The sequence below is a fragment of the Leptinotarsa decemlineata genome, unplaced genomic scaffold (genome assembly GCF_025532065.1).
Source record: "Leptinotarsa decemlineata unplaced genomic scaffold, Ldec_3_MD MMD2_P_RNA_scaffold_6, whole genome shotgun sequence".
Lineage (NCBI taxonomy): Eukaryota > Metazoa > Arthropoda > Insecta > Coleoptera > Chrysomelidae > Leptinotarsa > Leptinotarsa decemlineata.
The window spans coordinates 4,018,006-4,995,000 of NW_027412533.1; the positions used below are offsets into that span (position 1 = coordinate 4,018,006).

General features: G+C 34.5%; 18 protein-coding genes, 3 long non-coding RNA genes and 1 pseudogene across 43 annotated transcripts; 9 read left to right on the plus strand and 13 right to left on the minus strand.

Moving 5' to 3' along the window:
* The first annotated feature begins 6,040 nt into the window (after positions 1-6,040).
* LOC141480078 (15-hydroxyprostaglandin dehydrogenase [NAD(+)]-like) lies at positions 6,041-26,453 on the plus strand. Its single transcript, XM_074169832.1, has 5 exons — positions 6,041-6,214; positions 6,317-6,443; positions 16,078-16,184; positions 17,858-18,189; positions 26,238-26,453. Exons 1-5 carry the CDS (start codon positions 6,116-6,118, stop codon positions 26,383-26,385), a joined length of 813 nt encoding a protein of 270 aa, XP_074025933.1. The 5' UTR covers positions 6,041-6,115; the 3' UTR covers positions 26,386-26,453.
* A 5,834-nt stretch (positions 26,454-32,287) lies between these two features.
* Positions 32,288-48,499, plus strand: LOC111504257 (15-hydroxyprostaglandin dehydrogenase [NAD(+)]). Of its 2 annotated transcripts, none has more exons than XM_074169835.1 (4): positions 32,288-32,468; positions 36,611-36,737; positions 37,110-37,216; positions 37,411-37,751. In XM_074169835.1, the coding sequence occupies exons 1-4, from the start codon at positions 32,370-32,372 to the stop codon at positions 37,462-37,464; spliced, it is 387 nt and encodes a 128-aa protein (XP_074025936.1). In that variant the 5' UTR covers positions 32,288-32,369; the 3' UTR covers positions 37,465-37,751. The 2 variants fall into 2 exon arrangements, with proteins under 2 accessions (XP_074025936.1, XP_074025934.1); XM_074169833.1 differs by lacking the exon at positions 37,411-37,751 and adding an exon at positions 47,822-48,499 and having other exon boundaries at positions 32,289-32,468.
* Positions 37,715-38,285, minus strand: LOC111504256 (uncharacterized). The gene is made up of 2 exons (XR_002721977.2): positions 38,067-38,285; positions 37,715-37,979 (listed from the first exon to the last, which is right to left on the minus strand). It is a non-coding gene; the product is annotated as an uncharacterized lncRNA (long non-coding RNA).
* Positions 48,500-59,396: 10,897 nt separating the features above from the next.
* Positions 59,397-88,231, plus strand: LOC141480079 (15-hydroxyprostaglandin dehydrogenase [NAD(+)]-like). Of its 2 annotated transcripts, none has more exons than XM_074169837.1 (5): positions 59,397-59,806; positions 65,945-66,071; positions 68,344-68,450; positions 87,249-87,592; positions 87,655-88,231. In XM_074169837.1, the coding sequence occupies exons 1-5, from the start codon at positions 59,708-59,710 to the stop codon at positions 87,695-87,697; spliced, it is 720 nt and encodes a 239-aa protein (XP_074025938.1). In that variant the 5' UTR covers positions 59,397-59,707; the 3' UTR covers positions 87,698-88,231. The 2 variants fall into 2 exon arrangements, with proteins under 2 accessions (XP_074025938.1, XP_074025937.1); XM_074169836.1 differs by having other exon boundaries at positions 59,398-59,806; positions 87,650-88,231.
* A 14,707-nt stretch (positions 88,232-102,938) lies between these two features.
* Positions 102,939-561,088, plus strand: LOC111503178 (LIM domain only protein 3). 5 transcript variants are annotated; one of them, XR_012464152.1, is made up of 9 exons: positions 102,939-103,107; positions 144,933-145,006; positions 256,131-256,193; positions 317,976-318,066; positions 408,234-408,525; positions 416,362-416,487; positions 420,305-420,446; positions 552,956-558,987; positions 559,037-561,088. XR_012464152.1 is itself a non-coding variant. In XM_074169843.1 (8 exons), exons 4-8 carry the CDS (start codon positions 318,042-318,044, stop codon positions 553,208-553,210), a joined length of 840 nt encoding a protein of 279 aa, XP_074025944.1. In that variant the 5' UTR covers positions 102,939-103,107; positions 144,933-145,006; positions 256,131-256,193; positions 317,976-318,041; the 3' UTR covers positions 553,211-561,088. The 5 variants fall into 5 exon arrangements, 4 of the variants coding, with proteins under 4 accessions (XP_074025944.1, XP_074025947.1, XP_074025945.1 ...); XM_074169843.1 differs by having other exon boundaries at positions 552,956-561,088; XM_074169846.1 differs by lacking the exons at positions 552,956-558,987; positions 559,037-561,088 and adding an exon at positions 434,236-437,715.
* On the minus strand, positions 142,063-142,766 carry LOC141480217 (uncharacterized). The gene is made up of 2 exons (XR_012464227.1): positions 142,686-142,766; positions 142,063-142,581 (listed from the first exon to the last, which is right to left on the minus strand). It is a non-coding gene; the product is annotated as an uncharacterized lncRNA (long non-coding RNA).
* Positions 183,329-190,563, minus strand: LOC141480080 (uncharacterized). Its single transcript, XM_074169838.1, has 2 exons — positions 184,271-190,563; positions 183,329-184,207 (listed from the first exon to the last, which is right to left on the minus strand). Exons 1-2 carry the CDS (start codon positions 184,738-184,740, stop codon positions 183,496-183,498), a joined length of 1,182 nt encoding a protein of 393 aa, XP_074025939.1. The 5' UTR covers positions 184,741-190,563; the 3' UTR covers positions 183,329-183,495.
* LOC141480081 (uncharacterized) lies at positions 368,639-371,199 on the minus strand. The gene is made up of 2 exons (XM_074169839.1): positions 371,012-371,199; positions 368,639-370,720 (listed from the first exon to the last, which is right to left on the minus strand). Exon 2 carries the CDS (start codon positions 370,355-370,357, stop codon positions 368,759-368,761), a length of 1,599 nt encoding a protein of 532 aa, XP_074025940.1. The 5' UTR covers positions 370,358-370,720; positions 371,012-371,199; the 3' UTR covers positions 368,639-368,758.
* LOC111503173 (uncharacterized) lies at positions 432,995-480,480 on the minus strand. 3 transcript variants are annotated; one of them, XM_074169841.1, is made up of 6 exons: positions 480,308-480,480; positions 476,364-476,437; positions 469,876-473,205; positions 436,527-439,760; positions 435,541-436,474; positions 432,995-433,229 (listed from the first exon to the last, which is right to left on the minus strand). In XM_074169841.1, the coding sequence occupies exons 3-6, from the start codon at positions 473,194-473,196 to the stop codon at positions 433,069-433,071; spliced, it is 7,650 nt and encodes a 2,549-aa protein (XP_074025942.1). In that variant the 5' UTR covers positions 473,197-473,205; positions 476,364-476,437; positions 480,308-480,480; the 3' UTR covers positions 432,995-433,068. The 3 variants fall into 3 exon arrangements, with proteins under 3 accessions (XP_074025942.1, XP_074025941.1, XP_023013177.2); XM_074169840.1 differs by lacking the exon at positions 476,364-476,437; XM_023157409.2 differs by lacking the exons at positions 469,876-473,205; positions 476,364-476,437; positions 480,308-480,480 and adding an exon at positions 453,452-453,635.
* LOC111503179 (uncharacterized) lies at positions 486,849-491,310 on the minus strand. Its single transcript, XR_002721842.2, has 2 exons — positions 490,743-491,310; positions 486,849-487,085 (listed from the first exon to the last, which is right to left on the minus strand). It is a non-coding gene; the product is annotated as an uncharacterized lncRNA (long non-coding RNA).
* On the minus strand, positions 495,267-546,356 carry LOC111503176 (uncharacterized). Its single transcript, XM_074170084.1, has 12 exons — positions 546,335-546,356; positions 542,031-545,365; positions 541,059-541,977; positions 533,960-534,293; positions 529,230-529,248; positions 520,343-521,574; positions 518,219-520,268; positions 517,241-518,159; positions 512,014-512,052; positions 506,289-506,581; positions 497,075-498,002; positions 495,267-495,536 (listed from the first exon to the last, which is right to left on the minus strand). The coding sequence occupies exons 1-12, from the start codon at positions 546,354-546,356 to the stop codon at positions 495,361-495,363; spliced, it is 10,266 nt and encodes a 3,421-aa protein (XP_074026185.1). The 3' UTR covers positions 495,267-495,360.
* Positions 561,089-565,334: 4,246 nt separating the features above from the next.
* LOC141480083 (ras-related protein Rab-33B) lies at positions 565,335-569,296 on the minus strand. 2 transcript variants are annotated; one of them, XM_074169858.1, is made up of 3 exons: positions 569,072-569,296; positions 566,923-567,183; positions 565,335-565,677 (listed from the first exon to the last, which is right to left on the minus strand). In XM_074169858.1, the coding sequence occupies exons 1-3, from the start codon at positions 569,294-569,296 to the stop codon at positions 565,504-565,506; spliced, it is 660 nt and encodes a 219-aa protein (XP_074025959.1). In that variant the 3' UTR covers positions 565,335-565,503. The 2 variants fall into 2 exon arrangements, with proteins under 2 accessions (XP_074025959.1, XP_074025960.1); XM_074169859.1 differs by lacking the exon at positions 569,072-569,296 and adding an exon at positions 568,730-568,870.
* Positions 569,297-569,694: 398 nt separating this feature from the next.
* On the plus strand, positions 569,695-605,409 carry Sbf (SET domain binding factor). The gene is made up of 22 exons (XM_074169852.1): positions 569,695-569,836; positions 569,895-569,980; positions 570,034-570,189; positions 570,243-570,371; positions 575,497-575,958; positions 576,870-577,558; positions 581,499-581,607; positions 581,715-582,086; positions 583,324-583,697; positions 588,529-588,821; positions 588,878-589,021; positions 590,358-591,060; positions 591,180-591,382; positions 592,200-592,413; positions 592,471-592,833; positions 594,473-595,315; positions 596,324-596,471; positions 596,527-596,736; positions 596,788-596,941; positions 597,122-597,325; positions 601,873-601,955; positions 605,218-605,409. Exons 1-22 carry the CDS (start codon positions 569,782-569,784, stop codon positions 605,305-605,307), a joined length of 6,084 nt encoding a protein of 2,027 aa, XP_074025953.1. The 5' UTR covers positions 569,695-569,781; the 3' UTR covers positions 605,308-605,409.
* A 1,745-nt stretch (positions 605,410-607,154) lies between these two features.
* LOC111504408 (ATP-dependent RNA helicase DHX8-like) lies at positions 607,155-613,583 on the minus strand (annotated as a pseudogene).
* A 3,627-nt stretch (positions 613,584-617,210) lies between these two features.
* Positions 617,211-627,927, minus strand: Traf6 (TNF-receptor-associated factor 6). 3 transcript variants are annotated; one of them, XM_023158952.2, is made up of 6 exons: positions 627,562-627,926; positions 627,192-627,498; positions 621,155-621,306; positions 620,869-621,099; positions 620,680-620,817; positions 617,211-617,623 (listed from the first exon to the last, which is right to left on the minus strand). In XM_023158952.2, exons 1-6 carry the CDS (start codon positions 627,750-627,752, stop codon positions 617,434-617,436), a joined length of 1,209 nt encoding a protein of 402 aa, XP_023014720.2. In that variant the 5' UTR covers positions 627,753-627,926; the 3' UTR covers positions 617,211-617,433. The 3 variants fall into 3 exon arrangements, with proteins under 3 accessions (XP_023014720.2, XP_023014722.2, XP_023014721.2); XM_023158954.2 differs by having other exon boundaries at positions 627,192-627,514; positions 627,562-627,700; XM_023158953.2 differs by having other exon boundaries at positions 617,483-617,623; positions 620,676-620,817; positions 627,562-627,927.
* Positions 627,928-635,350: 7,423 nt separating this feature from the next.
* On the plus strand, positions 635,351-644,089 carry Cog3 (conserved oligomeric Golgi complex subunit 3). The gene is made up of 5 exons (XM_023158951.2): positions 635,351-636,455; positions 638,147-638,783; positions 642,951-643,201; positions 643,252-643,492; positions 643,599-644,089. Exons 1-5 carry the CDS (start codon positions 635,535-635,537, stop codon positions 644,003-644,005), a joined length of 2,457 nt encoding a protein of 818 aa, XP_023014719.2. The 5' UTR covers positions 635,351-635,534; the 3' UTR covers positions 644,006-644,089.
* Positions 644,090-648,470: 4,381 nt separating this feature from the next.
* On the minus strand, positions 648,471-675,259 carry pain (painless). Of its 6 annotated transcripts, XM_074169847.1 has the most exons (4): positions 675,073-675,259; positions 666,875-667,179; positions 656,803-656,862; positions 648,471-652,006 (listed from the first exon to the last, which is right to left on the minus strand). In XM_074169847.1, the coding sequence occupies exon 4, from the start codon at positions 651,995-651,997 to the stop codon at positions 649,190-649,192; it is 2,808 nt and encodes a 935-aa protein (XP_074025948.1). In that variant the 5' UTR covers positions 651,998-652,006; positions 656,803-656,862; positions 666,875-667,179; positions 675,073-675,259; the 3' UTR covers positions 648,471-649,189. The 6 variants fall into 6 exon arrangements, with proteins under 6 accessions (XP_074025948.1, XP_023014714.2, XP_023014717.2 ...); XM_023158946.2 differs by lacking the exon at positions 666,875-667,179 and having other exon boundaries at positions 675,073-675,258; XM_023158949.2 differs by lacking the exons at positions 666,875-667,179; positions 675,073-675,259 and adding an exon at positions 665,907-666,067.
* On the plus strand, positions 672,884-695,526 carry LOC111504399 (probable cytochrome P450 6a14). 2 transcript variants are annotated; one of them, XM_074169849.1, is made up of 5 exons: positions 672,884-672,941; positions 681,705-682,151; positions 684,927-685,622; positions 685,969-686,220; positions 695,171-695,526. In XM_074169849.1, the coding sequence occupies exons 2-5, from the start codon at positions 681,731-681,733 to the stop codon at positions 695,341-695,343; spliced, it is 1,542 nt and encodes a 513-aa protein (XP_074025950.1). In that variant the 5' UTR covers positions 672,884-672,941; positions 681,705-681,730; the 3' UTR covers positions 695,344-695,526. The 2 variants fall into 2 exon arrangements, with proteins under 2 accessions (XP_074025950.1, XP_074025952.1); XM_074169851.1 differs by having other exon boundaries at positions 685,449-685,622.
* A 20,533-nt stretch (positions 695,527-716,059) lies between these two features.
* On the plus strand, positions 716,060-748,832 carry LOC111504403 (breast carcinoma-amplified sequence 3 homolog). 3 transcript variants are annotated; one of them, XM_074169855.1, is made up of 10 exons: positions 716,060-717,340; positions 724,177-724,480; positions 728,835-729,053; positions 729,196-729,453; positions 730,623-730,811; positions 731,952-732,360; positions 735,347-735,535; positions 735,592-736,072; positions 736,428-736,666; positions 739,162-748,832. In XM_074169855.1, the coding sequence occupies exons 2-10, from the start codon at positions 724,196-724,198 to the stop codon at positions 740,397-740,399; spliced, it is 3,507 nt and encodes a 1,168-aa protein (XP_074025956.1). In that variant the 5' UTR covers positions 716,060-717,340; positions 724,177-724,195; the 3' UTR covers positions 740,400-748,832. The 3 variants fall into 3 exon arrangements, with proteins under 3 accessions (XP_074025956.1, XP_074025955.1, XP_074025954.1); XM_074169854.1 differs by lacking the exon at positions 716,060-717,340 and adding an exon at positions 717,955-718,242; XM_074169853.1 differs by lacking the exon at positions 716,060-717,340 and adding an exon at positions 718,569-718,729.
* A 7,857-nt stretch (positions 748,833-756,689) lies between these two features.
* scf (Calumenin B scf) lies at positions 756,690-763,403 on the minus strand. 3 transcript variants are annotated; one of them, XM_023158942.2, is made up of 5 exons: positions 763,248-763,403; positions 762,826-763,060; positions 760,687-760,916; positions 760,415-760,634; positions 756,690-759,337 (listed from the first exon to the last, which is right to left on the minus strand). In XM_023158942.2, exons 2-5 carry the CDS (start codon positions 763,047-763,049, stop codon positions 759,046-759,048), a joined length of 966 nt encoding a protein of 321 aa, XP_023014710.2. In that variant the 5' UTR covers positions 763,050-763,060; positions 763,248-763,403; the 3' UTR covers positions 756,690-759,045. The 3 variants fall into 3 exon arrangements, with proteins under 3 accessions (XP_023014710.2, XP_023014712.2, XP_023014709.2); XM_023158944.2 differs by lacking the exon at positions 763,248-763,403 and adding an exon at positions 763,117-763,241; XM_023158941.2 differs by lacking the exon at positions 763,248-763,403 and adding an exon at positions 763,112-763,234.
* Positions 763,404-764,354: 951 nt separating this feature from the next.
* On the plus strand, positions 764,355-776,815 carry LOC111504401 (coiled-coil domain-containing protein miranda). Of its 2 annotated transcripts, none has more exons than XM_023158940.2 (6): positions 764,355-764,653; positions 765,047-765,186; positions 767,095-767,889; positions 771,935-773,257; positions 775,068-775,265; positions 775,629-776,815. In XM_023158940.2, the coding sequence occupies exons 1-6, from the start codon at positions 764,608-764,610 to the stop codon at positions 775,818-775,820; spliced, it is 2,694 nt and encodes an 897-aa protein (XP_023014708.2). In that variant the 5' UTR covers positions 764,355-764,607; the 3' UTR covers positions 775,821-776,815. The 2 variants fall into 2 exon arrangements, with proteins under 2 accessions (XP_023014708.2, XP_074025957.1); XM_074169856.1 differs by lacking the exon at positions 764,355-764,653 and adding an exon at positions 764,792-764,909.
* Positions 776,816-778,370: 1,555 nt separating this feature from the next.
* ovo (transcriptional regulator ovo) lies at positions 778,371-821,147 on the minus strand. Its single transcript, XM_023158936.2, is given in 8 exon segments — positions 778,371-782,079; positions 782,819-783,128; positions 785,332-785,683; positions 785,824-786,364; positions 786,805-787,085; positions 788,664-789,003; positions 789,006-789,149; positions 820,800-821,147. Coding segments are annotated over 8 exon segments (2,403 nt in total). The 5' UTR covers positions 820,939-821,147; the 3' UTR covers positions 778,371-781,783.
* Positions 821,148-976,995: the final 155,848 nt, after the last annotated feature.

The following is a 976,995-nucleotide window of genomic DNA, read 5'->3' on the forward strand; positions in this document are numbered from 1 at the left end:
GCTGACGACAGCACACTTGTCTCGTCATTCCATTCGGATTCCAGGATATCGGCTATGGAGGCACATCTTTACTGGCAGCAGGAGGTTGCATATCTTAATCAGGATCTAGAATCGGGGGGAAAGTAACCAGGTTCATTTCAATGCCACAAACAGGCATCGGGTTTCTCCAAGAAGAAAAATGTCTCCAAACCGAATATAATAATGTCAGGAGAGACAATTCCGTTTTCTGCTTCGATAAGTTTGTTGGGGGTTGAAAGGGACACCACCATGTCTTGACACAATCATGTCGCTGGAATTGCAAAGACTGCTTCTCAATAGCTTGGAACACTGTTGCACAAAACTGTACACACCTTAGCAACTTTTGATGCTTTATGAAGCTCAGATCAGACCTTCTTTGGAGTATTGTTCTCATTTATGGAGCTCTGCTCCCAAACATGCCCTGAAGTTGCTGGATTTCATCCAGAAAAGAGCCATTCGCCTGATTGGAGACGCGAACATCACGTGCAACCTTGATAGCCTGAGACATCGAAGAAAGGTTGGAGATCTGTCTCTTTTCTATGGATACTTTCACGGGAGACTTGGTACAATTAATTCCACCAAAGCGGTACATACCAGAAATACGCAACGGACAGTGGCTGCTCATCATTTTGAGGTTCAACTCAGTACACCTCGAACTTCACTGTTTAGGAACTTTTTCATCTACAGAACTGCGTTCCTGAGAACGTTTTTCCAAATGGATTCAATCTCAAGGAGTTTCAAATCCAATCTGAATCGCTACTTTCGCACAGGCACCGCTTTGAGCGCGCCTTGAGAATTTTACTTCATTGGTTGCGTTTTGTCCTTTGGAAAATAAGAGAAGAAGCAATTTTATACGCACAATGAGTCCTGAATCACTTAAGCGAATGGTCTATTGATAATAGAATGGTCTATTGATAATAGACCATTCGCTCCATAATAGACCAAATACACGTGAAAAGACCATTTTCTTTAGTTTTCATGATAGTGAAGGTGAATACAGCCTAAATCTAATAATAGGCTTAGATCGGACAAACATGTCTAGAAAGCGAGACACAAAATTACTAGCTTTCTTTTAAATGAACACTTCAATTTTAGTACACACTCTGGTTCAAATTTGAGAAATTACAATTACTATAGTTAAAAGTACCGAAAGTTTGAACGAGTAACAAAATTCTAGAAAGAGCCGTAGGTGAGTCCTGGAAGTCTGTCAGTCCAAAAATTTGTTATCGGACGGTAACTGTGCAGAATAACAAATCAATGAGACACATTTATTCATTGAATTTTTTTATACAACACAATTTCAATTTCAAATATTTTAATTCTCATTTATATTATAAGAAAATGGATATTTCGAAATAAAATCTCAAAATATTCATTCCTCCCAACAGTCTTCAGACACGCTTTGATCTTTCATTATATTATTGGAGCATGGGATGTTCCTTCCCCGCTTGGAACTTTGTTCACGAGATGGAGCTGTTACTAGTTGATAATATTTCTCTAAGACGAAGGTTTCATACATGCAGTCGAGCCGCGTTAGAATCCCAGGGGAGTCCCAGACACCTCGCCGTTCGGGTCGGATCTTTCCTGCACTGATGAGAGGTAATACCTCGAAACCGGTCGAAACCGGTGATCTACTCAAATGATTAATAGAATATTCTTAAGTTTTTTCTGCAATACGTGTACTATGAAAAAAATAGAATATTATACTTGTCGATAAAATGCTTTATTGAGCTATGATATAAATGACTGTCATTAAATTAGAAGAGATGCACGAACGTGCGAAAATAATTGAGAATTTTTGGAATGAAGTGTACAAAAATCAATTTAAATAAATGTGACTAGGTAATAGGGGCCATTAACATCTAGAAAGTTGAAGCTTTGTATCATATACAAAGTTTGTAGATTTGTATATCCTACATAAAAACTTTGTATATAAGTCTATAATATACAAACATGCAAAAGTTGTAGCGTGTTGATAGTATTTTGACTTCTGCTCACTAGATGTCTCCTGTGAAATCATTCTTTATTTTCACCTTTGAAAAATAACAGAACTCTTCTTTCGTCATCCTCTTTATGTAGAGAAATATGTAAATATTTATGTACATTCAGAAGTCTTTGGAAATACTAATTTTAAATTTGTTTGGAAAGCATACAGATAGGATTCCTATTTCTTTTCTGTTTTCAACACCAATTGAATCATTCTCGATATTATCATTCAAATTAGGTATGTTATACATACCCAATAAATAGGTTCACTTCTTCTATCTAATGAACCGGAACACCCCCCCGGATTGAGCGCCCTGAGATGCAATATTTCCCACACTTTTACTGTGTGCAGAAGCTAGAATATCGTCCATCCACCCCCGCCCATCCCTGAATGGACCTCAACCTGCTGATGGGCTCTTCAGAAAGATTGACATCTGAGCACTTTCATGATATATTGATTTTATTTGTTGTGATTTTACTGAATGTAATGTGTGCATGAAGGTCCCCTTAACCTTACCGGAGACAAGTGTCTTTCGCTCGCGAACTACTTTTGTGTGTATGTATCTGTAAAAAAGTGTGTATTAGTAATCTAAATATAAGTTACAATTCTTACCGGAGCCGCCTGACAGCTACTCTGGTAGCTGCTTCGTAGGCTTCATGTGTTTATCCCTTTCGCGAAACCTGGGGTCGTCCCTGTTGAGCGCTTCATGTAGGTCACGCAGCGCTGGACTGGCATGTGTTCGTATTCTTGTTTTCGGCGTGCATGAAAGTCTGGATACTGCGTCTGTATGTCACTGCGCACTGGCCCCCAGCAGAAAGGTGGGAAGAAGAACAGTCTTGATGAAAAGCAGTTTCACATGGGGACCCATGTTGTTCCTGCGGCTTTTAATTTTGTATAGGTTTTGTCGGGCGGCTCTCGCCAGCCCTAGTCTCTGCCGTATGTGGGACCTGTCTACTGTCGAGAATGACTCCCAGGTTTCTTGCTTCGTTGGTCCACCGAATATCTTTTCTGTTGAAGGTGACGTTTCCTTCCGGGTGTACCAGCCTCCGGGTGAACAGTATCTACTGACTCTTGTCAGCGTTTATACTGATTTTAAAGGTTGGTTGGCCCTTTGTAATCTGTCCGCTTGTTATTGCAAATATCTGGTGATTTGCGCATGGCTGGTGGATCCCGCCAGTAAAGCTGTTTCGTTCGCGTAGAGTGCCAATTTGTTGAAGTTGTTCTTTGGCTTGGGCATGTCTGCTGTATGTACCGAGAAGAGGTGTGGGAGAAAAACTGCATCTTGTGGGATTCCTGCTTCCAGAAGTATCATGGTAGAGAGTTCGTGTCCTACTCTGCAACGGCATCGTCGCTTCACTATAAAATATTTGATTAGTCTCACCATTCGTTTCGAGTAGCCAACATTGCTCATTTTGGCTAGAAGTCCGTCGTGCTAAACTCTGTCAAACGACTTGAAGACGTCTAGGAATATTGCTCCGGTGTAGTTGAATACCCTCAGGACTTGTAGCTCTTTTGAATGTTCAGATCTGAAACCAAACTGTTCGACTGGTAAAATTCTCAGTTCGCTGGTTTGGTCATCTAGTCTTTTCAAGATGACTCGTTCTGCCACTCCGTTCATGGAAGGGTTTTAGATTATTGGCCTGTGGTTGCCCGGAAATAGATGATTCTTCTACGGATTCGGAATATGGATAACCCTTGCCACCTTGAACGGGTACGAGAAATTTAATCTGAGTATAGCATTAATGATATTCGTCATTGCCGCTATACCCTTTCTTGGTAGGACCTTCAGTGGCCGGTTGGGGATTGGGTCGAGGCCTGGTGCTTTCCGTGTGGCAAGGCCTCTTACGGTACATTTCACTTCCTAAGGGGATGTTGGTGCCAGGGGTTGCGTGTTGTTCCTTCGCTGCCGTCTGTTCGACTCGGTTTTCGACTTATTCTACTTCGTCCGTAAATGAAACATCATTTTCTCTTCATTATTTTTCGAAATTGTCAGCAAATGCTTCTGCTTTCTCTTGATCCGTGTTAACGATCACTTTCATCGTGTATTGGCGGGCATAGTTTTCAGCGGCCCTACCTCAGGACTTTCTGCATTCTCCATGCAGATTGGTCTTCTATGATGAGTTCTTCCAGACGGGCTGGGCTCTTCATTTTCAGTCTCGAAGTGCATGCAGCTCTAGCCGCAGGATTCTGCCGGCTCTGTGCAAATGAACCGGGGACAAAACATCTTGTATTTATATCTTTGGACACGAGGTGCGGTGGACTGGTTGTGTAAGTGCAGGTAAGTTTGGTGGTGGAAACGGAGGGTGTTAGGTTCTATAGTATAAAGTATACTATGGTGTTACTTACAGAAGTGTGGCATAAAACGTTGTGAGATGTGTGGCTGGACAAAAGTGACCTCCACTCCTGTTGAAATTTCGTGACTACTCAAAGAGCAACAAAACTAATGAAATCCAATATCACCCCAGCGAATGAAAAATCTCTCATTCAGAGTCAACAATTTTTTTTGAAAAGTGTTTCTACTGATTTGTTCTGATTTTTTTGGTACAGTTGTTCCATGCAGTAGATGTGGTAAATTCGACTGGATTATTCGATATCAGAGACAAGACTAGGACTAAACAAATATACGTTACCGTTCGAAAAACATTAGGTTTTTATTGCCAAAGTAAAAGAAGAAGAAACAGAAAAATTTGAAATTCATAACAGTACAAGCACGCTGCAGTGTCGTTTTATGTACAGGAAGGAGCAAATGTTTGTTTGTTCTTTGCCGTGTATTGTAGTTTGGGAATCTCCGGGATCTATCTGAATTGTATTTCTCAAAATAGTCCTTCTCAAATATAATATACTTGTGCCAGCGTTTTTTCCAGTCCTCGAAGAAGTTCTGATATACACTTTGGTATGTCTTCGAGATCTCTAGGTGATTCAATTTTTATCTCCTCAGTCGTCGCAAAATGCCGTTTTTTATGGGTCTCTTCAATCTTGGGAACAGGAAAAAGTCGCAAGGGGTCAAATCTGATGAATGAGGTAGCTGAGGCATGATTACGATGGCCAAAAAATCACGAACGAGCAATGACGAGTCATGTTTGACCGAACCTCCATGTGACAAGAACTTCTGATGTACTACGTTACGATAATCGAAGAAAACAGTGAGCCAAATGTTGATGTTTGATCAAACTTTTCAGTCTTGGCTCTCCTGGGGCTCTCCATTGGGACGATTGGACTTTAGTTTCGTTGTCATTACCATATACTCATGATTCGTCACCAGTTATGACCTTTTTGAGCAAACCTGGATCGCCGTTAACTTCATTCAACAAGTTCTAAGCGATGCTCATGTGACGGTTTTTTAGTCAAAATTCAGCAATCCTGGAACGAACTTCACTGCCAAACGGTTCATGCTTAAAATTCCGAAAAAATTGCATGGCATGTGCCAACCGATATACCGACATTCTCAGATACTTCTCTAACAATGATTTGACGATTCTCTATAACAATTTTTTTCGTTTTCTCAACATTTTCATCGATTGTTGATGTGCTGGAGAGTCCAGGACTAGCGTCACCTTCAGTAAATAGCTTGTACCACTTGTGAACAGTTTTCTTACTCAGAGTACAATTATTGTTTGCCACTATCTATATTTTAAGTGTTTTGGAGCATTCCATTCCATTTTTTCCAATAGCATGCCGACCACAGAAAACCTAACTTACATGCCTCTGACCAACAAACTGAACATATTGAACAGCTGAATTTGAAGCAGCGAAAATATGTTCAAGACGAGTGCACCAACATATTGTGTGATCACTTCTTTATATGTTATGAGTAACCTTCGACCTATATATCCCCAACTTTTCATGTTGCCATATGATAAACGATATATTAAACCTATATTGACTGTGATAATTTAATTGTTCAAAGAATAATAGAATCAACGAAGGTATTTTATTTTCGACTCCAACACATTCAACAGTAAATTATCATATTGTTTCAGAGTTATACACTGTTTGTCTATGATAAACCAGCTTTATTCGCTATGTAACCTTGTTTGTGAAATATTACTATTTATTCATAAATACAACTGACGGAAAGAAGAAAGGAGGAATTTCAATTTCGACTTGAAGATGGTTTTTGAAGTAACCGGTAAAATAGCCCTGATTACTGGAGGAGCATCAGGTTTGGGATTCAGATACGCCAAAGAACTGTTACAAAATGGATTGAAAGTAAGTTTTCGGATGTATGACAAATTGTGCGCTCGACTGATTATGAAACAAATGATTTTCACACGAGATATGAAAAATTCTCATTTATACTCTCTTTTCCAGGGTGTTACTCTGGCTGATATGGATGCGGTATCTGGAAAAAAAGCAGAAGAAGAATTGAGAAGCACTTTTGGCGCAGATAGAGCACTTTTTATCAAAACAGATGTAACAAAATACGTCGAATTCGAAGGTGAGGTTTTCAAGTTTTTGTTCAAATACATGTGGTGGGGATATCAAATATTAAGAAATGTATACTCATTGATACACGACATTCAAAAGGAAACTTGATGAAATATATTAGAGAACGCATCAGATTTTTAAATCTGGATTAGTTTGATGCGTAGATCTTTCGCATATGTTCCTTTCAGGGATAAACTGATAATAAATACTTTAACCTGAATATTGAATTACAGGAAAGGAAAATATCTGTCAAAATAACTACATCGAATTACAAAAAAAATCATTTTTTAATGTCTACTAGCTGGCCCGCAAACGTTGTTTTCCCACATAAATTATTTCTATCAGAACAACTTACAAATAATAATAATCCCTTAGTGATATAGTGTGTACAATATTTTTTGTTAGTCTATGTTCAGCTAACGCAAACAAACAGGATGTTTTACCACTGGCCTTGAAACTTATTAGTTTTCATTGCAAATGCCAATCTAATTCGAAATGGCACGTAATATACGACATTTTTCATTTTGTTATCAGGCGCAAAAACAAATAAAGCATGTCACGTATAATTGACTATGTGGAAACCATGAATTTTCTCTATCATCTTTTTCGTCTGGTCGAATTTTTTCGATTAAATGTATGAGAATATTTGTTGCCGTTGCCTAGCATCGCGACGTGTATGCACAATATCACGTTTTTCTAAGTTATCACCAACAATGAGGCATTCGCGATGTTTCGAATCCTAATTGCAGTACGGCAGATCTTCTTGGTCGCGCCATTGTTAATAATAATATCGTCACAATAAGATTTACATCATAGTAATTCTGGCACAAAACAAACACATAACCGGTCAACTTCACGATAATTCAAATCATAACATAGATATAACATAGACATAGACAACATTACGTAAACTGTCAGTTAGGTTTTGTTATAACTGTTGTGAATCATGCCCTAAAGAAATTAACGCCGGCCGCCACTGGTATCCATGAACCAAAAGTGACGTAGCTAAGAGAGCGCGAATGCACAATGTTTCCTGTCACTCTAGAAGCAGCGAGAATACAGGTACCGATTTCGACGGAATTTCAGCAAGGTTTTCTCGCGCATTCGATAACGATATAAAACGCTAGCCGCGAGCATATCGACACAGTCAAGCGGAAGTTACAGTGCGGTACGGGAACTGATCTGGTGAGGCGATAGACATTCAAATAATTGTTGAAGTTTTTGTTGAAGTGTTTGTTGTATTCAAAGTTATATAAAGTTGAGTTTAATTATTCAGTGTAGTGAATCATTGGTCAACCCACGGGTGAAAACGTAACATAACAAATGAGCTGTCAGTTACATTTCATCATAAGACGTCACTATTATCACTGATGTTATTTGCCTCTTTTGTTATCATTATTATTATCGATAAAACTTTATATCTCATTACTTATTATCCTATTCCCAAAGGAGACAAATTCAAAAACATAAAAATCATAGAAATTGGTTCAACCGTACTTGAGTTCTTTTTTTACTATCATCATTATTATTTTTGTAGAGTTTTTCCTTCAACTATTTAGTTTACAAACATTTCATTTCTTTTGTTACGTTATCCGTAAAAGGTACCTATTTATTGTCGCTTACCCACCTACTAATAGCTCATATCGAGATCCTAAACAACCACCCGATAGCTTCTGCCACTAACGGAAAAATTAAAAAACTTGTTGGTCCTTGACCAAGGTATTTTAATCATTTTCAGTTGTAAATTGACAATGATGCTCGAATGTGAATTCAACTTAGGGATTATCGTAAAACGCTATAAGCGGTTGTGATTCACATATTCACAGAAACGGATTCGAATTAGTGCTGATTTGGAAGGTTGAGAATTTCATTTTCTTATCTCTTCGGAGGATATTTATATCAGTTTTTTCCAACTGTATATGAAAACGTCTTCGAATTATCAGGGTTCAATGATCAGAGGTGGGTTTTCAAGTATTATTCCTTGTGTCATCACAGGACTATAATATATCTCATAATACGAGGAATCCAACAATAATTTAATTTCAGGCGTTTTTTTTATAACTAATAATACCACCCACAAAAACCCGATACTATTATACGAACAGTCATTTGGGGCACAAGGAAATGAGGAAATGTCACATAGGTTTTCATCCTTTTCCTTGGTGAAGTAACGCAATAGTGCCCTATCACAGCTGGCCCTTTGGAATCGAGGCTAAGTACCGCATAGTGGCATTAAGGACTTTCCCTTTGAGTGAAAATTGAATATATATTTTTTATACCAATACCTTAACATTTCACATTACCAATATCATGTCTTCCGGTCAAATTTCTCTTCAGAGATTTCTAACTGGAGAATAAGTTTTCCCTCTCGTTGTGCAGGAGATTGGAAGGGTACGTTTCTTTTCCCAAACACCCTGTCCAGTTATCTTTGTCGTGCGCGACCCCCCTGCGTGGTTGGCTATTATTTATTAAATACGGTTTTTCTTGCACATTGCCAAACCCTGTGTAGAAATCTGTCAGTATATCCATTTGCCAAATTTTGAGTTTTATTGGTGCATTATTGTATCATAAATAATTTATAGATTTCGATCTGCTTGCTATTACGTTATATAGGGTTAATAGTAAATCTGTTTGTATAACTCACCCCCCTCTCGCTGTCTAAAAGCTAGCTGTGAGTAAATAACCCTATCCCGTCTATATCTAATATACCCCACGTATGAACTAATGATTGAATAAGTAAGAAGGAAAAAATATTACGTGACACGTTATTAATTTTTATGTTTGTATTATAAATTCTTGTTAGGAAATTAACTTTTCATAACTCTATTATCGAGCAGTCGTCCAAAATATCCATCTGCTTGGGTTTTTCATGGTAATTCTTTTATCTCAATTTTTACTCAGCATTTTTGTATTTTTTCATCGCATGTCATTGAAATGCCATCTTCTCTCAAAAATAAAGTTTATTGCCGAAAAATCAGATGGATATTCAGAACTAAGCCATTTGGGATGTTTCGAGTAGGTACTCATTGTCAATACTTTTATGGATTCAGACAAAGAATTCGGGCACACGTGGTTGACCCTTCTCGACTATATTTATGACCTCGACCATAAAATAACAATAATAATAATAATGATAATAATAATAAGCAGGCAGGGATGGCCACTAACACCTTTGGCCTATGGTGAGTTGCGACACCACTTACCCGAGCAACTGGTGCAAAACCGGACCGGCAGCCCAGGCGCACCCGGGAAGGAAAACTCTATTCTCCCTCCGGTGCCGGCCGTGGGTCCACAGGGCTAACCACCCGGTGGACCCAACACTTGGTTCCCAATAATCAAGGAAGGGGCCCCCACAATCGACCCGCTCGGAGGGGTCAGAGGCAAGGTGGTGGGGCCCATAACGATGATTTGCCTACCGGCGACAACCCTGGCAACGATAACGGACGCTTTGAGTGGACGCATGAGCTGAGAGATAGCCTATGCATTGCTACGAGAGTAGTGAGCCCGCGCGAAGAGGTTACATGGCGAGATTGCATGCTCTGTGGTGTGAAACACACTCGGATAATCCCGCCTTTTCCGCCCAAAATCTTAGGGATTACGTATCCTATCTTCGGCGGCTTGGCTATATAGCTCCTCCCCAGCCTGCTAACGAAGTGGTAGAAGTTGCAGTTCTATCACCCGTGGCACGGCTGGAGAGGAGACTCGCACCATACCATCAATGGAGACGATAATCAGAACACGCAGGGCGCTCCACAGAATTACGCCCCTGAAGCCACAAGAACTGGCTTGTTTGGATGCGGAGGTTCATAGTGTTCTAACAGAAGAGGCTGACATCTGGCAAATCAACACCGCCGTGTATAACGTCGTCCAATCGCTTTCCGAATCGGAAGGACGAAATCCCGGCCTTGCGGTTCGGAAGATTGAACGGCGTGTACACAAGATGGAGGCTAAGATCACGTCGGCGAGACAACACGCGTCTCGTATCCAATGTGTGATGGACTACAGGGTGGCCAATAGGCCTTTCACGCCCGCAGTGCGGCGAATAGCCGCCAATTTACGACGTATCCATCACACTCCAAGCCGAGGCGTGCTGTTGACCACCAAACAGCATTGCCTTGATAGGATACGAATGCTAGTGGCTGCTAAGAAGTCACTAGTGAGGCGAGCGAGAAGTATCGCGGAAAATCTTAGGTTCCGCGAGAAACCTTCTTGCTTATTCCAAGAGCCTCCACGTATTGTGGATAATCCACCGACTGCTGATCAGGTGGAATCCTTCTGGAAAGATATCTATGAACACCCGCAGCCACTCAACTTAGACACTCCAGCCCTAGCGCAGTTCGAAGCTTTCAACAGAGAGCTTCGACAGCCTGAGCTCAATGAACTGCTCAACCCGATAACCCCGGATGACGTTCGAAGAGCCCTTGTTGGTTCCAAGAACTTTGCTGCTCCAGGCCCAGATGGGCTGAACACTTATTGGTGGAAAAAACTACCAAGTACCCACCGCCATCTGGCCAGAGTTTTCAACTCATGACTGGACGGAGAGCAGCTGATTCCGGATTGGTTTGTCGAGGGGCGGACCGTTCTCATCCCCAAAAGCGGAGATTTGTCGATTCCTAAGAATTACAGACCGATAACATGCTTGAATTCGTGTTACAAGTTGTTTACAAGCATCTTATACACACGAATACGCACCGCAGTTGACCGAGTGTTCGAGAGCAGAGAGGGTCGAAGAGAGGAGTCGCTGGATGTAAAGAGAACCTGCTCATCGATAGATGTGTAACGCAGGACTCGATACAATATAAGCGTAACCTCTCTGTGGCCTGGATCGATTACCGTAAGGCATTTGATACAATTTCGCATGAGCTCATCTTGCTTTTGCTCACATGCCTTGCGGTACTCGATATAATAGTGAGATGCATTGAACAACTGATACCACTTTCGCGAACTCGCTTCACCATAACATCTGGTCAAGCAACAGTCCAAACAGGGTGGGTCACTTTCAGAAGGGGTGTATTTCAGGGTGATTCCCTCAGTCCCCTTCTATTATGGCATCTCACTATTGCCATTATCCGTTGCGCTCAGAAATACTCGAGGGTATAACTGTGGCACCCTCGGAAACCGGATGCACAAGGTCACCCATCTGTTTTATATGGATGATCTTAAACTTTATGCCTCTGGGGAGAAGGATCTCCATCAGTCCTTGAGGGTGGTGGGAGAGTACACGCATGCTATCGGTATGAAATTCGGGATAGATAAATGTGCAGATGGAAGCATCCTACACCATCTGGATGCCGGAGAGACGTATACTTACCTCGGGGTGGAACAACGCCACTCACAAGCGGTAACTGCAGTGAAAAACTCTCTCCGCGGCAAGTATCAGCACAAACTTCGACAGATCTGGTCATCGGAACTGTCGGGGAAGAACAAAGTAGCTGCAACAAATATGCTTGCCGTTCCAATCTTACTCTACTCGTTTGGAGTAGTGAAGTGGACTCGGGAGGAGCTGTATCAACTCGACGTAAGAACCCGAAAAGTGATGCATCTCTATAGGAGTTTGCATCCCAAATCGTCCGTTCCACGGTTGTACTTCCCCCGGCAACAGGGAGGTCGTGGACTTTTGAGTTTGGAGTATCTACATGACAGAATGGTACTGGATACAGCCTGTAAAGTCGTCAGGAGTTCGGATCCTCTTATCTGCATGGTCTGTGATCATGAGAGAGCAGGAATTGGAGCATTTCTCCTTAGGGCAGCTGCTCGAGCAGCTGATGAACTCGGTATAGTTTTCGACTCTGAATGAGGTGACTACAACTCTGTCACCAAGTTGGAACCCGTTCAGCAAAAAGCTCAGATAAAAGCCCCAGAGATCACCTTACTTCTGCGAAGACACAGGGATAAGCCAATGCATGGGGTCTTCTTCAATAACATTGAAAACCTTAGCTTATCAAAGCGCCTGAGGTTCGCTTTTCTCAGGTCGAGTGGGCTGAAGTCGGAAACTGAGGGGTTCATCATGGCTTGCCAGGATGGTGTCTTCAACACCTTAGTCTACCGCAGTCGCGTGATGGGTGTAGAGGTTCCTGACACAAGGTGCAGGGCCTGCCGCGAGCAAGCAGGGAAGTGCCGAATTTATTGGAACTATTCGCTCCCCACCCTCATCATGCAAGCTAATAAGCCTGTAGTCCTTCTCGACCACCAGACCAAAACGATATTTGTCGTGGAGTTTTCAGCTCCTGGCGAGACGAATATCGTCAGAAAAGAGGAGGAAAAACGGATAAAATATCGAGATTTTCTCTTCGAACTCCGCAGACTCTATCCAGATCACTCTGTCAAGATGGTTGTTCTGATTATTGGAGTCCTTGGTGGAATGATGTCCTTTCTACTCTCGAATCTTAAAATCATACCGGCTTGCCGCACCAAGGCAGAAATCTCAGCCGCACAGATGCAGAAGGCTGTCATTCTTGGCTCACTGCGCTTGCTCAGGGCACATGATTCTCGGACCCAATGATCACTTACCCCACGGTGTGGTTGATAATGCTGGCGCGCCCTCCTGACTGTATCAGGGCTTCGGGGGATAAAAAAAAATAATAATGATATTATCAAGGGGAGTGGTCATTGGTTGATAATGCTGGCGCGCCCTCCCGAATGTATCGGGGCTTCGGGGGATAGGGCCTGACCAGCGCACACTACGGGAAATAATAATATTTATTCACCTAATATGGATAAAAGGTATACATAATTCTCAAATATGAAAAGGAGTAAATAAACAACGGCATCACAGAAGGAGCATCGCTGAAGGGGTATTCCTTGTACGTGATATAGCCATATCAGTAAATATAAAAATAAAAACTAGTAAATAGGCATGAGATAAATTGAAATTCATCATAAGAAGTAATATAAAATTGATGTTTAAAAATTATTAAAAAAAGGCTGAATTATAAAATAGTGCTTACGATCAGGTTAATGTTTACAGTAGTTCAGCGACAATGGTTATTGACGGTTTAACGTAAAATATAATACTGTGTATGTGATAAAATGACCAATAAAATATGAAATAGTACAGAATGATAAGAACAAAAGCTTAAGTGAAGTTAATATGTTACATGGAAGGTTCTGAAAATAGTCGCTATGTTATTGAAATTAGCTTTTCTGGTGTGTTTTTTTTTCTGGGGGGGAATTTATAGGGGGGCAATTTTGTTCATACATTTTTTAAAATTTATTTTGATTAACCAGTTTATGGAAAAATGATCTTTTGGTGATCAATATCCATTTTATATATTTTTTCTTGAAACTTTTATTATTATGATTATCTTTGATTACATCGGGTATTATCTGATAAATTCGTGATCCAAAATAACATGCATTTCTCTGTTTCTTGTGTGGTAGGTGTGTTCAGCTAGGGTTATCTGAATATTTCCTGTTTGAATATTATTTAGAATACTCATACAGAATAATTGCCTCATGTCAGAGACCTGTGTGTCTCTGAAAACACTGTCACTTGAGTATGTTCGGCCTTTGTGAGGTATTATTTTTAAAACCCACTTCTGAATTGTATCAAGATTCACCAAATGTCAATATTTAACTCCTCCCCATCCAATTTTATTATTTCAAGTGTTTTATGTCTAGGAATTTTCTGAGTTATTGGAATTTAGAAAGTGTACCTCTCATTTTTCTTACTGTTTCCTTTATGTGTAAGTCCCAACGAAGGTGTCTATCAATTGTTACCCCTAGATATCTAATTGAGTTATATAGTAATTATTGTTGATATTGAGTTGTTCAATATAAGGCAATATATTGGACTATGACGTGAATGGTAAATAATTCGTTTTATCAAAATTGATTGTGAGTTTGTTCTGTAGAAACCAACTTTCGATTGTTAGAAAATCTTCTTCTGCACATAACTTGAGTTGTCCCCAAAGCTCAATACCTTACCTCTTGTATCAAGAAGGAGCAGTTCATTCGAGTAAATTGTGAAAAGAACGGGGCCTAGCACTGTTTCTTGAGGTATCCCAAAGCTCACAGCTTCCGGATTACTCATTGTATCACCTATCCGAGCGATTTTCTTCTTGCCCTGGGATTTTTGTGATTTTAATTCCATGATCACGTCATGTACTTCATTTGTATCAGTTTCATAAAGATACAATGAATTTTGTAACCTTTGTTTTGAAATATTGTAGTTTTTTGGTTCAATAACCCTGTTCACATATATTTCTCCAAGTGATGCATAGTATTTGTTGAATGAGTTACATATATCAGTTACATCATTAGTTACTGTTCCATTTTGACTCTAATTTTTGGGATTTGTGTTTGAGGTTTTGATTTATTGCATATTGTCAGTGATGATAATTTGAAATTGACTTCGAACATTTTTTCTTAGCCGATAAATCCATTCTGTTCTGAGGTTTCGGCCGGGAACTAATCCTAATTATGATTCTCCTCGCCACGAGGTTACACTGTTATTTTCTGTTTGTTCATTTGTTGATGTTGTTAATAAATTCTATTATTTGTAAAAGCTGCGTCCGTCTGATTAATACTTCACCTATCACCTGTCCTGACATTTTCATTTATGAAATATCATATTTCAATACTCATCATCCTATCCCCGAAGAAAACAAATCCAAAAACACCAAAATCATAAAAACTGGTACAACCGTTCTCGAGTTCTTTTATTATTATTATTAATATTTTCCCTTTTTTTACATTTCCTCACCTTTTAAACCTTCCTGGACTTCCACAAATAATTGAAAATAAAAATTAGCCAAATCGGTCCAGTCGTTTGAGTTTTAGCAAGACCCACGAACAGCAATTTATTTTTATATATTAAATTTGTACTCCAAACATTCATTATGGAATTGAAACAGGTATTACTCATATGAACGCAACACAACATTATATATAGAAAGAATGTGGATATAACATTTCACTTACAGAAAACTCCATCAACCTAGATGGTGTAGTTCTCGAATTTTCGGGTTGAAATTACCTATTTGAAGACGAAAACACACATTTCTCGCATAAGATTACCACTTTATTCCACAGAAAGCTACAATTTCGCTTTTGTCACGATTACAGTTGTTACATACATTTGGGAAAATAGGTTTTGCCTTTTACATGAAATAACTTCCTTCATGAAATTAAACGAAATAACATTTTTCTATTCAGTTTGAACTCCAAACATTCGTTATAGAACATCATTTATAGGAACGCTACAAAAAAAAGAGTGTTGATGTAAAATTTCATGATGAATTTTGTTGTTTAATTTCACTTACTGAAATTTAGACTTGAAAACACTTGTCTTCAGTTCCTCATAAGCATAAGCTTCTTTTTTTTTCACATGATTACTACTTTGTCACAGAAAGAGACAATTGATTGATTGATTGATATACATTATGGATCTATTTATATTTTTTGAAAATATATAAAAATAATGAAAAAAAATGAATAATTCCCAAAATGTATTTGAATTTGAAAGTATTGCATGAAATTCGATACTTTCCAGAATAATGTCATGAACATTCATTTGAGAAAGTTTCAGCATTGTTATATAACGTCGAATTATATTTTTCTATGGAAAGGTAGAAATATTAAAAATAACATTGAAAATGTTGTATTTGTTTCGCAGTATTCTCATCAATATATTTTTTTCACAGAAGCATTCCAGTCAACAATAAAGAAATTCAAAAATGTGGACATACTCATCAACAACGCGGGGATAATGAACGACTCGATTTGGGAAAAGGAAGTGGCTATCAATATGGTAATTGTATATTAAAGAGCTAGAAATACAACATTCTTCATGAAATTATTATGTAATTATTTTTTGATTCGCATTATTTTCATTATCAGCAGACATATTGTAAATATGTCCACACTTTGTCATTCGCACTTGATATGAGCTAAGTTCATCAACCTCCTACACGGAGTGTTATCTGACTTGAGCTACCCACATCTCTGAAATGTTGAATACGAACCTGAATTTTTTGTTGCAGTTTTTGGATCTTGAACGTTCATTTAGTTATAAAAAAATTTGATTATTTTTTATGTCAATGGATTGTTTGGTGATACTTCATTTCAATTTGGTTATTCATTGTGTTTTTCATTACGATCCTCTGCAAATGATTATTCAAATGATAGTGTCCTGTGAGAAGGCCTGTTAGACCTCATAGTTCATCCCTACTATAGTCCAACAACTGTCTAGTATCAAGTTGCGAAGGGTTAGCCAATTCTGGAAGGTTTTGCCAGTAGTCCATGAAAATTCTTTCCATTGAGGTGTTGAATGTTTGTTTGGTTTATTTGAAGGTATTTTTCATCCATCTGTGAACCAACAATTATTTGCTCTCAATAACTACTTCATAAGGCAGTTCGTAATTGATAGTTAGAGGCATAAAATCAGAGGTCATTTCCAGAATGCTGTGACTTTCAGTGTCAACCAGTAGTCTGTTGTACTCTGCGTTAAATTGATTTGTGCAGTTGGCAATGTGCACAAGTCTATATGCAGTCCGTCTAGCTCTCTCTCTTCAGAAAAATTTGGAAAGGAGGTAGATCTAGAAGAATCTCCATGGCCGCTGACGGTGTGGTACTGTTGGCACTACTGATGACCAGGCAAGCCTGTTTCTGAAAGCCAGAGAGCTTCGCCTGAGCCGTTTCCTTCAAAGCCTTCGGCCACCAGGCAGTTGATCCATAAGTGATCATTAGTCTGACAATTATGACGTGAATCCAATGGATTCGTTTGGAACCCAAACCCCAAGTTTTACCACAAATCCTTCGACATGTCCTTAAGAGCAAAACTTTTTCCAACTAAGCGTTCCAGGTGAATTTTTCATCAAGGACAGTGCCAAGATATTTCACCTCCGTTCCAAGTGGAATAACCTCACCATTGAGGAAAAGTGGCGTTGAATCGTTCAAATGTCTCCTCCTTGACAGACATCTGCTCCCTTAGGCACCAACGTCCATCGTGTTTTGGAGAATATTACAAGCAACCCTTCCCGACGTGGTCCTTGCCAAGATGACAAGGTCATCTGCATATGCTTGCAGATCTACTTTTCTTTTACCGAGGGCATCAAGCAGACTATCCATCAGGAGCGACCACAGAAGGGAATATGATACCTCACTTCGAGGACAGCCTCTGTCACCCTGAATCTAATGGCCTTACCATGAAGAGTCGTAGTTCCAGTTCTGTTTACCGGCATGGCATAGATCCAGCCAGTTTTTGCCGATTCTATGCCTTTCATAGCCAGGGATGATCCTATAGATCCAGGTAGTGCATTCTCAAATGCTCCTTCAATATCGAGAAATATAGCAATCGCAATCTCCTTGTTGTCAAGAGATTGGAAAATTTTCTCTACAAAGTTGTTCAATGCTGAATCTGCTTTTAGTTTTCCTTTTCTCTTAAAAAACAAATACGTCATTCAATGAACTATCTTTTTGCAGAATGGCCTCATCAACGGAATGCTTCTGGGTCTTGAAAAGTATCTGAAGAACTCCAAACAGGGATCTGAAGCTGTCATCGTTAATATATCATCCGTTGTAGGCCTAAACGCACATGGATACATGCCAGTCTACTGCGGAACAAAAGCAGCGGTGGTTACCATGACCCAGGCATGGGCTTGGCCGACCCATTCCAAAAGAACCGGCGTAAGAGTAGTTGCTCTATGTCCAGGACCTAGCGCAACACCACTGATGGATATGGAGGGTAAATTATGGTCACCGGAATATCTGGATACCATTGCAGGTGGTGATTCAGGTGGAATTCCTTTGCAAGGGTAATCATTGTTTATTGAATATTTTATCACTATATATATAATCAAGAAAGGTTAATGTAGTCAAGCTGCTGAAAAAGAATTCCATGAAAATTAAAAGATAAATAGATAAGTACTATTATGATCATTCCCACCTTGATTTCAATTTGAGAGCCACCGGTAGACAGCTGTTTCAGCCTATCGGGCACCGTCAGTACCGAACAGGCGGTCCTCGATTGAAGACAGTATGTGAACAACCAAAAAAAGTATTAATAAAAATAACTGCATAAACGCATATGTATCGTAGAGTTTTTCGACAGTTTTTTTTTAATTTTCAGATACCTATTCAAATTTTTTCCATTGCTCTGAGCGTTTTCTACAATGAACTTCGAATAAAAAAACCTTTCATGATTATTTGAAACATATCCACATCAAAAATATATTATGAGTGTTTCAATAAGCAGAAAAAGAAATGATAGCAATAATAACATCCGAAACGAACACTATAATTGTAATGAAAATTGAAATTAAGTAATTTATAAAGGTACCCAAAAAAATTATTGGCGCAATGAATGTTCGAACTGGAGTCCTTCCATATCGAGACATTTTTAAACTCGGTTTTTCATATTATTTATTGCCCTTAATACACTTATTTCCTGCATTGTTGCGAAATCATTCAAAATCTTCAATCTCGAGTCTTCCACATTTTCTATCTCTCTGCCAGCGTAAATCCTATTTTTCAATGTCCCCCATAAAATGTAGTCCAAAATAGTAAGATCTGGTGATCTTGCAGATCATCTTATTTTCCCATTATTTGTCTCGAAATGAAAAAACTCCAATTCGAACATTTATTGCACAATAAATTTTTTTGTATATATAAATTACTAACTTCATTTCAATTTTCATTATAATTATAGTGTTCGTTTCGGATGTTATTATTGCTACCATTTTTTTTCTGCTCATCAAAATAATATAACATATTTTTGTTGTAGATATGTTTCAGATAATCATAAAAGGTTTTCTTATTCGAAGTTTCTTTGTAGAAAACGCTCAGAGCAATGGAAAAAATATGAATAGGTACCTAAAAATGAAAAAAAAACTCTCGAGAAACTCTACGGTACATAGGGAGACGTGAAAGTTGCTATTGTGTTTCAATTCAACTCAGTCAATCAATTTCCAGGGCCGTAAGTAATTTAAAAGGGAATAATTCACACAATTTTGATCGAATAATACCGAAAAGTCCCGAAATTTGAAATTTAATTTAATTTCTCAGTATGAAGTGAACGTCTACGATCCAAAAACTACGACAAAAAATACAGGTCCGTATTTAAAAATTCAAAGATGGGGGTGGCCCAAGTCAGATGACACCCTGTATAAAAGATTCATGGATATATTCTAAGAGTCCAAATCAAGTGCCAACATCAAAATTTGGATTTTCAATATGTCTGCGAATAAAGAAGATATAGGCAAAAAAATATTATATATATATATATATATATATATATATATATATATATATATATATATATAAAGTCAATTCCCTTGTCTTAATGGATGAGGTTACAAATAATGAGTACTGCGGTTGATGCTTGTGATAACTGAAAATATATTTACACTATATACAGGTATTCAAAAAGGTTTCAATAATTATAATATAAGATTGTACATAGGTTTACCTGAATCAACAACAAGTACAGCTTGGGATTATTATAATTATTGGTTCAACTTTCTGAAAACAATTAGCGACAAGCGCCATGAATCAAAGAACGTGTTTACTCCAATATCAAACAGCTACGACTGATGGTGACGGCCGCGCGCTTCGAACTTGGTATTTTGGTATGAGTGTCGTGCGGGCGACCTATGGCTTGTCGCGCTATAGTTTGGACACCGTCACAAACTTACATCCCCCCTTCCCCCCCCCGGCATATGTTACAGGAGTCAGGAGTCTGGAAATAGGGAATTATTTTACTCGCATGGTAAATGTTTGACTCTGGTGTTTTAAATCCCGAGTCAATAACATACATTAAATCAGAAATTTTTTGTTTTATCTTAAAAGGACCCACCCTGATCGGATCCAGCTTTTTTCTATTTAAACGATTTCCGTTCTGAATATAAACAAGATCACCGACTTCGTATGTTATTTTACGTTTATTTTTATCATAATAAACTTTATTTTGATTATGAATTTTTTCTGCATTCAAAAATGCTATCTTTCTGTTTTTTTCTAGATTTTCTAGGTTATTTTCGTTGAGTTCCGAAGGGAAAAATGATTTATCGATTCCGTTCAAAAGATAATTCGGTGTAAATTTTGTTGTGCTATGTATTGTGTTATTGTAGTTTTCTACACACTGTTCCGCTATGACTGACCACGGCCTATCTTTATTTTCAAAAATTTTACACCTAATCGAATTAACTAGTGTTTGATTTGTCCGTTCATTTTGTCCGTTTGAAAAGGGGCAATCTACCGCGGTGAAAATGTTTGTTATGTTTTCTGCTTTTAGAACATTTTTAAATTCTTTTGAGTTTATACCAGCATATTGATCAGTCAGAAGTAATTTTATTTTTCCCTTTTTTTGAACTTTTTTTATCAGGTTAATGAAATCTTTTCCCGTCTGTGTTTTTGAGGTCACTACAAAAGCGTACTTCGTGAAATGGTCTACAACTAAATGTAAGTATTTTTTTGGTGACTTATTTCCACTGAACCCTCCTATTGTATCCACTGATATTATTTGAAAGGGTTGCGACGCTGGACCTAATTGAGAAAGGGGTTGAATAAAATTACCGAATCTTGATTTATTTCTTACACATGTGTCGCATGCTCGACAAATAAGCTTTATATGCTTATGCATGTTTTTAAAATAGTATTTGGGAGTTAAAGTTAGAGTTAGCTGCTTTACTCCAATATGACTTTCATTGTGAACCTTCTTTATCATTTGAATACCTAAGTTTTCCGATACCCATATTTTTTCTTCATTATTAAGGATTTTATAACAAATGTTATTTTTTTTTTACTATTTTATCTTTCAATTGTTTTTGATCATTTCTCAATTCCTCCAGCTATTTTTATAGCTGTTTCACTGCTTGTATTTTCATCTAGTACTGGGTTTCGAGAAAAGCTATCTGCTTCTGTATTATTTTCGCCTGGGTTATACTTGATTTCAAAATCAAAATTTGAAATGTAGTTTAATAAAGCTAATAGTTCAGTATCTTTACTCTTCAAGCGGTTCAAGCGGTTTGTGGTCTGTAAAAATCGTGAAATTATTTCCTATAAGTTTATATTGCCAATATAGAATACACTCTTTTATCGCCAGGACTTCCAAGAAAATAGCGCGTTTACTTTCTTGTGATTTTGTTAATTTTTTTGAGAAGAAAAAAACGGGTTTTATAGAGTTGTCTTTTTGAAGTTGTTTTAAAATTGCCGCTACTCCTTTTTTTGATGCATCTGTGAAAATGTATATAGGAAGTTTTGGGTCAAAGATTGCCAATATCGGATCAGAACTGAGATAGTTTTTTATTTTTTTAAAGCTATCTTCACATTCTTGTGTCCATTCAAATTTTACATTTTTCCTGAGTAATTTATATAGTGGTTCTAACTCAATCGAAGCTTTTGGTATATATTCCAAGTAAAAATTCATTTTGCCCAAAAGCTGCCTAACATTTTTTTGATTTCGCGGTGTAGGGAAATTTTTGATTGCGATTAAGTTATCATTTACGGGTTTTACCTCATTTTCTTTGATTTCATGACCTAAATAGATAACTGAATTTTTTGCAAATGTGCATTTTTTCTTGTTTAACTTAAACCCCGCTTTTTCTAAGACTATGAGAACTTCGTTGATGTGGCGTAAATGATTTGAATGATTTTTTGAAAAAATCAAAATATCATCGATGTAATTTATCGCGAAAGTCTCAAGATTATTTTTTGCTAATACGTCACTCAGAATTCTCTGAAATATTGCTGGAGATGATTTTAAGCCAAAAGGTAAGCACTTCCATTGCCAATGCCCGTTTTGAGTAATAAACGCGGTTTTATATCTATCTTTTTCTCTGATCGAGATTGACCAGAAAGCCGAGTTGATATCTAATTTAGAAAAAAATTTGCAATCCCGTACTCGAATTAATAAATCATCAATAATTGGGAATGGATGGCATTCCGGTATGACTATCTTATTTAGTTCGCTATAGTCTACGCATAACCGTGACTTTCTCCCTTCTTCCTTCTTTGAAACAAGAGTTACCGGAGATGCAAAAGGACTAGTAGAGCGTTCAATTAAACCTACCTTCAATAACGATTTTATTTGTGAATTTATTTCTTCGTTATCCGCTATAGAGCATTTGTACGGTTTACGCGCAATATATTTATTTTCGGTAAGTTTTACTGACGCCTCGTAGCCTTTTGTTTTGCCTACTTCGAATTTATCTTCTGTAAACAATACTTTGTGGTTATTCAACACATCTTCCAAAGAGCTCTCACAGTTTACAACCGTGTTTGTTGAAATAGACTCTGTTTTCATATTCTTATTTAAACATTTCTTTGTGTCATTTTGAAAAATTTTCAAGTTTTCATCCTGACAAAGTTTAAATTCTTTAATTGCATCTAAACCTAACAAAATGTCATCTTGAAAAGAAATACTTTTCACAATATAAAAACATATTGTATTCGTAATATTGAAAATCTTTGTTTTTAGATTTATTGAGCCTAAAGTATTCGTAGTGCCTGCGAATGAGATTAGTCTATTTTCCCCACTTATTTTTTTGTTTAATTTTAATTTCACAACTGTATCAAAATTTATTATTGATACATTTGCTCCCGAGTCATATACCGCAACGACTGGGATATCCTCGATACATATTCTTAATCTGATAAGTGGGGCCGCGATTCGTTTTTTGATTCTTCAGAAAACGATACACTCTCTTCTATATTCGTGTTATTTATTATTTTTATTCTCTCATTTTTTGTATTCTCAGCGAGTTTTAACCTGCAAATTCCTTCAGAGTGATACCTGTTAGGAAATCTTTTTTTTGTGCAATAGGGGCATGGTTTTTTCTCTGATTAAATTTCCTGTGGAATTTTTGTTTTAATTTTTGTTTCTTTTTCTATAAGACCTTCTAACTGATTTATGAGTGACATTAAATTATCAATTGTATTTAAGTCTTTTCTATTTATATGAAATTGAATTTTCACTGGTAAACCCAAAACAATTAAATTTATTTGAGTATTTTCTGATATTTTTGAGTCTGTATCTAAAAGCAGATTTCTTTTTTTTAGCGCATACTCTAAAAGTGACCCATTTAAATAACGAAATTCATATGCATACTTTATTTCGGGCCACCCTATAACCGCAAAAGTATCTATAAAAGAATTTTTCCAATACTCCCATGGTCAACAAAATGGCTGTTGTTGATTTATAAGTCAATTCCCTTGTCTTAATGGATGAGGTTACAAATAATGAGTACTGCGGTTGATGCTTGTGATAACTGAAAATATATTTACACTATATACAGGTATTCAAAAAGGTTTCAATAATTATAATATAAGATTGTACATAGGTTTACCTGAATCAACAACAAGTACAGCTTGGGATTATTATAATTATTGGTTCAACTTTCTAAAAACAATTAGCGACAAGCGCCATGAATCAAAGAACGTGTTTACTCCAATATCAAACAGCTACGACTGATGGTGACGGCCGCGCGCTTCGAACTTGGTATTTTGGTATGAGTGTCGTGCGGGCGACCTATGGCTATGGCGCGCTATAGTTTGGACACCGTCACAAACTTACATATATATATATATATATATATATATATATATATATATATATATATATATATATATATATATATATATACAAATATGAAAGTTATTGAGTGTCTTGATATAGAAACAGAAGTTAATATCGGACATAGCACTCAAGAAAGTGGCAAACCATAGGTTTGCCACTTTCTTGAGTGCTATGTCCGATATTAACTTCTGTTTCTATATCAAGACACTCAATAACTTTCATATTTGTATAATTTCCTGGACCCGGATGTCACGCAGGTAGCTATAGCTGCCTCCGTGGTGATTTTGATAGTTTTCTTGTGAACACGAGATCTATCAACTGAAACCACAAATGTGCGGTTGGCTCCTGTTGGTGGCTCCGTGCATTTGTATTTCTATCTTTTGGTAACCAAGTGTTGCCCATCCTTACACTTGGCTGCACCATACTGATGATGGGCCAAAAGCCCGAAACACGTGTCTATGGTTTGCCACTTTCTTGAGTGCTATGTCCGATATTAACTTCTGTTTATATATATATATATATATATATATATATATATATATATATATATATATATATATATTTGATTTGAAAGGGTTATAAGGAGTGATTAATTTTTGGAAAATTATATATATATATATATATATATATATATATATATATATATATATATATATATATAATATGGTAACCTCATATTTATGTCGCATTTTTTTCAATTCTTGACACCTATTAAAATTGTACTGTTTCCTATTCTGTTGCTGTAGTGTAATTATGTGTTCCTGTAATCTTTCTAATCTTCTATGAGTTTGTAATATCCCTGAAGCTTGTATTGTCAATACCTATTTGGATGATTGATTGTAAGGATACGATGTTCCGAGAATATCCAAGAAAGGTTATTGTGCTTTGCCTGTGATTTGATATCAGGTCGTTTCCATTGATAAATCTGTCCTGTAGCCATATTGGTCTCTGGAGTATGTCCTTATAATACCTAATAAATAGTTTTTCCAAAGGCCCAATTAGAAACGAAATGAAAGTGATAAAGTGATCTAGGCCTTCATTTTCCGGGACAAACTCGAGGACTTCAATTCAATTTTTTGTATGTCCATTATCAAAGAAACAGTTCTCGCCCAAGTGTTATGAGAGTCATCTGGCGTTTGAGTATTGAAACACAATGGGAAAACTGAGTGCCAATTTGACAATATTTTTGAATGTTGATCGAATGTTGGGAAGTACAGAATAGTTATTTCTGTACCAATTACAGTTATTGGTTATACTGAAATTGAATGTATAACTTGAATATTGTTACCTGAACACAGAACAATTGAATTTCCATGTATGTGAAGTTATGTCAAAAATGTTATCTCATTATGATAGAAAATCAGAATTATTATTATTGAGCTGAATTTTATGTAGAGCGAAAAGGCATATATTTCACTGAGGTGGTTGATATCTCACCTTCTATTGAGGCAATCATTTGATTATAAGATAAAAGTCATTTTCAGGAATAATCTTACAGATTCTTTTCTTTCGATTGTCGTACATTTTATGACCTCCTCCATAAATATGATTGCTGAGAACACATCTCTCAGGGTGTAGTCTACTATTACTTATGAGAAAAAATCCTATCTTTAAGTAGCCTTGAAGATTGACCACTTCTACAATCAACACAAGAAATTGAATAAACTACTTTCGACTGTAGGTTGATTGGAGTTCCATTTTTAAGCTTATAAAAAAGTTTGTTGATAGTTAATATAGTTTTAAAAGCTATTTTTACATTGATATCTCTGAATATTCTGCACAGCTCAGGTGTCACCCACCTCTAAGAAGAGAATAATATAGGATCGGGAAGTGGATAAGTCAGATTTGCATTATTATTGGACTGAACAGGAATTTGATCCACCTGATTATTATGATTATTATTGTTAAGTTGAACGTCAACGGTAGACGTGCTAAATAAGATCTCTTCAACAGAGGAGCTGGGTAAGAATTATTCATTAATAATTCCAGAAAATTTGTTCGAATTCTACGCATTGCTTCCTCCATGAGTTTCTGTCAGATTTTCTTTGGGATTTGTCACATTCAGTTAGGAATGTTCATACTGATATTCTTACACTTTCGACTATTTTTCTTTATTTTTTATATTTTATATATTTTTATATATTCATAAGCAGAAATGATAGTTTTCTGTAATCGGTAAAGCCAGCTCTGTGTCTATGGAATGATTGCTTTATAGACTTCCTAGTTTTTTTTAATGTCTGACTTTTTTTAAAATGTACTGGTTCTGTACAAAACGATTTGTTGTTTCAGGTTAGATGTCGTTGCACAGGAATTGGTCAGGATAATAAAATTTGCTGAAAATGGCACCATTTGGGTTGTTGAAAGAGATCTTCCAGCTTATGAGTTCATCACGCCCGAACGTGAAACTTTCCGTAATAATGTTTTAACAGAAAAATGATTTCTAGTTTTATAATTATTTTGAAAGGAAATATATGGCCATTCCAATAAATACATTTTCAAAATGAACATGTTTCTTGTTCAACTGGTGACCTATTTATTTTGTAGAAATTCATATTGAATATGAGATGAAGAAAATAACTTTTGAAAATAACTATATACAGAGCAAAAATAATAAAAAAAGAAAATGAGCAAGAATTGCTATATGTTTATGATATCGAAACCAACCTCCAATCGTCTCAATGGAAAAGCCCAGGAGAGCCAAGACCAAAAAAAGCACGCCAAGTTTGATCAAATGTCTAAGATTTACTCACTGTTTTCTTCGATTACCATAACGTAGTGCACCAGAAGTTATTTCCATTGGTCGCACGACCAATAAGGAGTATTTTCTTGAAGTTATGCGCCGCTTGCAAGAAGCTATACGAAGAAAACGTCCAGTATTCTATAGAAACAATGCATGGCTTTTGCATATTACGATAAGTCAAGGTCAAGTTATTGAAAGTTTCTGGCTGATAAAAGAAGTAACCTCCTTCTTGCAAAACTTAGATATGAAGGGAGCCAGAAAGCATGAACTAGAGTAATATGCTGGTCGTGGCTTTAAAAAGACATTATGAAATAAAATATTCATATGCGCTCAATACAGAATCACAAGGAAATGGAAAACTAATATATGATCTGACACAAAACGTGTCTGCTTTTCGTCACAAGAATATTGAGGTGCGTATTCATCAAAAAAGCGAGCAAGAGCGAACAAGAGCGAAGAAGAGTGAACGAGCATCCTGCATCAATAATCAATAATGAGCGAACACGAGCAAACAAACACGAATGCTCGCTCATGTCGCTCGTGCTCGCTTTTTTGATGAATAGGCAACTTAAAGGTGCGTATTCACCAAAAAAGCGAGCACGAGCGAGCACAAGCGAGCACAAGCGGGCATTAGCGAGAATTCGTGTATGTTTGCTCGTGTTCGCTAATGTTCGCTCGTGTTTGCTCGACATATTGATGTCTAGTCCACACCAGAGCGAATATCTTCAAGTTCGTAGTCGTAGTTGATCCATTTACTTTGTGCGAGCAGTGCGTGCGCGGTAAATATGTCAGAAGGTGCGTCACTCTTGTTCGCTCTTGTTCGCTCGTGCTCGCTTTTTTATGAATACGCACCTTAATATTCTACTTTGATCATTAGCAACCCACTTAAAGTCCCACTCAACAACTAAAATGAAACTGAATTCACGCTTTCCGCACTATATCTTCCCAGAATGGAGTTCACGGAATTAAAATCTAAAAGGTGCGTATTCACCAAAAAAGCGAGCACGAGCGAGCATTCGTGTATGTTTGCTCGTGTTCGCTCATGTTCGCTCGTGCTCGCTTTTTGGTGAATACGCACCTTGAGTTAAACTATTTAATATTGAAATTGTTTAACTCGAGACAAGCTTAGGTTATTACTTAAATGTTATAATGTAAGGAAAGGTTATTTATTAATGAAATCTTTCATTGATTATTTTGTGTATGACCATATATTATAGCTACCATAAGCCAATTGTTACTTTCGTTGGACTAAATGATGATACTAATAATGTACATACACAAAATCAGTATCATCTTTTTAAGCTGTGTTTCATAGAATAATAGTATATTACGTACCGAGTAGGATAAGAAGCCAATTGTAAGCACGAGGCGTGAGCTGAGTGCGATAATTCGCGAGTGGACGTAATAGGCCTTATCTTCGAGGTACGTACTACACTTTTTCTACGACTGACTGTAGAAAGGAATGGTTCAATATATTTGTTTGAGAATATGGCTTTGGATAATGAACTCATTCAGTCAGTCAGTCAGAACTCAATTAAATGATTTAAAATTGGTGACAATATTTCCTACAGATTATTTTATCAGGGTTCATTTTTGTTATAGGTACGTTTTTGCTAAATTTTCGAAATAAACGAGAAGAATGAATCGATGGATGTAGTCGTAACTACATGGTAGGAAATCATAATGAAGAAAAGAGATTTGAATCTTGATATGTTTTCAACACTTTTATTTGTAATCAACGTTACTGTAGTTTCGTCCTATAGGGACATTTTCGAACTTATACATTAATGTATAAGTTTGAAAAAATACAGTCCGGCTTTCATTCAAAACATGGTACCTACACAAACGGCTCTTTTGAAAGTTGTAAATGAAGTATGCATTTATGGTGATAAATCTATACCATCGATCCTAGTTTTATTGGATCAAAGCAAAGCCTTCGAACTTGTCAATTTTCAACTTCTTCTTAGGAAATTGAAATTCATTAGGTTTCAGGAAAAAGTGTTAGATTTGATGTGTAGCTATATCTAAATCAGATCACAAAGAATAACTCTTGATAGTGACCTGATATGATCTACACTTAAAGAAACCATTTCTGAAGTACTCCAAGGTACTACAGAAGATACAAGGTATGCACTTCTTATCTGGCACCGTTATACTTGAACAGGATAATTGCTTTCCCGAATTCAACTTTATATGAAGTGAAACATCATTTGAAATCAATTTTGCTGAACAGTATGGAGTATTGTCGTGTTTTCCTTTGCTTTTCTACAGTTTGAGATGTATTCATCACATTTCTTCTTTGAAATTACGCATGCTTAAAAATCGAATTGTGTTATGCTAATATTTTATCTATCAAAAATGTTAATTTTATCGTTGAGCAGGAGGGGTGGAAGACAGCCATATACTAACCCCTATCCTTTTGTGTGCACGATTTCATAATTAATGAAATATATTTAAACTCGTCGTGGTATTATTCTCAAAAAAATTTGAAATGCTTATTGGACGTGAGTCACTGAAAGGTGGTATAGCTATTTTGGAAGTAGGTACAATATTAGCAACAATAACATACTTTCCTGAATAACTCAAAAGTAGGCGAATTAATTCTGAGAGAGGTATACAAAAAAGTAGAATTTTGGGCCCCGAGTCCCATTACAGCAATTCATCAAATTATTAATCTCACGGATAGTGAATTCAATAGTTGATATTCAGTTGGTATCATTACTGATGACTAACTAGGTTTCAAGAATTTTTGTACAACAATCGCAGTTCTCTTTCTCTTGACCCCAAGCTCAGTCGTGCCAAATGTGAGGTGATTTATTTGAAAGACTGTGTTCCAAGACTTCATTCGGAGTATGTCCCCAAACAATTTTTATATTACGGCGAGATAACTTCAATACCGGAGGCCACTACACTCAAATATTTGGGAGTAATTCTAGATCGACATATGAAGTGGGATCCATATATGTCACATTAACCAGAAAATTACGCGGATTTCTATCACGTTTCAAATTATTTATAGAAATACTCGAAATCCCCCAGTTAAAAACAATTTATTATGGATAAGTACAATCACAACTCAATTATGGAATTATTACATGGGACGGTGTGAACGGTAAACACTCAAAATGTCTGAACGTAATACAGAAACATATCTTGAAAATTGTAATGGTAAGAAAAGGACTTATTCCAGTAGAGATTTGGTCATGGAGAGCGGGGTTTTTCATATCAAAAAGTTATTTTACTTGAAAATCATTTCCAAAATTCATGAAGGCAAAATATCACTGAACAAACTTCAACACCCATAGCTTACTAGGAACAAAGAACATACCACCTTGGTATCAAGATATAAGAAATTAGTCGCTCAAAGGCATTGTAGCTACACGGGTGCGAAAATTTAGGATTCGGTACCAGAAAGCATAAGAAATAAAAATAAATTCAAAAAACAGATTGAAAACTGGTTGAGAAACTGCAATGATGATATATTCCGTGAAACCATCAACTAGTAAAATTGAAACAACACTACCCTTGCCTGTTAACTTGCCAATTATTTTCAAAATAGACAGCTGAATTTTTCCGAACAATGTTATTTGTCTATTTTCTTCCTTTATTCAAATGTCTATGCACGAGTGGATTGAATATTATACTTTGATTTGTATATTCAGTTGGCTATACCACACACAAAAAACTTTTTTCGTGGTGCCTTGCTTATTTTATTTTTTTTCTCAGTAATGTATAGGTTACTTGAAATTGTATATTATGAATAAAATAAACTTTGTGATTATTATTATCAACTAAGTTATGTAACAGACCTACTTACTAGCGCCTGAATTGGACTGCCGGAAGACAGTGCTTGCCATCTCTTTTTGGAAGATCATTAAACAGCAGGGCGTATATAATATCTTCTGTACCTTCTGTACAGATTTCCAGTCTTTGGAAGAGTTCAATTCTTGTCATCTGACCTGAAAAATCAGTCAACGAATGCAGTTATCAGTTTCGCTAAGAAGCAAAACTTATTTCGTCGATTTTGATTAGGTATGACTCACAATAATCCCTCGGGTGTTACAATGGAAGGTCGAACAAACACTCATTTTTGACCTAGCTACCTTCTTTTTGAATAGAAAAATATTTTAATTCCTGAATTCACCTTCATTTTACCAATACATTCATTAAATTCCTCAAATTCTTCAATATATTTCCAAAACCGAATCATACACCGTATCATTTCAGGACTGGACAAATTTTTGAAGAATCATGGATAAAACAGCGAGACAACTGCTGGGGTTACTGAATTAGATTTGTTCCCCATATTCAGTGCTACAAAATTTGCAGTTGGAGGTATCACAAGAAGTTGAAGGCTCCAATTTCATAGAGAGGAGTCATGTTAGAGTTGTTTGTATTTGTCCTAGGTCAACAAATTACTCTATCTTTCAAGGTGACAACAGTTTGTTATTCAAAGAATATTCGAAGATTTTTTTCAATTTTACCCGACTGATTTTTCTGGTCTTCTATATTTAAGGTGTGCTAAGTGTTCCTTATAACTGATTTCAATATACATTTCAGTCTATTCATTATATTTTGCCTTGCAGTCCTTACATTTAATTTCGTGAATTCCAGACTTTTCCGAATTCTTGACTTTGTTCTCTGGACTTCCTGTAGTGTATGACTCATTTCCAATACCCCCTTCATACCTAGTTATTGAAAATCTTTCTAAAGTTCTTCGTGTATTGATGGTATCGAATTGAGATATATTTATCTTGGTTTTCCTTTCTAAAAGTCGGCATTTCGTTCATTCTTACTGTATTGTCACTTGTTCTTTTGCAACCCTCTCATATGTAGGAGGAATAGTCAAAAAATGATGCACTAGAAAATTCAACCCAGCACGTTTGTGCTGTCCACAGTGATGTGAAGTGTCAGGAATATGCCTGTGAGTACATGTTTCCTTCCTAAATTTCCACTTCGACTCCTCATTGCCAAAAGGTCAAGAAATGGAAGTTGTCCTTTATGTTCTAACTCAGACTTGAATTTTATTGATAGAAGTCTGTTATTTAGAAAGGAAACAAGTCTTCAATATTCGATGTTTTTTTAAATAATCACTTGGTGATTGTGGAACACGTATCGAGGTGTTGAAAAATAACTGTTTGGTATTGGGATAGAACTCCAGTAATATTGAAATAAACTCTTCACAGAGATGTGTAGATTTTGCTGGTAACTCTAAGATACAAACTGGAAAAAGAAGCCTTTCTGAAACAACTACCCCTACATTGATTTTTCAATGTGAAGGTAATTGAAACTAACGTAACACAGTTATATCAAGTTTAGAATTTTCTATTCAGATTAATATCAAAATAAAGCTATTCATTGAAATTGAAACCTAGTCTAGCTAGGTTGATGTGTAAGTTGTTTATATAATCTCCAAGATAATGCATTCTATTCTTGTCCATAAAGAGCAGAACACGTATCTATAGAGGCAACAAAGACCATAACATATGCAAACAATGGTACGCTTTGGGTGGTTGAAAACAACGAACCCGCCTATGAGTTCGTTTTATACGCGAGAACTAATTTCAAGGACAACGTGGAAGTATTTAGGTGAATATAAATTACAACTAACGATAACTCCAAGTCTATAAACTCGTAGACCAGTCGTAGTGTCAGGTTTTCCTGTTCGTAGAAGAATCAGTATGGTATTTGAAATAAAAGGAAAAGTTGCTTTGATAACTGGTGGTGCTTCAGGATTAGGTTTATCCCATGCCAAAGAACTTTTACGGAATGGTTTGAAAGTAAGTGCCTACGAGATTATCTTCTATAAACTTTCATATTCCACTGAGATATGTTTGAAATATTTTTTTTCAAATCACAGTATGCCCTAATGTTACTTTCATAAAAATATTATTTGACTGGCCTGTTAATAACACTATCACTATGTAGTAACACTATGTGGTAACGGCTACATCCATCAATTTAATAACACTATCATTTACAATTTCTAGACGCGATTCGCTAACACACCTAGAAATTGAAATTTTTGTGAAAATTGTATAATCATTGTCATGTTTCATTCATAAAAGCATGGTTGATTTTATTTTCAAAAATGACACTCCAAATGAATATCTGTGACCCCCACAGTTCAACTCCTTAGGAGATGTGAATATTCCATTTGAAATATCGAATGGTAAAGGGGGTCAAGTGGCACGTCAATCTGAAGAGCGTTCTATTCTCTTTCCAACAGTATTTCAGTTCATTATTGTTTAATCTAAAGAAATGAACTTTGAACGTTCAATTCAAGACTGCCAGTCTTCAAGCATAGCCCACTGACTAATAAGAAAATCATTATTTTTTGATGAATAGTTTTCAAAAACCACCTTTCTAAACTTACATAAGTACATAAGTACATACATGCACTGAGATGCATGGTTTTTGGGTTGATATTCAAAAAAATATTATTGTGTTGACTCTCTCATCAGTAGAACTGGTCGGATGAGGTAGCCCCGTTCCAACTTTTCACCAGGGGCAACATCAGCTATTAGCCTCAATAAATTAACATCAATAAGTAATCTAATGGTAGTTCACTTGCGTTTATTATTGAAATTGTAATTCTCATCGCTGGAATTTCAGATGGCCTTCCTTTTTTTAACAAAAAATAGTACAGAAACTTTAAACGATTAAACGTATTGTTTATTCAGTTTCATTTGTTGAGTTGTGTAGTAATACCTTTCATCATTGAAATGATTTTCATACAGGGTGTAACATAAGTACGTTAAAATATTCGAGTGGCGTATTCCTGAGACAATTTTAAGAAAAGTCTATGTAGGCTTTTGTCCGGAAATGCTTCGTTTCGGAGATACAGGGTATTGAAATTGAATTTTTTTGTTCGTTTTTTAAAAATAACTTCTGCATAAAATGACGTGGAAAATCATAATTTTGTATCAATTATTATGTAACGTCATTATTTATTTCACATTGCCCTGACTATTTTGACTGTAAACTTTTGGTACTTTTCATGAAAAAACTTTATTCCCACACCTTTTTCGAGACTTTCACAATAACGCTGAAGGTGATCGATTTCGAGATATTTACAATTTTCTATATCAATGCATATTACTTAGCTCCTAGGGCGCTAAGTGAAGTTGCTGAGAATATTACAAAAACTAAGTATGTAGTGGATCTCGTCGAAATAGACAACTTTTTCCTCTAAAATGTTCATCGAAAAATTATTCGAAATTTTCGAAATACAAATTGTTGAAATTTTTCAAAATAAATTTGGTTTTTTTCATGAGTTTTTCAATATCAGTTATTTGTATCTCGAAAACGAACGATTTTTCGATAAACATTTTATAGGAAAAAGTTTTCTATTTTGATGAGATCCACCACATACTCAGTTTTTGTAATGGTCTCAGCAGCTTCACTTCACTAGGAGATAAGTGACATGCATAGAAAATTGTAAATATCTCGAAAACGATCACCTTCAGCGTTGTTGAGTACATGTATCTTTTTTGCTTGGAAAAGGTGTGGAAGTAAAGATTTCTCATTAAAAGTACCAAAAGTTCACTATCAAAAAAGTTTGGGCATTTTGAATTAAATTGTGACGGCTTACGCAGCGCCCTCTATATGTTACATGGAAATCAATACGAAATTATGATTTCTCATGTCAAAAAAATCTCGGGTATCAAATTTCGTGCGAATAACTTATTTTTGCAAAAGTCACTTGAATATTTCAACGTTCTAAATGTTACACCTGTACAGAATGACTTTTTTTCGAAACTGGTTCGGTGAACAATAAAATAATTAATGACATTTGCTGCAGAGCTTCACTAGCTCCTCATAGAGATAAACTTTGTCTTCCACACTAAGTAATTTGGACGAATCATTTAAAAGTTATCACGATAAGATTAACTTGACGAAACGCAGATTAGATCTGTTATTGATAGTTATGTCTGTATGGTGGGTTTGTGCTAAATTGCGAAATCATGTTCGTTATTGATTTTTGTAATTATGATTCTAATTGTAATTGTCTGAAGTTTACAGAGTCATTGGTTTCTAGTTCTATTGTGAATTTATGTTTTCGTGAATAAAGTATTGAAAAAATTATTGTGATGTCTTCCTGTGAAGCAGGTTATAGTATTGCCAAAATATCAATGAATACATTTTTCAAAAAATAAAGAAGGTGTTCAGTACCTATGCAACAGCGCATTCTATTCTTATTTTTGTGATACTACTAACAGAATCAATGAAACGCTTTTTGTGGAAGAAATCATCAATCGTAATGTAATGTAATTTGTTGGACAGGATGAAATTTCGAGAAAATTAAAAGTGACATGTGAATAAAGGTCCGCAGTATGCAATAGTGAAAAGGAGGTGTTATTTTACTTGTACTTATTAACAGTGTTCAAATTGGTCACTTTGTCTATTTTTGAGTTGCCATATCTTGTGGCAAATAAAGTCCATAATGTTAAAGGAAAAAAATAATAATCTTGAAATTTGACTAATGACATCAGTTTCCAAAATAAAGATTAGAAATTACCTTTCCTGATTGGCATTCAATGCGAAAAATTCAAAATTATAAAAAATTATCGCATTTCTTCAAGGTAACTCATGAATATTTTCGATAACGATGTAGGCTCGTCTATGAAATGGCGTCAGATTTTAGTAGTTTTGTATCACAGGGTGGTAAATATGGTATTCGAAATTATTAGTAAAATAGCTCTCATTACTGGGGGTGCTTCTGGATTAGGTCTAAGTCATGATAAAGAATTTTTTAGACAGGTTCTGAAGGTTAGCAGTTATTAATATTTAGAAAATTTTGCAATACAATCATGATTCTTGAAATGAAAATCGAATTGAAAATCATGGTTAAATAGCTCTCCTTACTAGGGATTAGGCCTCAGTCTTGCTAAATAATTTTCAAGATAGGACCTGAAGTTAAGCAGTTACTGGTGTTCAGAAATTATAATTCGTGAAATGTGAGTCAAGGTCAAAATCACGGTTGAAATAGTTGTCATTACTGGGGTTTGCTCATGACTAGGGATGATTCTGAATTAGGCCTAAGTCTTGCCAGAAAATTTTTATGGTGGGGTCCAGAGGCAAGCAGTTGCTATCTATCTAGTTCTAGTTGCTATCTAGTTGCCGCGGGCAACAACTAGTGATTCTATAAACTAGAATCAAAGTCAAAATCACTGCTGAAATAGCCCTCATCATGAGGGGCGATTCTGGATTGGGTCTAAGTTTTGATAGGTGAGAAGTTTTCAGAACCTAAAATATATGAAATCATGATTCTGGAAATGAGAAGCTAATTCGAAATCAGGGCTGAAATAGCTCTCATAACTAGGGGTGATTCTGGATTAGGTCTCAGTCTTGCTGTCTTGCACCACAAGGAGATTTTAGGCCTTTCGAGAATTGATACCAGTAGTCAAAACCATTACTATAATTTTATGACATAATACCAAACATTATTAATTCGTCTGATTCTCATCAGTGAGAGATATTTGACTGAATCATGAATACAACTTTTGCACTCAGCTGTTGTTCAAATTATAAAGACTGATTAGCAAGGTTTCGATTATCTCCAGACGAGGACATAACAGTAGGAACGTTGCTTTATTGACCCATGATGAGGTCTATGGCAGATGAAATGACCGATAAGATGGCTTCTTGTATTCTCACAGCCATAATCATTATAATCATAGTTGTATTAATGGAGGAAGTAATACAAATCGTGAAATTATGAAACAACATAAATCAATTTGGCGCTCCGGGGCGACTTAATTGATTCCAGTGGCGCATTTGCTTTTTCATCTGCAGGAAAACCCGGAAAAACCTGCAGCAGCACATCATCTGAAGATCTTGATCTGCCAATGTCGTCTATTTCATAAAGCAAAATGTAGGGTTTCTCCAGAGGCTCCAATGATTATTATTTTGCTTTTAGGGTGTAACTCTTGCTGATGTTAATGAAAACTTTGGAAAAACGGCTCTGGATGAAATAGAAAAGGAATTCGGAAAGGAAAGAGCTATTTTTGTAAAAACTGATGTCACTGTCAGAGAAGATTTTGAAAGTAAGTAATATATTTGATTGTATGAAGTTGTATAAAATTAGTATCTTTCGGATATTGTATACAAAAATTCAGATACTTAGAGCTAGGTTATTATGAAATCTATTAATGAAAAAAATAAATGAACAAATGCATAAGAACATCGTTTGAATGATTGTGTTTAATCCTTCTGAAGTGACGAAAATGTCAATATTATCAGGCCCTAAAAAAGCTTCCCATTAGAAGAGAACTCTTGGCAAAGTAGAGCAGAGTTTTGATTTAAGACCGACAGACCCCGATAATCCATATATATATATATATATATATATATATATATATATATATATATATATATATATATATATATATATATATATATATATTATTTTTTCATAGATGCTTTCGAAAAAACAGTGGAACATTTCAAAAACGTCGACATTTTGGTGAACAACGCTGGAATTTTCAACGATGCCATATGGGAAAAAGAAATAGCCATCAATCTTGTAAGTATTCATGAGATTTTCAAAAAAAACTTAAGTATTATGCCTGAAGTATCATGTTCATTATTTATTTATCATTCCTGACTTTCAATTTTCAGAGGAAGGATAAGACTATTTTTCATACGATATGATTCACAAAACAATTCAACAGTTTTATGTTTTATATCAAGAGTTGATATATTTCGCATATTTTATAGCTGGAGGCTATCTTTCTCCTGTTCCATAGTGAAGCAAAAATTTTCATACAGTGAGAATTTCATCAGTTACAAAACACAGAGAAGCAATAAGAAACACCTGAGCACCTGAACACCAGAGAAATATTTTTTATTGATATATGGAGAAAAGAATATATGGTATTATACTCTTCAGATAGTTCTGTCCAAGTAGAAAAACATTCCTCAAATTTGCCGTGTGCAGAAGATTGTCTGTAGAATTCTAATTTCTCTTTCAGTCAACCTGACCCTTCTGAACAATAAAACCACTAAATAATGATACACCCAGTACATCTAATTGTAATTTTTATTTATTCCAATAAGGATACAATTATATCTGATATCAGGCACTTGGAAATATAACTCCCACTTCTTGATGATTCACTAGCTGATAAATATTTTGAAGGGATTCAAAAGAATGTATATAACCTAATATTGTGTCCTTCCATCAAGTGTAGTCAGTAATATGATATAATATAAAAGATCTGAAGCTTGTCAATCCTTGTATGACTCGGTAATGTTGTATTGTTATTCATTTTCTTCGGAACCATCACCTGGAACATGAAGAAATAATAATACCTATATTTTGTTTACATTATTCAGTTCACTAAGTTAGAATATCTTGCTATCAATCCACCCACCTTGTTGCTGTGCCTAATCCTCTTATTTCATCTTGATTAATTTGTATAGAGTATAGGAATGATTATAAATTATTCTCATTGTGAATAAACCTTATCTGTAACTCTCACTGTCACTAGTTATGTAGTTATCATTTACTTGGTTGGTTCCAAGAACTACTCCGAAGTAGTTTTGGAACACCAAAACTGGTCCCGTTCCGCGTTTAGCAATTAATAATTCAAAGAAGATATGAGATTCTGCTTTTATTGTCGTGTTTTAGTTGAACCTATTCTGGGATACCTAGGTATTGATATATATACAGGGCTACTCAAATTCGTTTCTGTACATGGGGATCTCGTAAACGATAAGAGTGTCGGTTAAATTATGCCAACGTTGCGAATTTTAGAGACCTATTCGATAATGTAAAGAAATCGAATATAGTTCTTTTGGTTCTGGAGATATACAGGAAAAACCAAAAAAACCCAAATTATTTTTTTGCCTATATCTTCTTTATTCGCAGACATATTGAAAATCTGTCCACATTTTGCTGTTGGCACTTGATGTGGAGTCTCAGAATATATCCATGAATCTTTTATACAGGGTGTCATCTGACTTGGGCAACCCAAGTCTGAATTTTTAAATACGGACCTGTATTTTTTGTCGTAGTTTTTAGATCATAGACGTTCACTTCATACTGAGAAATTAAATTCAATTTTATATTTCGAGATTTTTCGGTATTATTCGATTATAATTGTGTGAACTATTTCCTTTTAAATTACTTACGGCCCTGGAAATTTGACTGGGTTGAAAAAAAAACACAATAGCAATCATCACGTCTACCTATGTACAGTGGAGTTTTTCAAGAGTAATGGGACAATAAGTCCCATTATTTGACAATAGTCTGCAATATCATCAGATCTTACTATTTTAGACTATTTTCTATGAGGGACATTGAAAAATATGATTTACGCTGGCAATACAAGTATTTGCTGCATGATGATTTCACATCAATGCAGCAAATACGTGTATTAAGGGCAATGAATAATATGAAAAACCAAGTTTAAAAATGTCTCGAAATGGAAGGACTCCAATTTGAACATTTATTGCGCCAATAATTTTTTTGTGTACCTATATAAATTACTTCATTTCACTTTCCATTACAATTATAGTGTTCGTTTCGGATGTTATTATTGCTATCATTTCTTTTTCTGCTTATTGAAACACATATAATATATTTTTGATATAGATATGTTTCAAATAATCATAAAAGGTTTTCTTATTCCAAGTTCATTGTAGAAAACGCTCAGAGCAATGGAAAAAAATAAGAATAGGTACCTAAAAATAAAAAAAAAACTCTCAAAAAACTCTACGATACATAGGGAGACGTGAAAGTTGCTATTATTTTTTTATTCAACTCAGTCAACCAATTTCAAGAGCCGTAATTTAAAAGGGAATAATTCACACAATTATAATCGAATTTTACCGAAACATCCAGAAATATAAAATCGAATTTAATTTCTCAGTATGAAGTGAACGTCTACGATCCAAAACTACAACAAAAATACAGGTCCGTATTTAAAAATTCAAAGATGGGGGTGACCCAAGTCAGATGACATCCTGTATAAAAGATTCATGGATATATTCTGAGAGCCCACATTAAGTGCCAAGAGCAAAATGTGAATTGATTTTCAATGTGTCTGCGAATAAAGAAGATACAGGCAAAAAAATAATTTGCGATTTTTTGGTTTTTCCTGTATATCTCCAGAACCAAAAGAGCTATATTCGATTTCTTTACATCATTGAATTGATCTCTAAAATACACAACTTTGCCATAATTCAACCGACACTCTATCTCTTATCGTTTACGAGATCTCCATGTACAGAAACTAATTTGAATAGCCCTGTATTTTACACTGACCATTATGCAAGTTGTTCGGTTTAACTCGTGTTTACTAGAAATGAAAACAAAACAACATGTAGTGCATACAAAAGAAAATTCAGAGAAATGCGCAAAGTCCAATGTACGAGGGGGAGGGTTGTTCCTGTTGTTTGCGGTTGCGTAGTTACTGTTCTGGTTTTCCTGCGAAAAATACCACCTGCCGATTTGTAGGATTCATGATTATTTTAATTGGGAACGTTCCTGCATATCAAAACATTTGAATTTTGGAATTGATTGTGGATTTGTGAAGTGGTTTCAAATTCGCGGTGCTGCTGGTCCGGTGGTTCTGTTCACTATAGATTATAAGGACTGGATAGAAGGAGGGTCCTAATACCTTCACTGTCCTGAGACTATACTATCCTCTATCCAAATGAGGGGATCACTCGAAAAGACTATCATACACGGTGTCCTGGTCCGAATCATAGCAATACAATTGAACTATCATACAGGATGTCCCAGACTGAATTTTAGATTATTGTTGAATCATCATACAGGGTGTCCCAGGAGGATTGCACTCGAGAAGTATGTCATACATGGTGTCCCAGCCATGGTGTCATGGTGTCCCAGAAAGAATGCTCTATGCTCCCAGCTTCAGTCAACCGGCCGTCGTGGGATAGCACGCACGTTTTTTTTGCTTTGCTTCAGTTTTATCGTAATCCTACGTCATGCAACCAAATAACTATTCACTTTTCCAAGATTCATCCAATTGAAGCAAGTACAAGCTTCCAATAAAGCAAATAAACAGATAAGGCAGGTGCACTGAAATAATAAACAAAATAACTAGTTATCAATAGCATACGCAAAGGAATAAAAACTGACCGCTATCAATAGTTATATGATCAGTTATCAATAGGCACTAGCATAAGTATAAACATAGGCATAGACAGCAAAATCTGATCTGTTTCTAAATCCTTTAAAATCTTATTATCATTAGAAATAAAGCCAACACCTTGTAAAGTAAGATATATGTCACCGCAGAAATTAAATATTTACTGAATATCAGTATGCCAGAATCAGAGATAATGCGTCGCGTGAGCTCAGGCGCTTGCGCAGATTTGTTTAAAAATATTCATATATATATATATATATATATATATATATATATATATATATATATATATATATATATATATATACGAGAAAACAGCTATACAGTGTCACCGATAAAGTCCGCATCAAATGGGAAACTTTTTTATTTATCGTTTTATGTGAAATTTGATTTTGGCAGTATATTTTGCTTAAGAAATGATGTCAAATGGCGTCTACAAAATAGGTCACGTGATTTCCTTAACCTGTCAAAATAAGTATTTTATATTTTCACTATTTTTCCGCATTCCTGCTTTTTCTACTTATCAAAATTTCAAAATTTAAGCACACCTGTACTAAATCATTTATTTTAACTAAACTCGTCACCGAATTTCTTTTTTTGTAATATAATAATATTTTAAGAGCCTCTTTGATGTTAAAAACAAATTTTGAAAAATAAAAGTTGTCAAACTTGATGCAAAGTTCATCTAGTTTCAACGGGGCTTTCCAAACTATACAGTACTTGAGTTTTTTAATGAGCAAATGGCCTCACAATATGAATTAGAACAAAACGGAACATTAGGAAACAATATCTTAGAGTGTTTATTGTTTTTTTAACAAAAAATACAGTGGAATTTAATCTTAATTAAAAGGAACTGAAAATAAACATGTACCTATACCTAATAGCAAAAAACACGAAAAGAAGACTCACGACATTAAATACACTACATTTCTGTATGTCTTCCATCGCGTTCTATGCAGATAATTGTCCTTCTTGATACATCTTTTATTGAGTTGCTGATACTCACAGGGTTTATGTTTAAAATAGAGTTTCTAATAACAGTTTCTAGGTGATTCACGTCACGGAAAGGTCTTTGTTTATAAACGATTTGTTTTAAGTAACCCCACAAGAAAAAATCTAGTGGGGTTAAATCTGGCGACCTAGGCGGCCATATTTGCTCCATATTTCGCCCAATAACTTTGCCCCTAAACATTTCTAATAGTTTCTCTTTGACTTGTCTTGAACTATGAATAGGAGCCCCGTCACATTGATACCACAGACTGTGTCTTATTTCAACCAGCATATTGTCCACTATATCTCAGTATTTAGAAATTGCAAATAATCCTGAGAAGTTGAATGGTAGAATGGTCCCATTACCTGATTATTTGAAACACCGCACCACACATTTGTTTTAAATGAATATTGGTCCCGACATTCTATCACAAAATGAGGATTTTCCTGAGCCCACCACCTACAATTCTGGGAACTGACTACGCCGTTCGATGTGAAGGTAGCTTCGTCGGTCCATAGGATTTTGTAAGGAAATTTTGTGTTTAATTCTACTTCTCCTTGGTACCAGAAAGAGAAATCTAGTCGAACATCGAAATCTCTTTCCTTTAAGGTATTTATAAATTTGGGTTTGTAGGGTTTGAATTTATTTTTATGTAAAATTGCTCTTACGCTTTCTCTTTTAACGCCAGTTCTATCTACAATATTGGTAATACTTGATTTTCCCTGTTCGATAACATCCAGGCAGACAGCCAACTGAACCTCATCATTATTGCGTGATGGATTATGACGTATTTTCAACTGAACCAGTCAGTTTAAATTTTTTTAAAATCCTACTTACAGTGGATTGCTGTACATGTCTACCAGGATGTCTTGCGTTAAAAATATCAGCCACTTGTCGATGCAATGTGTTTTCACCACAAATTAGCACAATTTCAATTTTTTCTTGTAAAGATAACATATTATTTTAATTTTCATACATTACATTGAACTAATGGGCATTAATTTATTCAGTGACAGTGACGTTTTCTAAAACACATTATGTAGTTTCATATTTTTTCACAGCCCACCCAGTTTTTTTTAAATTAGTGTTGTTAGCGGAGTAGGTAAATGTAAATACTATGAGTTTTTTTCTTTTATTGAATGGGCTTCAAGAATCACGAAATGATGTTTCCTAATGTTCCGTTTTGTGAGGCCATTTGCTCATAAAAAAACTCAAGTACTGTATAGTTTTGAAAGCCCCGTTGAAACTAGATGAACTTTGCATCAAGTTTGACAACTTTTATTTTTCAAAATTTGTTTTTAACATCAAAGAGGCTCTTAAAATATTACATATACATAAACATATACATATACATATTACAAAAAAAGAAATTCGGTGACGAGTTTAGTTAAAATAAATGATTTAGTACAGGTGTGCTTAAATTTTGATAAGTAGAAAAAGCAGGAGTGCGGAAAAATAGTGAAAATATAAAATACTCATTATGGGTTTGAAACTTGGTGTGTGGGTATAAAATTATAAAAGAAAATGTTTTTATCTTTTGATATTTTTGGATATTTTGAAGAATAATGTCATTTTTTATTGATAACTAGTTTTTTTGTTTAATATTTCAGTGCACCTGCCTTATCTGTTTATTTGCTTTATTGGAGGCTTGTACTTGCTTCAATTGGATGAATCTTGGAAAAGTGAATAGTTATTTGGTTGCATATATTTGATTGCTCAATTTGCTCATGGGAATTGCTGATGATTTAATTTTGTAATAGAGAACTTTTGTTAAGTCCTAAGGCTTCCGCAACATTTTCCATATTAATCTTCATTGCGAAAATATTATATTGAGGTACATGGTCTTTTAATTCAACCTGATTTGGTAAATTGATGAGGTTGATGATTCCTTTAGGGGATTTGGCATTTTACAATTTACCTGGCGCCCATTCAAAATCGAATCAACTCCCAATAATTGGGAACCCCTCCCAACTTCACTGTTAGCTAACCGTCAAATACCCATCTGTCATATGATACATTGACAGATGATCACGTGTCCTCTCGTATAGTTCGAAGGTCACACGCCTTTATGGAGTTATTCTTTGGTATCAAATGAATTGGTTTCAGTTGAATACGACGGGTCACCCTGTATATGCAGAAACCAATAGCAGTTTCAGTAGTTTTATGGTTAGGTTTTGGTTTGATGGATACAGATACGAGTACATATATATCTGTAGAGAGAGGCTGGATGGACTACATATAGACTTGTGCACATTGTCAATTGCACAAATCAATTTAATGCAGAGTGCAACAGACTGTTGATTGACACTAGAAGTCACATCATTCTGGAAATGACCTTCGACTTTATCCCTCCAACTGTCAACTTCGAACTTCCTTATAAAGTACTGTTTCCGAGTACAGAGGACTGGATCCTCCGGGAGAAGGAAATATTGTTCGTTCACAGATTGATCAAAAACGCCTTCCGGTTCTGGTGCAGGTGTTTTCAGTCACAGACCCAGGACAGAGATATCAACCTGCCTAGGAACCTATGCGACTGTATTTCAAGTAGAAATTTTCGATATTGAATTGTGTGCGGAGAGATTGGAAGAAACTAATCTCATACACAAGTCAATAAAAATATTCTTTGAACAGTCAAGCGGCGTTGAAAGCTCTTGGCTCCTACCGAGCAAAGTCTAAGCTTGTAGCAAATTGCCAAAAACGACTCTCCTCGATAGAAAGGCTCAACAGATTGCCTCTGATCTGGATTCCTGGCCAAACTGGCCTGGAAGGCAATGAGACTGCTAACTCCCTTGCAAAGAAGGGTGCTGCAAGGGCTTCATCGGACGAGAACCTGTCATTGGCATCGCTTCAGGCTTTGCCAAAATAAAGATTAAGAACCTGTCATTGGCATCGCTTCAAGCTTTGCCAAAATAAAGATTAAACACCTGGATGGCAAGAAGATTTATGGACTTCTGGCTGAATCTTTCAGAATTGGCTCACTCCGAAGCGTTTATTCACCCTTCGAACCCTGATACTAAACAGCTGTTGGACAGACCCTTCTCACAGGTCACTGTCATTTGAATTATCATATGCAGAGCAGAGCACATACTTTGTGCCTGCCCCACAGAGCCGTACTCTTACCTTCTACCTGAAAGACCATTCACCATACGAACTAATCGGCTTCGTTAAGAACCTGGGTTTATTTGGTCGAGTGTGAATAGGTGTGAGCCACAATAAACCCTTGAGGGATGCGGTGGAGGGTCGACCTAACCTAACCTATATATCCGAAAATGTAAATGGAAATTTTTACGCTGATATATATTCAAAATAGAGTTTTCATCAGGTCCCAGTTTTTGTAAAATACTGGTGAATGAGTTTCGAGATATACAGGGTGCAATGAACCAACAAGTTGATGATGGTTTTGTTACATACCGTCCCTCCTCTTTGAGCCACTAAATAATTGAAAAAAAACATTATCGATAAACATTTTGGATCATGTTTCTTCATATCTTGTGTGATCAATTTCAGGATGACTAGCATGAAACACTCCTTGTTCCACGCCCTTCTAGGTTTTACTCGTTTGTATGACAAAATATCCTTTCCTAATTGCAAAATGGTCCTTCGAATAGGAGCAAGTTTTTCGATTTCCTTGATGACAACAATTCATTGGTCAGAATTTACCATATGGACGGCCCGGGTATGAAACAGCACCCTGTACAGCTTATAGTTTTGCTGGATGTTTTTCAAGATGAATGCAAAATTCTCTCAATTTCACGCATACAAAGTTTGGAAGAATTTTCCATAGCGTGGCGTACCGAAAGTTTTACTCCTATTGGCAAAAAAGTATTCGTCCAAATTTTGGAACAGTATTGAGTCGCATTATAATGAGGAATGAACTCAGGTACCCTATGTTCTGTTCTTCAGTGGGTCAGATATTTTGTGAAAACATTATTAACCACGAAAATATAGATCACCTGCCTCCACGACTACGGGAAAGAGTGCCAAAGGTAGTATGGAATGGAATGTAAAATTTGTGGGAAAGAAAGTTTTTGGCTTTCTACTACTCCATCTGATACAAAAAAAGGGATGAGAGAATCTTCCAAAGAAAGGAAGGAAGTAATCAATTTGAAAATAAGTAACTCTATACATGGATGTGTAGATCATGCAAAGAAGTAACTTTCAGACACAAACTGAAAGAAAGTCCTCCTGAAACAGCTACTTTCATATAAACATTGAATTACACTTTTTTTTTCTTTCGTGTAATTCAATGTTTATATGGGGATCGATGTGTTCAAATAATTAGGAGTTTCACTTCCCAATTACTTTTATAAAAATACAAACATGATCAGGATGATACAGCATTGATCCAATATCAATGTCGTTTTTTTAAAAGCTGGAGCTCGAACTCGTTTAGGGATTTCAGTTTGATTTATGTGTACATTCAAGGAGAGGGAGTAACCCATTTTTTCTGCTGAATTCACCCAGTCAATCGGTTTACTATCAAGACGGACATTTCTTTTTACTTATTTTTTTTCTATGTCATACCCTGAGCATAAAGCAACTTTTTATTCAGATTCACTCGAAGGCCATGATCATTAGAAAACAAAAGTGTATTCCACAAATCAAATTTAAAGTCGGTGATACCTTGGTAGATATTACCAGATATACTTGAAAACCATCACCATGTAAATGGAGGACGCACTGTGCTAACACTGCATCGAAAGTCAAAAATCAAAAGAGATAACAATAATTGGCTCATAATGCTACTTTGTAGTATACCAAAAAAGCTATATGAACGAAAGAGATCATTGTATAACATAACCAGTTGAGCCTTTCCTGTAAGGTAGCTTTCTCTTCAAATCAAAGAGCTGCTTCCAAACCCAATGTATTTCAGTTTACTCAGTAATAATTTGAGGTTTATCAAATCGAATGATTCGCTGTGATCAAGCATAATAAGAAATGAGACTACTGATTCATCCTTAGAATTAGCGATATATGTGGTAACCTTCAACAGAGCTGTGTTGATGCCATGCTTCTGTCGACAAGCAGATTGCACTTCTGGAACTGTATTAGTTGTAATCAAATGTAATTTGATTTTTTGTCTCATTCCCTTCTGAAAATGCTGGCGAAATACTAATTTGGTGGTAGATCTATTTTGGAAATAGGCAAAATATTCGTAACAATGACATACTCTCCTGAATAACTCGAAAAAAGGCGATTACTTGATTATTTCTGAAATAGGAATACAATAAGGTAGTCTTTTGAGCCCTACTTCTCGTTTCAGCAATTAATGAACCTACTGAACTCATGGACAGCGAATTCAATAACTCATATTCAGTTTCTGCCCCGCTGCAGACACAATCAAGTTTTTAGTTTTTGGCAGAGCTTCACTATTGTCATATCATCCAAGATCCTCCAACAAATGAAGTAATCAGTTATTAAATCGATTTTGATTTAATATGAGCTACAGTGAACTCAAGAGGGTTACAATGGAGAGCTAAACAGACTCCCTCACTTTTGATACTGTTACGTTTTTTTCCCGTGGGTTGACCAATAATTGACTACACTGAATAATCAAACTTAACTTTATTCCACTTTAAATACAACAAACACTTCAACTAAAACTTAAACTATTATTTAAAGGTCTATCGCCTTACCAGAATACTTCGCGTATCGCACTGTAACGTCCACTTGACTGTCTGAATGTCTATCGCCGTACTTGATCACTTCGCGTATCGCACTGTATCTTCCACTTGAATGTGTACTTGACTGTCTCGATATGCTCGTAGCCAGCATTTAAATATCGCAATCGAATATCGTAGAATTTTCTCCGAAGTTCCATCGACATCGGTAGCATGTTTCTTGCTACTTCTCGAGCGGCAGGGAACATTGGGCATTCACACGCTCTCAGCTACGTCACGTTTGGTTTATTGGTACCAGTGGCGGCCGGCATGATCTACAACAATACTTTACAAATGAAAATATTTCAATTTCATTTTCATTTTACCAATACATTAATTCAAATTCAATCTATTTCCAGAACGGAACCATACATGGTGTCATTTTAGGATTGGAAAATTTTTTGAAGAATCATAAACAAGACAGCGAAGCAGTCATATTGAATACTTCTTCTATTGCTGGGGTAGCTGGATTGGATTTGTTCCCGATATACAGTGCTACAAAATTTGCAGTTTCGGGTATCACAAAAAGTTGGGGACTCCCATTCCATTACAACAGGAGTCATGTAAGGGTTGTTTGTATTTGTCCTGGGTCAACAAATACCCCTATATTTCAAGATGACAGCAGTTTGTTATTCAAAGAATATGCAAAGATTTTGCCAATCCCAATCGAAACAGTAGGATTAAGTGCACAGAAGTATGTATTGTACTATTTGTACTATCACTGTGTAGTAATTGATTTCCAAACATGAAGTACAAATTGAAATGATATACTTTCAGGAGAGATTAGCTTTTCTACTTTCTTTTCACAAAACCTTTTCCAGAGTTTATTTTATCAAACTCCCCGGAGTTTGCAGATAAGTTATTTTCAGATACAAAAAGACGCAGAAGTCTCCCTAAAACAACTAACTTACATTTATTTTCATTTCAGCTAAAATTACTACTGGGTCTATTATATATTCAAAAGTAATCGAAACTTCCATTGATTGAGATGAAATATGACATTGTGACATCAAGTTTCCAATTTTACATTCAAAATAATTCTAAAGTGATATTCATTGAAATTGAAAGCCAGTCTAGCTAGGCTAGACTGGCTTTCACTGTATATATATATATATATATATATATATATATATATATATATATATATATATATATGATGTGTTGTTTTTCCGGGTGCTCATCCGTTGTGTACTATTCGATAGTCGACGTTTCGCCATCATCTCAGATGGCATTATCAAGACGAGTTACTGCTTCGCTTCGAGAGGTGTAACCAGAGGTGTGCCAGAGTTACACCTCTCGAAGCGAAGCAGTAACTCGTCTTGATAATGCCATCTGAGATGATGGCGAAACGTCGACTATCGAATAGTACACAACGGATGAACACCCGGAAAAACAACACATCATCATAAAATATGCAGATAATGGCACACTTTGGGTGGTTGAAAACAGTGAACCCGCCTATGAGTTCGTTTTACATGAGAGAACTAATTTCAAGGCCAACGTGTTGAAGGAACTTTGAATGTAATTGTTGGAATTATTATCAGAAGAAAAATAAACTAATTTGTTTCATTGTGAATTTTCATTTCGAAACAATGATTTGATTAACATAATTATTTTTTTATTTTAATAAAAACATATTTTTTTCACTTCTTTTCCAATATTTTAGTCAATTTTCATTCAGTTGTTATTTATGTATGATAAGAAACACGTCATCAATTACTATTTTTTAGAATAAGTGGTTTTTGAGATATCGAGAATTTTGAGATATATTTTTCTAATACATAAAACCAATATAACTGGATAGTATTTTCTGTTACACCTGGAATATTCATGTAATATTAGTTTGTCTCATTTCATGGTGGGAAATACCGATCGCAACAAGTGCTGTTTCTCGATTTCGTGGGCGACATACCGGGCGTCCCACAGTCACCGTTACAGTTAATATTGCGATTTTTGAGGAAGATATATCTCAACAATGCCAAGTGGTACAAATTTCTCCAAGCAACATCGCTTATCTATCGAAAGTATAAGAATCACTCAAAATTCATTTTGAATCAAAGTGGTTTTTCATTTTGAATACTTTAAAATTCTAAGATTTTATAGCAAATGAAACAACCACATATAACAGTTAGTTATTCAATGACAACACGGTTATTTGTGGATACGAACTGAATACTTCATGAGAATTGAATTATCGTTCATTCAATATAAGTCAAGCCTCAAGTCGATGACATAGTTAGTTCTCTAGACAACTGGCTTTCATCATGCTATTTGTGATGCTACCACGTATTTGTTTAATCAAATCCAGTGGTGATAAATCCGAGGAATGTGCTGACCATAGAATAATAATACATACAATAATACAAAACTAGACAATAATGATGATACAATAATTTCTTTTGATTATCCTATATTGTGATATGTGATATCCGAAGATATCACATAATTTGTAAATTATGTAAGTATATTAGAGAGAGAGGTTGGATTATAGAATATCGTATGTTTACGTGAGACCAACATAAGTACTAGAAAATTTGTCGTTTTAAGTAGAAGGGAGCAGTCAAGCAACAACTTATAAAGAGTGGTTGATGCGGTTAAGTTACGCATGAGTTGCATCAACTGAAAGTTGAAACTGTTCGAAAGAAGCATATATTAATAACCTCTTTCGAAATGATAACTTACTTATTTAAAAAATAAGTCCTTTGAACACTCTTTCTGAGTATACTGTTTGCTGTCGATTGCATTTTGGTGACGTGTTGATGAAATAAGCGTTGCATACACAATTTGTTTATAATGTAACGATAATGCCATATAGTATTTTCGAATTGTCTATACTGGAGAAACCAGTTTCGTACACAGCAACCTAATAACCTCATTGAAAACATAGTTTAACATCTTTGTTGCTCTGCATATTGAAGATAAACTCACTGTCAAGTATGAATGTCAGACAACTCTCGAGGCCAGCACAATTTATTGAGTGATCAAAATCTATAAGGTTATGTACTCGAAACATTCACATTAGGTATCTTCCATTTGGAAATATTGAGACAATTTCAGAATCACCAGAGCTCTAATGCTCTCAGCAGTTTAATACAACAATTCAAGTGATTAATTTGGCTGAACAACTTCAGATCATTTGCAACCAAAAGATGCTGCTGTCGTCAGCAAAGCAATATACAGGGTGTAACTAAATAAGTGTAAAACATTTAAGGAGGTGATTCCTCATCGAAAAAAAAAATAGGATCTTTTATATAAAGAAATTTCATTGGAGCATCCCTTGTTAAGATACAGCCCCTTAAAGGAGGTACATAAAATTTGTATAACAATTTTTTTCACAAGCGCTAAAAAAGTTACAATATTTAAATTAACCTGACGTTTGGTACTAGCAAAAAGACACAGAGCCAGAAATTTATTTGGTTTACCCCATGGTTGTAAGGGGTGGAAAACGCAACCCCTAAAGTTTATTTCCAATGGAACTTTCTGTCTGATCATTTGTTTACCATTTAAAAATTTATTTCCAAAAGTCTGTTTCATTCTAAACAAAAAATGTCTCCTGTTTTTTTTGCCCCAAATCAACCAGTTCACAGCAAAAAATTATTTTAGGAACAACTACAGAGATACATCGTCATAAATGCGAAAATATGAAACTAATCTATCTAGTAGGTCGTTATTAGCGATAGTGACAATTAAATTGGTATAAAGCTGTCTGTGAATTTTCGAAATTGAATTATTACTAATTGTGTGTTGTTGTTCTGTTCTTAATTTGTTACTTTAATAATTCATTTGTTATTAAAATGGCATACACAAATGAGGAAATGGGTGATATGCATTACGTTTACGGTCTGTCGCAGGGGAATGGGTTAGAAGCTTCTAGAAGTTATGCTGAAATGTATCCTCATCGGCAGCATCCTTCACATAGAATATTTGCTCGACTTCATCAACGATTACGAGAATATGGTTCATTCGACAAAAGAACGCAGGATTTTGGTCGCCATCGAGAAGTACGAACACCACAGCTTGAGGAAGCAGTTCTTAATTTGATTAAAGAACAACCTACTACCAGTACTAGAAAGATTGCTTTCCAGCTTAATGTTGATCATATCACGGTATTTCGAATTTTAAAGGAACAACTCTTATACCCTTACCATCTGCAACGAGTACAGGCACTGTTACCGCGAGACTTTACGAACCGTCTTGAATTTTGCAATTGGATGCTGGAAATGATTAGAAGAAATTGTAACTTTCTGAAGACGATAGAATTCACAGACGAATGTAGTTTTTCTCGGGACAAGATCATTAATTTTCATAATTACCACATATGGGCTGATGAAAACCCTCACGCTATTGTCGAAACTATCAAGAACAGTTTTCTCTTAACGTGTGGCTCGGAGTTATTGGGGATGATTTAATTGGACCTCATTTTCTACCTCCTCGATTAAATGGTGAGGCATACGTTTAATTTTTAAGAGAAGTGCATCCAGTCCTGCTGAAGGAAGTTCCTTTGGGCGTCAGAAAGGATATGTTTTTTATGCATGATGGGGCTCCCGCCGATTTTAGTTAAGTAGCACGTCAGCATTTTACTGAAACATATGCAAATCAGTGGATAAGTTGTGGAGGACCACAGACCTGGCGCGCTCGATCCCCGGATCTCAATCCTCTCGATTTCTCTATTTGGGGCCATTTACAGCATTCGGTTTATCGTACTCCTGTTCGCGATGTAGAGGACTCAAGAAACCGCATCATCGATGCGTGCAGGGTAATTAGATAGACTCCAGGAATATTTGAGCGAATACGTAACTAAATGCGCCGACGTCTAGACGCATGCGTAATGTCTGAAAATAGACATATTGAAGATTTACTATGATTTCTACATGTTGTGTGTTTTGTTATTAATAAATTAGTTTATTACCCTTTGATCGTTTAATGCAGGTACTAACTACAAAATAACAATAAATCCAGTTCGCATTTATGACGATGTATCTCTGTAGTTGTTCGTAAAATAATTTTTTGCTAGGAACTGGTTTATTTTGGGCAAAAAACCCAAGAGACATTTTTTGTTTAGAGTGAAACAGGCTATAGGAAATAAATTTTCAAATGGAATACAAATAATAAGACAAAAAGTTACATTGGAAATAAATTTTAGGGGTTGCGTTTTTCACCCCTTTCAACCATGGGGTAAACCAAATAAATTACTGGCTGAGTGTCTTCTTGGTAGTACAAAACGTCAGGTTAATTTCAATATTGTAACTTTCTCAGTGCTTGTGAACAAAATTGTTATACAAATTTTATGTACCCCCTTTAAGGGGCTGTTTCTTAACAAGGGATGCTCCAATGAAGTTTCTTTATATGAAAGATCCTATCTTTCTTTCGATGGGCAATCACCTCTTTAAATGTTTTACACTTATTCAGTTACACCCTGTATTGTATTTTTGTTTTTTTCCAATGAGTCGTTGATATACAATTGAAAGAGAGTTGGAGACATGGATCCCTGGGGAACACCAGCGTTGATGGTGAAAGGATTCGAGAGATATTCATCGAAGGATACTTGTAGGGAACGTTCTTTCATCAAGCTTGAGAGCCATACACAGAAATGATCCGACAAGTCATAGCATCGAAGTATGGCCAGCAAACCCTCACGCTACACACAGTCAAAAGCCTTAGAAATATCAAGCGCAACAGCTCTTGATTCTCCATGTTTCTCGATTGCCTCATTTCAAATATGGGTGACAGTCTATAGAAGGTCGCCTGTTGATCTTTGTTTCCGAAAGCTATATTGATTATCGCTCAAGATGTTGAAGCCTTCCAAATATTTGAGGATACGGTGGTTTGAGACTTTCTCCATAATTTTTGATATCACTGACAGCAAAGCGACTGGTCTATAGTTATTTGGAACATTTTTCTTGGCTTTTTTGGGAATAGGCTGAACGCGAGCAATCTTCCAAAAAGGAAGAAAAACCTCTTTCTTTTTGGAACAGATTGACAGTCTGCAAAATACTGGTGCGAGTTCATTTGCGCACTTTCTAAGTACGATGACGGGCACTTCATCAGGGTCAGACACCTTATTGATATTGAGCTATTCGCTTGATATTCGCCTGACTAGACGTTGTCGAACAGTAATTTCCGGCATTGTGGATTCTAATGCGGGAAGCAAATTTTTCAGCTAGTAGATTTGCTTCTTCTATGGCTGTTGTTTCAATTGTACCATCCGCTTGTATTAGTGAATTGTATTGTGGATTTTGTAAACTTCTGATTAACAGCTTCAGCTACATACCGACCAGAAAGATCTAGACTCGTTGGGACTGGCAAGCAATTCATCCGTAATACTTTGATTGTGAAGTTCTTTGCTTCCATTTATCTAAAGTTTGCAGCTGTTGCGAGCATTACCAAATTCAGTTCGGTTTTCAGTATTGGGATTTTTGCGCCACTGCCGGTAGGCGAGATTTTTGGAGGCGAAGCTTGCTCGCAATTTTTGTTGAACCAAGGTTTGCCGTCAGAAGGTCGTTTCATTGAAAAAGGAATATATGCATCCATGATCTGTAATGCCAAACTTTGCGTGGCCTAGATTGTTACCCAACATTCATCGATAATTCACTCAACACTGAAATGAATTTGTGGTCAGAAGATCCCAATGGAGACCTTACGGTGACTGTAAATTTCTGGATTGTTTGTTAGGTATAGATCCAGAAGACTTGCATATTCTCCATCACGGTCAGGAATGCAGTACAAGAGATAAAGCATTCATGAATATCACGAACAAAATTGGATCCTCAGGAGACAATTGATAGCTAGATAATCTGTTGAAGAAATGTTTTTCCGTTAACCAGCTGTCGTCCCCCTACGAACGAAAACTCTCAAAAGTCAAAACTTGTGCAAACTAAGGACTTTTTTCAAGATGAAACACAAGCGCTACCGGAAAATCTTTAAGGCGCTCTTAGAGCTGTGCCTGTGCGAAAGTAGTGATTTGAATCACTGGAGAATAAATCCATTTTGAAAAACCTTCCCAGGAAGTTCCTTTCACATAATAAACAGTGAAGTTCGAGGTATACTACATTGAATCACAAAGTGACGAGGTTTCAACTCTTAACGTTTAGACGGGAGAAAGTGAAAATAATAATAATAATAATAACTTTATTCACAACGTATACAGATTAGAGTACAATTAAAACAAAATATGTGAACAAAGTGGTTTGGCGATAAGAGCAGAGCTCTTGTTTCGTAAGAAGTTTTAAAGAATATGTAAGTACATAAATATTTGTATAAAAATATGTATCGCCTTCATGGAGTAGAAACTACAGAACATTTTATTAAATTTTGTGAATTTGATGTTATAGTTAAGCAAATTATATTTCGGCTTGAGGTAAAATAGGCCGATTAAATACTAGACAAACAAAAAGCAAAAAAATAGATAAAACAGACAAATATTTCACGTTCTATAAGAATAAAATAATAATGTACAAATAGATAAAATCTTAGGCAATATGGATAAAATTATGCTACTTACAATACAGTATGATACAACTTTGGGATAAATTTGACTAAGACTAACTTATTTCACTCTAACAGATTTTTTTTTAATTGTCTATCTCTTTCGAAAATGTGTTTTCTTATTTGTTTATTGAATATTGGTTTGGAATAAGAATTTTGTATTTTGTGAGGTACGGTGTTATATAATTTAGTTGCCATGAAAGAATATGCTCTTTGTGAAATTGACTTTTTAGCAGTACCTAGGATATGTTAGTTTGTCGCGATGTCGTGTGTTATAGTCGTGGTTTCGTGATGATGCCTTATTTTTGCTGAAATGATACTTCACGTTTGTACAATAGTAATATAATTGTCTCATATCCATAACTTCACCCTCTTTATACAGGAGATCTGACGAAAAACGTGAATTTCTAGACATGATCAACTTCATGAATCTCTTTTATAATACCTCTAACGGATTGAGGTGTACACGCAGAGCTGATCCCCATGCTGTTATACCATATCTCAAATGGCTCTCTACTAGGAAACTATATAATTGATTAAGTTTTTTTTTGAGATAAATAATTTTTCAAGCACCGGAAGTTGTTAAGCATTGTTTGCAGTTTTTTCATTGTATATTTTATACGAGAGTCCCACCTTGAGTTTCTATCTATGTAGACGCCCAAGTATTTGATTTCTCTCAGGGAATCTATTTTTATTGTTTTTCCTTGTTCGCCGACATCAAGAGTTCCAAATGGACAATCATTGGATAGATTTTAGCTAAAAGGAAGAAAATTAGTTTTTTTCAGATTCACTGTCAGGAGCCTTTGGTCAAACCATTTTTTGAGCAAGTGGAAATCTGTTTCTACGTTCTTTTTCAAACCAAGCCAAGTGTCTGCCTCATAGAATATCACAGTATTGTCTGCGTATCCAATTATTTTCCCAACGCTGTTCAAATTAAATAATTCATTTAGATATAAATTGAAAAGCAGAGGACCCAGTACCGTACCTTGTGAGACTCCACATTCTATTTGTTTTCGATTGCTAATTGTATCTGCAATTCGCACAACTTGCATTCTATTTCGAAGATAGCTTTCAAAAAGCGTTTGGCAGTTCCCTCTGAAACTACTATTTTCTAAAGTTTGTAGGAGTAGTTGATGATCGACAGTATCAAAAGCCTTCGTCAGGTCTATAAATAGACATAAAGAAGGTTTTCCTTTCTCCAAGGATTTATGTATCAATTCTGTCAGTTCAAGAATCGCGTCTTCGGTTGAGGTTTTTTCTTTGAAGCCAAATTGTCTATCTGAAATCAATTCGTATTTGGTTATAAATGAGTTCATTCTTTTCTTCAGCAATTTTTCGAAAATCGATCGTATGACCTTGCGGTTCGAACCACTGTTTCACAAGGCGATGGATTGAGTGAGTGAAGCAAACCATCCACGTCAACCCACCAGGTTTCCTTCCCACCAATTCTTCGGAGTATGCCCTATTCATTCAACATACTGTACTTCTTCAAGTGAATAAGATTCAATGAGTTGTGGAATTGGCCGCGGTGGTAGTGCGCCCGACTCACGATCGGAAAACCGTGGGTTCGTTTCCCGCCTCGACCAGATATTTTTCTCGAGAGAATTTATCTGGTTGAAGCTGGTATGATTCTGACACCGTGTTAAGAATCACACGTTAAAAGGTAAGACCTCGTTAGTCCTTAGCTCGCACAAGTTTCTCAACTTCTGAGAGTTGTCGTTCATATGGGGGCGACAGCTGAATAACAAAAAAACAGATTTCAAACAGATTTTTTTTTAAACAGAGTTCGACCAATGAATCAGATAATTCGATTCCTACGACTTTAGCTAATAGCAGACAAAGATCAATTGTATCGTTGGAATATCACATCTTACTGTACAAGTTTTTGTACAAATACTTCATACCATATCCCTTCATTGTATCACAGAGCCAAATATATCAGTCAACACTTTGATATAAACTAGATATGCTCCATTTTATAAACTATTAGCTTACCAACTCAACATCATAAAGATGATGATCCAACGATAAGGGAAGATAATTATTATTCTGAATCTCTAAAATTCACCACATCGAATATGTTGGAAGATACAAATTCGCAAAAACAAAACAAGAGTCAAATTTTTCAATTTTCATTTATGAAAAATTAAATTTGATCGGCAATCATAATTCGAAAAAAATATGACTTGCATAAATGCCATATAGAAAAGTAAAGTAAACCTTCTTCAGGTGCATGAGTTTGATACTCAGATTCATAAAAATATTTCAAAGAATCTTCATATTATAACTGTGGTTTCAGTTAGCATGAATATCTTTTTTTTCAATGAAGCTTGATATTACACTGGCTCTTCTTCAAAAAGATACACAAAATATTCATTCTTCTCGTATAGTCAGTGGGCATACTTGAAGACTGTCTATAAATCATATCATCTAAAAGAACAATTCATTCAGGCCAGTCTCAACCCCCTACACTGTAGGTCAATGGACTGATACCTATCAGAAAACAACTACTCTCCTTTATAAAAGAAAACGTTTTTACAAAGACTTATAATCACTTTGCAAAACACTTGTGTATCACTATTATGCTTAGTTTAGTTATGTATCATTAGTTTTTTTGCTTTCACTTCATGTTGAAATAATGAAAATAATTCCACAATTCTTCGTTTTTTTTGTACTTCTTTAATTATTTCATCCTCATTTTGTAGGCAAACCTTACGTGATAGATAAAAACAAAAGTCATTTTTGAAATCAGCGCAAAAAACTACATAAAGATCAGTTAACGAAATCAGAACAATTTTTTTTAAAGTTTTTTTTGCAGACCTGTGTAATTCATTATAACATCAAAATCAACATTTCAAAAATAACTTCTCAAAATGATCAGGGGTGCGAATTCGTTTTCTCCTTTTCATAAAAGAGGATGTATGCATCTCCACTCACAAACGATTTTGGTGAAATTGGTGACACGTGTGAATCATTGTATTCGTGCCACGTGCCAGTATACGGATGTCTGCAGAATACTGTATAATGCCCGCTGTAGGTAGACCCACTGTGATTCGAAAGTGCATATAGTTTATAACAACAAGGAGTCACATGGTCTGCTGCATAATTGTTCATATCTAATCCATCTAGATGGCAACATTCAACTTGCCTTTAAATCTTTCTGTTGGAGAAAATCTTTTGAAATGAATGACTAAAATACGGGGAAACTCATGGATCGATAGAGACTTTGTGCATTTTCTTCTTTCCTTGCAACTTGAACACGTCGGTTTTTCATGTCCATCCAAAGTTTCCTCTCTCCAAGCACTGTGATAAACTCAACAACTTATTTGAAATCCCTGAAAGAATTTGTAAAAAATTATTTCATTGTATTTCAGTTTTTTGCTCAATATAGTTGTTATTTTTCAGCTAACCTTTATAATTTTTTACAGATTACTTCAGGACTTCAAATCAATTTATATCATATCAGACAATGGAAGTCCGAACCAATGAAATGCACCATAAAACATTGTCAACCACATTCAAACTAACACTGAATTGTTGACATTTTCAACGAACAATTTATAGAACCGCAATACGTGTTTTGGCATAGAATAGCTTCCTCGGACGTAATCATACTAACATTAGACATCAGTATGAGTACGCCTGACGAAGCTATTGTGTAGTGAAACACGTGTAGCTGTTTTGTAAAGTGTTCAGTGGACATTTTACAATACAGTATTACTCTAACAATGAAATCATGTATGTGTACATTTTGTTATTTTGCACTGGCCGGAACACGAGTGAATTGGAACAGTTGTATGTATAATAACATCTGGTTGAATTGTTAATATATTATTTCATCTATATTTTGTTCCCCCTGAAATTATCATGTATCTAATGAAATTGTTGCGAGTTCATAACTTTTGGTTTATTTTTTAAAAAACGGTTCACGGTAAGACCATCTTATTTGTACCTTCTTGATGTTTTTTTTTTTACTTTCTTTCTATAACACTGCGATTCTCATAACTGATACTTGATTCAGTACAAATTACGCTCAATTATCACAAATCTGATGAACACGAAAATTCGCTAATATTTTGTTGTTCAATTCAGTGAAATTAAATTTTAAAAACTGGTTCGCATTACAATATCATCCAAATAATTTTTACTATGTAGTTTTTTCAAGTTGCTGTGTAAAATTCCCCCTGACGAAAATTTTTAGTGGAAGCAAATTTAATCATACGATTTTCAGCCAGATACGCCTATGGGCGCAACTCACTTTGAACTAACACAAAGTATTCATGATATAAGCAGCATTTTTGTTCAAACAATAATTATTTTCAGGTAATTAAGTGAATTCAAATCTCAGATAAGGACTGTCACGGATCGTTAAAAACAGTGAACCAGTTGTAAAGTTAGATGTTTTTCTAGAGTCTACAATTCATATATGATGACGAGTATTCTCATCTTAATATTCATAAACTCTTCAACTCCTCAAATGAAAAGTTCAGGAGGTGTTTTATAGAAGAGTATGTTGTGTTCAATTCGTACGAAATATAATTTTCACACTTGATTTTTCATTTGGTTGCCTGTTTTTGATTGGTCGACTCTGTAAAGCCTGTGAATTCATTCAAGTTGACACAACAGATAATTCGACATGAATAAAAACATTTATTGTCTGGCAAGTGCTCATTTCGTGGACGTAAGATAACAATTCAAATTTATACTCATATATATTTGGAAGTCATTTAGTCCATCATTGCTCGCATAAGAAATAGATCATGGTATTCAAAATTGAAGGAAAAGTTGCTTTAATAACTGGGGGTGCTTCAGGTTTAGGTTTATCGCATGCCAGGGAACTTTTAAGGAATGGTTTGAAAGTAAGTATTCATTCATTTATCTTCTGAAATTTTTGTTGGGATTTTGTATTGAAGAAATCCAAACTGAAATCAGATACTGTTGTGGAAGCATTACTTCAATTATATTATATTTCTTTAAAACTTTCCATAGTATAGTTACATTTCCGGCATCAGTTGAGAATAATTATCACATATACAGTGTGTAAAAGCCGGAATAAATTCATTATTTCGGTTACTGTACACATTTTTGAAAAATCCCGAAACATGTAAATTATAATTTGACATTCTTCAACGTAAAAATGTCCTACCTTCAACCCTTTTCGAATGACAGGTACAACCCCAATTTTTTAAATGGAAAGCATAGGTTTGTGATATATCCACAGTAAAAATAAAAATCTCAAAGTGAACAAAATTATCTCGATTTAAAGAAATCTTGCTCTCCTACATTCATGAAGGAATATTTTTTTAAGCTGAGAAACATATTCTCTCAAGTTGAATTTGAATCATTATTTCAAATGGACTGAATAAACGGTTCTTTTAAGTAAAAAAAATATTTCACCAAGATTGTGCATACATTGCAATAGAAATCATCGCATTAGCCCAAGAGAAGTAAATATGAATTCTTTAGTCTGAGCAAAATTAATCTTGATTCAAAATTATTTTGGGTTTTGAAAGAGTGATATGTTTACTTGGAACATTATTTAAATGTCCTCCTATGAGAAATTAATTGTTTTCCTTTCAAGAGAAGCATTTTTCATTGAAACACTTCTATTTGTATAAATCAAATAAACTCATTTACTTCATCAAAGATGAACTTATGCTTCTGTTTATAAACTGTACCTCTCATTTGGATGTATTTACTTATTTGAATCCAAAGTATCTCATCTGTAATATGAACAGCTACAAGTGGTAAGGAAAGAAACTAAATAATATATTACATATTATCATTGGTTTATTTGAAGCAATTACAAATCATAAATATTATCCTGAAAAAATTTGTGATAAAAAACAAAACGTAATAGAGAACTACATTTTCTTTGTTAATCTTTGCTTAAATATCAAGATCATATAGTTATACAAATAACATAAATGAAATATTCTTGACAAATTGCAAATTAACAAATAAAATGAAATCGGAGCCTATAAACAACATTACAACTCAGATAAGAAAAAGAATTTATTCATTAGTGATTTCACTAGATGCCATTCACAAAACTAGATGCCATTCTGGTAAATAACATTAAAAAAATCACTGTCGTCGATCAAATTCTGCATTCTGCTTTTGTTTATCCACAATTGCCGGAACATCATTTGGATTCTGAACGAAAGAAGACGTTTCGGAATTCAACAAATATTTACATGTTGAAATCAGAAAGTGGCTGTCACATATAGAATCTTTTTATACCTACTGGTGCCTATTTTGGTATGTTTTGTATTATAATTTATTGTCGAAACTATAAGTACCTCTCTCTTCCAATAAAAAATGAATTCGGTCTAAGAGAAAATAAAATTTTATTTAGAGAAAATGCTCTTATTTGAAACAAGATAAAATGTATGTTCAAAACAAGAGATTGGCAAATTTGAATCAACGTGGAGAATTTTCCAGTTCAAATTAATATACACTTGCAGAGCTCGGCAAATGTAATAATTCATGTGTGACAAATTACGGAGCATTGTTATACTTTTCGCGAAATGAAGGCAAAATTAAGAATTGCTCTCAAAGTTTACCACTTTCTCTTCGGTACTACGTATACAACGCGGCACTTACTGATATAGCGGAGTTTTATCCAATTATAATACGTATCCATGAAAATATCTTTCAACTGTGCAAGACCCCAGTCTTGTGGAATCTGTTCCATTATGGTAGGTACAAAATAATCGAAAGAAGATTGCACTGCCTACAGAAACATAAAACACTTCCTTCTCAAAAACACAACACACCAACATCACTTTCCAACACATACTGGCGCGTACGCTATGCTTACAACGGAATTTCCCGCTCCCCTCTCACTTAAGATGGTCATAGAAAGACCAGGGCACCACAGGTTTTTTCTAACTAAAATGAATGAAATACTTCTTTGAAAGAAACCCTGTTCATTCTATACAAAATTCCTGTTATTTTATGTTGATCATAATATAGTTTTGTATGTAGATTCACAAAACTCTTGTTATAAACGAATTGAGTTATTTGAAGGAATACAGTATTAAATTTAATGTGTTCAGATCAAGTTGATATTGCACTTCATTTGAAACCGTTTACTTTTCCCTTCAAATAGGTGGTGGATTTTGAGATGATATTATATTTTCTTGATTCAAAATAGTTCATCTTCGCAATGATATAATCAAACGAATGATGTCGTTGAAAGGCCAAGAAATTTGATTTCTTTGTTGAAAAAAGTATGATTTTCTGGTGGAACATGGCGATGTTGGCATAAATTAAAGTTTTTCAATAGAGATAAACATTTCAAAGCAACCTATGATCTTCTTTTAAAGAAATACTTTTTACTGTGTCGTTTGGAAGGTTTCTTCATTATGTATTCAAAAATGTTATCGCTTTACAATGTATTGCAACAATTAGAATAAAATAAACTAAAACCATGTGTTACCGAAATTCGATAAAACACACTTAAAAACTGAAATGTAACACAAAACGTAATGAAACGTAAAATACGAAAAATAACTATGGATGTTAACGAAGTAGATGTTCAAAATGTTCACCGCGAAAGTCTTGGCAACATTTTAATCTAATATATAAAAATGGATGTTTGTTGGTTGGTTGGTTGATTGGTTGGTAAGTGATAAACTTCTACATCGCTCAACTGATCGTGATGAAACTTGACATTCTGTAACTCGCCACTAGATGGCACTGTAGAAGTGTAACGCTTACTACACACATCGGAAAAGTCTAGAGATATTTTTAAAAATCGCAATAATTTTTTTTTTAGATCGCTTTAGGGAAAAAAAAGTTGACGGGTAATTATTGAACGAATGTAACTTACAACAAAATTTATTAAATGGTCAAAAATACTGAGTGCGCATATAAGCAAAACTAAAAAAAAAATATGCTCTTCTTTGGCACCCTGAAAAAAAATCATAATACAAAAAAAATTGGAATCAGTACAAAGTATGGCCTTCACGCTGGTTCATTACGGCCCTACATCTATCGTGCATCGACAAAATGAGATTGTCAATGTCTTGTTGAGGTACATTTGCCCATTCACCGATTAAAAGCTATCTCAATTGAAACGTTGTGTGAATGTTCCCCATATGCGGAGTAATTCTTCGTTGAAGCATGTCCCACACATGCTCGATGGGATTCAGGTCCGGTGATTGTGCTGGCCATGGCAATAAATCAACTCCTTCGTTGGTGAGCCAGTCAGTCACTAGACGCGCGACATGTGGACGAGCATTATCGTGCATTAGGTGGAAGTTTTCACCAACAGTACCAGCAAACGGACGGACGATAGGTAGAAGAATGGTGTCGAGGTACTGTCGAGCTGTGAGGGAGCGATTTGGAAAAACGAGATCGGTTCTGCCGCCGATCATGATTCCGCTCCATAGCATTACTGTACCACCTCTGTATGTGTGGACTTCCTGGACGTGTCTCAAACGTTCATTATTTCCGGGTCGTCTCCACAGTCTTACACGACGAGAATCCGGATGAAATCCAAATCTGGATTCGTCTGTAAACAAAACTGTGGCCCAATCATTTGCATCCCAGTTTTGATGTTCTTGACACCACTCTAATCTTCTACCGCGATTGCCTCTCGACAAAGGTGGACATCTAAGTGGCCTTCTGTTGTGGAGATCTGCTTCATGCAGTCGATTTCTGACAGTATCACGACCAATGGTTACCTGGTGCGTCTGCTGCAACACGTTAACCAACTCAGGTACTGTGATTGTCGGTTGTCTTCTTGCGGTTAAGACCAAAAATCGGTCTTGAACTGCAGTTGTAGCGCGTCCTCGCCCTGGATGTTGTTCGGCTTGTCTGCCAGTCTCACGGAAACGCCTCCACAATCGACTGATAACACTTTGGGAGACCCTCAAACGAAGAGCTACATCATTTTGTCGCATGCCACCTTGAAGAAGCCCTACAGCTCTATTCATCTCAGCCAATGATAAGTGATGGCGTTCCATGTTAAAGCACAATATTTCCAGTTTAATTGCTGAGCAAGAACTGCATATAATGTACAAATTCGACACTTTCAGATTATTCATTTTAGTCGAAAACCTACAGTTTGTAAAAAACTTGATAAAAGATTAGTTACCGTTTTTGCAGGCTTTGTTCAACCCATAGAAATCTACAGGGTGGTCGAGTGTACCAATTTAATCGATAATTTAATTTAATCGATATTTAGTATGTTATAAAAATATCCCTAGACTTTTCCGATATGTGTATGTATATATGTATACTAGTACTATGTTGCGTACAGCAACATAGTACTATTCTCAAATAAAATTGTCTTCTAACATTATTCAACATATCAGACGTGACCGACCTAACCGCAAGTGTTATTCGTTCTTTTAGGTCGTTCAATTCTGAAGGTTCAGTTTTGTATACATTGCTCTATACATATCCCTATAAAAAGAAGTCTACTGATGAAAGATCAGGTGATCGCGCTGGCAATTCAATCGATCCTCGCCTCCCTATCGATTGGGAAATGTTGTATCGATGTATTGGCCGGACATTAACTTGGTAATGTGGTGGTGCTCCATCCTGCTGAAACCATATGGTATTCACTGGAACTTGAGGGTTTTCGGGATCAGGATATACATTTGCTAAACTTGGAATGACATCATTTCGAAATAGTGCCAAATAATTATCGCCAGTCAAGTTTCCCTCAACGGAAAAACCAATGATACGGTTTTCTACAATCCCTGCCCATTATTAACTTTTTTAGGGTATTGCGTGTGTTCTTTTCTCATTCAATGAGGATTTTCCCTTGCCGATTAGTATGACAATTAAGAGACAAAGTACACTCATCAGAAAACAAAATCTTCTAATTGGATGATACTATCATACAACATGTTCATCATTCTCTCACAAAATTGAGTTCAAAATCGTTTTCCATAAGCTCCTGGGTAAGTATCATTTTATAGAGATGCCTTTTATTTTATTTTGATATGTTTACTATCGATGTATAGATAACATTGAATGTAGTGGATGTCTGTCTACTCGATGTATGTGGGTTTTCCTCAAACTCAAGCATCACGTATAATTTGAGTTCATCACTCATTGCAGTGGCAGCTGTTTTTTTTATCTGCCCCACATAATCAAGCAAAACTGCTTCTCTATTTTTCTTATTGTTCCTAGAGATAAGGGCGGTAAATTAGGAAATTTCTCGCGAAATAGGCGAGCTACTTCTTGTTGTGTTTGGGTTTTATCTCGGTAACCAATCATTTGTGTTAACTATTATTTAATGCATTTCCGTTAATCTAACCACTTGTCAGACTTGAAGTTAACGAACTTTAGACTAAAATTAAAATAATGACAAATAATGTTGTAACGTACAGAACAAGTTGACGAGGCGTTTTAAACTAACGTTGCCACAGAAACTATTTACAGTTTCTTATAGGATACTTACTTTCTTATTATCAATACCTCAACAAAAATAATTTTGATTATATTGCAATAAGTTTTGAGTGTATTTTTTCGAATTTCGGTAACCACATGATTTTAATCTATTTTATTTTAATTTTTTCAATAAACTTGAAAGCGATAACATTTTTGAATAAAGAATAAAGAGACCTTCCAAACAATATATCACAAGATCATACTTCCTATTTAAAAAATTGGGGATTGTGCTTGCCATTTGACGGGGGTTGAACGTAGGGGTAGTATTTTTCCGTTTGAGTATGTCAAATTATATGTTCCTGTTCATATGTACCGTGTTAGGAATCACACGTCAAAAGGTAAGACCTCGTTAGTCCTTAGCTCGCACAAGTTTCGACTTTTGAGAGTTGTCGTTCGATGGGGTGCGAGAGTTGGTTAACGGAAAACAGATTTGTAAACCGAAATAATGAATTTATTCCATTTGCCTTTTACAGATTGTATATTACGATTCCGTTCTGGTGATATGGTTATCACAAAAACAGTAAATCAAATTTCATTTCTCAAACATTTGATTTTTGTCTAATTAGAATCCTTGATGCTTTCAGGGCGTTACTTTGGCTGACATTGATGTAAAAAATGGAGAGCAAGCTCAAAAAGAAATATCTGCCGAATTTGGAAATAACAAAGTAATTTTTGTCGAGACTGACGTATCCCATAAAGATCAGTTTGAAGGTGAGTATTGTTGGTTGTTTCTAAAGTTTTGTTTTGTCATGAGTTTATTTCAAACTGAATGCTTACTGAATTCAATGCAATTAAGCGACATTTTTACAACGTAACACAAGATGATTAATTCCGTCAGCATAAAAATTGGATGCTGGAGATTAGATGAAGTCAACAATGACCATTTTTGATTGTTCGAAGGTTCTACCGATTAGAAAATTTTCGAGGTGCATGACAAGATGGTAGTCGGTTGGTGAAAGGTCTGGGGAGTATGGTGGGGAAAAAACAACTTCGACGCTCAATTCGAGTGGTGATTCGTGAAACATGTGGACGGACATTTTCGTGGAGTAAGATCGAAACACCTGTTGGCGAAATTTTTGACACATTTCGTCGATTTCCTGACGATAGAACTCTGCTGTGATGGTTTGACTGTTGGAGAAAGTTATAGTGAAGCACACCAGCCGCTGACCACCATCATTGTCTTTTTTTGGTGAGTTTTCGCCTGACACTCGTCACGTGACGAGGCACTCGAGAAAAAGATTGTTTTGATAGCGCAAAAGCAAAGAAGAACAGACCTCGATACGTGACAATTTCTGTCGATCTTTCAAATAGTTGGGCACCCACTTTCCTAGCTTTCTGACCTATTCAATACGTTTTAAATCATCAAAAACCGCATGGGAGCTGACGCCCAGTTCTCACGCACCGTTTGTGATGGGCCAGTCTTTACCAGGGTTCTCAAATCCTCGTCCTGGATTACCGTAGGTCGACCATTTCTGGGCTCATCTTCGATGCTCAAATCTCCGAAACGAAATTTCACAAACCAACGTCAAACAGTAGGGCAACCTGTTGTACCTTGGACAGAGTTGTACCTAGAACAATCTTATTTTTTTCAAAAATTTCGCGCCTTTAAGAACTGTTGTCTATGTTGTTTGATACCTCATTGATCCGCATTAATGTGAAGTTAGTTGCGTTTCGCCGGCACCGTGAGAGTACAGCTAAAAAAGATTATTTAATTGTTTCATACTCAAAAAGTAAGTTTTTTATGCTTTACTTTATTCCAATTTATTTAAAGTTTTGCATGTTTGTGGAACCCGTCTTATATAAAATCTAATCTTAGTATATCTAGATACTAGACGGCATGAGTGTCAGATCATAACCTCAATCGCAAGTGGGTTTATCAAGCTTGTAGAGTGAAGTTATCGCGATGTTATACCTTAGCCACCGAACTTGCGATGTACCTACCTCGGTCACTAGCCAAGGTACATCATTTCGGTCGGAAATAGGTCAACAGTTATTTACATAAGTCTTTATGAATAAAATCGTATTGTATTAAATAAAATATGTGATCGACACAAAAAATATTGAAAACGCAGTAACTTTAGTGAAGGCGAAGAAATGTACGCTTCATGGTGCTTCCGTGCATTTTCATATTCCCAAAACTACCTTAAGACGATACTACCGCCACATGATGAAAGAAGGTACTTCTGTGCACGATTTTCGTGAAAATCTTGCAGTCATAAAGGTATTTAATGAAGAGCAAAACAAAATGCTAGTAGAGTACATCAAGGATGCAGCAAATCTTCAATTTGGTCTAACTCTAACTGGCGTACCAGTTCGCAAAGGCTAATAAAATAAAATATCATTCTACATGAAACTCTAAACAAATGGCAGTAGCCAAAAATCGCTCAACGACATCATATAGTAATGAGCTGAAAACTGGCAAAAATTATTATATTGATTGAGAATGCGTCAAGTTGCAAAATTAATGTTTTCATCCTAATTAGTTTTCCTAATATTTCAAGATTTTTTTGTATTCAATTATACTTAGGATTTTGAAGCCGTTTTTTGACAACCACTTCGATTCAGAAAATTGAATTAGGAAAGCACCTATGAAAATGTAACATTTCGTCATTTTTTGTTGAAAATCTTATATTATCCATTGGAATTTATACTTGAACAAAAAATTATAAACAAAAATTGTAATCAAAAGTACTACATTTCAAATGAATATTCTGATTTATTTTTTCATGCCAATTTGGATTGATAAATAAAAGAAGCAAAAGTGGTCCAAAGATACATGATACATATTTTTATTCATTTATTCAAGGGTTTCGAAAAACATACAACACAATCACACTATATTGACCTAATATGAGAGGGAATTCAGTAAAAGAAAGAAAATCGAGTTTGTAGTTCTGAAAAGTATACCTACTATTTGCTGCTTAGATGATTAATATGGTCTTGAGCTATCAACTGAAGATGTACAAAAATATTATTGTTGCAGATGCTTTTGAGAAAACCGTAGAATACTTTGGAAATCTGGATATACTCATCAACAACGCTGGAATATTCAATGATAGTATTTGGGAGAGAGAAGTCTCAATAAATTTGGTAAGATATGCTTCCGGGTCCTAGAAGCGAATAATGCTTTCTACTTATCAATAATTTTTCCCAACAATTTGAAATTTTGTATCAAAATTGTTTATGGTTGATTGATCTAGCTTGGTCTTTGGAGTATTCATTCGCAGTAGTTAACGCTCGAGAGCTCTGTTCGAGAGCTGCATTCATACGTTCACATCGCCTTAATCAAGACACTTCAATTTTTTTCACTGTTTCACTCCTTCGTCTACACATCCCAGATTCCATCTACTTTTTTATTTATATAATTTACTGTCACAACAAATAACTCAACAAGCAAAGAAAATGTTGATCAAACGGTGACAAATACCTACTAGAATATTTCTTGATTTTTGTTATAGGTATAGCTTATAGGTATTAATCTCATTACGACCATGTCATGCTATGCGTTTGATTCTGTTCAGATAATTTTCGAAATAGATATTTACTTTAACAGGAAAAATACCATTTCCAATTTCGGTTCTTTCGGACTATTTCAGGTAAATACATTTATATGAAACTCATACCGGATGTCGTATACAAATATGTTGTGTTGAGTTCTAAACAATCAATCTGCAAAAACGTAGATTATTTGAATATATTTGTTGTTTGCATTTTAGTCGACCAGTCAGTTTGAAGACGTGGCACAATAATTAAAACCAGAAGTTTGTTTTTATATTTTATTGAGAAATCAATGAAAATAATTTTATTTAAATGATTTTATTCGCCTAGACTAAATCGAAATTCTATGAATTATTTGAAACTTTAACACACCTACGGACATCTATCTTTCAGTTATCAAGTTAATGTATTCCACTTAGATATCTATAGTTGTTTCCATTACTTTCATCTTCTCTCTCATAGATGGCAGGACATAGTCCACTAAAAATTGAAGTTACTAAATTGTAGACGATGAAACCCATCTGCTGACTAAATTGCGACAAGATGAATTTTTTACTAAACCACAAATTCATATTCGACTTCAGGTATTCAAAATTTTATATTCAGTTTGTGGAGAATTATTAATTAATTAATTGTCAGATAAAATCGGTTATCACCTTTTTCAGTTATGTATGTAAGTTTTTTGTAGAAGCTACCGATCCCAATCGTAATATGGTATGTTGTATAGAAAGCCAAATATCTTGAAAACTATCATAACTTGAATGAATTAATTAACTTCAATAAAAGTGATATAATAGTGTACATGAAAATTTTAGGAAAGTGAAAACAATATTGAAGCGAATAAAATCCGAGCTGGTAGGCAGTAGTCGAATGGAAGTCTCAGTAACTTACTGAGAGGTGTTAGACAATATAACTTGCGTGAAGTTAGCGTCGGACGCCAGCGTCCAAATCTAGCGCCCGCCCCCCACTCCTGAGTCCGATTTACACCACACAACTAGTAGAATGTTGATTCATAACATGAATTATTTGATTATTTGATTATTTCCTCTTAGAATCGACTTCAAACTTGAAAATATCATTATACTGCATGCAGCTTTCATAATCTGTATTATAATGACGAGGAAACATTGACGTGAATGTGATAGATATAAAACACTTTTGGGTCACAACTGGTGGAATTTATGACCAAGTGAAAAATTCATCAGAAGAATGATTCATTGAATGGGTAATTTTCAGAAAAAGTGTCATAGAAAAATGAACTCCCATCACTTGAGTGGAATAGTTCGCTTTCCAAACTGAATTGTCATCAATTATGTCCGAGTGAAAACTGTTATCAGCTATAATATCCCAAGGACATTGATAACTAACGAAATAATTTTATCACAGTTTTCGAAAGCACGTTATTTGGTAACATCCCGACGCCGAAGGCGGAGGGATGTTACCTAAAATAACGTTCTTGAGGAAGTTGTGATAAAATTATGAGTTATTTATCAATGTTCGAAGGATATTCGGTGAGAAAATTTTTTGCAATTCGAACAAAATTATTTATTGAACACACAGTTATTAAAAGAACAATTCGTATAATGATATAACTCCATAAATATTTTCCAAGTGTATTTTTTACTATTGACAGTATTTTTTGGTGTATTTTCTTCAATGATTTTGTCAATTGCCGCATCATTTTGAACACCAAAGCGAGGAAGTGACATTTTCGAAATAAATTGAATTACTGAAATGTCAAACAACTTTATTGTGTTGGTTGCTTAGCAATGTCATGACATAAGTGATAACTACCCTTGAAAACTATCCATGGGTAGTTATCAGTGTAATGATGGTTTCATTGGTTATTTCGACACACATGACTAGAAATAGACAAATTTGATAGGATAATTTTTTTGGCAAAAAATTTTCAGAGAAATGATATACTGAACACTGAATTTTCAGTCCTTCAAAATAGTGGGGTCATAAAAAAAATACCCCTTCCATATTAGATGTTTAATTTTTTCCTTCTTAAACTGGCTTTTGTCCCCGAATACGACTACCTGGAAAATGTTGATAAAGATATGATATACTGAACTATGAATTTACAGCCGTCCAAAATACCGGGAACATAAAAAAAATCACCCCTTCCACCTTAGACGTTTAATTTTTTTCTTCTCAAACTGGCTTGTGTCCCCGAATACGACTACCTGGAAAATGTTGATGAAGATATGATATACTGAACTATGAATTTCCAGCCGTCCAAAATACCGGGAACATAAAAAAAATCACCCCTTCCACCTTAGACGTTTAATTTTTTTCTTCTCAAACTGGCTTGTGTCCCCGAATACGACTACCTGGAAAATGTTGATGAAGATATGATATACTGAACTATGAATTTCCAGCCGTCCAAAATACCGGGAACATACAAAAAAACCACCCCTTCCACTTTAGATGTTTAATTTTTTCCTTCTCAAACTGTCTTGTGTCCCCGAATACGACTACCTGGAAAATGTTGATAAAGATATGATATACTGAACTATGAATTTACAGCCGTCCAAAATATCGGGAACATACAAAAAAACCACCCCTTACACATAAGATGTTTAATTTTTTCCTTCTCAAACTGGCTTTTGTCCCCGAATACGACTAACTGAAAAATGTTGATGAAGATATGATATACTGAACTCTGAATTTTCAGCCCTTCAAAATACCGGGAACATACAAAAAAACCACCCTTTCCACATAAGAAGTTTAATTTTTTCCTTCCCAAACTGTCTTGTGTCCCCGAATACGACTACCTGGAAAATGTTGATAAAGATATGATATACTGAACTATGAATTTACAGCCGTCCAAAATACCGGGAACATACAAAAAAACCACCCCTTCCACATAATATGTTTAATTTTTTCCTTCTCAAACTGGCTTTTGTCCCCGAATACGACTAACTGAAAAATGTTGATGAAGATATGATATACTGAACTATGAATTTCCAGCCGTCCAAAATACCGGGAACATACAAAAAAACCACCCCTTCCACTTTAGATGTTTAATTTTTTCCTTCCCAAACTGTTTTGTGTCCCCGAATACGACTACCTGGAAAATGTTGATGAAGATATTATATACTGAACTATGAATTTACAGCCGTCCAAAATACCGGGAACATACAAAAAAACCACCCCTTCCACTTTAGATGTTTAATTTTTTCCTTCTCAAACTGGCTTGTGTCCCCGAATACGACCAACTGGAAAATGTTGATGAAGATATAATATACTGAACTCTGAATTTTCAGCCCACCAAAATACCGGGAACATACAAACAAAACCACCCCTTCAACATTAGACGTTTAATTTTTTCCTTCTCAAACTGGCTTGTGTCCCCGAATACGACTACCTGGAAAATGTTGATGAAGATATGATATACTGAACTATGAATTTCCAGCCGTCCAAAATACCGGGAACATACAAAAAAACCACCCCTTCCACTTTAGATGTTTAATTTTTTCCTTCCCAAACTGTTTTGTGTCCCCGAATACGACTACCTGGAAAATGTTGATGAAGATATTATATACTGAACTATGAATTTACAGCCGTCCAAAATACCGGGAACATACAAAAAAACCACCCCTTCCACTTTAGATGTTTAATTTTTTCCTTCTCAAACTGGCTTGTGTCCCCGAATACGACCAACTGGAAAATGTTGATGAAGATATAATATACTGAACTCTGAATTTTCAGCCCACCAAAATACCGGGAACATACAAACAAAACCACCCCTTCAACATTAGACGTTTAATTTTTTCCTTCTCAAACTGGCTTGTGTCCCCGAATACGACTACCTGGAAAATGTTGATAAAGATATGATATACTGAACTATGAATTTACAGCCGTCCAAAATATCGGGAACATACAAAAAAACCACCCCTTACACATAAGATGTTTAATTTTTTCCTTCTCAAACTGGCTTTTGTCCCCGAATACGACTAACTGAAAAATGTTGATGAAGATATGATATACTGAACTCTGAATTTTCAGCCCTTCAAAATACCGGGAACATACAAAAAAACCACCCTTTCCACATAAGAAGTTTAATTTTTTCCTTCCCAAACTGTCTTGTGTCCCCGAATACGACTACCTGGAAAATGTTGATAAAGATATGATATACTGAACTATGAATTTACAGCCGTCCAAAATACCGGGAACATACAAAAAAACCACCCCTTCCACATAATATGTTTAATTTTTTCCTTCTCAAACTGGCTTTTGTCCCCGAATACGACTAACTGAAAAATGTTGATGAAGATATGATATACTGAACTATGAATTTCCAGCCGTCCAAAATACCGGGAACATACAAAAAAACCACCCCTTCCACTTTAGATGTTTAATTTTTTCCTTCCCAAACTGTTTTGTGTCCCCGAATACGACTACCTGGAAAATGTTGATGAAGATATTATATACTGAACTATGAATTTACAGCCGTCCAAAATACCGGGAACATACAAAAAAACCACCCCTTCCACTTTAGATGTTTAATTTTTTCCTTCTCAAACTGGCTTGTGTCCCCGAATACGACCAACTGGAAAATGTTGATGAAGATATAATATACTGAACTCTGAATTTTCAGCCCACCAAAATACCGGGAACATACAAACAAAACCACCCCTTCAACATTAGACGTTTAATTTTTTCCTTCTCAAACTGGCTTGTGTCCCCGAATACGACTACCTGGAAAATGTTGATGAAGATATGATATACTGAACTATGAATTTCCAGCCGTCCAAAATACCGGGAACATACAAAAAAACCACCCCTTCCACATTAGATGTTTAATTTTTTCCTTCTCAAACTGTCTTGTGTCCCCGAATACGACTAACTGGAAAATGTTAATGAAGAGATGATATACTGACCTCCGAATTTTCAGTTCTCCAAAATGATGGTGTCATAGAAAAAAATCTTACGTCAGCAGAATATTTTTTTCTCTGTAAACTAAAAACTCTGAAAAATTTTGGTGAAGTCATGATTTGAAAAGAATGAAAATATTTTTCACACATATTTTTTGCCTACATTATAAAAAATGTCACTATTTGGAATCGTTCAACAGTAAAATTATCAAGAATATTTTTTTATTTTGTCATTTACATGAGAATCGTAATATTGTGAGAAAAACTCAAGAGACATAATTGAAAGGCAATACAATTTTCTACATTTTAACAAAAAAACATTTTGATATGTAGCGTAATTACTGAGTTATATGTATTTCAATGTAATCTCACTTCGACCGTACGCACCTCAGTGAATATTGTTTCAACGCGCAATGACAGTTCTGCTGCATGATTTGCTTTTATGCTCTTGACTAGTACCTACCTATTTGGCGGCGACCAAAGTTGAAATATTTAGGAGTAGTAGTGAATTGATTTTATTTGTTTTACGCATTGGTTGTGAAAATATCCCTTTGTCGTTTTAAATTAATGTTGAGTTGATTGATTTCATTAGTTATTTCCAATTATTATTTCTTTTATTTTATTATTTTGTGGTGTAAAACCGTCGAGATTTACTTTTATTTTCTTGGGGGAAATTATTTCATTACGTTACGAATATATATACGATTAAGAGGAACATGGGAGACAAAATCGAAAATCTTGTTAATCGAATAAAATATTTTGCTAGTAATATTACTTACGATGAACTAGTCGTAATTGATTACAATGATGTATTTTATGAGCATTTAGTTGCGCATGTTCACAATAAACATCAACAGAAAAATAAAAAGAGATGGATATATCAGACGATTCAACGAAATTCTGGTAATATAAAAACAATGTTAGAAAAAAAAACAAACATAAAAAATCTTCTTTGGATGTGGATGGTATCGAAGCAAATAAAAGCAAATCGCTAAAAGAATATTCTGCTCAGTTGATTGAAAGTGAAAATCAGTTTAAGGAAGGTTTGAATTCTTGTCACTTATACGACAACCCGATATATGAATTCAACCTACAGAAAGAATCTGAGTTGGTTAAAGTTTTTCTCCACGACGAACAAGAAACATTCTTAAATAAATCTGATGATGAACTTGTCACCATTTATTCCGGAAATTTCTCAAACTCCAAAGTTAGTGCTCTTTCCGATGAAAAACTATTAAGTAACTTGAGAGGGGAATATGCGAAATATTCAACACATTCCCAGAAAGTTTCAAAAAAAAAAGATGATGCTAAAATTAAGGTTGACGAATTCAATTCATCCGCCATGAGTGCAGACTCCGACTTTTTAGATATTGCCAATAAAGATATTCATTCCAAGAATATGATGCAGAGTCAAGGAAATGAAGAGTTGATGTTGAATGGTTTCACGAAAAAAAAAGATGAATGTATATATGGAAGCTCTTTAATCGATTCAGACGGCATCTTCTCTGACTCGTCAAAGTCGGTTATAAATAACAGTATAACAGATTCATCAATTTCAATTCCTAATGCTACAATATTCCATGAAGCATTATCTAAACGCCAAGTACTTCCAATAGGAAGCAAAAATATTGATCCTTCCCAACATCTGAAAATTAAAAGAACGGATTATTCAAAATGTACATTTCTAGAAGGCAAATTTCACATTAGTGAAAAAGAGTGGAATACAATAACTGTTGACGAGAAGTTGTCAAATAAATATTATCCATTTTTCTTTCGAAATAATATAAAAAAGTTCGTAAATAATAGTTGTTCAGTTGCATTTTACAGACTAAAATATTTAAAAAACAACATAATACTCCTAGCCTATTGCCGAAATAATTATAGAAAATGTAAAAACTTCAAAATCTATATTTCCATTGATTCACGATATGGCAAAATGGTGCGGGTTTATTCCACGTCTCGCGATTACTGTCATCCTTACAAAATAACCGACCAAGTGAGAGGTGTGGAAAGAGACATAAAAAAAAATGTGTTGAAAAATATGAAACCTTCGGAATATAGAAAAAAAAGCATTTTAAAAGCGGATAAAGCTGCTATCAAGAGAGGCCACTTACAAGATATAAAATCGGAGGAGATGCTAAGAAAACTCCGCAGCCAGGCAAAAAATGCTTTGAAACGACATGAAGACTCCATGGTCGACATGTTTTTGTACAAAAAAGATCACCCTACATTCATACGACAAGTTTGTTCGCCACTAAATGTGAAAATATTCAGTACAGAACAGTTAGAAGTTGCGAAAACTTCTTCGGTTAAAGTTTTGCATTTTGATGCTACAGGCGCAGTTGTTTGTAATACAGGAAAAGACGAAAAGAGAATTCTTTATTACGCTGGTGTTCTTACTTTACCCGAAAGAAGACTTTGCCCTGTAATGGAGATGATTTCGTGTGAACACGACACTCTGGCTATATTTGATTTATTTTATAAATTTAAAAAATTTTGCGAAGAACAGAAGTCGTGGCCTGTATTTAAAATTTTCGTGAGTGACTTTAGTTTTGCAAGTTTGAACGCAGCATCGAAGGCATTTAATAATATAGATCTTGAAAAATATTTGCAATATTGTTTTGAACATTTGCAAAAAAAAAGTCAAATATTCCCAAAGAAAAAAATTGTTTTATTTTTATGTTGTGGTCATTTCATGAAAAATTTGGTTCAGTTAATTGAAGACCACACCAAAACTGTTGAAGACAAAAAAATAAAAAGATGCATTAAAACAATATTTGCAGTAGCTTTCAATTTAAATAATTTAGAAGAGGCTGCAGATTGGTTCAAAAATGTAACAATAATTCTTACTTCGGAATTCCGAAATGATAGTGTTGAAAACGCTCTGTTGAAATTGAATCTTTCGAGTTTTACAGAGAAGCAAGTGATTTCAGAAATAGGCGATGATCACGATAATATTTTGAAGAGAAGAAGTTTGCGTACCAATTCTCCGTTTTATAAGTTTTTTTCAGATATATATAAACATAATAAAGTATTAGAAAAGAAAGGAGGTGAGAGAAACGAGTTTTTCTTTCCTTCTTTAATAGAAGCTGTGTTGGAAAGATATATGGGATTATTTCCACTGTGGTCGGTAGTCATCACAAAAAGTAGACTGAGTAATGCTCTGATTGAGAGATGGTTTGGTTTTCTCAAAACTGACATTCTGAATGGATCAAGGGATCTAAAACCGACAACATTCATAAGAAAAGTTAGAGGACACGTAATGAAAATTTATAATGAAATTGATTTAGGCATATCAAAGCATAGCTTATCTACAGTTCCGAAGGAATTATATTTATCAGATGAGAATTCAGATGAAAGTGTTACAAAAGCTGAAGAAAAATGGAATAGAAAGCGTAAATCAAAATTTACATATTTCTCCGGAAAATATCTGAAAGATTTGCCTAAGTATAAATCTGTAGAATCGGTTTTGCTGAATTCTTCGAAAGAACAAAAAATCATATTGAATATTTTGGAAAACGGCCTGGTGAACGATGTTACGTATTATAAAAAATTCCGAAACTGGTTATATTATATCGGTCATTATGATTTTGTTACAGGTAATAAATTTGTAACTTCTCAGGATTTCAACATATTGAATGCCAATAGCATGTCCCAAAGTATAACTAAACAATTTTTCAATATTTTGGGTATGGTAATTATTAGAAAAAATAAAAGACAGTCAGATGTGGCATTATGGATAGCTACAAATACTTTTTTCGATTTAGAAAAAAGACTCGTTTTCGGTAAAATATCCCCCTTTAAAAAAACTACATTTATTCCTTTTCACCTACAAGAAGAGAAGTGGCTTTTAGTCAAAATAAATTTTGTTGATAAATCTTTGGAAATATTCAATCCATATGGTAATACAAACATAGAAAATGAGGAGTTCCTCAAAAACTTCATCAGATTCTTGCAACTCTACAACAAGAAAAGAGCTTTGTATGCTACATATAAAAAAATCGAAGAGAAAGATTGGAAGATCATCAGTTCAAAGTGTCAGTCGGTACAAATGACTTTTGAAGCAAATATTCTACCTTTATACACTTTGGATATACTCACTTCTAGAATTTTTAGTAGCCAGCTACTCTCTGAACCTTTTGATATAAAGAAATATTGTAACGATTTACAACTCTTACTATTACAATTTTCATCGGATGTTTCTAACTTGTGCCCAATATGTGGTAAATTCGAAGGTGCAGAAAATATGAATTGGGTAAACTGTGATCTTTGTAGAAGATGGATTCATTTGAAGTGCGATACAAGTCAATTCACTTTCAGTGAGCCTTTAGATACTCCAGGGGTTATATATTATTGCCCTATTTGCACCTGTAATTTCAATGTGAAGTCGTATTTCAAATTAGAGCATCAGGATATCAAATCAAATGATCTCATGAAAAAAATTGACTATTACAGGTCTAATATTTATTTGGGCAATTATGTTGTTGCGCGGTATAAGTGTACTTATGATTTAACAATTGAAGATTATTCTACTTTGGACAAATTTTCGTATATTTCCAACACTGTCTTCTTCATAATCGCTGATATTTTGCAAGCTGATTCCCAAAATCATAATGTAAAAATATGGAACATATATAAAACAGAACTAATGTTTTTCAAACTCAACTCACTAGATACAGAGTTTTTCGGAGATGATATTTTCAAAGACCTTCATGGAAAAATTAATCTGATACCTATCTTGCATAACAGACACTTTACGCTTATGGTCGTCAATTTCACAGATAATACATTCTCTTACATCGATCCAAACGGAGCAACGAAAACAGGTCAGTACAATATGTTCGAGAAATTCAGGAAATTCATTACCATGTTAAATGGTCATGTAATAAATCCTTACAACTTGACTGAATTCAAAATAAAAAACGAAAGTCATCCCAAACAATCCGACTCTTACAATTGTGGAATATTTATTTTGCACTTCATCAATTGTATTCTCAATAAGATTGAGTTAGAAAGAAGTTTTGACCCCGATCATTACCGTTTAGAACTTAAAAAATACCTATTGACGAAATCAGAAAAAATGATTCCGTATTGTTTGATATGTGGTCGACACGTGGATGAAACAGAAAAATGCTTTCAATGCAAAACGTGTAATAGGGTTTTAGAACCGAAATGTTTCCGATTATACTATGAGTTTGATGAATGTTGTCCTTTATGTATGTCTGCAGAGAAGAATGATGAAATGTGAATTGAAGAGGAGTGGAGTGAATAGATTTAACTCAGAAATAAACTATACAATCACTATAATCTGCGCAATCTCTGTTCAAAACTGTATCTTATCATATTTTCATCAACATTTTCCAGTTAGTCGTATTCGGGGACACAAGCCAGTTTGAGAAGGAAAAAATTAAACGTCTAATGTTGAAGGGGTGGTTTTTTTGTATGTTCCCGGTATTTTGGACGGCTGTAAATTCATAGTTCAGTATATCATATCTTTATCAACATTTTCCAGGTAGTCGTATTCGGGGACAAAAGCCAGTTTGAGAAGGAAAAAATTAAACATCTTAAATGGGAGGGGTAATTTTTTGTATGTTCCCGGTATTTTGGAGGGCTGAAAATTCAGAGTTCAGTATATTATATCTTCATCAACATTTTCCAGTTGGTCGTATTCGGGGACACAAGCCAGTTTGAGAAGGAAAAAATTAAACATCTAAAGTGGAAGGGGTGGTTTTTTTGTATGTTCCCGGTATTTTGGACGGCTGTAAATTCATAGTTCAGTATATCATATCTTTATCAACATTTTCCAGGTAGTCGTATTCGGGGACAAAAGCCAGTTTGAGAAGGAAAAAATTAAACATCTTAAATGGAAGGGGTAATTTTTTGTATGTTCCCGGTATTTTGGAGGGCTGAAAATTCAGAGTTCAGTATATTATATCTTCATCAACATTTTCCAGTTGGTCGTATTCGGGGACACAAGCCAGTTTGAGAAGGAAAAAATTAAACATCTAAAGTGGAAGGGGTGGTTTTTTTGTATGTTCCCGGTATTTTGGACGGCTGTAAATTCATAGTTCAGTATATCATATCTTTATCAACATTTTCCAGGTAGTCGTATTCGGGGACAAAAGCCAGTTTGAGAAGGAAAAAATTAAACATCTTAAATGGGAGGGGTAATTTTTTGTATGTTCCCGGTATTTTGGAGGGCTGAAAATTCAGAGTTCAGTATATTATATCTTCATCAACATTTTCCAGTTGGTCGTATTCGGGGACACAAGCCAGTTTGAGAAGGAAAAAATTAAACATCTAAAGTGGAAAGGGTGGTTTTTTTCTATGTTCCCGGTATTTTGGTGGGCTGAAAATTCAGAGTTCAGTATATCATATCTTCATCAACATTTTCCAGTTACTCGTATTCGGGGACAAAAGCCAGTTTGAGAAGGAAAAAATTAAACATCTTATATGGAAGGGGTAATTTTTTGTATGTTCCCGGTATTTTGGAGGGCTGAAAATTCAGAGTTCAGTATATTATATCTTCATCAACATTTTCCAGTTGGTCGTATTCGGGGACACAAGCCAGTTTGAGAAGGAAAAAATTAAACATCTAAAGTGGAAGGGGTGGTTTTTTTGTATGTTCCCGGTATTTTGGACGGCTGTAAATTCATAGTTCAGTATATCATATCTTCATCAACATTTTCCAGGTAGTCGTATTCGGGGACACAAGCCAGTTTGAGAAGGAAAAAATTAAACGTCTAATGTTGAAGGGGTGGTTTTGTTTGTATGTTCCCGGTATTTTGGTGGGCTGAAAATTCAGAGTTCAGTATAATATATCTTCATCAACATTTTCCAGTTGGTCGTATTCGGGGACACAAGCCAGTTTGAGAAGGAAAAAATTAAACATCTAAAGTGGAAGGGGTGGTTTTTTTGTATGTTCCCGGTATTTTGGACGGCTGTAAATTCATAGTTCAGTATATCATATCTTTATCAACATTTTCCAGGTAGTCGTATTCGGGGACAAAAGCCAGTTTGAGAAGGAAAAAATTAAACATCTTAAATGGGAGGGGTAATTTTTTGTATGTTCCCGGTATTTTGGTGGGCTGAAAATTCAGAGTTCAGTATATCATATCTTCATCAACATTTTCCAGTTACTCGTATTCGGGGACAAAAGCCAGTTTGAGAAGGAAAAAATTAAACATCTTATATGGAAGGGGTAATTTTTTGTATGTTCCCGGTATTTTGGAGGGCTGAAAATTCAGAGTTCAGTATATTATATCTTCATCAACATTTTCCAGTTGGTCGTATTCGGGGACACAAGCCAGTTTGAGAAGGAAAAAATTAAACATCTAAAGTGGAAGGGGTGGTTTTTTTGTATGTTCCCGGTATTTTGGACGGCTGTAAATTCATAGTTCAGTATATCATATCTTCATCAACATTTTCCAGGTAGTCGTATTCGGGGACACAAGCCAGTTTGAGAAGGAAAAAATTAAACGTCTAATGTTGAAGGGGTGGTTTTTTTGTATGTTCCCGGTATTTTGGACGGCTGTAAATTCATAGTTCAGTATATCATATCTTCATCAACATTTTCCAGTTACTCGTATTCGGGGACAAAAGCCAGTTTGAGAAGGAAAAAATTAAACATCTTATATGGAAGGGGTAATTTTTTGTATGTTCCCGGTATTTTGGAGGGCTGAAAATTCAGAGTTCAGTATATTATATCTTCATCAACATTTTCCAGTTGGTCGTATTCGGGGACACAAGCCAGTTTGAGAAGGAAAAAATTAAACATCTAAAGTGGAAGGGGTGGTTTTTTTGTATGTTCCCGGTATTTTGGACGGCTGTAAATTCATAGTTCAGTATATCATATCTTCATCAACATTTTCCAGGTAGTCGTATTCGGGGACACAAGCCAGTTTGAGAAGGAAAAAATTAAACGTCTAATGTTGAAGGGGTGGTTTTGTTTGTATGTTCCCGGTATTTTGGTGGGCTGAAAATTCAGAGTTCAGTATAATATATCTTCATCAACATTTTCCAGTTGGTCGTATTCGGGGACACAAGCCAGTTTGAGAAGGAAAAAATTAAACATCTAAAGTGGAAGGGGTGGTTTTTTTGTATGTTCCCGGTATTTTGGACGGCTGTAAATTCATAGTTCAGTATATCATATCTTTATCAACATTTTCCAGGTAGTCGTATTCGGGGACAAAAGCCAGTTTGAGAAGGAAAAAATTAAACATCTTAAATGGGAGGGGTAATTTTTTGTATGTTCCCGGTATTTTGGTGGGCTGAAAATTCAGAGTTCAGTATATCATATCTTCATCAACATTTTCCAGTTACTCGTATTCGGGGACAAAAGCCAGTTTGAGAAGGAAAAAATTAAACATCTTATATGGAAGGGGTAATTTTTTGTATGTTCCCGGTATTTTGGAGGGCTGAAAATTCAGAGTTCAGTATATTATATCTTCATCAACATTTTCCAGTTGGTCGTATTCGGGGACACAAGCCAGTTTGAGAAGGAAAAAATTAAACATCTAAAGTGGAAGGGGTGGTTTTTTTGTATGTTCCCGGTATTTTGGACGGCTGTAAATTCATAGTTCAGTATATCATATCTTCATCAACATTTTCCAGGTAGTCGTATTCGGGGACACAAGCCAGTTTGAGAAGGAAAAAATTAAACGTCTAATGTTGAAGGGGTGGTTTTTTTGTATGTTCCCGGTATTTTGGACGGCTGTAAATTCATAGTTCAGTATATCATATCTTTATCAACATTTTCCAGGTAGTCGTATTCGGGGACACAAGACAGTTTGGGAAGGAAAAAATTAAACTTCTTATGTGGAAAGGGTGGTTTTTTTGTATGTTCCCGGTATTTTGAAGGGCTGAAAATTCAGAGTTCAGTATATCATATCTTCATCAACATTTTTCAGTTAGTCGTATTCGGGGACAAAAGCCAGTTTGAGAAGGAAAAAATTAAACATCTTATGTGTAAGGGGTGGTTTTTTTGTATGTTCCCGATATTTTGGACGGCTGTAAATTCATAGTTCAGTATATCATATCTTTATCAACATTTTCCAGGTAGTCGTATTCGGGGACACAAGACAGTTTGAGAAGGAAAAAATTAAACATCTAAAGTGGAAGGGGTGGTTTTTTTGTATGTTCCCGGTATTTTGGACGGCTGGAAATTCATAGTTCAGTATATCATATCTTCATCAACATTTTCCAGGTAGTCGTATTCGGGGACACAAGCCAGTTTGAGAAGAAAAAAATTAAACGTCTAAGGTGGAAGGGGTGATTTTTTTTATGTTCCCGGTATTTTGGACGGCTGGAAATTCATAGTTCAGTATATCATATCTTCATCAACATTTTCCAGGTAGTCGTATTCGGGGACACAAGCCAGTTTGAGAAGAAAAAAATTAAACGTCTAAGGTGGAAGGGGTGATTTTTTTTATGTTCCCGGTATTTTGGACGGCTGTAAATTCATAGTTCAGTATATCATATCTTTATCAACATTTTCCAGGTAGTCGTATTCGGGGACAAAAGCCAGTTTAAGAAGGAAAAAATTAAACATCTAATATGGAAGGGGTATTTTTTTTATGACCCCACTATTTTGAAGGACTGAAAATTCAGTGTTCAGTATATCATTTCTCTGAAAATTTTTTGCCAAAAAAATTATCCTATCAAATTTGTCTATTTCTAGTCATGTGTGTCGAAATAACCAATGAAACCATCATTACACTGATAACTACCCATGGATAGTTTTCAAGGGTAGTTATCACTTATGTCATGACATTGCTAAGCAACCAACACAATAAAGTTGTTTGACATTTCAGTAATTCAATTTATTTCGAAAATGTCACTTCCTCGCTTTGGTGTTCAAAATGATGCGGCAATTGACAAAATCATTGAAGAAAATACACCAAAAAATACTGTCAATAGTAAAAAATACACTTGGAAAATATTTATGGAGTTATATCATTATACGAATTGTTCTTTTAATAACTGTGTGTTCAATAAATAATTTTGTTCGAATTGCAAAAAATTTTCTCACCGAATATCCTTCGAACATTGATAAATAACTCATAATTTTATCACAACTTCCTCAAGAACGTTATTTTAGGTAACATCCCTCCGCCTTCGGCGTCGGGATGTTACCAAATAACGTGCTTTCGAAAACTGTGATAAAATTATTTCGTTAGTTATCAATGTCCTTGGGATATTATAGCTGATAACAGTTTTCACTCGGACATAATTGATGACAATTCAGTTTGGAAAGCGAACTATTCCACTCAAGTGATGGGAGTTCATTTTTCTATGACACTTTTTCTGAAAATTACCCATTCAATGAATCATTCTTCTGATGAATTTTTCACTTGGTCATAAATTCCACCAGTTGTGACCCAAAAGTGTTTTATATCTATCACATTCACGTCAATGTTTCCTCGTCATTATAATACAGATTATGAAAGCTGCATGCAGTATAATGATATTTTCAAGTTTGAAGTCGATTCTAAGAGGAAATAATCAAATAATCAAATAATTCATGTTATGAATCAACATTCTACTAGTTGTGTGGTGTAAATCGGACTCAGGAGTGGGGGGCGGGCGCTAGATTTGGACGCTGGCGTCCGACGCTAACTTCACGCAAGTGACAATATACCCCTACCAATTGGTAGTCCAAAACATACAAAAAGGCTTCGAAACTGTTCTGGAACGAACCACAATATTCCTAGGATGTTTTGAGATGTTCTAGCCAATTCTGTCACTATCAAAATTTTAATCCCGAATACAATTTTAGAAGAAAAAATAACTGCAAGTTCAAATAGATCTCGAAATACGAAATACCTCAGTGTATCAATAGTTGTTGAACCATCCAAATTCGCGATATAATCCAAAAATGCAAAACATATCAGAAGACTGAACCTTCCAATGTGCCAAAATGTTTCTAAGTATCCACAATTGTTTAAGTATCAAAATTCGGAAAATAATACAAGTCGAAAAAAAAACTAAGTCCGAATGAATTTCAAGGACCGATAATTTTCAAAGTATCCATAGTTGTTAAAATATCAAAATTCGGGAAAATAATTTGATTTTGATTGGGGCTGGCTCATTCTGCCTTTGAAGGTGACAGGGTCCGGTATGGGCCGTCCTAGCTTTTAGAACAGTGGAGGAGGCGGGGTTCGTATGAAAGTTCTTAATCATTAGGTGTACCTAACCTTACCGTCCAGTGCCCTTTCGTAACGATCCACTCGGGAAACCTAGAAATAGTGGAACATAATGATGTCGAGTATCTAGAAATTCAACGAGTAGGAAAGTCTAGTGAAATGAAAATATCTACAAGCCAACGATACTGTTTATTTTCACCCTCCTGCTTATATAACGGTAGGCGGTAACTATAGTAATGAGTAAACAGTCAGGAACTTTCAGGATGGAATGAATGGAAATATCAGAGTAACAAAATGCGATGAAGTTATAGTCAGAAGGAGGTTATTACTATGACCGTATTAGGTTTACAGGATCCACGCTTTTGAAACAGAACATTGAATTGCGTAGTTAGGGCGATACTTTAATAGAACAGTGTTCAACAGACCTCCAAAAACCCTAGCCTATATATAGTAAAAATAAGTAAATGAACTATTGATATATTTCGAAGAACGAGTACCTTGTATGATAATTCTTTAAATTGACAATTTCCAAATACTTTGAAGGGAACTATGACCCACTGAGGGTTTCAAAACGCGAAAATGTCAAAAAAAACTATTCCGGTTTGGTCATAGCCCGTTCAGTTGAAAATAATGATCGAATACCAGGAGTAGACATCAGTAATGGTACTTGCGGGAAAAGGGGCGGTTGGCACCTCCTGAGAATCCTATCTCTGCTTCACAGGACGCCTCCTGTGTTGAAAGCCGAAACGACTTTGCTGGGCCACAAAGTCCATGTTTTGAGCACTGTACTAGAACCCTTCGAAAATAAGTTTTCTCTCCTCACGGCTTAGGCAACAAATAATCCCACTGAAGTAAGTGAAAGGATCAATACGAATATTCAAGCGTGATATGCGAAATGATCCCAGCAAAGCTCAAATGTCGACAACTTGCCAAAGATTATACAAACGAAGTGCAATCCTGGAATCCAATTCCAGAAGGTATAATACAAAATTAACCTCAACACCAAAATCACGTTCCTCGTCGACGAGAAACAAAACTTTTTTCGTTTTCACTCTCGACAGGTTTCCTTTCAGCCCGTTCTAGGTTGACGTGAGCGCCAACTTAATAATTCAGCCTCAGGAACTGCCCATGCCATCCACCATCGACTAGATTACTCACCTATTTAGCGAAAACAGAGTAGCCCTTCATTCAGGCAGAAACTAAAGGGTGTTCTACACTAGGCTAATTTATATCATGAAGACAATTACTGATTGTAAGTATCCAATGGGTGATTGATCTTAATGCGAAAAATAAGCGTAACATATTCCAGACTACTCTTGAACAATCTAGAACATTTCAGAATGTTCTAATATGTTCTGGAATCTTTAGGAAAGCTTTCAATTATTCTAGAAATTCCTAGAGGGCGAAACTTCCGGCCTCATATTTTCAATATTTTCATATTTTCAAAAAACACTCGAATGTTCTTCTTGGATGCGAAATAGACCGGTGACATATATGTAACTTGCTTGATCGTTCCACGTTGATCTGGGATTTTCCAGATCAACGTATGTTCCAGATCATTCCCAATATTCCAGAATGGTCAGGGATAGTCTAGAATATTGTGGACATCTCTCGAATGTTCTGCAAATTAGTGGATGGAAAAACTTTTTGTCTGGTGTAAACGGAATGTTTCTCATTGATGGCGTGTTCCACAATGATCTGGGATGTTTCCGAATGTCTATTTCGGGACGTTGTCAAATGCTCTTGTGAACTCTCGATTTTTCTGAACATTTCAGAGGGCAAAACTTCCTGCTCTTCAATCTTCACTCTTGAGATGAAAACGGAGATCTTCTTCGAAGATGAGGAATAAAGAGAACCGAACCACATAACCCCTCAAATCATTTCGCAATGATCCGGGATCTTCTTGAAATTGCTGAAATTTCATAATATTTCAAACTATTTCGAAATCTTCTAGAATACTGTGAAATGCTTTCAATTTCTCTCGAATAATCAGTACTGTTCTAGAACTTTCTGGAAGACAAAATGTTCAGGTCTTATGGTTTTTATCTAGGTAAAAATGTAAACCTTTTTCATGGATAATCTGTTATGTAACCCTATGACAAAAAAAAAATATTGATAAACTGAACTCATGTGAGCCGTACAAGAACTTCTGATAAATTCCCCCTTGCTTGGATCATTGTTTTCACTTCGCCAAAGTTTTCACTTACACTTTGAAGGTGTGGAAATCATACATTTCCAAGAGGTATCAAATTACTTTTTGAAAATTCAATATAAACTTGCGGTCTATGAAGATGCCAACTGCTCTTGCCCAAAAGAGAACAAATTACAATTCATTTCCAACTAACAAGTATTTTTTGCTCTAGAATGGCACAATCCATGGAACCTTCTTGGGGATGGAAAAATACCTGAAGAACTACAAGCAAGGCGAAGAAGCCGTTATAGTTAATACTTCGTCAATTGCAGGATTGAGGGGAAACAACGCGTTTCCAGTCTATGCAGGAACGAAATTCGCAATCATGGGTACAACTAGTAGCTGGGGTAACTCATACCACTATGAAAGAACCAGAGTCAGAGTGGTATCTATTTGTCCTGGTGTCACAGCTACGTCTATATTAGAAACAAGAAATTGTGCCTATTCTAAAGATTACGTTGGAGCTTGGACATATTCCATTGATGATGCTATTGAAGACAAAAACTTGTGTCAAACGTAAGTGAGGGTCATGTTGGAAACTTTTTGTTGGTATTAACAATTTATTTTCCTCAGGGCAGAAGTAGTTTCGAAAGAGCTTGTCCGTATTTTGAAATATGCTAAAAATGGAACAGTATGGGTTTTGGAACAATCTAAACCAGCTTATGAGTTCAAAATGCCATTGAAAGAGAGTTTCTTAGGAAATGTTTTGGAAGATACTGACTAGTATATATAACGGTGAATATTACTGGAATTTTATCCCAACACCAAACCATAATTTTCAACACCTCGACACGTGTTTCAACCACCAAGTGGTCATCTTCAAGGGTAGATTAATCAAATCAATCTTCCACTTGAAGATGATCACTTGGTGATCGAGACACGTCTCGACGTATCAAAAATGAGGGTTTGGTGTTGGGATAAAACTCCAGTAATATTCATCACTACAACAAAGATTCCAAATAGTGCATCATAAATTGAAAAAAGGCAAAAGATTAAATTTTGGAAAAAATAAAAAAACCACTGTATGGAGTACAAAATTCTCTAGAGATTATTATACACCACGACACGACATCACAAGTATATAACTGTGTTTGTAGATGATTGATCCAAATAATTTTTGTAAATTACTGAATATTATATTTCTTCGTCAGATTAGTGATTGTATTATTTCCTCTTCCTTTCGGAAGAATGAGCAATGAGACTCCAAATACATATGACATGATGTCAAGAATCGAACTTGATTTTTTCCAATGTCAGTACAGAAATAACATAATGATTTCCCTTATACTATGATGAGTTTAGAATATTTCACGACTAATTTTTCTACTTACTTCTAGCTGACGCAATCACTATTCCTAAAAAATATGATGGAAAAGTGTCCAGAAAAAATGTTCTTTTCATTACTATTGCTCGAAAGAAGGGAAGCATTCAAATAGCAAATTTAGTAAACCACAGATGCATTTAATTTAATTATGAATCAATTCGAAATTTTTTCCTAATTTTGAAATAATGAATACGTTTGAACGTCCAATCAGACTAAAAATAAGCATTTGTACTAATTACATACTCGTATAACATTTGCTCCATACAAAACTTAGGTTTATTAAAAAGTAACGGGATAGAATATAAAATGAATGACTTGACTGACTTGGTGGGTTATTATTAGTTCAGTATATAATCTATAATTGAATAGAACTGACCGATACTTGATGAAAATCCGTATTGAACAACTAATTAATACAGTTTATTGTGTAATTTTCACTAAAAAGGGTTTCACAAAAACCACGACACTTGTTTCGCTATGTAATAGCTTCCTCAAGCATAAACTGAGAGTTACTTCTAAATTACAACTATTTTATACTCTAACCTATCACTTACCCGTCTGCCTAAATAATGAATCTACCTGAAAGATCAGGTATAAATTCATGAACTCAATAAATTAAATCAATGAATTTTTTCGAAAGTATAGCTGTAAATATACCTAACTATTTTTACCTGCAAATGAACAGATTCAATAATGGCAAGTTAGTCAATTCAGTTTGATCGTTCATAAGATGATGGAAGTTTTTGAATTCGTTTATTTCCATACTCTCCAACAGGTTAAGTTTCAAATCTTTATTCTGAAAATGGAGGGGCTTGTATTCATGGCTGACATCATGTACCTCTGAGATTGAATGAGTGGCATATGTGGAATGTATTTTTCCATTCTGGAAGCTATATTTGTGTTCCTTTATGCAGTCTTTGAACGCTCTTCCAGTTTGACCTATATAAAACATCGGACATGACCCACACGATAATATAAACACTCCTGATTTTTCTGAAACTGAACTTTTATCTTTGTTAATCTGAAATATTTGTAGTGGGTTGACAGAAGTAGGTTAAGGTTCTAGAACGTTATCCTTTTCTCTTCGAATTGGGTAAACTTCTTTCAAAGCTTGAATGCATACCTTTCTTGATAATAAAGAATGTATTAGACCGCTATCATAATTATTGTTGACGGCTATTTGCTTTATTATATTCAGTTCTTTATTGAAATTTGCCTCTGATAAAGGCACATTTAGCAGTCTGTGGACCATACTGTTGAAAGCTGCCGCCTTATGCTGATATGGGTGAGTGGACGAATTATGAATGATAATATATGTATGTGTTGGTTTACGATAAATTGAAAAATTATGTATGTTGTTAACTTTTGTTATTGTCAAATCCAAAAAATTTATAGAGTCCTCCTGTTCCATCTCCATTGTGAATGTGATAGAAGATTTTTTTATGTTGGTACAGTCCTTTCGAACACATGTTCACAGTTTTGCATATTCAGTATTCTGCTATCAAATAATGGATCACATAATTTGCATCAAATTTTGTGTAAAAAATGGAATCAAGTGCTCAAAAACACTTAAAATGTTGACAGCGGCATACGGTGATTGTACTATGAGTCATAAAAATGTTTACAAGTGGCACAAGTCTTTCACAGAAGGTCGAGAAGATGTGAAAGACGACATTCGTCCTCGACGTCCCAACACATCGACAAACAATGAAAATGTTGAGGAAGTGAAGAAAATTGTTATGGAGAATCGTCGATTCGCTATTAACGAAGTTGCTGAGGATGTTGGCATATCGTCGCATGAGCATCGCTCAGGAGTTGTTGAATGACGTCAACGGCGATTCAGATTTGCCGCGACTTTTTTCTGTTCCCAAGATTGAAGATACCCATGAAAGAACGGGGTTTTTGAACAATTGATGAGATATAAACTGAATCGCAGAGTTGAATGACACACTAATAAGTGCATATCAGAACTGCTTTGAGGATATGAAAGACGATGGCACAAGTGTATCATAACTGAGGGGGAATACCTTGAAGGGGACAAAAGAAAAATCGATGTATACATGAATATTTTCTGTGAAATGAAAATTCACCTTATTTTTTTGAACACAGTGTTTACCGAGACAGACTTGAAAATGAAAAACACCCTTTTTTGGTTTTACGAGAAAGAAAACATAATTTGGAAACAGCTGAGGTTTCCACATTTAGGTGGATTATTCGTGAGGAATCCAACACACTTTCTTGTGGAACATAAAATGATATACTTTCCAGAGAATTAACGAGCAGATGCATTTTCTGGACACTTTCAAAGCTCCACAATTGATTTACTAATAAATGAGTTTGTTCATTATTGAACCTTGTTCCTGCTGGCACAAAGCTGCATTGCTGTTTCTGGTGCTGGCGGTTTTTTTTTCTCAAGAACTAATATACCTTGAGTGTATCGTTATGAGCGGCATATAATACATCAACTGATTAATAAAAGATAAGGTTTACTTCGGCATCGCCGAAGCAATTTGTAGATAGGTTTTAAAATTTAAGGCAGTAAAGTGAAGTGGCAAAGGCGAAAAGGACTGTCACGTCGGTTCAGGCGAGAATTTGAAGGCACGCCGAAGATGCTTTTTGGCTCGGTAGGCTCCCCCGGGGGGTGCCGCCGGACATCTACCACTTCGATTTCATAATCGTGAAGCAGCATTTATGAAGAGGTAGCGTAAACTTTTTATTGTTTTTTGGGTTTTTAACCTTCTCTAAAAAATAAACAAAGGTAAATGAATTAAATAATCATGACGAACACAACAATAAAAAAGATATCTAAAAGCTGACGTTATTCATTTAATTTATTTATTTATTCACCCTAACAGACCACTAAAAAAACGGGCTCGACTAATATATGTGATAATCCTACAAAGATATTGCCACTAGCTGTATAATAACTTTTTTCCTTAAATTTGCTAGAGAATCTATCCAATCTATGTCGATTATAAGATTCAGTTCATTCACGAGACGTAACATATACCTGCAAGCGGGGCACCTAAAGAGCAGAAATTCTGTATATAAAACATCGTATTTGATCTTGTTCTTCGGGTTGGAACGTCAAAATCAACTAACGCTAATAAATGAGGTGAGTTTAGTCTATTATTAAGCGGATAAATGATATCACACAAGTTAAATAAAGATAACCTCAAAATCATACACATACGCAATAAAGGGAAAAAATGAATTTGTTGGAGGTCATGGAAATTAACAAATCAATCAAAAACCAGAAATGTATACCCCTAAACGAGCAACTTGATTCATGTAGGTCTCCTCCCTTGAATTTATGAGTTCAACAACCCCTAGAATTCTCAGGGTGGAATTTTAAAGTTGGCATCCTGGTTCGCCCAACTACCTGTCTCTCAAATACCTGTTCTTGCAGCATTCCTGAAAATTCTAATATTACCGATATTTCAAACTTCAGAATTCAGTTTTGTACTTGATAATGGGGTCAAACCCGAAACCGAACGTATAAATAAAATCTACCAGTGGTATTTAGACAAAAGTGTTTTTATTCATTTCATTTAAGTGATCATGAATTACCAAGAATGTAAACAAGTCATCAATCACACATATTTGATATTACACATATTTTGCGCCTACTTTGGAGAGACAGTATCTTGAATTCATTCCTCAAATTAGATGTTTTCACTAAACGATAGTCTGGCCATACGTGATATTTTTTGAAGTAAAGATATCTTAAAAATTTTTGGGGAAGAAAGTTTTTGGCTTTCTACTACTCCATCTGATACAAAAAAGAAGGATGAGAGACTCTTTCTAAGAAAGGAAGGAAGTAATCAATTTGAAAATAAGTAACTCTATACATGGATGTGTAGATCACACAAAAATCAAAAATTTGTTCTGAAGTTTTTCAAATTCATATATTTGTTCCAAATTCCAATTAACTTCTAACCAGTACAGTATTTTGATCGAATGAATACTGCTGAAATTTCTAGTTTGCCTGATAATAATCCCTTACATTTCATTTGCATTTCTTGTAATATTTCTTATGTGAGTCCTGATTGATAATGTATTATTATGTGTAATTCCTAGGTCTTTTATTTCTATATTTCTTTCAAGAGGGATCCTATTCAGTTCGTAACTGAAGAGAATAGGGTCTTTCTTGCGCGTAACCGACATTATTGAACATTTATCAACATTGAAAAATAATTTATTCTCACAACTCCACTCATAAACTCTCATCGCCAAAAATTATACACTCTGAGGATTCCAGCACTCCTGGCAAATCATTTATAAAAATAACAAAAAATAAGGGACCTAAATTGGATCCCTGTGGGACTCCAGAGGTAACCTCAAACTTTTTAGAATATGAACCATGATATTTTACAAGTTATTTTTCAAATAACTTTTGAACAATTTGAGAGTATTTTCGTTTATCCCAAAATGACTCAATTACCACGATGAAATGTAATGATCTACTATATTGAAAGCATTTTGGAAGTCTGTATACCTAGGTCGTTCGGTAGCCAAGCGGTTCGGCGTGGGTGCTTTGTTCACTCACTCGAATTGACTGCCGTGTTGGTCGGTGGTTCAAGCCCTAGTCTGAACGATCGATCTTCACTTGCTACCGTCCAACCCGTGTTAGGAATCACACGTTAAAAGGTAAGACCTCGTTAATCCTTAGCTCGCACAAGTTTCGACTTCTGAGGGTTGTCGTTCGTAGGGGTGCGACAGCTGGTTAACGGAAAAACAGATTTTAAACAGATTTTTTTAAACAGATAGTATCCAGTTGAGATTCGATTTCAAGTACCTCTTCTGCTTTGTGACTGAAAGTTAACAAGGTCTGTTAAAAAAATTAGGTGAATAATCAAATTTCACAGGCTAAGTACATTCGATTAGCAATTTATTTTTAATGTTCACAGTTTTAGTTGTTTAGCATGTTTACTTTGTTGGTGAGAAAAATAAGAGTTATTCTATGTATGTGTGTGTGTGTGTGTGTGTGTGAATGGAGTAGACGTGTTTTGTATTCGCTGCTGCTAATTATTGTAAACGTTAGACAACGTGCATAATCGAAATCTAAAATTATAAGTGAAGTAGTGTAATGTGTACTCTGGATTAGTACAATTTTCAAGTTCCTTGGAAAACATTTATCGGCACGAATAAACGAGGAGGAAATAAAGAAATGGGTGATCTACAGTTAATGGTGAAAACATTGGTCACCAAATTGTGCACTTCAGAAGATTTTCTCTCTCATTCAGTCAAAGCCGTAACAGAAACGATAAGTTAGAAATTTGACGCAGAATTGAAGATGTTGAAAGAAGAGAATGCTCAACTGAAAGGGCAGTTGAAAGGTTGAGCTGGAATTATTTCGAAACTCGTCAATCAGCAGGAAAAATGTGAGCAAGTAATGAAATGTAAGAAAATGAACCTAAATATGAATAGTTCCGATGTTGAGAAATGTTATCGTATAAATTAATATGATCCTCAGAAATCTCGTCCGTTATTTATTCGTTTTACCACAAATTATTATAGAGATATTGTATATAAGAATAAGAAAAATCTGAAGAATACTGGTAACACGGTTAGAGAAGACATAATTACTGCTCAAAATACATTACCACGTGCAGCCATGCAGAAACTTGGCATCCGTGGCAAATTGTGCACGAACTTTGAGCAGATTTTTCTCAAATATGATCATGAACAATCAGTCATCAAGGTAAGCAAAATGGCAGATGTTATTGAATCATGAACTTATTTCGGATAAAATCACGCTCCACTTATTTTGAAAAATGTTCTGTTGTTTTTTGAACTAGGTCACGGTTATTATTATCATCTGTAGATTACTTGTTTCAAAGCATTTCAACATCAGATTCATACATTATTTCATCTGCATGTTGGAAACCATTGTTGTTTTTCTTTGCAGTTGATCCGAACCATTTGAGATATCGCTTTTTCAATCTCTGTTTTTACAACAGCTAAACTTTTTTTTTATTTGAAAATAGGTATTCAGGATAAAGATCGGTGACAAAGTGATATTTATTTGCATTAGTCATGGATTCCCTCAAAATAGGAAGTTTGATTGTGAGGTCGCTCCTACCATCACTTCAAGTAGTTCATCATCAACTAATATTAGAAGAAGAATTTTATATTTTTATGATATCTGAGGCGTGGCTTCATCAGGATATTAATAATGACTTACTGAGCCTAAATAGTCTCACATTGTATTTTTATCAATAAGGTACTAAGGAGGAATTACTCAACAACGCAGGCAAATCCTATGAGCATCTCTGGGTTAAAATGACTATTAAAAACAAAACTTTAGTGGTAGAAGTTATTTATAGATCTCCTCTTCAAGACACAAACGTCTTTTATTATTATTATTATTATTATCAAGTGTTTTGCGTGTCCGTCGATTTTCTGTTATGGACAAAAATGGTTTAAAGAGTCTGCATCAAATTTTGTATGAAAAATGGAATTGACTGCACAAAAACACTTGAAATATTGATAGTGGCATATGGTGATTGTACTCTGAGTCATAAAAATGTTTAAGAGTGGTACAAGCTTTTCAGAAAGAGTCGAGAAGATGTGAATGACGACGCTCGTCCTGGATGCCCCAGCACAACAATAATCGATGAAAATGTTGAGAAAGTTGAAAAAATTGTTATGTAGAATCGTCGAATCACTATTAGATCGAATGTTAAGGTTTTGCTTACTATTTCCTTTGATTACCGTGACGTAGTGCATGAGAAGTTTTTCCAGGTGGTCGTACTGTCAATAAGTAGTAATATCTTCGAAGATAGGCGCCGTTTGCGAAAAGCAATACGAAGAAAACGTCAATTTATGGATTTTGCATCACGAGAATGCACCCGCTCACTCGTCATTGCTTGTTCGTGATTTATTGGCCAAAAACAACACCGTTATCATTCCTCAGCCCCCACATTTACTAGATTTGATCCCCTACGGAATTTTCCTGTTCCCAAAATTGAAGAGATCCATGAAAGGAGCGCGTTTTGCGACAATTGTGGAGATAAAATATGAATCGTTGACACGTGTACTATATATGAGGAAGATTATCATATTTTCCCGGTTTACTGTAATATCAAGTTTTTCAAAAGTATTTGAGTAGGTACTCATTTCTCAACCGACTTTTTACATTTTTGTGTGAATGCAATATCTTCACGAAAAATCAACATGGCTTTTTAGCTGGTCGTTTCACTAATACTGCTATTATAGCTTTTTTGAATAAGTCATAGAGTTCATTGAGGTAGGCGCCCTGCTGAATACTCGGCTAGTCGTATAGTTATGGATTACGAGGTGTTACATAAGAATGGATTTCCTCTTTTTTGAAACACCGTCATCAGTACGTATGTTTTCCAAATATCCAATCTGAAAGGGTTGGTTTCGTCAGTTCGAAGAATAAAGCCATTAATATTGGTATACCTATTTTATTCATATTGTACTCTAACGATCTGGATGAATTCTTAAAAGACGTTCATGTAACAATGTATGCAGATGACACGTCATTGATAATTTCACAAAAAAACGAATTCAATATGCAAAAAAATACAGAAAAAGCTCTAGAACTGATGCAGGAGTGGTGCAATATAAATTTTCTGAATGTGAACGTTCATAATTCCAAATTATACGATTTCATAACAATCAAAGAAAAATCGATCCTCTCAGAACCAACATGAGCGTTGATGTATCCATTGACAGTACAGATGAAACCAATTTTCTTGGACTCTTTGTTGATGAAAATATAAACTGGAACGGTCACTGTATGAAGTTAATGGAAAGATTGAATTCTGTATGTTTCATATGAACATTTTAGAATTTTGACACTCATGTATGAATTATCCTTCTTTATTTTTAAAAATAGACATATAGACAAAAATTTGTTTTGACGGGAAATTTTCACTCCGTAAATACACGCCGAAGAAAAAATTACCACATTCCATTCACAAAATATAAGGTCTCTGACAATGCACCTACAATTATGGGTCTCTCTATTTACAATTATTCACCTACCTAAAAATATAAAAGATGCCAAATATTTAAAAAAAAATTCAGTTGCTTCCTCAAACATTTCCTATTTCTACTCGCTGGAAGAATATTTTAATAGCTAGTTACATCATATATGTATATAAGTGTAAGTGTATGTTTCTATATGTATTTTTATGTTGACTTTTACATATCTTTTTATATTCTTTATTCTAACTGCACTCTCTTTGAGTGCTCTTGCATTGTATACCGACCATTCCTATACATTTTACATGTCTTGTGGTGAAATAAATTTTATTATCTAAAAATGATGACATAGTATAATACCTTGTTCCTGCGAAAGAAGTTGGGTGAAGTTAGGTGAATCTTCAAGACCCCTAAATATAAAAACAAAATCAACTGATTATCACGGAATAAGATGGAGTGGTACTAAAATTGTCGCCAAAAATCTTTCAGCAGGTGACAACTGTATTACAAATAGCTCTATGGAATTGGATTTAACTTTGTTGCCATTACTGAGGCGAGAGGGTGAACACAGAAATATGAACCTGAAGTAATTTCTTCGAAAACATCCTGTATGTGTATTCATGTAGACTGTATTAAATGTGACAACTGGCTATTTTTCAGTCTTTTGATGTTTGTCAAAGGAAATATATCTGTTTTTATCTGAGAAGTAAAGTTTACCCAATTGGTTGTTGAGAATGAAGAGAAATTACTTTTCGATTTGAGGAAGTTGAGTATTGAAATTGAAATTTATTTCATTTGTAGTTGTAAATATGAGTAAATGACTAATTGGACTCATCAGTCATTTATATCAGACGAAAAGTTCTTATTTGCTTCTCATTATACTTCAGAGCAAATTTTCTATTTACTTAGCTTAGTTCGTACGTACCAAACGAAATAAGTTTTGAGTATTCAAGTACAAACATCAAAAAGTGCGACATTGGTAAATAGAGAATTTGAACCCTCTTGAACGCCGTATAACACGAAAACCTTTTCATTATGAGAGGTTGAAAGGGCAGTCAAATAATTTTATTGAGAGAGTGTATTTTCATACATAACAATCGACCCAATTCAGGATTTTTCATTTGCATTCATGATTATGTAAGAAAATAAATGTATTCGTTACGGATCTCATTGCATTGCAGTTCATATTTTTATCTTTAAAAATTGAAGCAAAAAAATTAACATAATATTGTAATGTAATGATTTCTTAAAGGTTATATGTTAAGTGGTATATTTTTCATAATCTAGTTCAACGTTAACTATGTAGAGTCTTATAGTATTTTGTTTATGTAACATATGATTCATTAAACTGATTCATGAACTTTCGTTCATTTGCAATTTGCAGAATAATTTTCCATTTCATAGCGCTACCTTTCTCGTGTCCTGACTTCACGATTAGGTAACCTATCTCGGAGTGCCCTTACACTAAGAAAATGCAATATTAATCAGTCGGGAGAGGGACTAGAACAGTGCATTAACGTAATGGACAGTAGCTCTCTCTTTTCAGGAGCCGATCTAAGTGTGTATTCGTGTGTGCTGTTTGGTGCAAAGGAAAGGTACAAGGCGGTCATCTAATTCCACTGAATTTCAGATGAACAGTGTATTTGAAGTATTGTCAGGCACTTTCGAGGGTTGGCCATCTCGTAAAGTGCATGGAATTTCAGATTTTCACCTATTCCTAAGCAAAGAGAACTCCTAGGAGTTTGTTGGGGTCTATTTCAATCCTAATATCTATTGATCGAAAGCTGAAATCGATCTGATGGAGGACTTTTTACGATTGTATTGCAAACAAGTTGAATATATTCAAATCTCTACTGCGCACTGGATGGTCTTCCGCATCTTGCCTTTATTATTCGTCAATATTCATTTACATTACATAACATAACATTTTAGACAGCTCTGCATTGGAAGAAGAGGTAAAACTGAATGGCCTCCACGGTTGCCACATTTGATTCTTTGTCTGGAAGATACTTGAAAAGTGGAATCTGTAGAGCACAATCAAAATCTTCAGCGACCAGTCATCAGTCTGAACATGGATTCACCTAAGTAGTAACTGAGCACATTTTCACAAATGTGTTTGGTGGAATTTGAAAAATCGAATATAACTGTGAAAAAATTCTGTTTCAATTCCGACGCAGTCCCTGGTATACATTATACCATTTCATCATTTACATATACCTGTCCAGTTGGCTGCTCCCAGCAATAAATACAGAAAGTAAAAGAGGCAGAAAGCAATTTCGCATTCTTCAGCCTGAAGTTCGTTTATTTTTTATTTTTGTGGTCTGAGTTTTTCCTCGATACCATTGATGGCGTCTGCAAGAGGGTAGGTCGGTTGATCTAAAGTAAGTGGTTCTATTCAACCCTGTGACACGTAACGGTAACAGCGAAGAGAACTAATCCAAATAAATTGAGCTTCTCAACGAAGCCGTTTACTTTATGTGGTGAGTGATATTTCAACTGTCAAGAATGATACTGATTCATTTAACGGTAAGTCAGTCACAGATAATGGGATAAGTTACCAGGGCCTTGATTTCCTTGAGGAGAATAATTCACTCTACGGTGGAGAAACCTGGTACATTTTCCCCAATCCAGTGACGACCAGATCGACGGTCAGTAAGCGACTACCTTCGTCAGGTAGGAGCAACAAAACTGTGAGGCTTGGAAAATAGGTTTGCTGTGATGCATTTCAGGGAGATGGCCTCCCATGGCTGCAGGGAACTAACTGTACCCACCAGCTAGAAGACGTTCTTTTGATTCTCTCAAGTAACCTGTATTCATCTAGGCTAAAATGTGTAGCTATGAATTTATACCTGTGGTCCATCTTCTACGACAATTATAATGAATATACCTGATGATACATTAGATTTAGCCATTCTAGGTGTATTCTACACTGGTATGGACGAATCTCCTTTGAGCGTAACAGTTTACTGACCTGGGAGAGTTTGTTTCCTCTTTTGATGCAAACTCTGCTGCTCAAAAAATTGATGCAAAACGGATTCTTGGGATATCATGCTTCGAAACATGGTTGCTTTCTGATTGCACCAGCTAGCCTCTCAGGTTTTTTGATAGAATTGAGAGTTCCTAACTATGAAGTTCTTGTTCTTGATTCGATATTACAAGTAAACTCATGGTCAGGTTCTTTGGTTACTTCATGGCTCATGAAAATTTCTCGAGCAGTAACATGTAACCGTCATTAACATGACCAGATGGCTCTCAGTATTTCGAAGGTTCTGTGTAATAATACTGAGTGAGCTCAGAGTTATACATCCTTTTGGTACGGATACCCACACCTTAGAATGAGGGTCCTTTAGGAGGATTCTTACCTCCTCAGGTGACACTCCACTCCGGAGAGACATTCTGATTCCTGTCAATGAGGATTTTCTTCGTGAAGGTAACAGTCATTGCTATTTCTCACAAACTGATATTTCAATATCTATTATAATTATTGATGAAAGAGCCTTCTGATGAGACGTGAATTGAGAAGGTGGCCCAGAGCCATGAAAGATAAAATAGGATAAGAATTCGAATGAAACCATCAAATGAAATGACCATTTCAGGTCATTTGAACAAACAGCTGGTTGATAGTAAAAAATTAACTAGAGGATATCAAAATTAAATTGTTACCATAAATCCAACTCCGCTCTGAAATTAAGATGCGCCGTATGACACTGTTTAGACTGCTTGAATTAAGTGCTTCAAGATTAATTAGAAGTGAGAAAGTGTGTTTTATTGTCGGGCTTCCTCATTTTTAATTATGCTCAGGCCTTTTGAATAGGTATGCTTTTAAGGACGAAGCCGGGTTATTAATATGGAAGTTTTCTTAAATGCGAGTTTTGTGTTTCTCTGTCGAGCGTATATTATTCCGAATAAATTTTCATTTATTCGCCCTAAAATTTTTATGCTGCGAATATTTTGTGAAGTAGATTGGTTTTGCTGAAGGTCATCGTTTCTGATGCATGTTTCTAGGGTATGAGGTGTGCCACCAAAAACGTACTAATCCAGTGATACTAGTCAAAATCGGGCAAGTATCTCGGAACCGGAAATAGTCAGCTATGCACTTGTACAAACCTTCATTTTGGCACTTTAAAACTTGCCTCAAAACCTACTTATCGTAGGGTAGCCGCGACTATAGCTGTTTACGGTCAAAAGTAAAAAATATCGATCACATAAATATTGTGGACAATTGAATTCTCTACAATTTCTGTATGAAAAATGTTTTATATCTCGAACCATTTTCAAGATATAAGGCAGAGAGCGCGCACTGTTCAACTACGAGTGTATAGAAATTTAGAGAATCATTCGGTGGTCTCGATTGAAAACACGCCGTGTACTATACGTTTGGGATGAACATATAATTTTAAATGATTTGCATTTTTATTAACTATTACGAAATATTTAAGGATTTTTTTCATTAATTGAATATCTATTTATTCAATAACACTTACCTACTTGTGTAATTGAAAAGTTATCAAGGAAAATACTTTAATTAAATTTAAATTCTAATCTGATTTATACTTATAACTCCGTAACTGAAAAAAATTTAATTTTTACCTATAGACAAAAAATTAAAATTCAAATTTCCTGTTTCATCATTGTTTTCAACTCGCTGTATAATTTCAAATTCCCCTTCGTTCTTCTCTTCAACGATAATCGATTCCAGGATTCCGGTAGATAAGTGTTCATTTCAAGGCAATGAAACGATAAATTTTTTTTTCAACCTCGTTATCATTTGAACCTTAAAGCGTATACCTTAAAGCGTATACGTAAGAGAATCATTTGAGAAAATGTGCAAAATGTTCTGCTTGAACTTCCTAGCGGTGAAACAGTCTATTTCTAAACTCATTTTGCAATGTGTAAGGGATAATCTCAGCACAAGTTTCGGTACTTCGTCTCTTAGTTCTTACATTGTCCCAGGTTCACACGACGGAACGATTTTAATCTAATTCTCTAGCTAAACTTCCAGTTGTTTGAATTTTTTCTACCGATTCCCTGAAATGTTTTCGGCAGATCAGATTATCAGGAAATCTTACAATAAAACCCCTTTTTTTCCTCATGATAACTACAACCGGCTTTGACGTTAATAAGATCTGCTCCCGTTTTTCTCTTTAAAGATCTAGCGAGGACTATTTTTGACAATTTAAACAAAATGAAATGAAGCGAACACTCAGTATCAATAATGGCAGCTGTCAAACTAACAATAATCTTTGTTACTAGGAAATGAAAACAGAAATGGGTTTCCAACTTTGGTTAAATTTTATACTGAATTTGATTATTTTCCGTTGGCAATTTCTTCATTTCACAAATTACAAACTCTATGTCACCTGTGATCTTCCAGGATTGACTCACTCCAAGGCGTTTATTTATCCTTCGAAGCTTGATATCAAACAGAGTTGTTGGACTACAGTAGGGATGACTTACGATGTCTAATAGGCCTCCTTACAGGTCGTTGTTATTTGAATCATCATATGCAGAGTCTCTGATTGTAGGAAGACAGTGTGAGTCACCTCTGTTTGGAAAATGATGAAACAGCAGAGCACATACTTTGTGCCTTTCCCGCTGGGGACCGAATCAGGTTTTCAGAGTTCGGTAGAGCCGTACTCTTACCATCTGACTGAAATACCACTCACCATACAAACTAATCGGATTCGTTAGGAAGCTGGGTTTATATGGTCGGGTGTGAATAGGTGTGAGCCACAATAAACCCTTGCGGGTTGCGGTGGAGGTCGAATAGACCAACTCACTTTGGTCCTAAGCTAACCTGTGATATTCAACTTTGGAGCTGTTTCAATCTTCTTTTGGTTGCGAAGTTACGAATTATCATTTTCCCTAGTCTCCAATTCACACAATTTATAACCGCAACCGGTTATCCAAATTCAAAACAGTGAAAGTCGTTGTATACAGAATTGAAATACCCTTTTCAATTTGCAACAACTGATGTTCCACCATAGGGTTTTTTGTCAAAAAGTACTGAAATTGATTTTTTTTCATACAAATTTTGTCCGACTTCCCCCTTCAAAAGTTTGAAGAGGCGTTAGGAGACTATATAAGCATTATTTAACGCTTATGAGACGTCGGAAATTCGGACTTCTGCCCCCGAAAAAATATATTCTCAGTCCCTCATTTTCAAGATGAAAATCAAACGTTTCCTTCGTACAGAATTTCGGATACCAAAAGAACAGTATTCTAAAAGACGTTATTATGATGCTGTCCTTTATTTTCAAGATGTAAAATGAACATTTTTATTATGTATAGAAACATTTTTTGGAATATTTGATTATTGTAATGACACTGTTGATTATTTACGAGTCCATTCCAAACACCCCACCTCACCTACCTTCAAGATTACCGCCCCGCAGCCCAACCAACCCTTCTTCCGCACTTTGTTACCGACAGAATCAGCGTCCAGCAAATTAAAATCAAACAAGTATCATTCGCGAAGCTAATTAAATTGTGTATCAGCTACCTGTATCGCCTCGAAATAACGACGCCGTTGTTTCGGCATCGCGACGGTGCGCACGCCGAACTTCATTGGTGCGTCGGTCGCCGAAGAGTTTTCAAGTCAGTTTGTCGAAAGCGCTCGACCGCAGAGCAGGTGTAGTTCTGGTGTACACCGGAAGCGCAACGTGTTATTCGTTTGTTTCGCGGGTTTGTTTGTTTTGGATTAGGGGTGGACCAGTTGAAGTGGTGTGTATATGTTGGAGTTTTTCGTGAAGTAAGCAGTACTTATTGTTGTTGTTTATCATTGTTGGACATATTTTCTTCTGAATAAAAAAATGTATTGCTCCTATTGCCACGAAATAAGTATTACTCTGATTCCTTCCAACTGATATAATCTATCTAATTTTCAATTGAGATAAAGATTTAGCTATTGTCCCAAATTCCTTGGGCAAAAGTTTTTGATAAAATCGCGAAATCATCATCTCAAAAACATAGCATTTACAAATATACCATTACGAAACTCGCTAGAAAAATCAACATATAGTCTCACATGTCTAAATCGTTTAGTCAAAGGTCATACAGATACATTGCGCCAAATTATATAATTCTATTCCTAAATTAATAACCGACATAAAAAACATTTTTACTTTCAAGAAAGAATTGAAAAAATACATTCTGAAAATGCATAGAATAGTAGTCACTGAAATGATCGAAGGAAAATGAAAATTGAAAACCTTTTAAATACCGATGTATCACTGTCAGCAAACAGGTATATAGATTATTGATATATTGTATTGAACTGAACTAAAAGTTTGATATTCGCTAAATTGAAAATTGTGTTACTGTATTATACTATTCGTTTTCATATTTTTATTTCAAGGAAAATGAAAATTGAACACCATTTTAAATACATATGTCTCACTCTTATCAAGCAGGAATACAAACGATTGATATATTATATTAAACAGAACTGGTTGAGAGCTAATCTTGAACTGTGTCTTTATATTGTACCATAGTGTTTGTTTTTTCATTTTATTTCATTTTAAGTATAATAACAAATTAAAATGGCTGTACATGTTTGATTACATTCAAGATTGAATATGTTCGTAGTCGAATACCTTTATATGTTATTAATTCTATGTTTTTGTTTAACTATTTCAATGTATGTATCTATATGCCCATTCACACCAAATTTGTATCTCGAAACAAGTATTCACTTACTTATCGAGCATCTCGTATTTATTTGAACTTTCAATTTGTACTTCTCATTTGTATTTGGATCTTAGATAAATAACATATTATTATTATTATACAATAATGAAGCCTGACTAGGCATAGTATCAAAAACAACTGATGTAAGTCAACCATCCCCTACTGTTGTAAGCATCTACAACATTTTAGCATTAACAAACTACCCTGAATACATTTTATAATTATCAACTTGAAATGAAGCAACATATGAACAACGGGAAAATTTTTGGCCTGGGGAAATTATATTTTCACAAAGAAAACGTCGAAGATGACGTAAACTATTGAAAACTATAATGTAGAATAATTAGACCACTTAATCTCCTGAAGGCGCCAACTTGGTTGATGTAACGCACGTTTAAAAAAGTGTTGCAGTTCTAGTGTTTGGGAAATCTGTTTGTTCTGGATTGATAATCCCGAAATTTCATTCTCGATATGTGATGGCATTGACAGATACTCGATGAAAATCCATAACGCACCACTTTGGTTTGAAATTTTCACTGGACACAAAACCGCAACATGTTTTTCGCTATACATTAAGTTCCTCAAGCGTTTGCATACCAGTGCAGTTATAAACTCACAAACTTGAATAAAGTATATCCTCTCCCTTCTTTGGCTATTTTTCTTGTGATTTCTAACTGAAAATGAAAATTTATCCTGTTTTGTGGATTTGAAATTGATATCTTGTTCGATTGATGACCTATTTACTTTTTAGAAATTCATATTGAATGAAGAAAAAAAAAACCTTTGTTCAATTTCTACTGAGTTTATTTTATGTTACGACCGGTTTCGATTTATTAGACCTTTTCCAAAAAAAATTGGAACGTGTTATTAGATCATATATTTCTTTAATGTAAATGTGATATTTTCAACAGAAAAAATGTTTACCAGAAAGTTTATTCTACAGTTGTATGATGTCGATTACTGCTGAGCCCAACTCCAAACATCACGACCCACTCCAGAAGTATCATTCGTGAAAGGAAATTATTATTTGTAATTACCAAATTCGACATGTTTTTAGATTTTCGAGAGAACATTTCACCCTGGAAAACTATCAGCACTTGAAAACTTCCTCAAATTACTTAGAATTTAAATTAATGTAATCAGGATGCTGTTATCATTATTCAAAATCTTCATCATATTTAATACGTTATTTTCAAGACGTAAATATGATTCAGGTTATTTAACGTATATAGAACGTCGACGTATCGCCCCAAATGAAACGTATTCTGAATGATGTCATTGAGGTACTGTCCATCATTTTCAAGGTGAAAATTGGGCATAGAACAATTAGTCTATTTCACCTCCTGAAAATGCGGTTTATGTTTTCAGAAGTGTCGTTTCTTTATGCCTGAAAAAGCTATTGTATAGCGAAAAATGTGTTGCGTTTTTGTAAAACTGTTTAGTGAAAATCTCATAATGAAGTTTTTTTGAATATCTCATTTTTAACTTAATTTTGTTTCAACAATCTCACCTGAATATTTCCATCTGGTATAATAATAATATTTCATCCATTCAAATTTTATATTTTTCTCCGTAGATTCAAATTTGTTAAAATACCTTTTCAGACAGCGTGAATCCGAAAATATATTATTTGTCTTCATCTCCATATCTACGTAGGTATGGAATTTTTAAGACCTAGAAACAACTAAGTATACAGTTCAAGTAAACGATATAGTGAAACTCACCTTCCAATAGCTCCCCTTTAATAATATAGTTAGGGAGCTAACCAATTTTGCTATTCAATAATCATTTACATTGAAACATACTCTCTGTGTTTCAATATTCAAGTGCATCCGAATCTTATTCATTGGTATCTCTTTTTCACCATCACTACTGGAATCACTACACTGGAAAAAGTCTGCCTTGTTATCACACTCGTTATTACTATTAGTACTTGTTCAAGGACGCCACATTCCAAACAGATAACTAATATCGAATTTCAACACTCAAATCGCGATTAGTTTCTGATGAACATTGATGACACAACGGCGATAACCATCCCCACATGCCCCGATTTCTATTCGTCACCGTAACATGACTTCAATTTAATTTTAGACTCTTCAGCCAATCATGAAACTCGGTTAGTAGAAATTATCCAATACGAACCGTCAATTCTACAGTCCATTTTTTATTTTATTTTAAATGTATGAAATATACTACAGATACATAGTTATACTAAATATTACCTAAAACGAACAATTTGGCAGTACTACAGTAAAACAAGGGCAATTATACTAATAATTTTTTTAAAATGGTTCTGAATGAATCCGATGTTTGTCCAGTAAATTTTAAACCTCTATTGCAATATACATTACCTAATCTAACAAAATATAATTCGTAATATCATTATAATATCATTTATAAGGCTCAGGTTACAGTGCTCAGTCCATAAATAGAGTAAACAGAGTATTATTTCGTAAAAATCCATGTTCATCTGTCTTCGTATCTTCATTGATGTGAAAATGTATTTGAGTTTGGCTCTATATGAATGTAATGTTCTGGTATTCGTAACTGAACATTCTTGCAATCCTAAACAAGCACGTTTCCCAAACACCAGAATTGCAACAATTTTCACGACACGCGTTTTTTAACCAATTTGCCGCTTTAGGAGGTGAAGACGCCAACTTGGTTGGTGAAACGCGCATCGAGAAGAGTATTGCAGTTCTGGTGTTAACAAAAAGTGCTTGTTCTGGTTCTATTCTACGGTAGAGGTTTCGGTTTACGTTTAAACACTATTTCAGTCTAGATTTGTGGTATATTTCCTCGAATAATCTTTGCAATGTTATCTTCATGGTTTTCACTATTTTAAATTCGATTTTTTATGTACGAGTCTCTTTGACTTTTATCTCACGTCCATTCTTGTTCTGGGAACTTCAATAAACAGTCTTTTGTAACGGGAGCGGGAGTTGTTGAAATATGTTAGGTTTTGTAGATAATTCTCAATAATTCCTCTTGTACTATGATTGATTCTATTTTCCATATATACGACTTATAATCATTAACTGTAAAAAAATGCAATATGACATTATTACTCACATCTCTATATTCCAGATTGTTAATACTGAATATCATATATTTGAAAAACTGTAACCCAACTGCCACTGGACAGTCCCAAAGAAAGTTTTTGAAACTCTGTAATTTGGCTGAAAGCACCGTACGGAAGCCAAGGCCAAGAAAACCTAGAAAGAGAGAGTGAAAATCTATAATTAGGATGTCTGGCAGATCTATCTCATGAGATAGATCTGCCAGACTTCAAAATTATTCCCCCACTTCTCCAAATAGAATTTGGAGAAGTGGGGGAATTATTCTACTATTTTATTTTTCATTCAAAGTTGACAATTCACAATCAGATGTTGTTCAATGACAGTTTTGACGAACAAACTGATCATATAATCATTTGAATTTTCCATTGCCCTCTTGAAGTTCTACTTGTCTTAAACCCTTTTGAGTATATAGATAATACAAATATGTCATATTAGTTCAAAAAATAATTTGAATGATTCTGTAGTAAAAAATGCATTGTTCACATACTCAATCATTATCGTCTTCGTCGAAACTGAAAGTTACCGAAAGGTCAGAAATTAAGTTAGAAAACTAAGAACGCGTAAAAAAATTTCTTCTAAGCTTAAGTCTTTGTGACATTCTTACTGTTCAAAATGATTGATAATACCGCTCATTACCCTTGAGTAATGAGTATGTCTCCACACTGGAAACCTACATCTTTCTTTCTGCATCTGGGGTCATTATCCTATATAAAGAGTGGTAATTACATCTATATAAAGATAAAACGGTCTGTAATTTATACGATCGATTTCAAAAAACTGTTCTTGAAGTCTCAATTCGTAACAGGGAAAAAGAAACGTCCGCTCACAGAACCATAAAGCAGGCCTTTATGATTTATAATTAACAATTCAAGGCTAGAACGGCAATATTTGAAGGAAATCAAACGAATCGTCTCTCCTTGTTTGGAAAGGACTTTAAAAAATTCAATTAAAAGTACAGCGAAAGATTTAATGAATCAATTCGAGTCGTAATGTTAGTGCTACTGCTTTAATGGCCACGAGAAGAATGCTACACGTTGATTATGAGTTCGGAAAACCGGCGGTTCGCGATAGTTATTTACGGTGGACGACTATGACAGGTCGACTCAAATCGGCCATTAGGAATTAAATAACGTATAATGTTCACGACAATGTCGCCATTAATTTTAATTGCCAAGCAATTACTTGTATAATTGCCATAATCGCAATGAAATAAATAGATCTAATTAGCGAAACAACTATCAAAGTTTCATTCGGTAGAAAGATCTGAAGCTAAGTCCTGTAATATCAAGGTGTCCGGTACTACAATGTAATATCGAGTATACAGTGCGTACAAACTCAAATCGGCACCATTGGTAACTTCTTTGTTATTGAAGATAGGAGTTTGGTGAAATCAGAAATCTAGTAGTTTTTTCTACTGATTCACGTTGTCTTTTGATACAGTGTGTCAATTTTAAAACTTACCATGGGCTATATCTCATGAACGAAAGCTGGTATAGAAAAATGCTTGAAACTGTTTCTGGGATAGTAAAGGGGAACTAAAGTTACATGAAAGAGAACTCACCCCCATCAACCCCTTAGGCCCTACCCACCAAAACACAAAAAGTTTGAATTGTAAACCCCTACTTGTGATACATTATTGAAAAGACTATAAAAAATGTATTCCATAAATGGGAAACTCCGTATATTTCTACTTTGATCGAATGACAACTCTCTCCTGAAAGCAAAAATAACACACTTATGTCCGCCTCTTGGGCATACCGAGGAATCAGCAATAGCTGAACATACACTCAGAGAAAGCACTCACATCATTTAGTTCACATAATTCAGAGCCAACACTCAATATTATATAAAGAGGCAATAGAAGTTTACACACATAGAAACAATCTCAACCGAAAGAAAGAAGGAATTATATAACTAAGGTTTGGCTTGCCGTATTCAACCAATGGGAATGACTACACCTGTACCACCGATGTATCAAAACCGGAGATTCGAACCTTGAAGAATGTATTATGAATTATGTTAGATTAGATCCAAAGTGAGAGGGTCTATTAGACCTCCACCGCAACCCGCAAAAGTTTATTGTGGCTCACACCTATTCACACTCGACCAAATAAACTCAGCTTCTTAACGAAGCCGAACTCTAAAAACCTGATTCGGTCCCCAGCAGGGCAGGCATAAAGTATGTGCTCTGCTGTTTTATCATTTTCCAGACAGAGGCGACACACACTGTCTTCCGATAGTCCGACTGTAAAAAGGCCTGTTAGACATCGTAGTTCATTACTACTGTAGTCCAACAACTGTTTGGTATCGAGCTTTTTCAATTTTCGTCAAGTTTGCCAAACAAATTAAAAATTTAAACCAAATAATATATATTGATTGTTTAGATTATTGTTAAAAATAGAATCGAGTGTTTGAATACATCTTCTTTTTGCTCGATATATTTTGGGGCACACTTGAAGACAATTCTTGTTGCCTTCAAAACGGCACGATCATCTTTGCTACCGTATGGTATTCGTTATCGCTCTATTCGGGGCTCAAAGGTACTATCGTAACGATTTTTATACACTTCGTTCTTCAAAAATTGACAGAAATTCATAGGTGTAATGTCCAGATAACGAGGAGGCCAATGAACTTACTGGTTCTTTGGTAGCAATGAAACGATTATTAAAAAGGTTGATAAAAAAATACTTCTTTGGAAAATACTCCTTGGCGATCAGCTAGATAAGATTTATTAAAAAACTCGTCCAGTGTGGTTCTAAGGAACTTTATATTATGCTCACCTATTGAAGTCCCATCGTAAAAAACTGGTCCTATAATATTTGACCCAATAAGAAATATTTTGTGTTAGGTTCCTATTACTTCAGTAATGATCATTTTTCCTGTTATTCAAGCCTCGATTGCTGAAATTAGACTGGTCAATCCATTTTCTCATTTTCTATATCTACAAATCATCGACTTTCTTTTTCACCAGGAAGAAGGCACTGAGTCGGTTTGTATTTATATGACACAAAATTATGTTTTTTTCAAAAAGTCCTGAAGAGTTTGGAAAAACAGTCTACTGACTTCACGGTATCCCGTATGGATACCGCTGGATTCGCTTCAAATTTATTTCCGTTCCTCCGTCCACTACAAATGATTTCTTTGACTCATTCTTGCGCATGTTTGCTTACGTTCTCAGGTGAAATTTGTTTTCTCTCCTAATGCAGATTCTGCTTCTGCTAGAGGATTTGATGCAACACAGATTTTTGAGATATCCTGCTCTTGCTGAAGACATACGTCGCTTGTGGGAAACATCACCTAGTTTTCTAGGTTTGTTAACAGGATCAAGAGTCTGAGTACTAAAAAGATATTGCTTTACAGAGAGGGCAGTGCACCGTTTAGTCAACGTTCAGCTCTGTGAACTCAAGATTTGATTCTCTCATGATCCAGGAAGGGTGCCATAAGTAGCTAAGGAAAGGAGTCCATCACGGCAGAGCCCAGGCTTTATACGTCAACAAGGTGTCCGATATTTTGAAAGTTTCACCAGTGACACTAACTGAACTTAGAATCATATATTCTTCCGTCACGAATACATACTCATATACTCCTGGATATTGCAGCCATTCGGAGGATTCTTACCTCCACAGGTGACACTCCACCTGGTAGAGCTATTTTAATTCCCCAGATCGTACTATCTGCAAGTTGATAAGTATGATGTTATTTGTTTGATTGTAACTGTATAACTGCTTATTCACTTGCATATAATGATTCAATAAATTGAAGATATATTGAACTCAAGGCTTCATCATCGTTTTCAGGAACAATTAACCATCGACACATAGTCAATATATTTATTGATGAAATGTCTATTTGCAGACTCCATTCGGAACTTTGTTAATTTGAACGAAAATATATCCCTTCATATATGGATTACTTCTTCAAAATTTCACTAGTTTCATTCTTTTGACTGCAAGATTCACTAAATTTTACCAACGGCAGTTTGATTACTTTTTCAATTATTTTTCCGGTATCACTTCAGTATACAACTCGAAGTGGAGGAAATCCTCAATTTCACTACGCGAGATGAAGAAGCATTGGAGCATGATGGATAATTGAGAATAACACTCCCACACAAGAATGGCGAATTGGTTGACCCAAAGAAAAGAAATAACCCTAACACTAATTACGTTTCTTTGTGTCTGGCTTTGTTGTATTACGGAATTGAAAGCAGGGTCGGACCCGAACGAAATTAACAGGGTTCTTCGAGAAATATATGAAGCATGACATTAGGGTCTCCCAGTATATTTTCATGAATATATATTCAGAGTTTAACAGCGATTTAACGCTTCTTTTCAACAGCGATAACACCGATAGCCATGAAATTAACTCCCAGGTTAGGTTAGGTTAGGTTAGGTTAGGTTAATCTCAGGGTCTAGTTATGACGCATTTTCATAATTTAATTCGCTGTCGCTGTTCTGATCGAATAGAAGCAATGGAATCGAATATTAAAATATGAATGTGACTGGATATTAAACTTTGCATCAATGCTTCTACAGAAATTCGCAGAATCAATTTGATATGATGATTGTGATAGTGACCTTAACTCCACTGATACAACTCAAATGAATATGTAAATCGAATGAAACTCACCAGTAAAACGTACAGATACAAAAGAATGAAATGAAAAAACGATCTGCCACAATTACTCACATCACCTCATGAAAATAAGAAAACAAACCATTATTTCAAATTCCCCTTTGAATGACAAAAGATTTTTCGAAATTTTCAATAATCTGATTGACACTCATTGGTACTGAAAGACATTTTCAATTCGATTAGAATCCGTAATTTGAATATTCAATTTCGCAATTTCAATTTTATTGAAACTCGAGAGAAATGCGTCCAGCCGCGTCAAGTAAGTCGGTTGACTCCTTTAGATGGTATATACTAGTTTATTCATTTACGTACTCTGTTCATATATTCGAACATTATGGTTTTATATTATGCTTCCAAAGATCAGGTTTTATGCCTGAAGTTTCGTCTACTACTGCGGTATACATTATCAAAGGCGATGAGATAACGGTGAAAACGAAGTGCTCGAATTCTTCACAATTCGTGTTAATAATCCAAGACCATTGGAGTTCTTATGCTAATAAAATCGAATCATTACTCTTATTGGTAATCATGGAACTCTCTAAAAAAAGTCGAAGCTTTTTTCCGTAAAAATAATCGGTTTCAAAATAATCGAATTTTAAATTATTCAAAAAACGTCAAAACTTGTGCAAATTGAGGAATAAAAAGGTCTCAACTTCTAACTTGCGATTGGCATCGTTTATTAAATCATTCGCATTGAGCACTCGTTATTCCAGAATATGGATCGATCCTGCATTCACAATATTGGTTAATTCGATGAGTAGAACTAAGCACTGTTTAAAAATCTGTTTAAAATATGTTTTTCCGTTAACCAGCTGTCGCACCCCTACGAACGACAACCCTCAGAAGTCGAAACTTGTGCGAGCTAAAGATTAACGACGTCTTACCTTTTAACGTGTGATTCCTAACACGGGTTGGACGATAGCAAGTGAAGATCGATCGTTCAGACTAGGGCTTGAACCACCGACCAACACGGCAGTCAATTCGAGTGAGTGAACAAAGCACCCACGCCGAACCGCTTGGCTACCGACCGACACTATTGATCATTATTGAAATAAGTCCGAAACTTTCAAAAGATATGATTAAATGATAGAAAGATAGATAAATAGATATGTATTATTTTGATACTGAATACACTTTTTTCCAATAGTTTACTAAAAAAAGGTTTACTGGAAATGAGATAAGTATAGGGTATATTACATTACACAATTCAAATAAACAGGTAGACGCAAATCCTAAAGGATATCTGCGTTGATTATTCTATGGTAGGAGTATAATGCACTCATTCAATTACAATTGAATAGAGGGTAGTAGACAACTCAGCAATATAGTGTTTATCTTATCTGTATATGCTGCCACTGCTTGAAATGCCGGTGCAAAAAAGAGTTCCAGAAATATTCAGAATTTGAAGAATATTGCCAGCTTGTTATTGGAACATCAATTATACGGAAGTGATTTGAGAATAATCAAATTTTCAGTTTCAGAGAAATCATTACGGATGATCAGTGCTGACCCAGAACACCATCCATTGACTTCTCAGATTTGACCATTGCTGATGATGCTAGTAGTTTTTTTATTTTAGAGAAAGTAGAGGGAAAGTAGTGAGAAAGTAGAGCCGGAAACGAAGCATTCCTAATTCAACAACAAACACTGTTTCGACCTGTTATGACTGAATTACGATTGGAACTTTAGACTGAACCGTTCTTGAAGGACACGTCTAGGTAGTTATGAATGAGCATGGATATTTATTCTTGAGTAGACACTATCTGCGGGATCAGTTGCCTTGTAGTGAAAGCGGCATAGATCTGTCAGTTGTGTTGAAGATTTACACTCAGGTTTGAGCTTCAAATAAATTTGAGTCAAACATTCCTGATTCAGCCTACCACCAGTGACGCCAGGCTGAATCCTGAATGCATTGTTGAACTCAACAACGCTGTCTGGTGTTGGATTGCGAACACTTTGTTTTTGGACTGGGTTTGCAATTCATTGCAGGAGAAAGACAAATAACTTGATCTGAGCAAGAGACAAAATTTGGGAGCCTTATTTGTCATTGATTTTCGTTTGAATCTTCTGTCAATCACATAATAGTATCTTTGTGAGAAGAGATGATCTTTGTCTCAGATGAGTGGATCTGGAAAACTTCTTTGAGGCGTTTTCAATGTGAATTTTCTTTTCAACATAACGATAATACTAACATTACTGCTAGATACGACCCTGCTGAAATTAGTTTCGAGCCGTCCTTCGTTCGAATGTCAAGCAAACGAGATTCGTAAACTTTTTCAATGCATGCTCACGCAGAGTCCTGATTGTTGAATAACAAGGAGTACAATACCGTCTGAAAAGGTTCGTTATCGCTGTGAATGACATTTTTAGTGGCGAAGCTGTGACAATACTCGCTTCGTTAATGTTAACAAGCACTTGATTAACTCCCCACTATGTTACTTTTCATCGACGTGTCGAGGATGATGATTACAGGGTGTTTGGTCCATTACGAGCACTCAAAAATCATAGAATGTTGAACGTGATATTGTCTGAATGTAGCATTTTTCTCAATCACCAGAAATGCAACCCTCCTCTCGACGCACATTCCATCAAACAAGTTGGCGTCTTCAGGAGATGTTTTCTGCATTTCTGGTGATTGACAGAAACGCTTGTTTTGTATTCATTTCACGCCAGAGGTTCCAGTTTATGACCATTTATCAGATTTGAAGCCTAGTGATACACAAATTCATAGGTAAGCTTATGTAGCTGGGACTGAATCAGGTTTTTAGGGTTCGGCAAAGCCGTTCTCTCACCATCTGACCTGAAAGACCACTCACCATACAAACTAATCGGCTTCGTTGAGAAGCTGGGTTTATTTGGTCGAGTGTGAATAGGTGTGAGCCACAATAAACCCTTGCGGGCTGCGGTGGAGGGTCGAATAGACCCACTCACTTTGGACCCAACTTAACCTAACCTATGAACCTTGTTCAGCAAGTTGAATGAAAATAATACACTCAACTCAGTTTTTGCCTATGGGTATGCATCCTGTTGAATAATTACCAAAAACACGATAAACCAAAAATGAAACCGAGACAGGGTCTGTTGCAGCGTTGAGCTTCCACATCGGTCACCAAATACAAAATTGCTTCCTGCTTCTCTGTGGCTTTCATTTCAAAATATTATCTAGTTGATGCCAGAATCAGAAAGATTTATCCAATACTATAGAGGACTTTTTTGTTCTGCCTTAGTATCAGTGCTACTGAATCAAATCATGATTGGCTTCTCACATCTGTTCTTAAGGATAATCCTGGAGAAGTGTTGGACATGATGACTTTTCTGCAATAGTTTCACATCAGCTTGTCTTGAAGGGCTTTTGAAGACATGAGAGCTGAAAGTTCACCCTATGGAAATTTCTAGAACAGTCCAAAACATTGGAGAGTATTTGAGAGCATTTCATATTACAGAACATACCACGACATTGTGGAAAGTTCTGAAATATTCGGGAATAGTTGGAAACGTTGGAGTATATCCCAGAAAAAACCGTGTCATTGTGAACCATTTCAAAATAGTCTCGAATGCTATTGAAAGTTCCTTAAACATTGTAGACCATTTGAACCATTTTTTGTATGGGGATGGCGATGGAATTGTGTAGAATCACGTCAATTATTTATATAATATTATTATTATTATTATAATTATATATGATGAAGACAACGGTATTGGGTTTGAGATTGCAAATTCGGTATCTTTAATGTAGAGTCATGAAAGATTTTTCAGAGATATTCCTAGTATAATCAAGTTCTATCGCGACCAATCACATTAACATCCGTAAGAGAGTTTGTATTTCAGAATATATGTTCAATTTCAGTTTGTTATCAATCAACATGTGAGGAAATATTTTGATCAAATAATAGAATACGGCTGTTGTAACATTATCTTTTTCAAGGAGAAATAAAAATTTGCCTCCCCCAAGAGTCTATTCAATAATTTGAGGCGAAAAAAAAAAAAAATAAATAGCCAAAGTGAGAAATTAAATCAAACACAAATATCATTGAAACCAATAGTATATTATCCAACGAGCGAGAAATGTGGCCACTATTCGTGAGAATGAAGTATGTTGATGCCAGCCGAAGATTTTTCAAGGACAAAACACAAGTACTATAGGAAAATCTGCAAAGCGCTCTAAGAGCGGTGCCTGTGCGAAAGTAGTGATTCACATTGGATTTGAATCCACCTGGAAAAATGTTTTGAGGACGTTTATTTCACATAAACGCAGTTCTCCAAATGAAAGAGTTCTTAAACGGTGGAGTTCGAGGTGTTGAGTTGAAACTCAAAACGATGAGCAGTTACAGTCCTTCGCGTATTTCGTATTTCTAATATGTACCGCCTTTGGTGGAATCGAATGTGCTAAGTCACATGAATACCTCCCGTGAAAGTATATATATAGAAGAGAGACAAATCTACATGTTCCAGACTATCAAGGATGCAAATGATGTTCGCGTCTGCAATCAGGCGGATGGCTCTTTTTTGGATGAAATCCAGCAGCTTCAGAGTATGTTTCAGGGTGGAGCTCCATACATGAGAACAATACTCCAAAGAAGGTCTGATCTGAGCTTTATTAAGCATCAAAAGTTGCTAAGGTGTGTACAGTTTTCTGGTTCGGAACAGTGTTCCAAGCTTTTGAGAAGCAGCCTTTGTAATTCCATCAGCGACATGATTGTGCCAACACATATTGGTGTTCATTTCAACTCCCAACAAACTTATCGAAGCAGAAAGCGGAATTGTCTTACCTGACATTATTATATATGGTTCAGAGACATTTATCTTTTTGGTTAAAACCGATGCCTGGGTTTTTGAGGCATTGAATTGAACTTGGTTACTCCTACCAATTGTCATCCTTGTCACTTGCCAAGATTGATATACTCTATTACATTCTGGCTCAGCAGAATGGTTTTTATGATACGAACACTTTTCATGATCAATATACAAATCATATGAGCATTCAGCCTCAGCTATCAATTTGGCAGTCGCAGGAAGTTAGATCTTGTGAATACGGTGGGTAATTTTTGGTGTGCAACGCATATCAGATCTGCAGATAGGATATATACATGAAAGATAGTATTTTGACTAGCTAAACTAAATAATTTTTCCCTTCAGTGACCGTTTTTGGAATACCTAGACGTTCACTATCAAACACACTAAACTAATTATCAGTTCACGACAAATAAGACCCTTTGGACTTGCTTTCGAACTTCAATGTTTATCCTCCAACGAACCTAGATACTTCTGGTACCCCACTGCTTTCTAAAATACCATCACAAAGTCATCTGAGTTGCTCTCTAATTAATACCATACATGACGAAGATGTTGCGCGTAGTAACGTCTGTACAGTAGCTGGCTGTAAGAAATGGTTTACCATATTTGTCACGAGAGATTGTGGTTACTTGGATCTTTGGGGGAGACTGGGGCTTGTTACTTTGAAGAACACTGATAATCTGAGTCGTTCTTCTAACTTCATTCAAGAATATAATAATACGATTCATCATTCCACGATCTGAAAAATAGATGAATCTATATCCTTGAAGAATATCCCCAAATGAAATGAATACAAACTTACCCCGTAGTTGTTCTGAAGAGTCAAATCAATCAATAACTTGTTAATAATAACTCATTGATGTCGCCCTCGAATTAAATAATGCCCCAGCTTTCATATTCACCCAACATGGCTCCTTGTGACTTTTCCCAATTCCAAAAATAAAGAGAACCTCAAAGGTCTTTCATTTCACAAACATAGATGACAATATGAGCGCTTCGCTGAAAGAGCTGAAGGCTATCCCAGAGATCGAATTTGAGAAGCTTTTCGAGGATTAGGAGTTACCATTAGTAGTTACCATTAGCTGGCGCTAATGGTAACTACTTTGAAAGTTACACCATCAATGTAAACGAATAAATGAATATTTGTTTTCAAAAAACCAAAATTCTCATTATTTTTTGAACATACTACAGTGCATTTTGTTAATAAAGTGACTCGATTTGATTTAATTTGTGTGTCCACCGTCTACAACACTTGAAGGTAATGAGCTTTCCGCATCGAGGTTTTCTCATTAGATGAACAGAAGCTGTTGATTCGTTAGCGAAGCTATAGACAGAGGCAACCGCACGCAATTTCGGCCATTTCATTAGCGCTAACAAGCGGGGCTACTGGACATTGCGTCCAGTTCGTTTCTTAGTCAGTTGTTGATGAAGTAGTGGCTCGCCTGATAATTTGCAACCTGCGGCTCAAAGGGGAAACTCACTTTGGCCTGCTGAGATAATTGTCTTTGTAATTATTATGCTGGTTAACTGCTAGGAACCGAAATTACAGCACTATAACTTTGCAAGAATACATTGAAGATTTTGTTGATATATTTACATATTTATTTCAGAAGAAACAAACGACACTAACAAAAAACGAAATATTAAACAATATAGAATTGTACTATCAATATAATTTTGATTGTTAAGTTGGTGGGAATTCGGTCAAAACTTCTAAATTATCGACGTTTCGAAACTTTATTGTTTCATCTTCAGGACTCTGAAGTATAAGAATAAGGCATACATATTAAAATAGAAATTTACAAAAAATTTACATAAAATATAAAATAAAAATACATAAAATATAAATACGTACACATGTTCCTGAAAGACGTTGACACAGACACGAAGGGATTAACAATGTGACCTGTCTGTAAATCGTTCTATAATTCTATAATTCTATAATTCAATGAAAGAAACGAGAATTGTATTTGGTTAATGATTCCAAAGTTAGTTATTGTTTGGTTTTTTCTATTAGATTGAAATATGAGGTGTGTAAGTTTTCAATATCCGACCTTTTGTAAGCGCATTTTGTTCCATGTTTTGTTATTTCAATAATTTCGTCCAGGAGTCTTTTTTTCAGTATCGTCTGTTGTCCTATAATACTGACTGACTCAAAATCAAAAGTACGAAGGGACGATTTGCAATGTTCTGCAAGGCTAGTAGGATCCTTCATTGTTTTTAGTGGATTGTGTATATTTTTACAATCCCTGCTACGTTCAGTAATTATTTGTTTGAGATATCTGCCTGTTTGCCCTATATATATTTTCTCACAGTCAGCACATGGTATTTTATAGACAATATTGGATTTCAGGTCAGGTATCAGACCCAACGACCTCAGGAACTGAATGTATGGGCAGGAATTTTAGATGACCACATCATAGGACCTTTTTTATCGATGATAATTCTACTACTGATAAATATTTAGATATCTTGGAGAATCGATTAGTTGAGAAGGGTATAAATTTATTCGAAAACGAAATAGTTTTTCAGCAGGATGGTGCACCTCCTCATTATGCAGCTCCAGTGGGACAATTTTTGGATGATAATTTTCCTGGTCCAGTAGGCAGAAGAGATCTTACAGAATGACCATCAAGGTGTCCAAATCTCACTCCTGTAGATTTCTTTCTATGGAGCAATTTAAATACTAAAGCGTATGAGATAGAATCAATAACATTAGGAGATTTGAGAAAGAATATCACGAGGCATTGCAGAGAAATAAACCTTCAAATTCTCAACCATGTTAGGCCGGCAATGAAAGCTTGTTTGTACGGAAGTTTGTGTAAACGTTTTTGAACATTCATTATTGAAAATTTTTTTCTTCTCTTTTTTTGATTTATCACTTCCATATTTGTCTCTAGGCAAATGTGGCCTCCTGTGTAATTGTCGGCATGTTTTTTTTATTTCTCCTGCAAATCATTGTTTCAAAAGTTATTCAGGATGGCTCACTTTCAACTCAAATAATTTCTAGCTCCTGAACAATAAGCTTCAGCCCATATGCTTCAGTCTTTGTTGAAATCTGCTCATCATGGAGTATCTGATACTCCATGCGATAGGAAAAGTAACATCAAATGTGAATATGTCAAAATGTGTCCCCCTATATACTATTATTGACTTGTTTTTTTATTTTTCCTTAAAATCATTGTACCAGAAATTATCCAGGGTAGCTCGTTTTTAATGGAGTGCACTGTATGTACGTCAATGTGAAACAAACATAACTAACCCAAAAACAATTTATAAAACAATATTGAAATGTGTACAGTGACGAAAAAACTTTGTGAAAACACATCAAAGATTTGTTACTTCATTCATGTATTTATTCGAGAAGAAAACAAGGGAAATTAACGCAAAAATAATAAACAATATCAAATTTTTGTATCCAATACATATCTCAAATAGTGATGAAATAACTTTATGAGGAATCAATAAAAATGTTGTTGCTTCATTCATTTATTCCGGAGGAAAGCAAAAGAAACTACCCCAAAAACAAGGGGCGTGGTTTCATTATTCATATTCGCTTCAGGGGTGCATGGGCATTGAAAATAAATAAGATATTTTCATTCGAAATATTCAATTTGTCGTTGATATAATTATTTCAAAAGGTAATCAAAAATATATCGGTGTGAAGGCAGCGTGAAATTTGTTGTGATGAAAATTTCTGAAATCTCTTTTACTCAGATTCGGAAACAATAGGTTTTGACTCATTGATGACATTCAATTCCCCATAGATACATGCATGATCTCAGATATGATTAACGGAAATAGCATCTGTGTTTTTCATAATATTGATTTAGGATCATAATATTCATCAAGATCGCAAATCATTAATTGTATTGTGAATAGTTATTGATTGGTTTTTGAGCAGTTCAATATTGAAATGTCCTAAAATGAAAACTACATAGAAAATGGAGATGAGGATTTAATATTTCATTTTCCATTTTGTTCATAAGTTCATTCGACGAATTGGGTGTTGAATGTAACACCTACAGAATAACAGGTTTGGCAATTATCAGGTTCATGTATATCTGTTCAAAGGTTTCATTCAGATAAAAAAAAATTAATATTGCTAATCATTTTGAATGAGAATCCAGAGACCTTCTCATCTTGCAAATGATCATTTCTCACCAGACTCTACTCCTCTATTTCATAGAGCTCATTATCAACATCATATTGCACTAAGAAAGGGGACTGCAACTTCATACTTTGAAATAAACTGTACAGCATCTGATATTAATCATGGTACTAACGATGTACACAGGTATTTCACAATCATTATGTCAATCTGTAAAGTAAAAATTAGTATATAAAAAAAATTCAATAGATTACTTAATGTTTCACCGAAAAAATGATTTTCTACATCAATGAACGAATATGGTCTATACACCATTTAAACTTCACTTGCGACTCCAGTTGAAGTTCTTGCTGGTTTGAATTTTTTTTGTGGTATGAATTTCTTGTTAACTTGGTCTTGTATAGTTGGAATAAGAACATAATAAAAATAAAAATAATGAAGCTGTAATGAATACTGCTTGAATGTTAAATTGCTTGAGTATATGGACAAGTGAACATAGAAATCCAATTTTATATTGTCATGAAACTGTAAAGAAGCAACCATGGTTCAATATTTTCATAATGGGGCATTAACACAATCAGGTTATTCACCTCTTCAAAACATGATGAACTTATTTCGATATCCAATAGCAATATCACTGAATTTTAAAATCACCTCACGAACTACCTTTTCAAAATGTATATTTCATCAAGTTACTTCATTCATTATCATAAACAAATAAACACTGTGTCACATATGTTCTATCGTAGAATATATAACACATATGTTACCCTCCTAAGTATGGGCCTAATGTAATATTGTTTTGCTTTCGTCGATTTTCTTCACATAAAATGAAATTGACCTCTTGTTCTTCAAGTTCAAATCGTTATTGTCTTCATCAAATTAAAAATACACTTTGTAGTTCAGTTCTTGCAATGAACGTCTTCGAAATATTTATCGAGTAATAAAGACAGGCCATAAAATCTGTTCATGTGAACATGACATTTCGTTCCTGTGTCAAGTCAAAAACATCATTCGAACAGTTATCGTAGCTGTTAAACATGCAGTTGAATGTCTGTAGAGCAATACAAGGTGATTTAACTTGATCGTCTTATTGGTATCTTAAACAAAATATTTTTCGTAATCAACTTTTTTTTGCTCTCTTCCCCAACAATATCTCAAGACATTCAGTTACAGGAAAGTCATTTTTTCCTATAATTTTGTATAGGAGATATTCGTTGTGGAATTGAAATGAGAGAGTATTGATATAATATACGATAATATCAATCACACATCCAATAATTTTCACGAATTTCAACATACTATCAATGCCAGATTCCAGCCGTACATCTAAATAATATTCATATTGACAACGTACCAACTTCTAAACTCCTCGGCATGTTCATTGACAATAATTTAAAATTCAACAATCCAAGCTCTCCTCTGGATGTTACGCCATACAAGTAACTAACTGAATGGTTTATCATTCCCTTTTTGAATCCCATCTTCGTTATGGTATTTGCTTTTTGGGTGCCTCTAAGAGCATCTTAACTGTGGTCTCCTTATTTATATATGAGACAATCTCACTTCTCTTTAAAAATAGGAACTTGTTTACCAACTTGGACGAGCCAATGTATCAAATCAGACAAAGACTCAGCTTCAAATTACCGCTGCTTTCTTCGACCCCAGTTAAAGATTCCATTATTTACAACGATCTCAAAATGTTCCATCACCTTCCTCAAGCTATAAGAACCATAAATGACCTTAGTGCTCTCAAGAAAGAGTTGAAAGACTCTGTGAGACCTTATTATACCTTAGCAGAATTCTATGATGATAATTTTAATTGAGTATAATTAACTGTAATATCTACGGTATTTCATTGATTCGATTCAATTTAGTTTAAATTGATTTATTTAATTTTATTGACCATATTCTTATAACCTGACCACTTGTATTAGGTTATTGTTATTTACATATATCTTTTCAGTTCAAGTTTCACTTACTTTTAGTGATTTTACCTTTGTGATTTAATTTGTATGTTATATATATATATATATATATATATATATATATATATATATATATATATATATATATATATATATATATATATATATATATATATTTCGCACAAGGCTTCGTCAATAAGAATTCATTCTTCAGACAATAAAGTATATTTTCAATTGAATTGAATTGAAGATACCACATATAACAACAAAAAAGGCCTCATACTCGTAATGGGTAATCCTCCAAGCCCCCTCCTAGCTGAAATTTTCATAAACAATGTTGAAAATACCTAATTTCTCAAAAATGTGTTCATTGGTATAGGTATGTTAACGATGTGATAGCTTGTTTCACAGGAAGACAGACAGTTACAGTCATTTTTCCAATACATCAATCAATTCCTTTCTTGAAAAAGTATTTCATAATGTTGAAGAATTTTATATTTCCTGATTTCGTATTATTGTGAAACTGACTATTGTATGTATAATTTTTCTGGATGGTTTTGCGACTATACCTACAATATCTAGAATATGTATTCGTAGATTATCTTAATTTTTTGACTAGTCTGATTAGTTTCATACGCGTGTGTATGTATAATGCTTTGTATAAACTTTGATTGATGAATAAATTCTTTTATTATTATCATTTATGGAAATATTGAGTTCACAATAGAACTCGAAACCAATAAATCGATAAACTTTCAGGACCTCACAATTATAAATTAATTAATAACAAAACACGATTTCTCAAGTGACCATAAACCAACCCATAATCGTACAGACACAGCTATAAACGACTATTCCAATCACCCACATTAACACAAATTAGCAGCTTACCACAGTATGATCCATAAACTCATTAACATACCAATGTCCTCAGCCAATTTTAATGAGGAATTAAATCTGATAAAACAAATTGCAGTGAATAAATAATAACTTCAACCCTAATGTAATTAATCACATCCTTCTGAAAAACGATCACTTTTTCAACACCATGTACTCCATGTAGAAGCTAAGGGACAGAAGTTGAACCTGCTGGAGTTGAACGACCAAGAGGAGACTGACCACTAACCCTTTTTTCATAATAAAAATAATTTTATTCATATTCGAAAATTTACTTGCTGTCCAAGAATTGAGAATATAATTGATTTACAAATTCTTTCTGTTATGGCTTCCACTATCAACTAATTGAGTTAGGTACCTAAGTTAAGTATATAAGAACTGTAACCCAGTGTGTAATATTCATTTCTAGAGAGGAAGCTACGGTGTTAGCGAAACGCGTCTAGAAATAAAAAATGTCTGTGAAAATTGTTCAGTTTTTATCATGGATGATAGTATTACAAATATGTGGGAAATCATTTCAATTTCCTTTTCGAACATAAGAGTTTTTCGGATACATAATATATTTTCATCACATCGAAAAATGTAAATTTTCAAAGAGAGATTAGTATTTCGGAAAAATGGTTTTTGGCTTTCTACTTCTCCATCTTTATACAAAAATTGTGGGAAACTTCCAAAGGGATCATAAAGAGCCAGTCAGCTTTCTTCGAGGAAACCGATCCCTCCTAAAAAGTAACTCCTCTCAAACCAGATTTCCATGGCTGGGATTGAATCAAATATTCTTGTAATATTATTCAGAAAGGTGCTGATGAGGTAATAAGATAGGTGGCTCATTTCGGAGCTTCGAAGTCTGCCATTGAGGATGACAGTGTTCCATGTAAGTGAAACTTCATTTCGTAACTCTTTCATATATTATAGTATATAGCGTTGCTTTGAATGATATTGGACTCAATTCCATGACGAATGTTTGGAGTGCAAGGAGGAAAATGTGAAGTTCTTTTTTTTAATTTAGTTGAATGTTCATGTGAGAGTAGCTGTTTTTTGTACCTGAAAGTAACTCCTATGTATGATCTACGCATTTTTGTGAATAGTTTTCTTTGAACCTTCTTTCTTTGGACATTTCCGAAATTTACATAACAATGGAGAAGTAGAAAGTCAAAAACCTTTTTTTCCAAAAATATTCGTGTTATTTTTATACTGAGTCTTATATATATAATGAAACATTACGAGATTTCTGCATAATTTTTGTTCTCATCATTCATTAAGACGGCGATAAAAAACTTGGAGTATGACATTTATTATGTCATACGTTACATCCGTTTTACGTTACAAGTCTGAAATAAATCTCAAGAACCTCTGATTTCTACATTCTTAAATTCTTCCTACATTGATGTTTGAATGTTATTAGATTAGGTCCAAAGTGAGTGGGTCTATTCGAACGTCCACCGCAACCCGCCAGGGTTTATTGTGGCTTGCACCTATTCACACTCCACCAAATAAACCCAGCTTCTCAACGAAGCCGATTGGTTTGTATGGTGAGTTGTCTTTTAGGTCAGATGGTAAGAGTACTGCTCTACCGAACTCTAATTGAATATTACCATCTCAATATGTTGAAGCAACCCAAATATTTGAGAATGTGTTGAATTACAGGTCACTCTATATATCACTAGTAACGAAAGTGATCGATATTTCTTCCAAAAATTGTCATGCCTTGGTCAAAAGCTTTCAAAACCCTGATGGAAGTACTCATAGTTTTTTTGAGTATGATGACAGAGAGTTCATTAGCACCTGGACCTTGTTCGACTCTGTAGAAAAGTAACGTTTGGCATTGTAGATTGTACGTAGAGGTGGTGGAATTTCTGGAATTTGATGCAAGATGTTTAGTAAGTGAATTTGCTTTTTTTCAATGTTATTGCTGATGAATTCATTCGTTTGTGTTAGTGGTGGTTTTGAGGACTTGTTCTGTTTGAAAAAATCTGTTTTTCTGTTAATCAGCTGTCGCCCCCATACGAACAACTCTCAGAAGTTGAGAAACTTGTGCGAGCTAAGGACTAACGAGGTCTTACCTTTTAACGTGTGATTCCTAATGGTGAACTTTTGAATAAGAGCTTCAGCCACTGTCCAGGAAGATACAGAATTGTTGAAACGACAAGCAGTATAGTTTCAGTCTGAATTGCATTTGTTGTGACAATTCACAAAACCTCTTATGGTCTTCGACACTGAAATATTTGTGTTAGGTATTTTCGGAAGGTGATATTTTCAGAGTCGAAATCTTGCTCGAAACATTTGTTGGACCACGGTCTTCAGTTAGTCTTTGTTGAACCACGGTTGCATACATACCTCATGCAATAACCTCGGTGACTTGAGAAGCAAAAGTTGATATATGACCAAAATGACATAAACGTCTTATCAAAAAATATCGGAAATTACTTTGAGGATCTTTTCATTCAGCAATTCTGTAATGCATTTGTGCGGTTTAAGATTTCTCAAATTGATTCAAAACTGACAAGAGGTTGTGGTCAGATGACACCAATGGAGATTTATGGGTGAGTGTGGATTGATTTTTGAGTGTGAATCTAGAATCCTACCAAACTCTTTATCACTTGTGATGCACTGTTTGGAACCATTGGTATAGTAATGGATATTACTGGGGTTTTTCCCCAATACCAAACCCCAATACCAAACACGTGTCGAGGTGGTAAAATAACGGTTTGGTGTCGTGAAAAACTTCAGTAATAGTCTTTATCACTGTTAATAATTCTTATTAGCTCTTTTATCATGTGGATGAATTTGCTGCCAATTGCAGAGGCTTTGATTTCGAGACCTGGTCCATCGTTGTTATTCAGAAATTAGCAATTGGTATTGATATTGAAAGCACCAAATATAGTAATTATATTAGTGGAATACTTGATTTACAAAAACATTAATGATGTTCTAAAGCAAATGAACTTTAAACGTTCAAGCCAGTCTCGATATACCTACACAGTAGGTTTAATGGACTGACGCCTATCAGAAAACAACTACTCCCTTGGCTAATACCACGAAGGGCGTTGGATTATATCCGACAGCATAGCCCACTGACTAATGAGAAAATGATGTTCTGTAAGTGAAAAAGGAAGTGACCTGTATTGTGCTTGAAGATCAATTGACGCAGCTTAATAATTTGATGATGTAAATCGTTCGTTGAAAGGTTAAATTTCGTTAATCCTTAGCTTGCTCGAGTTTCGACTTTCCAGGGAAGTCGTTTATAAGAGGGCGACAGCTGGTTGACAGATAAACAGATTTCAACAAATCAACAAATATGAAATTACTTTAAGATTGTAGGCGCACTTTCAAATTCGAACGATTTTGTTCATCTGTTTTAAACAAATTCTAAAAAAGATTCATTATATTTTCAAAATATTTAAATAATGAATGGATGTTGAGGTATTCCTCACACACTCTGTATATTTTGTACTAGTAGTAGCCGTTGTAGCTATGAATTTCAGTATGTAAAAATGTGACCAACTCCCCAACCCTTCTCCAATCTATTCCACGACCCTGTCTGGCACTCGAGACGAACCCCACTGCGGAATAATTTTTCGCCGGCTCAAAGCCCAGAATATAAGATTGAATTTTAGATTGGTAGTTGCATTCAATCAAGTGCGATGCGTTGTTCGACATGCGGAATTGGTCGGAGCTCGCCAAGACGGAGCCGAGCTGTTCATTAATTTATTTCAGTGGCGTGCGGCCGGGGCGAGAGGGACGCCGACCGGCAATCAGCGGAAGGGCGCTGGACTGATTAAAACATGCCCCAGCGGGACGAGGCGGGATTTCAGTGCCAATCAGCGGGTACAACTCGACTTTACTCGCGATAATCAAGACGGGAAGTTTGTTCGGATGTTTTGCAGGAACTCTAATCCGGTGAATTATAATCAAGAAGGCGAAACAGCTTTTTCGAGAGGCGATTCTTTTTCTTTTCGGATGATCTAGGCCTGGTGAGAGTTGTAGGCCAGTTAGTGAGGGGATTTTTGGGAATTTTCACTTTATTACAAACTAGTGACCTGACTTGAACAGATGTGCCAACAATTTTTAACAAAATCAACACAATTGCAACCTTTCTTTATGCATCAGTTTAAGAGGCAGCTTAAATTCATTTTTTGCGGGATATTTTCGATTTTGAGATTTAGTCTAATCAACAAGTTCAAAAACATGAAAAATAGAGATGAAGGTCCTAAAAATATGAGCGGTAGCTCATTCGATTCGGAATCACCTCTAGAAAAATATTTTTGAAGGATTTTGGTGCAGGTAAAAAATTGCAATTGTTATTAACAAAATAAGATTAAAAAAATGGTATTCAGTTTTTAGTTAATAACTCAAAAAATATTAATATATAAGCAATTTTGAAAAAAGCTCGTTAAAGAGGAGAAAATTTTCGATGAAAAAGTCCCGACTCCCAATAGCTACTCATTTTTTATAAAAAAATGTATTCAGGACTTCGACAACTTATTAAAAAAAATGTCTAATTTAATATGGTAATTAAATGTTTCGCACACACAATCACACACACAATTAAAACACTTGATTTAAAAATTATCCATCGAAATTTTTTTACTCATACTTATAATAATAACGTTATATAAATGTAGCTGCATTACACAGATTACTTATTTTTTCACTGAAATTTGATGAAATTTCATAATAATAAATTCTTGCCTCAAAATTTCTAATATTTGTTGAGATTTAAATAAATAGTTTAATTTTTTGCAGCTGTAAAAAACTTCATTTTTTTTAAGATCAAGATAATAAATAATTTTGTTTTCCGATTCATTTCTAAAAAAGATTGATATGGAAAAAGCATAATTTATTTTGAATAAACAATAAAGTGTTTCAAATTCTAAATAAATTCCAAATGTTAATTTATACATATTTCCAAATTAAAATAAAAAACGAATAAGTAACTTCAAATGGTTTTTATATGTAAGAGTAATCTCAGCAAAGATACAAAAGTGAAAACTTACATAGCAATTCGCATAGATGTTTATTAATGAGATTGTTTTTTTTTTGATAACCTTCTTCGATAAAGACTATAATTGGATTTCTTCAAAATATTGATAATGCACCCTTGAATTGAAAAATCAATGAAGAAATTAATTATGTTATAACCCATAGAAAATTTTCAAATCAGAACCCATTTAAAAATAAGTTTTTAATATATTTCTTCGGATCTTAACGTTCTCAAAATTTTGCTTCCCCCCCAAATCGTGCCGCCCTAGGCCCGGGCCTCAAGGGCCATCACTGGGTATTGTGGAAGAACAATTCATGGCTTTCGCGTCATGATAATGCACCTGCTCATTTGTTATGACTTGTTCGTAATTTTTTTGCCAAAAACAACACGGTGATCATGCCTCTGCCACCGTATTCACCATATTTTGCTCACAACTACTTTTTCCTGTTCCCAAAAAGATTTACGTTTAAAAAATTGAAACATGTCAATACAATAAACAAAGTCACTAATTAAAAGAGGTTGACTCCTCACAAGATACAAAGAAGAATATTACATTAAAATTTGCTAATGTAATATAATGTAATGTAATATTCTTCTTTGTATCTTGTGAGGAGTCAACCTCTTTTAATTAGTGACTTTGTTTATTGTATCGACATGTTTCAATTTTTTAAATGTAATATCTTTTTTGACACGGCCAACCTCACTAACAGTAAGTTGACCTTTCATATTAATAATTTTTCATAGTGTATTACCATCATACAAAATTTGTAGCTTTTCCCTGAAGATGATAATAAATTTTATCAAAATATTGGAATAATTTGTGTTATATAAGAGTACACTTCCGTTCTGCTGATCACCCAAAGAAAATTCCCATATATATATATATATATATATATATATATATATATATATATATATATATATATATATATATATAACGTTCATCTATCTCCATAAAAATAGAGAATGTTACTGATGTTGCTCAAGCAGAATCAATGCTCAGCCCGTTGCCACGAAAGATCCATATATGCAAAACGACAAAACATTAATTATTCACACGAGATAAACATTCCTTCAATTGCAGAACGCAATCTCTGAAAGTATCCGTTTCCATTATGCAAGGAATGAAAGATTTACATTTTTATCAATCCCACCCAATAACATGAGCCTTGTTAATTAACTGTGCAGTTGAGTCTGGTTTTCACGCACGTAATTGATTGCGCATTCCAAACATAAACCTACCTGTGACACTCTCATTCAAAAGTAATGTGCTTGACTGATAATAAATATTAGTTGATTATTATCATTTCATTTATGCCAATGACGTTGATGATAAACTCAGACAGATAAAGTTAATGAATTCAAAAATGTGCCAGCTTGGTAAATAATTTTTTTTGCAAACGTGACATAAAAGTCTGTTTTTCATTTTGAAAATGTTGAACAGCTTCATAATGAGATTTGTATGGACATAATATAGCCAGAATCATAATATGTACGTCTCGAAGACTACATACGAAGTTTGATGAAAATTTTGAGTATAATGAACAGCGTCATATGAACAACATGGAAAACATACGTAAAAAAATCTTATGATGCACACATGCCAATTCACTTACAAAACCACCCCTTATAATTGAATCATACATAATTTTGTAATGCGAACAATCATTAACTTTGTTACGAAGTCAACGCTAAATGACTTAGACCACAGACCTTAATAACAAATAAATGCGAAAAACTATTGTAATTCACAGAACTGGAAAAGTATGTAACGTTTGTTAACATTGTTGTTGTTTTCCCTAGAAATAATAATATTCACTATGGTATTTCGCAAATATAATGTTAAATGGAATGTATTCGTATAGCTGGTGGAACTTCTGCCAAATAATCTATAAATGATTTTTTGAGGTGCACTCTTGATTCGGGGAGTAAGCTGGTGAATGCGTGACGAGACCGTTGCGAAAAGTGTGATCGGACAAGACGAACGGAAGTTGAGAGGGACGCGCCCTTGACTTGGGGTTGGTGAAGATAGAAAGAGAGAAAGAGTTACGTTTCGTATATTACTATAGGCGTAAGAGAGAGAGGTGCGATCACACATTCGGGGTCGGGTGGGCTCTGAAGAATTAGGAGAAAACTATCATACGTTGCCACAAATTTCAGCAGGAGACCACAAATTTCAGCAGGAGATTCCAATGTTAATTTCGCGTCCGAAGATGGACACCTCTTGGTGAACTTTCTACAAGATACATTAGAACTTTAAATGAATAATAACCGAAATGATCCTACCACAAGACATAAAACAACAATCAATGCAGTTTTCTCCAGATATCTTTCGAAAACTCATGTATCTTATTCCTCATATCATATGCCTACTGTCTAGGTCTCACAATCAACCACAGTAATTACTGATGTATCCGATAATGAAAATAATGAATAAAAATGATAATGAAGAAAACTATTCGAATATGTTGATTTATGAATGAAAACCCCGTAATGAATTTAAATATTTGTGGAAAATCAATATATGTTTGACGCATATACATGTGTATATCATACATATACTAACTCACCGGCAAACGTTGTTTTATCACAATAATTATTTCTATCAGAACAATAACACAGTAATTTTTGTTAGTCCGTGTTTAGCTAACACGAACAAACTGGATGGTTTGCCCATTTAAGAGCATACCACGTATGATTGTCCGTGTAAAAAACATGGTGTGCTCAAATCCAAACCACAAACAGAATTTTTTTTGCCTTGGGACTTATTAAATAGTCATTACAAATGCCAATGTAATTGGAAATTGCACACGTTCAAAATGAATTGGCACATCTGTAGGTATAATAGAGATTCGTGGAATAACTATATTCCTACCTCGGAACTTATCATTCGAAATGCTGACTTCGACAACGTTTTCATTCATTCTCCAATGACTAATCGCGAGCTGTTACACAGCCGTGGTAGTTTCAAACTACGGTGTGATCCAACCTTCAGTTGTTAATTATGCGGTGGCATGCCTAGCGAATTCAATGAGTTCAAAATTTCTGTTGGAAAATTTCACTGTTTCACTGTTCTCAAATGACAAACTTGAGTAGTAATCATGAAAAAATCAATAATCACCATCTATGATAAGAGTATTAACAAGAGTAATCCCGCAGATGTCGAGGTTTCGTTTGGCATAGGAACCGTTGCTTAGCTTAGGCACGAATGCCGTTTTTGTAAGGAAAGTTTTCAATGCCCACTTATAATCAAGCTCATCCTTCAAGGAGAGTTGGCCTAATTTCATTTCATCTTAATTCATCTTGGGAATCACCTGTTTTTATTTTCTCAATATCAAAAACGGGACACGGCAAAAACACCATGATCTTTATTGTGCCAGAAAATCGTAGCATTATTCTTAAGCTATATGGATTGTGATATAAGGTTCGTGGATATATTTAAATTTTTTTCCGACTATTCAAAATCCAAAAGATTTTGAAAGTATTCTGAATTTCAACATTAGTAGTAATATGACACACGATTTTTTTACTTCGGTATACCGATCATTTCATTATGTTTCATATGTTTGTCTATATTCTATATCATTTCAAATAAATCTTTCATATCCTGTTCAACGCTAGAAGCATCAATTTTGCTCCCAGCTGTATAGCAGCGGATATCGCAGCAGGTACTCATTACTTATGCAAATAAGGAATATACTGGTGAATCCAATTAGTATTACCTAATAGGAGTTATTTTATTTCAATTACAAGTTCCCTACCGACTCAATTGGCGAAAAAACTAGAAGATGGCATGGCAATAAAATAAATACATACGAGATATGATTTTCTTTCAATTTACAAGAGATAGTTGATTGGTACTAGTTTTTGCTAGTGTCAATTTGTTACCTTGAAGGAATACTGTTGACATAATATGTAGTGCTTGAACAGTAGCAGTCTGAACACTAGACTTGTTTCAATCAATAGGGTTTATAATAGTTTTTTTTTAAATTCGGGTTCAGAGCAGATGTTTTAGTCTTTGCCATAGTGGAATCAAACTTGAAAAACTGGTTCAATTATTCAAAGATCTTGTTGACAATATCAAATAAGGCAATTCATACATATTTCAGTATCGGGGAAACTTCGAAAATCAATTTAAAGAAAGATTTGTCTTTAATGTTGATATATCAGTAAACAAAAACTATTGAAATCGGAACAGGATATGATGAACTTTGTTGTTATAATGATTTGACTGGTAATTGTAATGGTCTTCGTACTGATTGATATTGTGCTCCTGTCATTATGATAATAATAATTATAATCGTGATTTAAATATCCAGTGCCATGGTTGGATTGTGAGTTTCTTGGGTCAGTAGGTAATGCCAAAACTCATTAGATACATGATTTAATCTGTCATATGTTTACCCTAGAAGTTATCCGCAGGACACGATAGAATTCCGTAACTCCTAATGAAAAAATGCATTTTTACCTGGCCAAACCCACTCACATGATATTTAATATTTCTTTGAAATCTTTCGTCTTTCCACCATATTGGAAACCAATTCATAAAAGAGCCACTTTTATGAACTGGTTCTATAATGGCATTGAAAATTACCGAACAGTTTGCAATCAATCTGAATTACTCGAATTGTTAAATAGTCTGGAAACAAATAAGCTATTATGAGAATGAAGTCATATCGTAATATATCAGCAACATGGATTCATTCGTGTTAGATCTACCAGAACAAATCTGCTCATTTTATAATGAATGCCTTCGAAAATAGACATCAGGTTGATTCTATTTATACATATTTTTCAAAGGCATTTGACTGAGTACACATTCTGAAATGGATTGAAAATTGTTTTGCCTGTAGGGTCCAATATGTGAAATATAGTAACTCAATATATTCTTCAATCGCAGTTCCATCTGGTGTACCGCAGGGATCACATTTAGGACCATTGGATTTTAACATATTCGTAAATGACTTGAATGAGGTTATTCTAGGTATATAGTGAATTTCTTCTGTTTGCTGATGATCTGAAGGTGTTCAAAGTTATTCATGACTGAATAATTATAGTACGATTTATCTAACTTCGTTCGCTGGTGTGATACGAACTTATTGTAATTGAATATGGACAAATGTCATAAATAGACTTTTTTCCGAAACAAAAATCTCATGAATTTCAAATGAAATCAAGCAATCACGAACCAAAAAATACAAACAAAAATTCAGGAATCACTCTTGAACAAATACATTGAAAATAGTAAGTACACACATACTACCTGGGCTGGAAAGTCTCGGGCCAAACACATAGATGGGGCTAGTTTTACTGCATTCACCAATTTTTCACTTAGTACTAACCTTCAAAAGAAACCTGTTGAAATTTCATGATATTCAACTTATAAGTTTGTGGGTTATTGTGTTAAGATTCATTGACTATCTTGAGAAGGAAAATGCCATCAACATTGAATGTTATATAACGTTATTGGAGCATTTGAAGGCCGAAATTGCGCATATGCTATATTCCTCAGATTTGGCTCCCAGCGACTACCGGCAGACCTCAAAAAAATTTTTGAGGTCTGCCAAGAACTTTGGCTCTTGATGGAAATAACGTTGATGCATGAATAAAGCCAATTTGAAACAAAAAAAAACGCTTTTTCTTTCTTGGGCCCGAGACTTTTAAACTCATGTGTTATAGTTCAATGATATTTCAATTCAATCGCTGGTACTATCGTTAACATCTTTGAAATATGTCGAACTTTTCATTTCCCAAATGTATTCTTTAATATTTTATAATTTCAGTGCACTGGCTGTTGAACTTAGTTGTATTGACTTGCTACAAACAATTTTTCATATAACGTAATGAAATTATATTCTATAGGTGAGATGGGAATAATTTCTAAAAATAATTGTGAAAGCAAGAACAATGTTCAATTTTATTTTATCCCTTGGAAATCTCGAAATTTTTGAACCTCTTATCACAACTAATTTACATTTCAACAAGTGTATTGAAGGTTGTATCAAACGTAATAACTTCAACAACATATCGAGAAAAAGTACAAATGGAGTTTATAATCCATCTACATATTTAACTACACTGTAAAACCACTTGAGAAAAAATGATGCAAAACTCCTTCAGTGAAATATTAATTTAATTGCTTATTTCTGTTTATTCATTTTAATTTCAAATGATACTCAATCATGTTCTCAGGAATTGCAATTTAGCTTTAATGATACTTTCGTGCTATGTGTAATAAATACTGAAGTAATTGCTTTTTACATTTGCATTTGATTAAAAGTGCCACTTTATTTGTTGATATGTTGAGTAATACTACGATGGCGGTAATTACAACGTTTTTATGCATGGAAATGTGCAGTCCTCTCAGGAAATAATTTACTTGAACAGCATTTACTTCTAGCAGGAAGAGAGAATAAAGAATTTTTTTCAATCAACTCATTATAGGCTATAGTTCAACCATTCAAAGGCAATTGCATGAAGTATGCCTTTGTGTTTTTACACCATCTTTATCTTTCTGGATGTACCTACCTTCCCAAACGAATGAAGTATAACGTACTAATCCAATTATTGAAGGTAAAATACGGCGATATTGTGTGACTCAAAAACTTCATGAATGGATAGACTGCCTGATTTAAAGCAAATTTTTCCAGTGAAATTCTTTAATTTTGGACCTAATCAAGAATAAAAGTGTCAATTTTTCAATCAGCAAACCCATGTGTTCAGAAGTTTTTGGTGAATAACTCAAAACTCGAGTATTTTATAACAAAAAGTAGTGGAAATATAGTTCATAGAAAAACAAAAAAAATAATGATTGGTGTGTGCAGACACAATATAAACGAAGTGGCAGTTTGTTAAAGATTTGTCCTGTTCGTCAAAAAGCAAAAAATGAAAGTTTTAATGTGAAGTAACCAATAAAAAATGCTTCATTCGGGAGAAACTTGTGACCTATTAGAAGTGTTTGAATGAACCTTCATATTTGTTTTTTATTGGAACTAAACTAAACCAGTTATGACAAAACTGTTGATTCGTATATTTTTCGACAACAAAAGAATATCAAAATCTCCACCTAATAACTCCACTTAGAGCAATGTTTTCCAAGCCAAGCACTTTGAGTCAGTGAAACTTCCAGAGTACATTACAAATATATGGGTAAAGTGAATTTTGAAGTGAATACGATTATTTTCAATTCGGATGGTTTTATGGGATAATTTTAAGATTTCTTTTTCGCTAAAGAAATAGAAGAATCATTTTCAACAAAACTTGCTCAGTTTATTCATTCATTAACGTTGGGAATACCCCAAGGTTCTCATTTTGAGGGTTATTCTTTTTATCATATTTTTGAATGGTGCTGGTTCTTTGGAAAAATACTTTTTGACTTAGGTCTTTCTCATCATTGAACGAAAAATGTACAAAACTTCCAAAGAAAGGAAGAAAACAAAGGCTACAATGTAGTGCATACAAACAAGTTTGTTCCAGATACACTTCGATCTCTCTTAAGAATATTTCGTATTCTCTTCAAATTTTCAGCTATCGCAGATGACATTAACGAAGTTATAAATATCGGAGATTGCATATACAGGGTGTTCATTGAACATACGGCAAAAAGAGTCTATTCTAAGGATATTTCGTCCTTAGAAGATTTCTGATACAGCGCTTTGTTTCGAAGATATGGGGCGAAATAGAATTTCGAAAATAACAATTTTGGTAATTTTAAAATTATTAACATAGCCGAAATAAAAGTATAGCGTACTATACTGGACCTACCAAGTAATAAAAAACCTAACAATTCCGTTAGTACCTATCAACAACATTCCGATTACTACAAACGGCTGCAGACATTCACTTTGCTGGTAATAAATTGTAATAAATTGTTATTGTCGACATTCTTTTTCGCTCCGTATCTTCGAAAGAAAGCGCCCTATCAAAATACAAAGGACAAAATAACCTCAGAACCATCCTGGACAACATATAAATATTCATAACTATCGGTTTTTTTGTGAATAAACCACCTCCAATCTCTGAACTATTTAACGTCGTAGAATTATTACTATTGAACAAAAACAATCTGGAGTGAAGGGGAAATATTGATGGGAAGTTTTCAAATAGTCACCAGATTCAAACAACTGTCAATGAAATGTATCTGAACGTCACCATCGACAAAAAACCCAATCGAATAAGAGGTAATCCATACAGACGCGAGTCCACACGTCATGGCGTTGCTCCGATTGAAATATGCCAGATTAATTAAAGTTTTTAATAACCCCGCACGAACGTATCCAGAGAGTATAAACAAATCAATTCGTTTGTATTAAATTATTTAAAAACAAACCGGCCGCAGTTTTATTGACAGTTCGAAATACCGATTGAGTTTTCGCATTGTTAGAGTCCGTCTAATAAAAACAGTTCATAGAAATTTAAATATTGTTAATTAAACTGGAATAAACAACCGATATCCGTTATTCACACGGCAATCTAGAATAAACATTTCAATTGTTTCCGAGTCGAGGAATTTTAGCATGCACGAGTTTTTAGATTCATGATACAATGTTGATAAACAAAATATTTAGTTTGAATTTTGAATTTCGAGCTCATAATTTTGTCTATGTACCAGGGTTGATTTTTATATTTCGCGATTACAGAACAAAAACAAATATTAATCATCGAAAATCACTTTATTGTTTTTCAAAATATTCCCCATGAAGATCTGTTATACTTTTGCATGCGTTTGAACCAATTGTCAAAGCACTTTTGCCACTCTGATTGAAGTATCTCCAAAACATGCATTATGAATGCAGCAACCGCTTCTTCAGGTGTCGAAAAATGTTGACCTCTCAGTTTGTATTTTACGTGCGGTAATAAAAAGCAGTCATTTGGTGCCAAGTCAGGACTATACTCTACATACCAAATCGATGTTTTGGTTGCTCAAAAATGCAGTTGTTTGAGAGCTCGCATTGTCGTGGTGAAGAGTAATCCGTCTTCGGCGGTTGGTTTTCCTGACTTCCTGGAAGACAACTGGCAAACAAATGGTTGTATACCACTCAGAATTGACAGTTCTGCGTTGTTCTAGTGGTACGGTTGCGACATGTCCAGTTTTTCCATTAAAACACGCTACCATTTGCTTGGAAGTGCTTCGTGCGCGAACAACTTTTGTTGGATTTGACTCATCTTGCAGTCGACTGCTGCAGTCGACAGCAGTCGACTGCTGTTTACTTTTGGGCGTATACGCGTAAATTAACGAATCATCACCTGCAACGTGTTTCGAAGCACCGCGATCGTATTTTTTGAGCATTTCCTTCGACCAATCGATACGAGCCTTTTTTTGAGTCATTGAAAAATTGTGTGGGATCCAACGCGAACAAATTGTTTTCATAGTCAAATGTTTATGCAATATTGAATGTATGCTGGTCCTACTAATGACTAAGGTTGTCTCAATCTCACGATATATCACATGACCATCTTGCAATATTAGTTCGCGCACAGCATCAATGGTTTTCGAAACAACAACCTTCACGAAATTCGTCTTGGAGTGAACTACGACCACGATTGAATTCACCATACCATCGATCCTTGTATGGAGCTTCATCGCCATGCGCTGTTGCTGAGTTAATCCATGTCGAAAGTTGTAAAAAATAATCGCACTAAAATGTTAATGATTTAATTCCATTATTGGGCCGAGATGAATCTTTTAAGTTACTGTAAACAATACAAATAGCCCGTGCATGTCAAAACGTTCTGAGTACGTAAAGCTCAAAAATGTCCAACTTTATAATAGAGTTGTCAGTTGCCAGATTGCAACACTAGGGTTGCCAAATCCCGAAACATAAAAGGCAACCCTCGTATATTACCGCAACATTTATCTAGGACAAACGGAAAAAATAGTCTAACAGATTAGAATCAGTTTCTAATCTGTTAGACTGAACCAACCAATAATATGATCATCTATTAGCGAATGAAAGAACATTCTTGTATTTTTAACTAGATAGATCAAGCTTCTTTGAATCAGAAATCTGCCAACCATTTTCACAATACTTTAGTGAATAATATGATTCTACATTAGTATTTCTATTAATAACAACTTCAAATTCGTCAAGTCAGCATTTATATCAAACAGAAGGTGTTTTGTTTTCACGAACAGGGTATAATATCAAAAATTTCCATCACTTCCCCTCGAACGTAATTTCACGGATGTTACGCGTTTACTTACAGAAACGGATTAACTATCTTAACTAAATTAAAAATATCGATTATCCGCGACTTATTTTTCCTGGGAGTGTGTAATGGTCCGTTTGGGTGTTCAAGATGAAGGGTTTTGTTGTATAATTGAGATATAAAAAATTAGTTGAACAGAATGTCGCATAATTCAACCTGGAAGTCACAGTATACTTATTTCGTATACAAATTCACCCCATACGTGTCATTTCTCAAACAGTTCTAGATATAGCTGCTGAAATTATTTATTCGTCAAACACAAGCTACATGTTATTCCAAATGCACAAAATTAATATTGAAAATTTCATTCAACAGACAGATTCAATGGCGAATCGAGAAGTTGTAGACTAGAAGTTGTATGCATGCATTTATTTCTTCATTTATTTCTAATATATTGTATCTAATATATTCATTTTACGGATGTTAATAATTCGATTCCAAGCAATAACCTCTTTCTATGTTATGAAATATTCATAGAAGTTTCCAGTCATCATGTAGATAAATGTTATTGTTTCATCTAAATTTGGTTTAGATCCAGTGACTGCAAAGTCCTGTGTAATTTATTGAAGATTACAAAGTGCATAACTTGACTAATAATTGGGCTACATTCTCAAACTGTAGTAGGGGTATTCTAGACCAGAAATGGAATGTCTTAATTTTTTCAATTTCTATGTACTTGCTGAATGTTTTTTGAAAACAGAATATTCTTCAAGTATTTTGGTATATTCAGCTTCTAAATCCTCCATTTACTGAAAGACTATCGCCAACTGTACTGTATAAGTACAACTAATGGATAATTTCTTCACTTTATAAAAGTTTGTGTACGTTTAAAGATATAATCAAGTTGAAGTAATATTTCATCAGTGGGTTTTTCAATTTCGTTTTCTCTACGTGAATTATTTGTGTAAAAAATTATGTCATTCAATTCTCTACTATTTTACTTTTATGGTTATTAATTTGTTTTGTTTCGTCAATGTTCATCCTGTTTTTATTTTCGTTAACAAAAAAGAGTCAGTAAGTAATTGAAGGAGATCAATGAAAGAAGTGTCGATAGATCATAATATCCTGGAGTAATATTCGGCAGTTTGGATGAAAATAATTGAAATTAAATGAAAAAAATCATTCGACAGATGAGATTTTAGAGTTTTTTTTCGAAAAATGCAACTCATTGCCTAACTTGATGGTAATAAATGAATAAGTCGATGAAATAAACTTAGAATTTGATTGACCTATCTAGTATCTCGTTCGTCTTCTAGATATTCAGAAATATCTACCAAAATAAATTAAATCCGAAGATTTTTAATTTTTGATTGAATTAGAAAGAATTCAGTCTTCCGTATCATCTCCTTCAGTATCTGAAAATAAAATATAATCGGACTTTTTTGTAAAATAAAACCAAAGTATGAAATATTAGAGTATATTTTTCCCTGAACATAATCCTGCAGTACAGAGTATTGGGCCACAAGATCTCATAGTTTGTTGATTTCTCAATTGATCAACAGAAATACAGAAATGGCATGATTCATCCTTAATGCATGAAATAGACATGAGACATGGTGAAATTAACATCTTCTTGCAATATCCATGACCATATCTGTGTAATAGCCTCATTCTCTGTCAAAGACTGCAATACCCTTTTCAAAGCAAAATAGTATGTCAAAATACCGTCGACCGTTCAGCGGGATCAGTAGTCACTCCCTAACTCCAGAGGGTTCACTTTCAAATTATTGTTGCGTCGAGGGGTTTGAAAGGTTTATCTCTGCCCAGCGCTTTTCTCTCATTATCTCCTAGGATCAGATAAAAGTGTACGTTGTAATTGGAAAACGAAATTTTATACCATGAATTTTTTAGGGATTCATTCATAATTCCGCTGTTCTCAGTTCATACTACAACTTGAAAGAAATATAAGGCTACTGAGAATATAAGAAAATTCAGGCATACAAAGCGTTTCGAAAACAAAGAAATATTTTCTGAAGTTGTCTTGAATAAATTCTATAATATGAATGAAGGACCTCAGCACAGATACTTTTGCATAAATTGGTGCCACCAATAAAAAATCTGATTGAAAACTGAAAGAAGCTTCAAAGACTATAAGAAATTTTAAAAATTTTGCCCAATATTCTTTAGAAAATGTAACATGCTTGGGTTGAATCGTATATCATAATTCAATCTGTTCAGAATCAATTTTTTTGTTCTGATTGAATCAGCCGTTACTTGATGAAGATCCATATTAATTTTATAAATGCACCTGACGATTTGATCTCTATAAACTTCTTATTCTCAGTTCTCTTTGTTGGGCGTTTGTCATACTCCCCTGAACATGATTTGAACTATCTATACATTTCTTGCTTCAGATGATCCAATGTCCTGTTTTTCGCTGCAAACTTTACGATCTCCTCTAAATAGACACTGAGTAGTCCTGGTCAAACATTACTCTTTTTTTACTTTCCTAGAAGAACCGTTCATGAATGTTTTCTTGTATGCATTCCAGAAATATTTTTCTAGTATTCTGCAAGTTTCTTATTGACTCATTTCCTAATCGATACACTTATTAAAAGGTTTGGCTACTCCTTCAGCTGGTTCAGAACCCATATAATCAGTTGATAATTCAGGTTCAGCACACTCATCAGTTTTTTTGTTGTCTGTTATTACTGAGTATCCTTTCACATAGTTGATTTGATATATTTCTGTTGGTCAGCTCTCTCAGTTATTCATGGCATATCCGGACCAGGTTGGATAACAGTTTTGGTTCGATGAAACTTCATAACTTCCGATGCCAATGTGGCCAAGAATTTAGATCAGAGACAATTTATTAAGAATTTTCAAAAATGACCTCCTTCATTTCCTCTACACATAAATAAGTGGCAAGGATTTCTGTTTGAAATACTGTCCCTTAGGATTCTACGATGATTGATATATCTTTCCTGGGTTTGCAACCTCAAAAACCCGCCCCAGAATGTGAAGATATTCTTGATCTATTAGTGAACCAACAGCTCTCAGCTCTTCTGGGTTGGTGGTCATTCTGAAAATGATCAGTATTCTGCTACGGTCCGTATAAACAAGTTTCGTGCAATTGGAAATTTGAAATATCCTCAGTCTTGTCGATCTAGCCTTTCTTTTTTTCTAGAATGATTAAAAAGAATTCTGATAGATTGTGGAACGGTTAATGCCTGAAATTATTATTCCTTGCTCACTGATAGTAGATATTGTTGTCAAATGTTTTATATTTCAGTTCACCAACAACTTTCCTATGGTGATTTATTCTACTGGATAAATCACATGAAGAATACTATTTATTCAGATATTGAACATTCATCGAAAATCATTCAATGGAAATCTCTTTTGGAAAATTGCCAATAAATTCATAAACTGTATATTCTTTGAATCTGTGTTCTTTACTACAAAATAATATAACACAGGCTCTAGAGGGGAAGAAACAATTCAGAGAGTAAAGAGAAAAATGCCAACTGAAAGAAATGCTGAAGCTATTTTATAAATACAACTAACAATCTTGCATTCTGGTAACCTAATGTTGATGTGCCCTGGATGTTGTTGAAAACCATAGTGCAAAACACAACGCATTTGTGATCCAGCAGACAGCGCTGTTTCAACCCGCCATAGGTCCTCATCAGTGGTGCCAGGCTGCTGGACTCAATTGTCTTCAAAAGACAAGCATAAATAAATAAGGACGATGACATCTTTTTCTACGGAGACACCATCTATGGGATCGACGGAAAACTCAATCCCGAGGCTCCCCAAGGCGGTCACTCATAAGGCCCATCTTCGACATGGGGTGTTATCTGTTGTTGAATCAGAAGCACGTTTTGCTCGATCTGGTTTCCAACTAATTGTCTTGCAGTAAGAGCTGTTCTTTGTCGATCACACCTGTTCTGTTCTGTTTAAAATATATTTTTCCGTTAATCAGCTGTCGCCCCCATACGAAAGACAACTCTCAGAAGTTGAGAAACATGTGCGAGCTAAGGACTGACGAGGTCTTACCTTTTAACGTGTGATTTCTAACACGGATAGATAGGATGATGGCATTTTCGTTATGGAAGATGTCATCGCCATTATTTAACCTGAAAATGGAAAACAATCAATATAAAGTTGAATACTTAATATTTACCAATTCATTTCTTGATTTCAATATCAAAAATTCTTAGCCAATCATTCGTTAACAGTATCAATCTGCTGTGCAATTTCCCGGACGGAAACGTGTTCCTTGAAGATTCTGCTCACGTATTCCATCAAAGCCTGCGTTTAGAGTTACCTAGAACTATTTCGCTTTCGAAATTGATTCAAACAAATTGATGTCATCCAGAGAAAATATCAGCGGATACTGGATGTTTGTTAAGGTTTGAGAGCGCAATACATAGTCGTCGATGTTTGAGACTGAATGGTGGAAAAAAATTGATGTTGAACAATAAAATATTCATTTTGTTGATGGCCAGTATGAGAAAGGCAATCAAAACTGAAGTCATAATATCGTCATATTATTTTCTGAAGGAAGAAACAAAACCAGAAGAAATGATTTATATTTCATTCGAGTTGCAAACTGCAACTTTTTTTGTGAAAAAATAGATTTCATTTTACAAACAATGTCAAATAGAATAAACTTCATCCGCAAAAATTATTTGAAATGTCCGTCTCTTTGAACAATACATTTAACATTTTTTTTAAACATCTGTGACGTATCAGCTATATAAAAAGCATCCCTAATCCTCTGTTGTAACTCCTCAATATTTTCAGAAATAGCCCTATTATAAAAGATGTTCTTAGATAACCCCATAAAATTATTCAGAGGTTAAACTCGATAACCTCGATGGCCATATCACAGGTTCTCTGGATTTCATTCATCTCATTGGTGAATTTCTCATCAGATATTCATTCACTAATACTCAATTATGAGATCTACAACCATTTGCCCGAGAAAACCTATATCTCTCAAGACATTCAATGTTGATTCACAGAATACTTCTTCAAATAGAGAGATATACGGGGTGTTTCCTAAGTACGGAATAAAATTTCAAAGGGTGACTCGTTAGGTCTTTTCAAGAAATAAATTTCCTATGCACATATGTTCGGAGTTGTTTCGGAGCTAGATATAAAGATCACACAAACGACGAAAAAGTTGTATTCTCAGTTTATCATTCTACAAAATAAGAAACTACAACAAGTCAGTGGCGTACTTTTTTTCCAAAATTGTTGGCTGTGGTTCCCACTGAAACTCCACTGAACCTAATAATCTGAATGGGACTGTTTGATTTCTCACGGAGATACCAAAATACTCTCGTATTTCCAGGAAAATGTACACTCATAGTTCACTATTAGGCAATACATGACGATTATAATTATAATAGACTCATCTTTCGTCGACAATATCTCACTAATTTCATGAAGTTTTCCCAAACAATTTTTTTGGATCTGTCTCAAGTAATTACTGTTCCACGAGATTTTCAGTAAGTTTTTTGAGTAAGTTATCGCTGAATGATACATCTGGATGATCAATGATTTGATTACGCATTATAGATTTTTGTCATTACACAGTAATGCAGGAATTAGTTAATGAGTTAATTGAATACTTTTGTTCAAAAATAGTGTTTTTTCAATAAAACGCCAAGAAAAGTTTGGAATGCTATAAATTGATGAATATAGGATTGGAAGAGGCATCAGAGTTTGCTGTACAAAATGAAAGTCCGTAATTGAAAAAAAAATGGATGAGAGTGGCCGTAAGAAAACGAAAAGTCGTATGAAAAAAAAAATTAGTGCATATTGTAGCCTTCATGAAGTTGAATCAAGAATATCTATACCTTTCTTTCATACTTCATATAATGAATATGCCAAAGCAGAAAAATAAAAATTAACTATTTAATTTTTTTTTTCAATTATTTCGAGAATGGATCAAAATAGTCTTAATTTCTGAACACAATTGCATTGCATTCTGAAAAGTACTTTTTTCGTCTAATTTTCTACCGTATCTTCTACCATTACCAAGATAGCAATATAGCGTTCATAAGACACCAATACCGCCACCCGGTATTGGTGTCTTATGAACTATTCAGTGTGGAATGGTCAAACGGGACCAAAAAGTCATTCCAATCATTATTTATCAATAATTCAACACCTTCGGAATAGTAGAATACTATAGTACATGATTCAGAAAATGTCTTCAATGTGTATTGAACATTTTTACTATTTCCGAATCGAAACAAAAATCACTATTACAACATTTTTTCATTGTTTCAGATGAAACCTGCTACAGCCAGGACTACTTAGTGGAAAGTTAGCTCCTACTTGAAAGCCGCATTATTTTGAAGAAAGTGAGTACTTTTCATAAACTGAATTTGAAGATTTCCAGTGTGGCAGCAAAATTCAAAATGATTTGCTTTGAAAGATGATATTCTCATAAATGTAATTCAGGTATGATGCGCTAGCATATGCGATTCTGCGCTGAGTCTACTTATTTTTCAGAATCCCTTAGATTCCTAAGTCCTGTACTATTCTCCTATCTGCATTCTTCGTTATTTCGGCAAGGTTCACGTAGGGAAAAATATCTTATAATATCCTCAACAATAATTTGGGGTGTTTATATTTGGTGCCATAGGGAGCAGATGTCTGTGTGTTCCTTTTTCAATCAAAGGGATAATTCAACTCCATTTTTCCGGTATTTGAGTTGTAGAGGAAGTAAGATATTTAGGTATCATCCTCGAAGAATAGCTCACCTGAACTGATCACTCGAAAAGGTTTCTACATAAAGCCCGGCATTTCTATGGACATGTCGAAAGATCTTTGAATAATCTTGGAGTTTGGAGCAACCAAAGCAATTTTTTGGAAATATGTGATGATGTGATCATTTTCTGATTAATGACCACACAGGAAGCAATTATTTGGTATCTAAAAACTTTACAGTGGCCGGCTCAAGTGAACAGAGACAGACTTGTCCCGCTATATCCAATTACATTTGCACCACTTCAGGTACCATGAAAATCATTCTATACCTACCTTCCCTCCACATACATATATCTGGAGAGGAGACCTTTCTTCCCTCCATATATTTCTGGAGAGACCGCTGGTCTGCTATGACCTACTTTATACTCGCCTAACCCCAATTGAGAGAAGTTGATCTTCCGGAAAGAGGAGAGCAGGTATCTGTTGTTTCACACCTTCACTTTTCATACGATCCTATGCGACCACATTTGATGTGGAAATATTTGTCATCTATCTGCCTCATACATGAAATCCAACACTAAACCTTCATTCTCAACACCTTGGCACCAAGTGATCACCAAGTAAGAGAAAGATTAAATCTACCTCCCGAAAATGATCACTTGGTGATTGGAACACCTTTCGAGGTGTTGAAAATAACGGTTTGGTGTTGGGACAAAACTCCAGTAATATTCATCACATTACTATACTGGAGGTTCTAAACAGTCCATCACTAGTATGAATCAATTAAGAATATTATTCTTCTATTATTCTTTCAATTGATCAGTAGGAAGACCATGCAAATGTTCTCTATCTGAATCATCTGAATTCTTGGCCACATCAGCCTAGAAAAAAATGAAAATGAAGCAAAATCTGTCATCAGCATCGCGTTAAGCTTTGCCATATGAACACAAAATACATGGACTGCACGAAGAGTTTCTGACTTCTAGCAAAATTTATCAGGATTGGTTCATTCATAGATCTTTCAAAGTAAGATAAAAGAGCAACTGTAAGATGACAGGAGCTTGACTTTTTTGACATAATCGACAAACTTACAAGTTACTATCGTCTGAAGCGATGGGAATAGTCGGAAGACAGTACTGCCTCGAAATGACTCAAATCAGATTCTGTTTGAAAAATCTGTTCAAAATTTGTTTTTCCGTTAATCAGCTGTCGCCCGCATACGAACAACTCTCTAGTCGAGGCGAGAATCGAACCCACAGCCTTCCGATCGTGAGTCGGGCGCACTACCATCGCGGCCTATTCCACAACGTATGTATTTCATATTCGTCCTCCACTCAGTCAAACTTATTTTTATGATTCCAAACATCTTATATATTCCAGGATCAAATTGGATTCGATAATTCCCTAGGAACCCATCGAGAAAAAAATACTCTTCATCAAATAGGTGTGCACTTCAAACTCGCAATCTGAGAGTAGTATAAAACTTCTACAGTGGAGTATACTTTCGCCATTCGATTAAATTAGACGAAAGCAAAGTTTTCAAATTCAGTGGAATAGTTTTATTAGGAGACTTTGTTATATCAGTGAAACTTCCGTCTACTTCGGATTCAATTTCACTTCACTTCATATAGCGCATCTCATTACGTGAACAAACACTAAAAGTGACGATTCAAAGTGATCTGGTTTCTGAAGGTGAAAATGCAGAAAGAGATGGCCTTGAATTAGTTAAAGGATTTTCATGTGGTTTCAGAAATAATCAGCAAGATTTATCGAGTTGTTGGGGGTTTTATCAAAACTAGGTTGATAATTTGTTCTTACTTCAATCTTGATTAGATTTTTTGACGGTACTGTAGCTAGTGCAGAATAATTGTTGAGTAGAAATGTCTTTTTACAATTGAACAGTCTTTTTCTGCTCAGAAATGAACTATAAAAGCTGTTTTCGGGTTTTCTACAGAAAGCAATAACATTCTACTTCGTCTATGTATTTTACCATACAGGGGGGAAGTAAAGTTCCTCTGTAGATATTTTCAAACAGCATATCTTGAAAGTATCACAGTTTCGAAAGAATCAACTGATTTTTCAATAGGAATTGGTTCCCAAAATGAAATTAACAGTAAAAACTCCTTGTGATGTCGCATAAAGTATTAAAAACTTGGCTGAGGATATGTGAGAGCCTATTTCGATGAAAATAAGTTTCAACACAAATCGAGAGTGGATGTGTTGAACGGAAACTACTTGTAAATATCTGAACAACCCGACTTTGGCTTCGGATCCTTTGAATTGAATGAAATAATCTGAGAAATATATATATTGACAAAAAGTCAATAAAGAGTCTACTCTTACCTTCACTAGGAAAGTTCACGTCAACTTTGAAATTGTTATTGGACTTTCCAATCCTTTGATTGATTATTACGAGTATGTGACTTCACGAAGAATACTCAACCCAGAATATGATTTTTGAGAATGAAAGTATTTGATTTTTCATAGTATTACTTAAAGAATAGATCAACATCGAATGGCGACAACAACAAAAAAGTAATTAGATAGAAAAAATCACGTATAATAAATAAAGTAAACACAACTTCCAGCGCAAAAGCAACAAATGCAAAAATGCGACTGAAAATGAAAATCTAACCTCAAACAGTGACACAGATAATTAATAAAGGAAAATTGTTTCAACGGATTCATTTTTCGCTAGAAGTTCCAGTTCTACCTATCATGAAGTCCAATCAAATGATGCATTTTCCGAATATTCCAACTGTTTTCAATAAAAATAGACGTGTTATCTACAACAAATCTGGAGAAAATTGGTAAAACATTTTTTCACAAGCCACTTCAAGTGATTTGTATTGGATCGATTATATTCTAATGTTTTTCAGATTAATCATATTCCCAAATGAAGAAAACGTATGAAACAATTGTATATCAATGAACCTTTTGAGTTATTTTCCAAAATCCACCTCACCTGGCATCACATGGATTTTAAAGAGAAACTACTCAGCATCGGCTTATGAAATTTTGTACTCATTTTTTAACCCTAGTAAAACTTTTGCCCAAATAATACAATTTTGGTGAAGAAAGGTGCATTTTTTTATAATAGGTATAATTTATTTTGCAATTTATTCTTGAATTCAATTTTAAAAGAAAAAGAATGTTGAATCTACATCATTGTTAGTTTTTGAGACCCTGTATGATGCTCATGAAATGAAACAAAAACATTGTTGAATATGATAATAATCAGTTGGAAAACTTGGAAAAATAATTTTCAATTCATTTATGAAGCAAAATCTATCCCAAATATTATAAATTGTAAAGATATGGTTTGAGTTGAATACCTTCTCAATGCTAATGGATATAATTGATAATAATATTTATTTACCATGAAATAACAGTATGATACAAAATCAGAATATTTATCAGCCTTGACAAATAAATGAAGAAAACCCTACAAAAAGAAAATTGGTATTTTATGTGAAATATATAAAGAAAAAAATAAAACTCGATAATCAAATATAGATATTATTTGAAATATTGAAAAATTGAAAATAATTCAAAAATTCAAGAAATTTTATATTATATCAGAACAATATGCAGCCGCAAGTTTCTTTATCTTGTGTATTCTGAATAATTCACTTGTATATTGCATGAAACTCTAATTATAGAAAAGCTTTTTTTATGATGTCGCTTCACTCATATCAGACCAGAGTCATCAAAAGTGATCGAAACATGAACGAACAACTTGTAAATTCTTTTGACAACCTACTCATTATCAGGATGCGTGAAACTCAAAGCAATCATAAGCTTACCCAGCTTATAATTATATAATGCTTTGAATGATCACCTTTTCAAGTGGTTTTGCATTCTGAGTTCTTACTCAGATCTTTATTATAATTTTGCGTTGGGTGGTTCTGATAATAAAGTAATTGAAAGATAACTTCATACTGATGCCGAACTAGTTTGTATTCATAAATATCAACACTTTTTTTATATAAAATTATCACACTTTGGAATGTTTGGTAACCCGTATAAACTATACTGGATTAATATTTATTCATTCACATCAATTGACTAATCAATCATTCAATGGACGAATGAATTCAAATTCATTATTATATTTGAATGTGATAGTTTGTGAATGAATTCATCAATCTCTCTTTAATTGTCTCCTCGAGACAGGTCTTTCTTAGTTTGGCGTTTGGATAATTTGAAAATAGATGTTATTGCTGGATAAATCACTCCTAAATCTATCGACTGACAAAATACAATGGACATATTCCTTTTATGTCCACCAGAGCCAATCACACGATATTTCATTCAGTTTCTGTTACCAGAATTCCACTGATTTTCCACCAGCATCATGAGCACGTTTTGGTCATTCCGGGTCATAAAACGCAGTGTACAAAGCCGGCTGGGAACACATCATTACAGAAACGTCAATAAATAAACCCTCAGACAAATTATACACATTACAGTTTTCTCTATTTCGGCATTGGACGTTGTCTGGATGGGCTGGAGGCGTATATAACGATGCCAAGTGATCTCAGTATTACTGTTTTTCAAGTATTCCGGTTGACGTTAGGCCATTACGAACGTCGTTAGCTATTTTGAATACACTATAATAATTCTGTTGACTGAAATCCTTTGATGCTGTTGTTATTTGGAACAAAAAAAGGCAGTCAGAAGCTAATGTTTGTCGCTACCAATTCGAAGTGTCATCAGAACACGAGTAAACTCTTCGTTTTAAGATAAATAAACATTTTGTGTTCAACCATATATCAAATTCTAATATATCAATTCAACTCGTTATTTGTTAGCTCAGTCAGTTTATTAATTTTTCCACGAATTGCTGAATTTTTTTTTGGAGGACTGAAACCACCTGAAAAAACTTACGATAGTCCATGGTATGATGTCTTTGAGAGTATTTTGAAACTGTTCAACGTTAATATCTTCTGTCGCCAATATAATATGTTTTTTCAATATTCAAAGTGATAATAAGGATCCTTTCTTACCTATAGATCATATACGGTGATACAGAAATCGACAAAAATCGAAGGAATTTCAAAAATTACATTCATGCACACATTTTTGAACTATCACAATATTACACATAATATATAAAAACATTCAAGTCAATAATAGCTCAAAATTCAACGCACATTTTATATGAATTTAATGAAAATGAAATAAATATCTTAATTACACGAAGAATATGTTTCATTAGTTCGGAGTTCCATTGTCTAATATGATATGAATTGATTTGAAATCATTGGAAGAATCTGTAATCTTCACGACGTTTCGATTGTTAGTATTCACAAGCGTCTTCAGGTTATAACTGGACTCATTCCTCAGAGACCTGACTATTTATAGTTACTCGAGTCACTCGAGTGCTTTCACCTATCCCGTCTTCCCTCTCTCCGCTTCATCAGTTTTAGCGTGAGCTGACCGTTTGGCGGGAGTCGGTCGTGTTCCGCTTGATTAGAGGTTTCCATATGTTGCGTATCTCTCCGCTAGCTTGGCTAAATGCGTTGTTGGATAACATATATGCGGCTTCTTTGAAATTTCTCATAAACCAGTGTTCCTCCTTGTGGATGATATCAGTTTGAGCCCACTTGATGTTATGTTGATGAGTCCAAACATGCTCTGCTGTTCTTGATTTGCTGGTTTCTCCTCGCTGTGTTTGTCTCTTGTGCTCGGCAATGCGAACTTTTAATGGCGTCTTCGTTCCCAGATCTTCTTATCCTTTCCGACAATTATCTGATGTAGGGAAGTACAAGTACTGGTTGTGATGGCTGCTCTTCCTTGTGGAGCTCTTGATGTCTTCTAGCTAAAGCCTGTTCCACTATCACTTTGGAATAACCATTTTTAACAATGCCTAGTTCTTTTTCGAGACCTTCCTTTTTACTAGAGAGCCCGAAAGCACGGTCTAGTAGTCTTGATGATTCCTCTCTTAGTCGATTGATGGAGGTTGGATTTCTGGTTCAGATACTATCCTGTGTGAGTGGGTTTTCGATATACAGATGTTTCCCATTTAGTGTTGTTTATCTTCATCAATATGTCTAAAAATGGCAATTCGTTGTGGAGTTTCTTCTCCATTATGAAATTGATGGAAGGACTTACGTTGTTGATGTGGTTCAGGAAATTGTCTAGTTCTGCATTCCCATGGTTCCATATTATGAAGGTGTCGTCCATATATCTCAACCAGACTCGGGGCTTTTTGTGAGCAACATATGGAATCCTCTAATCAAGCGGAACAACTCCCGCGAATCGGGTTTTGGCGGAAGGAAGAGAGGATAGGTGAAAGCACTCGAATGGCCTATAAATACTCAGATCTCTGAGGAATGAATCCAGTTATCACCCGAAGACGATTGTGTATACTAACCATCGAAACGTCGTAAAGTAAATTGGTTTGGAATCTTTTAATTTTTAATTTCCATATCTTAATAATAATTTTTTAATTTTCATCTTGTGTTATCAGTTCAGTTTTTTATTGTTGCTTGTGTTTTATTTCATTGTAATTTCAGTTTTTTTGCTTAATATAATTGTTATTTTCAGCTAACCATTTTAATTTTTTACAGATTCCTTCAGGGATTTCAAATCAATTTATATATCATATCATACAATGGAAGTCCGAACTATTGAAATGCACCATGAAACATTGTCAATCACATTCAAACAAACGAAGAATATAATTTCACGTATCTCAAAGGACACACCTCGGTACAAATCAATGCTTCATCAAACTTTTGAAATACAATTTCCATGCATTATGTCTCAAAATTGATGTTACAAGATGTGAGATGAACTGAAATTTTTTTGAATTTTATGTATGATGGAACTGGCCGATATTTGATGAAAATCCATAATGTATTCAAAAAATACTTTATTGTGAGATTTTCAGTTTTACAAAAACGCACACATACAATGGCCTTTTATGCGTGTCTTTACTGAATTTTTGCGGGATTGAGCTCTGCTTGGTATGATATTCCAAGAATATTTTCAGTTTTTGATCAGCAAGCTGGCCTTAATGTTGATGCAAAAACCATTTTTTTTCAGCTTTTCAACAGAACTCAGAGAAAAAAATACATAGAACTTGTTCTTTCGAATCAATTCACAGCTCTAATAACTGCCACACAAAAGTATAAGTCAGTCTCGAAACATTGTCTTAAATTTTGAAGCAGCTCTGGAGTAACTCAATAACATTGTTTTTTCTCAAAAGTTCAAAAGTAAACAGTCACATAGATGAATTCCCTGTGAAATAACCTTTCTAATGATGTGTCACACCAAGGAGTATGACAGTTGAGGTTATGATACATAAATGTCCCCATGAAATTGAAAATCGACCTGTTCTTGCCTTTTTCCAAAGAAACGTGTCTTGAATATCTTCGAGCTGTTTCGTTTTCGGTGCCACACTCTGTATATGAATGGTTGTAGTTACGTTTGTTAAATTTTAGGATTTTTTTGAGAAAATATAAATTCAATCTGAAATCGAATCGAATTCGTTTGTTTCATATCGTTTTGTGTTGGTATTGTCTGTTGTGTGTTTGGCTGTTGCAATGTTTTTTATTTTTTATTTATTATGTATCTGATATGAATTTCATCAGTTCGGATTTCTTTTGTCTACTATAATATAATATAACATTATTTGAAATCCCAAAGAGAACCAATACAAATATAAAATAAAAACAATAGCTGAAAATTCAGAAGACAATAAAAATTTTCGTAACATGTTAGAAAGTACACTGTGATAGGTATCATCAAATTTACTTGTTGCCTCATAGGGAACGACAGATGAAACCTTCATTGACTGTTCTATCAACATCATTTCCTCAATTGACAATTATCATTTTATCGCATGCATGAAAGTCTAGCTTTCACACTCTTCGTGTGTTATTCGAGTGGAAACGCAATTTCAGATATACAATTAATTCCAATCGAAAGTTGATTAGGGACCAAAGTTCCACCAAAGGTAATTAAAGGGAAGTTTGTTCTGACCGACCAAGAGCATTCATTGCAATCAATCAGTAATCTTTGACGATGCAATAGTAATCAAGACTCGCGAATAACATCCACAGTAATCAATACAGAATTAATTGAAATCTAGAATTGAGCTTTGCCGCATATGCCGCTTTTCTGGAATCTAGCAGGCTATAAGTAGGACACTTCCTTTGAAAGAAATTCCCCAAATTTCCATCGCTGTTCTTTGTTATTCACTTGTTACTTACTTGTGCCGTTTGGGTCTCCAATTAGTCTTTGTATGCTTAGAGGCGAAATTTCACATATGTAAGCAATATTTCGAAAGAGGACTGATTTGGGATTCATTACCTATACTCAGTTGCCGAGATATGAACAACATTCTGGTTCGAAATGATTTTTATGTTGCGACATTTTCTTCCTTAAGAAACGGATACCTAAGTTTTCCAGGTTACTGTCACCCCAAGGCTTAAACACCTCCAAATACTGACTGAAAGTGAAGTAATCAGGGTTTTTATTGACGTTTTTCAGGTTGTACAATCTGAGAAAATAGTTTTCAATAGATGACCAATAATTTCATAGAATGGTCATTTTGATTTTTGGATATAGTAATCCCGTTCAGTCTTCAGAATTGAAAATCAGCTATATTTTGTGGTTCTCTTTTTGAACCTTAAATCATTTCCAAACTTCACACGTGAAGAAAAATCGCAATTTGAAATATGGAATATGTCAAAAACGTCTCTGTCATTTTCTTGAAAAATTCGTAACTTCCATCACGGTTACCTAGAAGAAGGTTAACCAAATGAAGTCACCCGCAACTATTTTGTGTAGATGTGTTTCTAGTTCCGAAATGTAGTTCAAGTCTGATATCTGTTCATTGTCATTCTGCCATTTATATATTTCTTCAAGATGTGAAGCCAAGTACGATTCGTCTACAAATAATTGTTAAATATGCAGTTTCCACATGTGATTATTTTAGTTTTATTTCATTTAACTCAAAATGTATTGTGAAAATGTTTATCCTGTTTCTTGTTCATTTCTAATGTAACTTTATGATCACTGATCTGATCACTTTCGCGCACTTTCGAATACCTAGAAGTCTTACCAAGATTACTTTTTCCACAAGATCAAGGTAACTCATGAATGCATGTTTTTCATTTTTTTTCATGTTGTTGAGTTTCATATGTTTGAATCTGTTTAAATCTGTTTTTCCGTCAATCAGCTGTCGCTCTCATACGAACGACAACTCTCAGAAGTTGAGAAACTTGTGCGAGCTAAGGACTAACGAGGTCTTACCTTTTAACGTGTGATTCCTAATATGTATAGATCTTAGGGTAATTTTTGTTTCGTACTCTCTAGGTAGTCCTTGTGTTTGTTGGTGGTTGTTGGAGTGGTGTTGCTCTTCAACATATTTCATATTTCGAATTCTCTTTAACACCGGTCGGAGAAATGCGGCAATAAGAAAACTTATGAAAAGAGAAAAGGCGATTTTCAATAATGAACGTGAAATGTGAATGTGAAAAAGAGACATACGCGCTCCCGCAAACAAACAATGAATATAATTTCGGATCTTTTCCAATAATGTTCAATAGAAAAACTATTGTAGGTGATATTCATTCCTGCACCGGCAAGGATGGTGAAGGTTCCAAGAGAAAACCATCAATACCCATGGAAAACCAAAAGCTATAAATCATACACGTTCCAAATACTATCACTTGAGATAAATAATGAAAATGTCTGCTCCTACAAAAACTCTTATTGTTTCAATATTACCTAATTTCTTTGGAGTAGTTTCATGTTTATATTTTCTCCGGCCACGAAAAGGTTCGTGGAATTTTTGGTCTGGTGTGTCTACATGACAGAATGATACTGGATGGAGTCTGTGAAGTCATCAGGAATTCGGATCTTTTTTTTTGCATGGCAACCATGAAAGCAGAAATTGAATTATTTCTCTCCAACGCAGCTGAGCGGTTGATGGTTTAGTTTTTGGCACTGAACGAGGTGATCACAACTTCGTCATCGAGATGAAACTCGTTCAGTAAAAGGCTCACATACAGACGCAGTTCACACTTAAATCTAGCGACAACCCAAGGATGAGCCAATTCATCCATTCTTCCACAACATTGAAGACGTCGGCTTTCACGTTCCTCAGGTCAAGTTGGCTGAAGTCGGAAATTGAGGCATATTTAATCCGTTGTGGGGCATGAGAAGTTCCACTGATTCAAGCTGATATGAGTTGATAAGTCTGATGTAGTTCTACTCGACCATCAGAGTAAAACGATAAGGCTCCGGTTGAGGCGAATACCAAGATCTTATCTTCTAGCCCCAGACTCTACAGAGATTACTCTATTGAAATGGATGTTTTGATTACACGAGTTATAAGTGAAATAATGCCTTCACTAGGCTTCAATACTAAGACAATATGTTCGGAAAATGTTCAGTTGTAATCTGATATGATTGTCTTTCTGGAAACTTCAACCATTTTCCAAAATTTTCAAAGTGATATATTTTTCAACTCAGCAAGTATCTTGTATAATTTATCGTAATTGTATGAAAAACTTCGTATGTAGAAAACTGTGGTGTCTTAGAATACTTAAAACATTCAAATGACGAAAATAAAGCCGTTTTACGGATATCAATTTTTTTTCTCATTGCAAAGTAAGGCATTATCAGTGTTCTCATTATGTAATGTGAAAAGTAAAAAGAGGTGAATGTATAAAAGAATGGATAAGTAATCACTGTAGTATCTAACACACGTCTTGCTGCATCAACTACTCCGCGGTTTGATGTACAAATCACAGCGTCTAAAACAAGCTCGAGAAGGGTCGTGCAGGTTGTCTATACGTCCTGCGTTATCCCTGCTTCCCGTCCGACTTAACTTGCTCTTATTGAATCTCCCATTATCCTTATTCGCAGCAACGTTGCCATCGACCACAGCTGACTTGATTCCGCGTTGATTTTATAGGGGTGTCACCTGTGGCGGTGCGGCTGTTTATTTGGTGTCACTCTGAACAGAGAGGACTTTTCACGGTTTATCTTGGTGTTACTCTTTTGTTTTGTGACTCACGTTGGATATACTCTTCTCGTTTTTCATGGGAACCTGTTTATAATAATTTTTGGAGGGGCTTTATCGTTTAACTCAATTATGTTAGGGGGAATTGGGGAAATGGATCAATGTTCATTGTTGTTCCATATGAAACAAGAGACTCTAATGAATAGGTAAAATCGAATTTACAGGAAACTGAACATGCAAGTAGCTTTAAAAAATGCGTGTTGATTTAAAAAAACTTCAGTTAACAATTTAATGGAAAATGATGTCAGGGATATTGAAGTAAGCTGCGGGAAGTGTGTCAAAAATATATCGATCAGACCAAGCTAGCCATTTAAACGCGTTTCAAATAACACGCTGAGGAGACCAGAAAAGTTCAGTTCATCTCAACACGCTTTGTAAAACGACCATTGAACATTGTTCAAAACCGTTGATATTGCCACATAACACTGGATGCTTTCGGAAGTCTAGAAACTGCAAAGTGTGGCATCGGAAATATTAAAAGTGACAGAGGTGCTATTGAAAACAACTAATTGTTCACTTTTATACCTACTCTCTTGACTGAAATACATACAGAGATTCTGGTAAATGAACTGGATATCTTGATTTCAAGTGTGCAATATGACGTAGGTTGTATTAATTTAAGCTATGCTTTGCTCAGTACCCCAAATTTACTTCTCCTAAAGGTTTGTTTCTATGTCAATCAACCTCGGGTGCGAAATTAGTTGACATATCTCTAGGGGTGAGTTGACATAATGTGATATAAATAGGAATATTCGGGAAAAACATTATTGGATTACTAAACTAGTTAACTAAAAACAGCAATTTTCGAAGAAATACGTTTAATTTTAATATTACTGGAGTTTAATCCCATTACCAAACCGTTATTTTTGGACACGTGTTTCAATCACTTGATCATAAAAGAGAAAGAATAATCTTCCTCTTCAAGAGGGTAGGAATTTACAAAGATAAAATTTAAGGTCCTCATTTATTTGACGGAATTCTGAATGGAGAAACCTATCACCAGTTTCTAATGTCAATTTTCGAAGACTATTTGGATGATTTACCTTTGACTAACTATAACAACATCTGCTTTCAACATGATGATGCTCCACCGCATACTATCAGATGAGTATGCAATTACCTGACTGAAAGGTTTGGTGATAAATGGATAGGGAATAATGGGCCGGTGAGATGGCCAGCAAAGTCTCCAGACTTAACTGTTATGTATACATTCTGATGGGGTACACTGAAAAATATAGTTTATGGTCTGAGGAAATATCAAAATATTGAGGACCTTCAACATAGCATTGTTGGAGAGTTCAGATGATTGATGAGGAAGAAAATTAATCGTTCAGTGAATAATATGCAAAGAAGGGCACAGTTGTGTTATCATGAACAAGGCCAGCATTTTGAGCATTTGCTGTGATTTATTTTTGTCTTTACGTTTCAGTTAATTATTGTTATTTGTTCAAAGTTCCATTTACATTGAAAAGGACGCAATATCTACTTTACCTCATACACACCTCATTTATCAACAAATTGTGACTGTTGATTCTGTCTCCGTATTTTTTCACTGGCTTTTCAAACGAACCAAACTGGGTGAGATTTTGATTCAATAACTTGAACATAGTTTGATGTGGTTGTCGTCTTTCGGGTTACAAGTTTAAATACATTTCCGATGTTCTAACACTGTTTCTATCGTATATGTAATACATTTGTATCATATCTCACGTTTCTTCATTCGTGAAAGCCTTTTTTCGCCAAAAATTCAATAACTTGTACAATAACAAAATGTCTTCTAGTGTAACAAATTGACAGATAAATTGAAGCATCAAAGTCTAAGCCTTGTATGATAAGAATTGATTTTTTCATTATCTACAATTTTTCGTGAAAAAATGATAACTTATGATACATCATTGAAAAGATAAAATCCGGTTCTATTTAAAACAGAAAGAATCCAATGTAGCGACTATAAGAGATAATTAAGTTGATGATGGTGGCTGGAAGACGAAACGTTGGATAGCAAATCACCATTATGTAGCAGGAAAAAAGTGCCAAGTGGAAGTGCCATTAATTTTCGAATGCTTCGAAAAATGAAGCCAGAAAATAATAAAAACCATTTTCCGAAATTTCTGTGTTTTTTCCAGATATCTCCGGATATACTCAAAACTTCCTCAACGGCATGTTGGTAGTCAGGTAAATGCGCAACTTTGCCCCAATTTAACCATCTTCTTATCTCTCATAGTTTCCGAGTTCCCAATAGTGAGGATCGAATTTGAAACACCCTATATAGTTTTTACCTGAAAAGACGCGTAAAAGTGGAATTTGGACTAAAATGGACAGCATAAATATGAAGATTACAAAATTCTCTATCGATGGCAACATATTAATGAAATATATCAATATCTCATATCCCTCATTATTCATTGACATATGGGGTTGCAAAAACACATGACATTGAAACGAAAGAAAAACCTTTTAAACAAACTAATATCTCACTGACGATTCAAAGAAGTATGGCGATAGACTGATTGAAGAGTAACAGCTTAGCAGAATAAAAAAAAATGGATTGTAAAAATTCCGAAATGTATAATAATATACTGACATGGGGCCAAAATATCGATAACGAATATAACAACACGAAAAGAGGCCAATCGTGTCTACCGCCTTGCACAACTTCTAATCGATCATAAATGTTTTCCATGCGTGGCTGAAAAATAGAAATGAAAACAAGTAAAAGGGCCCTGATAATAAACAACTCCATAGAACTAATTATCAACAATAGAGACAGCTAGGTAAGTTATTGCAAGCAAAGAAAGAATATGAGCACTTTCGAACACAAACCAAAATAATACAGTCAGCAGTCTTAGCAAAATCACCTGGGGATGTAGCTGTCTTCGTAAAAAATCCCCAATCCCTGCGAAATAGTTGTCTTGTTAAGGCATTTTTACCAGTTCATCTGTGAACAGAACAAATCATGTTTCACTTCGTAAATAGATGAAATTCATCTGGTCGAAATTGCGTGAAATTTCATTCATTTATGTAAGTAATTTTTTTACTGCTCTGAGGAGGAATTCTGGTTGATATCAGTGATATGTCAGTTGATACAAAGAAATCAACTTTAACAGTTTTCAAAACACCTCAAACGAAAACAGTTTTTTCACACATTAGAATTACAACGGCTCTGTGTATCAATCAAGGGGCTTAACAGTGTAGATGATGACGGTTTATGGTGAAATGCTTTTCAATGCGTTATGATACATAGGAGTTTTGTTCTAAGGTAGAGACTCAAATTCCAGACTTATTCGTCACTGCTTCTCAAAAACAAATGTCTACATTTTACACCGAACTCATTTTCTGCACATGTGATCTTTCTCTCGAGATTTCATGTTAGATCTTACTGACAATCTTACTGAATATGCGTGCTATAAAAAGTTCGATGAGAATGAATCGTCCTTGACTCCACAACGAGTCGCCAATGTGAATCAGATTCTTGCCACATTTTAGACCGATACGAAGACGTTTTCTTTCGCGTTTCATGGAAATTTAAGTACAATCAGGCATGCCAACAATCCTACTTCGGCATTCGAACTGTTTTAAGCACCGCGCTGAATGAATAAATAGGAACATGCCGATGATGTTAATGATGGAATATTTAACATTTGCTGAGTGGTATTTTGGCTGCCGAATACAGAGTTCTTTTATCTAAAGACCATCGAGTCATTTAGATCTGGATGACTGCCAATAGGCAAGATATCAACAATGGCATATAGAGTGATCTCAAGTGAGAAAAATGTTTGCTTTATTCTGGATTCAAATAAGTGACCTCTTAAGAGTGGTGAGTTGAAATCACTGACTCTCACTCTGTTTCTCTTTTCAAACCTAATGATTACTTATTTCAGTTGATCAACTTAATTTGTTTTTATTAATTGGTTTAGATTCAGTGATCTGTGACTTGAGTAGTTTTTCTACTGTTATCAATGTGAATGTCACGGAATAAATATCCTTAAAGCATTCGTAGTATTTTGTGCAAGTTTTTCAGATTTCGACTGGTGGGCGACCCAAATCATTTTCTATGTTCAAGAAAGCCAAGTCTGTTCTAAGGAGCATACATAGTTTTTGATCATTACTGAATGAATATCGTCTAGTTACAGTGACCTAATTTGGTTTGGGGCTCATATAATTTTATCCAAATCTATCACGTATTCAAATATCACATGTGTTTCACTACATAATACCTTCTTCGTAGGTGTTCAGAACTAACTTAACGTTAACATCGCAACTTCTGGGGGACTCCATTTCAGAATTTATCTAGGACTCAGGTATTTAGTATTACTACAATGTGAGCGAATTGTTGATTCATCTCTACCAGACCATCATTACCAGTTACTATTTGATCTGTGGCTAACCGGGCGACAATTTTCATCAAATGTAAAAATATCAGCTTCCTCTGATACTCCCAAGCTTTTCCAAGCAAGTTCGCAGGTCTGCCTCATATCCTTTCTATGGTTTGTTTTCCAGGGATATGATGAAATATTATATTATTACTTCCTTAAGTCTACTGACTTCATGAAAGTAGATTTATTGTCTGCATTCAATATATCTACGTTTTTTGCCACAATATTGTTCACTGTAACAAATGCTTCTCTCTTTCATTGATATAAATCCACTCGCGAATCAGGTGGCGTACCTATCAGCTGTGTTTGGTCTACTCAAAGGACTCTCACTAATACTCGTACTAATGTGAGATGACCGCTGTCAAGTTTATTGTGAAAATGTCACTCAACGGCAATACACTTCATTATTATGGGGAACACGTCTCTGAGAACACGTCTGGGAACACGTCTCATGATTTTTTCTGTACTTCCAAGGTTCTTCTATGAGCATGATAGCATATTTCCTCATAACCTTCGGAAAAACCTCCAGATTCCTAGCTTGTACTACTTTAAAGATTCAGAAGAACTCTCTTCCAATTCACACGAGTAGTATGGAAAAAAGACATGTGTATAATCGAAGTAAACGATATTGTGCACTCGTAAGGTTGACGGCACTCTCAAAGGCCAAAAAAAACCAATATATAGAAATGAAACGGCAGAGAACTAGTCTACGTGGACTGTAGTAGACTTGGCGGTTCGTATTGGATAAGTTTTACTGACTGAGTTTTACGATTGGCTTAAGAGTCATAAAATTAAATTTGAAGTCATCTTACGGTGACGAATAATAATCGGGAATGCGGGTATGGTTATCGCCGGCGCGTTCAGTTCAGGAACTGACCGCGATTTCAGTGTTGAAATTCGATATTGGTGCAGTTATAATTACCTGAAATTTTTGTTGTCTGATCAAAATGTGGCATCCTTGGACAAGGACTAATAGTAATAACGAGTGTGATAACAACGCAGACTTTTTCCAGTGTAGTGATTCCAATAGCGATGGTGAACAATGCAAAAAAGAAATAATACCAGTGAATAAGATTCGGATGCATTTGAATATTGAAACACAGGGAGTATGTTTCAATGTATATAAGAATCTACATCTCAAGTTTAATTTTGAGGGAAACAAACTATTACAAACAGCATCAGATTTGAACGAAATTCCTTTTTCAACTGTACGTAAAATAGTCAAAAAAAACCTTATGAACACAAGACGCGATGTGATACAGAATTACCAAAACCTTTAAATGTTCATCTAATGATATTATTGAAAAGAACAATGTACGACTGTTGCAAAAGCAGTGAGATTGCTACAACTGAAATCATAACCTGAGCTGCTGTGACAAAACTCTTCAGAATTGGATGAACACACTAGGATCCGCGACAGCTCATCAAAGTACCGAATAAAAAATCGAGGTAAGATGAAATACATAGTTTTTTAATGGATAACAATTTGTCTTTTGAAGATTACTCTACCAAAAACCAACTACTTGTATGGCCTTGAGAGTATTGCTGAAAGTATGGACACACCACACTGAGACTTACCCCCTATTTTTGTGTTTTCAATCCCATTGAGTTGATTTGTGAAAAATTGAAATAAAGCATCAGGCGTAAAAATAATCTTCCAAATATTGATAAGTAGGTAATGTAGCTAATTGAAGAAGAAGTATCTAATATAACCGAAGAAGACTGGCCAAAAAGGATTGAAAAAGTAATTTTAGTTGAAAAAAGACCAAACGGAGATTGGACATTTCCATGTTAATGGTGAAAATGAATTCATTATTGATTTAAATGACGACAGTAATAATGAAACATAGAATATGGAAGAGGAATTATCAGAAGCTTTCAAAGATAGTTAGTGAAGTGTTTTTAAAGCCATCGATTGTATATATGTGAGTAAATAGTATTCAGAAGTATTTTCAATTATCACTCTGTTATTTGAATCCCTACTTTTCCACTCACCTATATTAACGAAATATTCATTCATTCATATATATATATATATATATATATATATATATATATATATATATATATATTTGATCCGGGTATTTGATCCGTGTATGTGATATTATCTCTAATTTCACCGACGTTTCGACAAAATCTCATTTGTCATTATCTAGGTGTGCTGTTACGTGTTCAGAAGTTTTGTTGACCTTGCTCAACTCACTTCTTACTATACTGGTAAAACGGTATTCGTTACGTGTTCAGATATAGAGTGTCCATAAACTCTGTACTACCTACTACTTAAATGTTGTTGAGTTTCAGCTGCGTTCTTCTTCTTCTTAGTTGACCTCATCTCTCCGTTAAGGTATCGAATATGAAATCTGAAGTTTTCACGGATAGGATAATGCTGAACTGGTTTTCCGGGACTTGTTTGCCTGCTTCATACAGTAATGATAAGGGCACAAGAGTTCATCATACTAATGTGATGGGAGCCACATTCGAACCATGTTTTCGAATGACAGCACTGATGAGGGAACAAACTTGATTGATTATACCACAACAATTTCAAAAGAAAAATGAGTATTCGTACACATTACTCCTTAACGATTTTCATCAAAACATGCCATACAAAATGAATGTTTGCAGGCATTACAAATGTTATCAACATTTTTTGCTTTCAACCCAACAGTTTTGCAAGAATTCACTTACATATTGTTTCAACATTTCGTAACACTTGTGACACCTTCTCACTGTAGCTTTCGAAAATATCAGATTCCTCGCAGGATACCATGTATCAAGTGCGGCCTCTAATATAGTAAGGTAAAAGGTTAAGTGGTAGAGCAGGACCTCACTAGGTTATACGTAGTGGGCTACTGAACTTCGCCTTTTAGGTCAGCAGTTATGTGTAAAAAAATGTTTTTCATGCTGTTCTAATAAAGACATATTATTATTATTATTATATTGTGTTGTGATTAGGAAAAAAACCTGCTGTTGTATAGGCAGGCAATATCTATCTTTACGGCTACTCCACAATATTCGTGAATTACAAACAAGGAAAATGTTCGATTCAGTCTGTTTGTATTCACAGTTTTGTAAATTTTGGATTGAGAATCGCAGAATTTTTAAATTCACCCAACCCAAAAAATGACACGAGACATAACATTCCTCGAATAGTGGAAACATCACCATTCGACGGTGAAACCATCACAAATTTGAAGAGACAATGTCGCTGAAAAATATATGGATAATTCACTTATAAGCAAACTCAAAATTGCTATGACCATTCAAAAATTATCAGTTGGAAACGATCAATGTATTTTCCGGACTTGTTACATAAATCACTATTTTGAAACTTGTGAAGTTGACTTGTGGACTAACTTTCATTATTTACGAAATTTCAATAAAATAACTGTGGGCATACCGATTTGTTGATTGGCAAAATGTTCTAATGAATGTCAGACACTCCACTGAAACTTATTCTAGCTATATTGAGGATTTCAGAACCCATATTGCCATTTTATCTGTTGAACTCTGTACTGAACTCAATCAATCTCATCTGAACTCATCTGAATCTTCAACTCCTGTTCATCTGATAAATTTTCTGCTTCCACCTATAGTTCTGCCTCTTTTTTCATTTCTATTGGTACAGTTGTATCTAAATATTACCAGCTCAAAAAATATAGAGTTTGAGTCCAGTGACACATATGTAAGACATAACATACCTTATGGAAACATTTCGAAATCAAAATATAGATTGAACAGTAGACAGTGAATGTTTTAAATATTCCATAAGCTCCGTTGATGATATCTGAAAAGGCTCGGGCACCACTCAACCTCTGGTACTAAATACAAGTGTGCATCGAAACTCTTATACAAAACTCATGTTGAAACTATTTGTGGTTTCTGGATTTCAGTTCGTTATCTACTGAATGTTTTCCTGGCGTTCCGTAGACGCCAGTATCTGACACTTTTACCAATTTGTATTATCATTTGCAAAATTATACGTTCCGTGTTAGGAATCACACGTTAAAAGGTAAGACCTCGTTAGTCCTCAGCTCGCACAAGTTTTTCAACTCCTGAGAGTTGTCGTTCGTATGAGGGCGACAGCTGATTAACGGAAAAACAGATTTTGAACAGAATTGTAATCCAACGCTGGTAGCAATCATACATACTTCCGAAGTTGCCAGCCAATCGCGCTGGCAAAACGTCAAGAAGTTCCAACAGGCGACGGCCTAAAAACCTGAAAAGGCGAATAGTTTCAAAAAATGGCCGTGAACGTCAAGATTTCCACATCAAAAATTAACATTTTAGTTTAGTGAATCTATATCCTAAACAAAATTTATTGGAATATAATCTAACTGAATCTTCGTACTTTATTTCTATGACAGTTGAGAGAACTTGAATAGTGTAGACTTACTTGTCAACGCGAAGCTATGGGGTTTTTTTGCGATTGAGAAGCGAATGCGGATCTGCATAAGATTACTGTTCTTGGTACATTGATTTGTATCAAGAACAGTGAATTATCCCTATTTCATTTTTTATCTTAGAAAAGGAGATTTAGAGAAAACTCAGTAACAAAAAATTTAATAAACGGACTAGGATTTTGGTTGCTATACTCCTGAATGAATCAATCCTGTGTTTGCAATTCTCTCGAACAAAACAAAAGACCTGAAATGCAGGCAAGATCAACAAGAGCTAGACATTCTAACAGATCGGACCCAAAACAGCACCACCTGTGGTGGAAGGAATTGATAGCGCACCTACTCGATCTGCATTGAGCACGATCAAAAATTAATTACAACGAATCGAACATGGCGAAAAAGGGTACCGTGGGCGAGCACCCAACAGCGTTACCTTCTAATTACAATCTCCAACTAATGTGCATAGTTCGGGCTTCTTGACTCCGGGTGGGGCCCCCCACTGTCAAGATTTATTTCATTGCAGTACTTCATGCGATGTCCTGTCATTATCCGCTTATTTATTGGTAATTAATCGGCCCTGGACTCTCTTATTGATTTATGATGGCAGCAGTGCGTGCAAGAAAAACCGGATTGTTTCGGCTTTTAGAACTAATCAGGAGTCGTGTTATTCGGTCTGGTCGCAGTTGTTTGCCGTGCTACCTACAGCAGGTTCATTAATTTGACTGATTGGCTACTGTGTTGTGAGAATCGTTCTTCAGTTGAGGTTTTAATTGGTATTTGTTCAATTACTCCTGAGAAAAGTACCAGTTTTGCGAAGCAAGTATACTTACAGGGCGGTTGAGTTAAAGCGAAGCAGAGCCGTTATCAGGACCTGCTCCAGAATTTGCGAATTTTATCCTCAAGCGAGGGTCATGATTTCTTTTCACAGTTGAAATGTCTTTGCTGAATTTATCTCATTTTGTTCTGGACATAATTTAGATTATCCATAAATTGTATGCCTTCTGTGAATCAGTGCCTCACATTTGAATAAACCATAACAACATGTGTCTTCTCTTTTGTTGCACTGTCTGCAGTTGAGGTATCCTTTGTTGGGTGTCTTCTCAATGGACAGTGTCCAATGAATAGTCCTTTAATTGTTCAGAGTCAAATGACTGCTTTGTTGTAGCAGTTCTTCGGTTGTTTTCTCGAACGTTTCCTTAATAAAGGTGTTTTCGGATGTATTCTCAGTGTGGTAGAGTCATACTATTTTGCGATAATAGCAATATTTTTTCTGAATCACAAAATACTTTTCTGGAAAACTGATCAACAAAAAACGCTGTTTTTGATATTGTTAATAAAATCAACAACTGTTTTCAAAATCAACAAAAATGATTTTTTTGGATTTATCGATCATAATATACTCTTTCAACGTCTAGCTGACATTGGTGTGAGGTGTGTTGCTTTGGGAATATATGAGAACTATTCAACGAATAGTCACAAATTATCAAAATAAACGACTCTCTCAGCGACCCACTACTAGTTACCCGGAGCGTACCCCAAGAAACTGTATCGGGACCCATCGTCTTCGAAACTTCTAATTTCAATGGTGAAATAACTTCATTTCCTGATGACACAGCAATCACTTTCGTTGGAAAAACATGGAAAGAAGTACGTTATCACCCAGGTTGAAATAAGCATCAAAATGATTTTCAACTGGTTAAGTTAATGTAGAAAAAACAGTTTTATTGTATTTACCCGAACATCTGGAGACCAGCCGGCTTGAAATATTATAAAAATTCACAAAATATCGTGTGCAAATGTTCCAAATTGTAACTGTATTCGTAAACATAAAATGGATACAGCAGATTATACAGCATACAGTATATGTATACCTACAGTAAACAGTAACTATACTACGTAAATTGATCTATAAATTGTACCAACTTTGAAGTATAGTGAACAGGGAAATGATACTACCTTAGTCATTAAAAGGCATGAGAAAAGAGGTTCGAAAAAATTGTTGACACTAATTATGATTTGCCTCTACTGATGAAATTGAATACGGAATAACCATTATTAGAGGTGCCTTCCAGAGCGCATTACAAACAGAAATCTCTCTCTCTCTCTCCTACTTTCTATGTATTCCTTTCTCCGCCCTACAAAATAAGTATTATATGTCTAGTTATACAGCATCAGAATCACTATTTTGTTTGCTGGCTATGATATAAGCTTGCTTAAGTAGCCGCAACTTTCATTACATCTCCTAGGATTATATAATCTCTAAATTTCATGTGTCTATATATTTTTTCTTCTGTCATAGACGAATACGTATTTGGGCTATAACTGAATTGAATGAATTCACTTATTTACTTATTTTATTTAATTAATAATTAGTGTCTGGTACACTGATCAGCTCTTTCGTTGCCTGCAATCCCTGATAATATAGTAAATAGTCAATTTATCCACCAGTTTTTCCAGTTCTTCACGGCATTCCCAGATCAGTCTCGATGTCACTTTTCGGATCGTCAGTGCCACAAGTACATTCTGGCTAGCTGTGAAGATATTGATCTGCTCATTTCTTTGAGGCCTCAGAATGGCACCTGATAGACTAATGTGTACCGACCGAGTGGGTTACTGAAATGATGCAGAATAAATTCCAGCTCCCGTTCCATTTTCTGTTTTCGACCCGTCTGTATACCAGGTATTTTTACCGAGCATGTTATCACAATGACTGTTCACTCTCGACTCTTCGCTGTTTAGGATTTTCACCGTGAAGTTGTCACGAAGATATATGTCGGTGTCATGTGATCAAGAACATGTCTGATGTTCGTTCCTCAATATATTTCGACATACTTATCCCATACGATCCCATGACACCAGTTAAGTCTGGATTGACCCACCCTCGATTCAGACCTGATAGTTCTGGAACCATTGGGACGAGCAGATATTTCCCAATCAACTGATTGTAGAGTTCTTTGGGTGATGTATGATATTATATATAATATTTTATATGGGTTGCCTCTATCCATAAGAGTATACCACTGAATTTCCAAAATTTATTCAGTAAAATATTTCTTATATAGATCAATGCTCGATGCTGTGGGACATGCTCGTATTGTATTTTCATCTCTTTATAATCTGTAACATGCTTCCTCTCTCAAGCATTGTCTGAAAGATGGGTTTCACCTAATAAATTTCGACTATTATCGATTGATAGAGCAACGGGCCTCAAAGCAGACCCTCAGAACCCTCCCAATTTTACTCATTAAACCATTCTGACCAACTAATGTGTTTTCACGTTCCAATGTAAATTTCCAAACATGCAACTTTGGATAATGGCTGTTTGTAATTGGGTTGAATTATGCTTTGTTTGCCGTATTAATGTTGATGTAAATGTGTGAGTTCCACGAGGAAGGGCCGTAATATCGTTGTATAAGTGTAATTATAATTAGAGGCTGGGGGATGTTGACAGTACAGATACCACAACCACCTAAGTAACGTCATTCATTACGGGATTCGGGCTCGCGTTATCCGACATTGTGTTTAATCGCGCCAAGAATTCTAAGTGTCCCTGTAATTAATCCACCGTATGTGTCGTTAACATTCTTGGGTCAGTAACGATATTTCTGAGGGAATGCTGAACACCAGCGGTACTCTCGAAATGAAAATACTATAGTAATATCCCCATTCATGCCGTTATTTCACATAAGTCGAATTCACAATCACATTTAAAACGTCCCTGTCGACATGCCCTCCCCACTCAATAATAAGATCCATGATAGATCCATGATAAATTTATATATAATATATATAATTTCATATACTTTCATTCACAGACAACTTGAAAATTATTCAAAAGGAAAAACTATATCACGTAGGGTACATACATACACAGTGGAGCCGAGATAGGCGCTTAAGAGTGGAAGCTTAGATAGTCGCATATGGATTGCTTGGCCACAGCATAGCTAAAACCAGTAGTGTCACTTTCGTCAGAATCTTTGATGTTTGTGCTTCACGGTTTTATTTTTTTAAGACTACTGCGCATCCTAATTATCCGACTCGGGTGGATTTGTCAGCCTTTGACATTTCATACACAACAAGTGAATCATAGATATAAACTGCTCAACAAATTTAATATAAAATCAAATGGGTGTTTTGTGGTTATGTAGAATATTATGAAAAGTTTTGAATTATTTGTTTAAACTGTTTCATATTTTTACTCGCTCCTTGTTTGTTTGGTTAAAATTTTGCAATTTTGAAGTAAGTTACCGAGGAGCTACGAACTTGTAAAACACAGATTAGGACGGGATAAAATGCAATATTTTTGCATAATATATGAATAATATGAAACGTATTGAATCGAACAGAGTTCGGAAAGCATGTCGAAGAGTTTCTATCGAATGAAAAGAATTGGTTTGCTTGTCAAACCCGGTCGGTTCTCTTGAGATGCAACAACATTGAAACTTAATGAAGAATAATACTTTTTGCTTTCTTACAAGTACCACTGTAGAAATCTTCTCCTTGCACAAATAGATGGCAGATTTGCCTGCAGGTGGTCACCCTGCCCATATCGAAAAAAAATTCTGCTTAAACTAATTGACACAGTTTATTGTATGATTTTCACTAGACGGGTTTTACAGAAATCGCGACACGTGTTTCGCTTTTCAATAGCTTCCTAGTAGTTGTTTACAGCTGATTCTCGGCCTCCCCCCACCACTATGACGTATTAATTGCTTTTTTTATTGGTTGTTGTTTGGTGAAGTTTTTTTTGTTGTGCAGTGAAGTCAAGGCGTTGTGACCTTGAAGTGTCTGGTGCATGGATCGTTCAGATTTTTTTTTCATATGAGATTTTGTGTGTTTATGTGTGTGTGTAGGAGAATGCACGGTACAGGGTTTCATCATGTGCTTGTTTGTCTATGTACAAACATACGTCTGCATACTTCGAAGATCCTCCAAGTAATAAATGCTCCATCGGTGTTAGGGCACCAAGTTAGTAGTGGAGTGACGTCACAGCAATAACCGTTCAACGGCTAGAGAGCGACATGTTCACTCCACGACGTGTGGCAGAGTAATGCGTATTCATCGGTCTGCCCTCACCTCTCCTGAAGCGATGAAGGTTCGCTCTAGCCCCGCTATCGATGGTGACACAACGGCAGCCGAGGACTGTTTGCCTAGCGTCTACCCTCTCCGAGACCGCAACGACCACTGCTTGCTCGTACCGGCAACTGTTATCGCATCAAGTTGGGAGATGGGCTTGGCTGTGACGTCAGGCATCTCTAGTGGATAGCAACTAGCAATGTGAATCTTTCACGGTTTCATGGTGGGGGTGACTCACACTGTTTAATATAAAAGAAATGCCTGGCACACTATGAAATCAGTAGACGAATATATCTGCAGCAGTTAGCAATTGGTAGAGTGTTATTCAGTTCGTAATAGAAGGAAGACGGTGAGTGTATTTGTCTGTTGGAAATTGTTTATATTTTCATATATATTTTCATCATGTCCGTTTCAAAAGTAGACTTGAATAAAATTAATAATTTGATTGTACAGGAGGTTGAAATACTAGAGCAAAAGGCCTTATCATCATTGCCAATTGATGAAGTGTACATAATTAAAAATATGTCAACTTATTCTACACGATTTGGTAAATCAATTTTATTAACTTTGCAAGATGTGAGCAATGATAAATTATTTAAAACATGGCTACCAAAACGTATTTCGTTGCAATTCAGTGATGACGATATATCTTGTATCAACTCATCAGGTGGTAAATATACGATGATGTATTTAGGACAGAGCCAACAAAGTTTTGCTGGCATGAAAACGCGATCTCTAGTCAAATTCAATATGATTGAATAATAGTAATAATTTATAGTGAATTTCTTTAGGTCATAGCTTACAAAGTTTTTTTTGGTGTGAAAACGATAACTCTAGTCAAATTCAATATGATTGAATAATAATAGTAATTATAATGAATTTCTTATTGTTTTATTAATATTCATATATTAGATGATAATTATATGGAAATATAAACATTACTAACTTAGTTGAATACACTCACTTTGTAACTACAAGTAAAATGGGAATGTGAGTATTATATCACTGAAAAATTGGAGGTTGCTTATTGTTTTTTTTTTTTTGTTCGATTTCAGTTCCACCATTTAAAGATGTGGATGCAGTACGCAAGTCAAGATTGGGTCGATATTGTAGATCTCAAATCATCGGTTCAACATTTGTCGTCTAAATTGAAGGTGTTGGGTGATGGAGCCGAACATGCAAGCGTTTATGATATGAGTGTATGCTATGATGAAAAACAAATCGAATTATGCCTTCGTGATGCTGAGAACTATTGGAGTGGTGCAGAAGTTTGCAACAAATTTTTGGATAATGAATTGGAATTGTGGCAACTTTGTGAGGTTATGATTGAACTGAACCTAAGAAGATTCCTGTATAGCCTCCAACCATACTTGCCAGAATGGATTATTCATCACTTTGAATTGAATGATGAAAATCGAGAGGAAATTGAAGATGGTCGCGAAAATGATGATTATGAGGAAGAAGTTATTTTAGATAGTCTGTATGTTCCTGTGAATCATAAATAATGTCAAATAAAAAACTTTGTATTATTTTCATGTTTTATTTATTTAAATCTGATGAAATACAATAGAAAATGATTACAAAACAATAAATATGATATAAAATACAATACATGATATAAGTCAGTTACAAATAAAAAAAAAAAAGATCATAAAACAGTACATGATAGAGTGAAAAAAAAGTGTCAATATCTGCTATGAACTGAACCATCCAATGCATTGTATGTTAAAACTGTATCATGCAAAATTAATGCATATACTTTAGTGTTGTCTGGAAACTTGGTCTTCCTCGTCTCAAACTCAATCTTTATATCAATAGTTGATGATTTTGTTGCATTCGGTTGATGGGAACAATCGATGACGAATAGTGGATTCTCTCTAAATTGTCCAATGTCCATCAGAGGTTCACTCATATCTTTATCATAATAACTTCGCTGGAAACTCTCAAAAGCATAATAAGCAGGAGCATCAAGTTTTTTATCGAAATTCAAATTCCAACGCTCATATGGATAAACTTCAGAATTCAAGTATACTCGAATACTATTGATATCAGCAGTTGTGAATTTTGTAATATCTTGTGTTCTATCTTCAGATGTGGTAGTACTTTGGAATGCGATGATGACAAAACGAGGAGTTTCCAATGCGTTAGTTGTTTTGATGGCCCATATGTCTGAAGAAGTCCCACGTAATGATGGTAGTTCATAGAGGTCCCACATACGATACGCCAACTTGATTTTGGCATTCAGACCGCTTTTGTTTATTCTACTCAAAAGTTTGAGCTTGTGTTTATCATCTGGTACAATATGCCTTATTTTCCATTCGATTTTATTTATTTCCAAATCAGCATCAACCTCACCTATATATGAGTTTTTGAATGATCGAGCGATAATCAAAATCAATTCCTGTTTGGCATTCAAGATACTTTTGTTGTAATCTTCAGCAAAACCCATCAAATATTTCAGTGGTAGTTTTCCACTAAAAACATGACTGTTTGTATCCAAGATATCTTGCTTCAATTGTGAAAGTCCCCAACCAGATGTCAATAATGTGTTAGCATGAGATTGTCCAAATGATATCATGGTTTTCATTGTAGATGTTATCCCAGGTTTTCTAACAACAGCCACTTGTTCACCTCCCATTTCATAACGAATTTCGTCAAAGAGAAATGCAATTGCATTATTCGAGAGATAGCATGTTTTCGCTACATCTTTGGGGGTGAATTTACCTTCTATGTAAATGAAGCTCTCGGCAATATCTAGTATAACATCTTGATTATTGATTGCAATTCTGATTTCATCCGAATTCCTGAATAGCGGTGATCCATAGGGCTTATATGTGTGCTCATGTAAACTTATGAGAGAATGATCGAGCACTGGTTCATTGAATATATTCAACTTTTCATTGTTTGTTTCGAGCACCATTGTTATTTTCTCACTTTCAATCCAATCGATTTCAAAAATTTAAGATCACTCACAGACAGAGCGTTATGTGCTAACTGTTTAGCATACACTTGTGGAATGAGCTTCTTTTTATGCACACCTTTCTTTTTGATAGTGCAACTCGTTTGGGATTGTTCAATGCGATTTTGTCTATTATAAATGAAACCCATAACAACAGTTATTCGATTTTCTTCAATTCCAAAATAATGAAAATCTCTTCTTCACTTCCAAAATCGATAAGGTTATTTTTTTCATCCAAAATACGCACTGTAATGTTGTGAATCAATTGACGACCTTCTGGACTGACAGGCATATATATAATACTGTGTGGTTCTTTAGTAAGATTGTAGCCAGGTTCAACATCAATATCGAATGAGAAAAGAATGTGGGATTCTTCACCATTTATATATGAACCAGATATTATATTGCAATCTAAGCGGATAAGTCTCACAGTTGTAATGTTTATTGGTAATGATGATTCATGTATCTGATTTGGTGGAAATATTTCATGAGCGAACCCCATCATTTCTGCTATTGAATTTGGATGTGTCAGATCAATTTCATATTTGGATCGCATTTCACATTTGAATGTATTATTATTGGCGTGTAGATAGAAAATATCATCTGCAACGACATCATTTGGTTTTTTATCATGAAACAATCTGAACATGATATGTTTCTGTATGACGGCATTGATCTCTTCTATTTCATAAGCACCACATGGAATTTCAATTGTCAACTTTTGGGGTATCGATGAGTTGTCATTACTGATTCTAAAACTAACTAAGTTATTAGCTTCAGTTATATTATTGATTGTATTGCATCCATAGAATCCCAAAAGTCCTAATCCATAACGACTGTTCCTATCCAATTCAATTGGTGGAAAAAAATCCGCACTCAAGACACTTGTCCCGACAGCTTGTAGCTCGAACTTTCGTGACATGACTGATGAATATTTTGAAACACATTTCAATTTATTATTGTACACAGCAACAGCACATTTGAGACAATTTACACTTTTTGGAAGGTGTTGTATTGTAATAAGTATCATTTTTATTGATACCAATATTCACATCCTCTATATTACAAATACAACACATAGATTTCCGAGGTATAGGACCGTCATTAACATCCGATTCTGAATTTTGATCGTGGTGGTGGTGCTCATAACAATATCTATGTTTCATTATATCGATGTCATCTTGCAGATGCTTAGGCAACTTTTCCCAAACATATGCAATCTCATGTGCAACACATGCAAGTATCACTTCCTTAGGCATATTTGCAAGCATCACTTTATCCATTTTTTTCAAGGTACCATATTTTGAAAACATTCTAAGTGAAAACCCCATTCCCTTGATAGCCTCCCGATCCAGTTTTGGTGTTGAATCCATTTTTATTTGGAAAATTATTTAGAGAGAAACTGCAAGCACAAGTGACCACAGAGAACTGTATTAAATTTCTGTTGTCGATCATAGTTATATTTGATTTTTACATTCGAACATTTTCGAAAGAATCGAGTCAATTCCAATGGTGGGGGTAGATCTCCAAAACTATCGAAATATGTGACTTCTTTCCCACATTTTTTATATGCCACCCAATGTGTTCCTGGTCCACTTATTCCATCTAAATTAACAATAGCTGTCTCGTTTTGTTTTGGACCTGAAGATGGTAATCTATCACGCATAAAAACACCACGAAAATGTGGAATTTTCATTTTTTGTGCATAATAACTGAGATCGAGATCAGTAAGAGGCCTCTGAGGTAGGGGTTCAATTAGTTTTTTGTTTTGTTTGTGGCTTTGTATGGTTTTAAATATAGTCCTAAACCTTTACGGTATGGTTTGAGATATATTCCACTTCCGCGTTTGCCTAATGCTACAGCCTCCATGGTTTTATTGTGACGATTGGCTTCCATTAAAGCCGCTCTGCTGGCTTTTGCCGAATTCACGGCCTTGGTAATACCAGCAGCAGCTCCCGCCAAACTTCCTAGTGCGGATAGTCCAGCAAAAATTGGTATCAATGGTAAAAGTCCACCGATCTTGGGAACAGGAATTATGCGTGGTGTGCGGATTTTCTTCTTTCCACCGGCAGCTTTAAGGTATTTACGTGCCGCCTGCAATGCCACAGTGATAGCTTTTTTGCTATTATTCGTCACAAATTGATTCCCACCAGCTTTCTTCAATACATTTCGCACTTTATGGACTATCCCAGCACCAAATGCAACTTTTTTAATTTTATTTTTCTTCGTTTGTTTCCTCTTACATTTTTTCTTATTGGTACTACAACCCATGCCCATATGTCTTTTCGCTTTCATAATGTTGGTGACAAGTAATGCAGCTGCTCTTTCCCCAATACTCGCGTCCTTCGATTTAACCCTATCCCAAGCGCTGTATTCAAGTTCTTTGTCGGCTAAATGTCTTGCTGCAAGATCGGATGGATGCTTAGAATATTGAATATCGTGTTTTTTGCATTCAATATCTAATTTATTGATTCCAGGGTCGTTACGAGCTAAACGTTGTTTCAATTTTGTACCCGGTCCACAGTATTGATAACCTCCGGTAGATGTAATTCGAAAGGAAGTTTGTTTATTAAATCATTAACAAAACCACAACCTCTTTTAATTTTACGATCACTTTCAATACGTCCGTATCGTTTGATGGTACACATTGAAATGAATAAGCTAATAACATTTATATAGTCTCCAACCACGGCACGATGCGCATTGTAAAACAGAAAGAAAAGTTTGCTGTAGATAATCTAGATGAGAAATTTGGTTGTGGATTGAATGGACAAAGGGTATTCAGACATGGTCCACTACTTCCATCATCAGTTCGAGGACTCATTATAGGACCTTCAAATTGTGGAAAGACGAATGCAATGATATCACTATTAACACATCCACAAGGACTGAGATTTAGAAATGTGTATCTCTATTCGAAATCACTCAATCAACCTAAATATCAGTACTTGCGAAGTGTTTTGGAACCTATAAAAGGATTAGGTTTTTATACATTCAGCAATAATGCAGAAATAGTGGAACCCTCCGACGCTAAGCCTAATTCTGTTTTCATTTTCGATGATGTAATATGTGAAAAGCAAGATATTATTAGATCATATTTCTGTATGGGACGTCATAAGGATGTTGATTGTTTTTATCTAGCACAGACATATTCACGGGTACCCAAACAGTTAGTGCGTGACAATACCAATTTCATTATAATGTTCAAACAAGATGAGACGAATTTACATCACATTTATTCAGATCATGTTTCACCCGATGTAACATTCAAACAATTCCAATTGATGTGTGTTAAATGCTGGGAGGACCAATATGGATTTCTAGTCATTGATAAGGATAGAAAAATAGATGAAGGTAGATATCGCAAAGGATTCGATAGTTTTATATACCCATGATCTTGTTTTTGGAACTTATTCGATCACTGAATATTGTAGTGGTCACTTCACCAACGAATTAAGCTTTAATTCAAAAAAAAGGGCATTATGAATACAAAAAAAGATCCTGAAAATAAAAACAATGAAATAAATTTGAAACGTCAACTAGTAGAGACAACAGAAGCTGTCAGGCAGAAATTCAACTCTATCAAGAATGATAATATTGAAAATCGTACGACACTTGAAAGATTGTATGAGCCCATAATGAAACCATTGAATGTTTTATCATCAAACGCTACTTCTAAATCACCAGTGTTATCACCAAATCATGGAACTGTTCAATCTACTTCAAATTATCCCATGAGTACTCCAATAGGAAGAAAACAATCTTTTGGTAGTGTATCATCTGTGAATAGTGACACGAGCACACTTCAAGACGATATGAGAACAACTCTATTCGAAACACCATCATCGTCCCACATCGATTCCTCGGATCCTGACATCTCACCTGTTATGAATGAAAGTGGTGAAGATGTTTTGATGAAACATTTGAATAATATAAAATCTAGAAATCCAGCATATGATGGAACATTTGGCGTACGTATGGATCCAATTACACAAAAGCTGAAAATGGGAAGTCTAGTGGTAAATTTCAAAGATGGAAACATTTCATTTTGGGATGCTAATAAAGTGAAAAAATATGAATGCGCAGGTAGTCCAGAATTGTATGATATGATTTTTTTGAAGAATCCACAAGATGTTGATAATGAAGAAACTCGTCAAGTATATTCCAAAATATTGAAAATAACGAATGCTCCATATAAACAATATCATCTGAAGAATGGTTTTAAAAATACAAATTCTAAAAAATTTCGTGAAGTTATCAAACCTCTATTAGACTCACGACAATATCCAATAAGAAGTAGAAGTAAAATTGGTGGAGCACTCAAACGAGTGAAAATGGAGAAAATATATAATTCTAAACCTGTGAATTATGTGTACTGGAATTCACCGAAAGAGTTAGTTGCTCGCCTACGACTATTGGTAGCTTCAAAGTCAGCCGGACATACCGGACATGATAATGAAATAATTTCAATAATTGAAGAATTACGTGAAGAAGGTATAATATATTAACATATTCACATGTAATGATCACTGTCACATCATCATTCAATGCAGTAACATTATCACCTTTTCTCTTTAATCATATTGAAATAGAATGACTAATGAAATAAGTGATGTCAAACGACAAGTTGTTAATGAATTACATAAACCTGCAAGACGTAATTTTCGTAGAAGAATAACCACCATCAAAGGTTTTGCAGATCTATGGCAAATAGATTTAGCTGAACTGCAACCTTATGCAAAAAGTAATGAAGGATACCGATATATACTTGTAGTGATAGATTGTTACTCCAAATATCTGTGGACTGTAGCAGTTAAAGATAAAACAGGTAGTACAGTAACTAATGCAATGAAACATGTACTGAAAGAAGCCAAATACTCCCCCAAACACATACAAAGCGATCAAGGGAAAGAATTTTTCAATAAAAGCTTCTCATCTCTCATGCGAGAATATAATATCAATCATTATTCAACATTTAGCACAAAGAAGGCAGCTATAGCAGAAAGAGTGATTCGTACAATAAAGGCATGGCTCTACAAGGAATTTTCGATGAGAGGTCACCACAAATGGCTTGATATTCTTCCAATTATAACTAGTAGATATAATAATAAAGTTCATCGTACAATAGGTATGGCACCCATCAATGTTGATTCAACAACAAAATTAAAATTCAAGGGTATCAATGGAATTGGAGGAAGACAAAGTAAACCCAAATTCCAATTAAATGATATTGTACGTATAAGTAAATACAAACATATTTTTGAAAAGTCTTACACTGCGAATTTTACCACGGAGCTATTCAAGATTGTTAAAATTAATAAAACCATCCCAACGACTTATAATCTTGAAGATATGAATGAACAGCCGATTAGAGGATGTTTTTACGAAGAAGAGTTATTACGAACCGAGAATCCTGACGTATATCTGATTGAGAAGGTGTTGAAGAGAAGAAAAAATAAAGTATATGTAAAGTGGTTAGGCCTTCCTAGCGAACAAAATTCTTGGATTGATGAATCAAATATGGTTTAAATGTATATAATAGTGACTTTTATGAATAAAGTAATATTAAAGTTCATTATTGTTTTCATTTCAATTATAAGTATGTGAACTGAAAAATATTGCAGCGGTAAACATTGCCCCAGCCATTCGCAATGTTCTGTGTATACCAAACCAAATTAATTGTATACTCCATTCCCGCTTATATTTTTCAACTCACGATATTGAAAACACATTATCATTCCCAAAACTAATCGCCGTCACTTTGAAATGCAGTATCCAACTCTTTTTGCCAATTATCTCTCACTGATAATGCTGTCTCATAAAGCTTAGTCGACTCCTCAAGCTCAGCCTGAGCTTGCATTCTCGAACGTTGATGGAATTGCTTATCTTTACCAATTTTTGAACGGAGTTCATCAGCATCTTTAGACATTCTAGCCAATTCAACCTTCGCTAATGCAATCTTGGCATCTAATGCTTCAAGAGTTTCATTATTAGCATTAATAGCTCGCTCACTCTTTTCAAGTTCAGCAATAGTCATCTGTGCCTTTACAAGACGGCATTTTGCTTTCCTTTTCATTTCCCCAAACCGATGGAGGGGGCTGAAAGAAGATAGCGGTTCAGCTTTCAAATCACTCTTCATTTCTTTAGGAGTACCTTTTGGCTTCCTCTTCGATCTGTCACTTTTCGTTGCGGGTTTTTTCTGTCGCACAACACTTTTGGATTCTTTCTTTTCTTTAAAGTCAGTGACAATCGATGAAGATGCCTTAGTAACCTTCCTCTTGATTGTTCTAGATTTCTTATCAACACCAAGAGGAAGGGTAGATGAAGAGTGTTTGAGTGATGATAATTGCGAAACGATCGGATTTTCAATAATAATTTGCTCATTTGGTTCTGGCACATCTGCAAAGTTAACGAAGTCGTTAATATCAAAATCATTTATCGAATCTTGACTCGATAAATGTAATACTGGAATATTTTCAAAATCAGTCTGATCGATATCAACAAGTGGTGAACCATCTTCAGCAATCAATAGCGGCATAGAGCTCATGATTATTAAGGTCTGAGGAATGATATGTGATAGCAATAGAATGTGGATAGGAAAGGTGATGATGTTACTGAGACCTCACCATTTATAGAAGAAAATAAACTAGCGCATGCGCTCTTTCATCAACTGGCACATGCGCTCTCTCACTAAACTATTCACGCATGTAACAATCTTTGTCATTTAAGAGGAAAACTTTGTGTTGCATGCATGTATTTTTAAATGTTAGAAAATAATACAAATAAATTCAAAATATATATATATTTATTAATAATAGAGGACAATAACGATAATAAAAAATGAAAAATGTTAATATGTCTCTGTGGATGTGGAACGTTCTTTGACTCTATTCCTCAATAGTTGTTGCTCGTGCGTCAAACACCAACATTGAAAAAAATGGATTCTCCTATTGGGGTAGAGTTGACCAACCTTCTCACACAGATCCCAAGTACTTCTACATGCATTGCATACATGATTCCAACAATTCATGGAATATGTATCACAACGCAAACAACGTTGCAGTGGAGTTGGAACGGCAGCACAGATACCACAAATATTTCTACAGATACCTATATTGTTAAATATTATAGGTTCGGAACACTTCAGACACTGTAACTGTTGTTGACGATAATCCGATTTTGTTCGCTTCGGTGGATGAGAAGGAGGCGATAGTTGAATCCGCAACACGCAATCACTACACATACCAGTACATGGATTGATTGAATCCTTAGGTCTACTTATTTGACAAAAGTAGCACACAATAGCCCCTGCAATCATCATTGGGTAGACACACACTTTTGGTTTTTCATTCCACTCTTTTGGAAACGGCATTTTACTAATTCGATTAGAAATATAAAGAGATGACTTACAGAAACTCTGAATGCTCTCTCCTATACCTACGATCTCTATTTATACAAATCAACATCATGTGGAAGTATAGTGGGATAACTTCTCCTACTATTCCACTCTAAACGAGTCAAGTGGGAGTCGCATCACCTCCTATATAAGTTGACTTGCAAACCTAGAGTTCATTCATTCACTCTCTACAACTGTGAGCAAACAACAACAAGATGAATTCTGCAAAAATAAATGCTGCATTAAATAGAATAGCTGCTGTTGATGAAAACAATTGGATAGACGAATCAGATGATGAGGATGTCAATGTTCCGCTAGAGGAAGTAATAGTTGAAGCAGAAGATGTTGGAGTCGATGAAGATGAGATAGACGAAGTTGAAAACGAGGCCAACCAAAGCGACGAAGATGATGACGTGATGGAGTTTGAGAGGGTCATGGATGAAGAAGGAGATGATGAAGGGATAGAAGCTGACACAACTGAAGGTGATGGTGCTATGAGGATCGGTATGCGAACACTCAATGTCAGTGAGACACTGGAAGATCCCTTGGATTTGTATTGTGCATTGGATGCATACGTATTGATCAGCACAATAGATGGAGAGAACAAAAAACTATGTTGGTGCTGCTTTCGGTTTTATTCGCATAGAAACAATAATGGAGGGTGGTATGCCCATGTCAACACCCACAACACTGTCTCAATTATGGAAATGGGACAGAATTGGTGTGAAGCTTGCGAGAGGCCACTAACAAACTTCACCCGAGTATCTACATGTATTATATGTAATAATGTCCAACCTGTGGCACAATAACCGTGGACCTACTGGTCAAAAAAAAAAACAACAGCCCTTTTCAGGGCTACATTATTCACACAAACAGTAGTTAGTTGTATTAGTATTCATAGATTATGTGACAAATGAATACTTTGATTAATAAAAGTCTAAGTTGGAAATTTGTTAGTCTTTGAATATCTATACATTATATGACAAATAAATTACTACTTTGACTGAAAAGTCGAAATTTGGAATTTGATAGTCATTGAATATCTATGCATATGATGAGTACTACTTTAAATGAAAGTTGAAGTTGGCATTTGTCAATCATTCATATGCATATAATGATGAATACTTTCACATACATATATTTCGTTTGAGATTATAATGTTAACATAATGTTAACAATGGTATGAATCTGTTTCTGTTTGAAAGTATAATGGTAGCTCTGAAAAGAGCTATTTTTTTTATTGTTTCAGTCTTTAATTGTAGCCCTGAAAAGGGCTGTTATTTTTTTATTAATCCATGCAATGATATGGACTAACGCTCCTCATCATCAGAAACAATAATTATGGTATCGTCATCTGAATCAGATGATATACTAATGATATCATCCTCATAGTAGTCATCTGAATCAGATGATATACTCATGATGTCGTCGTCGTCATAATCAGCTGAATCAGATGATATACTAATCACATCATCCGCATTATTATCGTCAACAGCATCTATGTCGTCCTGAATACCTTGTTCCACTCGTTCTGCGAAATCATCAGGAAGATCATAGATTCGCTGCAGAAATTGAGCGAAGGTTGTACTCAAATGATCAGACGTTGAATCTATTTCATGTACTTGGATGGGTCCTGTACTCGACATTGTGGAAGAATGATATAGAACTGGGATTGTTGCTATATTTATATTGGAAGAAATGAAATGGAGGGGGTGAAATGTAGAACAGTGTTTGAGATTCGAAAACATCAAGAATGAAACTCTGAGCGATTATTAGGAGAAATTCTAGTGATTATTATGGAAAAAAAACTAATAAGAGGGAGAGGAAGGGAGGAAGACACTGCCCCAGCCTCGCAGTGCCTCGTGTACACCAACCAAAAAGTGTGTACTCCGTGGAAAGAAAGGAAAGGAAATGATGGACGAGTAGATGATTATATGTCATCATCGGAATTGAGGACATCATCATCGATTAGGATTGGGGATGGCGGAGGACTATCCTCGATGAGGATAGGGGATGGTGGAGGACGTCTAACGTCAAGCTCGTCATCAGCATCATCACCAGAGTCGTCGTCGTCATCATCGTCGTCGTCGCTACTCATTGGGACAATGTCATCATAAGCAGGGTCCCACCATCCGTCAGGATCTGGATATTCCGAGTCATCCAAGTGTCCTTCGTCACTGCCAGTGACATGCTGAACTTGCATCCTGATGTCGTGATCCCGGTATTCGTATGGCGGACTGTGGGGTTCCGTGGTGGAAGAGACAACCTGTACCTGGCTGTTATCCCAGTAATTGAAGTTGTACCCCTGATCCGGGCAGCTATAGGGTTCGGAGGTTGAATCGGGTTCCATCTCGATGCTAGCTGATCAACTGAATGTTTCATCAGATGATTTCTACTTTTATACTTTCGAGAGGGAGTGGGAGAGGAGTGGAACATTGAGTAGGGGTAAATTGTAGTGTGACATAAGACATATTCAATGAGTAGGGGTAAATTGCAAAGTGACATAAGACATATTCAATGAAAGAGATACTTGAATGGATAAAATACAAATGAAATATACTTGTCGATTTCACTATGAAACATGTCTATTTTTTTATTTTTTAAATTTTCTTCACATGAAATTATTTACAAGTGATTAGAGAACACAAAAATTGATGTGAGGTATTTGTCTAGAAGAACTTGGAATTGAAATAAAAAAATAATAATGATAATAAGAGGAAGTGAAGAAAAATGCTCCAACCATCGCATTGTTCAATGTGTACCAAACCAAAAAACAGTGTACACCCTTTATTTCACTTCCTTTTCCTTTATTCAATATAAACTTAACAAATATAAACTTAAAACTACCATAATTAAATACTCCTAACTAACCTAAAACTAATCTTACATTTACACTTCATCTACAAAAAGAGTGTCCATAACTGTCACTACTTTTTTGTACAGCTCTATCGAAGAGGTCTTTGCTTTACACCTTTCCTGCAGAGATGCATAATTCCGATCTATTTCGGCCATTTCCTTTTGGAGTTCCCTCCGTCGGTTATCCATTTCAGCCATTTGTCGCTTCATGGTAACCAACTCGGCCTCGCTAGATCGGGCAGCTCGTTCTGCTTTCTTGCATCTCTGCAGAAAAACACTCATCTTTTCACTAACCTCTCCGATAGGCTGTGGCACCAACACCTCAGGATCCGCCGGTGTCGCTGGCAGCGGTGGTAGTCGCGTCACCAACGGCGACAATATCACCAACTCCGGAGAAGGACTCCTCGGAATTTCCACTGCTGCTGGTGCTGCTGCTGGTGTGGAGGCCCTCTTACGAGAGGTCGAAAAACTACCTGCATAAGGATTAGTCCTATTGCAAGTAGCTCGGTACTTTGAAATAGGACCAACCTTTGCTGCAGGTCGTTGGCAAACCTTCTTCACAGCCCTGACTTCCTCCTCCTCCTCGAATAAGTCAGGGCTAGAAGATCTGCACCTAACTCGCGAACGCGAAGTGGTTGGCTGGTCAACCGTCACCGCTCTCGAAGATGCTGCCTCCTCCTGGTCAGCGGACACCGGCAGAATAGACGCCACAGCATTATTCACCTCCTGTGTATTGGTTGCCATTCTGAAAAAGAAGAAATAATACAAAGTTAGTTGATATAAAAAATAACATTCCTAATTTACTTACTCAAATATCAAGTTGGTCGTTGGAACGTACTGCCTTGTTGTGGAGTGGACTGCTCTCGATGAGATGACTTCTCGAACTGAATGTTGTGGAGTGCTCTCCGGAGGGTATCGACTTCGATGCGTGAGCGGTGGGAAAATGGTGGGAGCGCACATGCGCGATGAGGGTAGGGGTGTACATGCGCAAATGTTGGGAGTCGGGGGGGCGGGGCTTCGGGGAGGGGAGGGGCGGGGCTTCGGAAAGGGGGCGGGGCTTCGGAAAGGGGCGGGGTATCCGAAAAGTTGGTGGCGACGGGGGGGGGGGGGGGGGGGGGGGGGGGGGGGGGGGGGGGGGGGGGGGGGGGGGGGGGGCGTGGCCCTAACGGGCCCCGCCCACTGCCTGGGCTCCGCCCAGGTGGGTGGGGCCTCCGGCCCCAGGTAGGCGGGACATCTGGAGAGACATCTACGCCCTCTTCGCGCGCGCGTTCGTAACATAATATGCAACCGAACACCTAACCTAACGTATTAACGTATTAACGTAACCTAACCTAGTACGCTAACCTACCGCTATGCAACCGAACACCTAACCTATCGTATGTATTAACGTAACCTAACCTAGTACGCTAACCTACCGCTATGCAACCGAACACCTAACCTAACCTAACCTAACCTAACCTAACCTAACCTAACCTAACCTAACCTAACCTAACCTACAGTAACTATTAACCTAACCTAACGAGGGAATACTAACCTAACACCTAACCTAACGTAAGTATGCAGCTAACCTAACGTAGCTATTAACCTAACCTAACGAGGGAATACATTCACCATGTTGGTTCCATTAATACATCATCAGTTGGTTTTGGTTTTGGTTGTATTATTCTATGATTTGGATTAATGTTCAGTCCTGGATATCCCAGTCCACCTGATGATGATGGCCTGACTTTATAGTTTCTCTCCAAAACTTCTTTATGGTTTTTCTCCAATACTTCAACTCTCTGTTCCAGTACATCATACTTTTTCATTGTAGTCCCTGTTATGTTTGACATAGCATCAAATTTTTTATTTGTAGACGCTGTTATGTCAGACATTTTTATGTCTACATCACTTGTAAGTTTGTCAAATTTACGAGTGAAAGTTATCCGAGCCTCTGCAATTTTATCGTTAAATGCTTGCCGGGCGTCCCGAGCAATATTGCCTATTGTGGATTGTATTGCAGCTTGTAGGGCTAGAAGTATAACTTCCTTTGCTCCATTAATTTCCCCCTCAAGATATGATACAGTTACACAATCACTCTTGTCAATTGGTTCACTTGTATTTTTCAATATTTTCCTTTGCATGTCATAATGACCATCTTTTGTTAATTTAAAACCATTCCCAGGAGGACCTCGAATGACATTACCACCCCATTTTCTTTTTCTACCAAACTTATCGATTGTTTTAGACATTGTGCACTCTACGATGATTCTCTTCAAACTGATATTTCTGTCATTTACATTATACTATATATTGCAGTAATTGATTAGGGAAATAGAAATAATACAAATAAAATTTTAATCATTTTATATTCATTACAGTAATACATATACATACATACATAATACATTAATATCACATTACTTCTATCATATATTATTAATTATAAATGGCTACATAAATATCAATATTGAATTTTCCGGTTTTGAAGATATTGAATGATATTTCAATCATTGATCTCGGCAGATAATAAATTAATCAATTGATCCAATGGAGTCTCCTGAGATTGTGATTGTTGAATAATATTACTTATCCAACGAATGTTCTCATTTGGATCGTTTTCATAAAATTCAATATCATTATGACCCCAAGGAAGAGTGTGGGTAGTATTCGGAATGATAAATCGTTTATCATCGTGATATGATAATGCAACTTTATTTTTTAATTCAGTATACATATCATGTAACACGCTTCTAAATGAATTCATCTTTCTGAATATCATACCACCTTGTTCGACGATTTTTTGATAATCTTCGCATGTCAATTCATTCTTTATTACAGATCGTTTAACCCCTTTGGCTTTCTTAAATTCACCATCAACAGATTTCACATAATATGCTTTAGCACCTGTACCATAAAAACTCATGATTGGATCATTTGGAAATTCATCTTTGAAGTTACCCAAGACTGAACTTGTTACTGGAATATTGAATTGGTTAACTATACTGTAATTGGATGTATCAAATCTACTTATGTTAGTTTTTATGAATTCATAAAAATTTTCTGTGTTTACTTTAAGAATGAGCGAGTCGGTATCTGTGTAAAGTAAAGAGACATTTTCATCAAAGTGTTGTTTGATGCATCCATAGAAAAAGTCATACATGACTGTTTTAGATAATTCTAATATGGAAAATCCCAAATATAATGGTTTATCGTAATGAACCTTCACTCTACCCAATTGAATGGCAACGAAATTATCAGTGAAAATTGAACAATTTTTGAAATTTGGTTTGGCTATGAGAGTGCTGGCACCTATATTTTTCTTTATATTTTCCCAATGTGTAACGAGTCTAACATCAATTCGATTATCTACATTCTCCATTGTCTTTCCATACACCGCATTATTCATTAGTTTATAGAAATCTTTAACAGATTTGTTGTTAGACCTATTACGCATTTCAGTATTAAGATCTATATAGGGTTTCATCCAGCATGATTGTTTGAATTTCAATACTCTATGTGTATTCATTACAATCAATCCATTTTTGACAGCTTGCTGTAGATTCCTATAATGAACAATATATTTTCTTTTATCATTCAAATTTGGAATTAATTTGGGAATTTTCGATTGTGTACGAGGTGGTATTATTTTTTCGACTAAAAATGGAAGGTCAGAATGTTTATCATGCAACTCTTGTGGATAATGAATGTCCACTTCAAATACATACCCATACGGACTATCAGTACTCACATCCATCACATCGAGATTAAGAATTTCATTTGGTGTCAACCATGTAAATTCACTTGTTGGTAGAGGTTGTGACATACTGTGACCGTATAGATTTGTTGCATCTAAATATGTAATGAATGTGGAAGGTTCGTTGGGATTATAATTGGGTAAAAATCTATTATTTGCTATATGTTTCCTCTCGCTACATTGACTAATTCCACCTCGTATACCTTTTTGAAAAAAGTGAATCATATCAATGTCAGTTAGTAATTCCAATTCAACATTAGTGAACTTCAACATGGCATCCCATGATAATCCAGGTGCAGTGTAATATTGTGCCGGATCTAAGTTATATATCTCTAAACTTGTGGTGCGGAAGTTTTCAAAAATATCACATAGTAGCAATACATCCGACTTCAAATACAAATCAGAGTATTCCCCCAAATTCTGACACTCGAATAAATTCCAAACTTTTCTAGCCCTATCATAATCAGTTTCCGATATATGTTCACAATTGAGTGTGTCATAAAACTGATTTTTTGTCGGAAGTAATGGATAATTCAATTTGTCAATGTCATCAACAAAACTATATGGAAATACACCTTTCTGTCTCATCAAATTGAATTTCTCAATTTGTGGGAAATGTTTGTGCATCTCCAAACATTGATCGGAGGTCAAGTTTGCACCCAACTTCTCCAACGAATTAGTCATAAATTTATAACTATCGATAAATCTCATTTTGAGATAATTCTTCCTAACCACACCATCTTTATCGGTATAGCTGTGTGTAAAGAGATGCTTCGTGAAAGATATATATTTCTCTTTAGTTTGCGGGATAACATCAACTTTCTCTTTATTCCTATACAATTCTTTTATGAATAAATGACAATCATAACCACTTAAATTATGAAAAATGATAGGTATGAAGTTTGGTATTTTGAAATTTAAATTACATTTCGAGTGAGCGGCATGTGATCTTTTCTTTCCTGTGACATGACAATGATCTCTTACTTTGACGTCACCATCAGTAAATGCTTTATTACATATACCACAAGTTCTGGCTGCAACAAACTGTTCTTCTTCTTCGACAGTTTGTGTATCCATTGGTTTAGGGTTTCTGAGATGATTTTCATGTATCTCTTTCAAATCATCTTCAATGCTACTCACAAATTTCTGAGCTGCATCTACACCCCTATATGTAACAAATTTTGTCAAATCATCATTATATGAACACTTTATCAAATAAGCAAATGAATATGGGGCATGTTTGAATGTTTTAATCGTGTATGAACTTCCAGGATTTGGCTCATTCACATGAATCGGTTTAAGCACTGATTCAAAATCAGCATACACTACAAATGGCACCCTCATTTGCCTCTCAAAGTTTTCAAACATTAGTTTATTTTCCGCAACCATTCTACCATATTTATTGATCTTTAAATTAGTAGTTGGTGTTGTGGTACTAATGTGATTACAATCATACATATTATGACGTAAAAGCAATCTCTCATCAGAAAAATATATCAAACATCCGTCACAAAAATATTTTTTCTGTCTATGAGCTGATAGTTGATTAGAAACTAATCTTGAAAGATCTTTGATCCAACAATAGTGACCATTACCGGAGTCATCAGTTATAAACAACAAATTGACATGTCTCCGGAGTCTTCTCTGTGAGTATCGCAATGGACCAATCACTTCATACTTCATTTTACCCTTCTCAAATGTACTCTCTAAACCGTAAACATTAATTGAAATATCATTCCTATCTTCGAATATTTCGATACTCTTATTATTAACTTTAACCGGAAAATCCATACCTGTGACATCTAAAACAGTGGAAAAATGTGGATATGACGTAAGTTCGGACACTCGACTATCTGCAGGATATAATGCTGATGTTATAGCCCAAGCAAAACAATATTGATCTTCATTACGAACATTCACAACAGCTTTCTTCCATTGAATACATTGAGGCAGCTTCACATATGAACGTCCTTCCAGTGGACTGTATTTATTAATGTTGACCTCGAGAAACAATATTTTTTCACAAGTCCAACCTGAATTATAAAAAAAAAAAAATATTACTATTCAATCTTATTGAAATTTTTAAAAAATAAATACCTGAGTCACGATCCTGGAACTCAGTCGTTTGTGCCACAATTACATCACGGAATCCATCAAAAACAGCATTCAAATCTGAAGATTGGTCCACTATTTTATTTTGGGAATTAAATGACTTCGTGTCCCTCGAATCATCAGTCTGAAGAATATAATTCCCAAAAACTTCCATATTCACCTTGATGCTTTTATGGATCCTGATGGCTGATTCCAGTAATTCAATGACCTTCTGCCTAATCTTATTGAAAAATGAAATGTAGTCACTGGTTACAATCGAACTCTCCACCCTGTATGTAGCAATGCGGCAATTGAATGCATTCGTTATAATTTGAACACCGTCAGACAATTGAACACATGCATTATTTTTATGACTCATGGTTCTTCGGTGAGAATTCACTTGGCTCATAGGAATTGTCACATTACAACAATTGCACGTATACATAGGTGTTGCATTATCCACTCTCACCCGTTTCACTGCAGGCCCTCCTTGGCAACTCTGGAGCTGATGCCGACGAAGATTATCACTACGAGTGAAAGATTTACCACAGTCACAGGAATACATTTTATATAATAGTTCTCACTAACTCACTTGATGTAAACTGACATAGCCAACACTCGTACGCTTCTTAAATACACTCTGATAGGACCCGTCAAGACGTCATAGCCAACCCCACTTCTCAACTACATGCGCCAAGATTACCTCCCAACTGAATGCGATAACAGATGTCGATATACGAGCAAGCAGTGGTCGTTGCGGTCTCGGAGAGGGTAGACGCTAGGCAAACAGTCCTCGGCTGCCGTTGTGTCACCATCGATAGCGGGGCTAGAGCGAACCTTCATCGCTTCAGGAGAGGTGAGGGCAGACCGATGAATACGCATTACTCTGCCACACGTCGTGGAGTGAACATGTCGCTCTCTAGCCGTTGAACGGTTATTGCTGTGACGTCACTCCACTACTAACTTGGTGCCCTAACACCGATGGAGCATTTATTACTTGGAGGATCTTCGAAGTATGCAGACGTATGTTTGTACATAGACAAACAAGCACATGATGAAACCCTGTACCGTGCATTCTCCTACACACACACATAAACACACAAAATCTCATATGAAAAAAAAATCTGAACGATCCATGCACCAGACACTTCAAGGTCACAACGCCTTGACTTCACTGCACAACAAAAAAAACTTCACCAAACAACAACCAATAAAAAAAGCAATTAATACGTCATAGTGGTGGGGGGAGGCCGAGAATCAGCTGTAAACAACTACTCTTCCTCAAGCGTGAACCTTGAGTTTAGTTAGGAATCTTCTGTAACTATTGTATTGTACTACAAATGGTATATGAAATGTTGTCAGTTTTCTCAATGACAGCGCTCTCTACACTCCTTACTGCACGTATCCCACATTTGTCGTTTTAAATATTACGAGTATTTTAAAAGCTATTGCAAGCTGTATCGATTTGGGACTGTATACGTCACTTTTGTTAGGACTAGGATACGCTACGTATCCTAGTCAGTTCAAATGTTAGTTCAATCGTCAATTATTCAAATCAAATAAATAAAAAAACATCCTTGAAAGTAGCCCAAATGAATTTCCACATAAATTTGCATGAGCAACGGGAACAGTTCTCAACAGTTCAGTCTCGAGAGCAAGAAAGCTTCGGGACGGTTCAAGACAGTTTAGGATCATTTCGCAGTCGACTATGAGCATAGTCGCTAGTGCTCGACCATGTAGGAACCATGCAAGAACTCGAAGAAGAGGTTTAACTTCATTGAGAAAGTGTATTGAAAGCAATAAAGACAAAACTTAAGTGTCGGATTGATCAGTTGTATATAAATTGACTTGCTTTTTGTTTGAAGGTGGTTGACAATGTTTCATGGCGAATTTCATTAGTTCGGACTTTCATTGTCTCTAATATATAAAAATGGATGTTTGTTGGTTGGTTGGTAAGTGATTAACTTCTACATCGCTCAACCGATCGTGATGAAACTTGACATGTATAAGTAATTTTTCATAGAGAAGGTTTCAAGGCTATCAATTTTTCTGTAACTCGCCACTAGATGGTACTGCAGAACAATTTTTTGTTCTATAACGCTGCGCACGCCTAAGATATAAAATTATCTGAAATCCCTGAAGGAATCAATTAAAACAAAAAACTGCTAAAAAATATAGTAATTATATTTGACAAAAAACCCTGAACTGGAATTACAATATAATAAAAAACAATTAAAAATTGACTAAATCAAAATTAAAAGATATCAAGCCAAGTTACCACATATATGTTTAATTTTCATTGAATAATTTTTGTTTGTATTTTGTAAATTTTTTGAATAATTTCATTTCGTATTAGACGATGGAAGGAAGTCCGAACTTATGAAATTCACGACTTGTTTTTTGTCAAAAACTTATTGGCCAAACGGAGAGAACCTTTTCCAAAAGAATAGAAGATAAGAGGTTTTCGAATGTGAAGGCCGATTCCATATTTCTAAATCATGAGTTCAACAATGACAATGACGTACCAATTTTTTGGAATGTTCGGAAATTAATAGATTCAAAAATTCGGGAAATCTACTAAATAACCAAATAGAATTGAATTATTTACCTCTGTTGAATTTGTTTCCTAATGTGAAAATTGTTAATTAGTTAAATGTCAATTCAGTTAATGGGTTGGAAAAAACTCTTTCATGATGTTCAAATTATTAATTATTGCTTACCCAAACTCAGGTTGAATTAATAGTCATTGAGTAAATAGAAGGTCATATGATTCAAATTGTTATATATAATGAAAAAGCAGTATTCAGGTAGAAATCAGTCAGTATGAACACGCCTGAAAGAGCTATTAGTTAGCGAAACACGTACGTGTTGCAGTTTTGTAAACTGATCATTGAAAATTCGCGATAAAGTTTTACTTGAATAAGTATTGGATTTTTATCAAGTATTGTGCAATTCCATTACATACATTTCACGAACGTACTGAGGACGTCCATTAACGCGGATTCTGGAAATACCATGTCCGTCTAGTACGTCCTTAGTCCTCAGTATGTCCAAAGGACGTCCTTTCGTCATGTGGAAAAAGGAGTATTATATCAAAAGTTCTGAATCCTCAAAACCATCGTAGTCATAAACTTCGAAAATTCAAGCGCCTTAGCTCTGGGCGCATACATTATATGAATTGTATTCGCTGTGTACAAATTGTGAGCCTCGTCAATGGCAGAGAGTCGCAGATGCAGTGATGGATGTAAAATACGCATACACTAGACATTTTACTCAAATGTAGCTATGTAAAAAATAAGTAAGAAACCATCCTGTCTACCACCGCCCAACGTACCCTTAAGGAATGTGACGTAACGTGTGCACAGCCCCTAACGAATTCTAAAAAGTCTCGTATGGCGCGTCTTATTCCATTCTGACCGTTATAATTGTTCATTTGAGAAAGCCATTCATCACAGAAGTCATCTGAGCTCGAAGGGAGTAAAATTCGAGCAGCGTCCGGGCGGGTGCGGGCACAGGGAGGGTCGGAAAATGCGGATATCGTCTGCGAGAAAATTGGGTGGCGCGTTTATTGGAAATCTTTCAACTGTCCGAGTCAGTGAAAAGGTGAGAGGAGGACGTCGGAAAGGGAGCGTTCATGGAATTGCATTTCCAGCGACCGCCTCGAAATGAAAGAAAAAAGACGGATATATAGGATATCGCAGTAATGTAATACCTAAGTTCTAACCAATTTCATTTTCAATTTACTACAGAAATAATATTATTTTCATCAATGGGAGTGTGGTGGATAGGGACGTTTATCGCCGAAGGAAAATTGATTTTAAATTTCCGGTTGGTTATTGAGATTGGATTGATATGACGGGGTATTGAGCCACTGGCGTACGTGAGTCATTGGTAATTAATATACGAGGTGTTTCTGAAATTATGGTAATTCAGTACACAGTGTTATTGAGTAACAATAATGATAATAACAATAAATATTAAGAGTGAGGCGGATATTATTCGAAAAGAGAAAGAAAAACGGATGAAATGTGAAGATCTCTTCAAGCTCCGCAGACACTATGCAGATCACTCTGTTAAAATGATTGTTCTGATTGTTAGTGTTCTTGGTAGATTGATGCCCTTTCTACTCTAAAACCTCGTGGTCTTGCCACAGTAGCGTAGAAATCTTTACCGAACAGATGCAGATGGTTGTCATCTTTGATTCAGTGCTTCTACGCCCAGAGCTAAGGCGCTTTGGACATACTGAGGACCAAGGACGTAGAAGAGACGTACAGATTACGGTTGACCTAGGTATATTTCATGGACGTACATGATATTTCCAGAATCCGCGTGAATGGACGTCCTCAGTACGTTCGTAAAATGTATGTAATGGAATTGTACGCTACTTGATGAAAATCCAATACTTATTCAAGTAAAACTTTATCGCGAATTTTCAATGATCAGTTTATGATCAGTTCATACTAACTGATTTCTACCTGAATACTTTATATTATATAACAATTTGAATCATATGACCTCTTAACTACTTAATTTCAATAATTCAACCTGAGTTTGGGTATGCAATAAATAAAAATTTTAACTTCATGAATAAATTTTTTCCAACCCATTAGATTGAGATGTAATGAACTAACAATTTTCACGTTAGGAAACAAATTCATCAGAGGAAAATAAATCAAGTTTATTTGGTTATTTAGTAGATTTCCCGAATTCCAAACATTTAAAAAGGTTGATACGTCATAGTCATTGTTGAACTCATGATTTACAAAAATGGATTTGGCCGACACATTCGAAAACCTTCTCCTATGCTCTTCCATTCTTTAGAAAAGGTTCTCTCCGTTTGGTCAATATGAAGTTTTTGACAAAAAGCAAGTCGTGAATTCTATAAGTTCGGACTTCCATCGTCTAATATGATATGATGGATCTAATGATCACTCATCAACAGTGTGGGTACCTAGTGATTATTGTTTGGTCATGCTAATTCATACTTTTAATTCTTCGATAATTACAATGTTACCAATTGTGCTCATTTGATCATTTCCTGAAAACTTTGGTGATAAGAGTGAAAAATATCTACGGGGAATGCTTCCAACAGGACATGGAAGAAATGAAGAGATTATACTCTGAACCGTGAAATGAAGGGTGGTTACTGATTACTCTTGGTCACTTCAGAGAGAAAAACAAAATTCATCATATCAAAGAAGAAGCTCTGAAAGAAATTACAAAAACAGGAGGAAGCTAAAATACAAAATATTAAACGTCCGGTATTCAGTAAACTAACATTTTATAATTTGTTTTGGTCAATTGTTTTGTTTCATTTGAATATATATTTAATTTCAAATTGTAATAAGACGTATTAGGAATCACACGTTAAAAGGAAAGACCTCGTTAGTCTTTAGCTCGCACAAGTTTCGACTTCTGAGGGTTGTAGTTCATAGAGGTGCGACAGCTGATTGACGGAAAAACATATTTCAAACATATTTATGGGTTATGAAAAAAACTATGATGATTTCATCAGAGCTCAAAAATATACATGATTGAGTTGAATTCGTTCGAAAAGTATTTTCAAATATTTTTGTTGGCCCTTATTATTTTAAAATTCATCAATTTTTTTCTTCTGTCACTGAATAATCCTTTAATTTCTTTTGAAATACATCCATTTCCTTTGCACAGTCATACACAATACTCTGCTTCTATATAAGGATATTGAGTGTACGATATCTTTATTGATAATGTTGAAAAAAATTGGCTCAATACAGCAGTTGATTTTGATTTTCCCCGGGTCGAGACCGAGTCGGACATCAAAACAATTCATCAAGGTCTGACAAAATAGTATTTTCAACTGAAATGACTCTATCTGTGTAACATTTGCCTACAACTATGGTATTTACTATGGAACGGTGTTGTATTTATATTATACCAAACGAGAAGAGAAAACATTAGTGAATAAAATATCAAGATTCACCCTTGACTCTACTACTCTGTCAAAATATTTGTTTCGATTATGAATGTCCTTGATGGTATAATATTCTTCTTGCTCTCACATCAAAGCCCAGAGATAACTTCACCTATATTTTTTGAAAACAAAATGATTTCCTAATGTAAACATAAAATTTTTTAACACCAAAGTTGCTGTTCACGAATGCCGTTCACTATTTTCCTCTTCGAGCTGATGAAAGCAAATACATTTATTCGTACAGTTCTCTTTGACCAAGAACGTAATGCAATATCTGTTATCTAGGTTTTGATGTGAAACATCTATAGCCGCACGTAAAGCCGATTGCTGGCGACGCATGCCGTGGCAACGGGACGCCATGCATAAGCGACTGTGCGATTATATTCCCACTAGTTCAGCGTTACGCTACCTCTCTCATCACACTGAGTTCGGATACCTTTAGTGTATAGAGGTATGTTTACTACTGTGTATCACTAAATAAATATTTTTTTCGATAATTAAAATAAAATAATAATAATAATAACAATAATAAAGGTCTTTTAATAATTTTCAGTTATATTCATACATGTGAACTATAAAAAGTAAATGGACGAGATTCAGTATGGCAATCAGCACCGGAAAGTACAGACTGACATCTGTTCTTCCCCCTAACCCAAAACAGACTACTAAATAGTAAATCAGAACAAACACAAAAAAAACATTGATTACTTTCAAATGCACCTATGTTACAAGGAATATAAACATTTACATCACTAAATTAATAAATCTCAGTTCAAATTGAAGATAAAGATTAGTCAAAGAAACATACATTATTTTTTTAAAGCATTGTAAGTGGTATATTAATAATTCTCAGATCGAAATAATTAATAATTCTCAGATCGTACTGTAGATGAAGAGTGGGAAAAATGAACAGAATTTCAAAAATGAAAATAGAACTTACTATATATCGGGAAATCTGATGATACGCGTCCGGAAAGTCGACAACGAGAGTTCTTCAACTCTTGTGGTATTTTATTCATACATTTGGTGATGTGATAGGAAAATGAACGTCTGTAAAATTCTGTGTGAAAAATAATAATATTATGTACATCAGAGCGAAATGTTATCTTATTGTACAAATAGGGGGGGTTTCCGTATTTCAAAACTTTGTAAAAGAAGCAGGCAGAATGAAGGAAACTTCGATCACTCATATCAAGCCATTGGTTTGTTTTGAATGTGTATGAAATCCTATCGTATTTTTTGATACCTCAAGCAACTATTTTGAAGCTTTTGAATTAGTTTAATATCAATGAAGTTTAACAAGGAGCCTAAATAACATCGTAGTAATTCAACCTGGAAAACACTAAAGAGTTATATAGTGAACTTTTAATTCTTTCATTAAATAACTGTATCTATATTTTGATAAATCAGTTTGAGATAACAGAATGCTTTTTGTATACTTGTACTGATATGATAAAAAAAAACTCATATCTTCGTCAATCCACAAACCCAGATTCTTAACTTCATTAGAAAGTGTTAAAGGCTCCCCTCCAATCTGAATGCTAGCAAAGTGGTTTGCAGTAAATTCTTTTCTTGCACATTCTTTCTACCAAAAACGATTGCAACAGTTTTATTTGAATACAGTTTTAGGCAATGATTATTAGAAAATTGCTCAAGATTATATAGATCAAAATTCAAAGCACTAATAGCCTGAGAGTATTCTTCAGGTTTGAATTACAAATATAATTGTGTATCATCAGCATAATAGCGCTGCGTGCATGATAGGAAGGACTTAGGAAAATTGCAAGTATATAGACTGAAGAGTAGGGGCCTCAGTACTGACCCTTTTGGTACTCCTTTATCGATTTTTAAAAATTTAAAAACTTTTCCACCATATAGTACTGCCTCAGTTTTATCGCTTAAATAGCAGGATAGAAGTTTGGTAGCTTTTCTGCTGATCCCTACAAATTTAAAAATGACTTGTAATATTCTGTGATTGAGAGTATCAAATGCCTTAGAATAATCTAGTAATATCAAAACAGATACTTTTCCTTTATCAGTAGCATCAATTCAGTAATTAACAGAAGAGAAGTGCAGCTATGACCTGTTCTAAAACCAGATTGGTTATTTTGAATAATATCGTTTTTCGATAAATGTTTTCGAATTTGATTTTCGCTGACAGAATTTTTGATTAAGTGGGAAGTATACTAATAGGTCTGATATCATTCAAGCTGGTAGGATTAGAATACTTGGGCAGAGGTATAATGTGAGCTTGTTTCCACGCTTTTGGAAAAACAGATTTTTTGACAGTGATATTTTAGAAAGTGAAAGTGTATAGCCTTCTGCAAGTATCGGAAAGTTGATTATATTTTTATATTTTTTAATTAAAGTGTGCATTTTTATATGCCTTAATCCCTCGTATAGTTGTCTGTCCCAAGAGTCGGCAAATGCAAAATCTACTCTCTTGGTAGATTGAAATTCACTCCATTTTCATATAATATCTTTTAATTGGTAATTAATTGATTTTAACTTCATTCTTATGGAAAATAATGCACTAAAACACTTGCTTGGAGAATAAATTTCATAAAGACTGACCAGATTGTATTTCAAAATCAGCTGATAACGAATAGCGCACGAATGTTTTTTTTATTTGTTATCGACAGGAGCATCAAAAAATCAATTAATTATTTAATTTTCTAATGATGATGAAGTTTTAATAAAGAAATGTATCATTGCTGTTCATAATTTGAGATCTTTAGGAATATATTACAATAACTAGATAACATTCTTTGGGTTACTAGTATTTTAAAGCCACATTAAAAATATACTGCACTCCACTTTGAGATATAATTGACTTCTACCACAGGTTCACATTAAAATTGTTTCATATATATTTCAATAACATCTCAGTGTCCAACAATCTGTTATAAATAATACTCTCACCTTCAAAATTTCACCAACGACTAACTTTGTTTGAATTAAAATAATACATTCGTAGAGAAACACAAGTTCGATAAAAAAACTATGTTTATATTTAAGAAACTCTCATCATTTGATAATGAGATGGCGCTACCAGTCTTGAATCAACTTTTGGTGTTGATAGATTTTCAACACAATCATCACGTTGGTTACAAAATATTATTATTGAAACTGAACATCACCAAGGTCAGTTGAACACAGGACGTAGGTACTATTAATGTTATATAAGATTTTATTATACTAATAATATCATAATATTTTAGTTTGTATTAATACTTCCATATTGTTTTTAGAGTAAATAATACCGTCAGAGGTTCAATGGTTTCCATGATATTTTTGTATTTCATCAGATTTGTAAGTTATGAGTAAGCTTTTCCTGGTTTGCTAAGTGAGGAACTAGTTTGACTGTACTGATGAAAATCTTGTATCAAGTAGGTTTTTAGCGAATAATGAAATGTAAACAATTCTTGTTCAAAAAATTCAGATTCTAGTTCACTTGCAGCCTTTCACGATAATATGTGCTCACTAATGCAAATAATTAATAACTAATTGGATCAGAAATTACCGAGAACTCTAAAGAAACCTTTCAATACCCTATTCATCACAGTTATTTTCTTTTAGCAAAGTCAAGCCATACCCATGCCAATATTAGTCAGCAAGAGATCGACATTCCTGGCTTCCTACCTCACATATAGCTTAAAGGATCTACTTGAACATCAATTTCTGCTCATTGTTCTACCAATAAGGCGGGTTGAGATCACGTTGATGAACTTTCGTAATGTTATAAATAAAAGCGGAAATCTAGTGGAATGAGATCAAGGAAGTTCCAGCATAATTAGAATAACAATGGAAATGTATTCGATGAAAGGAATGTGTATTCTTTGTTTTTTAATAGACGCCCTACCAGATCATCGATAGCCAATATCGCGGCGCATTGTTTATGTACAGGTGTGTCTGTATTAACTATTTCTTGAAGTAGAAATAATAATTTTGGTAAGGTTTGCAATGGTAATTAACAAAAGCAGAACGACCATAGTTGAATGGAAACGCATTCATTTCAAAGCAAACGAAAGCCATTCAGTATATTGTAAATGAGTTCCATTGGCATTTATCTTGGGTGAAATATAGTGCTGTAAAAACTACTGCGTTCAAATTGAAAATATAATCACTCATACAATTGAAAACACCCACAGTGTACTAAATGGAAGAGCACTGTGCAATTCCTTTAAAATATTAATGGTGAAAAAATTAAAAAAAAATTTGAAACCTTATCAAAATATCCCAAAATAAGGACGATTTTTCGTGAAAATGGAATATGTCCTTGGATATATTCCTCCGCAAAAAAATCAATACCACATATCTTCTGAAGAAGTTGTCATATTACTTTGGGCCTCATTACATGTCTAACTTCATGAAGATATCAATTTTGAAATAATACTTTTTCCAAACATAACCGAATATAACAAAATAAAATCAGTCTCTTTTTCCATTAACTATATAAAATACTAATTATCCTAGCCAACAAATAAGAAAAAAATTTTGCGACTAGTATTAAAATAGCTATACATGAGAGGTTAAAGCATCCTGACTGCAACTTAAACATTGAAAATTTTCCATTGCGTTGAAATTTTGAGTTATAGTTATTTTTATTTTATACAAAAATGTTCACATATTATAGGGAAATATAAGATCAAAACAAGAAAAAACAATATATTTTGAGGATAACAGACTTTATTTACAATACACATGAAAAAATAGTCAAATGAAGTATTTTGTGCATAACCTTTTCGCAAATGTTGACTTTCGTTTATATGTTTCATCGTTTTCCTTCATAAGGAACCAACAACAATTCCCCATCATTGCTGCATCCCATCTGCCTTGGCAACGTTGCTCCATTGTCAGTATGTCTTGGTAGAACCTTTCCCCCTGTTCGTCACTGACAGCACCCAAATTTTCTTGTGGGAAAAGATACAAATAGGAGTGCAATATGTGGATTTTGAGAGATATGCGACATTCCATTCTGCAGTAGTTTTCAAGTAGTTCTTCTACAAATGTTTCGTAATTTTCTACTTTTTTATTCCCTAAAAACTCCGAAATAATTGGTAAATTGATGGATGTAGCCGTTACTACGTGGTAGGAAATCATGTTGAAAAGAGAAATGAAAATTTCTATGTTTTTTACCACTCTTATTTGTAACTAATGTTACTGAAGTTTCGTCCCATATGGACATTTTGAAACTTATACAATAAAATCTTCATTTTATAAGTTTGAAAATATCCGTATAGGACTAAACTGCAGTAACGTTAATTACAAATAAAAGTGGTAAAAAACATAGAAATTTTCATTTCTTTTTTCATCCGAAATAATTGTTCTGAAACGACACCACGCAGCTATTTCAATATTACATAATTTTTGATCCAACTGTTGATCACTTAGTAGTTTTCTAATTTGTGTTCCAACAAATATACCTTCCTTGAGCTTTGCATCACTCAATTTTGGAAAAACTTGTTTGAGATATTCAAACGCATCACCTTCTTTGTCTAATGCTTTTACAAAATTTTTCATTAACCCCAGTTTAATGTGAAATGGAGGTAACAAAACGTTTTTGGGATTAACAAGAGGTATGTTCTTCACATAAGCTTGACCTGGAATATATTTATCTCTGGGAGGCCATTCTCTTACATGATAATGGCTCTGTCTTGCCCTACTATTCCAAAGGCAAAGAAAATAGCAAAACTTCGTTAATCTGCCCTGAAGACCTAGTAATAGTCCTATGACTTTTAGGTCAACACATATTTGCCACTTATACGTATCATAACTCATTGCATTTGGAATAAGTGACATACTTTCGTGTGTTTCCTTCATAGCAACTGCATGTGCAAGAGGATTACAGGGTCTTTTGTTACCATCATGGAGCAGAACGGCTTTTAAACTTGTTTTAGACAAATCTATAAATAAACGCCATTCGTCCGGGTTATGTGCAAATCCTAATTTTTCCATCACACCATTTGGATTTACACAAATACACATTTTATCCTGCATAGTAAAAAACGAGGATATCTCATGGTTACGGTTACGGTTCCTAAATATTGTAACTTTGGTTTTGGGGGCTAGTTAATTCCATTGTTGTAATCTAGACCCTAATAGTTCAGCATTGTCTTTGGACAAGTGGAGGTCCCGAACTAAGTTATTAAATTCAGGTTGTTCGATTGAATGGAGTGTTCTTCCTTTACTCTCGGGAAAATAAGGACTGTTTTTTTCTGGCACATCATGGGTTCTGCCTGATCATCATACATTTCCAAATCTTCCTCCCAATTTGCTGGGGGTGTTGAAATTGGTAAACCTTCTTCATGGAAAACCGGACTTCTTGCAGAACGAATATCCGGATATACAATTTTGTGTTTGCTCTTTCTTGAAAACCAGACAGGTTTGTCATGCGTTGTAATGATTTGTTGTTTCTCGCCAAATCGTTGGAACTGCAAAAGGCATAGAAGAGCGTTTGCCATTTAACCAGGTACTTAGATTTGCTGCACAGGTTTGGCAACATACGTGGGGAGCCCAATCCCGATCTTGATCACCAACAACACATCCAAAATACTTACGTTAAGCTTTTGGTCATTTGATTAATTGGCCGTTTCTGCGATTTTAGAGTTAACTGATCACATATATAGCAAAAACTATCTGCGGGATTAACGCAGTCACGTTTCTGTACTTTGGACATTTTTGTACTGTTGCGTATGTCGAGTAAAAATATATGATACTGCGTTTACAGGAGTCAACTTATTTTATACACAAAGAGGTGTTTGCTCACCTCGCTTCTCTAATACTAACTCACAACTATTCGCGGTAAACCAATATTGATGATCCGATTGTCAACCTGCTACTTTCATAGCGTTTTCGTATTTCTGGTATTTTCTGGAACTTCGAGTATCGGAAGTTCGAGAAGCGGCGTTACAAGTCTCATATACAGCGTAAGCTGTATATTAACAATAGAAGGATATCAGATTACACAGGATGGTGGAAACTTATGTGTATTGAAATATTAAGGAATACAATTTAGTGAATTGAAATAAGCACTATTCAGTCCTTTCATATACCTTCTAGTGTTAACAATTTTTTGTTTGAAAATGTGAATCACCTCACTAAACAGTCGTTAACCAAATAAAGGTTGAATATCTAAAATCTTGGAGTTTGCAAAGTCAAAACTGTGATTGTTTTCTCTTGTGTTTTCAACGAGGGCTATTGAATTGGCAACATTCAACTTCCTTGTATCTCTTTCATGGTCAGACAACCTGTTTATTAAGTAACGTTCCGTTTGCCCTACATAACATTGTCGACAATCCTTGCAATTAATTTTATAAACGACATTTGACTGTATATTCTTCGAAGTTTTTGTTTTTTGTTTCTAAAAAAATTTTTTACCTACAGTGTTAGCATTTGCAAACGCAGTTTTGATGTGTTCATTATTTAGAACTGATCCAAGTTTTACAGAAAGTTTGTGTACATAAGGAATTTTGAAATATTTTGAATCGTTAATTTCCAGTGTAGGTTGTCTATTTTCATTTATAATTTTTTTCACCAATGAAGGAGGGTAGTTATTTTTAATAAGAAAATCTTCTATAATTCTGATGTTTTTGTTATGAAACTCAGTGTCAAAAAATTCAATTTAATTTAATTTAATATTTGAAATGAGTAGATTTTTCTGGGCTTTGATAATTATTATTTGTATATATTATCAATTTATTCGTACACTTATTGTATATTGGATAATAATGTAAAAATTAATTTCAGTAAATGATGTAAATGAATAATACATAACGTTAACTAACGTTAAATTCTACAAATGTAAAAACAAGTTTTATCGCTTATAATCACAGTAAATTATCTTTAAATCAATAAATATCAGTCAGTACGATATATTATTTGGAAAAATATATACTTATGTATATTTTATGTGGACTGATTCAAAACACGTGTTATAGGTTCAAAAACAATTGAATACATATAGTGAATACCGTTGTCAGTTTCCACGCGAACATATGTAGATGTCTTTACTTTCAATTTGTTGGTAAATTTTTTTCGAAAAACTAAAATGTTGACTAGCTAACTTCAGAGGACAGAGGACGGTTGTGACGATAACGACCGTCTTCAAAGATGGCACCTGGATGTCGTGGTAGGAGTGAAATCCAAAAGTGAGGTGTTTTAAAAAAAAACAAGTCAAGTACGAATAAGTATTGAAGTGAAAGACATTTTGAGAGGACTGGCGCCCCCCCTCACACCAGTAACCTGGTCGACAGAAAGTGCGATAATAGATGTGTTCATTGTGAGTCTCACTGAGAGGATTGGCGGCTCCCAAGTGAAAACAAAATAGTGATTTTATAAAAAAAAAGTGAATCAGAAAATGTAGGGTGGCAGTATTGCATCGAGCAAGACAGCTGCGCCCCCGGACGTAGCTTATGTTCACTATGGACAGGAGGAGTCTGGCCGAATGCCCTCGACTGAGTAGCAACGGTCATATGAATTAAAGAAGAAGAAGCTGACATCAGGGTGTCGGTTTTTCATGACGCTATGCGCGCGCATCGTAAAAATTTATTCATCATTTTTTTCTATCACGCCAGAAGGAATATAATTTCAAATTTTTTGTCACCCTTACATATCTTGTCAGAAATATGTACGTCCTTCTTCTGATAGCAGAGAACTTCCCAAACGTTTCTCAAAGATGTCCGACAGCAAATGATTTCTTGTTTTTTAGTGTTCATCGTGTTATACGGTTATTATGTCGATTCACAGCAGTGTGTTGCAGTTATTCATTTCGTTCTACACCTCCAATAGTTTTCTAGGTCACTGTACATAAGTGAATAGAAGTAAATTCACTCCCATCGGTCTCTTTGATGTTTCGGGTCGAGATTTTATTTTTTGCTGGCATGTGGCGGGGCAGGAGGGTGTCGGCTAAGAGCTCTTGTGCACCTCTGCACGAAGTTCGATCAAAAAATATGTGACCATGATCTGACTTCATCATTGGTACGAGGTGCTCCCAATAAATGTTTCATATGATTGTGAACTGTTCAGGAATTGATAAAAAATAAGACAAGGTGGTAAAATAAACGTATATTTTATATAGTAAGATTATACAAATTAGGTCAAAATTCAGGACAAAAACTTTTGCTGATATATTTTAAAGGTTTTTTAGAATATTGAGTTTTTGATTTCCTTTTTTAACATTTGTTTTCAAATTTCTATTGGCAAATTTCAAAGTATAATAAATTCTCACACTTGTGGAAAGAGAAAATAAATAATCCAAAGGAAAATTATCACAAGGGTGAGAAATGTTGTTTTTTGAAAACATTGTTCTGAGCTGGTTGCCTATGCAATCAGTGGCACATAAACTGCTGAAATGATTAAGAAATTATGTCTCTAGAAGAAGATACATTGTAAATATGAATCTGAAGGCATATATAAACTTCCAAACTGTATTACTATATGCCTTGAAATGACTATGTATATTTGTTTCATTCAGTGTGGTACTAGCCGCCGTGGCAAAATTTGTACATACTTCACATGAATGTTTTCTTAAACATTTTCTCAAAAGATATCCACAAACATAGCCGAAGCAGTTGCCTTCTGGAGTGGCTAGAGTTCTAAAATCATTTGTCTATACTCTCAAAGGTTTATAGGGATTTTTTGGAACTTCCGCAAAAATCTTCATTCTATTTATATCTGCATCTGTAATACTAGATAGAATTTCTCTAGTATCTTCTGGACAGTTAGTTCCTTCTGCCTGTGTGAAATACTGAAGAGTAAATGTGTTTTAGTAGCCTTGGTAATTTGAATAGGAGTTGGGTTTCTGGCATTTCCACAAGTATTTCTAAGTTGACCAAAATAATTTTCCACACAGTCCTGATTTGTATTCCTCGTCAATATGTAGGAGTGTCCTTCACTATGTAGGTTTTCCCAAAGTTGCAGAAATGCCGACATTGTTATCTGCCACCCCTCAATGAATCTCATTTGTCCAGTCGTGTTTTTTCCTTTTTTCGATATTACAGTTGATTTTCTTAAAAATATTTTCATTTCTTTCAGAAAATCAATTTGTTTTGATATTCCAAAAAAAGGTTTATTGAAATCTTCCACATCGTCAAATCTATTTCAATTTAAAATATCAAACACTTTATCCATTTTTTCAATGAATGTAGCCGTTCCTATTGCTGCTGATGGTATCTGATTGAAACTGGCATAGGTATACATCGCTGTAGCTACCGAATGACTGAAAACTTGACTGGCTAATTTAACCTTCATCCTTTGAAAGTTAGTTGAAAATAAATGAGAATCAGTAAGATTGGGTGCTAGTCTACATAGCTTTTCCTTATCCAAGTTGTAAAGTTGTTCAAGATGACTTTTGTTCGTTTTATATTCATCAAATTTCAAAAAGTCATCGAAAAAATGGTTTCTGCTACATTTCAGCAGATGAGGAGTATCAAAAAAGTAAAATATTTTTTTCTCATCAACAAAGAAATATGACTGCTCTACAGTCACTTCGAGATCTTTTCTGGCAAGTTTAAAAAAATTAGAACCTGAATCTGAAATGATACCCCTAACTCTCAATCCAATTTTTGATAATTGCCTAACAGCTTCAATCACAATACTTTTTATATCCAGTATTGATGTTGATGAATTGGTGAAAAAGTATGCAACAGACTGCTTCCAGTTCGAATGTACGCCTTTTGCCATGACTACCAAGGCATATTCTGCTATAGTAGACGTTTTCTTGTTAAATAATTCCTCAAAATCAACTATTCTATCCTTTCCTATATATATTGTGGAATAAGTGGGACTTGATGCTCATTTCATCGAAACACATTTTGCAATCTTTGTCTTGATTACTGAAGTTATTGATTTTTAGTTGGATGACATAAAAAATAAAAATTTTTATCCTGCATCAATAGGTCATTTTCTGGTGATCCCCTACAGTGTGGACCTGAAGGGTAGCTTGAAATATGTGGATAGTTATTTATAACACTTTGGTCCCAATAAGAAGGCTGCCAGTGAAAATTGTTTCATACTATCTGAAAATCTGACCCTTTTAATGTTTTTCTGCGATTCCGTTAATTGAAACTTCATTAAATTGGCAACTATTCCGGAACAGTGTTTCTCTATGAATTTAGTGACATTAGTCAAGTTCAAATTTTTGCTAAACTTTCTGTTTTTTCTCAATTTTTTCCTCAATCTTACATAATGAATAATAGAAAAACATACCTTTTTTCGTGAACTGGAAATCGAAATAAATTAATCTCCACATCACCCTGCAAATTATAGCAACCCACGGCTCGACACTTGTTCATTTTGAAACTAGACACAAATTTTCCACAAATACAAAATCACCTCTTACAACGACTCGCTCTGTAATAATATTTCATGCCTCAATTTGGCTCGATTGGTAAACTCCTCAGATTCAGTCGGTTGCGCTGTAGTTCGGCCGCGCATAAAATCCGTGGTTGGGGGATCTTGACCCAAATATGGCGGCGAGTGAACTTACTGGCGTTTACTTCTATACGGTGTCTAGGTTATCTTGGCTTTTGCTTCCGTACAGCGCATTTAGCCAATCGCTTCTATAGTTGTACACAATCTTGCCGTTTTAGTTTTTTTGTACGAAATTCAGTGAATTTTGAACTTCTAAATACTTTCAGTATGTCTTGATTTGTTAGTGTTTTTCCACCATGTTGTTTATCAGATCACTCTAACTGTCCATATCAAATTATCACTGTTTATTATGCTCAACTCATGTATTATCTTCGACATGAAATAATTTTTTTATATTTATTTTAATGAAACAAAACTGTTCTGGTTGATTTCCGGGTTGTTCCGTGGTCTTCTTTGGTTACAATCTCCAAACGTTTCAACTGCAACTGCGGCACTCTTCTTTACTGGCGTGTTCAAAGTACTCTTTCTTGACATATCAAATGAATCCCGTAAACTGATCAAAATATTGAAGCCAGCCGTGAAAGCCTAAATTCCTATATGATTGCTTTGATATTTACATGTCAATTATTGCAAAAATTATTCACAGATTCGCTTTATAATACTTTTTAATTCGATCTAGTACATTTTTCCACTAGCTGTACTTTGAATTTCCTCTGAACAATTAGCTCGAATGCATATTGACTGCATACTGTGAGTAGAAATAATAATAGATCATCAATAAAACAATTTTTCTGATTCGAATTCAAGCAAAGTATATGCAAAGTTATACTAGTCAATGGATGACCTAACATGACACAGGTTCAACTTCCCCACGATACGATATTTCTGATGATACAAGTATCAGTTATCAAGTTTGTAACATCAAATTCAGTTAGGTAGGATAATAAGGCCTAGAGTCCGTTCTTGTGGTCTTTATTACCGACGTAACCAATTCTCATAAAACTGCCAATAACTATTTTATAGCTCACTAAGGAAGAAAATTGCAAAATTTTTGGAAAATAACATCTATAAAACAATAATCGAACAAAAACCTACTATTTTGAATCACTGAAAGCTATGAATCCAGGTAATCGCACTCTTTCTCCTAAGGTTTGGCTTGCTGTCATCAAGATGGCAGTGATCTATGAACTTTCTGGTGAAAGTAGAACATGCATGTTACTTCAAAGTTAGGCCTTTAAATGGAGCCCTAAATATACGTTTTTTAATTGAGAATAAGATAATCATACTATGCTAAGCCTCAATTACAATAAACATGGAATTTTCAAATTCAAGATTCTCAGATTAAAACTATCATAGTAGGCAATTAATACGGTGATTGATTTTCAAGGTGCAAAGTCGCTATTTTCATTGAACTCAATAGAATTTTTGAAAAACTGAGAGCGATTCAAGTGATTTTGATCGCATTATTAAAACACAATGCCAGATACAAATCAAACAAAGCTAAAATTTTTACAAGAGATGAAATGAATACATTAATGGAAGGTGAGAAATGAAATCCCAAGTAAATAATTCAATATTTGACATAAAATATTCATAGGTATTCCTTTTTATTGAAGTTTCTGGGGCATGTCGATGTGATGAGTTTTATGAATTGACTATGGAAGATTCTAAAGATAACTATCATAATGAATGCTGCCATAGCTCAAATATTGTTCAAATCATTGAAAAATATAGCTGTCTGCGTCCTAAAACTGAACATAAATGATTATTCGTATACTTTGAAGCAGATGAATTTATAAAAATCAAGTGGTTGGCAAAAATACTATTGCCGAAGTACCACAAAAAATTGCAGAATTTCTTAAGCTTCCAAATACCAATCATTGCATGGGGCACAGTATCCGAAGAACTTCAGCAACACTGTTAGTGTACGCAGGTGGACATATTTTATTTATGAAAGAATACGGCGGTTGGAAATCAATCAATATCGCGGTAGGTTATGTAGAACAATCTTACACAAGTTATTGAAAATGATATAGAACCTGAACTTGATCATAATCAGCCAAGTACTTCTTGAAGTTGCCACCATTTAACAACGTGCTCAGCGAAAATTTTTCAAATACTGATGCTCCTATTCACACTATTTTCTTTCAATAGTGTTCATATGAGTGCTGATCAAAACTCCACATTCAATATCGATATGAGAACTATAGAAAACAAACACTTGTGTACTCAATTATATCCCATATATTGATAAATTCGTCAACGATTAAAAAAAAAGGTTCATTCGGTGGAAAGGAGAAGAAGTTATATTTCTTAAATGGCAGTAAAGTACCTTTTTTCCCTTGGTTATTTACTGCATACTGCGGGAAGAGAAGTGGCACTAGTAATTGAAATAGCCAGAGCACCAGAACAAAAAACTATCTCTCGACAGGTGGTGGAGGAAAAGTGTTTTCAATAGTTATAAGCCCAAATTTCCCTACGTCTTGTTCAAACTCAAGTCAATTTGCAAAATATAGTTAACCTCTTCCTACAATTTCTAAATATCTCTTCACCAATGACTCTAGTATTATTGATATCCCGCTAATTTTCAATCCAGTATTCTCCCTACCTCCTTTCCCATCAGAGTTCAATCAATGCAATTTTTCATGGCGCTGAGGCAGAATCTATCACGAAAATAATTCGAATAAATATCGAATTTCTCGATAGGGTGAGGGTTCGGAGCCTCGTTCTATTACAGCTTCACATCTTATCTAAATGAGATCGCAGGCGGAATGAAAAGAATCCATATTTTCGATTTAATTCTTGCTAATTTACATCCCAGATTCGAGAGTGTTGCTCCAATGAAATTTCGTCTGGACTAGAATCTATAGGGTGTGTGTGGATGCAGACCATTTCTGTTAATTTCATTGTCATTCAGGGTTCTTGAAGGCATTTGGAAAAGTCCATGTCATCTATAAAGAAAAAATATGTAACTCTACCAAAAGTTATTGAAAAAAACATTCGTGGGGTACACCAAGGCTCAATACTTGGGCCTTCCTCATTATGGCGGCCTCAAGGTAGATGTGTTTGAAAAAAAGTGTGTTCCAATAATCAGCTATCACCACATACAAATGCCTACCGACAAAATTCGAAACGTCTTCGAGGTGGGGATTAACGAGGTCTTAACTTTTAACATGAATTTTTGAAAATCCAGTTGTTTCCCAACAAGACGGTGCGCTTCCAATTTTTTCAGTCCCTTGAGAGACTGGTTGGATCAGACATACCCAGAACAATCGAGTTCTACCAATCAAATATGATTTTATAAACTTCAGAACTGTTTCATAGCAGTCATAACGCAAGAGTTTTTGAGATAATATGGAATGATCAACACTGACAAAACTGTGAATCAAATTCAAGAATAGATACACGAGATTCGTTCAGTTAAACAAATCAAAGCAGTATATATCAACTGGAATTCTAAATTGGATCTGAATTAGTAAATAACATCAATTTGTCATTGTTAAAGGTTTTGGCTTTCCACTCTCCATCAACTCAAACAACATTTCTATGGCTGGGTTTAATCAAATGAGCGAATGAATGTCAATACGTACTGTCATCGATGACATGAGTCCTTTCAATTTAATAACAAATAAAACGGTTTCAGAAATGGCTTCTCCACTGAATCAAGTGTGGCTGAGTACACTCCAAACATTTTTTAAAGAATGAATCATGATGAACATGTGACATCAGTATTGTTCGACTTAACAAGGGCATTTAATAGAGTCGAAAGGTCTTTCGTCTCAGAAAAACTAGATAAGTTGGCTATTCGTGGCTACCTTAATGATTGGTAGTTCTCTTTCCTCGAAAACCGTAAGATTATAGTGAAAATTGATGATTTTTTTCAAATGTATTTGATATGGATCTTGGAACCACTTAGGGTAGTGTCCTTGGTCCATTCTTCTTTCTCATATTTATTAACGATCATCCTAAACATCTAACTGAGGCAAAAGTTCTCATGTATGCAGAAGACACATGCACAATAATATCAGATTACTCAAAACTCGCACTTTCAGAAAAACTTACCAGAACACTACACCAATTCAAAGATTGGTGCTATTGTAATAGATTAATGTTGAATGTTTCAAAAACGGCTTGCATTGAATACCATACAGCTAAAAAATTACCATCAGATTGCTCAATATTATTAAAAAACACTTTAATCAGTACATCGAAGTCTGCAAAATTTCTCTGAACCATATTCGACTGTAATCTATCTTAGGAGGTACAAATTAGCAGTGTCTGTAAAAAAATTAATCATTTTTTCTATCTATTGACTGTTTCGAAATCAGTGCTAGATAGGGATACTACATTGAGTGTCTATTATCCATATGCTTACTCTGCGATTTCCTATAGTATCATAGTATGGGGGCAAGGTCTTGATATTCAAAGGGTGTTTGTACAAAAAAGAATATTGCGATTTATTTTTGATCTACCTTATGTCGCGATGTATACAAAAAAATAAAAAATTCTTACTGTTATTTCTATTCACTTATATAAATTGAAATCAACTGCCAAAAAATTCTGATGTTCACAACCATAACACAAGGCATAAAAATGACTTAAAAAAACACACTTTCCATATAAAAAATTACCTATGATGACTGGAGCGTCTTACTTCAATAGGCTTCATGATAATATAAAAATAGTAACACGTACGGAGATTTCAAAAGTAGGTTGAAAAAAATTTCAATGAATCATTGTTTTCATAGCTTAGGGGAATTTGATGCCTTTCTTTATGGCAGTGTTAACTGAGTTCATAGTGTTTATTGTTCTTTATGATTTTTTATATTTCTGTTAAGATGTCTTATATATTTACTTGATTTTATGTGTCAGGAATCACACGTTAAAAGGTAAGGCCTCGTTAGTCCTTAGCTCGCAAAAGTTTCTCAACTTCTGAGAGTTGTCGTTCGTATGGGGGCGACAGCTGATTAACGGAAAAACAGATTTTAAACAGATTTTTAAACAGATTAAGTAATATTAGCGTTACATCCTCACCAATGTAGTATGTCCATGTATGTAGGTATATATACTCTATTTATGTCAATGTAAATGATCTTTCAACCTGTAACTAGTACTTTAAAAGTATTTTTTTTTTGTAGTAAGTGTGTGGGTTTTACACCCCACCAGACACATCCAATCCATGTATAATAGAATAACGGATTTACTAAAATTTGATTTTGATTTGATTTGATTGAACTCATTCGTGACATAAACTTGTGATTTTATGAATCAATTGATTGCTTCTTCTTATAATGTTATCCAGATTTGGTCCTGTAGAGGCAATAAGGATGTCCACCAGTGGAAATGATAATGTTCCGTGTAATTTCACCTCATCCATTTATAATATTGTGTAGCAAACCGGTGAATCATATTTGATTCAATCCCATTTCGAATGTTTCTGTTTCGAGAAGGCTTTTTCTTTCAGTTTGTGTCTGAAAGTTACTTCTTTGCATGATTTACTCATCTTTATATAGAGGTAATTTTTTGCAATAGATTGCTGCTCTCTTTTCTTTAGGAAATTCCCACATTTTTTGTAAGAATATGGAGAAGTAAGAAGCTAAAACCTTTCTTTTCCAAAAAAGAATATCCCCTGAAAATATACCCTTTTCATTTCAAGAAGAAGGTATAGTAAAATATATAATTAAACCTGCCGCCATATTTGTTTCGAAAGAATGTTTTTTTCATGAAATTCAAAGTTTATATGAAAGTAGCTGTCTTTGCATGATTTTCAAATCTTTATATAGAGTTGATTTTTTGTAATTGATTGCTTCCTTCTTTTCTTTGGAAGATTCCCACATTTTTTGTATAAAGATTGAGGAGTGAAAAGAAAAAACCTTTCTTTCCCATTCAAGAGTATAAAGTGGGATTTGTTTGAAAAAATTAAAGTATTCCATTAACAAATTTTTTGGATTATTTATTCATTCATGAAAAAATTGTGACCTTGGAAATATTTCTGGCACAAATTCAGACACTAATGGTAATACAAATGATGGCTATTCATACCAAGATGGATTTTCATTAGTTTTTCCAACTAAAAACTATTAATTAAACTGATTTTGACAACCATTTTTTTAAATTTCTCATGAGTAATGACATTGAAATCATTAGAATATGTTTTCATATTAATGTTTTCACTATTGTTTGAAGGAATGCACAAACCGTTGTTGTTGAGCGTTTCGTTAGGATTGGCACTTGGTTCTTTCTATGCGTTCATTCCTAGAGTGTAAATTTTTCACTTCTTGACACCTAATATTTATTTATGTAAGAACAAACGCTTGTGTGTTGGGTTCAACGTATAATGATGATATGCCGTTACGACTTTTTGACCTTTGTTTGCATAAACATATCGCCAACAAGGCTTTACACTCGAATGAACTATGCTCCCAAGTCAACCATTATGTATGCGAATGTACAACTATTCTGTTTCAAATCTGAGTTCGTCGAATAACTTTGAATATATTCAAACAACGAAATGTTATGTCTTTTTGTTTTTCTCACCATTTACAATAATTCATTTTAAATCTAATGTGTGATAGTGGGTTCGAAAATTGTGTACCCTGAGGAACACAGTTCTTACTGAGGTAATGCACCAACAATAATAATAGTTTTTTTCCTTACTCCCAATATAAGGTTCGTAGCATTAATTTATCAAGAACTCGTATGATCAGATAATCCATTTCCACAAATCGAAGTGATCTGAGTAGACCATGCATAGTTCGAAGCGTAGGCAAATCTTTTATTGTCGGAACTAGCATTTTTTAATTTCACACATAACAAAAAAATTCGCTACGGCTCTTGTTTATTGCTTATTCTTCCCGAGATAGAATATATTCTTGTATTTTGTCATGAAACTTCCCAACTATGGCGTTGGAAAGCCATTATAGTAAAGTAAAGTTTATTGACTACGATACATACTCAAATAGTCATTTACAATTAATACTCAAGGTCGTAAATATTGGACAACACAAACACTTTTTAAATATATCATGATAACTGCAGTCAAACAAAATATGTTGATGTGTCAGATAAACTTAGCAACTACAAATGAAGAAAGAAATATCGAATGCAAAATCTAGGATAACCGTTGTCAAATTTGAGTTATGGAAGTGTGTGAATATTCGAAGCAGTATCTCAGTAGATAGGCTTTTATAATTTTTTAAAGTTACTTTGGCTAGGAACCCTATATTCTGCAGATATTTTTTGAGATTTGGTCAGACGACTTCAATCTGTTCGGTAAGTATTCGCATTCAGTGTGTTATAGTCTTATCACTGTCTAATCAAGAAACAACAACAACAACATATATTTACACACAGTAAATATATTATTTTCTATGTTATATCTCTTATGTCTCTCATTTGACGTTGAATGAAAATAGTGAAACATAATTTACTTATCAAATGATCAGTGTGACAGTTCAACATCGAATTACCGTCCAAAGTTATACCTAATGATATAACATTCTGGGCATCTTTATTTGCAATAAAAATTTTGCAAATTTTGTATTTTATCTGTACTTCATTCAAGAATATTTCTTTTGAACTAACTTTCTGTCATATTTTCCACTTCATTGGTTATCCTTGATAGATTAGTGTCTTTACCTGAGAGTTCTGTGTATTTTATCCCCATAAGGATTATTTTCACGTTTTGGCAAAGTCTCATTTGCCATCTTCTGGTGATGTCTGGTTTTTTCAACTAGACTGATTAGTTCAAACTCTGTGTCTCAATTTTTAGGGATGGATGTTTCCCTTTACCTGCGTTGCTGCCACTACCTGTGTTAGGTTGAATACCTGTTTTGGTCTCATTACCTGAGCTGCCTCTCCTGCCTCTGTTATTGTACCTGTATTGTCATGTGCCGAGTTTTGCTTCTGGGATTGAGCTGTCTGATTGCTTGTGCGAAGCGATAAAACGGATTTCCATGTTGATGGTAATCTTTGCGCATCATCCCTCTTGTTCATATTATTAGGTAGTTTTTCAATTTCGATAGCCTCTCTGATTGTTCGCGAGTAAAAGTTTTCGTTGCTTGCTAGTATTTTTGTGTTATCGAAATTGATGTTATGTCCTGTCTGCAGTACGTGTTGGAAGAGAGAAGACGACTCTTCCCTTCACTGCTAGTTTGTGTTCATCATTGCGTATGTTGATTCGTCTGTTGGTCTGGCCGATGTAGGTCCTGTCACAACCATGGCATGGTACTTCATACACTCCTTGTGACTCCAATGGTATCTGGTCCTTGGAATTACGAAGCATATATATTACGATATATTATATATATATATATATATATATATATATATATATATAATGTTTTAATTGTACTCTAATCTGTATACGTTGTGAATAAAGTTATTATTATTACTATTACTCCATGTACTTTGGGTAAATTTGCCTGTTTGATTTGTATTTGTTCCTCGATAAGTAATTTATGACTGTTAATGTATGGATGTTCAAGTTTTTCCAGATGTCCATACGGTTTTCCTTACTGACTTGTTCCATTCAAAAAAATAAACAAATAAATATATATAAATATACATAATGAATGATATTGGCCCCAGTACTGATCCTTGGAGCACCTATGCTTAGCAAGTTTATAAGTTGATATTGAATTGTCAAAGTTTACTGCTTGGTAACGATTAGATGAATGCGTCTCTATGAAAGGCAATGACACTCCTGTGAATACATAGTAGTGAAACTTCTCCAATAATATGTCATGAGAGCCACAGTCAAAGGGCTTGGACAAATCACAAAGCTTGATCGACGTGTAAGTGCCGTGTTTAAGACAGATGACCACATCTCTCACGACATTCATTAAAGCTTATATTGTAGAACGTTCTCTGCGGAATCCAGAAGGTTATTCGTCAATAAATAGGTGTTTTTCCAAATAAGAGTAGATTCGATTCTTCATATTTTCAAATTGTGACAAAAAGAACGATATTATTGCGATTGGATGAAATTCATCTAAATAAAAGTATAGTTTTTTTAATAAAAGAATAATCTTTGAGGAATCTGGGAAAACGTCAGTTACATATTTGATTTACATACAAAATTAAATACGAAACCTAGAGGTTTTTCCAGTTTGTGTCTGAAAGTAACTTTTATGCATGATTGCACATCTTTGTGGAGTTTATTTCTGGAATAAACTCCTTACGACGGTTTTTCCAAGTAAATAAAATAATGATTGTCTCAATATTTACATAATTACTTTTCAATAAATTGATGGACGAAGCCATTACTACGTAGTAGGAAATCATCATGGAAAATGAGGAATAGAACTGTGTCTTTATACCACTTGTATTTGTAACTGAAGTAACTGCAGTTTTATTCCCCAAGAATATTTTCAAACTAATACAAAAACTCGAAATTTTGTATTAGTTTGGAAATGTCCTTGTAGCAACGTTAGTCACAGACACAAGTGGTATAAAAACAAGATTTATCAGGTATTGAAAATTTCGTCACATGTGAGACTTTTCTGCAAATGAAAATGTATTAGCTTAATATAAATTTGTAGTTTCCGACCGAAACTGGTTTTTGCGACCGAAACCGAAAACGAATTTCGGCAACGGTCTCAGTTTCGGCCGAAACCGAAACTGAAACTTCCTTACAAGGAATTATGTTTTGAGGGACATATGAAGAAAACGTTATTATAATCAGTCAGTCTTTATTTTTTTATCTTTAAATCCCAACGTTATGCACTCTTCGACATTTTTCCTTATTAATAATCAACATAAAAACCCTTATTCAAGCAAAAATATTAATTGCACCTTAAAAATACTTAAAATAGGTGAGGTGTTCATTTGAGTAGGTGAATATTCTTCTTTTGAATATTATTGATGAGTTTTCAAAAATATCAAACATAAAATTACTTATTTGAGTTGTTACCTAATATCACAATAGTCACGCCATGATAAGGCACGTGGAAGCGGCAAAATGTCTTCGACGCTTGTATGAAATTCAATGCGCCAAACATGACCGATCATAGCGCGGGAACTCCCGAATGCAGTTTCGGTTTCGGTCGTAGTTTCGGCATGTTTGGCGCCGAAACCGAAACTAAACCAAAACCCTTTTTTTTGCCGAAACTCGACCGAAACCGAAACCGAACTTTCGGTCAGACACTATAAATTTGTTATCAAAAGATGCGTCTAGACGAATTCTATAAAAATTACGTTAGATAATCCAAGAGTTCATTTCGATATCTTCGAGCCACCGAATATATGGTAAATATTATAAATCTGCATCCTTGAACCTAGATGAATCCTGCCTTTATAACTGTAACTGTCGTTATCGTTTTTTGATTGAAAGTAACCGTTTGAAAGCTTGTCATCTCACTTTCATGTCACCGAAAATGGCCCATCAAATAAAATATATATTACCGAAGCAACTCGACTGAACAGGAGGAAATATCTTTTTCTTCGCAGTATAATTTCGAGGAGGAAATTGGGAAAATCTTTTATATTTCCCTTTTTCATTCTCTTTAGGCCGATCATTTTTCATGCCATCTCCATCCGATCTAGTCGGCCTTGCTTGTGCCTGGTCAGGCTTGCTATAGGATCCCAGTCCAGTTCAATTAAGATGGTGGAGGCCCAAGGGGACTGACATGGCTTCTGCAGATATATATGATAGCCTCCAGTCACCGCGCAATGCCGTATACTTTAAGGAAGGATAAAGGAGTATGGATAAATGGGGGATGACTGAATTAATACTTCCATTAATCAATGTGAAATAATAATGTATTTGAATATTACTTCGATGTGAGTTTTTTCTTGACACATTACAAACCCACTATACTTCGTCCACTATATCTGTTTAAAAATCCGTTTTTCCGTTAACCAGTTGTCGCCCACCTACGAACGACAACTCTCGAAAGACAAAACTTATGCGAGCTAAGGACTAACGAGGTCTTACCTTTTAACGTGTGATTCCCAGCACGGGTTGGACGATAGGAGGAAGTTAATATTGATCGTCCGGCCTCGCGGTTTGAACCACCGTTTCACACAGCGGCCGATTGAGTGAGTGGAGCAAAGCACCCACGTCAACACGACCGGCTACCATCCCACTCGACTGGCTACCGCCCCACCATATACAATAGTTCATTCAAGCTGTTCAGTATTGACCCAATTTCTACATTTCACCTTATTTCTTGTATACTCTAGAAAACAACTCTCATTACCTTGCTAATAAATTTTGAACACACTGATCCATTACTCGATGAAAAATAATGATCTTATCGAGGAACAAGTACAAATCAAAACACAACAAGATTTCACATTCAATATATTAAACAAAACCATACATATTCCTAGAGAAGATTTAACACGAAGAAGAGAGAAGAGTACCTGATGCAGAACAAATACAGGCAAATTCACCTAAAGTACCTGAAATACCTGAGTTGAGACGCTCTGACCGTATAAAGAGACCGACAACAAGATGACCAGTTCAGTTTGAGGAGTGCCAGAAGATGACAGTACTACCAACTGTCGAAAGCGCTCGCAGATAATTAATAGAAGATATAAAGCTTCAAATCCTTCTTGTAGAATTTAATATTGAAATATATATATATATTATATATATATATATATATTATATATATATATATATATATATATATATATATATATATATATATATATATATATGTAAAAACTTTGAAAATAAAAAAGAAGTAGTGAGTTGTGTGTTACCACAAAAATGTGTTCTGAAGTTATCGACAGAATAGAAGCAATGCCTCAACAAATAATTTTTCAATTTTCTCTTGTAAGTGTTCAGACTGAGTTCTTTGAAATCTTGGGGCAAACTATTGTACAGAGAAGTAATCTATAGAATTTTTTTGCGATAAGTGAAGACGAAATCGATGTATTCTGATGTGGTGAGCGTTTCGTGTGTTATGTTCGTGGATATGACTTTTTTTCGCCAAGGATAGTTTCTTCTTATAGATTTCAATCGAAACGTAATAAAAAAATGAAGTTGGCAATGGTCAGCATTCTCAATGCCTTCTTTTGTATCCTAAATATATGAATGGAATGACATAAATTTTCCCAAAGCTGTACACCATAACTATTATGAGAGTGAAACAGTGAACAATATGAGGTTTTTAATATATTTGCACTAGTGATGTACTTCAATTGGCGAAGAACGAATAGAGACCCCGAGAGGTTCCTCTTCAGTTGAGAAATATGTGCAGACCAGTTGAGTCTATTATCTAATGTAATGCCTAATAATTCAACTTTATTATGTTCACAATTAGAGATAATATAATTATTAGCAGAAATCTGGATGCATTATGTTTTCTGACAATTTATTTTCAGATCATTAGGTAGAAACCACGGATTAGCTACCTCGACTGTAACATCCGCAAAGTGAACCGATTTGAACGGCATCATATATTTGCACAAGTCATTTACATAATTGACAAATAAGAGCGGGCCCAAAACAGACCCTTGCGGAACGCCATGCTAAATAGTTTGAAAGTTTGACAAGGTATCGTTGAGCATCACTGCTTGTAGACGATTAGTGAGATACGTTCTTATCAAGTGAAGCTGAATACCTCTAACTCTGTGATAGTTTAATTTTATCAACAGAATTTCATGTGAGATAGGTCACAAAGCATCAACGCAGTGGGATTGCCCTGCTCAAGGCAATGGAAGTTCGAACTAATAAAAAAAAATGATATTATACATGATGAAAATTGATTTTTCTTTCGTGATTTTCTGGAAACAATATGTCGTAGTCCATGTCAAAATCGTAGCTGCTCTGTGAGAGGTGGAATGCATAGGTGGAATTGATTTTCTTCAGATCTTAAGTTCTTGTTTTGAAATTTCTAGACGTTATTTTTTCAAGCACGACCCACATATTAACCTTGTAGATACCTAATTTGTTGTCTTCGTTAATGTTCGATTTGTTGTTCTTCATAAGTCTACCCAAACTGATATCATTTTTGTATGGTATGTTGTTGATGTTCTGTTCAATTAGAGTTTTTTGAATTTCTCATAATGATTATTTGGTTTATGTGAGTGTTTTGTAGGTGCTTCTTTTTTTTGTTAGGGTATACTGGGTTAATATCCTGTTTAAACAATTTCATGTTGAGGGTGTATGATGTTAAAGCTGTTATGCACTGCAAACTGTTTTATCAAGTTCTGATGTGTTTGTGGATCATACTATGGTGAATTGCTAACTTATATTGATGAGGGTGATGAGATTGGTTTTTGATGGTATCTGTTTGAGATGATTTGTGATGAATTGCGAAATCATGTTTGTTGCAATTGTGAGGTCCAAAGAGTTCATCGAATTATTAGTAACTAGTTCTACTGTGAAATCTATGTTTCTGTAGTGAGTAAATGACTGTAATTGCCGATATGTTTCTATAAACAGGCTATAACATCGGCAACATATCTATATCAATTAATTTTTTTTCGAAAATTGAATGTAACTGAACAGTTTTCAGTATCCCACAAATAATTTTATTGAGGAACTGAATCACAAGCCCTACTTGAAAATGCGGGTAACACCTTGTATGGGCATATGAAGAACACCAAATCAAACATTGACAAGTCAGGTATACAAGCTCATATGTGGATCATGTTTGAAAGTCAATTTCAGTACCCTAAAAAGTTTTGAACTGAAGGAAACAAAAAAAACTATGATTTCGACATGAACTACAACATATTACAAATACAAAAATCAAACCTGCTGGAGTCAAGGAAATAACGGAAATGATTAAAAACCGTATCAAACGACCCATAAGAACTGAATCACTAACCCTTTTGTTCATGAACATTTTCTAAGCATGAATATTATTATTGTTTTAAATAGACAATTGGGTATAGTTTAAACTTTCTGTTACACGAGTAGGTAGTTATTAGAAATACTCCAAATGCTTCAATTTTTTTCCAAAATGAAATCCACTTATCAATAATATTGAAGTGATCATTAGGTTTCTTGAGAAACTAGTGAATTTACGTTGATTGAGAAATTTTTGATTTGGTTCAAATACATCCATTTGGGATTTTTAAAACTCAATCGATAATTCAGGAAATTTTGTTATGATTTCAAACCAGAGTTTGTTTTGTTTCAGATTGCTCAACTTACTCTTATTGCCATTTTATTGAAGGAGCCATGAATTATTGAACCTTTTGCAATTTAAGTTAGACGAGTTTTTGAACACTTTTTTGTTTGGATGCCATTTTTGTTTATTTTCATACCTTCTTCATGAGCAGCTTGATGTTTGTCCTAGTTCAGATCTTACTTCACTTGCACGCTCCTCTTTTTCCATTATTCTTCTTTTTCGTCGTACCGACTTCATCTCAAAAGGCTCAAAAGTCGGGAGCTTGCATAAACAAGGGATTACTGTTTAATGTAACTTGAAGTTAAAATCGTATGAAAAATGACCACGGTAAGTAAGAATGCGTGCTCGATGGTTTTATAGAGGATAATATTATAAATATTCAGTTTAGTGTCACAATTTCTTCGAAAACTCATAATACATGTCTGTAGTTAAAGGTCGTGGTCCTGAGAAAAGTTTTAAGTCTCTTATAGGTACCCAATTCGTTATTGATATCCTGATATCCTTCACCTTCGAATTGTGATTCACAATGGGAGTAGTGTACGAGAAAATTGTGAGTGGTCCGAAAAGTAGAATGTCTATACAAAATTTCCATAAATTCTATATTATCTCTGAGGGTGGTGAAACTTTCAAACGGGAGGGATTAAAGAATGAAGAATATTCTTCAAAAAATTAGTTTCAAATATATTTTTATATTTATTCATAGCTAATTGGTTAGATGTACCTGGAGCTCAAAAGTGTGGCATTGGTGTTCAATACTAGGCAGCGCTATTTTTATCTAGTACATGTCTTACCAGTAGTACTCGCCTCGATAGTTACTAGTCGTGGAATTTCAATGTCGTTCAACTATCCCTTCTGAATGTAAAGTGTTGTTGTACTGGGTTTTTCACCTTCTCAGAATTTCAATCGATTCCTAATATAGTTTGGATTCAAAGATTGGTCTCTAGAATACAGTTCCAGACAGTCACAATTTCAGACGAATTTAACAGTAACCCATGGTCTAGCAGTTATGAAACCTATTTATCGAATCACAACGTTTTCCTGGAGATAATGATACCAAATACTGGCTATGCAGACGATTTAGTAAGCATAACCTGGATTTTTCATGGATCGAAGAGAAATAACTCAATACGATACGCCAGATCAAACATAGTAACATTCACCAAGAGGATCAAGTTGGAGTGACTATGTCCCGTACAACTACGAAATGAAGAGATATAATAAATATTGAGAGAGATCTGGGATGTATACTAGATACCAGACTGATCTGGAACAAACATCAGAATAGGATGAAAAAGGTGAGGAAAGCACTGAAGCCGACTAGTTGATCCAGACGTGATACAGTGTAAGTAATCTGGTAATGCACAAGAAATAATAATTTGGGAGATGTGTGGATCATAATTTCTACAGATATAGATGTAAGCTTCAGAAATTCCTGAACCAAATAGTGACATCAATTCGACTGAGAATGCTTTGAAAAGTGGACAGAAATAGATTGATTTTGATACTATGGAATGGTCAATGAGCAACATAAAAGTACTGGAAATATACATACATACGAGAAAATAAAGGCATTCATGAAACGGTTTTTTTAAAGGGCAAAACACAAGCACTACAAAAAAATATTGAAGGTGCTCTCAGAGCGGTGCCTGTGCGAATTTGAATCGCTGGAGATTGAATCCATTTGGAAAAACGTTCTCAGGAAGTTTATTACACATAAACGCCGTTTTCCAGATGAAAGAGTTCTCAAACAGTGAAGTTCGAAGTGTTCTGAGTTGAACCTCAAAATGATGAGCAGCCACAGTCACGTACATGAGAACAATACTCCAAACAAGGTCTGATCTGAGATTTATAATTCATCATAAGATACTAGGGTGTGTACCAGTTTTCTGATTCGGAACAGTGTTCCAAGCTTTTAGGAAGCAGCCTTTGCAATTCCAGTGACATGATTGTGCCAATACATGTTGGTGTCCACTTTAACCCCCAAAAAACTTATCGACGCAGAAAGCGAAATTGCCTGACCTCACATTATTATATCCGACTCGTAAACATTTATCTTTTTTGAAAAATTAAGAAGTGCTTCAACTGATCAGTGATAGTCTCAGAATGATTACAGAATTAATCATTGGATTGTATCCACTCAGAGAGTACCTCCACAAAATATGTAGGTCCTAGAGCATAGCTGCAGGCAGTGCAACAAAGAACCAGAAAAAGTTCGTCATATTTTATAAGAGTGCGTGGTACTGGACAAACAACTCATGAACACCTCATATCAGGTCCAAGAGAATATGACAAATGAAGCACCTTCAGAAACTAGTACAGGGAACAATATTTCAAGAATATGTGCTGTGAAAAGATGGAAGTGCAAACGCAATAAGCTCACTAGTCTGTAATGCTTCACAGTGAATTGAGAGAAATGCATATGTCGAACGGCTCCAAAGTAAAATAACAAGTTTGATTTCATCCATTACTAGAAAGGGAGCCCTTGATTTTTTTGCATCTACCTAGTAAATAGTCTGTATACTTCTGTGTGCTGAAATTCAAGGTGACATAAAAGGACATCATTTTATTAATGATACAAATGGCCCTTTTTACTCATAATTTGATGTAAATGAAGATGCATGTAGCCAAATAATTACAAGGAACTGTACAGTACCTAAATGCAATTTCAAAGAGAAATGGAATGCAAAAAATCAATAATTTCACATAGAGCCAGGCTGCACTTGGGGTACCAGATTAGCAAGTGGGTCTGTGAAACATTACAGTTCTGAGAAAATATACCCGGGAACTCACATGGAAAACTTTGTAGAGAAACCATCCAAGAAGACAACTGAGAGCAGGGATCGGCTCAGTATAATCAAAGGCTACTCACTGGTCCTTCGGAAGAGCCCCTGAAGGAAATGAAGTTGCATAATGGAAATATAAGAAAGAGACCGCTCGGCTTACTTTTGTAGATAAGAGGCACTGAATCAGAGGAAAGAAACAATTTAAATAATGTTCAGAAGAATACGATGACAAATATTTGACAAGTGGCACAGGAAATAAGATCCTTGGAATAGGTAATATGAACTAGATGTGGAAAAAATGATGAGCCCATAAGGAGACTTGGAAGGAATTGACAAGTCAGGTGGCTCAAAAGTAGCAGAAAAAATACACAAGAGAGGGAAAAACGAACGTAATAAATCCACGAGTCTGTAATGTTTTTTGGATATTCGGATAAAAATGGCATCAGATGGCTATAAGTTAAAAAAAACAAATTTGATTCCACTTATCATCAAAAAGTGTCCTCTTGATTGTTTGTGTCTTCTTAGGAAACACATTTCTGCTAAGTCGACATAAAATTCACTTCGTGACTGTTACTTTTATCAGTTGAATGTTTTCGAGCGCTTGCATGAACATTTCTTCTACCATATCTTCTGCATATAACAAGTTGATCGCAAAGACTATCTTCACAAAACGGTACCTCCATACAATTCCGAAGAGGAATGTAATACAAAAACCTCACTAATACCAATAAAGCACCATTCACAAGAAAAAACAACTCAAGATAATCGTCCCAACTGTCTAGATGAGCCCGCCGAACTGGTGTGCCAAACGGGGCATCACTTTGTCGGGTATCTCTTATGGAAAAAGCTTCTCGGAACATTTCGAGCCTTAATTGACTGACAATTAGCGGTGTTTATGGCCTTCGAAGCTATTCAGTATGTCATTCGTTGAACGGTACAGGCGCGCCGAAGAGAATTTTCGAGGAAAAACTGTCCGTTTGTGCATTGAGCAGTTGTATTCGCGATCTTCCAGTTGTTAATATGCTCGTTAACGCAGGTTTTTCTCGAGGTTTCGTACTTGGACTGACTGTTATGTTTCTATTTGAAAAAATGTTTAATGTTCAGGATGAAACGACATACAGCACCTAGTTTTAAAAAAGGCGAGATCGCCGTTGGTTACTTTTATGTCTACAATGAAAGTCAAAGATAACCCAAGAGAAGGATTGCAGTCAAATTTATCCCACGTCTTCTCAACGACGTACAAAGAGATTTTCGAATTCAGGCATGTCTCAGTTGCAAAATCAACTTTGCCTTTACTTGTTTGCAAGGCAATTACTGGTGATACATCGTGGGGCTCATGTCTCTCCTTGTCTCAGAAAAGCTCGCTCAGTGGAGTCCAGGCAGGCAGATTTTGTTTTCCCGGGTCGAACCGTCAACCAGAAGTTCTACTTGGTGATTGTAACCAGTTTGAGAAAGAGTATTCGAAGGAAAAGGGCAAACGACTGGTTTTTCCATCATGATAACCCGCCAGCTCAAACCACACTCTTAATGGAAAAGTATTTGATCAAAGCGGCATGACACCGATTGTTGACATCCCTCCTTTACGAATATAGCCCCTTATCAATTCTATCAGTTACCCAGTTTTAAAAAGGAAAGCGTTTCGCCACTGTGGAGGAAGTGAAACAAAAATCGCTGGAGATCCTGAAAAACATCCCAATTCAAAAACTTATCGGAATAATGGAAAAAGCATTTGAAACAACGCGTTACAGTAAATGAAGAATTCTTTAGAGTTGATGATAAAGAAGTTATAACGAATTTTTTTTTGGGCCTCCCTCGTGATATCAGAATTTTTCATATCCTGGAGTTCAAAAATCAGTGCCAAATTATAATTATAAATATATAATGATAAATATAAAAACAATAATTGGTGAATTTGTTGATATATTTTGTGACCTTCTTGTCGAAGTCATATTCACTACAATCTCAACTCGGGTACAAGCACCCAATTCGTCGACGTTTTCAACCGTCTGATCTGACATTTCTTGAGACGCAAATCCTTTTGCAGCAAGTTTGCAAATCCTCTGGATAATTTGAGAAATGAGTCAAATATTTGCCCGATGAAGGCCGACATTTGTCAGTGAGCTGATCCCGAAAACGATCGGGACTGCCTGTCCCACGAATCCAAACAGATCCCGAAACAAGGATCACACGACTCCTGTTCATTATGGGATTACTCTACTTTGACATTTAATTATTTAAAGTGAGACTATGGACGAAAGCCGCAACCAATTTATGTGAAGAGCTAAGTTGGGGTTTGGAAGTAGTCAGAGACGGACTGGGAATGTAGGGATGAATTCTCAAAACACAGCAGGGCGTTTGACTGTATCGAAGTACTTCTAGAGAAAACTAACCCGAGCTCTGAGATGACTTTATACCAGACAGCAGTATTTTAGTATAATGGATACAAGTAACACAAATTCTTGTCGCATTACAGATACTCTATTCCGCAAGGATGGATTTTGGGACCGATATTGTTTTCAATTCATTCCATAGGATTCTCTCCTGAACTTATGTCATTATGTGAGTCGTATTTCTTTCTTCATGACACTGCCTCCAGAAATACAACACACAGTTTCAATCTTGGACCTCTTTCATTGCTCTTGTACATCAACGACCGTTTACTATACGCTGATAACTTGAGAATTCGGTATCTTCTCAATTCATGATCGTATTGCGTTACAGAATGACATCAATACAGTATAATCATTTTATGTTTGTAGTTTTTGTAATATTGCTAATTGCTCACTTGATTAACTCAAAGAATTCGTAATTGAAGTATAGGATACTCGATAGTATTATTTTCTTTATTGTTGTAACTTTATTTATGCATCGAGTTTGTTACTGTCAGTAGTTTCAGGTATTTGTGAATTATTTCCTATATTATGATCATCATTACTGTAACCAGTTTATCAATTTACTGTTTTGATTATTTACTTCATGTCCAGTAAATGGGTGGATCCTATTGGACAATTAGCAATTCATTATTATCATTATCATTATTATTATTTTCTTTATTTGAGTTGCATTATGATGTTTACATACATGCCATATTTTCAATTAATAATTTAGTTTGTTTAAATAAAACAATAATTCTGTGGATGCACGTTTTTATTGATACTCATCTCTAAAATATTATGAACTGGGAGTCAATTTGGAAACGTTCCGCCCTCTATATTTCAGGTCCTATAGAAAATCTAAAATACGTTCAACTTTTTTTTTAGGGAAATATTTGATCGGCTACTTTTCGAATAAATTAGATCAACTCCCTGATAGGGACGGACACCAACCCCTAATATCTTATGGGAAAGGGCGTTGAACGACGTTCAGTTAACATTTTGAAGATACCACATACCATTTTTCAGTATTTTTGAATAAATCAAGTGAAACAGTATCAAGTGTTTTGCGATAAAACAGAAAATTCACGATATGCACATTATTTTCTGAAACTGCTCCCAAAGTCCTATCTATAATTCCGAAAAGCTGCCTGAATTTCGCTACATGCAGCTGTTACTTTTTTCTCTAAATCGTCCAAATATCGAGCCTGTGTTTTATGAACAATCGATTTCAGATGCCTTCATGAGAAGAAATCCAGGGGTGATGTATCAGGTTATCGTGTTGGCCAAACTATTGCTCCTCTTGGACCAATTCATCTGCCAGGAAACCTATCATTGAGTCCTGCAACTGGAAGAAAGTACTGTGATGGAGCTCCATCCTGTTAAAAGTGAATAAGATCCTCTAGGAGCCCCTAGATGACCGCCCCCACTAGAGGGCTATTATCTTGAAAATAAAGAATTATCTATGTATCTATTGGGAAATATTGAGGGACCCATAACTTTCTCTTCAAGATAATCAAGTGGCTGGGTTCAATTAGATTACGAACTCTGCAATATGAGTCAGTCAGCATAGGTATATCCCAGTTGATCCTTAAAACGTCGAACGGAGCCGCTCCTGTAAAATCTATTCGTTTAGAAGTGAACTCATTTCGGTTAGAGCTCATACGTCACTCGAAGAAAATTAAATAAAGTCTGGGCAGTAGCAGCAGCATCATGGTGTATCTGATCGCCGGCCATCCAATTTTCAAGATCGATCACATCGGACTGTATCTCTGTCTTCCGAGTCGAATGAAATATTTAGCGGGTGTACACCAATCTGCGGAAGAGCACTTAGTTGGCATTAGATGCCATAAGTGTCCTGTGGGAAATGAGAACAGAAAACTCTCATATATTACGAGAAATGAGTTTGAGTTTCTTGAAAGTTGCTTCCAGACACTTTGTCGGATGAGACTGCCTCAATTTGCTAATTGTTTGCTGTGACAAATTTCAAAAAAGTCGGTGAATGGTATATCTCAGATGAATGAAATGTAACCTTTTCAAACAGATTGAAACACCTTTATCTACCGTTATCAGAGAGAAGACTAATCAGTTTCAGATGGTACTTCTGAAAGCCCTGTAGCATTTGGAGTAGATTTCCTATGTACTTTCTGAGAAGAAAACTTCTACAAATCCTTATCCGATTCGTTTCAAGATATAACAGGGCGTTATTTTCTTTCTTCAAATATTTTCTTAAATTTCACTATAGGCCTCGTATATTTGTCAAGTTATAAATTTCAAACGTGGCACATGATCTATCATTTGATGAAATTGGCTGATACTTAATGAAAATCCATAACGTATTTAAGAAAAACTTTATTGTGTGTAATATCAATTTTCTTCTGTTATCAATTTCCATGTCACGGTTCTACCTATACGGTGTTATCTTTTACGGGTTCTCACACTTTCAACCCTCAGACAACCCTTGTCAGAAAAGTACTTTCGAGAAATGCAAATATGGGTATATACCAAGCGGTTTAGAAGTTATTGTGAAAATATGTCAAAAACTGAATCTATTCATCCGACCCCTTGAATAATGAAAACTTATTCGTAAAGAGTCTGTTTCGTTGTGAAGATGTTCAAAACATGTAGTTTTCTCATAATCAAATAATAATTTAACCTGAAATTTTTGTTATACGGGGTGAATCAAAACTCGACATTCATTTCTTGAATCTATTTCATTTCAAATTTTCCATTCATTTTTTTTTCACAGTTGATTTTTTTCGTCAGGAGCGCCTTCCAAAAACATTGAGTTTCACGAATAGATATACAGGTCAGTCCAACGAAAATTTGACCCCCTCTGTAGGTCCGAAACTAACGTGTAATCGAAAATTTCAAAGGACACGTCAATTTGTATTTCTAGGGTGACTCATTCTGATATGGAAACCATACCCGAAACTTTATCCCCCTGCGATCAGCAACTACCCCCCTATTTTTTTCAATGGCATGGGGGGTCAAGTGATACATCATTTGAAAGGTAGTTTATCTCTCTATTACTTCGGTAACTTCTTGTCGAAATTGGTTTATTAGATATTGGGAAATTCAAAAGAATTGTTCGGCATTCCCGAACAATTCTCCGTCGCAGGTCTTCTAGATTTGTAGAATTTATTTAATTAGTAGTGAAAATTTCGAAATGGATGACACTGTTAGCTTTTTCCGCACTGGTGGTTTTTGTTGAATCTAGTTGTCGCAGAACAAAAAGTAGATAGTTGGCCACTGTCACTTCTTCACGAATTATTATTCAGTCATCTTTTTTCAATATGTGCGAACATATGTTATTCTACTGATGAAAAAATAGAAATTGTTGCAACCTATTATAGAAATAATGAATATGATAAAGCTATTGCAAGAATTTATAATACGAATCATCCAGACCACAACGTGAGTCATCAATATGTTAAACAGTTAATGGATAAGTTTCGACCTTCAGGTTCTGTTCACAACAGAAAACATGAAGTATCCCGTCCTGTCAGAAATGACGGAGTTGAAGTTGCAGTTTTAGAACATGTACAAATGGATAATCAACCATCTGTTGCATCAGCTACTTGTGTTTTCAAAATAAGGCTAGTTCAGGATTTGAACGAAGATGATCCTTATCGTCGACTTCGTCAGACGAAAGGTTTTTCATGTTGAATAGTAAAGTGAATAGACATAATTGTCGTTACTGGAGCGATGTGAATTATCATTTGTTGATGGAAACACATTCACAAACTCCATAAAAATTGAATGTCAGGGCCAGCATTCTTGGTAATCATATTGTTTTACCATTCTTCATTGAAGGTAATGTGAATGGAGACACAAGACTGTATAGATCCTATGATTACACAAATTTCAGAAAATGATGACAATTCAGTGGAAATTGAAATAATATTCCAGCAGGATGGTGCGTCCCCACATTTTGGACGAATGTTTTCCAATGCGTTGGACCGGCAGAAGAGGTCCAGTGGAGTGGCCAGCTAGTTCACCTGATCTCACACAGATGGACTTCTTTCTATGGGGACACCCGAAGTCGAAATTGTACTTCACTATGCCTACAAATTTAGAAGACCTGCGATAGAGAATTGTTCCGAAATGCCTATTGCTGACTCCGGACATCTTGAATAATGTACGGAACGCTTTCGAAAGTACACTGTATTATTGTATGGAACTAGGTAAAGGTCATTTTGAACACTTTTTCCGTTGATTATATTGCCATTGAAATATTTTTTGTTGATTTCCCCAAATGAGCGACAGCGAATTTTCTGTTTCGTCTTAAATAAAACGTTCAATATTTAAATAACGAATCAACAAATTCTGAAAAAAAATACAGAAGTAATAGAGAAACAAACGACCTTTCAAATGATGTATCACTCGACCCCCCATGCTATTGAGGAAAATAGGGAGGTACTTGCTGACCACACGAGGGTGAAGTCTCGGGTAAAATTTCCATATCAGAATCAGTTCCCCGAGAAATCAAAATTGATGTAATCTTTGAAATTTTCGATTACACGTCCGTTTCTGACTTACAAAGGGGTCAAATTTTCGTTGGAACTCCCTAAATACGCTGCCGTTTGATATACTATATGAAGCTAATTTCTAAGACAATTTTGTCACAGAGTGATTTCGAGTGACCATATTTTTTTTGTTATTTCATAAATAACTTGTTGTAATTCATAGGAAACATGGATCACAGTTTGTTCGGTCTCATCGATCCCGAATAAACCTATTTGGTGGAGTATAAACTCTCTAGTAGATCATTTCCATATACATATTTGAAAAAAATGTGATTTGTTTCGTGTTAATTTGTTAATTTGTTTCGAATTCATTTCAGTCTGAAGTTTTTTTAACGTTTTTCACTGGAGAACTTCAAGTTTGAAAATAATATTATTTTGAAACTATTGTTATTGTGAATTTCGAACCGCTACGTATTTAGGTACTTATTGAACATTGTTCAATCCTACAAAGATAGTTTCAAATAGTCTCTTTCTTTTCTTTGAGAGTCACTTTTTCATCTGAAGGAAATCTACATCAAATTAATACTGAAAATGAAATTTAAAAAATTTCTAATTTACCCAATCAAGGCCAGAAAAAATAATCAAAATTGTGTTTTCAAAAACATATTTAATATTTCTCCAACGAGAAAAACAAGTATTGGATGTATCAATTTTTCGTTCACGAAGATCAACGAGGTCTAACATTTTACCCTTCAGTTGCTGGCACCTCATTACTGGCGCTTCATATGATAGTTTACCCGCCGTACTTTATTGTTCAATTACTATCGTGTTATAATTCTTATCAATATTTACCCATACCCGCCTCTGTACGTGCATCCTTCCAGAGTTTGTCCTTGGCCGTGAATAAGTGATAATCCGAGCCTGAAAGGTTCTATCAGAAATCAAATCATGCCTGAAAAATATACTTTCAGAAATAATCCACGAGTTTCAGAACTCATACATAGACAACTATTCATTGTTCTTAGATCGCCTGGTTTATTTATTGAAAACACTTTTTCCAGTTACATCCAGTCACATCTCTCGGCGCACGTTTCGCTCGCCAAGTTACCATGATCAGGAGAAAACTGAAACTGAATCTCAGAGCTTTAGTTATGCTTTTCATATTCATCTGAATGAACCCATATCTGCGGGATCAGTTTCAAATAGTAGATATTGTGTTTTGTTATTTTATATCAATTCCTCCTTTTTTTTGGTATCTTGGGAGCTGTCTGACTTGTCCATTTAGTCCAAGTCTTCAGAAAACACTGCAGCCTCTTGGGCTTATTGCGTTTATTCTCCCATCTCCTCATGACACCCATTCCATCAGTCTCGTTCCCTGTACTAGTTTGTACAGGTTCCGTGTTGGGTGTTCGTCATATTCTTCTGGACGTAATTTCGTACGTTCATATTTTGCCTGCCTCCTGTGATTCAGTGCCTCACATTCGCATAAGATATTTAGAGCTGTTTCTATCCCTTCGTTGCATAATCTGCAACGAAGGTCTTGTACAACCCCATTTTATTCAGGTCTCCTCTAAGCTGACAATCACCGGTTAGTAGCCCTGTAATTATTCTGAGCCGATCCCTACTATTCCTCATTCATATGTTAATGAATTTTGTCAGTGTTCGAAGATCTCATTCCACAATTTTTGATTTACAAACTTTTCAAACTGTTTCAATGCAGCGGTCAGCGCAACTTCAAGCATTTTCTACTGATCCTACTTATTCTGTAGTCATTCTCCAAGGTATGTTGCGTGATAACATGCTTCTCTTGTCTGTGAAGGTGAATATGTAAATTATGTTGTTTGTAACGAATTATTGTGGATCGTCTAGATTGACCGACATACCTTTTGCGGCAATGCTCATAGTTCATTTCATTTCAACGCATTCTATATGATCAATCAGAATTTTCGAACTGTTACCAATTGGACAATTAAACTATCAGCCAGTCGAATATATGCTACCAAAATGAAAGTGCTACACGTCATGCGAGCAAATTGCCGCCAACGCAACAAAACAAAACCCCGGTTAAATCTTCCCGAAACTTAATTAATATCAAAATTAGCATGTTTATTAATATAGTGAAACAAAATACGAGCGTTATAAATAGTGAATCCGCGGCACGCTAATTTCATAACGTAATTAATAATTGTAGCATATGGTTTTCATTTATACTGAGTGCTAAAATATTTATTAAGCAGTCTGCGTTACATTCTCTTAATTACAACAGCCTGCTCCTCCTGTCTGGGTCTGTCACATATATAAGTCCACCGACATTACTAACAATTAATTAATTAGTTAATTAGTCTAATTGCAGTAATTTGATACACATCACCTGCGCGCGGGTTTCTGGAATTGTTGAAGGTGACGTGTGTAAGAACACAGAAGGATGGGAGTCAAATGCATACAGGGGGCTAAATTAAACACCCGTCATGTAGTTTAAAGACATATTGTCTTTTACTGGAAAAGCGTTACATGTACCTAGTTGGAACAACTAGCTCTTGATTTGTGAAGGCAAGAGTGGAGGTCGACTTTTGATCTCTTATAGTAATTAATAGTGCTGAAAAAAGTTACAAAATTGAAAGCGCTTCGGGATTCCGGCAGTCTCCAGCAGTAGCCACCTCAGACCAATTTTTTTTCAGTGCAGCCACTCACGTCAACGACGAGTTCCTCCTCGTATCTAATTTATTCCTGGTTTCATGTTATTAGCGGTTCTTATTATTTTTATGATCTTGTGCGTTTTACGATTTTTTATGATCCTGTGACCTCTATCTATGATTTTTGCCTAGCAGAAGTATACTAGAAAACAAACCTGATGACTCTTCGATTAGTTACAATCAACAAATTCGAAATATGATTCAATTTAATCTTCTATTAAATTCATATTTATAAATACCTTAAGAGTTTGAAGTTATTCGGGTGGATGATTTTCACAAATTTTATTTAAATTATCACTACGCGTTGTCTATATGAAGCCAAGCACAAAAAAGATCCTTTGAAAACTTCATCCCTGACACAGAATCGGTATAAGTTCAAAGTTCAATGAAATCTACGTGTTACATTAGTCCCTTCAGACCTATATGTATACACAAAGCCCACCGATTCTGAATATGACATTAGGTACTAAAAGTATATATCTCTCTGTACCTCACTCTACGTTAAACTACATCCTGAAAATGAATTCTTTAACAAAACTACACTCTGAAAATGAATTCTATAGATGAAAAAAGTTGCATACCTAACCGTAACATGAAAAAAAAATAATAAAAACAAATAATGAATATAACTGGAGTTTTTTCCAACACCAAACCGTTATTTCAACACTTCAACACGTGTTTTTATCACCAAGATCCTCAAGAGTTAGTTAGTTTGACCTTCCTCTGGAAAATGACCACTTGATGACCGAAACACGTATCAATGTGTTAAAATAACGGTTTGGTGTTGGTATTATCGACCGTGGCGAAACTTCAATATATTCGTCAAAACATCAGGGTGTCAGATATTTGCCGATATATTAGAAGGCAGTTGTTGAAGGTTTGGCCAAAGCAATCCAATAATGAAAAATTGGGAATAAAAGGTCGTATATCGCGCAGAAAATATGCTGAAAACGTTCCTGAAACACAAGCAGATGCTTTAAATGATTTTTGTACACAATGGTATATGCAGCCATTCAATTTTAAACTATCCAATTTGTCATATCGGATTTAATAACGTCAGGTCTCGCAGTGCCAGTGGCGCATTTCCCGTTTTCCATTTTGACTCTTTTCCGCCGGTCACGACTTCAATATAATATTGAAGAAATGAAATTGATTTGAACGTCTATTGCGAACTGATGTTAGATAAAAGTTTATGATTACTTTTGTGGCCTGTTTTCGTAATTTCATCGAATTCACTCGGCTGTCCCTCCGTTTCTGACTCGCGAATCAATACGAAGGAATTGGTTTTCTCTGAAATAAGTCCGGGTGTAGAGAGGTAGATTACCGACTGTAATCTACGCGATAACTTTTTGTGCTCGTATTTATTCAATTGAATTCCCCATTCTGCAGCTGGAATTTATTAGCTGGTGGGAAGGATTGTGAAAAATGTATTTAAATTTCCAGATGAAATCACAAAATAATAGTTTTTACGTTTACTCTTCAGCAAATTTTCACCAGTAAACTTGAAACATGGAATAACCCTTATATGTGAAAAAAATATTTTGCTCGAATAATAACAAGCAAGATGGAATCAGAGTCCAAAAACGATACAGTCGTGATTCAACAACAGAGAGTCTAGTCCTCATCACTGTTACTAGAGAGTCTTGTTTATAATTGATATTCATAGTTTGAGTCCTCAATCTTATGCCATATATAGTGTGACGGGAAATATTTATGCTCAATTGATATAAAACGCGTAATCCACCAACTAAGGTAGTTTTATCAAAATATGATCTAACATAATTCCTTAAACCAAATACTACTATTAACAAAGTGAATAGGGTACAAACACTTGCTTTTTGGAAATAACGGCAGTACCAATGGCAGCATTGAAGAAATTCTTGAAAATACCTCATTTTTATTTCATAGTAACGGGGAAACTACAGTGGATCAAATCAGACCCGAAAGTTGGTCAAGTTAGGAGAAATGGCGCAAAACTGAATATAGTGAACAAACTCCATGGATGAAATCAAAAGCTATGCACTCGGGGATAAAACTGGAATATACTGTGAGGTGAGATCTCAACGAAATTATCGAATCAATATCCACGGAGGCAGCCAAGTTACAGGGAAAGTAATGATGAACCAAAGAGTAATATTGGAACTGGTTGGTATTGCTGTGGAGAACTGGAAAAATTGGAGACCATTATAGAATGAATCCACGCTGAAAGTCGTAACATCAAGAAAACGTAGGTAACGAGAAAACTAATAAATGTGCTAAGCATTGATCAGCTTCAGATATTTTCCTTAATCAGCTGTGGTGGTACAAAAATTCATTGTACCGGACTTTATCAAAAAAGTAATTAATGAAAAACAAAAAAGTGCTTGAAAAATATACTTAGGGGTATACACTTTCATGAAGTAATCGTCTGAAGAAATATCTAAAGAATTGCTTCTACAGAGCGGGTATCTTGGCAAGGACTGGTACTTTTAACAGACACTTGAACAAAATGAGTTTGTGTAACAAAGATCCCAGTTGCAGGCAATGCAATAAAGGAACAAAGACAGCACGTCCTGTTTCATGCGTACGTGAGGGCACTGGCTCACATGGGGCAAGCAAGTCATGGACAAACCAAATCATGTTGAGAGCAATATGAAATATATCCAACGGAAGAAGTGTCCAAACCAGAACAGGGAATCAGATTGCTAGAATTGGTGTCATTAGGAGATGGAAAGAAAACACAATAGTACATCAGGTGAAGTATTTTCAGAGACTTGTGAGAAATGAATAAGTTAGTCAAATCTAACTCAGCACATTCAAATCTAACTCTCATTCTGCTTTGATGATCGTATATCAACGACTTTCCAATTACTAATTACTCTCTTCATGATTTTGGTGAAGGTGGTTCATGAAAGAGTCAATAATGAAAAATGTATCAATAATCATATCTTACATTTTTTCTTCTTCTAGACTCATCTTCTAAGACATCTAGAACTTTGTGTCGAATACCTTCTCTTTTAGAATGTCTAACCCTCATAGAATTGAAAATTACTTTTGGCTATGATTGAATCCTATCTTTAGGGAATATTGGTCTATATTAGCCCAAGAGATGTCGTAGATTTGGGGACTTTAGGATTTTTGATAGTATGCATTAAAAGAGAAATCTTGGTCATTATCTTTCCAAAGTCTATTTACTGAAAAAATATATTTCCTGAAAAAAAAATCACGATCTTGGACTCGTATCTGTCTTTATTTTAAGAGAAGCTGCAATTACAATTTTTTTTTGAGAACTGTCGAGGTAATTTGTGAAAATGCTCATAACCGTTCCATACTCTTCAAATTTGACACCAATTTCAACATTTCTCATAAGTAAGACATATAGAAATGATATCCCATTATTGTTATCAAAAAATATATAAGCTTCATATTTGGAAATGAAAAATACTCTTTTTTACTCTTCAAAATTTCAAAATATTCAAACCTATCATTAAGTATGTATCTCTCTTGCTCGTAGTACAAATCAAATCAGCTCTAAAGGCCTTACCACAATCCCTTTCTGTAGAAAATTGACTGTCGAATAAAAAAATCATGAATCATGAATTTCATAATAATATTTTAATAGTCTCCCAGATATTACTTGGTATTGTGGAAAATGTTTCATTCTTTCACTTTGGAAAAAGTTACTCATTTCTACCATAACTCATTCCTCCAGAACGTTCTCAGCAATAGAAAGCTAATAGACCTAAACCAGTAGATAAATATGCAATGGAAACAATTTGCTGTGAACTACTTACGGAACTTATGGCCATAACATAGATTGGTAATTTTATTCATATAGAAATAAATCCTATAATTACAGCTATACTTCCAAGAGCTCACACCATTGTCCAAAATACAAAATTACGGGACTACACTATGTTGTATATTGGCTTACAACATTTTGCTTGAGTAAGAAAGAAATCGAAAATTATCATCATTACCATGGACATTGTTTCAAATCTAGCAACAATTTCGAAACAAGTAACATATGTTACTTGTCAACCAAACTCAGAAAAACTGAAACCTCCATTTCAAGTTTGCAAACATTACCTTCTGAGAAATACATGGAACATTTATGGTATATCTACAGTAGTAGTTTTTCGTAAAAGTGTAGCAGAAATTGATAAGAAAGAAATTCATTCATCTCGTTCTCTTGATTGCCTGCCAGTTTACACAGTAATAAAACATTTCACATTAAATAATACAGACCTAGACACCGGATTTCAGCAAGGTTCCATTCTAGGGCCAATACTTTTTCTCATCTACGATATTTTCTGTAACTTCTGTTAGCTTTCTACTATTTGCGTATCATAATAATAATAATAATAATTGACCTTCATTTTACTTGGTGGAGTTCAGAACACATAGTTATTCTTTCACTCAACCAAGTAAACATAATCAAATATCTACATACAAATAAAATTATTTCAAAATGATTTTCAGGTAAGTTAAAAAATAAACTGAAACGGGAGATATTCTGAGGATTTTTTTTTATTACTTGATTTCAAAATCATTGTTCATTCAGGCAAATTTTATTGAATCTAAATTTGAAAGATAATAAAGAAAACTGTTTCATATTGATAAAAAAAGGATCGCTCAAACTATTCAGATTTATACTGTGGGATGAAATATTCCTTTCGATTTCCGAGACTTCTATCATATGTATCGCGTCTGTATGTCAACTTTTTTAAACGATATTGAGGTTATGAATGAACTAAGTCAAATGCAATTCTCTTCTGTTAAACATTTTCAGCCACCCAATCTGATGTATGAAAGGAGATACGTGATCTTTGGATTTTAAATAAAAAATCGATGCATTCTGAACTTTTTGATGACGTGATAATACAAATAATACAATGAAATAATATTGAAAGTCCTGTTGACCCTGCATGATACACATTCATGATACATGAACTGAAAACAATTCTTTGTCGATTTTATACCAAGATAATCTTGTCGATCTACGTTTGAAAAACACAAGATATGTATTTTCACAAATTTAGACATGGTCCATATGACAAGAAATAAAATATTCATTTTATCATACTGTGATTGGGAAAAATACGAAAGACTCCAAGAGCGGATGAAAATGTCAAGGAGCAATTCGGTCTGAAATTATAAGTAATTCTCAAGAAATTGCTGCATAATCGTTTTTCATTTATCAAAGAATACCTGAAATTTGAAGTTACTACTATTCTATAACCTTAATTTTTTGTGTCATAGTGTTAAATTAGCTCATAACTAATGATAATGACTTCTGATGAAATCTACTCCCTTCAAGTTTTGTGATAATTTCTGAAATATTGATTAGAATTTGTATGGTGTGAATGGCAACTGAAATATTCGTGAAATGCTTATGGTATTTTACTAAGGATTTATATCGTATCCGTCTGAAATAGCTTTTACATCGTATGTGACCGAATACCAAAATGGGTATAGTAAGGTGTCTTTGAGAGATATGCCAGCGCAAACTTTTTTGTAGACCCACAGAAGAAAATGGCTCAAAAGAATTGTAATATTCTAACCGATTCGCAAAAAACATCAATAAGTTATACGCATAAACCTTTCTCTTGCCTTCCGCCATTGGTGAAAACTGTATGAAAATGTATTCGGTAGTTTTTCAGTCTATCGCATTGTGACAGATATTATATTATGATAGAAGGAACTAAATCTGTCTCCCCACACATTCAAATTCATTCTTAATTTGAAAGTATATACCGTTTCTTCCTTCCGAATTTGAGTAATCTATAAACATCCCCTCCACTTTACAAAATTTCGATAGACATATCACCACCGTCTGAGGATTGCCGGAATTCAATAGCAGTGGTAATAATAAGTGAAATGGGAGAAACGGAATGCGTGACAAATATAATGACTCGCTAAAATCCGATCTCCGATATAAACGACTGGGTCGATTGTGGCTTCCAATAACCCTCGAGTACATTATATTGCTTTCAACGCGACCACAAAATAGACAAGGCCAAACTCCTGGCATTTTTAATATGCCTATATTTTTCATATAATGTTCAATAAGTTTGCTTCCTTATTCCCTAGTTATTTGTTAATGGTGCTTCGAAAGGCAAAAGCAGGGGGAAAGCACTTCATCTCTGTCAACGGAAGAAAAGGTTTTATACAGGACGAAACGTTTTAGTGCAAGTTGAGTGTCATTTTGAGCCCTTGACTCTCAGGATTTTTGTTGACTCATTTGAGTTTCCGATAGAACATTTCAGTTATCATCAGCAGCATATGCCGGATATTAGTTCAACAATGTCTACACGAAAGTGTCTGTGTGAAAGTAATGATCCACATTGGATTTGAATCGCTGAAGATTAAATCTATTTGAAAAAACGTTCTCCAAATGAAAAAGTTCTCAAACAGTAAAGTTGGAGGTGTACTGAGTTGAATCTCAAAAAGTTGGGCAGCTACAGTCCATCGCGTATTAATGATATGTACCGCTCTTGGTGGAATCAAATGTGCCAAGTCACTTGAACATTTCCCCTGAAATTATCTATAGAAGAGGGACAAATCTCCAACCTTTCTTGGATGTTCCAGACTATCAAGGTTGCAAGTGATGTTCGCGTCTCCAATCAGGCGGATGGCTCTTTTCTGGATAGTATCCAGCAACTTCAGGATATATTTGGGGGCGGAGCTCCATACATGAGAGAGAGAGAGAGAGAGAAATACGTTTATTGTCCTAAGAAAGAGTTCTTGTTGACAAACGATTATAAACTATGTCACAGTAGTATAAAAGTATTTCCTAAAAGCCCATTTATGTAAAATAGGGTGTCAAACACATTTTTACGAAACAAAATAAATGCTATACAATTTGAAATTCAAAAAATTTCCTTAAAAAAAATAAGCTATATTTTAGTGGCATACAGTAGTAAACTATAATTTATAAACTATACTATAATATAAATTATCATTGAGAAATTAATCTAAACTATAGTAGGCTTTATCAATCAGAATGTCGCTTAATTTTTCCCTGAAAATATTCAAAGAATAACTCTTCAGGTATATGGTAATTTTGATGTACATCTTTATTCCATTGTATATCAATGAGTCCTTCACCATTGTTGTTGTGAGCAGGGAAAGTCTGATCAAGTTAGCTTAACGTGTATTATAGTGTGGCTCGTTTATATCATCACGAGCAGATATATTTTTATGAATCAGACTTACTGTTTCAAGAATGAATAGAGATATTATTGTCAGATTTCGTTGTTCAATGAATAATGGTTTGCAGTGATCTTGGAACTTTGCCCCGCACACATACCGGACAACTCGCTTCTGTATGAGAACAATACTCCAAAGAAGGTCTGATCTGAGCTTTTAAAAGCAACAAAAGTGGCTGAGGTGTGTACAGTTTTCTGTTTCGGAACAGTGTTTCAAGCTTTTGAGAAGCGATCTTTGCAATTCCAGCTACATGATTGTGCCAAGACATATTGGTGTCTATTTTAACCTCTAACAAACTTATCGAAGCAGAAAGTAGAATTGTCCGACGTGATATCAGTATATCCGGTTCGGAGACATTTATCTTTTTGGACAAAACCGATGCCTGGGTTTTTGTAGCATTGAATAAAACCTGGTAGATTAGAATAGATCAATATGGGGCTTCTGTGCTGAACAGCCACTACACTGCGACCTTTGCAGATCTATTGTGTGTGCCCTCATGTATGCTAGAGTTCCTTGTCTATGCCCGTCCTTGTAACTAGATTCCATAGGCCAGACCTCAAATTCCCCATATATTGAGAGGGTTATGGTTTTTCTTCCCCTGATGTTGCAAACCTTGTCCTTGACAGACCTTCGCAATAGCATAGTTGATCGCCTATTCAGACTTAGTAGGTACTCTGTGAATTTTGGCGATGGCTCTTTAATGAACTCTTTGGCCTGTCTCATACCGGCGACTTATTCCACCATTATAAAACCTGGTAACTTTCACCCAAATTGGAAATTACTTCTAGATACTCACTAAGATATGCAACCTTCCAGCTATAAAATGTTATACACAGCATGAAAAATTAGATTCAGATTATTATTAAAAAATATTTTGGCAAGTATGTTCAACTGTCACCTTCGTCTTTATCTGTCGTTTTCATTAGTCACTATCTCACCCCGTTTTATGATATTTAAAATTGTGGATATAATTCTCAACGTGAAGTATTTTGTTGAAGTATTTCACTAATTGCAATTATTAACTAATTATCTATATAGTGGAGTGTAATATGACCATCTAGGTGAGTCCACTGTTTATAAGGTAACAATTATTATGTTACAGTTTTCTGTCAATTTCTTTGTGCAAGTAAACAAAATTCAGGTACTCAATTAAGCTATTATTACCTACATTAATGTTATATAAGAGCTAATGTTATCAATCATTTCCAGTTTAATATATGAGTTTGAAAATGTCCTTATAGGACATTTTCTATGAAAATGGTAAAAAACATAGAAAGTTTCAATTCTCTTTTCTTCATTATGATTTTCTACCACGTAGTAACGGCTACATCCATCAATTAATTCTAGTTATTTCCCTTTCTCTTTGAAAATTTTCCTCATTTTTTGTTCAATGAAATTGAAAAACATTTTTTCTAGAAAACTAATATTTTAATATGCTCTCAATATCAAGTATATACCACTAAATGTTTTGTAGTAGATAAAATACTATTAGTTAGAGTGTTTTAAATAGCTGACACTCATTTTATCAACAATTCACGAACGTAATTCCACGAGAACTTATAAATATTTCAAATGGAGCTGTTAAAAGCATTCCGCTTATTATGTTCACTATATGCAATCCAGACAGGAACGGCTCAGAAATTTTACCGATTCTTTTCGTAGAAGTTTTTCTACTCATTTATAAAGGCAAAACACTTCGTAAATATTTCAACCTTATTTCTTACACTTCCTTGTTATTTAGATTTTTGTGACTTCTGCTATCTTCTTCCAACTTTTTCCTCGAACATAATTTCTTCCCTTTTATCCAATTGTTCGACAGACACATAAATAAATATAGGGCGATCAACAAATACCGTACTAACATCCTATTGTTCAATGAATACAGATTAACTTACGAAGTGTCCTCTAGTTCTTGGTGCGTTGTCCAGGATGATTAAATGTATTGAAAAAATGCATGATTTTTTTCCATTGGTCTCCACCGAAATAAATCGATATTGAATCTGAAAATTCGATAATTACTTTCCAGATTTGATTTCAATTTGGAGGGTATATCATTCCTTCTTGAGTTGGTTGACCTCAGACATTATTGGCTGCAGCTGCTAGTCAGTAAAAAGAGTAGGTCAATATCTTTTCCAAATATGACGACTGAGGCGTACGTGAGAAAAAATGGTTCAGTTATAAGCTATAACTGAAGTAAAGCATCCTCAGTGAAAACATTTTTTAAAAACTATCAGTCCTATCAACAAAGTTTGGGAATATACCTTTGAAGAAGTGTTTTCTCTACAATATTGAATGAAACTCTTCTATTACTGAAATAAATAAAAAAAGATATGTTGAAGGGAGTGCTGACTTCTTTATTTGGTGTTGTAGGTTTTTATGGGTTTTCCTGCAACTGAAAAAGCAAATGCGCCAATGGAATCAATGGAATCGCCCCAGAGCGACAATTAATTTTTATTTTTTGGGAAAGAAAAGTTTTTGGCTTTCTACTACTCCATCTTGATGGATCTACACATCCATGTATAAAGTTACTTCCTTCCTTTCTTTGGAAGACTCCCTCATCCTTCTTTTTTTGTATCAAGTTGGAGTAGTAGAAAGCCAAAAACTTCCTTTCCCAAAAATTAATCACTCGTGAAAATTATAACCCCTTCAATTCGAATAATTTTTATTGTTGTTTTATAATTTCATGATTTGTATTTTGGAAGTGATATTATCATTGTTACCTGTCAATGAAATTAATTTTTATTATTATTGAAACTGGTTTCAATAATAATAAAATATCCATTCCAGTGTATCAGGAAACGCTCAAAGACAAAAAAGTGGAGTTCTAGCACTCCGGTCCTTTCAAAAATTCAATTGTGGACGTTCGTTAACAACAGTTGACATTCATTTGAGACTTTTTACTTTAATTAGTGAGCTGCATGTACCGCGTTGCACTCTCTTGCGCTAATTGAAATTATTTTGCCATTCTTGACAGGTTGAATTTACTTTCTGAAATTGACTTGCAAATATACGACTTTAATTTAGAGTCTGTGCTATTTTAATATTTCATTTCATTCGGTAGATTACTTTTCAAATTGAAATAAAACTCAAGAAAACGTGATCTGTTAGCTACATACGAATCGGGGTATATTAAAATTTTCTAAACTGCTGCCTCTTTTTTCTAGTCTAATCTTTTGAAATCAAGTATGAAATCATTCGTTTAGAGTTATTTTTCATCAAAGTTCAGCCTTACTGATTTATGAAATTAAGGTATTTTCAGTTGTCATTGTAGACGTTATTACTGCAATTATTACAGATTTTTTTACAACATCCCGCATAGAATCCAGCATGTGAGGATATCGGGAAAATTGTACCCTATGCTACTTCCTGATTATGTTGCTTCTTAGTAAAAAATGTGTAGGGTATCTGATACCGCATTCTTATCATTTTCAGCATTCTCGAACCTGCCCTAACACATAATCCACTTCGAATATGAAACAATTTAGATGAACGAAGATCGATATCATAATACGAATGTCATCATCTTTCAATTCCACCCATGTTTTGATCGATTAATTTGAATATAAAGATGAGAAAATAAACGCTTGTGTGAAGAGTGAAAATGCCCATAATGAAAATATGTGCCCAGATTATATTCAAGGTTTCTAAAACTGTAATCGAAATAAAGTATATTGATATAGAATTTTTCATCGAGTTAAGAATGGGGTTGAAAAAAGAGAAGAATGTGGACATGTACGGAGTCGAGGAGACCAGCCGCAGTGGTTCCAGAAATAGTGAATTCTTTGTTACTTCCTGAATCATCTGAACTCACCAGAGTATCTCGATTAGGTAGGTTGTAGTTGTATGCTCAAAATAGAATACCATTTATTATGGCTATGGCGCCACCTATGTTCACATTGAATATAATTTTGTATGACGGTTCAACTTTGAATAAAGTTGTTTAGTTCTTCTCAAGTTCATGAAAAATAAGCACGTTGTTTCATTAACATATCCCGATGAATTATAAATTGATAATAGGTTATGGGCCCAGGTCGTTCCTGGTACAATCATTAGTTTTCTAGTAACTGTTTATAATAAGTTGCAGTGAGAAAACAATCAATAATTGTTATGAGTGCAGTTTATTTTTTCACGAAAGTAATGGCGTCGAACTCAAACTATTTAGTGAGCGTACCCAAACTCAAAGGTCGTGAAAACTATGGTGAGTGGTGCTTTGCGGCCGAAAACTTTCTTGTGTTAGAAGGACTGCTAGGAAGCGTCAAGCCAGAGCCAGGCCAACCGGTGATTGCAGCTGCAGATGACGCTAAAACTAGAGCCAAATTGATATTAACAGTAGATCCATCAATCTACGTCCATATCAAGGAAGTTAATTCTACAAAGAAACTATGGGATAAATTAAGATCATTGTATGATGATTCTGGTTTCACAAGAAAAATCAGTTTATTAAGAAATCTCATATCAATCCGACTAGAAAATTGTGATTATATGAACAGTTATGTGACTCAATTAGTGGAGACTGTGGTCAAAAATTGGATAGAACCGGCTTCAATATCAATGACGAGTGGATCGATTCATTATTGTTGGCAGGATTAACAGATAAGTTTTCGCCAATGATAATGGCTATTGAGCATTCTGGGATGCGCATAACAACAGACGCCATTGAAAGTAAATTATTGGACATGGAAGGGGAAGTGAATGAAAATGACAGCACAGCATTTGCTGCTTTCAAACATAAAAGGAAATGGTGCCAACATAAGAAAACAAATTTATCTATGAACAAAAATAGTAACAAAGATGGTGGCGCGCAGTTGTCAAATGTAAACAAAGTTATAAAATGTTTCAAATGTAAAAAAGTAGGTCATTACAGGAATCAGTGCCCAAATATAACTAATTCCAAAGAAATGGATCACAAACAGACGAATGCATTCAGTGCAGTGTTTCTGACTGGCGTTCACAGTAAATCGGACTGGTATATTGACTCCGGTGCAAGTTTACATTTAACAACAAACGAACATTGGATCAAAAATGCATCATATCAACCATCCAAGAAGGAGATTGTTGTAGCAAATGATGCAAAAATGCCTGTTAAGTGTTCTGGTGATGTTCAAATCACTGCATGTACAGATGAATGCAACCTTGATGTGACCGTGGAAGAGGTTATGTGTGTTCCTAGTCTGACTACTAACCTACTGTCTGTGAGTCAGTTAATAAATAAAGGAAATAAAGTCATATTTACAAACAATGGTTGCGACATTTATAACAAACAAGGTGTTTTAGTAGCTACCTCCATGTTATTCAGTGGGGTGTACAAGTTAAATACTCCAGTGTATCTCTCAGTTGCAACTGTGGTATCCAATGAGATGTGGCAACGAAGACTTGGTCTCGTCAATAATACTTACCTGAATAGAATGCAGAATGCTGTTGAAGGTATTTCCATTGAACAGAAGGACAACAAAAAAACTGCCTGTGTTACTTGTTATGAAGGAAAACAATGTCGGCTGCCTTTTTCAAGCAGTGATAAAAAGAATACTCAATTACTAAAAATTGTACACACAGATGTCTGCGGTCCAATGTAAACTGTTTCTCTGGGAGGATCAAGGTACTTTATCATTTTTATTGACGATTATAGTCGTATGACTCACATATACTTTATGAAAAATAAAAGTGAGGCTTTTCAATGTTTTAAACGTTATTAGCCAGACTAGAAAACCTACTTGAAAAAAAAATCAAGGTGCTTCGAAGCTAAGCGAAGCTCAAATTATAAAACTCAATTTGAGTTATGGACTAATACTTAAGCTGATATTAGTCATCTTGAAGTATTTGGAAGCAGAGTAATGAAATATGTGCCTAAAGAAAAAAGACAAAAATGGGACAAAAAATCAGAAGAGTGTATCTTAGTGGGATATGCTGAAGATGTGAAGGGATATAGAGTTTACAATCCTAATACTAAACTAATCACAGTAAGTCGAGATGTCAGCATCATGGAAAATGATTCAAACAGTGACAGTTGACAGCCAGAACAGTGACAGCCAGACAGTGACAGTTGATAGCTAGAATCCTGAAATTCAGCCAGATGATGAAGGGAAATGTACATACCAAGTGAAGATGTTCTGTAAAAAGCCTGCCCGCTAGAAAAAGACGCAAACCTGATTGGTATGGTTTTTCAAATTTTTGTACCGAGAGTTCCAGTGCAGAAGTTGATGAACCTTCTTTAGAGGAAGCTTTAGAAGGTCAAGAGAAGGAGCATTGGATTAAATCAATACATAAGGAATTGCAGTCTTTCTATCATAATGATGCATGGATCCTGACAGATGTTCCAGAAGGAAAAACTATAGTAAAGTGTAAGTGGGTATTGAAGAAAAAGTGTGACAGTAAAAATAACATAATTTCTTGTGCCAGATTGGTTGCAAAAGGTTATAATCAAAAAGGAGGTATTGATTACACTGAAACATTCTCACCTGTAGTTAGACATACCACTTTGCGGTCATTGTTTGCCTTAGCTGTACAAATAGATCTAGAAACTGCTCATTCAGATGTTAAGATGGCCTTTCTTAAGGGAGAATTGGATGGGACGATATATGCAGTTGCCAAAATGTTTTGAGTATACTGATGATGGAAAACCTAAAGTTAAATAAAGCAATATATGGTCTGAAGCAATCCTCTAAAGCATGGCATAAGAAAGTTGATAATACAATGTTGAGTAATGGTTATAAAAATCCAAATCAGAGTCATGTTTATACATAAAAATTGTTAATGGTGTTAAAACTATTATTACTCTGTACGTTGATGAGTGGTGTGATGAATATCATCAAATATAAACTCGAAAATAAGTACATCTATGATTATTATGAGATTTCTGGTTACATAATCAAAAAAATTACTGATTTTTTTACTGCTTCTCTCAATCACATAATCGGTTCCTCCCTACAAGTAGCAACATTTCCATCAAGACTGGAAAAGTCACTTCTATGACCTATTTGAAAAATCACATCCTAAAGATATCGGAAATTATCGCCCCTTCACGGTGCCACCCGTATTTTAAAAAATTTTAGAATACAGCATGGTTATTCAATTTTAATTTTTTTTTTTTCAAATGGCTCAAGCTCTTTGACTACCACTGCCATACTTTCTTTGCATGAGAACGTTACTGCTGGCAGTGAAACTGGACATAATCCTTTATGCATTTTTTGTGATCTCAGTCGAGCTTTCGACTGCCTATCGCATGAAAAGTGGATGAAATTCATTTTAACGGGATGCGATGTGAACCATTTGGATGTTATGACTGTTTCGAAAACTTCTGTTTACTTGTCATTCACACTGCTGAACAATATAGGTGTCCCCCAGAGGTCTGTCCTGATACCTTTGTTGTTCATCATTTGTATGAATGAACTACATTTCTACCAGAAAGAAGCTTTCATTTGTTTATACGCCAACGATGTTACGATAAATCTAATGGTCATTATTTACAAAATGTAATCAATAACACCTCAAATATTTTAATAGCTGGTTGACAACTGATTCATTAATTCACTAACCTTTTTTATATATCAAACAGAAAAGCAATTTGACTTACCTTGCTTTGAGAATATATGACGACACTCAACTAGTTCAAAGTACGTCATCAAATTTTTAGGTGCTAATCTTGACGAAAATCTGGCTTCCAAGTCACACTGCAAAAATCTCATTGGTTCCATTTGTTATCAAATGAGAGTTCTAAAAGAAGTAAGTGATATTCAGAGTTTTCAGTTGTTCTATCCTGCTCGGATACAATTGAGACTCAATTATGCAATAACAATCTGGAGCATGTCTAATGCAGAAAAAGAAGTATGCATGCCTCAAAAAAAGAATTAATCGTTAGAAAGTTATCACCACAGTGGAATACTTGTCACGATCTTGTCACTATATTGAATCCTAACTCTGACTGGTATTTTTATATTTGAATATACATCTGAAAGATATTTTCAGGAAAAAAACTAACACCATTTTATTACAAATGACGCCCTATAATATCATAGAATACTGGTATCGCCCTGTTTTTTTTTGACCTAGTTGAACTGCTATTTCTGTAAAATTTTCTTTATCTAATAGCATGCTGTTGGCTCATTTTGGATCAATGGAATTCTATTACTTCACTTTAAATGCATTTTTTTCTTTCTCTTCTTATGTTCGTATAATCTTAGTTCTGAAAAACTAGTTTTCCATAAACAATAAAACTTTTACAATGAATTGAAATTGCGTGTATTTTCATTTTCCACGAAAACACATTATCAGGTTCCAAACAAATAATGTACAAACTGCTCAATTTGCTTGAACTGCGGCAAACGCAGACTATTAGACGCGCAATTTACTTTTTCGTGGTGCTCACTTTTATCATGTCCGGCGGAATGTATTTCATGAATGGAATCGCCTGTGTAGAGCCTTTGTAACGGTAAAGAATCAAAATAGAGCGGTTTAAGATGTGTTCCGCGCCGTCTCCTAAACATAAATGTCCTTTATGGCTTCTTTTATGAACATCCTCCGCAGTCAAATTTAATTCGGAACGTCACAATGAAATTGAACGGAATGAAATAACACAAGACGTTGTGACTGGGCTCAAAAGTCCTTGAGAGTGTTGACAAAAAGTTTTCTCAAACTTTTCGAAGATTGCATCTGTAGTTTGAAAAATAAATGAATACAGATCGATAGAGGATTTTCTCAAATGCAAAAAAAGTCAAAGTTGAAGTTATACCCAGAAAAATTGTTAGCATCTCACTCCTCAAATTTCATACAAATAATTGAAGAATTCACATTTTGTCTTCAATGCTGAAACAGCTGTCTTCCGGTGGCTCTTGAATTGAAATCAATATGGGGATGATCAGAATAGTACTTATCTATTTATCTTTTGGTTTTTAGAGACATATTTGCCAGCAGCTGGACTGCGTTAACCTTTCAATATTATATATATATATATATATATATATATATATATATATATATATATATATATATATATATATATATATATATATAATATTGAAAGGTTATATATATATATATATATATATATATATATATATATATATATATATATATATATATATATACAAATATGATATCGGACATAGCACTCGAGAAAGTGGCAAACCATAGACACGTGTTTCGGGCTTTTGGCTCATCATCAGTATGGTGCAGCCAAGTGTAAGGATGGGCAACACTTGGTTACCAAAAGATAGAAATACAAAAGCACGGAGCATTTATATTCATACAGGGCTTTTCATGATGAGCGTTAATTAGCCGTTTCCGACAAACTATTCAACGGATCAACCTGAAAATTTCACAGTATGCATAAATCAATATGACCTACACGCCTAAAATATTTCAGACGAAGCGGCGTTGTCGCTTCTACTATAAAGTAGCGGCTTCTTTGATTTTTCAAATGAAACACCCCATATATAATATTATATTATGATTCATTATCACTTTGTCAACAAATTCATTTGCTATTTCCCTATACCTATCTATTACCGTTTAGAAGATATAAATTAATTTCGATATTTTTTTACCAAACATGAACTTTTATAAATGCTGATAATCTTGAACTCTCTTGTACTAAAACGATCAAATTTGAAATGGAGTGGAGTGATACTATGAGGATCTTCACTCCGAGTCATATTTTCATTTGCCTCATACAGGGTCTTCAAAAAATGCAGATACTTTGATCTCATGAAAAAATTAGTGGAACTCAATTTTTTCAAATGGAACACCCTGTATATTTCAACATTTTTGAGCTCTACATCTAATTTCAGATTAACTTTGTTCAGACAATACTATTTCTATTTTGAACCGTTTTCGAGATAAACTGTTTCAAACGGAAACTGACGTGGTTTTCTTGCTCTTTTATTTGAATTCATCACTTATTTTGGATATTCAACATTTTTTTTTATACTTAGTAATATTTCTTTCTGATCCAGTTTTTTAACTGTCTCAGATCAGTCGAATCGAAATTGGTATATACCTACCTTAGAAAAAGTTACAATTTGTATACATTGAGGTATTGGTCTCTAACGTACAACAGTATACATTATTATTTTTTATATAGTGTGCTTTGGAAAAATAAATAAACCAATTATTTAACGTCAGACTTTCGTTGGTGGTTTTGACTGATTGTGATAGCTATCAATTATAATAGAATAATGTCAAGATTAGGTTACAGTAATGAAGATTTCTTGAATTTATTAATAATTTATGGTGAGTGCAATAGAATTGCAAGTAGAACATGCCGAGTATTTCATGAAAGATATCCACAACTTCCGAAGCCGAATAATAATGTGATAAATCGACTACTAAAAAAAATGTAGGTTGAATGGAACCTTCTGTCCAAAAATCATTCGTAAGAAGACTAAAGTGGATGATGACAATGGTATAACAGTTTTGGGATACTTTCATGCATTTCCAAATGCTTCCCAGCACGAGGCTCAACGGGAAATAGGTATACCCTACGTGACAATTTGTCGAATTCTTAATAAGCATAAATGGCATCCCTATAAGTTCTACTGTGTCCAACATTTGAAAGAGACTGATTTACCTCGTAGAGTGGAATTCTTTGAATGGTTACTTGTCAAGACTCAAGAGAATGAACATTTCCTTGATAATATCATTTGGACAGATGAGGCCAAGTTCACAAAAAAAGAAGTTTTCAATAGACACAACAGTCATTATTGGGCGCCAGAAAATCCCCATGTTGTCCGCCAAAGGGGTTTTCAAGAAAGATGGCAATTCAATGTATTTTGTGCCATAAAGAATGAGTTAATTTTTTATATCGAGTTTTATGATGATAATTTGAATGCATCTCAAAATATGAAGATTTACTGAGGAATGGAATTCAAATGGTTTTAAATAATAGACCAGGAAGAGAACGTGTATGGTACCAAATGGATGGTGCTCCACCCCATAATTCTCATTCAGTCAGCGAAGCTTTAACCGAAATCTTCAAAGACATGGATTGGTAATAATGGACCTTTTCGTTGGCCTCCTAGAACACCAGATGGCAATTCATTAGATTATTTCGTATAGGGTATCATCAAAAATATAGTTTACTCTACTCCAATAACAACAATGGACGATATGAAATCGAGAGTTACAACTGCTTTCAATAGTTTGACTCCAGACTTGATCAGAAGCGCTACACATGACAATCTTTTGAAGAGATTACATGTTTGTTTAAGTAGAGGTGGAGATGTGTTTGAACATATTCTGAAATACACTGACGATTAAATTAACTCATTAATTTATGGGTTTATGATTTTCAGTTCGTGTTTCAGCGTTAATAAAACTATTGTTTGAAGAGAAGTTTCATTCGATGGTTGAGGAGTATTTTAATAATTATCTTCTCATTGTATTATCTGTGACTGATTGAGAAACATCAAACGAAATATGTTTTACAAAAATGAGTGATGAACAAGAAAACCATGTCAATTTCCGTTTGAAACAGATTATCTCGAAAACGGTTCAAAATAGAAATAGTATTATCTGAACAAAGTTAATCTAAAATTGGATGCAGAGCTGCATTGGATGCAGAGCTCATAACTGTTGAGATATACAGAGTGTTCCATTTGAGAAAATTGAGTTTCACTCATTTTTCATGAGATCAAAGTATCTGCATTTTTTGAAGACCTTGTGTGAGGCAGATGAAAATATGACTCGGAGTGAAAATCCTCATAGTATCACTCCACTTCATTTCAAATTTGATCGTTTTACTGCAAGAGAGTTCAAGATTATCAGCATTTATAAAAGTTCATGTTTGGTAAAAAAAATATCGAAATTAATTTATATCTTCTAAACGGTAATAGATAGGTATAGGAAAATAGTATATGAATTTGTTGACAAAGTGATAATAAATCATAATATGATATTATATATGGGGTGTTTCATTTGAAAAATCAAAGAAGCCGCTACTTTATAGTAAAAGCGACAACGCTGCTTCGTCTAAAATATTTTAGGCGTGTAGGTCATATTGACTTATGCATACTGTGGAATTTTTAGGTTGATCCGTTAAATAGTTTGCCAGTAACGGCTAATTAACCCTCATCATGAAAAGCCCTGTAATTATATATATATATATATATATATATATATATATATATATATATATATATATATATATATATATATATATATATGAATATATATGAATTTATATAAATGAATAAATAAGTACTATTTGGTTTCAATTTAGGAGCCACACAGTTAAACAGTTAATAAATACAGTTAGAAAATTCTACACATGATTTGAAAAAATCAAACGTTGTTTAAAAATAATGAAAATAAAAAATATTAGATAAGTACTATTCTGATTATTGCCACTTTGATTTCAATTTAGGAGCCACCGGTAGACAGCTCTTTCAGCCTATTGAGCATCGTCACTACCGGGCAGGCGGTCCTCGATTGAAGACAAAATGAGAATAACCAAGAAAAGTTCTCAATAAAAAATGACTGCGTAAACACAAATGATATGAAATCGTAAAAGGTTAATGCAGTCAAGGTGCTGGAAAATAATTCCATGAAAAGATAAGGAGAAAAGTACGATTTTGATTATTCCCACATTGATTTCAATTTAAGAGTCACCGGTAGACAGCTGTTTTAGACTATTGGGCATCGTCAGTACCGATGGATTCATTTTCCGAAGGCATTCCAGGTTAGCTTTCCAAATTTCTGCTATCGCAGTTGTCGGTTGATTGGTCAAACCACCAACACTGACATAAAAAGTTGACTTGAGTGTCACACCAATAGGTAGTCTACTTATGTCTCGCTTGCGTTTACGTAGTCATTTTTATAAATTACTTTTCTTGGTTATTCACGTTTTGACTTCAATCGAGGGCCGCCTGCCCGGTACTGACGATGCCCAATAGGCTGAAACAGCTGTCTACCAGTGGCTCTTAAATTGAAATCAAAGTGGGAATAATTAGAATAGTACCTATCTATTTTTTTTTATTTTCATTATTTTCATTGTATATCAAAAATGAAACAATTCGTGGACACAACACTCCAAAAAGGGAGGCAAACCGCAGACACGTTTTTCTGGCTATTGGTCTCATCATCGCGGTGCAGCCAACTGCAAAAGTGGGCAACAATTGTTTGCCAACAACAGGAGCCAACCGTACATTTGTGGATCCAGTCAGAAGACCCAGAATTCCCAGGATGATATGAATCAAAAGGGAAAATTTGTAGACAGAACCCTCAAAAAATGGAGGCAAACCGCGGACACGTCTTTCTGGCTATTGGCCTCATCAGCGCCGTGCAGCCAATTGCAAAGATGGACAACAACTGGTTACCAAAAATGATGAGGCAAATAGCCAGAAACATGTGTCCGTGATTTGCTTCCATTTTTTGAGGGTATATATATATATATATATATATATATATATATATATATATATATATATATATATATGTATATATATATATATACATATATATATATATATATATATATATATATATATATATATATATATATATATATATATATATACATATATATATTCAATTTGTCAGTTGTCAACAGTGATTGAACCTTCATGGTTGATTCTGTAATCCTGTATATATATATATACCTGTATATATATATATATATATATATATATATATATATATATATATATATTGAAAGGTCAAATTTAGTTGACTGGTTATTATATAACTATAAATTATTTTTGATTTGGGTATTTCAGTCAATATCTGCGGGCTATGAAAACACTATTTTTTGTTATTCAAGCTTCCGGAAAGTATATTTTTCTCCTTCATCAAGAATATCTACAAAATAAACATCATGAAAACATTATACAGCAATAGATATGTTACAAAAACTCACCAAAGTTAGTATAAAATATAAAAAAAGGCATATAAATCCAAACATAAAAACGAAAATTCAAATGCAAAATTTGACGTGAAAATTTTGTTACAGCACCAGAGAAAATGTGATTATTAAAATATTTACACATACAGTGAGATTTAAATGTAAGTGTAAATGAAAAATTATTATTAATATGATATTGTAATTATTTGTTCAATTTTATTTATCAAAAGTTAAAATATAATTGTTGATTTGACTTAAATTTTGTATTTCTGTTTTTTTCTCTAAATTATTATTATGTTTACTTATGTGAACCATTTCTAGAAAAAGCCTTTTGAATTTATTATTTTCAACTGTTAAAATTTTAGTATTTTGATAATCCATAGAAAAAATAAAAAATAAATCCACAGAAAAACTATATGTAGCAATAGGTTCATTAGTTATTTTTCACTGCATCATTCAAAGATGAAAACCAACTTATTTTTATCTCTTAAAGAAAGAGTCACCAGATTGTCCCATCCGGATTTTGTTAAAAATGATTTAAAATTTTTAAAAAGTATTCTAATGGAAAATTCGTATCCTCCTAAGCTTTTGAATAGATATTTATCCAACTTACCCTAATTCAATCTTAATTCAAGTTATCCAAATTTATCTACCCTAACCTCACGTAGTATTAGGTATGAAATTTCCGAAACAGGTAATCCTTCTCCTAATGAGAATAATCAAATCATATATAATTATTCTATAAGATATATTCCAAATTTAACCCCTAAATTACTTAATATATTTCGTGACATAAAAAGAATTTCTACCAAGATTTATAAAACAATTTCAACCCTATATTCTAAAATCAAAACCCCTCTCAGCAACAAAGAAAAATCTAATGTTATATTTAGTATTCCATGTTCTTCTTGTAATTCAATTTACATTGGTGAGACCAGTCGTAATCTATCTGGAAGAATCACTTCCAATAAAAGTGACTGCAGACTAAACAAACGTTTCTGTGGACTAGCTGAACATGTTATCTCTTCAGATCATGTTATGGATTATCAAAATACTAAAATTTTAACAGTTGAAAATAATAAATTCAAAAGGCTTTTTCTAGAAATGGTTCACATAAGTAAACATAATAATAATTCAAACAAAAAATCAGAAATACAAAATTTAAGTCAAATTTACAATTATATTTCAACTTTCGATAAATAAAATTGAACAAATAATTTCAATATCATATTACTAATAATTTTCCACTTACACTTACATTTAAATCTCACTCAATAAAATTATTTCATGCTTGATTTGTATCATACACACTCGATAAAATCTCCATCTGTATATATATATATATATATATATATACAGTAATATATATATATATATATATATATATATATATATATATATATATATATATATATTATTGTGTGTGAATTGTAAACAACGTTTTATTTTTTCATATCATGTGTAAAATATTCCAACTGTATTAATTAACTGTTCAACTGTGTTTGGAAATTTTGATATTTTTTTCATTGTGAAAAACTTAATTATTCTGGAAGATAATTTTCCAATAATAAAAAAATATTTGTTTCAGTGATCCTAATCAACGAAGATTCTAATACTTAGTATGAACAAAATACAGACATTGAAAATCTAAGTACCTATAATTTACAATTATTCACTGGACATAGATGAATCTTGGTAATATTCTTAATATGATAATTTGATTTATGAAATATAAATATTTTCAATGATGATGTCACTCTTGAAGCTTTGAAAATAACATTACTAATATCAGATATCTAAAAATTATGGCACTATTACCATCAATGCTACAATTTTGTATAAAAAATCATTTAAAAATTCATTTTCAACTGTAAAATTCAGATTACATGCAAGTATTGTCCAATATTCTTTTTAGTTCTTTTCTATTGTATTTCATTTTGGCGTCTTGACGAAGTCTCTATTCTGAGACGAAAGCTTGACGATCTGTGTAATAGAGTAAGTTTATTTTTTGTACCGTTAATCCCTACCTTCCATATACTATTTATGAAAATTCTTGTAGAATGTACGATTTTGTTATTTCCAGATTGTCTGTGAGCGAATCTCATAGTCGACCTAGGAATTTCATTGGACCAACATATTTTTGCAGGTGAGTACATTGATATAATTTTTATCTGTACGAATACTTGATCTTTTCAAGTAACAACTCTGACTCATATTCAATATTTCTTCAGGAATTATGATACAACTTACTGTGAATAGTGAACAAATTGAAAATATCCTGATTTTTTCAAATCACAAACTTCCCTTGAATGTACTTGTGAAAGTCCGAACAATCTGTGACTAAATCACATTTTCTGTTCTCGCATTATTCAAAACCCTACCAAACTCTCTCACAATTATGGTGTTAATTGAAATTTAAATTATTTACATTATCATCAATTAATTTTCAATTAAACTAGTAATTAATTCTAGATTCAAGTCGATTTGTTGGACAACAAGCGGGTGCGGTCCTCCATTTCAATTAATCAACATCTTCCATGTTAGCATGAAAATACAGGGGGTATGCCTAAATAGAAAAGACCTACATCACCAATTTCATCACATTCAAAATTTGTTATATATGTTGTTTATATTCAATTCAATTATTAAAATATAGAAATTTCTTCTCTTATTCGAATTATTTCAGTTCATCATTGAGTTTGCCATTATAATATAGAGGATATTTGTTCGATGATATTTATTTTGTAAAGATTCATAGTGAATATAGGCTGTACAAAATAACTAATGTCTAGTTTCTACTATGATTTTTATTTGTTACGACCGGTTTCGGTTCACTCAATAAACTTACTTGATAAACTAAAACCGGTCGTATCAAATAGAAATCGTGGTAGAAATTAGACCAAAGTTATTTTCTTCAGTCTATATAGAGGATATTCTATCAATAAACATAAATATAGAGAACTTCTCAATCTACTCAGGAAAAAAATATTATTTTCGACAGAAAATATATTCACATGGCTTCTCCAAACATTTCTAATCATCATCTTAACTGAATATACAATACTGTGTCATTCATTATCTTTTCTGTATCTAATCTCATTTACTCGGATAATGCTAATGATACTTTCTTTTTCTTAAGTTTTTCATGAGAATAATTTGTTCACCGTCATATTTTATTTTCTCTTGTAATTACTCTTTCTCATAGTTTTGAAATATGTTTTTGATTCAACTCATAGTTCAATCTGAGTTTACCTTATTTTTGTTGTTTGTTGACCGGTGCCGGCTACTGCTGATGCAATTTTCGGTACATGTCGTCGATTCCTCCACAATACGACTCTACTGTGATGGTTAAGCCCAGTTGCAACGAGTTATAGCCGCTGACTATCATATAGTAATTATGATACACTGTTTGGAACCTTTGGTATAGTAAAAAATATTACTGGAGTTTTTTCTCAACGACAAACCGTTATTTTAACACCTCGACACGTGTTTCGATCACCAAGTGATCATCTTCAAGACGAAGATCAAGATCAGTTTGAAGATCAGTAAAGATGATCACTTGGTGATCGAAACACGTGTCGAGGTGTTTAAATAACGGTTTGGTGTTGGGAAAAACTCCAGTGGTATCATACAGTAAGCATGGCTTTTTTGGTGGGTTTTTCCTTTGGGAAGTGCCTGGATGGTTCATCGGTATCCACAACCACTATCCTGAACATCTCCTGTTGTTGTAGAGGATCCACTTTTCATCAAACGTGACAATCCGATCAAAAAAAAAAAATAACTGCAAACACTGCACACCATCATTGCATAGAGTAAAAAATTCTTAATCGATCAGCATACACCACGACACGGTAAAATGAATATTCATTGAGATACGAAGGTAAAGATACGTACGACATTAAAGCGGACAAAACTTCAGAAACAACCTGATACTTGTCCATCAACATTCACAAAGTTATTATTACTGGTCGAAAGATAATATCCTTGAATCGATGAATATTCATAACTCAGTTTTTCGAAGGTAAGTTCATTTCTTGACATTCTGGCATCATACCTGCATTACATATCTTCGAAATCTTATTGAATTACTTCTGAATGAAAAGCCTCGATGCTGGAATTCGTTCAATTATACTTCAAAAGTGTTTTTCCAGTATCAGGATTCTACAAAAATATATTGCTTCTTGGAAACTTCTATTTCGTCTTTTCTTCCATGAACTTTTTCGTTTTTCCTCCAATTTGGATATTGACCCTACGGTCGATGCACTGAAAATGTATCCACACAATGAATATTTCTATCCTCACATTACATTTCAGTCCCTTATCATTTTTGGGATTCAACAAAATGCTCCTGTCGCGAAAGATTTTCCCATTATTAGTGATTTTCTCTTCTCGGTTAGTGATTTTTATGAAGTATAGCCTCAAGTGTACTTCAGTGACATGTGGCCAATGACCGTGTTCGATTTTCGTTCCTCTTATATTTGGAAATTTTTGTTTTGCTCATCTTGTAGCTTGGTCAACTTCCTAGTATGAATTGTCTCTTGATTGCAACCCCCTTTATTACATAATTCAAGAGTGTCTTCATTGCTGCTGTTGGTGTGATTCACAGCTCTCATGTTTTCATTTTCATTTCCTCACAAACAAGTATTTGCTTTCTGTCTAGTTTGATTGTTTCATCTTTGGCAAATAAATCAACTGGGCATATATGAGTTTGACTTATACATTGTGGTGTATAGCTAATGAATTATGTCTAGTTTTAGCTCCCGCGTCTTTCTATGGGTGCGCTTAACTAGCATTAGGGCAACATTTGTATTCCCTTATATTTTATCTCTGGCATCTAGTATCACTTTTAGCCATAATCGTCCTACCGAGAAGACTATTCGCAATGTGGTCAATAAATTTCAGTCCACTGGTTCAGTAAACGATCGACCAATATCCGTACATCGACTAATTGCAAGATCTGTCAAAAACATCGCTGCTGTCTGTAAGAGTGTGCAGAAAAATCAGAGGTAGTCGATTTCGCGTCGCTCTCAAGAATACGGCTTTCCGCAGCCCACACTTGGCACACTGGATTAATGGGTACGTAAACAAACAAAATTGTCTAATTTGGGACGACACCAATTCATATGAGATCCACACCAATTCATATGAGATCACGACGTTAGGTAATCACTGTCAACAGCAAGCACTATAGGTCGATGATTACCAACTTCTTTTGGCCTGAATTGGTTGTTCTAGATACTAATGACATGTGGTTTCCACAGGACGGCGCTACGTGCCACATTGGATATTCTGCACGAGCGATTTAAGACACAGTCATGTCACGTGGAGGTGATGTATGCGAATAAGCCCATCGGTCGTCACAGCCAACAAAACCCATGGTATCGGTCAAATTCAGTCTGATTTATGCGCCAAAGTTATAGAAAATTGGACGTTTCGGATGCGCTCCATCCAGAGAAGCCGTGGCGAACATTTGAACGATGTTACATTCCACACATAATAGCATCAATAGATCTTTCGAACGAATAAAAATATCGATGATATCTCACACACACTTTGTTTTACTCAAATTTAAAGATAGGAAGCGTTCAATGAAAGACCCTACACAAACAACATATAATCGAAATGTTTCAAAACTCAAACACTTTTCTAATCTTTAGTTCGACCAAAATATATAATTATGCCCTCAAGAAAGTTCGACAGAAGACCTGGCACCCAACAAATGTATCCCCACAAATGTGGGGATTATTAGAATGTTCATTCTTTTGCGTAGTTTTTATCAATTAGATTACGTTCAACATCGCTTTCAGAAAGCTGATCGCACAAGCTTTGGAAAGGCTTCTCATTCTGTTTATAAGGAGTATATCGTTTCGATCCCTTGTAGATACAGACCATTCTGATTTGTATTCGATATCATCGAATACCAATCCATTACTCTTCATTGTCTTTTTTTTCTGATTCTGAAACTCCAGAACATGCAAAAACCAATCTCATCAAGAATCCTTCAAGCCAAAAATAAAGTAAGTCATCTGAAATACCCTCAGCCCAGTTCAGCCACTCTCAAGACCCAGTAATTGAATACAAGTGCATTAAAGAAAAAAGGGTATCTGAGGAATGAAAACGATAATGGTAAAAGCTTATATGGATTACAGAGGGGAGAGCATACACACAACGACTGAGTGCCTTGGCTGGTTTCAGCATAAAAGGCTTTCCATTTGGAATCGCCGAAGATCCCGGTTTGCTCTTACATAAATGGCTCTACTTATTGCATTAGTTTAGTCAGTGTCGCTTATACTGCTCCATATCCGCACTTTTATAAACTTTTCCTTCTTCGCAATGAAATTTTCGAAGGTTAGGGTCGAGGATGTTTCACATGGCGGTAGGTCGACTAATTTAGCGGGTCTGTCGATTTCTGCAAAAAACTGAAGGGTTGATTTCATGTTCTCATTTCTTCTGAATATGTTAGTCTTAGATCTCAGTATAAAACGACTTTCATCGAGCTGGTTAATGAATGAAAAGTATTTTATGTCATATTGAAAATGTCAATAAATATATTGACTGAAAAATTCCAGTCCAGAATATTATTATTGAAAACTTTCTTATATTTTTTTTGTACTAGAAAAAAACATATTATTACAATTATTGAACTTTATCTTCGAAGATAAAAATGAAAACAACAATGAAAATTAATTGGCGCTCCGGGGGGACTTTATTGATTCCAGTGGCGCATTTGCTTTTTCAGCTGCAGGAAAACCCGGAAAAACATGCAGCACCACATCAACTGAAGATCTCGATTTGTCAATGTCCTCTCTCTCATAAAACAAAATTCAGGGTGTCTCTAGGGGCTCCAATAGATTCAATACATCGCCAGAACACTTCGTAACATGACTATCGTCAAACTTAAACCCGCCCGTTTCGTCTTTGATCAAGGCGTAATAATGACCAAATTCAACACCAAACCACAGTGAATAATAACTGCATGAAATTATAACAGTGGTCTGCTAGGTTGAAATGTTCATCTATTTCGAACCTTCCAAAGAGTTTCTTGCTTTCGTTAGGGTTGAGTCTTGTTTGAAGATCATCAGTGTTATTATTAGATTGACTGGTGCCTCAGCTATACTTGTTTCCTTATGACAGTCAGTTAGTTTGGCGCATGTTTGATGATTTAGCAATAACCTTTGCACGAAATGGTTATTAGTCATATTAGGAAACGCTAGATGAAGTTCCAGAAATTCACATAAGTTTTCGCTACCTCTTGAATATTTTCTACGAAGTAAACAAGTAAACACAAGACGAGATGGACTGTACTGTACTGTACGGAATCATTCAATCCAGAGCGGTCAGGAGTTTTGATTTTGCTATTGTTTTTCTCACGAAGAGTATTAAAAATAAACCCGAAGAATTCGGAACAATCCTCTTGTTGTCCTAAGGAGTATCTAGTGGACTTCAAAGACTCAGGGAATCGGTTGGAGGAAAAGATGATACATTTTAAGGAAACTACAGATGCATGAACAGATGTTTGAGTTTGATGAATGAGTAGGAAACATTCCCATTCTCGTTCATCATTAAAACCTCGTTCTTGAAATTCTTCGTCATGAACAACACTTGTAAAATGCCATTCATGTAGCAAGTGTTTCCTAAATTATCCAATCCAATTTTCTTCTCTAGATTTTCAGGACAATTCTCTACAGATTCGTGAGGAAGAACATGTTTCACAGATTCTCGATAAGAACCAATTAAAAATTTACCAATTATTTTTTTAACATTTCAGTGGTATGGTTAATAGACAATTTCCTTACTAATCGAAAGTATGAAGCCTATAGAATATGCAAAGTTAGGGTGACTGAGTTTTTACGTCACAACTCTTGAGTAGACAGATATAAACATGTAAATCAAACACGGTGGTATAGGATTGTATGCGAAAAATCAGTCTTGAATTATGTTTGTCCAGTTTTAAAAAGTGAAATATTGCTGCACCGCCTTTGTAATGAAATGATCTTTATTCAAACTCAACTTCAATTCATTAATCAGCCCAGTGCAAGTTACTAGTATCGATTTACCTCTTTATACGTGTCTACCCAAGAGTTGTGACGGAAAAAAATAGTCAACCCAACGTTTGTATATTCTATGGGCTTCATACTTTCGATTGATATAAGTCACCATATCAGTAAATAAATTAATCATATTCTGGGCTGTAATTTTTCAATTAACCCATTTGCAATATATTTATTGAAATATTCAATTTCATATAGAATACTTTTGATCCATTAACCAGCTCGGTAAAGGTCGTTTTACAAAAACCTTTCATTTCTTGAATATGTTCGTTGTTATTCATCAACATTTTTTTAGGAATCTTCACCTTCCACTATATGAACAAATACCTTCCACTATATGAATAAATACTTTTATACAGGTGTCGAGGAAGTTTAGGAATGAATCAAATAAAAAAATGCTCCGAAACGTTGATATGAATATAAGTAAAATTTCTCAGCTCTTTTTCCAATACGTAAAATGAATAAATTAAGCAAGTTACTGATGAATAGAAAACATTTTTTTGTGAATAATACTTTCAGTTCCTGCAGGAAATTAAAGAGGTGAACTGAAAGGTTTTCCCTTTCTACACGTGTGTAAAATTCTCTATTATATCTTTTATTATTTCAGATTGTAGATAATCAAAATCCCCTTAGTAGTAGTTAAAAAATTCCGATTTCCTCGACAAGAAATGGAATTTATGCAATGTGTATTGGTATGTTGATCTATAAATTTTCCTTTACCCCTGTCACTTGCACAGAAATTGTAACGAAAATAGAAAAAAAGAACTAATTATATGAAATTTGAAAAACATTTTGAGAAAATGTCGTGATTTCATCATCTATTTCAAATCGAATAAAATCAAATTTATTTCCATACTCACATCACAGGATACAGTGACACACCTAGATGAAAAATAGATATATACATATATAGACATCGATAAGCATTTGTGCAAAAAAAAATAAATATATTTCGATATAACTGAACCCTTTCCGGAAATAGTGTCAGCTAAGCAACGTAAGTAGCCAGATCAGCCTGAGTAATAAGCAGTTTCATATTCGTTCCAAAGATTCACAAACAAACGATAATTTCAATAATAAATATAATTTTGAACTCATTTCAGATCATTCCAGTAAATGTTTGAATTGGTCACTATTCACTTCCTGTCAATAAGGAAGTTTGTTTACAAATTCATTATATTTTTGTTTACAAATTTATTATGGTATGTTTCTGGGATAATTTTGAGCACCTCTCATTCTAACTCTGAGCTCTGAAGTAGACTGCGGTTGTGTAACGTAACCTACAGATTTTAACAATCCCCACGAAAATCTAAGGGTGTTATGAATCAATGCAGCGGACCATTCTGAGGAATCACCTCTACTCATACACTAATTTGGATAATTGTCAACTTTCAAACCAGTTTGTCGATACCTCATCTTGCTGAAACCTAATATTGGTTGAAATCCTATTCGGGTTTGACAATAGTAATTCCCTGAGGGATTGCAAGTTCCGTGGAATTGGGACGCTAGGAAATGAAGAAATAACACCAAAGGAAACCAAAATCTCACCTTCTTGCAGGACGTGATTTTTGTATGTTGTAAGAAGTCTAAGGAGTTTTTGATACTAAAATCTGGTTCCGAAATAGGCAAGCTTTCAAATTTCTCAGTGAGTCATGCCGCTATTTGGTAGGTTAGCTCAGGTCCAACTGCAACCCTTGCGGGTTGCAGTCCACTGCAACCCGCAAAGGTTTATTGTGGCTCACACCTATTCTCACCCGGCCAAATAAACCCAGCTTCTTAACGAAGCCGATTAGTTTATATGGTGAGTGGTCTTTCAGGTCAGTTGGTAAGAGTACTGCTCTGCCGAACTCTAAAGACCTGATTCGTTCCCCAGCGGGGCAGGCACTACGTAGATGCTCTGTTAATGAGGTAGTCGGATAGTTAAGTTGCAAGATTCCCACCTTGATACCTACGATAACCTTCCCATATGAGGGTTTTTGCACGTCAGCTACACCTGACGATGCCTTAGATTCAGCCGTGCAGGGCTTTTTCGCCTCTGGTTTTGGTGAAACCTCACTTGAGCGCAAACGTTTGCTAACCTACTCATGGGAGGGTTATTTCCCATACCTGAGACAGATTCTGCGTATGCCGCAGCTCTCGCTCCTGAACTAAATTTACAGGGTGCTATTTAGCAGGTAGGAGATCTAATCCTGGTTCGTGGATTTTTGGGAGGCAATATTGTTTTGGCACCGTTGGGTTGGAAACTTGTGACTTCCGTTTCAGTTGAGGGGTAAGTATGTTTTCGTATTTCTTGAAGACATCTTTTACTCCGGCAGTCATGTTTGGAAACGGGTTCCTGGCCAATCTCGCATTTTATCCTTTTCATCCAGAATTACTACTTTGTTACCTTTGACGGCCTCCAAATAAAAAAAGTCTTTGTCTTTCAATTGCTTGATAAGTTTCTTTTGATTTCGATCGTTTATTGAATGTTTCGGTTTATCTGTTGTCATGATTTGATTCATTAAGATTAGTTGGACAAGTTAACAACAACAGGCATGTAGATGCCAACGATAGTGTAGAAATAAGTAAACATAATAATATTATGAATAACGATGGTGGGCCAATACCCGAAAGTATACTATATAGCTTGTTGAAATAATAATTTAATTAACAGATTTATATGACTATAACATAAGAACACAATATGAAATTGATTTTAGATACTTAAGACGCAGGTACCTAGCAGCGTTTTCTACAGTTTGAATAATGATAACGTTCTACATATATTTAGATCAATCTTCCTCTTGAAGATGATCACTTGGTGATCGAAACACTTTTCGAGGTGTTGGTATAACGGTTTTATGTTGGGATAAAACTTCAGTAATATTCATTACTACACCAAAGGTTCCAAACAGTGCATCACAAGTACAGAAAAAAAAATGTTGATTTAGAAAATTTTCAAAATTAATGTAAATCCACAAAAATATTGAAGCTAACTACTAACAAAATTAATTTTGCTATTCAACTTACAATTTCACAAAAATCAGTTAGACTGCACTGAAACTGATCTTATTTTTTTTTTCTCTCAGTACGAAAACTTCTCTACTATGGTCCGATGGAATAGCAGCGCAAATGAGGCGAAAAATAAGCTATTTCGGGGGGTGGGAACTCCAGACAATCAGACCGGGGGCTCTTCAATGCCTTTCAACCAATTGCAATCTAATCCAGAACCCTTCAAAAGCAATCGAAAGAATCTTAAAAAGCAATTGAATCGAAGTATCGAAGTTAATCGAATACTGCCGCTCTGCGTTGCCTTGTGGCTTCGTTCACCCTTTTCTTGGCCCTTTGTTGGTTTTCCTCTCACTAGAGGGTTTTTAATTCGACGCGACTTGATGAAAGTGAGCTCTTATTTAATATATGGATCAATTACATATTTGCCTACACTTTGATATTGATATTGATTCCGTGTATCGACTGATTCAAATTTTTCATTTCGGAAATCATTTTTTCAGACACTCAGATGCACTACACAGCATGACTAATATATTCACTTACCCTTGTAGAGAATCTGGATCAGAAAAATGATAGATATGCTGATGACCCGAATTTACACGGGTTCCAAACATATGTTAGTTGTGTGAAAGCTATTTTACGAGTTTTTTGTCATGGTCTGCAGGTTTTTATTCCTGACATTTCGTCTACTACTGCGGTTGACATTATTAAAGGGGATGTGGTCACGGTCGCAGTCCCCGATATGGAACCCCCGTTGTTCCAAACGCATTTACCACGATGCTCATATTTGAGTCTGGTTTTATATTATTATCAGTGGGCGTGGCCTGGTTTCTCTCAATTGGATTACCTGTCCTTATTTGTGTTCTTCTAAGGTAAGCTAGCCAGACTTCTCTGATGTTCTTTGCCTCTTTTTTATATTGAAATTATACCTGTGTTTTTGAGTTTACATTTTCTGTATCTTCAAATGGAATGATATCAGTGCCTTCTTTGCTTAGAGCATGTTCAGCTATAGCTGATTTGTCGAATTGTCAGAGTCGACAATTTCTCTTATGTTCAGAGAGACGGGCACCTACACTTCTTTTCGTGGTTTCAATGTACACCAATCCGCAGCTACAAGGAATCCGATATACCCCGAGTATTGCAAAATATTATCTGGGGTCCTTAGCTGACCTTAGATTTTGTCTGATAGTTTATGTTGGCCTAAATATTAGTTTCACGTTGTGTATCTCGAAGATTATCCCAATCCAGACTGTAACATTTTTAACATAGGGTTGAAAAGTTTTTCCCTTTACCAACCTAGCTGGGGTTACTTTGACGTTCTCTCTCCTGGGTCGCATGGTCTGCTCAAATTCTCCTTCGCTGTACCCATTCCTTCTGAATGCATTCTTTAGGTAAATGAGTTCCTAAGGAAGACTTTCAGGCTCACAGATACGTCGTGCTCTCTCAACCAACGTTTTACCCCTCTCTTCTGTTATGGCCGATGGTTTTTGTTCAGGTAGCTGTATGTGTGTGATTATTAATATTTTTGTCACATGAACATATCCTTGAAGATTTTCATTCTTTCCTAAATGGCGTGCCTTTGGTCAAGAATTTATGCCTCCTAGAAAATTCTAGAACAGTGCAGAACAATCGACAGTATTTGGGACAGAAAGTTTCAAACTGCTACGCTGGAAATGAAATTCGAACTTGCCTAAATGGGGCGATGGGCGAATTCAACGGTGCTTGGCAGCAATTCGTTACGACCTCCTCATTCGGAGTTGATCTCTCCATTAGACTACGGCTAACATAGCCCGATCAACCTTCGAAACTATGACAGATCACTGTAGAACGATCAAAAAAGCCCTCTAGATATTTATAGAAAAGTTCAGTACATTCGAGATCATTCTGGAGCATTCTAGAAAATCTAGAACATACCGAAACATTCTGATATGTTGTAAAATAGTCGTGAACGTTTAGAAATATTTCAAAACAATCTCGAATTATATTGAATCTATTGGAACATTTTATATGCCTCTACAAAAGTAAACATAAAATAAGAGATTTTTTAGCGAGAGGTACTATTTTGGGTCTCCTCAGCTCCTATGTCGAAAACAGGTGTCAGTGTGTATATCTTGATAGTGTAAAAACCAACGAAGTAATTTTAGTTCCATACTAAAATGAGGGCAATGCATGATCTCATCAAAATTATGTGAGTGCAGAACCGAAGCAGCATCACCACGTTGAATAGCAATACTAATTAATTCTATCAAGAAAGAGGTAGAACGGTAATTTTTCGTTGCTTCACCTATTATCCTTCTGAGTTCATGAACGAATAACAGAGACTCCGGGCAATAAACACCAAACGATTCATCCGCTTCTGGATGGAACAAATAGTTGTTAACAAGATTTTGATTTTTTTTTTTTCGTTTTAATCTTTCGCCAGACAATGCTGCAGTTCCAGCAGACTTCGAAATTTCGGCTAGATGGGAAGCAGCGACCGTGTCAGCGCAAGTGAAGTCCTATACCACAGATTTACCGTATTTTCATGTTATGAGAGACGTACCCTCTGGTCGTTTACCATCATCTCGACTGGTACCTAAGGGTTCCAGAACTGCAGGAACATCCGCTGATACCACAGCACGTTTCAGTATGTCGTTCACTTGGTGATGTCGAGATGTACGTCTTGCACTGTAACATATTTTCGATTTGGTGAAACTCAAGTGCTTCGTCAACGGAAAATAAATAGTCAGTCTCATTCTGTAACTTTGATTTCCTCTGAATATGTATTGGATTCTGTTTTTCTTGTGGCGGCTGAATAATCGTGAATATACATTTTGTAAGTTGCCAAATCTCTAGAATTGATGATAACATTCAATAGCGTAAAGAACGAAACGTTTCAACTAGCCTTTAGATATGAAATTCCATAAAGAAAAATACTAGAAAGAATAATGCTACTCCTTGAATATGAACTATCCAAGATTCACAAGAAGGATGAACCATTCTTTAATTTTTAGCAGTCATCAGTCGACAACCGATTCCTTGCATTCAAGTTTGTATTGTCATTATTAATTTGGAAACATCATTTCCAACACTTTGTTTTATCAATTCCCGTCGATGTGAATTAATCTCATTCTGTGTTCCTTCCCCCTTCCAGTTTTCTGTTTCCTTGCCTAGCAATCAGAAGTTGAAATCAACTTTCAGAATTATCCAACCCATACATACAACCCGGCATTCTACAAGAAATCTCATCAACTATTCAGGCAGCCACTGAATTGAAAATCTTTTCAATTACCACCGCCCATCCAGCGCGAAAAGAAGGAAGATTAATAAAGTAAATTACTTCCCAGAAAAAGAGACGTAATTAAGGAAATTGTTATTTAAGCGTACTAAACCTATTAGAGTTGAGCTCGCTTGAGTTTCAATAAAAGTCAATTAAATTTTCTAATTAAAGCCCTGTATGAGTACGTATAGCAGATAAAGGGACAGAAATGAAACCAATAGGGCGGAGGTACATATCTCGTTCGTGTGCAAGTAATTTTATAAGGTCAAAACACTATCTACAATAAAAAATAAAACTTTTTTGTTTCTGAAGCTTTTCTTCCGATTGGCATTAAACGTCAATTTCAGTGAAATTAATCGATCATTGTCATTTTCTAGGTATAAGTTTTTAAAATTAAACTTTTTATTATTTTTTTGAAATCTTACTGAGCATAGGCACCCGATCAAAAAAGAACGACATAAATGCGAAAGCCACTCACTTAACACTCACTCATTTATCTCTGTTTCTCCATACTGGTGCTTCTTAGGTCTAAGATGCATACTAAGAAAGGCTTTTCGAATATTCCAACTGGAGCGCCCCCCGTGGGGGTAAAAGGGGCGTGTTTACATTTGAAAATTAGCTTTTCATCATTGTTTTTCAGTACCACTATATTTTCGGAAGCTGAAATTTTGTATGTAGGTTCGTTTTATGTTGTAGATGTCTGATGAGAGAAGATTTCCGAATATTTTCTTTGCGGCATACCACTGAGGATAAAAGGGAAGCGTTCACATATGAAAATCATCTATTCATCGCTGTTTCTTCATAGCGGTTTATTTTCGGAGACTGAAATTTTGTATGTGTGTTCGTTTTATGTTGTAGATGTGTGATAAGAAAGGATTTTCGAATATTTCAACTGTGGCACCCGCTGAGGATAAAAGGAGCGCGTTTACATATGAAAATTACCTTTTCATCACTGTTTCTCCATATCGGTATTTTTTCGGAGACTGAAATTTCATATGTAGGTTCAATATGTATGTGAACCTTTATATCTATGTAGTGAATGTGAGTTAGCTCCACGTAAATCGTAAAGGTAATTGGTGTATTTCCTTTATGCATATTTCACTTACCAAATGCAAAAGCAATCCACTGTGTCTCCCAATAAGTGAATAACAAAAACAACTAACAAAATCGAGCATAAATATTCTCAAGAAAAAATCAGGAGAAACATTTTTTTTGCTGAGGGCCAGGCACTATCAGTGAACAGTATCTGTGAAGAAAACCATACACTTTTAATAAAATATCATACTTGTTCATATCACTGAAAATGTCAATCACAAATGAAATTATATTGGAAGAGATAAGAAGAAATAGGCAGGAAATAAAATTGTTAACTGAAGCAGAAGAAGTGAAATTACGTTTGAAATTGGAAGACTTAAACCGACGCATCAGCGTTTTAGAACAAGACAACGATAAAATCACAAACAACTTTGAAAGATTGGAAAGGAAATCTAAAGAAAACGATATTATTATTTTTGGTTTGAAAGCAAATCCGGAAGATATATCAGCAGACTTCATCAAAAAGGAATTAAAAAATCTAGTCGCTGTAAACATTGTTGACAGTGATTTAAATAATTGCTATCCACTTGGCAAAGTAAAAAACGCCCCAATGAAAATTGAATTCACATCGTTTCTCAAAAAGGTAGCCATTCTGAAAAACGCTAAAAATTTGAAAGGTACCAATATCTCTATCGCTAGTGACTTGACAGTCAAACAGCGAAACAAAATCAGATATTGGGAAAACATCTCAACCTAGCAAAGGGAAACAACGACGAGCATTGCTTCATTAAAGGACATACACTTCATGTGAACGGGAAAATCTACAGTCCGGAAGATCTAGAAATTTTGAAAGAAACTGAAGAAGCGACAACAAAAGAAGTTACTAAAGTCAGTGTGAAACCTCTAGAAGTTTCCAAAAAAAACCCGCAACGAAAAAGCACCCCACCACTACATTCATACGTAAAATCTACGACGGAAGAAGGCGAAAAACCAATAGTGTCAACGCGAACAAACAGCGGAAGATAAATTTTCCTTTTTTTTTAAAACTCAAAATGAATAGCTATCTGAGAGACTTTGATATTGAACAAATAGAAACAAATATTATCAGCGGTACCCTAAACTATAACATGTTTTTTTCAGGAACAGGTGAATAATCTCGAACTGTCCGTTCTTCATATGAATATACGAAGTGCAAATAAAAACTTAGATGAGTTGAAAGTTTTACTTTCGGCTGTGATGAATATTTTTGAATTCATTGTAATCACAGAAACTTGGCAAATACCTGATATATATCTGATTAATATTAATGGGTATCAACTATTCTATAACGAAAGTTCCTTCAACCAAAACGATGGAACAATTATTTTTGCGAAGGAGAATCTAAGCTGTATATGTACCGTGGTTAAACTTGATGAAATAAATATGTTGGAGTTGATCACTATTTTGAACAATACCAAAATATTACTAAACGGGATTTACAGGCCATGTACAACATCTGAAAAAAACTTCATAAGTAACCTGTCAGACTACCTCAAATATTGTCAAACCTCAGATTTTCACATAATTACGGGCGACATTAATAATAATATTTTGAAAAATAGTGATAACCATGTACATGAATACCTGAATGTGATGGGCGAGGAAGGTTTTAATTCCTCAATAAATAAATGCACTAGGAATGAAGAATCGTTTTATATCGTAGATGTGCAATAATGAAGAATTTTCAAATATATCAACTGGAGCAACCTCCTGAGGATGAAAATTACCTTTTCATCACTCTTTCTTCGAACCGCTCTACTTTCGGAAGCTGAAATTTTGTATGTATGTTCGTTTCATATTGTAGATGTGTGATAAGAAACGATTTACGAATATTTCAATCAGAGCACCCCCTGAGGATAAAAAGAAAGAGTTTACATATGAAAATTATCTTTTCATCGCTGTTTCTCCGTACCGGTATATTTTCGGAGGCTGAAATTTTGTATGTAGGTTCGTTTTATGTTGTAGATATGTGATAAAGAAGGATATTCGAATATTTCAACTAGGGCGACCCCCTGAGGATGAATGGAGAGCGTTTGCATATGAAAATTACCTTTTCATCGCTGTTTCTCCATACCGGTATATTTCCGGAGGCTGAAGTATTGTATGTAGGTTCGTTTTATGTTGTAGATGTGTGATGAGAGAAGATTTCCGAAAATTTCAACAACGGCACCCCCTGAGGATGAAAGTGGCGCGTTTACAAATGAAAATCACTTTTTCATCACGGTCTCTCTATATCGGTATATTTTCGGAGACTGAAATTTTTCATGTAGGTTCGTTTTATATAGTAAATGTGCAATAAGAAAGTATTTTTGAATATTCACATCAGGGCACCTACCTAAGGATAAAACAAGCTCGTTACCATATGGAAATTACCTTTTCATCACTGTTTCTCCATACCGGTAAATTTTCGGAGACTGAAATTCTGTATGTAGGTTCGTTTTATATCGTAGATGTGCAATAATGAAGGATTTTAGAATATTTCAACTAGGGCAACCCCCTGAGGATGAAAGGAGAGCGTTTACATATGAAAATTACCTTTGCATCACCTTTTCTCCATACCGGTTTATTTTCGAAGGCTGAAATTTTATATGTTGGTTCGTTTTATGTTGTAGATGTTTGATAAGAAACGATTTACGAATATTTCAATCAGGGCACCCCCTGAGGATAAAAGGGGCGCGTTTACATATGAAAATGACCTTTTCATCACTGTTTTTCCGTACCGGTATATTTTTGGAGGCTGAAATTCTGTACGTATGTTTTTTGGTTGTGCAATAAGGAAGGATTTTCGAATATTCCCAGTAGGATATCCCTGAGGATAAAAGGCGCGTTCACATATGAAAATTATTTTTTCATCACTGTTTCTCCATGGCGGTATATTTTCAGTGGCTGAAATTTTGTGTGTAGGTTCGTTTTATGTTTCAAATGTGCTATAAAAATGATTTTCAAATATTCCAAGTAAGACGCCAGTCGCGGCGGAAAAATGGAGCGTTCATCAAATCATATATGAACGTTTTATGTAAAGATATTCTGTCGACATGTAAAGACAATCATGTAAGTAGATGAAATTGAATTGAGGGACGTATGTTTTTATGAATGCGTATATATATACTTGGTAATTTCCATTCAATAATTATGCTACAAAGTAAATAGAATAATCAGTAGATCTCAACTCTCAAACAGTACAACAGTAGCACTGAAGCCAAAACAGGAGGTCTTCTGCAAAATCAGTAAACCTGGCAACAATGAACACTGTTCAGTGCACTGTGCACTGTGCAGTGCAAGCTGCAGTGGTAAATGTGGTACTATAAAACTGATTGCTATATGTTAATACGGATATTTTTGGGTTGTTTCAAAAGCTTGTTCGTCAGTAAATATACTTATTCAATTTGATCAAAATAAGCGGCATTTGAATCAGTACACTTTTGCCCCACGTAACACAGATAGATTGTTTCCGTTGGAAAAAAACTTGTATGCTCGAGATTCGATGAAGTTGACGAAGGCCATATTTGCGTGGCTCTGATTAGCGAAAATTCTACCGGTTAGTTATTGAAGTGCTTGAAAAGATTGTAATCGAATGGCGAGAGGTCTATGGAGTATGGTGGGTGCTGGTGACCTCTTCCGCTAACGAGTTTCGGCTGCTTCTGACGCAATTTCGTCGATTTCCTCACAATATGACTCTGCTGTGATGGTTTGGTCTGGTTGCAGAGAGTTATAGCCGCTGACCACCATACAGTGACCATGGTCTATTTTTTTGTTGGGTTCACCCCTTTGGGGAATGCCAGGGTGGCTCATCGGTATCCAACCATCTGAACGTCTCCTTTTATTTTAGAGGATTGTTTTGGTTACGCAAAAGCAAAGAAGAACAGACCTCAAAACGTGACAATTTCTGTCGATCCTTCAAATCGTGTGGCACTCACTTTTCGAGCTTTTTGACCTTTCCAATACGTTTTAAACAATTCAAACCATCAAAAACCGCATGGCAGCTGATTCCCTGTTCTTGCGCCATCCCACGCAACGTTTTTGATGAGTCATTACCAGGGTCGTCTTTAAATCCTCGTCCTAGATTAATGTAGGTCGACCACTTCCGAACTCATCTTCGAGGCTAAAATCTCCGGAACGAAATTTCTTAAACCAACGTCGAACAGTGCGTTCATTAACACTGTCATTACCAAATGACTGGTTGAGTTTTTGGGCTCTTTCGGCGGCGCTTTAGTTCAATTTGAATGCGTAAAAAAATTGTCCTAGAATCAACGACATCATATATGCTATAAGTCAATGTGGGATATTAAATTAGATCAACTGCAGATTGATTTCCTTGGGATAGGATTACGAGTATGTTTTGTTCATACAAATATCTCCTTAATGTCATGTTCAGGTACACCAAAACAAAATTTGATTTAGATTTACCTGAAGCTAGCTCACAAGCATGGAGTCTCGAAGGGGAGGTGCAAGGTTTCTCATTGTTGAGATTCTTTGCATCGGGTCAAGAAGTAAAAAATTCAATATCCTCAATATAACGTAATTTAATGATGAATTTGGGTATTTACTGAATAAAATGAGTTTATACGTATGGAAGGATTATTCCTTACAGAAACTCAAATAGATTTAAAAATTTACCTGCACGAGGAAAACAAATTGAATCGTTTATTTCAAAAACTACCTAAGTGCGCTTTTTTCAACTTTCTGAAAACTAAATTGAAACTGTTTTGTAGCTCAAGTATAGATCTAGTCTTCTTCAAATATTTTTCTACTAAATCAAAAACATGCCATTCCCTTTAAGTTTTCGAGTTAAACATTTTTGAAAAAAATGCGCTCCTGTGGTTTCTGCAATAATTGAGTGTATCCAAAGTGATTTTTTTAGAATTATCATTGAAATTAAGTCAAACCATAAATTTTTACCTGTTTTGGTATCGAAGGTAAATAACAGAAACACTTAAGTAAAAAAAGTGTGTTTTCATTATGCCTTAATCGCAAAATACAAGTAGACTACACGCTACAGTCTTATTCACTTATTCAGCTTCTGGCAAGTCTTTTGGCGACTCCTGATCAGTTGTTGGCCATTGGATGATAGTATCATAAAATTAAGGCTTCATATCCAACAGTGTTTTCCATCAACCTTTTTATATCATCTATGTTTTTTTTGTTGATTGGAACCTAAAATCAAAATTCTCACTGTGCAAAACCAGATAAACTTTGAAATTTGTTAAAGCCTTCAAAAATGTTTAGCTAAAAGTAAAATATAAACGTTTAAAATAACCTTGTTGAAATTAAAGTAAACATACCTTCCCCAAAGAATAAGCTTTCTCTATTGGCAGTTCCGGAGGGCTGGCCGCCGCGAGTGAAATTTACCGCAGAAAGAACCTAAGCTTGGATTCTTCCTGAAATAAACGGATTATTTTCAAAGCTACCAAAAAGCATTGCTGATATGGAACATAGGTTATTTCTGCACTAAAAGATGTATTTACGCTTAAATTGTACAGTACCACCAAAAAGGCATGTTTTGATATTTAATCCCTTAGGTGGTTTCTGAAATAAACGCAAATTATTATAATTTGTGAGTAATAGCAAATATTTTTTTCAATGAAGTATTTTTCACTCATTTGTTGAATTTCGATGCAGTGTCAGGTTTCATGAAAGTTCCTTAGTTGATGTATTCTCCTGTCAAATTCAAACAATTGCTTCGATGTCGTATCGGTTAATGAAGGTTTTTTTTCAATGTAGAAACAAACAGTCTGTTGTATACGAGATAAAGTCACCAAACTTGTTCAATATTTCAAGTCTGATTTGTAGGATGGAATTTGCGTGAGATAATTTATGAGTAGGTGTAGAAGTAAGTCCCTCCTATGAAAGATACTTATAAAATATTTTAATCAATAAATCTCAATTAAGAATAAAATGCAAGGAACGAAACAATTCACATGTGATAGCCACAAATTCCCTCAACAGGCAACGAAATTTTCTAACAGTGCAAATTTGACTAATTCCTATCAGTAGTACGTAGCAAATAATTCATAAAATTCTAAAATATAGTCAAGGTACTAGGAAAACAACATGAAGCATTTTATTGAAGAATAATGGCAGATTACGAGCCAATAAACTTCAGAAAATCGAATCGAGAAATTTCTCTATTCTCATTTTTTTTATCATAAAAAATATCTGTAAAACTATTCAATAATGTTTTACGATTCTCCACAGTATTGTGGAAAAATATTCAAATCTAATTACAAAATAATAAAAAACATATCAGAAATGGTTTGCAATATTTCACCTTACACCTTGACAGAAAATGCGAGATATCTGAAGTTTTCATATTCTTGCACACTAAAGAACGGCCACCTATGACGATGTCGCTTTTCACCGATTTATCAGTGCACCAAAGTTAATGATTATATTGTTCTGCAACCAACCTTTCTTTACGATAAATGTATGTACTGAATGATATTTTCAGACTGTAACAAAATAGCAAACATCATTATTTTATTATTTCTCCTGAAATCATATTACCTGGAGAACTCGAGAATTATCGACCTTTTCTCAATTACTTGTACACCAATTTTCTGTGTACAACTCCCTTAGATACGTCGCTGGGACCGATCCTTGGTCGGGCGGTGCGAGATCGCAATTATTACACTCTCACCATTTCAATTACAACTTCAAATTACTTTTCAGGATTCTTTAATAAGAACTGGGAAAGCATCTGCACGATTCCTATACCGGAAAAAGCTTACGTTCGCCGCGCGTTGTCTTTTTATTATATAAATACAAGGTGCTGCCCGAATCCTGAGTGGGAAATTGGATATTGAAGAAAACCAATTTGGTTTCGGTTAAATTCGAGCATAAAAACCATTTTTCAATGGCTTATACGAGGGCTTCTTTAAATTATTTCACCTCACATGACCTGAGAAAAAATTAAAATTGAAATCTAGTACGCATGGGCGCTGGCAGCAGGGTGCAATTGCAAAGTCAATTTTATATCACGGAAAGATCAGAAATTTGCTGGTATATTAAGTTACGATTTGAATATTAACTGAAGGCGTCTAGAACGTTGTTCATCACCTTGTCAATAAATTCAGTATCCTCCCCAACTCTTTTCCTGTGAACACTGAGCATGCACAGGCCGCTCAGCTTCGCATCTACCATCGTTGAGAAATTTCACGTCTTTACCCGTCATAACATACTAAATTCACTTTCAATGCTACATGTTGTCGCTGGAAGAGTTAAATCAATTTTGATTGCCTCACATACCGCTGGGTAAAACGGAGTGGCTTGAGCAATCACATCCACATATTCAACAAGAGATTCATTTAGAATTTCATTATTTGCTTCATTTGTTTTCATTACCTCATACCATGTTGTGGCTCTGGCAATAAAATAATGGAGAAGACCGCCGTAAATGTTTGGTAACCAAATACAGACTGGTACAGAAGACCAACCTTTTTGGAAAAACTGTTGAGTTGTAATTCCGAACTCCAACAAATATCAACATCATTTCCAACATTACCATTAGGATTCTATTATTATCAGATTCCAAATATTGGGACAAAAATATATACTTCATCAAACAATATATGAAACGTAACAATTATCCAGTTATACTTCAAAACAAAATAATCAACGAAACACCGTCAAACATACAGCAAACATACAGCAACAATACAGGTAGTGACTGAATCAAGTCAAAATGAACCCAATTTTTTTTTTCAAAATTCTATATTCATATAAGTCATCTATCCGACTAGTCAACATCCTTTGGAATGAAAATACATAAATAGCTTTCTAAACTGAAAATAAACTGAAAGTATTTTCCAAGCTCAAAACCGTAACGTCATTGAAGTAATATACAGGATACCATGTCAAGATTGCCTTGCAACTTACATAGGACAAACAAAACGTTATCTTATGGAACGGTTTGCTAAACACTGAGCCAATTTAATATTGATAAAAAACAAAACCTTATTAGCGAATTATGACTTCAACCCAACCATAGAAAATTACATTGAATATGTTCGAATGTGCAGAACGTTCGCATATTTTTAAATTGTGTTTCCTAATTAATGAGATCGACACTATAACTAGACATTTAAAATTTCAATTCGAAATTTGGACTTTATTTCCAGGAGGGCCATTTTTTATTGAATAAATTCAAAATCAGAAATTTTTAAAGTCACTTAAACTCACTTACTCACTTACTCACTTACTATCAAGGCAATTGCATCAATCAAAGTGAAAGATTCATTTAGTTCCATAGATATCCACCAGCACTGCAGAATAATCACTAAAGAAGCGGTGGCTGTGGTTTAAGTAAGCTTTAAGTCACAATGCAAATTCAGTTTGTATCGTTCCACAAAAACGATACTCTTCATATACAAATCAGTAGTTCGAAATGTATTGTGTTGAACTTGAAAGCTACAGCTTCGAAGTCAACTCATAAAGATACCTTAACGAAGAGTATTTGACTGATTTCCTGCTTGATTTTATCGAAAGCTTGTATAGTCGAAAGTATTCAGTATAAAATAGTTTCAGTAACTTCAAAAGTACCCTTATAGATCATCTTGAAACAAATATCAGCCTGAGAAAAAATCTGAAAAAAAATAAATTTCCATTAAGTGGATCTGTAATACCAAGTTTTGTGAGATTTGCGTTGTATTTTGTAATATATTTGAAAGTGAGTTGCCCAGAAACCTATGTTGGTTCATTTATAGTCTGAGTGATGTTATTATTTGTTGTTAAGCTTAGGCTTCACAGAAACTTCCGGAAATTCAAGCCAGTTGATAATATGAACATTGAAAGTATAAAGATTTTATCTTGAAACTGATGATAGATGTAAAAGTATATGTTTTCATTTATATGCATAAACTTTGTGAGATAATTTTTTGTATCTGAATCGGTATTCAACGTTATTTTGATGAGGTTGACGCCTTTTTCATAAAGTTTACAGTCTTTCAACAAGAAATATAGTCAACTTCAAAACCGCCTGAAACAATTCTTTGTTTACGATACGTTTTGCAATGATATTAAGAACAATAACCTACGTTTCGTTTCTTGTTGCCTTTTGTTTTTTCCCATATGCAACAAACTTTTGGCAACAAATTCAAACTTTTTGTTTCGTAACTTATACTGGCTATCATTTTACGATTGGTTTGGGCAACCCGGTCGAAGCGGCAGCTTACATAAAATCGTCATCAAATGAAAGGAAAAGAAAGCTGGGTTAGCCCAGTCTGCAATTGACTGAGGTCAGTTCTATGAGAAAACGTAAGTATCATCAGTTATTTATTCTTCTGTATATGTTTCGAAATTCTCTGACATTGCTGCCCTTCAAGTATCATGTCTTGGAATCCTGCATTCATATTTCATATGTTTTGGATTACATAAACACCCTTATACAATTCGTAATTATCAATTAATTGGCAATTAGTCCACTTTACCGGAATATTCATGGATGCATGTTGAAGAAGCGATGAAAATTCTCATTACTACTCAAGTTGAGTCACCGTTTTCACTGCGTCAGCAATACACAGAAAATACGCATTTATCGCTCGAAGTTGCCGATTTTCCTTTGTATCAACATATCAACAAGTAACTTTCATTGCCGAAACGAATAGTAACTTTTGCCAATTTTCTGATATTTTCGGCAACAGCATCACGAAAGTTGCTTATTATCACTCTAGTAGAAACCTAGCTATAGAAATATAACTTTATAAAACCTGGTATTCATCTAAGATTGGAGAAAAACATAATTGAACAAGATTTCAGGATAAATGAACTGATTGCAACTATCAAAATTAAATCTTTCCCACTTTATTTCTGCGCCGTTCAATTCGCTCTACTTCTATCAAGAATGAGTGAATGGAGGCATTCAGGAAGGCCTTGCATTGCACGGCCTGCTGGTTGTACGCGAGAAACGGCACTCAGCTGTTTTCTCACCCCACGCTGCCAACCCCAACGCTTTCCCGACCCTTTTGATTCCGCAACCTTCACCCAGTGAACTAAAAAACGACAACTGCCTTCACTGAACCTCAGACAAGCTTATATAAATATTCACAAAACTGTAGGTATTTTGGAATTCCATCTACGGGAGGAGAATGAAAAGTTTGAGTTTGTCGCGTTTATAGTTATTTTGTAAAGAGCACTCAAATTTCAGATCTCGTTTACTTACTTTAGGTTCAGAGGAAAAACTTTCTTATGATTTTCTTATGATGTCGGTTTCGTGAAATTTCACACATTCGTTGTTAATACAATTCTATGATAACATATAATTGAAAATGGTTTCCGAAAGATTTTCCACGATTATCAATGCACTTTGGACTTTATGTTGATTTATATTGAGTGTTCACTATTGATAAATCTGTTCTTTTAGTTCGCACTGGTTAACTAGTAGCACCGACAAATGGTATGTTTGACTTTTCACTGATCGAGTTCTGTCGGATCATCATACGAGAAATTTTTTAATAATTCATTTATTAGAACAAGGACTGAAGAGAACAAAATCCCAGCTAGTCGGCCATAGTCGAATGAAACATAAAGTACCAAACGTTCCGTCTATTACTGCGGCATGTGCGTCTACTGCGAGGAAAGTCAAAGTCTCAGTAGTGAACTGCGGCGTTTCTGAAACTTTGATATATAATTTTTGTTATAGTTTTCAACTTCACAAATGATTTTCATATTACAAAATGTTCTGAGCACGTATACTACCGAAAATGTTTAAATTAGCTCACTACATTACACTCAATTGTAGCTCAGAATTATCATCATTCTACATGATATGCTTATGTGTAGCGATACGAATTGAGATAGAGCTATTCATAAAATGGATAGGATTTTAGGTGCGGTAAATGAATATTTATGCACTAAGAAATTGAAGTTGAACGTAACAAAAACAAAAGTAATGATATTCACCACGATATATAAATACAGTTCTCTACATTTCAACGGTATAATCCTCAATATCAATAACGAAAGAATTGAAGTTGTGTCATCAGTCAAATACCTTGGTTTTCGACTGGATAATTTTTTAAATTTTGACAATCATTTTGAATATACAGGGTCCTGCAACAGTGGCGCGGTGTTCCATATCTCTATATAGGAAGCAGATAGGAATCTAATTTTCTATAATATTACCTTATTGCTCGAGCTCGACAAAATAAAAATATTGGCGGTCACACAGGGTGTTCGATTTTTTCTGGGCGGATTCCAACTGTGTCCTTTTAAATGGCAACCTATATTTTTTATCGCTTTTTAGGTTTCTTCATAGAAAATAAAATAAACTTTATGTATATCTGCACTTCGAAAATATTGATGGTTTTCGAGATATCTAGCATGACAGGTTTTTTTTTCCAATATTCGTCACTCAGAATATTTGAAATTATAAAGTGGTGCCAAGTCCAGTTGAAATTTTTTTTTTGGTCGAATATTCTACATTGGTAACTCTCTCAAACGATATATCTGAAATCGACCTGTGATATACAGGGTATGAAAAACCGCTTGCCAAATATTGTAAATGAAAATTTGCAAAATCTTCCTTATATTAAATGGAACACCCTGTATATTATTGATCCATAAGAAGCGCCAACGAAACCTCTACAAATTTCATTAAGTATTCCCTATGGCTAAGTTCAATAGTTTTTCTTAAATGAGCATTTCTTTCGAAAAATGGTCATTTTTTCAAAGCGAAATCCATTTGACGACTGATAAGAATATACAAAAAATACCCTTTCCTTAAAATATCGCCCATTCCTAAAATTACCTGTTGCTAGATAAACAAGTTGCGAATTACACCACAAAATGGACGTTCTTGAATAGTTACAATAATTTCAAAAATCTCGGAATTTGTGCCATATTCTTTCGGTCTAAAACAACCTTTCAGCGAATGAAATATTTATTGGAAATCAAGTAGTCTGGCAAATGACAGAACAAAATATTTGGCTGCAAATGAATATTGAAATTTTTAGTCAATCGTGAAGTTGAACTGTCGGTATAATTTCATCAGAATGTTGTTATCAAAAAGTGATTTGATTGATATGATTTTCATATTAGGTGAATCAGACAGGAATTGTTTATTGGCAAGTAGAATTTATTCTCAACGGTATCCAGATAGAAGGCATCCAGATGAAAGATCTTTCCGAAAGGTCTTGGGACGATTCGTTGAAACTGGATCTATTAATTATTCCAAACATGAGCGCATCAAGCCAGCTACTAATGAAGATAATGAATTGCAAGTTCTTCTTGCTGTTGAAGAAGATCCTAGTAGGAGTCAACGACAAATTGGGGAAATAGTGGATATAAGTGAGAGATCAGTGCAACGAGTATTGAAGAAACATCGCTTGCATCCATACCACGTTCAGTTACATCAAGAAATACTGTATGCTGATTTCGAGAAAAGAGTGAGATTTTGCAATTGGGCCATGAACAAAATTCGTCGAAACGAATATTTTTTCAATAATATTTTATGGTCGGATGAATCGACATTCCATAAAAATGGATTTGTAAATCGACATAATTACCATTATTATGCGACAGAAAATCCTCACTTATTGAGACAGGTGGATTATCAACATAGGTGGTCGATAAATGTCTGGGGAGGCATCATTGGAGAATATGTAATTGGTCCATACTTTTTTGAGGGACATATGAATGGTGCAATGTATCTCAATTTCTTACGAAATGATTTACCAGGTTTGTTAGATGATATTCCTCTTGACCTCCGCAATAGAATGTGGTTACAACATGATGGTGCACCTGCTCACTATTCGGCAGAAGTGAGAGATCATCTAAATGAAGTATTTCCCAATAAATGGATAGGACGGAATGGGCCTGTACGGTGGCCCGCTAGATCACCAGATTTGACGAAACTAGATTTTTTCTTATGAGAATACATAAAAAATATGGTTTACGTTGAGCCACCAACTTCTCCCGAAAATATGCGACTTAGAATAACGAATGCTTTTCGCAGCATTACACCAGCTGTTTTGCGCAGGGTAGAACAGTCTTTCAAACATAGACTTCAGCTCTGCATTCAAGAAAATAGAAGACATGTTGAACATATTTTATAAAAGTTTCATTATAAACCTTAATTAAACTCTTCCTTTTGTAGTTTTGTAATTTGCCAGTTGACAAATTTGAATATCTAGAACTCAAGCTCTGAATGAATATAATAACATGAAAAAAATAGTTATTTATAATGTTTCTTTCTTTTAACTTGTTTGGTTTGATATTGCACGATTTATGAGTGAAATTCTGCATCCAATGAAAAAATAATTTTCCATTTAGCAAAAAGTGATAGGTACATACATTTATTTCGTTAAAAAAATATTTGTTTGGACACCTTCTAATGTACAAAATTGAAACAAGATATCTTTCGTATATTTTTATCAGTCGTCAAATGGATTTCGCTTTGAAAAAATGACCATTTTTCGAAAGAAATATTCATTTGCAGCCAAATATTTTGTTCTGTCATTTGCCAGACTACTTGATTTCCAATAAATATTTCATTCGCTGAAAGGTTGTTTTAGACCGAAAGAATATGGCACAAATTCCGAGATTTTTGAAATTATTGTAACTATTCAAGAACGTCCATTTTGTGGTGTAATTCGCAACTTGTTTATCTAGCAACAGGTAATTTTAGGAATGGGCGATATTTTAAGGAAAGGGTATTTTTTGTATATTCTTATCAGTCGTCAAATGGATTTCGCTTTGAAAAAATGACCATTTTTCGAAAGAAATGCTCATTTAAGAAAAACTATTGAACTTAGCCATAGGGAATACTCAATTAAATTTGTAGAGGTTTCGTTGGCGCTTCTTATGGATCAATAATATACAGGGTGTTCCATTTAATATAAGGAAGATTTTGCAAATTTTCATTTACAATATTTGGCAAGCGGTTTTTCATACCCTGTATATCACAGGTCGATTTCAGATATATCGTTTGAGAGAGTTACCAATGTAGAATATTCGACCAAAAAAAAATTTCAACTGGACTTGGCACCACTTTATAATTTCAAATATTCTGAGTGACGAATATTGGAAAAAAAAAACTTGTCATGCTAGATATCTCGAAAACCGTCAAAATTTTCGAAGTGCAGATATACATAAAGTTTATTTTATTTTCTATGAAGAAACCGAAAAAGCGATAAAAAATATAGGTTGCCATTTAAAAAGACACAGTTGGGATCCGCCCAGAAAAAATCGAACACCCTGTGTGACCGCCAATATTTTTATTTTGTCGAGCTCGAGCAATAAGGTAATATTATAGAAAATTAGATTCCTATCTGCTTCCTATATAGAGATATGGAACACCGCGCCACTGTTGCAGGACCCTGTATACATAAGAAAATATCGAAAAAACTATATTTTTTCAGTAGAATAGCACAAAATTTGTCAATGCAGTCCAAAGTAATAGTTTACAATACCATTATTCAACCACACTTTGATTATTATGCGTCGTTATTTTTTTTATTCAACCTCAATAAATTAAATATGCTACAAAAACTACATAATCGAGGGATGAGAGTAATCTTGAAAACAAATCGCCGTACTCCTATAAAAAGTATGCTTGATTGTTTGAATTGGTTATCAGTTGAAAGTAGACTCTACTATTTTACAATGACTCTAGTATACAAAATTGTAAATGGAATGGCACCAGAATATTTTAAAGATTACATCAAATTCAATAAAAACATTCATAATTATAATAAATGAAATTCCAATGATATACATATAAACAGACCAGCATTCGGAAGTACCATGAATTCGTTAATTTTTAAGGGCTTCCACGAGTCTAATGAATTACCTGAAGAAATGAAAAAAATATCCATTTTAAAAAATTTTAAAAGAGCACTTAAAGAATTGAAAAAAGTAATAGAATACAAATTGTATAGTTATGTGAAATAATTTGGGACATTATTGGCTATCATTTATTGTTTTTAATTGTTTTCAATTGCTCACTAGGGCATTTGTATCTATGATGAAACCAAATATCACTGTTTTAATAATAATTTAATGTATATATGTACCTATATTTCATTATCTATTTAAATGAAATCTTTATATGTAACATTCACTGTCCGGCTACATGCTAGTTTAAATCTCAAATTGTTTAAATTTAAAAGAATTTACATACATTTTTTATATTTCATTGTGCTAGTGTTATCATTACACTCATAGATATGTATATTAGGTTTCCTATTTCAATAAAGATTATTATTATTATTATCTATCATATTTTTGTTAGGTATTATAACAGCATGGATTAACTCACACAAGATTTGATAGTGATGTAAAAAAAATCGCCAAACATCCAGGGTGTTCTAGTCGTGATAAAAAAATATTACCAACTTCTGGTATTACCAAATATGGAGTTGAGTTGGAAGCCTCTCAAATTACTTGATATTTGGAAATTACATTACAGCAACTTTGGTTGCTGAATTGATATAAAACTACAAAATGTTGGGCTGCAACATGAGTGTCAAAGTCAATTTCCTTCACTCACGACTGGACTACTTTCCCGAAAATCTAGGGGCTGTAAGTGAGGAACGAGGAGAACGGTTCGATCAAGACATAAAAGAAATGGAACGCAGATACCAAGGTCGGTGGAATGTTAACATAATGGCAGACTACTGTTGGATGTTGAAAAGAGAATAATCACAAAAACACAGCCGAAAAAGTACCAAAAGAAGCTTTGATGGAAACAGGAAACGTTTTTACAAAGACTTATAATCACTTTGCAAACACTTGTGTATCACTATTATGCTTAGTTCAGCTATGTAGCATTGTTTTTTTGCTTTATAAATCCACAATTCCTCGTTTTTTTGTACTTTTTTGTAGGCGAACCTTACGTGATAGATAAAAACAAATGTAATTTTTGAAATCAGCGCAAAAAACTACATAATGATCAGTTAACGAAATCAAAACAATTTTTTAGAAAGTTTTTTTTTGCAGACCTGTGTTACCGATTTCGAATTAAGTCGAAATATATCTCGCCCAGTACCACACTTTATATCTAATTTGCCGTAGAGAAACTGTAGGTAATTAATTATTATGATAGAACTTCATTTTGGTATAATCATTTCATTATGAGTGAAACTTAATCGATAGTACCACTGGTAACATTCTATTTTCTGGTCGGACACAATCGATCGGAGCAACACCAATTTGCACTTAGTGTCGATACGTAAAACGGGCCTAATGCACACACTTCGCCACATTGATCTCGAATCTCGGTTCTTTGTACCTCCATGAATCACGGGCACTCTTAATCAAATTAACTTTAAAAGCATCGGGAAAGCCTTTCAATGGACAATACCATGACTGAGGCATTCGGGCAGTGCCGCAGGAAATGGAAGCTATAAATAGTGGGTTGTTCCATCGGGAATAATAAGTGCCATATTGAAAACTTTGACGTTAATTGGATTTTATCCCACTCCTGATTGTGATAGATTATTTTGATATTCTTTATTTGCGTGTTGGTTTCTTTGATACAATCGCAATTGTAATGTTAGTTGATAACTCAGCCATTGTAGAAGAATTACATGGTATCTACAATTATGTGATAAAATATTGCATTGATCACTGAATGGGAAAAATAGAAATTTTTATGTCATGTCACTACTATCACTATATTTGGACATGATTTACAGTTTTTCATGTTATCAGGTAAAGAGTTATAGATAATCTGTCCCAGAACATTGAATGATTTCTGTCCTTTAGACTTACCATAGTTTGTCCAGGAATGAGAGAAATTACAGCAGTATAGCTATATTTTTGGGAAAGAAAGTTTTTGGCCCTCTACTACTTCATCTTGTTACAAAAAAATTAGGGAATCTTTCAAATGAAGGAAGACACAAACTGGAAGGTGAAGCCCTCCTGAAACAGCTACTTCCATATAAATATTGAATTACACGAAAGAAAAATTCTTTCGAAACATATACTTTTACATGAACACTGAATTATACAAAAGGCACTATTCTCTACGCATTCGTTATGGAATACATTCATATATCAATCACAGGAGTTCTACACTAAATGAATGGTAAAAATTTGCACTTACATGAAACACTGTCACGCTTACTGGTAGACATCGATGTTTCTCAGTACCAATCTGGATAACATTATTATCTATATAATATTAGTGCCATAGGCGTTCTGCATTCAATTCATTTACTCTCAACGAATTAAATGAATGAATATAAAAAATTTATTCTTGAAAAATCCACCACAAATGTGAAAATATGTCCAGTAGTACCCAAGACATTCTCCAACAAATAAGTTTTCAGTTGAAGTGGATTGAAAAAACATTGTTTTTTTGAAGGCGGTATAAATACATATTCCTTTGGATTATACCGTCAATAGATACACTACCGTGTTAGGAATCACACGTTAAAAGGTAAGACCTCGTTAGTCCTTAGCTCGCACAAGTTTCTCAACTTCTGAGAGTTGTCGTTCGTATGGGGGCGGCAGCTGATTAACGGAAAAACAGATTTTAAACAGACAGATTTAAACTGCACCCATCAATAGAATCGACTTAGCTTTTTCCATAGGAATAAGATAATATTACATTATTTTCTGTTGGGAGTTCAAGGGCCATGGTAGAGATGTTAGTCTTAGTATTAGTAATGTTCTTCAGTTTACTTCGAGAGCGCGCTGAATAAAAAGCTATACAACATGGAAGCTAGTTGTGAAGCGTCCGAAACTGTCAGCATTAAATATGAATGAAAAAACAATTATAATTCTTTAAGAATACAATATCCGCTCGAAATAAAAACTACGGAGGAAGCAGTGCAAAAATGCGAGAGTATGACCGGTGTTGATAGATCGACAACTTTCAGAATTCTTAAGGTACTCAAGGAAAACAATAGCTTTTTGGAGTCGAAAGTATCCACTGGCAGAAAGTGTTTGGTTATCGACGAAGAATTCAGGAGTTCTATTAGGTACACTCCTTTCACATAAAAAATAAAATACCTACATTAGGTAAAGTTATATCAGTTATTCGTGAAGAGAATGTTTTTCTTGGTATAAGAAGAACTAGATTATGGAAGACATTGCAAGAGCTGAACTTTATTTTGGAAAACAAGATAGAAACAGCATGTTGCTAGAAAAATCAGAGTTCATCAAAAACATCAAGTGTGTCTCTCAGTACTGCCACACTTTTCTACTTCTTGAAAATGGCTTCAAATTCGAAGCCAAAACGTCGAACAATGCAAAACTTTCAGCGTGATTCAACCCGAAATTCAGATGTTCAAATAACTAACCGCGGAAACCTACTCTATTCGTATAGTTATCTGGTGACGTTTCGAAGGCTTTATCCATCTTCATTATCCAACCTACGATCAATTTGATGTTATCAGTGTCGATAATAATGGATCAAAAGACGAAACTTCATTGGAAACAGTGAAGAAAAAACTTCAGTGGCGTATAGATCAGGGTGTTTAAGTTGACATGTGGTTTATTTTTTCTAACTTCGTATTGGGCAAACAGAAAGAATGTTCTCCAAAATAATGAAAGAGAATAAAATTACTTTCTTGTATGAGAAAACCAATTCAACCATCAATTGTGAACCCCTCTTGCCAGAGGGGCATGTGTTCAGTCATGATAACGATGTATTTTCACTTGATATTACATTTGAGACAGCCGGAGTCACGATTGTAGATAATAAAATCCGGGCTAGTAGGCCACGGTCGAATAGAAACTACAGTACCTGAGTTTCCTTCGAAGTAAGCAAAAGATTTTGCGTATTTGTAAAGCTTCAGGTTAGAAGAATGAATTTTTGGCCTTCTATTAAAAAGTATACAGGTTGTTCTTCAACGTCTTCAAGAATATTGTTACCCCTAATATAAATATGATATAAACAATTCGGAATAACCATTAATGTTGTCTTTTGAAAATGGATGTTACATTGAAAATTGAATAGATTTCTGAAATAAACACTGCTCTCACTCACCAGAACTGCAATACTCCTCTCGAGGAGTGTTGTCAAATTGGCATCATCCGGAGATGACTTAACCGAATAATTATCCACAAACAATTGCAAATCACAATTCGTTGCTCCTATAGCGACACGAAGGGAGAATCAGTAAAGGAAATCTCCTTCTATAATGGACGATCTGTGTGGGGTGGTAGATTTTACGCCTGGATCGGACCGCAAAGTGCCTCGTTACATACTCTTACATAAATCCGGGTAGCGATCGAACTCCGAGTATGGAAGGAACCAGTAGTGGATACTTCATTACGTCGGCGAACATGCATTTCATTCGAAGTGCCTCGTAAAACTCGCGAAAATGACTCAAAGGGTGTAACTAGCGCGGCTGCTCTTCCAAACAAGGGTGAAGTCACTGATAACGTAAAGATCGATATCGGTGTAATGTTGAACACTCGTAAAAGCCTTCATAACGATACAATTTCATTTTACAGGCAGAAATGAAACATTTTCTTCAGTTTCCGTGATTAAAAAGAGTTAATATACAAAGAAAGTTGAGGTAAGTTTCGATAATGTTGATAGTGTTCATGTATATTTATCAACTCTTGTTCTTGTTCCCCTAAATTCTTGGGTAATTAAGTAAATGATTTCATTATTATCAAAGGATTTTATCTGTTTTCATCATCTTTCAGTCCAAGGTTTTTCCAAATCACATTGACCTGTTACTAAGCATGTTAGACAACGTTTTCCATCCCTGCGATAGTCCAACTACTTGTTTAAAAAACGTGAAAAAATGGTAGTCGGATGGCGAGAGGTCTGGGGAGTATGGTGGGTGAGGCAAAACCTCTAAGCTCAATTCGTTAAATTTTTGGACGGTGATTTGTGAAACATGTGGACATGTGTTGTCATAAAGCAGGGTCGGACCTCTTCTGTTGACAAGTGCTGGCTGCTGTTGATGCAATTTGTGATGATTTGGTGCGGTTGTAGAAAGTTATAGTGAATCACACAAGCCGTCGACCACCATATACAGTAACCATGGTCTTTTTTGGTGGGTTTTCGCCTTTGGAAAGTACCTGAGTGGCTCATTGGTATCCATCCACTGTCCTGAACGTCTCCTGTTGTCGCAAAGGATCCACTTTTCATCACACGTGACGATGCGATTCAAAAATGGATCGTTTTGATTACGAAGTTATGAAGAACAGACCTCGAAACGTAACAATTTCTGTCGATCGTTCAAATCGTGGGGCACCCACTTTACGTTTTTAACCATCAAAAAACGCATGGGAGCTGATGCCCAGTTTTTTCGCCATCCCACGCACCTTTTGTGATAGGTCAGTCTCCACCATGATCCTCAAATCCTCGTTCTGAATTACTATAGGTCGACCACTTCGGGACTCATCTTCGGAACGAAATTTCGCAAACCAAGGTTTTTGGGCTGTTTCGGCAGAGCTTTGGTTCAATTTTGATTCGTAGCGACAAATCGGCCAAAACTTTCTTAACAACATAATATTGTTGAGGAGAGTGACCAAATATGGAATACCATTTTGTTTATTACACATAATTCGCCCAAACGTTACAAATAAAAAACATTCTGTAGTCATTAATAATAATCATATATTTATGTTTTATTTTGTAACAAGTTTTGGTTACATAGACTAATTTTAAATGAAATTTATGTAAAAAACTAAATAATGATACAGGTATCTAAATATGGAATAGGTACCCCATATATGGAATACTATAAACACTATGAAATTTTAACTTTGACTTAAACGATATTCTTTGGAAACATTAGTATAACACAGAAAGGAACACAAATCACAAATCCAGACATCAGACTCTGGTCCGGCGCAATCATTATGTGCCCAGCATATCACAGAAAATACACTCCGAATCTTCAGAGTCTGGAGCTGTATTTCCTACCAAGGCATCGGGCTCACTGTCTGTATCAAACAGCATCATCTCATCATCATTTGAATCTCACTTAGGATTAATCTTTTCTCTTAGCCTTTTTCCTTTAGCTTTCTTCTCGTTCTGTTTTTTCTTATTTCTTCTTTATTTTTTCTATGAGGTCTTTCTTGTAAGGTGAAGATGTGATGACTGCTGCAACAAATGTTTTTCTTCCTCTATTAGGTTTCCTTTTCTTGTTTGGCACTGGACTGATGTCATATGGAGATACAAGTCCCAAACTACTGCGAGAAATTCCGGAAGTTGAGGGCACAGGTTCAATATTTGTATCTTGTCTGGATGTAGAAACTTCAGTTGAAGGCTTACCATTATCAGGTGTTCTAAGATTGGTCATCGATTCTTCTAAAGGTTATTGGTCGTTGTCAAATACCGCTAAAACCCACGAAAGAACATCTAAACAATGTCTAGAAGGTATAACAACAATACTGCGTGAACTTTTTATGCGAACAATACGTGTTTTTAACATACCTTAGAAAGTTATGCGGCAGCGACAAAACAAAACACTGCTACTGTGATAAAAGGGCTCACTCGACTGACATGTTATGACCTGTACGCGCGAACGCGGACACGTAGAAAGAGACGAACACTGTCTACTGCGTGTGTCACTCTCCGTTTGATAGAAATGCCTGTTTTCCATACTAAGGATACCATTCCATATTTGGTCACACTTCTCTAATAAGCTGAAAAGAGCCAATAAGTCAAAATTTGGGAAAAAATGAACAGCGTCAATCTATAGAATATAAAATTCTCTATCGATTAGTAGCCATTACGACAAAGTAGAATAAATATTCATTGAGATATGGAGCTACAGAAACACATGACATCAAAACGGACAAAACATTTGAAACAACCTAATAACAAACTGAATCAGTAATCGTACTTCAAAGAAATAGCGGTCACCTCAATGATGATGAGTTGATTTTCGAGGACATTCAGCAAATATCATTATTTTTGTTTTATCAATTCTTCAGAGAGGATTAATTTTTTGAAGGAGACTCGATAATTGAAAAGATGCAACAAATAGGATTTTTCATTTCATGCATAGGTTTCGACGACAACAGATTAGAAATACTCTTCTTCTTCAGAAAAAAAGTTGTTAGAGGTATGCCACAGGGCTCAATTCTGAGTTCTGTTCTTTTTTCATGTAATCAAATGTTTACAGTCTATGTTAACAACGATTTTCTATAAATATTATCAGATCAGAGGATTGCTGATAAATACATGTAGTTACTGAATGATTATTTCAAAGCTGAACTTCCATAATAAAAATAAATCAACAAGCCAATAAGCGGTTTAAACTAAAGTGTTAAATTTCTAGGTTGACACTATCCATAAAATTTTTATTTTAACATCGTATCTTCATCGGTAGTCACTACATTTCAAATATATTCTATTTGTCCATTCATACGAGTAGTTTTTGAATATGTTAAAAAAAAATCGAGACAATAGAAAGCCTAACCTGTTACATGTAACCTGACAACCACTTTCAAACAAACGTCAAAGAATCAATGTCTGAATAGGATAATTTTTGAGAAATTTCATAATTATATTCCTTGATTCAAGAAATTTCAATGAACAAATGGAATTGACTTATTTTCAACTTGTCATCAAATTGGAAACAAGTTTGAGGTGTTGTATTATCAATTGTAAATGGCGAGATGTTTTCGAAAAAATATGTTTACCCGCAATTTTTCTGATTCGTTGTCGCAGGTAGATTATCGCAAATAGCAAATCTGTAAACTCAAAGACGAAAACTTCAATTTCTGCAAAGTGGAAATTTTCCAATCTACCCTGAATCGGGTATAACCGCGAGCTTGACTGGATATCTAAATATAAATCTAAATAAGAAGCAAATAAAATGTTGAAAATGTTAAATTTAAAATAACACCTTCAATAAGTCTTTATTTCGTTATCCGCGACTCTGCCAGCTGAAAGCTATTTTCCGCGGCAAGCCCTCTATTTTCCGTGAGAGTGAGCCAAACCGCCTGGAAAATTGTCAATTCGCTTTTCGTTCGGTGTCACATCAGACAAGGAAATAATAACACTGAGAGAAGCTCCAGTATCAACTGTATGCCATCCGTCAGTAGGTTGGGATAGACTCGCTGAATCGAACTGGAAATTGTTTGTTCAACTTTTTCATAGACAGGAAGTTGAAAAATTATGATGAAACAAGTGTTTCTCGCTGAGTCTCGTATCGATAAAAATTATTGGAGATAATCATTGTCAAAAATTATTACAGAAAATAAAATGCAGAATGAATGCAGTGAAAATCTGAGTAACAGGAAGAGGAAGAAAAATAAAGAATCATGATACAATAATACTAGTATTTTTCGTTCGTTATTGTTTTCAGCTCATTTTTTTAAATTATTTTTAACTTTTCAGTTAGATGTTCTTTAAAAGCGTGATTTTTAGTTCTTCAAACTATATTTATTTTTCATTTTTTAGTTTCGTATGCTATAAAAGCGTGTTTTTGAATATTTTCAAACTATACTTATCTTATCTAAACTTTGGGATCAATCAGCCGTATATTGTTTAGAAAAATGACCATCGATATTTTCGTACAGCGCCATCTGCCCACGAATAGATCAAGCATTAATATCGGTAATTTTGTCAAATACAGATCCCGAGTTTGAGAGTCACAAACATACATACATACATACAGGTGAAGGTAACATAAAGAGGTAAAAAAATTAGGCGATTTTTTATTTTTCTCAAAAAATATATATTTATCCATCAATTTCTATTTTGTCCCCCTCAAAGTGAACCCCCTCATATATAATACAGTTGTGTCAGCGTTTTTTTAAACCTTAATATTTTTTTCTCTACGTAAAATGTACCCTACGTGATATTAGGGTAATTTTTATGTCCTGTTTCTATAGAGTGTTGTGATAATGCACATGATTTCTCATTTAGTTTTATATCACTTTTATGTGATGCCATTCTATCATTAGGAATTCTAGATGTTGTCCCGATATAATTTAAGTTACAAGGATTATTATTGTTATTACATTCGACTTTTTTGTAATATCTATTTTATCTTTCAATTTGGTATTCAAATTCTTTAAAGTTTTTTGGCACATTTTGATATTTTATTCATTATGGAAAAATTTTATAATAAATTTCCAAGCTTACGTATAAGAAAAATGGTCGGTTGAATTTTCATTTCAATACTACGAGTATTGAAAATTATTTTATGGAGAAGTTTTCTGGGATAAGATTTTTCGATTAATATGTCTCTAAGGAATCTGAGATTTTTTTGCATGAGGGCAGTGTATAATATTTTTTCTATTTCTTTCAACACAGTATTAAATTGATTTTCACTGTATGACAACAATAGTAATTTATATATCTTCCTAAGTTAGTAGGTTTGATATACCAATCAGTGATCAAGGAATTAACAGTTCTACGGATAACTCATGTATCAAAAAAAAGGGTGTTATTATTCTCAATTTTGATGGTAAATCGACAAATAAAAATACATGGAGAGAACAAAGTGATTTAGGATAGGTGCAAAGCACTTGTTCCTCATAAAATTGACAGTGTTTATAAGAGTATATCAATACCGTTTCTTCGATATTTATAAAATATATATTTTGAATATTTTTTACTTCCGTGAAGCATATGATTAAAGAATGAATACTAATTGATCATTTTATGTTGTATTAAGTTCAATAGTAATTTTGTGAACAAATGCTAAAAAGCCCAATCGGGTCAATATCCTTGGAGTTTGTATGTGTTTATTAATCTATAGTTTATGTTACGTATATTGTACATGAGTGTTATTACACGATTGATATTGCCTTTTTCTACAACTGTCATTAAAAGTGACATTTTTAATGGTTGTCAAGAGTATTGAAAGACGATGTTTACAAAGTAGCGTGTTAAAGATATTTTCGAAACTAGTATCAAAAGTATTTTCAACACGATTTATTTCGACCAAATAGCAATAAAAAAACATAATTATTCAATTTGCAAGAAAGTTTCATTATGAACAATAGATAAGTATAGTTACAAGTAAATTCTGTTACAAATGTATTATATACATTTAACGCCAGCAAGAACTTTAAATGTGACTTTGGATAAAACGTGTGAGCTGTAAACATTACTGTTTGTTGGTAACCAGGTGATTCGGCTTCACCTGACACGGCCACTTCACAGATGCGATAACATGAAAATAGTTAACTGACAAGAGATGTTAAAATGTGTTTGCAAGAGCATATTGAATTTATCTATTATATTATGAAAACAAGACAGTTATACAAAAAAAAAAAATTGTACGATATTTGTGTTGAAAGTAAGTTTTATTTTGTTCGTGAAATTTCTCTACTCGCTACGCTCGTTTCGCAAACTTTTTCACTCACGAAATAAAACCTTACTTTTAACACTCATATAAATAGCTATTATATTGCATTGCTTTATGGAACCATAGTACAAATTGAGCCCATACTCAGTATCGTCATGCAAATATTTGTCTTTTACTGTATGACTAAGATAATGAATAAACAATTTCAGTGAAAATAGAGCCCTCAAATTTCGTCAGCACCCCATCCCCCGTGCGAAAATCTCAGATTGGAGTGCAGTAAATAATGTACAGAGATTAAAACGAAAGCTTTCACCCTCAGCACCTAAATCCGTCTCTGCACTAAAGCTCTGTATGGAGTCGCAACTCCACCTAAGTGTGTTTTAAAAGCTTTTCTGACATCTTGACCGAGGCGGACACTTCCAAGACATGGAACGGCTTTCATCTTTGCTGACTGCGTCTAGCCGAACTTCTAAGTGACAGCTAGCTGTGCACACTAAAATCTAAGAGGAAACTCCCGGGAAATTTACAAGGCCCGACTTTTGACATGCTTTCGATTTTAAGTAGGCTGACCGATTCTGACAATACACTTTTCTGGAATGTTTTCGAAAGTTTGTAAGGCATGGGCGCCGATGGGTTTTCTCCAGGGGGTCAGTTTCTCACTATGATTCGGAAAGCTCTGCGGATATATCAGCATCTCGTAATACTATCAAGTAGTCACTTCATCACAGAGTGAGTTATAGCTCTACAAATTTCCCTCTGCTGATTTAATATTCAAAATTTGGGGCTCACAAATCTGAAAGATGAACATCTAACATCAAACAGCGCTGTTTCTCTCGCCAACAGCTCATCAGGTGTCAGGTCAAACCACGATTTCATTGCTAGACTAAACTGTGCTTGAAAAAAAACCTAAGTAAGTAGAGTTTATGACATCTCCCTCTCACGAGGGAGATGTCACAGAATCGCCAGAAGATTCAATCCACAAAAATCAACCATAAACGAGGCTCCTCAAGGCGGCCCATTGCAGAGCCAAGCTTCGACATCGACCATCGAATGAGAATCATCCACCGCCTTTCTCTGCAAACCAATTAGATGAAAATGAAGCCCAAAAAAGAAACATTCATGATACAACACCACACAGCGCTGTTTTAGTCATCAACAGGCCTCACCAGTGGTACTAGGCTAAAGCACGAATACGTAGTGTTTTCAAACTGACAATTTACTCCTGAAACATGAAAACAGGCTGTTGTAGCTCGAAAACACTCAAAGTTAATTGTTATCAAGAACCTTCCTGCTGGTTTCAGTATTCAGGTTCGGAATATCAATTCGTTAAATCTCTAAAAACAGTTTTATTCTTATTCAGAAAACATTTCTTTATTATCAAGTGCTGAAACCATTAATAACACAACAATTATCCGTCGTCAGAACACTTACATCATGGAAGTTATCATTTAGAGTTGACTGTGAAATTTATATAGTAATCCTCATCACTTTCTTGTCTCCAGTCAATATCATTTCCGGTTAGTTTTTCGCGAAAAAAACTAATAAACCTGAAAAAAAAATAATCAATACAGTTTATTGTATTTTTTTGAGCAGTTTATATGAATAGTTGTTATGTTGAGCAGTGTTTAGACGTTTTGGTTGAGATTGTAGTAGGGAGAAATGTCATTAGTGTCAAATACGTCGGCATTGTAAAAACCGAAACTCCTGGACACAACATCAAAGGGACCGACGCTAAGTGGGACTACTGTATATAAGTATTCTGTGGTTAGACGAAATTTGTGATATCAGGTCGACAGGGCACCGATCCACCAAACGGTAGAAGTGAAACAGTGTCTCAGTCAGATGTTTAGGGGCGAATGATAGAACGAGACTGGGAAGATCATTGGCCACCAAGATCAACGGACTTATCTCCGATGGAATTTTTTCTATGGGGTTATCTGAAACAAAAAGTGTATGGGCACAGTTCATTTGTAAACAAAGAACATTGAGACATACCATTTGGAAGTGTTGTGCTTACATGAATCACCTATTTATTAAAAATGTCACAAAGTCTGTGACTGAAAGGGCTATAATTCGTATAGAACGTCAAGGACGGCATACTGAATGATGAATTTGGGTTCTTCATAAGATTATTGAGATAAATCAATGAATGTTATGATGTTTTGTTGTGAATTTGGTTATAGTTATTTTGGTTTGATGTCATTTAGACATCTACTGGTGAAAATGAATAATACAAGATTTATGGAATCAACTCAAGAAGCGTTATTATTTGCTTGAAAATTTTTTGCCAAAAAAATTATCCTATCAAATTTGTCTATTTCTAGTCATGTGTGTCGAAATAACCAATGAAACCATCATTACACTGATAACTACCCATGGATAGTTTTCACGGGTAGTTATCACTTATGTCATGACATTGCTAAGCAACCAACACAATAAAGTTGTTTGACATTTCAGTAATTCAATTTATTTCGAAAATGTCACTTCCTCGCTTTGGTGTTCAACAGTAACCGAGGCAAATACAGCAAGATCAACGGAATATCATTATACGAATTGTTTTTTTAATAACTGTGTGTTCAATAAATAATTTTGTTCGAATTGCAAAAAATTTTCTCACCGAATATCCCTCGAACATTGATAAATAACTCATAATTTTATCACAACTTCCTCAAGCACGTTATTTTAGGTAACATCCCTCCGCCTTCGGCGTCGGGATGTTACCAAATAACGTGCTTTCGAAAACTGTGATAAAATTATTTCGTTAGTTATCGATGTCCTTGGGATATTATAGCTGATAACTACATCTTACAGTTCACATTCAACAGTCACTATTGGGTGTAAACTGCATCAAAACTCATCTGCTGCTAATGGGATACAAATCTGCTAAAAAAAGTAAAACGAGTGTGATAAGAATGAATAGAAATACTTTTATTCGATTACTGACATATTAATGTTCATACATTGAAAATCTGAATCAGTTTAACAATGAAATGAAAAAACTAGATGAACTTTGCCACAACAACGACGAATTTCTGGAGATGTATTTATTTCTTTTTCTGGTAACAGGTCAATGTGGGTATTTTCTGAGAAAGATGTGACATTGAAGTTTCGTATTCATCAAAATTATGAAACTTGAATGTTTCGTTCGAATCGATAGAGCAAAAGGTTCGAAAAATTCAAAAAATTGGAAAAAAGTCGAAGTGACAGTAGAGAGTCCAAATTTCGAGCAAAGGTATGGAATTGAAAAGTGAGCTACTTTTTTTTGGCATTTTCCGAAATTTACAAAAAATGATTTTTTGAAGATTTTCAAAAAAAAAGTCAAATTTTTGAAAACATTCTAGTACAATTTTCCATAAAAGTCTAATTTATCCCCATAAGTCCATGAGTCCAACTTAATCTTCCACTGTTCAAAAGGTTTCAACCCTTTGAACAGTGGAATCTACTGAGCGTTAAAAGAAAGATATCAGACGTTGAAGATATAGTCACCTAGATGTAACTATCGATTTTAGCGAATTCTTGGATTCCGATAGTATATCGCTACTCAGGTAGATTCTCAATAGTTTGAATTACATTTTGTAGTGTATGAAACTTTCATTTGCTCTCAAGAAGTTCACCAAGAGCAAATATTTGTAGATCTCTTTTAATTCAACAAATTTGCGTTATGTTTTTGTTGAAATTATTCAATAGTATAAAAGCACACCTATTGGAAACGTCTTAACTGCTAATGATAGTAAATCAATTGACCAAAATCGTTTAATACGGCTGATAGTTTGAAAATCGAATGCTTCATCAAAAAAGTTGCAGAACTGATAGAAGAAAACTCGATCAATTTCGATAAGCTCCTTACGCTCCAACTACTTTCAACAACTGGAAAAGCTCGATCCGGAGAGTTGTATTCAAATTTTGTGTGTCGTATTTTCGATGGAAATCGACAGGAAAGTCTTGTACGTGTGTGTCTACTAAAAGGGAAGTTTTTCAAGAACTTGCGTCATGAAAAATTCACATTCTTGGAGCCTCACATATGGCTTTGCATTCATACCGGGTGTGAACAATTTTGGCGGTTACAATTCAACTTGTGCCCGAACATTTGAAACTTCTCCACAACAATCTAGTTTCCCAAGAGATTTCGAAGAAATATAATTAATTCAAAACCTTAATTAGTGAGATAAATTAATTAAAAGTGCCCCCGAAGACAGAGGAAACCAGCCTGGTATGCTAGGGGATATTTGTCATCGCTAATTAGCTCTTACCTTCGTTAATCCATAACAAACCCGTTGGCAGCGTCGTAGTAGTTCAGAAGTGGGATGAACATACAGGAAGTGGGGCAACAAGTTGGAAAATAGTATGTTACATTGATTATTTTTAGTCCACCATTCAATGAATCTCTCAAAGCCTACTGAAATTAAAAAAAAAAAAACTGTATACAGATGAGAACCTCTGTCACTTCATCTGGGTTTAGAGGTGTACTATAGTTAGGGAAGGATCATTGACAGAATGATAATGTATTCATCAAGAGCAGTAGGTAAATATCATAACATGAACTGTTTTCTGTTAAACTCCATTTGAAACTCTTCTTCACAATTGGCAGAAACTCTTCCTCCTAAATTTTATTGATCATAATGTGTATGATTTCCATAGAAAATTACTATTGTTTGTCTTGGATTGAAATAATTGTAATTGAAATATTAACATACAATGCACTACACATACCTACCTTACACAACATACAACACAAAAAAAAATATACGAAAAACGCCAAAAAATTCGTATGCAACACACAACACCGTTCTCAAAACACTCAGTACACAACTCAAAATACAACATAAGCAAACAGCACACAGCAAACAACACAAAACACACACGGTCACACAAAAATACAATAAACGCAAAAAATTGGAAAGAACCAAAAAACCCAAACAATAGCAAAAAACGAAAAAAATGCAGAAAACGGACACACAACATAAAGCATACACCAAACTACCATAACACAAAATACAGAACTCACAGCAAATAACAGTAGACACATATGTTTGAAGGTGGTTGACAATGTTATATGGTGAAGAGAAGCCGTCACAACCAACGCTTGCACTTCCCTACATCAGAGGATTGTCAGAAAGGATAAGAAGAATTAAGTTTGTTCATGTTCTAACATCCGAAACTGTTTAGTAACAGCGTAAGACATGATGCGTACACGCAAAAACTCTGAAACAGTCCGAAATAGTTTTGGACACTTGTTTAAACCAGAACGCTTTTGAGGAGACCACTGTGCCATATATCGTATATATGAAGATATATGAAGAGATACACGAGAAAATACTATTGATCATGTCCATTTTGTTATGTAGCGTATCCTTATAGTCAGTTCAAATGTTATCTAACTTCCATCATTAATTATTCAAATCAAATAAATAAAAAACATCCTAGCAAATAGCCCAAACAAGTTTCCACATAAATGCGCATGAGCAACGGGAACAGTTCTCAACAGTTCAGCCTCGAGAGCAAGAACGATTCGGGACGGTTCAAAACAGTTAAGGATAATTTTGCAGTCGAAACCAGAACAGAGGACTCATCAGTCCGAAATTATCCTCAATAAACCAGAACGCTCTATGTCAACTGCGCATGATCCTGACGTCCTAAAACCTGAATTTCCTAGAACCACATAGAACCAGAACAAACTTATTGAGTCCAAGTACAACATCAGAACCTACTTCAGATCCGGAAACACCATATGTAGCACCCTAACGAAAACCAGACCACCAAACGTGGACTGCGATTCAAAGAATTGCATTTACTAGTTACCCTGTGAGTGCGGCAAATCCTACATCGGTGAAACTGAGAGATCATGCATTGAAAGTCCGCATTGCCGAGAACAAGAAACAAACAGCGAAGAAAACCCAACAAATCGGGAATAGCAGAGTACGTTTGGAGCCAGCAACATAACATCATGTGGTCCCAAGCTGAGATCATCCACAGAAAGGAACACTGGGTTAGGAGAAAATCAACGCAGTTGCATACGTGTTGCCCAACGACGCAGTCAAGCTAGCGTAGAGATATGCAACATATGGAAACCCCTAATGAAGCGGAAAATGGTCAACTCCCGCCAAACGGCCATCTCCCGGTAAAGTGGTGAAGCAGAGAGAGGGAGCAGGGGATAGGTGAAAACACCCATACGACCAATGAATAGTCATCTCTAGAAGGAATAAGTCCAGTAATCATCCGAAGACAATTGTTGGAAACTTCGTGAAGTAACTTGGCTTGTAATATTTTGATTTTTAATTTTCATTTCATTTTAATTGATAAATTTTCCGCCTGATTTTTTATTTTATTGAAATTTTTTTTCAGAGTTTTATTGCTCAATATAATTGTTATTTTCAGCTATTCTTTTTTATTTTAATTTTCATTTGTTATTTCAGAGATTTCAAACCATATTATATTGGATAATGGAAGTCCGAACTAATGAAGGACATACATAGATAACACTTGAAAAATACAAAACAAGCACAAAACCTTGAAAAACTCGAAAAAACGAAAAACAAGTTTTAAAAACCCAAAAATCGATAAACACACACAAACACGCTAACACTAAATCACGTTACAAATAACACAGAATATACGACCAAAAAAACTCGCATTCAGCACAGAACACAGACCGCAGTTCACATAACACACAAAACAAGCGAAAAACATACCCACATACATAAAAACACAATAAACGCAAAGCATAAAAAATTGCTAAGAAATAAAAATGCTAAAATTGCAAGAAAACGCAAAATACGCAGAACTAGCAAAATACATTCTATATAGATTGAATTTTTCTCCCAGAAGGAATCGATGTTACTATTCATGTTGAATCCACCTGTAAATTATAAAATTGTTCATTTCAAATCCAGTAGGTGACGAGCATTTTTGATATACTAGACTTCTTCACTTATCCAGCAATAGTGCCTAAGCTTTCAAGATACACGATTGTGCTGTACATAATTTTTCATAATTTGTTTGCTCCATGTTATCACATCGCGAGCTTTCTCTATTTGTTCAACCTACAGGTAAGATCTCCGTTTTACAGCCCCATTGTGTACAGGTGTGCTGTGAAAGGATCCCTGCTATGGTAAAGTATGTATTCAGTTCTGTTTATAGATGATCTCTTTCTGAAGGGATTTCCATATGTTCTTTTGGGCAAACTCTCTTAGTACTCTTATTGATCCATTTCTCGATATAGTTCCGTTCCAATGATTTTGATAGATCCACAGTTGTTTCGCGGCCTATGTTTGGAGTTGGTAACTCGAGTCTGACATACTAATCCGATTTTTCGTTACCTGTGATTCCTGAGTGTCCTGGAAGCCCATCGTCTCAAACGATTGGCTGAATACTGTGGAATACCGCTTTTCAGGTTAAAAATCGCAAGTAGTGGTTTATTATCACTAACAAGTGTGAATTTCCTACAATACAAATATTGGTTAAATTTGCACAATGCGAATATTATTGATAACCCTTCCCTTTCCAGTTGAGGGTAATTTTTTTCAGCCGGCGAAAGTGTTCGCGATACATATGCGATTGGGTGTTCCTGTCCATTAATAACATGAGAAATAATACAGCCTAACCCATAGGGACTTGCATCAGTGGACTTACTTCAATGCATAATCCGGATTGTGATGAACCAATACTTTTGTCGACATCAACATTTCTTTCACCTTTTGAAATGAATTTTCACAATTTGTAGTCCATTTCACATTCTTTTTTAGAAGATCATATAGTGGGTGTAATAAAGTAGCTAAATTGGGTATAAACTTCCCATAATAATTAATCATACCTAATTCAGACTGTAACTGTTTAACATTTGTGGGTGCTGGTGCATTTTTTCTGGTGACGTGTGTAAACCGTCTTTATCTATTATGTAACCAAGATAACTTATCAAGAAAACTATCAGATATAGCCGATATGCTTGCACCTGTATCAAGTTGAAATGAGTAACTTTTACCATCAATTAAAACAAACAAACTTTTTATTTGTTATCGAAAACAAATTTTCGCATTCAATAAAATTTTGAATGGATCTTGGAGTAGATGTTCCTCTTGCATTTTCTTTTTTCTTCGGACACATAGGACTCATATGCCCTTTGTACTTGCACAAATTAAACGAATTATTACGCAATCGGAAATTTTGCGTATTATGATTATTTCTACCACAACACTTGCACTTTTCCTTAGGTTTAGAACTGTGTGATGTTTGCGATGATGAAGCTGGAGTCTGCCGATATTTTCTTGAAGAAACATGATGCACTCCTGGTTCCGATTTGATGAATGGTTGTCTGCTGCTGGCATAATTATCCTCCGACGCCATTTCCGCCAATGCAGTTTCTAAAACATCTGCAAACTTGGAAGTTGACTTTTCCTAAAAAGTCTAGATTGAACTGACCCTTTATCAAATCCAACGATGAATCGATCATTATCGATATCAATTAATGTTTCTTCAAATTCGCAGTTGAGCGCTAAATTTCTAACTCTTGCCGCCTACTCATTGGCACTTTCATGTTGATTCTTGAAAAACGAAGCGAAAAACTTCGATCTGGCCACAAACAGTGACTCGGACACTTTGAAGTCCTGATTAAACAGTTCTGTGAGTTGTTGATAACTTTTTTCCTCTGGAAACTTCGGAAGACACAAATTATATATCAACTTGTATGCATCTTCATCCAGAGCATTCAACAATATTGCCTTTTTCTTATCATCAGCAATATCATTTACTTGGAAATAATTATCAAGTCTACGCTTATAAATTACCCAGTCGCTATCTTGAGCACTGAATTCCCGTACTTGTCCATAACATGATGGATTTCGATTTGTTTGTGGATCTGGTATTTTCGCGAGCCAAACTATTCAGTTGGTCCAAAAAAATAACACTATTACACTGGGTTCTAACACTTTTTATGAAGTGTTAACATTCCTCGTCGCCACTTCTGTTATATATTGGGAATGACTGGGTGAAATTATTCAACTGCAAGTTAAATTTCAAGGTCCTTTATTCCCTCAAATCGTTTCCAATAGACTGCGAACATACAATATAAAAACAAAGGTAGCAACATAAAAAACATTGGTATTTCTTACTGAAATAAATATTATGGATATACCGGGTGATTAAATAGGTAAATTTTCAATAGCAGTATATCAGAATACTAATAAACCACTATTCACAATCGAAATTTTTGATATACTATGGATACGCTATTAGTTTTTTGGACAGTACTTATTCGTTTGAAATGGATGAAAAGATGTACATTTGTCAATATTTTATGTTCAATGGAAGTGAAGAACGTACCCTCAGTAAAAAAATCGGCACGTTTATGGGGAATAGATTTTCTCTTGTTTCGGTAATCGACACTAGCGACTCAAGCGGACTAATTAGTATCATGATAAATGAATAGCGTAGATGCACACTGTTGTATTTTCAAACAAAAGCCAGTCTGGCTGTAGTAATTGTTAAAACCAGAGCCGTTCCGGCAAATTGCCGGATTTTATTCAATTAATTCGTTGCGGATTCCATGCCATAGCTTGTAATGCATCATTTAATTTTGCTTTATTTTCCCTAATACATTTTATATTAATTGTATGTGATGAATTGGACGGTTTAACTTCGTTGGCTGTTGGAATGGATAAATGAATTGGAAATCAACTTCATCAACGGTCAATCGATAAACGAGTAATGAAAACCACTTGATTTCAATTGAGTCCAATTTTAAAATTCACTGTTGGAGTTACGATCTGATTCTGTGAATGAGTTTTGCTTTGTCAATTGAAAAATGTATATGTATTCTCTTTGGTATTAATTCTTTCTTCTTGTCCTGTGCAAATTCAAAAATTAAATCAGAGTTTGTCTTCACCTTCTGGGTGACTTTCTTCCTTTCTCGAATTTAAATTGATATCATAAGAAGAAATATACCGTTTGTTTATAATGAATATGATCAGAAATTACTATCAAACATTCAAGATTTCCACTAATTTGTTTACAAAACCACAACACGTGTTTCACTATACAATAGCTTCGTCAAAGTTTTCCATACTGACTAAATTCTAGCTAATTTGGTCTCTATAAAACAATTTGACGTACTATCTAATTAATGACTAAAATACTTACCAGACTTTAGTCAGGACCTAATCGAAATTGAAGCATAATAAAAAAACCACCTACTCGATGACTAATAATTTCACCGGGTTCAGATAGGTAGGAATAAACAAATTAAAAATTCAACCATTATGAAAAAAATGTCACCAACTCATCAATGGATTACCAAATTTCACAATAGAAAACGGATTCAACTAGAGTGTAGGAATAAACCGATTGAAAATTCAGGCAACTTGAAAGACATGACAATGAAATAAAATTTTTGTTTTCAATTTCATTAGGTATTTGATATGTAAAAAAATACCAACTCATTAAGTGGACATTGAGAAACAGTCTCATCATAGAGAAAGAATTCAATTCTTTTCGATCATTCAGTAAATTTTTCTCGACTCTATCAATTTCTGAGCATTCCAAAAGATTGAGTTTCAAACTTTCTCTTCCAAATGTAATACGTCATAGTCAACGTTCAACTCATGCCCTTTTACCGAAAGATGGTTTGCAAATGTGGATTTGGTCTTCACATTCAAGTAACTACTCCTGTGTTCTTTTATTCTTTGGTGAAGTATATCCCTGTTTGGCCAATATAAAGTTTTGGGCAAGAAACACAAATCAACTTATATACTTTGATAGTTCCGACATCCGAAATTTTGTCTCTTCCAGTTTTAATAAATTTGCAAAAGTTTTTTTTGTGAGGTGCTGCTAAGTATTTGAAGAAACGATAAAAAGGCAGCCTAGGACATTGACATACAACAATAACATAGCTGTTTTTTGAAAAATTAAATTAAATTCTTCCCCGCTGTTCAATCTATTTTTCAATGTGGAAAGTGTAATTGGCTCATCACATTTTCATTTCATGAGGTGATGTTTCATAATTTCGAATTTTTCAGTTATACCTCAACTCTGATAAAATTATAAAGTCAATGATTATAAAGTAGGTATTCAAATTGGTTAAGACACCACTAATTGAGTAGAATTCAGTAAGTAGGCACACTGAGGTTCATTGGCGGTAGATTCGGATACATTTCATTGAACTTTCTACATGTTCTGCTGATAATTTTGTTTAAAAATTCCAAAAATAATAAACAAATTCATAAGAACTTCGTTTGAATAGTTTTGTTCCATCGTTTTGAAGGTATTTGCAACTTCTGAAGTGACGAAAATGTCGATATTATTAGGAGAATGTCACAACGCTACTGTCAAATAGTAATCATGGCCTGCTTACCAAATACCGAATGGAAATACCATTCTGAAGGGACATTTTCACAAATAAATGTTCATAAGTCCGAAACTTGACTAGTTAGGTATAGGTATGATATACATAGAAAAAAAGCAAATTTCAGCAGCTTTCCGAATTTTCAATAATATACAGGATGTTCCATTTAAAATAATCAAATTTCAGCAACTTTTTCAAACAAACGAAAAAACTGTATTTTTTTACCACCCTGTATTGAAGTAACGGAGATTAGGCTGACGTGTGGGAAGTGTCCAAGTATCACCTAACTCCAAACCAAATTTCGATATCATAGTACTTCTTTCTTAACTAAAAGATATCGGCATTTTTAGAAGTCATGATTTTCGAAGAAAAAAATTGAAATAAATTTTTATTTCGAAAACGGTAACAGATAGGTATAGGGAAATATCAAGAAAAGTTGTCGGGCAATTGTTGGAGATTCCAAAAATAATATTATATACAGAGTGTTCCATTTGAAAAATCAAAGTTGCTACTGCTTTCTAATAGAAGCGGCAACACCGCATTGTTGAAAATATTTTAGTTGGCTAGAGAATGTCCGAATATGCCCTCCATTAAATTTTCAAAGTGATCCGTTGTCTGGTTCACCAGAAACGTCTAATGTGCCATCCACCGTGAATCAGCCTGTATAGCTCAAATAAACATCTTAGAAGATATCACATAATTTCAATTGTGTTGATCTTGCTTTACATAGTAGAGGTCACTTTGAAAGTTAAGGTCGCCTCTTCGTTTACTGTTGTCTTCACCTAGACAAAACATGTAGGCAAATATATTCTGCCACCCTTGCGAAGCCGATTCTGGTCGCTGATTCACCTTTGAGCATCAATTATTTGACGTGCGCACCAAGAAGTATGGCTAGTCTTCCATAACCTCAATAAATCACCTAGAAGAAATGAAGAACAAATTTCTTCACAGGGTTTTACAGGAAAATGAGTTGACAATCATTGATAAGAAAAATTATGAGAATCTTATTCTATATTTTTAATAGAAAGAGTTTTCTAGAGATCATTAAAAAATATTTTCCAGAAGATGTAGCTGATTTCACCTCAAAGTCTAGATTTTTAGTCATTCAATTCTAAGTGAGTGTTAGATGTATGAACGTTTATGAAGTTTGGAAAACTATTCATTAAAATTCAGACTGAATATTACTAGAGTTTTTTCCCAACACCAAATCGTTATTTTTACACCTCGACACGTGTTTCGATCACCAAGTGATCATCTTCAAGAGGAAGATAAAACTTGGAAAATAAAACCATATTCATTACTACACCAAAGGTTCCAAACAGTACATCACAAAATTCAGACTGTCAAATTCAGACTTTGTTTATTTACTTTGACTTTGAAGGCCAACGTTTTTTTAAGAATTGTGCTCCTTTGATTTCAGTTGAAACATTATATTATCGTCTGTCATCTATTCGAACTGTATTTTCAAAAGTAGTGATAGGCTCATTTCATCAAGACATTAAATTGATATACCTTGTGACGTGAAAAAGTACTCAAATCTCAAAACCTAGGGACGATAGTGACTCCGAATCTCTAAGTAAACAATGACTGAAAAATTAGAATTTAAATTTCAAAATGTCACTTGTGATGCTCTAGTGATATATCACTGAGAATTGCCCTCAATTTCCTATTCACTGCTGCTTTGCTTTTGAAAATTGCTTCACTCAGACATCGATCTGCCAAGCTAAAATACTTGAAAAAACGGCATTCTGAAACACAAGTTCCTATTAGACAAATGTTGGCAAACTGGTTACAAAACCTAAAGAAATTGGTTGAGCTCAAAATAAAATGAGCAAAATGAAAATTCAGTGCCTTATGAAGCTATAGACAGTAGAATTGAGACTAATTGAAAGGAAGTTGTACGATTGTCAATGTAAGCAGTAATCCTGCAAACATTCATACAAATTATGTTTGGATAAAACGGTGCTCTTCCACATTACTGATATGTTGACCATTTAAGCGATATACTTCATAATGGCTGGATAGAGCAAAGGAGTTTAATTAAATCGACTTCTCGCTCACCCAACTTGTGTGGTTTAAAACCAAGTGAACTTAGTGAACCAAGAATGACAACCCATCGAAAAATCATTTCAACAGAGTAATCTGCATCAAGTCTGCGGAACTCGAAAATATCCGTTGTCCTTCATCTTTTTCGACAATATTCACCTCATGCGGAGCTGAAATATTTTCTACGAATAATATATCTGGTACTCATTTCCAACCATTGGGTAAGCACTTCTAGAGCCGCGTTTTGTAGATGGAATTAGGCTGAGACCACTCGCTGTATAGGCCGACAGCAAGTTCATTGGGGCCTTAGACGCCTCGCGGTAGACCTGGTGTCACATACCTGTATACCCATCACACGACTACAGCAGACTGAGGAAAGTAAAAAGCAAGTGCTTTATTCTTATTATTTTATCATTGTTCTCATCTTCATTATTTTTATCAGTATCATTATTATTATAATCATTATTTTGTTAATATCACATGAGCTGCTCGATAAAGTAGCATCAGTGTTAAGATTGTCCCTTAAAATGGACACTGAAAAAAACTGAAAGCTTGGAGATTGAATTCCTCAACTTCAACTTCAATCAACTGAAGTTTTAACGCCATTCCACCATCTTTCTTCGACAGTACATGCGATATTTCTACTCAATGATGGATATCCATATTTCATACACACTGTATATCACCTTCATAAAACTGGAATCCTTGGAATAAACGTATCGGAAATCAGTCCAAAATCCCCCGTCAACCTCCTTCCCGTATCCCAATATGAAAGGACTTGTTAAAGTGAATAGGAGTTAAATTAAACGAGTAAAATGTTGCAATCAGAATGGAACACAATTACAGTAAATAAATTCCAAAGTTGTTAGCAAATAGCCTTTCGAACTGACGGCTCGCGGCCTTTGCAGCTAACGAATCGTGCGAAAGACTAACAAGCTCCATCCCCCGTTTTAAATATATCCCTTGATATCCAGCCCTCTCCTTTTCTCTCTACACTTCCTTCTCGTCGACTCTGTTCCATTCGTTAGATAAATAAATACCCGGACACGAGGATTTCTATACAGGTCTTCCCGAATCATTAGAAGTGGTAATTTATATTGACGAAAAATCTCAGAAATTCCATTAGAGTTGAGATCCATAAAATAGACCTATACAAAAATTGTAGGCTAGGATTCAAAAAGTAATAACCTATATTTAGGATAATTGATATGGATATTTATGATATAATAATAAACTTGATGTAGTTTTGTATGAAGTTTTAGCTCCGGGTGAGATGAGAGTCAGCAATGAAGAGTTGGTCAGGTATTTCTGAGGTCACTGGTTCTAGTCAATCCTTCTTGCAACCTGAAGGGGATTATGGTGTAATATTCACCCCTATTCTTCACGAATCTGATTGCTTTATTTGGTGAGTGGTTTTTCAGGTAAGCTGGCTGAAAACCTGATCCAGACCGACCGTAGCCGGGCATGTACAGGATACGTGCTTCGTTATCAAAAACTGAATTCCCTAGTGCAGACTTTGTACATGTTCCCCAAACTAGTGGAGATCTGATCGGCGGTCAGTCAACAACTACCTTCGTCAACGAGGTAAGCAACACAAATATGTGGCTTGAGAAGAAGGTCTCCTGTGGCGCATTTCAGGGAGACGCTTCCATATGGCTAGAAGATCTAAGTGCTTTCACCTACCAGGAGACATTCTCCAAATCCTCCTAGGTAGACTGTACCTTATTGAGGTTGTCCGATAGTCAATCTGCAAGATTATCATCTTGTTGTCCGAAGTAACCTTCACATATAAGGGCATATGCACGTCAATTCCTCTACAAGACTTTTACACTTCTGATTTGGATGAATCACCGTTTGTCCATAAACATTTGCAGGACCTGGTGGGGAAAATATTGTTTTCTCTTCTGACGCAGATTCTGCTCCTACTGCCCAAAAACCTAATAAAAGGCAGATTCACAAGATATCTTGCTCTCGATGAGGCGATAAGGATCTTCATAGCTGCGCACCTAGTCTTTCAGTTTCGAATTTACGAGTAATTATGAAAGGAGGTTCCATCACAGTAGGACCCCGAATCACTATGACAAGGCTTTCTACGACAAGAGGACGTCCGGTATTTCGGAAATTTCGTTAGTGACACTGAGTAGCACTAACTAACAGAAAGTCATCCATACGCCTCCCCCGCTACAGGGCAAGAAAAGAAAAAAAACCGATTGAATTACCGATATTTTCATTCAGAAGTGCACATACGGTACCCAGCCAAGGTTTTGAAAAGGTTGTTATATAATTGGTGTCCTTGATGAAATGATCTCCAACCTCAAGATCATACCGGCTCGCCGCACTGAGACAGAAATCTTGGCAGGACGAACCTGTCATTCTTGTCTCATTTCGTTTTGTTGAATCCAATGATTATTTGGTGCCCTCCCATGTTTCGGTTGTAAGGATTCCAACAACATAACCTTTGTGGAAAAAATATGTCAAAATAATAATAGTTTATGGCGATGAAGAACAGTTTTCGACATGAAATGAGCTAACAATAACTTGACAAAAGCCCACATTAGACCTACGAAGATCACTTCGTTCAGGACAATCAGAAGCATAACCTGTCATGATATTCACAACATCTACCGTTGTCGCGTAATGGATTCTAGGTGACCCAGATTCTGGATTTTTTCGAACCTGAGATTCGGATATATTCGCTGGTGGCATGTCTTAAATGCATCTTAGCTTATATAGATGGTTGTAATACGGTCGTGAAACCAACATTTGGACCAACGAAAACTATCAGAGAGAGTCTAGGTCAGCTAAGGACTCCATTGAGCCTTCACCAACACCCGAGATATACCGGATCCCCTCTAGCTGCGGGTCGGTCTACATTGGAAACACAAAAAAAATATAGGTACAGGGAAAATTGTCAGCGCGAACAAACTGACAAATCAGCTGTAGCCGAACATGCTCTTGGAGAAAACACTCACATTATCTCAATCGAAGACACACATATTTTCGATGAAACTCAAAATTTCTATCCAAGGATATATAGAGATGCATTAGAAATTCAGAAACACAGAGATAATTTCAATAGCAAGAAAGAGGTAATGAACATTAGTAAAATCTGGCTACCTGTCCTCAATTGTACACAGGCAAGTTCGTTTAATTCAACTGAAAGAAACGATGCCACGCCCACCGATGACGATATAAGTCAAAGTTCAGCAATGCAGTTTCTGCATTGAGAACAACTCGAGCACGTCGACAGTTACTTCATTTTCTATAACGTCTACCGCAGTAGTAGACGATACCTCAGACATAAAAACCTGCAGACCACGGCCAAAAATCCCGGAATATAACTTTGACACATTCTTGTACAATGTACACTTTCTGAAACTGATTGAATGTCGTAGCTGGTCGGTTTGGGACCTGAAGCGACAAGTTTCTCAGAATCCACTTCTGATTCAATTCAGGAAACTCCCGATAAAAGCACCAATTAAAAATGCGAAAGCTACAACTACCCCTAATTGGCAAAAATAAACGGAATCGATCAAACGGTTGGAAAACGCTTGGCAGTAACCGCTACCGTTAAATAATTTGGTTTATGAGGCATAATAAAGTTCAATTAGTTGGCCGAAGTGAACGTATAATAAAGCTTTCGTCGAAATTGACGCTTTTTTAAAATATAATGCCGGGGTAGTTTTAATGAGAGGTCGTTAGAGAGATTCTCGAGCACTGGCGTTTTTCATCCACCATCTATTAGAACAAATTGACACCTGGTAGCTAAGGGGGAGAGAGAGAAGAGATCTCAGAAAGAGATGTTGTCCATAAACGGAACGGCTGGTTGAAATATAATTGAAAGGGAAAATATATGGTTTAATGGAACTAAGTCCCCCTTCGTGTATGTATGTCTGTCTGAACGCGATAAATTTGAAAATGCCAAACAGATTTCGCGGTGTCGGCAAGAAAACAATTGTCTTGAAAAAAATTATCCTGTTTCCTAACCAACCTTTTTTCAGTCTGATTTTCATATATCACACGTAATTATAAGTGAGAGAAACCTATGTTAGGTACTTCTTTGATCATGATCACCTAAAGCATCTACACAACTTTTATATACCGAAGGTACATCTTCAAATTATGATCACCTCGAGCATATTATATCGATTTTACATCAATAATACAATTTTGGTTTCTAGGAAGTCGAGTTCAGGAATGGTGATCTACTTGAATCCAATTGGTCATTCAGTAAAATTTTTAGATTCTCAAGTTCAATAATTTCCATTGCTTCCAAATAATTAAGCTTTGAACCTTCATTTCATATGTGAGAAATTTTGAAATCTCCGTTAAAGATATAATTTTCTTCTAAAACATGATGTAGATAGAGCAGATAGAGAGACGACTTTTTTGCCAGGAGCTGAAAACTCCATGACAAAAGTTGTCTTGTCCTGATGGTGAGAAGAACTACATCAGGCACCCAATACACTACATATAACTCTTCTTTAATTTTCTCGATGGCATATATTCACCTTCAGCTTACTACTCACATTTTGATAATTGGAATAATGGTCACATAAAATGTTGTAATTTGATACATACTCATACGATATTATTTATACGATACGATATTTATTTATAATTATCGAGCGAGGAAATAGATTCAAAATAAATTCAAGCAATTTGACAAATGTCAAATGTCAATGTAGCACATGTTATGAAGGAACGTTGTAATTGTGTTGCTTTTACGTACAGTATAATCCTCAAAGTATGCACCATATGGGAAACTTATTTATTAAGGGTTTTTCGACAAAAAGTTACTCTTGATAAAAGTTTGTGCATCCCCTTAAACTAAACATGCACCAACAAAATACAGTACAACACACGTAATATACGAGGAGCCTTCAAATATTTGATTTTGTGACAAAAGTAAAGTACTCTTATTTTGGAAAATCTCGGGAAATGTTAATTAGAAAAGTTGTTCAGCATCTAAAAATATATCTGGATTTGAAGTTATGACCATCTAAGTGAAGTTTTATTGTTTTGCCATTTTTTTTAATGGGGACTACGAAAAAAAAATTTTGCTAAAACGATAAATAGACAGCATTCTGTATACGACGGTTCATTTTAAAATCCTGTATCATTACAAATTACACAACTATGGTGTTAACCATGGTCAATTGTTTCGAAAAGTAAATTAATTCACAAAGTTTTTGATGCAAAGTTATTTTTATTTTTTGTTATCACCGAAAATTACTCAAAATTATACAGTATTGTAACAAAAACTAATTATTCGATAATATCAAATCACAAAACATCAAAATCAAATAGGCATTTCGGTACAAACTCATTAATTTGATTTGATGTTCTGTTTTTGATATTATTGAATTTTGAGTTTTTGTTACTATACTGTATAATTTTTAGTAGTTTTCAGTGATAACAAAAAATAAAAATAACTTTGCACTAAAAAAATTGAAAATTAATTTACTTTTCAAAAAAATTGACATATGTGTTAACACAACAGTTGTGTAATTTGTAATATTACAGGCTTTAAAATAAACCGTCGTATACGTATGCTGTATATTTATCGTTTTAGCAAACATTTGTTTTTCGTAGTCCCCATTTTTTTTATTTTATTACATACAAATAAAGGCTTAGGACAAAGTCCTATGTAAGCCTAAAAACAAAAGATATCAACAAGTTAATACAATGCATGCAAAAAGAAAAAAAAGAATCAATATATGCATAGAGTCGATTAAGCAAATAAGCTTTTAATGGGTAAAAAAATAAAACTTCACTTCGATAGCCAAGACTTCAGAAATCTAGATGTACTTTTCAATGCTGAACAACTTTTATAAATAACATTTCCCGAGATTTTTCATATATAATGAATCACTTTGAAGGTTATGGTCGCATGCCAATAAAACTTCCAATTAGATAATTACTTACTCATTTTAAAATCACGCTGTACTCTTACATTCCATTCAGTAAGAAATGAAAATTTATAATTGGGAAGAATAAAAAATATAAAAATATAACCCCTTCTATTAGAAAAATTAAAAGAAAGCAATGATCAACCCGAAGAAGGATTGAACCAGACAATCAGGCGAAAAGGAGACAGGTCTAAGTGAGATTAAAAAATATTTCAGACGCATGATTCAGTGAGTTGAATAAAATATTTCTTTTAAGAAATAAAAGTTGTGTTCAACGAAGGTTCTAATTGTTTTTTTGCTTTCATTAATATTTTTTATATTTCTTAGTTCAATGTAACTTGATTGACAAGTTTCGGTTCAAAGTAAGTAACAAACCTTTGGGTATATAAATTTTTACAAAAAGGAACACTATTTTTACATAATAGTAGTGAAACCATAATAGTAAAAATTTCAGTCACATATGTTCTATTTTCTGGCTAGTACTGCAATCGGCATTGAAAAAATAAATGTTATTACTTATCAATTATGCCATAATTGGATCATAATTCCTAACACTCATATACACAGAAGCTATAATAAAAAATACGGTTTATATTTAATTTGCTTTGAAATATCCACTGGTTTGTTATTGCTTTGAATGAAAATAATTTTGATAGTTGCTATATTCAATTCAATATATTCGTGAATCACAGAGTCCCGAGTATTGCTATGATATTTCAGATACATTCGACCAAGTTTAATACCGTGTATACGTTCACGCGGCTAACTTTCTCAGTTTTGTTTGTAATTTGTCAGCTTCACCAATGATCTAGTGGTTTTCTCTCAAAAAATCACCATCAATTATAATACTCTTCGGGGTTCCATATAGCCATCAATTTCCAACCTTCTTTTCATCAATAGCATCGATTCATAAAAAAATTAACAAAATTAAACTAGAGTAGATTTGTCGTTTCTCTAAAAGCGCAATCATCAGCAGTTTGGGCACTCCTACTTTAAAACCAAGACAAATTTTGAAAAACATTTCAGCTTGAAATGGTACCAAGTAGAATTCAAAGCCAAGAAGCCAAGTTTAACTTTTGTTTCAGAAACCCGACGATGATATTGAAACACACATAGTGAATTTGGATTGATGCTTCATTTTGCTGGAATAACCAAAGCAGTTCCTTATGAACTAGAAAGTATTTCTTATCAGAAAGCTGTACATACCCCAGCAACTTTAAATCTTTCAGAAGCACAGTTTCTGCTGTCTGAGAGTCGTCTGGCTTGAACTTTTTTTTAATATACTCGGACTACAAAAGCGGCATAGGCTAGTTATGCATTTTTCCGTCTTTCCATCAATAAACCTGATTCTACTACTTCAAAAATAATATACTTGGCAACACTATACATGGCGCTCCTCAGGTGGGATTTCTTGTTCTCGATATTTCAAATGTTTTTAATGTTTTAATATTCATTTTTCTATTTCAAACGGAGACAAATCCAACAAATCAAATATAACGAAAATATTTTCAGGCATTCTTAAATCATAAATGTTGTACTTATACATCTTTGCTTCATATGCTAGCTTTTTCTGAAAATTGTCGCGTTTTTCGATATTTTGTGGTGGAGTTTGTATCAAAATTATAAAATATCAATTTTCAATATCGCTATTTCTATTGAATAGTGACATAATACATGTTTTGAGAATTTCATACTTCGATTCGTAAGCTATTTAATAAAAAGCGCATAGAACCAAAAAATATTTCTCCACGTGCAAGCTTTGGCAAAATTCCATTTAATGGTGGAGTTTCTCTGTGCCAAGCTAACTATCAATATTTTAGAAACCCTATCTGTGAAGGAATTTAGTTCCGCCACTGAACTCTTCCGAACTTTTGATATGCCACCTCGTTATATTAACGATATGGACTGATTGTACATAACGAGGGGTAACCGCTTTGCTATTGCTTTTCATCTTCTGTATTTTCTTTAAGGAAACCAATTGTTATTTAGAACGATTCTCTCCAACTACAGAATGGTGCGACGAAGATAATGATGGATATTTGAGTTTGTCAGTATTTGATGACAAGTTGTTGACATTCATTCTCATCAAATATATTTCTCTATTGATGGAAAATAATGGGAACGATCGTTGGTTATACAAAACAATACTCTTTAAATCTCTGAGAATCGTTCCACAAAATGCCAAATATTGTTAGTACAATAAACAAACAAGCGTTTTCAAGTACACATTTCGTCAATCTCTCATGTATTCCTGCAACTTCTGCCCACCACATACAATATACTACACTCCACTATATTATAAACTAGAAAAAAGATTATCCTACAAAGAAAAAATTGTATGTAAATATATCTAGAAAGTACAAATATTAGCTTTTATTCATACCAAACGAGAAATATAGACCCAAAATGATATTTTCTCAACATCAATATATCTAAATTTTCATTTATTCATTTATTCATACACAGTTCTACAGGTTACACCCAACTACAGAACAGAGATATAAGTCAAATCACAATACAATACAATTACAATAAATTATAAGGTAGATACGATACATATAGAATTAGCTGAAGTATAAAAACCTAATCTCAGAGATGGAACAGCAAAAAATGTCGAGCTGACAACTTGCTGAATTGCATTTGATACGCATATTATGCAGAATATTTGTACGTGGTGTTGGTAGATAGAAGCATTAACTAGAGGTTGGTTTAGGTACATGGTACATGAGAATGGACGATTTTTTAGTCTGTATTCAGTACATTACATTTACTCCCGTTTAAAGGAAGATTGTTGCGTAAACACCATTGCTCAACACGTTTCCGATTGAGGGAGTGTTGAAAACAATCCTCGATGCCATTGATCTCATAATATAATTTCAGGTCATCCGCGTATGTCAAACTGTTGATGTCAATGAGCTCAACTATGTCGCAGGCGTCAAAGAGAAGTAGACCTAGGTTGCTTCCTTGTGGAACACCCGAGGTAGCTGCATATTCCACAGACTTGAAGCTATTGAATATAAAATACTGACGCCTGTCAGTGAAGTATGATAGAAAAAATTGGATCAGGGTCAGAGAAAAGCCGTACCTGTATAATTTCGATAGCAGTGATTCGTGATCAAGTCTGTCGAACGCCTTAGAGAAGTCTGTATATATGTCAAATGAGGATATAACCTGCTATATATAAAGATTTGAAACACTATAGTTATAACAATTTTTAAAACAAGATTCAGCTGAGGCAGTGATAATGTAACAAGCAAAAAAGAATGTTTTGGCTTTATTCTTCTCCATCATTGAACAAAAAATTTGGGAAACTTCCAGAGAAAGGAAGAAAGGAAATTACTACAATAAAAACTATGTAGATCATACACAGACATTTTTTCAGACACATCCTCGAAAATAAACCCATTCGGAACAAACGTATTCAAAAACACTTTACTGTGAGATTTCCACTAAACAGTTTTACAAAAATGCAACACGTGTTTCACCATACAATGGCTTCTCCGGGCGTGTCTTTACTTCTAAACACATGAACATCGAATTACACGAAAAAACGAATTTCTTTCAATAATATTCTCTTTTCAAAATATACCAAATGAAAATGATGTATTGATGTTATGGAATCTATTACAGTAGATGAAAAGATGCTCCTTCTATCACTAGGTAATGTAACATTCTTATAAGCTTCTGAAAAGTTATATAAGAATAGAAAATAATATGTTGAGATACACAACACTCAGTAACTCGAGAAAAACCATAACTGGTATACCACAAGGAACCGTGACCTTTCAGCTCTTTTGTATTTGTCGTTTCCCCGCGGGTTGAAATGAATTGAACCTGCCGCATATGAAGCCAATGTATCCTAATCAATTTCTACACGCTCGCGCTCCCAAAATCATTCAACTCGAGACTTCCGTGAACAAATTTGGCAAATTACATAAACAACAAAATGTCGGTATGTGGGTCTGTTATCGTTAATGAGCCCGCATTGGCCCGCACACACAATCGCAGAACGGTCATCGCTCGCGAGTCATTTGCACACATTTCGCTCACCAAGAGTCAAATAACAACGGTGTTGTCCTTTGCAGGAGCGGACTGGGAGATGAGGCGCCTCCTCGAAAGAGTTATTTGAAGGAGTCTGCATCTGGGTGACTATGCACAGTACGGAAAATGGTGCCGGTAAGTACGCTTTAATTATTTTCTAAAATGTTTCCAAGCTATGAAGTGTACATAAAAAAGCTGACATGTTCGTAACAAGTTCGGAGCTTCACATACACATGATGCTATAATCCAAACTCAAGTATACTTTCGTGAAGAGCAACTTTTTAACACACTCATTTCAAGTTTCATGGCAATTCACCGACTAGTTTTATAGTGATTGTCGATTCAGTGAAGTTAGGTTAGGTTATTTGTAGAAAAAATAGGACTTTTTGCATCGATTCGTGATAATCGATGAAACATGGTTCTAAGTACTACTATACGCCGGAGTCCAGTCGATAGTCTACTGAGTGGCTAAAAGCGGCTAGCAGCCATCCGAAACGCTGGAAGACCCAGCAGTCGTGCGGAAAGATTTTGGGCAGCATTTTTCTGGATGCACACGAAATAATTGTCACTGGCGTGATACTTGTAATGCACTGTTTGAAACCGTCGGTGTAGTAATGAATATTACTGGAGTTTTATCCCAACACCAAATTGTTATTTTTAACACCTCGACACTTACTTCAATCACCAAGTGATCATCTTCAAGACGAAGAAAAGATGAAGATGATCACTTGGTGGTTGAAACAATTGTCGAGGTGTTAAAAATAACGGTTTGGTGTCGGAATAAAACTCCAGTAATATTTACTGGCTTGATAATCTTTCCCTTGCTCTATTCGATCGCCTAGACCAAGAAATCAAAAGAAAACTGCCGCACATAGCGAAGAAAAAAGTGCTATTCCACCAAGATAACGTACCGGCATACTTATCCATGGGAGCGACGGTCAAATTGGTCAACTTACGCTAAAAATTAGTCCAAAACCAATGTATTTGCTGAATTTGGCCCCCAGCGATTAATACTTGTTTCCAAACCTGAGAAATTTATTCGGGGAAAAGAGTCAGCTCTAATGCTGAGGTCACCGCCAGGATGAGGGCCCATTTTGTACAACTTTAGAAATCACACTATTCGAATGGGATCGAAATGAGAGAATCGTTGAAACAAGTGCATTAGGCTAGATGGAAATTATATTGAAGAATAAACACATTTTTGGTGATAAATAAATTATTTTTTATACTGTTAGACTCCGAACTTTTCAGCCCATGGAGTATTATTTCTCAGAATCAACATCAATGAGATGAAGAGTCTCCAGAAGGGTCGAAGGACACTTGGGTTTAACAACATTGATGAATCATTCAGCGAATTGAAACAGCACTTTCTGGTATTAGTTTATAAACACGATGTTTTCGTGCTCTGGTTTCGACTAATTGCCTTGCAGAAAGCTGCAGCGAACAGCTGAAAGTGATAGTGATCATCCAATTTGATATCATAATAGTTTTAAGAACAAAATACAAGCACTACAGGAAAGTCTTTAAGGCGCTCTCAGAGCGAAATTAGCGATTCACATTGAATTTGAATCGCTGAAGATAAAATCCATTTGGAAAAACGTTATCAGGAAGTTTATCCCACATCAACACAGTTATCCAGATGAAATAGTTCTTAAACAGTGAAGTTCGAGCTGTACTGAGTTGAAACTCAAAACGATGAGCAGCCACAGTCCGTCGCGTATTTCTGACATGTACCGCTCTTGGTGGAATCAAATATGCCAAGTCACTTGAACACCCCCCGTGAAAGTATCTACAGAAGAAAGACAAATCTCCAACCTTTCTTCGATGTTCCAGGTTATCGAGGTTGCACGTAATATGGATGGAATCTAGCAAACTTCAGGGTATGTTTGTGGGCAGAGCTCCATACATGATAACAATACTCCAAAGAAAGTCTGATCTGAACTTTATAAAGTATCAAAAGTTGCTGAGGTGTGTATAGTTTTCTGTTTCGGAACAGTGTTCCAAGCTTTTGAGAAACAGCCTTTGCAATTCCAGCGACATATTTGTGTCTATTTTAACCCCTAACAAACTTATCGAAGCAGAAACTGGAATTGTCTGACCTGACATTATTATATCCGGTTCCGAAACATTTATGCCTGGGTTTTTGTGGCATTGAATTGAACCTGGTTACTTCCACTCCAATTCGAAATCACTTCTAGATCCTCATGAAGATATGCAACCTACTGCTGCTGATGGAGGTGTGCCATTTGAGATTTTTCTATAAAAGTCATGCAAAACTGATTTGTGAATATCAATTTTATACAAATTGTTCAAACAATATAAATTATTCAGTCTCCGCTCAAAGTTGGTTCTTATTTAAAATAATATAAGAAACAATAATACGAGAAACAAGAAAAGGATTCTGTTGATTCAACTGATAATAACGATTAGACAACCTACCTACCTTTCACTCATGAACTGTAATGATAGGTGGGTTATCTATGGAAAAGATCACGGAGATGCGCTGACCGTCGACGCTGATATATCGGCCCCTATATATATATTTTAATCCACTGATACTGAAGTAAATTTCTGTGTACCGCCTTCTCCGATCTCTTGTGTATATTGCGCAGAGTGCATTTTCAGATTCTGTTTACCATATATATCATTCTTCTTCGAAAATAATAGCGTATTCATGTACCAGTCTATTAACAAAAGAATTTATTTTCATTTTTGCCCGAGAGTAAAAAGTTTCCAGACAAAAAAGTAAAGTGTCTTTTCTCGTTAATGGAATAACTTTCGGAACAACTTATTATCTGCGGAGATGTATGTTTTTAAGAGTTTGGGGTTGTTTCCATAGTTCTCGAGCAACTGTATTTTAATAGGAGTGTTGAGAGAAAATCATTATACTCTTGCTCAAAATCAAAATCGCTCTAATTTATAGCTATTGCTCGAGATCGTTCCAGCTGAAGATCAATTTAATCGTGGTAAATCAATTGTTTTTTTTGCATGGCTCTACAAAATTTGTATATCATGATAAATTGTCAAAAAAATTATGAAAAACGTCATTTCACTAACGAACTATATCTAAATCATGAAGAACCTAAGGAAGCTAAGAAATATGTCAGCATAATCTATTCGGAAAAAGCTCTCCGAAGACTTTAAAAACTATATAGACCAGAATGTGGTGACTGTTCAGCAGATCATACAGGCCAGACAGGCATGTGCTATCAGATAAAAAATCAGCTATATATTGGCATCCACGAGGAATATGAAAATTCTCTTGAATTTGTGAATTTTGACAACTAATTTAGGATCCATTGGTATTTGGAGTAATCCACATGTAGTGTTTTTGTATCAATAGTCGATAGTTGAATACCACATAAGGTATTGATCATTCAGGTAATATTGTGTTTTTATAGATATTCCTCAAAATGCCCCAGTTTACTCGAAAATGGTTTAATAAACTGAAACTGGTCATAACAAATAAAGAAATCGTGGTAGAAACTGGACAAAAATTATTTTCTTCGTCCTATATTCAATATTAATTTCTACAAACTCACCAGTAGAAGGAACATATACTAGAGACCGAAATGGAAAATGAACTGCCTCTCTTTACTGATTCACATAAGCTCACTAAAAAATATTTCAATTTAAATTCCTTCTTGAATACCAGCAATTTATATATAATATCCAGAAATCTCAAAATCATAATCGAAACTTATTCGTGCAATTTCATTTCGAATAAAAACGTTATTCTGTATTTCAATTAAACTGAAAAGAATACGCGATGTATTGGTGATGTATCTAGCCGCGTCAAGTGGACCGACCAATGTTGAAAAATACGAGGTTAGTCATTTATAATACTCTGTTCATATACTAGAACACTGTACTTTTAAACAAATGTTCTTGCTGAAACTTCTAGTTATCTAGGTATTAAAATTCAGTCAACTTGAAAATTGATATTTTTTATATCGATGCATCTACCTAGGAATATTTCAGGAAATAGTCTTCAGGATTACCACTCGACCTTGAGACATCCTCAGGCACATTCCATTTTTTTAACTCAAATTTTGTTATTTTTGAGCAATACCAATCGAGCAATAGATAAAACCACTCGTCCTATGGAGTCGTTGTTTAATCATGCTGTTTGCTCTCATGGTCACATACACTTGTAGACTGGCAATATGCTCACCCTCCCACGTCTCTTATAGCGCTGTAAAACTCATATCCTGATGAATTGAAATTAATACCTTTTTCTGCGTTTAAAATTAAAACGAAAGCCATCCTCTTCGGATGGCTTTCGTTTCGGATGGATTATATCCTACAGATGTCAGTGCAAATACCCCGAAACAAGTCTTCAAGTGTGTACGTTCCAATAATTGAAAATTGGCAATTGCATCGCCAACAGCATATGCAGGAATTGATTCTGTGAAGAATCCTGCACTGACACCTGTCGAATATGATCCAACGCCCTTGTGCATACTCAAAAGTACAGACTGATTTATTGAACAAATGAATATTGCTCAAACCAGCTCAAAGTCAGAACAAATACTAACGATCAGATATTAATAATAATAGTTCCAAGCTCTGAAAAAATATGACACCGTATATATATATATATATATATATATATATATATATATATATATATATATATATATATATATGTATATAACATATATAACATATAATTATTAGTGACTGGATTAACTATAAATCGGTTCAATTCGTGAGGTTGCAGTCAATAGCTGGGCTGTTACAAAGAAAACTCTTTGTTATATGTCAAGCTTTCGGTATATTTCACACCTTCGTCAGGACAACTACAATAATAAGATTATATATCTTGTGATGAATACATAAATATGGAGAACTTACTAACGTGAGAATAAAATATAAAAAGGTTCAAAAACAGATAGAAAAACATTAAATAATGACAGTTGATAAAAATTTTTGGCTGACAATGTCAAGTGGGAAAATTCTGAATGATACTCGAATTACTAGATCTTTTATTTTCTTTATCATATTTCAGTAGGTACGTGTAAATTTTGCTAAGACTATCAATATCAATTCGTTTATTCATTGAATGTTCTTTGTTATCAATATGTATTATTTCCAAAAATATTCTTTCAGTTGTATTATATTTATTGTATTATTACAAAATGTCTTGTATGGATTGTTCTAAAGCATATATAGGACAAACATCTAGACCTCTAAGTAGTCGCATCACTTCCCATACGTTGAATTACGTGACATTCAAAATCGTAATTCATGAATGAAGTGTGTGTATTTTCTATAATGTTATGCAATTTGGTACTGAAGAGCCTTAGGGCAAGTGTCTTACGGCGAAACACCGGTGTATACCAGTTAGGGTGACAGTGTTCCATGTGAGTACAATTTATTACCATTCATTCAAAGTAGAACTCAGGTGAATGATATCTGATTCTTACTCCTCAACAAATGTTTGATATACAAACTGAATAGAGAAAAGTATCTTCTGTATAATTCAGTGTTCATATAGAAGTATTTGTTTCGAAAGAATTTTTTTCTTTCGTGTAATTCAATGTTTATATGAAAGTAGCTGTTTCAGGAGGACTTTCTTTCAGTTTGTGTCTGAAAGTTACTTCTTTGCATGATCTACACATCCATGTATAGCGTTACTTATTTTCAAATTGATCACTTCCTTCCTTTCTTTGGAAGATTCTCTCATCAATTTTTTTTGTATCAGATGGAGTAGTAGAAAGCCAAAAACTTTCTTTCCCAAAAAATACATAAGGACATATTGTAAAATAATAGATAAGGCAAATTGTAAAATTAATTTAGGGTGGTATACCTGTATGGTTTACCAGTATAGTATACCTGAATAGCATAAATAGCGTTAGCTTAGGAAAGTTTCCAGTTTGATCTTCCTCTTGAAGATGAGCACTTTGTGATCGAAACACGTGTCGAGGTGCTAAAAATAACGATTTGGTGTTGGGAAAGTACTCCAGTAATATTAATTTATTTTATAATTGATTAGATCCTATTGAAGAACGTTAAACTAAATTTATCACAGACAAACCAAGTTTATTATAGATATCAGTCTCAGAATGAATTACTGATTCAAAACTCATTTTGAACAGTAGTTATTGCAATTGACTGGTGTGAGTTTTGAATTAATTTCTCAATATGAAATTATTATAATTATCGTTTGAAGATTTTCAAGTATGATGAAAAATTGCTGAACTGATTTATGAAAAAAAACATTGTTTTATAAATAATTGAAAGACGTATCAGACGAAGTACTCCAAAAGTAGATTTTACGCAGAACTTCTGACCAAAAAATTGTCAATATCTAAAAAAAAGTCACTTCAGACTATAAAGAAGTAGAAGATATTTCGCAAGAAGATGCATAAGAGAGGTCAGAAATTGAACAAGACCGACAAGGATAGATAAGTATGATATAAAATGTCATACATCCACTGGATTGAATATACGAGATACGAGGTCCCAGGTAAAGTCAAGGAAGCAATGAAAAACTCAAACTGTCGATTAAAAGTAGTTAAAAACGGAGTTGGAAAGATTAACGAGAGTGTCGAAGAAGGGACTATGAAATTATCAATGGAATCTTGAGAACAGTCATGTTGAAAATATCAGAAAATGCAAGTTGACAAAATCAGAGTGAAAATGAGACGGATGTGCAGCAAGATACAGAAATAGACTATTACGATAATCATCTGTCTAACCAGTAGTGCCAGAATCAAAGAAAATAAGTTCAACGTGTTGGAATGACGAATAGAAATCATGTATCAGATTGGGTAAGTGCGGCCGTGGTAAAAAAAATAATGTTGAATTATCGCCATGGTGAATAAAGAGAATATTCTAGAGTATCATTCCTTCATATAAATTATACCGGCATCTCCTGAACAATCAGTTTACTTGCCTAAATAATACTAATAGTGACAAGAATAACAGAAGTGGTTCAGTGAAATAATTTTATTCGTAAATTAGAGTTCAAGTGCCGAATCTGCATGTATTGCTATCATATCGCTTTTACCATGTGAATACGTTGAAAATGTATCAATGTTTTACTCGAATTCAATTCGATGTCATTTAATTTACTCCAAAGGAAGAACCTCAAACTACTCACTTGCACTGTAACTGGATACTTACACCAGATATTAATAACAAGATATTCCTGCTATTATATTCAGCCGTATCTCGCTATTCGAGAAGATACTCGGAAAGTGGTTAATAAGCAGCGGTCACAAACATGATATTAATTCGAAGTGTTTCTAGTCTCGGAAATGGACCCTGCAGTGTCGTTGCAGGAACTGATATCGTGTGGTAGCTGGGATCCAATTACATGAGGTTCAAGTGTCAGTGGTGGCCACAGAGAAATTCACAGATGTCGTTAATACTGCATACATCTTGCTTATTACTATCATTTGGGTGTATAACCTTCCATAATCTGAAAAATGAACAAAATTATTGTTAATATAATCTCTATTTTTCATTTACAATGTACAATGTTCACATGGAAAAAAATTATATAGGTGAAACCTCAAAAACTCTTGACGTATGAAACCATGAATCATCTAAAGAAAGCTAAGTATAAGTCACTGACTAATTGGTTTTCGGTGGTATATAGTACGCAGTAAGTTTTCAGGGTGTTCTTAATCATACTTCAGTAGATTCTCTATTGATTTAGCGTCCCTAATTTTTATTGTGGAAGGTTATCTATCTGAAAGACAGTAAAAAGCATGGACTCCTCCAGAAAAAATATATTTCAAAGCCGAAGTAGTTCACAAAGGTGCATTTCAATTTTGAAATGGGTAAGTACCTATCTACCTAAAAACACATGAAGTGGGAATACGACCCCAAATAATTCATTACATAAAAAACCAACGCAATATCTCCATCAAGCGAGTCGCATCGGTGTTTGTCAGGCCGCTTCAATTTATTTTCTCGCCCGATAACATTAATTTCATGATTACTCTCAAGATTTCGAAATACATAAAAATAAAAAAAAAAATATGGTTTGAACAAGCCTGTCGCAATGAGATAGTACCTCAGTTTGCTGAAAAACAACATGAATGAAAACTCACTGGTGTTTGTTATAGTTATAATCATCGTACTCAAAACCTGTAGGAGTAAGGGATTTTTCCTTCTTGTTGGAAGATTTCTCACGTTCAGCCTATTCCCAAAAAGGCCAAGAAAAATCTTTCAAATAACTATATACCAATCGCCTTGCTGTCGCAAGTTGTATCAAATTATGATGAAATGAAATTGAATCATATATCAGTTTAGCCAGAGAATACGCGTATATCTTGTTTCTTTTGTGCTTATTCATCTCTAAGATTAACCATAATTTCATGAATATCTGAAATTGTTATACAATTGCCTTCAAGGCATTACACAGCTCCACAAAAAAAAATCAAAATATGTCTACAAAACGAAAATAAATCAAAATCATGTTATTTTCTCAGTTGTTGAAGATCAATGAACTTTGTGAACTTTGTGTGTGGACAGTAGTCTAAACTATCAAAATAATTAACGAAAGTCATTTTGGTGCAGGAAAAAAACAGTTTTTTATCGACCTTTTTTGGGTAATTGTTACTTCCACAATCTGAAAAAATATAAAAATTATAATGGAGAACTTTATACAAGTGTAGAAGGGCAAACTTTTTAGTTTACCCCGATAAGTTACTGCGTAAAAATCAAAGTATTTTTCACAAAGAAAAATCTTCTATTTATCAGTAACTTGTCGTATTTAACAATTTTGCCTATCAAAAAAATTATTAAGAAATAATACTTATCTTTTACGTTTCGGAGACCAAAATCTGCCTCCGTCTTCAGAAATGGATTAAAAAAATTCGAATATCTACGCAGTTATTCCTTTTTTGATAGCTTATTTCTTTACTTCTTCGACAGATGTCAAAGAAGTTTTGAAATATGAAATTATGTCAATGTTGTTGATTGACAACTGAAACATTCGATGTAATACGTACTCTCCGATATCAGTTTGTTGCCATTTCGCCACTATCCAAAGTTTTCTTCAAGATGGGTAGCCAAGTACGTAAGCTAAAAGAATCAGCGTATATTCTCATGTCTGGAGAGAATTGTATCTCGAATAGCTCCTTAGAAATAGACCGTACTTGGCTACCCATCTTGAAGAAAACTTTGGATAGTGGCGAAATGGCAACAAACTGATATCGGAGAGTACCTTGTATTACATCGAATGTTTCAGTTGTCAATCAACAACATTGACATAATTTCATATTTCAAAACTTCTTTGACATCTGTCGAAGAAGTAAAGAAATAAGCTATCAAAAAAGTAATAACTGCGTATATATTCGAATTTTTTCAATCCATTTCTGAAGACGGAGGCAGATTTTGGCCTCCGAAACGTAAAAGATAAGTATTATTTCTTAATAATTTTTTTGATAGGCAAAATTGTTAAATACGACAAGTTACTGATAAATAGAAGATTTTTCTTTGTGAAAAATACTTTGATTTTCACGCAGTAACTTATCGGGGTAAACTAAACAGTTTGCCCTTCTACACTTGTATAAAGTTCTCCATTATAATTTTTATATTAAAATAAGTTCTGATAGGTGACCAATTTGATGATAATGTATCAATGCATGGCAAAACATGACAAAACAAACTAATAAGTAATTGTGATCATATTGACATTTGAGTCGTTAGTCGTTTAGCCCAAAAATGCTCACCACCAAACTTTTTTATTCCCAGAGAAATCATTAATCATGCGAAATAAGTATTTTTACTTACTTTTTTGTTTATATAAGGTAAATTACACGAAATAACGATTACTTTATTATAAAGTACAGGTGTCAACCTTATTTCTAATAGAACGTACTAAAAATTACCTTTTACCGTACCGTATATATTTTCATTCGTCGAAATATCGAATAAAAATAACTACACGTGATTTTTTTTAATATTTCATGAAATACCTGTTATTGATATATCAGTTTTCAGACCTGAAACCTAACGGGATTTTTTCTGTGGACTCAGTACCAAGAAACAACGCATACAGAAGAATCTCAGCCACGAACACGACGAAGTAGTAATCCGCACTCTCCAGCTTTGTGAAGGCATTCCATTAGCTTCATCCGATTCGCAAAAATGGCACTTTCCACGTTTCTTCCCGCCTCACGCCGCCGCCCTACCACCCGTTCTCGCTACCATTCTATATTTAAGAGTCAATTATCATTTTAACTGGCCCTTCGCTTAAAAGGCACTCAGAATTTCTTTTGTTGGATTCCTGGGGGAAAGAAAAACATGTTGAAGCTACGCTGGTATGCAATATGGTGAATCGCGCCTTCTTTTATTTTAGCATCGGAGTTCAATTCTGACGAGTAATGCACCATTATTGGTCCTACATTGAAAACAGAAACAAGTTGAAGAAATATGTTTATTTTGAGTAATGATCATTATCTCATTGTTTGTGTTTATGTTTTGCATACAACAACGAAATGTCATTAATGACAGATAGATTTTCAAAAAATGATTTCTTAAAGCAATGGACTATCAAAAGGCCGCCAGAACCATGACATGTCGATAAGGAAATCGTTCGTATCATAGATTCGGAATCTATTTTTTCAAAAAAAACAACGGTTGTTCTCACTTATCTCCACTTCATATCTTCAATCTTTCTCTAAATCTGTCTGCCCAATTACATCCGATCCTAATAATAGTGACGCATTAGTGAATTTTGAAATAATCCTGTACTCACATATTGTCGAAAAGGAACCCAATTCTTTTTTCTACGATCAGCAGACTATTCCTATTCTTAGACTGAAATAATATCATTTTGTATATTTAATATTTATATCTTATGTTATAGACACAAAATCGTATGATTTCAGCCTATTTCCAAAAAGGACAAAAAAAATCTTCCAAATAACTATAGACCAGTCGGTTTGCTATCAGTGATATGAAAAACCATGAAAAATGCCTGAAACCACTGTATCCTTGAATATTTGGAAGGTTTTAACATCTTGAACGATCATCAATAAGGTTTTCAATATTTTGATGGATGTAACCGTTACTACGTGGTAGGAAATCATCATGGAAAATGAGAGTTTAAACTTTCTATGTTTTTTCCACTATTATTTGTAATTAACTTTAAGATAGGGGAGCCCAAGCGGGGATTTCGGGATTTACTAAAGCGCGGCAGATTAAAATACAGGGGGATACATATATAAGACCGCCCGTGAAGGATAAAGGATCAGATTAGTAAAAAAAATTGATCATCAGAAATTCTCGAGCGCGTCAGATTAAAGTAGAGTGAGTTAATTACATGCTAAAAAGTGTATATTGCAGTAATCTGATAATTTGAGAGTGACGTAAAGAAATGGGAGGGCAGCAAAGTTGTAAAAAAAACGTCATCGCGACATTCTCGAACGTAGCTAATTTTTTTATTTTGAAGAAAATTCAAGGATATCGAAAAATATATAATCTGACGATTTCCGCAAGCCGAAATAGCAAAAGTTCGTCGAGAGAGTTTAATGCGTGCAGCTGCGTGATGCCTATATTTCCCCCTTCGCGTTTCTATTCCTTTTTCACTTCTCTATCTATTACTCTCTCACTCCGTCCCCACTCTAGATTCTGTTGCCATGACGCCATCACAGCTGATCACAGAGACTCGTTCGTGATGAAGATGATGATTGATTAATCAATTAATTGATAGATGTAGCCGTTACTACGTGGTAGTAACGGCTACATCCATCAAGAAAAGAGAAATGAAACTTTCTATGTTTTTACCACTTTTATTTGTAACTATATATTCTATACTATACCATACTTATATATTGTATAAGTAACTGCAGTAACGTTAGTTACAAATAAAAGTGGTAAAAAACATAGAAAGTTTCATTTCTCATTTCTTCATTGATTAATCAATTGATTGTAAAACTTAAAATTTTTTGAGCATTTTTTTAATTATTTTTTAATAATACAAGTATTCTACTTAAATAACATACACTTATTTATTTGCATGCTATTTCCTGAGCTTTTCAATTAATTAAGTTCAATGATTAAAAACAAATTTTTAAAAATATTTTTTTTTGTCAGATTAGGCGAATCCCTCTAGATAATCGTCAGATTATGAGATAGCACGTCTAAAACATGAAGATGAACCATATATATCTTAATCTGACGCGCTTGAGTATTTCAAAATGACGATTTTTTTTTCACATTATAATAATGACCGCGAGTTTGCGTCAGATCAAAATCATCAGATTATTGAATGAGAGCTTTTTTTGGTGCACTTAACACCCCATTAGAAAATCTGACGCGCTCGATTGAATATTTTTTTTTCATTTTCAACCCTTACGTATAACCACTCACATCATGCAAACAATCAGATTAACATACCAACATTATCAAAATACGTAGGACATTGATGATATCAATATCTGACGCGCTCGACTATTTTCATGCAACAGTTTTTTTTCACATATTTAATAATCTATAGCAGCTTCCCCCACCGATGAAAAGGTATATACTATATTTTTAACTAGTCTGAAGGACATTCCATGTGCAACATACCGTTTTGAGAAATTTCGACCACATCATTCCACATAAACAATATTACACTCCGGACACTAGAACTTATAAACTACAGATTTCTCCAACTTATCCACTCCATATTTGACATTGAAAAGGAAATCTGAATGCCCCTTCACATTGTTTTTTTCTGAAGAAACCTGCAATTACCACTGTTCTTTTACCAAAATCTGTTAGAGTTGCCCATTTTTTAATTTCTGATCCAACGATAAGGGCTAATATAATCAATTATTTTTAGTTTATTATATGAGTTTGAAAATGTCCTCATAGGAGGAACTGCAGTAACGTTAGTTACAAATAAAAGTGGTAAAAAACATAGAAAGTTTCAATTCTCACTTTTCAATATGACTTTCGGAAACAAAGATCAACGGATCTATCGTAATTCATCCATATTTGGATTAACGCCATCGGAAAACATGGAGAGTCAAGATCTGTTGCGTTTGATATTTCTAACGCCTTTGACCGTGTGTGGCATGAGGGTTTGCTGACCAAACTTTGATGCTATGGCTTGTCGGATCATTATTGTATATGGCAACAAGAGGTTGCATAACCTACTAAGGATCTAGAGGTGATTCCGAATTGAAGTGAAAATAACCAGGTTCAATTCAATGCCACAAAAACCCAGACATCGGTTTTCTCCGAAAAGATAAATGTCTCCGAACCGGATATAATAATGTCAGGACAGATAGTTCCGCTTTCTGCTTCGACAAGTTTGTTGGGGGTTGAACTGGACACCAATATGTCTTGGCACAACAGAAGTGGATCAGTGAAATAATTGTATCCGTAAATTAGAGTTCAAGTGCCGAATCTGCATGTATTGCTATCATATCGCTTTTCACCATGTGAATACGTTGAAAATGTATTAATATTTTACTCGAATTCAATTCGATGTCATTTAATTTACTCCAAAGGAAGAACCTCAAACTACTCACTTGCACTGTAACTGGATACTAACACCAGATATTAATAACAAGATATTCCTGCTATTATATTCAGCCGTATCTCGCTATTCGAGAAGATACTCGGAAAGTGGTTAATAAGCAGCGGTCACAAACATGATATTAATTCGAAGTGTTTCTAGTCTCGGAAATGGACCCTGCAGTGTCGTTGCAGGAACTGATATCGTGTGGTAGCTGGGATCCAATTACATGAGGTTCAAGTGTCAGTGGTGGCCACAGAGAAATTCACAGATGTCGTTAATACTGCATACATCTTGCTTATTACTATCATTTGGGTGTATAACCTTCCATAATCTGAAAAATGAACAAAATTACTGTTAATATAATCTCTATTTTTCATTTACAATGTACAATGTGCACGTGGAAAAAATATATAGGTGAAACCTCAAAAACTCTTGACGTATGAAACCATGAACCATCTAAAGAAAGCTAAGTATAAGTTACTGACTAATTGGACTCCGGTGGTATATAGTACGCAGTAAGTTTTTGTATATGAGGTTGCATAACCTACTGAGGATCTAGAGGTGATTCCGAATTGGAGTGAAAATAACCAGGTTCAATTCAATGCCACAAAAACCCAGACATCGGTTTTCTCCGAAAAGATAAATGTCTCCGAACCGGATATAATAATGCCAGGACAGACAGTTCCGCTTTCTGCTTCGACAAGTTTGTTGGGGGTTGAACTGGACACCAATATGTCTTGGCACAATTTTGTCGCTGGAATTGCAAAGGCTACTCCTGTTTGTAAAACTGTTTCGAACTGTTTCGAACCAGAAAACTGTACACACCTTGGCATATTTGGTTCCACCATGAGCGGTACATATCAGAAATACACGACGGACTGTGGCTGCTCATCGTTTTGAAGTTCAACTCAGTACACCTCGAAATGTATTATTTGAAACATTTTTAATTCATAGAACCTTTCTCCAGATGAATTAAATCTCCAGCGATTCAAATCCAACGTGAATCGCTACTTTCGCACAGGCACCGCTCTTATGTCACCTTGAAGATTTTCCTGTAGTGTTTGTGTTTTGTTCTTGAAACAAATATTGAAAAGTTCCTATTCAGTTCATCATCTTACACTTTCTTAAGAAACTTTATTGTCTGATTTATATCTTGAATTCACATTATTCTATTGAAACTAGATCTTAAAAACAAAGTATTCGTAAGCCAACACTAGTGAGAACTGTTACTACCCTCCATATTTGTTATCGGTTGTGCTGGGCTGACACCCAAATTCATTATTTTTGGAGGACAAGCCTGTGTAAATTAACTTAATGGCATCTCTTCTAACGAAGAAGCTGTCTATTGGATAGAAAAAAGACACAATTCACTAATATCAATGATGAACGAGGTTCCCAAAGCCATTCAGTACAAGCTGCAGCGAAAAACAAAAGACGATTCACGTTCGGTCTTATTTAAATTCCACAGATGGGTTCTTCTACATACTCAGGCTAATTCTTTGAGAACAGTTGAATCCAACAATGCATTTCTGATTCATCTTCATTTCATTCCATTTTCAATGGAATATATTGCATGATAGATCGTACTGGAACCTCTGGCGTAGAATGAATCTATTGAAAACACTTTCCCAACACCAGAACAAAAATACTGTATCTCGACGCGCGTTCCGCTAACCAAGTTAGCGTCCTCGGGAGATCATAATGACTGTCAAAATGTTTCTATGTTCTTTCAGGCGTGCTTTAAATGTCCTTCCAGTTTGATCTATATAAAATATTGGACACTAACCACATGACAATTTCCCAACTTCTGATCTATCTCACACACATACTAACTTAATCATGCACTTTGAAGAAAAGTGCATGATTAAGTTAGTTTCTTCAAAGTGCATGATTAAGTTAGTATTAGTTTAATATGCTGTACGTGGACTGTTCAAAAAATAAGGTAAATGTTCAAATTTCTCGGACTACGTGGCATAGGGTGATTGTACTCTGAGTCAGATTTTCTCAAAAGGGTCATAACTTGTGATACGGTATATCAAAACAAAAGTCCAATCGTTCCAATAGAAGAGTACAGGAAAGCCAAGATCAAATAAATGTAGTTTAAAAAAAATTAAACTGTTTCAAAGAACATCGAACTGAAAAGTTTGAAAAAAAAATCAAAATAAGCTTGAAACAATAACGATTCAAAAACACCAGTACTATTGTGAAAAATGCGTGGGCGCTAGATATACAAAAAATATGGCACAAAGCGCTCACGCTTCTTTCACAGTAATACTAGTATTTTTCGATCGTTATTGTTTTAATCTTATTTAAAAAATAATATTTTCAACTTTTTAGTTCGATGTTTTTTAAACTACATTTATTTTTACTTTTCAGTTCGATGTTCTTTTAAAGCGTGTTTTTTAGTTTTTTTTAACTATATTTATTTCATACTTTTTAGTTTCATATGCTATAACAGCGTGTTTTTTAGTTTTGCAAACTATATTTATTCGTCAAATCAACCATCTGATTTGATATGTAATGTCAAGTAACTTAATTCTAATTTTTCGATTTTTTTTAAATATTTAAGTAACTGAATTTTTTAGGTGTACATTTTACGATAACGTTTTCATTGCTGAAAGCTATATTCTGGTTTGCTTTTAAATAACCGAATTAGATTTTGAAATGTATCTTTCGTTTTGTTCAATTTTTTTTTTGTATTGAATCACGGGTAATTGAAAATATTTAAATATCTGAATATTTCAACTGTACTACAAAATTTCGCTAGCACTTATAATTCATAAAATTCATTTTTCATTTTGATTTTCTTTTGAACAACCTATCAAAGAGGTTACGTACAGCGCCATCTGCCCGCAAATAGATCAAAAAATATCAAGGAGGTTACCTACAGCGCCATCTGCTCGCGAATAGATTAAGCAATCATAATGTCAATAATTCTGTCAATACAGATCCCGAGCTTGGGAGTTACAAGCAAGCAAACATACATACATACATACATACAGGTGTAGCTCATATGAAGCGTGTAAAAAAGCACGCCAAGTTCAAGCAAATATTAGGATTTTACTCACTTTTTTTTTCTTTTACCGTGGCGTAGTGAAGTTATGCGCCGTTTGCGAGAAGTAATACGAAAAAAATATCTGGTATTGTGGAAAAACCATTCATGGCTTTTGCATCACGATAATGTACCTGATCGCTCGCTTTTGCTTGTTCGTAACTTTTTTGGCGAAAAACAGCACCGTATTTATGCCTCAGCCACCGTATTTACCAGATTTGGCCCCCTGCGACTTTTTCCTTTTCCCAAGATTGAAGAAATCCATGAAATGCCAGCGTTTTGCGACGATTAAGGAGATAGAAACCGAATCGCTGCGAAAACTCAAAGATTTACCAAAAAATAGATAGCAGAACTACTTCGAGGATTTGAGAAAACGCTGGCACAAGTATTTTATATCTGAGGGGTACTACTTTGAAGATGATGAATAAATCGGGCGGAAGGCGGGCGGAAGGACTTTGGTCGATAGCCAGTCGAACAAAATTGTAATTTTGATCAATAAATCACAATTATTATTATTATTATTAACTCTTTTTGAAGAAAACGAAAATTCACCTATTTGTTTTAACAGACAGCGTACAATTATTTGTTTTAAGAAATTCAGTTGTTTATTCAAATTCAAATCAGATCAAGGAACATTCACTGGTCTCTGAAACATGCTGTTAAATCTTGCTCCAATGAGACTTGACTGATCGATGGTCACTGACCCGATAGTATACACCAAGAAAACTTTCTGAGCAATTCTCGAAGAATTCTCGGGTTATTCAAAACTCCCCAGATAGTACTATTATATTTCTGGTTAGATTTATTTAAAAAAATATTTTCAAATAGTTTTCAAGCCTTCATGGAACACACCTAAAATCTACTTATTCCCTGCAAGGAATATGTGTGCTGAACAACATCGAAGAGGAATCACTCTTTAAGTCAAAAATGGCCACCGTTCTCCATATCCAGATCGGAATCGCTCATCCGTTTTCGGAGTATTCAGCTGTCCATGTTTATGTAACAGATTCAAATTCGACGGACTACGGATAATGTATGGAAATGTAGGTAAACCGTAAAAATAGTCTTGCGAAGATGACATTAAGAATTCAGCAATGCGATATGAAATTTGGAAGCAATTTCAATTCCATTTTCCACTGCACGTTGCTTATTTGATATTCGACGATATTTATGATTTCCCTGCAAAAATCTATCGGGCCAACGTCACGGCCTCCATCTATACTTCGGTGAAATGGACATGAGCGTAGTGAGGGGAATTTGAGTAAAGAGTAATTTTATTTTTGAAAAAACTAAGCAGCTTCCTCTCTGGATGATATATTTTTTTCATTATTCACTAATATCACTGAACTAAATATGTTCGCAACAGTAGTGTTGCGACAAAGAAGAATTGGAAAAAGAGATGCACTCAATCAATAAAATTGAGTCATAGTTATAAACAGATAATTCCGCTTTCTTCTTCGATAAGTTTGTTGGGGGTTAAAAAAGACAAAAATGTGTCATGGCACAATCATGTCGCTGGAATTGCAAAGGCTGCTTCTCAAAAGCTTGGAACACTGTTCCGAACCAGAAAACTATACACATTTCAGCAACTTTTGATGCTTTATAAAGCTCAGATCAGACCTTTGGAGTATTGTTCTCATGTATGAAGCTCTGCCCCCAAACATACCCTGAGGTTGCTGGATTGCATCCAGAAAAGAGCCATCCGCCTGATTGGAGACGCGAACATCACCTGCAACCTTGATAGCCTGGAACATCCAAGAAAGGTTGGAAATTTGTCTCTCTTCTATAGATACTTTCACGGGAGGTATTCAAATGACTTGACACATTCGATTCAACCAAGAGCGGTACTTATCAAAAATACGCGACGAACTGTGGCTGCTCATCGTTTCGAGGTTCAACTCAGTACACCTCGAACTTTGCTGTTTGAGAACTCTTTCATCTAGAGAACTTCGTTCATGTGGAATAAACTTCCTAAGAACGTTCTTCCAAATGAAATAAATCTCCAGCGATTCAAATCCAATGTGAACCTCTACTTTCGCACAGACATCGCTTTGAGAGAGCCTCAAAAACTTTCCTGTAGTTCTTGTGTTTTGTCTTTCAAAAAAAAATGTAAGTTCAGTCAACATACAACAACTTTTTTCCAAGGAAAAAACACAATCACTACAGGAAAATCCTCAAAGTAGCGATTCACATTGGATTTGAATCGATGGAGATTAAATCCATTTCGAAAAACGTTCTCAGGAAGTTTATTCTACAGTATCGCAGTTCTCCAGATGAAATAGTTCTCAAACAGTGAAGTTCGAGGTGTACTGAGTTGAACCTCAATACGATGAATAGCCACAGTCCGTCGCATATTTATGATATGTACCGCTCTTGGTGTAATCAAATGTGCCAAGTCACTTTAACACTTCCGGTGATCGTATCTATAGAATAGAGACAAATCCCCAACCGTTTTCGATGTTCCGGGCTATCAAGGTTGCACGTGATGTTCGCGTCTCCAATCAGGCGAATGGTTCTTTTCTGGATGGAATCCAGCAACTTCAGGGTATGTTTGGGGGCAGAGCTCCATACATGAGAACTATACTCCAAAGAAGGTCTGATCTGAGCTTCATGTACAGTTTTCTGGTTCGGAACAGTGTTCCAAGCTTTTGAGAAGCAACCTTTGCAATTCCAGTGACATGAATTGGTTTGAGCTCTTTTGCACACATAAGTGATATTATTTCTAAATGTTGAAGCAAGAATATCTATTGCATCAGAAAGTAATTCCAGAGAGTCAATTAACCAAAATAAACACATGATTGTTTTGTTCTTTTTTAGAGATATAAAATCTCTCAATGGCCTACATAGCTTCCTTAAGCTCAAGGCCTTAACCATAATATGTACTATGTAGAATTTTGTACTCATATTTGTAGTTTACGCAATTTATGGAATAAATAAATAATAAATAAGTTTGTTCGATTGATGAGCTATTCATTTTGTAGAAATCCATATTAAATATAGAATAAAGAAAATAAATTTTGTCTAATTTCTACTAAGTTTATTATTTGTTACGACCGGTTTCGGTTTATTAGACTCTATTAGACTTGAAAACGGAGTGATTTTTACAAAACATTTTCACATTTGATTGTGTATAATTTCCATATGTACAAAGTCGAATGCGATTTTCCTGTAACTTCTCAACCCCCGCCGCTGCATCTTCACGTTCCAATAAGATATCGGACAGCCCATCTAGAACATTCTCTTATGATAAAACTTGTATAAATTCGAAGGAGAAACGGCTATAAATCTCCCTTAAAGGATATTGTTTGAAGCACGTGACATTCTCGGACGCTGTTTTTGATATTAAGGGTTCTTGAAATGTTCCAAGACCTCCTCCCCAGACGATTTGTGATGGAAAATGACTCGTGCAGAAACACTGTCCTCTACGTTTTACTCACTTCTAGAAAAAAATGTATTCGTTACGACGCGCGACGAGGCATATGTTGAAATGGCTCGGTTGGTTTGCTTCTTTTCTGTGATGTCAATAGGTTGTGACGGTTCTGAAATGGGTGGCAATGCCTGTTGCATAAAAATATACTTGCTAAAACAAGTAGTGAATTTCTTTTTTATTTGTCATTAAGAAACCAAGTCATTTTTTAATGTACAAATACTAAAGGAACCTTTTAAAACTTACTAACCAAATTTATTCTAATTTTAACTTTGATAGATTTTTAAAACCGAATTACGAGTTTTGCTATGCAATAGCGTAGTATAAATTAAATTTTACAATGTTGCCTTATCTACTAGTCAAGTTTAAAAAAAAATCTATTTAAAATATGTTTTTCCGTTAATCAGCTGTCGCCCCCATACGTACGACAACTCTCAGAAGTTGAGAACTTGTGCGAGCTAAGGACTAACGAGGTCTTACCTTTTAACGTGTGATTCCTAACACGGTTGCAGAATCAAGTAAATCTAATAACTAAAAATATTATTTCAACAAGTTATATGCTAAGGTTCCACCATTGTTATTCATGATATCATTAGGTTGACTTATTTTTAAGCTCTCATAGGCATCTAGATGCCTATGGAGCTTAACATCACATCACTGTGGAGTCCACAGTGATGTGAACTGTCGTATTCTAGCTTTCCACATTGACTCATTACCAGAACGTTAAAAAATGGAAGTTGTCCTTTATGTTCTTACTCAAACGTGAATTTTATTGATGGAAATCTGTTATTTAAGAAGGAAACAACGTCCTCAATATTCGATTTTTTATTATCGATTATCGCAAAAACATCATCTACATACCTCAGCTAAATCCTAGGAAAATACTCAGACGTTTCTTTGGTTTGCATTTCGAATTTTCTCATGAACAGGTCGGCTAGGTAGGAGGACAAGGGGTTACCCATAGCCATTCCCGCCTGTTGATCATAAAAGCAACCTTCTTCCTGAAAACAGTTTTGTTTCATACACAAATTAGTGAAAGAAATGAATTCATCAATTTCGTTATTATTGAAATAATTTTCCTCTAGTAATTATCTCTGCTCTGTAATGCTCTAAAGACCTAATATAATCTTGTCTTAACTGAAAAAAGCAGGTAAATATAGGTAGAAATATTTTTTCACTAGTGGAATTATGAGAAAACAAGCCAAAAGATCATGTTTCAGACTTGTCTTCTAGAAAGGAAGAGTTTCTAATTCCCAATTGAACTAATGCCCCTCTCTATGGAAGTGGGTAGATTACGTTGAATTCATTTTTTCATGCTGGCAACTCGTTTCTACTTTCTTTTAAGCGTGCTTCTAATGGAAAATATGACAATTTGCATATAACTTTTCGTAAACCTGAAAATTCCTGACAATAGTGCGAAAGTGGTGATTTACGTTGGATATATATTGTAGATTATATTAATCTAGAAAAAAGTCTTGAGAAGTTCATTCCACAAGAATCCCATTCTCTGTTTGGAAAATTTCATGAAAATTGTGTTTGGAGATGTTTTGAGGATATGCTCTTAGGGGTATTATTACTACTGAAATCCGGGAAAAAATATCCAAACCAACCTACAATGGCGTGAAAAACTTTATTGAAATTATCTGTGAAGGACACAAAAAATTATTTTTGTGTCCTTCACAGATTATGTTCCAAGGTAATATGCTGTTTTATACAAATAGTATATTGTATATTATTAATAATCATCCTCCGAAAACAACAAACATGGTTCATCCGATGACTCGTCTATAAATTAATCATCATCAATGAATATACATAAGTCTATAATTTTGCGGGAAGAAAGCATTTTGAGAAATGCTTGGGAAGGATTCATCTTTTTTTTGTGAAGTAAGTACAGTACACGCCACGGCAGATGGCGAGCGATCGCGCAGTTAAATTACTATTGGATTACGACAAGCACCTCGCCGGCCAGTGTCGTACCTATAATTAGTATTAATTAGGGTAGCAAATGGAACATGACTTCTTTGTAATTTGTAAATAAACTTCAATCAGTCACTATCTAAATACAAATTTTCTTCATCTTTACTGCTGCTTGTGCTGCTATCGTCATTTAAAAATCACTGGATTCACTTCTGTTTGAACGTCTGTGCATTTTTCATTTTCCCAATATTTCCGCTCTATTTCTACTACACGTCGGCTGATGAATTTTTTCAAGAAGAATGGATCCGCGCATTATTTTTTGGAGAGTACATATCATTTAATACCATGGTTATAGTTCCATATATTTACTTCAATTAAGCGTAAACAAATGGATTGAGAATACGAGAATACTCATCCAAAACACTTTAGCACAGTTTTATTGCAATAAATGAATCATAATTTCCAAAATTTACGATTGTTGAAATATGATGTTCCTGAATTCATAAGGAAGCTACTTCAGGAATTTACTTGGCGTGTTTTGTTTTTTTCTGAGGTAAATCCACAGTAACTGTTTTGAAAAACGTCCAATAAACTTTTTCGAAATAAATAAGTTGTATAAAAACCCCAATTTCAATACGCTCAGTGATCAACTTGAACTATGCAGCTGTCCCCTTTTGGAATTGTGAATTTTGACGACCAGCTTAGGATCCATTGGTATCCGGAAGTAGGTTTTTTAGAATCAATAGTTGGTAATTGTGACATATTCTAGAAGATAAATAGTTATTTTTGTAGTATTGGTATTAATAATTCAGGTAACTTGTGATGCACTGTTTGGAACCTTTGGCGTAGTAATGAATATTACTGAAGTTTTTCCCAACACCAATTCGTTATTTTAACACCTGGACACGTGTTTCGTTCACCAAGTGATCATCTTCAATAGGAAGATTAAAATACCTCTTAAAGGTGATCACTTCGTGATCGAAACACGTGTCGAGGTATTGAAAATAACGAATTGGTATTGAAAATAGACTTCAGCAATATTCACGTAACATTTGTTATTTCAGGTACTTTTTACAGGTACTGTGTCATTGTATATTTGAGAATTCGTCTTGTCAAAATGTATCAGTTACTTGAGAAAGTTCTAACAAACCGAACAAATAATGAACAAGTAATAAACTTAGTAGAAATTAGACAAAAGATATTTTCCTTATCCTACGTCCAATAAAGAAAGCATTAAGGAATGACTTCCACAAATCCGATCCATCTCAGTAATGCGATTCTCCTGTTCTGGCGATTACAATAACGATTTTTCATTTCCTGAAACTGTGACGAGTGCTAAATATGCCGGGTTATTATGGTATTATCTGGCAATATTGGATAGGAAAATAGAAGGGGTCGAAAAAACTAAACAGAGTAGAAGCTTTCACAGCTTCATGTTATTATAATCGAAGAAAAATTAACGATAATTCTGATAAATGGACTTTATTCATCAAAATGCAGATAATATTGCGAAACGTTAGTTTCACAAGTATTTCGATCCCAGCAAATTTTGTGTTTCGATTTCTAATTTCGATTTTCCATCATCCAATCAGTTCATTGATATAATACCTCATAAGAAATTAATAATATCATGAAAAATTTTCAACGTACACACAAAAATTAGTTTTATTCATGACATTTCCTGACATTTCGATTGTCATCAAGGTGTGTAGAATGCGGATATTTTTCTATAACTGCTGCTGCAACGGTTTTTTGTTGAGTTATAAGCGAAATTTTCCGTAACACACTTCTTCCAACCAATCAAACATGACTCAACCTCTGACGGAAGCACCAAACTCGTACGAAGGTTTGAAATAGATGAACACTTCATTTTAGCAGACCACTATTATAATCTCCATGCAGTCATTATTCACTGTGGTTCTGGCGTTGAATCTGACCATTATTAGGCGTTGGTCAAAGACGAAACAGAGTGGTTCAAGTTTGACGATAGTTGTGTCACTAAGTGTTCTAGCGATGTCTTGAATTTATTGGAGCCTCTGGAGATACCCTACATTTTGTTTTACGAAAGAGAGGACTTTGGCAAATCAAGATCTTCAGATGATGTGGTGCTGCAAATTTTTCCGGGTTTTCCTCTGCAGTTGAAAACACAAATGCGCTAATGGAATCAATGAAGTCGCCCCGGAGCGCCAATTAATATTTGTTGTTTCCTAATTTCTTCTTCAGTATAATTATATTTCAATTTAACAGATTCATGATCTGCTACCTTGAGGCCATTCATAGAGGTGCTAATTCATAACCTCACAGTTGCCTTTATTTTCAATTGCTAGTAAGCCTTGAGTATTTCCTACTTAAAAAAAAGTTTTCGAATGTCCAACTTATATATTGAATTGAGAGTTCATTTTGTTTTTAACAGAAAACAAAAATGAAATCAATGGGCTTGAAAAGTGAAAACTATTGGAAATGAGGCGAAAAAAATTGATATTTTTCAAACGTTCGTCACTTAATAACAATATTAAAACGATCAGAAACTCAATAAGTTCTCCTCAGAACTAGTCGTATCTCCGATAGTTTTTTTCACTTAACTTCCAAGCTTCATTTGAAATTGAATACAATAACAAAAATATGTAATATTTTTCAATGCTTCACTTAGATCAGTTTCTGTTATGAAATTGGATGTTATAACCCTGATGCTTGATATCCTTCACAAATGAATCTTATTTTAAAGTACTCCTGTTGTAAGTCATACAAATAGTGTAGTATTCTACTCACGAAAATTGCCATTACGCGCTCGAATAATATACACCTATTCTCAATCCCTCTCGCTTAATAATAGTATCATACTGATCCAATTTATTGCGTTTTTGGAATCCTCGATCGATTTTGAAAGTTCATTCTCAACCTAAACTTCTTCTTCCTCGACTTTCAAAGACAAAAACCAAGATAAATACATCTCAGTTCCATACCACCAATATACGAGGAACTTTGGAAAGATTTTCAAGGAACTAGGTATGAAGGTGGTTTTTAAAACAAGTCATACACTACAGAGCCTTTTGGGAAGTCCAAAAGACAAAGTCGAGAATTCGGAAAAGTCTGGAATTAACGAAATTGAATGTAAGGACTGCGATGCAAAATATTAAGGACAAAAAAAAATTCTATCAAAGTAAGATATAAGGAACACATAGCACACTTAAAATATGGAAGAGCTGAAAAATCAGCAGTCGCCCATCATATATTGCAACAAAACCATTCCATAGACTTCAGTTCATTAAGATTAGGTAGACAAGTTAACAACAACAGGCAAGTAGATGCCTATGAGAGTGTAGAAATAAGTAAACACAATAATATTATGAATAACGATGACGGACCTATACCAAAGAGCATAACTATATAGCTTGTTGAAATAAAATGAAATAATGTTGTTGGGTTTACTGATTACTACATAAGGACACATTGCAAAAATAAATTTGGATAGGCAATATTGTGAAATTAATTTTTATCTAGCTGAAAATTATTTTATATAAACATATATTGTAAAATAATATATAAGGCAAAATTGTAAAATTAATTTAGGTTGGTATACCTGTATAGTTGGTACGCCTGGATGGTTTACCGGTATGGGTTACCTTTATATCATAAATAGGGTTAGCTCGCATTAGTTTTTAGTTTTAACCTTCCTCTTTGAAAATGATCACTTGGTGATTGAAACACGTGTCGAGGTGTTAAAAATAACGATTTGGTGTTGGGAAAAACTCCAGTAATATTCATTACTACACCAAAGGTTCCAAACAGTGCACCACAAATGCCTATACACCTGACTTGCTACAAACATGAAAAATGTAACATAGTCAATAATATGTCGTGGTCGGAGTGGAGTCCAAAAGTGAGGAGTTTTTTAAAGAATGAAGTCAATTTCGAATAAATATTGGAGTGAAAGAAATTTTGAGAGGACTGGCGGCCCCTTACGCCAGTAACCAGGCTGGATGTCGACGAATTGGACGAGGTTGTTAGTGCGATAATAGATGCGTGTGAAAGTCATAATCATAGGCCTCCTGGTAGAAAAATGGAGTGTTTTCATTGAAAAAAAGGTGAATGAGAAAACTTAGGGTGGCTGCCTTGCCTCGAGCAAGACAGCTGCGCCTCCGGACTAAGTTTCTGTTCATTATGGACAGGAGGAGTCTGACCAAAGACTAAGAAGCAACAGCCATATAAATTGAAGAAGAAGAAGCTAACTTCATGTTATCGGTTTTTTGTGACGATGTGCACGCGCATCCTAAAAATCTACTCTCGTCATTTTTCCCTAACGCGCTAAAAGAAGTCTGTATAACTTCAAAAATGTTCCTTGACCTCCCCCCCCCCCAAAAAAAATGTCTTTCAGAACTATTGCAATAAAGGACCCCTCAAAGGACTTTTTTCCGGATAAAAATGGTACGAATCGATTTTACTGTGAAAATGGAATTTATATATTGATATCTCGGAACTCACCCCCGAAGCTCCACACATGGTCGCTTCTCCGTCATCCGTCACTTCGCGAAACTTTACCAATGTATTACACCTCCTTCATGTAATATCAAAGTTTCTTAATAGGAAGCCGGTTTATTGCACGGGACTGGGTGCTCCGCTTGATTACTTTTCCACTTCCGGCCATTCAAGCTCTCCAAATTTCACCAAATAAATATAAAAGAACGTTCGCATCGGGATACACAGTGAAATTATTGAACTCAATGAAGGGTTTTGTTTGGAATATCCAATGAGTATGATGTATAAATATCTTGATTCAGGATTTTCATTCAAAGATCATATTCGCAATTTACAACAAAATAACGAATACAAAAACATAGGGATAAAAAATATCTCTGGTCAATTTGATGTCGCCCAAAATCGGTTAAAGACTCACAGTTTTCAAATGTTATGGCGTTCAAGTATTTAATGTTCTCGTTTTGAGAGAGTTTTGGGTCTGAAACCCCCAGGACGAACCGTCTTTGTAAGGGAAAGAGAAAGTGGAAACTTTTTCAGTGTGTTTACAGACGTTGATAACTTATCCTCACCGTTCGAATGAGGAAATAAAAGCTTCAATACAAATATTCTCCTGTCAAGATCGATTTCAGTTTGCCCTTTTATGAGGTTCTGTCAGAAGTGATTAAATTGATCTTGTTTTGAAGTAATTCGGACTCAATTATAGATGGATTCGTCGGCGAAAATCAACCGTGTTTTGAGATATTTCTCCTCAAATACATTCATGCAGTTCAGCGTAATGCGATGATAAGGAAGGATGGAGTCCCAAAATATTATCAACCGATATGAGCAAAAAATGACCCTGATAACTTACTTGAAAGTTCTGAAATTTTTTACCACACAAATATGGACATTATGAATAAAGAATAAATCCATGTTTATAAAAGAAATTCGGAGGTTCATTCCAGAAATTGTATCAGCAAGTGGCTGTTACTGATACTTCTTTCACTGCATAATAGTATTGGACAAAAATCCCAAATTATTGAGCAGATTTTCAGAGAACATATTGAGGAATAAATTGCACTTTCATTTATTTCTGAACATAGTTGAAAGACTTGACTCAGAAGCTAAATAGTTTCAAAATGTCATTATTCGGGCATATGAAGTTAACTATCCTGAATGTTCTTTTCTTATGAATGGATTTAAATCCATTGTTAGATAAATGTGAGTGCTCAAAATAACTATACTCAAAGAGAAGCTAATTGTAGTGACCATGTAAAAAGTCTCCAGCTATTGAATCTGAGAACAAAATAGCTCCAGCAGGAGTTCTCGATTTGAGATTGTACCGACATTCTAGAAGTCGCCATTTGCAGTGCCCTTATAACTCATGCAAACCACGAAACTAGATTGTACAGAAACTAGATAAAAGGAACTTGGTTTTTATTCCAAGGGAGAAACATATTTTGACACCATAATTCCCCTCCATGCCATCAAATCAACAAATATGTCTGTTTAAGACAAAACACAAGCACTACAGGAAAATCCTTAAGAAGTGGAGAAGTGAGTGACGATATTTACAGAAGGGAAAAAAGAGAATATACAAATAGATTGAATAAGTTAAAAACAAGATATTACGCAAATCAAATAGAAATAGCTGAAAACGAAGAGAAAGCTACATGGGATATTGTAAATAGTTTCGGGGGGAAAACTAAAATTGACAATGAAAGGGAGATTTATCTTAAAGCAAATGGTATCCGGATCAATGATGTAACAGAAGTTGCCAATTTTGCTTGCCACTTTGCCAGAGAAGCCTCGGCAGCTCTGTATAGACATGTAGAACAAAACATGTCACTACCACATACGGTCTCGGAATTTAATGAAAGCTCAATTTTTTCTTTAAGAAAAACCTGAACTAGTTTCAGCAATGACCCAACTAAAAAATAAAAAATCAAGTGGCCTAGACTATTGAATCTTATTTTTCACTCTATAATGGAAGGCGTGTTTCCGAGTATCTTCAAAACAGCCAAAGTTATTCCAATTCTTAAAAAGGGTTCACATGAAGATATAGATAACTATCGCCAAATATCATTACTGAGTAGCAGTTGAGACTGCTATTGCTAGAATGTTCGAGTTTATTTACAATGAAATCGATAAGGGGAAGTACGTGATTTCTTGGTGTGATAGAAATCAACTGAAACTTAATGGAAGTAAAACAGTACATTTAGGCTTTGTGTTAAGGAAAACAGTGAAACTCAACAACATCCAACTCTCGGAAACAGCCAAACTCCTTGGTATATTTTTAGATGAAACCTTGTCTTAGGAGCCCCATATCGATCATGTCTGCAAAAAATTGAATCAAGCAATATTTGCAATACGACAGATCAAAAACGTGCTTAGTTTAGATGGTGTCAGAACTGTTTACTATTCATTGGCTTACTCACATATGGCTCAAAATGTATTAATGTGGGGTTCTTCTGTGGGGGCAAAACGTGTTTTCATTGTTCAGAAAAGATTAATTAGAACTATCTTTAATATTGCAGCCAGGGATAGCTGTAGCTGTATATATATATATATATATATATATATATATATATATATATATATATATATATATATATAAAGCTCTGCTCCACGTGAAAAATAATGTACCCAATCTTAGAGATGAATCAATAGTTCTCAACTATGCAACACGAAATAGAGATTTATTAACTATCCCAAAACATAAAATAGAGGCATTCAAGGAATCACTTGCATACAATGGCATAATATTATTCAATACGTTGCCTCAAGATATTAAACATTTGCATATTATACCATTTAAAAAACAAATAAAGGAGCTATTAACTAATAAGGGATATTACAGCGTAGACGAATTCTTAGAAAGGGATACACTGTTATGACGTTTATTGCTTTCACTGCATTTCTTTCACCCTAGTTAAAGATAAATTCACTTTTATGTATATTGTATGTATATATGTATATGTATATGTATATATATATATATATATATATATATATATATATATATATATATATATATATATATATATAGTTGTATGTGTATCTGTGTTTGTTTCATTTTTATTATAAGTATATAGTTAAGTACCTGTCTTAAGTGTCCGATCTATGTTATACTGTGGACCGTTATTATTGTTTTATATAATTTTCATATTTTCCATTCATGACATGTCTTATATCATGTGAATGATCGAAAAGACGAATAAAGTTATTAAGGCACTCTAAGAGCGGTGCCTGTGCGAAAGTATCGATTCACATTGGATTTGAATCGCTGGGGATTAAATTTATTTGGGAAGACATTCTCAAGAAGTTTATTCCACATAAACGCGGAGTTTTCAAACAGTGAAGTTTAGGGTATACTGAGTTAAACCTCGGAACTATTAGTAGCCACGGTCCATCGCGTATTCCTGATTTGGTCACCTCCCGTGAAAGTATCTATAAAAGAAAGACAAGTCCCCAACTTTTTTTCAATGTTCCAGGCTATCAAGGTTGCAAGGCATCAGACGTATGGCTCTTTTATGAATGTAATCCAGCAGCTTCAGGGTATGCTTAGAGGCGGAGCTCCATACATGTGAACAATACTTCATATAGCATCAAAGTTGCTAGGGATTGTACAGTTTTCCGTTTCGGAACAGTATTCCAAGTTTTTGAGAAGCAGCTATTGCAATTCCAGCGACATGATTGTGCCAAGACATATTGTTGTCCAGTTCAACCCTCAACAAACTTGTCGAAGCGAAATTATCTGTCCTGTCGTTATTATACACGGTCCGGAGACATTTATCTTCATGGGGAAAATCGATGCCTTGATTTTCGTGGCATTGAATTGAACCTGGTTACTCCTGCTGCCGATGAAGATACGCAGTGTATTCTTGTTTTTTTTTCCAATAAGTCATTAATATACAATAAAGCAGGGTTGGAGACAATATGGATACAATTTCGGCCTCCAAAAATATAGCGTTACGGAGAAACAGTGTTGAAAAGGTAATTTTCATATGTAAACGCACCCTATTTATTCACAGGAGGCGTCCCAGTTGGAATTTTCAAAAATCCTTTCTTTATGCACATCTACAACATAAAACGAAACTACATACGAAATTCTAGCCTCCAAAATTATAGCGCTACGCGTACACGCTCCCGTTTTACCCCCACGGAAGGCGCCCCACTTGGAATATTTGAAAATTTTTTATTAGTGCATATCTAAGACCTAAGAAGCACCTATTTACCAAATTTTAGCATCCTAGGACTTACCAGTAGGAAGAAACAGAGATGAAAGAGTGAGTGTCAAGTGAGTTATAGTTATAAGTATAGATACCGTCCACCGGTGTATCAGCCAGCCCCACCGGAAACATATCAGTGTGGTATTCCGCGAATAATAAACGTGCCGGAGTATGTGAGTCATGCAAGTGTGTGCCCCATTTCGCTATAAAAGTCGTCGAGTAATATAAAATTCTAATATAAACGGGCCGGATACAATCTGGAAATACATTGTGGCGTGGCACCACCGTAATCGATGCGGTGGTTTATGCAAAGTGGAGGACCCACGTTGACTTTCAAAGGCAATTTATAAAACTTGATAACGTGAACATTGTGAAAGTTTCCTCGATCATGATGAGTGGAACGCGACTCGTTTGCCTCCTGTCGTTATTCAAACGGCACGTGAACTCTTTTCTCCGTCTCTGGATAGGATTTCGAATAGGACAATCCACGATACATTCATTTAAATGACTTCTCGATGATATTAACTTCTCAGACGAAAATTGAGACCACAAAACATTCACGTTTGAAAAGATTTCAAACAGAGTCTGGGCTGGAATAAAATAAGACAATTACTCATTGGATTGTTATTTACGATATCAAATGATCATTGATTATGAAATCTTATCCAGTGAGCAGTATATTATATATGTATAATATGGTACATTACGTATATTCAAAGATATGAATAGATCAGTCTACAACGAATTCAAGCAAAGCGTCTCAAGTATCTGTTCTGGAACCACTCACCACCATCACTTACATCCGCTGTCTCTCGTATCGATATGTATTATATTGTTGTTGACCATCTTCAAGAGTTCGAAGACAAATGTTGGTTTCAAGTATTACTCACTACTGAAATTTTCGGAATTTATTTGGTTACAGGTCAAATTTCATCAGCTCTAAGCGAAATATACGATAACGATAACTAACCGATTTGATTGTGATGAAATTTACACAATTCTTCTCAACACATTATCGAATAGAAATGAAAAATGTGCTCAACCAAAAATTATAACCTTCATAGAAGGAATTTCAAAAACTTCACCTCACGATTTGATTTCGACAAATTTTATTTGAAAAAATGTAATAAAGTTTATGGAGATCAAATCTTGAGGTGTAGTTTTTGAAATTACTATGGATCTTCATCAAATAACGGCCGAATCAATCAGAAAATTCATAGAAGGAAATCGGATTCATTATCATATCATTTTTATAATCACTATCATCATCAAATTACCTACTTAGCCATCAAAGCATATTCTTGAATTTTATTCGTATTTGAATGAATATTACAAATATGGAATCGTATCTACGTTTATTGATTGTGCTGCCAAAGATATTAGATACTAATGAACATTCAAATTACACTCAGTGAATAATATATAAGCCTAAATAAATCCCCAGTCATAACTCCAAGTTGTGAAGTTTTCGTGAATAAACGTCTTTATTATCGAACTTTTCCAAAAATATATCGTTTAATTCTTATTTATGCAGGGCGAAATTCAGCGCAAACAACTGATATACCAGACACATATTTTTGATGTGTTTGGTTGTTTGTTGAATTTCTATCGTCTCTGTCACTTTCCAAAATAATCTATCAAAATGGAAATTAGTTCCTGCATGTTATAATGAAAAATCGAAATACACTTCAAACTGCGTTACTTACCAAATTTATATTTTTTTATTTTTGGAAGCAGTATAAAACAAAGTATATATTGAGAACGAATAACAGAATAACAGGAAATAGACTTCCAACAACTTTGAATCGACATAATAACACAGTGTTTGTCATATCGAGCATCAATTGAAAGTTTATTGTGAAGGAATGGAATTATCAAAAATGTTTCGTTTAAAAGCTCTAGATATCAATGCATTGGGTTTGTCAAATATTCTCCAGTATGAGAAGTATATTGGAGTATCAAACGTATGTATGTTTAAATGAAAATATACCCTTCTATCATCGGAAACAGAAGGGATAATATAATATGGTATTGAAATAATAATGAAAATAAAAAATGCTTTTATTGAAAGGTTACCTAAAAAATCGCAGAATCCAACATATGCACATGATATATCAAGGCAGAAATTGATCTTTCGTCCAACCAGCAACAGCTAACTCACAGTAATACAAAATATTTTGCCATCAAACGTGATGAAAAAAAGAAGGAAAGAACGGGAGAAAAGCAGAAGAGAGATACGAAAAACGAATGAATGAGAATTTGAGAGATTTCAAATGTGAAAAGTCATGTCATAAACATAAAGAAAGTTTAATATAATAATATAACGATAATTTTGATATTTTCCAGATATTTATGGTGAATATTCAAGTATACGTATCAACTGTTCAATATTATAAAAGAAGGGAATCGGAATGAAACATATATCTCTTCAGATGTTTCTTGAAACTATGTGGGTTGTGATTACAATTCGATGGGTAGCCGATTATATAAGCGTGCAATGTTATGAGAAAAAGAGCCTCGAAAATATTAGGTTTTATGTTTAGGTAGAGTCAAAAGATGTTCAAATCCCAAATTTAGATCACGTAGATCGGTTCTAAAGGACAATTCAGTGAATAGGTAAGCAGGTTTTCCAGTGAATATGACCTAGCAGAATGCGGTGTGCGCCTAGCATCCATGTTCAGCCACCCAAGTGGTTCCAAGTATTGGACACATTTTCTTTTTCGTCTTTTTGTGTCTGTGATGAGTCTTATGTACGAATTCTAGAGTTTTTGAAGTCTCTGCCTATCAAATTTTAACAGTCCTGGACCTTGAGCAGAATCTGCATAATTGACATGAGCTAGTACCAGTGCGTTGCAGAGTATTTTTTTTCCTTCAAAAGATTTCAGCTCGACTACATTTGTTTTAGTTTCATATAAGCCTTTTCAAGAATCTGAGGAGCAAGTCTCTATTTGGTAATCAAACCCCATCGATGGAAATGATCAATTCGCTACAACGATTCTTTGCAGTTGGCCTGCCGAAGAGCATGACATTAGATTTAGGTGAGTTAACAGAAAGACAGTATTTGCTCATTTTATCGAGGGCAGTATTGAGTCAATTTTCATCGAATTGTAAATATAACTGTGTATCGTCGGCGTAACAATGCATGGAAGTATGAAGAAGACACTGTGAGAACTGAGAAGTACATAAAACAAAAAAATGTGAATCGACCCTTGAGGGACCCCATTATTTATTTTAAGGGTAGTCGATTTTTTGTTACTGAGTATGACACACTGAGAATGGTTCAAAATGTAATTTTCAAGCAGGCTCACAGCGCTAGAAGCAAAACCCAGGTACTTCAGTATTGCCAGAAATAGAAAGTGGTTAATGAGATCAAATGCTTCACAGTAGTCCCAGTAAATACTAAAAGAAAGAGTTTATTATTGTTGATAGAACATTTTAAATCATCTGAAACTTTTAAAACAGATGTAATGCAGTTACGGTTTACCCATATAGAAAAAGCGGTTCAAAAGTGACGAACAAAAAAAGGCAAAAACTTATTTATTCAACCACTCCCATTTTGAAAGAAAACTCTTAGTATTTTCATTATTGAATGATTATTCAACCACAATTTTTTCTGATATTGTGTGAATCAAAACTTGAGAACATTTATATTTTAAGATATTTCTCTTCGAGAAGTTGTCTTAAGATGGATGGAGTCATTCAGATTATCAAGTGATCTGAAAGTTATAGAAAAATAATTCACAAAAAAAGTATTATTTTCAAATTGAGCTTGTTCAACAAAAACTTTCAAAATTAAATGTCACAGTGATCCATAGATCTAAATATCTTTTGATTCGTTATGAACATTCTCTTTGGAGAACATGAAAAGGAGGGACTTTTGTGATGACAATTCGTTCAGGAGACTCAATTTTGATATCTAAAGACTATTGGAGACTAAGGAAAATAGGAATCATAGGAAATAAACTGGTTCACATCATTAACTAGGTTCAGTCGGGATCAATAATACTTTAAAATGTTGATTCCAGGTTTCCAATATAATCACAACGAGGAATCTATCATTGAATCACCCACTCAGCCAAATAATTTTTCAAATATGCAAACATTTAATCATTCTAAATTTCCTGAGAAGATTTATAACTTAGTCAATAAAATTGTGTGTGTTTTTTGAGTTTTTATAGAAGCTGGGTTTGATCCACACTGTATAATGTGCGACCAACAGGGAATGACATTTTTCCATATTGAAGTTCATACTTGCCCTTCAAAATGTCAGTCAATATATATCATGGTAGTGTCCATATAAATTGGAACTTCGTTGTTCCAAACTCGAGGAAGTTGGTTCAAAATGCAAGTTTCTTGTCGAAAACGGTCCCTGTCTTTCCATTGTCTGTAAAATCCGTATAAAATTTGTAATGTAATCACAGAACTTTTCCGAGATGGAAAATCCAAATTGATGCCAGATTAGAGATAATCTTTAATTCCGACAGTCGCCTTTTCTTTCCGGGATACGTTCGTCTGGTAATTGTACTAATTATTTGGAGCCGCTTTTCGGCTAACCAATCGGCCCAGCAGCACCATCGTCCCAGAGCAATTAGCGAAGTTCCTTATTAATTAATGCAAGCCCCTTTCACGTCCATGGGCGTAGGGATGATGAGAGTGGTGGTGAAACAACAGCAAACGTAACCAACTTGTTTTATAGTATATTTGATCAAAAATAATACCACAATACCGCAAAATTTTCTCGGCAAATTTCCATTTTTCAACAAAAATTTGGTTATTTAGCAATTTCATAAGAGCCAAAGCATGATTAATTCCATATTCCACATATAAAATGATTTGAAATCCCTGAAAGAACTAATAAATAGAAGAATAAAAAAATATCTGAAAATAACAATTATACTAAGCAAAAAAACTCTGAAATGAAATAACAATAAAATAAAATACACGTAAAAATAGAACAATTAAATAAAAAATTAAGAGATTCCAAGCCAAGTTACTTCACGAGGTTTCGATTGTTAGTATCCACGATCGTCTTCGGGTGACTTCTGAACTAATTCCTCTGAAAGATGACTCAGGAGCATTCGAGTACTTCATCCGCTTTCCTTTTTCCGCTCCACCGGTTTAGCGAGAGATGACGGTTTGGCGGGAGTTGGTCATTTTTCGCTTGATTATGGGTTTCCATATGTTCCCTATCTTTAAATTAGCTTGACTGTTGGATAACATTGTTGGATAACATGTATGCGACTTCTTTGAATTTCCTCTTAAATCAATGTTCCTCCTGGTGTATGATCTCAGCTTGGGACCACTCGATGTTATGTTGATGGGTGCAAACATGCTCTGCTATTCCTGATTTGCTGGTTTCCCCTCGCTGTGTGTGTTTCCTGTGCTCGGCAATGCGAACATTCAATGGCCTTTTAGTTTCACCGATATAGGATTTTCCGCACTCACAGGGTATCCGGTACATGCAATTTTTGGAATCGCCGTTCGTGTTTGGTGGCTTGGTTCTCGTGAGGCTGCTACGAATAGTGTTTCCGGATCTGAAGCAGGTTCTGATGTGCGTGGACCCAATTCCCCTTATCTTTTCCGATAATCCTCTGATGTAGAGAAGTGCATACACTGGTTATGACAGCTTCTCTTCCTAGCGGGGTTCCAGCTGTCTTTTAGCCAAATTTTGTTCAACCAGCGCTTTGGAGTAGCCATTCCGTTGAAAATCATTTTTGATGACGTCTAGTTCATCTGTTGCTGTTTGCACGATTGATATTAGTTAAAAATAACAAAGTTTGAGTTCAACAAAGTATGAAAATGACTGAACTCGTATTTTTCAATAATATCCGACCTATTTGACGTGTCTAAATACATCATCAATAAGTTGCGCATCTGATTCAATTTCATATTTCGATATCATATCATTGAAATTGAGAATGACGCTTTCATTAGAATAGAAAATGTCTCATTATATGTTTCGATTATGATATCTTGAGATTTCTGGATATCATAAATAATTTGTTGGTATTCAAAGAGGAAATTGAATTGAAAGATTCGTTTTCTTATTTTCGAGAAGTTATGTGAATCAGTAGAGTGTGACTATTCATTTTTATGGCTGTTTTATTGCTATAAAACTATGTTTTGGTGGCCTAGCCTTCATTTTATCGGTTTGAAATAATTGGTTGAACGAAATCGTGTTCACATGCTAGTGTCAGGAGCCGAAGATCTATTCTATCTCGTCAGTAATTATAAAATTTACTCATCATATTCAGTGCAGGCATAAAATGTACCCCTTCCTTAAAAAAACTTGTTTTTTGGATGGAAAGGGCGTATTGGTATACCGAGTTTCAATTATTTTTTCAAATCTTGTTCATTTTTTAAAATCGGATCAACTCTCTTGATTTCGACTCAATAAATTTTCAAAAAGTTCATCATTCACTTCCTGAAAAATCAATTGTCCCCATTGTGAAACATTTCTGAGGTTATTTCACACAGCACAATTATTCTGTTCGTCGGTTATGAAATGGTTTGCGGTTGTGTAACGTACACTTTGGATATCCCGAATCTCAACAAAAATCTAACGACGTCATAACAGATTATCTAGCTGCTCATTCTAAAGGACCACTTCGATCTATCCATCGGTTTGGACAATTGCCACTTAGCATTTTCCGAACCATCAAGTCATAATGAGTAGGTACTCCATATCACTGAAACGATACATCTGTTATAATTCACATGGGCATATAACACATCAATTGATAACTTATTTAGGTATTATCAGAACAACTTGGAACTATATTCAACAAATGCTTCTGAACCCAACTGCCACACAGACGGAACAGTGAACTTCTACTAACTTGTCTTCAGGTTATCACCCAAAGACGATTGTGGATACTAACAATCGAAACGTTGTGGCGTAAGTTGGTTTGGAATCTTTTAATTTTTCATTTTCTGTTAATGACATTTTTTAATTTTCAGCTAGTATTAATATTTCAATTTTGTTTAGTTTTTGCTTGTATGTTATTTCTTTGTAATTTCAATTTTTTGTTTAATAAAATTGTTATTTTTCGGTTGCTCTTTTTAATTTTTTTACAGATTCTTCCAGGGATTTCAAATCAATTTATATTATATTAGATAACGTTACTACAGTTTCGTACACCTTTGTACACCCTTTTACACCATAGTAGGTGATAAAAGAAGGCCCTTAATAACTTTATTACGTGAACTTTGTTTACCTATGACACTGTGGGTACGTTAATCTGAAAACCGGCGTGTAGACCACATCAATTTGGTCATTCAGTAGGTTACATGCACAATGCTTATATTTGTGAATTCCCAAGAATTTCAAATAATTGAATTTAGATTCTGGAACTTGTGGTTGCATTCCAAGGAATGATGTAAAAACGTCGAATCATTTTTACCTATTCTGAAGGACCTTTCGTGTTCAGCATAACGTTTCGAGAAATTTCGGTCACATTGTTCAACATGAACACTATCACACTCTGGATACTCAAGCTTACAAAACTCCAGATTTCTCCATTTTGTCCACCTTATCTTCATCAGTATTCACTGATTTATTTACATCTTCATTTATAAGTATTGTGACATACCATACATGTATCTTAGGTATCTCAATATGCCCTACCATATATGTACCATAGGTACCATAGTTATCATTATTATTATCATGAGGATCATTGACTATTGTTCGTCGTATCAGAATTTTTCATTTTGACAGAAACGTTTAAAAAATACTTAAATGATTTTTGTTTTGAATTCCCATGAAACCTCTAATTTTTTCTACATCGTTACTAGTTATACGATTTTCAATAAGTTTCGATCCTTATCAAATAAAACGAATAGTGTTAGATTCAACTCAGTATATTTGAGAAATATTTTCCCTATACCAACCATGGATCTATCTATTTTTTAATATTATTGCATATTGGAATACCAAGAGGACACATTCTTTTAGCCTTATCTAATCTACGCCTATGAGTTTAGTTTACTCGAAGATACGTCCGGATATGAGTTGGAGTTCGTTGTCTAATCGGCACTACCCGGCTAGATAATTATTTTGATAAATTTAATATGATCCATGCACGTAGAAACGACGTAGGAGAGTGGTTACCTTAATTGTTATTGTTAATTTCCTCTGCAGAAACTAATATTCTCTTGATTAACTACGTTGAATATTTCATGGAGATTGGAATACGCCGTAGTTGAGTGTTTAGAGTCGCAGGTGATTGTTTTGAGAATAGAAACGGAATATGATACCAGTTGCCTTTAATAATTCAACGTCACTATTAGCTATAAGATTGTCAACTGGAATCAAATTAGAACTTGTTTCAAAATATTTGTTTCCAATGAAAAACTGGCTATGATAACCCATCGTGATTCTAGATGCTTCCAGAAAAAATTGAAACTAATGTATAATAAAATTTCTCAGGCTTTTCTAAGATGATCAGTCGGTTGCTGATCAGGTGGAATCTTTCACGAAAGACGTTTATATAAACAATAGCGCATTTCAAATATTTTCAAAAAGCCCTTATGGGTTGAAAGACCCAGATAAATTTATCAGTCATTGGTGAAAAACGATGCCATCATTAGTCCAGAGTTTTCATCCCATGGTTGGACGGAAACAGCATATTATGGATAGGTTTAACTAATGATTCTTTATGGTACCGGACACATAGCAAGTATGTCTTCAATAACAACTGATATCATCTCAAGGACTCGCTTCATCATAACAGTTGTTCAGGCTTTTTCTCATAAAAATGGATACCGTTCACATACATAACAAAAACAATTCTGGAGAGTTACTATATCAAACCACAGTTTATAAAAATGCTAGTAAGTGTCGCCAAATGAGTGTTTCTTCTGTAAGGTATTCTGTGACCACGTTTGAATGACTTCAAACTTCAATCTACTGGATTAAAGGATTTTCATTGGTACTCAAGTGTGTTGTAAGAGGACACGTATACTGTCGATATGGAATTTGGGATAAACAAATGTCCAACGGTCTATCTCAAGAAAGAACGATGACGAAAAGGATGTGCATCTCACAGACGAAAGCATAAAAGGTAACCACAGTGAAAAAATCCTCCCATGATAAGTATCGGCACAGAATCCGACATATCTGGCCATTGGAACTGACGTGAAAAAAAAAGTCTGCTACAATAGTGCTTGAAATAATAATGTGGACTTGGGAGGAACTGAATCAACTCGACGTGAATAAAAACAATATATCTGCACTTCAAATCGTCCATTCTACGGTTATAGTTCTATAGACAGCAGGGAGGCTGTCAACTTTTGAGTGCCTGATAAAAGAATGATGGAGCCTGGATGAAGATTTTTTGCAGTACCAGACAAAAAAAAAAGTGCTATGCCTTGAATAACAACTAATAATATCTGAAGCGCTCGCTTTATCATACCAACTGGTCAGATTATTTTCCATAGTTGAGTTTGGAGTCCTTTCTCCGCATGTTTCGCAATCATTAGAGAGCAAAAGTTGGTGCATTTGAAAGATCATAATTGCTTTTTCTCAAATCGGGTGGGCTGAGTTTGGAGGCTGAAAAACGGCAGATGCGTAATCCTCCCCACCTATGAATCCACATTGTTCGTCGTAGAGTTTTCACTTCAAGATGAGGAGAATATCATCTGAAGAGATGAGGAAAACTGGTTGTAATATCAAATTTTTTCCTAGAACCCAGACGATTAAAATGCTTGTTGTGATTATTGAAGTCGTTGATGGAAGGATTCTCGAACTTCAAGATCATATTGGTTTTAGCACTGCGGCATAAATGTTAGGAAATACAGAAGTTTGTCATTCTTGGCTCATTGTATATTGTTAGGACACATTATTCCCGGGCCCAGTGTTCACCCAAATCACTTTGTAGGATGTGATCATTTGTAATTGATATTGTCGTATCCACCGTAGAGATCCTGACAGGCCTGATAAAAATTAATGGTGTTTTGTAGTTATAAATGTTATCATAATTCTAAACTTTATCAAATGCACGTCAAGAAAGCGTATGAGGTAGTGAATATATCGAATATACATTCTGTATATAACTCTGAAGTCGGAAAGTGACATAATGAGCAAACCCGAACCTGTCGCTGATGGTCTTTCACCCACAATTTACAACTCCAGCAGCTTTTAGATTGATCCATTACCATTAGCTGTAACGTAACGTAGCGGCAAGCAAGCACTGGTGAACATTTCAATGATGTCACTCTAATTGCATCTTATGGAACCGTCGTGTTCTCCGACGACTTACTTTTCATTCTTATGTCTACTAATGGACTCTAATGCACTTTTTGGTCTTGCAAATAGGAATTAGTTTGGTATAATTTCGGGTTTTTGTTCGATGGAAGCTTTTACACTCAGTTTACGTTCGTAAGGTGGATTACAGAGTGTATTTCTCATGAATACGAAGAAAACCAGGACTTTGCGGAAAAGAGATTCAAATACTTTTTCATGTTTTACACATTTTTGTGGAAAGTTTATTTTGAACTCAGTTGCTTTCATTCTTCCTTCGGAAATTTTCCTCATTTTTTGTATACAGATGGAGAAGAAGAAATTCGAATACCATCCCATCGTTTCCTAATAATGCCAACTTGGTTTAGGCAAAGGCTTCTCAAGAAGACTGTTACAGTTTTGGTGTGTCTGTTTAAAAAAATCTGTTTTTCCGTTCATCAGCTGTCGCCCCCATACGAACGACAACTCTCAGAAGTTGAGAAACTTGTGCGAGCTCAGGACTAACGAGGTCTTACCTTTTAACGTGTGATCCTTAACACGGTGTGTGGAGGAAGTGTCCTTATAATACCGGGTTTTTATTAGATTTTCTGGATATGGAGTTCCGTATTCCCACTCTCCCTATCCCTTCCTCTTTCACACACACGTTTCTGCACTGAAAATGGTTTTACTAACTTCAATAATGATAATGAAAAGTGTGATTTTCGTTTTGTAATAACAAATTTGTCATGTAGAACATTTCATGAATGTATAAATTATTTTAGCGACAATATACAATTTGATACAAGACACAAAATTTGTATGAAAGATGTGAATTCAGAAAAACAAAAAAGAATTACCATTTGTATTACAGATTAATCCACGTCTTTTTTTTGGTAGTATCATTATTTAACTTTGGCATCAATTTCTACCTTTATGGAAACAAAAAAATTTGAATACACTTACCCGTAATTATCATCATGAATAGATGAAACAAAAATTAGTTTTTTTAAGGACAAAATACAAGAAAAATCCTTAGCTCTAAAAGCGGTACCTGTGCGAAAGTACCGATTCACGTTGGATTTGAATTCATTTGGAAAAACGTTCTCAGGAAGTTCATTCCACATAAACGCAGTTTCCCAAATGGAAAAGTTCTCAAACAATGTTTTTCGAGGTGTACGATGAGCAGTCACAACCCGTTCGTCACTCGAACACCTCCTGTGAAAGTATCTACAAAACAGTGACAAATCTCCAACATTTCTTCGATGTTCCAGAATTTCACGGATGCAAGTGAAGTTTGTGTCCCCAATCAAGCGGATGCTTTTTTTCTGAATGAAATCCAGTAGCTTCAGGATATGCTTAGAGACGGAGCTCCATACATGAGAACAATACTCCAAAGGAGGCCTAACCTGAGCTTTATAAACCATTAAAATGTACTGAGGTGTGTACAGTTTTCTGCTTCGGAATAGTGTTTCAAGCTTATGAGAAGCAGCCTTTCGCAATTCCAGCGATATGATTGTGCCAAGACATATTATTGATGTCCATTATAACTTCCATACTTATCGAATCAGAAAACGGAATTGTCTGTCCTGACATTATTATATCCAGTTCGAAGACATTTATGTTTTTAGAGAAAACCGATGCCTGGGTATTCGTGGCATTGAATTGTACCTAGTTATTTTCACTTTCACGAAATCACCTCTAGATCCTCATTAAGATATGTTTCCTGCTGCCGGTGAAGATGTGCATCCTGAAATCCAAATGGAATGACGGGACAAATGTATTGTCGTCAGCGGAGTGATATATTGGATTCTTGTTTTTTTTTACAATGTGTCGTTGATATACAATAAACAGAGGATTGGAGACAATATGGATCCCTGAGGAACACCAGCGTTGATGGTGAAAGTATTCGAGAGATATCCATTGACGGCAACTTGTAGGGAACGTTCTTTCAGGAAGCTGGAGACCCGTACACAAAAATGATCCGACAAGACATAGCATCGAAGTTTGACCAGCAAACCCCCATGCCACACATAGTATAAGGCCTCAGAAATATCAAGCGCAACAGCTCTTGAATCTCCCTGTTTCTCGATTGCGTTAGTAGTAGTAGTACAAAATTTCAGCTGTATAAGATAATTTTCAGTTATGGTACAACTATTCAAAAATGGGACTCAATGTTACCTATAGAATCTTCAAACAAGACTCAACTTCTGACGGAAGCAAGAAACTCTTTGGAAGGTTCGAAATAGATGAACATTCCAATCTAGCAGACCACTATTATGATATTCATGCAGTCATTGTTCACTGTGGTTCTGGCGTTGAATTTGGTCATTATTACGGATTGGTTTAAGTTTGACGATAGTCGTGTCACGAAGTGTTCTGGCGATGCATTGAATCTATTGGAACCTCTGAAGACACCCTACATTTTGTTTTATAAGAGAGAGGACATTGGTAGATCAAGATTTTCAGATGATGTGGTGCTGCAGGTTTTTCCGGGTTTTCCTGCAGCTGAAAAAGCAAATGCTCCACTGGAATCAATGAGTTATTTAATAGAAAATTAGTTATTTTCAACTTTTTTTCGATTTAGAAACATATTCTTTGTAGTGCCTCCATATTAAATGTGTGTAATTTTCAAACATATATCACCGGTCTATTTCAGTAAATCTCTATTTGGAAACAATATAATTTCGTTGAACACAATTTGGCAAAACATGCAGACTCTACCGATAATACTATTTACATGTTTCACTCGATGATAATTTCATATATTATTAGCCACAAATAATTTTTCATAAAATATATTTCCTGAATTAGCTAATACAGAGTCAAACCTGAGTATTTTTTTTTATGTGTGATCAAATCAAATAGTCTTGTTTAAATTTCATAAAAAATCAGAGCGCTACTTCGAAAAATATGTGCCTGGAACGAAAAATTATCAAAACCAAAAGGTTTCATCCAAGTTGGTTAAATTTATCAAAAATTGTAAAACAATCAAATTCATTTTATTCAAATATGCTTCTGAAAATGGGCTGAAAATTTCATTCAGAAAAATTGTTTTGAATTCATCTCGATATTTTGTGAATTAATCCAAATTTTCAAATATTTATGGAAATAAATTGCAATTCGATAAATAATGCGAATTCTGTTCACGATTATACATGTTGTTCTACTAATACTGTTGAAGTCATGTTCAAAATGAGAAATAGAACGGCAATACAATATTTAAAATTATTTCAACCCTCTATACGAATTGTTTTTCTTCCAACTCCAACCTATCTGTATTTTTTTATCATAAAATATTTACCGCAACCTTTACATCATTACTTGTCATCAATAATGTAAACACTTTTGAATTATTATTATTTTTTCAAATGAATCTGCAAAATCAAAAATAGTGGCTAGAAAAGTCTACAAAGCCATTAGGAGTTTCGGTACCTTTCTTCGTTTGGACTGGACAAAAGTATTTCAAAGACAAGTCGCCAGTATATACTGGATTATTTTGAAAGTAGAATGTGGTATTCAAAAAAGTTCAAGATATGGCAGCTCCATCAAAATGATATTCATTCGCTATTTCTGTGCGGTGAAAGTAAGCAAATCTCATACTTTCCTTCCATAAGTTCGACTCGAAGTACCAATCATTTTTATATACAACTTTGGTAATCACTTCATTGACCTATTGACCTATACTAAGAATCCTGCTGTTGTGTAATACCCCCCTCCGTAACGTTTCGCGCATTATTTTATACTTAACAATACATGAACAAGCCCCTTTTGATTAACCAAGTGCTGAACGTGCTCGATTCAAATATCCAGTCACAACGGCCTCAAGAACTTCCTGAGTGGGCCGAGTCCGTCTCTGTTCTCGAGTCGGAGAGCACCAGAACTAATTAATAGTTTAATGGCTCTGCATACAAGTTATAGAGATCTAATAATTCACTATCAAGCTGTAAATTGTCATTTATCATAATGTAAACTTTGACTTCGCAGCGAGCAAATTCAATTACTGTCAATCCTTCTAATCTAAAGCCGACCTGCAGACCTCTTGTTTTAATGCACGACGTGCCAGATAATGTTCAGGATTAATCCGAATCCAATTAGACGGGTTAAAATTGCGAGTGTCAGTCTTTGAAGCTGCGCGAAAATTGATGCGGGCCCATTCTGTTGAGTATCGCTGAGAGATATTTGGAAATTGGTTTCTAATACAGGGACAGAGACGATAGACTGCAGATTATAATAGATTGTTATCTTTCAAACACACACTAGCTTCTGACTGTTCAACTCTGTTTATGTGATAATTAAGACAACAGTGATATAAGCATGCTTCTTAGATAACGTAGGTCTTCCCATCTTTGTGGTCGCTTACCTTGAAGGATGTATAAATGCCTTTCACTGAGTCATTTCTGACCAATCCTTGCAAGTATGGCTAGGAATTTAAACTGAAGGTAGTTTGTCTTCCTATTGAGATTTTTTTTGCAGTTCACTATCATCGTAGACGGTGGAAGCCAAGTGCTTTTATAGCTGCTCGGTTTTCCATTTTTTTTTTTGATAATTCATCATGTTTTCGCTAATCTATCCACACAAATCAATGGCAAAAATTTTCCTCTAATATAAGGTCGGGTAGGTCTTTAGGTAGGATCTGCGACTAGAAACTGAAAGTGTTGTTAATCCATCAGTAAAACAGTAGCTATCTGCTATTTTTATTTTATCTCTCGGAAAATTAAATCCTGTCCATTCGGGTTCAGGTAGGTTATGGTTAGAATTAGGTGATAGGTCATTTCCATTTAAACTTTCGTGTCGAACAGTAATTGTAGTGTTAGGCTCCACATAAACCTGTTCTGTGCAATGAGCATTGTTCACAGTTCATCTCTCTCTTCAGAAAGACTCGGAGATGAGGTAGGTCTGGGAAGATTTTCATGACCCCAATCGATATGATGATCACCGGAGATAACCAGGTAAGCCAGGTAAGCTATGAACTAGAAACCTTAGCCTGAGCTATTTGCTTTGGCCACCAGGCATATTCACCTTACCTAATCATTGGTATGACAATCATCACATTTTTTTCGAGCCTAAGGGATCAGTCATAATTCTCGCAAAAACATATTTTGATAGTGAAAATGAAAAAAATACTGTTCTTAGTGATGCAAATTGTTTGGAAAATGGGTTTAAAAAATTGGTAATTCCACCTCAATACTATATTTTGACCTAACGATCAGAAATGTCTTTTTTGGTGCCATTCTTGTATTTTTTTTACTTCGATGTAGTCTTTCTAAATTTCCCTTCAGTCACTATATTCATTCTTTCATTCGAGAGTAGTATCGAACCGAAAATTCTGAACTCGTGGTTCTGTAGTCACAACAATTTGTAATTACTATTATAACGCCAATGATCGTGAAACTTCAACCCAGCATTATCAATTTTTCAGGCAATTATAAACATCGAGCTTCTAACACACACGATAGAGTGCATGTATTTACGCTTGTTGGTGGAAAAAAATTACCTTTTGATAGAACTCGGTGAATTATACCAAACCAAACTGAATTATACCAAACTATTTCCTGTTTTTAGGTATTCCGTGAACCAGTTGATTTGTGAAAAGGGATGAAGAGCTTCCGAGTCAGACTTTGGAAAATAAACAGTATTCAGGAAATTGTGATTGACATTACATTTTCCAGTTTTTCATCGTTATTTCCTGAACTGTCGTACTATTGAAATATCGTCACCAACTTTCTCTCTATTTGTTTCAAGATAATGGAAAATATTTCATATCGTTATTTTTAGATTTCAGGGCATAAAGTCACTCTGTTTCTATAAATTGATAGATGTAGCCGTTACTAAATGGCAGGAAATCATAATGAAGAAAAGGGAAATGAAACTTTCTATGTTTCTTACCACTTTGTAACTGCAGTAACGTTACTGCAGTTACAAAGAACTGCAGTAACTAACGTTAGTAACTGCAGTAACTAACGTTACTGCAGTAACTAACGTTACTGCAGTAACTAACGTTACTGCAGTTTCATCCTATTACATTAGCCATTATATACCACCACTGTAGGTATTAATAGAGGTACTTGGGTTGATTGAATACCTGAATTTACAGTTTACAATGCGGATGTGCCAATTTAAAAACCGGCGAGTAAACTAAATCGATTTGGTCATTTAACAGGTTGCACCCACAATTTTTATGCTTGTGAATTTACAAGGATTCTAAATGATTGAGTTTGTAACTCTTTCTTGCATAATGCAAATTTTCCGTATCGTTTAGATTCAGAAACTTATGGTTGCATGCCAAGAAATGGTTTGAAAATGTCGAATCAATTTTTCTTAGTCTGAAAAACCTTTCATGTTCAGCATACCGGTTTTGGAAATTTCGGCCACCTTGTCCCACATAAACACTATTACACTCCGCTTATAAACTTCAGATTTCTCCAACTGGTCCACCTTTTCTTTGGCATTGAAAAGGAAATGAGATAACGTGGCTTGTGGTCTGAATGCCACTCCCACATTATTTTTTCTGAAGAAACCCACAATTATCTCTGTTCTTTTTCCAAAATATGTTACCCATTTCTTGGTTTCTGGTTGTTTGACCTGAGGGTATATCAATCTGTAAGTGAATTTCCGACTTTGTTTCCTGACTAACTTCTGGATAGTATCTGCGTTGAAACCATTATTATGACCTATCTGTGTAATTATATCAATTTTCCCAGCTAGATTGTTAGCAGACAAAGGCAGTGAGAATGTCTAGCTATACAGACATCACCATCCCAAGGGATTCTTTCCATCCAGACAGTCATAAAGTAGCAGCCTACAATTCAATGTTGCACAGAGCACTTTCACTTGCACTTTCTAACACCAGACAGAGCTGTTTCAACCCACCATAGGTCTCAGCAGTAGTGCTAGGGTAAACCACAATTAGGCATTTTCAACCTATATATTGTTCGGTTTTTCAATTATATAATTCACTGTGATTTGGTTCATCCGAAAAATTATTTCTTTTTCATGTGCAACTAAGTATATTTATTATTATTATCATTGAAAATAATATAGTGTTATCTCCAGCAATCTGAGATTCTAGAAAAAAGAGACTATCAAAAAAGCTAAACAAAAATTCGTGTACTTCCTGAACTAATTCAAAAAACATACCAATCCAACACCGAACTTCAAAAACCAACACCGAAACGGGACTCCAAACTTACACATCGTGTACTCAGCACATTGAGCTTAGTGTGATATTGAAAACACCAATGATACATCCAAAGGATTTTTATGAATTCCGGAAATGCATTATAGCGCTGATGGAACACGCTTTCCAAGCCAGAGTGGTTTGAGTTTTCATTTACATAATGGAACAACAACAAATGCATTTTGTATTAACTCCGGAGATTTAATGGTTTCGAGTGGCGTGAGTTAGATCGCTCTGAAGGGGAGTTGGCGAGCAGGCCAGGAACGACCCAACCGACATTTCAACTTCAAATTGTTGAAATTGTTTGTTTTGTCTCAAATAGATGGGTTCTTGGGAGAAAACTAACGAACATGGAAAACTAACCCATTTTTGGTTAATAGATGAATTTAAAAAGTGTTTCTCATAAAGACTCTGTTTAAGATATGGAAGTAATTGTTGGATCCAATATATATATATTGGCAAAAAATGTGACAAATAAGTGAGATTTGCTTTTTTCAAACTTTCAGATCAATAAGAACCCGAAATTTTCACTATGCTAATATTTAAAGAGGCCGAATTTCGATTCAGTTATCTGATCACCAAACGACTATATGTAGATACATAGAGAATTCACAAAATAAAGTTTATTGTTTAACAATTATCTTATCAACTGAAAAATCTGGTTGGCGGAAAAAAAATACATTTTTTATTCTCTACACTAGAAGAAAGCATATATTAGCTCTATATAACGTAGAAAGCTTTGCTCGGTTGTTAGGATAACGTAAATATTCAGTGGATATTTCCACAAATGAATTTTTAGCCATGAATCAATAAAATTCTTAAATGCTCATGGGCACCCAACCGAGTTACGGACCAAGCTTGGATTTTTAGTATTCACAATCGTCTTCGGAAATAGGCAAGACACAATACGGGATATAACTGCTTTTTTTATCGTCCTCTCTAGTTCTAGAACCAAAATTTGTTTGACCTTCTTCTTGAAGTTTATTTTATCAGAGATCACTCTTGACGTATAAGTTACGTGTCCAGTATTACGTATTGTTACAAAGATTTTCGATCAATCAACGTTTCAACAATTGTTCTCATCAAATATGGATGACGATTAGATTCATAAGTGAGGTACGGTTTCATGTAATTCAAACAAATATTTTTCAGTTGAAATAGTCATTATAAAGCACTAAAAATGTTAGGTTTCATTCTTAGATCTGCAAATGAATAACTCTCACTTCAATAAAAATCATATATTGTTCAATTGTTAGATCAATAATCGAATACAATTCCACAATTTGGTGCCCTTCATATCATGAGGATATTGATAGGCTTGAAAGTGTTCAAAATGAGTTTTTAAGATACTCTGCATATAAACTGGAATATCATATTGGTGAATATGACCATAAAATTATATTGGAAATTCTTAACTTGAATACTCTGGCTCATAGAAGATTAGAATCAATGGTAGCATCAATTTCCCGGAACTTGTCGAACTTATAAAACTTAAAATGTGAATCCAAGGAGAACAAGAAATTCGGAAATCTTCAAAGTACCCTTTTGTCGCACCAACTATAGCTGGAATGAATCTGTAGGTAGAATTTTATGACTTGCAAATACATACAATGTAGATTTAGAATGTTGAATTCTTCTTTGAAAACATTTAAAAACACTGTGAAAAGATTGTAATTCATTAACTTATTTTCACGATTTTTTTTTTCATTTTATTTTATATATCTTTTCCTAAAACCTAGCTCAGATTACTGTTAAATATATATGTGTGAACTTGTTAATTATTTTGTGAAAAATAGGCATCGCCGTAAATAAATAAATGGATAAGTTTCTCGAGAATTTCATTTTTTCAAAGAAAATTCGTGTCTATTCATAACAGACGGATTATTCGAAATCGTGGTTGATGTAACAACCAACTTTCAAGATTTAAAAAAAATTGTTTTCGAGTTATTCGCGATAAACCTTCTGAAACCGTGGATTTATTGTTTGAAAAATTGACACTTTTACTCGCCAATGAGTCAAAAGTATTGACTTTCATCAATATAGATGGAACAGAAGTTGCTCAAAATAGTCATTCTATCGATTACTGGACTTATTTTCAACTAGCGAGACGCCCTGGCTCTGCATAGGTGCAATGGTGATTTTAAATATAAATTCACCCACCGGTTTGAGGGCATGGAGAAACAGTGATGAAAAAATAATTTTGTTTCATGGACGCGCCTTTTTCACCTGCGGCTGGCTTCCGAATTGGAATCTTAAAAAATCCTTTCTTATTGCACATTTACAACATAAAACAAACCTACAGAAAATTTCAGCTTTCGAAAATATAGTGGTACGAAGAAACAGTGATGAAAAGGTAATTTTCATATGTAAACGCGCCACTTTTACCCCCCTTAGGGGCGCCTTAGTCAAAATATTTAGTGCGCATCTAAGATCTAAGAAGCACCTATGTAGGGGAGACCCAGGAGGGTTGTGACACTTTTTGCTTTCACTCATATATTTTGGTTAAAAATTGACCTATATCTGTGAACTTTACATCAGTCAAAGCTTGTTCTATTCTCTATTAGAATCAAAAATAAAAATACACAAAACTAATAAGTTTCCCGAGATAATGGATTAAAACCAAAGCGACAACCCGTGTCACAACTCTCCTAATACCAAGGTAAGTTGTGACAGTGCTCGAGGTGAGTTGTGACACTTCAGTGTTTGGAATTTATCGGCACTTTTTGTAGATTAAAAATGAACAAGTAATTACGAAACAGTTTTAATCATAATCTTTGGCTAATTAAGTAACATAATTATTAAAACTTAACAAAATAAATCATCTTTCTAAATGGCACAGAGAGAATAAAAATACTTAATATTAGTTTAATCCGAAAAACAATTATGACACTCGTATTGCAGTTCTCCCCCAGTACAATCTTCATGTGACCATCCTTTGCAATTAATGCATTGCACCCATTTTTCGTTAGGCCTGCTATTGGCAAAGGGCTCGAGGCAACATAAGCAAAAACATTCATTTTCTGTGCCATCACTGCCCTCATTATCGTCCTCCTCTTCGTCACGAATATTCTTTGTCTTTGATTTATTTTTTGGTTTTTTCCCCTTTGGTTTCTTAGCATTTTTATCAGTAAAAATGCGCTTCTTCACGTTCTTCACTTTCCTATTTTCCTCTATGGCAGCAATTTCATCTTTAACTGGTGTATCTGTTAGCACGGCAGACTTGATCTTACGTCTATTCTGTTGCGTGGCTTTTCTTGGCGGAGCTTTAGGCAACGGCCTTATTGTTTCTGGCGAGAATACATTAGATTGGGTGGCAAGTGGATTACGAACTGTAGATGTAGATGCAACAGGTTCAATATTTGCAGGCTCTTTAGAGTTGTCGCCGGTCATAACGAGAGGAGTCACATTACGTTCTTCACATCCAACGTGCTCGTTGTGATCTCTTTTTTCTAGACCTTCCCCAACAACAACGTCGTTCTCAACTATATCAACTGACAAATTTTGGGTGGGGGTTCCTTCTTCCGGATTTTCTATCAATTCTTCTTCTGCAGTAATGGAAGCTTGTTCTGGCACAGGATTGGTCAAAATGCGATCTGTAACTTGGCTTGGCAAAAAATCTGCTTCTCCAAAAATATCTGTATTAACAGGCCATGTTCCTGTTGCAGCAAAACCAGCGCTGATATTTTTTGCAGTGATCGCCACATCAAAGGCAGTTTTTGTTATGGAAGGGATATCATAGATAGACATAACTTTGCCAGCATTTGACCGCATCCAATTATCACAAGCTGTGTTAATGGCCTTTTTAAGAGGACCAAAAATTGCACGATCCATTGGTTGCAGCTTGTGTGTGCAGTGTGGAGGGAACGTGAGCAAAATTATGCCGTTTTCCCTGCAAAACTCTATATTTTTCAAAGCCATGTGGGATGAATGGTTATCCAGAAGTAACAAAGCTTTTTGCTCTTTTGTTGGCCTCACGTGGTTTGTAAAATGTTCAAGAAAAAAGTGAAAGTCATCTTCCTGCATCCACCCGGATCCATTTGCTGTTCCTACTGAACCTGTTGGGCCATCCCTAATAAAATGTTCTTGAAATCGCTTCCGAGGGAATATAAACATAGGTGGTATATAATTACCCAAGGCGTTCCCAGCAAAAGCCAGCGTTACTAAGGTTCCTCTTTCCGCAGAAGTCATCGCACTGACTTGTTTTTCTCCACGTCGTGCGATTACTCTATCAGGTTTTTGGACTGTAGTAATCCCGGTCTCGTCGACGTTCCATACATCTTTACCGCTGAGAGTATGCTTGGCCAAGACTCCTGTATAGTTTTCAAAAAAGGCAGCGACATTTGTCCTATTAAAGCTCGTGGCGCGAGCGATGCTTGTAGCTTGAGGTAGCCTAAGAGATAAATTTGAATGTCTCTTCATGAATAGCTTTAACCACACTTCTCCAGCCATTTCGTTTTTTCCCATGATTCAGGAACTTTTTTATTGTGTTTTTTTGCTAATAAATAGGCTAAACTCCTTGTCTCTTTTGTAGTCAGTCCATAATTAGACGCGGCACAAGTCAACAAATAATCGCTCAATATCTTTTCTTCGTCCTTCGTAAAAACTGTTGGGCTGATATAGCCTACAGATGGAGCCTCGTCTGATAATTGTTGTTGATGTGCCTTTTTCTTTTTAATGTATCTTTGTAAAGACATATAATTTAGATTATATGAAGATGCTGCACTTCGAAGGCTTTGGCCTCTAACCGTCACCTCTTCAAAGGCCAGATCGTAAATTTCGATACTAGCCATTCCTCTCTCTGTTTTACGAACATATGTATTAGGCATTCTGAAACAATAAAAAAGCAATGCAGCAATCGAATGCATACAAAATAGCCATATCACTTGTTAGTAAATAAAATAGGAGAGTTGTGACAGCCTGTCACAACTCTCCTAGGTGCGCAAAATCGTGAGTGTGCCAGAATAATAATGTATAACCTCCAAACAGTAAGAGATCTCAATAAAATTATGAATGGCTTTGAATCTTGAAGGCCCGATGCAAATTAGAAAAAATATTACACTAATGCTCCCGTAATACATAGCAAAAGACAGAATAAGAAAGTTATGATCAAAAACTTACTTTTGGTCGTTTTTTAGATGACAGCGTCACAGTAACTCAGCCGCTCCTCGTGGGCCGTTGGCGCGTACTAAATCCAATAAGCAGTCTAGAAAACAATAAATGTGCGACGTTGACAGCTCGCTAACGGTCACAGATACAGCGAAATCGCGCGTGTCACAACTCTCCTCTGTCACAACCCTCCTCGGTCTCCCCTACCATAATTTAAGCTTTCTAGGACTCACCAGTACGGAAAAACACAGATGAATGTGTGAGTATTAAGTGAGTGACCTTCGCATTTATAAGTATAGATGAAAAATGTTTCACCCTTGAGAAGGAGTGACATCCTCCTCCAGGGCAAAAGTAATCCGAAAAAATGTCAATAGACCTAACTAAAAAAGGATGATCTCTACTTGTGAATCCGACCCTGTAAAGAAGTAGGATGTGCCGTCATTACACAGTCATGACATCTGCAGCCAATTTGAGTGGAGTGGTTTTTGCGTGGCGATTGCAAAGCGAAGTTGCGCTACAATTATTCCTGATGGAATTCTGTCCTTAAGCGTTGAATTAATGAACCTATCGATCTAGATAAGATAGTTCGCCTTAATTGAGTATATTGATTGCATTTTAATTGGAACAATAAAAAGGTTGCTGTAATTATTTTACATGCTGGATGAATAGTTTACAGGGTGAAACTAGTAGAGAGTATTGGTCTGTCATCTTCAGGGATATTTCGATAATAATATTAAATGTGAACAAGAGCTAAAACAAATTACTTACAATGTCTTTGAGGTTGAGACGCCAATATTTTATAAAAAATAAAAACATATTAAACATATTAAAAACATATTATATTATAATGATGTGCACATCCATAAGTAGTTTAAATGTAATATGAGGCCAATAATTGAAATTTTCGTGAAAAGTCAGAAAAGGATAAAACTGTTATTATATTTATAAATGATTTTTGGTAAAATGGCCGGTTTGTGTGTTCAACAAGTTTTTTTTTTATTTATATATATATATATATATATATATATATATATATATATATATATATATATATATATATATATATATATATATATATATATATATATATATATATATATATAGAATAGTAGTTTTTCGGGGATTCGGTCTGATTAGAATAAATATTTACTCTTTTTAGCTGCCCGAGCTTTCGCTAATGTTTATTAGCTTTATCGAGGGCTGTAATATAAAAAGGACATGATAAATATATATATATATATATATAAAACATATTTATATATATATATATATATATATATATATATATATATATATATATATATATAAAGGAGCTTTTTAATCGGACATAGCACTCAAGGAAGTGGCAAATCATAGACACGTGTTTCGGGCTTTTGGCCCATCATCAGTATGGTGCAGCCAAGTGTAAGGATGGGCAACACTTGGTTACCAGAAGAAATAAATACAAATGCACGGAGCCACCAGCAGGAGCCAGCCGCACATTTGTGGTTTCACTTAATAGATCTTGTGTTTACAAGAAAACTATCAAAATCACCACGGAGGCAGCTATAGCTACCTGCGTGACATCCGGGTCCATATATATATCATATATATGTCTATATCAAGACACTCGATAACCTTCGTATTTATATCATTTCCTGGACCCGGATGTCACGCAGGTAGCTATAGCTGCCTCCGTGGTGATTTTGATAGTTTTCTTGTAAACACAAGATCTATTAAGTTGTCCGGATGTTTTTACGTCCGGACAACCTACAAACCGCACAAAACGATATCCAGTTGGCTGCCCAGACCGAAAGAGAGAATTTCCCTAGAAAACCAAGGAGTATATAGCATCACATGCGAGGACTGTGGTCAACAATATATCGGTCAGACCAACAGACGTATATCTGCCAGAACCCAGGAGCACAAAAACTCGATAAGAACAAAACAAACCTCCTCTTCCCTCTTTCAACACCATCTACAAACAGGTCACAAGATTAATTTTGAGTCCACAAAACAGATAGCACAGGTGCAAAACCCAAGAATTCGACAAATCAGGGAAGCTATCGAAATCGAAAAGCAAGGCCTCATCAACAAAAGGGATTACTCACTAAACATCCCAAGGATTTGGAAACCAATAATTAAAAACAACCACCAAAGACAATCACAAATTGATAATGAACCATCGCAGGTAGGAGAGACTCACTTCTGTGATGTACCAATTTGATGAAAATTATCGGGACTGGCCTTTGGAAATCCGAACTGTTCTTCAAAATACTTTCTCTATTTTCTTTCTTGATGGATTGGCTTTTGCAAGTAGGTAGTATCAAATTTCATTCAATTTCAACTTATTTTATTAGTAGAATACTTGGATTATAATTGTTTTTGACTTAATTTTCAAATATTTGTGGAGCATGGCTTCCCTTTTCGAGGCTTGGAAAGGAATCCTCATGTTGACGAAGGAATTGAATTTGCTTCAATACGAATTACTAATTGTCACAATTTCAAATTTCGAAGTTTCATATTTCTAAAAGTAGTTAACCGAACTCTTATCTTTGTAATTTTCAAATGTATGCTCGAATTATTATTGGTTGTAAACGCTTTATTTACATTTTTTTTTTAGGAAATTATAAATGTACAAACTATGTTTTCCCTCGTTTCGAGTGATATTCCTTAATGGCTCTACTGTAAAATTGATAATGTAATTTATGAATTCAATTCCGAACACAGTGGCAGAAAACACATAAAAAACTCAACGAGATTCATAGAAAAAATGAATATTTTTTTTTGTATTATCGCCATAATTGGAATCTCAGTTGTTGTGTTTTCATTAAAAGCAACAATTAAAATTGCCTGTCCTGGAAAAGTTGTTTTGTGAACCAAACCGTACCAAGAACGGTCTTAATTTTCCTCTAAAAATTTAATTCGATTATTAAAATTCCAAAGTCTCGAATGTTAATTGAATTGGGTAGAGAAAGAAGGGCTAATGAAATGTCAGGACGCGGAAGAAAGTGATTAATTGCAGGATTTGAAAAAGGCAGGGAGCGAGAGAAACAACAACATCAAGACGGCAACCGGCCGAGCAAGGAGGAAGTGATGGTGTAAACAGATTTAGGTTGGCAAAAAATACTTTTAGCGCCGTACTCACTACGAAAAATTAGAGAGATAAAACAGCGGCTCTGCATACAGAGCAGCATTCAGAACTGAGGTACCTAAAATAATACTCTAATTAAGAAAAACCTTTTGGCTTCATACTCCATCATCAAACGGAAAATTGAGGGAACTTTCAAAGAAGAGAAACAAGAAAATAACTTTAATAAATACTCTTCAGAAAGATGTGTACATCATGCACAACAAAATGGAGGACGAAATCCCCCCAACATAACTACTTCCACATGTATAAACATTGAATTACCAGTATTCCAAACATTAATAACGGAATTGAAATAGATATCATTATATATCTTCATGTCCTCACCAGCACATTAGTTCAACAAGACGCAGCACCATTTCTTTCAAATCATTACGGCTATATGCCATCGAAAGAGACAATTCTGCTCTTATCACGATGATGTTACGAAAACATTCATACGGTTATCAGGGACATAGCTGAAAGCAACAAGTTTTCTTCTGATATTGTAGGAAAGTTTGTTAGGAAACCTTAATTTGGGAAGTTAGGAAACCTAAATTTGGGAACCAAGATACATTAACGGATTAGATCGTATTTTGGAAAGTTTAACATGAAAGTTTCAGTTGAAAACTGTACAAACTGTACTGTGAAAACTGTACAAACCTCAGCAACTTTTGATTCTTTATAAAGCTCAGATAAGACTTTCTTTGGAGTATTGTTCTCATGTATGGAGTTCCACCCCCAAACATACCTGAAGCTGCTGAATTATATCCAGAAACGAGCTAACCGCCTGATTAGAGATGCAAACATCACTTGCAACCTTGATAGTCTGGAACATCAAAAAAAGGTTAGAGATTTGTCTATCTTCTATAAATACTTCCACGGGAAGTGTTCGAGTAACTTTGCACATTTGATTCCACCCAGACCAGTACATATCAGAAATACGCGACGGACTGTGGCTGCTCATCGTTTTGAGATTCAACTCAGTACACCTCGAACTTCACTGCGATTCAAATCCAATGTGAATCACTATTATCGCACACAACATGTAGAAATCATAGTAAATGTTCAATATGCTCAAATATTCCTGGAGTCTCTCTGATTACCCTGCACGCATCGATAATGCGGTTTCTTAAGTCCTCTATATCGCGAATAGGAGTACGAAAAACCAAATGCTGTAAATGGCCCCAAATAGAGAAATCGAGAGGATTGAGATGCGAGGATCGAGCGGGCCAGTTCTGTGGTCCTCCTCGACCTATCCACTGATTTGCATATGTTTCAGATAAATGCTGGCGTGCTACTTGACTAAATTGGGCGGGAGCCCCATCATGAATAAAAAACATATCCCTTCTGAAGCCCAAAGGAACTTCCTCCAGCAGTACTGGATGCACTTCTCTTAGAAATTGAACGTAGAAAATGAGGCCCAATCTAATCATCCCCAATAACTACGAGCCACCCGTTAAGAGAAAACTGTTCTTGATGGTTAGTTTCGATAATAGTGTGAGAGTTTTCATCATCTCATATGTGGTAATTATGAAAATTAATAATCTTGTCCCGAGAAAAACTACTTTCTATGAATTCTATCGTCTTCAGAAAGTCACAATTTCTTCTAATCATTTCCAGCATCCAATTGCAAAATTCAAGACGGTTCGGAAAGTCTCGCAGTAACAGTGGCTGTACTCGTTGCAGATGGTAAGGGTATAAGAGTTGTTCCTTTAAAATTCGAAATACCGTCATATGATCAACATTTAGCTGTCAAGCAATCTTTCCAGTACTGGTAATAGGTTATTCTTCAATGAAGTTAAGTTCTGCTTCCTCAAGCTGTGTTGTTCCTACTTCCCGATGGCGACAACATTCCTGCGTTCTTTTGTCGGATGAACCATATTCTCGTAATCGTTGATGAAGTCGAGCAAATATTCTATGTGAAGGATGCTGCTGTTGAGGATACATTTCAGCATATCTTCTAAACGCTTCTAACCCATTCCCCTGCGACAGACTGTAAACGTAATGCATATCAGCCATTTCCTCATTTGTGTATGCCATTTTAATAACAAGTGAATTATTAAAGTAACAAATTAAGAACAGAACAACAACACACAATTAGTAATTATTCAATTTCGAAAATTCATAAACTGACAGCGTCATACCAATTTAATTGTCATTATCACTAATAGCGACCTACTAGATAGATTAGTTTCGTATTTTCGCATTTATGACGATGTATGTCTGTAGTTGTTCCTAAAATAATTTTTTGCTGCGAACTTTTGTTTAGAATGAAACAGGCTATCGGAAATATATTTTTAAATGGTAAATAAATAATAAAACAAAAAGTTACATTGGAAATAAATTTTAAGGGTTGCGTTTTCCACCCCTTATAACCATGGCGTAAACCAAATAAATTTCTGGCTAAATGTCTTTTTAGTAGTACGAAACGTCAGGTTGATTTCAATATTGTAACTTTTTCAGTGCTTGTGAAAAAAATCGTTATACAAATTTTATGTACCCCCTTTAAGGGGCTGTATCTTAACCAGGGATGCTCCAATGAAATTTCTTTATATGAAAGATCCTATCTTTTTTTCGATGAGGAATAACCTTCTTAAATATTTCACACTTATTTGGTTACACCCTGTATATGCTGGTTGCTCTTCATGCTGTTAGATGTAAGCATTTGAAAACATGTACACAGTCCTTTACTGTTAGTCATGAACTAATTCGAATCAATTCTTCAAGTAGGTATCCATGCGCATATTGTTTCTCATGTACTGGATCTGTTAGCACTTGATACGTCTCCAATATACCTTTCACGTAGTTCTTCTAATTTTCATGATTCAAATTATGTCAGACTTGTTGGTCTCTGAACCTTCGCCTAGTCCCATACGATTTTCCCAGGATTCAAAGTGTAGGCGATCCTAAACGTTCCATGTTCCAGGTATTTATTCAAATGGTGAACTTGTTCTGAGAACTACATACACTTTTGAAATAGAAATTTCGATTCTTAACTTTAAAAAAATAAAAACATACAATGGCCCAGCATAACACAAGAAATACCTATAACAAAAAGGTATTTTGACCTACTCCTTCGCCATAATTCGTGATTATAGTTATTCGTACGATTTTCACCTGCTACGCTATTTATACGGGTTGCTTACGTGAAAACACGATAGACATTTACACTTTCCGAAAGAATAATGATGAAATCAATATTATCCATTGGTTCTATGAGAAAATGGTTCTTTAATCAGGAAGTAACACCCACATTTTTATAGAATTTAAGACGTTGGAAATAACAGTTCTATTTCGCCGTTCATAGAGTTGTCTTTTAGAGTACCTCAATACTCTATTTCGGGACCACCATTATATACCACGTAACATTCAGAACTCCAAGAAGCATTCATTAAAACAAATGCGGATAATATAACATTTTTACTTTTGAAACGGCAAAATTGAGCTTAAATGTTGCTTCCAATATATCAAGTTGTTGACCGTCATGACATTTTCTGAATTTGCCAGGAATCCAGGTCTAATTATGGAGAAGGACCTCATACGAAAAGGCACATATCTACCTGTTGCAAGGCTGGTTTTCTCATTATTGAGCATGTTCATATTCATTTCGACTACGTTTTATACTTTTTGGAAGTGATACCATATGAAAAGGGAAAGTTTCCCTTTGGTAAATATGTGATATTTTTCATTTTGGCGCCTCCTTTTTACAAATTTTCATCATTAATTGGGAAAGAATTGTATTTATTTTGTGTGGAAAATACAGACCTCAAATATTATATTTATTATTATGACATTTCTTGGTTCCTCCTGTAAGTCAAAGTGACATATTTGTCAAGACAGGCGTACCGCAGCATCGGATAAGCGCCACAACTTTTAACGACTCTAACTGCGGGAGAAAAAGCCATTTCAATCTCGCAGATTGTGTGCCTGTCCTCTCAGCAGGACCGTCGCGTGACACCTACGAGGTGTCTTCTCGAAATTATGAGGTGCATTTCCATAAGACGTGGGCCGAGGAACTCCCTTTCATATTTTTTCGAGATTCCTGTCTGTAATTGCGGACATTTCAACCGGTCTGCTAGAGGATAAGAAGTTATGTAAGTACGTTGTACTTGTCGCTGCTTTTATGGACTCGATGTCAGGTTGATGTGCATTCCACTGGTCTGTTTGGACAGGTCCTAATCTGAAATACTATCTTAACGAAGTGATTGTAATTTCGATATGAAAATGATGATAATAATAATGATGATAATAATGATGATTTTAATGATAATTAAACTCATTTGTTGACCTAAATTCATAAACAATTATGTACAGGCATTAGAGCTGAATAAATATGATAGATCTACAGGAGATATATCATGATCCAGACAGTGTACGAATTTTTGCAATTTTATATTCTCACATTAATAAATGCAGACAACACTGGTCAATATCTCACAGTTTCTTTGAAATAATACTTTGTTCAGAAACTCACGTCAAGATATTTGGCAATGTGTATGTGAAGAGGCTAATATGTAGATGATCAATTGATTCAACATAGAGAGCGATGTCTCGAGCCGTCAAGGTCTCACCAGTAGTGCTAGGCTCTACCGCGCATCTGTCCTTGAAAGACAAGGTTAAAAGTAATCCAATACATACTTAAGCGAGAAAGAATACACCAAAATAGGATATATGTCAATGTTTATCTCAAACTTCTGAGTTTGAGATGAGCTAAGTTTGAGATAAGCTATCTTAAATATTAAAGTTCACAACAGACTTCTATTAAAAAAATTATTTATATAATCGAAAGAAATAGTGAGAAGCTACTTTTTGAGTTGAATTTTAAATTTGTATAGTGGTAAGTACTTGGGTTCAAGAGGAATTTCAGCATACATAATGGAACGAAGAAAAGTTCGGAATTTTTGGTTTCGAATTGCATTGACTTTAAATATTTTCTTATGGTTTTTTAATGTATCTAGAGTAATATGTTGGTGGGAACTAAATACTATGATATGTGATATGGTGTGATAGCCTACTATCATCTTTCCAAAGAGGTTTCCATAGACTGATAGAGTTGCTTTTGAAGATATAAAAGTTTCGTCCTCAAGAAATTACGAAAACAGTGTCGATCATTTGAAAGTATTCGATAGCATTCCCCACTGTTCCAGAATATATCTAAACATTGTGGAATGTTTTCAAATAGTCGGGAACATTTTGGAAAACATCTCAGGTCATTGTTGGACATTCCAGAACAGTATCGAGTGTCATAGAATTTTCTGGAACATTGTGGACCATTCGAAACTTATTTGTATGGATCATCGTACTGATCGTACTGATCATTTGGCAAACTATTCACTTAGTCATAGGACCCAGCAAGGAATTCGTAGCTGCTTAGGCTGATGTGCTTCTTCCCTTGTCAACATCATCAAGGTCATGAAATGTGGACAGTCCTTCGGCCACTCGTTGTCCATCAAAAGAACGGTTACGTATCGAAGTTAGTTCTTTGGTCACTTTCTTAACAAAGCTTGTATTAGTGGAGTTTAACTATGTTTTCCCAAAAGAAGTTGAAGCGGACATGAATTTGTTGACTTCTGAATAGTCGCGTAAGAACAAGTTGAATTTCCCATAATCCAATCGGCCATTCTGATTTCATTTGGTGTCTATCCTTAACCAGTTTCGTACAGTCCACATATATCGTTCAACTTGTACATTTCCTCTGTGTACATCTGGAGTAACAAAATGATACTCGATGTTCCAATGATTCAGATATTTCAAAAAAGTTGTATTCTTGAGAGAGGTACCAGCATCCATCACTATTTGTCTAGGTGTCTCGAACAACGATAAAACATATTGTTGCTTCTCACGAGACTCGGCAGTAGTTACGGTTTTCATGGGCATGAGGATGCAACACTTGGTGAACGCATCCACAACGGACCCAAGCAGCCCAAGTGCAACGTGTGGAATGGTTCTCTTGGAACCTCGCCAAGATACACAAATCCCTGCAAGGGTGCAGCCAATTTTTTTTCACAGCACAAACAACGCAATGTTCAATGTAACATTTGACGAATTTACATTCTTGCTTTTTAAATTGTTTTTTTCCTGCAAATATAAAGAGATCCTGGGGCCGATTAGGCTTGATAAGTATAATATACCCCTAACTCGATCAGTCTATAAGCAAACCAGTATCATTTTCAATAGCATGAAACAAGCCCATTCTATGAATGCCTGGTCGCTTGCGACGTATGATACGAGTTCCTGTATAATATGTTATTGTTATGAGGCTTTGATATTCAAAAGTATTGCCTCCAATTAGAATATCGTGATCAAGATAATCATCGGCAATAAAGTCCTAACTCACTGGAAAATCAATACCAGAAATGTTTGTATAATCAGTGAACTTTTTAGAAGCCTCAATCGTGACATTCGTGGGGCCTTTTAAGATTTAACGACTTTGCTGAACCCACAAGCTCCTGAACAGCTGCACATAGATCAACATTGCGCCGCCTCTCAACTGCAGTCTTAGTAAAACAATTCGAAACACTGTGACTCATCTTGGCGCAAAAATTATACGTTTCGGAACCCCGTGACGAACTCGGCACTTCATGTTGACTGGCGGCTTCCCGCCAGTCAACATGTATTCTTACTATATATATACATATATATATATATATATATATATATATATATATATATATATATATAAATGACCCTATTAATCACAAAACTATCAATGACCCTTCAATTTGTCAGTTGTCAACAGTGATTGAACCTTCATTGTTGATTCTGTAATCAATATCGCAGGGAGGGAACATACGAATAGTTTAGAAAAAGAAGGTTATTGATCATGAATTCACTTAAGTCTAGATCTGGTATTGAATAAATAGAATGTTGATGACATCTGAAATTCAAAGCTGGGGTGGAACCATAATGAGTGTTTTCATTTGAGTAACGCTGAAGATTTTCATGAAAAATATGAATTCTTTCAAAAGCGACCTTGAAGTGTTTTTCAATGCATTCAGCATGTTTATTCCACAGAAAGTTTTCATCGATAACAATTCCAAAAATCTCTCATTTCAATTTCAACCTTTGTGTCGTTGTCCTCAATTCTCAAGAGTTATAAAAATGTACAGGTAACTAGTTGTGAAAGTTATAAATACAATTGTATTTTTTCAGGTTCATTATATATAATCTACTCCCACCCCAAGCCGTTTACCGAATAAGAGCAAGAATTGCATGCAAATCTTGACTTTCGCCGCAGAAATCAGATCAGATCTTTTTAATTATCAGTTTAATTAAAGTAGGCTCCTCTCGGTAATTTCTCGCTGTTTCTGGTCCAATTTCCATCTCATTACATCAATTTAAATTTTAAATGTTCCCCGTTTATTCACATGTCGCAATGCTGCTGATGCTCTGCCGCACTCCAAATAAATGAGTTGATTTTTTTAACCGTATCACCATTGCAAAGTCAGCCTCATTCATTTCCCACTTCCCTTCAGGAGTAGAAATAGTAAAATAATTTATGATGTAACAAATATTGTTGATTTAGACGCACTGTATGGGTGCAAAATATTTCTTGAGGATGAGAGAAATAGAAATTGCATGACAAACAGGCATCAATAATAATATAGTAACATCATCAAGCTTTTAAATATCACAGGAGTTTTCTTTGCGATGTTTTTGTTTTGAAACACTTAAGAATTTACTCACCTTGACATTCATTATCCATTTTTCTTCGTATCATGATGAAATACCCCTTCGTGTTTGTGACTTACAAGCTTCTGAAGAATGATGTTCTTGAACAAACAATGGACCAGCAGAGATGAAACACCAAAAACAAAACATTCGCGATACAACATGAGACAGCGCTGTTTCGACCCGCCCTAGGTCTTATCAGTAGTGCCTGGCTAAACCACGAATTCAATGCACCTCCCATCACAGAGATGTCATCTGTGAGGTCGCCAGAAGACTCGAAGCTCTGCAAGGCGATTCTTTGCGAAGCTAAACTTCGGCATCACTTGACAATCAAGATTCGTCCACTTTCTGAAAAAGGGTATTGGAAATGAATTATTGAATGAGTTGGAAAATAATAAGTGAAATGACAATAAATCAAAATTATGGAAAGATGCGGAAAAAAAAAGGTTTCGAACCTAGTTGTCCCTTTCTTCTCCCGGTTTTCTGGTACAATGAGCCCAACCATGTTTTTGCTCTTGAATAAAAGTTTCCATACATTGCAGATATCTACCATGGACAGGATAAATTTATCGTTGTTCAACATACATTCAACTTCTTTGAAAACCAGTGTTTCTCCCTGCGAATGATTACAGCTTTGGAGCACTTGATGTAAGTGGGCCCAGCTAGTTTCAATTTTCTGATTGTGTGTTTTCTTGTGCTCGCCAATAAAGACTTTCAACAGCCTTCACTGATATAGGACCTGGCGTACTCATATAATATACGGTAAATACAATTCTTGAAGACATTGGCGCAGTTCTTGGTTTTTGTGAAGCTGCAATTCCTCTTATAGTTCTCAACAGTCCTCCAATGTTGAGAATGAAAAGCAATAGTTGTGACTGCTTCTCTTTCTTGCAGGTCTTCTGTTCTCCTTCTGACAAGGAATGTACCACCAGCTTTTTAGTGTAACCATTCTATTGATGACCTTTCCTGTTGTGATCCAGTTCCTTTTCGAGACTTTCCTTCCTGTTCCTTCGAGGCTGAATGCACCATCAATCTCTGTTTTAATGATGTTACCATTAGTGGATTGGTGTTGGTTGAATTTGTAATTCAGATACTTTCGTATGTGGGTTGATTTTATGAATGTAGAGTTTCGTGCTGGTTACTAATTCTCTCCATTATTATGTTTAGGAATAGTTGTTCATTTCGAAATCCATTCTTCATTATGAATATTATGAATGGTTCCGCTCTGTTGAGTTGCTACGAAAAGGTATCCAATTGACATCATGGTGTCATACTGGGAAGGTGTCGTCAACACATTTTAACCAGGTTCTGGACTTTTTGTATACAACATTCCAAATCATTTCATTACTATAACCGGTGAAAGTGGCGATCCCTTTAACAGTTTCTTTACTTGCGTTCTTCAGATGAAAATGGCAGTTCCGGACTCATATTGGTAGTCTCGTATTGGCTTCCAAGTCCTGTGGATTCGAGTTCCTTTACGAAAGATGACGTTTTTTCTTGTCGAAGTTGAATGATTGGAATAATGAAAATTGACGCAACTTGTGGAGGACGGAATCCCAGAAAGTGATGATCGATCCAAGTGAAACATTCTTGGATAGATCACGCCTTGCAAGTTATAATCTCGAACTATTTGATTCAACGTTATGTTGTATATTATCAGTGCAATAGCGATTCTACTTGTATTGTCTGTTGAGTAGGTCAGTAATCTTATTGCAACGATATCTTGTCATATTTTTAGGGTTGAGTGAATTGTTAGAGCTGTTAAGTGATTTGAAGCCCATTTTAATATTCCACAAATTATGTCCAACAAAATACCCGATAGACATTTTTTTCTGTATACGTTAAAGAAACGTCTGATTTTTGTTTCGAAAATGGCAGACATCATGATGATGTTTTCATAAAGCGTTTTCAGTAGCATTATTCAGAAGTAAAATAACCTGAACTATAAATACGTCTCGGAAAGTACATACTATATAGGACGGATATTTTGAGGAGCGGAACACCGTCAAATCAACTACGTAAAAACATGCATAAAAAATTTATTGAAATATCATATATGTCACATACACATATATCATTGAACTTACATAACCATTTCTCACTCATATATTCATATCATACACAATACGAAAAACCTATGGACATTTTAAGGAAAATAAACTTCGCTGCACCTTGAATCTACGGCCTACCCATTACATTCAATAGCAAACGACATTATGATGACGATTATATAATTTATTAGGAGCGTATTTGTTTAGGACTATTTTAATCTATCTGTAGATCAAGAAAACCATAGCATGACCGATATTTGGCAAATACAATGTTTATCGGGCAGTTAGAAAATAAGAAAAATATTTATTTATTCTTGGAATAAAAATTGTGAGTGTTATGATTTTATATTTACGTTACTGCGACGAAAACATTCACATTTATCTCACACGTCTCCCACACCCGAAACGGGAATGTGTGAAAATCAATCCGAATAATCAGATTCACGGAAAACGGTAGTTTTGAGAAGGCGTGTCGACGGCACGAGTTCGGCGAAATCTCGCAAGAGGGCCATTTATCAGCGCCCATTAGCGGCACTTTGCAAGCGGGCGCGATGTGACACTCTAACAAGCGGATAACTGAAATAAAGAGCTCACCTTGTCTCTCAGGAATTATCCGCACCGTTCTTCCTATCGTCCTGCCACCATTAATACTGATTTTTGCCTCGAAACGGGAAGGACTCTTTGCCTCGCTTTGATTTACACCGACGTCACCGTACTTTTTGCCTTCCGATTTCGACATCATTTCGAAAGGAAGATGAGATGAACAGGTCTGGAAATCATACGCCGATGAAGCAACTCGAAAAAATCTTTCCAAAAATGGAATTTGGGATCCAAAAAATTTTGTACATTTTCAGAAAAACATCATTTGTTACATAATTGTTTTGGTTTTTTTTTCTCCCATAATTAAGAAATTATATAAATCTAGGATCTTTTTCCTTCACATTTTGAAATAATGAAGGAAGCTAGGGTGGGCCAATATAGACTGGAAAACTCACGGAGTTACATAGGATCGGGCAAAACAGAAATTTCAAAAAATGTGGAAGAACGAACATCAAATATGTTGAATTATATACAAGAATAACTCGTTCAGGTCAGTCTCAACTCACCTACACTGTAGGTTAATGGACGTACACCTATCAGGAAACAACCTCTCCTCTGGCTAATACCACGAAGGGAGTTGTGCAGGATTCTCCACAGTAATTCCTGCGTATGCTGTTGGCGATACAACTACTGAAATCGATTTTCAATTATTGGAACACACTTGCAGACCGGTTTTAGACTATTTGGCCACTCGTCAGTAGAAGGTAGTGTCCATAATCAACATGAAGTCGATGACTTTCCATAGTTAAAAATCGAATTCCTTCCAGAGTATCATTGCTCGAACTAAGCCAAAGCGAACGATAAACAATGTATTTGTCATCGCCCCATCTGCCCGTGAACGAGGTAACCAATCGCATATCCGAATCGCTCAATTCTTTGTATGAGGAAAAAAAATCATAAATAGTAAGGGGCATACTTGACGACTGGCTGTAAATCAAGTTACCCAAAAGAAAAATTCGTTCAGGCTAGTCTAAAATCATCTACACTGTAGGTTAATGGACAGACACATATCAGAAAACAATCACCCCCCTGGCTAATACCACGAAAGGCGTTGGATTATATTTGATAGGTGTCGGTGCAGGATTCTCACAAAAGTAATTTCTGCATATACTGTTGGCGATACAACCGGAATTGATTTTTAATTATTGAAACACACTTGCAGACCGGTTTATGACTATTTGGCCACTCGCCAGTGCAAGGTAGTGTCCATTATTACCATGAAATCGATGATTTCTCATAATTGAAAATCGAATTCCTTTCGGAGTATCATTCCTCGGACTAAGCTGAAGCGAACGACGAACAACATATTTCTCATTAACCTACAGTGTAGGTTAATGCGAACGAGTTGTTCTTTCAGATAATTTGATTTACAACCAGTCTTCAAGTATGCCTCCTTACTATATGTGAAATCAAACATGTTGTCAGCTCACGTTAACACCAAAATGTTCGGTACAAACTCAAACATTTAATGTCTAAACTGCGCAGGGTAGAGAATCAAAAGTCATTCCCGATCATTCCCAGTCATACCTGATATACAAGCGGGTCGAGAAGCGAATATAGGACGAGAGCTGGAATTTATGGTACGAGGAGAAATCTTCATTTCAGTTATTTCGGTCGCCCACTCGGTTTGTACACTTCAGTCTGCCAGGGAACATTGATTTGAGGCCTCAATGAAATGTGCATAGCATTATTTCCATAGACAGCCAGGCTGAACTTGGGGCACTGATGAACCCAGAAGTGACGTCAAGATTGTTCTGGAAATGATGTAAAGAACTGGAAAAACTGGCAGACAAGAATAGAATAACTGTAGTATATAGTATATAGTTTCTTACTCAGTAACTTCTAACAGCTCAACGTCAACAGAGCTCATGGTCATGTACATGAAAAAATCGCCAATGTACTCGCAATCCTGCAAAGGAAAGAACAGGCGGACAGAAATAGGTTGTTTTTTCATACACTACACCTCACGATTTGATCTTCACAAACTTTATTTTCAAAAATGTCACGACATGTTTCGCTATCACAGTAGCTTTTTCGTAGTAAAGTAATCCCAAGAACAAAGCTCCACATTCTCGTATATCTGCATTGGGGCCTAATGTGAGCTTTATGAGACATTTAATAGTATGTAGTTCGAAACAGTGTTCAACGTGTCTGGGAGGTTGACAGTGATATAATTGTGATAGTACATATTGGTACCCAATTTAACACCCAACAAATCAATCGACGCAGCTAGTGAAACCATGTGCTCTTATATTACCAATCTACGGAAAACACCAATATTGATTGTGGAGGTATCCGACAGAACCATCGATGGCTACTTGTACGAAACATTATTGTAGAGAACTGGAGAGTTACGAACAAAGACAATCTGCCAAGTCATAATACTGAAGCTCAATTAGTGCCAGATCCGACAAATGTCCCTCTCACTATATTCACAATAACTGAAGATCTTGAACGATTCCGAATTTTAGAAAGTCATAGCTTTCTTTATAATACTAAAGCAGTCTTTATGATACTACTTTATTTTCCTTCTCGAATAAAGATTGAAGTCTAGAAGGAACACTGTTGAACTATATTGGCACAAGTATGATGGTGTTGTTATGACAGTTCTCTACTGTTGTTTATTCTTAATTTGCATTTCATCAGAATGAAAATCGATTCACCATATTCACAAGCCTACTCGCTGAAAACTGTCCATTCAAAGAACACTTGTACAAGTCGTAGTATGGCGTTTATACGAAGACCTCGGCTGCAAGCAGTGGAACAAAGAGTCAGAGAAAGCTTGACATGTCAGAAGACAAGCATTTCTTCATCAAACCAAAAATTTTGTCCAAGAAAATATGACGAATATCCATGCATGAATCTATACAAATCAGTGAAAAGATCAAGATTGTTCAAAAGAGCTGAAGCAGCAATACTTTTCGGAGACTTAGGAAGAAATGGACACAAGTCAGTAGGTTTTCAAGCTGCAGAAAACAAAATGTGAAACTATAATAACACCTACGAATTCAATACTATTTCTGGGTAGATTGTTTGTTGGTTCATGTTCAAATACGAGAACGTATAACTTTGATGCAAAAATTGAGACCAGATCAGAAAGATAAAATTTTTTCACATCGTAAATCATTTCCAATTATATTTTTCATTTCTGACAAGGCATTGTTTTCATAAAATCTCATAAAAAACTTGGTGTTGATCTTTTCTGTTTGAACTTTGGCAACTCATAGAGGATCAGTGTGGTTGTCCGGTATGTCGACAATTGTTATGAATATGAATTCCAATAAATGAATGATTGGTTAATCAAACCGGAAATGGCAGCTCCATCTATCGCTCTTTGTATCGTTAATTGTAAAATTGGACCTATGGAGACACAGTTAAACGTAAAATAAGTCTGGAAGTCATCTTGCCAAGCAGCGTTTGGCAATTATATTGCCGCTGCGTAGATACACACTAGTTTAATTAAATCGGCAATTGTAATTCGCCAGCGGCCGGAATAATCTCATATTGTGATCGCGCTTCCTCTCCACTCACAGACTCTCCAGTTTATCAATTTGCATTCCAACGGAAAACGCTCTGAACGTAGAAGCAGGGTCCAGGCCCGAATTTCGACTCTGAACCCGGTATGCCCAGATAGTTTTTCCTTCCGCATTCTGAAAAAATTAAAAAATAGTATACCGAACTCAACAGAGGTGTATGAGGGTTTTCTTTGATTTTTTTGAAAGGGACCATCAGATGGAGCTAGTAAATCACCATTCATTTTTCATTCATTCATTCAAATGTGGGGTACAGACGGGTCAAAGACCCAAAGAAGTGCCCACTAATGGCTTACAATCGTATTCAGTGGTGTGAAATATGTAGTCCAAGATCCCAGAGCAATCAGACATTACTTATTTTTACATAGATGAAACCTTGGATTCTCAGTAGCGTCTCATGTTCTTTGAATACCTGCGTGCTTCTGGCACTCGCCTTGTGACACCTGGGCAGGTACTGTGTAAGAAAGATAAGTGAAAATAAAAGTCGACTCAAATTTATATGGCTGATTTCCATATATGTTCTGTAAAATATGATTCCAAAATAGTATCATATGTATCAGAAACTTTCCATGGACCGAAACTTCTGTCAGGCACTTTAAAGCTTCACACAGAAGATAAATGGAATTTACTTATTTTAACATGTCTGATTTCAAATGTGTTATTAAGGTAACTATTACAAAGTTATATTTTATTACTCAGTGACCAAACATCCCTTGATCACAAAACTTATTCAGCCGAGAAAATGAGCGCGAGAGCACTATACGCATGCGTCTCAGAGTGAAATATTTTTAAAAAAACTGGAGTACCTACTTACTGCTTTCGATTGAATATTTTTGCATCTCTATTTGAATTAAACGAACTTCAACATTAAAGTTATCATTAATAACCATTTGAGTTAACCAATTTATGGCATATATTCGGGAAAATGAATTGATTGGGCACAATTTTGTTTTATGAAGGATTGTTTTCATTTCATCATAAAAAGGTACCAATTGGAACAATCAGTAAAGAAAGTATTTGTTTATTTTTCAATCATCGTAATCGTCGTCATAATCATTGGAATTTTCATCATTAGCCCAATCATGATATTATCCACTCGAGTCATCATTCTTATTATCATCAGCTATGTTGTCATTGCTGGCAGCTTCTTTGAAAAATAGATCAAAAAATATCAATATATCAAATATACTTTTTTTATCTTGAAGTCAATGTATAGTACCTGATTCTTGAAGGGATTCGCTAACGTCTCCTGGTAATTGGTCACTATCAAACCAATTTAAATTATACTGGTTTTTCTTCTAAAATCCACCCATTGTTTTCAGGAGTTGAAATGATTAGATTGCTTTTGATTTGCATTGTTCCATATGCTAGCTATGTAATTAGCTCAGAAGACTAGTTGAAATAACTCAGATTTTCATGTGGGAAACTGCTACCATCAAAATTATAGTGCTATCGCGTTCATTCTCTCGGCTGAATAATTTTTGTGCTTAGGGAGTTTTTGGTCACTACAATTTGTCTGACTGATGAAATACAACTTTGTAATAATTACCTTGATAGCATATTAAAAATCAGACATGTTGGCATAAGTAAAATTCATTTATTTTTTGTGAAGCTTCAAAGCGTCTGACAAAAGATCCGGTCCATGAAAAGTGTCTTGACACTTATGATACTATTTCAGAATAATATACTACAAAACATATAAAAATTAGCCATATAAATTTAAGTTAGGTACCTCTCATTTTTTGTTACCTTTTTTACCTGGTTTCACAAAACGAGCTCCACGAGCACGCAGGTATTCGAAGAATATGAGACGCTACTGAGAATCCAAGGTTTCATCTATGTGGAAAAAAGTAATTTCTGGTTGCTCTGGGATCTTAGTCTAATGCCTAATTGTATGTTAACAAGATTTGCAGAACTATGAATAATGATTGATGATGCCAGTCAAAAAAATTGTATTTATTCGCTGAAGGATATACTTTGTAGAGGGAGTTCCATTTCCGAATTTCGTCTCTGAGCACAAACGTATGACATTAGAAATAGGAATTTTATGTCAAGAACTTTTCATCACATTTACCTCTTCATTTGTGCTACTTTTAATCCTAGCAATATTTTTACCATGCTTGACAGAGTCAGAGGCTTTCTTGATAGCATTCATTGAAGAGGGGATTGACACCAGTCAAATTAGTAGATTATTTCCTGTGATATAAACGGGAAAAGACATTAAATACAAATAGATACTTTCGATTATGAATATCAAATACAAAAATTACATTTTTTCAATCAGTAGTTAGCCCAATTTGATTCATAAGAGATAAAAACACGAGAATGCTAAATACAGGGTGTCCCTGAACTTCCTCTTTTCCTCTCGGGAATGTATAGATGGGGTCAAAATATTACCAGTACTTCATTACCAGTACTTTTTTTCCTGAAAGTCTTCGTAACCAAGTTACGGGCCCTCGAAGTTACAAAATGAAAAATGTTTTTCTTTGATAACTTTTCAAGTGAATATTCAAAATCATCCAAATTTTGGTAATTGACTAAACAAATGAATTCCTTCGATGAACTTTCATGCAGGAGTCAGTTGTTTTGCTACAAAGTCAGGAACGGACTACCCCCGATGGTCCACACCCCAAAACTTTGAAATGACAGATATTTTTCAATATTTTTCAACAAATTAAGGTTACTTGGGCAATTTTATGAATAAAAGTACTCATGTGGAAAGTCGATAGGAGCAACGAGTCTTGATAAAAATGTAGTTCTACTCGATGACATCAAACCCGCTCGTCCACCATTATTTGAAATGAATAATTATCAAAGCAGAAATAATAATGATAACGTTAATTCAACAACATTTATCCTGAGATGTCTACCATTATTCGAAAATATTAGTTTTTAAGGAAAATGGAAATGATAGGTAAAATGTTCATAACGAATTTTTATAATGCAAACACGTTCAACTAACGAAACTCAGGAGCCTCAAGAGCAAACAGAAATGAAAAATCCGCTACAGAAACTGCTCGATATGACCACCTTCTTTCTCTATACATTTTCTTAGTCTGCGAAGACACCCTCTCTGTACTTGAAATAGCATTCCAGGGTCGTTTCGTATGGCTTCACAATGTAATGTTATTCTATTCAACAATGCATCTCTTGTGTGAATAGGTGTAGCGTAAACAAGGCTTTTTAGATGCCCCCACAGAAAGAAATCCAATGAATTTAAATCCGGAGACCGCGATGGCCATGAATATGGCCCACCTCTACCAATCCATCTATTGTGGAAAATATGGTTCAGATTGTCACGCACAATCAAACTAAAATGAGGAGGAGCGCCATCATGCATAAACTACATATCTCTTCGGGTTTGCAATGGAACATGTTCCAAAAGTCCATTCAAATCGTTCTGAATGAACTCCAAATAACGTTCTCCATTCAATTGGTCCTGTAGAACGAATGGTCCTATAAGATGGTTTCCTATGATACCAGCCCAAACATTCACGTTGAATTTCCGTTGGTGTTTGGTTTGCAATATCCCATGGGGATTTTCTTCGGCCCATATATGGAGATTATGAGAGTTGATAACTCCATGTCTACTGAAACCTGCTTCAAAAGGTTTTTTTGTCAACATCTGTGAAAGAAATGGAACATAATTATTCCCTGAATATTTTTCACCTGATCATGTGCAGCCGTTTTTGTAGTTCATTCGTTTGCTTTTTATTAGTATAGTAAATATTTTTTCCGATGTGCGTTTTTTCAGCTAAATTTAGATTCGTGTTGAAGAATTTCTCCCATAAAATTATAATTATCAGTGAAACTCCTCAACAGTTTAGCTGTGAAGAAGAATTTGAAACATTCGAATGTTGAGTTTCATGAGATTCAGATAACTAATCAACACGAAACGTGATTATTCCACACGTATTATGTACATACAAAATATGGAATGAATTCGATATTTCATAGTAGAGTAGCTTGTTAGTTTAAAAACACCACGAATCTACAGAACTTGATATTTCTTTTGAAAAAATATCTGCTATCACAATTGTGACTTAAACTTCCATATAGGTACTGTACTTTTTGTTTACGACTTCATTTTAGTATACTTTGTATTATTCCTGTTATAAATGTTGTTGAATTAACGTTATCATTATTATTTCTGCTTTGATAATTATTCATTTCAAATAATGGTGGACGAGCGGGTTTGATGTCGTCGAGTAGAACTACATTTTTATCAAGACTCGTTGCTCCTATCGACTTTCCACATGAGTACTTTTATTCATAAAATTGTCCAAGTAACCTTATTTTGTTGAAAAATATTGAAAAATATCTGTCATTTCAAAGTTTTGAGGTGTGGACCATCGGGGGTAGTCCGTTCCTGACTTTGTAGCAAAACAACTGACTCCTGCATGAAAGCTCATCGACGGAATTCATTTGTTTAGTCAATTACCAAAATTTGGATGATTTTGAATATTCACTTGAAAAGTTATCAAAGAAAAACATTTTTCATTTTGTAACTTCGAGGGCCCGTAACTTGGTTACGAAGACTTTTAGGAAAAAAAGTTATATGAAGTACTGGTGATATTTTGACCCCATCTATACATTCCCGAGAGGAAAAGAGGAAGTCCAGGGACACCCTGTATACAACATAATACATGTTGTTCGGCTTCCTGAACTTTCAGGTGAAAATATCACATGTGAGTTTTTGAATACGTTTTAATGGATGTATCGGTGAGTTCTATCATATTTTTCAGTACATCTCTTGTAATGATATCTTGGACGATAGATGTATTCGAATAATATCTGCTTGCAAATCAACATCAACAACACAACACTATATATTCCTGATGGATTCAATATTCCCTACCCTCCACTGTGCTCATGCCAATGGATCGTCATTCACCCATATCAAATTAATTATATCATGAGGGTTAATTTGCTTTATACGCGAAATGCCGAAATTCCTCTTCATTAGTGGAGAAATTCCTTTCAGCCAAATCAGTCATATATCAAATGATAATGTAGTTGAATCAGTTGTTCGAATTACTGGGTGTGAACAAAAACTGGGAAATACTAACAAGTTCATGCAGGATGTAGATATTCGAATTATATTTCTGAATCATCAAGCAGGACAGTTGAAATTTCCAATATATTCAATACACAAAAAGTGATATAAACATAATATCAATGATGATGATAATAATAATGATAATGATCCGTTGTGGAGAACGAGAAATGCCGATGCTATTGAAACTATTCAATCGCGATCCTCAGAGTCATGCAAGCTAATACACCTAATGTAGTTCTTCTCAGCCATCAGAGCAACACGATATTCATCGTGGAGTTTTCAACTCCTCTTCAGGCGAATATCGCCCAGAAGAGTAGGAAACACGAATAAAGTATGGAGATTTTCTCTTCGAACTTCGCAAAGTCTATCTAGACCACTCTGATGAGAAAGTTGTTCTGATTATCGGAATCATTAGTTCAATGATGACTTCTCTATTCTCGAATCTCAAGATCATGTAGACTTGCCGCACGAAGGCAGACATCTCGGCTAGAAAATGGAGAAGGCTGTCATTCTTGGTGAGTTGGAATATTCAAAGCCTTTGATAATGTTGTTTAGTATGAATTTCAGAAAATAATTATGGAAAACTTAATGTTCCTGAATTGGGACCGTAATTATATCAGAAAATGCTGATCTTCGCTAATCTCTGCCAGACTTGTAATCAGGAAGGTATTATTGATTTTATCAAAAACTTTGCTGAAATCCATATGAATCTCATCTACTTGGATCGTGTTATCTATTATCTTGAATAAGTAATATGCCAACTCCATCAAATTTGTAATAATGGATCTGAAGAGAGAGAGCATGTATTTGTTGTTTTTCATTATTTGATTTTTCTTGTAACCTAAAATGAAAGTACATGCATGTTTTTTTGTTTTTTACGAAAAGTATGGTGTATTTATTATTTTTTCATATTATTTCGAACTTGTGATGTTACTAATGCTCCGTCTATGCGTGGGTTTTTATCGATGGATGAATAAATAAGTGGATCATCATTCAAATTCAACACATTCATCTAATAATTCACATTACATCTTAACATTAGGCAAAGAAAACTTTCTGGATATTTGAAATAGTCCACATTGATTAGTTGTTCAATATCTGCCCCATACCCCCTGTGATTGTAAATACTTGCTCATGAATTGACTCTGATAACCTTGCTTCAAATAATGCTATTGGTGTCGCCTTTTCGGAACTCACACAATTTTTTAATACTAATTCTCGCTAGTCTCCGGAATATTATAAAATATTTCCATTGCCTGACCCGCAATGCTATAACTAGGTCAATGACCGTTCTTCTTCTGTCCATTTATTGGCATCAACTACTACCTCAAATTGTCTGCGGTACATGTCCATCAGATATCGGAGATATCCATTAGATATTGGATCCTGCCAGTCATATTTTTGAGCACCTTCCTACGAAGGACACGGCCTACCAGTCCAAATCCCCAACTCCCAGGGGGTACTAGTGGGATAGTCCAATTCAAGTGGTGGGGCATTGCCAGTATCTGTATCCTAAGAAGACTTACATGATGACTGATCATCGCGTGTTAGGAGTTCAAGTGCTTTACTTCATGATGTGCTTGATGTTGTGTAGGAAGACGGGTATCCTCTGGCCAAGCGGAACCGGTTGGTTGATCATGTGGTTTGCTCAAGTAAACGTTTCCATTCGTTCAGTTCCTCTATAAGCCGCTCCTTATTGTTGCGTAAGAAAAAAATTGATAGCTTTTTTTGCGTTTTCTGAATTGTATAAATATTTTTGAATGCATCTATCTTTCCCATTTTTCCCATTTATAGGTTCGTCTCGAATATAGAATCATTGTTATCGTCTACTTTTTTTTTAAACAGTTGCTGTTGCCAATTTATATTCTTCTCAGATTGACAAAACACCCCCTTTTGTGCTAACATTTTTATTTGGATGAATAAATTTTGCTATGATCGTTCATCCTAAACGCAATTCTCTACAGTAAGATCCATCCCACCTCTGATTACAGTATCCCAGATTCGTTCCAAACAACAATGAATAATGGATGAAATTGCCTTTGTTCTGGAGAACAAACATCCAGAAAATTAAAGGCATCATATTTCAGTTCGGCCTGAAAGTAGGTATATAATCTTGTAATTAAATTAGAGTGGTATTGTGTAATGTATTTTAAAATAAAGCTTTTCTAATTATACAGCTAAGAAGCCGCGTCGGGAAGGCGAAAACGTAATCAGGAGAAGAAACGAGGCACCAGCCATTATGCACCAACAATAACCGCGAGGGGATCGAAAGGTGCGGGGGAAAACGGCCTCTTTTCTGTTGTGAAGATTTGTCTAGTTAAATTAGCCGTTGGTTTAATTAAAATAGTTGCAGCCAGAATGAGGAAAGTGATGAAAACAGCTCTTACAGCAAAACGGCTATGTGTGCTCGAACTGGGCCTTCTTAATTTCCGTCTTTGAAATCATCTCGAGGAATTACGGGGGCTATTGAACAAGAACTAGATATATTTTCACCTCAGTTTAATATTCAGGAAAATTTACGTTGGACGCCAATTTGTTTAACACTAACTGGTTGACGCCAATTTTATTCTCTTCTACTCTGAAATTCAAACTGAAAAGAACTTTGAATGTTGAAATAAAAGATACACATTCTGTCAATCGGTTGCTGAGTTTGATACGGTAGGGCGTGTATAAGTTTTCACAATTAGGGTAGTTGGCATGCACAATTAAATTTCTTTGAAAATTATGTTACAGTATTGGGCGCCAAAACGTAGTCAAAAGATGAATAGATAGCACGATAAAATATTTATTCAAACGATAGTCAATAATATAATACCCTTGCTAGTTGGTCAGGTTAATGAAAATAATAGAATGTTGGCTGAAGGCTAGTGAATGAAATAATGAGCTGTAACGCTCAGCTTCATAAGGCTGAAGGTTAATGTAAACGATCTTCCAACAAGGACTTTCGAACTTTGACAATTATTAACGGCCATCTTGTTGGAGCTTAATCTCTCAAATTAGTTGTCATTTATTCAGAGTATTTTGCCAAATCATCTTGGACGGATATAGCATTCAACAAATGTGGTGGATAATATTGAGTCCACTGGTTCAATAAACGATCTATCAACACCCGTACGTTAACGAATAGCAAGATCTGCCGATATCATCGCCGATGTCTGTGAGTGTATGCAGGAGAATCTGAGGCAGTCGATTTCGCGTCACTCACAAGAACTTGGCCTGCACCCGTACTAAATTAAACTGACCCAGGAACTGGAGTAAAAGACCATATACAACCACGTGTATTCGCTGAATGGGCTCTGGAGCAGTTGGCATCTGTCCCTAATTTTCATCGAAAAATCATCTTCAGCAATGAGGCACATTCCTGTATTGATGGGTACGTCAACAAACAAAATTTTCGAATTTGGGACGATACCAAATCAAATCAAATCAAAATATGCTTTATTGTCTGAAGATTCATATCTTATTGACAAAGCTTGGTTGAAATAATTGAATAAAAAAAACAAACAAAATTACACACATTAGCTATCACTACTTAGTTATATATGTCTGTCTGTTTATCCGTTAAACAGCTGTCGCACCCCTACGAACGACAACCCTCAGAAGTCGAAGCTAAGGATCAACGAGGTCTTAACGTGTGATTCCTAACACGGGTTGGACGATAGCAAGTGAAGATCGATCGTTCAGACTAGGGCTTGAACCACCGACCAACACGGCAGTCAATTCGAGTGAGTGAACAAAGCACCCACGCCGAACCGCTTGGCTACCGACCGACCATAAACCATAAACTATACAATAATATACAATTTCAAGTAGATACTGAACATATGTATATGTAACAAAATAGGACATAAAAAGATAACAGCAACAGTTTGTATTTACTTAGCACAATACAACACTTTAGGAAAATAGCCAGTAATAATGTATTTCAAAAATTTCCAATATTGATTACATGAACTGTATTGAGAGTCAGACACAAGTCAATCAATCAATCAATCATGCTTTGTTGTCCAAGAAATGTTTATTGACGAAGCTATTGAAACTTTGTGAAGTCAACAATGTTGAAGTTTTTTTAAAAAATATTAAAAGTATGATATACAGTGAACAATCATTCTAAGTTCAAAAAATGTATATATACGAATACTCATAAAAAAATAATATATATACCATTAATAAATAAATCGTTACAGATATGTAAGCATCTGAAATACTGAGATTTAAAATACATCATCGTAATATTCCTTTAAGTCATAGTAGGTTTTGCAGAAGTACTCCTTCAACCAATAAGTATCTGAGAGCCCTTTTTTGTAGAACGAATACTGAATTTAGTAGTTGCTGACAACAAAAGCCCCAAAAGGCAATTCCATATCTCAAGTGCGACTCTACCAAGGAAAAATACACAGTTCTGGCTGAGGATTAATTGAGTTCGTTAGAAACAACTCGAACTGCATAGCAGCCAGATGCTATTTTTTTGCATAAATTTGTAATATGCTCATCAAATTTTAATTCATCATCTATAATTACCCCTAAAAATTTTGTGTCAGTTTTGTTAACTATAGCGCGATTTTCTATAAGTAAGTCATCAAAATTGAGTTTGAATCAAACTATGTTTGTTTTATTTGTGTTGGAACATAAGGAGTTTGAATCACACCACTGTTTAACCCTATAGACATCCAGGGTTATGATGTCTCTGAGATCATCTTCATTCATCCCACGCCAGAGGATCGTGGTGTCATCCGAAAAAGTGTGAACTTTCCTTCAATATCAATGGTTACCAGATCATTCAGATAAAGCCGAAAAAGGAAAGGACGCAGAACCGAACCTTGTGGTACACCTGATGAATTAATTCCCAATATGTGATGTATTTCTTCGGATGAAATTCAAGAGCGTCCAATGCATCCCAAAAAAGTTACTGTTTGACATGGATTTTGTGCTGGCGACATCATCGGTTAAATTCTGCCTGATTCATGGAAAATTAGACATTTGAATTATGTTATATTCCACACATAATGATATCAATAGATCTTTCAATCGGATAAAAAATTTTGATCATATCTCACATACACTTTGTTTTATTCAAATTTGAAGATGGAAGCGCTAATAAAGAGTGAAACAAAATATAGGTACTGGAACTAGTTGATAGTAATCTCAATACCTGATATAATACTATCTAATTTATTAAGTTTGAAGCTTTGTAAAGCTCCAGTAGGACCTTCGAACATACTCTGTGGCTGCTAGGCTCTATCGAAAATAGAGGCAAACATCACAATATTTCCTGATAGTTTGGAAATGTTGAAGAAAGGTTAGAAACTATTCCTTCTAGACACAAACAAAAAATGTCTGATTCATTCAGTCCTCTGGATTCAATTGAAAGCAGTATATGACAGAAGAAATGAATGTTCAAATACCGTTTTTCTATAAATTATCAATTTTGGGAGGAACCAATTAAATTTTGTCACAGTTTCAAATGACAGTTATGCCCACACCAGTGAGGAAAATTGAATGAAAAACAGAAATAATCGAATATCCCTTGTATACCCACCGAGAAGAAAGTTCTTAATTTCCGTCTTGTGAATGATTATTTGCAGTAATTATCGCACCACGTCGTTGTCATACTCGAAATGACAGCTGCAATTACGTGACGGCGTGAATTTAATGTGCGTGCTGAAATAATTGAATTTGGCAAACGCGCTTAAATTAACAACCACCGCATTCGAATTGGCGATGTCTATGTCTATTTGCCGTGCATTTGTCAGCGAAGAAAGTCAATGCCCGATTTGATTTTTCCCACATTAAAAGCAATATCACCTCATTTCACCCAATATTCCAAACAGTGGCGAACAAGAGAATGAATGTCATCATCAGTTCGGGGATGTGGGTTGGTTGAATATGGACAACATACCACAACATAAAACTTTTTAACAACCAACTTTAACAAACAACAACCACTCCCGTGGGGTATCTAAGTGATCATTGGGTCCGAGAATCATGTGCCCTGAGTTAGCAGCTTTCTGCATCTGTCCGGCTAAGATTTCTGGCTTAGTGCGACAAGCCATTATAATTTTGAGATTCGAGAGTAGAGAGGACATCATTCCACCAAGGACTCCAATAATCGAAACAACATTCTTGACAAAGTGGTCTTGATACAGCCTGCAGAATTCGAAGAGAAAATCTCCATATTTTATTCGTTTTTCCTCCTGTTTTCGGACGATATTCGTCTTGTCAGAAGCTGAAAACTCCACGACAAATATCGTTATTATTATTATTAAATATAATTTTTCATATTTGACACATTGTTAATATCTCAAGAAATGCCAACTTCTGCGGTGTATTTGCAACAACCTCACTTATTTGTTTCTAAGAAAAAGTAATAGTATTATTGATGATATACATAATAGAAATGTTGACTATACCCAACATTTGAGGCAACGTCAAAACTACCCCACTAGATGTACAACACTTTTTGAAACAAAAGCGCATCCCAGCATTCCCCAGTGTATAGACTACTCAATATGAATTTTTCATAGGCCTATACAAGGCGTGCTGAAAGTCATTTTTTCCAATTTGTAATGCACTTAACTAATTAGATGCGTTCGTGTATGCTAATGACTAGTATAAATAAAGCCGGACACCATAGTGGTCATGTTACGGAGATGTTCAGATGTTTTGTTTGAAATATTAATAACGGCGAGCATGTCTGCATACGTCTAGAGTCGTTGACTTTTTCGGTAAAATGTTTGTTCTGCGGCTAATGTGATTACTCTGATGTAGTAACTTTCTGTTTGAGTACGAACATGAAAATTAACTTTCGTTCACTTAGATCTTAAATGGAGTTCAAATGGTCCGTATATGTATAGTCGAAGTAACCGATATAGTAATCCTAAAGGCGTCAGCGAAGTCAAAGCCAAAAAAAACCAATATTATGGCCTGATCTTTGTTATGAATCCCTATATGCATTCCATCGAGAGGGTTACACTGAATCATTTGAGTAAAAAAAATGTTTCCGATCTCGTTCAGTTTTTGACAAACAGAAATTTATATATATTGACATAATAAGGACGGGACTACCCTATTCATTATTGATTAATATAAATGATATTTATTTTTATGATATCGGGTATGTTTTCCATATGTTCTTATTGTAGATTTTCGTTGATCTACATTTTATCGCGAGAAACTGCCTCAGGAAAAATTTTAATATTAGGGGCTGAATCCCCGTTGCAGTCTATTAACTTTCATAAATCTCCAAGTGGAATCTATTCAGAGTAACATTGTTCATCACTTGATATATTTAGTTTTCACCGATTTCGTCAGGTTTTTGGTGGAGAGGCGTTAAGTATCGGAGAAAATAGGGGTGAGTTTACCCTTTTTTATTTTGCTTAAGCCTGAGTAGTGACTATTTGATATTTTAGTAAGGCTCATTCTTACTACTTTTCTATTTGCGATTCTAGTCGATCTCAGCAGGTTCTTGCCGAACTGATCGCGATTTGAGTGTTGAAATTCGATATTGGTGAAGTTATAATTACTTAAAATTTTTGTAATTTGTTTAAAATGTGGCGTCCTTGGACAAGTACCAATAGTAATAACGAGGGTGATAATAACGCAGACTTTTTTCTGTGTAGTGATTCCAATAGCGCTGGTGAACAATGCGAAAAAGAGATACAAGTGAATAAGATTCGGATGTACTTGAATATTGAAACACAGAGAGTGTGTTTCAATATATATGAGAATTTTCATATCAAGTTTGGTTTCGAGGAAAAAATATTACAAGCAACATCAGATTTGACTGAAATTCCTTTCTCACTGTAGTGCGAGTAAGTAGTATTCAGAAGAATTTTCAATCATCACTCTGTTATTTGAATTCTTACTTTCCCACTCATCTATATAAACGAAATATTTATAAATATATATATATATATATATATATATATATATATATATATATATATATATATATATATATATATACATATATATATATATATATATATATATATATATATATATATATATATATATATATATATATATATACATCTGAATATGTAATGATATACAGGGCGTTCCATTTTAAAAAATGGAATTTTGGTCTGTAGCACCTACACCAAACACCCTGTATATTTAAAAATTATATCAAAATATAGCTCTCATGAACTCCTAAAACTTTTGTATGAAATATTTTGTGTATCTCCTTCAACAAACCAGATATTGCCTGTCACATAAAATGTGGGACACCCGGTATATATATATTGATTTCAATTTAAGAGCCACCGGTATACAGCTGTTTCAGCCTATTGGGCATCGTCAGTACCGGGCAGGCGGTCCTCGATTGAAGACAAAATGAGAAAAAACCAAGAAAGTACTTGATAAGAATAGCTGCGTAAACGCAAGCGAAACATAAGTGGAACCACCATTTTCATGGAATTATTTTCCAGCAGCTTAACTGCTGGAAATAGAATCATAATAGTTATTATGATTCTTATATAATCAGAAATTAGTTAGCTCCCTAACTATTTTATTAAAGGTAGGGGGCACTATATCTTTTACTTGAACTATACAAAGTGAATTTTGTTTCGAAAATAGGAGCTGAGAAAAATTACTATTTACTGTTTTTTACGGCCTTGAACTGCAAATCTATACCCAGCATTCTCATGAAAACCTTATCCACTCCCTGTAACTCGGACGAGTGGTTGAAAATAAAAATGTTTGAAAAGAACATGTCGATTTCCTGAGAAGTCAATTTTTACTACAAAATTCATACCCGAAATATTGTCTGAATTGATTTTTGGAAGAACAAAAGTCGTTTTTGGCATGCATGGGTTTCACTTGCTTGAAATTGAAAAAAATAACTAATCCAGAGGTATAAAGAAAATTATTGAATTTGCACAGAAATGTTATTAATTAATAAATATCAATTTCGTCTTTCTTGAAATTGTACTCTATTGTATATTTTTTATATTGGAAGGTGTATTGGTGTATTTTTTTGAGAGATTATTACACTCATACCGTACGTCTCCGGAGAAAATAAACAGTCCGTAAGAAAAGTACATACACATAATCAGCATGACCTTACGATAACAAATTCACAACTAAACGTATTTCAATATCCAAAAGAAATTATTTAGCGATTCCTATTGATTTTATCTCTAGAAATGGTGGTATCATTTATAGGATCCGTTTGTACTATCTTCCAGTAAACTGTGTTCTTGTCATTTCATAACAAGATATTACGATGTGGGTTTAGGAAAAAAACTCCAATGAAACTAACAGACATTACTGAGCTGCATATATTAGTTGTTTCAAAAGTTTTTGTCTGTTTTTATGAGAACTACTTCAAACTGTAATATTCAATTCATTCGAAATAAGCGTCATTTGACACAAGTTGAATAATTCCGTCAACATAAAAATTGTGTGATCGAGATTAGATGCAGTCGACGAAGGCCATTTTTGCCTGGTTTTGATTAGCGAAGATTCTACCTGTAAGAAAGTTATCGAAGTGCTTGAAAAGATGATAGTCGGTTGGCGAGAGGTCTATGGAATATAGTGTGTGAGGCAGAACTTCGACACTCAATTCGTTTAATTTCCGGAACGTGATTTGTGAAAGGTACGGACCGGCGTTCGTTGTCATAAAGCAGGATCGAACCTCTTCAGTTGACCAGTGACGGCTGCTGCTGACGCAATTTTCGGTTCATTTGGTCGATCTCCCCACAATAGGACTCTGCTGTGATGGTTTGAACAGGTTGCAGTAAGTTATAGTAATTCACGCCAGAGGCTGATCACCATACAGTAACCATGGTCTTTTTTTGATCGGTTTTCGCCTTTTGGGAGCGTCTGGGTGACTCATTCAACCACTGACCTGAACGACTCCTGTTGTCGTAGAAGATCCACTTTCCATCACATGTGACGATCCGATCCAGAACTGTATCGTTTTGGTTGCGCAATAGCAAATAAGAACAGATTTCATAACGTGACAAATTTATGTCGATCATTCGAGCTTTTTGACCCCTATCTTACGTTTTAAACCATCAAAAACTGCATAGGAGCTGACACCCACTTCTTCCTCCATCTCACGTACGGTTTGTGATGGCTCAGTCTTCACTAGGGTCCTCAAATCCTCGTCCTGGATTACTGTAGGTCGCAGTGTTGCCACAAGCCATTTTTTCATCGAGGTAGATTTCTAGAAGGGAACGGGGTAGAACCGTGGTGGATCCACATTCACATGATGATACCAATCACAGTGACTCATTAACGTACACCTATGATTGTCGTGATGATAAATTTGACTATCGTAATCAAAAATATGTCAAATGTCATTGCATTCAAATTTGGGATCGATATGTTTCCAAACCATTTATCGAAAATATTAGCTTCCATGTTCTTATGATAGTCAGCATTGCCGTCCATATCCTTTACTTCCTCCGCAATGCATAATGATTATTCGCGATCCTTTGTTTGCAGGCTTGTTTGGCGTACACATTCTCGAACCATTAGTCCACCCTTTCGCAACTGTGTCGTTAATGCCATACCAAGTTCCGTCCAAATAGAAAATTTGCCGTTATTCTTGTCTATATTTAGTTATTCGTTCTAAGCATTTATTAAGCAATTCTACTATTCTTTTGTTTTCCATAACTGCTTGACGTTTGCTAATTATTTTAAATCTAAATCCTAGTTCCTTTATCCAATTCTGGAAAGTTTTGTCACAGCAGCTCACGTTATAGCCGGAAGTATTCAATTTATTCCTCATGATTTCAATCTCATTGATTTTTTAACAGTCGTATATTGTTTTTTCAATGATTTTATTGGATGAAGATCTAAAGGTTTTGGTAACCCTGTATCACATCGCGTCTTGCGTCCATAAGGTTTGTTTTTGACTATTTCACGTACAGTTGAGAAAGGAATTTCGGTCAAATCTGATGTTGCTTGTAACAGTTTGTTTCTCTCGAAACCAAACTTGAGATGTAGATTCTTATATACATTGAAACATACTCTCTGTATTCCAATATTCAAATGCATCCGATTCTTATTACCTGGTATCTCTTTTTCGCATTGTTCACCATCGCTATTGAAATCACTACACTGGAAAAAGTCTGCGTTGTTATCACATTCGTTATTACTATTAGTACTTGTCCAAAGACACCACATTTTAAATAGATAACAAAAATTCTAAGTAAATATAATTGCACCAATATCGAATTTCAACACTCAAATCGCAATCAGTTCCTGAACTGAACACGACGGCGATAACCAAAGGCCGCATTCCATGATTTCTATTCGTCACCGTAACATGACTTCAAATTTAATTTTATGACTCTTCAGCAAATCACAAAACTCGGTAAGTAAAAATTATCCAATACGAAACGCCAAGTGTATAGTCCACACATAGAAATGCTGCCGGTTCATTTCTATATGTTGGTTTTTATGACCTTTGAGGGTGCCGACCACTTTAATAGTGTACAATATCGGTTACTCAGATTATACATATAACTACATTTACATCACAGACTGAGATTTCACATAATATTAACATTTCTACATTTACGTTCTCAACTTTAACTAAAAATGTCGAATGTCATGTAACAAACATCAAATTAACATCAACAACGCGGTAGATTCAAAATCAAACCTAAATATTTGTTCATTTTTTCAATTTTTATTATACATTTTTTTGCTTTATATCTGAGCGGGGTAGATTTACTTGAGGGGAGCGAGAGGCTGAAATTGAGTTCAAGAGGGGTAGAACTACCCCGTACGGGTTAGCTGTGACAACAGTGGTAGGTCGACAACGTCGGGGTTCATACTCGAGGCTAAAATTTGCGGCACCAAATTCTGTAAACTAGCGTCTAACAGTACGTTTATTAACATCACCATTACCAAATGCCTGGTTAATTTTTAGGGCTGTTTCAGCAGCGCTTTGGTTCAATTTGAATTCGTAGAGAAAAATTGGTCGAATATCGTTTAACGACATAATATAGTATATAGTATGAGCTTGAAAGAGGCAGCAATACATTAAAATTTGGAAAAAATACGGCAGTACCAATGCAAGGAGTACAACATTCTCTGTCGACCAGTAGAAAACAACTATTTATTGAGATAGAGCTACAAAAACACATGACATTGACACAAACAGAACTTTTGCAACATCCTAATATCTACGACAAATTTTTAAGGAGTTGATCTAATCTAATTTCGCTACAACGAAACTTACCTAAAACTATACAATCTGATTATTTTGAGCTACGTGAAATCTCTCAAATTCCTCCACTAGGTTTTCAAAATGAATTGAATCCAATAAAATCTCAAATGAAACTCAATATTTCTGGTAAATGGTAAATTGAAATTAGATAGCAACTTTTGAAAGATAAACGCCCATATAACTCTATCCAATACATATATCTTTTGGTACATGTTCTTAGTGCCTCTGACTTAGCAAATTATTAGACTTTCAGATTCATCAGCGAACCCCAATTTCTAAAATTGAATATATGTATAGGTGTTTACCTTTTTTTCTCCTTTGAATTTTCGCCGTGGAATAAATGAAGACAGAAAAAAACTCTTTTTATAGTAACTTGAATGTTCCTCTAATAATGCGACTACGTATGTAGGTTATATGAGGGATTACCAAAGGCAACAAATAGCAATAAAATTGGATTTCTCACTCCGGTATCAAAGTTTACATTTTTTCCATTGTCTCCACTCTTATTTCTCTACAATCTTTGCAGACCGATGTATAGATATTTCTCTCCTGGGAATGGCAGCTTGATGAAACATATTGCTTGATTTCATTATTACCATTGATATAGTACTTCATAGAGAGTTACAATTTTATTAAAAATGGTATTGTAATGAATTGACAAAATAACCGTCCAAGGTAGAGTTGCATATTTCAGGTAGTAGTACTGAAAACCGATTCCATTCGGTAGAACTGCAACAATGAATACGACATGGTCATTCTAGCCAGCTATTATCATCATAATGCAAGTTTGATAGAAATTCATTCTGAACCCTTCAGTCCCGCTTCTGTGTCTAACAGAATTGTTTGAAGGTGCCCAATGTTGAAACGTCCTATCGACGTCGTGTGTGCTTCGAAATATCTAATACCGGGTCTGTGAAGCAAGAGTGATTATGGGTTTTTTCTTTCGATGCAATTTGGTTTTCCAATCAAACGGTTTTTTCTGGATATTGTCATCTTCTATAATCTGAGAAAAATAAACATTTTCATTCAACAACCAAATACGTCTACAAACGGTAACTCCAATCCAACAACCACTAACTCAGTAATCACATATTCAACTAACGAACGTTGTACCTTATAGTCCAAAGGTATCTGAAGAAATGAAACGAATTGTAAATATTGACCCATCTCAGTACTGGCTTGGCTTATTAACGAGAGGATTTATATTCATTTTTCCACCCATTCATCATTCATCCAAAATAATGAAAGAACTCATTTAAAAACTTAAATGAATATTTATTGTAACGAAATGGGGAAAATACTTCAGGAAAAAACTAACACTAAAATGTTAATGAAAATACAATAAATCACTTACATTATACTGTCACCCAGTAGGATCGAAGAAAAAGAGATGTGCTGCATTGCTGAAACCTTTTCTGAAGATCAATAGATACTGAATGAATTTTTCAATACGGTTTGTTCATGATCTTGACCTCCCTCAATATTTATGAAGATTTATACACTGACATTGTAACTTTGATCTTATCACTGTACTGAGGTGAAATGCTCAGTATGCAATCTTTGCAAAGTTTGCGTATTTGGAGATTGTTTTATATTTCTATGTCCTGTGATCGTATCAATTTCGATGTCTATGAACTTGGAATATTAAAAAATGGAGTTCTGAATACGAAGTGTTTTTGTTTTAGAATATTGAAGTTGAGGTTGGAACATCTTTCAATTCATATATTTACTTAAATGAATTTGAATTATTCCAAAATCCTATTACCTCAACCAACCTATTTTATCTGAACCTATGCTAATTCGAACTTATTAACGAAATTCACTGATATGTTGTATACAGCTAGCTCCGAAAATTATAAATATAAAATCTTATAAACCCAAAATCAACATTTCAGTTTTTCATTTCATTAGTTTGGACTTCCATTGTCTGATATGATATAAATTGATTTGAAGTCCCTGTAAGAATCTGTAAATTTTTTTTTAATTATCTGAAAAAATAACAATTATGAGCAAAAAAAACTGAAATTACAATAGTGAAGTAACTTGGTTTGGAATCTTTAAATTTTTAGTTTTCATTTCTTGTTAATAATTTTTTAATTTTTGTCTCATGTTAATAGTTACATTTTTCGATTTTCTGGTTGTTGCTTGTATTTTATTGGAAGTTTTTCTCTTAATATGATTATTATTTTTTCAGATATATTTTTTTATTTTTTGCAGATTTTTTCAGGGATTTCAAATCAATTTATATCATATTATACAATGGAAGTTCGAACTAATGAGATGCATCACGAAACATTGTCATCCACCTTCAAACAAACATTTTAGTTTTTTTATTACTCTAAAAATAACATGTAACATTGAGTTCAGTTAAAGCACACATTTTGGTTCATCAGTAAATGAGGCAAGTGAAAAATTTATTCATATTAAACGGTATTATTGAAAGAAATGATGTAGATAATGAACGACAAACTAAAAAATAATCCAGGTAGTAGTCATCACACCACTTTTCTCAGCAAACTACGGTATTGATGAGATGAAAAAATAATATTTTTTATCTGATCAATACCGTTGATTGCTGAGGAGAGTGGTGTGATAACTACTACGTAGAACCTTCCGAATTAGTTTTCAGGTTTCAGTACATTATTTACATCATTATTATCTTTTTTTCAATTAAACCATCCCACATGAATTTTTTTGCTTTATTTTCAAGTTTTGAGTTTCTAATTCTGCTAATCAATTCTTCCGCCATTTTGTAGCTGCGGCCATCTTGGATTTACAATGATACGGGATTCATTCAATTGTATTGTCATCAAAACTAAATGTGTGTACCAAATATCAGATCAATCTGTCAATAGAAAGGGGGTCACACTTCAATTACTTAATTCAACCCAAACAAACAAGGCAAGCTAAATAAAACCGTTTGAAAAAAATCCAATTCGAGATGTATTAGCTCAGTGGATATTTGAAAAGTTACATAGTATGAATTCTTCTATCTTTTGAATCCTTGTTTCTTTTCAGAATCCGGAGGGGATCAAGCATCGACCGCCAGAACAACCATATCTGTGTCCAGCGGAGCAACATCAGTGTCAGTCTCCACGACGCCGAACACTCTATCGACGACGGGGGCTGGAGCCCGAGAGTGTGCCGGATGCGGCAAAAGAATCGGTGACAGGTTCCTTCTCAAGGCTCTTGATCTCTTCTGGCATGAGGACTGTCTCAAGTGCGGCTGTTGTGACTGCCGACTCGGAGAAGTCGGTTCCACCCTGTATACTAAAGCTAATCTTATACTATGTAAAAGAGACTATCTTAGGTGAGTTGCTATCAGTTTATTTCTACTCTCATCACACTCCATAGAATGAATATTTGTTTTGTAACACACGTCCATTTACAAAAAAACAGCGATGTTATTGATGGGTTCAACAAACCATTTTGATTCTACAAAAGTAATGGAGACGATTAGCTGAAGTTTTATACCTAGTCTATATTAGAAAATGAATATTTCGAAATAAAATCTCGAAAAATTCATCTCTCCCAACTACCTACACTGTAGGTTCTGGTAAATGCCTGTCGGAAAACAACTACTTCCCCGGCAGTTCCAGGCTGGATATTGAAATAAATCCGACAGAAATTTATGCAGTAAACTTCACAGAGGTTGGTATCGCAGATGTTTCTTGTTTAACCAGCAGCAGAACCATGCTGAAATTATTTCGAGTAGATCCCCTACAGACTGGTTTTGAGGTATTACCTCTCATTAGTGCAGGAAAGATCCGACACAAACAGCAAAGTGCCTGAGACTTGATTATTTGTTAACTAATAACGGATCCATCTCGTGAACAAAGACACATCCCATGTACTAATACTCTAACAGGGTTCAAAAGTCCCGACACGGTTTGATGTATGTTACTTTCGGTAACATTAAAAAAATACATTGTGCTATTGTGCCATTCAAAGCATGAAAGTCTCCATATTATCATAAACTCATTATGAAGCATCTTCAAACACCATGAAATGAAAATGTATAACAGGTACCTTCTATAAAGCGTGACGGTCGGTGGTGGGTTAGACGTTTCTGAAAAACGCAACGCAGGTTTTTTTTTTATTTCACATATTATATTTCCTCACCTGTTCTATCGATCTAAAATATTTTCAGCATTGCAGCGTTGCCGCTTTCATCAAAAACTCATAGCAACTTTATATTTCACAACACTCCGTATATTACCAAATTTTTGGATTCGCTCTTTTATTATAAAACTATTTTATGAATAATGTTCTATACCTATTTCTATAGTTTTCGAAAAATAATTTTTGCTAAATATGGTCCAAAACATAACCCTAATTGAACTCAAGTACATCAGTACTCTCAATTCATGAAAAGTTAATATTTTGATGATAGTTTGAACAAACTCGCAATATTTAATGAACACCAAGAAATCGACTCTATATCATACAGGGCGTGTTGAAGTTACTTATATTTCCATTATGCATGAAAATGGTCAAAAGTTCATTTTTTCAAAGAAACCCCCTGTATATTACTCAATAAATTGAAAGATGATGGAAAGTGCTTCAAAATGATGTATCATGTACCTATACCTAAATCATACAGTTTTCTTAATAAAATCACTTCTTCTGGAAACATTATTTTTTCAATAATTTGGTTTCAGGTAGCAGTGGAATTATCAAACCAATATTAATTTGGTTACTTTTATAAGTAATTTGCAAATAGTTATCAACGGTGTTTCAAAACATCCTCCAAAATGAATGCGTTCATAAGAACGAAGTTTTTATACACGGACAGTGTGATCAAATCATTGTCAGAACTTACAGAAAATCCAACCAAATGTATCCTGAATCAACACCAATGAACGAGAGGAAGATACAAAATAATTTTCTTAACTATAGCACGAAGTTAAAAGCGCCTTCAACATTACCGAAACTTGTTACTTTGAGGACAATACTGTTAACGTTTTGGCATATCCAGAAGCGTCCATTCGCAGTGCAGAAAAAGATTTGGGTGTATCACATGCTTCAAGTACAACGAATTTTGAAAAATCACAAAATGCATTCGTATAAAACCAAAGTTCAAGCTCTCAAAGCTTGGGAATTCCTTTTAATACATTTACAGAAAAATCGGGATTTTTTGTTAAATTTAGGAGAAATGGCATTTTGAATAGAAGGAATAAATATTTCTGGGCTGATCATAATCCTCATGTGACAAAAGAAATGGGTTTTCAAGAAAAAATGGAGAGATATCTCCAAATATTAATGACGACTCTCCTCGAAAATTTGCCTTCAAAATAATATAGGAATTCGTAGTTTCAGTTTCCTAGAAACTTTACGAAATGTTTGACGGTCGTTAGTTAAGGCATTTAGGGCCGTGTGATTGGCCACCGAGATCACCAGATCTCAAGCCACTCGACTTTTTCAAGGGGGTGTTTTAAGAGAAAGGGTGTACAGTACTTCAGTGCTTACCAAAAAAGAACTGCGACGGCGAATAATGCGGTGTATTGAAGCAGCTACAAATCGCTTACAAAAGAACATTTTGAAATGTTTAGAATGTATTGGACAACATTTACATCATTTACTGTGAAAATGCGATATTTTGTTTACCATTTTGTTATTTTTAATCATCCTAATTCTGTTATTTTCTGTACTTTCACATGTTAAAGCCCAGAAAATCTTACTCTCTACCTAGAAATGCCTGATTTTTGGTACAGTGACAAAATGGTTTTGACTTTCACGGCTGAGGTTTTCAGTGTCATTGCTTTTCGAGCTTGAAAGCCGTGGATTTTTGGAATTTCTTCCTGACGTTTCGCTGGCGCGAGTGGCTAGCTTCTTCAGAGGTTTAACCATCATGGCTTGCTGTTCGATGACTACCTTTTAGGCTTCGTAAAGCGTATTTATGCCTTGTCAGGTAATCAGTTGTATTTGTACCTGAATTGGTACCTGCACTTGTACCTGTACTCGTACCTGCACTTGAACCTGGAACATTAACAATCTCGCTGCCTGTTGTCCTGTTCGTCATTCTCGAATTCCTTAAAATGGGGAAAATGGGGGAATACCTAAAAGGTATTCATCGGACAGCAAGCCATGATGGTTAAACCTCTGAAGAAGCTAGCCACTCGCGCAGGCGAAACGTCAGGAAAAAATTCCAAAGATCCACGGCTTTCAAACCCGAAAAGCAATGATTTTGGTACAGTGTTCCCCGGAAACTTTGAGCCATAGTTAATGAAATCATTCTGTAACCTTACAAACTTCCTCTCGTTCATTGCTGTTGATTCAAGATACATTTGGTTGAATTTTCTGCAAGTTCTGACAATGATTTGATCACTTTGTTCGTGTGTAATAAATAATTTCATAAAAACTTCGTGTCAATAATCGATGTTTGCATTCATTTTGAAAGATGTTCTGAAACACCGTCGATAATTATTTGTAAATTACTTATAAAAGTAACCAAACTGTTACAAACTCGATAATTCCACCTAAAACTAAATTCTCAAAATAATATGTTTTCAGAAGAAGTGACTCTATTAAGAAAACTTAATGATTTAGGTATAGGGACATGATACATCATCTTCAAGCATTTTTCATCATCTTTCAATTTATCGAGTAATATACAGGGACTTTCATTTGAAAAAAATTACTTTTGACCACTTTTATGCATAATGGAAATAATAGTAATTTAAGCACGCCCTGTATGATATGAAGTCTATTACTTGGTGTTAATGGAATATTGCGAGTTTGTCCAAACTATCTTCAAAATATCAAATTTTCGTGAATTGAGAGAACTGATGTACTCAAGTTTATTTACGGCTATGTTTTGGACCTTATTTAGCACAAATAATTTTTTATCTCGAGAACCGATAGAGATAGGTATAGGATAGTATTCACAAAAAAGTATCATAATAAAAGAGCAATTCCAAAAATGTTCTATTTGAAAAATAAAGTTGCTAGGACTTTTCGATAAAAGTGGCGGAGACGCAATGCTGAAAATATTTTGAATCGATCGAACAGGTAAGGAAATGTAAGATGTGGAATTTTCAGAAAAATACTGCGTTACGTTTACCACAAACGTCTAACCTACCATCGTCCGTGAGTCACGCTGTATAGATTGCGGTTATCCCAAAATTTCATCCAAACAACAATATCGTCCGTCACACAAATTAAAAAAAAAATATTGATATTAGATAAATCGACTGTTCCCAACTTTTCGAATTTAACTTCGGTTATTACTCGGAAAATTAATTAAAAAATCCCATTTTATTATGAGATCGCGATAGGGATGCTTCTATTCGAAGTCAATTTTGTGTAATGTAATTTTTATAGCCAGCCATACCTATAAATTTTATAGCAATCTACACGAGGAAATTGGCGTGCCCCGACAAGGCCTTATAAATATTGGGTCCATTGGATCCTCTCTAATCATCTTGAGGGTACTTCAATTTCGCAGCTACGTTGAATTACTTTTCTTGAGCTTCGAGTCTGATTGAGTTTCTATTGGCTACTATTTGAATGTTGGAAAACATTGAGAACATCGACACGTCAGATACTGTATAGTGGAAACATGTCTCATAAGAGGCTACCAGAGAATTGAAAAGATGAGAAAAACTGATTAATACAGTTCATTGTATGATTTCCACAATGAGAGGTTTTACAAAAACCGCAACACGTGTTTCGCTATATAATAGCTTATCAAGCGTAAACAGTTATAATTTGAAAGAGCTATTGTATAGCGAAACACGTGTCGCGGTTCAATATTGATTTTCATCAAGTATAGACCAGTTCTATTCAATTATTGAAGTTTCATCTACATTTCAGTTTTTTCCTGAATTCGACATTTCAAATTTTATTGTTGATTTCATTGAAGTTTTTTTGAAAACATCTGTTAAAACTTGATTTTCTTGTTAACCAGCTGTCGCCCCCAACGAACGACGACTGTCAAAAAGAGAAATTTGTGCGATATAAAGATCAACGAAGTCTTACTTTCAAACGTGCGATTACTAGCACATTCTGAATGTCATCGTCAAATATTCTATGAAAATATATTTTTGTGAAGTAAAATAATTTTCTTTGTGCAAACTACTTCGAATGTACGCAGTAACTTATCTGGGTGAAGTAAACTGTTTGCTCTTTCATAAGGTCAATTGATTCCTAATTCCATTCAAGATTTGGGTATTTTGTTTCATTTTCATTGACTTTTTCTGTATTTATGATATTACAAATTAACTTCAAGGATTCCAGAAAAGTTTGAAATTCTTATAAATATGTTGATTTCTAATTTTTCTTGGTAAAACGTAATAAACAGAAAAGGAGTTTATAGTTCTAACAATAAAAGTAAATATTGTTAAGTTATTTTCTCCCCATAATTTTCATAAAACTTTTACTATGTTTCATGTGAATTTTCAGCTTATCGGAATACAAAAAAAAATTCCTGAATGTGAAATGAACTTACCAATATTCATTTTTGTGGAAATCACTGGTAGTTTTCAAGAATCGAAAACTCCCTGATAGTTCAAAATATATTATATAGAGGGTATTTCAAATTCGATGGTCTATTAGACGTATCTAGAGAACGAAAAAAGATGAGAGTTTCCAATTTTGGGGTTAGCAATGTAGATGACAGTGATCTATCGTTTGAAAATATTTTCATCACCACATTGTTGCCACATCTACATGTAACAGACATCAACTTGGAAATTTCAAATTGAACACCCTATATATTTAATTCTGCATCAAAATCCAAATTACTTTTTCGAACCATACTCTATACCTATCTCTCACCGTTTTCAAAATATTAATTATTTTGTAATTTTTTTTGGCGAAAACATGGTATTTCATCTATCTCTCACCGTTTTCAAAATATTAATTATTTTGTATTTTTTTTTGGCGAAAACATGGTATTTTAAATATTTAATATCGCACAAATTAACTAATACGCCGAACTCAAATTTTAGCAACATTGAGATAAGGTATGCTGGTTGTTATTTCAGAATGAAACTCAAATTTTATTTCATACAGAGTGTCTGAAAAATAAGTCTCAATTTATATCTTTGATAAAAGACCATAACTATTTTTTTTCTAATGGAACACCTTGTATGTTTTTCAATTTTATAATTCAGCCAACCAATGTGAACAACTTTGATCAACTATGTCCTATACCTATCTTTGACCATTTATGAGATATGAATTCTTCTATAATTTTTTTGCTTCTATACAAATATAACATTTCAAATACAAAATTTGGTGAAAAATGTATTATTGAACACATCGAATAATGAATAATAACTTTATATTAGTTCAGGAAGATTAAATGGAATACATGAATGAAATTAAATTGATAACAAAAATAATTTTACAATAAAAAACAAGAAATTATATTGTGAAACTAGCTTCGCAATTATTTGACATTTGATACTGACATGACAAAAATTCAATAGCTCAGGTGTTTGAAATGCTGACCATTCACTTGTAAACATTGATGGATGGATGTTATTACGTGATCAGTTGTGGCTCTGCGGATTTCCGACGGGTCGATTTCCTCGAAAGCACATCTAACCCGATCTTTCAGTTCCTGTTTTATATTGATACGTGTTCTATATACCTGTTTTTTTATTTTTCCCCAGAGGAAAAAATCTAGGGGGTCAGAACCGGTGATCGAGGCGGTCAAATGCAAGGACCCAAACGTCGTATCCACCGATCGTCGAACATATCGGTTGGTTCCCTACTCACTTCACGTGCGCAATGTCCAGGAGCTCCATCCAATTGATAACAACAATTCCGAGACAAGTTCAGGGGAAACTTGTCCAGAAAATATTTTTCGGAATTCAATTTTTCTTCATAAATGCAAATAGAAACTTCATCATCCATGAGCATACAAAAAACATTGAAACTCATTTTTTATTGGAATCCACTTGTCTAATGAAATGGGGATTTTCTGAAGCCCACAAATGATTATTTCGACGATTGAATATTCCCTCACGTGAAAATTGTGATTCATCAGTCATTTTTGCAAAGCTAAAGTTTCAAGAATGTGTGTATTATGCACTTGATTTTAAATTTTATTGGAAATTTTATGCTTGCATAGGCGTAATTTTTTTTAAATAGTTCATATCTCATAGTTGACAAAGTTGATCAAAGTTTTTCACATTGGTTGGCTGAATTATAAAATTGTATAACATATTATTGCTATTATTGTATAACATAGTATTTCATTTGAAAAAAATTAGTTATGGTCATTTATCAAAGGTACAAATTGAGACGTACTTTTCAGACACTCTGTATAAAATATGATTCTAGTTTCGTTCTGAAATAACAACCACCATATCTAACCTCAATGTTGCCAGAATTTTGGTTTGGTGAAAAAATTAATTCATGCGATATTAATTATTAAATATACCATGTTGTCGCCAAAAAAAATTACAAAATAATCAATATTTTGAAAACGGTGAGAGATAAGTATAGAACATGGTTCTATACTTATCCATTCCATTTAAAATTTTCAAGTTGATGTCTGTTACATATAGATGTGGCAACAATGCGGCGATGAGAATATTTTCAAACGATAAATTACTGCCATCTACATTGGTAACCAAAATTTGAAACTCTCATCTTTTTTTGTTCTCTAGATACGTCTAATATACCATCGAATATGGAATACCCTGTATACCGTAAAAAGTATTTCCAATTATCAACAACAGAAATTTCATAAAAATACTAAAAATATACTTTTTAATAAATGTATCTTGGAAAAAATATCATGCAACATTTTCCCAGTTGATCAGAGGTAGTGAGTACAGTGGATTATGGAGAAAAAAAGTATTTATGTTTCTGAAATGTCTGCAAAATGTTCATATGTTGCACTGTATTATATTATTCGATGCACACTATACATATACCTCATTATATGATGAAGTATGATTTCTCAATTTGAAATGAAAACCCAAATGGCGGGTTATTTTCTGTAACTATACTTTTTTCCACTTCAAACATAAAAAAATAACATTTAATCTAAAAATTTCTGAAGTATATCATATTTTTTCTGCTTCATTACAAAGTTTCATGACGATCTGTAGAAATTTTGCTATGTTCCGAAGTAGCCATCAAACTCAGCAGAGCTCTATAAAATTCTTCTAATCTATTGGTTTTTTAGGTTATTTGGTACGACGGGATATTGTGCTGCCTGCAACAAAGTTATACCTGCTTTTGAAATGGTAATGCGAGCAAAAAACAATGTCTACCACTTGGAATGTTTTGCATGTCAGCAATGCAATCACAGGTGAGTAAACTATATGGCTTCCTACGAAACCACTGAACTTCAAACATGACAAGTTGACCAAATATTGTTTGGTATTTTTTCCACTTACGTGTTGAAAATGTTTGCTCTCAACATGTTTTTGAATTCGCGTTGAAGAAGTTTTTCCGAATTCTCCTTGAATTTGAATATTCTCCAGGAATTGCCGATTTCAAATAAGTTGAAATCATCATCATCACCTCCCCTTTATTTAAATATCATGACTTTCCGTTTGTTCATAACAAGATCATCTTCGTAAAATAGTGTTTGTTTAGACAACTGAAAAACTGTTTCACTGTATAAATATAATAGTTAATCTCGAATAAAAGTATGAAAGTTCAGAAATATAAGACGAATGAGGGAAAGTATCTCTGAATGAGAGATAGTCAGCTATGAAGTTGCATAAATCTTTATTGTGGCACCCTAAAACTTGTCTCGAAACTGACTTATCATGGGGTGTCCGCGATTACAGATAGTCCAAGGTGAAAAATCAAATACTCGATTTTTTACATATCAACTGCAAGTATCTCGTTTCCTATGGGTTTTATGATATTTGTATTTAGTTTAAATTTTGTAGAGGATTAAGTTCTCTACCAATTTTTTTTTTATTTTTTTAATATCTTTGCGAAGAATAAAAACTCAAAGTCGTCTCCACAATTTAATATCACCATCCGATATTAGAACGGTAAAAACCATCAATCAGTACATGTTTCGAACCTATATAGGTTCATCATCAGCTAATTATTTAAAATTATTCAATGAAAGAAGAACAACATAACAATAGTTGATACAATGAAGTATGAAATACTTACATGAAGAAGAAAATATTTTATGGAGAAAATAAAAATTGTCTGAAGTTCTCCATATAATATTTTCATCTCCATATAAGTATTTTTTACTTCATTGTATTAACTATTGTTATGTTGTTCTTTTATTGTAGAATTTCAAATAATAAGCTGATGATGAACCTATATAGGTTCGAAACTTGTACTGATTGATGGTTTTACCGTTCTAACATCTGATGGTGATATTAAATTGTGGAGAAGACAGTGAGTTTTTTTTCTCCGCGAATCTACTGCACTCCACTTTGAGATATAATGGACTTCTACCAGAGATTAATTTTTTTTATGTCTTGACATAAATGAAGGCAGAGCGCGCAGTGTTCAACTGTTTAGAGAATCATTCCAGGTCAACCTGTAGTCCCGATTAAGAAAAACGCCGTATAAAGTTTATAAATTATTGATAAATATATAATCCCGAATAATTATGGTTCAGAAATGGTTGTATTTCATAGATATTTAGACTATAATAAAAACATAAGAGCAATGACGCAGCGGAGAAGAACTGCTGTCCTTTCAAAAACATACGAAGTTTGTTTCGGCGAAACCATGGTTGTATCTATTACCCAAGAAAAATTCTAACAAATCGAAATACTTGAGAAATTACAGGCTGTTAATATCACAACTAAACAGACAAGAGATGATACGGATATTGTTATTAGTGAAACAGCTATTAACGAATATAAATGTCAAAAAACTGTTGTTACAATAGAAAAAAAATGGATTCACTTCTTGTCATTTTAATTGGGCGTACCCTATCACATCATCAAGAATTTTTTTTCAAAAAAGTTGGCAAAGGAAATGTGAAACCTGAGATACACTCTTCCAAAAGTTTTGATAGATATCCTCGTTCTAAAAACACTTATTGTTTCTTCACGCAAGAAGTGGCTGGGACATGACATCTGCGCTCTTCAGAAAAGGAAACTAAACTTTTGTGAAAACACTCGAGAATTCAGATCAAATTGCTGCAGTATTAGAAGAAAGGAACTGCCCGGTTCAATGGGATAATGGAGTGCGAACCTCGTTGGCAATCTATAATGCTTCAAAATATGAGGATTGTGTCGGTCGTCTTCGCTATGCACAGTTCATCAAGTTAACAAAACTGAATAAACCTGTGCAGTTATCAAATCTTCTACTAAGCAGTGCAGCAGCTCACCAACATTTCAACGGTGCTTGTTATCAAGTTCAGACTTAGCTGGGGCATGAGTTAGAACCACAGAATTGGGGTTGGATAATGCGTGATGAATTCCTGGAACCTGTTATGACAATCAAACTACCAGCTCTGGAGGAAATGTCTAGCACAATATTCTACAACTGCAAGAATGTTTGTTGTTCGCGATGTGGATGCAGGAAAGCAGGGTTGCAGTGCTCTTTAGCTTATGGCCAGTGTAACGGGCAAACTTGTCTTAATGGTTCACCTCAGAGTGATATCAATGAAGACGGTACTTTTGACTTCGAAATCCTGGATGAATTAAAGACGAATGTCGTTAAAGACGAGGACATAAAGGAATTTCGAAATTCATAGCGAGTGGAGGACGATGAAGAAGAAGAAGAAGAAAATTGAAATTAGTATTTTTAGTTCTTATTATTATTCAAATTTTTGAATTTCAACGGTCATAAATGTGTGAAATGACATTTTTCAATAAAAACATTGATCACCGGTACACCGATAAGTGACATCTTCTGGAGGCAACTGAAGTCGAGCATTCATCGCAACGGGGACCACCACATTACTGAGAATATCCAGCCTTTCCTCACCCTGCAACTCAATATTGAGAAAGTGAAGACTGTCAGAGAAGCGCTTAAGGTACTCGTCTCCAAGAACAGTTTAGAGGGGCTGACTTCGCCAAAAGCAAACGAAAAAGTCGGAGCGTGGGAGGAAATTATGCTCTGCAAACTTCCCGTTATTCTCATTTTGCATCTGAAACTTTTCGAATACAGCCACGACCGTTTCACGAAGATTATCAAGCCTTCCGATTTTGAATTCGACTTGAAGATTGATTCGACTTTGGTATCGTCGGTAACACAGTCTCCAATAGAGGAGCAATAGAAGCTATTCGCCGTCGTTTAACACGAAGGCAAAATTGCCAACATTGGACAGTACGTGACCGATGCCTTCCAAGTCGGCTACAACTGCTGGATAAGGTACGACGATTCCTCGGTCAAGACCGTGCAGGAAGAATACGAACTGAAACTGCAACTGAGGCAGTCATCTTCAGTGGCGTGATCGCGAAGTACTTTTTTTGACATTTCAACTGAAACAGTTGACTATTTCAGTTTACTGTTTCAGTTGACATGTCAAGAAGAGTACTTTGGTCACGCCACTGAAGATGAGTGTCGCAGTTGCAGTCGAAACGTTTGGAGATCATAACAGAAGAAGACCACGGCAAAATCAGAAACCTTCCAAAACAAATTATTTAGAATTACGTATTTATCAATAATTCATAAACATTACAGGTCGTCTTTTCAATCGGGACTACAGGTTCACAGCGCGCGCTGCCCTCTATCTCGAAAATGGTTCAAAATATAAAAAAATGTTCCTACAAAAGTTATAGGTAGAGAATTTAATCCTGTACAATATTTATGATGAATACAAATATCATAAAAGTCATAGGAAACGGGACATTTGCAGTAAATATGAAAAAAAATCGATTTTTCGACCTTTGACCTTGGAATATCTGTTGTCGCGGATATCCTACGATGAATAAGTTTTTGTGGAAAGTTTTAGGGTGTCAAAATAAAGGTTTATACAAGTTGATAGCTAACTATCTCTCATTTCGAGGTGACACCCCTAATATGTTATACGTTGTATAACATATTATGTTATACGTTTGTTATATGTTATACGTTTCATAAATTAAAGTATCTAACATTTTTTCATTACTTATGTTATCTTACTTGAAAAATAATTTTTGTCCACATTTTTCATTTCCGCAGAAGAATAAATTTTTTAATTTTTGCAGGTTTTGCGTTGGTGATCGATTCTACCTGTGCGAAAATAAAATTCTATGTGAATATGACTATGAAGAGCGGTTAGTGTTTGCCAATATGGCCTACAACCCAAGCAGCTTAGCCCATATCAGAAGGCAAGTCAGTAACTTACAGGTATGAAATCATACTCAGTGACAATTCAAAGTTGAAAAATATATTTTGAACTCCTTCGTTATTTTCCGATGGGAACATAATAATTCCTTTTTTGATTCTAAAAACTGTGTAACTAGTAAAGCCCAAATCATGTAGGTTATTTAAATTATCAACTTCATTCAGATTTCACTTCAGCTTCGATAAAATATTGGGAAAGAAAAGTAGACACGTGATTGACATTATCTATTGAATTCAGAATTTTTTTCAATGATTCCCAATGTGGAGTTATTTCTCGAGAAAAGAATTCAGGAAAGGTTTTTTCAGATGCAATTTTCAGCCCGTTTCATAAAGTATTTTTGATATTTTCTTCCAGTTTGTTTATTAATCGTACCCACTTCAACGAAGTCTCAACGCAACTTTCGTGAAACTGCTTAATATTGTTTCATCCCAGACACATTTTTTCTGAAAATCCAAACAGGGCTATGAAATTTGCTTACACATATTACAAAGTCCAATTGTTTTTTACTCTGTTTAGGGTAACTCCAACAGACATCTATTTCTAAAAATATAGTTTATATTTTTAAGTTTCTCAAATTATTATCAAAAAAGTTAGTCAGTGGAAGGGAGACAAATGTTTTAATAAAAAAATAACATATTGAATGAAAATACAAGGTATTGAAAATTCCACCCTCCTGATCAATAACGAACTATTTCTGTTATTCGAATAGTTATATAACCACATTTTCAATTATGAACTTCATTTCTGTGGAATTTCCATTGAATTCAAACAGATCACCGTTTTAAAACATTTTGGAACGGTCTTTCTGAAGGTTTTGTTTTAGGTAACCCCACAAGAAAAATTTATTGGGGTTGAATCTGGAGACCCAGAGACTAAAAGAAGCCTTTTCGAACTTGTATTATGGATGTGACCATCTTTCACACTATCACTACTAATTATGTCATAAAAATCCGAATTATCCAACTGCTTGATCGTTGCGTTAAGTGTTATTCTACAGTAGTACATTCAGAAAAATAGGTGGAAAATCGAAATTTTCGTAGACAGCCGGAGCTTTAATTACGAGCTTAAAATTGTATTCAGATGAATTTTTTCCCATAACTTTCTCAATAATCTGAAAAATACTTACACTTTCAGATTTTTTTTATAAAAAATAAAAATTTTATCGATATTGCCAAACATGGGAATTCTATTTTGACATCCCAATCGAAACAGAAATTGATGTCAAAGTCAAATTTGAAATGAAACTACCATTAAAAAATGGTCACATCCGATACATTAGGAGGATTAGAAGTATCTGTTGGTGAATGATACAATCATATCCTGCAGACGATATTTGAAAGCATCTATTTCTAATAGTAATCTGGCTCACTTTTTGAAAGAAATTACAAGTTAACTGCAGCTGCTAAAAATACCAGTATTAACTTTTATGTCGACTTTTGTGTCACCGTAACCAGAATCAGTACTAAAACAAATTTCGTCGACGTTTTTTACCCAGGCTACGAACTTCTTTCTTCATTTGTGCCTAACTTTGGAATTTCACTATTCATTGGAAGTTATCTCTCTTGCCAGTGAAACATTGAAACTTCAAAACTTTGAAGACATATAGTTGAAGATGATATCACTTCAAACCAATAGATTTGTAGGGTGTGTCTATCGACCTCCAAGCGACACACACAAGGCACTAGCAAATACTATCTATTCTTTAATGCAATTCAATTATCACACTGCTGAAATTTTTATATTTGTCGATTTCAATGTCAACAATATCAATTGTCCTAAGTTTTCAAATATTAGTGATGAAGCAGGTTGTAAAGCCGAGACATATAATGAATTTCATTAGTTGTGACTTTCATTGTCTAAATATGATTCTACTATGATTCGAAATGTATGAAAGAACAAATAAAATCAAAATGAATGGCTAAAATATCAATTATATCCAGCAATAAAAAATTTTCAAGATAGAAATGAAAATGACTGTAATACAGAGTAAGGTCCCCAGAAGGAACTAGTGATGAGGAAACAGACTTTGGCTAGAGAACCTGCTTCAGATTCGGAAACACTATCCGTAACAGCCTCAAGAAAACCAGGCCACCAAACGCGGACTGCGGAAAATCCTATATCGGCGAAACTAAGAGGTCCTTGGTTTAGGAGAAAATTTAAAGAAACAACCGTATATATGTCCAACAACGCATTCAGCCAAGCTAGCGTGTGGGTAAGTGAGTGAAGTGGGGATAGTTGCAAGCGCTCGAATGACCTATAAATTGTCATCTCTCGAAGGAATAGTCCAGTCCTGGACGCGTCCAGGAGGGGATCAGCTTCGCAAAAACTGCATCCAAGGGTGCAAGCTGTTCAACAAAGCCCACCTTCCCTCGACCTGAACCCTCACCTCAGTCTCAGGGGGTTTCAGACATCTGTGCCGCACTGGACCAGATGAAAAAGCTGTTCGTCAAATTCTCCGTGCTACAGAAAATGTTCACGGTGAATACTGATGTGATAACCGGAACTGCCAATGTCTAGACAAGCGAACTAGACTTTGAAAATTCCATAACTGAACAGACTGTGGCTCTAGTTCAAGAGGCACATCTGAGGAACGAATCTATTGTCATTCCAAACTACATATTCTTTCACAGAGAACTTGTTGGACGTGCTGGAGGAGGAGTTGGCATTTTTGTCAAGCGATCCCTTGAGTGTGTCCAATACGGCATTGACAGTGCTCGATTACACGGTACTGAGGCCGTGGGGGTCGAAATGCAATTGAGTAGGGGTTGTCACAGAATAATCTCGGTTTACAACCCTCCAAACACTCATTTACTCCCAGAATCTCTGAATGGACTGCTGATGCCAAGCACCGACCTTGGAGCAGAGCGACAAATCGAAATGACCAAACGCTCCATGCGCATGTTGACAGACATGAATATCTAGTGCTAGGACCAGATGAGCCTACGTACTATCGCGGGCAGACTAGGTCTGATGTACTAGACATCGCGCTTCTCAGAAACGTCACTCTGACTAGCGAAATTTACGTTCTGTCGGAACTGGATTCCGATCATAATCCAGTAATCCTGGTATTGGGCGATGATCTTCCTTCCCATGATTATCGCATTAGATCCAAGACGGACTGGGATGTCTTCACAGCCCAGCTCGAGGAAATGTGCGCCTCTCCTGGGGTACTCGACTCTCCCGACGAACTCGACGCGGCAGTTGAACGTTTCGAGCTTTCTGTGAATGATGTGTTTCGAGCGATTTCACCTCCAGGGAGGAGTGTCCGCTGAAGAGCTATAACGAGTTTTCCCCCTCGTATCAAAGAGAGAGAGAAATCGCTTGAGAAGTCTCTATCAACGAAACCTTTTCCCAGGGGACAAAACAGCGGCAAACAGGATGGCCAATCAAGTCAAGTAGGCCATCATTGATCATCGAAACGAAAGGTGGGAAGATCTTTTGGAATCCTTCGAACCTAGGAGTGACGAGCTTTGGCGAGTCACTCGCAGGCTCAAGGAGATGAAGACTGCTCTCTCACCCCTTCACGGAGAGCGCGGAGTGTGCTACTCCCCCGCCGACAAGGCGTTAGCCTTTGCAGACACGATGGAACGTCAGTCTCAACTTAACGTTGACGACAATGGAGACATCGACCGCGATATGCTGTTGGAAGACCGGGTTCACCGATTCCTCAGGGAAGATGACGACGACGACATCCGTCCAGCTTCTGTGGAAGAGCTGAAGGGTTACATCAAGGCCGCAAAGGCCAAGAAAGATCCGGGAGTCGATTCAATAACCAACAAGTTGTTGAAGAGGCTTCCGGAAAACTGCGTCGAATTCCTTTTGAATATAATCAACAGTTCGTTGGCCCTCAGACACTTCCCCAGAAGGTGGAAACATGCGATCGTCGTCATGATCCCAAAACAGGGTCAGAATGTGCTGTTCCCACAGAACTATCGCCCGATCAGTCTACTCTCGTCGGCGGCTGAGCTGGCTGAAAGAGTTGTTCTCCAAAGGCACAACGAAGAAGTTGAGGACCGAAATGTTCTGCCTGATGAACAATTTGACTTCAGGAGAGAACACTCCACTGAGTTACGGACTCTAATGCTGGTCGAAAACACCATCCGCGAGCTTAACGCAAACAAAAAGTACATATTGTGCTATTAGATATCTCGAAGGCCTTCGACCGTGTCTGGCATGAAGGCCTTCTACACAAATTGAACGCGCTCGACCTGCCTCGAGGCCTCATCCGGTGGATTGGGTCTTTCCTGAAAGAAGGACATTTCAGGTTAGAGTAGAGGGCTCTCTGTCTGACAACAGAGAGATCCTCGCTGTACCGGGGGCCGTGCTCTCTCCGATGCTGTACTCCCTTTACACCAGGACCTTCCAAGGCCCGAGCGTGTGAAGATATCCCTGTACGCCGACGACACGGCTCTCCTCTCATCTTCCATGGGTCGAGAGCTCAGCGTCGTCTACATGCGACGTGCATTGGACGACCTCGGGCGCTGGTACCTTGATTGGAAGATCCGAGTGACCCCAGACAAGACTCAGGCTATTCATGGCAAGATTAAAATCTTCTCCGGCCAGAAAAGTGAAAATCTCTGGAAGGGAGATTGAATGGCAAGCGCGGGTAAAGTACCTCGGCCTTCTAATAGACCGTAGGCTCACTTGGAACCCGCGCATCATGAACGTCAAGTCAAAGATCGTGGGTCGGATAGCCAGACTGTACCCTCTGATCAACAGAAAGTCCAAAATGAGCTTGAAAAATAAAATGACCATCTACAATACGATGTTGAAGTATGTCATCATGTATGCTTCAGGCGTCTGGGGACAAGCGGCAAAATACAATATCACCATTCTGGAGGTATTGCAAAACAAATTAATGAGAATGATTGTGAATGTTCCTTGGTTCGTGCGGAATGAAGGCATCCGCAGAGATTTGCAGCTGCCTTACATTCGGCAGTCCATTCAGTCAAGGAATCGGCGAGTTTTTGAAGGTGCGGAAACTCACGAAAATCCGTTAGTTAGGGAAGCTATAGATTATACTGTAGACGACCCCTCCCGATATAGAAGGCCCCGACACTCTGTCGAATGAGGCCCTCATGTCCCCCGTTAACGGACGAATAACTTTTTCATCCATCCCACCCCAGCCAGGTAGGGGTATCCCGTGAAGGACGGTACTGATGTCTGACGACTTCATTCCCTCAGTCATCAACCCATTTGTCCTTCTTCGAAAATATTCAGCCAAAAGGGTGAGGGAGCTGGACTCCATCCTGATTGAAATCAAGACGACCAACAAGGAATAGTCCAGTCTACGCCGATGACACGGCTCTCCTCTCATCTTCCATGGGTCGGAAGCTCGGGATCGTCTATATGCAACGTGCATTGGACGACCTCGAGCGCTGGTACCTCGAGTGGAAGATCCGAGTGAACCCGGAAAAGACTCAGGTAATAATCATGGAAAGAACAATATCTTCCCCGGCCAGAAAACTGAGGGTCTCTGGAAGGGAGATCGACTGGCGCAGGTAAAGTACCTCGGTCTTCTAATAGACCGTAGGCTCACCTGGAACCCGCACATAACAACCGTGAAGGCAAATATCGAGGGTAGGATCAAAAGTCTGTACCCTCTGATCAATAGACGATCCAAACTGAGCCTAAAGAACAAAATTACGATTTATAAAACGATGTTCAAGCCTATCATCATATATGCTTCAGGCGTCTGGGGACAAGCGGCTCCGTCTAACATCTCCATTCTGGAGAGATTACAAAATAAGCTAATGCGGATGGTTGTGAATGTTTCGTGGTTCGTGCGGAATGAAGCGATCTGCAGAGATTTGCAGCCTGCCTTCCATTAGGCAGTTCATTCAGTCGAGTAAACGGCAAGTTTTTGATTGTGCAGAAACTCACGAAAACCCGTTAGGTAGGGGAGCTATTGATTATACTGCAGACGACCCCTCCCGATATAGAAGGCCCCGGCACTCTGTCGAATGTGGTCCTCATGTCCCCCGTTAATGGACGAACAATTTTTCATCCAACCCACTCCAGCCAGGTAGGGGTACACCGTGAAAAGCGGTACTGATGTCTGAGTACTTTCATACCGCCACAACCCCTCAGTCATGATCCTTATTGTCCTTCTGACAAAAATCAGCCGCAAGGGTAAGGGAGCTAGGCTCCAACCTGTCTAAACTGAAGAGGGTTGTTGATGAATAGTCCAGTCATCACTCAAAGACGATTGTGGATACTAACAATCGAAACGTCATGAAGTAACTTGGTTTGAAATCTGTTTTCGAATAATTTTGATTTTTTTGCTTATTTTCATCCTTTTTTTATATCCTTTTACTCTGTAGTCATTTTCATTTTATTGCTCACTTCAATTGATATTTCAGCTATTCATTCTAACTTTATTTGTTCTTTCACAGATTTCTAATTATGGTGGAATGATATGAGACAATGAAAGTTCGAACTAATGAAATTCACCATGAAACATTCTCAACCGCTTTGAAACATAATATATAATGTTATCGTGGAACCACAAGCTTAGAATCTTATTCTGATGAACATGGTCATTCGAGGCCAGTAGCGTTCATGTCAGACCTATAGGATGCATATCTAATATACACCGTATTCTCTAATCACACTAAGAACTTCGGAGTGTGATTCATAACGTCGTTTAAATAAAATGTTTCGGGAAATGTCCGAATTTGCTTCGTTTCTGAGATACACAACGATAAAAGATATATATATATATATATATATATATATATATATATATATATATATATATATATATATATATATATATATATATATATATATATATATACATATATATACAGAGTGTGACCCATTTAAGATGGAAGCACCCTTATAAAACTTACTTTTTTTAACCGATTGGAATGATTTTTTTTGTTAGGTAGATATTAAAAAAGTCTATTAGGACACCAAATATCATGAATAAATCTCAATTTCCAGGGCCAACTAATCTTATTTTTCAAGGTCAAAAATCTAAAAAAATTACTAGCGATTTTTTTAGAAAAACTCTGACTACACCACTGGATTTGTGACATTTTCAAATGGGTAACATGTAAATTACGTTGAAATGCGTCAATCAATAAAAAAGTTATAAAGGAATGAAATTTGAAAAATATGCCGTTTAATCAACCCACCAATTCATGTTCAGGAATTTTATGAAAATTCTGTATACTCCACTGGATTCAGGATGTCTTGAAATATTACTGATCACAGTTTCATCGAAATCTGTTCGGTAATAAAAAAGTTATAAAGGAATAAAATTTGAAAAATATGTTGTTCAATGGAATTTTAGCAACGTTCTTTGTACACCACTGGATTAGGGGCAATATTCAACAAAATATTATTTATTCAAATAAAATTCATGAAACGTTTATGGGATAATCAATTTCCTTTCATAATGTATGTCGAACCATATCAATCAATCAGTTTATCACAACAAACTTTAGTGTCAATAATTTCAAATGAATCTACAAAAAACTAACTGTAAGTACATTTTTCTAATTGCTACAAACTAGCGGAAAACAATCTTTTATTCACAATCAATGTAAAAATAGAAACCAAGAAGATACCGAATTGAAAAATAAATGAGTGCAATTCATATTCTGGTGGCCTCCACCAAACTTTCATCCAATTCAATGCATTTATCATATCGCTTACGAATATTTTTTAAAGTATTCCTCAATTGTTGTGGAGTAATTGCATCGCAAGCTTGCTGAATTCTGGTGCACAGTTCCACTCGATTCCTTGGTCATGATTTGTAAACCTTTTGTGTAACATAACCTCAAAGGAAAAAATTGAGTGAAGTAAGGTCAGGCGATCTTGGTGGCCATCCAATTAATGTACTCCCCCTTCCTATCCAACGATTAGGGTAATTTTGATTCAGCCAACTCTTCACAATTCCCGCATTATGTATGGAACAACCATCTAACTGAAAATATAAATTTCTTGTTTCTGCAAGGGGAAGTTCATCTATTGCGTCCGAAAATTCATTCCTTAAAAATTGTAGGAAAATTGCGCCATTCATGTTGCCGTCGAAAAAGAATGGTCCAATTATCCTTTCATTCAGTATTCCACACCAAACGTTCACTTTTTCTGAATACTGCCTTTTACAGTTTATCACCCAGTTAGGATTTTCAGTTGCCCAATAGCGAATATTTTATGATGAAACCACTCCATTTGTTGTGAAACTAGCTTCATCACTAAATAAAATTTTCTTTAAAAATTGCCTGTCATTAAGATACTCGCCCTGGGCCCATAAGCAGAATTCCAATCGTTTTTCTTGATCACCTAGTTCCAGAGTATGTAAAAACTTTGGTTTAAATGGCCTCAATTTATTTTTCTTCAGACATCGCCTAACATTCTCCCTAGGTAAGTTTAAATCTAAGCTGGCATCCCTCAAACTACTATTTGGATTATTTCTGAAGTAATCTAATATAGTCTGGTTATTTTCGTTCCTTCTTCGTATATTGTTCTTTAAAATATATGTGGTTACTGCTCCAGTCCGATTGAAAACTTGGTTTATTTTATGTACTGTGCTGTTACTTATGGCTGGACGATTTGGGTGTCTTTCATTGAATATTCTAGTTACTTCTCTTTCACTCCGGTAATCATCACCGGAAAGACGTATAATTTCGATTTTTTCTTGAATTGACAATTGAGGCATTATCTGTTTTTATTTTGAAACACAAATTATTCAGTTCACTAATGGTGCGTAACAAAATGACAATTTAACAAAATGACAATTCATGCGCAAATAAATAGATGAGAAACTGTAAGTCACAGCTAACTTGTTTATTTCATTAATGCATTCTGAATAACAGGCAGTTAAAATTGCTAATCTCATTTTTTGCTATTCAACAAAAGGAAGAAATCACAGCTGATGTTACTTACTGGAATGATAATAATTATTATCCATTGCATATTTTTTTCGTTATAATGTCTATTGGGAGTACATTAGACTTGTCTTATATTGTTGAAATTGTTTTCATGAAGATTAACCAGGAGTTCTCTCCTGATTGTACTTGTTTATGTATCCACTCCACTTCGAGAAATACCTATAGACTATTTTTACCATCATGATTTTCAGATGTTATAATTGTACGACATTGCAATAATCACCCCAATAATTTTTTCAATATTCAACAGTGGTGTAGTAAGAACGTTGTTAAAATTTCATTTTACAACATATTTTTCAAATTTCATTCCCTTATAACTTTTTTATTACTGAACAGATTTCGATGAAACTGTGACCAGTGATATTTCAAGGCATCCTGAATCCAGTGGTGTATTCAGAATTTTCATAAAATTCCTGAACATGAATTGGTGGGTTGATAAAACGGCATATTTTTCAAATTTCATTCCTTTATAACTTTTTTATTGATTGACGCATTTCAACGTAATTTACATGTTACCCATTTGAAAATGTCACAAATCCAGTGGTGTAGTCAGAGTTTTTCTAAAAAAATCGCTAGTAATTTTTTTAGATTTTTGACCTTGAAAAATAAGATTAGTTGGCCCTGGAAATTGAGATTTATTCATGATATTTGGTGTCCTAATAGACTTTTTGAATATCTACCTAACAAAAAAAAAACATTCCAATCGGTTGAAAAATGTAAGTTTTATAAGGGTGCTTCCATCTTAAATGGGTCACACTGTATATATATATATATATATATATATATATATATATATATATATATAATATATATATATATTGAAAAGAGAAATGAAAATTTCTATGTTTTTTACGATTTTTAAGTGGTATGATTATGATCTCCTACCACCTAGTAACGGCTACATCCATCAAGATATGAATATCCTTGAACATATTTGGTTCAAATTTGGTGTAATTATTTGAATTCATACTTGACTGAAATTATTGAGTACAGTGGCTTCTCAGTGGGCATCCAAATATATTCAGTACGCCACTGTCTTGTTTCTTATAGTCTTTCAGATTAAACAACTAAAACAACTTTTTGATATCTTGTGATTTTTTCATATGCAACTTCGTTTCCAACAAAATAGTCATTTCAAAAACAATCCTTGGGCAACAGAAAATAAAAACCGTTGACCTTGAAGTCAATAAGCAAAATGTCCTGATGAAATACACGACTGCAATATCGATCTGTCACTGATTGTTTGATACCTGGAGTAATAATTATGACATTGCAATTGTCAATTATTCGAATCTAAAGCAAATGGAACTTCAAACGTTCAAGCCAGTCTCTATATACCTACACAGTAGGTTTAATGGACTGACGCCTATCAGAAAACAACTACTCCCCTGGCTAATACCACGAAGGGCGTTGGATTATATCAGACAGGCGTCAGTGCAGGAATCTTCACAGAAAATGTCCTGCATATGCAATTGGCAATACAACTGAAAGAGTCGACCTTCAATTATGGAACGGGCACACTTGCAGACCGGTTTCGGGCTTATTAGCCACTCATCAGTGCAAGATAGTGACCATCATCGACCTAAAGTCAATGATATTCCACAATTGAAAATCGATGGAATATCATTGACTTTAGGTCGATGATGGTCACTATCTTGCACTGATGAGTGGCTAATAAGCCCGAAACCGGTCTGCAAGTGTGCCCGTTCCATAATTGAAGGTCGACTCTTTCAGTTGTATTGCCAATTGCATATGCAGGACATTTTCTGTGAAGATTCCTGCACTGACGCCTGTCTGATATAATCCAACGCCCTTCGTGGTATTAGCCAGGGGAGTAGTTGTTTTCTGATAGGCGTCAGTCCATTAAACCTACTGTGTAGGTATATAGAGACTGGCTTGAACGTTTGAAGTTCCATTTGCTTTAGATTTGTTTACTGCCAGTCTTCAAGCATAGCCCATTGACTAATAAGAAAGTCAATTATTCGATTCATCATGTCATCATGGATCCAGAGAATCCATATCAGGACTACTAGCTACTAGCATATCAGCCATTTCAGCGCTGGTAATTAATGATGGGATCACTGCTAATTGACAACTCTGAATTCCACTGATACCAACTGGTATCCAAAGCAGGTAAGTCGTTACTTGAACGAACTCGGCAATAGTTTGTTACAAAAAGCAGAGGTATGTCCAATTTTTAAAAAGTAAACATATTGGAACCAGTGGCGTTACATATTTAAATTTAGTCGCCTTCCAAACCGACCCTGAATTATTTAAGTCAAATTTAATCACTAGATCGAAATAAAAGGATTTAGAAAATCAATACCAAGTTCGAGACAAATGGAAGAGATATTTTTTCGATAGGTATCAATAAGAAATCAATATTTCTACAGGTTCATAAAAAAAGTTCAAATTTCTACTGAATAGCTTTAAGGATATTTATGATATTTTCTAAATATCGCTCCAGTTATAAAATAAATTTCAAAATACTTTTCATAAAGCTTCGAGGCGAAGAAAATGGTTCTCTGGAAAATATATGTATGTTCTTAATTAATTATCGATAAAGCCTGTACTATTGAAGTTACAAACCAATTGTCTTGCACACTTTTCCCAGGAAAATGAAAATAGTGTTATAAACGATTTTATGAACGAAATGAGAAATGAAAATTTCTATTTTTTTTACCACTTTTATTTGTAACTAACGTTACTGCAGTTCCGTCCTATATGGACATTCTCAAACTTATACAATAAACTAACAATGATTCATTACATTCGCCAATATATACCATTCAGGTACTTGATTGAATACCTGAATTTACAGCTCACAATGCGGATGTGCCAATTTAAAAACCGGAGAGTAAATTAAATCGATTTGATCATTTAACAGGTTGCACCCGCAATGTTTATGCTTGTGAATTTCCAAGGATTCTAAATAATTGAGTTTGCAACCCTTCCTTGCATTGAGCAGAATTTCCGTATCGTTTATATTCGGAAACTTGTGGTTGCATGCTAAGAAATGGTTTGAAAACGTCGAATCATTTTTTCCTAACCTGAAGGACCTTTCATGTTCAGCATACCGTTTTTGGAATGTCCATATAGGACGAAACTGCAGTATCGTTAGTTACAAATGAAAGTGGTAAAAAACATAGAAATTTTCATTTCTCTTTTCATTATGATCTCCTACCACGTAGTAACGGCTACATCCATCGATTTTATGAACGATTTGAAAAATCGGAAAATTGCCGAATAAACAGCTTTTACATCTTTCGAATTGTCTCTGTTAATACCTGGGAAATATAAAACTCTATAACTGTGTGAAATTTTGAATAGATATCTTGACTCGTTTTTGAGAAATTGAAAAAAAAAATTATATAAAAGACGGGCAGTCAGACAGATAGACAAATGCACAGGCGGATAAACAGACGAACAGGTAGAAAGATGACATAAGTCTCTCAAAATAATTTTTTCAAGAAATCTGTTAGAATCACAGTTCCTAAAATTATATTTAATATTTCACGATTGAATTAAAAAGTGTTAGTTATTTTTTTATCGTGCTGAAACAATATTGTATCGCCTCCAAATATTGTGAAATGGTCTACTAGGTCATATTCGGATAAATACCACTATAGAAATGGAAAAAATGCCAATTCATCTTCTAGCTGTTTATTCAGAAATCACAATTATTTATGTAACAATATATTGAAATCGAAATACTCCAGAATTATATTTCACTTGGCATCCTAACTTGTATATCGACTGACACAGTCAAATTCTGCGCCAAGATAAGACGTTGAAACCTATCAGAATCTTCGGATTGGTGAGATATCCTTTCAGAACGTGACCGATTCCGCCTATTTTGTGGAGCGGTTCGACTGGGTAGTACTGAAAAAAAGTTATCATTATCATTTATTTCTCGAAGTTGGCGCATCAAAATTTTCAAAAATAATTAAACGTGTGGAATATTTCTGCCATAACTGGCATGACATTACAATAAAATATTGGAATTGAAGGGGTTATATTTTTAGTAGTGATTAATTTTTGGGAAAGAAAGTTTTTGGCTTTCCACTACTCCATCTTGATACAAAAAAAGTGATGGGGGAATCTTCCAAAGAAAGGAATAAAGTAATCAATTTGAAAATAAGTAACACTATAAATGGATGTGTAGATCATGCAAAGAAGTAAATTTCAGACACAAACTGAAAGAAAGTCCTCCTGAAACAGCTACTTTCATATGAACATTGAACTACACGAAAAAAAAAATATTTCGAAACAAATACTTCTATATGAACACTGAATTATACAGAAGATACTTTTCCCTACTCAGTTTGTATTTCAAACATTCGTTGTGGAATAAAAATCAGATATCATTCACATGAGTTATAATTTGAATGAATGGTAATGAATTGCACTTACATGGAACACTGTCACCCTCACTGGTATACACCGATGTTTCGCCTTAAGACACTTGCCCCTAGGCTCTTCAGTACCAAATTGGATAACATTATAGAAAATACACACAATTCATTCATGAATTACAATCTTTTATTGTCACGTGTAATTCAATGTTTATATGAAAGTAGCTGTTTCAGGAGGACTTTCTTTCAGTTTGTGTCTGAAAGTTACTTCTTTGCATGATCTACACATCCATGTATAGAGTTACTTATTTTCAGAATGATTACTTCCTTCCTTTCTTTAGAAGATTCCCTCATCCCTTTTTTTGTATCAAGATGGAGTAGTAGAAAGCCAAAAACTTTCTTTCCCAATAAAATATTATAGTAGAAAAATTTGCGAATGGGGTGGGTGTATGTGAGTCTTTTCAACTAACGAAAGGATCTTTATGGAGAAAAATTTATACCTTTGGATTGAAAACAGTGTTTCTTTTTTTAAGGACAAAACACAAGCACTCCAGGCGCCCAGGCGCTCTAAGATCGGTGCCTGTGGGAAGTAGTGATTCACATTGGATTTGAATCGCTGGAGATTGAATCCATTTGGAAAAACGTATGATCACCTGTTTTTACACAAGATGTAATTGGAGCAAATGATGGATGAGATCTGAAAAGAAGGCCCAAGGATATTGCTGAAAACATTATAAAACCAGTAAAACGTAAGAGAAATTCAATGAGTTTGGGAGGAAATTCATTAGCAGAGAACATTTTTGCCGAACATTCCAGAATATTTCAGGTTGTTCTGGAACGCTATGGAAAGCTGTGGAATGCTCTCGGACACTCTCGAATGTGTTGGACTGTTCTAGAACTTTCTATAGGCGATATGGCGAAAATCTCAACCCTTATATTTTCAAGAGCTCGCCATTCAGATAGAAAGGGGAACCTTTTGACAGAAAAAAGTAGGCGAAACCGAGTCGGGTATTAGATGAAATAAAATCACATAAAATAAATATTGATGAGAAAAACTCTTTGGTATTTTTTATATCACTCTAATCATTACTGACATTCAATAATGTCGGATATGCTCAAAAACCATTTTTTTTCCATTATTTGTTATTATAATCATCAGATATAAGGTAACATTTCCTTATTTGTATTTATTCTTACTTTATCCTTCCTTAGCGATCTAAAGAAGATTCATTATTGTAAAAATTGAGTATAAATCAAGGGTATTTTGATCTCTAAGGGTTGATACTTTGAATTTCTGTGGAAATAGTAAATCGGAGCTGTTAAATTAATCGTTTTTGAAATAACCATGATTAACATACGTTTGTGACATCCATAACTTTTATATGGTTATATTGATAACTTCTTAAAAGGCGATGACCAAGAAAGACCAGATTTTTTAGAAATATATAGAATACTAGGTAATCGAAATCATCGGCATTAAATATATTTGATCTACAATCTGTCATGCAGTTAAATTTCACAGAGACACATCTATACATGAAATTTTCTGATCATGTGGTAAAGTCATTGAATTCCGTATCGAACAATAATCTTTGTTAAATTTAATTCAATCGTTAACCGGCTCTTACGATGTAAATCATATCTGTATGACTGTTTTAAGACTTTCAGTTTGGAAGAATATTTGTCAGCGTCATTGGAGTTTTTCTTCAATATGATTCAAAGTTTTAGAAACTTGAAAACCCTATATAAACGGTTGATTGGTTGCCTTGTTTGTTTTGTTATAATGTCAAAACTTGAAATTCCAGTCAGAAACATAATTACATTCATCACATTCTCACCTGTTCTTGGAATTCTCAACTTCGTCAAGCCTACCAATGGTCTCGCACAACTCAAGTGACCTCTTCTCCTTGCAATATCAAGTGCATTTCCTCCTTCAGGTAATGAATGGTAATTTATCCTAACGTCACGTCCACAATCAATCAGCATCTCCACCGCTTCAGGAACATTATGGATACAGGCAGTGATGAGAGGAGTTTGTCCATCCTTAGTGATTTTTTTCGTATCAGCACCTTCCCTCAAAAGAAGTTGTATAATATCATAATGCTTTTCCATTATAGCATAATGTAATGCAGTCCGTCCATTTCTATCCATCAAGTTTATAATAGCTCCGCTCAACAACAACCTTACCATAATATCTAGGTAGCCCCGACTGGCTGCTTGCATCAATGGTGTCAACCCATGAGAATTTTTAGCGTTGACTTCAACTCCCCACTCTAAGAGTTGTTCAGTACATTCGAAATCGCCCCTAAAAACTGCATAATGCAAAGCAGTGTTATTGTTTTTGTCCCCCTTATTGATTTTAGCTCTTTTATTCTTCAAAATAATAGCTACTTTGATATGTCCTTCCATGACACTCAATATGAATGGGGTTCTACCTTGAATGCATTTTACATTAGCTTCCACTCCAGGAATGTTCAGCAACTTCTTTACCCATATCTCATTACCACGTGAAGCGAAACAATGGAGGTGACTAAATCCTTTAATGTTTTTTCGATTGACAAGAGCGGCAGTGTATTTACCTAAGGCAAAGAAATCTTTCAAAATTGAAGGATCCTCAAAATCATTTACCAAATGGAGGGGTGTATTCTCTTCATTGTCAACTCCCCAACTCTCAATGTTGTTGTAGTTCAGTAATAGCGTTCTTACTGCCTGCAGATTTTTCGATTCAACTGCCAGGTGAAGTAAACTTTTCCCAGAGGGATTTTCTCTCACCTAAAAAATATTATTGTATTGAAATGTTTCCTGTAATGTTAAAAAAATTTACCTTCTGTAGTGAGTTACATATATTCGGTATAGATACTAGCTTCAAAAATAACATATTGAAATTGTTTTTGATGCAGTGAAGTAGTGTAATGAACAAAGTATCAAATTCAATATTGCGAAAGAGGAATTCAGTCGGCATATTGGATATTAAAAACTCAGTTTTAAGCACTGAATCTAGTTTTTCTAGGGATCCGGACATCAGAGCATATTCAATGGCATTTTTGTGCAATAAAATGTCTTCCTTCAGAAGCTGCTCATGGAAACCAAACAAGAATACATTATTCTCCGTATAATTTGATTCAGATTTCGGAACAAAATCTGGTACTTCGATCGTGATCAACTGTTGTGTCATTTGAAAAACTGCTCGCTCTTCAATATTCTGCAATGTATTTCTCGCCTCCAAATCAGTATGTATTATATAACGTTTTCCGTAACTCAAAAGCATATGATGAGTTGTTCTACCCAAGATGTCAGTTTCATTTCCACTATTCCAGAGTATGTCTTTTGGGATATCATTATTAATGATGGAAGAAAGCAGCGGATTATCAGTAGTTAATATATTATCAAAAAACAAACGAACATTTGTCAGTTCTTGGCAGTACAATAATTTGAAAGCTTCCGATATGTCAAAAGGTGTTTCCTTTTTTATCTGTTTGATGACGATGTCAGCCAACCATTTTGCGGCCAAAAACTCGGCATACGTTTTGTGACTGAACACAGGTATATACTCTATTCTGGATTCCATGACGAGGGCAGGTTTTGGGTTTTCTTCATTGAAAATTTCAAGGTCACAGACAAATTCATCCCAGTCGAACAACATTTCTAAAACTGCTTTTGAAAAAAAAGAATAGAGAGCCAATTTTGACATAGTCCTGAGGATGAATCTTGTTTTTTTTGAATCTTTAGAAATATGTATGTCAATGAATCTCTCATACAGCTCATGTATACGTATACGATCATCAAAAACGTGTTCATTGGAATTTATTACCACTGCCAGCATCATCGTCTGTTGACAAATACCTATGAATGAATTTTGTAACTTCTCTCTAGTTTTTTCTACCAAGCTCAATTTTTTCTCAACCTCCCCTCTGTCATTTTTTGAACTGAAAAATAATCTGAAAAATTTGTTTTGATCAGCCACTGTGAACTCATCAAGTTCCATAGATAATACCCCAAAATTTTCTTCTAGTTCCATTTTCAGTAGCGGCCGACTCACCATCCATATTCTAAGACCATTTTCCATACCTTCTTTTAATATTTTCAATAATTTTCTGTCGTTTATCTCTTCGTAGTCATCTATCAGTAAGACCATTTTTCTACGCTCAATATGATGGTGAAATAATAACTCAATAATAGTAGTATATTTTTCGTCGACATCTGTTTGCAAATCCACTTTACTTAGAAACTCTATGAATTTCGTATAGCTCTCAATTTTTTTTATTTCAGAGGAATATTTTCCCAATGCTAAATGAATCACCCATTCCGTTGGTGAAAAATTATTTCTAATGCGATTCAAGAACATTGTTTTTCCCATCCCTGCATTATTGCATATCACATTTATATTTGAATTCTTGGTATTTTCAAATAATTCGTCATCATTCAACAGGTAATACTCATTTGCCAATATATCATATTTAATTTTTTCCAAAGATCCATTTGTATGCTTCAGTATGAATCTTTGTGATCCGTCTTTTTTGTCAAAGAATTGGAGAATACAGTAAAATCTATTTTTTGCAAATTCTTTAACTTCTTTCATTATGGAACGATCAAAATTTCTGTTGACAAAAATACATGGACTATATTTCAGAATGCTCTCATTCAATAATGGAATTTTCAACCTCCTTTCAATATATATTTCTGCTTTAATGCCTGAAGAACCAAATCTCAAGTTTTTATCTAATAAATGTATCAATGTGTCGATACTAAATGTTTTTCTCAAATCCCTGTTATCATTATCAACCAAGTCCGACAACTGGACATATTGTTTGCCCTGTAAAGAAACTTGTACTCTTTTTGTGAGGGTCAAATATTGGTTTTCATCCAAATCATCAACAGTTTTCAGCAATTTGAAATCACCTTCGTTTTGCGCGTTCGGAAATTCTGGGTTTTTTCCGAAAAAATTCTTTGTATCACGAATAACAGTAATGATATCCAATTTTGTCATTATTTCATTAAAGAAAGTATTGAAAAATATATTTTTTGTTTCAATGTAAAATGGCAGGAGTCTCTGGGCTACCATATGAAAATAAAGATGCTTCGTATTTATGTTCACTTCATTTGTGAAGTTCAGTTTTGTACGAAATTTATTCTGTAACTCCATTGGTGAGACAACTTCCCAATTATCCAATTCCAATGACTCCTCTTTGTAGTATTCTTTCATACTTGATATAATGTCACTCCAAATTACAACTTCCGAATATTCCTCATGTATTAAAGTGACATTGAAGGTGTTAATCACAGACAATATATGATAGTTTTTCGTACATTTATTTGGAGGCACAAATACGCTGAAGATATATCCCAACAACTTCGATTTCAAATTAAGTTTATGAAGTTTTTGGATAGTGTTATTGGAATCTGCGAAGTCGTAAAAAAAATTCAGTATATTTATTACAAAATCTATGTCCAATCCAACTAGTTTTGCTATCTCATTGGGTACTTCTGTCAAATGAAGTTGGCCGGCGAAAAAGTAGAATCTTTTAAGAAATTCTGCGTCAGTCTCTGAATCTGTTATCGTGTATTCTGTTGAGACATCTTCAGATGAATTACTACTGATGAAGCTTCTGAAATATTTTTGCTCGAGTTTATCAAAGCGCAGCTTTGAGGAATCCTTACTCATTATCTCAACTTTGCAATTATTGTAGAGAACGAAAAACATGTCTGTATCCTTTGAAATGTTATTGGCAAATAAAAACTCTTCGTTTTTTATAATGGATTCATAGGCATTTTGGTACATTTCTAAACAAAAATCTTTCTGATTTGTTTTAAACATTTCGACCACTATCGGTTTGTCTCCCTTTTGTTTGTGCTTCAGTTGCATAAAGAATATTTCTTTACGTTTATCTTTGAATTCTACGTGGAGAACCAAGTCGTCGAATTTTTCGATACCAGAGTGGTTGGTAGTCAACCAGAAATCATGTATATCATTCCTGAGGAGGCATTTCAAAGCAATCAGTGCCGTAATTTTCCTTTCGTAGTGTTTTCCTATATCTCCTTCTGGTTTTTTTGTATTCATCTGAAAAAAAAACTATATGAATAACTTGACCATCTGGCTAGACTAGAGAAGTCATAAAATCTACCATCAATATTCAGTCGAAAATGTATCCGAATATCATAACTTATTTCGAAAACAAATGAAAATTTTATTCGGAAGTAAATATATAATCTAAGATTTATGAATCAACAGCTTCACATAATGTGATGAAGATACAACTTCCAACGCTTGTACACATATTTGTAGAACAACACTATAGAATCAACCATTACTTACTAGGTTACTGTTTTTGGCTTTCCATTTCTTCATACAAAAAAGTAGAAAACTTGCGATGGAAGGAATAAAGCAATTACTTTCAAAATGAACTCTTTACAGAGATACGATAGGTTAAGTTAGGTCTAAAGTGAGTGGGTCTATTCGACCCTCCACCGCAACCCGCAAGGGTTTATTGTGGCTAACACTTATTCACACTCGGCCAAACAAACTCAGCTTCTTAACGAAGCTGACTAGTTTGTATGGTGAGTGGTCTTACGCCGAACTCTAAGAACCTGATTTGGTCCCCAGCGGGGCAGGCAAAAAGTATATGCTCTCCTGTTTCATCATTTTCCAAACAGAGGCGACACACTCTGTCTTCCGACAGTCCAAGTCTCTGCATATGATGATTAAAATGACAGTGACCTGTAAGAAGGCCTGTTAGACATTGTAGTTCATCCCTACTGTAGTGCAACAACTGTTTGGTATCAAGCTTCGAAGAGTGAATGAACGCCTTGGAGTGAGCTAATCCTGGAAGAGTCTGCCAGAAGTCCATAAATCTTCTTGCCATCCAGGTGTTCGGTGTTTGCTTGGCAAAGCCTAAAGCGAAGCCAATGACAGGTTCTGGTCCGATGAAGCTGCTTGCAGCAATCTCCTTTGCAAAGAAGTCATCAGCTTCATTGCCTTCCAGGCCAGTATGGCCAGGAATTCCAGAGACAATCTGTTAAGTCTTATTATCGAGGAGAGTCGTTTTTGGTAATTTGCTACCAATTTAGACGTTGCTCGGAGGGAGCTAAGAGCTACCAACGCCGCTTGACTGTCTGAGAATATTTTTATCGACTTGTGTGAGGTTGGATTTATCTAATCTCTCCACTCACAATTTAATAGCGTTAATTTTCGCTTGAAATACCGTCGCATAAGTTCCTAGGCAGATAGATTTCTCTGTCTCTTTGACTAAAAACTCCTGCACCAGAACCGGATGGTGTTTTAAATACATTTGTGAACCAACAACTATCTGCTCTTAATATTTCCTTCTGCCGGAGGATACAGTTCTCTCTACTTGGGAATAGTACTTTATAAGGCAGTTTGTAGTTGACAGTTGGAGGCATAAAGTACAGAGATGTGTAGGGTTTTTTTTTTGTTTATTCATCTATGTATGATCTACAGAGACGTATAGGTAGATCATACATAGATGAAGAAACAAAGAAGAAACTCCTCCTGAAACAACTACTTTCACATTAGTATTAACTACTTTCATATGAACATTGCATTTTACGAAAATCACACTTTTCCTTTCAGTTTATACTCTGAACACTCGTTATGGAATTGAATTAGGTATCATTCATATACGAGCGCTACAAAATATATACCCCTCTTAATGTAAATGAGGTACTTTCATAGAAATAAAAATATGGACAAAGTTTTGGGAAGGACCTCAGGCACAAATGAACGTGCTTGTGACTACATTATCAGTAATATTAGTTGCATACTTCAATTGTTAATATGTACCTGATTCAACAATAATGGAATGAAGCTCGGTATTTTAGTCTCATTTGCCATATTTTTTGGTAATGATGACTTATTCAGGACTGCTATAACAAAGAATTGAAATTTCATAGTGAATTGAGAATCATGAAAAATAACTCAATAGGAGAAAATGATTTAGGCTCAACTTCAATTCAATGCATTGAATGTATTTCTAACTCCCATCAATTTTATTTTCTATCGAACTAAATAGGTATTCCATCGAGTGATCAAAAAGTATGAACTTTGAAACATTCAGTTTGTCTACAAATTAAGAATAATAAAATGTGGTCATTGTTGTTACGTTATAACAGAACGTCCAGAAATCAGAATCTCAAAATTTTTACAATGAAAATACGCAACATGTGGAACATCGTAACGTCGAATCTGATTCTCAAGTGTATGAGTGACGTAATACCAAAACGTGAATCTCTTCATATTTTTTTATTTGTTGGAGTCAGTGTTCTTCCTTCTTGTCTCGTCATTCAATTTGGATTCCAGGACATCGGATACGGAGGCACTTCTTCACCGGCAGCAGGAGATTGCGTATTTTAATGAGGATCTAAAAGTGATTTCGAATTGGGGTGAAAGTAACCAGGTTCAATTCAATGCCACAAAAACTCAGGCATCGGTTTTCTCCAAGAAGATACATGTCTCCGAACCGGATATAATGATGTCAGGTCAGACAATTCTGCTTTCTGCTTCGATAAGTTTGTTGGGGGTTTGAATCGACATCAATATGTCTTGACACAATCATGTCGCTGGAATTGCAAAGGCTGCTTCTCACAAACTTGTAACACTGTTCCGAACCAGAAAACTGTACACACCTCAGCAACTTTTGATGATTTATAAAGCTCAGATCAGACCTTCTTTGGAGTATTGTTCTCATGTTTGAAGCTCTGCCCCCAAACATACCCTGAAGTTACTGGAAAAAAGCCATCCGCCTTATTGGAGACGCGAAAACCACGTGCAACCTTGATAGCCTGGAACATCGAAGGAAGTTTGGAGATTTGTCTCTCTTCTATAGATACTTTCACGAGAGGTGTTCAAGTGATTTGGCACATTTGATTCCACCAAGAGTGGTAGATATCAGAAATACGCAACGGACTGTGGCTGCTCATCGTTTTGAGGTTCAACTCAGTACACCTCAAATTTCACTGTTTAAGAACTCTTTCATCTGGAGAACTGCGTTTATGTGGAGAAAACTTCCTTAGAACGTTTTTCCAAACGGATTTAATCTTCAGCGATTCAAATCTAATGTGAAATCTATATTATGACGGCACTGTGTTTTCTTTATTATTTCAGGGTTTGCTGTGTTTTCAGTCGATAAACTGTGAACTTGTGAGTGTACGATAACTAATGAAGTGAAGTGAAAAACTGATGCATAGATAAAATAAATCACGTTTCCTAAAGTGAGGCACAAAAAACAACTACAATTAGTAGAAGACAGCTGACATGACTTGATGTTTATTTTACTGTTTGACTTAGTTCTGATACTTTCTATAGACATCGTACAGGTACGATGAACTTCCACTATAGGTAAATGTATTGCTCCTTTAGTATGTGGCCAGGTTCGTATTCATCCAATTTGGCACAATACGTTAGTTGTTCATATAACTTATTTGTAAGTGATAGAATTGGCTGATACTTGATAAAAATTTGTGTGATAACATATTTGAATATCACTTTTTGGGAAGATTCCTCTTCAACATTTCACAAAACCGAGACACATGTTCCAATATGCGAAAGCTTCTTCGAGATTTTGTAAATTGTCAAGTGAAAATTGTGTCCAATTATTGAACAAACTCACTTTTTCTCTGTAACAAAAAATGTAATATTGGGACCTGACCTGTTGTATTTATTTTCTTTATGAAACTCATAACTTTTTTTCCTATTCACCTGTCATTGGCATCACTTTAGGCTTTGCCAAACAAAGATTGATCATCTGGATGGCCAGAAGGTTGATGGACGGCAAAATCTTCCAGGATTGGCTCACTCCAAGGCGTTTATTCATCCTTCGAAGCTTGAAACCAAACAGTTGGGATAAACTACGATGTCTAACAGGCCTTCTTACAGGTCACTGTCGCCTCTGTTTGGAAAATGGTGAAACAGCAGAATACATACTTTGTGCCTGCCTGTGAGTTCAGCAGAGCCGTACTCTTACCATCTGACCTGAAAGACCATTCACCATACAAACTAATCGGCGAATCTACGATTCGATATGAATATATTTACGATAGAATACAAACCAAACGAGTTATTCTTTGATTCCTTTCATAATAATGAGATTATATGCATGAGAGGGATCGAAACGAATAGAAGTTCAGACTTCCATTGTATGTTCACTTCGAACTATTTCATCTCACCCTTTAGTGTTTTGCGGATAACCAGCTATTATCCTTTTACAAACGACAATCCTCAGTAGCGAAACTTATGTGATCCGAAGATTAATGTGTACTCACCTTCCAGCGTGCAACACCTAGCACGGGTTGGACGATAGAAAAACTATCCACCTCTCAAATGGCTATCAAGTTCATCAGTAAGCATTAGTATAGTATATACGAAGTTACTTCGAATGGCATAAAAACTAAATAGTTACCAAATGTCGGAAGTTTCTTAGTATGGCATAGACGGCGTGGTATTCATACGAAGTCTTATCATTATTTTTATGTGGCAGGTTTTATATCGTATTGAAAAAGTCAATTTATCATACCCGGTACATTAGTCTTTCATTTAACTGTTTGGATTGGCTTCGTATAGATTATAAATAAAAATTTTTTCCATATGATCGATTTCAAAATTGAAGTTATGCACGAATCAGTCCTCGGCCTCGTTGGATTTCTATTCTACATGAACGATATTGAAAGACTTGAATTACTAGCATCATACTGTATAGCCAATAAAACTGCAATCATGCATCATCAATTTGTGCATTCAAAATAAGTCGACAAAATGATGAAAACAGAACGACATCAACCAATCCAACATTTCTATGAAGAATTTCTTTCATTCCGGAGAAATTTCATTTTGTAAATATTATTTGTTATGAATTTCATTAATTATTGCGTAAATATACAAATCGCCAAAATTGTTGAACCCCCTTATGTTTGTCTAAATGAGACACTATCAACATAAGTCAAGAAGAGTTAAAAAGTACATTTGATTTGGTTATGTAACCAACGCAGATTGGCTGAATTTAATTTCAACTGAACAAGAAAAAAAATACAAACGAAATATAGTGCATAATAAAATGATAACCAGAATGTAGAAGAAAACCATTTTAGAGCGAAATCAAAAATGCAGTAATATTCAATGGGAATCATGTCTGGTGAATTTGCTGGCCACGGTAATCTTTGAATATTCTCGATTTCCAGTGCATTTTGTACTTTTCTCGTACGATGGGGACTAGCATTGTCATCCAAAAAAATAAAATTGGCTCCAATTTCATTTCGAAGAGAATGAATAATGGGTTCAATAATGTTTAGAACATATCTATCCCATGTCATAGTATCTGGAATGGGAATGAGATACGTACGACGACCATGCATTATGCTCCTTGGTATGAAACGACTTCTCTAGCAAAATATAGTCTTTCTTGTGGTCCTGGCCCTCTCCAAATTCTGTGTCGCCGACTATCACTAACTAAACCAAATCTGGTTTCGTCCGAAAAAAGGACATTTCGTCACTGAGCTGAAAGCCAGTCTCTGTGTTCCTGTGCCCACTGTAAACGAGCGGCTATGTGTTTTGGAAGTAGCATGGGTACTCTCAATGGCCTCTTTGATTGCAAATTGGCTCTAGTAAGTATCCGGAAATTAATCTATCAACCAAACGTTCTTCTTAAATGGGTTCGGACTGGTGAGACTGTTATGGTTCGATTTCGATGTACAAATCCTGCTAGATACCAATCTTTTCTTGCATTAGTTACCCTAGGACGCCCAGTTTCACGTCTCCAGTCAACGCTGTTAGTTTTCTGGTACAAATGCACTATACGGATAACTGAAGCTCGGGGAATCCGCAATTTGATAATTCGGCAGACCCTCATCATGCAGAGCCACTATTCTTGCTCTATGGAACACTGAATTTCTATTGTCAGGTATAATTGCAAAGAAGAACTCAACAATCACTTGAACACGCTAAATCGATATATGAACCACTTTTTAAACATTGGTATCTGAAATTAGAGGAAATTGTTTTTGTAAACATTTTTGCATGCCTAGCACAGGTGAAAAAAATAAAGATGAAATGTACAAAAAACCAGCCATGATAAATATTTTGTTTTAAAATTTACGACGGGGGGTCCAAGAATTTTGGCGATATGTGTAAATTATATTTCATGAAATTCCATGAGCAATTGGATGTGAAAAATACTACTCAGTGTTCACAATTTCATCTGCCAACGTTTAGGCGTTTGATCGTCGCCTTACTCGGGGCCAACTGTTTTGGCAAGTAGTGGTGTCAGTGTCTCTAATAAATTTGGATTTTTCTATAAAAAATCACAAAATCGTGTGTATTCAAAGGAATATAATTTATTATAAAAGCCGTCAGAAAGTGAATACAACTCAAAGAATGGAAAACCTAAAATTTCACAAATATCCTTATCTAGTTTCAATGTGTATTTTCAATTATGAGTGTTTCATATATCTCCCAGTGATTACTCGCAGATTTAATTATACACCATATTCTTTTGAATGTATGAGTATCATACAGTTCAAGGCCAGGTCAGATATTCCTTATGTGAATATCAGAAAAAACACACTAGATGTAAATTGATGGATGTAGCCGTTACTACGTTGTAGTAGATCATCATGAAAAATGAGAATTTAAACTTCCTACTTTTTATATCACTTTGTATTTGTAACTAACGTTATTGCAGTTTCGTCCAACAAGGACATTTTCAAAGTTTATTGTATTCGTTGGAAAATGTCCTCGTAGAACGAAACTGCATTAACGTTAGTTACAAATACAATTGGTATAAAGCATAGGAAGTTTCAATTCTTATTTCCCACTAGATGTATATTTGTTTAATTTTTTATTACTTGTTTCCTCACAGTGGAAATAACAACTACACCCTTTCTAACCTCTTCTTGATCACACTCTAGTGATTGCGAAAAATCTTGAAATAGATTATTTTTGACAACATATCTCGGACAACACTTATCATATAATTGAGATAATAAAATCATTTAGTACATCTAGACTGGTTTCATATTGAAAATCCACAAATCGTAAATGAGCCAAAATGAATTTCTAAAATTTGCAATTGAACACTAATATTCAAAATGTATTTCTGAATAAACTAACTTCAGATCGATTAGGACTCATCGAAAGACTTGGGACCAATCAGTCTCATGTATTTTGCATTAAATGCGTTATTTCTGACAGGCATATTAGATCACTGCATCGAATACAATATACCTATAGATAGATAGATAGATAGATAGATATAGTCTATTTCAAAAGAGTGTAGAGTAATAAATCATGAAGTGTTATAAAATTTGCCTGAATTTCGTTGTCGTCCATGGGCGTAGGCAAATCTTAGGATTATTAAACTTAATAATTAAAGTAAATTAAAAATTACAGACATAGATAATAATAAAAGGCCATTTTTGGGAAGTAATTTGGTCTAAAACTAAGTACCTACATGTATTTAGGTAAGTAAAATTTCTTAAAAAAAGATTAAGATTAATTTTAGTGGTTCTTGTAAACTTATTTAATATGCAATTTGGGTTCATATACTTGAGCATGATTTCTCAAAAAAGGGTTAACACTTAGTTCCGAGGTGCCATGTCATTATAATAATCCCTTTTTGACCCTGCCCACCAATCATGCAATACCTATTAAACCCAGGTAATTAAGAAAAAGGGTTTAAATATATTGTAATGGTGTCTTAAACATTCGAGTTATAATAGTAATTGTTACTACACCAATTAAACGTACAGTGATATTGTGATATAGAAATAGTGAAAAAGTTATAAAATGGGGACATTTACTCCAAAGAAAAGAAGTGTAAAAAATTCTCCGCTATCTGTTTGCGAAAAAGTTATAATTTTAAATGTATATGATTGCATAAAACACGATCACCCTAGTTTGTCTGTGCAAGAAAGTGTTGAGCGATGTGCCCGAATGACTGGAATTGGACAGTCCACGATTTTTAAATTATTGCGAGAAAGAAAGATATCAGGCCAGGTAAGTCCATGCAAGAGAAAATCAGGAAGACCAATAAAAATCTTAGATGAAGACACCAAATGTGACATTCGAAGAAAAGTTCATTCGTTTTATTTTAAAAAGGAAATACCCACTCTTGAAAAAATATTTATCGAGATAAGCCAAGATAACGATATTCCTTTGATATCCAGAAAACTTTTATGGAAAACTTTAAAAAGTATGAATTTTGCCTGGGAAAAGCACAATCGAAAGGCACTATTACTGGAAAGTGATGAAATTGTTTGCTGGAGACGAAAATATTTGACAACTATAAAGCAGTACCGCAGAGAGCAAAAGAAAATTTTTTATCTTGATGAGACGTGGATAAACGAAGGTTATATAGTCAAAAAAATGTGGCAAGATAAAAATATAACAAGTTCTCGCCAAGCTTTCATAGAAGGCCTTTCGACGGGTATTAAAGTGCCTTCGGGAAAAGGGAAGAGGCTTATAATTGCTCACATTGGAAGCGAAGACGGATTTTTAAAAGAAGGTTTGTTAAGCTTTGAGTCGTGCCGGACGGGAGATTATCATGAGGACATGAATTCGGATGTCTTCGAAGACTACTTCGGGGAAATGTTAAAATTTCTTTCAGCTGATTCGGTCGTGGTTATGGATAATGCAAGCTACCATTCAAGGCGCTTAGAGAAGGTACCAACTTCAGCTTGGAGAAAGCAAGAAATTATTAACTGGCTGTCAAATAAAGGTATTCAGTTTGAGACGAATTCAGTAAAGAAGGGACTACTAGCCATAGTAAAACAACATAAATCTCGCTTCATGAAATATGCCGTAGAAGATGTAGCAGAAAAGTATAAAGTAACTGTGCTGCGCCTACCGCCATATCATTGCGAATTAAATCCTATAGAACTTATATGGGCACAAGTTAAAGGATATGTTGCAAGGCACAATACCACATTTAAAATGAAAGATGTCAAGGTATTGTTTGATCAAGCCATTATGGAAATCACATCAGAAAACTGGCAAAAAGCAATCCAGCATGTTTTAAAAGAGGAAGATAAAATGTGGGAACTGGACAACTTGGTCGATCAGGTGGTTGACCCTATAATTATAACACCAGGGGATGATGACAGTTCTTCGGATGAAGACTATACTGATGTAGAATGATTTAATTGAATTGTAAATATACTGTAGCGGGATAAGCAATCTGGACAGAGACCAGTGTATCAGTGACAGTGACACTTTTGCTTAGGTTAGGGTTTAGAATTAAGGGTAGTCTGAATAATTATTTTCTCGGAAGGTTCTCGAAAATTGTACCTAGTAATCTTTAGAACATTCAATTAGGGTATAAATAGAGTGTTGTTAAACGTTAAGGGAAGTTCACAGTTTTAGTATTGTTCAAGTGTCAAATTGTAATAACGTATCCAGTAAAGTTCTTGTCGTTTTTGTGAATAAATTGATTTAAAGTCCCCACAAGTGTTTCAATACGTAAAGTTCGTTCGTGTGTGTTTGTGAGTATTTCCCGATTTCGGTTCGTATATATTTTATTGTTACATTTTATATTTTTTTAATAACACTGTTCTGCTGTATTAAATTTTTATTTCCTTTAATATAATTTTTATGAATGCATATTCTTTTGGCAATTATCCCACTAGCGCGCCTCTGGCTCAGTATTTATCCGTCGATAACAATGGACAAATCCCTTAAAACAGGGTGATACCTACCTGCTCTTTATGAAACGACATAATTTTGCAATGCGGACTAGGGAAGTGACAGAATTTATTGACGGATCACCCTGTAGCGCTTTTGAATACTTAATGAGATTTTATTACTCTACACTCTTTTGAAATAGACTAACTTTATTACCTCATTAGCCACATAAGTGTAGGTTCGTTAGTTACAATCATCGGATACAACCGGATACAATCTTTAAAATCTAACATTATATTGAAAAAAAAATATAAAAAAAAGGTAGAATTAATGATATAAAAATGTTAAAGAAACAGTACAATAAACAAGTATTCTCACCCAGATTTGAATGCAAAATTACTATTTATCAACATTTAGAAGATCTACGAATTCTTGAATATTATAAAGCGGATTGTCAGCCAGTAGAGTTTTTACAAGCTTTTCGAATCTGTTAACGGTGGTATTTTTTTATTTCCTTCGGCAGCAGATTATAAAAGTAACTTCCTGCCCACTCTGGTGATTTTTTATACGAGAAGTGCTTGAAGCTTCTGAGATGTATATTCTCCTGTTTTCTCGTAGAGTATTGATGAAGATCTGAATTTTTTTGTAGGTTGATGATATTCCTATGTGTGTCTATCAATAATTTGAATAAATATATACCTGTTACGGTAAGAATTTTTTGAGATTTAAAAGTTGGTCTACACGATTCACGGTATTCCAGGCTATATATTAATCGAATAATGCGTTTCTGGATCATGAATACCCGGTTCCGTTCTGTAGCTTGTCCCCATGTGGGGACAAGCTACAGAACGGAACCGGGTATTAGTCTTAGTCTACTCAGCTAATAGCTGAGTAGACTAAGGCGTAATAAACGTTTAGCAGGGATGATCTGTTCAGGGTTGATTTCAGTGAATATAGGGCAAAAAACGATTTGTTCATTCTCTGACATACGCTGTTGATTTGATCAGACCACATAAAATTTGGATCAATAATTGTGCCGAGAAAGGTATTGGTCGGGCTGGTAGTGACCATATATATCAGGTCATGGTCATAGAAAGAGCATAATTTGCTCACAGAAAACAAGAAAGTGCTTTTAGCTGATTTCCTGAATCTAGAACATTTGATAATGCCTTTTTAGAATGAATCATTTATGCATCGAGGAGAATCGATGGCACATGCTGCAGATGGATAGACTGCACGGTTAGAGGAACATTGGTATAGCACAACCATTAAGGGACAAACGGTTGTGGCACGGGTAGTATGAGGTTGTCCTTGGGAGGGACCCACTGTTATGGAATGGACGAGTCACTACGTTTTCTGGACCATAACGGACATAATTCTAGTATAGAGGGAAATATAATAACATAGTGGAAGAATGCATGCCACAGGTCCTGAATATTATAACTAGAAGAGTCGATGATGAAAGGCTGAACATAAGCCCAACGAAATCGATCATAGTAACACATTCACTTAGAATACTAAAACAAAAGGTCCGGACCTCTGAAACTCCGAGATGAAGTGAGACATCCGTCTTAGGAGGACAAACATCTGGAACTGAAAATTGATTCCAGGCTAACCTGGAACTAACATCTAGAATGATGTGATGAGAAAGACGGGAGTAGTATTGATGCTGGCTACACGTACCTACGGAAAAACAAAGAGGCTACATCATGATGGGCAAATCCATGATAACATATCCATTCAAGGTTTGGTAGTCAAAGATGAAACAATCGACCGATATTAACAAACTAAACAGGATGCAAAGAAAACCGCTCCGATGTCTGTATTGGAGACACTCTTGAGTACTCACCTTTTATATCGTGTAATAATGGGACCAAATGACTTCGTAGTATATTTTCGGCGAAAACACCACGGTTGAATTCTTAAACAGCAGAGAACAAAGAATAAAAGTCATCCTGAGAATACGCTTCACAGTCTTCATTTCAGTTATTTTCAGTACCCATGTTTTTCATGTTGAAGTGTTTACCATATTTCAATATGCAAGAAACATCAATTTGAAGCCTCTATAAAATGAGTGGATCATAACTTGGGATCTGATGAACCCAAAAGTGACATCGATACTGGGCTGGAAACGTCGTGAAGATCTGGGTAAAGTGGCAGGAATGGTGCCGGAACCATCAGGTATCACAGGCAACGAAATAGTTGATATGTGTGCCAAACACGGATGGTGAACTTCATATATAGGCCTTGTAAGTACCAACATATTTTGTAAGGAACCAGATTAGCAAGTGGGTCTATAACAAACAAATGACGTACTGGAAAACGCATAAAGGGACCGTCCAGACGATAACTAAATAACTTCTTCAACAGAGCAGGTATCAGCTCGGATCTACTACAACGCCACTGACTGGACACTGTCTACTGAGAGGACACCTGAACGAAGTAGGGCTGCATGAAGAAAAATTTTGCTACAGGCAGTACAATAAAGGGACAGAGACAGTTTGTCATATTTTATGTGATTGTGAGGCATTGGATCAGAGTAGGCAAAACATTCATGGGAAATTTATGGACAAACTATGGCATACATTGGACGGAAGGCCTTTACAAACTAGTACAGGGAACAGGATTGTTGAAGTGGGTACCATGAAAAAAAATGGGAAAGAACGCAATAAGCCCTTGAGGCTTCAGTGTTTTCTAGAGATTTGTAGAGTCAGATGGTTCCCAATTTGTAAAAAAACCCTAGATCCAACTATTCAAAGTAGTGACTTCACATTAATGTTCATTTGGTTCAAATTTTCTGTTTTAGAACAGATAGTTTTGTAGAAGATTTTTTCCATGTTGTGTATTTCGAGAAGCCTCTTGTATGTATGAAACAATGATGCCAGAGCTACCCCGTACGAGGTAATTCTATCCCTCTTGAACTCAATTTCACCCCCTCGCTCCCCACAAGTAAATCTACCCCGCAACAGTTATAAAGTTTAAAATAAAAATTGAAGAAATGAACGAATATTTGAGGTTCGATTTTGAATCCTCTGCGATAAACGAACCGAGTACCCTTGGCAACGTTGGATAGTTCCAATATTCTGTGACCATGTACATCATGTGAATGTAGATCCACCCCGGTTCTACCCTTCCAGAAGTTTACCTGGGAAAAAATAGGTTGTGGCAACACTATTATAATGTCGTTACTCACAATGGGGCATGTTCCTCACTTTGGGTTATTACAGCAAATAAAAGTTTCAACAAAATAAAGTTTAGTTTAATTCATGAGTTTTTCAAATTCACTTAGGAATATTATCTTTATAAATCAACAATTAAGGCAAAATATAAATTATAGTTCAATACCACCTACACAAGCCACATAAACAACAGTTGTCTGTTATTTATTTATATATAGGAAGATAGGTTAGGTGCACAAAATGTCATATGTCACAGAATGTCTCGGAACTCGGAACATAAGTGAACAGAACAGCACGCCTCTGAAATATGTCATCTTTTTTGTCTCATACAGATAACAGATTCATTGTCCTTTATTAGCTATAACCGATGTTGCCAAATGGTGAAATAGAAACGAATCCCTTTAAATGTTGAATGCATTATTTCATTCCTCTTTTTTAAGTATTTAAATAATTTTTTAAAGAAAAAGGTTGAAATGATAAGTTTAAAATGGGTTGTTTTAAAGCTCTTTTATGAAAACTACTTGTTTTTCGTCAGGAGGAACATTCCCCATTGATTCAATATAACGTCGCACATATGGGCTTGTCAGCGATTTCAATCAACATATTTTGTTTTTGTTATTTTGTGTTAGTGAGTAATGAATGGTCATTACTATCTTTCTATGAGAAAATTGTGAATGACATAAAAATAAATTGAATAAAAAGTGAATGAAAATAAACTCACTAGTCTTCAAACCGAGTGTTTGAACGAATCAAATTATTACATGGTGGCAGAGGTAAAGTGCGCGGGTTTTTTGTTTGAATGCAAAAAAATGTCACTGATAAAACGTTTACTTGAGAGTCAAAAACCTTCAATTCTGGTTTACTCTGCAAGATAAATTATACATAAAAGAATGCGAAGATAAAGTAACCGATTTTTAATAATGATTTCACATTATCGGTATCGCTCACCTTGTTTTTTCCAACTAAATCCGTCTGAGAGTTCATATTTGCACACCTACTAGAACCTCAAAAAGAACTAAAGCTAAAAGAAAAGAAAAACCACGCTTTTCCGAAGAATATCTCAAAATTGTTATGCAGTCTTCGTACACTATGCATGCTGACCTATTATACGAAACTGAAAGGAATATTAGGAACAAAGAACTTCATGAATGAGATAATGATGAATTTGCTGATAATAATTGATAAACCAAATCGAAAAATATGCATACTGATAAACAACCTACAATTATTCGTAAACTGAAATCGCCAGATATCACAGAGAAGACTGCTAAATGAAGTTAATATAACTGGAAATGTAAAAACAAGTTATTTTGACTCTTACCTTTTCAATAAAAATTAGTTAGAGGATTCACACAGTAACGTCGGGATGGGCGTATACTGACATAATTGCATACTAGATTACCGCTTAACTATTTCACATTTTTTTTATTTAACTGCTACTGTCAACATATTATGATGATGGTGATGATTTCGGTAGGCTTAGTTCCAAAGCGGTAAGTTAGTGAACCTTGTCCCAATAAGTATACATCCATTTATTTTGTCTCGGCAAAAAAATAATCGCTACAAGACGAACACAAACACAAACTGAAGTAACAGTGTCCATGATAATAATTAAACAATTTTTACGAAAAAGCTATTGTATTAGCGAAACATGTCGTAATATTTTTCAAATAAAGTTTGTGGAGAACAAAACGAAAGGTCTAGTTTATGAAATCACTATAGATCTTCATCAAGAACGCCGATACAATAAGAAAAAAAAAGAATATCATAATGATGGAACTCTAGCATTAAAGATCATGAATATTAGTTCGTAAATAAAAGTTATACTTCAATTGATCTTTTATTCGAAGAATGTACTCAATAAATAGTTGTAAGTTTGGCCATTTTGAATGCTTTCAAGTAGTTATATTTACGCCACCTCCATTCTTCAGGAATATAAGAACATTATTTTTAGTGTTTAACTGTTCAGTGAACTCTTCCAATATTTTATTTCGAATCCTCTGCCGCGTTTGATGGACCGAGTTGTATACATAGTTTTCTCAGAGATATACCGAATTGACAATTTAATTCTGAACGACACAACCAGCAGAAAGGTACTCGTCAGGGATTGGAGTTAATTATTGTAACGTATTCAAAAAATACTTTATTGTGAGATTTTCACTAAATGATTTTACAAAAAACTACTAAAGCAAGCCACTGACCTGGTCTACCCAAATTCAAGGTGCGATAACGTCAGTTATAGAACATTGTCATATTTGGGTGAACCAACCAGTAATATTGCATGTTTTTTAAAGAAAGAATGCGTTAACGTAGCTTACAGAACGAATAATAGTCTAAGTAAATTTATTAAAAACAATAAAGACAAAACTTCGGTGTCGGATAGATCAGGAGTATATAAGCTGACTTATGTATATTGTATATTGGCCAAACAGGGAGAACATTTCCCCAAAGAATTAAAGATCATATAAGAAGTTTTGTAAATAGAAAGACCAATTCCATATTTGCAAACCACCTTTCAACAGAAGGACATGAGTTCAATCATGAATACGATGTGTTACATTTAGAAGAAGAGAGTTTAAAACTCAATCTTCTAGAATGTTTAGAAATCAATAGATTCAAGAATTCGAGTAATTCACTGAATGATCAATTAGAATTGAATAACTTCCCGTTACCTACTGAATATTTTTTCAAATGTAGAAACTGGGACATGAGCTGAGGTAATTTAATTAATTACAAACTTAGATAAAAATCCGATACTTGAAATGTAGGTACTTCAAATTGAAAGATAAAGTATATTTAGCATTGAATATGTAGAATCAGTTAGTAAAAAAACGACCGAAGAAGTCATTGTATGGCGAAACACGTGTTGCGTTTTTGTAAAACAATTTAGTGAAAATCTCACAATGAAGTGGTTTTTGAATACGTTAGTTATGGATGTTCATCAAGTATCGGCCAATTCCATCATTTATCTTAATTATTGTAAATAACTTTGCCTTCCATGATGATAATTATACAAATTTCACATTATGATTTTTTTTCGAAACGAGTTTCACTACATGGTAGTTTCATCAGTTGAACTGGTAGATCAAACTATTCTATAATGTGTTTTCTTTAAAAGTGGGTAATTACAGAACTCAATCAGATAAATGACTGAGGTAGATTTTGGAAAACAATTCCAATGCAATATTACTTGTAGGAAAACAATTGAATCGAAAATATGGGAGTATCATGATGGATAGATAGATAATTTGTTCATAAAATCACACAAATATGTGTAATATCATCAACAGAAATAATTGAAACACACCAAATCAAGTCTAGGGCTGAAAATTTCAAAAAAAAAATTAAAAACATATACATATAGATACATATATAGTAATTTTTGTTTTTCGACGGATGAGATATGGAAAAAAATCGAAATATTATTCAAAAGAATAAAACATAGTATGCATATGGAATATACATATGTATATTCATGTGTAATGTTCCTATTTACAGTGGAAGCATTTCTTTCTTTTGAAATTGTACATTACTTCAATTTTTGTTCCGAAAGGTGGAACACTGACTTGTTACAAATGTATTGTATGGATATGTAACGTGGCTAATAGAATTCTATTCTATTCTTGATTTGATACTTCATTCAGTTTTCAGTTCATCTAGAAGAGCATTGTGAAATTTCGTTGACAAGAATCCGAAAGAGAGTTTGGTTTTTGTGATTTTAGGTCTTGGTGATTTTTATTAGTGATTTTCATTATTTCTTTCCCTAGCGTTATAGTATTTCCAATACCAATTGGAACAGCACAGAGAAGGAATTCCCGCCTCGACATAGGCGTCGGCATATTATTTTTCAGTGTTAGTTTTTCAGTTACTTATTCTTACAATCATAACAATTGATCAATCACCCCATGAAAAAGTTATCTCAACTGAGTTTTTCCACCATGGGTAATTATGAAAAACTTCAAAATTTAAGGTAGTTGATTTCCGAGTCAAAAACTCTAAAATACAATGAAAACACAAATAATCACACCGAATTCTCGTCAAACATATATTTACAAAATAACAACGTCCAACAAAATTGCTAGAAAAATCAAATCTCTTCGTCACTATATTCGTATAAGGTGAAATCATCATCGGGTTGAATAACGATCGGATTCATGGAACTTTGCACATAATATTTGTTCTCTTCTTTTATAACACAGTTCTTCCACACATCACTATTACCTACTTCATTCACCACTCGCCTTATATTGTCAAGCACTACAGCATTCAAAGTCGGTGACTGCTTAAATTTCCGTAAGCTTTCTTTCATTGTGGCCCAAACCATTTCAATTATTGAACACACAATAGTATGGAGGCAAACGTAAGAGAATATGACCAAGTGTTTCACACATCAAATCAATAATATACTCTTTTTTGAAATTACGTTGTTTTATGGTCGCCAGTAATACCTTTTTCGTTGGAATCTTTTCGGGTATTTCCATGTCATGATTTCGCATGAAATCAACAATATCTGCTTTTTTGTGTTATTGTTTGATATTGTAGTCAATTACCGGGAATTATACGAAGCGTTATCCATAACAATAACCGAATTTGGAGGAATGTTTGGGAGAAGCTGCTCACTGAACCAGGTTTCGAATAAAGCCGCAGTCATATCTTCGTGGTAATCAGCAGACGAATCTTTTATATTTTTGGCCAACAGAAGCAAAGCGTTAGGTACGAAACCACTTTCATTCCCGGCATGCAAAATTATAACACGTGTTCCCCTTGAAGAAGGTGTGTTCAAAGCACAATACTTGGTTTTGTCTACCCAGCCATATTCAACAACATCATGGGTGTCAAACCAAATTTCGTCGAGGTAGATTATATGTCTGCTGGATTCTCGGTAGCTTTTCATTCGCCTCAAATATTCTTGTCGGAGTTGAACAATGCGTGTCGATTCATTATGACCATCCGATTGTTCAATTTATTATATTTGAAACCACAAAACAATAAGACGCTTCGTAGAGTTTCTAATGATTTGTAATTGTAATCGGGATAGTCGAGTAATTTATACGAAATCATTTCCAAGGTTGGTACTTCATTTTTTTGGTATATACCATAAATTGTTCGCCGAATCACATCTTTTGTAGCACCATCAACGTTTGCGAATTATTTATTCCTTTGTTTTCGTTTCATTGCATGGTCAATGACATCCCCTATTTTAATGACTCGAAGAACTGTCGAACGAGATAGTTTCGTTAACTCGCATATTCTATTCCCAATAGCATTCTGTGATGTGTGGCAGTTTTCCTTCTTCAAGCATTCATGAATATTTAAAATTACTCGCTGAATTCGAACATGTAAGTCCTTATTTTCAAATTCCAGATCCCTGTCTATTGACACAGATTCCTCACACGTAATGATATCATTTGTTTCAAAAGGTCTTCAGAAAGCCATATTGAATAAAGTACCCAAAAATAATAAGATTTTCACAAAAATTGGTTTAAACGATGAGGTTGGAACTTTTGGTGTAAAAGTTGAAATTTTTTTCTAGAGATCAATTACCCTAACACCAAACTGATATTTTTGCACTCGACGCGCGTTTCGCTAACAAGGTTAGCATCTTCAGGAGAAGCAAATTGATACTGAATCTAAAGACAAGGGTTAGCTCTTTATATACCTAAGGGTTTTTGGTCCGATGTGGACTTTGTTTGTTAAATGATGAATATCTTAATTGGTTTTTCGGTAATTAACTTGTAGAACCACTACCTGCAAATTAATTTGTTCGCTTTTTAATCTATAGTTGACAAATTAATTTGCAGGTAGTGGTTCCATTAGTTAATTACCGAAAAATCAATTAGGGTAATCATCATTTAACAAACAAAGTCCACATCGGACCAAAAAACTTTAGGTATATAAACTGCTAACCCTTGTCTTTAGATTCAGTATCAATTTGCTTCTCCTGAAGATGCTAACCTTGTTAGCGAAACGCGCGTCGAGTGCAAAAATATCAGTTTGGTGTTAGGTAATTGATCCCTAGAAAAAGTTTTCAAAAATCGCTCACTCACTACCTCGCCTAACCCCACAAACACACGGCACTGATAAAAAAATATTGTGAAACGGACAAAAAATTAGTATTCAGATAGTCCAGCTAGCCGAGCCTTTATTTCTCAACAACATTTGATAGCACGTTTACCACAGGCAAGAAATGTTTATGACTGTACTCTTATTTTTATTGCCGTTCCAATTGGGAATCGATAGACAATACACATTAAAATTTCTTTCCTTATGAAAATTAGACATGAATATTTTAAACATGAAGGTAATATTAAAATTTCGAATTGTTCGAAGGTTTTCCTGACATTATTTTCATTATTTTTTGTGCAAAATGAATATTTCTTCTGACTGACTTGACAATCCCCATACCAATAAAGCGTATGTCATGACTGAATGAACATTTGAGAAATTGGTCCCTCTCAGATGGTCCTCAGGTAATTTTTTCAACTCCCTAATGGCAAAGTTACCATTGGTAGACGTTTCGACAGGTGGGCAATAACCTCACTTCCATTGTCTGTTATTATATAAATTGATTTGAAATCCCTAGAAGAATCTGTGAAAAGATTAGCTAAAAACACAATTTTATCAAGCAAAAATCTGAAATTACAATGAAATAGCATGCAAGCAACAACCAAAAAAATTAAAAAAAAAATAAAAAAATTAACTATCAGACGAGCTGAAAAATTGAAGAATTATTAACAATAAATGAAAATTCAAACTATAAAATTGAAAGATTCCAAAACTAGTTAATTCACGATGTTTCGATTGTTAGTATTCACAATCGTCTTCGGGTGATAACTAGACATCTTCAAAAATGACCTTCAACGGAATGGTTACTCCGAAGTGATGGTGGAACAGGCTTCAGCTAGAAATCAACAAGAGCTCCACAAGGAAGAGAAGCCGCCACAACCAGTTCTTGAAGTTTCCTACATCAGAGGATTGTTGGAAAGGATAAGAAGAATTGGGTCCAAGTATAACATCAGAAATTACTTCAGATCTAGAAACACTATCCGTAGCAGTCTCACGAAAACCAGGCCTCCAAACGCGGACTGCGATTCCAAGAATTGCATTTATCGGATAGCCTGCGAGTGCGGAGAATCATACATCGGTGAAACTAAAAGGCCAATGAAAGTTTGCATTGCCAAGCACAAAAAACACACACAATGATGAGGAACCAGCAAATCCGGAATAGCAGAGCATGTTTGGACTCATCAATATAACATCAAGTGGGCTCAAGCTGAAATCATCCACAAGGAGGAACACTGGTTCAGGAGAAAATTCAAAGAGGCCGCATATATGTTGTCCAACAACGCATTTAACCAAGCTAGCGTAGAGATACGTAATATATGGAAACCTCTAATGAAGCGAAATACGACCAACACCCGCCAGACGGTCAGCTCCCGCTAAAAACCAATGAGGCGTGAAAGCAGTCGAATGACTTATAAATAGTCAGATCTCGAAGGAATAAGTCCAGTTATCACCCGAAGACGAGTGTGGTATTTTTTGGTTCTTGCTTGTAGGTATATTATTTCATTGTATTTTCAGTTTATTGCTTAATGAAATTGTTTTTTCAGCTAATCTTTTTAATTTTTTACAGATTCTTTTAGGGATTTCAAATAAATTTATATCATATCAGACAATGGAAATCCGAACTTGAGAAATGAACCACGAAACATTGTTAATCACCTTCAAACAAACCTCACTTTTGATTTTTTTTAAAGAAATTGATACCAATGCCAAATTTCGAATGAAGCGCTCTATCGTAATATCCCATGATTGCAGACTGTACTGATCAAACTGTATATTTTTCTAGCCCACTGAACAGAAAGGTAAATAGAGCGTGCAGTTCGCATCTGTGGTCTTTAAAAATTCAGTTCAAAAGAATGCATCAATCAAAAATAATAGAAAAAAAATAAGCCATTGTAAAGATAAATGCGGATCATTAAATGCTTTTGAGTAAATGGACTGGGAGCGATGTTTTCGGTAAAGTGGTTGTTTGAAAGCTGAAAGCAGTTGAATGAAGCTCTTAGCCTTATATGCGAAGCTTTCAAAATGTAGCAAATATTAGTTCATAAACTCGCTGTTTCGATGTGATGCAGGGGATGTATTTCTTTTTTCGTTCATGTCCAAAATTAAATGCAAATATATTTGTCAACACGATTGTAAAGTAGAAAGCCAAAACTTGTTTTCCCAAAAATTAATCTCTTCTAAAAATATAACCCTTCCAATGTAATACCTTCATTTTGAAAAATAATACAACATATTCCTTGAAGTTGTAGATAATCAAAAATGTATGTTCGAAGTGAGGCCCTTTCATTTCAATATATATATATATATATATATATATATATATATATATATATATATATATATATATATATATATATATATATATATATAAACTATTGGATAGTGGGGTATTGCAGCAAGTAAATGAGTACTCTTTTAAGTTAGTCCAAGCTTTCGGAAAATTTTATTTCCATCATCAGGGAACTAGATAAGAGCTTTTACAAAAACAATATCAATTTGAACAATTCCATTGTATAATATATCTTAAATTTAGTCTTTCATGATAATTTTATTCAAACATAAATTTTTACATTATACACTAGAGTACACTTGGTACTCCCAGTGAGAATATATATGTTTTATCAATTGACAGATGTCACTCTGGCATTTTTAACGTTCTATTCTCAGACTCGTTCATTTGAATCCTGCACGCATGATGTGAATAAGGGTCTGACGAAAAACAATATTTTATAAAAAATAATCTCAAGCATTTAGAATTGTATATCAAATTTCATCTTCTCCAATGTATCAACATTTTTTCTTCATCATCAATGTAACCATCCTCACATAAGATGTAAGTCATGAACATTTAATATTTTTGATCTTACCTTAAAACTTATATTATTGTAGTTTCCCTGATGATGGAAATAAAATGTTCCGAAAGCTTGGACTAACTTAAAAGAGTACTCATTTACTTGCTGCAATACACCACTATCCAATAGTTTTTATTCTTAACTAGTCAGCAACGACTACCCTTCCTCTATATATATATATATATATATATATATATATATATATATATATATATATATATATATATATATATATATATATATATATATATATATGCAACTAATTTTCCCTTTATTTTCAGTGTTTTACTATTAATGTGAGTTACAAAAAGGATTTGAAGCTCTATGACTTCCATTTGATTATCTACGAGCGCTTTCGACAGCTGGTCGTGCTGTCATCTTCTAGGCACTCTTCTATCTGAACGTGCTATCCTGTTGTATGTCTTTTTATACGGTCCGAACGCCTCAATACACGTACTTCTGTTGCTTTAGGTAAATTTGCCTGTATATGGATTACATCAGGTACTATTCTTTGTGTTAAATCTTCTCCAGGTTCAGGGTCGACAACCTAAAAGTACCAAAACTCAACGCACAGTTAAAGATACATAAGGAAAATAAACCTATAAAACCGGTTATCAATTTTACCAAAGCACCTTCATACAAAATTTCAAAAATCATAGCAGACGAACTGAAAAACAAAATCAACAGAAAAAACAACCACAGCGTCAAAAATTCAATGGAACTCACAGACAGAATCTCAACTACAAAAGTCAGCTCGAACACCAAACTATTCTCATTCGACATAAAAAACATGTAATCCAACATACCAGTCAACAAAAGTATAAACATCATATCTGATAAACTGAAACACCAAAACATAGACAAAATCTACATTAACCAAATGGAGCACAGTCTAAATACAATACTCAATCAAAATTATTTCGAATCTGAAGGAAAAATTTATAAACAAACAGAATGACTAGCGATGGGATCCCCACTATCTAGCATTATATCCGAAATATACCTGCAAATCATAGATGAGAAAATCTTAACAATAATAAAAACACATGATGAAAGAGTAGAATGGTTCAGATACGTTGACGATGGACTGTACATATCACAAAACAATGGAATAAGAATAGATCAAATAACAAAAGAAATTAACGAAATAAATCAAAAACTATTTTTCAGCATTGAGGAAGAAAACAACTTGAAATTTAACTACCTGGACATAACCATCGGATATAACCACAACAAAACACAATTTCAAATGGCAATATACATGAAACCTACACAAACAAGCTCCACCATACCCGCAAGTTCAAACCATCCACCATCACAAAAAATGGCTGCATATAACGCATTCATATATAGAATGTTAAGGATACCACTCAGCAAGGAAGCCCGGAACAAAGAACGGAAAATCATATACCAAATAGCGAACGAAAACGGATACACCCAAAAGACAATAGATAAATTAGAAAATAGAATCAAACAAAAAATACAGAACAATGATCAAGCCAACCCAACAGACAGAACAACACAACGATGGACAGCATTTACGTACGTAGGACACCAAAGCAAAAAACTAACAAATAATTTCAAGCCATTGAACATCAACATCACATACAAGCCAAACACGGAAATAACGCAAAATATGAACAGCTATGAAAAAGAAGGAGACAAAAATCAAATCAGGATATACAGTATACAATGCTAGGTCAGTCGAATTTTAAGCAGCATCAGGAGTACCTTAGCTTACCAAGGGTCCAATCTGGGATCACTATTATTCCTAATTTTTATTGATGATTTATCACATTTGCTGAAATGCAATCTAAAATTCTATAGCCGTATAAATGATTTGAACGATCGCAAGCGATCGCATATAATAATTAGAAGTTACTAAAGCTTCTGTCTGTCTGTTTTAAAATCTGTTTTTCCGTTAACCAGCTGTCGCACCCCTACGAACGACAACCCTCAGAAGTCGAAACTTGTGCGAGCTAAGGATTAACGAGGTCTTACCTTTTAACGTGTGATTCCTAACACGGAATCAAATACTTCAAATACTTTTTGTAAACAAGTATCAATATTAAGAATTCCATTAGTTTGGACTTCCATTGTCTGATATATAAAATGATTTGAAATCCCTGAAAGAAGTAAAAAATAATGTAAAAAAACATAGGTGGAAATAATAATTATATTGGGCAAAACAACCTGAAATGAAATAACAGTGAAGTAAAATACAAGTAAGAATAAAGCAATGGAACAAAAAATAAGAAGTCAGAGATTCCAAGTTATATATATATATATATATATATATATATATATATATATATATATATATATATATATATATATATATATATATATATAGAAACAGAACATAGCACTCATGAAAGTGGCAAACCATAGACACGTGTTTCGGGCTTTTGGCCCATCACGTGTCTATGGTTTGCCACTTTCATGAGTGCTATGTCCGATATTAACTTCTGTTTCTATATCAAGACACTCAATAACTTTCATATTTGTATATATATATATATATATATATATATATATATATATATATATATATATATATATATATATATATAGATAAGTACTCTCTGATCATTCCCATATTGATTTCAATTTAAGAGCCACCGGTAGACAGCTGTTTCAGCCTATTGGGCATCGTCAGTACCGGGCAGGCGGTCCTCGATTGAAGAGAAAATGTGAAAAACCAGGAAAGTACTTGATAAAAATAGCTGCGTGAACGCAAGCGAAACATAAGTGGAACCACCTATTGGTGGTTCCACTATTGGTGGTTCCTGGGTTTTCACATTTTCTCTTCAATCGAGGACCGCCTGCCCGGTACTGACGATGCCCAATAGGCTGAAACAGCTGTCTACCGGTGGCTCTTAAATTGAAATCAATATGGGAATGATCAGAGAGTACTTATCTATTCATATTTTGATTTTTATGGAATTATTTTCCAGCAGCTTGACTGCATATATATATATATATATATATATATATATATATATATATATATATATATATATATATATATATATATATATATTGAAATGAAAGGGCCTCACTTCGAACATACATTTTTGATTATCTACAACTTCAAGGAATATGTTGTATTATTTTTCAAAATGAAGGTATTACATTGGAAGGGTTATATTTTTAGAAGAGATTAATTTTTGGGAAAACAAGTTTTGGCTTTCTACTTTACAATCGTGTTGACAAATATATTTGCATTTAATTTTGGACATGAACGAAAAAAGAAATACATCCCCTGCATCACATCGAAACAGCGAGTTTATGAACTAATATTTGCTACATTTTGAAAGCTTCGCATATAAGGCTAAGAGCTTCATTCAACTGCTTTCAGCTTTCAAACAACCACTTTACCGAAAACATCGCTCCCAGTCCATTTACTCAAAAGCATTTAATGATCCGCATTTATCTTTACAATGGCTTATTTTTTTTCTATTATTTTTGATTGATGCATTCTTTTGAACTGAATTTTTAAAGACCACAGATGCGAACTGCACGCTCTATTTACCTTTCTGTTCAGTGGGCTAGAAAAATATACAGTTTGATCAGTACAGTCTGCAATCATGGGATATTACGATATATATATATATATATATATATATATATATATATATATATATATATATATGCAGTCAAGCTGCTGGAAAATATATATATATATATATATATATATATATATATATGCAGTCAAGCTGCTGGAAAATAATTCCATAAAAATTAATATATATATATATATATATATATATATATATATATATATATATATATATATATATATATATATATATTTATATATATAAATCAAAAGGGGGAAATTCGTGGACAGAACACTCAAAAAATAGGGGCAAACCGCGGACACGTGTTTCTGGCTATTGGCCTCATCAGCGCGGTGCAGCCAATTGCAAAGATGGACAACAACTGGTTACCAAAAATGAAAAACATCACATATGCACGGTGTCACCAACAGGAGCTAACCGCACATTTGTATATATATATATATATATATATATATATATATATATATATACAACGAGTGCGAAAGAGTGGAAAATTCAAATTTCAAAATTTGTGAATTTGTGTACCAAATTTTATTACTTTTCAAAAAACAGACAACCGACATAGGTTGTAAATCAATATCAGGTGAAAACAAAATGATATTTGTTAAATAAGGTTGGAAGAGACATAATAAACTTATTGTAAATATTTAGAAATGATGAAAAATTTTAATATTATTGTTGTAAACCATTTCCTTAGATACAGACATCAAGTGATGCTTTTGAAAAATGTTTATATTTAGACATACGTGAGGTTGACTTTTTCTGTACATAATTGTTAAGTAGAGAAATATTTATATTTAGGAACGAGTAGCAAAATCGTAAAACAGATCATTTTTGTGATATTGAAGTTGAAAATTTGAAGTTTTGAAAATCGAGAATTGGTAACTAAGGAAAATGAGAGATTTTCAACTGTTTTATCAAAGAATATTACCTCTGGTGTAACCCAAATACAGGCAAATCTTCCTAAAGTACATGAAGTACCTGCACTGAGGCGATCGGACCGCATAAAAGGACAAACAACAGGTTGACACGTTCAGTTTGAGTAGAGCCTTGACGATGACAGTACGACCAGCTGTCAATATAATTAAATAGGAGTTATAAAGCTTCATATCCTTTTTGTAACTTATATTAATATTAAAATACTGAAAATAAAGGAAACTTAGTTGCATCATTGAAAAAAAAAATATCAATATATATATATATATATATATATATATATATATATATATATATATATATATAGGGAAAAGTATAAATTCTTGATATTTGGCATTGATGTGTTTCATTTTTGGAGAACCGTTTAGTGAAAATGAAGTATTTCTTGACTACTTTATTGTGAGAATAAATATTCCTTCGCATATAAATTTCTATTTTGCACAAGGCAAATACTTCAATTATATGACCTGGTTCACAAATATGCGGTTTGTTAGGTTTGGTACTATCATATTTTTGATAACCCTATATTTTGAACTATTTACTGACTCTCGGGACCAAAATGTACATTGAATATAATAAAAGATAAGTGTCTATAAATATGAGCATCTGCAAATGTAGATTGATGAATGAAACGCATATTGGTTGAAAATTCTGATTCCTCATTTAATGGAGAGCCTATAAGACTTTTTGCTTCTTTTGTGTGGTTTTTTGAACGTTGGAGTTAGTACTCCCAGTTGAGCTCGAACCAAATTCCTATCTCGAATTTTATTTTTGATCATTTCAGTGCATGCGGTGTGCTTTTCTCTGACGGATATTTCCAAAGCGGTTCCTTTGTCAGAACGAATATTCATATCAGCTTGGTTATCAAGTAACATCCCTACTGCTTTCGGAAAATCAATTTGGCATGCAATTATCAACGGAGTGTTTCCAATTTTGTTCACGGCGTCAACCTTAGCTTTCTTCTCCAACAGCAGCCGTAGAATAGCAGAATGTTTTCTCTTGACAGCATGATGTAAGGATGTCCACTTGTTGGAATCGCAGGCGTTAATATCAGCATCATGTTTCAGAAGACATTCGACGATTGGTTTGTTGCCTTTGATGGTAGCTCTAATCAGAGGGGTTTCCCCAAAATTATTTTTTATGTCCAATTTGGCTCCCCATTTGGTTAGCTGTTCAGAACATTTCAGTAACCCCTTTGAGGAAGTGAAATGTAACGCAGCCCAATTTTTTTTGTTTGTGTGATTAATGTCTGCGTTTTTGTCCTTCAAGAGCTTTGCGATCTGAAGTTTATTGTTGGTTAAACTGAGCATGAAAGGAGTATTTCCATATGTGCATTCTGCATCTACTTCAACTCCAGGACAACTGAGAATTTTTTTCGTCCACTCCATGTTCCTCTGTTGTACAGCACAGTGGAGTAGGGTGTAACCTACTTTGTTTTTTTGATTTATCACGTCGCATGTTATTTCAAACTGCTGAAAAATGTCCAAAGCCTCGCTGTATTTTCGGTCAAAGGCAGTGTGTACAGGAGTGTTACCTTCATCGTCTATGCCCCACATTCTCAAAGGAAAAGAATCCAGGAACATCCTGACTGCTTCCAAATTTTCAGATTTCACAGCCATGTGAAGTAGGCTCATGGTTGAAGACATATCCCGTATCTGTAATCACAAATATTACATTCATTTTTTCGAAGCGAAGTTAGGAAAAAGTTCTCCCAAGAAAACTATTTTCTAATTGTATCGGGTGTCCGGAAAGCCTTAGTACGGTTAAGTTAAAAAAAAACTTTGTCAAATACATTTGAACAAAGGAATCTACTTTTTTAAGCATTTGTAACTGTTTAGGAAAGCTCTCAATTGGTTATTCAGATTCATTTATTTTGTAAATATAAATATTCCACGCTGTATCGAGTATCAAGGGTCCAAAACAACGTTCCACCCTCATGAGACGTTCATGGCCTTCTGAAAGGCAAAAAACAGCGCTATCACCAAAAAAATATATTTTCCGATATAAACTTTAAATATACAGTGCATTTCTTTAATGTCCCCTTTTTAATTTTTGAACGGGTCAACTCAAAAAATTGAAATTTGGGATAATGAAATTAATGCACGAATAATTCATTTTAAAGTGAAATTGACAGATAAAACTTTCAAGATGGTGACTGGGGGTGACATCTGGGGAAAAATAATTGGGAAGGGGGATCTTGTGACACATCATTTTGAAGCTCCTAGCGAAAACTTCACAACCCTAGAATATGAAGTCAATATCTTTACTAACTACAAATGGCGTAACTTTCACGAGACCGAAATAATTTTCATTTAACTATTTCCTAATCGTCTTATCTGTGGAAAATATTTGTGGGAACTTGTATCCAAATTCACAACTACAGTGTACATAACAAAAATCCCCCAGGTCATCCGTCCATTCCGAAAGAACAGCAAGTGCAAATAATTTGTGAGATGGTAGTAAATCCTGAACAGTCTCCTTATTCCGTCGCGAATATTTGTGAGGTGTCTCCTTCTACTGTCTGGAGACTTTTGAAGAGGAATAGGTATCATCCATTCAAAACTAAAATGGTTCATCAATTAACTGAAGATGACCCTAATCGAAGAACAGATTTCTGCGAATTCATGACGGAAACCATTGCAAAGCATCCTACCTATCTCCACAATATTTGTGTTTTAGTAACGAATGTACATTTTTTTTCAAACGGCAATGTTCATAGACAGAATTGCCGTTATTGGAGTGACATCAACCCTTACTTTTTCCGGGAAACACATACCCAATATCCAGAAAAACTTAACGTTTGAGCAGGATTATTGGGAAATTATATTGTAGAACCTCTATTTATTGATCAAAATTTAATCGTTGAAGCGAATCCTTATGAATTCGATGTGGATATTGTTTCCATCAAGATGTAGCACCATCACATTACTCCAGACAAGTAAGAAACTATTTGGATACTACTTTTCCCGGTCGTTGGATTGGCCGTCGAAGTCCTACAGAATTGCCAGTCCGCTCGCCAGATTTGACTCTTTTGCACTTTTTTTATGAGGATATTTGAAGCAAAAGGTGAACAGAACTGAAACTGCTTCAATATTGCATATACGGCGGAGAATAATAAATATTTGTCGAGATATATTCGAAAATGTTCGGCGTGAAATATCGGATAAGCTGTTCATATGTCAAGAAGTCAAAGCAATCATTTCGAGCATCTTCTGAACTGATCTCAAGATTATTACCTCATATTATATAGTTAAACATCAATATTATATTTAGGCAATTATTGAAAGTTCCCCCATTTTGTAGTAGTTGAAGATATTGACATTATATTCTAGGGTTGTGAAGCATTTGTCAGGAGCTTCAAAAAAATGTGGCGCCCAGTCGCCATCTTGAAAGTTTCATCTGTCAATTTTACTTCAAAATAAAGTATTCATGCCTTTATTTCATTATCCCAAATCAAAGTAAGTCCCCTAATGTTCTCGTTCTTGAGATAATTTCAACCATTGTTTTCTCTTTCGCCATTCTTTTTGGGAATAACGGATATCACCCCACTCAGAATATTTTCCAACAGTTCATTTTCCAAAACCAATTTCTGAGCTAATATATACACAAACAACTTTTTTGCATTCGCAAAAGCGGCACCAGGACGCTCCACCCCAAAATCTCGTATGGATATGTATTTTTTGCTAACGCAATCTGAGATGATGACGAAACGTATCTTCGTAAAACTATGACCGGAAGAATATTAAAAAAAGCCTAGTCTACCATTCGAGACAACCGACACTGGAAATGATATATTTTATGTATTCACTACAAAGGACTTCATCAATACAATAAAAATTGTGTTGTTCTGATAATGAATCATATTCTGATTGTGCTCCTTGAAATTTGAATATTTTTTATCGAATGAAAATCAACAAAGCAAGTAAAAACCTACCTTCAATAATGTTTCGTCCAATATCAACTTATCCACCCTCCTCAAAATAAAATTCAGATGATTTTTTGTGCAATGAACCAATAAAATAAAGCGTTTATTGTAGTCCATCGTAGAAAAATCTGCTGAAACAGAACCATATACCAAAATTTCATTCAGCTTTTTCAAACAACCACTGAGCAGAGCACACTCAACTGGATTCATATTTAAAAAAATATCCTTTTGGTGGCATAAACGTTTTATGTCAATTATAGGCATGCAAGACTTCACAAATGTATCGTTTGTATGTTTAGTGGTTGAAACAGGATCTGGAACTCTAACGAGAATTATTCCATCATCGTATTTTATATGCGAGTGCTCTTCAACCATACGTACTGCTTCTTCCACCTCAGATACTGTATGCATATCATATCGATCACCATAGCTCAAGTAAATGTGCAAAATGTTTCTGCTTAGTATGTCGGTTTCAAGTAGGCCCGTAAAGCGGAACTTCAGAGGATTACTTTTTGTAAGTATACTGTCGAAAAAAAATCTAACATTTGTGAGTTCCTGAAGGTATAGTGTTCTGACAACTTCCGTCAAATCGAATGGCGTTTCCTTCACAATTTGCTTAATAACAGTATGTGCCAACCAACGTCCTGCCAAAAATTCTGCGTACGTTTTGTGAGTGAATTCTGGAATATTATTCTTATCGAAATAGGTAACTAGGGCAGTTTTTGAGTTTTCATTCTTGAACACTTCAATATCACATTGAAATTCTGCCCAATCAAAAATCTTGCTCAGAATGTTTTTTGAAAAAAAGTTAGTCAGCGCCAATTTTGAAACAGTCCTCACGATGAATCCCTGGTTCCTCTCGTATTGTTGCTGTATTTTCAAATTGATGAACTTTTCGTAAATTTCATCTACTCGGTTTTGCTTCAGAACTGTTTCTTCATTGGTGTCGAACAGAACTGCAAGCATCATAGTTTGCTGGCAGTTGCCTATGAACGAATTTTCTAATGAACTCCTAACTTTGTCAATGGACCTGAGCTTACGCTGAAGCTCCTGTTTACTCTTTGACCTTTTACGAAAAAATTTTCTGAAAAACCGCATTTGGTCTTTTCCTGTGAAGGCAGTGAGCTCCATAGAGAAAGTTTCAAAGAAATGTTCGAACTCTTCCCGCAAACCAGGTCTGGCCACAATCCAGAGCTTTATTCCCATGTTTGAAGCTTCTTTAAGAAAAAGTAGTAATTTCTTATCTACTACTTCATCACAATCATCTAAAAGAAGTACAATTTTTTCATTCTTTGTGCAATATTGATAGAGTTGTCGAGATATATCGGGAAAATTCTTATCAGATCCAGCTAACCCGCTCTCGTAGAAATATTTCATAAAATCTTCAAAATTATCAATCTTGTCAAAAGCAAATCTATGTTTCCCAAGTTCTACATGAATTACCCATTTGTTAGATGGAAACATTTTGAGGAGATGTTTCAGTAACATCGACTTTCCCATGCCACCTTTGTTGCAGATGAAGTTCACCTCAGTTTTTTCAAAAAACTTTGTCAACTCTGAATCTTTTTTTGTTGCTTCACTAATATGACGTTTCAGGACATCCCATTGTCCAATCGTCTTTCTAAGGATGAACTTACACCCATCTTCATCTTTGCCTACATACTGAAGGATACAGAAAGGTTTCGAAATTGTTAATTCAGAGATATCATCTATTGATTCTGAGCCATAAGACTTATCTATCGTATAAACATTACAGAATTCTTCTATCAGCCCGAAATAAGGATCGTAGTATGTTTGGAAAATACCTTCGGTTCCATTAAAAACTAATTTTCGGAATTTTTCATTTGGCGGAAAATTACAAATTATGAAAATAATTTTTCTATTTTCTTCTAAAATACCCTCTTCAATCATTTGTATCCTGAGAGTTCTGTTGATGTATATCGATTCTGATTTCTCCTCATCACCTATTTTCAAAGGCTTCCCTAGTAGTTTGATGAAAAGATCCACAGTTATTTTCTCTTTCATAGAATCATCAAATTCAACTATGGAAAGTAGTTTCATTTTTTGTTTTCCTTTGAATGAAATATACGTATTCTTCATAAAACTATCGAAGAGATCCTTGTCGATATCACCCATTGTTTCAAATATTTTCAGATTTGTGAATTGCAACTTCTCTTTTTTCACGTTGAATATCACCATATTAACATCCATTTTAGAAAACGTCGACTCTAGGAAAACCGTTAGCGATAAATTATCTGTTTTAATATATAAGGGTATCTTCTTCGTTGCCACCATTTGAAAATATAGATCTTTTATTCGAGTGTGGGGAAATTGTGCTTGCAAATTTTCTGGCAGACGATGTTGCCAGTTAGATATCTCCAAATCATTTTCGCTGTAATTTTTCCTCATTTCTGTTATAATCTCCGCCCATACTGCGTTTTCAGATTGTTCGTCGCTGATTAAGGTAACGTCAAATTTTTTAGCAATATTCAATAGTGTAGAACACGATTCTTCTTCCGCAGGAGGTTGAAAATTTCCAAAAATACTTGACAATACTTGAACCTTTACGTCTAACTTAACAATTTTCTCTTTTTCATTCGTTGGCTTTGTGAACTCATCAAAATAATGGATTAAATGATCTGCTACATGTTTCAATCCTATTAACCGCTCAATTTCTGGTGTGACTTCTTCCAAATTCAATTGATCGGGATAGAAATAGAAATTGTCCAAGAAATTCTGGTTGTAGTCATGAAATTGTTTCTTGCTTTTGAGTTTATATCCAGTCGACTCGGCAAATGTTCTACTGCTTAGGAAAGATCTGAAATCCGTTTTATCCATAGGTTCAAAACGTAGTTTGGTTATGGTGCTCCGCTGTTTTGTACTCTCCATAATAGTGTTTTGTTCATTCACAACGCTTTCTATATCACTGTCTTCTGTACTTCCCATGTGTACTTCCGCATTATTATACAGGACAAAAAATTTTTTTGTGTCTTCGGAAATACCGTTATTAATGAAGAATTTTTTCCCTTCCGTGATGTTTTTGAAGGCCTCTTGCAGACATTCGACATTGGAATCATTTTTCTTAGATTGAAACATTTTAGCTATCATAGGTGCAGTTGGGCCTTTTCTATGTTTTAACTGTACAAGAAACAATTCTTTTTGTCCGTTTTTATATTCGACATGGAGAACGATATCGTCGAATTTAACTACGTCTGCCGGATTAAATTTTATCCAAAAGTCTTCGATACTTTCATCTAGTAGACATTTCAGTGATAGTAAAGCTAATATCTGCCTTTCGTAATGTTTGCCTATGTCTGCCTCATTCCTCATTTTGATATCCTGCAAAAAAAATCAAGAATGTATTATTTACTGGTTCAATAACGAAAATGAAATACAAAACATTCACGATACAACAGCAAACAGACTAGACATGATTGAATATGAAATCTGTCAAAATCATGTCAGTCCGATTTTCAAATCTGGAAGTTCATCCAGGACTGGGTATTCTAGCTAGGTAAGATGGTTGGTGAAAAAAGTGAATAAAATCACCAAAAATCACCTCCCAAAATAACATATCAGAACGAGGAAGGAGAGTTTGAAATTCAGTAGAATTGCTTCAAATGAAAAGTAACCGATGGTATAAATTGCTTGTCTTAGTGCCCATACATATGTGTACCATTTCAGGAAGGGGTATGATTTGTATTTCATGAACCATTGGGAGCTACTATTGGTGAAATAAGTTGACACAAAAACGAAAGGGAGTAAATGAAAAAATATATAAACTTGCTGTTGAGTAATTAGAAAATACTGCTGATAGTATTCTGGAAAGCTTGAAATTCAGTAAAATCGCTTTGAACGAAAAGTCATCAATGGTATAAATTGCTTGTCTTAGTGCCCATACATATGGATATCATTTCAGGAAACGGTGTAATTTGTGTTTCATAAACGATTGGGATTGACACAGAAACGAAGGGAGAAAACAAAGAAATATATAAAATTGCTGTTGGGTAATTAGAAAATACTGCTGATAGTATTCTATCAGACAAGTGTGTATGGAACGCCGTTTTACTTTTTATTGTCACAAATATTCATTCCTCCATTTATTCAACTAACAATGTATTTGTTTGAATTTAATTGATTCATGCATTTGTTCGACACATTAAAAACGATTGTTCCCAAAATGTGTTCTATTTTAAATGACACTTGATTTAAAATGTTACATGAATTAATTTGTTTGATGAAAAGTTGCGAACAGTTATAATATAGATTCATTGTTTGAAATTTTTGGAAGTAAATGTTTGTCATATATACTTTTTTTGTAACTATCGAATAATTTACTACAATTTCTGTGAAACATGAATAAAATGGTTTGTTGATAATTATAGTTACATGAATTAAAACAATTGTTGATAATTTTAATTCGGCGCTAGCGTCGAACGGATTCTTGCAGAAGCTGAATTTTTGAATCTGGCAACATGATAGTTTAGTGATAGTAACACAATATTCCGTCCGATCGCAGCGCCGAATAAAAATTATCAACAATCAATTTAATTCATGTATCACCTAAAAGCAACAATCAAAACAATTCATTTTTACAAAATACCAATAGAAAGTAAAACGGCGTGCCACGCCGTTTTACTTTTTTTAATATTCCTTTGAAATGATCTGAATTATTTTGTTTGTTGAATTTCAGTGATACATGAATTAAATTGTTTGTTGATAATTTTTATTCGGCGCTGCAGTCGAACGGATTATTACCGTACTATGACCAATGACATACATATTATATGCAGTTATGTAGTTCCGCAAAAATACGCCCGACGTCAGCGCCGAATAAAAATTATCAACAAACAATTTAATTCATGTATCACTGAAATGCAACAAACAAATTAATTCAATTCTTTCCAAAGGAATAATAATAAAAAGTAAAACGGCGTGGCACACCGTTTTGCTTTTAATTAATATTCATTTGAAATGAGCTGAATTATTTTGTTTGTCGAATTTCAGTGATACATGAATTAAATTGATTGTTGATAATTTTTATTCGGCGCTGTCGTCGGGCGTATTTTTATGGAACTACTCAACTGTATATATGTATGGCGTTGGTCATAGTACGGTAATAATCCGTTAGACCGCAGCGACGAATAAAAAATTATCAACAATCAATTTAATTCATGTATCACCTAAATGCATGTATCACCTAAATGCATGTATCACCTAAATGCCACGCCGTTTTACTTTTTATTAATATTCCTTTGAAATGATCTGAATTATTTTGTTTGTTGAATTTCAGTGATACATGAATTAAATTGATTGTTGATAATTTTTATTCGGCGCCACGGTTGAACGGCGTGTTGTCGTACTATAAATGAACTAGCATGTTGCCATATGTAACAATTGAAGTTCTTGATAAATCCGCTCGATACCAGCGCCGAATTAAAATTATCAACAATCGTTTTAAATGTATCTTTCAAATAAAAGAAATTTTTTAAATCATCAAAAAATATAATTTTTTGTCAGAAATTAGCTTTTTAAAAAGACTGATGAAATAAAATGATATTTGCTTGAGAATGTTTTGCACAAAAGTTGTAACCAAATTTTAAATTGAATGCATTAAAGTGAATGTTGCAAATATTGAACACTTTCAATAAATTTGAAATATAACAATCTTTATTATTCATTGAAAAATATTTAGTATGGAAAGTTAATTTGCTATATTTTCAGACAAACGAAAGTCTATTTTTATTACCAACAATGTTTCATGGAAAAACTTTGACAGTCATTCAAATATATTCATTGAAATTTTATTCCCAAACTTACTTTTAGAAAGTGAATTTAAAGTTTCATTGTAATTCAACAGTCATATAAATAACTAACATTTTATTGAAAGGTCAAAATTATATGCGGAATTGAAACGTTTGTTGAATTTACTCGAATAATACATTCCATTGATTGTTGAATTAAAATGTTGGTTTATTGCTGAGTTGAACTATATGTATATAGATTATTTTTCAGCATAATATATAATAAATTGGCGTTCCATTTTCCAATACTCTGAAACAATATTTTTCTTCGGAATCAATAAAAGCTTCAAGTTATTTCATTATTCTTTTTTATTCAAATAACAATTTTATTCATGTAACATTTTAAATCAAGTGTCATTTAAAATAGAACAAATTTAGCGAACAATCGTTTTTAATGTGTCGAAAAAATGCATGAGTCAATTAAATTCAAACAAATAAATTGTTAGTTGAATAAATTGAGGAATGAATATTGGTGACAATAAAAAGTAAAACGGCGTTCCATAAGTGTGCTTATATGTTTTTTTTTCTACCGAATAAATTGTTAACTATCAATATAACACGATATGTCTCATGCTTTCAAAGTATTTCAATTGTGAGACAAATATTCCAATTTGCCATCGAAAAATTGTGATGTCAAAATCTTTTTCAAATCTGATTGGATGCTGAAAGTATGCAGTACCAACATATACATACTGGGTTGAATCTCTGGGGTCAATCAACGCTATTTGCAGGAATTTTGATTCTTCTTATGTTTTATCTTTGCCTTCCTGAAAAACACAGTTTTCTCTTTAGAAATAATCTCGCTCTCTTTCCCGCCTTTTCCTCCCTCCCTCTTCTGAAGCACTATTATTGCTTTTGAGTGCGTTGAGAATAGGGAACTTGCATGAAAAATTATTCACGAAAATTACATTGAGAATACAAAGATATCATTTTAATAAAGCTTTTATTACCAAAAAACAAATTTTTTAAATACTATTCATTCTATAGAAACAATTAAAACTAATTAAACAGATTTTTATATAGATTTTTTAATTAATACAGTTCATTGTATGATTTACACTCTAAAGGGTTTTACAAAAACTGCGACTCGTGTTTGGCTATACAATAGCTTCCTCAAGTGTGAAGTATTTGTGCACGAAGGCACAATGGAATATTTGTAATATTGTTTGCATCACATTACCTTCAAAATTGAAAGCCTTGTTAGATTTATAAACTCAACAAAACAGAATCAAGGTTAAACACAAATCACGAAACTATACAACTCAATAATACCAATCTATCAAAACAAAGGACCTCATCACATTTCACACAAAATCGTTTCGCTGCAGCTGCTTAAATAAATAGATTCAAACGGCAGTCACAGCCTGCGACATATGCGTGCGCCCGGATTGATACAGTATGACATCATGACAATTCGCGCCTTTACATGCTTGTTTGAATTGGTTTTTCAATGTAAGAAACATTTAATATTTTTTATAAACCGACCGTTGATATGTGACTGCTCATATTTTGCAGTAGTCAATAGTTATCACAGCAGAACACATTTACGATGTAAAAAAATCTACAAGTTCCTTATTGTTGATGAGCCAGTAACATACAGCTCTTCATTAGTTTCCGGGATGTTTCTGTTGAAGATATTATTTCTCTTCACAGAGTTGGGGAAGGTATATTTTGGTTTCCTTTTACCTGTGAGGTCTAGATTATCTTTTTTGTCTTAGGTTACTTTTTCTGTAGCATATACAAAATTTTCTAAATTCTCATTATCGAGGGTAATATTAGTCTCGGCAGGCGTGGTTTCTATTGCCTCATTTTCTTGTACCTCTATTTCCATTCTTTCCGCTCCCCTATTTGGAAGTTGAGTCTCATTCTCGAGGTGCAGTGCGTCCCCACTATGTGCCATCGGTCTGTCCACTTCGAGAATGAACACTCCTTCTCAACTCTCTGTTCTTAATTTAATTCCAATGCTTTCTCAGAATGAGTTGCAGCCATTCTGCTTTCCAAATATCTCGGATAACTTCTCTCCCCGTAGGAGAGGTGCTGACAATGTAAGGTTCAGGTATGTCTCCTCGGGGAGAGCATGTATCCACATAGTTCTTCTATTAACTTCAATCTCTGCTGCTCTTGAGATTGCACAATTTTTGTATAGATATTAATTACGCCTTTTTTTCTAATGGGTGATAAAGCTATATCATCTCTGATAATGCGTTCAGTTCGGATCGTGTTTCCTCATCATCCGTGATACATAAAATTCGGAATTGATTATAGTTAAATTCTTCATTCTCTTTGACCTTTTGCAAGTTTCTGTTTGAATCTGTTGAAAATCTGTTTTTCCGTTAATCAGCTGTCGCCCCCATACGAACGACAACTCTCAGAAGTTGAGAAACTTGTGCGAGCTGAGGACTAACGAGGTCTTACCTTTCAACGTGTGATTCCCAACACGGTTACAGAATCATCCCAGCTTCAACCAGATAAATTCTCTCAAGAAAAATATCTGGTCGAGGCAGAAATCGAACCCACGGTCTTCCGATCGTGAGTCGGGCGCACTACCACCGCGGCCAATTCCACAAAAGTTTGAAGGAGTTGATTTTTCTCCTACGTTTTGGATTGTGGGAGGTTATTTACCTTTTTTGTTGGCATCTGGAAAAGTTTTATCACCCTCAATGACTTTTTAAGGTTTTTGGGGTAGCAGGTGGATTTAGCTCTACCTCCTTTTTTCCTTCGAATACTGCTGACCTATTGCTGATATCTCAGGTTTCTGTTTCGGAATCTGCATCCCAACGCGTTGAGGTTGCAGATCTAGTTTTGAAACTTTTTTCTTTGATTTATCCTATGAAAGATTTTGGGGAGTATGTTTTAAGTTTTAGGGTTTTTAACACTAACGCGAAGTAGGGTGGATTTTATTTCACAAAGTCACACCAAAAGTGCATTTCGATCACCAAGTGATCATCTTCAAGAGGAAGATTAAACTGTTTACGAATTTAATCTTCCTCTTGAAGATGATCACTTCGTGATCGGAACACAAAATAACGGTTTGGTGTAGGGAAAAAACTCCAATAATACTCAACAGAAAGTGTTGTGAAAAGTATTCTTCTCTAGAGAGTTACTGAAAGTGCGGCCAAGGTCGAACTTAGCCAAATTTTAGGAATAACGAAAAGTGTAGTGAGCTTCCAATTCTCTACACTTTCCTAAATATTTGCAGGGCAAAAAAAACGCCGACGAAAGTTTCTTTGCTGGGTAGGAAGTGTTGCAAAAACTCACTAATCCTAAAAATGACTTTGTGAATACTATCGGAAACTGTATTAAAAAACTCAAGAGCTAACGGATTCTGGTGGACCCTATCGTTCGAGCTGAACTAACAAATTATATCTGCAACCAAGAGAGCAAAATCACAGAGATGGGTGATATGTTTATGCAAATGTGAGGTATTTGAATGCTGGTAGCTAGCAATTTATGGACAACCCAAATCATTTCAGAAGAATATGATGAATACCCAACAGAAAAACTGGACAAACTAGTACAGAAAACAAGATGTTCAGTGGATGTTATTAAAAGTTGGAAGGGAAAACTTAATAAGCTCATATCTCACTATTCTAAGATAATTATTTTTGTTTGGAAACATTTCGAAAACATTTAAAAAAGTATATTATTATACAATTCTAATGAAAAAACGGTTCACGATAGTAGTAATGATAGTTTATAAAAAATTACACGTTTCTAATGAAATACGTGGCATATATTTATGAACAAATGTGATATTTTTCTATAATCCTATCATGATCTAATATTAATGTTCATCAAATATGCAAAAATTCAAGAAATATATGTAGGGAATGAATCATTGGCAAAGCTAAGGAGTTTTATGCTTGCTTTTATGCTGATACTGGTGCAATTGGAAAAATGGTCAAAAAATCAAAACTTTCTTATTCAACTGATTTTGCGTATAAATTGTGTTTTAAGATATAATCCACTTTCGGTTTTTTTTTTCGAAAAAAATCGAAATTTGACAGGTAATAAGAATTACGTGGATAGTCGGCCATCTCAGTCGAAGCAGCAAATTCAAATTTCGAATCTGTTCAAATCTGTTTAAAATCTGTTTTTCCGTTAATCAGCTGCCGCCCCCATACGAACGACAACTCTCAGAAGTTAAAAAACTTGTGTGAGCTAAGGACTAGAAGCTATCAATAAAAAATACATTATGATACGGAGTTCACTTGGCATACATGTATACTATCATAACTTATATTTAGTATCTATTTATTTCTAGTTCTTCATACCTAACTAGTGACTTTCCTAGTGCTTGCATGACTTTTTTGGCAAATCTTTCAATACCATGGATTACATTATTTGAATTCTGATACAAATCACTATTTTTTTACCAAATACCGCCCATGTTACTTACTGATAATGAAGGTACAAAATTATTGTTAAAAACGCGGTTAGATATTTTACGGGTCTATTTATTAGTTTAGATTAGATAGCAGACTGCTAAATATCGAAAAACTCCGAGAATTCATACTTTTACACCGAGATATTGTTTCATTCACATAAATGAATTATTTGAAAATCCCCAAGTGTACAAATTTCAACTTTGGGCAGTATAGAGACAAGAGCTATCTTATAAAAACTATATGAACTACCTTCTGTTGGTCCTGTTTCGATACACTGTTCAACTTTACAGAACTAAATCAAACAAACTGGACAAAAATGATAGTTCCTTTATAAATAGTACATAAATGCACTCCGAAATCAACAATGTTTTTCGCAGACTGGAAACGAATATACGCCAAGCGATAAGAGACTAATGAACGCCATATGTGAGTTTTTGATAACGGAACTTTGTTTGATAATGTATGTGAAAAATTATCGGGAGATAATAAGATATCAATCCATCGAACATTGTAAACAATCAAATGGAAAAATCAATTGAAATAATATTGAGGAGTATGAATCAGATCTTAAATCTCATTGAATAGAAGCTATCTGCATAAAAGAAACCGTGGTTCATGATATAAGTATGATAATCAATGAAAATTATTCTGGATTTGGGAAAAAAATTGTTTGGCACTATAAATTATATTTGGAATACACTGTTCTGTTACTTGATGAAAATCAATAACACTATTCATAGTATTCATGATAATAATACAAGTTTTCGCAATATAGACTTTATTTCCAATACGCAATTCACAATGCAACATATACAAATTATCGACCTCAATTAATAGAGATTGGTAAATAGGTATCCAGCAGATACAGAGCAGGTAGAATTTTTCGAATAATTCTAGGAAAGTTTTCATTAAAAAATGGTGAGAAATCAACTTTCTGTTGGTATTTCAGTAGGAAATTTGATTGTTTACGTTTATTGATTTCAAGGAATTACAGCAGGTTGAATTGATTTTCTTCATTTCTAAACTTCTTTTGTGTTCGAAAATTCTGGTTTCGAAATTTCAAGATATTCTTCCAATACAAACTTTTAGGCACGTGCCACATTTTAGCTTGTAGATACATGAGTTGTTGTCTCTGTTGGTGTTGGATGGCGAAGTTCTATTTATTCAGTTACTCATCTTTTCTGATGCCTTATCTTCGATGTGACGGTATACTTGTTTAACGGCTTGTTTGAATGGTTTTGTGTCGAGAATGTGATGAATCATGTCCGGCTTGAAGTTGTCATTTTGCGATATGTTTTATCAAATTTAGTTCTGAATTTGAGAGGCCAGAAATTTCAACTCATGGCTCTAGGGAAAGCAACCGATTTCGGATTGGTTTGCCGAGGGGCAGATCGTTCTTATCCTCAAAAAATTTCTAGATTCCTAAGAATTGCAGACCAACTTGCTACGTAAATTCATGCATACTCAATGAAAGTGACGAACACAATCTATAATTAGTTTCGAATTATTTTCCATTACTCAGTTCATGTTGCTATTAAAGTGATTTTTTTTTTAGATTTTTGAACTGATATTTATTTTACACTTTTTAATTTTGCTTGCTATTTCAAACCCATTTGTTTTGATATAAAATATAAATGGATTCGCAGACATTGTGGTTGTCTCACTTGCTCTCACACAGATACTGTGTAAGGAAATTATTTAATCCTGACGACTCTAATCAAGAAAATGAGATAAACTCAGGAAGTTATTTTATTGTCACCGATTCTTGATAAGTGTAAAAAGTTTAAAATACATCTGTCCGTGAAAGAGACGATTACAAACAAGCAAATATACTAGTGAAGCTAATATTGCTTTGTTTGAAGGTGATTGACAAAGTTTCATGATGAATTCCACTAGTCCGGACTTCCATTGTCTACTATATGAAATGATTTGGAATCCCTGAAACAACTAAAAAGAAGAATTAAAAATGAATAGCTGAAAATAACAATTATATTCAGCAAAATAAACCTGAAATGAAATAATAGTGAAATAAAATACAAGTAAAATAGAACAATTGAACAAAAATAAATAAAAATAAAGAAATGAAAAAGGAAAATAAAAATAAAAAGTTGAAGGATTCCAAGTCACGTTAGTTCACGAAGTTTCGATTGGTAGTATCTACAATCGTCTTCGGGTGATGACTGCTATTCATTTTTAATTCTTCTTTTTAGTTGTTTCAGGGATTTCAAATCATTTCATATAGTAGCCAATGGAAGTCCGAACTAGTAATATTAGCTTCTTAAAATTATTGTTTCAAAATTTCTGGTAATATAAGCAACTAGCTACCCGCCCCGCTTCTGCTCGAGTGCAATGCTGGTACTAAATATACTACAGAATGTCTTTATGTACAACGTTCACAGCTTTTATGTCAGTAGGCAATACAAACAGTTTTTTTTATTAGAGGTTACCCTCTTGAAAGAGCGACATATAATTGGCCCGGTACCGCCGACACTGCTATGTCCCTGCATTTTAAATCTGTTATATCTTCGAAAATATTCATTCAAATTACATGCTGTGATGGGTCATATTGATCACATTATGAACGGATAATATGATGGATATATTAAAGATAATTTTATAAACGCGCCTTTTTTCCCGCGGTTGTCGTCTTACTTGGAACGTTTAAAAATCATTTTTTATTACACATCTAGAAGATGAAACGAACCTACATACAAAATATCGGCCTTCAAAAATATAGAGGTACGAAGAAACTTTTACTTTTACCCCCACGAGGGATGCTTCAGTTGAAATATTTGAAAATACTTCCTTAGTACGCAGCTGAGACCTAAGAAGCACCAATGTACCAAATGTTAGCTTCCTGAGACTTGAACTATTTGAAAATCCTTCCTTAGTACGCATCTGAGACCCAAGAAGCACCTATGTACCAAATTTTAGCTTCCCAGGACGTACCAGTACGGAGAAACAGTATGGATTTCGAAATAATAAAATATGTTGTTCCTAAGGGAACACTACTTGGCCCTATTCTTTTTTATACTTTCTCTAAATGACATTTTTCTGGCTGGTTTCAAAGGAGACATCGTGAGCTTTGCAAATGACACTGCCATAATGTATAATGCTGACAGCTAGGAAAAATTGAAATTTTTTGCGGAAAAGGATTTCAAGAATATCATGCTATGGTTTGACAGCCGTTTGCTCACAGGATATATCCATAAGACTCATTTCATTCCATTAACCTCATTTACTAGATATTTACCTGATTTTGAAACGTTGATCATGAAGCTGGTAAACAAATATATCATCTACAATGAGTAATAAATACCTGGGTGAATATACAGATGTCCACCTGAAATTGGACGTACATATCGATTACACGAGTAGAAAATTGAGAACTATATTTTAAAAAATGAAGTTACTAACTATCATCTACATTGACACTGGAACTCACAGCATTTTGGAAATGACCTCTAACTTTATGCCTCCAACTGGTAACTGCCTTATAAAGTACTGTTCCTGAGTAGAGAGGACTGAATCCTCCGGGAGAAGGAAATATCAAGAGCAGATGGTTGTTGGTTCACAGATGGATCAAAAACACCTTCCGGTTCTGGTGCAGGTGTTTCCAGTCTCAGACCCACGACAGATATATCAACCTGCATAGGAACCTATGCTACTGTATTTCAAGCAGAAATTTACGCTATTGAATTGTGTGTGGAAAGATTAGAAGAATCCAACCTCATTCACAAATCAATAAAAATATTCGGGGACAGTCAAGCGGCGTTGGGAGATCTTGGCTCCTACCAAGCAATGTCTAAATTGGTAGCAAATTGGCAAAAACGACTCTTCTCGGTTATAAGACTCAACAGATTGTCTCTGGTCTGGATTCCTGGCCATACAGGCCTGGAAAGCAATGAGGCTGCTGACTCCCTTGCACAGGACGGTGCTGCAAGCAGCTCCTGTGCAAGGAGTCACACAATGACAGGAGCGATGCCTGTCATTGGCATCGCTCTAGGCTTTGCCAAACAAAGATTGAACACCTGGATGGCAAGAATATCTATGGACTTCTGGCAGAATCTTCAAGGATTGGCTCACTCCAAGGCATTCATTCACCCTTCGCGAAGCCCAAACAGTTGTCGAACTACAATAGGGATGAACTACGATGTCTAATAGGCCTTCTTACAGGTCTGAATCATCATATGCAGAGACTCGGACTGTCGGGAGACAGTGTGTGTCGCCTCTGTTTGGAAAATTATGAAACAGCAGAGCACATACGTTGTGCCTGCCCCGCTGGGGACCGAATCAGGTTTTTAGAGTTCGGCAGAGCCATACTCTCACCATCTGACTTGAAAGACCACTCACCAAATAAACTAATCGGCTTCGTTAAGAAGCTGGGTTTATTTTGTCAAGTGTGAATAGGTGTTAGCCACAATAAACCCTTGCGGGTTACGGTGGAGGGTCGAATAGACCCACTCACTTTGAACCTGACATAACCTAACCATTTACAACTACCTGTAATCTGTAATATACTTTTCGCTAATATAAAGTCACTTAACGAATGGAATAATTGTGTAGAGTGCTGCACTGATATTTCATATAGCATGAATTGAAACAATACAAAATCTATTAATCAAAAACCCATAAAGAATTTTCCGGAATAACTATTTTCAAAACAACAATTTATCAGCAATCAATAGATCATAGCTACAACGTAAGGAATAAAATATAATGTTACTCAATTATTACACCTGAAAAAATAATATGAACGACAACTCTCAGAAGTTGAGAAACTTGTGATTTAACGTGTGATTCATAACATATAAATATTGAATTACACGAAAGAAAAAAAACTTTCGAAACAAATACTTTCATATGAACACTGAATTATACCGAAGACAATCTAGATAACATTATTATAATGTTGATACTGAAGAGCCCTAAGGCAAGTGTCTTACGGTGAAACATCGGTGTCTACCAGTGAGGATGACAGTGTTCCATTTTAGTGAAATTTGTTACCATTCATTTAGTGTTCATATAAGAGTATTTGTTTCGAAAGATTTTTTTCTTTCGTGTAATTCAATGTTAATATGAAAGTAGCTGTTTCAGGAGGGCTTTTTCTTCCAGTTTGTGTCTGAAAGTTATTTCTTTGCATGATACGCATCCATGTATAGAGTTACGTTGAAATTGATTACTTCTTTCCTATCTTTGGAAGATTCCCACATTTTTTGTATCAAGATGGAGTAGTAGAAAGCCAAAAACTTTCTTTCCCAGAATTCCTTCTATTATTGAAAATATAATAGTACTTTCTATCCTTCCATATGTTCAGGCTTGATCTTCTGTATTGGTTGATCAGAACTTGCTTTCCATTATGATTTGTCATAAATCTTAATGCATAGCAGTATTTTCGTAGTTCATTACATAGTGTGCTGCTATGAAAACACCAAGGAAGTTTATGATCAAAAGTAAGACCAATCATTGTCATTATGGAAGTTGAGACTACCTCCAATTGGCTATTTTCATAGATTTCGAATGTATTCGTAGGCATAAACAACGTAAACTTGTATACTTCTTATTGAGATTCAGGGTGAAGTGGTTTTTGTTGGCCCATATAATCACTCTGTCATATATCGTCTCTGTTGTTTCAACGAGTGTTACTTTACTTTGAGCAGTGATAATGTTTATAACATCAGCATATGCAGTTCATTTTCATATATCAAACAGATACTGAACCAGGAAGAATTGAAATCAAACTTGGACAAGACTTACTACAAACAATTAAAGAAAGCAAGAACTTAGGTTTGTGGCTAGATGCTGACCTGAGATTTCACAAACATATAAATTCACTTTGTCGTAGCTTGTACAGTATCTTACGTCAACTCTATCAAAGTAGAGATATTATGACTTCTAAACTGAAGTTGAAACTTTGCAAAACCCACATATTGTTTAAATTAGCATATTGCGATATAATCTACGAGCCCGCTTTGATACAATTGATGTAAATCGCTTACAAAAAATACAAAACAATTGCATTCGTCTTTCTTATGGTGTGAGAAAATTCGACCATATATCCCCCAAGTTCGAGGAGTCAGGTTGGTTACCCATTGCTAAAACCTGGCAGCTCCACCTATTCATCAATACACATAAATTTCTCATTTACAAAAAGCCAAATTATATTTATGAAAGATATAAAACTTTCAAATCTCAGAATAATTCGAGGACACGAAACCTTCACACTCTTATTATTCCAAAACACTCGACAGCCTGCTTTTCTCGTAGTTTCATTTACAACTCTATCAAACAATGTAATGCTCTGCTCAGTGAATTTAGACACTCTTTCATATATAATTTCAAGAAAAAGTTGAAAACATATCTGAAGTTTTCTGGATAGATAATATATTCATGTTATGCCTTGCTAAATTGGTTTTCCCTTTGTCTCACTTTTGTGTATGTTTTGCTATATGTATATTTTACCTATAAATTTAAGCTAAATAGATTTTCAATATTTACTTTGAAATCTAAAGCCTTTGTTTTTTTCTTTGTTTCACAAAGATTCATGAACTACCCGCTTATTAATATAAACTAGGTAATTATTTTTATATTTCTGTATAATACATCACCTAGGTTAAGTTGTGAAACAGCCTCAGCTGAACTTTGCCGTTTCATTGATTTTTTGTATTTACTTCTTCTTTATAAACAATGTAAGTCAATGAATAAAGCCCATTTATTATTATTATTTATACATCCCTGTGGGATGCTCCAACGAATTGAATTTTCCATTCGCAATAAAATACTTGTAGGATGAAGATTCATTAATTTTACTATAAATCCGGTACACACATGATCCTCTGGATTAATTTTTATGGAATCATTGAAAAATACTCTGTAGTTGTATTGGCTCGCTTGTCTCTCTTAGTAATTTTCGAATTCTTCTCTTTCTTGGGCTTAGTACCCATTCCAACTTTTTATTTTTCCCTTTTATCGTGCTTCCACTCGCAATACCGGTTCTCATGGCTATGGCGTGAAATTCCTTTGGTAGCTGAAAAAGTTGCATATTAGTGTATGTCTCAGTAACAGTTTATTTTGAATATATTTCACGACAATAAAAATTTCAATTGTAACAAAACCATATCAGTTTGTTTTTTTTTTTCTGAAATTATTCATTTTTGTATCCATAAAACAATCAAGGACTACAAAATTACGAACTTGAATGAACAATAATCTGAGCATATTGAGTGTAAAGAGAATATAATTAATTTTAACACTGATATACAGGGTGTTTCCGTAAAAACAAGGTGAATTTCTCATGAATGGGATTTGGGAATAAAGTTCGCTCCAACTTGTTGCTTCTTATTTTGAGAGGGGATCTTTTTGCGCCCAATATCAATATTTCCCAACCTGGGCGCCAGGTAAAATCCAACCCTGTATTGAACGGAATCAGTGGTCAAACGCCTAATTTGAAAAGTCATCGATTTTCCTTTTCAACGCCTTTCACTTTTCAGAATTTGATGTAGTGGATATCGAAAAAAGACCCTTTGTAATAATCAACAAGTTGACATCAAGAAAATTTTTGACTTTACCAAGGAGGGATAATGAAATTCAAAGTTCACCCACTATATTACTTCATTTTCACTTCAACATGTATTTAGAATGTTGGACCATACAGTGACGAAGATTTTGTTCGAAGCGCTTGGCATTGCTAAAGTACCTAAAGTACATGAAGTACCTGCACGCTATAATCAACGGAGTATTCCCGGAGTTATTTACGGGATCAACCTCATCTTTGTTCTCTAACAACAGACGGAGAATATTTATATGACCCCTTTTAGTAGCATGATGTACTGCTGTCCACTTGTGGTTATCGACAGCGTTGACAAAAGCATCATGTTTCAAGAGGCATTCGACGATTTGGTCTTTCCGTTGATAGTAGCTCTGATCAGAGGGGTTTCTCCAAAATTATTTTTCATACCTAATTTGGCTCCCCACTTGATTAGTTGTTCACAAGTGACCCTCTTGAAGCTGCGATGTGTAACGCAGTCCATTTTTCTTTGTTGCTGTGAATAATGTCCGCATTTTCGTCCTTCAGGAGCTCTGCGATATCAGGTTTATAATTGATTACACTGAAAATGAAAGGAGTGTTTCCAACGGAGTGTTCAGTATTAATTTCAACTCCAGGACAACTGAGGATATTTTCCGTCCAGTACGTATTCTTCTCTTGGACGGCATAGTGTAGAATGCTGTTACCTCCATTATTCTTCTGATTGAGAACGTTGCTGGTTATTTCAAGTTGCTGAAGAATGTTTAAAACATCTTTATACTTTGGATTGAAGGCAATATGAAGAGGAGTATTGCCTTCATGGTCTGTTTCCCATCTTCCCATCTTCCTTAGGTTAGACCCAGACATGCTTCTCAGACACACAAACAAATACATTTGAATTGTGAATTTTATTAGTTCGACTTTCATTGTATGATATGACATAAAATGATTTGAAATTCCTGAAAGAATCAATAAAATTGAAAAGAATAGCTGAAAATGAAAATTATTTTGAGCAAAAAAAATCCTGAACTGAAATTACAACAAAAATAAAATACAAGTAAGAATTGAAAATTGAACAATTATTAAGAAGTAAAAAAATATTGAAAATTAAAAATTAAAAGATTTGAAGCCAAGTTACTTCACGACGTTTCGATCCCTAGCATCAACAATCGTCTTCGGGTGATAAGGCGTCTGAATTTCGTGTTGTTCAATATCAAATGATTTCGCCTTATGGTCGCTTTGATTCATTCAAATATTGATCGTCTACATCATAAATATATTTTCTTTGAGTATATATAGGTTTCTTTGAATTTCTATTTTTTTTATTTACTTTTTTATATACTAGCTCCAGTTTCAGTATTATTTTCTTATTTGTATCACTAGTGGAAAAAATATTGTTGATGTCTTTCAAATACAAATCAATTTCTAGAATATTTTTCAAATAGTCTTACAATCGTCGCGATTATCAAACTGAAATCCGACTACAATAAAATTATTCCTCCGAAGTTTGTTATCCAACTGAATGATTTCTCCTTTCAGTTTAGCGTTTTTTACTTCAAGGGATGTTATTTTGTTGTTAGCTTCCATCAGATCAGCTTTTATTTCAGATAATGTTTTCTGTGTTTTATCTGATTTGGTATTTTGGTTAATCAGCAGCTCCTTCGAAGTTACTTCTTAGGGCATTTTGTGCATTGACACAAATTTAGAAAATTACCCAGGAAGAGAGTAATGCGTCCAAACTAATAGGAAAGAATGGAATGCTTCTTCAACTTCGAGAGATAACGTCCGTTTTTTGTAGTACGTTTATGTCGTGATTGATCAACTGACACACCAAATGTCTGCTGGATAATGTAATTCTAATTATTTTACTGTTATATGAATGACATCAAATCACTCACCGTCTAAAGGTGGAAATCTGTGCAAAAACACAGCATTTACATGTTATGTAAAAAAAAATCAAACGATTAATAAATTAAAAAAAGAACCAAACAATGAAATCCTACAACAAGAGTTTAGGTATTACAAAAAAAATACTCAAAAAACTAATTAAAAAAGTATAATCGGATCATTACAAAAAAAAAATTTGAAATAAATAAAAATAAATCGAAGCAATTATGGCAAACAAATCCCTAACTCTACAGAAATAAACAGCATACACTCAAAAGTTGGGTACTTATGTGTCAACAGAACCGATATAAATAGCAAATAATTTTAATGACTACTTCATAAATATAGGTTCAAAATTGGCAAAAAATATGGCTATAGAGAAATTAAAAAAAAATTGTGAAAATTATCTTTTTCTCCTCCTAACAAATCCTTAAAAGATTAAAAGTGTTATACCAGAGCTAAAGAATAAATAATCGCTTGGACTTAAAATCAGAAATCATAGTAGACTTCATAAAGATTCCGCTTACATATATCTATAATCTATAAAGCATTTGATACAGTTCAATTTCCTACAGTATTCAAGCTAGCTACTGTTGTTCCAATTTACAAAAATGGTAATAGAGCTGAGATGTCTATCTGTCGCCCCATAACATTGATATCTAACTTGTTTGAATAAATGTTATTATTATTATTATCATATTATTGAATAACTTTTCTCGGGAGCTCACTTATACACGTTTAAACAGTTGACTCATGTTTTCTGTTTCGAGGTCAAACTCGTGATTTCAAGATTAAAATCGAAATTTCGAGTTTCAAAGTCGTAATTTTCAAGAAGAAAATTACTAAAATGTATATGGAACTTCTGAGCTTTCATATCATTTCGACACCTGCCTCTACACAAACTCAATGGCATTGGTGCCATATGACCTAGTTCTCAAACGAAATAAATTTCACTCGAGTGAGTATGGTTCAACATTTTTGTATTTGAAGAAATCTGAGGTTTTTTGATCAATTTGTCTGAATGATTCCAAAAATATGATTTGGCAATACTGACGAACCGTCAAACCGTTGCCTATATTCCCATGAATTGGTTGGGTTTAACAAAACATTGTGTGACATTGAGTTCATTCTTCATTTGATAACTCCACTTATATTCCTTCTATCGTTTTTAGGTTACTGTTGAATAGGTTAGTGGAAAACGGAAAATATACCATGTTTTACCGTACAAGAATTAGTTCTGGGAATCCCCTACGCTCTATAAGTATAAATTACCTTGGTCCTGTTTTGATGCACTAGCCAACTTGTACTTCAATAATTGCAGCAATGATCAAACGTTGAGAGAAATATAGTTCCCAGAGAAATGTCCCCAATAAACTGAAATAACTTTGATCGTCTTCTACTTTGTGTGAACACTATTCATTCACTATGACAATTTTTGCTACCGACGCGATTAAGACTAGACGGCATCAAGACTTAATCCAATGTTGCCACTTCTCAGATATTTATTCGAATGGCGGATATTTTTAGACGCAACGGATAATTTTATCAATCGGATAAAACTGAATAATTCTGTCAATACATTGAGATCAAATAAAATTTTTTTGAAAATCCAGCACATTCGAATTTCGCGCTTTCTAATGTTTGAAAGTGGTCATTGCGTTGATTTGTAACTTGCAAAAAAATATTTAAATGTAAGGAAGATATAAAAAAATGTTTTCATTAAATTTGAAATGAATCACCAACTTTGAATTCAAAATTTCAACTTCAATCTCGAAATTTCGACTTCAATCTCAAAATAACGAGTTTGAAATTCCGAAATGAAGGTCGAAATTTCGAAAATCGTAATTTTGAGATGAAAAGAAGAAATTTTGGTGAAGCAATTTCATTCACGAGACTTCATCTTGAATGCTTATTTGTAGAATACAAAAAGTAATATAAACTTCATTGAAAACCTTCATAAGAAAATAATCTGCAAATGAATTTGAATCAATTATGTTTATTTGAGATCGAAAGTAAAGAAAAATTTTCAGCTCAGTTTCACCAGTTTTTTATGAAATCACAACGTGGAATCTATAAAATAATATAAGATTTGTTTATTTTTTCAATAACATTGACTTCTAATCCATTGCTAGCATTTTTAATACCTGACACATCTAAGAATGTTGGTTCTTCATTATTTTCAATTTCGTCGGAAAAACTTTATTTTCCTGGGATTTCACCTGCGTCGGTACTTTGACTCCTTGTCACATTCCTTCGACTTCTGTATCCAGCGGTGCAGCAATTTCATCAGCGGAATTGTCAAAAACACGAAAATAAAATTATTTGGGAGATAATTTCATTTTTGATGGAATAGGGATCGAAACATTTCGTACTTTTTGACCCCAAGTATTGGATTGCATTCATGAAATCGGCATTGGGATCTCCAAAGAGATGAATGACGCAAAAGCTACCTCTTTCATGATTCAAAAAATTAGCATTCTGATTCAAAGAGGAAATGCAGCTTCATGTTTAGGTACAATTCCTCAATCAAAAACCCTATGTGAATTATTTACCAATGTTTCCCATGAACAAAATATATCGGCATCTACCTATGATGGTACGGCCAATTCTATCCTCCTATCCTCATCCCCAATCGAGCATTATCTGTCACAAATCTCTTTCACAGTCCCCTAAAGATCTAATATCCAATTCAGTTTTGAGCAGTTCTGCTTCGAATTCCTTATCCTACCAATCCAATGAAACGGCGAATCATCGTATCCGTGTTTACTCAGAAGTTACTGAACAGTTACTACAATATATCGGTAATACATTCGACAATCAAAACTCTTGGGTTCAATGGGTTAAAAAATCTTGAATACACCTGTTTCATGAACAGTGTAATCCAATGTTTAACAAACACGGCATGGTTGCTGGAATACTTAAAAAAGGATACATACTTGGAAGATATCAATACTAGTATTTCTAGTATGAAAGGTGCTTTAATCAAAACGTTCGCAAAAGTTATCAAGGAATTGTGGTCAGAAGATTCATCTGATAGAGTAATGAACACAGTCTACTTCAAAAGTTAGATTCAAAGATTGGCCCCTCAATTCATGGGTTCTGCCCATCAGGACGCCCACGAATTCCTTCGATATCTTTTAGGACCTCAACAGAATTACTGAGAAACCTGATCCGATCTTAACGGAGATTGACGAAAAATTTAGCGACAGCAGAAAAGCACAAGAATCCTGGCTGAGATATTGGAATATGAACAACTTCAAGATTGTAGACTATTTCGTTGGTCAATTAAAATTCACTATGAAGTGCACACACTGTGGACACTCATCAATAACCTTTGATTCTTTCTGGGATTTGTATCTTTCCATATCACAAAGAAATGGCCAATTGAGTTTGTCACATTGCTTCGGTTCTTTCACAAGAGAGGAAACTCTGGATGAAGTTGAAAAACCAATGTGTTCGAGGTGCAAGCAAAGAAGAAAATGTACAAAGTCCTTATCAGTTTCCACTTATTTTAGTAATTATTTGAAAAGATTCTCTCCAACGGAAAGATTCAGTGGCAAATTGAATGTTTCCATTGACTTTTCATCAGATGGATTAGATACGAGAAATTATACAGCAGACAATGTGGCTCCTTGTCGTTATAATCTATATGCACTTTCAAATCACACTGGAACTGCTTACAACGGGCATTACACAGCATATTTCAGACACCCATATAGTGGCACGTGGCATGAATACAACGATTCAGACGTGTTCCCAATTTCACCAAAATCACTTGTGAGCGATGAGGCATATGTCCTCTTTTATGAACAGGAGGAAAAGAAGCAGCACCTTTGAGGTGATTTTTTTTCTTCTTCCTTTTTGTATAATCTTAGTTCTCTGAATTGATTTGTATTTCATGATTATTCCAAATTTCATTATGTATTGTAATTTAAATAACTTTCCTGGGTGAAACTTGAAATTTGAAGATATGTTGTTCGGAATAGGGACAAAGTCCTCTGTCTCATATAACTTATCTCTTGCATCTGTTTAAATCTGTTCATGAACAGATTTACTATGAACGAATACAGTGAGTTTTCCATTACTGTGCCCTCGTGCTTTGTGAAAACAGTTGTCAAATCGAAAGTAATCCTGGTTTCATGCAGATTTTTGTGGATAATATATTCGTTTGAATTTTTCTTCTGAGGAAAACAATGTTCTACAAATATCTTATAGTTTTTGCTACATTAACAGTTAAAAAAATAATTTCCCCTACTCATCAGTGGTAATTACCCACACCATAAAATGAAATGTGGAATTGAGTAAAACCATTTTATTGACTGAAGAAAATATGAGCATTTCCACCTATAGAATCCAAGGCAACTAGTTGAAACTAAGTTTCAGAAACAAATTATTCGTAACTCGAAACCAGACAGCACTATTTCTACCTACCATTATGTACCCATCAGTAGTGCTAGGCTGAATCACGCATGCATGGTTCGACTCAACTGTCCCTCAAGGACCAGCCTGAGTACAAGTGAGCATAGACATCTATCATTTCACTGCAGAAGACGTGACTCCTTCGGTTGTGCAAGGCTGCACCTATATTGATTCCGTATTTTTCCCGACCCGATGTGAGACGACCATCGGACGCCCCGCGATCCGATGCAGTCCGTTGTAACTGCCTACACTGGACTCGGTTCGACCCGATAGGTTAACAGTTAAAATTGTGTTTTGGGGGTAATTATGAGTGACTCTGAAGATGATTTTTTGTGATGGCTTAAACAAGAAAAGAATGTTCTCCTCAATAGGAGACGTAGGAAAAAATTATGGGTGCATCAGTTTAATGAAGATAAATCTGAAGGGGAATTTTTCAAAACTTCCCCACTTATAAGAAAATATCCGGATAGATTCAAGGACTACCATTGTATGACTATGGAAGCATTTAACTATATTCTTGAGAGCATGAAAAACGATATAACTGGCCAGTCTAACTTCAGAGCCCTTTTACCAGTAATTGGTCCCCAATAACCTCCCCTAGTTCAGGCTTAATATCACTGTTATGGCAATCCCTGTTTCGCTGGTCCCACAAGCGAGGGTCATCTCTCACAAGAATTATCAAGAACTCTTTATCAATTTTACTATTCATTATTATACCACTCGGTCAGAATGAAAGATCGGACTAAAAAACAAACACCAAATACTGTTCGGTCAGTAATCGGTAGTGATCGTTTATCGTCGTATCGGACTACCCTTTACAATGAAGACACCTACTTTAAAACGTAAGTGTTTGTTTTTCTTCCGATGTCACCCGATGGTCGTCCTACATCGGGTCGGGAGAAAGACGGATTCAATATAGGTGCAGCCTAAGCCAGAGCTTGGCTCTGCAACTGAACACCTTTGGGAGCCTTGTTCGTATAATTGATATTCGTGTACAAAGTCTTCTTTCTACACCATAGATGGCGTGTTTGTGAGGTGGGATGCACAATGTACACGCTTGCTTATACATCGGCTTATTTTCCAAGATCAGTGGAGTTCCGAAATACATTTGTGGTTCATCTCAATACCAATAAGATACTCAACTATTCCATCAGTTATTTGATCATTTCATGCGTAAAAAAACCTGTGGTGAAGGAAATTGGTCGCACCGACTTGTCTAACCTGACGTCTACTGTAGGCGTCTGCATACTTATCTTCACTGCATATTATAATAATTTTACCAAATTACCGCCTCTGGTATACAGAAGGTGGGAAAAAAATCTGGGTATTTTTTGAGCTTCGTTTCCATTTCTCCTTAGGAAATAAAATAGACACATCTGAAGTAAAATATTTTTTATAATCCATTTATTCACTATTATGACCATTCAATCATCGATTTCAATAAAGTGATCAGAAAATACTCATTTTCCCATCAGTTATGGGAAAATTCTTTGTCAGCCATTTCGGATTGCCTGCCTCTCTTCCAATTCTTCGCATTCTTTGATTTTCTAGGCATATTACCCCACTCATGATTCTTCTTCTCCCTCATACTTTCTATAATGTCTTCTTCATCTCGGAAATCATCGTTGTTACGTAAAATTCCAACAGCTGAAAAAGATATGATATTATTGGCCACTGTTGCAGACTTTTTCATAAACTATACTTCAATTTCACTTTAACATTTTAACGAGGAAATCAACAACAAATAATATCAGTCGAAACAAAATCAACGGATAAATTGTTCAAAATGACCTCCACCTAGTTCCATACAATAATACAGTCTTCTTTCGAAAGCGTTCCGTACATTATTCAAGATGTCCGGAGTCAGCAATCGGCATTCCCGAACAATTCTCTATCGCGGGACTTCTACATTTGTAAACTTAGTAGAGATGACCATCGGTGTGAGTTTAGGTGATCTAGTTGGCCACTCCGCTGGACCCTTTTTGCCGATCCAACGCATTGGAAAACGTTCGTCCAAAAACTGTCTCAAGCGAACATCAAAATGTGGGGGTGTCATCATTTTCTGAAATTTGTGTAATCATAGGATCTACACAGTCTTGTAATAGATTCAATTATGTGTCTCCATTGAGATTACCTTCAATGAAGACTGGTCCAACAATATAATTACCAAGAATGACGGCCCAGACATTCAGTTTTTGTGGAGTTTGTGAATGTGTTTTTATCACCAAATTAGGTGACTCCGGACATCTTAAATAATGTAAGGAATGTTTTCGAAAGTAGACTGTATTATTGGATGGAACTAGATGGAGGTCATTTTGAACACTTTATCCGATTATTGTGTTGCCATTGATATTATTTTTATTGATTTCCTCAATACAGGGGGGGTCAAGTTTTCGTTGAAAAGCCCTGTATAATTATACTACCTGGCCTGGAGAACTTCGTTCCTCCTCACAATGGAAAATCATAGCCCAAATACAACGCATTTATGATTCAACACCAGCAATCGCTGTATCGACCGCCCTAGGCTAAACCACAAAGCACTGCTGTACTCAACAGTCTTTAAAGAACAAGCCCGAGTTAATGAAAGTGGTGGCATTTCCCGTTACAAAGATAACATTTGTGTGATCTACAGAAAAATCAATCCTTGAAAATCAAAGATCAACGAGTCTGCCCAAGGCGGTCAGTTGCAAAGACAAGCTTTGACTCCGATCGGCGACAAGATTTGTCTCCTTTCTTTCACTGTAAGGCAACAAGGTGCTATTACACCAAAAGGATGTAAGGAGGAGGTATTTTAGAATTAAAAATTGACATGTTTTCACGCATAAATTTTGAATTACGTAGAATATGAATTTTCAAATTTTGCATCGAAATAATTCTCCCAGAAATTTTGGCATATGACGAATTGGTATTGGCTCGCTGTAACCGCTTTTTCCTATTATTTTTCGTCATTGAAAAATGAATAAATAACATTTGAAGTGTTTCGATTATGATATTCGCCTACAGAGGTAAGTAGGCAACACGTAGTTAATGTGGAAAAATGTAAAAATATCTCAATAATAAGTCGAATTGTATAAAGGTGTATTGAAAATTATTTTTAACGTCCTACAATTCTATTCATTCAATACAATTTTGTAGGACCTTAAGAAATAAAAAATAATTAGACGCTCCCTTTAAAAAAATCTCACCTTGATACGTATTGCTCAGTGTTAAATGTTTTTCTCTTATCTTTTTTTCGATTATAGAAGTGCAGTCATTGTGTTTTTCTCTGGTGGCAATATCCAGAGCAGTAGTTCCTTGATTTGAACAAAAATTCACGTCAGCATGGTGATCTAGTAATATACCAACAGCTTCAGGAGAGTTATTCAGACATGCTATGATCAACGGAGTATTTCCAGACTCATTCACGCCATCAACCTCGGCTTTTCTCTCTAACAACAAACGAAGAATATTGATATGTCCCCTCTTGGCAGCATGATGTACTGATGTCCACTTGTTGATATCAAGAGAGTTGACATCAACATCATGTTTCAAAAGGCACTCGACGATTTGCACGTTTCCGTTAATGCTAGCTCTAATCAGAGGGGTTGCCCCAAAATTATTTTTCAAATCTAATTTGGCTCCCCACTTGATAAGTTGTTCAGAACATTCCAGTAATCCTTTTGAAGCAGTGAAGTGTAATGCAGTCCATTTTTTGTGGTTGCTGTGATTGATGTCGGCATTTTTGTCCATCAAGAGCTCTGCGATCTTAAGTTCATTATTGATTACACTAAGCATGAAAGGTGTGTTTCCATATAAATTTTCTGTATCTATATCAATTTCAGGACAGCTTAGAATTTTTTTCGTCCAGTCTAAGTTCTTCTGTTGGGCAGCATAGTGAAGAATGCTATAACCATCATTATTTCTCTGATTGAACACGTCGCTGGTAATGTCAAATTCATAGAAAATGTTCAAAGCTTTATTATACTTTGGTTTGAAAGCAATATGTAGAGGAGTGTTGCCTGCATTGTCTGTATCCCATCTTCCTACAGGAGCAGCCTCCAAGTGTGTTTTTACTGCCTCCAAATCCCCGGATTTCACAGCATCAAAGAGTAGTCTCATACTCGACAACGTATTTCAAACCTGCAATCATAATTATTCAGATTTAATGTTGTTTAGGTTAGGTCAAACCCAGTCTTGTATCACACCCATACCATATATCAATTGGTACATATTTGATACCTAAAGAAGGCTAAAAATTAGAGGAGTTCAAAATTGAGATGAGATATCGAATGTTCCTCAACTTTCGATGATTTGATGAGCTAGTTAATCAAACTAGTTGATCAAACTAGTCAAACTTCATAGCAGATAGCAAAAATTTGAATAGATTCTATTTTTCTACTTTTGAGGACGATTATGAAAATAATATTCCGAGAACTTTATTTATTATGATTCTGAAAATATATTTATGAAATCCCTAATCCGAAAGTAGTTTTTACCAATACAGTCGTTGCAATGAAATTAAGCAAAAATAATCGGAATTTAGATGAATGTTCTACGAAAGAACGGAAACTCGACCAACGGAGTTGTATCCGGACTGTAGTTCCTTAGTTCAATGTTATAAATTCACTTTAACCGCACCCTTTAATTTGTTTCGTTCAATTATTTACCAGTACTTATCACTACTTACCAGCACTTATCAAACTAAATGAAAGTATCCCGTTGTGTTTGTCTGTCTCAAAAACTACCGAACGGATTTTCATACGGTTTTCACCAGTGGACGGAGTGATTCAAAACGAAGGTTTATGTGTTTACTCGTAACTCATCATATGTGAGTTGATCGAAATACGACGATAGTATCCATGAGAAGGCGAGGTGATGTTGCTACCCGCGAGAGGTTTCATCGAAAAATACAGAGTGTTACAAAAATGTAGGTCATAAATTAAACCACATTTCTGGGGTCGAAAATAACATGATTGGATGTAACTTGCCTCAATACAAATGTGCACATAAAAAAGTTGAGATTTTTTTCCAATATTTCATGAGCTGTTCAACATTTTGTAATGACAATGGATTTGTGGCTAGAATCTGTTCAGCCCATAAAAATTTTAGAAGGATATTGAACCCCTAAAACACCCTGAATTTTTCTAAGCGTTAGAATTAAATTAGTATTGTGACACCATTGGTTCAATACATCATCTTCGATTTTTTTTCTACTTAGCACTTAGATGCGAGTTCTTTTTAAAAGCTTTTATTTAACTTGACTTGAATGAATGTATATTTGTATGTGGAGGTGGAATCTTGCAAGTTAAATTTGACCCACTTCCCGATGTCCGATTGAGCTAAAATTTTACATACTCGTCTAGTTCCGATGACAATGCTTGTTTATGATAAGCATGACGTGATGCTGCTGACAGGATTGGCTCCAGACGAGGGTACTCCTCAACGGTCAACAGTAGGGACATGAAATTTTGCACCCACATTGGGGTATGGATGACAGTTAGTGAGTCCACTATGAAATTGCTGCCATCTTCAGGGTTGGCTCCAAACCAGAGAAATCCTCAACGATCGGCAGTAGGGACATGAAATTTTGCATACCCTTCCGGATATGATAGACGGTTGGTGGGTCCACTATGAAATTGCTGCCACATCCAGGGTTGGCTCCAAAACAGGGCATTTGTCAACGGTCAACAGTAGTAACAGGCATACCATAATTTGTGTAATTTGGTAAGATGGGCGTCAATAGTAATGGTTTGAGACCTAGGACACGAAAAACTCCAAAATCAAACCCGGAACGGTGTTTCGTCAGGCACGAGTGAGCTTTAGGCTGAAACAAGTGGCGCATATATTACCAAGTTACCACCCAAGTCAAGGAGAGGCCTTGCCGAGGACTTAGTGGCATCAGAATATAAACTGATGTCGTGAGCGTACCACCTCAGGGCACCCGGACAAACCTTCTCTTACCCTTCTTAACGAAGCTCTGAAAGGGTTAACGGATATTTCTTCGGTACTCTCGGGAACATTATGGGAAATGAAGAAAAAACAACAAAAAGAAGGTTGGAGAAAAAGAAGTTAAAGCGGCAAGAAGAATTTGCCAATGAGAGGGCTGACATTAAACGCCAACGACTTGACAAAAAGCGTGGTGAGATGCATAGTGACTCACTAACTCAGGTGGGTGTAACAAAGACGCACTGAATGAAATGAATAGATTAAGAAATATATCTAGCGAAAACTGAAAAATATTAAATAAATTGATATAAAAAACTTTTAAAAAGCTTTTATTTACGCCCTCAAAAGATAAAAATTTGATGTAAATTACATCAAACCTATTTATTTTCCAAATACCTTACAAAATTGTATTGTAAATAATAGGAACTTACGATCTGAGCCCATTAGTGCAAACACATTGTCTGAAAGTTATGAACAATTCAGTTGAACAAAATATAGAGGTGTTAACTTTCATTACTGAACGATATATCATGATTCACATCACAAAAAAGCAGTTGGAGGAATCCCCTACATTCTATATAAATTACCTTATGTTGATCCTGTTTTAATACACTGTCCAATTTGTACATAAATAACTGCGACAATATTTAAACTGTATGAATTTTTTAGGTAAACTACATTTATGGTTTTTCCCAGAAAGAAAACGAATTTATATTAAGTGATAAGAGCCTCTTCAATGCTATATGTGAATTTTCATTATCAAAAATTTTATAGATAAAATATAAAAAAAATATACTCAATCATACGATAGCGGCATAACAGCAGTTGATCGAACAATCCAAATAATCAAATGAGATTATTCACTACTGGATTATTTTCAATTTGCGGAACTTCAAGTCCAATGATTTGAACATGTCTGGATAGAAAAAAGTATTACCCTACTTGTATATGCGAATTAGGTGTTACTGCTCTTTGTAAGTTCGTGATGGAATTGGCCGATACTTGAGGAAAATTTATAACTTATTCAAGTAACACTTCATTGTGAGACTTTCGCTAGACAGTTTACATAACCGCAACTCGTATTTAGCTTTACAATAGCGTCATCAAGCGATTTCGTACTAACTGAGTTCTACTTCATTTGTTCTTCATGTACTAATAATTTTAATCATATGACGTACTACCTCCAGATGATGACTAATGACTCATGACTTTACCTATGTTAAGGTAAAAACTAATTGAAATTTTAGAACATCGTAGTAGAAAATAATTCCAACTCATTGAATGGACATGTACAAAATAATACCATTTCGAATCGAATGGCTACTCAATTGAAAATTCAAATAAACGTGTAATGAAATAACTAAAAATTTTTTGAAGAGGAGATTCTGAAGAGGAGAAGAATTCAATTCTTAATTGAAATAATTTCTGAGCACTCTTACAGATTGAGTTTCCAACCTTTCACTTTCAATTTTTTTTCGAGTGGAAAAATCATCGAAAGACACCTGATCGCCCTGTGACCAGGTAGTGTCGGATACCTATCAACAAAAAAAACCACCCATGAGTCAAACAGGCTATTCTGGAACCGCCCTCGGGCATTTCTTCGGAATAGCAGACTGTAGTGATGGTTCAGGGCTCTCCCTTTTTCTTCGGTACTTCACTATAGTTCATTCATTCAGTACTTTTCTTCTCCTTTTCTTTATTTTTGAGCATCTCCCCTGTCGTGTTTTCCGGTGATATTTCTCCTATCGTCATTTCTGCATTTCGTCTCTGTTTTCCCAACGTATGCATTCAAAGATCGTGTGTTCTACCGTGTCTATCATTTCACAATGCACTCTTCTGTGTCACTCACTTCAAATCCGAACAGATATGCCTGAAAACAACCATGCCCCGTTAAAACTTGTGTGATAAAGTAAGTCACCTGTTCATCTGTAGCTCTATGGCTCTTATTAGTCTTCTTGTCATTCCCATCATCTATTTCCCAAGATTGTGACCATTTTTCAATAATTTGCGACCTTGCTTACCCTTTTGGTATGTTGTTTTGTACCATTGTTCTCTCTTTTATCAGCAGATCTATCGAGGGAAGGTTCTTGCAATCATCAGAAAAGTTTCAATAGATGATGTTCTATCTGTTAAAGATATGTTTTCCGTTCACCAGCTGTCGCCCCCTACGAATGACAACTCTCAAAAGTCGAAACATGTGCGAGCTAAGAACTAACGAGGTATTCCCTTTTAACGTGTGATTCCTAATGCAGGTTGGACGATAGGAAGTGAAAATCGATCGTCCGGCCTTGCGGTTCGAACCATCGGATCGCACATCAGTCGATTGACTGAGTGGAGATGACCATCCATGTCAAATCACCAGGCTATCGTCCTTCTATATGCACATACTATTTTCATGGCTGCTTTTTTTGGACACTCAATAATATATTTCTATATATATTTTTTACTATGGCTCTTTTCCAGATTGTTGTGACACACAGCATGATCGACTGGGTGACTGAGCAAAGAATTCTTCTGCTACCTTCTCGAAGGCCTCCAACATTGGGTATTATCCTGCTTAGAGGGCTTTTATCTTTTCCCCGCCTTTGTTATTTTTCTAACATGAGCTCCCATTTTCATGTTTCGGTCAATCTGGCTACGGACATTGGTTTTCTCCAATTTAATTGTGATACTTTTCAGTTTCCCACCTGCTACCAGCAATACTGCCTCTGACTTCTGGGGGGCAAGCTTGAGTTACTTCGCTGTCATCCACTCGTTTGTACTGTGTACTATTTTGTACATCCAACGTTATAATGGCGCATCTTTTCCTGCCAATTCTTTCGTTTGTTTCGTCTGCGATGTTTTGTACCTTTACCAGTCATCTGTTTTTGACCTACCTTCTCGGAAACCGAACTGATTTTTTCTTCCAAATGTAATACTCTATAGTCAAAAGATGGTTTGCAAATAGGAAATTGGTCTTCACATTCAAGAAACTACTTATATGTTCCTTTGTTCTTTGGGAAGAGATTCTCACCGTTACGCCAATACAAATTTTCGGGCAAGGACCACAAGTCAGCTTATATACTCTTGATATATTCAGGACTGAAGATTTATCTTTATTGTTTTTAATAAATCTGATAAAATTATTATTTGTTCGGTAAGCCACGTCCAAGTCTGTCCTTTATAATAAAACGGGCTGTGTCATTGATGGGTTCACCAGATTATATCAATGTCCTATGACGCTTATTATTAATTTTTGAAGTGGGATAGATCTGCTTAATGACTTGCTTTCAATTCCATGTCACATATCAATATCGTGGGAAAATTTTCGATTTGAACTCGATTTTTCGGTATTAAATTTTGTTTTTCATAAAAAACGAGTGTGCAGATTTTGTAGGGAATTGAATTTTCTACAAAAAGTTCTTTGGAGCAAACACTTTCCAATCAACAGTTACTGAATTGTAGAGCTGGATAGGTGAATTTGAATTGAAATCAAATTTTCTTGAAATTGGAAATTTTCAATCTTAGAGTGAATATCATTTACAATAGACGCTATGAAGTTATAAAATTGTTATTTATAGACTATAATTTCTATTTAGTGAATAAATATAAACTTCAATGTACGAGAATAAATCGTTAGAATTACTGAAATTATTATTTTTTCTTTCATTTCTGATTTGATGGTAAGATCTTTGCTTATTAGCATTCGGAAATTTGCAATAAGTATTGTTTCTATTCCTCGTTATAAGTTACACTCCCATTATATGATTCCATCAATTGAACCCTCGTTCAGCATGTATTATAATCTTTATCGATTTCCATTGATCTGGATTTGATTTTATAAATTCAGTGATCATCAGTGGAATATTCAATAATCTGCATACTATTAAATGCAGCAACTTTATGCTGGTAAGAGTGTGTGGAGGAATGATATGTCTGTGTACGATGGTTTATTGTTATTTTTCGTAATGGTCAAGTCAAGGTAATTTAATGAATTATTTACCTTCCTTTCAGTGGTGAATTTTATTGACGGGTGGATGGAATTGGCATATTCAATGAAATTGCCTAATTGCCTATCGGTATAAGTAAAACATACTAAGATATGATCTACCTATCTGTACCAGTACAAAAAACTGTTAGCTAACTGATTATTATGGATTTTATACTCTGTGTTATCCATGAAAATTTCCGCCAGCAAGGGACTCAAAGGGTTCCCTATTATCAGTACTTCATTGCATGAATAGAATTTTCCGTCAAACTGGAAATAATTTTGAGATAGATAAATGGTAAGTGAATCTACAATTTCCTATTTTATCAGTGGATTCACCTGGTTTTTGTCTAAGAGACACTCAACTAGTCCAATTGTTTCAATTGGCGGAATACTGGGAAATAAATTTTGGACATCGAACGATATTAATTTTGCGTTATCCGGAAGAATTACGTGCTCGTGAAAATGTTAATGACATAATTCACAAAAATTATTTGATACAAAAGAACAAACTCCAACGATTGATTCAGTTTAGACTTCCCGAGAAACGGGCCCAAAGTTTGGAAAACTATTCTAATCATAAGTTTTTCGACAGATTTGTAAATCTATCCGACACGAAATTTACACTGAATGAAACGAGATTATTACAAAAAGGCCTCAGTCATAACATAAGACCATATATTAATTCTACGACCATAGAATGTTTAGGTATAGAAACAGAGCTGGCTCTGAGAGGTACTTGTAATCAAATAAACATGTCGCGGCAAACATTTTGAAATCTGAACCGGTTGATCAAATTCAGTCTGATGGAGGAAGGTAAGTAATTCAATAACCACTGAGAAGGAGGTAAATAATTCAATAAATTACCTTGACTTAACCATTACGAAAAATAACAATAAACATGAATTTGCAATTTTCCACAAACCATCGTACACAGACATTATCATACATAATTCCTCCACACACCCCTACCAGTATGAAGTTGCTGCATTCAATAGTATGCTTCACAGATTATTGAATATTCCACTGTCTGATAGGGAGTTCCAAAAAGAGCTGAATTTGATCAAACAAATCGCGGTTAATAACGGTTATAAAGTAGATATTATAAACGCCATTCTTTCCAAAAAACTTCAAAAGCAAGCCATGGACTTGGTCTACCCATATTCAAGATGCGATAACGTCAGTTATAGGGCATTGGCATATGTGGGTGAACGAACCAGTAATATTGCCCGTTTTTTTTGAAGAAAGAAGGCGTAAACGTAGCTTACAGAACGAATAATAATCTAAGTGAATTTATTAAAAACAATAAAGACAAAACTTCGTTGTTGGATAGATCAGGAGTATATAAGCTGACTTGTGGCTCTTGTCCAAAACTGTGTATTGGCCAAACAGGAAGAACATTTTCCCAAAGAAAAAAAGAGCATAGAAGTAGTTTTGTAAATAGAAAGACCAATTCCACATTTGTAAACCACCTTTTAGCAGAAGGACATGAGTTCAATTATGAATACGATGTGTTACATTTAGAAGAGAAGAGTTTGAAACACAATCATCTAGAACGTTTAGAAATCAATAGATTCAGGAATTCGGGTAATTTACTGAGTGATCAATTAGAATTAAATAACTCTCCCTCACTGAATATTTTTCGAATGTGGAAAATGGAACATAAGCTCAGGTAATTTAATCCATTACAAACTTAGGTGAAAAATCAGGTACTAGAAATTCAGGTACTTCAAATTGTAGAATAAGGTATATATAGTATTGAATGTGTAGAATTAGTTATTAAGACACGCCCGAAGAAGCCATTGTATGGTGAAACACGTGTTGCAGAAAATCAATGAGTTTGTTCCGAAATGCCTATTTCATTTTGATGTTTTGTAATTTGATATTATTGAATATTGAGTTCTTGTTACAATACTGTATAATTTTGAGTAATTTTCGGTGTTAACCAAAAACGAAATCAACTTTGCACCAAAAACTTTGAAAATAATTCACTTTTCAAAACAATTGACCGTGGTTAACATCATAGTTATGTTATTTGTAATATTACAGGCTTTTAAAATGTATAGTCCTATACAGGATGCTGCCTATTTATCGTTTCAGCAATTTTTTTTTCGTAGTCGTAGTTTTAGGGGATGCACAAACTTTTATCAGGAATAACTTTTTGTCGAAAAACCCTCAATAAATAAGTTTCCCATATGGTGCATACTTTGGGGATGACACTGTATTACAATAATTTGTTTCAAAATTCTAAATCTGCTTTAAGAAGTCGCGGCATGATTTCTCTTCATTGGCAAATTGCAGCATCCTAATTTATTATGTGAAAAAATCGATTCTCAGACATAATTCACTCACACAAAAATTCATTCATTCATTCTCATAACAAAAATCATTATTCAGATATACTATAGTACTGATTACTAATTATTGATAATTTGCTTTACTATTCATTATAAATCTTTTCTATGATGATACAAAATCAAAAAACAACCATTATCGTTTTTCTAATCGAAGTAATCATCTTCTCCATCATCTTCTTCGGCATCGTCTTCGTCCTCATCATCATCGTCAACTCCTACATCAATATCTTCATCCTCTTCATCGTCCTCTTCATCGTCCTCTTCATCGTCCTCTTCATCGTCCTCTTCATCATCCTCTTCATCATCCTCTTCACCTTCATCCTCATTTCCTTCTTCATCCTCTGCATCGTTTTCATCATTATCATCTTCATCATCTTCAGTCCCTTCATCACTTTCTTCGTCACCATTAAATGATTGCTTTGTGTCAACTTTAAGCATTTGTACTGAAACAATCCGTTAAATCAGTATCATTGAATTCACACGAACTAATTTTAGAAATTGAATCCCTCAAAATCAAAACCACCACAATTTATAACTAATATAATTACTATTGAAAGCTGGTTTCTTCTTTGAATGATATATTCGCTAAAACATTCTCTCTGATTTCTGTTGAAATATTCGATACATTAATTGAAAAAATCACTTAAATATGCATATCGCAAATGAGAGTTTCTCAATCATTAGCCGTCATCATTACGGTACAGCCAAGTGAACAACAATTGGTTGCAGAAAACAAATATACGGAATATCAATAGAAACCAGCTGCTCATTTTCGGTCATTTGACACAGTGTGAGAGACAATTAACTTTAAGAAGGAAGCGTAAGCTGTGTAGCAACTGAGTCCAGATATACGCAGAAATGGTTTTGAATGTCAATTTGACATGAATCAGAACAAAGTTTAATAGACAAAACACTGAAAGTTTCAAATCGCAGGCATGTATTTCTGACTTATTGACAGTCATCAATACTGGGTACTCAAGTGCAAGGATGGACAATACTTATTCACAGAATAAAGCATTGCCAACTTTGGAGTCGTTAAACATCTAGAACTTTGATGGGTAAAATTGGAACCTCTGGCAATAATCTTGCAATAATAATACATTATTAGGAGGTAAGTAAAACTGGAATTTGCCGAAACATTAAATAATGGTTCGGGATAAAAATAATTTTAATAATTCCAAGGAACATGACATGTTTATAGTAGGGACAATGGGGCACGTACAATAATAAAGCACACTGAGAATTATACAACAACAAAAAATAGTGAAAAAGTACAAAATTGTTAATTTTGCAATTCAATTTTTCGATATCGTTAGAACTTCCATTATACAAATTGACTATCGTATAAAATACGTTTTTATCAAAACCACGTGTCCAAAACAATCACTTTTCCCAATCACCAGAAATGCAATAATCTTCTCCACGCGCGTTTCATCATCCAAGTTGGAGTCTTCAGAAGATGAAAGGGAAAAGTGATTGTTTTATATTTATTCCATATAATATGATCATGAATTGAATTGATTTCATCAAAACACGGTGCTAAATGTGTTTTATCATTTTTCACATTATAAATGAACATGCATATGATGGAACGGAGTATTCATTTAATAGAGTAAAGTACCCGATTGTGGAATACTGTTTTGTTTTTTGGAAAAATAAAAATGAAAACTTTGACATTATTATCCACATTTTGGAATATAGATGGCGAGTTATAAACACAAAACAGAAATAATAAAAATTATAAAAAAACAATTCATGTATGAAAAACAACTTAAAAATAAAGTGCACTTTTTCTCTAGCTGCGTAATGTGGAAAACCAATATACGCCAATGTGGAATAGGTAATATTAGACTTGATATTAAACTAATTTGTTTTTTTAAGTAAATCAAAATATTATTGGAAAATAACATATGTTTTTTTTTTATTATAAAATACGAAAAACAAAACAATAAATGAACATAAAAAGCAGAAAGAACAAGAATAACTAAGAACAAAAATCGCAGATGTAAGGATCTTTCTCGGCATCTGCACATTCTTCGTGTGCCCAGAAATTGCACTAGGCACACATAACCCATATTTCTCCGGGAGTATCATTTGAAAATCTTAGGTCACAAAAGAGACGAATTGCGTCAACAGGGCACGTTTCTAGCGGAAAGTTTTCTTCATCGCCTGAAGATTTTTGCAATGAAATGCAATGCTGGATGAAGATGAAACTCTTTTTTGGCGTTTAGCAGGAATTTGCAGCTTCTTTTGTTTTTTTTTTGGTTTATTTTTCATTCCGCTGCAACCTGGTTCTGCTTCAAAAACTTTTTCTTTACCATTTCCCCTTTTTCTATTCCTGAATTTACTGACTTCTCTATATCCTCTTTATTCGGTTTAGAAGTTATTATTTTTGCCCGTCCAGGTTTTCTATCCCTGGTTGCTATTTTTTTCTTCATGGTGGGTACCGGAACAACTTCTTCTGGATTAACTGAAATAGGTGAACATTGCCTTTCATCTCTATTTTCGCGATTAAGATCTGCAAGCGGTTGTTCTTGAACTACATCATCATGATGTGACGCTGTCAAAAATTCTTCATCAGTAAAAACACCTCTTCTAAGCGAATAAATCCCTATAACAGCAAAACCCTTAACAACTCGTTCGGCGGAATGAACTTTTAAGTAAGCCCGGATAAAAAGTTCGCAGACATCAAAGTGATTGACAGCACGTTGATTTGTTCACAAGAATATTCTAATTTCTTCATTATAGAATATTTTCAGTGCCCCCATCACTGTTTTATCAAAGGGTTGCATTTTATGAGATTTGTGCGGGGGAATACAAAGAATTGTCACAAAATTTTCTTTAGCCTTTACGACAACATCAAGGTTTCTAGTATGGGTATTATGTCCATCTAGGATAAGTAGAATTGGATTATTTTCAGATGGGCGAACTTTCACAATAAAGTGGTCACACCAGGCAGTAAAAAGGTCAGTCTGTATCCAACCAGACGGGTGATATTTGAACAGAGTCCCAGGTGGAGCACCTTTCTTCAACTGTTCGTTACCGTTTTTTCGCGAAAATATAATTAAAGGTGGAACAAAATTCCTTTCTGCGCTCATACACATTACAACAGTTATTAACGACCTCCTTTCTGCAGAAGTGAGGCTTCCGATCTGACGTTTTCCTTTCAATGCTACTACTTGGGGACACTTGGACTGTACAATACAAATACCACATTCGTCCACATTAAAAATATGGCTAGCAGTAAACTTTCTTTCTTCAAAAATCGTTTCAAGTAAATCAAAAAATTCATCTACCCTTTCTTTGTTGAATCCGGCAGCCCATGGAGTTGTAGTACCTGTAGGTCTTCTCAAACTGATGTGATCCTTATGTCTATAAAGAAAACGCTTCATCCAGTTTTTTCCTGCTGTTTGGTGGAACAAAGAAAATGGATTTGGTAGATTATTTTGCTTAGCAAGTTGAAAAGCATTAGAGCATAGATCCCGCGTTGTCAATCCGAAAAAAAATTTCTCCATTAACAGAATGTATTCTACCAGTTTGATTTCTAGCACAAAAGTTAAAACAGGTTTTCTTTCCAGGGTCTCTTTTTTAATAAGTCCAACTTTATCATTCTTACAGTACCGAAATAATGTAGAGCGCGGTACGTTGTAATGTTTAGCAGCCGCTAAATATCCCATTGTTTTTCTCCGTACCGCGTGTACTGCCATTCTCATGTTTGATAATGTTACCAAGGATACTTATATTTGCTTACTACATTTCATTGGAGAAAGTGGTCCAACTGAACAAAACCCTGATCCTTTAAGCTATCAGGAAATTCAACATATGTACATTATTGCTTATTGCATTTTTGACTGTAAATTTCATATATATTATGTTGTAATAAATATTTTCCTCTGATAAAAATCACTAAACATATTCAATTCAGTATTTACATATTTGTCTAATTAATAATGTCATATGTACAGCCTCAAAATATTAATGACTTGATTCATTTATTAGTTCCATAAGTAATACTCTCGTCAACTGAAATATATTTTCAATTACATCAAATAAATTGACATTATTAATAAGAATAAAACTGTAAATACTATTGTTTTATATGTCTTTGAATATTAAACAAATGCTGATACCTAACCTCTCAATCAGCTCACTCAATCCTCACACCAGTACTCGAAAAATAGCTGAAGAACTGAATAATACCCAAGTTACAGTGTGGAAGATTTTAAGAGCCCAGCAGCTATATCTCTATCACATGCAACGTGTGCAAGCTCTATTGCCCAGATATTTGCCTGTAAGACTAGCTTTTTCTAATTGGTTACGCGGTGAAATAGGAAGAAGTCGAAAATTTTTTGCAGATGAAGCTTGTTTTTCTTGCAATTCAATTATTAACTTCCACAGCAATCACATTTTGGCCGAAAACACACGCCTTGATAGAAAATAATTTTCAAGAACAGTCTTCTTTTAATATTTAAGTTGGAATTGTCGGTGACCATCTCATTGGGCCTCACTTCCTTCCACCTAGACTTAATGGAGAAGAATACCGAAGGTTTTTAGAATTTGTTTTACCTGGACTTTTAGAAGAAATGACAATCATGGAAAGATTCCTTAGATACATGCACGATGGTGCTCCACCACACTTTAGTGTAGTGGCACGGCAATTGTTGGATGAAAATTACCAAAATTGCTGGATTGGGAGAGTAGGCCTACACCCAAGGCCACCTCGCTCGCCAGAAATGAATCCCTTAGATTATTTTTTCTGGGGACGTCTAAACCGTTGGTATACGAAACTGCTATTCAAAGTGAAGAGGATTTACGGAATGAAATCATTAATTCATATGACAATAAAAAATACGCCAGGTATTTTCAGAAGAGTGCGAAATTCAATGATGCAGCGGCTAGTCGGTTGTATTGAAACCGAAGGAGGCCATTTCCAACTCTTAATTTAGTGCAATTCGTTAGTCTAGATGTTAATGTTATTTAATATTTGTTGTTATTGTTACAAAAATTGTAAAAATGATAATTTCCAAAAGAAACATTTAATTCCCCATATTATTCCTTGTGAGGTCCAGGGATATGCAATTAGGTTGACTTTTTTTTTCTTAAAAACTAAGCAAGATACGAAAAAAACTCGAGAGACAAAAAAGTTGTATTTTTGATTGCTCAATCCAGAGAAATGAGAAAAATTGCAAAAAAGTCAGTAGCGTACATTTTTAGGTCAAAAATATTCGTTAAAATCCCGCTCGAGACGCTACTAGACTTAATAAATTGAATCACGCTCGGGATAAATTAGCTCCTTATTTTTAAAAACACCATTGCCATATTCCAACAAAATTAGCTGAAGGATATTTAAGATATTTACGAATAACTTTTTTTTTATTTTTATTTTAACACCCTGTATGTTGAGAACGAAGGATTTGCGGACCCATGTTTATACGAACATTTCGTCTCAAAATTACCTAAAGAATCATCTGTTGAATTTATGGTACATACTCTTGATACAAAAAAATGTGGGAATCTTCCAAAGAAAGGAAAGAAGCAATCAATTTCAAAGGTACAAAGATGTGTAGATCATAAAAGAAGAAAGGAAAGAAAAATAAGTACATACACATCTCCTGAAAATATTCATTTCTTTAAATGAAAAACCAACCTGATGGTTGGTTTTGATGAAAATTGTTATTATTTAAAAACTTCGTATGTTAATTCATCTTATAAATGAAATTTTTGTGTGTGATTACACAACGTACGTTCATGTACACTAATTCTGTTACTGTGTCGGTTTTCTGAAGTAATGGTGAACGCAATATATCTAATGGATATTAATATTTTTCCAAAATCATAATTTACTCCAGCAGTAAAAAAAATACTAGATACTCACCTGGTACGTAACATTGCGATTGAAATCTGGGTTCCACAACTGTAAGAAAAATATTGATCACAAATATATCAATGATATCATAATGATTCGAAAGTCAAACAGAAAATTTGTCGCTTGCTGTGGCGATAAACCTTCAAAGCATTAGCCCAAAATTTTCAAGGTATATGAGGTGAGATGTAGTTTATGGAATATATGAAATACGTTTTATTCATGACATTTCTCGAAGAAGGAATGCAATATTTTTCAATTCTGTTTGAGAAAACGATTGTTCTAAACTCGTTCCAGATCGAAAAGTCCTTGAGGTGTGACATGAAAACATTTTTCATATTTTTTCTGTGCTAAAATCATCTATTTTTCTTACTCTCCACCAGTCTATCTTCATTATGATCTCCTACTCCTACTCCTAGGAGTAGTAGGAGTACTACGTAGTAGTAGTAGGAGATCATAATGAAGAAAAAAGAATTGAAACTTTTTATGTTTTCTACCACTTTTATTATAAAAATGATAAAAACAGAAAGTTTCAATTCTCTTTTGAACAGTTTCCATTTTGATGGGATAATTAGTCACTATCTATATTTAACCGAAAATAATACCCATTTTTATCCGCTTTTTACAAAAAACCGTTTACTTTTATTAACGAAGCTGTTACGATATCGTTTTTCAATTTGAATTTGAGGTTGCACCGAAAATGCATTATACATTTGCCTCGGATAGATATAAAGTGATCAAACTTACCCAAAACAGAAAACAAAAATGGCAATATGTAATGATGTTATTTTTATTGAAATACATGTTCAATACCGTATCATTTCCCGTTCTTCTTCAACAACTTGGAGTGATTTTAAATTTATCCTAATATTTTTTATGAATATCAATTATTCATAAACACTTGGAATATTTTATCACAACATAAAGTAAGAATTTTGCGAGGTAATTGTAAAACAATATAATAAGGCCAGCCGTACACTGTCAACTTCATTCGAGCAACTTCTTAATCACAAAAATACTTCATTTCTTATGAACATTGACAACTAAGTAATTGTTCAGTTGCGCAACACGTTCGATTGTTGCGGGCAAAATAGAACGTGAATGTTCATATTCCTCTTCACACACTAGCTATTGAATATTGTTCTAGATTTAACACACTAATATGGAGGAATATGCAGATGAAAATCATCAAAAATAATTTTGCTGAAACTCCTCTCATTAAGAGCAAATAAAAAATATGGTTGGATATTCCAAATCTGTCAATTTATGAAATTGTATCAATCTAAAATTCTCCATATTTTTTTGGCCTAAAAAAGGGCCCCCGCGCACTGGCAACTTTGTTAAAGCAACTGTTTGGTTGCTTTATTAAAGAAATCTAAATAACGCACACGGTATTGAATGCAGCCCCGCGCACGGGCGACTTTTAAGTTGCCGTGACTGAATAATTGCGTCTAGACCTATTCCAAGGGTGACTAAACAGTTGCCCGCAGAAATGAGCAACGTGAATTTCTACGTAACCTCCCGCACTGTCAACTATTCAGTTGCTAGACGGCTTAGGTCTGGGGTAAGTGTGTATTTCCTATTTTTCGAAGCAATGACGACGGTAGATATTGAAACGTTTATTTTGGCAATCGAGAAGCGGCCATCGTTGTACAATACGCATCTAAAGGAGTATGCTGATAAAAATTAAAAAAAAAAAAAAGATTTATTTTAAGAAGTTCTAAAACAATTTTTCTTTTATTGAAAATGCCATTTATGAATTAAATACTAATAAATCTGTTTTATTTGTGCTTTATGTGATTTAGTTTGCAATAAATTATTAATATTTGATAGTGTTAATTAATGTTTTCTTTCTTGAGATGGTACAGCTTGTCGTAGTGATGTATTTCGGTAAGTAATTCGTGTGCAAAGAGAAATCAATAGGCGATCAAAAGATTCTAAGCTCATTCTAAAATAATTGAAGAACTTTTTTGGATGTTCTTTCAATCTGTCGAAGAGCCTATAAAATTGCCCGTCAAGAAGTCGTGAACTAATTAATGGATGTACCCAAACCGTTCTGTTCGTTTGCCTATTTTTTCGCTGTCTCAGAATAGGCGCAACAGCACAGGTGGCTTCCACAATATCCATTGTAGACTGAGCTGAGAGGCAACTTTTTTAGCTGGTGGACAATTCATGGGTGAGTAAACTGTTTAGATGCTGATGATTAAAGTTGCCACTGCGCGGGGGACCTAAAACATGTTGAGCAACTAATCAGTTGTCAGTGTGCTTTGGGACAACAACGAGCGAATTTCAAGCGACTAAATTATTTCATCACCGATATTAAAATGATGCCAGTGTGTAGTTAGCCTTATAATCCATTTTTTAACCAAGTAGTTTTCTTGGACGATCCACTTGAATGGTACTGTGAATGGACAAAATTACTGATACGGAGATCCGAGAATCCACAATGGGAAATTGAAGCACACTCCCTCTGTCGACTTGCAGTGAGCGTGTGTGTGGAAATCGTTTTCTCAATTTTGAAATCATTTTTTATTATACCAGTTATAGCTCCAGTAACTATTACATTGTTCTTTATCATCATGGACTGAATTCCATAATGCAATAATAAAGTCGAGGGGGACTGTAACGACAGTGATGAGTTGAATTTCACCTCGAAAAACAAAATAATATATTCCAAATAAAAATTGATTTCTGTCTTTTTTAGAAATGTACAGTGTGGCCCACTTGAAAGCGAGTCATCTTCCTGAAATTTGCATCTTTCATCCGATCCCAAAGAACTTTATTTTGAATTGTAGAGTTCAAAAAACTGTACTTTGGGACCAAATTAAATTTTTGAAAATTTCTGTTTTTTACCACTTTTATTTGTAACTAACGTTACTGCAGTTTCGTCCTATATGGACATTCTCAAACTTATACAATAAACTAGTTAGTTAGTTTACTGTATAAGTGGTAAAAAACAGAAATTTTCATTTCTTTTTTCATCATGATCTCCTATCACGTATTAACGGCTACATCCATCAATTTGATTTAATTTTTGGCCTGCTGCGAATATTTCTATAGGCTAAAATACAAGAAATCGTATTAGTGATTTTTTTGGAAAAATTTAAAATCACCATTGGACTGGGCACCCTTTCAAATGGTAGTATACCAAATTTCATCAAAAAATATTCAAAATTAATAATTCTGTGGTCGAATCAACATTAACATTGCATTACGATAGAATGTTGACTGCACACCTATCCAAAATCACGCTCTTTTCATTTGGCACTGGAAACAATAGACTATTGTTGATTATTATTGCTGCTGTCAAAAACTGTATCGAAACAGTAACGTCAGAGTATGCCCGAGTAGTAAGAAAAATATTTCGTAAAGCGGTAGGAATTAGTGATTTGTCATGGAAACTAAGTGTGCGAGATAAAATTGAACTTGTGCGCCTTGTCGGAGATAATGCTCTTTCGGCAAGAGAAGATGCCAGAGAATTTCATAATAGACATCCTGATGAACTTCCAGTGAGCAGCAGTACAGTGAACCGTACAAACAGTTTGGGTATCGAGGCATATGCTTAAAAACAGAAGCAATCCACATCGTGAGAATAGAAACGGTGTGCGAATATTGCAATATTTTCGTGATAATCCACATTCAAGCTTGCGAACGGCTAGTTTGAACCCTAAAGAAAATATCGGTAGATGCCTAAATAAAATGAAACCGTTAAAACCGTTAAAGCCAAAAATGTTACACACCTTGGAAACAGGAGATGAAAAAAGAAGGTTATAATTCTGTTTGTGGGTTCAAGGAGAATATTTGAATGATATAAACTTCTTCAAAATAATTTTGTTCAGTAATGAAGCTGCGTTCACTACAAATGAAGAAATCTCGTGCCAAAATTCAAGGTGCTAGTCTGCGGATGATCTTAATTGGGTTATAAAGGTAAAAATGCAATATTCCTATGAAATTACTGGTTGGTGTGGAATAATCCATGATAAGATTATCGGTACGTTTTTCTTCGAAAGTAATCTGAATGGAATTATATTTTCAGACTTCTTGACAAATTATTTTATGGATGCAATACATAACTTACAAGTGCAGGATCGCCTGAATTTTAAGTTTCAATTTGATGAGTCTTCTATACATAATGTAGTTACTGTAAGAGAATGGCTGAATGATAATTATGGAAATGGATGGATAGGTCGAAAGAGTCCTTATATTGAGTGGCCGCCAAGATCACCGGACCTGACACCGCTAGATTTGTTTTCTTTGACGGTAGCAAAAAGTTTACAAGTCCAAACCGCAATCAGTAGGAGAACTATGCATCAGAATATCTGCAGCTTGTGCAGAAATTACAACAGAACAACTGAGAAAAGTTATATTGACTATTAGAAGAAAGTATGACAAGTGCATTGCAATGAATGGTGGATTGGTTAAAACAACAAAATTTTGAAGAACGTTCATTCCTGATTATGTTTACAATAATTTGTTGATTATTGTTTTTCAATTGTTTAATTTGTCCAATGATGAATGGATCAGGATGAATATGCTCATTCGTTTATTTCATTTGCCACATAGTTATCAACGATTACTCAATGTTTATTTTACTTTTCAGTGAATCAGATAATTGAATTAATTCAACTACAGAATTATTAATATTTTAATTTTTTATGAGATTTAATGTACCACCATTTGAGAGGGTGGCTAGTCCAATTGGGTGATTTTAAATTTTTCATAAAAAATGACTAATACGATTTGTTGTGTAATTGGCCGCGGTGGTAGTGCGCCCGACTCACGATCGGAAGGCCGTGGGTTCGATTCCCGCCTCGACCAGATATTTTCCTCGAGAGAATTAATCTGGTTGAAGCTGGGATGATTCTGCAACCGTGTTAGGGATCACACGTTAAAAGGTAAGACACCGTTAGTCCTTAGCTCGCACAAGTTTCTCAACTTCTGAGAGTTGTCGTTCGTATGGGGGCGACGGCTGATTAACGGAAAAACAAATTTTAAACAGATTTGTTGTATTTTAACCTATAGAAATATTCGCACCAGGCCTTGGTTTTTGTAGAAAGAAAATGATATTGGGTCCCAATAACAGTTTTTCTAACTATAAAATCCAAAATAAAGTTCTTCGAAATCGGAGAAAAGATGCAAATTTTAGAGAGGTGTCCCGCTATCAAGTGGGTAACATTATATAAAGCAAAATATCATGATTTTCTGTCAGATAAAGTCACAAGCAAATGTCAATACTTACTTCGTATTCTTGCTTTCTCAAGAAGGAAAATGCATCTTTTGTGTTTTTTTTTTCTTGCAATTGACAAAGCGTTACCCCTTTCAGATTCTGAATAATGACTGAAATCTATAGAAAACGAACTTTTTATCAAAATTTGTACTGCTCTTGAAACATTATTAATACATGCAGTAATGAGAGGGGTATGACCATTACTAGTGGTAGCATTAACATTGGCTCCATGTTCAACAAGAGCTTTGATAACTTTGAATTTCTTCCGTTTGATTGCGTGATGTAAGGAGGTCCAGTCGTTCTTGTCAACCGAATCGATATCAGCTCCATTTTTCAGAAGTAATTCAACAATTTTTGTTCGACCCCAGCTGGATGCCTTTATCAAGGGAGTTGCACCATACGTTGTTTTAGTATCAAGTTTTGCTCCCCACTGAATAAGTTTTTCTGTACAATCGTAAAGTCCTCTTGAAGCCGAAAAATGCAAGGCCGTCATTTTATTTTTATTGCCAATATTGATATTAGCCCCTTTATTTTTCAATAGTTCAGCTGTTCTCAGGTTTTTCTTCAGTATACTCAAGATGAAAGGTGTATTGCCTTGAATACAAGCAGCATCTACTTCTATGCTAGGAAACTCCAGAATTTTCTCGACCCAAACCTCGTTGCCTTGATGTGCGAACCAGTGCAGATGGCTCCAACCCCTGTTATTTCGTAGGTTCAAAAATGAGGGGGTATATTCACACAAACTGTAGAGGAGTGACAGAACTGTGGTATTTTTGTTTTGACATGCTAAATGTAATGCAGTGTTATGGTCCTTATCTACTCCCCAGCTTTCGATTGCACTTTTAATGTTCACCAGCTGCTTCACTGTCCTCAAGTTCACGTTTTTCAATGCCAAATGCATTAAACTCATTCCAGTTTTATACTCTCTTATCTGAAAATGATAATTTTACTATTAGTAATGTTAACATCATACCAGAGAACAATATTTACCTGAGTCAGTATATCTCGAATGCCCCGCAGAGATACTACTTTTGAAAATATCTTGCAGAAACTATTTTTGACGCAATAGAGCAGTATGAAACACAAAGTGTCGGAATCTAGATTTCGAAATATTTCCCTGACTTGAGAACTAGAAATGAAGAAACCAGTAGACATCGCTATTTCAAGTTCTTCCAGAGACCCAGACATCAAAGCATACTGAACAGCGTTATTTTCGAGAAGCTTATCCCTTTTCAAAAGTTTCAAACTCGAAGTGAGTGAAATCAATTCTTTTTTTCTCTCATCTAGTTTGACTTTCATAGAAAATTTAGGTACCCTGATTATAATCAAGTTCCCTTCTCTCTCAATGTTGGCACGTTCGTCACAGTTTTGTAACTCTTGTTTTCCCTCTGAGTCGCTGTGTATATGGTAACGTTCCCCATAACCCATCATTATGTGATATATTGTCCTGCCTAATATATCGGTTTTATTATCTTCCATCAATATTGTTCCAGAGGAAAAATCATTATTAATAATGGCTGAATGTATTGGATTATTTCTAGTCACTAGATTGTCAAAAAATAGACGAACGTTTGTCAGTTCTTGACAGTACAACAATTTTAATACACCAGGTACATCAGATAAAGTTTCATTTCTCATATATTTAACGACTGTATCTGCTAAAAATTTTGCGGCCAGAAATTCGGCATATGTTTTGTGGCTGAACGATGGAACATTATTTTTTAATTCCGTGACAATTTTAGATTTCGGAGTTTCCACCTTGAACATCTCTACATCACATTCAAATTCATCCCATTCAAAAAGCTTTTTCAGAACCCTCTCAGAGAAAAAGGAATACAGGGCCAGTTTGGATAACACTCGAAGAATAAATTTCTTTCTCGAACTATTATACTCGGACAGCTGTAAATTCATGAAAGTTTCGTATAAATCATCTATGCGAATATAATCTCCAAGGACATTTTCATTAGATTTCAATACTTCGGCAAGCATCATTGTTTGCTGACAATTACCTATGAATGAATTTTCCAACTTGCCTCTTATTTTTTCAACCAAACGCATTTTCCTCTTCAACTCTTTTTTGTCTCTACTGGCACCGAATATTTTTTTGAAGAATTCATTCTGGTCATTCAAATTGAACTCATCGAGTTCCATGGAGAATACTCCAAAATTTTCCTCCAATTCCGTTTTCAGTAATGGCCGTCCGACTATCCAGATTTTGAGTCCTCTACTAATACTATTTTTGAAGATTTCCAATAACTTCCTTTCTTTCACTTCTTCATAGTCATCCAGTAGGATCACTATTCTTCCATGTTCAATATGGTATTTGAATAACAAATCGAAAATACTTCGATATATATCCTCAACTGTTTCCATTTCTATATTTCGAATGAACTCGATGAATCCTTCAAAATCATCAATTTTTTCAAATTCTTTCGGAAATTTCCCTAATTCTAACTGAACGACCCACTCTGTAGGTGGAAATTTATTTTTCAGATGGTTTAGTAACACTGTTTTTCCCATTCCCGCATTATTGCATATAATTGTAATTTTGGAATGTTTGTTATTTTCAAGTAGTTCATCATCTCTTAGACAGTAATACTCATTTTGGCATATACCGGGTTTCAAAAATTCCAATGGTCCATTTGTATCCTTGAGGATGAATCTATTTCCTGATTCAGCCTTATTATACACAAATTGTAGAATACAGTAATATTTGACATTCAGTATAATATTGATTTTATTTATCAAGGATTGATCAAAGGTGTCTGTAATTGTGAGAATAGGAAATGCGTCCTCATAGTCAAGTTCTTCCATTCGATCAACACCTCTTTCAATAGAATCCAGATATGATTGCAAAGACATAGAGTCGAAATCTTCGAGAGAGGAAATACCGCAAACAATAAAAAGATATTCACCATTTTCTAGAATCTTTTCACTCAAAACTGGAACTCTCAACTTTCTCCCAATATATATTTGTTCTTCTCTACTGGAAGACCCAAAGTTCAGGTTTTTATCCAATAAACTGATCATTGAATCTATGCTAATTTTTTTTTTGTGAAATTTTCGTCATTATCGACAAATGATGATAATGGAGAATATTTTTTACCGTGTAACGATATATTCACCCTCTTTGTAAGTGCTGAATATTGTTCTTCGTCCAAATCTGCAATATTTCGGAGCAAATTGAAATCATTTCTATTTTCAAGATACTGAGGGTTCCATTCGAAAACTCTCTTAGAATCGAATAAAATAGTGATCACTTCCAGCTTCATCATCAATTCATTAAAGAAAGTTTCGAAATATCGATTTTTTGTTTCAATGTAAAATGGCACCATTCGCTGCGCCACCATATGGAAGTAAAGATCTTTTGTATGGATTTGGACTTCATCCGACAAGTTCAGAAGTTTTCGAAATTCATCCTGTAACTCAATTGGAAGAGGTTTTTCCCAATCATCCAAATCTAATGACTCAAGTTCATAAACCTTTCTCATGGTGTTCAAAATTTCATTCCATACAACGATTCGAGAATACTCCTGGTTCATCAGAGTGACATCAAATGTGTTCATTATGGTCAATATAGAAAGGGTTTCTGAACATTTTTTTGGAGAGTCGAACTCACCGAAGATATAACCCAATAATTTTGTTTTTATATCCAGTTTATGCAGCTTCTCAATGGTGTTTTTGGAATCGGAAAAGTCGTAGAAATATTTTAAAATATTTGCTACAGACTCTGGATATAGTCCGGTGAATCTTTGTATCTCGGATGACACAGTACTCGAATTGAGTTGGTCAGCATAAAAATAAAACCGTTTCAGGAACTCTTTGCTGGTTTCCTTGTCTTGTATTACATATGCTGCCGAAATTTCTTCGGATGCGTTACTACTGATGAAACTTCTGAAATCCGTTTTATTTATTAGTTCAAATCCCATGTTGGAGCTTTCCCTACTGTACTTTTCTACTTTACAATTGCTAAAGAGGACAAAAAACATTTTCGTATCTTCAGGAATTTTATTTTTAGAGAAAAACGTTTTCTTCTCCATTATTGATTCATAGGCCTTCTTGAACGTTTCCAAATAGAAGACTGATCTTTTCTCTTTAAAATGTTCTATCGCTATTGTTTTATTCTTGTCCTTTTTATATTTCAGTTGCATGAAAAATAGTTCTTTCCGTTCATCTTTGTACTCCACGAACAATATCAAATCATCGAACTTGTCAATCTTGGAGTGATTGGTGGACAACCAAAAGTCCTGAATGTCATTCTTGAGGAGACATTTCATAGCAATCAAAGTTGAAATATCTCTCTCATAATGTTTTCCTAGGTCACCTTCTGTTTTCTTTGTGCTCATCTGAAAATTGAATTCGTTAGATTACCTTAAGTGTGAATTATGTCTATTCATACCAGAACTATACACAATATACAGTGTAAAAAAATATCTCAATAATTGGAATGGATTATTTCCCGGGTTTGAAGACCGTGGATTTTTGGAATTTCTTCTTGACGTTCTGCTGGCGCAAGTGGCTAGCTTCCTCATTTATACATCCTGAGTTAATATCTCCTATGAGATATTGCCTCTGAGGAAGCTAGCCACTCGCGCCAGCGGAACGTCAAGAAGAAATTCCATGAATCGACGGCCTTCAAACCCGGAAAATAGTGACACTGAAAACCTCGGCCACGAAAGCCTCAACCATTTTGTCAATTGGAATGGAATTGAAAAATCCTCGGCCAGATCAGCTTTCATTTTTGAAAATCTAATATAAAATATTATTTTGTAGTGAAAAAGCGTTGAAATGAACCGAAAGGTTTATGAGTTATCAAAACTGTTATATTAATCCGGCTCGAAGGACCAACAGTATATTGGACTGACTCGAAAACAGTATAATACTGTTTTCAAAAATCAATTCAATATACTGTATCATTAATTTTCAAGTTCGAAGCGCGTTTTAAACTTGACCCCAACCGTGATTCAATTAATGCTGCTGTAGTTCAAATCTGTTTAAAAAAATATGTTTCTCCGTTAACCAGCTCTTGCACCCCTACGAACGACAGCTCTCAGAAGTCTAAACTTGTGCGAGCTAAGGATTAACGACGTCTTACCTTTTAACATGTGATTCCTAACACGGGTTGGACGATAGCAAGTGAAAATCGATCATTTAGCCTGGGGCTTGAACTAGCGACCAACACGGCGGTCGATATGAGTGAGTGCACAAAGCACCCACGTCGAACCGACAGGCTACCGATTTATTAGTGATAATCTGGTTCAATGTCATCTTTTCCAGACCATCTCAAGTATGCGACACTTGCATATGCATTTTCAGAAGCATCACAGAAGATATGAAGCTGAATTTCAGAATCGGACCTATTCATTTCATAATATTGTCTTGACAGTGTACTGGGAAGGATGGCAAAATCAGAGTGGTTGATGTTGTTACAGCTTCTGGAACAACATTCAACCGATGCGTATCTATACTTTGTATACTTGATGTATTCAAAGAGAAGTTCACTGAGAATCAGATTTGAAGTAATTTCTTTCATTCGAATCAATCACTGCGGGAGAGAATGTTCAGTATTTGTATTCAATATTATTTGTTTTTTACCCTGTGTTTCACTCTGTATATCGTAATATTTAATTTGATGTTCAGTTGTGGTAACTGAAACAAGAATAATGAAAAAAACTGACATTGAATTTCAATATTTTGTTCTTCGAGACCGAATTAAACCTAGATATTTCGATATACATAGTGAAACAAATAATATTGAATACAAATACTGAACAAACACAGAAGAGTTCATTCCCTCCTAGTGGCCCTCACAGATTGGCTGAATGTAAAATTATAATTAGCAAAAAATATCACGTTTTTCTGTACTTAGGGAAATTTGAGTTTTTTACGCTCCATTTGAAAATATTCAAATAAAAATAACTTGACACACTAATTAATATGAATTCCCAAAGATTATCCTTCTGTTTCTTGACAACAGCTATACTTAAATTCATTCAGGACGTTTTTGAACATATGTGGAAAAATCGCCCACATTTCTGACGTTATTATATCTTTTGAATTTTGTAAATTTAGATTTCGTTCGTGTTGATTGTTTCCGAGATGACTTCAAAAGGGAAAATCTAATGGGATCAAAAATTCTGACGTACCTCTTTGATTTATTCATGTATACAATCCAATTTTTGAATATTTTCTTACCAGAACCCAAAAATACGGTACTGCTGCATACTGTGGAAACCGTGAAGAAGAATGTGGTATATATGAATTTACTGAATTGCCAAATAAATTTGTTGGTGAAGGATTAAAAATTCCAAATGAATATTCTCGAATATTATTTACATGTCCGTGAAAGGTAAATATGAATTCACAAAAAAGAAATACATTGATTAACAATAATTCATGCTGTTTCAACTTTCTCGCCATTTCCTCACAAAATTCAGACGGAATCACCTTCATATAACTCTTGTAAGGAAGGAATTTTATGAAAATGTAGTTTCAATACTTTTATAATCATTGTTATGACTTGCAGAAGTAATAGAATTTCCAATAATGCATTTTGTTTAGTATCTTCATCCACGAAAGAATTTTCTCTTCCTTGCATGACCTAAATCATTTAAATTATTTTTCGTTTTTGATAACCGTTCCTTGTGAAATATTATGGAAGTTTATTCAGGATGTTTAACGAAATAAATTGAAAACATCTGCATGTATTATTCTAGGCATACCCCCACTGCATTTATCTATTGTTGGATATACAACGTGTTTTGGTTAAATCAGGCATTGTGAGTTTTATGCTACAATAATTTCGAAGTATCACCCAATAGATGTTATCATTTTCTGAATACATTGACTTTTCACTTGGTGAAAATCGATAACACTATTCCTGAAAATAATTACAATCAATCCACACAGACTAAATTGCGTTTCACTACAATTGTTTCCTCAGTTGGACCTGTACTCTACACTGATTCACAATGCAATTTATGCAAATTAACGTCCTTAATTGAAGAGATTACTAATTCGTAAACAGGTAGTTTCAAGAAAAGATAGCCAGCAGGTACATAGCCGGTAAAATTACTTATTTTTTATGAAAATGAATTCAACAATGATGAGAGATCAACTTCTTGTTGGTCGTTCAATAAGAAATTTATTTTTTTACGTTTATTAATTACCAGAGATTCCAAGGTTTAATATTTGTCCTTCATTTTCTGTACGAGACGGTCCCACAAGTAGCCGGCCTGACCTAGAGATGGCGGTGGTTGTTCTAAAAATATTATTGTAATACAAAGTGAACAATCTATAAAGCATATGTTTTAAGTTTGAAGACGCTGCGCTGCTTAGTATTTGTCTGATAATTGAGACTGATAATTTGTTTACAACAGTACAATATTGGGTAGCAGAGTTTAAACGAGGCCATACGAGCTACCAAGACGAGAAACAATGAAAAAAATCCACAAAGCGGTACTAAATGATCGTCGACTGAAAGTGCGCGAACTAGCAGACTTAATCAAAAAGTGCGATACAACGTATATCAAGGCCGTAGACATGGGGGGATCAAGAGGGATTGATCTGCCCCGAAATATCTACAAGCAACGGCCATCCAAAAAGTATATCAAATACAACGATTGGCTTGTTCAAACATCACAGGAGTCATGAGAATAACACCAACCGCGGCAATGGAATTAATTACTGGTCTGTCCCCTCTGGACCTGTACGTTAAGAAGGTTGTGTTAATGGCCATGTTACGATTACGCACGGCTGGTGTAAACCTCGAAGTAGGAATGGGTCAATTGAAGCTGAGCCTATGGCGAGAAGCGCACACTGCGCAACCTCTGCTGCAGGCAACCAGTGATGCAATTGTACCCTGGTTTGTGTTTAATTAACCCTACATAATACATATAAAACAAAACACAAAGTCAGATGCTACAAATGCAATACGCATATATACAGACGGCTCAAAAACCAAAGGAGGCTCAAAATGTGGAGTGTACTCCAGATCACTAAGCCTAAGAATTGAATGGAGAATGGGAACTGGCTGATATCTCAATCACCACAAAAGAAATAACTAGGAAAGGAATTTCTGGCAAAAAAATAACGATCTGCATTGATAGCAGACAAGCCTTATCAGCCTAGAACAGACAACATATCACCTCAGGGCTAGTACTAGAGTGCCACCAAGATTTAGCCAAAGCCTCGGTAGATAATAACATTATCCTGAGGTGGATTAAAGGGCACGACAGGAGGAAAGGTAATCGCATTGCCAACTCTTCAGCCGAGGAAGCGGCTGGACTAAGAATTTTAGCACCCAGTGACACCTACGTATATACGTAGGTGTCACTGACAATTGTCCGACAATTGCGGAACTAGCCAAACGTCACAACATTGCTCAATCCCTAAAGAGATGGGATGAAATCTAAGGATGCACTCTTGCCAGGGCGTCCCTGGGAAGCTGGCGCCGAAGAATTATCTAGCGATGACCAGGAAAAATCTATGCTTGATAGTAGGATTTCTGACTAGCCACTATCAAATAAGAAAACACCTCCATAATATCGGGCTAGTGGACATACCTCTAGGTAGGATGTGTGAACAGGAAGATAAAACTGTCAGGCATGTCCTATGCGAGTGTCCGAAGTTATCGTCAATAAGAGAGTGTATGTTTGGCGAGTCTTGGCTTACACCTGCCCATATAAAGGAGATGTCTCCAAGTGACCTGTCCACCTTCTTGGAAAGGACAGGATGGGCAATGACCTAGGAGAAAATCTCCTCGGGAGGATGTACAATGGGTCACATGTGGTCTAAGTGCTGTGGGCCTACACTCACCCTCACTACTCTACAGATACAGATACTACTGAAATTATGAAATCCGTTAAAAATTTTAGCAAGTCCTTGGAAAAACGAACCAAGTGCTTGAAAGAGAATATTGAAAAAAAATTCCCGAAACACAATGGAAAAGCCTTACGGCAATGTGCGTACAAACTTTCAAAGATCAGGGGTATCTGTTTCCACATGTACCCCTGAAAAGACTTTCTCTTCTCTAAAACGCCTTAAAACTTATTTAAGAAACTCCACAAGCCAGGAACGACTAAACGGTACACCGAGGATGTAATTGATTCGTTTGCTGCAAATAAAGCTAAAAAACTAAATTTGATTTTGTGAAAATATGTTAATATTTCTGTAATGGTTTTCTAATGAATATATGATCATGTGACACAATTTTTTTCCTTCCTTCCGTTATTTATATTTCATGTTTTTCTACTGTTCCATCAAACCGGGGAGGCCCCCCGGAAATTGTTTTTTGGATAAGGCCTTGTCGTATATTATCTGAAAATTTGAACATGAGAAAGCTGTGTGTAAGATGGGTGACGCGTTGCGTTTGCTCACACTCAAGCAAAAACAGTGTCATGGAGATGTTTCAATCAAGTATCAAGCGAAGTTTAACAGCAACAAAGCAGAATTCTTGCGTCATTTCATAACCAAAGATAGAATATGGGTCCATCACTTTACACCCGACACAAAAAAACAATTAAAACAGTGGACTGACTCAAAAGGAAGAACCGGTTCCAAAAAAAGCGAATTTTCATTGACTATCTTCAGAAAGGTGAAACTATCAACGGGGAGTCTTATGCAAACTTATGCGAACGTTTGGGTGAAAAAGTCAAACAAAAACAGCCGCAGTTGGCTAAGAAAAAAGTGTTGTTCCATCAGAACACTGCACCACCTCACAAATCCATTATCGCCATGACCAAAATTAACAACTTAAATTCTGAATTGCTATCTCTTGCACCCTATTCGCCAGATTTGGCCTCCTTGGGTCATTTTTTGTTCCCCAACATGAAAAAATGGCTCAGTGACCAAGGATTTTCTAACGATGAAGTGATGCGGCAGTTAATGGCTATTTTGGGGAGCAAGACAGTTTTTATTATAAAGACGGTATCGCAGTTATTGAAAGTCCTGGATCCTACGGGAGAAGGAAATATTCAAACCGGTTGGTTCACAGATGGATCAAAAACACCTTCCGGTTCTGGTGCAGGTGTTTTCAGTCGCAGACCCAGGACAGAGTTATCTACCTGCCTAGGAACTTATGCGACTGTATTTCAAGTGGAAATTCACGCTATTGAATTGTGTGCGGAGAGATTGGATAAATTCAACCTCACTCACAAGTCAATAAAAATATTCTCGGACAGTCAAGCGGCATTGGAAGTTCTTGGCTCCCACCGAACAACGTCTAAATTGGTAGCAAACTTCCAAAAAAGACTCTCCTCGATAGGAAGACTAAACAGATTGTCTCTGGTCTGGATTCCTGGCCATACTGTCCTGGAAGGCAATGGAGCTGCTGACTCTCTTGCAAAGGAGGGTGCTGCAAGCGGCTTCATTGGACCAGAACCTGGTCATTGGCATCGCTTCGGGCTTTGATAAACAAACACTTAACACCTGGATGGCAAGCAGAGTTATGGACTTCTGGCAGAATATTCCAGGATTGGCTCACTCCAAAGCGTTTATTCACCCTTCGAAGCTTGATTCCAAACAGTTGTTGGACTACAGTAGGGATGAACTACGATGTCTAACAGGCCATCTTACAGGTCACTGTCATTTGAATCATCACATGCAGAGACTTGGACTGTTGGGAGACAGTGTGTGTCGCCTCTGTCTGGAAAATGATGAAACTGCAGAGCATATACTTTGTGTCTGCCCCGCTGGGGACCGAATCAGGTTCTTTGAGTTCGGCAGATCCGTACTCTCACCATCTGACCTGAAAGACCACTCACCATACGAACTAATCGGCTTCGTTAAGAAGCTGGGTTTATTTGGCCGAGTGTGAATAGGTGTGAGCCACAATAAACCCTTATGGGTTACGGTGGAGGGTCGAATAGACCCACTCACTTTAGACCTACCTATCTACCTACCTTGTAGGGTAAGGAGGAACATTAAAATCTCATCATCTGTTGAAAGTCGCTGGGAAAGTGTATACAGCTGTATAGAGATTATGTTGAGAAATAAATAAAATTTGTTTTTCAAAATTTTTGTGTTTTCTTTGTTGAGTCCCCGTATGAACTCGTAGTACGTCGTAGTGTATGTCGAATCGTGGTTGTTTTCCAACATAGGTTAAATTGAAGGTTATAAGCTAAATTAATTCTTTGTCGTTCATGATTGATCTTTCTTTTGCAAAGTTTCACTCGAAACTGCAGTAATTGAGGAATATGTGTGTGAATTGATCCTAATATATCTGCAAGTCTATTCGCTCTGTGGTAATTTCCATAAATATCTATCAGATATAATCAAATGTCCGTCGCGGTATCAACCATGGAAGGGATTTTACTGTGTAGGAACGTTGAAGAAGGTGAATATTTTGAATTTCAATTTAGTCAATCAGCATCATTAATGATATGCGTGTAAATAGAAATGTAATTCCGTTATTTTTATCGACTTTCCATACTTTTTTTAAATATTTTGTTCGCACACTAATGGTTCACTGTTGCAACAAAAAAAATCCCATGGCTATCTGATGATACACGAATGAATATATTTCAATAAATGGTTTATTCAAGATCGTATATCTTCTCGTATATTATCTGAACCAAGAGTTTTTTAATTAACATCATGAATACTCAGATATTTTGTATTTGTCGTGTTCCGGAATTATGGACCATCGTTGATTTTGAGTTTCAACCTCGATCAATTTATTACTTCAGTCCTTTTTGATACAAAAATTCTTTCATCACGAATACCAATATTTTGTAACAAAAAAACAAATGATTTGAAATCATATTAATTTGGGTAATATTTCCACTGAACAATTTACAAAACTACAACGCGCGTTTCTCCAGTGAAAATCCGCAATGAATTGTTACTTGAATATGTCATGAATGTTCAACAAGTACCTGCCAATTCTATCACATATGTTCTGGAGTAATCAACCAACACCTTTCTACTTTCTATAAAAGATTATCTGGGAAGTCCCCGATCAATAAGTATATTACCATATCAAATAATTGATTCAACATACCTTTTCTCTCCCTATTTCTCTGTATTTATGGAATATAGTTCAGTTCCAATATATTGCTCAGCGAAATGTTAAGTAAAACATCCCACAGTTATTATTAATTCTACGTACACTTCTATACATGATGAATTTTTTTGGCAAATGAGAGATAGATAAATGAGAAAAAACTCTTCGACTCGCTGATAATGATAAATTTGTTGATAAGCCGTGAACAAAAGTTTATTTGGAGTAGATTTGAATACAATAACTTGTGATAAGCCAAGAATACAATACCATAGATACGCAAGTACGTTAAAATACAAATTTGGTGTATCACAGGGAACAAAAGACCTTAGATGGCCGTGTTAGGTTAAGGAACATTTTCCTTTAGCATCTGATTTTCAGATGAATGTTGGTTTCTTCTGAATGGGACTATTAATCGTCATAACTGTATATTGGTCCGACGAAAACTTATAGTTTCCTCCATTCGATTGGTATACAAGATACATCTCATATGAGTGAAGTTTATGAGATTTTTCAATTCTTCGAATACTGATAATGCTCATGCAAGAAATTCTAAATATTCACAGGTCATACAGTACACAAAATGAAACATGGCCGGAGCCAGAACGCTGTACTAACTAAGGTAATCAGAAATGCAAACTACGCATCAATAGAAATTAGGAACGGGACAAATGAGACCGGCCATGGTTCATTCTGCGTATTGACAATTATTGAAATGGCCCAAAACATCAACTTCTATAATTTCCTTTCCATCATCTGTTAACATTCTTATTCGAACTATCATTACTTTCTTACCTTTATAGGGGAAAGTGGTCTTAGTGGCCAGTCCCTTACCTGAAATTTTTACCAATTCTGTAAGTTTCCGACTCCGACCGCCTTGGTCTGGGAAAGGCAAAGGTCAGATTCTTTGATAAAACAAGATATTCAATGTACTTGAAAGAGTAGTGTGTCATTGTATATTGATCTCTGCATCTTTCACTCAAGGACTTCTTTATCTCTGTGGCAGAGTCTGATTATCTCGCTAATTGTCAAAAAGTATACCAAGCAACAGTACCATGCTGGTAGCATTCTTTTTTGTAGGCGCTCTTAGCTCAAAAACCCACGGCTTTCTGTTTGTTGGGAAATGTTCAACAATGAAACGGACCATTTGAGGTGCATATCTTATGAGTCCATTCACTACTCCAAAGGAGTAGAGTAAGATCAGAACGGCCAACATATTTGTAGCGGCAACTTTTTTCTTTCCCGAAAGTTCTATAAACACAAAATTATACACTGAGGTCTGAAATGAATAAAGTAAAAACCCACGTGTTGGGTGGAAGAGAATATCTCAAGTTGAGCATGGAAATACCCCATTAATGTAGTACTTGTGCATGTAAAGGCGACAGCTTAGACTCATGATACTGATATTTATTTTTTCATGGAATTCTCTTTTTGAACATTATTGTCGTCGTTAAAAAGGTACAGCGATGTTTGTTTGTAACAGTTTTCATTTACGTTACCTCATTTTTGTTGTATCTTTGTGTTAATTTCGGCTCAGAATTGTCATTGGGATAGAAGAATGCAAATATTATGTCTGTCACCCCCTCCCAGTACTACTAATGAGTATAAAAGATCGAAACAACGCTCTCTGTTATTGGGTCATGAATGCTTCAATTGGATCAAGTATTTTATACAGGGTGTCCCTGGACTTCCTTTTTTCCTCTCGGGAATGTATAGATGGGGTCAAAATATCACCAGTACTTCATATAATTTTTTTCCTAAAATCCTTCGTTACCAAGTAACGGGCCCTCGAAGTTACAAAATGAAAAATGTTTTTCTTTGATAACTTTTCAAGTGAAAATTCAAAATCATCCAAATTTTGGTAATTGACTAAACAAATGAATTCCTTCGATGAGCTTTCATGCAGGAGTCAGTTGTTTTGCTACAAAGTCAGGAACGGACTACCCCCGATGGTCCACACCCCAAAACTTTGAAATGACAGATATTTTTCAATATTTTTCAACAAATTAAGGTTACTTGGACAATTTTATGAATAAAAGTACTCGTGTGGAAAGTCGATCGGAGCAACGAGTCTTGATAAAAATGTAGTTTCACTCGACGACATCAAACCCGCTCGTCCACCATTATTTGAAATGAATAATTATCAAAGCAGAAATAATAATGATTACGTTAATTCAACAACATTTATCCTGAGATGTCTACCATTATTCGAAAATATTAGTTTTTAAGGAAAATGGAAATGATAGGTAAAATGTTCATAACGAATTTTTATAATGCAAACACGTTTAACTAACGAAACTCAAGAGCCTCAAGAGCAAACAGAAATGAAAAATCCGCTACAGAAACTGCTCGATATGACCACCTTCTCTCTCTATACATTTTCTTAGTCTGCGAAGACACCCTCTCTGTACTTGAAATAGCATTCCAGGGTCGTTTCGTATGGCTTCACAATGTAATGTTATTCTATTCAACAATGCATCTCTTGTGTGAATAGGTGTAGCGTAAACAAGGCTTTTTAGATGCCCCCACAGAAAGAAATCCAATGGATTTAAATCCGGAAACCGCGATGGCCATGAATATGGCCCACCTCTACCAATCCATCTATTGTGGAAAATATGGTTCAGATGGTCACGCACAATCAAACTAAAATGAGGAGAAGCGCCATCATGCATAAACCACATATCTCTTCGGGTTTGCAATGGAACATGTTCCAAAAGTCCATTCAAATCGTTCTGAATGAACTCCAAATAACGTTCTCCATTCAATCGGTCCTGTAGAACGAATGGTCCTATAAGATGGTTTCCTATGATACCAGCCCAAACATTCACGTTGAATTTCCGTTGGTGTTTGGTTTGCAATATCCCATGGAGATTTTCTTCGGCCCATATATGGAGATTATGAGAGTTGATAACTCCATCTCTACTGAAACCTGCTTCATCAGTGAATAAAACTCGATTAATAAAAGTCATATCCTCTCTTTGCCTATCCATGAACCAATTGGCATATTCCAGTCGTGCTGGAAAATCTTGAGGTGTCATGGCATGTACCTTCTGGATGTGAAATGGGTGGAGCAGTTGTTCCCTAATTATTCTATGAATAGTGGACTTGGATGTATGGAACTGTTCTGATAGATTTCTGATGCTCATTGAAGGATCATCAGCGACGGCTTCCAAAATATTTTCCTCCTAGGAGCGCTAGGAGTCCTAGGAGCGCCCTCACCACCTCGTTTTGGCAAAACTGTACCTACAATAATATCGAAATAAAACAACGTGCTCAAATTAATTATCAATTATTACATACCTGTCTCCCTCAAGCTGCGATCGACACGCTCGAATGTTTCTCTTGACGGTACCGTTCGATTGGGAAAATGCTCGGAATACAGACGACGAGCTTCTGCAGCATTACAAAATGCTCGTCCATAAAATACATACATATCTGCATATTCATTGAATGTAAACTGTTCGGCCATATCAAAAAAATTCAAAATATCCTATAGAATATTGACAATACAATGATAGTCATATGACAAGGCACCACTAAACAAAACAAAATCGCATTCCAGTTTCTCATTTTTTATCAAAACTTTCTAAAAGGTTTTTTTGTCAACATCTGTGAAAGAAATGGAACATAATTATTCCCTGGATATTTTTCACCTGATCATGTGCAGCCGTTTTTGTAGTTCATTCGTTTGCTTTTTATTAGTATAGTAAATATTTTTTCCGATGTGCGTTTTTTCAGCTAAATTTAGATTCGTGTTAAAGAATTTCTCCCATAAAATTATAATTATCAGTGAAACTCCTCAACAGTTTAGCTGTGAAGAAGAATTTGAAACATTCGAATGTTGAGTTTCATGAGATTCAGATAACTGATCAACACAAAACGTGATTATTCCACACGTATTATGTACATACAAAATATGGAATGAATTCGATATTTCATAGTAGAGTTGCTTGTTAGTTTAAAAACATCACGAATCTACAGAACTTGATATTTCTTTTGAAAAAATATCTGCTATCACAATTGTGACTTAAACTTCCATATAGGTACTGTACTTTTTGTTTACGACTTCATTTTAGCATACTTTGTATTATTCCTGTTATAAATGTTGTTGAATTAACGTTATCATTATTATTTCTGCTTTGATAATTATTCATTTCAAATAATGGTGGACGAGCGGGTTTGATGTCGTCGAGTGAAACTACATTTTTATCAAGACTCGTTGCTCCGATCGACTTTCCACACGAGTACTTTTATTCATAAAATTGTCCAAGTAACCTTATTTTGTTGAAAAATATTGAAAAATATCTGTCATTTCAAAGTTTTGGGGTGTGGACCATCGGGGGTAGTCCGTTCCTGACTTTGTAGCAAAACAACTGACTCCTGCATGAAAGCTCATCGACGGAATTCATTTGTTTAGTCAATTACCAAAATTTGGATGATTTTGAATATTCACTTGAAAAGTTATCAAAGAAAAACATTTTTCATGTTGTAACTTCGAGGGCCCGTAACTTGGTTACGAAGACTTTCAGGAAAAAAAGTTATATGAAGTACTGGTGATATTTTGACCCCATCTATACATTCCCGAGAGGAAAAGAGGAAGTCCAGGGACACCCTGTATATGTTGGAAATGAAATATCATCTTGTCATATACCTTCAACAAATTTCAATAAAACATGAATTAGTTTCTCCAGCATCTTTTATTTTCAATAAATTACTGATTTGATTATCACAAAAACCTCCTCGAAACATAAGTATATATATTAGAGATTATTCGTACTAGAAACTGACGTATCCCTTCTTGTTCATATTCTTCGATGTCTGTTTCGTCTTCACTGTCTTCTTCGCTTTCCTCAATATAATCGTAACAATCTTCATCGTCTTCATCTTCTTCATCTACCTCCTCTACATCGTTATCCTGTTCTTCATCTTGTTCATAATCTTCTAGATCATCCTCATATTCACTGGAGTCATTTTCGTCATAAGAGATTGAATCGAGCTTGTTTTCTTTTTTGGGTGGTGATTGAGAGTCCGTTACAAGATCATCTTCCAAGGAGGGCATTGACACTGAAACAGTTGTAGAATCAACATCATTTCAGTATTAATGTCGTATTATTTTTTTTTATTAATATTTCGATGATTCATACGATAATCCTGAAAATATAAATGTTATTTATAAAAACTTCCTGAATGTTTTGGAGTATGGAGTGGTCTTTTCTAACCATTTGTGACACGAATACTCCAACTAATTGCAACTCTAGAGCCTTTCGGTTGTCCAATTGAAGGATGTGTTGAGATCTCAAAATCTTCTGAAAGTGAAGGTTACTCAGAACTACTCAGAACCTTATAAATTTAGGATAAGGTAATCTGAGCATTATCTTGAAAATGAATCTTCAATAGAAATGACCGAATAGGTCTAGCTCTAACTGGCAAGGTGAAGAAAGGAAAAATATTTATTCTGATACTTTAGTTCATCATTTCTTAACAGGTCCAAGAATGGCCTTAGAATCTCATTTCTGGGATATTACATTCAACAGTGTTTGGACTCATGTTTCGACAATACTTATAATTAATTCAATAATATCTTCTAATATATTGTTTTTCGATTGCAAACTCAATGAGAATAGATCTTTTTGTCAACTCATCGACAACTAAATTTGAAGGTATTGAACGAAAGTCATTTTTCTGTGGAAGAAATCAGAGTTTTTCATCGACTTTCTTCAGATTTTCCACCTTCCACAATCTGAAAAATTATGATAGAGAACGTTACAGATATGAATTCCATTTTTTATAAAGAAAAATGTTTTATTCATCAGTATCTTGTCGTTTTCAATAATTTTTACCAAAAAGAGATGAAAAGTTATACAAATAGTCAACGTTTCAATGGCAAAAATCTGCCCCGTCTTGGAAAAAAATCTAATGATAATGATAATGATGACACCGGATGACGAAATGATGTATGTGATCAAATTGGCTGATACTTAAAAATCCATAACGTATTCAAGTAACACTTCATTGTGAGTTTTTTACTGAACAGTTTACAAAATCGCAATACGTGTTTCACTCATTCTACAAGGGACTACGGGAATTTAACAATTTACCAAATGCCATTAAAGAGGAAAATACTGTAAGAGGGTTTGAAAGTAAATTATTGGAATACCTAGAGCGTTAGTTAGTTGGAAAATATGTATATTATATATAGTTACTATATCAATATTGGTTTTCAACATTGGGTATTATAAATTATATATTTTTTATTATTATCTTTTTATTTAGTTTATCTTCATTATTGTTATTATCTATATACATATTTGAATTTTATTAATATTTTTGGCACTGTGGAAATTCAAATTGTTAATTAGTTATTATGTCTTGTAAGATTAGGATGTATCCTATAATAAAGATTACTATTACTACTACTATACCTACAACAGCTTCCTGGCTTTAGGAGGGCGACAGATGGTTAACGGAGAAACAGACTTTGAAAATAAGATAAATCCGGGACCATGATTATCAAGACCAGTGCCCATCTCTAGATGGTATTCCTAAAATCCCAGTAGGGAGATTAACCTTCATATCGTTTAACAATAATGCAATTCGAACCTTGCAGTATCGAAACCCGACTGTTTTACATTCACAATAAAACGAAATTATTATTATTCCCTATCGACTAACTGCTGACTGAAAAATGAATCCTCGCGGATTCAATCATCCAAACACTAGTGGTCGTTCCTGAAAGGCAAATTATGTCCTATGCCAGAGTTTCCTTCGGGCTCTAAGGTTGGTAACGCAGCTTCATGTCACCGCTGTCCAAATGACATGGGACTCCAAAAGTTCTTCACCTCCTAGCGGGTTGTTCTGGAAGCAAATGGGAGAGGTAAAAAACTAAAATCACCGTTGTATTATCCTCCAAGAATGTTGTGTTTTTTCGAACAGTTATTGTGGTGTAACGAATAGTTTCTATAGTAGGTCCTCTCCACAACCAAATGTAACCAAGATATTTTAGAGATGGTCGTAGATATCTCCAACTTATTTGCCAATTTTAATTGCATGTTTATCGTTTAACTGCTGATAATAATAGTTCCGAAAAACAATATAATTGTACTTCATTTTATATCGATTGTATTATCAACCGTTTCATGAATATTCAATAAGGATATACTCTCTAGATTGCAAGTCGCGAGGGCTAAAATGTCACATTTTCGAATAACAAAAAGAAAGTCTTTGAAGTTACGGAAGCAAAGTTTCGCGGCTTACACACTAATTTCGCATGAAAACCATAGAAATATGATTTCATATGATTGTTAAAATGAATTTCTAATTCATTTTTAATATTTTCCGACCGGTTACCGGCTACCGACCGGCCAGTTCGACGTGGGTGCTTTGTTTACTCACTCAAGCCCCAGACACTTGCTGTCCAACCCGTGTTAGGAATCACACGTTAAAAGGTGAAACCTCGTTAGTTCTTAGCTCGCTACTACTAAGGGTTGTCGTTCGTAGGGATGCGACAGCTGGCTAACGGAAAAACAGATTTTAAACAGAATAGACAGATTACACTGCTTTCTCAAGACTCCATCTCAAAACAACCCAAAACTCAAAGCACACACATGCGGAGTCAACAACTGCATATTTGAAGCACCTAGTGGTTAAATTCATACACAATTATCTGATGTACAGAAAATGTACAGATGTACAGATGATGTAAAAAAGTTAAGGTTCATCAACCGAATATATCAAAATGTAATGTACGAGAAAGCATTTTGTACCAAAAAATTATGATGAAAAATGAGAAATCAGTTTTAATTCTCATTTTTGATGCTGATCTACTAACACGTAGTGACGGCTACATACATCAATTCATTTAAAAATTATGGCATTGATAGATAGATATAGGTACATTTACCAACAGAAAATGATTGAAAAACATTTTGTTATTGATAATATATGTATAGGTATATATATATATATATATATATATATATATATATATATATACATATACATACATATATAAAGTCTAGGGATATTTTTATAACATACTAAATATCATAAAAATAAATGCATGAGGTCGTTTAATTTCGATTAAATTGGTACACTCGACCACCCTGTAGATTTCTATGGGTTGAAAAAAGCCTGCAAAAACGGTAACTAATCTTTTATCAAGTTTTTTACAAACTGTAGGTTTTCGGCTAAAATGAATAATCTGAAAGTGTCGAGTTTGTAGATTCTATGCAGTTCTTGCTCAGCAATTAAACTGGAAATATTGTGCTTTAACATGGAACGCCATCACTTACCATTGGCTGAGATGAATAGAGCTGTAGGGCTTCTTCAAGGTGGCATGCGACAAAATGATGTAGCTCTTCGTTTGGGGGTCTCCCAAAGTGTTATCAGTCGATTGTGGTGGCGTTTCCGTGAAACTGGCAGTCCAGCCGAACAACATCCAGGGCGAGGACGCGCTACAACTGCAGTTCAAGACCGATTTTTGGTCTTAACCGCAAGAAGACAACCGACAATCACAGCACCTGAGTTGGTTTACGTGTTGCAGCAGACGCACCAGGTAACCATTGGTCGTGATACTGTCAGAAATCGACTGCATGAAGCAGATCTCCACAACAGAAAGCCACTTAGATGTCCACCTTTGTCGAGAGGCAATCGCGGTAGAAGATTAGAGTGGTGTCAAGAACATCAAAACTGGGATGCAAATGATTGGGCCACAGTTTTGTTTACAGACGAATCCAGATTTGGATTTCATCCAGATTCTCATCGAGTAAGACTGTGGAGACGACCTGGAAATAATGAACGTTTGAGACACGTCCAGGAAGTCCACACATACAGAGGTGGTACGGTAATGCTATGGGGCGGAATCATGATCGGCGGCAGAACCAATCTCGTTTTTCCAAATCGCTCCTTCACAACTCGACAGTACCTCGACACCATTCTTCTACCTATCGTCCGTCCGTTTACTTGTGCTGTTGGTGAAAACTTCCACCTAATGCACGATAATGCTCGTCCACATGTCGCGCGTCTAGTGACTGACTGGCTCACCAACGAAGGAGTTGATGTATTGCCATGGCCAGCACAATCACCGTACCTGAATCCCATCGAGCATGTGTGGGACATGCTTCAACGAAGAATTACTCCGCATATGGGGAACATTCACACAACGTTTCAATTGAGAGAGCTTTTAATCGCTGAATGGGCAAATGTACCTCAACAAGACATTGACAATCGTATTTTGTCGATGCACGGTAGATGTAGGGCCGTAATAAACCAGCGTGGAGGCCATACTTTGTACTGATTCCAATTTTTTTGTATTATGATTTTTTTTCGGGGGGCCAAAGAAGAGTCATATTTTTTTTTAGTTTTGCTTATATGCGCACTCAGTATTTTTGACCATTTAATAAATTTTGTTGTAAGTTACATTCGTTTAATAATCACCTGTCAACTTTTTTTCCCTAAAGCGATCTAAAAAAAATTATTGCCATTTTTAAAAATATCCCTAGACTTTTCCGATGTATATATATATATATATATATATATATATATATATATATATATATATATATATATATATACTCGTACTGGTAGAAACTTTTATCCCATTGAAGATAATATGAGACTTAATATGAAGCGACATGTTCAAGTCAAATAGTTATATTTGAAAAACTTGACAGCTTGTATCCTTCACTCAACAAGAAATCGGCCTCCCTTGTATGCATAATCTACTTTACCTATACATGTGGTATCGATGCAATTCAAGAAACATTGGATATCCACTCTTCAACCAGCAGAGAAATGACCATGAAAACCTTTCATCTTTGGAGAAAACACTATCCAACAACTTATTGTTTTCTCAGTTCAAATCACTAATGAACAAGTAACATGTATCGTTATGCTAATATACAATTTGGTTTATACTTTTTTTCAATAAAAAAATTATCACGCAACCCAAGTGATTAGTCCGATGTTTTTTAAGCCAATTCTATAAATAGATTATTCATCTCACTGGAAAAATATTCGATTTTTAATCATTTCACTGTTGGAGAACTAAGAAAACTACAAGTGGACGGGTATATCAATTCAATTATTTGTTCAGTTCATTGATAATCTGTTGAAATATGTTTTTCGTTAACCAGATGTTGCCCCCCTACGAAATATAAATCTCAAGTCGAAACTTGTTCGACTCAAGGATTAAACGAGTCTTATCTTAGGAATCACACGTTAAGAAGTAAGACCTCGCACAAGTTTCGAGGGTTGTCGTTCGTAGGGGTGCGACAGCTGGTTAACGGAAAAACAGAGTTTTTTGAACAGACAGACACGTGTGATTCCTAGCACGAGCAGTTTTATGATGGAATTGGCCGATAATTGATGAAAATCAATAACTAACGTATTCAAAAAACACTTTATTGTAAGATTTTCACCAAACAGTTTTACAAAAACGCAACATGTGTTTCGCCAATGGCTGACACCCCTGAAGAAGCCGTTGTATGGCGAAACACGTGTTGCGTTTTTGTAAAACTGCTTAGTGAAAATCTCACAATGAAGTGTTTTCTGAATACGTTACATGTGGGTGAATTCTAAAGAGGCACTGCTTTCAAACGTTGGAACTGCAACATTCTTCTCGACGTGCCTTACACCAACTAAGTTGGCGTCAGTAGAATAAAGTATGATAGGTTTCAGTTCTATCTGTCAATAATATATAGGTAATTTATGTAATAAACAATTCTAACTATGGTGATCCGTACTCAAGGTATGCAAGGCAAAATGCAAGTTCTCCAGCAGTAAAATAATATGAAATCGAATATTTTTCCAGTGAGATGAATAATCTTTGTTATATAATTGACTTATAAAACATTGGTTTAATCATCACTTGGGTTGCGTGATATTTTTTTATTGAAAAAAGTATAAACCATATACCATAAACCATATATTAGCATTACGGTATATGTTACTTGTTAATGATTTGAACTCAGAAAACAATTTGTTCAATAGTGTTTTCTCCAAAGACGAAAGGTTTTCATGGAACAATGGGACAAAATTACGGATATTTCGAAATACGAAACAATGTTTCGATAGTTTACCTAAAATATAATGTGCTTGTTCCAAGATAGTTGAGCATCAATGTTCAAACCTAAAAATTTCATGAAGTTTGTTGTATTGTCTTGCTATTTATTTTTACCAGAACAGTGCGATCATTCTCTTTCAGTGAATAGACAATTGTATTAGTTTTAGAGCTGTTGCGAATGAGACCATTTTGAAAACAATATTTTTGCATATTAGCAACTGCTTGATTGGCCAGACAGGACCCAGTTTAACCCTCACAGTTTGCGTTCTGCAATTCAAATGAGATATCAACCAATCCAGAGATTAGCCACGTATTCAGCTTGCTCAAAAGTAGATAGCGATCAATAGTGTCGAAAGCTCGTGACAAGTCGGAAAGAATATTTGGAACACTTATTGTTTTTTCATCTCTATCAAGATTAGAAATAACGTCATTGACTGTATTCAACGTGGCATCCTAAGTGGGTTTGCCAATTTAAAAGCCATATTGACATTCTGGGATGATTTTATACTTCTTGCGAAAAAAAAGAGGAGTCTCCTTTGATAAGAATATTTAGAAAAATACAGATAGTAACGGAATTCTTCTGTAATTGGAAACCGAGTGCTTGTCATTTTTCTAATGAATAACTATTATTGCATGTTTGAGTCGAGATGGAAATGTACCTTCAACAAATTTTCAACCACCTTGAACAGAATGTTGCTAGGTAATTTATCCTTGCCAGTGAAAGTCTTATATGAACTAACAAAATCGAACACGTAAATACGTCTTACCTCTTTTCCGTAGTTCTTCAATTAGTAAAACGCACTCTTCGTGTTTTTTCCTTCTTGCAATATTCAGAGCACGTCCTTTTTCACTTTTCGAATAGTTATAAAGAGAAATGGGAATATCACTTTCAGTCAGAAGTTTTATCGCCTGAGGAACATTATGAATACAAGCTATGATGAGGGGGGTATTTTCGTTATCAGTAACAGCATTTACGTTAGCTCTATATTGAACAAGAACTTGAATAACTTCAATTTTCTTTCTTTTGATAGCATGATGTAGGGAAGTCCATTTATTATGATCAGTTGCATTGATGTCAGCCCCTTTTCTCAATAGCAATTCAACAATTTTAACTCTTCCCCAGCTCGATGCTTTGATCAATGGAGTAGCACCATAGGTTGTTCTAACTTCTAGTTCAGCTCCCCACTCAAGAAGTTTCTCTGCAAATTTGTTAGACCCTTTTGAGGCAGCGAAATGTAAAGCAGTCATTTTGTTTATGTTTCCAATATTGATATTGGCTCCGTTGTTTTTCAGTAATTCAGCCATTCCTAAGTTTCTCTTCAACACACTCAAAATGAATGGGGTATTGCCCTGACTACAGCATGAATCCACTTCTATTCCAAGGTGTTTTAAAATATTTTCAACCCAAACTTTATAACCTTGATTAACAAACGAATGAAGATGGCTCCAACCTCTGGCGTTTTTGAGATTGAAGAAAGTAGCCGAGTATTTTCCTAATCTATGGAAAATATACCGAACTGGTAAGTTTTCTTTCGGGCATGCCAAATGTAGAGGTGTATTCTGTTCTCTATCTACTCCCCAACTTCCAATTTCACTAACAGCTTTTATCAATTGTTTTACCGCTTTTAAATTTTTATACTTTACTGCCAAATGAAGTAAACTCATCCCGGTTTGATGTTCTCTTATCTAAAAATGAAGTTTATTAATTTTTTGTTATTTTCGTACAAGAAATGAACCACCTGAATGAGTGAATCCTGAATATTCTGCAAATTTATTGTTGAAAATATCTTGTTGAAATTATTTTTAATGGAATGGAATAATATGAAATAAATGCAATCACGATTAATAGTGGAGAAAAATCTTCTGCTTGTCAAGTTATCTAGCGCCACCTCAAGTTCTTCCAGAGACCCAGACATTATAGCATAATCAAGAGGATTTTTGCCCAAAAATAAGTCGGTCTTGATCAACTGAGAAGACGAACATGATGAAAGAGCGCTCTTCCTGATTGAATTGAGTTTGGATTCTTCAGCCAAGTCAGGTACTTTCAGTAATATCAGCTCATTTTTTCTTTCAATAGCAACCAGTTCATCATAATTTTGCAATTTTTGTTTCATCTCTGAGCCACTATATATATGAAATCGTTTACCGTAACTCAGCAGAATATGGTATATAGTTCTACCCAAAATATCAGTTTCATTCCCTTCTCTCAAAATTACGTCAATTTGAGCAACGTTATTGAAAATCGACGAATGTGGTTGATTATATTTTGTCAATATTTTATCGAAAAACAATCGAACATTCGTCAGTTCTGGGCAATATAGAAGTTTCAGAATTTCCTTTACGTCAAATGGAGTTTCTTTTTTTATTTGTTTGGTGACAGTATCAGCCAACCATTTGGCAGCCAAAAATTCAGCATAAGTTTTGTGACTAAACAGTGGAAAATTATCGTTTTGTATCTGAGTGACGATTGCAGTCTTTTTGTGCATTTCTTCAAAGACCTTAATTTGGCTGTCGAATTCATCCCAGTCGACGAGCTTTTTCATACATTTTTTTGAAAAAAAGGAGTAAAGAGCTAGTTTCGATAGGATGTTAAAAATAAATTCATGGTTTTTGGAGTAATGTTGAACTATTTGCAGAGTTATGAACTTTTCGTATAAATATTCTACTCGAATATAATTCTCAGTGATCTTCTCGTTAGAATTTACTACCTCTGCCAACATCATTGTCTGCTGACAAATACCTATGAAAGAATTTTCCAACCTTTCCCTGGTTTTAGCCACCAAACTCATTTTATTCTCAACCTCTTCACTTTCATTATCCTCACCAAAAAATTTCCTAAAGAACTTGTCTTGATCGTTGACAGTGAACTCATTTAGCTCCAGGGACCACACTCCAAAATTTGCTTCTAGTTCCATTTTAAGTTGTGGCCTACCAACTATCCAGATTCGCCATCTTTTTTCAGTAGCAATTTTTAAAATTTTCAATATCTTCCTTTCATTTATTTCTTCGTAGTCGTCTATTAAAATTACTATTTTTCTATGGTCAATGCTGTATTGATATAATAATTTGAAAATACTCCTATAACTTTCATCAACTGTTTTCATTTCGATTTTACGAATAAATTCTACGAATCCATTGAAGTCGACTAACTTTTTTATATCATTTGAAAATCTTCCCAACTCCAATTGAACAACCCACTCCGTGGGAGAGAATAAGTTACTGATGTGATTTAAAAACGCCGTTTTTCCCATCCCTGCATTGTTGCAAATGATATTGATTTTTGAATTTTTATTACTTTCGAATAATTCACTATCATCTAACTGATAGAACTCATTTTCACATACACTATCTTTGAAATCATCTGAAGTAACGTTTGTATCCTTAACAATAAATCGATTTTTCAAATCATGCGTCTTATAGACAAACTGAAGTATACAATAAAGACCAACTCTGGGTATTTTTTTGAGTGATTTCATAACAAGTCGATCGAAATTTTTCAAACTTGTGAGAATGGGAAATGCTCTGTCATAATCAAGTTCTTCCATGTCATCAACACCCAGTCTGATTGAATTGAGATACCTTATCAAAGGTTTGGAATTATTGAGAGAAGAAATACCACACACAATGAATAAGCATTCTTTATTTTCTAGGATTTTCTCACTCAAAACTGGAATTTTAAGTTTCCGTCCAATATACAATGGATCTTCTGCTCGCTTAGAACCAAATTTTATATCACCATCCAATAGACTTATCAATAAATCTACACTGATAGTTTTCCTTAAATTTTCATCATTGATGATAACGGAGGATAATGGAAAGTATTGTTTACCCTGCAGGGAAATTTTAATCCTCGTTGTAACATTCAAGTATTCCTCTTTATTCATATCGTCGATGTTTTCAAGAAATTTTAAATTACATGTCTTTTTAATACTGTCGAATTCGGGATTATGGAAAAAGAGTTTTTGTGAATCAATAATGACAGTTATTATGTCAAGTTTGTGGATCATTTTTTTAAAAAATGGTTTGAAAAATTCATTTCTAGTTTCAATATAAAATGGAAGTATTCGCTGAGCTACCAAATGAAAATAAAGATGTTTTGTATTCATTTCTACTTCCTTCATCAAATTGAAGCGTTCTCGAAATTTTTCTTGTAAATTCACTGGTAAAGGTTTTTCCCAATTTTCCAATGTTAATGTCTCCTCCTTGTAATATTCCCTCATATATATTATAATGTCACTCCATACAGCGATTTCTGAATATTCTTCGTATATCAAAATGGCATCAAAGTTTTTTATAATGGCAAGTAAAGAATAGTTTTTTGAATGGTTTGTCGGAGGAACGAATACACCAAAAATATATCCTAACAGTTTCGTTTTCACATCAACTTTAGAAATCTTCTCGATGGGATTTTTGGAATCGGCAAAATCGTAAAAATATTTTAACATATTTGTAACGAAATCTCTGTTCATTCCGGTGAATCTTTCTATCTCAATAGGGACATCCTTCGAATGAAGTTGGCCAGCGTAAAAGTAAAACTGACTCAGAAACTCTGAGCAAATATCAGAATTGTTGATTACGTACTCAGTAGAAATTTCCTCAGATGCATTACTACTAATGAAGCTCCTAAAATCTTCTTTTTCGATCAGTTTAAAGCACAGTTTAGAGGGATCCTCACAAGTCATTTCGACTTTACAGTTATTATACAGAATGAAAAACATTTTTGTATTTTCCGTAATATTATTTGAAGAAAAAAATTCTTTATTTTTCATTATGGACTTGTAGGCCTCCTCGAAAGTTTTTAGAGAAAAATCCTTTTGCTGCCGTTTGAACATTTCTACCACTATCAATTTATCACCCTTCTGTTTGTGTTTCAGCTGCATAAAAAATATTTCACTGCGTTCATCTCTGTAGTCTACATGAAGAATCAAATCATCGAACTTGTCGATGTTGAAATGATTGGTGCACAACCAGAAGTCTGCTATTTCACTTTTGAGAAGGCACTTCAAAGCAATCAGCGTTAAAATTTCCCTCTCATAGCATTTTCCAATATCACCCTCCTTTTTTTCGTACTCATCTGTAAAAGAAAATAACTATATAAAAAGAAAAATCCAATTCAGGAACGATTCAATAAAAAAAGGAAGGGGAAGGCGAATTAAAAAGAAAACAGAGCCTACATTTTTCAATTGGATGCAAAACGACATAGAGTGCATTTGAGGGTTTCTATCAAATATTTGTCTGAAATAATAATAATGATATCGTCGGTAAAGAGAAGTGTACGCGGATGAAATATCAATATTTTCTCTTCGAGTTGCGCAAACTCTATCCAGACTACTCTGTTGAGATGTTTGTCCTGATTGTTGGAGTCCTGAAAAATTTGAATTGAAACTTCCTTTTTATACCATTTGTATTTGTAACTAACGTTACTGCAGTTTCGTCCTACAAGGACATTTTTAAACGAATGTCCTTGTAGAACGGAACTACAGTCACGTTAGTTACATTCATTTGAAAATGTCTGTATAGGACGAAGCTGCAGTAACGTTAGTTACGAATACAGATGGTATAAAGACATGCAAGTTTTCATTCCAATTTTTCATGAAGATATCCTGCCACGTAGTAACGGCTACATCCATCAATTTATTGTTGGGGTTCTTGATATCATGGTTCTCTCTCAACTTTCGGATCTCAAGATCATGCTGGATTGCATTATTGGCTCATTGCATCTGCTTGGGACACATGACTCTCGGAGCCAACGATCACAGTGGTGTGTGGTCATTGGTTGGTGATGCTGGCGCGCCCTTCTGACTATTTCAGGTCTTCGGAGACAGGGTCCTACCAGCTCAACCTTGGTGAAAATATAATGTAAAAAAATATAATGAAAATATTCTATTCCATATTCCTCAAAGCTCCGTTTTGAGCCCATTATTGTTTTTGATCTACAACAATTTAATCGCTGCGCGCTGGCATGTCTCTGGTAAAACGGTAGAATAATACTCTTTGAATAATTTTATTTTCCTGGGGTCTCTGCGTTTCTGTTATAAATTACATCTCCTCGGATTTCCCCCCATCCCGTAATCCTTCCCCTGTATACCCAGGCCACTTATATGGGAAAACTATCAAACATTCCCATAATCTACGTGAAGATAGTCGAAGTCACCTCATTATAATGTAGGTTGGCTTGTACAACTCTCTTTGTTACCAGAGGATAATTCTATTCGTTTCTATATATGTGGTTCATTTAGCCTTCACGAGTATATGAAATTGTCTATATCCATGGAGCCACCTGCATGGATATAGGGCTATTTGATCTGAGACGTCGACTGGGATCCCAAATGCTTCGATGGTGATATCTGATAAGACTCAGATACCGTTTCAATCTAATGAAAACACTTTTCCTACACCAGTAAAATAGCAGTATCTTTCAACGCACGATTCACTAACAGTTTATCATCATCAGAAGAGGATGAAACTAAATATTACAATTTGTGATGGAACTGGCCGATACTCGATGTAAATCCATAACGTATCAAGTAACACTTTATTGTGAGATTTTCACTGAACACTAGTGTTCAGCTTGTTTCACACAGTTTCAGCTTGAGCCCACTTGATCTAATGTTGATGAGTCCAAACGTGCTCTGGTATTCCTGATTTGCTGTATTGTTAGTATCCACGATCGTCTTTGGGTAATAACTGGGTGTTCTCATATCCTCGGAAAAAATCGCTGGTTTCGAGTCAGTACCTGGTATTCTCTGTTTGTTTGAAGGTGGTTGACAATGTTTCGTGGTGCATTTATTTAGGTCGTACTTTCATTGTCTAAAATGATATAAATTGATTTGAAATACCTGAAAGAATCTGTAAAAAATTAAAATGGTTAGCTGAAAAATATCAATTATATTAAACAAAAAACTGAAATTACAATGTTATCACCCGAAGACGATTGTGGATACTAACAATCGAAACGTCGTGAAGTAACTTGGTTTGGAATCTTTCAATTTTTAATTTTCATTTCTTGTTAATAGTTTGTAATTTTCATCTCGTGTTAATAGTTATTTTTTTTTATTTTTGGTTGTTGCTTGCATTTTATTTCATTGTAATTTCAGTTTTTTTCTTTTTGTTTAATATAATTGTTATTTTTCAGCTGACCTTTTTAATTTTATACAGATTCTTTCAAGGATTTCAAATCAATTCATATCATATTAGATAGACAATGGAAGTCCAAACTTATGAAATGCACCATGAAACATTGTCAATCACCTTCAAACAAGAGATTTGATTTTTGGTAGAAGCATAGGCTTTCATGGACCGCACTTCTCGCAAAACTTAGCCCGAGTGATAGCCTGAAACCGCCTTCTGCGATCCCGCGAAAAAAGCAAATTCTTAATATTTTGCTTCGCGTTGGAGATTTCGAATTAGGTTATTTCAAAAAGTTGCTTGGAAATCGATTTCGACTCTACATACCAAATTTCAACCCAAAATTCCAAATTTGAATTCTTTAAAAATTTTCATATTCTAGTCCGATTTTCAATTAATGGTTCCGAATAAAAAGCTGCAGAAATGATAAAATGTTCAAATTCAATGGAATGAATGTATTCATGATAAATATTAGGTTTTACACTCTTATTTCTACATTATGACGAATTTATCATTTTCGTAGCTTTATATTCAGAACCATTGATTAAAAATCGCACTTGAATATGAAAATTACAAACAAAACAACAAAATTCGAAATGTGTGTTGAAATTCGATATTTAGGGTCAAAATCAACTCTCAAGCAACTTCTTCAAATAACCTATTTTGGTATCATCAACTCGAAGCAAAATATCAAGAATTTGCCCTTTTCACGGGATCGCAGTAGGCTGTGTCAAAGGCTGTCACTCGGGTTAAGTATTGCAAAAAGTGTGGCCCATGAAGGTTTTTGGCTGTACCAAAAATAAAAAATCTGCTTTCAAAAATCACTAAAATACAGGGGTGTCTTCATCTTAGATGTGTCACACTGTAAAACAATTTGTTTCATATGACATTCTTCTTGTTCAATGACTGAGGTTGGGTATAAACTAATTGAAAATTTTAATATTATAAGAGAAATTTCACCAACTCATTAAACGAACTTTAGAAAACAGATTCAATTATATTTGGTCATTCAGAAGGCAAAGGTTTGAAACTCAATCTTTTGGAATGCTTGAAAATGCATAGATTTCAGATGCTCTGCCAAAAGATAGTTTGCAAATGTAGAATTGGTCTTCGCATATAAGATAATACACCCGTGTTCGTTTATTCTTTGGGGATAGGCTCTTCCCATTTGGCCAGTATGAAGTTTTAGGCAAGAATCACATGTCCACTTTCATTCTCCTGATCTATTCGATAATTAGGTTTTGTTTTGATCGTTTCTAATAGATTTGCTCAAATTATTATTTGTTCTGTGAGTCACGTCCAAGTCTTTTTTTTTCAAAAAATGGGCGATGTTATTGTTGGATCCACCAAAGAATGTCCTATGACGCTTTTTGTCGTTTCTTAAAGTGGGATAGACTTGGTATATGGCTTATTTCCGTGTTTTTTTAGAATGGAGTCGATAATGTCTATCGTGTACCATTGTTAATAGCAATTTGATTGATGAAACTCATTTCTGTCTGAAAATTACTTCCTGACAGTAGAATATTCATCAGTCTATGAAGCATAATATTGAATGCTGCTAGTCTGGGAAGCATGTATGACAATGTCATAAATGGTTGATCTTAGTAATTAGTCAAGTCTAGAAAATTTATTGAATTGTATGCCTACATATCAAATTCAATAAACTTGCCCTACTGCTTATCTACCTGTACCAGTAAACAGACCAAAACTTCACTGTCCGATAGATCAGGAGTAAATATGAATTGATTGTGGACTTTGTGGTTCTTGCCCAAAGCTTCATATTGGTTAAACGGAAAAAATATTTTCCCAAAGAATAAAAAAGCATTGGAGTATTTTCTTTAGTGTGAAGACCCATTCTACATTTGCAAACTATCTTTTAGCACGACTGTAACGTATTACATTCAGAAGAGAAAGGTTTAAAACTCAATATTTTGAAATGCTTGGAAACTAATGCATTCAACAATTCTGAAGATTCATCTATGACCAAACAAAACTGAATTATTTCCTTCTGTTGAATTTCTGTTCCAATGGTAATCCGTTCAAACAGTTGGTAAACTCATTTTCATAATGTTCAAATTTTTTATTAGTTTATACCTAAACCCAGTTAAAATTATCAGTCAATAAATAGGTAGAAGGTTATATGATTCAAATTGTTTTATGAAGAACTAATTATTTAAAATTCGGTCAATCTGAAGACGCCTGAACAAGCTATTCCATAGCGAAACATCGTTGCGGTTTGGCAAACTGTGCAGTGAAAATCTCACAATAAAGTGTCACTTGGATGCTAGATATTGCAAATAATTTCAGCATCATTGCCTTTGGGGCAATTAAACGAGGGTCAGTAACTAAATTTTTAGTTAAGTGTGTTACTTGTTTTATTACCAGTTGTGTTGTGTTACAATCTAATACAATAAATAATACTACCTTCATTTGATGACCATCATTGTCAAAGGTAATAATGTGTATAAAATGCCTAAATCAATTGTAAGATTCAGTTGCATCTCCTCCTGACTATACTGACAGTGATAAAATTCATTTTAATTTTCACTATAAAATGTTTATAAAACCACGACACGTATCTTGCTATACAGTAGCTTTCTCAATCCTGATTGAGAAAGCTATTGTATATCCCTGAGGATACACTTATAAAAACACAGTTTTCTCTATTTTCCATGATAGTTTCATATAAGTTGACTATTTTCAGTCATTACACCATTTTCAAAACTAACTATATTACATTCAAATCTGAGTATTTATACCTACATTGCCTATACCTATCATAAATAATTTAATACCTACATTGTCTATACCTGCGATAAATTAATAACAGTATATCAATGAACATAACAAATAATTTTGTTGAAATGTAGGTTTTGGGAACTGGTTTATAGGTTCAGGAGAGGACTATTGTTTAGATCAAGTTGTTCTTTGAGGATAATGAAATTGGAATTTTTCTTGGACTTGTTTATTTCCATAGATTCCAACAAATTCATCATTTTCCTTCTTTCGCATGTGTGGAGGATTTTTGAATCATCTTTACCTATTTTATGTTCATGGTACCTTATATCAAAATTCCTACCAGTTTGGCCTATATATGGCAGGGCATTCACCACATTCTAGTCGATATGTACAAGATGTCTTCCCTTTGTCTTATTTAGGTTTGGCATTACATAATCTTTTTCCTAAATTTCCGTTGGATGTGTAGGATGTTTAGAATCTATGGAAATGAACAAGTCAGAGAAAAATCCCAATTCTATTATCCTCAACGAGCAACTTGTTCTAAACAATAGTCCTCTCCTGAACCTATAACCCGTTTCCCAAAACTTACATTTTATCTAAATTTTTTGTTATGTTCATCGATATACTTCTATTAATTGAGGTTATCACAAAAGGTTATCACTGGGCAAAAGTAGATTTGAAGTAGATCTTTCAAGTGGACTGAAGATTATTGTGTTCCTGATATTTCTCTTCAGAAAAAGCCTTGAATCCTTCGAGGGTTTCAAAAAATATACTGTAACTAATTTTTCTCAAACTCTTTGTCAGTACATATCTACTTCTAACTAATTCAAATAACTATGTCAGTACTTTGTTCAAATCCATCAACCTTAATTGAATCTTATCATCATATCTAATGCGCAGATAATCAAGTTATATTTATAAACATTACATTCTTTGTGACAAAATTTTCAGGAATAGTTTTCTCCCTTCACAACTGTTTCAATTTGAAAGCAGGTCTATGTAATGGAACTCACTTTTTTATACAAATATATTGATATTCAGGAAGTTCCCAATATGTCAATCTGCAGTAATTTCAATATATTGATACACTGGTCACATATCTTGATTTTCAAACCTTTCTACTCATATAGTTATAGTTCCCGATGGATGTAACGTAGAAGGGACTCAATACCAAATGAAAAGAACGATGTTTCTCTAAAAAGTATACGAAAGTTTCTGTTTATTCTACATGCACTTCCACTCATAGTGAACATTAATTCGCAACTAAAAATAGATAAGCACTGGCTCACTAATTACGATAACACCATTGATACGCAGATATTTGATTCAGAAAAATTTTAAGATAACAACAGAAAGCAATCGTTTGTATTGGTAATTTTATGATAGAAAAAGGATCGTCATCGAGAATAATATCGATAACTCTTTCAATATGTGATGATGGGAATGCATTTATGATGGAGATCATGAGAACTTGTCTTAAAACTGTAAAAATTGTGGAAAAACGAGTGGTGGAACCTTTCATTATTGATTTCCTAGGTAGACTCATAGTACATAATGCTCAGAAGTTGCTCAGGGAGTTGCGGTGGGAATGTACAGCTCACTAATGAAAGTATCCATATTGAAGTAGTAGGATGAAAAAATCCGACAAAGTTGGTATTCAAAACTGTCGGGAAAGAACAAAATAGCTGCTATAAATATAATGTCCGTTCCGTTCTTACTCTACTCCTTAGGAGTAGTGAAGTGAGCTCAGAAAGGAGTGATCCAATGACCTGAAGATTAGACAAATGATGCATCTTTGAGAGTGTTCACCTCTAAAATCGATCGTTCCACAATTATACTTTTCACGACAACAGGGAGGAATGATACCTGCTGGATTTAGCCTGTTTAGTTATCAGAAGTTTGAATCCCCCCTCAATGAATAATTTTCAATCATGAAGAAGCAAAGTTATAAATCCGCAACCATAGAATCAAACAGATCATTTACTAGAGACAAATTACTTCAAAAAGTAGAAAATGTTACTAGCCACATCTGACTATCAATGAAATGATGAGTTATCATAAAGGGTTATATGGACGAATCACTAGTAATCTATCCAGGATGGCGAAATTGAGATGATGAACGTCCCACGATCCTATAGCGTTAATAGGCGATGTTAATTAAAGTTAAAGCATTTTAAGTTGTAGGTGATTGAGTAAAGTTTTTGTGTAGTACTTATTGAAGAACCCATAGACACATTATTACTTCAAATATTGGAAATGGAATAGTTTTTTTAGACTACTTCTACTTCTACATCTTCTACTTCTACATCTTCATCTTATACATCATCTCTCTTCTTATTTAGATTTTTTATATTTCGGTTTCTTATATTATTGTCCTATATACACGGAGTAATTGTTGTCTCTAACAGCTTGCAGCTGTTAAACCATTCGGAAGGAACATATAAAATAAACAACTCTTCAACTTATATGTTTTAACGATATGAATTCATGAGTTCTGTAGGGCCATAGCCAGTATTACCATCTTATACAATTGTACAACAGTTTTCTGGTGTTCAGATTCTGTAAGGTTTCTCAAAAATTCATATTATATTTTTGTTTTTCGTCATAAAAGTACAACTGCCAGTTGTATGAGTCCCCATGAATTTTTTTTCAAACACAGTAACTTGTCGTTGAAATTTAATTACATTTTAAAAGTTTATTGCTTTCAGGGGTATCAAAACCCATAAATACTAGACATGACTTGCCTACTTCCCTATATTGCATTTATAAAATATTGAGGTTGGTTGGTCTCTTTCAGCCACCGGCAGGAGACAACCCAACCGCCCTCAATGGTAGAATTGTGAACAGCCCGTCCTGTTACAGCGAGAAGAATTTGGACATGGCGCTGCCTCCAGGCCCACAGCGGCTGCCCACTAGCCTCGGAGAGGCCCACTTCCCTCCCAGTCACCGAGGAGAGGCTAATCTCACCCCCAATCACCGGGGAGACGACGGATCCAGCGGTTACGGCAGCCCCGATTCCGAAACGTTCGAGCCCCTTCTTCAGCATCAGTGACGGATGCTGTCCACCGCTGCCCACTCTAGAGGAAGGCCGCCCCTCCACAAGCGCATGCCTAAAGGGAGGACGAACAATACCTAACCCAGGTTTATGATTTATGTGAGGTCATCTTCGGATTTGATTGTTTGTTGAAGGTGTAGGTGTTGAAGTATCGGAGAAAACTTTTTTTTTCATAGATCGTCGATATTGTATTTAATAATGTGATGATATGGATGTTTTAGGTTATGAGGTATTTACCAATATTTCACGAACGATGTCAATATTATATTCAGACATACAGGGTAACTGTGTCGATAAATATTGCAAAAAGTATGAAGTAAGGCAATTGCCAAGAAAATCATAGGAAATTTCTATAGTCCAAGCTTAAAACAACATTGATATTCTATCTAAAACTCCTCTCGCAACAATGACTGCAATCTCAATAATAAACACTTTTTTTAAATCATACTCGGGCAGGGGCTGCATATTTTTCTGTCGAAGATAAGGAGGACCTGCAATGAAAAATCGGAAACCTTGAGAGACATAAAGTCGGACTTTTTAAAATTTATAAAATTCCGATTGATTCTTGGGATATTCGAAAATAACGGAAATTCGCTGATTTCGTTTATTTCTGATGTCATTGAAGATGATATTGAAAGACAAAAAAACGCGTTCTCATTGCAGCTTTTCAAGCTGTTCAAGATGGCTTTCACAGAGTTTCAATCCGACGTTTCGTCTTCGATAAACCATCACAAATTCTGTATCACACATAATCAAAATAGCCTTAATTTCAAAACGTTACTTGAAAAAGCTCCAAAATTAGCCAATTTTCAATTTAACTGACTTACGATTGCCGATTTTCCCAAGCTGGCTCTTCTTATCTTGGACACACTGTATATTTTCTGGATGCCAAGGCGGTCACCATGGTGGACGTGCTTTCTTTACATTTTCAAGTCTCAACATGTCCGAAAAGCAGGTAGTGGGGTGAGTGTGAGCTTAAAAAGAATTATTTTATCATTGTAGCGTAACGAAATAAGAACTCGTTCTAAAATCGTTCAATTAGCTTTGAAAAATACGAAATTGTCACGTGAGAATGATTACAAGAAAGAAAAATGTTTTGGAAAATAAGAGATAGATTCATTATTTCCAGATGATGACGATAATGAGATGATGACTATTTTAATGACTACTCGGATTCTTCCTTTGATTCAATGTTTTACTGTCTGGAGAAGAAGATTAAGCAAGCAGTGCTGACCCGGATTGTGAATCACTAGAAAGAGGTAAAAACAATTATTTTGGAAGAAGTTGGTGATAAAAATCCTGTTACAAAACAGAAACAACAGCAAAAATGAAAATATTTTTGAAGAAGGAATGATTGAGATTTTGGGAGTTGAACCAGATGGTAATGCGGTTAGCGCAAACAGAACTGAAGTTGTAGAATATACATAAAAAGAACCTGTTATAAATCATCAAGCATTTGAGTATTTTGTGGAAGCTAGCGCACTTGATTCATCTCCATACAACTGTCTTTGTATTTGTCTTGATGATGAAACCATCGATGAAATGGTGGATGAAACAAAATTGTATGCCATTCAGATTATATTAGCAAACAATTGAGACTGCACAATTGGGTTGCAATAGAAAATGCTGAAGTTTACAGGAATTGTGTGGCATATAAGGGTTCAAGTAAAATGTCAACGATTGAAAAATATTGTAGCAACGACCATTTGTACAAGAATTATATCATTTCCAAGATTTCTCTGACAATCAGAAGTATCCCTCTTGCGATTGGTTACATAAAGTAAAACCTAATTGATGAACAAGTTTCAAGCCGTATCTGTATCTGTAAAATAGGGAAGGTGAGTGTGAGCCCACAGCACTTAGGCCACATGTGACCCATTGTACATCCTCCCGAGGAGTTGCCGTCCTAGGTCATCGTCCATCCTGTCCTTTCCAGGAAGGTGGACAGGTCACTGAGAGACATCTCCTTTATATCGGCAGGTGTAGGCCAAAACTCACCGAACACACACTCTCTTATTGACGATAACACCGGACACTCGCATAGGACATGCCTGACTGTCTCATCTTCTTGTTCACACATCCTGCATAGAGATGTGTCCACTAGCCCCATATTATGGAGGTGTTTCCTTAGTTGACAGAGGCCAGTCAGAAATCCTACTGTTAAGCGTATATTTTTCCTGGTCATCACTAGATATTTCTTCGGCGCCAGCTTCCCAGGGTTGCCCAGGGTGATCCTGGCAAGATTGCAATCTTTGATTCCATCCCATCTCTTTAGGGATCGAGCATGGGTGTAACATTTGGCTAGTTCCGCAATTGTCGAAGTCATCAGGCCATAGGTGTCCCTGGGTCCTAAAATTCTTAGTCCAGCCACTTCCTTGGCTAAAGAGTCGCCAATGCGATTACCCTTACTCCTGTCGTGCCCTTTAACCCACCTTAGGATAATGTTATTATCTACCGAGGCTTTGGCTAAATCTTGGTCACACTCTAGTACTAGCCCTGAGGTTTCAAGCCGTTTACACCCCTTTTATTTATGAATATTTATTAATTATTGATAAAACAATACACTCCAAAGAAAATCCATAAATATGGCGGAAACTATTCAGTCACGGAATTTGGAATTTGGAAAATTGGAAAGTGAAGAGAAATATCAAGAAATTGTCAAACTATTTTCGAAACTAGATTAGGAAAAAGTGGTACCTATATGATCAACCATTACTTCGAAACATTATAATATCGTATTAGATTATTGCAAATCTCTCAAAAATGCTTCTCAGTGACTATCAAATTCAAATTCTCTCAAATTTTAAAAAATACTCAAAACTGCAATGCAATGAAAAATGGCAATCGATATAAAATCAAAAAATTGGAAAGTTTTCACTCATTGGTATAGGAACAAAAAACAAATTGCATCGATAGCTTCGTATATATCTATTTTATCAATTCAGTAGTTTCACTTCATAAAACAATTTTTAGATTCAATATAGTTTCTTAACTTTACAAAACAAGTAAAACGGTACGTTCATCAAAATTATTATGCATTGTCCCTAATATACCTTTGATCTTTTGATTCTGAAGACCTAAAGTGAACATTATTATAAGCAATTAATATTTTCAGAATCCCCTTTGGTCAAGTTTAATTGTATTGTTGAACAAGGTGAATATTATTTCGGCAGAAAAATAAAATTTTGCAAAACTTTACTAGCCTAGTTGTTGCTTGTACTGGAACCATAGATATATTTGTTTCAATGACGTTAATATATGTTTTGAGTGGAAGATAATCAAGCAAAATTGCAAATAGGAAGTAAGTTCAAATGCTATATAAGATTTTTTGAGCAATTTCAGAAATAAAACCCCAAAAAATTTGGTATTTTGAGAAGTTTTTCAATGGCAAATAACGCGAAGAAAGGTATCATATGGTATTTTGGTTTTCTCAAATTGACTCGAAACGTTTTAGAGCAAGTCTTCATACATTTTTTTTCCATTCTAGAAACTTCCTAGGTTGTTACCCTGCACTTCTGATAATCCGATATCTGTAAAATCAAAATATATCTTTCAAAACTTAAAAATATCCATATCTCATATAAACAAATTTCAAAGAACACCACTATGATAACTTTGAATTATGAGCAACAACAGTCAGTAATCCAAGATAAGTCTCTTGGATAGTGAGTTTTTCTGATATTATTTTTCAATTCAATGAAGTTGAACATCGGAATGAACATTTTACTACAATGGAAGTGGTGGAACAGAGGAGTGGCAAGAGATTTCGTGGAAAATCATATCAGATTCCTCCTCTTGAAAAAACTACGCAATCAACTCTTAAGGAGTTATGAGCTCAACATTTGAGTTAGATTTATTGTCTACTCATCTGTCTGTTTGTAATTGTTTTCTGAAGTGATGCATTTTTCTTAATTAGTCACTTACCTTCATCTTCAGAATGGAAACCTCACTATTACCAATGTACCCAAGCCAATATAAAATTTCAATTAAATATTTTTGGTGAACATTCGACATAGTTTCGAAAATATTGAATTTGATTTAAACGTTCTGAATCATATCAAACTTCTTTAAACAAAAAATATTTTTCTTTCAGAATTTGGCCTATTTACCATAAAACGTCCTCAATTTCTCGACCTTCCTATTGTCTTTTTCATATGGTTCAAAAGATCCCCCTTTTTCCTCTTCCATTTAATAGAAAACACAGAAATGCCACTTATTTTCAAGAAACAAATACAATAATAAGTGATTCTTCTATGCTCCCGGTTTTTGTAAATTTATTGAATTATTTGCTAGAGAATCAGCTTCAGAATGCAATATACAATTGGTTTATTGTTTGTTTTAACATTATTTATTCATCAAACAATCCAACTGAAAACATATTTGATATTTCAAAGGCAACATTGGAATCTTATTAATTGGACAAATTTAAAATATCTGCAGGCTAAATGATTTATTCATCTCATATTGAACTGCTGAGTAGTCAGCTTCATATTTAAATTTATTTTTCTGATCAAAAATGTTGCTCAGAATTGAAAACAGTCATTTACATAAATGTTTTCTTCATAACATATATGTCCAAGTTTTCGGGATATAACATCTCGTTTAAAATTGAATTGACAAAATGTTTACAAGTGGTAGATAGACACCTACATGTCAAATAAACCTGGGTCCTTCGTCTGATCTGTGCAGTGAGTGGAAAAGTGACAACATATATGAGGATCTCTTTTGTGCTAGTCTAACTTGCCAAAAAACTCTACAGACGTTTTACACGCAACAAAAAAGATAAATACGTATTCAACTTTATTTTATTTATACTTCTGTAAGATCTGAAATAGTATACGAACTAAAATTTATTTGGAAATAATGCCACATGCAATATTGAAGGAAAATGAATATTTTTTACTAAGTGAAATTATTTTAGCAAGATATGAGTATCAAAATGAATTCACTCGTTTCTTGTAGGAAGTGTCATAATGAAAGGCGTTTGTTTTCCAGTTTTATACAGTAAAGGTTCTTATCTAAGTACCATTTGATTATTTGTTTCATCTAATTTATTTTTAGTTCAAGTATACTACTTTGCCTACAGGTATATTGATAAATGTCACAAATGTATCAAACGTTTGTATAATCTCAGGTTTGAGTTGTTTTTTTGTCTATCGTTTACGAGTTGTATACAATTTGAAGTTCTCAGTTGACCTGTTATATGCACTGAAATGAAATTTCCATAAGAAAATAAATATCAAACATTTATTTTGTTGGGAATAGAGCTTCTACATCATTGAGTAAAAATTATTTTCTGATTATAGAGAAGTAAAAAACCAAAATAGCTTTGTTCCCGAAGAAGTAATTCCTAATAAATCACAGCATAAAACATTTTAAATACAAGCTCTTATATATACGAGCACAAATAAAGAAAACAAACTTGAATAAAATCGAACCCTTCAATTTATTACATTACAAAATTCATATGATACGAAAGCTAGCAATAAAATATTCCTTTCTCAATTCAAGTTAATTGCGTTATTATTTCATTCAAATGCTCGGTATAGTGAATTTGTCAATTTTGTATTTTAATTCAACTTTCAGTTCTGGATTTGTATTGAGTCAAGCAACTTTTAAGTATCTTTGAATTACTTGGCTTATCAAAGTTAATACAATTTCTGTTTAAAAACGATGATGCACTGATCTTTCATCTGGTTCATGAAAGTTTATCTAACTTTCTTTCCAGTACTTTTGCAGACACAATCTCTTCTCCACTATAATGTCCTTAACAGGCAGCTGTTTTCTTCCTATACCTATAACCCTCTATATTGAAACCTATAGAGATTGGAGGGGGGTTATGGTGGTAAAAAAATGTATCAAACAAAATTATCTGATTGATTCGGCGGTGACTTGATGAAGATCCATAGTAATTTCAAAAACTACACCTCACGATTTGATCTCTACAAACTTTATTTGAAAAATATATCACAACATGTTTTGCTAGCACAGTAGCTTTATCAAGTGATTTGAATACTTCAAGTTATTTCTTACACTAATATTTATATACTACAGATAACCATAATTGAGACTACCTCCAAAAAATTACCTAAACCTCTACCTAAGGTACCTGTTCAATTATGATTACCTGAAGCGTATTACCTCATATCTACATCAATTATAATTCTTTCTCTGTTTTTAAGAAAACAAGTTCAATAATGGTGATCTATTCAAATCTAGTTGATTATTCATTAGAAGGTTGAAATTTCCATTGCTTCCAAATACTCCAGTTTCAAACCTTTATATATGTGCAAAATTTTGAACTCTTCGTTAAAGTATGATTTCCTTCTAGAAGATGATTTGAATATGTTGAATTTGTTTTTATATTTACATAGCTCGTATGATGTTCCTGGATTCGATTCCTAAATGTTCTGTCAGTTTGACCAATATATACCTTGGGACACATTCCACACTTTAATTTATATACTCCTGATTTCTCGAATTTGGATCTTTCGTCTTTATTATGTTTAACTAACTTTCCCAAGGTATTATAGTTGTTTTATATGCAATTTTAATAACTCGATTCCTCAAAAATGAAGCCAGTTTCTTAAAGCTCTATAATTTCTATTATCTACCTTATCAATAGGAAAAACGTCTCGAATTGCGTAGACTTTTTTGGCAAGTATTTTGTTTATTAATTCGGCTTTAAACCCATTGTTAACCGCAATTTGCTTGATGATATTGAGTTCTTCATTGAAATTATCTATTGAAAAAGGAACATTGACTAATCTGTGAATCACGCTATTATGAGCTGCTACTTTGTGTTGATGAGGATGGGTAGAATCGTAATGTATAGTATAGGACGGTTTGCGATAAATTGTAAAATCATGTTTGTTGTGCATTCTACTAATTGTTAAGTCCAAGAAGTTGATTGAGTTGTCTGCTTCTATTTCAATATCGAATTTAATGTTTTCATGAATTTCGTTAATATCCCTATGAAAAGTATCTAATTGTCTCTTAGGTAGAGGTTTAGGTAATTTTTTGGAGGTAGCCTCAATTATGGTTACCTGTAGTATATAAATATTAGTGTAAGAAACAACTTAAAGTATTCAAATCACTTGATAAAGCTACTGTGCTAGAGAAACATGTGATATATTTTTCAAATAAAGTTTGTGGAAATCAAATCGTGAGGTGTAGTTTTTGAAACAAACAACATACATTTTCAGCATCGATTTTTTGTGTTCAGTAATCTGTTCTATATAGACAGATTAGTTTGGGTTTTTTTCAGGTATTCGAAGAAATTGTTTGTCAGATCTAAAAAGCAGCATTGCCGGAATCTGAAGTGTGATAATATACACTCTTGATATTCAATTATTATGTTCACTCGAAAAATGTACTTTTAACAACTCAAACCTAACGAAAACGTAATTTTCAATTCATTTGTAGATTTTCATAGGACTCTATTATTGTGTATGTATTCATCCTCTTAGATTTTCACTTGAAAGCTTTCAACTTCTTTTGGGGTTATTACGTGGTTTAAGTTGATTTTTTCCTTTTTGACACGTTCTGAATTTTGTAAATACTGAACAGACTTGTGATTACACTGTATAGTTTGTAAAAAAATACTTATTATTCAGTTGTTATTGTGATAAAATGAATTTTCTAAAAGGAATTTTAATAAAATTCGATTGTATTGCCACCTGCAGCTTCTTATATACATATCTCCGCAATTTTTCTGATACTGTTATATTTTTATATTAGTTTAACAACTTGTACATTGAGAATCGGTCCTTCGTTTTGAAAATATAACTTCTAGTAGTAATCAACATGTGAACATTTTTTATGTTATGAAATGTATATATAGTTATAATATCAATAAATGTTGTCTTTTCGTTGGAGTGTATTTTTATCAATATTCCTCATAACTTTCCAAGCAGTGGACTGAATAAAAATCGGTAGATATGTACAACCATTGGTTGTTTTTTATCCCCAGTAACATTAAATAACATATTGGCATCTCCCCCTGCGACGACGCCATCTATGGAATCGACAAAAGACTCAATCCCCGAATTTCAAGCATAAACGAAGCTCCCCAAGGCGGTCAGTTGCCAAGCTAACCTTCGACATCGACCGCCGAACAAAATTCGTCCTCTGTCTATCACTGCAGCTTTCACTGCAAAGCAACTTGATGGATTTGTGATCCAACACCAAACAGCGTTGTTTTGACACACCAAGTCTCATCAGTGATGCTAGCCTAAAAAGTAGGGGTGATGGTATCCCTCCCTAAAAGTATTGATAATTTTCAGTTATGAAACATATAATTCATTAATTTTGGATTATCAAACTGTATTTTTTTCAAAATAAAGGTGGTTTCATGGATGGTGGGTTAGGTATATCTAATGGTATACAAAACAAAATGTTTTTTGTCGTTGAGGCAAAGTCCTACGGCACACGTGAAACATTACCATCTGTTGAAGGAAAGTTATTTTTGTGAAAAAAATCAGTTTTTCATCAACCTTTCTGAATTTTTTCACCTTCCACAATCTGAAAACAATGAAAATTAAAAGAGAGATTAACAAAACGTTTTTTGTCGTTAAGGCAAAGTCCTACGTCACACATGAAACATTGCCATCTGTTGAAAAAAAGTTATTTTTTTGAAAAAAATCAGTTTTTCGTTAACCTTATTTTTTACCTTCCATAATCTGAAAACATTAAAAATTGAAAGAGAGAACTTTATACCTACAGATAAAAAAAGCCAAACTCTCAATTCACTCCCATAAGTTAATGTGAAACTGCAACATATTTTACGGAATTTTCCGGAATTTTGGGGAATTTTCCTTACGGACAACCAATCAGCGCACGAAACTCCATTTTCAACAATTGATAGGTACTACTTCTATGTCACTTTTTGCCATTATATAGCGTATATCATTAAGCGCTTCCTACCTTTAAATTTGAATAAAACAAAGTGTGTATAGGACATCATCGAAATTTTTTATTCGTTTGAGAAACTTATTGATGCCATTATGTGTGGAATATAACATTGTTCTGGGTGGGGCTCATCCGAAACGTCCAATTTTCCATGACTGACGCATAAATTAGGCTGAATTTGAAAGATGGCATGGGTTATGTTGGCTTTGAGGACCGCTGTGGTTTGTGGCTTAGTCGCATACACCTGCGACTTTAGAAAACCTAAAAGTCTAACGGGGTCAAATCGCAAGATCTCGGAGGCCAGTTCACATCACCTCCACGTGAGATGACCATGCCCTCAAATCGCTCGTGCAAAATATCCAATGTGGCATGAGCTGTGTGCACGTAGCGGCGTCCTGTTGAAACCACATTTCATTGGTGTCCAGATCATCCAATTCAGGCCACAAGAAGTTGGTAATCATCGATCTTTAGTGCAGTGCTGATGGCCTGGCCCACTTCGTTCTCAAATAAATATGGACAGATGACGCCGCCGCCCAAAATCGCGATGCATTGGTGCATTCGACAATTTTCGACAATTTTGTTAGTTCACGTACCCATTCATCCAGAAATGGGCCTCATTCATTCAGCGAACACACGTCGTTGTCTATGGTCGTTTGCCTTCAGTTCCTGGGTCAGTTGATTTTTTTACGGGTGCAGGACCAAGCCACGACGCAAAATTCGCCAGGTAGTGGTTTCCAAAAAAAATGAGTTCTTGTGAGCGTCGGATTCTCCTGCACACTCTCGCAGACATCGGCGATGTTTTTGACAGATCTTGTGTTTGGTCGATCATTTACTGAATCAGTGGACTCAAAATTATCCACCACATTGGGAATAGTCCTCTCGGTAGGACGATTATGACGACCGTAAAATGAGCTAAGCGCGCGGTACGTTGCTCGAATAGAACAATCATTTTGTTAAAACATTTTATCATTTGCACGTGTTGTTGAATGCCATACTCGTCCATGGTAATTTGGCAAAACAGATTGAATAAATGACAGCTAACTTGACAGATGTAACTTCAACAATATGGTCGTTATCAATTGTCTAAGTTCAGAAGTCCCTGTTGGAAGACCCTATAGTTAGTTTAGGTACTCAGTTGTTCAGTCACTGCTTTTTTAATTACCATTTTCTGTATTTTGAAAATTCATTTATGATCATCATTAAGGCGTTATCATTTCTTGTTTTGGTTAAGTTACGGTGCGTGATCTTTAAAATGAATATTTGTCCTTTTAGATTGATACTTCAATTTCATATATCTATTCAAATGTAAAGGTAATTTTGAATTATGGAATGCGTATGTTAAAGTTGTCGAATGATTTTGAAACATTCAATTTAGTACAAAGTGTTATCTGGTGTCAGTTTGTAGCAATTATGTTACTTTCCAATTTCTTTCTTCAAGAAGGTAGCAAGTATACGATACACTTCTGAAGAGCTTTCTAAAATATTCTTTCCTCCACATATAAGAAGGTACGCTGATTCTTTGAGTTCACGCCTTTTAGCATTAGCAATCAATAAACCACATCATTTTATGTTTCGTAGCAACAATTGAAACCACCCATGTAAATTATTCTATACTCGGATTTTTTTAAATAAAGAATACTTTCCATACAAAACATGTCAATGTAATCTATGTAATTGGATAATAATAATGAAAATAATTTAACAGCCATTTTTCACGGACTTTACAAGAACGTCGGATGTCACAACTTTACAATAACGTTCAGTCTAACACTGAGATATTGTCTAAATTGATTATTACAAAATAACAGAGATACCAATCTCATGTGTTTGAATGTCGTTGCATTTAACTGCTGCATTTTACGGCTGACGAAAGATTCCCAAATTTCATAATGAAAAATTTCACACAGCAAACAATAGAACATTGAAAGAGTATAAGGAGAAAAATTATAGGGATATAAACTGAAATGCACTGTAATAAGTAATTTTGTTTTGAAACCAATCCAAAAATTATTGCGAAAAATCATTGAAACTAGTATCTGGTCATAAAGTAATAGGGTAATATGCAAATCAAGTTGCTGAGACAGATGTTTTCTATTTCATCGGATCACTTGACGGGGATTTTGGGGAAGTAGTGGAAGTTTGATGGAAATACTAGGTATAAAGAGAAAGGTGTTTTCATTTCCCAAATTTTCTCTTTGCTGTGAAACAAAATAATCTATTAACAGGCATCTCAAGTTATTTGAAGTACAGCACCCTCTTCAGATAAATATTACAATATCGAATGTGCTGGTATATTTTCTAGGCAACCATGATTCCCATGTCCTGTAGATGGCACACCAGTTATGAATGTCTAAGAGGCAGGGCCGGATTTAGGAGAAGGCAGGAGGGGCTACTGTCCAGGGGCCTCCACAAAGGAGGGGACCCACAATAAAGATTTAAAAAAAACAAATCGACGGGTCAGCAACTTCTATATTTTTCCTCCCAATTTTTGTTGCATTTTTACTAAGAATACTTGCACAGAAAGCCTTAATTGCACGTTTCCATTTACTATCAATGTTTGATTTGATCGAGCATTCCAGTGGCAATATTTTTTTAATGTGTAATTTGTACCCATGAGTTAAAGAGAAATAAAATAATTGAGATAAATTCGGATAACGGTTGACCCTACAGGTCGTCCTTACAACTACTCACTTCTTCTAGCTCAAAATTTAAGAAATTATTCAACGAAATCAACTGAATGGAATTTTATAAACGACACTATCTACTAAACGCGTCGATTTTCGCGGGCTTCCTCTTTTAAATTTTTTTTTATTGTCTTATCGAAAAGTTGAAAATTCAACCTTTATAAAAAAATAGGAGACCCATCGTCTTCCCTTTTTCTAATACACAACATATATTTATGTTAGAGTATTTAATTTTGAACTATTTATTATAGCAAAAACATTAAGGGCCTCCACTCCTTCGTTGCTTCGTTCAGACTATCAAATCCGGCCCTGCTAAGAAGAGTTTCCAAATTCACAGATGAGTCCACCGAATGGACCATTCAAAACGTTAGCGTGTTTCTATTGGTTGAAGCAATCCATCAAACATATTCTGTGGAATTTAAGGATTCGCCTCTACTGTTGAATTTATAAACTAAAAAACTCAGTTCTGTGTTTTGAACCAACCCCTAACATCTTCAACAAAGTAGACAGAAGTAGTAAGAAAGCAAAACATTAAAAATATATATATTCATAATAAAATAACCTTATTCGATATAATTTATGATATGACCAAATAAAAAATCACATTACAAAACTTATCACTTTTGAATATAAGATACAGTCACCATCGCTATTTAACCAGTAAACCAAATGTATGATCCTGAAATAAATGTGTCATCAACAACACCCAGAAGATTTGCTTGGACTCGGTTCTGTTGGCTCCAACTTCATAACAGAAGTAGAACTTGGCAGCAAGAAGTGCTTGTGATTTTTTAGTTTGTGAGCCAAAGTCATGAATATGGCTTCTACATTGTCACACTGTGAGTCCAATCTAGCTGAAGTCTCAAACAACTGAAAAAAAAGTATACATAGGAAACATCAGGAATGTGGATCTATTTTGCAGATCTGCAGATCAGCAAATTGTTCTTAATAAGCATTGCTCTTGCAATCTTGCAGGTCAGGTCTCACAAATGAAGAACTGGACCATACCAATCATTTCCAACAGAAAAAATTATTCACTCCCACCCATAGGGTTTAAAAAATTTGAAATACCTCATAAGATTGACGATAAACCTTGCAGGTCGGCAGAAATTCTTGCATGTCGGATCTCCCAGATATGAATCTCGACCAGAATAATCATTTTCCCTTCGAATATGAAAAAAATTTCAAATTTTTCATAAAGTTCAAAATAAATCTTGCAGGTCGACAGAAATTTTTACAGGTCGGGTCTCCCAAATATGAATCCCGACCAGATTGATGATTTCCAACCCGGCCATATCCAGCACCCACCCTTCATGTATGAAAAAATTTCACATTTCTCATAAAATTGAAAATAAACCTTGCAGGTCGGCAGAAATTCTTGCAGATCGGTTATCCCAGATATAAATCTTGTTCAGGTTGATGGTTTCCGACAGAAAAATTTCCAACCCTCACCTTTCGTATATGAAAAATTTCACATTTCTCATACAATTGAAAATAACCTTGCAGGTCGACAGAAATTCTTGCAGGTCGGGTCGCCCAGATATGAATCTCGACCGGATAGATGATTTCCGACAGAAAAATGTCCAACCCCCACCCTTCGAGTATGAGAAAATTTAACATTCCTCATAAAATTGAAAATAAACCTTGCAGGTCAGGTTTTCCAGATATGAATCTCGAGTAGATTAGTCATTTCCCACAGAGAAATTTCCAACCCCCTCCCTTCTAGTATGAAGCCTGATCTGTAAAAATTTCTGCCGACCTGCAAGATTTATTTTCAATGATTTAAGAATTTTTTTCATACATGAAGAGTGGGTGTTGGGAATTTTTCTGTCGGAAATCATCAATCTGGTCGAGATTCATATCTGGGAAAGCCAACCTGCAAAGTTTATTGTAAATCTTATGAAATACTTGATTTTTTAACTCGATGAATGGGGCTAGTATTTCTGTTGGAAATTATTGATTTTGTTGAGAGTTGTTTATCTGGGAGACCCGACCTGCAAGTATTTCAGCCTTCATACAAGTTTTCAAGAGCATTGTTTACTAAGAACAATTTGCTGACCTGCTGACCTGCAGACCTGCAAAATTGTTCTTCCTCAGGGATGTTCATATACTAACCGGCATATTATTTTGATCGGCAAACTTTTGAGCAACAGTTGTGGTAACTGCAGCCACACCGTCACACTTATTCCCTACTAAAATTTTTGGTACATCTTGAAGACAATTGTTATTACATTCCTCTATCCATTTCTTAAGCGAATCAAATGATGAGGCATTTGTTACATCATACACGAATATAATTGCATTTGCGTTTTTGTAGTAGTGACGCACCATAGACATACGGTAACGTTCTTGGCCAGCTGTATCCCATAACTGCAACTAAAAACAAACAAAAAATATGTAGGGAACAGTCGCATACAAGTTTTAATAAAAACATTCAACATTTGATACAAATTGAGGACACAAATTTTACATGAATCGACACAAATTCTCATCCATCCTCAATATGACAATTTGTTTTGCTGTTGATGTAGGTGTATTGATATTATCATTTGATAATGTTCGAATAACATCATAAACACTCAGATATAATCAATTCTTTAATTTTAATAAGTTTCGTTATGTCTCTGATCAATAGAGAAAATACTGCCGAGACTATTTATTTATTTTATCCAGAAGTATTCAACAATCTGAAAGTACGCCTAATAAGTGATGTCAAAGAAAAATTAAAATAATTCTCTGAATCATAATTCATTCATATTTGCCCAAGATGAAAGCAGTTCTGAGAAATGTTGACAAAAAGTAATAAATATTTGTTTTTGTACAACTGTCAATGAAACTGACATTTTTAATGGTTGTCAAGAGTATTAAAAGATGATGTTTACAAAGTAGCGTGTTGAAAATATTTTTAACACTTGTGTTAAAAGTATTTTAAACGCGATTTTTTTCGACCAAATAGCAATAAACAAAACATAATTATTCAATTTTCAAGTAAGTTTTATTATAAACAATAGATATAGATACAATTAAATTATGTTATAAATGAAGTATATACATTAAACACCAGCAAGAACTTCAAATGTGACTTCAAATGAAACGCGTGAGCTGTAAACATTAGTGTTTGTTGGTAACCAGGTGATTCGGTGTCACCTGACACGGCCACTTCACAGCAAATGCGATAACATGAAAACAGTCAACTGACAAGAGATGTCAAAATGTGTTTTTATAGAAATATTAAATTTATCTATTTTATTCTGAAAACAGGGCAGTTGTACGAAAATCTGTTTATAATATTTGTGTTAAAAGTAAGTTTTATTTTGTTCGTGAAATTGCTCAACTCGCTACGTTCGTTTCCAAACTTGTTCACACACAAAATAAAACCTTACTTTCAACACTCATATCATAAATTAGTTATTTATTATACAAGGGGAAAAAGTGGAAAAAAGTAATTTCATAAAAAGTGACATTTTGTTACCTGTCATCAGAAATAAAATGTCAAACTTTGTTCCCGTCACAGAAAAATAGCTATTTTTTCATGTTCTCAACATTATTCATTTGATAAAAAAGTTTTCGGCCGGAAGATCCGTTTAACCCAATCAAAATACTGGCATGATGAATACCTGACAGATTTCAATATATACCCTATCTATGAACGAATGAAGGAAACACCAATAATCTCAAGAAATGTCGGGTATCGAAAGCTTTTAAGGATTATAGCTCACAACATTTTTATGTAAAAATTCAAGCAACAATTAATCAATAGCAGCTTAGCCAACGTAACTCCATGAAAATTAAATATTAGGACTCAATTTTTCCGATATATCTCACGAAAACTCCTAGGGTGACACTGACACCATTGAGAAATCTCTCTCTCTCTCTCTCTCTCTCTCTACACCAAAGACCCTTCAAAACGTTTTGTTCCCACCAATCTTATCTTAGTCCAGATGTCAGACGAAGATGAATACATGATTTGTAAAAACAGCTGATCTTTCTATGTATGAATAACTTTTGACGGGAATGGCTCAATTGGGTGTCAACAAAAAACACAGTTGGAACATGAAAACAAAATGGCGACACTGATATTATTTTGGTTACGTACTCGTGGCACCATCTATTTGTGGATAGAACCGAAATTGGAATTGACTATTTCATTTGAATTCAGGGAAAGATGTCAACCTGCTACCAAAATATAAATCGCCTTTGTTTACAATGGAAGACAATGGCATTAAATTTTTAAATAAATTAAATGTATTAAACATATTAGTACCGTAATATTTTCTCCATCAATACTAATTGTTCGGCATCGAAAGTCCACTCCTATGGTAGCCTCGGCAAATTCCAAAAACTTTCCTTCGCAAAATCTGTACGTTAATGTTGTTTTCCCAACATTCGTATCTCCTATTACAATAATTTTGTAGATTCTTCCTTGTTTCTTCAGCTCACTGAGAGTATTTCGCATGTGGTTAGGAGATCGATTTTCCTCAGTGGCCATATTTCACCTGCTGATACATAACACACATCACAGTTTCGAAAAACGTTACACCAAACACAAATGCAGTAATAGTTATTTTTGTGTAATTACATATCGGAGTGTAATGATTATTAAGTATTATACCATACCAAGTCTAGGAGCCTGTCGTTGGCCTTGACTTTTTTAGAGACACTTGTCAGTGGTAGCTGTCAAAAGTTGAGAGGTTGCTTCTGCTAAAATGGCGTAAAGATTTGTTTAGAATAAAATAATTTGGGTGTGGCTGTCGAAATCAAAACAAAATTGTAATTAACGTCAATGAAAGCTCCTTTCCTAAGTAATTAGTTCGTTATTGTTGACACAACTGGCTCGTAACTTGTGATGGTATTTTCATACACGTCAAACTAGTGCAGTGTAGAGGTTATAAGTTGAAGTATTTTTTTTTCAAGAGAAAATACAAAAATGATTATTTTAATGAAAAATTGTGCTTCCCCGAAGTGAGCTGAAAGATGTCACGATTAGCAGATTACTTTGTGGTGGTAGGCTATGATCACGAAAAAGAAAGTAAGGACTTTACCCTGAAGCTACTTTTACAAGAAAATCTAACTCTGTGTTGTTGCAGGAAGCGGTATAAGCAGTGGATTGATTCTTCAGAGATTTCCTGAGAAAGATTGGCCCGATACCCCTTTCATTGATGGAATAGAATGGGTATTTTTTGCCACTTGTGATGTGAATTTCAACCAAAACTTTGATTGTTTTAGTTTTGTCAACCTCAAGGATGGACCCTGTCCACAGAAAGGCAAGAGCCAAGGTTTTTCGTGTCGGTACTCACAGACATAGATGCAAATCGACATTATTGTGCATGTCTTTGCTTCAATGAGACCGTGTCCATAACTCCAAGCAAACCTGTTGATGAAGTGAGTTGTGTTCAAAATAGTATGGTGGCAGTTTTTGTGATTGTTATTTTCAGGAGGAAGATGCGGTGGAAGGAGAAACCCCGCTTGTTAGAGCGATACCAACAATTTCTCACCATAGTATAATGTATGCTCCAAAATGCCTTGTTCTTGTCTCAAGGCTAGATTACATTGAAACTTTTAGAGTAAGTTGTAGTTTCTATAAGGTTCTGCATAACAAAATACATAATAATGACAGCTGAATTGTTCAACACAACAAATTAGCTTTGTTGAAATAGTTGATAATATTGATAATACCGATGAGTATTTTTTTCATTATTATAATCTCTTCTCTATCCTACCATTTCAAAGTTTGTCACCATCAAAGAGTGTTCTACTTCAAATTATTCAATTTCAAACTCCATGAGGGTCATTTTATGTCAAATCAACTGATGGCCTGGAATATGCATTTTGGATTTTCATAATGTTTGGGTTGCTCAATAGTACCCACAAAGAATATTAAGAATCTAAAATCTCAGGTTACTAGGACAATTAGTTATCAAAGTATCAAAACTCAAAATTTTTTTTAAAAATGAATATTTGACTAGGCTTTTATTCTTTTATATTGCATTATCTCAGACAATTATTCGCCTAGAGAGTTCAAACTAGTTTTTTTTTTCACCCTTCTGAAGCCTACAATTTGATGTACAACATGAAAATATTGAAATGAAATTGTTTTCTTTGAAATCAAAAAATGTTTTTTGAAAAAATTTCAAAAACCCCTCTCTCGATTTTTCAGAAAGAAAGTATGTTTTTGCATATGCCAAGTTTCATCAGTGGACTACAATGGAATCTTTATTAGAAAATATAATAATAATAATCGTCTTCATTCATCGAAATAATATAAAAATGAAATACAAAAATTTAGAACAATGATTGAGGGTCAATGAAAAGGTGAAGTATCAGCCTAGGCTGCTTTTCAACTTAACCTAGCGAAAAAAAAAAAATAGGTGAATCATAGAAGACTATGAAAATATAAATGAATCATAGAAAAATATAAAAGTAAAATTTAACTATTAGCCTATATAAAATCAAAAATACTTATTTCCAGAACAATTTATACTCGTGTGAGTATAAAATATAAAAGTACAAATCAAATAAAAATTAAATTCTTAAATCTTAGATCTCTGTAATAATGTACATATAATAGAAAACAGTGTTTTTTTGTAATCTTCAGCCATCATAGTTGAAAAGAACAGTATTTATAGGAAAATAGTAAGTAGACTTTCTTGAAAGGATTGGAAATAAACTTCATATAAGTTTTTTACAGCTGATTAATTGTTTCATCTTATGCCAAGTAATATATTAATTTTTTTGGCAGTTCCTTTTGCACAAAAGTTTCATCCATCTACTAAAACTGTCTTTGTTTCGAAGATACAAGCAGACAAAATTTTTTGACCAAACCGATTTTGAATACTAGTACCATGTTGCTATATCGCTGATGTTCCAATGTTTTGACAGAATCAGAATGAACGAACTTAGGCATGCGCAGCGTTATAAAACAGTGCTTTCAAAAAATTGTTCTGCAGAGCTATCTAGTGGCGAGTTACAGAAAAATTGATAGCCTAAAAACCATCTCTATGAAAAATTACTTATACATGTCAAGTTTCATCACGATCGGTTGAGCGATGTAGAAGTTTATCACTTACCAACCAACCAACAAACATCCATTTTTATATATTAGATATAATTTTAACGTAGTATATTATTGTTGTCTTATGATAAAACTTTGGATCCAGATAAGAAAATAGTATTCAAACAAAATCCTTTTCTTGTAAAGAAATCAAATGAGCAGAAAAATAGCAGAATCAATACTCTTGACCGCTCTGGATTGAATGATTCCATACAGTCTATCTTGTCTTGTGTTTGCAGATCTTTTGGTGGTAAAATCCTCACTAGCTCATTGTAGTACATGATAAGAGGTAGCAAAAACGTATGTGACTTTCTGGAGCTTCAACTATCGTTTCCTTATATGACTGATAACCAATCCATGCAGAGCTTATTGTTGAATTATCTGAAAATAGAACTTTTAACGGGTGATGATCAACTGTATTGTCAAATATGTGACAAACTAACTGACTATTATAGAACAACAAGTATATCTGAGGCACCAGTCAATCTAATGATAACACTGATGATCTTCAAACATGACTCAACCTCTGACAGAAGCATCAAACTCTTAAGAAGGTTCAAAATAATTCAATCTAGCAGACCACTATTATTATATTCATGCAGTCATTGTTCACTGTGGTTCTGGCGTTGAATCCGGTCATTATTACGCATTGGTCAAAGACGGAACTGACTGGTTTAAGTTTGATAATAGTCGTGTCACTAAATATTCTGTCGATATCTTGAATATATTGGAGCCTCTGGAGACACCTTTCATTTTATTCTATGAAAGAGGGGACATTGGCAGATCAACATTTTCAGATGATGTGGGACTGTAGATTTTTCCGGGTTTTCCTCCAGCTGAAAAAGCAAATGTGCCACTGGAATCAATCAAGTTGCTCCGGAGCACCAAATAATTTTTGTTTTTGTTACTTAATAATTTGTATCACTTTTCTTTAAAAAAAATTAAGAAAATAATATCAGTTTGAACCTTCTATGTGAATTATTGTCTGTGATAATGGATTTTAAATTAGCAAAAGTGAAGTCAAAATTTCGGTTTTTCTAAATGTTTGGCCAGTAATAACTGAAAATTTGTTTTTTTTTTAATTTTCAGTTAGTACTATTAAGTAAACCAAAAACTATTCAAGTAACTTTTCATCATGAGATTTTCACTGAACAGTTTGCTGAATTGCAACACGTTTTGCTATACAATAGCTTTCTCAGGTATGTTTGTTCTAACTGAATTCTTCCCAAGTAGCATAAATATAAACAATTTCCATGATAGGGAGGGAGAAACAAATGATATAATAGCTAACTTGTTTTCACTTACCCCCTCTCCCCCGTCACTCTAACTTCATAGTCTTGGATGGCAACCCCCTACTTGGGATACCTTATCTAAAAGCTCTTAAGAAATGCTCTTCAATGGTACCATACAAAGCTACATTCGATGTAGTAGTTTTTGTTTTATTAAATGAAACACTATTTATTTAAATTAAAATTTTATTTTATCATAATAATTTAAGAAATGTTCAAAATTATGTCCATTATTTTCAGGACAATAATAGATAGAGTCTATTTTCAAACTCTTGACGTACATTGGCAAATGTTTCTCTGGAAATAGCTTGGCATTCTTGGATTATTCTTTCCGTTAGTTGCCCTATTTAGTCGGGTTGTGTCTAGGTCCGGGGATCTAGGAGGCCATTCAATAGGGCATCTTCCAATCCATTGATTAGCATAATTATTATCTAACCAGTGTCTAACTGGAACTACATAATGAGAAGGTGCCCCATCCTGTTGAAAATGTAATAATTTTTTTTTAAAGATAAATTGCCTTGTATGTCTCTCTGATTATCTAATTCATGAATGATTCAAGGTTCGATGTGAGCATACATTTGGCCATTTAAATTTTTTTCTATAAATAATGGACCAATAATTGCATCTCCCAATATACCTACCAGCCCAAACATTAACTTTTTTGGGGGTATTGCGTATGCCCTTCTCTAGATAATCGTGGGTTCTCGTCACTTCAGTAAAGACAGTTTTGTTTATTTGCGTTTCCATTTAACTAGAAAGTGCACTTGTCACTCTAGCAAATATTTTTGTTGAGCCAAGGTTCTACGATAATTCTAACTGTCATAATTTCACAAAATTCAATTCTGTCAGGGTCATTGTCACCAAGTTCTTGAAGGATTTGCATTTTATATGGATGAAATTTATATAATTTAAGTATTGTCCTTACAGATTCGCGGGATATTCCGTTTGCTGTAGCTGTCTGACGAGCCGATAAAATGATTTATTGCAAACTGTCCGAGTACTTCAATTTGTGTTGCATCGTCCAGTAATCTTGGTTAATCCTTTTTTTATTTGTGACAGTACCAAGTTTCTTGAAATTTTGCTACTAGTTGGCATATGTTCAAAAGTTAAGTTCTTAATAATCATTTCCACACGTTCAACTGTCTTGTACACCATTGTTGCAGATAAAAATTATGTTTCTCGTGTACAAGAGTATCGTTTCCCGTCTCAAAGTAAAAAATGCAATACAAAAATACCTCTCAAAAACGAATATTTCAAACAACCCTTTTTTGTTTTTTTTTATTTATCAACTTAGTCAATTTTTTTCAGGTACAAATAAACTAAAATAGTACAGTCCTAAAATGTTTAAGGGTTTTAATATTAATGCTACAATGGTAATAAGAATGTTTTAAAACATTTCTTAAATTAATAATAAATAAAATTAAAATTCAAATAAATAGTGTTCTATTTAATAAACCAAAACTTACTACATCGAATGAAGCTTTCTAGGGTACCATTAAAGAGCATTTCTTAATAGCTTTTAGATAAGATATCACAAAGTGGAGATGGCCATTTAAGAATATAAAGTGGGGGTGGCTGGGAGCGAGGGAGTAAGTGAAAACAAGTAGCTATTACATCATTTTGTTTACCCCGCCCTAAGTTGTTTTCAACGATTTCTTATATTTCATTTGATTGCTCAGATATAGCCATTGTAAGTTTTCAAATTGTCGCTCTGTAAGGTGTCAATTCCGTTAACTTGGTATTTCATCACATTAATGACTTTGAAAATGTTACTTCAGCAGTATTCTTTTGAACTCCAATCATAAATGAACAGCATACCTTGTTTATATCGATTTGAAGTGACCTTCCAACAGTAAAAGTTTAGAGGACGTTTGTTTGAGACAATTTATATTCTTTGAAAAGAAAGTTATGTTTTATCCTACAACATTAAAAAAGTTTGATTTTATACAAATCAGTGTAATTTCAATAAATCTATCCCTTGAAAAATGATAAATGAAAGGTCCTATGTTTTTATACCACTTGTATTTGTACCTTACGTTACTGCAGTTTCGTCCTACAAGGACATTTTCAAACTAATACATTAATACAAGAGTTTATTGTATTAGTTTGAAAATATTATACAAGGGCATTTTCAAACTGATACAATAATACAAGAGTTTATTGTATTAGTTTGAAAACATCCTTGTACGACAAAACTGCAGTAACGTTAGTTACAAATACAAGTGGTGTAAAAACATAGGAACTTTTATTTCTCAATTTTCATGATGATTTTCTTCCACATAGTAACGGCTACATCCATATATTTTAGTCTATTTCTGATTTACCCAATGTAAATCCCTTCATTTTCAGAATTGTTTGGGCATTATCTACTCGGTATACATAGAAAACATGCCAGTACATTTAGAAACCCTTGTTGGAAATATATTAGGCTGTATCCAAGTTCCACCTCCAGGGGGCCCTCAAGTTCGCTTCAGTATCGGTGCTGGAGACCGGCAAGCCCTTCAACCACCTCTATCGCCATCTTTACCCGTTACACACTCTTCTGTCAACTTGCTCTTTCACCAACTGGGCATTCGTAATGTTTTGGTTTTATTTTGTGCTATTATGACAGAACACAAGATCCTTTTCCACTCAAAGAGTTATAACAGGTTGACGGAAGCTTGCAGGGCTTTGACGGCTTTGATGTATCCTTTTAGGTACACCCACGTGTACATTCCTCTGCTGCCGGCCCCTCTCGTTGAAGTGCTCTCCACTCCTACTCCGTTCATTATGGGGGTGCATTCTTCATTGAAATCTGAAGTGGCAGAATTGGTAAGTTTTCAAAATATGAACTGTAGAAAATGAATTGAAAATACAACATCAATGTATTGAAGCATCATTAAATTATTTTAGAAATACTTGTCAAGTAACTACAATTTTTAAATCTAAAAGTATGATCATGCTTGTGCATAAATGTTTTGATGAATGAGATGAATGCACATAAATCATGCAGGTAGTATTAGAAGTTCACACTTCCATTATCTAAAAAAGTGTTGATTGGAAATCTATCTGAAGAAGATAAGTAGCTGGAATATTCAACTAATGCTTAATGCATATAACTTATAAAGGAAATATTTTCAAAATGAAATCATAACAAATAATTTTTGTTATGTAAGACACCTACAAAAAGAACATTCGGGGTACAAGATTCTTCTATCTTTAAACCAAATTTAGCTGATATAGTTCAAAGGTAAGAGTAATCGTTTTCTCTGTATATGCTGGTATAAGTTGCAACAGTAAATGTATGTTATGTAAGACACCTACAAAAAGAACATTCGGGATACAAGATTCTACTATCTTTAAACCAAATTTAGCTGATATGGTTCAAAGGTAAGAGTAATTGTTTTCTCTGTATGTACTGGTATAAGTTACAACAGTAACTCAGTAAATCAATTTCTTTATATATGCTCTAATTCACTGTGTTGATTCATGTTTTTAATAGCTCTCAGTTTCTCACCAAACTAACAAATACTATAGACACTCATGTATTCAATAAATTTTTCACCAATTACATAAGAACCACAACCTGCTTTGTTAAAAAAACTGAGCAGCCATCCGGCGCGTAAAATAATTACCAACCAATTACAATTTTTTCCTATACTATTAGGATATTTTCTGTTCAATAAACTCATTTATTCATTCAATGATTCAATTACAACTTCCTCAAAAGCCACCACTTTCAGATGGACGTGATAGTAGCGGACCTCGACGGAGGTTCTATAACCATCCCAGACGGTATATCGTTACCACTCCTTCCTGAACCTCTGCTAAGCAACACGCAAGAGGCACTTGGCATCATCCTGCAGCCCGAGCTGAGCTGCGCAGACCACGCTTTCCCCCCTCTTGCCGTTCGAGCTCCGCAGCCTGTCATGCTCGACAAGGAAATCCGCGCAGTCTTTATGCGCACGTTCGCGCAACTTCTGCAAGGCTACCGCAGCTGTCTGACGCTTATCCGTATCCACCCAAAGCCTGTTATCACGTTTCACAAGGCCGCCTTCCTCGGTGAGCGCAACCTCAAGGACTGCGACTTCACGACGCGCGTGCTCGATTGCATGTTCTTCACGAGCTTCGTATCGGAGCGAGGGCCCCCCTGGAGGCCGTGCGACGTCTGGGATGAGCTGTATAGTAACTTGAACGAGCTGCACAAGACTGAAGCACAGGATCCTCGTTTGGTGATTGCACATATTCAGGATCTCGCAACGCAGCTCTACACTAACGAAACACCAAATCCACAGTCATACTCTCAGAAGATTCTTGTGCCTCCTGAAGGGGCTTTCGCTAGGATCCATCAGCCGCCATTGCCGATGATCAGCGTGGAGAAAGTGCAGGCGATTATAGAGGAGGGGATGTCGAAAAACAATCTGAAGTCAAGGTGAGTTGAAACGTTTTTTTAACAGGATATTGTGAGGATTAGAGTTGTTTTTATGACACAGAGTGATTCGATAAAATTAAAGAACAATATGTGACATTAATGTTTTTGATTAAAAAAATTATGCTTCTTCATGTCCAGTCAGTCAATAAAAATTATTTGGGAAGTGTTAATGAAAATTTCAAAATTCGAAGAAAAGAAGAAGACCAGCCCATAATCTAAATCTATAATGAGTATGAGTTACTCAAAGAATTCCAGTATTGTATTATAAAATTTTTCCCATGAATTAAAATATAATATTTCATGGGGTGTAGGTTTTACCGCTTCTTCCCCTTTTCAACCAAACTCTGATATTGATAATAATCACTTTCTTGATATATCAAGCTTCAGTGAAAACGAAGTATACGAGGCACTAAGGTCGCTCAAGCCTAAAAAGACCACTGGTCCAAATGACATTCCAGCTTTAATCCTAAAAGATTGCGCACTTGTGCTTGATCTTTGATTATTCAATAGAAAACGTTTCCCTGGTGAGACCAGAAACATTTACTGATCTTGGCATCACATTTGACACTGCACTATCATTTAATAGGCATATCGATAATGTTGTAACCTCCGCCTGTCGTTTGTACGGAGTAATTGCACGTAAAAGTAGTGATTTCAAAGAAACTTCGACCTTAAAAACTTCAATCTATGCTTTCATAAGATCAAAGTTAGAATACGTGTCAGTTGTGTCTTTTATCAATATAACATTGATAGAATAGAAGCAATTCAACGACGATTTTTAAAACTGCTAAGCCTAAAAACCCACTCTGAATTGCTACAAAAGCATAACTTTTGCAGTCTTGAAAAAAGGCGTGAATATTATAGTGTTGCACTAACCTATAAAATTATCAAAAGCATAGTTAACTGCCCAACATTACTGGAAAAGTTTAATATTTACATTCCTAGAATCTGATCCAGACACCCGAGTACTTTCTATATAAAAACATCTCGCACAAATGTTCTGGAGAATTCTCCGATCCATACCATGTGTAAAGTGACAAATTCTGTTAGCGATAATTTAGATATATTTAGTTGCAAATTGTCAAATATAAAATCCCACTTCCTAAAATAATTGTTTTGTCACCTATAATAAATATAAAATGTGTAGTCTTTATAGTCACTTGTTTGTATTGTTTGTAGACTTTACAGTCACTTGTTTGTGATGTATTTATTATACTCTGTTATTTCCTGCTCTGTAATTGAACTATGTCTTGTAGAGTATTGTATTACAAATAAATAAATTTCCAGGTCAATTTTACTGGTCAAATACGATCATAAATAAATCACTCTTAATTATTATTAAGATAATCATTAATATAATGGGGTTCCAGATCTATTTAGAGCTTATTTGAGAAGGAATTTTTTGTTCATTGTGGTAGTTCATTATAAAATGTTATTACTGCATAATGAATAATTTTTTCGGTGATAATAGATGATTCAGATAGATGACATCATTCCTTCTAGAGTTCTCGCTATGAGGGGTAGAAATGTTGAAAATTTTGCCTATGTTTGGTTAATTTTTTCAGAATTATCAATGTATTCTGCAATATTCCATTTGGTTTGGTAGTATTTTGTATTCAGAATTGAATATGAAGAATCAAGTTAGGAGATTGATCGTGATATAGGTTCGATTTTAAGATGATTTTTTTTTCTCAATGTTTTCAACGTTCTCAAGTCAAAAACTGTTGAATTAAGTCGTTCAACACAACTTTCATCGCCAGCAGTCCACATAAAAAACTGTTCAAAGCTTCTAATCTATGAAAGTGGATATTTCTAACTGGGTTGGCTTAGTATTCATGATTATTGGAAACTTCAAGAGGTAGTGAGATCTTGCAACTAGTACATTTTTAGCTATTCCTTACATTTCTGGGTCAGTTTTACTGATCAAATACGATCATAAATAAATCACTGGTAATCATCATTAAGATAATCATTAATATAATGGGGTTCCAGGTCTATTGAGAGCTTATTTGAGGAGGAAATATTTTGTTCGTTGTGTTAGTTTATTACTGCATAATGAATACTTTTTTCAGTGATACTCTGTGATGCAGATAGATGACATCATTCATTCTGGAGTGGTTGCTATGAGGGATAAAAATGAAAGTTTTACCTATGTTTGGTTAATTTTTTCAGAATTCTCAATGTACTCTGCAATATTTCAATTGGTGTGGTAGTATTTTGTATAGATACATTTGGATCCATTAAATTTAATATTTCAAGTATTGTTGAAATATGAGTTTTATATAAGTTAAAATGATTATGACAAACTTCTTACCTTTGGTAAGATAGCAAAAAGCCTTCATGAATTCAAAAACAATTTTTTTTATGATATTAGGTCTGGATCACTGGTAGCTCAAACCACATTTTAATCTCTCATGTAGTGTTAAGTATTTAGTATGTTTTTTTTCTGTTCTAAATTCTGTCATCCAATGAAATACCTATAAATAGCCAGGTTTTCTGAATATTAGGATCATTTTCTGCTAATAAACTTTCATTCATCATCATTATAAGTTTCCAGAAACATAATTACAAGAATAATGAAAAATGAAAATTTTTCCTATGATGGAATAATGTGTCAAAGTGATATGAAAATATCATATGTTTTTTTTCTATGATATAATAACATTTTGAGAACTACTCATATTTTGATATATTCCACGTGGAAACTTGGAAATATATTCTAATTCTCAAAAAAAACTAAAAAATTATTCCATGATGTATCAGAACCACCAAAGGGTTGAATTTTGTCATTTCTTCATTTGCATTTTCAGTTAGAATTTCGTCTACAGAGGTACCATATGAAAAATCGAACGATAACCAACAACTTTAGAAAAAAATAACAGAATTCTATTCTATATTCATATCGAATCACTCTATGCATTCACATTCAACAGTGTAGCGTTTTTGTGTTTGATTATGTTTTTTTTTTGTGCAGTGGCGATTATGCCTGGTAAGTTTTAGCAATTGGTATATCCGTTGTGCTTTTGTATTTTGAATCATTAAAGATTCTCACTTTGTTGTTATGTAATGCAAGATTGCACAACCGAAACACTGCTTGGCGTGAGTTTCAAATGGTGTCGTTGGCTTCTGCTTCCTATCCCGCTCTGCATAAATAAAAGATTCATGGATGTGTGTCAAATAGATGTAATTTTAGATTTTTTCAAATATCATGCATGAACAAGAGAGTTGACCTGAATTTTCTTTTTTCATGTTAACTGCAATATGGGTCAGACTGAAAAGCAGTCTTTATATAACATAATGCCATTCCTTTTCTCAAACCGCAAGATCATATTGGCGTGCCAGAATATACAAAGTTCAGGATGTGCCACGATGTGGAACTTTTCTGCCCTCTGTAAAGTCATTATACTTTCTTTTCTGAAAATTAATTTTTTTGAAATATTTTCTTCAAAATTCATTCACTTTGTTGTAAGCATAAAGGTACATAATAGATTTCCAGTTAGTAATGTTATTTCTATTTATTTATCATACTGATATGTTTCTTTTCTTTGTGAAATATATGAAAATTCCCAACCAACTCGAAATGCAGTTTTTCAATGAAACCATTATTGATGAATGAAATCTCAACTTTCTGTTCTATTATAATGTAAAAGTGTTGATTAGTTTTGTTCTGTTTAATTTTTCACTTGCAATGTAAATCATCCCATTGCCTCATTTCTGTACTCTTTACTGCTTTGCTTGTCTATTGATATGATTTTGGACAAAGCTATTTTCAGCAATTTGGATGGTACATTTAATAAATAACAAGGAAAAACTGATTAGGAGGAAATTTTCAAAGCCTTTTTTGATCAGCACCCATTTCATATTCATAATATTTGCACATTCACTTGAATGTCAAAACTGAGAAAACTTGATTACTCACCTCTCTCTCATACTTTTACAGGTTATCTTCTTTGAGACCGATACAACCCAGAATAGTGCCTATGGGACCAAACATATCCAATCTGAACGATAACAAAAATATCGTCAGTAATTCTGCCAGAAGATTAGAAGTAAGTTAAAAAACTAAAGTTTGAAAAATTAGGTTTTAGAACTCACTGATCTATTTCAATTTCTACCTCAACACCTCATACTGAACATTCATGGTGATCCTTTTCAGGTTCTCCGTAACTGCATAAATTGCATCTTTGAAAACAAAATTTCCGATGCCAGGAAAACCTTTCCGGCTGTCCTAAGAGCTCTTCAATCTAAGCAAGCTCGTTTGGCCCTGTGCACTGAGCTCTCGCACCACGTCAGTGGCACGAAAGCCATGCTAGAACACCAGCAATTTGACCTTGTTGTGCGGCTGATGAACTGCGCCCTCCAAGATGATTCATCAATGGACGAACACGGTGTTGCAGCTGCTCTGTTGCCACTTGCAACGATCTTCTGCAGGAAGTTGTGTACTGGCATAATACAGTTTGCATATACTTGCATCCAGGAGCATGCTGTTTGGAACAACCAGCAGTTTTGGGAGGCAGCCTTCTACCAGGTAGAAAAATATTTTTTTACATTCTTATACTTCTCGAATATCTCAGATGAATCTTTTACTTTTTTACTGCTGTAAATATTAATAATGAAAAACGATAATATCTCTTCTTCTTCTGGTATCACTACATTTTCATTGTGGGAGATCATGAAATTCTTTTGAATATTTCATGCAATGTGGGTATCAAAGGTTCTGTAGTTGGTTCCAAAATGATTTGAATAATAAAATAATAATAATAAAATTTATCATGTTGTGAATGTATCAAAATTTTATGTAAACGAATATCTCCCATAATTGGAATACTTTTCAAAATTAGAAAAAATGTTTTAACTGAAATATTGAAAATGTATTCAGAATAAAATTATGAGATGTATTTTCAAATCGGATTATAGGAAACCAAGTATTAATTTATACAAACCAAAAAATATATTAGACATATCAATGTTATACAAACTCAAACTTTGCACCATTATTTTTATCTGGCAAAAAACAAATTGAAATATTCTAATTTGATTTTTGAAATGAATAGTAATCAACATGAATATTTAATAAGACATTCAGATAAGAGTTTTGAATAATTAATTCAATATTGGTGAACAAACGATTTATTGGAATGAAATTGAAAAAGTCCTAAAAAATAGAGGATATTTTTTATGAATTATTATATCATTATCAATATATTATACACACCGCCCCGACTACGCACGGGTGCAATGCTGATAACAACTATACATATAAACGCGTGCGATCACCCGAAAGGGCTTGTTTTATGTTGTAGATGTGCAATAAGAAATTTTTTGAATATTCAAACTGGGGCGTCCCAACTGGGGATAAAAGGGGGCTTTTGCATATGAAAATTATCTTCTCATCACTGTTTCTTCATTCCGCTATATTTTCGGAGGCTGTATTCTTGCATGTATGTTCGTTTTATGTCATAGATGTGCAATAAGAAATTATTTTCAAATATTCCAACTGTAGCGCACCCCCTGGAGATAAAAGGGGCGCGTTTACATATGAAAATTACCTTTTCATCACTGTTTCTCCATATTTCCATATTTGTGGGGCACCCTTCTGGCACACCTACCACATTTACTAATTGTACGAAAGTTATCAATAGACAGCTAGATACACACAATTTGTCATCCTTCGATCACTCTATAAAGTCCCATCAGTAATTTAAATTCAAGGATTACTATTAGGTGCATCACCTAAATTATTATTTTCAATTTACTACCACCAGGACGTTCAGAAAGATATCAAAGCCCTCTACTCCGCCAGAGCTGACAGCCTCGCCCCGAGACTGCCCGTCGAAATGCTCAGCCCGACTTCTCCAAGAGACAGTAAGGACTACACTTGGCATCGACGATCGGCGCTCAGCAGAGCTCAGGAGGCGACCGCTTTGGAAATCGCCGCCGAACAAATGCGCATCTGGAACTCGATCGACCATGACAAGCAGAAAGAACTGACGACCTGCGAAGAGAACACAATGTATAGTCAAGCAATACACTATGCCAATCGAATGGTGTATTTACTGATACCGCTGGATATGGGACACAAGGCGAGTAAGCAGGATCTTTTTGATGATGAACGAGCAAGTAACAGCATAGCAAACAGGTAAGAGGTGAAGATTATTAGATTTGCTGGACTCGCCTTTTAAATTATTAATTTTTTAAATTTTCACACGAAATTGTCTTCGAGCAATAAATCAAGAGATTATAGTCAAAACGTCATAAATTCAATGTTTGTCTACATTTCGTATGCTACCTGGGAATCAACTGTTTCTCGTGACACCCATTCCAAGATTTTTTTGGATGATTGTCATATTCTTCTGTAGTTAATTTGAGTTGTCCATAAATTGCCGGCCCCACATTCACAAAAAACATGAAGAGCTGTCTTTGCCATTGTTGCACTGCCTCCAGGTATGATCGCCATTATACAACCCTATTTTGTTCAAGTGTCTGAGCCGATCCCTGTTATAATGAAGCAGTTCAATTTTTTTTTCAGGAAGCCTATGAAGGTTTTCCCGTGTGAATTCTCAGGCATATTTTCCCAGTACTTTTTGTATTTTTTGGACCCAAGTCCTGATATGGTTCCTTCGTTAGCTTTTTTGTTGCCAGTGAATGTCCAGGCACCACTGCCAGGAAAGAGATATCTAAATAACCGAATGCACTGTGTTGAAATTGTTAAACATAGCATAGAGTACACTGTCCAATTGGTGTTCCGTACGGATCCATGTTTAGAATACTTCTGTATATAATAAATGAAGGAAACTGAATATGTCAACTTAGTTGGTGAGACGCGCGGTGAGAAGAGTATTGTATTTCTGGTGATTGGGAATAGCGCTTGTTTTGTGAGGAATCCATCTGAAATAAATCTTTTCACGCCTAAATATTCATGTTAAGTCATGGGACACATCTATTAGGTTGTTTCGAAAGTTGTGTCCGTTTAAATGTCATGTGTTTTTGTACCTATATATATATATATATATATATATATATATATATATATATATAAAAACTATTGGATAGTGGGGTATTGCAGCAAGTAAATGAGTACTCTTTTAAGTTAGTCCAAGCTTTCGGAAAATTTTATTTCCATCATCAGGGAAACTACAATAATATAAGTTTTAAGGTAAAATCAAAAATATTAATTGTTCATGACTTACATCTTATGTGAGGATGGTTACATTGATGTTAAAGAAAAAATGTTGATACATTGGAGAAGATGAAACTTGATACACAATTCTAAATGCTTGAGATTATTTTTTATAAAATATTGTTATTCGTCAGACCGTTATTCATACCATGCGTGCAGGATTCAAATGAACGAGTCTGAGAATAGAACGTTAAAATGCCAGAGTGACATCTGTCAATTGATAAAACTTATATGCTCTCACTAGGAGTACCAAGTGTACTCTAGTGTATAATGTAAAATTTATGTTTGGTAAAATTATTATGAAAGATTAAATTTAAGATATATTATACAATGGAATTGTTTAAATTGATATTGTTTTTGTAAAAGCTTTTATCTAGAGTCAATAAGTAGGAATAAATTTCACTCAAGTGATTAATGTCTGTTTTTTTATTCATACAATTGTTATTTTCAAAAATGTAAGACATTTCTAGAAAGGACCTCTTAACTGAGGTTGATTCAGTGGCTAATACTTTCATTGCGTTATAATTCATAAGGTGGTCCAAATTATTCACATGGTCTGCTAAAGAGCATCTTTCTGGATGTAATCTACAGTCACTTTTGTGCGAAGTAATTCTAGCACCTAATGATCGTGAAGTTTGGCCAATATATATCCTGTCACATGATTGACACGGAATACTATACACAACATTCACTTGGTTTATTAGAGGGACCTTGTCCTTGACTTTGCTATGGATTGATTTAATGGTAAGTACCGTTTTATTGGCTATTTTAATGTTAGGTAAATTTTGAAAAATCCTAGATAGTTTGGGAGTGATCTCCTTGATAAAAGGTAAGGATGTAAAGATGTAAAGATCAATCCATAAGAATTGGAGCAACATAAGTAATCATTGTAACATTGATGAAGAAACCTTTTCCAAATTATTAACCTTCCTTTTTAACAGCACATACTTTTCCTTCAATAACAAATTTTATAAGCAAACCTTTGGAACTCCCATGGGAGCATCTATTTCTCCAATATTAGCAACATATGTGATGGATGATGTATTGGACACAGTATTACCAGTATTATCCTTTAAACCTCATTTTTTGAAAAAATATGTAGATGATATCATAGTTTCATTGCCTCATGATGGCATCAATGAGATTCTTGACACTCTCAACAGTTACGACCCATACATTCAGTTTACGATAGAAACAGAAGATAACTTGCAGTCAGTACCATTCCTGGATACAAAGTTCATCAGAACAACAGATAACAAAGTCTTAATTGACTGGTACAGAAAACCTTGCAGCTCAGGTAGATACATGAACTACCTATCGTATCATAAACATTCGATGAAAGTGAACTTGGTCAAGCAACTGAAAAATAGAGTGCTAAAAATCTCTGACATAAGCTTCCATAGTAAAAATCTTAAAATTCTTGCTAATCTTTTCATAGAAAATTCTTATCCAATCCGTTTGATAAATAATATTTTGTTCAGTACACCAACATCTCTGGAAAACTATAATTTAACTTCCAATTTAACCCTCCCTGTCAATGACAATATAACTAGTGATGCTCCAACCCAATTCATCTTTACATCCTTACCTTTTATCAAGGAGATCACTCCCAAACTATCTAGGATTTTTCAAAATTTACCTAACATTAAAATAGCCAATAAAACGGTACTTACCATTAAATCAATCCATAGCAAAGTCAAGGACAAGGTCCCTCTAATAAACCAAGTGAATGTTGTGTATAGTATTCCGTGTCAATCATGTGACAGGATATATATTGGCCAAACTTCACGATCATTAGGTGCTAGAATTACTTCGCACAAAAGTGACTGTAGATTACATCCAGAAAGATGCTCTTTAGCAGACCATGTGAATAATTTGGACCACCTTATGAATTATAACGCAATGAAAGTATTAGCCACTGAATCAACCTCAGTTAAGAGGTCCTTTCTAGAAATGTCTTACATTTTTGAAAATAACAATTGTATGAATAAAAAAACAGACATTAATCACTTGAGTGAAATTTATTCCTACTTATTGACTCTAGATAAAAGCTTTTACAAAAACAATATCAATTTAAACAATTCCATTGTATAATATATCTTAAATTTAATCTTTCATAATAATTTTACCAAACATAAATTTTACATTATACACTAGAGTACACTTGGTACTCCTAGTGAGAGCATATAAGTTTTATCAATTGACAGATGTCACTCTGGCATTTTAACGTTCTATTCTCAGACTCGTTCATTTGAATCCTGCACGCATGGTATGAATAACGGTCTGACGAATAACAATATTTTATAAAAAATAATCTCAAGCATTTAGAATTGTGTATCAAGTTTCATCTTCTCCAATGTATCAACATTTTTTCTTTAACATCAATGTAACCATCCTCACATAAGATGTAAGTCATGAACAATTAATATTTTTGATTTTACCTTAAAACTTATATTATTGTAGTTTCCCTGATGATGGAAATATAATTTTCCGAAAGCTTGGACTAACTTAAAAGAGTACTCATTTACTTGCTGCAATACCCCACTATCCAATAGTTTTTATTCTTAACTAGTCAGCAACGACTACCCTTCCTCTATATATATATATATATATATATATATATATATATATATATATATATATATATATATATATATATATATATATATATCAATAAATAATTACTCTACTGTGTCGCGGTATTTATTGATGATAGAAAATTTGTTGCTTACTTCTTTGTTTTCTGCTCATTAAACCTAATACTATATGATGACGTTAAGTGATTTTTGGCCAATATTTCTCTATGAATCCAAATTGAAACAAAACGCTACCGAAACAACCCAAAAATTAACCAGGCATTTGGCAATGACAGTGTTATGGAACGCACTGTTCGACGTTGGTTTGCGAAATTTTGTTCTAGAGGTTTTAGCCTCGAAGATTAGCCCCGGAGTGGACGACCTACAGTAATCCAGGACGACAATTTGTGAACCCTTGTGGAGACTCACCCATAACAAACGGAGCATGGAATGGAGGAACAACCGGCACTTCCCAAAAGTGAAAAACCCACAAAAAATACCATGGTTACTGTATGGTGGTCAGCATCTTCTGTGATTCACTATAACTTTCTGCAACCGGGCCAAACCATCACAGCAGAGTCTTATTGTGAGGAAATCGACGAAATGTCCCGAAAATTGCGTCAGCAGCAGCCGGCACTGGTCAGCAAAAGAGGTTCGATCCTGCTCCACAACCTCAACAAAATTCACCAAATTAATTGTAAACAATCTTTTCAGATGGCGCTTCATTACCTAAAGTTGAATGAAGCGATTATATGCAGTTTTGGCGAGTTGAGCCTTTATTATTACTCTATCGAGTAATTGGCATGTAGCTTTGTGTAGACAAGTTATTGAAATCAACACAAAATGGCTATCAATGTTCATTATGTAACAATATATATTTACATTTACTCAATATTCATATATTAATATAATTATATTTGTATCTGTTCAGCTGGGCTCAACATTGTTCTGTCCATTTACTCTTCTCTTGTCTCTAAGCATTATTTTATAGTTTAAATTTGTTAATTTAATGTCCCATATACACATTTTACTTTACTAGACTTTGCTAATAAGATGTTCAGATCTTGAGTAATAAAGCATATTTTGAATTGATTTGATTTGATTAAATTGCAAAATCCTTCCAAAGTAAACCTTTGCTTGCTTTCTTCAAACTAGAAATACCAGACGTCGAGGATTGACTATTTGTTTGCCAATATTCATAAACATAATTGCAGTGTTGCTGAGAGTGACAGCGCAGATGCAGAATCAGGTTTTGAGGATCAGGACCCAGGCGAAACTGGAAACACAGTCATCAGGATAGTATCCAGGTTTATCGATAAAGTTTGCAATGAGGGAGGCGTTACTAGAGATCACATCCGGAACCTACACCAGATGATTCCTGGGGTTGTGCACATGCACATCGAAACTTTAGAGGCTGTGTACAGGGAGTCAAAACGGTTGCCTCCTATTCAGAAACCTAAGATACTCACTCCTAACATGCTAGTTGGGGAGGAGTCTATAATGGAAGGTAAATTATTTCGTGATAATGCTGCGTCGTGAGTTGTTATGATATTGTTGTTCCAGGTTTGAGGGTGTATCTTCTGCCAGACGGTAGGGAAGAGAGCAGTGCGGGGATTTTAGGAGGACCGCCACTCTTACCTGCAGAGGGCGCCATCTTCCTGACCAATTATCGAATAATATTCAAGGGAATACCGTGTGATTCATTTGGTAAGTTCAATAGTCATGTTTCTATTCGGAGAATTCAATCCATTTACAAATTTCACCTACTTCTTCAGAATTCTCTACTAAAAATTGTTTTTTCTTCCTCAAAATTTCTTAAGTCAGATTCATCTATTTACTATTTGTGAAACCGTTTGGTAAAAGTCTCATAATAAAGGCTTTTTTGAATATGTATACACTGTATTTCCCTAACATAAACTGTAACAGTTTCCGAAGTACAGGATGATTATTATTATTCAAAATTGGAATAATATTTTTGGATCAAGTTGATGAAAAATTATTTCAATATAACATCAAAATATTTATATGAATACAAATCGCAATTGCTCGTCAAAGATTACTCCTATAACCTTCATTGAAGTATTAGTGGATTACCATTCAGGGAGTATGAGTTGTGAAATTTTTCATTCACTGTGTGAAAGCTGATAAAACTATATTTGCTGATGTTCATGTGTAAATTGTTTTCAATACACCACCTATCCAAGCTATTTAGATCATGTAACAGAGTAACATTTTTTAATGATTCTATTGGTCTAAAAATTTTAAGAGCTGCAAACATCAAAAAGTTAAAATTTTCAAAACATTCAGTAATGTCAATAATGTTGAACGTAAGAAGTGCACAATGAGACCCTTGAGGTACTCCCGACGAATGACAGTTGACCTAGCATTTCTTACTTGAACTTGCTGAAATCGGCCAGAAACTTTCAAGTCATGATGGAGACAGATCCATGAAACCAAATAATGTTGTGATCCATTCAATCAAATGCCTTGGAGAAGTCTGCATAGACTACATCCAACTGGCCTTTTTTCTCCAGAGCCTCTATATTATTTGCTCAAATACCAATATGTTGGCAATTGTAGACTTTTTCTGAGAAAAAACCATTGAACTAAAAATTTTTGTCTATCATTTGGGATGTTGATTTTCTGGCAGATGTTCAAATAACCATAGTATTTTGATAGATAGAGAGCATTAGAGTTATTAGGGCAATTCACTATTATTCCTAGTTCATTATTTTTCCATAATGCTTCAAGGACATTGAAATCCTCAAAAATATAAATTTTGTGTTGCTGATAACAATGAGCAATGTTTTCTATAGTTGAACAATGTTCCTCATATGCGGAGGTATATACACTACTATGACGATCATTATTTTTCTTGGCATAGACTTCCGTTACATAACCTTCCTTCCTGTTATTCGTAAATATTATTTCGGTATATCCAACATTCATCTATAATATCTACATTCCATAATATTTAGATCTACTCTACATTGAATTTTTCAAATATTTCTTGAGTAGTCTACAAAGTGTTTTTATTTTTTAGCTTGCGAACAAGTCGTCATTCGATCATTCCCTGTAACATCTCTCACGAAAGAAAAGAAAGTGGCCGTTCAATATCTCGCTCATCTAGACCAATGGCTTCAAGAGGGCCTCCAACTGCGCTCGTGTACCTTCCAGCTAATGAAATTTGCCTTCGACGAAGAAGTGACTCCTGAAAACGTGGACACTCTGCGCAAGCTCATACACAAGATTCGACATCCGCCTGACGTTTTCCACCATTTCGCGTTCACGGGCCAAGTCGTGGTTACACAGACGCCGTTACACAAAAACAAAGAGAAGAACGCCACTCTGCGAGGGTTCGCCAAGAAGACACTGCTGAAGACCGCAAGGAAGGCAGGCTTCAAGCAGAAGTCCTCATCGAAGCGACAAAAATACGTCCTACCCAACATGAACGTAAACAGCTCCAACAAATATATGACTTCGCCGGGCCGAATGAGTCTGCCGATCGTCGACGATTACAATCATGATGACGAAATATCGATAGACGACTTCGAGACAGGCCACACACCGATTACGCCAGCACCGACTGATGCGAAGACGCTAGAGCGGTTGCAGGAGCGCAGCTACGTAAGGGATTGGCAGCGGCTGGGTCTCTGCAACACCACCTCGTCCCCTTCAGGTAAAGCTACGCAGCAGGATCAGTTCCGGTTGACATCGGTCAATGCGATCTACATGATGTGCAGAAGGTATGTGCGTTCGAATGAAATAATTTGTTTTCATGAATTAGAAGGTCTCAAGACATCATGTGGATCTCCAAAATCAACATTAACAATTCCTAGTTGAAAAACAATTTCTTTGTTTATAGTTATCCAGCTCTTTTTCTTGTTCCGGCGTCTGTTACGGACGAAAGTATCCGCCGGTTTTGTCGCTGCTATCGTCAAGGTCGAATCCCGAGCATAACTTGGCGGCATCCTCGTACGAAAGCGCTCCTTCTCCGTGGCGCAGGACACCACGGGAAGAGTGTAATGGGCATGTTGAAGAGTCACCCGGCTCCAGCAGCGTCTACAGGTATGCGATTTCATTGTTTTTCTATGGATCATAACATCTCGAATGTAATTTGTGTTTTGTCTGCTTTGATATACTATAATCAGAAGTATAGTAAACAAATTACCAATGGAGTTTATGGAACATTATGTGAAACATTATGTGAAAATTAATGTTTCTCATTCAGTTTGTACTCCAAACATTCTTCATGGATTTGGAGCAGACATCATTCATAGAAACGCTCAGTGTAAGTGATATTTCACTTCAAACACTATCAATCTCAAGGGTGTACATCAAAGTTTCGGAATAAGACACTTTTCTTATCTATCAAGAAAATACTTTACCTTCTTGTCTGGTATTCTACAAATGACCTTCATTTCCTAACCAAATCCTCGATCAAGTTTTTTCTTTCATTCATTCCTCGAATATTCGAAAGTCTATTCGAATTTGTATAATACTGACTTTCATGAACACATAACAAGAAATATGAGGACAACCCTTGGCAAAGACTGTTATCGAACAAAAGTCAATTTTACATGATGTGTTCGAACTTTATAATAAAAATTTTCGAAATTTTAAGATTCTCAATCCGAAATATATCAAATTCGAACTTAAGAAATTTTAACAATTCCTGTTGATATTTTATTTCAATTTGCCATTTAAGTGACAACATGCTGTTAGCTCTCAATAACAGTTTGTTATTAAGTCTTGATTGTACTTACTCACAAATAAATCCGGTTATTATTATATGCATATTTTGTAGTCCTATATATTTGACTTGTATCGGTTTTTTTTTCACATTTCTGGGTCATCAACCCCTCATTAATTTCTGAATAAATAGAAACAACATCGTCTACGGAACAGGAGAAGTACCTATCAGCTTTGGTCGCAGTCACTCCAATTTTTTCTCACAGGACAGCATGGGGAATGTCAGACAGTTCGTTGAGTATAGATTCATTATTACTGGCAGCCGACGATCCGTTAGGATGTACCACGATGACACCTGAAGTTGCTAGGAGGTCGAACGCCTTCAATAAAGCTATTGGAACGTTAGGGTAAGTGGTGTCTGTAGAAACTGAATAAATAATGTTTTCATTTCAACTCTTTGACAGTGTATTCCCAAGGTCTTCCGGTGGCAAAGGCCCTAAAAATTTCGGCCGGTGGGGCTCTTTAAAAGATCGTCGTCAGTCTTCCCAGGCATCCCTAGCCGCGGGTCAGCAGAACAGGGTGAACATTCGCCACAGCACGGACGTAGAAAACGCTCTAGACGGAGTTCATACTCTTCAACGGGCCGCCTTGTATATCTTGGGCGAGAAGGCGCAGATGAAAGGTGTTAAAGTGGAATCTGCCCCCAAGACTGATTTTATCCCAGTGGAGTATTATGATATTCGTCACACTAAAGCTGCTTTCAAGAAACTCATGAGAGCTTGTATTCCTAGTTCGCAAAACGCTGAGCCTGAGCATAGTTTTCACAAGTGAGTTTAGTTAGGTTCGTTTGCATCATAATTATATTGGCCACAGTGAACACACAGTTTCCAAATCTGACATTTAAATTTGATGACTCCAATAAAATTGTATTTTGCATGTACATAGAAAGACGTTCATCGAAGATGTTTACAAAGTATTCAACAGGTTCTTTGATATCGTTAATATTTATTAATAATGCAGTATCTGGAAAGACAATAGAAAAACTATACCAGTATCTTTTATCGTCTCTGAGGGCCGTCTTAATATGGAATTTCTACGTGGTAGCCATTGTAGAAAATACTAGAACTAACAAACATCCAGATTTATTTAACACTGTTTTATACTGTTTAAGTTCAATAAACCCAAATTGTTGCAAACTGATGAAGTTGTGATCAATTACAATTGTTTTATAGTTTTGACTAGAAAAATTTTACGTGTTGAAATCGCTAAGAATTTTTATTACACAAACTTTGAAGTATTTTTTTCATGGACAAAAGACAAGCACTACAGGAAAATCCTTAAAGCTCTCTAAGAGCCTGTGCGAAAGTAGCGATTCACGTTGGATTTTTGAATCGCTGGAAATTAAATTAATTTGGAAAAACGTTCTCAGGAAGTTTATTCCACATAAACGAAGTTTTTAAACAGTGAAATTTGAGGTGTACTGAGGTGAACCTCAAAACGTTGAGCAGCCACAGTCCGTCGGGTATTTCTGATATGTACCGCTCTTGATGGAATTAAATGTGCCAAGTCACTTGAACACCTCCCGTGAAAGTATCTATTAAAGAGAGACATATCTTCAACCTTTCTTCGATGTTCCAGGCTATCAAGGTTGCAAGTGATGTTCACGTCTCCAATCAGGCGGATGGCTGATTGAGAACAATACTCCGAAGAAGGTCTGATCTGAACTTTATGAAGCATCAAAAGTTGCTTAGCTGTATACAGTTTCCTGGTTCGATACAGTTTTCTGGTTCGATACAATTTCAAGCTTTTGAGAAGCAGCATTTGCAATTCCAGCGACATGATTGTGACAAGACATATTGGTGTCCATTCCGACCCCTAACAAACTTATTGAAGCAGAAAGCGGAACTGTCTGTCCTGATGCCAAGACATTGGTGTCCATTCCAACCCCTAACAAACTTATTGAAGCAGAAAGCGGAATTGTCTGTCCTGACATTATTATATCCAGTTCGGAGACATTCATCTTTTTGAAGACAACCGATGGCTGGATTTTTGTAGCATTGAATTGAACCTGATTACTTTGTAATGATTTAAATAATTTTTGGATTTGCACACTACTCGAGTTACTTGGTATGAATGTAAAAAAGTATTCACAACTTAATCTCTGCAATCACTTTGCACTCCCAGAAGAACTTGTACACCACATACTACTTGATTGTTCATCATGTTCACTTCTGAAAACAATATTAATAATACTCAATAATAATAATAATTTTATTAACTATTATCGGTACATAATGTATATATGGTAAGTCTATAATTGTAATATATGTTATATACATATTAAGAATAAAAATAATAGTTAGTTATTTATTTTATTAATTAATTTTATTAAATATTCAACATTTCCAACTTAAGGCTGAAGCCATGTATTGGTGAGTGCCATTAATGATTATCTCATTTTTCTAGACTGATAGAAAACTCAGAGTGGTTGCAGCAAATCCAAAACATCATGCAGCTTTCCGGAGCAGTGGTCGACCTCCTCGATCTCCAAGGCTCATCAGTAGCTATTTGTCTAGAAGAAGGTTGGGACATAACTGCGCAAGTTGCTTCAGTAGCTCAACTCTGCTTGGACCCCTACTATCGCACATTGGAAGGCTTCCGAGCCCTCGTAGAAAAAGAATGGATCGGCTTCGGCCACCGGTTCAGTCACCGCAGCAACCTGAACGCCAATTCGCAGGCTAGCGGATTCGCTCCAACTTTCTTACAGTTCCTTGACGTTGTGCATCAAATCCAGAAGCAATACCCAATGGCTTTCGAGTTCAATGACTACTACCTGCGGTTCCTCGCCTATCATTCAGTGTCGTGTCGGTTTAGGACGTTTCTGTTTGACTGCGAACTGGAAAGGGTGGAAAGTGGCGTAGCGGCAGTCGAGGACAAAAGAGGGTCGTTGACATCGCATCACAAGAGTGTCGATACTGTTTCTGATGACGAGAACATCTACCCCGGTGGTAGAATGGCGACTGCATATCAAGGCCCAAATTTAGGACAGAGCGTGTTCGATTACATTGAAAAGCAGCACGCTAGGAATCCGATGTTTTTCAATTTCATGTATACTCCCGATTTCGAACACCCAGTGTTGAGGCCGCAATCGCATTTGCCTTGCTTAGAGGTGTGGAACTATTATCTGGACGAGGATTTGAGATATGGGCCGAGCTACGACGCCGAGATTATCCAGATGGATTCTCAGCAGGAAGAGGAAGTGGAGGCTGCAGATGGTATAGTTAAGACGAGGAAGGTCGTTTCATTAGGGTTAGTGCTTTTAGTTGATTTTGAAAATGATGTCAATGTCCATCCACTTCACCATAAATATTTTCCTGTTGAATTTTATCAATTCAGAGGGGAAATGAATAGACACATGATATTTATGATGGTATACAATTTGAAATTTAGGAAAAATTCCCATTTCTCTCATCACTTTTTATTTGCTATCATATATTTTACCATTATGACAAATTCTCATTTTGGAAAAAAAAAGAATAATTTTCAATCTAATCAATCACTTAGCTTTCAATGCACAATATTATTATAGAACACATTTCTAATTACTATTAGTTTGAATTCAATTTGAATATCAAAATGCAATTTATGGAAAGACAATAGAAATTTTTTCCTAAATTTCTTAAGTAGTAAATTTGAAATATTTCATTTATATCTGAAGATTATAGCGAACTAGATTACTTAAAATACCCTCTTATTGCTTTATACACTTTGAAGTTATAACTTTTGCCTGACTTATTCAAAAGGCCAAAATAGTACTCAAACTGTCTTAATATCAACTAATACAATAAATAAAGGTATCTCCAGTTATAATTCTTCAGCAAAAAACAGTCTAGAGAAATTTCGAAAAAATCAAAACAATATTTTTTGAGAAATAAATTCAAGATATTTTTCAAATGATATTCCCACTATATTTGCTTGAATTTGGAAATGAATAATTAGTCAAATGCAAATCGTGCAAATGCAAATTCCATCGTGTCATCACTTTAATTAAATTGAGTTACATTATCATTCCTAGATGTAAAGAAATTTATCATCTCTCTGGGGTTTTGCATCTGAAAGTATGTCTTCCTAGATCTACTTCCATTAGCAACATTTTTTCAATACCTGCATTTATTGAAATTTCTTTGTTGTTTCTGTAGATATGGGAAATTCCATCAGAGTGAGATTGATTAACTGTTTGTGATTCGAATCTGGCATTTGTCTCAAAGAACCAAAATTCTTTTCGATTTGTCTGTTTCAATCTTTCCTCTTTTTCAGATACGATAATGTTAACAAAGCCGTACCAGATGCTTTCAGCCACCTTCTGGAAGAAATCCACAAGCTAGAATCTGATTTGGGTCACTTGCCACAAAAATGGAAAATTTTGTGGGATAAATTGGAACTTCCTTTGACTGATTCGTTGACTGTAAGTGAAAGTTCAATTCAGTGAACTATAACTACAACTTTTGATGTAATTTTAGCGTCATGCTTCCTTCAGCACCGCACTGGTGAGGTCTCACGGCAGGCTAGTGCACAAGAGATCTACATTGGAAATTCTGATGAGGGGTAAAATGGTGGGAGCTGCAGAAACGTCTCACATTTATTCACACCCTCACAGATTCGAGCGTTACAATTACACCACTCCCACTTACTGTGATTTATGTTCCAATTTGTTATGGGGACCTGTGAAAGTGCGTTGTTGTTTTTTTTTTATTTCTGTAATATATTTCAATTTTTTTCAGACCGGTATGAGATGTATAGATTGTGGATGTAGCTGTCACGAAAAGTGTATGGAAAGTGTACCGAAAAATTGTACAAAGTATAAGTCGGTTGCAGATAGCACAACATCCCAAGTTATACAGAGCAATACTGGAGATAATGGTTCTGTTAGTTCTGGTTAGTAAAAAATTTATTGGTAGAACTTGAATTCTCATTTTCTGAAAGACTGAAAGCTTTATTGATATATCACAATGTTTCATAATGGTTTTTCAATTTTTAACTTTTCCCCTAAATTTTCCCTCATTTTTCTTTTTTCTGTTGTAACGCATTTCACGAAAAATATTTTATTGTATTCAGGTAGCGCCAGGCAAACATCTAGTCAACAATACTACGATCAGTTCTCATCGAATGTGGCTGAGGATAGAACTCACGAGGGTTATTTGTACAAACGTGGGGCACTGTTGAAGGGTTGGAAGCAAAGATGGTTCGTTCTTGATTCAATCAAGCACCAGTTGAGGTATTATGATGCCATGGAAGACTCCCATTGTAAAGGATACATTGGTGAGTCGATTTTTATTGATGAAATATATTATAAATATAAATTTTATTCACATTATTTTCGCCGAGTTGTCCACCATATTGGTACTGTATGTTTTTCAGATGATAAGTTATTGAATCTTTGAAAATTTACATTTTATTTTTATTATTGACTCATTTTAAAATGTGAATGCATAAAAAAATAACTAGTCCTTTATCTTGGGCAGAACACAATATTGATGACGTCAAAATTCATTTGCAAGATTTGAGCCAGACTAACATACATACATAAAACATTGCAAGTTAAATAAACGAATAATAATAATAATAAGAATAAAAAGACTTACAAAGAGACAGATATAAAGACAGTAATTGCTAGTACATAAAGTAAATATTGTGTATAAAAAAGCATCTAAGTGACTTAACACTTGTGTTATGCTACAAAGTAATACTAATCAATATAAAATTACAGTTGTGTACAGAGAGTAAGGAAAACATCTAGTGGCAGTGTATCTATTGGTGTTCTAATATTTTGATAAATTCAAAGTAATTTTCGAAGATAATTTTTTTGATTCCAAGTCATTTTTAAAGATAATTTTTTTGATTCTATAGAGGTTTTATCCCTAGGGGGATATCAAAGCAGTGTCTATTAATATAAAAGTGTTTCAGCATATCATAAGATTTCTGTTTAAGTGTATTATTATTGCCAACAAATTTGAGATCAGAATCCATATGGATTCTGTTGGACTCCATATGGATTCTTGGCACTTGATTTTTTCCCTGGACTCCAATGTGTGTTCCTCGATTTGAATTAATATATTTTCTATGGCCCTTTGCTGGTCTTTGGTTTTCCAAAGATGATCATGGATGACATAAGTGTTCAGATTTAGGCAATGATTTTCAGAAATTTGAACTAGATTTTTGACATTGTTATTTAGTATATATTTTTGAGAAAGAAAACTTTCCAGCTCAGCGAAATAATACAAATTTGTATCATTGAGAACTTGACTAAAATCTGAAGTATAAATGAAAAAGAGTGGTGGGGCAATAATGAATCTTGAGGAGCTCCATTGGAAACGTTGAGATCATCGGAAGTACGATCTTTTATTACCACTCGTTGAGTTCTATTGCATAGAAATAATCTTATAAATTCACATGTATTCTGAGTAAAACCTTAATAGATAAGTTTGGCACACATCAAGGAGTGCTTCATAGTGTCAAATGCTTTGCTGTAGTCTTTATCCGTTGGTGAAAAAATAGTTTGAATCATAAATGAGTACAAGAAAACGTTCACTAAAAATTATTGATGACTCGACTGGTTGGTGATGAACAGTCAAGTGCTTTAGAGGTGTCCATGGGAGTGCCATGGGGCAAGATTCTGGGTCATTCAATTTATACAATTGCCTGGCAAGCATAACTTGACTGGCAATAACCACAATTAACTATGCAGATGACTGTACATTAATTTTCCATCCATAATTATATACTAAAATGCGAGGCACTACTAGCTCATGTATGAAAGAAACAGAAATCTGATTCATCAACTCCTGACCCGCTTTGAACTCGGAGAAAACCAAACCTTTTTTTTTCAAAAGCAACAATACTATAGAAATAGCTCAGTATATCACTTTGATCAATGTCCATTTCTCTAAGAATGTCTTGGGATATTTGTTGATGACAGCCTGAAATATGGTGCACGTATTGAATCTCTTTGTAAAATCTGAGTCAAACTCTCATGCTCAATATCGTATTATCATTGGGGGCGAATATAGCGATTTGAAATGCGAAAATAGCGAAATTCAAAAACGTGCTTTGAGGATCATGAAATCACCACTGTTCAGAACACCTTACTTGCCTCAGCATTCTTATGGTACTATAGTAAAACCAATAATGATTGAGAGTAAAGCGCGTTGTCATATCTAAATTTTACGTTACCAGTTTATAGCAGAATCAAAATATAGTAAGCAGTAGAGTTGTAGGTTGTGGCAAATTATAGATAATACACAATACTAGTACGATTAAAAGGTATTATTTATGACATAAATCAGTAATGAGCTTGTAATGAGTAATACTTATACATTTCCTGATTACTGGTCAGTTAAAATTCATTATTTTCTGTATAGTGTTAGATATTTATTACAACTAGTGGCAACGCTGTACGCAACGTTGGGTCACTTTACCGTAACTTCCATCTCATCGTTGCAGTCCTCACTAATGTACTTGCAGCCATGAGCGTATCATTGATTTGTGAATTATACAGCGTGAATTGTACGTTTTACAGTTAAGTTAGTCAGCAATCGACGTGTTGTGATAACAATTGGTGAAAATAATAGTGCTAATAAGTGTTTAAGCGTTACATAATTATATTTCTACACCGTTCTCAAACTACTCAAAAAATGGGAGACATGGTCGGGCCTTCCACGTCGAAAAAAGTAAAACGGTCGGAGTCTCGGTCAGTAAGAGAAAAACAAATTGTACTGCGAGTATTTCACTGTCTTGAAAGAGATCATCAGCCACCAAAAGATGACTTTGTGCATATGTGCTGTAATTCTATGTGTGTACCTCCGAATAACCAACCGGGCATTTCTACATCATTAAGTTCCACAATTACAAAAGATAAATTAGTTGATATGTGCTCTGATTATACCGGTGTACCAAAATCATCGATTTACAAAATACTATGAGAAGCAGAAATTCATGGGGACGTACAAACGCCAAAAACTAGTAGCGGACAAAAAAAATCACAGTTGATGAAGAAGCCAAAACCAGTATATTCAGAACTATTCACAGTTTCTTTTTCAGAAATGAGCTGCCCACACTACAAACAGTTCTGGAGGCACTTAGCGATCATGAATTGGTCCCAAAAATGGGTAAAGAAACTTTTAGGAAACTTGTACACGAAATGAAATTTACGTACGGAAAAGTTGACAGGAAAAGCATTCTCATTGAACGTCAAGAAATAATAGCATGTAGAAGAAACTATCTAAGAAAAATTGACGAATTTTGGAAGCTCAAAAAAAAATTGTACCTCATGGACGAGACATGGGTTAACCAAGGACATACGGTCAAAAAAGTATGGCAGGATGGTAATATAACAAGTGCACGACAAGCCTTTATTGAAGGTTTGTCAGTTGGGTTAAAACAGCCATCTGGAAAAGGTAGTCGTCTGATATTTACGCATATAGGAAGCGACAGTGGATTTTTACCAAATGGTGAATTAATATTTAAATCTAAGAAAACAGGCGACTATCATGAAGAGATGAATGCGGAGGTGTTTGAAAAATGGTTTGAAGGCATCATTCAACTTGTGGAACCTGGGTCTGTCATCGTCATGGATAATGCCCCATACCATAGTCGACATTTAGAACCATTACCGAAACAATCATGGAAAAAAGAAGCAATTCAAGAATGGTTAATTAATAAGAACATCCAATATAACAAAGATAGTTTAAAGGCAGTACTACTTCAGCTAACAAAATTACACACAGACAAATATAAAAAATTCGCAGTGGATGAAATGGCGTTAAGTCGTGGAATTACAGTTTTAAGGTTACCACCATACCACTGCGAATTAAACCCAATATAATTAATCTGGGCGCAAGTAAAAGGATATGTGGCACGAGAAAACAGAACATTTAAATTAGTGGACGTGCAACATCACCTACAAGAAGCTATTCGAACTGTTTCTGCAGAAAACTGGAAGAAATGCATGCAGCATGTTTTAAAAGAAGAGCAAAAAATGTGGGACGTAGACAACCGTATTGAACACAATATTGAACCAATCATAATTCACTTTGATGATAGCGGTAGCAACAATGACGAATCTGAGGTTGAAGATTAGACGAAAATTTGTACATTTACATTTATATTATATTCTATTATCAAAAATTTGTAATTTGTATTTTCTAGTTCTCCTGAAGATGAGTTTAAGTTACTCGAAAGCTTGAGAATAGTTATAAAGAGTTCACTTATCAATTGCTGAAACCCAATAGTGAAAAAAAGTTATATATATATATATATATATATATATATATATATATATATATATATATATATATATATATATACGATTATTACTCCGTTTTCATAAGGCCCACCTAATGACTACAACGATTAGGTAAATTACGATATTGCGAAGCTTTAATGAAATAAATAAAAAATGTGTATGAATATTTTAACTAATTGTACTAAGAATTTTTCTTTCATTCTTAACCCTCTCAAAAATTAATAAGCACGCCCCCGATTTGCTGTCAACTGGGCTTACTTCTACTCTCAATAATTATTGGTTTTAGTATAGACACCACCCTAACCTCAATTTACCTCACCATCATTTATCACTTTTCGAAAAAAGGATCCTCATTCATGCATTGAATTTTATTGTTTAGTTCATAGAGAAACAAAACAAAAATTGATTTAAGTTTCATTCTGTATTCCGAAGGTCTGATTTAAGTAAGTCTGTAATGATATAATTATTGAAGATGATTTTCTGTGAAGATCTCTTCTCAGCAGTATAACTCTGCTGGGAACTAATAATCAAAAACAAAACGTATTTCTAACGAGTGTTCTTTCAGATCTGGCTGAAGTAATGTCTGTGAATCCTGCACCTCCAGCTCCTGGTCCTCCCAAAAAAACAGATGATAAATCCTTCTTTGACGTGAGTATAACGTACTCTTTCTCAGCCGTCTATCTTGTTTTGTACAGGGTGCCTCATAAGTCGTGGTACAAACTGAAGAAGGTGACGGAAGTCAATTCTGATAAAAAAAGAAAGATCATATAACATAGGATCCAATTCATCACCATTTTTGATTAACTTTCATTTTCGTTTTTTGCAATCAAAGTTGGAAGAAGCATTTACTAATTAAAAGATCTCAAATGCATTTGCTGATGATATCAAGATCTTTAAATTTATTGTCTGCACAAATGAAGTTTTACTTCTTGAGGAAGATTTGAGTAAATTCTATGAATGGTCTGTAATGAATTATATGGACCTTGATTAAGTCACATGTCACCGCAAGTTTTTTTCTGAGTGATGCATCTAGTTATTAATGACTTTATTTTTAATAAAGTTTATTCAAATAGAACGTCAGATATAAAAGATCTAGGAATTCTATTTGATAAGGTACACAACTTCAAATCACATACCGAGTATATTACAGCCAAAGCGTTCAAAATGTTGAGATTTGTTAGTAGAAACTGTGAAAACCTTAAATACTCTCAAGTTGTTAAACTGTTCATTGATAAGATCTCTATTAGAGTATACATTCCTTACTAATATCAAATATAAATAATTTCTCGAGATTGCAATCAATGGTAAGGGTTGGTTTGAGAAAACTCTTTGTTTGAAAATTTCGGCTGAAAATTTCCTCAGGACAACTGAAAATGAATAGTTAACAAAAACTAATCTCGCCTAAAAATATAATCCTCTCTATTCAAATAACCAAGTACTTTCGCAAATTGGAGAAAATCCAAGTCAGTATGAAATTAGTGAATTTGAATACATTTTCCCATGCTAACTGCTTTCGGAAGTAAACCAGCAAGCTTGGTGGAGTTTCCATATATACGCGACAAAATATTTCAACTGTAACCATTTCTTTGAATAATTTCTGTATTGTACAAGACACTGAATTTTTTGGAAATGAAATAGCATAAACAAACACCATTCTAATAGCGGCATATCAGTATTCGTTATCCGGAGCATAAAATAATTTGTTTAATAAAATAGAAGAGCTCCTAACAGAAATATCAAAGCATTATAGTGTTGGATGATTTCAACATTGGCAACAATAGTAAAACAAAGTCATTCAGATCGAAAGTGAAGTCCTATATTTTCAAGTTGCAAGTTCAGTGGTGAGTGAATTACCGATAATTGTTGGGGAACAATCTAAGCCGCGCAAAGTTTGGCATTACAGATCTGCTGAGTGGGAGGATCTTCAAGACCATTTCCAAAGTTTCCCTTTGTTTCAGCTCTAAGATCCATCTATTTGTGCTTTTGAAGTAACAGAAGTTATTCTGTTATTCATGGTTGCATATATTCCTTTTTCAATGAAACGAACTTCTAACGGCAAACCTTGGTTCAAAGAAAAGCCCACCGACAAGTTTGTTTTCGTTGATATTATCAAATACGAGGTCCTTGAGCTCTCTCAGCGATTCTGTTTTTATCTCCTCAATCGTCGCAAAACGCCTTTTTTCTTAGGAACAGGAAAAAGTCGCAAGGGGCCACATCTGGTGAATACGGTGGCTGAAGTATGATTACAGTGTTGTTTTTGGGCACAAAATTACAAGCAACCATTAGTCAGCAGTTGCATTATCGTGATGCAAAAGTCATGAATTGCTTTTCCACAATACCGGACGTTTTCTTCGTATTGATTTTCGCAAGGGCCGCATAACTCCTTATTAATAATAATAATCTTTATTTTGAAATAGGTAATCCTAATCTACATTCACAAAGTATAATCTTATATATAGTAATTAGCAGCTCCTTCGATAGTATTAATATATTTGTTTTGTTTTAAATTTAAACGTACACACTAGGTATTTACATTTCGAGTTATATTTTCCATTGTTTTGCTAAAAGAAAACCATTCAAGTAAAGCCAAATACCATAATAATCATATACAATCCTACATATGAACCAATAAGAATGCTATCCCAATATACACTTAGAAAGAAAGAAAATACATATATTGATACCATTCACGTACAGCCAAATACCACAATAATCATATACAAACATACATATGAAACCAATAAGTTATGCTATCCCACTACCCACTATACACTCATATCCCGTAAGAAGAACATATATTAATACTCGTATTGATACTAAAAATTATTAATCCTGATAGATATACAATACAACGATTTTACTTTTGCTGTAAATGGTTTATCATTTTTATTTTAAACTGTTGCAGAGTTTCTGATTTCTTTATATCATCTGGCAAACTGTTGTAAGCATACAACCATGTGGCAACAACTCATGATGCACTACGCCATAGTAATCGAAGAATACAGTGAACATTGTCATTTTATCGAACTTAGCGTGCTTGTTTGGTGTTGGCTCCCCTGGACTTTTCCATTGAAACGATTGGACTTTGGTTTCGAAGTGATAACCATATACCCATGATTCGTTTAGGCAAACCTGGATCGCCGGTGACGTCATTCATAAATTCCTGAGCGATGCTCGTGCGAGGGTAATTTTTGTCAAACCAATATGCCGACATCCTCATCGATTGTTGATGTGCTGGGGCGTCAACATGTTTCTGACTTAGAGTACAGTCACCGCATGCCACTGTCAGTATTTCTAGTGTTCACTTAATTCCAAACATGCTAAACAGCTAAAACTGAACATATGTTCGAGACGAGTGTACCAACATAAAAAAATATTTAGTCGAATGTGTAGCCCGCAGAATTTGAACATTCACCATATTTTGTGAACAGATCTCGTATATATTGTGTCAACAAATGCTATCTCCACTGAGTAGTTAACTGGAAATCCATGGTGGGATGAAATAATGATATTTGTTTGTTTAAATAGTTGATTATTTGGTTGCTGTTTCCGTTATTTTGGAAAAGCAGCTGAGGAGGAAAAATCCTATAATTTTCAACACACTGGGTATCACAACATACCGAATTTTAAAAAAAATGGGTTCTCAAGATTTTCTGGAAAATGAAAAACTTTCAATACTGCTTACTTCTAAAAAATCATTAAAAATATACTTGGATTTTTTACAATATATTTTGAAGTATTTTTGTAACAAAGAGTTTTTTTCGCAAAAATCAAAAGTACTTGAAAACGGTGAGGAATCAGACCTATCTATTCTTCAGTTTCAACGATAATTCCATAGACCCCTTGTAGAACGATTTCATAACTTCTCTTTACGTTTCTGTGAACTAATTTAAAAACTTCTTTTCTGCAGTTACGTACTAGTCGTCGTACATACAACTTTTGTGCAGCAGACACTGCATCAGCGCAAGAGTGGATCGAGAAGCTCCAAGCTTGTCTTTAGATAAAAAAAAAGAAAGAAAATACTCTTAATCCAAAGTTAGATAATTCCTATATATATATATTTTTTTTAATGTTAGGCTGACAATAAATGTTTTATTTTTTATCCGTTATTTATATTTTTTTATGTGTATATGTTATATTGATTGTTTAGGTATGTCGCACAATGGTGTAGGACTGGAAGTTCATGAAAAAACTCGGATTCTGGTGTATTTGTAGTTGTAGATAGTTGAAAAGTTTTTTATTTTGTGAATTTGACAGGTCTATATGATTTGGCTTGCAGGAGAAATCAAAAATCATTTTTGTTTTTTTTTTCACTTAGAAATGGAAGCATGTTGGTGGAAAATTTTCTAGCTGCTGGAAACTAAGGTAAAATAGTTGAAAAATGTGAAGAAACAAATGTATTAAATTTTTTTTGTTATCCATCAAAATCACATTTTTTTTGCTAATTATTGAAATATAAACTATTTTGATAGGGTAAGCGAGAAAGGTACAGAATAAAATTAAGGAGTGGTATCACTAAATTTAAAAAATATACTTCAACACACGCTAGCAAGCAATTATTGACATGTAATTCACTACAAAAATAATCCATAGAATCACAAAATTTGTTATATTTGGAGAAAACCTCTTGAGTTTTTCCAATTGTGTTATTAAGAAAAAAAGGCCCTTTATTCCTATATATGAAAGTATAGACAGTGAAAATAATGTCAAAAAACCATGAGAAAGTTTCCCATCTTCATATATCAAGGCATGAACTTATTTGTAATAAAATTAAAAATATAGGAGTCTATTGATAATAATAATACTTTTTATTCCTTTTAGATCATACAATTATGGTGTAGGAAACGTCAAATACAAGTATATTTATAACAACAATATCCAGAATAAAATATAAGGGAGTTACATCAAGGGAAAAACAATTATATGCAGTATACATACATTTAAAACTAGTTAGTTATTTTGAAGAAAAATTTTATCACAATTATAAATTAAGGAGTTTCAATGCTCTACTTCTAAAATACATGATGTGTACCTGTTATGAGTCTCATTATTTTTTTTTGTTGACTCAGAAATTTTCACGTTCGACAATTTCATCTTTTTTAAAGTTCATTCAAATTTACTCTACAATAATTGCAGTGCAATTCTTCTGTTCACAAACATTTATTTATTCACTCGGGTAAAATTAAAAAAGAATGATTAGTTAGATTTTCATTCACTTTAGAAAATTAGACACTTCATACATGCAGATAACATACAAAAGTAAAACTATTATTTTTATAACTATAGTCATATATTTATCACTACCCTCTCAAAATGTTTAAAATTCATATTGTATATTTTTACAAAAACAGACCATAAAATTTCCTAAAAATTATGTTGGTGTCACACTGGTACTGGACCCAATCGTTACATTGAATTGAATCATTAATTAGAATTTTTGATAGAAGTTCTTATAAAAATGTCAAATGCTGCGATTCACTATATTTCACCCCTCTTAAGGAAACCTTAACATTAACATTTTTCAACTATTTTACTGTAATCACCTTATAATGCTGTTATATTGAAATATTTTTATGTCCAGATTTTGTTTTTGGGCCTGTGCTAAAGATCCTTTTATTATACTTCGATTTTGAAACCTTTTATAATACTGTTCCGACATATTCATAAATTTATTTTGATACTTATCTAATTATGAATCTCCTGTCCAAACGAAATCGTTGACCAGATTGACAGTATCAACTAACTCAATTGAAAAATCCGAGAATTTTTCACTCGTCCAGTGGTACATCGACTTTGTTGTATGTGCTTATATTTTGTATAGTTAGGCGTTATATTTTTTGTAGAACATTAATTTTTACGTCAAGCTCAAATAGTTGAATTTTGTAGAACGAAGAAAATGTACTGTAGCCGATAAGTTTAGAAGTTGCCATTCGAATTATATATTTTGACTCGTTCATCGAATCTCTCCGTTGTGCTATCGAAATCCAAAAGATTCTTTATGTTTATACGAAAATAATTAGAGAAAAATAACTCCTGCGAGTGTATGTTATGTATGCTCTTATTATTATTGACATTATCTGGGAACTCTCATTTGCTGACGGTTCATATCCATTGAAGTCCAAAATGCTTACATATAGTGGAGGTATGTAATTTAGAATAAATTATATATTATAACTCTTTTATTGTTTGGACACGTTCATTACTTCATCAAATCGCGGCTTATTTTTGAAAAAGTATTCATACAGAGTATTCCCAATTGTTAAATATCAATCAAGTTTTCAGTTTCAACTCCTTTTACTTCAAAACAGCGCTCTTGAGTAGTCCAACAATTCATCCTTATGGAATGGCAGTGTTACTATCTCCATTCGGGTTTGAAGGCCGTCGTAGTTTGAAACTGCATCCTAATGTTTCGCCAGCACGAGTGGCTGGCTTCTTCAGAGGTTTATTCGTCTTGATGATTCACCGATGACTGGTGATTTCAAGTTCGTAGGTTGTATTTATGTTGACTCAGTCAGTACGCCTCTCTTGTTGATGTCTTGCTATTGACCGAAGTGTTATTACCTGTTAATGAAGTAACATTGCAATGTTGTATTTATGTTGATTCAGGTAGTCCGCCTCTTGTTGGTGCTTTGCTATTCACCGAAGTGTTATTATCTATTATTGATGTAACATTGCATTGTAAAGTCATTGGTTGATATTGGCCAAAGTGTTATTACCTGTTATTGATGTAACATTGCATTGTAACGTAATTGGTTGATATTGGCAGAAGTGTTATTACCTGTTAATGACGTAACATTGCAATATTACAAGAGAGGCGGACTACCTGAGTCAACATAAATACAACCTACGAACTAGAACTCATCAGTCATCGGTGAATCATCAAGATGAATAAACCTCTAAAAAAGGCAGCCACTCGTGTTGGCTAAACATTAGAATGCAGTTCCAAACTACGACGGCCTTCAAACCCGAATGGAGATAGTAACACTGAAAATCTCGGCCACGAAAACCTTAACCAATTTATGAGTATGGATTGTCCTTTCGCGAGCCTCATCCAACATAATAACAGAGTACTATTTCGAATCCAAGTCCACGAGACACTCTCGCGATAACATACTGTCTGTCTTGTACTTGGATCATTGTTTTTGTGATTGTTCTATCCTCAAATCGTATGGTATATCCAACCTCCTGCCACAAGATCTAACCGAATTCTTCAGCAACTCATTTTGCCACTGACGTGGCTGCCACACGTCTTGGTTGAGAACATCCAATTTTTCTCCAAGCAGTCATTCCTGCTTCACTCAGGTACTGGGTGATCTGTATAGTTTTTCCCAATCCTGTCTCCCGTATAACAATGAATATCTGATTATCGGCGACTGCTTGCCTCAGATCTTCTTTCAATTTATAAATTGGATGAGATTGATGTTGTTCAATTGTTGTTAGATTTGTTTTCTTTCCAAATGAAGATTTTTTTGCTACCTATCACGTTTCTTCCACTCCTGTAAGTCTTGTGATTGCATTCCTATCTCTCGGACAGTTGTAGTCTTGGAGTTTTCTTCTGGAAGAGGGTCTATTCAATTCTTGTTTTTTCGTGATGGTTGAGAATTGTCTTCCTGTTTCCGTTGGACCATCTTTTGTTCCCGTCTTTCCTTATCTAAAGCAGATTGCATTATCGCTGCCTGGGCTAGTGATTTGTCTGGAATTTTATCTATTCATACTGGGCTCAGATCTCACACAGCTCAATCATGTCCTTGTAAAAATGGCGATTTGTCTTCAACTAACTCAATTTCTATATCAACTTCTCCTCCATCCTCATATTTAGGTAACTGTATCTTTATAGAAGTCAGGCAACTCAGTCTTGTCAATACATCCTGATGCTGTCATCCGATTGATTTCACATTGTTCAGCGCTAGACATCCTTGTAACTTTTTTTTCTTGAAACCTTCTCGCCTTCATTGACGGAAAGTCTCAGTACTGATGTGCTACCATATGCAGGTCTTTCTGGGTTTGCAGTCATTTGGCAAACGTATTTCATAGGCAGAAAGAATTTTTGACCTGTCACAGTCAGTACTTTCACCTTAACTTTGCTCCATTTAGAAATAACTTCAGAGACATTGGTTACTCTCCCCTCTGTTCGAAGTTGTGATATATAAACCAGTCTGTCCCATTTTCTTCTAAGTCCCTCTAATTGTACAAAACATCCAAATGGCACAATGTTTGAAACTTTTCCACAATATATCTTTCCAGGAACCGGATCATCCTCAGGGCTATCTCTTTCTAGTTTTCTCTTCTCTGGATTCCTCTCTCTTCTTTTTTCCCTTGATTTATTTTTTGATGCCTTTCTCTTGATCCACTTCTGTCTCTCCTAGTTCTGGATCTACTCCTTCCCCTTCGATCTCTTGATCTATTTCTATCCCTTTTTTCTCTAGATCTGATCCTATCACTCTTTTGCATGGATCTTTTTTGCACTCTTGACCAATTTCTAGGTTCTTCGTCTTCGCTGGAATTGTCATCAGAACATCTAGACCTTGATCTCGGTCTCTTAAGTGATCTACTTCTTGATCTTCTGCTACTTCTGTTTCGGGAAGTTGACCTTTTTCTATTGTTTCTATTTTTAGCACCTTTACTTTGGCTTGAATGCTTTTCTATATTGTTAGATTTTCACTGAACAGTTTTACAAAAACGCATCACATGTTGCATTTTTGTAAAACTGTTCAGTGAAAATCTCACAATGAAGTGTTTTTTGAAGATGAAGTAAATATAATTTGAAATGTCAAAAAATATTAGTTTCTCTTTCAGTCACTGTTTTTTGGCACCAAATTTTTTGATAGTAGATTTGGGGGCACACTAAGTAAATATTTTTTTTTAGAAGGCCTCGCGTTATTCCAAGTTACTAACCCATACTGATTTGAAATGTTAATGAAACAAATTTCGAAAAACCTCTTTATGGGATAAAATTATATCAGCTTCCTAAGTATGAGAATAAGAAGAGCCAATGAATAGTATTTGTTTATAATCGGATTCACAAAAGTAAACTGCATCTTGATTAAACCAGAGCCCAAACCCTGGCAGTCATTATGTAATCAGTTTTGGGCTCTGGTGCCTGTTAAAAGATTGAAAGCTGCAGAGAGACAGAAATCATTTTTATTTGGTGTTTGTTGAATTATTTATCTCATGGGTGGTTTAAGAAAATTGGATGTAAATTGAATTTGTACAATTTTATGATTCTTTTGGATTTTGTCCCTCTATTTGTTGCCGTAATGTTTTCTATGAAACAGTATTTTACTGAAACAATTGTTTTGACGTTATTGAGTTTCATGAAGCAACCATAGAAAATATTCAAGATTTTGTTCTCATTCAAAAAAGCTTCTAGGAACTTGAATTATTTTTCATGTATAGAATTTTAATATTTTCCTCTTCAGCATCATTTGCAAAGAATAAATTTTCTACAAACAATACTGGAATCATTTATAAAATATTTTGTCTTGAAAATGTATCCCTAAGCAAGTGTTATCCCATGAAGCATCATTTTTCTTTATATAAAATATTTACAAGGGATGGGAAGTCACGGCAAAATAGTTTTGTATCGTTTAATCAATATGAAACAGGTTAGATCTAGATTTTTGTTTTTATTGTATTTGTCTCACAATTGCTAAGTCTACTGTGTTCTTTGAATACATATCAGAGGTTCCAGATCTTTCAAGTGGATCATTCACTATTAGAACATTCATAATTGATACTAGGAACAATTTTTGACAAAAGATAAAATTTGAGTTCCTTAGTAAATATTCCTCAGGGAATTTTTGGGGATTGAAAGGGGATGATCAAAAATTCTAGTTAGACTACTATCGTTAGAAAAATTCTTGGGAAATATTCTAAGTAAATTTTTCTCTAAACTGGCAAATTAATCAGGTGAAAAGGTATGAGTAATATTGGAAAATCGAAAAATCAATTTTATTTCAATAAGTAACTTTTTCATTGAAACTGCAATGAAAACGATGGATTTTTCTTTCTTCCTATTATGAACATTGAAGTTTCTTTGAAATTCATTTGAATGTAAAGCTGTCTGTATATCTGGAAAATATACTTTGATTTACGAAATGAAGGAGTCATTTTTCATGTTCTGTTCAGATTAACGAAAACTGAATGTGTGTCAAATGTGATATACACGGAGTGAAAAATGCTTTGGAGGGTTAGTTTACAAAAAGTTTGAGTTTTTAAAAAAACATACTTAAAATGAAAATATCAAATCTTTGAATGAATTCACATAACTAAAACTGGTTGAGTTCTGTATCAATAATTAAAAATCAATTCTACGAATACATTTTTGGTTTTTCAAGAATTCATTCAAGGATAAACATAAGTTCACATGACAATGATTTTATACTTTACTGACATATGGTGTTTGAGTCTACAACTTTGAGATTCGAAAGAAAAATAAACAAAATTTTCGTACAGAGTTATTAAAGAAAATTTGATTTTTCGAACCTAAATCTAGTGACTTGTGAAAAATTAGAATTTTGTACACATACCATCTAAATAATTTTCAACAACGGTAAGACTACTGTATAAACATTATACTTACTAAAAAATCAGTTATTGGAATATGATAATTTTGTAGTTATTGAAAAAATGGTGTCAATTTTATTTGAATTTGGACCAATTTTCTTAATTCGAATACCTTAATAATTTTTTATATTTCAAAATCATTCGATTTTTTTCAACATTCTGACATTCAGTTATTGGGTTTCAATTCTAAACAACTGTGAATATTTGAAAGTCTAAAACTGTAGTTGTAATTTTTTTCCCAAAATGATAACTCATTTGAATATCAAATAATATGTAATGAGACTCGTTTCCAAAATTTTCCTCATTTTTCACAAAATTGCAACTACTGATGAGCTCCAGAAATACCAAAAGGTTTTATAAGAGACATTGTGATCATGTAGCATTTTCAGCGTAACACTTTTATAAATTGAATGTGAGCAGAAATTTTTCTTTGTCAAATAAACTTATTTACAGAAAATCATATTAAAATATTTGAAAGTATCAAAAACTAGAAGATAGGAAGGTTATATATAGATTGAAAACATATGATGCACATTTTATTCAACAAATAAAAATTTTGAAAATGTTTTTTGTGAGAAAATCTTCAGATTTCACGTATATGGCCAACCAAAAGTCGTCTAGCTATATTTTGGATAATCTCCTTTTTTATTTGTTCTGAATAGCTGTTGATGAAAAATTCATTAATTTGTATCAGCAACATTCCTTTTCTGAAACTGAACCCTGCCGCTGAGACCATTTTACTTGTCTGTTAGCTGGATTTTTATTAGTTGAAATCGTATATTACCTGTAGGAAAATTTTAAAAAATTTGTAAATTTCAAAGGAACTATATGTTGTTATATTTGTGATATATTATTGTTAATAGGTTTCTCATTATTCATCCTTTATATAGCTTCAGTTACTATGTGGAATAACTGCCAAAGTTAATAAACACATCTCCAAAAGTGTAGTTTTATTTCTGTTTCAATAGGTTCGTTCCAACCAGCGTCAGAAACAGTTTCTGACAGTCAGGATTCTGCGCAGTAATGTGATTGCGTTCCAACGTGAGTTTCCAACCATCAGTAAACTATCAGTTTTCTGTTCCATCCAAGATTCAAACCTGTTCGAAATCTATCAGAATGGTTTGAGGATTATCTTCTAACCATCAATCTGACGCATGCGTATTCCGTATTACTGTTTCTGTTTTATGTTTATGCAACTTACAACCAACATAACCTGCAAAAATTGTTATAAAATAAATTATGTATTTGCTGGCGCAGGAAAAATTGGGAATTCTTCAAGTGAACCTATAATATGAACATCTTCAATTACACAAATTAATTATTGCGGTGACCTCCCAGTTCCATGTTGATAAGTAAATAGAATAGAGATATAAAATACTGCAACCTTCTTTTACTCTCCAGAAATACACTTGATTAGATTTATTTTTAAAGAATTGAAGGGGTTATATTTTTGGGAGTGACATTCGTTGTGGAATGTTTGGAATACAAACTGAGTAGAGAAAAGTATCTTCTGTATAATTCAGTGTTCATATAGAAGTATTTGTTTCGAAAGAATTTTTTTTCTTTCGTGTAATTCAATGTTTATATGAAAGTAGCTGTTTCAGGAGGACATTCATTCAGTTTGTGTCTGAAAGTTACTTCTTTGCATGATCTACACATCCATGATCTACACATTCAAATTGATTACTTTCTTCCTTTCTTTGGAAGATTTCTTCATCCCTTTTTTTTGTATTAAGATGGAGTAGCAGAAAGCCAAAAACTTTCTTTCCCAAATTATTTTTGAAGGTTATGTTGAAATTCCATCCCAAACTTCAGTTGAACTATCAGCTGTTCCAATCAGAAATTTCAAATTAATCAGAAACCAATATTTACCAGACATGCGCGTTGTCAACGATTTACAAACAGTTGGAAATCTGTTTGTGACTCAAGGTTGGAACGAACCTAATGGTTTTGAAAAATATTTGGTGATTTTTCTCCATTCCAGATATCTTTTGATATCTAGTTGGTAAAATATCGGATAGGCTGCACCCTCCGATTAAAAAAAAGTTGGGTGTACTTAATATTTTGGCGTGTAGATTACGAATGCGAGAGAAGAAATTGGTGCCCTTCCTTATTTTCACAGTTACAGACCTCTAAAGTTGCAACTGTCCAGCCTTCTTGTTACATAATGAAAATATAGAAAAGTATTTATTCACCTTCACATCTTATTTTTCCTTCTTTGACACTCAGTTTAACAATTTAACATTTTTCTTTAAAAAAAACTTGATATAACAATAGATTCGGTTTCTGGAGATATGCTTCCGTTTTAAGGTTATATACTAGTGACATTTCGAATGTACACTTTTGATTGAGTGATTTATAAAAATCTCAAACATGAATTTGAGTCAAATTTAGTCAGAGTGAGGGAATTTAATTCTGTTGAATATTGAATGAAAGTCATTTTTTGTGGGGAAAATCAAGTTTTTTGTCGACCTTCTTTGGATAAATTTTTCAGATTGTGGAAGGTGAAAATACCCAAAGAAGGTCGATAAAAAAATCAATTCAAGTTAGAGTGTTTGTAGCAACAATACGCAGTACCAATTTCAAAGAAGAATGCAAATTGAATTTTGATACTTTACTGTACAGATATAACAAAAAACGAATAGTTAAGATATTGAAGAAAAAAGACAAAATCGTTAGTTGTAATTTTACTAAAACTGTCAGGAAAAAAAAAATTTTTTGAATGGCGCCTCACAATAGAAAAGGTATGATGTTCACAACATATTTTGTGTTCATTACACATCCCAGAATAAAGTTCTCAGTGAATAAATTGAACATAGGCTTGGAAGTTGTGCAGAGAAGTAAAACACCTGTTATATGATGTATATCACATTTAAAATAATTTTAGGTTTGTTTGGAATGTTGTGAGAAGAACAAAATAGTTGAAATAGACGAAGCTGGATTTGGAAAAAAGTATAAAGAGGACGAGTGGTAGATAGATAGATAGATGGCTTTTTGGTGGTATACAGCGAGACACCAAAGGAGTTTTCATTGTCCCAGGTCCTGACTGGACTACATAAATAGTAATTATATAATAAAATATCAAACCCGGAACCACCATCATATCTGATTGTCGAAAGGCTTACCATTGGTTGGGTACAGAAGGTTATAAACACATAAATTTTGTTCCTCACACTGGTTAGCTGTGAAAAATATTTTTTTTGTAATTTATCATGAATAAATATATATTTCAGGTGCCAATACACAGTCTGTGCAGGATAGTTCTACACAATATTCCGAGATTCAGATACATTTTACTAGCTACCTGTCAGAATATTCATTCAAACGATACTTTCCACTCAATACACGTTTTCATAGTTTTCTGGAAATTACATTCGATATGTTTCATGAAGATGCATGATTGTTTGTTTATTTTGCATTCCAAAATGTGGTTTTTCAAGCAGATTGTGTGAAATTGCAAAGGATGATTTTGGCTTTTTTCTTCAACAATCCCACTTTTCGCTTTTTGTTACATATGTAAAGCAAGGTATTGTATTTCAATTTGATTTCTTCAATGCAGTATTGTTACTGCAATCACTCCAACTTAAATATAGAATTAAATTCCCAATTACTTTGACCGAAATGAATAATATAGAGCATGCTTTTGTTTAATTCATCTTATATAAAATCTCATTATATTTTTCTAGGATTCCCACTAAAATCTTCATAAATTTAGTGTAAAATGCACAAACTAAAATACCTTCTTCAGAATCCTCAACTAACCAATAATTATACAGGAATTTAATTGTTTATAGGTTCTTTCCTTTGATCCTAACTGAACTGTTCAATAAAATAATTGGATCTCTCTTCCCATTGAAAAATAAAAACGAGCATATTTTCACTCTTTCAGTTTGTTTGGAAGTATTTGATGACAAAACCTCAATAATATCGTTTAGCCATTTTTTTGAGGTCGGAATACATCTTTCATCATCTATAAAATTGTTTCCAAATTGGATTATCAAAATTAACCTGAAATGCACTCACCTATATTCAAGTAACACTTCACTGTGAGATTTTCACTGGACTGTTCACAAAACCGCAACATATGTTTTGCCGTGCTGGAATCGCACGTAAAAGGGTAAGACCTCAATTATCCTTATGTCACACAAATTTCGACTTCTGAGCTTTGTTGTTCATAGGGGGCGACAGCTGGTTAACGAATAACGGATTTTAACAGAATAGCTTTCTCAAGAGTTTTCATTCTGCTGTATGAAAACACTTGAGAAAGCTATTGTGTAGTATCACATCACAGAATTGGTTTCTTTTGCGGCATATAATCCAATATTACTTTCTTAAATCCATTTTTCGCTTAATATAGAAAAAACAATTGAAGATCTCAACAATGAGGGTGAAAACACTTTGATAGTAATCAGTGATACCAAACTTTAACGCTAACCTCAACCTCAAAAACGTAAAATGGGGATTTATCACCGAAAGCAGCTCCGTATAATGATAAAGATTTTATAGAAAAAATGTTGGATCAATCTGAAAAGTGCCAAAGAAGGTGAAATAAAATGTGAAGTGATGTGGTGAATAAAAACTTGTTTTATAGTTAAAATTGTGCAAGAAAAAGGTGGAAAGTTGCAATTTTCAGAACTTGGAGGGCTTTAACTTTGGAAATAATGGAGAGCACTGAATTTTCTTTTGAATTTGTAATATACTTATCAGAATGAGTTAAGTCCCCCCATTTTTTTTAATACGAGGGTGTAGCTGTAGCCTAACAGAAATTTTACCGAGTTTTCTCATTTATACATATTTCAAGTTTTAGAATTACTAGGAATATGATAAATATTTTGAAAGTTCGAAAAAATATGTGAAACAAATACAATGGTATGTGAAGAGTTTTCTTCATGAATGGAGAAAAAAAATCAGGTCATCAGTGTCATGACTCAATTTCTTGGAGGAAAAAGTGTAAGGTATCACTTTGCCTCAAGCATGTTCATACTGAAACACGCCTGAAGAAGCAAATGTATAGCAAAACACATGTTGCGGTTTTGTAAACTGTTTAGTAAAAATCTCATCATAAAGTATCACTTGGATACTTTATGGATCATATTGCATCATATAATTTTACTTTAAACTCTGTCAGGTTTCTACCTGCTGATTTTATCATGAAAGTCTCTCTCTAAACATCGTGATAAGATCATTGAATAATGTTGCTGGTAAGCCCTCACTCCGAATGCATTGGAACTACGAGTAAAAGGCCAAAGAATATAAACATTTTAACCAAAAGAAACTTGTAAACAACAGCTCTTCTGTTCCACATCTAGAAAGGATTGAAATAATGTAAGGCTGTAATAATCATTGATACCATGGTAAAAATATATATATTTGGGAATAATCTCATACTTTCACAATAGATCACTTATCAACTTCATCTCAAGAGAGATAAAGAAATACTGGAATGTTAGAGAAATTCTAAGTCAACATTCAGTCTTCTATATAAGAGATAAAATTAATTTATCCTTGATTCGAGTACACTGAGCTGGGAAAGATTACTTTTATATAACAATCAACACTGTTACACTGTCTGGGCCTGAACTTTTATCAGCAAATGATTATTGCTAATGAAATTGTTGTCTATAAGTTCATTAACCAAGACGAACTCTTTAAATCCAAATCCCGTTGGATTTATATCTTCCTCAGGACGTTTGAAAGCATCCAACTCTGGATGGGTCATCATGGTTTCCTTTATGCTTTTGGAAGATTGCCTGGAATAAAATTCAGTAACGTTATTACGGTTATTCTCAACTTGTGAAGCTGGAGCATTGCACCTAATTTTGATTCCTTTGATAATAATATAATAATGATTATACGTATAAGTTCAAGCATTAATAAATGAAGAGAATCAAGAGTAATTTCTGCTCTTATGAAATCACTCTATTATATAAGAAATTCATTACAAATATTGGATTTCAGTAAATTGATGGATGTAGTCGTTACTAAGTGGTAGATCATCATGAAAAATGAGAAATAAAACTAATGTTTTTTTACCACTTGTATTTGTAACTAACGTTACTGAAGTTTTGTTCTATAATTTTCAAATGAACACGTTTGATGGCGAGCACTTTAGGTCGATAATGAGCCTTTTTCCTGAGAATAGTACAGCAAACGTATCACGAGAGGCAGCACTAGTAGTAGGGACAAACAATAAACTATTTACATGTAAAACAGTGTTATTTACGTAGTATTAATTTATTATTTAAAAATATAAATCTGATATAAAAAATTATTTTGTGCTAGTATAATGCCAACAAAGCATTGCTGTTTTGCAATTGTACGTCAGATAATCAATATCTGGAAGAAAACGTGTTTTTATACCATATATAAAACCTCATACTAATGAGGTTAGATGTAAGAAATGGATACATGCTTCGAGAAGAGTGTATTTAACAGTGCAAAAAATAAATAAATATTCATATGTATTCTCTAAACATGAAATGAATAGTAAATTTTTCATAATTAATTACCATTGATTAGAATGAGATATAACCTCAATCGTTTATTAAATTATATTCATTTATTATATTCAATTAAATTTATTTCATTACCATCTATATTTGATTCATATTTCACTCGGAAATGAATCTGAAATTCATAATTATTTTAAATTTCTTTTATTACAGTTTGAATCTACTGCTACTCTTTTACTAGAGTATGTCTACTAACCTGTCTATTAATTCACTTTTTTTTTCAGTTACTTTCAAATTACGGCATGCAAGCCAACGTTTTAATGTTACAACTTTGTTATCCTTTATAGTTGCAAATTTTAGTTTTGCTCCAGGAACATCTTCTTCTGTTAAAAACATTCTTTTTTTAATTGCACTTTACCATATGTTCATATGAGGATTAGGCAGTGTTTGTCCCTACCGAACTACTAGCGCTGCTAGTGAGTGATTTTTCGTACTTCAGGAAAAAGGTTCATTACCAACTTCTTTTGGCCTGACATAGATGATCTGGACACCAATGACATGTGGTTTCTACAGAACACCTCATGCCACGCTACGTGCCACACACCTTATGCCACATTGGATATTCTGCACGAGCGATTTGGAGGCATGGTCATTTCACATGGAGGTGATGTGAACTGGCCACCGAGATCGTGCTATCTGACTTTTTAGACTTTTTCTTGTGAGGTTTTCTCAAGTCGCAAGTGTATGCAAATAAGCCACAAACCACAGCGGTTCTCAAAGACTACATAGCCCATACTATCGGTCAAATTTAGCCTGATTCATGCGCCAATGTCATGGAAAATTGGACGTTTCAGATGCGCTTCTGGCCGTGGCGGATATTTCAACGATTTTATATTTCACATATAACGGCATTAATATAGGTCTTTCAAAGGAATAAAAAATCTCAATAATATCTCACATACTTTGTTTGATTTGAATTTAAAGATAGGAAGCACTTAATAAAAGACCTTATACATAGGAACATTATATAATTCTTGATAGTCAAAATTGATCTTGATGAATAGAATTTGGAACATCTGATGTGTAATGAATCTATTGAAATCACTTTCCCCTCACCAGATCAGTAAACTGTGATTTGAAGTGGTAATTAGATGATTGAAAGGTGGAAGCACAGTCTTTTTCTCATTTAACATGAGACCATAATATAGGAACCCTTTTTGAGCTCTTTTTATTTTGTCAAATGCTTCATCAACTGTGACATTAATAATTTCCTGAATTATCAATAACAATGCAGCATACATCACTGTGGAAATGATTTACATGTATATTAGAGTGGACCCAATATAGAACCTGAAGGAACAATTTTTGGATTTTGATCTGCTTTCATTAAACTCTACATGGTGCTCTGCTCCTTCTTCCAAGGAGCAATTAATCAAGTAGGTGAGAGGACCGTAGATGATGGATAGATATATGGAAATCTCAAGCTCAAGTATTGAGATTTCAAGTACCAGAATTTACATTTCGAAAGTACTACTATATTGCAGCCGAAAATATTCTGGTACATGTTCTTCAGTGGTATGAAAACAAATTAAATACATCAAAGACTAATGCTGTTAAAGGTTCAAAACAAATCATTGTAGTAAGAAGATTTTGCTGATCCTGTGTTATGCTAATTTCCAACTTTACCTGAAATACGACATCTTGAAATGGGATAACTGTTCTTCTGTAAACAGAGTGTTTACAAAAATATGTCATACGAATATTGGCAAAACTAGACTCGAGCAGGGAATTCTTTGAAGAATTAAATATTTCAATAGTGGCAGGGACCTGTATACAAGAAGCCTGTGTGTATGTTGTTGAACAGAGATCTAGTAACATGGCTGAACGTTCACATAACTATAATACGAGAGGCAAACAGTTGTTATTACCACCACAGTATCGTACTACTCTATTTCACGAAAGTTGTGAGGTGAATGAATGCTAGTTTTTCAATATTTTGCCATAAAATGTGAAAAACTGTAAAAACATATAGGTGTTGTCAAAAAAATTACAAATACACTTTTGAAGAATTCCTCAACTAGATCTCATATCTCTTACAATCCATAACAGTCTTTAAATTATTTATTGTATTTATGTATGTATAATATATTATGTAATGTTCCCATCCACGTCTTTCATAAAAATGTTGTTATAGTGTACATTTAACCCACTTGTGTCATTCTGAAAAAATAACACACTTTGTGCTCTGGTTCTTTTAGAATTGAAGCTGCCGTTTTAGCTCCCTTAGTGTGAGAAACATTCAAAAAAATTAATATCCTATATCAATATTAAAATTGAAAAAGAACCTTACTTACTCTGGATGAACCACAGTTATCATCAGTCTTCCACTAAAGGGCCAATCTAAGGCTTGGTCATGATCAGTTTTCATAACATGTATATGAATTGACAAATAATTGTTGTTTTTCGGAGACAAATTCAATCTGATACATAACCTAAAACAACATATTACATCTTTAAGTTCTTAATAAAATTTAACGACTCACTTGTAACCATTGACTGAAGTATAGAACCCTGGACTGTAGTGCATCAAACGAGGATTCTGTCTCATGTCGTTGATTTTGTTTTTGAAATCAATGAAATACCATAAATAGCAACCATTGCAATATACCTGATACAAATTCGTCATGGACGAAATTTGTTGAGACATATTTGCTATTATTATATCTTGTTCCCGTGTTTTCTGTTCCAAAAATACATTTTTTTCATATAATACTCTGAAAAATCACAGAAATTCAGTTTATAAAACAAGAAGAATGGGCTTCTACTGACTTTAATAATTCTTTGAGGTTATCATCAATCGCAATAGAGTGTGCTTCATTTTTAGCAGGAGGATCCCAGAAATTTGCCTGCTGAGCTATAGCTGAAGAACTAATAGCCATGTTGCCGTTCAAAGTTATTTTTGTATAAGCTTGTGATAACAGCTGAAAAACGACAAAACTTATTACATTCTTTTCAAAAGTACATTTTTTCAACTTTTTTTAACTTTTATTCAACTCAATTCTAAAGTACAACTATACATATAAAATAATTCATATTATATAATTCATTCTGAATGAGTAAACGACACCATAGGCATACAAATGCCTGTATTGTGCTATTCACTCATTCATGAACAAAATTTAAAGTGTACAAATAAATATTAATTTGACATTTAATGACTAGTACACACTAGTAGAAAATAGATGAATACATACATAGAAAACATAGAAAGAGGGGATGTCGAAAAAAAAAAGCAATGGTTTTTTGAGGCAGTGTTAACAGCTGTATTGATTTCTTCTTCAAAAAATATTAATTATTACTGTATTTTCGATAAGATATTGTTTTACGACAGTTTTGAATTTATTTATATCATTGATATTCTTCAGGTTTGTTGAAAGCATGTTGAATAGTTTTGGACCAAAGAAAAAGACGAATCTCTACGTATGGCTTTTTTTGTAAATTGGTATTTGGATATTTGAGTTATCTGAGAATCTTGTGGGTCTGGATATATTAGTTCTATATCTGTTAATGTTTGAGAACATCCATATTAAACACTGGTAGGTGTACAGACATCTTACATTTAATAACTTAGTTTCCTTGTAAAGTTTTTCCGTTGAGAAGCGCCAATTTTTTTTCAATATTATTTTCAGTAGCGGGTTTTGTACCGATTGTAAGTAATGCAGCGTATTCTTGAAAGTACCACCCCATACTATAATACAATATCGAATTATGGATTCTGCTAGAATAACTACACCCAAATATTTCATGGATGTTGTTCTCTCAATAGTGGGGCAATTACAGAATAACTGGTTTACGCAACTAGGTTTATGTAGATACAATTCGATATTGTTTGGCTGAGTACTCGAATTCAGTGAGAAAGTCATGAATTTGGTTTTTTTGACATTCAAACTGAGTAAATTATCATTTAACCACATCAGTACTTTTTGCAGTTCTATTTCTGCAGTATGTAAAACACCATGCCATGTTTCACCTTTAAATATTAAGGCTGTGTCATCAGCATAGCAAACTATGTGCCCCTGAAAATCTCTGATCTGTGTAATACTGTTTATGTAAGCAACGAACAGAATTGGTCCCAAAACTGTTCCCTCAGGCACATCAACAGATATATTCAACTGCTTACTGATTTCATTACTGATTTTTACTCTGTGTCCGCTGTGATAAATAACTTTGCATCAACTGTAAAGTGTTCCCCCGTATGCCATATCCAAAGAGTTTTCTCAGTAGTATGTCATGTGACACAGTGTCGAATACTTTTGCAAGGTCAATAAAAACCGCTAGGCATTTAGACGACGTTTCCAAGGTTAGGTCCAAACATAAATAATAATAATAAATTTGATTACTTTTGTAACAAATTATCAACTATTTTACATGTTTTTGAAACACTTTGTATTTCATTGTACTAAAGTGAATAAGATGCGTCTTGAAAATTCACAAACTAAGTATGGGGGAAACTCATTCCAAAAGTAAAAAAAATATAGGAGTAATTTTTAAGTAGGAAGCTCCATTCAATATTTGTAAAACCTGTACTGTGCCCCATACTATTCATTATGTATCGTAATGACTTAGATAAATAACCGGTTCAATCTGCATTCTTTATGTATGCAGATAAAAACTATCTCACAATTTCAAAAATGAGTCTGATGAACGTAATGAGATATATTTTCATTTGGTAGACTAATACAAGGTAATCATAATGATAATAATTTTATTAGCCTCAAGAAACACAGAGTTTTTAGACACGTCAATACATTTTCTAAAATAGGTTTGAGAGGATAAGATTCGTCAATATAGTTTCTAAAAAATGCTTGTAGATAAATTAGAGTTACAAAAAAATACAAGTTAAACAAGATAAAATTCCAATCGTACAAAAATTGACTAAAACGTAAAGCCATGAGCTTTACAAATTATAAATCACATATCTAACATATATATAATCAAACTTGAGTAAAAGTTCGGGAGTTGACCACAAAAGTGTCTCCTTCTTCTTGAATAACTTCGAAAAATTGATCAATTTCATATAAAGGATGTTTGGTTAATATTTTCTTCAATAAGTTTTTGAATCTTCTGAATGGCACGTTACGAAATTCGATAGATAAGGCATTGTATAGCTTAATTCCTATATTATCTGTTCTTTTCAACCTATTAGCTGTAGGAACAAGGTTTGATTTATTTCTTGTATCATGTTGGTATATATCCTTGTGAGCAACTTTATTCATCAAGTTTTGTTGAACAAGAAGCAGATTTTCATAGACAATAACTGAGTATAGGGTCATTATTTTAAGTTTTGCAAATATTGGTCGACACTTTTCATCATAATTGGCAGAGATTATGCTTCTTACTGCAGATTTTTGAATGGCAAATATTCTATTAAGATGTACCTTTGATGCATTATTCCAATTGATTATACCATACCGAAGGACTGAATGAAAAAGTAAATGATATGTTGCAAGTGCCGCACTTTGATTTACTATTTTTTTAATTCTTCTGATAGCAAAAACTATGTTACTGAGTTTACTACACATGCTATTTATATGGTCTATCCATTTCAGGTTGGAATCTATTTGTACTGCCAAAAATTTGATAGAATTTTTATTATCTCGATTTAAGCAAATTGTTTCAAAAGTTAGAGTTTCTGTTTTTTGTTCATTGAGAATCAAGTCATTTGGTGTGAACCATGATCGAGCTTTCTCTAATATGTCAGTATGGATCATTGAGGATCATCTATTTTACCTATTTTTTTTTGCTCAAGGTTGCATCATCTGCATACAATATAGTTTCTATGTCTGACGAGTTCATCACGTGAGGCAGGTCGTTGATATAGATTAGAAACAGAAGTGGCCCCAATATTGACCCTTGTGGTATTCCTGTTGATATTTTTCTTTTTTCACTTTTGGTATTTCCTAGATCAACAATTTGATATCTTCCGTTAAGGTATGACTTCATCATGTCCAGGCAGACACCTCTCACTCCGTAGAAATCTAATTTGGCCAATAAAATCGAGTGATTTACAGAATCGAATGCTGAAGTGAGGTCTGTGAAAACGCTCACATATTTTTCTTGGTTATCAAAGGCGTCATTTATACTATTTGTGAGAAAGTGTATTGCATCAGACGTCGATTTTCCTTTCCGAAATCCAAATTGATGAAGACTCAGAAGATTATTTATATCTAAATATTTTACTAGTTGTTCGTAAATTATGTGTTCGAAAATCTTTGAAAAGATTGGCAGTATTGCTATCTGTCGAAAAAATTTTGGTTCGGATGTAACGAACGCCTTTTTAATGAATTGGCAGGATTCTACCAATTTTTATTTGCTGAGGGAAGTAGCCTTCACTTAGACAAGTATTGATAATACCTGTTAACGGTTTAGTTATACATTCAATGGCACTCTTTATGATTAAAACATTCACACCATTTATATCTTCAGTTTTTTTTATTTTTTAACTTAGTTATGATCATTCTCACCTCATCTGTTGTTACAGGCCTAAAGAACATTGACTTATTTGTGTTTATTTTTTATCCATAAAAGCAATAGGGTCAACATCAGATTTTGGGTAGTGCAATAGAGTTGTGTTCATGTTATTAATGAAGAAGTCATTCATCTGATCAGCTGTTAGATTTTCTGGTTCATTTAAGATTTTGTTTTTCCAACCTGTTTCGGAGTTAATGATTTGCCACACAGTTATGCTGTAATTATCTGTTTTGCCTAATATACTGTGGTAATGTGCTTTTTTTAGCCTCCAATAGTGACTCTTGATATTGTTATTTATAAGTTTTATAGATGTTTTTATGTTGTTCAGAAGGATTTTGCCTTTGTATACCATATGCAAGCATTAAAATATCTTCTGAGGCTGTAACCTCAGGACTTATCCATTTTGATGCTCTCTTCGATTCAAATCTTACTTTAGTGAGTGGAAAGCTAATATTACAATAAAACATAAATGAAATTTCAAAGTTACTGAATTTTTCTTTAGCATCATTTCTTGTATATACACTGGAACAATCTTCTTTTTGCAGATATGACTTTAGTGTTTCTATATTATTAATTGTATACTTTCTTAATAGTTTACATTCACTGTGTCCACTTCAACTTTGGCTATCAAACCCAAGGGATGATCGGATAGTCCTAGAGGCACCATGGATACCTTGGCAAGATCATTATTACTAAATATGTTATCAAGACAATTTCCTTTGATATGGATTTTTTCGTTTATCATTTGATGTAGATCAAATGACATGAAGAGTTGTGTTATCTTTTGAGTACTTAAATCATTGATATCATTTAAATGTGCATTGAAATCACCTACCAAGTAAATGTATACATTATTTTTAAAATTATCTGCAATTTCTAATATTTTGTTCATCAAAAATAGGAACTGATTCAGATTTTTATAGTCAGGAGTCCTATATACATTTATTATTATCAGATTCAGATGTTTCACATAACATGCTGAGAATTCACAAATCTGTTCTGTTGAGTATTTAATAATATCAGTGACCTCAATGGCATTAATATCATTGTATATGTAAATGCAAGACCCTCCATTTTTTTTGTTATTTCTACAAAAGTAACTTACCATTCTGAAGTGTGGAAAATTATAATGATCAATATCATTTTGTGTCAGCCAATGTTCTGTGAGGCAGACACACTTTATTGTAGTGTTAAGGTTCAGAAGATGTTCAATAGCTGAAACTTTGTTTCTAAGACACTGAAAATTCTGATAGAAGATAGAGACACTTTGGAGAGAATTCCCGGTATTACTGTGAAAATGTTTAATATTGTCATTTTTTATAAAAAAGAAATTGGCTGTGCACTGGTTTCTGTTTGTTGCTGACTGATTCAATATCAATTGATTGAATATAAATATCAAAAGATAAAATTGAGTGTGACACAGTAACAATCAACTTATAAGATTATATTACATTCAGACTCATCTAATGTATATTAAATGTTCTTTTGTGGGCATTTCTAACAGAACATCCTTTAGGAACCACTCCTAGACCTTAAATATTTCAGCACTACCGTTCTTATTCATATTTGAAACCTGTTTATTGTTTACTCAAACAGAAAAATAGTTTTGGGCATATGGGCAGAAAAACCTAAAATATCTAAAAGAAAGCTGATACATTAATCAGGTGTAATTACTAAAATCAATCACAACAGACCCACTTCCTTACTGACTGGATTAAGCAGACTAGAAGAACTTTGCACCAAAAACGATGTATTTCCAGAGGTTAATTAATTTATTTTTCTGGTTATAGGTCAATAAAAGTATTTTCCCTTCAAGATATTGCATATAAGTTTCGTATTGATCAGAAATATGAAAGTTCCAAAAAATGGACAGTAAAGAGCTAAAATTTGGTGGAGGAGTATGAAATTAAAAATTTGAGATTTACCTTGGAACATTTTAGAAACTTCTCCAGGTAATCCATTTTTTAATTCTTGAAAAATATCAAAATATCAAGGTCCAGAATAGCATTTAACGACTAAAGTAGTAAGTATTCATCTAGTTTTCAAGCAATAACCAACTGGGAGGTCAAATTTCAATTATATTTATTAATTAAAAAACTCCCATATTGTACGTATTTTAGTTGTCACTGCTTACGTGTAACACATCTGTAAACATCCATGAGTACATACAAAAGATCCGCTAGATAGATTCTTTATCTAAATGAACTAAACAATATCAGTTGAAAAATGAAAGTTGCTACATATTTGGTATGGTGAGTTAATCAAAAAATATTTGGAAAATCAAAAGTAAGATTATTACCAAACTTTATCAATAAAAAAAATGAATGAACCTTACGGATATATGCTTTTGTATATGCTGCTCCAAATGCCGTTGCAACTCGGGCTCATCTTCAAATTTCTCTTCACAACCGACACCGACACATAAGCATCGTAGTTTTTCATTATCTGGCAACTCTGGTGGCTTAAACTCACAAATGGTCAGATGATACTCTATATCTAAAGGTGAAAGCTCCACCAAACATCCACGGATAATATTGGGGCACTTAGTTCTTTGCTGAGATATTTCACGTCTAGTGAAATTATCCGGAAATATGTCCTCTCGATTCAGTTTCATGTTATCAACAGGACAAGCACTTTCCCTCCTTGAATCAAATAAAACTGAAGCTAGAGATAAGTTACCCTTCCTCCGGTTCATGTTTACTTACTCTAACCAGGAATAAATGCAGTTTTTACAAAACCGGTGTCCGCATGAGGTCAAGACTGGATTCCTCAGCCAAGCTAAACAAATTGGGCATTCAAATCTAGCCTCAGGTGCCGAATAAGCGTCGTTGATTGAACTTTCCTGAGCTAGGGAAGAATCGCTTTTGTTGGTACAGGACGGATCGCCACTTGCCATTTTTTTAAAGATTGATCAACGTATTCCGATAAAAAGCATTAGACAAGTCAGAAAATTATTTAGTAATACGAATCTCCAAACTTCCACCTATTTTTGCTTTCAGGGACAAACCCACCCACCTGTTTGATATGCATAAAGCATGAGCAATAATGAGCATACATCATCATTAATCATCAGTCATTGGATTTGGAATCCCCTTTTTTATAAATGAAACAGAGTTCTACAAGTGTCTACAGACAGCAACTGCATGATAATCAGTAGATCGAACCTGAATTATTTCTTTTTTATACGTAACTGCTTCCAGTAGAGTTAATTGATTTTTTTTACGTTTTGAATACATCTAAATCTATAAACAATTGACGGAAATGAGGATGGCTTCGTTTGGTATTTTCTAGTTCACAGGTTATTACTTTATTGAATAAAAGAGCTATTATGAAACTGTGTTTGCACCATCTCTTGACGAAATACGCTCTGCTATTTTGCATATTCTCGTATCTCGGTTTCTTATATATTATTGTCCTCTACCACAGTATCTCTACTATAGTGTTTTATGGTGACCATACGGGGAGATAGTTGTCGCTAACCGCTAGCTGCTGTTGAACTATTTTTGAGGGCCATACATACAACTCGACAACTTTTATTTTATAATGACTGTTGTCTCTAACCGCTAGCTGCGGTTGAAGTATTTTTGACTAACAAGATCATTTTTTTTCTTCCAGTTTTGCGTTGATTTCGAGATTTACAGAAAAAACATGTATCAGAGATTATCTATCTCAAATTCTTTATCGACTATTGAAAATGAAAACGTTAGTGATTTGTTAGCTACAAAGAATCCGGTATACCCCGGGTATTGCTAAAGGTTCTCTGAGGTCCTTAGCTGACCTTAGACTTCCTCTGATAGTTTTCGTTGACCTAAAATATTGGTTTTACTTCGCATTACTCTAAGATTCTCCCAATCCGGTCTGTAACATTTTCAACTGAGGAAAGGAAGACTAACTGGGTCTCTCCTGGGTCCTATGGCCCGCTCGAATCCTTCTTCGCTGTAGGAACCCATTCCCTTGGAAGGCATTTTTTAGGTTAGGTCCTGGAGACATACTGGTGATCTTCGACGTGGTTTCCTTGTACACGATGGTTCCGATCAAGGACATGATACGCCAAACAGATATAACCGCCCTCTTTGCTTATTGTTTATCATCAACTTATTTTCAGTGGGATAGTGTACGAACAAGCGTATGGAACCGCCATTGGCAGTCTATTAGGTCCGGTGATGGCAAACTTTTCCATGGAAAGTTTCGAACAACAGTGCTTAGAGCAAGCGGCCGTGAAACCATATTGTTGGCTGCGTTATGCTGGTGACACGCAAGATGGTGAAGAGACACTGAACGATTTTTTCACATCTGAACTCTCTCGACCCAAAAATCCAATTCACAATGGAATGAGAAACACAAGAGACTTTATCCTACCTGGATGTTTTTGTGAACAAATGTGGAGATGGTACATTGAACCTCTGAGAGTACAGGAAACCAACACACCCAGTCAGGTACCTGAACAAAAACTTTAACTACCAGCCACAACAAAAGAGGGGGGTAATTAAAACGTTTGTTGAGAGAGCGTGACCTATCTGTGAACCTGAGAGTCTTCACCTTCACTTGAAAAATGCCTTCAAAGGGTACTGCGAAAGAAAATTCGAGCGGCCCATACGACTCATAAGAGAAAACGCCAAATTAACCCCAGCTAGGCTAGTCAAAGTAAAAGCTTTCATCTCGTGTGTTGAAAATGTTATAGACCGGATTGGAAGAATCTTGGAAAAACACAACGCGAAACCAATATTTAGGCCAACGAAAACAATAAGAGAAAGTCTAAGTTTGTTTGAAGATGATTGACAATGTTTCGTGGTGTATTTCATCAGTTCTGACTTCCATTGACTAATATAATATAAATTGATTTGATAACCCTGAAAAAATCAAAAAGATCAACCGAAAATAACAATTTTATCAAACAAAATACTGAAATTAAAAAGAAATAACATACAACAACAACCAAACAAGTGAAAATTGAAATAATAATAAAAGCTGAAAAATTTTAAAAGTCAAAAATATTATTAAAAAAAATGAAAAAAAAAATGAAAAGATTTCAAACCGAGTTATTTCACAACGTTTCTATTGGTAGTATCCTCAATCGTCTTCGGGTGATAACAATCGTCTTCGGGTGATAACTGTTATCACCCTAAGACGATTGTGGATACTAACAATCGAAACGTCAAATAACTTGGTTTGAAATCTTTTAATTTTTATTATTTTTTCATTTTTTGTTAATAATATTTTTAATTTTTCAGTTTTTTCAGCTTTTATTATTATTTCAATTTTCACTTGTTTGGTTGTTGTTGTATGTTATTTCTTTGTAATTTCAGTTTTTTGTTTAATAAAATTGTTATTTTTGGTTAATCTCTTTGATTTTTTTCGGGGTTATCAAATCAATTGATATTATATTAGACAATGGAAGTCCGAACTGATGAAATACAAGAGAACGTCTAAGATTAACTGTCAACTAAGGACCTCAGAGAACCTTTAGAAACCATTTTGGTATACCAGATTTCTTGTAGCTGCGATTCTGTCTACATTGGAACCACGAAAAGAAGTATATACGTATATACGTATATATATATATATATATATATATATATATATATATAATATATATATATATATATATATATATATATATATATATAACTCGTCTTGATATTACTGCTTCGTTTCGAGAGGTGTTACACCTCTCGAAGCGAAGCAGTAACTCGTCTTGATAATGCCATCTGAGATGATGGCGAAACGTCGACTATCGAATAGTACACAACAGATGAACACCCGGAAAAACAACACATCATATTCTACCATCCGTGAAAACCTACATTGTAATATATATATATATATATATATATATATATATATATATATATATATATATATATATATATATATATATATATATATATATATATATATATATATATATATATAAAGATTCGAGGTAGTAGAAATTCAAAAACACAGATAATTTCAATAGAAAAGAAGAGGCAATTGATGAACATTAATAAAATCCAATTAAGAGAGACCAAGCCACGCCCCCCCCCATGATGATATAAAACCGGAGTTAAATATCATCATTGTAATTTCTAGAATGTCAGACAGCTGTCAAGTTGACAAGTTGACTAATTTTCGTTGTGCTAATTTCGAAGTGTAGCATCTATCTTTCGAGATGGAACAAGTTATAGAAACGATTTTCAATTTTACGAAAGTTCGTAAAAAGCCAAAAGAAGCAGGTCTGGCTATAATATTAACTATTATAGTAGTAACTATTATAAGTAGTACCGAACTAGTGGAGGCATATAAATTCTTTGCAAAGAGAATGGACTTGAATTTGAGAAACAAAAAACCTCTAATTCATCGTCTTATCGACTCCGACTCTGACATCAGCGATCTGGACAGCGACGATATTATGTCGGGCGAAGAAAGCCAAGCGGAAAGGCCCCAAAAAAGAGGAAAAAAGAGCCAGAAACGGTTCAACAAATCAAACAGTTAAAACCCCGTTTTTCCCAGACTAAATGGATCAATAAGCCAAAGTCAAATAAAACTACACCCGCCTTGGCACTGGAAGATCAAATTCAAAAGCCCACTCAGAAAACTGAGTCGGCAAATATAGAGAAAACAGAAGTCCCGCCACCTGACTCAATGGAAGTAGGCGACGAAGAACTAGTAACAGACGTCTCAAAAAATGACCGGGCAGAAACACGCAAAAAAGCGGATAAGCCTCCACCCATAACCAACCGTGCAAAAGAAAAGTGGAAAGCTTTTAACACGATTGCTTCTGCGCAAAACATCTCCATATTGCGGGCGGTGAACACAACAGATGGAATTAAAGTCCACCTTAAAAATACAGATGATTATAGGAGAATTACTCGGATCCTCGATCAAGAGAAAATACCCTACCATACCTATACAATGAAAAGCGAAATACCTCTCAGAGTAGTTTTTCGCGGGGTCCCGGAATCCATAGAGTGTGACGACATCAAGACTGAACTCCAGGGTAAAGGATTTGAGATCCTTTCCGTAGTCCGCCTGAGTAAAGCTAACAAGGTACTAATACCGTTCGTGCTTGTTTTAGTTCCAAGGAGCCAAAACAAAATATATGAGATTACCGAAATTCAAAACGTGCGTGTAAGCTTCGAAACACAGAAGCCAAGAAACCGAGCAGGACAATGTTATAGATGCCAAAAGTTCGGGAACACGCAACGCAACTGTAAAGTAGTTCCAGCATGCGTTCGATGTGCCGGACGGCACATGACCAAGGAATGCAAAAGACCTAAAAACTCGCCTTTGCGATGCTTTAACTGCAAGGGAGAACACCCAGCGAGCTTCCATGGGTGCCCAGAACGCCCTGAAAATAAAAGGGCCTCAGATAGGCCGAATGAAAACAGACAGACCACAAATCCAAGGCCTGTCGGAAGAAACTCAATCAGGAGCGACGTCTCGTATGCGAGGGCCGTCTCATCGTCAGAGAACGCCTGCAGCTCTCCCGATGGTCTCCCAACGGCCTTAGGACAGCTGCAGGCGCTTTTAGTGAAGTTTCCGGTACTGCAATCCATGCTTGCCGGAAATTAAAACAAGAAAAATGCCTAAACGGCCGCAAAGCCAAAGAAAAACGCTGCGACCTCTACACACAGGGCAAAGAGCCAAAAGAAGACGACAGAGGACCATGCAATCCCCTGCCGCCCCGCCACAGGAACCCAAGAAAAACTCAAACAGCCGAATGGATAAGGGGCCCTAGGCCCATAAATCTGACTTAAACAAGATAACAAACACATCATTGTAGTTTCTGTGTTGAGAACAACGGGAACAACAACAAGAGCAGCAACTCGAGCACATTGCCTTATATAATGTCTACCCAACCCAGTAGTAGACGAAACGACAGGCATGACAACCTACATACCACAGTCAAAAAACTGAAAATATCTTTGACACAGTTTTCTCCGGTCGGGAAATAATGTTCATACTGACATCTTGTCGATATATCAATGGTATTGAAAGCCATATCCGTCTGTCAGGGTGTATTGAGAACATGGAAAATGAGAAATGAAACTTTCATTTTACCACTTTATAAAAGTGATAAAAAACATAGAAAGTTTCATTTCGAATTTTCATGATTGATCTCCTACCACGTAGTAACGGCTTCAGCTTCATCCATAAATTTATTTTGAGAACCTTATTTCAAGGTGTAATCATGTTCGTGTAACACAGTGTCCCGATTTGACATTCGATTAAGAAGTCAATCGGACTCGGTGTTGTTCCAAACGTTACTTCATTGTGTCATAGTCATCTTCATTTTCATCAGGTTGGAAATTTTTTCCCTTACCCTTTCAACTGAGATTCGTCAGGAGGACGAATGGTTCATAAGGTAAGGTGTTTTGTTGGCGACATAAAGGTCAATGGCCTCTATGCCGCTCTGGCCTTGTGTACCTCTTCCTGACTGGGGTATTTGATGAACAAACTGTTCATTTTAACAGACGTCGTGGGGCCTTCACTCAACCGAGCGACGGGGCCTTCTGAATCTAGTGGGGTCATCTATAGTGTAATCTACAGCTTCCCTAATTAATGGGTTATCATGAGTTTCCGCTGACTCGAAAACTCTCTGATTCCTCGACTGAATGGACTGCCGTATAGTTAACAGCTTCAAATCTCTGCGGATGGCTTCATTCCACAAGAAAGTTACTTCATTAATAAAATATCACTATTTTATGTTCAAAATTACCATGTCAAATTTTCACCTACTTTGTTACATTTTGAGAAATTTTCAATTGTCAGTCCCCGTCAGCCAGAATGTCATCTTCAATTCTTTTAGGTTTGGAGTCCAGCTCCCCTACCCTTTCGACTGATTGTTGGTCTCGAGGAGGACCAATGGGTTCATGACTGATTGATGGCGGCATGAAGTCCTTAGACATCAGTGCCGCCCTTCACGGGATACCCCTACCTGGCTGGGGTGGGATGGATGAGAAAGTTATTCATCCGTTAACAGGGTACATGAGGGCCTGATTCGACAGAGTGTCGGGGCCTTCTATATCGGGAGGGGTCGTCTACAGCATAATCTGTGGCTTCCCTAACTAACGGGTTTTCATGAGTTTCCGTTCTTTCAAAAACTCTCTCATTCCTCGACTGGATGGACTGCCGAATAGAAGGCAGCTGCAAATCTCTGCGGATGGCTTCATTCCGCACGAACCAAGAAGCATTCACAATCATCCTAATAGCTTATTTTGCAACCTTTCCAAAATGGAAATGTTGGACGGAGCCGCTTGCCCCCAGACGCCTGAATGATGACAGGCTTGAACATCGTGTTATAGATCATAATTTTGTTCTTCGTGCTCATTTTTGATTTTCTGTACAAAGTTAATCTAAAATTGGATGTAGAGCTCAAAAATGTTGAAATATACAGGGTGTTCCATTTGAAAAAATTGAGTTCCACTCATTTTTTCATGAGATCAAAGTATCTGCATTTTTTGAAGACCCTGTATGAGGCAAATGAAAATATGACTCGGAGTGAAGGTGCTCATTTTTGATTTTCTGTACAAAGTTAATCTAAAATTGGATGTAGAGCTCAAAAATGTTGAAATATACAGGGTGTTCCATTTGAAAAAATTGAGTTCCACTCATTTTTTCATGAGATCAAAGTATCTGCATTTTTTGAAGACCCTGTATGAGGCAAATGAAAATATGACTCGGAGTGAAGATCCTCATAGTATCACTCCACTCCATTTCAAATTTGATCGTTTTAGTGCAAGAGAGTTCAAGATTATCAGCATTTATAAAAGTTCATGTTTGGTAAAAAAAATATCGAAATTAATTTATATCTTCTAAACGGTAATAGATAGGTATAGGGAAAAAGTATATGAATTTGTTGACAAAGTGATAATGAATCATAATATGATATTATATACGGGGGTATTCCATTTGAAAAATCAAAGAAGCCGCTACTTTATAGTAGAAGCCACAACGCCGCTTCGTCTAAAATATTTTAGGCGTGTAGGTCGTATTGATTTATGCATACTGTGAAATTTTCAGGTTGATCCGTTAAATAGTTTGTCAGGAACGGCTAATTAACGCTCATCATGAAAAGCCCTGTATAGAAGAAGATAGGTTAAGTGCGCAAAATGTCATATATCACAGAATGTCTCGGAACTCGGAACATAAGTAAACAGAACAGCACGCCTCTGAAATATGTCATTTTTGTTTGTCTCATACAGGTAACAAATTAATTGTCCTTTATTAGCTATAACTGATGTTGCCAAATGATGAAATAGAAACGAATCCCTTTAAATGTTGAATGCATTATTCCATTTTTCTTTTTTAGTATTTAAATAATTTTTTAAAGAAAAAGGTTGAAATGATAAGTTTAAAATGCGTTGTTTTAGAGCTCTTTTATGAAAACTACTTGATTTTCGTCAGGAGGAACATTTCCCATTGCTGCGTTTCATGTGCGGCTCATTCAAATGTTACAATTTTCTGTCAAATGTTACTTTTTTCGATATAATCATAAACAACATTGATCAGAATGCACTTTGAATAAAAATTGACGTTTTTCGCAATTCCAGTGTATTGGTTAATTCACATAATGGATGTTCCGTGTCATTACTGTCAGTTTTTAAATTTAATTTAACATATATACGTATACTGCATATATGCTGGAAAATGTAAACATTGCACCCCTTTACAATTTCTCATAGTTCAATAAAAAATGAACCGACCGGTTTTAGAGGCAATTCCTACTAAAGAATCAAGGGTTCAAGAAAATTTGGCGAAATGGCAATCCTCAGAAGACCCTCTTGCCCCCTTGACAGAGGAACAGATGGAATTGGTGTATGAAATGGGAGACTTGGTTTCGAATTTGTACAGTAAAACAGAAGATACAAAAAATGAAGGTTCTATAACGAAAGATACCGAGTTGAAGTGCCCACCAGTGATTCACAAAATGCAAGATTATATAAAATGGATGATCGCAACAGAGAACGATATCAAACACGAAAACTTGAAGCAGTACCAAAGTTATTATGAACAGCTGTCGAAATATCAACAGTACTGTAAAAACCTGTATACTGATTCAGACGCTGCCCTGAATTCTTTGGAGGAACTTAAACGACAGTATCAAAACGTCACGGAAAAAACTAATTATTTGCATGATCTCAGCGAGCAACTCATGGCGAATCAGAGGGTGTTGAAGGAAAAGAAGCAAGAACTCAACAAACGGTTAAAGCATTTCACGTATTTCTCTAAATGTCAGGAAAGCGTTGAAAGAATGGGCAACAGACTGAACGGTGAAGATTGCATACAAATCTTGGACAAAATAGATGAAAGTGTAGCTTACTTGAACGATCATTTGAATTATAAGGAATCTAGAATATATAAAATGAAGTATGAAAGCATATTGAACAACCTGTTGAATAAAATCTATAACTTTGTTAGCAACTTACTGGTAGAAACAATGAAACAGGTAGTCGATCCTGAGATAAAAACCCACATTCTTCCTCAAGCTCCAAACGCCACTGATTCCTTAGTAGACTCTGCTTTTTCTCTTTACTATGGCAAATTCCAAAGCGCTGCATCGAAAGTCAAGCACATATTACAGAACTTGGAGGAACGGGAAGAGCATAACGAACAGGTATAATCAAACCCATATATGAATGAGGTAAAAACAATATTACACAAAATTATAGATCCTATATCTCGAATATGGCAAAAATGTTTTGAGTAAACCTTAAAATGTATTGAACAGTTTTTTGAAAAACAAAATTTTATCACCAAAGAACTTTTAGAAAACAAAAAACTACACAAAACTTACAAATATTCTTTATCAATCTCTAGACAGTAATAATCCAACATTGAATATATTTTTTCAACTTTGTCTATAGCATTTGACTTTCAATCAGGGAAAAATATATGATTTACTGAAAAACTATCTGAATAATAGAATTTATTTGGTAGAAATTGATTTTCATTTTCAGGCATAGAACCATAGAGAATGCAACCAAAATAAGCACTTTTCCCAAACACCAGAACTGCCAACATTCTTGAGGCCTAGTTGGCGATGCCAAGTTGGCATCTTCAGGAGACGAAAAAAACTAATTCCTAACTCTAAAAATTATTTCTATTTATATCTAACTGGGTACACTTTCACTTTTCGGCATAAATTAATGAAAGTGAAATTTCCCGTTAATTTTAGCAGAGTGGTAAACAATGGGCTTTTTGGAATGGGATCTTTGTCACTGTTCATAGTTCTCATGCCACAATTTGCTACTTCTAGAATTTTGAAAGCATCTAAAAGTTCAGTGTCGGGTACCAATCTCAACAATTTCAAACAGCTTGTCTTTAGGGTTACCTAACATTTGTTGGAGTGATCAAGAAGTTTGTAGGACTACCTTTAACGTTCAACTTTTAATTTTTGATGCCCGAAATCATTGATGTGTGTCGGAAAGTGAAATTGTACTCTGTTAGATATAAATAGAGATCATTTTTAGAGTTAGGAATTACTTTTCTTCATCTCTTGAAAATGCTAACTTAGTTGGTGAAACACGTGTCGAGAAGAATATTACTGTTCTGATGTTTGGAAAAAGTGTTTGTTTCAGATTTATTATACACTAGAGGTTTCATTTTCACCTTTCATTTCTAATTTATAAGTGTACTAGTTTTATGTGATTTATTAACGATAAATTTTGAAAAAACAAAGTATATTTTTTTATAATATATTTATTTCCTTATTATAAAAATTCATTCAATTACCGAAGAGTCCAATTAGTAATTTGTATTCGCAAATTTTGCCTTAAAATGATGTAGATGGATAAAAAAATACTTAAATTTTTTAATACTAAATTTTTTCTGATTAGCTAATGTTTTGGAAAGTAATTCCTTTCCATTCTCGAATAAAAAAAAAAAAACACTTGTAAAGTGCACCTCAAATTAAACACCTCAGATTTGACAGATGTCAAAAGAATGAAATGACCAGATGCCACATTCGATAGTTTATATGAAAACCCATACAGGATGTTTTCCGCGAATTCAGTTAAGATTTTTCATATTTCTGTTTTTAACCTCTCGCCTTGACAATGAAAACCAAGTAAGATCCATTTCCACCTAGATAATTTAAATAAACTCTTTACCTGATAAAATATATGTAGATTCATCGAGTTTTCTATTTTTTCGCGAGCTTCTTTGGCGTCAATTTTGAAATCTCCTTATTTATGTAGAAATCTCAATAATGTTCCTCACAAAATGAAATCGCACAGATCTTGAGTTTGAATTGTTTATTTGTTTTATTTTCATCAGAATTATAAATAAATGTTATTATTATTGCAGTATAAAAATATCCTAAGCGACTGCCAGAAGACTTACCTCACGCAACGTCTGCCAATTCTAAGCGTAGCAGTTGCGAAAGCCTTACACGAGCTCAAAGACAAGCACAAAAATGACCACAGCATTTTATTCAGATCTTGCAGTTTATTCATCATGAAAGTTTGCCAAGACGAGGCTACTTGCTACAACTACTTTTTTTCGAAAATATCCGACTTGGTCACAGACTATTTGGGAACGCTCTGCCAGCATTTATACGACATCCTGAGGCCCAATTTGATCACCATAAATCACATTGAAGTACTCAGCGAACTGTGTGGTATTCTCAGAACCGAACTTTTGAACGATAGAGTTGTTGATAGTGAACAGCTCACAAAGTACGTTGAGGTTATCACTCAGTTGTTGCATGACGTTGAAGAACGCCTGGTATTCAGGACAAATGTCTTCTTCCAGCATGATCTGTTGGGATACAAACCGTCTCCTGGAGATTTGGCATATCCAGAGAAACTATTGCAAATGGAAAATATTGCATTGGATCTCAGAGACAGGAGGTCGGATTCCAGGAGTTCTGTGGTTTCTCTGGAGTCTCAAGAAGTCGCTCATATCAACGCTGCACAGATGGCCCATTTTCGCTCGTACACAGGTATTTATGTTACATGTGATATGGATGAACAAGATTTTTGAAAATCATGGGTTTATTGAAATTATAAAAAGATCATTATTTTCTTGAAAAAATCACAATGTTCTTGATTTCAATAGATTTTTTGTTTTCATATAAATAATGTTGAATATTTTCAGCAATGTATAATTAGTTTTCAATTATTTCCCAGTACTTTCATTTTAATGTAGAAAATTTCACTGAAAATACGTCATAAAATGTGAAACGCGGGTTGGAACTTTTCTGTTGATTCATGACTATCCTTTCAAATTTCTAACATATCATTTCACTGATATTACGTTTCTCGATGATATTTGCTATTTGCAAAAGGGGCACCATCTGCAGATCAATAAAATTTTAAAATAAACTTTCTCGAACGATAAGAAACATTGAAGTTCCAAGCAGATTTCTGAAGTCACTAAGAGATTTTTTACACAATCAGGAGCCGACAGTATTGAAGAATATATTCTGAGTAGTTAATTTTAAATTTGTGTTATTGTTACATTTTCAATTTTTAAATAAACTGCTTGTTTCGTTGAAGAAAGATAGGATATAAAGAAATTCAAAGATGTTCCTCGAATTCCATATTACTGAAGTTTTCTGATAAGGAGATTGTAATTAACACAATTAAATGCTTTGCTCAGATCCCACAACGTTAAAGAGGTGTGTTCGCCACGTTCCACATTGTTTATTGCATTTTGTATTATTTCCTTAACTGCGTCAGTTGTGGATCTGTTTTCCATGAAGCCATATTGATGTTTGTGGAGAATACTATATTTATTCATAAAGCTCATCAGACGTTCTTTAACTATGATCTCTATTATTTTTCCCAAGATGGGTATAATAGATATAGGTCTGTAATTGTCAGGTGATGAAGGATCTCCTTTTTTGAAAATAGGTATAACTTTGCTAAATTTCAATACATCTGGGAAAAAACCCTCAAGAAAACAGCCGTTTATAAGAATGGTTAACGGTTCGATGAGATAATTTAGAGTTTCTTTGATGATGAGGCTATTTAAATAATATATGTCATAAGAGTTTGAGCTTTTGAGTTTTTTAATGAAGCGTATTACATCTTCATGGGTGACAGGTAACATTAGAGTAGCAATCTGATTATATCCTCGGCTATATTGGAGAAGAATATATTAAATTCATCAGAGCTGATACTATTTGGGGAGACATTTGAGTTACTAGCAGAATTTCGTTCGTGATTTACTAACTTCCAAATATCTTTCGATTTGTTTTTGTATGTTTTGCGTTTGTATGTTTTATATACTTCTCTATCAGCAGGATTTTTTGAGAAGATACTCACTGTCAGTAGTAGTTTTAAGGTGTTCCTCATCTGTCGTAATTCATTACTGAAGAAAGGAAAATGGAAAATGTTCACATACAAGGACACTATATTATGTATTATTCAAGAAGTCAGCCATCATGTTCATAGGGACATGGTTGTCATGGAACATCCACCAATCGACTTGTTCAAGAGATTGTTTCATGGCATCCAGTCCCTTCTGAGTAACTATTCTGTTCCACTTAGGTTCAGCAATGTCTGTAAAAAGATTTGAAATTTGTATAAACTGTCCACTATGATCTGAAATACTAGGATCTGAGGTTCCAGTACAGCATTCACTATCGTTTAAATTAGTCATTATATTGTCTATGCAACTTGAAGATGTAGGAGTTACTCTAGTAGTGGTAGTTATTTTAGGGTTAAGCCCGATATTCAACCAGGAATTTGAGATGTAGTTATTTTTAGAAATGTCGATATTGAAATCCCCCATTAATATTATGGTTTTATATATTGCTGATATCATTGCTAGAGGTTCTTCAATTTGATTGAAGAACAGTTCATATTCTTTGGATAAAGAAGGTCTGTATGTTGTTATCAATGCAATTTCTTTTAATAATTCAAAACCACAAAATTCTGCATGCTGCTCAATGCACAAAGTATTCAAAAGGAGAGGTTTACATTGTAAGTCTTTGTGAACATGTATGGAAACACCACCATGTTGGAGGGTTTGTCTCCAAAAGCAACTTGTTGATTTGAAATTATTCAGTTTGATAGTTTTTAAACAGTCTAAATTGAGCCAATCTTCAGTCAAATAAATGACATCACAATGTTCATCATCGAGGTACAACTGTAACTTATATTTTATTAGTTAGACACTGGATATTGAAGTGGTAAATCTTCAATGTGTCCTTCTGAAGATTTGCTTGATTGTTTTTTAGTAAAAAAAATTTTTAGGTTGTGACATACTTCCTGCTAGTGATTTTTTATTTTGGTCACCCAAAAACCTCTTCCCTTTTCGAAAGTCAAATCTTTTGAACGCTATTTTTCTAGGCCAAAAGTTTGGATCATAGTAATTTGTAATTTGTCAGGATTCACTCCAATCATGAAAGACTGATTGTCGACACGTGGGTTTGTGGATTCCAATTTCTTCACACTGCTATCTAGGGTATTCAATTTTGTTTGTAAATAACTGCAAATGTTTTCTTGTGTAGTATGGTCTGGGACTCTGCTGATATACAACCAAATTTTTTTATTACCATCCTCATTTCCTCGGAAATTTGGGTCACCTTCACCTGGCAGTGGCATTTTTCCGTATTATACAGACAACATATTCTGTCTGTGTATGACAACAAGTAGGTACTATGCGTAGCAATAGAAACATTTTCACTATTGAAAAAGTGTTTTCCATATTCACATAGTTTTTTGGTACCACTGCTTCTTATTCATCTGTTGAACAGATATTCTCCAAATTTGGTTTAGTTCTCTCTAGACAAAGGAATCAATTAGAAACCCAAAAACTGAAAATATCGTTTTTCTTTACAGAAATTACTGTATTATTTCATAATATTTTAGTATTTACACCATTTCCTGGACTGTTTTGTTTGAAAATGAATCATTTATGATTAATTTTCTCATTATTATTAATGTATTGATATTTAGATTTCAATCAATGTCAGTCAATAAAAGAACATTAAGTTATTATTGACAAAGCAATATGATGAAATATATAATAGTAAAACAGTTTTTTTCAAGTAAAATATGGTCTTGATACATTTATGTAGGTATATAAAAAAAATGTAGCAACAGATTATTATTGTAAAATTTAAAAATTACAAATTTCCCATTAGAATAAATTCACAGAGCAATGAATTTTTATTTGGGTTGATTGTAGGACAGAAAATTGAATTTTGTATTTGACCATGGTCAGATAATTACGTACTGAACTATGGAAACTTATTGACATGTGCTAATGTGTTGCAGAAAATCAAAACAAGAGTGTCTCTTATGTTTTTTTATCAAATAACATTGAACAAGAACAAAAATACAATTTTCAAATTATTTCATTCATACAGAATTTCCAAATGAGTTTTGGGTTGAAAATCAACCCCTGTATTCAGTGTAAAAACTAGTACTGAATGTGATATCAAATTAACATCCCGCAATAATAATGTGTTTTTCCGAGAACTTTGTAATTTTGTCATAGACTACAAATAGTCCAGAAAAAAAGGTTCCAATTACAATATACTTAAAAACACTTTGTCTTCCTGATCTCAAAAATAATAATATTTTATGTTATCAGTTGATGGTTGAGAAGAAATTACCAATTTGTGGAGAATGAGAGCATTTTCTGTATTTATAACCATATGTTAGGATACAAGCTACAATTGTTCTTAAAATAATGACCTCATAAAATAACTCTCAAACTAAAACAGTATTCTATCACATTGATACTAAATAATTTCACTTTGCTCTTTCAGTTTTTATTAATTTCCTCCATACAGGGTTGTGCTTCATCATCATTTTATTCACTATAGAGTTCATCGTCCAGATAAGACGTCTATCAGAAATATTAGAACTAAGACAGATGGTAAAACAAAGTTCTGTCAGCTGTTTTCATATATTGGTTTCTTGAGCTTCCGGTGGGCAAAAGAAATGTATTCTACTTATCCATTACTTTCTACTCTAATAAATTCACAATCAAACGACTTGAAACGCAGAAAACCCCAAAACAATAAGCATAACCTGTTTTTCATATTCAGTTATTACTATCAGCTGTTTATTGTTTGAGTAGCACCATCATTGGTGGAAATTCTTCCCTATGTTCGATTTTCAGGAAATTCTCCCCTATATTCGATTTTCAGGAAATTCTCCAGCTGATCTTCATGGTATGTGGTATCCGACAGTGAAAAGGACTCTAGTCTGTCTTTCCCGCCTGTACTTCTGCCTTGATCGCAACACATTCCAAGGACTGGCACAGGAAGCACTGGTGATATGCATTCAAACAATCCAGACAGCATCTGGACTCATTTCTTCCAAGAAAACTCCCATAGACGGGCAATTGTTCCAAATTAAACATCTTTTGATCATAAGGGAACAAATCGCGCCCTTTCAGGTAGATTTTTGTGAAAATATGATAATTGATTGAGCAGCCTTTCGTTACAGGTAGACTTCACAGTGAAGGAAACAACTTTGGACTTCAGTACCGTACAAAAAGCTGCTGTCGGCCTAATTAACCACAGAAATAATATTTTCACTTTCGGCTCAAATAATGCCTTGCTAGAGTTTTTGTTGGAGGGAACCCCGAAAGTGAAGGAGTACCTGGTTGACTCCAGGAAAGAAATCGATAAGCAGTTGAAACTCTCTTGTGAAGAATTTATTTCACAGTCAACACGAATATTAGTTGGTAAGTTTTAAAAATCTGCCATAGATTATAGATATGATTATCCAAAGTAGTGAGTCTTGAGGCACTCTATTCTGCAGTGTGGAATTGTATTTGTCAATTTTTCCAGGAAGCATCTCTTCGTGGACTGAGAAAGCTGAGAAAATTCTCCGTATTATCCAAGCTGAGAACTCCACAAAACAAGACCTGACTGTTGTCAGTCAGGATTTCGGGAAACCTCAGTTCGTTAGTGCCTTAATCAAAGATGTTCAGAAGAACATGAAACTAAGAATACCTGAAATTCAGCGTTCAATGCAGCTCTATCTGGCCAATAGAGAGACGGAGTTTATTCTTTTTAGACCCATTAAAAATAATGTTATCAATGCTTTCATGCAAGTTGATCAGATTTTGCTAAGGGGTGGTTATAATAGCGAAGATCAGCTGCTGATTGGTTGTCCTTCTCCTGAACAAGTGAATGTTCTGATCTGTTCTGTTTCTCTCACTAGCGGCCAGGATAGCAAGAGTATTAGTAGCTAGATATGTATATTAATTGTAATACTTTGGTGCTGTTTATAGAAGTTCTTTTTATTTATTATATGTAATAAATGAAGTACATTTTCATTTCTCATAGTTTTTTCAGTTTCATCGCCAATATGTATATTCAATGATTGATGATAATAATATTTTTTTGGCATGATTGCAACAAATATAGAAATTAATCAGAGTGTCGCTATTTCTACCCAAAACTGATTGGAGGTAGAAATTCGCGGGAAATTTTCTCGTGAAAGTTTGCTAATTCTAATAGAGCGATTCAAATAAAGGAAAACGATGGGCTGTGGGTTGTATGGAATGGGATCGTTGTCACTGTTCATAGTTCTCATGCCACACTTTGCTATTTCCAGACTTTCCTAAGCATCCAAAAATCTAGTGTCATGTAGGGCTTTCAACAAATTTCGGACAGTTTCCATTTATTCTATGGCCGTTATCCAGCTGTGTTGAACGACACTAGGTTTTTCTGGTCTCTGAAATAGGATATGTGCTACGTGTTCTTTAGAACAAGTTTTAAAACCTCTGCTCACTGTGACCGATGTATTTTTTCAACAGACCTCAGAATATCACTGGAGTTTTTTCCCAACACCAAACCGTTATTTTAACACCTCGACACGTGTTTCGATCACCAAGTGATCATCTTCATTAATATTTCTCTTGAAGATGACCACTTGGTGATTGAAACACGTGTCGAGGTGTTGAAATAACTGTTTGGTGTTGGGAAAAAACTCTAGTAATATAAATTACTACACCAAAGGTTTCAAACAATGCATCACAAGTCCTCATAGTCATTATTTTTTACTGTTTCTCTCCGACCAAATTATTGGTCGGGAAATTATTGGTGTTGGGAAAAAACTCTAGTAATATTAATTACTACACCAAAGTTTTCAAACAGTGCATCACAAGTCCTCATAGTCATTATTTTTTACTGTTTCTCTCCAACCAATAATTTGGTCGGAAAGACATAATTGAATTTCCACAAAAAAAAATAAGAACCGGCCTGCGCCCTTGCATCCGTGAATCAAGAGCTACTCATTCCAACTTGGTACATGTACCGCTTTCTTGCTCTCGATCAAGAAACGAGTAAGGAAATGGTACAAGAATTTGGCGAGACGGTGGAGTACGTCCCTCACGTTGTTAGTGAGTTCTCACAAACTGAGATCCAGACTTTTAGTCGACTCTAATTTTCCTGGCGTCTCCTGCCTGAACCTATACGCCATTTTACATGAGGTTGATGTTAAGGTTACTCAAATATAGCATTAGCTGGCGGTCGGAGTTTTGACTTAGACTCCCAGAAAAAGTGCATGCTAAAAAACTGGGTTAGGACTTTCGCTGTTGAAATCGTGGTTATCGGATTTAGCAACCACTTTGGAGATGCGTTCGTATCGCCTCCCCAACACATAACACAATTTTTATAAATTGTGATCGTCAAATGTTCTGAAGGAACTCCACAAACGCTCTCCAAATGAGATAGTTAAGCGACTTCATTATCTCGCTCATATTAAATAACAAATTAAGTTTTTTGAAAGCCTGGGAGATCTCTGTTCCCTGCTCCGCATTCTTGAAATGGCCCCGATGACTAATCTTGTTCAAGAAGGGGGTGTTGTCGGTATATTATAGGTGGTGAGCCGTCAATAGCGTATATGCTCGGTCTCTTCCGATGCTGTTGGTGCCGATGCTGCTCGGGTGCCTAAAACTTCATCGCAGCAGATTGATCATTTGTCCCATATGTTCGGGTGTCTGAGGAAACATCGCAAATGATACCTTAATCAGAGAATTTCTCCCACCTCACGCATTGCGTTGGGGTGTCGGGGCTGGTGTGAATTTCTAGGATCGGTTGATCTGTCTTCTTTTTTCCCGGTCATCTAGCCTTTCTTTATATACAGGGCAATCGACGCTGTTTGCGGGATGAGGGCCTCACAGTTAACGCACTGTGCAGGTTCATCCTAAATTTTCTATTGCAGTTTGAGGTCGTGTGACCCCAAAGCCGATATCTATGGCATTGTGAAATTTGCCTTGAGTAGTTATTTCGTAATTCCTATTTCACACGCATGTGCAGAATGTAAAGGACGTTCATTTTTAGGTGGTTGAGGGTGACTTCTTTGTTTGTTATTACATGGTAGAGTGACATCCCTTCTGTCTTTGTTTTGTAGATATTTCCAATTTGTATCTTGTATTTTTCCTCTAGTTCATCCGCTATGTTATCTACAGGTGAATGCGCGTAGGTATAAGCCCCTTACGACAAATGAATTGGTTTTATCTTCCGGTTGTGTATATGTGTGGTATTCAGCATTCTGTTTGTTTAATGTGTTTACCACAGTATAATATATGTTACTTTTTTAGTAGATAATATAATGAATGTTACTTTTTTTGTTAGATAAGAGGATTGAATGCCCTGTATATTCAATTTCAAAGCCACTCCTCAGCTCTTGTTTGGTTGTTTGTAAGCCTTCCTTGTTTATGGGAAGGATACCTTCAATTACAATCTGTGGTAGGGTATTATTTTTTTGTCGTGGCTTCGCTTTGGACTTGTTTGTTGAAGTTTTTATTTTAGTTTCAACTCCAGTGTCGTCCGTATCCATGACCTCCCGGAGTTCCTCGAATCTATTGCACAACCTCGTGTCCGCTTACTGACTCTACTCTTTTGTGTTTAGTAGTTTTCTTGTGATATATAAAACTTTCATGTAAAGGGGAAATTCTTCCCTTTGTTTTCGGTGTTGAGGGGTATTCTCATCAGTAAACTTGAGTATTTTCATCGTGTTTTCAAGACTGACAGCTTCCCGCTTGATCTTTTGTAGTAGTTTCTTACTGCCTCAATCTGCAGTTGTTTTACATCAAGGATTGTATGTTTGTCCATTTCTTGAGGAAATTGTATAGTACAATTCCACTTTCTCTTTAACTTTTATCTCTGCCACTTGCTTGAGGTTTTCAACCCTTTATTCCAGTTCTAAAAAGCTTTTGTGTTCTATGAGAACAGGGTCGTGCTGACGCGAACAAAATAAAAATTCTTTATTTTCTCTTATAATCTTGAGAACATTTACAATATGTAAATAAAACATATAAATATACATCTCTCCCACATACGGAAGTGGATGGAGGGGGAAGGAAAAGGAGACGTCTTTGAGGGGTGGAGGGAACAGTAGGAGAAGACTTCATAGTTGGGCCCCATGATGTCCGCAAGTAGAACATCACCACATAGCCCCACTGTAGGGCAGGAGAAACGCCCCCGCTGATGTTGATTGGTGGCTCTCTGCCCAAAAGAGACTTATATCAGTTCGTGTTTACGGGGCTGATTATGATAGCTTCTGAGTGCCGGGCTTTTCGGTAGAAAGAACTTGAAGAATTTAGAAGACAGCCTCCCGATATGGTTAGTGACCGTCTCAACTTCTGCCAGATCTAAAAGATCATTTAATAAAATGTATCTGTCACATTTCGTGCAAATACGGAGCATCGTTTTCTGCATCGTCTCCGGTCTCTGCAGAGGAGCCCTCTTAAGGCTACAGAATACGGGACAAGCGTACAATCAGGCGCTTATCCGGAATAACTCTCATATATCGCGCGCTTCTCTGCTCGTCAACGCAGTCACCCTCAACTCGCAACTTTCCGAAGAGATATTCACATTCGTAAATTTCTTCGTGAAGTTAACGAGTTACGTCTTCTTTGGGTCAATCAGAATTTGATTCTTCTCTAAATACGACGTATAAGTATACCCACATTCGTTCTCGGGAACATAGGAAAGCCATGCGTATACAAAGAGTAGGGGGGCGATGACAGACAGGACCCCTGGGACATCTGCTTCAATTGAATTATTCGCATATGTGGTTTGGTCCACTCTCACGCGAAAAGTTCGGTAAAATTCAAGAATCCTAATCACAAATAAGGGCATGTCAGCCAACCATATCTTGGCGACATCGAAAGCTTTTTGGATGTCGCCATCATAACCGTATTCATCCTCTGCTTGAAGGATTCCTTCACCCTGTGAACAACCCGGAAGTTGTATTCCGACCTCGCCAGAACCAGATAGAATGAGCTTCATCCGATCTTCTAGGCGAAGAAGTCTACTCAAGATAATTTTATCGATGACTCGCCACCGCACTGAGCAGAGAGATCGGCCAATAGCTATCTACAGGAGATTTAAGTTTTCCAGTCTTATGGATGGGCACCATCTCCGCATGCTTCCGGATAATGTTGGTGTCTGATAATTGCGTTTGTGATGTGTAGGTACTAGCTGTATGATGCCCTTTCGCGACAGGTTACGTAGTAGAACTGCCTCAATCCTGTCAATATCTGGGGCTTTGTTCTTCACTAGGCGCTCAATGGTCGCAAACACCTCCTCGACGTCTATGATCCATTTAAGTTTTACTTATTGTCATAAGAAATTTAATGAACCAAACCCTAATTTTGATAATAGTGGTTCTACTTTAAGGTGAATCGATGAAAATAATACTTCTCATGTATATCAAAATTTATTTTTTTAGTTTATAGTATGTATGCCTCGCTGAATAATGTACAATAATATATACAAAAATGTTTCTATTAAATAAATAAAAAAAATACTCAATATCTAAAAACAATATCTATCACTTTTAGTAGACAACGAAGTCTGAACCTCTACTATTAAACAAGTCATGCAGTAGGTTTTTGATTAACATTTTTTGAGACTTTTAAAAAATAATCGCGAATCAATATTATATTGGTGCATTCCATAGTAACTATGGATTAGTAACTAGGAGTAACTAGGATTTAATCAAATTCATAGTAATTTTGTCTTTTTTTACCCCCTTGGAATTTTCCCCGTATGAATCCTTTCATTGTAGATATTTTTTACATTCATTACATAGTTCTTTTCTTCACTACTTTGCTTTGTTTCATCCATTTCTTTCATAGTTTCCCATGTAGGATCGAAATTATCACCGACATTTTCATCTACTTTTGCTTCAATTTATCGATTTCAATAACAATAAAATAACAAATTTCTACCTATCTTCAACTAGAAATTTCAGTTCAGGCAAATTCAATCATAATTTAAACATATGACTGGATCAAGCTGTTGTGAAATACGGTTAATATGACAATATAAATAAATATAATATGAAGTTAGTTTATACATATAACAGCTCGCCTTGAATATAATATAATTAAAATTACATTGTAAAAAATAGTAGTGAAAAATTATTCCGTGCGCTCCTGATTGATATACTTCAAGATATAATCCAATTTCTTATTCAACATAAAAATCTCACTTCTAGTATTCGTTTCCAAACCTAGTACCAGCGCTTCCATTTTATGGATATAGCTGACCTCCTGCTTGATTTTCATCTGCTCTCTTCTTGCCTGGACAATGTTATTGGTTCTTTTAATGGTATCCTTGTCTAAGGAAATACTAGAACAACAACCGAAGCAGCAATTTCCCAAGTTTCCCTTTTTAACGGTATTGTGGATGGCAATTTGCCCGCCCCTATTTGGATAAACCGTCATTTCGTAATAAAGAAAATGTGGAAAAAGACAAGCCCGTCTGGCCAGCGGCTGCAGGGCTCTGTAGTTCCAGTCCTTATTGAAAGGGCAACAGCAACAAAGATCTTCAATCTTATTTAGCAAGTTCCTGGGAATGATGTTACCCAGAAGCATGCTCTCAACATACATTATATACTGCGCTCTGTAAATATGGCCAAGGAGTTCGGCATCGGTTTTGATCATTTGCGTGTCACTAACTGCCAAACCGTTCAACAGGTTCAGCAAGATAATGGCAATCATAAAAATAAACAGAACGAAAATGAGTTTGCTGATTATGGGAAAGGTGTGGAAATTGATATCGCTCGCGTCAAACTCCCCAGTTAACATGATTATAGTTTTGAACATTGATTTTCCCGGATCCGTAAAATAGTCTTCCTCTTCTTTCTCCTCCCCTGTGGTATTACCGGATTTTTCTGATGGAGACTCGGTGAAGAGGATATAGAAACTTAAAGCGAAAGCTATTATTAGCAAAGAGTACCACATGAGGAACTTGAAGAAGTTGAAGGACACGGTTCTCAACATCACCACGTTGGTGGACAATTTTGGGTGTTGGCCGACCATCAGCACCAGCTCGAAGGCGGCCAGAAGAATGGATATCGAAGACAGTTGTTTTCTGGTGTCGTTGGAAGGGTCAGTAATAAACAGCAAAGCACCTGTGATGAGAATGAGAGTTATTTCGATGTAGTTTTCGAAATTTTTAAAATATTTCCAAGGTGAAACCGCTATCTGAAACAGTTCTCTGAGAACTAGTAAGAAAAAGGTGATTATTAGGACTACCTCTGATGATTGACCGAGAAATACTTCGAAAGAACTTCGTTCTTTATTGAAATTCGCGTATTCCGTGAATACGTAGACGACTAGAGACATGAAGAAAGCTACGTAGAACGCTAAATTCGTGTAAAAAAGCCATCGGATTCGATGCCACTTTATGAACAAGAAGCTGACTATCACAGGGTGTTTGAGGAGGTGCTTGAACTCGGGTGATTGACTCATATAAAATATAACCTCAGTTTCATGTACGAGCTCTTGATGAAATTGATTATTGAGATTTTGCTCTGAATCCGTAGAGTCTGAGACGTCGCGTTTCTCTATCTTTCGTGGAGGGGGAATCAGAGTACGGTACTTGAAAGTTACCGAGAAGTCTTCTTTGTCTTTTTTTCCTTTCGGATCGAATTCGACACACTTATCCAAGTGTTTCTCTAGGAGCTCCGGCTCTATATCACATATGGGCATCGTTCCAAATTCATTTTTTGATCCCAAAGAGGCCCCCAAGTCTAATAACTCCATTACTGTCTCTGGATCACTATACCGAACAGCATAGTGTAGCGAGGAGCTTTGAAAATAGTCCACATCATTGATATCCAAAATACTGTTGTCGCTTTGGAGTTTCTTGTGTAGCCTTCGGTAACATTCGGCCCAGTCTATTCCCGGAAATTTATCCTCATCGTAGTGTTTTAGCAGAGTCATCAGGATGGTTTTGGGTATTTTGATTTTTGGGTGATCTAGGAGTATTTGGAATATTTCGTAAAACCCATGCTCAGCAGCAATTTCAATGGGTTTTTTCGCGTTTTTCGCAGTTCCCAGGTTGGGATCAGCACCCTTGTCGATAAGATGCTTCACAACTCTCTTAAGGCCGTTGTCGCAAGACATTTGCAGTAGGGTTGATGATCCGTCGTCGGAGTTGACAAGTTCAAATATGTCTCCGTTTTTGAAATTGATGAAGCCGTTTTCGTTCCTGGTTTTTATGTGGTTGAACAGTACGACATCGTCCTTATCATTGAGACTGACGAATTTCTCTGGCAGTATTCCGTCGTACAAGTTCTCACTTAGGATTATATCCCTTGCAGTTTTTCCTCTCGACTGATGGGAATCAATATCAACTGGTACTGGACTTTCAACCAGTATCAGCTCGATCATGTCTCTGTACCCTTTCTTTGCCGCCCAAAGTATAGGAGACATGAACTTGCTATCCGCAGCGTTCACGTCTATCCCATTTTTAATGAGCAGCTTGGCACACTCCAGAAATTCATCATGTTCTTCGTTTTTCCCAAACCTAATAAGAATATGCAACGAGTTGTTGCTTTGTTGCAAAGAATTGACGTCTAACCCTTGGTCTAATAGAGCCTCCACAACTACTCTTAGCACTTTGCTGTTGGTTCTTTGAGCTGCGAAGTGAATAGCCTGCCATTGTACAGCGTTGAAATGCTGCAAGTCAGCGCCTAAGTCTATCAAAGTTGTCACGGTTTCTGCTTCTACTTGTTCTGAAGAACATGCTATTGACAGAATCGGTTTGTTGTAATCGATATACAGGTGAGTCAGAAGTTTGGCTTGATTCTGGACGATACTTTGAATGTTCTCCCTGTCATTCTGCAAGACCAGCTCTAGCAACACAGACTCGGGGGTTGGACAAATGCTGTTGGTTCTTGTGAAGATGGGAGATCTGTCGCCTGGTAGTTTTGTGTACATTTCGGCAAACTGAAACAAATTTAGCTATTGTATTCATTTGTTGGAATAGACATTATAATAACAATTTTTATTCATTTATTTATTTGGACAGGAAACAAAACCTCTTGTTTACAGAAAAATTATACAATATGTCCAAATTCAATCTAACCTAAACTAAATCACAACTAAAACAAGAAGGTACAAGGCGTGAAAAATTCACCTGTACTATTCACCACTATTCATTTTATATTATTTCCGAGACAATCTGAACACAAAGAAACCCTTTTCGCCAATTTTGAGTTGTAGATTGTAACATATCAATTATTCAAATTTCTATTTTTATAGATCTGGGATTCTTCTGGGTAGTCTGCTGTAGTAGTACTCAAAATAAATCCTAATCAGAATGCTGACACTATTCGAAGTCCATATTGATTATTTTAAACCATTCCACAGTTGAGTGTACAAATTGACGTAAACAAGTACTGTCCTCCTTTTGTTCAGTCATAGACGTTTTTTTCATAGTGATTTAAGTAGAGTGAGAAATACTGTACAGACAGATATATCTACTTATAGTAATATCATACTTAGAATCGGTGGGTCCCGTGTATATGTTTGAAGGAACTGATGTAACAGGTGGTAACATTGCCTGGGTTCTGAACTAAAACCGATTCTATGTGTGAAGGATAGGGTCCTTTTTGTGTCTGGCTTCATATAGAGATTACGCAATGGTGATTTAATTAGACATTTTGAGAATCACCCCTCAGAATAAATTCCAACGATTGAAGTATTTATGTAGATTTTTTCTACAGTTATTTTGTATTGTAGTTCTACCAGGCAAAGTTAAAAGCACAAAATCAGAATCATAAAAAGCATACAAGCACAAAATATATAAGCATAAGAATCAATAAAAGTATAAGAGCCGTTAAAAGCATAAAAAATAAGTAGATGCATAAAAACAGAAATAAATTGGACACAATGAGGAGATCGTCTTGGACGTGTCTGGTTGCACTATAAAACATAGGTCTCAGATGGTTACTGCTGGAGACTGCCGGAGTCCCGGATCTTAAAAATCAGAAGAGTCTATTTGGAGGATTGTAAAACAAAAGTCTTGAGTTTCCTTGATGGTTCCTGGAAATAGGATTTCGATCAGAAGTTGTAAGGTTTAGTGCATTAAACCCTCTGGTAACACTCTGTATTTCGTAATTTTTACATTGTATTATTTAAAAAAATTGTTTTGGAAAGAATCAAAAATTTTAGAACATCTGATTTCACTTCTTCGATTGACGACTTGTTTATTTTGTGGAAATTCATGTTCACTGAGGATACACTACAAAAACACACTTTTGTCTATTTTCCACTATATTTCTTTATTGTTGACCGGATTTAAATGTAATCAGTTAGTTTTGAAAATGGTATAATAGCCGAAACCGGTCAACAATAAAGAAATATAGTGGAAAATAGACAAAAGTGTGTTTTTGTAGTGAACATCTGATTTCTTTATACAGTGACAATTTATGTTCAATGGTGATTATTCAGTATTTTTGTTAATTATTCATTTCCAGGTTGGAGATGCAAAACCCTATTAAAACTACCAAGTGAACCCTAGCCCTCGTTTTATTGGTATGCTTGAAATGTCTCCTATTCTAGTGTAACTTAGTTGGTCTACAGTGAGATGTGTTGAAAAGAGGTACAGTATTTCTAGAAATTTCTGTAGATGGCGTCCGAATACGAGATTTTAATTTGATAACCCCTTTCATCACTTATAATTGAATGTCCATAAAAAACAAGAACCAACCTACGCTCTTGGCTCGACAAATCAAGATCTAGTCGTTCCAACTGGGCACAGGTACCGCTTTCTTGCTCTCGATCAAGAAACGAGTAAGGAAACGGAACAAATCTAAGCTAATTCCTATGAGTTTACCCTTAAAACAATTTCCGAGCCGCATGAGTAGTAACATTAGATTAAAATATCAATAATTGGTGGTATGGTTTGGTAACAAAGCAAGGTTCCGAGTTGCTTTGACCGGAATTTTGAATAACAAAATTAAATCACCTGTCAAGATTTTACGCAGAAATAACAGAATTTTTGAAATCTTATGTTTCTCTGCAGTGACAAGATTTAAAATAGTCAAGATAATATTATATTCGTAAGTACCTCACACAAATCCCAATTTGTACGCACAGATACATAAAAATCGATTTTGGACCGATTCTATTTCATTTACACGTACAGAATAATAATAAACCATTCAGTTGATGTATATTCTAGAGTCAATCTAACATAGGCAAGATATACTGTTTTCAAAGAGGTTATATTTTGATCAATAGAATTTCTACTATTTTCATATTCAAAGCCATTCCATTATTAGTAAACGAGCCATAACGCATCAAGATCCATCTGAACTTTTCTGTAGTCATCAGAATCAACTATTGCCTTGTACATGTTGAGATCATTCGCATATGACATAAAACTAGCGTATCTGATTATGTTATACCAAGTCATTGATATACAAATTGAATAATAATAGACCAAGATGTGATCCTTGTGGTATTCCTGGCATAACCCTAATGGAATGTGATGTGATGTGAAATTCTTCAAGCGTACAATTTGTATTTTAACAAGCAGATAAGTTTCCATACATCGTGTCAGATTATCTAGAACCCAAAATCATCACTCGGTCAAAGGCCTTTGTAAAATCCAGATAAATTGCATCAACTTGGTATCCAGATTCAAAGCCTGATTTTAGGTCATGCTGATAAATTAAACGATTTCCAGAAAATAATCGCATATCAAAATTTAAATCCATAATTATAAACAATGACGATATGTTCACAAATAAGGGTAATCCCTCAGTTTATAATTCAATGAATCACAGTAAGATTGGTTGTTAAGTTTAATCTTAAACGAGTATTTTCAACTTGCCAAAGAAAAATTGTTTGAGGAAGTGGTTAATTTCAAAATTAAACTCATGTGATTCGAGGTAATTAAAAAGTACCGAATTAAAATGGGTTGGCAAAAAGGAAATGTAATTTGTGAAAGCTTTTTATGACATTCTAGTTTAAGGTAGCCCTTTTCAAAAACCTTCAACATATCATACACATCTTTAGTAAATATTAATTTGAATGAATTGCAAGAAATGTTGTAAAGTAAAATCCTTATTGTAACGTAGAGTTGTTGCTGTAACGTCGTTCCCTTCAATGTCGGTTTTAATTCGGTATAGTGATGTAATAGAATGTAAATATGAAATTTCACACTAGATTTGGTACCGCATATACAGAATAATTTTCGAAAACGGCAATTTCAAAAAGTGATAGACCGATCAATTAACATTGGGAGTTCAGAAAGGATATACTTAAGGACATACTTTAACAAGTAATGGGAAATTATTACTACCCGAGTGATGTTTTGTATAAGCAGTTAGAAGTAACCGACTCGAGAACTGAATGTGGTTATTGAATAATACTGACAAAAAATGAATTGAACTTTTTCAAAATTGATTGTCGAAAAGGATGAAATGAATTGGGCACAAGTACATCAGAAGCTGCTTCAGATCCGGAAACATCATATGAAGCAGTCTCACGAAAACCAGGCCACCAAACGTGGACTGCGAATTGAAAATTGCATTTACCGTATACCCTGTAAATGCAGCGGATCCTATACCGGTGAAACTAAGAGGTCATTGGCGAACACAAAAGAAAAACACAGCAAGAAGAAACTAGCAAATCGGGAATAGCAGAGCATGTTTGGACTCATCAACATAACATCAAGTGGTCCTAAGCTGAGATCATCCGTAGGGAGGAACAGTAGTTTAAGAGGAAGTTCAAAGAAGCTGCTTATATGTTGTGCAACGACACATTCAGCTAGGAGAAAACCAGCAAATCGGGAATAGCAGAGCATGTTTGGACTTATCAACATAACACCAAGTGGTCTCAAGCGAAAATCATCCACAGGGAGGAATATTAGTTTCAGAGGAAGTTCAACGAAGCTGCATATATGTTGTGCAACGATGCATTCAGCCAAGCTAGCGTAGATATACGCAACATATGGAAACTTTGAATCAAGCGGAAAAATGCTCTCTCTCTCCGCTTCACTAAACCAGTGAAGCGGAGAGAGAGAGAGAGAGAGAGAGAGAGAGAGAGAGAGAGAGAGAGAGATAGAGATAGAGAGAGAGAGAGATAGAGATAGAGAGAGAGAGAGAAGAGAGAATAGGTGAAAGCGTTCAAATGACCTAAAATAGTAATCTCTAGTCAGCATTCGAAGGCGATTGTGGATTCTAACAATCGAAACGTCTTGAAGTAACTTGGTTTGAAATCGCCTTCAATTTAATATTTCATTTTTTATTGTTGTTTTAGTTGTTTTTATTTTATTGTAGTTCCATTTCGCGGTTTATTGCTTAATATAATTTTTATTTTTAGCTATTCATTTTAATTTTCAGTTTCATTTGTTATTTCAGAGATTTCCAGTCATATTATATCATATTAGACGATAGAAGTCCAAACTAGTAAAATTCACCACGAAACATTGTCAACCAATTTCAAACAAACGACTGTTTTGTTTTTGTCTAGCCACCTTGTATTTCTCAGATGAACTATCGATTTCAGATTTCCATCCAACCATTGAAATCACTTCCAGCAGACTTTTATGTAATAAGTCAATCATGTCGACAGGGCTACTAATGCAATTTTTATGGTATCTGGAATTAACATTATTTCTTTACTTCATCCAATAAATTGATAGGCTTTCATAAAATAAATTTACTTCAATCATTACATTCGCAGATAAAACAATAAAAATAATTCTTGTATGTAAGTTATTATTTACAAACCTATCTTGTGTGAATATAGGTATGGCCGTTGTATAAGGAATTCCTCTTCACATTAGTCACCTGCAACAGGAAAAATCCCATACTAATTATCATATTGGTGAATATTCATAATTTGAAAGAACATTATTTTTCATACATAGGAAAACTTAGGGACATTTTATTTAAAGCATTTGCAATTCAAAGTTGAATTATACCAAGACGCAAGTTTGATATCGTGTCCATATTTTCCGTGACTTGTGAGATATTAATCAAAATATTGATATTGCTTCACCGGACTCTCATTGCGGCTAGTAATAACAGACAAAACAGGCACTTTACTAGTTGAATTCATTAATTTTTAATGATATTATGTCCACTTGAACCAATCGAATCATGAGGTCACACTTGAATAAATAAAAAGCACTTATATTCGAATATTTGACTAGACATATTTCTGCATCGGTTGGTTGAATATTCAAAAAATTTAAATTTCTGATTGCAACTGTCATCCTATTGTCCGAGTGCAAAGAAAAAATAATAGAGGAATGAACCCTTCCAAAGTAACAATATGCTTATTCAACTTGTTTAGTGATGATTTGTTCTCAAAGATTTCCCTGATTTGCATAAAACGCGTTTTCATTGTATTGTTTTGGGATTGTTGCCTTAATCTATTTGAGTGTTTAGCATCGTCAATGCTGTTACTGTTAAATGTGAGACAAAGACAATACATTTAGTTCTGGAAGCCACCCAAATGCTATTCCTTCATCACATATAAAACCAATGAGACCTAAGGTGATGTTAGAAACGATTCTATCTCACAGAAACAGTAGGGGAAATAATTCCCGTGTCACAGTGTTAGTTGCCATACTTCCCACCAGAAAGAGGTTGACCGATTTTTATGAAATGGTATATGTATGTAGAGTAATATGCATTGAAAAAGACATATAACCCTCAATTTTTACAGCCATTTTTGTAATTTAATCTTTGGTATTTCCGCCAGGCGTCTACCGGTGTCACTACTCACTCAGTAAACAGCACGGAGTAGGGATGAGAACGGTCTCCTGTCTCTCTCACCCAATAAGCCTTCTCACTCCCTTCACAGCTTTCGGCCACTCTTATTGTTTATACCTACATCGAGCCTAGATACAATTTGCGATGCCACCGAAGCTGTGAATTATCCAGCAGAGTTTTTGAACTCATTGGATTTTCCAGGCATGCCACCGCATAATTTACACTGAAGGTTTGATTGCTCCGTAGTTTGAATCCACAACGGCTGTACAACAGCACGCGATCAGTCATTAAAACATTAATGGAAAACTTTGTCGAATCCAGCTTTTCAAATGGCAAGTTGCGATATGAAATTATGTAAATTACCACGAATCCCTATTATACCTACAGATGTGCCAAGTAATTTCAAATGTGTGCAATTTCTGAATAGATTGGCATTTGCAATGACTATTGATCAGTCCCAAGGCCAAGCAATGTTCATTTGTGGCTTGGATGTGCACATGTTTTTCACACGAACAATTATACGTGGCATGCTCTCGACTGGGCAAACCATCCAGTTTGTTTGTGTTTGCATAATTTACAATTGAAGGTTGGATCGCTCCATAGTTTGAATCCACAACGGCTGTGCAACAGCTCACGATCAGTCATTAAAAAATTAATGAAAAACGTTGTTGGAGCCAGCATTTTAAATGCTGGCTCCAACTACGAATCCCAATTATACCTCTTGAGTGGTCAAACCATCCAGTTTGTTTGTTTTAGCTGAAAATGGACTAACGAAAAATATTTTATGTACTATAGTATTAAGGGATAACTATTATTTGTAAGTGTTACTGTCCTGATATAAATAATTCATGTGGCAGGACAACATTTGAAGGGTGAGCTAGTTATATTTGAATTTTAGATAGCGATTTAGTACGAATGAATTCTGAAAATTGAGGATTAATATCAAAAACATAAATTTCCCCAGTGTTGGGTAAATTATTTCTTTTGATGCCATCTATTTCCTTCTATTGAAATAATTCATTTGGTTGAGAATATATTAATCAGTTATTGAATAAGATATGATGGATTATCAGATTATCACAATATTGTTTGACAGATAAAACATTGTTGTTGGAGTCATTTGAATCATTTCACACATCTATGAAATTCAGTTCATATACTAGTTTTTCAGCGATAACATTTTTGAGTAAATTTTATTTTCCAAGCCATTTGCACAGGAACAGGTGGAGTTCCGGAATAAAATTCGATACGTTCACATTACTAATGTTTTTGCTCGATGAAAGAATTGAATTTTCTGCATTTAATAATAGACGTACCAGAAAACTTCGAAAACTTCTTATAGATTCATTTTCATTTCAACGTCTCTCATTTCTTCGTAAATTTTAACGAAAAATATTCGAGTGCAATTCATCCCCAAATATCAGACCTTTATTTCAATTCTCCTTTATCCATTATGTATGTCATACTATTTTCTGTTATCTATTTTCGATAGTGAATGTCTATTCCAACGACATAAACCGTCACTCGACAATATTTTCGATCGATATTTAATTTAGAATATGTATATTACGTGGCAATATTGAAGTAGGTCTAATAATCATGATTACTATACCATGGCAGATAATCACTACTTTGTAATCAAGTAGCTGAAGCTAATTCACAACAGTAGAAGGCACAAAACGATTGATTTTTTATATGGTTTGTCCTTGTAGAGACTGCAAAGGGAGTTCTATTGATTTGATTTCGATAATTTTTCTGTTTAAAAGAAAGGTACCGAGACCTTGGTCAAGAGTTTCCACCAATACCTACATGTGAAAGTTCTGAACATATAGTGGTTCCACTCTAGCTGTGGAGGTACCAAAATCCATAGTATGGGACCAGATCAAGATCAATATTAAAATTTATTTCCACACAATAGAATTGTGATATCATGAATTGAGAAGTAATGGTAAAAACTACTAAGTTTGGGATTGACGGACGAAATCAGGTTGGACAAAGTTATTGTGCTATGAAAACTCGATCAATGAATATCATTTTTACCGTTCAACTAAACTTATCAAAAATTGGCTTCCAGCAGGCGCTGCGAAATCTACTGATGATACACAAAATAATCTACAAAACGTTTATAGTATTCTTCGTTAACCACAAAAAAGTCCACAAGGCTATATTGCAATTATAATTAAGTCACAATCACCACTTTTTTTTCAAAATATTCAGCCAAAACCAAGGAGGAATCGAAAGAAGATGACATTCGTATCATGATATCAATTCTGATCCAACTAAATAGTTTCATAATCAGGATTGATTGTTTACATATACATTTATCTTAAAAACATTTGAATTAGGCCTTTCGTTCAGAAGTTACAACGGGTATAAAAATCTGTAGATTTCAAATATGTTTCAAGATAAAAACTCTACATTAAATCCCCTTGATATCTTTTTTGTAAACTGGTACAGAATTCTTGAATTTTCGACGCTTTTGTCACCCTGGAAATATAACTCAGCATGGATATCTCTTCTTAGGAAGATGTCATCTACAGGATTAACAGCAAACTCAATACACGAATATTAATTGCAAACGAATCTCCATAAGACGGTCTGTTGCAAAATTAAGCTTCGACATCGACCGCCGTTGAGATCTGAACTTAAGAACAAAGTCAAAGAAAGTTTGTCCATCAATCCCCCACAATATGAACCAATTGAGGTCAGATTGAAATGACTCATGTCTACTAAAATAATTCATATTTCTGTAGTTACATTCAACCCTTGCATTTTGGTATCACGAGCATTGTCCGTTGGCCTTTTGTCCAATTATATTTCCACAAAAACTGACATATAGCGTTTTATCGTATTTCTTCTTTTGCAACAGCATCTTTGTTTTTGCTCTTTGCATTTTTCTCTTAAAGTCTAAGATTTCAGTGCGCACCAAATCTACGTCATATTTAGGCAATAGTCGCTTTTAAACGACTGTTGTCTTGCTCTATTCAAAATTTTTCCTGCCTGAAGAAAATATGTCCAAAATAACATAATAATTTTTTTCTTTTCCTTTCATCCTTAATGTTATCAATACTACCAATACAATTTCACAGAATCTGACTGTGTTTGCTCGTAAATGCTTCAGATTCAAGTTATTTTCAACAGGATGAATGTTGATTATAATAGTGATAGTGATACCCCATTAGATATATCTGAGAAAGCAAATGCAATAGTATCTAATATGTTAACGACCAAATCCAAGTTAGTATATTTTTTTCTGATTGATTCGGCCGTTACTTGATGATCATCCATAGTAATTTCAAAAACTACACCTCCCGATTTGATCTTCACAAACTTTATTTGAAAAAATAATATCACAACATGTTTCGCTAGCACAGTAGCTTTCTCAAGTGTATTTCATACGCTAGCACAGTAGCTCTCAAGTGTATGAAATACACTTGAGAAAGCTACTGTGCTAGAGAAACATGTTGTGATTATATTTTTTCAAATAAAGTTTAAGATCAAATCGGTAGGTGTAATTTTTGAAATTCCAAGTTAGTATATGAGAAACCATATTATCAATTTCGTGAATGGTGCGACATGTAAAAAAGGTTTCTGTGAATTTGCTTATGTGCTATTTTGATAAAAATTAAAAAATTATGAAACCTCCTACGTTATGGAGTGAACCTCCTACGTTATGGAGTGAACCTTCTATGTTATGGAGTGTCTATTCAATGTTGAAAATTACACTGAATGTTAAGGAAAATATTGTCCAAAATTGACCCCGTTCATTAAGACCAAAGCCCCGGATACTGAGGAAAGAAATCTAAAGTTTTATCAAAGGATGATATCAATAAATTTATTGAAGATGATGATAACGAAACAAATTTATTTGATAAGGTACAGATATAATCATAATTTTTCAAAATAAGTAGTAATTTCAATATTTTTATTTGTAGGCTGTGCTAATTTTGGGTATCAGCTTGTCGCCGTGAAGAATTATTACAAGTTACTATTTTATGCCATTGAATATGCTGGATCTATATTGATTATTAAAATACTTGATACGAAACCTTTTTGCGCAAGAACGTTTACTATTTCAAATTCTGATTATATTGAGATACAACGAGATATTCGAGAAGAAAATGTATTGACAAACATGTGGGGATAAATAAAATAGGAGAAATTCCCAGCTTGATTGCAAAATGGCTTGGAAAACACATGTATAAGAGTTCCACAGGTCACTGTTTCAGGAGAAGCTCTATAACTCTTCTGGCCAATGCAGGGGGCAACATTACATCCATAAAACGTCACGGTGGCTGGAAATCTGCCTCCGTAGCAGAAGCATATATATAGAAGATAGTTTAAATAACAAAATCGAGATTGCTAACAAAATATTGAATTGTCCACCTTCTTCCAAAAAAATTAAAAGTATCTGATAAAACTCTGGAATCAACTCTTCAAGAAATATCTAACGTGTCTAATCAGCAGCAACATGGAACATCTTCGGTAATTTATACTGGAAGTAATTGTTTAAACTTTACTATCAATTATTATTTGAAAAAATTAAATTGTTTCATGATGAATAATGAATTGATTGACTTTGTTAAAAATAAATCCTTCAAAAAGTAATAATTCATGTTTATTTTGTGAATTATTTTGGCGGTGAGAAAAAGTCTTTTTTTCACGGTGGAAAAAAGTGAAAATTTACGCATCAATAAAAACGCAGAAATATCAAGTTTTTTTAGTAGTACAAAAAGCTAAAATTTTGATACTGAAGTTATATGTTAAGAATTTATGCATACTCCCTAGCCTGAAAGCAGAACATTTTTTGGGGCGATCAATTTTCAATATCCCAATATCAGATTACTGATTACAGTATAAAACGACAAAGACCTTAAACAGAGATATCTTTCCACCTGAACTAACCTGATATTGAAATTCTTCTTCAAAGCGATACGTCAATAATACATTATATGATAAAAGGTAACACTGGAACCTCTGGCGTAGAATAAATCCTAAACAAGCAGTTTTCCCAAACACTACTGAGCCAACTTGGTTGGTGAAACGCGCAGTTCTGGTGTTTGGAAAAAGTGCTTGTTTTGGAAATTCTCTGATATCTGTGAAAGGGTTCTGCTTTCAGATTGGTATGAATATATTCTACATATTAGGTAGGTACTCTATTTAATATATCAGCCTCACCAAAATGAGTTATTCCACTGTTGTTTGTCATATATATAAATGACATCACTTACCAGTAAACCAATTTTTCGCATTATAAATGGATTCATCAGCAATTTTCAGAAAAATAGGTAATTTTGAAATGGTGCTGATAAAACAAGTATCGTCAGCAAAGAGAATTGTGGAAGTATTAATAATAGTATGCTAACAGATATCATTTATATATATGACAACAGTGTGATAACTCATTTTGGTGGGGCTGATATATTAAATAGAGTACCTACCTAATATGTAGAATATATTCATACCAACCTGAAAGCGGAACCCTTTCACAGATATCAGAGAATTTCCAAAATAAGCACTTTTTCGAAATACCAGAACTGCGCGTTTCAACAACCAAGTTGGCTTAGTAGTGTTTGGGAAAACTGCTTGTTTAGGATTTATTCTACGCCAGAGGTTTCAGTGTTACCTTTTATCATAGAATTATTATTGACGTATCGCCTTGAAGAAGAATTTCAATATCAGGTTAGTTCAGGTGGAAAGATATCTCTGTTTGAGGTCTTTGTCGTTTTATACTGTAATCAGTAATCTGATGTTGGGATATTGAAAATTGATCGCCCGATATCTGTAAAAAATGTTCTGCTTTCGCCATATGTCAGTTTTTGTGTAAATATAATTGGACAAAAGGCCAACGGACAATGCACGTGATACCAAAATGCAAGGGTTGAATATAACTACGGAAATATGAATTATTTCAGTAGACATAAGTAATTTCAATCTGACCTCAAATTGATAGTGGTCCATATTGTGGGAGATTGATGTTTTGGACCATATTTAGCACAATTTATTGTTTATCTCGAAAACAGATAGAGATAGGTATAGGACATTATTAACAGAAAAGTATTAAAATACCAGAGCGATTCCAAAAATGTATTAATATACGGGGTATTCCATTAAAAAAAATTAAGTTGCTAGGACTTTTTGATGGAATGGCAACGCCGCAATGCTGAAAATATTTTAGATCGATAGAACAGGTAAGGAAATGTAAGAGGTGAAATTTTCAGAAAAATCATGCTTTGCGTTTTCCAGAAACGTCTAACCTACCATCGACCGTGAGTCACGCTGTATACATATACAATCGATGCCTGATAATTCATTTTCTATCATCCCTCTTTCACCATCTCTGTCGTCATTTAAATCAATAATGAATTTATTTCCACCATTAATATTGAATTTTCCAATCTCCATATAGTCTTTTTCAACCAAAATAATTTTTTTAAAATTTTCTTCTTCGGTAATATTAGATACTTCTTCTTCAACTAACTCTATTACCTTCTTATCAAATTTTGGAAAATTATTTTACGCCTGATTTTCAATTCCGCCAAATCAACTCGATGGGATTGAAAACACAAAAATAGGGGGGAAGACTCAGTATAGTGTGTCCATACTTTTCAGCAATACTCTCAAGGGCATACACTTTTTCGAATGTTTTCGTCTGTAAAACTTCAAATAGTTGGTTTTTGGTATAGTAATCTTCGAAATACAAATTATTATCCATCGAAAAACTTTGTATTTCATCTTTCCGCGATTTTTTATTCTGAACTTTGATGAGCTGTCGCGAATGATAGGAAGCGTTGTCAAGAAGTATTCGCATCTAAATTTAGGATCAATGTGTTTTCAAACCATTTCTCGAAAATATTAGCTTCCATGTTCTTATGATAGTCAACATTGCAGTCCTCAAGTTTTTTTCACATAATTTCAAAGAATTCTTAACCCATCCTTTACTTCCTCCGCAATGCACAATGATTAGTCGCGATCCTTTGTTTACAGACACGTTAGGCGTACAAATTCTCGTACCATCAGGCCGCCACTCTTTCGTAACTGTTTCGTGAGTGTCATACCAAGTTTCGTCCAAATAGAAAATTTGCCGTTCTTGTCTATATTTAGTTATTTGTTCTAAGTATTTGTTAGGCAATTCCACTATTTTTCTGCTTTTTATAACTGCTTGACGTTTGTTTATTATTTTAAAACTAAATCGCAGTTTTTTTATCCAATTCTGAAAAGTTTCGTCACAGCAGCTCACGTTATGGCCGGAAGTATTCAATTTCTTTCTTATGATTTCAGTTGTAGGAATCTTTTTGCTTTTGTAACAGTGGTATATTGTTTTTTTCAATTATTTTATTATATGAACATATAAAGGTTTTGGTAATCCTGTATCATATCGTGTCATGCGTTCATAAGGTTTGTTTTTGACTATTTTACGTACAGTTGAGAAAGGAATTTCGGTCAAATCTGAAGTTGCTTGTAATAGTTTTTTCCCTCGAAACCAAACTTGAGATATAGATTTTTATATACATTGAAACATTGTGTCAATATTCGAATGCATCCGAATTTTACTCACTGGTATTTTTTTTTGCATTGTTCACCATCGCACTGGAAAAAGTCTGCGTTGTTATCACACTCGCTATTACTATAGCGTCCAAGGACGCCACATTTTAAACAGATAACAAAAATTTTAACTAAATATAATTGCACCAATATCGAATTTTAACACTCAAATCGCGATCAGTTCCTGAACTGAACACGACGGCGATAACAAAGTCCGCATTCCACGATTTCTATTAGTCACCGTAATATGACTACAAATTTAATTTTATGACTCTTCAGCCAATCATAAAACTCGGTTAGTGAAAATTATACAATACGAACCGTCAAGTCTACAGTCCACGTGGACTAGTTCGCTGCCAGTTCGTTTTCAAGTATTGGTTTTTTGGCGTTTGACAATGACGCCAACTTTAAATGTGCTCAATATCATTTACTTCGACTATACTAGAGAGGACTTCCGTGACTTATTTATCAAACTGAGAATAATGACCCTTACATGTATTTACATTTTCCAAACTGTCTGTGAAACACACGAATATAAAAGAAACTATCCTTTTACCTCTGATATTCACACTCATGACACCAAACCAAATGTACTCTCTTGCAATCAAAAATTAAAATGTAGTATTTTCTTTATGATAATCCATCCTATCATCTGTCCTCTTTGTAGGTACACAAAAACCACTTATATTCTTTTTACAGGTGAAATTCAACGCTTCTGATGTCAAACTGCACTACAAACTCCAAAATAGTCCTTGATTTCTTATCTCCATCCAACTCTTAATACAGATTGATAGTAATAGTATAAATATTAGCAAATGTTATCGGTATAATTTCCAGTCACTAATGAATTTTATTCATATCGCTAATCACACTGTACCTACGTGTATGTGGTGATGAATGCAGACAAAATTCAAACAATACCAGAGCAGAATGTATCTATTGTGGTAAATCGAGTAATGAATCTGCAGTTTATTTTTTGAGTCACTTTAATGCCAGCTTCTGTTATTACAATAAATGCCATTCAAGTACCACCAGTTGTGAATTTTCAGTTTGATGGTAATATTTATTATTCAGCTTCCGTTTCCATTTATCACAATCCAAATAGTGATTATTCATATTCGCACTGAGCAAATTTCAAAGTTTGTTTGTACAAGTCTGAATGTCTGAAAAAGGTTGTTTGTATTTGCAATTTGTTGTCGTGAATCACTTTTCTTGTATGTAGGTTTGAATACATCATAAAAATGGTCATCAGAGTAAGTGCTAAACAATTTATTATTTACTATGTGATTATCAGAATACAAATATTTATTGAGTCTATCAATAAAATAATTACAACAGCTAGGAATAGCAAATAAACAATATATTAATACACCCTCAGATTTGGTTTAGTTTATGTTTTTGAAATAGCGAAATATTATAGGGTTTTTCATGTAACCTCTGAAAACGTGCAGTACGGAACAAGATATCAGGGTCACACAAAGTTTACGTAAAAAGTTGTAATTTCATGTAAGAATGACAATAGTAATTCATCACTCACCGAGAGGGTAACAACAATTTCTCTTGTGATAACTTGTTTTCCATCCAGCATCAATTGGACTTTCTGAAGATGTCTTATAAATTTATGTAATACAAAACGGGTACTATTACAAATGAATCATGATTAAAATTTTCTCAGCTTACATCCTTCTCCTGCCAAGAAAATAAAACACGGGTCTTGTCAGATCGTGTCTGGGATCATTTCATTCTTGGTGAATGGTGGTAAACATTTTTCTTGGTCAGTATATATATGACGTAGAACGTGGTTACACTGGATGGTGGGTGCTCCAGCTCACTTCCAACGATCTGGTAAGAAGATATTTGGATATAGTTTCCTAATAGATAATTGATAGAGGTAGCATTTATAAATGGTCAGATTTAAATAGTATGGATTTTTTAGGGGGATACGGAGAGGAGAATTGTGAAAAGTATCACAATGATAACACCGGCCATGTTGAGTGGCCATTTGAACATTTCGAAAACTTTTAATTCACTCAAAAATCTAAAGTCACCTCAAGTATGACCAGCCATTGAAAAATCTCGTGGAATTAGACTTAGACTCAATAGAAAAACGACTGCACTGCACTAAAATCGTTATTTAGTAGAAACATTTTCAGTTCAGGTATAGGAAATTAGGTAACCTTCATCTTGGAGTTGCAGTATATGGAGTGTTAAATTTGAAAAATCAAAGATAGTAAGGTTTGAATATGATTGGAATTGACTCGTTATTTGTGAACACTCTGTGAAGGAATCTTTCAAATTGAATTGAAGAATATATTGAGAACAGACTTCTGAACAAAATCTTCGAAGGTTATTTACTCCGTGTGAAGTGGGGGCTTTTAGACACACTGATTTTCTAGAAAAATTTCAATATCTCGAAATCGGCGACACTCAGGATTGGACAACCTTGATGAAAGTTTTCATAGGAGTAATCGTAGAATTAAAAAATGTAATGAGAAGTGGGGTGTTCCATTTGAAAAACATAACTTTGATATACTACATTTTTCAGGAACACCATGTATGAAGGAAAATAATTTTGAATCATGCCCCCAAGTGACCAGCATCGTCTTAGGTTAGGTTAGGTTACGTTCAAAGTGAGTGGGTTTATTCGACCATCCACCGCAACCCGCAAGGGTTTATTGTGGCTCACACCTATTCACACTCGACCAAATAAACCAAGCTTCTTAACGAAGCCGATTAGTTTGTATGGTGAGTGGTCTTTCAGGTTAGATGGTTAGAGTACGGCTCTGCCGAACTCAAAAAACTGATTCGGTGCCCAGTGGGGCAGACACAAAGTATATGCTCTGCTGTTTCATCGTCAATGAGGTAGTCGAATAGTCAAGGTGCAAGATTCCCACCCTAATATCCGCGACAACCTTCCCATATGAAGGTTTTTGAACATCAGCTACACCTGACGATGCCTTATATTCAACCGTGCAGGGCTTTTTCGCCTCTGGTTTTGGTGAATCATCAGTTGAGCGCAAACGTTTGCTAACCTGCTCATGGGGGATTCGTTCCTCCATCTAAGACGCCGCTCAAGAATTTGGTGCATGGCGGTTTTTTGAGGTACCCCGCTCTTGAGGAGACGACTCAGTCGTTTCCTGGCTGCACCACTAAAACTTTTTTTTAGGTTCAGTTATTGAATCAGGTGTTGGAGAGTTGAGGAGCTCTCGCTCCTGATCGAAATTTACAGGGAGGTCAGTTGGAGTCGTAAGATTGACATCCATTTCATCTGTTCAGGATTGGAAAACCTTGTTGAAAGTTCTCTTAGGAGTCGTCGTAGAAATGAAAAAATGTGTGAGAAGTGGGGTGTTCCATTTGAAAAACATAACTTTGATATACTACACCTCGTATAAAGGAAAATAATTTTGAATCATGCCCCCAAGTCACCTGCATCGTCTGGCTATAGAACATCTCCAGAAAGGTTTCGTCTAGCCAATAGACACCCTCCCATTCCTCGTGACTCACTCTATATTTGCCCAACAGACCTTGGAGACCTTGGGCATGAAGTAGTTGCCTGCTGTTTCGAAAGCTTCTTCAAAGTCTTTCTTCAGCTTCCCTATCTACTCCTCTCCATCCGTTTCTATTTACTATTATCTTTCCCATCTTGGCTATTCTGTTATTTTTTAATCTGTAAACATGTCTAATCTTGATTCTTTGGGCGTTCATTCTGTTCAAAAAATGTGTTCAAAATATGTTTTTCCGTTAACCAGCTGTCACACCCCTACGAACGACAACCCTCAGGATTGACGAGGTCTTACCGTTTAACGTGTGATTCCTAACACGGGTTGGACGATAGCAAGTGAAAATCGATCGTTCCGACTAGGGCTTGAACCACCGACCAACACGACAGTCAATTCGAGTGAGTGAACAAAGCACCCCCGTTGAACCGCGGTAATTACTTAAATGAAATGAATAAAAACACTTTTTTATAAATACCACTGGAAAATTTTATTTATACGACCGGTTTCGGGTTTGATCCCATTATCAAACCCGAAAACGGTCGTATAAATAAAATTTTCCAGTGGTATTTAGACAAAAGTGTTTTTATTCATTTCATTTAAGTGATCATGAATTACCATAAAGTAAACAAGTCATCAATCACACATATAAGCTTTCATTACTGTTGATATTATTGTTGCTTAATGTGAATCTACCAATTTATATCAGTTCTTCTCCATCCTCTTCTATATGTACCCCTCCATATATTGTTTGTGATATTTTCTTTTCCGATCTGTACAATGTTTCTTTTTTACCCTTCTTCAGCACCCACGTGCTGCAAATTTGCTGATGCCTTAATTACTGACATTCCTTGACTTTTTTGGCTCAAATTTTCTGAACATTCCTTATGTTCGAATTCCTTTAATGATTCTTGCTTCTATTTCTCGATGTTCGTGGCCTTTTTTTTCACTTTCACCCCTAAATATGTAAACTCTCTGACTTTCTCGAAAATGAAGATTTTGTTGTTTTTGTCTTTTCCTTGTTGGGGCACAATCCACAAACCTTTGCTTTTTCAGCTATTTTCCTTACGATTCGTCTCAGTTCTCTTTTAGTTTTTGCTTATGTTGTTAAGTCATCAGCAAATGCAATGCTTTGGTTCTCGTTTTGAAAAACTATTTATTCTATCTTTATCTTTATCTGGTTCCTTCAAAAATTATCTGAACCAAATTGAAAAGCGTTGCCAACAACTGGTCTTGTAACTTTAGAGGGATGACATTTATTTTTTATTTATTTGTTTAATTAATTTTTTAGTTTTTTTTAAGGACAAATCACAAGCACTACAGGAAAATCTTGAAGGCGCTCTCAGATCGGTGCCTGTGCGAAAGTAGCGATTGACATTGGATTTGAATCGCTGGAGATCAAATCCATTTGGAAAAACGTTATCAGGAAGTTTATTCAAAATAAACACAGTTTAGTGGCAAATCATTGGGAAACTTCACATTTTATTTTCGATAAATTTGACTGTACTACTACAGTAGTAAAACCAGTTTGGGAAAGTATAATCATGATGACATTCCTCACAGATTGGACTTACTGCCCATCATCACTGACACCGGAAGTATGAACTGAAACAGTTCAAAATGTAGTCGGATTTCACTGCAGTGGACACCTAAATAATGCTCCCATTTTAACGTGACGTCATGCAAGATTAACAACAATAATTGTACGATAATTTTGCATGCAGTTTGAAAGAAGAGAATGCTTAATTTAGCCTGAGGGCAAAACGACAGGTCGAATTCATTGACTGTATACTATTTCTGGTATTTGTTACGATTTGTAATAAACAACCGAAGAGACTGGTTTTTATGTACAGCGAAAGTTGCTACGAATACTGGCATTGCAGAAAATATATCAAATTTCAATTTCAATGGAAAGATAGGATGCTAATATTGTATTTGACATGTTATTGCAACAGTTAGCATTGAAAATAGCTGGGATTTTGCAAAATAGTATACGATACCATATTATTCTTGATGATTCACCGATGTCATCGTAGTTTGGAGCTGTATCCTGACGTTGTCAAAACGATGTCATCGGTGAATCATCAAGATGAATAAACCTCTGAAGAAGCCAGCCACTTCAGCTGGCGAAACGTTAGGATACAGTTCCAAACTATGACGGCCTTCAAACCCGAATTAAGATCGTAACACTGATTGAGTTGTCATCTTGAGAGTTTGTTAGAAATTTCATAAGATGATTGGAGCTTCAGAAGCGTTCAGTTCTCAGACCTTTGTTGTGTTTTATATGTTGAAAATTCAACTTCTGGAATACTGACTCGAATTCATGAGACCAGAAGAATGTTTCTTTCGCAGAAGAAGATGGAAAAGACAGTGAAGAAAAATTTCAAATGAACTGTGAATAGTTTGTTGCCATACCTAAGAATTGTCGTAACTTTTCAACATCTGCTAGTCGTTCTACTGAAGCGACAGATTTCACCTATTCCGAAGAATATATTTTGCTTAAAATGATCTATGTCGAATAAAAACATCGAAATGACCTTCTATTTTTCTTAAATCTATGATTTATGACAACATTTTAATGAACCCTGCCAAAACTCAGACGGTTTATTATTTTTGTTCCTTTATGTATGAATATAGTTTGAAGTTCACTGCTCTTTTTATCGACGTTAAGATGAAGATATGCTTTCTAAAGTACCAGCCGGCAGAGAAATTGCAACTATTCCATCTTTGACAAGAAAAATAAGACAGTTCCTTCTCAAGACATTAGTCAATAGCATAAGGAATGTTCCTTTCATGTTTGAATATTTTTTCATTGTAACATTGCCTACAACCATAAGGATCATATGATTTGAATGGGATCACAAAGATATATCTGCTGCTTTGAATTAATTCATGGAGAAAAAAAATGAGTAACTGAATCGACTTCGAAATGTTTAGTTGAACTATTTGAAAATTCAAAGCAACTGTAATGAAATAATTATCTGAATCGGAACCAATTTGAAACAAATCGACCCTATTCATAAATTATTCTTATTGTAAGCAATGGCTTACAAGATGTCAACTATTTTGTGGCCTCCGCCTTTCCAGTATGACATTCAAAATTATTTCAAGCAAGTCAGTAATCAAGTGCCTTTTGACTAATCTTCGAAAAACGTAAATAAAAATTGTCTATATCAAGAACGAATAGTCACTAGATCATCTTCCTTGGAATGGTTTTCGTATATTTCCAAGGAAATGTAAACGTTAGTAATTTTTCCATCTCTTCCTATTAGTCAATTGAATTTAATGTGAGAATTCTTCTGGGCTTGTAATACTTTATTTGTTTTGAAGCAATTTGAGTCACATGAGGGCTGCATTAGAGAACGTGGCTCACGATTTTCGATACTTTTATAGCTGTAGTTCTAGTTATAAATTCTTCGAATTTAGTTATGACAGATTGAAGCATTTCGTTTTCATGTTTCAAAGAGTTTTTCTGATCCAAAAAATACAGAAATATTGTTATAATGTAAGAAACTAATTGGGAACTACAATCAATGTAATTTCTGAATTTGTGGCATCAAGTGTTTTCTATAGGAAAAATAATCAACTATGTCATTTCGTGTTTGAACCTCAAATTGGCTGGATTGTTCAACTTTCTGTGATCATGTTGTCTGTAACATTTGTGTTTGACAAGTTTGAGAAACTGGGGTCTGGAAAAATGTTTGAATTTGTCCAGTCTCATGAAATTTATAATAACACATTATAGCTACATATAGGTAATAATAATCCACACGCAGATTTTGCAGATTTTCAATGTAACTCTGATGCTAAATTTTGGGGAAATAATAAAAAGATTTCAGTTAGGATCGTCCATAACGAAGAACACTGTTTGAGATAAATTTTAAAGAATGTTGCAAACTTACTCAATAACTGAAATTCCGTCGTCAGATTTTTTTCAGTTTCCCTGTAGAGTCACTTCTACAGCCAATGAGTAGTATGTGATTCACAAAATTAAATGAATATGGATGAAGTTCCGGTAATGACATATAATATCCAATGGTGTAGCAAGTTGGGTCAGTTCAGTTATTTGTTTCGTGGTGTCAATCGTGGTAAATGTTGCAAAGTGAGGTAAACAATGCATTTACTTCAAAAGCAGGTTTTCAGTTTCGTGGTACAATTTTTTTATGTATGCAATGCTTTAATTTCTCTCTGAATGGACCAATTTTAATGAAGTTTTTCATTTGAAATGAAATGATAATGTATAAATTGAAAGGGTACATATTTTCAGGAGATATTTACATTTCGATAAGAAAGAGACGATGTTCTCCTATTAATTCGATCAGAAATGTTTATTCCCAAAATATAGCCGGATTCATTTCTGAAATAATTTTCAAAGTAACATATAGAAATAATTGTTTAGATTTTGCATTATATTTATGACTTCATCACCATCCAAAGAAATGAAAGTGATATGGTGATTTAACATCTACAATCTTTTAAGAAGAGTAATCTTTTGCGGTACAATTTTTATAAAATATTGTACAGCCAGTGCAATTCAGTACAATTGTTCAAACTGATGATAAAACATCTAATTAAATTTATTTCATCTCCGTCTACTTCTCAAGAGAAGAGTGTTACAGTTCTGTTATTTAGGATCAGCACTTGTTTTGATCTTTGGAGAAGCTGGCTAGGTTAGGTTGAACTACGATGGACTGAACTGGAAAGCTGATAAGGGAAAGAGGAAAGCAACCAAGTGCCCTATAAATAGAGGAAGTATCAGAAATAAGGATACAAATAATGAAAACATTGTGAAGTAGCTTGGTTCGAAATCTTTCATCCTTTTTAATTTAATCATTTTCTTTCAACTATTATTTATTCCTCATTCTTATTGTTAGTACATTATTGACATTTTACTAATTTACCCATTCACTAATTCATTTCCATTTCAGCTCACAATTACTTCTTTCTTTTGAAAAGTAGCACTCGTATACTTTCAAGTTTCGTTGTTTATTTCTTTTAATTTTATTGTATTTTTTTTTTTGTCCAATCCATTTGGATATTTCTATTACACTGATATTTGACAATTTCATTCTTTCTGATGTTTAATATTTTTCTCGTTATGAATTTCAAATTTTTTAACAATTTTTTAGACAATTGAAATTTCAACCTCTAACATTCAGAAACTGAGAAGTATTTGCCAGAGTTTTTTTATTGACCTTCCTGGGATTTTCACTTAAAAAAAAATAAGAATTATAATGGAGAAGTGATGTAGAAAGGGTAACCTTCTAGTTCATCACGATAAATTGCTGCATAAATTCGATTCATTTAACTTCTTTTATTCGATAATCTTGTCTATTAAAAAAGAACTATGAAATTGTACAGATACGTTTTGAAGGCCGAAATCTCCGTCTTCAGAATTTAAACCAAATACAATCTGCAATTTTCTTCGATTTATTTCATTATCACTCATTGGACACAAGTCAAAGGAGTTTTGAAATATGAATGTTGTTGATTGAGAAAATGTTCCATAAATATATATGTTTTAATATTGGAGATAAAGGGAAACCTATAGCCATGCCAAATTCTTGTTGATAGAAGTCAAACTGAAAATAGGTTTTCTCTATGCATAATTCTATTCTAATATACAGCTAATATAGATATTTTTCGATGTTTTTAATATTGAATCCTTGGTTGAATTAATTTTCAACCTAAATTTTATATTTTGAATAATTTCATTAACAGGTGTATTTGTGAGATGACTTTCAACATTGAAGCTCACCAGAATATCATCAGTTGGTGTTGAAATTTCTAGTTAACGTATGAAACGAATGGTACTTTTTTACTAATGGAAAAATAATCCACTACGACGCATTTTTCTAAGTTGAATTCAAGTAGTTATCGGGGTTGATAAAAAGTTTACTTTTCCTACAGCTGTATAAAATTAGATTGTACAAGGTGAAAATCACCGGAAAGGTCCATAAAAACTCTGATTGCAATAAAAAATGGCTTTTGTTGAACATTTGATGGACTTTTACGCCCTGTATATGTTTAACCTTGGGAAAAGTTGCTCAGTTGATTCATTAATCAGTTCCATTATTTGTAAAAAACAATTTTTGATTAATTCCAGTAGAAGTTATTCATTATTCCAGCGTTGATTCACAAATCAGTATTCTCATTTGAGTGGGTTTCACTTCGTCTCTATGCAACAATCATTTGGGCTACATAAAACTTATTTATATATATGCAGGTCTATACTCACTTCAAATTGTCAATTGGCTATCCCTATTGCAGTAACAAAACTTAATTAGTTCCCACACAGAACCACTTGTTACTTATTGCCGCAACACATTTGGTCACTTTTTTTTTCAAACACATTTATTTGTTGCTTCATCAGCGATGTCTGCGTCTAAACTGAGTTTCCAACAAGTGTTGATTCAGCTTGTGTAGGCAGTGGAGTTGCGCACCATTGCTGGAAGAACGTTTGTTGTTGATTATTTATTGCTAACGGAGATGCAGACTCCTTTTTTGGCTTTGTCGACGACTTTTATGGAAGAAATAATACGTGGGTTCGTTTATTCCTTCCGTTAGCACTGGTGAGATTTATTTCGTGAAAGAAAACAAAATTTATTATACAGGGTGTTTCATAATTGAATGTTGATCCTGAAAAGCGATAATCCTTGGATGATTTTAAGACAAATTCTTCCTTTGAACATAGGTCCGCAACCGCTTTATTTTTGAGATACAGTATGAAGAAATTTAACAAAAAAAATCATTTCTACCCTAATATCTCTGAAACCGCTTTAGCTTTTTATTTCAATTTTGGTACATGCCAAGTGAGACCAAAAAAACATTATTTCCAAATAAATATCATTTTTTGAATTGCCCTAATTGCCCCTATCTTCCCATGAAAATGGTTGCCTGCCTTTTTTTCGTCCGGCAAACAATTTTCGGATAGAAAATAAAATTCATTTATATACTTGTCCTCATTTGATTTTTCTCTAATTCTTAATTTCACAAGTGTGGTAACAGAAGAATATAAGCAAAATTTTCACAAGCTTTTATTTATAATTTGTATTCTACTCATAAATTATTTATTTATTGCAATTAGTATGTATAGATATAATTTTTTTATTTTTGAAAACAAAACTGTCATGAACAAAAAATACAAAAATTAAATTAACTGTTCAATATGTCCACCTCTTTGGAAAATTCCAGAGGAAACTATTACGCGGTTTGGCAATTCATAACTTCGAATTCGTTGTCCCGAAAGAAGATAATCACGACTGTTCAATTTCATTAGTTCAGACTTCCATTGTCTAATATGATATAATATGATTTGAAATCCCTGAAGAACAAAAAAAATTAAAATTAAAAAGAATAGCTGAAAATAACAATTATATTAAGCAAAAAACTTGAAATGAAATAACAATAAAATGAAAAATCAAGCAAAAAAATTAAAATTGAGATGAAATGAAAATAAAAATAAGAAGATTTCAAGCCAAGTGAAGTAAAATCAAAATAAAATAAAAAATTGAGAAAAAAAATTAAAATTGAAGTCAAAATGAAATAAAAAAAATAAATAAAAGTGAAGTAAATTGGCTTGAAATCTTGTGTTTTTTATTTCCATTTAATTTTATATGTTCGATTTTCACTATTTTGCTTAATTTTTTATTTTATTGTAATTTTATTTCAGGGTTTTTTGCTTAATATTATTGTTATTTTCTGCTATTCTTTCTAATTTTCAATTTTATTTGTTCTTTCAGGGATTTCAAATCATATTGTATCATATTAGACAATGGAAGTTCGAACTAATATAAAACAACTACCTCAATTGCTGGAGTTCTTGCAGTCCGATGTGCTCCTTTCAAGTCCTGTTTCACATCCTTCTGTGGGTGCTTGAAATCGTTCAAGCATCACAAACAAGTTTATAATATTTGAGAAGCGCTGTTGACACAGTCGCCTGGCTTGATATACGTTTCCATCAGTATACCCATACAAGTGATGCATGTCTGCTAATTTGGTATTTGTAAAATTCACCATATTTTTTGATAATATCATGTATCTAGCTAGAGAAGCGTCAAAATTATTTATGTTGACATCAAAATTAGCACTTTAGCCCGCAAAATACTACAGTTAAACGGCTGGTTTCCCATAGGGACATTTTATTTTCTACCTTGAAAATTATCCGCCGGAAGGGCATTTTCAAAAATAATATTTATTTGCAAAAAGGACCGTGGCGTATCATTATTTTCATGAAAAATATGCTAGGGCATGTTAACAGGGACGCCACTAATGAACGTTGAGAATTCTTGTTATCACAATTGTGAAACTAAGAAAAATCAAATAGGGACAAGTAAATGAATGAATTTTATTTTCTACCTTAAAAATTGACCGGCGGACGAGAAAAAAAACAGGACCAATTCTATGAGAAGTTGAGGACAATTACAAAAATAATATCTATTTGTAAAAAGGACAGTGGCGTACCCTGATTTTCATAAAAAAATGGCATGACAGGGACGCCACTGATGAACAGTAAGAATTTTTGTTATCACCATTAGTATTCAGGTATATTCATCCAAAAAACATATATTTGGAATTTAAGAAAAAATATAACTAAATATGTATGATATACAAAAATGTTATCACATAAAAAATAAATTGAATCAAATAATTGATTATTTTTTTCCTGCAGGGTTTTCCTGCAGCTGAAAAAGCAAATGCGCCACTGGAATCAATGAAGTCGCCCCGGAGCGCCCATTAATTTTTATTGTTGTATTTATTTTATTTTTAAGATGCATTGTCAATAAAAAATAGAAAATTGATTATCAAAATAAGAATATTTATGTTCACGATAATCCAAAACGCACCCAATCATTTATTAATTTCTGTCTGAACCGCTAACTTTGTTTAAAAATTCGGTCGCGATGAATCCAATGCCTGTTTAGAAACCTGTTGAAAGACAAATTATGAAAATTAATACCTTCTGTTAATTGATGATAAATTAATAATAATTACTATCACACCGAATACAAATCGTTGTGATTTTGAAGAAAACATTAATTGACTTGAAAGTACATCCAAGTTGAGAGTGATGAAATGAAGTGGAATTATTGGGATGAAAAATACTTTTTCATAATTTCCACCAGAAGAAGACCCCTTTGAGCTGTAGGTAATAAAAATATCTACAATGTCAGTGTGAATTTTATGCAACAAAAAGTATCAATTTCCCACGAAATTATAATGCAACTTACCATTTCGCGTGGTAAAAAAGTCTATTTTTTATTCATATTATATAATGTAACGAATCTGAAGCCGCCCCTGACCAGTACGCCGGCCGAATCATGGAACAAACACATGACATCACCGCGAAAGAATGCAGTCGGGAATCGCCGGTAAAACTCTAGTACCGAACCGACTACAGATTACAAATTAGCACGTCTTCCCGACCCAAGAGGGCAGTTCAGAAATTGAATCGAGCGGCAAAACAAGAAATTCAAATAGTAGAAATAAATTAAGCGTTAGTTGCTAAGTGTTGTAATAAATAAATTAGTTTATGATTAGTGAAATTTTGTTGGAAATAAATTTGTTTAAGAAAGTTAATTCTTTAATTTGTTACAATAAGATTTTATTTTGGTGTCAGAACTAAAAAATATTTAATCAAAATAATAACGAAACATTTTTTTATAATTATCAGTAATGTTTTTTCATTGAAACAAGTTTCTGATAGTGCATAAGAAGTACTTTATAATGGAAAAATTGGTCAGAAGAAACAAAAAACAATTTTTTTAAATTTAAAAAAGTTTTTCAGTGATTGGCCTTTTCTAATTTTTTTTTTTTCGTGGTAATATTACTTTTCTTTCACACTCCTGAAAGTAGATCATTCAAGAAAAAATACTACCTACTGTTAATTTCGGAAAATGTTTCCAGAAATTGGGTATTTCAAAATTGAATGTTATACTGAATATTTCGATTTAACAAAAAAAAACAGAATATCAAGAACGCAAAAAGGCGAATTTCTACGAAATTTCGTGATAAACAAAATATTCTTCTAGAATGAAAAAAAAACAGTTACATAACATTTCAGGTTATATGGAAAATGGTTCATACAAAAATTCTAGATCTTGGTATTTCCTATAACTTTCAGGTCTGTTTCAGTGGAAATTTTGTTGACCCCTGAAATTCACCTTGTTTTCCCCCGTACCTTGTAATAATCACAATCTGTTTAAAATCTGTTTTTCCGTTAACCAGGTGTCGCACCCCTACGAACGACAGCCCTCAGAAGTAGAAGCTTGTGCGAGCTATGGAATAACGAGGTCTTACCTTTTAACGTGTGATTCCTAACATTTTCTGATAATATTCATTCTGTTGATAATTTTTTTCTTCTTTTTGCGTTTCTGACCGACTTCTTTCCTGATCTATTTCTATTACCATTACGTCAGAAACCTAGACTGGCCGATTCTGAATGATTTGAGAGGAAAATAAAGTTAAATTCTTCTTAGAGAAATATAGCACGTAATATATCTGTTATAATTCTGAAGACTGTATCGAGGAGTGATATCTTCATATAAGATAATGGATATTTCGAAATAGAAATCTGGAAAAATGTATCTCTGTAACATGCAGTCGAGCCGCGTTTAAGTTAATTGAGTCCCAGGCACACTGCTATTCGAGTCGGTTATTTTCTGCATTGATGAGAGGTAATACTCCGAAATTGGTCTGTATATGACTAATTGACTGAATTTCGCATGGTCCTACTGCTGGATGAACGAAAAACATCTGCAAGACTAACCTCTGTGGGGCATAAATATCTGTCGGATATAAATCAATGTCCAACGTGGTATTAGCCGGGAAAGTAGTTGTTTCCGGCAGGCATTCATCAAAAACTCTGGTATAGGTACGTTGGGAGACATGAATTTTTCGAGATTTCCATTTGAAAGTATTAATTTTCTCGTATGTGGGTGTCTCTTCTCGATACAGCCTCCATAATTATTTTGATTTCTGTTTAGAGTATTGGTACACAGGATGTTTCTTTCCCGCATGGGGCCTTTGTTGACGGGATGAAGGTGTTATTAGTTAACCATATTTCTCTTCGACAAATGTTTCATGCAAGCAGTCGAGCCGCGTTGAACTTAGTCGAGTCTCTGGCACACTGCTATTTGGGTCGGATCTTTTCTGTACTGATGAGAGGTAATATCTCGAAACCGGTCTGTAGGTGATCTAACCGATTGATTTCAGCATGGTTCTGCTGCTGGATGAACGGGAAACATCTGCAATAAATGTCAGTCGGATATAATTCAACGTCTAGCGTGATATTAGCCGGAGAAGTAGTTGTTTTTTGGCAGGCATCAACCAGCAGGTTAATTGGATGATTTAAAGCCACTTTCCCTCAATGGTGAGGTCATTCCATTTCGAACGGAAGTGAAATATCTTGGAATTGTCCTTGATAAAACACTCACTTGGAACGCTTACTTGGACATGGAACGCTTGGACTTGGAACGCTCCTTATGGACATGTCGAAGGATTTGATCACATAAATCCATTGCATTTAGAGATGCAGAGTGCAACAGACTATTGGTTGATACTGGAAGTCACACCATTCTGGAAATGACCTCTGACTCAAGCCTTCAACTGTCATAAAGTACTGTTCCCGAGTACAGAGGACTGAATCCTCCGGAAGAATGAAATATTAAGAGCAGATAGTTGTTGGTTCACAGATGGATCAAAAACACCTTCAGGATCTGGTGCAGGTGTTTTCAGTCGCAGACCCAGGACAGAGATATCAACCTGCCTAGACACAATGCGACTGTATTTCGTGCGGAAATTTATGCTATTGAATTGTGTGTGGAAAGATTGGAAGCTTCCAACCTCATACACAAGTCAATAAAAATATTCTCGGACAGTCAAGCGGCGTCGGAAGCTCTAAGCTCCTTCCCAGCAACGTCTAAATTGGTAGCAAATTGCTAAAAACGACTCTCCTCGATAGGAAGACTCAACAGATTGTCTCCGGTGTGGAATCCTAGCCATACTGGCCTGAAAGGTAATGAGGCTACTGACTCCCTTGCAAATGAGGGTGCTGCAAGCAGCTTCATCGAACCAAAACATGTCATTGGCATAGCTTTAGGCTTTGCCAAACAAACATTGAACACCTGGATGGCAAAAAGATTTATGGACTTCTGGCAGAATCTTCCAGGATTGGCTCACTCCAAGGCGTTTATTCACCCTTCGAAGCTTGATACTCAACAGTTGTTGGACTACAGTAGGGATGAACACGATGTCTAACAGGCCTTTTCACAGGTCACTGTCATTGGAAGCATCATGTGTAGAGACTCGGAGTGTCGGAAGACAGTGTGTGTCGTCTCTGTTTGGAAAATGATGAAATAGCAGAGCACATACTTTGTGATTTCGCCGCTGTGGACAGTAGTATTCAGGCAGAGCCGTATTCTTACCATCTCACCTGAAAGACCACTCACCATACAAACTAATCGGCTTCGTTAACAAGCTGGGTTCATTTGGTCGAGTGTGAATAGGTGTGAACCACAATAAACCCTTGCGGGTTGCGGTGGAGGTCGAATAGACTCACTCACTTTTGACCTAATCTAACCAGCAGGCCCTTTGGGAGAGATACATGTTACGAGATTTCTATTTCGAAATATTCATATTCTCTTATCTGTTATAATTGAAATGGGCACATATCTAATAACCACTCTCTGTAAATAGGAGTGAATGTGGCATGGTGTCCTAAAACTACCTCCGGGATAATTTGTGGGTGTGAATCTGCTGAGAATAAACATATCGATATGACTTTTAATAATCAATGATGAAGAAAATATCCCATTTCTTACAGCTCCAAAGCTCAAAAATCATCATAATGCATAAAAAGATATTTTTCAGCTTACTGTTGGTGTGAAGTCACAGACATGTGGATTTTAGTACCCATCCTGATAACAATCTCTGCGTCATTTTATTTGTATTCAAAATGGAAATTCTCGTATTGGCGAAGAAAGGGATTTGCCTATATAGAACCAGAATTCATTTTCGGAAACACAAAACAATTTTTTAGAAACCAAGTTTCGTATGGTGCACTGTTTGATGAGTTCTATAGAAAATTCAAGTCAATGGGACTCAAGTACGGCGGAGTATATAACTTCTTTAAGCCAATTCTGATAGTGACAGACCTGAATCTAATAAAAGACCTCCTACAGAAAGATTTCGAGTATTTTCCCAATCGTGGATTTTATGTGGACGAAGAAAATGACCCGTTGGCCGGAAATTTGTTCTGTTTGGAAGATGAAAAATGGAAGGCACTCAGAGTTAAACTGAATCCAACTTTTTCATCAGGTATGAATCAGAAAAAATTAATCTCAGTACGCCTAAGTACATCAAGATTTGTATTCGTGAAGATAAATTTTCCTCCTGTACACATTTCCAAGTATTTCCAATAGATCACAAACATTGTCAGATTTTTTAAAACACATTATTAGCTGTTCCTATGCAAAAATGGACGTTCTCCAAATGAACGAGATCTTGAAAAGTATTGTTCACGGTTTGAAATGTTTCTTTTGGTCAATAATAGAGATTCGTTTAACCATTCGATGAAGAAGTATTAACATATTTGAAATCTATGAATGGAATAATGAAAACTCTTGGGCGAATGAGTACGGAATCGAATGAAGTTAAAATTTCAAGTTTTCAAATCAAGATTTTAAGTTTTAAATTTAAGTGTCTCATTTAAAAAAGGTGTATCTTCAAGTTCTGTCCCTAAACACCAGAACTGCAACACTCTTCTCGACGCACGTTTCACCAACCAAGTTGGGGTCTTCAGGAGATGAAGTGTACAAGTGTACATGTATCGAGAAGAGTTTTGCAGTTTGCCATAGGTTCCATTTCTACCTTCCAATGAAACTGGTGGCATACAATGAGTCTCCCTAACTTTCACTATTCTTTTCGTTTCGCATTTACATGCTTTGATATCGATTTTTACAGGGCAGTTTGAAAAACCGCAACACATGTTTCACTATACAGACGCTTCCTCAGGCGTGTTCATACTGATTGAAAAATGAAAAAGTCGAGGATATATGAAATAAGCGGTGAGGACTGAGACAAAAATATATCATTAAGACCAAGCCAGCCATCAAAACCCGTTAGATATAAATATTAACCATTTAAGAGCTATACAATAGTTTACTACATCTCCTGAAGACACCAACTTGGTTGGGAAAATGTGCATCGATATGAATATTGTAGTTCTGGTATTTGGGTATAGTGGTTGTTTTGGATTCATTCCACGCCAGAGGTTCCAGTTTCATCTTTAGTTTTACTTATTATTGATTCACTTCTACTCTCATACTCTTAAATTTCATACTCATTGTTTATTTCCTCTCATTTTCATTGTTTTCCTCATAGATTTCAAATTTGCTAAACATTTTTCGGAGAATGGAATTTCAAACCTCAAAAATACTTAGTTCACGGTGTCTTGAGGTGAACTTAGCAACGATGGACAACTGTCATTTACCTTGTTCTTCTGACATACATTACTCTTCTTTCATCCGATGTTCTAGACTCTAGACTATCAACGTTTAAGTCTCACATCAGACTGATGACTTTTCTGATGAAATCTATCAGCCTCAGCAAGTTCAAAGGCAGAGCTCCTTATCATGAGCAATAGTCAGAAATTCTAATTTACAAAACATTAGGAGTTGCTGTGATATATATTTCGTTGGCACAATTATTCCAAGTTCCTGAAATTTGACCTCTTGTTATTCCAGCTACATGATCGTGCTGAGATATTTCACTATAAATTTGACATCTTCGAGAAAACTGGTGAGCCACGAACAAAATAGATCTGACCACTCATAACATCCAAGTTTGAATGGTGAACCCTCATGCCAGACCCGGTCAAAGACTTTGAAAATATCAAGCCCGATGCTCTATATGTTTCTCGATTACATTATGTGAAGGTAGGTGATGTAAAAGATGAAAACTCATTGGGGGGCGTTAGAAAACTCCTATCCGATGAGGTGTCACCCATGGATGTAAGAGCCCTTCCAAATGGTGCCTCATACTGAAGTGTGCCGAAAGAATGGAAGGACTCCAACTGTCCCTGTAACAATGGATCAAGGGAAAGAGCTCACAATTCCAGCTTTTGAACTGAATTTACAGAGGAGATGGAGATACTCCAACTTTCCTTCCTGTAATATCGGATTAGGAACAGGAACTTCTTAGTTCTCCAACACTCCAAATCTAATAGATTAGGTTGTGTAGCCAGGAAGTGACTTGTGGCCTTCTCAACAGTAGAATATTTTATGAACTTGCTTGCCTTGTAGCAAATTCTTGAGCAACAGAAGCAGAATATGCATCAAGAGAAGCAACCATCTCCTCCTGAACAGGTCCTTATACTTAAACGATGATTCACCCATACCAGATGCGAGAAAGTCCTGCATGGTATAATTCAATATGTCAACCTCAATAAGACACGATTCTAGAGCTGCACATTCCGATATGGATGCTTACAAGTTACCTGGGAGGTTCAGGACAGCGTCTCCTGTATGATGGGTACAGTAAGTATCCTGCAGCTATCTCTTTGAAATGCCACACTAGGTCCTCACTAGAGTAAGGAAAATGTACCATCGTCTGTTAACTCAGGAGTAGATTATTTTTCGTCAGACTCACCAAATAAAATAATTGGTTCCATTGAGAAGCTGGATTTATTTGGTCGAGTTGAATAGGTGTGAGCCACAATAAACCTTTTCACTGGAGAGCACTCACTTCAGATCTACCTATACTATATATAATAGATGTTAAGGAAATTCTCCTTGCTTTTTTGGGTGTAGGTTAAACACCAGTGGTATTCGTGTGGTCTTCCAGAAAAAAGAAAAGTATATGTGTGTTGTAAACTCTTCATCTAGACCTACTTTATAAAGAAAATTATCCCCGTGGATCCCGCGACTAATTATCAGATTTATAATCATGTTTAGAACATTTCTGACGTATATTTTTCCTTTCACAACTTCGGTAATAATAAATAGTGTTTTACCCTCTTCTCAATACATAGTATTAAATTGAGAGCGAATAAATTTTTTGTATCAATTTTGCATACTTGAAAAACTTTTTTAGGGAAAGTGAAAATGATGCACCAGATTATATTAGAATGCACAACAGATCTACTCGATATGCTCCAAACCAATTCGGCACAAGGAAATCCTGTTAACGTAAGAGAAGCAATGATGTGTTTCACAACTAACGTCATAGGTTCTGTGGCTTTTGGAATTAAGTGCAACACCTTCAAGGATCCAAATTCGGAGTTCGCCAAGTTCAGCCAGACAATGATCAAACTCAATTTCAGAAATATCCTAAAAATGTTTATAATACCTGAGTATGTTCCAAAATGGTTTTTGAAAAAAGTTGGTTTTCGTGTGATACCCAAATCCTTAGAGAATTTTTACAAGAACTTGGTCACAAGTACGATCGACTATAGAGAAAAGAATAACATTCACAGAAATGACTTTCTGCATTTCCTACTGCAGTTGAAGAATTTGGGAAAAGTCACAGATGATGGCACTCTCTGCAAGGACCCAAGTGCCAAATCTCTGTTGACCGTGAATGAAATCGTAGCCCAATGTTACATTTTTTTTCTAGCGGGGTCAGAAACTTCAGCTACTACTATTAGCTCTGCACTTTTGGAACTGGCTGTCAATCACGATATCCAGGAAAAGGCCAGACATGAAATAAGGGAAGTGTTGAAGAAACACAATGGAGAAGTGACGTATGAAGCCTTGGGTGACATGACCTACTTGGATCTAATCATGATGGGTAAGTCATTTCTGACTTGGTGTGCCAGGTAGTCAAACGATAAATTTCTGCTGCTTGGAGCTATCTGACTTGCCCATTTCCTTCACGTCTTCTTTTTCTTCATCTATAAGTCCCATTTCAAAAATTCCTTTGTTGCACTGCCGATTCCTGCTTTGCTGAAGCGGTCCCAGGTCCCCGTTTGCGTTTTCTCGCCATATTTTTTCATCATACCCATTCCATACCAAATCCCATACCCATTCCATATTCTTTCAGACATAATTTGGGTTGTCCACTCTAGTTTTACTTAAAATTTTCAAACGAAGTAGTTATTTGTTCTGCTATATAGGTATACATATATTTTTTCTAGAAACTCTACGTAAACATTCCCCAGCTGCTAAATTGCTGAGGAAGTGTGGTAAACCTTATACAATACCTGGTAGCAACTGCGTAATAGAGGCTGGCACTTCATTGATCATTCCTGTATATTCCATACAGAGAGATCCAGATATTTACCCTGACCCAGAACAATTTGACCCAGAAAGATTCACTTCAGAAAACAAATCTAAGAGACATCCTTGTAGTTTTCTGTCCTTCGGAGATGGACCAAGATATTGCATAGGTATGTACTCAATCTCTATATTAACCTCTAACGAAGAGTTTCAATAAAGTATTGTCTGTTTGATATTGACATCCAACCCCAGACAGCGTTGAGGCTAGTACCACTGATGATACCTATGATGGGTCGAAACAGCGATGTCTGGTCTCGGATCATAAATGCGTTGTATTTGGGTTCTGTAATGAAAGACAGAGAACGAATCCTGTCGTCAGTCGATATCGAAGATTGGCTTTACAACTGATGGCCTTGTAGAGCCTAGTCATTGTCTAAGCCTTAGACACTGGCCTAGTTTATCTTTGATATTCGAGGATTGAGTTCTCTATCGATTCTATAGATGGCGTCTTCCTAAAGAAGAGATGTCATCAGTCTCATAGATGAATCATTTATTCATTTTATTATTCGTTTATTCAAATGTGCAATTTTCAAAAAAAATATTAAATTTTTATATGTATTGAGCACTTACATTTATTCGAATATTTCGTACCTGAGCAAATGAAACAGGTTATCAAACATAATTAGGAATGATTGAATAGTGCGATGAATAGCTTGACTTTAGGGAACCACCACGGTTCAGAGGAAAGGACCGTTACAAAGACTAGTGACTTTAGGTAGTTGAATTTTCAATATATATATTTCCCGTTTTATTTAAAATAAAAATAAAACTTCGATCATTCTATCGTTAGCTATAAGCTATAATTACACATATTAAAAGTGTAACTGTTGGTCTGTACGTTTTTGTATGCAGATCTCAAAAATGTCTCAACCGATTTGGGTGCGAGTTTAGTAATATATTGCCTAAGCTACACTCAAAATCACATTTTTTGAAAGAAAATACTCTAAAAATATCATAAATTTACAATAGAAACTGAAATCAATAGATCGAAAAAATTGTCAGACCCGACAATCACAAAAATTAATAACAAACATGATTTAGCAATTTACCACAAACCAACTCATACACGTACACAACTATTAAAAACCATTCTTATCACCCTTTTCAACATAAACTAGCAGCTTATCACAGCATAATCCACAGACTCATCAGTGTCCCCATGTCAACATAGAATTTCAATAATAAACTAAATTTGAGTAAATAGCAACTTCAATCCGGATATGATTCATCACATCCTCGACAAAAAATATTCAAACAAGCCGTTAAACAAGTATACCTTCACATAAAAGATTATACCAACACTTTCAAAATGCTGACCAAAATGCTAACATATACAAGAAAGGCATCAGCAAAGATAAGTAGACTACTAACTAAACATAACATAAGTAGCATACAAGACTGATTACATATGATATATAAAAAACAACAAATACAGTATCAACAAGGACTACAAATCTGGTGTCTACAAGCTGAGATGTAGTTCGCGCCCAAAGGTTTATATTGGAAGAACATCTAGAAATTTTAAAACCAGAATTTCCGAACACAAAAGAAGTTCTGATTCAAAGAAAACCAATTCAACCTATCTGTTAGATAACAACTTCGATTTCGACATGAACCACGACGTACTACCCACAGAAAATAATCTCTCACCGTGCTTAAATGATATGCAAAGAAAAAATGAGTTTTATGCAAAGGGTCTTTTAGGGCATCTATCTATTCATCATATAGCATAATAGTAGTGCCGAAGATATACGAGGTGTTTCAAATTCGATCCTCACCATTGGGATCTCGGAAACTATGAGAGATACGAAGATGGTTAAATTGGGGCAAAGTTGCTCATTTACCTGACTAACAATATGCCGTTGAGAAAGTCCTGAAATCCCAAGTATATCCGAAGATATCCGGAAAAAATAGAAATTTCGGAAAATGGTTTTTATTTTTTTTCTGGCTTTATTTTTCGAAGGATTGGAAAATAAATTGCACTCATGTATCACCACTCTTTCCCTGCTACATAATGGTGTTTTCAGATTTGCTATCCGACGTTTCGTCTTCCGACCACCATCATCAACTTTATTTTTTCTTATGGGCGCTACATTGGATTCTTTCTGTTTCGAATAGAACCAAATTTTACCTTTTTAATGATGTATCATAAGTTATCATTCTTTTTCGAAAAATTGGAGATATTGAAAAAAAAAATTCTTATCATAATATGATTTGACTTTGATGTTTCTAAATTTGACTTTCAATTTGTTACACTCAATGACATTTTGTTATTGTACAAGTCATTGAATTTTTGGCGAAAAATGGCTTTCACGAATGAAGAAAAAAGCGATACCTATGATATAAATTTATTACAAATACGATAGAAACAGTGTTAGGACATCGGAAATGTATTCAAACTTATATCCCGAAAGACGACAACCACATCGAACTATGTTATTGGATCAAAATCTCACCGAGTTTGGTTCATTTGAAAAGCCGAGGAAAAAATACTTGTCAAAATAGACCAGGAAACTGAAGAAAATTTGAGGTATGAGGTAAGTTAGACATTGTGTCCTTTTCACTGAAAATCAATGATTTGCAGATTAACATGAACCCGGAAAAATCTACACGTCAAATTTCCTCCGAAATGAATTTGTCATACAAGTTCTTGGATACATCTCAAAAAAAAGCGGTTAGAAATGTTACAAAATACACATATCTCAAAAATTGCATCCAGGTCATCCCAAAAGGCGATTAGAATTTTGTAATTGGCTAATAAGGAGACCTGATATTCCTGTTTTCCTGGAAAATGTAATTTGGACATAAACAATCCCAGGCAGTTCCGAGAAATTCGACCTCGAGTGCAATTTAGTATTAACGTGTGCAGGAATTTACAAAGATAGAATTTTGGGTCCTTATTTATTTGACGAAATTCTGAATGGGAAACCTACCAGCAGTTTTTAATGTTGATTTTAGAAAACTATTCGAATAACAACGTCTGGTTTCAACATTATGGTGCTCCACCACACACTACCAGTCGAGTATCTAATTACTTGACTGAAATATTTGATGATAAATGAAAAGGAAATAATGGGCCGGGAAGAAATAGAGTTTATGGTCAGAGGGAATATCAAAATATTGAGGAACTTCAACACAGCATCGTTAGAGAGTTCGGAAGATTGAGGAGGAGGAAAATTATTCGTGCAGTGAGTAATATTCAAAGAACGGCACAGTTGTGTTATCATGAACAAGGCCAGCATTTTGAGCATTCGCTGTGATTTACTTTTGTCTTCACATTTTAATAATAATAATAATAATACACAAGGTGCAGGGCCTGCCGCGAGGCGCCCGAGACCCTAATGCACTTGCTATCAGCATGTCCAGCATATGCGGTCTCGGCCTTTATCCATCGACATAACGCGGCCCTAAGAGTGCTATATTACCATCTACGGCACTCTTACGGTATTGACGAGACACCGGTTTTGCCCTATAGTCTAGTTCACATGTACTTTTTTTGTAACATTTTTCAGCCCTGTCCAAAAATTACGACCAAGGTGTCATTCGATTCGTATTTTTGCCTAGAAAGTTTATGGAAAAGTCCGAAAACGCACCGATAAAAATTTCGAAAGTTATAAACAATTAAGTGAAAAAAATGGGGCTTTAGTTTTTTCTTAATATCTCGGAAAATTTTCAAAATTTTGGAAATTTGAAAAAAGATTTGAAAAGATCAATGAATTTGCGTAAAAAAAGTCCCGACTCCCGAAACTGTATCTCGATTATTTATAATTTTTACAGAGCCCTGAAAATAGAGCCAAAAGCGGGTAGTCTGGCTTCCGCGCGCCTTTCGTCACTGACATAAAAACAAAAAAAATATTTAAACATATTAAATGTAAATATTGAGGAATGGAAAAATTCATGTAATGTTGGGATACATCAGTAAACAATAATCCGCAGTCAAAAAGTTTTTATCCCAATTTTAACGTTAATTATAAATTTGTTATTTTTTTATAATTAATAACTTTTTCTGAATTGAAAGTTAATATAAAAATCCCTATAATTATTAAACTAAAACCCTGGCATTTTTTTCCTTTGGTGAAGTTATCCTTAATAGGCAAAAAAATAGATTACCGTTGCCAAAATGAAAAAGTTGTTATTTTCAATTTTTTTACTAACAATTGAAAATTATAATTTTATAAAAAATACATTACAAATTTTTTTTTTCTAATTTTTTATTGTTTCAATGTCCCATGGCTAAAAACTAATTATTAATATTTTTTTTTAATTTTTTACAGCTATTGTTAATAAATTTATCATAAACAAATACAGTGTTTATAAGCAATTCGAATTTTTTTTTTGCATTATGTTAATTTTTAGAAAAAAAATGGTTTCTCAAAAAAATTTCTTTGTTGCTAAAAAATGCGTCTGTTAATCAACAATCGTTTTTTGCAACTAAATATTAAAATTAAGGAACCGTTTTTTTTTAATCATAAATTCTATTTTTCTTTAAGGTTTTAAAAAAATTTTGTTATGAACAAATTATTTTTTTTTATTTATTTTTTTCAATACTTTGTTCTATGATAAAAGTAACTATGTATTTTTTTTAATATCACAATATTAAAGTTTTGTAAAAAATTGAATAAATTAAAAAAAACACATAGTTACTTTTATTATAGAACAAAGTATTGAAAAAAAATTTGTTCATAACAATTTTTTTTAAATAAACAATTGAATAAAAATTTAAAAAAAAAGTTTTTTCAAAACCTCAAAGAACAATTGAATTTATAATTTAAAAAAAAAACCGTTCCTTAATTTCAATATTTAGTTGCAAAAAACGATTGTTAATTAATAAACGCATTTTTTAGCAACACAGAATTTTTTTTAAGAAACCATTTTTTTTCTAAAAATCATGATTTTTTTCCATTAACATAATGCAAAAAAAAAATTCGAATTGCTTATAAACACTGTATTTGTTTATAATAAATTTATTAACAATAGCTGTATATAAATAAAAAGAAATATAAGTAATTAGTTTTTAGCCATGAGACATGGCCATGAGACAATAAAAAATTAGAAAAAAAAATTGTAATGTATTTTTTATAAAATTATAATTTTCAATTGTTAGTAAAAAAATTGAAAATAACAATTTTTTTATTTTGGCAACGGTAATCTATTTTTTTGCCTATTGAGGATAACTTCACCGAAGGAAAAAATGCCAGGGTTTTAGTTTAATAATTATAGGGATTTTTATATTAACTTTCAATTCAGAAAAAGTTATTAATTAACAAATTTATAATTTACGTTAAAATTGGGAAAAAAATTTTTTGACTGCGGATTATTGTTTATTGATGTATCCCAACATTACATGAATTTTTTCATTCCTCAATATTTACATTTAATATGTTTGAATAATTTTTTTTGTTTTTATGTCAGAATGTCGAAAGGCGCGCGGAAGCCAGACTACCCGCCTTTGGCTCTATTTTCAGCGCTCTGTAAAAATTATAAATAATCGAGATACAGTTTCGGGAGTCAGGACTTTTTTTACGCAAATTCATTGATCTTTTCAAATCTTTTTTCAAATTTCCAAAATTTTGAAAATTTTCCGAGATATTAAGAAAAAACTGAAGCCCCATTTTTTTTCACTTAATTGTTTATAACTTTTGTAATTTTTATCGGCGCGTTTTCGGACCTTTCCTTAAACTTTCTAGGCAAAAATAAGAATCGAATGACACCTTGGTCGTAATTTTTGAACAGGGTTGAAAAATGTCACCAAAAAGAGCTAAATCGAGTACATGTGAACCAGACTACTACGCTCCGGGGGATATTGAATCCGTTGTGGGCAACGAGAAGTGCCGAATTTATTGCAACTATTCGTTCCCCGCCCTCAGGCTCATACAAGCTAATAAGCCTGATGTGGTCCTTCTCGACCACCATATCAAAACGATATTTGTCGTGGAGTTTTCAGCTCCTGGCGAAACGAATATCGTCAGAAAAGAGGAGGAAAAACGGATAAAATATCGAGATTTTCTCTTCAAACTCCGCAGTCCTTGGTGGAATGATGTCCTCTCTACTCTCGAATCTTAAAATCATACCGGCTTGCCGCACTAAGGCAGAAATCTTAGCCGCACAGATGCAGAAGGCTGTCATTCTTGGCTCACTGCGCTTGCTCAGGGCACATGATTCTCGAACCCAATGATCACTTACCCCACGGTGTGGGGAGTGGTCATTGGTTGATAATGCTGGCGCGCCCTCCCATATGTATTGGGGCTTCGAGGGATTGGGCCTGACCAGCGCACACTACGGTGAAAAAATAATAATAATAATTGCTGGCGCGCCCTACCGAATGTATCGGGGCTTCGGGGGATAAGGCCTAACCAGCGCACACTACGGTGAAAATAATAATAATAATAATAATAATAATAATAATACGTTTATTCACTCAAAGAGTTTATCACAATTATGTCAGATACATTGGATTTAAAATTCGATAAATATGAGGACAAAAAGGAGAGAAGTTCAACGTAGTTGCTCTTCCACTTCTCCCTGGGAAAAAATGTTTTTTTCAACACAAGACAAAAATACATAAGCTAATTTTGTGGTAATAACAAATTTATATATTTGTATACAAATGAGTAATGAAAGCATACAAGTGTAACACAAAAAAAACTAAAAGAAGAAAAATAGAAATGAAATTATTGAAGAATTCTCATACGTATTGCTCTTTGAAATATTTGTAATAACTAGACAGTACATGTATGTATAGAAAATCGTATTATCAGTTTTTCTATTGCAGTTTTGCTTTGAAAAGAGTTCTTGTTCATTCAGTAGTTTGAGTTTGATTTCTTTTTTGAATTTGTGACATTTCATTTTTTTTATTTCAATAGATAAACCAGTCCAACGTTGTACGACTACACAAGTGAAAGATTTATGATAAGAAGCGGTCCTGTGAATTGGAAAGACAAAATTTGTGTTATGATGTCTAGTTCTGTGTGCATGACTGTTTAGCTTGAACAATTTTGGGAATTAAAGTGTAGAAATGGAGTTTCCGTCGTTTCTTCATATTGAGCTCAGAATGGCTATTTAGGTACGGAGTAATGTGTTCTCGGGATGGTATATTGAAGGAGTAACGCATACAGGAGTTTTGAACGTGTTGAATTTCCTTGGCTGTAGATGCAGCAACAGAATGTGTATATACTACATCGGCATAGTCGAATAAGCTGAGTATTAAAGTGTTACAATGTTCATATTTCATACTGGGAGCGATAACATTTTTATAGTTATATAAGTGTTTCAGTCTCATAAAAGCGATTTTCCGTTTTTGGGAAATGTGTTTGGAGAAAGTTAGGGAGCTATCCAAATAAACGTCTAAATTTTTGACTACGTTCACTGGATTCATTATATCATTTGATAATTTTATTTGCATATTTGTTTGTTGTAAATACGAAAGTGCGCTTGAGGTGCCAATGAACAAAACTTGGAATTTACTTGGATTAATTTTCAAGCAGTGGGAGTCAGAATTTCTTTTTATCGCCTCTAGGTCTTCGTTTATGTTATTTTCTGCAGTTCTATAATATTTCTATAATAGAATCATCAGCGTATTGATGTAACTCGCAATGATGGGTACTACAATCCATGTCAAAAATATAAATTGAGAAAAAATGTGCCTCAAAATAGATCCTTGTGGAACTCCTCGTTCAATGGTTTTCATAGAGGATCTAACTATACATTCGTTTTTTATTACAGATACACACTGGTAATAGAGAATCGAAGTAACTTCTCACCCAGTTGACACTACCAGAGGATAGACCTAGATATTGGAGCTTTGATAACAATACGGGGTGACTGATAAGTGTCAGAGGTTTTTGAAAAATTCAAAAGTTAATTATTGTTATTTGTTCAGAGTTCTATTTTCATTGAAAAGGACACATGGTCTAATTTACCTACTTCATTTATCAAATTTTGATTGTTGATGGTTGTCGTCTCCGTATTTTTTCATTGGCTTTTCAAACGAATCAAACTCGGTGAGATGTTGATGCAATAACTTGGACATAGTTCGATGTGGTTGTCGTCTTTCGGGAGTTTAAATACATTTCCGACGTCCTAACACTGTTTCTATCGTATTTGTAATAAACTGGTATCTCCATTCGTGAAAGCCATTTTTCGCCAAAAATTCAATGACTTGTACAAAAACAAAATATCATTAAGTGTAACAAATTGAAAGTCAAATTTAGGAACATCAAAATCGAAGCCTATTATGATTAGAATTAATTTGTTTCAATATCTTCAATTTTTCAAAAAAAAAACTTATAATACATCATTGAAAAGGTGAAATCTGGTTATATTCAAAACAGAAAGAATCCAATGTAGCGCCTATAAAAAAAAATAAAGTTGATGGCGGTGGCCGGAAGACGAAACGTCGGATATCAGATCTGAAACACCATTATGTAGCAGGGATAAAGTGGCAATGTGGAAGTGCAACTTATTTACGAATCCTTCGAAAAATAAAGCCAGAAAAAAATAAAAACCGTTTTCCGAAATTTCTGTTTTTCCGGATATCTCTGGATATACTCGGAATTTAAGAACTTTATCAATTTAACCATCTTCGTATCTCTCATAGTTTCCGAGATCCCAATGGTGAGTACCGAATTTGAAACACCCTGTAGTGTAATAAGAACGCATCTTAAATGAATTATCAATTTCCACATACTATGTTTTAGCATGGACCAGCCAAAATACATCAGAATATTTTAGGAAAACTCAAAAGTTGAAGCCCTCGTGAACGTAGTCTCTTAGTAGAATACAATATAAATCAATAAGTCTTTGAACAATTTATATTTCAGTTTTGGAAAATCAACAACATGTTCGCATTATGCAATTGATGGTTCATGTAACATATATATTTTATCAACAGGGTTTGAATAGCTATACTGACTGTGCCCATGAAGTTCATCAAATTTTATACGTGAAATCTGCAAGTAATTTTTCATAATAACCCAATTGCGCGATACATACTTTTGAAGTTACTTTATACATTGTAGGAAGATTTTTGTTTTTGTACTACTACTACTACTTTACTTTCAGGTATAAGAATGGGAAAACTACAAATAAAAATTGGTCTGGCTGAAATCCTCAAGAATTTCAAAGTATTTCTCAACGAAAGAACATCTTATCCAATAGAATACGAGAGCACTCTAGTAAGCTCTGTACCAAAAGGAGGTATTTGGCTCAATCTGGAAAAAGTAGAAAAATACTAGTTTCAGTGAATTATGTTGTAAAAGCAATTGAAAAGATTTTAATGTATAGGGTGGATAATCGATTTTATCGCAAGAAAACTGTCAAAAGGGTGAACTTCTCGCAAGAATCCAAAAAACACGTTAAGTAGGACAAGTTTTGACCCTTGAGCGGTGGTGGCAATCTCCTTTTGTTTCAATTGGGACTGCGGGTCAATTAGAAAGAGGTGCTTCGCTTATGACTATACTCTGTCCATCTAAGCAATCTAAGCTCCAAAACATCATCATGCATAGTACACGTGATCTCCCAGACAAGGCTGTTTGTACAGAGTCGCACTAAGGAACGATCAAAATTTTATTTGTTTTTTTTGATAATATGCGGCTGGGTATAGGATATTTTTAGGTGGAGTTTAGGGACACACATTAGCAGTTTCTTCAGCCGTATCAGTACTTGACATTTTAAAATTTTCAAACTTGAAAATACCGTGTATGTACACACCGGTATATTGGAGGTCATCCCGACCAAATGAAATTAATTTCAGCTATTCATATATACTTACGACGAATTTTCCAAACGGAATACCTACGTTGCACCGGTGTCTGATGGTTTTACTTCAGCTTTAAGCGCGGTATTGGCTGGGTTACGCTAGTTGCACACACACCGATTTTGGACGGCCAGTATAAAATCGGCCGATATTTTATTGGTAGCGAGTACTTGCACACTCACCGGATTTTTATCGGTCAAACAATCAGTTGCTTTGTTGTCGTAATTAGCACGCACTACCAAAACGAAGTTAATGCGTAGTAACTACAATTTCACCGAGCATTCGAGACTGGAATGGTCGGTAAAAAACCGGTGAGTATGCAAGAGTGTATTTAGTCATGTACGCCTCTACTTTCCGGTAATTAAATGATTGGAACGAGAAAATAACTTTTTAAAAAGAATTTATTTTACAAACTAGAGACGACTGTCTCTTACGAGAGCTACAAACAGAATGATAATTAATATAATGTTAACTGGATGCTAACTGCATGTCGAGATAAGGGATTCCTGGAATATCTCTTACTCAGCTGAATCTCCGTGTGAATGGCCGTGTCGTGGGAACTATGACCACGTAACTCCTCCCTCCTTAGGCCGAAAAAATAATGGAATTATTTTGGCGGCTTGGAACCATATCTTCGTCATTGGAATTTTCTTCTTTTTGGGGTGTTTTGAAGCAACAACATCCCAGTATACGGGTTTTAATCCAATTTTTCTTAAAAGCTGCCAATATCAGGACAATTATTAGGATAGTAACTCCTGCAAAAACGCCAAAAATGGTAGTGTTATTTTCGGAGTTGTTAAATTTGTGGATTGGTTTCAATCGGTCCACTATATTGTTGATTTCGTAGAGTTCTTCAAAATTTAGTCTCGAGAAATTTTGTGTTTCATATATTGTTGACTTCTCGATATTTTTCATTTCAATTTTAGGTAAGATCAGTGGCTTGCCTGTTCCTATTTTCACGTTGTTGGTGAAAATCTTGTTTCTCACTTCAATTTGGCAATTTTTCGGGATCTTGACTAGGGTGGGCGCTTTTATTTCCAAATATTGATCGGTTTTACACTTGGAAAATATTCTTTCGCTCTGTATCGGAATTACCAGGATTTCTTCTTGAGTGATTTGTTCGATAATCGACTCTGCCACATTGATTGGAAGAGGCTGACAATTATCGGCGACTTTGCCTTCGATCAGGTGGGATGTGCATTGGTCTTCGGAAAAGTAATCTTCTGGACAATAATACGTTTTTTCTAATACTGGGCATGGACTGTCTTCGAAATGGATATTGTGGTTTGCTCGTGCCAAATATGGGTATTTTGGGATAAAAATACTGTGATTTTGGATGATAGGATAAAGGTGGAAAAATGTAAGAACTTCCTTTCCGACAATAGGAACGTGTATTGCGAAAATTATTCTGTCATTCGAAAAAGTTACTTGTGCACCGAAAAATTGATAATATGTCAACATACTTTCAAATTTCGGGATTTTTGAATCAGAATAGATGTTGCTTAAATAATTTATTATTTCTTTCAGTTCAGAACTAGGTATTATTGAATTGTGTAAGGTATTTAACTTTGCAAATGTGATAGCATCTTCTAGATTATCGATAAAAGTAATCATATTTTGGCAGTCAAGGGTTATTTGTGAAACAATTCCTTGAAAACTAATGTAATTCGTCAGGTCGCCAATGGTTTTTTGAACTGCAACTTGAAATGTTTTTAGACTGTTTTCTAATTTTTCTTGATTTGAATTCAAAATTTGGATAGTTTTATTATAGTGATTGATTAATTTTTTGGACAGAGAGATTTGCATGTTTACCTCATCAATCATATTTTCTTGGTTACGTTCTAATATAGCGATACTTTCGTCGTATCGTTTACCATCATCAGCATCAAGAGTACCGAATAACCAATTTTCGATTTTTCCAATAACATTTATCATACCTCTTTTAATACGGATATGGGGTTGGAGGTTTTCTAATTTCTTTTTTGTCATTTCAATAAGATACTCGGTTCTGACTAGCAGGCTGTATGCTAATCCATGATAGGAAATTGGGTTATTAATTGTTCCCTTATCAAAATTATTTTTGATTATTTGGAAGTAGTCGTCTAGTTTGTTTAATTGTTTTATTATAGAGCTAAGTTCTATGTAATATAAAAATGTATGTTTGCTGTATATAATTCTTGTATTTCCCAGCTGTATGGGAAGGATGGGGTTGGTTATAGGGGTTATTTGAATATCGTCACTTTGGACTCGGAGCACGTGAAGTAGAAGGTATAGCGTTATCAACACGTGTATCTTCATGTTCTTTTACTCCCTGTAACAAAAGTTTGTTTTGAGTTTTATATCGGTCTCTTCAATAATTTCAGTTTTCTTAAATTTCGGTCGATCTTTATTTCGCGCCTTTGTTCTAATATACGCAACTTGTTGATTTGCAAACTCTGGGGGTTCATTTCGTTGGGTATTTCTGTTTTCAATTACTTTTTCTTTAGTAATTTGGTTGGAATTTTGAATAGATTGATACAGTTTTTTGACATTTTCTTTGTGTTTTTGAACGTAATCGGAAACAATTATACGATCATTTAAATCAAATGGGTCTGTGTTATTAATATGACCTTTAATTACTTCGAAAGGTGTAAATTTGGTAACACTATGTATTGAATTATTATAGCCAAGGACAGCTCTTTTCATCAGCTGTTCAGGTGTGAACGATTTTCCTTCTTCCTTTAAGCATCGATAATGCTCAATCAGTGTTGAATGAAATCTTTCAACTGGTGAATTAGAATTACTGTTTTTTGAAGTTGTGTAATGCAGCTCAATGTTATAAATTTTACAAAAATTTTCTAGATCTTTATTTTTGAATTCGGTGCCTGAATCAGCGGTTATTTTGAGTGGTAAACCGTGATGGGTAATAAAATTGAGTAGATTTTCGACTACTAAAACTCCGGTTAAGGATTTTAATGGATATGCCTGACCATATCGTGAAAATGTGTCGATAATTGTTGAATAAGTTTCGTTTGAAATTTTGAATGTATCTATGTGAACATGCTCAAAAGGCTTGGAAGTTGTAGGTGTTAGGTTGAATTTAATAACAGGAGGATTCCGATCGTATTTGTTTTTCTGACATGTTTCGCAATTATTAATATAATTTTGTATGTCTTCTGCCATTTTTGGCCAATAAAATCGTGAACTGAGGGATGTCCTCATTTCATTTATACCTCTATGGCATGTTTTCTTAACGTGATAGCATTTAAGTTTCTCTTTCTGTTCTTTCAATGTTTCTACATCCTCTAAGAATGTTGGACAATGAACAATTTTGAATGAAGAATTCTTGAGTAAATTTTGGATTGTTGTATTGAACATTTGTGAGACTGCTGGATTTTTAAAATGGATTATTTTGAACTGAAAGTGTTTCGATAGCATTGAAGTCATTTGTATGAGGATTTCTGGAAAGAGCATCCGCTGCTTGGTTGCATTTTCCTTTCTTATATTTTACAACATAGTCGAATTCCTCTAATTTCAAACGCCATCGCACAAGTCTTGAATTAGGTTCCTTTAGTGAGAAAAGCCACTGAAGGGGTTTGTGGTCTGAATAAATTGTAAACTTTCTGCCGAAAAGGTATGGTCTGAAATATTTGCAGCTCCATACAATCGAAAGAAGTTCTTTTTCGATAGTTGAGTAATTAATTTCAGGTGGGTCAAGTGTTCGAGAAGCGTAACAAATTGGGTGTCCATTTTGTGACAAAATGGCGCCAAGAGCGTAATTTGAAGCATCAGTTGTGACTTCGAAGGGTTTTTCAAAATCGGGGTATGCGAGAACCGGTTCTGAAGTCAATACCGATTTACAAGTATTGAAACATTCGATAAATTCTTTAGTGTGTTCAACTTTTGCGTTCTTTTTAAGACAACTTGTGAGAGGTTTTGTTAGTTTTGCGAAGTTGTTTATAAATTTTCGATAGTATCCCAATAATCCTAGGAATGACTTTATTTCCCGTTGTGTTTTTGGGATTGGAAAATTTTGAACAGCTCTGATTTTCTTTGGGTTTGGTTTTATGCCTTCGGGCGTAATAACATGACCCAAAAATTCTACCTCTTTTCTGAGAAACTCCGATTTATCCAGTTGGATCTTAAATTGTGCCTCTCGTAATTTAGAGAAGACCAATTTTAAGTTTTGGATATGTTCTTGGAGTCCAGTGCTAAAAATAATTATGTCGTCCATGAACATCATGCATACTTTATTTTGTAGGTCTTTCAGAACCTCGTCTAATACGCGCTGAAGACTTGATGGACCGTTCTTAAGGCCATACGGAAGTCTCAGGTACTCGTAGTGTCCGTGCTCTACATTAAAAGCCGTTTTTTGGATTGAATTTTCGGCCATCTCGATTTGATGAAAACTGCTTGCCAAATCGAGGGTGCTAAAGTACTGAGCTCGTCCCAGTTTATCTAAAATGTCGTTTATGTTTGGGAGTGGGTAACGATCACTAATGGTTTTATCATTAAGTTTTCGATAGTCGACTACCACTCTCCATTTTGGCTTCCCGGAAGCGTCCATCTTTTTTGGAACTATCCAGACCGGGGAAGACCAGGGACTACAGCTTGGTCGTATTATATTTTTTTCAAGCATGTCTTTTATTTGACGCTGAACTTCGCTCTTATGAACGTATGGATACCTGTATGGTCTGGTATGTATGGGTATTTCGTCTGTGGTCTTGATTTCGTGTTTGACCTTGGAGGTGAATGTTAATTTATCTCCAGGTTTCAAAAATATGTCTGAAAATTCTTTACAGAGTTTCAGTATAGCATTTGTTTCTTCCTTGTTCATGTGGTCTGTACGTATCAAATCAGCGATATTAATTTCGGTTGCCAGTTTAGATGAGTCCGTCCTTGTATTTTCGAAAGTTTCGTAAGAATACATTTCGAAAGTAGAGGATTGAAAGCTCTCTACAGGAAGTGGTTGTATCAATTTCACTGATATTGTTCTATCGGTGGGGTTTTGTACTTCCATAAGGGCGTAACCATTTTTTGAAGTTGTCAATATTTGCGGAATGAAAAGATCATTGAGTGTTCCCTCAAGGGTAAGAATTTCACCTTCAGAAACTGTGACAGGCAGATATTTAAGTACTCTTTCTTGTGGGTTGACAGAGAAAGAAAAACTCGTATCTGTAGACTGTCTGAACTTGAAAGGAATTTCAACATGATTTCCTATCAGTCTCTTATTCACAAGGTCTATATTCAGAAGCATATTTATCAAGTCTGATAATCCTAAAACTCCGTCAAAGTAATCGTGGAAATCAAATAAAATAAAAGTAATTTCGTAGTTTGTGTTGAACTCTGGAAAAGCAGGTATCGAGGCTTGGTACCTTACTTTCTGACTTCCTAAAGCCGTTTTGATAATAGTATTTGAATGATAAATTTTGTTTGGAAATAATTTTTCAATGATAGATGGTTTAATAATCGATCTTGAACTTCCAGTATCGATTAGTAGTTTAATAATTTTATTTTTGTGACTAACTTCGACATAAGGTAATGCATTGTTACAAAATGCATTGATTTCAGCTAAGTATGATCTTCGAATTGGGTTGTTAAATGAAAATTTCCAGTTTCATCACAATCTATGTCGCTTAAGTATTCATTCTGAAAATTTGGTTCGTTTTCTAAATAAACAGCATTTTCTGAAGAGTATGCTTCTTCGCTAAGGTTGGGATTATCATAAAATTGTTGATCAGTGTCATTATATTGGGGAAATTCATCGTATTCGTTAGAAAATAATTCCTCAGATATAAAATTGGGTTTTTGACTTGCGGTAAACATTTTTTGAGGGTTTCGGTAATTATTAGGGTTCCTAAAAGTGTTGTTTTGTTGAGAAAAAGGTCTTTGAGACATTTTTGTTGGGTTTCTTGATGTAGTGGACATGGGTTCCGGTTTCGGTAATTGATTAGGTGGAATATTTTTTGGTTTAAAAACATTCTGAGGAGGTCCGAAAACTTCTCGGTTTGTAGGGTATCTTCGCGGTGGTAATTGTCTGGGTTGGATGTTAATAGGTTGGCTTGGCCAATTAGGTCTAGTTGAGAATTGTGGATTGAAAAAATGTTGTTCATTTTTTGAAAAATAATTTGGGTTAGAGAAATTTTCGTTTTGAAAATTTTGTCTTTGAGGTTGTATGAATCTAGGGCCATTTTGGTTGACGTTTGGCATGATGGATTGTCTACCGAAAGTATTGAACTTTGGTTTATAATCGTTTAACGAACCATACATTTTTTCAAAATTTTCGAACTCGTTTACGTATGCCATGGCATCTTCCAGTGAGGCTGGCTTTTTGAGATGCATATTATTTCTCAAAATACCAGGACAACCAGCAATGAAAGTACTGAGGGCAACTTTATCATAGTGAGTTGTTTGGTAAAGTTTTTCTTCTGGAGTTAAGTCTGGGTTGTTACTGACTCTTTGAACTACATTACTTTTGATTAATTGAATTCTACTACCAAAAGTCATTAGGTCTTCTCCTCTATGGGGTCGACTTCTAGTTAATTCTTGAACTAAACAGTCCAAATCTCTCCTATCCGAAAAACATTGTTTCAGAGCAGATTTTAAGGCGTCCCAAGTATTAAGTTCGGTTCTGTTACCAACCATATACTCGGCTTTACCTGTCAATTTTTCTTGAATACATTCAAGAACGTGTTCATTAAGTGAAGCATCATTAAACACATTGTACGCGTTAACTATAGCATCGCATCTACTGATAAATTTGTTCAATGTATTGCTATCACCATCAAAAGTTTTTAAATTGTTTATTCTAGATTTGAAAAGGTTCCAATTTATTTGAGTTGGTTGGGGTGGAACTGGTGGAACCATTGTGGGTTGAAAAGTATTATTAAAATTTTCAGTATTATTTGCTGAACTTTCTTGAAATGATAAACTATTCAATCGTGATAAAATATCTTCAATTTCACTCATAAATAAATAATTGTTTTTCTCAATAAATAGTTTCTTAAAATTACTCGTCTCGAATAGACAACAATTTGTTCGCAATGAACGATACTATATATCTTCGCCGAAGTCCTTATACAGAGGGTTCGTGAAGGCAAGAAGGAAATATTTGGCACTTACTTGTAAGTTCCAGTTCCTTCTCCGTTGATTCCTTGCAGCTTCCCTGGGGCTCTGTCGTCTCCTTGTCCGCTCGTTCTGGGTGGTCCTCGAAGGATTCTTGTTGAATTTGTGCTGAAGGGGTTGAAACTCCACGACGCAAAAAGTTCGTTTTCACGCTGCACAAATCCTACCGACTGCGCCAATTAAATGATTGGAACGAGAAAATAACTTTTTAAAAAGAATTTATTTTACAAACTAGAGACGACTGTCTCTTACGAGAGCTACAAACAGAATGATAATTAATATAATGTTAACTGGATGCTAACTGCATGTCGAGATAAGGGATTCCTGGAATATCTCTTACTCAGCTGAATCTCCGTGTGAATGGCCGTGTCGTGGGAACTATGACCACGTAACTCGGTACTGCCGTCGATACAGTGACAGTGGACGGCTGCTCACCGGTATTTTACCGGCGACGATCACCGGTCGGCGTGTGTGCCAAGTCCCGTTCCCACATGTAGTTCACTATTGGAATTTGGACGACCGGTACAAAGTCGGCCGTCCAAAATCGGTGTGTGTGCAACTAGCGTTAGCTGTCGTTTTTCCGTCGGATATTTATCACACGTACTTACAAATCGTAGGTGCCACACGAGAGGCAAGAGTTGGGTACCAGAACATGGGCATGCCACATGCAACTTTACGGAATGTATGCTACTAGCTATAATAATAGAGTACCAGCTAGTACTCAAAGACACATGGAAAATGTGTTGCCTTCTGAAACTTACCAACCCTTTTTCATTATTTTCTACTTGTACTGGCACTGTATTTATCAACATTGCTTCCTGTTCTGCAATTTGGTAATTGATTTACTGATTTTTCACAATTGAAATAAACCATTACTAATCGATTCTTCTCAGAGTTTGAAAAGGTCTGAAACCCCAATATTGAATAGTTCCACAATTGGCTCGATAAGTTCTTATGTTATCCATTTATCTATAGCTTTCATTATCAAGTGGAATAAAAAAGACCCAGCACTTGTTTGTTTCATGTTATAAGCTCGTTCTCGATGCTATCTTGAAAAATAATTTTCTTATCTTGTTTCATAATATCGAATAAGTTGGAAAACATAATTATCATTATAGAAGAAAAAAAAAACCCTAAAAAACATTTTTTGAGAAAAACTCAATACTTTTTGCGGTTTTTTTGAGTATACCTATGACCTTCCACAATCTGAAAAATAAACAGAGCTAAACCAATAGAGAATCCGCTGAAGTGTAATAAATTATGGAAGGTTATAAACCCAAAAAAAACGAAGGACAAAAGACGAAGTATGAAGAGAATACTTGTGGCTTATTGTCTACTTCAGTTTTCTGGAATCTCTACAAAAAATCTGAAGGCGATAATCAGGTATTCTAGCGGTGATTCTGAGGGATCTCATCTATCTATCTATGGGTCGGTCGGTAGCAGATCGGTTCGACGTGGGTGCTTTGTTCACTCACTCGAATTGACCGCCGTGTTGGTCGGTGGTTCAAGCCCCAGGCTGAACCCGTCCAACCCGTGTTAGGAATCACACGTTAAAACGTAAGACCTCGTTAATCCTTAGCTAACACAAGTTTCGACTTCTGAAGGTTGTCGTTCGTAGGGGTGCGACAGCTGGTTAACGGAAAAACAGAAAGATTTATCTGCCTATTATCTGCCATAATGGGTTTGGGTTCGCCTGAAAGATTTCATCAATCATACGATTTTGCCGCATATCCAGATACAGAGGTCTGGTTGAATTTTCTCCGAAAAATATTAGTCCTTTATTGTGTTTGGAAAATTTGGTCCGAAGGTATCCAACTATTCTTAGGTTCTATCGGTCATCTAGACCCACGGGTCCGGCAATTAATGCATCAAATGTTTCATCATTAGTATACTAAAAAGTCAATCAACAAACGAGAAATTAATCGACCACAGAATTGATCTCACGTTAAAATTAGTATAAATCAAAAAAATAAATGAAAAATCTTTATTTACAAATTTGTCATATACACATCATTCAACTATGCAACATTTCTTCTCCTCCTTTGGAGCAAGCTCGGGGAAATGGAAAGAATGGGGAATAGGAGAGGATAGCAGAAATTAGAGGGAAGGTCAAAATATGAAGCCCAGAAGGAGACATTTTATACAGTTGAGACAATTAAAGATTGTACATGCGTTATCATTAAATACGTGTGAAAACACATACTTTCATAAATCATAATTTTCTTCTCCAAGTGCTCGTTTAATTAAAGATAGCATTTATTTGGATAACAGCTTGCACTGAGTCGTCGGCAATTCTCTGACTTTTAGACCACTTGACTTTTCATTGTTCACATATTGTTCATTGAAAATGACTTTTGGCACCAATTCTTTTATATTACACACCCAGTTGTTTCCATAACTAGTAGAGTGTTAGACACTTCATATTTCTCTGTAAATAAATTTTATATGAAAATTATAAATATGGTCCACATACTAAAAAATTTAAATTCCCAGATATCGGAATTGAAAGATTGAATATAAAATAGGTTTTTATGTAATAACTAATGACTTGCTGAAAAATTAAATGAAATTAACCAAAAATCGTAAAATGGGGTTTTCACTATCAGTGAATTTCAATCATAAAAATAATTATTTCTTAGAATGTTAGTTTCTTAGGAGCAGTAGCCACATAATTTCATTTTAGCCTAAGCCAGTTTCTGGACTCATATCTTATGCACAAATTGATAACTGTTGCCATTCTTTCATAGTCCCAACTTCCCGCTCAAAATAGACATTTCAAATAACAAAAGTTCCGACACCGGTGGTTGAAATTTTTGTTTTTTTTGTAGTTTTTTGGATTCTTCTCGGAAACGAAAAGTTTTTTCAGAAATATAATTTAGATAAAAATTGTAGATTATAAAATCATATATGAAAGTGGTTCTCAAACTTTTTTCTTAAAAAATGATGATTCCTAAGATATCGCCATTTTAAAAGTTGAAGGAGTTACGTTCTACATATGTACCCATTTCCATACCAACTATAAGCTAGTGTATTTGGCGCGTTTTTCAACCTGTTTTCCCTAGTAGATCCACGACCTACTTGTTTTTTTGTTCCGTGTTTTACTTACAAAAGTTTAATATCTATACCTGTCGATATAATTAATTTTTTGTGGCTCTATAAACGGCAAGGAGAAATCGAGTTTCATTTGTGATTACCTTCAGAAAAGAAAAGTAAATTTTCACAAATACTACACTGCAATCAATTCAATACTTTCTTTCAAAAAACAAGTGGTTTCCATGGCCCGAACGGATAATTGGCGCAGTCGGTAGTATAGTGGAAGAAGATCGACCCGAGAATTTTTCAGTTTCAAGTGGTAATCAGCTATAGAGCAACAGCTTTGTCCACCTATTCCCTATTCCAATTTCCAATCAGACCATAATTCCTTTGAAATCTTGTATTATCTTCAACTCGACTTGAAGAAAGCAAATGTCGCGTGCTTTGGTAAGTCGAGGTTGTTGAAGAAGACCCCGTGCATTGGCTTATCCTTGTGTTCCTCAGGAGTGAAGCGACAACTCGGTGACAGAGTTGTGATCACCTCGTTCGGTATCAAAAACTAAACCAAGTTCATCAGGCGCTCAATAAGCTGTTTTGAAAAACAATGCTTCAATTCACACTCTTTCATTTTCGGGACCATGCTGAGATTCGAACTCCTGATGAATTTACAAACTCCATTGAGAGTACCATCGTGTCATGTAGACACTCCTAGCTCAACTGTATATGATAAGTTTTATCACTTTTCATATTGTATTATTTTTATCTCCCTACCTATTGCAAATTTGAATAATTTTTCGCTTATTGTGATTTTCTACTAACATATTTTACTTAGTATGTATCGTTACTTTGTGTTTCTTTTTCACGATGTCCATACTTGTATATAATAATATAAATATTCATTGATATGTTTTTTATACAGGGTGTTCCTTAAACACATGCTAATATTTAAGGAGGTAATTCTCAGACCCATTTTAAGAAAAAACTTCCTATGGGCGTATGTCCTAAACGCCTTAACTTTTGAGATACAGGGTGGCAAAGTTTTCAAAAATAATCAGTTTTTTAATAATAACTGAGATAATTTTGTAGACATCTTTGGCATATTTGGTACATATGTTCCATGCCTCAAGGCGCATTTTCTGATGTACACAAATTTGTATTTTTTCAAACAGTGGCATCCCTACGGGTTTCGCATTGAATATTTTTGGGGCAATGCTTTATTTTCAAAATAAAATCATTTTTGAAATCCTCATTTATTTTTGAGAAAATTTGATCTCCTGGTATTTCTTTGTCCGACGCATGATTTTCACTCAAAAAAATAAAAATCGACAGAAAGCAAATAAAGAAATTAGATCAATTCTAAAATGAATGAGAATCTGAAAATTGCTTCATAACGCATTACCAATTCCCTAATAATATTTGAAAACATAATCTGCAAAAAAATAAATTTTTCACAAAAACGAGTTTTATTTTATTTTGTGACAGCAAGTCTAAACGAATAGCACAAATTTGTTAATTAGTAATAATACCAAAACTGATTATAAAAATTGTTGGAAGTGGCCACCTGCACTTAGTATGCATGCTTCCGCCCTTCTACGCATGGAATTACAAACCCGTTCAAATATTCCCGGCGTATTTCGAATAGTTTCACACGAGGCAACTATTCGCTCTCTTGAATCTTCTAAAGTATTAACGGGAGTTTTATACACAGAAGTTTTAAGGTGACCCCATAAAAAAAATCTAAACTGTTGAGATCGGGGGATCTTGCTGGCCATTGCTGAGGTCCTCCGCGACCTATCCAACGATTAGGATAAACTGTATTTGAATGGTTTCGGACAATTACACTGAAATGAGCAGGGGCGCCATCGTGCATGTACCATATTCGATTCCTTAACGCAAGTGGCACATCTTCCAATAACCCAGGTAAGTCTTCTTCGAGAAAGTGTAAATAAGAACGACCATCAAGGCGTCCTGGTAGAAAAAATGGGCCTATTAGATGATCACCTATAATTCCTGCCCATACATTAACCGAAAATTGGTGTTGGAAATGGGTTTCGGTTATTGCATGGGGATTTTCTTCAGCCCACACATGATTGATATGGAAATTTTGAATGGCATTCCGAGAAAAATTTGCTTCGTCTGTGAACAAAATTTGTGTCTCAAACTGCGGATTTAGTGCAATACTTTGTAGATACCACTGACTGAAGTTCACACGCTGTGGAAAATCTCTGGGGAGTAATGCCTGCACTCTTGAAATATGGTATGGGTATAACAAAAAATCAACCAAAATACGCCAAACAATTTGATGACAAATATCCAGAGTTCTAGCGATCTTCCTCGTACTCGTCTCAGGATGTTCCTCAATTTCTTGCAGCATCGCTTCCTCAATTTCAGGAGTTCTTACTACACGAGGTCTACCTTCCGGAGTCCCTTTCTTGAAACTACCAGTTTCCCCAAGTCGACGATGAATATTTGAAAAGGTTCGGCTATCTGGTAAGGCACGATTAGGATATCTTTCCTGATAAATGCGCCTGGCTTCTGTTGCATTACCATCGGCAAGGCCATATACGTAATGCATTTGCGCCATTTCCGCATTCGTATAATTTACCATATTTACTGATATTCAGAAAAACAGCGGACTACCAAAATGACTTCAATAACACTTCAAAATCAATCAAAACGCGCTGTGACAGTTTTTAACACCAGCACCTTACTTTAGACCAACGTCAATATTAGCTACTGACGTTTGTACAAACAGAGAATTCGTTTTTTATTGCTATGGTGGGTACGCTGTTTTTTCTGCTTTTAATCTTTAAAAGAAATCACATATCGACAAATCCATATTTCCAAGAGGTGCAGTAAATAAATTCTGCTACACGTCATTTATTCCAGGATAACTAAATTTATGTTTTCAAAAATTATTAAGCGGAGCTGCGTTATGACGTAATTTCAATTGAGAACAGTGCATCTGACAACAAACAAATACCTTTTAGATCCTCAATTATTTTGCAACAAATCTGATCTCTTAGTTTGCTTTCAGTCGATGCACGATACCGCATCAGATTTTTAAGGAATTTATCCTTAAGTAAAGCGATTTTTAATTTTTTGAGCGAAAACCAATGGTCGGATAAAGAAAACCCAGCAAATCAAATGTGCTCAAAAATGTATGGAGATTTTAAAAATAATTTTTAATTCAAGATAAAGCAGTGGCGTAGTATTTTTTTCGCCAAAAATATACATTTCAAAACTCGTACGTACGCCACTGGCAGAGAAAATTAAGAAAATTGTACATCAGAAAATGCGCCTTGAGGCATGGAACATATGTACCAAATATGCCAAAGATGTCTACAAAATTATCTCAGTTATTATTAAAAAACTGATTATTTTTGAAAACTTTGCCACCCTGTATCTCAAAAGTTAAGGCGTTTAGGACATACGTCCATAGGACGTTTTTTCCTTAAAATGGGTCTAAGAATTACCTCCTTAAATATTAGCATGTGTTTAAGGAACACCCTGTATATACAAAAAATTTTAAATTTGCATATGAACATGAGAATGCTACGAAAAAAACATTATTGGGTGCCTGTATCATATTTCACAATCAGTCGTGTATTTGCTGTTCAAATATAATATTCAGTTTTGAGGTAGGAAAGCGAGTGCACTGATAATGATTCTCGAATGTACGTAACGTCTACTTTACTTTCAGCTGATGATTATAGCGATATATCTGCACTCTGAAGTGAACTCTCGCACAATAAACTGCCGATAATATCCTTAAAGTAAATGAAATACACACAAAATACGTTTTCTTCATGGGATTCCCTACATAAGTTACTCAAAATGTTTCAATTTTGTTTGCATTAATCGATTGTTCGGAGTTGGTTCTTGAGCAGAAAGTTCTTGGGGTGTGTAAAAAGAAGATATTTTTATATTTTTGCTGTGCTAAATTCATCTATTTTTCTTGTACTTCACCGGCCTATATTTGAGTTATCTATTAATTTTTTGGTGTCCCGCTCACTTTCTGTCCTAACCGTCTCACCGTTCACACAACATTTGTTTTTTTGTAGGATTTGTCATGAAAAATTAAGCAAAGACGCTCGATTTTGAAAGTGTACGTCTACACTCTTGAAACAGTGAAACACAGTTGAAATGACGAATAACTTCAAGTTTCTTTTTTTTCGTGAAATTTCAACTGAATAAGCAATGCAAGCAGTGGGAGCAATATTGCCGGCAGTTAATTTATGAGCCTTTTATACTTCATTATCTTTTCATTGAGACTAAAATATTGGATAGCGAAACACGTGTTGCGGTTCTATAATCTGTCCGGTGAAAATCTCACAATAAAGTGTAACTTAAACTTGACATTATTAATTCTAAAAAACCATGATTTTTTTATAAAACATATAAATCTCGGGACAAGCTATGATTGTGTCATATAATTTGTGTAATTGTTTAATATTTTTGGATAATGTTGACCGCAGTAGTAGACGAAATGTCAGGTACTCCAAGGCCAACAAACCCGGAAAAAAACTGACATTATACCATTCACTTTTTCATAATATTATGACGGATGATTTGCTGATATGGGGACATTCTAACTACATCTGCCTTATATTCTTACCTGCAACTTTCAAAGTTGTAAGCCGTGGTCTTTATACTATATAAACTTCATACTATACGGGTATTTTGACATTATGAAAGTCATATAAGGATTTAATCGATTTGCCAACAATATTTCTTATCGTAATTTTTTTCATATTGGATAATATTACTTAATGGATTATATGTTATCTTTGTGGCATTCAATTCATACTTATATCTCAAAACAAATGGTGCATAACCAGCGAAATTAAAAATCGACAAATAATTTTAAAAAAATGTAAATACATATTTATTCAAATTCAAAGTTGAAGGGTACACTCAAGATTAAAGAAAAGAAATTTACCGATAGCCATCTTGATTTCGGACAGGTTGGAGCCTGGCTCCCTTATCCTTTTGATTGATATTAAATATCTGGAAATGTACATGATTCAAACCGTTTAATAATTACTAATGCCATCTTTCGTCGAATAGTGAAAGTCGTCAATAAAAGTTCGTGGATCCTCCATTAGCGAAATATAGTATTTACATTTTATTTATTTATTTATTTATTCAATACATCCAGCAGGCCAAAAAGCCCATTTACAGGTGTATACAATTAGAAATATGATAATTATACATAAAGTAAGATTAATTTTGAATGAAACGAACAATCTCTTTTTTTAATTGTTTGAACGTTAAAAAAATATATCTACACTAGGAACATTATTAACACTTCTAGATATAGTAGTTATGGGAGAATGAAAATGATGCAGTGTATTAGAAACTGGAATATGAAATGTGCTACAGAATGTAGATGAAATACGCGGTACACTGAATACCATTTGAGACAATAGAGGCGAGCAACCTATCTGTCCATGAATTATTTTATGTGCAAAACACATATCTCGGCTTTGCCTGAATTTTTTTAGAGATATCATTTGGAACTCGTCCAACAATGAGTCACAGCTATAACCTCCTCGGGATGAGCACCATGTTGTTTGAAATATGCATATTTAAAAAAAATTTTTTTTGAACATTTTCTAAACTAGTTAGGTATATGTTTCATGTCGGATTCCAAACGACACTGCAGTACTCTAATTTACTCCTGATCAGTGTTAAGGAAAGGAAAGGTCTTATATTCCTTGCATTTGCGTATCAAGAATCCCAGATTTCTCATTGAAGTTGATATTACATTCTGAAAATGATTGGAAAACGTGAGTTTTTGATCAAACAAAACCCCCAGGTCGTTTGATTCCGTGATTCGCGTTAAACTTTCACCATCTAGTACATAGTTGAATGTTACCCGTAATATTTTATGTGTGAATGTCGTTATTTTACATGTATTTGTGTTTAAGTTTATTACGAATACACCAATTAGTCAAAGAATTTATGTCCTCCTGCAAAGTGAAACAGTCTGCTTCAGCTTGGATTTCACGGTATATTTTCATGTTATCTGCAAATAGCAATTTATGAGAAGTGATATCATGGGCAATGTCATTTATAAATAGTATGAACAATAATGGTCCTAGATTAGACCCTTGTGGGACACCCAAACTCGCTACAAAGCAGGATGATTTTATACCATCACATTCAACATAACTACGTTGGTTGGATGAATATGATTTCAGGCGCAACTGAATATTAGATGATATGCCAAAATTTGACAGTTTCTTTAGTAGCTGTTGATGTGACACTCGATCAAACGCCTTGCTGAAGTCCGTATAGATGACGTCAACTTGACGCTTATTATTAAGTACATCAGAGACAAATTGAGTGAAAATACAGAGATTAGTTTCAATACTACGAGCCTTGACGAAGCCATGTTGAAAAATTGACAGCGAGGAACGGACATGATTATAAATCATGTTTTTTGGAAAAAACTGATGTAAATGTAATTTTCAACATTTGTTACCTTTCCAGATTTGAATACAATTTCCATATTTTAGGGAAATGGCGATTTTTCATAATGGAGTTATATATAATCTCTAGCGGCACCAAAAAGCTACTTATTAATGATTTAACTGTCTTTGCTGGAATTCCATCAGGACCACATGATAACTTATTTTTTAGTTTTTTAATAATTTGTTGACTGGGGAATGTTAAAGGACAATGAATCTGTTACCTGTATGAGTTGTTACTATTCTGGATTTGATAATTTTTCTTATATTTTTCATGCGCCCTAAATAAAATTAGTATTTCGTTTTTTTGTACATTTTCAAATAGTGATTTTTTTATTTTATCTGTCTAATTAAATCCGTACTATACCAAATTGGGTACGAATTTGATCTAGATTTTGCAAGCGGCGTACATTCAGAAATTATCTTTTGAACAAATATCATCGAAAGTTTCACACATAGAGTCTACATCGTTATGATTGGATAAAAGTTGAGATAGTATAGAGTATAAAAGTATATAGTATAAAAGTATATATAGTATAAAAAATAGTATATAGTATAAAAGTATAGATAGTACATTTGTATATAGGGTTAGTCTATATACAAAGATAGTATTAAATCCTTAGACAATGGTATATAGTAGGTATAGTCTATATACAAAGATACAAAGGTTATTCCTTGGTAAATAGACTTTTTTCTATACAAAGATTGTTTTATCATTGTTTAAATATTCTATCCACCAATTAGACTATTGCTATATCGTAAGATGGTTCCACAATTGTCTAAATGGTTCCATGATATTAAAATTGGGCCTTGTATCGTAGGCAGTAAAACTTTTTTAATGATTTTCTCCGTTGGCACGAATACGAATCCATTCTTTTGAATGGATATTACTTCGGATTTATATATCATTACTAACTCTGAGAGATCTATTTAAATGATGGTACCTAGTAGAAATTAAATAATATCCGAAATTTTCTTTTCTGGGGTCGAGGGGGCTCAAGTCAGGAACTGAGCGGCTCATCAAGGCTTGCATGGATGGTGTCTTCAAGACCTTCAAATCCGTATGGGTTATGTATTTTATATCAGGTGCTTTTTATTTTTCACCGTGAAACTGATTTAGTCTGTTTCGACCATCATATTAAAACGATATTCACTGTAGAGTTTTCAGTTTCGGGTGAAACACATATCGTCTAGAATAAGAAAGAAGAAATAATGGTTAAGAAGAAAAAAGAATTAAAACTTTCTATGTTTTTTAACCTCTTTTGTTTGTAATAACCGTTACTGCAGTTACGTCCTATAAGGACATTTTCAAACTTATAAATTAAACTTTATAATTTCCTTATAGGACGAAACTGCAGTAAACGTTAGTTATAATTAAAAGTGGTAAAAAACATAGAAAGTTTCAATTCTCTTTTCTTCATAATGATTTCCTACCATGTAGTAACGGCTATATCCATCAATTTAATAATGGTTAAAATGGTTATTCTAGTTGTTGAAATCCTTGGTCGAATGATACCCTCTCTACTCTCGAATCTGCACACTACAGGAGACATTGTGATCAGACAAATCCAAAAGGCTGTCAGTCACAATTCACAACATTCAATATACTAACAATACACACTCCTAGAAGCAGTAAACCTAGAGAAGATCCAACACAAAGGATATTACCTGATGTAACCCAAATACAGGCAAATTCACCTACAGTACCTGAACTAAGCAGTTCTGACCGCATAAAAGAACAAACAAGAGGATGAAACGTTTAGTTTGAGTGGAACCTTGAAGATGATAGCACGACCAGCTATCGAAAGAGCTCGCATATAATAAATAGGAGGTATAAAGCTTCAAATCCTTTTTGTGGCATATATTAATATTTATATATATATATATATATATATATATATATATATATATATATATATACTTTACTTTGCCAAGCTTTCGCTTCTAATGGGAAGCTTCTTCAGGGACTATAATTTATGAATAACAATGAATAACATTACAAATCATACTTACAGTAAAAAAGAGTGAAAGACAATGAATTGAACATATGAACTGACGAAAGAAAGTTAAACAGGTATGGATTTTTTGAATTTTCAATGGGCATGATGATTTGATAATCTTCGACTCTAAAGAGAGAGTTGATTGTTACAATTTTCATTATTATCATTATGATTTTTGGTGTAGTTTCAGTAAGTTACTATATATTCTGCTGAGATTATCAATGTCAGTTTTCTTATTCATACAATCAGAAGACTTACCAATTTCAACCATTTAAAAAAAAAAGGCCTTTGGTAGTATTTTTTTCTGTATGTAAAACTTTGATATTAGAGTAATTTGGTTTATGTCCTGTTTGTATAGAATGTTGCGCTAATGCACATGATTTCTTACTAAGCTTTATATCACTTTTATATGATATAAACATATAACTTTCTTTCGTCAGTTTATATGTTCAATTCATTGTCTTTCACTCATTTTTACTGTATGTATGATTTGTAATGTTATTCATTGGCAAAAAAATCCACAACTCAATAAATTATCTACGCCCTCAACCCCATTCTGTAGGTATAAATTTTCAGGTCATCGAGCATTCTGTACAACAACCTTTTTTTTGATACCCTAAAGATTTTCTTATATTATAATAGTGTGTAGTTTTCAAGATTCTCAAACACCCTGCATCTATGAGATTTTCCTAAATTTTTCAGTTTTTTTTTTAATTTGTCAATATCCAATGTTGTGATGCACTGTTTAGTAATGAATATTACTGCAGTTTAGTCCCAACACCAAACCGTTATTTTTACCATCTCGACACGTGTTTCAATCAGCAAGTGATTTCGAAGATGAGGAAGGATTTCTTACTCAAACGCAACACGTGTTGCGTTTTTGTAAAACAATTTAGTGAAAATCTCACAATAAAGTATTTTTGGAATACGTTCACAACTTTATCAACATTGTATATACATTTAATGACATCTACAACATATTTTTCAATAGTCTATAATTTTGTGGTTATAACACTATGTGTGAGTTTTCAAGTTCTCAAGCACCGAAATATTTTTGTCAGTGACATGTGACATGCACTTCCAGTTCATCGTAAATTAAAAAAATAGGTTTTGTTTTGGATTACATTTTTCAAACTACAGAATAACCTTAAGTTTGTTTTTTTTTCAAACATAGTTTTATTTTAAAATTATAACGATTAGGTATGTGGAATAACGTGAGGTTAAGTTGTTGAGGGGATGTTATTACCATGAAAGTATATATTTGTACCATTGGATTATGAAACATAAACGATTGATTCAACAAGAATATTCACAGAAATACTCATATAAACTTTTCTTTAAATAAAATTCGCCACGTAAATGGTATACGAGTAGGTATACGCCACTATCATCAAACCTGCACACTACTGGCTATGATCAATTTTTTGTCACGCCTGGGAAAAAGCATGTCTGAACATTGAACACCAATACCTAATACCGTATCTGATACTTCAAGAAGGCCGGTTAAAATCGTCCACAATGACTAGCAAAATATTTGGCATAAAAAATTAAATGAAATCGTCAGAAGGTCAGACGTGTGTCGTGTCGGGTAGCATTATTATCAATTGTGTTCTACATAAATGATTCAGGTTACGCCTCTTTACTATAGGTTCATCAATCAGTCTCAGTTGGCCAAGTCATATCGAGTGAACTAATGATTACATGATTGATTGTAGTGGAAATAGATATTGAGTTTAGGAAACTACTAGTAATAGTAATTTTTTCCTTTGTTCATCGACAAACATTTCTGCTGTGTTTGTGTGGCGTAGCTGTTACAAAATCGAAAACGAACTGAAAGGTGGGGAATGTATCCCTGAACTCTAGTGGGGGTACAGTTCAGTGTCGGATCTAGAGATGATGTGCTAGTAATTTTCAACACTTGAATCACAATGATTCTGATAGAAAAACTAATAATGATATCTTAAGAGCACGAGGGATCAATCAATGATCCTGTGTAAATAATTTATGTTCCTATGTGTTTTATATGAGTTATCAGGGTCACCATCGTTACAACAAATTACAATTTTCATGTCAGTGTTTCTAACTAAAATAGTGTTTTTCCCAAGATTTGCTATCGTATCGTCTGTCGATTTTTTTATTTAGATTTTTTTTCGTCATTAGTCCATAAACTATCTCGTAAAATACATAGATCATTGTTACTCGTTTTAAGTCATCCTATATAGATAATTCTTAGAAATATTAGTATGTGTATTCAATGTAGGTCAGAGAGTTCTAAATTTCAATGTGCTATGATTACCTTAAGAGAAGTTGTCAACATATGAACATGCACACTCTTTGCTGATGACACTCACTTGCTGAGGTGAAATAAAAAATATTTTACATTGAGAGGTTACCATTCAAGATTGAATGAACTTGTTTAGCCTAAATTGAAACGAAATCATATTTATTATTTTGTCAAAGATGGGCGTTCAAGAACCGATACACTATTTCGCTCTTATGAAGATCACCTGTTGAAATCGTCTTAAAATGTACACAGTCTAGACGTTTGGCAGACACGAGACACCGACCTGTGTCCTGACAAATGGTCCAAGGAACAATGCACACAGAATGGGCGTCTGGCAGAGACGAGGCGCGGACCTCTGTCCCGTCCGCGTTTCCCCTATGTAAACAATTGGTCCAATGTTCACAGAAGTGAACGGGCAGTCGCCCTCCGGCCCTTACTACGTCTCTTTGTCATATCTCGTGGCGTACAAGAAGAAACACGCCAGTGCCTCGCCACGTGTTTCTCCGTCTTGGCAAATATCCTTGTTTGTTTAATTATAATTGTGCTGGCAGAAAATTGCTGATACATTTGATGCTCAAGGTAAGTTGTAAGCAATTTACTACATTTTCGTATTGAGGTTTTGTAAAAACTCTGTAGACAACGATTGGTTTGGTGTTTCTGATAATTCCATGTTAGTTATTCAACGAAAGTCATTTTTTGTGGAGGAAAAAAATCAGTTTTTTTACCCAAAAAAGGTCGATCCATGTTAGTGTTGTTTGCTTTCAATATTATTCAAGTAAAGTTTCAAACGACCATTTAATTTTTCATTCAATTACCTTGTCCTCTGTACCATTTCGATATAAGAGTATATAGCTGTTAATCAATACATAATAGTGGCCAAAAGAGTTACTTATCTATGCACCCACTGAAAATGCAGAATGATGATAGAAATATGCATCTTGCATTTAGATAAGTGAATGATGTAAAATATAAGTTATTTCTTCTTCTGTGACATATAGTACCTAAACCATTTATTGATACTCAAATAAATGCGATTTGAGGAAGATCATGCAAAAATTGAATCGATGTCTTGTTCTGAAAGATCAATAACTTTATTGTTTTAAATGTAATGTAATTGTATCATGAAACTGAGTTATTTATTCGGACGTCAATTTCGTTCGGTGCGGTCCTGCGTTGTTGTTTTCTCGGAGAGGCCAATCAGCTGATTTCTGTCAGTGGTGTTATGACAATTTTGTTGTGTTGTGTAAATTATAAGTGAATGTATTTTTCGCGTAAACTGGCTTTCCTCTGTAAATATATTGATTAAAATATAATCAGGGGAAGTTAACATTTTAGAAAAACAATCGACCAGACCTCTGCAAGTTGCCACAGTACAGTTCGTTGCGAATTATTTCAAAATGACGTCAATCACTGGTCGGTAGAGAAATGACGCAGTTTTGTGTTGGAAAGGATTAAAATGCAAATTTTCCATTGAAAATCATGTAAGTATTGTTTTTTATTGTCTAGCCTTGTTAATGAACTTGCATCCGTAGAGGTTCGAGCTTGTCAAATTACTGGTTTTGCATAATGGTGTCCTTCAAAATCACCTAACCCACACCCTTTGTTGTTCGTTTGCTTTGTTTGATAACTTTCAGTGTTGATACTGTTGATATTCAAAATCAGCTGTTTTCAGCTGTGGATTGTTTTCGATTTTGAGTTGTCTCCCTGTTCCAACAACAGTCATCCATTTTTTCAAGAACAAAAAATTCGTAAAAAGTGTTGACCATGTCTTGGACTTGATAGGTTTTTTATATAATTTTTTGGTTTTTGGAGGAGTAGTTATTTTATGTTGGTTTAAGTGTAAAGTTCACTGCTTCTTCTCCAAAGATATTGAGATTTCAGGTCACTTTAATTGATTCGAAGGGTTAAAATGTCCACTGAGATAGATGAAGTGGGGCTTGACGTGGTGGAGGGAGATTGGGCATTAATGTAAATATTAAGAAGTAGAGTTTTTAATGTAATCACATCACTAATCGAAAAATTACATTCATGTTGCACAGTATGAAGATAAGTGTAGAATCGTTACAAACCATATCAAGTATTTTATTGCCAAGTAATATCCTATTAAATTTTGAAGGGACACTGACATCTAGACAGTTATTATTAGGATTCATAGAATTTTTATTAATGCAATAATTATAAATCATACTCGTAGCAGTTTCATTACAAAGAGCATAATATCTAATTTTCTGTATACAAGAAATAAGTTATCAAAATCTCTCAATGAATTTCAAGGTAAATTCATGCACCAGCTGTAAGTCATAAAAGTTTAAAAATGTATTATGCACTGGTATATAGCACCATCAGATGCAACATTATAGTATGGGGAAGGTCCACAGAAACATCCAGAGTCTTTGGAATACAAAAAAGTTCATCAGAATGATATATGATTTAGATTACAGAGAATCGTGTAGGAACACCTTCACATATAACAATATTTTAACATTCACATCTATTTATTTGTATAAATTACTGACATATACTTTTTTAAATGAAGGAAAACTAAACAAAAACAGTGAGTACCACAGATACGACACGAGAAAGAAAAATTACTTTACTTACATCCCATACTCATATCACATCACAAAAAATCACCTCTGTATGCAGGGGCATATTTATTCAACTTATTGCCTGAAAGCATGAAATCGGAAACAAAAATAAAAACTTTTAAACATACACTGAAAAAGTTCTTAATCCAAGGAGCATTTTATACTTTAGACGATTTTATTCAAAAGTGTGGCTGATTCATTTTCATCTATGTAGTATGCATTATATGTATTGTTTTTAATATGTATCCATCCAATATGTTTTTAACTTTTATGTGAAATTGACTATTGTTAATGTGTTTGTACTTGTTGTTTGTTTTTCATTTTTTTTTGACATATCTCATGTTGTAAGAACAACCTAAAGAGACAAATATATTATCTATCTATCTATCTATTAAGTCACAAGTTTTAAGTAGAAGTAGAAGAAGTTAATTTTAGTCGACAATAATTTTATGACTAAAAACTTAGGACTTTTGTCGCATTTGAGTTCCATTGTAATTCAGTCATATGTGATAGAATTGGACGATATTTGAGTCGATCAGTCAATTGAAAAATAATTCACATCACTTTTTCACTAGTCATTTCCCATTTATTTGATGAGCAATATTATAGAAACTTTACTACAATAAATATTTCTTATTTTGACTTGTACCTAGAAGAGGTTTTTACTGAGATGTGTTCATACTTCTAGTAAACCATTGATGATGATCTTCAATCAATCATTATCAAATATAGTTTATCCAGATGAATGGAAGAACAGTTGAATTTCACATACATAGGTTCACTAATGGTAACTACATTTTGACTAACTCACTAATCTATCGGAATGAAATTGTAATGTCTAGTTACAAAGTGTTCAGATGGTGCAACTCTAATTACTTGGTGAGTTTCGCAGTGTTCTTATTTTTGTCCTCTTCTATTTAATTTTACCTTCAGATAGTATGTATTGTTTAAGGATGATGTCAAACTTCAGCAAGATGTTATAAACCTGTATGAATTGTTTGTTATGAAGGAGCATGCCTCAATTTTCAACAAACTCTACCTATGAATTAAATGATTCATTTCTGAACAAATTGATAACATCGAGAATCTGGGATTTTTTTTCAATTACCCTTTATATCCCACATATCCATACTGTCTACTGCACGCAATTTATACAACATCTTAGACTGTATGCTGCATAATTCAAGGAACTTTCAGTAAACTCTTCAGTTATAATCCGCTGGTTTTTTCTGTGTGTGTGTTGTATTGTCTTCATATTAATAAGTTCGTAAAGATATTCAAAATTAATTTTTAAGACATAAATCGTTTAGATTGAATTTGCAAATTGGTGATCATCCCTATGAGGATATCTGGATGATTTCAAATATGGTGATACTACATAATAGAAGAGATAGATCAGAACTGGTGATGTTATTTAAATTTAAAAAAAAGTGATATTTCCAACACAACCTTTTTTGAATAATGAACTGTCTGTCAATAGATTAGAATGGACAGTAAACAAACAAATATTAGGATATTAATGTTAATGTATTCATGTGGTTTTGCATAGAAAAGTTTAGAAGAACTTATTCAGTGTCTTGATGGACAATATTCTTCATTTGTTCAAAAGTGTTGTTTTTTTTGTGTCTATAACTAGCAGTCTATCAGTATAATAACAAATTATTCTTGACAGAATTAAAATTTTTGACAAGCATATTGACAATTTTTCACTTCGAGTTCCTCCAGTACTCCATTCTGAAGAACATAAAAACAGTAGGAATGATTTTTCGGTTTGAGAATCGTGGCAAAAAACGCAGCTAATGTAAATAACATTTATTTCTCAATTATTAAATATGTGAGCAAATCAATGAAAGTGTACAGATTTTTTTTTATTTAGCTCCTACTAATATATTCTATATTGAAAATCTCCTAATTTGGGAGATAAGATGATAAAGAAGTTGAACTTCAATTAAGATATATGATTTGAAGATGTCTAGAAAAGAGGATATGATTCATTACCAAAAGTTGGGGAAAATATAGAAATTTATATAAAACTTGTGAATTTCACAATATCATGTATTTTTCTAATGTCCTCCTTGGAAAGGAAACACTTCAAAGTTAAGTTTATTATCATATAATTAAGTACTGACAAATATAAACACCAGAACATTACAATATTAATTTTTTATTTGTTATCAATACCCTTTTAAATGAATATTACGGGAGTTTTTTCCCAACACTATATAGCCTGTTGAAATAATATTGTTGGGTTTATTGATTACTACAAAAAGACACATTGTAAATATATTTAGATAGGCAATATTGTGAAACTAATTTTATATAGCTGAAAATTGTTCTATATATAGCTGTAACATTTAAACATACATAAGGACATATTGTAAATAATAGAAAGGCCAATTGTAAAATTAATTTAGGGTGGTACACTTGTATGGGTGGTATTACTGATTACCTACCTGTATGATGTACCTGATTAGTGTAAGTAGCTTTAGTTTTGAGTAGTTATTAGTTTTATCTTCCTCTTGAAGATGATCACTTGGTGATCGAAACACGTGTCGAGGTGTAAAAATAACGATTTGGTGTTGGGAAAAAACTCCAGTAATATTCATTACTACACCAAAGGTTCCAAACAGTATATCACAAATACCCTTTTAATTAAATTATCAGTTCTGATCTGAAAAAAAACCTTGAACAGTTCAACATTTATGTTGAAATGTAATCTTCTATAGACAAACATAAATATAAATCGGAAATTGAATGTAAACTATTACAAAAATTGTTAAAAGTTTAAAATAAAATATAAAATGTCTACAAAAATCTATAGCTCATTAAATGTTTGAACTGCTTTTATTCTCCCAAAATATTTCAGAAGGATATCTTCAGGTGCCTTGAAATTATGTCATGTTATAACTTCAACATATGAAATTCAATATCCCATATTATTCATTGCTTATTTCTTCAAACAACAACAAAATATTTGTTGAAATCTATTTTTCCGGGGGCTGTCCCCCCCCCCAAGAACGAATACCCTCAAAAACCGAAACCTGTGCGAGCTGAGGATTAACGATATCTTATCTTTCAACGTGCGATTCCTAGCACGGGTTACACAATAAGCAGTGAAAATCAATCTTTCCGTATTATATAGCTGTCGATTGAGTGTGTCAAATGATCCATTCATGAAAACCAAAACTTCAACCATCCCACCAATAGCTCAATATTGAAATTTTCAATGAAACAAAAAAATGAGCAGGTATCTATCCAAACCTACAATGAATTACAATGAATGCAGTAATTGCAACAAAAGCTAAATATACATTCTTTACCGGACAAACCATCTAAAAAAATTAAGAAGTATATGCGTTCATTGCCCTAAGAAAAAGTTCTTGTTGACAAACGTTACCGAACTATGTTAAATTAGTATAAAAGTAGTACCTAAAATCTTATCTATATAAAATAGAATGTAAACACATTTCTACAGAGCATATAAATACTATACAAATTAAAATTTTCTTTAAAAATATATGTTATATTATAGCGAGACACTATAGTAAATCCTATAATTCATAAAAAGAGTGATTATTGTAAAATTCATCCAAATCATAAAAGGCTTTATCAATTGAAATGTCACTTAATTTTTTCCTGAAAATATTCAAAGAGTAACTCTTCAGGTGCATGGAATCTTTATTCCATTGATCGTTTAGCATCGTTGTTGTGGGCAGGGGAAGTCTGATCAAGTTAGCTTGGTGTGTATTATAGTACGGTTCGTTTGTATCATCAAGAGCAGCTATGTTTTTATGAATCAGACTCGCTTTTTTAAGAATGAATATAGAGGTTATTGTTAGAATTCGTTGTTCAATGAATTATGGTTTGCAGTGTTCTTGGAACTTTGCCCCGTAAAACAAAAACAGCCTGCAGCATGAGTTTGCTACATACTCCCCAGAAGGCAATGCCATATCTTATATGTGTGTCTACAAAGGCAAAGTAAGCAGATCTTGCAAAGGTTCTACCTAGTTCTCTGCAACGAGCTAGTTATCTTGTTTTGCCTAAATTTGCTTTTTTTCCTTATTTGAAATTCTCTCAAATACTTTCTCCAGATATACTTACAATAAATATTGATGATATTGAAATAAACACATCAGAGTCGGCACGGTACTTAGGTATGGAACTAGACTACAAGTTCTCATTTAACAACCAAATAGATTCTATTTGCAAAAAACTAAATAAAATATATTATGCTTTCTATACACTCAAGTCAAATGTTCATAGACCTTACTTGATTAATTTATATTATGCACTGGTATATAGCACCATCAGCTGCAACATCATAGTATGGGGAAGGTCCACAGAAACATCCAGAGTCTTTGGAATACATAAAAAGTTCATCAGAATGATATATGATTTAGACTACAGAGAATCTTGTAGGAACACCTTCACAAATAACAATGTTTCAACATTCACATCTATTTATTTGTATAAATTACTGACGTATACCTTTTTAAATGAAGGAAAACTTAAAAAAAACAGTGAGTACCACAGATACGATACGAGAAAGAAAAACGACTTTCACTTACATCCCATACTCAGATCACATCACATATTTATTCATTTTCATCTATGTAGTATGCATTATATGTACTGTTTTTAATATGTATCCATCCAATATGTTTTAACTTTTATGTAAAATTGACTATTGTTAATGTGTTTGTACTTGTTGTTTGTTTTTCTTTTTTTTTGACATATCTCATGTAAGAACAACCTAAAGAGACAAATATATTATCTATCTATCTATCTATCTATCTATGTCCTCACCTCTACTGCATTTTCTTTCAGAAAAAAAATCCCGTTAATTATGTCCGATTCACCAAACCATTCGAGGTCTCGGTCGAACTCAGGGCTCAACATTGTAACGCCCCATCACGTTACGGATCATACCATTCTAGACAGCGTTGCTGGATTCATTAACGAAGTAGTCCCGACGGCAAACACTGGACTCGTCGATACCAAAGATCAGATCCAATGGGCTAGCTTCGAACATTTCGACTCAAAAGGTATCTTTTTGGACAAGACTTACGAAACTGAGAAAGTTGGGTCTCCTGCTGTGATATTGGCTTTGGGATACACTACAGGTGTACAGGTGAGTGTACTGAAATGGTATTGAATGTGGTTACAGTAAACTACACCCGCCGATTTAAAAAAAAAGTTATGTGTATTCAACGTATTTTCAAGTGTAGATTATAGATCCAAAAGAAAAATTCGGTGCTCTCTTTTATTTCCAGAGTTACAGCCCTCCGAAGTTTCGAGAATTGCAACTTTCAGCCTTCTTTTTACACAATACAAACCATAGAGAAACACAGTTTGCATTAAAATAGTAAATTTGAGTAAATTTTATGATACTTTAATGTATGATATTCGAATGTAATTTTAATTCAAACTGTCCAAATAGAAACGATAAAGTCAGATCCAAATCCAACAAACAATGGGTCACTAATAAAGTGAATCATCTGTCTATCTGAAAAATTTAAACGTGCTTAAAAGATCTCACCTCTAAGCAGAAAATCTATATAAAGAGGCTAGTATAAAACATAGGTCACTTGTTAAAGATACAAGTCAATTTTATTCCAATAAAATAAATAACTCTACAAACAAAAACAAAGCTACATGGCAAGTTATAAATGAGGTAAATGGTGAAAAAAAAATATATTCAAATGAAAATAAAAGATGGTAATGACATTCTGGATAATCCATCAAAAAATCGTAAACAAATTTAATGACTTTTTAATAATAACGCCTCAAAATATCATAAACAACATATTTAATCCAGTTATTCCTGTATAATATCCTAAAAACCATTTTCAAACAAATAGCATGTTTATTACTCATGTAGATGAAAAAAATGTTCCTAAAAATTATAAAAAACAAACTACTCAGTGGCTTTGATGCAATCTCTGGAACTGTCATTAAAGAGATAGGAAGGACCTCACACACTTGCCCCATTGGCTCATATTATAAACTCATCATTTGCAGAAGAAAAATTTCCATCTAGGCTGTAAACGACTATAATTACTCCAATATTGAAGGAAGGAAGCCTGAAAATATCAAAAACTACAGACCACTATCAGTATCCTCTGTAATATCAAAAATAATTGGACAGCTTACGAACTTTTTAAATAAGTAATAAATAATTGATGAAAATCAACATGGTTTTTGCTCGAAACACTTCACAGTGACAGCTATAACATATTTCTATGAGGAGATTATTGAAGCCATTGAGGGTGGTGAGAGCCCTACTGGAATATTTTGCGATTTCAGCCGTGCTTTTGACTGCATTCACCATGGCATGTTACTAAACTTGTTGTATAGGTACGGAATCAGAGGTATTACCTATGATTGGTTTGACTCGTACTTGAATCAATCATCAATGGATATTAATGCACTAAAGAATCCCACAAGGATCTACATTGAGCCCATGATTTTATCAGATACTTCTACCACATTATATGCAGATGACTCCACTCTACTACTTAAAGCTAAAGATTATGAATCACTACAACTAAAAATCACAAATTTAGTCAAACAGTTATCTGCTTTGTCCTTTAAAAGATCCTTGTTACTAGACTCCAGTAAAACTAATTATATACAGTATATCATACCCATCAAAACTAAAATAAAAAAAGATACTGACTCTGAATATAAATTTAAATAACAGTATGATTGATACATAATTGTTTTTCAATAATCAAATACATGAACATAAGACAAGATCTTATAATAATTTTCACATATATAGAACTCACACTGGTGGCGGAACGAAAAACTTATTCTACAAAGGACTACGGGAATTCAACAATTTACCAAATGCCATTAAAGAGGAAAATAGTGTAACAGGGTTTAAAAGTAAATTATTGGAATTCCTAGAGCGTTAGTTAGTTGGAAAATATGTATATTATATGTATGTTACTATATCAATATTGGTTTTCAACATTGGGTCTTATGAATTGTATATTTTTTATTATTATCTTTTTATTTAGTTTATCTTCATTATTGTTATTATCTATATACAGATTTGAATTTTATTAATATTTTTGACACTGTGGAAATTTAAATTGTTAATTAGTTATTATGTCTTGTAAGATTAGGATGTATCCTATAATAAAGATTACTACTATACAGTAACAGATATTTAATTCCTAGGAGTATTCTTCGATTCCACCCTGTCTTTTAGATCTCACTGTACTGAACTAAGTAAAAATTTGAACTCAAATTGTTATCAATTAAGAAACTTGAAAAGTGCTCTTAGTATGAACCATCTCCTTAAATACTACCATGCTGAAATCCTATGGAATTATTGTCTGGGGAAATACCCCAGCGGTACATAAGTATTTTTGTGTCTCAGAAGTGCATTCTAAGATGTCTCGTGGGCTGTCCACCTGATCACTTAAGGCCAATTTTTTTTTCAAAGAATACAAAATTTTAACAGTTACTGGCATATTCGTTCTTGAGCTTAAGAAATAGTAATACTCATACTCACAATACAAGGAAAAAAGATAACATTTACACGCCCTTCAAAAACCTGGAATTATCCAAAACAGTACCAAATACTTTTGGTTTGTACCTATACGACTTTCTCCTATACAATCTAAGTAGTCTGCCAACTTATACAACTAAAAGACAACTTAAAAAAAGTCTTGATAGATCTGTGTCCTTACTCAATTCAAGAATTCCTAGAATTGATTTAGTTTCAATTTCATACTCTCCATGTTTAGTGTAACTCTCAATGTTTTATTTCATTTATAGGATTTTTTTCCAAATTACTTGTCCTATAACTTTATAAGCTCCACGGGATTAAATAAATAATTTATTGATTGACAAGTTTTAATTCACATCACCTTCACATCTTATTCTGCCTTCTTTAACACTTTTCAGTTTAATACTAATTTTTTTTCAATAAAAAAACGTTGTTAATTGACGGAGCTGCTTTTTGTGTAATGTCTGTAATGTCACTAGTATATAACCTTACAATGAAGGAATGTCACCAGAAAATGAATCCATTGTTGAATCAGGTTTTTTAAAGGAATGCTGAAAACTGCCAGAGAAGGTGAAATAAGGTGTGAAGGTGATGTGGTGAATAAATACTTGTGATTTTATAGATTCCATTGAGCAAAAAAATTAGGGAGAGCCCCAATTTTTTTTCGGATTTGTAATATACATGTCAAAATAAGTAAGTACACATTTTTTTAATTAGCTAAAGTAGCCTATTCGAAATTTCACTCAGGTAACTTTAATTTACTAGCATTTGATTGTTTGAAAATTTTTACTGAATGAATAGTTTGTATTTTTTAAGAGATTTCAATTGTCAGAAAATAAAAGGTCATTTTGTTAACTTTCCCATTGCACTTGGTCGTGTAGAATGAGAATCAAAATACACTTCATTGTTATAAAGGAAATAATTTGTGTTATCAAGTAAATAAATTATTAGTAAATAAAAACATTTTTGGCACCACTTTTCATTTACAAGCAATGTAAAGAAGAACAACTGAAATTAAATCAAATTCATCAATTTATTTCATTATACCTGCTTTGATTTGACACTGGAGTCTGTCGAAAGTCTCATAAATTGCTTTCGATGCAATAAGTATGATTCAGACCATCTAATGCATATATGCCCATATCGGTAATGTTTCTGCTTCCGCCACATGACTCCATAATCAACAAGATTAAATGCCTTGGAAAAATCACAGAATACGGCTGCTATTTAGGCACCAGAAATTATGTCACTATAAACCTTATAGAGTTTATATTCTTTATTTAAGGGATTGTGAATAGAAGCTTGTACTTGAAATTGTTTTTTTCTACTATTAATTTGATACTCATATCATTGGGTGCATAAAAAACTATTCCGCGATCTCGACCAGTCCGCCATATTGGATTCATAATGACATCATGTTCATATTCTTTTAACCAAATTCTTTCTTTTGATACCCATGTCACAGAAACCCATAAAAAACTAGCCCATCTTAAGTGTTCTGCTATATTGGATTTAGAGTGACAACATATTATTTTTCGTATTCTTTTCATCACACCCTTTCATTTGATACTCCTATCATGGGGGTGAATCTTTTTATTTGTGCTATATTTTGCTATATTCATCAAACCCTTTCGTTTGATAACCACATTATTGGGCTGCGTAAAAGTTCGCCATTTTGGTTAATTATCATTCAATATTCTTTTAATCTTTCTATCTTCTGAAGCACCTATTGCGCTTGGTGGATAGGTTTAAAGTTTAATCAGTTGATGGATATTGACTGGAATATATCCCAGGCTAATTTTTACAAACTAATCTTGAACCAAATAATAAAAAGTTTTTGGTGAACTTTTACTTTATTGATTTTCCTTTGTGCCACTGTTATATATCTGGAGTTGTTGAACTTAGTGCAATTTTAAGACTTGTTACAAGAAATCCTATTAAACCCATCTATTTTTTCTTACAGGTGTGGGCTATACCCTCCAATGGTGAGGCAACTGAAATTTTAGGTTGGCGACATGGTTACGTAAGGCTGTTGAGATTTATAGTAACGCCATCTGTTAGTGATTTGAATAAGCGAGACGTTTTTGCCTCGAAGCGGCCCTTAGTAGCCATTTGTGAATGCATGACAACGGATTCTCCGTACAATTCACTCAATTTCATGTCTTTGAAGACTGGAGATCAGGTAACAATCTGAATGTAATCAAACATTAAAATAATATTGTTCATCATTTTCATTCAAAGTTCTTTATAAGTAACTGAAATAATTGTATTTATGTTGGAAATGATGGCCCCTTCCATCTTATATATTTTTTTTTCATTCTCAGGTGAAAGCCATAAAATTTGGCAGCCCTATTTTGGATGTATTTTCCAACAGCAGGTCTGTTGTAGTGACTTTTCATGAAAAAGTTGCCGTGTTTGATGCCTTTACCTTAGAAGACCGACTCATCGTGACCAGCTGCTACATAAGCCCAGGATTACAACCGAATCCAGTGGCGCTCGGAGCAAGGTGGTTGGCTTATGCGGAAAAGCGCTTGAATCCCTCCAAGAAGAGCAATGGAGGAAACGACGGAGAAGGGGTTCAGGTATGTGTGGTAGAAATTTTGTTGTGTGATCAATTCTCCAAAGCTGTAACGCTCTAATGTTTTTATTAATGGTTTCACTCATATTTAGCAAACAGACAACAGAGAGTCAGTATCACTAAAGACTCAAAAAACTTCAAATGTGATATTATAATAACATCTATAGGTATACCGCAAGGAAGTGTAGTGTATGAATGATTTATGCAAATCTGAATTAGCAGAGAATCAATTAATAACTATATATGCTGATGATACAAGCCTTCTGGTAGGGGGAGAAACATATCCGGAGATGATGGTAAACTGTTGTAACATTTTTCAGAAAACAAAAAAATGGTTGAAAACAAATAAATTAGTATTGAACGAGTCGAGAACTAAAGTGATGCTATTTGCAAACTATCTAACAGCAGAGGAAAAACCAAATGATATATAATTTTTCAATAATTCCTTTCAGTTATCGCATGACACCAAGTTTTTGGGTGTTTACATTGATGAATGGCTAAACTGGTCACAACATATAGAGGAAATCTCTTTGAAACTTGGAAAAGTGTCCTATGGGCTGAGAATAATCAGTAAACATCTAGAAAAGCAAGCAGCTTTATCTCTTTACTTTGTAAATTTTGAATCTGTCATTAGATACAGAATAATTTTTTGGGGATTCAACAAGAATACAAATAGAATATTTGTTATACAAAAAAGAGTAATGAGAATAATCAATTACAAATATTATAAGGACTCTTGTCGAACAGTTTTTAAGAATAATAACATCATGACTGTATATGCTCTGTATATTTTTGATTCTTTGATGTATTTGTTTAAAAATAGAGAACTTTTTAATCTAAATGATACAGAACACAAATATAACACTAGGAGGCATGACCTCATTTATCCATATCATACATTGAGGTTTACTGAAAAATCTTCCTATTATATGGCAATGAAATTTTACAAATTACCAGTACTTGTTAGACATTCTGCTGGTAGCAATCAATTAAAAAAAAAGAAAACTCAAAAAGATACTTGTTGGTCTAGAACCTTATTGTGTTGAGGATTTTTTATAACATCAGTTTTGAAATATAATTGTGTGTGACGTCATTTTATTACATGTTGTAATTATTGTTTATACAAATAATTGTGGCATTTTCTAAAATAAACATTATTATTATTATTAATAGAGCTACACTGCCACCGTACTCCACGCAGCCAAGTCTTTGGGAAAAGGGCTCAGAGAATTTGGCGAGAGTTTTGCCAGTAGTCTAGCAGGGACCCCCTCTTTGAAACTCAGTACGAGTCCTAACAGTCCACAAGCAGGGGGTCAAAACGATTTTGCTCATAAGGGAGTTGTCACAATCCTGGATATTGAAGTGAGTTTTATAATAACTATGAAATATTTATTGTTTGTGCATTACAGTAATTGAAGAAGCCTAAAAAAATATGACACATTAAATGAGTGGAAAGTTTTTGGTGTCAGTTTTGCTGAACTCTGAAAAGGTCCGGTCTCAACATATTCCTGAATGTAGTGTTATGTTTTTCAATTCCCAAATAAAACAATTGATCATAAATCGTCACACTTTTCTATTTGCTTCCAACCTTTACTGTCAAATTATTAACTTGACTTCAAAATGAATTTTCTTGGGAAGCCTCATTCCCCTTTGGTATTCATGGATTGAGTTTTCTGTTAATCCCATAGATGGCGTCTTCGTAAGGTGAGTTGTCACCGCCTTTTCTTCTTCGGACTTTTTCTTCAATAAAAGTTGAGTCCAGAGGTTTTTGCTTATATTTTTGATTTTGGAGAATTTTCTTAATAACATTCAGTATTTGTCAGAAACTTCATATAAGCTTCAAATTGGGAAAGATAAATCCATTTACAAGACGAAAACAACAAAAGCTCATTTCTCTTAAGCATCAATTCATATTATATCATATTTTTCAATGGCTGCACCAGCGCACAAAAACAAAGACAGCGCCGTTTCAACCTGCCTGATGGTAGGCTGAACAACGAATTCATTGACTAACGGACAACCCTGATAATAAGTATGGACATCTCCTACAAAGATGTACGCTATCTATGGAATTGACAGAAAACTTTTCAATGATAAACAACGATTCCCACAGCGGTCTCTTGCAAAGCCAAGCTTAGACATCGATTGCCAAATGAGAAATAGCTTTCTACCTGTCTTTCTCTGCAGCTTCACTTCAAGGTAACTAGATAAAATTGGAGCTCAAAAATTTATAATGTCGAAGCTTGACTTGACCACCGTGAGGAAAGTTTGAGTTTTATTTCATCCCATGTGGCGTCTTCGAAATAGGAGTTGTCCATGCCGACTTATTTTGAAGCTTGTCTTTAAAACAGCGCTGTCTGGTGTTGGATCACGAATTCTTTGTTTTTGAGCTGTAGTTTCAACAATAGTGCATTTGGCTATTCAGGAATATATTTCAAAAATTTCCTTGTTATAATTATTTGTTCAGTCAATTTCATCCTTTCATAATTGATTCATTTTCAGAGCCCCTTTGTGCATTTCCTGGAGAAAAACGCTCCGGCCAGCGACCCTGTTATAGCCCACTTTGCTGCGCATACGGAAGCCATAGTATATCTTAAATTCGACCCGAGTGGCATGCTTATCTTCACAGCGGACAAGCGCGGCCACGATTTCCACCTGTTTCGGATACAGCCGCATCCAGGAGGGCCGGCTCTAGCCGCTGTCCATCATTTGTACATACTGCACCGCGGAGATACGACGGCCAGGGTGCAGGACATGTGCTTCTCGCCCGATTCCAGATGGGCGAGTGTCTCAACGCTTCGAGGGACAACTCACGTATTTCCGATCACGCCGTACGGCGGCAACGTTGGGGTGAGAACGCACACAACGTCGCACGTGGTCAATAAGATGTCAAGGTATCACAGGTCCGCAGGTGAGAGATCATTTTTCAGATTATCGAGTCGGTAGGCCCAACGACACACTTTTGCGGCTTTTGAAATCGTTCGGGTTTTCTTATTCACTACATTTCACATCTGATGTAAACGTTTACTTATTCGTTCAGTACATGACAAAAATTTGTATTATCAACCCCACACCTGATGCCAATTTGTATTATCAACGCCACATCTGATATCAATATATTATTCAGTTAACTAGTTTAGTGATCCAATAATTTTACTGAAAAAGATTGATTGGGTAAGAAAAAAATTGATCCTGTTTCCCAATCAATCAACCTTTTTCAGTCAATATATTATGTTCAACCACAAACCTGACACCACTTTTTACTTTGTGAATTTTGATGATTTATTGAATATATAACGATTTTCATATCTTTACTGACCTACATCAGGCAATTAAAATTAATTATTTTTGATTTTATTTAAAATTCATTATTTTTGATTTTATTTAAAATTCAATTTTGCCCGAATAAACTTATTTAACGTTGGCGTCAAAATATTAAGAGATTGGTAATAATATATTGAGTAACCATAGAAGAACAATTGAAAATTATGAATTTCATTAGTTCAGACTTCCGTTGTCTGATATGATTTGAAATCTCTGAAATAACAAGTAAAATTGAAAATCATACTGAATAGCAGAAAATAACAATTATTTATTTATTTATTTATCGGTCAAGTACACTACAGAATTATTATAAAATCCCAAATGGTACGTCAAGAAAGTTTCAATTGTTGAAACTAGTCAAGCATTAGAGTTCAGTTATGAACCCAACAAGTAAAATCCTTAATATAACTATTATAATTGCTTAAAAATAAGTAAACCTATTTATTTTTTATCAGTCCTATACACTACAAACTATTAATAAAATACCAAATGGAACATAAAAAAAAAGATTAAAAAGACAAAAATAAGCTTAAAGACATTCAACACTAATGAATAATTAAATTATAAAACTAAAACGTAACTATGTCAAGTACATTACAGAATTGTAACAAAGTCCCAAATGTTACATCAATGTGCAAACAAACCCTAGAGTCAAGTTATTACTTCATATTAAATAAAGGTATGCATTTTCATTTGTCAAATAGTGCATTAAGTTCAAATTCAAAAAAAAGACATGTACGAATACTAGAATAAGTTATGATTATTAAAAGAAATAATAAACGACTATTCAGAAGTTTAATGAACAATCTCTTCATGAAGTCGTCTAATTGCCATTTTTTTGAATTTTAAATATGACAAATGAAAAAGATCAAGTTCTGAAAAGTACGTATTGAAATTTTTTTGAAGCCTACAACTTATTGCCATTATATTAAGCAAAGAAAACCAGAAGTGAAATTACAATAAAAATTGAAAAAAATTCAATCCAAGTTACTTCACGACGTTTTGATTGTTAGTATGACTATTTATAGCTCATTCGAGTTCTTTCATCTATCCCCTGTTCCCTTACTCCGCTTCACAGGTTTAGCGGGGTTTGAAACTCTGGCCATTGACGAAGCCTTGAGTCTGGTTGAGATACGTTGACGACACCTTCATAATATGGAACCATGGGAATATAAAAGTAGACACCTTTCTGAAGCACATCAACAGTGTAAGAACTTCATCAGATTAGATTTTAATGTATAAGCTGCTTTTTCTTCAGTTTGTGTGACTAGTCTGATAAATATTGTACCAGTAATGTATATGTTATATGTATATGATATTTTAATGATGTAAATTCTATTCTATTCTATTCACCTTCACAATGGAAAAGAAAGTCCACAACGAATTGCCATTCTTAGACATATTGGTGAAGAGGACCGACACTAAGTGGAAAACATCTGTATACTGAAAACCCACTCACACTTCAATGGAAAGGTTACTCCAAAGTGATTGTGGGACAGCAAAAGTCTCGCAAGAAAGAGAAGCCGTCACAACCAATGCGGCAAATCCTATTTCGCTGAAACTAAGAGGCCATTGAAAGTCCGCATTGCTGAGCACAAGAAACACACACAGTGAGGAGAAATCAGCAAATCGTGAATAGCAGAGCATATTTGACCTTATCAACGAAACATCAAGTGGTCCCAAGCTGAGATCATCCACAGGGAGTAACACTGCTCTAGGAGGAATTTCAAAGATGCTGCATATTTGTTGTCCAACGACTCATTCAGCCAAGTTAGCGTAGAGATACGCAACATATGGAACCCATAATCCGGTGAACGGGAGAGGGAAGAGGGGATAGGTGAAAGCTCTTGAATGACCTATAAATAGTCTTCTCTCAGAGGAATAGTCCAGTCATCATCAGAAGACGATTGTGGGTACTAACAATCGAAACGTCATGAAGTAACTTGGTTTGAAGTCTTTTAATTTTTATTTCATTTTCAATTTTTTGCTTACTTTAAATTTTATTGTAATTTCATTTTAGTGTTTTTTTGCTTGATATATTTGTTATTTTCAGATATTCAGTTTAATTTTCAATTTTACTTATTCTTTCAAGGATTTCATATCATATTAGACAATCGAAGTCCGAACTAATGAAATTCACCATTAAACATTGTCAACCACCTTCAAACAAAAATTGAAAATTATGTATGCAGCCTCTCCAAGATAGACTAGTAGAAAGCCAAAAACTTTCTTTTCCAAAAATTAGTCACTCCTAAAAATATAACCCTTTCAATATATTCATATTCTCTTCAACGAACTCTTTTATTTGATACACATACTAAGGGACTGCATAAAAAACTAGTCTGCCATTGTGAGAGGTCAGTTATATTGTATGTAGGATGGGGCCACTCAGCAAATCATACATTGATATCCAAACTAAATCTGTATGTAAAGTTTCAGTTCAATCTGTTGGGGGATAAATGCTTCAAAATTCAGTTTTAAAATTTGACCTAAACCAACGTACATACATAACAAACATTAAAACTCAAATAAAAATTAAAAAAATGATAAATTCACAAACGTCTTCTTTGCAGGACTGACTGTCGAAGGCAGGTCCAACAGCCCTGTTGCAATGTTTGAAGCACCTTCGAGCTCCCCTTACCCGTATCTGAATCCAAGGTACCCACCCTACCCACGTCCTACAGTGGTGAACCCCTTGGCCCAAATCAGGCAACCTGTGTACATTCAGAATCCAAAATCGTCTCCTCAAAGGCCGCAGACAGGTACGTCATAAATTGTAGCCAAAATAGTTTTTTGGAATGATTGTTTTAATTTTCAGGGCGACAACGGCTGTCTTCTTCGTCGGAAGAGAACGTTTCACTCGGCCTAGTGGCGTGTTTCGCTCCTCCAAGAGCTTGGTTAGACACACAATCTCGCGAAATTGCCGCAGCCAACAAGCAGAGACCAGTCGAGTCTCTGTTCGTGATGTCGTGTTCCGGAATGCTCATCCAGTATGAACTTGACCCGCACCAGGTCTCCAAAGTTCCCAAGGAACGGGTCTCAAGCGAAACGCCTATCGAACTGACTGTTTGGGCCAAAGCGCAGTGGTTTCTGCAAAGGAAGCCCTCGTCCGCAGAACTGCCTCTACCCATGACAAAAGACAGTTTAAGTTTCCTGGATCAAGAAGAGCCTGTACGTAAAAAGAAGTCCGACGACAATGACGAACTCTGGGTGTCCCAGGTGGAAATCATAACGCATGCCGGGCCACACAGGAGGCTGTGGATGGGGCCGCAGTTTACTTTCAAGACGATAACTACAGGGTGAGATATAGGTTTCAGATATTTGAGCAATGTCTTGCTTGCGTTCAAGAGAATTGAAATAATTCGTATATTCAAACTTGGGCAACTGTTAATTTCGGTATTTTGTAATGTCACTTGTCAGTATAATGATATCATTTAAATATTGATTTGAGGTGATTCCAAATAACTAAATACATTCAGTAATATTATCATAAAAATACTCGAAAGCATAATTTTTTCCATTATGGCTTCTCAAGGATCTTTAAATGCTATTTGTTTGTAATTTGATTCGAATCTCTTTAATATTTGTATTCATTTTCGGTAAAGCAGACATTGTTGTTAAAATTGTGTTCCACCCTTAATTTTTCTGTTACAGATCACCTTTCTCTTTATCAGAGGCTCAACCTGTTGATCTCAGTCATTCGAAACCTATGAACATGCCTATTACCAAAGCAAACGCCGTATTGATAGAATCAACGTCGGCGTCTAGTTGCGAGCAATCACTACTGGAAACATATCATAGGACGTTGGAGGAAGAGGGTGGGGTTGGAGAGTCTAAGCTCAAAGAAGATCTAGCAGATGCCATGTTGGAACCGACGGGAATCAGAGAAACCGGTGAGTTAATTTTTTCGGTTGGATTTTCCACTCAATTTTTGTTACAACTTAGTTTTATCGCTTTTCTGCCAGCTGACACAGATCTTCAACTACAACACAATCGATTTAAATTTTCTTTTAGGACCCCTCAACTTCTATTCTGTCAAACTTATATTCTTTTGAAATCAGCACTTGAAATGTATTTCTGATTATTCATCCCTAACCTAACACCAATTTGTATAATCAAACCACACCTAACAATTTTTTAAGTTCTCAGCCCCACACCTGACGCCAATTTATATTATCAATCCCACAACTTACTTCAATTTATGTTATCTATCCGACACCTGACACTTTGTTATATTATTGACCTCATACTTTACACTAATTTGTCATCAGCCCAACACCTCACACTAGTTTGTATTATCAACCCCACAACTCACACTAACATATATGTGTTTAAAATATGACACCTGACACCAGTTTGTTTGATAAACTTCATACCTTAGACTAATCAGCCCAATGTCTGACGCCAGTTTAGATTATGAACTCCACACCTTACAATAACTTGTGTTATCATTCTGATAACAGTTTGTGTTATCGACTCCACACCTGATACCACTTTTTATTTTCTCTTTCACTGATCCATCTAGGACACCAAAGCTGAATGGACATTTTCAGCATGTGTAAATGATCTTTATTTGATTTCCCCAGTAACCTCAAATTTCCCAATAATCTTAAACTGATCAACTACTTCCTACTATTCCTAGGCAAACGAAGATCCTGTGTCATCTGGTAGTTCTAAATTCGAAATTATAGATTTCAATAACTCATAATTCCATAACAATATGCAACTGGAAAAGATTTTTTTTTAAATTGGTAATTTTTACACTTGAATCATACATTCTCTATCAACCTCTTTAAAGAAAAGCTTGATACTGCAGCATCTAAGATCTGAGTGTACATTTTTACCGAACTGTTTGACTTTTTTTCTTTTCGTTATCTAGCTTTGATCCTTGTACCATATTAAAATACCTTAATCCTGTTCCGATCAACTCTGACAAAACAATCTTGGTTATGGAACTCGAAAAAGCCAAAGGCAGGCTTCACTGATCACGTAACAAAGCTTATTACTAGTTGTGTTTTTTTTTATTTTTTTTTAATATGCACTCTAACCTCACATTACTCACACGAACTACCAAGGCAATCCTTCGGTTTCGGTCTGTACTTGAATGCTAGCCTCATAGTGATATTTCTGTAGTAGGTGCATACTTTGAAGAAAATTGAATTGAAAATGGTGGGAACGGTATTGAATTTTGATTCTAAACCGAAGTTTTTCAATATAATAGATTTTCGATAGATTTTGATAATTTTTTTATTTTAATGATTTTCGTGTTCTCTTGTATCTTTTTTAATTTTTTTTATTTAACGTATTGCTGCTTAACAATCTAAACTTGTTATTATAACGTTTGTTTGAAGGTGGTTGACAATGTTTCGTGGTGTATTTCATCAGTTTGGACTTCCATTGTCTAATATAATATAAATTGATTTGAAATCCCTGAAAAAAATTGATAAGATTAACCGAAAATAACAATTTTGGTTTGGAATCTTTTAATTTTTTAATTTTTATGTTAATAATATTTTTTAATTTTCAGCTTTTATTAATATTTCAATTTTTTTATTTTTTTGGTTGTTGCTTGTATGTTATTTCTTTGTAATTTCAGTTTTTTGCCTAATAAAATTGTTATTTTCGGTTAATCTTTTTAATTTTTTTCAGGGATTTCAAATCATTTTATATTTTATTAGACAATGGAAGTCCGAACTGATGAAATTCTCATTATAAAATGAGGGATAAAAATAATGACAATAAAATACTATTTGAACTGCAAAAAATTTGTCTCAATCCACTTTTCGCCAACCAAGTCGAAAAAATCTTGAAATTATTGTAATCTATTTTTTTCTTTTGGATTACTTATATATTTTTCTTTACTACAAACAATATATGACTGGGGGATGCCTTAATTAACTGATTGAAAATTACTTAAAATTTGTAGGTATATGATGGAATTGAACAATATTTGTTGAAAATTTGTAATAAATATATTACATAACATTTTATTTTGGAATTTTCACAATGGAACTTTTCGATGAAAAAAATTGGGTAGATTACTCAGTTAGTGCTTCGTTGATCAACGTTAAAAACGATAAATACTATCCCCAGCTAACATATATAGACATGTCATGACGGATATATGATGGACATCCAATAGCAACTGTTTGTCTATAAGATATTTATTGAGAATGTAGACAAGATATCCTCCTTATCAAAGTAGAGGTTGATTGAAACTTTTGTAGTCTTTTCATACTTATTATGAGTAGTTCTGAGTAGTAGTTCTGAGTAGTTCGTGTGAGTATTCAAAAATAAAACTTTTGACCCTGCATGCGTGCATGTGTAGATCCATCAAAAATTTAAAGTGAAGAACATCAGTAACCTGCCATTGGCTTTTTCTGTTCAGGTGGGCGGTGCGTGATCGTTCAAATGAAACCGACGGCCGTCGCTAAAATAGTCAACTCCGTGGGAGCGGTCATTAACGCTCCATCGGAAGACGACGACGAAGAAACGGAGGTTTTTGAAGAGGTAATCCACGAAAACTGCGACGAAGCACTCTTTCGGCCCATCGTCGCTCCAAAAACGATAGCGTGCCGTGGCAAAACGAAACACTACGGCGACGACATCATAACGAAGAGTTTGGGCGCCACCACCGAAGTCGCTGTCACTATCCTCAAGAGGGGCGCAGATAAAATCAAGGCCAAGTCGAGAGAGGCGTCTTCTAGAAACGTTAAGGAAAAGCCTAGAGACTCGCCTAGTCGTTTGCTCCTTGAGGAAAACACTAAAAGTGTCGAAATCAGGGCGAAGCCGAATGTCGAGGCTAAAATCGTCGACAGTACTGATGGGACTGATATTGAACCACCAAAACCTGTTAAAACCGAATCAGATAAGGCAGACTTTGACGTTCCACCATTTGAAAGCGAAGACTTTTTCTCGCTGGAGACCCTGCCGAAGTCCGATGCCTTCGAAGATGCCAGAGACTGCGAGGAGGCATCCTCGGCGCCCAACAAGGGAAAGAGAAAAACCAGACTGAAAGTCGACAAGTCTTACGCATTGGACGATTCTTCTGAAACGAATACCTCGGAAGAAAACGTTCTGGAGGAAAAGAGTTTCACCAGACGAACGAGAAAGCCGAAAGCTAAGCTAGGAGTGAAGATCGCGAACATCAACAACGAGAATCTGAACACGGAGAAGACTTTGGAGCAGCGCGCCTCGGAGATTACTGTCAAGAAGTCCTGGAGCAGCATAGCCTCGTCGAAGTCGGCCAAAGAGAAGTCTTTGATCGACCATACGGAAAACGAGAAAGACTCGAACCCGAGCTTGCCGACGATTGAGTTTACGGAAGAGTTTACGGTGCGTTTGCCAAGGAAATCGAAAGAACCCTACAATGCTCCTGATCTCATTGATATAAGTCTCCCTCCGGAGAAAAAGACAGCTGCGGAAGTTCCAGTGGTTTCCATAACGGCTGATTTGTTGAAACTGGACAAGTCCTCTGATGACGATAAAGGAGAGTCTAGCAGTTCACCCGGCGAAAGCGATGACTCAGGAAAAGTTCCGGATTTGATATTCGAGGACTTGACTGACTCGAAAATCGCCCTGGTGGCGTCTACTAAGTCGTCTCGGAGGAGGAGGAAAAAGAAATAATATGTTTAATGTATCTTGAAGAGAGAAGAAGTGATGTGGTGTGATAATTTGCGCAGCCAAGTTGCTAGAAATTAGCAAGTTTTAAAGTTTGTACCATCTTTTTTATCTATAGGTTCATTGGGAGGTAGAGTGGCTTTGTAAAAAAATATTCTGCCGCTAATGTGGAATGAGAAAAACTTTCATTTTCGAAGCTAAAATAACAGAGAAATGATGGTTATCAGAATAAAAATCGTCTTAGTCAAAAAAGAGGCTTGAGTTATTTTACTCTTTATTCAATTTGAAGAAAAAAAATTGTCACTAACATATATTGATGGAAATTTATTCAAGCCCTTGAAAATTGAATTAATATTGTCGTGTGATGGTTTTATACAAAAAAATTTAATACCAATCTTATTTTTACTATAAAAATTCACTAAAGATTTGTAAGTTTTTTTATATTCAGAATTCAAAAATGCTTTCTCACATTTGATTGCCTGTTATTCACTTCTACTGTTTGGCATTAATAGGAGCTGGAGCTTTATATTCCTCTCGATTGAATTCTCACAGTATAAAATCGATTTTTAAATTATTCGAAAAAGTTGAAAAGAGGCAGTATTCCTATTTTAAGTTAACCCAAGTCTTCAAGCTTTCAGAGCTGTACAGTTGTAGGCACATTCAACATGCTCAATTTTGTAATATATATAAAACTGATGGTTAAGTGAAAGTAACTGTTTCACAATTTGTACATTTCAAAATTCCTCCTCAGTCAGTTGGGAGGGCATGCTGTTTCATGTAACAAATAGAAAAGATAGTTCAACAGTATCACATAGTATAAAGGGATTAAGCAAAATTCATAATTTCTCTGAAGTTGACAAATTATTTGTTTCGATTAAACTTGGTGTCTAAATTTGGTAGACATATTTGATTTTTATCTAAACTGTTTGGATTTGTTGTCAATGTTTCTTGCTGAATATTAAGCTTTTTGACTTCCTTCATCTAAAAAAGTTTTGAAATATTTGGAATCTCTGATAAGAAAAAATATTGAAATCAGTTGAATATTGAAAATAGAATACACTGACCTGTTACTTGGTGAAAATCAATAACACTATGCATTATAATAATTACAAATATTCACATTACAGAATTTATTCCTAATACACGTTTTATTTCAAAAGTAGCTTCTTCAGTTGGACTGGTACAACTGATGAAGCTACCGTTTATTGGAAACAAATTGAATATTTTGAAATTTTTTAATTATTTTCATTAATAAATAATAAATGAAAAGTTACTAATATACAAGAAAAATTTATAAAATATTTCAAACCAGATTATTTCAATACATTTCAATGTATTCACAATCATCCTCAGTTACAATCCAAATACAAGTGGATACTGACAATAAAAATGTCACAAAGTAGCTCGAATTGAAATCTTTTTTCCCTTTTTCCAACTTTTATTGTTTGTATATCATTGATTTTCCAGTTAATGTTCAATCCATTTATTAATCAATATCCATTTCTACATACAATAACTCATTTTCATTTTTATATATTTGTGTTTTTTTAAATTCTTGTACATTTAAAATCTGATAACTTAATTTTAGACAATGGAAGTCCAAACTTCTAACATTCTTACCTAAATACTTTTTTTTGTCAAATACATCAGACAATAGTTGACAATACCCACATTTCATCTTTGTGATTGCTAGACAAAAATACCAGAATTAATGACGTTTTATCAAAAATCACTTAAATTTAATAATAGAACCTACAGCATGTTATAACTCTTTTAAAAAACTAGGCTTTTTCTGAATTTAATAAAATATACCCTTTGTATATACTTTTCCTTTCTATGAATCGTCGTATAAGATTTGAATTTGTCATTTAGATTATTTTTTAAAACTTTTTCATAATTTTCACATATTAATATGTGACATTGAACTGAAAATTCAAATAGTGAAATATAATGATGCCTTCATCTTAAATGAGGAAATTCATTATGAGCTGGATTTTGAACCCCAATAAATAATAGTAAATTTTAATGTTTTCTAAAAGCGATGAAAAGAAACGGGCTAGCTTGTACTCGATATTTTAAATTTTACATTCATTTTCAACACTACACATTTTTCATAAAAATATTAGTATTTGTCTTTTTTTAAATGAACTCTACTACTAGCCTAAAAACGACATGAAAATAAAAGTTGCTTCAGTTTCTGAAATGAAACATGTTCCTATTCCACTCTTATTTAATAGCTAATGATAAGGTTTTGTAACACTTTATAACTGTGAATCAAAAACTTACTCAAGTGTGCTCTGATTATTTGTAAATAAATTTTTCATTTTTAATATAACCTGATAGTATGGGCATTTTGATGTTTTAAAAGTTGTATTTAGGTTTATTTATTACTTGTAGTGATTATCAACTGATTCTGATTGTTGAATAATTACAACAATATTTCTTACCGTTTTTTAGCTAAATAACCTTCCACAATCTGAAAAATGAACAAAGCTAAACCGATAGAGAATCTGCTGAGGTGTAATGAGGATCACATGGAAAAGTTCACCCCGAACAAATACTGCTTAAAATGAACCACTTTTGAGTCCATTTAGTGAGTAACTTGTCATATTCATATATTTTTCCTACAAATTAAAATAAAATCAATTAAAAAATTTAAATATTTAAAAAATCAATTGAAAAAAATTAAACTATTATACTTAGCTTTCCTTAGTGGTTGACAAGTAACTGACTAACTGGAGTGTTTTATATTACGCAGTAACATTTTGGAATGAACTTTTCAGTTTTCCCTTCATTACACTTCAGCAAATTCTCTACTGTTTCAGCTTTGTTAATTTTTCAGATTGTGGACGGTTATATATATATATACCCAAAAAAACAGTGAGAAGTATTGAGTCTTCCACAAGAAAATGTCTTTCAAAGAATAAACAACAGTATTGTTGCTTGGTTACCTAGATGTGATATTGACAGACATGTACTTACATTTTTGGTGCTATGCTAATCAATCATCTTAATATAATCGGGTAAATGTGTAATTTTACTAAAATATCATTTTACTTCAATTGAAAAATCTCATATTTAAAATATCTGTTCTACATCACAAAACTCTGCATTCCGTCAGTGTATGGTTTTTACCTTTGGTAGCACTGACATAATGTTCATGTTCTATCAATTTTACGATCAAATGATGGTCGGTCGGTAGCCAGGCAGTTCGACGTGGGTGCTTTGTTCACTCAGTCAATCGGCCGATGTGTGAGTCGATGGTTCAAGTCCCAGGCTGAACACTCGATTTTCACTTGCTATCGTCCAACCCGTGTTAGGAATCACACGTTAAAAGGTAAGACCTCGTTAGTCCTTAGCTCGCACAAGTTTCAACTTCTGAGGGTTGTCGTTCGTAGGGGTGCGATCTTGAAATATAAAAATTGTAGAACTTGATACAGGTACAGAAAACTAAACTCAAAATTCTAGTTCATCTCGATAAGTTACTGCATGAATTCAAAATGTGCCATTCATCAGTTACTTATATATTTTGTTATTTATAAAAAAAGAGTTGCACAGATTCTTGTGGAAGGCGAGAATACCTAGAAAGATCCATAGAAAAAACATATCTGCCACAAATAAAAGATTTTTGTTCAATGTTTAACTAGATTCATTCTGCTACAATCAACATACCCTTAAATTAAAAAGGTATATTTTTAGGAGAGATTAATTTTTGGGAAAGAAAGTTTTTGGCCTTTCTTTGGAAGACTCCCACATTTTTTATATCAAGATGTAGAAGTAGAAAGCCAAAAACTTTCTTTCCCAACAATTTACCTTATTGTGTTCAGCTAAGAACACCAGTTATTGAGGAATCACTTCAATTGAGAAGACATATATCAGTTGATATCCATATAGTAAAATTGGTTTTAAGGTGCTATAAGTTATTTTAAGTTATTAATGTTGAGAATGAATTCTTTGTATCCAAAGGTAATAACTTAAGTATATTCCTTTTTTGGTTTTGGTTGTGTACTCGAAGTTTGCCTGTATTTATTTTGAATCTTAGGTTGATGGTTTTCTCTAACGTTGTGATGTACAATTTCTATTTTTAAACTAATCAAAAGAAAATATAATACGTGGATTCAAGGCACATTATCGGTGTATCTATTAAACCTTTTTATATCAGGTGTAAATAACAAAATAAAAAAAATATTATCAACTATTAGTTTTAGGTGTACATGTTTTGGGTATTATACTTATTCAGGTTATTTATTCATTTCTATTTTGGTGTGTGTTAAGATAATTCTTGAATAGTATATACAGTGTGGATCTGTATGAATTTGAGGGTGATATGTAACTTGAATTGTGTTGAGTTGTATATATTTTTTTAATAATGCAATTTGGTGAAAAAACCTCCGGCATAAGGGTTCTTGTGATACATATGAATTGGAGGTTATTTTTGTCAGAAGTAAGTGTTCTCCAGGAAGAATTTTTAATAAATATTAACTCGGATACACTCTGTATTTCACTTTTTTAGTAAGTTATTAATATCTTTTATGTCATGAAGCTCGGGTACAAAGAGGTTTTGGGATTAACACTATTGACATTATCAACAGAAATATCATTACATTTCCCCATTCAATTTGATAACTTTACCATATTATTATTGTTATTATAAGTTTCAATGTGAAAACTACTGGTACTGTTTTCCTGTTCCTGAATCCGACTTTGTCAATAGAATTGACAAAAATTGTAATAAACACCAGAAAGAACATTATTCAGAACAGATGTTTAATAAATTCTGTTTCATCCACATTCATAAGGTGTCCGATAGGCACAGTTGTCGAAATTGTTGGTTATAATAATAATAATGTTTATTCACCAGTTTTGAATACATTAAGTATATACGTAAGTCAATTTAATTAAATGTAAAAGAATATAAAATGAAGTATATGTGACATAGTCAAAAATATATACAAGTCCAGCCATATAATATATACAACTAAAAAGCTATTATTTAAAAAGTCATTGTAACTGTAGTAGTATGTCCATATGAGTTGGAGCAATAACGTGGAAAATTCTGCCTAGCGAACATAACTAAGTACAAATAATTATATATAATTAGTATAACTGTATATAATTCGAGGGTGCAGGTAGAATTTTATGATTTTTAACGATGAGTCGACAGCTGTCCTGAAATTTGACACAAAAAATTTGTTGTAGAATTCGCTGCTTCTGCTACTACTATTGAAAAGTCTCTTGTCCTACCCCAGATCATAATATTCAAACAACTGGTAGGCTTTTCTGGTGGAAAAATGTTACGATAACTGACTTTTTAACCTAACCTTACCCCACATTTTCAATATCATCCTATGAATTCAGTGTTAACTCATTTATTTGACACCAGGCAGTAAACTTTTCCATAACCGGTGTCGTAATTTGGTCTCCGTACTTTTCTGTGGATTATGTAGGTGAATCTGAAATAGGTTCTAAGATTGATTTAGATTTGAATTTTCGAATGGTCTCTGATGGTCCTTGAATATTATTATTGTCTTTATTATCATAAGAAACATTAGATGTTTATGAATAAGGATTTACTGAATTAACTAAAGATACAAATTTAACAAAATAATGAAATATCAAACAAGAAAACAAGTGATTAATGTGAGCATTGAACATTCAATTTGTTAATAGGTATAAAAAAATTATAAATAATTGAACATTCAATATATCCAAACAGTCAAATGTGAAATTCTCCATAATTAATATGAACATAATTAAATGGTAGCTCTGGTTGCAGCAGCTCTTCCTCTTTGTTGGTCCTTTGTAGTTTTCTGGCCGATGTTTGTTCTAATTACTTCTTGGACAATCTGTTCTGCGAGAGATCCCTTTTGATGTAGTCCAAATATTTATTGAAGCTTTATGCGTCATTCAAAAGACTAAATGCTTGATCAGATATTTTCCTCTGGATTTGGATGAAGGACAGATTTAAAGTTCAAATGACATCCTATGTGAATCTGAAACTCATTGTTAGACCTCTACATATCTGAAAGAGCACAATATACCTCTACACACTCCAACAGTGTTCACAAAATATTCTAGATAGTTTGAAAGTCAGAAGTTTATGTGATGAAAATTTGACATTTCATAAACGTGTGAAACAAAGCTCTTTCACACGTTTGTTATCTAAGGCCAAAGTTTTAGAGATATTCTAACCTAAAATTTCATATCACATAGTATTTATTTTTCAAATAACCGAAATGTTTTTTCATTTTGGAAGAGCTATATAATTTTGCCATTCAAAATAAATTTCGTCCCTAGCTGATATATGAGATATCACTTTCTAAAACAAGGTACAAGACTTTTCTGAATGTCATAGAAGCTTACATATTACTTTTCGCGCCAATTGGATTCTAGCAATTGCTGAATTTAAATTTGAAATTAGTTTTGAAAAATTGATGTTTCTTTGTAAAGCGATACCAAAATATTGTTCTCTGTAAAATATTTATCTGAAGAGATGCACAAACAAAAGATTGGACACTACAGAAGTTTCACTACATTGTACACTATTTCACGACTTTGTACACTCAGCACCTAATGTTTCACTATCGACTTCAATAATCATGATTCTTTCACGTATTATATTTTTACCACCGCACATTCAACCTTCAAAGTGAAATTAGCCAAGGTGTATTCAAATATTAATATCAGAATCCATCATCTTAGAACGTCAGAATTTCGAAATTTCTAAGTGTGTGTTTTTGTATTTGGGAATTGTTGTGGTTTTCTGAATTTGAAGTTCTATAAAGATTCTATATGTTTTGTGTCTATTTATGTTGAAATGTCTCCATGATATTTGTAATTGATTATATTTAAATACACACACTATGTGGATATTTTGCATTTGAAAGTGCATGCTACTTTTTCAGATTATATTCGAATATGGTTCTTTTTTTTTGTCACTCGAGAGACTTGTCCAATTCGTCCAAAAATTCGGAAAATATTGCAGTCTCATATGGGCTTATTGGATTTTTCTTCCTTTTTTTATATCACCCATTCCAATAATAATATTTCTTATACTGGTTTGGTCATATTCTTGTTTGGTATGTGTCATATGCTTCTTGGAATAATATAGATTGTCTTTACAGTACCTCACAATGTCATACATCATACAGCTGTCCCTTTCCTTATGTTGAATTGTCTATAGCTAAGATCTCCGTTATATAGCCCTATTTTATTCAGGTGTCCCCTGAACAGTGTCCAGTGAGTAGCCCTGTAGTTATTCTAAACTTTCCCTGCTCTGTTGAAACTTTTTCAGCTTATTTTTCAGGTGGCTCCTTTATTAAGGTTTACAGTTACAGACTAATTATTAGGTATAATTCCAGAATCTTTCATCTTTAAAATTAATCGGATGATTTTGTTCCACCCTTGAACATTTTTCAAAAGCAAATTTGAATTAAAAATATGTCAAAATTCAGAAAATTCATTGTTCTTGAGGATGTTTGAGTCAATGAAATACGATGTTTCAATGTAATTCAACAGTATTTTCGTTATTTTGGATTGCATAGAACTGATTTGTTATTCTGGTGTTTATTATGATTTTTTCCATAAAAAAAATTAAAAGTAGTTAGGTCAAATAAAATATAACTGAAAAGTATTCTTTACGCATAGAATATATATTTTTTGGCAGAAGAGTACTCTTGATAATTTTTTTAAAATTTGGGACCTGTTTAAAATTTAATTCATTAAGTGTAAATAGTAAATAAATGTTCAATGTGTGTTTTTAAAATTAAAAACAATCAGAGAATGCAAATTGTGGCTTGGCGCTGTGAAAATAATTGCGAATATATGCTATTGTTGCTGCGATACATTAAAATGCCAAGTGCTTATTCGTTATATATAAAAGTAAGGTGCTAAGGACATGAAAAACCACAACACGAATTTGTTATTGAAATATTTTTTGATTTCATTTTTGCCACAGTTATTTTTACACAGTTTGTATTTCCAATGTGACAGTTTCTGTTCTTATAAAACATTACATATATTTTGCAATTCCTGCTTCATAATACCAGATAGTACATTTTTTATATTTGTTTCAAATTTCTTGAGTATGATGTTTTCATTAATATCATTTATATAATGAAAGAGAAGCCTAGGACAGATTATTTTCAAACTTTCCTAGTCCAAAAAGATTGATTTCATATATTTACAAAACATTTCGTACTACTCCTTGAAGCTACGGTAAACCTTTTGAATAACGTTGATTTTGTGTGAAACGTTTTTAACCCTGAGTTGCTGCGAATTGTTTCTAAAACTGCGTTAGTTTGTAATATTGAAAATCAATTGATGTGTTCATTTCGAATTTTAAGTTGGGAACTGTACATACTTACATATAAGCATATCTGTCATTGAAAAGTTTGAACCTTTGTAATATAGAAAAACAAAAATATAAAATGATTTATATATGTCAACGCTTTTATTTACAAAACATAGTAAGTTGAATTTTCGGGGGGTCATATGATACCTCTCAAAAATGTATGATTTTAATAGTCCAGAAGATGAAAATGAGTACATGTATAATTTTTATAATTCAATAATTATATTTCAACCCTATTTTGATTACGAGGGTGATCTGAAAAGTTTTCGATCTAACATAGATATAAGACATTTTTTCATTTTTTTTTTTATTTTTCAACGTAATATCCTACACACTTTCCAGCGATGCTCTTATCTCCGTAAGCCGTCCAAATAGTACTCGGCATTTTTCTCTGCAAAATACGAGGGTGGTCTAAAAAGTTTCCGACCTCAACATGAAGATAACAGCAGTCGTAAATAAAAGCTAGTGAATTTTGTTTATCTGTTGACAGTTACTCACCAAAGTTTCTGCCATTTTGGACGCGCAATTCTTATATAATAGTCGTTTGAGTAAGTTGATGTGAGTGTTTTTATGAAAATGGACAAAATCTAGTATCGAGCTGTCATTAAATATTTATTTTTAAAAGGCAATACGCCTATACAAATAAAATATGAGTTGGATTCTGTGTATGGGGACTCTGCACCATTATTTACTACAGTGAAATTTTGGGCAGCTGAATTTATACGTGTATGTATGAGCGAGGAGACGATGAACGTTCGGGACGTCCAAAAACTGCAACTACCAACGAAAACATCTCCAAAGTTCATCAAATGGTGTTACTCGACCACAGAATTAAAGTGAGAGAGAGAGAGAGTAAAGGTTATGAACTTGTCAAAAGAACGTGTTTATCACATATTAAATCAACATTTAGGCATGAGTAAGCTGTCCGCGCGTTGGGTGCCGCGATTACTCACGTTACACCAAAAACGTGTTTGAATGAAAATATTCAACGCTGTGTTGGCGCAGCTTAGGCGCGATAAATCCGAGTTTTGGCGCCGAATAATTACTGTCAATGAAACTTTGATACACCATTATACGCTCGAAACAAATATACAGTTCAAACAGTGGCCTGCAAAGGAGAAATCGGCTCCGAAAATGCAAAAACTGTTTTTTCGGCTGGGAAAGTGATGACGACTGTTTTTTGGGTTGATCATGGAGTTATTTTAATCAAAATGAAAGAACTGATTTTGGTAAACTGGTAAATGGCAAAATAATAAATCATGAAAAGAATACACAAATATGTCATTTTGTCACTCCTGGACAACTTAACTCTGTATGGATGTCGAACCAGCTGATGTACCCGTGAAAGGTTTACTCTTATGCCTTAAGGAGAATATTTTCTAATTTCTTCATTTTGTCGAACCTCTTCACACCTTTTCCTGTTTTTTGACTTGAGATGAAACGAATGAAACTCTTGAATTCACTTTTTTAGCAATTGAATTACTCCATCTATAAGATTGACAGAAAACCAAATTTTTTCATTATATGTTTATCATAATCTTGATAAAACATTATTTACTTTCCTATTTTTGAAACTGGAGCAGCAATGTAGGAGAACACTAAAATAATTCAATTACCCAATTTACAGCAGATATAAATAAATGTATGAATGAATATATTACAGTAGTGTAAATATACTATATACCAAACTAAATATTCTCAAATGGATTTATATAATGCTTAATGAACTAAGTATTTAAATTATCTACGATTTTTTCAATTGAGGCAGATCTATAGTATTTCTTACATTTTGAAATAAATTTTTAAAACCTTTCAAAATTATAGTTTTTATAATAAATGACTTGATTTTATAACAAATTCCTTAAAGCTGATAACAAATCTAAAGTTGCCTGGAATATAATTAAACAGAATACAACATCCAATAATATGAGCAATTGTTTTCCGAATTATTTTGAAACTGATGATGGAACTCGGGTACATGGTGGTCCTGTTATTCCTCAAGTCTTTAATGATTATTTCATTGACTGTAAATTCTCTAATCAACGATTCTGAACCTGCTGGTGACCATCATCACGATATAAAAACAAACTCTTTTTTTCTTCATCCTTTAGACGAAACTGAACTTCTTGATATCATCAAGTCCATATCGTCTAAGAACTCTAGTGGCATTGATGAATTACCAGGTAGAGTATTATTGTATGTTGCTGAACTAATCATTGAATCACTTACATACCTACTTAATCTCTCTTTCCTTGAGGGTTCATTTCCCTCGTGTCTTAAACATGCTATTGTTGTTCCTGTTCACAAGAAAAATGATGAGCACTTAATCTCCAACTACAGAGGTATTGCATTGCTGTCTTCATTTTAAAAAATTTTCAAAAAATCCTATCTCATCAGACTTGTATCCTTCTGTAAAAAGTATAACTTACTCGCAAAGAGCCAATATGGATTCCAATCTGGTTTATCAACCTAAGATGCTACTCTTTCTCTGGTAAATCATGTTTTATCCAAATTTGTATCCTATTTGATTTGTCACGTGCATTTGATACCATCAACTTCTCCTCGATAAACTTTATGATACTGGAATTCGCGGCCAAAGTCTAAAATGGATTAAGACTTATCTGACTGGCAGATCACAATCTGTTAAGGAAATCTGGAATATATCATTCTGAAAATCGTAACATATTAACAGGTGTTCCCCAAGGTAGTGTCCTGGGTCCTACTCTCTTTCTCTTATTCGTCAACGACATCTCTAATATTAATCAACAACATTGTACTGTACAGTTTGCTGATGATACGTCCTTCTTATTGAGTTCTTCTTCTTGTGAAGGATTATCTGACCAGGCTGATATTGCAGTTGCTAATATGCTTAATTAATGCGCCAGAAACGGCCTTGTACTAAATAGCAATAAATCTAATACCATTGTTTTCTCGCTTAGAGAAATGGACTGCAGTATATTATTTAGAGCTAATACTAAATCTATTGTGCAGAAAAAAAGTCAAATTCTTAGGGTTGAACATTGACTCCCAATTATCCTGGAATGATCATATCGACTCTATTTCTATAAAATTATCCAAGCATTGTTTCGTCATTTGGAATCTCAGAAATTCTGTCCCTATAAATATTTTATTAAGTTACTACAATGCCTATGTTCACTCAAGTCAAAATTATTGCTTAGTCTGCTACGGTAACAGCAGCAAATTGAATGATCTCTTGATTGCTCAAAAAAAGATACTAAGAACCATGTGTTTTAAAAAATATGGTTATTCTTGTAAGCAGTTATTTACTGAGTTACAAATTTTAACTGTGATATTCATGTATATTTTAAATTGTGTCACATTAAGAATCATAACCATGAGTTTCAGCAAAGGGATACTATCCGCATAGCTGCTGGTTATACTATCAGGCAAAATTATAATCTGATAGTTCCTGTACACAAATTAATATCTGTATCAAACGGACCTCATGTTATGTCTATGAAAATATTCAATAAACTTCCAACATTCATTGAGAAAATTTCAAATCCCATTAATTTCAAAAATAGGTTCAGGTTCAAACATAGGTTTTTTAATATGTTTTATCGAAAGAAAAAAATGGCGTTTTTCCAACACTTCCGGTTATACCGGATGTTAATTCAAATGTAACGCCCTGTATATTTTTATATTTTTGAATATGGGGTATAATTTTAATGTGAGTGTATGTGATACACCCTATATCAAAAATGAACCGTTCTCGAAATATTCATTTGTTTACTCAAAAAACTCAGGTATTGGGCTCTCGAGTGATTCCCCCATAAAATCCAAAAGTATGATAGAATACATGAATGAAAAAAGTTTTTGCCTTCTGCTTCTCCATCTTGATACAAAAAACGTGGGAATCTTCCAAATAAAGGAAGAAAGCAATCAATTTTAAACGAAGTAACTCTATATTTTTCTCGAGAGAATTTATCTGGTTGAAGCTGGGATGATTCTGTAACCGTGTTAGGAAATTACACGTTAAAAGGTAAGACCTCGTTAGTCCTTAGCTCGCACAAGTTCTCAACTTCTGAGAGTTGTCGTTCGTATGGGGGCGACAGCTGTTTAACGGAAAAACATTTTTTTTTAACAGATATATAGATGTGTAGATCATGCAAAGAAGTAACTTTTAGACACAAACTGGAAGATTCTCACATTTTTTGTATCAAGATGGAGAAGTAGAAGGCCAAAAACTTTCTTTCCCAAAAATTGATCTCTCCTAAAAATATACTCTTTCAATTTATACATGAATAAACTATTATTGATTCATCAAAATATTTCATTTAATCGTCTTGTAGGAGTAACATTTCCAAAATGTTACAGAAGATGTTCGGAATTGATGACTAATTCTGAAAATATTAAAATGGGCCAAAATTTCATTTCGAAGAGTAACGGAAAGTTTATTTTTTCAATGAATTTAAAAATATTAATTTCAAATGTTTCGTAAAAGAGCGAAAATTCAAAAATATTGCATTGTCTTTTCACACAAAATATAAAAACTATTCCAGAATATTTTCGAAGACATTGCCGTTAACTTCCAGGCATTTGTTAACTATCTCCATCAAATTGTTATTTACAGCAAGACTGATATCGCCATCTAGGGTATTGGATGAAATTTTCTACTTCGTAGCCCATAGTTTTATGGTGGACATGCCCATGTTTAATTATTTCAAGAAAAACTGAAATAACTCGTGAACGGTTGACTCCTGATATAGGAAATGTTTCTAGAAAATGAGCCGAAATCATCTTGGTATTTTAAAAGTGTCTTGAAATACGTGGTGTGAATAAACAAGTCAATATTTCGAAAACGGTTCATTTTTGGAATAGGCTGGAATGCATAAAATCACAATAGAACTGTGCCAGGTATTCAAAAGTGTGAAAATATACAGGGTGTTAAATTTGAATAAGGAAGTTGATACCAACTTCCGGTATAACCGGAAGTATGGGAAAAACGCCGTTATTTTCATTTGATAAAGCACATTAAAAATCCTATGTTTTCCAATTTTTAGGATAGGAATCCTATTATTTCCCAAAATATGGCTAACCGACGGTCATTGCGCTGTATCCTGTGTATATTCTATGCTAAAAAGGAAAATGTAACATACGCCGGGGACCACAATTTAAAAAATACATAAAAGAGAATCAATAGATTTATGTAACATGCTTGATATGTAATGGAAGAAGATATATGTGGAGGTCTTGATTGTGTTTCCATTTTTCCACCTTACAGCTTAATAAATCTGTAATTATGTGTATTACAATTTGATTCGTATGACCGAAGCTAATTCTATGCTATTTTATTTATATAACAAAGATCCATACCTTTTGATTGATTTTAGGAGAAGAAGAACTCAGCTCAAGCAGTTTCAGTTCCACGAGCCGTGCCTCACCAACGCCCTCTTATGGTGAGGCTTTTCTGCATTTTCCTGGGGATTCCAGTAGTTCCATATAGAATTTTTTCAAGTAACGCTAGTTACTATGGGTAAGTTGGATGCGAACGGTTCATGGGTATGAAATTGTCACAAGTAGATGCTCTTTCTATAACTTTCAACCTTTAATATATTGCAGATAAATATTAGCTCAAAGGGTTATGACGATCTGTGAAAGCTATTAATATATTTTGGAACAAAAAGTCAGACATGGCTTATCAGATTCTACTTTTAGAATATGGAAAGCCATTGGTAATGATTTCATCTATTATATAACTCATGTTTGTAACTAGAAAGATTAGGACATGGGGCAACAAAAAAAAAAGATACTGGATCCCATAGAAAGACTGAAGAACAGAAATAGGACGCTTTCAGTGAAGACGGACTTTTTTCAATTTTTTACATATCACATATGTTTCTAATTTTGAAAGCTGCCCTCGTCCTACTTTCGACAACTCCTAATTGTATTACAATTATGTTTTAAGGTGCGAATGGTAAGATTGAATATTTCATTGTGAATTTTGTAATGAGGTAGAATCAATATCAAGCAAAAGTGTTTACCATAAGGTGGGCATCACAGTTTTCCTATTATATTGATTTCACGAAAATTATTAATATTTTCATACTGCTAATTGCTCGTTGTTGGAAATTCAATTCATTGAAAGGGAAACTCAATGCAAAAGTATTTTTACTTTCCAGATGGTCAATAATGTCATTTGGTAAAGTTATTTAAACCTTCCACCGAACATGAAATCATCATAGCATTTTGTTATACTTTTTTTTTTCTTTTTTTTTTTTAATCATCCCAATAAAAATATGATTCAGCTTTTTATTCCAGCAACCTTTGGAATTCATTTATACCTGTTCATTGACTGGAAATATCTTTCTATCTTCGTTAGGTTATGATATTTTTCAAAGCTTTTTTCTGTAGTCATTTGTAGTCCATTATGAATCCAGCCCAATCTGGTATGACTTGGTATTCCTTGTTAGAGATGATATTTTTATATACAGTAAGTTTTTCTAATAGCGGCAACTATTTCAAGGGTTATGTAATTTAGACATATGCATTTTTCAATGGAAATAATAACCAAATCGTATTTAAAAAAATATTGCCTCATTTTTCATTTTTGAAGTAATGAAGGAACATATTCCATTTTTGACCAAAAACTATCTAATGTCCAGTACTAATATTGATTTTTAGGCTGTTCTCCAGCTTTAGGTTTATATACTCTTTGAGTTAATATGTGACAGTGAATTTTGAGGGCCTTGTTTTATAAATTGAAAAATATACGAACTGAATGGAGTCTAACATTTGAGGTTCATTCAGAATGTAAGTAGTTATGAAAAAGGCCCACCACTGAGTCTCACAGGTGATTCCTCCAATAAAGCTTCTATTTACAAATTTTTTAAATCAAGTAATGTCTTGATATTATCAACCTGTTAATCCATTATCTTTTATTTCTTGGTTAGTTAGTACTTGCTGCCTGAAAAGTTTTAGGAAAGTAAAATATTTCAAATGCATATATTTAGAATGTTCCATGACTTATTCCACAGTTGACTAGTGTGTTTTCATAGTCGAAGCTAAAGTTTTAAATGATTTTTTTCAAAATAAATTATTGTTATTCTGAAAATGAGATTACTTCTGTGCGGATTTCACATTCGTACTTTAATTAATCAATTTATAACAAAAAATATCATATAACTGCTGGTTTTATGGTAAACACTCTTAAAATTTCAGCACTAGTTTGTTTTTCACTATTTTTGCTATTCATCCTATAAAGTAAATGGTAAATTCACAAAAAAGGAAGAAACACAATGAAGACAATAATAAGTAATATCCATACCTGGAATATATAATTTTATAAATTATAAACTTATGTGAAAGATAAAGTGGCAATCTGCATATTATAAAAACCCTTATACTAATAAGAATAAGCTTTATGGTTTTAAATGTTTTCAAAACTATGATTATTTTCTCTCAATAGATTTTTTTAATTTTCACAATTTTTTTAAACTACTACTTATTGGAATAGCAGTAATTGTGGAGAAAAACAAACACTACGTCAAAAACTAAAACTCATATTTTGTTCTCTGTGAGAAATACTAGAATTATATCAGAAAATCTATATATATTCACTGACCAAGGTAGGCTACTACAAACGCTCAATTTAGATGTACAAGTAGTTAATATTGAATAATTACATAACACAATGAAGTAATTCTTGAAGCGGTTCAGTTTTCTGAAAAAAATTTATTTTTAGGTTAATCATATTTACTAATTTTTAGAAATAATCCTCCTCGACATTTGTTTTCTGTTTAGCGCAAAACCAATCAGGATATTGTCATTTTCCCCCTTTTCTTTAAATTGCCTTTTGGCATTTCAGGTGTCGAGAGGAATATTTCGTATTTATTAACTTTTATCTCATTAGTGTTATGTTTGTTTTATGAAATTCCATGGTAAGACTTAGGATAACAGTGATATAAATAATTTTGAATCAGTCATAAGAATCAAAATGATGTGATAAAGAAGCAGTGATTTATTTATTACTATCCACTTTTCTGATGTCTCAAAAAAGTTGTTGAAACAATATTGTATATAAGTGAGGATTAGTTTGTAGGGTATGTTCTCGCCGAGAAATTTTTACTCATTTCCAGTACAGGGAGAACCAAAATTTGGGGAAATCAAAATCGATCCAATTTGTATTTTGATTCTCCTTGTATATTCCCTAGTTATCTTTACTAAGTATGCATTCAGACACAAAGTGTTTCATAAATTTCCTTCTTAAAAGTTTATATATTTTATACTTTTGTATCTCGCATTGAATATTTCACTATACATTTTTTCTGATAACTAGTCAAAAATCTGGGGTCAGTGTAGAGAATATGATATTTCAAAATAAATTTTTCTAGGAATATAATAGTTATTTTGCTAGCATTTTGTAATATCAATTTTTTTGTATTGAACTTCTGTACTACCAATGTATAAGAAATAAACGCATTTTGTGTTGAAAGGAGTTTTATTTTTATTGTCAAATTTATTTCTATTAGGCACAGAAAATGTAATTCATAGAATTCTTATTTTTCTTGACAGTTTGCTGAATGTACTCTGATTTTATTTCCTTGTTTGTTTTAAAAAAAAATTAGTTCAGATTTTTCATCGAATGCAGAAGATCACTATCTATCTTCTGAAAGCATAGATAGGTGTTTTCATAAGAGAAGGACATGATATTGAAAAAAATTGTCAAATGACCGAATAAATATGTTACTCGACATAGGTTATGTGGGTTTTTGACAAAGATTCTACTATATTCAGGGCTATGCTTGGGAATTTGGAAAATTGTAAAAAAAAACACAGAATCAGTTAAATTGCAGTAAGTTACCTATTTTCAGGTACTACTGTATGATACCAAAAAATCGAATGTGACTCTCTTGCTTACACAAATATACGGAGAAAACCGAGACTATCAAAATCCATTTTTTGCTGTATCTTCTTTATTTGCAAAGATACTGAAAATCTGTTCACAATTTGCTATTGGAAAAAACTTAAACTTCCATGACAAGCCCACATTTTGGCTATTGCTGAAACTGTGAATGAATTCAGTTTGAGAGGAATTGTATATTCCAGAAAATATACTTATAGTTTTGAAGGTAGATATAAAAAGTTTATGCAGAATTTTTCTAATAAAATTCAAGAATTATCAGAAACTTTATGTAAGCTACAGGATGGGGAAAAATCAATTTACAAGATGCAAACAACATCAGCTCAGTTTTCTTAATAATAACCAATTGAAGTTTCTCAATGGCTGCAACAGGAGCCCAAAATCAAAACATTTGTTTTCCATACTAGAAAGCAGATTTCGACCCGCTATGAGTTTCATCAGTAGTGCTATTTATATTAAAGCTAAAAACATTTGAAAATGAAACAATTTCGCACCATTTCAGCATTTATTAAAGCACCAACAATTCGAGTACAATATCCAACATTTCCCAATCAGATATGGAAAAAAATATCAGTAAAATCACTAAATGGCACATACATTTGTTGTATAAAAATCGTTTATTTTTTTCATTACTACCAGTATGTTATATTTATATCAATAACTTACATTAGTACTTTTATTCGAGAATAGTATTCAGAAGCGGCTCCAACTTAAAAATTAATTTTTGGTTTCGGTCCAAGCAAAAAGGTTTCATTTGTTTGAATACTGACAAAAATAGGTAACGCAAAAATATTGATATACTCAGTCTCAAAAAAATCATTTATTAAATATCATAGTGGTTTAATTTCATTCAGAATCCAAAAGATCAAAATCTCTCAATAGGAGGTAATATTTCGGAAAAGGATAGGTTTAGTATGAAGCTACCACATAAATTTGCAAAGCATATACAGAAAAAAAAACATCCAGAACAACAGAAAAATATTGAGTAAGATAAAATGTTGAATGTTTATAGCGTTTGGAGACTCTCTTCAGTACCTTACAAATAAACAAATAAATACTTCAATCTTTCCCAGTACCTTTTTCTGTTCCAACTTTATGTGAAATCCTCCCTTTGTTTAAAATTTCATTCTTGAAACAATTAATTCCACCATTTTTACTAAAGTACATATTTCAATTAAGGCAGTGACATTCATAGAATAAAAATATTTTGGGGACTAGAAACTTTAACTTTCGAGTAAACACAGGATTTTCCAAAAGGAATGTTGAAATGAAGACGAAAGTCCAAATGGAGATTCCTTGTCATCATTTAAGAAGAAAATTTTCCCCAAACAATAACATTTTTATCAACGACCTCATCCTAACCTCTAGGAGGGAGATTCTTCCATGAAACCTTCTCACCTTTTCTTAAAATATCTTTAGAATTCGTCATGCCTAGCAAGAGCTTCTCCAAAGTCGGTCGCTTGTGAGCCGACAAACAGGTCATACTTATTGAGAACTTCCTCTTTCGTTAGTTGTTCGTCTGCATCAGAATCCGCCTCATATATGAGGTGTCTTGCTTCTGCTTCGGCATGATCGAAGTCTTGAGGTAAGATCCAGTTCTTAACTTCTTCTTCATCCATGAAGCCATCACCGTCTTTGTCACGGTAAGTGTTGAATTGCTCCCGCTCGCTTATGACCCAATCTGGTTCTGCTTCTCCCTCTTCACCTCTGAAAAACAAAATCAGGAAATTTAATGGAAGTGCCAAATTATATGTGTTCAATTTTTCTTCAACTTGTTTGTTTCCTCTATCAAAGCTCATTCTAGCCCCTGTCTGGCTAGGTATCTGTTTTTAAACTAGGTAGATGAAAACTGATGGCTGTGCCTGAGGGTCAAATTTTATGACAATCTCAATGGTGAAATCTGCATATCGATATCTACCATGGTTTTTGAGTTACAGCATGTTTTTCGACTCGATAACTGAAGCTACCGCCACACTACATTCAGAATAAACATCACAGATTGAAGGAATGACGTCACAGATACCCAGACTAATGATATCAATACGTGACATCCCACTGAAAGAGTACACATAGTAGTATTACACTGCAAAACCTTAAATGGCATTTTTCTCAAAAACTTGTTTTCGTACACTATGTACCTTTTTTTAGCAAACACCACATATTAACTTCTATTTCTCTCCCTATCTCTAACATCTCTCTGATTCTTTTTTAAATAATTATACTCCTCTTCCTGATTAATCTCTTTCTGTGACAAACACAACCTCTAGTTTAACTGATTTACTTCTGGTCCTTTTTTCCTAACTGGCATCTCTTTTCTTAATAACAGTTTTTTTAATCTGATATTTTTGTTCTCTGACTACTTCCTCTCCCTTTTTTTCTGACCTCTGTCTTCTCCTGACTAATCTTACCTTCTCATTCTGACTAACCATGCACCCTCTTTTCTGGCCAACTTATCTATTTCTGTCTTACCTATCACTCTTTTTCTGACTAACCCATCTCTTCTTTTTTTATTTCTGGCATATCCCTTTTGTTATGACTAATATCTCTCCCATTTTCTGGCTAACCTCCCAATTTTTTCTGACTAATGCCCTCTCTCATTTTTCTGATTGAACTGTCATTAGTTATTTCTGACTCACATCTCCCTCTTTCAAATTAACTTCTTTTTCTCCATTTATCTTACTGAACTATCTCTCTTTCCTGACTGATCCCTTTTCTGATTAATCTTTCTATCCCTCCTTTTGTGAGTATTGAAACAAAAATATTCAATTGGAAATATTGTTTTACCTATACATATCTCCGATATATTCCTTTAAAGAAACTTTTTTATCTTGATCTTTGTCAATGTCTTCCATTGTTTCCAAAACCACAATATCACGCATGTAATCACTTTCTTCCGGGTGCAGGAAATTTGAGAACTCTTCTTTGGTTAAGGCATCATCTCCATCTTTATCCGCTGTTGCCCAACGTCTCCTATCTCTTTTCAACATTTTTTTGTATGAGAATCCTGCAAAGTGAGAATATTACAAAAAAGTGGTGATTCAACAAACTTAATTTACCTCCGTCATCCTTTTCAATTTCGGATTGACTGAGGGTATCTAGAAAACCATAGACCATATTTTGATAAGTTTCCCACGATATGGTGGGATTATTTTCTGGGTTCTGCTGTTTCCATTGACGGTCTACATCTTCCGTGATATACCGTTTTTGTGTGAAACGAATCCAGTCCCTGAGTTCCTCACGGTTTATAATCCCATCGTTGTTGCTGTCGATTTTGTCCACAATCAATCTAGAAATTATTTATTATTAAATAATAACACTACTGACTTTATTTTGCTGTGAAGCTACTAAATACAAATAATATTAAATAGATTATTACAATTAATTATCAACTTATATACTTTATATATATATACACCTCTCGAAGCGAAGCAGTAACTCGTCTTGATAATGCCATCTGAGATGATGGCGAAACGTCGACTATCGAATAGTACACAACGGATGAACACCCGGAAAAACAACACATCATATATATATATATATATATATATATATATATATATATATATATATATATATATATAAATATATATATATTCATAAGTATATTCTGTATTAAGAGAAATCAATATGATTATGAATTTTAAAATAAATTTTTTATAAAGATATCAAATTGATCAATGTTACCTTGAAAAAAAATTGTAGACATTATAATGAATACTTTTTTTATTTCGAATGACAACTTATTAAAACTTTGCAAACCTTAAAAAAATCATTTTGTTAAAAACTCGTACTATATGAATTGAAAGGGGTATATTTTTTGGAGAGATTAATTTTTGAAAAAAAAAGGTTTTGGCTTTCTACTTCTCCATCTTCATACAAAAAAATGCAATTAATTTCAAAAACTCTTTACAAAGATGTGTAGATCAACTTTCAGACAAAAACTGGAAGAAAAATCCCTCTTGATACAACTACTTTCATGAAAACATTGAATTACATGAAAGAAAAAGTACTTTTGAAAAAAATACTTTCATATGAACTGTACAAAATTGTACTGAATTGTACAAAAAACACTTTTTTCTGTTCAGTTTGTGCTCTAAACATTCATTATGGAATTGAATCAGATATCATTGCCACACAATATAGTGTACCAATGCATTATATCTTCTAAGCTGAATATCACTTGTTTTGTATATATATATATATATATATATATATATATATATATATATATATATATATATATATATATATTGCAAAAATGCAAATGCAAAAATATTAAGAAGCATGATGGGAGTCTTGCCTCTAACAACATGTAAATAATTAAAATTCATTAATACAGTTTATTGTTTAATTTTCACTATAAACGATTTTACAAAAACCGTGACACGTGTTTCGCTATACAATAGCTTTCTCAAGCGAAAAATTATTTTACGCTTGAGAAAGCTATTGTATAGCGAAATACTTGTCGCGGTTATTGTAAAACCCTTTATAGTAAAATTCATATAAACTGTATTAATGAGTTTTAATATGGTTTTTCATCAAGTATCGGCCAGTTCTATTCAGTTATGTAAATAACTGTTCAAGAAACAGAAAGAACAAACTATCTCTAAGAATCATAGTATGAAACCAGAAATGAGAACAAAATATATCAGCCATTTTCAAGAATGACTTGGTCAAAAAACAGATAGATTGAAACAAACGAACTATCTCTAAGAATAAAAATATCCACTACCGCATTATGAAACTAGAAATAAGAACATAATATATCAGCCATTTTCAAGGATGACTTCTGGTCAAAAATCACATAGATATCAACAAATTAAATGTTATGAAAAATATCTGGAATCGTGTTCTGACCAAAATAATTTGTGATTTTATATGTTTTCAAAATTATGATTGATTTTTTCAGAATACTGAACTACATTTTTTAGGCAGCTTCTCAACATTTTGAATATTTCATTATATTTTTTTCTTTTTCTGTTGGTGTCATATAAGTAATTATTTTGATATCAAGATTTTAAATTAGTTTTTAAATTCGTATTTAACTAGTCTGATAAACATTTATGTTCACTAGTAAGGAACTGTATATTGCTTCAATTACTACTACTACTACTACTATGATCCAAAATTTGTTTTTCAACTAGATTTTTTAGTGAAAAAGGATCTCATTTTTGAAAAGTTGTGATTCAACTCACCCTAGTCGTCGTTTACTTTCCTCAGGTGGTAACTGGTCAAAAGTTTTAGCTTCCTCTCCGAGAAAGGCTTCATGGTCATACTCAGGATTATGATGCTCATTTTCAAAATGTTCCTTGTCACTCAAATCTCTGTTGTAAACCCTCTCGCTGTGAGTTTCTTCCTTAGGCAGGGCTAAAACCACTCCAGTGGAAATAAATAAAATAAGTAGTTTTCTGGAGATCATCTTTCTCTTATCTGCAACAAGTCAATGACATCAAATTTTCAAATGAATCAATTTTTGATTACTGAACATGTGTCTTTTGATTGCGTGTCTTTTCTTCATTGGTCAAGAGATGTTTATTACAGTTTATTGCATCTCCACATCATCAAATTCCAGCATCTGTAATAGATATTTACTCCCACATTAATTGGTCTTACTTACTATTTTATCTCCAATTCTCAATGTTTACGAATCTATTACCAAATTACATATAATAATAAATGTAACTTTTTCACAATTAATATTTTCACCATTAAAATTTAAACATTAGAACTGGGTTAAAATTAACTATGAATGTGGCGTCTAACACAATTCATCTTTAAAACTGCACTTTAGATGGAGTCATGAACTGATGGACACTAATTCCAATGGGAATTCAAATAAGTTTCATAATTATTTTCCAATAGAAGTAATTTTAAGTGTTTCTAAAAAGCAACCCATTACAATACATAGGTAACATTTACGAATTAATGCCGGTCTTTGAACGTTGTTCTTATAGGGATTGATATAAAAATGAAGTATATGAATTCCTGTGGGAAAAAATTCTTGCGACATGAAAATTATAATAATGTAAAAACATTTTTTGGAGGATGACAATTATTTGTGGAGAAGACTATTCCAAATAGGTTGAACGTTCAAAATAATCTGTGAGTCAACTAAATGAAAATTATTATAAATAATTTAGAGCTTCATTTGCCAACCATGCACCTACGCCATATGGTCGACGTTTAAATCACGGGATCTGATATAATCAACCTAACATTTTTTATTATTTTCCAGAATGCATGTGAAATCACTATGACAATGCTGTTTCTCTTTTAAATCTGTTTTTATATTAAATTTCAGATGTCAGTAAATTGCATAAAAATCTAATTAGATAGGAAATACGTAACATATCATTTGTCAAAATATATTTTATGCGCCAGTACTACAGCAAAAACTTTTCTACCAAACAGTACACCATGTACTATGCCAGTACTATTAACAACGATGCCAGATTTTCATTATCGAGTCCTTTTTTATAATTTTCGGGATTGACTTAGCCTGTAAACAAAATTTTTATCGTATAATTTTGATTCATAAGACAGAGGAGTAGAAAATATTCAACTCTCATGGCTTAGGGTTGAAAAAAAATTATTGAAAGTAAAAGTTGTATTTGATTAATAAAGTTCCTGGAACAATTCAATATTTGTTTACATTTGGCAAACGTGCTTTTCGTTCTAAATGAACCAATAGAAAATGATGTTTTCCTATTTATCGCTTTTGATTGGTTTTCTTTGTATATTGCATAATAATGTAACGGTCAGCAGCTGTCTGGGCGCCTAAATTATCATACAGTTCGTTATTTTTATAGTATTTTGCGCAAGTTACCTAGAACTTAGAATATCCCTGATATATCAGTGCTAGTTTCACGCAATGTGAATAGGTGTGAGAAATAATACCAGTAATTAATTTAAAAGACTGCTTCCAAACTCTTAACACTTGAAACTCCAATATATTTTAGTGGTTATTTTATTCAAAAATGTCCTTTAGTAAGGCAAAAATTCAAAGATTCAACGAAGTAAAAGGTACGTATAATCAAAGTATCCCAGTCACCTTTCAAAAAAGGTTTTTGGTTTAGGTATTAAATAAATCCGGTTTATTTGGTTGTGCTCATATTATTTTTTTAAAACGCCATTTTGCGTAATCATATTGGAGGGCTACAACTTTTGGAAAGTAATGAAGAAAATGAAATAGCTAGAAGACCAAAGAAATTTTTCTACCCAGCGTATATACTCCTTAAGAATCTTCTAAAAATCTAAGTAAAAAAATAACATGAAAATGGTAAGACTCTAAATCCAAGTGTTTGGCGCTAAACATTTTGGTATAAGCCTGAAAATAAAATGAGAAAAACCTTTTTTCCTGCCTTTTTTTTGTTTGTTTTCCCCAAAACTTTTTAACTATTCTTTGATTTATTGCAGCCTATGCACCTAGTCCAGCAACATACAAACCTGAAACCAAACCAAAGCTCAAATCTAGTTGTCAACCACATAGTAATGTACCAGATTATGCTTCAGTTTCTGAAACTGGATCTACACAAAGCGTACCATGTTTTAGAACGGTGAGTAGCTAAATGTACACCTTCCGGAAAAGGAGTGTGTAAATGAACTATTATTAGTCCAACCTTTTTAAATAATTCCTCGGCAATATTTTTAAATATTATCTGTATTTCTGATTTTGTTATCGCCAGTTTCTCATTTATAACATAATGCACTCTGTAATCTCACACAGAGTACCTATAGCAAGATCAACCCTGTTTCGCAATCATATCAGATATTTTAAAAACTTCAACATATGTGACTGAATTGAATGCTAAAAACATTGATTGGTAGCAATTGTATCGACTGGATAGCCTTTCTTTTTATTTCTACTTCAACTTTCACCATGAAAGATGAACTATTGATTTTCAGTAGAGCAATTTGTCCCGCAAAACCACAGCATATGTGGATATTCCATAATAAATACTTCAATAACATTTTCACTCCAAAAAATCAATGATTCCTAGTGAAGGAGTAAACTGTTGTTGCAGTTGCACACGCTGTCAATTCTGTCGAAATTCTAATATCCTAATATTATTATAACAACCGGATTACTAACATCCACTATCTGGAAAGTATTCACACACATTCAGCATAATGTCAAACAGACGACTATATCTTATACTGTTCAGTTCGGAATTCTGGCACATTAAGGAATTTTTGTGTCAATAAATTATTACACCGCTTCAGAAATCTGGTTTTATAACGCCAGTGAGCTTTTCGAAATATTCAGAATTACCCATTTAATAACGTTCAACTGCGATGATGTTTACTAGGTGGGTTGGTAGCATGGCGGTTCGACACGGGTGCTTTGTTCACTCACTCGAATTGACTGCCGTGTTGGTCGATGGTTCAAGCTCTAGTCTGAACAATCGATTTTTACTTGCTATCCTTCAACCAGTGTTAGGAATCACACGTTGAAAGGTAAGACCTCGTTAATCCTCAGCTCGCACAAGTTAGAAATCCCCCGTAAAATTATCTGTAGACTTTGGTCACTAATATCAACTATTTCATCTTTGTGGAGTACTTGGTAGAACATGTAACTTGTAAACTAGGTTTCTCAGGTTCAAACCCATTTGACGGATGAGATTCTTCAATTATCAACTCTATTTCCAATGCATTTGATATTGAATACGAAACAAGAATAACAAGTATTTTTGAATGATAGTGTTGTTTTGTGTTATGAAACTTAGTGATATCACTATGAGTTATAAAAAAGTATGGTATTTTATTCTCGAGAAATAGTCATTACTAGTTCGAATGATTCACTATTCAATTCTCACAATTAATGACCAGATTTCTCACTTGTTGAATAATATATTATAACATGCAGGTACTTAGTACATTTGTGTGTAATTGTTCATTATATAGTGGGGACGTAAATAGTCCCCACCCTTCTTGACTTTCCAACAGATACGAAATTTTTGTAAAAAGCAATCATTTTTAGGACTCTTTGATAAAAAAAAGCCAATTGGGTGACATCACTTGCCCCAGAGAGGGAGCTATCAACTTTTTTTTTAATAGAAAAGGCGGTCTTGTGACATTTCATATGAGATGTTTTTCAATTACCTATAAAATGACTTTTACTTTTTGGAATTTCAATAACCGATTGCGGAGTTATTAATGTTTGAATTTGGGACTAGAAATTTCATACCTCCGCCACTCTATATCAAATTTGTTGAAATATGTGTTCATTGGAAAAATAAATTTGTAACAGAGAGATAAATTATTAACATGTTATGCAATTAATAAGTGTTGATTTCTAGGGTATAAAACAATAACATTTTATTTTAACCTCATTATTATTTCTTATACATAAAAAACACTGTATATTATGACACAATAAATGCTTTGTTATGTAAAATCCACTGCAGAACAGAGAATGATATTTAGTGTGTATGATTATTTATGATATAATGATAACTTTTCAGCCAACAATAATGAAGAGGAAAATCAAAGGTCCTGATCATGCCACAAAACCAAAAGCTCAGCAAAAGCTCTTCAACGAAAAGTCCAGTGAACAAGAAGCCTTGAGGGAAAAAATTGTCGAGTGCGAAAACAAAAATGCCTTCATTAAAGATTTGAGCCAGCAACTTGAAGAAATTACTGACGAAATGAGTAAACTTAAATCACAGAAGGATCGACTAGAATTAGATAAAACAGATTATGAACATGCAATTGAAAATCTAAATTTAAAACATGAAGATGAACTGAAGAGGCTACGAGGTGTATTTGAAAATATAATGAAGGAGTTGAATGAGAAGAAACTGAAAATGACTGAAGAAATTGCCCTCATAAGAGAGGACTACGAAGAATTTATTAAAGGCAACCTGAAAGAGTTAATGGAGCTCCGAGACCACTGCGACAAGTTTCCCAAACTTTTCAAGGAATCTTCCGAAGAATACATAAGACTCATGAAATTCAAGGAAGCACAGTTAGAAACTAAGGAAAAGGAACTACTTGCTTTCGAACAGAGTTGCATTGAAATGCAGAACCAGCACTCAATTGAAATACAGAGACTGAAAAAAGAGCACCATCTGGAGATACAAGATATTGAATTTGAGATGCTGAAGGTTATGTCTGAATTGCAAAGCGAGAAGGAAGCTTCGTCCAATAAAATAAGGTTGATGGAAGATAAAGTGCATAGGGAAATTTCAGAGCTGAAGAATAGTTTTGAGGTAGAACGGGAACAATTGATTTTGAAGTCTAGAGAGGAATTGAAAAAGGTGCGTAGTACTTTTGATTACTTGTATTTTACCAAATTTCTTGATTTATTTATTTGAGGAATTTCGGTGTTACAAAAAGTTCATAAATAAATAAGTGTTATTGAACTTACTTCAATCATATTTACTAATGTCAGTATTGTTTTGTTTTTCAATCATAGCTACTACAAAAATAAACAGATTAATACAATTTTTGCATCAATCTACTATTCCTGAAAATTAATCTAAGTCTGAATACTTGTATAAATTAAAAGTTATTTTGAAAACTAAAAGAATGTTGAAAGAAACAAAAAAACTGTGTGACATCCCATGTTTTTTCAATTGACTTTTGAAACTATATAAAGTGGATGAACCTTCAATATCTTTAGGGAGTTTATTGAAATCATTCAGTCCCATAAAAACAATGATTTCAAAGAATTTTTCAGTACGGATGAAGGGATCAAAAATGTTCGTAGATAAATAATTTAGTTTTATGCCAGCGTTTCGGACTTTATTAAATCCATCGTCAAAGCTCTATAATAAAATAATTTAATAGGTGAACAGTATATTGCAAAATTTATAAAGTTTATACAATCTCATATTATGTAAAAGAGAAACAAATAGGTGCACTTACCAAACATTTGTTATCCATGTCAAAAAAACGTTTAAAATATATGTGTCAGACAACATAGGTACAAACGAAAATGAGGACTAACCAAATGAAAATACATACACCACAGACACATTAAAATGAAAACGATATCAAGGGAGACAAACTGATTAGGAATGGACGTTTTTGTTTGCGTAAAAAAAAATTATAAATAATAGAGGGATATCAGATTACACAGGATGGTGGAAACTTATGTGTATTAAAATATTAAGGAATACTAAAAAGTCGTTTACCTAATAAAGGTTGAATATCTAAAATCTTGGGGTTTGCAAAGTCAAAACTGTGGTTGTTTTCTCTTGTGTGTTCAACGAGGGCTGTTGGATTGGCAACATTCAACTTTCTTGTATCTCTTTCATGTTCAGACAACTTGTTTTTTAAGTAACGTCCCACACATCTACGAACATTTTTAATCCTTTTCCCAACCAATAGAAAGAAACCGCATTTGAAAATATTTTGGATCACCAAACCAGGCAAAAATAATTTCAACAAACATCAATATACCTCCCTCAATATCAATTGTTTATTGTTTTTTTATGTTCTATTTATCCCAATGAAATGACTAGTGTTTCTTGGATTTGTTGGTGGATGATTTGGAATCTGTAACATATTTGAAATGTTTTTTAGTGGGCCACCTTTCTCGATAATTGAAAATATGAAAATGTGCTGTAGGAGTACCCCAAGGCTCTGTACTTGGACCTTTATTTTTAATCATTTTTATACATGAGATTTACCGCTCCTGACAGAATAATAGAGTATGCAGATGAAACAAACTTAATTATACCACATCATCAATTCAAACAACTTTTAGATAACCACAACAAAGCATCACAGGAATTAATTGAGTATCGTCAAGAAAATAGGCTTATATTTAAACTTACAATTCTTATCAAAAATTATGATGCCAATTCCTGATGCTCATCATTATATCAATAACACTGATACAATTACATTTTTGGGGTAAATTTCAGATCCAGAACTTGCTTGGCAATTATATATAAATAAAACTTCTACAAGATTGCTCTCTTTGACACAGGGTCGTTTCTTGTTCTGAAGCTCTTGTACTTTGGGTTGGTACAGCCAACCTACTCTTCAGTATTTGATTTTCTGCGGATCATCATCGCACGTAAACAAGGTTTATATAGTTCAGAAGAAAATATGACCCCAAGCACATCTTGTGAGCCACTATTTAAAAACGCCATCATTTTCATATTTATATATTTCCCAGTACATCAGAGAAAATGAACAAACTTTTTCAAAAAATGTTCACATACATTCCATACAATACATGAAATGAACTAGATATACGTCAAACATTTTCACATCTGGAAGTAACTCAACATTCCAAAATGGGTTATATATTACATAATAATAAACCCTCTCCTCAGGAGATTGAAGAATATATAACTAAAACAACAAGTAAACATGCTTCTGGGATAGATGATATATGTGGAAAAGCTGTAAGGTTTGTCAAGGAAACGATAGGTTTGCCTTTAGCTCACATAATCAATGAATCTTTTTTGTCAGGACAGTACCCATTGATTCTAAAGGTCTCTAAATCTATACCAATTTTCAAAAACAAAGGATCTAGAGAGATAGTAGATAATTACCGAAATGTCTGCTTACAGAGCCAACTAGCCAAAATTTTTGATACGGCATATAATGAACGTCTCAATAAATTTTTGAATCAACATAACTTATTTGATTGTCAGAATGGATTTAGAAGGAACAAATCAACAAATACCGCCATATCTGATCTCAATACTACCGTCTATAGCTGCCTAAATAATAAACAAAATCCCATTGCTCTTTATTTTGACCTAAGTAGAGCGTTTGATACAGTTGATCACCAACTACTCTTGGAAAAATTACACCGAATTGGCATACGAGGAGTTACAAGTGATTGGATTGCTTCATATCTCCTTGACAGACAACAAATAGTGGTGATAAACGGTAAAAAATCTAAAGAAAATATTGTGAACATTGGTGTCCCTCAGGGGTCTATATTGGGGCCAGTTCTCTTCACAATTTTTATAAATGATATGGTTTATTCAAGCTCTGAGCCAAAAAAAATCATTATGTATGCTGATGATACTAATATTCTGATTTCTGAGAATAAATTACAGGATACTGTAATCAAGGCAAATATTTGTGCTAATGATTTTCATGAGTGGTGTGTGTTCAACGGATTGCTAGTGAATTTGTCCAAGACATTTTTTATGGTGTTTACAACAAAAAATATAAATTATGATTTCAGTCCTCTAATAAGAGTTAATCATCAAACAATAGAACAGGTGAATTACATCAAATTTGTAGGTATCAAAGTAGATCAAAAAATGACATGGGATCCTCATATTAATGATCTAACAAATAAATTAAGCACAAGTTGCTTCATCATCAGGCAATTGAAAGGTACAATATCTCTGGAAATCCTTAAACTGGCTTATTTTGGAAAAGTGCAATCGACAATAAGTTATGGAATAATGTTTTGGGGTAACTCTGTACATATGAATAGAGTTTTTGTTATGCAAAAAAGAATTATCAGATGTATGGCAGGAGTGCACTCCAAAACATCATGTAAAAAATGGTTCAATCAACTAGGAATTCTCACAGTCCCCTCACTTTATGTGCTGCAGATCATATTATACGTTAAAAAAGATGAAAATTATTTGAGGAAAAAAAAAGATATACATAATTACTGTCCAAGAAACAGTGAAAGATTATACCAGCCATACTCACGATTAGGAGTTGGTCAAGACTCCCATGTATATCAAGGTATTAAATGTTATAACAAACTCATGGCTATTCATCCTGAGTTAAGTTTAATGAGTAGGAATGAACTAAAATGTTGGTTGAATGAATTTTTAAAAAACAAGGTGTTCTACTCTCTTCAAGAATTTTTAAATTGTTGATGTTCATTGTATATTTTAATATTTTACTTATCAAAAATGTATATGTATAATCTTGTAAATTTTAATTACTTTTAAGCTCTCTTTGTGACTAGTCCAATAAGTTTCATGTATTTACACTTTTTTTATGTTGTTCATGTGAACTTTAGTGATGAATAAACTTCTATTCTATTCCTGTTTTTCATTGTACATTTCACAGCTGAATGTGTTCCTGTTGAATAGATACCTCAAATGAATTCGTATTTGCTTGCCAATGAACCTCAGCTAGCTTAAGCAAATGTATACTTTTCACCAACATATTACTATTTTTTTTAATCCTAGTGTTAGGTGACAGAGTGTTGTATTCTTCGACAATAAAGCATTTTTGAACAAATCCTATTTTAACTATTAACACCTTGTTTCTGGCTAGTTTGATAAATTTGTATTGTTGTCATTATGTTTTTATTGTGCAAGCTTTTCTAATCTGATTCATCAAATGTATTCTGTATTTTAGGTGGAACAACATTTCAAGGAATCCAACTTGATCACAGAAGATGAACTCAAAGGAAAACTGACCAAAGTAGAGACTAACTGGAAAAACAAGCTAACAACTCAAGAAAAAGAAGCTGAGGCTATTCTCAAGGAGTGCCAAGCAATAAGCGAGTACAACATCATTCAGTGTGAAATAGAGAAGAACAAAATAAAAACTGATCTTCTTCAATCTACTGAAACTCTTCAAAGTGTCCAGGAAAAATACAATCAAACACTAAGAAGTTATGAAGAACTTCTGACCTTGTACGAGACGTCAAAGAATAAATTTGATGGGGCAGTGAAGGAGCTGAGCGATAAAAACGAAGCTTTACGTAAGGAGTTGGAAGTGAAAAATGAAGAAATGGCTCAGATAGCTAAAGAGCGAAGTACCTATGAAATAACAATAAAAAACTCTCAGGTGACAATCGAAGTGCTAAAACGTAGACTCATTCACTCTGACCAGGACGTGGAGCAGCTGAAACAAGAACTGGCAGACTGCGAGGGGAAAATTCTAGAATTCGAGCAAAAATGCTTGCAACTAACTTCTGACCTGAAGGAAACCCAAACATTCAACGACGAGCTAGAAATGCAATACGAATCTGCCATCAAACTCAACAGAACTGAGATAGACAAAATGAGCATTGAGCTGCTAAGCAAAGTCGATGAATACAAGCGGGAGGTGCAAAGGTACTCTGAGAAGCTTGAATACGAAAAGAAATTAAAGAATGAGATCATGCAGCAGCTTCAAGATGCTCATGATATGATTAACAGGTTGAAAGTGGATCTGGACAACGTTGAAACGTTACATTCTCAATACAAATTCGAGGTAGAGCAGTCTCAAAACGAGCTTGAAGACTACCACATGCGTGAAATGGACTGGAATATTGTTAAAGATAAGCTGGAGCACACCGTTGAGCAGCTGCAGGAGTTGCTCGAGGTTAAGGACCTAGAAACTAGCGAGTTGAAGAGGAAAATAGCCCATCTCGAAGAAAAAAGTGAATCGTACCTGCACTATTCAGAATACTACCAGCGTAAACTTAAAGAATATGAAGAAGAGCAGTTAGAAACGGAAAATATCCACAGAAAGTATATCGAAATGTCTGGAAAGTACGACGAGTTATCGCAGAAGTTTGAGGACTTGGAAGCAAACAAAGTTCAACATCAGTGTAACTTTGAACAGCTAGCCAAGCAAGCTGCGGAATCAAAGCATTGGGAGGAGGAGTTTGTCAGGCTGAAGGAAGCTTATGAAACACTTTTCAAGAAATATGAAAATTTGGAGAAAGAGAAGAAGTACTCAAAAAATAAAGTGAGTATCAGTTATTCTCTTCTTTCTCAAATTTTTTTAATCCATATCCTTAGTCGACTTGGACAGTCAATGAACATAAGGTAACTTTTAAAAAGATTTGAACTAATTCAAGCTTACATAAAAATTTCACTGTCATAAGTATTTTTTGGATTACCATGGAGATAAATGGCTATGGAAAATAGCCAGAACTATTGAGTAATTCTATGAAGATGGATAGTAGTTATGCTCATGATATTGGAAAAAACTACATTCAATTATGTGGAACAATTAATGACGTCCATGCTTTCTAAATTTCGTGTCATCTGATTTACAATATACAAAGATATTGAATACAGATATGATAGAAAAACAGCTGCTAACATAATTATGCTTTTGTTATTGAATAACTCATTCAACAAATTATTGACTAACCCATTTTTGCAGAATGATAATTAAATTAAAAATATCTCTCTATCTATAGTAGTGAAATGATAAAACACCAATCTTAAATTAAAAATTATTTTATAAAATAAAAATTGACATTGTATGACATACAAAGTTTTGTGTTTTGATCAATATTTATCAATCCATGTAAATTGGCCCTTCCTCTTCCATATTCCTTCACATTTACTCAGTATTTTTTCCTTTGCAGTATTTACCTCATTAGACACCTCCTCTTTTAAGATTCCTTTTTAACTTTCTACTTCTTCCCTTTTCTTATATTGAATATTGCTTTTTTTCACACACTTTTTTCCGTTCTTTTTCAAGTCAATGTGTTTTTTAGTTCACTACAAAATGTCTTTCTCATTTTATCTCTTAGTATCTCTATTTTTTCCACACTCTGTATCTTCTTCATAATATTCTCTTTCATTTTTGTCCTCTTTCACTTACCTTTTTTTTTTCACAATTTTCAATCAAATCTTTTCAACCTCTCTCATTTTTACTCTTTGTTTAAATATTTCTCTATTTTCTTAACAATGGTATCCGTTTTCATCTTTTTCTCTATCTGCATTTTATATTTTCATTTTTGAAAAGTTCTCATTGATATTGTTGTGTCGTAGAATTACTTCATCTATCTTTTCCTCTCAATTTTTCTGTATTGTCTTCATCCTCACCTTTGTTTATCTCAATTCCTCTTCATTTAACGATATGAGTCTATCTATAGACAGAAAGATTTATTTGGTCACATTTTGCATTATATAAATTACATTTATGACATCTTGAAGACTAGATATAGTCTTCTATCTTTCTGCTGCATCATTCTTGTGAGATTTTCTTTAGCACTTAATTGTTTTCTTGTCTCTCCAAACTTTGCTCCTCTTTTTTTCTATTTCCTCTCATTCTAATGCTTTATCTATTTCCTTTGCTCAATATTCACCTCTACCTATGTTTTTTTTTATATTAGCATCCATATTTCAATCCACATTTACATTCTTTATATTTCTTTGATATTGAGATGAATATCTTTGTTGAACTTTTTTCTGTTTTTTTTTTTCGTTTATGTCTATTTTATAATTACCTTGTCTTGATATTTTGTTTTTTCATATTCTTTTATATTTCTCTCTCTCCCATTTGGACATTACCACAACGAAATGACTATTGGCAATAATAATATACCTATCTAATCTACTGTAGCCTATATTGTTTCTATATTGCCAAAAATGTTTCAATACTACTTTCATCTTTAACATCTGAGTGTGTCTCAACTGTATCTCTCAAAGTTTTCCTTTATCTTTACCCCTTTCCCTGACTCCTCTTTCCATGTTTTAAGCTTGCAAATATAGTATAAAAAGAATGTACTAATAAAATCCAACTTCTTGTTTTTCTTGAGGTTGAAGAGCCAAATACTAGATCTCGATTAGAAAAGGCAGAAGCAGAAAATGATGTGTTAGTGAACAGAGTTAAACATTTGGAGAATGAATTGAAGGAAGTCTCTCAAAAGTATGCAGAGTTAGCTGGGCACCAGAACAGTAAACAGAAAATCAAACACCTCATCGACCTCAAGGCTAAAAATGAAGAACTTGCACAGGTAAGGAACGTTGGATATATTAAATTCTAATTCACTATATAGTGGGTTGACAAAAATGTTTACCAAAATTCTTAATATACTAAACAAAAAATCTGATAAAATGATTATACTGGATTCTTCCATGCATAAACAAGGTAGGTCAAATAGACCTGAATTGTAAAGTAGGTTGTGGAATTTGTAATAATATTGTAATGATAAAAATCACTACCACAAGAAATTCAACAGTATTTGTTCACAGACTTTTCTTTTTCTTCCATTAGTAATGCCCAAAAAGCTAACTTGTTTTCACCAGTGGTATCAGATTGTAATGTGTTTCAGTGTATTTTGCTTATCAAATATTTTTGAATGAAATTTTGTTTTCAGAGCAACGTGGATTTAGACCTCAAATTACTAACCCACATAAAGACGATAGAGAAGCTGAAAAAGGAAAACAGCGATCTAAAGAAACTCGTGAAGAAAACCAAATTATCCAAGGAGGATAAAGAAAATTTCGGGAGTCCTAACCGCTCTCTGAACTCAAGTAGAATTGAGTCTCCGTTTCGAGACAGGAATTAGAATTTTCGGACGGTGTTTGAATAGATTTTATTTATTTTCTAAGAAGTTAATATATTCTAGGAGAAGCGGTAAGAAGACTTTGTTAGCTTTAATATTGGTTTTTAGTGTTGTTTATCTGTACAAGAATCCATCGAAGGTCACTTTTGAGAGGTTTATGTATGCGGCAGAGGGTTATGTAAAGTATATTTAGGTAGAAGATTTTTATTATTTTGGGGAGCGAGTAAAAGTATAATAGTTGAAGTTCAATAAATGACAATTGAAAGAAATGGAGAATAGTAACTTCATTAGTCAAATCAATTCTGAATAACTTCAATATGTTTCTTTTATAAAAGAAAGGAGAAAAAATATCAATCAATTTTTTGTTTTACGGCATAGACGCTCTTGTGAAAGGAGTTTTTACAATTTCTTCCTATTGGTTTGAATGATAGCGCTAAGTTTGGAAACTGCAACCAAAAGCAAGAAAAAGAATTATTCTGTCTCAAAACACTGTCCAAAATAATTGGTGATCTAGTGGGTTTTTAATAGAACAAAAATTGGTGGATCATAAACTAGCTTCATCTAGAACTATTGAAGTTGTGCCTCACTTCCTGAAATTGTTTGTTGTCAATTTTTGTCACTTTGCTCAAATGTGTCCTCTCGTATCAACAACATATTCAAATCTTCACTGCCTTTATTTTCATGTCATTCCAAGAATTGAATTGTTGAAAACTTTCATTTATGAACCCGTTTCATGTATCATTTTTATTAATTGTTGTAAGAAATTTGAAAATATTTTGAGGAAATATTCTTACGAAATGGCGAAGTTTAATATTTATTGAAAATAAATAGTTTAATGTAAATTCATTTCTTCACAACATACTGTTAATGTACAAGAAGTTCATTGGAATTGATCTCATTGTTAATTTGTTGTGCACTGGAAAGAAAGATTTTCTGATTCCCACTAAAAGTATTTAATATTGTAATCCTTTTTTATAAATAAAGGAATTCTTTTGGTTTCTACATTGTTTGATTTCACCCAGTTTTCTTTCATACCACAAGTATCCTTTTTTCTAAAAATTTCAGTTTTTCTTCAATAAAACGTTGACATTATTCGGAATTAGTGGTGCCCTCATTTACTCGACATTTTTTTCAATAACAAACTTCCAGCTTGCTAATCGTGCGTACCCTAGTACCACAGAATAGTAAACAATATTATTCTGTGCTAGTACTTTGCAGTTGAACTTTTTTGTAAATTGGGAATTCATCGTCTAGATACGACATCATAACAAACTACAGAGCAATCTCAATTATCTCAATCTTGCGAAGGCCTTTGAAATTATCTTGTATAAGCACATTTATTTGTCAACAACACACAACCAAATAAGCGAATTTCAACATGGTTTCATGAACCACCGCAGCACTGAATGAAATCTAGGATTGTTTTCCTTTGACAAAATTGATCATAGCATGTTACATTCGAAACTGGACTTTATTGGCCTTAGTAATAAGCTGCTAGGCTTTTTTGAATCGTACCTTAAAACCGTAACCAAATAGTTTACTACAACGGATACAAATCAAACACGATAATTCCTAGATCTGGCTTACCCCAAGGATTGAATTTGCGACCGGTGACGTTTTTTATATTTATCAATGATTTAAGCACACAAATAAATTCTATGTAGTTTTTTTTTGCTGATCTGAAAATATTGAATTTTATCCAAAATGTCAATAATTGCAATACACTTTAGGAAGATATTGATAATGTGCAGGCTTGGTGTGAAATTATGAACTACATCTGAACAGACCAATCCAGCGACCTGTCAAAACGAATGCAATATGGCGGCGTAGGGCAAACATTGCATTTTATGATATGCGACCATAGTAGTTATTGTTTCTTTTTGTGATTCCCTGTGCGGATTTCGGTTGTTTTTTCAAATTTTAATTAATATTTAGTGCTTTAACTAAAGGAAAATGCCCCTTACGTGCATTGTGGTTGGCTGTGGATCTCGTAACAACAGGGATAAAGTCGGGTTTGATTTAGTTCCTACAGTTTCAAAACACTAATAAAATAATAATCTCCACAAACACAAAGTTTGTGGAAATTATTATTTTTGAAATTACTATAGACCTTCATCAAGTAACGGCCGAATCAACCAGAAAAAAAATATTGCATTCTCCAATTGAATATGTGAGAAAACTACGACTCAATATGCAGCTTAAGCAATATTAACAATTGTTCGGCAAGTCATGAAAAAAAGTTGCAGTGAAAACAAGTGACATCAAATCTTTGTTTTCCTCTTTTATGTAGTAAGAGAGAGTTTTTTCATCACTTTTACTGAGTATCACCATGAATAGTTATACTATCAGTTTTCTTTATTTTGTTTTCTATTCAAAGTTATAACAACGTTATTATTTTATATACATATATCATGTCAAGAATGAACATGATTTGTTTATTTTTTATTTCATCTCCTACTTATCAGTATTGATGTATTTAATGTCTTTTCGTAATTATGTCCTTATGTACTTACTTAAAGGGAGAAAAATAGTCCTAAAACAAATAGTCTATAGTCAATATGTATATAATTTATTTGTATAACAACATTAGGAAAAGTACATATTTTGTTCTATATTAAGTAATATCTGAGCGTGGGGGTATAAATACAAAGTCGAGTTACGAAAAGTATCTGAGACGAAGTTAAAGCTAAATTTTAAATAAAAAGCTCGAGATATCTTTCTAAAAACTCAGTTCCACTAGTTTAGTAAAATATACAATCTAGAAAATCGTGAATACTGTGACGTAAAAAAAGAGATATAAATATTATCAACTCGTTTCAACATTTCTAGGTACACTGGCAAACATAAATAGTACACGCTAACATGTCAAAAAAGTCACTATAAGATAAAAAGGTACTTATAGCAGATAAACTAAACATTTTTATGTACAAACAGCATTGTCAACACGCATACCAAAATAATAACAAATTCTCACTTTAACAAAAACTAAAGTATTGCAAAAATTTGTTCGTTGTTATCGAGACAAGATCACAACATACATTTTCTATATCTGTCTAGGATTCTGTAGCACCATAGTTCTTGAACGTTCTCTATGAAGCACCAGAATGGGAAAGGAACGAGTTAAAGTTTAGAATTTTTCCCCTAACGATCTCAAGGAATAACAAACGAAACTCGGAAAATAACCCCAAAGTGCAGTACGATATTTTATATACACAAATTTTGTTAGATTGAAATAAAGACATTGGTGGAATTTTTTGAAAATTGCAGTCACCTTTCTTAAATGTTATTATTAACATTGATACTCATGAGAAAACACTTCTTAATACCTATTTCACCCTTCTCGATCCTTCACAATCACAGCCGATGTTCTAAAATAGATCTATTTCCGATATATGGCTCAAAATTATGAAATTACTATTTTTCTATAGCCTAATTCTAATTCTTCATAAGTCGAAACTAATATTCTCTAGGCTTTCCTCCATACCCAAATTTTTTTCCAAAAAGGCTAACAATAAATTCATTTGAAGTGGTAAGTATAAAAACAAAACGGCTGAAGCTTTCATGGCCGAGGTTTCCAGTGGCACTATCGTTATTTGAGTTTAAAAGCTGTCACTTTTTGGAATTTCTTCCTGAACTCTCGCTGGTGCGAAAGGCTGGCTTCATCAGAGGTTCATTCATCTTGAGTTCATCTCCGATGAGATAAACTTAAGATCTATGAACCTCTGAAGAAGCTAGCCACTCGCGCCAGCGAAACGTCAGGAAGAAATTCCAAAAATCGATGACCTTCAAATCCGAATGAAAATACCGACACTGAAAGAAGTTTCAAAAAATATAATCTTCACCAGGAAATTTAAAAACATTATTAATAATTTTCAGTGCCTTTGAAGTTAATATCAGTTCTATAGGAAACGCACGTTATTATTATGAATACTTCGTTATATTATTATAGAGAGAAAGACAATCCAATGCTTTTGATGCTTTCAAAATGGCAGTCAATCAGTTGCAGCTAATTTTATTATCTTTTACCCTTGTCGATTTTCGAATATTCAATTAGGGATGGCAAATCCCAAAAGTTTCATTGTATGAATAAATAAATCATGGAGTACTTCAGCAAAAACTTTATCGCCGTGACTTTTAGAGAAGTGTGTTTAAACTGGTTCGGAGATGTCCCTGAAAGCGTATTATTGAACCCTACCCTTTTTTTGATATATTCAAACAATCTGGTTGCCATTCTGATTCAAGAAAAAACACTTTTTTGAAGGATGATTCCACCTTTCTCTGGCTTAGCAAGAAACCCTAAAATGTGCAAAAGACCCAGTGCTTGGACGGAGTAATTTAGAGTTTTTGACTGATGATTTGAAACTGAATAGTTGTATCCTAAAAAACGAGAATCTTCGGTTTATTTATAGATAACTGCAAATGGGACGGTGAAAAAATTGGCATCAGAATGTTGTGCACTTAGAGATGTCTTCGTGAAAATTGTCTACCATTTTTTGATCAAGACACTTGAGATGTGGTATTGCTTTTTGGAGATTGTGCAGTCAACATCATTTTAAGTCATTGTGTGTTTTTCATTATTTATATAAAGCAGGAAAATCAGGTATTTATAATCAACAGTTCAAACTTTTCCTTGCACTAATTGTTCACGAAGAACCAAACTTGATATGGGTCTACCACAGGAATCAATTTAGAGTTCCATATAATCCAAAAATTTTGTTGTCCTACCCTGTATATGTCAATGTATTTCTGCCTGTATTTCTTTAGGAATGAAAAAATATTAGGAAAAATGAAATAAAGTATTGTTATTATTAGTGGTAGTAATTAAGAAACATTTATTACCTCTCTCCAACGTGTCTATTTTAAGTTGAATTGCAGGAAGGGACGAACATGAAGAAAGTTTTGATTGAAGAATGTTATCAAAGAATCATTTTGATTTCTCATGAAATACATTTTTATCAACATAAAGGTATAAATTGGATAACAGGGATCTGTTTAAAAAAATCTGTTTTCTCGTCAACCAGCTGTCGCACTTCGACGAACAACAACCCTCAGAAGTTGAAACTTGTGCCAGCTAAGGATTAACGAGGTCTTACCTTCTACCGTGTTAGGAATCATACGTTAAAAGGTAAGACCTTGTTAGTCCTTAGCACACCCAAGTTTCTCAACTTCTGAGAGTTGTCGTTCGTATGGGGGCGACAGCTGATTAACGGAAAAACAGATTTAAAACGTGATTCCTAACACGGGTTGGACGATAGCAAGTGAAAATCGATCGTTCAGACTAGGGCTTGAACCACCGACCAACACGGCAGTCAATTTGAGTGAGTGAACAAACCACCCACATCGAACCGCCTGGCTACCGACCGACCATCATAGGCATGTCTCTTAACAAGACAGACAAAATGATAATGATCTGCGATTTTCATTGGAACCACCAACTAAAAATTCAACCATCAAGTCAAAATTATCTTGAATTGTCTGAAAACCAAAACCAATGTAGTCTTCGTTTAAAAAAATCGCTATTTTTCTCAAATGCGTTTTCTGGAGTTTCGTTTCCCATTGACAATCGGTGCCTTTCCCTGAAACTTTGATGCACTGTCAAATTTCCAAATTCTAACGTCGTTCCAGTACTATACAGTTTGATCTAAGCTACACTTACATAATAAGTAACCCAGTTCCATCCACCTGATTGCACAAAAAACCCGATTTTTTATTATAGTCTCCGCTCAAACGATCAAGTGCGCGGGTGCGTGTGTGTGGTACGCTTTAGGCTTGATCCCTCGTTTTATTTCCATGTCCTGCACATAACCTCCCGGTTATCAAAAAATGTAGTTGAAGAAGAGAGATTATAAAAAACAAACATGTATTATCACAGAAAAGATTTGACAGATCCAATGCGTCAAGAAATTAATTTTTCAACAGACTACCTTCTACATTGGACGGACATAAATTCGAGCAAATAAGTCACGTTAGGTACGTACTTGCAAGAGCATATTCGCAAAGTTCGAATTCGTGAATTTGAAGTGCCTTTTATCGTAGAATTTGAGCAACGCGGGGCTGTAGGGGTGTTTTTCTTTGAGGTGCAAGTAGTGGACCTCAGGTTCGTTCGTCGTGTGGCCGCATTCTTCGCAAACATACACCTTGGTCCGCCTCTCCTTGTAAGCGTATGCGTGCTGTACACCATGCACTTTAAGACAGTGGGATTCCAGGGAGCAGCGTTGCGTGAAGGATTTCTCGCAGAGGGCGCATTTGTAGGGTCTCACACCTGGAAGAAGGAAACCATTGAGAAATTAAGTTTTGACATGTTGAGTTAAAATAAAATGAACTCTTATCAACCAAATCAAACCATATATGCCCAAAGGAAAGAGCATCAGTGGAACTGATAACAAGGGGTTGCCTCAAAGGGGTTGTATACCCACTGTCAGTGTGCAAAGTACTATTTCTTCTGAGAAAATAATGAATATAAAGTATTGGGCTAACTGGACGATTTGGTCATTCTAGTTCTGGGAAAATGAATAATATTGTTGGGGAAACTTGAAGTAGATTTTTATGTTAGAGTTCGCATGTTAGAAAATAAAAACTATAGTCTTCCTAATTTTCTCAACGAATCAACTTTCACAGATTGCAATTTATTAGTCATTGAAAATCATCCAAAGTAACTCAAGTAGATAATTAAAAAAATATGCAATGTTGGATTCATTCTTTCTTAGGTTACATTAATGGTGTTCCTCAGAAATCAGAAATCTATTCTAGAACTTCTTTCTTTTCTAATCTATAAATTCCCGTCGAAATTTAGATTTGAGTGGGGAATAAAAATAATTTCAGATTGCATACCAATCATATGACTATAGTGGTAGTTGTATTCATGAAGTCCAAATCAGTATGACAAATGCAATCGAGTTGTTTAGGTATAGTTCTGTGCAACCGCAAAATAAATAACTTGTCCAATATAAAAGTCTTGTGAAAAATATGAATGACAAAAAGAGAATCCTGAAATGTCTCACCTGTATGCGTTCTCGTGTGCCTCTTCAAATCGAACGTATCGTTGAAACCCTTCCCGCAAAAAGTGCACAAGTATCTCTTGACATCGGAATGGCACTTCATGTGCCTGTTCAGGAGACGCTGCAGTGCGAAAGTCTTGTTGCAGATCCTGCACGCGAAATTCGTCTGACCGTCCTCTGTCGTGATCGACGCTACTTTGGCTTTGTCTTCAGTCCTTGAGGTGCTCCTCGTCGTCTCCTGGCTGGCCAGGGGGTTCTTGATGCCGTGGCCGCCGTTGACGAATTCCAGCTGAACCTCTGCAGGAAGACCCAACTGAAAAAGATAACCGGGTAAAGGCATATGACTCGCGTCATTCAGGAAAGCAACGCTTTGATTTGGGCAGTGCTGAAAGCGAAACTTTTTGGTAGTAGCTTCGCGGTGTCGATAGAGGTAGATAGTTTCAGCGATCGATTTCAAATTGATTAAATGTTTTGACAATCAGTGTTGTGTATATTTCCATTTAGTGAGAGAACGAGGGTGCAATGATAAACAATTTTTTTTCAAAAGTGACAATTTCACTACTAAGGTTGGATATTTGGTGTAGCAATTCACATGGTACAGTTGAAGAGAAAATATTGAGGGGTGTTTGTTTCTTGAATTATAATAAAAAAGAACAGGATAATAACAATCTTTGTTCACTAAACAACAATATGTGAAATTTAGTGTGTAGGTTATGATTATTGATAAGCTATACTTAATACAATTTTTCAAATGAATATGTACTAACATCACGTCTTAACTTAACTGACATTATTTTAGATTATTTATGAAAGTTCTTATACAGTTATTGAAAAATTCCTCTGGTAAAGAAATCAAGTCTTCTTGAGAGTGGTGCTTCCAAGTTTTTCAAAATTTCATCAAAAACTTCATGGATAGTGTTATTAATTTTCATCAAGTAACGGGTAAGCATATTCATAATTTTATCTAACCTTTTATAATGTATGACTTAAACACATTTAAAAAACTAATTTTTGTTCAGAATTTGCTTTTATTGGTATTATCAAGAAATAATTTTTACTTTTTTAGTTCAAGTAGTTTTACTATTCATTCTAGTCAATATTTCAATTAACCCTCCTTCTAATTCATTATTTAGTTCCAGTGAACAATGGACCCAAAACAAGCGCTGCTCTCAAACACTAGAACTGCCACACTCTTCTTGACGTGCGTTTCACCAATGAAATTGGCGTCTTCAGGAGGTGAAGTAGACTGTTTACTTCATGAACACGCCAACTTGGTTGGTGAAATACACGTTGAGAAAAGTGTTGTAGATCTGGTTTTTGGACACAGTGCTCGTTTTAAAATTATTCTAGGTCTACCTTTCAAATATTTGACGTTATTTTCATAATTAGAGAGTTTTATGACATTAATGTTTACCTGCTTAGATTGAAACAAAACAAATGTTTATGAGCAATGAAAAAAATAGTGTAGGTATCGTGTATAAAGCAAGTAAATCATTCACTAGTTTTCAAAAAACTGTTGAAACACATCAAACAAATTGATTTTTTGTCGCACGTTCCAAAATTGAAGTTCAAGTACTTCATGTTGGAAAAATTCATCTTGATATGTTCAATTTATTGTGATTTTTCATGAAATTAAATTTGATACTTCACTCGAGAATTTCTTAGGTTATTTTTTTAAAAAAAATATCTAAGCCTTTAAATTAAAAATATTGTTGATTTCACCGAGTGAATATAATGTACTTCTTAGATGTTTTCATGGAAAAAATGATTCTAAAAAAAGACCCGAATTTTGGTGTTGTGCCAAAAATTTTAATTAGATAAAATATTGGTTTTTTTGTTCTAAATATTCCATACTGATTGTTTGATATGATGAAAGTTCATTTCAGAAACTTGGGTAGTATTAAATTAAAAAAGATATTTGGATTGAATCTATATTTTACTTTGATATTAATTAAAATACGATTTTCATAGAATGGTTTTCCACTACTTTTTGTTATTTCACTTATTCTAATGCTATTCTTGTGTATGAATTTCTTTTTTGAAGAATTCTAAATTCATTTGGTATTTTAGTTGAGATTGTATTTCATCACATCTTCGGAATTGATATATTATATTATGTTGATTAAGATTTCCTGTTTAAAGAATAAACATTTATCATATACTCTTATACTTATTAAATCTTAGTGTAAAATTTTAACGATTTATGTATTTATTTGCATACAATAAAAATTATAGTCTTTAATGGAACAAAGAAAAAATTTAAAAATTTACTGAGCCAAGCACTGCAGCTTTGTTTTCCATTTAACCTATGTAAGCAGCAAAGACCATACGTAAAAAACGTTTCCTTGTCAAGAAACGATGAAAATTGAACAAATTCGATATAAAGTATTGAATTTAATTTTTCTTCCATGGGAATTCACACAACTACATCTTGAACTACTACCACCTACCATCCCTTCGTCTTTGTTTAAATAAAAGAAAAATCTCGCTTTGCCATAAATCAAACCAATGCTTACCCTGTGGAGAACATTAACCCTGCCCTGCAGGGAGGGAGCGTCGCTGCTCGAACTATCCCTCCTGCTACCCCTTCTGCCACTCACGTTTGCGGGAGGCGTGTTGGAGCCGCCGTCGTGGGGTCCGTCCAAGGAGCAGCTCGCCGCCCCCGGCGAAGGCAGCGACATCGTCGTCGGCGAGTCCAGGTCTAGGCCACTGCTGTTGAATGACAAGCTCGGCGAGAGCATCTGCTGGGGATGGATCTGCGACTGGAGGGAGTCCGCGTTGAGGGGAGACTGGTACGGGGGCAAAGATTCCTGGTAGATTTTCGAGAACTGGTTGTGGGAGAAGCTGGATCGGTTTTCATAGTTCCTGCTGAGGAGAATAATAACATGATTCGTTGTCGTATAGGTTATTAGAGTATACACTGGTATACGATTGAAATGGATTTAGAGTTCAGTATTTGAATGTAGTGTTATTAACAAAAAAAAAACTAGTTCCTGAAGAAAACTCACCTATTCAACATCTGCTCACTGAAGGCTTCGATATTCTGATCGACGGGCTGCAGCTGCGAGTCAGGCGTTATCGCCGGCGAGTGAATATTGCTCGCGATCACATCATCGCTCTCGTTTTCCTCGCTAGGCAGTCTCTGGAGGAAACTGGACAGATCGGTGGCGTCGGAGAAGCTCTCCAACAGGGCGTTCTCCGCTGAGCTGGAGAACGTCAGCGTCGCCGTGAACTGCAGCGGATCGACGACGGTGCCGGTCACCAGGTCGACCATCATCGAGTCGTCGTAACTCGAGTATCCTCCGGGAAGCAGTTGGTTCATGGGGTCCATCTTGGAGTCGTAGAGATCGAGGTCGTTCTCGTCCTTCATTACGATGCCATAAGAGGCGTTCTGGAGGGTGGAGTATTGCTTTGGAGGGCTCTGGTTGCCGCTTATGGTCAGGTTAGCTAGTTCTTGGCCGGTGTCGCAGTCCATGTTCTGCTGGTTGGAGAGAATGTAGTTGGAGGAGTAAGTGCCGTTGGCGTTGTAATTGTTGCTGTTGTTGCCGCCTGCGAAATGACATTCAAGCTGAGTGAGCATTTATTTATTTGTTCGCGAGTATAAGCTCATCAAAATATACAAAATTAAATGAAATAAAATCACATCACAGTCTCTCAATTAGCTAAGTCTACAACAAGGTTAAAAGAATGCGAAGAGAGTACAAAAAAGTAATTAGTGCATTTAACCCTTTGATATTCGCAAAAAAATCCAGCTCCCCAAAGAATTAATTTGCCAACCTAGATCTTCTACTTACAAAGGAATTACATGCTACATTAGTTTTGAAAAATATGAAAGGAATTCTTTCAACATGTTGAAACATGCTCTTGCTTGAGGGCCAAGAGAAAATGGAATGCATGATTCATTTCTTTACGTCAAGAACACAAAACTTCTTAAAGTAAATAAAAGAAGTTGAATTTTCCATTATAACTATTTGGCAATTCTATTTTACCTTTCAAAGATTCGTAAAAAGGCGGCAAACTGCCGGTGGGAGGACTGCTAGGCCCGTAATTTTGTCTTCCGTCCCTTCCGGGGTTCATTCCACCACCCCCGGTACCGCCTCCTATTGCACCCCCCGCTCCACCGCCTGACGAACAACCGCTGAAGTTGATGGTGCCACCGCCACCAGACGATGTTGAATTCGATTGATTTCCTCCGGATTGACTGCCGGATGAGCCTCTGCTGTGTCCAGCTGCCGCTGACATGGTCACTGGCATCTTACCAACTACGGATCTAGAAATGTATAGAAATAAAAGTTATACGAAAATTATATTTTTTCATCTATACATAAATTGAAATTATGTATGATATAGATTTTATTGAAACAATATAGTAGTGGTGTAGCTGTGAACGGAGTAGGAAAATCTGAAAAAATCGTTCAACGGTAGTGTTTACAAAAAGTCATTTGAATTTCGAAACACTCGTTATTGGCAACTTTATGTACATCAGTTCGATTACTTTTCGGAAAACAAACAAGAATAACCTTACTCATTCACACAAATCTTTTGAAGATTAAGCTAGTTTAAAACTTCAAGGAAGCTTTACAAAATACCACATTGAAAAATGAATATCATTATAACAGAAACATATGAATCATGTATAATATTTCACATTGTAAACATATTTAATTACTGTGTGAGTTTTACACCAATTTTTAATGACTTTACTAACGGGTCTATGAAAAATGACTAACGTGCCCGAAAGGTGTGGAAAGAAATCCATAACAAAAAAACTCACTATGCCATCATTGGTATTATCATAACTATATACCCAAAATGACTCCTATTGAGATGTCGACGTTTCAGACTGAATAGATCAAAGACAAATTCGAAGAGACCTTGGACTGTACAATGAACTGCCTGACTATTTAAAAGTTTTTCAATGAACAATGAAACATTTTTTTTACTCCACTGTAGAATACTATTTGTAGAATTTTGCAGTGACACTGTATAGGTTGATTGAAGTAAACTGACAACACGTTATTGTTGGTCTCTAAAGAAAGTTTTGAATTACGCTAAGCTAGATTGACTGAGTTGAGTTGTTGCGAATCCTTATTCCAGAAAGGTTCTTCCCGATAGGCAGTTGTCAAATTATCCACGTGGATGCTCTTGATATACAAATTCTCGCAGAACTTGGTATTTTCCGCGATACTTCTCGAACTTCTCACTATTTTGTGTATTGGCTATTCTAATTTCCGAACCTAAGTGGCGGGCTTCCACTCTTCTGGTTTGGAAATGGTCTATAAATGGTATTGCCAATTTGCCAGATGTCACCCTCCTCTGTAAAAGCATCATGAACCTCTGCATGCACCCGAGCAAGTTGTTGTGGTTACAGGAGCCTACTCTTGTGGAAAATATTGCGTGTTCCAATTGGCTCCACCGGTGGCATAATGAGCGGCTCTAACGGGAGGTAGAACTCCCTCTCCGATGAAAATAGGATACATACTCTCCCAGATTTTGGTCTGAAAGGGAATATGGTCCGGTTGTTTTTTTACCATCACTGTCTCTCAGTTCGCGTTTCTACTCAAAGCATCTGGCATCATCGCGATTGTCAACAGTAGGCAAATCTTTGAGTTGGACTCCACCATATTGTATTCGAGACCTCCAACTGGGTCAGTCGTGGAAACCCCTGTGTTGTTTATTTGAAGGTGGTTGACAACCCTTTGTTGTGTTTTAGGAATCAAGTAATCATTCTAGTCAGTAGTTAGCACCGAAGACCCACGATCGGTACCAGAGGGAGAGTAAAATTCTCCCTCCCGGTGTGCCGGTCCGAATTTGCTCTATTTATTATATTACTATTAGCATAACTTACCTCACAGATATCAACGGCTTGCTAACTTTCGAACACTGACTCCTTCTCTCCTCTCTCAGCCTCTTTTCCTCCTCCTCATTTTCCGTCTCCCCACGTCTCTTCGGTATGTGGTAGTCGATCGGCTGCTCCTGTTCCGGTTCCTGGATCACCAGATTCGTCGGCATCCGCGTATCGGTATCCTCCTCCCTCTTGGTCGTTGTTTTCGGGGTGCGCTGGATAACGGAAAACTGCCTAATGGGGGCTGGGTTCTGCGGCTTGGGCACGTCTTCGGGGGGCTTCTGGGCGGCGGGGATGGTTACTTTCTCTTGCTTCAAGGCGGGGTATTCTTTACGTTCCGCCGGGTGAGCACGTGCCCTCGACTCCCGTAAGGTTTGTCCCCTCCGAGGATGGAAGAGATGAAACGTCGCGGAGGGCCATTGTCGGGTTTCGGCGGCTCGGGGCTGGGAGATATCGATTTGGAGCGGTCTTCTGGTTTCTTCTCGAGTTCTAGAAAAAAAATATATAATGAAGATTTTCTCTTGGTTTATATACATTGCGGAAGTAAACATTTCTCTTTTTCTTTTAACTTTTGAACGACACTAGGTGGAATCAAATTCACACAAAAAGGAACCATTTTGACGCTTTCTGATGAAAAAACAATAGTTGGCGCCATCAAAGTTCATTATGAATTAAAAAGGAGGGTATTATGATGACATCTATTTCAATTCCGTAACGAATGTTTGGAGTATAAACTGAATGGCAAAAAGTGATTTTCGTATAATTCAATGTTTTTTAGTTTCGAAAAATGCAGCTATACGAAATGTGAAAATTTGGTACAAGAAAAAATTGAAATATTTGAAATATTTTCAATTCAATCTTCGGTAATATCGGAATTCTAGGAACCATAGAAATTGAGTTATATTCTTATATCCTAGAGATATTTATGGAAAAAAGCTAGTACAACATCGACAGAGAGTGAACAAAAATACGAATATACACTCTGTATAATATGCTGACAGCGAAAAATGTGAATTTATCACTGATATCACATTAACGAAGTCATTGACATGAATAAAAATCAGAATAGGTCACAAAATGGACCCTTGTTGTATTGAAATTAAAAGGTGACTCATATGAACAAGATTAAAGATGAAGGAGAAAGAAATACTATAGAATAAAAATACTCGGGTGGAATTGAGTAGATGGTGGAATTAAACGGAAATTGATGAAGGATGAGGGTTCAGATGTAAATATGTTACAGGAGAAAATAAATTAAGAGGAAACAAAATGAACAGAACATTGGACAAATGAAAAACACAACGAATTTAGATGGTATAAACTAAGCAGATTGAAAAAAAAGAACAAAAAAACGAATTGATTGTTCTCTTCATGAACAGAATTTGGGGATAAAGTTGGCTTAACTTTCTTTCGTCGATTTATATGTTCGATTCATTGTTTTTACTCATTTTTACTGCCCTGAAGAAGCTTCCCATTAGAAGCGAAAGTTTGACAAAGTCAAGCAGAGTTTTGATTTTTAATTTTTTGACTGAGAGACCCCGTTAATCCATTTTATTGTACATTTCTCCATTCTCAATTTCAAATATATATATAGTCGCCAGAAGGCGACTTTAATCCGGTAGACCAACAGCAACTTGGAAATGATTTGTTACTCCGCTGTTAAAGAGATAGACTATAGACTGATGTACGTTCAATTGAAATTGAATTCATTCGTAGGTGTTGGTATAAGCATTCATAAGACAAAGTATATCAAATCATAATGTGGGAAAACAATAGCATTTGATGGCTTGAAAGCAAGGCCTAAGCCAAGGAAAGAAGATGAATATTTAATTTTTTTCACGGTTATGATTCATATTTCTATGCACTGGAAACACTTTTTTGGAATTGAAATGAATATTTTCAAATCAAGATGAGTATAACTTTATATCTCACCACAGTTCTGGGAAATACTTCTGTTTAAAATTGCAGATTTGGGATATTTGACCTTTTCATTGACAGTTTCACATACATCTGTTATTCATAAATTCTGTGATAACGGAATTTGTTGAATATCCAATGGGTCTGCATAGCATTATATTTCAAGGTTTTCGCACCAATAAAAACTTGTTTTTTGAGGTGACTGTGGATGTGGGGTCACTGAACGGAATATACAAATCCTAAATGGTTTTTTTACCTCAACACCAGGATCTATAAACTCAATAGTGATTTTATCTGTACAATACGTTGAACTATCAAAATAATGGGTGAATGTCGGCTCTTCAGAAAACGGGTCTTGTTTTACATTTTACATGGCAATTGGAAGCAGTTAAAAATTAATTTCATAATCATCTTTCGAATCCCAGAGCTTCACCGCGCTTACGCATCCCATAATAATACTAATAATTATCAAATTATTCGACTGAAACCGATTTTTCCTTGAGACGGGATCGAAAAAGCCCGCAATTATGACTCCATAATCGACAGTATCGATCGCCCATTCCATTTGATCGAATGATTTCTTTCTCACATATCAATGACAAATCAATTCGTATTCCTTATTGTTGGATCGCACGCTGAAATCTTGATCACGAACAGTCACGTGGTCGGTACAGTAAGCATAATAAATAGCTCTTTGAATCTGAAAGAAGGTTCATCGGTCATCCTTGAATTTTAAGACTGGCATTACGTTCATGAATTTGAAGTTCAACGGATAAAGCAAGGATTGATTTATGAGGGGAATCGGAATATACGGTGTCGTTCAAAACTTTTGTTATTGTAACAAACAGGGCGTTACAGAAACTAACCAGAAAGTTTCCTCCTGGTTTTCTTTAAATATGGTTGAAAACATTGTTAACACATACAATTTAAGCTTTTTGGACATGTTTATTTCTGCAAGTGAACTTTTGTTTCACTGGATTTAAGATTGTGTCCTGTTTCAGGAATTTTTATTTAATCTTATCATCATTTTTGTAAGAGATTATTCTACTCGATGAAATTCTAGAAGTTGTTCCAATATAATTCAAATTGCAATGCAACGTTTGATTTTTCAAATTAAGTGTTGCAATTTTCAGTAGTGTTCGTGAATTTCCAATCAGGTACTTTGATATTTTTCCTTGAAATGTTCATATCATTTCAATTACTATACTCAAATCCTCTTTTCATGTCGACCAAAATAGTAAATTTCCTATCTTGTGAAATAATTCATACATTGTCTCTAGATTGAAATACAGAAAGTACAATCATTTCTACTATTAAGATTGGGACAAATATTTTTTGTCAAATTTCTTAAGCCACAATTTCTTTTCAATAGATCGCCAGATCTATTGAAGAGAATACCAGACATCTTTGTGAACAGATTCCCAGAGCAGATCCATCAACAGTCAGGATCTAATTTGACAAATTGTATGAACGTATTGTCCATCTTTGCATCTCCCACAAGACATTTCTCCATTGTCCGTTTATCAACTGAAAAAATATCGAATATCCTTCGAATACAGCACACCGAACGAAGAAAAAGCATCGTATCGATTACATCAGAATTTCAGATGAAAGAGATGCACTTGAAAAGAAAGTTCAATGGCAAGTTCAAGGCATAAGCGGTGCGTTACGCAATTATGGATGCGTGTAGAAAGTGAGAATTCCTTAACAGAAACTTTCTCCGGTGATATAACGAAGTTATCTCATAGTTTCTGGGTCAATATTACTGGGTGAACGCCGATGATTTTCTAGTGCTACCTACTTATTCGATTACAGATGAACGCGATCAAATCCATTTTATAGGAGCCTAACAGAATTGAGAATTACGGATTGTATATGATGAATAATTTACAGTGCTTGACAGAAATATTTCACAAAAAAGCTCGGACAGACCAATCGTGATAACTTGGATGATATACTTTTTATATCGGAAACGATAAAGGAGATATTTATAAAAATATAGATACACAAATAAAATTGTCAATTTTCGAGCTAGGTTTATCGAATCTGTCCTAGCAGTGTCATCACTTTGACTTCTACCAAAATAACATGATGAATTTAGTCTGTTATCGTTCAACAGTAAATTTATTTTACTCGATTAATAAAACTCGAATATTTATAATCGGAGTTTATTTTTCAGCCTACTGATGTGTATAACGCAGCTAAACACACAACCATTGAAAATACTTTTTTACCTAATTTGCAAGACTGAATTCGGTTGCTACCTTCTCAATCATTTTAACATTCATTTTCAATGTATATATTCGAATCACACGTTAAAAGGTAAGACCTCGTTAGTCCTTAGCTCGCACAAGTTTTTCAACTTCTGAGAGTTGTCGTTCGTATGGGGGCGATAGCTGATTAACGGAAAAACAGATTTTAAACAGATTAAACAGCCAGAACACTTTTCATATCCTCTGAAAACAAGCACTTGCCCAACAAAATGCTCATCTCTATCAGAATTATCCGATCTGAGGACCAATTAGCATCTTACCTACTGTGTCCAAAGTTCTTGAAATGATTTGAATGACTGACTTCATTGAGGCTAATAATCTCATTACCGATGTCTAATCTGGATTTCGCTCCAACACTCTATAGCACTTCTTTACATAACAGATAACATCTACTATGAATTGACAGAAAAAAAATGAAGTCTTTTGGGTTCCTTGACTACAATAAGATATTTGATTCACTTGATCATACAACTCTGTGCAGAAACCCATCTTTTGTTGCTTAACTACAATAAGACTTTTGATTCACTTAATTATTCAACTCTGTGCAAAAACCTTATTTGAATTTTCACCTAGTTCAACTCAAGATGATGGAATCAGATTGAAAATCGCTACTGTAACATACAGAGTACCGCAAGGATCAATTTTTGGGAAACTTCTGTTTTGTCTCTATTGAGACAGACATATTTGCACGAATGCAGAATTCACCGATTATACGCAACTTTACTACCTACTTTTTCAACATGGAAAATACCAATATCCGTGTATATCAATACTTCCAATCCCTAATTGACATCTCTTTCGCTCATAACATAATTCTACTAAGTCTGCCTTCATGTTAATGGGTCGATGACTCAGTATGATTCCTTTGCTCGTAATTTTCACATCAGTATCGATAACCCATTTGAGATTTTTATTGCATGTGAATCGCCTGTGTCCGTCTTCAGGGCCGTAGCGGAAAGAAAAACCAGGGGGGGGGAGGGAATCTAAATTTTCCTAAGCCCACCAGCAAAATTTCCCAACTTTCGAGAAAATGAAAGCCGAGGGATTCGTTACTATTGTAATATATTAATTTTCTTACTTAGCTATCCAAAGATTGCTTGAGTTGATGCCTGTTAGGGTATGCACAAACAAAAATAAATTTTGGTAATTATTAAAATAATAATGGGAATTATTCTACTTTGGACCAAGGTCCTTGGTCTTCCACCATATATAGGAATATTCAATACAAATGAATGGAAACAACAACACTTAAATAATATTGTGCTTATTATTTTCTAATATTTTTTCTACCTTCACGGGCCGAAATTTCCCAACTTTTCCAAGTCGAAAAAACCGCGAAAAGTTGGGAATTTTGTAAAATTGTCACTTCAAAATTTGTGGACTGTTCAGGACTGTTCTCTTAGTTGGGAGAAATTAAACTTTTTTGAAGTTTTCAAACAACTCAGAATTTCAAAGTGATCCCAACCTTCTCCTGGTTCTTTCCCTTTTCTTATTACCTCTCCGTTTCTAATCTCTCATTTTTATTTTTTTGCTTTTTATCAATTTTGTTACTATTATTTTTTTCTATCTTCACGGCCAAAAATTTCCCAACTTTCTCCCAAGTCGAAAAAGCAGGGGGGAAGGCTCCCCCCATCCCCCCATGACAACGGCCCTGTCCGTCTTATTTCAATGTAGTCGTGGCGTGGGTGGTTTACTCCATTCACTTAAACGACCACAGTTATAACCAGTGGTTCAAGTTGCAAGGCAGGACGATCGATTTTCATTTTCCTAATCCAACCCGTCCTAAAAATCGCATGTTAAAAGGTAGTACCTCGTTAATCCTTAGCTTAGCAACACTTTCGACTTCTGATGATTGTGGTTCGTAGGGGGCGACAGCTGGTTAACGAAAAAATCGATTTTGAACCGATTCTTCGTAAACAGTTACAATTATACTGCATCTAGTTTTAACCTGCTTTGTAAACTACTCATTGTAAGTTGAATAAAGACGATTTATTGTCATTACTAACAATTGTATGCGATTGATGTGTTTTTTATTCAGGTACTTTTATAAAGAGACTTTGGACAAATAAATAGTCATTCAACATATCACCGACGTAACTCTTTTGACTAGCCCTGTATAAGTGTATAATTTCGTTATCGAAAGCCACCGACAAGGCCGGCCTTGGGCTGGCCAAAGCCGTCGTTTCGGATTGCGCATTGCGGTACAAATGTCGGAGGTATCTTTTGTTAGGTACCACCATTCCAAGGAATGGTACGCAATTAAAACATCTCGTACAGGTATAGCAGAATGCGAGGAGTATAACAGGGCATTGTTCTTCAGGAATTATGAGCAGTGCTGGCCTTGGCAACGTTCGGCAGCTTCTCACGTCGTCGCAGTCAAGGTTTCGAATTGAGAAAGACGGTTTCATTGACTGACTTTAGTTTGATAATAATATATGGTAAATTGAAATAGTTTTGGCGAAATATGCACGAACATTGATCAGAAGTTTGTGGCAAATGGAAATCTTCTAATGTCAAACACCCCTTCTTGAGGGGTAAATTTGAAATATTGAACAATCAACATCATTGCGGCAAATGGAAATCTTCTAATGTCAAACACTCCTTCTTGAGTGGTAAATTTGAAATATTGAACAATCAGCATCATTGCAATAATATATATCACCTGTACAACCCACAAAGCCTGAAAATACCTTCAGTTCCTGGATCAGTTGAATTTTGTACAAGTGCAGGCCCAAATCACGAAGCAAAATTCGCCGAGTTCTTGTGAGCGACGCGAAATCGACTGCCTCGGATTCTTCTGCACACTTTCACAGACAGCGACTATGTTTTCGGCAGATCATGCGTTTTGTTGACGTACGGGTGTTGGTCGATCGTTTACTGAACCAGTGGACTCAAATTTATCCACTGCATTGTGAATAGTTCTCTCGGTAGGACGATTGAAGCGACCGTAAATTGGGCGGAGCGTGCGGTACGTTGCCCGAGCAAAACACCCATTCTGATAAAACAATTTTATTATTTGCACTTGTTGTGGAATGATATACCTGTCCATGGAGATTTGACAAAACATATTAAATAAATGACAACTAATTTGACAGATGTAGCTTCAACAAGATGGCCGTTATCAATTTTCAAAGTTCGGAAGTCCCTATCGGAATACCCGTTACAAGAAGATTGCACAAGACTCTTTAACAAGATTCTACTACATCTATACAAGAAAGTTTACCAGACCTTGAAGAAACATCGCAATTCTTTTTTTCAAGATCCCAAGCAAGCCCCCTCACCTGTATGGACTACCCGAAACTCACAAGGAGATTCTGCTAAGACCGATCATCAGTTGCAGATCTTGTCATATCTTGTCTAATTTTCTTGTCATTGAACCGCCCAAAGAAAAATCTCGTCTTTCGTGAAGAATTTAAGGCACTTTATCGAGGCAATATAAGGCAATATACAAAGGTAGCTATTCAAAATGAGGATCTGGAATCACTAAACTACTATTGAACTATTACTGAAATACTATTGATGACTCACACAAGAAGCGTCGAGTTTGGTTGAGATACGTTGATGACACCTTCAGAGTATGGACCCATGAAACTTGACACTTTTCTGCAGCCTCCTAATAGCGTTAGACTTTACAATGGAAAAAGGAGCTCACGTCAAGTGAGAATGAAGATATTGACCTGAAGTATCCCCCAAGGTTCGATTTTGGACCCAATTTATATTCTACATTAATGATTTGAATCATTCATCAGTACTAAACTACTATTGAACTATTACTGTATCTGTAGAGTAGGGAGGGTGAGTGTAGGTCCACAGCACTCAGGCCACATGTGACCCATTGTACATCCTCCCGAGGAGTTGTCCTGCTAGGTCATCTTCCATCCTGTCCTTTCCAGGAAGATGGACAGGTCACTGGGAGACATCTCCTTTATATCGGTAGGTGTAGGCCAAGACTCGCCGAACACACACTCTCTTATTGCTGGTAATTCTGGACACACATCTTGCATAGAGGTGTGTCCACAAGCCCCATATTATGGAGGTGTTTTCTTAGTTGACAGTGGCCAGTCAGAAACTCTACTGTTAAGCGTAGATTTTTCCTGGTCATCGATAGATATTTCTTCGGCGCCAGCTTCCCTTTGGTCGCCCAGGGTGATCCTGGCAAGATTGCATCCTTTGATTCCATCCCATCTCTTTAGAGATTGAGCATGGGTGTAACGTTTGGCTAGTTCCGCAATTGTCGAAGTCAGCAGGCCGTAGTTGTCACTGGGTCATAAAATTCTCAGTCCAGCCGCTTGATCACAACTTCAGAGTGTGTACCCATGGAACTTGACAGCTCTTTACAGCCTCCCAATAGCGTGGGACTTCACAATGAAAAAAGAAGCTCACGTCAAGTGAGAATGGAGATATTAACCTGAGTATCCCTCAAGGTTCGATTTTGGATCCAATATTGTTTATATTCTACATGAATGACTTTAATCATTCATCAGTACTAGCATCATATCTTACTTGATATGCAGATGATATTTCAGTTCTTAGATAAGTCAGATGAATTATTAACAGATAAATGTCAAAAAGTTTTTTGACGATTGCATGACTGGTATTCTGCTAAACAAATTTCATGATGTTGAAAAAATCGAATCTATGAAGTTCCCCCTTCGACATGAAGGATGTGAGGATTTTGTGTTTTGATCCGACAGATATCTATACATACGAATGTATGGAGAACAAACTCAATAGAAAACAAGATTTTCGTGTTATTCAATATTCATATGTTTGAATGAATTCATTTCGAATAGGCTTTTTCTTTCAGTTTGTTCATAATATACACAGCTTTGTAATTGAAATTTCTGTACATAATATACACATCTTTGTAAAGAGTTTATTTTTGAGTTAATTACTTTCTTACGTTTTCCACTTGTTTTGTATGAAAAAAGGGAAGTAGAAAATCGATTTCTCTCAATAGTTTTCCTTTTTTAGTTAAAACTAATTCTGTGAACTGGCACCCCTCCTTTGTGAGGTTTAGAATTTGTCCTAGAAAAGATTCACTAACATAAATCATGATGAAAGCTGTAAATTGAAATTTTCTTAAATATTTGGAATGCCTCAATTGAAAATAGTAGTAGATACATTTCTATTTTGTGGTTGTGGTTATATTCTGACTTAACTGAAAATGCACAAAGTATCTTACATATATTGAAAAATGCATAAATAATGGAAACAGAGATATCAGAATGCGTGTTGATTATTTTTTTTTAAGAGATTCATATTTTCCTTCAAAAAGTGTTGTACCATATCATATAAGTCAACAACAAAAGGCATCCAACAAAATTTCGAATAATTGGATAAAGAATAAGTGAAATTGGTCCCAAAACTGATCCTCGAGGTATGTCAATTCGATTATGCACGAGAGTGAAACGATCATTTTTTTGATTTTTCCAATGATTTCACACTCTGCTGTCGATCTTGTGAAAAAGGATCGTGAATACCCCTGATCGAATTTATATACCTGCTAAATGAGAAATCGTATTCTGTCTTTCTGAAGCTTTCACTACCAGAGCTCAAACGCCTACTTCTTATGTAAAAGTTCATTGTTTGTGTTGAGGAATTTAAAATGCTTTGTTACAGCCTATGAATCAACGGACAGTCGGTATCGCCCCATCTCTTCGTAGATATCGTTCCAAGAAATTCCACCCCGTAATCCACCTGAGAAACTATAAAATCCCGCCCCTTTCGTTACTTACGGTGATAAAGACGACGTGAAAGTGAGTTTTTGTTCGATCCTCAAAGTCGTATGAGTTTTATACCGGTTCAGACCTTGCAGGTGGTGGCCGTTCAAAAGCGATCAACTAATAATATCGAACGAGACATCTTCCTGTACACGGCCTCCGTGGCAAGAACGTTATTTCCCTAATTACTTTGTCCAGAGACGCGAGTTTCGTTTATGTCAGTAACTTCAAGGTAGATATTCAGCGTTTATATTTACTCGTGGAAATCCGTTATTCAGGTCCATGAGTTTGTGAAAAGCTGACAAATAATTACAAATTTGTAAAAGAACATGTTCACTTGTCAAAAAGTAGTCAACATACCCTGCATTTCAAAAACTGAAAGCCTCATATCATGATTTGATTCAAAATTTCTTCATCAGATTTACGAAAACGTTATTATCAATTATTATGGTTTTGAAACATGACTAGCAATCATGATAGGAATCTGTGAGATGATTATAAAAATATTATTGTAGAAAAACGTTTTTTCTCAAAATGATTGACGTATCCTGTATTTTCAGGACTGAAAATCGCCAAACTTAAGGGCGATAATTCAAATGCGAGGTGGATGAAATTTTTTACAGGAAAACGTTATTCGTCAAATTAATAATTCATCAAGCTTGAACTCAGAAGCAGTGAATTTTTGGCATATATTTGTTTCCATCAGACTTAGAGGGACTTGGGGAGCACTATATTTTCAATTTCAATTGGGAACGGAAAATTTGTATAGAAAAACGTTTTTTTGTCAAATTGTTCATTGATACCCTCATTTCTCATGACCTGAGAAGCAATGATTATTTTTCTGGTCTCGATATCCACTACGATCAATATCAGCATAATTTATTACACTTCAGCAGATTCTCTATTGATTTGGATTCGTTCATTTTTCAGATTGTGGAGAGTTATATACCCAAAAAAAAAACAACAAAGAAACAAGCATTGAGTCCTTCACACAAAATGTGTTTCAGAAAAAAATAAAATGCAATTACAATGATGAAGATTTTGTGGAAAAAGTATTTATTTGAACAGCTTTCCAGCGATAATTTTCCAAAGGTATACTTTTTGAAAAAATATATTATATAATAATAATAATAATAATAAAATGATGCATCTCTATAGGAGTTTGCATCCCAAATCGTCCGTTCCACGGTTATACTTCCCCCGACAACAGGGAGGTCGTGGACTTTTGAGTTTGGAGTGTCTACATGACAGAATGGTACTGGATACAGCCTGTAAAGTCGTCAGGAGTTCGGATCCCCTTCTGTGCATGGTCCGTGACCATGAGAGAGCAGGAATTGGAGCATTTCTCCTTAGGGCAGCTGCTCGAGCAGCTGATGAACTCGGTATAGTTTTCGACTCTGAACGAGGTGACTACAACTCTGTCACCGAGTTGGAACCCGTTCAGCAAAAAGCTCAGATAAAAGCCGCAGAGATCACCTTACTTCTGCGAAGACACAGGGATAAGCCAATGCATGGGGTCTTCTTCAATAACATTGAAGACCTTGGCTTATCAAAGCGCCTGACGTTCGCTTTTCTCAGGTCGAGTGGGCTGAAGTCAACACCTTAGTCTACCGCAGTCGCGTGATGGGTATAGAGGTTCCTGACACAAGGTGCAGGGCCTGCCGCGAGGCGCCCGAGACCCTAATGCACTTGCTATCAGCATGTCCAGCATATGCGGTCTCGGCCTATATCTATCGACATAACGCGGCCCTAAGAGTGCTATATTACCATCTACGGCACTCTTACGGTATTGACGAGACACCGGTGTTGCCCTACGCTCCGGGGGATATTGAATCCGTTGTGGGGAACGAGAAGTGCCGAATTTATTGGAACTATTCGTTCCCCACCCTCAGGCTCATACAAGCTAATAAGCCTGATGTAGTCCTTCTCGACCACCAGACCAAAACGATATTTGTCGTGGAGTTTTCAGCTCCTGGCGAGACGAATATCGTCAGAAAAGAGGAGGAAAAACGGATAAAATATCGAGATTTTCTCTTCGAACTCCGCAGACTCTATCCAGATCACTCTGTCAAGATGGTCGTTCTGATTGTTGGAGTCCTTGGTGGAATGATGTCTTCCCTACTCTCGAATCTAAAAATCATACCGGCTTGCCGCACTAAGGCAGAAATCTTAGCCGCACAGATGCAGAAGGCTGTCATTCTTGGCTCACTGCGTTTGCTCAGGGCACATGATTCTCGGACCCAATGATCACTTACCCCACGGTGTGGGGAGTGGTCATTGGTTGATTATGCTGGCGCGCCCTCCCGAATGTGTCGGGGCTTCGGGGGATAGGGCCTGACCAGCGCACACTACGGTGAAAAAAAAAAAAATAATAATAATAAGGGGATGTTCAGCTCGTAGATGGAAGCATCTTACACCATTTGGATGCCGGAGAGACGTATACTTACCTCGGGATGGAACAACGCCACTCACAAGAGGTAACAGCAGTGAAGACTTCTCTTCGCGGCAAGTATCAGCACAAACTTCGACAGATCTGGTCATTGGAACTGCCGGGGAAGAACAAAGTTGCTGCAACAAATATGCTTGCCGTTCCAATTTTACTCTACTCGTTTGGAGTAGTGAAGTGGACTCGGGAGAAGCTGTATCAACTAGACGTAAAGACCCGACAAATGATGCATCTGTATAGGAGTTTGCATCCTAAATCATCCGTTTCACGGTTGTACTTCCCCCGACAATAGGGAGGCCATGGACTTTTGGGTTCGGAGTGTCTACTTGACAGAATGGTACTGCATATATAATACAGCCTGTAAAGTCGTCAGGAGTTCGGACCCCCTTCTCTACATGGTCCGTGACCATGAGATAGCAGAAATTGGAGCATTTCTCTTTAGGGCGGCTGCCCGAGCAGCTGATGAACTCAGTATAGTTTTCGACACTGAACGAGGTGGCCACAACTCTGTCACCGAGTTGGAACCCGTTCAGCAAAAAGCTCATATAAAAGCCGTAGAGATAACTTTACTTCTGCGGAAACACAAGGATAAGCCAATGCATGGGGTCTTCTTCAATAACATTTGAGACCTTGGCTTATCAAAGCGCCTGACTGTTGCTTTCTTCAGGTCGAGTGGGCTGAAGTCGGAAACTGAGAGGTTTATCATGGCCCGACAGGATGGTGTCTTCAACACCTTCGCCTACCGCAGTCGCGTGATGGGTAAAGAGGTTCCTGACACAAGGCGCAGGTCCTGACGCGAGGCGTCCGAGACCCTAATGCACTTGCTGTCAGCATGTACAGTATATGCGGTCTCGGCCTATATTCACCTACGGCACTCTTACAGTATTGACGAAACACCGGTGTTGCCCTACGATCCGGGGGATATTGAATCCGTTTTGGGGAAGTTCCGAATTTATTGGGACTACTCGTTCCCCACCCTCAGGCTCATACAAGCTAATACGCCTGATGTAGTCTTTCTCCACCGCCAGAGCAAGACGATATTTGCCGAGGAGTTTTCAGCTCCTGGCGAGACGAATATCGTCTCGAAAAGAGGAGGAAAAAGGTAAAAAATATCCAGCATTCCTCTTCGAACTCCGCAGACGCTATCCAGACCACTTTGTCCAGATGGTTGTTCTGATTATTGGAGTTCTTGGTGGAATGATGCCCTCTCTACTCTCAAATCCCAAAATCATACCGGCTTGCCGCACCAAGGCAGAAATCTTAGTCGGACAGATACAGAAGGCTGTCATTCTTAACTCACTGCGCTTGCTCACGGCTCATGATTTTCGGACCCAATGATCACGTACCCCACGGTGTAGGGAGTGGTCGTTGGTTGATAATGCTGGCGCTCCCTCCAAATATATCGGGGCATCGGGCCTGTCCAGCGGAAACTTGGGATAATAATAAAAATAATATATAATAATAATGATATAATATAATAATTCTCTTATTACCTCAATGAAGCAATAATAGAGTTTTGGTACCTAAGTGATTGAATACTTGTATTTTGCAGCTCCATTATAGTGATATCTTCATATGCATATGTCAGTATAGAATGTAAATGCCATTTTTATAATGTTTTATGAAGAAAATACGTCTCTTTTGATACATTACCTTTACATTCTTCAAAATAATTGTTTGATTTATTAACTCCACTGCAATTATAATAGAAATCAATCAGTAATAAAAATTAACGAAACTGAATCATAATTTACAAGTTTCAGAAAATATTCATCCACGTGTACATTGAGATTCAGCATTCCGCAAATTACAATCAATTAATATTATCGTTTCATAACAGACACCGCTAATGAAAAACCTTGCGGTGCTACGTAATAGGTATTGCGTAGACAAGTGTGCGGTTTTGCAAAAATGGATGGTTCTTTTTGGTACTCTAGGATAGCAAGGTTCCAGGTGAAAGCAGACACCAATGCCATATACGAGTAATTTTACGACAAATGATTTGCTTGGAAAGGTTCTTTACATTTTTGTCAATCGCAAACAATGAATACCATTTATATGTATAATTGTTGGAAAATAATGGTTCAAGTATACCATAAAAGCTAGTTTTTCAACTTTGTTTATTGATTTTCAACATAAACGTTCTCTTATTCACTTAATAAATTAACAAACGTTTGTAGTGAACAGAAATGTAATTTCTTTACGTCTTGTTTGTCTGTTTATAGCAGTAAATCATTTTTTATTGTCTACTTCGTAATTTTGAAGTTCCTGTTATTGGATCAATAATTGTTTTCATAATAATAATACAGCTAATATACATTAAACATTTCAAACTTCCAACAACTGCCTTGCTCTAACTAATTTAATACGTTCGTCTAAGTCTAATCGTGCACAATGAAATATCAGACATCGAAGTTGAACTGGAAATCATAGATTTATGATGGAAATAGAGAACACCTTATGAAAATCTATAATGAACATGTTGAAAAACAGTTTACTGTAGGATTTCCACAAAACAATTTTCAAAATTCACAGCAAGTGTTTCACTTTATAATGGTTTGAAAACTGTTCCATATCAGTTGACAATACGAGTAGTATCAAATAGTACTCATTTCACGCCAATAAAAACACACAAAAAACGTCCACCTCCCTTTGAAAAATAACAACTCTTGATATTATGTGGGTTGCACCCTGTTTGACCAATTAAAACAATTTCTTCGTTTCAGCCGAGCTTACAAAAATAATCATTATGTTTGGCAAGACTTTATACAAATAATTATAAGATATTTATTATATAAAAATATAAATTACAAATTTGAACTTGCAAACATGAAATTTCAATGAATTCGCATCTATACGTTTTTAACAGGACATTTTCAAAAAAATCACTTGAGAAAGGTTGCTATATTTTCAAACGGTTTTATATATATTTAGCTTGCCCTGTTTGTTTATTTGGGTTAAATTTACCAATTGAAGTTTGACCCCTTCCTGTTGACAGATTGATTTGAAATTTGGTATACACATTGAGTTATAATGGCAATACAATTCAATAAAATCTGTATCATTGTAAATCCAAGGGCTTGACTAGTAGAATAGTAGTTCACTTTGAACTTTGTCAACTCAGAAACGGAATACAAGCATAGATCTCCCACCCAAGTTAAGATAAAAGGCTGAAACGTGCCGAGAACTGTGCGACATTAGGGTGGATAAAAATTAGAAACTAAAAACTTGATAATGAAATAAGTAACAAACATTTTTATGTTTAACGGTTTTATTGAAAAAGAGAATAGTGATGGATAATCTACTAAAAACTAAAAATTAATTCGGAAGGTCCTAGGTCGTCACACCACTCTCCTCAGCAATGTACGGTATTGATCAGATAAATTAATGAAATCGTTGGAAGTAGCGTAACTTGAGTAAATATGTAAATCCTACGCCCAACGATTTAATTTTTTTTTATCTGATCAATACCGTAGATTGTTAGGGAAGTGATGTGATGACTGCTACCTAGGACATTTCAAATATTTTTTTAGTTTTTAGTATGTTATCTGCATCATCATTATCTTTTCATTTTTTCAATGAAATTGTTTAACATTCACATTTTTTTTTACTTGTTTTATTCAAATTGTGGAAAGTCGAATATTCAAAAACAGCAAAAAATTATTTGCTTCAACATCCAAAAACTAGCGTTTTCCATCGATAACCAAGTTATAGGCAAGGCACAATATTTCATATTTCTCTTAAAATCACTTTGTCTGTACTTATTCGATCTTTGAATAGTTATTTCGTTTGACCAATTTAAACTTCAAAATCTTCACAAATGAATTTGATAAAATTACTGGATTTTTGTTGAGTATTTACAAGGGTTTGAATTAAGAATGTATGCACGAAACAGTTTTTGAATTTATTCTTGATATTTTAATTTTTTTGTTTTTTAAAATATTAATGAACTAATGGGGTGATTCTCGAATATAAAGTAAATGGGACTAAGTGTTGATGGAGTAAGTACGCATACAATTTCAACTAGGAAATTGGATAAAAAACATTCCAGGAAGATAGCTTATAGTTATAAATATATTGATTAATATCAGAAAATAAAAATTATCGTTAATTTCAAGAATAAAAAGTTCAGTGACAAATATTAACCTTTTAAAGGTTAACATCGTTTCTAGTAGTTCTGCAGTACCACAATAGTGAATTCTTTAACGTTCAAATAAATATAGTTTAAAAAACTAAAAAACACGCTTTTGAAGAAAATCGAACTGAAAAGTTAAAAATAATTTTTTTTAATAAGCTTAAGACAATAACGAACAAAAAATACTAGTATTATTGTGAAAAATGCGACAGGCTTGATATACAAAAAATATGGCACAAAGCGCCCACGCTTTTTCACAATGATACTAGTATTTTTCGTTCGCTATTATTTCAAGCTTATTTAAAAAAAATATTTTAAATTTTTTAATTCAATGTTCTTCAAACGCGTGTTTTTTAGTTTTTTAAACTATATTTATTTTTCATTTTTTAGTTTCGCATGCTATAAAAGCGTGTTTTTTAGTCTTTTTAAACTATATTTATTTTATCTAAACTTTGGGATCAATCATCTGTATATTGTTACGTACAGCGCCATCTGCCCGCGAATAGATCAAGCATAATGTCGATAATTCTGTCAAATACAGATCCCGAGCTTGAGAGTTACAAACAAACAAACATACATATAGACACAATATAAAGTGTGTAAAAACAATAAATTATTGAAAACCAAAACTGCAACTGGAATTTATACCATTCGTCAATACTTAAATTCTGATCCCAAGTTTATTATTTACAATGCACAGATAACTAGAACAAGCTTCGGAACGTATGTATGAACTGAATATAAAACCCCACCTTGAAATTATTGAATCCTAATTGAGAAAAAAATAGGTCAAGAAATTATTCGTAAACTGGCACCGATATAGAGGTTATTTTGAATATGATTTAAATCGATTTTGAAACAAAAAAACAATGGCTATTTGGGTTTCAAATTGATTGACCTATTCGGCAGATGAATAATGTTAAACGTATTGCAGATCGGAAGGAACAAAATTTGTACAGGGTCTCAAAGAATGTACGATGGATATCCCAAAACTTTTGAATCGATATAAATTTTCAAATTTGAATGTTTTCCTGACATATAACATATAACCGGTCTATTGAAAATGAATTAGATCTAAATTTTTAGTAGAAATAAGAATCCATTTATGATTATTTACTTCACAGAAAATATCAATTATCAGATTTGGGAGTAACATTAGCAATTATATTGAATTCATTAAAAGAATAAGCACTCATTCCGAAGAAGTAAGAAGTATATAAGATATTCATAAAATGTGCTTCTACGAAGTAAGTTGGAATATGGGTCAATATAGAATCCCCCGATAGATTCCATATCATCGAAACTGTTGAAAATAATTTTTACCTATAGTAAGTGAGCATAACAACTCGTTCAGGCCAGTCTTCACTTACCTACACAGTAGGTTCATGGAGTGGTACCTATCAGAAACAACTACTACCCTGTCTAATACCTCGAACACCGTTGGATTACATCCGACAGGTGTGTCAATCCATAAACCTACTGTTTAGGTAAGTGAAGACTGACCTGAACGATTTGTTCCTTCAGATGATTTGAAAATGATTTTATTACATTTCTGTATCTACTACAAAAACCCAATTTTAATTTATACAGTATCATCCCCAAAGTATGCACCATATGGGAAACTTATTTATTAAGGGTTTTTCGACAAAGAGTTATTCCTGATGAAAGTGTGTGCACCTGAAACTGAACATGCACCAAGAAAATACAGTAAAACACACGTAAAATACGAGGAGCCTTCAAATATTTGATTTTTTGACAGTAGTAAGGTACTCCTATTTTGGAAAATTTTGGGAAATGTTATTCAGAAAAGTTGTTCAGTATTGAAAATACATCTATATTTGAAGTCACGGCCATCTAAGTGGAGTTTTATTTTTTAACCCATTATTTTTATGGGGGACTATGAAAAAAAAATTGCTAAAACGATAAATAGACAGCATCCTGTATATGACGGTTCATTTTATGAGCTTGTAATATTACGAATTACACAACTGTGATGTTGACCACGGTCAATTTTTTTAAAGAGTAAAATAATTTTCAAAATTTTTGGTGCAGTTATTTTTATTCCTTTGTTACAATACTGTATAATTTCGAATAATTTTCGGTGTTAACAGAAAATAAAGATAACTTTGCACCAAAAAATTAGAAAATTATTTTACTCTTCGAAAAAATTGACCGTGGTTAACACCATAGTTGTGTAATTTGTAATATAACAGGCTTTTTAAATCGTAAGAATACCGTACTCGACAGAATGTGTTCAGTGTAGATTTAATACAGGATTTTTTTGTGTTAAAAATGAACTTTATATTATGTTTTAAAATGAGATTCCTCCGAATTGAGAATCAATATAATAAGCTCAATAGAGGTTAAGTCGATCAAACAAATTTTGTAGAATTTCAAGAAAAAATCCTCTTTTATATACATTTTTTTGTATTATTTTTTTTCAACCATTGAATATCATTTCAAAAATTTATAAAAATTGGAGTGTATTCTGAATACCATAAAAAATTTATTCTCGTTGAAAGAGAATTCAAAGTGATTTATTGAAACAGCAAGGTATTATTGATTAATAATATTTTACTTGACTTGCGTCTTCATTGAAAACCACAAATATATTTAAATAGTTTTCGAAAAAATGTTCACTTCGTGGAGCTCTTTTTATTAGTGTACCTACTGAGATCACATTTTTGTATCAATTGAGACATTTGGTAAGTTGAATTGGTTATAAACAAATAGACTTTGAAATAAAAAAATAGAGAAAAACTGTTATTTTCATAAACAAATGCAAAAAATTAATAATAGTAACAAATTTGCTAAAAAGCTCGTTTGAAAGAACTGTCAATTCTCTATGAAAATGTATTCAAAGTTTATTTTCATATCTCTTCACTTTTCCGTTTACAAATAGAGTGGTTCATGCAACTTTTGTAGCACATATTTTTTAAAAGTACAATAAAAAATATAAAATATATCGCGGTTGACATTTTGTTTATAACAAATTGTTTAGTTAGTAAACAATAAAGTTATTGATACTTTTTTTTTTGTTAATTTGTAGAGAAATGTCAATTTTGATTTTCAAAATAGAAAAAATTTCTTAACAATATTTTAGTTGACTTACTGATATTACATTTTTTTATTAAATAAAGACATTCGGTAAGTTGAACAATTAAAAATGCTTATATTACGAAATACTCATGTATTCTATTTGTTTATAAACAATTTATATACAAATTTCGCTAAAAATATTTTGTTCAACTTATTGAATGTCTTTATCTAATACAATAACAGAAATATGATAATAAATGTGAAAAAAATTACAACAATACGTCGATTATTCTTGTTGCTATGAAAAAATTGCAATAAACAAAATATTAAACGTAATCTTATTAAGTACACTGATAAAAATAACTCCAAAAAAAAAGAAACATTTTTTCGAAAATTATTTAAACTATTTTTGTGGACTTCAATGAAGATGCAAGTCAAGTAAAATATTGCTAATCAATAATTACTTAGCTTCAAGATGTTTTTTCAACGAGAATCATTTCCTATAGTATTCAGAATAATATAACCTGATTTTTATAAATTTTCAAATTTATATTCAATGTCTGAAAAAAAATTGTGACGTATTCGCTTTGGATGCCGGGTTCGAATGCCCAAATTCACCCGCGGAGGTCTATTTTTGGCGTTAAATGAACATTATAAATAATAGTGACAGAGTTTCAGGAAGTGAAACTTTTTTTTTTGTAAATTTCCTCCTTAGGGATCTTTTTTCACTTTCTTAATTCTTTATAGTTTTTGAAATATTTGCAGAAAAATAAATACCTTTTTTTGAATCTCAATTTATTTATAATGTTGGCAATTTTTTATGTGCTGAAAACTGTTTTAGCACATTTTTCTAAATATCACCCCAGATTGAATGAGCACGTAGGTATTTTTCGGCCATTTTCCCTATTTTTCATCATTTTCAACTTGCGAACTAGACTACTAGTCTATTTTACATAAATCGGGTCTTCCTAATATTCCAAATATTCACAAAACGATCTCACCCAGTATAGGCATGTTTGCGTCCGTCGATTTCGTGGTTGAAATCACATCTGTATTCATCAATTTGCGTACGCGAACCGACGACCTACTTCCTAACAAAAACACCTGAATAACGCATGATCGTAAATCCCTTAGTAGACAACGATTTCACTTTTGAAAAGCCCATCAAAAATTTGTTATTGTAAGTAGACCGTGAAGCAACGCGACCCTTCGAAATTATGACACACGACCGAGATGGCCTACATTTTGCGTGCAACAAATATACAGGATGATTCAAGGGGTCGTTGTTCACTGAGTACTTTTCAGTATGCAGGGAGTATTGAATGGTTCTTACAAATGAACACTTGTTATATCATCGATCTCGCCCTACAGTGGAGGGGGTAGAATACCCTACCAAATGAGGTTCCATTTCTGTATGACGCTTCAAACTGAGGTGTGTATATCAGTGAACCCACTCAGTGTTACCAACAGACCTTCGAGATATCGGACTCCCTCTTGTCATAGTAAAGATGAATCTCCTTTTCTCTAGCTAGCCATGGGACCCTTTAGGGATCATGAAGTAACCAAAGAATCCGACCCCAAGTTTACAACAGAAATGGAAGTCGACTGAACTGTCCCAACTACCAACCGGTGGCAATAATCTCTCAGTTCTTCTCCATCTCCAAATCCGGTTAACAAAACTGGGACGCTGATTAGTGCAACCAGGAAGCGACTTATCGCCTTCTCATGTGATGGATATCTTATGAATCTACCGTGAGCAAAATCAGAAAGAGTAAACAATCCAGAGGTGAAGGTTGCTGTAGTCATTAAGGTGTAAATATTGCAACTAAATCAAGTGGATTATCTTCAGTACGAAGTGTGCTTATAAAATAACGGAACAGGAGTTCGGTGAGAGCCTCGAAGTGGAATATCATGTTGCCGAGTCACTTAACATCCACCCTTTCACATTCCGGTCAGTTGGATTTTTAGATTGCTCAGTTAGAGACTCAAATTCCCTTTTTCAATAAATGTATGGAGATGAATGTATGTTACGTATACGTATTTTTGAGTGATACAATCGTTTCAAAGAACGCCGAGGAGACAAACACGATCCATGCTCAAGGCGTTCTTCAACTTCAAAAATGGATAAAAACACCGAGAAAATCGGCAACGTCATCTTTCCAGATCACCGTGTGAGTGGCGAGACTGAATCGACAAAAAATCAATTGGATAAATCACACATGGACAAAAGTCTGTTCCAACATAATGCCTAAAATCTCAAGTCTGGACAAAAGGACCCACGAGTTTTATTCTGACATCTTGAAAAACATCAAGTAAGTTTCTGAACTGTTGGAAAGAATTCTTTATCTGTAGAGTAGGAAGGGTTAGTGTAGGCTCACATCACTTAGGCCTCATGTGACCTATTGTACATCCTTCCAAGGAGTTGTCCTCCTAGGTCATCGTCCATCCTGTTCTTTCCAGGAAGGTGGACAGGTCTATAGAAGACATCTCCTTTATATCGGCAGGCTGGCCGAACACACACTCACTTACTGACGATAACTCCGGACACTCTCATAAGACATGCCTGACAGTTTCATCTTCCTGTTCACACATCCTGCATAGAGGTGTGTCCGCTAACCCCATAATATGGAGGTGTTTCCTTAGTTGACAGTGGCCAGTCAGAAATCCTACTGTTGGTCATCGCCAGATATTTTTTCGGCGCCAGCTTCCCAGGGTCGGCCAGGGTGATCCTGGCAAAACTGCATCCTTTGATGTTGAAAAGAGTTATTACATGCGATGAATCACGGTCGAGATCATGGTATTTTTTCCTTTGATCCAGAAATTAAGCGCCACAAATTGGAGAAAGGTCGAATGTCTAAATCAACATATAAGGTCATGATTATTGATTTTATCGGCATCCACGCCATTCTATATGTAAATTGGGTTCCTGCAAGACAATTAGTGAATGAAGGATATTATCTTGCGGTTTTACCTACCCTCTGTGAGCGAGTAAGAAAAAAGCAACCAGAGTTGTAGAAGAACAAATCGTGGATGTTTCATCGGGACAATGCTTCAGCAAGATGAGATCCCTGTGTTAGAACATCCTCCTATTCATCAGATTTAGCTCCGTGTAACTTTTTATGTAACTAAATGTGAAGAAAGCCGCCTAGATAACTATAGGTTATCTGAGAGCATCAAGGGAGCATCAAGGGAGCATCAAGGGAGCATCTTCTTGTGGAGTTGGCCGCGGTGGTAGTGCGCCCGACTCACAAACGGAAGGCCGTGGGTTTGATTTCCACCTCTACCAGATATTTTTCTCGAGAAAATTCATCTGGTTGAAGCTGGGATGTTTCTGCAACCGTATTAGGAATCACACGTTAAAAGGTAAGACCTCGTTTGTCCTTAGCTCGCACAAGTTTCGCAATTTCTGAGAGTTGTCGTTCGTAGAGGGGCGACGTAGGGGGGCTACTTACGTAGCAATTAGTACCCTGCAGCCACGGAACATGGTAACATGGTCTACCAACCTTTGAGTAGATTGTTTTTTACAGGGAAATTCACGTCTACCTACTTCAAATCCAAAATCTAGTGTAACTTAAATAGTGTGGCGTTCCGCAGGTATTTCAATAAAATAGAACATAATCGGTTTCTTCGAAATATGGAAACTTCTTTTCTTAATGACAAATTACGCTTTCAGGAAATACACATTTCAAAGAACCTCATTACACTTTTCATGAAATAAGTAGGTATTAATATTGATTTGTAGCTGTTTACATATACATTTTCCTAGACATGTATTATCGATCTATTTTTCTAATTAAATAATGAAAAACAGTTTTCAAAAACACACAAATATATAAACTAGGATAAGTAACAATGTGTATTGAAAATTTACTTGGATTTACATGGACTGTAACGCAATTAGTAGAAAAATTGTAATTTCATCAGGGTGAATGAAGACCAGTATATACGACTGTAGGTATTTGTAATTTGGCGCTGTTTTTGATTTTTGTAATAGTAAAAAGGTCTAGGTGATGTTCTTATTTATAAAAACTGGATTTTCCCTAAAATGACGGGGGCTATAGTTATATATTTTTGTACAATTTCACTTTACCATCAGTACTTCATTGTGGTCAGCAATGTATTAATTACATTCAGTTTAATTCTACCAGCTTTGAACTCTATGATTCACGAGTTTTTTGCTCGTAATACATAATAAATATTGAAATAGAAAGAGTGAACAATATAAACTAGAATGGACTTTTTATCCAATTCATTGTTATATATAAACATTAATTGAACCAACACTAATTGATTCAGTCCTTTGAGAAACCCAAACGCATTATATTGTTACTATCAAAATTTGACAGCTTGTAATTGTTCTTTCACAAGTTAAAAACGTTAGAAACATTTTTTTCAGAACTTGTCAAATTGTGATAGTAACAATATAATGAATTTTGACAAAAGGGGTTTCTCAAATAACTGATTCAATTGTTTTGACACTAAATGCACCACAACCAATATTGAATGATTACACATTATATGATTTATTCATTCACTTTGTCATTTTTCTTTATTATACTATAAGTGTAAGAAAAAACCATCATTAAGATACAACTTTCTTAGTAGGTATGTGTTTAAGACGAATGATCATTACCGTCAGTATAATATCAGACACCAAATTTTTTTCAGAATATTTTAAACACATCAATCTACGTCCGGTACATGAATATTTTCAACAGATCATCAGATCATAATATAAAATTAATTTCTAAAAAACGTTTCTATAGTGAGTTGAAGAAAAGTTGGAGAAAATTCGATTCAAAATTATAGTTTTCTAACTGCATTGTGATTATAATGGCAATATCTACGGCTCTAGTTTCAAATAAATGAAGTAATTTATTGCAAAATTAGGTACTTTGAATAAACTAATTAGAAAATTTGAATGCTAGATTATAATAATATAATAAAAAGTATTCTATACATTTTTTGAAAATTGTTTTTCAATGTGCTTCAAAACTCGCCGAACCCACCTCAACGTGGCAACTTCAGTAACGTACCCCACATTGTAATTTACATTTTCAATATTTAATAACGCTCAAAGTAAGTGACGAGTGCAAAAAATATAATTTTATAAAAATTATGAGTATTTTAGGAAGAAGAGTTTAGTCCACTAATAAATCCCTATTTAAATTAAAGAAATCAACTCTGACAGAGTAAGAGAAATTAAAATTTCAATTTGTTTATTCTGCTGGTTATTTTTTACTTGAAAAAAAATTATAGGTGGAGAAGTTGTTTCATCAAATTTAATTTTGATTTTTGTTTCTGGAACTTGAACTGCATAATAATGCATATTTCAATTTCCATTTTCATGCTATATAAAAAATTAAAAGAAGTTATGAATAGTTATTGTAGGAAAATGTGTTTAGTTTTGAGAAGTGATTTTTTTTAATTATAAATACAATGCAAAAAATCCAAAAACAAAGACCTATATTGATTGTGGTATGACACAAAAGTAACGAAATGAAATACCAGCAAGAAGCAAAGAAAGCCGCTTTCAAGGTACCTCGATTTTTCAAAGCACGATGCTAAAAGTATTCGTAGGATATCAAACATTTACATGCCGCTCACGTAGTTATACGTTATTTTCCAGTATTTAATTTATTCAACAATGCAAGCAAGAAAACAACTGAAGCGGTTATACTAAATTTAGATAAATATAAAGGAGGTTTTTCAAGTAATACTCAGAAATGCGGTCGCCGACATTTGGCACTCCTTTGCTTGGGAAATACATTGGAGCTTTTTTGAAGTTTGCTCTCCTTGAGAAGATAAACACGTTGACAAGTTGCAGCGGAAGAATTTTTCATAAGTCACGTGGCGAATGATTTATTTACGGAAGTGAGCACCGTGTAATAAAGAATCTGGAATGAGGTGCTTGGTTATGCAAAGTGAAACAATTGAGTGACAGATCGGTGTGACAATCAGTAAAAATTTAGTAAATTCAGTTCAATTTGAGGTATTGTTGTCATTGAGAGATAGTAATTTCTATTTTCAGTGTCACTATTTTCATTCGGGTTTTGGAATTTTTTCCTGGCGTTTCGCTGGCGATAAGGCATTGGAGATAAACTCAAGATGTATACACCTCTGAAGAAGCTAGCCACTAGCGCTGGCGAAACGTCAGGAAGAAATTTCAAATATCGACGGCCTTCAAACCCGAATAAAAATAGTGACACTGAAAACATCAGCCGCGGAAGCCTCAACAGTTTTGTCATTTCAATTTTTTTTTTACTTAATTATGTTTTACCAATTCGAAATATTATTAAGTATATCAAAAAGATATATAATGGAATTGGCCGATACTTGATAAAAATCCATAACTTTTTCAAAAAACACTTTATTGTGAGATTTTCACTAAACACTTTTACAAAAACGTAACACGTGTTTTGCCATACAATTGCTTCTCCGGGCGTGTCTTTACTAACCAAAAAACTACAAAAGTAAGCCATGGATCAGGTCTACCCAAGCTAAAAGACATTATCATATTTTGGTGAACTCACTATCGCACTTTTTTTTTAAAGAATGCATAGACGTAGCTTACAGAACGACTAAAAATCTAAGTAAATTTATTAAAAACAATAAAGACAAAACTTAGGTGTCGGATAGATCAGGAGTATATAAGCTGACTTGTGGCTCTTGCCCAAAACTGTAAATTGGCCAAACAGGGAGAACTTTTCCCAACGAATTAAAGAGCACAGAAGTAGTTTCTTAAATAGAAAGACCAATTTCACATTTGTAAACCACCTTTTAGCAGAAGTTTAAAACTCAATCTTCTAGAATGTCTAGAAATAAATAGATTTGGGAATTCGGTTAATTTACTGAATGACCAAATAGAATTGAATAACTCTCGATACTACGGGGAGTTATTCAACTCTATTTAACAATTCATTAAGAGAAAAAACACTCCATTCGTTCATAATTACGACCTTTTTATCACGGAATGGACTGAATCCACCGGTGGCATTGATGATATTACGTAAATAGCATTTATTCCTTTATTTGATTGAATCCCAGCCATATGAATCTTGTTTCAATTGAAAAAGTATATGTTATTCGTATTTGCTCCTGAAGAGCCGTTAAGGCAAGTGTCTTACGTCGAAACATCGGATGTCTAGCAGTGAGGATGACAGTGTTCCAGTGTAGGAATCCTGTGAATGATATCTGTTTGAATCTGTTTGTTTTAAATCTGTTTTTCCGTTAATCAACTGTCGCACCCCTACGAACGACAACCCTCAGAAGTCGAAACTTGTGCGAGGTAAGGATTAACGAGGTCTTACCTTTTAACGTGTGATACCTAACACGGGTTGGACGATAGCAAGTGAAAATCGATCGTTCAGACTAGGGTTGAACCACCGACCAACACGGCAGTCAATTCGAGTGAGTGAACAAAGCACCCACGTCAACTGCCTGGCTACCGACCGACTCCGACTCCATTACTAATGTTTGGAAAATCTGTTCGAGGATCCAAAAACCATTTTCTTCCACGAATTTTTTCGGAGTGCAACTGCTTGAAACTTGAGTTAAAATTTGGTTTCTGATGGTTTATACGTTGATTTTTGTTAATATTTTTATACTTGCTTATGATTTATGTATTTGGTCACATTATAACAAAATTATATTGTTTTCATTAACAATTAATTATTTGGTAAGGTTGAAGAAAGGTTCAAGTATAATGCACCCGGTAATGCAGATGTGTTTAAAGTGAAACTTGTTTGTTGAAGGTGTCTCAATCATATAAAATGCCCACATCTCACACAGAGGAATATTCGACAAAACTTCACCAATTCGATTGAAGAATGAATATCATAACAGCGACAAATGACGACCAAGATAAACATAAGTCGTCTCTAGTTCACAACGTCAACACCAGATGGAGTATTGCTTATTTTGAATTCCCTATAACATAAGAATGGATATTGAAATATTCCTTTTCAAAACGATTTGAAAATAACATTTATCCTTCGCATGAATACGCCTCACTACTCGACTACATTTTATCCATGCCATTGTAAGTGGCACTTAATTAAGAAGCAATCGAGTTTTTCCTAATTACGTAACGCGCAGAAAACGTTCTTGTACGTACGGTATTTCTTTTCATGCAAAGGTCAATTCCTGATCGCGTTCAATTCCTTCTGAATGTAAATGTACTTTAAAAGCCAAGGTTATTATCGCTAAACTTCGATTAATAAGTTATATTATTCGTTAAGAGTTACGCTCGCTTGGCGCAACTGTAAAAAATACGAGTATGTATTTAATCTGTGGTATTGTAATGAACGGGGATAGATTTGCTTTCGCGTTTGTCGATATTTGATAAGCGGATTGACAACAGCTTCAGGAAGTGATATAATTATTAAATTATGACTATAATTATGTAATTAATGGTCGTATGGGTTGAGACCATAAAAGTCTCGACTTGTGTCAAATTAGCAGAACCACTATTTTCATCCCCATTTTTAGATCATAATTTTTTATTAAATTTGTACTTTGCTTCCGAATTTTTGTATCTTCATTTAACGGATATATTGTGAGTTCGCTAGCTTCTAGATCGATGTTGAGCTAGCTGAACCCAATCAAAAATATTGATAAAATTTATCCAATACTACATCGATTATCAAGAAAATGACAAGCAGTGAAAAAATTATTATCCTGCAGAAGAACATATATGTGCGTAGGTGGGAAGGAATTGTCATTTGGGATGAAAAACAATAATAATTACAATCAATCTTACAAAGTGATTGTACACACAACAATTGTTAACAACAATTATACTTAGTTCTCTTGTAACCATACGTTCATTAGATGGTATGATTTTTGTCAAAGCCATTCCATGCATAAGTTGTTATTCTTTCAACTTTTCTGGAATGATAACTTGCGTTCGAGGTTCCGTTATCCATCACAATTACAGAATCAAATGGAATGAGGTCTAACATTTGCTCAAAATATTCTGCAAATACATTGTCATTCATGTTTTCATGATGATCGCAAGAATGCTCCTACTAAAACATCAATAAACCGTCCCAAACAAAGCCATCAAAACTTTCAATGTGGGTAATACTCAGTTGTATTCCTTTTCAAAATGCGACTTTATTCCGGCAGACCAGCCTTCTAAAAATGCGTTACTTGAACTTGTATTGTTTTTGTCTTGCTACATCTTTTTAACGGTATATCCTATTATCTGCCTTATCAGCAAGTAATTTCATCAATTTTGATCCAGAGCGACTTTCTGATTTGTTTTTACCAGCTGAAATTTCATTCCTTTGAAGTTTTCTACAATTTCTTCCTCTTTATCATTGGAGTCGTATAAACTCAGGTCTTCTCACAAGCCTCCTATTATTTCTTCGAGAATGGATATTACTTTCTTGGAATAAAATAGTCATTTGATTGCAGTTTTTCTTCCTGAACATTGTTTTGACGATTTCACAACTTCATTTTTTCTCTCAATCATGAATTCATTTATCGTCGACTTTATATATCAAAACATAAAAAAAAATGCTTCCCTCCTCGAAAATAGGTTCAATATATCCCATTGTTATGGTACTATCGTTACAGTCAAGCTGTGCAAAGAGTTATACAAAAAGATGTTCAATTTAAAAACAAAAAGTTTGTAAAATGCAATTTGGAGAACTTCTCAACAGTCCATCTATGAACTCTCTCATCTATTACAACCGCACCTGTGATTCCGTGCCTCACCCTGTTGAATCCCTTCGGATTTTTTCAGGCGTGAAAACCGTATACCGTAACTACGAACAAAAGACGAATACGCCAGATATGCAAATGCGAAACAAGTGTGCTATGTGCTGCTAGACTACATGAAGGCCCACACGATGACATTGTAGTATCCAAACGGAGAAGGCCGTATCGTTTTCCATATGAATTTCGTCAGCGATAAATACACTTACGTGTAATGGCGATCGACAGTTGTTTTGTTTGTTCATTTGTCCAAGTTGAGATAAAGGATGGTTTGTGGTTGACGGGATTCTTTTGTTTATAAGTGCGGTTTCGCATTACGGATCTGTCACTTGAGTACCGATGGGCGAATGCAATAATTTTGACAAATGCTTTATCACAATTTCAGAAAGAATATTGGAAACAGATCAAAATCTTTTCTATAACTTCAATGTACTGACGATGCCGCTGGAGATGTCCTCATGAATCATGTCATTTTTGTGGACGAAATCAGAGTGTGGAAAGGCAAGTTTCTAGTTCAAACCGATTTATTCATTCAATTCAATTAATGTTTCCATTATAGTTGGATATTATTTGAATAATTGTGAAGGTGGTTTTGATGAAATACCCTTACAAACTTTTCCCTTACAAACTTTTTCTCAGCAAGATTCAAATCAAGCATACAGCAAAACTTTATCAATGTCCATGTAATAGCTATAAAAAACGAAAAAAATGTCTGCAGAATATTGCAAGTAGTACTTATTAATTTTTTCGAGTGAAACTATTTTGGCTGTCAATTTTACGACACTATTTTTACCGGCAAAATCAAAACGTATTTTTGTTTTGTAAGTTTACACTCATGGTTTCGAGAATCCGTACAGTTAACCGAAATATGTGAAAATAAATAAAAAATATAAAAAAAATTAAGAGAATTTTGAAATAGATGTAGGTTAATTAAACTTATTCGTGACATGAAGTCGTAATTTTATGAATGAGCTGAGTACTTCATCTTATAATGTTATTGAGATTTGGTGCTGATGAGGCGATAAGGTGAGTGTCTTATGCCGAAACATCGATGTCCACCAGTGAGGATGACAGTGTTCCATGTAGCAATCCTGTGAATGATACATGACTCAATTCCATAACGAATGTACGGAATACAAACTGAATAAAGAAAAATATTTTTTGTATAATTCAGAATATTACTGGAGTATTTTCCCAACACCAAATCGTTTATAATTCAGAGTTCATATACAAGTATTTGTTTCGAAAATATCCTTCTTTCGTGTAATTAAACGTTTATATGAAAGTAGCTGTTTCGAGAAGGCTTTCCTTCCAGTTTGTGTCTGAAAGTTACTTCTTTGCATGATATAAATATTTTTGTATATGGTTAATTTTTTTGAAATTGATTGCTGCCATCCTTTCTCCGGAAGATTACCACATTTTTTGAATGAAGATGGAAAAGTAGAAAGCCAAAACCTTTCTTTACCAAAAATCTCTTAAAAATATACTCCTTTCAATTCAAAGAAGAAAACGCTTATTGAACATTTTTTGTTGGATTTCAACCTAATATTTTAAAAAACCTCAATACGTTTCCGCTTTATGATAACTCCTCTATGCGTCTCTAATTTTTGAAATAACCCACAAATTTTTGTAAAATTTAGGCTTTATCACATACTCATTCAATTCAGTTTCATCAGTTATATCTGCCAAGTTTATATGTCCACAATCATTAATATTATATATTTAGATTTTTTACCGTCATTTAAACTTCTCACGATGCCACAGGTCGTAAATATGATTCAATTGTCAAGACTTCCTTTTTCGTTTACTTCAGTTTTACTTTTTCGTTTCAAAAATATCAATATTTTAAAAAACCTCAATACATTTTTGGCTTCATGATAGCTCCTCTAGGCGTCTCTAATTTTTGAAATAAGCCACAGATTTTCCCTAGGCCCTAAAACTGAGCTTTGGAGCACACCGCATTTAATAGCTCCAAGCCGTGAATAATGGTCAGCTTACTGGTTACGACCAAGTATACGACCTTAACCACCGCAAACTAATTTTCCTGAAACCATTAAATTCAAGTTTATCCAACGGAGTTCTGTATTTTATGTAATCGCAGGCTGGCGCTCCTTCGTTACTAAATTCGAATATTATTTATTATTGAGGATTATTTTCCATAATTTGTAAAAAAGATGAGAAAGTTGAAGACTAGCCAACTCTAATAGTGAAAACATTCAATTGATGAGCGGTGAAAAAATTATTGAAGTGGCATGATGTGAGCCTAAATTCTTAGATTTATTGCAAGTTCATAATTTCCAAATATGGAAAGATTTCGATTTGATTCAGACAGCCTAACGGTAAAGCTGGTAGAACCCATCGATTTTTGAGAAAAAAACAACACATGGAAATTCGGTGGAAGGAGCTTGAAATGAGATTAATTTGTGGTGTTCCTAGTCTGATATAGCGAAATATTTTTTTTTCGGTGGTTCCGTTAAATGAATAGCAAAAATTGGGAAGTTCAAAATTAGCCTAAAATTATCCTGAAATTATGGTCTTAAAATAAATCTACTGTGGTTTGGTTAGCTTAACAGAGGTCTAAACTTTTGGAAAAAGAGGAAACAGAACCCAACCTGAGATTAATTCCTTCTGAAATATTACTAACACGACATAATATGTATAAACTCCATCTTTGAAAATTAATTATTTTGACAAAATGTACGATTACATACAATCCTAATAATTCAAATCAAACAAGCTCTTTACCGATCCAAAAAATAAATCTATTTGGGAATTAATATTTCATATTGAAATCTAATCTATTTGAAAATTTTGTTCATGAAAATGAGTATTGGATTGATGTGTCAAGTGACCGCGCTATGAAAAATTCTTGTCAAAACTCACCATCCTTTTTCTGCACAATAAGCGACAAAGGCTGAGACTCCCCGATCCCCAACTCATTCTTCCCGTTACCACCGTTCTGAATTTCGAGTCTCAACTGTTGCTGATGCAACCTGTTTTTGATCAAAAATATTTTCGGCATCTTGCCCGAGTCACTTCAGTGTCATCAAAAACCAAAAAAAAATCTACACCAACCACTGAATCGTCACAGAGTTCACATCACAACACAAGAAAATCCTTCGTCCTTGCGCGAGATATCCTTCGAGGTTCTTTATGCAGGATAAACAGTTAAAAATATCCGTCCGTGTCAATCAGACTCAAGTCCTTGTTAAGACTGATGACCGCTTGTAGTTCCAACGATGCGAACCGTTGTGTGGCCCCCCTTCCCCCCCAAAACCTCTCGTCGATCGTGGTGAACCTGTAGAGGTTACCTATTCCAACTATCATGGCATTGGCGCAAGGATAACGGTGGTGGGGAGATAAGTCTGAGTACTCAGGTACTTGGCGGTACGTGTGTGGCTTTTGGGTAGAGGTTTTACGCGTTTTGCCGCTGGGTTTTGAGTACCGGAATTCTATAAGATGTATTGTTGAATGTGATTAGACATGAGGGAAAATTGTTGGTCGTGTTTTGTTACACATTTATGTGCTTACCACAATGGCAAAGAAGTAATTTAATAAAATTGAATCGGGTTGAGAAAAAATCACTGGAAAGTGATTATATAATATGTATGTATATATATACATATATATTCACTTTCCAGTGAATTTTTCTCGAAAAAGGGTTGGAGATTTGTGTCTTTGTCTCTATTCTATATATGCTATGTATACTTGTATATACTGGGTATTCCATACCATATTCGATGGTCTATTAGACGTATCTAGAGAACAAAAAAAGATGAGAATTTAAAATTTTGGTAATCGATGTAGATGGCTGTGATCTATCATTTGAAAATATTTTCATCGCCGCATTGTTGCCACATCTACATGTAACAGACATCAACTTGGAAATTTCAAATGGAACACCCTATATATTATATCATTTTTAAATTCTACATCGAAAGCCAAATCACTTTTGTGAACCATGTTCTATACCTATCTCTCACCGTTTTCAAAATATTAATTATTTTGTAATTTTTTTTGAGGAAAACATGGTATTTTTAATATTCAATATCGCATGAATTAACTGATACATCGAACCCAAATTCTGGTAACATTGAGATAAGGTATGGTGGTCGTTATTTCAGAACGAAACTCAAATCTTATTTCATACAGAGTGTCTGTAGGTCTCGTAGGCGTAGGTCTCGAGCCTTTGGAAATTTACTCCTTCAGATTGAACATTAACAAACTGAGATTGTTTTTTCAAGAAATACTTTTGAATATTACTAAATCAGGCTGAACTTTCAATACATATGGTGAATCTTTTTCTATTCCCAATCATTTACTCGAAAGAGTTTTAAACAATAATTTTGAATTTTGCAACTGAATTTCGGCACGGATAATGGTGTTTTATGATCCAAATCATATTTAAACAACAAAAGAATGGATTTGATAATAACTTGTTTAAATAGTTCGACTGTCATATTGAATAGTGAAGATGGATAATAATAATTATTCCAATTCTGAAAATCCTAAATTTGTTTTATATTCATTTACTTCACGTGAGGGAATATTCATTCGTCGAAATAATCACTTCTATGTCCTATACCTGTCTCTTATCGTTTATGAGATATGAATTCTATAATTTTTTGCTTCTATACAAATAATTATAACAACTTCAAATACAAAATTCGGCGAAAAATGTATTGAATAATGAATAATAACTTTATATTAGTTCAGAAAGGTTTAAAGAATACATGAATGAAATTTCATAGTGGGTGTATGACAAACATCACTATTTTGACAGAATAACGAACACTTTTCAAAATTAAATTGATAACAAAAATTATTCTAAACGATAAAAATAAAATAAAAATAACAATAAAAATTAATTGGCGCTCCGGGGCGACTTCATTGATTCCAGTGGCGCATTTGCTTTTTCAGCTGCAGGAAAACCCGGAAAAACCTGCAGCACCACATCATCTGAACTAAAAAAAAAAGAAGATAATATTGCGAACATTGTTCACATTGGTTGGCTGAATTCGAACATTGAATAATATACAGGGTATTCCATTTGAAAAAAATAGTTATGGTCGTTTTTCAAAGATACAAATTGAGACGTATTTTTCAGACACTCTGTATAAAATACGATTTGAGTTTCGTTCTGATATAACAACCACCATACCTTATCTTAATGTTTCCAGAATTTGAGTTCAGTGTATCAGTTAGTTCATGCGATATTGAATATTAAAAATACCATGTTTTCGCCAAAAAAAATTACAAAATAATTAATATTTTAAAAAGGGTGAGAGATAGGTATAGAACATGGTTCACAGAAGTAATTTAGATTTCGATGTAAAATTTAAAAATGATATAATATATAGGGTGTTCCATTTGAAATTTCCAAGTTGATGTCTGTTACATGTAGATGTGGCAACAATGCGGTGATGAAAATATTTTCAAACGATCGATCTCAGCCATCTACATCGATAATCAAAATTTGAAACTCTCATCTTTTTTTGTTCTCTAGATACGTCTAATAGATCATTGAATATGACATACCCTGTATATTCAAGTGACTTGACATATTTGATTCCACCAAGAGCGGCACATATCAGAAATACGCGACGGGCTGTTGCTGCTCATCGTTTCGAGGTTCAACTCAGTACACCTCGAACTTCACTGTTCAAGAACTCTTTCATCTGGAGAACTGCGTTTATGTGGAATAAACTTCCTTAGAACGTTTTTCCAAATGGATTTGATCTCCAGCGATTCGAATCCAATGTGAATCGCTACTTTTGCACAGGCACCGCTCTGAGAGCGCCTTAAGTGCTTGTATTTTGTCCATAAAAAAATTAAACGCACAATGTATTCATGATACTCAATTGGATGAGGAATAATGCTGTATTGCTGTATATTTATAAGATTTGAGAAACATACAAGTTTGACTGCTCTCTGCAATAAAACCAAAAAAATTCACACATTCTCAAAAGTCTATGTGAGTTGATTGCAACTTGAAAGCGGCCGTTTCACAAATAGTTTTTTGATATCCTGCATTAAGTTAAATTCAACTTACGATATTTAAAAAAAAATATTTGTTCTACTATATTTTTTATTATTATTCATTTATTTAGTGAAATATATACAAGTTCACTCGTTTCAAATATGTAACTAAGTTTACTAATGGGCACATTATATGTTTCAGTATTTGTTTGAAGGTGATTGACAATGTTTCATGATGAATTTCACTAGTTCGAACTTCCATTGTCTACTATATAAAATGATTTGAAATCCCTGAAACAACTAAGAAAGAAGAATTGAAAATGAATAGCTGAAAATAACAATTATATTAACCAAAATAAGCCTGAAATGAAATAATAGTGAAATAAAAAACAAGTAAAAACAGAACAATTGAATGAATAAAAATAAATAAATGAAAAAAAAAATAAAATAAAAACTGGAGAGATTCCAAGTCACGTTAGTTCACGACGTTTCGATTGTTAGTATCTACAATCGTCTTCGGGTGATGACTGGACTGATTCCTCCGAGAGATGACTATTTATAGGTCGTTCGAGTATACTTTCACTTATCCCCGCTTTCCATTTTCCGCTTCACTGGTTCCGTGGGAGGTGACCCTTTTGGTGGGAGTTGGTCATTTTTCGCTTGATGATGGGTTTCCATATGTTGCGTATTTCTACGCTGGCTTGGCTGAATACTTTGTTGGACAACATGTATGCGGCTTCCTTGAATTTTCTCCTAAACCAATGTTCCTCTCTGTGCAAGATCTCAGCTTGGAACCACTCGATGTTGTGTTGATGGGTCCAAACATGGTCTGCTATTCCTGATTTGCAGGTTTCCCCTCGGTGTGTGTGTTTCTTGTGCTCGGCAATGCGAACATTCAATGGCCTCTTAGTTTCACCAATATAGGATTTTCCCCACTCACAGGGTATCCGATAAATGCAATTCTTGGAATCGCAGTCCGCGTTTGGTGGCCTGGTTTTCGTGAGGCTGCTACGGATAGTGTTACCGGATCTGAAGCAGATTCTGATGTTGTATACTTGAAACCAATTCTTCTTATCCTCTCCGATAATCCTCTGATGTAGGGAAGTGCAAGCACTGGTTGTGACGGCTTCTCTTCCTTGCGAGGCTCCTGCTGTCTTCTAGCCAAAGTCTTTTCTACCATCGCTTTGGAGTAGCCATTCCGTTGAAGATCATTTTTGATGATGTCTAGTTCCTTCTCGAGACCTTCCTTCGTATTACAAAGCCCAACAGCACGGTCTAATAGAGTCTTGATGATTTCTCTTTTAGTCGATTGATGGTGGTTGGATTCGTGGTTCAGATACTGTCCCGTATGAGTGGGTTTTCGGTATACAGATGTTTCCCACTTAGTGTCGGTCCTCTTCACCAAAACGTCTAAGAATGTCAGTATATTCTGCATCTTCAATTATTTTGTATATTCCCCTACTTATTTTTTCATAGACTGGCGTCCCTGGTTACAAATAAAAAAACTCACTTCCGACTCTTAGAGTAGCTTGGCTGTGACAAAAAAATGTTGAATCATCAAGTTTGAATGTCATATGACTCAGATAAAAGTGAATTAAAACTGAACCATTTTCATCACTTGATATACAATGAGAAGTGATAAATGTGGTAATACATAAGGCGGATATAATGGATTTTTGAAAACTCTATATAGAAATTATTAATCAGTTTCCATCCTTTTATTATATTTCACGAAAATTATCTTTATTTATTTATTCAGTGGTGTAAGTAAAACTTTATCAAAAAATGTGTCAAGTTTCTCAAATGTATGTCATATTTTCTCTAAATCATGCATCAAACTTTATTGAAACTCTCAACCAACTGAAGTTCACTAAGCATATTTCATATTTGTCAACCCCATACCGCACGTTTATATTCTTGTCGTACCTCACACAATTATTCAAATATCACTTCTTAGTCACCAGAAATAGCTGTAAATATCGTTCAACATAACTATATCATTTCCGACACAATATAGCTCTAACCTCAATTAATTTTCATCAGTGACACTCCATGAATCGTTGTTGTGGAATATACTACGAGTACTACACCACTACAACGGAATTGCTATACTACTATTACGATTTACGATATTGAACCACGATCCGAAGAATTTCATTAATTTATTCCTTCTATTTAAATAACATTTCAACGAATTAAAATCCTACTTTAACTAACCTGTTAACTATTCCCTTATACGTATTTTTAAATTAGCAAATCAGTGCACTTCAACCACGTTTATTTGATAATTACAAAAATACTTTAATTACATGTACTCAACCGTTATTTTAACACCTCGACACGTGTTTCGATCACCAAGTGATCATCAAGTTCACTTGGGGTTTTATCCCAACACTAAATTGTTATTTAAACACCTCGACACGTGTTTTGATCACCAAGGTTCAATATCACTTTATGATCAGTTGGTGATCGAAACACGTGTCGAGGTGTTAATATAACGGTTCGGTGTTGGGATAAACTTCAGTAATTACTACACTAAAGGTTTCAAACAGTGCATCACAAGAACCTAAACCATGACAAATACACCGGGAAAAATGATTGAAATTTACCTCGGACTTTTCATTTCGAACGAAGAAAATTACTTCAGTTTTATTGAAAATATACTATCTCTATTGAATAATTCACATCCCCGAGCGTAATTTCAGTAGGCAATTTACTTTTCATTGAGAGTTAAATATTCATCTAATATATGTGTGAAATCATAACGTATTATTTCATGTGAAAAGAATTACTAACCGGACAATGGATATTTCCCCTTAGTGAAATGTAAATTTTCGCCATCTCTTTATCGAATGTAAAATTACGCTTGTATTTGTGGGTGATTATTGTATTGTTCATTCTTGTCTACAGAAGCGCATCGGTTTGTCTGACGTGTGCATTAGAATATTTTGGTTGTTGGTGAAAATAAGTAAGAAGGTGAGTACATTTCTTGTAAAATTCCAATAACTAGTCCAATAAACAAATGAATTCATTGAGTTTTCTCGTTATAAAGTGTTTTTTTATTACAAGTAAATCCTAACCTCACATCGCGAATTATTTCATACTATATGGAATAGTACAACATATTTTAACTGATTTTCAAATAATTACAGAACATTTATTAGAAAATGTTTGTGAAAATGACTGAATGGTATTGAGAAAAAGAGAAAAAGAGATATACTCGATAGCAGTGGCGTGACTCATCAGTGAGGCCGTATGAACGATCCATTTTAAAAATGAATTTCGATGAGGAATAAAGTTTCGTATTGGTGGTTGCAAATATCGGACAATGTTAAATCGTAATTTTATTCACCTAAAAAATATCTGAACGTTTTATTCGTATCTCTCATAATTTTGGATTAATTTGAGGATTTGTGATTATTATTATTGAACTTAAAAACATTTTTGCGATGGGAGGCAAGTTGGAACTCAAAATTGGGGGAATCGAGAAACACTTTAGGACCACTTCATACCATATCATTATAGCTATATTTGCTATATTTCAGAAAATGTTGGAAAACATTTGGAAAAATCTAATTTTTTATTTAAACGGTTGATTATGTATCAAAAATTTTTGAGAAATATTAATATTGAAGTCAAACTAGTAGTAGTTCTTCTCTAGGAATGTGTGTTCGTCAACTTACTGTATTTTTAGATTTCTAAACCTATTCATTTGATGGTATTTCATTTATCTTTCAGGATGATAACAGCAATTGAGGAAAAAAGAAAAAGAAATATTACTTTCGTTTCTCTTTCCGAATAATACCACCATGAGCAAGAAAGAAAATGTGTTAATTTGAAGAATGTTTTTTTTATTTTGTACTGTTATTTGACTTTTTTGAAAATGAAATAAAATGTTTTGTAGAATTTTATTTCAAGAATGTATATGAACCTATTTTGTATATACATATTTTTTTAATATATCAGTGTGTAATATGTCTTGTGCATTCAATTATCTGAATTATGATTAAAAATGGCCACTTAAGAGTCAAGAGTCAACATCCGATTGAGGTATCATTGTCTTCAAAACTACTCTGAATACGGACCTTCTTACAACGGAATATCCCAATGTAATATAACCCGTAAATGAAAAATTACACAGTAAAATTTTATCAGATATAGAATTCCACTGTGAAATTATATAAGAGTGTAAAATTCTACTGTAAAATTCTGTCAAGAGTGTAATATCTCGATATAAATTTATATCGCAAATTTACCCTATAAAGTTTTATTTCAACACAAAAGTACACTCAAAATGAAAAATCACACTGAAAAATTCCACACTTGTCTTCAGGGTATAATTACAAAATAATATTCCGCATGGAATGTGAGATCACACACGAAAGTAATTTCTCGCTAATATGGGCGGTAATTAAATTGCCACCGGTACCGGTGGAAATTTTTTTACCAGTGTAAAATGGACCTCTTATCCTAGGCCAACCTTATGGGCTTGTGTAGGTTTAAATGTACAAAATAGGCATAAAAAATATGCATAAAGTGATGAAGTTCCACCGCTATCGTTTATTGAAACAATTCCACGAAGAGGCTACTTCCCATTATCGAAATATGAAAATGTTGGATGAAAATGAATACGGAGTCCGCATTTCCATTAGACTAGTTATATGAGGTTCTGTCATTAAATAAAACACCTTACACCTTTCGAATTCAAATTTATTCAGCTTTTTTGTTGTTTCTCATGCCCCGTATATCCTGACCGATTTGCATTCAAAAGAAGCCACAAAGGCAGTGTGTACTGTTTCCTATGCATCCACCTGTTGAACGTATATGTGCAACGACTACAGGTGTCATTATAATAAAATAAGTATCATTGCGGTGTTGCCGGATCGACGAAAGGTTTATTTATTATTTGAAATAAACTCAGCAATAAAATGAAAGTCAGGCAGTGACTGATTGGAGTGTAACATGGAGCATAAGTTTTCAGTAGCAATATTTCGAAAATGAAAAATAAATCGAAAAATGCCGGAAGAACCAAAAGAGCGAATGCGACAGCAACCTACCATTAATGATACATCATTGAAAAGCTCTTTAATTTCTTCAAATTTTACCAGTTTTAGAGGCATGGGGACATGGACATTGGTATTTCAAAATATCTCCATTACAAATAATGGAGATTGAAACTGATTAACTTACCTATATGCATATGAGAACAAAAAGAATGTTACCCACAGTAACTTCACATTTATGAGGTAGGTAGATAGGTATATCGTTTATAACTGTTCTGATTTTTTTTCAGCTCTTATTCAATTATTGATTCATTACTTCTGAAGTAGCCTTCATTTTAGAAATTATTTGTAATTTTTTGTAAGGTTTGTTACTTTTTATCGATATTTGTAGAAAATAATTGAGTAGCCAGACGTTAATGAGCAAAGCAAAACAAGAAAACCTTTCGACTGGAGTCCAAGATACTCCGTCTTAAAAATTTTTGCATGCCATACAACAAGCCTGAATGAAATCAAGGATCGCATTTGGTCTGAAGTGTTAAAAAAATGTAAGATAACAATTCTCCAACAATTATTATAGGAAAAGCAAACATCATAAGTGGTAATCTTCACAAGATGGATTGTGAAAAAGAGGCATTTTGAATACTGTCCACTCCTATTCTATAAAGTCTCAAGTGATGGGATGGTTTGAATTAAAGTATCATACGAATTATATTTAACGATAGAAAACATTAGAGCTCAGTAATTTATTTTGTATTCTTTCAAGATCACTGATTACCCAAATTGAACTTCATATGTACAAACTCCCGTAATCAGGGAATTATTTTTTTAAACATATTTGATTCATAGGTAAATTAGAAATCATTAACCCAGTTGCTCAAAAATAGATAGCTTTCGATGTATCAATGAAGGTATTAACTACTGTAGCTGGTATATCGATCAAGAGGTCGAATATACCACCATATTCCACCAAAAAATTGGTATTCACCTATCTGAATTGAATTGGAAGAAATTTTGAAAATCTTTTACCACAAATTTCCTATTTACCATTATTGAATAAGATAATTAGCGTCCCACACAAGTGTTATGTAAAACCTTGTATATCACAGAAAACTTCAAGTCGTGAATAGAATTTTGTTAGGGGGAAAGCATCTGCAAATATTTCTTTGACATTATTTCATACTTGATGGCAATTATTACCATCGTGGGCTATCTTTGACATGGACATGTATTTGTTGTTATGTAGATAAATAGGTACTCTCACGACTAGAAAGAAAATGAAGCCTATATAAGTCGATGTGCAAGACATCAAAGTGCTTCCAAAGAAAGCAGTGAAGTATATTTGGGGGTCTGGTTGGACACGAAACTATAACATGCCAGATAGTAGAAAAGACCGTAGCCGCCCTAACGAGGATGATGCCAAATGTGCAAAGACCTATAGCGTCGAAAAGAAAACTGATAATGAGTGTGGCTCTCTCGTAATTTCTTTATGGCGCACCATCGTGGTACACAGCGGCAGAAAACCTAAAACTGGTCTCAAAATTGAGAGGGTCCAACGCAAAATGCCGATCAGAATATGTTCCACCTATATAGAACAATTTCCGCAGAAGGGTCTGGGGTGATATCTGGCGTTCCCCCATCAGTAAAACTTCTTATTTATGAACGACTGGACAAATACAATGGAGTAGACGAACAAACCGCAAAAACTCTTGTCATTGACAGATGGCAGACCATCTGGAACAATGGCAGATATGGAAGATGGACCCACTCTTTGATTCCTGATATACAGGTTTGGATTGATAGACCGTACGGGGAGGTAGACTACTACTTGACCCAAGCCCTACCTGGACATGGGTGCTTCAGGAAGTATTTGTATGACCGGAGAAGGGTAGAATCAGACCGATGCACCTATTGCGGCCTTCAAGATGATGCAGAGCATATACATTTTGTATGCTCAAGATGGCAAAGTTCACGAGACATATTTCAAATGAAAACAGGAAGACCTTTCACTGCCAGTAACATGATGACAAATTTAGTACCAAGCGAAAAAGGGTGGAAACATGCATACCAAATATCCGCCACATAATCGAGAACAAAGAAAAGGTAGAAAGACCAAATAGAGCATAGAACGGAAAAAACTAATGTACTTCATTGAGAGCCAGGGGACTCCAGGCTGATGTATGCAGGACTTGCACACATCAGCCTGGAGTCCCCGGACTGTCGTGCGAGGGAGGAACTTCGCACGGCGCTATTAAAGTTTCCCCTCCGAGCCATATGCCAGCTGTCCCTGAAGCAATGTCTAACGACCAGGGACTAGCACAGGAGGCGGCTAAGAAAAAAAGAAAATAGGTAACATTATTGCAAATTTCAAATTAATTTCCTCGTATGAACGGAATATAGTTCATTAATATTTTGCATGAAAATCACGTCATCTTCTTCTTGGCATTTTTCAGCCGATTCAAATGTTTAAAAGTTACTTACATACTAGTTATCATTTCAAGGACCATTAATTTCAAGCAGGAATGATCTAAAAGTTCAATATTAGCGAAGCTTATAATTGCACGAAAACTTCCATGACTATACAGACTATCAAAACCAATAAAAAATTGTATTACTATTACAAATTACTCTGAAGTTACTTTACTGATTACATTAATTTGTCATACTCCTCATTATTCACTATGAATTAAAAATACCAGAACACCAAGCCTTCAACTTGTGGTTAATATAAACTTACACACCTATTTCTTTTTCGGCTTGAAGCAATAATTTCAGACAATTCACAGAAATTGTGAAACATCCGGCAACGCCGCCTAACTACAACTCTTCAAATGTTATTCGCGGTAGTTCCATCCCAAGCCATTCAGAATGAAGTACACCTGGGAATTGTTTTTCATCCGAAGTAAGAATGCCAAGATCACGGTCTGCGATGATCGGCGTTGCCTTTTTCCGCTCGAATTTCATGGTTACGGCTAATCTAAAGGCGCCCCGCATTCGAGTGTTGGGCAACACCGCGAACTTGGCCGCAATATTACAACATAATAATAGTTTGCATGCTGCTGGTAACCGTTCTTCCAGGGAAATATTTTAATTGGCTGTTTACTTTTTGTTATTTGCTTCGGTTCTCTATGTGTCACTATTTGTCATTTTGTTCTTGGCTAGCTTGGCCACCCACTTTCTTTGCTGTTTTGTGCGATACTTGGAAACTTTTTTTTTTCGTTTTCTGTTGTTAATTTGGTTTATTGTAGCTGTTTCTTTTGACATGTAAATGTTAATGTTTACATTTTGAATGTTTCACTCTCACTAGAATGTTTTGGTTTTTGAAAATGAATATTCAGAGGTTTCTGTTATGACGCATCATCTAAATCTCCGGAATAACACTGATTATTTTATTCTTATTATATCCAGCCAATGAGAATATACAATTTGCAGGAGTTACCTTGTGTTATCAGCTGAAGTTTATCATCTCTGCTTCTCTACATGCTTCTATGAAATATGCTTCGCTTTTTTTATAATAATAATTTATTGTACAACGAATATACTTGCCTATAATAAGCAAAGCTAGTCCCCTGGTTTCAGTTAATAAATCTTCTATTCACAGGAATACTACTGAAATCACCTCAGAGGCAACTTGACATCTGAGTCCATCAGGAAATCATACAGAGATGAAGAATATCAAGAGTGTCATATATAAGTCCAAGAGATAATTTTATTGGAAATAGCACTCAAAAAAGGAGCAAACCATATACAGACACGTGTTTAGGGCTCTTGACCCATGCATCATCACTTGGTTGCCAAAAAAAGTACAAATGCACGGAGTCACCAGCAGAAGCTATATGTCTGATTATACAGGGTGATTCAAAAGTACCTTGATAAACTAATATGAATTGTTCAAATAAATAAATGTCCGGAAACGCATCGTTTCCAAGATACAGGATGTTGAAGTTTTATTTTTATTTTCGTTTTTTTCAAATAACTTTTGGAATACTGAACTTAATTAAACGAAACTTGATAATAGGAGGTTTTTGAGGTGTCGAATTCGAACCTGATGTTCTTATTGCTCTTACTCGTAGGGGGCGCCACCTACACGTCTTTTTCTTTTTTAAAGATTCATAACTTTTTTGGGCGTACTTCTAGCACATTTTTCAGTAAAAAAATCGATTCCTCTAATCATACCTACGTAAATAAGCTATCCTTGTTACTAGTCGCTGTAAGCAACCGTTTTCTAAATATTTATACTTGAAAACTTCAAGTCGATTATTTGATAATCGATGTATGTTGAAGTTATTACGAATATTTTGCTTTTTTCACAAGAATTCTTTGGAAATGAATTTGACGTTCTTCTCGTTTGAAGAGGTCATTACTGTTGGGTACGTTCCTTTATGACATCCTTAAGCGAAATAGTTATTTTTGTATCAAGGGTGCATAATCAGTATTTGTTTTAATAAAATTTGCAAGAAATGTCAACATTTTATTTCAGGAAATTTTGAATATGTAGAATTAACTAAAATAAACGAAACTAAATTGTATTCAAATAAATTGTTGGAAGTGTCCACCTTCAGCGAAGATACAGGCAGTCAGTCGTCTAGTCATTGAATCTCGTACCCGCTCAAAAATTATTGGTGTGTTTCTTATTGTTTCACAGGCGTCTACTATTCGGTTTCTTAGATCTTCCTCGTTCACTACTGGAGTCTTATAAACTAGTGACTTCAAATGTCCCCAAAACCTTGGTGCCTGGTTAGGTTCTTCTACACCCCTACCGATCCATCGATTTGGATAGACTGTGTTAAGGAATTCTCTGGCTACAACGCTAAAATGGGCCGGAACCCCATCATGCATAAACCACATGCGGATACGAATTTTTAATGGTACATTCTGAAGTAGTCCCGGCAATTCATTTTCTAAAAAGTGTCTGTAAGTTGCGCCATTCAGTCGGAGCGGAAGAAAGAAAGGACCTATCAAGTAATTATCAATTATTGCCGCCCATACATTTACAGAAAATTGATACTGATAATGCCTTTAACTGCGTGCGGATTTTCGAGAGCCCAAACATGGTTGTTATGAAAGTTTGTGATAGCATTTCGGGAGAAGTTTGCCTCGTCTGTGAAGAGTACATATATCTTAAATATTGAGGATTTCCAGCCAATTTTCTCAAAAACTATTGACACATAGTAATGCTTTGGAGAAAGTCTCGTGGCAAAAGAGCTTGTACCCTTTGAATATGGTATGGATAAAACTGTTGATCGTGGATAATTCTCCAAACTGTGGACTGAGTAGAATTGACAGCTTCAGCAATTACTCTTGTGCTTGTTTCTGGATTCTCCTCGAGAGCGTTCAAAACAGCTTCTTCCAATTCTGGGGTTCGGACTGCTCGTGGTCTTCCAATAATATCAGCTGCCCTCTTAAAGCTACCTGTTTCTGCCAAACGACGGTGGAGACTAGCAAATGTTGGAGCTGAAGGCAGTACTCGATTAGGAAATCGCTCCTGGTAAATACGTCTTGCTTCGCGCGCATTGCCATCCACAAGGCCATAAACGAAATGCATATCGGCTAAATGAGCATTATATTGTTTAAATAATCAATTTTTTCAAAATAAGTGTTTTCTACTTCTACTTACTTCAACAAAACGTCTGACTGTCACAAAATATGTAATTACCAAAACTACTCACAAACGTCAAATTTATTTCCAAAGCATTCATGTGAAAAATGCAAAATATTCGTAATAACTTCAACATGCATCGATTATCAAATAATCGACTTGAAGTTTTCAAGTCCAAATATTTAGAAAACGGTTGCTTACAGCGACTAGCAACAAGGGTAGCTTATTTATGTAGATATGATAGAGGAATCGATTTTTTTACTGAAAAATGTGCTAGAAGTACGCCCAAAAAGTTATGAATCTTTAAAAAAGAAAAAGACGTGTAGGTGGCGCCCCCTACGAGTAAGAGCAATAAGAACATCAGGTTCGAATTCGACACCTCAAAAACCTCCTATTACCAAGTTTCGTTTAATAAAGTTCAGTATTTCAAAAGTTATTTGAAAAAAACGAAAATAAAAATAAAACTTCAACATCCTGTATCTTGGAAACGAAGCGTTTCCGAACATTTATTTATTTGGACAATTCATATTAGAATATTGTGAGGAATCACCTCCTGAAGTTTGTCAAAGTACTTTTGAATCACCCTGTATTATCTCTTGGAAATAATCAGCTTCCAAAATAACAGTAAGAAGGTACAAACATTTGCATCGATATAAATGAATTCATGTTCTAGTAAGGTAAGGTTAAATTTTCAATTTCGAAGTGACAATGTTTGAACATGACATTATTCCTAAACTAATTTTGATAAATTGTGCAACAAGTGCATGGTATCGAATACAATATAAATTGCAGAAACAGGCCTTCTAAGGTATCAAAATGGAAATTTTATTGGGTGATGATTTATTTTTCAAAGTACTATTGACGTTTATTTTGTCATTCTCAAGGCTAATTCAGATAATACAACAAATGATATGAATAAACAACTCTTCAATTGAATAATTACTGAACATCGATATTTGAATTTCAGCTTCAGTAAAAAATATAACAATGATTACAAATTCAATTTGATCAATTCCTGTTGAACATAACAATTGTATTTCGCTTTCTCTTGATTTTTATCACTTCTCTGCAATGGATGTTGTAATTTTGTCGATAACCTAGGAATTGATGAAAAATAATAATAATAATTTATAGGAAATACGTGGAATGATACAAAAAATTAATTCAAATTTTGGGTTAAAAACACAAACACTTGAAATGTTGACAGTGACATACGGTGACTATACTCTGAATCAGAAAAATGTTTACAAGTAGTAAATGCTTGACGTCAACGGCGAACCAGATTTGCTTGAAAGGGTCATATAACTGATGGTGACGAATCATGGGTATATATGGTGATAACATCGAAACCAAAGTCCAATCGTCCCAATACGAAGAAAACGTCCGTGGAAAAACAATTAATTGCTTTTGCATCACAATAATGCAAGTTCTCACTCGCCATTGCTTGTTTGTGATTTTTTGGCCGAAAACAATCCCGTAATCATGCCTCAGCCACCGTATATTCATCAGATTTGATCTGTGAGACTTTTTCCTGTTTCCAAGATTGAAAAAACCCATGAAAGGACGGCGTTTTGCGACGATTGAGAAGATAAAAACCGAATCGCTGGGAGAGCTCAGAAATATACCAAAAAGTGCAAATCCGAACTAATATACTTCGAGGATTAGAAAATACACTAACACAAGTGTATTATACCTGAAGGGGACTATACGTTGAAGGAGACAAAATACAACGTGTGCGTGCTAAGAACTAACGAGGTCTTATCTATACCTTTTAACGCTTGATTCCTAGCACACCGTATGTCATATTTTTGAACATAATATTCACTCTCCTGAAGATAACGAGAGTTTTCCATATATTTCAACTACCCTGTATAACCCCAGTAAAACGGGAATCTTTGGCGTGTAATGAATCTTAAACTGCTGTCACACCAGAACTGAAATACTCTTCTCGGCCCGCTTTCCACCAACCAAGTTAGCGTCATCAGGGAATGAACGCCAACTTAGTTGAAGAAATTGGTGTCGAGAGAGTGTTTCAGTTATGATGTGTTTGAAATGTGTGATTGAAATGAAATTATTTCTTTTCAATAACTTGTCTGGCGAGCAACTTCAATGCTGGTTAGAGTTGGTTATCACGAAAAAAAACTATGCTGATACGTTTAGAAAAAACTAATGGATTTTATTCATCAAATGCCTTTGTTGGGTATGTTTTTATGGTTTTTGATCATGTGAAGTATTTTTTATCAGAATAGAACAATATAAGCAATAATGCTATTTTACAATCAAATAGGTAACTCTCTTCAAACATGTGTTCGTACCTGTGAAAGCCAATTTACACGAATGACGGGGCCGGTAAGTTACCATCAATCTTTGTAATTTTCAATATGAAAATATGTGTTTTAACGATTTCAAGTCAAAGTTAAAAATCTAATTTTGCTTTTTCGATCGGGAACTTTTCAATATCGAGAGTTTAGAGAGCTAAATGAAAGAACAATTCATAAGGATTATGTAACAAAAAATATCGAATAAAAACCCTTCCCGTTTTTTTTCTAAATATTAAGACGGTCTAGCTGAAAATTCTCATATAGAAACATTGAAAAAATAATATGGAGTAGTTGTGGTAGATTTTCAGGTGTCTTATGCAAAAAAAATTGTTCGTCTCTGCCCGCCCTTCAAATAAGTAATAGGTACTGTATGCACCCCTTTGAAATTTTAAATAGAACGACGTGAGCTGTAATATGTTTGCAAATTAATGAGCCCCGACCCAGATGAGATTTATGTTGAATGTTTTCAAAATAATATGTACTTTCAACCTATAAAATATACGGGTAAATATAGGATGATCACTTATTAAATCGTTTTTCACCTTATATAACCAAAATATAAAAACAGTTACTCATTATGAGATTTTTCACAAAACAAACCGCAACACTTTGTTGCTTTGTTTTTTCTCAACATATATAGGGTTGGGTAATGAAAAAGAAATAAGGTTAGTGTCTTATTTAGTGTTTAGATGAAAATCTCTCAGATTTCATTGTTTATTTGGAACTCTATATAGCCTAATGTTTATTAATAATTCACATTTTATATGCAATTAAAACCAATTTTATCCTATGTTACCAGGATCTAAAAAGAGAGAAACTACCATTTCTATCAACTAGAACTAGAACGTAGGTTTGTTCTTGATATTAGTATTCTCCGGGTTATTTTATGAGTGCTATAATTCTGTATGCGTATATTCCTTCAATCTGCATTTCTTAATAACCCTATTAGGTAGGTATTTCAGAAAATATTGTTTATTCGAATAATCCTTCAAAATCTTCTCCAACAATTGTTAACCAATTGAGTCAATTTATGGATTGACTTTTATGATAACAGGATTAACTGATTGGGTAAAAAGTTGCACTTTCCATTCTTGCTGTTCATTTGTTTTCTGGAATTTACACGATACTTCTTTGTCAATACTTTCTGTAAAATATCAGTTGGTAATTATATAAAAATATCAAATATAAATATGTACCCATGTGAATATGAAATAGAAATGAATTTGAATCAAAGAATAACATGAAAACTTACAATAAATGACGTTTACAAATTTCTATAATATGGTTAAAAATGATAAATACTTTAATCTTTCACAAAATTTCAGTTTCCAATAAATTCATAAAAGTTAACCGTTTGTAGTCGCCGAATTTCAAAACACCTAATTTTAATAAGGGTGTCATTCACGTTGGCAAGGGTTATTTTATTGTACTTAGGTATGAGCTTAACGATACCCCTTTTACAATTATTACTATTGTTGTTCCATCAAGCACAATCTGATGTTGACAAAATATTTATATTATTGCTCAAATTGTTGGTCCGGCCCCTTTCAGGGGTCTTTATAATATTTCGCAAGAAATTTCACTTTTACTTTATGTCTAAACATCATGTATACAAAATAATTTTGATGAATATTCAATATAATTGGATTGAAAGAAAATTTCTACAAAAACGAGATGTATTTGGAAAATATTGAAAATGAAATAATGCAATTTCTGCATCAGCTTGCAATATGAAGTGAGAAATGTATTAATGCATGGGCGTACCAAGAATTTTGTAAACGCAAATAAAAGTAAAAACTCCATGAGTTGAAAATGCTTTTTTCATACTACCAGTTTGGCTTTATTGAAAAAACCATTCAAATGAGTAACTGATTCATGCCTATTGCATTTTTTCAATTTTAATTTTAATTTTTAAAGTTACCAAAAGAATATTCAATTTCAATATTCATATTATAAACCTTAAAATTCTGGAAAAGAATGGTTTTGGCTTTCTACTTCCCCATCTACATACATAAAAATGTGGCAATTGATACCAAAATGAAGTCTTTACAAACATGTGTAGATCCTGCAAAGAAGTAACAATCAGACACAGGCTGGAAAAAATCCCTCTCGAAACGAAAAAAATTACTTTCGAAACAAATCATTTCATATCGAAACGTCGTGAAGTAACTTGGCTTGAAATCTTTCAATTTTTATTTCTTTTCAATTGTTTGTATTTGTATTTTATTGTAATTTCATTTCAGGGTTTATTTTACTTAATACAATTGTTATTTTCAGCTATTCATTTTAATTTCATTAATTCTCTTATAACATATTAGACAACGGAATTCCGAACTAATGAAATTCACAATGAAACATTGTCAACCACCAATTAAACATTCACGGGATTGCTACACAATATCTTATATGAAAGAGGTAATACTTCACTTATATGGAACACTGTCATCCTCAGTGGTGGGCATGAATGTTTCGGAATAAGCATCAATCTGGATAACATTATAAGATAAAGCGCCCAATCCATTTATAAAGTTACGAACTTATGTCACGAATAAGTTAAATCTATATACTCATATCATCGATGGCAGTATGTAATAAATTCATTCGCTCATTTGATTCAATCCTATAGTCATTGAAATCTAGTTTAAATTAAAAAGGGTATATTTTTTGGAGAAATTACTTTTTGGGAAAGAACAGTTTTAGTTTTCTACTTCTCCATCTTTATACAGAAAATGTGGAATCTTCCAAAGAAAAGAAGAAAGCAATTGATTCGAAAATAAACACTTTACAAACAGTGGCGGCACAAGACTCAAATATAATGTGGGCAAGAACTATTTTGCGTAGCCCTCTGATGGTGCAAGAAGAACGGTTTATAAAATGAAGGAAACATTTGGAGTTAAATAATTTTTATTCATTATGACACAGCAAAATGTTTACTTATGTACTTTTCTGGAACATTAAACAAAAAAATTGTAAATTGAAAATTAAAAAACATCATATCTAGGTCACCGTATTAAAACCCAAGTCAAAGTCACTGACACTGTGGCTATTTACTCATTGAGACCTTCAAAATGAGCCCAAACAAGTCGCGTCTGCTGTAAGTTGCCGAGGCGTTAGTCCTTGGCAGACTATTCTGATTGCAACATTAGGTCAAAGTGAAACTGTTATTGTAAATACTCTTAAAAAATCTACTAGTTTCTATTAGTCAAGTGGATATATTGTTAACCATAATTAAATGCATGATTCGTCTTCATAATCTTGGAAACGAGCTGGTAACTTTTAAACTGCTGAATAACAATATAAACATTTGGTATCAGTAAATCTTGGCAGTTTTTCAGTAATTGCTCTTCTGGATTTTTTAACTTGTTTAAGTCACAAAGGAAACCAAAATTTTAATGTGTTGATTTGATGATATACATCTTGAATCCATATTGCTTATCACATAATCAATCATGGTATTAAAAATATTTCATGCCGGCTTTTGGTAGACTGTATAGGTTGATCGCTACCTTCATAATCAAACATCTTTTTCATTTTGGATATCCTTTCATTATAAAAATCTTTTGGCAAATTATAACTGCTTCTCTCAATAAACTGACGAGCGTCATACAAGCATTTTTCGAAACCAGTTTGTCGATATTCTTTGATCCAGTCTTGAAATGTACGCAAATGTTCAAGGGTAATGCTTAAATGAACTTGTATAGATTGCCATAATTAGCTTATGGTATTGACGCGCGTTAATAAAGATGAGGCGAAGATGAGGATTTTTCAATTAATCAATTTCATAACATAATATAGTTTGTCAGAAAAAGAAATATATTCACCAATTATTCTTTCATATGCTTTCATGCGCCTAAGAGTGGAATATCTTTAGGTTAAGAATTTTCTAATGAATTAATTATAAACAATAAATCATGGCGTGTACTTGTGGATGTCTTCAAATATATTTTCGGCTTTGAGACGCGAGGCTTTTTGCACACCGCCCACGCCTTACGCCGCCTCTGTTTACGAAGATGTGTAAATTGAATTATGCCAAAAACACTTTTTTCTATTCAATTTATACTCGAAACATTCATGGAATTGATTCAGATAGCATTCACAGGATTGCTATATGAAAGAAGTAAACTCTATTATCGAGTCAGAATGGGGTAAATGCCTCGCCTTGCCCCTCTGTGACTTGGGTGACACAACAATAGGTGGTTCCACTCATGTCTCACTCGCTTTTGCGCAGTTATTTTCATCAAGTACTTTTCATGGTTATTCACAGTTTGTCATCAATCAAGGACCGCCTGACTATCGGTGGCTTTCAAATTGAAATAAACATGAGAGTGATCAGAATAGTACTCATCTATTTGTTTTTTGATTTTCATGGAATTACTTTCCAGCAGCTTACATATTCCGGAGAGAAGCATAAGACATGCCCAAGTCCAGGTGAAAAACACCTTACCCCTTGCCTCTCATGTGTTTAAACATTAAATTTTGGTGCTTATACGAATGACAATATTTTGTTACTAATAGCAAAAAAAATTGCGCTGGGATTTGGACTTATGAAACCCGTGTCGTACCACTCACTTGACACCATCTGAGCTTTTTAGTGTTAATTTACAAAACGATAATTTCCATCTTGTAGCCATTCCACTATCCGTGTCTATTTTGTGAATTAAAATATGTCTGCTATAATGATAACATTGAAGACGTTTTTGAACAAAACAGAAAATACAGGGGCGTCATATTAATCCGCTTGGAAAAAAATGTGTTTGATTCGATGAAAAGAATTATTGAGAGTAATCAAGTTGCCTTGAAAATTTGTTGAAATACTATTTGTTAAATATTCTCAAGTATCATGACAATGTCATTAACTATTGTAACTGTCAACTACTGTTCGAATATTTTTCGAAATGCCGTCTTTCGATCAAGAAAAATGTGATATCTAAGAATTCTATCCTACTTGGTTTGCCAAAAAAAAACGTATGAGCACTCCAACACATAGCAATTCGTTTTCCGATCGTGAATTACCTAATCGGCGTTTTTTTGATGTGCTTCATCATCGATTCAGGAACATTGAAAAAGTTTTTGAAAAAAAGGAGAACTAAAAAACGTTTTATATTATCTGAAAATACATAAATTGACGTTTTAGCCTACTTTGAGGTAAATCCAAATAATTCCATCAGAGATTTATCTAGAGAAATAGCTGTTCCACCGTCTGTTATTCAAAGAATTCTGAAGAAACATAAGTCGTCTCCTTATAAGTTGAGACCAGTGCAAACACTAGAACCTGGTGACCCTGAGAGACGATTGGTGTTTTGTCGGTGGATTATGAATAAATGCAGACCAGATCCAAACTTCTATAGAAATATTATATGGAGCGATGAGGCTAATTTTTCAAATTGTAGGATGTATAAGGGTCAATACTCTCATTACTAACGGACCGTATGCGAAATTGTCCAGGAACCCGTTACCAAAGATGATTGCCGAAGTAGAAGTCCTTAAGAAATGCGAAATACTTACCCCTAATTGAAACGGATGTTACAAGTTTCCAACCCAACGGTGTCGAAACTATATTGCCTCCCAAAAATCCACAAACCGGGAAAATCAATGCGCCCCATCGTGTCAGCTATTGGAGCTCCTACCTACCAGATAGCAAAGTGGCTCACTAAGGAATTTGAAACCTTGTCTATTGCGGAACCAAGTTTTAGCATAAAAAACTCTTAAGAGTTCATACAACATACAAAAAACGTGGTTCTGCAAGAAGGTGAGATTTTGGTTTCTTTTGATGTTAGTTCCTTATTTCCTAGCGTCCCAATTCCACAGACCTTGCAATACCTCAGGGAATTACTAGAGAAAAATAATTTCAATAATAACGAAACCGATGAATTCGGTTCCAGGTAGAAGGTTGCTTTTATGAACAACAGGAAGGAACGGCCATGGGAAACCCCTAGTCCCCCTACCTGGCAGACTTGTTCATGAGCAGATTCGAAATGGAAACCAAAGAAAAGTCGAAGTATTTTCCTAGGATTTGACTAAGGTATGTGGATGATATTTTCATGATATTCGATACCAAAAAATCGAATATTGACGACTTTGTTTCCATTTCAAATAAAATTCACGTATGAGTTAGAAAATAAGGGACAACTACCATTTCTTGACGTTTTGGTAATGAGGAGCCAATATGGAGGGTTAGAAAACGATATATTTAGAAAAGAAACAAACATGTACAGGTATATTCCTGACAGTTCACATCACTGTGGACAGCACAAACGTGCTGGGTTGAATTTTTTAGTGCATCGTCTTTTGACTTTCCCTCTAACACATGGTAGGTTCACAAAAGAAAGACGTACAATACAGGAACTAACAGCCACTAACGGTTTCTTGAGGGGTATTGTAGATGACATAATAAGGAAGAAGAAGTTTAGGTTGAGAATGAACGAAATCTCGATTTTCAGAAAGAACACAAACCAACATAAATACATCTCAGTTCCATAGCACCAATATACGAGGAACTTTGGAAAGATTTTCAAGGAACTAGGTATGAAGGTGGTTTTTAAAACAAGTCATACACTACAGAGCCTTTTGGGAAGTCCAAAAGACAAAGTCGAGAATTCGGCAAAGTCTGGAATTTACGAAATTTAATATAAGGACTGCGATGCAAAATATTATGGACAGACAAAAAGATCTATTAAAGTAAGATATAAGGAACACATAGCACACTTAAAATAAGGAAGACCTGAAAAATCAGCAGTCGACCATCATATTTTGCAACAAAACCATTCTATAGACTTCATGTTGTTGGGTTTACTGATTACTACATAAGGACACATTGCAAAAATGAATTTGGATAGGCAATATTGTGAAATTAATTTTTATATAGCTGAAAATTGTTTTATATAAACATATATTGTAAAATAACAGATAAGGCAAAATTGTAAAATTAATTTAGGTTGGTATACCTGTATGGTTGGTACGCCTGGATGGTTTACCTGTATGGATTACCTTTATAGCATAAATAGGGTTAGTTCGCATTAGTTTATAGTTTTAATCTTCCTCTTTGAAGATGATCACTTGGTGATCGAAACACGTGTCGAGGTGTTAAAAATAACGATTTGGTGTTGGGAAAAAAATCCAGTAATATTCATTACAACACCAAAGGTTCCAAACAGTGCATCATATGTAGGATGTATAATAGAAAGAATTTTCATCATTGGAGTAGACATTATCCATTTCTAGTCCATCCCCACAATCCGCAAAGACAATTCAGTATTAATGTTTGATGTGGTATATTTAGATGCAAAATTATCGGTCCATTTTACTACCATGGTTTTTTTAACGGACCCCGTTACAATAATTTATTAACAAGTGTGTTGGAAGAGTTTTCAGATGATCTTGATTTGGAGGCTCGTCAGATGATCTATTTTCAGCAGGATGGAGCACCAGCACACAATTTCAGTGGCGTAAAAAGGATGTTGCGAGACTGGAAACAAACAGATTGCTACCAATGGTCCTGTTAAGTGGCCTCCTCGTTCACCAGACATGACACCTCTAGATTTTTATTTTTGGGGATTTCTGAAAAATGTGGTGTACAAAATAAAACATAATAATATAGATGCACAGAAAAGTAATATTGAAACTATAATTAATAGAATTGTTGGCCGAGTAGTGTTGAAAGCAACACGTAGTGTCAAGAGAAGGGTCCAAATATGTGTTCAACAAGAAGGCGATGTTTTTGAATATTTAATCGATATTTTTTAGCTCTTTATTCGCCAAAACAAAAACATTTTTGTACTAGTGAAAGAAATAAATATTTTCACATAAGCCGCTCATTTTCAACTTTAGGAAGAAAGGTAATATGAGCTTTGTTGTTGAGTTTGTTATTACGAATCGAAATGCATGATTAGATATAGGGTGTTCTATTTAAAAAAATATACTTTCATGAAATATTTTGAAAACGCGACTGTTGATTTTTTTGTTTTCGGCATCACCGAGAGGGCCATCAAATATGCTACTAGTTTGCTCATTTAACCGAATTCGTAGCATCAATATTAACGGAGTTGGCAATGGTGCCTACTTAATTTGGAACACCCTGTATATAAATAGAAACAGCTCAAAATTGTGTTCCTCAGCTTATTTCAGATTGGGTGACCAATTTTCGCAATTAAGATACAGGGATTTTAAAAAAATTGGGCTAAAAATAAAAAAATATATGAATCTGAACATCTCAGTTGTTGCATCCTGGATTTTCAAAGAAAAAACTAAGTAACAAAGTGTTACTTGTCAACTTGTTAACATTATCAATAAATAGAAAATTACGTGAAAATTTTCACTCTTTCTCAGTTACCTCATTTACGCCTCATGTTGATTCTATAATATTTCAGACTCCAACTCCTTAAAAAAATATTAAGTGAATGTTCAATATTCTAAAAAACCAGTCTTTGAATATCTAGACATTAATTGAACATTCATGAAAAAGGTAACAATTATCATGATTTTTGAAAAAGTAAAAAGTCCTTGGTGGACAACAAAACTGCATTTATTACCATGAACAATTAATTGGCAGTTTCAACTTTCAAATAATCAAAAAACCACACTTATCAGGGGAAATTGGTATTACATAAAATACAACGTATTATAATGCCATTTTTTCATAGGATACTGTAATACCTACATATTCCCGTTACAGCATAATATTACCCTGCATATTATGAAATACAGCGATGCACAATCATTTATCGTTACATAATCAATGAGATCATGATTTTTCTATCGCACTGAAAAACGTGAACGTAACGTGTACTTGATTCCCTAGAGAACTATTAAAATACCATGAAAAATGAAAGGAAAACATGTGGATAATCACTAGTGTGGCTTCTTGTAACTGAGTGGCCTGCCTGTGTTTCTCCAATTTTTGCTTCGTGCTTATTAGAACCCTGGATATAAGTACCAAAACTCCAGACGAAAAAACGTTTGAAAATTTGACAAATAGTTTTTCGAGGAATAAATTATGAGTTTCGAATTAGCTACTATTCTTTTATGAAAGTATTTCTAGGCAAAATGACTCTTTCGTCTCATCTTCGTCGCTGGCAAAATATAACTGACAAGAAATAATTTGGCTTTCTTCTTCTCTATCTTGATAAAAATAAAAGTTGGAAACTCATAAAAAAGTTACTCTATATGAAGATATGTAGATCAGGCGAAGAAGTAACTCTTTCATTTAGTATATTGTGTAGGAATCCTGTGTATGATATCTGATTCAATTCCATAATGAATGTTTGGAATACAAACTGAATTAAGAAAAGTATTTTTTGTATAATTCAGTGTTCATATAAAAGTATTTATTTCGAAAGTATTTTTCTTTCGTGTAATTCAATGTTTATATGAAAGTAGTTATTTCGAGAAGGTTTTTTTTCAGTTCGTGTCTGAAAGTTACTTCTCCGCATGTTCTACACACCTTTATATAGAGTAAATTTTTTTAAATTAATTGCTTACTCCCTTTTTCTGGAAGATTCCCACATTTGTATTAAGATGGAGAAGTAGAAAGTCAAAACCTTTCTTTCCCAAAAATTAGGCACTTCAAAAATATAACCCTTTCAATGTATACAAGATTTCTCTTGGATGGAATTTGATCAATTAAGTGAATGAATGTCATTATGATATCATCGATGATATAAGTAGATCAAACTTATTCCTTGACATAAACATCGTAATTTACGAATGAATTATATGATTTTTCTTATAATGTTATCCAGATTGGTACTGAAGAGCCCTAAGGCAAGTATCTTACGGCAAAACATCGATGTCTACCAGTGAGGATGACAGTGTTCCATGTAAGTGATTTTTTTCCCTTTCATTCATTATGTTGTGTAGAATTCCTGTGAATGATATCTAATTTAAATCCATAACGAATGTTTGGAATACAAACTGAGTATAGACAAGTGTTTTTTGTATAATTTAGTGTTCATATAAAATATTTGTTTCGAAAGTATTTTTATTTCGATATAATTCAATATTTATATGAAAGTAGCTGTTTCATAGGGCTTTTCCTTTCAATTTGTGTCTAAAAGTTATTTCTTTGCATGATCTACACATTTATGTATATAGAATAGAATGTATGCTTATAGAATTGATTGCTTTCTTACTTTCTTTGAAAGATTCCCACATTTTTTGTATCAAGATGGAGTAGTAGAAAGCCAAAACTTTTCTGTTCCAACTTGCTATTGTTCTTTTTTTTCAAAAGGATATCACGCTTATCACATTCGGGGCGCCCAACAGCTTCAGGAGGCGGATTAGCCTAGACAGATATGCGGAAGATCCTAACTTTTCAAATGAAATTCTTTGTAAAGACAAATCACACTTCGGAAGGACTTGGAGTGTTCAATAGTCACAATAATCATATCTGAGCTGTTGAAAATTCACATGTAGCAGTGTCAACAATATTGGGAATTGTCAATGAATAATTTATTGGCCTTTTGAACTACCGGATAGATTGCACTGAGATGAGTATTTAGCATTTTTACAGAATTATTTGAATGGGTTACTGGAAGATGTAAACCCACAAATGAAAAGTTACATGATTTTTAAAAATAATGGTTTTCCATTTCATGACGCAATAGCTATAAGAGAACACCGGAATGAATCTTTTGCAGGAATATTGGGCGTGACGGGTCAAATCACTGGCCTGCATGTTCACCGGATTTGAACTCGATTTATTGTTTCCTCTGAATATTTTACAAAAGACTTAATTTATGTGCGGAAACTGAACTCTGAAGCAGAATTGTGACAAAAATTGCGAACGCAAAACGCTTTTTGAAGCTTAAAACAAAATTTTCTGAAGCGTTTTAGGTGCTGCATTGATGCTGAAGAATGACATTTCAAAAATGTGTTGTAAAGCAAATAATTGGAGTTCTGAACATTTTTATTGAAAGTAATACAAATTATGAAATTATGAAACAACAAACATTATTTGGCGCTTTGGGGTGACTTGATTAATTCCAGTGGCGCATTTGCTTTTTCAGCTGCAAACCCAAAAAAACCTGCAGCACCACATCATCTGAAGATTTTGATCTGCCAATGTCCTCTTTTTCATAGAATAAAATGTAGGGTATCTCCAGAGGCTCCAATAAATTCAAGATATGGCCAGAATATTTAGGTGACATGACTATCGTCAAACTTGAACCAGTCCGTTTCGTCTTTGACCAAGGCGTAACAATGACCAGATTCAAGGCCAGAATCACAGTGAACAATGACTGCATGAATTGTTATCAAATTTGTATTAATTTTTCATTAAAATTCTAGTAGGAAAACTCCGTACTACTACTATTGCCATGATACTTCACTGACACGTAATTTCAGGATTTTTACATTTATCAATCTGATTGGACGATTATTTTGATTCATTTTTGATAGGATTGAGGCATTTTACAACTAAATTAGTCTTAGAAATGACAAAATGGCAATGGCAATTTGTTTTACATCAAATAACGGGTAAAAATTTCCATCTCAGCACTTTCGAAAGTCAGTTTCAGTGAATAATGGCCTATTAGGTACCACTTTTTGTGTTTCATTATGGAAGCTTAAAATTTCGCAAAGTTTTAAATTTACAAAATAACTCTGCCTTGTTCGAATGTAAGTTTTTTATCTTAGATTGTCGGGGAGCTAGCCCATGGCCTGATTCACTGCGACCATTTTAAATCTATTGTGATGCTCCTTGGTCATTAGAGCTCATTGTCTAGCTTGATCTCTTTGATGAGATTCCATACCCTTGACCCCTTCATATAGCTAGTAGCCTCTGCTTTCTCTTCCCCGCATCTTGCGTGTTTCAGCCTTGCTATCGCTTCGCATTCACAGAGCATAAGCAGTGCGATTTCTTTCTCTCCTTGACAGAACCTGCATTGGGTGTCTTCTGTCAGACCCATATTGCTCATATGTTTCCTGAGCCAGCTATGCCTCGTTAATAGACCCACCACTACCCTTACAAACCTACGGTTGTGGTTTAGCAGGTCTTCCGTGAATCTGGGCGATGGTTTCTTTATGAATTGTTTCGCCTGCCTCATTCCTGGGAGCTCATTCCACCAATCTATCGATTTGGCTTGCATTCATGAGTTTATGGATGTCTTTATACATGCTTTCGCTACCCCGCAGAAGGGTTCTGGGCCAATCATAGCCTTGGATGCGCCTTCACGGGCTAGAACATTGGCCTCCTGATTGCCCTTGTGACCCTCTTGTCCGGGTACCCAAGCTAGAGTGACCCTATTTTGGGTACTTAGCTCTCCTTGAGTGCTCTCAAACAGCTTCCCACCAGTTTTGAGAAAACTTGAAGAGAACTGAGCGCTTTAAGTGTGACCTGGCTGTCGGAGAAAATGGCAATGGTTTTATTTGTGACCTTCTGCCTGTTTATTGTGAGTTTTTTACTTATGAACAAAATTTTTTCAACTTGCATTTATGTTAATAAGCTGATTATTTTCAACGAAGAAGTAAAATTCATTAGGATTATATTTCTAACGATAAATTTTGAAAAAGCTACCAAATAAACAATTGAAAAAAGTATATCTGATCCGACCAATAATTTTCAACTAGAACATGAAAAAAATGATAATTGATCGGGATAACTCACAAGGGTATATTTGAATACCCCTTGATGCAAGGAATCTGATTTCCATTTTTTGACGTCACGGTTTAGACCACCCTGTTTGATATAAAAATTTGTCTGAATTTACCTATTTTATGAAAAACACATAACGCATTACATATTTCGTAATGTGTTAAAATAACGCATTACATATTTCGTAATGTGATAAAATTAAAATTTTATTTTCTTCTTTTAAGAGCATCTGAACCTAAGAAATTAATTTTCATGATTGTTCAAATCATTTGACGCGTCATTGTTGCATTACTGATCTTTGTGATATTTGTTCAGGCACCACCAAACTATTCCTAACCTTATATGGGTTATAACCCTTTGAAATTGGTAACCATTGTGTTTCCCCCCATTTTCAATTCGTCCCTTGAACTCTTTCATTTGATAACCTTATTTTGGGAGCGCATGAAAACTTGGTTCACCATCTGTTGATCTAGAATGAAAAGAAGATACTCCTGAAAATGTTGCAAAATTGTTATCGGTTCCTCTACAAAAAAGTCATAATTTAATAATAATTTCGAACTTTAGATGTATAAACTGCGCAGGCAACTGTTGCCAGCCCGTAAACCATGAGAATAAGCAATGAATTCACAAGCCATTTACCATAAAAAATGAGCATCGCCAATCCATTAAATACTATCTGAACGTATCCCCAGTTGAACGGTCAAATAGAGAGAAATTACGATTTTTCAGCAAGATATATAGGTACTCATTGTGTGAATTTAACAGTTAAGTTACATATGGCTAGCCTCTGGATGCTGTAATTGCTTAATGCTATACATTAGTCGATAATCAGAAGAAGTAGAAGAACTCGCTCTCTTTATATTTATGTACCAAGCATTTCACACACCAGTGCGGTTGATGAGAATATCTGAAGGTCTTTGATCGGAAGTATTGAAAATTACTGCCTTTATATGCTCTAACGGTTATACTTTTATTGTGGTTAGGTCGGAAAAAAATTGCGGCAGAGTGTTTCTTTTGATATAAAAAGCAGATCTAATTCGCTTCTGAAATCAAATACATTTCGTGGAATAAATGGAAATATTTCACGTTCAGATGAGATCAAAGATATTTCGAGAATACAGTAAAGTATATTGTACAGGAAAGAATAGTATAAAGTTACTAGATACTTTTTTCAGCTATTGATAGTTTCATCAACGCTTATTAATTTTTTTGAGGGCCAGCATACAGGTGAATGAGTTTGCCCATAAAAAGTTGAAACCAGTGAAAACGATGACAACAAATGGTATGAGGCCCATGGTAACGATTTTTTCTCCTTGAGCACCTCATCAAAAAACCCTTTCTGTTTCCGATACTGATTTGTAAAGATCTTTTGTTGGATATTTATCATATTTTATATTCTGGTTGACAAGTGCTTTTCGGGTCAAACTTTTTTCTGCGCCTCCGAAAAATATGAACGAGGTGTCATTCGATTTGAATTTTTTTTTGGTACCTTGGGAGCTGTCTGACTTGTCCATTCAGTCCAAGTCTCCAGAGAACACTGCAGCCTTTTGGGCTTATTGCATTTATTCTCCCATCTTCTCATGACACCCATTCCATCAGTCTCGTTTCCTGTACTAGTTTGTACAGGTTTCGTGTTGGATGTTCGTCATATTCTTCTGGACGTAATTTCGTACGTCCATATATTGCCTGCCTCTTGTGATTCAGTGCCTCACATTCGCATAAGATGTGTAGAGCTGTTTCTATCCCTTCGTTACATAATCTGCAGCTGAGGTCTCCGTTATACAGCCCCATTTTATTCAGGTGTCCTCTAAGCGGACAATGACCGGTTATAGTAACCCTGTAATTATTCTGAGCCTAGTTCTTCGGTTCTTTTCTCGGACGGTTCCCTAATGAAGGTTCTACTGTGTTTGTTGCCAGGTGCTTTTGTCCAGTACTCTGTGTGCTTCTTATTGGTCCATATCCTAATCTGGTTTTGTATCAATGATTTTGGTACCCCCTGAGCTGGTTCAGGACCGATACAGGCTGATTCACGGTGGATGGCACATTAGACGTTTCTGGTGAACCAGACAACGGATCACTTTGAAAATTTAATGAAGGGCATATTCGGACATTCTCTAGCCAACTAAAATATTTTCGATAATGCGGTGTTGCCGCTTCTATTAGAAAGCAGTAGCAACTTTGATTTTTCAAATTTTTCAATTGGAATCTCCAATAATTGCCCGACAACTTTTCTTGATATTTCCCTATACCTATCTGTTACCGTTTTCGAAATAAAAATTAATTTCAATTTTTTTCTTCGAAAATCATGACTTCTAAAAATGCCGATATCTTTTAGTTAAGAAGTACTATGATATCGAAATTTGGTTTGGAGTTAGGTGATACTTGGACACTTCCCACACGTCAGCCTAATCTCCGTTACTTCAATACAGGGTGGTAAAAAAATACAGTTTTTTCGTTTGCTTGAAAAAGTTGCTGAAATTTGATTATTTTAAATGGAACACCTTGTATATTATTGAAAATTCGGAAAGCTGCTGAAATTTGCTTTCTTTCTATGTATATCATACCTATACCTAACTAGTCAAGTTTCGGACTTATGAACATTTATTTGTGAAAATGTCCCTTCAGAATGGTATTTCCATTCGGTATTTGGTAAGCAGGCCATGATTACTATTTGACAGTAGCGTTGTGACATTCTCCTAATAATATCGACATTTCCGTCACTTCAGAAGTTGCAAATACCTTCAAAACGATGGAACAAAACTATTCAATCGAAGTTCTTATGAATTCGTGTATTATTTTTGGACAGTGTGACAAAATTATCAGCAGAACATGTAGAAAGTTCAATGAAATGTATCCGAATCTACTGCCAATGAACCTCAAGAAATTTATACGAATTTAGAACAATTTCAATGCATTTGGATCAACTTTAAAAGCACCAAGAAACTTGCCTCGACCCGTAACTTTCGAAGACAACCAGATTAATGTCTTAGCATATTTTCACGCATTTCCCGAGTCATCGATAAGAAGTGCTGAAGAAGATTTGGGTATAAAATATTCATCGGTTCAAAGAATCTTGCTAAGACATAAAATGCATGATTATAAATTCACCAAAATTCAAGCAATGAAGCCTCAAGATCCTCAACAGAGAGTAGAATTTTGTGAAATGTTGTTGACACGCATTCAAGAAGATCCACTTTTTTTTAATAAAATTATTTGGACTGATGAATCGAAATTTTCGAGAGAAGGGATTTTCAATAGAAAAAATCGTCATTATTGGTCCAGTGAAAATCCTCACGTCACAAAAGAAGCCGGATTTCAAGAAAAATTTAGTTTTAATGTCTTCTGCATGTTGATGGACAACAAATTGAGGTACGTGATATACGAGGAGTCATTAACATCCAGAAGCTACCTGAATATTTTGGAGAATACTGTAGACAGTTTCGTGGATAATCTGCCACTCGAAGATTATCGAAACTGTTGGTACCAACTAGACGGAGCTCCTGCACATTGCACAAGAGAAGTGAGCGCAGAACTGGATAGACTATTTGACGATCGGTGGATGAGGCGCTTGGGACCATGGAATTGGCCAGCGAGATCACCCGATCTTAATCCATTAGATTTTTATTTGCGAGGAACGTTTAAAGAAAAAGTTTACAAAATACCCGTGCGTTCGAGAGATGAATTGTTAGAAAGGATTGCCCAAACATTTGAAGATTTGGATCCCAATGAAATCAGAAAGCAGTCAACACCCGCATTTTAAAGTGCTTGGAAGTGAACGGCCAGCGATTCGAACATATTTTGAAATATTCCACATGATTGTTTTACTTTTTTATAATTATTCATATCAATATTTCCAATTTCAAGTTTCTTGGTGCTTTTTTAAAGTTTATCCAAACATATTGAAATTGTTCTGAATTCGTATAAATTTCTTGAGGTTCATTGGCGGTAGATTCGGATACATTTCATTGAACTTTCTACATGTTCTGCTGATAATTTTGTCACACTGTCCAAAAATAATAAACAAATTCATAAGAACTTCGTTTGAATAGTTTTGTTCCATCGTTTTGAAGGTATTTGCAACTTCTGAAGTGACGAAAATGTCGATATTATTAGGAGAATGTCACAACGCTACTGTCAAATAGTAATCATGGCCTGCTTACCAAATACCGAATGGAAATACCATTCTGAAGGGACATTTTCACAAATAAATGTTCATAAGTCCGAAACTTGACTAGTTAGATATAGGTATGATATGCATAGAAAAAAAGCAAATTTCAGCAGCTTTCCGAATTTTCAATAATATACAGGGTGTTCTATATAAAATAATCAAATTTCAGCAACTTTTTCAAGCAAACGAAAAAACTGTATTTTTTTACCACCCTGTATTGAAGTAACGGAGATTAGGCTGACGTGTGGGAAGTGTCCAAGTATCACCTAACTCCAAACCAAATTTCGATATCATAGTACTTCTTAACTAAAAGATATCGGCATTTTTAAAAGTCATGATTTTCGAAGAAAAAAATTGAAATTAATTTTTATTTCGAAAACGGTAACAGATAGGTATAGGGAAATATCAAGAAAAGTTGTCGGGCAATTGTTGGAGATTCCAAAAATAATATTATATACAGAGTGTTTCATTTGAAAAATCAAAGTTGCTACTGCTTTCTAATAGAAGCGGCAACACCGCATTATCGAAAATATTTTAGTTGGCTAGAGAATGTCCGAATATGCCCTCCATTAAATTTTCAAAGTGATCCGTTGTCTGGTTCACCAGAAACGTCTAATGTGCCATCCACCGTGAATCAGCCTGTATATGAAGTTGATGATCCGCGTCTAGCGCATTCATCAGCTTTATCATTACCTGTGATTCCTGGATGCGCTGGCACCCAGTACAAAGTTAATTTGTTCCTGTTTGTAAGTTCATTCAGTTCCTCATGGCATTCCCAGACCAGTTTTGATGTTACCTTCGGGTTTGTCAGAGCCCCTAGTGCGCTCTAGCTGTCTGTAAAAATATTGATCCGCTCATTTCTTCGAGGTCTCAATTTAATAAGTCTTGCACACTGCAAGATAGCATACACTTCCGCTTGAAAGACGGATGTGTATAGTCCTAGCGGATACCTGTACTTTAAATTTCTATCCGCTCGGTATATTCCAGCTCCCGTTCCATGTTTGATCTTCGATCCATCTGTACACCAGGTGTTTTTTCCAAACATGTTTTCGGGATGACTAATGGTCTTCCACTCTTCACGGCTTATGATTTTGGCCGTGAAGTTTGTGAAAAAGGTGTATTTCGGTGTCATGTGGTTTGTGCTCATATTCAATATGTGCTCCTACACGATCTTTTGTGGTTCGGTGAGTTTTCCAGTCTGAATTGGCCCATCCTGGCCTCCCCCATTATCACAAAGTGTAAAAGAGGTAGATTCAGGAGTGTCTTCAATGCAGCTGTTGGGTTAGTTCTCATTGCTCCCGTCATTCCCAAAAATTCAAGTCTTTGCACCTTGCCTAGGTGATGGCGGTCGCCTGCTTCATCTTTGGCCACCAGACCAGAGATGCGTATGTTATCATGGCGTGTATAGCCAATATACCATGTCTGGTTTTAGTCCCCATGTTTTTCCATAGGTGCGTCTGGCGAGCATCCGTGCTACCTGCACTTTCCTCTTTATCCTGTCCAAGTGTTGGTTCCAGGTCACTTTGGAATCAGATAGTTAACCTCCCCCGACACTTGTATTTCTTCACATCGAAGTTTTAGAGGTTCGAGACCCTCCGTTTTAGTCCTCTTGGTGAATGCTACTATGGTCGATTTGGATGGGCTTATGTTAAGCCCTTCTTCATCGGTCCATCTTGTTATAATATTCAGGGTCTGCTGCATGCATCCCTTCACTACATTTTTGTATTTATCCTGGACTAAGATGACTAAGTCGTCTGCATTGCCCAGTGATTTTGGTCCAAGAGACATAATAGCTCGTCCATTACAAGGTTCCATAACAGAGGGGATAGAACCCTGCCCTGAGGACAGCCCCTTGCTACCCGTGCTACGACTGTTTCCCCCATAATGGTTGTATATACTAATCTTCCCCTAAGCATGCAGTCTATCCACCTACTGTCGATCCCTCTTCTCCTCGACGCCTGGATGATTGATTCTAACGACGTATCATAAAATGCACCACCAATGTCCAAGAAAGCAGCTAAAAGTACTTCCTTACTGTTTTTGGGGGTATGTTCTACTTTTTCTGTTACCCGACATAGAGCCGTTTCTGTTGACATACCTGATCTGTATGCATATTGGTCTCGATGTAATGGTCTGGTAGCCAGTGATACGTCCCTGATATGCCTGTCAAGTAGTTTTTCTAGCGTTTTCAACGCAAATGACATGAGACTGATTGGTCTCAAGGCCTTTGCCGAGTCGTGTCCGATTTTCCCAGGTTTCGGAATGAAGGTGGCCTTGATCAGTCTCCAAATTTTTGGAATGTGTCCCAGTGCTAAATTAGCCCTGAGAATTATACACAATTTTTTGAAAGGTACTTTCGGTTCTTCTTGAAGCATTACTGGGTTATGCCATCAGGTCCCGGCGACTTATAGGGTTGAAATGAGTTTACAGCCCATTTAATTTTCTCCAGATCTATCACCTTCTTTGTCATTTGCCACTCCTCCCTGGATGCCCTTTTCGGGGACTCCAGTTCTGAATTCGCTCAAGACTCCGGTGTTAGATTTGTGATTTCTGACCCGGGAAAGTGTACCCGGAAATGCTCTCCAATAGTCTCTTCTCCGGTTTTTGTATACTCTCCCGTATTTGTTTTCATATTATTTATTGAGACCTGAGGTTCCTTCGAGGGTATTTTGTAGAGCCTGGCACATGCTTGGGTCTGTTCGACCTCCTCACATTGCCTTCTCCACGTATCTCTTGGATTTTCTCAGGACTTTGTTATACTCAGTATACTCGATTCGGAATAGCATGTACATGATTTTTGACAAAACGTAAGTGCTGCTTGCTAAAATTGCGGAAGTTATAAACAATCACCTTTTAAAAATGGGGTTTGGTTATTTGCAAATATCTAAAAAATTATCTGACATTTTTCGAATTTGAAAAAAGAATAAAAAAGAGGAGGAAATTTACCGAAAAAGTCCTTAATCCGAAAAATTGGTGCTGGATAAAGACGGAAACTATATGTTTATGCCGATCAAACAACAGAAAAATTAGCTCATGATAATCTGTTGAAATTAGTCCACAGCAATTGCATTGAAAACGGTTCCAACAGATGTTGATGCCGAAAGTCCTACCTCCCGGATAGGACCAATATTTATGATTTTCCCAGAGGAAAATACGTCCTGAAACGGATACTCTTGCTTGCGCAAAACACCACATTTCGGACCTTCAATAAAAAAATATTACTTTCTCATTACTATTCTCAATTTGAGAATGAAAATGAAGAATTGAAAAAATTCAGGCATTGAAAATAAATCAATGAACGATAATCTGCGGTAAAATTTTTTTTATCGTGATTGTGCAGTTGATTATGCATTATCAAATCCACATTTTTTTACTTGAACAGGAACATTGCATTTGCGATAATTATTGAATAACAAATCTGAGTTTTTTTGGAGCTATTTTTGAAAGGTCACAGAATATATTCTGTTAGAAAAATAAAAAAATGTAATTTTTCAATTCGTTATTAACAATTTACTTAGGTTAGAAATTGAAAAGCTTCAATAATCACTGAAATTTTTTTTATTTTCCACAATTCTATCGATCCGTATTTTTATGATCAGAAGCTACAAAATTTTTATTTAAAAAATTGTTACAAAAAATGCGTTTCTTATAAGATAATTTTGAAATTTTTTTTGGAAACATAAACTTTAATGCAAATGATTGAAAAAAAAACCGTTTGAAAAAATTATCGCCTAAAGATGGATTTGGTAATCAACAAATTTTTTGTTACTTTTAATTTATATTAAGGAACTATTTTTTCATTTATAATTTATCTTGCTCTTTGATAACTGAAAAAACTTTGTCTTTATTCCAAATTTCATTGTTTATTCAATAAAAAATTAAATATTTCCTACATATTTTTTTGTCTTTCTTACTTTAATAATTTTCGAGAAAAAAAAATGTATATCGAATTTTAAAAATTCTGTTCCCAATCAATAATAAACACTTCCCATTTTTGTCACTTTCCCTTGGGATTTGTTATAACCTCAAACTCAAGAAAAATGACTCAGAAGAATATGACTGATACGGGAAACAACATTATTAAAATGGATGTCATGGAAACAAGCAAGGGAAAACACAATCAGCCTATGCTGCTGTAGTATTTTCCAAGACCTGGAAGAAATGGACATCAGTCATAATTTCGAAAGGTAAATCCTCATGAACTACAAATGATTCTTCATGAACTACAAATGATTCTCTTTGATAAAGTTGCAACTTATGAATTTTTCTGTATCGTTAATTTTCGCACTACAGTAAACTCACTAGAAAAACTGTACCGTGTTAATTTGTAACAATGTAATGTCAATTATATCATAAAACAAGCCCAAAGGCAAGAATTATACCAACCGATTATACCATAATCTCAAATGTCATTGAATTTAAATACGCATACCATATACTCTCATTACATCATCAGCTGTAATATTGATCATTTGCACACATTTTCTTTCAAGTATCCAAAGAAACGTGTTGAGGTACCAATTAATGCTTCCGTAAGTTGTACTCACTATTTTCACAGCAGAACCTGTTAGCTAACTATTAGAGAAAACAAATAGATAGAAAGGGTAGGAGGACATATTTCATCTACGAAAAAAATTATTTTGATGCTCGACATTCGTCTGTCTGAGTTGACGTGTTGTATCTAATTGAAACTAATCATCAACAAATAATCTAGATGGTGAAAGAATTTTTTTAATCATGTTATACTATTCAAAGTTTCGCTGGCTTGAACAATTTCTCCAAAATATATTTTTTTAAAATAGTAATTCTATTCTTTGATATTTTTGCAGCTTCAATCTTCCACAATCTGAAAATTAAATATGTGATATTTTATTCCTGTGATATTCGTCAAAAGTAGTTTTTTGTATTTTATACTGTTTTTTAGTTTTATAACCTTCCACATAATCTGAAAAAATAAAAGTATAGAAAGGGCAAACTGAAAAGTTTACCCCGAAAATTTACTGCTGCGTAGGTAATATAAACTACTGGAAAGTTCAATTTGATATTTTTAAATTATTTAATTTGAAACAATCATGAAATACAAATCAATTCACAGAATTAAGTTTATAAAAAAAGAAATAAGAAAAAAATCACTGTTGCTTCGTTCCCTCCTGATCATAAGAGAGGACATATGCCTATCATTCACAAGCGATTTTGTGAAATTGTATTCATGCCGCGTGCCACTATGTGGATGTCTGCCATATACTGTGTGATGCCCGATGTAAGTAGTCCCACTGTGATTCGAAAGAGCATATAGAGTATAAAGACAAGGAGCCACATTGTCTGCTGCATAATTGATCATATCTAATCCATCTGAAGAAAAGTCAATGGAAACATTCAATTTACCTCTGAATCTTTCCGTTGGAGTGAATCTTTTTAAATAAATTACTAAAATACGGGGGAACTTATAGATTGATAGGGACTTTGTACATTTTCTTCTTTCCTTGTTCCTCAAACACGTTGGTTTTTTATCTCCATTCAGAGTTTCCTCTCTTATGAAAGAATCCAAACAATGTGACAAACTCAATTGACCAGTTCTTTGTGGTATGGGGAGAGACTAATCCCAGAAAGGATAGAAGGTTACTGATGAGTGGCAGCTTTTGGTATCCTCTTAGAAACGATTACGTTTTAAAGCAGCCAGACTCTTGCGGAAGGAAATGCGGGCACTTTCGTTCTTTGAGACATCGATGGTTTCGGGAACAGGAATATCCGTATTATTTCTTGAATTTTGATGAGTTTTCCCATTATGTATCTTCAAACCAAAATAATTCTTGAAAGATTTGCAACAGGAATCACAAAAAGATGTTGACAGTGACATTGTCTGATTATAATTCAACCGTATTTTCGGGCATTAGTTTGTGTCAAAAGAGATCTCAATGTGTTGGTCGTTCTAAAACTTGACAATTGGTCTCAAAGGACAATTTTGTCTGTGTATTTTCAGTTTTTTTATGAACGATCATTGTTGTGACAATGGAATCTGTATTGTGTACCTCGTATGTTGTCTCTGAAATCAATTGCCTTATATTTTTTTCGTATTCTTGGGAATCTATAACTGTTGTATTACCCTTATCTGCGGGAAAAAATTTAATATTACGGATCTGAGAGGTTTCAGTGCAATATCTTCATCTGTTATATATTGGGAATGACTGGGTGAAATTATTCAATTGCAAGTAAAATATCAAGGTCCTTTATTCCCTCAAAACGTTTCCAATAGACTGCGAACATATAATATAAAAACAAAGGTAGCAACATAAAAAAACATTGGTATTTCTTACTGAAATAAATAATATGGTTATACCGGGTGATTGAATAGGTACATTTTCAATAACAGTATATAACAATTAAGATTACTTTGAGATCTTTTAACGCAAACTAAACCCGAAAATACGGTTAAAAAACGAAAGATTGTATTGACAATATACCTTGTTCCTGTGGAAAAAGTTATATAGGTGAAACCTCAAGACTCCTAGACTTAGACTTCATCATAGTGAATAATATCTTCAAAGAATATAGTTTTTCTATTTGTAAAGCTTTCGATTCCTCCAAAATACTATAATGACCTGCTCAGGTCTAAAGCAATCCAAAATAAATTCAATAACAAAGAAAATATGGATTTATTAAATTTGTTAGAGTTGCGGTTTTTTTTAAATCCTGAAAACTGAACTTCTCGATGGTTCTTGGGAATCTTCGTTGATTAATCGATTATTATGATAATGGAAGTGATAATCACTGTAATGTTGTTTGGATTGGATTAAAAAAAATCGCTGTACAATATAATATATATTTCTAATTTGTTCGTTGTAAGTATCCGACTCCATTTGCCTTACAAACATTTGTTTTCTTCTTGAAGACATATTCTTTCGTTGGATAATCGGCCTGTTGAATAATCGGCTTATTGAATTATTCCATATTAGTTGCTAGAGAATTAGAGGACTTATATAGTCAATTGACTTGTGAAAAGTTTTTGCTGTGATAAAAAGAGGAATAAATTGTGTATAATTAAAAAGAGGGGACCAAAACGAAACTTTGTGAAACTACGAAATTAATCATATTTTCTTTACTTTTCATTGCTCAGAAACACAACCTCTCCATCAAATACCTCGGTCATTTCGATATAGCATCATTTCTGATGGCTTTTTGGATCCACAAAAGGATTATCAACTTTTTGGTTTAGAAATTGTAGTATCCTGATTGTTGAAAAAATATTGAGACACTCCTAAATTCTTTGAAGCGCCTCCTTTAATTCAACCAGTAGCAATACCCTCATTTTTCTGTAACTCTCATAATGTTCTTCTTGTTATTATTTAGGTCGAGGTTATTTGTCACTTTAATGGTCAATACTCCCGAATACATTTTCTTGGGTTTACTTAGTTCATTTCATTTAGTTACTGAAGTCGCAATTTCAAAACCAACGCTAACGAGTAAAGTATATGAATAATTACATCATACACACATTGTGTAAATCACAAACAGAATAACTGTATTATTTATTTTCACTCGGATAACAGTTGACCGTGCACAAGAAACCAGACTGATTAATGGTTTCGGTTTCATTAATTTCAATGACATAGTTTTTATGATCCCTCATCTTCTTCATTAATTATTTTACCAATGGGTAATTGACATAAAATTGTTGATAAAAAATTGAGTAAGTAATTTATCTGTTCGAGGTTAATTTCTCGATTTATTTTCCATTTCTTTGGTTGCACTGCTTCATGATTATTTATAAATTAAATAAACATTTTTAGATATGAGTTTTATTCTCCTCAAAATGCAGCTGAAATTAATAAAGGAATTCTATGATCAGTAATTCATATTATGAAATTGGCATACTTGAACTCCATACCGTATTCCAGTAACACGCAATTAAAATTTTTAGGCTACAGAAAAGGGATATAGGTACCTATTGTAGCTGATGTGGGTTATAGAGACCATTGTCAACCTTCACTTCGGAAACTCAAAATTTTACCGCTTGCATCTCTGAATTTCTTTTATGTCCTTCTTAAAATCCACAAGAAGTCAAACTTTTTGACGAAACATTCGGACATCCAGAAGGAATTCCTTCTGAGTTACTGCTTTTACTCAGTCAATGATTAAATTCGAAATGTTTCAAATCGGAAACATGCTCACTCCTACACGTACCCATATCATTAGTCCCTATATATGCTTCTTTTCACATATATTATATGTCTTTTAGTTTTTCATTTCAATCATTTCAAATATCTAATCATATCTCTGTGTATTTTAAAGATTTGTATTCATAGTTAACATCTTTTATATGATTTGCTACAAATATTCTTATGAAATGTAACGTATTTATCTTATCTCATCTTATCTTCATTGTGAGATTTTCACTCAACAGTTCATAAAATCGCAAAAGCTTCCTCAGCCGTTTTCATACTGATCAAATTCTACCTAATTACTGATTTATATAACCTAACCGTGTTAGGAATCACACATTAAAAGGTAACACCTCGTTAATATTTAGCTCGCACAAGTTTCGACTTCTGAGGGTTGTTGTTCGTAGGGGTGCGACAGCTGGCTAACGAAAATAGATTTAAACAGATTTGAATCATATGACTTTTTACTTACTTAATGACTGATTAGTTATGAATTAATTGAAAATGATAAAATTTTACTAACCCAGTGATTGATCATGTAATAAACTAATTATCAGTTTCCACATTAGAAAACAGATTCAATAGAGGAGAAGAATTCAAGTCTATTTGGTCATTCAGAATTGCAAAAGATGGAGTTTCAAACCTTTACCTTCCGAATGTAATACGTCACAGTCGTGGTTGAGACCATTCCCCTATAAACTACACATATGATCTTCTGTTCTTTGGGAAAGGTTTCTCCTTGTTTGACTGATATGAAGTTTAGGCAAAAACCACAAGTCAATTTACATACTTCTGATCTATGCGATACTGAACTTCTCTTCATCGTTTTCGACATACTATACATGCTCCACAAAGTAATTCCAGAGAAAACTGGGTTTTACTAAACTTATTGCTGTCAATAACGGTTAAAGGTGAATATGAATATATATTATCGACTCCATTCTTTCCAGGAAACTTCTAAAACAAGTCATTCACCAGGTATATGTATCTTCAATTAACGATAATAAGCGTCATAGAACATTAACATACTTACAGTTCTTGTTCAAAACTCTATATTGGCCAAAGGGGAAGACAAATTTCCCTAAAAATAACCATTTTCTGTCCAAGGGGTATGAGTTCAATTATGACTATGAAATATCGAGACAGGTTTTCATCAAACGGACTCGATTACACTGGTTTTGTTTTCAAAAACAGAAAAAAAAAACAAACTTGAAACTTGAATTCCACCGAACAGACAAAAACTACTCCGAGTCGCGCTTTTTGTTGTGAAATGTTTTCTGTCGTTTCCACTACACGAACAGTTTTCATCATGCCTTCTCTAGACGATGTTTTTATAAAGACCTGTTGTTTTTTATAATCGATTTTGAGCGGAAGCGAAAAAAACAAGGTATTGAATGAGATCACTGTTAAGAAGACGAATAGATTATGGTGCGCATATAGTTATGGCAGATTTGTTGAATGATGACTTAGGGATGAATGGAGAACTGAGATTATCAAAAAGTATATACCCAACACCTTAACACTTTGAATAGAACAATAATGTCACGCGAAGTTACACACCAAAACGAAATAGTGAACTGAATAGTTGCTTGTTGTTGTCGCCGACAGTGTCCACATAGCGAACTTTGTTTACAAAAAAACAGACATAACACCGAAACTTTTTGATTTTTCCACCTGCCAATGGGACCTTTTGTTGTTGACAAAAACAGTCGCTCGCAACATGAAGTTTTCAAAATGTTTCTTATTTTGATAACTCAAGTTTTTGTTTTGTTGAAATCGACACAGTTGCTGTTTTGTTGTGGTTTTGGGTGTTTGGTGGAAATCAGTCCTTACATTTGGAAGAGAAATGTTTGAAACTCAATCTTGAATGCTTGGAAATTGATAGATTGAAAAAATCAGACAATTTACTGAATGACCAAATAGAATTGAATTCTTTCTTTCTGTTAAATCTGTTTTCTGATACGAAAATTGGTAATTTATTTACTACATGTCCATTCAATGAGTTGGTAAAATTGTATTTCATATTATTTAAATTAATAATTAGTTTTTACTTGAATTCAGGTAAAATTATTAGCCATCAAGTAGGCAGTAGCTTACATGATTCGAATTGTTATTATATACAGCACTAATTAGGTAGAATTTAGTTAGTATGAAGGCGCTTAAGGTAGAAGCTATTGTAGAGCAAAATCGATTGAGGTTTTGTAAACTGTCCAGTGGAAGTCTCAGAATAAAGTGTTACTTGTTATGGATTTTCATCAAGTATTGACCAATTACATCACATATGAACACTTATTGTTTTAACAAAATTTCCTGTTTTAGAAATGACACTTTTATATTTTAAAAATCGTGTTGTCGGTGAATATAAAATACAAGTGGCGTACTAACCATTTGTTGTTTATTATTTTGAAACGAACGTTTCTTTCGTGGCAGACCAAAAAAATCACCTTTATATATATTTGTAAAACGTCCTGATAATATGGTATTTTTTTAAAAACAAGGAAGAGTAAATAACAAACCCAACCAAATAATGAACATTTTAGTTTTATCAGAATAGTTGATCGGATTTTGAATGGAATAACTCATATTAATTATATCATAAACTAACATAAATAAGTGAAAAAGTAATATGTGTGATGAATCAAGTTTTTTTTGTATCGTGCTAGTCGTTTCCCTGTGTTCTGGAAAAAATGAAAACATAGTTTGATTCCGAAAAGAGTTGCATTTCATTGGCATTTCCACATTCTCTTTGGATGCGTGAAACAAGACTCGGTAACATACGCTGGGGAGAGAAAGGGGGGCTTCGCCACAGGGCAAGTCCTGGCCTTGACATTGAGTGTTTACATTCTCTGGCAGGGGCCCTCGCGAGGCGTTTTGCGTTTGTTCGGTACAGCGCCTACTTTCCGATACCTACTCTTCAAATTACTAGTGATTATGTCATTTAGAGATAAAAACTGATTTCTATATGTCGATCATTGGGATTTGAAAACGAATCAATACTTTCTCAAATGGAAATAAATCAAAGAGAATATTTTTTATTTACAATTGTGTATATAAATAATAATAAAGGGTTGAGACAAACCTGAGCATCCTCTTCAGTCGGGACGACGGAAAAATACACATGCGTCGTCAACAAAATACGCGATAAAACACAATTTATCTAGTATAACTTTTCTTCCGCATGCGAAAGAAAATAACAGTTAACTTTTGAGTTTCATTAGAAAGAGCTCTTGTCTAGATAATAGCTTGCACCTTAGGTACTTCGAAGAGAGATGGCTATACAAACTAAGTTGTCGGCACTTTCTTAAGATATATTCTCAAAGTAACATTAAATATGGTTTGATATTTCTAAAATCACCGCTATTGTGGTTCTACTGGAAAATCGATTAGATTTGGAATACATTGTCCTGAGAACTGGTGAACCGAACGTCAAAATACTAACCGATGTTTAAATTGGAAGGGTTTTAGGAGAGATTAATTTCACTTATATATGGAATACTGATATCCTAACTGGTGGACATCCGATGTTTCGGCGTAAGACACTCGCCTTATTGCCTCTTCAGCACCAATATGGATAACATTATAACATGATTTTATCAAAACACTAATAATATTGCACACTATCTACTTTCGTATAGATATATGCAGACATCGCTTTCGGCTGTCTACTTCATCTTTCATCTTGTCATTATGCTCTGCCCTTCTTGATCTGAATTCTTCTTTTATTATATTCTTTTGTTTGTACATTGTCTGCTATGCATCTTCCCTGAATAATCACCAGTATACTTATTGAACCGGAAAATCGACAGATTTAGCATTAAACAACCTTGTAGAGAAAATCTCACAATCTCTTGACAACAAGGAGATTGCTGTTGCTGTATTTCTCGATATTGAAGGAGCATTTGACAATGCACTTCCTGAATCTATAGGATCATCTCTGGCTAGGAAAGGTATAGAATCGACCATAACTGGCTCGATCTATGCCATGCAGAACAGAACTAGACTCTCCAAGGCGAATCCATTAGGTTCACGGTCACCGAAGGCTGCCCTCAAGGTGGGGTACAATCTCCACTTCTGTGGTCGCTCCTGATGGATAGTCTGCTTGATTCCCTCGACAGAAGAAAAGTAGATCTGCAAGCTTATCCAGATGACGTTGTCATCTTGGCAAGGTCCACGTCGGGAAGGGTAGCTTGTAATATCTTCCGAATCACGTTAGAAGTTGTTCACAGTTGGTGCCTGAGGGAGCAGGTGTCTGTCAACCCCAGCAAAACTGTGATAAACTCTTTCACCAGGAGGAGAAAATTGGACGATCTAACGCAACTCTTCCTCAATGGTGAGGTCATTCCATTTGGAACGGAGGTGAAATATCTTGGCATCGTCCTTGATAAAAAACTCATCTGGAATGCTCACTTGAAAAAAGGTTTAAACAAAGCCAGATTGTCCCTATGGACATGTCGGAGGATTTGTGATCCCAAAAAAATCCATTGGATTTATGTGATGATTGTCAGACCAATGATCACTAATAATGCAATTGCCTGGTGGCCGAAGGCTTTACAGGGTATTTGGGTCTTTCTGTTTATTGCTTGTTTTAACTAGTTTGATTTGACTAGCTAGGAATATAAAATTTATATAAGGCAGGAAGGATTTATAAAACGCACGTAGGATGAACTTTTGGAAATGATACTTCGTAGAATAGAGAATTGCAAGTTAAGTGAGCGTTCCAGGAGAGTTTTTTAACAAGGACAATGCAAAGACATTTCACCTCCATTCTAGATGGAATGAGCTCACTTTTGAAGGAAAATGGAGTTAGATCGTCCAATTTTCTTCTCCTGGTGAAAGGGATTATCACAGTTTTGTGTAGGATATTACAAGCTACCCTTCTTTACGTGGACCTTGCCAAGATGACAAGGTCATCTGCATAAGCTTGCAGATCTACTTTTCTTCTGTTGAGGGCATCAAGCAGACTATCCATCAGGAGCGACCACAGAATAGCGACCACAGAATAGAATCCCACCTTGAGGGCAGCCTCCTCTGGTGACCCTGAACCTAACGGCCTTGCCTTGAAGTGTCGTAGTTGCAGTTCTGTTTACCAGCATGGCATAGATGCAACCAGGTATAGTCGATTCTATACCTTTCCTAGCCAGATTTGATCCTATAGATTTAGGTAGTGCATTGTCAAATGCTCCTTCAATATCGAGAAATACAGCAACTGCAATATCCTTGTTGTCAAGGGATTGGGAGATTTTCTCTACAAGGTTATTTAATGCTGAATCTGTCGATTTTCTGATTTGATAAGCATACTGGTGGCTGTTCAGGGAGGATGCATATAATGCCACCCTTCTGATGTGTCCGTCTAGTATCCTTTCAAGTCCTTTCAACAGGAAGGATGTAAGGCTGATTGGTCGTACCGATTTATGGGTATATATTGGGTATTGGGTATATATACCCAATACTGCCAACCAACTGGGTGGTATATAGTTCCACGCCAGACTAGCTCTTTACAATTTTATGAGAAGAGGTAAAATTATTTCCAGTCAGTTTTAAAGAAGGAGAATTGAAAGGCTGAAACAACTTGATAGCCCGTTCAACTGACAGTGCTGTGCTCTTCTTTAACAAGAAGAAAATACGATGATAGATCATCTTTTTCGGGACTACTCTGTCTTTGGTCGAAAGTAAAATTAAATCAATGCTTTGATTAAGGGTAACTCACCTACTGTCAAATTTCGGTTGGAAGGTCTAGCACACTTTAGGATCCTGAATAACAATCCATAACTTTTTTCAGATTGTTGATGGTTCTTCTACTTGTCGATTCAGTATCATACACATATATTTTCGATATTTTTTAGAAGAAAGTTGTCCTAGATTTTATTCAAGGAACACCTGAATGCGGTAAAAATACTTTCAAATTACATTCTTTGTATGTACTGGAAAACTGACAATTTACTCAGTAAGGTATCGTCTTTGTTTTACAAAACATATTTCTGAATTGATTTTGAAATAATTCCGTAATTCAGATCTTCAAAAAAGGTTGCAGAAACTGTCATATAGTTGCTCAGTATTTTTATTTTTTACCTTCACGAGCATTCTTACTAGCAAGTTAACAGCTCATCGTATAGTAATGTTAATCCAGTTGCAATTTGCCATGTTGATTACACATGAGAACTTCTTAGGATGGTGAAGTACTGCTATATTAGGTACCATTTGCGAACGCCAGCTTGCTGTCGTACCTGTCGATCACAAAGACGCAATGTGCTTAAAAAGTTACTAATGATTTTCTATAGATATTCGGTGAACAGATGTTAGAATGTGTGAATGAACTTTGATGCGATCCTTCTTTGTTGCGGCATCGTAAGACTAGGAAAATTAAATTAATTTTATTAATTTAGTTTGATGTTATTGGCTATATCGAGTCGTCATATTGAAGGTATAATATGTTGAAGCTAATGTTTCAGTTTGGCTTTTGTAACACACTAATTTCACATTGATATTTTGAGAGTTTGAATACAAATGAATACGAATATAAATATTTGAGCAACAAAAAATTTTCTTTTTTTAAAATCAAGATAGTCATGTTGAGAAGGCTATGAAATATTATACTATTAATTTTATTTTAACGTAGTACGAATAAAAAATAGTCTTTCCCTAATAGAAATCTAACTATAAATATTGCTCAAATGTTCAATATCACTATTTTTGTTCACACAATTTGCGTTACCATTAATTTCTACTATTTCAAGAAAGATCCAATTTTTATTCAATCTTCTATAGCTTTTGTGGGAGGTTATTCTACCCGATAATATTCTGGAAGTTGTTGCAATACACATCAAATCACAATTATTCCACGACATACTGTAGAAAATATTTGGTTTTTTTAAAATCTGGTGTAGAATCTTCCAAGATTTTTAATTCCCAATCATTTAATGATTTCTTTGAAACTTTCATATTCTTTTTTCAATGAAAATTTTAATATTGTTGACCGTTGTAAACATAATAGCTTTTGGATGTTTTGGAAAGAGCCCATTGTGAATTGTAGGTCCAGGAATAACGTCTGAAGAATAAAGGTGATAACGGGTTTTTAGTCAAACGTTATTAAAAAAAAAGTACGTCTAGGTTTCGTCTTAATATCAAGACATATTCTGAGTGAAAAAGAAAGGTAAACTCCCATTTATATTGAAAATATTTCAATAATTTTTTGCTGTGTATTTATGTTGAAGCCAGTAAAATTTCACCCGTATTGGAAGCTAATCTGATCCGTTTTTTAACTTTTTTTGTGTGAGCATTTACCATTTCTCAAATTTTTATTCTTATTAGTGCTTTAACTGTTGAAGAGTTAGTTGTAAAATGTTTTGTATTGTTAGCACTATGCTTCGAGTGTGAAGACTTCGTCGTATTCCTCAAATTAGTCATTTTGAGAGAGGACAAATTGTTGGCTTACGTGAGGCAGGTTTTTCAGTTAGAGAAATTTCAAAAAGAACCAATCGATTTCTGCATACTATTCTAAGATGTTATCAGGCACGGACCCAAGAAGGCCAAGAACACAGAGCTAGGGGCACCGGTCGTCGCAGAGGAACAATAGCGCGTGAGGATCGCCGATTAAGACTCTTGGCTCTTAGGGATTGGTTTATTTCTACTAAGGCGATTGCGAATCAGTGATTTGAAGAACACGGAAGGGTTGTTGGAATGCGCAATGGGAATCCCCATTGGGTGTTGCCACTGACTCTCGAGAATCTACGCAACCGATTGCACTGGTGCAGAGACAGAATAAAATGGGATCAACAGTGGAACCGCGTAGTCTTCAGCGATGAATCTCGCTTTTGTTTCGGTATGCACGATGGACGAGTAAGAGTAAGAAGGCGTCGTGGTGAAAGACGAGATCACCAGTTTGATGTGGAGAGGCATGTTCACCATACTGTTGGTTTATTGGTATGGGGTGCCATTGAATATGGTAGCAGAACACCTTTAGTCTTTATTAGAGGCAATATGACATCTCTCCGTTTCATTCACAAAGTAGTGGAGCTTCATGTCCTTCCATATCTGAAGACCATCGAGAACCACATATTTCAAAAAGACAACGCTGGACCGCTAGAGTAACTCTAGACTTCATGGATCAGCATGATATTAACCGCTTACCATGGCCACTCAGATCGCCCGATCTTTAACCGATCGAACATGTGTGGGATATTCTTGGTCACAGACTGCTGAATTTATAACAACCCCCACATACTTTGGCAGCACTTAGACATGAGTTAGAAGTAGGGTGGAATGAGATACCTCAACAGGATATAGACCACCTTATCAGAACGATACCCAGCCGTATCCACGAGTGTATAAGACATCGAGGATCTGCAATACAGTACTGAAGTTCACTGGTTTCACAATCATCCAATTTCTCTGAAAACTTACTCGTTTCTTTGCTATTATCTGTCAAGTATGTAAGTGAAAAATTATTAAAATATTTTCAATACAAATGGGTGTTTACCTTTCTTTGTCACTCAGCGTCATAGACATATATTTTCGATATTTTTTAGAAGAAAGTTGTCCTGCATTTTATTGAAGAAACATTTGAATGCAGTAAAAATACTTAAAAATTATACATTATACAAATTTACATATAATTCACTAATCATATGAAATAAGTTGTATACTTTTCCTTTCGTATAATTCAATGTTCATGTAAAAGTAGTTGTTTCGGAAGTAGTTTCTTCCAGTTTGTATCTGAATTATGCATGCTCGACATATCCTTGTAAATAGTTCATTTTGAAATAAATATATTTTTTCTTTTCTTCTGAAGTTTACCAGACGGAGAAGTAAAAAGCCAAAAACCTTTTTTTCCTACTTACAAGTTAATTGAGTGAATTATATTTTACAATTGATAAATATGACAAATATCAGATATCTACAAATATATCATTCAAGTTTGGTGTCAAACCTTATTTTACAACTCCATTTACTCGATTTACTTGTGAGTATTTTAACATTTCTAAGATTCCTTCATGTTGTATTCATTTCCAGCGTCACGTCGTTTTGATACAAAGACGAAAGTTAGACGTTCTGTTGAAATTGAGTGAGTTTTGTATTTTTGAAGCTGCTTTTGAATGAAAACCTGTTATCCTTGAAAACTATTCAGAGTGATCTTGACTTTTTCTGATGTGATAATCAAATAATAGGAAAAATACCAAGGCGAGAAAGTCTTTTGAGACCTCAGAAAGGTATTTTGGGTACACCGATCTCCACACTGGTGAAAACCTTTCCGCCGGGACCGGCAGCAATTCAATTATCGCCAAAATTAGCGAGAAATTACTTTTAATTGTGATCTCACATTCCATACGGAATAATACCATGTATTTGAAGAAATGAGGAATTTTCCACTGTAATTTTTCATTTTGAGTGCACTGAAACCTGCTAGGTTAAATTTGGGGTATAAATGTCGGTATAAATAAATTATCTTACCTTCAGATATTCCGTTTTGAAGGAAATGATACCTTAATCGAACGTTGATACTTAGATTTGATCGAGTACCTTATATATTTCCGAGTCCATTTTTATATTGTAATTTTGATAATCACCTTGAAATGAAACTGTACAAAAAATTCAATTTCCACTTATTTTATTTACAATAAAAAATTTGTAAGAAATAATACTGAAAAATCAAAAACACGAACTCTTCAAATTACCGGTTCCTCCTTAACATCTCATCTTTTTATTTCTTTCTCCAACATTGGTGTCATTATCCCTTATAGAAATGAAAAATCATCATATAACCTATAAGTTGTTCGAAAATCCGACAGAATTCCTTTTCGATACATTTCACAATTCTAAATCGTGTAAACATAAAAAAATTGAGTCCGAACACCGTATAGTCTCCGTTAGTGATGAATTGAGAAAAAATAAATAGAAAAACGACAGACAAAATTTTTGCCAAATGATATTTTTCCGTAACGATCGTGTTCTTTGAAGCAACCATGAGTCTATCTCTGTTTATGGAATTTGCTCCTAGCACCTCAGTATACTACCCTCTACAAAAATATCTCAAAAATCTACTTCGTGAATGAAAACCCTCAGAAGTCGACTCTTGTGCGAGCTAAAGATCAACTGGGTCTAACCCGTTAACGTGAGATTACTAGCACGGGCCAGAAAATCTAAAATCTAAAATCCCAAAGTTTGAACCTAACTCTACCTCACCAATCGGCTACCGACCGATTTAGGTTACATGAGTGGAGAATAATATTGCTATTTTATTTTTTAGAAGTTGTTTTTCATTGGAATTGGGAAAGACACATTCAAAAATGTCCCCTACAGGACTCTACAAAGGCACTTTTTATTTCACAATACTGACTGTTTTGGACCCTTTAGAATTATTCAATCGTCAAATCTGAAATGAATACCAATACAAATGTTATTTCTCATCGAAATTCATTTTGAAAATATATCATATAAAGGGTGTTTCAAATTCGATCCTCACCATTGGGATCTCGGAAATTATGAGAGATACGAAAATAGTTAAATGGGGGCAAAGTTGTGCATTTACCTGACTAACAATATGCCATTAAGAAAGTTTTGAAATTTCGGGTATATCCGGAGATATCCGGAAACAACAGAAATTTCGGAAAATGATTTTTATTTTTTCTAGCCTTATTTTTCGAAGGATTCGAAAATGAACCACATCAACATTGTCACTTTTTCCCTGCTACCTAATGGTGATTTCAGCTAAGTTTTATTTTTTCCTCTGCTTTTCAAATTAATCAATCTCAATGAGATTTTGATCCAATAACTTGAACATAGTTCGATGTGATTGTCGTCTTTCGGGATACAAGTTTGAATACATTTCCTTTGTCCTAAAACTGTTTCTATCGTATTTCTAATACATTTGTATCATATCTGTATCTGTATAGTCTATCCATCCCAATTGGAACTGCAATGAAAATAAGAGTACAGTCATAAACATTTCTTGCCTGTGGCCCCTAGTCGCCCAGATAGTTAGTAAACGTGCTATTAAATGTAGTTGAGGAATGAAAGCTCGGCAAGTTGGACTGACTGAATACTAATTATTTGTCCGTTTCACAATATTTCTTTATCAGTGCCGTGTGTTCGTGGGGTTAGGTGAGATAGTGAGTGGTTTTGCAAACCGATTTTTGAAAACTTTTTCTAGAGATCAATTACCCTAACACCAAACTGATATTTTTGCACTCGACGGCGTTTCGCTAACAAGGTTAGCATCTTCAGGAAAAGCAAATTGATACTGAATCTAAAGACAAGGGTTAGCTGTTTATATACCTAAAGTTTTTTGGTCCGATGTGGACTTTGTTTGTTAAATGATGATCATCCCAATTGATTTTTCGGCAATTAACTAGTGGAACCACTAACTGCAAATTAATTTTTAGATTCAGTATCAATTTGCTTCTCCTGAAGATGATAACCTTGTTAGCGAAACGCGCGTCGAGTTCAAAAATATCAGTTTCAATTAGTTCCAATCTCATCGTTTAAACCGATTTCTGTGAAAATCTTAGTGTTTTTGGGTACTTTCATCAATATGGCTTTCTGGAGACCTTTTGAAACAAGTGATAACATTACGTGTGAGGAATCTGTCAATCGACAGGGATCCGGAATTTGAAAATAAGGACTTACATGTTCAAGTTCATCGAGTGATTTTAAATATTCATGAATGCTTGAAGAAGAAAAAGAATGCTTCACAGAATGCTATTGTGACTAGAATATGCGAGTTAACGAAACTATCTCGTTCGACAGTTCTTCGAGTCATTAGAATAGGGGATGTCATTGACCATGCAATGAAACGAAAACAAAGGAATAAAAAATTCGCAAATTTTGGTGGTGCTACAAAAAAATGTGATTCGGCGAACAATTTATGGTATATACCAAAAAAATGAAGTATCAACCTTGGAAATGATTTGGTATAAATTACTCGACTATCCCGATTACAATTATAAATCTTTAGAAACTCTACGAGGTGTCTTATTGTCTTGTGGTTTCAAATATAAAAAATTGAACAATCGGATGGTCATAATGGAATCGACACGCATTGTTCAACTCCGACAAGAATATTTGAGGCGAATGAAAAGCTACCGAGAATCCAGCAGACATATAATCTACCTCGACGAAATTTGGTTTGACACCCATGATGTTATCAAATATGGCTGGGTAGACGAAATCAAGTATTGTGCTTGGAACACACCTTCTTCAAGGGGAAAACGTGTTATAATTTTGCATGCCGGGAATGAAAGTGGTTTCGTACCTAATGCTTTGCTTCTGTCGGCCAAAAATATAAAAGATTCGTCTGCTGATTACCACGAAGATATGACTGCGGCTTTATTCGAAACCTCGTTCAGTAAACAGCTTCTCCCAAATATTCCTCCAAACTCGATTATTGTTATGGATAACGCTTCCTATCATTTTCAGTAATTGACTACAATACCAAACAATAACACAAAAAAAGCAGATATTGTTAATTTCATACGAAATCATGACATGGAAATACCCGAAAAGATTCCAACAAAAAAGGTATTACTGGCGACCATAAAACAACGTATATTATTGATTCGATGTGTGAAACTCGTGGTCACATTCTCTTACGTTTGCCTCCATACTATTGTGTGTTCAATCCAATTGAAATGGTTTGGGCCACAATGAAAGAAAGCTTGCGGAAATGTAATCAGTCACCGACTTTGAATGCTGTAGTGCTTGACAATATAAGGCAAATGGTGAATGAAGTAGGTAATAGTGATGTGTGAAAGAACTGTGTGGCCCACATTGTAGTAGAAGAGAAGAAATATTATGTGCAAAGTTCCATAAATCCGATCGTTATTCAACCCGATGATGATTCCACCTCATACGAATATAGCGAAGAAGAGTTTTGATTTTTCTAGCAATTTTGTTGGCCTCTATTATTTTGTAAATATATGTTCGGCAATTTTGTTGGCCTCTATTATTTTGTAAATATATGTTCGACGAGAATTCGGTGTGATTATTTGGGTTCTCATTGTATTTTAGAGTTTTCGACTCGGAAATCAACTACCTTAAATTTCGAAGTTTTTCATAATTACCCATGGAGGAAAAATTCAGTTGAGATAACTTTTTCATGGGGTGATCAATTGCTATGATTGTAATAATAAGTAACTGAAAAACTACCACTGAAAAATAATATGCCGACGCCTATGTCGAGGCGGGAATTCCTTCTCTATGCTGTTCCAATTGGTATTGGAAATACTATATCATATCTTCTTTCGAGAAAGCCATTTTTCGCCAAAAATTCAATGACTCATACAATAACAAAATATAATTGAGTGTAACAAATTGAAAGTAAAATTTAGAAACATCAAAGTCAAAGAATTAATTTTTTTCAATATCTTCAATTTTTCAAAAAATAATGATAACTTACGATACATCGTTGAAAAGGTGAAATCTTGTTCTATTCAAAACAGAAAGAATCCAATGTAGCGCCTATAAGAAAAAATAAAGTTGATGATGGTGGCCGGAAGACGAAACGTCGGATAGCAAATCCGAAAACATCATTATATAGCAGGGAAAAAGTGGCACTGTGGAAGTGCAATTTATTTTTGAATCTTTTGAAAAATATAGCCAGAAAAAAATAAATATAATTTTCAGAAATTTCTATTTTTTCCGGATATCTCCGGATACACCCGGAATTAAAAACTTTCTCAACAGCATATTGTTAGCCAAGTTAATGCACAACTCTGCCCTAATTTAACCATCTTCGTATCTCTCATAGTTTCCGAGATCTCCTGTATACGGCGACACTGATGGCTTGTTAGGTTTCCAAAGATAAGTAACCTATAGATACAAATTATTCAACTCTTCCAGTAAGAAAAGGTAGAATACTAACAGAACTCACCTTCAAAATCATGTAGTAAGTATACATCACTCAGAGTTCTTTAGTGGCCGTCTTATGAGAAAAGTCTTGAGTTCATTTTTGAATCTGGATTATAATTTTGATTAGAAAGCCAAAACCTTACTCCCCCAATTTTGATTATTTATTTATGAATTGTCAAGAATACAAGATATGTATCTTGGGTATCTATCAATTATTCAATAATTACTCGGTTATTTATAAATCTATTCTTTTCGAAAAAGCATCAATTATAATAATATCATGTTGAATATATGTCATCAACTCAGTTCCTCATTGAATATTTGAATAATATTTACTCAAATATTTTGATTCATAGTTCATTGATTCTCAGTAAAATACCTATTATAATGATCATAATTTCATTTACAGTTAGTAATATTGTTGTCGACGATTTCCTTGATCATGGAAAATAAAACTAGATCTTGTCTACTTCCTGATTCTTAAAATACCTCGAAGATAAATAACTGCCTCACTCTGAAATGTTTATACAAACTGAGAATGATCGTAAAGTTACTCAATATTTTATTCATCGATTTAAATTATTAAAATATTGCATTGGAATGAGGTGATATTTAATATTTATGCAAATCCTTCAATTACAAAGTGTTATTTCTCTTACGACTTCTTAATGGAATATTTCATTCTATTTAATGATAGAGGCAAAGGAAGTTGCTTTTCTCGTTGACAGAATGAATAAATGTTTAGCACGATTCACGATAATTGGCCCATTTTCAGGAAATATTTCTACAGTCATAGTGAAGTATTTAGTACATCAATTACTTATAGAGATACAAACGTAAAACGTCCCCTCCTCAAATGATGGTATTATCGAAGACGATTTGATTTTTTCATTGAATGATATTTGATATATTCTTGATGATAAAACCATTTTCACAATAATAATTTCAGTAAAAACGTGATTCTCTACACAGTAGCTTCCTTAGTCAGACTTATATTGAATTATATTGCAATAAAGAAGTAGTTTTTTTAGACTGCTTGCAAACCAATACTTTCTTTGCAGGAAGTTGTGACTGAACTCCCCAAAAATTCAATTAGTGCTGGGACCTTTTGGACCTTTTCCTGACCTTTTCCTGTTAATAATAATAATAAACAATAACTCATACCTTCGGCCCATCACGATTGACCGGAAGCATAACTCATTACCGTGGATGCCAATCACAGATGAGAAAATTCATCACTTTACTTATGTTTCAACTATTTTCAATTACAAGTGAGCCTTGAGAATTTACCTACTTCAAAATAAGTTCTTGAACGTCAAACTTGATCATTGAACTGACAGTTCGTTTCAAAATATATAGTTTCTAACGGAAAATGATAACAAAAACGTGCACCCGGAAAGTAAGAAGAGTGTAGCTCTCCAAAAATGGGTGATGTGGCAAAAAATGATATTTTTGAAAAGTTTGCCGCTCGAAAACAAAATCAGAATGGTTTGAAACTCAGCTTTGTCACACTAATTTCTAAGGATATCCGTGAAGGAGCCGTGAAAGAGCCGTGGTTTGGCAATGGTCGTCGGTTCAATTCACACTGGCTGCATCCATTTTGAATTGGATTAACTAACAAAAAAATTAAAAATTTTTTCAAATGCTTTTTAGTTTGCTTTCTCTTATGACATTTATTGATATAACTCTTATTTGGCATATCCTTCAAAAATGAAGAAAAAGTATAGTATTCTACTCAACCGACATTTTGACTCGCATTGAAAAAGTTTATTCTCGTCTTAATGCCCATATTTCTCGCTTGCTGAATAATGTACTAATTTTCTATGATTGTTGAGTTCTAACCACTATGAGTAGTTCTTAAAACTATGGGCTAGTGAGCTAGTAATCGTGGGCTCAACCTCGGGTCAGGTCATATCTCCGACAGTTTTTCTTTTCAATTTCCAAATTAGATTTGGAATTGAACAAAATAAGAAATATTTCTGAATGCTTCTTCAGATTATTCATTGTCAAGAAATTCAGTGAAAATACTATGATTGGGATTGAAATGAAGAAATGGATCTTATTTTAAAATATACACACATATATAATATATACACCCGTACGTTAACGGAACGCAAGATCTGCCGAAAACATCCTTGCTGTTTGTGAGAGTGTGCAGGAGAACACGACGCCGTTGATTTCACGTTGCTCACAAGAACTCGGCCATCCGCGGATCACAACTTGGCGAATTTTGCGTCGTGACTTGATCCTCATATTATTCTAAACTTAAATAATACATCTCTATACATAGGAAAAATACCATATAAATTGAAAAGCAGTACTGTTATTCCTATTACAAAAATAGCAAACACCAATAAAGCCAGTGAATTTCGACTTCTCATTTGAAACAGCATTACAGTTCACTATATGTAATATTAAAACTAACTTGGATAGCCAGAAATATGTTATTGCTGTATTTTTAGACTTAAAAAGAGCTTTTGTGACAATTGATAGAGAAATTATGTTGTTGAAATTGGCTCAGTATGGGATTGATGGTTCAGTGATTATTTAAACAATAGAAAACAGAAAGTCCGTTTTAAAGATCCACTATCAAATGAAAAAGACATTGATGTAGGTGTTCCCCAAGGTAGCGTTCTGGGCCCGCTTCTTTTTATTTTATATTTGAACGACATTGAACCTTTTATTGAATCTGAGTTCATGAACCTATTTGCTGATGATACGTTGCTTATGTGTAGCGATATGAATTTAGATAGAGCTATTCATAAAATGGATAGGATTTTAGGAGCGGTAAATGAGTATTTATGCACTAAGAAATTGAAGTTAAACGTAACAAAAACAAAAGTAATGATATTCACCACGAAATATAAATACAGTTCTCTAGATATATCAACGGTATAAACTTCAATATCAATAACGAAAAAATTGAAGTTGTGTCATCAGTCAAATACCTTGGTTTTCAATTGGATAATTTTTTAAATTTTGACAATCACTTTGAATATATACATAAGAAAATATCGAAAAAACTATATTTTTTCAGTAGAATAGCACAAAATTCGTCAATGCAGTCCAAAGTAACAGTTTACAATACCATTATTCAATAACCACACTTTGATTATTATGCGTCATTATTATTTTTATTTAACCTCAATAAATTAAATATACTACAAAAACTACAAAATCGAGGGATGAGAGTAATCTTGAAAATAAATCGCCGTACTCCCATAAAAAGTATGCTTGATTGTTTGAATTGGTTATCAGTTGAAAGTAGACTCTACTATTTTACAATGACTCTAGTATACAAAATTGTGAATGGAATGGCACCAGAATATTTTAAAGATTACATCAAATTCCATAAAAACATTCATAATTATAATACAAGAAATTCCAATAATATACATATAAACAGATCGGCACTCGGAAGTACCATGAATTCGTTATTATTTAAGGGCTTCCACGAGTTCAATGAATTACCGGAAGAAATAAAAAAATATATCCATTTTAAAAGATTTTAAAAGAGCTCTTAAAGAATTTATAAAAAAAAGGATTAGAATACAAATTGTATATAGTTATGTGGAATTATTTGGGACATTATTGGCTATTATCTATTATTTTTAATTGTTTTTAATTGTTCACTAGGGTATTTGTATCTGTAATGCAACCAAATATCACTGTTTTAATAATAATTTAATGTGTATATTATCTATTTAAATATGATACTGAAATCTTTATATGTAATGTTCATTGTCTGTCTACATGCTAGTTTAAATCTCAAATTGTTTAAATTTAAAAATTTTTGCATACATTTCTTCTATATTTCATTGTGCTAGTGTTATTATTACACTAATAGATATGTATATATTAGGTTTCTTATTTCAATAAAGATTATTATTATTATCCACCCGCACAAAATTCATGTGATGCAGGAACTGTAGGTAAACGACCATAGACAACGACGTGTGTTCGCTGAATGGGCTCTGGAGCAGTTGGATACTGACCCTAATTTTCTTAGAAAAATCATCTTCAGCGATGAGGCTCATTTATGGATGAATGGGTACGTCAACAAACAAAATTGTACAATTTGGGACGATACTAATCCACATGGGATCCAAGAGCGTCCAATGCATTCCGAAAAAGTCACTGTTTGGCGTGGATTTTGGTCTGGCGGCGTTATCGGTCCATCTTTCTTCGAGAACGACATGTGGTTTCAACAGGACGGCACAACGTGCCATAGGAGCTGACCGTTTGCTGGGAGTTGGTCGTGTTCCGCTTGATTAGAGGTTTCCATATGTTACGTATCTCTACGATAGCTTGGTTGAATGCGTTGTTGGACAACATATATTCGGCTTCTTTGATTTTTCTCCTAAACCAGTGTTCCTCCTCAAGTGGGCTTAGTTTCTCCTCGCTGTGTATGTTTTTTTGTGTTCGGCAATGCGAACTTTCAATGGCCTCTCAGTTTCACTGATGTATGATTCTCCGCACTCGCAGGGTATCCGGTAAATGCAATTCTTGGAATCGAAGTCCGCGTTTGGTGGCCTGATTTTCGTGAGACTGCTTCGGATAGTGTTCCCAGATCTGAATCAGGTTCTGATGTTATACTTGGACCCAATCCTTCTTATTCTTTCCGACAGTCGTCTGATGCAGGGAAGTACAAGTACTGGTTGTGGCGGCTTCTTTTCCTTGTGGAGCTCTTGCTGTCTTCTAGCTAAAGCCTGTTCTTGTTTTTTAATTAATTTATTTTACAGATTCTTTCAGAGATTTTCAAACAATATATATTATATGAGACAATGGAAAGACCCTACATTATTTACGATAATGGTTCAGATAGTTCAGAGGTGAGTTTTTGACAAATTTCATTTTATAGATCTTAATAATAGCTTTGAGATAGGGTTTTTTCGATATCCAGATAAAACGCGGATAAGGAAGTTTTATCAAAATATTTTGATTCTAATCCAAAATGGCGACGTTGAATTTGTTAACTATCATTCAACAGCTGTTTGAAGTTTTCAAGTACACATTTAAGTTTGGCTGTATATTATGTCATATTTCAGATTTTCTCGTGAGATTTTCTCAGGTGGCTAAGAAGGATAATTTGTTTCAATCGAGATCAGAATTAGGATTTGACGAAATTTTGAACCTGCACTGGTAAAAAAATTGCCACCGGTACCGGTGGCAATTTAATTACCGCCCATATTAGCGACAAATTACTTTCGTGTGTGATCTCACATTCCATGCGGAATATTATTTTGTAATTCTACCCCGAAGACAAGTGTGGAATTTTTCAGTGTAATTTTTCATTTTGAGTGTACTTTTGTGTTGAAATAAAACTTTATAGGGTAAATTTGCGATATAAATTTATATCGAGATATTACACTCTTCACAGAATTTTACAGTAGAATTTCACACTTTTATATAATTTCACAGTGGAATTCTATAGTCTGATAAAATTTTACATTGTAATTTTTCATTTACGGGTTATATTACCTTGGGATATTCCGTTGTAAGAAGGTCCGTATTCAGAGTAGTTTTGAATACACTATATATACCTATATATACCTCAATCGGATGTTGACTCTTGACTCTTAAGTGACCATTTTTCCTCATAATTTAGATAATTGAATGCACAAGACATATTACACATTGATATATTAAAAAAATATGTATATACAAAATAAGTTCATATACATTCTTGAAATGAAATTCTACAAAACATTTTTTTTTCATTTTCAAAAAAGTCAAATAACAGTACAAAATAAAAAAACCATTCTTCAAATTAACACATTTTCTTTCTTGCTCATGGTGAAGCAATGAAATATCATCAAATGAATAGGTTTAGAAATCTAAAAACACAGTAAGTTGACGAACACACATTCCTAGAGAAAAACTACTACTAGTTTGAATTCAATATTAATATTTCTCAAAAATTTTTGATACATATTCAACCGTTTAAATAAAAAATTTGATTTTTCCAAATGTTTTCCAACATTTTCTGAAATATAGCTATAATGATATGGTATGAAGTGGTGATGAAGTGTTTTGTTCACCTCTTCAACAGAAACAAAAAGGTCCTAAAGTGTTTCTCGATTCCTTCAATTTCAACTTGCCTTCCATCGCAAAAATGTTTTCAAGCTCAATAATAAGAATCACAAATCCTCAAATTTATCCAAAATTATGAGAGATACGAATAAAACGTTCAGATATTTTTTAGGTTAATGAAATTACGATTTAACATTGTCCGATATTTGCAACCACCAATACGAAACTTTATTCCTCATCGAAATTCATTTTTAAAATGGATAGTGCATACGGCGTCACTGATGATTTACGCCACTGCTATCGAGTATATCTCTTTTTCTCAATACCATTCAGTAATTATCACAAACATTTTCAAATATATGTTCTGTTATTATTTGAAAATCAGTTAAAATATGTTGTACTATTCCATACAGTATGAAATAATTCGCGATGTGACGTTAGGATATACTTGTAATAAAAAACACTCTATAATGCATAACGAGAAAACTCAATGAATTCATCTGTTTATTGGACTAGTTATTGAAATTTTACAAGAAATGTACTCACCTTCTTTACTTATTTTCACCAACAACAAAAATATTCTAATGCACACGTCAGACAAACCCATGCGCTTCTGTAGACAAGAATGAAAAATACAATAATCACTCACAAATACAAGCGTAATTTTACATTCGATAAAGAGATGGCGAAAATTTACATTTCACTAAGGGGGAATACCCATCGTCCAGTTAGTTCTTCTCTTCACATGAAATAATACGTTATGATTTCACACATATATTAGATGAATATTTAATTCTCAATGAAAAGTACATTGCCTACTGAAATTACGCTCGGGGATGTGAATTATTCAATAGAGAAAGTATATTTTCAATAAAACTGAAGTAATTTTCTTCGTTCGAAATGAAAATTCCGAGGTAAATTTCAATCATTTTTCCCGGTGTGTTTCAATTATTTTCCGAAACTTTCTGAAATTTTGATTATTCGTGGTAGAAGTAAGAAACTGACATAAAAGACCTATAAAATCTTACAGTAGTTACAGGAATACTTAGAATTCTTACAAAACACCTCTTATTGTTTCAATATGTCCTAAGCGGGTTGATGATTTCACCTACTATGAATTTGAATGTCAGCAATTAGAAACTCGTTACGATTTTTTATTACAAAAAAAACTGGAAACGTCACCGCGCACATATTTACATAACTGCACCTCGCATGATGCAAATTTACCAAGAATAAATATCATACCGCCACACAAATGCATCCAGCATCTTCTAACGAATCTAGTCATCTCTGAATATGATTCATGTCAATAGCAAGTTCAATGCTACATTGTATGCTAATGCCTGCTATTGTGTAAGCCTTATTTATGACTTAATCAATAGGTTTATTGGCAATTCTCAGGATAAATGCGCTATTTCATATCGGAGAGCTTGAGTTATCGCTCCTCAAACGATTCCTCTCGGCGGGATAGTGCAGAGCCGGCGTCGATATTGAAGTTACTCGACAAAGGGATCTTGCTGAGAACGAAGTTAACGGTGAGAGAAATTGTGGGCTTGGTGAACTGCGACGTGAACTGCTATGGAATACCCCAACTACCCCTTCACCAGGAAGAGAAATCTGGATAATTTAACATCACCCTCCTTCAATGGTGAGGTGATTGTGTAGTGAAGGAGAAATATCCAAGTATTTCTTTACTGGAACGCTTTACTGGACATGTCGAAGGATGTGTGGAAAATATTGGGGCTTAGGACAAAAAAAAATATTGGATATATGTATTGACTATCAAATCAGTGATCACGTAGTTACAGAGCAATTTCTTGGTATCTGAAAGCTTCACAGGAAAATCTTCTCAAGTGTACAGAGATATGCTTACCTGGATGTATCTGACATACCGTCATTGGTCACATACATCTTTCTAGGTCTATCACCTCCACAAGATACAGGATTGTGCATAATGCAAGTTGATCTAAACAGACCCACGCAAATTGTTACAGAGCCACTACCACTGAAAGCCACAGAATTCTTGAAATGACTTCCAACCTGGAGTCTTGATGCCTCTAACTCATGCGAAGCGTAGGAGAACCTCTGCCACTGACACTGATCGCGAGTAGGAAATATTGAATCTTCGTGAAGGAGGAAAAAGCTTTTTTTTCAAACGTGGATCAAAAACGCCTTCAGATATTGGTGCAGGTGTATATATTGGTAGACCAAGTGGAAATGTATGCCATTGTTTTATTCGTGTAGAAATTATTAGAAACCAACCTCTCACATAGATCAATGAAAATATTCTCGGACTGTCAAGCGGCTTTGGAAGCAGGACAGAAAGAGCGAATATTGGGAATTTTTTTAACCATTGATTTCTATACTTTCCAGAAGGTCGAGTTTCAAACTTGTGAGGAGGTGGCTAGCATACGTTGAATTTATTTTTCCATTCTGGAAACCAATTCTAAGTTCTTTCATGCGTGCTTTGGAGGTTTTTCCTGTTCGACTTATACAAAATATCACACATGAACCACGGAAGAATTTATGGACTCCTGATTTATCTGACACTCTGAACTCTTGTCTTTCTTACTTATAATATGCATGCTGAAATTATTATGATTGGAAGCGACGATGCTAGCGAGGAAGTTACAGTGTTAACGAGGAAGCCACGGTGTTAGCGAAATGCGTCTATAAATAAAAAATGTTTGTGATATCTGTTTAATTATTATCATGGATAGCTATAGTTATTATTGGTCTCAAACGCTATATTTACACCTTCATTTTTTGGGAAATTAGAAATCCCCAAACTATGTTGACCCAAAGATTGAAGACTTATGACTTTCTGAAAATTAGGGTAAATGTAGCGTGATGGATGTAGCCGTTACTAAGTGGTAGTTTGATTCTACGTGAAAATTTTAATTCTCATTTCTCATGATGATCTACATCCATCAATACATTGAAAGAAGTAAATACAGCTAGACAGCCACACACTACTTCAAACTGAAAATGATGTACCATCAAGCATCGTACCAACTGTGGTGGTATAGGTGTTCAAGGGTGTACATTGTTAATTATTCCAGTTTATTGTATTCGTTTGGAAATGTTCTTGAAGGACGAAACTGCACTAAAGATAGTTACAAATTCAAGTGCTATAGAAACATAGGACGTTTTAATTCTCATTTTTCATGTAAATATAGCGTTTGAAACCAATATTGCATTTTCAAAATAGTTCGAATGAGTCGAATTATTTTCAAGTAGCACAAAACCTCTGACAAAGAAAGTAAAGTCCAAACAAAATGAATATTTTTCATAAACAATAATTAATATTTATCCTTTGTTATGACAAAGAGGTTATGAAAACAATGATAGACAAGGGACTTAAAATAAAGCAGGATAAGTTAAAATAGACATACAAGAACAAGAGAAAAAAATAAGGAAGAGGAAACGAAATTATTGAAGGACATATCTCAAATATGAAAGGAAAATAATGGAATAAAATATAAATATAAGGGTTTAGCTGGTTTCAGAATCAAACGTGAAACAGAAAACGGGTAGTGGTAAGAAACTTAAATAGAAGTGTGAAGAGTGAAAACAGATAGGCGAAGAAGAAATGAAGGAAGAAGAGAAGAAGGTAAACATTTCAAACATAAAGGCTGTTAGGGAAAGAGTGAAATATCATTTGAAAATAGATGAAAGACTTTTTTGAAAATGTTAAATACAACGGACTGGAATGATAAAGCAATAAAAAGAAGCACATGGATAATCACTGCTTGCAAAATAATAAAAAACCTACCTGTTTGTAATCTAGATAACACAGCAGCTGTCTTCTGAAAAAACATTGGGAAAACAAGTCTTATTCAATATAAAAATTCAAGATGCTTTCTGTGTTAGGTTTAAACTCAGTTAGGCCGGTGACATACTTCGCGATTTGAAAGCGGTTTTTTCCAGCGCGGTTTCCGAGCGGGAATTGCTGAGTAAAGATGATACGGTGAGTACCTGACAGTGTCCGCGATTTCCTGGCAATTCGAATTTCTGACTGAAGGCGGAATATCCCCTTATCCTCTAGTATCGTTCACGCCTTCAAAACAACCACTATGAAGTTTGCTGCTGCTGCTGTGATATTTCACCATCAAATGGTGGTATCCCTTCGCGCTTTGGAAGCAGAGGGCACTCTCGTTGGAAGACACTACGACCTGCACCGAAAGAGGAACCAGGAAGTAAGGTTTTCTGTTATACAAGTGCCCCTACCACGCTCCATGCTTTATCTCTTTCCAGTTTGTTGGCAATACCGGGGTCGCTTTTGTCTTTTGTCTCATAAAGAAGGGTGATTTTCTACGTTATTAATTGAAGTTTCCACTTCCATGGGAATCGCAACTGAAAAACCTCTCGGAAATAGCCAACACTGTCGAGTCCCATTCGTTTACCTTAGTTCTCCCTCTACTTGGTCGCCCTTGCCCCCCGATTGTCGCTCGAGATCCGACCGCCGGTCGACTATAAAAAATCGCCGCTCTTAAAAAGCGCAAACTCTGTCATGTTCTATTTGAATGCAGGGGTTGGCATAAAAATACAAAATCGCTCGGAAATCGCGAAGTATGCCACCGGTCTTATATCATCGAACGCGTTCGGTTTATTACCTACAGGTACATTTTTAATATCTGTGGAAAATTAAAACTATTCGTTCAGAACAATATACAATCACCCGAGGTTGTTATTTCTTCTACTCATAAACAGAGCCGGCATAGCACATTTTCAAAATCAGATAAACAATTATATAGGATTGAGAAAGTAAGTTTTGTCTTATTTCCATTAAGCTTTTTATTTGTAACGACCGGTTTCGGCTTATTAAACCATTGTCAAGTAAAACTGAGAATGGTTTAATGCCTATCCTACATTTAATATGAAATTCCACAAAATAAATAGGTCAATCCATCGAGGACAGGTTCTTTCACAATAAAGACGTAACCGAAGACAACTCGACGAGTCTTAGATAATAGAAATGAAATGGCAGACCTTCGGAAAGCATTTCTTTCTGTGCTCGCAAACGATCTAACGGTAGATGTGCGACCGACCGGAAGTTCAGCGTCTTTTCCAAACAGCGTACTGGAGTGTAAGGACTTTAACCTCACTCGCCATTCTATTAGTCACGAGCAGACAAATGGCGTAGCAGGAAAGAAAAACCGACGCTGGCGGTTGGCCGGCTTCCACGGCTGTGGGACCGCCTGACGAGTGGTTGCGTCTGCTGTGAGATCGCGCACTAAGCAGGATTAGCAGGAAATCATTACCGGGTGACATTTAGCGATTCAAGGACTCAATTAACTGCGAAATCGCTCGCCTTGGGCAGGTGATCTTTGCAGGAAGCGAAACCTGCCGAAATTGCTTGCCCAGAAGTATTGAGAACCGTGTGATAGTCGTCGAAAATTATTTTATATTCAACTTACACTATAAAAATAATCGAAAAAATATTCTTGACTGAAAGAAAGAAAATATTCACCATTTTCTTCATACAATTTTTGAGTTTATTAGATTATTATTAGATTATTATGAATTACGACAAAATCTATTCTATGACCTATTGAAAATGGAAGCGCCCTTATAATACATATGAGTATATTTTTTGGATGTTTGGAGTGAATCTATTAAAAACACTTTGCCCACACAGTATCAAAAATACTATTTCGTGGCCCGCGTTTCGTTAACCGGGTTATTATCATCAGAAGATGACTAAAACGAAATTATACAACTAACTTAGAACTTTTATATCAAATGAAGATAATCTGATGAATTGCTTTTTAGTATCAGGTATATTTGTATTTATATTTTCTACTTGTTATTAATGATTACCAGATTATCATAATGCCTGGTGAAAACGTAAACAACGGGGCTTTTTTCGCTGTCCATGAATCTTATTCTATATTTTCCGATTTTTTTTCTGAGACTTCTAAAAATATTTTGACATGTATCTATCGGTTTCAATAATATCAAATATTCCTTAGTTAGGTAATCTGTAGTTGTTCCATAACACATATTGAGCGACACTAGACGTCTTTGGTCTATGAATATGTGAACCAACAAGCTATCATAGTCCGCTTACTTTGACCAATATTCTTTGAATCGCAATCTTTGTAGTTTATTTCGTAAATCCCAGACTTTTCCGTCATCTTGTCCTTCGTTTTGCCTAATACTTGTTGACAAGTTTAAATCTGTTTAAAATCTGTTTTTCCGTTAATCAGCTGTCGCCCCCATACGAACAACAACTCTCAGAAGTTGAGAAACTTGTGGGAGCTAAGGACTAATGAGGTCTTACCTTTTAACGTGTGATTTCTGACACGGTTAGATTAGGTACTAGCGGAGTTTTGAAAGTCACACCATAAGACGTAAAATGTAGGTACATTTACAGTAATAATCGTTGGTTATGTTAGGGCAGTACGAAAATTCCATGAGAAGTATGATTTTTCAATGGAGTGTGTGAATGTATTACTGCAAAAATTATTGTTTATATCGTAAGTTTGTATGTATTACAGAATTGAATGAAGAATTGTTGTAATTAATAGTGAATTTTTGTAATTTTACAGTTTATCTGAAGGTATTTTTTTCTTTTCATATAATAATCTGTTGTAATCTTACATGAATTTTACAAAAAAGTTGTCTAATTGTTAGTTAAATGACCGTGATAAATATTTATATACAATTTCTATAACAAACCTTCTTGTGTTTTTTTGTGAAATGACAGTTCAACGGGTTGATTTTAATTTTTTTACATTTTTTTCGTAACTTAGAGGGATAATTCACTTTATTTTCATTTATAACTTTACAAACTTTCCAATATCTTTGAACAACAGGTTTGTTTAACCACATCAGAACGTGAGGCAATTTCGTAGTGGAAAATTTGGTGCTTTCAAGAAATTGTTTTTATGTATATAAATAATGGTGAGTTTTTCTAAAAACTTCATGAACTTCAGAAATATATTGGACAAAAAAAGCACATTGCTCCAAACCTAAATAACACAAACCATTTTTTGTATCTAAAAATTCATATTATTATTTTATTATTTTATTATTTGGTGTCTGAGGGCTGTTACTTTTTTTTGACAAACTGTTTTTCTGACGCTTCGATTCGCTTTCATCAGGGTGAGGTTTGAAATGATACCATTTCCATTATATTCACCAGAATACCTATATCAAAAGCGCAAAATGAATGAATCCGTGAACATGCCTCGTTCACTCCATCATAATTTTATATTTAATACCTGGAACAAAATGAACCCGTTGACAACTCCGGTGCGAATGATCTCAAGTAACTGATGTAAGCCTGTAAAAAATTGAGTTGTTGAATTTAATCAGTTACAAAATGATCAGGGGTTCCTTATAATATTGTTGTGAATCATGCCCTAAAAAAATTATGCCGGTCGCCACTGGTAGCCATGAACCAATTGTGACGTAGCTAAGAGCACACGAATGTTCCATCTTTGCTGCCGTTGTAGATGTAGCGAGAATAATGCTACCGGCTTCAATACAATGCCGGGGAATATTCCAGTGCCATCCACTCGCCCATCGTGAAAGTCAATTGGTAGTTACAGTGCGGTAGGCCGTGTGATCTAGTAAAGCGATAGACATTCGAATAATACTTGAAGTTTTAGTTGAAGTGTTTGTTGTATTCAAAGTGAACTGAAGTTAAGCTTGAGTATTGTTCAGTGTAGTTAATTATTGGTAAACCTACGGGGAAAAATCTAACAATATACTGATTTATATAAATACCATCAGAAAACTGAGAAAACATTTTTTTAATATTTACTGAAATTCTCACCGAATTTGACATACCTACTTGGCTTTGTGATTGTGATATGTTTTCTGAAATTTTCAGTGTCTGAAATACTTGAACTTAATATGAATGAAATATTTCGATAAAGCATCTTATCTCACCTTATATTAGGTATCGTTGGTCGAAATTATCGGGAAATCAGGTTCTCAGTCATTGTTAGATTTATCAAGAGGTTCTGATTGATTGATTGAATTTGATAGCTGTTTGTACATAGGTGCCTATATGCCTATAGAAATTAATGGATTTCACTTGATCTTCATAGGTACATCCAGTAACATTACATCGAAATGTAATATTCCAACAACTATGCTTGGAAAAGTTTTCCCAAAATATATTCGTTTTAAATGACTCGCAAATTAATCAATTCGGAAAATTTCGTAATATTTAGTAAAATGTTGTATTCTGCTGTAAAAAACCGGTTTACTTTGTAAATACTTGGAAATGTTTGTAGTATTGTGTAATTTTATCGAGTACCTCTGTATAAATTTACAGAAGAATGAAAAAACACACAACTTGTGGAGCGGGGGGCTGGTTGTAACAATTTGTGGTCTCTTGGCTATGAAAGCTTACTTGTTTAGTATTTAGGAAATCTAGCAGTACTATTCCAATTAACAACTATTGGTTTCAACTATCGATTTCAAATAAAATTTCAATCAAACCTGTAACGAGTTTTTGTAGAAACGGCTTTGAAGAAAAACTGACGAGTGTTACAACTTACCTCCGATTGGGGCTAGTTGTAAAGGGCTGGGGGTAAATTATAATATTTTGTCAAGTTTCATTTGGCAAGAAAAACTTCAGGCAGGCTCGAATAGGTTTGCACTTTCAAGTTTCATTTTTAATCTAACAGAAAAATATTAAAAAAATTAACAAATAACATGTTCTTTCTTTACTTAAACTATTTAGGAATTTCAGGCCTATATATACAGCCATTAATAATCTTGACTACTTCAGTAATCAAACTTTTGATAAATTTAGCGTATTAAGCATTATAAGTCTTAAGGCATCACGTTATAACAAACTCAAACCTATATAAGTTTTATTCTTAATCTAATAGCCTTTTGATTGACGTATAGATAAAACATGGAATCAGTCTTCATCGGAATTACATTTCGGGCTTTGTTACATCCATCATCAGGAGTCTATAATAAAATAATTTAATGAGTGAATAAGGATTGTCCAGAATGTTATGTAGGGCAAACGGGACGTTACTTAAAAAACAGGTTGTCTGAACATTGAAGAGAGATGCAAGGAAGTTGAATGTTGCCAATCCAACAGCCCTCGTTGAACACACGAGAAAACCAACCACAGTTTTGACTTTACAAACCCCAAGATTTTAGATATTCAACCTTTATTAGATAAACGACTGTTTAGTGAGATGATCCACATTTTCAAACAAAAAAGTGTTAACACTAGAAGGGACATAGAAGGACTGAATAGTGCTTATTTTAATTTACTAAATCGTATATTCCTTGATATTTTAATACACATAAGTTTCCACCATCCTGTGTATAGTCTGATATCCCTTCTATTGTTTATATTTTTTTTTAAAAGGCAAACAAAAACGTCCATTTCTAATCAGTTTGTCTCCCTTGATATCGTTTTCATTTTTAATGTGTCGGTGGTGTATGTGTTTTCATTTGGTTAGTCCTCATTTTCGTTTGTATCTATACCTATGTTGTCTGACACATATATTTTGAACGTTTTTAGTGATTTTAGGATAAGTGCAAAGCACTTGTTTCCCATAAAAATTGACATATATGTATGAATGGTATTATGTACAAAAAATATATCAATGTAACATTTAGAAAAACTGACAAAATACAAAATATTGTAAAAAATTATGAAATGTGAAAATTGTAACGATTTAACAAAGCCTGTGTATATAAATAAATAAGTCAAGTATCATAAAGAATACACAATGCAATAATAATAATAACTTTGTTCACTTAACATGCTTCAATATAAAACGTGTACTTTGGGAAACTTCACTCACAGATCATTTCACCGTGTAAGTATTCGCAAAAATAATATACGATTCTCTTCTGATTGATCGTTGAAGTCTCTCAGCAATCATAACAGTCTAGAGTCTCATCGGTCATCCGTCATCCTTGCGAACGTGTCGTTCTCAGTTCGAAAGATTCACAAGGATTCTGTCACATGAATAATGTCGTCTGAGTTCTTCGTGAAAATATTTCGTTTTTGCCGTAGCATTTGATGCTGTAAAATCGGCGATTTCCGCATTCTTGTATCTATATATACGACGTGAGATCATCCTAGCATAACATCTGGGTACGTTCTACAGAGTTTCTTTGTTTTGAAAGATTATGTACAATGGTGCACCTATACAGGGTTTTTCACAACAAACGTTTATCAAAACATATGAAGAGGAGAACAAAATGAAAAAAATTATAGTAAAAAGCATTAGTTTAGCTATCATTATCGACAAATGTACCCATGGGCAAAACATAAAAATTTGTGTTCGTATCTCGTTATAGTTTCAAAAAACAAAAAGCATTCAATAACTCTTGTGCTATATTGACATTCTAACTTGAAGTTTCAAAGATTCCTTTGTCACATGCCTAATAGCTATTCTAAAAGTCAAAAGCGGGTTATGGGTTTCTATAGATAAGAGTGACACCATTTTGATGATTTTTTTATTTGTATGCAAATCTGTCTGTTTAAAATCTGTTTTTCCGTTAATCAGCTGTCGCCCCCATATACGAACGACAACTCTCAGAAGTCGCCAGTTTCTGAAAATGACAAGGAGGGGAACGTTCAAAATAATAATAGATGCAGGATTTACTGTTACATATTCACAACGAGTGAAATTGCGTATATACTTAATTCAATAAATAAATGAATAATATTTTCCGATAGGTTAGGTCGTTATAGGTACTTGATGAAGATTCATAGTAATTTCATGAACTACAACTCACGATTTGATCTCCACAAACTTCAATTGAAAAATATACCACGACAATTTTAACACTTATCTCGTTTCCTCAAAAAGAACAAGTGATACGTTGGGTAAGTTAGTTAAAAATATAAAAGACAAAACATCCAAATTCGAGAAATCAGGAATATATAAATTGAAGTGTGGAACGTGTCCTGAGGTATTTATTGGTCAAACTGGCAGAACATCAAGGAATCGAATCCATCAGGAACATCATTTGAGCTATGTAAATAAGAAAACAAAAGTTCAACATATTCGAATCATTTTTTAAAAGAAAATCATATCTTCAACGAAGAGTTCGAAATTTTACACATATAAAATAAATATTTGAAACTGAATTATTTGGAAGCAATGGAAATTATTAAACTTAAAAATTCAAACATTTCCATAAAAGACCAAGTGAATTTGAATAGATCACCATTATTGAATTTGTTTTCTTAAAAAACCGAAGAAGTATTATTATTGATGTAGAAGTGAGTTAATATGCTTCAGGTAATCATAATTGAAGAGGTCCCTCAGGTATATGATAATTGTAAAGGTTTACCTAATTTGATGGCAGTAGTCTCAATTAGTTACCTGTGATACATAAATATTGGCGTAAGAAGCAACTTGTAGTATTCAAATCACTGCACCGGGAAAAATGATTGAAATTTACCTCGGAATTTTCATTTCGAACGAAGAAAATTACTTCAGTTTTATTGAAAATATACTTTCTCTATTGAATAATTCACATCCCCGAGCGTAATTTCAGTAGGCAATGTACTTTTCATTGAGAATTAAATATTCATCTAATATATGTATGAAATCATAACGTATTATTTCATGTGAAGAGAAGAACTAACTGGACGATGGGTATTCCCCCTTAGTGAAATGTAAATTTTCGCCATCTCTTTATCGAATGTAAAATTACGCTTGTATTTGTGAGTGATTATTGTATTGTTTATTCTTGTCTACAGAAGCGCATCGGTTTGTCTGACGTGTGCATTAGAATATTTTTGTTGTTGGTGAAAATAAGTAAAGAAGGTGAGTACATTTCTTGTAAAATTTCAATAACTAGTCCAATAAACAGATGAATTCATTGACTTTTCTCGTTATGCATTATAGAGTGTTTTTTTTATTACAAGTATATCCTAACCTCACATCGCGAATTATTTCATACTGTACGGAATAGTACAACATATTTTAACTGATTTTCAAATAATTACAGTACATATATTTGAAAATGTTTGTTATAATTACTGAATGGTATTGAGAAAAAGAGAAAAAGAGATATACTCGATAGCAGTGGCGTGAATTATCAGTGACGCCGTATATGCACTATCCATTTTAAAAATGAATTTCGATCAGAAATAAAGTTTCATATTGGTGGTTGCAAATATCGGACAATGTTAAATCGTAATTTCATTCACCTAAAAAATATCTGAACGTTTTATTCGTATCTCTCATAATTTTGGATAAATTTGAGGATTTGTGATTCTTATTATTGAACTTGAAAACATTTTTGCGATGGAAGGCAAGTTGAAATTGAAGGAATCGAGAAACACGTTAGGACCTTTTTGTTTCTGTTGAAGAGGTGAACAAAACACTTCATCACCACTTCATACCATATCATTATAGCTATATTTGCTATATTTCAGGAAATGTTGGAAAACATTTGGAAAAATCAAATTTTTTATTTAAACGGTTGAACATGTATCAAAAATTTCTGAGAAATATTAATATTGAATTCAAACTAGTAGTAGTTTTTCTCTAGGAATGTGTGTTCGTCAACTTACTGTGTTTTTAGATTTCTAAACCTATTCATTTGATGATATTTTATTTCTCTTTTAGGATAATACCACCATGAGCAAGAAAGAAAATGTGTTAATTTGAAGAATGGTTTTTTTATTTTGTACTGTTATTTGACTTTTTTGAAAATGAAAAAAAAATGTTCTGTAGAATTTCATTTCAAGAATGTATATGAACTTATTTTGTATATACATATTTTTTTTAATATATCAATGTGTAATATGTCTTGTGCATTCAATTATCTAAATTATGAGGAAAAATGGTCACTTAAGAGTCAAGAGTCAACATCCGATTGAGGTATATATAGGTATATATAGTGTATTCAAAACTACTCTGAATACGGACCTTCTTACAACGGAATATCCCAAGGTAATATAACCCGTAAATGAAAAATTACAATGTAAAATTTTATCAGACTATAGAATTCCACTGTGAAATTATATAAAAGTGTAAAATTCTACTGTAAAATTCTGTGAAGAGTGTAATATCTCGATATAAATTTATATCGCAAATTTACCCTATAAAGTTTTATTTCAACACAAAAGTACACTCAAAATGAAAAATTACACTGAAAAATTCCACACTTTTCTTCGGGGTAGAATTACAAAATAATATTCCGCATGGAATGTGAGATCACACACGAAAGTAATTTCTCGCTAATATGGGCGGTAATTAAATTGCCACCGGTACCGGTGGAAAAATTTTTACCAGTGTGTTGAAGAAGCTACTGTGTTAGCGAAATATGTCGTGATATAGTTTTCAAATGAAGTTTGTGGGGATCAAATCGTGAATTTTGGTTCATGAAAAAATAAATAATAATGAAAAAATATAGTAGAACAAATGAGTTACTATAACAATGAAAGGCTACCACCTTGGATCATGGTGTAATAAGAGTACCGTAAGTTAAATTTACCACAATGAAGACTATCTAAAAACTATTTGTGAAAACGTCTGCTTTCAAGTTACAATAGACTTACATAGAATTTTAAGAATCTGTTTTTTTGTTTTTATTGCAGTGGTCAGTCAAAAATGTGTGTTTATCAAATCATATACCTAAATCGCAATAGAAGTATATAAATAATATCGAAGCAATGATAAACTTCAAATTGTCCTGGATTTTTTCACTTCCTGGAAAATTTGTGAAATGTACTGAAAGAACGCCAATAAAAAAAAATTGATTGTAGGTAATTCTCAGATTCCACAAAATAGCATTTCCTTAACGAGCTGTTTTCCACTGATGAATTGACAATCTCTCTTAGACAACTTCTATTAATTAAACGTTTATTCTGAATAATGTTTCTCTCTAGCAAATCACCATCAGCCAATAATGGTGGTAAACACCATCAAATATATTTGGGATATAGAGAAAAAAGACGAGAAAAGTTTAAAATTGTTCTTCTTTCAGAATCGTAAAGAAAAAATTCTCGGAATTGAATTACCTTAGATGAAAATCGTCTTTTTTTTCAAAAATGTCACGCTTCAGGATCTAGTTTATATCGTATTCAAATCGATTTCAATTTAACTCCGTAAGCCGGCAGGCAGGCAGATATCTCGAGAATACAAACAAAAACCGCTGTTAAATATTTTATTGAAAAAAAAAACAATCGAACGAAATACTTCGCCTCGATATCCAAAGTTTCAAGTAGGAATTATAATTTTCATTTTCATTTATATTCGGTTGCTCTGAACTGAACGTGAAAATATTTTAGTTACCATTAATGGAAATGTGAAGAGTGCTTGAAATCAAAATATGATGAAAGTACGAGATAATTAACTTCTGATGAAAGTGAATCGCTACACATTTATTATTGTGACAAAATGAAAATTTTTAATATAGATACAAAAATCGAATTTTTCAGAAAAGTTCAACAACCTGTTCTATTCAGATTAACGGTGGTTCTATTTAGGCTACCGGTGGTCCAATTTAAGGAAATGTTTTCCATATTCTTTGACTTGATCAATTTTTTTCTTACTGAAACGTTAGACTGGAACTTTTGGTGTAGAATAAATCTAAAACAGGTACTTTTTCCAGTTACCAGAAATGCAATGAATGAATCCAAAACGAGATTTTTCCCAATCACTAGAAGAGAGTATGGCATATCTGGTGATTGGGAAAATGGCTCGTTTTGTCTATTTCTAACTGTTTAATGTGTGATGATTTGAATTTATGAAATTGGTTCAATAAGCCTAATAATTTTGGGACAGAAATTTAGACTGCTATATATCAGGTCTTCGAAGATACTGTCTTTCACTGATTAGAATACATTTTTCATAATTTGAAAACATTCCATTACCTAGGCATATGTCAAAAGTGAATTTCATTGAAATCAATGGAAAATTCAAGCCTGGACTGGACTTTGTCTTTTTTATCTATTCTACTGTTTGGAGCAAATTTTGTCATGCTATAATTCTTTTCAAATGTCCTTTCTATGGGCTATTATATATTTTGCCGGATGTGGTAACATTCATTAAAAGAATCACCGCTACTCCGTGGTAAATAAGACATCACAAGAACAACGATAGTGAGATTCTGTTATATCATTCACCAGTTGAAATGATACCTTCTCATCCACACCTCTCTTGTCATCTTGCTTATAATTGACGCATCCGAAACAATCGCCCATCAGCACACGTACGCGACCATGATCTTACAAACCCAGACACAATTATCTCGAAGCCGATAAGAGAGTTACAGTTAGTGTTTGTATTGAGGCAGCAGTGAGGTACCTATGATGCGTTAGAATATATTACGTTATTGTTTTATCGTAATTAGTCGCGTGTCCGCCATTATATGCGGGTACTGGCGACTAGTGGTTCTGACGAGTACTGCTGCAGGTCGAGATAACCTAATCAAAGTTACTTCCGCGTTCATACATCATGGTACAGTGTTATTATGCGGCAGGAGCTCGTGCTCTTTCTTTTTTTTATTTGTCACGCTACGTGATCCGCCAATAACAATGTTCGGAGAGTGCTGTCTGATATATCGGTCAGGAATGACAAAAATCCCCGATAATGATATACATTTGCGTCTGACAACTTGAGGTAGTATATAGACGTAGCTGCGGAAGTTGAAATCACGATTATGAATGATTTGTTGTAATGTATAAAAGGAGAAATATATTTAGATTAACATTAGGTACTGCATTATTGTTATAATCATCGGTCCGTTTATGAAAAACTACTATTGTTATAGTAGGTATATCGATGTCTCAGATATCAATGTCAATGAAATTGCTGAATTATTCAAATGATATATTTATGAAGATTTACTTCTATGTAGAAGCTTGAAACGGTTGTAACTGATGGAGGACAGAATTTGGAATTTTTCATTTGAAGTGTACTTTTGCAATGAAATGAAACTTGACAGGTTAAATTTGTGATGTGTATAAATGTCTATATACCACTCTACCATAATTTTATAGTAGACTTTTATAATTCACCATAATTTTACAGCGAAATTTTACACTCCAACATAATTTTTCAAAGCAATTTTTCATTTGAAGGTTATCTCACCTTCAGATACTCCGTTGTAATTAGATATCCGTTCTGACTGATTTTGAGGGAAATTATACCTTAATCAGATGTTGATTTTTAGATTTAATTGTGTCCCTTATATATTTTTTGGCGGGTTCATCTTTCACTGACTAAACCACTGCATGCTGTTTTTGGCGAGTGCATTGCCTTGGGATGTGGGGGTTGAGCAAACCAGCCATCGGATGCCTGCTTCCACGTAGCCCCGCTGTATACGGGAATAAGAGAATCACTTGTGGTTCTGTTATTCTCTAACTGGCATCGTAACGATGGCTCAATCCTAAGGTGTGTGTATCCGTGCCGAGAGGATCAATGACTCTGAGCCTATCAGCTGTCTTTACGGAACCTTCGAGATACCGGGCGCCCTCATAGCATCGCCTTGTCACGGTAATTAATGCGGAGCTCTGCCATGATATTGACCTTCTTTTCCTAGCTACTCGTGGGACTTTTATGGACAGAGTTTACTTAAAAATTCTTTCTGATGCTGAGTCTACAGAGCAGATGAATGTCGAGCTTACGACTCCAACTGACCTCCCTGTAAATTTAGATCAGGAACGAGAGTTCCTCAACTCTCCAACTTCTGATCCAATAACTGAACCTTAGAAAGAAGGTTTGGTGGTGCAGACACGAAACGATTGAGTCGTCTCCTCAGGAGCGGGGTACCTTATGAAACCGCCTTGCACCAAATTCTTGAGCGGCACACACAGAATCTCTCTTAAATGGAGGAACAAACCCCCCATGAGCAGGTTAGCAAACGTTTGCGCTCAAGTGATGATTCATCAAAACCAGAGGCGAAAAAGCCTTGCACGGGTGAATCTAAGGTATCGTCAGGTGTAGCTGACGTGCAAAAACCCTCATATGGGAAGGTTGTCGCGGGTATCAAGGTGAAAAATCTTGCACCTTGACTATCCGACTATCTCATTAATTATCATCCCATCTTTTTATTTCTGTCTCAAACATTGGTGGTATTATTATGTGAGAGGAATGAAAGATCAAGTTCGAAAATCTGAAATAAATATTATTCACACATTTTAAATTGTATATCGTAAATTCAAAAAAACGGGACAATGAGTCCGAATATCGTATACTATCCGTTAGTGATACATTGAAAAAAAATACACAAAGACACGGCAGAAAAATTTTTGCAAAATGATATTTTTTCATACTGATCATTTTCTTTCAGGTAACCATGGGTTTATCTCTTTAGATAAAAAAAAATTAGCTAGCTCTTATGACCCCAATATACTACTCTATATAAAATGTCTCAAAATCTATTTAGTCATCACCGGAAGACGATTGTGGATACTAGCAATCAAGCGTCGTTAAGTGACTTGGCTTGAAATCTTTTTAATTTCTATTTCATTTTTGTGCTTAATTTTCAATTTTTTGCTCATTTTCGTTTTTTTGTATTCATTTCTCAATCTAAATGTTATTTTTAGCTAGTCTTTTTATTTGTTCTTTCAAATTATATTATATCATATTGGTCATTGCTGGTAGTCCGTTGAAAATTATTTTTCCGTGAAATAAAACGTTATGATTTCACACACATCTTAGATAATATTCAATTCTCAAATTCAATATTCAAAAGTAATTTTCATCTTTCAGAAGGAACATTTCAATGTGAATTTCAATCAATTTTTCCAGTTCTTGATCCTTGAAACAGCGAGCGTACAAACTTCAAAGTCAAATATGAAATTTTCGTGTACCAATAATTATATAGTCACTTATGGAACAAGTCTATGATATCTATTAATATCCAGATCTTATAGACGAATTTTCTCCAGTCGAGTTATTTTAGAAATGTCATTGTTACTATTGTTCCATCTTTCATTCGTTATACATACGTGTCCAAACCACAATTATTGATTTCTATCTACGTATTCCACCTTTATGGATTCCAGTCCAAAGTTCCCTCTATCTTATGACTAATTAAATCATTCGTTTTTTATTTTTAATATTTTTATAAATCTCATTTCTGTTTTCCTTCATACATTTCTCAATACGCACATTTCCACTTCATGTCAAATAATTTTTGCCATTAAAATCTCTTGAAAATGTATACTTCTATAACTTTGTCGTCCTAAAAATATTTGATTATTTCATATAACTCACTTTCTGCTGATTTTCAATTACGTTTTTTAATTACACTCATTTTGAACAATATGGTTTCCAAAACTAGTTTATACAGGTTCTTTATTTAAGAATATATCGACCTACCGATATCCTCGATGCATCAAATTAATATTTATATTGTTGATTTCTTGTCGGGTTTACTTACGAGTGTTTCTTTTCAGGAATTTCTTTTCAGTACATTTCTTTATATTACCACCTTGAATCAAATATATTTGATTTTTTTAACACTACATATTTGTAAATGGAGATTTCTCGCTTTTTTCCATTTTTTAATTGTTTAGGTCAATTAATCGTTTCTCCACATGTGTGTTGGTTGTAGCTTACTCTATTGAAAAATACAGCAAGACACAGAGAAAAAAGTGAAAGATTGTGAGATTATGATGTTTCACTGTAATTCACGAAAATTTCAAAAACTACACTTGTACTCTTTGAAAAAATAGAACATTTATTTTTTTATAATTTCTTACTTCACCAGTTTCTCTAGTTTAAAAAATAATTCAAGATAACTGCCACATTTTGTAAATATTCTTATAACAAGTTCAAAACCATAATTTGCTTCCACAGTGGAATTTTTTAAAATACCCAGTGGATGTTCACTGATAAAGCCATCAACTTAATAATTCTTTTACGGTACAAGTAGTAGTTATTTTTAAGGTGCACAGTCTTGTTGATGTAAATGTTTATGGTGAATTTTTGGTCATGGGAAATGAGTCTATTGTACGATAAAAGTAGATTGTGATGGCGTCGAAAAAACAGGAATTGGTCGAAGTATATTTGAATGTATTCTTTTTTTGGTGTGAGACTTTGTTCCTCATATGAAGAAGTCTTGTTCATTTATATGGATTATACATAAATTAGATTATCAAACCAAAAGAGTGACTCATTCAGTGAATTAGCTTTCATGGTTTCCATTTTGAGAGTTTGTTTTGTGTGATGGAATTAACCACTACTTCATGAAGTTTTGATGTGAGATTTTCACTCGACAATTTACAAAAACGCGTTTCGCGTTTCCCTATACATACCGGTATGAACATGCCTGAAAAAGAAATTCATATATTTTTAAAAAAGAAAATATATTCTTTCCTTATCATTCAATATTTCAACAATTCCCAACTTTGTTCTTGGTATGTCCAGTATACTACTGGACAAGTATTACGTTTTTTCAAAAGTTTTGCCATTTTCAATGTCATGTTTTTTTGTAGCTCCATAAATATTAATTTCACTCTGTCGTGGTATATACTGATCGATAGAGAATTTTGCACTCCATACATTGGTTTTTTATTTTTTCCAAAATTTAATTTTTTGCCTTTTTTCAATTTATGATGCACTGTTTGGAACCTTTGGTGTAGTAATGAATGTTACTGGAGTTTTTCCCAACACCAAATTGTTATTTTTAACACCTCGACACGTGTTTCGATCACCAAGTGATCATCTTCAAAGAGAAAGATTAATCTTCCTCTTTGAAGATGATCACTTGGTGATCGAAACACGTGTCGACGTGTTAAAAATAACGATTTGGTGTTGGGAAAAACTCCAGTAATATTTTTTTCAATTTATTAGGGTGACCCATCAGTGTGAGGAAGTACAGTATCTCGCCTATAATGAGGAGTATGATGATGTTTCAGATAAAAGTTATATGGCTTACTTTGTTGCTTATTTTAAAAATATACAGAGTGTTCTTTTGAAGCGGGGTAATACAAATTATCCCTTTTTTGAATGGATTCCCTTGTGAATTTTTTCACCGTTGAACTGGGCAAAATGTTTTACATAAGAAGGCATTCCCTTTTTCGAAAATGTTGAGGCATTATCAAGTTATTGCTAAAAGAAAGAAAATCTTCGAAAAAACAGACCACTACAAATACAACCATAAAAAACTTATGGATAGTATTCAAGCAGAATTATTTGAGATGTGCAACACCAAGAGTCAGGTGAAATGTTGGTATGGACTGAAAGTTACATTTTTCAAACAGGAGATTTTATACAGAGCTATTAACTTGACATATTTCGAATATACAAAACTTTATTTTTTAAAATGAAACACTCAGTATGTTATGTCACTATTTCATCCCAAAAAATTTGGATGAGATGAAATAGTCTCTAAAACTGAGAAATTGAGAAATTTACAGTATTATTTTCGATTTATCAAAAATTGTTTTTTTATTCTCGTATAGACCAGCACCTAGGATTTTAACACTTAGTTACTGTTACTGGATTCTAACATAAATGCAATTTCAAACCTGAAACTGAAAATCGGTTGGAAAAAGTCTGGAAAATATGTTTTCGTTGAAATATTTGGGACCTGGTAACAGAGTGGTTGGAAGCATCGCTTTTCAATCATTCTATCTGCCGGTCGTGTGGGTTCAAAGCTTAGCGACTGCATGATATTTTTTCTGAGAGAAAGTGCTAGGAATCGCACGTTAAGACCTTGTTGATCCTTGGCTCGGTTTTTAAAATCTTTATTAACTCGCCTCAACATGCTGACTGGAATATTTTGGAAAACGTCCTTAATTCTATTTTTTATATCCTCACTTGTAGATGGGGGTGATTTATAAACTTAACGTAGCCAACATGAAAAAACCCTTTTTGTCAAATCTGGTGAGCGAGGTGGCCACTTGAAAGGGCCTTCTCTACCTATCCATCTTCTATAGGAAATGCAGTGTCTAAATAAATATTAACGGGAAGAGTTTGGTGAACAGGTGCTCTGTCGTCTAAATACTACATTCTCCATTTGATACGAATGGGTAAATGATCACTCAATTGTGGTAAGTAGCCCAACGATGAAATTTCCAATTATGCCGCCCCATACAACTACAGAGATACATCGTCATAAATGCGAAAATACGAAACTAATCTAGTATGTCGCTATTAGCGAAAGTGACAATTAAATTGGTATGACGCTGTCAGTTCGTGAATTTTCGAAATTGAATTAATACTAATTGTGTGTTGTTGTTCTGTTCTTGATTTGTTACTTTAATAATTCACTTGTTATTAAAATGGCATACACAAATGAGGAAATGGCTGATATGCATTACGTTTACGGTCTGTCGCAGGGGAATGGGTTAGAAGCTTCAAGAAGATATGCTGAAATGTATCCTCAACGGCAGCATCCTTCACATGGAATAATTGCTCGACTTCATCAACGATTACGAGAATATGGTTCATTCGACAAAAGAACGCAGGATTGTGGTTGCCATTGAGAAGTACCACAGCTTGAGGAAGCAGTACTTAAAATTTGATTGAAGAACAACCTACTACCAGTACTAGGGGCTGTATCTTAACAAGGGATGCTCCAATGAAGTTTCTTTATATGAAAGATCCTATCTTTTTTTCGATGTTACATCCTGTATTTAGTTACGCCCTGTATAAATAAGTTTGAGAAAATTTGTGTAAACATTTCCTCTTCATTACAATCCCGTTTGCAGGCCTAACTAGAACGAAAATTGATTAAATTCAAGTTTAACCAAACCTCTTCATTCCACATTTCTGTATTTTATCTGAACTTACATCGATGAAGGGAAAGGAGTTGATTCTGTTTCATGAGTTCGTCTGAATAACTGAGATTATAATATGATTTTGTGAAATTGTAACAATATAGCCTGGACAGTAGCCGGTTAACGGTTAACGTGTGATTCCTAACACCTAATAGGAAAATACATTTACGACAGGGTACCAGTCGCAAATATTTTTAATTAAAAAAAGCGAGTGTGCTTCGAACCACACGACTGAAGTAAAACTTCTTCAGCTCCATCTATATGTACATATGTACTTACAATGGCTATATCGGGGAAATCAAATGAAGAATAAGAAATCTGAAAACAAATTTCATAATAATTGAGTAAATATGAAATAAAAAAATTTGGAACTAACGGAGAATTATCTTCAAAATCATTGTCATTTCATTGTCAAACATAACTGAAAATTTTCAGATAAATTTCCAGCTAAGTCAGGTGTACCATAAGGATCGAATCTAGGTCCACTTCTGTTCATAATTTTCATCAATGATTTACCGTCAGCTCTGAAATATATAGATTGTCTTCTTTTTGCTGATGATTTTAAATTCTTCAAATCTGTCCAAACAGTCCGAGACTGTACATATCAGCAAAAGGATATTAATAACATTTCAGATTGGAGTTTGAAGAATAAATGTAAGAGTTTTATTGTATTGCCGCAATTCAGTACTCGCTTTGTTCATAACGAGAGGATTTATCGTTGTTTCAACCAACCCTCTTTCATCCAAATAAGGAAAGAACTCATTTAAAACTGAATGAAATATTTATTATGATGAAAACGAAAAAATTACGTTAAGGTTAGTTAATAAAATAGTTAAGAAAGATACAAAGAATCACCAAAAAACGTACATTATACTGCTACCCAGCAGGAACGATGAAAAGGAGATGTGCTGCATTCTTAAAATGCCCTGGAACCGTTTCTGAAGAGTGATCAATGAATACTGAACGAATTTCTCAATATTTTCTATTGATCTTGACTTCCCTCAATATTTATAATGATTCATATGGTGAGCTTGCAACTTTCCTCTGGTCACCTTACTAAGGTAAAATGTTTAATACACATCCGTGCAACTTTGCGTATTTGGAGATTGTTTTATATTTCCGTATCCTGTAATCGTATTAATTTTGATGTCTGTGAACTTGGAATATTTAAAGATGGAATTGTGAATACTGAGTGTTTTTGTTTTAGAATATTGAAGTTGGGGTTGAAACATCTTTCAATTCATGTATTTGCTTGAATGAATTTGAATTATTTCATGACTAGTTTCCATCCTTCCAAGTGATGAAGGGTTTTGAAGAGGGACCGGCAACCTGTCATAAATGTATTTTCCTATTCATAAATGTGTGTAAAAATTTGAGTTTGATTAACTACGCTATGTACGTAGTGATTTTGCGGCGGGATCCTATACTATTAGTTTTAGTCAAAGGTAGAGTAGTTTTGGAAAAATGGTTTTGTGTGTGCAGCTGTAAAGTAGTTGTAAATATTAATGTATACTGGATGAACCTTTAGCAATTTTTAATATTTCGTATCTAGAATTCATTAGAAAACTTCAGTATTTTACGTACTTGGAGTATAAACATCTTCGTCGAAGTCTTCATTACAAACACTACAAACACTTATGAATTTATTGGTTGAGTCACCAATTCTGAGTATATTTTCCCATTACTTTGCAAGTTTCCGATCTAAGGGAGACCTGTTCGTGCTCAATTGATAACATAAGTGATACGTTTTCAATTTACTAATCATCATGAACAGTTGTCTTTATCATTTCTGTGAAAGAATATCACGATAGATAGATGTAAGAACGAATATTTGATATTTGATCATCTTACAAAGAAAATAAGAAACAAATAAGACGCCTAAAAAAGTGTTTTCGATTCGAAACTACGAGTAATACAACTTTATGATGTAGAATTTCAATGTGAGTGAGATTTCATATCAATATATACTCTTTCATGTATTACGTTGTGTAGAGTTCTTGGGAATGACATCTGTTTCGATACCATGTTTGGAGTACAAACTGAAAGGAAAAAAGTTATTTTCTTGTGATGATTCAATGTACATGAAAGTAGTTGTTTCAAAAAGATTTTCATGTTTTTTAATGTTCATATGAGAGTATTTGTTTGGAAATGTGAATTTTATTGGGGAGTTTTGATATGGATTTCCATCAAGTATCTGCCAGCTCCATTCAATTTATATCTGCTCTTTTATCAATAACAATTTTTTGTTTATTTTTTATTTTTGTTTCAATGCATTCTGTTATAGAACTCAATTTATTGATTTACTTCTATATAATTTTTTTTATAATTTGCTTGTTGGTTGCTAGTTACATGTTATATGGTAGAACAGCGCAAAACTCATTTTAATGCTTGATTGGTATCTAAACACTTTAAATAAACAAAAAAAAACTATTTTTTTAGTTTTTACTATTAAATTAAAACAGAAAACAAAAAAAACATAAAAAACATAATAATTCTAAGTTTATTGACTTTCTTCGTCATTGTCGTTCGTCGTCATTCTTCGCTATCTGATGAATTTTCAGTTTGGTTGGATTCCGCAGATACAACATTGCTAAGGTTTCGGGCAAAAAGGTTTCTGCTATCCTTTTTTTTATAGTTCGCTTGCTACTGAGCAGAGGATCTGCAGAGGAGCAGTTGAAGATATCCTGATTACACATTTCCCTATAAAATTTCTCGCTGTAACATCTAAAATGTTTGTTGCGAGCCTCAGCTGCTTCCTCCGAAAGCTGTCCGATTGGTAACAATGCCTTTTTAATCACAGGTCTGCAAAAAAAAACCTTTTAAAAAATTGTTTTAATTTCGTTAACTGATCTTTATGTAGTTTTTTGCGCTGATTTCAAAAATGACATTTGTTTTAATCCATCACGTAAGGTTTGCCTACAAAATAAGGATGAAATAATTGCTAAACTAAGCATAATAGTGATACACCAGTGTTTGCAAAGTGATTATACGTTTTTGTAAGAACGTTTTCTTTTTCCCTCAAAACTACTTTTGTTACTTTTTTGGCTGTGTTCTTGTGAATTTTCTCTTTTAAACATCCAACAGTAGTCTGCCATCATGTTAACATTCCACCAACCTTGGTATCTGCGTTCAATTTCTTTTATATCTTGATGGAACCGTCCTCCATGTTCCTCACTCTCAGCACCTAGATTTTCGGGAAAGTAGTCCAGATATGAGTGAAGGGAATGGACTTTGACACTCATGTTGCAGCCCAACATTTTGTAGTTTTGTATCAATTCAGCAACCAAAGTTTTATAGTTTGGGTCTTTTTTGTTTCCAAGAAAGCTTGTTATAACAAGTTTAAATGAATTCCAGGCATTTTTTTCTTTCATTTCTATTTTAGTGACAAAGCCTTCATCTTCCAAAAGTTTTCTTATGTCAGGCCCAACGAAGACTCCTTCATTTAGTTTAGCATCGGATAGACCAGGAAACTTTTCAGAGAGATACTTGAAACAATCTCCTTCTTTGTCTAATGCTTTCACAAACTGTTTTATTAGCCCCAATTTGATATGGACTGGTGGAAGTGAGATTTTTTTAGGATCCACTAAACTTTGTTTTTCAATATTTTTAACTCCAGGAATAAGACCCTTTCTTATTGGCCACATCTGCTTGACAAAGTATTGTTTCCTGTCACGGTTATCCCATTCACATAGGAAAGATGGAAACTTAGTGTAACCACTTTGTTGACCTAGTAACATTGAAATAACTTTCAAGTCTCCACAAATGGTCTACTTATGATCAGAGTAGCTGAGCTTATTTTAGAACAAATTCAAGATTTTCGTAGCATTTTTTCAAATGGACTGAGTGTCCAACAGACACAGAAGCATATTGGTTCCCATTGTGAAGAAGTGCAGTTTTCAAACTTCTTTTTGACGAATCGATGAAAAGTCTCCATTTTTTGATCCATAGGTTATGTTGAACATTTCCATGATACCGGGTACATTGTTGCAGAAAATGAAACACCGAAGGCTAACATAACAGACAGACTGACACATACATGCCTTGTTCCAGTAGGAACTGGATTTTCCCAGTTTAGATTCGTTTTGTTATTGAAATAAATAGATTGAAACCGTATTTTATCTTAGATATACACTACCATAGTGTAGTGACTTGTTCTTGTTCATCATAAAAGCTCGATAATTCAGACTCAATTTACCGCTTATTTTGGCTATATAATACAGAAACATTGGACCCATACCGAACCTAAACACCCATTTAATATGAAAATTTCAGGTGAAATTTGTGACTTATCTATAGGTGATGGAATTTTTTTACTATTTTTTCCGTAATCTGCACACAAAATACTGTTAAACTCACTAGTTGAATATTCTACAATTTCTTCATTGCAGACCTGTGTTATGATTGCGCCATGGAATAAAATTTTGTGCAATGTTGGCGTCATAGAATGCCAATCATATAGATCCACATAAACTCGGGCAGTTTCTGAAGCACATTGATCATATTTTAGCGGATCAATTTAAAACTCGCTTGAAATTGCTTCCAATATGACTTTGAGTCTATAATTCAGCTCATAACTGATGCGAGTTATCTAATTGGCTAATCTGCGTCTGCTGAATGGCGTCAACCAAAATATATTATATATCTTGAATTGGAATGAAGACCTATTATTATCATTGAATTTTACAAAGAATACATTCACATTGAATAACCAGATGGCCAAAGGCCGTTTCTTATTCGTATGATCTACTGATTGGAATTCTTTCAGAAAAATATTAAAGTTTGATAACCTTTTATAAGTATTTCCTATGAAGATCGAAGTATAAATTGACGTTAAAGTCAAATTTCAGAAAAATCCAGAAGTAAAAAATTATCGAATTTTGTGAACTTTAATAATCACACTGTATAACTCCTCATCATTGCTGATTGACGGAAAAGAAGAATTGGATCCTCGACTTCAAGTGCCACCGTATGCCGGCTCATTATTGACAATGACATCAACGTGACATTGGCCAATACAAGTTGATTGGGGTCCTCCGTGCGCAGCTCAGGACCTTGGCCGATCGAATGGGGGGCCCCGGGGGGCCACACGACCGTCGCAGGTTCAATGCACCTGACGGAATGGCGAGCCGGGCGTACCGTTAGCCCGGCAGCGGCGTTAATGGGTTCCGCTAGCGCTCCGCAGGAACTCATTCTGCATCTGGTGGCGAATGGGGCACCACGCAGGAATACTCCGGAAAATGTACTTTGAATAGCAAGCGACAGAAATGAGGTTTCCGACATTCAAGGTCTTGTCAAGTTCAGATTCGGAAAATTTTTATATCAGAACTTATACCGGGTGGCGAAAATTCAATTTCTATTGCAATGTCGGTAACGGTAGAAGATACGATGTTGGTTATATTATATAAAAAACTGAAATCGTTGATTTTGATTTTTCTGCTGTGGCATCTTTGGTATCTTTGTTGATTGAACTTCATAACGCCTACAATATGCACACATTTCAATTTATTCCCATACGACGCGACGTTAAGATTACTTAGGGCCAAATTCATTAGTTTTTTTCCAATAAGGACCTGTATTTTTCAACAAATTCTGATGCCTCTCTCAATCCTGCATTCATCTATGTACCACTTATAACTTTTTCGACGTTTCACTTAAAACAATATCACCATAATCAAGTTGATTGTGTCTGAAATTTAATATCCAGATAAGTACTTTATTTGTTATTATGAAGTGAAAAAACCGAACTTGAAGCCTGAAATATTTTTTAAAAAAAATCCACATATTTGACCTTCTTTCCAGTACTTTTGGTCAAATCCAGTATTTTGCAATAAAACATGAAAAATTAGAAGAAGATGAACTTTATTTCCAGATAGGCAAGCTTAATATAAACATTTAAACATAACTAATGTACTACATATAATACATAAAAATCAAATTAAATTATTCTATTTCTACGAAATAACGGAAACTCGCAAAAACTATATCGCACATATTCTATGTAGGATAATACACTTTTATAATAGTTTGTTATAAAATGTATTGAATAAAGTTTGTGGAGATCTTTTACATATTTATTTACATATTTATTCAGAAGTCTTAATTATTTATATATTTTGAATATAAATTAGCTTTAATTCAATTTGTCATTATAAATATTGTCAACGGATAGAAGAAACATTTTTTTATATTATTTGGCAGTTTATTAAAACTATCCAGACCCTTGAAAAATAATGAGTTCATACTGCTTCGTGAATTTGTCCTTGGGATGTGAACATTGGTGTTCGATCTGGTATTATGATGGTGTACTTCACTATTTGCGATTGAAAGGTTTACTAAGTAAGTTGGTTGCAATTTATTCATTATTTTGAATATGGATATCATATGAATATTACTGGAGATTTTTCCCAACGCCAAACCGTTATTTCAACAACTCGGCCCATATTTCGATCACCAAGTGATCATCTTCAAGAGGAAGAACAAACAGTTTGATCTTCCTCTTGAAGATGATCACTTGGTGATCGAAACACGTGTCGAGGTGTTGAAATAACGGTTTGGCCTTGGGAAAAAACTCCAGGAATATTCATTACTACATCAAAGGTTCCAAACAGTGCATCACAAATGAATATAATAGTTTGATAGTACAATCTTTGAAAGACATTAACTCAAACTGCAGAGCATATCTTATATAGGTGTCATTTTATTGCAGTGTAATATTAATCAAAAATAATTTATCTCATTGAATATTCGAAGTGTTCATTATTTTCCAAATACTGATAAATTCTGCTCTCAAAATCGCCTCTAACATTCCAAAAAACTTCTGCCTGAAGTTCTCTACACGCAGAGGTTATTCTTCTCTTCAAATCTTTGAACATTTCGAAGAGGCTTTTTATAAGTAATCGACACTACCTTGCATTGACGAGTGGCCAAACAGCCCGAAATCGGTCTGTTTGGCCACTCCCAATAATTGAAAATCTATTGCCGCATTTGTATCTCCAACAGCATATGCAGGAATAATTTCAGTGAAGAATCCAGCACTGACACCTGTCGGATATAATTCAATTCCCTTCGTGGTATTAGCCAGGGATTAGTTGTTTTCTGATAGGTGTCAGTCCATTAACCTATAGTGTAGATAGTTGAGACTGGCCTGAACGAATTGTTCTCTTAGATGATTTGATTTATAGCCAGTTTTCAACTATGCCCACCGACTATATGTGAAAAATGATTTATACTAACCTGAAAAACGTTTCCTTTTCAAACCATCACACGTGTATAAAGAAGTACAATTTGTATAATTTTTTTGTATTAGAGTTAAGTGAACATTCAATTGTTGCTTCCATCATATGTGTTATTCAATTATTTTATTTAGCAAGATAATGTGTACACTAGCACCTTTGTGTGACCTAATCATTCATGAGTTCCATTTTTGTACGAAAACTGGTAAAGCATTAGAAACAAATGATACACATTCAGTACCCTACGACTACTGGAACAATGAAAATACTCTATTCATCATTGAAATGATACATTTTAGGAAAGGAGCTTTCAGATGGTATAGGTACAAAATTTTGTGGAAGAAAGTAGTAGTTGATAACTCAAGTGAAATAAATGAAAATATATCTGTTATCCTGAAGTTGAAATCAAAAATTCTAGATCTATTTATTATTTTTCTATCTCATTTTTTTAATTAATGAAAAGTTTTATTCATGCAGTGAAAGGCTAATATTGAGAAATCCATTGAGTCATTTGCTAGCAGAATCACTTGATGAACAATTTCTCGTACTGCTACAGATACATAAATGGTATGTGCTTTACTGGTCGGGTAGGTAATTGGGCTATTTTGTCGAATTTGTCAATTTCATTCACTCATCAATTGAATTCACCACTGAAATGGTGGTTAATACTTCAATACATTTTCTAGACTCGACTATTACTAAAAACAATAATAAATATAACTAATTTTCCACAAACTGTCTTATATAGACATTATCATACATAATTCCTCGGCACGTCTCTATCAGCATGAAGTAGCAGAATACAAGAGTATGCTTCACAGACTATCGAAAATTCCACTGTCAGAAAGTAATTTTCAGAGATAATTGGGTTTCATCAAACAAATTGCTGTCAACAATGGTCAACTACAAAAACAAGCCATTCATCAGGTCTATGCCACTTCAAAAACGAGAAGAAGCGTCATTGGACATTAGTTAACATACCAAAAATATTGCACGTTTTTTTGAAACAGGAAGACTTGGAAGTGGCTTACAGATCAAATAATAATTAAAGGAAAATTTTATATTTTACAAACGGGAAGAACCTTTCCCAAAGGGTTAAAGAAAACAGGAGCCGATACCGTTTATTTTCGTATACAGATTGAGATTAATGTTGAAACAAACAAACTCCCCTCATATGTTGGCTAGATGAAAAATGAAACACGGGCCTCAAGAACATAGGAGTAGTTTCTTAAATGGAAAGCCCAATTCCACATTGGCAAACCATCTTTTGCCTAAGGGATTGAGTTCAACTACAATTATGACATATTATATTTGGAACACTTGGAAATCAACTCGAATGTTATAATAGCATTTAGAAAATTTATCGAGTGACCAAATAGAATGAAAACTTTTCTCTGTGTTAAATTGGTTTCCAATTAAGTATATAGTTTCTTTTACATTTGTAATTTTTTTAAGTTTGGGTAAAATTATTAGTCATTAAGTAGATAGGACTTCATATGACAAAGCACAAATTAGGTAGAATTCAGTCAGTATGAACAAGCCAGGAGAAGTTATTGTATAGCGAAATAAATTTGCGGTTTGGTGAATTGGTAAAAATCTCACAATAAACTGTTACATGAACGTTTGTTGCAGCCCTGAAGCCTTTTTTCACATCGGATATACAGGCTACAAATAAAATATTAAGCAGGAAACATTTTCCAATTGATCTGGAATCTGTGAAAAAATTCGCATAGGTGTATGGAAGTAGTCCCAATCATGCCTTGTTTCCTGTATTGGTGTTTCATAGCGATCGTAGAATTTTTTTTTCAGAAAAAGAACCGTTGAAGTTGAAAAGTATGACGATACTCACTATTATCATTATCCGTTGCGCTCAGAAATACACGACGGTATAACTGTGACACCCCCGGAAACCGGAGGCACAAGGTCATCTATGTGTTTCATATGGATTTTAAACTTTATGCCGCTGGAGAGAAGGATCTCCATCTGTCCTTGAAGGTGGTGGAAGATTACACGCATGCTATCGGTATAAAATTCGGGATAGACAAATGTGCAATGGTCCATTTCAAACGAGGACGATGCGGGGACCACGGGGAGGATGTGCAGCTCGTAGATGGAAGCATCCAACACCATCTGGATGCCGTTTACTTACCTCGGAGTAGAACAACGCTACTCAAAAGAGGTAACAACATTGAAGAACTCTCTCCGCGGCAAGTATCAGCACAAACTTCAATAGATCTGGTCATTGGAACTGTCAGGGAAGAACAAAGTTGCTGCAACAAATATGCTTGCCGTTCCAATCTTTCTATACTCGTTTGGATTAGTGAAGTGGACTCGGGAGAAGCTTTATCAACTCGACGTAAACACTTGAAAAATGATGCATCTCCATAGGAGTTTGTATCCCAAATCGTCCGTTCCAGGGTTGTACTTCCTCCGACAACAGGAAGGCCGTGGACTTCTGAGTTTGGAATGGTACTGGATTGAGCCTGTAAAGTGATCAGGAAATCGGATCCCCTTCGCTGCATGGTCCGCGACCAAGAGAGAGCAGGAATTGGAGCATTTCTCTTCAGGGCAACTGTTCGAGAAGCTGATGAACTTAATTTAGTTTTCGACGCTGAACAAGAAGATCACAATTCTGTCACCGAGTTGGAACCTGTTTGGAAGAAAGCAGCACAAGGATACGCCAATGCATGCAAGTTTCTTCAACAACATTGAAGACTTTGGCTTATCAAAGAGCTTGATCTTCTCCTTTCTCAGGGCGAGAGGGCTTAAGTCGGAAACTGAGGAGTTCATCATGGCCTGCCAGGATGGTTTCTTCAACACCTTAGTCTACCGCAGTCGAGTGATGGGTATAGAGGTTCCTGACACAAGGTACAGGGCCTGCCGCGAGGCGTCTGATACTCTTATGCAATTGCTGTCAGCATGTCCAGCATATGCGGTCTTGGCCTATATCCATCAGCATGACGCGTCTTTAAGAGTGATTTATTACCACCTACGGCACTCTTAAGGTATTGATGTTGCCCTACATTTCTTGGTGGAATGATGCGTCTTCTACTCTCGAATCCCAAAATTATATCGGCTTGCCGTGTTAAGGCAGAAATCTTAGCCGCACGAATGCAGAAGGATGTCATTCTTAGCTCCCTACGCTTGCTCAGGGCACATGATACTTGGACTCAATGATCACTTACCCCGCGGTGTAGGGAGTGGTCATTGGTTGATAATGCTGGCGCACCCTCCTTAATGTTTGGGGGATTCGAGGAATAGGGCCTGACTAGCGCAAACTTACGTTGAAAAAAAATAATAATAGGGATTACTCATTGGTTGACAATGCTGGCGGGCCCTCCCGAATGTATCAGCGCTTCGGGAGATAGGGCTCGACCAGCGTAACCTAAGGGATAATAATAATAATGAAAAAAGTTATTCTATTTCTAGAGAGATATCTAATTTTGGTGGAGTATGTGCAATAGAAGATGTAACCATTAGATGAGCACGCTTTCGAGTGTGCTGCATAGACTTTACGAGATAATAACTTTAATTTGGTCGATGCGGTTCGCGGACAGGTTGTTCAACCTTTTTCGTGAGATTTGCTCCAGTAGAAAAGAACTAGAGGCTTTTGGGGTAACTGAAGAATGACGGGCCCCTTGTATCGTTCACTAGTAAAAGAGTTTGTTTTACTGAGAGTGGAATTTACGGTTTCTAACGTACATCCTTAAATCTAATTTCAAAGTATTTTTTGATCAACATATTGAGTAACATCAAAGGGTTCAAATTATTTTGGAAGATCAATTTAACTTATAATATATTCCGATAAATATGGAAAGAAATAATAAACTGGATAGTATTAAGTGAAAATTTTTAAAATGATTTGTAAAATCTTTTATGAAAACATCAAAGAATATGATGTATTGTATTGTATTGTATTGTATATTGATTTTAAAGATTTGAACACATATTTCAAAAAGTAAAAATACAACCCCTGTACACCCGAAGTCTATGAATACATTTGGCCAAATCTTAGAAAAAAAAAAGAGATTGAGCTGTTTAAATAAAATTGTCTCCTTCTTTATATCGAAGTCTATCTAATACATCAATGGCGGAGAGATTCAAGAGAGAGGTTAATGAGTATAATTCATCAATGTTTTGAAAATAAAGATGTTATCTGTGAGAAATCGTAACGGTGGCGCTACCCTTTTGAGTATAACTTACCATACTCAACTTAATATTTGAAATAATGGTCAGATATTATGTGGTATTTAAATTGGAAAGTGTTTCAGACGAAAACGATATCAATCTTCATCAAATAAATTCGCAGACAGCTTATAATTGGCTGTGATGGCAATACACACCATATGGCCATCACTTTTTTGTGATTTTTCAAAAGTATGTGTCTGTGTTAATCATAAGATACTCTAGTTACAATTCGTATTGTTTTTTATTTTGTGTTTTCACCGCTGTGGGTTCAGAGTCATTGTATATATTTAGATGGAGCTCTGTTTCAATCAGCGTAGTGGCAAAAACCACAATGAAAGATCGTAGTGTGCTTCAGGAATCAATATTGGGACCTTTCCTTTTTCTTACATATCAATGATTTCATCAGAATAAATTTCGTAGAAAAGTTCAGTGTCTATGTAGGTAACACATGCATTCTGGCGTGGAAAAATATAATAATAATAGTAATAAATGTCTTTATCGTTTACAACTAATGAGGTTCAACAGTTAATGAACAGTATGAACAAAAATATGAATGAGTGGGAAACAAAAGGCGAAGTTCAATTTTTATAACGGTAAATTGCTCTTCCACTTAACCTCAAAAAGTCGCTGCGGTGTTATAAGAGCATTATTATAAAATATTCCATTCTACTGTAATCAAGGCATGATATGATAAGAATAATAATAAAATAGATACTGAGTTTCAAATAAATATTTCTTGAATCTAATTTGAAATTGCTGAAGCAATTGATTGCGCAAACTTGATAACTCAAACGGCGTCGGAAAAGTTCGACTCGAAAATTAGTAGGTGTTGATTAACCTTTATTTCTAAAATTGAGGTTGTGAACATCTATCCGATGAGTAATTTTTCTATGCAGATATGTTTGGATTTTGGTCAGTATAACTTTATGGAAGAGTACTGCAGAATGAAGAACTCTTCTATTACTCATATTCAACCAGCCAACAGTTTTAAGTTTGTGTGAAATTCTTTGACGTCTCCTTATGCCACAGATCATCCTCAAGCAAGAATTTTGAACTTTTTGACGTTTTCATTTATATTGAATAGTTAAACATATCACATCTGCATAATTAAAATTTGAAAGGACTGTTGCCTCACATATAATTGTCCTTCACCTCAATGAAAGGAAATGTCTTTGACCGTATATAACCCTCAACATGAAATATGCATGTTGTAAAAGTATATTCACGTGTTTCTCAAATCGGAGATCAGCATTTAGGAGAACTCCCAGACTTTTTGCGTCTTGAACAGTTGTGAGAGAAGTTTCATTTATACTAACATCAAAATCATTAAGTACAATACTCCGATTGATTTTGGAGCCGAAAACAATGACATTAGATTTACTATTATTAATAATCAGACAGTGGTTGAAGGCTGTCCTTTTGAAAGCTTTGAGATCTTCATTTATTCGACAACAAGCAGTATCAGTCATTTATGGAGGAAAGCTATAATAAAGTTGAATGTTATTAGCAAATAGGTGTATTTTGCAGTACTGAGGACTCTTGACTGAATTCAACGTATATATGGCAAATAGAAGTGGACCCAAAATAGACCCCTAAGGAACACCACGGTTTAATGAAATATATTGGGATTCAACTCCGTCTACATTGACCTTTTTCTGACGATTTTCCAAGAAAGATCCAAAGGCGAAAAAGCACTATCGGCGTGGCCTATATAAGATAAAATTATCAATAATAGTTTATGGCTGATTGTGTCAAAGGCCCGACTGAAATCCAATAATATCAAATAAGTACAATTTGCCTGATCTGTGGCTCTAATTTATATGACTCCACTTGAAGTAACTATTATTAATGACATTAACTTATTGAAATTAAGGTGTGTCTAACCATTTTGTTCATTTCAAAATTTTCGAAGTATTCACCATTTTTTGAATCGAAACAGTATATTCATAAAAAATACCTCACCACTTTTAATACACTGATGCATATCTAACTCCCACGTGAAAGAAAAGCTGTAAACTTTTTTTTCGAAACCGACCGTATACTACATTCAGTATAGATGAATTATTTGAAGATACTTCCTAAATTTTATCTTCTATGTATCATCTGAATTTTGCTATGAGCATATAACAAGTTATCAGTTTTACAGGACGGTAGCCGGTCGGGTTGACGTGGGTAGTTCCACTCACTCGATCGACAGCTGTATGAACCCTTGGTTCAAGCCGGGAGGCCGGACGATTAATTTTCACTTTCTATCGTCCAACCCATGCTGGGAGTCGCACGTTAGAAGATAAGACCTCGTTAGTCCTCAGCTCGCACAAGTTTCCACTTTTGAGAGTTGTCGGCTGCAGGCGGGCGACAACTGGTTAACGAAAAACATATTTTAACAGATTTTCTAACAGTATTTCAAGTGTTTGTTGGTGGTTCCCTTTGATTTAATCCATTATCTGTCTATTTCATTATCATAATCATTATCATTTTGCAAATTTGTACTATCTTTACCTTGGCATTATATTTTATGTTTATTTAGAGACTTACTTACAACAAGTGTTTCTTGGAACAATAAAGTATATTCAAATTTTTTTTTTATATAATCTACTGAGATTGCAAAGATCTCAGTCAACTTGAAAAAGTATATCTCTAATTCTACCAGTATCAATGAAGTATTTCATAAAACAAATATTTTGAACCGAAGATGTCAACTCGGAGAATATATTACTTTATAGTGTCTCATGCATTTTTCGAACTACTCCAAAGCAGGTTTTGTGTTATTTATATGTACATTTCGTCATTCTTGTTCATGGAAGGAGAAACTCATATTCGAAGTCCAAACACAATATTTTAGGTGGATGCTAATTGGCTTGACCTATTTTAGTCGCTAAATGGTTTTGGAATAATCTTTAATGGAAGATGACAAGACAGTAACATTGAAGAAACTATTTGGAATGAACGTTATTTCTAGAATTATTACTCAGGCTGAATTATCGAGAACGAAATTTCAACAATTTTCTGAACTTGAATCATGCTATAGTTGAAATAAATAACAATTCTATTTTTAGGTGAACAATTAAATTTTCACCATAAAAATTTTGTCGACTCTTTCGCTTGGGCTAAAATGGATTATTTTGCTATACATTTGACAACTACAAAAACAAATATTCGGAACCCATGAAAAATTTTCCTGCTTTTTTTTCATTCTCTCCACTGTGTGCCTATTCATTATGACTGAAATTATCTTGCCGTCTTATGTTATGTTAGGTCCGCAACCCGCAAGGGTTTATTGTGGCTCACACCTATTCTTACTCGACCAAATAAACCCAGCTTCTTAACGAAGCCGATTAGTTTTTATGGTGAGTGGTCTTTCAGGTCAGATGGTAAAAGTACGGCTCTGCCGAACTCTGGAAACCTGATTCGGTTTCCAGCGGGGCAGGCACAAAGTATGTGCTCTGTTGTTCCATCATTTTCCAAACAGAGGCGACAGACACTGTCTTCCGACAGTCCGAGTCTCTGCATATATTGATTCAAATGATAGTGACCTGTAAGAAGGTCTGTTAGACATCGTAGTTCATTCTTACTGTAGTCCAACAACTGATTGGTACCAAGCTTCGAAGGGTGGATAAACACCTTGGAGTGAGCCAATCCTGGAAGATTCTGCCAGAAGTCCATAAATCTTCTTGCGATCCAGGTATTTAATGTTTGTTCGGCAAAGCCTAAAGCGATGCCAATGACAGGTTCTGGTACAGTGAAGCTGCTTGCAGCACCCTCTTTGGCAAGGGAGTCAGCAGTATCATTGCTATCCAGCCCAGTATGGCCAGGAATCCAAACCAGAGACAATCCGTTGAGTCTTCATATTGAGGAGAGTCGTTTTTGGCAATTTGCCCCCCAAGTTAGACGTTGTTTCCAACGCCGCTTGACTGTCCAAGAATATTTTTATTGGCTTATGTATGAGATTGGATTCTTCCAATCTTTCCGCACACAATTCAATAGCGTAAATTTCCGCTTGAAATACAGTCGCAAAGGTTCCTAGGCAGGTTGATCTTTCTGTCCTGGGTCTGGGTCTGATTCATCTGTGAACCGACAACTATCTGCTCTTAATATTTTCTTCTCTCGGAGGATCCATTCCTGTCTACTCGGGAACAGTACTTTATAAGGCAGTTCGTAGTTGACGGTTGGAGACATAAAGTCAGAGGTCATTTCCAGAATGTGACTTTCAGTGTCAACCAGCAGTCTATTGCACTCTGAATTAAATTGATTTTTGCAATTGGCAATGTGCATAAGTCTATATGTAGTCCATCTAGCCTCTCTCTCCAGAAAAATTTGGAGAGGAGGTAGATCTAGAAGGGTCTTTATGATACTGATGGCACCACTGATGGCCAGACAAGCCTCTCTCTGTAAGCCAGAGAGCTTCGCCTGGACCGTTTTCTGTAAAGCCTTCGGCTACCAGGTAATTGCACCATGAGTGATCATTGATCTGACAATCATCACATAAATCCAATGAATTTGTTCGGGACCTAAACCCCAAGTTTTACCACAAATCCTCCGACATGCCCTCTTAACCCAGACTCTAAACATTATACTTAATTGCAAATCAATTCATAGTTAGTGCTGCTGGCTGACAAGATTTCATATACACTCTGATGTCTTTCCATGAACATGTGACAAATATTTTCAAAGTATCTTTCTTCAAACTCAAATCGATACATAAATTCAAGTATCAGTTATCAGAAGAAATGAAACTCAGGTTAGTTAAAACCCTTATTTACCCCCATATCGAGTATTGTTGTTCGGTGTATTACAATTTTTTGCCACAATATAACAAGCAGAAGTTACAACGTATACAAAATGCTTGCATGCGATTCGTATGCTGTATACCATATGGTGAAAATGTCACACAATTTTTGTTAAAAATGAAGGAGCTGAATGTGAAGTACAGAGTCCAATATTTGATAATTTTTTTTGTTTAAGTTGCTTCAAACTGACACCTAGTTATTTATATAGTTAATTAAGTAGCCATTCTGACATACATATAATCAATTCGGGAATTAACTCATTCAACATACCTAGGCACCGTACTTCCAAATTTCAAGGATGTTGTTCTTAAATAGCTCCTTCTCATCTGAATGTAATTTTACCCCTTTTAAATCATAATATTCATCAATTTAAGAAAGAAATAAAATCACAGATGCTTACTGCTCAGTGCTAACTCAAAAAATTAAAAATTGAATGTATGGTAGTGCAATGAAATTATTAAATTGACCAAAATAATGTTAAGAATATTAAGAGTTATTAGCAACTATATGATCTATTATTTTTTTTCTCTTCTCTATCATTATTAGGATAGTAAATAAGTATTTTTATAATTATTTTCTCACACTCACTGTATAATTTTTGGGAGGGGTGGAAGATAGCCTTTGGCTAACCCATTTCCTTTTATGTATAAATGCATTTTTTAATTTTTTTTTACCGGAGTGTACGCTGGTCAGGCCCTATCCCTCGAAGCCCCGATACATTCGGGAGGGCGCGCCAGCATTATCAACCAATGTCCACTCCCACATCGTGGAGTAAGTGATCATCAGGTCCGAGAATAATGTGCCCTGAGCAAGCGCAGTGAGCCAAGAATGACAACCTTCTGCATCTGTGCGGCTAAAACATCCTATTTTTTCATTCTCAACAAGTGAAGGATTTGGATCGAGAAATTGTAAATAGAATTCATAGACCACCTGGCATAGGTTAGTTTTTATTATTTGAAGAACATTTTTGTGAAGAAGTTAATGTTTGTCTGGTTCATAACCTTCCACAATGTGAAAAATATCAACACTGTGAAAATGGGTCATACCTGATTACCATTACTCAGTAAACATCCTGTATGTGTATTCATATAAAGATTGTAGACTAACTGCTATTATATCTGGACATTCCATTCTTTTGATGTTGGTGAGAGGAAATATACTTGTTTCTCATTGAAACATTCTTCACAAGTGAAGAAGATATTTTTTCGAAACGTTGATCTGGCATTTCCAATATTTGCAAAACTACACAGAATTTTATGACTAGTACAACAATTTTAAATTGTTCTATCAACCAACTTGTGGAACACACTAAGATTTGAAGGTAGCGTCTGAATTTTTCTAAAGGGTTCTGAAAACAAAGATAAACAATTTTCAATGAGAATTCATTTAGAGATTAGTATACCATAAAATCATAGCAGTATTTTGATAACATTGAAGGTTCCTGCAAGATTCTCATGAACCGACATAAAGTGAAAATTTAGATTCAGTTTGAAGCGAACAACTGTTTTGTGACGCCTATATTTGGCCTGTTGCTTCAATCTATGAATTATTCGATTGATATATTTACCGTGTTAGGAACCACACGTTAAAAGGTAAGACCTCGTTAAACCTTAGCTCACACAAGTTTCGACTTCTGAGGATTGTCGTTCGTTTGGGTGCGACAGCTGATTAACGGAAAAACAGATTTTGAACAGATTTTCTTTCAACTCTGATCTTCATTTTATACCAGAATCAATCAAATCTGCCAAACACTTGACATGTATTGGAAACATAGTGAATGTTATCAAAATTTCATTAAACGCAAATTCTTTGAATTGTTGTTTGGGCAACAATTCAAAGAATTTGCCCAAACAATACTTCGATCCTCAGTGACTCACCCTATAATTTTATAATTGAAATATTATCATTCATCAAGCAACTCCGTAGACTTCCTTGCACTGCGTTTCGCGTAGCACGAATAACAATAATATTAATGATTACGGCACGCCATATTTTCAACCATAAAACACAAATATACTCCCACTCACGTCTATGACCTGCATACAGTCGTAGAGGTAAGGCTTGATTACCTAATGCATTGTTAACCCAATGCTCGAGGTTTACTGCAGAAGAAAAATTGCATGCGCATTCTTGTGATATATTAGAAATGCATTACGGGCGTTGAACGAAATAATCAAGGTTAGGAAAGTTCCTGGAGTTCTGGTACTTGGGTTGTTTTGATTTTGATAATTGGAATTCAGAACCTCTGGCGTGAAATGATTCTATTGAAAACTTTTTTCCCTCGCCAGAACAAAAATACTATCTCTGGACGCCAGGAGATGACTAGCCTTTTTCTCAACTAGTATTAACTAGTCATCTTCCGGTGATAATCTTAGTTAAGAATTATAATTGAGACTAGTTGAGATTCTTAGCTAAGACTAGCTCAAGTAATCTCCTACTGATATTATCATTCGAGTCCTAACAGATTAGTCCCAGTTATCTCCTGGCGATATACTTAGTTGGGAGTCTTAACTGAGACTAGTCTGAGCCATCTCCTGCTGATAGTCTTAGGAGGAGTCTTAACTAAGACTTGTCTGATTAGTCTCAGTTGAGACTAGTCTCAGTTGTTAGTCTTAGTTGAGAGTCTTAACTAACAATCATGAAACAATATTTTGAATGGAAATTGAATTCAGTGAAATTTATAAAAAATAAAAGATGAACTAAAATCATATCCTAATAACAAAAAACTTTTCAAAAACGAAACTCAATAATAACTACATATTCTTACTGTACAACATTTGAAACCTTGCGAATGAATAATTCAATAACATTTAATAATGAATCGACAAGTTATCTTAATAATGTTTAATACTTTTTAAAACCTTTTGATCTTCAATCTGAGTTTTCAAAGAAACAGTTCCCCAATATATGAGAAATATCTAGATTATGTCCTATTTTTGAATTTAGAGTACTAAGTGGAATTAATAATTATAGAACGATCTTCCTTATACCTGATTTTTCTTTCTCTTGCAGATAATATTATCAGATTTGATTATGAACATATGCGTCTATTCATATCAGAATCTCAACACTCGGTTAGATCCTAATGCACTTCAGCAGATTGACGTGATTTATATGCAGTTTAGCAAGGCTATCGAACGTGTTCTGCTTGAAAAATGCAGGAAAATGTCGAATTTTGGTGTATCTTTGACAATTCAACAATTATTGGACTCTTAGCTGATACCTTTGTTGAATTCAATGGTATCGGGTCATACACCAACTTCAGATATTGTTTATTAACAGTATCTGTTCAGTACATTCTCAAAAATTATTATACGCAAATTATGTGGAGATCTTTGGGATAATTAATGACAAAACCCATTATATTTCTTTACAAAGTGATATTTTGAAAACGAATCGAATCTCAATATAAAGAGTATACTTATACTATCAGCAATGATAGCTTTTCTCGTGTTAGTGAGTTTAGAAATCTTGGGGTGTTATAAGACAGCAAATTGACCTCGAAAACAACTAAGTTGCTAGGGTGTAGAGTTTATAGTTGCAAAGAGATCCAATCTATAGCTGCATTACGATCAATATAATCAAGCAGTAAGCAGTAAAATTATGATATAGTATAATGTGGAACCATAATTATGATGGGTTAATCGCTTTTCTTGACAAAATTCAAAATAAATTTTTAAAATATTACTTGAAAAAACCTGCCGTATATCTTGAAAGAGGCTGACTTTTTTCTGAATGAATTCGGTAGATTTTTTCCGAAAAATTAGAAAAATCAATAGTCTCTGAATTTACTAGATTCAAGCATATTTTTATCACTCTTAGATTTCAATGTATCGTCCAGATCAAACGTGACATTTTATCTCAATGTACCGAATTCATTTCGCCATTTCAACTCTCACCCGGTCTCAATGTGTAGAGCTTCTAACACACTAGACAAGGTAGATATTCTACAACGTAGATATTTTTTGCTTCGTAGAATGATAATTATTGGAATTTTCAAATGATTCTATTTTTACTATTTTTTTGTTGTATTCCACGTAGGCCTTCCATATGCTTTATATGTCAATGAATTGCGATCTGCTACTCGTATTCGAACAAATAAATGAAAAAATTAATAAAACTGTTAACCTTATTGGAACACCATTTATCTTAATCTCAAGACATTAGTACATTTTCTACCCCTACGCCGAGCTGTACGCCACTGCTAGAGAGAATAGACAAGTTATTTGTCCACGCTTGGCGAAGTGGCCATGGCGTGGCAAATGACTATTCTTTGAACTTTGAGCAAAACCGGGAAGTGAGTTGTGCACAGAGGCCAATAACCTAGCTTCGCTCCGGTCAAGTTGCCTGTCGATGGTTCTTCTTCTTCTTATTCTCGTCTTTCACGAGGAGCTAGTCGGAAACTAGGACGCGGAAAATACGTGCTTGCCGAGTGACTTCAGGTTTTTCTTACAGTGTTTGACGTGTTCAGCGTCGAAATTTGAGAAACATGGGAGCATTTCTTCTTGTAGTCGAAAGAGTCTTTGAAATATTCAGGGTAACGTGCTAGCAAAGGAATGATGGTAATGACGTAATGTAGGGTGGTAGAGAGGATCTATTAGCGAAAAACTAAGGAAAAATGAGGAATCGGTTAGATATTTGCCAATACACTCTTGGGAATATATTAGTTTCTTAAGAAAACTGTTGATTTTTCGAGACATATTTAACTAACTCCAAAATTGAATGAACGAATATGACAATGAATGAATGAATCACTAGTATTTGAATGTTTATTGTTAATTCTTGTGGAGATAATCGATGTTCTTCCTGAGTTTGACAGGAGATAATGAAACTAAACTAAAAGTTACTTCTGAAATTTGAATATCCGCAATGTATTTTCATAAATTTTGGTCATCTAACATGAACATTAAACAGAAAATTTACGTTTGGTGTATAATTCCACACTATGCTTTATTGAAATTTCATTGTGATACTTTCATAAAATATACTGATCCATTACTTGGTAGAAATTAATAACACTCTCCTTTAGGAAGCTATTGTATAGCGAAACACGTGTTGCGGTTTTGTAAACTGTCCAGTGGAAATATCACAATGAACTGTTAATTGAATAAATTTACTTTGTGGTGAGCAAAATCTTATGTGAATTCCTGGAACTTCAACTAGCGTTTATTAATATGACTAATACCCTGTCCGTGCAAAGTTTATTGTTAAATCATCTGAAAATGGAACTTTTAACAGGTGATAATCGACTATTTTGCCAAACTAACTGACTGTTATAAGAAAATAATTATAGCTGAGGCACCAGTCAATCTAATAACATTGATGATCTTCAAACATGACTCAACCTCTGACGGAAGCACCAAACTCTTACGAAGGTTCGAAATAGATGAACACTTCAATCTAGCAGACCACTATTGTAATCGTCATGCAGTCATTGTTCACTGTGGTTCTGGCGATGAATCTAGTAATTATTACGCCTTGATCAAAGACGAAACGGACTGGTTTAAGTTTGACGATACTCCTGTCACTAAGTGTTATAGCTCTGGGGACAACCTACATTTTGTTTTATGAGAGAGAGGATATTGGCAGCTCGAAATCTTCAGATGATGTGGTGCTGCAGGTTTTTCCGGGTTTTCCTGCAGCTGCAAAAGCAAATGCGCCACTGGAATCAATGAAGTCGCCCGGAGCGCCAATTAATTTTTGTTGTTTTATAATTTCATGATTTGTATTGAAAAGTTATTTACAAAATAGAATAATAAACGAAGTGGAACATTCATAGTCATAGCAGTCTCGATTGTGGCATATGAAGAATACATAAATAAAACAAAATCATGAAAATTGTGTCGAGAAGTAATACCATACGTAGAAGAAAATAAATATTTCGAAATAAAATTCGAAACATTCATCTCTCCCAACATACCTTCACAGTAGGTTCTGTTAAATGCTGGAAAATAACTACTTCCCCGGCTAATGTAATTATATCCGACCCTCTGTCCTCGATACAGTTTTCATCAGTTTGAATTCTGTCAAGAGTATTGGTACACAGGATGTTTCTTTCTCGCGTGGGGCTTTGTTAACGAGATGGATTTGTTACTAGTTAACAATCTGCAAGGTTTCATACATGCAGTCGAGCCGCGTTGAACTTAATCGAGTCCCACGCACACTAGTATTTGGTCGGTTCTTTCCTGCACTGATGAGATGTAATACTTCGAAAGCGGTCTGTAGGAGATCTACTTGAATGATTTTAGCATGGTCCAGCTACTGGATGAACGAGAAACATTTGCAAGACTAACCCTCGTGAGGTATCTTGCATGAATATTTGTCGGATATAATTCGAAATATTTATTTCATTGTACATAGAGAAAATGGCATACTTCATTCAATAATTCATGAATTTGAAGAAAATCGTGATATGAAAATCAACACAGGAGCAATGTGTAGGAATGAACCAAGTTTGAATGAACCAAGTATCTTGAACCTAGATGATAGAAACATAAATGTGTTTTCTCTTGTATTATATGTATTATTCGGGTCTTATTATCAAATCTGTTTGATGTGAATTGATATGGAATGAATTTCTTTCCATTTATCAAAAAAGGATCAAAATTATCAAAATAAAAAAGTTATTCAAGATCGAAATTTGTTAAAATGGTGACTGTTTTTAATGAAGCTGAGTGTACAGACAAAAATAAGTGAGTTTTAATTTTTCTCAAAATATATTCATTCATTCATCAATTTCTATTTTGTTCCCTTCAAAGTATTCCTTCTCAGATGTAATGCACTCGTGCCAGCGTTTCTTCTTGAGCTCTCTCAGCGATTCGGTTTTCATCTCCATCAAATTATTCAACAAACTACGTATCTCTCCTAAACAGCTATCAAACCTCCATTCCTTCAAAAGTAAATGTTAAAAAACTATTACATAACAATAAATTTCATTCCATTATTGAATACTGCCAGGCTGATTTAGAAATATTAATCACTTGATTGCAACAGTTTCGATTGTCCTATTTTCAATTGTCATATTTTCAATTTTTTATTCAATTTTATATTATTACTAGCTTTGTTGTGGATTTGGCCGCGATGGTAGTGCGCCCGACTCACGATCGGAAGACCGTGGGTTCGATTCCTGCCTCGACCAGATATTTTTCTCGAGAGAATTTATCTGGTTGAAGTTGGGATGATTCTGCAACCATGTTAGGAATCGCACGTTAAAAGGTAAGACCTCGTTAGTCCTTAGCTCGCACAAGTTTCTCAACTTCTGAGAGTCGTCGGTCGTATGGGGGCAACAGCTGATTAACGGAAAAACAGATTTTAAACAAATTTTGCACGCGGCTTCGCTCGCGTTTTGAAGTATTATTATTAATTAGGTATAGTTTTTGTGGCTGTACTTTTGTTTAGTGTGTGTAAAAATTAGGGCCTACAAAACTTCTTTGTACACAATATTCTTAACTAATCTGTCACTAGGCGCTAAAACTATCAAGCTATTGGGTGAACTTACTCGTGAGCAAGCAACGTAAAACTGTCCATGAGAGAAGCAATGATCTCTCAAGTCAATACCCGCAAATTTGAGAGTTTGCCCCTGAGGCTTGTTTATTGTCATGGCAAAGCAGACTTTCAGGGGAAACTGTAATCGTTCAAATTCGAATGATATATCATTAGGTATTAATGGGATTCGTGGTATAAATACAGTTTTCCCTTTCGCAGTTTGGTACTAAAGTTTCACTTGCAGTTTGGTACCGTTAAAAAGTTTTGGTGGTTTCAAATTTCGCTACAACATAATTGGAGTGCCCACACGCAGAATAAGTTTATGACAAGGCAAACCTGGCGGTTTCAATTAATTAAAAAAATCTACAGGGTAATTAGGAGCGTCATCTGTATTAACCACAGTATCAATCGAAGTATAGACCTTTTCTTCGCCCTCAAACGACATGAGCAGGATATCGTTGGTAGCTGCTGCTTGATCGTTTTTTGGAGTAAGTACGACACGTTCACATAACCATTCAATAGGCTTGTCATGTATATGAATAATTTCTGGATAAACTTCAGACAGCAATTCTTTAACCGTAGTAAAAACTAAGCACAATTCTTCCGGGATGGTTATCATTCCATCAAACGATGGAAAATCACCATTACCGATTTCAAGAAGGGGATCTGAAAATCTACCAGCAGACTCATCCCGCCCAAATGTGCTCTCATGTTTTTAGAGAGCTTAAGAATATTAACCTGGGGCCACAAATTATATTTCTTAATGCACGACTTTACTTCGTCAGCTCTGGTTCCTTTTGGCACCACTGGTAGAGTCTGCCGGAAGTTCTCGGCCAGCAAAACTGTTACGCCACCCATTAATTTTGTATTACCCCTGATATGCCTTAGTGATCTGTTTAAGGCTTCAACACCACCTTTATGAGCCATCGTTATTTCGTCCCACACGATTATTTTTGTACTCTTTAAAACTGTTGCAAATGGGAGTCTCGGCAGTGATTAAATTGAGTGGTAACTTTAAAGTAGCATGAGCAGTTCGACCACCTTCGAGTAATGTAGCAGCTATGCCTTTACGACGCCACAGCCAGGGCAATGCCGTGAGTACTTCTTACTTTCGCCAAAAGTAAATTAATAAGGAAGTTTTTACCAGTTCCACCTGGAGCGTCTAAGAAGAATATTCAACCGTCATTTGCATCTACACTTGTGATAATTTTATTGTAAACTTTCTGTTGCTCGTCATTCAAGGATGCTTCATTTTTTCTTACTGCATCTTCTAAGGCCACTGTATCGTAACTGGTCTCCTTCACGTACTCTCTATTTTCAAAATGTATTGATGTTATTGGCTGAGGTAATCCATACTCTTTAAGAGGACGGCCGCCTAATGATAATACGACATCCTCTAATACCGACAGGCATTTGTTAAATATCAGGTCCGATGAGTGCTCTACATCCACGTCACCTTGCTTTTCCTGTTGTTTTTTAAAGTCTTCAGAAAGGTATTCTTTGTTTTTTTTAAAGACATAGGGGATCGAAAACTTGGCAGAACAATAAAATGATAACAAAAAGCTCTCGAATCATATGCGGTGTTTGACAAAGTGCTGCCTCTTCATGAGCTGAATCCAAGGCTATAGGTCTAGTAGACCTATAGCCTTGCACGCGAATTGGAAAGTGGGATGTAAGTGACCATCTACAGTTTTCAATGCTTCAAATGAAATTGGGCCTCTGATCTCATGTAGAAGCATTCGAAGGTGGTAGCATTCTGTATTGTTTGGATGAACAGTATAAATCCTACCTAGAATGTGTTCTTTTTTGACACCTGTCCATCCTTCAACATTAACTCCTCTCTTCCTTCTCTGAAACGATCGCTTGTTCCAAACGTAATACGCAGGGACTTCCGAGTATAGCAATGTTTTTGCAAAGTCCTCCACGTTACACAGATCGAAAAAGGAGAGGAGTGTAGTTGTGGGAGGACTACTCAATTTGTCGCACAAGTTCTGCTCACTAAGAAAATAAATGGACAGCAAGGTGCACTACAGGAGGAAAACGGTCATGTATTGTGAATTCAAGGATTTGCCAAACTGATTCAGCTGAACTTATATATCGACCACTTGCGTAGGTTGTAACATCATCCTTCCCATCCTTCCCGTTCTCTAAAGTAAACGTAGCCTGATCTGACCCTTTATTAACATATTTGCAAACGTATTTGATTGACTTCACTGAATGGCAATACTTTACGTTCTCGTGAGCGTTACATGTGGGTTGGGTGGTTATAAGGAACCACCCAACGATTATTGTAACACTCTTGATATTGACAGAGAATCCACAGTCATCCAGAGAACGTCTCCTGTACTGCGGATAACCATCATCACCGGTTTGAGTTTCCTTAATAAGAGCCTTAGGATAACGTTTGCTGCACGAATTATCTTTCATGCATGGAGAATTTCGGTTTAAACTTCCACAAGGGTCATGTATCATATTACTTTGAACAATTTCATAAGGCTCAGGATCACGATCGGGGTTAGGTATTTCAGCACAAATAATATTGTCAATTTGATCCGGAGTGTTGAAGCCATGAAAGTATATGAATATGCAGAAGACCTCGCTTTTTCCATTCCGTCGAATACATATAGCAACTAACTTCACCGAATATTTTCCCTTTTATCAACAAATCCATAACTTTTTTCACCTTTAATCGAAAGACGCGCGAAATAATATCGTATCGATCATGAGATTTTTGTCCTGAATGTAAGTGCTCATTTATGTCACTCCAGCGTGGGTTACATGTAAAATAAATAAAAAGGTCGGGACGACCGTATTGTCTAACACAAGTCATGGCGTCTTTGCGTTTTTTGTACAGCAAAATGGATTAACGGGGTCTCTCAGTCAAACAATCAAAAATCAAATCTCTGTTCTACTTTGCTAAGCTTTCGCTTTTAATGGGAAGCTTCTTCAGGGCCTATAATTCATTGAGTTGTTGGTTTTTTTGCCATCGAAAAACATTACAATTCATACTTACAGTAAAAATGAGTTAAAAACAAAAAATTGAACATATAAACTGACGGAGAAGGTTGAACATGTATAAGATTATTTTGGGTTTGACAAATGTCATACCTTCACATAAATGTCATTTTTCAATGTATATGATGATTTCATAGTCTTTGACTTTAAGAAAGAGTTATTGATTGATACAATTTTCATTATTATCATGTTTTTGATGTAGTTCCAGTAAGTTACTGTATATATTGCTGAGATTATCAATGTCAGTTTTCTTATTCATACAAACAGAAGACTTATTAATTTCAACCACTTCAAGATGGCAAAAAAACCAACAACTCAACATAGGCCCCGAAGAAGCTTCCCATTAGAAGCGAAAGCTTGGCAAAGTAGAACAGAGATTTGATTTTTGATTTTTTGCCTGATCCATTTTGGATCCATATATATATATATATATATATATATATATATATATATATATATATATATATATATATATATATATATATATATATTATATAAATACGAAGGTTATCGAGTGTCTTGATATAGATAAAGGAGTTTTTTAATCGGACATAGCACTCAAAGAAGTGGCAAACCATAGACACGTGTTTCGGGCTTTTGGCCCATCATCAGTATGGTGCAGCCAAGTGTAAGGATGGGCAACACTTGGTTACCAGAAGAAATAAATACAAATGCACGGAGCCACCAGCAGGAGCCAGCCGCACATTTGTGGTTTCACTTAATAGATCTTGTGTATACAAGAAAACTATCAAAATCACCACGGAGGCAGGTATAGCTACCTGCGTGACATCCGGGTCCAGGAAATAATATAAATACGAATGCACGGTGGCTCCGTGCATTTGTATTTATTTCTTCTGGTAACCAAGTGTTGCCCATCCTTACACTTGGCTGCACCATACTGATGATGGGCCAAAAGCCCGAAACACGTGTCTATGGTTTGCCACTTCTTTGAGTGCTATGTCCGATTAAAAAACTCCTTTATCTATATCAAGACACTCGATAACCTTCGTATTTATATTATTTCCTGGACCCGGATGTCACGCAGGTAGCTATAGCTGCCTCCGTGGTGATTTTGATAGTTTTCTTGTAAACACAAGATCTATTAAGTGAAACCACAAATGTGCGGCTGGCTCCTGCTGGTGGCTCCGTGCATTTGTATTTATTTCTTCTGGTAACCAAGTGTTGCCCATCCTTACACTTGGCTGCACTATACTGATGATGGGCCAAAAGCCCGAAACACGTGTCTATGGTTTGCCACTTCTTTGTGCTATGTCCGATTAAAATATATATATATATATATATATATATATATATATATATATATATATATATATATATATATATATAATCATATATAAGGTCATTTACCTTATACGTGGATCGTTTATAAAAATAAGGTGAACGTTCAAATTTCACGGGCTACGTGCATTTGATTAGCGATTTATTATTTTTTATGTTGGTACACTCGTCTCGAACACATGTTTACAGTTCCAGCTATTCAGCATGTTCAGTTTGTTGGTGAGAGGCATTAAAGTCAGAAGTGTTTTGTATGTTCGTCAACTTTTTGGTATCGAAAAAATGCATCAAAGAATTTGCCTAAAATTTTGTGCAAAAAATAAAATTTAGTGCTCAAAAACACTTGAAATGTTGACAGTGGCATGATGTGATTATACTCTGAGTCAGAAAAATGTTTACAAGTGGCACAAACTTTTCAAAGAAGGTCGCGAAGATATGAATAACGACGCTCGCCCTGGACGCCCCAAGATCACAAATCGATGAAAATGTAAATAAAGTGATGAAAACTGTTATGGAGAATCGTCGATTTACTATTAGAGAAGTTGCTGAGGATGGAAGGATGGCGTTTTGCGACGATTCAGATCAAATCAGTTCATTTCAAAAGACTCTACTGGAAAAAGTTAATATACATACACATATACATACAAATCAAATCAGTTTATTTCCAGAGACTCAACAGCATAGAAAATGTCAATAATACTAAAATATAGAAATTCACAATATATATATATATATATATATATATATATATATATATATAATGTGTCCCACATTTTATGTGACAGGCAATATCTGGTTTGTTGAAGGAGATACACAAAAATATTTCATACAAAAGTTTTAGGAGTTCATGAGAGCTATATTTTGATTTAATTTTTAAATATACAGGGTGTTTGGTGTAGGTGCTACAGACCAAAATTCCATTTTTTAAAATAGAACGCCCTGTATATCATTACATATTCAGATGCTACGTTAAATTCTGATATCATTTCATGTTTGGTTTTTGAAATTCGGTTACGGCGTTGTTGAGTTATTGCACTTTTCCTTAAATATAAAGTTTCAAAAAAACTTATTTACTCGTACACGAATCCAGTCTATATCTTTTAATAAATTGAACTAGACTACTACTGAATACAAACCATTATTCTCACCTCTACGATACGATATCGATATCAGTTGAATATAATATTGAAATTCTTGAGAATGTGACTAACTTGGGGGTGAATTGCTTTATATTGCACAATTTCATCAAGTAGCTTATGCTTGTTGATGCCATAGTAACAAATGTTGTTGAATTGTATCTACTTGTCAGTTCGATTCAGTGATTCTTTGCAAAACAGTAACTGTGTTCTTTGTGCGAAAACTCCAGAATGCCTTTCGCGTTTAGTCCAAGTGATTGCATTGATATGTTATTAATTTTTAGGGAATGTCAGAAAAACTGCCGTCAAGCACAACGTCTATACCAAGAAAGTTTTCCAGACAGACCCATTCCGTCACGAATGGACTTTTTCGAGAGTTGTAGAAAAATTGCGAACTGGGTCATTTCCTTCTACTATAAAGCATCGTCATCATACGAGATCTGTTAGAACTGAAGATTTAGAGATCAATGTGTTGGCTTATATTATTATTCATCCACATGTTTCTATCCGTACTCTTGCAGAAGAAGTCGGTGTGAGTAAATCTAATGTACAGAGAATTCTGAAAGAAAATAAGTACCACCCATTCAAATTTCAGTTGGTACAAGGTTTGAAACCCACGGACTTTGAACGACGACTTGAATTCATTGCTTGTATTCAGGTAATATTACATGAAAGTCCTAACATATTCATTTAAATTTTGTGGAGCCATGAATCGCGATTCCACAATAATGGAGTTGTGAATCGACATAACAGTTACTATTGGTCTCAAGAAAATCCCCACTGGGTCCGTGAAAGTAATTTTCAAACTACTTGGGGTATTAATGTATGGTGTGGATTGTTCAATGGCCGCATCATAGGACCTTACTTTTTCAATGAAAATCTCAATGGATTGCGATATTTACATTTTCTAGAAAATTATTTGATCCAGTTGATGGAAGATATTCCCATAGCAGAACGACAAGGAATTTGGTGGCAACAAGATGGTGCTCCTCCTCACAATTCACAGGTTGTTACTGAATATCTGGATAGAACGTACCCAAATAGATGGATTGGTAATAAGGGTCCAATTCGGTGGCCGGCTCGTTCCCCAGATTTATCACCGCTTGATTTTTTCCTATGGGGTTATTTAAAAGATATTGTTTTCACTACTCCCCCTTTGAATGTGGATGATCTGAAAATGAAAATTCGACTAGCGTGCAGTGATATTACGCCTGATATTATAAGAGCGACTTGTACGAGAGAAGTGATTCGACGTTTCGAAGCCTGTATAATATCTAATGGGCATCACTTTGAACAATTTTTATGACTTATTTCTAGGTACCTACCATTCTTATGAAATGATTCATCAAGTTATATTATTTACATTGTTATTAATTAAAGATTTGTTTTCGAATACACCTCTTTCAATTTCGCAATTGTTTCATATTCAAAATGATTCCTGACTGAATTCCACGACTCAAAATTGAAACCATTACTTCGAACACCCAAAATTTTGACTAATTTTCATGTGATCTGATGCAGAGAGAATAATTGTATGAGATATTTTTAAAAATAATAGTCGTTCTCAAGACTTTACATTTTTAAGCAATAACTCAACAACGCCGTAACCGAATTTCAAAAACCAAACATGAAATGATATCAGAATTTAACGTAGCATCTGAATATGTAATGATATACAAGGCGTTCTATTTAAAAAAATGGAATTTTGGTCTGTAGCACCTACACCAAACACCCTGTATATTTAAAAATTATATCAAAATATAGCTCTCATGAACTCCTAAAACTTTTGTATGAAACATTTTTGTGTATCTCCTTCAACAAACCAGATTAGAGTCTTTTGAAATGAACTGATTTGATCTGAATCGTCGCAAAACGCCATCCTTCCATCCTCAGCAACTTCTCTAATAGTAACACGACGATTCTCCATAACAGTTTTCATCACTTTATTTACATTTTCATCGATTTGTGATCTTGGGGCGTCCAGGGCGAGCGTCGTTATTCATATCTTCGCGACCTTCTTTGAAAAGTTTGTGCCACTTGTAAACATTTTTCTGACTCAGAGTATAATCACATCATGCCACTGTCAACATTTCAAGTGTTTTTGAGCACTAAATTTTATTTTTTGCACAAAATTTTAGGCAAATTCTTTGATGCATTTTTTCGATACCAATGACCTTTCCAATTCGAAAATATTTTATAAACAACTAATTTGTGACAAATCTGATTCGATCTAAACTAATATGTGTCGTTAATTTGATTCAAGAAACTTTGATATTGTTGTCACTATTGTTATCGTTGAATTGTTATGTTCTATCCAATGTTTGTGTTGGCTTATAAAATGAAGTGTTATCATATTCTATTCTATTATTTTCATGGAATTCTCTTCGTCAGGTACATACATTTATTCCATCATCATCATAGTCATTTGACCCATAATTGTCTCCCAAATATACTCCCGTCCAAGCAATATTTTTGCTACTATCAGTTTACCATGTTTCTCCCAGAAGTCATCAAGTACGAGTTCAAGAGTTGGCGAAACACTATAATTATCGAAAATAGATACCTGATGCACTTCTTGTGTCGGAACGTTTCCCATGGCATTTCTTGTGTTCCTGCCAAGTGTGCGTTTGGCATTCTACTCATACCCAACACAAACCTGCGGAGAGCATTCTTCGCGTGCTTCGCTGGATGTGCCGTTATTTCTGATAAAATTAGCCTGAAATTGGGACAGTGAATCCCCACATACATGTACAAGACATAAGACTTATGCATTTTGTTGTTGACGTTGTGAATTCGTTGCGTTTCAACGCGACAGGCTATTGTTTTATCACTACATAGTAAAACAACGTCGCTTTCCGCTGTCTGTCCCTATGTATGCTTAGATCTTTAAACCTACGCAACGGATTTTGATGCGGGTTTTTTAATAGATAAATTGATTCAATTGGAAGGTTTATATGTATATAACATGAGGAAAGCTGATAATTTCAGAGGTGATGTAAATGAACTCATTTTTTCTAAAGATTCCTGCACTGACGCCTGTTGGATATAATCCAACGCCCTTCGTAGTATTAGCCAGGGGAGTAGTTGTTTTCTGATAGGTGTCAGTCCATTCAACCTACTGTGTAGGTATATTCGAGACTGGCTTGAACGTTTAAAGTTCATTTCTTTAGATTTTGAACACATTTTTTGCGCTTACATTGCAAACGCCGACTGAACTCTGCGAGATAGATAAAAAATTGTACTACAGTATTGTACATCTTAAAAAGGTCTACAAAAAAGTCCGCGATTGTCTTTGTCTATCTCTATGACTGATTTCAGTTTAAGAGCCGCCGGTAGACAGCTGTTTCAGCCTGTTGGGCATCTTCATTACCAGGCAGGCAGTCCTCGATTACAGACAAAATGTGAATAACTAACTGATGAATTTATTCAAATTTTTGGGGTTAGTGTTAATGTTTACAAGGTATGTTTATGGTGGGGCCCTGCTTTAGGCTTATGCCTCTTCAGTGTTACAGTTATCTATCTTATAATCTATGTTAGTATTGTGTTAGTTTTTCCTTTGTTTGTTCGTTCGGGTGTCCTGGTCCATAGCGGTGGGTCGTTGTTTGGGGGGTGTTGGTTCGTGATGAGCCTGGGGTGGTGTGGTCGATAGTTCATGATGTTCTTCAGGGTATTCCAGGGCGTGGATTTTTTGCTATCTGATAGCCAATGGATATTCCTCTAGGATGTTCTGGATCTGCTCAGGACGGTCTTCCAGCAGCCCCAGGAGTCTGGCTGGGGGAAACGGGAGCTTTTTCCTTGGTATTCTTCTGGCGCCTCCGCGGGACTTCCATGGGGAAGTCAGGCTGGCGATGGCCGCTGTGTTGTGGCTTCCCATGGTTATCAAAGCGTATCTGCCCTGGAGTTCCTGAAATCTCAGATTGATAGGTGTAATAACAATTTGGTTATATAGGTCTTGGAAGGGATATCTGAATGGAAGGTTGTGGATATTTCTTAGGATTCTTCTCTCGGTTCTTAGTATAAGTAGGATTTAATTCTGGGAGAGGGTGCAGTATAGCGCGGCTTTATGGTCTACGATAGGTCTTATAAAATAAAGGTTTTGTAGGTGTGTAAGAGAGTCTTACTGTTTCATCTGCCGAGTTTGCCTCTCAGCGCTTTTAAGAGATTCGCCCTTTTCCTGACTCTATCCAGGTTTTCTCTGAGGTCGGTCTCCCAGTTGAAAGTCCTCGTGAAAGTGACCCCCAGGTAGGACACCTAGTCTTGGAGGTGGAGGTTTTCTCCTAACAGTGTGAAGTTCAAGTCGTTAGTATTAAGTTTACGACGGGTCATGGGGGCCTATTTTGATTCTCCACTTGTTGCACCATTGCTCGAAGTGAATAATCCTTGTTTGGACTTGTGTTTGCCGGATACGGGTGCTGGTGGCGGAAGAGTAAAGGATTGTATCGTCTGGATTTTTTGAGTGGAGGGAGAATCGTGAACATATATTAAGAATAGGGAGGGAGCGAGGACTGATCCCTGGGGGACTCCGGCTTTAGGTATGAATGGGGAGGAGAGGGTTTCGCCTACTTTGACACGAATTTGTCTGTTGGTAAGATAGAACGCGACTAGTCTGATGAAGTGAGGAGGAAGTTGGATTTGAATAAGTTTCCAGATCAGGCAAGCGTGCCAGACCTTGTCGACTGATTTTTCGATGTCTAAGAGGATGGCGACAGTACCGAAGGGAAAATTAATATTTTGGGTGATATATGTGTTTAGTTCGACTAGCGCGTTTTGTATGGAGTGTTCGGGTCTGAAGCCATGTTGGTATGGAGGGATGATATTATTTTCGTGAATGAAGTTATTTAATCTGTTAGTGATTAGACGTTCTAGAAGTTTTCCAAGGACATTGAGGAGACTGATAGGTCTATAGGAGTCAGGTTTGGTAGGGTCTTTTTGAGGTTTGGGAATCAGGATAGTGTTTGCCTGTTTCCAGGCCGATGGGAAGTATGCATGTTTTAAACATGCGTCTAGGATATGCTTGAGGTGTATCAGGGCGGAGTCGGGGAGGTTTGTCAAGATTCGACGTTTGATTGAGTCAGGTCCAGGGGCGGTGTTTTTACCACGGTGAATAGCTTGGAGGATGTCTTCCTCACTGAAGGGAGATCTTAGGGGACAGTTTGGGTCAAGGGGGACAAAATATGAATAACCACGAATAGTACTTGATAAAGATAACTGCGTGAACGCAAGCGGGGCATAAGTGGAACCACCTATTGGTGTGACACCCAAGACAACTTGCCAAGTTTTTAAGCCAGTGTTGGTGGTTTCAATTGATAAATCCTTCTAGAGGAGCGAAGATATATAATAGTCAAAAATTTCGAGGATATTTTTATATTTATCTATCAAAATAAAACTAAAAAATTAATTGAAGGATGTAGCCGTTACTACGTAGATGTTACTACGTGGTAGAAAATCTTTATGAAGACAAGAGAAATGTAGCTTTCTATGTTTTTACCACTTTTATTTGTAACTAACGTTACTGCAGTTTCGTCCTATACGGACATTTGTTATAAGTGTTTGTATAAGAAAACGTAAGTTTCAAATAAAAGTGGTAAAAAACATAGAAAGTTTCATTTCTCTTTTCTTCATTAAAACTGAAAAATTATATTACCGTAGAACGGAGTTAATTTAGACTCTTTTCGAACTTTTTCATCAATATCATAAAAAATAATTGGGAATAAAAACTAATAAATATTGTTTTGGTGTGAGCAAATTTTGTTATATAATCACAAAAAGTGACCCTTATTGGTAGGAGGTGGCATATTTCTTTTCAAAGGGTCTATAACAGCCCTACAGGTCGAGGCTATTTTAGAAGTGATATAAATACCGTATTAGGAATCACACGTTAAAAGATAAGACCTCGTTAGTCCTTAGCTCGTATACGTTTCTCAACTTCTGAGAGTTGTCGTTCGTATGGTGGCGACAGCTGATTAACGGAAAAACAGATTTTAAACGGATACCGCAAGGTATCAAGTTTCTCCACACGTGGGGCTAAATTAAACAAATAAAAAGCATATTTTCAAATTTATGGATGACCAAAAATAATATTTGAACATTCATAATGAAAAATACTGAAAAAAAAACAAAATTTACCATTTTATTCATTTTATAATTGAAAAAATATAGAACAAAAATGAATCCACATAAAAAACTGAATTTGAAGATAAAATACAGTGTCTTCCTTCTGGAAAAATGCTCTGCTTTCTAGATCCTGAAGCCAAAGTAGATCTTGAAATCCTATATTTCCAAGGCACTGTAAAATTCCTTTTTGTCTTGAGCTATTTCGAAAATGTTGCTAAACTACATCTAAGACTACTCCAATCTTCAGGAACTTTGATCCTTGCCAATCAGGAAAATTTAATGTGTAGTCTTCTTTATTTGGAATATAAACAACGGAAAAAAACTCTGTTTTGAAATCTGTTTTTCCGTTAATCAGTTGTCGCCCCCATACGAACGACAACTCTCAGAAGTTGAGAAACTTGTGCCAGCTAAGGACTAACGAGGTCTTACCTTTTAACGTGTGATTCCTAACACGGTTAGGATACTCGTGATAGATATCACGGTTATCCTAACTTATCAGTTAGGTTAGGTTTAGCTGATAAGTGTGTTGGATATGGAATGTTAATTCTATATATGGGCCAGAAGAAACATAAAGTTATTGGAAAAATATACTTGTAAAATATCTACTGCTAAACAGGTCCAACAAAGCAGAGATTGGCTCAGAATAATAACAATCTTACTCATTAGACACTATCCATCAAAAGAACACCTTAAAAACACCTCAGATTCCGGCAACACAAAAAGGCATAGAGACAGCTTGTCATGTTTTATACGAATCTGAGCATTGGACCACAAAAGAAAAGCAAATTATAAGCAACTCAAAGTATGTTCAGAAGAATATGATATATATGCAGTAAGGGACCTTTGCAGACTAGTACCGGGAACTAGTTAATCATAATTACTGGTTCGTAGATGGAACATCATCTTTCGTTGTATTCGAAGTATTCACCAGACATTCTTTTTGATATCCGATCGCATTGTGGTTTATATCAACAAATTCCAATATTCTGAAGATGAATGGAAGATATCCAATTCTGAATTACTTTTTAATGTTACATTTATCTCCATCACGTACAAAACAGTAATGTATTTTCTTTTTTCGTAGCCTCTCAAACCAAAATTGTTTCACGCTCTACGACAATACTTAACAAAGAAAACAAATCTTCATTTGGTGAAACAGTTCTATTGTCTCCCCGTGATGAAATCATCGCCACAAACGAACAAAATAAAAACATTTTTTGGCGAGTGGGCACGCTGAACGGTTCGTAGATTCGTCCGGATGTTGAGTTCTAAAATACCAGTCACACTCAGCTTAACAAAGGTCATTATCGCCGAATTGCGAGAACAATCATTGACCGATTGTCCTTGAATTTGAAATTTATTGTGTTACAAGGAGCTTGTTCACATAATTGCAACTAACAGTGAACGAAGAGGTGAGTTATTGAGTTTTATTGCGAAGTGAAGGTTACCAATGACTTGGCGATTTTCATGAAATTTGAGAAATTGTTGGTAACACTACCATTTGATGAGACGTAAGGCTTTCTATTCTCTTCAAATAACCCAAATATATTAGACTAGTTGTTGCCCGCGGTTTCGCCCGCGTAGAAGTTGGTATCGTGACAGACCATTTGGTTCCTCAAATGTGGGAAGAAATATAACTATTCTTCATAATAGTGAGTATGTCACGAATCCCCAAGAAATTTCAGACCTCTTCAATGAATACTTTCTCTCTATACCTAAGAAAATCACCGATGATCTCAAATGTAATACCCTAAAAAATAAGTATCAAAATCCTCCTAACATTCCAGAAACTATATTTCTTGTCCCTTTTTCAGAAACAGAACTCTTATCACTCTTAATGAACAAACTCAAAAATAAGGGATCGTCTGGACCTGATGACGTTCCAATGTTTCTAATTAAGAAAAGTCTGCCATATATTATATATCCACTCACTTACTTAGTTAATCTGTCTTTAACGTTTGGAGTTTTTCCTGAAAAACTGAAAATTGGTAAAGTTGTACCAGTTCATAAGAAATCTGACGCTCATCTTTTAGAAAACTACAGGCCTATCACTGTACCCTCTGGTTTTTCAAAAATCTTTGAGTATGCATACTTAGAGAGATTAATGAATTTTGTTGAGAGTCATAAAATTATTTCTTCTTCTCAACACGGATTCCAATCTAGAAAATCCACCATAACTGCCATCTCAGCATTCTATGAGAAAATCTTGGAAAGTACCAAATGCGGCGAATGCCCTGTTGGGATATTCTGTGATCTCAGTAGGACATTTGACTGCGTCGACCACATGATCCTGTTAAAAAAAATGTATTCATACGGCATTAGGGGTAATGCCTTCAATTGGATGGAGTCCTTTACTAAAAACAGAAGACAGTTTGTCTCATTTACCGATCACCAGCGTATATTCAAATCTGCAACTCAAACTCTGGAAATTGGGGTCCCTCAAGGTTCTGTTTTGGTACCTTTATATTATATTGTAATGATATGAATACTGCAGTCGCTGAGTATACATGCATTATGTATGCGGATGATACGTCATTATTAGTGTCTGATAAATGCGACATTTCTTTGAAGGAGAAGTGTAACCGGTCACTAAATAATTTAGTTTTATGGTGCAATTGTAATTCTCTGTTTTTTAACTCTGAAAAAACCTTTTCTATTCGATTTCACCATCGACAAAAAACTGTTTCTGACATCAAAATAAATGCCAACAACAGGATACTTTCTAATGTCACTGAATGTAAATTTCTAGGGCTTACATTAGACCACTGTCTGAACTGGAAAGGACATTGTAGCCAACTTACATCCAAATTATCATCTACCACATATTTAATGAGAAACCTCAAAATGATTTTAACCAGTGATCAAATACTGAATTATTACCATGCTCATGTAGAATCGCGAATTAGATATGGCATTTGTCTCTGGGGTGGTTCTTCATCAGCGCAAAGTGTTTTTGTAGCACAAAAAAAAATTCTCCGAATCTTGGCAGGAGTTGAACCTCAAACATCATGTAGAGACCTTTTCAAGCAATACAAAATATTAACTCTTGCGGATATATTTATATTTGAAATGTGTGTTTATATTTATATAAATCAATCAAAGTTCGAACAACATAGCTCCTATCATAGTATTGACACAAGAAATCGTACTTGGGATTGAAAATGTTCAACAAGTTACCTTCTTTTCTCAGAGAAATTGACAGAATCCATGTTTATAAATTCAATTTGAAAATGTTTTTATTGAATTATAGGTTTTATACCGTGCAAGAATTTTTTAATGTGACTGTATGATCTTCTTGATTGTATTCATTCATATAACTGACTATTCCAATACATGTTCATGTCTTATGGAAAATAAATATTATTATTATTATTATTATTATTATTTTGAACAAATAGTTGCAATATTCTTTTATTAGGAACCAGGTTTCCAACTTCAAAACTGACGACATTAAATACAATCTTGGAACCCTTAATTTCCCCTTGGGGCGTGGACATTCCTGTTTCCTTTTCCAGATGTTTAATTACGCTACACAACGAGCCTACCTGCATATTTCAAGATTCTAGGTTCAATAGCTCGGCTGTTCGTTACACAGTTACTAAAAAAATATTTCAACTGCACTAAGTAATAAATAGCTTCGAGAATAGAATCAATTATGTTACCTATGAAGAAATTTGCAAAACTAACACAACCGTCAACGACTCTGCCATCACGCATCTGCCCGCGTTCGAGTCGCGTTCTCGGCGATGGCGCTTCATTGCTCAAACCGCCCCTCTACACCCGCGCATGCATCATCCCCCGTCGTCTTTTAGTAGACGAGACGCATAATGGCTTACTGCGTGGCATTAAGTTAATCTTTTAAACGATGCGTCCAAATTATTCAGTGTGGAAAACAAAGTTTATATATATTAAATACTTGAAACGGCAATTGTATCAATTTTTATATTAATTTGACAGATATTTTAAATTGTGCATTGTAAAAAAAAGTATCCAATTTATTGGCATTTATGGCTCAGTAATTTGCATATAGTGGCTACCACTATTTTTATTTGGAGCTATTTGAGATAAACTATCTTACGATACATTATCTTCATGTAACTCCAACGATATAGGCAGCGCACATCAAGATAGCTCTCAGAGAGCAAGAATTCTTCCGACTTATCTAATAGTTCGCATTTATATTATGACCAAAATTACATAAAACTATCGTAAATTGTGGCCTTTATGTTATTCTGATGTATAAGCTGCATTTTTGTAAAGTTTCATCTAAATACCTTCAGTCATTTAGGGAGTGAAAGAGCCACATACATACATCCATCCTCACAAACTCTCACATTTATAATATTAGTATAGATTAGTCAAGTACTTTTTTGGGAATCATTCCTTGGTGTGAGAAAGCATTAGGGTTATCCTTTCGAAGAAAATGGCGCTTTTTTCTTTGAGAAAGTAGCATTTTTCGGCATAGTCCGGAAATTAGGTAGGTACTTTCCGGAACTAGGTCGAGAAGTGGCACATCATTGTTGTTGGGAAAGAAAGTTTTTGGCTTTCTACTACTCCATCTTGATACAAAAAAAAGGATGAGGGAATCTTCCAAAGAAAGGAAGGAAGTAATCAAATTTGAAAATAAGTAACTCTATACATGGATGTGTAGATCATACAAAGAAGTAACTTTCAGACACAAACTGAAAGAAAGTCTTCCTGAAACAGCTACTTTCATATAAACATTGAATTATACGAAAGAAAAAAATTCTTTCCAAACAAATACTTCTATATGAACACTGAATTATACAGAAGATACTTTTCTCTACTCGGTTTGTATTTTAAACATTCGTTGTGGAAGAAAAATTAGATATCATTGACATGAGTTCTACTTTAAATGAATGGTAACAAATTGCACTTACATAAAACACTGTCGTACTCACTGGTATACACCGATGTTTCTCCTTAAGACACTTGCCCTAAGGCTCTTCAGTACCAAATTGGATAGCATTATAGAAAATACACACACTTCATTCATGAATGAAGATGTATCATGTATCAAGATGGAGAGTAGAAAGCCAAAAACTTTCTTTCCCAAAAATTAATCGCTCCTAAAAATATAACCCCTTCGATTCAAATCATTGTTGTTATTGTGAATATGAAAATCTTGGTAGGTATGGTTTCGATAAATGCTGTTGATCATTACCATAGCAGCGAAATACTGACAGACAGCTATTTGACATGAAACTAGTTGACATTTTGATTTTTGGAAGTTTGCATGTTCTTTATTCGCAATTATCACAATGAACTATAAAAAACTGCAGCGGTAGTGAGTTTGATCATGTGTCTTGTGAAATTTCCAATAAAGTAGCAGCTGCTACAGCCCAATTATTTTCTGAAAAATCAAAGTTCAGTTACGAAAACGTTCATGATTTGTTCTCGAAATGAATGGATATGAAGGAATGCAACTGTTACAGATTTAAAACTCTCAAATTCTTTACCTCGTGGAGCATGTGCTCTATATGCTAAAAAGTACCGTTTTAGTGAAGAAAAATGTTAGCATAGCCATTTTCCCAAAGGCTATCGCATTTCTCACAAGGAACAATGTTGGTTAGAGAGTAAAGAAATCAGAAATGTTCAACAGTGAACCGATAAACAAATTCATTAGGAAAGCAAATAATAAAATATATCTTATGCTGAAGGTAATTTAAAAAAAATATTACGATTGCAAGGTATAAAAGTATCAACCAAATTTGCTTTATTTTCAAGTAGTAACAATGTTATGGGGTTAGCCAGGAAATAATCAACAATTTGGAATTTGGAAACCTCGGCTTAAGAATCGCAGAATCATCGCAAGTTTGAAAGTCACGGTGGCTGGAAATCTACCAATGTCGTTGAAGGATATATAGACAATTCACTTAAAAACAAAATTGAACTTGGCAATACCATTCAAAACTTATCAGATTTGTAATTTCACAAACTACACCGGAAAGGATTTGATCTTCACATCAAATCGTTTTCGGTTTAGTTTGTGAAATTATCAGATGAAAACAATTAATGTGAAACGAAAACTTCAGCATACCAAACAAATTGAACCTCTTCAATATTAGCAATTACAAAAATGTTTATATAAATATTAATATAAATAAGAATTAGATACGTTTGTTTGTACCTATTTTCTGTTCAAATTTCAATATTTAATACAAATAAGAATTGAAATGTCCGAGATTTTGGTCTACAAAGAATGATAAAGAAAGTCCGAAAACAGTTTTTTGAACTCGCAGATTTCCAGGGACGAGTAGAATTTTGTCTACTCGTCCAAAAAACCACAAATTTCAGGACTTGTTAACAGAAATAACCAAATAACCAAATAAAAATTCGAGAAGAGGTGAAATTCAAAGTTTTTTTAATAGATAAAAATTTGTATTTTGAAAATTACTATACCAAAAACTAACTACTTGAAGTTTTACAGACAAAAACATTTGAAGAAGTGTATGGCCTTGAGATTATTGCTGAAAAGTATGAGTATGGACACACCATAGTGAGACTTCCCTCCTATTTTTGTGTTATCAATTCCATCAAGTTGATTTGGGGAAAATTGAAACAAAGCATCAGGCGTAGAAATAATTTTCCAAAATTTGATAAGAAAGTTAGTTAATTAAAGAAGAATTATCTAATATTACCAAAGAAGACTGGCAGAAAAGGATTAAAAAAGTAATTTTAGTTGAAGAAGACTATATGGACACTTCCATATTGATGGTGGAAATAAATTCATTATTGATTTAAATGACGACAGTCATCGAATGTCCACCAGGATCACTAGACCTTTCGCCGTTAGATTTCTTTCTGTGGAGTCATTTGAAAAGCAGAATTTACTGTACTCCTTCTGCATCACTAGAAGATTTACGGCAACGAATCACAAATGAATGTCGCCATATTATTCCAGAAATGATTCACAATGTTCGAGAATATGCTAACATGAGAATAAAGTAAGTAACTTCAACTCTAAATTTAATATGGTTCGACCAAATTGACGAAGATCTTTCAAACGATGTGCGACTCGCCTCCAGTTCCCTATTAAAATTCCAAGGGTTGTTCACCCCTTTGCTCCGGGTTGAAGTGACGACGCTGTAAATGGGGAAAAAACTTTCCCTCTCCCAATAAAAATCTACCTGTCTGAACGTTTTTTCGGATTCGCAATATTAGTACCCAAAACCTCCACGTCAAGTTTTCGATGTTGTTATTCAATAATCATTTCGATATATACGAAATGAGTATTGAATAACAAAATTAATTAGCTCCCTAACTATATTATTAAAGGGCAGTTGTTGGACGGTAGGTTGCGCTATATCGTTTACTTCAACTATACCTTATCATTATTTCTGGCATTATAGTTATGGATGCCTTCGATTTTGTAAAAAATATATGTATGACATGTTACTGTTTTAGAGAATATTCGCTGATAAATAATTGTTTACATGATGTAGATGTGAAATGATACATTTCCATCATACATTTTGAACAATTCTATAGTACAGTATATCACTTTTAAGATTTCAGAACGGATTGAATTACTCAGCTGTATAATAAAAAAAGTACACGAAACTCAATTTTGCAACCACATTCTTAAATATATATTGTGCCCTAAAACGAAATCGATACGAATTCCAATATCGCATGCAAACACAATTAAGCATCACTTTCAGAGATGAGTAACAAGACCGAAGCATAGCAGTACTTCTATGTAATGAAACTGAAATTCGTATGCGTGAGCTTGTGCCTCGGGTGTATGTAACAGAAACGTTGTGGATACAGTTTACTTGGAATAGGTCAGTTTTTTTAATGAGCTCGAAAAATTCGCTAGAAATTTCTAGTGATCGTATCGGTAACTAGCAAGGTCGTTGGTATACAGGGTATCAAGAGGTGATTTTCAGTAAAATTAACATAATTATATATTAACAATTAAAATATGAAAATTAAAAATATAAAATTAAAAGATTCCAAACCAAGTTAATTCACGATGTTTCGATTGTTAGTATCCACAATCTTCTTCGGGTGATAACTTGACTTATTCCTTCGAGATCTAACTCTTTATAGGTCATTCGACTGCTTTCACCTATCCCCCTCTTGCCTCTCTCCGCTTCATTGGATTTTAGCAGGAGCTGACCGTTTGGCGGGAGTTGGTCGTGTTCCGTTTGATTAGAGGTTTCCATATGTTACGTATCTCTACGGTAGCTTGGCTAAATGCGTTGTTGGACAACATTAATGCGGCTTCTTTGAATTTTCCCCTAAACCAGTGTTCCTCCTTGTGGATGATTTCACCCTGAGCCCACTTGATGATATGTTGATGAGGTTTCCCCTCGCTGTGTGTGTTTCTTGTGCTCGGCAATGCGAACTTTTGATGGCCTCTTAGTTTCACCGATGCATGATTATCCGCACTGGCAGGGTATCCGGTAAATATATATATATATATATATATATATATATATATATATATATATATATATATAAAATCGAGAAAGGTTAATGCAGTCAAGCTGCTGGAAAATAATTCCATGAAAATCAAAAGATAAATAGATTAGTACTTTTTGATTATTCCCATATTGATTTCAATTTAAGAGCCACCGGTATACAGCTGTTTCAGCCTATTGGGCATCGTCAGTACCGGCAGGCGGTCCTCGATTGAAGCCAAAATGAGAAAAACCAAGAAAGTACTTGATAAAAATAGCTGCGTAAACGCAAGCGAAACATAAGTGGAACCACCTATTGGTGTGACACCCAAGTCAACTTGCCATATATATATATATATATATATATATATATATATATATATATATATATATATATATATATATATATATATATATATATATATATATATATATATATATATATATATATATATATATGTATATATATATTTGAATGATGCAACTAATTTTCCTTTATTTGCAGTATTTCAATATTAAATTTTACAAAAAGGATTTGAAGCTTTATATCTTCTATTAATTATCTGCGAGCGCTTTCGACAGTTGGTAGTACTGTCATCTTCTAGGCAGTTGGTAGTACTGTCATCTTCTAGGCACTCCTCTGCCTAGAAGATGACAGTACTACCAACTGTCGAAACTTATTGGAAAATGTAATCGATCCACTCATAACACAGTCCTTAGAACGCCAAGTTGATGAAGAAGACAACCCGCTCTTGGATGAACAAAATTTATATTTTCAACAGGACGGCGCACTGCCACACTACGCATTGCATGTTCGACAGTGGCTCAATCAACGGAACAAATGAATTGGCAGAACAGGCGCTCTGGAATGGCCGGCGAGATTTAACGCCATTGGATTTCTTTCTCTGGGGTTATTTGAAGACAATGGTATACAATTTGGACATTTTCAACAAAATATATTTGAGGGTGTCCAGATTGGTTAAAAATTCGTAAGCCAACACACAGATGGCCCTACTCGTATTAAATCCATACGATTTTTTGTCAACCCTAACCTTCAAAAGACATGTGTACGAATTTCACAGCTGTCGAACTATCAGTTTGTGGGATAGAACATTTGATAGTTTTAACAAAAAGGATAAAAAGGAATTACGTGTGTTAATAAAGCAATGCTTTTTGGCGACAACAAAATACTGTTGAAGCCAAGGCTTGGCTTGATGAACATTATTGGGACTTTGAAACAGGAAAATCAACCTTTAAAAATTGGTTTGCTAAGTTTAAACGAGGTGAAATGACAACCGAGGACGATGCACGCAGTGGACGCCCCAAAGAGGCTGTTACCGACGAAAACATCAAAAAGTCCATATAATCATTTTGGATGACCGAAATGAAGTTGATTGAGATAGCTTAGGCTCTACGCTTTATAGATATCAAATGAACGTGGACATATCGTGCATGACAACTTCGAACTTAATGTGATACATATATGTGACTTATACCTGTAAACTTATTTTACACCTTGATGAGTTTTCATTAATGAAATAGCGATGCATTGTGTTGTTTATGCGCCATCACGCACAAGCTTCATAGCTTCAGTAATGTACTTATGTTTATTTCAGAAAGTATTCACTATATTGAAGAAGAAAGTAATACAAATCATGAAATGATGAAACAACAACAGATCAAGATCTTCAGATTATGTGGTGCTGCAGGTTTTTCCGGGTTTTCCTGCAGCTGAAAAAGCAAATGCGCCACTGGAATCAATAAAGTCGCCCCGGAGCGCCAATTAATTTTTGTTGTTTCATAATTTCATGATTTGTATTACTATCTTCCTTAGTATACAACAAAAATTATTTAGCGCTCCGGGGCGACTTCATAACATAATTTTTTCGCAGATTTTTTCTACATACAGCTTTTCAAAATTATTCTTTTGATGGTGATGATGCTGATGATCATAAAGAATATCTTAATGAACACTAAGAGTAACAATAAACAGAGAAGATAATTGAATTCTTTTTCTCTGTTGAATCTGTTTTTTAAGGTGGAAATTGCTAATTAGTTTATAACACGTCCATTTGATGAGTTGGTAACATTTCTTTTATGTTCAAATTTTCAATTAGTTCATACCTACACTCTGGTAAAATCACTACTCATTGAGTTTGAAGAAGGTCATACATTAAATTTTTATATTATGTACAGAATAATAGAATTTGGTCAGTATGAACTCGCCTGAGGAAGCTAATATATAGGGAAACACTTGGCGAACTTCAGTGAAAATCTCTTAATTCCATCACATAAAAAAGTAAGCGTATCTGACATAATCATTTATCACTTACTCCAAATGTATTCATTGGACAGTTTCAGCAGCCATAATAAGCCATAAAGTCAATTATGCTTTTGTATTGCCCAAATTTCACCAAAACTTTACAGTTTGCAATTCAAAGTGACTTCTCTTCCATAAAAGGGAAAGGGTCTCAAGGTCGGACGGGTCCATCTGACGAAATATTATACAAACCAAATCTGTTCATTATATAATCTTCACTTTTCAACGCGTTACGGTTCTTAAGTAACCACCGTCCCTTTTTTATGGGGGCCATAACTTTTCATTTCGTTCGCCATTCGGCAAGTTGACGTAAGCTTGGGTAAACATATTTTGGCGTAATTTAGTTTATGGGCTTCTGGGAAAAAAGGGTGATTGGTTACGGATGGTTATCGGTCCGGTTCTGGAAACGTATGACTTGGTTTTTATTATTTCATAAATCCAAAACCGAACACAAAAGTATAGCGTTCATAAATGTAATTTTATTTCGGGTTGGTTAATTTGAACGACACCGTGTATCGATTAACCTTTTCCTTTTCAATTCATTTTCAGCTATTTATGAATTTAGTTTTTTGGCTCTCTACTTTTCCAGCATGAAATAAAAATTATGAAAACGACAGAAAGAAAGAAAATAATTACAAAAAACCTCTCAATGAAAAAATATGGGTAACTTCCAAAGAAAGGAATAGAGAAAATAATTACGAAAAAAACTTTATAAAGATAAGTAGATCACAAATTTCTTTCAGGTACAAAGCGGAAGTAAAAAATCTTTTCAAAATAACTACTTTTACATTAACATTACATGAATTACGCGAAAATTACTTTTTCTCATTTAGGTTGAACCTCGAACATTCGCTATGAAATTGAAATAGATATCATGAAACGATATTGATATAAAATATTGCGAAACGAGCGTAGCAAGTTGAGCAATTTCACGAACAAAATAAAACTTACTTTTAACACAAATATCATACAAAGTTTTTTGTACAACTGTCCTGTTTTCATAATCAAACAGATAAATGTAATATTTATATAAAAACACATTTTGACATATCTTGTCAGTTAACTATTTTCATTTTATGGCATTTGCTGTGAAGTGGCCGTGTCAGGTGACGCCTAATCACCTGGTTACCAATAAACAGTATTGTTTATAGCTCACGCGTTTTGTTTAAAATCACATTTAAAGTTCTTGCTGGTGTTTAATGTCTTGCATAATGAAGGACAATAGTGAGGAATTGTGTGTTCCTGGCGATAATGAAGAGACTATAAAAAAAGCTTCAATTGAATTGTTTACAAAAAAATCGGCTCAGCAGTACAACACCGCATATTCTAATTTTTTTAGCTGGTGTAGACTTGAAAACGTAGAAGGAAATTTCAGCGAAACCGTCTTCTTAGCCTATCTAGAAGAGAAAAAATATGGAAGTCGTCAACTTTGTGGAGCAAGTTTTCAATGATAAAGTCGAGTGCGCTCGTTAAAAATGCCGTTAATACAGGCAAATAAAATCATTGATTATTCAAATTCCAAATATAAAAAAAAATAGATCGTTCTTTTTGCATTATTGGAAAAAACATTGACTAGCAGAATCAAGAGCAAATATAACGGATATTGAGAAGCACGGAGGATGGAAGTCTACAACAGTAGCTGAGGGTTACATCGATCAATCTATTTCTTATAAAAAAGATATTTCTGAAAGAGTAATCCCAACAGCTCCAGCGGTACAGCATCGTCCTCTTCACTTCAAAAATCTAATGTTAATGACCATGAAATTGAAACTCAGATAGTTCAATGAATATTACAAGGCTCTTCAACATCGCAAGGTATTAATATCAGCAGTTGTTCTAATTGTACTTTTCATATTAATATTCATAAATAATAATAATAATGTAGTTAATGTATATAATATATTTGTAACAGAATTTAATTGTATCTACATCTATTACTCATAATGAATCTTCCTTGAAAATTAAATAAATATGTTTTGTTTTTTGCTATTTGAACTAGTTTTGAAAATATTTTTAACACGCTACTTTCTAAACATCATCTTGTCATACCTACTCTTGACAACCATTAAAAATATCACTTTTAATGACAGTTGTACAAAAATTGTTTATGTTGAACAGAATGACACTTTCACAAGAGACTCCTTCGTTGGCTTTGTTGGCTAGAATTAAAAATGAATATGACATGGTCAAATCTAATGGCTGTCGGAAAGATTTGAAATGTCACTTCTTCTTTTTTATTTCGATTGTGTTTTCCAAAATTGAATCTGTGTTTGAAATTTGTGGACTGTTTTATTTAAAAGAATGTTGAATTACAAGTTGTGGAAGTTACAATTTGTGGAATTGAATGAGCACGTGTTTTTCTAGGGTAAAAAAACTAAATGAAAATTTGGCAACATTTTCATTTTTTTACTTTTCGTGATATTGACAAGAAATAAAGATATCAATTAGAGTATGATTCCGAAAGAGGATTATTTTGGTGAAATAGGTTTTTATTCTGTTTAAACATTTAAATAATTATAGATGGTATGCCATCATGAAACAAATATACGATTTCAAGAGTTTTCGTAATAAAACAAAGTTCGTGAAAAAGTCGGTTCTTCAACAGTTTTGACATTTGATTAGCCGTATGTATGAAAGACTGGAAAGCGCTAAGTTTTTACATAAATACGAAGGTCTAATAACTTTTCTGAAAACCAGTTCTAATACACCAGTACTAATACACCGCTTCTAATAGACTTTCGTTAACCCATAATTGTTGTACGAAATTTTTGCCTCAGTATGTATTAGGAACTAAATAATTGTTAGAGAAGTGTAATGTTTTTGAAAACAACTATCTATACTATACATTAAATGGCACTAATATTCGACCACTTCGATTTTCAAGACCCTGTATCGCCAAATATATGATGATATGTTCATAGGAACATAATGGAGTAGGTACTTGGGAAATACCGTAACACAATATCACAGTACATTTACTTATTTTTATTACTTTTTTCCAAAAAGGTATATGAAGCGAAACAAAAAAAAACAACGACACTGTTCGTTTTTTGGAATACCTTTGAAATTAATTTTCTGCCTCTTCGTAAAGGCATCTTTCCAACTAAATAGATTATCTGCCAAATAATTGACAGGATTTCAGCAATTTCGAAAACAAAATAATTACCCTGTTCATTTTTATCCTTATATTTTAATATTTTGTCACTCAGCAATTTTGACCTGGTGCATGGTCATCACCATTGTCTATGTAATGAATGAAGTGAGGAATAACAGATCAGTCTTTAAACAAATGGGACAATCGTACCAGCCCCAAAACAGATATATTTATAATTGGACTTTTAAGGTATCTCAAAAGAACGAGAAATGTCAAAAAATCAACAAATTTATCAGATAGTACTGAAACTTTATGAAAACCACTTTCACAGAAAGAATAAAAAATTACTCTACGATCTAATTTTCTTCCTCTGGGTATTCTTCTCGCATTCCGGATTGGAGCTGGTCTTTCTGTTTTGAATACTCAAGTTCGCATTCAATATAGGTTGAGTGCTGCTCTTACCCATACAATGTTTCATGTGACTACAGGGCGATCTGACACAACCAGACGTTTCGTAACTCGCTATGGTCATCTTCAAGGTATCGATGATGGCTACGAAAGTGTAAGGATCCAAATAGAAACCACAATCCCCAGGTTGACATGCTTGCAAATTGTTCAAAACCCTCTCCAGATTTGAGAGAATAGAGTAACTGTGAAGCGAGGACCGGGAAGATATTTGCGAATGCCCTTCAATGTGGTTTGAAGGAGAGTTTGGGTGTTGTTCCTCAAGAGTGGCAAGGTCAGGCTTAGAAGGAGCTTTCACAGCGGTAACAATTTCTGGTGTTGGAGACTCCAGGGGAATCTCTTCCACATCAGTAGATCCTTCTGTAGGTAAGGCATTTGCTGCAGTCTCATTTCCTATTTGTTCTTGGGCGTCATGGTAGGTTGGCTGCGATTCCTCGATTTCCGTAACAAGTTTTTCAACAATTTCCTTCGTGATATTTTGCAATGACCTCTGTTGACTTTGGTTGAGAAGCTTTTCCTCCTGCTGTACTTCAGGTAGTTCGATCTGATTTATTCCTTGTCCAACAGCTTCAATTTCTTTTTCGATTTCATCGATGTCTTGAATCTCACCACCACCCTCAACATAAGTTTCTTCACAGACACTATTTATCGGTTCCAGAAGATCCTGTGTTGAAGTTGTGAGTGATATGTTATCTGTGAAAGAGTTGCACACACTGGTGAGAACTGGATATGATTTTCTCTCTGGAGTGACACTTCGATTCGAGGTTTGCACCAAATTTTTATCTGTCGTAATGGAATAAACTTTTTTGATGTGCAGATGTAACTTCACAAGCTTGCGCAGAGTTCTCGTTTTCGAATCGATGAGGTCCAGCATTTCGAAAATCAGGGTCTCCAAATCCCGTTCTACGTTCAAGGCGTATTTCCGAAACTTCTCGGCCGCTTCCTGCATTTCGGTTTTTTGTTTACTAAAAATTTTGTAAATGTTGTTCTGAAATATTAGATGATTATGTTATATTAGTTGACGTTGTGACTTTGACATGCCTTCAAAAAACTGTCGGTAATCATTGAGTGAAACAATAACAAAGGAGTGATGATCTTTGATTCATACAGAGTGAGAATATTAATTCTTCGAGAGAATTTTTCTAGTAAGAGTTGAGTTAATAAGAAAAATAAGATGCTAATAACAATAGCAGTCGATGCCTTTGACACCGAAGAAATATTAGTAGATGAATTAAAATAAGTTTTTATTCGTAGATATACATCCATTCATCTAGTTACAATAGAGTAACATTCAATAAAAAACAAATTTTCACAAGTTCTTTGGTATAACAAGAAAAGTCTCATAATATCGTTGGTATTTTCTTCTTTTTTTTTAATGGAGTACGATAGTAGGAGAAAGGTGAACGAGATGATCCGTTGAGGTAAGATGATCCTTTTAAATCACACAGAAACTACTGACGCCAGCTAGATTTTTCCTTTGGTAAAACATAGCTCCCGATGGCTCCTCGCATCAGTCAATTCGAAATGGCGTTGTTAGTGACGAGTAAAGTTTGACGACATAAGACAAAAATTGTGTGACGTAGATCAGAAGTAAGATTGATTTTATATCTACCTCAATTTTATTCTAGACTGTCAAATGCAAGGTTTGTTGGATTAGTAGAAGTCAAAAGTTTTCTATTTTGTTTTTACAATGGCATAATAACTCAAACAGAGAACATTTAAGTTATATTGGAATGAAGGATACAAAATTCTAGTTGGGGCAATATGATAGGGTTGTTAGTTGAAGTGATGATCCCTGCGGATCATCTTGCATCTAACACATTGTCTATTTTACTGACTTTCACTTGACTATTTCACTATTACATTAATTTAGAATATACTGCATAATTATGAAAGAATAAAATAAGTAAAGAATTTTTTTATGTTAAACAGATTCATTGAAAAAAAAAGATGATGATGTAGATAATGTTAAAAAACTAAATAATAATTGGGAAGGTCCTAGACAGCAGTCATCACACCACTTTCATCAGCAATCTACGGTATTGATAAGATAAAAAAATTATAAAATCGTGGGGCGTAGCGCAACCTGAGTAAATATGTAAATACTATGCACAACGATTTCATTATTTTTTTTATTTGATCAACACCATATACTGCTGAGGAAAGTGGTGTGATGGCTACTAACTTGGACCTTCCGAATTACTTTTCAGTTTTCAGTATATTTTGTACATCATTTTCTTTTTTTTTAATAAAACCGTCAAACATATTTTTTTTTAGTTATTTCATCTTCAAGTTTTACTCAATTCTTCTCATTCTGTTTATAGCAAGCACCAAACGTGATGGCGAGCACGCCCCCATGCGCACAAACTGATTTTCCATGTAACCTCCACTACAGCCCTTGAAAGATATACAAATGTTCTGTAGTTCATTTAGTGCCTCAATATTACAAGGTAATATGTAAGCCGCCATTTTGTAGCTGCGGCCATCTTGGATTTACAATGATACAGAATTTATTGAATTGTATTGTTATTAAAACTGAATGTGTGTACCAAATATAAGATCAACAAGAAGGGGGTCAAAATTCAATTACTAAATTTGACATAAACAAACAAACAGGGCGAGCTAAATAAAACCGATTTAAAAAAAAACGAATTGTGGTGGGTGGTTGGAAGACTCTATGATTGACCAGACTAACCCAAGATATTCTAGCTTCAGCATATCAACTTGCCACAAAAAACAATATCACCCAACCTTTTCGCGGGGAAAAGCTGGCTATGATTGGTTGAGAGAATTTCGGCAGCGGCAGCCAGATGTAACCCTTTCAGCTCCAGAGTCCACTTCAAGTTATCGAGCAAGTGCCTTTAACAAGCCTGTAGTTTAAAAGTTTTATTCTTTACTAAAAACCATTCAAGAGGTAAACACTTTCTACTCCATCGAATCTATAACGTTGATGAGACCAGTATTTCTACGGTACTGACCAAAAATACTAAGGTGTCTTGCAGGAACTGGACGTAAACAGGTAGCAAGATTTACGTCAGTTGAAAAGAGAAACAACAACTGTGGTAGTTTGCATGTCTGCAACAAGAACTTTTGTTCTACCTATGTTTATCTTTCAAAGGGTTTGTATGAAGATAGAGCTGATCGATGGGACACCACCAGGATCCATATGGGCATGTATCTTCTCAGGAGGATGAAACTAGATGTTTTCACCAAGCGGTTTGACCATTTCTTGCACCATACAACACCTTCTGCGGAGGACCCGTGGAAGTTATTTCAAAAGCTCGGATAAACCATGTTACCATTGTCTACCTGCCTCCACACTGCACGAATAAGCTGAAAAAATAAACAAAAGAACACAAAAAGAACATGTTAAAAACAGTATTTCTAAAAAACGACAAAAAGGGACAAGAAAAGGTAAGGGGGTGTTCAATAAGAAAAAGAAAACTCCTTATATTCTCGAGTCCGAGATAAATGATGAAGAAGATGAAGATACACAATGTCTATTTTGCACGGAAACATTTTCCAAGGATAACATGGGTGTATTATGGATAAAATGTTGTAGATACCAAAAATGGGGTCATCAGGCTTGTGTAGGAATACAACTTACTCGTGATTTGTTTGTAAGGACATCAGGAAAAAGCGTTTAGAATTTTTACTAAACTAACCTAATGAAAAGTTTTAGAGTTCAACGTTAATATGAAGAACTCTTGATATAATTTTGTCCTAAGTACTAATTTTCAAAAGATTTTATAGTATGATGTTGATTATGGAGATATTCATTAATTAATTTGTTGAAACTGCCTAATAATATCGATCTTATACTGTGATGATGATGATGAGTTTATATAAAATTATTTTGATCTCAAAGTTCAGTAATACATTTGTAACTTGAATAAGTTGTTTTCTTCAATTGATTTTGCCAAAACCCACAAAATTCCTAGGATCGTCTTGTCCACACCTTGAGGAACATCTTGGATACCGGGGTTTCCGAAATGATGCCTTTGCATAGATTCAAAAATAGTGAAATATGACAATGAAAGTTTTTTGCATTTCATTAGTTTGGACTTCCATTGTCTAACATGATATAAATTCATTTGAAATACCTGAAGGAATCTGTGAAAAATTAAAAAGGTTTGCTGAAAAATAACAATTATATTAAGCAAAAACGAAACTTAAATTACAATGAAATAAAAATAAACGCAACAACCAAAAAATAAAAAATTTAACTATTAACACGTCGAACTATTAACAAATCGAAATGTTGTGAAGTAACTTGGTTTGGAATCTTTTAATTTTTGATTTTCATTTCTTGTTGACAATTTTTTATTTTTTCATGGGTGATAATAGTTCAATTTTTTATTTTTTGGTTGTTGCGTGTATTTTTATTTATTGTAATTTCAGTTTTGTTTTTGCTTGATATAATTGTTGTTTTTCAGCTAACCTTTTTAATTTTTTACAGATTTTTTCAGGAATTTCAAATGAATTTATATCATATTAGACAATGGAAGTCTGAACTAATGAAATGCACCATGATATATTGTCAACCACCTTAAAACATTTTTTTTTTTATTTTGAAAATAAGTATAACGATAAAATTGATATCATGAACTGCATTTACATCTATTTCAAATGAAGTGTTATTGAAACTACAAGGGTTTTCCCCTAGGAGAATCATCTCCTACACCTTTTCCCTAGAGGCGGCTTCAGTGATGAATGAAGATTGAGGATATGAGAAGGAAGAAATACACGAAGATGCTTTTTGCGTGTGTGTGTATAACCTTCCACAATCTGAAAAATAAACAAAGATAAGTCAATAGTGAATCTGTTGAAATGAAAAGTTCAGCTCGAAAAATTACTGTGGAATATGAACTACTCAAGAGTCCAATTAGTAAATAACTTGACCTATTCATAAATTTTGCCTACAAATTGAACAATTAATGTAGTGTAGAAGCTGGTAAATACTCTCTTGTCTACTACCACTTACTTTTATTTATCTCCGACTTATTTTATTCTAAGAATGCCGCCATTATAATTTCTAACGGTATCATAATGTATGTATGCGACAGATTGTTGATTATTTACTGAGGCAATAATTAAAAACCTATCTGTAAGGCCGCAAGAATATAAATAACGTATTATGCAACCGTCATCTGGCTAATGGAAACCAACCAGTGATTTTACTTCATGGTCTTTTACTTATTGCATGGTTGAGAGCGACTTTTATTGCCAGAAAGTCATTAAATTGCAGGAGGAACATCCTTCGTCGAATGACAACAGACTGTTGATTTGTCTTCGGCGGCAGTAACAAACTTAACTTACAGGGCTGGAAGAAAATTCAGAAATATTGTGGCTTCCAGAGATGGTGAATAAATATTTGATTGAAAGATTGTTGTAATTGATGAAAAAAATGGATTCTTATTGACCTAACTGTAAGTTGTATTGAAATATGTAGGTTAGGTTAGGTTAGGTCTAAAGTGAGTGGGTCTATTCGACCCTCCACCACAACCCGCAAGGGTTTATTGTGGCTCACACCTATTCACACTTGGCCAAATTAACCCAGCTTCCTAATGAAGCCGATTGGTTTGTATGGTGAGTGATCTTTCAGGTCAGATGGTAAGAGTACGGCTCTGCCGAAGTCTAAGAACCTGATTTGGTCCCCAGCGGGGCAGGCACAAAGTATATACTCTGCTGTTTCATCATTTTCCAAACAGAGACGACACACACTCTCTTCCGACAGTCCAAGTCTCAGCATATGATGATTCAAATGACAGTGACCTGTATGAAGGCCTGTTAGACATCGTAGTTCATCCCTACTGTAGTCCAACAACTGTTTGGTATCAAGCTTCGAAGGGTGAATAAACGCCTTGGAGTGAGCCAATCCTGGAAGACTCTGCCAGAAGTTCATAAATCTTCTTGTCATTCAGGTGTTCGAAGTTTGTTTGGCAAACCTAAGGCGATACCAATGACAGGTTCTGGTCCGATGAAGCTGCTTGTAGCACCCTCCTTTGCAAGGAAGTCAGCAGTTTCATTGACTTCCAGGCCAGAATAGCCAGGAATCCAAACCAGAGACAATCTGTTAAGTCTTCCTATCGAGGAGAGTCGAAATATTAAAGCTGGAATGTAATTTTTTCTCTACGGAAAATAAACGAAAATAACTTCGAAATTTTTGGTACCATCTAGCACCATTGTCGAAGCATTTTCAAGAACAGAAGTCTATTGTTGCTCTCATAATTATTATCATTCCTTTCTCTTAGTATTTTAGTAAGTCTCCACTTTCTTCTATAGAAACTATAGCCAATGCTTTGTGAACTGCCTTTTCGTCTGGATAAGGATATTTTTTCAGTATTTTTCCCTTGAGTCGACTGGCTCGGATAAAATGTTTGATATGCCCTCCTTCTTTTTTTAATATTTTCAGATCGATAGGTGGAATGTCAGCAGGTCAAGTTGACAAAAAATTCAATCTTTGGTTTGAAACTATTGATGGGTCCTACAAAAAAAGATCCACTTGCATATTATCTCATCAAAAAATTGTCTCCTTCTTGATGTGTCTTTGTTTTCGATACTCTTTGTCAAAGTGAGTAGTAGGCTGAAAGTTTTCCCTTATTCTATTTTGGAATTGAAGGAATTGATATCTTATTTTTGCTTTGTGCATTGCTATTGGTTATATCTATTTCGTACTTCTACATTCACAAACACAAATTCTTAAGCCAACGATGTTTCAAAATGATTTTGTTTAGCTCGCTTGTTGATACTAAAAACAATGGACAAGAAGCAAAGAAAAATATGAAGCTACTACAGTGATAGATTAATTGTCTAAGAGGCTCTTAGAAAACCTCGAATTGGTTTTGTTAATTTTCATAGTGATTAAGGTTGGATGAGGTTTTGTCTGTTTCAATTCTTTAATGGTGAACATGTTACTGAAAAATGTAGAACGATGTATTGAAAAGTGCGTACATTGTGTTGTATTTTATAGGGTCTTTTATTAACCGTTTTCTATCTTCAAATTTGAATAAAAAAAGTGTGTGCGACATATCATTAAATTTTGTTATTCCTTTGAATGATCTATTGATGCGCGATCTATTGATCGCGTTCATCGTTCAAATGTCCGCCAAGGCTTCTCTGGGTGGAACACATCCGAAACGTCTAATATTTTATGACCCTTGACACCTAAATCAGACTGAACTTGACCGATGGCATGGGTTATGTTGTCTTTGAGGACCGCTGGGGTTTGTGGCTTATTCGCATACACCTGCGACTTAAGAAAACCCCACAAGAAAACGTCTAACAGCGTCAAATCGCGCGATCTCGGTGGTCAGTTCAGGTCACCTCCACGTGAGATGACCATACCCTCAAATCGCTCGTGTAGACTATCCAATGTGGCATGAGCTCTGTGGCACGTAGCGCCTTTCTGTTGAAACCTAATGTCGTTGGTATCCAGATCATCCAATTCAGACCAAAAAAAGTTGGTAATCATCTACCATTAGTGCTCGCCGTTGACACTGATGACCTGACCACCGTTTTCCTCAAAGAAATAAACCCCAAAACCCACACCATAAAGTTACTTTTTCGGGATGCATTGGATGCTCTTGGACCTCATGTGGGTTGGTATCTTCCTAAATTGGATAAGTTTGCTTGTTGACATACCCATTCATCCTGAAATGGGCCTCATACCTGAAGATGATTTTTCGATGAAAATTAGGGTCAGTTGCCAACTGCTCTAGAGCCCATCCAGTGAACACATGTCGTTGTCTATAGTCGTTTACCTTCAGTTCCTGGGACAGTTGAATTTTGTACGGATGCAGGCTAAAGTCACGACGCAAAATGCGCTAAGCTGTGGTCTGTGAAAGGCCAAGTTCTTATGAGCGACGTGAAATCGACTTCGTCGGATACTCTTGCACACTCTCACAGACAGCGGCGATGTTTGAGGCAGATCTTGCGTTTCGTAGACGTACGTGTGTTTGACAATAGTTTATTGAACCAGTGGACTCAAATTTATATACCACATTGCTAATCCTCTCGGTAAGACAATTATGGCGATCGTAAAAGAGCGAAGCGTGCGGTACGTTGTCTATACACTAAATAAGTGACAACTAATTTGACAGATGTAGATTCAACAAGATGACAGTTATCAATTGTCAAAGTTCAGAAGTTTCTATTGAAAGACTATATAAGTGTTTCGGCATATTCTTTCTCGAATTCGGAGATACTCTGATATCACATTTGTAATTATTTTTTATACAAATATCTTATTCTCAATATTTGCGTTGTTAGGAATCACACGGTAAAAGGTAAGACCTTGTTAATCCTTAGTTTGTACAATTTTAGACTTCTGAGGGTTGTCGTTCATAAGGGTGCGACAGCTGCTTAACGGAAAAACAGATTTTTTAAGAGAACAGAATTTATATTCGGGAGATAATTTGGTATCAAATAAATACGAATACATATTTCGAATCTGTTTTGATACATGAAATAACTATCTTTCTGTTCAAATGATTAGATAATTGTTGTTTCACCACACAATGAAAGACAATTTGATTGCGAATATTGTCACCAAACGTCACCATACTTTAAATTCCAGGTATATGTTAAAAACCCTAAGAACAATTTAAAAAGTACTAGAATTATTGAAAAAATAATTACGAAAAATGAAAACATGTTTAGTGTTTATATTTGAACAATATATAAAGACCATTTGATTAATGATTTATTTTTATGAATATAGACTTTTGTCATCATTGACATATCGAACAAAATTCATATGCAAAAGAGTTCACTCAATATTCACGAAAAGCATTAATATGTCGAACATGGCAACATTGATTTTAGTATTCACATCAACTGCAAGAACTTCCCAGATGAACGTTCCCACACTCGCTTTACATTCATGGTAATTAGGATCCATAAATGTCAGTATCATGGCATAACAACTGAAAAACATGAATAACATCCTTTTATATTCATATTCTGAGGACTTTTCGAAATATTAAATAAAACATTAGCTAATTATTACGACTTGCTGCCTGATTAAGAAAATCCCTACTAGGGACAAATTGTGTTTTCTTGGCTTTTGCAAATCTTCCCAGTCTCGTTAGTACATACTTTCAATAAATTGTTGCAGGGTAACTTTTGATCAGATCCAAATGTGAGGACAGGATGTTGGCATTTCCTGAGAAGGCAATTGTTATTTTTTCAAAAAAAAGTGTGTCTCGGGATGCCCGACAGAAGTGATAACTTAAACTAATCTAAGTTGAACTATTTAATATTGACATGTTTAACTTGTGGCATTATTATTATAATGTAAGGAAAGGTTTTTTTATTAAAAAATCTTTCATTGATTACTTTGTGTATGTACATGTATTACACCTACCATAAGCCAATTGTTCCTTTTGTTGAATTGAATAATGATACTAATGATGTACATACACAAAATTAGTATCATTTTTAGGCAACGTTTCACATACGGAAACAATATTACGCGCTTGCTGGTTAGATTTTTATAATACTCATAAACACTATCTATCTATCTATTATACTCATGTTGTATGTTTTTGTTTTGTAAGTAAATTTAAATATTCAATGCTGTTTTGAATGTACATTCCATTTAAAACGAGCCTCCCTAAATAACTTTTGGCACAATGATTTTCAGGAAAAATAAAAAAACATGTCAACAATAGTATACAGAGGGACACATTTTGACATATTCACAATTGATGTTACTTCCCCTATCGCACCCCCTGAGCATGTCACCAATTTTTTTAAATGGATCACCCTATATTGTTTCACATTATCAGATTAAAAAAAATCTGTTTAAAATCTGTTTTTCCGTTCATCAGCTCTCCATGATGAGCAGATTTCAACGAAGTATGAAACATATGGTTTGAAGCTTATGGTTCGGGAGCTATAGGATATTCACGTTAAGAAGAGAATGACGTCATTTTTGGTAATTTTGTATATCCAACATGACAACGTTAAAATACCCAATGAAATGCATTCAATAGCAATGAAACTAGTGAAAGTTCATTTTGTGAGTTGCTCAACTGATATTAAAATTTCAGACGTTGCCGAATCGAAAAAAACTCGAAAACTGTAAGTCTTTCTTTTCTTTTCAGAACTAATGATTTCTTTTGATAAGACCTGCGTATATTCAATATGTCTAAAGCATTGTCGAAACAGTCTCAACAAATTTGTATTTCAACTCAGTAAGTTAATAGTAAGTAAGGTTACTAACAATAAAACAAATCAAAAATACAAAAAACATTTGAAAGTTCGAAATAGTGCACATGTTGGCAACGCCGTAACTTGTCATTTTGTCATTCTCTTCTTAACGTAAATATCCTATATAAATTATTTGAGCCGAAAACGAGCCACCTTGAATAACTTTTGAGACAATGTTTTGCAGGAAAAATAAAAACATGGGTCAACAATTATATAGGAGGCCACATTTTAAAATATTCGTTCTAGAGACAAATATGGAAGAAATAAATTAGATAAGGAGATTTTTATAAATTCTTAAATCGAAATCTCATGACTGGACAATGAGAAAAAAAATTCTATAGTAAATGTTCAAAAACGTTTCCACCAACTTCCATACAATGGAACAAATGATCTTCCATTTCCGCCCTCACATGGTTGACAATCTTGGGAGTTATTTCTCTGCAATGCCTCAAGATATTCCCTCTCAAATCTTCCAATGTTGTTGATTCTATCTCATACACTTTAAACTCCAAATGACCCCAGACAAAGAAATCTACAGCAGTGAGATCCTGAGACCTTGGTGGCCATTCTGTAGGATCTCTTCTGCCAATCCAGCGACCAGGAAAATTATTTTTCAAAAATTGTCGCACTGGAGCTGCATAATGAGAAAGTGCACCATTCTGCTGAAAGTGCACCATTCTGCTAGTACTATTTGCATTCTTGTAGTACAAACTCACTATTTCAATCCGTTCTCACAAAAACAGTAACACCAATTGTAACTTCACCTGGTACGTAATCGTTATTGTAGAATGAGACAAATACAAAATGAAGAGAATATCGAATTCAAACTTAACTAGGCAAAATAAGGCTTTTTTGAAGTATACTCCACAAAAACAATTATGAAACCTAGGTAACAGATTGTACGAAAGTTCATTCAGGATGGCTCGTTTTCAACTTAAATAATTTTTAGCTTCCAAACTATGAGCTTCAGACCATAATGTATTCTACTTTGTTGAAATCTGTTCATAATGGAACATTTGATAATGGAAAACAATTGATCCATTTAAAAAACTGGTGACATGCTCTGGGGGTGTGATGGGGAAAGTTAGATCAAATGTGAATATATCAAAATGCCCCTTGTTGAGGTGTTTTTTTATTCTTCCTAGGAATCATTGTTCCAAATGTTATTCAGGGTGACTCGTTTTCAACTCAAATAATTTTAACAGGTGATGATCAACTGTATTGCCAAACACACCCCAAACTAACTGACTATTATAAGAAAACAAGTATAGCTGAGACACCAGTCAACTTAATAATAACATTGATGATCTCTGACGGAAGCAGCAAACTCTTATGAAGGTTCGAAATAAATTAACACTTCAATCTAGCAGACCACTATTGTAATCGTCGTGCAATCATTGTTTACTGTGGTTCTGGCATTGAATCTAGTCATTATTACGCATTGGTCAAAGACAAAACGGACTGGTTTAATTTTGACGATAGTCGTGTCACTAAGTGTTCTGGCGAAGTCTTGAATTTATTGGAGCGTCTGGAGAGGCTCCAGAAAAGAGTGGATATTGGAAGATCAAGATCTTCAGATGTTGAGTGTTTCTCCGGATTTTCCTGCAGCTGAAAAAGCAAATGCGCCAATTGAATCAATCAAGTCGCCCCGGGCGCTAATTCATTTTTGTTTTTATTTTATATATTCATGATTTGTATTACCTTCTTCTTTAATTTTTAAGTCTGGAATTGAAACTCAGTATCAGTATCGTCAAAATTGCTGTCACTATGACACCGATGCCAATCCTGTTTGCAATCACACCTTTCCTCTTCTTCAGATACCCGCTCGTCTAAAGTCGAATCTATTTCGCAACCCCACATATATAGTAACCCCGATGGAAATTTATTCTTTCATGAATGAGAAGTATTCGTTCAGTCTTATTGTTGTTATTGTGGAATCGCTGATTCATACTTACAAATCGCTTGTCATTATTTTCAAATGACACTGACGTATAAATACATTCTATCAGTCGTCATATTATCGATGGCATCCCAATAGAAATAGTCATTAAAATGGCTATGATTTCATTAGCACCCCCATCATAAAAGCAAAAACCATGACAAAATTCAAAATATTGCACAACCCTTTTTAACATAATGTTCAAAAATATACTACAGCGAAAACGATCCGACAAATCTGCCAAGGTAATTGTTAAGGGAATTGATAAAGGAACTAGCATAGATGAAGACTTCTTGCAAAAGCCCAAGGCAGATAAATGTTCCGCTGAATGTCGAAAAGTCTTAGAAGACACTGACTCTTGCAGTGATTTGGTGTATTTGGTTCTGAAATATTTCGGAAGCTCATCGAAGAAAATTGATCAGGGTATACAAACGTGTCCCAATATTTTTTTCAAGGAAGGTGCCTCCTGTACGGGACCTCAAGAGTCCAAAGAAAATGTTACGCAAACTCCGGTGGTGGATCGGATAGAAGCTTGTACAGGGGAGTGCCAGGAAATACCTAGAACTGAGGGAATGAGCTTTCGATATTTTTTCGGTCCATCTTTAGAAGAGACTGGGATATATGTGATGGATTCCGTACCTATCATAAGACAGGCATATCATTTTTTCAAATTACAGTTAATACGATTGATTGGTGCTGAAACACTTTGATGAAATTATTAATTGGCCAAAAAAAATAAACAAATGTTGAGATTTCAGTCTGTGTAATTATGTTAATATTTAGTGAAATATCAGAGGTGAACAGTGGAAAGTTTTGTTCATTTACTTTCATTTTTTTGAAACGTTTTAACAGATATGGAACCTAGAGAGGATCAATTAATAGAGAAGTGGAAATAATATCCAGAATATATGAGAAAAAATGAGTATGAAATATAAAAACTATAAGAATGTTGATTCCCAAAGACAACATAACATTGTTGTGTTTTGTAAATGAATGTGTAACATGGGTTGAACCCAAACAAGTAGGAAGGAAAAAAGGGATACTTAAGAATGAACAAATATCTCAAACTGTACAACTCCATGAACTTTCTATTGTCAGTATCTATAATGTTTATTCCTATTGCTTCAATACTTCTTACATATAGATCATGGTATTCAGAAAATGCATTGTTATCTGCATTTGGTGAATACCATGATCTTCCTGGATTCGATTCCTAAATGTTCTGCCAGTTTGACTAATATATACCTTAGCGCACGTTCCACACTTCAATTTATATACTCCTGACTTTCCCAACGTATTACTTGTTCTATATGCAATTTTAATATCTCGTTTCCTCAAAAGTGAATAAAATGACCAATGAGGCGGGCATTTTATTCATTAATTGTGAGTACCACAGATGGTCAAACAGTGCCGGCAGTGAGTACAAAACAGAAAAATGGCCACTTCGCCTTTGGTGAACACCTTGTAAAAGCCCACTCGTTATTTCTGCTCGAGCAAACGACTTATGTCGGAAGAAGAAAAAAGCGCGAGTTGCGCAACAAGAGCAAACGAGAGCGACGCCAGAAGAAGAAGACGAAAGAAGTGGCGGCCACGGCCATAGTATCAACGACCTCCGATTGCCTAGTGAACCAAACCCGTTCTTCGTCTGCACGTCACCGCTTCGCCTCGCTCTTCGCCTTGATGGTTCGAGTCGCGGCCTCAACTTCACCAGAGGTTCGTAGATAGACGTTCGCGAATACGAATACTATTAGCGAAAAATACGTTTTAAAGCAATAAACAGTGTTTTGTTGGGTACTTATGGACAAATATGCATAATTACCCTTCAGACAATGTAGGACAAACTTTACGAAGTATTAAAAATTGTTCAAAAAAAACACTTTGGTTGTACAAATTCTATGAATTTCTGTTTCTGTTTAAAAATGAATATATTGTATATAACAATTTTATCTGCAATATCTAGATTATCTCGAGCTGAGAAAGAAACATTCGGGTGATGCCCCCCAAACTGTAAATTCTACGATATATTTCCACTGAGCGTGATCCATGGAATTCTATCGACGGGAATGGTTTTTGATTTTGGCATATTTTTCTTTATAGAAAATATGTTTTTGTTCTAAATGTCTGCAAAGAGGAAAACTGAGATCAGCCCAGATATGAAGGAATAACCAAGAATACGATCATCAATTTTTTTATTGTTGTCGTACGTAGTAAGTGTACTATTTCCTTTGAACTTCTATTTAACAGTAAGACCACACGCTCTGACAGCCCCTACTACTCATTATTTCAAAATCTGCGGCGATCTTCTCAAAGTAGTTTCATCCTTTCAACTATATTTCACATCAAGAGTGAAACTGCTACAGTTCAACCAATCACCACGCTTTCCTAAACTTTATATTCAGTGATTCAATTTGCAACTATATAATGTAACTCTTAAAGAAAGATATGGTGAACTTTTGACAGTGTCTTGAATATATCTGAATCATCTGGGTAAGATATTTGAACTGCCCTTATCATTGAACTGTTCTTATCAATGAGAGTCAAATATCTTCAGGAGATCAACCCTACTATAATGCAAAATTATCTTCGACGACACTTCTCAGAAATATGGAGGGAGTTGAGTTTGCTGGAAAAATGTGTTGGATTATTTTATTACTACCTCACCAAAGTCATATTGGTGATCCTTCATTATTAGTGTAGTAAATCTTGAACAGTCTTCTTATTCCATCGCGAATGTTTGTGAGGTGTCTCCTTCTACAGTGTGACGACTTTTGAAGAGGAATAAGTATCATCCATACAAAATTAAAATGGTACACCAATTAACTGAAGATGACCCTGATCGAAGAACAGAATTTTGCGAAATCATGACGGAAACCATTGCAAGGCATCCTACCTATCTCCACAATTTTTGTTTTAGTAACGAATGCACATTTTTTTAAAACGGCAATATCCACAGAAAAAATTTCCGTTGATGGAGTGACACCAACCCTCACGTTTTTTGGGAAACACATACCCAATATCCAGAAAAAATTAAAGTTTGGGCAGGAATATTGGGAAACCATATTGTAGGACCTGTATTTATTGATCAAAATTCAACAGTGGAGCTGTATTTGAATATGCTGGAAACTACTGTTTCTCATCACTAAAATCGTCGAAGCGAATCCTAATGGATTCGATATGGATTCCAACAAGATGGAGCACCACCACATTACTCCAGAAAAGTTAGAAACTATTAGGATACTACTTTTCCCGGTCGTTGGATTGGCCGTTGAGGTCCTACAGAATGACCAGCTCCCCCGCCAGATTTGACTACTTTGGCTTTTTTAAGAGGCTATTTGAAGCAAAAGGTGTACGAAACTGAACCTGCTTCAATATTGGATATACGGCAGAGAATAATAAATATTCGTAGAGATATTGACGTTACTGTGTTCAGAAATGTTAGGCGTGACATATCGGATAGGCTGTTCATATGTCAATAAATTCAAGGCAACCATTTCGAGTATCTTCTGAACTGGCCTCAAGCTTATTACCTCATATTATGTAGTTAAATGTCAATATATTCAGGCAATTATTTAAAGTTTCGCCATTTTGTAGTAGATATTGACATATATTCTAGGGTTGTGAAGCTTTTTTCGGGAGCTCAAAATGATGTGTCACAAGACACCCCTTTCCATTTATTTTTTTCCCTAGATGGCGCCCAGTCGCCATCTTAAAAGTTTCATTTGTCAATTTTACTTCAAAATAAAGTATTCATGTATTAATTTCATTATCCCAATTTTTTGAGTGGACTCGTCCAAAAAATAAAAAGGACCCCCCCTTTTTATTTTAAAGAAATTAAAGAAATGCACTGTATGTGATGGAATTGGCCGATACTTGATGAAATTCCATAAGATATTATGCGAATCATATGAAAATCTTATCGTAATCGAAGAGCTTTGTTTAGGAATGACATTATTGTGGATGTTACGAAATTGAGTTAAACTTTTCAATCGAATATACAAATATTCCGATATTTTCGTTAATACACTTTGAGAATTTCTAAACATATGCACATATTTTCTTCTACACTGAGCCAATCAGATGTCTCCATCTTTGCACTGGTATAATCAAATTTATGTACGAGGTCTGTTAGAAAATGTGGTGAAATTTCATTTTACTCAAAAATTATTTATTTATTCATCAATTTCTATTTTGTCTTCTTCGAAGCAGTTCTGATATGCACTTTTTGGTATGTACCTGAGCTCTCTCAGCGATTCATTTTTTATCTCCTCAATCGTCACAAAACGCCATCCTTCCATGCGTCTCTCCAGTTTTGGGAATAGGAAACAGTCACAGGGGGTCAAATCTGGTAAACACGGCGGATGAGGAAAGATTGCGGTGTTGTTTTTGGTCAAAAAATTACGAATAAGTAATGACGAATGAGCAGATGCATCATCGTGATGCAAAAGACATGAATTGTTTCTCCACAATACCGAACATTTTCTTTGTATTGCTTCTCGCAAACGGCGCATAACTCCAAGATAATACTCCTTATTTACCGTACGATCATGTCGCGAAAACTATTGATACACTACGCCACGGTAATCGAGGAAAACAGTGAGCAAAACTTTGACATTTGATTAAACTTGGCGTGTTTTTTGGTCTTGACTCGCCTAGGCTCTTCCATTGGGACGATTGAACTTTGGTTTCAATATCATAGCCATACAGGCTGATTCGTCGCCAGTAATAATTCTTTCAGGCATATCCGGATTGCCGTTGACGTCATTCAACAATTTCGGAGCGATGCTCATGCGACAGTTTTTTTTTCAAAATTCAGCCACAGGTTTCATGCCTAAAATTTACGAAAAAATTGCATGGCATTAGCCAATCGATATGCCAACATCCTCAGCAACTTATCTAATGGACATTAGATGATTCTCCATAACAAAACAATGTTCTTCACTTTTTCAACATTTTTTCATTTTTTTCGATAAGAGAAACCCGCCGAACATGCAAAATACTCGTAAGTTTTATGCGTCTCACCAACAAAATAAATATGCTGAACAGCTAAAACTGTGAACTGTGTTCTAAACGAGTGTACCAACATAAAAACATAAAATAATAGCTTATCGAATATACGTAGCCAGCGAAATTTCAACGTTCACCTTATTTTTTGAACATACCTCGTATATACCTCACCAACTTTTGATGTTTGTTTGATGACGGTTGACAATGTTTCGTGGTGCATTTTATCAGTTCGGACATCCAATGTCTAAAATTATATAAATTTATTTGAAATCCCTGAAAGAATCTGTAAAAAAATTAAAAAGATTAGCTGAAAAAACAATTTTATTGAGCAAAAAACTGAAATAACAATGGAATAACATACAAGCAACAACCAAAAAAATTGAACTATTAACACGAGCTGAAAAATAAAAAATTATTAACAAGAAATGAAAATAAAAAATATAAAATTGAAAGATTCCAAAACAAGTTACTTGTGAAGTAACTTCACAAGTGGTTTGGAACCAAGTTACTTATGAAGTAACTTCACAAGTGGTTTGGAACCAAGTTACTTGTTAATAATTTTTTAATTTTTCAGCTCGTGTTAGTAGTTCAATTTGTTTTCGATGTTGCTTGTATGTTATTATGTTATTACTTCAAAAGTAACTTGGTTTGAAATCTTTTAATTTTCATTTCTTGTTAATAATTTTTTAATTTTTCAATTCGTGTTAATAGTTCAATTTTTTTGAAATTGTTGCTGGTATGTTATTACTTCACAAGTAACTTGGTTTGGAATCTTTTAATTTTATATTTTTAATTTTCATTTCTTGTTAATAATTTTTTAAATTTTAAGCTCGTGTTAATAGTTCAATTTTTTTGGTTGTTGCTTGTATGTTATTTTATAATAATTTTAATTTTTTGCTTAATACAATTGTTTTTAAGCTAATCATTTGATTTTTTACAGATTCTTTCAGAGATTTCAAACCAATTTATATCATAATAGACAATGGAAGTCCGAACTGATGAAATGCAACTTTTGATGCTTTTAGAAGTTCAAATTTCTTTCCCTTTGAAACATTGCTTACATATGTGAATTAAACATCAAGAGTTATCTTGATAGTCCGGAACATTGAGTAAAAGTTTTTAGTTTTTCTACAGATACATTTCCGGGAAATGTTTGAGTGATAGCCAGCTCGAAGCTAACTTCACGTTTTTTCCAAATAAACGTAAAAAAGTAAATAGCTTAAAATCCAACGTGAATCGCCACTTAAGCACAGGCGCCGTTTTCTAAACGATTTTTCTACAGTATTTTTCATATACATGAAAAATCGGATTATTTCCTTGGTCACACGCTGTATATGGACCACCCCAGAGAATTCACGCCACTGACTGCTATTGCTTTCGGTTCCTCGGATCTGAATTTTATTGTTTGTCTACCTACCAAATGACGTTTCAAAAATGTGACCTGAATCGATCAGGTAAAGGGTTGGGAATTCTTGAGTCTAATACTCACTTTCACTTGTTTTCTGTTCCGACAAATGGGCTGAGAACAATCTGTGATGTTTACTTTCAATAAAACTCTTTTAAAAAGGATACTGCAATATTTGTAACAACGGGTAAAGATGTCATAACTTGTCATAAAGTTAAAAAAAGGATTATAATAAAAGATCCTAGTATCCTAAGGTGGGTAAATAGTTTTATTATTTAATCCAAAATAATTTTTCATTGCCAAATCAATAATTTCATATTTATACATTCATCACATCAATTGTAACATTGATATTTCATCTAATTCACAAGATCGTCATTCACAAAATCAGGTTTCAAGTTATCATCATTTAGCAATTGTCAGCGTTAATAATAATGACGAAATATTTTTTTATAAATTGAAATATTATTTTTATTACTAGTTTTCATCGAAGTTTATTCATAATTTTATCCAACCATGGGCTTGTTTGTACAACCTTATTGATATTAAAATACTTGTGAATGTCAAAAATTTATACTTTTTGTTACTAAGAATTGAATACGAACAACAGAATTAAATATTTTTCAAATGAAATCATATTATGTTGATCTTATATTTATTGAAGTGAATTGAGAATAAGTATTCATAGGCAACATCTTCTTTTTTATTTCTTTGGATTTCTAGGATATAATAGAATATAAAATGTTCTCTATCGCCTGACAAGTGTTATGATGAACATATTCGATAAAAGAAAAAGCAGATATATCTTGTTCGATACACAAAATTAATTTTTCTGGTACATAAGTAGTTACAGATATAGCTATTTTAATGCACTTACTATTTGATGAACCGAATAATTAAATTTTTTTTTGAGAAGTGAATAGTTTTTGCATCACTTTAAAATTACTTGAATTACTTGTTCATTTATTTCATCAATTTTATTTTGTTATTTTAATTTGTTTCAAAACTTTCACATAGTTTTATTAATTTTTCAATAAATGTTTTGAAATTCACCTAATTGTATGCCACAACACTAAGGTAAAATTATCACAAAAGGGAGTTACCTTTTCTCTGCCAAGCTACCATTTCAGCATTCTTCATTTTTTCAATTTGTACCGAAAGGCTAATTTGTTAAAAATCCTATAGAGAGACATACGCATAACTTTTATGATACTCAGAAACGCAAGTAGTACCAACATATGCCCGGAACCTCCACCAAAGTGTGGTGAATATTAATATAGTTTTTCAGAAGGAACCACTTATTGTTCTGTCAATTGTTGCTAATGGATTTATTTCGAATTATTTGATATTTATACTGTGTAGTTCAAACTTTCGAAGCTAAGATAAGCGGATGTACTCACTCAAGGCAAACATTTTTGAGAAAAAACAATGGATCAAAAAATATGCCATTTTGATTATAGTTAAAATGGATTTTTTTGGTAGAAAATGAAAAAGAAATTACAAGGTTCAACTAACTGTCAGTTGATTTTTTGAATATCCAAAGCCTCAATCAGCGTTATTTTAGATGTACATTTGTCGGCCAAAAATTTTAAATGTTTCTTTCAATGACTTTTTTGTTCAAAGCTCCTACTGATGGAAGCGGAAGTGAAATAACGATTCTGACAATACCAATTGACGATCCTGAAAGTGAATTCATCTCTAAAAAATTTTGCCCAGTGCAAGACACTGGAATGTAAGGGCGTGTCATATAAGAAAATGTAAATTTGTTGAGCAATTAATGAAATGTCAATGATATACAGACAATAAAATGTATATTCATTGTATTGTATTCAATATTACTGGAGTTCTTTCCCAACACCAAATCGTTATTTTTAACACCTCGACACGTGTTTTGATCACCAAGTGATCATCTTCAAGAGGAAGATTGAACTAGAAAAACTTGCAAAGCTAACCCTATTTTTACTATAAGGGTATACCATACAGGTGTACCACACGTACAGGTATAGCACACCTTTGGTGTCTTAAACTAATTTTACAATTTGCCTTATCTATTAATTTTACAATATGTCTAGTCTAATCTAATCTAATATTTAAATGTTATAGCTACATATAAAACCATTTTCAAGCTATATAAAAATTAATTTCACATTTTCCTATCTACTTGTCCTACATTTATTTTTACAATGTGTCTTTATGTAATAGTCGGTAAATCTAATAATATTATTTTAACAAACTATACCGTATGCTATTTGGTATTAGTCTGTCATCGTTATTCAAAATATTATTATGTTTACTTATTTATATACTCTCATAGGCATCTACTTGAAAATGGTTTTATATGTAGCTAAAACATTTAAATATTAGATTAGATCTGTTTTAAATCAGAAACAGATTTAAAACAGATCTAATCTAATATTTAAATGTTATAGCTACATATAAAACCATTTTCAAGCTATATAAAAATTAATTTCACATTTTCCTATCTACTTGTCCTACATTTATTTTTACAATGTGTCCTTATGTAATAGTCGGTGAATCTAATAATACTATTTTAACAAGCTATACCGTATGCTATTTGGTATTAGCCTGTCATCGTTATTCAAAATATTATTATGTTTACTTATTTATATACTCTCATAGGCATCTACTTGCCTGTTGTTGTTAACTTGTCTAACTAATCTTAATGAACTGAAGTCTATGGAATGGTTTTGTTGCAGAATATGATGAGCGACTGCTGAGTTTTCAGGTCTTCCATATTTTAAGTGTGCTAAGTGTTCTTGAAATCTTATTTTAATAGATCTTTTTGTCTGTCCATAACACATGAGAGGTTCACAAAAGAAAAACGTTCAATACAAAACCATTCCATATACTTCTGTTCATTAAGATTAGTTAGACAAGTTAACAACAACAGACAACTAGATGCCTATGAGAGTGTAGAAATAAGTAAACATAATAACGATGACGGACTAATACCAAATAGCATACTGTATAGCTTGTTAAAATAATATTATTAGATTTACTGACTATTACATAAGGACACATTGTAAAAATAAATTCAGGACAAGTATATAGGAAAATGTGAAATTAATTTTTATATAGCTTGAAAATGGTTTTATATATAGCTAGAACATTTAAATCTGTTTAAAAAATCTGTTTTTCCGTCAATCAGCTGTCGCCCCCATACGAACGACAACTCTCAGAAGTTGAGAAACTTGTGCGAGCTAAGGACTAACGAGGTCTTACCTTTTAACGTGTGATTTCTAACATGGCAAATTTTAAAATTAATGTAAGACACCAAAACTATGGTATGTGTGGTACACCTGTATGGTATACCCGTATGGTATACCCGTATAGTACAAATAGGGTTAGGTTTGCAACTTTCTCCAGTTTAATCTTTCTCTTGAAGATGATCATTTGGTGATCGAACACGTGTCTAGGTGTTAAAAATAATTATTTGGTGTTGGGAAAAAACTCTAGTAATATTCATTATTACAACAAAGGTTACTACAAACAGTGCATCACATGTATTGTATTTGTTTACAGCAGAATACCCCGCTAGAAATAAGTAATGAAGAGTCGAAATTCAGGTAGGTATCATAAGAAAAATATCAAATCCCAATCTTTCATTTGATATTCTTTCAATGCGAATACTTGCCTAAATGTGACTATTTATGAACCGTTTTGAAAACGGGATTGAAAAGATTGCTAATACACATAATTGCACACTATTATATCACAGGAAATTTTCATTATAGTATACATAATGGCTACTATTATTATCGTAGTCTATTGCTGTGTTCGTATTCACCAAATTATAAGAATTTGAGATAGACAGCATTCCTATAATGAAACTTCTTTGTTTATCATGTATGTATCATGTTTTCAGAAGGGTGAATTTTTGAAAAAATACTGATCATTATTCCTAATTTATAAAGACTAACTGATAAGATAAGATTTACGCTATAGAAGATTCACAAAACTGTGACACGTGATTCACTGTAGAATAGCTTTTTGATGCAGAATTTGATTAACTACTTTATATTCTATTTTATATTCTGAAAACGTGACTATGATCTACGGTCCGATCAGATAATCGATCCTAGTTTAGATTAAGTACCTGAAAAGGGGGGATACAATAATTTTTGAAAAAGTGAAAACAGGTCAATAAGTCAATTGGTAAGAACGTATTGAAAAAGGAAAATCTATTCAACTCAATTTGATCATTATTAAATATTATGATTTCCATACTTTACAGAAGGTCAAGTTTCAAATTCTTTATCAGAAAACGAAGAGTTTTGAATTCATGATTGAACTCATGTTCGTCTGGCAGGAGGTGTGTGGAAAATTGCTCGCGTTCAGCCCATTCCCAAAAAGCGCAAGAAAAATCTTCGAAATAATTATAGACCAGTCGCTTTGCTATCAAAAATCATGAAGAAAGCCGTAAACCACCAATTTGACTTCCGGAAACAAAGATCAACAGGCGACCTTCTTTCGTATGTCATCAATATTTTGAATAACGCAATCGAGAAACATGGAAAGTCAAGAGCTGTTGCGCTTGACCGTGTGTGGCATGAGGGTTTTCTGGCCGTACTTCGCTGCTATTATGGCTTGTCGGATCATTTTTGTGTATGGCTCTCAAGCTTCCTGAAAGAACGTTCCCTGCAAGTGGTCGTCGATTGATATCTCTCGAATACCTTTACCATCAAGGCTGGTGTTCCTCAGGGATCCATATTGTCTACAACCCCCTTTTTATTGTATATCAAGGACTAATTGGAAAAATCAAGAACCCGATACATTGCTTTGCTGACGACAGCACACTTGTCTCGTAATTACTTTTGGATTTCAGGACATCGGCTGCGGATACACATTTTTATCGACAGCAGTAGATTGCACATTTCAATGAGGATCAATGCCACAAACACCCAGGCATCGGTTTAGTCCAAAGAAATGAATGTTTCCAAACTGGATATAATAATGTCAGGTCAAACAATTTCGCTTTCTGCTTCGATAACTTTGTTGGGAGTCGAAATGGACACCAATTCCATCCAGAAAAGAGCCATCCGCCTGATTTTTCTCTTCTAAAAACTGTTTTTATGTTTTTCCATACGTGCTTTGAATATTCTTCCAGTTCGATAAATGTATATCATCGGACATGACTTACACAACTCACATGTTCTAAACTTCTGATCAATCTGAAAACAAACTCTCGTCTTTTTAAATGGTTTTATTCAACTTGCCCTGTTTGTTTGGCCCAAAATTAGTAATGGAAGTTTGACCCCCTCCTGTTGACATATTGATCTGATATTTGATATACACATGTAGTTTTGATGACTATACAATTTAATAAATTCTGAATTATTGTAAATCCAAAATGGCCGCAGCTACAAAATGGCTAATTACATATTTTTTATAACAACCTCAATATTAGTATCAAACGACAGGGCTTGACAGGTAGAATAGTAGTACAATTTGAAAAAGATGCAAATTCAAGATGGCCGCAGCTACAAAATAGCTGATTGAATATGGGTCATATGGCTGGGCCGGACTAGTAGGTAATATGGTAGTACA

Excerpts from the sequence above, each read along its gene's own strand:
- LOC141480078 (XM_074169832.1), top strand. The coding sequence starts at position 6,116 with ATGGTTTTTGAAGTAACCGGTAAAATAGCCCTGATTACTGGAGGAGCA. Across the intron at positions 6,215-6,316 it reads TGTTACAAAATGGATTGAAA|GGTGTTACTCTGGCTGATAT; the intron begins GTAAGTTTTCGG and ends TCTCTTTTCCAG. Across the intron at positions 18,190-26,237 it reads GGTGGAATTCCTTTGCAAGG|GTTAGATGTCGTTGCACAGG; the intron begins GTAATCATTGTT and ends TTGTTGTTTCAG.
- LOC111504257 (XM_074169833.1), top strand. The coding sequence starts at position 32,370 with ATGGTATTTGAAATAAAAGGAAAAGTTGCTTTGATAACTGGTGGTGCT. Across the intron at positions 36,738-37,109 it reads TGTCAGAGAAGATTTTGAAA|ATGCTTTCGAAAAAACAGTG; the intron begins GTAAGTAATATA and ends ATTTTTTCATAG. Across the intron at positions 37,217-47,821 it reads AAGAAATAGCCATCAATCTT|AACGGAACCATACATGGTGT; the intron begins GTAAGTATTCAT and ends ATCTATTTCCAG.
- LOC141480079 (XM_074169836.1), top strand. The coding sequence starts at position 59,708 with ATGGTATTCAAAATTGAAGGAAAAGTTGCTTTAATAACTGGGGGTGCT. Across the intron at positions 68,451-87,248 it reads GAGAAGTCTCAATAAATTTG|AATGGCACAATCCATGGAAC; the intron begins GTAAGATATGCT and ends TTTTTGCTCTAG. Across the intron at positions 87,593-87,649 it reads GACAAAAACTTGTGTCAAAC|GGCAGAAGTAGTTTCGAAAG; the intron begins GTAAGTGAGGGT and ends TATTTTCCTCAG.
- LOC141480080 (XM_074169838.1), bottom strand. The coding sequence starts at position 184,740 with ATGTTACGAACGCGCGCGCGAAGAGGGCGTAGATGTCTCTCCAGATGT. Across the intron at positions 184,208-184,270 it reads ACGACCAACTTGATATTTGA|AATGGCAACCAATACACAGG; the intron begins GTAAGTAAATTA and ends CTTCTTTTTCAG.
- LOC111503178 (XM_074169843.1), top strand. The coding sequence starts at position 318,042 with ATGCACAGTACGGAAAATGGTGCCG. Across the intron at positions 408,526-416,361 it reads TGTAAAAGAGACTATCTTAG|GTTATTTGGTACGACGGGAT; the intron begins GTGAGTTGCTAT and ends TTGGTTTTTTAG. Across the intron at positions 420,447-552,955 it reads GGCAAGTCAGTAACTTACAG|CCACCGGCAGGAGACAACCC; the intron begins GTATGAAATCAT and ends GGTCTCTTTCAG.
- LOC141480081 (XM_074169839.1), bottom strand. The coding sequence starts at position 370,357 with ATGGGAAAAAACGAAATGGCTGGAGAAGTGTGGTTAAAGCTATTCATG.
- LOC111503173 (XM_074169840.1), bottom strand. The coding sequence starts at position 473,196 with ATGAGGAATGAGGCAGACATAGGCAAACATTACGAAAGGCAGATATTA. Across the intron at positions 436,475-436,526 it reads TATGTAACTCACTACAGAAG|GTGAGAGAAAATCCCTCTGG; the intron begins GTAAATTTTTTT and ends AATATTTTTTAG. Across the intron at positions 433,230-435,540 it reads GTTGAGAATTCCAAGAACAG|TACTACCCAGTCGAACCGCT; the intron begins GTGAGAATGTGA and ends ACTTTTTTTCAG.
- LOC111503176 (XM_074170084.1), bottom strand. The coding sequence starts at position 546,356 with ATGGGGGGAAATCCGAGGAGAT. Across the intron at positions 541,978-542,030 it reads TTCAGGATTCACTCATTCAG|ATAAGAGAACATCAAACCGG; the intron begins GTGGTTCATTTC and ends CTTCATTTTTAG. Across the intron at positions 512,053-517,240 it reads TGAGAAAGCAAGAATACGAA|TTGTGGAACCCAGATTTCAA; the intron begins GTAAGTATTGAC and ends TTTTTCTTACAG.
- LOC141480083 (XM_074169858.1), bottom strand. The coding sequence starts at position 569,296 with ATGGCCACTGAGGAAAATCGATCTCCTAACCACATGCGAAATACTCTC. Across the intron at positions 567,184-569,071 it reads TTGATGGAGAAAATATTACG|TTGCAGTTATGGGATACAGC; the intron begins GTACTAATATGT and ends GTTTGTTTTTAG. Across the intron at positions 565,678-566,922 it reads CCGATCAAAATAATATGCCG|TTGTTTGAGACTTCAGCTAG; the intron begins GTTAGTATATGA and ends CTTTTTTTTCAG.
- Sbf (XM_074169852.1), top strand. The coding sequence starts at position 569,782 with ATGTCACGATTAGCAGATTACTTTGTGGTGGTAGGCTATGATCACGAA. Across the intron at positions 569,981-570,033 it reads TCATTGATGGAATAGAATGG|TTTTGTCAACCTCAAGGATG; the intron begins GTATTTTTTGCC and ends TGATTGTTTTAG. Across the intron at positions 589,022-590,357 it reads AATACCGTGTGATTCATTTG|CTTGCGAACAAGTCGTCATT; the intron begins GTAAGTTCAATA and ends TTTATTTTTTAG.
- Traf6 (XM_023158952.2), bottom strand. The coding sequence starts at position 627,752 with ATGGCAAGTGGCGATCCGTCCTGTACCAACAAAAGCGATTCTTCCCTA. Across the intron at positions 627,499-627,561 it reads TGCATTTATTCCTGGTTAGA|GAGGGAAAGTGCTTGTCCTG; the intron begins GTAAGTAAACAT and ends ATTTGATTCAAG. Across the intron at positions 620,818-620,868 it reads ACTTCAGTCAATGGTTACAA|GTTATGTATCAGATTGAATT; the intron begins GTGAGTCGTTAA and ends ATGTTGTTTTAG.
- Cog3 (XM_023158951.2), top strand. The coding sequence starts at position 635,535 with ATGAACCGACCGGTTTTAGAGGCAATTCCTACTAAAGAATCAAGGGTT. Across the intron at positions 638,784-642,950 it reads CCATTTTCGCTCGTACACAG|GAAATTCTCCAGCTGATCTT; the intron begins GTATTTATGTTA and ends TTCGATTTTCAG. Across the intron at positions 643,202-643,251 it reads AACAAATCGCGCCCTTTCAG|GTAGACTTCACAGTGAAGGA; the intron begins GTAGATTTTTGT and ends CTTTCGTTACAG.
- pain (XM_023158950.2), bottom strand. The coding sequence starts at position 651,997 with ATGTACACAAAACTACCAGGCGACAGATCTCCCATCTTCACAAGAACC.
- LOC111504399 (XM_074169849.1), top strand. The coding sequence starts at position 681,731 with ATGTGGATTTTAGTACCCATCCTGATAACAATCTCTGCGTCATTTTAT. Across the intron at positions 682,152-684,926 it reads GAATCCAACTTTTTCATCAG|GGAAAGTGAAAATGATGCAC; the intron begins GTATGAATCAGA and ends AAACTTTTTTAG. Across the intron at positions 686,221-695,170 it reads TGGACCAAGATATTGCATAG|GTATAAGAATGGGAAAACTA; the intron begins GTATGTACTCAA and ends CTTTACTTTCAG.
- LOC111504403 (XM_074169853.1), top strand. The coding sequence starts at position 718,671 with ATGTCCACTGAGATAGATGAAGTGGGGCTTGACGTGGTGGAGGGAGAT. Across the intron at positions 732,361-735,346 it reads AAGGTATCACAGGTCCGCAG|GACTGACTGTCGAAGGCAGG; the intron begins GTGAGAGATCAT and ends TCTTCTTTGCAG. Across the intron at positions 736,667-739,161 it reads GACGGGAATCAGAGAAACCG|GTGGGCGGTGCGTGATCGTT; the intron begins GTGAGTTAATTT and ends TTTTCTGTTCAG.
- scf (XM_023158941.2), bottom strand. The coding sequence starts at position 763,148 with ATGAAGAAAAGACACGCAATCAAAAGACACATGTTCA. Across the intron at positions 760,917-762,825 it reads GAAAGTAAACGACGACTAGG|ATTGATTGTGGACAAAATCG; the intron begins GTGAGTTGAATC and ends AATAATTTCTAG. Across the intron at positions 759,338-760,414 it reads TATATCGGAGATATGTATAG|AGGTGAAGAGGGAGAAGCAG; the intron begins GTAAAACAATAT and ends TTTGTTTTTCAG.
- LOC111504401 (XM_023158940.2), top strand. The coding sequence starts at position 764,608 with ATGTCCTTTAGTAAGGCAAAAATTCAAAGATTCAACGAAGTAAAAG. Across the intron at positions 773,258-775,067 it reads AGAAGTACTCAAAAAATAAA|GTTGAAGAGCCAAATACTAG; the intron begins GTGAGTATCAGT and ends GTTTTTCTTGAG. Across the intron at positions 775,266-775,628 it reads AAAATGAAGAACTTGCACAG|AGCAACGTGGATTTAGACCT; the intron begins GTAAGGAACGTT and ends TTTTGTTTTCAG.